This window comes from Stegodyphus dumicola, chromosome X1, assembly GCF_044657685.1.
Source record: "Stegodyphus dumicola isolate Sdum_Otavi_A_Nest chromosome X1, ASM4465768v1".
Taxonomy (NCBI): Eukaryota; Metazoa; Arthropoda; class Arachnida; order Araneae; family Eresidae; genus Stegodyphus; species Stegodyphus dumicola.
The window spans coordinates 194,130,647-195,284,079 of NC_140780.1; the positions used below are offsets into that span (position 1 = coordinate 194,130,647).

General features: G+C 32.2%; 3 protein-coding genes and 5 long non-coding RNA genes across 11 annotated transcripts in view; 4 read left to right on the forward strand and 4 right to left on the reverse strand.

Annotated features, from left to right (window-relative positions):
* Positions 1-239,178: 239,178 nt before the first annotated feature.
* LOC118195807 (uncharacterized) lies at positions 239,179-397,955 on the reverse strand. The gene is made up of 2 exons (XM_035367140.2): positions 396,008-397,955; positions 239,179-246,516 (listed from the first exon to the last, which is right to left on the reverse strand). Exons 1-2 carry the CDS (start codon positions 396,321-396,323, stop codon positions 244,460-244,462), a joined length of 2,373 nt encoding a protein of 790 aa, XP_035223031.1. The 5' UTR covers positions 396,324-397,955; the 3' UTR covers positions 239,179-244,459.
* A 26,909-nt stretch (positions 397,956-424,864) lies between these two features.
* LOC146993383 (uncharacterized) lies at positions 424,865-719,875 on the forward strand. Its single transcript, XR_015038545.1, has 4 exons — positions 424,865-425,302; positions 525,180-525,213; positions 716,991-717,052; positions 719,853-719,875. It is a non-coding gene; the product is annotated as an uncharacterized LOC146993383 (long non-coding RNA).
* LOC146993384 (uncharacterized) lies at positions 561,167-566,019 on the forward strand. Its single transcript, XR_015038807.1, has 3 exons — positions 561,167-561,361; positions 564,699-564,790; positions 565,660-566,019. It is a non-coding gene; the product is annotated as an uncharacterized LOC146993384 (long non-coding RNA).
* LOC118200749 (uncharacterized) lies at positions 612,305-790,728 on the reverse strand. 3 transcript variants are annotated; one of them, XM_035372714.2, is made up of 4 exons: positions 700,149-700,642; positions 696,628-696,697; positions 691,600-692,350; positions 612,305-614,629 (listed from the first exon to the last, which is right to left on the reverse strand). In XM_035372714.2, the coding sequence occupies exons 3-4, from the start codon at positions 692,219-692,221 to the stop codon at positions 613,476-613,478; spliced, it is 1,776 nt and encodes a 591-aa protein (XP_035228605.1). In that variant the 5' UTR covers positions 692,222-692,350; positions 696,628-696,697; positions 700,149-700,642; the 3' UTR covers positions 612,305-613,475. The 3 variants fall into 3 exon arrangements, with proteins under 3 accessions (XP_035228605.1, XP_035228604.1, XP_035228606.1); XM_035372713.2 differs by lacking the exon at positions 696,628-696,697; XM_035372715.2 differs by lacking the exons at positions 696,628-696,697; positions 700,149-700,642 and adding an exon at positions 790,601-790,728 and having other exon boundaries at positions 612,684-614,629.
* On the reverse strand, positions 746,895-747,467 carry LOC118200752 (DNA oxidative demethylase ALKBH2-like). Its single transcript, XM_035372717.1, has one exon. It carries the CDS (start codon positions 747,465-747,467, stop codon positions 746,895-746,897), a length of 573 nt encoding a protein of 190 aa, XP_035228608.1.
* Positions 790,729-790,770: 42 nt separating the features above from the next.
* Positions 790,771-927,027, forward strand: LOC118191272 (uncharacterized). Its single transcript, XR_015038544.1, has 4 exons — positions 790,771-790,902; positions 796,959-797,067; positions 919,220-921,499; positions 926,749-927,027. It is a non-coding gene; the product is annotated as an uncharacterized LOC118191272 (long non-coding RNA).
* Positions 927,028-988,458: 61,431 nt separating this feature from the next.
* LOC118191271 (uncharacterized) lies at positions 988,459-1,044,700 on the forward strand. Of its 2 annotated transcripts, none has more exons than XR_004758558.2 (5): positions 988,459-988,764; positions 997,713-997,842; positions 997,951-998,133; positions 1,013,768-1,013,985; positions 1,043,094-1,044,700. It is a non-coding gene; the product is annotated as an uncharacterized LOC118191271 (long non-coding RNA). The 2 variants fall into 2 exon arrangements; XR_004758559.2 differs by lacking the exon at positions 1,043,094-1,044,700 and adding an exon at positions 1,014,731-1,014,946.
* An 84,950-nt stretch (positions 1,044,701-1,129,650) lies between these two features.
* Positions 1,129,651-1,153,433, reverse strand: part of LOC118191269 (uncharacterized) — a 435,608-nt gene continuing 411,825 nt past the window's right edge. The window contains exon 4 of the long non-coding RNA XR_015038557.1: positions 1,129,651-1,129,778. This is a non-coding gene — a long non-coding RNA (uncharacterized LOC118191269). The remainder of the gene's footprint in view (positions 1,129,779-1,153,433) is intronic.

Genomic DNA, 1,153,433 nt, shown 5'->3' on the forward strand with positions numbered 1-1,153,433 from the left:
TATGCAGATATAATGTTTACACGATTCGTAAAAATTTCTTGAAATTTTAAACAGCTAGTTCAGAGAAATTACGTATACAAAACAGGAAGTTCACATTTTTATGAAATCTTAACTAAAAATGGAAAATTAGTAAATATGTAGATAGATATGCTGATAAGTTAACCTGTTAGTAATATAAGTTAATATGCTGATAAGCTGTAACGATATATTTATATAAAATTGTATACAAACACATTTTACGTGTTATTCAAAAGGTTTTAATGCAAGGAATTTGAGGAAATGTAAATATTAACAAACCAGCTGATTCTTTAAATAGTAAACGTTTAGAAAGATATTTTACCATGTCTTTCGTTGTAGAGCAAATTTTTCTTGCGATTTTTTTAAATGCTTGAAAGAAATCGAATTTTAATTTAAAATCACAAACAAAATTCAATTTTTTTAGTTACAAAAAGACAATACTCCTTAAATATTATCATAAAAATGGCCGATCTATTTCGAAATCTCAGCATAATTTCCTTTTTATTACGAATGTCGCGTCGTTCGATTCTAATATTATGCTTTATTTTATTATTATACATTATTTTTATAATTATATTACATTTCACCTTAATTATGAAGGTTTTTAGTTACTAATTTGAATAACTGCACTGCTGGCCACCGTAAATGCAACACTCCGAAGGAATCATACAAATAACATGAAATTTACAACATGCATTAGCGGAGGTGAGATATGCAAATGATTAGAATTTCAGCGCAAACGCACATCACGCTCGCCTGTGGCGCCACTTCAAAACGCTATTTAAGGCTTGGAGTTTTCGACGATTTCAAGTTCAGCAATTGTGTTTCTCTTGTGGTTTTTTTAAAAAAAAACGATCAATTATGCCTCGTAGTAAACAGCGATCATCGTTTGATCAAGTATCCGAGTTCGACAGAGGACGGATAGTTGCCTACCGAGAGTGTGGATTATCTTTCAGGGAAATCGGTAGTCGTGTTGGACGAAACCAAACAACTGTAATGCGGGTATGTGACCGTTGGATGCAGGAGGGTACGACGGACCGACGTGTTCGACCGCATCCACCTCAGTGCACCACTTCACGTGATGACAGGAACATTGTGAGCATGGCAGTGACGAATCGCTCAGTCACATCACGAACCATAACACAACACATTCAGTCTGTAGCACATCATTCAGTGTATGCGCGTACCATTCGACGCCGTTTACAGCAGAGTGGTCTGTCCGCAAGAGGTCCATTGCTTCGCATACCCTTGACGCAGATCGACAGACGTCTCCGCCGCCAATGGTGCGATGAAAGAAGGATGTGGACCGCAGAATGGAATGAAATTTTCTTTTCTGACGAGTCACGCTTCTGTTTGCAACACCACGATGGTGGGATTCGAGTCTGAAGACAGCGTGGAGAGAGAGGATGCTGAACAGCTGCGTTATGAACTGCTACACTGGTCCTGCTCCGGGTATTATGGTATGGGGCGGTATTGGATAACACTCTCGTACTCCATTAGTACGCACTGCCGGTACTTTAAACAGCCAGCGCTACATCTCCGAGGTGTTGGAGCCAGTTGTTCTTCCTTACTTTCAGGGCTTGCCATATTTCAACAGGATAATGCGCGACCACACGTGGCACACATTGTCCAAGGTTCTTCGTCAATCGCCAGATTGAATTGCTTCCCTGGCCGGCTTGCTCCGGATCTTTCATTGATAGAAAACATGTGGTCCATGGTTGCTGAATGATTGAACCAGATTACATCCCAATCTGCCACACCAGATCAACTTTGGCAACGTGTGGAAGCTGCTTGGTCTGCTGTACCCCAAGAACATATCCAAAGTCTCTTTGAATTAATGCCGAGGCGTGTGGCAGCGGTGATCTCCAACAATGGCGCCTACTCTGGCTACTGATTTTGGAAGGAAACACTTTACAGAAGTCTATAAATTCAATCATTTGATTTTTCCTTCAGATGATCCCGCCAATGACTCAGAAACGCATACATTAATAAGGACGCAATTTCAGGAAAAATTCTGGTCTTCCATAAATGGAGACTATCTCCCACCAACAATAGAGGAGGTAGACCTAATCATAAATGGTTTGGCAAGGAAAAAGGCACCGGGGCCGGATGGCCTAGACAATATAATACTCAAGGCATTGCATAATGAGTTTCCAGAGCTGATCCACTCAGTCTGCAAAGCATGCTGGAAAGTAGGACACTTTCCGAAAGATATGAAGCTGACAGAGATCGCTCTGTTTCACAAAAAGGGGAAAGATCCCTCGGATCCGACCTCCTACCGCCCGGTAAGTCTCCTTCCCACAATTAGCAAAGTTCTAGAAAAAATCATTCTAATGAGGCTAAATTATTTCCTGAATAAAAGTTCAGTAATTAATAAAAAAACAGTATGGCTTCCGTGAAGGAATATCTACGGAACAGGCAGTAGCAGATCTCCTGAAAGTGCTGAAAAAGAACAGAGAGGAAGACAATCACTCAATAGTAATATCTATTGACATAAAGGGAGCCTTCGATAATGTCTGGTGGCCTGATGTCACAAAAGAATTAGATTCAATCAACTGCCCAATTCAGATCTTAAAGTTGATAAGGAGCTACCTTGAAGACAGACAAGTCCAAGTAACTACAAACGATGGAATAATCCAGCATAAACTGGAGAAAGGCTGTCCACAGGGTTCCTGTCTAGGGCCAACCCTGTGGAACCTAGTAGCTAATTCAGCGTTCCAAATTTTTGAGATGGAGAGCGAAATACATCTGCAGGCTTTTGCGGATGATTTCCTTCTAGCAACTTCGGGAAGAAACAATATCGAGAAAATTACACAAAATGCACTAAATAGGTTCTTAGAGTGGGCACAAACACATAAGCTTACGATCTCAGCAGAAAAAACTACCATGCTATTTATAGGGCGTAAAAGAGTAATGAAAAGAAATCCTACCATTAGACTCAACGGTAGCTCAATAAAATGCTCTTCAAACATAAAATACCTAGGATTTACCCTCAACAATAATCTCTCTTGGATTCCCCACTTAAAAGAACTCAGGAAAAGATGTATTGCACTCACAAACACAATGCTACGCACAACAGGACTGCAGTGGGGAGCACCACCATGGGTGCTTAAGAGGTGGTACCAAGCAATAACAGAAAGAATTGTTCTCTACGGCGTAGCGATCTGGGGAAATACACTCAACGTAAGCATGCGTAGATTACTTCTGTCCATGCAAAGGCTGCAACTCTTGCTCATCTGCAAGGGCTACAGAACTACTTCAACGACAGCTCTGCAGGTTCTAGCAGGAATTCCTCCGCTAGACCTGCAAGCGGAAAGGGAGTCGTTAATTGCAAGAGTGTTAAGGCTAAATGAGGATGGAGTTCTATGGGAACAACACCACTTTGCTGAAGACTTTGAAAAACACAAGCCAGTGACTCAAGGACATCCGGCTGAAACACATCTAAAAAAGTGTATTCTAGGCCACTATGTGACACCAAAAGATAACCACACAGCTATATTTACAGATGGCTCAAAAACCGAGACGGGTACTGGCAGTGCCTTCTGCGTTCTAAAAGGTAATACAGCTGTGTATAAATGGAAAAGAAGACTTGGCAGTAGGAACTCAGTATTCCAAGCTGAGCTGGCAGCACTTAAAGCAGCAATTAATTATGTGAAGAGGAACAGACTTCTCCACATTACTATTTACAGTGATTCTGCCTCTAGCCTTGACGCAATCAAAGGTTACAAAAGTAGAAGCCAGTATGTCCAAGAAATTAGAAAAATCCTCCTCAGTCTTCCACCATCAGAAAGGCCATGCCTCACGTGGGTTCCGGCTCACGTGGGCATTAAAGGCAATGAGGAAGCAGACACCCTGGCAAAAGAAGCGGCAAAGGAGGTCTCAAGAACAGCCAGATAAATTACCTAGGTCTCATCTCAAAAAGATCACTCTAAAACAACTGATAGACAGATGGCAAGCCAGATGGGACACAGCAGATACAGGAAGGAGAACGTATATGTTCTTCCCAAAAACAACGCTAGAGTTAAACTTCAATAGTGGTAGTCAGACACAGTTTTATACAGGTCATGGCCCATTCCTGACCTATCTGCATAGATTCAGCCTGAGTGACACAGAAAGATGTCAATGTGGAGAGGTGGGGGATCCAGACCACTACGTCTTCCACTGCACAAACACGGCACAGTACCATATAAGAAAGCCAAGTCAAGCTTACTGGCCACAATGGGCGGCAAATATGAGAACAAACAAAACAGCAAATAAAAAGCTACAAGCGGTAATCAGCCATTGTCAGAGAAAGTATTCTCTAATACGACGATAAGTGTCCCCAAATAGAAATAATCAAGTGCTTAGCGCTCTGAATCATAAAATGTATAAATCACACTAAATCAATCTGGGCACACACCTCGAACCTCTCAACCCAAGACTAACTTAGATAATTAGGACTATGGCAACAACCTGCCTATATTCTTTATAATGTTTACTTTTGCAATTAATGTACAGGTCTAGGACTCACAAGACCAGATCGTGCCAGTAAAATCTTCAACAGCAATGAGTTTTTCCTACACTTACTAATCGTGTATTTAAATTACAAGTTTGTGATAAATAGGTTCAAGAAGGGCAAGGTCAACTTATGTTATCACCTTAAGTTTATGAATGATATTATTATTGGTATGGCATTTTTGCCTTCTTAATTTTAATAAATATTCAACTTTTTATGCAAATTTTAGGGAAGAAATATCTGTATTTATGTGATCAATTGCATGTTTGAATCTCTTCCCTAGTGATCAGCATTACGTGCTTAATTATATTTTGTATAAATTATGTGCATGTTCTAAGGTGATAAAACTAACTATGGAATTAATGTAGGTAAGTTTCTCTTTGTAATTATGTATCAGCATTATGTATTCAAGTGTTTGGAATCAGATATCAGTTTTACTGAGTATGTGCTGTACTTTTCTGTTTATGTTCACTTTAAAGTACTCAAGTCTGTATTTATTCCTTCTCAGCATGTACTATGAAGGTCAATTCGTACTTGGCTAGGATTTAGACTACATAGCAGTACTTAATGATCAGTTTTATGTATTATGCTTATCAGTTTTATTTTTAGTTTTCATGTATTATGTATGCATTTTTAAGTGTTATGTATGCAGGCATTAGGGATCAGCTTTCTGTATTTCTGTACTCAGTATCATGTTAGTTTTTCACTTTAATATTCAGTTTTGTACTTATGTGTGTATTATCCTGTCTGCAAGTACTACGAAAGAAAATGTAGGTGAATGGTTCAATTTGTAAAACAACTACAGTTTAAGTATGCGCAAAGAACTAAATTATGCAGGAATTTGTTATCTTAGTGATAACAGGTACACAATCTTTTAAATGTTCTTACATAAGAGTCAGGCACATGGAAATTAAACTGCGTTAAATTATGTTTGGGCGCTAGGATTTTTTTAATCATCTTTTAATCTCTCTCTTTATTATTTTTTTATTTTTTATTTATTTATTTTTTTTAAGTTTACTATGTGCAATAATTTAATAGGTTACAACTTTCCTCCATGCAGGACCAACGATTTCACAGAAGCCCCATAAAGATATGACGGTTGTGTCACGATAAGCACCCGCATGTAGACAATTAGCAAGTCCAGAAAATCCACGGCAGTTAATTTTTCAGGCAAAGTCCTTCTATCTTTACTTTATCTAACACAAGTTTCTGTCTATTCTAACAGCGATTCTTAACAGTCTTTTGATTGCTTCTTTGCTTAATTTTAAGTAGTTCCTAACAGGATACTCTTTCCCCGTACAACAACATCCAAGCTTATATGTAGACTTTATGAGGCTCTTAGCCGTCTATTCGGCTGCGTTCCCGGAGCAGGATGGAGCAGAGAGTAGATGGTTTCTGCCAGGAAGATAACACACTGTGAGGCTAAGGCCAGGTCAGTGGTCTTCCTTGGTGGCGCTCACTCACTCACTTGGTCAACATGTTATCTTCTAAATAAATTTTGTTGTGATATCTCTTGTCTTTTTTGGTGTTGCAATTTGGGTGGCCAGCAGTGTAAATACCGCATATCATTAATGAATTTATTATATTAGTATATTTCAATAATTCTAGAAGCTGTGTTTAATAGCAAAAGATTTTTCTTTTCTTTTAAAACGTAAGACAGACAGAGGCATACAATAGGTAAAAAATAGATATAATATATAAATGTAAAGAAAAATATGCCTTGACAGCGAAATGGCATGATGGAGAATTCCCCTTTCCCGATAAAATGAGAAGGAATAGCTTTCTAATTATAGGTCTAAAATTGGAAGTAATTATATTTGTAGTTGCAAGAAACTTAAATAAACTTTACTAATTCTACAGTTAGTCTAGTCTGATTAAAATATAATACACGTAAAATACGGGGAATCATAGAACCTACACAGAAACACCCAATTAATAAATGTATATAAAGAAAATTTTTAAACATGACTCTTATAGTTAGAAACCTTTCTAAAAAAAGATCTGATAAGATGAAAAACTTCATTTCCATTATTATATGAGCGATCAGACTAATACTTCTTCCCCAAACTATGGTCGTTTTGCTTTACTAAAACATTTTAGTGTTAAGCTGTCTGTTTATAATGAGGTTTGTAGTATTTATGGCTTTTCAGAAGAACTTGATCAAACATTTATGAAATACTTTGGGTGAGTGTCCTTTTGTTTCTATTCCTTCCAACTAGGATATCTATTTGACGCGAAGAAAGCAGAGGCAAGACAGAAGAAAAACTAAAATCAGAATCAAGAAGCTCTTGTTCTATAGTCCATTGTTCTGCGCTATGAAAGAACCCCATCGTTAACAGAATTTCTGAGAGCTGGAGAGTATTACAAGATTTTGTAATTTAAATATCAATAGTTATTAAGCATTATTTAGAGAACTGTTCCCCGATAAAGGGGAAAAAATAAATTTAAAAATAAAGTAGGCAACAAAAATTACTTTTGTCGCTAAGACATAGCATGTTTCTATGTACATGTTTTCCGCGAGTAATTTTTGAAGAGTTCGTTTGTGCTTATGAAAGTACTTTCGTTCAAGTATTTTAAGAAGCCCGTCATTTAATGCCCTCTGATTTTCTTCATAATGTTCTTGAAATCTCACATTGTTTATTATTAATTCGATATTCGTTAATTTATGATTGAAAATTTGAACATCTAATGTGTTGGCAGAAGAAAATTAAACAAAAATTCCTCTTTATTCATTGAATAATGCAAACCAAGTCAATTATTTAACGAATTCTACGTGAACATTGCCTTTCTGTATTCTCACTACCTTTACATCCGGGACCAATGATCCACCTGTCAGAGGTTAATTATTTTTTCTCTTTTTGTATGACATTTTGAGCCCTACGATTTCTTAGTATCTCAATGGACGGATTTCAAGTCTTCTAACCACTGTAACAGTTTAGATGTCTCTTCTTTAACAGTTTTAATATTCTAGTCAAGGCAGAATTTCCTTTGTGGTAACCTTGAGATACAGTTCAAGGACACTTTACATCGAACCATTTTTCCTTTTTTCTTTCACGAGATATGGAAAACCTTTCGTGATACTATTAATGTAAACTAATATTAGATAATTTAAATTGCATTACAAACTGAGCTGAAATACAAATACTGAGCTAGATTGCATTGCAAACTAAGTACCTATTTTGGAAAAATGGTAATATTTGAAACATGGGGGAAATATGTGTACCTACATGTGCATTTTTTAACATTTCTGGGAAGTAATGCTGCTGTTTTTATTTAGCAATTTTTGTTCGACACAAAGGGAAGTCAGAAGTTTTTCCTGTTGACGACGCCTAAGACTTTCATTTAACATTCATATTATAAATGCGTGTTTCTCACCAGGGTAAAAGTTTATATCATTTAGAAAGTAATTTTTCTGTGCTTCTTAATATTTTGCAACAAGCTTCATTTTATATAATTTTATAATATGCAGAAGAAATTTCAAATGTCATATAATATGTAGATTACAAAATTTCTAGCTCTAGGTTTTGCGCATTCTGTTGTCTGCTGAATCCCACAATTTTTGTATAATAGTAATTTACATCTCAACAATGAAATAAAAGTGGAGTATATTTGTCAGCATCAAGCAAAGCGGCGAGAAAAGAAACGCGCAGTTATTCGCCGTGGTATTTGCAGTAAAACTTTTTTTTAACTGGCTGAGATTTGCAGGCATGATTATAAAAAGTCGTTAATGTTTAAAGACGTACATTAGAAAAAGTTATTACTATTTTTAGAATGCAGATGGGAAATACCCAAATTAAAAAGAGGAATTAAGAGGCTATTGCTAATTTAAAGCATAATATATAGGTGCATATTTTTTCTTACATATATATATAATTATTTTGAAATGTAAATTTTATTTTTCGAACCGAGCAATGTATTTTTAAATACATTGCGATTTACATGCTTTTACAATGTTTCATAAACACAAATACGGGAGCATTCTAAACTAAAATTTTGGTTTCGAGTTAAAATTTTATTTAATAATAAAGATTTAGTTTTATCAGGTTATCAGGTTTTATTTTTATCATGTATTATTTTTATATATTTAAAGATAAAATTCTCTTTGTAATGTTATACTGCAGTCTCAAGTTTCCAGATCGAAGGATTTTTTTTTTTTTTTTTAGTTTTTCCTTTTTTTCTTAATTTTTTAAATAAAGAAAGAAATAAAAATATGCAACCCTTGAGAACTTTCGTAACTAAAGAGGTTTTTCTTTTAAATACAACATAGACGAGGAGCGATATTTATTAATTAAATTCACGTTTGTTTGTACTTACGCATTCTGAAATAGATGTGTTTCTAAGGAGGAAAAAGGATTAATTACTGTTTTAGGTATAGAAATAACATATACTATGTTTATCAGTTTAATATATGAGAGAAATTAAATAACCATGTGACTGCTTTTTATGAGTGGCTACGATAGTGAATTAAGTTTTCACTAATCTTGACTTTATTTTATCTTAATATTCTTAGTAATATGATGACATATATTCTAACAAAATTCAAATTATTTTCATAGCATCAATGTAGTTGAAATGATAATCTGTGAATGTGTGTCACATTTTTTAAATATTGATGCTATATTTACTAAATTTTATCATTTGCGCTTCAGAAAATACAATAAAATTTCATTTATTAAATATTTAACTCGTTGTAACTTTCTTCTTTGCTTTTTATTTTATTTGTCTTCAGCAAAAGTGTCAGAAACTGTTGTTTAGCTTTCATAGGATATCTAATCATCTTTCTTTCACAAACACGAATGATAGTTATACATTTTTTTAATCTTCTACTCAGCATCATCTTATTTACGGTAGAAGGAATTTAATTATTTGTAAGAGACTACAGGTAATAGATTTTAGAATAATAATTCTAATTTTAATTTTTAGGGATTAAGTCAGTAAAAGAACAGTACTAGTATTCGTTTTGACTAAATTCGAATCTCAGATTCTTAATAGTAGAATATGCACACTCATTGAACACTACAAAAAAATCTAAAATGACCGGACCTTCTGAAACTAATCATAGTTTGGATTCTAAATTAGATTAACATTATCATTAAAATTAATTGAAGGAAATATTTTTGTTTAACTTAGGAAAAAATAATGAATAAGACTTGAAATTTAACGTCCCATTTTATTAAAGTCAATTGCCATGAGAAAAACTAATATTCTATTGCAGATAAAAGTAGGAGCATTTATTTCAGTACTTGAGTTCATGTGACACTTACATCAAATGATTTCCATTAAAAATATATTATAGTGTAATTAAAAAGGTTTTGCCCATTTACATTAAAAAGAATAAATTTAGAATACCTTAAAATTTATCAGATTTTTTTAAAAACAAACAATATCTTAAAAAATATAATAAAAAATGGTTTCATTTAAATAGATAATTTCACTTGTTGTGTCTATCTCAGAATCTTCCTTTGCAGTTTATTTTTAAATACACTCAGGAATTGCTTCAGAGGGTTCAAGACCTCAGAATCGCTACTCCGTATCAGTCAAAATAAACCAAAGTTGTCCCCTACAATAGACTAACCATTTCATCGGGAACGACAGGAAAGAAAAATAAAAACCAATAAAACTTGTCTTTACACGGTTATCAAAAGCATCTCGTAACTAAATTTGTGCGGAGTCCCAATCTGACTAATACTAAGTGCGCGGAACTAATCAGTGGTGCGTGCGCCAAACTCAAGAGCAGCACGCAACTTGTAAGATCTTCTGGGCGCCTTTGATCGACCTGAATGATGAATTTGTACTCTTGAGAACTTTTCTTCATTTAAACGACCGAGCTTAAGGAAGCATTCTTTCGTCAGTGATAGCATCTCTATTTCTTTTCTCTCTCTCTGTGTCTTCCACTTTTTCTTAGCTCTAATAAAAACCATGCATCTAACAAATTACTCTTCCCATTTTCTTTCTGCTTGATGTAAAATACTTCGGTTCTCCATCAAAAGCCAAGCGATGCGTTTTTGTTTGTATTACGCGAGAATTTCCACCATTGCCATCCGCACATTATCTGATGAAACGCGTTTTTATTTTTATTTTCAAATTTTTTTTTCTAGTTCATCTATCTATCATTCTCGTACTTCCTCTTATTTCACTTTCTTCTTGGTGAATGACACATTTCAACAGAGACAATCACAATGCGTTGGGAAAGAAGCGGACTTTTTTTTTCGGGGGGGGGCTCTATCGATATTCCTTTTCATTTTGTTTAGCAGCAATTTTGCTTACAATACTAGCGAATATATTCAATTGACAGAGGTATTATTTACGACTGTTATCAAATTTGACAGTTGACAGATGAATTCCCGTAACATTGCTTAAGCTTTGTCAGTTCACAACCTACACATAAAATTTGAATAACATTAAATTAAATAACATAACCTTTGTTTACTATTAAAATTAAATTGTAGTTTAAACTTTAAGGACACTAATTTCAATATTTGAATTATAATTTTCTTATCATGTACTCAATGTCTAGTTGAAAGGTAGAGAAAAAAATGTTTGGTTATCTGTCTTGTTAAGGCGACTAATTTCAGTTCTCTGGTCTAATCAGAACAAACTCGCGAATTTTGTTGTGGTAACGAGTCTTTTCTTTCTGTCATTGGCAAGAGGCTTGAGCATTTTGAGCATTTACAGACATCCATGTCTTCTCCGGAGTTCGAACTCGGGTCCTTCGGTACGGCAGTCAGGGTCATTACCAACTTTCAAATCTGGGCAGCACCTGGTGGTATCTGTCTATCATAAACAAGCATCGAAATTTATGATACGTTCATTTAATATTCTTCGAATTATTTCTTATAAAACAAGACTTCCTCAAAATGTTAATAACAATAATTTCTGTCATTAATTTTAGATATAATAATAACAAAAATAATAGTTACTGGTGTTGCAATTATTATTAAGAACTTCTCAAAATATTAGGAACAATAATTTCTGTTATAAAAACAGATTTTGAGAAATTTTTGCCCTCTTCATCAAATGCAGATATTGGTTAAGAATCTTCCTGTTTTGTTTAAATAATAACTTAATTTATAATAATTAAATAATTCATTAAAATAATAATCATCTACAATCTGGAACATTTAGCTTGCAATAAGTAACAAAATAACTTTAATCATATTATTCTGAAATTTATTGATTATTCACAGAATTTCCTATTCAGCTTATTATTCAATAAAAAAGTAAACAAATTATTATTCAATAAAAAAGTAAACAAATTATTATTCAATAAAAAAGTAAACAAATCCACGCGAAACATCTATCATATGCTTCCTTTACTACTGGATTACACGTACTATAACGAAAGGTGTCCGGATCAAAACCTGTTGTTGTTAAATTTTAATTCGATATTATTATTAATTTTATATATTTTCAAGCCGTTTAACCGGGAGAGTGGTTGGTTATCCTGACTGAATGAATTATACTGACTAAAAGTTGAAATTGTTGTTATTGTTGTCTTGTCCATATTACATTGAGCAATGGTTGAAAGAGAGGTTGGACATCTATTTTCCACCCCCGATTTTGAGGAAGAGCACCCCGAGAGGGATCCGAGAGTCTCCCCCCCTCTCCCCTTCCACAAATCCACACGAGAGGACGTTCGGCTAGCTGCCATGCCACAACGACACTATACATTTACAAACATCCACGTCTTTTCCGGGATTCGAGCCCGGAACGTTCGGTACCGCAAGAGGAACCATTATACCGTCTGGGCGACAAAAGAGGAAATTGTAGGAACATATTACAGATTTAAAAGTTGATTCTTCACGTGTGTATTTTTATTTGTCACAAATAGGAGGAGCAGTTTCTGCCATGCATGCCTAATTTCAAAATAATATTAACAGTAATTTAAGAAACTTTCGTAACATATTTTCAAGGATCATGCAATTAAATTAAGTTTTAATACAATTTTAAAACTTTTTTTTTCGCATTTCGGAATAACTTTTAGTTACTATTTATATTGCTATTCAGCGCTATTATTACAAACGCAATTTAAAACCCACACTGAAATTGTTCAAAAGTGTTCACTGCAAAGATTAAAAAGAACTATTTTTGAGAGTTGGAAATTTGTTTCGTGATTCAATTCATTGCACAAATCTCTTACAGCAGCAGCAAAACAGTGAGAAAGAAACAGGTTAAACACTAAGTTGCTCTAGAACAACGAATGGCAACATTTTCCCAAAACAAACCGCCCTGTTGTATCTTAGAATCAGCAGGTATCGCGTGCAGTTCTTGTCTGGAAAATGCGCTATCCGTATTCGTGCTGCGGAAGATATTTACTGTAATACAGTGGTGGTACCCCTACCAATTTAATCGCGGATTGGGCTCTACTGCTCAACACTAAAAGGAAACAACACGAAAAACGCAAGGGGTGCAATTTAAAGCTGGTATAGCGCTATGATTAAGGATGGTTCCAGCTAGGGTTGAAAATCTCGATGTATGTTATTTCGATGCCGAGAATTAGACGAAGATAATGGGCACTACCGCCCAAAATTTTGCTCAAATGGCTGAAAGATAAAAATGTATTATACGTGCCATTTGTTCTTCACGGAAGCGGGGCATTTACAGTTCCAGTCACGAAATTGAGATTCTGAAATGGAGGTGGCTACTGTTCTCCTCATTCACGTACAATCGAAAAAGTATTGAATAACTTGTTTCGTTTGACGTTGATACAAACATACTTTAGAGCATGGTCCAGGGTAAATAATTCGTGATTTAAAGAGGGGAAACGAAATCTGTGTTGTTGGCATCATCATGGTAATAAGAAGACTCAAAGGTGCTTTTGAAATAATAAAGCAATTTTTAGATATGAAATTATATTTAATTTCAAGAGCTAGGTTTTGAATTTTTTTCATAAAATGTAATGAACAATGCTTTTTGTTTTATGAACCGGTTTGACAGAATGGATTTTGCAAAACAGGAAGAAGAAAGGTAATTAATATTTGAATGTTACTTCGAATATTATTATAAATGAAAATTACAAAGCTTTCTTTTATTCACCCAACAATGAGCAAATCATACGAATAGGAATGCTTAAGCATCTTATTGCCTATACTCCTAATTTATTACTTAAACGCTGAAATACTGAAAAAGGCACAGTTTAGAATCTGTAGCGCGCATTTTAGTGAAGCGATGAAGTTTTAGTTATTGTATTTCATTTCCCAAATTCTTATTATTAACATCAAATGCAGTCTAAGCCTTTCTAACTGATACTTAACTTCTGGAAATAAAATGTGTGGAAACAGCAAAAAATTTTGCTTAGTTTTATTTAAAAATTTTCGTATTACAGCCATAAAAAAATATTTGTAATAACAAAATTGCCCTCCAGTTGATGAACATTAAAACTTTCATACATTCAATAACCTAGATCTTCTTATGACGGGTTTTTAAATGAATTGTATGAATGTACAAATAATTAATTTTTCATAATTTTTTCTGACTTTCAAAGTATTAAAAGCATTTAGCTGAACTGCGAATTCAGATACTGAAACTGCATTGTTTTTTGCCTTTTATGCAAATATGCATATGTTTACCTGAAATATACATCTATCTGTCTATATGTGTGTATCTTTATGTATCAATTAATTGCAAATTTTAGGTTAAAAAATAACCAAACTTAAAAATAATTTAGTCACTTAATAAAACATTACTAAAAGCATGTGCAGCATTAATTAAATGGTAGTAGTATTATCTATTTGTTTGTATGTGTGTGTCTTTATATATATATATATCCGTATATATATATATATATACAGAGAGAGAGAGAGAGAGATGGTACACTTTTTTAAACATTTATTTATTCATTCATTCTATGTTGAATATCTAACGACATACTTTTTTCATTCCTGAACAAACTATCTCAGATTATAGTTGTCAGAAAACCCTTATAAAAATTATGTTCAATATGTTTTGTAGAATTTAGCGTGAAAACTAAATTTTTAATAATCTTGAACAGAAATAGAAATTTAAAAAAAGAAGTGGAGCTTACAAAGCATATCAACTCCACACATCGTTTTAAAATAAGCCTTCATCAAATCCTCTCTGTACCATCTTTCGTTCGGTAATCTATTTTGGTCATGTTTGTACTTCCAATCCTTGACATGTACCGGGGTAGGAGATTAAAGCGCCGGCTGCTTCCTGTCCAAATAACACACGATAATTATATTTGCTTAAAAACCTCATTAAAAGCTTTTGTCGACGCTATGACCGGAGCGCAGATTTTACGCCGTTAAACTGCCTATGAGGTTGTATTAAAAGTTCGATAACACTTGATAAAAACCGCGCTAGGGATTACATGTCACTGTCGGTAATTAATTGTAGCAGGGGGGTGATAAGGCCCGTCATTTGCTTATGATGATTAATTAAAGCAGACACTGGGGCCCCCATTGCCAAGTCTTTCTCACTCCCCTGCGGAGCTGTTGTGCGGATCCTAAAGGAGATTCCAAAAAGTGAAATTAAACTTTTGACATCTATATCATCTGCCGAATTGGGAGGAGAATTTTTAAACCGTTATTTTACTCTCGACTGATCTGCCGTAAAAGTTTTTCCTATTTGTTCATTTTTAAACTGGAAATGTTGCAACTGTGTTGCATATATGAGAAGATATTTTCTGAAATATTAACACTTCATGTTCCATTAATTTATTGAGGATTTCCTTTCTTATAAATATAAAAATTGTATGGCCAATTAAAAAGACTATATTAAAGTTTAAACTCAAAATTTTAATTCCAGCATCAAAGAGTTATTTAGAAATTATAAGTAAATTTTCAAAATATGTATATATGAATAAAAAATTATTAAATCAGAAGTAAAATATTAAAATGTCGAAAAACATATCTGAATTCTTTGCAAATTTGAATATCAAGTAGGACGAAATTATTGTACAACAAAGCCTTTATCGTAGCATGTCTTAAAGGATTTATTATATATTATGTTGAATAAATTACGTAATTATTATACACTGTTGCTTAATATAATTCTTCAATAACTTCATTTCGAAGGCTGAAGTGTTGTCTATTTATAATTGCAAGTGAGTTTGCCGTTTAATTAAGAGCCGCTTACTAAAATAAATAGTCTTAACATGCCAGTGCACAAGCGTATTTGATACTTCTGTGCTGTTCTGCCTAAAAAGAATGTTTATCAAAGAAAACTTTTTGAAAGTAACCTAGTTCTCATTACTTCAAGTATCAACTTCAGGTATTCAGATTGCCCTCAAACAACTGTGTAAGACTTAACCTTATCTTTCAGGAATTAAGTTACGAAATTACTTTAAGAGTTCAATGGTTTTCCCCTCTATGAATTTGTTGGGGATTTTTGTAGAATTCTTGATTGTTTAATTTGTTATTAAGCAATTAAAAAAGTTCTGCAGCCTTGATTGCTTTACTTTTCGCTCCCCCACTGTGTTCTTCAATAAGCAAAGGTGGGCGTTCAAAATTTAACTAGTTACCACTCACTTTCTCCCTTTCGCAACCTTAATAAAGGTAATAAATAGTCTTTTGTATTGGTACAATCATGTAATATCATCTTGATCATTAACTGTATAAATACTGCTCAGGACCTATTATTCCCAAGTATAATTCAAAATTTTTCGAGTGAAAATTTCGCTCTTTTTAAGAGTTCTTCTAGCTGTTTCACACATTTCACAGTCAAAAGTGCTACTCTTTTAGTAACACATATTTTCATCAAAGCTGAAAAATGGCAGCCCATCGGAAAATATACTTGCAGTGTGGTTTTAAGCCGAGATCACGGGAAATACAGCTGTTGGTAATAATTGAATAGCTGAATAAGTTATGCTTCTTTACAAACATCACTAGCGTGAAAAGTTAAACATAAAAGATTCCAATGACTTCATGGAAGTTTTCTAAATTCCAAGCATATGTGTATTAAATTCCACCCTCTAGTTGATGGATTGGATTTGGTGTAATGGAGTAGATTTCTTTCTGTAGCTCTCTTATGAACAGTTTGAAACTCTGAAGATTGTTATGAATTAATAAACTTATGAAATGTCAAGGGTCTGTCTCACCTTACAGATGTGTCAATAGGAATAATTTGTCAGTGGGCTTTATTATAATGACTTAAATTTAATTCAGCATCTTTCTTTTCATGCAGTAGTGGGGAATATACATATGAAGACTGAAGTAAGGTAATTTTCAGTATTTTAAATTTCAAAGTAACAAAATCATCTGTACTGATGTCCATGCAAACGATATGGACTGTTCGGTACTTTAAATATATTAGCTTAATAATTATGTTTCGCAAATCACTTTCTTATCTAATCTGACTACTTGTAGTATCTACCTGTTTACCGGAATCAAACTTATTCCAAAGGGGTTTAACATCTTCATTTCACTCATTAAAGAATCATTAATGTTAAGTTCATTCAGAGCCTTTTATTTCTGTCAGTTAAACTATTGTTATGAATTGATAGCTCTTGTCTCTGAAGATGTTCGATAACGTTAGTTTTGGAAGAACGAAGGTGTTAAGACTAACAATACCTGTTGCACTACTTGTATTACCCCAGTTTTATCAGATAATAAATTAGTAAAATTTCTCACTGAGTCTTCTAGTTTCTTTTTGTCTTCAGGTTGCATACGCCCCAGCTCCAAGACGGGTGGTTGCACTGCTTCCTCGGGCTTGGTTTGTATCTGTAGCTTAAGAGTTGCTTCTTCAAAACAGATTTGTGCTCTTGCTGTCTTCAGGAAATTCATACCTAAAATGACTGAAGCCTGAATGCAACAATAAAAAAATGTAGTCTTTTGGGAGTCCTTTTTAACTTGAAGATTAAAAGTGACTTTACCTATATATACGTTCAATGTTTGCTTTGTGCGGCAATAACTTTTGCGTTTGCTGCATTAAATAGTTGATATATTTTAAAATTTTTACGAAAAATTTTTCAGAAAGAAAATTTGCTTTCCCCCTGTATCTAACAGGGCTGTTGGCATATTATTCAGCAAAATATGAATGATCAGCAAGGCCAAAGTTTTTATGACGATGGTATTTAGTTGTAATTTAGAAAGATTTCCATACCAGCGGTGTAACTGTACCCTCCTTCCTTCAGCACCCCGAATTAGTTTAACTGCTGCTTTTCTGCCCCTTATTTATTTATTTATTTTTGTTTTTGTTTTTAATCTTGCGGTATACTGTAGCTATCGCCGAAACTTTTCTTTTTATCTTAAAAGTTTTAATCTTCTCCTGTTTTCTGCTGTCGGCTTGCGAAACTGCCCGTTTGTTCTTTGGCCGTAATCTACTGAATGCGCATTTTCAGCCACTTTCTTACTTTCAAATTTAACGGCCAGCTTAAATAACTGTTCCAAAGTGTAGGGGTTTCTCAATTCAATAAAATCTTGTATCTGCGGCAATAGTTGGGGCAAAATAATTTGAATAATTTCGTTATCGGGTATTTTCTCTTACAGTAAGTTAATGATTTGAATTTTTCTGAGAATAAATTTTGTTAACTCCTCTACTTTATTTTGATACTTACTGAACAACTCAGCTTCTAACTTTGTTCTGGCTTTGACCACGGAGAATGCTTTTATAAAGGTGGTTTTGAGTCTTTCAGAAGTACATATCTCACTGCCTATTTTTCCTAATAAAAATTTATAGAGATCTTGTACCAGCTTAAAGACTGTCCTCATAGGGCGGAGATAGCTATTGATATTCTTTGAGCTTATAAGACCGTTTACAGCAAAAAGTGGTTGTCCAGCTGTTCCAAAAAATATAGTGACTGATGTTGTCTTATCGAATGTCACAGCGGGTTTCATAGTAGCCCATATTGTGTCCACTAAGAACCCGAACCCTTCCATTGGGTTTACTGGAGCCGGTGGGGTCTGCTAGATTGCTTGGATCAGAGAGAAGATAGGCTGATCTTGGGCCATTGGTCGGGATTTATTCAGGCTCCATATATGGGATCCAGTGTTCTTTGCTGACATGCAGTGTAACTAGATCTACTTAAAAGACTATCTTGCGACTTCTCGCAAAGACTCTAAGATGAATACAACAAGGGAAGGATGTAAAAGACCCTTTTATTCAACACAAATAGTTCACAGAAGACACAGACTTACGTGCTTACACAGACGCCAACTATTTGTGGTGATGAACTTAAAAAAATAAGGTAACAACTAAATTTAGTGCAGGATTACACAATTCGATTTAACCTAATAGGTTGACTCAAAAACTAACAATGGTGAGCTAATAAGTTCGACAGCAAAAAGACAAAGCCGAGTTCACAGTTTAGAATTAACAAGAATTAACAACGTGCGCTCACAATAACGAAACCACGCTCTAACTAAACTTTTAGGTACTTCAGTTTATATACACTCTCGTTCACTCTAACTGATTTACATACTGGTGAGAAAACTTGAGGGGGAACAAGAAAGGACAGATAAGTCTAACAAATTACTTTAACTATTAGTAAAAATAAATAAAATCCTACAAAGTGAAACTTGTAAGCAGAGCACGCGCATTGTTGAAATAGAAAGTAACTTTTCAACAATTCGTATTAAGTGGTTACAGGAATTTTTTAAAATGTCATAAAATTAGTAAATTGTCCACGCTAAAATTATTGCTATTTAAATAGTATCACATTTTTATTTTCCACATTAGACTATTAAATAACTGTTTGATATATTTGGATCGAACTATAAAAAGCTCAAATACTCAAGACGATTGTTTTTAACTTTATTTTAAGATTGCGATGAACTAATTCATAAATCGTTAATAAGAAATCAAGTGTCGTAAACTAAAGAGAAATGAAAATTCTAACAATGCCTTCCTAAAGATGAAAATTTATGGTGCCTGTTAAAAATTATCTGAAGAATAGAAGAAACTAATTTAACTTAGTCGCTAGGCATTTTTTTAATTAAGCAGCTGTTTCAAATATCAGTGTTTTTGGCATTTTGACAGAAATATAATAGCAAAAATTTTGTTGCTACTACTAATAGTACTACTACTACTATTACATATTTCTCTTCTCTAGTGAAAGGGCTGAATTAACTGCAAGTACATTGCACTTTTCTGTAACGTGAATGCAATATTTACATTTATATTGTACTTACATACAGTACTTTAACTATAGTGATATAGTTTGCATACCTTACATTTTAACATTTCACGGCTTCATAAGATTGTACTTACCTTCCTTCTCTTTGTTTTAGTTTTCCTTGCAGATACACAGCTATAAAACTTGGGAATTTGATTGATACTCTTTAACATAATAGTATCTGTCTTTAATCATAATTATATATCTAAGTATATACATATGTCCCTTCTCTTCTTTTCATGTAACATCATAAACAAAGAAAAACTATGATTATTTAAAAAATAAAAAAGAAAGATTTGTCACCCACAAAGAGAAAACTCATTTTTTCCTTTCAGGACTTCATAATCTTATAAGAGAATATATAGTACCACATATGCTATATATATATAAATATATATATTAATACACTATGTAATATGCTACCGTACCGTATATGGTGTCATGACTTCTGTGGTATGATGTCGATTATTAAAATTCCAATACTTTTGTAGTTAGAATTATGTCTTTCTGGTAGATACAAACTTTCTCGGTAACCTGAATGTATCTTCACGGCAGATTATTCTTTCTGAGATTTAATTTCTTTGGTTCTTCAATACATGCTACTACAGCAGGAGATGTCAACTACTGTGCACAAGCAGAAGTTTTTCCTCTAATTTTCAATACATCATTCCTAAATATCTGAATTCTGTTAAAAACATGTTAATTGCCGACGTCGTCCTTGGCTTTGAGGCGATCGATACACGATTGGCAGATAGAAACCGCAATGAGAAACGGCTAAGCCTTATCTATTAGGAGCTCTCAATTGCCTCAGAAATAATGCTTAACTTACAAAGTAATACCCTAATGCAAAGCTCCGAAATTAATTTGTAAATCTTTAATAGTAAACTAAGCCTTAGGTAATATTTTTACGAATAAATTTCAACTCTCCAAGCGGCATTCTTAGTTTAAAAGCTTTAAAGAATTGAACCAGAAAAAAGTTATCATATATCATTGAAAAGCAACAACCAATATTTTTTAATGGAGTAGCTGCAATTTTTAGTGAAAATTGTTTCATGTGCTTATGAAGTCACCATCTCGTAATATTAAGTTCATTTCTCCACTGCTCGTATAAATACAGTTGTAAATCTTATCACAGTTAATATGAGATAAAACTATATATGGGTTTATTACTATGTGACATGTTATTACATTTTGCCCATACCAACAACAAGCAAACGAATAAATATATAGAACGAAGACATGCTGTTTGCATAAGAAGCGTAATCTAAATATATCTTTTAATATGTATAATAAATTAATTCATTCAATTTATCTTACTCAAATTCAGTAAAACTTGTTACAAATTGTCCAAGTTTCCGCAAGTTTACAAATTATGCTTACATGCTTACAAAACACCGTACAGTTTTGTAGATTTCAGTCGTTTTGATACTCTTTCATATCATTTTAGTTGCAAACTATATCTGAAATAAATGGAAAAATAGCGCATTACGCATTGCAAGACTATTTAATAACAGATTTTATAGTTGAAAAAACAAAAACAAAAAAAAAAAAAAAAAAAAAAAAAAAAAAAAAAAAAAAAGGTACTAGGCAGAACCAAGATATCAGTTATATTATCGTGAGAAATGTCTAAAATTTATTCAGTTCATAATTGCATAGATGAGCATTTTAAAGTGTAAATAGAAAGCTATGGCGGTCTACAAAATATTTTGTTTAGTTGACATTCTCTGAAAAATGAATTTTGGGCATCTCCGTGACTGAAAAGATATTTCCAAAACGCCTAAAATAAATGCCATCTACTTTGAACACTTACGCCCTTACTGTTGGCGACTCAAAGGCAAATTATCACCCTTTGTGGTTTAAAGACCGCGGGGGCTGGATTGAAATGATTTATGTCATAAATCTTATCGGCAAGCGAGCATTGCCAAACACAGGTGCTTTTACAGACTCGAAGGGAGGGTTGCATTTAAGGAACCGGTTAAGCAATACCGTGGAATGTTTCAAATCCATCTGTTCTTCTTCTTTCAACTCATTAGTTCGGGGGAAATAAATAGGCTAGTCGGGGGGACCTTTATATGCACGTTGTGTTATTGAGTTTTCCCACTGCATGCGTGTTGCTAGTCCCCATTATGCACTTCTGGTTTTGTATCATAGGAAATTACACTCTAATCCCATGGTTTACTCATTCATGTAAAGAGAAAGATGATCTAATACGCAAGATTCATAAAAAGAATTCCCTGAAATAAAAGCCGAAGGTTTCCACGAAATGGAAAAATCCTAATCTTATACATAGAGGGATGGTGAATATTTAAAATTTTACTTGTAATATACCTAAAATTCAACAAACATTTAAAAGCATCCCATTCGTTTGTTTTATAAGGTGTATTCTCTCTCTTTCCAGCGTGCTTACGTGCTGTAACCATAGCATCCTAGGAGTATATTCCGGAAGTTCAGGTTCGGAACGTGTCGAGGATATTTCACATTTTTCATATTCCCGCTTCAAAAAACTAATGGCGTCACAAATTAAAAGGTGATTTGCGATAATTCGTCACCACCAGGATTTGGCGATTATGTGCCCTAAGCTCTAGTGGCCCTTAAAAAGAGAGCGTACATAAAGTATTTTCTCCCTCTTTCTAACATGCCTTCGTCGTGTAACAGAAGCGAGGTATTGGAGAGCTCCAGGTTCGAGTCCCAGTGACGGTATCGCACATTTTTCGCTCTCCAGCATCCCCTTCCCCCCCAAAAAAAATAATATCTCTACAGTTTCATATATAACTATAGAACCAGCGCTATGTGTTTTATTTATTATTCTTTTGGTCGATTATGGTTAGAATTAAAAGGATTTAGTGACATATATAATATTTTTGCTTCAATAAAGAACATATGTCCTAAAATTATAGCTTAGTCTGATATAATAAATTTCAAAATTTTAATTTTCTTTTTAAATACTAAAAATAAAAAACGTTTCTAAAAATTATGCACAATTTATAATGGAAAAGTTAATTTTGCACCGGTATTTAAAATATGTATATTTTTACTTCTATTACTTTTCTATTGATTACGTATAATATATATGGTATATATAATATATGTCACTAAATCCTTTTAATTCTAGCCAAAATCTACAAAAAAAGTAATAAATAAAACACATAGAAGCTGGTTCTATAGTTATATATGAAACTGTAGAGATATTAGGTTTTTTCGGGGGGGGATGCTGGAGAGCGAAAAATGTGCGATGCCCTCACCAGGACTCGAACCTGGAGCTCTCGAATACCTTAAAGATTAGTTTTCTTAGCTATCTTGAATTGTAAACAAATTTTAGATAGACTGACATCGAATATCGCTAAGTCTAAATGTTAACTATAGTCTTAAAAAGGTTTAAACATACTTTTTATTAAAACAGAACTTGAACATAAAAGCTCTTGCTTACAATTCAGCCAGCCATTTGTGGCGATGTAACTTAAAGTAACAGTAAGTTCAAATTTAAAATGAGCTAATAGTCAAAGACTACATAATTAAATTTAACGCGAAGTTGTTTCATAAATGTAGCCGGCGTAGATATTCAACTATCAGCAATTGTTATGCCAAGAAGTGATAGTCAAGATCCAAAACGTAAAATAACAGTTAAATAATAGTAATGCGCTACATGCTTACTTAGTAAAGCTCTTCACATTTTCCATGCTTACACCTAAAGACAGTAAAAACTCTTCGAATTTCTTACATTTATCAGTTACTATAAAGCAAACAGAATAAGACTTCAATTTTTTTTAATAGGAATTTTATGACAGTCCTCATAAAAGCTCAATACAAACTTTGAATCAATGATGTGTGCTTCCGTGCTGAGAGAAGTGAACCAAGCACAAAGAAATTCCGTAATATCCTGTATAAGAAGTATTTTGGTTCCTTTCATTTAAAAATACGAATAATTTTTTAAAAATAAAATTCGATAAATAAAGTAAATGAAATAAGGACAAAATGTAATACGTGAGACGTTGCTAAATTAGTCCTTATTCCAAAATATTTTTTTGCTGGAAAGTTTTTCAAATAATTCTTATATGAATGACGTTAATAAATGTAAGCCTAAAATCATTGCTGTGATCAAGTGATGAGAAGCTTAAAATAGCAGTACAACAGCAAACTAGTGATTTTTTTTCGCATATGGATCACGTTAATCATTTTAACATCTAGCCTACTGATAAATTTTACAGTGCTTAATAACCGAGAAAAAAATTATGTTAAAAGCCATTTGTAATGAAATATTTTCATTGAATGTATTAGGAATATTATATTCAATGCAAATCATGAAATTTCTTTTTGTAAATAGATAGTTTTGCCTTTTACAGATTAGTTAATGATTAAAAAAAATCAAATACTTTTGAGACAAAAAGAAAAAAAAAAAAAAAAAAAGAAGAAGAAGAAGAAGAAAAGAAAAGAAGGGGAAAAAACGAAAAAAAGAAAAAGAAAAAGAAAGAAAGAAAAAAGGAATCGCAAGAATTTCAAGTAAGGAAATATTTAAAACAGAAATTTCAAAACTTACATATTAAATTGAACTCAAGTGTGCGTAATTTTACATTTGTTGGTTTCTTGCAGCCTAGTTTACAGTAAAGGAAACCCCATCGTTTAACTGAAATTAACCACCCTCAGATAAGTAATTCTTCATTGTCACATTTACTAAAGACTATATTTAAGAGTCAGAAAGCAAGTAGAGTGAATACTTCATTCTGGGGTGGGGTGAGCTTTTCCTACCCTTTTTGCTTCCAATATCTTCGGCAGAGAGAGTCTGTACCTTAGCTTTTTCCCATGCCATTACCATACATCACACTTCTGGCAGCTATGATCTCCAAGGAGCGATCCATCTGCTGCTGGACAATGGTCACCCAGCAAGTCAGCTCGTTAAATAAGGAGACTTCGTGATCAGCAAATGAACATTCGGACGGAATGAGATGAGCATCGTTTTTAAGAATGGTTAATGGACGTGTTAAGTACGTGTTTTACGAAGAGTCATCGGTGCTCGTCAATGACTTCTCGTAGGGAAATACCTCCTAAGTAGCACTGATTGAAAACCTATTCATTCTTTTGATAAATACTAGTTGACTTCTAAGCTTAAAACGATTAAATTTTGAAAGGTTAGCAATATCTGCTATTTACTTAATTTGAGGCCCAGGCGCATGATGATTTAAGCCAGCTGATTACAATTTGCTCTTCATTCGCGCTAATATCAATTTGTGAAGTTTAACTGATTAATTTGACTTAATTGGATTCGCAGTTTGTATGTGGAAGATAGCAACAATTCAAAGCAAAAGACAGCCCAAGAATTTTGATTACATTTCAGCTTTCTCCTCGATAATATTTTCGATTTTATACACTTAATGTAAATGCAGCAAAGACCTTCCTGTAAACATATTACGTAACTGTCTAACAAGAGCATAAATATAATAATTTTTATGAAAGCTCTTTTTTATTATTAGAAATTACACCGAATATTAAAAATTTTATTCCTTATTTCAATGCTTAATACAAATTGTTACAGAAACAAATATAATACTTAGATGATTATTAACTGCGGTCTATACTTTTTTGCTTCTTTTTTACTTACGAATGTTTTAAAGTTTGAAATGCCAACTTAGTTTAATCAAAACTTACATTAAGAGAAATACTAGAACAATTTACAATCACTGATAAATTTAAGAATATTTATGAATTTTAATGGCATCGATTCTACGCTTTACTAGCCATTGGCAGTTAAGATTGCCATTAAGTACTTAAGTCATCATGTTTCAGTAGCATTTTCAGTAATGTTCACTTAAATAAGAAACTAAAAATGCCATGAGAGAAGAATGAGAGAGTTTTATGAATAATAAAAAATGAAGTTTGAAAAAAAGTATGAGCTGCTCCATTTAGCACGGATTTATTCCGGTTAACGATGCATCGTTTTGAAGCAAGATTGTACAATTAATTCAGCTTTAAAATAATAAAACTATCAGCGGAAATCTTAAGTTTTTAATAAAAAATTCAGTGTACGTCTGAGATAGTGCAGTCGAGCAAGACAATCTAGTTAGTTTTAGAGTAGGCAATCTGAGGAACAAGGAAAATGCTATTAAAACTGATAAATGAAGAGAAGATATCAAACAAAGAAAATCACATATTTAAAAAAATTTTTTTTATTTCGTTAGTTCCTTAGAAAACAAAAGAAAGGTCAGTAGGTTGTTATGAATTTTCTTATTCTTTATTTGTTTATTGCTCACGTTTATTAGAGGCATACATTTAATATTTAAAAATTTGAATCAGTTGATTAATTTGTAATCCCCCCCAAAAAAATTGCTATTAAATTCTCAACTTTCTGTTCTGTAATCTAAAAACCTAGTTAACACCTTTTTAACAGCTTTTATCCCACAACCTATATTCAGAAAGTAAAAGCGAATTCATTTAAATCTGCGTTAACTTTTCATTGCGTTTATACTATTAGGCTTAGGTGATTTTGAGAAATTTCCTAAGACAAACTGGCCTGCCACTGGCCGAGTGGTAAAATTACTAAACACTGATAGTTATACTTGGCCTCGGATCGCGACGAACAGGCTGGCTGTATGGAAATTTTTGTGGTCTTTTTCTAACGTTGTGTAACGTGGCTGTGTCAGTTTCCCTTGAAAAGCTCCCCACGGAGACATCCTTTCCCATGGGCGGATGGTCTTCAATCAGTTAACCTTATCTAAAACAAGCTAAAGGCATTTTGCAAATTAATGTGAAAGATTCTTATTATTATTATAAAAAATATTTTTTTTTAAATCTTACAGATCAGTAATTTGAGATTTCTCGACGTTCTCTAACTTCCAAAATGTGTAAAATAGTGCGGTCTTTTCTCTGTAAATATACACTGTCTGTCCGAAAAGTTCCGATACAGATTTTTCTACCTGATATGCGACGACAACTGAGATAAAACTGGGAATGCAGTTCTCAAGTGTCACGGATCGGTTGTGCAAGAAGATTCAGCGGATTCGTCCAAAATGATGGAAAGAGAGGGAATTCTTCTTTTGCTGCACGACAATGCGTCCACTCACACGACTGGAGTTATGGTGTAGTTTCTAGTGAAAGAACGTTCGCCAGTTCTTAACCACCTTCCGTATCCCCCAGATTTGGAACCGAGGGACTTTTTTAATTCCCGAAAATAAAACTTTATATGAACGGTCAACTCTATTACGAAGTAACCGATATTCAAGCTACAGTGACACATAAGTTAACTAACATACCAAACAAGGACTTTTCTGAAAATTTGATATGGTTATATGAACGTTCTATACGTTGTACTGAAGTGGAGATAGATTATGTAGAACATCTGAAGCATCAAAACCTTCATCTTAAGTTTTCTCTAGTTTTCATTAATTTTGTCTCGAAACTTTTTGGACAGTCTATATTTTTAGACGGTCTATATTTAAAATAATCGAAGCATACCGAAAGAAATATTGTATTATATACATACATATATATATATATATATATATACCCACATAATGTTGATCTTTTGCAATGAATAAAACAACAAAAAACAGTTAAAAATCCGATTCAGTTTAATGAACTCTGACAATGTAATAAAACTGATTTTAAAAAGTGATCTTAAAATTTTACCCATATAATTTACATATAAGCTTTAAGTGTTCATCTGAATCAAAGATCCATCAAATAGTAGTTATATCACCGCATCTATTATAATACTATACTTTCAAGAATTGCAGATGCATAAAATATTCCGGAACAGTGTTGTCGGAGAGAAAATAATTACGGTTTTTAGAATGTTAAGAAAATTCTCAATACAGAATTGGATGTAATTTAATAATTCTTATCTCCTGCAGAAAACCAGAAAACTCGGAATATTCGGCCTTGGATGTATTCATTTCAGTATCTTTAACCACCTAAAACGCTGTTTCAGTTTTGTGGGCCGTTACCTAGGAAACGAGCTGATCAACAGTCAGAAAGACCGGGGACCAATGCATCATTGTCAATGGCCAGCTGATGACCGCTGTCCGCTGGGGAATTTTCCCGTCTCCGCCGACTAAATTTGACCTTTGGTTTCGTTTTTCCTCCTTTCGTTTAGTACTGGGAGAGGCGAGGTAGTCTAAGATTTTATGAAGATTTCTGAGCTGATATAAATTCTAAAAATATCATTCTTAGAAAGAAAATATCAAGGATTATCCCTTGACAAAAGGCCTTTTCTTCTTTAAACACTGAAAAATTTTAAATAAGCAGTTGTAATGTATTAAATGGTTTATTTAGTACATATGAGTACACGCGTGTGTAATCAGACATCGATCTGCAAAATTTTGAATTTCCACATTTAAGAAAAAAGCAGAGAAGAAGCTAAACATTGCAATTTTCCTTAACTATAAGTTACAGAACGATTTCTTTCATCCTGAAAGTAAAATTTAAGTTAAACGCAGTAGCTTGGTTCAAAAAATAGAATGTACACCTCTTTTTTCTCTTCCCTTTCAACTACAGCTTACGTTTCCCCTGTATCTTTCTTTCCTTATTCGTTTGCTAATTTAATAAGGTATCAAGAAACTGAAAATTTAAGAGCCAGACGAATTAAAGCCATTCGGAGAAAGCAACTTTGTTTCAAAGAGCTAAAAATGTAAAGCCACCAGTACCAAGTGAATACCTTATGTAGTACGTGGTTAATATTCTGTTGCGCATACCTTGAAGCGAAGAAATTTAATCACTTTGGTTTTGATTTACAAGGGTAGCTAGCTACCTGTGACGAATTCTTTCATTTTAATTGCAGACCGCTTTCTTTTGTTTCGCCCCCTCGTAATATGCAGGATATACAAAGCAGTTTTTATGTCTGGCCATAGATTTTTCACCACATTATTATCCAAAAATTGTAGCGGTGTCTGCTGCTTTCCACAGTAATATAGACATCCACAGTTTTCAGATATACACTGTGTGCTTAGAGTTTTTGCTTTGCTGAGAAATGAAATGTGACTCTAAATCTGATTTCCGGAGGCTTTTCTAAGTTTTTTTCCAATCTATGGAAGTATTTTTCCTTATGCATGATGCCGTTGATAAATATAAAATCTTTAATTATTATCCGCCGTTATACAGCACCTAACAAGTACAGAAGCATCTTTGTGTGTTTTATTGCTAGTACAGTATTGACTGTATCCAGCTCAATATTCGAACATTACGGCAATGATCTCCTTCAAACATTAAATTTAATGTCATCACTAAAATTTACGCTGTTCTGGAAATCTTATTGAATGAAATATGGTTTTATGGAAAGAAAATAAAGTATTTACTACCTCCTTTCTGCATGTCTTCGTGGTGTAACGACTGCACACTCGGCGCGTATCGAGAGTCCAGGTTCGAGTCCCGGCAAGGACATTCTACAATTTTCTCGTTTACTGCTTCTTAATAACCTAATGACTCTACAGACTGTAGGTAAATACACCTGATATTGAATAGGTCGACGTCGTAATTTTCGACATACTAATTTTGGGACTTATTATTTATGCCAAGAATTACTTGGCGATTAACGGTATCTCTCAGAATCTTTTATATCGCCAGTATGATCTCGCCTACAGCGTACATAATTAAAGCTTCAATGAACATGTCTTGAAATTTATTGAATAATATGACCATCTTTCGACTACCGGACGATTAACTTACCGTTAACTTATCATTCTGAAAATCAAATCGATTGAAAATTTCAGTTGCAAACTTTCTCATAAAGCTTCAAAATAGTGTAACAAGCTAATTTTTAAACGAAAAATAACAGCTAAATACAAAAATATTTTCAAGTGTTTAGTCAGTTTGGAGACATTACTTTGCGTAAAGATTCACAAAAATAATGATATTACAGATGAATTAATATGAAAACTATTTTTTGATTAATAAAGAAATTATATATTATATTTAATATGGGAATTTTGGTTATCAATAAATAATATAGTATAGGTTTATTTGAGAAGTACACTGCATAGAGTATATACTATCAACATAATACAAAATATTTTACAAACTACAAAAATGTATTTGATAATCAAATGAATTAAACTTAAACTTCAAGAATGCATTATTTCCGAAACCTTATGGAACTTATGGAACCTTTCGAAACCATATAAAACTTAAACATATGGCATGACATGAAAAGTGCTAAATCTTAAAATAATTTCGCAACAGTTTTCTAATTTTAGAATTTTGTACATGAAACGCCATAGCTTAAAGAATAAAATCTTACTTGTTTTATTAAATGGTAGAAACTGATTCAGTAATTACCTATAGGAATTTTATTAAATGGTAGGAATTGATTCAGTAGTTATCTACAGGAGTTTTATTAATCGGTAGAAACTAATTCAATAGTTATCTACAGGAGTTATCTCGAGTTTTCACTGAGAAATTCCTTACCGACTTCTATGGTACGAATTACACTTTAATATTGGTAAATGTATTGGGCTCCTGATCATTTGTTAGTTGCCGTTTTTCCCTGTATTTAAAAGTATGTGTATACAGTATATACACTTACAGACGTAAATAGAAATTGCTTCAGAATTGAAATATTTAATAATAGCAAGGGGCACTAAGACTGAATGTAGGAAGAAATGCCTTCGTGAAGGATTTTCTAAGGAAACTTGCCAATATTCGCATTACAAATGAGGAAAATATGCAAATGTTAGGCAACTTAGACTTCAAAAACAAAATCCCAAGAAAACAGAGGGAATACTAGTATTTTACAGTTTTAACCAAGGTACTTCAAGGTTTGCTCTTCCAAACCAAAAATCTTTGAAAATGTAACGTTGCGGAATTAGAGTCTGCTCAAAGGCAACTATTTCCTACTCCGTTTATATCTCCTTTTCCCCATCTTGTGTAAGTCATGTAACGTCATTAAACTCCAACTTGGAAAGAGCATAACTTTATTTGTGTTCTGACCGTTGTTTTAACCACTCAGCAAAGTTTCTGCTCTGAGAGTATACGAATTCACATACGTATTTCTTAGGTGTAATAAGGAATGTAATAATAAACTTACAAACGGAAGCATTTTGAAATTATAAAGAAAAAGTACCATTGCAAAAGTGTGAGAACTTTTCGTTGCATATCTGAGACTATTTTAATGGGGAAAAGTATATGGCAGTATTACTTTTGAAATTTTCTACAGTTCTTTACCAGCTCGAATGAAGCTCATTTTTTTATCAAAATGTAGTATAGGGATTAGTAAAGTTTGGCTTTTACAACAGTTAAGTAAGGTTAGAAGGCTAGGTTGAATGAAGTTAAATGGCAAAATTATACTCTTCTTTGAATAAATAACAAATAAAATGTTTCAAATGCCATTTACTGCAAACAGAAGTAGAACAAATATATGGGACTATGAATATGATCTCATATAGTTGTGGTTTTTATCGCAATAATTCTGATAAGAATTGCAATTTAATTAATAAGAAGAAGAAATACAAAATATTACTATATTAGTTGGTGTCATTCTGTAGTTCTTATTATTTCCAAATATTTATCCTGAAAATTTAATGTAACTTTATCATAAATTAACGGTTATTATATTTCAATGCTTAAATATTTCTTCTGTTATATATATATTCCTTTTAATTAATAAAAAAGGAAGAGGTATTAAATGCCAATTAATAGTCTTCCATTTAAAAAGCTGGACATTATAAGTATACTACGCTTTTAATATATTATTCTGTTAACATTATATTTCCTTAGCAAATCAGTAAAAATCACTTCCGTGTGAAAAGGCTTTTAAGAAATCTTTTATTTATTAAAACTTCATTGAACTTTAATAGCATTTTAAGTGCTTTTATATCAGAATAGTGATCGGCAATGTCAGGAAGGCAGCGTACCATCAACATAAAAAGTAGTTGATGAACATCTTGATGACTTCACGTTTCCATAGAGTGCTATTTGAAAAAGAGTCACATAAAAGGAATTACATGGGGGCGGGAGTAGTTCCTAATAACACCCCTCCCACTCCCAAAAAATTTAATGAACCTCTTAAGCGCAAACTTTTTTAGGAGTTTAAGTGGCAGTTAGGCAGTGATACAGAAAGTTTTTCAAAAGCTACATTTTAACTCAGCTTTAGGAAAATCTGTATTAAAAAGACATTACTTAAGCCTCAGCGTTTTGGCTTTTGCTTGCAAAACTTAGACCTAGAATAAAAAAAGGGGGAAAGTATAATGTTTTCTTATCAACTCAACTGATAAAACAAAATATGTGCATTTCTGAGAGCTTTTCCGAGAAAAAAATAAAGAAAAAGACAAAAAAAAAAAAAAAAAAAAAAATTTGAAAAGTTCCGAATACTGAAAAATGATTGCACAAAATTTCAAATTGCCTAGTTTTTTTAAATTATTATTATGAGAGCTCTTTCTTTCAGCAACTCCAAAACATTTTTTCATCAAAATAAGTAAACTATTCTTATAACCTCTCTGTGTGTTAATTTAATAACATAAATGGACATTGTATGAATGGAGGTAGAAAAAAGCACTTGATTCTTCGGAAAAGAACCAGAAGGTAGTCTGAGAGTGCAACATTTTTTTGTTTCCTTTTTTTTTGGGGGGGAAGCAATATTATTTGCGATGTATGGAAAACTAAACAACAGGAATGATAGAAAACTTCTGATAGTTTAGTTATTCTCAGAAATTTTTATCTCTTTGGAAATGTTAAATATCACTTGCTTGTAATACGTATTTTGCATTATAATGGTTAATATATGCACTTCGGAAGCGAAGAGAACGCACAGAGTAAACGGCGTTGATTTTTTTCAAGTAATATATCCACGTAATAATGTTGCTTGGCGGGATGCCAAGCCTTAATGAGTACAGATGAAATATGAGGCAATTTGTCTCATTCGTGTTCTTAATCCTATTTGGTGAGCGATTACGAGCCAATCATGGACCAAAGTCATTATTCACGTCGAGGAGGTTAGTCGTTTATGAACTAAGGAAGCTTCGGGAAACACCTTTAACAAGTGACCCTGTTTCAACCCAACTATAAATTAAACTTTTCATCGATGAAAGCATTAGGGATCTCAACGGGCAAACACCGCTTCTGTGACCTACCGTTTAAGTCGATTCTAAACGTTTCCTTCCGCAAGATTTATGGAGCTTTAACGCCTTTATTAGCAACCCTGATTATCACCTAGCGTTTGTGGCTTGCAGGCGTCTGTTAATTCACGATGGGTATGCTAGCTCTGCGTCTTTAGAGAATGCTGCTTTATTCTATCTTTTCGTAAAGAGTGCCGTGATTTGACGGAGAAACAATATTGGACTTCATTTACTGAAGCTCTGCCATTCTACTAATTTATTTCAAACTAGTTGGTTGCTTTACAAATGTTGTTACTTGGTTTCATGATAGAGACACATTGCAATAGAAATATTGTAGCATATTGCGCAAAATGTTTTCTAGACCAAATTGGTCATACAGTATTGTGATATTTGTAAAGAAATACAAGGATAAAAACCTTAAATTAAGGAATTTAAAAATTTATTAAAAAAACTTCCTATCTCTGCTAAGATTAAAATTTTAATTTAAAAGAGAATATATAAATGATTAGATTATCTCCTAGGAAATGTAAGAGAAAGTTTAGATAGTACAGGTGTACTGTAGTGGAAATCAACATGTGGAATTAGATATTTATAAATGTTAAATTAATAAAAGGTATATTTAAACAATTAAAACAATTAAAATCGTTTTTGATTGGACAGACAGATCCCAATTTTCCATGGGGAAAGAGAATTCAAAAGCGTCGCGTTTCATCGCATTCGTATTTCTGAACAAAATTCCTATTCCTCTTTTAAGTATGCTAAACAATTTTATAAAATATCTGAATTTAAATCTTAAATTAATTCAGAACTTTAAAAAAAATTCACATTGGCGCCCTTGACGGCCGCATTTACAATATCACCTTTGGTTAGTGTATAATGTGAGTAAACTTAAAATTAATTTTATGCGTTAAAATGCAAAAACTTACTCTTAATACGCCATTTATTTTTATATTTCTTTAGTTGCTTTTATTTCATTTGCTTCTTAATATTTATTTCATTTATTCTTATATTTTTCATTTATTCTTATAATTTTTTCATTTATTCTTATTTTAAGCTTAAGTATTGTACTGAATGGGTACTATTTTTGTTTTTTTTAATTAATTGTCTATCGTTGCGTCGGGGAATTTTTTTCACATTTCTGAATTCATTTAAGATTTAAATTCAAATATATTATAAAACTGATTAGCAAATTTAAAACTGGAATAGGAATTTTATTCAGAAATGCGAAAAAGACAAAACGCGATCTATCTGAATTGTTTATGATTGTATAGAGGGATTCTAATTTCCCTTGAGGAGTCGGGATCTTTCTGTGGAATCAACAATGACTGTAATTGTTTTGTTTTAATTTACTTTTTATTAATTTACCATTTATAAATTATAAGATTCAAATTTTGATCTTGTACATCTTTGCTATCTAAATTTTTCTTCTCAATTTGTAGCAGATAAGCTAATCCTTTACATATTCAATTTTAAATTACTTATATGTATAACGCACGCACATAAACTTAACTACTCCAGTATAATAAAAAAGTAAATTATATTCATATTTCTTTTAATAGCTTTAATAATTTAATAATTAACACATGAATCGCGGAACATTTAGTACGAAGAACGAAAAACAATATGATGAAAAATTGCATTCTATTTTGTAGTATATTTTAATTTATAGCAGATTTACCTTTCGGTTCCACCTCCTGATTATTTATTGCTCTTTTTATGTGTCTATATTTAAGCAAGAAAATAAAGGGACTTTAAGCAAGACAACCTTGAATGCTAAAGGTGTTCTATTAAAAAAAAAAGTTAAATACCCTAAATACTCAGTTTTGGATAAAAATAAATGATTTTGTTTCCTTTCGAAGCAAAAGTAAAAAAGTAAGTGATGAATTCTCTCAAATATTTTTTTAATGCTGGTTTGCTTATATAACAGGATTTAGGATATTTAAAATAAGACACAATATCTTATATTCAGGTAATATTTTACAAGCATAAAATTCTATGTGTGGCGCATTGTTAAGCAAACAGGAAAAAATATCAATTTGTAAGGTATTTTCCCTCTGTTTATTGTGTGCCTTCATGGTGTAATTAAAAGCACGTCAGCCTAGCAATCGAAAGGTTCAAAGTTTGAATCCCTGCAATGGTGTACGTCATGTATCGCATTCTATGGTACCAAGAAATTTTAACTACCATACAGTGGTGCACGATTAAAAAGTGGTCCCCTTCTCTGTTGTCACCCTTTAAGTGGGGGGAAATCTGAGAAATGTTTTCTTTCCGTACTGCATACCTTCGTAGTGTAATTGGAAGCACACCTGGCTAGCAGTTTAGGTCCGGAATTCGAATCCCAGAGATAGCATAGCTGATATTTACTGTTTCCTGCTCTGAAATAAACCTAGTGGTTCTAAAAATTCACCGCATTTCATTAAATGATTCACTCATTTTGTCCACTATGCACAGAATAATAATAATAAATAAATTTTGAAAAAAAGTTCTATATCTCCCGTTCTACTGGGCCGATTGATGAAATTTAACTTGCGTTTTTCATGTCTCGAAAGCGTGACTTAAAATATATATTAGATTTATACGTAGCATTGCTCTAAAATAGGTATTTTGGCACACAATCAGACTTTCTCTGAAATGACGTACAGATTTTTTTTCCATATTTCGATTCTACGACTCAAATTATTCCAAAGTGCTAAGTTGCGTAAAAATCGCACGTTTAGTTTTTAAAAAATTAGCTGTCAAAATTTTAGCTTCTCAGTATGCATTGAATTTGGTATATATTTAGTAATATCTCTTTGTTTATTAAACTTACTTGATTCCTTCTTCACAGTTCGAAATTTAGGTTCAATACAAATGAAATTCGCAGATATTTTTGATTTAATTAGATTAGTTTGATCTAGTTAGATTTATCTGATTAGAAAAACTTTTTGAATTATAACTTATAAAATTCTTACCATCACCCTAAAGTAGATGTAGCTCTTGGCATACCTGCAAAAAATTAGAGAGTTTTGTTTAAAATTTCTCAATTTTGCAATTCAATTTTCTCATATATTGGCGTGTTTTGAATTTGTCATATTTGTTATAAGTGACGCCAAATGTGTTTTAGACACTTTATTAATATATTATTTGAAAGATTGAACGATGCGCGTTTTTTTTCCTTTCATGCAAAATGAAAGGGGAGGATAATAGGTTACCATAAGTTACCAATTTCGCCAAATTAATTATTCTTGGAGCAGACTGAATAATGCGCCCCAAAATAAATTTTTAAATTTCTAAGTATATTTCGCACCGAATTTTATAAACTTATAATTTAGGCATAATTTGAGTCGTAGAATCGAAATGTGAAAAAAAAAAATAGTTTGTCATTATAGAAAATGTCCGATTTTGTGCCAAAATACGTTAGAAATAAGTCTAATATACACCGCTCTAAGTCGCTATTTTGAGGAATGAGAAACGTAAATTAATTTTTGTCATTCGGCCTAATGTAGAACGGGACATATAGAACTATCCCATTTTTATTTATTTATTTATTATTTTATTTATTTATTTATTTATTTTGTGTGTGTGTGTGTGCGTGTTTGCAGAGGGACATTTTAATTTTTTTTTATTGTCCATCATTTCCACCTCATTAGGGGAAATGATGGACATTTTTAATGAGCAGTGCCCTAGCCGGGACTCGAACCTAGACCTCTCGAATACGCGTCGAGTGTACTACCGTTACACCCCGAAGGCGCACTGGAAGGAGGGAGAAAGTACCTAAAAAGCTATCTTCAAGATAACTGGATTTTCAATAGAAATTATTTACATTTATACCCATTTCATTGACACTATGAAAATCGTTACTTATCTGCTTGCTTTGCATTATTTTCGAAATTTCCCATTAAAAATCCTCCTGAAATTTTGATATTTTACACCTCCTTTTGGTGCCATCAAGCTTATTTCCCGCAAGTTAATGCTCCTTTTTTCTACTTAAGTTTGCAAAGCACTTCATCTGAGTTATATTTTAATATTTTCGTCTAAATTATTTATGTCTCGATTTCGTTCTATCGATTTAATGGACAGGATTCGGAATGGCATGTGAATTTTGTTAATTAAGGAATTCATATCGTGTCTCAACACATCACTAACCATATTTATTTATTTTGTTGACTTTTGATGCTACCTTTACCAATCTTTACAGTCCTTGACACTTCTGCACAGTGATTTTTCAGCATCTTTCGCAGTAAAAACAATGATAACTTTCATCAGACAGTTAACAGATTTGAATTATATTTATTAGACGGACGATATGAATTTCCTTCCAGCATAAAATTTAAATACTATGATAACTCATATCATCATTTGTAAATAAGCATTTCTTCTTTCTTCAGTTCGGATATTTCTTCTGTAAAGATTTCCATTTTAAAATTTTATAAATATTCCGTTCCATGCTTAAATATTAATTTCAATGCTTATATTACTTTACGAATTTATTAGGTATTAAGTCATTTTTAAAAGCTAGCCCTCAAATATGCTGCCACTTGCATTTTATTCCAATTTTAAATTATGTGAATTGCAAGTGACACAATAATTTTAGGAAATACATTTTTACTGCAACTTTTTATTTTTGTGTAATTGCAAAATGTTCTGAATTGCAAAATTCTGTAACATGACAATGATACAATGACTTTCATACTTACATAAAATCCATCACAAAACAAACCAGTCATAACAGTCACAAAAATATTTTTGTTCACAAAATATGCATCAAATTCAATTTTTGCATAAGAAGTTTTGCCATAGAATTTGTCTCTTCTTCATTTTTCGAAAAGAGAAAATTGTTGAGAAGTAACTACAGCTATTATTTCACTTGTGCTCACGGTAGGTTGGAAGGAATTTTTAATTAGAAATTATTCCTTTACAGTCATTAGCCGAATTTATTGGCAATCAAATTGATGAAATTTAATGTAAGCAGGAATTATCATTTTGAGTTTATTTTGAAAACTTGTCTCATATAGCAAATTAAAGAAAGTCAAATTTAATTTAATTCTTTAATTTTGTACTAACTAAAAGTAATTAAAGATATATTTTGATAAAGCGATTCATACTTTTCGGAAAACTTACCACAGCAATGAAAGAAAAATGAAATGCTCTCCTTCAATAAAAATTTAATGACAAGTTTTTACATTAAAATAAATTAAACAAAAAAGAGCTAATTATTTTAATCCTTCACATCGGCAGGCAGAAACTCTCCAATTACGTCTTCTAAAACCAAAAATTTCTGTTGAAGTTTGATGTGGGTAAGATGTCTAACAGCGAGGTAATTTATGTTCATTTTGAGTAATTCCTCATCATCTGATGGCTTAGAATGATACTAAGAGCAATGGTGATGAAAAACGTGATTAAGTTTCTGCGACTGAATCTTGAGAAGGGCATAGTTTCGTAATGACTAAAAGGTTGGCTTACTCTACAAGGGAGCTGACGCAGATGATCTAAAAATAAATGCGGTCATGGAGACAGAAGCCAACCTTAATTACTTCGGAGGAGACCTCTACGTCGTATTTCGTAGTAACAGAGAAAGAAAAAAGAATTGGATTGAAGTGGGAAAAGTTCCTAACAGACTCAAAAATACCTGCTATTTCGAAAAGTTATTAAAGTCAGATAGAAACTTCCTGAATAAGTTCATAAACTTTTTAGTGTGAAGGCTATAATTTGGTTTAATCCAGTACTTAATCTTTAGAAGTATTAAGCTTATTAAAGACCTTTTTATACTAATCGACTAAATTTTATGGTAATTCTGGGCTTTCTTAACGCTTGTAACTAACTGCTGACTTTCACTCGTCTGCGCAGATGTGAATACGCATCCTAAATGAATTTTAAAATTCTACTTGTCATGAACAAAAGTTTAAAAAACAATAATATTAAAAAAAAATGTAAGTGATAGAATTTTTTAAATAAATGCAGGGAATAAAGAATCCCATAAAATAATTTGTTCACTCAGTTTATTACACAAACATTAATTCTCATGACTGCAGACTTTAGCTCCCTAAATAAAGAGAGGAACATTTAGAAGTGTTAAGGTTTGGAAGGATGGGACATTTGAAGGGCCAAAGAAAGGAAAGGATACTTCGAAGGCTAGGGAAATAAACTGACTTTATTCTGTAATTTTGAGGGATTAATTTCTCACTTCTGTTCAAAAGACTGTGAATCACATTAAGAAGAGAGAATTATAGGAAGGAATTTTAAAAAATTTATAACCTAAGCAAGAGTTCTAAGCTTGGTTTCCGTAACAAAAACTTCTAATACTTTATAATGAATACTTTCATACTTACATAAAATCCATTTAGCATTTATTGTCGTACAAAATTAATTTATTCCAATTCTGAAAGTCTTTCGTCAAATTACACCATGTGAAAAATGATAAAAATGTCATAACAATGATGAAAGCATTATAGAATTTTACGTAAATTAAATAGTTATTATGACTTTAACCTTTACTTATTCTTTCCTTTCTCTTCACTAGATTGCAAATTAACTGTTGTGTGTTTAAGCAGAGGGTTTGAAAGTTTTAGAGTTAGAGAATCAGGCAGCTTTGAATTGCAGTTACGTACAATCGCTAGATCATTCACAGTTTTATTCCGGCTTTAGCCACCTTGCTAGCAAACATTTATAATACGGGCCGTTAATTTCCTGAGCCAGCTTAAATAGTCTAATTTTGTGAGTAGTTTAAGACTACATTAAATAAAATTAAATTCCTATTAATTTTAGGTAATTACGTTATCTAAAATTAACTTCTTATATTATTTTAAGTACCTGCAAACAGAGGAGGTTCATCTCCAGCACAAGTAGCGCCTCCTGTTAATTTAAAGAGTTTAATAAACTGGTTATTTTAATCTTTTTATGATCCTGCATTTTTTCAAAATAAAGCGAGATCTTGCTTTTCGGTCTAGTAGGGATTAAAGGGCTTTGTGTTAAGCTTTTAAATAGTGTTGAAGCCCACACATTAAGTACTAAGGCTCGCAACTTTGTTCATTCCAAACTATGTTTTTCTAGTATAATTTCACATGAAATTGCATCATAAAGGTATATTATTTACTTACATACTTAGCAATGAAGAACAGTGCTTAATTTATTGAAAAATTGTATGGGTGGTGAGAAAAAAGAATGCTGCAGAAAAAAGAAAAAAAAATTAAACCTATGAGAATGTGGTGTAAATTTAAAATTTTCTATTTTCTATCCACGCATCACCAACTTTATTGCTTGTTAATTACATTCAATTCTATGGATGTATAAATTCCACACAAAGCTGTAATAACAACAAAAGCCTTTTTGTATCTTTGTTTAACAAAAATCAATTCATTTCATATAGCTTGCGTGTATAACTGTTTGTTTTTCAATAAAAAGCAATTTTAGTTACTTAAATTATAATTTTACTACCTTAAAGCTTTTATATAATTTTATTCAATGATTTATACATTTTTCGAGAACATTTACTGCAGAATATTTATAATTGCTTCAGTTCAATAAATAATCGTGTATTTCATAAAGATGTTAAATTTCGGAAACATCTAAAGTGACTCCAATGCACGCCAGAATGCAAATTTTTTAAATAAATGACATAACGGCTTGGATTTCCCTAGGTAAATTAGTTTTTTAACTAAATGACATAAAAGCTTGGATTCCCCTACGTAATTAACTAAATGACATAACAGCTTGGATTCCCCTAAATTAGTTTGCATTAAGTTCTGCTTTGGAGGAAGAAGAATCCAACTTGTAAACAGATAAGATAAAAAAAAAAGTAAAACCAGAGTATTTATTAGTATTTTAAACTGTAATTTCAGGCTATATTACCTTCGAAAAATCACAAACATATTTAATAATATTTCATTTCAAGTATATATCACTTCACGCCGATAATAAATCTACATTAGTTAATAATTTTCGTTAACAGGGGTTTACTGTTAGCCTAATTTGTAGAAATAAATTACCAAATCCTTAAAGCTATTGTTAAATTGGTATAAATTAATATCTTAGCATAAATAAATTAAAAAAATTCTTGAAGGACTTTAAAATTCATTTCATAGTACTTTAATTGTAAAAAAATTCTTAAATAAGGATATTTCTTTATGGGAATCTGAGCCCTTTACTTCTAACGTGACGCCGGCGGCTGATAATGCTTTTTTCAGCTTCTCAACTGTTCCGCACTTGCCAGTAGCTCTGACAGGGGTTTGAATCCAGTCGAACGTGCTGGCTGAATGGGCATTTTCGTGGTTTACCCCATGTGCAGCGTTTATACGAGCCAGTTTCTCTTAGTAAGTCCTCCACGAAGGCATACTTCCCCTTAGGCAGATAGCCCTAGTAGTTGCTTTGCCAAAATAAACTAAACCAAACTAACTCCGCACTTGATTATTGTTAGGATAAATTGCCTCAAAACTGAAATTTCCTGCTGTGATGATTTACTTGTTCAACATTAATTGATGCAAGCATTATATTAATAGCTGCATGACAAAAATCAACCTGAATTCTATTTTGAGGAGTTAATTAAGTTCATATTCAAACAGATTACTTCTCTTTTTCTGAGCCTTCCCTCTAAAATAATAATAATAATAATAAAAATTCCTTTAGTTTAAATTTTATCATCTGCTCCCATTGAATAAGCAGATATATTAAAATGTAAAAATTTTCAATACTATAATCAACAATTAAATAAAAATAAATAAGCAGAGAAATAAAAATATTAGATATAACGACACCTCCTCTTTGCCACCGACGCGGTGTCTAAGCTTAGTGGTGTATTCCGAAGGGGTGGTAAGACACACGTATATGACGGGGGGGGGAAGAAAAGAAAACTGATTTTGCTACTGTTATTTATGTAACAAATGAAGAAGGGGAAGCTCTTTTTTCTCTATCTTACTTTAGCGCTGGAATCCAATTTTTTAAATGATCAAACCTAAGTACATAATAAGATGTAATCTACATAATAAGATGTAGTCTTTTAACAGTGTGATATGATATAAATCTTAAAGTTGCTAAATCAAGCCATTAATTATTCTGAAATTAACGCTTCACTTCCATACTTTTTGCTTGAAAGTGATTTCCTTTTCCCCCCGCCTTCAAAGCTTACATTATATGCCAAATATTCATCAGCCTTTATCAGCAAAATATTAGGTTTATCGCTGTTTATATAAGGAAAACTACTTTAAGCGGCTCTTTCTTGAATTCTGAGCAGCATGAAGACTGTATTTTGTCTAAAAATTATTGTCGGTTCAAGTTTCCAGTCACTTATTACGAAAAAAAAAAAAAAAAAAAAAACTCTATTCCCTGTCCGAAATGCCCTTGAACTATTTCTACCTTTACCCTTTCAGCCAAAAATTCTTCGGAAAACAAAAAAAGTTATTTTAACATAAACAACCTCTACTTGCACTTTGACGATCATGCGCAGGGGGCATATGACCTTCCGAGGGGTCACGGATGGTGGAACTTGAACTTTCTCTGATTGGAGGATTTCTGAAGAACCTCCTCTGGAACTTAGATTAGAGTGCGTTAGATGAGGCACAGTTGATGCACCGTCATAGGCAGATAAGGCCACACAAGCATAATGGGCGGAATTACTTTGCATCAAGAATATTCTCATATCTTGATCAGTTCATCTATGATTTCTTAAAGCATGGGTCAAGGAGCTTAAAATTCATGATAATTTTTTCCCTCATGATCTTGCCATTAGATTATTTAGTCTACTGATGAATAATTTAACTGAAGTTTATGTTATTAATTCGTAAAAGGCAAAATGTTAATAGCTATATACATACAACTTGAATATTTTAACTTTTCTGGGAATGGTTAATTTATTCTTCTTTTACACAATTTTGCTGAAATTTGCACTAACCTTAAAATTTTAATTGATACAGATCAAGGAATTGATTCCGTAAAATTAAAATAACAGTACTGTAAAAATGGAAAGTTCTAGTTAATCTTGATAAAAATAAATCGATATTGAAATAAGGATTCCAATGCAAGCATTAATATTTCGAACTGAAAACTCTGATTTACCTGAACATAACTAACCAGAAACTTAGTTTAGATACTAGCTTAGGTAATTTGCAAAATTAAAATAAATTATAGGACTCATCTTGGGCTTAATGATAGCATTTAATATGTTATTTTATTAATATTCAACTTTTAACGCAACTCTTGCTTTGCGTTGTATAAAAATGTAAGATCGCTTTCGTTTCGTCATAGTTTTGAGTGATATAATGATACTTTGAACGATATATGATTCATGTTGATAGTAGTCAATTATTAAAAATTTCTCAAAAGTATCTTTTCAATGTGTATGCTACATTATGCACACTGTGGCAAAAATTACGAAAAGCACTGATAACTCATCAAATGATTTTTTAAAAAAAAGTTGAAGTAAGCTTAAAATTTAGTATAGTCTAGATTACGCTTAACAGAATCTATAAATAATTGCAAAAGCTGATAGGCAATTAAGCCTTAACGTTTTGCATTTTCAACGAAGAGAAAGAGAGACTTCTTTTAAGATTAATTTTACATTATGCGATGACCCACGAAAAAGGGTTTTACTATGATAAACGTTTTATACACTTTTATACAACACATGACAAGAAAGCAATGCTTTTTTTAACTTTTTTCCAAAACTATCGCTAACGACGTGATGTTCTTTGTATTCTGTACATGAAATCAAATAATTTAAAGAGTCATAATAAGCCGTGAGACAACAACAATAATATATTTTAGAAACAAATGAGCAGTAGTCATTCTTTTACATACTGACTATTCAATGTACACTTCTACCAATCATGGAAAACATGTAAATCATGTTTTATATGATTGCTACAGAAAAGAAAATTACGGATATCTGAAAAAAGTTTTTTAAAATAGCATACACATGCATGCGTATAAATTATTCATAAAAGTATATACATATGGATACATATATATTACAGGTTCGTGAATGCTATGAGTTCGAAGATCCGTTTCATATCATATGCAATTTCTAGGACTCTTCAATCATTAATGTTATGGAGCAAACATTTTCAAATGTGCAGATTATTACTGCGTGCTATAAAAGTACAGTCTCCTCTTACTTTTAAATACCAAATCACTTCAAGTAACCGTAGAAACTATCGGATGACTTAACACTAACTGCAATGTTTTTGAAAAAATGCTTATGAATCGGCTTATTAAAAATGCGTAATCATGAAAAATATTAACCTGCTAAAGCTTTGCATATAAGCAAATAAGAATAGGAAAAAAAATAACAATATTTGCTGACACAAATCCATTCTGTAGCTTTCCACAATTTCAAAATGCTATTTTTTGAGTCTCCAAATGATTGGTTCTCGAAATGAAAACAGAAAATGGACTAATAGATCCACTCAGAATTTTAATTTACATGAATACATATTATGTATAAGTTTACTAATAGTTCTAGTTAGCAATGTGTTTCTTTTCAGTCCATGTTTGTGCTTAGTTTTACAGCAGTTATGCAAGAAGATTTATATCATTTTTTCAATAAGAGACAACTTAATAAAGCTAAAGAGCAAAGAAAAATTTAAGGAAAATGTGGAAATAATTTAGCGAATTTCTGAAAATCATCTTATTGTATGCAATGCAGCATGCTCCTAAGAAGCATGCTTCATACGCCAGGATTTGGACTGAGCGAGAGATGTATATTTCATGTGACAATCAATATGCTTATTATGGATTATATATATAACATGGACGAGGTACAATAAAGAAATAATTAAGACAATAATATATTTTAAAATGGACCTGAATTGAACAAAAGTGCCAGTTTAAGAATCCCAAATAACTGCAGTTTACATACCAAACGCAGATCTTTTGTAGCAGCAGTTTGCTTTTGTGAAAGCAAATATAAGTTACTAATAATCTGTCACTAACTTAAAGCGTAAGCAGTTTGATAATTTCACTTCAAAGTAAATTGTAAATATGGTGGAAATGCTGAAGAAGTGATTTCGATAAAGCAATAAAATTATTTGCATCAACTAGAATATAAATTATATCAACATAAAAACTACAAATATCTTTGCTCTTTCAGAAGCATAAAATATAACAAAAAATTTAGATGCAAAATCTTTGCAAACTCACAGTTTTTAATATGCAAATATATGTAATATTTGACAATATATAAATTATGCAATATTTGGCAAGGTAATCCTGTTTGGGTTTTTCCAAAATTTCACAATACTGCGAAACTTTGGCAAAATGTTTGCCTTGGAGATCAAATCTTCATGTTTAATAATTTTTTTTTTCTGGACCATCTATAGCGATTTAGCAGCTAACTTTAATCGATATCGTTCTTTTTCAATGTACAGAATCAGTTACTTATTTTCAAATCAGTCTAGAATTCGAGGCTAACAGACTTTCCTTATAAAAAGTTAAAGTCCCATATTTGGAAAAGCAATATAATTGATTATTTAGTGAGTAAATACACTGATTTTGGAAAAAGGTGTCTAATTTAAGATCTCTTAAAGAGTTAGAATAGTCAGAATTTTTTGTTCTGCGTGTAATTTTACTTGACTCAGGATTGTTCATTGCTCAGAAGAAAATTTAAGTTCCATTGATTTTACATTTTGAGTTTGTATTTCATTTATCAACTATGAGCGCTGATAATTTCACAAAGAGTAATTATGCAATAGAGTGCATATCGACATTTCGTCAAGATCCATCAAAAAGTAAGTGAAAAAATTGTGATTTAAATATTTTAATAAAAACGTATGCATTAATGTTTAAATTCGAAAATTAAATACCCATAAATTAAAAAATTTTAATCACATAACTATTATTTTTTTCAGCTATACACCTACGCCCTATAAAATATAAATGGAGTATATTAAACTGACGGAAAATGCAATCCCAACATCAAGAAAAAATCAGTTTGGAGGAATGAAATGTAGGCAAAGGATTTGACTAGATAACATATTTTAATATTTCAAGTTCACAGGTTAAAGTATGCGTGAGGAGAGCCATTTCAAATGGGAAATGGTAGTATATTAAATACCGCTGTAATCGCCACAATGTTGAATGAAAGAAAGCCACACACATATGCATAGAAGTAGTGCAGATGCCATATGTCATTTCGGGGGATGGAGTTCCATACCTGTTGCACTTGGTCAGCCAAATCAGCAGCGGTTCAGCTGATTGTAGATGACGCCGGATTTGTCGTCGAACCATGTCCCATACTTGCTTGACGGGAGAAAGATCGGGGAATCTCACAGGCTAAGGCAACAGGTCGACGCTCTGTAAATCACGTTGGGCTATTGTAGAGTTATGGGGGGTGAGCGTTATACTGATCGGAAATTTCTCCTGCAATATTGCTCAAGAATGGCAGCACAACCAGTCTTTGCTGTCATTATGTTTCTGATAACGACGAGAGAGCTCCAGTTCTCACAGAAATCTGCTCCCCAGATTATAACTCCTGGCTTAGATCCAATGAGTTTAGGTCACTGACAGCTGAGTTCTAAGTATTTATCTGGCCTCATGCTAACTAACGTATGGCCATCACTGGCACCAAGACAGAAACAGCTCTCATTTGAAAATGGAACAGATCTACACTCCGCTATCCATTGGGTATCACCGAAACAGCAGAAGGTGGTGACTTGGAGTTAGTGGTACGAACGCAACAAGGCGTCTAGCTCGGAGCTGTCGTGACGCAGTTTGCTGTGTCACTCTGGTGCCAACAAAAGGTCGAATGTATGGTCCAGATGCAGTGCGATATGTCCAGTCCAAATATATGCAGTCCATCACAAATATGCGGCGTATACGGCCGTCTTCCGTTCGTGGTTGTAAGTGCGCAGCAGGGCCCCGGCCTTTTTGAGACAGTACTTCTGTGACCACTGCTGCCAACACGCATGAACATCCCTGCCAGGTCATTCTGCAATATCGCCAAAAGAAAATACACCTTATCGTAATTCTATAACAAGGCCTGTTAAAAGTCAGAAAGCTGCTTGTACTTCGTCTCCTCAAAGCATTTTTGACTTAAATCTCGCTCAGAACGCCCAGGCAGAAAAATACATTCTTAGACAAAAAAAGAAACGACGCACCAAGAAAGAGTTTGAAAATTGGTTAGAAGTGATGTACATGTACAGAAAAACAAACGATTACAGCTTGAGAAACTCCTGGTTGTCGGCCTGTCTGCCGAAAGACAGTCAAGTTGGTATCACACCGCTGTCCAGGGCGTCGCTGGTCGCCTTCGCTGGTCGTCGAGGCTCAGTTCAAAGCGAGACTCCTCACTGAAGACTATTCTACTCTAGTCAGTGACATTCCAGTACGAATGAGCTGCGAACGAGCTTGACGTTGTACAGAGGTCAATGGTAGTCGGCGCAAGGGGCGCCGTGACTTTAGCCACCTTTCTGTGAGCCGTTTATAAATGGTCCTTGCGGTCACTGAAGCACTAGTCGCACGTACAATCGATGATAATGATGCATCTGGGGCTGTGAGTGCTGTTCTGACGATTGCTCAGTCTTCACGTTCTGTCGTTTCTCTAGGCCTACCGTTTCTTTCTTGATGCTGGATGCGGCCATGGTTCACCCATTCCTGCCAACATCGTCTAATAGTGGCATCGCTCCTGCTCAAATGTCGAGCTATTCGCCGATAAGACCAACCGGCTTCTTTGAACCCAACTACACGACCTCTGTCAAATTCTGACATCTGCGCATGTCGTTCGAGTACCTGTATGCGAGGCATAGTTACTGTCTACCAGAGTACACGGAATGAAATTCGTGAAGAATTTATGACCTGAAATCGTAATTTCTCCTCTTAAATATCCTGCCAGTTGCGCAGATCAGATGCGCTGTAGCGACAACAGTTCATTCACTGGCAGTCAAAATGTAAAATTTTGCATTTTCCGTCGAAACCTGTATATCAATTTGTGTCCAATTTGCTTTATATCTTCTCGATGCGTCGTGGTGCGTCGTTTATTTTGTCTAAGAGTGTGCATCGCATATTTAAAGCAAAGCTAATTTGCATGTTCGTGGTGCTACTAGCACCACACTTATTCTATTCGTTTAGCGCGACATTTAAATAGATGTCATTATTCAGATGCGCAAATACACCTCACAAATTTCGTTATCAAGCATACCTTTTGGTGTTGGGATTTTAGTTTTCATCAGGGTAGATATCTGAAGTTTAAAATTTCAGCTGCAGGTGCTGCGTCGCATACAGGTGCGCGAACGATATGCGATCTACAAGATCGTGTTTTCATTGCCCAAAGGTGTATATAATATTATTACTTCTCAATGTCTGTGAATTAATCATATACTTTATAATCTCTTTCAAACTTTTGTTGAAAACCCAGCCTATCTTTTCCAAAGAAATTTCTAGTATAACAAGTTAAATATTTACTAACGGAATTATTAAACCATTTAAAAACTGAGACTTATAAGAAAGAGACGAAATTTGTAAAAAATAGCCAATCACTTTTCTTTCGCCCCCCTTTTTTTTAAAAAAAAGAAAAATATAAAATTTAAAGGTTCAAAGATCTAATATGACTCGAAAAGCAATCTTGCAAGCAGTTGATGATTGCTGCTGAAAGCAAGCTAATGAAAGAAGCTTCTCTTTAACGTACACGCATAGTTGATAGATCGGGTGATTTAACAAAGATAATCACAAGATATTGAAAATTAATAATAACTAATCTGCATGACACTAACAACTGAAGAATATTATGCCAAACTTCAATTTTCTAGCTCTCTTTCTTTAAACTTTCTCCTCCATTCATTAATGCGTAATTATACATTTCCTATATTACAGAGTTATTCCACATGCATTCATTTATTCCGAAAGTATTTTCTCTTCTAAATGAAGCCACTTATTTGCTGCCTTTTTCCCCCAGTAATTACATGTAAATAATAATGTGCACTGATGCCTGCATCTTTTTACTTTTAAAATAAAATCGCTTTGGTTGGCTGAAACTTCGTTTTAGTAAAAATTTATTTAATGGATAGCTTGTCACCACAAACAGAAAGCGAGGTATAAGAAAACGATTGAGATATTCTAGGAAGAAAATTATTACACATTTTGTCTCCGAAAAATGAGTAAGTTATATCGCATTTTCTCTACAGCTATAGGATCGCACTGGGAATTTTATAGTTTTCCTACTGGATAAAATGAAATTTTATATTTGATGGGATTTTTAATAATGCTTTGGTTTACGGGAAGAAATGTAATTTGTGATATATTACCCTGAATTCGTCCAGCTATATTTCAAATTTCTTAATAAGTAAGCATGGATTGAAAAGAATATTAAAAAAAGCGAATAACTTGCCTAAAATAATAGTCATTAAAGAAAGGGATTTATTTATACCCTAAAATGCTGTCAACATCCCTAAAAGTCGATCTTATGTTACGTACAAAATAATTAATAAATTACAAAAAGGTCAAATTTAATCTTTGCATTTTAATACCTAACAAACGCAATTAATTCGCATGGTTAATTTAGTTTAAATACCGAAACATTTTCTATTTCTTATTCAGCAGCTGAATTGTTCAGCATCTGCAGATCAGAGTCAAAAGTAAGTACTGAAACTAATTTTAGTGTTTTTTCATTACAAAGATTCCAGCCGAATTATTCAAATCCAATCGAAAATAGATTTCCTCAGAGCAAAGAACTTACTTTTTTTACCCTCCTACCCTATAAATTAGCATGCAGTTCACATCCTTATACCTCTGAAGTCAAAACTGTATGATTATAGTAAAAGTTTGTTACTGTATGATTTTATATAAATATGCGTACAAACAAATATATGATTTTTCATACATGAAAAGTTAATATTATTAATCTTTATTCATTTAAGAAGCCTGAATGAAGCTTTAGATACAGATAATCTAGCCGGTTTTAAGGAACTTCTATTTGCTTGCGAAGTTCCTTAAAGTTTAAAAGAACACAAATTTAGTTATGGTTTATACTGTCTGATTGAATGACCTGATTTATTATCGAAAATTCTATGCCAAAATAATAACCTTGACTAAATAAATTAATTAATTTAGGAAAACGCGAAGTAATTTTCGGCAATATTTATTTCTGTATTCATCAGTAAGAGGAAAAGCTCATGTAGGAATAATTTATTCTTCAATACTTATTCAAAAAATTGATATCTAATAATTAAATTATTTTGACAAATGCTTATAAGCAAATTTTTATCACTTTTATGTATACGTAATCAAAACCGTTTAATTTATTCATTAATTTTACTATTATACGAAAAATAATTTTTTAAAGGAAATTTTCATTTGTGTGATTGAAGATGTTTATTATAATTATTATTTTAGTTTAGAATGATTTTGTGCAATCTAAAAGGGAATCGGGAAATAGTGAGCGCCATCTATCAGTAAGAAACGAAATCAAATTAAGCGGGAATTTGAAATAGATGATTAAGGAAAATTATTTTCTCATTGTCTTCGAAAAATGAGATGAAACTTTTTTAACAGACAAGTGTAATTGAAAAGCGTTGATGTTTAGGCTTATTAAATTATTTTCAAGTAATCATTTTTTGAAGGGGGATTTAGAAAATCTGAATCTCGTTTAAGTATCCTCATTAAATTTCTTTAAATATATTAATTAATGCTTATTAAAAGTCTTTAAAATATTCAGAACTGTATGAAATATTTTTTCTATTTTTTGTTCTTGAATTACGCTATCCGAAAGTGAAAGACTAACCCTTAACCACTGTTAAACAATGTTATATACGTTAGAAAGACAGCAAGAAATAGGTTAAGTTGAATATGTAAGGGAGACAATACTCTCTTACCGCCCCCTCCCCCAAAAAGGAATTCTCAATTTTAAAATAAATAATATCTTGATGAAAGATAGGAGGATGCTAATGTTGTAATGGAATAATTGTCGCTCAAACCAACTGAAAGTAAAATATCTTGCTACGCAATTAATTTCGTTAAAAAAAAAAGGCACAGAGAGGAAAACATGTTTATTTTAGAAGTACATAGAAAACATCTCTGCTTCATCTGTTAGACTTCAACAATAACTTTTCTACAAGCATTCATATTTCAGAGAAGGTTGAGAGGTAAAGCTTTGACTCTCCAGTCAGAGATTCGAGGCTGAAAATTCGGGGAGGATCTAAAGATCTGGGTTTCACCCAGCTATCTATTAATGAGTACTAGAGATGCCTCTTGGAAAACAACAGCGACTGACCACTATGCTTTGTAGCAGTCTTGTAGCGGGTTATTCCCACAACCCATTTTGTCCCCCATCAGGGCTGTAGTGGGAATTACTTCGTTTTGCTCAAAATTCAAAGTAACAGAAATACAAAAGTTATGAAATTGTCATCAGATCGTTCTTTAATGCAGATGACTACCTGAAAAAAAAAAGAGAATAGTATTATATTCTTCAGAATTAATTAGTATGAGTTTTCTTATCTATCGATAAATTTAAATTATTTAACGAGTCAACAGTTATTCAGATAGTCGACGCTTATTAAAGAAGTGTTTCGTAAGAATGTCCCCAGTATGAAGGAGCTTCTCGTTTTTTTTCGGCAAGGAAGAAAGCCTCTCGCTTAACATGATTTGTACGAATAAAACAGAGATTTAAGAAAGCCCCTTCTTTATCTACTTATAAATATGTATTTACAGCTACAGTTTCCTAATTCCAATTATCACCACTGTGTACTGTATAACGAAATCTAAGTGCTGCGACCGAATTGCTAACTTAAAATTACAGAAATAACATATTTAAAAAAAACTGCTTAGAAAATAAGTAAGACGTGTAGATTTTTCTTGTTATAAAGAGCATACTAGATGGGCAGAAACCATTTGTTAAAATATACTTGTCATTTCAACGTTCTATAGAACGCTCCATGAAAATTCCAATCCAATTTAATGCTCTGTGATTAACACAGAATTATGTGTGCTTTATGCGTTAGTATCTAGTGCTTGATTTAGTTGTTAGTAATCTGATCTTTAAAACATTTCTAATTTTACCAAATGTGATTATTATGCAATTTTGAAAAAATGAAAGGAAGAAAAAGGTTTAATTTGGAAATTATTTCCTAAAGCTTTTAATTATGCACTTTCAGATAGATTTCGGTAGATCTTATTCATATCTCTATACCTAAAAATTATTTTACACTTTTGCTACAGGTGTAGACCGCGAAACCTTCGGTGTTCGAAAATAATTTGAACTTAGGAGTCTGCATGCAAGAAAGCCTCTCGTAATTTTTATTCTTAATTTTCCCCCTCTTATCATCAGTAAGGGGAAGAAAAATACTGCAGATTTAAAAAAAAAAAAAATCAATTCAGCTGAAAATTATTCATAAAAGTATCAGTGGGGGTTACCTTGTTTACAACGATTTAGATCCACTAATAGTGGATCTAAGCGACTTTACTAATTGCGGATAACTGTAAATTCGTTGCAGTAATGTGGAATCAGATTTCAGGATGTAAATTTCTGGGGTGTTATTTTTCCTGTTTCCCACTTTGTTGTTAGAAAGAGGTATTGATCATTCTATTAATTTATTCTATTAATTCATTATTCTATTAACTGTCTAATATTTGTAAAGTTACATTACCACATAATCAGATTTAATGTTAAAATCCTATTTCTTTTTAAATACGCCAGATTTCTTTACTACCTTAAAATTTAAAAGGGAAAGAATTAAAGTTGGCAATGTTTCGTAAAGCCAACTAATAAAAGATCCTTTAGCCTTGCCGCCTTAATTTACTTTTAACTTCTCGAAATAAATACCAAAGAAAACGGTAAAAATTCGTTAATTTTTCGTTTATTTTCTTTCCTTATTTCAGAACTGCATGCCAATTTTTTAATTTAAAAATGCAACTTATGTAAATTTAATTTAATTCATAAAACAGTAAATGCATTTACCTTCAGAAACTCTTCTAAAAAATGAGGGGAAGGTGGAACCAGTAAAACAGTAGTTTACTTTATTTTCCAGCAAGTCACTCAGAAATGCTTCTATGTGTAGAATGTAGTACATGTAGACTTTCATTATTGAGGAAATCAGCAAAACTCCCCCCCCCCTCTTAAAAAAAACTGCGAGAGAAAGAGAGGGGTCTGGGCAAAATTTGAGGAACATGGTTTTGGAGTAAAAAAAGAAAAGCCATTAAGCTCTTCAAGTAATCTACAATTGCGGGCAAAATAAATACATACTCTTCCAGTATACGAGCTTCCGATGATGCACTTTTATTGGAACAATGCTTTTACTTTTCAACCATTGTTATTACTTTTTGTTTTGCTTTGGTTCCGAATATCGAGATGGCAAAGGAAGGGAATACGCTGGTATCATTCATTTCTGTGAAACTGCTAGTTTATCAGCCAGAGATAGCAAGTACCATCTTCAGTTCATTTGCTACATAAAGCAAGTTAACAAAAACAGATATGATGGATTTTTTTAAGACAATAACAAAGTATATCTCATAACTGGTACAGTAGTTTTATGTCTCGGGTATGAGTATTTCAAAGGTGGAGCCAAGTTTCAGAGAGTATAACAAAAAGAAAGGAGATTGCAATCTTACTTTGTTTCGGTTTCTCAGGTCAGATGTTCCAGTAGACCTAGCTTTATTACAATCACATCTAAATGCAGCAGGGAAAAAATACACATGCTTTTATATACACTATTTTTTTTTTTTTTTTTTTTGTTGTTGTTTTTTGTTTTTTGTTTAATAAAACTTCACTGAAAATTTACTATGACTCGTTTACTGCAAACATCATTCTTTATCACACCACCTTTCAAAATTATTTAATTGATTAAGTAAATATATTGATTTCCCCAATAAACTTGCGTTTCAGAAACCATTTTTATTTGCTTAATATAAATATTTGTGTGTGTTTTCTACAATATATTTGCTATCAGAAAATGCTCTGAAAATTTATAAACATTTTAGGAAAAATATTTATATCTCTTCGAAAGATAAATTTCATAGTTATTTGCGAAGCTTACGTGAAGTGTCCAGAAGTATTTGCTCATGCTTTTCGAATAATATGCTCATTTCTCATGCATATACTAAATTAAGTAGCATGCGTTTCCCGTTTTGATAGAAAATAACTAGTTTTGAAAAATTTTAAATTACATTTTTGAAAAATTAATTACGCTAGATCTTTTCCACTGTTATTTAAATTTAATAAATATACATATATGAAGAACACTAGAGTTTCTTGCCACAAATGCATCTCAAATGCTTTCTCCCGATTTTTGAAATGGACGGTCTGATACATCGAAAACTTGTAAGACACTAATTCCATGCTCTCAGAAGTGATTTACGTGCAATGAGGTTCCCATAACTCACATGTTGATAGATATAATGATGAGGAACTATGCTTTTTAAATCACTAAAACGAAAGGGCTAAATATTTTAGATCTTTCACATCATTCAACAGAATTCAACAGAACACTTTATATTTCTAAATAAAAGTGGTGGTGGTGGTAGTAGATTTATGGCGTCAAGCTCTACAGGCCATATGCGCCATTTCTAAATAAAAGATTTTTTCTTTTATTATTGATTGATTGATTCATTAAGAGCTCCTTTAAATATGATACTGCTTACCTTGACACAAGACAGACAACTGCTTATAAATAATAAAAAAGATTTACGTACATAGTCCATGCTGAAATTCAATTTGAACTAGTTTTTGCCAACTTGCATAACATGTGAACTTTAATACTTCAAGAGTAAAGTCTTGGTAAAAGAACATAGCTTAAATGTTTATATATTTTTGGGGCTTTCCATCCGGTATTGGTTAATTTATAGGTATATTATAATATAAGGTCTTTTAACTGTATATATATATATAGAATAACTTGTTTTCGAACTAAGTGAATTTAAGATCGCACAACATTTGATATATATATATAACCCAATATACTAGAATGGATGCAAACGAAAGTGTGGAAATTGATTGTTGTAACTCGCAAATTCTTCGGTTTAAAATTTTAATTTCAAAATTTTTTCCTGGAAAAAATTTTTAGACCATTATCTCTGAGAGTTCTAGCCTGTTTTTCATTTTTTGTTTTGCTTTTTGAATTACAAATCTGTATTTTCTTAAAATAAGCTTTCATTTGCTTGAAAACCATTCATAGTAAAATAATTTGTATTAGACTTGAAGAAACATATATAAGGATTTATTATTTCGTGAATGCAATAGTTTATACATTTTATACATATATATATATTAGCATCATATTAGTCATTAGACGTAGAGAAAATACGGAGAAAATGAAAACCATATTAAAACAAATTTATAAAGAGCAATAGTTTCGTACTATCTGCTTCAAGATCTTTTGAAAGTGTGTTGAAAGTAAAAGTCATACCCAGGGGAGGGGGGAGAAAAAAGTTAAGCTCTTGTTCAGAAGTATATCCAATTTCTGTTAATTTAGCAAATGTTGATATTTCATTTCTTCTAAAATTGACCTTTTCAATCTGTTAATCCTAAATTATCATGATCACTATATAAGGTATTTCTCCCGCCTTATTGGCATGCCTTTGTAGTGTGGTGGTCTGAACGCTGGGGTCATATTCTAGAGGTCAGTGGTTTGATTCCCGTCGAAGGCGTTGCTTATTTTTCATCTTTCCTGCTTCCAATTAACCTAATGTCTCTACAACTATACTAGCGATATAAATGCATACATGCATGCTTGTATATATGTGTACAGATGTTTACATTAAATTATTCTTTAGCGGATTAATTTTCGGAGATTAATAGGTTATTTCGGAGGCGTAGATAAACAACTAGATATTCTATGGTTATAACCAGTTACATCACGAAAGTACGTGCTGGGAATGCGATTAAGATTATTACTTATGTTCTCCTACTCTTAAGGGACGACTGTGGTGAGACGAGACACAGTCGGAAAAACCCAGGTAGTGACAAGTTACTTCCATAATATTTTAGTTAGGGCACCACTGTGAAAACTGTTTAAGCTTATCGGGTGGGAAGAGGAAAAATGAACAGTGTCCTTGTAATTCGAGCCAAGTCTCTTTTACCTGCTAGCTGGACGGGCTCACCACTTACACCACAAGAGCATTCATGGGGGGCTACGATAAATCCCTGCACATTTTTATGCTTTTTTAGACAATGAATATCTTTGTCAAATCAACGCTTTTGTAAAACATTTTAAATTAGATGGACGGAAACAGAAAGCAAATAAACAAAGCAAGACAAAATATCAATGCAGAATTTGTTGTAGGCTGCTAATTTTACGTAATGTATTCAAGCGAGAGTTTTGATTACACGTAAATTGCATTTCTTGGCCAGCTGTACAGCAAGTCATTTAATGAGTCTTAAAATTGAGTCTCAGTTTAAAGAAACCGCAACGAAAAACGAACTGGAAGACTATTAATCATCCTTCATAAAGATGATGAAAGTAAAGCTCTTATTAATTATGCACGAAAATTGCATTCACGTTTATTAAAGTAATATTTAATCGCATAAAGTGACACTAGAGTGCACATGATTTCCAATTCAGAATAAATTTTCATTTTGCTGAAGGAGAAGAATTTCGCGCAAGTCGGTGTGACTTTTATTACGCAATTTGCGCTCCGTTCAAAGACATGAGCATCCATCAAAGCTGAAGTGTGCATGACAAACAAGCGCAAAGTGAACTGAAAGATACGCTATCAAGTTAAATTAATAACAAGCCTTATCGCAACTTCACTTATGATCTAACCGAAAACACTTTTGATAGCAGCGGGGTAAAAATAATATTTAGTTTAAATGACCGATGTTTCAACCTTCAGCGTTACTCCGGTTATTGTCTGTGCCACCAAGAATCACACAGATTCATCTTAGTCACAAATGGCTAGAGTAATAAATGGCCTTAGATGTATGAGAATGCCGCATAAAAGCCGAGAAAACCTAATTATTAATTTCAATGCTTAGAAAAGCACATTAGAGGAGTTTATTGAGTGAGACAAAAGTCTCCGTGATGCTTAAACAAATGTTTTCTGTCCTGCGAATTAAATAAGAACGTTCACTCAATTGTCTAATTTATCGCTGCTGACGTTTGATGAATGAAAGCGTTGCGGTTTCAGTAAAACGTGTTGCTGATATAATAAATATGAGTTTGTCTTTTGCGTGACTTAGGTGTTTTATCAAATTTTGAATGGGAACTCTATTATTTGATAGCTGGGGCATTTTGTAAGGGACGTTTATTCGAAGGGACGAATATTCCCTTTTTCCCTTCCTTTCTTTAAATCTAACGAGTTAAGATGTTAAGTTATCGCATTAGAGTTAAGACATGGAGGGGGGGGGAAAGAAAGAAAGGGAATAACTCCCATGACTTAAGACGGGTTTCATTTGTCTGTTGATTGAACATGGAAATCAAAACATGGGAACATGGGGTTGAATCAAATTCCCTTCTCTCAGGTTGCACTCCAAATGTCCCCTAAAATATGAAGTTATATAAAAACTGTCTCAGAGGACATATTTCTATTGTTTCAAAAACATTAAAGTAATATTATAATGAAGATGAGGTCCACTGTTGAGGGGGGAGGGTAGATTTAAAGTACTGAGAAGTTTTAAAAGTAAAATAAAGTAAGGGTTTGAAAGAAATATGAAAAATTTAAAAATCTGCAGAAACTGATTCTTTACAATTCAATTTTATAACCTTATTCTGAAAGCTTTATTTATTTATTTGAAAACAGTTCATTAGTTTCAAATGATATCATTTTTTGAAGTTAAGCATGTTTCGTTAATAATCATGATTATATAGCTTTTTCATAGATTTAAATTTTTTTTTCATTGTTATAAAAATATTAAACTAAATCAAAGGATATTCAAGACTTTCGTATTTTCCTTCTATACAAGAAAAGGATTACTTTGAAAGATTTAAAACACTAAATATTATTTGAATTTACTTTAATTAAGACACTTAAAAAAATTAATTCGAGAAGAATCATTTAAGAGTTTCCATATATAATGTGAATCCTACTATTAAGAAGAGGGTTAAAAAATGAAAATTATAGTATACTTACTACATACAAGGTGTTAAAAAAGCAGATTTCAGTTTTTATTTCGTTAGTTTTTTTTTCCTAGATACGAATATGGAACGAATATAGTTTATGGAACTAAGGTAAAGAAAGCTTTGAAAATATTTTTAACGCTGTTTGTGTGTAAAATGGGTAGTCTTAAAAAACAAAATCTAACTCTTTATATGATTCCCCAAGAGCGAAAATTTAAGTTGCAAAATATCTACGATTCTGTGATTACTTAAAAAGTTCCACTCTTAAATAGGCACAATTTACAGAGACATGCTCAATAAATATTTTCAAGGGCTCATTTATAAATTTTAAGCCCACCAGCGGCCGAGCGGTAAAGACGCTGAACACTGGTAGTTCGGTCCGAGGGTTGGAATCTCGCGAACGGGCTGGCTGTGTGGGCGTTTTCGTGGATTTCCCCATGTGTAACATGTATAGGCAGTTTCCTTTAGAAAGTCCTCCACGAAGGCATCCCTCCCTTCAGGCAGATACCCTCGTGTGCTTTGCCATAATTGAATAATCCAATCCAATCATTTATAAACTTAATTACGAACATATCTAAAAAATAGCTGACATTATTTTGTTTAAATAATTAGTCGATAAAAACTTATGAGTCACTGTAATATGGAATCTTCGAATGTAGAAAATGTCGGATATTTAAGTATTTGAATCGGTTTCAGAGCTGCAATAGCACTTGCAGCTTCTCTCTCTCTATATATATATATATATATGTATGTATATTGTGTGTGCGCGTGCGTGGAAAGACACGTATTAATATCAACTAAACGTTATATGGTTATTTTATCCGTGCTTCCAGCTTGCCTTCGTGGTGTAACGGTAGCATATTCAGCGCGTATTCGAGAGGTCCAGGTTTGAGTCCCTGCAAGGGCATTGCTCATTTTTCACGTTTTCAGCATAAAAACGCCTAATGGCGCTCGAACAGAAAGATGGTAGACAATAATTTGTCACCACCAGTATTTGTCGACTGGATCTCCTAATACCCAGTCGTCTTTTAAAAGGAGGATTATATAAGATATTTTCTCCCTCCTTCCAGCATGCCTTCGTGGTGTAACGATAGCACACTCTTGTCTCTTTTCTTGTATAAATATGTCTTCCTTTCGATAGTAGCACTGTTTTCTGTTAGAGAAGAGCTTTTATCAGAAATGAAGGACTTGATTATTCCACCGTACATTCGACATTTACACTTCAGAAGCTATTTTCTCTTTTATTAAAATTCTGCATGAATATTACTTATTAAATTTTCATGAATGTATGTTTAGCTTATTTTAATTTTAATCTTGTTCTTGGTTGATGCCTGCATTTTTCTCATGGATTTTCGCAGTTTGTTATCTAGGCTACATATTTATGAACCGCTTTCTTTTACGACCTTATGCTTTTAGAAGGTTCTTTCGTTTTCCTGTCTTTCCGTTTGCAGTCAATGATAATTCTTCTTATATATTTACAGATTGCATTTTTTCATATAATATGCTAATAATTCAACTGCATTTTGCATGAGGTTATGGTTATTCTGCTGTAAAATGTTTTTCGCACTTTTATTCTTGTTTCATTGGTTTCGCTAGTACTTAATGTTTAACTTTATATGATATGAGAAAATATTTTTCCATTATTTGAATCTTCACTTATTACCTATTATGTTTTGGTATAATGCAATTTATTTAACTTTTTTTCAATAAACCTTTTTTTACTTTATTTTCATTGAGTTTTTTATTATTCTTCAAGATAATTTTCAAGACTGCCTTTTCTTCACTATATACTTATAGTGTCTTGCGTCTGTTCTACACGTAAACACTTAAAATAATGCATTCATTGTATCATAATGCATATGAAATTGGAATATAATAAAAATAACTCAGCTCCTCTTTGTTACTATAAAATATAGCAAAAATCAGCATATTTATATAAAAATAGATTACGTAAAAAACCAATAATTACAAAAAAAAGGCCAGTTTCAAATAAATATTGAAGAATTCTTTATGAACTTGCGATTATTATATTTTCCCACTATTTCCGTAAGCTCGAAAACGAAAATTAAATTTCGACGCAATTCTGGTGTATAAAAATTGAGTCCCAGGATCAGGAAAGCACTCCTTCTGAGGGAGCGAGCAAAGAAAGCAATCTTCTATAGTATGCATGGCATGATAAAAATTCAGCCCAGGTTTTATAAATAAATAATGCCTTTTACTAACAATGTTCTGCGTCCTATATCTTGGATGTTCGAAAAACTATCTGCCTCTGTAATAATTAATAAGGCTTGATATTTAAGAACTGTTTTGCCTACAGTTTTTCCTCGGCAGACAACACTGCACCACGTTAGGTGATAAGTCGGTGTCATTGTTCGTCAAACTGTTATCAACCACTGCGAAATAAATCCCTCTTCTTATTTTGAGAGATATATATGCGGTAGGTGAGTTAGAGGGACCGTTAAAAAATTGAGAAGTAGATTGAATGTTTTGGGAGCTTCTCTCTCTTTAATAAATGTGAGTACAAAAATAAAGTTTCTGTGATGTCAGTGAGAATATTTTATAAATGATAATTAGCGTTTGAAATATATTCATTTCTTGTGCTTTTGGCATTACTGTAAAGAAAGCTTAGTAACAGCGAAAGTTAAAGGATTGAACATTTCGATACCATGAATGCATTACCACAGGTATTAGCATATAGAGAAGGTTTAATATCGTTAAAACCTGTAATTAATTAAATGTCGTAAAAATAACAGTCTGTTTATGATTGTATAAAAGTGCGATATTGATAACATTATCTCTCAAACATATTTAGCATGAAGTGTGTTCATTATCAACTATTAATTGTGGACATATAATATATGGAAATATTGCATATAGAAGGCTTATTAAAAGTATAATTACAACATCGCATGATGTGGGAAAATTCCGATGTTCCAAGTTACATGATAGAAAAGGTCATAAACACAATGCTCTTGGAAATCTGAAATGAATATTTTTTTTTCAAAAAGTGCTAGTTAAAAATTTGAAACAGTTTCATTCTAAATTCGTGAGTTGCAATTTTCCAGAGGTGCGCATTTGTGTGTTAAGCGAATGCTATTTGAAAAAGTGAAACATTTTCTGAAATATTTTGATCCCAGAGAAATTTATTACTATAAGATTAAGCTCGGATTTTTATAGATTAAATTGCAACTGCTATGTACTTTTAAAGTAAATTTATCAAAACGTGTTAGGCTGCTATGAAATTATGACGCATTTCCAATTTTTTCTTCTGGTACTGAACAGGAGGAAAAGCTTAAAAAGTGCATATATATAGCAATACTGAAAAATTATGTTTTATTAATAGTTTATTTCAATGAAGCAGAAAAATTTACTTAAATTCTTGAAATGATTATACACAAAAATTAGACATTATGATATCAAAATTCACGCAGTAAGAGTTATATCCTATTTTATGCAGCATAACTTATTATTATTTTTCAGAAATATTAATGCTGCTTTAGATATGTATATATATATTACCTTACATCATTAAAAGCGCCGAAGATTTCGTACGAATATATAGAACTTTTAAGCCAAGGACAAACAAATATAAACTGGATTTTTTAATAAAATTTATTAATTAGCTTGAACGGAATGAAAAGAGATTACGATTAATTATTTCGAAGCTTTCCTTTGCGTTTTAACTAACGCCATCTAGTGATAGCCTTAACCCTACGTCTAACTTATTTTAATCTTATGTACTTGTAAATGCTTATGTTTTGTATTCATGTACTGAATTTGCAATCATGCTAAATAAATGAGGAAAAGTTGTTGATAACAAAAGAGTTAATGAGTGATATTTTCAAAATATTCCTTTTGCTTAATTTGAAAAATGTCATCCTTAGACCAAGAGAACAGTAGTTATTTTTATTGAACTATGTATAACATTTTTAATTTTTCATCGACCCCTCTGAGTTTAGTAGCAATTTAACAAGTTGCCAAAAAATTGGCCGGTTGTCTTATCGTAGATACACATGTAGCATGCAATACAGAAAAATGGAAACTCCTGTTATTTTAGACCAAGGGGCTTTGAATATTTAAAATTTTTGTTTTCCCCGCGAATGCCGCACTCGTTTCTGACGGCTTTGTGGTAGAGGATTTGACGGATTACCGCCAAGTTCCGGCGAAACTCCCCGCACATGAATTTTGAATACAGTACCCGACGTTGCAGCGTTTTATTTATTTGTCATAATTTCGTCGTCAACAATATATTTTTCTGACGGTCACCCCGACTTATTGAAATAGTGGCGCCATCTATGAATAATGGATATACTTAAAAGAGAAGCTGAATTTCCTTAACGAAAAACAAAAATATATGTTATACTAAAAACAAATTAAGTTAAAAACATTCCGTTGGATCAGATTTCTTCTAACTATGAATTATTTATTAAAATTTCCGAAATTTTTAAAAATGTACTGTTGTTCAGTTGATTTAGTTTGATTTTTATTAATAAATGTTTATATTATTTTTATTTTGTTACAAAGCTGCAGTTTGAAGGAAAAAGTTTTCGAAAACTATTTCTCTTATAAAGTGTCCCCGAAAATGAATGAATATGTAAGCGCATTCCTCATACTTTAGCTATGGGAAGGATCTTTTATTATTGAAAAGAAAGTTCTCAAAGTAAATTTTGCTATTCAAACTCAAATCACATTTCTGTATTTTAAAATAAAATCATTGATTGTGGCATAAAATAAAAACTGTGCACTTTCAACTGTCTTAACTATTTACTTATAAGCATAGAATATTAAATTCTATACAAAGCTGCAATACTACCTTACTTCTTCTGTCTTTAAATACATCCGAACTATTGCCATTCTAAAATTACTAAATACTAAATGTTAGTTGCTGTCATTTACAAGTTACTAAATATTAAATTAATTGAAACATCTTCATTTTTTTAAGAGTTGAAAAGTTTTGTAAAAAATTCAAAAGTTCAGTAAAAATGCCTAGCCGAGTTCTAATCACTTCTAGTTCTATCTCACTGTCCCTTGTTTCTGAGTTAGAGGAGCTTGGAGCTCTTTATTAACTGAAATATTCAGATATGGCACCAACTCATGCTTACAAAAAGCCAATACTTTTGACTCAACTCAAAAGGTAATAAATAACTTAAAGGTATTGACGTTACGTTAGTGTAACGGCTTCACAGGTTAACTATCGTGAAAGCTGTCTCTGACTCTAAAAGTCGGCATAAACAAGCTTAATGGCAAGAATAGTTCAACGTCACAGAATTCTAATCGCTAGATAATCAAAGTTAGCAACGTGGCCTTCAGGCAGGCAGAACACGCTCTGAATTCCATTTCCAAAACCTTTCTTTAAATTTTAACTTTTTCCTACCACATTTGAATACACTCGCACTAGTCAATTTGCATTCTGGCAAGAAAGCGGGATTTGAAAGCAAGAGCGATAGGAAAGCCGCTTACACATAAAATAACTGTTAATTAAACAGATCCCCACAAGTTGATTCTAAACCTTCCTCTTGAGAAGATTTGGGATCATGAAAGCCGCTTAAACATAAAATAACTCTTAACTAAATAGATCCCCACAAGTTGATATTCTAAACCTTCCTCTTGAAAAGATTTGGGATCATGAAATTTACATACGTTTTCTGTGCGGTAACTCCTTGTTGTATTTTTCTCCTATTTTTTCCAGAAAAGCTGTACTATTTTCTTTAGTGTCTTTAATGTCTTTCCTATTTCATCCAAATACTGCTACTCCTGAACTTAGTATATATGACCTGGGCGTCTTATATACTTCGACAACTGCTGGCTTCCAGTGATTATCTTGATATACCCTAACATATTCTCCTTTGCCTAACGTTGGTAATGTTCTTGTATGACGATCATAACATGACTTCTGCTTATTTTTTCCTTGGTTGATTTTTTTCTTTTACATTTTTAACAAGTTGAGGTTTTAATAGTTCTTCTATTACAGGAAGAATTGTTCTTGTTGTTCTACTTATAAGTCGTTGAGCTGGTGATCATAACGACTTATTAGTTGGAATGTGCCTATGACAGGGCTTAATTTCTAAAATTAGAAATGCCGGAGCTCTAGGGAAGACCGTCAGGAAAGATGACCAAAATAAATAAATAAAAAGAACTAATAAAATTATTAATAATTAAAAATTAAATAGTTGATTATTAAAATAATTAATGATTAAAGTAATTAAATAATTAAAATTTAATAAAATCTAAAGAGATGAATTAAAATTTAATAAGCGATTTTTGATATAATTTTATTACTAAAATTAAAATTTTCGAGATCAGATTTCGACTGATATTGTTGTTCAGCTACATAAGTGCCGTAACCTTCTTATTTAGAGCTCAAATGCGCTTTAGATAGAATTATGAATTATCCCAAAAACTAAGAAATACCGGAGCCGGGCTCCGGCGCAATTTAAGCTCTGGTCTATGAGCTAGCAATGATAAGGAAGGATTAATATGATCTGTTTCGGGTGTTTTGAACAATTTCTTTGCCTTTTGAACTGAACTCTCTGTTAATTCCTTCAACTGCGGATGGTATGGAATGGTTGTTATACGTTTAAATTGGGATTTCTTGAGAAATTCTGCAAATTCTTTACTTACAGATTGAGGTTATTATAAGACATCACTATCGGTGGTTTGCCACCCCTTGTAAAATGAGATTTCATATAACTGATCACTGACAGACATCGAGTATCGAGTAATTTGAAGACTTCAAATATGTTGAAATAAGAATCTACGATTAATGAGAATGCATTTTTGTTAATCTCAAATAAATTTGTTCCAACTTTATTATCAGGGTAAATTAGGAATGTCATGTTGTATTATAAGTTCCTTTACGTTTGGTTCTGATATTCATTACATATAGGACATTTTGAAATTTTATTTTCTAGCTGCTTGTTCATGAGTAGCTAAAACAAGCATCTCTAACATTTTTCCATACCAAAGTGACCCTCATGTATTAAATTTAAAATCTCTTTTTGCGCCAATGAAGGGTTAACTACCCTTCCTCTTTGAAAAATTAGTCATTTTCTATTGTCAACTCATCTCTGTAATACCAAAATATTTTAACTTGAAGTTCTTTTCTTTCTGGCCAGCCACCCAGATAATATTTCTTTGAACACTGAAATGTAGCATCACATTCACTTTCTTTCTTTAATTCCAAAATTTTATTATCACATTCTAGAATAAGCATACAAATTTCTATATGTTCATCATTATTTTCTTCTGTTGTATTAAAATGCGCTCTATTTAAAGTGTCTGCTATTAGTAAGCCTTTCCCTTTTTTGTAACGTACATCTATATCAGTGCTTCGCAGCCTTTCTTTGGTCCGCGAACCGGTAAAACTTACGAAAAAATTTCGCAGACCGGTGGTTTCCCCCCTCCCTCCACCCCCCCAAAAAACTTAGGAGGCTTTTGCCAAACGACAAGGTATTCAAGTTAATTTTAATATTTTTATTACTATTTGCCTACAATCATATTTAATTATAAAGATAAGTAAATATTGTAATTATTACATATCAGTATAATTATCATATATAAGTAAATAAACCTTTTAGAAAAATCACACAATATTACAAAAAAATAATCACAAAAACCCTTGCATATAAAAACGGATCAGTGACGGTCCCTGGACAAGCGAATGAGGATCCATTATCTATCATACCTGAAGCGCCACTTGTCAACCTCTTCTCGTCCTCAAGTGGCAACAACTAAAACAATCGGAATTCCTAATAATACTTTCGCTGGAAAGAACATCTCTACAAACAATACATTCGCATTTTGGAAAATTTTCGTCTAACTATGGCCAAAGGATAAAACCATATTTCAAATTGTCTGCGATATAGTGCCTTACAAAGCTTTTTCTTTTTTTAGCAGATTGTGGACTATATTCACCTTCATCTGTATTCGAAGGGGCGGACGACGTACTTGGTTTTGGAGAATCATTTCTTTGCAAGAAATTTAGTAATGTGCCTTTCGTTTCCTGCTTACTCATCCTGGTTATTGATTTTTAATCTACCTAATGTTACAGAAATAGTTTTTAAAGCACAGTATTAAATTCAAAGGTTATTAAAAACTTACTCTGATGTATAGTTCTCAGTTGTTCAAGCGTGCAGAAGAATGTAATCAAAATAAAAAGCGAAACCTAACATAAGACGCCTTAAACACTACGGTAGATATTCAGCGTTCAAGTAATCAGCGATACTGAAGGCAGACAGGGGCACACTAACTGGTGTACTAAGTGTACGGCACGACAATTTATGAAAGGCGATTAGGTACATAGTTGCCAGTTTGTTATATTTTTCATCATCGATCATATTATTTTCTAAACTAGTAAACTATTGTTATTGTAATGTAGGTGCTGTTGTAATATCGGTTGTCGGCCGGTGACACTTTGAATTTTGGACAGATAGCTGGATATTTCGCGGATCGGCAAATAATATTTCTTGCGGACCGGCGGTTGAGAAACACTGATCTATATCATACTTTTGTCAATTTAACAGCCTTCTTTGTAATCGCTGAAGTGCATTAAAAAGGGATTTCTTAATTGTGCTTTTTAATGGTCGATGATCAGTTTCAATAAATTTGCCTTATGATGAAATTTAGAACCTATATTTTGCCTATATTGTCTATATTGATGAATTTTGCATATACTGATGAAATTTAGAACTTTTACAAGTCATAGATTACAGTACTTTTTCTATCTCAGCATAGTATTTCTGACTCTTCGTAAGAGCTCTGTAAGCATAATCAATTAATTGGTTGATTTTCTCGTAGTAAAACAGCGCTTAATCCTTCAGAAGTTGCATCCCCTGAAAGAGTTACATCCTGATTAATGTCACAGAATTTTAATACGGGTGCCTTTACAAACAGTTCTTTAAACTTTTCGAAAGCTTTCTGATGTTTTTCAGTCCAGTGACAGAGAACATTTTTCTCAAGTAACTGTCTTAATGCTGCACTAATAACAGTTAAATCGTACATAAATTTGGCCGAGTAATTAATCATTCCTAAAAATCTTTGTAGAGAACGCCCTTCCTTAGGTTATGCCATTTTATCAATTGCTACCGCTTTGAGAAATCCACTTGAGAAATCGGGCTTTAACACTTGTTTACTCAACACATAACCTATATAATTCACACGATTAACTTTTATTTTACACTTTTTCTTATTGAACTTCAGATTATTTTCTTGTGCTGTCTGTGGAGTAACTTTTTAAATCGTAGGTCAGGCTCATTTCATTCATTTCATTTTCATTAAATCTCTATATTAAAATATCGTCTATAACACATTCAGCTTCTTCTGTACCTTCAATCATTTGGTTTAATTTTCACTGACAAATTTCTGGGGTCGAACATGTGCAAAACGGTTATCTTTTAAATTTATATCTACTAAAGGGTGTATTGAATACACATAAATTACTATTTTCTTCGTCAAGCTTCATTTGCCAAAGGCACTAATACTACTTGTAAAACAGAAAATATTTTTGCTTTTGCTATTTTGGTGAAAACTTCATCTGCGGTTAACATAGGATAATATTCTCGTTTTATAGCTTTATTTAAATGTCTAAGACCTAAATATATCCTTATGTTGTTAGGTTTGACAATTGACCATTGAATTTACCCATTCGGCAGGTTATCTTTCTTTCTCAATGAAATTTAAATTTTCCCTTCGTTGTAATCCTGTCTTCACTTTATCTCATAAAACTATGGATATTTCCTTTGGAGAATGAATTATTTGTATTGCTTCTTGTTTTAATTCCCTCTTGTTTTCACCTATATTCTCCTTTTAAACAGCCTAAGCCTCAAGCACAGTTTCGTATTCCTACAGTAAGTCTTCAGTTTAAGTAGACATTACATTTGAAAGTAAACCTATTTGCAAGAAATTAATTTAATTCTAATAGAGAAGAAATGTACTTATTTGTTGATAACTTGGAATTCTACAACATAATTTTTTTTAGTATTAGAAGTTAATGGTATTTCCAACGGTATCCATTTTATTCCCAGAGAACGTAATTAATCTTTTAATTTCAGTCTTCTGTATAGAAACATCCAGTAATTTAACTTAGCTTTTAGAAATAAGATTGCAAACTACTCCGGTATCTAACTGCAAATTAAGCTTATTTTTATTTATATTAATATCAACAGTCCATTCCTCTTCTTTGCTATCCGAACTAATGCTTATTATTACTACATAAAATTCTAACTTTACCAGAGCTATGATTTAGTAACTTATTTTGCTTTCTTTTTTTGCTTGACCTGATAGCTTCAATTTTTTTATTTTATAGCTTACACACTGCTTTGCAAAGTGATTTACCGTTTTACACTTATGACAGATTTTTCCATATGCAGGACACTTTCGATATTCATGAGATGTTCCACATTTAAGAACAAATTTTGGTCGCTTGTTCCTCAACGTTTATGTCTTTGAATATATTCTTATAAAGTTTATTTAGTTTCTTTTGCACTACGTTTGTTAACAGTATCTTAATCTTTTGTTATTTTCATTTGATGTGCCCTTTTTTCTAAAGATATGCATATATGAAGAGTGTTTCTAAAGGTTTTTTGCAATGATCTTGCTTTCACTACATCGTCTCTAATACCACAAACAGTTTTATCCTTTGTCTGTTAATTGTGCAAACTCATATGTTCTAGCTTCAATTCGAAGATAATTTACATATTTGTCTAATGGTTTCGGACGCGGTTTGATTTCTAGTACACAATAAATGTGTTTTATATGTAATGTTTTTTCAAGTGTACAATATTCCCTAAATTTTGTATTAATTTAATTTCTTTACCTTCTTCCACAGGAAATATATATTTGAAGACCACGGATCCCTATTACACGAAGAAATGTATTAACTCCCTTCTCTTCTTTGTTATGTAATCCACTGGCTACTTCATAAATTTCGAGCGACTGTAGCTGTCTTTGCCAGTTTGAAGTAATATTTCCATCAAATTTCATAGGATCTGGTGGCTTTAATCTTTCCATTTTGAAATACTTATGACACCATGTGAAATAAACAGTATTTAATTTAATTTAATTTCTTTACCTTCTTCCACAGGAAATATATATTTGAAGACCACGGATTCCTATTACATGAAGAAATGTATTAACCTCACCCCTTCTCTACTTTGTTATGTAATCTACTGGCTACTTCATAAATTTCGAGCGACTGTAGCTGTCTCTGCCAGTTTGAAGTAATATTTCCATCAAATTTCATAGGATCTGGTGGCTTTAATCTTTCCATTTTGAAACACTTCTGACACCATGACTTCTGAAATAAACAGTATGCACTTTGAATTGTCTAAACTATTTGTTTGCTAGCATAGAACATTAAATATTATACAAAACTGCAATACTAATATATTTCTGTTTTTACATACATTCAAATTGTTGCCATATTCATAAAAATATTAAATGTTTTACAAGTTACTATATACTAAATGTTACAACTGGCTAATACTATTAACAACAGCTGCGAAATTACTATTTTCATTGACGAAAGCTCAGTTATAACTACATGCGAAAAATCAACCTTCCAGTGTTATTTATTTGCTTTTCTCAATTAAGAATAGTAATAACAGTATCAGTTTGGCCTCTTTGACTAATGTTGTCGTACAGTCTAAGTACTAAATGAAGCCTTAATACTAATTGTCTTAATACTAAATGACGAGAAGACAGAAGGGAAAGAATTTATATTCTAATCTTATGGGCTTGGAAAAGGAAAAAAAAAGTAAAAATAGGAGAAAAAGCAATGTGAATACTACAGAGCTGTGGTTAAGGTAATAATTGAAATATGTGTAATTTTTGTTCTTAAATACAGCGTACTGAAAGCTATCCTGTCAAAATCAGACGGTGCACTAAACAATTTTAATTATATTTGCTGTTATGACTTATCTCATTTGTCTGACAGTAACAATGGAGCAAGTCCACGAATTTTATCGTGGCGAGGAACGCAAGACTACGTTGGCATGGATAATGGGCATTTTGTAAATCGCATTACGACTTTGCTCAACTTCGTTCCAGGTTTAAAAGAGGAACCCCAGGACTAGAAAACCACAGATGAGATGATTTTTGCACGTCCGATGTATTTTAAGTGTCCCTATGCCGCAAAGTCACGATTACATGTATCTAGCGGCAGTAGTTTTCAAACGTTTTGAAGTCGATTTTAAAGTCGGGGTGCATTTAAATCCTATAAATAATTGTAGGCGCACTGTGTACAAATTTCTGAGAAATGCGCTATAGTAATTAAGTCAAGCACTACAGAAAAAAAAAATGCGGTAGGAAAAAATAAAATGAAACATACCTTAAGTTTATTCCACCCAGTGTTTAGGAGAAACATGAGTCTGATGTGTCCTAGTGATTTCCTCAACCTTTGGACATGTATTTCAAAGGCAAACTCTAATTTTCTCGTCAGTACATTGAAGAATTTCTCTCTTTTTATCCTTAATTGCGGTTTTGTAAATTTCTGAGGTTTTTTGGATTGTAAGACAGAGCGAATTTCTGCCTTTCGTGTCCATGCTACGTAGTTCTTGCCAGCTCTGATAAGCTTCTAATTATTCGGCTTTGCGTTATTAGCTATCGACATTTAAACTCATACGCTGGTTACAGCTTTCTGTGCCAGCTTAGATTTGAACTAAATTTGTGGTCTTTGACTACTAGTCTTCGTTTTAAATTTGAATTTGACTGTTATTTTAGTTTTTCCCCCAAGAGATATCAGGAAAGCGCTCAGGGATGCTAACTGTCCAATTAACATCTATCGGACCTTATGTCACTACCTCTCTGATCGCAAGCTCTTAGTTGTTCATAATAACGGCTATATAGAACGTCAACAAACTATGGGCTGTCCACAGGGTTCTTGTGCTGGCCCTCACTTATGGAATTTAACATTCAACAGCGTTTTAACAGCTGAGTGGCCAACACATACAAATATCTACGCATATGCTGATGATGCGGCCTTGATAGTGCGAGGAAGATCTCGTGAAGAATTGCAATCCAACTGCAATGATACATGCACGCTCTTCCACTCTCTGTGTACATCGCTAAAACTAACTATAGCTGACCAAAAATCTAAAGTTCTGCTTATTCCTAAAAAAGGAGGGTCACTGGTGCGAAGACCACGTATTATGCTCAATGAACAAAGGATTCAAATTGTTAAAGAACTGAGGTATCTGGGTCTTATTTTTGATGAAAAGATGACTTGGATACCTCACGTAATTGATCTCAAGACCAGAACATCGGTAATTGCCAGACGGTTGAAGCAGCTACAGGGGCATAAATGGGGTCTTAACCCACATATTCAGAAAATTTTATTCAAGACAGTTGTCGAAAAGATTATTACGTATGCAGCAGCAGTGCGGGCATTTCCTATGCAGGGCCGTAAAATTAGACATCTGTCAGCAATCCAGAGACCCTTTGCTCTAAACATAACTCGTGCTTATCGCACAACAGTCTCTAATGCAATCAATGTTTTAGCGGGATTATTACCCCTCCACTTACGAGTTGAAGAAGAGGCTGTCAAGCAACTCATCAAACAGTTACGGCGTCCAGCTTACTTCTCTGATGAATATTTCCTTCCAGAAGAGTATGAAATCCCGGCTCCTGATTTTCGTACCCATCCATCATTTAAAGGCACTGGTGTTCGCATCCAAGTTCAGCCAACTGCTACAGCTCTGCCTTCTCAAATAGAAATTTATACAGACGGCTCGAAAATCAACGAAAACACAGGCAGTGCTTTTGCTGTTTTGCGGGATCATATAGTTACACATCATTGGAAAGGTCAACTGCGCTCTCAAAATTCAGTCTTCCAAGGTGAAGCGATTGCTATTGCACAAGCCTTACGCTACTTAATCTTTTACGGTATTAAAAAAGCAGTTATAAAAACAGACAGTCTATCGTCGTTGCGTGCTTTAGGTAATCCTGACCATCCATCTACCATCATCCAAACCATTCAGCAGGACCTAACAAAGCATTTCCCCCATCAGCTTAAACTTGAGTGGATCAAAGCTCATGCTGGGCATTACGGAAACGAAACTGCAGACAGTCTAGCCAAAGAGGCAGCTTCAGGCAATGCAGATACTCAAGTCAATATCCCATGGCCTAGTTCTTATCTAAAGAAATGCCTGAGACTGAAGGCCATTGCACGATGGCAAGAGGAATGGGACGAGGGCTCAACCGGTCGACGAACGCAGTATCACATAGCGTATGTGGACAATGACCGTATCATTTCCAACCCTCAGCTCGTTCGATTTATCACTGGCCATGGTCCATTTCCGCAATATTTTGCAAAACGCGGGCTCAACCATACTGAGTTCTGCTGCTGCGGAGATATTGGATCCCCAGAGCATTACCTGACCACTTGTCCACTGACATCTGATCTTCATATTCAACTGCCAAGTACCAACAGGCAGGCCTTCTGCAAATTTATCATAAAGCAGAGATATCTGATTACAAAGGTTGTCAATTTAATGGACAAACTGTCTGCGCTGGGCATGGACTTATGTCAGACAGCGTAAATTCTCCTGCTGCCATAAACGTATGCTCCGTATGGATTATATGCAAATTTGTATCAACAATATAATAGTATTACACCAGCAAAGTATAGTATCGGTACTAATCAGTATTGTGTCAGTATTAATACCAGTAAAGTATTGTATCAGTATTGTAACAGTTAAATACTGTATATCCACATTTGTATCAGTAATGTAACAGTCGTAATTGAGTAAAGTATTGTATCAGTATCAGTATTTCCCATTTACAATTAATCACTATTAGTCAGTATTGAATGATTATTAATACCAATAAAAGTGTTGTATGAATATCAATATCAGTAACGTATTGTATAAGTATTAATATCAGTTAAGTATTGTATGAGTATTAATGCTAGTAAAGTATTGTATATCCATATTTGCTCATGCATATATCGCATGAGCAATAAAAACAGTCTTACAATCAGTAAAGTATTGTATCACTAATATATCAGCCTTGTACCAGTAGTGTATCAGTTATATTTCATCAGTAATGTACAAGTAATGTAACAGTAGAACATTGATCTATGATATTTTAATTCTCATTTTTTTTGGGGGGGGATTTCTGTAACGTATAATTTCGTGTATTTATTTACCGACTTGTGCAAAATCATTCCCATTTCATCAGTATTAATATTCAGTTTTATATCAATGTATCAGTAATGTAGCAGTATTAATCAGTGTTAATATCAGTACCAATATTATATCAGCCTTTAATCAGTTCTGCATCTGTCATATTTGCATCAGTAATATACCAGTAATGTATCTTGAATATTAATCTGTAACTCTGTAACATGTTATATTGTATGTCTTGTCGTGCACGTTGATTACCTTTCAGGTGGCATTATGTATTTTGAAGGGGTGCTATAGATAGTACAATAGTACAAGAAATGTAACAGTAGAACATTCATTTGTGATATTTTAATTCGCAATATTTTGAGTCTCTGTAACGTATTATTTCGTGGATTTATTTACCGACTTATGCAAAATCATTCCCATTTAATCAGTAATAATATTCAGTGTTATATCAATGTATCAGTACTGTAGCAGTATTAATCAGTGTTAATATTAGTATTATATCAGCCTTTTATCAGTTCAGCATCTGTCATGTTTGTATCAGTAATGTACCAGTAATGTATCTTGAATATTAATCTGTAACTCTGTAACATATTATATTGTATGTCTTGTCGTGCACGTTGAATACCTTTCAGGTGGCATTATGTATTTTGAAGGGATGCTATAGATAGTGGTGGACGTGGTGCTATACTAATTAACCGTTTGATAAAGGGATAGTGCCCACGTCCTCCGTTCTCTCTCTCTCTCTCCCCAAGAGATATCATTACATTTTGACATTATCTATCATTACATTTTTGACCTTCTATCATTACATTTTTGACTGTAATCTAACAGACGGCAAACATCTGATCAAGTCTAACAATAATCTAATACCATTTAAGAAATATGCAATAAAGAACAGACACCTTAGGGCCAAAATCAGAGACGTTCTTATACATATCCAAAGACTCGGACTGGATATTTGTCATATCTAATGCTTATTCATCTCCATATGTTACTAAATCATATTTGTCTTTTTTATTTTATTTTATTTTATTTATATTTTTTTTATTTTTTTTATTTATTATTTTTTATTGTTTTATTTCATTTTAATGTTCCAACAGTTTCATTTATCTACGCAATGCTGATGGACGGAAGCTCCGAAGACTTGCTTATTACACCTTCCGCCTTAGAAAAGACATTTATTCTTACATTTATGCTTTTGGAAGCATCAGTTGTTGAACTTTTCAAGGACAGTCTTTTCTCAATATGATTTGTGTACACTATTAATACCAGAACTCGGTTATCTCAGAAAGTCCTCTCAAGTGGTTGATGGTAAAAAAAAAAAAAAAAAAAAAAAAAAAAAAAAAAAAAAAAGAGGGGCGGGAGAGCCTCGGACCACCCCCCGGGGTGTTTTCCCTCAAAATTGGGGTGGAAAGTTTAACAGTTAGCTAGGTTCAGCAATACCTCAATTACCTGTGGTACTACGGATGGGCTGGCCTAACTTCTACCTGTACCTGTAACAGTAGCGCCCGTTCCTGTAGTAATGTATGTCGTAGCTCGTGGAGGGTGGCTGGCGATATACTGCGACCTGCTGTCCCACACATGCTGTATGGGATTCAGGTCCGATGATCTAGCAAGCCACGACAGATGTGGAATAATTTCACACTCTAGGTAACTCCGCAGAGCTCGAGCTCAATGCGGACGGGCAATATCGTCCATTCGGCGTCGGTACCCTTTACAGCAATAAAAGGACGAGCGAGAGGGTGCAGAATTTCGTCACGATAGCGGACGGCTGTTACGGAACCACCAGAAAAGAATCTCGTTGAGGTCGTTCGTTGCTATCCCAGGCCATACAAGTAAGTGTTTCTTCTGTCTCTTTTTAAGATGCTTGGAGAGTGATAACGTGTTCCTGACTCATGCCATCTAATTCTCCTTCGGGAATCGTTCGGCATGTTCAATCGAGAATCATCCGTAAGGAGAACGTGGTCTCACTGCTCTGGTGTTCAACTGCGATGTTCGACTGCATGAAAGTGAACTGCTCGCCTCATGGCCTGTGAAATTTGTTCCTTTGTCTCCGTCGTATGTCACAGCAGGTTTAAATTGGGCTCGTGAACATTGCAGTTATGTTATGTTACGTTATGTAGAAGTGAAGGGGCCACCTAGGGTAAATATTAGGAAATTTTAAGGTGTTCTAAGTAAACATTTTCATTAGATGCTCAGTAAGGAAATATGCTTAAATTCCAAATGCATATTAAGCCAAATGTAACTAAATAATATTAATTGTGACGAAATTAAATAATATTAATTGAAAAGCAAACGTATTTCACATCCTGAAGTTGATTATTTTAAAATTTTTTTTTACATTTTTACATGATAATTATGCAGGATTTTTTCATAAGCTTTATTCATTGAATTAATTTCTACTCTTTTTTTTTTTATATTTCACGTGATTCTTCCTTATTTCTTATTTCTTCTTTCAGAAAACTTGTATTACAACTTTTACCTAAGGAAAGAGAACCTATTGCTGATGCTAAAATATCTTCCCTTATTTTGTAATGCCAACATAGTGGCAAACAGAAGCAGCTTTTAAAATATAAATTATGTGTTATAACTTTTGCTCAAAATTAGGCAATTCATAATACAAGATCCAGCTGAAAAATAGCGATTGGAACAAATTTCCAACGTGGCATTCAAATAAATATTGCAAATGCTTTGTAATAACTATACTGCTCCGAAACGCCAAACTACTTATACAAATTTCTACGATATCACTACTTTATTTATTCACATGTGATTAATCGTCAGATCTCGTGCGAGATCTTATTACTTACATATCAGAACCCCTTTCATTTCCGGGAGCGATCAGGACACATCTGTCGCTCCGGAGTAGAGCAAGTTTCGTGCAGAATGCGGGAAAAAAATCGTCCCATTGTGTGCCCGTTCTTTTGGCAAAATCACGTGAGTTTCCAATTTGTAAATCTTCTCAGCGTAATCTGGTTTCTTGTTTGTATACTTGGCATTGATGAAGATGAATTTATTCATTTTTCCTCTGCAGAATAGATTTTTGGTTTTGCTTGTTCTGTGTAGCTTTCGTCAGCTTCGCTTTCGCTTTATCCCTTGACTGACAACAATATCATCCGCAGCGATGGTAAGTGACCTTGGTCGCATGCTCTGGAAATTTATTTGCATAATTGCGAAACAGTTTCACGGTGTTTAACTGAAACGTAAAAAAAAAAAAAAAAAAAAAAAAAAAAAAAGATATTATTGGTATTTAATTTATACATTTATACATATGAATTAAATCATTGCAAATGAGATGGCATTTAAAGTAAAAAGTCAGAGTAATGGATGTCACTTCCTCAAACCGTCAGGCTTCGTGACGGATATAATCAATCAGACTATAATAGAGTTAAAACTCCAGAAAGAGCAGAAAATATAATATTTCGGAAATTTACTTATTTTTGCTGCTGATTCGCAGTTTTAAATAACTGAAAAATTAAGAATTACATATTTTCCATTACGAATTTATTAATGAACTTCTAATATAGAAAATTTTTTAACAACATATTTTTTCCAAATTTAAAATTAATTGAACATTCAATCTACAAATTATCTGTAGATGTTATAAAATGTTTTAGGCTTACGAAATAGGAAACGCAAGAAAAATCAGACGCCACTAGACGGCACTCGACATCTAGAGCTCCCGCTTGCTAGCTGAAAAACAACAATAAAGATCTGCAACCTGGAAAAAGAAATTCTTCATAAAATAAAAATAAATGTAGGTACTTTTCAGTTTTGCCGGCGCAGGCGATAAAGTCTCCAGTAATGGTACAACTGATATCCTCGCTGGTAACCGTTTACGCCTCATTTTCAAAAACAAGTAGCAACCACTTCTTATCAGATTGATTTGTTTCTTTCAATAATACTAATAATTTAGATAGTTATGCCCTAAGGCCATTTGCGGTAATTAAGTCAATTAGGATGTAATCACACTGCTCACCCGAAGGCGAAAATATAGAAAAAGTAAAGTCAAGAGTTCATTCTAATGAGATGCACTCATCCATTCATCCATTCTAATGAGATGCACTAGCGAAGTAAAGCAATGCGGTTTTTTACATAATTTCTGAGTAAGCTGTTCGTACGAATTGAAATAATTCTTGCATTTAAACTTGTATTCCAAATCCAGATTTAACTTGAAATTAATGTTGATAATTACTGAGATAACTAGATTTTTGCAGCGCAGTATACGCGAGATGAGATCACTTGGGTCACGTGATATGAACCGGCGAATCTGAATGTTGAACCATGAAAGGCATATTAAATTCATAAATTTAATACCTTTTATAAATTTATTGTCTTTATTTATTGGCTTTATACAAAATTTTAAACGATATTAAAATGTTTATGCCTTCAAAATAAAAAATTCTCAGAACTAACATTTGTTAACATTTCTTATGTGTGTATTGTACGTTGTCGCCAATAAAATCTGCTTGGCGAAATTTACACCGGCGAAACGGAAAAGTACCAAAATGTATTTTCTTGTCATAAACAGGTGCTTTTATAATAGCGCTTAAATCTTTAGTAAATGAAAACACAAATAATAGAGTGAAACTGAGTAGAAAATGTATTTATTTGTCATTAATGGCACGGAATTGAAATTAATTTTGATTCAGCGGTAAAGACTTGTTGCAAAACTTAAGTTACTTAAATTTGGTTATATTCCTAGAGTATATGATTTTTGTTCTTCACTGCTAGTAGCGACTGTAGACACTATATACTTGCTTGATTTGAGTTATACTATTTTAAAGAATTACACTAATATATTGATATATGCTGTCACATTCTTGCCACTAGGTGGCGGGCATCTCTTCCTTTACTTTTGCTGTAATTAAGTTCCAATCTCGACTGCTTCTCGGAACTTAATTACAGCAAAAGTAAAGGAAGAGATGCCCGCCACCTAGTGGCAAGAATGTGACATCGCAGCAGGTAAGGAATTTTACATTAATTTTATTGTAAATAGAAGAACCTGATGCAACATATGCCTTTTTATTGATTTATATTATTTCTTCTTACATATAGTTATTTTATTATTTCTTCTGCTCGGCTAATTTCGATTCATTCATTCAATTAGTAAAACAAACAGACGAATTTGCTTTATTTCTTTACTTGGCATTAATAAGCGCAAAGATGAACAAAAACGTGAAATTATGAAGCATATTAGAGAAAAAATACTCCTATCTTTTGTTATATGCCATCTATTGATTTCAATTCATTAATTCGTCATATATCATATATTAACGAAAGCAATTATCCTTTTTTTATTACATGTGTAACGAACTAATGTTCAATACCTTAATTTGTTAGAGCTTCCTTTGTTAGCTAAAGCAATTACTCTTCCCTCCCCCCCATCCTGCTTATATTGTACAATTAATGTCTACTGGCAAACAACAGAAATTTACTGATCATTTATTCCATTACTAATAGTAAGAATTAATTTATTCGAATGCTTAATAAAGTTAGATAAAAGAAGCCTTTGATAAATTTATCGGATTCACTAAATTCCTTGATAATAAGAAATGTTTTAACGGTAAAAGTTGATTAATAATCGATAATTACTTACAAGCATAAACAAATTCTAGAATATCTATTCATTTTAGTTATGAAAATAACAATATATCATATATTTAGGATTGCATTTATGTCACTATGGAGCAAGAAATTCTGCGTTATATAAAATGTTAAGGCATTCTGTTCAATGCTACACTTACTAGAAACAGGATAGATCAGATTACAGAGCACTGGCAGTTAGAGCTCTTTTCAAAGGCCGGAGAAAGGCCAGTCTGCATGGGACTTTTGTGGCTTTCCCGGCCTGTAAAATAAATGCGAGGTAGTTTTCCTCAGAAAGCACTTCTCGAAAGATCATTCCTTTAAGCAGATAGTCGCGTGTTTTCTTTAATCGGATTTTTAATAAGCTATTCATATTTAACTATTTCACATAACATATCAACTATTTATATTTAATCAACTATGCAGTATTAGATCTCGTATTAAAATTCTGGCATTGCATGCAGTACCTAAGTTTGAAATACCGGCGACATATATATACAGGGTGATTATAATTAAAGTTTAAGTTTCAAAACGCTATAAAAAAAGAACCACTGATGAAAATGATGTGAAATTTGAAAGGAATGTTATTGAAAAAGGCGGAAAGCATATGGCAGAAGAAAAATTTTAGTTTCAAAAGTTAGCAACAGATGGCGCTGTAAGCGGCAGAATCACGACGAGAAACGAGAAATGATTCGTAAAACAATGGCTAAGGTGGAAGTTGCACATTAAAACGCATTGAAAAATTAGAATTGTTGAATAATTTTATTTGCATGACTGTACATATCACATCGAAAGGGACAAATCGGTTTCAAGAGTTTTGCGGCGACATACCGCATAAGAACCATTCATCAAAGAAGTTCGGAACTGTCGCGAGACTGGCGCAAAACATGTTCAATATGGTGTCCACCGTTGTGTGCAACAAGTTGAAAGTGACAAACAGCATGTTCCACAACGGATCGCAGTGTCTCCGGGGTGATGTTCAGAATGTGTTGCGAAATGCGTGCCTTTAATTCCGCTAAATTTGCAATTGGAGCACGGAACACAACATCCTTCAGATACTCCCACAGCCAGAAATCACACGGAGTAAGATCAGGCGATCGGGATGGCCAGGATGTAGAGAAATGACGGCTGATAATTCGAGCATTTCCGAAATGGCGCCTCAGCAGCTGTTTCACGGGATGTGCAATGTGCGGAGGAGCGCCATCTTGCATAAAAATGATTTCATCCACACATCCATGCTGTTGCAGACCTGGAATCACGTGGTTGCACAAAAGAGACGCATACCTCTGACCAGTGACGGTTGCGGGAACAGGACCGGAAGCACCCGTTTGCTCGAAAAAATATGGTTGTAGGATGAATGATGCCGTAAAGCCACACCATACCGTGACCCTTTCAGGATGAAGTGGTACGGGGTGCGTTGCCAGTGGATTTTCTGTTGCCCATATTCGACAATTCTGAGTATTCACGTATCCTGTCAGATGGAAATGGGCTTCATCTGTCCACAAAATTTTCCACGGCCATTCATTATCCACTTCCATGCGAGCCAGGAATTCTAACGCAAACGTCTCCCTAGCTGTCAGGTCAGACGGAAGCAACTCCTGCACATGGCCAATTTTGTACGGATAGCATTGCAGAATGTTTCGCACAATTTTCAGCACTGTGCTCATAGGCCTGTCCAATGTTCGGACAATTCCTCGTGCACTGCACGGTTGCACACCACCGGCCGACCCCTCCTGTAATGCTGTGGCCACTTCTTCAACTACCGTCGAATGCACTCGTTTTCTCCCTCTACCAGATTGCACATCAAACGAACTTGTCGTTTCGAATTTTTGCATCATTTTCTTTAGACCTACGACACTCATTGGACCAACGCCTTCTTTTATACCCTTCAGTGTCCTGAATTTTTGCAGAGCTACTCTTGACAATCATCATTCTTGTAATACAGCTTTACCAGCAGAGCGCGGTCCTGCAGTGAAACACCCATGGCGAACGTCTGAGACGCGAAATGAGGAACAGCCTGGTACCTGGTGGCTTTATAACACTGAAATTTAACTAACATTTTAATTTAAGTCTTCTTTCGCTTGCAGCGCCATCTGTTGCTAACTTTTGAAACTAAATTTTTTCTTCTGCCATACGCTTTCCGCCTTCTTCAATAACATTCCTTTCAAATTTGACGTCATTTTCATGAGTGGTTCTTTTTTTATAGCGGTTTGAAACTTAAACTTTAATTATAATCACCCTGTACTACATTCCTGACATTCCTTTGTTACTCATGTATGAATCTTTATGTAATTTTTTCCTTAACTTTAAGTTATGTCTGGCTTCTAGTGTTAATCAATTTACAATATCTATAGTATTTTGTATAGTGTAGTATTCATTAATATCTATAGTTCTCTTTATCATGTAAGAAAAAACTGGGGTAGGTACAGATAATAAACTATTCTTCTTGAATACAAAAGACATAAACTTACGAATCAGCGAATACTTACAGCAGCGGTTCCCAAAGAGTGGTGCACGCCCCTTTTATTAGTTAGGTTAGGTTAGGTTAGGTTAGGTTATTTAATTACGGCAAAGCCTCGAGGACTATCTGCCTAAGGGCAGGGACGCTTTCGTGGAAGACTTTCTAAGGGAAACTGGCTCGTATACACGTTTCACATGGGGAAAACCGCGAAAACGCCCATGCCTTTTATTAATCAGAAAACAGTTTTCGACGTTTCGCCAAAGTCCATACCTCATTAAATAAATGCAATACTTACCTGTAATTTTTAATTAATTTAAAATCATTAACTACTTAAAATTAGGCAAAAAAATAACTTTATTTGTCGTAGGTTTTCTAAAGGCTAAGTAAGGTTAGGTTAATTGAAGCAGCATACGAGGACTATCTGTCTAACGGTAGAGATGATTTTGTGGGGAACTCTCAAGGAAAACCGGCTCGTATTCACTTTGCACATTGATAAAATGCGAAAACTTATCATGCAGCCAACCCGTTCGTCTGAGATTATGCCGAATGCCACAGCTTCTATTCTATTCAAGGATCTTATCCACCCGACTACTGGTGGGGCATATTTTTAATAAAATTCTACTGATTTCGAGTGCGATTGGTTTGGCAAAGATTGATTGTGCCAATGCATGCCAGGCCTGTTTGCTTAAAGAAATGGTCATGGAGAATTTAAGGGAATCTGGCTTATATCTACGTTAAACATGGGAAAAAACACAAAATATTCTCATGCAGCCAGCCATTCACGAGAAATCGAACCCAGTTCGAAACACCAGCCTTCAGCTGTTTAGCCATTAGACCGCTGGAGGGCATATTTCGAGTTCGATCAGACACAATTTCTTCTTTTTCAGGAACAAAAAATATCATTAACAAACCAATTAATCTTTAATGATATACATATATACGTATTATTACTATTACAGAATTATTTTACATATGTAAAGGATTCCTATTTCAAAATTATTTTTTGTTTCACCTCCCCTATTTTTTCCCTCTACTACTGTAGGTATATACTTATGATTCGTGATACATCGCAACTAAACGCATGTTCGGCGCCATGCTAAGAAGTTTGAGAAACAGCATTATAGATTTTTCTGTATTCCTGATGATTCGCTGTCTTCAAAAATTACTTTTCTCTAGCTTACTTCATTGTAAGGCTATATGATACAATATTATAACACTTTTATATACATATTAATCGAAAATTATCAGCGTGCGGTGTCAAGTCAATTAACAGACTATTGGTAGTCATTTTAAGAGCAGACCAAAAATATGCGCAAAATTGAGACTGCGGGGAATAGCCTACTTTAAAGGTAAAATATATTTCAAACGGTCCTTTAAATTATTATTAAATAATAGCTAAGCAATCAATGATATTTTAATCAAACGTTTTGTTCCATCTAATATGTAAAATTGAAATAATATCACCGTATAAGTCCTTTTACAGATCTTAAAATTACACAAATCATCAGACCCAGTTTCTTCGGACAATATTATACTTTTGTTTACAATGAAATTAACTGTTTGTAACTGTAACCCGCAAGGGATAAAATGACATCAAACACATTTATAATAAAATAAAATAAATTGTTATATAGTTCAGTTCTGAATTTCTCTTGAATTTTCAAGAGCAAAATGGAAATACAGAAACAGCCTCGGTTAAAAAATTAGATTAAAGTTAAGAATGATAGACACTGCAAATACTTTTAGGAGTGATAAGATTTCTATTTACAGGTAAAATTAACGGCTGAGCTATAAATGAAAGCTCCATAAATTTCAAGTAACACCAGCCATTCTAAAGTAAAAGAATACACGTGATATTTTTTCTTAAGGTACTCGATATTTTTTAGAGTTATAGGCATTTTGGGTCTTATTGATTGTTCAATTATGGCTAGGCAAAAGGAATTATCTGGCTATGGGGAGTTATGTCTTTGCGGAAGATTTTTCAACGGATGGCTAACTGGTTTTTAATTAAGATCCAGAAAGGGAAGGCTAACAGAAAAGCAGAACCACTGTGGAACACCATTTCGTCGTCTAAGATCTGTTACTTGTTTTTGACTAACGTTTGTCCTCTGAATCCAAAAATAACCTCAGATTTGTCTAATAAGTGAACATTTTAAGCTTGGACAATTTCGCTGTAATTCTCTGGTCGTGCATTTCCAAGAAAGTCTTTGACAAAATTTTTGAATGTCAACCAAAGATTCTTTTGAAGTACTGTCATTGTTCCGATGAAATGTTAATCTTTAAGGAGGTTCCAAATCTGTGGACCATCAAACATACCGGCCTATATTGTTTCAAATGACAGGCTAAGAAATGCCAAAATTAGATATTTGAAACAGTCTCCTTCAATTGGCAAAGCTTTAACAGATTACTTCATAAGATCCGGTTTTATATGCAGAGGTGAAAATATAATGTTCTTTTTGTCGACAAGTGGCTGATGTTTACCAGTTTGTAGCAAGATATAGGCCAGCAGACAATGCTTGGATCATCAGATTTCAGGTTAAATCTTGGCGGCCAATTCGATCAAACTTTTCATGAACTCTGCTGACGAAGGAGGAAACAGATCACTTGGTCTACACAGATGATCCATTGGTGCATGTGATATTGCAACACATCTATAACACTCTCCATATGTTCATATTTTTCACAAAAACAAACTGAATGGCCTGTTGGGACTGCACCAAATTAATTTCCATTGTGCAGGAGGGTGCACCTCGAGAGCTCCGCTTTAATCTTTAGATAAACAATTACCATTGAGTTGCGTTATAGGCTGAAATTTCCAACTCTTCCATTAAACCACATACTTGTGCAATACATGGCAATACACAAATCCATCACCATTTCGAAAGTATTGTGGGAACGTGCTTTTTATTGATCGAAAGTCTTAGCTCCTTTTTCAAGCTTTCTCTTTTTCTCGTGCAGCCTTGATGCTAACAGCTCTGATGCTTTTTTGGATACTCCTAAATTTCGCGTCAAATTATTCAACTCAAGCTTGTCCAAGTCCTTACGAAAGGAATCATCAACTTCAAAACCTTCGTCGTTGAGGTTGATTTGATATTCACCAAAATAATACTCCTGCATTTCCAAAGAGAATAATTCATTGAAAACTGGCACCGGAAGTTCAGTTAAATGAGGCACTGGGCGTATAGCTGATGGTAAACTAGGATACTCTATTTTACATTTGTTATATCTTGACGTTTCTCACTATACAAAAGTAACAATCACATGAGTGATCTCTGGGTTCTCGCCAAATTATAGGTATAACAAACGGCAATTTAGAACGTGTTCTTTTCCTCCTCTTCCGTAAACTCTCGACACACTACTTGCACACATTATGAGAGGCCTTTGAGTTATCTTGACCCCAACGTTTCACTCTAGAATAGGCGAAACAGGCTTGTCTGACAGATATACTGATATGTGGCCTTTGACTGAGAATGGCAGAACTGCCACATATATAACAAAACGAATCAGGGCTGTTTGTACACCTTCGCCACAAACTGAACGCAGAGGTAGACTTAAGGAAATATTTCAGTTCATATATAAATAAAAACTAAACACTGCTAACCTTTTATATAAACAAGAACTTAATCTCCCCATCGGAATGCGCTTCACTCTATCAGAGAGACAAACAACTTCTCCATACAGTATCTCAGGCGTAACTGAACTAGTCTAGACAAGTATGCACTTGTCTCTGGTCTTCTACGGCGTCTTTCACACAGCACCAATTAGAGAGTTTATATCAGCCAACAAGAGAGTATTAGTACTTCCTATCATCCACCTTCGATGCCGGGGTGAGTGGTCACTTTCACATAAGGCGTAGAGAAAAACACTTGACATGGCAGAAGAAAACAGTACAATTTTGAAATCAGCATGCCCATTTAGCCCAAAAACCGAACTCAACAAAATTTGTGTTACAGATTATTCCGCTGGTAATAAATTCGTGGAGATCATTTTAAAGAAAACTAACTCACGTTTACTGTGTGCACCTGGGAAAATCCCGAAAAAACATATAGACAACCCATTAATGAATCCAGGACGAACTATCAGCGTTCAGCGGCTTTTCGTCCATTGGTGGGCCATTTTTAGGTAACGTGTCCTTTACTTGTATTCATGAGGAAAATAACGAAAGTTTTACTCAAGCCAACCGATCATGTCTACGAAGAGATTTTATTTCTCTGCTTTAGCTAATCGGGTGCTGAAGAAGTGGAATAAACATCCAGAAAAACTTCTGCTGAAAGTAAAATTCATATGCATCCGACATGTAAAATAAGCATGACTTTACTTTGATCTATACTGTACTTTTTGAAACCGTGGAAGTGCGTTTTATTAAATATCTTTCAGTGGGTCCAATTAAAATTTGTTATCAAAACCGAGAGCTATGAGAATATATTTGTGTTTGAAATAAGCAAACTAATAAAAATTTATAAAAATTGTTTAACTATTTAAAATTTAAGAAAAGTAAATGAGGAGAATTTAGTAAACGTCAATTTTTCTTAATTGCTCTTTCGTTTCTGAAAAAAGTTAGGAAAAAAATATTTATAGTCTAGAAGTCTTGAATGAGCGGGGAGACTTTTTCACAACTTTTTTTGCAATTTTACTTTTATTACAATGTTTCTTAAAAACGTTTCACAGTGAAAATTCTACAAATTTACTTGGATTATTAAATGAAGTCAAAGCGAAGAAAATATAGAATCTAAACTGACATGAAGTAATAAAAGATTACAAATATTTTTTTGGGCTGAGAGCTTGCATCAACTACAAAGGTCTGAGTGGGTACAATCAATGAACAGTAGTAATTTCATCGGATTCGATTTCCAGCAAAAGGACTGAGTGCATGGGCTTTGTTGTGATTATGCCCACGTGTAAAATGAGAATGACCCAGTCTCTGTTAGTAAAACCTTCACGAAGGGATCTTCATTTAGGCAGACATTGAGTTCCCGGTTCATCCTTTTTGCCGTTCCTTCTGTGTCCTTTTCATCCTGTGGTCAGCCCACCAGCGGCCGAGCGGTAAAGACGCTGAACACTGGTAGTTCGGTCCGAGGTTCGAATCCCGCGAACGGGCTGGCTGCATGGGCGTTTTCGTGGTTTTCCCCATGTGTAACGTGTATACGAGCCAGTTTCCCTTAGAAAGTCCTCCACGAAAGGCATCCCTCCCCTTAGGCAGATAGCCCTAGTGCGCTTTGCCATAATTAAATACACACACACACACACACTCATCCTGTGGTCAAAATCATGCTGATTCATCCCCTGCTATTCCCCAGCCTCGTCATCAGCAATTCATTTTGCTGGATTCCTTTCATTTTCTTCCCCTTTTCAAAAAGTGGTTCCTGAGCTCGGGAACATTTTGTGGCAAATACATGTTGGCCTTTTACATTTAACAATCTGATCAATATGTCAAATGTTGTGAAGTAATTTTAGAATGATACACAAACATAAAATGTAATTCAGTTTTCAATCACATATCTTTATTCTTAATTTGCTTCCTGATTTTCTTCAGCATTTCGGTTTAAAATGTTACTATAAGTTTATCCAAACCCGAATTTATTGAGTCCAGCTCTAATATTCTGAGGCAGATGAAATTAAATAATGAGAAATGTACAAAATAAACAATGCATCAAAAAGAACTTTTTACGGTAAATTGTCGAAACGAAGTGATTAATAAGTGTTAAAAAATGAAAGCTGAGTCAGATGAAAGGAGCAAGGCAGACCTTTCCTAAACCGTCATAATTGGTTAAGTGAGTGGTAACTGTCTGGGAAAGTGACTTTTCGAAAAGAGGATGAAATACAAGAGACAGCAATAGACAAATAGGCGCGATTTTCTGCCGGAATATTCTTCCGTTACATCAAGCAGACAACGTGCTTTTCCACAACTGATTAAGCAAACTTCGCATGACAGTTGCTATGCAGAACAAATTTTGTCTGAGAAAGTAGCTTTCAAAAGCAAGGATTTTTAATATAGGTTTTATGACGACGACAACAAAAAAATTAATTTATGGTCTCTCCACAGTGAAAGTTGAAAAAGGCTAATCAAGATCATTGTTTGTCAAGTGAGCAAAGTTAGGTTTTATACAGATTTTCTGCCGATATTGTCTAGTTAATTTTTTTAAGCATGAAAAAATTTGGAAATGCAAATGACAACTTTTTGATATGCTCTTATTATTTTTAAATTATTTTTTAGCCTGAATACAGATCTTATTTTGTAAAAATGTTTTGTTTGGTAGACGGAACTGTAAAACAGCAAGCTTTTACACATCACCATTGTTCTGTTATTTATGTACTGTAGGTGCAGATTGTGATATGATTCGTATTTGTGCAAATTTTGGTCTTTTACTGAATACATATATAAATGTATATGCATTTAAGACTATTGCATGCAATGCATCGCAATATTTTTTTGGCAAAGCATTTTTCAAAATATGCCCTCAGTTCCAGTATAACATTTTAAAAAATATTTTACTTTAGAGCACTTAACAAAGAAAGTATTTTAGCATCCTTTTAAAAGATACTATAAAGGCCCTTATTTTCGCGACTTTCACGAACCCGTCGTAATCGCGAAAATTAAAGCCTCGCGAAATACTTTTTTTAACAACTTTCTCAACTTTACTTAAGTACTTTTGAAGTTTTTCAACTTTCGGTTCTGTTCATATAAAATTCGCGAAATTTTCAACTCGCGAAATCACCGATATATTCCTTTTCGCGAAAATAAGGGCCTTTACAGTATTCAGACTAAGAAAAAAAAATCACGAGCGTTTTCAGAAAATATGCCCTTGTAAATTCATGCTTTTAATGTTCAGAAATAGGACTAGAGGCGAAGTTTTCCAATACTGAGTTAATATCTTACAGAATCCGAAAATATTTAAATACAAACAACTACCTTACCTGCAAAATTGGGTACTTAATATGTTGTTGTTGTGTTTATGATTCATCTATTCAGTGAAAAAGAAAAATTCTACAAAAAAAGAGCTAACAATTGCCAACTTTGGCACCATAATACAAATTAATTGCTATTGCACACGTATGACGTCGCTGAGTTTTATGAATGTCTATAAGCCGTAATTTTAAGAAAGGAGTTTTTTTTAATATATATCTTCTTGGCTTTATAGTTCGATTATGGGTCTATGAAATAATGAAAATGATGCTATTATACACAAGTATAATAGATTACCGAACAACCGTCTATGATGCAATTTACACGAAATGTAGTTTTATTCGGGTCAATCGAAGAGCGCATGGTGATGTTCGACAGACATGAAATCGTTAGGAATAGCAGTCGGCATTTGATTTGCAGTAAGTAGATTGTCATTTGTTAATGCCATCCAGTGGCTTTAATATCGACAGGCAAGATTAATCAATGTTTAAGCCTCACGCATTTTAAGCGACTATTATTTTTTGATTTTTGAATATTTGAAAAGTAATAACAAGTTAATAAATGTACCCATCTTTGATATTTTATATGCATAGATTTAAATTTTATGAATATATTATTTTATTAACTACAAAAGTGTTTTATATCTTCTTTTAGAATAACATAAAAATTAAAAATAAAGCTGAACGACATAACAGCCTATCTTGTTTATTTTTATTTCCAGTGTTGCGTAATAAGTTCTTTTGTTTACACGTACTGGACCGTCCGCAGTATAGTATATGCGCAACGCCCAATTTAACCAAAATTAAGCTGCTTTGTTTGTGTCAATTATTTTATAGTTGCTTTTATTGTATTTTTATATATTTGTGAATAAGAAGTTATAAAAGTATAGCAAAAAGATGCTGTCGCGAACCAAAGAGGTTAAATTTGGTTATATAACACGTGCGCATTAGATAATCTCGTCCTATTATTCTTTTATCTCTTATCTCGTCCTATAGTAGCCTGTGTGATATATTTAGTTCTACAAACTCTTAAGACTGTTATATTAATGAATGAAAAAAAAAAAAAAACTGAAGGTAGGGTTATTTTAATAACGGCAAAACATTCGATAATTATTATAACAGGAGGGATGTCTTAATGCAGAACGTTAAAGGGTTAAAGAGAAACTGGGTTATATTCACATAACAGAAAATCGCGGATACGCCATTGCAGCCAGCCCGAATACCTGGAATCGTGCCCAGGTCGAACTATCAGCAGACAGTGACTTTACAGCTCATCCGCTGAGGGACAGTGTGAAGGTAAACAATATTAAAATAAGTATAATAATTGATAAAATAATATATTATGTATATTATTAGTTAAAATAGATAAGAAAAACAAAATAGTGTGGCCCAAAAAACGAGAAGAAAGAACAGGCAGAAAAAAGAAAAAAGCTCCCAAATTAGGCAATTGGGTACTTTTCCGTTTCGCCGGCACAAATCGCGCCAACCAGACTTTATTGGCGAAACCACATAGTATACACATAAGAAATGTTGACAAATATTAGTTCTAAAAATTTTAAAGGTATAAACATTTTATTGTCGTTAAAATTTTGTAAAAAAGCCAATTAATAAAGAAATAAATTTGTAAAAAGACATTAATTTAATAATTTACTATGTTTTCATCGTACAACATCTTGATTTTCCGGTTTATATCACGTGACCCCAAATGATCACGTCAAAAATATGTTTGGAAAATATTACACTACGTGATGTTTAAATAACGCCTGCATAAATACGAAGAAACTACGAAACGTTTCTGAACTTATTTTACAGAATCGAAACAAACGTCGAGAAAATGGGATTTTGCTTCAGAATTTCTAATAAGAGACATAATAAGATAAAATGAAATTTTGATCAAAATATCATCATTTTAACCTCCTGAAGAATATTTTAAACTGAATGTATTTTACTGTGCTTTAGACTTTATTTTAGCTCAAATGAATTATCAATTAACTGGCACGACAAACGCAAGAGATCGATGTAGTTTTTATTAGCTTGGCTATATATTCCTTGCTAAAGAAACTGTATTGATACAAAAATGTGATAATTTAGTAAATATTTGTTCTAAAATATTGTAGCCAGAATTTACTTTACAATTTAGAAACACAGTACAGCTGCGTAAAGATAACCTGAATGAAAATATGACGATTCAAGAATTTGGAAACTTATTGTTAAAAAACTACCATTCTGTGAGATTTATACAGTTTTTTACTTTTTCTAACAATTCCCGTAAATGTTGCTACAGTGAAAGGATCGTTTACAAAGCTAAAAACCATTAAAATTTATAGAATAAATACGACTGGACGAACATGATTAAATTATCTTTCCGCTTCTTGCATTCGATCATGAAGATGCAAGTAAAATGGACGTGAAAAATCTAATAAAATATTTTGCCTCAATGACAGCACGCAGATGACTTCTGTGATTATGCATTTCATTAATCCATTAATTATTACGAATGTAATTCGATTAGTATTTTCTCTCCTTTTTAATTGGTAATGTTTATTAAGATTGTTTCTGTGTGGTTTTGTTGTTAATAAATTTTGTTTATTATTAAAATAGTCTTGGATAGCTTAAAACATTAAACAAAACTCAGTTATTTGACTAAAGGGGTTTTTAATTTATAATTATCTGTGCTAATATGCCATTTGGCGTGACATATATATTTATTTTTGGTCTCTAAGCACAAAACTTCTAGCCACATGCCGCTGCTGCCATCGGATTCATCTACTGCTAAGGAAATTACATATTTATTATTATTATTATTATTATTATTATTATTGCATGGAATAACTCAATAGGGCCTATACTACTGTTATAGACTGAAACCATTATTTGAGAGAAATGTGCGTCTGTGAGATGCAGTCATGAAAAAAACAAAATAATAAAAAAAAGAGAAAGAAAGTCTGAAAGGTTTCAGATTTTAAATTACGTCCAAAGGGGCGTTTTTTTTAACGTTTTGTGTGTCACCTTTATTTACTAAAAGTATCATGTTCTTCGCACTTAAACCATAAAATTCAGTTCAAGAGCAATATCGCAAAATAATTTTAAATTGAACGTATCTTTAGAATTTTCCATACACAGTCTGGAGATAAAAATGTGTTTTCTGTACAACGTTGCCGTTGCTCGCTTTGAAATCCTTGAGTTTGTTGATCAAAAATTCGTTAAAGGTTTGCAAAATATGAAATCGATAATAAAACAAAATCCAAATTTTAAATTTGGGCTTCAAGATGCCCATATTCGCAGTAAGATTACGTCATTCAAAATTCGATGGCTCTATGTACCGTTGTTTTATCACATGTATACATTTATGCAGATTCTTCATTTTTTAATTTCTTTAAATGTAATACAGTGCGATAAAGTTTGGTGGGAACAATTTGAATAATGATACAGCCTTTCAAAATTTTCAACGCATAATGCCAAAACGAAAATAACAGTCCTTCAGGGCAAATTGCCCCTTTGGACTAAAAAAAAAAAAAAAAAAAAAAAAAAAAAACCGTTGGCCGCCTTGTGCCGTGTTGGTGGATTTTCAGCGGTATTTGCCTAGAAACTAAAAAAAACTTTCTTGCTTATAATGCTAAAGTGTAATACCACGACTTTGTTAAATGCAGTCAAAAGAAGTATGAAAAACGCAACGACAATTTATTCCAACTAATGAGCTGCCCAGCTATAAAGCTATTAAGCTAATGTTAACCTATCCTTCTCCGTTAAGTCCTAAGTATCCAGAATTGTAGGTTATTAAGTTCTGTAGATTTTAAAGTCCCCTATCAACGAAATTACACTGCTGGCCACCCAAATTGCAACACCAAGAAAGACAAGAGATATTACAACAAAATTTATTTAGTAGATAACATGTTGACCAAGTATCAAATGATTAAATTTAGAGACTTCTGTGAAGTATGGTTCCTTCCAGAATCAGTAGCCAGAGTAGCCGCCATTGTTGGAGATCACCGCTGCCGCACGCCTCGGCATTGATTCAAAGAGACTTTGGATGAGTTCTTGGGATACAGCAGACCAAGCAGCTTCTACACGTTGCCAAAGTTGATCTGGTGTGGCAGCTTGGGATGTAATCGGGGGCAATAGTTCAGCAACCATGGACCACATGTTTTCTATCGGCGAGAGATTCGGAGAGCAAGCCGGCCAGGGAAACAATTCAATCTGGCGATTGACGAAGAACCCTTGGACAATGCGTGCCACGTGTGGTCGTGCAGTATCCTGTTGAAATATGACTGTGGGCAAGCCCTGAAGGTAAGGATGGACAACTGGCTCCAACATCTCGAAGATGTAGCGCTGAGGGCAATGCCTATTAGTACCGGCAATGCGTATTAGAGGAGTGCGAGAAGTGCTATCCAATACCGCCCCATACCATAATACCCGGTGCAGGACCAGTGTAGCAGTTCATAACGCAGCTGTTCAGCATCCTCTCTCCACGCTGTCTCCAGACTCGAATCCGACCATCGTGGTGTTGCAGACAGAAGCGTGACTCATCAGAAAAGACAATTTCATTCCATTCTGCCGTCCACATTCTTCTTTCATCGCACCATTGGCGGCAGAGACGTCTGTGGTTCTGCGTCAAGGGTAGACGAAGCAATGGACGACTTGCGGACAGACCACTCTGCTGTAAATAGCGTCGAATGGTACGTGCAGACACTGGATGATGCGTTACAGACTGAATGTGCTGTGCTATGGATCGTGATGTGACTGAGCGATGCGTCACTGCCATGCGCACAATATTCATGTCATCACGTGAAGTGGTGCACTGAGATGGATGCGATCGAACACGTCGGTCCGTCGTACCCTCCTGCATCCAACGGTCGCATATCCGCATTACAGTTGTTTGGTTTCGTCCAACACGACCACCGATTTCCCTGAAAGATAATCCACACTCTCGGTAAGCCACTATCCTTCCTCTGTCGACCTCGGATACTTGATCAAACGAGGATCGATGTTTACTACGAGGCATAAGTGATGGTTTTTTTTTTTTTTTTTTTTTTTTTTTTTTGAAAAAGCCATAAGAAAAACACAATTGCCGAACTTGAAATCGTCGAAAGTTCCAAGCCTTAAATAGCGCTTTGAAGTGGCGCCAAAAGCGCGCGTGATGTGCGTCTGCGCTGAAATTCTAATCATTTGCATATCTCACCTCCGCTAATTCATGTTGTAAATTTCATGTTATTTGCATTCTTCCTTCAGGGGGTTGCATTTATGGTGGCCAGTAGTATATTTATTCATGTAAGATTACTGACAGATTCAAAAGAGAAAGATATTAATTTATCCTAAAAATCCATTTTTATTGGTATGTGCTTGTTACCATATAAGACAAGGAAGGTAAAAATTAATAAGTATTGCCAAAGTAATTGCCAGTATAAAAAAAGGAATGTCATTTACTTAATAAGGAATAAATAAGATACATTCTTTAAAACACTAAATAAAACAAGATTTTAAGTTAAGAGATATTTTACAATTTTTTTACAAAATATTAAATTTTACTTGTACATATTTTGTTTTAAGAGTTTAAGGGAACTCGGTACCTTTTGAATGATTTTTTTTATTTAAGAACTTTTATCTACTTTTTATGAATAAGATTAAGTGGCTTTATGAGACAAAATGGTTTTAAGCTGAAAAAAAGTTTTTGTGCAATTAATTTTTGTATAATTTTAATTTTTTTAAAAAAATTCAATAATTAAAAATTCTTTCTTCTTCCACAATTTTTAATATTTTTGCTTCAAATTTTTATTGTATTTATAATAGTGTTCTTAATAACTTTATGGATCGATTTTGCAAGTAATGAATTACTTTCTGAGAAAAAAAAAATAAAAAGTACATTTTTATATAAAAACTTTAAAAAAAATGATTTCAGTGACATTTTCACTTCCAATAATTATTCTTTTCAATATTTTTCAAAACCCATCCTAGATTCTATTTAGTATATAATTTTAAATAAGCAGTAAAATATTTATAAATAATTTGGTCCATATCTGAACAAGTTTTAGGACTTTAAGTAAAAGGATATATTGAAAAATTGCAAACTGAGAAAACTTTGTTTAAAGAATGTAGACTGTCTGAATGGTCATTAAATCATATCAAATTTCTTAAAAATTTTATTAGTGAATTTCAATACATATATATATATATATAAAATAAAACTTAGTACTCCTCAATTGATTAATATGAACATAAATTACAAGCTTTTGTTTAAAACCTTATCTGGCTAGAAAAATTGCAAAAAAAATCATAAAATGCAAGTAGAATTTTTCTTTGCCTGTTTTTGTTTTTTAAAACAAGCTCAAAACAATTTTAATGCATGAATTAATTATAATATTTTTTCTAAAACGCTTATAATCATCATTAAACATATTAATTTGTCATTTTATTCATTTTTTAAAAGCAAAATTTGAAATTTTAACAGACATAAAACATTTTATTTAAAACCACTCAGCAGCTTATGTGATTCCTTCTCTTATTTTAGCCATATCTTCTCGTATATAAATTGCATTTTAAATTAATTTAGGTGCATTTTAATTAATTAAAGATTTTAATGTTTGTTCCAGCACAATTCATGTGTAATCACAGATAATTTAAATTTTTGAAGAAGCATAACAAATTTGACTGATAATACACATAAAATTATTTGCTGAGCTCACTATAAATATATAAACTTGCCAGTTGAAAGGTGAAAAAAGAATTTTTTCCAACTTTAATTTGTATTTAAATAAATCAGTATATACACATAAACAGAGTTTTTTATAGTTGGAGTCATATTTAATTACACTCCTTTTCATTTACACTGATTTTTAGTAAGTTACTGAAAAAATTAAGAAGTAAAAATAAATAAATAAATAAATAAATAAACATTGAGGGGGTGTGGCATTTAAAGGGGTGTCAAAATTTTTAAAAACCTTTTTATAGCATTTATTATCGTCAGATCATTTCAAAATTTCTCTTCAGTGTAGTAAGGGTATTAAGGTACATTTCCAGCAAAAAATTGAAAAATCGGTAATTTCATTGATTTTGGGGTACCGAGTCTCCTTAAACTGAAAAATCACACGAAATACATTCTAAAAATTAATACACGTCTTCCCTCCATTATGTGGCATTTTTGAAAATAATAACTTCTTTCCTCTTTCATAGATTACGATCCTTTGGTTTCATGATCGTATCGCCATCTGTCGGTTGAAATTTGAACAAATAGAATCCTATTTAATATATTTCATTCGTTAAAATATTCACAGTTTACGTGATTTATTTTGCCTGCCCTGTTTAATTTAGCACACATACTTCCTTAGTAGTATATTTGTTTGCATACCTATTGATCTAGAAATTACTATCGGTGCTTTATCTGAAATCTGAATTATTTAGATATTTTCAATTTTACTCGTATTTACTTATTTATTTATTTTGTTCTGTTTCCGAGGTTATTCTTCATTTACCTTGATTTAACTATTAAACCTCTAATTATCTCGAATTATCCGTATTACCATAAATATAAGTAGAACGGTAAATAAAGAATAATTAAAATTAGTAAAAAGCTAAATAAAATATTAATAAATTAAGTTGCAATAATAACAAAAATTTTTTTAATAAATTATTAAAAATAATAATAAATTAATAAAATTAATGAAATATTAATAATTTGAAACAGTGCTAAACAGATAAACGATAAATTAAAGGTACCAAGAAGTTTAACTATAAAATCAAGGAAAATTAATGGAATCGTGAAACGAATAGAAAGTAAGTAACTTAATGGTAGTATGATGTAATACCAAAGATAAAAAAAAAGTAAATATTATAAGTAAATATTATATATTAAAGTAAATTATATGTTGAGTATTATTTTTCCTACCAGACAAACAGTGTTCTTTTATTTTGACTTCTAACGCAGTCGAAGCTTTCATGGTTGGATGGGTACAGCCGGTAAATATTCTACATGCAAAAGTGGTCGATTTTTCATATGGACGATGCTTTCTGAACCTTTCAAATTTTCTTGCGTATATTGTGCTTTCAGGAGAAGTGAGATAGGTATGCATTCAGTAGCTAGTGTAAAAACTAATTTTGCTTAATTTTTAAAAGAAATGTTTCATGAATAAAAGGTTTTTTTATTTAGAATTCTGATATCTCTGAATAATTAAGGAGTACAGGAGCCAAGCTCCAGCTGAATTTAAGCAATGGATTCTCAGTTTATTCTCGTGCATGTTTTATGTCGTTTTACGGGGTGCTATTTCAAAATGAAGCGCATTTAATACACACAGAGTAGTTTTTCCTCTTTAAGAGGAAGCAATGTGCTTGCATTTTAATTGGTTTTCAACGTCCTAAATTAGCATAGAAAAATCTTGTTATTTTAATTTTAAGTGCCTGATATGTACATGTTTTACTTTCTTTCAAATTAAGTTCGTCAGATGTGGAATATTTGAATTTCAACCTATCTTTTTACTTCAGTTTTGTTGGAGCCCGAAGTTTTGGCTGCTGTTCTTAAATTCATTAGCATAGTTATGTACACTTTTATGCTTCGAAGTCGGAACTCAGTTGAAGAGGACTGGAATATTATAAGTTGCTTCTATACTGACTAGATTTTAAGTACTAGACTTTTAATGACCAGCATAACGAATATTTGTATATAATTTCTGAATTGCCTTTAGTACCCTCTTTTAACTAGTAATGTAAATATTCCAGCTTAACTTATTCGAGAATGCTCTTATGCTTTCGTTTTTTAGAATTTATTATTTAAAGTATGCTTTTTTCTAAAATGAACTTGATTTAATTGACTGAAGATCGAATTAAATGACAAATTAATTGTACTACACTTATTTTGTTAGTGAAGTCTGAAAACATTAAAAAATCATGTCTTCATTTTTGTTAAAATGCATTCACTTCGATTAATACTTAATGATTAGCCATGTGATTAGAATATCTTATAATTCTTAAAAAGTCTACATTTAAAAAATAATTTATACTTTATTTTAATATGTTGTTTATTTGGCCCTTTCTTTTGATTTATTTCACAAATTCATTATCATTCAAATATAATTAAGACACGTGGCTCTGTTGATAGATAATTTTTGCTGTTCCTTGAAGAAGACCAAAGAATTTTCAATTATTTATTTTAATCATATTCATTTATTATATTATTTTTATTTCGTCATTTTATTGGATTGCTTTGTTTTTGTTCCAGTTTTGATGCATTATTTTTTTTTTTTTTTTTTTTGTTGTTGTTTTTGTTTTGTTAGAATGTTAACCAAAAAAATCTTGTCTCTCCTGCTGCCTTTAATTTAAGTCACTAAATTATCTGTAGACTGGACTGCCTTAAGACTGTACTGAAGCTGAAATGCCCTTCTGTTTCTTAAATTTTACAATGCATTTGTTAAAGCGTTTAAATTATTCAATTAGGTAACACTGGATGTTTATTTCACCGGAACGAACTTGCTTAAAATGCAAAAATTAGTATCAGAAATTAAGGCAAAAGAAATGTATTAATATTTCTGCTTATTATGCATTACTTCGTTAAAACTGGAGCTCAAACATTGCTTGAGCGTTTTATCTTATTTGAAAGCATTTCGATTATCAAACCTAATCAAATAGTCATGTTTTCCGATATACACTTTTGTTCAGTTTGATTTGCTAGTGATAGAAGATGTTTCATTCAGGTACAAGATGGATGCTAAATTACACGGTTTTAATAAATTTGTCTTGTTTACATACTTCGCAATAAGAAATTAAGTAAAAACATATCTTTTAAAGCAAACAAACTGCAGTTTTCATATTCGAAATCTTATTAAATAATAACGATCCATGTAATAACAACGCAGATTAATCTTTTTTAATTTAATACCACGAATGAATCTTGGAAATCCTAAAAATACCTTCTTCTCCAATCTGCGACGGATGCCCGCAGAAACCAAGACAAGACAGGCTTAATATGCAAATTCAGTCAAAGAGGGGGGTTGTAATACTTTGTTGTCAACACAGCGCCGAAACCGGCGAGTTGCCGCCGAAGTTTCATCGCCTTCTTTTAGTAAATGATCAATCATGCCGGAGTCAGAGAGCCTTTCCATCTTTTAACTTTAGCCACAGTAATTAAAGGGACATGCAACGGGCGGGACTGAGGCGAGCGCGCGCCGCCACTAACGGGAGGGATTCAGACAATGCGAGATATTGTTGGGACTGAAGCGCAAATTCCACCACCCCTATTTCAGAAGAAGATTTTGAAGTGAATGTATACTTGGAGGAGTTACAGTATTCTATAATATATGCCATTCATTTCTAAAATAAATGACAGTTACATCCCAGACGCACATCACAGGGACAGCATGAATTTTAAGTTCTGAAATTTGTTTAGGTGGTGAAATTTCCCAAATATTGTATAATTTTCTTTGAAACTATACTTTGGCACGTACGGACAAAACACGTAGAAATTAATTTAACTGTTATTATAAATATAGTTTCTGAAAAGTACATTTTTATTTTGCTAGATGTGTCCAGATATTTCAATAAATTATTTTAATTATAAAGCAGATTATTAAAATTATAGTACATGTCGCATAAAGAAAATACATTCTGCCATAGTGAAGATACGGCCACGCTCTGAAAAGAAATATTTTAACTGGAATAAAATTTCCTTGTCATGAGGAAATTTATTTAATAAAATTAAGAACTCTTGCATTTCAAATAAAATTCAATTTTCACAGCGAGCTTTATTTGAAATACAGTAGCATACTAATTTAATTTCGGCCTTAAAGTAATGAATTGTCATTAAATATTAAATTCAGTATAAAAAAGCGGTAAGTAGTTGATGAAAATTATAGAATATTGCTCTTTGCTTAGAATGGAAATTGTATTAGCTGCTTATTATTCATACTACAAATGATGGAAAGGCTATGTTTCCCTATAATTAGACATTATATTGGATTTTCTACGGTTTATTGGTTGGCCAATTAATCCAGAAAAAGCAAGCAATGGCCTAAAAGGGATAACGTCATAGGAAAAATTCTAATAGAGACAATTTGACATGCGGTTAACACGTGAGAAAAACCATAAAAATTACACGCAGCGAATTCGACTGCGCGAAGTTTGCGTGTTCATTGAGAACTGAAACTGGAGAGTACTACCAGTTTTCCATGGCTATGCTCGTTGGTGGTATTTCATTTTGAGAAAACTAATGAGTGTTTTAAATTACACATGGGAAAACCTAAATAAGATTATTATTGTGCTGTAGATTTAAACAGTGCAATCTCAGAATGGATGGAATCCGGTGAAATGACGAATAAAGCATAAAGTTTTAGTTCAAAACAGAATTGCTCACAATTAAAAGATTATTAAAAAGTGATAAAAATACAGTTGTAACGGTAATTATATTTTCTGACCATTTTTTAGAATACTTGTAATTTCTGCAAGTTTTCCGGGCCTGGATGCATGCATTGAAATGTGTATCCTTTTTGGTTCCGTTTGGTAGGTTAAAGTTAGGTGTAAGTAAAGGGGCCACCTATTATTTACTCTCAGTAAATAGGTTAAGGTCCATTACACTAGCTATCCAGATTAACAACGTTTTCCTGGTCCCACGGTGCCGTTCTGGTGTCGAGGTGCTACTGTTGTAGTGCAAACGACATCCCAAGTTCTCCCACCTCTGGCGGTGTCACCGGTTTTCCCGACTTATGTCCGGACTTACAGAATTAATGATATATTTATGTTCAACATTTACATTCAATGGTTACGTAGCTGTTACATAATTCAGATTGCACCATTGTAAACTTAAGCAAATTGAATATTTGTTGTTTACAGCTGTGTGCAGTTTATTGGATATTTTACGATTGTGAATACAAATGATACAGATGACCAGTCATACAATTCGTTGACCTATGACATGATATGCATTCAGTGGTTATGTGATTTTATTACTGCTTATTTGCAGTATGTTCACACAATAGTTACCATATGATTACACTACTGCTTAAATAATGATATTTTTTGACAGATCGAGCAGGTAATTTAGAATCTATGTTTGATTACTAAACATTCCGCAAGCCTGGATATTCAGTTCATACATTTTATTCATTGATACAGTGTATACACACACAATGGTTATAACAGAATTACACTGATACTTGAAGTATACATTATATGCACACAAGTGTTACAACAGTGTTTACATTGTTGCCTAAATATGATCATGTATTTTGTCCACTTACGCAGTGTATACATACAGTTTCTATAACAGGATTACATTAATGTTGGAATTATGCATTTTATATACCCAGCGGTTGCATCTTGATAACACTAATGCTTAAGTGATATGTACTTGGGCAGGTGGAGCTTTTGCATCTCGGTTGGAATTGCACATTATACATAATTTACATAGAATGGCTGCAACAGTAATACATTACACTGTTGCTTAAGTAACATGTTTACCTACTTGGTCTGGTGGGGCATTTAATTGCGTACAATATGATTGCATGTTCATCACATCTGGCCATTCGTTGCTTAGAGATACAATCCATGTACTTAATTCTTTTCTCAATGCATATTCACGTTCATGTTCTATTGAGATTGCAGTTAAAGTTGAGCTTAGAATCAGCCAATTACACATTTTAACCTATGTAGTTGTTAATGCCTGTTTAATAGTTTGTTCAACTATGTTGTATTGCACACTTTGGTTATTGTTGAAATATTTTAGAGCAGTTGTGATTTTCCCGTATTGCTTCACTGATCTCTACTTACTCCCTTCATACCATTTGGATGGAGACTGGAAGTGATTTGAAGTATTTTGATTACTTGTTGGGACCACTTTCAAATGGAAATTCAAACAATAATCATTAGGAACTTCCCTCTGCATATTGATTTGGGCGGGATCCCTCTGTATTACTTAGTTCTTCTACTGTATTACTTAGTTCTAGTCTCATACTATTCTTGTTCTTGACACGGAAATTTGAAAGGGGAATTATTGATTAAATGAATATTTTTGGCCCCAGAAGTTTATGATTTAATTGTAATAAGAGAAGTTGGCGATCTTTTAACGTAGTGAATTACATTTTACACAATGTTGCTGTAATAACATAAATAAATTAAATCTAATAAAGGAAAATATCTTTATCATAACGCAAAACTTAATATATTTGTACTATTACCTTGCATGTATATTAGCCTTGCTAGCAATTAAAATGAATATGTCCCAAATTTTTAATTAAAAACCAAACATTTTAGCAATAGGAAATCTAGGGTATAATCAAGAAAATGGATCTAATAAATTATAATTGCCTTATCTTGAGCTACTGTTGCAGATGATGAACATGGAATTATTTTTTGCTCTTTTATTTTGTGAATACGTAAGGTTTCTGATATTTAATTAGCTAGTTAGGGGTAAATTTTCCTCCCTACTAATTTCTCCTTTTTATTTCAATCCAGATTTATACAAATAATGAGTTAAAAGGGATTGTTACATAGTTATACTAATCTGGAGAGTGTTCAAATGTGGAAGATCAATTGCAAATCCTGTTATAACCCACCAACACAAAATTTCTTAAATTTGCATTTGCGTACTAAGCTATAAAATATTTATTCTATAACCCACCAACACAAAATTCCTTAAATTTGCATTTGCGTACTAAGCTATAAATAATTATTCTGTAGTAGAGGTAGACTATTAGAATGTACTTTACTCGGATTCAAGTGAGAATCCAGTTAACTTTGAAAGATTTATCCCATGTCGTTTAGTTAAGTGTTGCTTTTCTGCACTTAGATAAATTATACATTAACTGTTTTGTTATTAATGTGTAAATGTGTTTGACTTCGCAAAATGTTATTTTCTATGACCAAGATGTTTAAATCAATTTTAGGTATTGTTGTTAGTTCTTTGTTTTTATTCAGTTTTGAATTTATATGTGTTAAAGTATTGTCAAACGCGATAACTCGCCAGCAGATACTTAAGACTAGCTAGAAGTTATTCTTAACAGGAGTGTGGAAACCGAAACCTGTATTAATGTTATTACACAGTCTGGATGGTATGGTGTTTAAAGAAGACTATCTCACATGCAGTAACCAATGGGTGCTGGTTCTACTTCCTTGCAAGTCTTGGTAGTTTATATTGTTTCTCTTCTCTTTGGTAGGTATACATCATTTTACTACGTCTGCTGCACGGTAGGGAACTTTCTTACTGAAGGAGGAATGTGAAATTATCACTGGTTTGACCTTTTTAGGCAAATACCTAAACGGTAAGTGTTCAGGGTTAAAAAAAATGTGTCACGTAAAAATCTGCTGAATGAATCTTATCCAAGAATATCTCGATGTTTAGCTTTTGCGAATGCGAAAGTAACCAAATCTAAACACCGGTTAAGGTTTTTCGAAAAAGTGTATTTAAAAGGCTATAGTTCGCCCTAGTACACAGAAATCGAGACTTGGAATTATGAAATAGACTAGTGCTCATGCAGGTACTTATGACAAATTACAGCTAAGCAAAATTTTGGAAGATTTCAAAAGTGCACTACAACAAAAAATACTACAATAAAATTTACGTCAAATGACGCGTTTTTTTTTTTTTTTTTTTTTTTTTTTTTCCCGCTGGAGATATAATCGACATACATGTTATTCTAACTTTGTTAAATTATTCATCATTTTGACTTTACACATATAGTAATACTTGCGTGTTCTGCTGCATTCGATTAGTAAACGGAATTTCTTACAAATTATTAACCGAAAGCGATGGACAACACACGAGAGAGTATTTTAAAAAATATGTATATCGATAATTTGCTGTGCTAATGTTTCCTGAATTTATTCGAAAACTAAAAAGAAACTGAAACTATTGTGATTTTTCGTCCAACAAGAATGAGGTGTTAAATAGTTTATTGTAAGATTATTTTTACAAACATATATAATAAAATAATTTTAAAAAAATGATTTGCAGTTTATAAAATTGCTGGATAAAATATTGAATATCAACAAAAAATAAAGTTTACCAAAGTAAAAAAGGAATTTAAAATTTAATATTTAAAGAAAATAGTATCCTACAAATATCTGGAAGGTGTAAATTTGGCATCATTCTCGGTGAATATCATTTTAACAGGTCCATTTAATTGGAACTTTACCTTACTCTATATGGATCTCGTTTTCAGTCCAAGCAATATTACTTGCACTGCATTCGAATTTCAATGCTTTGAAAACAGCGTATTCTCTTTTTGCGATCTCTATATGCATTTAGCTGCCTGAAGTGAGTTAAATTTTAGAAAAATTTAAGTGTTTGGAAAAATGCTAGAGTTTGCATTCAAACTCTAAACTGGAGACTTAGCGACTTAGACTAGCTGACCCATAATGTTTAGCCAGTAATTACTCATTCTTGTTATATAAGAAGATGCAATAGAAAAAACTAATTTTGAAAGTAGGACTTGTATAACACTAGTAGGATTTTGCTTGTATTAACATCAATCTAAGGTTTCAATTCCAGCCTTCAGATTTAAAAAAGTATAAACTGGTGGCTATTAATTAATTGGTTTTATATCCTTCAATGAAACAGCCAGGAGATAGTCTGCAATTCAGCATTTTATAGTTACAATTCATATTTGCTTAACTTCATAATCTTTAACTGCAAACAGGTGTCACGTGACTGCGCTTTAGAAATAAGAACGATTGGCGTAGCATTTGGTTGCAAAGTAAAATAAAACTTTTTAAATCTCTTTAATAATAGCTTTCTTTTTTTATAATTTAACCTCGTTTTTCTAAAAAGGTATAACTCAATGAGAGTTCTAATCACAAGAGAAATGCACTAACCTTTTTCTTTTCTTTTTTTTTTTCATGAAAAAAGCCGATCCGTATATGATAGTCCCAAAATCGACAGAACTTTATTTAATATCTCTGCCAATCGAGGTTGCTTTTTTACTTAATTTTAAATTTATCAGAGTTTTTTCTCTGTTTTAGAAAGTTAATACTTTTTTAAATTACATAAATTTGTTAAATTGAAAATATTCAAATGAACATTTTAATAAAAGTTTTAATAATATTGCAACAGACAACGTATATTTAATGATAAGTCACAAACAATCTACGTTTATAAAAAGGTTAAGCAGGTTTTGAGAGCACCGTTGACGTTCAGTGGTAGAACATGCATAATCAGACTGAGAACTTCTAGGGCTGGTAATCATTTTTTGTTAAAAGCTTAAAAATGAAGCTTAGCATAAATAAAATGTATACTAATTCTCTTAACAGTTTCGCATGCAGATCAGATACCTCTATGTAAAAGATTCGAATATAATATTGTCGGTCTATTAAGTATAATAGAAAGTTTAAGCAGAAACAAGGAACTATTAGATACAGCATATACCACTGATACAGCATGAATGTAAGTTGGGAGACTGTTCTTTTTCGAGACCTAGATTTTTATTAAATTTCTTCTTAGAAACCTGCTAGGTACTGAGAACTTCTATAAACCTTCCGCTTTTTCACTTATTTAAGGAATCTTTCAACAAATTGAGTTTATTTCAGCGTAATTGTCAAGAAATATATGGACTAGGGAGATGTCTGTTCAACAGAGGTAATCAACAAATATGGTGCTCATTTTGAATATTTTTAAAAAGCAGATGATATAAAAAGTGACATAAAAATGCAGAAAGGGGGCCTATCAAATTCACAAATGCAAACATAAGTGCAGATGAAATTGCTTTTCCTTTAAGTACTTAATACTGTTTTGAAGGAAACGGTGTTGGAACACAAAATTATTCGAATCGCGTTTGTCAGCACTTTCTGTTTTCCCCTCCATTTTCTGCAGGTATTTTTGTTTGCTGTAAAGTCATCATGTGCCAATAAGATAACGGTATAAATAGCAGACTTCAGAAGAAGTGCTCTTGTCTAAATGTTAGAATTTCATCACATTTGTCGAAACTTTGTAACAACTTCTTAGGCTACATATAGTCCAGAACTATCTATCATAAAAAGCAAATTAAAAAAATTATAGTTCTCAAAATTGTTTTATCTAGGAATTTTATAGTCCTCAAAAAAACCTTTTTATATTAGCAGTTAAATGTTAATGCTATTTACGAACGTTAAAAGACTCGTAACATATTATTTCAGAGAGGAAATTCTGAATCGATATATTATTGTACTTTCATTTGACTAAAAACTATTTTTGTGTGTGTGTGTTTTGGTTAAGAACTTTTCTTCTTTTTTCATTTCAACTCTAAAACGGACTTGTAATTCCAAATTTCTCTAAAACAAGTATTTAACCTAGTTTAAATAACATATTAAGAAATGTGATAATTATTTGGCTAGAAATAGCGTTCTATAACACATGATGAACTTAAACTCAGCAGATATCATTAATGACTAAACATACTCATTAAGTAGACATCATTAATGAATCAACGTATTAATTAAACAGACATCAAGAAGTAAAGCTGTTTTTATTCATTTTATTTTTAGAACATCTTGATAATCATCAGGTGAGTATAATTACATTTTTACTTATTGAAAAAGAAATTAATGCATAGTTCGAAAGTACTACAAGAACATTTAGCAAGTGAAATTGTATCCCGTTTTAAAGTTATTACCTGTATATTAAACGTTACTTTCACATTACAGATGCAATTTACTTAGTTTCAAAAGTAGAAGATTGTTGAAATTATTTAGTTATACTTCATTTTAAAATTATAAGAAGTATTCGCACATTGATCTTAAAACTGCCTCATTATTAAATTATTGAATATACGATTAGCTGATGACTTGAATCTCAGGCAGATTAGTTTGAACTTTCTTAAGCTTATAAGGTATTTTCTCCCTCCTTTCTGCGTGCCTTTGTGATGTAACTGTAAGCACACTCGACGCGTGTTCGAGATGTCCAGGTTCGAGTCCTGGTGAGGGCATTGTTCATTTTTCACCTTCAAAATAACCCAATGACTCTACAAGCTAAAAAACCAGGTACTATTCTTATACGTACTATATGCGTATTGTCCTATTTATTTCCGAAATGGTGAAGATAATTTAAGTTTAAATAAACATTGATCTGTGTACATATAAGTATATATGCATGATTAATGAAACCTTCTAAAAATTTTTTCATGATGAATCGCTAATATAATCGTCATTAATCTTCTATCTTCATGGTTAATGCTTGCGACATTCGTTTATTTAATAGATTTAGGATTTATGGGATTTCCTAGCATATATATATAGTGGTTAACAGGAATCACCTTATTGATTATCAATTGCTATTTGATTCAAATTACTAATTCGAAGATAATTAATTCAAAGCAGTTTATGTCTACCCGATGCAATCTTCCTTCAACAATCGGCTATCTCCCCCCCCCCCCCGAAAAAGCTTTTGATTGCTTTCAGTGAATGTTAGTTTACCTATAAGTAAGCTGATAACTCTTTATCAAGGAAAAAAAAAAAAAAAATAGTTAACCCTAAAACCTAATTAAAGTAAACAGGGACTGTATATTCAACTTCTGTATACGGATTTCTCTTCCTTTTGTATAGCATTTCCCATATAAGAGGGAAATCCCACAATCCCCGTATAAAAAAGCTCTGAATCCCATTCTTCCCGCGAACTCGACGACGCGTGCGGGAACCTGCGTCGCTGTTGGTCAGGGTGACGAATGACTGCTACTGCGACGTTGAGCAAACAGTCTAGACATCCTTTACCATAGCCGTTTATCATTCCGAACTCCACGGGCGAAAATTTATAACCTATGGGTCGCAGCCGGAAGTGTCTACAACATAGCAGATATAACGTTATCGTTTGGGTTGTAGTTCTGGCCTCGTGCCACCAGGGGGAGGTCAGTGCAAAGATGAGTTGTGGTTGCCATTCGTCATTCTATTATAGAGCCTTGTCCGACTTTTCTTACGCCATACTTTATTCTTTCCGACTTCGAGCGAAGACTTTTTATTTGTATCTATCTATACATATAAATATCGGAGTTGTTTTTTGCTTTCTCTTTCACTACTTGGATATTTCTTGTGCGGTGCATTTACGACTGTTATTTTTGGGGGTGGGTTTTTCTGTTGGATGGGGCATTTGATCAATCTGTTTCCGAGCAACGAAAAGAGTCCCACATTCTTTCATTTTGGCTTTGTTGTGTTATTTAGTCTATTGACACAGAGTATGGTAGACTAGAGATTTGTAACTTCTAACATTAATTCTATCGCATTTAATCATACTATCTGAAAGTCATTCACCCGCTTTTTTGATATGGACAGTTCCCCCTTTATCTATGTTTACAGGAATCAGTACTAATGTTTTAATTTGAATTCTATAGAATTGTTAACATTAAAGTTATTCAAAATGTTTGGAGCGAAATTAGAGCAAAAAACTACTTGAATTTAATTGCAGTGAAGGTTACAAATAATATACAAGCCAAGTTTATTTTCAGTTCTTAGATTAGAAAAACTTTACGATTATGAAAATTCGAAATTTAATAAAATAAAAATGTATTTTCGGGGACAACTGTATTTTTCACTTTTGGTAATAAATCCCTTTCAACAGCAAATTTAAATTTATTTCTATAATATTTAACACTATTATTTGTCAAATACAATATTATTTTGTCGGCAACATTACTTGCCAAAGCTACGCCCATTCTGTTCGCTCTCGAAATATGATTTTACAGTAGACGTTCCTCAGAAGTTAACAAAATCAAAAGTGTGAACTGAGAGCCAAACATCTATCTTTTCAGAATTTATCATGAAAAAAATACTTAAATAATTCGCTTTTTTAAAATTCAAGTACATGATAAAGGAAATTTTAGTCTGATTAAATCAACACGATTTTATGAAACATAAGTATATCTTTGTATACTTAAACATTTATTTATTTAATTAAGATTGAGCTACCCTGAAAATCAAAGATTTATCTAAGATTGAAATGGACATGTGTCATGTTTTCAAAGTTACTTGGGCGAATTTTCGTTGTACGTAATTAAAAAAGAAAAGTTTTACATAACTAATTCTTTGTAGATTAATAAACATGTTGAAAATAAAATGATCAGCTTTAATAAGCGCATTAGCTCAGAACTTTGTACATTTTTCTTGGACTACTTGAAACTTATACTATTTGGCAATAAAAATTCATTTATATATTCTCCTTTCATTATATAGAGATTTAAATGGAATTATTTGCTTTTCAGTGCAGTTGTTGTATATTACTTATTTTTATGTTGCTTATATCCTTCCGTGGAGGAGGAAAATAAGCTCATATTTTTTAAGTTAACTTATTAGCTAATAAATGTAGAAATGTTTAATTCGTTTGAATGAACTTATTGCAAAAGACATTACACCCGAATTACTCTGCATTTAACGTTTATAATGTAAATGAAAACGTTACACTATATAACTTCTAACTTTTGTACGAAAGAAGACTTTAATTAAACTATGTATTTAAAAAAATTTTGGATAATAAACTGATTTCTTCAGGAACCTTAAATGTTAGTATTTTTCCAAAAAATATATGTGGAAATCGGAGCCTGAGAAGGTGATCCAGATTTATTTGATCTTAGTTTCTACTTCTAGAATAAACAAAACAAAGTTCCTTGCTAGTGGAGTTCTTAATTAATAAAGCACAAAACAAAAAAAAAAAAAAAAAAAAAAAATGCAAACTGATACTTTACATATCTTCCAGTATTTCTACTTAATATTTCCTATTTACTCTACATATCTTTCCAGTATTACTACTTAATATTTCCTATTTAAAGTTTATTTATATTTTCCTTTCTTCACTTTACAGCTGAGAGAGCACAAATACATAACATTTATTATCATGCGTTCTTTCGGCATATATAAAATAATATAGAAATTATTAGGGTACATTTTTTATTTACTCTATAGTAGGTCATTTGGAAATGAAAGATGCATTGCATCCTTGCGAGGTCATTTAAATAAGCGATCCTTTCAACAATAAAATTTACATTTTTTAATCAAACACGTTTTTATTTTATACGTAACATACTACTAACAGTTAAATCAAGCTGAAAAATAAATATTTATAATTAAATGAAAATGCATTGTCTGATTTTTAATCTGCTACTCGCAAAGAAATAATTTTATGCTATATGTTTATATTTCTTTAATTACACCTATCTAACACTTGAACGTTAATTATTAGCAATACCTTTCAAGTTTTAGTAAGACCAAATTTCGAAAGAAGAATATGAAACGAAATTCAAATTCTTAACTGGTCTAAATAGGAAAAAGTCTCTTATTCTCCAGTTACTTCACACAGTATTTACTTCAATCAAAAGCAATTATGCAACGATATGTATACAGGCCATGTTCCTTATTTTAATCCAACAATCGATCCAAAATCATAAAACTCATAATACAAGCTCTCCCCTTAGCATTCATACTCTCATCCGAAGAGAGGTTCAAGCTCTTAAGGGAACCATAGAAGCGTTATGGCGTTTTCATGAGTTAAAATGAAGCGTTATGGCGTTTTCATGAGGATTCGAAATTCTTAAATTAGACTTTTGTATCAAAAGTATGGGAATTTTTATTCAAAGCAAATTGCTAAATTTGTTTTATTAGCTTTCTTTTTCTTTTTTAATGAAATTTTCATAATTTATTCTTAAAAATGTTCAGGCAAATAAAGGCATAAATTCATAGCTTTTTAATTGCTGAATATTTGCCATTTAAGATCTGATAATTGATGGAAGGATGAATTTAAAGATTTTCATAGATCATTTACATGTCCACCTTTTATGTAATAAGGAATTTTATTTTTCTGCCTGTACTAGCAAAATGAAATTAAAGCAGAAATAATTAATAAATGCGAATATACACAGGAAATTTGTACTGTCCAAATATTTGCGCTCACTTCTTTAAAAAAAATGTTAGGCATGAACAACATTTCATTTATGATGAATTATTTAAGTGTTTCGTACAAAAATCTGGTATATAAGAGACATTAAACACATGTTGTAAAGTAAGAAATAGAGCTTATTTTTTGGTTTCTACATACAGTATTGTTCAACACACCTATGGTAATGACCTATAAAATTTTTATTGCTGTACAGCTCTTGTTCTATAGTGAGAAAGTATGAAATTAATAACTCTATGAAAAAAATTGAGTTGTTGACCTACAATGTCATAAAATTCAGACAACAGATGTTACACGTAACGAAAAAACTTTCACATTAGCATGGATTTTTTACTGTAGCTGAAGTTTAGACAAATTTCAGAGCTATGATTTTTAAGTTATTAACAAAATAGTATATCATTAGGCCTATGGAACAGTTGGAAATTTCATAGGCTCCCATCAAATTTATAAAAACTATTCTACGGGTTAAATTATCTTGGGTTGAAATATTTTCATCTTGTACACATGGAATCGTGACAAGGTACGGAAAAGCGAAAGTAAAAATTGAGATCTAGGATCGAAAAATGTAATACTTATTTTTATAACATGCCTGAAATTTGGAAACTACAGATTATGGCTGAAATATATTGAAAATTACACTTTTAACTCGATTCTTGTGCATGTATTTTATTATTTTATAGTTTATCATGCGAAGATCTAATTTAAAATATAAAAAAAGAATTATTTGTTAATTAATTAAATAAAATATTTAAGCATGGATTCTGTTTCGAAGGAAGTTACTTAGTCTGTCTAAGAATTTTTGTTACGTTTTGATTAGTTTAAAACATTGCCTCTGAAGAAATCACCAGAGAATCCTCGAACAAATGAAACCATATGTAAATTATTACTTTTAAATTGCATATAATTTAGTTTGAAAAATCAAATGCCAATAATGAGTATTAATATATGAAAACGGCTTTAAACAATAAGCTTAACAATTTTCTTCTGAAGTAAAGTAAACGCTTCTATTTTACGAGTGCTAACCTATGCACTTTTTCTCCATTTCAGAATAACCTACAAATTAACAAAGGCCTATAATAAATTTACTCTTTAATGACAAGCGCTCATATTTTAATTTTATTTTATGAAAGAAAAATAAGATAGCCTTTTTAGATTATTTTCTCAAGATCTGAAAAACAAGATTTTCAAACATAGAAACAACTCATTCATTCTCAAATAAATTCTGCACTTTTATTAATATCTCGGAAAAGCTTAGAAAGTTAGAGGTTACCCCGTAATTAATTACCTTGTTATTATCGTATAATACGTAGCCCCTTGACGCCAGGAGACAAGCTAAACTGTGTTATCCATTACAGAGTAAATCCATTATTAATCATTATGACAGGATCTAGTCTCTACATAAACATCTAACTTACGTATTACTTCGTCGATTATTGTCATTTAATAAGAAAGACTCTGAATTTTTGAAACATAATTTCTTTTCTTTTTTGGAGGGGAGAATGAACGTTTAAGCCTTCTGACGTATTTATGGAGTTCATCACTAGATGGAGTTATGCTCGTTATTTTTCCAAAGCAAACATTACCTGAAGTCTAGTTGACAAGTTCAGAGAATTGGAATTTTAGCGCCATCTGTTAGAGATAAAATGAACTATTTGTTCTTCAAATAATATTAATATTCTTAATAATTGTGAGAAAAGCTTACTATACTTTTTTAAATATTTTCCAATAGCAGGAAAAACTATCAAAAGTGGGCATAATTATTTTATTTTGTATAAATTCTCATACTTGGTGGAAAATCGTAGTTAATCAGTTTGAAAGTCTAAAAGCAAATTCTCAACGCAGAATTCTTGCTCTTTATGATAAATCGCCAAATTTGCATGCTTTGTATCTAATAGCAATTATAAAAAATCTATAAACAAATTATCTAAAACGATAATAATGCATGGTAATAAATGCATGTTAAATATTTGGGAACGTTTTTATTCTTATTATTTGAAATTATTTTTGCTTCGCGTATTTTACGGTTATATAAGGTTAAAGTTTTTAAAAACCATAATGCAATTAATTATTTTGACCTTTTGATTAATTTTTTATTGAAAGTATAAGAGGGAAATTGCGTTGTATGAGAAATTTTACTGATCTCTCACAACTACAGTAACTTATCCAATCAAGTCATGTTTGTTGATTTCAATTCGATTTCAGCGGCTAAGTGGTATGTCGGTGAACCCTGGAAGTTCTACCCGAATTCGGGATATAATCAATTAAACCTGGCTGCATGATGGTTTTCCATAATATGAATGTGTAAACGTACTTTAACCCCCCTCCCGCTGGAGATATCCTTTCCCTTAGGTCGATGACCCTGATGTGCTTGCCATATTCCAAATAACCTAATCTAACATCAAATTTGATTTCACCATGATATGACTTTAGTTATGAGATTTTTATGAGCTGTAATTAAATTTCATAAATAAAAAGCGTGTATTTAATATATGCTAACCTGTGTTTGATGTTTTAACTTTTAAACGTTTAAAACTGAATTGGAAGACTGATCTCTCTCAGTAATACTGAATTTATGTCTCGTAAATCATAACTGGGGGAAAAAAACCCTTAGAATTTGGAGCTCATATTATCAAATTTATTTTATTACACAGCCCGCCAATATTACATAACATAAACTGAGACTTCAATTAATGTTACCATAAAAAATGAAATTGTTGATATTTTAAACTATACTTGATAAATAAATTAAACTATATTTGATAAATAAATTAAACTATATTTGATAAATAAATTAAACTATATTTGATAAAAAAGTTGTATCTTATATACAATATACCTATGGATTTATTTGAGTCGTAGACGCCTCCAGAAGGCCTGCATATCATATGATTATTATTTAGCTTATAACCGGACATTTTGTTTAGTATCAGCTTATAAATTTTGCAGCTATTAGGAAGTAAATGTCAAATAGCAAAGTATTCGCTCTTCATCAATATCTGATTATTCACTTTTATCCGAATAAAATTTAACACTATGCACGTGTTAATGAAAGTGGTATTAATTTTAATTTCACACACACACATGTAAATAGATGTATGCTTGTGTGCATATAAACTCTAAAGACAGCGAACGTCTACACGCATGCGGGCAGTTAGGCTTAGACTTTGTATGTGGTCAAAAGCAGAGAACGTTTCAGGAATGCTCTTTCCAGCCAGTTTACTTCTTTAATAAATTGACTGAAGAATTATTGAAGGGATTTAAAAATTATGCTTGCTTTATCTCGATGATGTCCTGATTTTTTTCACCGAAATGGGAAGAACACTTGAAGAATATGACCGAGGTTTTAACAGATTTCATCAGGCTCAGCTAAAAATCAAGTCTTGTTAATTTGTTTAAGATAGCGAGCAGTATCTCGCACACAAAGCTGGGGTGGAATTAAATCCTCATCCTATGCTAAAGTGATCCAGATGCATATAGAATTTTTAAAATATCCACTACAAAGCCCCAAAAGAGTGTGTTCATAGGCCTCACGACTACTACAACCCTCTGTAAAAGATTACTTCAAGATCCCTTTCTTGATCTTGATCCTTTCCTTGCAAGGCGTTCCCTTAACAAGCGAATTGCAAGGAAAGGCTATGAAGGGAGAGATTTTCTGAGACGAAACTGTGAGAGAGCATTCACAGAGAAAAGAGAAGTTAATGAGTCAACAAGTGCTTTGTGTTTCTGATTTTGAAAAAGATTTTGTCGTGCAATGAGCCGCACCAGACGTGGCTTTAGAGATTGTCCTGTCACAATGAACCTATGATGAAGAGCACCTTGTACTTTATCTCAGTAAGAAAATTAGTCCCGTGGAGAGAAAATACAGAACGATTGAACGAGAGTCTGCTGCCGTAATATATGCTCTAGAAAAATTGAGACTTTACCTCGTTGGACGGCTTATGTAATTCAAGCGGATTTCGCGTGACTTTATTTTCATTCAGCTCCAAATCAGAGGCTACTAAGATAGTTTCTGTGAATCCAACCGTTTGACTACAAGATCGAACGTAGATCAGGAACTGAAAATAAAAATGCGGATGCACTTAGCCGCGTTAGCGGAACAAGTTCAATAGAATCGTTCCCAAGAAGTCAACAGACTTAATTATTTTAATGAATTTTGAAGCACTGTTATTGTATCCTGTAAAATGTTTAAAGAAAACGTGAATGTGGTATACAATGGTAAGTTCTTAAAAGTTGTAATATTGTAAATATTGTATACTACAGTCATACCTCACATATGGAGTATACTACGTTCATAGGTATACCTACTGTAAAATGAGTATGGTCTAAAATTTCGGAAGTACCCTATACAACCAGCTGAATTTAGATATGTGTAAATATTTCTTTACTGAGAAGAAGTAAATTTTGCAAAATCTTGATTTGTGGGTCAGAGCCAGGTAAGATTGTTAGTTAATTAGTTTTAGAAACATTTATTTTTATATTCTTGCCTCAAGGTATAAGGTATTTCTCCCACTTTCCTAAAGTGCCTTCGTAGTGTAATGGTTCTGCACACTGGGCCAGTATTTCAGATGTCCGTGGTTCGATTCCCGGCGAGGCTCCAATTCCACACATATTTGAACATAGCTTGAGTAAGCTCTCTGTTCCTATTCAAGACATATCATGTTTCCAAAGCAAATCAAGAGAAACACAAGTCCTGATAAAAGTTGTTAAACAGAAGGACTCTGGTGTTGCGTTGATTGCAATGTGATCAGGACAAGTGCTCCTTTTGATTGAACGAAATTGTTCCGAAGCACCTTTCTCTCTTCCCAAGAAACTTATCTTGCTAGAGAGATGCTATAAAGATAAGGAATTTTAATATGTGACCAGTTGGCCTTAGACTTATCACATGGTTTAAACCAGACCGTGTGGCTGGGCGTTTCAGGAATGTTCCTTCGAGCTTATGGGAACAAAAAGATGAATCAATGCGTCTAGTGTGATGTCACATGGTCATGTATACATTCCATAGTTTAGCGAGCATAAAAAGGGGAAAACGCTCTTGACAAGGGAGAGTTTTCGCTTCTGGAGATAACTATTCACGTCGGGGAAACGAGTTTCTGACCATCTGCCTAAGACGATGGTGTATTTGGTAGGCGTTTTTGATGATTTTGATCGTAAAGAGTTTTTTGATTTTCGTGATAGTCAGTGGTATTGCAGCACAAATATATAGTGCGTCTTTAAATCCTTACTCAGACATTTTTTTTGCAACTTTTAGTCATATACTTCCAATTGCACAAACATTTTAAAAGTCGCAGATGTTCATCTTTTGGCCTGTTCAAACTTTAAAAAAAAAAAAAAAAAAAAAAAAAAAAAATTACAAAAACTTTGAAATGTAACATTTTATGCTGTCCTCCGATCTCTATACTTATATTTAGGAAAATCTTAATCTCATTAAAGGAATAAAACGCAAAAACGTTTGACTCCAGTATGACAAATTTTTGACTGCGGTATTTAATTTCAAAATTTGTAATATTTGACTCTTCAAACTTATTTTGAGCGATAGGGTAACATATAATTTGAAATTAATTTTTGCCCCTTAAATGCTACTAAATACTATTCTTTTGTTATTTAGTCGGGTGTAATTTCTTTAGTTTATAGTTTTATTATGATTAATATGCCAAAAGCATTTTCACACAAGGGATTTATAAAATTATGTTAGTAATATTTTTATGAAGTTAATATGGTATTTTATATGTCAGGCATTGCATCTTTATCTTTTTTTTATAATATATAATATATTGGTTCGAATAATAAGTACAGGACGTTCTATGAAATGTAAGCTTAACATATCTCGCAGAAAATAAATTTTTAAATTACTTTCTCAGTATTCTGCACAGCTTTAGCATAGTCATCTGCTAAGCGTCAGATTGCAGAAGAAAATGCAACATTTTGGCATCCCTTCAAATCATGATCGTCACTACAACGTGTGAACCACGTAATTACTGTTTCAACTTTTGAAAGAAAAAGAAGTCATGGGCCAGTTCTGGTGAATATGGTGGATTGGAATAAAATTGAAAGCGTACTGCTGAACAGTAGTCTAGAAAATCTGCGCGCTGTGTACTGTGGCATTGTGAGGCTAAACTAATAAATTTCTGCTTAGTTTGCCGCAGCATTTAACTTTACTTGTCATAGTTGAGTCACCGAGTTAGTGTGAAAACATATGTTATTGCGGTATTCTGTAGTACATAATTAACAAGTAGTACCTCTTCATTCCAAAAATAATGACCGATAACTCAACGAAATTCCTTGTTTGAGCGCGGGGGGGGGGGAAGATCATTTGTATTTCCTCACTATGCTGTCTAGTTAATTTTCTAAATCCCGATGATGAAACCATGTTTAATCTCCTGTCTCTAGCCGTGTATAAAATTTTAATGGCGTCCATCAAGCATTACAGTTTTGAAGAAGTTTCGATCAAATGTTTCTTCATTTCTAGCGTAAACATTCTGGCAACCCATCTTAGATTTTAGACATTCCAACTTTCCTCTTATACACCCATCATTGTAGCAATCCGAGAATCAGGCAACAAACATTGTAGCAACTGAGAAACTGTCACTCGTCTAATTTCCGGCACTTATTCCTCGACTATAGCACACATTTCTTCAGAGGTCTCATCCACACTGCAGCCTGGTCTGGGATCTTCTTGAAGTGACGCTCTTCCCTGTTGGATGTGGAAGCTCACCTTTTGATGGTGGAGTATGAAAGTGTTGTATCACCCTAGATTTCAAACATGTATTCATGAATATTTATCAGTATTATGCCTTCTTTTGGAAAGAACTCAATTATTGAAAGGTGTTTGATATTCATCACTGACTGATGTGATGACATTTAACAACTATTAAAAAATCAAATATTACTACTTACTGTACTTGCTTTTCTTTCTATACCATCAAAGAAATGATGTAATCATTTCACCTCATATTGTCATCCCGCAAGTATTACATCATGTAAAAGCCTGAAGCTTATCGAACACCCTTCGCCTTCAGTATTGTATTCAGAAATATGTTGCTAAACTTTGTTCATTAAACTTAGTTCATCAGAAAAAAATTATAAAATTTTCGTAAAAATTTAAGGAAAAACGATGTGTTTAAAAGATTAATACATTTTTCGACGCCTGTAAAATTTAATAAAAGCATATAAAATTAGCCTGCAGGGGAAAAAGTGGTAATATTATAGATAATTTAAATTATCGTGGACAACAATAAGTTTTCTATCCACAAATATAAATTAGCCGATTAATCTAAAAAAAATCTTGCGCTACAGTTAAACAAAAAGCTAAGAAAAATTTTAGTAATATTTAAAATCACCTGCGAAAGTAATCGAAGTTTAACTATTTTAGATTCTTTTTTAAAGTATTAAACGAAATAGAAACGTATAGTAATCAATATATTAAATCGTTTAATAAGAATTTTAAAAAGCAATAAATTCGAAAGCAACTGCCAGAAGAATTTTGCTGAAGCAAGCCTAGAATTTTTAGTTAATGGGGTAATTTTATACTTTACCGACTTCTTAGCAAACGATCGATCTCGAGTACGAGCCTTATGTCTTATCACTCTTTTATTCTGCACCATACTGGTGCCAAAATAAAAGTTCAGAGAGGAAAAAAAAAAATGTTAATGCTTGATGCATCGCTTTGCCGTCTTGGCAACTTTTAAAAAGTACATGCTTATTGAATTTTAATGAGAGATTTTTTAGCGAAGCAAAACTTGAGTCATAATTCGAAGTTAATTTTTTATGAATTTTGTCGCTGCTGCGCCCTATGTTGCTGAATACGTTTTAATAATTTTGCATGCAGGGAAAAAGTTTTTCTTAAAATATTCCTGAAACAAAGTACATTGTTTGCGGGCAAAAAACGCAACAGTGAATATATTAATGAACAGTTTGGGATAGTCACTTAATGCATGCATCAGAGACGAGAATAAGAAATTTTATTTAAAGCGTCAAGATATTTTTTATTGGTAAGATAGATGAAAATTGGTGTTTTTTTTTCCATCTGTACTTTTTCAAAAGATTGTTTGCTTATGCATTCTTTCAGAGGCACTTAGAAATTGTTTTAGAATAATTAAATTTTATGAAATTTTAGATTATTTCAAACCTTAGGTGAAATCTTAAGTACCACTCTTTTTCTGTTAGAGAACTTCTAAATTGTAAATATCTCACAGAAAAAGTGATAAAAGCCGTCAATGTCTTATAATATTCATGAAGACACCAAATCTGTTGATTTGGTGTCTTCATGTATGTATGTAAAATGTCATGTATGTATGTATGTCTTCATGTTTGTATGGCACCACTGTAAAATGTATTACTTTTTAAATTTCAAAATGTCACTTTTTGAGTGTCTCAACTTCGGTATTATAGTAAGCTATATAATAAAAAATAAATGCTCCAGTCGCTCTATCTATGACGCTAATCTATGACTTTTTTTAGAGACTTAATTTCCAGCAAGGGGAAAAAATAGCTGAAATTCACGTGAAACTTGTCTTTTATCTAAATTAGAAATTAAAGTTTTTGAAATGCTACTGAATTCGGATTAACTATTAGTGTCAAATAAAACTAAATATTAATGCCACAGTCAAACGTAAAGCTTTTTAGCAACTAAGAGCAAGCTTTAGAAACAAGTTTCTCATATGAAGCTGAAAGCAATGCTTTATATTAAAAGAATTATTTAGAAATCAAAATATTTAAAACAATATTAGTTTTGTTAATAGAACTCGAATATTTTAATATTATCTTTAGATCTTAAGTGGATATGAGTGCGCTGTTGTTTAAATTTGTAACTTATTACCATTAAGTAAACGACATTTAACATATATTCAAAGCTTTCATAGAACGCATTTAACCCATCTTTACCTATTCCAATTGATTTTCAACATTTTTACTATTTACTAATTTAAACAACAGAAACCAACTAGAAAACTTCTTCGCGTGTAAGAGTTCAGACTTACGATTTCATTTAAACTAATCTGACTTAAAAATATCATTCTTAGGCTTGTCGATTTCGAATGGCTCTTGTTCGGATTCAAAAGTGATATGCATAATGAAGTACATCAACATCTGCGAAAAAAAGGCCTTTTGCAAGAGATTTAGTTTAAAGGTGATATCATATTTGGATATAAAACGGTTATTTCTTATATTGTATGCTTTCTGCTTCTTAAATTTAATTTGCAATCATGAAAAATGTTACAAGAAGATTAACCAAAAAAAAAAAAAAAAAAAAAAAAAAAAAAAAAAAAAAAAAAAAAAGAAAGAAAGAAAGAAAGAAATCTAAAAGGATTCAGATTTTAACATCGCATCAAAAGGGCATCATATTTTAATGTCACCACCAGAAGTTAAGGTTGTCTATGCTCTTACTGAGCTCGCATTTTACCAACATGCTTTTAAATTTATTCCGGTAGTATATATATATATATATATATATGCTTTTTAAACTTTATTATTAAATTATGCTTTCTTCGCTCTTGCGCACATAAAATTCAATAGTAAAATCCTAAAATTTTTACAAGCAGCATATGTTTAGATTTCCTGACACAGTGTTAAGTGTTTTTTTTTATTTATTTATTTATTTATTTATTTAAAGAAAAAGAAATCCTCGTGCACCACAAAGTATCACACGAGACTTACAAATTGTAAGTAAAAAAGGCAAAATAGTAAGTAATATCTTCAAGTTTTCAACAATACAATGAAATCATAACAAGGATTAAAAAAACACACAAGTAAATACAAAAGTATAAAAATTTATAAAGAAATCATTAACAGTGTTTAAAATAAAAGTCAACAAAATCGTTGAATACTCGTTAGGCCGAAGTCGAAGATACAAAATCATAACATTTCGGCGGCCAATGAATTCCAACTAATTTTAATTTACATTTCAAAAGATTTCTTGCTTTATCAAGCAATGGGCAATCAAAAAGCAGGTGGAAAACACTTTGCTGAACGCTAAGATTGCAATTACACAAATTGGAAGATGTCAGCTTAAATCGTTCAAGATAAGCATTAAACTTACCATGTCCAGACAAAAACTGCGTAACTTTAAAATTGAGCAACAAGTCCTTACTTTTCAGTCTTTCAAAAATAGTTGGGAAGAATGTTTTTGTAACAGATCCCTTATCAGAAGAGATATAATCACAGTTCCACCGCTCAATCATTTTAGCTTTGAATGTTTTTTTTAATAAGATTTTGGAATATTTACATCATTAATATCATTTTTAGTTGCATTCTTAGCAAGCCAATCAGCTCTCTCGTTTTCATAATTACCCGAATGACCACGGACAAATGTAAAAAACACTGAAATACCCTTCTTCTCCAGATCTCCGAGAGACTGCTGTATATTAACAATAATATCATTACATAAAGAGGTATTTTTAAGAGATTCCAGGGAAGAGAGTGAATCCGCACATATTAAATAGCTGGAACCACGTCCATCCTGGCTAATTATCCATTTGATTGCAAAATTAATACACAGAAGCTCAGAAATATATACAGTACATTCATTTCAAATGCGAAATTTGTGACACTTTCAATATCATCTTCAAAAATAACATAAGCAAAACCAACTTTATCATCAATCCTACTACCATCCGTATACAACACAAATGAGAATGAATTTGCATCAGTGTCCATACTATCCAGAATCTGTACTGGTTGTCTTACAGAAGGATGTGGTAGAACAGACAAGGGCAATAAACGATCAAAGGGAGAATTGGAGTAATTTGCAAGACTATTCTTGTAATCTATAAAGGTCAGAACAAACAAATCCAGGGGTGGAAATCCGGCAAGAGAGAAAACAGCATTGTAACTTATAGTTTGGTAACCGCTTATAGCTCGCAGCAAAATTCGTCTTTGAACTCGAAGCAGGCATTTAGAGTTAATTTTCTTTTTTAGAGACAATCCCCAAGCTCTACATCCATATGAAATAAAGGGTACAATGCCTTGTTTATAAATAATTGCGTTAACATTCGATTTAACACCAAAACTGTTACATGCAATTCGATTCAGCCCACGCTGAAGTCTCTCACATTTATTAGAAATGTAGGAAATATGCTTTTTCCAGTTAAATTTGCTGTTCAACAAAACACCTAGATATTTAATTTCATTCACCCTCTCAATGGGATTGTCATTTAAAAGCAATTGATATCCTTCATAAGAAGTATTTTTTCTATCAATAAACAGGGTCATGGATTTTGCAGTGTTAAGTGTTGCCATTAATTTTTTTAGTCATATCAATTCATCATATCATTGTTATCATCATATCATTGTTCAGTTTTCTTAGTAAGATGACTTAACACTTATAGAGACATTAAGTTATTTCGAAGCAGAGGAGATGAAAAATGTGCAGTGCCCTCGCCGGGATTCGAACCACGGACCTCTCGAATACGCGCCGAGTGTGCTGACCATTACACCATGAAGGCATGCTAAGAAGGTGGGAGAAATACCTTATATACTCCCACTTTTAAAGGGCGACTGGGGATTAGGGAACCCAGTCGCCAAATCCTGGTGGTGGAAAATCATCATCCACCACCCTTTTAGTTCGGGTACCACTGTAGAGATATTAGGTTATTTGGAAGCAAGAGAGATGAAAAATGTGGAATGCCCTCGTCCGGTTCCGAACCACGGATCTCTCGAATACGCGCCGAGAGTGCTGACTTCGGGGTGTAATACCCCGAAGGCATGCTAAGAAGTTGGGAGAAATACCTTATACATTTTTTTTTGTCTTTTTATAATTAACGTTTTATTATTAACGTTTAATTTTATTTATTAAACATAATTTTCTTCGCGCTTACGCAATATAAAACACACAATGTTTATAACCTGGATATTTTTAGAATTGCTGAAAGGACTAAGTGTTATCATACATTACTTATAGTTTATTTTCCAATGTTAGTTCTTTAAAAATAATAGATTTGGTGGTTTGCCCTCAACATCCTTTTATTTGTGTTGCCATACTTTTTTTTTCATTTCACCATATTATTTTTTTAAAAACAATGCATGACGATAATATTTGGTGACAACATCCTTTTATTTGAAAAGTGATGCAGACAAAAAAATGGGGATCTTACCTAATAGCACCTCTGGTGCTGAAAAGTAATAATGTTATTATGTAGCTCAAAATCTACTCGTTGGTGGAAAACTTTGTTTAATAACTTCGTAAAAAGAGTACATTATAAACTGATTATTCGAAATTTCAGCCGTAATTTTACTCCCTTTATTGATTAGTACTGCAGGAACTTTCATTTCACACATTCCGTAGGATATATGAATGGCATTTTTGTTTTTTGCAATGAGGTTTTCATTCATTTTAGCATTAAATTAGAATAAATAAAATTTATAAAATACAGATTAAGAAAAAATTCCAATACTTGAGAGTTCCCCAAAATTACTTCATTTGCTTCACCCTCCAGCCTTTCAAATATCTTTAAAATTTAATAGAAAATTTGCTCTATAACTATCGATATTAAACACTCAGAAATTTGCCTTTGTTACATTTCAAACCGTAAGTTTAAGTAAAAAAAAAAAAAAAATTCTTTACATATTTTTTAACATTAAAAGCATTTTCATCAACTAAGTGGAAAATTAGACATAGTAACAGGACATGCAGATTAATATTATATGTGGATGTATTAAATCCTCAATGTCAAAACTTTTAAAGAACAAAACCCCAGTTTTCACTTTTAACATTAGAAAAAATTATCTTATTTTAGAATGAGATTGCTCATAAGCAGCCGAATATATTTAGGATTATTAATAACCCTTTCTGTTGTTGGAAACTGTTTTTGGTGTTGGTTAAAAATTAATTTTAAAACTTTATGTTACGATGTATAGAATGTGCAATATGTGATTTGTGTTAGTATGATTGCTGAAAAATTGCACATCTCAGTTCAATTAACACCCGCTGTCTTAGAGTTACATGAAACCAACTCCAAAGCAAAGGTGTAGAACATTAATTTTGAAATTTATTTTAATACTCTAGGATTTTCCTTACCCTTCTACAGTAGAGTACCTTAGTATATCTTCTTACACTAACGACGGAAAAAGTGGGAAAATAAAAAAGAAACCCTTCCCAAGTTTGTCGTATGTAAAACTGCAAAGAAATGCTGTAAAAAAGGAAGAATAAAAAAAGGATTTAACGCGCATAGGTTACTGATAAATTCCTGGTATTACATGCAGAGGGAGACTGTATGATCTGCGGTTTGAAAGCCCTACAGATAACAGGAGACCTGAGTCTACGATATGGAAACCGCCCAGTAATAAATTTAAATTATATCGAGCGCGCACCTTTTTATCTAAGGAACTTTTTCGAGGTTCGCGCGCCGGTTAATTTTATCTCCATGCTGTCTTATAACGATGGGGGGATTCCCTCTTTGAGGATCGTGGAGCCCTATACTTTGCGAAGACGCAAGCGGTTCTAATGAAGCGATAGGCGCCTCCCCAAGATGGCGTACTAGTGGCTGTCATTAACCCTGCTGCTCTACCCATCCCCCCGTTTCACTATATGGAAGGATATATATGGGGCCTTTTCAACTTTTTTAATACCCGTCATACTATTCTGGGGACTTTTTCCCCTCAGGGCTTCTTCTTTCTGAATTATGGCGTTATTAAATAAAAGGAGCAGGGAAAATGAAGGTTATTCAAGACGCCGACTGCCGAGACAAAATCTATTCCTCCTGCATTATATAGTATAATAAATTTTCCGAATCACGTGCTGTAATAATAAACCGAGATTCTATCAACGAAAAAGTATGTCTTAATTGGTTCCATTTACAGACTTCCTTCCAATGGCGCTGCGTTAATTCGTGTCTAATATGGTAGTCGTGATTCATCATTATATCATTATCAGGAACACAAAGTTAATGAATTGGGATGAAAAATGAGGGTTTGTACCATCGCCGATGTTTTATCGAAATTGGAGCTAATCAGGTGGGATTATTTTAATAGAGTGCCTGGAGAAAGGTTAAAGTCGAGTAGCAGAGATGCAAAAGTATTGTAACATTTGATTGAATGTTAAAGATAAATCGCAAAAATATTTTATTGTACCACTCAAACTGGTCTGATCTTGTAGTAACATTTTCCTTACGTATTTCTTAATAGAATCTACTTATTTTTTATTTCGGATTGTAAACGAAATTACAAGTCTGAAAAACTCTTATTTCATTAATGTTAATATAGCGAAACCATCATAAGTGAATGCTATGAAATCATTATCTGTCAGTTCCAATTAATCCTCAAGGTAATAATTTAAGGATAAAATGATTGGCTATCTAGTACTGGTGAAAAGCAATAAATACACTTTATTAGCGTATTTAAGATTTGAAAGTACTCATCAATATTATTAAAATAAATACTGATATCATTCATTTACCATCGTGACATCTTTACAACTGGGATTATTATGGACTGCGATCTAAATACGTTAGTGCAAATGTAAAACACTAAAGTATTGCAGGTGTCTTTGGGATAAGCACTGGAAATACCTTAAGGTGTACAGTTCTTTTTCAAATTTAGTTATTTACTTGGCATCATAACTAATGAAACTGCACCGTTGTTGTATAGATGTATTACTAAAAGAATCAACTAAAGTCAACGACGCTTATAAACTAATGAAATAAGGCTGAACAAATAGCGCTCGGTACAAAAACAGTTGCATGCTTATGTGGTTAATCTTAAGTTCATATAACAAACAATTAGCAACAAATTTAGCGTCATACATTTTTACATTTAACTAGTTTAGAAAACTTAGAAATGCATTAATATAAAGTCTTTGTATAAGTCACCAAAGAAACAAACACAGAAGGAAAATTAACATTTTCCACATGCAGTTAAAAGAACGTTAAAAAGTCCCATTTAGGAAGCAAAACAGCCACTCCAACTATACGAGGAAATGTTTTTGTCAATTTAGTTGCGTTGCGCAATATGTATAAATGAGAAAAGTAATGCAGCACTTGTAACTCAGTTAAGTTATAAATCATATAACATATTCCCGTTACAAGCCGTGCTCATTTTAATAACACTGGTGAGCATTTTAAAAACGAAAATAAGACACAAAAGTGTATTGCTTTTCATTAATATTAAGAAAATCTTTTTAGCCTCTGAATAACTTTGTGCGCTAACTGGAATTAAGAAAAAGTTATTTCAACAAATCTGATTTATTGGAGCAAGATGTTTTCGTGAGTTGAAGTTTCATGCTATCCAATAAAAAAAAAAAATAATAATAAAAAAAAAAGGTGAATTTCTCTAAAAAAATACCTATATTGGAACACGCTATTTATTGAAACAGAAGCTCTGTGTATCATTCTGAAGTTTTCGATGTCTTTTTACTGTCAGAAAGAAGGTGTAGGGCTTTGTTGCTAGTGGATGCTAAAGTAACGCAGATTCTGATGGACTGATAGCGAGTTATCGCTACATCTTAAACAAATCACAAACACTAAAGAAGGTTAAAATAACTTTTTTATTTAGTCTTAAATTGAGTAAAACAAACACAGTTTTTCCTGCAATGAACTCAGTTACCTTGCGGGTATTTAAATTAACATAACGCAACGTTGAAATTTCAATGTGAGTAATATATATCCCAAGTAGCACGGCAACATCGTAACGACGTTGCAAACTGGTCCGAGAGGTTGCAAAGTGGTCGTGATAACTTTTACGACGTCTTTACAACGTTGTGAAGACGCAAAATATTTGCCGTTGCATCTTGGCAATTTGCCGACGTCTCTGAAACGTCATGATATGACCGCTTTTAGACGTGGTCGTTTTAGCATCTTTTTCATAGTTCATCAGCGTTACTTTTAGAATGAAAAGAGACTAAATCTGCACTTTCAAGGATCTGAAGTCCGCATAAGATTTATTTTGCAATGTTTCATTACTTTATTTCATCTAAATATATTAATCTAAGGTGGATTCATCTAATGAAATATAAATTTAATATAAATAATTGAATTATTAAATTTAATTAGTACTAAAATACGTGCTAAATTATTATTAATATAATATAATATTATAGCAAAATATTTAAAAATGAAGCAAATCTATAAAGTCAGCTATTAAGTTATTCATTTGATATATTTTAAAAAATCCTATTTCCGAAATCAATGCAAATCACATGTTAGCAATTATTTTACTGCTGAAATATGACTTTATTTATTATTTTTGAAGTAAGGACGAATTTATTTGAATCAATATGCTGACATAATATAGAATTTTTACTGTATACAGAGCAAAAAGTGCCATTTTCGCGAAGATATTGTGCGTGAAGATATATTCACGATTATAAATAGGGCGATTTTAAGAGTTCCGAGAAAACGTCCAATGTTAAAAGACGTTGCATATCCATGCATATTTAACGGCTGTCCAAAATATCTGACGGAAAATTAATGGAAAAGGAAATAGAAATATTAACACTTTTAATGGAAAACGACAAAATTAATGGCCTTGATAAATTACTAATAAATGCTGACATTAAAATTAGAGAAACTGTGAACAAAAATACAAAATTCATTACCTATAAAAGTTCTGATGAACTGTTTGTTACGTTTTTGTCCATCTCCATGCATTTAAAAATGCTTGGTTTAATCCTAGTATACGGGACTTGGCGATATTGACATTACAAAGGTTTCAGCGGACCCGATAAATAATTTTTATAAATATAACCTTGTGAACATTGTTCGTAATTCTATTCAACTGAAGTAATTCTTCTAAGCCATTTCAGAAAGATTCTATTAAATTTTCAGAAGAACCGTCGAAAGGTTTAATGCAATCGTATAACTCGCTGAAAAGTTACACTGAAACGCTGTTCAACCGATTGACATTCCATGCATATAATTTACTGGATGATTATATTAACGAACATCTGAGCTCGAGGCTTTGGCTAGCTTAAATTCGAACACATTAGTTAACTGCACAATAAATTTCAGACTCCATCTTATTTTCAGAAATATTTTCTTCACGGTTTTGTAATTCACCGTTGGAATTAAATACTGGAGAGCTTCAATACAGAAAGAAAATGACGTACAAAAATATAATGATGGCAGTTTATTTTGATTTGAGCAGAAATCTTCATTGTAATGCCGAATTTCTGCTTATTTTGTTTGTGAATATCTGCTTGCAACGTGCTAACATCGTCTATACAGTTAAATAGTGTTCTGTTTTGGTGTTTTATGACTTTCCGGTGATTAAAATTATATTGCGGTTTTCCAATCTTCAGTCGCCCCAGCGGTGCAATATTTGGATACACGGATTATCGTTATATTTGGATACACGGATTCGGTTATAACGTCCTAAGTGCTATAGTGAATATCATTCATATTAATCGATTTTATTGTGTTCATGATACAGGTTGGTGCTCAGACTTTGCGCACATAATCAAAAAATAGTGTTAAGGAAACATTAGCATTACTATGAAATATTATAATCTATAATTATGCCATACTTAATTGTGTAGTACTGAAAAACACTATGATTTTTTATTGATTGCATATTTTTTATTGATTTCAAATTGATGTTTATTACTTGTCGTTTGGTATCTATTCTTCCAAACACTGTGTAATTCGCATTATTTTTTTTTTTTAAATATTGCCGTTATGTATGTCTATTAGATTATGTCAATAAATGAATGTTGGAAATTAGGTTTTGTTCTTTATTAAATTTAAGTATATTCATTATACTTAAATAAGTATATTAAGTAAGTCGTTTAAGTATAGTATATTCATAATTTAAGTATATTCTTCGCTTACATTTTATGTACTTGTGATAACAAAGAAATTCATAATAAATAGAAATAAAATGTTTCATCGTGTGCTATTTAACGAAGAGCTTACTTTAACGTACTTAGCTTACTATCGTATACTATATTATTTAAATTATTTCTGTACAGTATGAAAAGGAAAATTATTGATTATAAAAAGGGCCTGAAATGATCATTGTATTCTAGCACTATTCTAAAATGTAGAAACTAAAAATAGGTGAATACATTTACATATGATCGAAAGAAATGGTGTTAAGGAACATCAGCATTACTAGTAAATACTGCAATCCATAATTATTGCACTTTTAATTGCTTACTATTATTATTTAAAAAACATAAATATTTTTTTATTAATTGGAAATTTTTGTTCTGTTACCTTCCTACTGCTATTTATACTTTCAAACACTTCTAGTTCATGTTTTTTCTTAAATAGTGGTGCCGTCATGTATGTTGTTTGTTAGGTTATTATTTCATTTTAGATATGAATATGGGACGTTATTAGATTTAGGTATATTTTTGATCACATTTATTAACTACTTTATACTGTCTTTCATTTGCATATCTTGGAGATATAGAAGTTAATGGTTATATTTTTTTACTGTGAAACACGAATAAATTTATACTTGACTTCAGGTAAAATACTGATTGCGTTACCTTAAGAACCGCTTCCTAATTTATCATGACAGGGGCAATTTTCAATGCCTCTGAGATTTAACAGAAATAAATGTGATAATGCTGTTATCAGAAACGCTCTTTTTTTTTTATTCACATATGTATCTTTACTTTTATTTGTGTCTAATTGAGTTTTATTTACTTAAGACCTACTATTAATTTTATATATTTATAATAATCACTTATATAATTACTCTCACTTAAGGGAGAAAAAATGAAGAAATCTTAAATGATTTTAACTTACAATTTAAGTTATTTAAAAAATATAGTTTAAAATACTGAAAAGAATTAAGGCTATTATTAATTATGCATATTTAGTCTAAAGAGGAAAAAATGTATTAGCTTCTGGTTTTCAGGAAATGATAAAGTATTTAAACTTTAGATAAATACAAGGAATACAAAATTTTAATAAAGAAGAAAAATATATTAATTATTAAGCTTATTTTTCTACATAAATCAATATGTAACACAAGAACATAATAACGACATTTTCACAACTGTTGCAAAAAGTTGGAATTCTGCGACCATTTAGGCGTCTTTAAGACGTCGTGATACGATGCTTTCACAACCAAAATGTCAATTTAATTATTCTATTTATAAACCCATTTTCAGTCTCAATTGTTTTTGCTTGACGAAACGCGCTAAGGTATTAGCTGTGTTCTTCCCTTGATAAGTCCGAATTAAACCTCGAGTTCGGCTAATTTACCATTTATTGCAATTCTTTGTACACATTTTCTGTGTATTTGAAATGTTTCTTAATTTTTTGCTTGCTTCATTTAAAAATTAAAATTTTTATTTTAAATTTATTAGTTTTCTCTCATCCCTTTTTGATTTTGAAGTTATCTCGTTTTGTAATTGTTACATTAAGTTTTCACGCGATAACTAATTTAAGTATTGCATTGTTGTTTTTACATGGTGTAACTATTTTACTCTAAAACTACAGTATCAAATGTACTTTTAAGTAATCGCTTTTGAACTTTCCTCTTCTTTGTAATTATATATATATATATATATATATATGTATAGATAGATAGATAGATAGATATAGATGTAGATAGATAAATGCAGCTGAAATTTTTTAATGGCTCTCTCGCGTTTCAAATTCTTTTAAATGTTAAATAAAAGAGTTTTAGAATGACCTGCAGTAAATGCTTGGATTAAAGCTGCAGTGTCATTTTGCATTTTGAATTTATGTTGCTGTCTTTGAAGATACTGATGTGTAAATAACATCCAAGGTTCTTACATTGCAAAAACAAATATTTAAAGTTGGACTTAAATATTTATTTTTTAATGCACTTTACGCATCTTCATCTTCCTCTTATTTTGTTTCCAAAGAAGAAACCTGATAGTGGAAGAGTTACTCGGATATGGAAGAGAAAAAAAAAGGTTATTCGCCATTTTTCAATATATACATTGATAAGGCATAGCGACTTCAATTATGAAAATTCTCTCTTGTCAGTTGAGTACAAACCATAAACGAATTCGGAAAGTAATTTTATTCGTAGATAATACCAGAATAATCAGAGAGCAATAGAAATAGCGACGGGCAATCAATAGCGAGCAAGAGCAGCTACCAATTTGTAAAAACAAGTTTTCAAGACAGATTAAGAAGCAGAAGAATGAAAGGCAGGAAAGGGGAAGGTTGTTTAAAAAAATAAATAAAAAGGAAGAAGAAAGTGGAAGAAAGCTATCGAAATTACGGGTGAAAAGCCTTTTTCTAGCGCCTAATGTCATTAAGCGTTGCCACTGCTGATTAATATTGAGCGCTTTGTGCTAGTGCCTCTCGGTAATACTTTTTTTTTTTCTCTCAAACTACACTTCTACACTTTTGCAATTCCATTTCCTTACAATTGCGATTGACAGCCATAATACGCGAAAGTCTTTAATGTCCTTTTAGATGCGAACTGTATTTAAAACGCTTCTTTCCGAAATGCATGTTAGCTCACTTTTTGGATGCATATTTCATCCATTTTTTTCTGTATTAAATCATTATGTTGTGTATCAAATTACTATACCATCAACGATATATTTATTATAAGTAAATTCAAGGAAAAAATGCTGAAATTTTACGGGAAGCTAATAAAGTAAAATGAATTCACTCTGAGACAGATACTTAAAGAAGTGATTCTTAAGTTTTTCCTCTATGGATAAAAAGAGAATTTATTAAATTTCAAATAACTTTTTCCATATATCATTAATGAAAGCTAAAGCCATATTTGCAATATTCTATATAATAAATAATGAAGACTACAAGAACAGAATGAAGAAACAGTGTTGATTAGCAAGAGTTTGACAATTACGTGGTAAATAAACACTGGGCTTTCATGGTGAGATCTGAAGAATGCTGAATGTAATAACAACAAAGAAAAAAAGGTCTGTGTATGCATGGAAATTAGGCTATAAAGACATAATTTATTCAAGTCTACTTAAATTGTTTACAAGTAATCAATTTGTTGCCTAATGAACCTGATCGAAAGAGCCCAAGACAACTATCACTAGAGTAGCTACTTAACATTAAAATTGCGCTAGTGGTCAAGTAGACTGTTTTGGAACTTCACATTCTTGTATCTGTCATAACATATTAGCTTAGAAAGTGAAATTTCACAATTTTAAATAATATTACTTAAACATGAAGCAAGTACAGTTGCAAAACAAATAATGCTTTGGTTTCAGATTTATATACGTCTATATCGAAACCCACGACAGCAGTCAAATTGATCTCTTTATCTGTATAATACTAAAAACTTACAGAAAATTCTTTTATCGTAAATAATTTTGCTATTACGAAACGAAAATATACTTTACATGACTAAAAGCATACTTACAAATAGCAACTATTAATATATGTATATATGTTCGATAAGAGTTACAGGACATTGTAAAAATTTCTTTATAGTGGGAAAAGAAGAGAACTTGCTCGCATGTGACATTTATAAAACGTTGTAGAGTCATTAGGTTTTTCGAAGCAGGAAAGATTAAAAATGAGCAGTATCTTCGCCAGGATTCGAACTGCGTACCTCCTGATTGCTAGCTGCATATGCTTCTAATTACATCACGAAGGCACGCAGTAAGTAATACCTTACAGCGTAAATAAAATATATGCAAGTTGATAAATAGTTTATTGGTTATTTGGCGCTAGAAGATGAATTACTTGAGCACGGTTTAGTATTCAATTTATGCAACTATTCTTTTGTAATATTTGTAGTTCAGAGAATCGGTATCACAAAACGAATACGGCTTTAGCTCTCGACTAGCCGTAATATACATGTAAGACAGTTTAAAAATTTTCTTAGAAAGCAAGTATATATTAAAATTAGTTTTAATAAGCAGCAAAAAAGATTTCAGAGATTCTGTGCACTGCACTCAAGATGCACAAGAGACTGCGTTTCATACAACGAGAAATATGAAATACGGTAGTCCAGCTTTGGCTATACGTCACGGAAAAGCAAACAAGAAAAGTTTGGACTGTGAGCACTTTACATTCAGATTCAGATGTATAAGAAAATGCTAAGCAAATCAACAAAAAGCAGTATTTTATTATATTTTAAATTGTGGCGTGGAAGATTTCAGGTACTCATTTTAGATCAAGTGATAAAAAATTACTAAGTAAAAGCTAATTCTCGACATTATTACATACAAGTATTTTATAATATTTTAGATTCCTTTTCAATAAATGCATGAATTGTATACAAGCATTTATTTGATTGAAATTTACACTAAATAGAATTTCAAGAGAAAACTTCATGCAGAAGTTCATGGAGGAAATTCAAAAGGAAAGTCTTTCGAAAAAGAAGACATGTATGTTTGAAACAAAAATATGCAGATAAAAGCATGGAGGTAGGAAAGGAAGGAGGGGCCAGTCGGCACTAGAAGTGAAGCACTACTTTGAAGCTTGGGTCACCAGATGGGGTATTCTTTGTTTACATTCAGAAGCTCGCTTGACACGGTCCTAATAGTATTTCGACACATGACAGTTCCATACAAATCGAAAAAGGGACACTTTCGCATGAAAGAAACATTCATAGTGTGATGGATAATAGCAATTTGTATAGTTTAGTGACATTTACGCAAAAATCACATCTTGGTTATTTTTCGATAACTAACAACAGCCCGATTTTGATTATGAATTTGTTTTATAAAATTCTAAGCTGTTGAACTACAAAAATATAGATTTTAAGAAAAATGTTATGCTTAAGGAATGAAAACTACCTTACAGTACATTTAAAATTGTATACGTCTTTCGATACTCTTGATAGAGTATTCGCTACTTTTATTTTATTTTCCAAACGCCCAAATGTTTTAAATAAAACAAATTTTTTTCACATCTATATATTATTGTTACATATTATTGCAAAAAGCATGTATCTGCCTTTGACAAAATACATAAATATTCATTAAATTATTTATAAATGTATTTGAAATGAAGAATTTATTCACTTATAAACAACTGTGAAAGTACTGTGAAGAAATCTAATTATTAAATGTATCTAATTTATAATGATTATAAATGTTATCTAAATATATAAAAACCTTAATATTGAATTGTAAACATAAATTGAAATCCTGTTGACAAATACGTTATAAAACTATTTAAGCAAGAATTGTTCGTATTGGAAAGCAATCTGTTAAAAGGTATTGTAAAGCAAATGCTATGAGATGCGCACTTAAGAAAGTAATAAAGAGTTTTGGAATATGTATTGGTGAAATGAAGGGTAAAAAAACTGATAAGTATAATTAAAAGAATTATTCCCCTTACATTTTATAATAACTCAGTTACAAGTTTTAAATACTACTTAAAAAAAAAAAAAAAAAAAAAAAAAAAAAAAACTTATTTTATTCTCTTTCAGAAATGTTCAGAGAAAGTCAAGTACTATTTAAAGTATTTCGCTAATTCCTAATAATTCTCTAATTTAAAATGAACTGAATAGAGCATTAATTATAAATTGACTTACATTTTTCGATTTAAAAGATGCCTCAGAAGCCAAAAAATCATGTCATATTTAAGAAAGTATTTTAGGAAGAAGCTCTATAAATAGAAAAGAAATAATGCATAATTTTAATATTAATAATACAATAATCTTTGATCTTAATTTTTGTACCTTAACCGAATAAATTCGAATTACCTTAATTTTTTTCCTAATGTAATTAACGAAAACTTGTGAAAATATTTCATTCAAATTAAACCATTTTGAGAAAACTGTCCTGTGAAAAGTATAGCATTTAATTCCGTTCAGAATGAAATGTTGTTTAAAAATATGTTGTTTTCATATACTTAGAACTCTGAAGTGTTGTAGACAAAGAAAATATATACATTTATATGTATATTTACGACGAAATTACAAAATATTTACACCCGAACGCGTCAAATCTCATTGAACTCATGGTAAATGACCCAATGTTTTGGTCACCACGTAGGGATCGCCGGTGCTTCAGAGCAGGGTACGGGAGAAACTTGTTTAGGGCAACTCCATCTTACTTTCTACCTTCATGGATAAAAGACTCTAAAAGGTAGCTGAAAACTTTATCTGCGAATGCTATCAGTACAAGTTCAAAAGCGAAGTATCAAATATGTATAATAAGTGTAAAAACTCAGAAATGGGAAAATATGCACATCAGGTGAAGCATTCCACTTGCATAAGTAACTGGAATTATCTTTGATTCAATAAGGCATTGATTCATAAGGCAGGTCTTTCGTTTAGAATTCCGTATTGCATATAAATTTAACTTCTCGATCCTTATTTTAAAGCTTATAAGATGATATTTTGAAACATAAAGGCATATTACTATTTTTTTATACTAAAGAATTATGTTCTTTCACTGACGAGAAATATTCCAATCATTTATTGAAAGCATCTGCTTAGGCATTTTACATAATATACATGCACACTGAATTTAAATAAAAATTTTCTGACAGACATTAATTTAAAAAGGACACTGACATAAAGGGCAGCTTAATGTATTAATGTGCTTTTTGCACATGTGCTTACATCTTATTTTAAAATTTAATTAAATGTTTCAAACAATTAATTATACTTTCAAATATGTATTAATATACAGTTTATGTTCATAAAAATTGTGTACGCATATCTCTATACGCAAATTAAAATATTTAAAAAATATTTTAATATTATGACAATAATTTATACCGCAATTTTATTACTGCATATTTAGGAGTTCTCCTTAATAAATGATAAGAAATAGTTTTATAACATAATAATCCTAAAACGAAGGGTTTTCTTTTCAGGGCAGTCAAAAGGACTGCTATCACAGTTTTAGATAGAGATAAATTTTCTCAGTTCTAGCATTTTGTTCATGTGTGCCAAGATATGAGTTATTGATACAGAATTATTTGGACCAAACACTGGATACAAATGCTTTAAATGATCAAAGAAAGGAAACAACACAGGAGAAGGGGGATTTTTCTTCTCTGTTAATCAACAGATCATATTCCAAAAACTGCTCATTTTTACTTTAAAGTCCCATCCAGTATCAAGAAAAGATATTTAGCTTCCAGAAAAATCTCATAGGAAATAAGGAAACAAAGAAAAATATGTGCTAGTGCCTCCTACGTAGCTAAAATCTAATAAACATATTCTGTTCCTTTTACCTTTCATTAGATGAATATTTTCCAAGTGCAACTTATAGCAGTTTGACCGATGATATGTAGAAGAAACAGTGAAATTCCACAGAATGCAGTAGGATAATAATTTATCCTGAGAATCTACAAATTCTCTATCCTAAAGATTAATTTTCGGGTATTAATTTTTTCAATTTGCAGTAATAATCTCTCAGACTGTTATTTACAAACAAGTAGCTTAAGATTTATCTTACAAAGATTCATAAAAAAATGACAGCTCAAGTGATAAGTTTCATTTCTTCTATAGCAACAGTCTTATTTCTAAATGCCAAACTATTTATATCTTATTCATGCTCTAATAATAATTTTATGCTAAAATGTAAGATGTAAATGTAATTTATGCTAAAATGTAAGATTGATAAACCGTTAGTTCAGAAGACGAATAATGGTCTATAACTGTACTTAATATATATTTACACACGTATTTACAAGAGTTATACGTAGAATCAATCGATAAAGGGAAATGCACCATACACATGCGTGCTTGAATTATTTACACTGGCGGGAAAAATTAAAGGAACAACCACAAGAACTGATGCAATTTGAAGGATTTTTCAGCTAAGAATATGGAACTTGCGCAAGAATTTTGTCATTTGATTTTGTTATGCCTGACATATTTTCAAAGTACAGAACGTATTTAAATAAGAGCATAGGAAATGTGATTTAAAGGGGCAGGGAAATATTAGTGTTATAATTTTTAGAGAAACATAGAACAATTAATATATGTGGTCACACCTGATCGAAATGCATAGATAAATCAATAAATGTGTGGTCATTCCTGACCAAATGCATAGAAAAATTCATATGTGTGGCCACCTCTGATCTAAATGCATAGAAAAATTAATATGTATGGTCATTCCTTACTGAAATGTATAGAAAAATGAATATGTGTAATCACTGCTGATCGAAATGCATAGATTAATTAATATGTGTGGTCACCTCTGACTGAAATGCAAGTTTTGCAGATTTTTAATGTTATGTATTAAATTATCCATGAGTTCCTGCAGTAACAAAATGTTTTCATGATGAATAGCGCCTTGAAACTCCTGGAGAGAGTTAGATGGAGGCTGCAGTGAGGAAGGACTATCTTAGCGCGTCCTACACATAAACTAACGGATTTAAATCCGCAGAATATGGGGCCATTCTGTTCCCTGGACTTCTTTGCTTTCAAGATTACCTGTCATTAGTGCAGCGCGATGAGTCTGAGCATTATCGTCCATTAGGAAGAAGTTATTACCAATTGCACCCTAAACAACTTGGCATAAATATCCAAAACCTCATCTCTATATATTTCAACATTCATACTTGCATTGGTAGAAATGTGCAGGACAGTGCAGCTATTCAAACCATACCATGATTCCAGCATCTATGTGCCAGTGCCTTTCAGGATGTTTCAGGCTTATTACATCTGTTTTGCGCCCTCCATTTTGTAAATCATCTCGAATCACTCTCTAAAGAAAAACGATAGACATAAGTAAAGAGAACTCGGCTCCAGTCCAGGGTATTCCAATCACAATAATCTTTGCATCACTGCGACAGGGTGCATTTCGCAGTCTGAGAACACAGGTAATGGATTTCTTTGCATACGGTCGTTTTTTACCCAATCTATCACTCATGGTGTATTTGAGTAGTGAAGTTCATGTATCCGCAGCAAACTTTCTTGCAAGCTCTTCTAATGTCAGTGGTCTATTATTTTAGAAATCATTGCCAAATAACGATCACGAGGGTCTGAAGGGGAAAACTTTCGATACCGACTTGGTTGTCTGCATACATCACCAGAGTCTTTTTAAACCATTTCCAGATTCTTGTCGTGAAGCTTTATTGGCTACTTTTAAGTCTTTACATATCTTTGTCAGTGTCTGTTCTTTTTCCATTCTCTCTTTCCACTCTATTTCTCCTTAACGGTAAAATGACTTCTCAACGACATGTTCCACCTTCAGACAGTAAACGTTTACCCAGATAATCGTAGAATCCTATAGAAATTAGAATTTGAAACCCGCCTTGTTATCCTTTCCAGATGTGCCAAAAGAATGGGAACAAAAATTTGCCATATTTCTTTGTAGCGATTGTGAATCCCGTTGGATCTGGTCTACCAATTAGATACCTTCACTGGACTTGTCTTACTTGAATTAACATTAAGTACCTTTTTGCAGGTGTTTCTTTAATTTTTCCTCGTTGTGTATTTTTCAAAAAATGTGCACGAGGAAGCGAAAAAATTATTAAGCTAAATTCCACTTGAAACGTGAAATAGTCTAATATGCTGCCTTATCCGAAGTATTTTAAAGCAAAATTTTTAACAGTAACGAATTATTTCTGTCTATTCTATTAATATTCCTTTAGTTTCAAGAATTCCTTGGTATTTAGGTTTAAAAATTACGTTTTGGCGCGTTCTAAAGGATGAAATGTTAAAAGACAGTAGTGATTTTAGATATTCGGACATTATGAAAATTCAATTAGGAATTTTTTCTTCTTGTCTTGCGCTTTTCTCGGAAACCAAACCTTTTCTGAAAGTTAGTTGTTTTCGTGGAAATTACATATCACAGAGGAATTCATAGAGGGAAAATATTTCAAGGAACCTGTAAAATGTAAAATTCGGGTTAAATAAATTAAAGCAATTAAACGCACTTAGACGTAATAGTTTTCGAAATTAATTATCACATTTCTTCGTGTAAATTTCAACTCCAGGTCATTTTTTTACTCTTATTTGAGATACTTTTATAGAAAAAAAAATATCTGAGTACTTTTTACATGGAAAACTTAAGACTCAATACATTAGATTGTGTCGTCTAAATATAGAACATAAGAATGTTTTTGAGAATGGAAGGCTGGATATTGTTCTAATTCTTGGAGGTTTAACTTCAATCTTATAGCCATGTCTCAGTTACTAAACTTATAAAATATGAAATCTGAAAATTTCAGGAAGAGAGAATGACTAAAGAGAGATACAGATGGACGCCTACACGTAAAATTTAAAAAAAATGATTATGTCACGGAGGAACAGAAATTAGTTTCACTTAAATTAATAAATAACAACTTAATAGAAAGTAGAATTTCCAGAACCATGGGTGGTTATTATTATGATTTAATCTGAGAAGATTTTGAATGTGAACTTTTGGTCTGCTGTGTCAGGCAATGAAAGCGATACATGAGACCAAGAACCTGGTGAATTCATTGCGACTATGACTTAAAAAAAGGGGGAATTACATACATTACAGAGAAATATTGAAATTCGAGGCATGTATGCATAAAAGTTTAAAATGTTTAAAATTCATCTTACAAAATCATGGCATTTTATATTATACAAAGTATTTTAAGTAAGTAAATATTGACATACCTACTACCTTAAAATTTCGCGTACTTTATCGCATCGCTGTTCAATTAGTAATAGAGTGCAAAAACTTACGAGCAATAGGCTCAAAACAATATATGCCTCTAAAAAAATCACTTAATTTAAAACGGCATTCATTCTTATTTCTCTTTGTAAGAAGTTAAATGTACGAATAAGCTTCTGCAGATTGATTAATTTCCTCTTCGCACTTTATGCACTGAGGTTGCGCTTACATTTTAATATAAAAGTAAATTTTGCTACGGCCATATATTGTAAGTACATTTTTAACAAGGTATCCTTAACGGTAGCTAAAACTCAGCCTGTTTGAATGGAAACCCAGCTTTCTACGCAGTTTTTTAACAAGAGAGAAATTTCAGATCTGTACCTTTATTATAACGCAATCGTCAAACTGGCATGAAACACAGAGCAAGTAGTTTGAATCACTTTAATCACTTTTCGATGGTCAGACCGCTGATCTCTGCTTTGTTCCACTTTTTCAATACATGTACTGCCGAATCAGGCGTTACTTCCAGCAATATAAGAAGAACAATAGTAAAACAAGGAATTTTGTCTGAAATTCGTCGCTGGCAGTTCTAAGTTACGATTTAGCTTTTCACATTTTGGAGAGCTCTGCAAATAGTTTTTGTATTTATCAAAGAAAGGTCATTCTTAAATGGTTAAATCAGATTAAAGAATGTTCAAAATCTGCAGTTCTCTAATGTATATCTAATCTCAATTATTTATGGATAGCAGACTTCAATAATTAGTACTCTCTATAACATAAAAAGCGACGACATAATATAAAAATCCTACAGCATAAAAGCGACCCACGAAGGAGTTATTCGAATTGAATTGAATGAAGATATGTAGATTGACGCACATATGTTAAAAATGAAAAGGTATTGTAAAAATTATAAAAAAAAGTCTTATTCAGGAAATACAGCTGCAACAACCACAAAAGTAATCAACAGTGTGTTGGCCCACCTTTGATTCTTATGCAAGCTGTTATACGGCTGGGCATTGATGCCTAAAGCTGGCGGATGTTCTTCTGAGAGATTGCTTACAAAACATCTTCCAACTGGGGTGTTAGATAGGCGCGATACGGGGACTGTTGGAGACGCCTGTTCATCAAAGCCCAAGCGTGCTCTATTGGGGAGAGATCTGGAGATCGCTCTAGCCAGGGAAGTGTTGAAGAAGCAAGAAGACAAGAAGTAGAGAGGCACGCCGTGTGCGTCCGGGAATTATTCTGATAAAATGTAAAAGTGGAGGTCCGTGAAAGGAAAGGCAACCTTATGGGGAGAAGTATATCGTCGACTAACGCCATGCTGTAAGGATGTCACTGATAACAACCAAAGGGTTCCAGCTATCAAATGAAATGGCACCCTACACACTAACTCCTGGTAGTTGGGCTGTGTGGCGGACGACAATCAGGAGATTATCCAACTACTGCCCTGGATGTCCGCAGATATGTCTTCGCAGGGCGCCGGGGCTCAGTTCGAAGCTGAACACATCGTTGAAAACAATTCTACTCCAGTCTGTGAAATCTCAGGTGGAATGCGCCCGGCACCATTGCAAATGTTCCTTCAAAGCACGTAAATTACCATTTTACTGCATCAGTGCAATCTAAATGGCATTTTGATGAGAATTTTGGTGTTGAGTTTCAATTTAAATTGCTGAATAAAATTGCATTAAAGAAATTAAACCATAAATTTTGTTCAAATTTACTTTAATTTTGATATGGAAACTAAATACTGATAGAAATCTGGATGAAGGGTAAATTTAAATATTGTCTTCTAGTAATGAAAGCTTTGCTAACTAGGAATTTTCAATACAAAATATATGATTGTGATTCAAATTAAAAGGGAGTCTATTTCAGTTACGATTCAAGTCATTAAATATATGTTTAATAGGTGACAAATGAATTTAAAAAAATATATGTACGTTCTAACATTCATTTCACTTTAGTGCATCATTTTCTTTCTTCCTTAAAATAGTGATTCCAACAGATAAAACAGAAGTAAATTTTATGGCTTTACTTTTGTGTCATTCATTACAATGAAATCTTTCGTTTAAGTTCTTCACCACGGCTAATTTTTTGAAAGTCATGATACCCAAGTGAGTCAGATCTCTTCCCTGTCCTTAGGGTCTGCATTTCAAGTCTCCGTAATACCAGTCACAGCTATCCTAGTCATTAGTTTTAATAAAGAGGAAAACAAGCAAACTTTAAAAGTGTCTTTAATGGATAAACGTATGCGCTTCAGGCGGCTTTCTCTTTAGTTTGTCCCGAGAAGTTCGTCCCAATAGTGATTCTATAACTCTAATTAATCACAGTTAGTAAAATCGATCTTTACTTATTATGAACAAAGGGATGGGATCGAAAGGACAGAAGACGACTACGTACTTCAAATCCAGCTTTTATTGGAGTAATACAATAAAAGGACTTTCTTATTTAAGAGATTGTATAGAAAATATGGTATAAATTAGGTGAATAATATCATAATTTAGAATGTATTGTAAATAATAAAGCATAATTAACAACTCACTAATCTAACTCTATCTCTTACAGTATTTTTAATTCTGAAATGAGAAATATTATTTGTTTTTATAAAGAACTACACATGAAGTATGTATCGTCATTCAGTATCTCTTTTATTTTTTATATATGCGCATGTATTAGTATGTACACGCGCTTTTAATAATTCAGATTAATTAAGTTTGACCTCCATTGCTTTATAATTTGCTAATTAAATTTAAGAAGATGGTTTTTTCGTCTTATGATGGAAGCTAATTCTTTGTACTGTGAAATCCATATTCAAAGAATCTTTTGATGATTGGTGCATCCATTTGGGTCCAAGTATTAATTTTTCATTGCTAAATATTAATTTGACATAGCATTAATCCAACATGTAAACACTCATTCCTAATATTGTGAGTCTTTTTTTAGCTAACCATATTGTTTATATTGTAACGTCAGAATACCCGTGTTGGGTGCAAGAAAAGACAGGTTGTCTTTTAAAATATTTATTTTGAAAACTTAATGAGAAATTCTCGAATAAATATTAAAATAATTGAATCATTTTAGCCATAATTCATACAAAGGCCGCTGACGCGGCGACGACGCTAAAATGCGTCTGCTTTCACTCGTTTACAGCATCAAAAGCCTTTTACACAAAGCTCTCTCCTCGTTTTGTTAAAAAACCTATTTAGTTTCTGCTGCACCTTTCTACCAAAGGTCTGCTGTCCATTCTGTCGCTGAGAAAAAGATAGTTCTCATTAAGCACCGAGGGGTGCATATATCTGAACGTCACAATAGGTTAACTCTTTTCTAGATCATCCTTCAGCCTTTACCAAAATGATTGAGTTTAAACAGCTAGGGAATTTGTTGTTTAGAGAGAACATTATGATAATTATCCAAAAATATACTAGTCTGAGATGACGAGTCTCCCGAAACCTTTTAAATAAGATTTACCTCTCATCTTATTGTTGTCTATATTACTGTAGTTATTATAGTAATATTGTCCGCAGTATTGTAGTGTATTAAGTGAGACTTCCATTTTGATTATGAAGACGATAATTTGTTGGAACAAGAAGGGCTGAATCAAGTGCAAATTAGATATTCAGTCACCTGTGAGCGTATCTCCTTCCCCTTATTCGAGATACTTCTTATTTATTCCAGTTTTATGAGTATGTATGATAATGTTTATAACTAAATTATAAACATCATCATACATACTCATACGCTCACATGTGACTGAAATTAAACGCTAAGAATATGATAGCTTTTCATTTTAAGATCCAGAGTGAGGACAAAATGATTTGTTTTAATTTCTTGTTTACTTTAAATAGGTCAGGGATTTTTCTCCGATTGGCTTCATTTCTGTGTATTATTTATTACTTATTAAAGAGTACCATTTCTCTTTCTCAACAAGATTTAACCCTTTACACTTTAGTTTCGGTTCACTCTGAATTTAAAATGACCTTCGCGAAACTTTTGCGTACTTTTTACCAAAGATATTTCAATATATATCAGAGTTTCTGATTAAAATAATGAGGATTTCTCGTTATTTTTGCAAATTTGGAAAGGAAGAATCTCATAAACTAAAACTCTAAATTAAGGTAATTTTAAGAACTAATTTTTTACGTATACAGTGATCATGATCATGCTCAAGTACTTAGTCATTCTTTGAACTTCTGACTGAAGTGTTTTGGAGCCAAGAAGCAGGAGATAAACATGAGAGGATACTGTGTGTTACTGATTTAGAAAGTTTATAGTATCTCCTATAATAGTGAATCCAAGGCAATTTCTAAAATTTAATTTCAAAGTTTTAGAGTGTTTATATGTTTAATAAGGAAAGACATGTTTTATTCATATAACATCTGTACAAACGACAATGGACAAAGGATTTGAAAAATATTAAAGTCAATAATTACATACAAGTATCTCATTTCGTACTAACGGTACTTTTCACAGATGTAGCAAAAAAGGATTTGATTTTGACAAACCGAACTCTTTGCTGATGTCTTTAACTTTTAGAGTGTATACATATCTTAAACATCCTTCATACACACATCACACGATCTTCATGTTCTGTTCATGTCTTTTCCCACGTTATTTGGTTGAAAGAAGAAATTTCAGTGCCCTCGTGTTTTTGCATCATCTTAATGTTCTTCCAAAGCACAATATCAGTCAGATATTTTGCATCAGTTCGTAATCTGCATGCCTCATTTATTAGTTGCAAAATAATACGTCTGATGTAATTGATTAATATTAGTTTGACAAGCTGTAATTAATATTAGATGACAAGCTGTGATTGGTTAATATTAGTTTTAGTTGCCCTTTTCCAGTAGCGTTATATAACGTAGAAAGATCTAGAATTTGGGAGACCATATGAATTTAGGGAGACAACACCAAATCTAGAACATTAATTTTGAGGTCGCCAATTATTTTTAAAACAGCTATCGTATTTTGTAATATCATATTTATATCTTACATATATCATATATATATATACTTATATACCTATATCTTACATATATCATAATATCATATCTATATATACTTATATACTTATATCTTACATATATCATAATATCATATATATATATATATATATATATATATATATATATGTATGTATGTATGTATGTGTCTGTGTGCAACGCCGCATGCAACAAACGTCAAATTTGCATGAAAGGTACTACTTGCTGGGATATGCAAATAATTAATATTCCAGCGCATTAAGACAAAATAACACGCGGATCAAATATTAATTTAGAAAACAAACAACAAAAATCAGCATTATATTTGCAAATTTTCACAGGCTTCACACTAGTTTCGATGGTTTTACCGAACCATCATCCTCTGATGTCAAAGCGCAAATGCATTTGCCCTTTGGCAGCTGAGGAAATATCTGAAAAATTTTGGTAGGGAAAGAAGGGTGGGAGACCCACGGATTATCAAACGGGGGTGCTGTCCTTTAAATTTGGAGGCGGAACTGAGCAAAGTCATACTGTCACCTGTATGGTGCTCAAGACTCTTGCCAACGACAGGCGCTGTCTTGCCACGATGAATTTGTGGGCTTCTTCTGATATTACTGTCAGACAAAGTGAGGTAAGTCACAACAACAATGTTTTACTGTTTTGTTTTCCAGCTATTAATCTTAATAGCGGAGGAGCATTAGTTAGTATATTGCCGGTGTAAGTTTCTGAGTCAGCCTGTTAGATTAAATTGAATTGTATAGTCAAGCACTGCATCTTATCTTTTAAATTTATTGTTAAATTACTGTTAAGTTCTCAACCCAAGTGGTTGGTGTTTTGTGTATGCACGTAAGCCCGTGCCTTCTGTTGTACCAGTTTGTGATAAGTAAAAGGTCTTTTCCACTCTTTCTCTGTTGTGTTCATTTTGACGCCTGTGAGAGAAGTCGCCCGGTGCGAACTTAAAGTAGATCTTGTTACCATTTTATGCGTGCAAAACACACTAGATCTCAGAGCCGTATTTTAGGCTGAATGAAACCATCCGCATTACGCGAATCAGTAATTGGAAGGCCTTTTGGGTTTAACAGTACGGTTATCTTTTCCACTATCCAGGATACATTCATTCTCACTATTAATATTTGACCTCGGGTTACATACAACATTAGAACTTCGTTTAACATCATTAATAGTTTTTAGCTTTACAATGTCTGTCATAGAACATTTAACACATTCGGGATTTGAAACGAAAAAGATTCGAACTTACCTTTCTAAATCTCAAGAAATCCATCAGCAAATCCATGTTCTTTCTGAAGATCAATCAGAGAAGTCTGTTTACCTTTTCCATTTTTACAAACTTTGGAATAGTAACACTCGTATTATCCTTGAGTTTTATATTCGTACGAAGTCTTTCAATTTGATGCATAGCATCCATATAGTCATTTAACTCGTAAACTTCTTTGTTAATAAGTTCTTGCTAGTTATGGCCCAGAGTCCGATTCCCAAAACACAAATATCGTCCGGGAGCCTGACCACTTGGCGACAAGAAGCAGCAGCCATATTATCAGTAGCAGATAACAGGCAGAATTCATTACCTTCCACATTCCTTAGCGCAAATACAGTAGAAATGAAGAAATCACAGTCTCAAGAACGGGAGCACAATTACTGTATAACACGTATGATCCAACACTATGAGAACATGAGGGAACAAGCGGAGCTAAAAAAACCACCGTCCTACACGTTCAGCTTCAGGATCGAAGTCATCAGTGATATGAAGTGACTGTCATTCAACTACATACTCTAATCGAACCAAGTCCTTCGAGTTGTCACCTGCGTTTATTGAACACAGCATTAAAAGGACATGGAAGGAATAATACTTAATAATACTGCTTGTAGAAGGTAGCTTTACAAGTTGTGAGTAGCTAATCAGGATAAAACACCAGGAATAATGTTTTTTTAAAATCAGGAACAATATTTCTCAACCCTTAAACAGTCTTTTATTTATTTATTTAATTCTTCCATGAGAACACTTATAGGTTGAAGGCAATTGGTTTTTTAAACTACTATAATTTTCTACCTTTTCAAACCATCTAATCTACACTGCTGGCCATTAAAACTGCAACACCATGAAGGAAAGCAAATACAAAAAAGCTATTTATTGTACGTAAACAGTATGTCATGAAGATAAAATGATTAAATTTGTAAGCAGTTTGAGAGTTTACAGGGGTGCGAAATTAGTAGAAACAGCTGCCAACTTTGGCATCTAAAGCAGACCTTACCTGGTTAGTCATGGAGTCGAACTGGGCTTGGATGACAGAAACGAGCAACTCATTCTATGCTGTTTCAAGTCTATGCCACACTTCATCAACCGTATTAGCTGGAGACAGATGGCGGGCCAGTCTCTCAGTAACCTATGCCCAGATGTTTTCAATGGGTGATAGGTCTGGAGACCGTGCAGGCCAGGGCAACAATCAATTACTCTGTGTATCGAGGAAAGTCAGAACATGACGTGCAACATGTGATCTTGCATTACCTTGTTGGAAGATGGCGTTTGGCAGGCGTCATAGATAGGGCACAACCACTGGACGTAAGATGTCAAAAATGTACCGATCTGCTTTCAAGTTACTGTCGATATGGACTAGAGATGTGCGTGTCGGGCACCCAATGGCTGCGCAAACCATCACACCAGTGTCGATAACGAATGTGTCGATAACAGTGTCGATAACGGGCCCCTGTGTCGATAACGAATGCAAGCAGGTGACGAGCGGTCTCCTCGCAGCCTCCAGACACGTATACGGCCATTAGAATACTGCACGAAAAACCGAGACTCGTCTGAAAAGACGACGTTGTGCCACTCCTGTATCCAGCTTTATCGCTCGGCGCACCACAATCGCCGTCTCTCTCTATGCTACAATGTCAAGGGAAGCCGAAATAATGGTGGTCGTGTTGAAGTCCACGCAGCTGGAAACGTCGACGCACCTTACTAGAGGATACAAGGCGTGCTGCAAACATGCCCATTTTCTGACTAATGGTCCATGATGTGGTTGTACGGTTTTGCAGGGCTGACCTCACAATATATCTGTCCTGTCGAGCATTAGTTATAAAAGGGCGTTGAGATTCTGCATGCCGTTCAGTATGACCCTCAGCAATTCACTGAATCCACATTCGCATGACAGTGATTGGATGTTGACCAGTGCGAAGGCGATATCACGGAATGATAATCCACAATCTCGATAGGCAACCATCCTGCCTCTATCGAATTCCGACACTTGCTGGTAAGCATTTTTTCTTATTATTTGAGATATAATACGATATTCTGAGCAAACTCCACCTCACAAAACGCTTCCCAAATGAAAAATCCACTGCACAACTTTTCTTTCGTGCAGTGCTTCAGATGTCGTTTCTCCCTCCTGCTTTGTTTAAATAGGCTGAAATGCTAATCATCTGCATTTCCTAACCGCTTCTTCCATTCTTGTGATTTTGACATCATTCTTTCCTGGTGTTGCAATTTTAATGGCCAGCAGCATATATAACATTAAACTGCTAAAACTACATCAGTTTAATTGAAAATTAATAGTTCAAATAATTACGAATGTTACCTCTAAAATCTGTTTAAATTTTAAGAGCGTATAATAATTTTAAAAGAGAAAATAAATTTAAAATCTAAATTGGAAAGGAAAAGGATGAGTCTTACAGAAATGAAAGTAAATAATTTTGATTATGAAATTAAATAATTTTGATTTCAGTCAATCTTTAATTAGTGTAATTTAATTTTTATGCAGTTATAGAAACAAAGGAGATATTTAATAAAGGTTCTTATGATTGCTTTAATAGACGATACGAATATTTTTTAATCCTTCAAGAGTCACACACTGAATTTGAATAAAATCATAAAATCAGTGAACGGTGTCTGTTGCACATTAAGAGTGCAGTTCTAGTCTCAAAATAATTTGAAACCGTTTTTCTTGGTAAAATCTCTTAATTGAAAAATTCATCTCAGGAAAAAATAATTAATTTAGTCTTTATGTCAAATTACTGTACGAGTAAAGACTTAAACTTTTATCTTGCCCATCACGTATTTTTCTAGCGTTTTTGAAAAAGACTGAAAAAAGTGGAAAAAAATAACATTAAATATCTACAGCACTCTTAATGGAGCTGAGCATTTTAATATGGATTCATTTTTAATCGTCTAGTTTAATAACATAAGAATTCCTCCCAACACACGGGGAGAAACATTAGATTGCTGGTATTAATGTTGTAATTGCTGGAAAAACGATTAAGGTAGAACTAATAGACATTTTCCTCACAGTTTACTTTACTTCCTGGACTATTTTGTATATTTTTATCATTAGCTTCAGCTGTATTTAGTTTACTCTTACATTCGCCAAAGCTAAAAAAAGAAGTGTTTTTATAAAGCTGTGAGTTTTTGAAGAAGAAAAAAGCCTAACTTTCTCCAGGAAATTGATCTGACGGGGTGAATTTTAAAAGGTTCCTTAAATTTATGATAATGGTTTCTACACCTAAAAGATATGATATATTTCTTTCAATTAGCAAAGACCCTAAGCGTATTTCTATGTTAATGTATTTTGTAAGCATCTCTGAGTCAAACTGCATTTTTCAGTCAATATGTAAAACTGAAATTTCAAATAAAAACATCACAAGTATGCTTCTGAAATTAAATTTTTGAAAAGGAAGCAGAGAGTACAGCTAACAGTTGAGCATTTTCAGAAATTTTAGGAATCTGGAATGAGTAAATTATATTCTGAGAAAATTGTATTCGCAAAAAATGTAAAGTACTGAGGAAGTTAAATACGGACTTATTAAACTATGTAGTTAATTTATAATCTTGCTGTTTTAATTAATTGTAAAATAAATAAGAATCACCAACTTACATTTACCAGCTGCCATAATTTTAAAGCCATGGAATGTCAATTTCGATACCTGGCGAAGGACGAAGCTGGTTAAGTGCTTTTTGTTAGTCACTTTGCTATGTAACGTAAAATGAACCAATCTCATATTCGAAAGTTCTGCGTGAAAGCTGAGACCTTTGGAGTGCTTTGTCATAACTAATTAATGAGCCTACCAAATAACGTGTATAAAGGAATGAAATATATAACCAAAATTCTTTAGTTAATTTATATATTAATATGTTATTAAGGGCATACATTACAATGTTTAAAACTGAGTGGTAATTCGTTATCGCAGCAGCTGTCTAAACTAAATTTCGTTTATATTCAAGACAGTTTTTGCAAGTAAATATACTTTTGTTTGTTTGATTGTTTAATGGATGATGGCAAAGTATGCTAGGGTTCTTTACCTGAGGGATGCCTTCATGGAGGACTTCTTAAGGGGAGCTGACTTGCATTTGAAGGTTTTTTTTTCCTTGATCACATACCTTCATATTGCAATTGGAAGAACGCAATTGGAAAAAAAATTCTGAAAGGTTACAAATTTTAAATTACGTCCAAAAAGGCGTTTATTTTACCATTTTGTGTCTTACATTTATTTATTAAATATCCTTCGCCCTTAAACTATGAAGTTCAGTTCAAGAGCATTATCGTAAAATAATTTTGAGCATAACTTTAGAATTTCCGATATACAGTCTCACGCACTGGAGATAAAAAGGTTTTTTTGCTCGCTTTAAAACCCTTGAATTTGTTATTAAAAATTCGTTAAAGTTTTACAAAATATGAAATCGATAATAAAACAAATTTTAAATCTGGGCTTCCAGATGCTCATATTAGCAGTAGGTTTACGCCATTCAAAGTTTGGTGGCTCTAGGTACAGTTGTTTTATCACAATGCGATAAACATACATATATTAATGCAGATTATTCATTAATTAATTTCTTCAAATATAATACAGGGTGATAATATTTGGTAGCAACAGTTTGAAAAGTGAAACGGACATTCAGAGTGATTCGACGCAAAATCGCAAAACGAAAACAATAATCCCTTAGGGACAAAGCCCCTTTGGACTAAAAATAATAACAGATATTAAAATTTGCTATTCTAAAATATTTACCGTAGTTTTCGGTAGATGCTTATCAATTAACTTCTCCCTAGAAATGAGAAAACGCAACCTTTTTATTTATCTAATACCTAATTGTTCTGAACTGAAAATAAAAAGAGGGCACTACTTTTATTAATCGTCAAAAGATTGTAATATTATTTCTTGCTTAGTAAAAATGATTTGTCACTGACGGTTGTCTGTGTATACAGAAAGTCACTGGCAGGAACAGACGGAGTGTCGTGAAAGACGAGGAGTGTATTCCTTCTTTGCCAATATCAGTGGAGCAGTTCACGACGCAGATCAGAAAAACATGAGGTTGACTACAACATGGTCCAAACATAAAATGAGAGACTGACTATCAAACGAAATGATTAATGCTATATTCGCGCTGACTTTAAATATAATTAATCGATTATTATACAGAACAAACTTTTTAAATCTTTTTTCCCTCCATGTACGTTTTATAAATGACATTGTGAATGTTGCTGAATGAAAAAATCTGATGTGTACACCACATGACTTTCTTGTATGAAATATTAAATTATACGAAATTTTTTTCTTGAATTTCATTTAAATTGATTGGATTGAATTAAATATACTTCGTCGACAGCGCATAAACCACAATAGAATAAATGCTCTCTTTAAAATTCACTATATTTGTTTACTATAAAGACACTCTGAATGCACAAAATTTATAACATTTGAAGAATTATCGTTGCCACATGTTCTATTCAAATACTATAATAAAGCTAAAACGATGTATGAAAGACACGAATCTGCCCTAAGCGTCTGTACACGGTCTGTCTTGAAATTGTCGTACCAGTGGCTGAAGAGAGCTGACGAGACAGGTCTGAAGCTGTGCTCCGCGTGTTTCTTTTGGCAGTAACTGCCAAATACCGGTCCTCATTCGGCGTTGCAACTCTGAGGCGACCTGTGCTGTAACGTCTACTCACATTACCATCATCTTGGAATTGTTGCCAAAACCTGGAGATGACACTCTGGCCAATTCCAAGTTCGTCTGATACTTCCAGTTGGGTACGCCCACATTCCTGACGGCCGATAATTCTACCACGTAAAAAATCATCCAAATGCGTCCTTTGTGTCATAACTATTCGGTTATTGCACTGAAATGCTTATAAAGCGCCTGCGAGCAATTTTACTTCTTTGACTGTATTCCTTATATATCACTCTCTTACACTCTCGTCATTGTGACATACCATCGGTGTCATCTGGTTACGTCCTGAAATTTGCATATGATTCTTGAAGATGTGTGTAGTGATTTTACAGGTGATATATTTATTTTAGAGTTCGATTACCGCGTGACTCCGAATTATCCTTAATTTATGGACATGAGTGTATATTTATATACGTTTGGTGTGGCCGATTGCAACCAAAATACGAGGTGAACATCTACATGTTATAGCAGTCCTATATACAAAATTTCAACGTTCTGAGGCTACTCGTTTTTGAGTTATGCGAGATACGTACGCACGTACGTACATACGTTCGTACAGACGCCACGAAAAATTCTCTTCAGAATTAATTTTAAAACAGTTTTACAATTTTTTTGGAGGAAAAGTGTCTTTTATTCTGTCCTTACGCACAGATATCACGCAAAAACATCGTTAAATTGCATACGATAGCGGTCAAAATGGATATTTTCGTTGAAATATGTTGCCTGAAACTTTTCGCGATTACAATACTTACTTTTTACTTCGTACAAGGAAGTGAAAAGGTTCAGATTTTAAAAATGAATATTTGTGGACATTTTGCATGTAATGTTGCGAAAAGGATTACTACGTTTAAATTTTTTTTTTTTTTTTTTTTTTTTGTAGTATTCCATTTACTAATCTTTAAAAAAGTAATGAAATACGTTAGTATTTTTAATCAAAAGTTACTCTTAAACTAACTTTCTTTTTTCTCTATTATCTTATTGGTATTTGTATTTCATTATTTGAATAATATCTACTTTTTAAATACTGTAGTAAATATTTAATTTTTGTTGATACTGTTACATTTTGATAATTTTGAACAGCTATCCACCTTAAGTTTAGAGGTAGCTAGAGGAAAATTGAATTGGAGGATCAGCAGAAGAAGTCTTGTTAATGAAAAATCACAGATCTTTAGAGATTATTCGAGTTTATAAACTTTGGTCCAACATAACAGACTTCTAAAAAGTAATTTGAGATGTTTAGCCATCATGTTCAAAAAGGCATATGTAAACACACCTTCTCATTCTATTTCAACTGAATGCAGTCAAGTACCTGCAGATAAAAAGGACATGATTCCCTTTTAGAGTAATTAACAAATCTTCTTTGAGAATTTCTTTCGATGTCAAACAAGGTATACAAACAGATTGGCTTCACACATTATAAAAGCTGGATTTTTCCAGTCCGAGTTCAATGACTGAAATAAATGCGCAGTTTCCGATTTGAGGCTTACAACTTACGTTATTTCTTTCCACAAACGAGCTTTTAAATTCCCTAACATATGGGTAATATGACATTTCTTTCTTTCCTTTTCCCCTTCTCAGGAAAGTTTTTTTTTAATTGATTCCAAGTAGGGTTCTCCGTGAACTTAATATTACACCTCACGGTAGTTTCGCGGTATAGTGGAATTCTCAACATTCAACTTCTGTTTCATTTTTTTAGCAAGTATTGACTTTCATTAATTTCAGATGAAATTTAATTACAACCAACTCAGTAGGCAAGAAAAGTCCATCTTATTTATAATTATGCTTTTTATTCAGCTTGTCATCTTATTCCAATCACGAAGGTGTCTGTGTTTATGTTTTTTAATGCTTATATGCTTAAAAATTATAATGTAAGTTTTATTTCTTATTTTGACGCCGAGGTAAAAAAGAGAATCGGTAATGATCAAAGGATTATATTATACGATAAGGATACATAAGGATCATATGGTAGAACAATACAAAATTTGGTGAATATCTAAAAATTTTCATTAAAATCATGGAAGGGCGTGATTTCCATGCGGGCATAAATGTTATGGGCCTTGGGAATCCCCTTTTAAAGATATCTTAAACTCTCCCCGTAATATTTGAAATATGTAAAATATTATGTAATTTTTCAATTCAAAATTTTAAAAATATGCATTTAGAAGCAGGAATAAATATTAAAAAGTCAAATTTTAGTTGTTTATTCTTTTCTTTAAGAACAAGACATTGAGATTTTAAATTACTATGAAACGCAGAATAAAAGAAGCAATACAATATTTTTCATTTAAAGTTATGTATTATTTAATTGTGATTTAGAATGATCGAGATTACATAATTTTTTTAAACAGCTCCAGAATTATATGAAATAGTCAAAACATATAAATACCGCAGACTGACGTATCGAAAGAAATTATTTCTACACATCTGGAAGAAACTTAAATTTTTAATTTTGTATTTCATGTATATACTTGATTATTAAATTGATTAACACCTTAATTACATTGACGTCGTTACATTTATAAAATTAATGTGAAGTTTGTAGTAAAATCAATGAGAGCTTTAGATCCTTACCAGTTTTTCAGTTTATTTCAGAGCCCTCAGGGGCTCACTTTTGTGAGTACGGGTGTGGCAATCCCGAGGTACCCTAGCCCTTCAGGGGATCATCTTCTTGGTGAGACGGGTGTCACGATCCTGGAGCCCCAGTGATCTATCCTCTTTTCCGTCTCCTCTCCTCTTGGCTGGAACTTTTTCCCTTCCCTTCTCCCTTGTGGTTTCTCTCTACGGAGTTTGGGGCTCGTCACGAGAGGCTGGAACAGACCTTGTTTCTAGTTTTCGAGTGGCGAGAAAACTGCCCACGTGTTTGCCGTGCGTGGAGACCCGTGTCGCTGGAAAGGAGGGTCCTGGTAGTTGAGGGGCGAGGTACTGTCCCCAACACACTACTTTGGCCTCTGCTTCAGCTAAACGGGAGGCACCTTAGTCGTCCTCACGGGTGTCAATCGGCTGGTCACTAGTCCTTGTGTCAGTGGCTTGGGGTCAAGCTCTCGGGAGTACCTGCTTTCGGGAAAGCCGACTGTGGGGCTTCAGTTTGCGTATAGGTCCGGCTAGCCCTAACACAGGAATCTGTGTTCCCTTGTAGGGCTCGGTGGTGGGCGGGGCCGTCGGACCCGAATTTTTTCTCTTTTAAACATGGCTTCAATTTTCATACTAAAAAAACCTGACCCAAACGAAATTAAACAAGATATAGAAATAATTGAGAAACCTATTAGTAAGAAAACCCGTACTGATGTAAATGCAAAGGAAACTACTGAAAATCCGCGCTTCCTAGTTGTCTCTTGTCCTTCTGGTGAACTGCAAAAGATGTCTCCTTTTCTAGTAAGCAAATACATTAACTCATGCATAGGTCAGCCAAAGAATATTAAGCGTCTCCGTTCTGGAGACCTGCTTATAGATACTGTTTCGCCAACACAATCTGCTTCCCTTTTGTCACAAACCAAACTTGGAAATGTAGCTATAACTGTGTCAGCGCATAAAACTCTGAATTTTTGTAGAGGTGTTATCTCGGAAATCGACCTTCTCTCTGTTTCAGAAGAAGAGTTCGTTTCCGAGTTAGCTGACCAAAATGTCTGTGGCGCTAGGCGGATCAAGATGCGTAAGGAAGGTCAGTTGATTGACACCAAACACGTGATCCTGACCTTCAAATCGCCTGATCTGCCTAAGAATATTAAGGCTGGATACCTCAATTGTCCTCTACGTCCATACATTCCAAACCCTATGCGATGTTTCCAGTGCCAGCGTTTTGGCCATTCCAAGATGTCCTGTCGTGGGACCCTGACGTGCGCTCGATGCTCGTCGGTTGGCCACGATAGCGAAAATTGCACCGCTGCAGCACTGTGTATAAATTGCAAGGGCAACCATCCAGCATTTTCTCGTTCCTGTCCGAAATGGAAATTAGAAAAGGATGTGCAGACCATAAAAGTTACCAGGAACATTTCGTATTCCGAAGCCAGAAGACAAGTTCAAAGCACACAGCCTATATCGAACAAATCATATGCCAATGCCGTGAAATCAACCCGCACAATAGCCACCCAAACTTCCATAAGTACACAGACTCCACCAAATAAAAACCAGCAGCCTGCAAGCAAGAACAAAGAAAATCCAACACATACCATACAAAATAAAGAAATAGCAATCCCGAGCAAACCCAAAACTGTGCCTCCAATAATAGAAACCAAAAATAGAAGTCCCAGCAATAGTTCTGCAAATAAAATTATTTCTGAATCTGCAGATTCAGACAGTATGGAAGTGGAAGACGGTCTAGAAGTTCCCGATCATCTGCTTCCGCGCAAAACTAAAAAGGAACACAGGAACAACAAACATCAATCATAATGGCCACCCTCGTCTCATGGAACTGTCGCGGTTTCCACCGAAATTTGCTCGACATCAAAGCCATAATCAATGCTTATCATCCTGTATGCTTCGCAATACAGGAAACAAATCTAAAACCAGAACAACAGGCAAAACTTCGGAGGTTTTCTTTCGTCAGGAAAGATAACATTGCAGGTGAACGTGCCAGTGGAGGTGTAGGTCTCCTCACCTCACTGGATTATCCCTCAAATGTGCTTTCTTTGACGACATCCCTCCAAGTTGTCGCTACTCAAACAAATTTTGATATTGTTGTTACAGTCGTTTCTCTGTATTTGCCTCCAAATGAGCATATTGATCAGCAAGATTTAAATGGTCTTTTAGAGCAGCTGCCTGAGCCTTTCATCATAATAGGAGATTTTAACGGCCATAGTCCGCTCTGGGGTAGTAAAGATACAAATTGCCGAGGGAGACAAATTGAGCAGATGATCGAAGATCATAGCCTTTGTCTCCTGAATAATGGGCAGGATACTTACTTCCATGAGCCTACAAAGACATTCCATGCTCTCGACCTTGCCATCTGTTCACCATCTCTGTTGCCATTTTGCACTTTTAGTGTCGGAAATGACCTGTACAACAGCGATCATTATCCTATTTTTGTGTCTCTTGCACGAAGAGAAGCAAATCCCATGACGAGACTCCCTCGTTTTATCCTGGACAGGGCAGACTGGGAACTCTTCTCTTCCATTGCAGAGCTCACACATCAAATGGTAGAAGGTGTGCATATCGATGACGCTGTTGAAGCTGTTACTAATACTATTATTCAGGCAGCTATGCTCTCCATTCCTAGAACATCAGGAAAACTACTAAAATATTCGAAACCGTGGTGGAATCGCGACTGTCATGAAGCACTGAAAAAACAGAAAAAAGCATGGGGTATTTTTCGTAGATATCCTACTCTGCGAAACCTCATAGCTTTTAAAAGAGCCAGAGCAAATGCACGGAAAGTAAGAAGGCAGAGCCAGAGGGATTCCTGGATTTCATATGTGTCCTCAATAACATCCTCTACGCCTAGTAAGCGGGTTTGGGAAAGAGTTCGAAAAGCATGCGGAATGTATAAAGACCACTCACTTTCCTTTCTGGAAAAAGATGGCCGAGTGATTAGCTCCATAGAAGAAATTGCAAATACAATTGGTGAGACATTTGCTGCCGTTTCTTCCAGCCGAAATTACTCACCTGCATTTCTTTCTATCAAGCAACGCTCTGAAAAAAATCCCATCGCTTTCAACTCTTCCAACTTTGAGCCGTACAATAGAGACTTTACTATGGTTGAACTAAAGAGAGCTTTGTTGCAGACACATAGGTCTTGTCCGGGTCTGGATGGCGTGTATTATGAAATGCTAAAGCATCTGTCCTATAAGTCACTGAGTGCCCTTCTCACACTTTACAATAGAGTGTGGAAGGAGCGTACATTTCCCAGTGCATGGAGGAGAGCTATTGTCATTCCTATTGCGAAGCCAGGGAAAGACCCGAGGAATCCCTCGAACTATCGGCCAATTGCCCTTACCAGTTGTGTTTGCAAACTGTTTGAAAAGATGGTAAACAGCCGCCTAGTCTACTTCTTGGAAAAGAATAATATTATATCGCCTTATCAGAGCGGTTTTCGAAAGGGGAGAACGACCGTAGACAATATGCTTCTATTAGAGACATCTATTCGAAAAGCCTTTGTCAGAAGAAGTCACCTTGTCTCAATATTCTTCGACATTGAGAAAGCTTATGATAAGGCATGGAGATACGGTATACTCCGGGATCTTCACGAGAGTGGCTTGCGCGGCAACCTACCAATTTTCATACAGAATTTCTTGAACGCTAGAACTTTTCAAGTAAGGATTGGCTTTGTTTTTTCGGATGTTTTTCAACAGGAAGAGGGTGTGCCTCAAGGCTGTGTGCTTAGTGTAACCCTGTTTAGTTTAAAAATAAACTCTGTATTAAAAGAACTTCCTCCCACCATCTTGGGATCTCTATATGTTGATGATCTGCAGATTAGCTGTCGAGGAGCAGACATGAGATATGTAGAGCGGCAACTGCAGATGGCTCTGAATAAGATCCAAGAATGGTCAGACAAACAGGGATTTACATTTTCGAAACAGAAAACTGTGTGTGTTCACTTTTGTAGGAAGCGTGGTCTCCATCCTGAACCTGAGTTATATTTGAATGGTACAATTATTCCAGTTACGCCCGAAGTAAAATTTTTAGGAGTGACGTTCGACCGAAAATTGACTTTCCTTTCTCATGTTTTAAACCTGAGAAAGAAGTGTCTAAAAACACTAAATATTTTAAAAGTGTTGGCGAACACCTCCTGGGGTGCAGAGCGTTGCTCCATGCTTCGCATTTACAGAGCGCTTATCCGCTCTAAACTGGACTATGGCTCAGTTGTTTATGGATCCGCTCGCTCATCTGTTTTGTTAAAACTGGATCCTGTTCACCATCAAGGTCTGCGGATTTGTTCAGGAGCTTTCAGGACTTCTCCTGTGCAGAGCCTATATGTTGACTCTAACGAACCATCACTTCATCTGAGGCGTGAGCAATTGTCCCTTTTGCAATATTTTAATACTCTATCTCAACCTGAACATCCCAATAAGCTGTGCTTACTTGATAATGAGTGTAACACATTATTTGAAACACGTCCATCCTGTGTTCCTACTTTCCCTTTAAGAGTTCGCCCTGTCATTGAGGAACTCTCCCTCTCTGATATGCACCCCCAAGCAGTACAGAATTTTGAAATTCCACCTTGGGAAAATTCACGGATCCAGCTTCTTGATGTTTTTAAACATCACGTAAAGGCGAGCACTAACGAGATCGTTTACAGACAACTTTTCGCTGAGCACAGGCACAAATATAGCAGTTATTATCCGATATACACAGATGGATCAAAGTCAAATGATCATGTCGGGATGGCTTTTGTATTTGAAAATTACATAGAGGGCAGATGCCTCTCTGTCCTAACATCTGAACTAACTGCAATATATTATGCTCTTTTGTACATCCCAAAGCTCTGCCACAAAAAGTTCATAGTTTACACAGACTCGTATAGTGCTCTTAAATCCTTGGAAGCTTTTCCCAACGCTCAGAATCCTGTGGTAGTGGATGTTCTCAAAATTCATAGAAATTTAATGATACGAGGATATGAAATCCTGTACTGCTGGGTTCCCGGGCATACGGGAATAAAGGGAAACGAGCTTGCAGACATCGCGGCAAAATCTGCTGTCGAACTGTCCAGTCGCCTTATCCCTTTTAGAGACATCTGCTGTGTCATCAAGGGAAAGATACGAAAAAAATGGCAGCAAATTTGGGATGTTCAGCATCACAACAAGTTTAGAAACATCAAACCTAGAATTGAGCATTGGGATTTTGCTGGAAATCGTAAAGAGGACGTTCTTTTGACTCGACTCAGAATTGGTCATACCAGAGTCACACATAGCTATCTTCTTAGGGCTGAAAATGAGCCTGTTTGTTTTAATTGTAATGTTTGTTTATCTGTTCGTCATATTTTAATTGAGTGTCAATGTTTTAATAGTCTTCGCCAGAAATATTTTAATAGCTGTGACTTACCTCTCGACCGTTTAATCGGAAGAGAGGTCAATTCTAATTTATTTTATTATTTAAAAGAGATTGGCTTTTATTACCAAATGTAATTTGTTTTGAAGACTGTGTCTTGAATGTTAATATGTTCTTTTAACTTGTTTTTATATGACTTCATCCTCTGGATTTGGTACATTTATCTACTTGTTTTTATTTATTGAATTTTCATGTCATCAATTGTAATCATCTCATCTTTTGTTTGGCGCGTCATAATCATCTCTGGTTTTTGCGCCATAATCACTCACTCACTCACTCACTCACTCAGTTTATTTCAGAAAGGGGAAAACGCGATACCCTTATCTCTCTTCCACTTTTGAGATGTATGTTGGAGCTGGCAAGCATTTTTTGGTATAATTCGTTGCTTCCAAATAAGCTAAGACATTTTCGATCTTCTTGTATACCTAAATGTACTATTTTTTGCTGTTCCTTTCTAGAAATCTGAAAATCGGTGTAGTCGATTTAAGAGTAGTTATATTTTGAATATTCTCTGCTTGCTTTGATGCGTTTGTTCCTAAGTAAAATAACATTTAAAATAATTAAAGTTGCTTTAAAATAGTTTTTCAAGAATTTGGGAATTAAGACCAAGTATTAAGGATTTTTACATCATTATGTGTTGCTTAACGTGTAGAGACATTAGGTATTTTCGAAGCAGGAAAGATGAAAAATATGCAACGCCTTTGCCGGGAATCGAACCGCGGACCTCTGGAATACGCGCCCAGGGTGCAGACAACCACACCACGAAGGCATGCGAAGAAGGCGGGAGAAATACCTTATATACTCCCCCTTTTAAAGGGCGACGGGGATTTTTAGGGAACCTTGTCGCAAAATCCTGGGTGAGGAGAATCATCATCGAACGCCCTTATCCCTTACTAAGTACCGTTTAGTAATTTCTTTTCTTTTCTTTTCCCATTTTTCTACTTTTTATTACCTCTTCCGTTATTATATGTGGTTTACTATTCTAGATTCACAGTGGAAGATTATCCATATCTTATTCTTGATGTAAATCAATTATTACCTAACGTAAAGGGAAGCCATCATCTTGTAAAAATTGATTTTTGTAAACCGCATCTTCAACTTTTAATAAAAGATAAATCATTCGAAGCTCAAACCCTTTTAACGCCCAGAGGTGCTACTCGGCACATCGGATAAACTCCTGAATTAACCTTTTAAAGCAAATTAGATGAAGTTCATCTATATTTTGACGATATCCTAATAATGTGTATGTCATTGGGAGACTTGTGAAAAAATTGCGACGAAGTATCAATCATACAAATAGAGCTAGTTTTCTATGCTCATTATTATACTTTTAAAGGGATAAGTAAAGAAACAGAGTTTTTCCTTAGAAAGGCCTCCATAAAAGTTTTTCCTTTTTTTTTTTTTTTTTTTTTTTTTAGCTTCTTGTCTGCTTTGCCAGTTGCCGTCTGCTTTGCCAGTTGCAAATAACCTACTCTAATCTAACTTTTAAAAGCTTGCAATATTTTTAAAAGAAAATTTTTAAAAGAATATGTATTAATACGCATAACGTAGATTTTAATACATGTAATAAATGCATTATTAAATCACGATATCATCTATTCTTCCGTTAAAATTACTGCAACTACTTCTACCAAAATTTAAATCATTTTAGTTATTACCTAAAAGGTTTTACTCGAGCAGTAGCATTATTGGTTCTTAACTTGCGAAGATTTTTAAGATTTAAAAAAAAATTATCTTTTCTTACTATAATTGTTATATTTCTATGAATCTTTCTATGAAACCACGGACCTCTGGAATACCAGCCCAGCGTGCTACCGTTACACCACGAAGGCATGCTGGAAAGCGGGAGAATTACCTTATAACTTGATTAATTGATTACCGGAGGTTATTTAAAAACTATTTAATAATTATCAAATTCCTAAAAATTTCTTATTAACTTGAGATTGTGTTTGATTAAATATATTTTAACATTAATTGTTTACCTTATCAATAAGAAATTTGAGAATGAATCAGAAATATTACTTATTTATTTTTAAATTTAAATCTGTCTTTTTCATGAGAAAATAAAATGTGAAGAGAAATGCTAAAAAACAAAGCTTTTATCATTCCTGAATGAAACAGAGAAATAAAATAAGAGCAGGAACGAGGGGCAAAAAGTGCCATAGTTTAGGAAGTTGGAATAAATAAAATTACATCTGTGTATGAGTCTTCTGAAAAAGAAATTGGTAACTGGAGAAGGATACATTAGAGTTCTGGGTAGGTGGAAAGAAAACTTCATGCAAATGTGACAGCATTTAGGGACAGGGGGAGGATATGTCGCTAGAGTGGGACTGTTCGTCTATCAATCAAATACAGCCTCTCGGCTGACATCCTGCTGTCAACCAACGGCAGCTGTGGCCAGAGGAACGGAGCAGCCCACTCTAGCGTTATGTCTCCACATTTGGCTCATTATCGCCGTATTTTTTCCCCCCTCTTTCATTTTATAAGCTCCAAAAGCAATTATAAAATTTGTCTAAATAAAGGAGAAATTAAGAAGTATAGTTAGGCCTTCCTGAAACGTTAAGTTCCAAATTCACATTTGTAACTCACTTAAGAGAATTAGTACAAAGCTTTGATTCAAAACGTAAAATAACAAAATGTAAACGGCAAACTGCTGCTACGTAAATCTTTAAATCTAGCTAAAAAGAGGTTTCTATACGTATTATCTTGAGTGTGAGCTTTAGAAATTGGGGAGAAACTGTTACAAAAGAATATTTAAGGGAAATCGTTGTTGTGGGTTTGGAAAGGTTTACGTAGCTAACGTTGGTGGTAACAAAGATTCCAGTTGCCAAGCAGGTAAGACCGCTCACTGCATTAGCGTTTCTTGAATATAGGAAAGTGCTGACTAAAACTAAGTCGATTTTTTCCCTACTACTTTATTCTATATTATTTAAAACATATTTTTATCCGGGGAATAAATTATGGATATTATTTCTCAGGGCTGTTCGATTTAGCACCACCTTTTTCCTTTTCTCACCATCTTTTCTCTTTAACCTTTAACCTCTCTCTCTCCATGTATATATATTTTTATGAATATACTCGTCTAGGAATACATAATAGCAAAAAATTAGGTACTAATATTCTATAGTTAATAGAGAAAAAATGTTTCAAACTGAAGTTTTGATTGCTAGTGCCGGAATTTCTAGCGGCGTTATAAATTTTCATGAAATCTCAGAAAGAGTGCAGCATTGCCATATATCGTAGATGTGTATATTTTCAATTTCTTATTCACATTGAAACATAATTTATTTTTTACAATATTATATACTTGTAAATGACCAAAGGTATTTTCAGTTTTTTTAATTATTACATTGCTGTTTTTCAATAATTTTCATGTTTTATCGATATTTATTCATTGCTATCAATTTTGAAAATTGTAATCTGAAGTTATTTGAACTTGAACTGGATTTGGACAAATAATATAGCTAATTCTACACACTCAGAAAGAAAGTTATAAAATTAACTACTAAATTCTTGCAGATGTACCCCCCCCCCAAAAAAAAAAAACTTTTATTCACTAAAGGCAAACTTTCTTTCAGAATTTATTCCAAAAAAACATAGAAGATATATGAAATACATTTTGTATTTAATTTAAAAGACGTTTTTTCCTGTTTTCTAATTCACGACACTCACCAACCGTGCTGTCAGGCTTTCAAGTTTGTTCTGATTAGCAGCTTATCTTTTTACAAGCAGGCAACAGCAGCAGTAACAGCCAGATCTGTGTTACAACTCAGGCCGGTTACAATTTTTCTTCTTGTTTTAGCCTACACTGTTTGCCATAAAATCTGCATAACCCTCTGGACTGAGCGAGTAAGTAATGCAGGATGAAATCAGAATAAGTTTAACTATTGTTCAATTTAAAGGAAATGCCATGCTTTTAAATTTTTGATTTTGATTTCATGTTTATTGCTATCATTAAAAGATCCTTTTGATAAGATTTTTTAGCATTTACATTAAACAGAAGATAGGAGAAACTTATAATGAAACTTACATTAAAAAGAAAAGCTGAAAACTAGCGGAAACAAAAATATAAGTGCTTTAGAAGTTTCCTTTAAATTAATTTTTCCTTTTTATAGGCTGTTTTAAAAAATTACAATTCTTCCCGAATGTTAAAGAAAAATAGTTTTTCTCCCTTTTCGTCGTTCAAAACAGAAATGAAAAGAACAGGACTTAGCTTGCACAGTTAGAAACGTCGAAGCTCTATGGAAGTCAGTTAGGAAAGGTGGGAAAATGTAAACAAATACAAATAAATATATAAATAATAATTGAAATTTAATAACGAAGTACCTTATATACACCCTCTTTTAAAGGGCGAATGGGCTTTTTTTAGGAAACCCAATCGCCAAATCCTGGGTGAGGAAAATCATCATCCAACACCCTTTTAGTTCGGGCGCCACTGTAGAGACAAGAGGTTATTTTTTGGAAGCAGGTAAGATGAAGCAACGCCTTCGCCGGGAATCAAACCGCGGACCTCTCAATTACACGCTGAGCGTGCAGACCACTACGCCACGAAGGCTCGCTAAGATGGCGAGAGAAATACCTTATAAGGTAACCGCTAATTTTTTGAAGAACTAGTGTCTTAATTTTAGAGCACAGTGGATTTTTGACAATGTTCACGTGTGTTGACTTAAGAATAGAAATATTGCTGAGCATGATGCATTGTTTTGAATGCTTTGAATTGCTGAGCATGATGTTTCAGAGAAGTCATTAAGCTGATTTACAAAATATCGAGTATGAGATTACATAGAAATAAGCCTATTACAGATTTAAACTGCAATACATCTGTGATTTCTGCCTTAGTCATAATAGCATCAAATTTATTCGTCGTTAGGTCAACAACAGTCTATGGAAGTAAGTACACTATTTTGCATAAAAAAAATCGAAGCACTAAAGAAGGACTTTTACAATCGTGACAAAATTTGGTGTGCAAAAACATCTTGATCGAACATGCAAATGATCAAAGTTTCAAGGCAAATGAACAGCAGATGCGATCATAGCGCGCATTTCTAGTGCAAAATTCGCGAATTATAAAACCAGTAACAGAGGTGGATAATTTATCTTTTTTGTTGCTGCCATTGTAATTCCGTAAAGAAGCAACTAAAGATGCCATTACGACAATATCGAAGACCTTACAGACAACTAAACGACTTCGAACGCGGTCGCATTGTAGGGTTGTGTGAAGCTGGGTGGTCATACCGAGCAATAGGCCGCCACCTGCAACGTACATACACTGCTGTGCAAAGATGTTGGTAGCAATAGTTGCTACAAAGAAATTGCCGACGAAATGAAGGCCCTGGAAGGCCAAGGAGCGCAAATGCGAGGCAAGATGATTGTTCTCCAGGTCCGAATCGCCCCAACGACCGCCCATTATCGACTATTCTACGCACTACAACCACGTGTATACCTCCCGTGGTACCGTCCATGATTTCACGGCGTTTGTCTGAAGCGGGACACAGAGGCCTTTAAGACGTTTGCCTTTGACCCCACAACATCGGCGGAGTCGTCCGGAATGCTGTCGCAGCCGATCATGATGGCTGCCATCAGACTGGCATCGTATAGTGTTCGGCGATGAATCCCGCTTCACTCTTGAAGCAGATGTCCACTGTGTTCGTGTCTGGAGAGGACGGAGCCAGCGGTCATTTTACAAAGGCAGACAGCCATAATCTCTGGTGTGATGGTGTAGGGCGCTATTTATTATGACAGCAAGTCATCTTTAGTCATCTTCCGTACATCTTTAACAGATCAACGATATTCACAAGTCAAACAACAAACAATATGTTGATGCCATCCTGCGGCCGTTTGGATTACCCTTCATGGCACGTCATCCGGAGGCCATTTTCCAACAAGACAATGCCAGGCCACATACCACTCGCATGTCTCTGGACTGTCTCTGTGCGGTTGATATTCTTCCTTGGCCAGCAAGTTCACCAGACCGTTCACCAATCAAGCATGTAGGGGACATGGTAGGCTCCCAAATTCGGGCACCATAAAATATCACAGATCTGGAGCGACAACTGATGAATGCCTTGCAGAATGTGTCGCAGGATGACATTAGGAACTTCTACCACTCCTTGCCTCGACGAATTCAAGCATGTATTGCCGCCAGGACCGGTTCGACCAACTACTAATTTGAACACTCAATGGGTGATTGTGAGCCGTGAACAAGTATTATGACCTTGATTTATTATCTGTGTTTGAACTATACACATATTCAATTCCATCAAAAACAAACACTTCCTTCATGGTGCTTTGATTTTTTTTTTTGCAAAAGAGTGTAGTTAGTAAATCTGCAGTTTGAAGAAGAACATTCCGAAGTAGTCAACTGGGTACAAATACTTTTGATGATCACATTTATGTCCTTCTGAGCGAGAAGAACAATAATAGATAGTTTAATCTCAGTTTGTTTTTATCATTTTGTAACAGCAAGAAACCGGCTATTTGCTTCAACCTAGAGAAGGCATCTTCATGTTAAAAGGCTTCACGTTTTCTAGAAGACATTCTGTGTGTGTGTGCTGCTAACTTGTCTACAAAAAGTCAGTCGATTTTAATGGGAGTAAAGAGTATGTTATATGGAGCAAAAACTAATGCTTGGTAGTTCAGTATTGGTTGGAATTCTGGAAAAAGGGCTGACTGTATGGTATTTTTGCGAATTTCCCCATGTGTGACTTAAACACGAATCATTTTCAAATAGAAAGCCCTCTATATGGCATCCCTTTACTTAGGCAGATAGCCTTGTAGGGTTTATATTTATTTTAACTAATATTTATTTTAAGTTTAAACTATCTTTCCTGTCAAGCCTTACTTTCCCCTGGAACTGCCAATGCCAGAATATGTAAATTTTAGTAGAACGCGCAAGGATTCAAATTATCAGCGGAAGTATTATGATTTAAATAGAAGGAAACAAGTTCGATGTGTGATATTCTTACTTAGCGAGCGAGGAGGTAGTTAGCGAGAATTTGAAGAACCCCGCGTTGCGGCCTATGTGCTTGGCGGGAAGTAGTGTTAATCGTTCCAGTGAGCTTCAAGTCTGCTGAATTAGCAGCGGTATTGTAAAACGCGGCGAGTTAGTTATTTTAGAGAGCCTCGTAGTTAGAATCTTGTCTTTACTTTCTTTTCAGGTTATTATTTTTATTTGACTGCCAAGTTGGCACAGTCTGTGAGCGTCAAGAGCACGCAATTTTAATTTATTACGTTGAATAAAAAAGGACTTAAACCCTTCACAAGGCTCTATCTTTTATACAAGTTTTCACAGTCACCTCTTGGTTGCGTGCAAGTTGGAGGCGCGCAACGTTATATTGGCGCCCGAACACTTATCGAACTGAAATGGCCGAAAACTGGATGGAAGCCGCTGGACAACACCAAGAAATGACAACTCAGTTAGAAGGATTTGGATACCTGGTCCAGACTTTGAGAGCATCAATCAAGCCAAACGTCCATTTCGACGGAAAAAAATTCGGTGGCGGTATTTTTAGAAGGTCTAGAAAACCACTTTCAGCTCTACCCTGTGCCTGAAAGACAAAAAGTTGCCATCGCCACATCAGCACTAAGAGGACAGGCCGCGCTATGGTGGAAAAACATAGGAAAATTTCTACTAGGTGAATTTGGAAGCCCGACGTATACATTTGACAATTTCAAAAAATCGTTAGTAAAGGCCTTCCCCGCCGAACTATATAGTTTCTACCAACGGGATACAGCAGAATTGACGGACTTTATTCTACGAAAAATCAAGCTAACGGATATTCTGTATGGAAAGAAACCCGATGCGGAGATTATTGAAATAATATTACCAAGATTGTTACCCGCTGTCCAAGACTACTTTGAAATTAGAAACCCAAGCACATTGCAGGAACTTTTCGAATTGGCGGTGAAGTTTCAAAATCGCAGAATAGTGGAAAAAGCGAGAGGGGAAACATATTCTCAAAGTACCCGAAGGAAGGAGGAAACCAGAAATGGAAATCGCTCTTATGGGGGAAAGAACTATCAAGCTAACGCATCGAAACTCGAAGGTCAAGGCCCAAAAAGAAAATTTGAAAATAAACATCCGCGTACCCAGAAGACATAGATTGAAAAGAAAGCTTTAAACGACTAGAGGGGCCTGTGGAAGGGAGGGTCCAGACCCCGGAAGTTTTAAAAAACCCTCAAATAGACATTTAAACACGGTCATCGTAAAAAACTCACAGCTACCAATTATACAAGTCCTGGTTGGCGATGTACCAGTAGAAGCCCTCATCGATACAGGAACAGAAGGAAATTTTATGAGTAAAAATTTCTTCAAAAAGAATTTTTATAGGATACGATTGTTTAAAACCAAAAATACGGAAATTATAGCGGCGCAAGGAAAAACATGTCACTGCATCGGGAAATTATCATTAAACTTACAGGTAAAAGAGGAAAGTCTCAAAGTATTAATTTTTGTGGTGAAAGACCTGCAACACTCTCTTATTTTAGGTATGGACTTTTTAAGGGCCGCGAGGGCCAAATTAAATTTTCAAGATAGTTCCGTGGTGTTGGAGATGGACCAGAGGGTGGTGGAACCTGTGGAGACACCTGAAGTGGACCTTAGCCATCTGAATGACCATGAAAGTAAAGCAATACAGCAAGTGGTGAGTAATTTTTCTCATTTGTTTTCAGAAAAACCAGGAAACTGCCAAATAGTAACGCATAAGATTCAATTAAATGCCGAAAAACCTTGTAGGACTAAACCTTATCGCTATGACAAACAAAAAGATGTAATCATCGAGGAACATATTCAGGAGATGTTAAAGAATAAAATAATAACGCCCATAAATAGTGAGTACGCGAGTCCAGTCGTACTATGTAGGAAAAAGAACGAGTTTCCTCCTTCGGATAAAAGGGCTTGGAGGTTTGCTATTGATTACAGAAAACTAAATAGTATTACCAAATTTCCAGTTTACCCTTTGCCGGTTATAGACGAGATCATTAGACAGATCAAATCGACAAGATATATGTCTACTTTGGACTTAACGTCTGGCTACTATCAAATAGCTATGAGACCCGAAGATATACACAAAACCGCGTTTATAACAAAATCGGGCACTTATGCATTTTTACGCATGCCCTTTGGGTTGTGTGGGGCCCCATCAATATTCCAGAGAGCTATGGACATTGTTCTAAAGCCTGTCCTAGGAAAATCAACTTTAATTTATCTAGATGATATAATTATAACGAGTAGTACGTTGGAACAACACATTAATGACCTCGAACAAGTTTTTAAATTATTAAAAGAGGCCGGTTTTACAATTAACGCCTCAAAATGCAAGTTCGCAACTAAAGAACTTAAATATCTCGGTTATAAAATTTCGCAAAAGGGTATAGAAACGCATGATTCAAAAATAAAAGCTATTAAGAATTTCCCACCGCCAAACACCGCCAAGAAACTTTCATCTTTCCTTGGATTATGTTCTTACTATCGATCTTTCATAAAAGATTTCGTTAATATTGTTGAACCACTCTTAGTAATCAAAAGAAAAAAGAGTAAATTTACGTGGACAGCGGAAGCTAACATAGCTTTTGAAAGATTAAAAGAAGCGCTTATTAATGCCCCTGTTTTAAAATTCCCTGAGGGGGACGAAAACCTGGAAATTGCAGCAGATGCGTCAGACTATGCGGTGGGTGCGGTTCTTATGCAAAATAACCATCCGCTGGCATTTTTTAGTAAAACATTGAATCAGACACAAAGGAATTATACAGCTACAGAAAGAGAAACATTAGCCGTATTAATGGCTGTACACAAATTTCGAGTTTATTTCGGCAAATCGCCAGTAACAGTCTTTTCGGATCATGCGGCTGTTGGTAGACTTTACTCGGGGAAAAACCTAACGCCCAGGTTAATAAGATGGGCTTTAAAACTCCAAGAATATAATATCACAATAAAATATAAACCGGGTAAGGAAAACTATGTAGCTGACGCACTTTCTCGTATAAAACTGGACGATGAAGGAAATGAACTTAAATGCGCTGTGTTGACTTCAAAAATTTTAGATTCTAGAGATACGGTTATTACTGAACTGAAAGCTGATCCTGAATTTGGAAATATCTATGCGTATTTGAAAGACCCCGAAAGCTTCGAGCACACAGATATCGATGCGATAAGAAATAGAGCAAAAAACTATGAAATAATAGATAATTTATTATTCTATACGAAAACAACAAACGAAAATCTTGAGTATAAACCAGTCATCCCAGCCTCGCTTCGATTAAGCATTTTGAAGGAGTTGCACGAAGAAAAAACAGCGGGCCACCTCGGGGTCAGAAAGACTATAAAAAGGGTACGCGAGGCGGTATATTTCCCGCAATTATACAAAATAGTAACGGCGTATGTCAGGTCCTGCAATCAATGTCAGTTAATAAATGATATTAATTACAGCCCGGCCGGGTACTTAAATAGCATTCGCGCTACATTTCCGAATGAAATTTTAGGCATAGATCTCCTTGGTCCCTTCCCCCAGAGCGAGTTAAATAAAAATCGTTTTCTTTTAGTAATAGTAGATCATTTTTCAAAATGGATAGAAAATATTCTTCTTAAACGCGCATCAGCCAAAACAGTCGCAGATGCATTCTTACACAGATACATTTTAAAATACGGTGCACCGATAAAAGTCATTAGCGATAACGGAAAACAATTCATTAGTCAAATATTTGAAAACATATGCAATGGACTTGGCATACGCCATATCAAAATGGTTCCGTATAGACCACAGGCTAACATAGCAGAAAGAGTTAATAAAAACATAGTAAAAATAATTCGCAGTTACGTGAGCACACATCACAAGCGCTGGGATGGCTACATAAATGAATTAGCTTATGCTTTAAGAACGGCACATCATGATACTACGGGAAACACTCCAGCAGAATTATTTTTAGGCAGAAAGTTAATTACGCCTTTAGATAAATTATTCTTTGTGCAACAAAGAGAGCAGGAGTTTAAACAAAAAGATGTGCAAAAGCTAATTGATCAGGCGCTTAAAAGCTCGGATACGGCAAGAAATAGGCAGAAACTATATTACGATAGAAAACGCCGTGAAGCAGATTTTAAAGTTGGGGATAAAGTATTGAAGCGGAAATTTTCTTTATCAAGTGCCCCAGACAATTTTATGGCAAAGCTAGCTCCAAAGTTTGAAGGTCCCTATGTAATTCAGGAAATCAAAGGAGTAGTCTTATATCTTAACGAGAGAGGGGAAATCTGTAAAGCAAGTCCCGACCAGGTGAAAAAATACTATAATCCAAATGATTTTGAAATCCTTAAAAGTTTCTTGCAGGACTCAAGTCTAAACGAAGTAGAAGAATCAGAGACTACAACAACTATTCCACCACTCAAGAAACAGAGAACTGAAGAGAGATCTAGCACTTCTACAACCCGGACGTCGGTATCAAAAAGAAAAAATAATTTTCAAACTCCAGCGTTTAAGAAAAACAAAAATACAGATGCACCGGGTAAAGAAACCGTGGTAAAGAGAAAAACACCACCTACAAAGGATAGCAGGAGAAATTACACATCAAGGAGAACGCGCACACGGCCACAGAGTCAGGTGCCAGCAAGGCCGCCGTTCCGGAAACTGAAACGCCAACAGGAGGCACAAAAATACGAGGAACAGAAGAAATTCAAGAAGGACTCCAGACCGGAGGATGTCAAGACCAGCCGTCCCAGGGAGAAACGGAAAGGTCAACAACCAGACGATTACTCCGCCAAGAGGCCAGCATGTAGAGGACGCAAAAGAAAAAGCAACGTGGACGACACTCGGAGGGCAGTAAGGAGAAGATTAACATCCATGAAACCTCTAACTTGGGACCAATTCTGCCAAAAACGAATGACGGAGTTTCAAGCATCGAAAACTCAAAGATAAGTTAAAACCTTCTATAATTTTTTTTTTTCTCTTTTGTTCCGAAATGTTATGCATAAGTACGAAGTTCTATGTTTTGACGAAAGTCAATATGTCTCGGTTGAGACTTAGTTTTGTTTTACTTTATTTAGCTAAGGCAAAAGTAGCATTTTCTTTAAGTGTAAAAGCTAAAAACAAGCATTTTCTGTTGGTCGAAAGACTAATTCTGTTACGTTAAAGCCAAAATTTGGCCGAAGATAAAAATAACTTCGTATTCTTGTATTAATAAGAATTTTACTTTCAGTGCCGCCAGCTTGGCGAAGAATGAGTAAAGTAAAAATTTATTTTCTCTTATTCATTTTATGGTAAATTGTAAAAAGCATATGTATTAAACTTTTGTAAATGTAGGTAAATACTTAAATGTTATGTAAAAGTAGAATTTAGTCTAGAAGCATAAAATTGTAGATGCTAAAAGTGAATGCTTAAAAGCAATGAAGTCAAAATTTAAGTATTAAACTGTAAAGTCATGCTTTAGAGCGAAAGCCTGCATGTTTAAAGATGAATGAGGGGGAAGTTATAATGAATGTGTTTTGTAGGGTTCTCCACCTACATTTGAATTTTTAAGACTATTAAAGTAGCTCATTGAGTTGTAGAATGTCGAGTAAGGTGTGTCTATTTGGTCGTTGAATTCTAACAAATCATGGTGGTTAGGGGAAGTGTTGTAAGACTAAAACACGAATATTCCCGTTTGACACCACACACGGTGGAGAGCCAGGGTAAAGTTAAATTAATGCTTGAAAAATTGAATGAATGTGAATTAAGCAATAAGTAAGAAAAACGAATCGTTAAAAACAAAAAATTTATCGTGTCAAGAAAGTGTAAATTATAATGTATGTAGAAAGATACTGATACTTATTCCTTCCAGATGCTGGAAGGAAAGACCAAGATTGATCGATGAAGTCCAGGAAAAGTTGCTGTAAGAAGAGAGAGTTAAAACGAGCAACAGAATTGTAGTATACAAATTGTTACATAAGATTTTTTTTTTGTGTAAACGAGGTTCTCGCCAATTAGTTCAGAATTAGTGAAACTTACAACAGGTCGTTTGTAGGACCTGCTTCCAAGTTTTCCAAATTCTGGCAGCGGCAAATGTAGGGTTTATACAATTGCGTCAAGAGCACGCAATTGTAATTTATTACGTTGAATAAAAAAGGACTTAAACCCTTCACAAGGCTCTATCTTTTATACAAGTTTTCACAGTCACCTCTTGGTTGCGTGCAAGTTGGAGGCGCGCAACGTTATAGCCTTCTTTGTTTCTTTTATTTCTTTGTGGCAACCGATTAAACAACGATAAATAACAGCCAATAATGGAGTTCAGTAATGTTCACAAGTACTCTCTACACTGTAATTTAAATATGATGCGATCTGGAGAGCCAGAAGTAACACTATGTATAAATAGCACAGCATTCTCGAAAGGGTTTAGGCTAAGTAGGCTAAGTAGTTAGGTCCTGCGATCAATCCTGCCTTCTGATTTAGTGACTTGCGCGAAACACTCAGACGAACGCAATTCTGCCTTCACCACCCTATTGCTTTGGCTGGTGGATATCTAAATACTACAAAATACCGGGAAATGTCCGTGATTAACGTGTCAAACTATTCTCTGCCCCAGTAGGTGAATCAATTGTTTTGATGACTGATGATGTGCGGCAGCAGAGAGCAGCAGTAATCAAACAGTACTTCAAAGATCACAAAATTCACTGAATAGACCATTCAGTTCAATCATCATACCACTCTCTAACTGAATATTTATGGTACCACCTAATAAGATATGTAGCTGCCCTAGTCTTTCCCTTAAGACTGATGATTTAGCTCCATTGGGAGTTAAGGGAGCATACGGGCTAATCTGAAGTGTCTAAGAATAAGACGTGTAGAAGGACATTTGAAATAAGAAGGGGAAAACATCTTGTATTCAAGTATGTACGAGTACACTACTGCCGAAAGTAACACTACTGCCGAAATGCAACTGAAGAATTCTATCTAAATAACATCTCTTAACTTGCACTTTTATATTAAGAAAGAAATTTTACTCAAGAAAAGGCAAAATTTATGATGTATAAAAATAGACAATTTTTAGTCCAAAGGGGTAATTTGCCCAGAAGGACTATTAATTTCGTTTTGGCATTTTGCGTTGGTTCAGTATAAATGTCGGTTCACTTTTCAAATTGTTACCACCAACTATTAGAGCCCTGTATTATATTTAAAGAAATTAAATAATGAAGAATCTGCATAAACGTATGTATGTTTCTCGCATTGTGATAAAACAACGGTATCTAGAGCAGTCAAATTTTGAATAACGTATGTTTCCACCCGATTATGGACATCTGGAAGCCCAAATTTGGAATTTGGAATTTGTTTTATTATCTATTTCATATTTTGTAAAATTTAACGAATTTTTGATTAACAAACTCAACGATTTCAAAGCGAGCAATGGCAAAATTGTACGGAAAAAAAAAATTATCTCCAGCGTGCGAGACTGTGTATCGCAAATTCTAAAGATTGTTCATTTTAAAATTATTTTGCGATACTGCTGTTGAACTGAATTTTATGGTTTAAGTGCGAAGAACATGATATTTAATGAAAAAAAGGTAGTAACACACAAAGCGTTAAAAAAACCCTTTGTTCGTATTTGTAAAATCTGAAAGCTTTCAGTTTTTTTTTTCATTATTTTTCCAAACTGTGTTTTATGTTACTAAATTTTAACATATTTGTTTGAGAATGCTCCAGTATTTTAATGATTTTTGAAAGATAGCGCACCAGATATACGCCTTTCAGAAATTAAAGAATTTTCTAGAACAACGCCATATATTTGGCAATTTATGCTAAAACTAAATACATCTTAAATGAGTAGTTGTTTTAGTTATAAACTGCCAAATGAATAGACAGAAAATAATTTTTAATAGATTGCTCTTCATAAGTATGAAGAGAATTAAAGTTTTTTGTTAATTATCAAATAAAAGTAAAATAATTTTTTTAAACATACCTCGAGTTTTCTGGGTACGTTGTATTAATTGCTTCCTAGCTCTTCTTTAACAAAAAGGAAAACTCGAAACCACAATAGAATAACATTGGATAAACTTTTTGCTGTTACTTCAACTGCATTTCGTAATCATAAAATTAAAAGAGATTAAAGAATACGCAAATGAACATAAAACGTTAAAATGCAAAGGCACTGCTAATTGTATTACTTGCATGTTTTTAGGACACCTTTTATCTAATAAAGCTAAGCCGATTACCCTTCTATAACGATAATTTTTTTGTAGTTCCATTTGCTCATTACGAATTTAAATTAAAGTCGAAGAACTTCAAAAAAGCAAAAAGAACGTAAAAAAAAAACTAAATCAAAACATGATGTACTGCATAGCGTACGTTAAGGATTTTCCAAAGTTGTGTAGTATGTTTTTATCCTCCTTTTTTAAATTCTACTCTATTAATTTTTAGCAGCCATAATGAAAAAGGATTTTATCTTAAAGAAATAAAATTTTTCTGTGAAACGTATTAAGATTTTTTTTTATTTCATTGCATATAATTTCTCAATAACGAAATAAATATATTGAGTTTTATATTAATAAATCTAATATCAATAATATATATATAATTAAAATATCTTAATAGTTATGAGACCGTACTGCTAATTTCATTTGTTATGAGCTAAGACCAATTACGTAATTATGAATTCAGGCATCATTTCGCTTATGAATGACGTGCATGAATAGTATGCGATATTCTCTCTGCTTTTACTTATTTTTTATTTTATTTGCAAACGAAAGTAGGATTTCAGTAGAATAATTTTTATTCTAAAAAATTTATTATACGTTTAGTTTACTTTTAAGAATAAAAATTTACGATGCCAACAGAGAAAAAAATTTGATATTTATTTTCGAAACGAGAGATTATAATTATTAACGGAGCTCTCTAATCCTTATCCTAATCCTGTCTCTAATCTCTAATCGTGTTTCTTCTTCAGTAGACCATATTTGAAACAATAGCTAAGAAATTGAAACTTGATAAGCAATCGAACAAGACAGCTAATAGTTTTAAGATTAGTGCTTAAGTTAGATTCTGGAACAGTTTTGGTACCCTTTCCTTAATAGCCACTCAAAGCTAATTTTAAAGATATATGACAGCGGAAATTTAAACAAGGTAAAAAAGCATGAAATTAGCAAAGCAAAAAACTTATGTTTGGCATAGATTTTAGACAGGACTTTTTTGAACGGCTTTGCGACGAAAGGAAATTCACGATTGTATTTATACAATCACTGCTTTTCTTTCGTTTTAGATTTCTTTGCTCCTGATGAAGAGGGACCTGTACCTATTTGCCTTCGATAGAGTTTTGACTAAAATCTAAGCCAGACACAAGGTTGTTGCTATGCTAATTTTATATACTCCTTGTCCCCGGGTATTCTCCATCAAAACCGGGGGCGGAAATGAGCGGAGTACTGCCACCTGTATTGTGCTAAAAGCTCTTGCCAACGACAGGCGCAACCTTGCTCTCCTTACCACGATGTATTTCGTGGGCTTGTTCGGACGTTATCGACAGACAAGTGAGATAAGTTACAACACAACAACAATAATTTCTCCTTGCGATAGTTATAAAACTTTTCTTAGTTTTTACTTAATTAGGAAAATTATGTACACTTTTTTTTCTTTTAACTTTAGAGCATTTTGAAGTTTATTCTTCATTACTAGTAACCACAGGAATAAATAATTAATAAAAATTTTAACTCTTTACTGATATAATGAAAAATTCGTTCGTAACTGTTGTGGTCGGACTCCATGGCCATAGATAAAATTTACCCTTTTTGTGAGCATTCTTCAAATGTATAAGATTCGTAAAATATATCTGGATTATTCACAAGAAATATTAGTAAGTCATTTCAATATAAATACAACGTTTTTCACTGAAAGTAATGAAACTCCCAAGATACGCATAATATTCTCATTTTAAACTAAAATGCTATTAAGTAAAAATGAAAATTTCAGTCCCTCAGATGTGTAACGTACCAATACTGCTTGCTTAATGTCAATCCAATCAGTCTGCTTTTGATCTGAAGCTAGTTTGCATGTATGGTTGGTTGCTTTCCATTAAAAGGGATTACTTTTCAAAAGAAGAGTTTTTTTACATAATAAGAAGGCGTTAATAATATCGTAATATATTAGGAAATCTAACAAATAAAAAATATAACAAAAATTACAAAAAATTCTATACTTTATCATTTTGTTTTTGTTTCATCTATATTTCACCCAATTTCTTAGTTTAGAGCTTTTTTGGCTGCTACGATTTTCTAGAGTCTATAATTACCTTTGGATGAAGCATGATTTTTCTCTTTCTTATTATAAAAGCCGAAAGAAATTTGAGTTAAATCTTAAGCGCTAACGTTAAAATCTGAATGAAATGGTTTTGCCCGAAATAGCACTCTTTATTATATGCTCGATATGACTACCTACATTCAGTCTCGTTAAATGCATGTTCCATCTCTTGTAATTTTTATTTCATTATGTCTTGGCTAACATGTTTTTAATAACTTAGGTCTCTCTTAAAGAGAGATGGTTTTGAACATACGATGTTCTATAATCCTACAACACTTTATATGATAAATATGCCTCTGTCTTTGAAAGCGAATCCTATAGTTTGACAGTTTTTCCACTTTCTTCACTTCATTTCGAAATACCTATGCAGTTAAATAGTAATTTACTTAAAAAATTTCCCGCGGAAAAATAAATCAGTCTAAATAAATCAAATAATAATCCTTTATGTGTTGTCTTTTGATTTATGTTCACATTTGAAAATAGTATAATGCTGAATTCGAGAGAACGTTCGATAATAATCAGCGGAGCGTACATTTAACGGCAAACTGAACATAAAATAACAAAGGCTGATTTTTACCTCTGTAGAAACCAATAGATCTTTCCGAATATAAGAGGCAGAAAACGTCGCAAAAAGGGGCGGGAGAAAAATAAAGAGGGGAGCCGAACTCCGTCACCCGCCCATATCAATTAATCATGGAAACGAGTACTAAATGTTTTGCTGTGTTTTGAGAAATTAAAACACTTTGGTTGAAAAAGTTCATTAGCCGCTTTAGAGGGCGTGTTGGACCACTAGCGCCAAACATTATTGTTCTTTATGCTGTGAATCATTCGAAGCATTCTAGTGATAGCTGCAGAGAACAATGAAAATGACACGTTTTTAATTTGATCTCCGGTTTTGAATAGCCTCTCAATTAAACGGTGAACATTTTTTCCCCGTTTTCAATCTTTGAATAAGTGGAGCGGGATCATTTAATACAGTTCAGAATATTAAAAACATTTATCTTTTTCAAGAGTTTTCTCCCTTTTCATTTCACGAAAAGCAATTAAATGTAACGAGAACGTAGACAGACGGATATTGTAACAAGACAGATTGCATATTTATATCGAGCGCTTAAAGAGAAAGGCTATATGTAAGCAGACTATTGTTTAGTATGTACTGTTAAACTCAGGCAAACCGCCAAATATTACTGATAAAATAACAGAAGGAAAAAAATTTTGAAATTTTAAATTGTTTAATGACTATAAAGAGTAGCAGAATAAGAGCAGCTTACTAGGTATTTTTTACGAAATTTGTTATCATATTAAGGAACTGTATTAATTGCTTCTTTAGAATGTCCAAAGCCTATGCCATGCGCTTTTGTGAATGCGAAAGGATATTTAATATCTCTTCTTTTGCGCAATAAATGAAAAACAACAGTTCCTTGTTACATTCATAATAGCCTGCAAAGTATCATTACTATTTTTTTCGAAAACAAACCTTGTGAAGTTGCCAAATGGTAAGTGATAATGGTTATAAACGCAGCTCAACTTTCTCACATTATCTGAACCTTCTGTTAAACGAAACTTCCAATTTCCGTTACCTGAAATGCTATTTGTTCACAGAAAGAAACTTGAATATAATTCTTTGCTTAATTCCATGCAGCCATTACTAATAGTTACTTTGGATTCAATGACTGAACAACATGAAGAAAGAAGTGTTTTCTCTCAGAAACTCAATTATCATCAATAATTTAAAAATATGTGAGCAAATTTTCTTTAATTATGAAATCTTACCTTAAAGAACGCGATACTGAGAGCATTTTAGAAATTAATAAAATCATAACGCACCAAAGGAACGAAAGATTGTTCAAACCTTGGCTTCTGAGCTCTTTGATAGTTGAAATTTCTGACCTCTGAGCTCTTTGATAGTTGAAATTTCTGACCTCTGAGCTCTTTGATAGTTGAAATTTCAGTCGACTATTATAGAGAGTATATGTTTTAAGATATGCGACAGTGAGATTTAAAAGACACATTGTAATCTCAGTCTTAAAAATTGTGAAGAATTATGTGGTCTTCCAACACATTGTTAATGTGAGATTTTAAAGCCATCTCAGTTAACACGATCCTTTAGTCTAAAATTAAAGGTATCGGAAAATTAAGCCACAGAACAGAAAGAGTATTATGCAGCTTCGAACTATATAAACATTTCTGTATAAAAAGTGAAAATTCTTAATATAATATATAACGTTGCTCATGAAACTTCCAATACACAGTAATTCAGGAGTTGTCATCTTGAAGGCACATACAGGAAATTTCTAATGTGCGGACTTAAGAGTCGTTTATGTCTAGCTACGAGTGAAATATTTTAAGTATTCCGCTTGGAAGTGAGATAGTTACGATTTTAGGGAGCGGGGGTTGTTGCAGTGAGTGTGTTATTGACTGTGAATTTTCGAATTATTAATTCATATCAGTTTTGAGATTTTAAAATTTCTTTAGATTTTTAGTATGAATGTTTCAAGAATCTTAACACCAGTTGCGCGGTTTGTGATGGGTTTCGGTATGCTGATGTACATTCGACCGAAATATTCAGGATGGATCTAAGTGATCCGAATCCCTTTGACACGGTGTCATTTCTTTATTCAGAAACACATGCCCAAAAGTATCAAAGTATGTTAATCAGAGTATAATTGTTGCTATTTAAATCAATGCAAAAATGTTGATAGCAGAAGTGAAATGATGATTTTGCTACATATGTAACACAGGGCAGATCTTAGTTTGAAAATACAATTTGAAATGTTTAAAAACTTCCGCCAGTGTTAAAAATCTATATACTTATTTATCAAAAGGATTAGAACTGTCAATTATATGACAATTACCCAGCTCAATTGTAATACAATTAAACGTGTCAAAAGGAACTTAACGCTGAAATATGTACGAAGACTTATAAGGTATTTCTCCTGCCTTCGTCGTGTAGTGGTTCTGCACTCTGGGCCGGTGTTCCAGAGGTCCGTGGTTCGAATCCCGGCGAAGGCGTTTGCTAATTTTTCATCTTGCCTGCTTCCAAAAAATATCTAATGTCTCTACAGAGTTAATTCTAAATCACCTCTTATAAATTGAAAATGATGAAAAACTATTGACAATCGATTTAACTGCACATTTTACCAAGAGTTTTCGAATGCGATTAATGGTATTCTACGTATTCTGAGCAATATAATTAAGTTATGAGACTAGTTTCATCTGCTAGATATGTCAATGAACAAAATTTCTTGTATGGGTCTTCAGAATGGACTTGTAAGTTTCATGAACATTCTTCTGTGCAGATTAAAAAGGCTGTCATGTTGTATGAATTGCCTATCTATATCTATATCTATATTTATATCTATACGACCTGAAATTCTCTTTCCGAGAATTTAAAATGTTTTGCAGACTGCAGACAGATTCCCCGGCAAAGTGAAAAATTTATCATTATTAGTATTTTAAGGAGACGCACATTACACTGTAAAAAAAAATCTGTAAAGTGACTAAGAAAAGTCGTGGAAACTGGGATGCCATGGATTATTTGAGTAATCAAAACAGGAATTTTCTTAGTAACTTTACAGAGATTATACCTGTAATGGTTACAGATGTTTGACATTTAATGTTACAGGAAGTTATTCTGTAGGCATAACAAAGTTTTTGTATGTTGATTACCGAAGCATATGCCTGTAAAGGTTACAGATCTTTGATCTGTAATGTTACAGGAAATTATCGTGTAAGTATAACATGTTTTTCATATGTGATTTACCAATGTAAACATCTGTAAAGATTACAGGAAATAATAGTGTAAGTAGATCGTAATTTTTGAATGTGAATTACTAAAGGGAATATTTGTAGATTACTAGTGTTCTGCTTGTAAGGTTATTGCAAGTGATTATGTAAGAACATGTATTTTCATGTGAAATTTTAAAGGATATATATGTAAAAGTTGCAGATAATTTACTTAAAAGTTCTTCCAAATAATTATGCATATAGAACATATTTGTCTTATACAAAATACAAAAATGATGTATTCCTAAATATTAAATATTTTGATTGTAATATTACTATAAATAATTACACATGTAGAACATATGTTTTATGTGAAATGTCTACAGCTACTGCTTGTAACAAAATATGCTGCATTTATTTATTTGTGGGGAAAGGGAAGTTATGTAACTTTAAATATTAAGTTTTTTTTTAAGGAAAAATACCTTAGATTTTCTAAAAGATATACAACATTTTCTTTCAAAATATTTCCAATGTTAAAAAGAAGCTCAAATTTTATGTTTTTCTTACATCTGCATTACTTTCCTTTATTGAATTTTAAGACATCTCAAAGTTACATATGCATCACGAAATAGCTGGAAAAAAAACTTGTGTATTAGACTTAATTGTTTTTTGGCAATAAATTAGTAATGTTCTACAATTCCCCCGCTGAACACTGGTAGTTCGGTCCGAGGTTCAAATCCCGCAAATGGGCTGGTTGTATGGGTATTTTCATGGTTTTCTCCATGTGTAACATGTATATAAGTCAGTTTCCCTTCGAAAGTCCTCCACAAAGGCATTTCTCCACTTAGGCAGATAGTCCTAGTGTGCTTTGCCATACTTAAGTAAACTAAACCAAATCATTCTCCTTATACCCAACAGTGTAATCTAAAGAGACTGCAATTGGATATGATTACAGTAAAAAAATATTTTAATGAAATTGTTTCAATAAACAATTCTAAATATATTTTCAAATTCTAAAAAAAATTACTTATGTAACTCAACAATGAACTTAAATTCAGTTATCACAAGTTATCCAAAATTATTTTCATGCTTAATTGCATTATTCATTTTAATTACAACATATAATTCTTTTAGGCATAAATGCTTTTTAATCTCTTCTGCTACTGACCATTAATTGAAATAATAGATTAATTAATCGGACAGTTGTACAGGTATTTTCCCAGATTTAAAACTTTATTAATAAATTACATTCTTCGCATTGAATACAAAATTGAAGAATTAGTTAGTCCTAAATTTAATTTTTCAAGTATTCCTTCTACTAAAACATTTATTGCCTACAGGCAGCCAGACAGTAAGCTGAACACTAGCATTTGGCTCTAGATTTAAATCCTAGAGAATGGGCTGCCTGTGTAAATGTTTGTGTAACATGAAGTTTTCCTTAAAATATTCCTTTCCTTGGACAGATGGCCCTCTCTTGCTTTGTCATATTTCAAATAATCAATTCAAGCATTTAATGTAGGTATGACTTCACAACTTCGTCCCAAATTCTAACTGAAAAATTGAACAGAATCCCCTGATACTGTGTCTATAATACATGATGAATATAGAATGATCTTAAAAATTTAAGGAAGAAAATATAATGTATTTGGAAATGCCTTGATCCTATAATTATATTTTTTCTGCTATGCCTAGAAAATTAAGAAAAGAATGTAAAAACTGAAGATAAAGAATTCAGCATTAATAATTGATATGATAGTAGTAATAAACTAAAAATTTTTTAATGAAAAATTGATAATGCATAATGGCTCCTTAAAATTTTAATTTTCTATCCTACTATTAATGGAACTAATTTATCACTATAATCAAAATGAATCAGATTTTCTTTCTTTAACTGATGTCAAAAATACGATGATTATTTCAAAATTCCTGTGGATAATTTAATTGTTCTCAAAATTTTCTATTCATTTATTAAATGGTTCAGATTAATGTTTTTGTTATCATTATTTCAAACGACTTTTTAAATCTTCGGGAAAAATGTTTAAATCTTCATTCAACAAAATTATATTTTTAGATAGATTTTTATGGAATCAAAAATTCTGTAAGATAATATTCATTCACACAAGATATTAACTTAGTATTTGCTCATTACTTTACAAGTATTCGATGAAGCCTTTTAGTGTAACATACAGGTTACATAAGGAACCATTTCATTTTAACGTAATATTCCATAATCATATATTTTATTTCAAAAAATATCATATTTTGAAAATATTGGATATTGCAATGGATTTCGACTCTTTATTCCAATACACAGAATATAGAAACAAAAATAGGTTTATTTTTATTTGAAAACTATCCAAAAGGAAAATAAAATAAAAAATAGGTAAAATTTATATTATTGTTATTTTTAATTAACTAGTTGTGAAGGTGCAGTTCTCTTCTTCTTAGGATTCAAAGCATGGCTCCTAAATAAAGAAAAAATCACATTCGTTAGAAGTACATAACATATTATGCACTTGCACATATTCCAAATGATTTAAATCTTTTTTTAAATTAAATAATTAAATTGCAAACAAGATTCCTTTTGGTCCTTTCATGAAATCATAAATTGCATGTATCATCCATTTTTGAAGGAAAAACAGTACAAATTTAAATAATTCAGAAATATTGCAGAAAATAATTTGAGGTTTATTAGATATTTACTATATTTATTTGTAATATAAAATAAATCTGTAAAGTAGTTTTAATAATGATCAGATTTTTTTTAAGATTAATTTCTCTAGAAATTGAAATGTATTAAGGTAGCACTTCTCAATCTGTGGATCATACAGCTTGCCCTCATGGTCCTCCGAAGTTTCCAAAGGAGACAAAAAAATTTAGTTGAAAAATCTCAGAGTTTAAAAAGTTACATATGACAATCATCTATCACCTTTTCTCGTAAGATAGACATTTTATGAAATTTATTATTGGTTACCCTACTTACAGACTTCCCACTCAGTCTTAGTAGTAAAAGATGGATTTAAAGCACTGTAACTGTGGTACTTACCACACCATATATCCAAATATACTATCATATATCCACTAAGACTGTGGTCTTACCATCATATATCCAAATATAGAAGAGCCATGCAAGAATTACAAATCATCCTTCTCATTAATAATCTTGAAATATTAGAAATATAACTTTTCTTCAATGGACTTAATTATGAAATATAACGGATTTTAATTATATATTAAAATATAAGTGTACTAGTAGTAATATATGCTAAAAAATTGCTTTCGAAGGGAACAGCAGCAAGGTGATTCACAAATTATGATAATTCACATAATCTCTATTCGAAAAAAGTTTGAGAAACGCTGAAACAGGAGAATAATTAAATTATGGTTAATACTGGTAATTTCAGCCATATGCTTTAAGCTTGATGATCAACATTAAAAAATTCTCAGAAAGTGTTAGATCAAAAACTACTTTTCCACATAATATGAACTTATACGTAACAGCATTTAATACTTAGCTCACTGGCAAAATATACAAAATTTTGAAATGCAAGTATATATATATAAGGCCAATAATATAGTTATCAACAATTAATGCATGAACTTCAATACTTACACAATTAACAAACACATGAACAATGATGTTACATGCATTCATCCTCTGAATTAACTAGTCAGTTTGGGTATTTTCTATCTTAGATGTCGCAAAAATTGATCATGGATTTAATATTTTAAATGTTCCTCTCATAGACATTTTAATACTTGTATTTTTTACATAGAGTGTCATCTTTAGTTTTACAGATATTCATTTGTTCACTTATTACGATTAAGTTTTACAGACAGAACAGATGATACCTGATTACATTAAGTGGTATTTAAGACAAACTTACTTACTGGTACTTAACACAGTTGCTAGAAAAATATTACATAGTGAAAGACAGGGTGCAAAGTCAGAATCTGAAAACTTATTGACTTACACTAAGCTATTTAATGCTTGAAATATTTATGATTAGATAATATCTTTTACATCATCAATATCTAACAGTGATATGATATACTTTAAGTATACAGTAAAACCACTCTGTAACATTTCCATAATTTTGTACAATTTTGATATTTAATGGAGGTGGTTACTTCACAAAGCATGATTCTCAGTGATAATTAATATCAATGTTTGTATCACCAGAATACTTGACATAATCACTTAAAGAGGTATAGTTGCTAAGGAAGGTTTTTCTATACTTCAAACAATGGTTTACATATTTTAAAAAGTATATTTTTCTGACACTGTTATTTAAAAAGTGTATAACTCCTTCTACTTTTAAGCATAAATATTTGAAATTTTTATGCTTAAGAGTCATTCATTTAGTTGTAACTTACAGGAAGATATCTTAAATGCCTAAAATGTTTTAATTTATGAAAAACAGCAGTTAGAGTATATTGAAGGGTGCTCCCTGTATTATCAAGGGAGCGCAAGTTTGTGCAATTCTCTGATGTTTTCTTAAGTGAAAATAGGTCGATGTGTACATGGATAAAGTCAAGGGAGTGCGCGATGCCAAGTTTGTACAATTCACGTATTTTTTTTAAGTGAAAATAGGTCGATGTGTACATGGATACCGAGTATGTGCAATCTGTCTTCGTGTAGCGGCGGTTTTTGGCACACAAATCGTCGCTACACAAGCCAAAATAACATGGTCAAAGAATTGCACAAACTCGGTATCCATGTACTGCCAAAAATCGCCAAATTTTGCGAAGGGGCACCCATAAATATGCTTTTACCAAAACAAGCTTTAAGGCATACTGTCAATTACATTTTAAATTCCAGTGATTTTTCAACACTAGTTCAAATACTCTAAGCATATGTTTGCATAAGTTACATAACTTTTGCATCAGCAAAATTTATAACTTAGCAAATATGAACTATGAAAAAAAATATTTGACCTTACCTTGACCCTTGGATTTACTAAATCTATGACACTTTTAACGCCAAAGAAATTCGATGACCGAAAATACGCGATGATTTATTTAATCTGGTTTTAAAATGGGTCATTTTAAGTTTGGCTATATCAACAACATATTACTCAGTATTGTTGGATAGTGAATTTGTAATTCTTTTTCATTCTTGAAATATATACACATGACAGAATTGGAATAAAAATTTTAGGTTTTTCAGATGAACTCATAGATTGAACTAATTTGTTGAATTTTATCAAGTAGTTCTTAAAAATACAACCAACGATTAATTAAAACCAACTGCAATTCAAATGGATACTCTTTGTCAAAAAGGAGCAGTAGAACTTATTTTAAACATTCAGCAATAAATAGTTTTCTGAATATATTTTTTAGCGTAACGGCAGTTTCAAACATAATAAAGAGAACAACATTCATTCTAATGAGGATAATTTTGAAAATAATTCACATTAAAATATATCTGAAAGAGATTTTTAAATGAAAAGATGACACAAAATAATTATTTTCAAAAAATACATGTTATCTCAGATATAGAAGAAATTTGGCATTGAGCTGAGTATTGAAATTAATATATGCAACTGACGTATCATTACTAATATTTCCATGATTTGATATTGAATGATATAACTATTAAATATTAGCAAATGCATTTTATAATGAACTTTGCACCAAAATTTATAGTAAATTTATATGTAAATTTACATTGTAAGTACTAGAATGAATGTTGTACCATTTTATTAATATTTTACTTTTCAACAAGCATAAAGGAAAAAATAGAATTTTTTTTCTTTAATGTTCCTAGTATGTTACATCATAGTTAAAAATATGTCAAAGTCACGGCATTTCGATTGCCTTTTGTAAATGTTGGTTATAATGTAACTTAATAGATGCTTTATAAGTTGGTAAAGACTGTCCTGGATTAAAACTATCTTTAACACAGAAAATAATATACATTGAATACTTTTACAAATATGTAATTGCTATCCGACTATATAATCTTTTAAGGCGAACTTATCGCATGTATTAATGAAATGATATTCCATTTTTAATGTATGTTATTTTGTCGAATTTTTTAAATATATTACATTTATTTTTTCTTTTTCGTTGAGATTAATAATAACATACATAGTGTAATAATGCTCTGAAAAATATTCTAAAGCAGTTCACGCTGGGATTAATGATAACATGTATGGAATAATAATGTTACATCTGTCAACAAAATGAAAAATATGAATATTCTAACGCGATATGTTTTAAAAGATACATAAATATTTAACATGAGAAATTATTAGACTATAGATAGAACATTAATATTAAGCTTATTTGTTTTTAAACTAACATATTAACAAATTTGTTTCTGTTTATAAATATGAGCAGTTTCACTGCAGACACCTGCAGATGTAACGAATAAAAATTGTTATTTTACTAAATGGAACACAAGCTCTGTGATTTAAACTCTAACAATAATTCAACACAGGTTTATTTAGGAGCATTAGAATTATAAGCTAAACATTAAAAGAATTTAATTATAGATAGTGTAAAGAACATAACAAATACATTACATAAAATTAGTAAAATACACGTCAAACACTATTTCGAACTTACCTCGACCATAGCAAAAATAATGGCTAACATGGCGACTATCGTTGAACTCTCCCGCTAAGACGCTGTTTTTCCACCTTCTTCCTGATTGGTTCTTCTCTCTCAGCCGTTTTAAGCCACGTGATCACACGCTACGGACAAAATCCAAGCAAAACTTCTTGAAAAACTCCTGTAGAGTTTACAGTTTCGTTTGGTTCTGTGTTCGTTACAGGTATTTCCTTCGTAATTGTTCGCATTTCTGTAACTATAGAAGACTTTCGTCTGTAAACTTCGAGGTTTTTTTTTACAGTGTAGGGATTAATCCTGAAAAGATAACAACATTGGAAGTTTTAAGAAGCAAAGATTATATTATATTTTCCCTTAAAAAATACATTAATGACAATGAATCTGAGAAAGTCATAGATTTAATTTTATTTAAACGAATAATAAAAACTATTATTTTGTTGCTATTATTCTAAGTAAACGTACACTATGGAATAATGCAGAAATACCTCAATGAATGAAAATTTAAAAAATTTACACTATCTTATTTTTTTTCCTTAAAAGATTACATTAATAATGACGGACCTAAGGAAAACCGTGCATTCTGATCTTTATAAAACAATGCTTTTCAGAGATTAGGATTCATCATGCTTCTACGTGTTATCAATCACAGGAAAGAAATAATTTATGAGGATATTAAGAAGTGTAATTTTATTTAAAATGTAATTTAGTTTACCTTTTGCAAATAACTGAAAATAATTTTTGTAATCTTCCAGAATCAATTATATTTTTAGTGATCTACTAGTCATGTAAATTGCTTTATTTGTATGGAAGCCGATTGATTTATTATATCTTAAAACTCAATGCATACATTGTTGTTAAGAATTTTTAAATACATTTTTTAACATGAGTTTAATGGCTTGAATGTGAAGATTCCATATTAATGATAAATGCATTTGAGATACGTAATTTTTAATGAAATGTTTTTTTATGCCTTAATAAATGCTGATAAGATCTATACTAAATTTTAAAACTTGATCAGAATTTATCCGCACGAAAATGATACGAAAAATCTGTGAAAATAATTTATAAAAAGTTTGCGTGTTTGAAAGAAAAATTAAATATCTAATAAAATTCTTTACTGCATTTTATATTCAAAAAAAGTCAAAGAAACAAGAATTTTAAATCTAATGTGGAATCCAATTCAAATGGTTATTCCAGCTAAAAATTTTTTTCGTTGTATTAACTTTAGAAGAATTTGATTTAGTGAATTTTGAAAGAAAAAAAGTTCTCACGAGAGTAAATTATACTACCTGTAATTAAGCTCCTAAATTGTAGGCAGCATAATGTGCTCCTAGATAAGCAAGATCATTTCGCTGGAACTCGAAATGCACGAAGACTTTTCGTTTGAAATCAATGCCGAACAAACGCTCAGTTATTTTCGATTTTTAATGTCGCTAAATATATCCAGATTTTTAGACTAATGTACTTTTTAAGAATAAATATTTTTACAGCTTTACTTACAGGATATTTATATAAAAATACGAATTACGCATAAAAAATGCACAAAATACAATGGAAAGTGATTTCATGAGATATATTTACAGCTGATTGCCCCAACTTCTTTCCGATATGTGGGGACCGCATGCCCGTCTACTGGGGTATTTTATTTTTTATAAGGTCCATGCCACTCAATAGCTCTAAAATCTGACTGATAGGTTGAAGTGGTTTGAAATGCTTTTATCTGAAGAATTAAGACCTTGGAAGTGAAGAATATCATCAGTGGCTTGAATCTGAGAGAGTAAGAAGTAATACCCGATAAACCTGCGTGAACTTTTAAGAAAATTATTTCTTGGCTATTTAATCTCTTTACATGGCTCCGAGATCCTACGATCTTACGACATCTGTTTGAAAGGTGTGTACAAAAATCTCAAGCTGCTGCCAATAAACCTCGTAAGCTTCAGATTATAAAAAGCAATTAAAAAAAAGAAACTTTTAATAGTAATTACTCATGAGTAATCATAAATAATTTTAGTCAGCCTCTGCGAAAGTAAATTAAAGCTATAGTATGTATTTAAGCAATGTAATTTTTAAAAATTTTCAAGTTTAATTTTTAAAATATCGATGAATCTAATATTATAAAACATATTTATTTTCGTTGAACATTTTGCTTTTTATAAGCATCTATTATTCCATTCCAAGCCACCACAATCCGGCAGAGTAACTTACAATTAATATTCGTATCTAGAAAGCTTATCTCTAGAACTTTTAATTTCTCTTGCTTTATTACATATAAATTCCAATCATAATAAATAAATCAAAAATAAATTTTTGCATGCATAAATCTTTCAAGGTGACAACATAGTTCGCTGTCGGTATCTAAAAATTGAAAGATCTAAAAGATACACGTGCAAACCTCAGAGCGGTGATCTTTTTTCGCCAAGTTTCCCCTTCCCACCCCTATCGATAGCGCAGCTCTTCGATAACCTCTTGCCCCACCGAATAACCGATGGCACGAAGTCAACTTTATCTAACATCCATGGAGGAGCCGGAATGTGTCATCCATATACTGATGAAATGCATGGTAGATACGTCACGCGTTATCTCACTTTTCTCAGTTCAGTCTGCTTGAGTTATCCGCTCTAAAACAGAAGGCAGCCGCATGGAAAATCGCTATCGTGGTTGGAGCACAATTATTGATTGTTAATTACCGTGAATTTCAGCGGATTTGCCGGATGCTTGCGCTTTTGATCAAAGACAAAACAGTGTCGCAATCACGGGTGCCTTTGGGCATTTTTCCTTTCCGAGATTTAATACAATTTGAAGCACGTAAAAGATGTGAATTACGTTTGAGGAATGCTGAAGAGCATTATCCTTTGGATACTTAAACGTTTTTCGAATCCCTGTTGCTGTGCTTCATAACTACTCAATAAAAGATAAATATTTATGCCGGTATAGTAATGATAAATTTAATCTCTTATTTACTTATGCTGCAACGGTTACGAATCTTAGAAACCATCTTAGGAAACTATATTACAACTATCCGTGGATAAAACTTCCATAATCCAGTTATCATAAAATCATGTTTAAGCAGACAACGCTGAACATGTGTTTTAAACTCTAGAGATAGAGAAGTAAATTTATAAATTTAAATTTGTCATTACAAGCACCGAGCAAAACATTTAGGAGCTAATAACTGAGATTACGATCACTGGAAGTCAACGGATAATGTTAGAATATTTTTTAATAAGTGAAACTCAATTACTAAATATACAAAGCCCATCAGTAAATTTCAAGAATTTTTCTTGTTAATTAACTTATCATCAAAACGTAACTATAGGTGGATTTTATGGTATAAAGTTCTCCCCAAAAATTGTAGGGAATAAGCTTAAATTTAGTAAAATAAGGGAATTACCAAGGGAAAGTGTTTTCATTTTATAAATGTATTTTACTAATTCATAGCAATACATTTAAATTGTGAATGATATCAGGAAATTATATAAGCAATTTTAATGCAAAAGTTAATATCGTAGATTATTTTTATATATTCTTGGAGTCAAGGAACGTCAGAAATTAACTGCACCTTCGTCGGGATTCAAACCATGGATCATCCAATTGCTAGTGGACAGAGTTACCATTTACATGCAGAAATCAAGCAAGGAAGATACGATAAGTCCTTATCATATGATATTTATTAATGTACTTGAGTACAGCTACATTTAAAGCTGTAAATCAAATTTCAAATTCATGCATGTGGCGCTGACAAAATACAATTTTATATAAGTATAGAATTTCTTCTAAAGCTGAAAAATAATAATAAAATTCCGTGTTCCGGTTAACTAAATCAAACTTGAACAAGAAAAATATGAACTTTATTAATTTTTGTATGGTGCTACGGAAATATACTAAAGAAACAATAGTAAAACTTGCTTAAATTGACCAACTACTGGATCGTCAAAAGTGGTCATCTTATGCCGGTTGTCCCTTAAAAGACAACTTAAAATAAACAGTTATTACTTGAAATTTTGTGAGGAATACAATAAATTTGAGGTCTTCAAATAAATGAAGGTAAATAGTAAATGAACTCAAGAGAAGGATGAATTTAAAGCTGACGCACATATCTATGTTTTAAAGAAAATTTATTTGATTTATTTTATAATAAAGCACTTTAATTACCTTAATTAAAGTACCTAAGGGTTAAATACGACTGAGAAAATTTTCTAATGACTAATGTACTTGTCAAGCTGTGTAATTATAAGTTTTCATGCAATAAAATATCTGTAAATATGTCATATTAAAATGCGATCAAGCGCATTGTTAATTTTATGATATGAAAACACTCTAAAAATTGCTGGTTTTAAGGGGAAAATAACTTTCTAAAATGCTTTTTCTTTAAAATTTTTAATTTTCTCAACAGATTCAATGGATTTGAATGATTGGTTATTTAATAGATTTTTATCATTTTCTTGCATGCCATTAACTTTGAATATCAGAAAGTGTCCAGTCCATTTTTATTTCTTTTTATTTCATCGCAAGGAGCCGAATTAATTTCATTTTCATTGTTGAAATTCTGATTCATGACATATTTTAAGCTATCTGCATCGGTGACACTGAGAGAGAGAGTATATCGCTAATTGCCTGTTAGAGTTACAACATTTGTATTTGTACTTAGTTGATTGAAAAGGTGCTGTATGCTTGAAATAGTATCAATATCAGAGCGTCATCACTAGAAGAGCTATTGCAGATACTTTGTAGAGGTTATTGAGAAATTATCTTTTACAAAACACTTAAATATTATATATGTGCATTTTTAATGCGAAGAATTTCAAGCACATTATGAAATTTAGGTGAGTAATAGACATGCCAGTGTTATTTACAGATTTATATCCTTCAAAATTCATTATTAGAGTTTCAAATAAAGATTTCAGGACTTCATTTATGTCTGTTAAAATGCTTGAACGCTTGAGTTACCCTATATAAAGAGGGTCCAAATTTGTCTAGTATTTGATTGAAGGAACTTAGTATAGATTGTCTAGTATTTGATTGAAGGAACTTAGTATAGATTGTCTAGTATTTGATTGAAGGAACTGAAAACTGAACTTGATATTAGAAAAAGATAAGTCACTAGAATAAACTGTCTACAGTAAAAGATTATTTTAGTTTTCGCACTTTGTTTACTTCTTTTACTATGCCTAACGTTTGATAAAATGACCACTGTCACTTGTGTGCTACTTGTGTATCACAAGTCAGTTCACGTTTCAGGGTCCACATAAGAAAGGCAACTTTTATCTTTAACTACAGCAAAAAACTTTACTATCCCCATTCACACGCCACCTATACTTTATATAAGTAAGACGATTAGCAGTTTTTTTTGGGGGGGGGGGTAGTTTTTTGTTATTACACTTAATTGCGAGCCACTGTTAAAATTTTGTGAAGTAACTATCATATACTGACACTAGAAATTTTTCTTTTTAATGTTTTGCAGGGAAACATCGTCGTGTTTCCTTTAAAATGTATATCTCACCAGTCACATCAGCCAGCATATTGAGCTTTCTGTATGAAATTTTATACTTTTGCCCCTCGCTCATGAAAATCTCAAGCTATAAATATGAAGTTGTAAATCCATCAGGTTTTCTGGCAGGATTTGAAGCTGCTCTATAGTGTAGGTCTTAAAATAAGCAACTTATTTCATCACAGTTTCTTTGATAAAGTCAAAAGAATCTCGATTCTCTTCAAAACTTCCTTATTTATGAATTTTACATCTTCAGGCTTTATTTTTACTTTTTAATACTTTTAGAAACAGTCGGATTTTCACTTATTAGCAATACTGGAATATAAGTTTCACTTACTTCAGTTTTTTCCTGTAATTGTTTTGTCGTTGTTATTTTCAAGAAACTATAGTAGTCTTTTCATTAAATAATCCTTTCCAGGTGTCAATGAATTTCATTACACAGTCCAAAACTGAGCGAAAATATCCTCAGAAGTAAAACAGTAATTTCACAGGTGCGTTTATTCTAACTAAATATAAAAATAATTAAAAAAATAATTAAAAAATTAGTTTTATCTAAGAAAGATTGCTTGTTAAAGCTTTAGTTTCTTCTGTAATCTAATATTTCCCACCTCTTCTCCTAAAGGTGTGAGCCTTCTTAAGGGGTGTTGGAACCCCAAAATCTTCAAAAAATGTTGATTTCGGATTTTTGCATTTTCAAATTCTCTTCACATTTATCTTTCTAAAAATACCATTCTTTAATCTATATGAAAATTAGAACTGTAACAAAATCTAGTTCTAATTTGTCATCGAATGCTTTGATGAATGAGGATTTTTACATTAAAAACGCGTTTTTCTCCAAACGTGATTTTTTATACTCGATGTATTTTTTCTCGGGAACGACTGCTCACAGGTATCTAAAATTTTTATGGCTTATTTATTAGCTTTCCTAATATTTACTGAAATGAGCTTTTTGTGATAAACTAAGGAAAAAAATTCATATTTTTGTGTGAAAAAGGTGCTAAATTTTACTATGCCTAACAAAATATTCTGTAAATTATTCTAAAATTCAAAATGTTTCAAAAGCTCATTTCGGTATAATCAGATAGGTATCTTTAATTACACAACAAATTTCAAGCGTGTGTCTACAGCAGATGTTGAGAAAAGGTATATCGAAAATGGCCAATTTAACATTGTCGGTATAGGGGTTACTGATACTCCTTAAAGAAATAATGCGGTTTTCAAAACCAGCTAAGAGGTGGATAAAAATGAAAAACTGAAAGATGAAACTTTCAGATTAAGAGCGGTATTTATTTGGCTATTGAACCCGTTATATAATCATTATGCACAATACAAAAGTTACAAATCTGAAGGCTATCCTTCTTTTGAATCATTTGAAAAAAAAAAAAAAAAAAAAAAAAAAAAAATGGACATTTGAATCAAGGTATTTGTTTAACCTAAGAAGCTATTGCTGCATTTTTATCATTAGTTCCTTTATTAGAAAAGTCTGTATCGAGTCAAAAAGATGTGTTTTCTAAATTTCTACATCTTCTGTTTGGTGACACACTTTTGTTGTTATCATTGTTTTTCATTAGACAAATCTAAAATTGTCATCCGATTTGCTTTCAGATTGGATAGGCTTCCCTATGACTTTCTTGACGTTTGATTTCAAGTAAATATTTTAATTACTTCCACTGTGAATTTTAAATTTTAATAAGTCCAGACAATAATAAATAGCTCAATAAATAACTGTGATAATTATCACTAAGAAAAAATTGTTAGTAGTGTAAAATTGTTATGTTTTTATATTAATCAGAAATTTGTTTAATTCTATATAGTTGCTATTGTGACTTGTCTGACTACTACTATCTTTGAGTTAGGCCTTGGATACCTTATAGGTGGTAGTATGAATTTGCAAAGCTCAGTCCCAGTTTTAAGGAAGTATTCTCTAGGAGATGGATCCAAGAGTCATCTTCCCTTCTTACCCTTCCACCAACCTCTCGAGAGGCTCGACAATATTTCAAGGGCACATAAGCGCAAAGATATCCATGCACTTGCAAACCTCCATGTTTTCTCTATAATTCGAGGCCGGGCTCTAGAGCTATGGCAGCCGGCTTTCGTACCACTATGCCACGAAGGCGACATTTTATAGAGTTAAATATTCCTTCCTGTGTATTCAAGCTTGCTAGTAGCCGAGTGCATAGCATAGTTTGTAGGATTTCCTTTACTTTGAATAACCAATTATTTTAATTTTGGTATCTTTTCTGAACTTCTTATTTCCCCTCGCATTTCCTCGCCACGATGCAAATTAAGTTAGGTGAAGAGAGTATTTAAACAGGCGAAACGAGAAGGTTAGACGGAGCATAATTTCGCTACTTAGCGTACATTGCTATTCTGTCTTCCAGCTGTTAATCTTAGTTGCGGCTACGCATTCTGGCCGTTTATTAAGTCTGTCGCAGTGTAGGTTGTTGACTCAGCCTGTTAAATTAAATTGTATAGTCTAGCACTACTCTTTATCTTTTTGAGTTTATTGTTAAATTTTCCTTAAGTTCTCACCGTAAGTAGTCGGGATTTTGTGAGCACGAAGTTAATGAGTCGGAGAATAGTAAGGCAGCTTACACCCTTTCCCTATGCTGTTATTCTTCACACCTGGACGAGCAGTCACCAGGCTTACTTTTAAAATCCAGACAACTTGTTTGATAACAAAGAAGACAAGATCGGACAAATTGATCACCGGAAACTCGTCGGGACTTGATTACCGAGGACGTGAATACTAACCAATTTATCTTAAAGTAAGTCTTCCATACGGCAGTACTGTCTGAGGCACGTAATTCTTAATTTCTTTACCGTAATCAATTGATTAGCCATTTAGCTTATGTAATCAAAGGAGTAGTAAATATAATTGAAGTGATGAATTATCAGCTTCGTAAATTTAACAAAAATGTTTCTTGAATTTTGTTTATTCATAAAATCCTCCCCGCCCACTTTTTATTTGAAACTTAAATTATCAGGTTCAATGTTTCTTCTTACCTTCTTCGGAAACATACAATGACCTGACTAGAACAGAGAGCTTACTAAAGCTATGTTCACTAATTGTAGTAAGTAGACAGGATACAGACGAAGGGTATACAAAACCCTTTATTTTTTCTTTATATACAATGACTTCCGTACTTCGGAATACAATGACCCTCCACTCGGGGTCTAACTTAAAAGATATCAAAATAAAACTAAACTCTAATTTAACTTTAGAATAAGATTGGCCTTATAATAACAGGAAGCGTATGTAGCACAGAGACTGTGAACACTACAATACGTTTAATTTATCAAGAGGATTAAAACCTCTGGCCTGGAAGGCAAAGTAGCAACTGCGTAACTTCTAAGGTAAGCGGCCTGCTTCGAACTCACGGCTTCCTCTCTTCTGCTTGGCAAAAAGGCCACACTTAAATACTTGGCGTTCGCCAGACAACTTTGCATAAACTCCTTCACGCTTATAATTCTGGCCGGAAGTAGAAAATAAGAAGTGATAGTAAAGATTTAAAATAAAATAAACGTTAGTAAAACTTAAGATCCTTACATACTTCCCGCCAGAGTTAATTAGTTTGAAACTGAGGTCTAAAACGACCTTGTTGAAAACTTTTAGCTCTAGAAACTAACGCGAGGCCAAACTTTTACAAACATAACTTAGCTAGAAACTAGAAAATTTTAAAAGAAAGAAATTTGTTACAATAGCAGCTCCCGGAATATACAACAATCTTTTTTCTTTTTCATCTGTACTGCATCAAAACAGGAGCTTTATTCAATTCTGGTTCCTTCCAGAGATCTGGAAGGAAAACTAGTTTAATGAAATGTTACAGAATGACATTGCAAATAACATATAGAATATACTTTTCTTAACATTCTTATTTCATTCATGACTATTTTAATTATCTCTCCCCGTGCTCTCTGACATGTGTTGTAAAAACACCAAACACGAATGTGTTTCTGTCTATGTGTTCAACACTTCCTCCTACAATCAAAACACTAACGTGTTAAAATTCAACATACGAGACCTCTTAACACACCCTAATTTCAACTCTAGACCCTGAGGTACTATTCTGAAAGTGGCTAACTCTAAAGTGTAGCGTCAGAGAGCCTAACTACATCATTCAACCTTTAACACATATTCACCATGATTTAATCTTTACAGTCACACGAATAACAAATTTTTTAACATTACTTTCACTTTTACCATATCACGTTATTTCTAAACATTCAAAATAACAGTTCACATGTATACAAGAACATATCAAGATGCCGTTAATTTTCCACATTTGAAAACATACATTAGTAGTACATTGTTAACTTCTATTCTTTTCAAAGCAAGTGTCAATTCTTTCTACATTGAAATAATACTACATTTCAAAAAGTCTTTCAGACTAAAACTTCTTTCTTGTTAGAATGTTTTAAATAAAATTTATACAATAACTTTTTACAATATTTAAGTCTTTATACAACGCTATTATACATCAACTTTAGTTTTACGCGCGAGTAATTGAAAAACATAATAAGAAAATCGGTCACAACTCATTTCTCGCCCTTTTGGCGATAAAGGTAGACCTCGCATGAGGTAAAACTTCTTCAAATCTGCCACTTGCAGTAAGAATGAAAGATTAACTTAAGTTTGTAAAGTAACACAAAATTTTACTTATCTTTGTAATATTCAGACATCCTTTTCTGGGCCCAGTCTTTAAAGGTGCTGCAGACCGTAGCTTGGTTGATCCTCCTTCTTGTACGGGCTCGCCCTTCAGTGCTTTCCTCTGGAAGCTTCCGTTTTTCACCACTACGGCCACCCTTGAACATCTTCCTTCTGTCCTCTGCTTGTGGTCTTGGCCGTTTGAAGGCAGCTGGTCTTGGTGGAACCGGGAAACTTCTGTCGTGATCCTGCTTGGACCTCGTTGTTGGCCGTTCAAATTTTTCTTGTACTTTTTCCTCCGCCGCTGATGGCCCTTCCGCAGTTCGGCGACTTTTGCTGCGGAGAGTTCTGTCGGATGAGTCAATCTTCCGTTTCACAGCCGGGTTATAGTTGCCGTCCTTTCTCCCGGTCTTTTCCACATACGTCGTCCTTCTCCCTTCTTCATTCTGGGGGTGTTCGTGAACTCTGTTTTTTGGACGGTGGAACGGCTTCTTTTTCTTTGTACCTTCAATTTTTCCGCGGGGCAATTTTCTTTTCACTTGCTTCTGTCTCTCATTGGCTTGCCCTTGTACTTGTCGTTTTCCCACCTCTGGAACTTGTACCTGCGGTGTCTGCCGTACCGGATCCTGCAAAAGATCTGAAAAGATTTGCATTTTATTACGGTCATAGAATGGTTTTATCTGGTCAATGTTTGCGGAACAGGTTTCACCATTTCTTGCCTTTAATACTACAACAGCGTGAGTTATTTTTTCTATAACATATGGTCCTTCAAAGCGTGGGAAAAATTTGGCAGTTTTATCTTCTGGTGCTGAAGAAAGTGAATGCTTAATTTTTAGTACTTCATCCCCTACTTTATAAGTTACTCCCCGTCGTTTCAAGTCATAATACAATTTTTGTTTTCTTTGTGCTACTTCTGTATTCTTTTTTGCTTCTTTTATTAGTTTTTCTATATCACCCATTTTAAATTCTGGGGCTCTTTGTTGCACATAAAATAGTTTATCTAACGGTGTTATAATCTTTCTGCCTAGAAATAACTCAGCAGGAGTTTTTCCCGTTGTATCATGTTTTGCGGTCCTAAGGGCGAAAGCAAATTCATTGACATAGTTATCCCAGCTTTTATGAAAATTTTTAACATAACTACGGATAATTTTCACTATATTTCTGTTGACCCGTTCCGCTATATTTGATTGCGGCCGATACGGGACCATTTTTAAATGACGTATGCCCAGTTTTTGGCACATGTCTTCAAATATATTACTTACAAATTGAGGACCATTATCCGATATAACTTTTAGGGGCGCCCCGTATTTTAAAATATATTTATTTAAAATAGAATCGGTAACTAATTTCGCGGAGGCTCGTTTTAAGGGAACAATTTCGGTCCATTTACTAAAATGATCAACTATAACAAGGAGATAGCGACTTTTGTTTAACTGACTTTTTGGGAAAGGGCCCAATAAATCGATACCGATTATTTCATTTGGAAATTCGGATTTAATACTATTTAGAAACCCGGCCGGGCGGAAATTAATATAATTAACGGCTTGACATGTTGGGCAGGACTGGACATACGCCCTTGTTAACTTTTGCAGTTCAGGAAAGTAGACTGCCTCGCGTACGCGTTGAGTAGTTTTTCGAATACCAGCATGAGAAGCTAAAGGGCTGTCATGGAGCTCTTGCAGGATATTTAATCTAAGACTAGCTGGGATAACAGGTCGAAATTCGTTGTTGGAATTCGTAGTTTTTGTATAAAATAATAGACCATCTATTAGTTCGTAATGGGCCGCCCTATTTCTTATCGTCACAATATCTTGGTGGCTAAAATTTTCAGGATCCTTCAAATACTCATAAATACTTCCAAACTCAGGATCCTTACCCAGTTCGGTTATTACAGTTTCTCGGGAATTTATTGTACACGCTGTCAGCATTGCAACTTTTACGGTATTACCCTGTTCGTCTAATTTAATTCGTGACAGGGCATCTGCTACGATATTTTCCTTTCCGGGGGTATGCTTGATTACCAGATTATATTCTTGCAGCTTGAGTGCCCATCTTATTAACCTTGGGGATAAATTTTTTCCAGAGTACAATCTAGTTACCGCCGCATGATCAGAATATACTGTTATCGGCGCCTTTCCAAAATAGACTCGGAACTTTTGCACTGCTAACAGAACTGCAAGTGCCTCTCTCTCGGTCGCGGAATAGTTTCTTTGTGTTTGATTTAAAGTTCGGCTAAAAAATGCTACTGGCTGCTGATTTTGCGAGAGTACCGCTCCTACCGCATAATCCGAAGCATCCGCTGAAATTTCTAAATTTTCATCCTTTTCAGGAAATTTCAACACAGGGGCTTGCGTTAATGCTTGTTTTAATTTTTCGAAAGCACTATTGGCTTCGGCCGTCCACGAGAATCTTGCCTTTTTCCTTTTTAATTTTAACAATGGCTCAGCGATAGCCGCAAAATCTTTTATAAAGGACCTATAATATGAACAAAGTCCTAGAAAAGAAGAGAGCTTCTTTGCCGTGTTTGGAGTCGGATACTTTTGTACAGCGATTATTTTTGATTCATCTGTCTCGATCCCTTTTTGCGATATTTTGTAACCTAAATATTTTAATTCAGGGGCTGCAAATTTGCATTTTTCGACATTAACTTTTAGACCGGCCTCATTTAATAAAGAAAACACCTGTCTTAAATCCTGTACATGTTGGTCTAGATTATCACTAGTAATAATGATATCGTCTAAATAGATAAATGTGGACTTTCCGAGAACAGGTCTTAACACAATGTCCATGCATCGCTGAAATGTTGCTGGGGCGCCTGAAAGGCCAAACGGCATTCGCAAAAATGCATAAGTGCCAGACTTGGTTATAAAAGCAGTCTTAGGCACGTCCTCAGGCCTGATCCCTATTTGAAAATAACCATTCGTTAAGTCTAAAGTTGTCATAAATTTGGTTGATTTTATGTTCCTTAAAATTTCTTCTATAATCGGTAACGGATATACCGGATATTTCATTATGGAATTTAATTTACGGTAATCAATAGCGAATCTCCACCTTTTTGGATGCTCCAAAGGATAATCATTATTTTTCTTACATAAAACCACCGGACTAGCATAACTACTTGAGATAGGCGTTACGATCTTTTTACGTAGCATATCGGTAATATGCCATTCTATAATTTTTTCCTTATTCTTATCATACCGGTATGGTTTTTGACGAACCGGCAATGCATCTCCGGTGTCAATACTATGGTTAGTAACCTGGGTAAATCCTGGAATATCACTAAATAAGGAAGCAAATTCACTTACCACTTGTCGGATTCTATCTTGCTCGTCATTAGGCAGGTGGTCGAGATTTACCCTTGGCGGTTCAACCTTTTCTACACACACTGGTTTCATCGTCAGCTTAAGAGACGCTTCATTAAAATCCAGTGTAGCTTGTGCGTCTGAAAGAAAGTCTATTCCTAGTATTAAGTGTGCTTGCAAATTCTTTACTATAAAAAACATCACCTTTACTTGTTCGTCCTTGATACGGATGTACAAAGGTACTTTACCTACGCACTTACATTGTTCTCCTTGCGCCGCTAATACTGTTGTATTATCCGCATTATATATGCGGTATTTGCGAAAATACTTTCTAAAAAAGACTTCTGCCACACAGGAACACTGCGCGCCGGTATCCAGGAGTGCGGTGGCCGGGATATTATTTACCAAGACTTCAATCTTCGGAAGAGTTAAATTTTTCACCATTACTGTATTTAACTTGTAGGAAGAGGGGTTTTCGTGGCCTTCGGATTTCCGCACCCTCTCGTCAGCAGAAATCCGTTTTAGTTTAAATTATTTTTTCTTTCGGTGCTTTCCTTCTTTCTCCACTGGCCTTGAGACTTTTTTCCTGGGTTGCTATTGAACTGTCGACGTTCGCCGGCTGTTTTTGAATGCTCGGGTTTCCTTGCCCACTGATTCGCTTTTTCTCCGTAGCCATGTGCTTGAGTTTGCTGTAGTCTTGGCGTACCAAATTGGTTTCGCTGTTGATATTGGCGTCTTCTTTCGACGTCCGCCGTTCTTCTACTTTCAAACTGGATTGCTAGCTCAAATAATTTTTCCAGTGTAGTCGGATTTCTCAATTCAATAAAGTCTTGCACTTGGGGTAGTAACCTCGGCAAAATCACTTGAATTATTTCAGGATCCGGACGGTTTCCATACAAGAGCTTGAAAACATGAATTTTTCTTAAAATAAACCTGGAGAGGTTTTCCATTCTTTGTTGATATATACTGAAAAGTTCTGTTTCTAATTTCGCACGATCCCTTACAACAGGGAAGGCTTTTAGTAGGGCAGTCTTGAAATTTTCGTAGGTATAGGTGGGACTTCCTGCTTGACCCAAGAGACTTCTGCCGATACATTTGAACCAGTTAAGCGCTTGGCCCCTCAAAGCGCTGGTAGCTAAGGTAACTTTTTGAAACTCGTGCACGGGGTAGAGCATGAAGTGGTCATCCAATTTTTCCAAAAAACTGGTTACCTGTGAGTGTCCATTAAACGTTGCTTCTGGTTTCATCGAAGCGCGCATGGTCTGGACAATATACCCAAATCCTTCCAGGGCGGCAGCTGGCATTTCTGGATTCTGAGCTGTTTCTGCAGGCAGCACAGGTTCTTGAAACTCGGCCATGGTTATTCTTCGTCGGGCGCCACTATCAGGTTCAATGTTTCTTCGTACCTTCTTCGGAAACATACAATGACCTGACTAGAACAGAGAGCTTACTAAAGCTATGTTCACTAATTGTAGTAAGTAGACAGGATACAGACGAAGGGTATACAAAACTCTTTATTTTTTCTTTATATACAATGACTTCCGTACTTCGGAATACAATGACCCTCCACTCGGGGTCTAACTTAAAAGATATCAAAATAAAACTAAACTCTAATTTAACTTTAGAATAAGATTGGCCTTATAATAACAGGAAGCGTATGTAGCACAGAGACTGTGAACACTACAATACGTTTAATTTATCAAGAGGATTAAAACCTCTGGCCTGGAAGGCAAAGTAGCAACTGCGTAACTTCTAAGGTAAGCGGCCTGCTTCGAACTCACGGCTTCCTCTCTTCTGCTTGGCAAAAAGGCCACACTTAAATACTTGGCGTTCGCCAGACAACTTTGCATAAACTCCTTCACGCTTATAATTCTGGCCGGAAGTAGAAAATAAGAAGTGATAGTAAAGATTTAAAATAAAATAAACGTTAGTAAAACTTAAGATCCTTACAAAATTTGTCAAATGAGATAAGAAATCTGAAGAATATAAACCACAAAACAAAAGATATAAATCTCTAAATAAAATTAATGATTTTATTTTTGGATGACAGAATAATGTATTTATTCAAGAATATGTAACTATTTTTAAAAGCTTTTTGATACTTAAGCTTTGCTATTAAGTTTATGAATCGGGAATTTAAAATTTTTAAATATTAAAGTCGGAGAAAGATTATTATTGAACTTCAAAACATATTACTTAGGAATCTCTAGAGTTATTTGCTGACAACAGCATCTGAAATTATACATTTCCTGAACGAAAATGTAAAATTTGCAAACCAACACTTCCAAGGATATGTACGTTGACAAACTTGTAATCAGTTTCTTACAGCTCTACTTAAGACGGAATTCTGACGAATTCTCTGTTTGTGCAAGTTTGATGACATGTCGCAGGGCTTCAACTGGAAAGTGAACCTAGCATATCTTCTTCCCGCTCTAACAGTCTGTTTTCCCCAATAAACGCCAGAAGGCAGCTTCTCATAATTTCTATATATAATGTGTTTTCTTCAAGGTAACCATTTCTTGAAGTTTTATAAATCGCTATTTTTTCCTTAAAAAACTGGAATAGTGCTAAATAAATAAGTAAAATAAAAACTAAATAAGTAAAAATATAAAGTAAAATAAAATTTCTTAGAAAAAATCATGAAATGTTAATTTATATATAGCACTCAGTATTGCTTATTTAACATCAATCCTTCGATTTTTACAGCAGCCTCAATTTGTTTTAATATTTTCTTTGGCCACTGAATTGAGTTTTGAAGCACTGCTGTCAAAATAGAATTTATTTATGTGATAATTTAATGTCTTTCTGCATGATTCAATACATATAAAAACAACATTTGTAATTTATCTTGTTAAATACGAACCACTGTTTGCGTAGCTCTTGAAGATTCGACGCATATGATAATTACTTGCAAATTAATATAAGGTCTTAATAGACTGATCAAATTCTTTTTTAAAAATGACAGTAAGTTTATGGATTTTTAAGTAAAATATTTAGTATGAGATTTTGCTTCATTAATTTCATGCCGTTGGGAAGAATGTGATAAAAAGTGGGAGAATTTTAGTCAAACAAAAGAAAGTTTGTTTATTTTCTGGTAGGATGTATCATTTTTTGTATTAAAATTTTTTTCTTGATAAAATTACGGTCATTGTATGAATGTTTAAATCCACTTCACATTAAGCATTTATGAGCTGAATTTAGGCCTTTGTAAACTGATTAATTCCTATTTAATTTTTTTAATCTACCATTTGCATCTACTGTCATAAGATACCAAACTCCAAACGTCAGAATTTATTCAATCGTTGTTTCATTCTGAAGGGGATTTGAATCCCTTATCTCAGCGATATGGAGGGAAAACAAATCGTGAAGTTCAGATCAAAGCAAAAATAAATAGAATAATAGTGGCAAAAATATTAATTCTGAATCTAAGAAGCTTTTTGAAGGTAAGGAAACTATGAAACATTCCGTAATATTTTGAGGCAAAAATTTTAAAGTCTGTTATTACGCTTTCTGAAAATTATTCAAAAGTTAAGAAAACCATTAGTAGGAAGTATGCTATTTAGTATTATCATGGCTTTGCTTCGAACGATTTATTTTCTTTCTTTGTCGTCACTTTTTTTAAAAATTTGACCACAACTTCCAGCTGTAGAAATATTCAAAAGTCCGAAAAGTTTCAAAATCTCTGTGACAAATTTTTGATTTGTTCCTTTGGGTAATTACAGTGATATTCTCAAAGTCAAGTAAACAAGCATTAGGTTATCGTCGAACGAATGTTAAAATTTCTAAACAACAGCTCCGCGTGGCAAGCATGTAATTAGAGAAATATCAATCGTAACTTTGAGAACCAAACACTGGCTATAGCGATGTGACAGTTTGCATAATTATCGCCAGAGATTCCGAGATGCAATGTATATTTGTGTCTGTTGCGGATGGTTTACGTGCGCGGCTGGAAGTTTCGATAATTGTAGAGTGTCAAGTTCGAATAGCCAGAGTCAGATAAGCCGATACAACAGTCTTACGAAAATGTTCGACCAAATCTTCCACTTCAAATCGTTGCGTAATTATGGGGTTGTGAGTTGTCCCGAGCGGTATCACAATTAGTTTGGAATTAACACGTCCCTGGCGCAATATTGACAGATCTCACTGGCGAAATGACTGGTTGCATTAGTAACCCCTTTCTCAACTTTGTTCGCAGCAACATTTTGCTTGCTTTTGCAGCTTTGCATATGCATGGCCTCGATTTACGGAGGATTTAAAAGTTGCCTCAACGTCGGTGCTTGCGGCCGGGAGAGAAATAAAATACTGCAAAGTTGCTGATCTATGCTAATCAACGATGAGATGCGTACCAGGTGTTGCAATGCGAATTTTATCCCGGCTAATTTATCTTTAATCGGTCCGAGAGCTGCGATTTGCGACTACTCGTCATATTTCAAACTGCGAAATCTCTACTTAGTCGACTTTTCTACACAGGATGATAAAACTCTACGCTCGAGTTTACGCTTCACAGTAACTGAGATGTATTTTAAATCGGCCTCTTTCTAATTCACCTTTTTAATGTTGTTACAAAGGCCACAACTGCAGCATTTAAAAAGGCATCAATGAAAACGTTGTTGCTCTTTGGCGTTTTTCCATCGTACTGCCAAATCGGGGAATAAATATTTTGGATTAATTTAGAACCTTCAATTTTGTGTTTCCGATTTTGACAACTACGCTTTGTTAGGATTAAAATATGGACGGCTGTTGCAAAACTGATCCTGATTTAGGGAATGGTTAGCGAGACCACTTTTTTTTTTCATTCTCTTTTCCCAGCATTGCATGTAATGATTTATGGAAATTGAAATGTAAAGAGAATGATGTAGCGTGTAATGAAGGTGCACGGAAATAAAGCTGCTTTATTAAATTCCTACTTCAAGACAGAATTAAGTAACTACATTGGTTCGTTTCTCGGTTTTTATTTTGCTTTTAAGTTGGAGACTGCTTGATAAATTTGTTTTTCCTTACACTAATTTTCATCTTGACATGAAGGCTCTTTTTTTTTTTTAGAGGAGCAACGTGTATTTAATTGCCTTTCAGATTTGTAGTACACTCTAAGGATAACGAAGGAAACCTTTCAAACAACTTAATAATGATTTTCTTGCTTCCATTATTCCACTCTTCTTTGAAAGAGATCGACAATCTAATGAATTTCGATCGCAATTATCAACTGATTTGCTTTATTCATGCTTTGATTAGAAATCTGAGAAATCTGTAAAAATGGGGAATTTTAATAGAATAAGGAACAAATTTCCCACAGAGAATCAAACATACATCAAATTTCTTGAACCCCTGTTAAAATAATAGGTATAACTTTGCTATTTTTCTTCTTTGAAATTCACGTCTTCAACTTTACACTACTGAAATCTTGAAGCTTTCTTCTTTGATTCCTTTCTAAGGTACCAAGCAACTCTATATATTTATTATGATCCCCTTTCAATTTCTTGCCTATTTAGTGGACAAAATAGCTGCATGCTGTTAGTTCGTTTCCGGTTATTTCCCAGCGAACGAGCAGGTTGCATTGAGATGCCCCATCTATAACGCGTAAACGAATTACTTTCCTTAAAATATTTTCTATGGAGGTATCCCTTCTTTGACAGCATGCCCGTACTTTTCCTTAATCTGTTAATCAACCAGTCTTCTGCTTCTGCATTCAAGATACATTACTGATTTACTCATTAATGAAAGTTAATCGTTTATACTATTCTTTATTGCACTTGTTATAAGCGAATAATCTGTAAGCTTAGGGGTTCCGAAAAACTACGTGCTTAGTCTATATTGCATTCCAATCTCGAATAGAAATGTTTCATTCTTAAATTAAGATTTCTAATAAATTTTTCTTCATTTAAAGAAATATTTCCTTTCCTTACTGTTATTAGTTAGATGTAGAAAGTTTATTCAATCCAGCCTTCTTCTCATTTCATCTCGCTCTCTGTTAAATATCAAGAGCTGTCAATTTTTTTGAAAAAAATAATCAGGGATACTAATCAATTATAAATCATTATACCCAAGTATCTAAAATGGTTTTAGCTCTGTTAACTATTACTAGCATGCTGATCCATGTTTTATTTATGTTGCAGCTGTATTTTCTAGATAACTCGGGATCTCTTATTTTATGCTATACAATTGCCTCAAAATGTGTTATAAATAACTTCAGGTCTTGTAAAACTTTAAGCGGACAACCGAACAGCAATTCAATTATATAAATCCAAGAGAGGAGATATGACGTGCAATCATCAGTAATAAAAAGAAATGGACATAAAATCTTAGGGAAAAAAATCAAATACACCAATGCAGAATTATACGGTTTCAGGTTTCAGAATAAAGCTTTAATTTTCGAATACAAGGAAGTAGAAATAAAGCGGAAGTGGTGGTATGAATTATTCGTACTTCATTCGTCGTGAAATGGTCATGAATTTGCATTCCATATCCATCAAGAACTACAGAAGTAACCACCTTCTTGATGAGAAGTCTCAAGTTTCAAAAGCATTGTCGCTCTGTCTATGATACCCACATAAGCAAATACGACATCTATCGCATCATAGCGTAAATCCAAGTCAATAAAAGCACAAGCTGTGGTTTTTCTGTCCTTTTCACGAAAAAAAAAGATAAAACAGGTAAATAATAAAAAAAATGAGAAATAACACAATAAAAAGAAGTCGCATCTATTTAGGGAAGGTTAGAAAAAGTAAAGATAGGTATGTACGTACTTATTTTCTTAGAACCAAATGTGAAAGGGATCCATGCGGCTATGATTGTACGTCTCTAGACTGATCTGTAACTGATGTAATTATAGACTACGGGGCTCCTACTCGCTTCATTATCAGCAGCAACATTAAAGCTGATACAACCATCGAATCTAGGGATAAGCAACAAATTTAGAGTTTTTTGTGAACAGGTCGCTCTTCCATGAAAAGCATGTCAATTTTATGGTATAAAAATTATAATGGTATAAAAAGAAACGCATTCCTTTATTACTTATAGCCGAACTGAAACACGATTTATGACAATTCAGGAAAATTACTTAAAAAAATTTAATATACCATATCAGAAAACCGTTTCAAATATCATTAAAAATTTTATACTGCAGATTGTATGTTTCTTAACAAAATATTAATTTTATTTTATTTTATTTTTTTGTTATCATTTCTACTTTCAGTTTTAGAAGGAAATAAACATTGAGTGCACTGAGTGTGAAGTAAAGAGTAAACGTATTGAGAAATTATATAGAAATGAGAAGAAAGTTTTAAGCATAAAAATACATTTTATTAAAATAGAAGAAGTAAAACCGAAAAGGGAGATATTGTGTACACATACATTCCTACTTACATTATATATATAATAAAAATTTAATTAACAGATATTACCAAAACCTAGTTGGAAAAAACTTAAATCAAAATAACAAAACATTCCTTTAAATATGCAGTGTGTACAAAGTTCGACGATGTATGTATCAATAAAATCTGCGCATAAAAATTAAGGAATAGCCCACCAGCAGCCCAGTTGTAAAGTCGCTAAATACTGATAGTTGACTGAAATTCGATTCTAGGCGAACGGACTGCTGAATAGGCATTTTCGTGGTCATCCCATGCGTAATGGGGATACCAGCCACAAACATTTCATTCATTAATTTACCGTATTAAAATTGATATGGTATCATAAAAGAATAAACTGCAATTTACTTGAAAAAACTATTTTAAGAGCTACAGCCATGCGGTATTTGGAATCAGCAGAGCTGGTTGAAAGATCTTCTACTGAACAGTTTTCTTAAATTTAACCACGTTTCTAAGCTTTCTGAAAATTTTTCAAGACAGGAATTTTGCTGTACCCTTTACTCTAATTAGCAGCTATTAATGTCGTTTCGATGTGTGACGAAATATAAGCAGCATGACCGTAGTTCTTAATTTGTCTTAAAAAATAAGATTCAAGACTTCTATTAATTTTATTGTAATGAGCAAGAAGTCTAGTTGCTCATCTGAAAAAATGGGTAAAAATTCTGCTTTGGATGATTTTGCACTTTTTTTCCTAGTATCTCAAGTAGCTCTATGCTACTTGAGCACATAGCTATTTATTCAGAAAGGAAATTCATTGAATTTTTATTTTCAATCACTAAAATACTTCGACTAAATGCTTTCTCAACATTAGTTCTTTAACATTTTTATTACTGTCATGACACAGTCCCGAAGTTTAAAAATTTTGTAATCAAAAGGATGAAGTTTGTAACTATATTAGTCCTGTAGTTTATAAAAAATAACGACCTAAAGGTTGAAGCTTGATTCTTACTTCTTCTGAAAAATGTGAAAAACTGTAGACTATATTAAGCGTTGCTCTTTAAAATTCATTTTTAACAGCTCGTTCAATCGTATAGCTAGCTATCTGTTTATGATAATTTTTCATGGGTGCTGATAAATCTACTAATTATCTTAGTTTGAGTCATTTTTATTTTAAAATTTGCTTTGTTATTTTTGTTCATACGGGCTATTTCATAAGAATAAATTCGCTCTTTATTCGCAAGCTAAAATTATGTAAATACATATTTATAAAACTTCTTCAAAGTATTGATTTATTCCCATCATTAAAGAGATTGCCGTGACTTTTCTTTTCTTGCAAGAAGCGAAAGTATGTCGTTCTTTTATATACTGACTGCTAACTAGGAAAATTTTTATGAAAGTTGCATGATTTCTTACCGTATTATGAATCATTTCTGAAATACTCCATTTATTTAGAGTGGATCTCAAAACAAAGATATTTCAAGATAATTAATGACATCAATTTTTTATTAAAATCGTTTAAAAGATCTGTCCTTCCAACGCTATCACACCCTGAAAATCTTAATGTATTTAGATGTAACCTCTAATAAAGTTACTATTTAAATAAATTAAAATCCTCCTGGAAACAGATTTCATATTTAAAATTTAAAAAAAAAAAGAAATGAAGATTAGATACAGTTCTTTTTTACAATATTAATTATGATAGAAAAACGCTTATAAATGCCAAAATTGTGTTTTTATAATTAACTTTTTGTCTTGTTACTTGCAGAAGGATTTAAAATGACAGCTTTTAATGAAGTATTAATTTTTAATTACGCAAGTCAACAAAAGAAACTTTTATTTAAATATAACCTTCCAGTTTGACAAAAACATCTTTAAATGTGTCACTATTTTACGTATATTTAAAATCAAATGTATTTATTCTCAGTGGCTTTGTAAGGAAGCATCCATTAAAAGCCCTTCACGAATGCATCCTTCTAGCGGAGAGACCCTATGTGCTTTTCTGTATCCAATTAAACAGTAAACAAAATAGTACACTGAAAAGTCAAACTTATGTCTTTACCATATTGATGAAGTGGTTCGCTAACAAGATCACGAAGTCCTTCCATTTGTATTCTTTTCCTTTCTTTATGGTCTTTCAATAGAATGATGTTTAAGGAATTTTTTCAGCTATTTTTAGTAATTATCGTTTTCATATGAAAGAAGATTTACATCTCTTTACAACTACATCAGAAATTATGTTGTAATTGGATTTTACGATCGTAGAATGCTTTAGAAATTAGAAACTTGTTAACATATTTGATGGATATGAAATCTTATTCCTCATTAATAAGAACTTTGAATGTTCACTTTTTTTTCCTTTTCTTAAATACCCTGTGAAAACTTTGTTAAATAACCTGCGTATTCCTACAACATGATTTTTGAAATGAGATTAAAAATGTTAATCAATTTTGTTTGAGGTAAGAGAACTTTTTCTTAATTATGAGCTCACGTACTCTAATTGTACATTTTAAAATTTAATTTAGGTAATATTTCGCAGCTTACTAGACTAATTATTGCTTGAATTTATTATAAAATATCTCAAATTTTTCATCATAGTGTAGAGATCATACTTGGTTGATATTAGTTCCATATTTGTCTATGGATATTCGGGAATTAACAAAATGCATTTTGAAGCAAAAAGAAATTATACGAAATTTTAAGATTTGGCTTATCACTTTGTCGATTTAACAACTTATCTATCTTATCTTTAAGATCTTAAAATCAAATACTTCCTATATATATATATATATATATGTACTTGTATCCTTTTTTACTTTTTATTCGAATCTGAAACATATCACAAACGATTTAATAATGTGAAAAATGATTATGCTAAATAATGCTAAATAATGTGAAAAATGATTTATGAATTCAATTAGCTTATGTTCATGAATTAGACTTATGAATTTAATTAGTTAGACGCTTTCAGTGCAACTCCTGCATAGAAACTCAGGCGAAATTTGCAAGCATTTCAGAAAATTGACTCTACTTTTCTTTGGTTCCTTGAAATGTAATGAAAACTTTAAAATGAATCTTGCTAGGACCTGAACGAGTGGGTCTTGATTTTCGAGTCAAAAGTTCTTCAAACTTTCATTTCCGTTTTAGGTACTATAGTTTCAGAGATTTTAGGAAATTATCTGTGCTAAAAGTTTTATAAAGGTCAAAAGGCAGAAGAAATGAGAAAATTTGCATAATTTTCTTTAAAATATTTTTAAATGCTGATTTGAGGAGGAATACTTTCCTACCTACTGCTTTTAAGGCCTACCAGAGGCCTAGCGGTTAAGTTGCTAAACACTGGTATTTCCGACTTAGCTTCGATTCCAGGCAAACGGGCTTACTGCAGATGCGTTTCGGAGGTTTTCCCCTTGTGTAACATGTATACAAGCAAGTTTCCCTTAGAAAGTTATAAACCAAACCAAACCAAGCTACGGCTTTTAGAGTGAGTACTATCATTACAGGAAGATAACACAAATATTCCTTAAGCATTTATTTAAATTTTGATCAGCTAGGCTTTTTTAAAATCTCTAAATTTAACATGAAATAGTGAATTACTACATGAATTACTACCTTATCCTATAATTCTCAACGAAAGAAAATGTAAAGCTAATTTAAAATTAATTTAAATTAATTTAAATAAAAGCTAATTTAAATTTAGGGGTTCTTATTTTTAAACTGTTAATATCTAATAAAAAATATAAACCTGCTACTTTAATAATTCTATATGATTGGTTTATATCATCATCATCAGTTTGAAAGCATGAAATTTCTAGACATCAAACTCAAAAAAGAAGAATTATTTAATACTGCTAGAATAGCGGTATTGAAAAAGATTCATACTAAATTCGCATCTACTGAAATTAAAAAAATATAAAGAGACTCTGATTTTCAATAATAATTCCCTCTAATTTTTAAAGTAGAAATATCCAAGCTAAGGTAAAATGCAAAAGGCTGAAATCACCTCTAGACCACAATATTGCGATTTCTGATATGTGCACATCTTAAGAGTACCCTACTTGGAAAGAACGTACTGCTATTTATTTGCTCTCCGTTACTTTTGAGTTCAAAGCACTCTATAACAAAAATAGTCTTAGGTCAATATTTATTGAATAGACACGACTGTGCTGTAGTTGTACGGTAAATGATGATTTAACGTATGCCCAATAATTCAGTATCAGCAACGCCAAATAAAAGTATGCCAAATAAAAGCGAATCATTAGCGAATTCATATAGGAAAGTGTCTATATTTGTTAACGTGCCCCTTGTATGAGATGCTCAATTGATTGACACCGTCCAGCATGAGAGCGAAAAGCACTGCTTGCAACATCGGGCCTTCTTTGGACCCTTTAGGAAAACCTTTGGTCCCTTAATGGCACTTGATTACGGCACTATTCCCACCCTTCAAAGGGAAGGAAAAGGGGGAACAAAGAAATACTAATACGTTACTGAGGTAGAGAGATAGAAGGTTGGGTCTGGAGAAAACTGCTGAAATTCTGCACAAAACAAACGTTTCTTTTTGTATTTATAGATATATGTGCGCGGACGGAGAGATAGATAGATATATGCGGCAGAAATGATATGTTCCCACGCCGAAACTGACTATAGTTAATGGTTGCGTTCGTACAAGTCTTTTCTTCATTTGCAGTAAAGAAATATTGAGGTTGCCTTGAAAGAAATATGCGATGGGATCTTTGAATATGTTTTGTGAGGTTTATTTCCATTTGTTCCTCCGAGCATTAGTCTTCCGTTCTTTTGCTCGGAAATTATGACACCTATGCAGAGGAATGATCCAGAAAACTGTGTTGGTGTGTTTTTTAGATCATAAATGTGTTTTTGTATCGACTTTAGAATAATAGTTCGGGAGAGAGTTTTTGCTGCTTTCTGTGTTTGTTTTGTATGAGAAGTTTACCAAACTTTTATGCAGATTTTATGAAATTTATAAGGCAAGATGCAGGAAGCTGAATTTGCTGGCAAGAAATTTTATGGTATCATGCTTAATATGCAAAGAAAAAGTACTCGAATTTCATTACATCAGAATTTTATGTTGATACGGATGAACTCCCTCTTGTTTAAAAAGAAAGCATCGCGTGTGAATTATTGGATTGTTTTAAATTTGTTCAAATTGCTATTTGTTCACGATAACTTTAAGGTAAAGTAAGTTTGAAAGGTTTTAAATGTAGTAAAATTAAGCTAAGAGAAGCTGGGTTGGTATAAAATATATGAGTCAAGTTTAATTACAGCCTTCTTTAAGTTCTTCAAGTAAATCCAATTCCCATGCATTCACTTGTCTCCCTTTTGACTCGAATATGAGTGTCATAGATATTATGCTTATTAATTAATTAAATTTTTTAATTTTATCTCGAATGATAATTATTAATAATTTTTTTATTATTTGTCTGTAGACTTACATGTAAATTAAATTTATTTCATTCCCCTGAATATGTAAGAATTTTATCTACAAATAGTAGAAGTACTTACTTAAAATTTAATTACATGTGTGCTAACAATGTATGCTCGTAGATCTTTCTTTAAACCTTTACACTGTTTAAGATACAATAACAAGACGAACAAATATTAATTTAGAAGTCAAACAACAAATATCAGCATTATATTTTCAAATATCAGCTGCAAAAGAGCTGAGAATGATGGTTCGCTGAAACCATCGAAACTAGTCCTGTGAAAATTTGAAAATATAACGCTGATTTTTGTTGTTTGACTTCTAAATTTACACTGTTTGATTGATAGTATAACTCTATAAGGTATTTCTCCCACTTCCCTAGCGTGCCTTCGTGGTGTAACGGTAGCACGCTGGGCCGGTATTCCAGAGGTCCGTGGTTCGATTCCCGGCGAAGGCGGTTGCATATTTTTCATCTTTTATGCTTCCAATTAACCTAATTATTCTACAGCTCTACTTGTTGCATTTCAGTTTTTGATAATGTCTTTTAGACATGGACATTTACAGTACAGCGAAAGAGAACGTCCTTACAAAGATTTCATCAAAACATAGAATTAGTGGACTAAGCACATTTTCTGTAATTTTTAAGCCAAGAGTAATTAATATCATTGTTTTCATTATATCTTTAATATTTTGAAAATGTTTTTAAAAAGAAAGTATAAAACGTTATCTCTTGTCATATGACATTCGACATTACCTCTTATTAAATTTTATTTTCTTTTGCTTCAAAAATAAGGCATGATCATTACTGTTTGTACATCCATAATTTTTTATGTAATCATTTCTTTGAAAATCAAATATTTACTAATGTATATGACTGCTTTAGAAATGTGGTCTTTGCTTAGTTATATTTTTAAATTGTAATCTTCGCAATAAACTCCTTTACACATTTTGAAGAGAAATTAGTAAAAATTATAGATTATATACATAGCAGTTATTACTTTATTCAAAATGTATTTTCCTGTTAAACTAATTTTACCTCCTGTAAAAGTTTGAAAGTTCTTTTAAGCTTTTGAACTGAAATTCTATAAAAGAAAATTTCGTTTAACAGTTTTTGTAAGTACTGTATGACAACTGAAACAATGCTCTTTGTTTCTTTATACTACTAACAGAGAGTGAAATAAATGCTTTTCATTTATAACGTAAATTCCTTTATTCTGAAAATGGTTGATAAATGAGAGACTTCAGTTTTTAAAAGGGATGAAATATAGAAACTAACACAGCTAGACCTTTTAAAAAATTTTGGTACACGTCACAATTTTGTGCAAAAGAACACAACGCGTTGTAATACTCAGAATACATTAAAAAAATATTTTAATGATAAATTTTCATGCTGAAAACGGATATTATTCTACATTCATATAATTATGTTATTCCAGTTTCATATAATTTGTGTGTGTACTGTACAGCGTTAATAAATTCCTCTTTTGTTTAAATTTAACTTTGCTGTTGCACCAATTTGTAACATTATAATTCAAGAATATAAACTCAGTAGCTTTCTTCTTAAAGAATTATGTGTGACTCTTGGATTTTTTTTTAATTGCTGTTTTGTTTTGTTTTTTAGGTTATTTAGTTTGTAGAGTCATTAGGTATTTTGTTGAAAGCAGGAAAGATGAAAAATTAGCAACCGCCTTCGCCGGGAATCGAACCACGGACCTCTGGAATATCGGCCCAGCGTGCAGAACCACTACGCCACGAAGGCACGCTAAGAAAGCGGGAGAAATACCTTATATATTCTCCCTTACCCAATCGCCAAATCCTGGGTGTGGAGAGTCATCATCCACAACCCTTTTAGTTTGGGCGCCATTGTAGAGACATTAGGTATATTTTTTGTAAACAGAAGAGAGATGAAAAATTAGCAACCGCCTTCGCCGGGAATCGAACCATGGACCTTTGGAATACCGGCCCATCGTGCAGAACCACTAAACCACGAAGGCACGCTAGGAAAGCGGGAGAAATACCTTATAAGTTATTTATTTTTTCCTTTAACCGACCATCAGGTGAAATAAATATCCTATGCTTTTGTCTAAGATAAAGCTAGATATGCCGTGTTGGTTCATTATTTTTTCACATGGTTAATAATGGAAACGTTTAGCTTTTAAAGGAATTTTAATCATTCATAACTTCCTTGTTTAGTTTGTTTTTATGAATGTTATTTACGAGATTCCTCTTCCATCCTCTTCCTTTTCCATCTAAAATCTATTTACAATCCCTTTCATTAAAAATCAGAGCCCACCAGCGGCCGAGTGGTAAAGTCGCTGAACACTGGTAGTTCGGTCCGAGTTTCGAATCCCGCGAACAAGCTGGCTTCATGGGCGCTTTTGTAGTTTTCCCCATGTGTAACGTGTATACGAGCCAGTTTCCCTTAGAAAGTCCTCTACGAAGGCATCCCTCCCCCTTAGGCAGGTAGCCCTAGTGTGCTTTGCCGTAATTAAATAAACCAAACCAAGCCAGTAAACTTCATTATACTCTTCTGTTTCTTAATACAACTGCCATTCTGTTATATAAGCGATTTGTCTACTCGCAAGATTGTTCTTTCTATAAATGAAGCTGTTTTCTCTTCGTAACAATTTAAAATTTTCTCTCTCTATTTTATTTTCTGAAGTTTTACAGAGTATTAATGATAACTTTAAAGTCGATAGTTATATTTCTAGTAAAATAAACGTCTTTTTGTTAAATTTGTCTATTTTAAGTAAAACTACAGTGGTTTATATTGAATTTAATAGAACGAGTGGAGAAACTCTAAAATTAAATAGCTGTTTTCGTCAATTGGCACTCCTCTAAACAAATAAGCAGTAAAAAAATACTCTAAATAAATAATTTGAATTTCAGAACTGTTTCAAAGTTTTTTGTCAAATTTTGCTGCCGAATGTAAAGTTATTTTTCAAGAATTAGAATTAAACTTAAAAACTTGATGTATCTCTATTTCCAACTGCGCGATAAGAATATAATGAAAGCTTTGCAGTTTTTACTTCATCCGATATTTTAAGATTTTCAGTCCTTGAAAAGTTATATTTAATTAAATTATAGGTTCATAAGATATGATATTTAGAAAATTACCTAATTTGCAAAATGATCAAAGCATTTTTGTATGAAATTTTGGACAACGAGAACTCATCGGATTCTATTATTGTTAAGTTTAACATAATGTTCTTTAATTTGCAAATTACTACTAAAGTAAAAAAAGTCATATTTTTTTATTTTTGCTTATTTTGATTGCTCAGAAAGCATGTATATCATTAAAAATATACTTTTTCCAGTTTAACTAATACGGCTGTAAATTAAGTTACGTAAAAAATATTCACTAGAAAATTCACTAGAATTCACCTCCTTTAAGTTACAGGTTATATATGCGAATGATATTTTCAGCAATTCATAAATTTAATGCAGGTGCAAATATCAAACCAAAAGCTTCTGAAAGAGTTTGCTAAATACAAATGCATGCAAATAACCATTTTTTATATTAAGTGCATATTTGCATGCATGAGTAATCACATACTTTTTGAGGAAGTAAGGAATTATATTAAAATACCTTTAAGACAGCTCCAAATCCATTCAGCTAAGTCTGAGATGAAATAACTATTAGATAAGCTCAACTCATTTTGCCATTATCGATTTGTTTATTTTATTAGTGCAAGATTTAAGAAAAGGCATTTATTGCTTGAACTTCAGTAAATTCATCCCCCCCCGGGATCTGTTTGCCATTTCTGAACTTCCGAATCGCTCTAAATGCTTTCTTAAAAATTCTATGTGATTATACGCTTACCTTAAATTTTCAGCTTTGGATGCATAAGATGTGAAACTAATCTTAGGCGAGCAAAAGGGAAACACAAGAATTCATAACTGATTTCATTAGATATTAATTTGGCCTCATATGTACATTATGGTATAGGAGGAGAATTTAATATTTCAGTGGGCGTGGAATAACTGTCTATTTGCTTTGCTAAACGTTATGTAAGATTTCTTTCGTATGAAGAAATCTTCAAAAGTGCAAAATGAGATCACAAATTTAAAATTCTTGCAACGCAGTTGATGATGTATTTCATTAATTAATACCTATCAACATGTTTTACTCTAAATTTATATTTGTGGTTACTTGCTTCAAAAATTCTCTAAATTTACTTCACTCTTAAAATTTTGAATTATTTTTCTGAAAAAATTACTCTAAACTTAACTTTGCAGTGAAAACAGATATGCAAGGTGATAGAAAATATCGATATATGCTTTATTTTCTTAAGTATTGATCTTAAACATATACTTCCATTTGCACAGACGCCCGCCAGCGGCTGAGTGGTAAAGTCGCTGAACAATGGTAGTTCAGTGCGAGGTTCGAATCCCGCGAACGGGCTGACTGCATGGGCGTTTCGTGGTTTTCCCCATGTGTAACGTGTATACGAGCTAGTTACCCTTAGAAACTTTTCCACGAAGGCATCCTACCCCTTAAGCAGATAGCCTTTTGCCGTAATTAACCAAACCATTTGCGCCGGCCAAACGGTATAGTGGTTAGCGTCATTAACTGCCGTGCCGAAGGGCCCGTGTTCGAATTTCGGATAAGGCATGGATGTTTGTAAATGTATAGTGTCCGTGCGGAATGGGGCACTCTAAATATGTAGGAAGAGGGCTGAGAGACCCTCGGAGCCGCCCCTCCTGAGTGCTCTAAATCAAAACTGGGGGCGGGACTGGGTTAAATCGCGGTGTCACCGGAAAGATACTCAAGGCTGCTGTCAACGACAGACGTATCATGCGCTCTTGCCACAAGGAATTTTGTGGGCTTTGGCTGATGTCAGGCATGTGAGTGTGAGCTTTAGTAAACAATTTGCACAGTTTCGTAGGATAAGATACAGGATTATATGAAAGCATTCTCGAAATGCACATGTAGAAGGTTTTAATAAACATATAAAATATTATATGTTTATAAAACAAATTTTATAAAAAGATATATATATATATATATTTATCTTTTATAAAATTATATATAAATTATATAAACTTTTTATATGATTCCAAAATAATAAAATTGAATATTTGCAAACAATCATTTGTCAGAAACAAAATTCGAAGAGATAGTATAATAATAGTAATAAAACATGAAGAGAGAATATTCACCAATAACAAAAGGGTCAGTCATAATTTAATGAAATAATTTAATAAAGCTGCTTTACTCGGGGGAGGGATTATTATTTTCCCCAAATAAGCGAGTTCTTTTTTGTAGCTGTTCTTAAATTTATTCACAGAAATCTTAAATTTAAGTTGTTAACAAACAAGGAAAAGAAATTAAATTAACAAATTCGTTTTCGAACATTCCAACACTTTATTTCTTCGCATTTTCAAATGAAGGTGTGCATAGGATGAATATTTAAGAGAAAAAAGTCCGTAGCCACCTCTTTTGTGCACCCTGCATATGTCTGCTTTATTTAAAATATAACTGATATAAATCTTTATTGCTCTGACAAAGAATTTTTAAATCCTGCATACACCTTAAAATTCTAAAATTTAATTTTTATGGAGCATAGAGTGTATTTCAGCATATTAATTTTTTTAATAATAATAATATATTCTCTGAGAGTAGAAAAATATGGACTGAAACGTGAATATTTCTGATTATTTATGTGTAGTTAGGAAGAAATCGATTCTAGTTTAGATCGGAAAGCTATTTCCGCTTACACTTCTTATTTTAACAACTAAAACAAGAAACGTGCTTGCTTGTCACGCTATATTTTAATTCATAACAGTCACTTCTGAAAATTATTTCATTATCGTCCGACACGTCTTAGTTTTTCTGATCGGTAAAACCTTTTTCTTTGGAAAAAGTGTTGGGATTACAAATCTAAATAAAATGAAATAGTATAAAATAAAAAAATTGTTTTGAACGGTAAAAATAGTTTTCACGTAGTTGTAGCTTTTATTTTAATTTAATTATTCGTGGTTTAATTAATCATTTTAAATTTAATTATTCATGATTTGTGGTTTTAGTTAAACTCTTTTGGAATTTTTCCATTTCTGAGATAAGCCCTTGTTCTCAGAAAAAAGAAGATTAGCTTAATACAAAAGACGTAACTCATCTTAGACTTTAATTCAGCTAACATCACTTCTTTAAACACTATTTATTTAGATTTGAGGTGTTTTACAGCTCGTGTCCTCGTAAGTCAGGATTTAGGAATAAATCTAAGTAAGCACGTAGAGATGTTAGGTATTTTTTTGGAAGCAGGCAAGAGGAAAAATTAGCAATGCCTTCGCCGGGAATAGAACCGCTGACCTCTGGAATACGCGCCCAGCGTGCAGACCACCTCATCGTGAAGGAATGCGAAGAAGGTGGGAGACATACCTTATATACACCCCCTTTTGAAGGGCGACTGGGTTTTTTAGGGGACCCAATCGCCAAACCCTGGGTGTGAAGAACTATCATCCAACACCCTTTTAGTTCGGGCGCCAATATTTTTCCCCAAAAAATACATTAGGTATTTTTGTGGAAGCAGACAAGATGAAAAATGAGCAACGCCTTCGCCGGGAATCGAACCGAGGACCTCTGGAATACGCGCCCAGTGTGGAGACCACCACACCGCGAAGGCAGGCCAAGAAGGTGGGAGAAATAGCTTATAAGCATAAGTGAAATAAGTGAGAATTTACGTTAATGTTTTTAAGAGTCACGCAGAAGACGGAGTTCAGGTAGGAATTCCTTCAGGTCAATGGAAAATTATTATATATAGTAGAGTTCCGGTCATCCGACCTTTCGTTTAATTTGACCTGGTCGACAGGGGAAAATTCACGAATTATTAAGCATACACTAGTAAGCAGAATTCAGCTTCTTTGTCTACCGAGATTCAATTAGCGTGAGTTGCTACCCTGCAGTCAGCGGTCTGCACCTGCTCAGTTCTATGACCTCGGTACCAAGTTGTATTTGCCGATGAATTCACTTTTAGTTTTGTTCTCTGTTTCTGTGACAATTTTTGGTTTACTGTTCAATATTTTTACCTTGCATTTATGTATCCTGATCTGTGGTTCCCCACAGATAGCTTCAAATAAAATGTGTCCATTAGGGAAAAGAAAACTGAAATTTTAAATAGATTGGACAAACAGCCTGTTGTCATAACAACAAGAGTTTAGTTTTTACCATTTTAGTTTTGTAACATTCCATAAATCGTGGCTGATAAAATTTCCGTTAAATTTTACTTTTGAGTCTTTTCTTGTGTCAGACAGCTAAGCACTATCAAGGGCAATAATCGTTCAAAAACCCTTTAACTTCTATAAATAGCCGTTAAGTGTTTAAGTCTATTTTACATTAATGAAGTTATATAACAGTTATATGTAGTTATATATAGGAGACATTGAGTTACATTTTATTTTAGGCCGGAATTGATTTTCGATGAATTTCGTCTGAATATCTGAATTCCTGTTTCCCCATCTAGAGATTTTAAATATTTTCCAAAGGGAAAAGATGTATAACTGTTTCTTTTTCAACGTATTAATTAGAAGTGAAATAATTTCAACCATGCATAAAATCTGTTTTTCAATCTCTCATTGATGTAAAATATTTCCAAATTTGCCAAATCCTGAAAAAACAGTGTGTCTTCTAATTATTTTACAATTACAATTTTCATAGTATAATTTTTTAGAGTTTACAATTTTAGTATCGCACAGGTTCATAAAGATGAAGGGTTTAGGGAAATATTCTTTACTTTGATCTATTAGTGCTCTGTTTGATTTAAGGTACATCGTGGGGAGAGAAAGAGGGACAATTCTAAATCTCTGTTCTATTTAGTCTAATGGCAAAATTTAATTTGCACTCATCATGTCTCGAAGAAAAGTCTTAGAATAAAAGGTTTACCTAACTGCTGTTATTCAAATCGTTAAATATTATTATTCTAAGATGAATTATCGCCAGCACACCTAACTGCTTGATTTCAACTCAGTGAATGTGGGTAGTGAAACTGTAGTATTTGTTTCGTTCAATGGGCATTAAATATTGAATACTACAGACATCGAGTCAATCATGAAATCCAGTCAGTTAAAGTTATAATTTTATGAGTTCAAATTAAGAATTTTTCAGCGACTGTACTTTTTAGTATCAAAATATTTAGCGGAGGGACAACTAATGAGAGATCTATTCGCCAGTGGTTTGCAGAATTATCTACTGAAGATTTGAAGTTATAAAAGGAGCCCCACGGCCATCGTTTTTCCTCCATTGATCAGAATGAATTAAAGGATTTAATTGAAGGAAATCCACAACAAATTGTACGAGAAACCCCTTAGACACTAAACGCACACTCTTCAACAGTTTTATGATACTTGGCAATAACAGGAAAAGTAGGAAGCTCGAGAAGTGAATACCTCACGAGTATAGTGAAATCGCGTTTCAAAGTATCCGGAGCTCGAATTATCGAGAGTATTTTTAAACGTCAATTTTAAAATACGATAAAGAAATAAACTACACTGTTGGCCATCAAAATCCAAAATAAATAAATAAATAAAAATAAAGGAGCATTCAACACACTTGAAATTTGCACCATGCATAGACATCGAAGGGATATGCAAAAGATTAGCACAGTACCGGATATGCAAATCGTGTTGTAAGGATTATGTTAATTTATCTAACAGTTAAATTTTAAGTTGCTGTTCTATCTTTTCTTAATTTCAAGCTTATACCTTCCGGCCAGAACATATTTTTTAGAATCGCGTTTGAATGCAAATGAGGAGAAGTATTTAACTGTGAAGTTCTACTGACTTCGTTAGAGAGAGAACCACTGATTCTGGATAGCGCGCGTTCGCCTTTTTAGGCTACTCTCTCTTAAGCTATTACTGCACTCGGCCGTACTTTAGGCCCTTGATAGCTTCGCCGCTATTTAGCGTTAAGGGGCCAACTCTATTAGAATCTTGATAGCTTCGGCTATATCTTTTTAGTTAAGATTGGTTAAGTTTAATTTCTTAGTTTCTTGGGTTCAAGTCCGAGTAGAGGCTTTATTGTAAAACTCCAAGAAGGAGTTATGTGAATTTAATTTGGAATAATAAAGGGTATTTAACCCTTCCCAAGTTTTATTTTCTGTCTCACGAACTCAAGCGATTATTCGCTCACCAGTTCTTAAGATTCTTCAACTTTAACTGTAATTGAAAAGTACACAGGTTAGAATCTTACAGTGTGTTTCAGTAAAGCCACCTAAATTAAGAAGAGTATGAAGTTTTAAGAACTGCAATTATACTTATCCCTCGATTTAGGTTTTGCTCAAAACCGTGTTAATCGAAATCTTGGATTTTGCTATGTAAATCCATGTGAAACGAAAACGCATTAAATGTGCATAATTTAGTTATTTATTTACATAAAATAAAAGTAAAACACCTTAAATAAAGTTATACTTCGTTCATAAAATAACAAATATGTGTAAGTAATAGAAGTACATATTTAATTTATTTTACATTAGGAAAATATAAGATCATTCAAAAAATTATTATGTAGAAGTTTAATCCATTGTCATCACTTTCATGAACTCTTAGTCTTTTCTTCTTGATTGGTATGTTGTCACTTTCATCACTTGAGCGTTCTTGATAAGATTCTGCTTCAATGGTTGACGAATTAGGGAAGTTCTCATATCGACAAGACTTTGTAGTGAAATCCGTAATTAACAATTGCCTAGGTTTACTTTCCTAAATCTTTTTTAAACCTCCTCATATTGATTTAAGCACTTACTTAGCTCCCGTTGGAATCGGAGAGCTTGTTCAACATCCGTGTCATATTGTAAAAAATGATTACCTAATTTTCTTCCCAATTCAAGTCCTACGCTGATGACTCTTGCAGTGAACGCAACTGGTTCAGATAGCTCTTCTTTAGAATCATCGTCTTCCTCATGCTTATTTGTTTCATGAATCATGTTGTAAGGATTTATTTTATGATTTCAGTTTCCTGCCGGAATGTAAATTTTGTATGACATAAATGCAAATTCTCAATGTGTTCCAGAAGCAGTATTTAAGCTGCATTTCAAGAGTTCAAAATAGTAGTAGTAGCGGACTTAGTTCCGATGTTTATGCTGCAAGTTAAAAATTAGCTCTCTAGTTCAGTGTTCTACACCTTTCAGTTAACACTGATATTACTCGGTTCGGCCTTGTGTGCAGTCGATTTAACGTTGGTTTAAGCTAAGGAGCCAGTCATTAGAGTTCTTAAATTTATAAGTGATTTGTTACATTCTTATTTTTGTGTTACCTAGCCACAACTGGTGGTGATTGTGAGCACGAAGTGCGTGCAGCTGTTTTAATTTAGTTTTAAATAAAAAGGATTATTTAAAATTTTCTTCTGCATTATTTATTCTTAAAGACGTAGTCAGAATTTTCTACTTCGTCTTCAACATAGGGTTCAAAGTGTATGCTACCAAAGAACACAAATAGACTCTGTAATGTTAACTAACTCATCCTCATTTAGTTCTTCGTCAGCCATTATTTCTTGAGCTAAATCCTCAAAACCTTCTCCTCCTATAGTTTGGGCCAGTTTAGTGATCTGAGAATATTTTCATGCTTTAATGGTAGTCTATCATTCTTATCTTTAGCAGCATCAGGCCATATTGCTGCTTTCCAGCGCGCGTTGAGCGTTGATTGTTTAATCTGAGTATATGACAGTCCAAACATGATTAACACAATCTAAGATTGTTTCTTCCAAGCATCCATATGAGTAAGAGATTCATCATTCTCCATTTGTTCTAGGAAGAATCTGAATTCTGAAGGTTTGTTTGATATACAATGCCTTAAACCTCGAAATTATTCCTTGATCTAACGGCTGTAATAAAGAAGTTGCATTCTTTGGTAAAAAGACAACTTTTACATTTTCGTGTTGTAAATCTTGAGGATGACCAGGTGCATTATCAATTAATAGAAGACAATCCCTTTCTAATCAATTAACAGAAGGTAATTCCCTTAAAAGGCAATCCCTTTTTACTTAAATAATTTTTGACATCTGAAACAAACATGTTATGAAACCATACATTGAAAACTATGGCAGTGACCCACGCTTTCTTATTAGCCATCCAATAAACGGGACGGTTATTTATGTTTATTCCTCTAAATAAGTGTGGTGTTTTTGATTTGTTAATAACAAGTGGTTTCGTTATACACTCCTAGACAAAAAAAAAAAAAAAAAAAAAAAAAAAAAAAAAACACGACGTACCAAGAAGGAGTTATCCCAATGGGACGAAAATCGGTAGAAGTGATGTACATGTACAGAAAAACAAATGATACAGTTTGAGAAAAATTGGATGATTTATTGAATTGATAGAGCTTCACAAAGTGAAAAAGTCAGTAACGCGTCAGTCCACCTCTGGCCCTTACGCAAGCAGTTATTCGACTTGGCATCGATTGATAATGGTTGGGGATGTCCTCCTGAGGGATATCGTGCCATTTTCTGTCCAACTTACGAATTAGATCGTCAACATCCCGAGCTGGTTGGAGGGCCCTGCCCATAATGCTCCAAACGTGCTCAATAGAAGAGAGATCCGGCGACCTTGCTGGCCAAGGTAACGTTTTGCAAGCACTAAGGTAAGCAGTAGAAACATGTGCAGTGAGTGTGCGGCCATTATCTTCCTGAAATGTAAGCCCACGGTGGCGTGACATAAAGGGCAACACAACGGGCTTTAGAACTTCGTCGACGTACCGCTGTGCTGTAAGGTTGCGATGGATGACAACCAAAGGGGTCCTACTATGAAATGAAATGAAATGGCACCCCAGACCATCACTCCTGGTTGTCAGTTTGTCTGCCGGAAGACAGTCCGGTTGGTATCACACTGCTGTCCCGGCGTCTCCAGACTCGCCTTCGCTGGTCATCGGGGCCGGCACTCATCACTGAAGACTATTCTAGTTCAGTCAGTGACATTCCAGCGCGAATGAGCCCGACACCACTGCAAACGGGCTTGTTGTTGTACAGAGGTCAATGGTAGTCGGCGCAATGGGCACCGTGACCTCAGCTCCCTTTCTTTGAGCCGTCTATGAATGGTTCTTGCGGTCACTGAAGCACTAGTTGCACCTACAATCGATGATAATGATGCATCTGGGGCTGTGAGTGCCACTCTGACGATTGCTCGGTCTTCACGTTCTGTCGTTTCTCTAGGCTTACCGCTTCCTTCTTGACGCTATATGCGGCCATGGTTCAATCATTCTTGCCAACATCGCCTAATAGTGGCATCGCTCCTGCTCAAATGTCGAGCTATTCGCCGATAAGACCAACTGGCTTCTTTGAGCCCACTACACGACCTCTCTCAAATTATGGCATCTGCGCATATCATTCGCGCACCTGTATGCGAGGCATAATTACTGTCTACCAGAGTGCACGGAATGAAATTCGTGAAGAATTTATGACCTGGAATCGTTATTTCTCCTCTTAAATATCCTGCCAGTTGCGCAGATCAGATACGCTGTAGCGTTCATTCATTGGCAGTCAAAATGTAAAATTTTGCATTTTCCGTCGAAACCTGTATGCATATCAGTTTGTGTCCAATTTGCTTTATATCTTTTCGGTGCATCGTTTATTTTTATTTTTATTTTTTTTTTTTTTGTCTAAGAGTGTATGATCGCCTGAAGCGTTGCAACAGAAAAGAATTGTTATACGATTTTTCGGTACCTTATGACCACTAGCTGATTTGCCGGTTTTAACTAAATAGGTTCAGGCATTTTTTTTCCCAGAACCACTCGGACTCGTCAGCACTAAAGGATCTGATCAGAAGTATTGGAGTTGGCGGCAATGAGTTCAGAAACTTTTGCTGGATATTGTTGTGCTGCTTGCGGATCAGCAGATGCACTTTCTCCTTTCAATCTTAGATTATGTAAAGAATGTCTTTGTTTAAATCTCTCAAACCAACCATGACTTGCGCAAAAAGATGCCTTTTTTTTTTCATTTGACGAAGTCGACGGTGTCTGATTCTTAAGTGCTTTATAAATCTTTAAAGCCTTACTTGTAATAGCATTAGTATCAATTTGAATCCGTTTTTGATTTTGGTTTTCTATCCATTTCACTAATGCCTTTTCCATATTTTCCATTATATTATCTCTTACATATGAAATTGTGCTCTTACTGCTGCAGGTTCCAGCTGCTACACTTTTTCTAATAGATTCTTCATTTTTTTTAAATTGTCCTTATTGTGACTTCATTCATGTAGTAAAATTTAACAACATCTGTTACTCTTTCTCTATTACGTAGACGATCTAATATTTTAATTTTTGTTTCTAAAAAAATAACTTTTCTTTCTACTTGATTTATTCAAAGCTTTTGCCAGTATAAAACCTTAAAAAAATTACGTAAATTATAAAAATGCCTCAAAAACTATAAATGTGTAAAACTTACCAGTAAACATTTAAATATGTAGATAAAAATGATGTAAGATTTGTTGCTAAAATACTGATATACTGCACTAGTTCACATAAACCAAGTATCTTTACTGCTAAGGAATACCTATACATACTACGGGGATTCCCCTTTTACAACACGGGGAATCTCCATCTTTGTTGTTGCCACCAGTGTTACCAAAGGAATGAGATTCAAAAATGACTTCAAATATATGTATTTGCATATATGCGGCCGAATATACATTTTTACCAAGTTTTTGAAACCCGTTAATTTTTAAACCGTGCAAACCGAAATCGTGTAAATCGAGGGGTTAGGTGTATACACTTTCCTGCTGTTTCTGTGCGTGGAAAACTTCAGTACATCTTTGCCTTACCATTACAAAGGCATTTATAGGAGGAAATGCTTCTAAGTTTGGCAGAAGGAAAAAGGTGACTTAACGTGATTTTGGATTTTCATTCCGAGAAATCGGTGCTCATGTTGGATAAAAGCCATAGATGCCATAGATGATGTCATAGATGCCATCAAGCCATAGATGATGGGAACGGGAATCGATGGTTATAGGAAAAAGGATCGATCGAAAGGAAGGATTGTACCAGCCTCACCGAATGAGAAGGCAGGTACGTTGTCCGCAAGGTATTGGTGGATCTGACAACAACACCAGTTACTTTTAGCCGCAAGAGTTACGATCTCTTGCAGAGCAGCCTGTGTCAGCACGTACCATTCGACACTATCTGCAAGGGAGAGGAGTCTTCGCAGGACGTCCACTGCTGCGAGAATCGTTGACTGTACACTGCAGGGTATGTGGCTGTAGCAAACACTCAAAAATGAACCTCCAAACACGGACAAACGAATAGAACCATATTGTCTTTTCAGATGAATCTCGATTCTCCTACAACATCACATTAATCATATCTGAATTTTGCGACACCTCGGGGATAGTCATCATGATCCTTAGATTATGTATGATCATCACGTTCGTCACCCTGAGTTACGGTCTAGCGAACCATTGGATTTTACTGCCACATCTGCCTAATACACATTACCAGTCAACAACATCTGCTACGTTTCTAAAGTTTTAGAATTAGTTTTGCTTCTTTGCATTTAATGAATACTTGTTCTCGGGTTTCAATCGGACAATTGAGTGCTGTGCAACCACAAGTGGCACCGCAAGTTCAACAATACTTCCATTTATATGGCTGGTCGAACATATTTAACAGATGATTGCAAACTAGTGGTTCAGTATGCACCATCCGCGGTTACGCCAGATAAAATCTAACAACGTATAGAAACAGCATAGACTGACATATTCAAGTGCATATTCTTTAAATGTCGAGGCTTGTCGCAGCAGTTATTGCCAGTTTTTATTGCAGTTATTGCCTGCTCGAAATTTTGATTTCTTCGTGTTCGATATATCGAACAGAGCTGTAATTTTAATCAGTTCAATCCTGTATCTTATATTATTTGTACAGTAAATATGGCTTTGATATTTCTTTTTCTTCAAAGTGGTGTATTTTGGATGGCCAGCAATGTTAAAAAAGTCAACTGAGAATTTGAAAAATTGAAAAATAGCTTTAAAAATATTATTTTTCACTTATACCGTTTTTGCGGCCGCCTAACAGAATAACGGTTAGTGGCTCTGATAACTGTACGGAAGGTCCCGAGTTTGAATCCCGGAGAAGGTTTGGATGTTTGGGTGTTGTAAATGTATATTGTCTTCGTGGCATGGGAGCACTCTAAATATATGGCAAGCAGAAATCTCTTTTGTGTGATTTGGTGGTAGCGGGAGAGGGGTGGGAGTCTTCGGAACAATCTCCCCCATGGTGCTTCTTCTCACAACTGGAGCGGAACACAGAAGAAGACGGGCTATTACCTGCATGGTGTTCAAGGCTCTGGCGCAAAAATTGCACTCCATGCTACGATAATATTCATGGAATTGTTCTGAATTTGCTAGACAAATGAGATACAACAACCACAGCATTTCTGAAAGTCATATGAGTATACATGTCGTTATGAAAAAATAAAATCGCTAATCACACTTTTAGACATTTAGCTGATTTATCGATGTGAAACAAGTACTGCAATTCTTTGCCTGATTTTTGTTGCATACGAATGAATATAAAGAAACACATTCCACTGTACAATTATTCTTCTGTGGGCATTACACATAATTCAGAATCACTAATCGATTCTGTAACTTCAGACTCTTTTACCTTGTTGCATGTTTCAAGAATAGATTTTTTATATTTTTTTTTCCCATCACTTTACTGCCGATAAATTCTTTGTCAGCATAATGTGAGAATGTTGGATTATGGTGTTTAAATTTTTCACGAAAGTTAGATTTCCTCGCTAGGTTTTTACTTTTCATTTTCGATTAATTTACAAAAAAACGGAAGAATATGGCAAGGTGAAAAAAGATAGCCAAATCAACTAATTGGCTGCCTTATTGATTTCACAGCATTCCTTATAGAGTATACAAATAGCAGACATAAAAGAAACAAAATTATATCTTAACTTTTTTAATAAACTTTCGAAAATAAAATCTGTTCCAAAAGTCTCTTACTCTATAATTTCAGATTTTGAATTAATACACAATACATTTACTTCGCCGGGCTTCGAGCCCGTGCTCCTCAGTACGGTAGTCAGCTTCGCTAACTATTAACCTAGCTGGGCGGCGGCCAGTCCTGACTAAAATTAAAGGAAATGAGCTAAATTGAATTTTAAATTAGGGAAAATTCAACCTTAGTTTGATGTTCATTTGAAAGCAAAGCTCATTTTGGCATTTATCACCAATCTGAGATAGAATTTTGCGTAATTTCTAAAATACTTAGTAGTGACAACATGATGTAAAATTCAGTTTGTCAGTTCAGTCTAGAGCTGACTGTTATTTGCGCTTTCTGCAGTTAAAACAGCATTAAGTTCACCAATAAAATAATTAATTGTAAGCAGCATTTTTTGGCGTTTTGTGGATCACTTAAAAGAGTTTTAGCTTAGCATAAAAATAAAATTAATGTCAGTCATTTATGTCATGCTAATTCATTTCTTTTAAGGGTTAAGATAAGTGATTCTCGCGGATATAATAGTTTCAACCATTTGTTTGAAGCTACCCTTACTAAATCTAAACTAAAATACAGATTAAATCATTCATTACAAAAAGTGGTATAAAAAGCCCCCTTCCCCTTTTTTGATACAGAGATTGTATATGGTATATAAAGGTTTGAAACTGCTCTAAATCTTGTACTGATTATACATCATACATAACTACATAATCATACACATCATACATAATCATACGTAACATAATATATACTAATAGTTTAAATCAATCTTTCCATGTAAGAAATCTCTAAATCTTCTAGTAAAATTTTACTGCAAGTTCAAAATTTAATTGAGAGTGTATTCCAAATATAGGGAAAAATAAAGCAAACGGAACATGGCAAACTAAATGTTAAGAATACTTGCCTATTTCAAAATTGTGAAACTTAACATTTTATGAATACAAAAGAATTGGTAGTTATTTATTTTTATTAGACATATTCCCTAAATGTTTCAAAGTAGTCCATTATGAACATATATGTCATATATTCCATATATGTTATAAGGTATTTCTCCCACTTCCCTAGCGTGCCTTCGTGGTGTAGTGTTTCTGCACACTGAGCTGGTATTTCGGAGGTCCGTGGTTCGATTCCCGGTGAAGGCGGTTGCGTATTTTTCATCTCTCTGCCTTACAAGTAACCTAATGTCTCTACAATGTCCATAAATGGTTCAAAGTATGTGTCTTCTATATATGTTTTAAAGTATTCTCGTAAAAAGAGATTTCATCTTCAGTAATAAATTCTGTACTAAGGGCTAAGGGGGAATCTGATAGTTTTAAGGGGAAGGCAGTGAGCCTTTTATTTACCTTTAAATGAAATTTACATAAATACCTTTAGGGTTCCGAACCGAGGGAGCAATTTTATAGTTTGAGGGGAGAATGCAATCAACCTCTAAACCTGTTAAGTTGTAAGGACTACTTTAGTTTTACTAACCAGTTATTTTATGTTGATTTCCTTTGCTGTCTTTTTCGCTTTCCATTTTCCTGCTAGAATGCAAATTTCTAGTTTTCATGCATTCAAATGAGGTAGAAAGAAGATATTATTTAAATGATAGAATCAGAGCGTGTTCAGCCTGTTGAAGGCCACGTTTGCTAATTGATTGAGCAGTACATATGCGACATTGCGTTATTCTGGCCATTAGGCTTGTCACGGTGATATTAGGTCTGAGCCAACCTGCGCGTTTCTCTGCGTAGCCGTTGGGCTAACTTATATTTTGCTTAGTATATAAGGTATTTCTCTCGCCTTCTTAGCATGCCTTCGTGGTGTGATGGTCTGCACGCTGGGCGCATATTCCAGAGGTCCGTGGTTCGATTCCCGGCGAAGGCGTTGCTTATTTTTCACTTCTCCTGCTTCCAAAAAATACACAATGTCTCTGCAAGTTAAGTTAAATTTATTGCTTTTGATTTAAGCTATAAATCCTGGTTGTTCTGTAAGCACCAGAGGTACTTTCTGTTAACTTTTGTTGAAGTTAAATAAAAGAGTCGTTTACACCCTTCGTACGTTTATGTCGTAATTTCAAGTCACTTTATTCTTTAGAGTTCTCGTCTAACTTATGCTACCAAAGAAGACGAAAGTCTATAAAGTATTTTTTTAGTTTATGTGTATAAGAAATTACTTACGGTATTTACCAATATTTTTTATTTTTTTTTGTTTAATTCATAAAAAATATTAAAAAAGACTCTAAATTTAAATAAATCTACATTTATTTTTCGAGTTTTGGAAAAGAGGGGGGATGTGCTTTAGGAGCGGTGAGAACCAATGTCTGATACATACATAATATGAGATACTTAAATTGACTATTTTAATGCATGATTGCTTGCTTTAATTTTAACATTTCATGAAAATGGAATTTACAGAAAGATTTTGATTTACTAACAGAACACGTAAAAAATAATTTTAATCGATTTTCGCGATATGACCTCTCAGAAAAATAGTCCAGAAGCAGGAAGTAGAAATTTTAATAGTCTCTTTCATTCTGATATGTAACATGGATACGAGACAGTTTCCTTTAGGAAATTCTCATTAAAGCATCCCTTCATTTAAGTAGATAGCCCTCGCATGCTTTGGCGTTATCAAATAAACCTAACGAAATTTCACATTCTTAGCATAGACTAAAGAGTTTGAAGCCGTATGAAGTATCTAAATAAATTAGAATTCTTGTAAAAGTCAAAGAATTTCTTAGTCTTATTTATTCAGATAATTTAAAAATATTTTACAATTAATTTCTACTTCTTCGATTTGCAATAACTTGCGTTTTATTTTATACATTTTTTTTTTTTTTTTTCCTTAGTCAAAGGTCACTCCATATTTTACTAATGAAAATGAGCCAGTTTTCTTTACGAATTCCTCCACGAGGCATTTCTTCCCTGAAGCAAACAGCGCTTATGTTTTGCCGTATCCAAAATAACCTAATTGAGTGTAACTATATTTTATTCAGTGATTCATTTGTTTTTAAAATAGAAAATATCACCATCCCCCTTTTTGGTATATGTAAAGAAGGTTATCTTAGAATTATACCTGTACTCAGAATGATAAAGCAAAATAAAAATAAAATGCCTACTTTTAACATAAACTTTTATTTTTTTACAAATGAACACAAATGCATGAAGTTATGTATATATCCACAATGCAGTATGGGTATATACATCTACTGAGAAAATTTAATGGATACTTGCTTTGACTTAATCAATTTAATTTACAACTTATTGCACTTCAACAAATGCGCTTTTATTTACAATAGTAGTATAAGATTCTAGAAGTGAACACTTCACATTTCAAATATTTACATATATAATCTCTAACAAAAATTGCGACAAAAGTATATATCACTAGCAAATTTTTAGAAAAAAAATGCATTTTTTTTTTTTTTTTTTTTTTGCTTTCTAAATTTAATTTTCCTCCATACATCATAGGTAGCTATTTGTTGACCAATTTCTTCGTCTATGTCGATTTCAATGCAAATATTGGCGTATTTTTCAGGAACATTGTTCCGTAATATAAATAACAAATGATATACATTTGTATATCTTATGTACAGAGCTCTTGTTACAGGTGCCTTCGTATGAACTATTATTTTAACTTGTTATAAAATTATAAATATTAATAATAACACATTTCTTAGTGAATGAACATCATAGTATCTGTTGTTATGAGGCTGTGGAGAGTTTTAAGGAAATTAGTTATAAAACAACAGTGTTATTTTGTGCAATATACTCGCGGATAAATTAGTATTAACAGAGTTCAATTTTAACTACTGCATTTACCTTGTAGTAAGAACAGTATTTAAATATTACTGTAATGCAATTATAAAATCTGGGACTGCGATTAAAACTACCTAAATGCTTTTATTTCGAGAAACGTATTACACGCTATTGAGGAGTTAATCGTTGTTCGGCGCGTTATTTTAACTCAGACAGGTATTATAAGCTTTTATTGTCTAGATTTATAATATAAGTAATAAAGACAAGAGTCAGGAAACAAATTTGGACGAGTAACCTTTATGTACGGGATGAAAGTTTTGCATTTTACTAATGTAACATAAAATTCTTTATTTAATTTCTAAAGGATTCTAAGGAAAACTAATAGAGAAATATGCATAAAAATAGGGGCTTCATAAATTTCACTTTCATAGACTTCGAATTTAAGAATGATTGAAACAAACATTTTGTTTCATAATATCCAGCTATTTTTATTACTCAGACTGATTAGTCTCTTCAATATTAAATACGCCTCTAATCATAATCCTTAATCCTTAATGTTAAAAGTTTGAGATCTCATGAAAGGAAATTTATAAAGCCCTATGAATACATTTTGGGCTACATTAATTTAAATAGTTATACGGTTGTCATAAGTAAAGTCTCTAAATTATTTACAAAGCATGTCTTAATAATATGAAAGCAAAATACGCTCATGAAATTAATTTTGAATTACTTTAGTATAAATATCTTCTAAAAGATTATCTGTAAAAATTTAGCCTTTCACTCATGGTTAATACTCTGGTCATGTTCATCTGTTCATAATTCCTCTGTTCTTTTTTTTTTTTCTTTTTTTCTTCTTTTTTTTTTTTTTTTTTTTTTCGATTACAAAGTATTTTATGTATCATTAATTAATATGCAAATAAGATTGCCCTTAGGTTTATAAAAGAATAATAAAACAGCGATTAAATTAATACACAAAAATATAAAATAAGATTGCATTACAATTTTAGATGGATTAAAGAATAATGATAAAGGTAATAAAAACATTTATTTTTTTTTAACTACAGTGGAAAATTCTTTCTTTATAAATTAGAATAGGTTTTCGGTAATGCCATGATACGTTTAGGAAACTTCTATCAGTTATAGAGCATCCGTATAAATTGCAGAATAATTATTTTAAGAAATCTGACGCAAAATATGTTTACTTGAAATAATGATATAACGATATAACTTTCTTATATCAATTTCTGTGGTGTGCTTAATATGAGCTAAAATTTGGATGTATCATTATTAGCATTCAGAAAAGTGGATGTGATTATAAAATAAAATTATTTATGAAAATAATTTTTACGTTGTTGTTAAACAATGAATTCAACACAGAAGTTCTGCGTATTTTATTATTTCTAATGTAATATGTGCTTGTGCGATTTAATACCAAATCGCTACAGTCCTCTCCTAATCAGAATTATGTATTTTTCCCCATAACAAAGATTTCAGTAAAAAAAAATTGGAATAGCAATGTTGTTTTATTATACTGTACCTCTTCTCTATAAACTTATAAATATTTAATAATTATTAAAATACTTGTACACTCACCTTTTAGTAAAGAAAAGCAAGCAGTCACTCACATATTAAAGATAAATTGAGTAATAAAATGCCTTTAGAGTTAAAAATAAAAGTATCTTTCAATCCCAGTTAAAAAGTAATTATATAAGGAAAGACTTTTCGACAATATATTAAACATATAGACTTACTAAAATTTCCTTCACTCGACCCTGTCATAACCTAAATTTTTGTTGTCTTGAAAATACGAGGTATATATAAAAGCTTTCTATGTTAATCCTTGGATGTCTAGCATTTGCATTTCTTCTTTTAGACTAAGTTGAGATTTTAGTGACTTTTCTGTCTACTTCTATCAAGTTAAAGATCAATTTCGTGTTATGACACTGATTTTAAAATTTAGCTTTATCTTCTCTGAATTGTAAATATCATTTTTTATGATGTAATCTTTAAGAAGCCAATTTATGTATGGTCTTAGCGCAACATTCATCTTTAGAGAAATGATGATCCTTGACTTTTAGTAAAACAGATTTTTGAAATGAGAAGTGTGAAAGAACAGAATAAAAAGAAATGGAGATAACACGAGCTTGAAAGACTGCAACTCATCTAAAGTGAAGAATAAAATGAAATGCAATTTTTTTTTTACTTTGAAAAACATGGTTTCAAGCACTGAAGGTGACGACAATATTCTGAAAGTATTATATGTCAAGAAATATGGAAACTGCGGTTAAAAATTACAAAGCATACGACAGTTTCTCTTGCCTGGTGTACCTGGATAGTACTGAACGCTTTTTTCATTTTTATTATGCCATGTGAATGTAATACAGTTTTACCTTTTATTCAAAGTATCTCCACAGATCTTCCTGCCTGAATAATTACAGAAGTTTTAAATACCTTTTTCGTATTTTAAGGAAATGCTGAAACATTATCTTATCTGTTCTAAATTTAAGAGTTATAAACATAAGTAATCTGATCATTTAAACTAATGCATTGCTTCTAAGCGCTCTTGAATTTTTCTAAATCCCGAATAATTAAAAGCATTCTTCTATGTTCTTCGAAGGATAGATAGCAGCACATCTCTTTAGCAATTAGTAGGTCTCGGCTTTGATTTCTGGCCAGGAAATGCTGACTTTCAAGATTAGTACCTCGGGTGGAGTGGAGAATTTATTTTACTTCTCGCTTAACATTTAAAGAAATGCTGCCTCCGAAAGCTATTACTGTAAAATACCTGATAGTTAATTTTCACGATCTTTATCTCACTTTCAGATGAGAGGAGAAAAAGGTGTTACTTCAACGTTAATTTTTTATCTTTCAAAACATGCGCATTTCTTCTCTTCCTATCTTTTACGAATTTAAATGGTTAGGTAAAAATTTAGATTTACATTTTGACAGGGCGTTCATTCGCCGTTCCCAGATCCCTCAGTTTCATTTTTTCGTATATTTCAGTTTTAATTTTATCAAAGAATTTCAGCTGATTCAAATTCATTTATGAGTACTACAACAATTAACTGAAATTTTTAAAGTCGCTTTATCCTCTCCACATTTAAAAAGAACTTTGAAAAAAGTTTGGTGATGTTGAAAGAAAAGCTTATGTAAGAAATGCTAAAGCACTTATAATTATTCTTCAGTATCATAGTTTGCACATAAATGTCTGCTTCTATGTAAAAATAATTGATTACTTAGGACTAAACCTTTACTATTATGAACCGATAAAGACACAAGTTTATAAACATTGTAAAATTTATTCCTATTTTAGAAGCAGATTTGAAATAAACTATGTCCGATTCTTCTTGGCTTTTGTCACAATACTTGCTAAGACCAGAATATTGCTCAAATTTATTTTCAAGCAGCATAGTTTTAAAGCAAGAGGCTTACCTTGCCTGTAGTAACTTGGGCCATACTGCTGCCATGTTGACCGAGTTCAGCATTCTTGCTAGGTTGTGAGTGACTAGAATTAAAATTTATGTGGGCTGGTAAGCTCTGTTACAAATTTATGTACAGTATATTCGACGCAGAAGTGTTTGTTTTGAAGATAGTATACTGTTGGGTAAATCAACTGAGATATATTAACTAGAAAAACAGTTTTATGAAGAAAAGCAGATTTTTAATTTGTATTATCTTTTTTTTTTTTTTTTTTTTTTTCATTTTAAATTTGAATTTGTGACTTATTAATATACTTATTATAATTAACCGGCAAGTTTAACAGTTCGAAGAGGCGATAACTCAATCCAGGTAGGGAGCTCTGAGGTTAAGTTGCAAAGTCAGTTTTTAGTTAATTTCACACTACAGGAATTACAACGCAACGAATATGCTCTGTAATGTATCTAAAATGATTCTCTTTAATGATAATAAAAAGAAATACTATTTCCATAACTTTGATCAGTTGTTCCTTAAATATTTTGTCGTGACAGGCTATTTTTTAAATGGACATTTAATACTCGATGCTGTTAAGTAACACAAAACTTCAGGAGGAAGAAATAAGAAAAATAATTTAAAAAAAAACTAATTTTTAAGTCTTAAACAATAGTTTAGCCCTCAAATTCTTCGAAATAGACATTAAAAGCCTTATTGTCTCTGTATACCACATTAAATTTTTTCCTAATCTTTCAGAACTCGGAGAAGAAGAAACTGATCGAAAATTCAAGGAGTATCAAAATTCAGTGTAACATATACTTCTGAAATGATGCTTTAATCTAAACATATTTTGGATATGTACATATATTCTTAGGAAACAGTTTTATGGGAATTTTCTCACATTCATTATCAAGGCACGCGATATTCTAAATATCTGATAATGAATGAGTCTCGACCACTCCTTTCGCCGAACGGAACCTTTGTTGTCTTCATTATGGCCGTCGGTGCGCATCAGCTTAATTCAAACTCGCAAGTTTTCTAATTTTTCCCTCATTTCTAAACGGCTGCTAATGATTTTGTGTTGTTAGATGTCGATGTCCTTATAGCCAAATCGCATGTCTTAATCCGTATCGAGAAGGGGAAGGGTTAGAGTCCAGAAAAGTGATTGAAGACTTCTCTGAGGACATAGCGAATGGGTCCTCCCCGTTCAAGTCGCAAGAGGGCGGGTTAATTTTCATCTAGCGTTTTCCTTCAAATGGCACTTCTTATTCGGACCTGACTCATCAACTTGGCCTCAGCATTTAACCCTCTTTCTACTTATTCCCAACCATTGGTAGGAATTCCAGAGCAATAAGGGACTATCTTCCAGTAGCAGAATATAATTTTTCAGTCATGTTTTGCTCATAAGCGAGAAGTCTAAGAGCATTTTTATCGACACATTTTTGGAGAAATAAGAACTTTCCAAAATATACTAATATTTTTAGTGAAGATAAACTTAACATATTTTTCCTCTGGTAAAGCAACTGTCTCCCCTATATGAAAAAAGTACTAAAATTAAAAAAAAAAAAAAAAAAAAAAAAAAAAAAAAAAAAAAAATCAGATCTGTGTTTATTTATAATAGTCAATAAAGCATGAAGCAGAAATTAAAGATTTTCATAATGTTTTATGCATGAGAATGTTTCTGAGTTATAGATATTCATGGAATGTAAGTTAAAAACTGGCACAATTAGATAATATATCACATTTTTTTTTTTTTTTTTTTTTTTAAATTTGTAACCAAGTATACCAGAAAGTAAGTACACACAGTTTCTTAGTTTACAATAACCAAAATTAGGAAAAGTTATAAATATTTCAATTGAAACAAAAGGAAATGTCATCCTTTTGTTAAGTGCAAGTTATACATAGTTAAGAAATCTGTACAAAAATGCATTCTTTATTGTCCTTAATGTCATTCGAATAAGAGTTGCCATGCAGTTTATATGAATGGTAACTAGACAATGCTTCTGAAAAGTAAAACGAAAGATACACTGTACCGCATTTGTGAATTATTAAAGCCTAATTAGCGGTTAAAAATATTTGCATTACATTGATGTTTCCAGAATATAAAAATCAGAAATTTCGTTTAAATTTCAAAATACATTTTCTATGAATATAAGATATTAATTTTTAAGCATGCAAAGAAAATATTTACAGCAAACTTTTAAAATTTAGCTCTAATGGGAAAGAATAAATAAAAATTAGTTAAAAATTATTAATAACTATTGCTAACAAAAATTGTTAATTTGTCAACAAAATAAACAAATTAAAAAAATAAATGCAGATGATTGCAAAATATTTTTAATAACTGTAAATTTGTACTATTCCTCTCTTTTTTATTAATATGATTTCCTCATTCCATTGTAATATAGATAAAGTGTGAAACGTTAAATATTCTCCAAATAAAATAGAAACTTAGAAATATAAACAGATCCCATGTGCATTTATTCCTCAGATTCAAAATGAAAATTTATCATAACATAGCGTAGTTGAAAAATGAGACGACCCCTTAAACTGTAGCGTGTTAGAAAATTGTTGCCTGGTCTGAGTTGAGATTTTGAGACATTACGGAGGAGGACCTGAAAACTTGTGTCTAGGATCTTGATTGAAACAGTTGGTCTCTTTAATGCGATTTCCAGTTTCAGAAATGAAACACCTTTGGCTCCTGCAAACCGCCCCTGTTCTTGCTGATTAAAACGAAGCGCTCGGATAATGGTCGGAAACTTTCAGAAAAGTGCATTGATGATGTCTTTCTGTATGAAGTTCAAAACTGATGATGAATTCGCAGCATTCCGATAGGAACATCTAAATAATATTAAGAGGATCGATTGAACTGTTGAAAAATTCATAATATAATGTAGTTAGATGACCTTTTTATACATTTTATCACGTATATAATAATTTATGTTAGATTTGTTATTTTGATCACCTCCAATGCATTTGTTTTCTGAAGAGCAGACACACTTTATAACTTATTTTGAATGCTAAAGACTTGTTAGTAAAATTTCACAAGATTGCTTAATTTTTGAGATTTTTTTAAAATAATGATAATCAAAGGTTTCGGATTATTCAGTTTACTCAGAAAAAATGTTCCACTTTGAAAATTTTATTTAATTCAACCCTTGCAAAGATGCTTAACACCCTTATTAATACACGGCGAAACGTGTTAATATTTGATCAAACCCACGTTGGTTAGTTGAGCATAAAATTTAGGATAAATAGAAGCAAAATAATATTCCCAACTTAAAATATAACAATAAACTATAAAATAGGATACAACAGTTACAATAAACTGAACAGTTACAATTCATAAACTATAAATGATCGATTGCATGTTCCACTCTGATTCAAATAATTCCATAATCACATTTCTAAATCACAGAAACACCGGACTGTCAGCTGATTTTAATCATCTGTCTTTATATTCCTTACTCTGAAGAAAGGCACGAAAAACTACATTACTGTTAAGGTTTCAATGTGAAGAATATATTTTCTAAGTAGTTGATGAAGACTTAGAGTAAACGAATTTAGTTGATTTGGGAAAATCATATTCTAACCGAGTACATTCTATTTATAATGAGCTCTTCAAAAAAAAAAAAACTGTTGGTGCTCTTGAGCAGTAAATAAAATTTCAAAGCTGCAGCATTACAGCAAAATTTGCAGTTTATTCCAAAATATCCATAATTCCACCGGGCATTACATATTATTTAGCAGATGAAATATCAGTATAAATGAAATTTCAGGCAGGGATGTTAAAAGCATGTAAAATACTCCACAAATATAAACTCAAAAATATGCATGAATTTTCAACAATTAAGTTTCGAAAAATTTCTCTCCGATACAAAACTCACGAAGAATAATTCTGGAAACTTCATTAAGGACAAAATAAAATTTTATAATAATTAAATGAAAAAGTGTAGAAAAATTAATTAATTTATAAAACTGTGTATTTCAAATACTTGCTTGCTTTTATCTGTAGAATATTCTTAATAAGGCAGAACAGCTGTATTTATTACGTAAAGAATTAGCGGATGTATTGTTATAGGTATTTCTTTTCTGTTGGTTAAAACTTCGAATACTGAAAAAGAATGTGAATGAATGCTAGAGAAAAAGAAAACTTTGAAATTGGCTTATTAGTATAAAAAAGCATAAGTCTGGGGTATAAATATTTTGTACAAGCCAGTGAATAATTAGAGGAAAAAATAATAAACTTACGATTTCTATTGCCCTATTTTGACTTATAAAATGAAAAAGGGAAAAAAAAAGTTCGATCTCCTTTTTAAAAGTCTAAAAGAGGAATTTAAGTATGTTGTAAATATGTTCTTCATTCTGTTAAATTTCTGTTCTATTTTCGGTTAATGCTTTTAATGCAGTTTCATTGGTTCTAGGATAGATAAAATTGTCACACATCACACTTTCCGAACAGCACATATATATGATCAGTTTAAAAATGCTATAGAATTAAAAATACTAATTATTTTCTCATAGTAACACAATATGTTACTCTTCCTTCCTTTACTTTATTTACTACAATTACTTGCCAGTGTGGCATTTTTTTCCATATTTCGTTCAATTTTGGAATAAAATTTTGAATCTATTTATTTCTAATCTATTCTATTTATAAAATTTTGAATCTATCTTTTTTAAGTAAAAAAGAAGTTAAAAGCATATTTTGAAAGAAAAGGGATAGATTATTGCACTTTACCTATGGGCTTAAATAAAAGATAACTTAAATACAATTAACAAACCTGTGTATTTTATTGCTGATGTCATTTTTTTGTTGTAGTGTTATTTAGCTTTATATTAAAATTAGCAAACAAAAGGGTTGTTAATAGATTCAAAATTTTATTCCAAAATTGAACGAAATATGGAAAAAAATGCCACACTGGCAAGTAATTGTAGTAAATAAAGTAAAGGAAGGAAGAGTAAAGGAACTAAAGTAAAGGAAGAGTTTATCTATTCTGAAATTTTAATAACATCTTTGTAAAAAGTCTTTTGATTTTTAAGAAATTTATGCTTAATTTCCGATGCAAGAATAAACGAAAGGAATGCTACTAACAAAATTAGTATTATAAGATCAATAATTTTTTTCCTAAGCATATTGTTCCGCATCGTTTTAAGATCTAGAAGACTTAAATTAGAAGTAACAAAGCACATTTCCCATCATATAAATTTTTAAATGTCCTGGGATATGAATTTATAGTATAGTTAGATATTTTACAAAATAAGAAATTATTAGAAGTCATTCTATAATTTATTCAGATGCCTCAAAACTGAAACTTATTAGAAAAAAAATGTATTGCTAATGCAATTACACCCCCTTCTGTTTCTAAAATTGCCTTTCATTTCTTTCGACGCATGCATTAGAGATATAAAATAAGATATAAATTTGTTCAAAATTCAGTATTATCTTAACTACGCGTGGAAAATTTATTTGGATCAGTCTGAGCTATAAGAAAAAATTTATTTTTTAATAGTTTAAATATATACGCACAAGAAAGTACGCAACTAAAATTAAATGCAAAAATCTTCAGGTTGTTACGTAAAGGGTTGAAGTAAAATTTTAAACAAAAGCCAATATAAATAAAAAACCCATGCAGATCTTAAATCTTACATATGGATTTAAAACTTTAATACATGATTCAAACATTTTAAAATTCACTTTTTACTCAATTAGACGTTCTGTTTTAATATAACATACCGGCGACATTGCGTAATATGATTGAGTTAATGGTTAAAAAATGAAACTATTGTTAGTGTTGGTTTTGTTAAAGGTGGGATAGCGTGTAGAAGAAAACCGTTTACTCTGGGTGGCATTTAAAATCAAGATACATATTTAGAACAAGAGATTATTTATAATGGTAAGAAGTGCTTAAATTTCTAGATTTAAAGGAATTATACACTTAATTTATGAGAATGTATTGTAAAGCCCTTACCTGTTTTACAACGTGCTACTCGGATGGCTTTAAGACACCTGTTATAGTTAATCTGTCGAACGAAAGGATTTCAGATATAAGGAATCGTAACAAATTTCTAAAAATAACTGCTATAAGAAAACTATTGTTATTATATCATATAATTGTTTCTTTTGGTAATGAAAAGTAAGCGGCATCGGTAACTTTACAGATTTGAAAACTGTACTAGAAATTGTTTGGTGTTAATTTATACTAACTAACATTTATCTTCGTGGTGTTGCTACTAAATTGCTGTTTTAATGAAGTACATATGTGTGCTTCATTATATCTATAGATGGGCAAACAGCAAAGCATTTTGCATTTCCGGTAAGGGCTTTCAAAACAAAGAACCGAATTAAAAGGGAATAAAGCTGTCAGAAATTTTATGTGTCTTCTCTCTTTTTGTATACATATTGAATTAACAAATACTCGTAGATCGTTCGCATTAACTGCAAACATGAGGAAAATAGATGAGAAATCTTTAAAATGACTTGAATTTTCATTTTCCTTGCTTTTACCAATTTATCAGTCAGAACGTTCATTCCATGCTTAGAAGTAAAATTTACGTATTTTTGTAATTTTCTGGAGAGAGTGAGAGAAAAAGAGTAAATCGTACTGATTCTTAAATGTAATAAAGCTGTTTAATTTATTATCGCAAAATTTTACTGAGTACTATTTTGCTAGTCTTCGATGAACGATTTTTATAACTGAATAATTCTTGTTTATAGAAACACTAGCAAACATAGCTTACTTGCTGTAACGTTTGCTGCGTAATTCTCTTCCACAATAGTCAACTGAATTCCTTTTAAATACTAGTAGTTAAGGAATACTTAAGAAACTGGATAAAATACCTACCTCTGAGGCTCTCAGGTTAACATCTGACGATTTGTACTAACAAGTAAAAAACTTACCTCTTATAACTTGTACTATAAATTACATTGTGTAATTTCCCTTCTTTTGTTCTACTAAATAATATATTTTGACTGACTACAGCTTTACTGTGAAAAATCATACTCTTTTCCTATTTTAATAGATTTATTTCTCGTTCCTTGAAATAAAAAGATAAAAATTATCGTGATAAGTAAAAATTTATCATTGCTAATAAAATGCTCTTAACATCCTTTGAAAAAAAAATTTTTCAAAAACTTTCTTGTTGATTTAAAATCTCTCTTAGCATGAAATTTCTTGAATTTTATTATTAAGGTTAGGATATTGTAGCTTATTAGATAATCACTTTTCATTCAACTATTACTTAAATGAAAAAGTTTGATTTCTTTTTAACCAAACATGCATCTTTTATATCTAAAAATATGAAGGTATCATATCACAACTAAATCTTCTAGTTCTTCAGATATTTAAGAGCTTAAAAAATTAGCTTAGATTACTCAATTTAAATAAGTGATGTAGTTGTTTTCGTTAATCTCATTATCCTTGCTACTTTAGCATTTAACTGAGCAGTAAAATCAGCGAGGATTTGCCAATTATTTTCAAATTGGCACTTACAAAAAGTTTATTTATAGCACTTTATGTTAATTAACTTTGCATCTTTCTATGAAACTTTTATTTGGAGATTTTACAAAGTAAGGTATGTTAAATTTTCATGTAAAATACTGAAATGATTTGGCATCTTTAAATTTGAGAAATTCAGTTTGAAACCTAGAGAATTGCTGTGGTCCGAATGTGAAATTTGTCAAAATATTTTATTGATTTTCTGTAACCATATATTAAAAAGGCAATAAAATGTCTTCTGTAAATTGTGAACTATTATACTTTGCTGAAGTAGCTAGCGACAGGGTCTTGTGTAAAATTATTCTTATAATTTCTCGGAAGCAGAAATGCTTTTTATGAAAATAATTGTGAAAAATGTCTTAATTTTCCTTTTATTTGAACTGAATACAATGAATAATGAAATAATTTGTCTGTATTTCACAAAGAAATTGACTAAAGCCTTGACACATAAGCATTTAATAAATGTAGTTACTACATATTGCCATTAATCTACAGCCATCTGTTCTTGGACAGCACTTTTGACTTTTTTACATTGTTTAATATTTTCACAGACACATGAAAATTCTTAAACTGGAAAGAAAAGTTTTAATATAGCTATGACATAGAATTAAGCATTTACTAAACGCACACATTACCTTTTCTGTAAGGAACAACTATAAATAACTCTCATAGCTTTGTTATAGTTAATCTGAAACATTTATACTAAAACGCTATAAAATAAAACAACTCATACCAGTCTTTCACCAGGATTCAGAATCACTTTTCTGATGGAAGTGCTTTTGCAGAAGTAGGGAAATAGGAAATTGATTTATACTTACACAGGACGTATGAAGATCAATTACATGCCAGTGGACAATCATGAGGTAATTAATATAAGAATAAAAATAAATAAAATACATAAGGTAACACATTATTTTATAAATTTCATGAACTTTTACCTGTAGTAAAAAGCTTTATGATTACTATACAGAGGAATATTTCTGATATAAATTTGTTATTATACAATGCGTGTATATTTTTAACTAAAATTGCAACCAAAATGTGTATTAAGAATAATTCTAAGCAGGCATTTTAGGACATATTATTATTTATATAAAAACTAATTACAAATGTATGATATATTCTACCATAATACGGGGAAAACTGATGCTGAACTAAGCTTTCTTGTCTCTGATGGAAAAATTATGCATATTAAATAAAAAAGATTGTCTTTTATTTTTTCTCATATGTAGTTTCTTCATGTACTTATAAATATCATTTCGAAACAATACTAATATTTGATCTTCAGATATTTTAGATAATTTCCTTCCTAAGAATCTATAATAATGAGTCACTGACTGACATGGACATATATATATATATAATTATTATATATATATTATTAATTCCCACAAAATAACACAGATCAAATTATATCTCTATACAAATACACATACTATCTACACAATCATAGTGTCCGAAATGGCATTTCATTGCACCGTTAAAAACCGTCAAAGTTCTTTTAAAATCTAATTTAAAAGAAAAAGAAAAAAAGAAAAAAAAATCAAACCTCAAAACATGAGATAAGGAAACCCGTTCAGCAATCTTCGTATAACTTCAGGTCGCTTGTAAATGCACCTGGTTAGTTCGTAATATCATTATTATCAATTTTCTATATTTCCATAATGATTAATAAGTGTTAACGCTTAGTACTGAACAAGAGATAACATAAAAATAAAAGAAAAGTAATTATTTCTGTGCAACTCTATTATCTAAGAATTTGCTTTCATAGCTTGTAAAAATATCTTAAGTGTAATTTATTTTTTTATTATTATTTTCTGATAAATAAACTAATATTAAATTCAAAATTTATTTAAAAAAATTTCAAATTGTTTTTATTAATTGAAAATAATTTTTTGTCCAACTCAGTGGATCTAATCCATATAGTATATTTAACTACATTTTTCTTTTTTCTTTTATTAGCAATAGTTAAATCACTGCAGTATTTTTTTTTCGAAAACTAAACAAAAAACAGTAGTATTAATGCTCTTGAATCTATTATCTCATGAATCAGTAAAGAAAAATAATGATGAAACTACATTATTTAAAATTAATTTGAAATCAAAACTTGTGCTTTTATTAAGTGTTAAAAAAATGGAAAGGTCTGTATTTTTACTTTAACTATCAATTCAAGCCGTATGTAAAGTGAAATTAAGAAAAGTTCATTTTAATATCGATACTTTTTTTTTCCCAACGTCTAATTGCAAGTAGCGCTATCTCTTTGTCTGAAGTTTGATTTTTTATAAACTTTTAGATTTGAACGCAGAATGTGTTTTTTTCAGTCTTGGGTGCTGTGAAAAATGCTTCTTTTTTTCCCTTCAGGATCACTGCACCTGTGTAATAATCAGTGAAGTCAGCTTAACTGGTAATATTCCGGTGACGAAAATTCACTAGCTAAAGTAAGAAAATTGAAGTCGGTAGTTCCACAAGAATTGCTATTTGCCGCTCCATTATTATTGTTGTTATTATTTGATGAATAACTATCTGAGGAATCGTAGTAATTAAATGATATATCACCATCTGCTGGACACTGGCCCCGATAATTTTCCGCGGATTGATTATACGTGGGAATGTTAGCAGTGTCCCCGACTGTATGGCTAACATCGTACAGGTTGCTTGTAGGAGGAAAATTTTGTTTAGGAGCCGTGGCACTATAGTCTGGCACTCGGCTGGTATTTCCTGTACTGTTGCTCAAATCATAGTATATTGTCTGTGAGCCATTGTCATCATACGAATCGGGGCGGTATCCGTTACTTGTGTTATTGTGGTGCGGATAGCAATATGACACTGAACCATCAGGATTAATACTGTTTGGTACATATTGTTCACCAGACGATGCAACACTTGATTCATATCCATTGTTTACGTGGATATTACTGTAATTTCTATTCACACTGTAGTTAGTGTTCATTTCTCCTCTATATTCATGCATGTAAGCACTATGTGACTGAGAATCATGTGACTGATTCTGGGGTGGCATTGAATCTACTGAATAAGGATATGGAGACCTGGATACTGGTGGGTGATGACCAGAACTTCGTTGCTGAGTGGAATGCACCGAATGGGACCCAAGAGGGACTGTAGCTCCAAGTTGAGAAGTCTGACTATGAGATATCGCCCCATGTTGAGGTGGACACGACCTGTCATTTGTATAATAGATCGGAGATTGAACTTGGTTGCCATAAGAACTTTGCTGCGCTATCCAGTCATTATCCATGCGTTGAGGTGAAAGGTGTTGATAAGATTGTTGTTGATTAGGGGTAGGCGGAGGCGTACGATAACAGTACGATCCTTGTCCTACATTCGGTGATAAACCTCTGTGATTTGTTTGACCATACGTCATCAAACCGTTTGGATCTGCAGAATAAGGGACAGTAGATGAATAAGATCGTGTTCTATGATACGATGAACTAGGAGACATATGTGGTGGAGGACAATGCTGTGAGGTTATCTGATATACACCACCGGGACTTGTACAGTGCGTACTTGTAGCAACCGGCGAACAGTTGATATTGCACGGAGAATTGCAGAAAGTGATGCTTGTGTCCATGGGGCACGGTTGTGTAAGCTTCCTGTGGTTAGCGTTACGCCCACTTGGAGTATTTAAATGCCCATTTGTCATCCCAGAGCATACAACGCGGCTGCTCTTTGTATCATTGGTTACCAGAGACTGAGATCTATCTGGCGTTAGGTTGTTCAAGTTGTGCAATATAGGTTCAGTAGGGGGTGAGGACGAAAGAGAGTTTTCTGGTGATTTGAGATCCCCAACTACCGGACTTCCTTTCCGCGAAGTGGCAGATAAAGTATCTGCTGTACTGATTTGAGCAGAGCCGGGAGAATGGATACGATTCTGCTGCTGTTGAGTGAAATCAGAATCTAAATTGAGAAGCCTTTCTGAGGAGGAACACGGCGACAAAGCTTCGCTAATGCCGTCGCTGACTGCTACCGCCGCCGTAGAAGACGGCGATCGGTCGGAGATAGTTCTGTCCGACGAGATCTCCCGCTGCTTCTTAGCTCCCCGCGGTGGTCTCTCCGGGCTTCCCACAGAAGATGAAGTCTCGGTCGCTGATCGGTCATCTGCAGAGTCTGTCTTGTTGGTATCGGCCTCGTTTCCTGAAAGCGTAGACCCCCCTCCAGTAGGAGTAGAGGAAGAAGTTGGCGTCTCGCCGCCTTCCATCTCGCTTTTTTCGTCGCCGTTTTTTGTCATCATGCTCTGCCGCTTGTGTTTCATCCTGCGGTTCTGAAACCATACTTTTACTTGCCGCTCCGTGAGGTCTAAAGAAGCCGCTATTTCTATGCGCCTTGGCCGACATAAATATTTGTTGAAGTGGAATTCCTTCTCCAGTTCCAACAGTTGTGTGTTTGTATAGGCGGTCCTTAGTCGACGAGGCATTCCATTCTCGTTATTCTCTGTAAAGAAATAGAATTAACTTGTTAATGCCAATTAAATGAGGAAAGAAATTTAATTATATTTCATTTTATTAAAGTACTCATGAGATAATTCAAGTTTTAACATGATTCATTTAACTGTGCATCAGAATTTTAAAAATTTGCACAGTATTGTAGAATATAATTTGCAAAATGTACTGCAAAAGATTTTCGTAGAAATTTTGTTTGCATCTGATTAAATTTCGGCAAAAAGAAAGTGGATAACAGAACTGAAACTAATCGAAGAGCTTTACTTTCTCCCGCAAGAAGATTAGGTCACATTTTTAATAAAGATATTTTCGCAAGCGCACCCAAACATTATCTTTTTTTAAATGCCTACTAAAGTTAATGACGTATACATAATTTTTAGCTCTATATTTTCTTATAGAATTTCATATTATACAAGGGTTAATAATTTGTTGTACTAACTAAAATGAATATTTATTTAATACTAAGGAAATAACATATTATCTTTGCCATCTGCTATTATTTTTGGAAATCAAATGTTTTCTTGTTTACTGTTGCTGTACAGAATAGATGATACATTTTGCATTAAATATTTCATAAATGCACTTAAAATTCAGGAAATGACGGTTTGAATGAAATCCAGACAAAACTGGGGAATGTATATGTATATATATATATATATATATACATGTATGTGTAGGGTATGTGTAGGATAAAAATATGTAAATCAAAATTCTAACTTTAATTTTCAGTAACCACTTATTTCTTCATTTTAATTTAGGTATTTCCCCTTTCTGATCTAAAAATAGTAATTACTTATAACAAACCTCTCTAAACAGCGTCAGTTTCAAATAAATCCATGTCTTATGATTCTTACATAACGCTGACGATGCAGATAATTTTGTAAATTAAACTCATACGATGAATAATAATTTCAGTGAGTTAATATTCGCTCTTCAAAGTACAGCTAAAGAATTCATTATGCACCGAGATTTCGTCTTTAACACGTCGTAAATACGTAAAACAAACAAATGCAAAAATTAAGTGTTTTATGTTTCTCAGGTCACTAACCCCCTGGCAAAGATGTATCGCAAGATGAAAAATCCGTTTGCCTTTATTTTTTGTACTTTTCTTGTGTATTCTTCGCAAGAATTTTGCTTTTACATAGAGATAGTTCGTCTGGGAGACTGAGACAGCTCTCGTGTTGTTGTTGTTTCTTTTACAATAATTTTTTTATGTTAACAATTTTGATTTGCTTGTGCCAATTCATTATTCTAAAATGGATATTTGAATTTGCTTAGATTGTATTGCATTTTCTCCTTTCTTTCTACGTGCTTTCTTGGTGTAATTAAAGGCAGGCAATCGGAAGGTCGAATTTTTTCGTGTTCATATTCCGGCTAGAGCGTTGCGAATTTCTTTGTTTCTTGGTTTAAAAAATTCTAAAAGACTCAACAGTGGCGCCCGTACCAAAACCTGGTTGACGATTTTTTTTTTTTTTTTTTTTTTTTTTTTTTTTTTTTTTTACCATCAGGATTTCGCGGCTGTGTCCCTTTCTCCTTAGTCACCCTTTAAATAGGAGGAGTAGAAGGTTTTTCCTCCTCCTTACCCCCTCGTGCCTTCGAGGTGTCAGTGGAGAGCATGTCCGGATGGCGATCTGAAGTTCTGGATTCCGAGTATCCCACAAGGGCGCTGCACATTTTTCATGTTACTGCTTCCACAAACTTAATCACTCTACATGAATTTTGAATGAATATCTTTCATATATCGTCCTGTTATAAGATGTGGAACAGACAGACATACAATCAAGACAGACGCGAGCATATTGCACCTGTTATGATGTGAACTTTATTTCAAAATTGTCTTTCTCAAGAATGAAAGCAAAAATGTGTTTGATTCGGCATAAATGCAAATATCTGAATCTTCTCTTTTAAAATCATAGCATATCTATAGCGTTGGATTACCACTGTTTTCGGGGAGAATTCTCGCTCTACCAAAAATGTTGCGCCTCATGTTCTAGAGTAAAGAATTTTCATAGATGTATCAATAGTTTAATTTCATTAAGTACGTCATCAAAGTGCAAATGATATGAAAAATATCCAGTATCGCCTTCTAAAACTAAATAATGGGTATTTAAATGATTCAGCAATCTAGTGTTTTCAAAAGTTTCAGTGATCCATTGTGTTCCCAAGGTCATCTAGCACCGTGTTGACAAAAAAGTGTTTTAAATTGCTGATGAGATTTCTTAACCTACTTCCGCTTTTTATATTACGTTTGTCCGCGTAAGATCATAAGACTACTAACTTTTCAAATCAACTAAATTATTTTAAAACAAAACTGATATAACTACAATCGTTTTTAAATTTTTACATCCAGTGATTTTGCATCGAAGCTACTAAAAATGTTTTGATAATGGTCGAATAAAAAAATGGTTAATGATATTATTTTACGATTTTGATATTTAATGCTATTTTTATGAAAGTGATAGTCAATTAAAATTTTGACTATCATTTTGACTTTGATCATTTTTAACTGCAATCGTTTTTAAGTTTTTACATCCAATGATTTGTTTCGAAGCTACTAAAAATGTTTTGATAATGGTCGAATAAAAAAAATGGTTAATGATATTAATTATTTTACGATTTTGATATTTAATGCTATTTTTATGAAAGTGATAGTCAATTGAAATTTTGACTATCATTTTGACTTTGATCTTTTTTAACTGCAATCGTTTTTAAATTTTTACATCCTATGATTTTGCTTCGAAGCTACTAAAAATGTTTTGATAATGGTCGAATAAAAAAATGGTTAATGATATTAATTATTTTTTTTAACTGCAATCGTTTTTAAATTTTTACATCCTATGATTTTGCTTCGAAGCTACTAAAAATGTTTTGATAATGGTCGAATAAAAAAATGGTTAATGATATTAATTATTTTATGATTTTGATATTTAATGCTATTTTTATGAAAGCGATAGTCAATTGAAATTTTATGGTGTTAGAAATTTACTCTTTAATAAATGTTCAATAAATTCAGTAAAGAATTAGCTTTATCAAGTATTTTGCTTAAAGAAGGTTAATTAATTTTAAGGTTATCAAAAATTCTATTTCTGAATTATTGTTAAGAATTTGCAATTTTTTTTTTTTTTTTTTTTTTTTTTTTTTTTTTGTGAATGTGGTGAATAAGAAACATGAATGAAAATGAAATAAATTTGAGTATTTAATAGAAAATGATATAAAGATTGGGTTTTTGAGTATTAATGTTGAAAATATTAAAAATTATGATATTCTGTATAGTTATAATGAATATAAAATTTATTGAGTTCAAAAAATGAATAACTGTAATAATTTTGATTATGGGTAATGTAATTTAAAATAAAATGTATTAAAGGGAAATGCCTGAAATTAATTTGAAATTATGGTGAATGAATGCTATGCAAGGAATAACTGAATGTTAAGAATAACGTATAATGTAGGGAGTACTGGTTTAAGATCAGAGAAAAATATTTTACTACTGAAAAACTGTTCTTTTTATACTCTAATAAAAAAAAAGTTGAAGGATGCCCTTTTTACAAAATACTATAATATTTTTAACATAGAATTAATTTTTAAATTTTTATTACGTAATGATTTAATGCAGTTCTCAGAGGCTATTCACCTAACGTAAGGAGTCGAGGCCTTTACAAGTAACTGCTCGAGCATACCTTTAACCACTGATGTAGTAACACATCAATCGGTTAATGTGGATATGTCGAATCAGATGGACATTTTTGCTTTTAGACTATTGCAGGGCATTCAGTATTTGGAGAATGAGGAACTGTAAATGAAATATAAGAAGAATTGACCATAATTCGAATATAATGTTACAATATTAAAAATATTAATGAAAATTATAGATACGAAAAATTGTTTTAGAAATTTTACAAATTTGTTGCAATGTATCAAAATAAGTTTGGGTGGTGTAAAATGTTCTCATATTTAAGATAATTCGTAAGAAAAGGGAGGAAAACTTTATTTGAAGAGTTATAGTTATTATTTGGACGTTGTAGAAAGAACAACGTCTTGAATTGGATTAAAATTTCATCATAACACTAAAAATTGATTATTTTTCAAAATTTTATTCTACAAAATTTTTATTCGCAACACATTTTTATTCACAAAATTTTTATTGCCCGAAATTTTTATATTATATTACTTGAAAATTATTATTTAGTTTTATGATTTAAAATTTTCCATATTATTTCTTTTACCGCTCTATAAAAACTCTTTTTTAGCACTAAACTTTCTCTCTTTGAAGGGGAGGGAACTATGTCAGGTAAAATGTATGTAAAGCAAAATTCTAATTTTAATTTGGAGTAGCCCCTTAAACCTATATTTTACTTTGCACATTTCCCTTTCCCATCCTAAAAATAGTATCTGCTTACTGTGTGCTATGATTCTTACATATAGATCATGACGCAGATTACTTACTTATAAGTAAGTGTATACATAAGGCTTTAGCCAATAGTAAATTTAAAATTAACAGATTAGATTTAAATATTAAGACATTAGGATAGAACAAATTATAACTAACACTGTAAAATAAAATCAAATTACTTTGAAACTTTTCAACTCATACACAACGCATTTACCCTCTACACTTATGCTACAATCTTGCCACTGCTTAAAACGTGTTTCAAAATTCTCTAGGGTACATATGTAATTCTTCAAGAACAGGAACTTACTTTACCGCTTAATCTGTGTTGGCTATGGAAATGTGCATCAACGAGGAATAAAAAGGAATCATAACTGCAGACTTCTTCTTTACTCATCTTTGCGCCTTCAACATCTGTTTGTATTTTCAAACTATAATATACATATATTCGGAAATCGTTGTTCGCGTGAATGAATGCATTCTTGCAAACAGACGCATAACGATAGACGAAATCTCAAATGAACTGAATATTTCACATGGAAATGTGCATAAAATTATTACCGATCACCTTAAATTTCGTAAAGTTTGTTCTTGATAGGTGCCACGTCTATTGACGGAGCACCTAACGAGCTCCTTCAAAAGCGTTTTGAATAAAGGAAAGCGTTTTGAAAGTCCATTTGCATTTCTGCAGCGTTAACGGAAAGAAATGAGTTTTTGGACAAAATTGTGACTGGAAGTGTTGCATTCACCACGTCTTACCTGAAACGAAATGCAGCTCCCTCAAGTGAAAACATTGCAGTTCCCCGACACGAACAAAGGGTCGAACTGTTCCATCTGCAGGAAAGGTGATGATGACGCTGTTTCTCGACAGAGAAGGCGTGGTGCATACAGAGTTCATGCCGAAGGGTGCTACAATTAATGCATCTTCTTCTTGTGAAACACTAAAACGATTGCAACAATTACTTAAAAATAGACGGCTAGGTAAACTGTCGAACGGCATTGTGCTCCTGCATGACAATGCAAGACCGCATGCAGCAAAACAAACGTGTGACCTTCTGAAAACGTTTAGGTGGGAAGTGTGGAATCACCCTTCTTATAGCCCAGGCCTTTCCACTCCTCACTTCCATGTGTTTGGTCCCATGAAACAAAAACTTTCAAAGCGACGGTACCATTCGAATGCCGAAATGAAAGCTGCAGCCCAACAATGGTTATCGGACATTGGACGGGATTTCTTTGCAGAAGGCATCGAAAAACTTGTACAACGCCTCGACAAATGCTTAAATAACGGAGGTAATTAGGTTGAAAAGTAGACTTTGAATGGAACTTTACGATATAAATAAAGTTATTGTAAAATGTTGCTTCTGTTTTGTTTTCTTAGGCAGTGCAACTAACTTTTTGACTGACCCTCGTATATATATTTCTAGTTGACAGTATGCATATATATATAGTTGACAGTATGCATATATAAGTATGCATATATATTTAAACATATATATATATAACATAACTAAGTGAAGAGTATTATAATTAGTTAATTAAAACATGGCAGTAGTGAATCTGCGATAGCAGAAAACCTAATGAATTTTCAAAAATGTATAAAAGACTATGTAATGTACAGCTCGCAAAAATCAAAGACGTACAATACCTGAATGAACGAAAATTTAAGGGGGAAAAGTACACATTATGCGAGCAAAGTTGTAAAAATCTGATTAGTTAGAATTTTTTTAAGAATAAAATTAAATATTTTATGAGGTAAAGTGATGAAGAAATCCTTCGATATGGCATTTCTAAATTGGTAATGAAAAAAAGGGGGTAGTAATAACAAGAAAATAAAGCTATTAGCATAAAATAAAATTATTTTAACAAAAATTATTCAGATTCCATTTTTTCATTCCAGACTTATTTCTATACAATTTTACACTTCTATCAACTACAAACCAATGAATATCTTTTTCATTAAACTTTCAAGTGTTCCCTTTGTATTGTTTTGCTGACCTCAGCCTTCTTCATAAAATGGTTCAATACTGTTTTTTTAACAATCTTTTGGCTCTGCACCTCATTTTGTTTTCTCAGGAGTTTATACTGTTAGGTAGTCAGCATTCCACGATGATTCCCACATTTTAATTAATTATTTATTATATTCTCAGTTCATTGATTATAATCAATCAACTCTTTATTTTCAGTAACTCAACTCACTTAAGAAGACTGTTATATTTAAGACTAAAAAAGACTGTGCCAGACATGCGTACTATATACGCGCAGTTATGTACACTGCTCAAAAAAAAAAAAAAAAAAAAAAAAAGGAACAGTGCTATATCTCCGGTTCTATTGGGCCGATTGACAAAAATTCAAACTGCGTTTTTCATGTCTCAAAAGCGCGACTTAGGATATATATTAGATTTATATATAGCACTATTCTAATATAGGTATTTTGACACAAAATCGGACTTTTTCTGAAATAACATATCAATATTTTTCCATATTTCGATTCTACGACTCAAATTATGCCAGAATACCAAGTTTCGTAAAAATCGTACGAATAGTTTTTAAAATATTAGCTCTCAAAATTTTAGCTCCTCAATGTTAATTGAATTTGGTAAATATTTATTAATATCTCTTTTTTTATTAAACTTTTATTATTTTCCTTTCACATTTCGAAATTTAGGTTCATTCCAAATAAAATTTACCCATTTTTTGTGTTTTATTTTTTAAATTTCTATTTTTAAATAATTTTTATAAATTTTTCGAAAAAAATTTTTAATTATAACCTATAAAATTTTTACCATCATCTTAAAGTAGGTGTATTTTTAAGCATACCTGCAAAAAATTAGACTTTTTTATTTAAAATTTTCTAAGATATACACGAATTTACATATTTTCGCGTTTTGAAATTTGGCATCTTTTTTTTGAGCGATAATAACGCCAAATGTGGTTTATGGATTTTTGTTACACTGATTGCCACAGCTATTTTTAACCTTAAATTTCAAGTAAAATTTTACGGAGATTTAATTATGTAAAATATTTTCCCTCAATGATGCATAATAAATATTTATTAATACTAAATGAAAAGCTATTTTTTAAAAAATTACAGATGATATTATTCAAATTTTTAACTATTTTTTAAAATTTCTCTCTTTCTTCCTTAAAAAAAAAAAAAAAAAAAAAAAAAAAAAAAAATAAGAGTAAATTTTTACCTTCGGCGTTTTATCGTCTGCTACTTTACTGTAACTTTGTTTAAATCGAATTGACTATAACTGAGAATTTTCGTTTGATGTTAATTTGAATTTTATGAAAATATTTTATGACATTAACTGCATAATTTATTTCTAAAGAAACTGTTGCTTATGAAGTGGCTGAAAGAGCGGCTGATACTATCATCCATATTTTTAAAGCACAGTATATTTTTATAGAAACATAAGATTTAAAATAATCATTTTTATAAAAGTCAAATTATAATATAAAATTATAATATAACAAACCTCTAGAGACTGAATTAATGGAAGTTCAATGGTTATTTAGAAATGATCTGCAGCTACTTAATGGCTGGATAAGTCAGCAGGTTCTGCGGTCAAGTAAGAATAATTATATAAACGACACCCAACATTCTGGATTCAATTAACAACGAGGATACGATGTTTATTAAATGAATTTAAGAAGTTTTAAAACAAAAAAATCAACTAATTTTTTATCCTAAAATGTATTTTTGTGCGTAGCGTATTTTCATTATATCCTTAAAATTCTAATTTAGAATGTAATTGTCAAGAACTGAATCCTAATCATCAGTAATATAATAAGTAATTATTACGGTTATTAATAAATCCTTCTTATAAAGTAATTGCAAATATTTCAAAAAACTTTCTGTTTGAATGAAAATATTTTTCTACGCAAATATTTTTAATTTTATATTAATCAAGATTGCATACGATATTATTTATTTACACTTCAATTCTTACCGTCAGCTCTAGTAGAAGTTACAAATCAATTATATTTAATTAAGGATTGGATTGGATTGTTTAATTATGGCAAAGCACACGAGGGTTATCTGCCTAAAGGGAGGGATTCCTTCGTGGAGGACTTTATAAGGGAAACTGACTTGTATACACGTTACACATGGGGAAAACCACGAAAACGCCCATGCAGCCAGCTCGTTCGCGGGATTCGAACCTCAGACCGAACTACCAGTGTTCAGCGTCTTTAGCGCTCGGCCGCTAGGAGGCTATTTAATTAAGGAATGACCATCTAAGTTTAGAAACAGCGTACCGTAACAGCAATTCAATTATTGGCACCGTATCTTTCATGTTACTGCCGATTGGCAAGCTACATGATTTTTAATGAGTATTCGGGTTTTGCTAGTAACTTCACTTGGAAATCACGCTTAAACTAGGTTAGTTGGTTATTTGAACATAGAAAGAACATGGGAGCTATTTAAGATGTTTTCATAGAGAACCTTTGTAAAGAGAACCTAGAAAACTAGGAAAACCAACCATGCAGCCTGGGTTAGACTTCGTAACAAACAATTAGTATTTAACAATCTTCAAATACTAGGCAACTGGTGAGGCTCCAATTAAATCTCCAATTAATTATTTTATTTGTAAATATTTAAAATATTGTTGTATTCTTAGACACAAAAAGCAGAATTTAAGTTTTGTTAACTCGTTAGTAAACTACCAAGCCGTAGTGCAAATGAATTTTCAATTTCTTTTGCAATAATTGTATTCACTTAATTTTCTTGGAATATGAGCTAAAGAAGGAACTTTCTTGGAAGATTAAAGAAATGCTTAAATCCAGTGATATTAGGTTTGTCTTACAAGCTCAGGATCAAAACGATTCTGCAATTGACCGAGCAGTTGACTTGTAAATGGCTGTGAATTAAGCACATGACTTTTAATCTTACGTTTTCAGTCAGAAAACGTATTCCAAATGTTTTGTATTGCATGACAATGCATGTTTTCATTATTCAATAACCAGTCGGAGAATCGCTTGTGTTCCGAAATTAAGTATGTATATTCAATCGTCCTGCATGTTCTTCAAATTTGTCTTCTTGTGATTTTTTTTCTTTCCCAAAAACTAAAGTTGCCTCTCAAAGGAAAGTTTTTTGACATTGAAGAGACAAAAGGAGTATGACATCTACTTTTAGAGGCATGTCAAAAACAGATCTCTACAAGCCTTCTCTTCCATTGCATGTTGTGTAGTCAGACAAAATGTTGCATCAGCATAAATTCTATAATCTATTTTTATTACACTCTGATTACTTTATTAACATACAGTGAATATATACTAAATCTTTTACTTCAGCTTAAGTAATTCGGAATTGTTGTCGGAACTAGGACTTAGAAGATAAGTCAAATTAAATATTTCGGTAACCCAATAAATTCAAGGTCGAAGTTTCAAAATTTGATTTTCGGAGGGAGGGGAATGTTTTTCAGTTTTGGTCCATTATCTTAAGTATATTTGCTTCGATTCTTTATTTTTTCATAAAAGCGAAAAATTTACGCATGGTGTACATATAACGCATAGCTTCAAATTGAAATTTATATATATTTATAATATACAGAGTGGTTATAATTAAAGTTCCACATTGAAACAGTCATAAAAGGAAAACTACTGGATCAAATGTTATCAAGCTTGGAAATCGTGTAAAGGAGATCATAGGAATTTATTTTCCGCGAAAAAAAGGAAGTTCGAAACCTCACCACCAGGGGGAAATGGCGCTGTATGCAATATTGTTAAACGGAATATGGGTCGGAATCTAACTTAACCTTTTGCTACACGGGTTTAATATGTTATATACCCTTAAGAAACTTTGAAGTAAGCTAATTACCATTTAAAGGCGTTAAATTCGATAAAAGTCGAGTGCGCCATCCGTGTAAGTGAGAAATTTGTCCGTGAAGACCACGAATTAGCGATTAGAAAATGTGAGATCGCAAATCACTCGCACAACTGCGTACAATCTGGAAATCGTTTTCTTACAAATCGCTAATTTGTAATTTTTGAAGCCTGAGTTCGGCCATAAAACATGAAGATACTGATTCAAAACGCTTTTAATCGATTTGGGCCAAAGAAATCTCTCATGTTATCTATCTAGTTCCATTGCATTCTCCTATTGCATTCGATTGCATAACAGTCATTTCACACCGTTTAGTGTTGAATGACAGCTAGTTTTATAACTGAACCATTTTTCTCTGAAGAGGAGTCGACAGCTGGACCACTGTGATTGCAGCTCACTTACAGTCAATGTTAAAATGTTTCGTGATACATGAACTGCAGTAACGTGGCATTTTAGATACTACGATTTTTATGCAGGGCTGGGCCCCACCTCACGTGTGTCGCACAGTTACTTAGGCAACATTTCACGAATGAATGTCTTATAGGCCGACCCTTCCCCTCTTCCCACCAGACCCAACCTCTGTGACTTTTGCTTATGGGGTTATCTCAAAAGCACTGTTTATGGGGATAATCTAAACAATTTGGCAGAAATGAAAATTGTGATACACTGACATGTCCGTAACATTCCTCCTGATATGCTAAGAGCTGCTGTTGAGAATTCAGTAACAGGATTTAACTTGCTTTCGGAAAATGCTGGACGCTACATTGAACATGCTTTGTAACAAGTTTCGGAAACTATTAAACACATTTTAAACAGACGTTTTCATGTCTTATTTCATTTAACATTATTGTATACAGCGCCATTTTCCCCTGGTGGTGAGTTTTTAAACTCTTTCTTTTCCTGCGGAAAATAAATTCCCATAACCTCCTTTACACGATTCCCAAGTTTGATAACATTTGGTCCGGTAGTTTTCCTTTTATGACCATTTCAAATTGGAACTTTAATTATAACCACCATGTAAATTAAACTTTAAAAGTTTGACAATTTGGTTCAAGTCCCAGTTTTAAATATATATATATATATATATATATAATTTATCAAGCAAAGCAGTAATAACAATTTTGGTCAAGAAAACATCTTGCGCAATATGCTGCAAAATAAGTAAAAAATAAAAATTGTAGAAAGCTCACCTAAAAGTTACCAAGAGCTGCTGCTCCAAAAGGTTAAAGACGTTTACAAAAATTAATACACATGAAAAGCAAATCATTAGACATGTAAAACATAAATACAATAAAATTAAATAACAGAAAAAGTTAAAAAGTAAGCGGAAAATGGTAAATTAGCCCAATTCGACATCCAAACAGGCTTTTCAAGGGAAATTTCAATTATTTGAACGTCGAATCAAGCTAACCTCATTACGCGTTTCGTCGAAACAGACAATTGAAACTTTTTCGCTAAAAATTTTTTGACAAAGTGTCTTGGAAATTTTAATAGTCTCAATTCTCTGTTCCAATTTCCCGACGCGTCCGCTCAGAAAGACACATTAAGGTGTTAAAATATGTAAATCAAAATCAAACTTTCTAAATCTAGTCTAAAATTAAAATCAAAACGAAAATAAATAGCGATGAGCTATTAGTCCTTAAAATACAAATATATTCGGGCTGGGCCTGCAAGCTTAAAGATTAACAATTTAATTTTTAAAAACTGTAGATTTTATGAAACTGTAAGAAAACCTGTAGTTAATAATCAATAAAAAATAAAATTGAGAAAAGAACAACTCAGTGGGTCTTGCTAAGACCAAGAAAAAGTTGTAACAAAAGAAACAAAAAAAACTGACCTATATATATACATATATAAATAATCTTTTACATTAATCCTCTTATAAAGAATGTTTTAAGAAGCTAATTTTTCTCTCGCGTTATAGATTGTATAAAAAAACATAATCTTTAATATGATTTATATTGTTTTAGCCGATATAAGAATCGGATTACTCGGTGGTACAGAATAAACACTGGACTGTTTTATTTCTTTGTCATTTAGCAAAAATCGTTTAATTAAAATATTTATCCTTTGGACTTCGCTTTATTTATAGTTAAAATGATTAGAAAATGAAAAGCTGTCTTCAGCTGAAACGCAATTCATGTAATTGATATTTTAAAAAATTGACAAGAATGCAGAATTTATGGAAGTCTAGCAATCGAAAAATCTTAATTTTCTTGTGTGAGCACTGAAAATCACCGTAAAAGGAAAGAAGAAAATTAGGGAGAAAAGTAAGCAAAAATTTGCAGGGAAATTTGGCTGTCAGACATACAAATATGTTTCAAAAAATTGGACGCTTTTGAATATACACTCACGTTTGTGAAAATTGCAACACCAAGAAGGAATCGTCATAATTGAATGCAATTTAATACACAGTTGAGTGGTAGTGGTACAAATAAATGATTAAATGTTCAAAGCAAACAAACAAGAACAAGAGATCAGAATCAGTATTTTGTGTGGCCACCACGCGCCGCAATAAGTGCTGCTACACGACGTGGCATGGAGTCAAACAAAGTTTGAATGTCTGACTGAGGAAGAGCATTCCATATCGTTTGTACGCGTACCCAAAGTTCGTCTGCAGACGCAACAGGACGAGGATCACGAGCAAGACGCCGACCAATGACATCCCACACATGTTCAATTGGCGACATATCCGGGGAACACGCAGGCCAAGGAAGAAGCTGTACCTGCTGCGCTGCAAAGAAGGATTTAACAATCCGAGCAGTATGAGGGCGGGCATTGTCCTGTTGAAATACAGCGCCTGGCAAGCTTTGAAGGAAGGGAACAGCTTCGGGCTGTAGAACTTCACGGATATACCGGTTGCTGTTCAGATTGCCCACAATTCGTAGCAATTGAGATCGTCTATGATATGCTATGGCGCCCCAGACCATAACTCCGGGTGTTCGTCCACTGTGGCGTTCGATAATGCACTCCGGAAGGTGGCGTTCACCGGCATAGCGTCTGACACGAATGCGGCCATCATGGTACCACAAATTAAAGCGGGATTCGTCAGAAAACACGACATGCTGCCAATCAGCACGCCAGTCTCTATGCTGATTGGCCCATTGTAGCCGCAGGCGGCGATGGTCGTGCGTTAGGGGGATCCTGTATAAAGGAGTCCGTGCGCGCAGTCCACACTGCAGCAGACGTCTACGAATTGATGAAGCACACAATGAAACACCTGTAGCTATTGACCACAGTGCTGCCAATTGTCTAGAGGAAGCTGTACGGTCCGTCCGCGCCATGCGGACCAGGTGTCTATCATCGCGAGCTGACGTCACATTTCGGGGTCCACTCCCGGATTTCCGAGTTGTCCGACACTCGTCCGTCCACTGCTTCCAAACGCGCATCACGGTGCTGCTGTTACGCTGCACACGAGAGGCTACTGCACGATACGACAATCCAGCTTCACGAAGGCCGATGATTCTCCCTCGTTCAAACTCTGTAAGTTGTTCAAATCTCGCTCTCTTTCGTCGACGAGGCATAAGTACAGATTGAGTTAACGTTTACCACTAGCAGATAACCACCGATAACCATACACGCCTCGCTACAGCCGTCTATTTATTCGGATCCATCAGCCGTTCAGAGGGCGCTGCTCAGCATACGCATGCGCTACGGATTTGCAATTCTAATCATTTGCATATCATGCGCTACTTTGCATTTCCTGAAAATTTCAGCTCACTCGCGTAAGTCCTTCATGGTGTTGCAATTTTCACAAACGTGAGTGTACTTTCAGGATACTTCAAAGACGTTAGGTGTTCAAAGAGAAAACACTTGGACGTGTACACCAGCAAATACCATCAATTGAGCTTGTGTTAACAGAAAAGACAAAAACAATATCATTGCAGATTAAAGTGAAGAGCGACCGCTTTTAAACTATATGGTTGTGTAAATTTAAATTACGTTATAGAACATCATATCGTATCATAAATGGAGAATCCCATGATTTTATCAGTCGAATTATTTGAAGATTCAGGAGTTTATCCAGTGATGTATGTGAATGTCACCTAAAGATGTTTTTTTTTCCTCCTGATGAGACAGCGGCCGAGCGGTAAAGTCGCTGAACACTGGAAGTTCGGTCCGAGGTTCGAATCCCGTTAACGGGCTGGCTGCATGGGCGTTTTCCTGGTTTTCCCCATGTGTAACGTGTATGCGAGCCAGTTTCCCTTCGAAAGTCCTCCACGAAGGCATCCTTCCCCTTAGGCAGATAGCCCTAGTGTGCTTTGTCATAATTAAATAAACCAAAGTCTCTTGAAACCAGGCTTTCCTTTCATCTTATACCTTCAAAATGTTTAGCCTCTAACGACTGATAAAGGCTCTGACCAAATACTTCGTGAAGAACTTTCTAAGGGAAACCAGCTGGCATACAGGGTACACACGAGAAAATCGACGAAAATGCCCATGCAACCAGCCCGTTTACCGGGATTCGAACCTCGGAGTGAACTACCAGTGTTCAGCGACTTTACCGCTCGGCCGTTTGTGTGCCTTTATGAAATAGAAGATGATAACTTTATTTAAAATGATTGTCAGAAATACCAAGATATTTCGAAAAGTTGGATGCTTTTAAATATACTTGCAGAATGCCTAACGAAAAAGAGCAAGAATAAAGTAGAATGCCTGAAGAAAAAATAAATTTTTGCGTAAAATTTAGTATTTGATTTTTTTTTTTTTTTTTTTAATTTAAAACCTTTTAATCTTATGGTATTTGATTCTTGCGATTTCAGAAATAAAATATTTGACTAAAATAGAATAACATTTTAAGAAACCAAATGTAGGATAAAATTGTGTAAAGCAATGGGCACAATGATAAAACTGTTTAAAGCAGTGTATGCAAGTCATCCTAAATTAAAATGTCGGTTATACATCTCTCTTATTTATATATATCTTTTCTAAACGGAACATTGAAAGGCGTGTTCACTGTGCTTTACTGTATTTTCTCTTTTAATATATGCAGATTTCAAGCGCATCGTAGTCTGGTTTGCAAAGTTTTCTTCCGAAAGAAACGTAATTCAAATAAATAAATCAAATTCTGGAAAATTTATATTAATAAATATATTTAAAATGCTCAGTTCGAAGGAATAAATAGAAAATTTTAAAACAATTATCTGAAGAGACAATGCAACACAAACAATTAAAATAAAAGTATAAAAATTTAAAATGTACCTAAAACAATAACTGTAACAAATATATATATATATATAAAGAAAACTATTTGAAAAAAAATAAACGCTGCACCTTTATTTACGCAGTTCGAATAGGTAAATAGAAATTTTTAAACAGTTATTCGAAAAAACCATGCAACTTAAACAATTAAAATGAAATTCGAAAAAGAAAAAATTACTTAAAAGAATAACAGTTATAATTAAAAATATAATATAAAGTATTTGGAAAAAAGGAACGATGGTGACTATTTTGCCTCTCATGGGAAAGGAAACTAGGTTGCCATATATTAAGAAGTTCGCCAAGTGAACTATTCTTGGCGCAAACTGAAAAAAAGTGCCAACATAAATTTGTGAATTTCTCCGTAAATTTCGCTCCAAATTTTACAAAATTTGATATTTAGGCGTAATTTGAGTTGTAGAATCGAAATATGTAAAAAAATTGGTATGTTATTTCAGAAAAAGTCCGATTTTGTGTCAAAATACCTTTTTTATAATAGTGATATATATAAATCTAATATATATCCTAAGTCGCGCTTTCGAGACATGAAGAACGCAATTTGAATTTTGTCAATCGGCCCAGTAGAACGGGAGATATAGCACTGTCCCATTTTTTTTTTTTTTTTTTAGCAGTGTACATATATGCATGTATACGAGGTTAAGATATGGAACCTTAAGGGACTCATACACGTTAAAACTCATAAGATGTTCGAATAGGTGACTGTTGCAAGAATTGGGATAACTTATTTATTTTAAAAGCAATTACTACCAACTTTTTACAGCTGACTACATAATATAGCTGCTCTCTGAAATAGTAATCAAAAAGTTTGTGTTGCCAAAAATACTTTTATAATTTAATCCGCTTTGTGACAAAATTTTTCGTCATGTTTCCAGCTTGCGCGCACAGTTTAAAACATTCTGTTTCATAATTTAATTCCATATTTAATATATAGCTTTTATAACATTTGGAAACTACTGTGAACCTAAAATTATAAAAATTGCATGTTAAATTTTTATTTTATTTTGAGTTAAATTTATAAAATGTATTTTATTTTGAGTTAAATTTATAAAATGTATTTTATTAACAAAATTTTTAATGTTTTCGTCCATAAAATTTTTCAATATTAAAATATTCATCAGATTGTTGGTTCAGTTAGAAAATAGTGCCCATATAAAAAATTCCATCCAATTTCAAGAATGTACCATTATTCATTTTTAAAATATCTTGCGCGCAAGGTGGAAACATGGCGAAATATTTTGTCACAAAGAGGATTAAATTACAAAAATATTCGTGGCAACACAAACTTTCTGGTTACTATTTTCCAAAGCAGCAATATTATGTAGTCAGCTGTAAAAGGTTGGAAGTAATTGCTTTTAAAATAAATAAAATATCCCAATTCTTGCAACAGTCACATATTCGAAGATCATGAGGGGTTTAAGGTGTATGAGTCCCCTTAACAGCTGCAACTGGTATCAAAGAGATACTTCTCAGGAATTTTTATTTTCCTTTGCTGCAGTTATCGACGTTTTGTAGAACCCGTTATTACCCCCATGTGAATATCGTAGTGTAATATTTGTTGCAACACCTGATTTCTTGATGGCTTAGTGCAAGGGTCTATTATCTAAAGAATCTTTTGAACAATTCGAACACGAATGCCATGAAGTTATTTCTTCATCTTAGGATTCAAGCCATATTTTCTGGGGTTCCAGAAACTATAATTTAATGTCTTAGGCCAATAAGCTAAAGTAGCCCTATCCTACAATATTTCGTAGACTGAGACTGTCCACGGAGTATTTTTCAATAGCATGGGGGTAATTCTTCAGAAAAATGTCATCTCTTCTTTAGCAACGTTTGTCGCAGGTCAAGATTAAAAAATGAATATTTACACTCCTATTGACGTTGTGTCACTGAGATACTTTAAAACGACTTCACAGTTATACACTGAAGTGACGAAAGTCATGGGATGGCAATATGCAAATATACAGATGGCAGTAGTATCGTGTAGAAAATGTATAAATGCGAAGTGCTTTGGCAGGGCTTTCATTTGTGTTCACGTTATTCATGTGAAGAGGCTTTGACGTGATTATGGCCGCACGACGAGAATTAACAGACTTTGAACGCGGAATGGTAGTTGGAGCTAGACGCATGGGTCATTCCATTTCGGATATCGTTAGGGAATTCAACATTCCGAGATCCACAGTGTCAAGAGTGTGCCGAGAGTATCTAATTTCAGGCATAACATCCCACCATGGACAGGGCAGTGGCCGACCACCTGCACTTAACGACTGAGACCAGCGACGTCTGCGTAGAGTTGTCAATGTTCACAGACGAGGAACACTGCGTCAAATAACCGCAAAAATCAATGTGGGACGTACGAGGGACGTGTCCGATAGGACAGTGCGGAGAAATTTGTCTTCCTTGGGCTATGCCAGCAGAAGATCGACTCGAGTGCCTTTACTGACAGCACGACATAGCCTGCAGCGACTCTCGTGGGCTCGTGAGCATATCGGTTGGTCCCTAAACGAATGGAAAACCGTGGCTTGGTCAGATGAGTCACGATTTCAGTTGGTAAGAGCTGATGGAAGGGTTCGAGTGTGGCGCAGACCCCACGAAGCCATGGACCCAAGTTGTCAACAAGGCACTGTTCAAGCTGGTGGTGGTTCCATAATGGTCTGGGCTGTTTTTACATAGCATGGACTCGGTCCTGTATTGCAACTGAACCGATCATTGACTGGAAATGGATACCTACAGCTACTTGGAGATCACTTACAGCCATTTATGGACTTCACGTACTCAGACAACGATGGGATTTTTATGGATGACAATGCGCCATGTCACCGGGCCACAATTGTTCGCGATTGGTTAGAAGAACATTCTGGACAATTCCAGCGAATGATCTGGCCACCTAGATCGCCCGACATGAATCCCATCGAACATTTATGGGACATCATCGAGAGGTCAGTTCGTGCCCAAAACCCTGCACCGTCAACACTTTCACAATTATGGACGTCTATAGAGGCAGCATGGCTCAATATTCCTGCAGGGAACTTCCAACGACTTGTTGAGTCCATGCCACGTCGAGTTGCTGCACTTCGCCGGGCAAAAGGAGGACCGACAAAATATTAGGAGGTATCCCATGACTTTTGTCACTTCAGTGTACAGGAGAATTAGAATAAATTTCATACTGTGGAGGTTCTGACGAATTTCTGATTTCAGAGACCACCCATTATAGGGATACTACTTGCTCGAAGTTTCATTTGGGCTCGAACAATCTGCCTTTATCTAATGCAACCTACACTATAAGGAAAAACTTCCTTTGCTGCCATTACGCTTCACATAGATTTGAGTAAAATCTTGTCGTAACAAATTTTTCAGTTCAAACAGTTCTGCTGTTCCTGTTTTGAGAACTGCGTGCTTTCGTGGGGGCTTAGAAACCATCTCGCATTAATGTTACACATGGGGAAGATGGAGAAATTTCCCATGCATCCAATTTATTCCTGAGATTTGAACCCGGGCTGAAAAACTAGCGCTCAGCATATTTACAGTTCTGCCGTTGATGGGCTGCATAGTATTGGAAAGGAAAATCCATTTATTTAAAGGAGGTTAGGTATAGGACTAACGCTATTTCTAAGCGTATCATCAAAAATAATCATTTTTCCACATTTCAAAGATAAATACTTTAATTCTGCATTTCATGCTTATACTTAGTTACTGCATTCATAAACAATTTAATTGCATTAATATAATGTGTGTAATTGTGTCTTTAAGTGGACATACGACATCGCGACAGACAACTATTTCGAGACAAAAGTTATTTATAACTTTTCAAAAAATAAACTTATGCTCTAAATTCTTTTTTTCAATTAATGTAGACAGATTTTAGATCATATTAAACCCATAAAATATAAATAAAGAGCCTCATGTTTTTAAAAACCACCTGTTTTATTTCTCTTACCTTTGACGAATCTTTAGTAACAGTGTGTTATTTCGGTACACTTTTCTTAAAAAATGCTGCACCAGACTTCTTCAAATATTGCATGATGGTTAAAAACATATCATTTAAAAATGATAAGCAGTATTTTACATTTTACTTAAAAAGAAAATATATTAAAAATAAATTGATAAAATATTTTGAAAAATCATAGAAAAAATATTAAATTTTTAATATATTCAAAACTAGTAATCATAAATTTTATATCCTGCATAGTTTGAAAGAAATAGTTAAGATAAACAACTGGGGAAAATTTAAACCTTCCAGGCTGAATAGCTTTCAAGAAAAATTTACCGGAAAAAAAAAAAAAAAAAAAAGAGAGAGAGAGAGAAAAACTGAAAAAACCCATTTAAACACTAATAATTTATAAAAAATTTTTTTTTTATTTTCCTGCACCATATTCATCTTGAATTAACATTTCTACATCAAGCTGTTTTTGTTTTATTAATTAATATTTCTTTTTGGCCATTTCAGAAAGCTTTTCGTAAGCGAGATGGGCCTCATGAATTCTACCCGAATCTATTCTTTGCAAAGACTTTACCATATAAAATCCTTGCTGTATTCTTAATAATTCCATTACTTTAATGCACCTTTATACACCATTATTAAAACGTATTATCGCATCTAACAAACCTAATTTTAAGGCGATGACACTCACAAAAACAGTTTTTGGTATGCGTGGTCTGGATGCAATTTATTATTAAAACTCTCATTCGGGTTCTATTTTCTTCCATGAAAGGAATTTATAGTAGTTTTTAGTATCAGAGAGACTTATAAACACACTTTTAAGAGCTTATAAAACAGGTTCTGACAAAAAATGTTTATAAACATATTTTTTTACCAGCTAATATTATAAGGTATTTCCCCCACTTCCCTAGCGTGCCTTCGTGGTGTCGTGGTTCTGCACACTGAGCCGGTATTTCAGAGGTCCGTGGTTCGATCCCGGCGAAAGCGGTTGCATATTTTTCATCTTTTCTGCTTCCAATTAACCTAATGACACTACAATATATCTAGCTTTATTGTGACCACACCAAACATCTGTCCCTTTTAAACTGGTGGCTGGTAGGCTTGCTAGTACTTGTTTACACTTTTTGATAAGAGATTTCGTCTTTTAAAATTTCGAAACATGCATAAATTATATTTTATTGGATTCGTCTCAGTCTACTTTATTTTTTTAGCCCAAATTTGAAAATTTGTAAATTTTTATGTCATACTTCCCCTTAAATAAGCTTGCTCCTTCTGTGATTCAACCCTTCTACAATACTGTTTGTTCCGTGTTTCTGCTTATAACAATTTCACATTTCCACGGGAATATTTTCGTTACCCAGCCACTGACTGACAAAATAATCAAAGAATTTTCCTAGCTCAGGTTTCAGTGAATAATTTTCTACTGTTATTCACCAGCCTTCATTGAAGAGTTGCTGAGGAAGTTGTGACGAAAAGTCGTAACCTTTGTCAAACAGTCCGCCTTTGAAGTCTTTCTAAATGAAACAGACGCTGCATATGGGGAAAACCCCCAAAACGCCCATGCAGCCACCCCGTTCGCAGGGATTCAAATCTCGGACCGACTGGGATCAGTGTTCACCGACTTTCAGCTTCCTGCTGCCGGTGAGCCCCTCACAGCAAGAATGGAGATAATTACCTAAGAAATTATGTCAACAATCACAGGCTGATTAAATGTTTATGACCAGTTGTGTGCAAATGTCGTATTTTGTCCATGAGAGCTCACAGCTGCTAGAAAATTGCATATTTCACTAGTGGTGATGTGTGGAAATGCAATTTCAGTTGAAGTGTCATGCTTACCTGTCTGATCACCCTCGAAACTGGTAATGTATTACAAAACTAAGGTTGCTTTTTTGTTTATAATGTGTTTTCTCCTTCCTTTCTGCATGCCTTCGTGGTGTAACGGTTAGCACATTCGGGGCGTATTCGAGAGGTCCAAGTTCGAGTCCAGGCGAGAACATTTCGCATTTTCCCCGTCTCCAGCATCAAAATCCTAATGACTCTACCGTGGCGCCCGAGGTAAAAAGTGATGGATGATGTTTCTTCACCCCAGCAGGATTTGGCGATTAGGTCCCCTAATCCCCAGTTGCCATTTAAAAGGGACTATATAAGGTTATTTTCTCCTTTCTTTATGCATGCCTTCGTGGTGTAACGGTAGCACACTCGGCGCATATTCGAGAAGTCCAAGTTCGAGTCCCGGCTAGGGCATGGCTCATTTTTTCACTTTTCTTACTTCAAAAATCATAATGACTCTACATATTTAATTAAAATTTTTACAGTCGCGTGTTTCCCTTCCAGTTTGAAGAGATATCTACTCAGTTCCTATCAAAACACGGTACAACCTTCCTTGAGCTCTCTTCTTATTTTTTCAACAAGCACTCCTTCTGCAATCGACAGTGGAACTTCTACTACATTTGTTAGCACTAGTGAAAACATTTTAATAAAGTTGGACTCAGATCCAACAAATTTTCAGTCAGCGATACATTTACAATCATTTTCTGTAACTTACCCTGAATTGCTTTGTCTAAAATTCATATCTCATAAATTTATTTCGTAGAACAATTATAGTTGTCTAAATTGATAGGCAGTATTTATGATAAACGAAATATAAAGTTTCTCTTTTTATACGTGGTTATCTGGACCGATAAGAAAACGATTTTTATCAAGAGAGAAGAGAAACACGCCTCAGATAAATAATGAAAGTAAAGCAACAACCTGTGACAGGCATAGATATTTAGCATAAAAACTCTATCGATTTCGAGAGCGAACGAAGTCCTCCTTCATCAGGAGCAAAGAAATCTGCAACTTGAGTTGCAAACTGCAATCTATGCAAATGATACCTGATTGCGATTAACTTTGTTCTCCCTCGAAACTGATAGAGTTTCTATGCTAAAAATCTACGCCTGCCACAGGTTGTTGCCTCACTTTTACGATTTTTTTGTTTTGTGTATTTAAGAAAAAAAGCTCAGGTATAAAGTTTTTATTTTATATAAACTGAATTTAACTTCCAGAAAAATTATACCAATTTAAAATCAGTTTTTCTAAACCTTTGCATGGAAGACAGCAGGCTTCCTAAATTAAAATTTCCATTTTTCGTCAAAGCGAAAATTTTTCAAGGACCTCAGATTAACGAGTCTGAGCTTACTAATTACTTTCACGCAATACTACAAGAAAATAATGCCTAGATATTTCTAAGCAGTTTGAGACTGCTTCACACTATATTTTTTAGCATTATGTCTTTTCTAATTTCAGAGGAAAGGACAAGAGAAAAACTTAAAGAGATACAAATTATGACGGTTTAAAATTCTTTAAATTAGTGATAAGCTATATTGTTAATATTGACATTTCTGAAGATTGATAGAGTGTAGCAAATTTGTTGATTTATTTCGTTGTAAATATCAAGGCTTTCTACATCTACAGGCATTTTGTACATGTTAATATGCCGTTATAAATTTCATAATAATATTACATATATGTGTTACTGAAAGCTAAGTACCTTTTTTACTCACATTATAATGAAATGTAATCATTATTCTCGAATTCGTGATGATAAGCATTGCAATGTTTCAAATGACTGAATACAAATTTTGCCGTTTTTCCAATTTTTTTTCTGTCTATAACTATTCTAAACACATGCTGATCAAAAATTTAAAATATGCAACTTTACAGGAAGCTATCGACAAGGAAACGTAGTGGCAGTGCAATTTTCACAAAATAAACCAAATCAACAAGTTAGAAACAATCCTTTAAAGTGAAAATAAAAATCAAAAAAGAAAAGAAAATCTGGGAAGAGAAGAAGCGAGTTGTGTTCACAGTGTTTCACACATTTAATCCGCAAGAAATATCCATTAATTAATCCTATTGATAAAATGCCCCACACAGAGGTGTAATTAAATAACTGCAAGGATGGATGGACAGGAAATCGCGGAAGTGGTTTTAACCCTCTTCCATCACTCGAACTAACGAGGTATTCTCCGCAGGCAAAACGTTAAGCGTCAAACACATACTTCTAATGAAACAACGCCTTGTCTGACACGTTTTTGATTTATGAGATGTGATGCTGTGCCCTGGGAATTTAAACCATGGGCGGTATATCTCTAGGCCACTGCCTCACTTTCTGCAAATCTGTCAGTCATTTTTGCGGCGCATTCCTTTCTCTAGTACAGAAGTTATTCCTCAATTTATGCTAGTCTTGAGTGGCATTATCTCAAATACCTTATCTCAAAATCACTGGTGATGAATAAATTAAAGAATCGTATTCTATGCAAAAGATACCTGATTGTAGCAACTTCCAGGCTCTCCAAAGTTTTTGTATGCTCTGAACTGCGTCCGCTTGTTATTAAATAAAATAACAGAGTCAAGAAAATTTATTAGTGGATGCTGAAAATAGTACTGTTACTGATTATATGTAATTCTACGTCAATTAATGTGGTTTACTAAGATTTTGTAAGATTTTGTTTCATTGTGTTGTCTTCTGAAGCACTCCTCGGATGTTTATAGATTTTAAAACACCGCTGAAATCTTAAAACCAACTGTATTCCTTTTTACAGAGGCCTTTAGATACTACAAGAAAACAATACCCAGATATTTCTAAGTAGTTTGAGACTACTTCACACTCTTTTTTTTAGCATTATGTCTTATGTAATTCCTGCAGCCAAAATTTGACTAACAGGAAGCCAAAAACTCCCAAATGAATCAAGTAAACAATTCTACCTGCAATCACCAAATTATCATTATTTGACATTTTGGTCATTAATGCTAAATTCTCCTCCACTTAAACTTATTCTACTTGTTTCTTTGATCGTTCTGCACAGTATTTTTGAGTTCCAGCTGAGGTTTTTGAGTTCCAACAATAAATAAATAAATAAGTAAATAAGCAAAAGAAAAGGATATACAAAGAAAACAAACAAAAAAAAAAAAAAGCGAGATAAAATAGACAGTTGGTAGAGTAGGTGGCAGAAAGCAAACAAGAGAAAGGCAACGAGAACAAATGTAATTTTATCAAAATTATATTTATAAATTTAAATAAATCTGGCTTACAGATGATATCAGTGCCTCTTTACCTAAAAAATGCAAAAACGTCATTTAGCTTGAACCTCCTTCTTCCCCCTCAAAAATGATAAAAGAAAGAAAAACCAACAGTTTATACTATAAAAGAAATAGAAACTTTCCTTTATGAAAAATTAATTTTAGTTAAATACTCTGCTGAAATTTTAATAATATGATATTGTAAAAATTATTAAGTAAAGTAGGCGATTTTATTTCAGTATTATATATTTGAAATAATCAATAAAAATTAGAAATGTTTTTATAGTTCAAATAAACTAATATTGCTTCAAATTTATCTTTTCTTGCTTTCTTCAATAGTCTGAATTCTTCACCATTCTTATGCAAATGTTAAGTTGCACTATAAGGTATTTCTCCCGTCTTCTTAGCGAGCCTTCGTGGTGTAGTGGTCTGCAAGATCAGCGCGTAATTGAGAGGTCCGCGGTTCGATTCCCGGCGAAGGCGTTGCATATTTTTCATCTTGCTTGCTTTCAAAAAAATACCTGTCTCTGCACCAATATTCTAATAGTTTTGAGAAAAGTCACGACTTGTTCTTTAAATGGCAGTAACTGAATTTAGTTCATAGCAGATGTGTGCCAGCGTATTCTCTATAGAACGTTATATAAAGTGATTATTATCTAGTAGTTCTCATTGTAGTGCCAAGGCGTTAAAGCATTTTCTGACTATTCGATATGATATCACATTTTGAACAAATAGTGTTTAAGACAAGAAGCGGTAGGTTCTTTGACCAAGTTATAAATCCCTGTCATACCACTATTTTCTTATTTTATCTCACACACTCTGCACCTTATTTTCTTTCTCACGAAGGTAGTTAGTTATACGGCCAACGTGTTCAGAAAATTCAAATTATCCAAAACGATGCGACGGTCAACTTGTATGTTTCTAGCTCTTGGTTTTGTTCTCTGCAATATTTTTGGAACAAACAAGGTCTTCAAGTATAGCATTAAAGGCAAATAGAAAGGACCAAAATATGTATGCTATAAATCAAAATACTGCTTGGTAAATGAAAATATTATAGCAACATTTAAAATCTTCTAAAAATAAAATGCTAGAATGCTCATTTCTTAACAGAATTTTAAAGCACATAAAAGAAAATTAATTTCTTTGCACCAGGTAAGTGTATATCTTTTCTAAAACAGTTTGTAGAGGTCTAGAAAATGCTTAAAAATCAAGTACGTATAGACAGTTTTATGGCTAGATTATGTAAAAAATATGATAGCAAAGTAAATACAATTCATTTTAACAAATTTTATCAATTACGTTTGATTAAAAACGCATTTTTATGGTCTCAGCTACACTTAATGTCATTATTTTAATTTACCTTATTGCTAATTAAATAAATAATTTTTTCATTCGTTTCGGCAACATAGATCCTTTCCATCACAGATGTGGTTCAAAATTTTGAATTAACTATTTATCCGAATTTATTTCCTTTTGTATTCCTTTTAAATTGGCCAACCATATTTAAAGTTTATCTTCTGCTAAATTAAGCTTTCTTGTCATCTTAATTCAGAATTGATGAATATTTCTGATGTCAAAAGCAAAAGGTAAGATAGAATCACATACTATGCAAAAATCATAGTAGAAATGCAGTATGCTTGTGGTATATATGTGAGCGACGGTAAATTTTTTTTAACTACGTATGCCCGTGACGACAATGAACGGATTTAAATACATAAATAGCAAACTGAAATGCCAAAACAATTAACCTGCGTAAGGGAAATAATAGTTAGAAAAAGTTTGTTAAGCATAGAATGAGTGCAAGAATTAAACCTTGAAAAGGATTCCTACAAAACACATTTTTGCAAGTTTTAAGGCAGTTCATATTTATTGTGAAATTAATTTAATAACATGTTAGTTTCAGAGGTAAAAAAGAAGTTAATATTCTGTGATGCCGTTGTAAAAATTGAAAATCAAATTATAAATTAAAATGATTGCTGTCATTTAATTCACTGTCTTCTAACAGTCTTAAGCAAAAATGCATATTCAAAGTTTTAAACTCATTTCAATTAATCTATGTATTATTTTTATTCTTTTGAAACGAAAATGAACAAGCGTCATTCCCCTGAGATTTACGCATTTTGATTTACGTATATTTTCATAACATGATCTTTAAATTATATAGAATACAGATGACCGAATCACAGATGTATGAAAGCTTGTGAAGTTTAGAAATTTAATATAAAACTTGATAATAGAAATAATGTATATTCTTACAATGGTTTCATAATTTTTAATTTTCTGGAAGCAGCCAAGAAAAATGAGTTGTAAAAATACTTTTTTATAACAAATGGGAAAAACTACTAACTCCTTAAAGAACGTATTTAACGTATGAAACAAGCATTTGAAGAGTATCTTTAAAATATAAAAAGTAATAGTAATAATAATGGTCTTTTTAGTTTTATCATGCAAAATTCTGCAAAGTGAAACAAAAATAATTACTTTTCTTTCTTCTCTTAGCATTTAAAAGAATGAAAATTCTTTCCCAAAAAGTCGTCTTTAGTAGCCTTACCACACTGTAAATAATTGACCCTGATGATACAAAAATTGCTATAAATTTCGATCCTTACTAAGAAAAGTCAGTGATGTTGTTTTTAACCTCCCTGAAGTTTTAAACCTCTTAACTCCTACTTTACCCGACAGTTACGGAAATTAGAGTGAGAGAGTATTGTAGAATGTTTTGATAAGTGTGTTTAAAGTTTTTGATAAGTAAGTACATAGCAATAAGTATATGGCTATTAATAAGGCATAATAAGTATTAATTCACCATTAGTTAGTGATATTTAGCCTTCTTTGTATTTTCTGCTACCATGTCAATGTTAAATCTGCTTCATACATCGACGTTATTTTCACCATAGACATTTTACCCTGCTATCCTTCCCTCTTCGACTTTGTTCTACAGACGCTTTTTCCCTTTGATATTTTCCTCTTACCAGTTGTTACGATCGGCAATATTTTTTGTTTTAAGTTACCTCAGTTTAGCTACTTAATTCTCACTAAAAGTTAAGATTTCATATTTTAGATAAGTAACTTATTTATTCTATACGGAAGAGACATATGATAGCATCATTGCAAGATAAGACAAATAAAAGTTTCCGTTAACCTAACATTACATTTTTACCTATTTCTTAACTTGCTTAAAACGCAAAAGATGTTGAATACGGTGAAATTAAATTTTCACTGCCATTATCCATATTGCAGCTATCCCAAGTTTCAGCAAATTGTGCAGCCGAAAATCTGAATAAAGGAGTCTAGAATCACATTTAATAACTTGAACTCTTGCTTTTGAATAATATTCGTCGATATGAATACAGGCATCACATGAAATCTTCTATACTCAGAGTCGTAGCTAGGGTTTTCAGCGCCCAGGGACAACTGAAGATTTCGCGCCCCCTACTGCTTGCCAAGGATGGAAAACATTTAATTCTACAATGTCGTAACATCAGTTTGGCGCTCCTTGGATTCTGCGCCCGGGGACAGATGCCCCCTTGCCCCCCTCTAGCTACGCCCCTGTCTATACTTGTATGATAGTCAGTTTAGTATATGAATTAAAATTAAGAAAATAAATCCTTATTTATTCTTCAATAATGATACAGTGCGAGCATGAGAAAGACTGTCATCTTTTCTCCCTTCCAATATAGAACTATAAGACTAAAACGTAAAAGGTGCGTCTCGTTACACTGCCTGAAATATATATCCTTTTCATAGATAAAACATAACCTATAAGGCTTCGTCAGAAGCATCGGAGTTTGTAATCAACACTTTATTTAAAGATATTTAACTAAAAGAGGAAATATGACCTTTAATATGCAGCTCATACAGCGTTAAAAAAATTAGATACCTCAGCAAAATCCTTTACTTGCCATTATTAAATTAAGTCAAAATCAGTACGTTAAAACTCTGAGTAAAGAAGGTGGAAATGGGAAATTTTAAATAGCTGTGCAAGATATATAAATTCAAGCTGGAAGATATATTTTTCATTAATCTAGGTACCAAAAAGTTAATTGCGAATAGAAAATGAAACAATGACTACCTTTAAAAAAGGTTAAACACCGTTGGAATACGCATTAGTTACCACTGAGTTTTGAAAAATTTTGCCGAAGTGTGAATTTCTGAATTTTGTCATTTCTTTACTTAACGTGGTCATGTTTCGTGAATGAATTTGCTAATATTAGTATGAAACAAAACAATTAATTTTATATTAAAATGGTAATTTATTTTTTAATGTAAGCAGCATGTATACTTTGAATACACAATATGTACTTTATCGCAAAATTTTACACCGCTACTCCTGGCAAAATCTACATATTACAGTTGTTTATTGAAAAAAAAAAGTGTATTATAACAATCTCAAATACAGCAGAAAATGCTTATAAAACTATAGTTAAAAATATTCGCACAGATAGTTTAAATACTCTAGTTTTATAAGTCTATTTAGTTTTTTTGATTATATTTTGAATCGTAAAACACATTTCAGTACGCACTTTTCTTTCAGTTAACTTTTAAAAATAATTAGCTGCAATTAAATTTTGTAGCGCATACTTCCAAAGCTAATACCACCTCTGCTCTGAAAAAGAAATTCCTAACTTCTTTATAATTTGTTTTATAAGTAAGTTATGAAATTCATATTTGAAAACTGGAATCTGAATGATGTGACAACTGTAACCGGTATCCCATGAATTTATCCGCAATTATCTGAAAAATTTTAACGTTAAATAGATGACCTTCAGTTTCAAGAAATCTTTAACATAATGAATGTTTTCCTCTTTGTCTGACAATATAAGAAAATATTAGAATTTTGTGTAGCAATTGATTATCGCCTCATAGATAAAACTACCGTTATCAAAATGATCACAGAAATTATAAAACAGCTTTAATGCGCAGTATGGAAATTTTTGTGCATCTAATCCGCAGTAAACGTGTGAATATGAGGCAAAGTCTGTAAAAATGTTACTAAATTTCTTTACGTAACATAGTTTAAAATAGTAATATATTACTCTACGAAATTTTTAAGAAATCATGTTAAAAATACATTCTTTGAATCAGATTATGGCTTCTAGAAAAATTCCAAAATGGAGTATTAATCGATTCAATTCATATACGATGCACAGACCATAAAATTGTCTGTAGTTTTGAGATTCTTTCTACTTTTGTTTTGAGACTGTTTTAATGAATTCCAAAGCTAGCTTTCGCGCGAACAATTTAACGATTTTTTAATAACGTTAAAGCGCATCTTGACAGTATGAAGAGTTAACAATTTTGTTTGCGAACAAAACGCGTTCTAACTCGCTTAGAAACTGATCCTGTTGCCTTTTCAAAGCTAAATGCATTTGGGTAAATAGTTTTGATTGTGTCAAATATTGCTAATCGCTTTGTTATCATCATTTATACTTGAAAAACAAATAAACTGTTTACTACTAAAGTTATCATCTTTTTTTTCACATTGCTTAATTCTAATTCGGCCTTTATCTTTATTAATACCATATTGTGCAGTGTTAGATTTCACTCGAGCCCAAACGTGTGAAGGACATTTAATGGGATCAAATAACTCCGCATAAAGTTTAGCTTATTTAATTAAAAGACGCTTTTGTAGTGCTTGGGGAAAAAAAGAAAAGAAAAAGAAGAGCATGCCTTTTCCATCATCGATCTGACGAGCGGATTAGAGGGCTACTAATGGGCACAGCCTGAATCCACCTGAAGGCATCTTCCAGCACAATGCCACGGATGACACGACTTTGATTTATGGTTCTCATGTCTTTTTCATGGTTACTGGCTTCTCTTCCTTTGGGACTTGCTACAAAATAACACATTTCACTTATTTCACTTCCTCCAGCTTGAAGACTCTGATGAATATTTGATTTCGCTTATCCATAACGTCATCAGTATTTCAAGAGCAATATCATCTTAGTTGTTGAGTTAAGCTAATTAAATATCAGATTTCACATTTGCATCGCAAACAAACTAATATCCTTTATATTTGTTTAATAGAAGTTTACGTAAGTAAACTACTCCAGGACTATTGCATTAACATTCGTAAAATTGTAACGCCAATTTTCTTATATTTATTGCTTACTTTATATTTAAATGTATTTACTTGTTTCTTTATTTTAATGATTTTATTCTGCTTCAGTTAAAAAAAATAATTTCATCTTTATACTCTTATACCATAGTACTACAATTAAGAAGAAATTTAATGAAACTCGGCAAATCTGATGAACTCTATTATTTAGGTTTTATTTATAATTTAGGTAAACGCGAGATTTTTATTCTCGTACAAATGAAGAAATAATTTGAATTTGGTAAATTGCATTAAAACATATCACATCAAAGAGAAACGTGCGAAATTTGATTTAATTAATCAAATTTCATGTTCATATTAGTTTGGAAATTCAAATGATAATTTATAAAGCATTTTCTCTTTTCTTCCAGCATGCCTTCGTGGTGTAGCGGTAGCACACTAGACGCGTACTCGAGAGGTCCAGGACTTGAGTCCCGGCGAGGGCATGGCCCAATTTTTCTAGAATCCTGACATTAAAAAAAGTAGAGAGAACCTAATGACTCTACAGTGGGTCCCAAACAGGAAGGTGGTCGACGATAATAATGGAAGTGAGTAATAGTGGAAGTGATGGTAAAAAAAAATCTTCTAACTGCTGTGGGGTTGTACTGTGTGACTGCGTGAAAGAAGAAATTACTGGGATATCCAGCGTTTTGTTTGATGATACAGCGTTTGGTACAGGATTCTGTCATCTGGTATTGTCCGGAAATCTGAGGTGGTGGAGGGATGTCTGTGGACAGTTCGGGAGTTTCCGTGCTACCGCAGATGCACTGGTCCGTATTGCTTAGGCATCGTATGTGAAAATAGACTTGAAACGGGCCGTAACCTATATCGTGTTAGCTGAGGAGTGGAAGTACATCTTTCGTTGCTGACTTTGGGAAAGACTAGATTAGCGCGACGGTCTTGTGATGCATAGTCCCATTCGTCATTCCATTTCGATTTAGCCAAATTATTGACAATTCTTTTGAGGACAGAGTGTGAAGATGATCCGAATTCGCTACGATGTTGCGAGCTGCCTCATTTGCCTGTGAATCTGCTCGCTCGTTTCCTTGACATCCGAAGCGTGCCTTTATCTAGTGGAAATGAAAATCAAGGTGTCTGAAGCAACGTAAAACCTTTTGAATATTACTGATGGTATGATAACTTGGGTGAAAGTTGCAATTTTCATGTTCAGAATTCTTTTCATTAGTGTACTGAACAAAGTGTACTGATTACTGTACTGATTCCATTTTCTTGGCTTGAACCGTCAGTGTAGTATTGAACTTTGTATTGGAAGTGGTAGACTGTTGTTGCAGATGTATTCTATTACAAATTCCTTTAGCAGTTGGGTTAACGTGCAGCTTGTTGCATATGCATGAGAGTGGAACCATATTATGTGGAGCTGCGTTTGTTTCATAATTGTAAAACAGTCTGTAGTTCAGCTGTTATCTCTGTCTGTATATGCAGTGACGTGAATCTTGCTGGATTATTCGCTGCAGCTGTAGAAGTTATACAATAGACACGTGTAATGTTGATGACAAATGGTCTTTGGATGCTTATAAGATACTGTACGTCTCTACTTTGAATTGGTGTCTATCATAGTGAAGCTGCAGAAGTTATGTTTTTCAGCAACTGTTGTGAATTCAAGCCTCGCTTGTCCCCTGGGAGTGCACGGGTGCCAGCCTTGTTTTAACCATTTGCGGCACAGTGTGTCAAGTCTGGACACACCTAAAAATTTCCTTCTGTACGCACAGAAAAATTGAATGAAAAAGGATTTATAGGTTACTCTGAACCTTTTTTATTTATAGTAGATGGCAGCTCAACACAAACCAGTCCATATATTTTAGCCATGTTTAGTTTTTTAAGACCCTCATTTTTCAAAGAAATCTTTCAGATTTTTTTAGGGTATAAAAGGAATTGTTTGAAAAGAAATTTCTATGTTATTTTTTTGGCTGTATGCTAATCTCCTTATTCTATATTAGTTTTAAATTTTTACCTTGAAATCTTGCCTAAAATCAAACAGCAAACCCTAGGTATGCCCAGACCGGGTTCACCGATAATGTAGGACAGCTGAGAGTCTGTATTCTTTGTTTTTCTGCATCTCATGGGTCAGTTCATTGACAACAATGCTCGTTTCAGCACTCTTTTCGAAGCTCTATTCAACCAGTGTGCCACGTTGGGCACACCCACAGAATTAAAACGATAAGGGCTATCTTCGCAAAATTTTACTTGTGTACTCCTTTAGGACTAATTAGACTGCCTACCTTTTTTTTTTTTTTTTTTTTTATCAAAACTCCGACTTTAAAAGGTAGCGTGCCGGAAAGGGTTAACCTGTACCTGTTGTAGCCAGATGGCTGGATCAAAAGTTCTAAATGATAAAACTTATGAATTGCATGATTGCCTTAATACTTAATGAAAATGGTGTGAGAACTAAAAAAAAATATAAAACCCAGTAAGCTATGGTTTAATACTGCTTATTGATCATAAAAGTGCTTGAAATGTAAGCTGTCTTACACAAGTACCCCAACCATTCCCCTCTCCCTCCCAAAAAAGGATACTATAGTTCGAATCTCAAGTTCCTCGAAATACCCATGTTTAACTCCACTCACAGTCGAAAGAGCCTATATTATGCGTCGAAGCATGAAAAATAAAACTTGAATGATTTGGAGAGAGTCAAATAGTCCGATAAATCTGATAACCTTACATTACTTTGCGCATTGAAGTCGTAAGAGTTCATATGCTGTGTTTTCCTAAGAAACCTAGGGAATAAATTGGATTAAATTACTTAGATTACGGCAAAGCACAAGAAGGATAGGATATCTGTCTAAGGAACGGGTGCCTTCGTAGAGGATATTCTAAAGGAAACTGGCTCCTGGAAACCCACAGAAGCTCCTGAATCTAGAGAAGTACATAAGGAAGCTGCTAGATGAAGCAATTGCCCAATCCTCTGCCCAAATAAGAGACCTTTTGTGCAGTATTCGAAAGCAAAATGCAAGATCTTTACTATTATAGAACAGACAGTTCAGTTAAGTTAGTTCCTTTTCCTTGGTTGAAACGATAAAAATCCTAATTGTCAACTTTTAGACTATATGCCAAAACATTTACTTCGAATGCGCAAATGTAGTACATTTTAGTGCATATTAAAGTAAAGAAGCATGGAGCTAGAAAATTTTATGCGCGACGTATTCACAATGGTCTTTGATGCAAAAAATTCATTTTATTATCATTTCACTAGTATTTGAGTAAACCTATCTTAATACGGAATTTATGCTTTGTATCAATTCAGCATATAACAATTAATAAATTCACATTTAGTTCAAGAAAACTCATTTTATCATATACACCTGAGGCTTCCAAATAAGGACAAGTATAAATAATTTACATCAATATTCATACTTTATTATAATTTCTAGCTTAAGATGAAATTAAAATTATATGCAGTTAAAAACAATGCACTGAAAATAATATCTGTAATTTAAATCATGGTTTTAAGTTACAATGCTCAAAATACAAATCTACAAAACAATACGCAAAGAAAAATTTTAGATGAAAAAACTCATAAAACACGTCCAAGAAACGGGAAAAGGAAGTGCTAAGAATTTAAAATATTCCAAGATTCCCTTCCACCGAGTGTCGAAATTCTAATGCATTCTATAACATAAAAAGCGGATATCTAAATGGGATGAAATTATACATGCCCATACCTTAGAATAGAATATGCAAATGATTAGCTTTTAGAGACAAATGGCTGACTAGCTGGAACTCCAGCACATTGAAAGGAGCATCCGGGTAGTGTATAAAACATAGGACGTTCCAGTGGGAAACAACCAGTTTCCAATTGTGGTTCCAGTGGCAACATTTTCACATCTTCCATGCGAATGATTCGCATGGAAGATGTGGAAGTGTTGCATCCTTTTTTTTGGGGGGGGAATGGTAATCAGCGCTGTCCTTTTAACAAATGGGATGTATAACCAGCAGTGACACCAGTGAGTGCAATTACCATTGATAGCGATTCAGGGAACAAGGGCTTGAGGTCACGGAGGCCAGTACGCCGATTACCCCTCACCGTTCCACACACATTTGCAGTAGTGCCGTTCGCATTCGATCTGGGATCTTACAGAATGGAGTACAGTTGCTTTCAGAGATGAATCCCGCTTCAAACTAAGCATCGGTCAACAGCGAAGACATATCTGGAGACGTTCAGGAAATTATGACATACTAACTTGACTGTCGTCCGCCACACAGCCCGATAACTGGGAGTTATGGTATCGGGTGTTATTTTATTTGATAGTCGGACCTCTGTGGTTTTCATCCGTGGTACGCTTACAACAGGGCAGTACGTCAACCAGATTCTACGCCACGCAGTGTTGCTGTTGCCTTTTCTTTCACGAACTTTTGATTTTATATTTCAATCAGATAATGCTCAATCGCTCACGCACGCCTTTCTACTGCTTGTCTTCGTTCCACCCGGGGGTTGACTCAGGCGAACGCCTGGGAAGTACTGGTTAAGATCTGTCCCTAGGCAGTCTCAACTACGGGGGTATATAATTTGACTTCACAGGACTAGAACCAGAGTATTGTACTTAGGTAGGTTCAGGCTTGGCAGGGACCGTACTGGTACTGTCGTGTCTGTTCCTTCGGTTGTGGTGAGGCTAGATTGGAGATCGTTGACCAAGTCCCCGGGGGTTGACCCCATTCAGTTCTCGTGACGGGAACTGACAGAGTGGTCAGAGCGCACTTTACGACGTACGTTTAGCCAATGGAGTGGTGCCCGGAGGCAAACTGACTAAGTTCAATACATATCTTCCATACATAAGCCGAACGGGGACTGCGGGGTTGCGCCCGCGAGGACGAGGTCCCCAGGCCCATAGATATCCAAACTCCGTATGGGTCCGCAAGTCGGACCTGGGCTGGGGATCTGTGTTTGTCTGCTGCGTCTGCTTGTCTTCGTGCTTCTCCAACACTTCTGTGGACGGGGTTATGGCCAAATCTCTCCCCAACGTTTGAGCCTCTGAGAACGTTTCAGCCCTGATGAAAACGTTTGACCTTTGATGAGCAGGTGTCTCCGACTGTCCCTGGATCGCGCCGATCAAATTCTCCGGTTGGAACTTATATGGTACGCTGTCTCGCAGAAGAACATCCACCAACTCTACAAATCAATACCCAGGCGGATAACAACTTGTGTAAGAGCAAGAGGTGGGCTAATGCATTATTGATGTTTCTCATGTATCTGTATTTCTTGAATAAAGCTTTCAATTTCTATGATACTCTTAGTGTCCCGTTTTCAATACATGTGCAGCACATCTACCGATTTTCCTCCAATCGGATAACGCTTTCTTCGTTGTTTTATATTATACAGTGTATGTTAAATACATATAAGCTAAATACAGGGAATGCATTATAAGGTATTTTCTCCCTTCTTTCTACATGCCTTCGTGGTGTAAAAAAAATAGCACACTCGGCGCGTATTCGAGAGGTCCACGTTCGATTCCCGGCGAGGGCATTACTAATTTTTCTCGTCTCCTGCGTCAAAAAAAAAAAAAAAAAAAAAAAAAAAAAGAAATGGCTTCATAACACGTATATACATACATCCATATATATATTCGTAGGTTATTGAACCCATATTATTTGTGGAAATAAATGTTAGTGAAAAACTATTGTAAATTTTGTTAAGATTAAATTTTACTACACTGTAAATTAAATTCAATTGAATTAGATAAAATTCCTAAATAAATAAAAAAAACATAATTAATTGTTAATGATTCAAGAAAACAAGAGTGTAGTCATCAAAGGGTATAAGTCTTCTTTTGTTAGACCTTTCAGTAATTGGGGAATAATGATCAACATTTCCGTCTTTCTAAAATTTTTGAGAGAATATGTAAATTTTTTATGTATCTAATTGATTCTCATATAGCTCAGAAAAATCTCCCTGCGTTAAATGAGTATTCGAAATTAAGAAAACTATTTTCATTAAGTAAAATGTTAAAATGAAGTAATCAAAATAAAATATAAACAGAAGGTATAAGTTAAATGAAAATGTCTAGAAGAAAATCACATCAATTTGTTACAAGAAAATTGCAAAATAAGCTATTGATAATTACAAATTGTTACTTACTGTAGTACTCTTGTTTTCCTAAGTAGTACTTGAAAGATTAAATATTTAGAGTATTAAATCATTTTAAAAGGGGAAAAAGCCATTTCTGGCTAACATTTCTTGCGCAAGATGGTCGGTCGGAAATTTGTAATGACTTTTGTCCTTGTAGTTTATCAGGTTTGTATTATCAAAATCTTCCACAAAATTCTTACTTGTAATTATAACTTGGCTAACAAAATTGTTACTAAATTTGTGGAGAAAGTAGTTGGCAAGTTTGGTGAATAAAATTCCTGTTTAAAAATACCGCTGACTGGTCTATGCAACATAGAAAAAAAAAAGATTATTTGCTAAAATGGTGATCAATGTTGCTTGAGCTAAATTCTGGTGTCTACGTTTTGGCAAATAAAAAATATGGTTCTCATAGAAAAACAATTGGTTCAATATAGCCTTGAAAGTTAGGACTGTTATTTTTTTAAAAATTATTTCGGGCTAAAGTTAAGGATATAGAAACTAGAAAGACAACAGCAAATAATCTTCGTTCTATATAGAGCATTTTGAAATTAAATCGGCCTGTTAATAAAAGAATAGCTGCCATAAACTACGCACAGAAAACTTCCGAAAGGAATTAATAATTACAATATATACATATCTTCAAACTTAATTAATCATCCTGTATTACACTCCTGAAAAATTTCTATCATAATAAGATTAGAGATTAAATTTTGCTGTTTACGAAAGAAATTTTAAGACGAAAAATTAATAAATTTTAGGGAATTCGATTTTTAGTGAATGTATCTGTATGTAAAAAAATTTCATCTTTTAAGTCAGAATCTTCTGAACGTTTTTTTAATTCTATATAATTAATAAGAAATTATGTTGCCTACCACATTTTTGGATATATTAGACTGCCAGTTAATTAAAGTTTCAAATTCAAATTTCCTTATTTTATCATAAAGCTTAATTTTATCGCAATCAAATATGTGTAAATATTTTATTTTGACCCGTATTACTATCATTTAGCACTAAACGAGTTAGGTGAATATTGCTATTTTCAAGATATCCAAAATTATTAATTGCAGTTACGTCATCAGTATACCTATATGCATAAATAATTGAATATATATGCATAAATTAGGCAAAAGTTTAAAATTTTCAAATTAAGGTAATAAATTATTGAAGTCGCGAAGTATTCAGCAAATTTATTCAAATAATCAGGGAAAAGTAATAACTAAATCAAAAATTAGATCATGAAAGTATTTAATTCTCTAACAGAAAATATACACATCAAAGATGTCTGTATTTTCTGTTAGGGTGTTCTGTTATTTTCTCTTAAGTGCACACACATATGGGAAAAAAGTGCATATTTGACGTAAAATTGTGGATGCATTATCAATAACTGAATCAAATGTTTAAATTAGCATGAATACTCACTGTATATATTGCTCAGAATACTGTTAGACGACTGTAGAAATGCATATATACTACTTACTTTACGTTACATATATTATATCAGTTTTTATTCAAGATAATAACATAGTCTCCTTTGTTTCCCACCTGGCGATTAAAAGTGGTAGCGCAAGTACGAAAAGCACTTTAGTATTCAAAATTAAGAGAATTTTCATATCTATTCGAACGGATGGACTGTTCGAGTAGAACCGATTGACCGGACTGATGGAGACTGACAGATTTTAATGAAGTTTGATATGGACATAAGTTGATATAATAAAAAACAACAAATTACCATAAAGCTCTCATGCTACATGCGCACGCTCTTAGGTAAGGCTCATCGGCTCAGGAAGCTCTAAAACACAGAATTGCCAGATCTAACAATAAAAGAGAGAGAGAGAGAGGTGCTAATACGGGTAGAGTTTCTTCCTTTCACAATATGAGTTCATACTAGAACTGAAGCAGTTTATGAGTCCCTGTAACAGTCGGTCTCACTCCTGCAGCAACACTGTATTCAGGTACTGGAGCTTCCTGGGAGAGATAACGCGAGTCACAGTCGCCCTCCCCAAAATGTCCCAAATTTGTTCCATAGGTTTTTCAGCCTAAAGATTGGCTGGAGAGTGCATCCGCTTGTATTTTCACTTTCCATAAATTATCATATGACTTGATAAGCCATATGGTGACGAGCGTTGTCGTTCATAAAAGTAAATTTGGGGCGAACTCACCCCTAAAAGGGCGAAAATAGAGTTTTAATATCTTTTATCTACAGCTAGCAACTGTCACAGAGCCTTTGACAAAGTCCTGATGGATTGTACGCCCGTTTAATATAATGTCATCCCAGACCATCAAACCAATGCTGTCATACTGGACTCTTTATAGAATCTTAAAGGATATGTAATGGGTTACTGATTACCCGCAAATGAAGGTACATCGAGAATCAGTGGTTATGCTGAATTGAAGATCATTTGTGAAGATAATGGTTCTTCACTGATGCTTAGTCCAAAGTTGATATTCCCTGCACCATGGTAAACGAGTCTTTGGTGCACATTAGTGAATGGGACGTAAACAGCAGGTCTTGCAAACCAACGAGATCTTAGAGCCCTATGTTTCCCTTTTCAGGAGTGCAGTTGACTCTCAGTTCATTCTTATGGAAAATAGCACGCATCCACATGGGGCTAATCAGCCGGAGCATATTAACTGGATAGATTGGCCAATCTATCCATCCTTACATACATATAGTCATATCATCTCCAGACTTGGTGGCCATCTAACTTGGAATGCTCTTGGGAGAACAAATGAAACTTCCTTTTTCCCACTTATTACCCTCCAAGATCTGTAAACTCCGTGTATAGGAGTGGGACCGATTTATAGGGACTCGTAAACTACATCAATTCTAGGATGAAATTTCTTATGAGAAATGCATGACTATTAGAGGGGGCCATATTTCCTATTGGCCTCCGTTTTCATTCGTTCTTGCAACCTCTGTTTTAGACCTTGCGCCGAATAGTCTTATGCACGATCATGCGTATGTACTATGACTCTCGTGTAGTGTATATATAGTATTAGAAAGATATAAACATATGTGCATACGAAATTTCATTAAAACCTGTCCCCCAGTTCTCGAAATAATCAGCCAAATTGGAAACTTCTCTTAATTTTGAATACCAATGAATACTTCAAGAAAATACTGCGGAGACGAAGAATACTCTGTTTCTGACCTATTCATAACAAAGAAGGTTCTTTCTTCTCTCTATCTTATCATAATGAGCAAGAGAAAGATTTCTAAAATGGAATCCTTATACTTGTAGAAAAAAGCTTGAAAATGATTTTCTTCATCTGTAAATATTGATACCAGTTATGGTAGCATTAAAGATGAAGGTGGTGATTGTTTTCCCTGATTAACTTCCATTTTTTCTTAAGCAGGTATGGCTTAAATATGTCTATATATTAAGAACTAAAGTTACACTGGAAAAACTTCCACCACAAATTTTTTTATGGTGAAAAACAGGCTGTTAGAAAATAGCATTCCTAAGAAGCAAATTATAGCAAATAAAATGTTTACGTATATACGATTAAAAGTTTGAAAATGTACTTTATTTTATTTGAAATCAATCATCATTTAAACAAGTTTAGTTGTAAATACAAAAAATAACATCTCGAAGAACAAACGTGATGGACAGTATAGCAATGAGAATTAATTATGTCAAAAATGCAATTTAAGTTGTCTTGCCAGCTTTATGTCTCTTACTCTAACTAACGTTAAATGTAATTACGATTGAGCTACATGACCTTTTAAAAAATTAATTTTTCAGAAACTATCAAGCCGACCTTGACAGACTTGAATTTTGAAGAACTAACTACTGAGACAAGTGCATGGTATTTCACGAGCATTTTCAGATGGTTATTAAAAGTATACCACAAAAAAACATTATCATAAGATCACATAAGAAATGTATACCTTACACGTATTTATTTAAAACGCTTCTAGTTTTGGTTTTGGTCCGAATTTTTTGCTATTAGCTTCTGTTTAAATTTTTTCTGAATTTTGATGTGTATGTCTTTTCAATGCCCTTCCTTAAGATGTTTTTTCATCTCAGATAAATTTTAATGACTCAGAGAAAGAATGACTTCGAAACCACATTTTCGCACATACATTGCGCTGCATTTAATCGAACTATCCAGAAGAACCTGTACTGTAACATGCAAATCGTAAGACTGATACATTCATTAGTTATATGTAGATCCATACAGATGTTAATCTAAATCCGACTTTCGTGCATGAGAGATAAAGAATCAAAATGATTAGGAAATATTGCCGCCGTTTCAGATTTAATATCTGTGTTTGAAAATTATGCAGTAAAACCTGAAAATGCCAAACACACGTCATCAGCTGGTATATCACCATTTGCCTGCTTTTTTAGCAAAGCAGAGTTGTAAACCTGTATGAAGTGGGACTCATTTACCCATGGTATAACTACGCATGTTCAACAGGATTCAGAAATGATTGCATGCTATTCTCATCGATAGCAAGATTTAAGTTCTTGCATGCATCGCAAAAGCTGTGGTGTAAACTTTCAGAAGTCAGAGCACCTTTTGTCAGAGAACCTAAACCGTTCGGTAATTTCAATCATTATCGCAAACCACCGCAAGGAATATTCGTCGCAAAGAGTATTGATAGGCTGTAGACATCGCAATAGCTAAGTGAACTTCAAACTGAAGGTTACATTAGGTAAACTGAAAAGCAAGCAGCCGCTGAGTTGACTGGCATTAACTGAAAACAGTCTGTCTTAAGACCTGTGGTTGGAAATGGATGACTGTAATTTTCCGTAATGAATCTTGTATCTTATAGCGGATGGCGATTGAGAAATCCATGCCTAAATAACAGGTAACCTGATAATAAGATGGATCTAAGTTTCGTTTGCAACAGCCATAAGTCAAGTCTCTCCAAGCAAGGATCGCTATGACGACAAATGATCTTTTGTCAGATTTACAGACATATTAATAGTCGTACTGTACTTTGGTGAATTTTTACACTCTATTTTGTTGACATTCCTGAATAAAGTCACCACCGTATTTTTCAATACGATAAAGACCATGTACACAGCACCGAGGACTCCATACAGTGCTTGCAATGTTCCAAGCAACGTCAGCAAGATCGCCAGATTTGTCATCAGTGCAACCACATCGGATGTTCACTGTAATCGGATTAACCACAACGCTCGGTGTATTACGATGACAGATCAACTTTGCTTGATGTTCAATTCCACGGGATTATATAGCGGTAAATTATATGATTTTCGGAACGTCTGATTGCACTGCCAATCATGGCAGCATATTGTACGATTTATTTTCGGAAGGTTTGATTGACTGCAATACCAGTCTTGGCAGCCCAGACATTTATTGGAGTTTTTTTTTTTTATCGTGCTACATTTTCTCATTTGCTGAATGCTGTACGTGGCTAAAAATTAAATCCAGTTCACTCTTAGGTATTTTTTTCATATACTTTATTTCCTCTGTTTATTCTCTGTCCTGTTGATACGGCTATTACAATATCGAACAATGTACTACAAAAGACTACATTTTCTTGCATGCAATATGAAAAGCATAAAAAAAATTCTTTCCCTAATACGTTAACTACTTAAAACTAGAAATACGTTTTGCGTATTTATCTAAAATTTATACTAATTTGGTATTATTGCTCTAAAATAATTTGAGATGAATGTGTAAGGGGGAAAAAAGCGAATTTTTGCCAATGTGTGTTTCATTTAAAAATTTCTCCAATTTCAATATCAAAATTATCAAACTGATCTCAGAAAAAAACAGTTTTAATGCTTCCAAATCATTCTTACTTATATTTCTAATGTTGCTTAAAAATATGTTGCAGTAATGGTTTCTGTATAGATAAGGTAAAATGCAAACATTTGAGCTGTCAAAGACAATACCCATAGTATAAATGTCTACTAAACATTTCCATTTTAACACCAGATTTCTAAAACGAAACCCGCATTACATCTCCATTTCTATTGATTGTTACCAGGCATCTCCTAAAATGAGTTTTCGTCGCGGGTGGTCGACTAAGGGCTCGAAATGAAAAAGATTTACATGGCGTCAGTGTCACTTTGTATCTGTCATCTTGTAGTTCTTGGTATTCATCGGTAGTTCGCGTGACTTTTGATAGACATACAGTAATTCCTCTTAATTATTGGCAGACATTATTGCAATAATATGAAGATATGTGATATTCATGAATGCACTCTTCATGAACAAAAGGAGAAATAAAGCCTAGGTTTTTATTTTCTGTGGTTCCTCAAACTAGTTTTCATGGCTTCCAACAATAGAAAACTGTAAAGAACCATTTAATGTTAAAATTCCTCTTTAGTTGCTAGGGGGAAAGTATGAATATAAATTTATCAAAAAAAATATTTTTCGACAGTACGTTTCCAATTTTCCTCTAAGAGAGTCTTCATCTAGTACTTTTCTTAGTAAAAATTAAATTTTACATATTTGTGTATTTGTACGTGAGGCATCGTATCTCACTCTCCTGGTAAGAATTTTCAAATGCTGGACGAACTAGAACATTAAGAATTAATTTCATGAACTTACCAGGTCTATAATACTCCATTATTCTGATTTAAATTTCCTGTTTTAATTTAACTCTTCGATACAAAAGTCAGCATAATTGTCCCGTATATGTTAAAGGGTTAAAATAGATCTTAAAATTGTTCAAGAAAATTTTTCCGAAGGTAAAAAACTGTCTGCTCTGAAAAAATTTGTTTCTTGTAAGATAATTTACTTGATGACTGTTAAGCAAATTTTTTATAAGCATATTATTTTTAGGCCCGCAGACTGATACTCACTAAACGTAGTTTTTTTTAAATGGTAAAACGTCTTGTTTTAATTTAATGGAAAATTATTTGAGAGCCAAGAAATTGGTCCTGATCCCATGTTGCTTTGAATTGTGAACTGAAAACTTATTATTAACTTAAAACTTCAAATGATTAAGACAATAACGAATTTTTATGTATGAGTTGTGATGAGTTTTTAAATGAATTTAATTTTAACCTTCAGACACTAAAATATTGCTTTATAATGAAAATATTTGTATGACGAATATGTACACGTTTTTGGTTAGGTAGAATGTCAGTTTGAAATTAGGTGAGGTTTCAATAGCTTGATGCATCATGATTTCCTCTCAAGACAAACCTTACAAAGGCAATGACGTGTTGTTCTACAATATAAGTTGTTTTATCGAATCCGATATTATTTAGTATTCGGCATTACAAGTTTTTGGCAAACTAGCTGACAATCGAAACGTAAAAGACGGTAACTAATCCCTCCAAAGATTAAATAGATAATTATAGGTGTCTGAAAATAATTCGTAGATATCTATCAAGTGTAAATTTACGTTTCTAATTTTTTATCAACCTGCATGTAAACTCTATATTTTCGATTTGTTAAAAAACTAGCAGGCATATAATTACGAAATACCACTTAGCTAATAAGAACAGTTAATTCTCGAAAGAGCCATGGCTAAAAAAACATTCATTACATGTAATAAAACTAACTGGAAAACTTGACAGGTACAAAAGTGGGCGCAGTGAAAGAATAATATAAAGCCCATTAATATCTTGCAGATAAAGAAATATATGAGTTTCCTCTTTTCTATCATAAAATGTTCTTCAGTTTAAGAAAACAGAAGAGAGATAATTTTAAACACAATCATTGTGATATAATCAAACTAATTTTAGACATCGAACAATCGTTAATTTTAGTTCACTGCTTTAAAACTTGCACTCGGTATAATAAACTGTATTTTTAATGTGAAAATGGTAGACATTTGGACAATCCATAGTATTGCTTTAAAACTGGGTTAGCAATACCATTTCTTTCAATCAAATCGCTGAGGAAAGGAAAAATCAAGAAAGAAATATCTTTCATTCTGCGCAGTACAGATCGAATAATACACTGTTATGTCGAGTTGAGGACATGTCTATTTACTTAATTCCTGTGAATGTGCGCACGTGTGTATGTATGCGTATATGGATTGTGAGTGTGGTCGCTTCCACTACGTCCATTGCCCTGTATTTACTACATCAGGCATAACGGAAATGGTGATTACACCGTTCTAGATAATTAAGCACCCTACAGAGGAACGAGAGCAGAGGGGAAAACAATAAACGAAAACCACCGTCTTATCGCTAGATAAATAGAGTTCTGTGGATTTTGAAAGTGTTCTTATTCCTTTTTTCAGCTTTCTGTGGGCTTTTTTCTTGAGCAACGATGCAATTGATGAAAAGTTTTTTGATAAAGGGGAGGGGGAATCTTTTTTTTTTTTTTTTACTTTAAATTTGGACAAAATAGATAAATGTGAGAAAATCATGTTGCATTTCTTCAAACTTTAAGAAACAGTAAGTAAACCCAAATTATGTCAAAATCAGAAAAAAAGCTTGATATTTAATATTAATCTTAAAATAAAATGAAGCTAGAAAACAAGCTTTAAGATGCTTTTAGAAAGAAAAAAAAATCTTCTTATATTTCAGCTAAGTGTTTTCTGATACGGAGTAAAAGTTGGTGTTGGTGTATTTAATTATGGCAAAGCACACTAGGGCTATCTGCCTATGGGGAGGGATGCCATCGTGGAGGACTTTCTAAGGGAAACTGGCTCGTATACACGTTACACATGGGGAAAACCACGAAAACGCCCATGCAGCCAGCCCGTTCGCGGGATTCAAGCCTCGGACCGAATTACCAGTGTTCAGCGACTTTACCACTCGGCCGCTGGTGGGCCACGGAGTAAAAGAAGAACGTGTAATATTTTAACAGTATGTCTAGATAATTACTTGTTTTATTTGTCCCTTTTAGACTTTATGCAAATAAAAGTCATACATTTAGACTTAGGAAAGTCATATTTATTATCCTGGAAAATCCTTTTAAAGTTTTCACAAGTATTAAACGGTGCTTTCCAGCATTTAATACAACGTAAAGTTGTAAAATATAAGAAATGCGAACATAATTCATTCTCGATTTGCAGTACATTTAATTTTATTAGTGACAGTGCTTTCACTATGTGCTGTTACCTTCCCGAAGAAGTCACTACAACTTAGCTATTTTTCGAGGAATTTTTCCTTTATTTAGTTTTAAAATCAGCATTTTCAGCAATAGCCTAGATACAAAGAATAAATCTAAGCTCCAAATATAAGAAATCATGCAGACGTAAACAATGAAATCTAAGCTTCTTTGTTTTTATACGGAGGTTCTTTAAACATTTTTTAAAATGGCTTGGATTTAATTTTTTTAAATTAAACTCTTTCAATAAAATTAGACTTAAACAAGCCTTTCAGCTTTCCGAAATGATATATATAACTTTAAAAATTGGAAAATCATGAATTAGTAAGCAATTTTTAATAGCAATGGAGAAAACCGTCCAGCATCGCATTTCCGCGTTGAAAGGATGGCATTCGAAGAAAATACGTAAATTCCAAAAGTAAATTAATTAGGTGGTCTCAAAGGGAATGTGAATAAGCAATGAATGAATAAAACTGAAATTTATGCATGTTATTTTCCTTATTTTAGTAGGCCAGTCTTTTGCCACTTAAATCAGAGAAAATAACTAAATTCTCTTTTTCATTAATTTTTTTCAGATTTGCAAAAGCAATTAAAATTTCTAACATCACTAAGAGAATGATTTTTACACAATATTTTTAAACAACATTCGCTTATTTCAGGCATTATCATAAAATTAAACTGATATCAAATTGTGTGGCTGATATCAAATTCCGTGGCTGATATCAAATTAGGTGACTGAGTGGCTGAATTGATTAGAATTAGTCTATATGAGTTGGTCAAAGTACATGGGAGCTACCTACCAAAGGCGGAGAAATGCCATTGTAAAGCCCACGTGGTATTGTGTTGGAACTCAGGTCAAACTACCAGATTTTAGCGGTCTTAATCACTCGGCTACTGAAAGGACCACATGTCGCTTAATACACGGAAACAACCACTATTTCCTTTAAAACTGCTTATTATCCTCCTATTGTTAAAGGCAGATAACCCTAGAATGCTTTGCTGTTATCAGATAAACCTGGAAGGTATTTCTCCCGCCTTCTTGGCATACCTTTGTGGTGTGGTGATCTACACGCTGGGCGCGTATCCAGAGGTCCGTGGTTCGATTCCCGGCGAAGATTGCTCATTTTTCATCTTTCCTGCTTCCAAAATATCTAATGTCTCTACAAACCAAACCGCACACAACCTCTTATTGTTGGGTTAAAATGTCTTCGAATGTATTTAAAATCTACTTCTGATTTTTACAATCAATTGCATGTAATTCTAATTTAAGTACGAAACTCACAAGCTAAAACACATTACATAAGAAATATTCATGACGAACTTTAAAAATACTTATTCGTACCTAAAAAACATTTTTAACTTTTTCCAAAGTTTATAAATCAAAGATGAAATTATTGACGCTTTCAGAAAATGAATATTTACAGTAAAATGATGGAAATTTAAAAATATATACCAGTTCGATCCTGCTATCAAACAGGCTAAATACTTTGAAATACACAATGTCATTACGAAAATATAATAATTTAATACTTTGAAACTTCACATTTAATTTCAGCTTTTATACAGTGACAAAAATCATGGCAAAAAATGCTGTAATGGTGTTACGCATAGCTCTTGCTTTGCTTTAAATGTAAAACGAGTGTTACTTCCTGGAATAAAAGAAAGAGTTTGATTCCGAAACTATCCGACCACAACACGATTCTTTCTAATTATTCAATTAAAATCAATAATAAACTTTTCCTTAAGAAAAAAAAAAATAAAATTTCAGCTTAAACGCACTTTTTCTGGCCGTTGAATCCTGCACTGAAGTAAGCATCCGGCCTTTTAAAATCGCTAAAACATTTACTTTTATTTCGTATTAATCATGAATGTGATTGTCAGAAAATTTCTAGAAAAACAACAATCAAATGGAAATATGCATATAATGCAATGTAAGAAATAAGTAGATATAATAAAAGTTGCAGTTAACCTTTGTTTATTCTGGTTCTTAATTAGCATTAAGTTTGGTAAACGTTTGTATACCAGCTACTCGAATTTTAATTAAAGGGGATCGAAAAGAAATCTTATCAATATATCAACTGCACGATATTAAGGAATAATACCCAACTTTTCCATCCTTCCTCGTTAAAAGGCACAAAGAAAATACTTGAAAATCTACAAATTATATAAATTTGCTTTCGCGACCACACTTTTTTCTAACAGCTTGAATTTCCAAGAAGAGTATGGTTGCTACAAAAAGTAATTTATCTTTACAAACGAGACGATTGATTCAAATTAAAAATTCCCATTTCCATGTTTCAGATGTTGTATGAAAACTTTGCACAAAAAATTAAAATTAAATGAAAATGTAGAATGCGCTAAAGTAAAAATGAATTATATTAACGTTTACATAATAATTTAAAAGGCTTAAAAGAATTCAAAAATCAAAATTTACTAATGTTATCCAGAGATTAAAACCTTCCTATAAGAGCTTTTAAAAACTATAGCTTTCAGCTGGCGATAGTTATACATTTTTTTTTTTAATCTACAATGTGGTTATAGTTAAATTTACTCTATTTTGACCTAATTAGAGCTCGTTCTGGTAGACCTCTTTTGTTGGTACATATATACGTACATTATATGTTATGTACGACTGTGGGGGGGGGAACTGCAATAAAAAATAATAACTCAAATTTCGAACCCTAGATGAGAAGGGGATGCATGGAGAACAAAAAACACAAACTATAAATACAAAACTTTATTTAATCACAGCATTTGTTCAATGCCTTCCATTTGCATCACTCAAACGTTCAAAGCCCTTAACAGTAGCATGAAAGATTTCTTGATTAAGTGCAGCAACAAGAAGTGTTATAATTTTTTTTTCAATTCACGCTCACTCCGTATGCTTCCTCCATACATACTATCTTTAAGAAATTCCCATAAATAGAAGATACAAGGTTTCAAGTCTGGAAAGCGAGGAGACCAGGTCCTCGGAAAACTTCTCGAAATTATCTGATCATCTACAAACAGTGCACAAAGCACTGGTCTCGCAATATGAGGTGATGCACCATCTTGCATAAAGATAGTAGTCTCTAATCAGTCTTGTTCTTGTAAGGCACGGATGACCTTGCTGCTTAAGAAGCCAGTAACAGGCACCCGTGTTAGAACAGCTTTGAGGGCCTTGAGGCCTCTTCTCCTCAAAAAAAAAAGGGGGGGACAAAAGAAATCACAGCAAAGCCACACCACACATATAATGAAATCAGTATGCAGAGATCTTTCATGTATAACATTGGGTAATACGTGCAGTACCCCGCATGGAACGGTTTTGAGTATTACCTGCTCCATGTAGGGTAAAATGCGACTGCTCTGACCACAAAATTTTGGATGGCCATGCATTGTCAACGACTATTATGGTCAAAAAAAGGCTAATAAAGTCAGTACCTTTGTCCGGGTCTGCAGGATGCAGCTCTTGCAGAACTTAGGTCTTGTATGGGTACTACTTTACAATTGATCGCAGAGCTTTTCGTACTGCCGATCAACGATGAAACAAATCACGTGACACCTCTCGAGCACTTGTCGAAGAATATTGGGAACCGGACACTGTTTCCATTACGGCAAAAGCAACTTCTTCCAGAGGTTTGTTTGAAATAGTTCTGTTCCACTGCTCCGTTTCCGTCCCCTTCCTTACAAGTTCAGATTTAGTAATCATCTTTTTTAAATCTTGCCTCTATGTAGGTCCTTTTTGGTGGCTTTTCATATGTATTTTTTATTTCGTTCTAAAAGGTGATTTTATTAATTTTTTTGCGGTACATAATATATTTTTATGGGAGTTAAAAATTCTAATGCACAAAAATGTATCTGTTGATTTTCAAAGGTTCTAAAACAAATGCTTCACACACTTTTAAAACAACAATGATAAAAGACAATTTTAGGCGAAATTCTAACTTTTTTTAAACTAGGCGCGTTTTTTTAAGTTTTTACTTAACTCGCTCAATGGTGTTTGTCACTATGGTCAAATCGCTGCCGTCGATTTTTAAACTATTTCCTGATAAGCTACCAATCACTTAATGCAGTAAAATAGTTGGAAATAAAAGAGTAATTATTCATTGATGAATAACGATTTTTCAATTGAATAATTTAATTGGTAATGCATAATTACCAAAAATGATGAAAATTTAAAAAAGTTTTCTTAATAAAGCAAGCTTTTATTTAAAACTCTTAAAATCATTAAAATGAGATAAAAGAACAAAAATAGTTTATCATATAGTTAATGAGAACAAGAGAGTAAACGATCCTCTTTACAAATTTCATATATAATTTTGTATCACGAGTAATAACTCACCACCTAAACTAGGGGCATGGATGCCTAATTAACGAAATCTATTAACAGAATAGATTTCGTTAATTAGGCATCTAAAGTAAATAGCTTATTATATCTAAAGTAAATAGCTTATACTTTAGATAATCTAATTTCGAATTTCATTATCTAAAGTATAAGCTATTTTGTTCATAAATTTATCAAGCCGCCCCCTTTTGTTATTATTCGCGATTCGAGAAATTGTAAATGGGATTATGTAATTTCTTGTTCCTATTAAACTATATAAGTCTATTTCCTCCTTTTAGCTCATTAATTATTTTATGATTTTTAATAAAAATTATTTTATTTTTAAAAATTTAATTAAAAAAAATATTGTTATAATAAAACTTGCATTAGATATTAGAGGACGTTTTTCAACAAGCATTAATTTTAAATTTAATTTGAATTCTACATTTAATAATTTCTAAGCAGTTTCAAAAGAGCTAGCGCACGATAATCGTCCAACCAATAAAACGAGAAACAAATAATTCTATGTCTGTCAAATACTGCGCAATTTTTAGAATAAGTGACTGCCATAGAGACAGCAGAAAAGACAAATACATCGGCATCCCACTGAGCTTATAGTTGAAGGAACGTCCAGCTCTTATGCATGTCATCTAAACTTAGTTAACCGGCCATGAGCAAATGTAAAAATAGAATCAAAGTTTCTTACCTCATATTAAGGCATAATCCAAACTGTGAACACGAGAAACACAGAATAAAGAAACATAATTTATTATAAGCTATGCGGAAAAAAAATATCAAGTGGTGATACAAGCACTGTCAACTCTCCATCAGGGGAAAGCAAAAAGGTAAAGTTATTTAAACAGGAGTTTCAGTAGAATCAAGTCTATATTTCAGCTAATGGAATGAAGGTAACGTCGGATGAGCAGCTTCCTCGCTTCCGCTTAAGACTACTTCCCGCTTAAGTCTAATTCTTTTCAACAAAATTTCAGCTGTGGTCTAGGCAAACGTCTTGTGAAAATGTCTGCATACATCATTTTGCTGTTTCAGTGTTGTAATTTTAGTGTTGTAATAATTTACCTTGGATTTGTAAATCACACACATAGTGGTTATTTTACGTTTACAGTAACTGCTCCCTCTTTCTTTTCTGGAAATATTTATGCAAGATATGCTGGTCTCGAATATAAAGTTAGCTTCCTGTTGAATGTAACCTAAATCTTCCATTAGTTGTCCCGTCCATTGTGGCTCCTGCGAAGTTAAAGATAAGCGATGTATTCATCTTCTGTCGAAGATAAGGCAACACAATTTTACTCCTTGCTTGTCCACGATACTCTGCTGTTTTCTATTAGAAATATGTATCCCGATGTGGATTTTCTATTAGAGATGTCTCCTCCCCAATCAGCATCACTGTAAATTTGTAATTGATTGTAGCTCTTAAATAACGTACAACTTTAAATACACCATCCCAGTCCTATGTCGATGGATGTTCTACTTTTCTGCTAAGTATTCCAACAGAATTTGCTATGCCGGGTCTTGATACTGTTACTAAATATAAAAATTCTTCCACTGTTTTATTATATATCGGGAAAACACTTGTCTTGTTTGTTTTTGTTCTTCATAAAATTCGTAGCCATGGATGTATAGCTTACTTTCTTTTCTGGTTTCTTAATCTTCTTAGCCTGATAAATTTTACAGCTTCCATCTTTTTCTCTTTCAATTTAGATTCCTAGATACACGGATACTTCTCCAAGATTTCGAATATCGAAATGGTCTTCAACTTCTTATCGCTTATGACTAATTTGTTATCAACGTATACGATTATATAAGTTCTTGTATTTTCTTTGCTTGATGTGAAAACACATGGATCAGGCCTTCCTTGAATATATCTCTGCTTGCATAGGATTTCAGCTATTTTGTGATTTTAGTTTCTGGCTGTATTATTTTAATCCATAGATGCTTTTGTTTAATTTACAGACTTGTTTGCTTCTCACAATGAAACGTAACCTACTGGTTGCTTCATATTTATTTCTTCTTTCAGGTCTCCGTACAGAAATCTGTTTTTACGTCGAAATGGTTTACATACATGTTCTTTTGAGTTGCTATTGTCAAGATAATACACTGTATTTTACAACTGACGCAAATATTTCATCGTAGTCATGCCCAAATTTTTGGCAATATCCTTTAGCTACTAGACGACTTTCAGAGCTGATAACATTTCCTGAAGCGTCGGACGTTATTTTGTATGCACATTTATTTCCATTTACTTTTTTTTCCTTTTAGAAGATCAACGAGCTCCCATGTTTTATTTCTCCTTTTGTAGATTTCCACCACAGTTTTTTTATCTTTGGTTGGAAAAGTTTGCAGTTCTTGCCAGTCTTCAGGAATGATGATTTCTTCGTTCTTTGCCATGTATGAGAATCTGTTTGATGGGATTCTCAGTCGTGCTTATGGATCTTCTTGGTAATAATTCTTATTTCTGTTTCTTCTGTTTCGATTCCTATTTTTGGACATGATTTTCTCGTTTCACTATCTTTAAAAGGTCATTGTGATTTCTCATTCTGATCATTTATTTGACAAGGTATTGCTTCCTTTTTGTTTTCGTTGAATATTACTGTTCTTTAGATGACAACGTTGTTTTCATGTGACAGGTAAGCTCTAAATTAGTCCTCCTTCGAGGTCAGGAACGTACAGAACGTCTATGGGCTTTACTTCTATTACGTTATGTTCTTCCTTTATACGGTATAAGCATCCTTCTCCGATGCCTTCGGACTTCATTTGAGTACCATTAGCAATTGTACCGTTTTGCTTTTATCTATTTCTTGAAAAAAATTATATTATTGATCACATAACATGTGGCTTCTGAATTAAGTGAACAATCTGAATTCTTTAATATTCTGCCTTTGGTGACTTCGAATGCATAATTCTCAGTCTTCTCGAACTTCTTATTTTTATTTTTGCGTGTATCTTCGCTTAGAGTAACTTCCGATTTTTGTCTATTAACATAATTTCCTTTATTCATTTGCTTTCTATTCTTGGAAAACGAATTAATTTCGTTTCTCTCTCTATTCTCTTTTTTTTTTTTTCGTGGTTGTTGTTTAAGAATCTGCATCCTTTTCCTAAGTGTCATAACGTTTTGCAATAATTACACCTTCATTAATTGAAATGTTTGAATTTTGTCTTGAAATTAGTTTCGAAAGCAGCTGTCTCTTCTGTTCGCATGCCGTCCTTTCTTCTCAAACATTCTTTGATTAGTTTCGTTTATACTATTCCAACGTTAGTTCTTCTTCTGGGCGTGCTTCTAAAGCTGTAATATTTCCGCAGCTTTTTGGTAAACCGCTTAGTAAGACTGCTGCAATATCCTTTATTTCTTCACATATTTCTCACAGTTCATCTATGATCTAAAGTGTTTTGTTCATGTGTTCTTAGCATGTATTACTTTTTTGCTTTTAACGTATCCAGTTTTCTAAGAAGGAAAATGTCTGCTGGAGAATTGTTTTTTCCTTTCGGGAATTTTCTTTAACGTTTTCAATATTTCTTTAGCTTTGGTTTTATTCCTTATATGTAAGACCTGGTTATCTTCTTCCAGTATACTTATGGTGCTTGTTCATAGCGTTTTATCCACTCATCAGTAATTTCTTTTGCTATATCGTTTGCTGTTAAACTCTATAAATTTTCTTTTTTTTTAGAATCTTTTTTAGTTTTTATTTCTACAGTTGATAGTTGTTCTTGTTTAATTTCACAGCCAAGTACTTATTTTTGCAGCTAGTAGCCATTATTGCTTCTGTTTTTCAAATGCGCAGTACACAACTATATCGCTTTTGTTTCGTTTTTCGAAGATAGACTTGGTTTTTACGATTATCCAGATATAATTTATGACAGAATTTCTCTTCAGTTTTTGTTTTTATTCTTGATGGCGTATCTCGATATATTTTATGCATTCTAATGTACTAAGCATGTACTCAGTTTCGTAATCAAATGATGATGGAACGCGCAGTTCATTTGTTTGTCATTGAAACTCAGTTAACTGACGACAAGCAAATAGCAAAGATTAATCAAAGTTTTCTACCTTAGTAAGGGATAATCCAAACTGCGAACACGGGAAACACAGTTTAAATACAGAAACATATTTATTATGTAAGCTTTAAGGGAAAAAATATTGCACGGTGACCTATCAAAGCTTCATCATTGGAATGTAAAAGTTATGTAAGGAAAACTTTCTATAGCATCAAGTCTATATTTCAGCTAAAGGGGTGAAGGGTAATTTCGGAAAGGTTGCTTCTCCGATTCCGGTTCCAATGGCGATAACATTTATAACATACCTCGCACCTGTCAAAAGACATTAAAGATGGTGTCCGCCGAAAGTATGGCGTCAAAAACATCCCAAACGAAAACGTCACAGAGAAAAGAATGCAATGCGAAAATATCGTTGTACAAAACACCGTGGTGAAAAAAAAAGAGAAAACGTTGCAGCTTTAAAGTATTATGGTAAAAAATAAAAAGGGTCAAACACATCGCAGTTTTAATCGCATAGAAAAATCGTAGGAAAAAATAAAGCATCTTCAAATTATCGCACGACTATAACATCGCAAGCATCTGTTTTCAAGCTTCAAAAGTTTTACATGTATATTTGCATAATTATTTGCGAACTATATGATGAATGAGGAATATTTTAACCTATACGTTTTAAATTTTTGAAAAAAACTAACCATTTTTTGCTAAAAATGCAAGAAGGAAAGTTAAGCATTCGAAAATTGAAAATAAGCAGAAAATTAATGTTACGCATAACAGTTAAAGAAGTTATGTAGTTACGTTTATTCAATTAATCTCTTTATAAGTCTTTATTGGTAGTTTATTTTTAAAATTGTAGCCTAAAAAGATTAGAAAAAGGTGGACAAGTAAATGCCTGAGGTTAACTTATTAAAAATAGTTTAGTTAATTTCCTAATTATAAAATAATTTTCTTTCACTTTATTATCTGATATTATTTTTAGACTATGAGGCTATATTTTTAATGAAAAACTTCAATGCAACTTTATAAAAATATTAATAAAATAATCACCTGTAATATAGTTAGCTACATAAATTCTATTATCTGTTGTGCGTAGCATGAATTTTTCTACTCATTTTTTGTTTTTGAATGCTTAAGTTTCCTTCTTGCGTTTTCAGTAAAAAAATTATTAGTTAATTCAAAAATATGAAATATGTAGATAAAAATATTACCCATTCCTTCTAGCTCTCACCAACCATTATGCGAATATACATTTGCAACTTTTAAGGCTTGAAAAGCACATGTCTTCAATGTTATAGACATCCGATGATTTTGTTGGTACATTATTTTTAACCACGATATTTTCTGCATCGATGTTTTAAACTGCGATGTTCTTAAACCACTTTATTTTCGACGACGGTGTTTCATAGCTCAATGTTTTCATACCTCAATGTTCCTTGCTTTCTTTTCTCCCACTATGCTTTCGCCTTGCAATGTTTTCTCCGTTATGTTTACGCTTGTAATCCTAAAGATTTGAATCGGTAAAACAACAGCTTTTGGTCGTTACTTTTTTTGGCAGAATTAATTATGAAATACAAAATGTTATACTTAATACACATTCAAACTTAGTTCCTGTTATCGATTTCAGAATGTACTTTAATGCGATACTGTATGATTTTGATGTACCTCTTCATAAATGCCGAAGTGTTGCAACAAATAATAACTGGTCACAGTATTTAAAGTTCCTGTCTGCTACTATACAGTACTTACGAATTCTCAGTTTAGCACTCCAAGGAGAACAGAAAATGTTAAATGATCTCTGTAATTGTATTCAGTTCACATCGAAAATTTCACCTTTTCCAAAATGGTCTTAAGAATGAATTCTTCGATCATTTTTACTCTCTGAAAATAAAATAAGAGGAAATAAAAGAAAAGATCTTTCCATTTGAAAGAAGAAAAACTTAAGAAATATAAAGAAATGTTGGAGGAATTAATATCGGATTCTAATACTAGGTTTTTAAGACCTAAAATTTCCTAATTCTTTTAATGAACTATGCCACTAATGAAGATGGTTTTCTGAGTTCTAAAATAATACTTGTAGATCAATAAGTTCAAGAATTAAAATTTGCAGAAATCAAGAAGATCAAACAGTTGTAAATACATTATAATTCCCGGAAATATTTCTAGAGGGTTATTGCAGAATCAAAATACCCGAACTGAAAGAACACTAATTATAGATTTGGCAACAACATTCTTCCTTCAGATTTTTCTACTCACTATGATACTCGTTAAATCAAAACTTCGTATGTTACTGTCAAATCAGTATATTACGCAGCTTCTCTATGCCATGTTAGTAAGTTACTATGCATATTAATTAGTTACATATTTGATCTTTAAAATTTGAGAAAACATGTGCAGACATATAAATGCAGAGACTGAATCTTTTTAACCAACATTTTTAATAACATATTGATTACATTATATTTATGCTCTTGTATCATATATATATATATATGCAAATCATGAAAATATATAATTTTAAATTTGGTTATATTTAGCATCTTAAAAAATCTGATTGCTGCCGAGAATCTGTTGTATCTCCGAATCCTTACGTCAACGCCTACTGATAGGAAGCTCAGCTATCCCTAGTTTAAAGAGACAGATCTTTGAATTCAGTTTTGGACAATCGTAGGGGATTGAATCCAAGACAAAGGACTTGAATTCGTATTAGTGGGTCCATGTACCGGATATGAAACGTTTATGCTTGAAGAAATAGGAAGAAGTCTGAGCTGCTTTAAAAACCGAAGACATGATTATATTGCAAGTTTGTTTCAGCTACTTAAGTCTGCAGTAATGAAGCTTGAATGGGAAGAAACTTTAATTTAGCTTAGATTTTTAACAACGCTCTATCGATTTCGATGGCGATTAGAAAAAAAGTGTCTCTTTTTCAGGAGAATTTTTTTAAATTATAAAAATGACACCGGAGGTGCTAGCATCACATTTGTGTGAGTATCACTTTTTTAATGCTGCCACTAAATGTTATCGTTATGCATTATTTACAAAAATAATATAGCGAATATGATAAAATATAGCAACACAACTAAATGGATATTGTCCTGAAATGCTACTGCCATGTTATTATTTTTAAAGAAATAATATAGTGAATATAAAAAAAAAATTATGGCAACATTTTAACACTTTATACCTGATATCTTTAGAATTAACGATAAAATATGTTTAATTTTAGTGTTACAGTCTGTTGACATTTGGCAAAGTTTAGGATACTTAATTTTCTTTAAAATTTAATCTACCTCTTACGAGCTGATTTAAAGTAATAAACGCAGGTCTGTATTTTCCATCCATTGTTATCCGGATACTTGAAATTATATTAGTTGGATTTATTAAAAAAATTACAGTTTTTTTAATTTTTGTAGTAAATATTTTAGGTGGTTTGCCGCGGCAACAGTCAGTTATTTTAAAAGTAAGAAAGAGAACGAAACTGATTAAACACAAAAGTAAGGTCCGTTAGACCATCTGGGCTCAAAAATATATGGTGACACTTAACACTGTATCCGGAATTCTAAGGATATTCTGTTTTTAAAAGCTCTGTAGCTTTGCTGTTGAATTTTATGCGGCGTAATTGAGAAGAAATTTATGTTTAAAATAAAATTAAAAAGGCAAAAAAAAAAAAAAAAAAAAAAAAAATATGTCAGCAGGAGCGAGTGCAAAAGAAGATAAACTGCGAGCTCTAAATTACATTAAAAAACCCTCTAGTGCGAAGGTAAAATATAAATTCTTTCATTCTCTCTCTTTTTCCCAAATATTTCATATCGAAAGCAATCTTTGAATATATTACCTTCGTCACAGTGGTATCGAAGTGCACTAATACAGGCATTTCGTTAGAAAATGCATGGACGAGAACATAATTCGACTGAACGGAGCTCAGATTTTGTTCTTGAAGAACAGGAGACTATATCTGATTGCCTTCGAAATTGATAAAGTTTTAATCAAAATCTACGCCATATTTTTTTGGCGCGATTGTAACTCATACAGATTTTGTTCGTTATTATTTTTGCAGACTTTTCTTGTTTCTCATCCAGCTCAATAATTTAATTTGAGCTTTATAATACGCAGCTTCGTAACAAAAAAATAAAAACTATAATTTTGTTGTTATTATTATACTTATTTTATAAATTTATTGCTTGAATTATTTCATTTTGAAGAGCGATAAGAGAACAGCTTATCTAGCAATGTCAAAAAGGCTTTAGTCTTAAGAATGCTTAGATGTTTTCAGTAAATAAAATTTTAAGCGAATAAATAATTTAACAGTATTCATTCAAATGGAAGGACTAATGAAATCAATTTTATGATTAAAACAATACTTATGATTAAAATAAAAGCTTTGATTCGATCTACAAAATTTCATCCTTAAAAGGTTTCCGACAGAACAATTTCATAGGGTAAGATTTCTAAATTAATTTAATTTTCATAAGCAACGTAAAGAAATCGAAACTACTTTAAAAAACATATCTTTTCATACTATTTTGTTACATAATTTAATCATTGTTTCTTATTATTCTTTTCGGAGGATATTTCTAACCTTTTGAATAAACTTCATGAAAAGAAACTGTAGGAACCGTTTGAATAAAAAGAAATGAAAGATAGTAGTCCCACAATGGATATCGATCACAAAATGTCTGGCTCAGTTGATATGCAATGAATGCAATAAAGATTCGTGGACGTTTATTAAAGTAGAATAGAAGGGAAAGGGTAGCCACATAACCACATGCTTCTATTCTCAGTTAGTTGACCTCAGTTCATGAAACCGAAGCGAGCATGCTAAATATTTTTTTTAAAAGACAGCAGAAATAAATGAGAGGAAAACTTTGAACTTGTGACACGATTTAAAGACACTGCTCTGTTCTTAAAACTATGCTTCCACCAAGCCCATCGGTTTGGAGTGAAAAAGAAACTATCGTAGATATTTTCGTGCAACCAGCAAAGCATTAAGACGGCATTTTGTGTATATCTTTTTTTCAGAAGCTTTCTTTGGAAAAGTTCCAAAACAAATCTTAGTTATGGCTCTTTATCTTGACACTATTGTTCTCTTTTTTATAAGCATTCTGTGCTGTCTCTTACTTTAGACAAGAAAGCTTTTTATTCAGTAGTGTACATATGTGGGCTTGAACGAACCGTTTGTGTGCGACGAATTACTGTGTGAAACCTGGGAACGACGAGTTTGACTTTACCATAAATAACATAAATTCATAGTTTCTCCTCAGAAAAGGAATTAATGAACGTGAAGCCATCTCCCTGTCTCCAATGTCAAAGCCATCTCCAGGTTCTTAAAGATTCATGTTTCATGAACGGAATTCTCCATATTTATACTAATTGAATAACCATAATGTAAAATTGAAAGAATGGTGTGTTTGTGTCGATTAAAAGTTTTATTTATTTTCTAAATGATAACTTAGTAGTTTGGCAAATGTCGCTGAATATTCAATCTTAGTTATCTAAAATATATATATATATATATTCACGAATGATTTTTCGCACGCCGTTACAACTTACCCCATAAATTCGCACTGATATGCCAATAAATAGATGACAGTTAGAACTAAGTGCCATCTATTTATTGGCATATGCCATAAAGCATTGATTGCATATAATTCTCATATTCTTTCGCATTTGTTTTTCATTTAATCCACTAATATTGAAAGCATTCCATCGTTAAAATTTCGTCACAAAAAATTATTTATATATTTATTTCCCCAAAACGTGTAGAGTTCTTCACTTTGTAAATTCTAAGTTACTGTTGGAAGTGAAGAATCTTAAGAACTGATAAACTAATAATCGCTTAAGTTCGTGCGACAGGAAACAAAAATATAGAAGAGTAAACTAATCATTTATCATTCCAACTAAAGTTTAACAAAACTCCGTCTTGAAGTGTACAGTAAAGCCGACACTTCGGCTTGAACTTAAGATACTAACAATTAAACTAAACTAATCTAAACTAAAGAGGTATAGCCAAAGCTATCAAAATTCTAACAGAGTTGGCCCCTTAACGTTAATAGACTGCGAAGCTATCAAGGGCCTAAAGTACGGCCGAATGTGATAACAGCTTACGAGAAAGTAGCCTAAAAAGGTGGACGCGGGCAGCCAAAATACCTGGTATCTCTCTCCCTAAAACCGAAGACATATCATCTCTCCCTGTACCGCTCTCCCTCATTATATATTCAGACGTGATTCTAAAAACTACGTTCTGGCCGGAGATTTAAGTTGAAGTTAAGAATCGATAGGAAAGGAACTTTAACTCGAAATTTAACTGTTAATAAAATTAACATAATCCTTACAAATGTTCTACATTAAATGCTATAAATTAAACAAATTCTGAATATTTCAGTTTTAGATTAAAATACTTTAAGTATTATAATGATAGATATTCTGTATTCACTCAGCCAAAGGTAAACGAAGGTCTCTATTCTCTAAAACTTTGCGCTTAATAAACTTACAAATAAAAATGCAGTTTATTCATTACAATAGATAGCTTATAAACATTTTCTTTCAAAGATGTTTTTCGGATTCAAACAAACATAGAGAATTTGCCATGGAAATATTTTATTGATTTGTTCAGAAAGTAATTTCGTTTTTTTCCCACAGAGGACTTAATAGTATTTTTTCACAGCCAACTTAACACTTAAGCCGCATAATCACTGCATATTTTTGACAGCCGATACAGCAAGGCTTGTTTGTCAAAAAGTTCTATTGATTCTCAGCGGTACTAGTTTTTTGATTATCTGATGTGTATAGAGAAGTTGTGTTGACAGAACGTCAGTGCCAAAACTGGTTTGCAAAATTTCGATTCGGCAATTTTGATCTTGATGATGCACCACGTTCTGGAAGGCTAGTTGAAGCTAAAGAAGAGCTTAAGAACATGGGAAACCCATATGTCGAGTTCTGAGATGAAACCTAAGCATTCCAAATGATCATGAACTGTCGAATTCGATAAATTTAATCTCTTAACGATCTCACGAGTTGGTATTGCGCCGTTTTACATTAATTAATGCCTTCTTGTGTCTTCATCAGCTGCAGCTGGCCTTCCAGAACGTGGTGCCCCTTAGAGATCAAAATTGCCAGATCGAAATTTTTCAAACAAGTTTTGGCACTGGCGTTCTGTCAACACAACTTTTCTATACATCATTGGATAATTTTTTTACTTTTTCGATAACAAAAAAAGTAAAATATGCCGAAAATGCTGCTTTTCACTTTTCATATTCGAAAGGGCACCAACTAAAATTTACTGCATATAATCGTTCAAACTTCTCCACAAACAAGGCTTTCTACATCAGCTGTCAAAATATATAATAATTATGCGGTTTAAATGTGAAGTTGGCTGTGAAAAAACACAATTAAGCCTCTGTTGTGAAAAAACAAAATTACTTTCCGAAGAATTCAACAATATAGAATGCAAGATTAAAATTTCACAGAAAGAATTAAGAAGAGATAATTTTATCTACTTAACATGAAATAAAATCATGTATCATAATAAATTGGTGAAGAATTTTGGGCTTTATTTTCTAAAAATTTGTAAGAAGAACTCTGAGCATAATTACGCTTATTATAATGTTTACATAATAGCACTTCAAGGTTAATGTAAAAATACTTACGGAAAAATAAAACAATGCACAATGGAGTGCATAATATTGATACACAAAGTGCATAATATTGATAAAAATTATGCATTTAGTGGCTGTTCTAAGTAATGAAATTTAATACTTTGTCAAAATTCTTGTTATTTACGTAAAGTTTTCGGTTATTATTTATATGCAACATTCTCCTTTCTATTTATTTATTAAAAAATCATGTAAACTTGGGTAAAATTTACTTTGGTGAAATCACCAATACAAACAATGAATGAAATGAAATGTCCTGGTCAATGAAACTGTGAGACGATGCTTTATGTGTAGAAACTACACAGTAAACTCACTAACTTTAGATAAAAATTTAATATAGACACTAAATAATTGGCTACTATTATAAAAATACCAAAGAAAGTATAAATTTGAGTTTATGACGCCTTTCATGCGTGTGATCATATCAAAATTATTACTCTGGTGGAAATTTAACAGTTTAACAATCGATGTTTCATTAGTATTGCTCTTTTCTTACCCCTTTCTGGAACGCTAAACCATGCCTTATCAACGTGATCTACTAGGTTTGAAAGCTGATCAAACTCATTCAACAGGCTATTGGCGATGCTATTTTCTTTTCTCTATATTTCAACGGCTCATCAACAACCTGGAATTCACAAACTATGATGCCAGGTTTTTATTTTTAAATTTTAAGATGTTTTTTGCAGAACTGTAGTTAAAATCAAGTTTAAATAATCAACGTACAGCTAAACAGTTTTGAATTACGGAACACAGAGATCTGGATGCTGAGAAATGGGGATCTATTGTGGTAACAGATAACGTGTAATGAATAATTTGTTATCTAGTGGGAGACGAAAACACACAGAGGCTTCTCCTTGTGGCGGTGTTTGAGTACTCGTCTAGTCTTTCTAGCCTCCGAAGCTAGCGCAATAAATGCCTTTACTAATCTACAGATTTATGATTAAGCAACTAGTGATCAAACCATTACTTTACCTCTTAGGGCAGAATATACCAAGAGGTCGACTATTTAGGTGCAAAGTTCAACGCCCATCTTACCTTGACTTTGCCCATTGAATATAGTATCTTCATGATGCTTATGCATTTTCTTAGTAGTAATTTTTCCCTGGATTTTCGAAGATGAAAAAAACAATTGGATAAATTTTATACGTATTCACTCGCCCTCTCCAACATGGAGCATTACCTGTATGAAACACATTAATAACTGCAGATCTGCTGAAATAAAATTTTTCTCAGCCTCATCGGAGTACGACAATACATTGAGAATATGTTCTTTTATGGATTAGACATCTTCAGTCTTGGAATCCTGCCTGAAGATTTGCTTCAACAGTGTAATCTTGCCTACTGTTCAGAAATCAAACACTCACTCTTTGATTTCTGAAATTTGCTAATGCATCAAACCATGCATCGTCTTTGCCCACGAATAAACTGGTCTTGTATCGCTTAACAGTAAGCACTCTAAACAACTTTTCATATTTGTTTCCAAAATCAAATGCTTTTTCGGTAGCTAGCTACTCTTTCTTTTATTCCTTTATGAGCTAAATTTTCTACCATATTTCAGTGACAGCAGTCTGTCTGATAAGGCCAAGTCTGCAACTAATTGTGAGTTCAAGTAAAGACGCTATTTCTCGGTGTCATAATGTAATAATCATAGCATCGCACTATATTATTTCTCATTCATAATAAGGGTTACAAATATTAAAAATGCGGAAGCAAACGGATTGGCTCTGAAATCAAATTTCTAAAGTGAAGAGCAAAGGAACTGCAAAGTAGTACGTAACATAAACTCATTTTCAGATTTTTACCTCATTTACTCCTGAAGAAGAGTGTCTTGCAGATATGATTCGCAGTTTATTTTTAAAACCTGAATTTCAAAACTGAAGTTCTGTGTAACGTAACGTTCCTATGTGTCATGTGAGTATGAATCAGATTCTCTTGAAACAAAGACAAGACGGCATCTATTTCCTTAGATAAATTAGCTTTAGTGTTTCTTGCAGTAATCAAATAATAAAAAGTAATTCGGAATCTATAAAAATTTCTCATGCCTCTTATGAAAAGCTTTTGGAATAAACATAGCTTACTAAATTTGGTACCCCAGAGTATATTCCCAGAGTTCGAAGTATAATTAATTCGAGCAAAGGAAAAAAAGCATTTTTATCAAAATTCTACATCAAAAATTCAACACAGCCTCACTTTAGTAATAGGAAGAGAAGCAAGTATAAAGATGATGTCTTCCTGAAAATTTCAAATTTTTATTGCATCCAAACTTTCTGGTACCAAAAGCTAAACAGTTATCTACTTATGTCTTTCTTAATTCCCAGGATTATATGAAAAACAGATGACAAAGCAAGTTTATTAGTCTAAACTAAAAAGTCATCCTTATGTTGTAGTTTTGAAGTACTTGTTTGAAATATTTGTAAGGATGCATTAACTTTTTCATATTTAAGGCATCATTTATCTTAATATAAGAAATGTATATCATTAATTGTCGGGTTGCAAATGAATGAACTGAAAACTTCCTGAAAAATCAGTGCAGAATTATTGCAACTGAAAGAATTTAAGAAACCTCAATTTTTACTGCAGACAGCGATATGGATTTTGGAGTTTAAGTGTTTTCTTCACAAACCAATATATTTCATAACTGGCATAGATATTAAATCCTTGTTTCAATATTTACTGTAAAAAGAAAGTACAGTATCAAATATTAGATTTCAAATTATTCTTTTGAACCTAAAATTACTGGGAACGAAATTAAGTTTCCCTATTACTCCCTATTAGTTAAGAATGCTCTATCACTAGACATTATTTCTGGCCAACGAAAAAATTAAGGCGAGTCCATTTTATGACTTCTTTTGTTGGATACCAGTACAGTATGAGTACAGCTCAGTAAATATAAAACTGCAATGTATTGTAAAATTTTTCAGACTGAAACTCACTGTCAGCGTGGTATTGAAACAAATTCCATATATCGTCTACTAATTAAAAATAATAGTTAAAAGGATGAGCAGACGTTCCTCAAAGGAATTACTAAAAAGAAATCAGCCTTCCTTTTGCACATTTGGCACAAATCTAAAGATTGTAATAAAGACACTCTTTCAAACATGCAAATTGTATAATTAATTTTTTTACGAAGCAATTCATTATGCGTTATAATTTTATTAATCTTAATTATCAATTATGCTTTTTAAGCAGTTTGAAGATCTCAATTTAACTTCAACTTCATAAAGTAACCCATAATTTCTGAATATCTACATTCAACGGTTGTTTTACACACCATCTAGAAAATTTTCTAAAACATATTTTTTTTTTAGCAAATACTCTTTTTTTTAGGCAGTTAACGAAAATTTGATCATGAAATAGTTCACAGCTGGAAAAAGAAACAAAATAATAGAATTCAATTTGAATCTAGACGATCAGCCTTCTTCACAAAAAAACATACTAATTAATATTTCAGGGTCAGAATTTCTTCGGCATTTCGAAATTCAGGATATATGAATCACTTGTGCTTAGTTCAGTATGTCTGAAGCAATGCAGTAACACGAAGACGAATGCAACAAGCGCTATGAAAATTTGCACCAAAAAAGTTTTCGAGGAGTCGGAATTAGAGAATACCTAAATCACACTATCATTCAAAATTTAAAAAAACTAAATAATTTTTTCCTATCTTCTTTTGATGAATGTGTAGTTATAAAAGTAATTTAGATATTAATAAAAAAAGCTTCAAGCTTAATTTCTTTTCACGTTGAACTCAGACATGTATTTCCAACAACAAAGTTTCTCAAAATAAGGTAGATCCTTTTATGAAAACAATTTCAACACTCCAAGTAGGAAAGTTGTGTGTAAATGTAAAATTTAGCATTCTGTGTGGTCTGCATAAAACAAAAATTCTGAAACACATACAGATCTAAAAGTTTAATAGTTTCAAAGATCCGTCTACAAATTTACTGAGCAGTGCTCCACTATGGAACTATACGTACCTAAGATTAATATACACAGAAATAAAGCTTGTAAACACAGTTTTAGAACAATTGTTATATATTTATATATGTATGTAAGTATGCACGGGCGTGTGTGCACATATGACCACACGCGCTTACATATTTATATTATATTCGGCACACGCGGCGATATTTTTTCAAGATAGGCAGTGAAGCAGTGTCAAAGGTCATTAGCATGCTAACTGTGGAAAAAGTGACTCGAAGTTAAAATTAATAATAATGAAAACACTTTTGTAAAATTGCCTTCTAATTAACTCTTTGGAATCAAATATCCTTTTTAAAGCTAAAACAAATTACTAATAATATATATTTATTGATTGATTTTTATTTGAAAATAAATTCCGTTCGTCTTTGCTTTATATTAACAAACGAATCGCAAGGATAAGAAAGGGCCTGATGAGTCATTGTTTCAAAGTTTGAGAAGATTATAAACGACTCAGGCTGCTTTACACTTATCGCTTGATCTATGCGTGTTTCTCAAGCAGTTTTGAGAAGAATCTATCTTTGCAGCAAAAATATACGAAATACAATTAAAAAAATAACGAATCATGCCAGTTTTAATCACATCTGTTGAAATGCATTTGCTACTATACAATGAAACCTTCGAACCGATGAAAATTATTTTGAATTCGAAACAAATTAACAGAAAATAAAAAAGGAAAACTTCAGGAATTAATTATGATACTTAGGGCAGTAGAAGAAAGCCCACATTTAACTACAAATATGGGAACATGCCCTTGAAAATAAAGAGTATGATCACATCCTATTTTTGGACAAAGAAACACTGACATCATTTAAGGGCAACAAGCATATATTCATTTATATCTTCAATTCGATTTATCTATTTTTTTGAAAAAATGGCTTTCGAGACACATCCGTCACAGTTATTGTTTGTATCGCACGACTTACAGATTTCAAAGAGCATCCAAATTTCTTTTTTTTTAATGCAAGAAATTAAATATGAATTGTTTTTTGAAAGGTGTGCAGTTGTGGCTTAAAAAAAAACTAACACATCTAAAAGAACAATATTTTTTAAAACCAGAGTAGACAGTGTCTGCTGGTCTAAATTTGCCACATAGCCCTTATCATTATATGCATGAGATACTTTAAAAAATTGCGTGAAATTGCGTGCATTAAAGAAATAATGAAATAAAATAGTAGTTTAGATTATAAAATTTTTATTCCATAAAGTTGCTCTGTAAAAATGTACGAAATTTAAAATTTTATAGGATCCCTTTAAAAAGAAAGAAAACCGAGTCAATTCTTCTTTACTCTGCTGAAGACCTGATTCGGTGAGGGGCTGGATTGTAATTTGAAAAACTGACGCTACAAAAAGTCACTAAATTATATGACCTAAACTCATTTTCGCTAGCAGTAAAGTCAATTTTCTACCAATTCTGATTTATAGCTCTATTTATATATTTATGCTCTTCTGACTTAAAAGTCAACTCTTAGAAATTTCAATTCTGCTGAAACTTAAACACATAATTAATTTCCTGTAGCATTGTTCGCTTATAGTCGTGATCTTCATGAAGTGAAGATCCTGTCAGTGAAAAACATAATGCCGGTTTCGGTCCGATATCGTAAATGTGAAGTCCATTTACTGAATTTGTTTATAAACGTTTGGGTTGAAAAATATTTTTCATATATTGTCTATTTAATTAATGTAAGCTCTCAGAAAACAAGCTTTATAAACTTTTTTCTTCTTTTAGGCTTTCTGGAGACCTTTTAATTAGCTTTCTACATAAATATAACGAATGAGCTGATGATCGAACAACTAACGATTTACAATAACTTAAGCATAGAATGAAAATCTCTCTATTAAAAAAATTGGGAAAGGGTTCTAAAGATAAAAATGATTATCATCAATATTTTACCTATGGTCAAGTATTTAATTAATTCATAAACATGCCACACAGGTTTAATTAAGTTTCAATATTTCTTTCTGAAACATTGTTCATTTACAAGGAACAACAAATAATTTTTCTCAGAATTTATTTTAAACAGAAGTGTCTGTAACCATCATGTTTTATATCACCAAAATATGAAAATAAAAGACTACATAAATTAGTTAAGAAAATGAAATTAGGTATGTTTCATGTAAACCAGAAGAGCATGTGATAGAAATAATTTCTCATTTAGGTTGAATTTAATTATTATGAACATATATAAAATTAAGCAATAAAAGTAGAAACATACCTAAATGTAACAAGAAAAATCTTAACATCAAACATTCATATTTATAAGATGATGACTAACTAGCCAATATATTTTATGGTAGCATTTTTTAAATGCATAAATTATGCAATGTTTGAAACTACAAATACCAAAAGAAAAATAATAAAACTGCAATTTCCAATTAATGAAAAAAAAATATTTATTGCATTTTCATATTTTTTATTGTACGATTATTTGACGTAAAAATTTGTTCTGTTAAATCCTTCGCATAATTGTTTAGATGAATAATTGCAAATATATTTAGAAACTTCACGATAATATTAAATAAATCACAACTGGAAGACTCATAAAACATTGTTGCCAGTAAAAAACGTTAGGTGCTGGTTTTGAGACATTTGAAAATGTATTGCGTATTGTCTTGCTAAAGTGTTTAAAAAATTTTAACAGTCATAGATTTCCACATTTAACTCTAAATCTGGTGCTTCTGAAGACCACCTCATTTTATTATATTTAGAAAATGCACTTTTAGATTCTAATGCCTATAATAGCAGGAGATTATCAGCATCCCGTCATTTGGTCAGTACTTTACCTAAAATCAGTAATATTTCTTTCCAGATTGTACATAGAAACTTTGAATAATATGGCCAGTTACTTATTGTTCATATATTACAAAAATAACAGCTGCAACAGTTTACAAAAATAACAGCTACCAGTAGTCCCCAATACTTAACATAAATTCTAAAAACGTGAAACAATAATTAAAGGCTAATTTTGACGTTTCTGAAAATGCATTTGAAATTTTTTGATAAAATCAACAGGTTATCTAAACTCAGTTGCTTTTTACATGCACAATACGTGTATGAAAAAGCTATGTACATTATAACCTTTTATGTATCTCTTTCTTTTAAAATCTGTTGTGCATTTAAATACACAATTGAATTCACCGAATAGTCGTTTGATTATAATTTTTACTAACAACCCTGAATCTATTATTTATGCATTTTTCATTCGAAGAATTTTATTCACTCTTCAAAAATGTCCTATGTAATCACATGAATTACATTCCCAGGCACCTAATGAAACAAACTAGATTAAGATTCCAAACGATCGGTTTGAAACTTACTTGTTAATACCCATGCATGAAAAAAATTAACTTGAAATAAAACTTTTTGACAACAGAATTGTTAGTTTCATTTATTTATTTATTTATTTATTATATGTTTATCTGTATGTGTCATCGTTCTAAAAACTAATAAACACTAATATCATCTTTTGCTCTAACATAACTAGATTTTCAATTAATCACACGACAGTGATCGATCATTAATAAAGTACATTGTTAAGTTTTAATTTTGTCAAAGTAGTACACTGACAGAATTAAAACATTACAAGAACATATGAACACTGCGTAGTCAGTTTTAAATGACGATTAAACAGCAGTTTAATACCTTTCTTATTCCTATACGATGGATGAGAATGTTTAGAGAACATGATAAAACATTTATTGTGCGAAGACTACAACTAGTAAGCTATAGCAAAACCTCCCCGATAAGACAGTAAATATAACAAGCTGTTCCCAGTTCTTGAAAGCTAATTTAGAGTTCAAATCTTAAGTATTCTTTATAGTGACCACCGAAAGGATGAAAAGAAAGAATGACTCATTCCAGCGCTATTTGATTGTCGCGCCCTTCTATTTACAAACGTCACGATAAGATCTTTCAAATAAAGATGCAGTGTAATGACCAGTATCCCGTAGGCAATTGCTTGGCTGGGTTTGGTATGATGTTAATAGGACGTGGGTCTTCCTTTCGCCGTTATCATAATCTCTATTTTCCGAGAAAAAACTTTACTAAATTTCAATAGATGTCTGAGTCTATCTCCTTATGAAGTATAGCAAACAGCTCTGTGGCGGTTTGATCTGTCTTTCAAACAGCATTCATCCCAGAGATGCCCAGTTTTAATGAATCTTCGGGTGGCTTTAGAGCGGCCAGTCGAGTTTATACAGTGTTGTTTCCTCAAATCAGTATGTTATGGCTTTTGTTTTTTTTTTAATAAGTGAACTTCAATTTTGAAAATGATAACGGCTATTTCAAATTATAGCTGTAGGATAGGTAGCCCAGAATAGTCTAGTATTGCTTCATAGGCTTCGGCAGTGATGATCCTAGCCATAAAAGACTGGAATTAAAAAAAGAAAAAAAGAGAGAGAGAAGAGAGAGACCCAACCAATGGGAAGGGGAATAAAGGCCAGCAATATAACTCCTCCTCCACCCCATTTCAAACTGAAAACACTGCACTGTGATACGGAATACTCATGTGGCATTCATCGTGTCCATATACAAAGGGTGTTTGCACATTTTTAGAACGACTTCTTGGCCGGTTCAATTAATGTTTAAAATGTAAAATATATTTTTTTAAATGTTCGGTCTGATAGTTGTTTTTTTTTTTCCGGACTGTAAGTCTGCATTGCGATTTCCATGACAGAAGGGTTTTTTGCAAAATTTCCAGAACTATTGATTTCCATTCCTTTCCCAATACTTTCCTCAATCCATCAATTGTGGTGGGTTTGCACATAGAAAGAGCTGTTTTCAAGTGACCAGAAGCATAGCATCCATACGCCAAGGGACTTCTGAGGAATACATTAGAAAGCAATATGCAGTCTTCATTTCTTGAAGGAATGCAGTGGTGTTTTTCCAAGAATGACTTTGTTTTGATGAAGTTTCACTCTTTGAAATTCACAAGGGATAAAGAAATGAAATTTCTTCTGTAAATATCACACATAAAACTTTCTCTTGCTAGTACACCGAGTTGATGTTAAATTTTGTTTCACATTCTTCTTGTTCTTGATTTGCCATTGTAAGAGTGTCCTGCCACAGTCATAAACCCCTCATTGAAACTTGCATTGACGAAATCAGATTGTATATTTTTCTTTTAGTTTTCAATAACAAATAGACTTTTTTTATTGCAATCATTTAGCTAAATCCTTGCATCATCAAGGGTCACAAAGTATTTCCATTTATCTATAGGCTAAATAGTTTTTATACAGAGTTCTACGAACTGTTCTGCGTTGAGCCACATGCTTCTCCAAAAGCTGGTGAACATTACGTTTTTTTTATCTTTTTTAAACTGCAAATTTCCGTTTATTATTTTACTGTATTTATTTTTATTACAGATATATTTAAAAACTTTGCAAATGATTTCTGCGTCGGCGGATTTTCTCTTGTTAGCAATGATTTAACTTTAGAAACAGGACGCACCTTTTTCGGGTATTCCTTTGGAGTCTTCTTTCCATGTGGAAGTAATGATTGACAGTTTTTTTTTTCTTTTAGATTTATAATATTGATTATTTAGCATTTAGAAACTTTAATACCATGCATTTCACACCACTTTTGAATTATTGAACAAGCATAGTTCTCTTCGGGAAAAGCATATTCTTCAATCCACAGCTTGTTTTATAGAGTATTTTCTTCCTCCTTTCAGCATGCTTTCGTGGTGAAACGGTAGCACACTCGGCACGTATTCGAGAGGTTCAGGTTCGAGTCCCGGCGAGGACATTGCACATTTTTCACCTCTCCTGCTGCAAAAAAAAACCTGATGATTCTACAGTTTATATGCGACACTTTGAAAGAACAATAAATTTAAAAATAGCAGATCATACTTCTTTCAAATAATGAGTTATTACCAAAAATTTTTATTCCAAAACATTTGCTTTTTTTAAAGTCTATCAAAATCTTTATAAAAATGCTAAAACACCATCAGTACAACATGTGACGAAATTCTTCACTCCACTTGATACTACTACCATTATTCCATAAGTGATATGTTTTACACCACTATAATTGGTGATCGACTTTAAATTTAGCAATTATTGGCTTAGCTGCAGTTTTTGGACGGAATCTAAAATCATCTCTACGAGTGATACAAGTACTGCCATGATTTCCAGGAACCAGCTGAAAGTCTTTAACAATGTTTTTTTTAATGAAGCTTGGTTATTTGACTCATCATATGTCGGAGATATGGACGGTGTTCATCTGTCATTTTTTTCGGCTTCTTTGACCAGGACTGTAGTTTTACAACTCCTTTAAATTTCTCTTTTATCCCTACATCTCTCACAGTTGCACCTGATACATGAAACGTAATAAAAATCTTACAGATGGAATGACCAGATCGGGAAGTTTCGATAATCATGCTCATTTTAACCTCACCCAAGTTTCATCAGACGTTTACTTAGAGAACTGGAGTTAGTACATATTCCTACAGAATGCTCCACAACACCTTTTAGACTCACCACAAGCATTAACGACGAATAAGAAACCTTTTTTTTCTTTCAGGGATATCCAATCATTAATGGCCACATAGTGCATCTAGGGTAATTTGAATCATGTGAGGATGAGGCATTTTCGTTTTATTTGAAAAATTCATATATGAAATATATTTTTTCTCCTTGATACTTTTTTTCTACAGGGTCCGATAAAATTCCTAGTTTCGTGCATTTCTTAAACCAAAATTGTTGACAAACCAAATTGCTGTAATTTAAAATCCCACCTTATTTGAGTCTAAACAAATAGAACTTAGATATGAAATTTTTACACAATATGCGTATATACGAATATACTACAAGATAATCTAAATATTGCTGGAAGAGAAGGCAACGACAAGACCACAGAACCAGTCTTGATGAAGTAGTAAATAGAAAATGTACGTGATATACAAATAAAAAATTTAATATTTAAAAACAATTATAGGTTTGATGCTATCTATCATGCACCGTTTCATCGGGCAGGGGAAGGCTATACGGAAGGATATTTTAATTGAATTCTAATTACATTTCTGACTGCACAATGAAAGTCTTAATCAAATTTGGAATACTTAACAAAATGAAACAGAATGTTAAGCGATAGGTAATAAAGTTCAGTTTGCAAGATTTTCTACTGTACAACCCACCAAAATCTAACGATATAAAAGCGGTTGACTGTATTCAGTGCCCCCCCCCAACCCAGTAACAAGCCGCAAAGAAGACAAATTCAAACTCATAGTTAGACAATTCAAAGTAGACAATTTCATGCATAAATTTTATTTAATTTTTTGTATGCCCATAACATATTTTTTTCTTCTTTTACTATTTGCTTGACGAGAATAAGTTCTTGAGTCATATATTTATGATTTTATTCCAACAATACAGGATTCTCTAGTGGTATGCATTTATTTGCATAATTTTGCATTATTATAGTGGCCACATATATACATTTGTGTGTGTTTGTGTGCAGTTGATGATCAGTTGATGGCGTAGATAGAGAAATATTGATTGCGTAGATATTGATCCATAATAAACAGCAAATTTGGCAGCCGAGACATTAAATATTCATTTTATTTGAATATGCATTTGCGGTCACAAGTATAATCGACACTCGTGCCTATTTAAATCATTTTCATTTTTGACAGCTTTGCGGTAAGAAGAGAAGCAGCAAGTCTCAAGCTTCACTGAGGAAAGTGCGTAGTTATTCAATATTGCAGCTTATTCAGAGAAAGTTTTCGGTTCTCGAAATTTTGAGTTCCGAATTAACTACATCATCATCGTTATGTAAAAGTCATATCATATGGATTAATCTGAAAATGACGCAGCCCAGAAAACTTATTACAATTTTTAGAACAGACAGGGAAAATACCCAAATTAAAATGAAAATTAAAGGGCTATTGTTATTTTGATTTATATACTTTTTATCTTACACACACACATAATATATATATAAGGTTAAGAACAAATTAAATGGAAAAAATAACATCAATAATTAATTAAATAAATAAATAATTGAGCTAAAAGGATTGAATTTTAAGTAATTATAATAAGAAATTATTAAAAATTATTTAAAAACGTTTTTAGAAAGGTAATTTTATCCTAGGAAAAATTGTTTATGGTATTAATGCTATATGGATATCGGGAGTGATAATGCGAAGTTAGTGAATATTATTACACATTAGATTAAATATTAAGGTAGGAAAATTTATATATAAGATGATTCAGAGCTTCAGAATTCATTTGGCAAATTTCATAGTTTGGTAAAGGATAAAACAACAAACATGTTTTGTATATAAATGAACAGCACAAGTGACAGATTTAGGCACAAGAAATAAGGCATGGAAAGAAATATAAATTGTTTATTACAGCATCATTGAATATAGATCATGCATATGACGTTATGGTATGAAATGCTAATATAATCGAATAGTTCTCGTGCCTAAGCATGCTTGTATTTGAACAGCCGCTTTTTTTAACTCAATCATTTTAACATGATTAAATTAACAAAGTCTATGGTGACAATGATTCTCAGTTCTTTTTTGACGCAGTTTACGAGCATTTAAATAAATGGACATATACATAATGCCCAGCAGCATCTGGATAGTCACTAGATAGTTACTTTCATTTGCAACTGATACTTTGCTGTCCTTTTAACAGATTTGTCGCTAATCAAACGCATCTGGTTCTGCTTCGACTTACAGTGAGCAATGTAATTGGAAATATTCTAGTTGGATCAAAAACTCAGCAGTCGCATTAGTAGGCCTAAGAAATTAACTGATCTTGATACAGGAATTCAGAAGTATACCGTTAAACCATTAGAGAGCAACAATTGCAAATGACATTTGTAGTTTCTTAGGAAAGGAGGCCCGTTAAAGCACTACATATTAAGAGATGCCGACACTTGATTTTGATGTTCTTCTCAGAAGCTACTGGTCACATTTGCCGATGTCCGACATCACTTCTGAAGATGCAAATAACACCACCACTGGACTCTGAATTCAATTAAGAGCAAACTTTACAGCGAAGAGTCACGAAATACAATCAGACATTCCTGTAGAAGTGTCTGGACCTGACTGATCCCTGTTCAGGGGCATGTACAGAAATATGATATATCTATAGTGAAGTTTGAAGAAGGTTACGTTATGGCATGGGTTTGTTTTCCTTTGTTTGAAAAGATAGGTTAGATAAGGCTAACTGAATATGGCAAAGAGCACCATGGCTACCTGACTAGGGAGTAGGATGTCTTCCTGAAGGACTTTCTAGGGGAAACTAGTTCATATTCATGTTACACTCGGGAAAAACTACGAAAACCAACCATTCAGCCAGACCGTACCGCTGAGATGGAATCCCAGTCGAACTTCCAATATTCACTGGTCTTAACCCTTTCACTACCAATATACCCAATCCGTGGGACATATATGTCCCAGTTGTTATGAAAGGGTTAACCACTCAGCCTCTGGGGCGGTTGCTTTGAAATAACACAGCACGTAAGCAAAATGGAAAAGAATTCTGTAGCAATTACAATGCGTTTCTTTTTTTCATTTGAAAATAAAATGTGAGTGCGAGACATGATGATCCGATTTGTTTAATACATGCATAACACATTAAAATTCTGTCTTAATACTTATTTTAGTCTTAATACCTGAGGAGTACTGGCTGAAGGTCTCAGTTTCCCTCATCAGCGGCGTGAAACTGAAGGGGAAATAGTATATTAATGACACGATAATTAAAATTAAATTCTGCTTTCGCTTGATTTAATATAAGAAGCGGAGAGGGAGTTAGGAAAACGAATTGATAAAGGCCTGTTCTGAGAATGAATAGTTTATTTAGTCCGAGTAATTTTAAAAACAATAGAAAATATACCCTACTCCACAGATATATTTTGCATGTCCAACTCTTTTGTTTAAAAACTTCTAAGTTGGTGAACTGTCAATGCTGAATACGGTACTCATGACGTCACACATCCTGGCTCTCCGAGTCTATTTTGAACATCACCAATAAGTTGTATCAGGGTGACACCTAACCATCCATCCATCCATTCATTTATCCAATACTCTAAAGAGGCCATCCGGCTTACCATATTTAATTCTCTACTGCCTTTTTGGCAGTTATAGTTTTTTCTAACTCAAAAACGGATAAATTGCCGCATGATATTTATGAACCTATTACAGTTAAAAAGCAATCTGATTACCAAAACAGAACAATGATTATATAGATGTAATACATACGCTTTCATGAAATATCTTTAATGCTCAATTATTAATTTAATCATACCACAGATGAAGTATGTGCGTTCGATTTCTACTTTAAAGCCATAAATGTTATTTTTCGATGCTGTTAAATTTATATTGAAACCCTGTCTTATTATATAAATTTATTTGCACACTTCATAATTGTTTTATTAATTTGAAATAGCAACTTCATGGCTAATATATTATGTATTACAAATACTTTAATTTCAGTCAATTCAAATCAGTAATTTTTTATTCGTTTATGTATGATCATGTACAAGTAAATTTGATTAAACATTCAATTTTACGTACTTATGTATAGTTAATTATCCTTGTTATAATGTACTTTTTACTTATTTTTTGTACTATAACGCATTTATAATAAATGGAAATACCAATTGCAATTTAAATCAAATATGAAATTTGCCATTTATGAGAGATGTTGACGATATTTTTCATACTGAATAATATAATCACGCTCTAAATGGAAGAGAAAAATTCGAGTACAAATTTAAAATTAGACAAAAAAGCAGTTTTAAAGTGTTGTAGATTATAAACAAAACTCTATTGATTTTAAAGGAATAATGCAAATGTTCCACTCCTTCCAGGAGCAAAAAACACTTTTTTTCCCTCGTAAAGCTTTTAATCGCACGAAATTCAAAGTTTCATTTAAAATCTGTGTCAATCTAAGGTTGCATTTTTTCTGAAGAAAGTAACCAGAAAATTTAATATTCATTAATTAAAAGCATAAGGAAAGCTCTAAATTAAATATAATATTCATTAATTAAAAACAAAGGAAAGCTCTAAATTAAATTTAATATGCAGGTTTGACTTGTATTCAGTTAACAAAATGTATATTATTTACGAAAGGTCTTAAAACCTTTTCAAGAATAAGAGGTAAGCAGAGTAAGAAAACTCATTATTTTTCATTTGCTTTACAATATTTTCAAATTGGTATTATAAGGCATTTTTAATACATTACCCCAAAAACAATTCTCAAAAGTTTCATTGCCAAATTATTGCCCAATGTTAATGTAATCACTATAGTCATGAAGAGAATCAAACTTCAAATTGCTGTTTCGTTTCCTAAGAATTAGACACGTGTTATGACCAGCATGCAAGAACATGTCTAGCTGATTAAAATGTTTGGTATTTTTATTTCATTCCAGAAAACTAACTTTTCGAGTGCAATTTTTACATAAAACATCGCATTCTTGCTAAAATATATTACATATTAATTCTAGTATTTCACGTAACTCAAAATCTTAGGCACTAGAGACTTCAGTAAAACATAGGTTCTAGGCACTATAGTGTACACTGATTTAACTATTAATAAATTATTTTAAAACTCATTTATATTAGCTAATTTGAACGTACTAAATGATTTACTAATAAATGATTAGTTAAAATCAAACTTTTGAAGACTAATTCGAAAACAAAATCTGCTCAAATCTTAAATCGTAAAATCGGTTTAAGACTTATATTATTAATTAACTCTTAATTTCTAGAATCAAGTGGGAGAGGTAAAAAGTCAAAATAAGATTTCGCTCTTCACTTAAGTGTAATAAAATCATTAAAGAATAAACCTGTTATTGAAGGCTTGTTTCAATAATATTATGATTGAGATTATGGTACTGAATACAAAACATAAATAATATAAGATTTGTTAACATTATTACTTGTTTGCTACTTTTGAAACAGACATTTTCATTTACAAATAGCTTTATGATCTCTGAGGGAGTGAACTGCGTACTGATAACCAGTCAAAAGTGAGAAAGCTCTAAGGAAACTTTAAAATATTTGAATATTGAATGCATAAATACTAATGCATTCCTAATGAATTCATTCATTTGAAAATCAAATTCATTAAATGCATTAGTATGGCTTTACAAATATATTGCATTTACAGATGTATTACATTAGCATCCAAATGACAAGTAATTTTGTTGCTAAATGAATGATTTCAGACTGACTCTTCAGAAGGCATAACCTAACGTTTCTAGAGTCGTTAGGTTTTATAAAGCAGCTTCTTGAAAAGTTAGCAATGCCCTCGCCGGGACTCGAACCTGGACCTCTCGAATATGCCCCGAATGTGCTACCGTTACACCAGAAGGTATGCAGAAAGGAGGGAGAAAATACCCTAAAAATTATTCCATCAATCAACAGTCAAGGAATCTTAAAAATAAGCTTTTCTTTCTTGATAATTTGAAAGTACTTTCAGCAACAATTAGCAACAAAATTACTCGTTTAGTTTTAATTTTAATGTGTTTATTTGCAACTTTCTCTCGCCTACATTAATTTTAACCATAGATTCTAGGAAGTTGTTTTTTCCTCAATTTTTTCAGTACAATTTGATATTTCCAGAAATATTTTATCCTGGTAGTTTTAATTTTTTTTTAAATTTAATTACTAAATCCTTTAAAAAAGCTCAGGGAATTCTAATTTTGGGAAATCCATAATCCATTTGAACCATTATATATATATATATATGTGTGTGTGTGTGTGTTTGTATACATAAAGCAAAATAAATTAAATTTATATGTTTGTACATAGCTACTATGCGCTTCTACAACTAATATAGAATACAGAAATATTTAAGGAACAAAAAATCAAAATCAGATTTTTATTCTGAGAATTCTAAATAACATTCATTAGGATTAGTATATTAGAAGGAATTAATTTTTGGCAAAACATTCGCCAAATTTTGAACCCAACCTGTTGGCGGCGAAGTGTCGGCGGGAAGAGTTTAAATCTGGCAACCCGAACGACGGGTTTCCGTCAAGACCTGCCAGCGCTCCCTGACGAGAAAAGGGGAGAAGGGGGTAAAAGGGGTGGAGAGCGATGATAAGAACAAAATTTCATCAGTGGGCGAAAGTTTTCCAGAATTTTATCTTTGGAACATTAGGAACAAAGCATCTAGTATCTGCAAGTGTGGAAAGTATGTGTGAACTGCCGTCAGTCATTTCACGGAGAATTCTGCCTTGGAACGAACTCATCAGTCTAAAATGAAAAAAAGAGTGGGAGCAAAAAATGAGGAGAGAAGAGATAATTTACTTCCATTTTAAGCGTGGTTTGCAGACTGTAGGGACCAAGTTCGTCGTTCGTCTTCTGAGTTCAAACTAACTTGCATTTTTAATATTTTTTTTTTTTTTTTTTTTTACACAAACATGTGATACACATAACTAAGGTTACGAATTTGAAAAGAAAATACACGGAAATACCATCATATTTGAAAACAAGAACCTAGCAGTTATGTATACACACACATGAGACAAATTCAGAAATTGAGTGTTCACATCAATGGCTAAAAAAAATTGCTCAAAACGTGTTTATTGCTCTCTTCTTTGGAAACTGCAAAAAACTTTTCCTGTTCAAATCATTACAGAAAAAAAGAGGGGGGGATGCTTTTTTGTTCCCGACATGTGCTGTTGACTTAAATATAGATGTACACATATGACTGCATTCAATTGTCTTTCCGTTTTGAAGCTAAACTAATAATTAAAAGACTGGAAATTTTGCTTAAAATCTTAAGGCAGTAGACACGACTCCGAAATTCTTAATATGCAAATATTAAAAAAAATTTAGGTTATTTGAATATGGCAAAACACACAAGGGCAATCTGCCTAAGGAGCAAGATGACTAACTTTTGTTTCATTTAGTGTTTTAAGCATCACAAAAGCATTAGTTTAGAAAATACGTGCATGTAGAAACACTATTAAATAAAACTGTCTTCTAAAGCAATGAAGACCACAGTTTTTTTTAATAAATAGCTTATATTTTCTGTAAAATTAACTAGTACTCAGTAATAAAAGTTTATGAAACATTAGAAATACAGACTTCTAGAGTAATCTGCTGACTTCTTTCTGACTTCGCCAAAGGGAAATGGAAAACTAGTTCATAAATTCCAGTTTTTAATGTGGACCTTGGTTATGGAAGCATTCAATAATTGCAGATTCTAAATTTTGGAAGTGTTGGAAATAACTACAAAATGTAATGTGGCTTAATTTAACTGCGAAAAACATTGCAGAATGCAAAGCATCGCCTTAAAAGCAGTGAATGGATATAAATTTCCTAAAATTCAATAATTATTAAAGAATGAATTCATTCACTTAGTAACTACTCATTTAGTATCTTCTTAGGAGTTTTGTAGTTACATTGTCTGAGGAGAATCCGTGTTTATTATTATATTTTAAACAATACCATATAATCATTTGACAAATTTAATTTTGTAAAATTATTTTCTTTAATGAATATTTCAAAGCGCAGACATCAAAGCTACTGTTACTTTTAAAACCTTATAAATGCATCGGCAAAGTTTGCTTCTTTTAGAAATAGATAAAAATTCATTCATTGATTAGTTTAACCTTGCTTAATAGGTTTAGTTTAATAAAAGCAGAAGTAAATATTACAGATGTTTCATTTTAGACAGAAAAATTCTTTTTAGACTTGCTAGACAATCTTTTTTTTTTTTTTTGTTTTTCTTGAATTCACGCTATATGTATGAAATAATATTTCATGCAGTGTAATTCCGAGTGTCTTAATAAGCGCATCTTATGCGTCAGCCTTACCACCTACAAACTTCCAACGATGTTTTCTGAGAGCCAGTTAAGACCTAGACTATTCAACTTTTCGCAATGCGTTGGTGGAAGGGGAAGAAGAAAGATCAAAAGATTCAAGAGCAAATAAAAATAAGATAACAATATTTGAATGTTAACTAGTTGTGATAATTCCTGTAAGATATAGCGATGTTGATTGATGAACATCATAATGTTAAATAACTAATTTGTTTATTTCGAGAATAGTTATGGTATGCAACTTTAAGCTACTTTTCTTTAAACTCATATTTTTTTTTCCACTTAAACTGCAGCTTTAATATTTTTATTCAGAAACGCCAAGCCGCGTATAACGAAGTTCCTTTTCGACCTCTTCCACTTTTAGCGAAAAGAATTCAGTTGTTACGGTGTTGGGAATTAAAGAATTAAGAGCTCTTCCTTTCCATCGTTCTAAGAGTTCAAGCCGTTAGGGAGACTTCAAAATAGAATGAAAGAGGAAGAGAAATTTCTATGCCTACCAACATAAAAAATAAAAATCTTTCTAAGAGAGAGAACAATTCCTCAAGCTCTAGAAAAAACATCTCTTAAAACCATTTTCTTTGTTGTTGCCTTTAATAAAGACTTTTGCTAGAAATCACGAAATATTTTCCAGCAACTGTTGAAGTAAGAGTTCTATTTTTTTTTTTTTTTTTTTTTTTTTTTTTCATTTGTATATCACGTTAAATTTTTAATGAAAAATGCGGCACAAATACCTTGTGCTACAGCATTTTTTTTATTCTCATTGAAAGTATGTTTTTTAACTTTGCTAAAAAAGTGGTTTCCGTGGTTGGTCTCCATTTTGCAATATAATCAACTCTCACCCACCCTCCCTTCGTGCTTTTTAAAGGGTTTTGGACTCTGACTAAACACGCACCATAACGTGCTTCTCACTGATTTAAAAAACTCACGCGGGTTAAGTAAAAACATCTTCATCAAGATGCCAGCACTTTGTGCAATCGTCTACAAATATGAAAAAAAAAAAAAAAAAAAAAAAATGGTTGAGAACAAAGAAGGTGAAAACAACGGGTAGCGTATTTTTGCATAAAAGTAAGTGAGTTCATCAAAGGTTTTATTTATTCCAGCTACTGAATATTCAAAAAATATCCTTAATTCAGTTTTCTTTTTTAATAAATCATTTAGTAACAGGCAAAAATCTTGCATAAGATCCAACACTGCCCATAGTTCCACTTTATAAATCTGCCGAATTTTGGACTTAAGATTCATAAAATTTAAGTCACTTGAATTTGCAACGGAAGTTGTAAGAGTTCTAGATTTGAATACGTTGTGACTGATCTCACTTGTCTAGCCTGATTAGAATAAGTCCATGAGTTTTATTGTAGCAAGGGGCGTAAAACTACGTCTGTTGTTGACATTTGCCTTGGGTATTATATTGGTGACAGTATGACTTCGCCCAGCTCCGCCTCAGTTTTGAAGGAGAGAACTCCAGGAGATGAGTCTAAGGGTCTTCCCCCTCTTGAAATTTGAATTTAAAGCTGCGAAACTTTAGTGCGATTTAGTCCAATTAGTCTTAAACAAATAGTGAATACATACACAAAAATGAAATCAAGGATCATCGTCACAATTAGGAAAGAACGTAGGAAAAAAATGAGACTTCCATTTAATGTCAATAGTCGAAATCAGAGTTTATAAAGGAAAATATAATCACTTTAACAGTCCCCCGGTTAATATTACTAATAGTTTAACTAATAAAAAATATTCCGATAATAGTGTACTCAAAAATATTTAAAATAGAACAAAATTTTCATTGTTTTAAAGTACGAACAAGCTTAAATCTTTCGAGAGAGAATTTAAACCATTTGAAAGATATTATAAATTATATTGAAGAATATTATATGCATATATATATTAATATTATTTGTACTTCACCCGAATTCAAATTAAATAATTTTGGTCGTAAGCGCATGCTAATATGATGCGTATCTGAACTGACCAGGTTAGGTTAGATTAAGTTTTTAGATTAATCAAAACGCACGGAGGTCATCTGCCTAGGAAAGGGAGGCCTTTGGGGAGGACTTCTTGAGAGAAACTTGCTCATATTCACGTTACACATAGAGAAAACAACGAAAACTCTAGTGAAATCGCTGGGATTTAAAACCGGGTCAAAATATTGGTGTTCAGTGATTTTACTGCTCAGCAGTTGGTGGGCTTGAATCAATCAAAGATTGCATGAAACGATGATTTTCATGCATAAAATTTTCTCTTCAGCTTAATTTAATATTTAAATATACATTATTTTTCGGAAGTGAAAAGATTTTGATAAAATTTGGCTGTGAAGTCAAAGTGAATTTTCAAGGAAAAGTCAAAAATAGTTTATTTTTCACAAATTTGTAAAAAGAAGATGAATACTTCAAAAACACAACTATCTTTGCTTTAATGTTCAGCTTCCACCCATAAAAAATGTCCCCTTGAAATGACAGTGACACTAATCATATTGATCAATCAGCTGATAAAATAAAATGCACGTGAATTTTTAATTTATTGAATGTTTCTAGCCTAGATTTTAAGTGCAGAGTTAATTAAAGATGAGTTTTACCTTGGGAAAAGTAATTAATTCTAAAGTAAAATTAAATAGCTTTGCTTAAATTTTATTTCTGAACAAGAAAAGTCTTTGGACGAAAAGAAATATTAAAATTAGGATTCAATGAAATTTGACTACAAGCTTTAACTATTTTCTTTCGGAAAAACGGATATTTTTTTTTTTTTTTTTTTTTTTTTTTTTTTTTGTTAGCGAAATTTGTCACTTGATAGGATATGACATTTTTATGAGAAAATTGTTCATAATTTTAATGACAATTAGAAGACACTTATATTTTTCTAGAAAGCTCTTTAACTTTTATGATCATACACTTTAAGCATTAATCATTATAAGCTATTTCTCGTGCCTTCGTGGTGTGGTGGTCTGCACGCTGGGCGTGTATTCCCGAGGTCCGCGGTTCAATTCCCGAGGAAGGCGTTGAATATTTTTCATCTCTCCCTCTTCCGAAATAAACTTAATGACTCTACAGCATATTAAACAAAATCCACTTTAAGTTCGCAGATATTTTTTTAACCCTCGACATATCCAGCATTCAAAAATATACTTTCAAAACTTTATCTATGCTTTCAAAATTCTTTTCTGAAGGCATAATGGAACAAAATTCATTAAATGTTTCTGAAAATTTAATAACCATTGTCTCGCAAAACAGTTTTTTTTTTATCTTCTCAAAGATTACTAAAGTAGAAAGTCATTCGATTTTATTCTTCAAGAGGAAAAGATGTTCTTACTCATCGAAGAATAAAATGAAGCGTTTTCAAACTTTAAATCCGAAACTTTTTTTATAACATTCGTCGTTATTGCTATTCGTAAAATTATACTGCTGATTTATAATTACATCTGTGTGAAAAATTAGTTTTACAGCACTAACAACACTAATTTTAGAAGTAATACAAACATAAAATGCTTTTCATGTTGTCTTAGTTTCGCAATTTTTTTTATTCCATGCAGCTTAGCCGTAGTTTTATTCCATTTTTCATAAATTTTTAATTTCATATTTTCAATCCTGCCGCCCCTATGACATCAGGATATGATCTGAAATCACAAAATTAAATTTCTTGTAAAATTTAAATATATTTTATATCTCTGAATTCATTATCACGCTATCAATTACCAAAATAATGCACTTAATTTCTTCTCCAATAATAGTGCAGAACCCTTAACTGTGTTCAGGAAACACAAGCACAAAAGCCAGGTTTAAGCATGAAGGCTACAGCAGCAGACAGCATAATAAACTCCTAAATATTCATAATCTCAAAATTATATATTTCGATAAGCATTTACGCAAAAAGAGTAGACAAGTGATAATAAATTTCGCAAGGTTGGCAAACATTTTAGGAATCCGTTAACTTCAAACTGACTCCAGAAACAATTAAAAAATGAAAGATCTATAAGAACAGTACCTCCCTTTCTTTAATTTCTATTAAAAAAAGAAAGAAATAGCACATGGAGAGTACTTGAGCACAGAATTTGTCCGGTCTGATGAACTTTAATCGAGAATAATAGAAACGAAGCACACAGGAGCGAATAGAAACACATAAAAGGTCAGTGAAAAAATATCAAAGAAAACAATTGATGTGAGAGGAAAAAGAGATGAAAAAAATTTTTTTAGCTTTTAAAGTATCTCGTGGATGTGACACGGGAAGAAATTAAGTGATAAAAAAAACTGTCTCCCCTCCTTCCTCATTTCATCGCACTTATAAGAAAAGCTCATCATTGAAATTACACCATGATTTATTGTCATTAAGTGGAAGAGGTTCATGCTCGTTAGCAAGGGCGAATTCACAGGAACCTCAAAACGGGGAGGGGGGAAAAAACCGCATTATCTAAGCGATAATAAGGCTTCTCTGTAAATGAGACAGTAGCTAATAAGTAATAAAAATTTATTAGCTCCATAATAACGGCCATTGCAGCTAGGGCATTGTCAATCACCATAGTGGCAGCAGTTTGGAAACCAGTACGACCTGATTAAAGAGAGATAATAATACTATTTTTTTTACCTCTTTGTTACGTCAATAAAAAGTACTTCGATGGAAAATTGGTCTGTTAGGGCAATGGTTCTTTAAATGATAGTGTGTTCAATAAATTGTACGATTAGGAACAGAGCAGGGGAAGGGCAGGATTTTTGTCCAGGACCTTTTCGATGAAGTTACGAGATGATGCTTAAATTTACGTCCTTGCAAACGAAATCGTGGTTGGAAAGACTTCGAGTGAACGACCAAATATTAAAAGTTATTATCATCTTTAGCCGGAAGGTACCATCTTGCAAGCCTCAGCTATCACAGCGTATGCAAAAGACGTTAAATATCAACGATTCATATTCCTATGTGCTTATTCTTTAACTAAATTTATATTATTAAAGGCCATTATATAATTTATTATCTTTCATATTAAATTAAGCAATTATTAATTATTTTAAAACTATTTGGGTAATAATTCATGCATGTTCTAATTTGAAGAGAATTCTGAAGAAAACTGATTAAACTGAGCTATTTACATCAGTTTTTTAGTCAAATGAAAATGTAAAATAAAATGTAAAATCGGGATCTTGCAACTATAATGTTCCAGTTCTCCATATTTTGACAATATCTGTTATTATTAAAGACCACAACTTGTAAAAAATCGAAGCATTGTTTAATACTTTATAAGGTATTTCTCCCGCCTTCTTCGCATGCCTTCATGGTGTGGTGGTCTGCACGCTCAGCGCGTAATTGAGAGGTTCGTGGTTCGGTTCGCGGCGAAGTCGTTGCATATTTTTCATCTTGCCTGCTTCCAAAAAATACCTAATGTCTCTACAACTTAATAATTAAATTATCAGTCACATGATCATTACTGCATCGAATTTAAACTCTGTCCTCTCTCAGGACTACAATTACTATCCCACTTAGACTGAAGTTGCTACGTATCAATATTAAATTGGAATTGCCAATCTGTAGGTCATTGTATCACTAACTGCAAGCTCATTAAGATTTAGGCGAATACACATACTGAAGTTTCAGGTTTTGAAACATTTTATTCTTCAACAATAAGATTGCCATTATACTAGCGTAAAACTCGAATTCTTAAAACTTCTGTTCTAGAATTAAAAAAAAAATTAGCAGAGTCTAGTTTTTCGAGAGCATTACTCGAAATGCAATTATTAAATTATTACATTTTGCTGTTGCCAGCACAAATACTTTCAGAATAAAATCATATAGTTCTCAAACCTATAAATCACTCTGCTGATTTGCACGTTATGTAAAAGTGTCATGTGAGGTAGTTTATTTTAAAAGATTGGCTGTATTTGAAATATGAAAGTTCATCCGAAGCCTTATATTCTCATTCGTATTCATGATGATTGTTGTTTAATAGATTATGACAAAAACACTAACAGCTATGTGCCTGAGGGAGGGATGTCGTAAAAAATTGGACCACGTTCTCATTATCCATTGATAAACATCCAAAGCACCCATGCAACAAGCCGCTAGCTAGCAATCGAACCGAGAGTCGAATTGCCAGAGTCCAGCTGTCTTGAACTCTCGGCAATTTGGGGCTCTCGTATTACTTAAAGAAACTTGAAATTCAACAAGTAAAATTGTCCAGACTTTTAGGTTTTTTGGAGTAGAAAATGTGTAAAATCAGTTGTGACTTTACCAGAAATCGAACTGCAAATATTCAGCTTTGCTATCTAGATTTTCTAGCCTTTAAACCACAAGGACACTGAAGGAATGCTATAATTACTTTCAACGAAATAACTTTCGAAGTGAAGTACAACGGAATAAAAAATTTCTCATTTAGATCGAAATCTAGCTTTATGTAAACAAAGTATTTTGCCCTCAGTAGAAATGCAGATTGAGTGAACCAATTACATAACTGAAAGCTCCCACTAATTTTTATTTTTAAATAAATAATTTTAGAAAGGTGAAGTCTTGATAATGTTCATGTACATATATGATACTTGATAATGTCTTGATAATGTTCATGTACATATTCGAAAATTTCTTAGCAGATGTTGCAACTTTAAATCAGGAATACTGCTCGATGTCTCAAAGAGGTTTACCCTATTCAACAAGATGGCGGAATGGGATACGGAATAAGGCTATATGGAATGAGATGGCTGAATAGAAATAGACTGCCACTGGCTGAAATAGTAAGTAAGTTAGATGTTAATCTCAGTTTCATCGGCAAGTAGAAGATCAATTCCTTAGATTGCTTCTATTGCTACAAAATGATCCTTTCTAGTGAATCTATTACTTTGTTGCAATGGAAAGACTGATATCTGCTTCATCTGAAAGAGGAAAGTTTCACCTGAAAAAAAATTGCTGCCTAGTACATCTTCTGTAGAAGTTCCAAATTCCTTTACAAGAATAGCTCGATTACGTTGAGCAAGACAACATTTCCGCTCAGTAATGTATACTGAGATTAATTTATGTACTCTCTACACTATCATTTAAGTGGTGGCATGCATTTAGCATTTAAGTGGTGGCATTTAGCATTCTCGAAACGGCTACTTACAGAGATGGAAAAATCCTGGCTTAGGTAGGAATTTCATTACCGCTTGTACTGGTTTCCTTGTGGTTCTTCTAAAACTTCTAAACATTCTAAGTTATCAAGACGTTAACATGCCAGGACATTTTGCTGACGCCGTGTGTTTTCAAATGTTGCAATAGATGGCAATGGACGGTCGCTTAGAGGAACACTACTCAACCAGTACCTTGATTACAGTACCTTGTTACTAGACCTCATTCCGTTTAAATGTTTAGGAAAGTTATTCTGTACCCAGAAAGATAAGTGCCTGTCCTACGTCTCCTCTCAATATCAGAAGTGCATTGCAATGACAGTTTTGGCATGCATGGATTATGCTTCAAACTGAAATGAGGTAACTTAATTTAGAGCATGAAGAGAATACATCGAGTTTCCCTTTGTACAACATTCGGCATTAAAATTTATTTTTTCAGTTATTTTTTCTAAAGGCCTTGCCAACTTTCCCTCACTTGCTTTGTTTTTCAATATAATTATTATTCATTTTTAGCAGTACAAAATATAATTTAATGTAAAATACAATAAATTAATGTGAGATAAATAATATATCTGTTGTTTTTAACAGTTAAAGGATGAATTCTATCTGTTTATAAACTTTTGGAGTATAGTGGTGTTTTGACAAAATGATTCGTGCTGGAACTCTATGGCGTGAAATCAAAAATATATTAAAATATCAACTTATTTTTTCTTCTTTGCAGAGCATCTTAAATTATTAACTCAATCCCAAAAAATCAATAATAGTCAAAAATACACTTAAAATTCTAAATGTATGTTCTTTTCATTTTTAATGGCGACGGTCTCTTATTTGAAAGTACGTGGAATTAAATCCACAGCCCCGTAGTCAAGTTGTTTTTCCCGCCTTTTCTACACGTACAGTTATAGAATGTTCTGGAGATATTTAAAGCGAACTGGAATGGCTGACGAGGCTGACGTCATTTCTTGGAAGCTCCGCCTTTCCAGAGGCTATAAAAGGACTCGCAAAGGAATATCGGGGTCTTTTCTTTAATATAACGATGCAGTAAACTTCATACAAAAAGTTATTAGCAGTTCTTTTTTATTTACTCAGGAGATCTGATTTTTGTAACTGCTATTTCTCCTGAATAATAATAAATGGATCATGTTTTTCAGAACTTATCGTCTGATACTTTGAGCTTCGACTACGTCTATGATTCTTCACCAATCTATTTATTTCGGACAAAAGCTGGTACATCACACATATATATATGTATATTTGTATGTAGATTGATGACTACTGTAGAATATATACATAAAAAAAAAAAAAACCCATAAAGTCACTAACTGCATTTTACATATACGCACAATTTCTTTTCCGATATTTTTCCTTCTCCTAACATAGCACTTAATTTGGACGTAAACAGGAAAAACTGCACTCATATTTATGGACAAAATTTTACGACAACAGGATAAAATGTTTATGTGCTAGCACACAAACAGTTCTCTGACAACAACTTTAAAGCATGAAAGTAAAGCATAAGTATTTTCAATTAACTTTTTTTTAAAAAAATATGCTGAGTTTGAAATAAGTTTGTAAATCCTCACACAAAAACTGCATTTATATTTATGCGCCAAAAAACAAAATTTTTACGACAACAGGATAAAATGCTTATGTATTAACACACAAACAGTTCTCTGACAACAATTTTAAAGCATGAAAGCAAAGCATAAGTATTTTCAATTAACTTTTTAAAATTTTATGCAGAGTTTTAAATAATTTTATTAATCCTCACACAATTAGATTTAATTCTATGATGTTTCGTTAAAAACTAAGCTCAAAATTTAGTACAGGTAGGTAGACAGTAGTCAACCCGTTATAGTGAAAAACTCGAGAAATATCTGGTTTAGGATTGCTAACTTCATGGAAAACATTTAAATAAATTTTGTTTGTATGTATATTAAAGCCAAAAGCAACGAAAGTAATCTGATAAATCTGAAACGGCATGTCTTTCGAGCCCAATAATAAAGTAAATAATTTTCCGAACTTAAAGATAACAACAGTATACAAATAGTTGGTAGCAGAAACCGGCGTTCTCGCACATTTAATTTATCATTTGGAAATCTTTGAAATAATTTGTTAGGAATTTTCATAATTTGAAAAGTAAGAAATTGCTTTAAGGAACAGTGTATTTATCACTCGCTTTAAAATGCATTTTTAACGTTTGACATAATTAAATGTTTTGAATATTACGTCAATAATGGGGAAGATGAAAGAAAAGGCATTAAAATTCCCTATGAAAATTTGTTAGATTTGTAAAAAGGTAGATACTATGTTTGTCTAAAGTATACATATTCAAATTAATTCAGCATCGTACTCATCACAATAGCGCGTGGGGAGTCACGGAATCTAGATTTCACTTATCTTGACCACGGTCCAGTGAGTGTCGGCCGCAACAGAAGCTTCATCACAATCACGCTCTTCAAGTGTGCGATGTTCTCCCATTCTTCCCCTTTTGCAGCACCTTAGAACCACGCTTTCACATCCATTAGCTAAAGATTAATGACCCCCAGAAATCTCTCGCCTTCTCTCCCTCAGCTGATTCACGTGACAAGGGTGTCCCATTCCAGATCACATGGTTTATCCCCGAGGCACCACCCTGTATCTAATTCCTAAGTTTTCCCCCTTTAGTATCACGCTTTACCTGGTTTTCCCACTTTAATTAACCTCATGCTATTTTCTCCGAATACTTTCTCCAAGTTTCCTCATTTTCCTGGAATCCCGGAAATTAGCAGCTAGCTATTGGAGAGAAATTCCTAACTCAGAGCCTCATACCATGAAGCATGAAAATACATACATTTATGTGTGTATGTTGTTGACTATTGGTTATCGATTTGTAAAAAATAACGATATAAGTTTTCAAGGACTTCACTGTCAGGAAAAAAGTACTTAAAATCATGAATTAAAAGTTTTATATAAAGTAATGCTCATTTCTAAGCGACTGGTAGTAAAAATTGTATGATAAATACAATGATTTTTTGTTCTACTTAAAATGTATTAATATAATGAACAAAAAATAGAAATTTTCTATAATTAGTGAACCAAATTTAGAAAAATGTGCTTCGTTTTCTCAGAAAATTATTCAGTCTTTAAACACGAAATTTTTTTTGTAACATCATCGTAAGATTCAATAAACATAGTGGTATTTTCAGTTAAACGTTTTTAAAATATGTAGAAAGTCTAATAACAAATAAGCGCACAAACCTTTCAATTGTTAATATTCTTTAAAAATATTAATTCCATTTTAGGATAAAAATCATTGCGATAAATTACGAAGATTTGAAGAATACATACATTGAGTTTAAAAAACAATACACGGGATCCTAAGTTATTTATTAATGTACATAAATAATAATAAAAAAAAAGAAACTAACAATGGGTATGCAGCATAGATCTATGCATTGAAAAAATGCACAAATGATAAGTTTACACGGTGTTAGTAAGAAATCAAACCAAAATATTAATATTTTGCAGCTAGTACGCATAATGTATCCGATGATCAGTTTTCTGGGAATCAATTAAGATTTCAACTAAGCTTTTAGTTTAAGTAGGATTGTTCTGCTGGTTAAATGTTTACTGTGTATTAAGTCATCCATTAAACAACCAAGTTAAATTACCATACCTAATATGCATGCATCGTTAATGAGACAGTCGAGTGTGAAATGTATTTAAACTTTCTTTCAAGATCAAAAATGAATGAGTCATTGAAGCATGGAACTTAAATAATGGGTTAACGAAAAGAAATTCGCTATGGTTTATACTTTGAATAAAGCGTAACGAATTTTATGTTAATGCATAAACAGCTCACATTTCCCAAAAGTGAACTGCTTTATGCACGGATTTAATTACTGTTTATTTGTGCCACTGGTGCACCTTGTTCGTGCCTAATGAAATTCGAAGCACGAACAAAAAGTAACTGAAAATCTGAATATATAAAAATTTTTCATAGTGATCTGCTACTATATATATATATATATATATATATAATTTATTTACTAAGGAAATATTGATTATATTATCTTCTAATATAAATTGAGTAGATGTATCAAAAAAGAGGGAACCCATATGTAAGAAGTTTTGCGCAAGTATTAGAAAAACTTGTTTTGGAACTAAGTAAATTTAAGATCATTCAGCATTATATATATATATATATATATATATATATAATTTATTTACTAAAGAAATTTTGATTATATTATCTCCTAATATAAATTTAGTAGAAGTATCAAAAAAGAGTGAACCCATATGTATATATATATATAACTTTTTATTTCCATATCTGTTTATCAAACAGCCAAAAATTTAGTTATTTAAAAATGTTGGAGTAAAGGAATTTTTGTAGAAATAGACGATTCTAAACTTTGTTTTTGACTGGGCTTTCTCAATTAACATTTGCAAGAAAATATCTTCTAATTTTGACTTTTAAAAAGTTAAAAATGATAGATTATGCCTGTTATGAGAAGAAAATTGTAACAGATACTGAGAAAAAGTATAATTTTAGAATTAGCGGAAATTGTTACCAAGATGATATATTCAAATCTGAAAGAGCCGCAAGAAGTCATTTTAAGGATAACACGTTTATATGAGGATCACTGCAAGGAAAGTCATATTGCTTTTGAGTATGTTTTATTACGGTGTAGAATGATTTGAATAAGACATTTGGATCAATAACAATATTTTTCAAAAGGACTTAACAATGATTATTCCTTGTTAAATAACAGGTTATGAACGATAACGATGATCATGAACGATGACGAACGATGATCATGAAACTCAGCATTTTCTTTCCAGAAATTATTTTTATTCCCAACACAAAGGAATAAGAGTAAAATTGGCAGCATTTTTAAAATTTGAATAGCTAAATGGTGCTGGCTGTATGGCTAATTGCTTCCCAAAATATGTAAAACACATTCTGCATGAACGCCTTCATGTGAATATAATCATTTCTGGCTGAGCGGGGGGGGAGGAATTATTTCTATTCCCTTTTAAACAAATTTTAGTTAATGTTTGGTTAAGTGCCAAATATTTCGAAACTAGTATTATAATTTAAATGCAAATTGCACGCATACATGTATACATCAGGGGTTCATATCAGTAACAGCCGCGCATGTTGGAATTTAAGAAAGTTCGAGAGCCGCAACTAAATTTTGCAAAAGCCAGAAGTCCATATTTACATTATTTTAAAAGTAGTGAACCAGATTTGAAATGAAGATAAACGTGTGATAACTTTGTACAAAGAAATTAAATAAATTATTTTCTTTTGAACACTAAGTAGTTTTAGATCCCATTTCACACATATATTTTATTTTTATAAGAGATGCACCACTCGCCTGGGAGAGCCGCTCGTGACTCGCGAGCTCCACTATGGCCACTATATATATACAGGGGGTTTCATGGATCATGGGACAAACTTGGAGGGGTGGTGGAGCGTATTAAAACATGCATTTTTTGTATAGGAATGTAGGGTCTAAAGTGACGGGTTAAGGCAGGAACGCAAAAAAACGACACGAGAGGAAAATATGTTTATGCACAAAATCAACGCAAAGTGCTTCTTTGCAGAAATACAGTAGTCACAATAAATGTTCAAAAAAGGGAACACTAACAGTAATAGAAACTACAGCTGTGATTGGCTGGCAATGCAGCGGTAGAGGGCGGTAGTGAGCCGGACAAATCACGATCCGATGCATCAGAGGATCATTCGCAACTCTGATGTCGAACGTGATGGGTGAGTTTACGCACAGGTAAACAGCTGACATGCATCTCATGTATGGTGCTGTTAATGGGAACGGCAGAGCAGCGCTACGGTTGTACCAGGAATGGTTTCCGAACAGGCGTATGCCGAAGCACACAATGTTCGAGAGGTTGCATCGGTTTCTGTGTGAAAACGGGTCATTTCAAGCCACCTCTGACACTAGGAGTGGAAGAAGAAGTGCACGAAAACCTCGCATTGATGAATCCATCTCGAATATTGTGCATAAATCACCTCAGACAAGTACAAGAGCTATTGCACGTCGTCTGAAGCTGAGTCATTTCACCGTTTGGAGAGCATTGCATGAAAATGGTTTGCACCCATACGATTTGTAGAAGAGTCCAAGATTTGCAAGAGACAGATTACCCTCTTCGAGTTCATTTCTGTCATTGGTTCTTGCAGCAGTGTGCGGCGCATGCGGATTTCCCATCGGATGTGCTATTCACGGACGAGGCAACTTTCTCACAGGACGGCATCTTCAATAGCCACAACATGCACGTGTGGGCAACTCATAATCCTTACGTCCACATGTATTCCAAACTGCTTCTCCGTGAATGTGTGGGCGGGTATTGTTAACGACTACCTCATAGGCAAATACCTCTTACCACCTGCACGTACAAATGGCGTATGTTATCATTTTTCTGCAAAAGGTGCTACCGGAATTTCTGTAGGATATTCCGGCTGTCTTTCATGATCGCATGTGGTTCCAGCATGATGGTGCACCAGCCCATAACCACGTGCGGGTCCGCAATTACATGGATGGGACATTTCCGGGCCGATGGATTGGCCGTGGTGGACCCGTTCGATGGCCACCCCGTTCGCCAGATTTATCCAGCTTGAATTTTTTTTTTATGGGGCCATCTGAAGAGTATCATTTACGAGACTCTCGTTGACTCACTGGAGGACCTCGTTGCACGACTATGCATTGAGGCTGCAAGCGTGCGCGAAATGCCTGTCGTTTTTCAAAATGTTCATCAATCCCTTCTACGACGTTACCAAGCATGTATTACTGCTGGTAGTCGCAATTTCGAACATTTATTGGGAATACTGTATTGCTACAAAGAAGCACTTTGCGTTGATTTTGTACATAAACAGATTTTCCTCTCTCTCTCTCTCTTTTTTTTTTTTTTTTTTTTTTTTCGTTTTTGCCTTAACCCTTCACTTTAGACCCTACATCCCTATAAAAAATGCATATTTTACTATGCTCCACCACCACTCCAAGTTTGTCCCATGATCTATGAAACACTCTGTATATGTAAAGAAAGAGAGAGAGAGAAATGCTTTACTTGCATCTAAGATGTACTCGGCTGAATTTCACTATTTCCTCTTTCCACGAGAGAGCGCTGCAATACGTTGATAAAGTTGGATCTACCTGACACATTGCTTTGTTTATATGTTTAATATATAAGCTGCAGTGAAACCAATGTGCAGTACGCGAGAGGAATATTCAGTTACTTTTAATGCTACAAAATAAATTTAGCGAAAATACCAAAAATCTTCTCTCTTATAATAAAGCAAAAATATTTTCCAAAAATGTGTAGTATTTTTAATTTATTTCAGGTAGAACTCTAAACTATTCTAACTTTTCCATTTTGAATTTTAATCCATTCCCAAAGCAAGCTCAAAATAAAAGCTCCACGTGTTTTATATCTTACATATATATACGATAAAAATGATTTTATAGGAGTTAATGAAGACGTAAATCTTAATAATAACCGATTCTTAAAGAACTAGATTTGTTTGTGTAGCTTAAACACTTTTCATTATAGACACCGATTTTTTTAAAATTTAAATACACCTAAGCTGGCGCAAAATATCCGCCTTTACACTGAGTAGTTAAATTGATACTTTTTATACTTTTAAAATTAATTTCGATTTAGGAAACAAAAGCAGCTTCGGGAAGCTGGCAAGAGAAAGAGAGAAGCAAGAGAAAGAATGCGTACTTTCCAATTGAAAATTTAATTACGAGGGACTCAGTTATTTTTTCACTTTGTTTTGATTCATTGTTTGAGCTTCAGTTAGCAGAATTTAAAATTATTATTGGCTAAAGCATTATGTAAGTGCCTGCCATACCACCTTTACATAAGAATCGCGTGAGAAAGTTTAGTTTTCATAGGGCCATTTATGATAAGCAGTTAGTATTTTTGGTTGAAATGTGGGAGTAACATAATTAAAAGAATATTTAAGTCACTTTTGCACAATTTGTATTTTATCACATCTTTTTACCTTTTTTTAAAAATTTTTATTTATTTAACCGTACACAAGCTGGTAGTTTTAAGTCAAATTGGCCATAAATGACATTTCATACACTATTTGTTTTTTTTAAATCATAAAATGAGAAAAATTTATAATTTTAAATTAGAATGAAATTTATCCTAAATCTTAATTAAGAAAATGATTTAGAATATAAAATATGCCGAATCATGACGTCTTTGAATTCAATGACTAAAAGAAGCTATATATCAAATTTTATGAATTATGAAAGCCCGTGTAAAGAATTAAAAATATATTTTTTAAAATATACCTTATTAGGTTAAAACTTTAAGCCCAAATAACATGGAATGTATAACTCTGCTGCTTTTACTCCCTATGTATCTAGAGACTTGAAATAATTGCGTTAGTAGCAGTATGCTGTTTTTGCAGCTTTGTTGATAATTTTTATCATTAAGTTCAGAGTGAATTTAGGATGTATATGAAGAAGTGTCAAAATTATGCGAAAAAATACCTTCTTTACCCACTAATTTTATACTCGATACTCGAATGGTATCGAATTATATCGATACCATTTTAAAGGTATCGAGCGTTTCGTTTCTCCCTACTATTAAGTTATAAATTAACAAATAGCACTTTAATGATTACCTTAAAATCTAGTTTAAAAATAAGGTTTTGCTTCTCACGTTAATAAAAAAAGGGAGTAGGGTTCCAGTATAACTCCAATTTAAATTTCAATTTATAAATACTTTCAAAAATCAATACACAAAAGATGCAACGATTAAAAGTTTGCTTAACATAAATATTTTAATTGTGAAATTAAGGTCTTGCTGTGCAAGAAGTGTAATAACAATTGGATGTAAAAAATTCATATGTTTTGGTGCATTGCTCTGTACTAAAATACATTGGCAACTTTTTTTTTTTTTTTTTTGTTTTGTTTTGTTTTGTTGATTTTGAAAGTCATCACATGCCGCGTCGTCCCATCTTGAAATAAAGCTCTTGGAGTGTAGCTGAAAATTTAAAAGCTGATGCGGTAACTATCCCTGTAATTTTAATAGTTTATTGTTTATAGTACACATTGTATCGCTGGCCCACCAGCGGCCGAGCGGTAAAGTCGCTGAAAACTGGTAGTTCGGTCCGAAGTTCGAATCCCGTGAACGGGCTGGCTGCAAGGGCGTTTTCGTGGTTTTCCCCATGTGTATACGAGCCATTTTAACTTAGTAAGTTCTCCACGAAGGCATCCCTCCCCTTAGGCAGATAACCCTAGTGTGCTCTGCCGTAATTAAATAAACAAAACCATTATATCGCCTTACAATATAAAGACGAAACTCTGCAAACATTCAACGTTTTTTAAAAGATACAAGTTTTATTTTATGTATTAGGGCATTGATTATTTGAAATGTCAATCATTCGAATGCAGTTTTCAAAAGTTTCGGGCAGAAAACTATTTTAAAGGTCCTTTTAAAAACCAAGGTTGAATAGCGATTAGTTTTAGACTGATTAACAAATAACAGATCTGATTCTATGGCAGTCAGAAAGAACGATATTAGTTAAAATCAATAGCTATAGGTAATTAAAAAAATTGCTAAATACGAAGTTTTGGATTGCCAATATGCATCGGTCATTTAACCGTGTCATGACCGAGAACGTTACTCTAGAGTACATCACAGGGGGTGATCGATTTTACACTCGCGAGAACGAGGAAGTCCTCTCTCTCATATTTTGGTGGAGAACACCCAGGTAACGGTTCAAATAGTTTCTCCCTTTCTAGTGGTGTAATTATGAATTAAGATAATTTTAATCGAAATTGTATTATGAAGGACAAAATTTTAGCATCCAAATAGGAGTACCTTCTCCCCCCCCCAAAGAAAAAATCACCAGCAAACATATCTAAGATAAATAATAAACGTGTTTTATAATTCATTGAAAGGTAAAAGATCAGAGAACAGACACGTAGTGTTGAAGGTACTTGAAATTGACGGAAAAATCAATAATAATGAAGTTAACAGATTGAAGAATCAAAATTTAAGTCTGCAACCAAAATTCGACATAGGATATAATAGTTTCAACATAAACATAATGACAAACCAGAACAAAGTTGTAGATAAATTCAGAATTAATGTATTTTATATGCTTCTGAATACTACATGTACTTATCTGAAATCTTTGAAAAACAAAAATTGACACTGATATTTTTATTTTTATATTATAATATTATATATTTAGTGAATGTATTGAAAACTGGCAAATAAAAACACATACATAGGTTTGAAATTTACTTAGAAATATGTGGTTAAAGACAAATTAAAAAAGCTGATTCCTTATTATGTTAATTTAATACTTTCTTAATTTAAAATGTTTCCGATTTTATTTACTGATGCAGCAACCAGATAATAATAATTCTCAAAACCAAATTTAATCTTAAAAATCGAACCATAAGTATGATAATGTCGCTAAAAAGAGCCTCTAAAATCTTGCATAGCTTTGCAAATGAAAATTACGCGTATGTCGAATTAGATACTTAAAAGGAATCCATCAAAAATGTAAGTAACAGATTATTTTTTAAGTATAATTTTATTGCTTAATTCCCTCCCGTCCCCCAAATCTCTTACAATATACAAAGAAAGTGAAAATTAAAAATTTCTAAAAGGCACCATTTTTTAATTCGTAGACGGGTGCTAAAATTCCCAACGCGGGCCCTGTTCATTTTGATATATTTTGCAACGATTGCTTTGAAAAGGTGGTACGTGTAAAATTACTTCCAAAATGTAAAATTTGTTATCTCAGCCCAAAAGAATACATTTAGACCACTGTCTTCTAAGAGGTAGCGTACCTCGTTTCGTCGTACGTAGCATGAGCAGAGAAGAGACATCCCCTCTTTTCGTTTATTTGCAGAGTTGGTATTTGTAATGGAAAAATCCGACTGTTGGCACGTTCTGCTTGACGGAATGTCATCTGATAACAGCTAGAAGGGTATTGTCCTTGTTGATATGACTTTCTTACAAAGACAAACTCTTCTGTCGAATAGCAGAATATAGTATCAACTAGAAGGACATAAGTTGATCTGCTAAATTTGAAGATCCAGATATAGTCCAAAGTTTATTCCTGTCGACTCTGCTGGCAACAACCTGTTCTATGTACGCAGGTGACGGAATAGTCGCAAACGTAGAAGTAATCTTGGATAATCCAAGTTCGCATCTTGATTGATGAAACATCCATGCCAAAAGCAAAAGAACTAAAATGATTAGCCTTGTTCATGATGTTGAGTGGTTTTGAAAGATGTTTCATGGAAGACTTCCTCCATTCCGAGGAAACAGTTCCTATACGCCAGCATATACATTTTCTCTTCTCAGGTTACTTAACAACTAACAGATAAATAGTGTCGTAATGATGCTTTTTTTAACCGATTTTTTTTCTTTAAGTGGAAACATTCCTTTCTGTCTCTAAGTTTTCCCTAAATTTCAGTTTACTCAATTCGAAGATCTGAATAAAATTATGGCTGGCAAATTCTTCTTTAACTATTGCGAATATGAAAAATCATTCTGTATGATTAGCGATAAAGATTTGGATAATCTTAATAATTTGTTCCCAGCATTAAAAAACAGTTTTGATGTTTATGTCCTTCTAGAAGCATTTACATTTAATTATAGACAAAATTTCTATTCATTGTTGCACAGCGTAAAGCGTTTTAAGGGTAACAAAATATTCACTTTTTGGGCTTTCCCTCTGTGCGTTGATAGTAAGCATTTCTCTTAAAGGTAACGACAGATATTTTCATAAAATTGTCACGGGTACATATCAGATATATTGAAACGTTACGAGGGAGGGAAGAAACGGACGAGATGGGTAAATTAATTAATTAAAAAAAACTGCAATGCTAACTTTTTACTTAAAATTATGAATTTAACTATTTTTATGTTTCAGCCTTTTATCTTACGTAATAGTTTTTCAATTAATATTATCTTCATTTATGAGTTTAAATTTGATTAGCCAGAAATTAAAGATTTTAGCTGTATTCCTTGATATATTTTTAATTTTATTAAAAGGAAATATAGCTCAAAATTAATGATTCGTGAACATATGCGGTTGCATTAAAGGTTTCTTTAAAGATGAAATTTCAGTTAAGAATAAAAGCCCCTAATGATTTCAAGTTTATTGAATCAAATTTCCGAAATTAATTTTATATAGGATTCTAGTGACGCATATTTTCTAATTAATATTTCGATTTGCAATGCATATTTCTTAATTAATATTTCTATTTCTAATCCATATTTTCCAATCAAATAGGTTATAAAAGCTCTAATATACCATATCAAATCATTTTCATTCCTGCAAGGCATCATAAAACTGGTTTCCATTTCCTATTAGGTTATAGCTGCTATACTACTGCATAAAACTGAATGAATTTTCCTGTCATGATCTAGATAAATTATATCAACGTTTTTGAAAATTAAAATATGTCTATAAATTTTAATGAAATAAACGATCTTAAAATTGAATTGCTTTAAAAAAAAATACGTGTAAAACTATCCACATAAAATTCTACTTGGCTTGTTCTTTAAGGAATGTGAAGACTTGTGTGTTCACTTAAATATGAAGACTTTAAATATTTGTTATTCGCAACCGTCCACTGAAATGAATTAAGAGCATTCGTAGACAAAATGTAACGCTTTTGAACCATATTAATCAAGAAATTCATAAAAAATTTTCAGCAGTCATTTCTACACTTCAGTGTTTATTTACCCGTATAAAACATTAGCATTCCTCAATATTCGTACATTTTCCCAACAGCAAAATAAACAAAAATGCTTTAAAAGTGAAAACATCTGTACTCAATGCAGTATAATCGAACTGGAATTTATACCTATAGTTTTATTTTATTTTAGCAGGCTAATTATTCATTTTCTACTAATCATGAATTTTAGCTTTAAAATTAAGAACTATGATGTACGGCAAATAACTAACACTGTTACAAATTTTAGCTTCCTTTAAAAATACTGAATGAAAAGCTGTTAATTCCTAATTACTCCCAGATAACAATTACCTTGCTAATTGTTTTAAAGTAAAATTTAAAAAACGTTATTACGGCATTTAATCATTGTTGAATTTTAAAAGGACATGCTTAACATGAGACAATCAAATTCCCCTTATACCGTTCGAAGTTAAAAAATGATATACACAAATGATCATTAAAATTGCTGCACCGTGAAAGAAGTGCACAACAAACCAGAAATTTGCGTGAAAAATAAAATATACTGGGATTTGAAGATGATTAGCATCTTACGGTATGCCCATATTACAGGCAAGAATTATATCACCTTATGTATATAGAAAATAACTTTTATTAGCCTTAAGTATTATCAGTTGTTTCTGTTGGACCTTTCCGTTTGTGTAAAAATAATTATTGGATGATTCCTAAACTTTTAAATTATTAACATTGGTATTACCTCAGTAATAATGCGTAAATTTCTCTTCTTGTATTTTTGCTTTATTTTACGTTTATTTCAAACATGTTGCCAATATATATTGCAAAGTTTGCGGAATTTATATAATTTAGTAGTGTAAAGTGACTATTCTTTCAACTTTGGTAGTATAAGACGCAAATTAATTCACTATCTTAACAGAAAATGATAGTTTAAACATCTTTACTTAAAAAAATACCAGTGTGTGTGTACTTATGATTATATACGGAAATGATATCTTTAAACTAACCATATGAACTTTTCTGAGTTGGAAATTTCTCTATTGAAATTCAGTTTAATTATTGTACCAGTTACTTTAAGTCTAAATCAGTAAAAATCTTTAAAAATAATAATAATAATAATAATAATAATATTAGGAAACTTTCAGGACGAATACTTTAACAAGTAGAAGTTTATGTTCTTGTAGCAAACATATGACCGTACACTTATACTCATGTAGCTGCGAGAATGAATTTATGTTCACGCAGTTTTCAGTTAATATATTTAATTAAACTTTTCTACATTATAGAAAATGAGTAGTTATTGTGTAAGGATCTTAAGTTTTACTAACGTTTATTTTATTTTAAATCTTTACTATCACTTCTTATTTTCTACTTCCGGCCAGAATTATAAGCATTAAGGTTTTTATGCAAAGTTTGTCTGGCGAACGCCAAGTATTTAAGTTGTGGCTTTTTGCCAAACGAGAGAGAGGAAGCAGTGAGTTCGAAGCAGGCCGCTTACCTTAGAAGTTACTTAGTTGCTGTTTGCCTTCCAGGCCAGAGGTTTTAATCCTCTTGATAAATTTAAACGTATTGTAGTGTTCACAGTCTCTGTACTACATACGCTTCCTGTTAATATAAGGCCAATCTTCCACGTTTATTATTCTAAAAGTAAATTAGAGTTTAGTTTTATTTTTATACTTTTACGTTAGACCCCAAGTAGTGGGTCAGTGTATTCCGAAGTACGGAAGTTATTGTATATAGAGAAAAAATAAAGGGTTTTGTATACCCTTCGTCTGTATCCTGTCTACTTACCACAATTAGTGAACATAGCTTTAGTAAGCTCTCTGTTCCGAGTCAGGTCCTTGTATGTTCCCGAAGAAGGTAAGAAGGAACATTGACCCTGATAATTGATTCTATTTTTATAGCTGTTACACAATAGATCAGTTACGGATATATTTGATTAAGCATGATGCACTTCCATATGAGGATTCATTTATGTCAATTTTTCGAAGATAGTTAGAATAAAAATATCTTTCAGATTTTCGAAAGTATTTGAAGTGATGGATAATCTGAATTACTTCAAAGTTTGCGAGAGCTATCAACCAAAGAGGAAGGAAGGATGCCTCCTTTGAGGATCTTTTCAAGAGAAACTGACTAAAATGCATGTTACACATGAGAAAAATCACAAAAACTCCCATACAGTACGCCCGTTAGCCGAGATTTGAACCCGAGTCGTAAATGTTTGAAAGTTAAATAAGAAAATAAAATCCGATGTCATTCTAATCAGCTGTAAATAAACTGTGTAAAGATGATCCATATTTATTCTAAGTACTATTGATTATCTGAATATTTATGAAAAATGTACATAGATTTATATCAGAGAATTGAAAACTAATTACAGGCCTTAGTTCTTGAAATATGAATAAATAATCCGTATTTAATGTATGTACATCTGATAACCCTTGTTTAAGACAAGGTAAAGGTTAATTGGATGTAGCAAAGCACGCCAGAGCTACCTGCCTAACGAGAGGAATACTTCGTGGCTGATTTATATTATCCGGGTGACACATAGGAAAAACCACGAAAACGCCCATGCAGCCAGCCCGTTCGCCGTAACTCGAACCCCGGACTTAACTACCAGTGTTCAGCGTCTTTTCCCGCTCAGCCACTGGTGGGCCAGTATTTAGCACTTTGATTTAAAAATTGAAGAAATGTTACTCACAGTAATTTTCCTTTAATTTTAACACAAGTTTTATTTGTTCTCAAATTTATCAAGGACTACTATTAATTAAATGTCATGTGAATATATTAGTTAAATATTCCAAAATGTGATTTGAATCTTTCGATATTTACAATAATTCTTGATTTATAATACACCGTAAATGATAAATACTCTGAAATGGTTTGAATAATAGCAACTTCAAGTTACCTGTTTTTTCTGTAGATGATTTTATAAAATTTTTTATATGAAATATATTTGTGGCAAATAAGATTTTACTGCTTTATGTCCTTCTTCTGGCTGTTTGAATGCATATTAAACAAACGCTCTCATCCACAAAAATGGAGACGACGTAGGCAATTAATAGATTTTTTTTTCCATTTAAATCATTTTATGCCTGGACTTTTTTTTTTTTTTTTTTTTTTTTTTTTTTGAGGACTTCCATTGAGATTCTGCGCAGGGTTTTATTATCTATCCTGAAAGGAGACAAGAATTTTTTTGGGGATCTATTCTTTCCGCAGGGTGTATTTTGTAACTACTGACCTGTTATTCATTTTCTGCTAACAATTGCTCTTTACAACCATTGTGCTGTAGCGTCCCACTTACCAATGAAATAACATTAAAAGATTTCCGTCGTATGCACAGTGACAAATAAAAGATTCCAAATGACTCAGCTGTTGTATGATGTGTACTTTACGTTAATAAATAAAGATAGAAATGCAAGGACATGGTGCTGTTTCTACATGTATTTACAGCAATTTGTAAATACTCGTATTTTGTGCACTTTAGCAGGATTAAATATTGTCTTTTTCGAATGAAGAAAAAAATTCAACCAAAGCAATAAATAAACTGCAGCTGGCCTTCTTTGTTTTACGAAAAATGCCATAAACCCTTCAATCTTTATTTGTACTAGGTTATACATATGTTAAAGTTCCGATACTTCAAAGGCTGGTTGTTCCATAGTTTTGCTTTTAGAGCTAAGTATTTTCCTGTTTACGAAGTTCCTAGCCTAGGTATTACAACTATATCTTTGTAAATTTTTTTAAATATTATTGCATTATATAATTAATTGCATTATATGATTAATAAAATGAAGTCTATGATGTTTCTCAAATGTACACTGTATATATTTCACTTTGCTTTCGAGAAATTGATCAGAACTTTTAAAATATTTGAAAGATATTCAAAATTGAATAAATTATGATAGACGAGAAAACAAAACACAATTTGACAATTGCGCTTAGCAAGTGAGATTTCACTTGAGATGAATGACAACTGCATTTACTTCTTTGGCTATTATTGGGTAAAAATCAGAAGTAGGAAAGTATGCAATATTTTAAATCTCCTGCTTAATTGATTACCAAGTTTTGCGGCCCCTAAATTAAACAGTTTTAACTTCATTAATTAAAGAGGTTTAATATACGTATAATATACATATAACGTATGTAATACATACAGTTTAACGCAAATAACTGGGTAATTCATATACGTTTATGTTGATATCGAATAATTGCTAGTTCACTAATATTAATCGTATTAAATGTCTGTTATGGCTTCTGGAAATTTTGGATAAAGACTTTTTGGGGGGGGCAGAGAAGAGGTAAGCATGCAGCATGATATTTCATGACTTTCATATAAAAATATATAAGAATATTCTCAAAATATTTCGAGATTTATTCATTTAGTTTGAGAATATTGTTAAAAAACGTTATCGCATTTTTAAAGCAATCCGAAAAGCTAGTTATGTTTGTCTCGCATTTATAAAGACCCACCATACAAATTACAACCAAGGAAATGAAACTAAGCAAAATTTTCGTACTTTCAAGAGTTTCAGCAAATAATGAAAATTCAGTTTCTTGATCGTTGCGTCATTCGATCGTAGTCTGAAGGAAGGAATGCGAAACGTGTCGTTTCGCTGATTTCATCTCTCTGCTAGATGAGGATGACTATTCTTTTTGGGAAATGACGTTTATGATAATAAAGTTTGCATTTTGGAACCCCGCTGTTAAGTGGAAAATTTAGGAGAGGAAACAATCAAACTGCAAAAAACACCGACTTCGCAATTATTTAAAGAAGGGTGGTTCTTCGGATTAGTTGCACTGCTTATTGATAGCAAAAATGTTAACCTTATTTTGTTCTATTAAGCAATAGTATGGTTAACAAAGGAATACAAATCCTTTAGATGAATAATAAAACTTTACCACATTTATGCACGTATTTTCCCCCTTCTTAAAGATCCGGTGCGTATACCCTGTAGGGTTTTGCGCTAGTAAACCCATTATCACCACATCTTAAAGATCCACCAGTGAATGAGTGAACATGATTACTAAACATTGGTAGTTGCTCTCGGCTTCGATTTCTAGTAAGCAGGCTGGCAGCTTTGGACTTTTTTAATTTTCGCAACACATATAACACATAAAGAGGCAATTTCACTTAGAAAATCTTCCATGTAGGTTTATGCAGATAACCTTTCCCTTCTTTGTCTTAATCAATAAAATGGCAACCTCTTTTTTAACTAATACTGCTGCTTAAAAACAGAGAAAAACAATTACGCGGTTAATTTAATTTTTGAGAGGAACTGTAAATAAAGAACATAGAATAAAAAGTGCATTAGATATATATTTTATTAATTACGCGGCTCTCCATTTCCAAGTCAGTTACAGTTATTTTCTTCGATATAATTATTTTTATTTCCACATTGTACACTGCAAATCAAAAATTTGTGAATCATATGCAAAACATATCTAAAGGTTTACACACAAAAAGGAGAAGTATGGATAACAATAAATGGAGAATCCAAGTCTAAATAATAATAAGAAAGAAAAAGAGGTTGCTGTTATCCAGTATCAATAATTAGTTATACTCGGCATTAAATCCGTAGAACTGCCTATCTCGCTGTCAGTCGAGAATTATTATTAAAAAAAAAAAAAAAAAGGGAAAAAAAAAAAAAAAAAAAAAAGGAGACTGAGAGATGGCCATGCCATGCCATGTAGTTTTTTCTTGTAATAATAATGAAGATAATGAAAATTAAAGCTTCATAAGTATAATTTTACTCGAGGAAATCTCCGATTAAAAGGCAGGATGGCTTTGCCATAATCCATAAGATGAACTGTTTAGGACATTTAAAAAAGAAATTTATCTTATTAAATTATTCTGTATTTGCCTTTTGCTTTGGTAATTATCCAAGCTAAATATTCATGCCGATTCTTCTATTTCTTCATTTCAGTAAGTAAATAGAAAATGAAATTTCATATTTATTAATAGTTTTCCTAATATAATCTTTTTTATACTGAATCCCTGAGAAAACATCAGCTGAGTATCATTCTTTGAAAATTTAACATAAAGCACGAAACCTAGAATGATTACATTCTAGTTATCTTTAGAGGCTGTAAGTAAAATGTTTAAGTACTTTCTAATCACGCCAAAAATTAGGATTTTTATTATAAATATTTCGATCTGACTTAATTGTTAAATTTCAGAATTTTTCATTAAACTACTCAAGAATTTTGGGTTCAGTTAAATTGTGGCAATTGCTACTAGTTACTTTACTTGCTCGCTTTTAGCAGCAATAATTAAAATTTGATAAGAATAATTTCTGAATATAATTTAATAATTATTAGAATAACTTCTCATATCTCCCATCTTAAGACAGCCCATGACTGACGAGGGCTGTAATAATATGAAATCATTCATATATTGGCAGATGATAAGAAATGCGTATTCGAATTACTTTGCTTAATTTGTAACAAAATTGCTTATCTCACAATATGAAAAATTTGAAGCGAGAAATTATGTAGTAACTTTGATTTTTTATTCATAAAAATTGCAAAATATACTGATATTGTACGTAGAATTTACATAAATGTAATACATTAAAATTTGACACGTTCACAATGCACGATTACATATGGCAAATCACTAAAAAAAACGAAGATTTTTTTTTTTTTTTTTTTTTAATGCTTCATACTTGTGCTCCCTTATAAGTATTTAGATCCCTTAAAGTTTCAGATTTGTTAAATTCCTTTTTACCTTTCAGGTACAATAAGAATATCAAACATAAAATGTTAAACTAAAAATAATTAACTTCAAGTACATGCTTCTTCTTATTATTTTCGTCTCTCAGTCTCTGTTTCTTAATCCCTAATATTTTTTTTTTAACCATCGGTGAGTCGCAGTGTATTTTGGATACAGGAACGAACGTCGGTTTCAGGCCTCCTGCTTTCTACAGTGCAGTATCAGGAGTCTATAAATAACAAACCCGAATTTGGAGAGTGGCATTTGTGACAGATCATCTTTGAGACCTAAAGCCTCCTTGTTGAGAAGCGTCACGAGGATGCATCCCAACGTAAAACAGGCCAAACTGTACAAGTTTTTTCTCCCAGCTCCACCCGTATCTTTTCTGTAACAAACGCAAGTGAGACAAGTCTGTTGTTTCTTTGTATTTATTCAACCATTCGGAAATTTTACGCTATTTTTGCATAAGGTTTCTTGCAAATTCTTAGCATTCTGAAATTATTCAAAACATTAGTATAATTTGTTAGCATGATCTGAATTGACTGATGATAGATTTCTAATTTAATCCAGATTTATCATTTGTCTATATTCATTTTTCCAATATTGTGCAGGATATTTAAACAATGATTTTTTTTCTCTTCTCTTTTGCATGTTAAAATAATATTACGTTACTTAAAATTCTTAGTTAGACTATACAGGACATCATTTCAAACAAAAATGGGATTAAAAAATAGAGAAACAAAATCGCCATGAAACGTACGAAGTTAAACAAATTTCTAACCCTACTTTTTCATGGACAGAAAACAATAAAAAAAAAAATTATTTTTAGACAAGAAACGGAAATCGATGGGTAGGTATGGTTTCCCAACATCTTTGAGTTATGCCAATACTAATGTAAAGATGCTAATTAATAGGCAGGAATTCTTTTAATAGTAAAAACGTAAGCAATAATTTTTTTATTTATCGTAGTGGGTAGATTTTATGTCGGTAGAAAGAACAAAATCACAATGTTATAAAATTATTTTCTGTACAAATTTATCAGTTTGTTTTATTTTTATGCAAAACAAATCATTAGTGATACAGTAACCTTACCTATGAAAATATTATGATTTATATTAAAGCTAAACGAAGTCACAATTTGAAGTATAACCAATATTTTCTTCTTCCCTCTTGTTTTGGCTAAATTGGTAATAAATTAATTTGCTGTTTTTATTAGTACACAACAACTTAATTGATTTGCTTCAATTTTGTCACTAAATATTGAGAATATAAATGCGATAAGATGTTAACAGAAACTTAAATGCATTTGTGCTCAAAACTTTCCTGAAGTTTATGTTACCGTGCAGATCATAAAGCACAAATTATATTAATTGCGTAAATTTCGTAACATTATTTGAAAAACTTTAAAACGTGAACATGTGGAAAAACGGAAAATTTTGACGAAGGCGCACTGGAATTAAATCTTCAATATCATAATCAAAGCAATTTTCTTGCAGCATTGATTAATGGAAAGGCCGCAGAACTTCTATCTGTAAATATTAGATTCACAAAGTAAATGACCCTAGACCGCCCGAGGTCAGAAATGACAGGATTAAATTCTTGGTAAGTTTATGACAGCACTTAGAGTAATAGCAAATTCGAAAAATTTGATTCAGTAATGTTGCTAACGAGAAGGGCCGCATCCTGCTATCAAAGGAAGGGAACTTGAAGTGTCATTCAACTGCTACAATTAATGAAACGATTAAAGAAGGAAATGGGGTTTCAGACCCAATGGTTAACGTGTTGTTTCGAGTCAAACTGCGCATCGAATTCTGGCTTCACACACATGTAGAAATTATATTTACTTATAAACTGGATTTCATGTTCCAGTCTTGCATCTTTTACAGATCTATTCCAAGTCACGGTAAATAAATGGTAATAAGAAATCCAATAAATGCATTTTGTAAATCTGGCTACAAGACATGGTTATATGAAATTTATTCCCTGTTCACTGTTTCAGTGATGAAAATTGCGTACGTTAGGTCAGCGATCTCAAACTGGCCGCTCGCTAACACATTTCAGTTATGTATTTGTTGCAAATATGATGTCGCAAAGATTTACCACTAAAAACATGAATAACGCACTAGATAATCTATAAATGGAGCTAATTAATTTATACTGCGATATGAATCTTATTCAAAGATTTGAAGATATATATTTTATTAACTTTTTATTCGTAAAACAACTGAGTTATGATTTAGTTGATAAGAAAGAACTTGATTGACCGATTAGTATAAAAAATTCGTCATGCAGATAATTTCTAGTAACTTCTGCCCATGGCAACAAACACAATAATTTAATATAATCTTTCCTTTTACCTTTAAAGAAACTGCTCATATCTCATTTAAATTCATTAAAATGCTGTGATGGTATCGAAAAATTTTCAGATATTCTAGTTTTAGCTACTTATGCTTAAAAAGTCGAAAGGAAATCAGTTGTTTTAAAATAATGTTCGAAGATTACAGAATTGATGAAAGTCATGAAACATTTTAAAATTCTTATCGAACAGCTATTCTAAAGTAAACTTAAAGGTTTCATGGAGTTTTCAGAGTGCACCCGTTATTGAGGCAAGCAGAAGAATAAACTGTGGAAGCAAACAATAATCCACCGAATGAACCAGAAATCTGAGAACCTAATTTGCAACTCTGATTACAACGAAGACTCACATAAAATTTTAAACTTATTCGCTTAGAGAGAGTATTAGGTTCAACCTCTTGTAATGACGTATTATTCGATGACTTTATATAAGCATGAAATCTGTATGCTAATACTATATAAGTAATAATAACGAGCTAAAAGTTAACATGAAGTTTAAGTATTAAACAATTAATAATTATACGCGTTTTTCATTTGATTTTGTTAGCTGATTAAAGAAAAGTCCAGGAGTTGCGCAAGTCCTTAAAAAATATAGCGCCTTTTTACTATTTTAAATTTGTTATTTTAACGTGGTGTTACTAGATAAATTTCAAAATTGCAACTTAACTTTAATTTATTTTTTAAATGCATCACTAAAATTTCGCAGCTAATTTCACGCCTCATCTAGCCGTTCACCTGAGCAAATGCCTTACTTGCCTTACCCATGTCGCGGCATCGATTCTGAATATAATTTCACATTAAACTTACAGACAGGCACATTTTCATTGAAAAATATTACGCTTATCGAGAATACACAAAAAAGCCATTCTCAGTTTCTATGAATGTTTATGAGGCTAGTTACAGAAAAATTTTTCGATAATCTAATTCCAGGTAGCCATTGCTCGTTATGCATACTCTGTCGTAAAGTTGTAAATTAATTTTCAAATTATTCAATGTATTTCTTTTTAAAAGGGAACACAATTGCTTAAAAGTATTGTGGTGACTACATTTTTAACTAAGCATCTAAGATATTTCCTTCCATTTTGGAGTAATCTGAGCTAATGAAATATATTCCTTTTCCCTGGATCACTTGCTATGCCTTTTCTTTATTGAGAGAGTATGGGAGAGAACTTCATTCTTAACAGGAAAGCGAACATAATATTAAGTATTGATTCCCAGCTTGTGAGGTAAGTATCAACTTTCACATGACCTTCCTAAACTCCCTACTATTTAAAATAAAGTAGAACATAAATTTTATTGCTCTAAAATGCAAATGATAAAAAAACATCAGCAAAGAGAGGTCGCAAACCACTTCCAATCTCTAATAAAACTTAGAAACAAGTTGTTCGATTTTATCGCTTACCATGAACAATAAAAGATCCATAAAACTGCTCACGAAATTCTGAGAAATGATTTTCATTGCATTCAAGATAAGACGCCGCTTAATGTTAGTCTTATTATTAGGGTCATCAAAATGATTCTTGAAATAATCATTCGATCTGATTTCTTTTAAGGTATTAGAGATTCAAAGTATCGCTTACTGCGACAAAAGCCAAAGAAGAAAATATAATAAATGCAGGATATCTATTATGAATTTCTGCCTTTTCCTTTGTAATCACTTTTTATTCACTTTTTATAAAACAAATTTCATTTACGAATGTCTTATTTTGCTAGAATGAAAACTTCTAAATGAATAAATAATTCTAGAAGTTATTTGTTTCATGAATGCAAAACTTATCAATAATTTAAAAATAATATTATTAGTTACTTTCAACCAATAAGAATTCTTACGGTTTTCAATAGAATTGATTCTCTAATCACTAGTATTTTGCTAAGAATTTAATTTCCAGTTTCTAATGTAAGTTTTAATTAAATTGTTGAATGTTCTAAAACAGCCGCAATGAAACTGAAGGAATTAAAATCTTTGTTCTTTTGTTCATATGAATTTTGAACACGAATCAAATAACTCCACTGATGTTAGACCTAGACGTAGTTTATGCATTTTGAATACAAATTAAATAAATACATCGATAAAAAACTAAATTTAAAAATAAAATCAGAAAACCAGAAAAAAAGAAAAAATGTACATACAATCAATTGTTGCAATATATAGATGGATTATAATAGCATCCATAACATAATAGTAATTTATTGTAGGTACAGCTTTATTACTAACATGATGCGTCAATATGTGCTTATTTGTTAGTAATAAGCCAGAATCACATACTGGTAATGAAGAAAAGCCGGCGCCACAGCCGGTGAAACCGGTGAGATTGCACCGGAAGAGGGAATTTAGAAGCTGCAAAATTTTTAGAATTTGCAGAAACACCATCAGCAAAATTTAGGGATGGCAAAATTTTTAGAATTTAGTGAAGGCATTGAGTAGTATTATTTAGTGGTCGCAAATATTTTTGAATTGTAGGAGACATAGCGCAGCAGAATTTAGGACCCACAGAGATTGAAGTTCCGCTGAGACCTTTTTCTTCTCTCTCTTTCGAAGGATTCCTGCTTGTTATATTGTCCTTTTTATATAAAAAAAAAATCTTTATTCAAGTTCATGTTTTGAGAATTTCAGGAAAAAAATATGATGTGAATTTCAGTATTTTGTTACAGCATATGTCATATTAATACTCAGCACAGTTTTTGAGGTAACCCAAGTGATAAGATATTTCTGCTATTAATATTAACAAAAAATTTATGAAAACAAATATAAAATTCACGCAGTAGTTTTGTCTAAACTTCACAGGGTATTACTAATTAGCAATATAAAATCAAGAATTCTCAGTACTGTGAGTTATATTCTCAAAGTTATGAAAATTTCAGGAAGGAAAACGTACAGTCCAACACCTAACGTTTGAAAATATTTATAATTTTAGCAACTTTATATGCTGTTTATAATCTTCATTATAATTTTTATGTGTTCTTTATAATCTCCCCAACGTTTCCTTTAACATTTTTCTTGCACTAGGGTGCTTATTCAAAAGTGATAGAAAGATTTTTGGGATGTTCGGAAAAAACGATAAGAGACACAGAAGTTCTCTGTAACCAATAAAAAATAGTAATGAAATATCAAAAGTATTTTTTTAGTCTTCACAGGAAACTTATCATCAACAATAATAATTGTCAGACGGCAATCAAAAGATTATTGCTTATACATTTGATGTTTACTAGTGCTAAAGAGAATATTTTATTCAAGATTCAATATATTCATACATTATTCAATTATTTATTCACTTATACATATCTATTGGTTTATCCGTACTTATGTTCCTTTCATAAAACTAATTTCATGAATTTATCCACAAAGCGAAGGAAGAAAGAAATGATTTCAAATGATACAATCGTTTATTAGACATAAAAAATGCGTATAAAAAAGAAGGAAACTGTTGCAATTGTTAATTAAATAATAAGTACAGTCGGTTTTCGCAATAACAGTATTCATGATATTTAGAAATTTAAGCTAGTAACTTATGTTATCTAACAAGAGCATCATGAAAAACAAAATTTCTTGGGAGGGAACTAGGATGTGCTTCCTAATTTAAAATTTTGCCTGCATTACTATTCAATAAAACTGTAGATGAGTAACCTTATCAGCAAATGCAGATTGTCTTCACTTCCAGAATTCTTCTCGCCAAAGAGATTTATCCTCTATTAAAATCTATGAGGCACTTTCACATCTTTTCTCACACTTACAATGTGCAAGAAATGAATGTGTAAGAAAAAAAAGTTATTTCTAATTCTTCGTAATCACCTTTTCACATTACTAATTCCTTTAAAAGTAAAGGCATAGTTTGCATCGAAAAGAAGTTGTCACAGTATAGTTTAAAGCTCGTATACTGAACTGCGAAATCTCTGCTTCGTAATGTTCTTATGGACAGCATTCAACTATCTAAATTCATTGACTGATTATGCAATTAAATTGGTTCTATAAAAAGTGTTCGTGGAATGCGGCTGAGTTAGCAGAAATAGAAGCATATTCAGCAAAGATTACGATAAACTATTAAAGAAAGACTTAAAGCACAAAAAAAAAAAAAAAAAAAAATTTCTTTGCATACCTAGCTACTCTTTGCCATCCAAAGAGGAAATTTGTGCCACAAACATGTGATTCTGAAAGCCTTATGATTTTAGTTTAATGTCAGTATATTCTCTTGAATCGAAAACAGAAGAAACGGAAGTTCTCAGAATAAAAACCTTTTATTATTAAAATGCTTATGACTTTCATTCTTTTCAGCCTTTTATAAAAAATGTAGAATACTAATATTCAATTTATTGTTTCTTTTTTATTCATCAACTTTTGCTTTTACGCTTGTTTGATCCTTAGTAATTTCCTATGGTCCTTTGCCGAAGATTACTTTGTTTGCGAACAAAATGCCACTGTATACTCTTTGAAAAATACTGCATTAAATGAAATCAGGGACTTTAATTTCCTATGATCTTCGCTCTTCATCAGCTGATAGATAGTAACATAATAAAACTCTGTCTACCAATTAAGTCTTAGTAAGATAACAGTAACCCATGTGTGAAGACTAGTTTAAAAAACTCAGTCAGGTCCTGAATGTTACATTTTGAAGTCTATTATTGCAGTAGCGAGGTGAATCTTTTCAAGAATAAGAAATTCTCATTCAAAGAAATTAAAGTTAATAACAGCAGTGTCCTGAAAGAAGAAATGAACGATGCACATTGAGAACTAAAAGTTAATTTTTTCCCCCCGGGAAAAGCAATTCGAGATCTTTCTGATTCTGTTTTTTAATTTGTTTAACATCATCAAAAAGTGTTTCAAAAATGAACACATGTATTTGTCCTGAAATAAAATAGTATATAAAATCCTGAGATTAGAAAGTATAAAACGATCTACAGCTCGAAAAATAACATATTACAAAAATTATAACGCCTCTTTTATAAAATTTATAGATTGCTAAAGATAAATATTAATGAAAGGCAAGTTAATAAAAGTACCCTGCTACCCCCAGATTTGAAAATTAAGACATTTATCCCTTAGAACTGAAGCATTAACTGATAAAATGTTTATGAAAGTCCATTTTATAGTAATAAAGGGAAACAATGTGCAAGTAACAGCTCCAAAATTAACAAAACCGACTTTTTCTTCAGTCGCACGCACGTAGACGTAGACACACACACACGCATATATATATATATATATATATATATATACGTTTAGCTAATGTTTCTAATAGCAAATACATATATATTAAAACGTTAGTTAAATGTATAAATGATAGTCGCCTAACTATCAAAATTCAATTGGAGATAGTCAGCATTTTTTTAAATAAATGTATAAATATTTTGCTTGGCATAAATCGGGAAAAGAAAGCTCTGACAATTTTTTTAATCCCTTACCTTAACAAGGAACTTAAAGTAAAAGCTCCATAAAAGTTATAAAATAAATTGCTGCTGTGAGGACGGGGAAGAGGTTTAGGTTCCTCTCTTATTCTTAAGCTATATCAGCACAATTTGTCCTCAATAATTTTTATCAATAGTTTACTTATCTAGTGGCGCAGACATATATATTGATGTATGAACAATTACAGTAATTTATGAAACATGGCAATACTTTTTTTTATTCTGCGCTTGAAACTTATTCCGGTCTAGATATTTAAAGACTTAAAACTTCCTCAAGAGACGTCAAAAAAGTTGTTCAAGTTGTTAAAAATATAGCTACCTATAAAAAATTTAAAACTTTTGAAACAAACATGGTTATATGATTAAATTATTGAATCTCAGCAGATATGATACTACTGCTGGTGCTGTCTCAAGCAAAACAGAAAAACTTTATATTGCAAAAGACAGAGAAATATTAATGGCTTTTCAATTAAAGTAATGGTCGAAAACTTATGCTGAATAATAGAAAAAAATCCAAATAACCTATAAATATTTAATTATTTTCCATAATTTCCTTTGAATCGGAACAATATTAGAGAAATGTAAACTTATTTAAAATTGTCTAAATTAATTAGCACAGATATCTTCAAATACATTAAAAAAAAAAATACTTTTTTTTATTTTATTTGAGTAGAAAAAATTTAATAGAGTTTCCAACAGTGTACTAGAAATTAAATTATTACCGTTGAAAACAAATCAAATTAAAGTGTTAGTATAACAATCACTCGAGAAAACACAGGCGGGTTCAAATCAAACAAAACTGAATTTTATAGCCGCGAAGAGGCAATAAGAGGCCCATAAAATATCAATAGTGCCAGCAAGGAAGATAAAGCAGGTGAGATTCCGGCATAGAAGCCAGCGTGACGGATTGGTTTTTGTGATGAAGTGAGGGAAGTAATTAAGAGTGACGAAGTGAATGTCAAGTGAGAAGCCTCCATTAAGTACTGTATCCATCATTTTACTCACTTGATAGTGTTGGCTCGCAACATTTGTTGAAAACACTGTTATCTGTCACATTGAAATTCATCGAACCTGGTGGTCATGTACCTTATAATGTCGTTAATAATTCTTACCACTTTGACATCCAGACGCGCCGGAGAGGCGTGAAACTGATTCTGTTTTTCATCAACGACTATCATCTTTGCTGTGAAGGGCATAGATGACGGCATCAATAATTTCCCACTATCCTCTGATTTACGATCGAAACTTGTTGCTCACTTTGACTGTTTTTCGAGAGTAGCATTTATTTTAAGAATGAGGCAACGTATGGTTTGTACCAGTAAAAACTCCTGAAGGTCTGACGAAAGTTTTCAAAACAGTTTAAAGCAATGTGGAATTACGTATCATTTGTATATAACCATGTTCAGTGAAATAATAGAACATATGACCTGAAACCTGGTAAGGATGATAATCGGTTTCTTGCTCAAATTTTAATGTATTAATGCTTTCAACTCTCTGATTAAATGCATAGATTTATTTAGTAGTATCACTGTTATCTTTTATATTTGCGTTTGAGAGCGACTGCCTTGTATTCAGAGTACATGAGAAAGATATTACTGCTAAAAGAAAGTTTCGCCATAAATGGTGAACCAAAGATGAATCTATAACATATAGAACTTTATTCTGCCGCTCTAAAAAGATGTGTGTGAAATGTCTCATACCCATGATTAAGCAAAATAAAAATAAATACATAAAGTAAAAATTAAAGAAAATTACTGTTTGAAAAGGGCAAAGATGAGTATGCACGGCGGAGAATGCTACCGAAACTTAGATATTGCGACTTCTAGGTAAGGTTATAAGTGGTAGACCATGGTAACTTAAAATTGTCTATTTTTTAACCTTTTCATCTTAGTTAAGTAGGCATATGAACAATTTTAAAGAAGAGGGAAAGAAATGGATATTTGAGTATCTTGTTGTCCGGGTTATAATCAAACAGTGAATAAGTTTTTATCCCTTCATTTGTAAATGAATCCATTAAGAGATTATTTCAGTGCACCTGCTTTTTATAAGAGGATTAACAAAAGTTTGGTATCATTAATGATTTCACTGCAGCCATTAATAGAAATTGGTATTTTATTGCATGGAATTCATACATTCATTCTTTTTATGATAGTGATTGAAGAAGGGGAAACTTTCAGAATAGATATAACAGGTTACTTCAGTTGAAATGATCAATTATAGGGTACTGCCATTTTGTACTGTTCTATCGGAACTGCAAAGTAGGATATACGTAAATTTCATGCCTTGGATGCCACTCGAGCTAACCGCAGAAAGCACATGTACAATTTCATTTCAGAATGTGCTTAACTATACCCACAAAAGTCATGATTGGTCATAAACCCTCCCATTGGTAACTGAATTTAATTATTCTATTTCTATTCTCTAATTAACTGAATAACATAAATACCACCATGCTCTTCAAAATAAAACACATCCACATAACTGATAAGAAAAACAATGTGAAAATTAACCAGTACCGTTCAGTATATGATATTCTGCCACTCCTAGCTGACTCTGCAAACCTTTAACAAATTGTCACTTCTTTTGATAATCTTTAGTGAAAGGTCTGAATACTTTTCTGTCAAACAGGACTTTCTGAATAGTCGCTTTTTAACTCATCGCTTAAAGTTTGTTTAGCCCCGAAAGAAACGGGTCTTTAAGTTGGCTTCAGCAATCTTTCAAGAAGCCGTTAGACATTTTTTTCTCTTAATGGCAATTGTTTTGATTAAAAAGGTGGATTGCTTTCATTTTCATGCTTGTTTTCCAAACACCAAATATGAAATTAATTATCTAAATAGCGAAACTATTATTTTCCTCTGTTTTGAGAGAGTTTTTTTGCCAATACGTAATTCCTAAAACTCGTCGTCCAAACAAAGGTGTTATATATCATATGAAATGCTTCATTCTTTTTCCTGCCAGAGGAATTGTTCTTTGTGTAAAATCAAATTTGAACAGTTAAATGAAAATAAATTCATTACTTTAGCTCTAAATAATGCTCCCTCCTTAAAAGCTAATTTTAATTTTGAAATCATATATCAAATTCAAAAGAATTTCTGTGGAAATGAAAAGCTATTTCCTTGCCATTGGTAAATAAACGTCTTGCTGTATGCAGGGTAAGAATTCTGGAAATTGATTGCTCTAGTAAATGCCAAGATGAGGTAGTCAAAGAGTGACCTTTTTTTGTTCATTGTCACGCAAATGACTTAAACCTTGATTTTTATGTAAAAAAGAAATAGGTTAGGGGAAAAAACAGCTGAATTAAACAAAGCGTACCGAATCCTTCATGCTTAAGTTGCAAAATATCACGTTTTTCTCATTTTGGTTTCAAAACAAGGTAAACGGATTAAGCAAGCCAAACGAAATATAAAGGAAAGTGATATGATGCATCTAATTTTGTCTCACTGATAAAACAGACTTGTTTCTGTTTTCTAGATTACTTATTTGGGCGATTATTTCACTTATGATTATTATTATATCTCAGGATTTATGGAGATATATGATTTTGAAAGTTTTTAATAAATATAAGTATAGACACTTTTTCAATTATTTCAGGCGGGGGAAATTTCCGATAGTGGGCTACATGGAAAAAAAAAGTATTTGTAATGATACACTTTACGATATTATGAAAAGAAAATGTAATTGTAGTATTGAGAAATACTTGGCCAGAAAACAATACTTTTGACAGAAATCTTAAATGAAAGTAAGGAATTCCGAAGATAAATACAATTAAAAACAAAATGAGTAAATTTAATGTCACTCGTGACATTCATTACCTGTAATTTCGAGCAGTAAATGGAAGTTTTTAGTCCTACATTTTTGAAAATAACCTGTCATTCAAAGCATTTATCCATAACCCCTTCCGAGACACATTTGATGGTGCTGATTCTTCTGTTTTAATGTTATCTTTTTAGTGTATTATGTAAATAGTGATTTAAAAAGATCAAAGACCCAGGGCTACAACTGCTCAACTCTACGCAGTTCGTTCCCGACCGCTGAATGAGTTGGCTCATATGTAACGTAGACATATGGAGTAAGTAAGTAAGCTTTTAAATAAAGCCTCATATGTAACGTAATCGTGAAATAGTTTCTTTAAGAACATTCTCTAGACTATTTCTGGCCCACCAGCGGCCGAGCGGTAAAGACGCTGAACACTGGTAGTTCGGTCCGAGGTTCGAATCCCGCGAACGGGCTGGCTGCATGGGCGTTTTCGTGGTTTTCCCCATGTGTAACGTGTATACGAGCCAGTTTCCCTTAGAAAGTCCTCCACGAAAGGCATCCCTCCCCTTAGGCAGATAGCCCTAGTGTGCTTTGCCATAATTAAATACACCACACCTAGACTATTTCTTCCTTTAAGTAAATAGACCTCGAGTACTTTGTTGTAACTCATTATGCAGTTCAAATTTTTACTCATCGAGCTATTAAACAAAATCGAATTAAAATAGACAGGAACTGAGAGTATACACAGAGTAAAATCAATGATATATTTTTGAAAAGAATTAAAATTACAATCTACCCACCGATGCCTTAAGTAAATTTTGGGTTGATTTCAGCTTAACCCTACTGATCAATGGGAAAAAATTGCTTCCGATTAACCATTTAATAGCCTTATTATCTCATAATAGTTTAAGACTGAAATACAAGAGCAAACTGTATTTTGCGTTTAGTTGCAGCTTACGCATGAAATAATACAAAATGTGCAAAACAGTTAATAAAAAAAAAAAATTGTCAAGAGCTTTAAAATTCCACTATGAGCAGAAAGCTGCAGATGTAATAAAAATGTCTTGTAAATCTCAGTTTTCTAACAAAATGATTCTGCATCCTGCATGAAATCCGTAATTAATATACAAAAAGCTATAATTTCTGAATCAATGTAAAAATTACATTAAGCAACATAAAAAAGTACATCCAAACAAATCGCCGAAACAACACCATAAATTCTACAAATAAACAACATAAGTTATCACACTTATTTAAATAAAGCGTCGTATATATTTTGGATTTGAATCGCATTCACAGTATTATGATAAAAATAGAATTAGAAACACAACGGGCGTTTATTACGATATAATGCAACTCTGATTTTTTTTAATAACTTCATGGCTGTGGCCTCTTCTGAAATTAGGCTTCATGGCATAGCGCACCTAATTATTTCTGTTTACTATAAGCGCATTAGGAAAGCGATGGTATCTTTCAAATGATGACAATCGTAAAAAAGTAAATAGATTAATTAGAGAAAACTTCTACACTTTTACTGTGGTACAAGGGTTTATTCGGTAATCAGAATTCAGTAAAAGGACCTATATTGTTAAATTCTGGTAATTTTTTTGCTTTCTGATAATGACTTTCTCTGAATAAGGTTGGTATCTGTACTAGTAAACATCTGTACGAGTCTCATGAAAATTCTAAGTAATCATTCATTAACAGGAAGAGCTTCAGCATAACTTACATAAAGTTGGAAGTGTATTTTACCTTTAATTAATTTAATTAATATGCTGCCCAAAGGTTAAAGCTAAATTAAACTAACCAAAGACACATCTGCTGGAAAAAAAAAGGGGGGGTCAAAGAAAAATTACAATTTTCCTCTTACAGAAATTTAAAGAAACAACTGTCTTTGTAACAGAAGACTTCAAACAATATGTGGAATACCAGCTGTTAGTTTGTTCTTTAAAGTAATATTGAACCTTTACATGCGTTTTATTATGGAGAAACTGATTGTACTTAAGTTTTCGCTAACACAGCTTATAGTGTTACACAAATTTCAGTAATTTATCCTTACTATAAATACCTTCTTCTTCATTATTGAAAGTATCCTATTTTGCATATTAAAATGCTTAAACTCTATTGCGAAGCAGCTGGGTTTAGGAAAAGGGGAAAACAGAAATTACAGAAGAAGTGAATGATATGAAATTTAGCTGTTAATCATAATAATTATCATATATAAACGGAAGTTGAAATAATGTTAAAGATCACTAAGATAATTTCTTCCTCTCAAATTTATTTAAATATTCTCTGCGTATCTGTGCATCCGTAACAATTACATTGTTACTAGGAAAAAAAAAAAAAAAATTCGCAAGAAACGCTAGATTTACCTTTTAATTTATTCTAGTTTTCTGTGTAATTATAAGTAGTAAATAAATAAAATGCAGGTAGTGAAATAGAAAACTGATGGTTTCTTGTGATCTAGTTTTTATTTATCATTTATTTTCTCCTTTTTATTCAGCTATTTAATATTCTCCATTCCATAGTTCAATTTCCAACGTGTCAGGAATGGTAATTCCCAAAAGATTTATGTCTGCAAACACAGACATCTTTTAACATGTTAGCTAGTTATTACACACCATGCAATTGGAAACGCTTCCTCTAATTGTAAATGTCACTCTAAAAGAGACCGATTCAAAGAACCTGGTGTTATTTATCAAATCATAACGTGTTGACATAGATACCATTAGAGACACATCACGCAAGCTATAAAGATTTATAGCTACAAGAGTAACAACATGAGATTTGTATCTGTATGTTTCAGAAGATTAGATAACATCAAAACGTCAGTAGAAACAACACGGAATTAAATTAACTGTGCGATCCAAGACTTGAAAGTAGTTCCGCTTGGTGAACTGCAACCTACATGGCTGAGTACTTTAAACAATATATCAGTAACACAAGCATTCTCTGTTGTATGACTCGATGGAAAAATCGGCACCGACACCCGACCTTGAGCATAAAAAAAAAAAAAAAAAAAAAAAAAAAAAAAAATTCTACACTTCTCTCTTTCTCTTTTTGAAACCCTACTATTACTCACGGGCAGTGGTGCAAGTCTAGCACCGACCAATCAGGCAAGCTCCTTCCCCCACAGTTTTAGTTCCCCGTTCATTTTTTCTTTCAGAAACGTGGTTCCCACCTGATGGCAACTAAGCGGGCAAATGTCCAAAAGCAACCAATCAGAAATCTAAGAAGGTGGTCAGGTCAGGAAAAACGCGGTGATCAGGGACCATGACGGCTGGGATGGGGGTGGCCGATGGGTAATCGACCGTGAAGTATACATTGTCGTTTCGCTTCGGCTTTGTTTTACAGACTGTAGACTCAAGTGTAATAGTGTTAACGGCTACAAAGTAACTGCTTTATTACGCTGTAGAGGCAATTTTTTTAAATTTCGGTGGGAAAGTTCTGAAAAACTGAAAGGGTATATTTTAAGAAATATTAAACCAGTCTGAATACAGTCAAAGTTGATTTCCCAACACGGAAACTTATTTGAAATAAATAGCAATAACGCTCCAGATTATTGCTTAACTTATATATATTGGAATACGAATAAATATTAGTTATTTTCTTAATAACGTTGTGTTGTATCTCAATATAACTTACATTTTATAGCAGTAATCTGAAGTAATAAATTGCAATATTAAATATTAAATATAAAAACGTAGTTCTGGCAAATATTTTCAATTAAATGTAATGTTTCTTGCGGTTTTAGATATAATATATGTGCTGTTAGTCTAGAATTTTTAATCCAAGAAAAGACACTTTTCAAACGTAAAATGAACAATTTAGGATTTTCTAATTTACCTTTTTGGTTTCTTGTGAACAAAGAATATTACAGTGGTTACTGGGAGCAAAAGATTCCCTCCCCTCAAACGTAAGACCCTCTTTCAGTTCTACGATACAAATTTTATGTAATAAAAATGTAAATGAATATTTATTTTGTTTTGTAATGCTGAGAGAAAGAATCTTAGTTTTATCCCCTGCTTTCCTTCAGAATTTTCTTGAAATAAAAACACTGTTAGCTGTGACTTAAAGACATTGCCAGTAGTATATTGATATCCATACGTTTTCAGCCACATCTGTAACTAGCATAGTAGAGGCAGGCTTAAATTGAAATCTTTCTGTTAGAAATGACAATCATACTTGGTGGGACTTGTGCATTTATATATATACTGTAATTATCTACGTAGTTTATTTAGTATTTAAGCAGAGTAGCTTTTCTATATATCATGTAGCTTGGCTTGCTTTGGAAGCATAAATTAATTCCAAACTCCTAACAGATGTAAAGCAAATTATCGCTGTGTCTGAAATAACTGTAAAGACTTGAAAAGTTTTAAAACTACCTTCTTATTAAAACAGAACTTTGAACATAAACGTACTTCTCGCCCAAATAGGTTCAGCCACCACTTGCGGCGGTGTAACTAAAGTAACAGCCAAATTCAAATTTAAATCGTAGACTAGTAGTCAAAGACTACACAATGAAATTAAATCTCAATTGGCTCAGTATTCTAACCTGCGTATCAAATTCTAGTGTCGGCATCAAAAAGCAAAGCTGATTAATTACAAGCATATCAGAGCTTGAAGGACATACGCCATGCGGCCGGGAGAGGCAGAAACACGCTCTGTCTTAAAATCAGTAACCGCAGTTTAAATACTCCCTAACTCATTTACATTTTTGGTGAGGAAACGGAAAGGAGGAGTTATAGTAAAGGCTGAAATTATAAATTACTGATTAATTTAAATAATAACCTTACACAGTACGGTAAGTAGTTCAGTTCTTTTCCTTCCTCCCTCTGCAAGTTTGTCATTTGTCAAAATGCCTGATTATAAGATCTTACCAAATTTTGGAGCAAAAATATAGAAGGAAAAAAAAAAAGGTAAAGAAAAAAAAAAAAAAAAAAAGGGAGAGAGCTTACTTTCCGCTTAATACGATACATTAATTTGAAAAATGAAACAAACTAAGGATTATGTAACATCATACTAGCATTTAAAACTGTATTTAGAAAATTTTAAAACTACTTTAATCTGATAACAAATCACGATGTTGCAATTAAGCTATATCTTGTTAGTACATTAATGCAACTTCTTCGTCTTTGAGTAGATAAGACTAGCTCAAAGATGATTGTTTGTAACTGCATCAAAGTTAATTAAGGAATGAATTACTAGGTCCAAGGTTGAATAAATGTTCTTGGTGATGTCATTTCGTTTAAAGTTCCAACGATCATAAACTTACATTGATAGATCTAACAACAGTACAGTTAAGCAATGTTAACAATATAGTTTTAAATTCCATTGATCTTTTTTTATTTTTGAGTGCAATGCAGAAGAAAGAGTGCTTATTTTTTTAATTGTAGATGTGAAAGATTTTTTACTTGCAAATTTTTAGTTTCAGTTTCATCATTTAACTACTTACTAAACTATTAAATAGCTTATTTAACTATTTATTTCCTGGATTATTAAATTTCTTTAGTAAAGTTCAGGCAATTTTCAATAGAATTCCCAATTTTACACACATTAAGTCTCTAAAATTTTCGCTTAAATCCGAAAGAAATGTCATTTCAATTTTCAAACGACTTATTATACATACGTAAATATGGATATCAAAATATTATAGAGTGATATCTAAATTTTCAACCAATGCGATATATATAACTAAATTAAACATTTAAATAAAAAAAATTAAAAGCAAGCATTTAAAATGGCAAAAAAAAAAAAAATTTCGGCGAATAAATTTATTTAATACTGTGTGGAAGTGTGTAGCGAGTAAAAATGATGGACGATAAGAAGCTTCTACTCTAAATTTCTTAAGCATTTTAAATTTTTACCTTGCATGGGTTTCATTTTTCTTCTAGAACATTTTTTCAGTACATTCATAACATCTTGCTATGAAAGTATTTCTTTACGCATAGGTCAGATTCGGTGCCACATATTAGTTCACTTATAGAGGACGTAATAGACACATTTCTCCAAATCTGAGTCTCAGGTATTTCAGACATATTTTTCAGTATGTCACTGCTCTCATTTATTTCTTTTGCAGGTTATTCCCGAAGTTCCTGCTTATTGGATAAAAGTGGAACAGTTGCATTTTTTTTTGCACCAGCAACGGTTTCAATCGTTTCATCAGATGATTAATTTCCTAACTTTTATATTTTTTAGTGCAAGTGTAATAGAGTTTATCTCGGGTTGTCTCACTCATAAAGAAAGTAGCAGTAGTTGATATAATATTTAGTTGTACGGGTACTTAGTACGTTTCTCACAGTTCTGAAAACTCTCCGTTTGATGAAAAGGAAACTAAGAAACTTAGAGGGTATTACTCTAATCTCTATTTTATTAGCCGCAATGAAATTTGTACAGGCGAAATAAAACATTCATCTGTACATTTTTGCATCTGATAGTAAGAAGTAACATTTTATAGTGATATTTCTGGTTTTTGACTAAAAATATATTTAAAAAAGCAGAAGTTATATCTGCGTTTTCAAGTTCAATGCATTATTTGCTACCAGAATCACTTAAATTTAGAAATAAGCGAAAACCAGTTTTTAGTTGAAATGAAAATGCTGTATGCTCATTTTCGTACTTATTAGCACCACGATAATTATAAAGTGTACTTTATATCTGAAGAATAACTCATATCTAATAACGTAATTAAAATTTTGTACTTCGATTTAATATCGGAAAGGTTTCAAGAACTACTTAAAATATTTTTTCAATAAATTTCCTGGATAACAAGCCAAAATGAAAAGCAAACCGACGCATCGAGTATGATTTGCAGATTTACGAATTAAATTTTTATCTCAAGCAAGCGTGGAAAACCTGAGAGTTACTTACTGCGAACTCAGAAGAAGGAGAATCCTTGTTCCCTAATTTAAGAAATGTTTTTCGAAGCAGTGAACTTTTACACAGATGTTCTAACGATTTATAACATTCCCGTTAAACACTACTTAGAGAAATAGATTTTTAATGAGACAGAGGATGAAGGAATTTGCTCGAGGCAACTTGCCATAGTCAAGGTAATAAGTAGATGTGAGGAATAGCCGTAAAATAAATTCTGTCTGACAACACAATTATTGTGTTATGTTTGGATTCAGTTCAAAAGCATTTATTTCTATCTTAAAGCTCTGTATAATTTAATTATAGAAATTTCAAAGCTGTATAATATTCTAGCATCGTGAATCATTAAAGAAATTTGGGATTTCGGATATGCTAATGGATTGTGAGAGGAGGAGCAAAAGGAATATCATTACAACCTACTCGAGGAAGATTTTATAGCTTCGTGAGCGTATTAAATAATCTGGATATAGTAAGGAAGGCTAAACAGCAGCTTATATTAATATCATAGATTTGTTTAGTTTGTGGCTGTCAATTTATTTTTCACTCAAGATGTCTAGAGAATCAGAATTTAAAAAAATATTTCGAACTATTACAAAACTGTCTTAAGCGGCACCTGTTGAAGGATAGGCTTGTAGCGTTCATCATCTAGTGCTATGGCAAATATGCGATTTTTCTCATGTAAGTTAAAAAATGAGAATTTTTAGATATTATTCTGGTAATCCATATAAGAGTGACTGGACTGTAAAAATGTCAACTCTCTGTTTACACATTCCGAAAGAAACAAAAAATAGTTGTTAATCCTAGAAAATAGTTGCTTCTCACACCGAACATTTATTTAGGGTAAAAAGTAAAGAAATGACTAAAAAACTCGGTTTGTTTCTGAAATTTAAAAGTGCTTGTAAAATATCAAGCCCTAAATCATGACAAACAATTAAAAAAAAAAAAAAAAAAACTAAATTACAGCCAAGAAAAGTTACCAATATTTTTAAGAAGAGTTATCGTAAATCTCCAGAAGATTTGTAAGATTAAAAAGAGTCCAGATTATAAGAGAAATAACACACTTCTTATTCATTGTGATTCTCAACCTGTACTATAATTCCCATTCATTAAAGAATTATTTCTGTTGATTGGTTAGGAAATGCTGATAATTAGAATGGTGGATTTTAGTTTTGTTTGGAATTAGAATTTCTTACAGTTAAGATCTTGTAAGTCTAATTATTTTTAGGGTACTCATTATCTAGCTGCCAAAACAAATGCGCTTTCTAAGATGGAATGGGTTGATGTTATTCTAGACTGTCAACATTTTAACCAATTGTTAATGAGGATTGTATGTTAGTAACAGATTAAGCATCAAAAAGAAGTTTTATTAAGGGGTTTATACAGTTAAATATTATGTAAGCAAGAGCATTAAATACAATTTGAAGTAAAAATAATTTTAAAATTTCCATTTAAAATAATTTTTAATTTTCTATTTCAGAAATAATTTTTATTTAAACCACATAAAAGAAAGAACCTGCATCTGTAGATATTAAAAAGAAAAAATACATTATAACAGGACTAAGATAAGCCGCACTTAGAGAATTTCTTCCGCCTACTTATATGGAGAAAAGAATATATGCTGCAAATTTTTTTGTGAATCTCTGACGCTTTTATTTTTATAGCTAATTTTTTTAGAAAAATCAATGCACAGAATCTTTTCTAATTGACAAATTCCGACAATGGATGTATGCACCTGAATCACCTCCAAAACAGAGATTTCACAACAGACTCCTACTAGACATTTTTTGTACTCATTTCCAAGAATCTCTAATACTCGTCTGTGGGATAGAAGTTTCATAATAGTATGCTATTAATGTACATAGCTGTTTTAGCTCTAATCAATTATTATCTGAAAATATCACTCTTAAAAGAAGTAGCTTAAATAGAGTGACAATGACATGTAAATATTAGTTGCTATATTTTTATGTTTTGAGATAATAGTAGGCACGAGCCTAATATATTGCTTTCTGTTTCTGATACTAACAGTCCACCAGTGACGATATACATTCCGAGCTATGCTATAAGAAATGTCTTAAAAGTCTGACTATAAACTGTTCTCAGGGGTATCTGAAGAACGATATTTAGTTCCTAATAGAAAATTTGAGGTACTTGTGTCCTTGCAGAACATCAGATATTTTAAATAAAAAGCAGGCAATTTTGAAAAAAAGAAAAACAAAATTTGAGGGGCTTTATATGCTTCATATTCACGTTAGGGTGATGCACTGGAGTTCCATTCAGCATGAAGCAAGATATATAGTACTGATAAGTTTTCTGATTTACGAATTCTGCTTTTAATCTAAGAATGTTATATTTATTTGCATTACTAGATTTATTAATACAGAGTGATTTAGAACTGATTTCGCAAAATAAAAATCTTATTTATTTCTATGTAAAATGATACACTAAAACCATATGAAAAGAAAACACAACAATCTAATTTCATATCTCCTCACTAAGAGTTCTCGCTTAGGTTGGACACTGGTAACAGGACAAACATCAAGAAGGTACTCAAGATTTGTCTATACATATTCCAGCATATCCTCAAAAATAGACTCTGATGCTTCAGAAGTATCTGCCGTATTATCAATGCTGTCCATATCGAAAACTTGTAATGAGGAGGTAAAAAAACTTGGTGAACTGTATTTCATTGCGGGGTGTCATTTATAATGATTTTATGTTATTGAATCTAATTTCTTATGAATTGGAACTACACTGTCACTTCTTTTCGTTAGCTCTCACCAAGATGTAAATGAGATTTAAGCACAAATTTAAGTCAATTCGTAGTTTTTCTTTGTAGCATTATTAAGGAAAAATTACTTATAATACAGTAATTATGTAGGAATTTGTTCTAAACCTAATAATGCAAAGACTTTGCATTGATTCCAATGCTTATGTCTAACCTCCTTATTTGCTAGTCACGCGTGTTTTATCGAATAATATAAGCAGACCTAATTTTCTGCTCATCTGTTTTCATTTATTAACTAGCTAATTTATCTTAGATATTAGTAGTTAGTTTTTCATTTTTAGACTAACAGTATTAAACCTTTATTCATGATATCATTTAAAACACTATCACACAACCTTCTTTAGGCAACCGACCTCCTTTGAGCAGTTTTAACTGGATCTATTACCATTGTAAGAAAGATTTACCATTGTGACTCCTTCCGAAAAGTTGTTGTAGGTTGTTTGTACTTCAACCATTCAACTGTCTATGATTCTTTTGAAGTCCTGGTTTTCTTTTACATAGTAAACCCTACGGACATAAAGCGAAAAAAACTGGAATAAACAGTTGGCGCTTTTCTAAATAATGTTTTGATGTGTGATACTAGCTTTATAGTATTCAGTTTTAAAACTCTAATCAAAATAAATAAAACCTTAATTTCTATAGAGACAGTTATAACATGTTATATGTTAATTTTTTTTTTTATTTTATTTGGTGTTGAGTTTATAAAATGTATTTTATTAAAAAAATCTGTAATATTTTCATGCATAAAATTTTTAATATTAAAATATTCAACGAATATTTTAATATTAAAAATTATCGTTGAATATTTTAATATTAAAAACGTTGAAAATTGTCTATGGAAGCCTTAACAATATTCTTTCCAAAACAATAGCCCTGTAACACTAGAATATTAAATTTTAATATTAAAAACGTTGAAATTATCTATGGAAGCCTTAACAATATTCTTTCCAAAACAATAGCCCTGTAACACTAGAAATCATAAGTGCTATAAATTTATGATAAAATAATTTTGAGCCCATGTATGAACAACCCAGGTGAATTCTTCCCAAGTGGGAATTATTTTCTACGTGGAAGAGAAAGAATCGGCGGAAAATCGGTCTGAAAAACATACAGAGCAGTACTGCTATTATCTGTTGCATACTCACACTTAATTGTAATTAATCATCCTAATAATAAAAGTAATTTTCGAACTGCTGTACAAGGGGATTTCAAGAACGAATAGGCAATTATTTCTAAATGCCCCTTCTTTCTTTTCTCTTTTATTTGTGCTACAAATAAAAATTAAATATCATTAATTTTGTTTTCGAAAACGTAAATGAAATACAGTGGTGAGAAACGCGTTCAAGATATTGAAATTAATGAGTATGAATCACCTCGTTAATAGTCTAGTTCATTTCAAAATGAATTATTCTTACGAGCCACCAGAAAGAGAAGCGTTAACATCTACATATACTAAATCACATTGCAAACAAAATCATGAAAACTACGCCTTTAAATGAGTTGCACTTCACTGCGGAAGAACGGAGAGATCGAGAGGTGTTTAAAGAGTATAAGCCGTCCATTTACTAGCTGTTGATGGGGAACCCCAGAGTCGCGGGGTCATGAGGATCTGATTGATGGGTTTCAGGCTGGCCACTCGCCGTGATTGATTCTTTCGCCGACCGCCAACGTTGTTGCTTACCCTCCGTCGACCCTAAGAGGCCGATACTCGGGGTTGCTATACTATCAAGTGAGCGATGTCCCGCCAAAATCGCCGATGTTCAGACGAAGTTTCTTTCTCTAGCACATTCTCGTGTCTTTCTTTAATCGAATATAGTAATCGACGCGGAAGTGCGTTACTGGCTCGCCGCCTGTCGTTCTATGACTTCTGTTTTACGATTCCCAATCGACAATTTTATCTTCATCATTAAATTCATATATAATTGTAACTTTTTCATTTAATACAAACTTCGCATTAAATGACATTAAAAATGCAGTATACATTTTCGTAGAAATTGATTGTCTTCCTGGGGATACGAACTGTTATTCAAGTGTTGCAGAAGTACAATTCATGTCTGCGAAGGAAGATTAATTAAATGCACTTTAGTAACAACTTTCAACCTGCGTGTGTTTTAGACTCTAGCGCAAAAAGCAGATTTCATGTCATATTTAAAATTAGATACTCCAAATTTTATTAATTCTGACTCTAATAGCTATATTTTGAAAATGGTCGGATTCCGATAAATCGGATTACAGCAAAACACACGAGGATAATTTGCCTTCGAGGTGGACTTGACAAGGAAAACTTACGTAATCATATTGCACACGAGGAAAACCAAGAAGACCCCAAGATTTTATGGGAATTTCGGTAAGCCATTCGTTGAAGATTAAACTTGGGCTGAAGTATCAGTGTTCAGTGCTTTTACCCGCTTGATCAATGGTGGGCTTAGACTAGCTTGATAATTTAATAACGTAGTCTACATTTGGATAATGAATAATGGTCTCTGCAGTGACTCTCGACAGCAGGATATTTGATGCACCTTACACCTCGCACACCTTAAAATCCATACGATCTTCGAATATGTGACTGTTGTAAAGAATTAGGATAACTTATTATATTTTGAAAGAAATTACTTCCAACTCTTTAGTCAAGCTGACTACATAATATAGCTGCTTTCTGAAATACTAATCAGAAAGTTTGTGTTGCCACAAATATTTTATAACTTAATACGCTTTGTGACTAAATTTTTCATCGTGTTTCCACCTTGCGAACACAATTTAAAACATTCTGTTGCACAATTTAATTCCATATTTAATAAGTATATAGCTTTTATAACATGTTATATGTTAATTTTTTTAAATTTTATTTGGTGTTGAGTTTATAAAATGTATTTTATTAAAAAAATCTGTAATATTTTCATGCATAAATTTTTTTAATATTAAAATATTCATTAGATTTTTAGTTCAGTTAGAAAATAGTGCCTATATAAAGAATTCCATCAAATTTCAAGTATGTACCATTAGCCATTTTTAAAATAACATGCGCGCAAAGTGAAAACATGACGAAAAATTTTGTCACTAAGCGGATTAAATTACAAAAATATTTCTGGCAACACAAACTTTCTGGTTACTAGTTTCCATTCCAAAGCAGCTTTATTATGTAGTCAGCTGTAAAAAGTTTGAAGTAATTGCTTTTAAAATAAATAAAATATCCCAATTCTTGCAACAGTCAGGTATTCGAAGATCATAAGAGGTTTATGGTGTATGAGCCCCCTTAAAAAAATAAAAAGGCACTTGTAAAAACGTAGGGAGTTTTAAAACTCTAATATCATTGGAATTTTGTGACTACAAATGGCACGAAACTTCAAATGATCAAATTATTGTAAAACAATACTTTAATTCAGTAAATGCTTTGCGTATTATTGATGATAAAGAGCAAATAAAATGACTCTCAAAGCAAACTATTTATTCATGATATTCAGAAATAATTAGCGAGTTTGATGTTGCCTAGATAGCATTTAGCTCGGAATAAAAAATTTCAGTCCATACGGAAATTAATTTGTTTATCAGAGACGAGTTTCCTTTAATTAAATTAAGAATATTCTTATTTATAACTCTAACATTTAACTTTATTCTGATTATATTCGATCAACTTTAGAACTTTGAGGAATAAAAAGGAAGTATTATTTAAACGAGAAAAAATGGTAACTGTAAATTAATATATGATGTAAGTAATTTAAAATATACAATATTTCAGAAGTTAATCTTGCTACACTTCTGCTCCCAGAACGTTTTACAAATGCTTTGTCTACGATTAAGAAAAGTGATATTATGTTTCATAAATTTTAATAAGCATCTATGGGAAGGAATTCTTTTGGCTAACCAAGTATTTAGGATGCAATAATGAGAGATAAAATTTTCAGTTTCTGCCTCATTATGTCTCATTTTATGAATTAATATAATATGAAATTCCCTATCAGTTTTAACCTACAAGAAATGAAAGTAGAGATAAAAATTAAGGATATACGGGGGGAAATGTAAAAAGGATCATAAAACCGAATCTGAATTTCCCAATATAATTTCATCAAAAACTTTACCTATTTCAATTTTAAAAAAAATTGGAAAAAGTTTAATAAAAAATTGGAATACAAACTGGAAATTTGTATATAAAATAAAAGCCAAAAAAAAAGCAACGTCGCAGAATTATAAAATGCGTACTTTTTTAAGGAAATATAAGGGAAAATGAGAAATAATCCTCTGAACAAACAATGCATTCAGCATAATTACACTGCATAAATACATTGTATGACGTCATGACAATGCATTCAACGTATTATATTTCTAAATATTAAAGCTTTTGATATGAAATGTTCTTGCCCTCTTTTTTTCTCCTTTGTTTTCTTCCCACTGTGAGTGACAAGGTTTGAGACTTGCAAATTATATTCACATATCAGAAATATTATTTAGACTATTATTATCAAAAATGGCATAGAAGACTCCTTTATTTATTTTTTTCAGTTTATAGTAGCAAAGGTTCACTTTTTCTTAAGCTTAGAGCGCGTCATCAGATTTATCAATTAGTGGCTCAAAAGTATGTATTTTGGTTTTGAAAAGAATTGTTTAGATGTAAATGATAATAGTTATAATAAATTACAATTGCCTATTCTTAGATTCAGATTTACAGCTTTCTTTTTAAAATGTTATTTAATTTTTTCGTTTAAATATGTAAGTAAATTTTACCTCTTACCTATTTTAATCTTCGGGGTATACACTAATGTTTCGAATACCATATTTTACCATATTTATTTGATCTGACTGTGATTATAAACTAACCCCAGGTTTACTTTGGAGCGCTTTATTTCTCTTAATAATGATCGCATTAATGATAACATTATATAAAACACTATTACCCCTATAATTTCTTCTCTAATAAAAGGCACAGGTAATATTAATGAAATTTTAAACCGAAACTAAACGAATTAAAACGAAGGGAGCCAAGCGGGTGCTGGACCCCCGATCAACTTCCATCGGGTAAATGCGTTAAATCTATTTAGTTCTATCTAAGTTAAGCTATCATTTATTTGTAACGATGAAAATTCTTTTTCTTAAACAATCTCCTAATAAAAAATTAAAATTTCTATCGAAAAGAAGGCTAAATTAATTGCGTATCCGAAACCATTTTGCTGAAAAATCCTAAAATTTGCTGTTATTACGTTGTGATAAGACTATCTAAGAATGAATAACTTTCCGTTCTAGATATAATTATCTTTTAAGTTTGAAATTTTATATGATTAATCTTAATTTTCCTTACTTTATCTCAATATATTTCGAAGAAGTAGAAATTTCAGAAGCAAGTGATGCAAAAGAAATATAAAAGCTTTGAATTACACACTCAACAATGCTTTTGCATATGAACTATGAAGATTTCAGTGAGATACTTTCTACTTGCATTTAAAACTGAAACGGATAATTTTTAATGAGCAAAATGAAAACTATATGCATAAGCAAATGAGCAAAATGAAAACTGTATGAACGGATAATTTTTTAATGAGCAAAATGAAAACTATATGTACTATAAAATAATACTTAGGACATTTTTGCTATTATTTTGTATTATTGTTGATGCATATCAGTTTAAGTTTACCTAGACTTCCAACTTAAAAATTAATCTATGTTGTAACTTAGTTAGGTATTATTAAAGAAAGGGTTGTGAAAGCATCAGTTATTGATCACATAAAACATTTTACGCAAATGAAAAAAAAAAGTTTTTGTATTTTAGAGGAATACGTTGAATTCCACAGTTATTTGGCTGGCTTATACGATTCGAAGATTATTTGCGTATTATCCAATAAACACTTAGAAAAATCTTCTGAATAAACTAAAAAAGAACTGGATTTTTTTTTTTTTTTTTTTTTTTTTTTTTTTTTTTTTTTTTTGATATAAAAAGAATCTAAGCTCGGAATGAAGCTAAAAATCTTGTGTTAATGTGTATTGATTTTGAGCCCATTTTGTCTTACCCCTCTCTAAGAAAAAGTTTATATTTGCAGTGGAGGAAATCTGCGCTAATCAGAGCTTAAATAGCGCCGGAGCCGACCGGAGCCTGGCTCCGGTACTGCTTAGTTTTGGGGATAAATCCTAATTCTAGCCGGAGCGCACCGGAGAAATAAAATAAGAAAGCTCTGGCACTTCTTTTATGTAACTGAACAACAATTTCAGTAGATATTTTATCTCGAAAATTTTATTTTTAGCCTTAAAGTTTAATTTATCTCTTTACATTTTATTTAATTTTAATTATCTAACTACTTTAATAATTTCGGGTAAGACATGGATGTTTGTAAATGTAGTGTCGGTGCGGCATGGCAGCACTCTAAATATGCGGCGAGCCGAATGTCCTCCCATGCGGACTGGTGGGTGAGAAGAGGGGTGGAAGAACTCCGGATCTCTCCGGGATGCTCTTCCTCAAAATTGGGGGCGGAAAATAGAAGCCCAACCTCTCTTCGGAGTAGGCTCTGGCAACCATTGTTCCATGTAATACGGACAAGAAAACAACTACTACTTTAATCTTTAATTATTTTAATAAATAATAATCAATTAAATAATAATTGATTAATATTTAATAAATAATAATTAATTTTATGAAATAATAATTAATAAATGTTAATTAAATAATTTTTAATTAAATTGATAAATATTAACTATTTAATTTTTAAATTATTAATGATTTTAATAGTCATTTTATTTATTTATTTACTCTTTTTTCTTTTCCTGACGGTCTTCCATGGGGCTGCGGTGCACATTTTATTTTAGAAATTAAGCCATGTGAAGAGGTATCACAACTGGGCTTCGTTGAAACATTTCTAGGGTTCACTGTTTTAAAATTTAAGTGAAAAGAACAAACAGTGTTTACAGAAAGATAACATTGTTGATAGAAATTTCATTAAAGCATGCTTTTGTGCGATGGCACATTCGTGCATGCCGTATAGAGCTATAGGCCAAGATATTCTGGAAGCAATGACTCAAGAATAACCAAAAGATGAGCAGATAGGAGAAACTGAAGCTAAAGCAGAAAGAAAGATCAAATAAGGTTGATCGAGGATGCTCAAATATGCCGTTTATAAGTTGAGAAACTAAATTTAAATTTAATAACATAGCTTCACTAAAAAGGAGGCTAAGACCTTTTGCCGCAGAAACCTCAAAACCTATGTAATTTTTGTTACTAATTTAATCAACGCTGTCTTTATCAATACATCGTATATCATTCTTTTAAAAACTTCTGTAGAATTCATAATAATAATATAATAATTCATAATATAATAAGCAAGATTTTTACTGATTGTCGGTATTTTCCAGCTGTCTCTGCATACCCATGTATTAATTAGACCAAATAATTTGAGGAATCGAAAATTCAGCGATAAAACTCTCTAAAAATATGTAATTAATAATAATTAATATGATTTTTGTCGCTAGCACTTATTGCTATTTAATAGTGAAATATAGGGATTATCCAGGAATTTTACTCAAATAAGGCTCAACATCAATATACATTTTTTGACTTGTGTTAATTACATGTCTGTTAAAAGGTAACATTCTTGCTAATAGCTGAGAATGAAAGTGTTTCGTATATATAACCAGAGTTTGAAAGAAATATATGCAGATATAATTCTACTGTCTTAAATATCGTCGCATAGTTAGTTACGTGTGTTTTTAGTACATTAGTACAATTGAAAGCTGAGTAAGAAATTATCTGAAACGATTTCTAAAAATGTCTATGAATAAAAACAACATCCATGGCTATCTTTCGCAACTTTAGCCTCATACTGTTGACGTCGCAGCAGCACTCAACCAGTAGAGGTCAGGTGACTCACAAACTATGACTTCAATGCAAAATACGATTAAGAAAAAATTCAAGGCCTTTTTTTTTAATATTATTTTTAATAGAGATTTCAGTAAATTGCGCTCAGAAACGCTTGAGATTAAGAATAATTTGTCTTTAGCAAATAATTTCGATGATATTTATCACATTTATTTATTTATTTTTGTTCAATTTGTTAAAATTTTGTTATTTTAACAAAAAGCTTTAATAGGAAATTAAGCATATTACAGAATCTCCAATAATGACGTGGAAGCAAAGAGATAATTGCGTATTATAAGTTCAAGAAGATATTCTAAATATTGTGCTAAAATTTTTAGCTGAAACATTACACCGCACAAAGCTCAGAAAAAGTGCAATTAAAATATAATCTTTCATCGACAGTATTTTCTCTTTTGTTCTAGCCCTTGCAGGTTTATTCCATTATGTACCAAAATTATGTTGCTGTGCAACTACTGATAACTTTTTCTTATAATGTACTAAAATATGAAATTTTAACATAAACTGATATACACTGATTGATAAAAAAAAATTGTCGTTCTTAATCTATTTATTTTACCAAGCATAAAAACAGTTTTCAATCAGTATACAAGCGAAAGCTTGCCAAATCTGGTAACCTCCGCGATGAAGAAGTCTGCACTCGCTTCTTATTTATTCCTCCGACATCTTTCTCCCTTCCCTAGTTCAAATAAAACTTACAAATTGCCTTTGCACCTTCGCTCCTCTGTCTTTTTGGCGGCCTGAATAAAACATGACAGTGGTTAACACGATTTGACACGTAACAGTCGAGAGGAATGTCATCTCATGCGCTCAAATTCATCGCCACTTTTTTTTATATTTCTTTTCTTTGCTTTCCTGTTACGCACATTTTGATTTTATTTTCATTTTAATGGTCATTTTGCCTGAAGGTTTTTGATCAACAGAAATTTGAATTTTACTGTAATGTTTCGATTTGAATTCATTACAAGCTTCTTGTCTGTAATTCTTGCTGCGTTTAAATGAATCCCGAATTTACAAGTTTAATTTGTCAAGAAGTGAAACTTTAATCAAACTCACTTTTCCATCTCATCTGCTGCAGGCTCGATGAATGTGGAAATCAGGTTCAATTGCATATCTTGAAAAACACAACTTTAGAATCACCGCTTGTATGCTAATAATGGTGTTTCAGAGACACGCACGTGCACCAAAATTATAATAGTTATAATGTATGATAAATCTAATCATGTCATATACTTTAGAAATAGATTTTAATGTGATGATTAATACGGAAATAAAATAACTGACATTACATGAAAAACTAATATAACATCTTACACAATACGACTAAATTTAATTTTGGGATCATAAACATTCTCAGGTATCATTATGCATAATTAAATACTTAATATGTGAAGCCTTTAAATTGTATTAAATCAAAAATCTATGACACATCTTACTGCATCCAAGTGGGGCTTAAATTTTTAGTTAAAAGATTTTAAGTACAAAACTGTGGTTACAAACTGCTCTGAAATTGTTTTAAGTTACGAAATTGTACTTGCTATATTAAAATTTCAATTTGTGTTAATAGATTAACATTGCTGCTAAACGAAGTGAATGTACTTTATAGTATTTCTTGAATTAAGTGTAGTGATTAGGACTTACTGGTAACTAGTAAATAACATGATATCCTCACAGGAACTTGATTTTTATTCGTATAATCCTCTAAAATATATTTATGAACTAAACCAAGAGCTTCGCCCACACTCGAGCTGGAAAGGCATTTGCTTTCATATATATTCATTTAGATCAGAGATATCTGTACCTACAACGTGCAAACAGTACAGTCTAACAATTTTATACTTTAAAACAATCAAGAAATATTATGAACTAATCATCTGCTTAAAGTCCTTTTACATGAGTCGTGATCATCGTTTAAGAATAGAGCCTCAAGCAAGTTTTTTTTTTAAAATTTCCTTCCTATAATTCCTATTCCAAGATGGATACAGCTTCAAATTCAGCTTAAGTTATAATTAGTGAGATGCACTAAGAACATACGATATAAAAATAACATGATACAAAGCTACTCTGTTTACGTCGATTCAGAATGGAACAGAACTTGAAATCAAGTAGTAAAAATGGGAAAAAAAATATTTCCCTTTTGAATTAATGCTTCACTGTTCCAACAGTGACCTAGCAAAGAAGACAGCTGGACACCAATCATCTTGAATTCGTTTCCCGATGATTTGATTGCTTGCAATTGGTCTTCCCTTTATTACATTTGTGCATATTGCTAACAGAGCTTTACGGGCAATAGTTACTTGTCAAATTTTAGGAGCTGGAAGAGTTTCAAGGATTTACAATTAATTTATTTTAAGAAAAAAATTTAATTTGCATCAATTACAGCTACGCCCTTTTATCTCTGAAAATAAACCCGGAATAAATAAAGGGGCATTTTGCCTTTAAATGGTGTATTGCGCACTCGACAACCAGTGATTCAGTATGTTTTATTCCAGTCATTAGATTTTAAATTTTCAAATTTTTCAAGTTCATTGCCTTGCAGGAGACAAACGACATAGGCTCTGTTTTGCATTTCGAAATGTGTTGAACCTTTCTAGTTGACATCAAAACCAACTGTCTAATTTTCTCAGTTACTAATGTGGAAATTGATGTGTATCTCAGTTTCTACTTTTTCATTGCCGTCTACATGCACTTATCCAGTTTTAGAGGTTGAAATCTGTACTTACCTTTAGCATCGTGAAATAAACGGAGAATCCCACAGCAAATGAAATTTTTATCAGAGAATACTTCTAAAATTTTCATTTCAAAGTATTTCATGTAATTCTAAACAAGACCTAATATGTTAGTTTTTGAAAATGAAATTAACTTTCATAATTCACTTTCATCTGAAACATTCATTAATTAACTTTCATCTGAAAATATGGAAAATGAGATTTTCTATAAAGGATTATTGCTTTCCTCCACATGAAGGAGCATTCACTCTTGATAAAAGTGTATTATTTAATTTTTAACACAAGCTTTTAATTTTTTAGAAACCAGGAAACCGAAAAAAAAATTGCTCTGCCTTTGTCTGGACTCAAACAATACATCTTCCGATACTGATGACGGGTTACCATTTACACCACGAGAGAACGTTAGGGTAAAGTGGGTAACTACTATATTCTTCTCTGCTTAAAAAGCGACTGGTGAGAGTGGAACGAGACCCATTCATTCAGCACAGACGGTGAAGGTTTATCGTGAACCACATTTCAATCGTGCACCACTTGGACAGAATTTTCAGAATTTTTCGGAGCCTGGAAATGCAAGAAATTAGCTATAACTTCGCCAAGATTCTAACTCTGTATTCTCAATTTCTAACCTTATGTGCTATCAATTGCACCACGAGCACGCGATGTGGACAAGGGGAAAATGCCTTACACTCTCTTTTACTTAAAGAGTGGCCCAGTCGTCAATCCAGGCGGCAACGAATTATCGTCCCGGACCTTTCTATTGCTAGATGGGCGTACTTTCCAGTTACTCTACAAAGGACCACGGCTAGGAGAAAAAATGTACTTTATAAGCTTTACATAATTCTTTAGGAAAAAGAAAGCGCTATTCCATTAAAACAGGCATATTTAGTTATTTTAATTAACCATGCTATGTCATAAACATTTGATATTTAATTTTAAGTGTGAGGAAACATAAATAGCCAGTTACGTATATTAGCAGGTCCTATGTAGAGCAGGGCACATTTCCAAGAAACTTTGCAAAACATTAGAGACAACAAAAGCATCACTACTGTATTAGATCTTATTAGATCTTCGCGGCTGGAAAGCTGCGTAAGTGGATTCCCGACAATTATCTAAAGTTTCTTCAGCACAGGAAGAAAACTATATAAATATATTTTATAAAAAATGTAAAAAATTATATGTTACGTATTTAGCCTTTCAGAGTGCAAAATGGTAATGATTTGAAAAATGTGAGCCCTTCCTAATACGTCTGCATTAATAGTGAAGTTGAGACCTTTCCCCGTTTTATATAAACTTCTGATCCACTAAAGTGAGGAGAAAATATTTTCTTCTAAATGTTGCTTCTTTCGGATTTTTAGCGCTTATTTTCCTTTTCTTCTCCAGAACGAGATTTGGCTTTATAACTGGAGTTGTATAATTAGATGATCCTTAAATTTGAGACATCATTCCAATTGTTTTATAAAAGAAATGTAAAAGAAAATGTTAATGAAGTTTTAATTGTCCAGTGGGCTGAATTTATTCGAACAACTTTCTGCAGTCTTGGTCGGCCACGTTAAGTATTACCAAATACATCAATTTGATAAAAGAGATTAATATTGTAACTGAGAACTTTAAGAGATTCCGAAACATCAAATCTCATGCTGCTTGAAAAGACCAAATAAGCCAATATATTTCAGAACTGAAATGGATTTTTGGAAGCTTATGTGTATTTAACGATTTTAAATTATTCAAGTGCATTTGTGGAAAATGTGTTTATCACTGTAATAGTACTAAACTTAACCACTTTTTCCCGAAAAATAACTTTAATGTTTTTTCAAAAAAATATTAAGAAACTGGATTCTTTTTCTTTTCACGTTTTAGATTATACACCTAGAATTTGAATTAAGCAAATGCAAATAGACAGAACGTGCTTTGATTCTCAACAGCAACTGAAAGCTGGAAACCTCAAAAATGTCTTGAAAACCAATGATAAAATAAAATATACGTTTTCCTTTTGACTCTATAAATGATTTTGCTCAATGTAATTCCCATTGTCTTGATTCAATATATAAAATATAAATACGACTAAACCTAAAAACAATAAAGTGAATCAAATAAGTATTACAGGATTATTCAGGTAAAAATGCGAAAATGCAGTTTTCAATATATCTGAAGTTATTCAACAGCCTTGAACAGATCACAGACTTTTCCGAAAGCCCGTTTCATGCAACTATACAGCATAGACAAAATCTTCTTTACTATCGTACTTCCACTTTTATTAACATTAATTTATTACATTCCTTTTCCGTAAAATTCGAAAAACATGCAATCATTATTGGGCAATCCAGATTTTTATTGAGTTTTGCAGTTAGCAGTGTAAAATATAAGGAAAAAAATACTGCCTCAATAAGGAACACGTTTTCCAGCTGAAACAATACTAAACGTACTACACGGCTCATTTACTCGTATTTTCAATATTTTGAAAATGGATCCTTATTTTCTATCAAAGAATTATTTGAATTGATGTTGCAAATCACCCTTTCATTAGATACAGCAACTTACAGATCAAAAGAAAAATGACAAAATATGTCAAATTACGAGCATTCTGGTCAAATATCACTCCACAGAACAATCAGTATGCTTGAGAAAATATTTCTGCAATTACCCTAGGAATATGAGAAAAGTGATATAAACCAATTTCTTACTTTCCTCACGTGACAAGCAAACTATATCTATTCTTTGAATTATCGAAAGAGATAGGTGTTGATAATCCTTATGAAAGTGATACTTTTTTAAACACTGTAGCATAAGCATAATAATATAAGATTTTCAAACTTCTGGTTGGCTATGTAAATAACTTTTTCACTACAAAACATCAGAAACTCCTGGTTTAAAATGTACATTCATGCAGATAGCCAAAGCATGCATGTTCCCATGTACTTCAGGCACTACTTGAAATTTTACTGACATTTCAGTTACTGATAATTTATTATCCTTACTTGTGCGAAAATCTTTTTATGGACTGCCGAAAATAACAAACAAAGAAGATAAATTTGTTTCTTACGGAAATTACACGATAGTTAAATGAACTATTAGTTTATCGATAGCTTGAAAACTCTAATAAGACTCTTAAATATGCTAGTAAAGCAGCTCAACAGGTAACTTTTCTACCTTGAAGAATTAGTTTGCAGAAAATTTAATCATTGAGTAGATTCTGGTAATTAATTCTCTGAAGAGTAGAAATACTGAAATTCTCTTTATTTATACTGTGGCATTTACGGGAATGAACGGACTGACGTTTTAACTAAAGACGTTTTAAATATGAGAGTGCGTGAGAGCGTATCAGTTTTACGCTTCTCAAGAGCTTTTGAAAGACATACTGACATAAAAGCCTCACTGCGAAATAAAATGTATAGTTTATCATATCTGGCAAAGTTAGCCATATAATTTTTTTTTTTCCCTCCATTAAGTACAAAATTATATCTGAGTAGAAATTACGCAACTTATTTCTGGGAACGGTAAATTTGTTAAGTATTCACCCTGCCCAATAATTTGTGTCAGTGCTCAAAAGAGGAACATCAAGATGTAGAACATATGCTTTTTCGCTGCCCTTTCTTTCATTCACCTAAATCATGCCTTTGGAACAATTTGGTGAGTTTTGTTAGGTCACAGCCAATTAAAACTTGATTTTTTTTTTTTTTTTTTTTTTGAAAGGGGGAATCATCAAACCAGCATTTTTTCTCTTTTGTTAATTTTTAAATGTTGTAATTTTTATTGAATTTCCACTGTTTCTTTGTTTTTTATCTATTTACTTCCCAGTACTTGCATGGAGCAAAGGAGATAGTTGTTTGTTTATTTACTTTTTTTTACTTATTACGTGCTCCGCTCTTAGGCACTACACGGAAAAGCAGAGATGCCCCGGAAGGTCTTTTTAAGGGAACTGGCTCGTTTCCACGTTACACATGGGAAAAACCAGGAAACGTCTATACAGCCAGCCCGTTCGCCGGGATTTGAACATTGGACAGAACTACCAGTGTTCAGCGGCTTTTACCGTTCGGCCGCTGGTGAGCCGATAGTGTTTATTAAAAAAAAAGTGTTAATACTATCTACAAACTAAAATCAGCTTTAACAAATAACGTAAGTTTAATATTACTGATCAACTTTTAAGTGCTGAGGTAATTTTAAGTTCATTTGCAAAATACTCTGTTTGAACTGAAGTAAGAATGATATAATAACTCATTTTCTATTAAAACAAGACCTATATTAGATATTTTATGTAACCCTTCCCAAAGAATGCTGCCAATTTCTATTTAAATGCACATAATTTGGATAAAATTCTTTTTGACAACAGAGATAACAGAGAAAGAATATGCTTATATTTTTAACAATTTAGTTTTAATTTCTCAGTTTCAAAAACAGAAGTATGCAGCTTTGTCATTAAGAAAGAGAACAAGAAAGAGCAAAAAATTATGATTTGATTCGAACTGCCGAGATTTGTTGTGACTTAATTAGTTGCTGTGACTAATTCATTACTGACTTTACAAATGATCACGTTTAAAATCTGGATTATTCAGCGGTTGTTCCAGGCTTCACTTCTCGGAAGTCGGTAAAAGGAGAAAAGACAGGTTTATATTTAGGACAGTCAGAATTTACAAAGGCTTAAGCTTAAATGGCTAAATATTTCCTCCAAGATTGAAACAGTATCTATGCATGGATAAATAATGTGTTTTGTTTTTGAACCGCTGCGAAACTTGCATTTTAATAAATTAAAGCTGTATTTTATACCTATGATTTTGTTTAAATTATGACTATCACTCCCTTGAAACTAATGAACTTCAAGTTAGTTCTGAATACATCTACTATGTATTCAGAGCTAGATGAAGGATGCGAAGTTGGACTTTATTACACCAATACGCTATAACATCTCAACTTTACAATTATACAGCCTTGTATTTTTTTGTTGCATATGATGTATATATAATTTTATTTTTATTCTAATAATAGATTCCTTAACTGACGAAAGTTTAATGTTCCTGAAATGAACTAATTTTGCAAATTTAAAATATAAGAAAAGTTAAATTAGACTTTAAATATTTTATAAATCCTCTGAAACAGTTCAAGCACTTAAAAATTATTATTATTATTATTATTATTATTATTATTTTGCATTAAAACCATATAAAAAGCACATTTATTTTTCATTAATTTTATCATTTATTTTATACCTAAATTGATCTGTTTTCAAGACTGCAGTTTTATAGCAGTCATGTACTCTTTCTAGACGGCGTGCTTGCTTTTCCTTGCTGCTGAAAGTAAAATCGTATTTCATGATGCAGTTTTATCATTAAAATTAGCATTAAAGCTTAAGTTCGGTTAGTTCGTTCATATAAATGTGAAGTATTAAACAAAGAATATTGAGTTCATAATTTGTAGTTATTAGGATTCTTTCGGGAGAGCTGAATTCAGTAAGCTCCCGTAGAAGAAACACAAAATAAGGATCAAAACTGCATCGTTTTAGGAAAAATATATCTATTCGGAGTTTTGAAAGTTAATATGCACAGGATCCACGTTGTTATTAATGCATAAATTATAATTTCATTTTATGTAACTTAAAGGTAATTAAAAAATTTTTTTAAGTTTCGCTGAAATAAAGAGACTTACGGTAGTTTTAATTCTAATTAAAGTGATTGGAAGAAAGGAATATACAGTTGTTGCAGAGCTTTCTGTTTCGAAAATAATATACAGCAAATTCCTCGGAGAACAATTTTAAGTGCATTATTAGAGAATTTGTCTTTGACAAAATCTTGCTATGACAACAGAAACAGTTTCGGCTCTTTTTATTATGGTCAAATCCTGTATTACTCTTTCTCATAAGGTGCTCCGAATAAATTTCGTTTCTGGTCGAATAAAAATTAAATAAGGGCAATGATAAAGTAATAAATGGAAGATATAACAGCGAAGAATGTTCTTACATGTGAAAATTCAAGATATGTATTACCCGGTTCTGTCATAACTCTAGTGATTATGAGATTTCAGCCCTATGAAAGTATTTGTAGCAGTAGTAATAGAAATAAAATTAAGAAATACAGTTCGGTAATGAAATGAATTTTTTACAGCCCACTCATGGTCCACCGAGCGGTAAAGTCGCTGAACACTGGTAGTTCGATCCGGGGCTCGAATCCCGGCAAACGTTCTAGCTACGTGGGTGTTTTCGTGGTGTTCCCTGTGTGTAACGTGTATCCGAGCCAGTTTTCCTTAGAAAGGCATCCCTCCTCTTAGGTATATAACCCTCGAGTGCTTTTTATTGAACTAATCCTTGTAGAGAAATAATTACGATATTCAGAACTGCTAATTATAGCTCTAAAGTAAATGTCTATTAAAGTATCACTTTCAAATACTTAGCAAATTAAGATAAGTTAAATGTGGTCGTAGGCGCCTTTTCTAAGCTCATCTTTTATGAATTTTAGTTCTAGAAATTGATGTTTCACAGTTGCAGAAACACTAAGAGAGCACTTAACTCTTGGAAGCGTATATACGATAATTTTATCTAGCCCCGTGTTCGCAAAGTCTCTGCCAGCGGGTCGCATCAGCCCCCCTGAGCAATTTTACTTGTGTCAGTGCGATTATTATTAAATTTTATTAGTAGTTGTCAAAACAAAAAAATATGCTCAGTTACGAATTTTTACTCTAAGTGCAATGCATTTATATGCGAATATTTTTTTTTTCCTCCCCAAATTGGGATTCACAGGCAAAGAACTCGAATGACCGATGATCATCTACAATCCGTAATGAGGATAATGTCTAATTATTTTCCCTCCAATGCACCGTCACTATACAGCAAATTTGGCATTTACATACAACACTTATTTACTTATAAATCTGTATTATACAAAAAATGTACTTTAATTTATATGTCGAAGAAATATTTAATAAATAAGCGAAAAGCTGTCATTATTTATTCTTAAGTTTTTCCCCCACCTGGAAAGTTTTCTCTAAACACTTAGAAATTGTTCATAATTTGCTTATTTTTAGTTCAAATTAAAACGCTTTATTTAATAATTAATAAAATGTATTAAAATTATTTGAAATAAATATCAAATGAATGAAAAAATTCTGGCCCGTCATCTGTTTACATATCTTGTATTCGGCCAGTATGCAATCTCAGTTTCAGAAACTGACCAAGCGTGTTTCAAGCCCAAAGGGCGTTAGTCCAGAAGGGCTATTAACTTCGTTTTGGCATTTTGCATTAGTTCACAATAAATGGCGTTTCACTTTTCATATTCTTGCCACAAAATATTAGAGTCCCGTATTATATTTAAAGAATTTTAATAAGGAAGGATCTGCATGAATGTGTGCATGTTTCTCGCACTGTAAAAAAACAACGCTACCCAGAGACATCAAATTTTGAATAACGTAGCCCCCCACTCGAATCTGGGCATCTGGAAGCCCAAATTTGGAATTTGAAATTTGTTTTATTATCTATTTCCTATTTTCTAAAACTTTAACGAATTTTTGATTAACAAAGTCAACGATTTCAAAGCGAGCAATGGCAACACTGTACGAAAAAAAATATATCTCTACACGCTAGACTGTGTATCGGAAATACTAAAGATATGCTCTTTTAAAATTATTTTATGATATTGCTATTGAATTTAATTTTATGGTTTAAGTGCGAAGAACATGATATTTAATAAATAAAGGTAACACACAAAAAGTTAAAAAAAAGTCCCTTTGGACGTAAAATAAAATCTGTAGGCTTTCAGAATTTTTCTGTTTTTTATTTTTATTTATGTGTTTAGTAGTTTATTTATAATTAATAAATGTAAATTTTATTTATTTGCTCTCTGATTTCTTCTATTTCATTTTCATTGAAATGACTCATCCCCCCCCCCGTTTAGGCAATTTATTAGTAGCAATATTTTTCATTCTGACATTAATTCCCGTAATATTAACGCTAGCTTAAAAGCCATTAGACCCGTGATGGATGCCGTATTATTTCAAAACGGCACACAGCAATAAGTAAGGTATTGAATGGTATGCGTAAGATTATGAATCGTATTATTTGCATAAAATTCAGAACTTTTTCTTAGAATTTCTTTTCAATAAACTTGTGTCTCCTCCCACCTTTAATATTTGGAACATTTTCATCGGAGTTCTGCAGACTTGGTTAGAAAATATTTTTTACGCGGCATTTAATATAACAAAAAATGAATAAGAAATAAAGGAGCAAAAATAATTTCATATATCTTTCAAACGTATAGTGTCAAAACTCATTTTGCTAGCATTTTAGGAATTAGATTTCTAAAGTTTGGCCCATTTCCACCGTTTCTATATTTGAAGTCACAGAAGCTATATTCGGAACCCGGTTATACTAGCTGTGCGTCCTGTGTGTTTCAAGGAATAAATTAGTTGAATTTCTGATGAAGGATTATTTCTAATTTTTATCATTCATTGACTTTGTATTAACATCCATGAACATTCAGGTGAAATGACAATTTTTTATAATGTCATTAAAATCTAATAAGTGTCTTCTTCTGAATTATTTAATTAAAATTTAATCAGTACCTTCTTAAATTATTACCTGAAAGAACAAGTTCATTGAATTTGGAAGGACTTCAAACTGATAAAAGTTGAATTTATCCGAAGTTAGTTTGTTCCTGAAAATGAAGACAAGGGGCCTCAAAAATTCAGTTTTAACTTTATTATAAAATTAAAGACCTATTTCCATGCCCAACAGGACATCCGTATGGAAAATAATTGTGATGATAATTTTGCAAGAAGGTGTGATGGTGTCCAGGTTATTCCTTGCTCGCATACTTTAATTTCTGACGTTGAATACTGATTAATACCGATATCTGATGGCAGGCATATGTGAATTGAGTAACGCTTTCTCAACCAGCAGAAACACTTATTTATATCGCATTCTAAAAAGTGATTTCGAGAAAGGAAAGTTTTTATACTTTTTACGTTATATTATTGACATTTGAGTCTTATATAGATTTGCAGGATTTCTTTGTATTTTCGATTTATTTTGCAACGTGTGTAATAGTTTAAGTAATTATTTGATGTTTGAATTTATGGGATATAGAGATCTGTTGAAAGCACCAATGAGCAACGCAACCTAGCTCCTGCATTTACCAACACCAATGCAATAAAGGAAAATTTTGGCACAAAAGCAAAGTGTTCCTTTTTCCCTTTTTCAATTTTTTCTTTTTTCTGTTGAGTTGACGGACGGTCAAAGGCAGTTCTTATTTTTTAGCTTGGTAATACTCATGCAAATGAGAGAAGAAATAAGTTTTACGGACAGTTAATGAGTAACTGTTCATTAATTTCCTTTAAATTCTGTGAATTCAGCCGATTAAAAAAGTCCTGTACTTTTTGACACTATTTCTTTAATTCGAGAAAACAGAATAAAAACAACTAGTTTCATTTGACAAACAGTTTTATATCGTAATTTTCTTTTCAAGGAATATCAGGTACATTATATAAGTTGCTTCACAGGGATGAGAGTAAGTTACTAATAATCGATGCTATGAAGCGCTCCCTGCTTTGGGAGGAACTTTTAGGAGGAAGGTTTTCGTAGGAGATTTGTTAAAGGGAACTGTCTCGGGTTCACGCTAAACATAAGAACAACTAATTCAGAAGTCAAACAACAAAAATCAGCGTTATACCTACAAAATTTTCACAGGACTAGTTTCGATGGTTTTACCGATTGCGGTTTTGCAGCTGAAGATGATGGTTCGGTAAAACCATCGAAACTAGTCCTGTGAAAATTTTGTAGGTATAACGCTGATTTTTGTGTTTGACTTCTGAATTAGTATTTATTCGGCGTGTTATTGTGTCTTAATTATAAGAACAACTAACAGCCCCTTTACCAGAAACCATAAACACACATTTAACGATTGTATAAATGGTTTTCTTTTAAACATTGCTTCAGAGAAAAAAATAAAATGTATCTGGGTTTGTTACGTTTCTGTTGTAAAATATACGTCAAAAAAGAAATAACAGTTATTTTATTTAAATGTAATTCACTTAAACACACTTTTCTCTGCATTTAGACTATATAATCTGCGATATTTTGCAATTTATTGAACCTATATAACACAACGTAGCCCTGAATTTTAAATATACCTGATGAAATTAATCGTATAATTTGATAGCACTTACAGTTATTTAACTATTAAAATTTACATATAGTATATTATATTTGCATATAGTTTGATAATCTCATGAATTTAAAAAAAAAAAAAAAGAAAGAAAAGAAAAAATATAAGAGCTGCAACCTAATTCTGAAAACCAATTAAATTGTTACAGGAAAGAAATCCATACACTTAAAATTAAAGACGATAATCTCAAACAGAACAAGATTGTTTATTAAAGGGGGTGCATTCTTTCTATGCTATTTCTTTGTTTGAAACTAACGAAAACTAAACAGTATTCCAATATTCAGTTTCTCATGTGAGTATTTTCAAAAATAAATCTTGGGTTGGCTCATATTATTTTTACATTGGAGAAGAGGCACTTTTTAGGGGGGGGGAATCATGATTTTTTAGATGCAGGAAGAAAATATCTTAAAACCCGAAAGTTTTATTTAAAACACTTTTATGTAGCATATATTATGCGAAATGAATTTTCTCCCAGAAAACGTTTAGTTGCATTAAAAATTGTTTGAATATAATACTTAGGAAACATAACTGAGTATTTGTTAAAGTAGATTAAACTGTGAAGCCCTAGGTAATGAAGAGATTGCCAGCAAATTACCCACAGTTTGTCATTAAGCAGTGGCTGGTAGATTTAGTTAGAGACACCTACAAGCCGCATGTTTCCCTTAAACACAGTCCTTTGCCGATGATTGATGAGTAGACTGCTCGATCCCTAATAATAGCGCTAATGGATATCAGCCGCAGAAACAGAGTAAATGAGCTTACCTTGATGCTGTTTCCTTGAGGTTTTCTTTTCTTTCATCCAGGGATACTCTGCTACAGAAGAGTTGAGTGCGGATCCGGGCCCGGGATGCTGCTTGCTCGGTGGGCTTGGGGAAGCGTTTACAGAACCATGCAGTGTGCTTGGAGGCTGGGGGGAGACTTCCAGTTGACAAAGGGAAGGCGGAGGCTGCACTGAAGGCTGCAAAGCGTTGATGGATGATACTCGGTGAAATGTTTCATTGATATGAGGCAGGGCAGTCATAAATTCAGCCATAGATGGCTGGCTGTTGATAAAACCGCTCTCGCACGTTACTTCCATAGTTGCTGCTTCACAGAGGTAAACACGTCACCGACTTACTCTCCTCAAAAGACTAGGTGGGGAAATAAACATGACAATGTGTTTCAAATGAAGACATCAATGTACCCTGTCCCAAGAGTTTTGTAGTGGAACATAGTAAGACTAGGAGACCATTTCAGTCATTCGTCTTGGACTGTGCAGCCCCAAGAGCTGAGTAAAGAAAGAAATGTTTATGTAGGCGAAGATTTACATTCATTTGACATCAAAGTTACTACAAAGTAACACGTGTTCAGAAAGAACAGGTGACACTGTTCGCAAAATTTTTTTTTTTTTTTTTCTTTTCTTTCCTTGTCTTAATTTCCTTTATTACTCTTTAGGGAAAGCTGATTTTAATAGAATGCAGCAAGTAATGTTATTCTTGTTTCAGTCTTTTATTTGCAATGTGTGTGTACTTCAGAAACTTAATATAGCAAAATAAACTATCAACTGACTAGTACATTTAATAGGAACAATAATCAGTTCTGACATAAAAGTCATTAAACTATTGACTGACTTGAAGTTTCTTTTTCAGAAGTTTTTGATCACTGAAGTGTATCTTATGCCGTGAATCATTGCTGGGCACTTATAATTTCAGTCATCAAATTTTTATTTAAAATGCAGTTAATGTCTTTCGGTTTAATTTTCTTTGCTAATGCAATGCAAACACTTTTTTCTTATAAGCAGCTTCATACTATCTGAACTTAAAGAAAGAAAAAAATCACTTTGAAAGATTGCAATGTTCTTTCACAGCTATCATATCATTGTAACATTTAAATATTCTTTTATAAAAATTGAGTTCACCATTGATTTACTAATGAAAACCGAAAACATTTTGAGAGCGTAACTAGAAAAATTACTCAAACAAGTAACAATGAAAACAAAAACATAAAAATTACAGCCCCCCAGAATAGTGACGTCTTACGTCTTAGTTCTTAAAATAAATTTTCATTGATTTCTTTTATACATTTTTTGATTTTCCATCACTTTGTTAAACATATCTTTCAACCGTAAGACATTTGAATCAAATTATTTAACAGTTCAGTGCTCTGTTATTAAAAGAATCAATCACATATGAATACCACTATTTACGATTTACTAGTAACATTTTATGTCGACAATTTTGTTTGAGGCTTTGTCACTAGAGAAAGTTTCCCCCAAATCAGACTTTTATTTAAATGACACTACCTGTTGAAACAATAGTAGTGTGAAAGAAGGAAAAAAGACTAAACTACTAAAGTTATAATCAGGTTTAACTTTAGGTAAAACCACCGGCGTCTGATCTAATTTTACGCCGAAAGCCTTGATGGGAATCGCGGGGAGAAAGAAGCAGACTCACCGTCGAAGTTCTCCGAGCTTTCAATTGCTTGTTCCATTGTGGGCTTACAACTGTTACATTCTGTCAAGTAAGAGAAAACCCAGAAAAATATTATTAATCAACCACTAAGCCTTACGGATTTAAAAGAAAAAAACTTTGCTGATCTTCCATGAGTTTTTCAAAGGTTTATTAATACGGTCATAGCGCAACGAGAGATAGCACGGACTCCATCGTCTGCGTTTCTGGATTGATAAAACGAACTTGGACGATTTCAGTTTCCGAGATCACGTGATGGGGACTGCTCCTAGCCAATGATAGGGCGCGCTCAAGCTGTGAATAGAACTGAAGCTGCTCGGGCCGCGCGGGAACAGGGCGGCCATGCGCGCCGCCCCAGGGTTGCCGACAGTCATCCCAGATCTAGCCATTTATCGCTAGATATGCAAGTGGAAAAAAATGTCACGTTTCGCGCCAAACTTTTCTAAAGGGATCGAGAGCTGCAGAGTGCCAAACACAAGTGTAAAAAAGAAAAGCAGAGCCACATGGCAGGAGCTTTAACTTTCACTTCCCGTTGCTTACTCTACTGAAATCGGTTTTAAGTTTCAAAATGAAATGTTATCCGCGATTTGCTCGACAGTGGAATGCAAATCTATTACACAGTACAATATATGCTACCAGTTCTAATTTATTATAAGTTTCAGATTTCGTGCGCGCTTCAAAACCTTTTGCAGAACATTTAGAGGAATGAATCTTAAACTTTTTAAGTATAATTAATTAGGTTGTACTACAAAAACTGCAACTACAAGCTACGTATTATATACACTACACGCGCTTCGTACTACATTCACTATTTCGTACTTCAGTACCAGACGCATTATGCACTATATGTACTGTGCGTACTATATGACTGAGTACAGAAGGACTGCAAAGCTAAACGATAAATAAATCTTTTTTGAATAGCATTTCTATTTATTAAAAATTAAAATTTCAACTATTCTGGTGTTAATTTCAGGCTGAAACGAAATCAGGTGCTATTAAAAGGGTAGCAGTTTCTTCTATCAAAAGCAAAAGAATTATGCTTCTTCTGAATGAGGATCCAAGTTCTTCCTTAAGCCACTTATAAATAATATACTTAATACGGATTTCGCATGCTAAGTGAAGAAGCCTGTACATCATAAGAAAGGTTCTAATAAATAACAGAAAATAAGAATTATGATCATCTAATTACTAACATCTGAAATCAAAATTTTGATCAGTTTTCCATTAATTAAGATTAATTATCGTAAAGCTTCAAAAATGCGCTCCTAATTTTTTTACATTTATTAATTTATAAGTAATTACTTCTTAAAAACATAAAAGAAAGAGAATATCAGGAACTTTGGCATCGTGTTTTACTAAAACATTTTCTATTTAAGTATGTAAGCTTAGTATTTTTTTAATATTCACTGATTTATCCATACTTAAGTATGTAAACATCATAATAAACTAATGGATAATATTTATCTTCACCGAACATATAGCCAACGCTCATCAACAGATAACAGCGGATGTTGTAAAATGTATAATATTCGGGCGACAAGCATATATATTTATGGTCAAGTGTAACTGATAAAATGCATGTCTTTAGGACATTAGTAGCATTAATTATAGTAGTAATAAGGCATACTCTATACAATACTACATTACATGCTATACTACTAAACAAGACTATGCAAAATATATCGGGCATGAGAGTATGTTCTCTCTCTTTTTCTGTGGGTATGAAAATAAAAGAATTTGACATTTTAATCTAGTTCACAAAAAGACAAGTAGCAAACCAGAAATGCATTATATTCATTGTACAGTATAATGCACTGTTTCAAGGGGGGGCAGAGATAAAAAATCAATCTTTTTTTCTGAGAAAACAATGAAGCATTTAACATAGTTAGTTAAAAGTGACACAAAGGGAATGCTAAAAGTATAATGGAGGCAAAAGTATAATGGAAAACCAGAGGCTAGTCAAATTCTTCCTGAATACTGATAATCGTGATCTCCTCCTTATACATTCATAATCATCAAAATTATTATCACGCGTATTAGCAAAGAAAAGTGCAAATGTAAAGAAACTCAGAACACTCAGCTCCCACAATGACCATTTTCATCCTCCATATTTGGTTATTCCGAAATAAGTATGTAGGTCATGATAAGTGTGAAAAGATGTCAGTACCGAATGCGTTTATGCTGCTGCATTCCAGTATATTATCACCCATTGTCAAAAAGATGGGTATTTCGCAACTTTATTTTGAATTGATTTGTTTATTATTAGCCCAAAGGATGTTAGCCCAGAAGGGCTATTAATTTCGTTTTGCGTTGCATTTGGCGTTGGTTCCCGATAAATGTCGGCTCACTTTTCAAACTGTTGCCACCAAATATTAGAGCCCTGTATTGTATTTAAAGAAATTAAGTAATGAAGAATCTGCATAAACGTATATATGTTTCTCGCATTGTGATAAAACAACGGTACCTAACGCCATCAAATTGTGAATAACGTAATCCTCCTGTGAATATGGGCATCTGGAAGCCTCAATGTGAAATTTGGAATTTATTTCATTATCGATATCATATCTTGTAAAACATTAACGAAGTTTTATTAACAAACTCAAGAATTTTAAAGCGAGCAATGGCAACGTTGTACAGAAAGAACATTTTTATCTCCAGCGCACGAGACTGTGTATCTGAAATTCTAAAGATAGGCTCATTTTAAAATTATTTTGCGATATTGCTGTTGAACTGAATTTCATGGTGTAAGTGCGGAAAATATTCTATTTAATAAATAAAGGTAACACACAAAACGTTAAAAAAAAAACACTCCTTTGGGTGTACTGTAAAATCTGAAAGCTTTGAGATTTTTTTTTTTTTTTTTTGGTCATTATATTTTTTTCTTCTTACTTTCTTTTTTGTATTTTTGTAGACTGCGGCTAACCGAAGCCATGGTCAATCAGATAGACGTTTGAAGAACTTACAATAAACCATATTGCTGTATAATGAATTATTTTTTGTTGAAAACTCTATTGTGTTATTTAATGATTGAGTGTGGCCCAAGAATTTACAAATGCCTATGTGTCCTTCACAAAACGATCTATAGAATGAATATTCATGTTAAACCGAAAAAGTGGAAATTCAAATTTCGAAAAAATTCTGGTTTTGAAATTTTTTTGATTTGTTTGCATGTTTAGTCGAGTAAGGCAAAACATACGACAGCTATTTTCCTATAAAGAAAGGTATCTGAAACTCAACTCTCTTAGGTAATAACTTATGTTACCTTGCACTGAAAGTGATGCATAAGTCTGCCTTTAAGTTTTTAAGTTGTTAATAAGTACTAAAGATCATCCAAACTTCATTAAAGATTCTTCTTCTATATAAAAATAATACTCGGGAAAAACTGCATTACGAGCTATGGATTTTCGCCATCAATGTGCGTATCTCTCGAACCTTCAGAAAAATTCAGGTTTGCACTTGGTACACATATATATAACGCTATTCTTGTATTGTGTTATTCTGTTTGTCTTCAGTGTTTATTTTTCTTTCTTTAAAACTTCATCTGTCTGTGCAAATTACTGTTTAGCATCATGTAGCCATCTGTAGATATCAGACAGACAACGTCTTTCTTTAAAAGGAACCCAGTGTTTGTATTTCGTATCAATTACTAATATGCAAGGTAGAAACTATTGTACTCTTGTGTATATAGGAAAAGTCCTTCGTGTAAGGAACTGACGATCTGTGTCTGTTAATATGAAAATTATATCGATCTTTACTTTACTTTCAATATAATAGTAGCACCGAAACAATATGTTATGACCTTTTCTTTAAAATAATAGAGACAGTCAGATAGATATGAAAGCTATATTAAACTTTAATTTACTTTTATCTTTTGAATTTGCAAAGAATTTAATTAGTTCTTTGACTACAAGAATATTTTGATTGAAAAAAAAACGGAAAATATATAGTTTCATCCATGTTATACCAAAACTGATCTCTAAAACTATTAATGCTTTTGGAAAGCTTTAATTTTGATATATTGTATTTCAAAACATTTTGACGTAAACATGACATTTTGACTAGAAATGTTGTAGTTTTAGAAGTAATTTTATATGCTATATTGTTAGAAATAATTTTTATGAGATTAATAAAATACTCTAAATATATTTTGGAAAATTAACAGACTGATGGTTTAAATGATTACATGAAATACGAAATAGAAGCACATACTGGCATAAAGTCTTAAAATTTTAATTATGTTAAAAAGAAAATGCAAGTTTAAATACAAAAAGGAAGTAAATTTGTAATGCGTCTTGCAAAATATTTAAGCATGCCGAAATCTGTGATTTCTGAGATAAATACAAGCTATTTGAAAATGTGTTTAAAGAGACTATATTTGAAATTTATTATAAAATAACTACATTATATGATATCAGACCAAGATGAAGCAATAAATGACTGTTGCTTTTTGCAGAAAAATTATATGTTGTAATTAAAAAAATATTTTTCGGTGTGATATTTCAAGAAAGTACTGAAATAAAAGTCACATTAAAAAGTAAATTATTCTTACAATAGCGAGTAAAGCGAAGATAATAAATAACTGAACAATTTGAATCAACTGTAAACTTAAATGTGAAAGAAACAAAGCCGCAATTTTTTTTCCTTCAGATCTTCTCTAAAGCTTAAATCAGATAACAAGTCCTTAGTTAAGAGCGCAGTATGCTTAATGAAAGCGATGAGTAGCAATGTTTTTAAGGCCTATAGCAAATTAAAAATCCTCAAGCATACACGCCGAAAATGCAAAAAAAAAAAAAAAAAAAAAAAAAAAAAAATTACTCGCCTGACCATCTCTACTATATTTCTGTCAGTTTCTGTGTCTCAACAACATCTTTACAGCATCAAAATTACTATTTTTTAAATCTTAAATACAAGACATAAGAACACGAAAAAGTATACCTGGAATTTTCAGCTATATTTCAGCAAAATACTTATTACAAGTATTCTTCTTACCTTACCACCAACCTCTCGAACTTTAGGACTTTCGGCTCGCCGCATATTTAGAGTACGCCCATGCCGCATGGACAGTGTACATTTACAAACATCCATGCCTTCCCCCGGACTCGAACCTGGGCCCCTTCGGTATGACAGTCAGAGTTGCAAACCTCTATCCTGGTTGGGCGGTTCATGCAACTTTTCTTTCTTATTGCATTCATAAAATGGATACTTTCAGTTTTCTGTACGTGGTTATTTGGTTCACATCGGGCTTGTATAGATAGCGCACATTTGTTATAGATATATAGACACAGTACAATAACATTTTTAAAAAATATTTTGCATTTCGTTTTGTTGTTGCTATTACTAATCCTCTTGATCTGAGCATAATCCAGATCAAGTCCATGAATTTTGTTTGGCCGAAAGGAAGAGATGAGCGCCTATCGTTTACTAGCGCCTTGGGAATCTCTTAAAATCTCGATTTCGCGCCGGTAAATTTCAACATGCCAACTTTTAATAAACAACATGGCTAACGATCTAAATAGGAGTTTCTGAAGAAGATGGGAAGAGCTGGGATTAAATGTGACATTTTCATTAAAGAAAACTATTGTAGTTGTAAAATGATAACGTTTTATGTGCTATGAAAAATCTGGAAACAGAAAAAGATTTTATGCTGGAAATACAGAATACTAAGCAGAGTAAATATCAAACAAATTAATTACTCAAAACAAGTTTAATGTTAAAAAATATAAAAGATGATTCTTTTTGCCGAAATTCACTGTCTTATAATCAAATTTTCAGTACTGAAACAAGTGAATTTTCAGAAAAATTATATATATATAAAAGCCTAGAAAAACAGAAAAAGTACGTAGACATTAAAAAAAATGGTACTATATTTTTTTGACAACGTCAATTCGTATATTTTTCTTATCTGTTTTTCATAGCAATTCGGAAAAAGGCCATACTAACTCAGTTCATTGAAACAAATGCACAAGTACTTCATAATTACTTTTAAATAAAATCTAAATCGTGATTAGGCACAATAGCAACTAAAGTTCAGTACAGATTAAAAAAAAAAAAAAAAAAAAAAGTTCGCGGAAATGCATTTGAAACGAATTGTAAGCAACAGAAAGCGGGGGATTCCTGTCTCGCTTATTGGCTAGCAGGAGCTGAAGCTTGTCAAGAGTTCAAGCGACCATGAATGGGCTATCCTAGGTAGATCCGAATTCCATATATCGGTTAGCTCTTCTGGGCTGTCTCAGTTAGATCAGAGTCCCATAGACTGGTTAGCTTCTATGGGTTTTCGAGAATATAGTATGAACAAGCCTTTATAGATAATAGCATGAGTTAGACCCGTTTCGACCCAATTTTGATGGCAACATCCAGAGGAAAAGAGGTAAAAAAATCTTACTCCTCTTCTCTTACAACTACCTCTGATAGGATATTCAGATCGACGGTATTTTAAGTGTCCCCAATGATACAAATACAGTACTTATTCACAACCATCTGTACTTTCTTCAAGATTTAATCTCAGACCTAAAGGCAGGTACCTGGCACATGTTCCATTGTTCACATCCTGAAGAACCCTGCCTAATTGCTAGAGGTAATTGGAAAGTATATATTAGGTATCCTCCATACTTCTGTTTGTCTGTCTATCTATTGAAAAGCAGCGTTTCTATTACACCCAGCAATTCGTCGACTAAAATTTACTGTTTTATGATAAATCTAATTCGAATTTCTTGTAACTAAGATTCGTATAATAGAATCTTGGTTTTCGAAATAAAAGTTGTCATGGAGTGATACTTACATTGCGAACGTCTTCTTTTATTCAAGAGATATAATTCTTTGAAAGTCGCATGGCTTTTTGACACTTTCTAGAGCACATAAAAGAAAACAGAAATTGAATTATCATTCGGTAGGGTCATTATAAACATTTTATATGAAATAATAGCAAGAATATAATCATTAACTTGTAGCATCGTTAAAACCACTTATTTGAATTAAAAAAACTAGCGGACAGGAAGCTAGTCGAAAGTTGCGTATTTTAATAACAATTTTTTTTGCTGAATGACTTTTGAGGGGTATTTTATAATTAGCCTCATGAGATATGTTATAAATTTGACGTCAAAGCAGATGACTTATAATTAGATGAATTATTTGACTTATAGCTATTCTTTAGGTAACGCTTACATTGTTTTCGAAAGCATTGTTTTGTAACAACACTCTATTCAGTATGATGACAGAAGGAATAATAACGCTTTTAACTATCTTAGAGCAATAATACGAATGCAGGATTGAGATTTTCGTATGAGCCATTAATTGCAGTCTCAATGTGTATGAGTCGTTTCGTTCCATTAATTGATCCTTCGGTAGAGTAGAAAAGTTAGTTTCTCATTTCAATAATTCATTGGAAACGTTTCACATTTTAATATTTTAAATCAAAGTGAATTTTATGTGTTATTTTTCCTTATTTATTTAACTGCGTTAACTGAACATTTTTCTGTGCATGAAACTTATAAGCAATTACAAACACCTAAAGTTAGTAAAACTAAGCATTAAGCATTTATTGAACTGCTTAACATACTAATGAAAATAAATTAATAGCAACAAATTTATATCAGTCAAAGAGATAAATTAGTGTATAACACAAAGTAATAAGTCCATTGTCAATCCACTCATAGATTACGCTTGAAACTTTTGTTAATTTGTTTCCTTAAACTTTTGGTTTTAATGAGTCCTTATTTACTATTTAAAAGCTTGACATGCTGAAATATTTTGTGTAAGAATTAAAAATGTTGCGTTTAATAACTTGACTATTCTACCTGCTTTAAGAACTAAATTTCACTTCAGAGCCTATTAACATAATATTAACACTAATCTTTCATTCATATTCTTATATGGTATTTCAATAATCTCATTCTTATATTCTTCCATGAATCAGGCATGTATACCGAAGAACATTTAAAACTTTTCTTTACACCGGTTTTAGCATTTATGTAATCTTCTCTAGCATTACCTCTAATCTTCAATTCTAAAATGGTATCTCTCTAAATCAGAAAGATGAACTGTAAGTGTCTTCAAATGATTTTAGAAGCAGATAATAAAAAAGCATGATACGAAGGTAAAAAGGATTAAATTGATTATAATAAACAAAACAGGGAAGGGATCGATTGATTACTTAGTTGAATAATAATTCATTTACTTTTCAGATTTTAATGCAAATGCTATTATTTGTAAGGAATTTTCTCGCACTTTGCCACCCTGCCTTCGTGATGGGATTGTAAGTCCATCACGAATGGGATATCGGGAGGTCCAAAGTTCGGATCTCAGCAGGGTCACTGCTGATTTTTTCATATTTTTGCCTCCGAAATAAACCTAATGTCTCTACATATTTACTTTAATGCTATAATCAGACATGAAACAAAGTTTTTAGATATTTTTTTGTTTGGCTTTCTTTTGTAACACCATACCTCGCATTCATTTTAATCATAACTATTTGAATTTTTGTAATGAAATTTTAGATTTTTTCCTTCAGAAATGCGATTCTGTAGATTGCATTTGCCAATCTTAAATGTTATTTCAAGAGCCATTCCTTAAGAAACTGTAGTGTTTCTACAAGAATCTTTCTCATACAAATGAAAAGAAAATCACGAGGAAACGACGAGAAGGTAATCATAACTGTTAATCTAAGTCATCCTAATTCTTATGTAGAGTTAAATCTTCATGAAATAATTTCTCTCTTTGTACACTAATTATCAGTATCAAATCTAAATTTGCTCACAGTCAGTAATAAATTGTACATCAATGTTTTTGCATAAAACTTTGTTTTAACACACTTTGAAGAGCTCTTATTCTGAGCTCATAGATTTCTAATTTTTGGCAAAAATGTTTTACATCCGATAAGCATTCTATTCTTATTGTATACAATCATTCATTCCCCCCCTTGACAAATAGCTTCTTACTTGTGTTGTACACTTTAAAATTTGTACTTGCCGTGTTTCTAAAGAAGTTTTACTAATCAGTATTCATGGTAATAATTAAATAGCTACACATCTCTGAATAACATCATTTTACATAAATAGCAAATAAATAAAAAAATTTTGTGTTTCTAATTAGACAAATGTGATCCATCGTTATAAGTAACATCCCCATAATAACTGACATACTTTTTAGGGTTACGTTTTGAAATAAAATAGCCTACCATTAATATTAAATTATGGGAAACGATATAGTTACAAATTTCTGTATGTACTAGTTACATAAATCACTCATATCACCTTTATGACATTTAGCCGGTACTTATGTCATCATTTTGTTCATAAAAAAAGCAAATTAATATGCAGCTTGGAGCTTTGTTCCTCGTCTCGCTTAGTACGATATTGGGAAAAACACAGCTCGTTTTTTATCTGAAAAAATTAAATTAACAGAGAAAATTGCTCTCTCATTATGCATTGAAAAAACACAAAGAACTTTTGTCCAGGATTTAATTTTTCATTAATTTACGAGCAACTCTGCTGGAATCTGTTTCTTTTCAACCCCTAACAATCAAGAAAAACATTTAACATTCATTTAGTGCACTCAGAGAGCCTAATAAAAACAATTCCCAACAAAAAATAATAATTTGAACGACAAAAAAATATCAGTTATCTCATCAGCTATAATATAATTTAATCGTCATACGCACAACAAGTTACTTTCTATAATAGCTCTCCAACTCTGAATTAAATTACACTCTTATTAATTAAAAAAATACTAACATTCCTTTAACTCTCTTATCACAGTTGTGGAGCGGGGTGGGAAAAAAGTGTTAAAAAAAAATTAACTGTATACCGAACTTATCATTTTTTCTCATCTTTGTTCGTTTTTAATTCAATGGCGTCATTTTATGAACTGTCTGTGAACTGGAAATAGGTGGGAGAGAGTTACGTAATCTTTTTAAACATTTTTTTTCATTATTATTGTAGGGGAGGGTGTTTTAAGAGAGAAGTTGATGGAATGCGCCAAGGTTTATAGCCCAAGGCTCTTTTACAGAAGATAGGAGAGTTTAGTTGAATGAGGAATGTTATTTTCAGATCCATTTACTAAACGAAGCGGCGAGGAGATGGCTTGTTGTTTTCATTTAAAAAGATGAATGAATAATTTGGTACAAATGTGAAGTACAATAGCATCAAAAGTGATGGTAACACCTAACCATGCAATTTCACTTATTTGGCAAGCCAAAAATATTAATGATATTTCTAGTATGGAAAAGGAAGAGTAAAGTTTAGGAAGATATTTCAATGCGTAGCTTTATGCTCAGTTTTTTGATTATTTACGCATGTGCAATTTATCTAAGAACTCATTCCTTTAAGAAATAAATCTATCCATTTCTTACTTTTTTATTTGCAGCTATTTTATCATATAACGCGCTATTAATTCACAGGAAAACACTTTGTTTAAACAAGAACTAGATTAAGGATTATTAGGATCAATGCAAAATTATACTTTAATAATAAAGTCCAAAACATTTGTATATTGAAACAAGCCATCATAATTTTTTAAAGTAGTCTATTGCATTTTATAAAAGGGCTTACTGGAAAGCAAGTTTGGTTTATATATAATTAGTATATTGCAAATTTAAGGAATTAGGGAAAAGAAAAAAAAATTCACTTTTAGTTCGAAATCAGTTAAATTTCTCCGTTTTTGTTTGTACTTAAAACATTGTAAGTATTTGTTTTTATTTAGGGCAGGCACGAGAAATCTGAAGCTATTCAAGTTAAGTGAGTTTGCAGTTAAAAATATTAATTTAGCATAAGTGATGTTGCGATGTCGCTTGTTTAAACTTTGTCGTATTATGATAGCAAGTTTCATAATTAATCATAGCTGTATAGTAATCTCCCTATCCTCTGTTATTTTTCTTGAATATGCGTAGCTTGATATACAGGGGTTGGACAAAAATATGGAAACACCTTTAAAAAACATGTTTCTTTGCTTAATATGGTGTAGGAAACCCGTTGGCATCCAAAACAGCTTGCAGTCTTCTCGGAATGGATAAATACAGTTCCTGTATGTATGCCAAGGGAATGTTATACTATTCTTCCTGCAAAACGGTGGCAAGGTCAGATAACGATGTTGGCGGTGGATAACGAGAACGCACTTTCCGTTCCAATGTAGACCACAAAGGTTCGATAATATTCAGGTCTGGTGAGTGTGGTGGCCAGGGGAGATGGAACAACTCATCCTCGTGCTCAGAAAACCAGTCCTGGACAATGTGAGCTGTGTGAACAGGGGCTTTGTCGTCTTGGAAGACACCGTCACCATCGGGGAACAAAGTTTGTACCATGGGATGAACTTGATCGGCCAAAATGTTCACATAAGTCTTGGCAGTCATGTGCCTTGACACAGTTATCATGGGGATAGCAGAGAACCACGATATGGCCGCCCAAACCATAACAGAACCCCCGCCATGTTTCACTCTTGGCAACAAGCAGTCTGTATCATAGGCTTGAGATGGCGTTCTCCAGACGTAAACTCGGCCAGAAGTGGGAAACAATGTGAAAGAAGACTCGTCAGATCATATTACTTGCTTCCACTGCTCTATAGTCCAGGCTTTATGACTTAAACACCAACTTTTCCTGTTACGGGCATTAGCATCACTGATGAGTGGCTTCTCAATTGCAGCACGGCCAGCAATTCCCTGTTTATGAAGCTCCCTTCTAATTGTTTTGGTACTCACAGGGTTCGGTAACACAACATTCATTTCAGCAGTAACTTTTGCAGCTGTGGTCTTCTTATTTTTCGTCACAATTGCCCTTAATGATCGTCTGTCACGATCACTCAGGACACACTTTCGTCCGCGCTGTGATTTAGCAGATGATGTTTTTCCGCTTTTCAAATATGCGTAATAAATCTTCGATACAGTACCTCTTGAAACACTAAACACCTCGGCTACCTTGCTTACGGAAGCACCTACCATACGTGCTCCAACAATTTGCCCACGTTCGAAGTCTGTTAACTCTGACATTATGCAATGACAACCTCACATAACAGTACTCCGACAACAACTGAACTGTTTAGCACATTTACGAAGTTGTATAGGTGGCGTCAGTAGTCAAAAATGCCAGTGCCACCTACGTATTTCATTAAAATCAATCTTTCTTTTCAAACATGCATTTCACAAGGTGTTTCCATATTTTTGTCCATCCACTGTATGTCTCAATTGTTTAATGTGCTTAAATTTAGTTGAGCTTAAACAATTATAATTACAATATAACTTGCAATTGCAATTACGTATAAATTAGATTTTTATGTAAAGATTATATAAAAATACAATTTTGTGATTTTTGTATAAACTTCATATAACAGTTCACAATAACTTACTTACACTTAACAATGTCTCACTGGGCGTTTTAAGAACCGATACTACGTAGAACCAACGCAGTCATAGGGTCAACACCGGAATACGACCAATACTAGTTACTGACATACGATCGACGCAATAAAATAGAAATTTTGTTAATTATATGATAATGAGTAATAAATATTAATAAACGTTTGTCAGTTTTACAGAATTGCCCCAGGCATTGACACTACGTAAGTCGACATCGACATAACATTGATATGACAGAAGAATGTCAGCGGCATGTAATCGATAACGCGTACTATAACCGTGGATTCTAATTAGCAACAGCACATAATCAAAACTGAAAGAATTTGATTGGTTAATAATTTTTCTAGTTACTTGCATAGACTCGACAGAAGGGATAGAGTCAAAACCAGTTTTTGAATTGTCTTGGCCATCATCTGCCGGCAGAGAAGTTGCCGTCTCCATGTAGTGTCTGTCCTGTGTTACATTTCGGATTAGCGGAGGCTAAACCTAAGCCGTAAACCAAGAGGTTTTAACGGGATGTGGCATAGGATGGCCACTGCATAGAGCCGATAGCCTGCCTGTCGACATAGAATCAACAAAAGGGCTCAGAAACTGGTTCTGACTTGCCAGTGTCGATTCTATGCAGGTACTCCCCAAAATGATTATTTAATCAAATTCTTTACTTCTTGCCTATAAGCTGCTCTAACTATAAAAATTACCGACATTATACGTTATCTATTGCACGCAGATGGCGTTTCAAAGCCGTGTCGATGTTATGCCGGTGTCGACCCCACCCAGTGTCGAATGTATGTTTTTGATGTCTCGGTGGCAAATGTGCACTAATCCTCTCACTTATATCATTATCAAAATTTCTATTTTATTGCGCATATCTGATATCAAGCTCAATACTGTGCCGGAATCGGTTCTATGCCGTGTCGATCCTACGCAGTATTAATCTTACGCAGTGTCGATCCAATGAATGCAACACAATTTAACATCCGATTAAGGCTTTATTACTTAACGTGTGTCTTTCCTTCTTCTCACATCCTCTTGTCAACATTCTTGGTGATGAGACAGATAAAAGACCGAAGGGTTTAGCAATTACCCGCAAATAGCGTTCATCACTGATGTCCGATCACTGAATACTACTACTACAATTACTACTATTACTACTACTTGTATTTCTACAACTACTACTATTACTGTTACTACTATTACTACTACTACTACTAAATAATAATAATAGTACAGGTTTCAGATTTTAAATCACATCCAAAGAGCGTTTTTTTAACGTTTTGTGTGTTACCTTTATTTATTAAATATCATGTTCTTCCTTAAAGGTTTACAAAATATGAAATAGATAATAAAACAAATTCCAAATTCTAAATTTGGGTTTCCAGATGTCCATATTTGGGTGGAAACGTACGTTATTAGTAAATCAAAATTGGACGGCTCTAGATACCGTTGTTTTATCACAATGCGAGAAACATACATACATTTATGCAGATTCTTCATTATTTAATTTTTTTAAATGTAATACAGGACGATATTTGGTGGCAACAATTTGAAAAGTGAATCGGACATTTATAAGGAGCCAAAGCAAAATGCAAAACGAAAATAATAGTCCTTGAGGACAAATTGTCCTTTTGGGAAAATAATATTAAGAGTAATAATAATAATAATACGAGAAAAAAAATTTGAAAGGTTTCAGATTTTAAATTACTTCCAAAGGGGCGTTTTTTTAACGTTTTGTGTGTTACATTTATTTATTAAATATCATGTTCTTTGCACTTAAACCATAAAATTCAGTTCAATAGCAATGTCGCAATAAAATTTTAAAATGAGCATATCTTTAGAATTTCCGATGCACAGTCCCGCGCGCTGAAGATAAAAATGTTCTTTCTGTACAATGTTGCCAATGCTTGCTTTGAAATCCTTGAGTTTGTTACTAAAAAATTCGTTAATGCTTTACAAAATATGTGTGTGATTACGGCAAAGCCTCGAGGTCTATCTGCCTAAGAGAAGGGATGATTTCGTGGAGGACTTTCTAAGAGAAACTGGCTCGTATACATGTTACACATGGGGCCAGCCCGTTCGCGGGATTCGAACCTCCGACCTAACTACCAGTGTTCAGCGACTTTACCGCTCAGCCGCTGGTGAGCTTTTACAAAATATGAAATCGATAATGAAACAAATTCCAAATTTTAAATTGGGTGGAGGATTACGTCATTCAAAATTCGATGGCTCTATGTACCGTTATTTTATTACAATGCGAGAAATATACATACAATTATGCAGATTTTTCATTATTTAATTTCTTCAAATATAATGCAGAACTCTAACATTCGGTGGCAACAGTTTGAAAAGTGAAACGGACATTTATAGTGATTCAACGCAAAATCGCAAAGCGAAAACAATAATCCTTCAGGGACAAAGCCCCTTTGAACTAATTAACATATGTTTTTTTTTTTTTTTCTTCAACAGTTTACAATATTTTCCAGTTTTCGTGAAATGTAAAATGCAAACAATTTTTTTTTTCCCATTTGATCTGTTTTACTATCTCTAAAAATCTTCAATATTAATTACTTTAGCCTTTTATGCAAAATGCAGCTAAGCAGAAAGTGACTTACAAACGAAGTTTGAGTAACATCTTAAATTCTCCATCCAATGAATATGTTGCTCACCATAATAATATGGAAAATTTTTAAATTAGGTAAAAAAGGCAGTCTCAAGCTGGCTTAGACTTTGAGTAAAACTATCGATTCCGAGGGCGATCGGAGATGGCCGCTCTGCTTTCTGGAGTCAGGGAGATATAAAAGTGATACTGGGGTGTTATCTTGAGTACCTACTACCTTGGTAGCACTTCCCAGAGATTCAAAGTATTTCTTTCAGGACTTCAGAGTGTAATTCACTTCACTAGATTCCCATGGGAGCTTGAATTCAAAGAGAGAAGAGTTAAAGCACATTGTCCTTGTGGCGTCTGGTAGTCACCTAGCGTCTGAATGAAAGCCCAAGCCATAATGAAGAGAAGGCGAATTTCGAGCATTGCGGTAGGCCTTAGTGTCCACTCAGCGGTGTCCAGTCATGGTACGAGACGATGTCATGTGACAAGTTTAGTTAAAAAAACTTTATTCTTAGTTTTGGTATCATCAGTATTAATTGCGAAGTAAAGATTAGGCAAATGACCCATTAAAATTCTGGGAAAATATTGTCTACATCATGGCACAAGTTACTGTCTTATCGGAAGTCACTGCTAATTGCAATTACTTGGCATCGATTTTCTTCAGGCCTTTTGTTGTCGCTGTGCTCATCAGTAGGGAAAATGATATTATGTTTTTTATCTGATATAATATTAAAGGCAGATATACTTATTTTCTACTTAACTGTCATATAATTAAGCAGTCTGCGAATTCGAAAGTATGGTGAAAGTGTAAGCTCTGGTTGAGTCTTCTTATCCTATCAAATGGGCAATATTTTTTTACGTGCGGATAAATAAGTCTTCTGAGATAATTTCATTGTGGAGAATTTCTGAACAATTTGCTGTGGTATTTGTAGCCGCCTTTCTATAGAAACTTTCGTTCAACTTGCGGAGATGGTCCTTTATGGTGTCAGTTTAAGATCGTGAATGAGATTTTCATTTCTGATGAAATACGGTGTGTCCGTGATAATTCGAATGAACTTATTCTTAAGAACTTGCAGCTTCTCTATTTCCCTTTCTTTTGCATATGCCCAAACAGGAGAGGCATACGTAATAATAGGTCGTACTATAAAAGTGTACAGTCTCTTCTTGCGGTTTAGATTTAGTCCAGAAACCTTGGAAAATAGAGGAAATAGCCTTCGAATGACACCGTAATTTTTTGCTCGCCCATTGTTTACGTGTAATTACCATGTGAAGAACCTATATAACGTCATTGCGATGTACTCTACTGATTGAACTTCGACACTTGTTTTCAAGATAGGGTTACTTTGCAGTCGAGGGTATGCATGGTTAAATCCATATTATCCTATATTAACAAGTATGCACTTTCTAATAGCTAGAATATGTGGGTTTTACCTATTTATTTTGACTCTCTATTTTTGACGCCAGTTTTCAATATCCGGCATTTTTTCTAGAATTCTCTGTAATACATGGTTTGAATTTCCGGACTTACTGATAACGACGACATCATCTATATAGCATGGTATTAGGATCATCTGTGAAGTCTGAAAAAGCATATATAATGGAGAGAAAATTGTTAGCATATATAATGGAGAGAAAAGACCCAAGGTTTGAAGGACGGAAGAATTTGTGTAATTTTACTAGGCAGATTCATCCTTATTAACTTGCTAAAACGTCCCTTATGACAGACGTGGTCAAAAGTTTTGACCGCGTCTAACGTAAGGATAGCTGCACTGAATTCATTATGAAGAGCTGTACCTGTATATTCAGAAATTCTGATGAGTTGTAGCTAATCCATGCCATGTTGTTCGTCAGTAATCAGTTCCGTGTATGGTATATAAAAGTGTAAAAATCGACAACCATTTTATATAGCACTCTATGGATGGAGCAAAGCGAACATCGAGCTGTCTATCTCGGAGAATACCTAAGCAATGGAACAAAATAAGATGATAGAATTTTGATAGCGTTGGGAATAATAAGATTGGAATTCATGTTATTTACTAAAGGAGATCAAGTTTTGTGACTATGAAAGTCTTTAAGGAAATACAGTACATCAACCGAAGAAATCTTGCAGATAATTTTCGTAGAACCGAGTCAAAGCTGTGGTTAAGTACCTAATTATGATTAGCATTGCAAGGATTTGTTTATTTTCTCTTTTCGAACATGGGATTAGTGTTCTTTGATGTGAAATTTTAATGCTATTTTAGTTTGCTTGATATGTATCAAACTAGGCTGACAGGATATGTTATAAGTTCTCCAAGAATTAAACTCAAAGATGAGATATTTAAGATATAAATAACGATTTTATTGATAAGTGAGAATTTGACCAGAAAGTTAAACTTGTGGGAAATGGAAAAAATTTCGTAACTGATAAAATTATATTTCATCATTTTATCAATACATGACGCCAAAGCTGTTATGGTCATTTGTAATGGCGGAATGTCTTTTCATAATAGCAAGAGGGAAAGGTTTTGAAGGCTTTATCAATGACCATGGGAGAAAATCCTCTAGCAACCGATTTGACTTTTTTCTATTTTTTTTTAAGTTTATTTCTTTGTTTTGGGTGTATGACATGACTTTTCCTGGAGGATATTAACAAAACAGAGGTTTAAGTAACAGGGCTGCAATGAAATTCTTTGGAAATTTAGATATCAAAAAGAGGAAGAGAAAACAGAATAGCATGAACAGTTGAATTCATAGCAAATAAAATCTCTGTTGAATTTCCTTAATTACCATCCAAAAATGCGCTTGTCATGAATATAACGATGCTGGATTGAGGATATTACTTTTACACGATCCTTCAATTTGGCGAGCGAAATGAATCTGATTCACAGAAACTTCAGTGGGGCAAATTCATTACTCAATTTTAATTTTAGGCAAGCTATCTAAAGTACACTGAACATAGATAAAAGGGATCATCAGTTTTCAAAATAATGCTACTTTCGCTTTTTACCTCAATTTTTATTACTATCTTAATCAAATAGCACGATTAAAAACTACGGATGCAGTGTGACGTTATTTTACATCTGACAATCGGCTAACAAAACCACTTCTAAACTCATACGAATTAACACTTTAAAGGTTGAAGATTACTTACTATCGTAAAATTGGTTTTCTTATAAATTTTAACTTCTTAATATGAAAAATTTTTTTAAAGAAGTTAACGTTTTGATCAAAAAATTAAAAAATTAAACATTGACATTCCCTAATCTGTGGCAATGCATTTTTTCTTTACACAAATATTGAATTAAGACATTTTTCAAAGAAATTCCTCAAGTTCAAAAACTTATTTTTTATTTTATTATGGATAAAAAAAAGGATTAATTATGGGTAAATTATATATATATATTTGCTTTTTTAAGCATTGAAGAATTAGTTTATTTGTTAGTTTGTTCATATTTTAGCCCCTTAGAAAAGAGCAGGTATAAAATAAACAACATAAAGCGTAAATATATGAAACTGCGAATAGATCGAATAAAAAGGTTTGTTTTCTCACTTGAATTTTCTTAAGCAGGTACACGAACAGATCCACACTGCATATAAACATGCCATGGACCCGTGAAAATTGGACTATTTAAAGTTACATCTAAATTACCTAGGTAGCTAGAATATGATAGTGAATGAATCGACTTGGAGAATTTTATTTTTATTAGTTAATTCTCAATCTCAGACAAGGTCTGTAATAGGTAATTTTAAAGCAAAATGCACGGCGGGCTTATGGACTCTACAAGAACTTTAATTCTGTGTTTTCATGTATTCTGGATATAGAGATTTAATTTCATTATTTAAGATGGAATAGCCAATCGTTTTTCTAATCATCTCCTTTTTTTGTCCTCCCGCAATCTGGCTTAAAAGTACGTTTTCATTATAACTCATTCCTTTGAAAACTTTGGTTTCTCTGTTTCTGTCATTTTGAAATACAAATTCTCTGAAACATTTAGAGATTCGGAACAGATGTGATGATGGAGCTTATTAATGTAAGATCTGCTGATGATAGAACTACGCCTGAAAGAACTACAATCTGCTTTGCGTCTCTTTCCACCCATTAAATGTTGAGAGAAAAAATTACCTTCTCATTTATTCCAGTCTCTTTATAATTATGCATTTTAAGTAACAGGCCATAATTTCAGACGTGTGAAACAGTCATCAAGACGAGTGATAGTCGGCGGAGAGAAGACAGTTACGGTTAATCGATATCATGATAAAAATGATATGTCTCTCATTCAGGGGATAGAATAATAGTTTGAATATTTGTAAAATATTTTGTGCGCCTAAAACTAATCGCAAGTAGTTTCCTTGCGACGGACTTTCCTAGAATTCATTTAATTTATTCATTAGAAAAAGGTAAACTCAAAAGTATTGAAGACACAATAATAGCTATAGTTATTATCAGCCGATTTTATGCAATTTATCAGTACACTAAGACATTCAACCTCAACTTGAACAACACTTCCTTTATTTAACTCAGACTTTCGAAGTAACAAAGTGATTTTACCATAATGATAGATCCATAATGATAGATCTTAATTCACTTGCGAAATTTTGTATGGGAATTTTACTATAAGCAAAAACTTGAAATTATACATTTATTCAACAGTTAGTATTATAACACTTATTTCAACAATTTTACAATTATTTCAACAATTAGTATTATCAGAAAATATATATCCGTCAAAATCTCGATCTTAATTTTTCATACTTTTTTATCTGTGCATAGACATATTTTCCTTCCATTTAGGACAGGAAATGGGAAAACAGTGTAAATATAAAGGTTGCCTAAAGTATTACCTTAAAATATATCATGATAAGCTATTATTTTATGTGTATATATACTTAAAATACATTGTAAATATTATGGTAAGCATACATGAAACTAGGATTTATAAGTGTTCGGACATAGAAAAAGATTTCTGATGTTTTCCTGTTAATAATACAAAACTTTGTTTTTTTAATGATAAGATTTCTTTTTAATATTAGGACTCAATTTATGCAATTAGAAATTTTTTTCAATATTAACTTAATATTTATGAAATGAATTTATCAATAAATAGATTAAGTCGTTGTTTTCAAGTTAACTGAGTTTTGGGTGACTGCAATTAATATCCATTTATCGATATTGAGCACATGAAAAATAAAACTTTTACATCCCCTAAATGCTGAGTCTTTTTACTGTTTTCCTTATTTATTAATTTGTTTTCTAATATTCACTTTCGGTAAACCTCAGGTTCATTCAGTTGCTTCGCATCTTGTATTTTGGGTGAACTTTTATTACTCAAAAGTGATAAAATGCATTCTAAAATAGTTCTTTAAAGAGTTTTGGGATTTTTCCCACTTTCTTACAAGGGGGATTAAGAATTAAGGTACAGGAAATAATGATTAGTTGGCTGATTTTGAAAATACTATCATTTGAGTAGAATGTAAATGAAACTTTTAAAGCAAAAATGCATGATTCCAGATTTTTGGATTTCATTACGGTTTACACTGATTGTTTTCTTACAGTTAGTCCACGCTATTATAAATTCTAACTCCTAGAATCGTAAATACAGAGGGATGACAGATCTCCCATCTTACCGTCTAAAAAACAGTAAATGTAACCTCAGATGAAAGTTTATAGAAAACCTGTTTTTTAACACATTAGCCAGACTGTTACACAAAATCTAAAAATATAACTGAACACAAATTATGCAGCTTGAGGACAATTCGGAACTAATGTTCAAATCAAATCAAAATGTTAAATACAAAGTAACTTGCGCTTAACTAAGCTTTGACTCGGGCCTCGATGATTTAACGAAACAAAATGCGGCTAATGAAGTGTTAAGTTTTGGATTTGAATCTTACTCTAATTCTTCAAAACTTGCAAATATCTGATTTAGATAATTTTGTAGGCAACGCAAAAGCTTCAGTTAAAATATTGTTTTATTGCTGAACCAACTTGATTATAGAAATTAATGCGACATAGGTTAATAAAAATAACATTTTCGGTGCCGCCCAACCGGTATAGTGGTTAGCGTTGCTGAGTGCCATACCGAAGGTCCCGTATTCGAACCCTGGAGAAGGCGTGGATGTTTGTCAATTTATAGTGTCCGTTCGGCTTGGGGGCACTCTAAATATGTGGCGAGCAGAAAGCCTTATCGAGAAGTTGATGGTAGAGGAAGAGAGGTGGAGACCCTCGGAACCGTCCCCCTCCGAGATGCTCTCCATCAAAATTGGGGGAGGTGAACTGAGCTAAATCGTCCTGTCACCTGTAACGGGCTGAAGGCTGTTGCCAACGACAGTCGTAAACTTGTGCTCCTTGCCAGGAAGATTTTCGTGGGCTAGGGCTAACTATAGTTCAGACAAGTGACCATTAGCAACAACAACAACAAAATTTTCCGTCTAATCGGTATAGTGGTTAGCGCCGTTAGGAAGTGCCCGGGTTTGAATCCGAGAGAAGGCATGGATGTTTGTAAATGTATAGTGTCGGTGCGGCATGGCAGCATTTTAAATATGCAACAAACCGAAAGTCCTCTCAAGTGGTTTGGTGGAAGGGCAGAGAGGTGAAAGACCCTAGGACCCGTCCCCCCTCCATCAGAATTGGGGGTGGAACTGAGTTAAATCTTACTGTCACCTGAATGGTGCTCAAGGCTGCTGCCAAATGCAGGCGTATTTTAGCACTCCTTGCCACGAGGAATTTCGTGGGCTTGGGCTGACAACGTCAGACAAGTGAGCATAAGCAAAAAAAAAAAAAAAAAAAACAACAAAATTTGCGGTAGGTTTGGACATCTCATAGTACTCTCACTTCCTGAGTTACTCAGTGTTACCACATAGCCACTCTATGGGACTTCAGCTCAGCTCTCTTGTAGAATCCATTCAGCTACAAGATTTGACCTCAGCTTTCTTGTTGAATAAACTTAGCTATTGGACTTGACCGGACTCAGCTTCTAGGAAGGACTCAGCCTCTCTAGTGCTACTGACAGTCTATCTTCATTGTTTGGCTCGGTTTTGCTCGAACCTGAACTGCGCTTCTACAGCTGGAATTTCAGGCTTTTATTGGTGCCCGTTACCACTACTTGAACGAGATGTGCTAAATTTTAGCTTATATCAGAAGCTAAAGCAGATAATTCAATTTAGTAGCAGAGTAACTGGTGAGCGATAGCTGCCAAAAGCTCTGTCTTTAAGAAAACGGCGTTTATATACATTAATTAAATTTCATTTTTATGGAATTAGGCGAAAGTAGAAGGGATAGTAAAGACAAAATAGTAAGCTAACTGATATTATTGATATAAAATCCTACAGAATGGCATGTCCTTAAACCATATATAGCAGTTAAACGCATAAATATACAAATATATACAAAATAATTACACAGATAAAGGCATAACAATAAACATCATGTGATTGTTGAATTTAATTTTACTATTCATTCAAGTAAGAATGCATTTTTCTAATTTGTTCAATAATTAAATAAGCGCGCTACTTAAACTGTTAATACTGGTGAAAAATAACTGAATGTTTTTAAGGAAAAAATAAACATAATAAAATGTTTACTCGAATAGAAGACAAACAAATAAAATGGCACACGTCAATGAGCCAGTAAAACGAAACCGGAAATATAGCAAAGATTATTTTGTAATAAATGCATGCCTAGTTACAGCTGGAATAAATTCAATTAAATGTAACTGGAAGTAAGACAAGTACCATTTTTCTAATGTTGAAGTAAAAAATGTATCAAAATATTAACAGTAGACGGCATAAATGTTTGATAAATTTAACTGCATAAAGTTACTTGAGCAATGCTGTTTTGAGATTAAAAGGTATGTTTGATATATATTTTATATGATAAAATAATTCCATATGATATGATATCATATAATATGGAAATGCTATGATAAAATAATTTCATAGATATAATATATATAATATGATGATAAAAAAGATCCTCATATTATATATCTCATTCTTATATAATATATGATAAAATAAGTTCATAGAAATCATTGCAGAGTGAATTTTGATTGCCGTTCATTTAATGATTTTAGTGGAAGAAATTGTGAAAAACTGAAAATTAGTTTTTACTTTCTTTAAAGTAGTTAAAAGTAAAAGACTAAATCCTTAAAATTCTTACTCTTTATAATAAAGACTGATTTTCACGAGCTTTTAACGATCAGCTTAATCAGAACGATAACATTATGTACTTGAAATTGTTATTCCAATAGGTAAGATAAGTGATAGGCTTGGTAAGGTATGGCTTTTTTCTCTTCTCAATGTTCTATATGAAAAAAACTTCGCTTAACGTGATTAATAATTCCATCAATTAATGTTTACTATGGAAATCGCATTAAGCGAACTAAACAAGAAATAGGAATCTCTAAGTTAGAACTAAGTAGTTAACCTAAGTTAAGAAACCGATAAGTTATAATAAATTTACAGCGGGAAAAGAAAAATTATAAGCTACATCATAAGATAAAGTTATAAAAATAATAGAAAATTAGTTATTGAAATTTTTACTTCATGTCGAATCATTTGATTTAGCTATATTTTTACAAATATTTAAGTAAAGAATTTTAAATAATGCTCAACATTTTCAACTTACCGTGCAATATGTGACGGATGTCAGTCACTGCATTGCAAAACTTCGAAGCTTCCTTCCATATCTTGATCAATATTGAAATTAAAACTTCTTCAGCATAGTCAGTGGGATTTAACCTAGATGCTCTGCGAAAGTTAGATATTTAATTGGAACATTCTGTTTTTATTCATACTGTTTTTCTTCATATGCAAGATTATAAAGTTCTCCACGAAGTCATTCCTCCCCATAGGCAGATCCCTGCCCTCAAGGATTTGTCGTAATCACATCAACCGATCAACCAACTTTATATACAAAATATTTTTTAATTTAAGGAGATCATTTCTCACTCAAAACGCTTTGAATGGAAAAGAAACTAATTCCCCGTAGTTTCATTATTCCAGTTTATTAAGTTTAAGTTCTTTTGAATTAAATTTTTCAATAATGTTATGAATCTCTTGTTGCAGAACGGCTACCAAAAAAATAGAGCAATGTAAATCAATTACGCTAACTAATTAACTACTCGTTTAAAGAAAGAAACTGTATCCTATCACAGTCGCGCTGATTAAAGTGCAGATGGATTACACAAGGTTTTCCCCATGTATCACATTTTATATGTAACATTAATAAAATTTATTTTAATTAAGAATTATTTCGCCATAATGTCAGCAAAGCAGAGCAGAGTTTTATCACCTGAGTCTTTTATCCTTTAAGTATCTCTTTTAAATCTCTTTTGCATTTTGACTCATGAATTTTCTCATTTCTTCCGGAGGCAAGTGCCTCCCTCAGCCCAACATATATCTAGCTTTGGCTCAAAGATTTTTTTTTCTCTTGTTGAGTTTCATGCTTAAATTTTAATAATAACTCATATATTTTTCACACGTATTTATTCACATATTTTTAATCTTTTTCCTATCAATTTTAACACTTGAAAACAGGGATGGGGAAAATACTTGGTGTATACAATTTCTGAAGAAAGACTTCAATGATAAAAATAGCACATTAAAAAGTGCAATAATATTTGATGAAACAAATTTTGGGGGGGGGGAAGAACGCGAGGGTGCGAAATATGCGAGTAAATACTGCAAATAAAACAGTTTTTACCAAAAATCGGTTGTATAATACGTAAATAAAAATAATTAATAAAGACGAAATTTGTTCCATTAATCAACTTGTTTTAAATTTTTAACTTCAATACATTATTCCGATTCGAATTTAGTAACTAAAATTCCTTTGCATCAGTAAGAGATATTCCTGGTTAAACTCCAATATTCATTCAAGTAAATGAAGAAATGCTTGAGCATAAAAAGCAGTAAGTTCTCCTTAGCATGCACATTGAATTTTATATATCATTTTTCACAACATAAATAATCCTCATATTCAAAAAGTTTGCTTGCCTTCTATAGAAAGGAGAATGTTATATAATATAATTAGGCTCATCAAATATTACTCACTTAGATTGATTAAATGCACCTCATCCTCTTCTATAAATAATTCCAAAATACTATAAAAAGCGTTTTTACTTGCGCTGAAAGTTGCAGCCGAAAAGTAACCCTTAAATAACATTCATGACACACTAGGGACCAAATGGGTAAGATCCTGAAAGTTTCGTTGAATGCCGGTAGCTATGCTGTCTCGAGAATGCTGAATAATAGCAAAATAACTCACCTTGGCGTTGCACGTGTTAATTTTTACCCTTTTAACGTCAATTCCAGTTTTCCACAAAGTCCTCCCACAAAGCATCCTTTTTTTTTTTTTTTTTTTTATGCAGATAGACCACACGGACTTCACAGTAACGGATTAACCAACTGATCAACCGGTTAAATAACATCTGTTATTCAGACTATTAGGATAAATCGCTAGTCACTGCAAGGAAGAATCAGAAAAAATTCACCCAAAAAACAACATTTGTTACAGAGAATAAATATTGCATTTATGTCAGTGACCGTAATGCTGTTTCTGTATCGGGGGTATGATCCATATTAAATAAATATAAAAAGTATTCCCAGGCGATTCTACATTAATTCACTTTTTAAATATTTTTCGAGATCAAATTGAGTTAAATAATTTAAATTTAACAGATTAGAATTTCAAACTTTTATAATTTACTTTCAATGTAACTTAAAACGAACAGATTCCTAAACGGTGTTCAGTTAGTAATTTTTACTAATAATTTATCTAAACTACTATTTTTTTAGGATTTATAAGTTAGTATTTATAAATTATTTGTTGAGTTTAGTCTAGAATGAAAATATAAAAATTATTTATAAAATATTTACTTAAAATTTATTGAATGCCGTCTGTTTAAGAACAGGTTAACATTAGTATCGAAGAAAAAGTTTTTAAAACAACGTATTTCTGAAAACTGAAGAATACGACATTTTTATACAAAAATTGCTCTTACTGTATTGTCTGAAAGATTCGAAATGGTTTGTAGAGTCATTCAGTTTTTTTTTTTTTTTTTTTTTTTTTTTGACAAATGAACGTGAAATTAGAATGAATTAGATTTGAAAAATGTGCATGTACCCTCGCCAGGGCTCTAAACCTGGATCTTTCAAATATGCGTCGAGTATGCTTTCCGTTACACCACGAGGGCATGCGGAAAGGAGGGAAAAATACTTATGAGGTAAATGCATTAAAATGTTGATATCCGTGCTTAGACATTTAAGGAAAAATATAAGTTTTGCAAAATTTTTAAATACTATAAAAGGATGCACCATTTAATTAAATTTATTTGATTTCTTTGCTTGGATACGAAGGATGAACAACAACAACAACAAAAAAAAAAAAAAAAAAACCCACCCGTCTGCCAATATTGCTTAAGTCTTTAATAATAATAATAATAATAATAATAATAGTAATAATAATAATAATAATAATTATATAAAAATAAAAATAAATGCAAAATGAAAATAAATAACAGTCTTTAGTTAAAATATTACCAAAAACTTTGTTATTAGTGAAAAATTTCAGTTAAGGAAAGCTTCAGGAAGCCCCTTTTTCGAAATGGTAACTCTTTCGATTTAAGTAGTTTACGAAACGTTTTATCGAAAAGGGAGAAAGCATGAAAATTAAGTTATTATCAGATAAAGTAAAAGGCTATCTCTCTGACAGTATTATTTGAACCTCCGTACAGGGAAAACGAGGATGTTCTCAAGATAATAAATGAAAGTATTTTTCATTTCCGCAGCCAGATAGGAAACAATACCTTTGAATGGTCAAGTAGGTTGGTAAAATATAAATTACGTTGAAAATTACCATATACGATATTAAGCAAAAAATGCATGTTCTCCAATCTAAGGTAGTTATGAAATAGTCAGTCTCTTAAGCACGTCTTTGAAAAAATTTCATCAGTACAGCATACGAAATAAAACAAAATTCACAATATTAAAATATTAAACTATAGTTTTCATCCTTATTTACTTGAACTTCTTTTCAGTAAATATTCACATTTCGTAAAAATGTACAATTAACCCCCTCCCATTCTAGACAAATTTATAGAATCTTTCTTTGCAATCCGATAGCGCTGGTCATCACTAACGGAATCTTGAAGTGGTGATTGAAGTTACGGAAGAGAAGAACGCGATGAAGTGACTAAATGCGCAATTCAAGCCGCGCAACGATTCTTTCACACCGCCTCTTCCGCCTACCTCCATCTCTGTCCCCTTCCGATTCCCCCTCCCCCTACCGTGAGGTCGCTCTCTACGCTGGAAAATGACCGCAATGACCGTGTGGTCATTTCCTGCCGGACAAAAGGTGCAACAGTGACTCTCTTACATATTTAGAATTCTTTCTCAGCTTGGAAATCAAGAGCATCTCCCAGAAGATGGAGAGCAACTCTCTAGGACTCTTACCGATTCGACGCTGATGCTCGGAGGGAGATTCTCCCGTGTGTCGCGTGCATTGCTCCGTTAGGCTTAGCTGCGACGTAATACTTTTTGAATTGAGCGGAAGATTTGATTGTCTGTTATTCCTTAGTATACTCGTGAAGATCCTTAGATGACTATAGTGAACGTCCGTTGATTTAAAAACTGAATCCCTATTGACTTTTTGCCAAATATCACCTGTATTAAAGTTCCATAGATAGGTAAGTACATGATGTCGTTTTATTTCTTGGTTGTTTTGATCACTATTTAGCATACATTAATTACAATTGATTTTAATTTCAACAGCCTCTTTATTCCTCTATAGTTTTAAATGAATTATTTTTTAAAGTAATAATTACTTTATTCAGATATATATGAGCACATAAAACGCGTAGTTAAAGAAAACTGATACAAATGCAAATGTAAAATCTTACAGAAGGCAATATTTTAGTGATGAAAGTTAGGCCAATAAACTATATTAATAATATTCATATAATTATCCAAAACTGGAAATGTATCCGGCTGTCTAAAAATGTTAGCACCTGAATCGTGAGAAGCTATTTAATATATTTATAAGCATGGCTAAAGGAAAAATATCTGAAAATATATCACTTTGCCAAATTTTTAGGAAATGGTCTCAGAGAGATCAATAGTTTGAATAAATTTGAAAGATTCCACGCTTCAATAAAATGAGTAAAAACATTCAGGCAGGAATCACGTTAAAAAACGTTCGTTAAAAATATTTATGCATAATGACTATTGGTTTCTCCCCCCCCCCAAAAAAAAAATTAAATAATCGCAGTTTCAAAAGCCTATCATAACTTTGTCAAATCATTAAGCATGAAATAATTAAAGCATTAAAATGTGGTTCACTTTTCGAAACAGAAATTCTAACAGCATTCAATAAAGCTGCCTATACGCAACAGAATGCTAAGTTAAAAAAAATCAAATTCTTAACTATTTATTAACTTTTCACTGAAGTTTAAGTAAGAAAATCTGAAATGTTATGAAAATATTAATGTAACTCATAATAATGCATCTTATTAAGCATTAATTGTATTCATTTTTAATTTTAAAGGCATTTGATTCATAGAAAGTGACTCATCATGTAATAAATGCAGTTCATGAAAGCAAATACACGTAAAAAGAAGTTATTATAAGTACGCTGAAAAATAACAGAAATGTTCACTATTTTGTAAAACTTTGAAAGCTAACTTAGTAGAAAAAAAAAAAGGATCAGATTAATTGTTTAGAACATTTTGTAACATTTGTAGCATTTGTGATGCTTAATTAACCAGTAGTTGTTGCCAAAAACAAATGGAAGAAATGTACCTATAGACATATATTCAGAGATATTTTTTCATGTTTAAAAGATGAAGGAAATTTCAATATAAATAATTATATGTATATATATTGTGAAATAAAAATAAAAATTCCAATCCATCCCATTTTCAACCTGAAACAAACCGGTAGAACCGGTAGAATTTTTTTTTTTTTTTTTTTTTTTTTGTAAGTATTGACAAACACATGAAAAGTTTCAAAATTGAATGAAAATAAATGCATGTGAACAATTGAAAAGATGCAAAAACAGTTAAACGGTAAAACAGCAAAATTGAGAAATTGTGAAAAGAATAAAAAAATATTTACATGCTTCCCCACATTGTCGTCAGGGTTTTAGTATAACGAAAGAAGCAGCTGAATCAGTCTTAAAGGACGACGACACAAACTTGCTAAATAGAATTTAACGCTTCAATTAACCACAAACCAGTCTGTGCCCTCATCACTCAAACACCTACAGGTCAGAATATATACAGCAAAACTACCCATTTTTTTTCAATAGAACGGAGAACTGGAACGAAACTGGAACTGAAATGAAAACAAAAATTTGTTTAAAAAAACAAAATAAAAATTTTAAAATGTCTGGCAGAAAGATTCTAAATAATTAACATAACAGCAGACAAGCAAGCAACATATGAAACGCATGATACAATAAGCATATAAGAAAGTGTTCTTGAAATTCTTGAAAATGTAACAGTTAAGCAGCTATTATTTCGAAAATTTAAATATATTCAGAAACAGGGGGATTCATTTACTTCTTTGTTTTGTAATGTATTAATTTAATAATTGTAATGTATTAATTTTTTAATTATTTTATGTTGCGAATATTTACTGTCACTTCTCCCTTTCCGTTTTCCTACCAGAATGAAAATTTAGCGAAGATTTGAGATTGTTAAAGTCAGAGCGTGTTCCGCCTGCTGAAAGCTACATTACTAATCGAGATTCTACGATATCATTCCTGTTTACGGCGTTGCGTTATTCTTGCAAATTCTGCCGTCTCGCCGGTGTAGTTTATGGCCAATCTGAGTGTTTAAATATCTCTGCATAAACTTGGGCTAAATAAGACTTAGATTTAGTTTTAATTTAAAAATCTACTTTTGAGTTTAAGCCATAAATGCTGGCTGGTGTGTAAGCACCAGGATCAGGAATGGCTTCTGTTTAGCTTATATTTGAGTTCTTAATAAAAGGGTCTTGTATACACTTCACACGCTTCTAGTTCACCAGTTACACCAGGTCCCTGAAGACGACGTGGCGAAAGATGTAATTACTTTTTTTTTTCTTTTTGCATTCTTCAAATTTGGTATAAACTGTTTTCGCATCTTTTCATGCAGTTATTCACTGTGTTTCTCAATATTAAAAACAAGTTTCTAATTCCCCCCCCCCGGATTGAATATGGGATAGAATTAATTGTTTTACTTTTATTTTCCAATATTGCCGCCATATGTTGCAACTATCAGGGCATAACTGGATTAGATTTTGAAATGCTTTTTATTTTATGTTTATTCAGACATGTACATATATATATATATATATACTTAAATTTGGAAAAATATATGCAATAAGGACTTAAAAAATCCTTTCCTGCGCATAATGCTGCTAAGATATAATTTGTAGATATGTATTAAGTTAAAATTAAAAATCAACAGACAGAAGAAAAACAAATAAGAAAATATATCATAAATTGATCAGATTAATGGTATGGCCAATTTAAAATTTTTTGAAAAATTGAAACCAAAAATTTACTCAAATTAGATTTGTTATATTATATCAATTAAACGTAGTATGAATGACAAAAAGTGGAGAAAGCTGTACTATATCTCCAGACCCTTACACTGTCAAAAAGATTTTTTTTGGCGTGGGTTAAATTTCTTTTGTATTACAAATTAATGTATTGTTATTAGTTAATATTGTAATATTATTAATTCGGTGCCTCGGATAATTTTCAGCTTGCAGAAACAGAATAAATCTGCCCCGAAAAAGTGTATTATCGAAAGATGGTTTTACCTCCTCTAGCTGTCTAGCACCTTGTATTCCACAAGAAAGCTAATTAAATGGTATGAATACCATACCTTGTGGGAGTTATTACTGTTGTGACTTATCTCGTTTGCCTGACAGTAACATCAGAACAAGCCCACGAAAATAATCGGGGCGAGCAGAGCAAGATTGCGCCTGCCTGACGTTGGCAAAAGCGTTGAGCACAGTACAGGTGACAGTAAGTCTTCGCTTAGTTCCGCCCTAATTTTGATGCAGAGCACCCCGGAGGACGAGTCGGAGGGTCTCCTACCCCTCTTTAACTATCACCAACCTCTTGAGAGGACTTTTGGCTTACCTCATATTTAGAGTGCCCCCATGCTGCACGAACACTATACATTTACAAACATCCATGTCTTCTCCGGGATTCGAAGCCGGGCCCTTCGGTACTGTAGTAGGCTCCCGAACCACTAAACCGTCTGGACGACGTGCTGAAATGTACTAACATAAACGTTAAAGGATAAGTAATTAATTTAGTTAATATATTTTTAAATTATAAGCTATGCATATACGATATTAGGTTTTCCAAGGTTGTTTTAAAGAGACAAGGTTATATTCCGGGCAAGATGGTATGTTATATCATCCTAAAACCGTAAATAATTTAAAATTAATTCATTTATTAGATAATTTACACAGCAAATGACTTTATCCAGCAGTTAAAACTGTTCTTGCATAACGAAGCAATATATTTCAGTTTTAAAATAACATTACGAAATGTTGAACTTATTTTACAGTTGCTACAAGCTAGTGTTTTATTTGTAAGTTTCAAGTGAACTTTTTTATATAAGAATGAGTTATAATCGAGATAGCCAAAAAAACGATAAAACGATAGCTTATTTAAATTCCAAGAAATAGCGTTAAAACAGCTGTGCACTAAATGATAAAAGGAACTAATTTTTAATATGTAGCTCCACATACTTTAAAACAATGAGTTTAAAACAATGGCTTTAAAACTTTAAAACAATGAATTTAAACTATGACTTATGTTACAGATCCATGTCATGCATATACATTATTAATGGCTTTCTAAAAAGCAGAAAATGAGTACTTGAACAATGAAAATAGGTAAACATTGAATTGTACTGTGAATAAATAAATTGGCATACGACGCACATTTTAACAAGCATAATCTAAGTTATTCAGGACCATTCGAAGATTTCTTTAGGTACTTTAGAAAGATTCAGATTCGTGGTCTTGTTCTGAAAGAGGGACCTTACTCAAGCTTTTATTCAACATGACATGATATATTAGTATCTACTAACATTTATTTATTTGAATTTTAAACGCATTAATATATCTCATGTATTAAAATCACGAACCTACAAATATAGGATCTGATGGTTCCCATGTATACGTTAGGACACAGGAAAAATAGGAACTTATGGCGAAATTAATAAATATTCAATACATAACAGACCACATGCGTATTATAGCTTTGTAAACTAAACAGATTCTGATTTAAACTTTTCCTATCACTTAAAGTTTCCTTCCATCATTAGAAGATACGTGACATGCATTTTTAAAAGTTACAGATCCTAAATTGAAAAAGTACATTTTTAATGAAACCCAACTTTTAGGAGAGAAAAATGTTTTACAGTATCATTACAAGATCGTAATTCTTGAAATTTACCACAATAACATAAAATAAATTGGAGTTTTTCGTGATGTATTTAGATCGATTTAGGATGGGTTTGCAATTTTAGTTTTGGGGTCAAAAGCAAGTTTTATTTTTATGAGAATATGTTTTTGAGAACACAGAAGTTGTTAGCTTGCACTAAAGGAGTTAAAAATTTCATCGAAACTGTATTCAATATACAGTCCTTCATTTCGATAGCTGTGTATAAGATGAAATAGTAAGCGTGTAATTAACGTCGTAACTGACGAAATAACAAGTACAGTTGACTTCAGTTTTAAGATTTGTGATGTGCAGAAAGATATTTTCAATCAAGATTGCAACTGTCAGTTAAGATGGAAAAGTTTCATTTGAGATCCTTTTATTTCTTCAAAGCTGAAATATTGTTGTTATATAGCCGGAACATTTTTTTTGAATCAAAAGTATTTTGTAATTTGTTGTAACTTCTACAAATGATTTTCAAGGATTAATTTATCAGTGGTCTATAGCGAATTCTTTTGATTAAACATAACATTGTCCTTCTTTATTTTTTAACTTGGAAGTGCATCAAGATAAGACAAACGTTTCGAATGATAATGATTAAACATATACGCAACAGGTGTAAGGTACGTTTAATGCATTAAAAATGTATGCGTTCTTCGAAAGAATTTGTCTTGTTTAATATAGGGTATCACAAATTTATTTTGAAGTAAATTACACAGAAGCTTGATAGAAAATATGATTCCAAAGCTCTAAATTTTCCTCTGTTTATGGTATATATAGAGGCATCAACTTTTTTTTTTTTTCAAAGCTTGAGACGTGGAAAATGAACAGTGCTCTCGCCGGGACTCGAACCCTGGACCTGTCCAACACGCGTCGAGTATGCTTCCACTTACACCATTAAAGCATGAGAAAGAAAGGAGAAAACACGTTATAGGCTTCCTCTTTTAAAGAACGACTGGGGATTAGGGGACCCAGTTCCTAAGTACTGGTGATGACGAATTATCGTCTGACACTTTTTAGTTCGGGGAACAGTTGTAGAATCATTAGAGGTTTTTGAAGCAGGAAGCGTGAAAAATGTGCAATGCCCCTTCCCGGGACTCGAATATGGACCTCTCGAACACGAGTCGAGTGTGCTACCATTACACCACGAAATCATGCTGAAAGGAGGGAGAAAATACCTTATAGTGTGGAAAAGCTTGCATCCAGTCATTACTTATTTTACTTCTACTACATTTTAAATGTATGGCTAAAACACTTTGGACGGTTAAAGGGAAAAATATATAATATATGTTAGAGAGGCACATAATTTCGAACTTCAGAATTAAAGAAGTTTACTTACTTTTACATTTTTACTTACATTGCTTTAAAATTATTTAAGTAATTTCAGACATAAAATTTTCTTCTATAACATAATTTACTGTATAAAATTTTACTTGCATCGGGATTAATTTCCAGGACATGTATGCCTTAAATTTCATGAAATAATTATGTGCTTAAAATTAATTACAACGAATTTTCTCTCGCTAAATATATATATATATATATATAATGTTACATGATCTTAAATTCATTTAGTGCGAAAACAAGTTACTACTACTTGCGCAATTGCTGCAAAGTTAGTTAATAATAATTTATTTCCTAAACAATATTGATTAATTGATTATATTATCTCCAAAGTTTAATTAAAGTAGAATTATTTTAAAAGAGTGAATCCATACTGGTAAGTTATATTTCGAAAGATGTTTTGAAGTAATTTGAAAGCAAAATGTTAATAATGTTTTAACAGGGACTAGAGTTAAATCATCATGAAGAATAAAATTTCAATTGTAAAAGGAAAATTAAAAACATGTAATCATTGTCATTGATCGGAAATTAGTTGACTTTTCAAGGGGAACAAACCAACTCCCGTTCAACGAACAATAATTGATAAAAGTACGTAAATACGAAGGTGTTTCGTCTTTACTTGAGTTATAAGTTAAAGCCAAACCGGCAATTCTAGTCAGGCCAAATATCTCCGCGAATAGAAGGGATTATGAACCAATGCTGATACTCAAAGAACTTATTCTTATGAAGCAATTTAGTCAATTCAATTTGGAGTAAAAAGCAATTTCTGTAGAGAAATCCGAAATAACCCGAGTAACCGTCCCCGACACCTTCATATTTATGCATTTGAGTTCTATATTATTTGTAAAAATTAAACATTGGAAATTGTCATTATGAAATCGAATTCAAAGTAAAGTTGAAATAAACATAGAAGATTACAAAATAAGATAAATAATGCAAACTTTGTAAAAACAAATCAAAGACAATATAAAGTAATATAAAAAAATGTGAAAAATAATATATAATAAGAACAGTGAATGTACATGAAGATATAAAGGCCAGAAAAGGTATTAAGTAACTTACATTCTTTCTAGTGGGGGAGTTGGCAAAGTGTTCTCTTCGTGTCTGACTTATAAGTGTTGGGTGTCCGAAATTCTTCAAAACATCTTTCGAAATATAACTAATATTTCAAATTACTTCAAAACATCTTTCGAAATATAACTTACCAGTATGGATTCACTCTTTTAAAATAATTCTACTTTAATTAAACTTAGGAGATAATATAATCAATTAATCAATATTGTTTAGGAAATAAATTATTATATATATATATTTACAGGAATAATGGTAGAAAAATCTTAGATATGGTACTGATAAATTTAAAACATTACTTTTATTTGGCCTGCGTTTCATGAATGAAATTTAATGTTAATTTTTGAAATATAATGAATGAATTTATCAGCAGCAGCATGCTTTGAGAGAAAACTTTAAAGAGGACTAAATTAAGTATTTTGTTTCAGGAAGCTAAAAATATCAAATACTCCTCCATATGGCTGTATGTCTATACAAATTACTCAAACTAAGGATATTAAAATAACGAAAAACCTTAAGTAGCACTTAATGAATCAGAAAACTTATTTATAGAGACGTAAAATTAATAATTTTATCAATGTTTGGGACTACTTTAACACAGAGTCGATGGTATTATTTTAATAAAATAACCTTATTTAACATTCAACTGTATTCTTGAAATTAAAATCTCATATCCAAGTTACTTGCTGAATGTATAATTTTCTTCAGTTTTAACATTTTCTCTAAGACAGGAACCATACACATTTCGACATGAAGATTACTTAATGAAATTAAAGAATGGCCATATGTTTGCATATAGAGATTTATTAAAATTATTAGTCTAATATGGTACACTAACGCTATTTTATCTGCGCAATCTGTGAGGGTCGTTTTTTGGAGCATAAAAAAATTCCCTTCTGTATAGCTAATTTTCACTTACACCTTCTTAGCAAAGGTGTAAGTGTAAGTAATAAAGGTATATTATCAATGAGGACGTTCACGGTTATTCAACATCAGTGTCAATTAGGCGTTGGGAAATGATGAATAACCGCGTTACAATTAACAGAAAAATATCGCCTGTATTTTCAAGCAGTTTAATTCTAAGTTCATTTGGTTACAAAATTAAATCAGTTTTGCAAACAAAGAGAACAAACACACTGTAAATAATGAATAGCAAAGCACATTAGAAATGAAAAAAAACTAATTTATGAGTGACATTAAAGAACAACATTTGCAATAGAACCTTAAACAGTGCTACTGAGTTCAAATTTGCGTAAGAAAGGCAGAACATTTTACTTTTCATTGTACAACGTTTACATATGTTGCATAACCTACCGCTAAATTATCTAGCTATTGTGGATAAAAACATCATCTGCTATCACACTCATTTTCTTTTCCTTTCCATATTTTCTATAGGCAGTTTTGTTTTACGTCAAATGATTGCGATAGAAAATTTTCCATCTTTCTGTAATAAACTCCTTTTTTTTTCCCTCACAGGGTCTGGTTAATTACCTCTCCCCATTTAATTGCGAGTTGTCTACACGGATAATCTTGTTAAATGTAAGATAAACTGTCATTCTGATCCCCGAAACAACATTCTGAGCTAGAAATAATTCTTTGTAGCATTCTCTGTTTGATATATTATTAGGATTTATAATTTTAAAAAAATGAATGCACTTACTTTCTTTAATCTTCTATTAGGATTTGTAACTTTTTCCTATATTACATTTGCTGTTTTTCTGTTTTTTCATTTTCTCTTATTTTCTCTTTTATCGTTATTTGCTCTCGATTTTGCTTTTTTATGAGTATTTCTTGGCGTTTATGATTCATGTATTTCCTTGTATTACAGTATGGATTTTTGTACTAGTAATAGTGGAAATTTTACGAAGTGCTCTGACAGAATATGTATTCTAAAATAATTTGAAAAAAATATTTCTAACAAAGTAGCGTCTTCAATATAAATAAAATCAAATGATTTCGACGATTTTTTCTAAACCTTTATTAAAATTTCTTAGAGTTTTTCTGATTTTAATTAAAATAATCATATATTCTCTGGATTTGATTTTTATTTGCCTCAGTGAAGTTTTTTTAATCACCTTTCTCTTCATAAAGGACTAAAGTCCATTAAAGGCCAAGACAATTACTCTGAGAACTTGTACGGGAGAAACAAATCACAACATGCTGCCAGTACAGAAATTCTATGCCTGTTGGATGTGGACTCTATTGCCAGTTCTTCTATTATCAATATAAATTTTTAGAAATTTAAACAAATCTCTTGTCAGATGGGAGGATACTATTATGCTAATAAACAGACCTATAGTAAGTTATTCAAAAGTATTATCCGTGGAAGCTTACGAGGAATTTTAGCATGTTTTTCTTTAAATCTAAAGCGTTCAGGAAGACAATAACATTCTTAACAATATTTTAAATCTAATTTCTGTAACTAATGTTAACAGGTGTGTAGAACAGAGAAATGTTATGATATGCATTTTAAACAAAGAAGTTCTCAAATGAAAAGAAATTCTCAGAAGTTTGTTACTGGAGAAATAAAAGTAATTTGGATTCGAATAGCTTAGATACATCTAATATGCACAGAAGGTAGTTGCTGAGGGCATACAATGTGATAATTATTCTGCTTGATTTTAGCATATAAGTTAAGTGCCTTTTCTCTAAAACTTCTTTCTGAAAAACACGTATTTTATAAGCAAAATTTCACTTCTCAAATTCTCTCAAATACTTCAGAAATTACGCTCGTTGTAAGACACAAATTTAAATATATGCTTTTAATTTCTATCCGCATAAGTATTTTCAATATTTCTATTTGCGTAAATTAGAGTAATATAAAAAGTATTTGAAATAAACTCCTAAATTTTACTGTGCTGGAAAAATGAAGAATGTATTTATGTGTATTCCACAATGGTTAGAGGTCAAAGTCCTTCCAGTTACAGTAAATTTAATACTTGCGAAGAAAACTGATTAATTCATAGAACCTTTTAAGATTTGAATAAAATATCAATATTGTTCAAATTATGAAGAAAATTTTACGGCAGCATAAACACAGCTGGTCCCTTTAAAAATAATGTTAATTAATTAATGCTAATATTGTTACTTTAATTCATTTTTATGCAAACATATGGATGAAAACTTAAGCTGGCAGCATTTTAAAAGGCTGCTAAATGACAACAAAATGCGTTATGTACATGCCTTAGTTAGATGCTAAATGCCCAATTAAATGTAATTGGAAGAAACATTCAGGACCAAAATTGACTCATGCTTATGGATAAATAAAGGCAAGTAAAGCACAACATTCTGTGGCTAAGAATTATTTCAATTTTTGACTGAAACTCCTTCCGAGATTAAAGTTCTGATGATGCTAATTTGTTCAGATGCAGAATTACTCGTTGCCCAGTTATCGCAATATTACGGGAATTCTGACATACAAGCAAAACCGTCTTGTCAGTATCTACATCAGCAGTGTTTTATATATACCGAACACTGCAGGCATTATACATATTATTAATATTAGAAAAAAGTTAATTTGAATATAACATGATGAAAGTAAATTAAAGTAAAAGCAAGGTGATTCCTCAACAATATTAATAATTGAATCCTTGTAAAGGGGTTAAACATAAAATCAAAACATTATATACATTTATTTATAAGTGCAAAGACCCATGCATTGATGTCAGTCAGCGGGAATATGATAATTTTGAACAAAAAGTAAATGTAATCGACACGATTTCTTTACGGTAGCCTATTTCATACGCTAATGAAGGTATTGCTATAGCTGCCAAATTTTATGATATGCAGTGTTGCAATAATGTTCACAATAGAGTACTGGAAATACTATTATACAGCATGTAATGAGTATTTTTAAAATTTCACATATTTTCTCTTCTTCTTTGGTGATAAATTTCAGCACTACTCTTCATACATCGTATGGAAGATACGTTGTTATGTGTGGTTTACAATATTGCACTAAGCCGAAAAAAAATTGCTAAGAAGGGATCACATCTATTTCAAAACTCAATTTTCTAAGCTAATAAACTATTCATAAGAGACGATCAGCGACAAACTGCATTTCTAGCAGGTATGCACAAATCTTAAGCTCCCCCCCCCCCAAGTCTAACAACAGAAATCTATGGAATAACTACTCTAGTAAAGTATGGTCTGCGGTGAATTTTATGTAAATGTAATTTCACTTCACATCTATTTACTTAAAAGAGCTACGAATAATGCTGTCAGAAAAGTGTAAATGTTTGTGAGCTATTATCTTGTCAAATTTTAATATTTTATGTCAGATATGGAATTTTTGGTGTCTTTACTGCATAGATCCGTAAATTAAATATTTTATAAATAATTGTGATTACTTTTTCTCCCCAATTTCTCTATTTGTGCTTTGTGACAATGTGTGCAGTGTTAGATTTATGCAGTGTTTTGGTGCTGAGAAAATGACTTAATAAAAAAAACATTCGCATAACTGAACAGCAGTATCTCGTATAGCAAAGGTTTTGCATTTTGTACTAATAAAATTACATTTTATTATTTTTAAACTTTGTTTGGGGCTAGTTTTAAATAAAATGATACATTTTTGTTTTATACCAAAGGCAATTTTCCATGGAACAGAACTTCATATTTAGAACAAAGTTTGCTGAGTGAAAAGCATCCTCGTTCTGTTTCACATTATATTAAAAATAATAATTCGTTAAAAAATTAAAGCACCGTACAAAATTCCTTAAGATAAGAAAGTGCTCTTTAAAATTCTGGATTTTGATATTAAATTATTTAAAAATTCAAACAGTTTTAAAAATCAACTTAGCTGAACAGCAAAATCACACTTCTACAAAATACTAATATTTATGGTGTAGAGTCATTAGGTTATTTTGAAGCAGGAGTACATGAAAAATAAGCATTGCACTCACCGGGACTTGAACCTGGATCTTTCGAATGCGCAGGAATGTGCTACTTACACCATGAAGGTGTACAGAAAGGAGGGAGTAAATACCTTATATACTCCTCCTTTTAAAGGGCTACTGGGAATTAGGGGACGCAGTCTCCAAATCCTTGTGGTGATGAATCATCATCCACCACCTTTTAGTTCGGCCACGGTAGATACATTAGGTTATTTTTTATGTCAGGAAGCTGTAAAATGAGCATTGCCCTCCGCTGGGACTCGAACCTGGACCTTTCGAATACGCGCCGAGTGTGCTACCGTTACACCACGAAAGCATGCTGGAAGAGGAGAAAATACCTTATAATTGAAAGTATATCCAGTTAACTGCAATTTACAAGATTCAGTGTTTATTGTTAATAACTAGTGAATATCTGTGCTTGAACAACCAAATCCACTTTATTTGATTACTTTTAATAAATGCATCAAAAAATATTTTGCAAACTGGTCTTAATTTCAAAAGATGACAGCCAGAAGGCCAAATAGACATCAAATATAAAAATACATAAAAAGTCTTTAACATATTAACAGTGCACAATATGTGTGATGTAAGTACTAGTCTGTTTTATCATTAGTGTTTCATTTGAACTGCAAAATTTAAAAAGTCCCTATAGTTTTAATTCAAGGTTTTGATTCTTCGATATATATCAGTATGCCTTCTTTACATTTTCAAGAAACCATTGAGGATGACTATACCAATACGCCTTCATAAATTATTCACCAGTACAGTAATCCTTTCCACGATTTTCCCCACCTTCTCAAAAACCTAATTGTTGCACTAACGGGAGACAAATTTAATATTTTCCTACGAAAAGACACCGTTTTGTACAAAAAAAAAAAAAAAAAAAAATATTTTAGTTTGATTTTCTTTAAGCTCTTCAAGCGTTTTTTTCCATAGAATTGCTACGTTCTCGGCAGCAAACATTTTCCATATCATTTTCATCTCACTCGGATTCTCAGAATTTTCTTTTCTTTATTTACATATCGAAATTTTGCGACTGCACTTGTATCTGGAATAAGTATAACAGTCAAATCTTATTAAGTTGTCACTTAGACCAGCGTTTCCCAAAGTGTGAGTCGTGACCCGGTACACTGTAAAAAAAAACCTCGAAGTTTACAGACAAAAGTCTTGTATAGTTACAGAAATGCGAACAATTACGAAGGAAATACCTGTAACGAACACAGAACCAAACGAAACTGTAAACTCTACAGGAGTTTTTCAAGAAGTTTTGCTTGGATTTTATCCGTAGCGTGTGATCACGTGGCTTAAAACGGCTAAGAGAGAAGAACCAATCAGGAAGAAGGTGGAAAAACAGCGTCTTAGCGGGAGAGTTCAACGATAGTCGCCATGTTAGCCATTATTTTTGCTATGGTCGAGGTAAGTTCGAAATAGTGTTTGACGTGTATTTTACTAATTTTATGTAATGTATTTGTTATGTTCTACACTATCTATAATTAAATTCTTTTAATGTTTAGCTTATAATTCTAATGCTCCTAAATAAACCTGTGTTGAATTATTGTTAGAGTTTAAATCACAGAGCTTGTGTTCCATTTAGTAAAATAACAACTTTTATTCGTTACATCTGCAGGTGTCTGCAGTTAAACTGCTCATATTTATAAACAGAAACAAATTTGTTAATATGTTAGTTTAAAAACAAATAAGCTTAATATTAATGTTCTATCTAAAGTCTAATAATTTCTCATGTTAAATATTTATGTATCTTTTAAAACATATCGCGTTAGAATATTCATATTTTTCATTTTGTTGACAGATGTAACATTATTATTCCATACATGTTATCATTAATCCCAGCGTGAACTGCTTTAGAATATTTTTCAGAGCATTATTACACTATGTATGTTATTATTAATCTCAACGAAAAAGAAAAAATAAATGTAATATATTTAAAAAATTCGACAAAATAACTTAACATACATTAAAAATGGAATATCATTTCATTAATACATGCGATAAGTTCGCCTTAAAAGATTATATAGTCGGATAGCAATTACATATTTGTAAAAGTATTCAATGTATATTATTTTCTGTGTTAAAGATAGTTTTTTTCATAGTTCATATTTGCTAAGTTATAAATTTTGCTGATGCAAAAGTTATGTAACTTATGCAAACATATGCTTAGAGTATTTGAACTAGTGTTGAAAATTCACTGGAATTTAAAATGTAATTGACAGTATGCCTTAAAGCTTGTTTTGGTAAAAGCATATTTATGGGTGCCCCTTGGCAAAATTTGGCGATTTTTGGCAGTACATGGATACCGAGTTTGTGCAATTCTTTGACCATGTTATTTTGGCTTGTGTAGCGACGATTTGTGTGCCAAAAACCGCCGCTACACGAAGACAGATTGCACATACTCGGTATCCATGTACACATCGACCTATTTTCACTTAAAAAAAAATCTGTGAATTGTACAAACTTGGCATCGCGCACTCCCTTGACTTTATCCATGTACACATCCACCTATTTTCACTTAAGAAAACATCAGAGAATTGCACAAACTTGCGCTCCCTTGATAATACAGGGAGCACCCTTCAATATACTCTAACTGCTGTTTTTCATAAATTAAAACATTTTAGGCATTTAAGATATCTTCCTGTAAGTTACAACTAAATGAATGACTCTTAAGCATAAAAATTTCAAATTTTTATGCTTAAGAGTAGAAGGAGTTATACACTTTTTAAATAACAGTGTCAGAAAAATATACTTTTTAAAATATGTAAACCATTGTTTGAAGTATAGAAAAACCTTCCTTAGCAACTATACCTCTTTAAGTGATTATGGCAAGTATTCTGGTGATACAAACATTGATATTAATTATCACTGAGAATCATGCTTTGTGAAGTAACCACCTCCATTAAATATCAAAATTGTACAAAATTATGGAAAAGTTATAGAGTGGTTTTACTGTATACTTAAAGTATATCAGTAAGTGGTTTTACTGTACTTTTTAAAATATGTAAACCATTGTTTGAAGTATAGAAAAACCTTCCTTAGCAACTATACCTCTTTAAGTGATTATGTCAAGTATTCTGGTGATACAAACATTGATATTAATTATCACTGAGAATCATGCTTTGTGAAGTAACCACCTCCATTAAATATCAAAATTGTACAAAATTATGGAAAAGTTATAGAGTGGTTTTACTGTATACTTAAAGTATATCATATCACTGTTAAATATTGATGATGTAAAAGATATTATCTAATCATAAATATTTCAAGCATTAAATAGCTTAGTGTAAGTCAATAAGTTTTCAGATTCTGACTTTGTACCCTGTCTTTCACTATGTAATATTTTTCTAGCAACTGTGTTAAGTACCAGTAAGTAAGTTTGTCTTAAATACCACTTAATGTAATCAGGTATCATCTGTTCTGTCTGTAAAACTTAATCGTAATAAGTGAACAAATGAATATCTGTAAAACTAAAGATGACACTCTATGTAAAAAATACAAGTATTAAAATGTCTATGAGAGGAACATTTAAAATATTAAATCCATGATCAATTTTTGCGACATCTAAGATAGAAAATACCCAAACTGACTAGTTAATTCAGAGGATGAATGCATGTAACATCATTGTTCATGTGTTTGTTAATTGTGTAAGTATTGAAGTTCATGCATTAATTGTTGATAACTATATTATTGGCCTTATATATATATATACTTGCATTTCAAAATTTTGTATATTTTGCCAGTGAGCTAAGTATTAAATGCTGTTACGTATAAGTTCATATTATGTGGAAAAGTAGTTTTTGATCTAACACTTTCTGAGAATTTTTTAATGTTGATCATCAAGCTTAAAGCATATGGCTGAAATTACCAGTATTAACCATAATTTAATTATTCTCCTGTTTCAGCGTTTCTCAAACTTTTTTCGAATAGAGATTATGTGAATTATCATAATTTGTGAATCACCTTGCTGCTGTTCCCTTCGAAAGCAATTTTTTAGCACATATTACTACTAGTACACTTATATTTTAATATATAATTAAAGTCCGTTATATTTCATAATTAAGTCCATTGAAGAAAAGTTATATTTCTAATATTTCAAGATTATTAATGAGAAGGATGATTTGTAATTCTTGCATGGCTCTTCTATATTTGGATATATGATGGTAAGACCACAGTCTTAGTGGATATATGATAGTATATTTGGATATATGGTGTGGTAAGTACCACAGTTATAGTGCTTTAAATCCATCTTTTACTGCTAAGACTGAGTGGGAAGTCTGTAAGTAGGGTAACCAATAATAAATTTCATAAAATGTCTATCTTACGAGAAAAGGTGATAGATGATTGTCATATGTAACTTTTTAAACTCTGAGATTTTTCAACTAAATTTTTTTGTCTCCTTTGGAAACTTCGGAGGACCATGAGGGCAAGCTGTATGATCCACAGATTGAGAAGTGCTACCTTAATACATTTCAATTTCTAGAGAAATTAATCTTAAAAATAATCTGATCATTATTAAAACTACTTTACAGATTTATTTTATATTACAAATAAATATAGTAAATATCTAATAAACCTCAAATTATTTTCTGCAATATTTCTGAATTATTTAAATTTGTACTGTTTTTGCTTCAAAAATGGATGATACATGCAATTTATGATTTCATGAAAGGACCAAAAGGAATCTTGTTTGCAATTTAATTATTTAATTTAAAAAAAGATTTAAATCATTTGGAATATGTGCAAGTGCATAATATGTTATGTACTTCTAACGAATGTGATTTTTTCTTTATTTAGGAGCCATGCTTTGAATCCTAAGAAGAAGAGGACTGCACCTTCACAACTAGTTAATTAAAAATAACAATAATATAAATTTTACCTATTTTTTATTTTATTTTCCTTTTGGATAGTTTTCAAATAAAAATAAACCTATTTTTGTTTCTATATTCTGTGTATTGGAATAAAGAGTCGAAATCCATTGCAATATCCAATATTTTCAAAATATGATATTTTTTGAAATAAAATATATGATTATGGAATATTACGTTAAAATGAAATGGTTCCTTATGTAACCTGTATGTTACACTAAAAGGCTTCATCGAATACTTGTAAAGTAATGAGCAAATACTAAGTTAATATCTTGTGTGAATGAATATTATCTTACAGAATTTTTGATTCCATAAAAATCTATCTAAAAATATAATTTTGTTGAATGAAGATTTAAACATTTTTCCCGAAGATTTAAAAAGTCGTTTGAAATAATGATAACAAAAACATTAATCTGAACCATTTAATAAATGAATAGAAAATTTTGAGAACAATTAAATCATCCACAGGAATTTGAAATAATCATCGTATTTTTGACATCAATTAAAGAAAGAAAATCTGAGTCATTTTGATTATAGTGATAAATTAGTTCCATTAATAGTAGGATAGAAAATTAAAATTTTAAGGAGCCATTATGCATTATCAATTTTTCATTAAAAAATTTTTAGTTTATTACTACTATCATATCAATTATTAATGCTGAATTCTTTATCTTCAGTTTTTACATTCTTTTCTTAATTTTCTAGGCATAGCAGAAAAAATATAATTATAGGATCAAGGCATTTCCAAATACATTATATTTTCTTCCTTAAATTTTTAAGATCATTCTATATTCATCATGTATTATAGACACAGTATCAGAGGATTCTGTTCAATTTTTCAGTTAGAATTTGGGACGAAGTTGTGAAGTCATACCTATATTAAATGCTTGAATTGATTATTTGAAATATGACAAAGCAAGAGAGGGCCATCTGTCCAAGGAAAGGAATATTTTAAGGAAAACTTCATGTTACACAAACATTTACACAGGCAGCCCATTCTCTAGGATTTAAATCTAGAGCCAAATGCTAGTGTTCAGCTTACTGTCTGGCTGCCTGTAGGCAATAAATGTTTTAGTAGAAGGAATACTTGAAAAATTAAATTTAGGACTAACTAATTCTTCAATTTTGTATTCAATGCGAAGAATGTAATTTATTAATAAAGTTTTAAATCTGGGAAAATACCTGTACAACTGTCCGATTAATTAATCTATTATTTCAATTAATGGTCAGTAGCAGAAGAGATTAAAAAGCATTTATGCCTAAAAGAATTATATGTTGTAATTAAAATGAATAATGCAATTAAGCATGAAAATAATTTTGGATAACTTGTGATAACTGAATTTAAGTTCATTGTTGAGTTACATAAGTAATTTTTTTTAGAATTTGAAAAAATATTTAGAATTGTTTATTGAAACAATTTCATTAAAATATTTTTTTACTGTAATCATATCCAATTGCAGTCTCTTTAGATTACACTGTTGGGTATAAGGAGAATGATTTGGTTTAGTTTACTTAAGTATGGCAAAGCACACTAGGACTATCTGCCTAAGTGGAGAAATGCCTTTGTGGAGGACTTTCGAAGGGAAACTGACTTATATACATGTTACACATGGAGAAAACCATGAAAATACCCATACAACCAGCCCATTCACGGGATTTGAACCTCGGACCGAACTACCAGTGTTCAGCGGGGGAATTCTAGAACATTACTAATTTATTGCCAAAAAACAATTAAGTCTAATACACAAGTTTTTTTCCAGCTATTTCGTGATGCATATGTAACTTTGAGATGTCTTAAAATTCAATAAAGGAAAGTAATGCAGATGTAAGAAAAACATAAAATTTGAGCTTCTTTTTAACATTGGAAATATTTTGAAAGAAAATGTTGTATATCTTTTAGAAAATCTAAGGTATTTTTCCTTAAAAAAAACTTAATATTTAAAGTTACATAACTTCCCTTTCCCCACAAATAAATAAATGCAGCATATTTTGTTACAAGCAGTAGCTGTAGACATTTCACATAAAACATATGTTCTACATGTGTAATTATTTATAGTAATATTACAATCAAAATATTTAATATTTAGGAATACATCATTTTTGTATTTTGTATAAGACAAATATGTTCTATATGCATAATTATTTGGAAGAACTTTTAAGTAAATTATCTGCAGCTTTTACATATATATCCTTTAAAATTTCACATGAAAATACATGTTCTTACATAATCACTTGCAATAACCTTACAAGCAGAACACTAGTAATCTACAAATATTCCCTTAATAATTCACATTCAAAAATTACGATCTACTTACACTATTATTTCCTGTAATCTTTACAGATGTTTACATTGGTAAATCCCATATGAAAAACATGTTATACTTACACGATAATTTCCTGTAACATTACAGATCAAAGATCTGTAACCTTTACAGGCATATGCTTCGGTAATCAACATACAAAAACTTTGTTATGCCTACAGAATAACTTCCTGTAACATTACATGTCAAACATCTGTAACCATTACAGGTATAATCTCTGTAAAGTTACTAAGAAAATTCCTGTTTTGATTACTCAAATAATCCATGGCATCCCAGTTTCCACGACTTTTCTTAGTAACTTTACAGATTTTTTTTTACAGTGTACAGAGTCGTAGAAAAATTTGCCAGGGCGAAAAAAAAATAAATAAAAAACAGAATTTTTTTTGCATATTATTTATTATGTCAGTTAGACACTAGGAATAGTGACAAATTGTGCATTTGTTACTCTTTCCTATAGCTTTTATCACTCGCACCCGCTCATTGTGCGTTGTTAGGTTGTTACTAGGTCTTTCCCTTGCTACGTTGCTAGGTGTTCCCCTTCCCGGGCACACGCATTTATGCTTTGTCCACATGCTTGCGCACGTTTGCCTCATGGATCTTAGAGAGAAGGTCCATGATTTGTCTGCGATTTTGTCATTTAAAATATTGCCTTCTCCGGTACGTGCACAGCTAACTCACGTGTGTCAAAAAGAGAATTCTTTTTATAAAAGTTTACGACCTTTTTTAAAATGGATAAATGGTTAATCAGCAAACCAGAAATTTAAATGATGGCCAACCAAGAACGAACAAAAGTAAACATCATGATCATGAAAATTCTTTGCCTGAAGCCCCTAAAGCAGGGACAGGGACAGGGAAAAGTGGACGGAGCACCAGAACTTTGTCGGTGATTTTTACATGTATTGCTCCGCCGAACTATAATTTGCCTCCATTTGTTATTTGCAATGAACAACTTTGAAATGAAAGTATGAAACCGTCATAGTTGAAACGACATTTAGACACTCTTCATTCTGAGGCTCTGATCAATCAATAAACTTTTTTGCTGATATGAAAAAGGAATTGATTGCTGCTAAAAAATATGAAAAATGCACTCTTTCCTCACCAGTCAAATAAAAACCTCACTTTGACAGCTTTTGAAATTTTCATATTATTAACTGAGACTGGATATCCTCATAGTGCTGGAGAAAAATTAATACTTCCCGCTTTATAAAAATAATTGCCGCAAATAATGTATGCGGAATAAAGGAAAAGTTTTTTTTCGGCGATAGCATTATTAGTACGGAGAATTGACGATATTGCGAATCATTTAGAAGAAGAACTAGTTGCTGAAGTAAAGAAACAACTACTTTTTTTTTCTTTGCAAATAGATTAAAGCACACATATCGAGGATAAAGGCATATATATCTAAAGTGTTTTATCATATATATTGACGAAGACACCATACAAGAAAAAAATTTTTGTTTTGTAAAAGGCTACCGACAAGAACGACCTCAGATGAAATTTTTAAGCTTACCGATGATTTTGTCACTGGTCACGGTATTGATTGGATGAAGTGTATTGGTCTAAGTAGTGACGGAGCACGTGCAATGCCAGGCTGTCATAAAGGTTTGTTTAAACAAATTCAAGAATTAGCCATTAATTGTGTACGGGTACACTGTAGTATCCATAGACAAGCGTTGGCGGTAAAACGCTTGCTTTTAAATTTGAACATAATTTTGGAAGAATGTGTCAAATTTGTAAACTACATAAAATCTCGTCCATTACATAGCAGACCTTTTATCAAATTATGCAAGGGGATTGGAATTGGGATTATTCAATTATGGCAAAGCCCATGAGGGCTATCTGCCTAAAGGGAGGGATGCCTTCGTGGAGGACTTTCTAAGGGAAACTGGCTTGTATACACGTTACACATGGAGAAAACCACGAAAACGCCCATGCAGCCAGCCCGTTCGCGGGATTCGAACCTCGGACCGAACTACCAGTGTTCAGCGTCTTTACCGCTCGGCCGCTGGTGGGCCCAAATTATGCAAGGAAATGGGAGTGATCATAAACACCTCCTTTTGTATTGTAATTCACGATGGCTTTCAAAAGGAAACGTTTTAAAACATGTGTTTAAGCTAAAAGACGAAGCTTTGTTATTTCCCAATGAGCATCCACCATCTAAAAAAGATGCTATTTATCCGTTTAAAGATAGATTCCAGGATTTCGAGTGGTTAATAAAAGTAGCTTATTTGTGCGACATATTTGCTACATTCAATGAATTGGATTTAAATATGCAAGGCTTAGTTTTAAATATTTTCAAAGTATCGGAAAAGGTCGCTGCAATAATTTAAAAATGCCTCTGTGGAAACAACGACTTCCAAAAGAAAGTTTTAAATCTTTCGAAACATTACATAAATTAATTGTAACCCATGCAAACTATGACGAAGGAGATTTACATCTAGAAACCCTATCAGTTTCAATTCAAGAACATCTTTCGGAGATAACAAATTGTTTTAAACACTGCTTCCCGGATATTCCTCGAAATAATATATGGATTAAAGATTTTCCTTGCGAAATTGAAAAGTAATAAATGTTTAAATCTTAGTGAACAAGAAGTTGATAATTTAATTGAAATGTCATGCGACACCGAGCAGAAAAAAAGTGCTTAAAACTATACCACTAATTAATTTTTGGTTCCGCTATCAAAAGGTGTGTTGGTGTATTTAATTATGGCAAAGCACACTAGGGCTATCTGCCTAAGGGGAGGGATGCCTTCGTGGAAGACTTTCTAAGGGAAACTGGCTCGTATACTCGTTACACATGGGGAAAACCACGAAAACACCCATGCAGCCAGCCCGTTCGCGGGATTTGAACCTCGAACCGAATTACCAGTGTTCAGGGACTTTACCGCTCGGCCGCTGGTGGGCACCCGCTATCAAAAGGAGTATCCAAGCATAAGCGAAAAAACGATACAAAACGATACAAAGCTGAGTTTTTAGCCTTGGTGTACTTAAAAAGTAAGTATCGAAACAGACTGAATGTCGCACCTAACTTGAGAAAAAATTAACATCATTACCTCCTAATTTGAAATTGTTAGGTGATGACAAACAACATCATAATATTCTATTTACTGCTCCAAATTTTCACTAAGTAAGAGACATATTTCAATATTAGCTTCTTTCCAAATCTAGTTTTCATGAGCCTGTACCACACTTGGTTTACAGAACTTAAGTTTACCCATTTCAGTAAGAAGCATAGAAATTCAACTGTCTGATGCCTAGAAGAGAAAAGCAGTGAAGTGTAAAGTCAGAATACACAGTACTGCACCAAATAATGTTTTATTTTTCTATTTAATGATATCTGGTGGGTCCTCGTTAATTAATTTTATATTACCAAGAGCTTGCCAGGTGAAAGTATAAGTTTGACTAACAGTTGTTCAAAGAATTATCTTATTGTACACTGCGCAAGAAAAAATATGGAACAGTTCTATATCTCCCGTTGTACTGGAACGATTGACAAAATTCAAATTGCGTTTTTCATGTCTCGCAAGCGCGATTTAGGATATATATTAGATTAATTATACGAAATTTTTCCCTCAATGATGCTTAATAAATATTTATTAATACTATATGAAAAGCTTTTTTTTTAATTATAGATGATATTATTCAAATTTTTAACTTAAAAATTTTTTTTTCTTTTTGCCTTATTTTTTAAATATTTGTAAGAGTAAATTTTTTTACCTTTGCCGTGTTATCGTCTGCTACTTCATTTTGACTTCACTTAAATTGAATTGACTAAAACTGAGAAAGTTCGTTTGAAGTTTATTTTCACAATGTTTTTAAGCAAACAGGGCGTTGACAGTTTGGGTCATGTCCCAGCTTTAAAAATATATATAGTATATAAATAAATTTTTACGTTAATCCTCTTAAAAAGAATGTTTTAAGTAATAATTAACTCTCGTGTTGTAGATTATATAAAAAACATGTTCTTTAATATAGAAATCATTAGGCTTAAAAACTCGAAATAATATAATTTAGATCGTTTCCACCCGATAAAAGAATCGGGTTACTCGGTGATACATGATAAGCGCTACTAGAGTGATTTATTTCTTCCTCATTTAAGAAAAATCTTTTAATTCGAATATTTATCCCTTGTACTTTGATTTAAACTTTATTTACAGTTAAAATGTCTAGAAAATGAAAAGCTGTCTTCATATGAAATGCATTTTATGCAACTGATATTTTAAAAAAATTGACAAGAATGCAAAATTTATGGAAGTGTAACAAACGAAAAACCTTAATTTTCTTGTGTCAGCACTGAAAATAAATGTAGAAGGGAATTGGGTGGGGGAAAGCAAAAATTTAAAGGGGAATCTACTTCAAGGAAGTTGGGTGTTCAAAGAGAAACCACTTGGACGTGTACACCAGCAAAGAGCAGCAACTGAGTTTGTGCTAACGGAAAAGACAAAAACGATATCACTGCAGGTTAAAATGAAGAGCGACTCGTTTTCGACTATATGGTTGTATAAATTTAAATTTCGTCATAGAACATCATTAATGGAGCATCTCATGATTTCTCAGCCGAATTATTTGAAGATTCACCTATTGACGTATCTGGATATCATCTAAAGACGTTTCATTTCTTGATGAAACCAATCTTTCCTTTCATCTCATGCCTTCAAAATGCCTAGCCTCTAAAGACAGATAAAGGCTGTGACGAAATACTGATGAAATAGATCGAGTTGGATTATTAAGTTACGGCAAAGCAAGGCTATCGGTTTAAAAGGAGGGATGCCTTCGTGAAGAACTTTCTAAGGGAAATCATTTCGTATGCACGTTACACATGAGAAAAACCGCGAAACCGCCCATGCAACCAGCCAGTTTGCCGGGATTCGAACCCCGGAGCGAACTACCAGTGTTCAGCGACTTTGCCCTCGGCCGTTTGTAGGCCCTTTTGAAATGGAAGTCGATAACTTTATTTAAAATTAATGTCAGAAATACCAAGATGTTTCGAAAAGTTGGACGCTTTTTAATATACTTGCAGAATGCTTGAAGGAAAAAAAAACAAGCCATTAAGAAGAAAATATAAACTTTTGCATAAAATTTAGTATTTTTTTTAATCTAAAATTTTTTAATTTTATCATTCTTGGGATTTCAAAAATAAAATGTTTGACTAAAATATAAATAACATTTTAAGAAATTAAATGTAGGATGATAAAATTTTGTAAAGCAATGGGCACAATGATAAAACTGTTTAAAGCAATGTATGCAAGTTATTCTAAGTTAAAATGTCGGATATACATCTTTCTTATTTATATATCATTGAAAGGCGTGTTAACTGTGCTTTACTGTATCTTCTCTTTTAATATATGCAGTTTTCGAATAGTCAGTTGCATCGTAGTCTGGGTCACAAGATAGTCTTCCGAAAGAAATGCAATTCAAATAAATAAAATCAAATTCTAGAAAATTTATATTAATAAATATATTTAAAATGCACAGTTCGAATGAATGAATAGAAAATTTTAAAACATTTATGCGAAGAGACAATGCAACACAAACAATTAAAATAAAAGTTTAAAAATTTAAAAATTACCTAAAATAATAATTAGGACTAAAAAATATAGTATAAAAAACTATTTGAAAAAAAATAAAGGATGTACCTACGCACTTCGAATGAGTAAATAGAAATTTTTAAAACAGTTATTTGAAACTTGCAACTTAAACAGTTAAAATGAAATTCGAAAAAGAATACATAAAATAATAAAAATTATAATTAAAAATGTAGTATAAAGAACATTATTTGAAAGATGGAATGAAGTGACTTTTTTCCCCCTCACGCACAATCTAGATAAGGAAAGGAAAATAGGTTGCTATATATTAAGAAGTTCGCTAAGTGAACTATTCTTGGCGCAAACTGAAAAAAAAAAAAAATAGCACCAACATAAATTTTTTAATTTCTCAGTAAATTCTGCACCAAATTTTACAAAATTTAATATTTAGGCATAATTTGAGCCGTAGAATCGAAATATGTAAAACATTGGCGTGTTATTTCAGAAAAAGTCCGATTTTGTGTCAAAATACCTATGTTAGAATGATGCTATATATAAATGTAATATATATCCTAAGTCACGCTTTCGAGACATGAAAAACGCAATTTGAATTTCGTCAATCGGCCTAGTACAACGGCAGATATAGAACTGTCCTTTTTTTTTTTTTTTTTTTTTTTTTTTTGCAGTATTGACTGCGGAAATGGAAAAATCCCTTTAATTTTAATTCTGGGTTTTGAACCTTTGATACAGACAGATATGCCTTCCTTATATATTCAGGACATGACTATGGCTGCATGCATTCAGGAATATTTCCTATCTGACTATACCAGTATGCTTTTATAAAATTATTCAGCACTATTGCAATCATTTCCGCGACTTTCCCCACCTTTCCAAAGACCTATTTGTAGCACCAGCGTGAGATATATTTAATATCTTTGTATCAAAAGACAGCCCTTTGTGAGAAAATAATATTTTAGTTTCCTTTCTTTCTTTCAATAATTTAACGTAACCACTTAGACAACTGAATCGACTTGAAGATCTTCTAGGGAAATCTTCAAAATTTCCAGCTGTTTTTTCCATCTCAATAGAATTCATCTGAAATATTCTTCCTTGCAAAATTTTGTACCCAGTTTGAAAACAAAGCCCAAAGAGTCATATCTAAAAAGAAAAACTCATTTCTTTAAAATTCATTTTACATCACCATTATTTTCTATAGTTCTTTGCCAATGTTTTAGAATTTTGTGGGTTCCTTTTCCTAGAAACTGCGGAGTTTTCTTCAAAGAAGTTGTGAGGTAGTTTTTGATAGCTACTCTAAAACCAGTCTTGTTGTGCTATTTACACTATTTTGCAGAGACCAGAACAGATGAAAATCTAAAGCAGGAAGGTCTGGAGCATTGCTGATTTTCCATTTTAACTCTTGCACTTTTTACTTCATCACTTGAACAATGATTCGGGCTGGCGTTGCCATGAAAAATTACTTTGAATGCCTAACTCGCATCCGTGCACTGCCAGGATAGGCAATGACACCTTTTTGAGAGGCCAAAAACTAAGGTTTTCTTTGGTCAATTTCCACACTGAGATTGGTAAGCTGTTCACTCTACTTCTCGCCATGTCTTCTTCGCCCGATGGGAGAAGTTTGAAGTAAGTGATTCCATCGCATTCCTACGAAATACGCGGCATTACTTTGGGAGCTGTTGTCACGGGTTCTGCAATTTCACTTCCTTGTTTCCAGCTTCTTTTCCATTATATGCTCTGTTTTGTAGGACTTATTTTTCATCGCTTATTACGACTCGATCTAAAAATATCTCTTTATAGAGGCGTCTAGCAGATAATTAGCTACAGAGATACAGCACAGCGTATTCTTTTTTAAAAAAGAGTGCGGCACCTACGCGTTGAGAGTTTCCCGTAAATGGCAAATTGTAAATAATTACCCGTTGTTAATTTTCGGCAATCAGAGTATCACCACTCTCTTCTCAGTTGTAATCCCTGGATTATTTCTTATTAAAGCAGCATAATATCTTCATTTTGCCAGAAAGCTGGAAAAAGCGGGGTTTATCGTCCAGTTTGTCACCATTTCGAAATGTGGGTTTCATTTCGAAATGGTGACTTAAAATGGTGATAAACACCATTTCGAAATCGAGTTTGTCACCATTTTAAGTCACCATTTCGAAATGTGGCAAACCAGTTTTCTAATTGTACTAAATGGAGAAGCATATTCGAAACACACGTCTCAAGCTCTTCTTTTTTTTTTTTTTTTTTTTTCCTTTCCTAAACTCGCTTAACGTACAAGCGCAATTTTAGCTCTCTGTTTTCATCAAGTTCTTTTATGCACAAAACGACTTCGCTCAACGAATAACTCATCATAATCCTTTTTATCCATCTATATGCCACAAGACCATTAAATAAGCACCAGTGATGCTCTGAAGTTTTGTTTCCGATGCCCATGAAAGTCAGGCGCGAAATTTTTGCAATAGATCAATACATGGTTTTTGAACTTTTACCTTAACCTTTGGTTAAACATTTTATTCTTTAAATAATTTTAATATTTATTGTTAGTTTTGTTTTTTAAAAAGATTCCTTTGGTTTTTTTAATTTTTTGAACACTTTTATAATTCTTCATTTTATGATTAGATTCTTTTTCATTTGTTGCTTTGCCTTTATTTAATTTTTTTTCCGGTTAAGTAGACGGTATAGTCAGCTTAAATACTCTTAATCCGTGATTAATAAAAAGATGCAAAAATTTTCTGAAATTTGTTGTCTGGTTCTATTTCAGTCTAGTTGTCTAGTTTTAATTAAAACACTTATTAAAAATTTTTGTTTTTCCTTTTCCTTTTCTTAACTTATCAACTTTTCAACTATTCTTAACAAGTGCCAGTATAGCTCCCTTGACTAAAGTTTCCTCCTGTTGTACCTTTTTCTTTGCCGTTTACTTGTGCATAAATACACATATACAGTTTATTTTTTTTACAACGCAAGAGAATTTCTTTTGGTGCTACATTTTGAATCATATGGTCTAGTTTATAAGTATTTAAAAATGTTCCAATGATTCACGCATAAAAAGTATGTATTCTTTATTTTGTAGGGTGCATATTTGCAGTTAGGCTTTGAAAAATCAGAAAGATTTAGGAGCTTTTTCTCTTCAGAGGTTATACTTTTCATTGGGTTTATATTTCATTATTTTGGCATCTCTCTCTCTCTCTATATATATATATATATATATATATATGTGTGTGTGTGTGTGTGTGTGTGTATGTATATATATTTCATTAGTCAGAAATCTTTAACTTTTAGATCATAGTTCATGTATTAATTACCGGTCTTTTAATGATCATTTAATAAATCTTTAATCCGTCATTTATCATTGTATAGATTAACCTGCAAGAGCAAATGGGAGATATGGCAATCATCTTAAGAGATTTCTTCCATTCAATAAAAAAACATCTTAAAAAGTATTCCCTATTAATGACTTTGCTGTTATAGGAAAGCTAGTTAACAAGCACAGGCTGTTAACTTTAACTTTTAACTTGATCACATGCGTTTTCGGTCTCGCCGCTATATTTTTCATGGTGCTGCAACAAATAGAGTTAACGATGAACATTAATCCTGCCAAATCCTTTCACTTTGTTCACTAATTTTTGAAAAATACATTTCAAAACTCGTACTTCCATCTTTAACTAGTCGATTAAAATGTTAGACACACTTAATGATTTGCAGATAAATTACAAGGGATGCGCATGAATTCTGTTTTTGCGTTTTCTAGACGTTTACAAAAGTTAAGGAGTAGAAGTCAAGTTTGTTGCAACTTTCCAAACACGTTTAAAGTTTCTTTCATGTTTTGTTTACAAGTCGTTAGCTCTAATTATTCTCGAGAAGTTTCAGAAAGAATTTTACGTTCAATTTGGCCCGTGTATTATTCATTAATGAAGAAAACTCGTTGTTATGCTTGGGCGGAAGCGCGCGGTGATTGTTTAATGCCGTGGAAATGCCATCTACAGCGAGATTTAATTGAACGGAAAGTGATCAAGACATTTAATTATAAAGAGACGGGAGCTTCTGCTCTTTTTTAAGAAGATAGTTTCATGACATAAGGGTTTTAAAAGCAGATGCTAAGGAGTTGAAAATATTAGTTCACTGCCTTCTCTAAGCAAAGCATATACTAAAATTCTTAGTAATTATATATAGATTCCCGCGAATTTATTTCTTCAGTAAACAAACTGTGTGACAGTAAAGACCCGAATGATTTTATTATAATCTTAGTTGGAGTTAATGAGAAATGATATTAAATACGTCCATGAGATGACATCACAAGGAAGTTTATCAGATCGAAAGTACAAGGATCTGAATTCTTTTTCAAATTAAAAGGACTTTCATTTGACAGCAGAGCAGCCTACCTAAGGAGGCAATAGGTTTCTATATTGCGTTAAAAGAGCTTTTAACGCAATATAGAAACCTATTGCCATTGATTTATGCAATAATTTTTTATATATGTGTGTATTAGTGAAAACTCAATGAAATAAATGAAAAATGTATGGCAAACTGTATCAATTACTACTTCAGTTTCAACTGTTGAGAATTTCTTTCATTATGTTTCAATTTTTTCATCATTCCCAATTTTATCAGGTATATTATTTATCTCATTATTTTTTAAAGGTAATGTACAATTCTTCTTTTTTACGAAGTCTATACAGTCTAAAATCAAACGCTAATAATAACTGCAATTTCAAATTATGCAAGTAATTTTTGACAGATGATGCCACAGTAGAAGTGCTGGGTTCCGGGAGTTCCAACTTTCGCTAGCATTTATGTTAGTCGTCGTGCTTGAGTTGGTGTCGAATAAACTGTTTCATTTTTCAAATGTTTAAAGTATTGTTATATTTTAAACCGCCAAGAAGCGGTTGTTAAATTTTGTTAAAGTTTTATTTTGTAAGCATTAAGCCCGTAGCACAAGTAAACTTTCAGTTGATTTTACGACAATCGTATTCAATTTGTGTTACTGGAGTCAAAAGTAAAGATGAGCTAAAAATGCGTTTGCGTGATAGGAAGGTTACCTAAATATTTAGGTTAAATGCAATTTAATTAAATCTTACAATTGTTCTGCGATTATTACTTTTCTTTTCTAAAAATCCGTATTTTTCTTTTTAATTTATGTCTAGTTTTATTTACTACTTGTAAACATGTGTAGACACGTTTGCCTAAAAATAAGAATTTTAAAAAATATATTAATTAGTAGAGCATAATTTCTAGCATACCTCTAAATGCCCAAAATGAGAATGTAACCAATAAGACATTAGAATTAAAAGAATTATTTGTACCCCAAAATACTTTAAGTAGTAATTACTTAAATAATAAAAATAAGGATAAATAATTATAGTAATTTATGCCGATATGGAAGTACAAAATAGTCAGAAGCTGCAGATCTTTGATCTAGTTGCTGTAGTTAATTTATTGTGAATTTTTTGTTGCATCTAACTGAGTAGCTTTTATAAGTGTGTTGCTCATTTTCCAAAAAATTCTGCTATTTTTGCTGATTAAACTACAGTAGGAATATTATATATCACTATCTCATATTGCATAATAGACCATTTTGTCGCGTTTTTTTTTTATCTGACAAGAATATCCGATAATAAATAGATTAAAATAAATTCATTTGTTAATTACACGCATCTTCATTTCCAAATTAATTCAGTGTTGGGTCAGATTTTAAATTATAATCATATTTCGACTGTAAATTGCTAATTCCATGACTAATCCCTTGACAACATAAATTAACCCTGCAGTTATCCTTTTGCTTTTTACATTTTTTTTTCTTTTGCCTCCTTCACCATTATTTAAGTCTCCTTTTGTATATTATTCTTTGATTATATTCACGAAAGCTGCTGGAATTTTGTCATGACTCGAAACTAGATTTCTATCTTGATTTTCATCTCCTTGGATGATCTACATTCAAATTTACTTTTCCCTAGAATTTATTTAATTGTTTGCTCTTGAATGAATTATTTTTACAATTACTTGTTAAGAGCATTTTGCGCACAAAAAATAATAATGCTGTGCTAAAATAATACAAAAAGAAATGGTTGAAAATTCTTTGGGCTTTTTCAAGGAACAGCTGAACAACTTTCAGCAGAGCGAAGATTTCGAATTTTATCTTGATAATTATAATTCAAAAGCAAGTGTCAAGTAAATTAAATGAAAAATAGAAACTTAAGATCATTAAATTTTTTATACAATGCAATAAAATAAACTTTAAAAATGTTTTTAAAAAATGTTTTTGCCTTTTAAATAAATTATCAAAATAACGTAACCGCTGCTCCGACATGTTTAATTTTTATACAGTATTCCCTCACCAAAAAAAAAATATTGTATAAAAATTAAACAACACAAAACAAAAACTCTAGAAAAATCAATATATTTTAAAACTGTCAGAAAACTGTTATAAATCAAAAGCAACCAAATTCTTGCTTGTTCAAAAATTTCAAAATTAGCCTACCATTCTCAAATATATTTTTAGTTTTGTTTCCTTAATCTTTACTTTAAGAATTCAACTGCTTTTAATTTCGTAAAAGAATTTGAAAGTTTTGAAAAATAGCGAGTTAGCTTGTTGCTTCAAATTTTACTAATTGCTTACTTACTTTCGAGAATTCTTGCTTTGTTCCCGTTAATTTTTGCACAGTACTTTAACTTCTGCTCACGACGAAGCGGATTACATCTTGATGATTTATTACAAAAATTAAAAAAAAAAAAAAAAAAAGTTTATACTTTATTTCACTGCATTATATAAAAAAATTAATGGCCTTAAATTATTTTTATTAATTTAATTTATTACCAGCTCACTTTTGATTTATAATCAGTCAGATACAATTCATAAATAAGGCTCTGTTGAAAATTATTGTCTGCTCCATGAAAAAGGGCAAATTATTTTTTTTCAACTATTTGTTTTGTTGCATTATTTTATTACATTATTTTTATTGTCGTATATTATTGAATTGTTTTACTTTTTGCTCTAATCTCGTATATTTTCGTTCTGTTAGACTGTTCAACATTAAAATTTTGGTTTAAATATTTAATTAATTTCGACTACAATCTATTTGTTAATAATTAAATCCTGCTCAACTTAAGTAATCCTAATTTTCAATTTATAATCTTTTGTTTACTAATATATACACACACGCGGGACGGCTCGAACACGCTTATATATATCCATAAATTGTATAAATTTCATATCACATGATGCTATATAAGCTTAATAGAAATTACGCATTTTTGCAGCAAACCTACGAGTGACAGAAGAAATAAATTTGGTGCAACAGTTGTGATTGAAAGGTGATGCATATTCACCACCCCTCCCAAGAAATAAAATAGAAAGTAAGTTCGATATTTGGCTCTGTAGTCATTGTTATTGTCCTTGCGTCGCCTTATTATTCCTGTTATGAAAGAAGGAACTTAAACTGCACCAGTTTATAGCGACTTTCCAAATGAATTTGTTGAGTACATGATACAGCCACTTTATTCAAATACCAGTTAATGAAAGTAACCATAAAAGGCAGTTGGACGAATTTTCGTCTTGTCTGATTTTCGATCTGATTACACAAACTAAAATTTAAAAAAAAAAAAAAAAAAAAAAAAAAAAGATTCTCTCCTAACTTGCGGGCAAAACGAAAGCTTCTCAACTCAAATTTTTGGTAAGTTGAGTGCATTCATAATGTAAACAAAGCTAGCTCAGCACGCGGAGAATTCATGTAAACGAATGCTTGCAAACAATGCTGTACAAACAGTAAACAGTGAGCCTAAGCTGCCAGTCATTCTTTTCTAAACTTCGAAATTGCTCAATAATTTAAATTCTTAACAATTTGAATTCTTCTAGAAGTTTATAAAAAACTGACTTATAGAACAACCAAAATAAGGTAACTAGTTAATGAGAATAAAACTTTATGCTTAATTATCATTAATATATTAAATTATCTGTTTACTTTTTGCCGCTTGTATATCATATAAAAGCTGGCACCTTCCTCGTCTTTATCTCCAATAAGAAATAACAGTTTTTCATTAGAATTGTAACGACATTAGGTTATTTCGAAACAGAAGACATGACGGCCCTCGTCGGGACTCTCGAATGCGCCCCGAGGGTGCTGACCACGAAGGCATGCTAAGAGGGTGGGAGAAATACTTATAGAATCATCATTCACTTTTCATGCTTTTCGATATCTGCTAAAGCATGTGTATCCATCAATCAAGTTATATTTACCATTTCATTAATCTTGTTTGCCAATAATATAAAGATTTTATCATAAATAATTTTTTACTGTGATTATCATTGCACATTCAATTTAATCCTGATATTCATGGATGTTTGTCTTCCTTTACTTTTTTATTTAGCAGTTTTTTTCCCTAACTATCTCTAGACATATATTTTTCTTGCATCCAGTTTACGTAGATAATCATGATATTGAAGAAAGGAGCCAGAGTTTTGTTTTATTAAAAATTTACGCAAGTTCCATTTGCATCATTAATAAAACAAATATGTTTACCCTCTCCAATTTTCTTTTTTAATTCATGAAGAAACTAATTAAACAGACTAAAAAAAATTGTAATCGGCTCGGCAACTGTACCTCACTTGGATAATAAGTTTATGCGGGAACACGCATGCAAGACGTATTCATCAAATTAATTGATTTTAAAAATTTCTTTTTCCAACAAAAGGACAATATATATTTTAGTTCTTCTGCAATATCCATTAGTCGGAATGAAGTATTAAACCGAAAAACATAGCCGTAAAAGTAAGTAAATGTAATTGCCTCATATTGGTCAAAAAATATTTAAGATCAAAGAGAGCAAAATGCAAACTTTGAGTAAAATGCTTCTGTAGTCAGAGTGCGCAAACACTTTATAAGGTATTTCTCCCACTTTCCTAGCGTACTTCGTGCTGCAACGGTAGCACGCTGGGCCGGTATTTCAGAGGTCCGTGGTTCGATTCCCGGCGAAGGCGGTTGCATATTTTTCATCTTTTCTGCTTCCACTTAACCTAATGACTCCCCGAAGTGGCGCCCGAACTAAAAGGGTTGTGGATGATGATTCTCCGCATCCAGGATTTGGCGACTAGGTCCCCTAAAACCCTAGTCGCCCTTTAAAAAACGGGAGTATATAAGGTATTTCTTCCACTTTCCTAGCGTCCTTCGTGGTGTAACGGTAGCACGCTGGGCCGGTATTCCAGAGGTCCGTGGTTCGATTCCCGGCGAAGGCGGTTGCATATTTTTCATCTTCTCTGCTTCCAATTAACCTAATGATTCTACAGCTTTACTTTGAAAAAAACCTACCCAATAATAACTTCTATTAAGATTCCTTTTACTTATAAAGCAAGTAATAAATATGAACTAAAACGTTTATTGAACCCGTCAAGCATAAAATTTCTGATGCAAATATAGTTGTAAATGCAAGTCAAAAGAAGTATGTTACTTTAAGATTACTTTACACACGTTACAAGCTGTACATATTAAGCTTTATTAGAGAAGGAATAATGCTATAATTTGAGACAAAATCATTAGGCATACTTAAAAAAAAGATTAAAATGCGTCATTAAGTGCATTATAAATTGCCGTTATTAGATTCATAGTGTAATTGTGTATAGGTTATTGTATTGTATTGTAAATTGCATATATGTTATATAATTGTGTATAGGTTATACTTGGGGGGGCAGAACGAGTTGTGAAAATTAAAACTGGAAAACAAGCTCATCCTCTCGGTTAACTAGTATAAGCAAAGACCACATTAATCTTTCATAATAGTGGCAACGTGATGTTTAAAGGGATAAATTCTTTTCATTGACGCAAGGGGAAAAGCAAATTCCTTTCTGTCAAAGAAAGTACTCAAGGAGGCATGTGATACTCAATGAATCAAGTAAGCATAATTCATGGAAATACCGTAAAAAATAACGTAACTTTCTTCTTTGCCGAGTTAAAAAATGAAAGAATTTGCGTGATATGACACATGTAAAACGCATTTTTTGAATTAAAATGCTCTTTCGTTTTAATTATGAGAGAATATTAGATATTTTGAGAATTATATGTAGGTTTATTATTAAACGACAGAAAAAGGGAAATTAATAATTAGTGGTTTCTAAAATTAAAACAACAGTTTCTAAATTACACATACGCAAACACACTTTTAGGGTATTTAGAAAAGGTCACAAACTTCCTTTCCTTAAATATTCACCCTGAATATATATTCTGAGAGCAAAAACTTTCTCAAAATAAGGTAAAATTAGTGTAGTTTATGGAAATAGTCTGTGAAAAGAATTTATCAAAATAAAGCATTTTACGAAAGTGTTTCAATCCTATGGATAAGAGGGTTTTTAAAATATGAAATTTTACTTTTTATATAGACTTAGTAGAGTGGTAAATTTCATTTAGTAATCTTGTAGATAATTATCATAAAAAATTCAATAAAGCATGTATTTTACCTATAGCGGGGCCATTAATCGTTTAAATAAATAATAGTTTTAATTATTTTATTTTATTTTTACTTTTTTTAGTTTGCCATTTTCTTATTATTTCGTCAAGTATTCTTGAATTTCGCTCAGTAATAGACATCAAAAACTGATCTTAGTCAACCAGTTCACCCTGGAATACCTCTGCTAATTTTACTTTACTTGAGGCTATATTAAACGTTGCTTTATTATCAAAGAATCCTCGCATTCACAGTGTTGAGACCGTTTTTTAAAAAAATTCCATAATTTACAGTTATTTTGAGAATTTTTCTCATTAAAAGTTCATGTTTAGGATCAATATTTAAGGAAATAAAAGCATCTAGAAACCTTATTGGAACACTCTGGAAACGCATATATGCGCTAACTAACTAAAAATGAGTCAAAACCTTTTTTAAAATGCCTCTGAAATAGCTAGAAATACTGAAAAGTATGAAATAAACATAATTTGTACTACTTTTAATTTACAGTTTGCTTCTTGTCTTTATATGTACTTATCTACACACAAACGCGCGCACATAAATAAGCGCATGATTTGCGATACAACTGATAATGTTTAAATTTGTAGAAGATTCTCTGAGGTATCATTTTAAATGAATCACTATAAAATCAGCGAAAAGAAGCGAACTTTAGATAACTAATTATTGGCTTCCCTGCGTCGTTAGACTAAACAACATTACAGGCCCTTTAGAACAAGTCGCAGAGGTTCAACCTCCGCTATTGCCCCTCCAGGAGGCGTAATGGCAGACCGCACATTGAGTTGAACAGTGTTAAACGAATGTCGCATACTGCGCATGCCCAGAAAACAATTTAGCGTAATTACTATGTTGGCGCGATTTGAAAAGAAGATAAATACGGTATATGGTAGATGTACCGCCATCTGATTGTAAACAAATCTGGCGTTTAAATCTTCGTAGAGTATAATGTAAATGTAAATTAATTACTGTGTTAAAATACTATTTTTTGCTGTACTGTTCAAACAACTAGAAAGCTGAAATTATTGCGAAGTAATGTGAAGCAGTGTTTGCATTCAAAATGTAAAATATAATACCTATGAAATTCTGCACATTCCTTTGGAACTGTACAAATTTTCGTTCAGAAAAAGACTGAAATTTAGGATATATTAGTTGAAAATTTATTCATTATACTTTTAAGCAATAAAAACAATTCAGGATTTACCATACGTTCCATTCGTACATACATAAAGAAACACTGAGGGATATAACAAGTGCTTGCAAATAACACTGAAGAAGTTTTACAATTCCTTAATGCTAGTTATTAAATTCTTTGAAATGATAAAATAGTAAAAGCGCGAATATACGCTAACAAACTAAGCGAGATACTCCAGTTTACAATTACTGAATTATAACATGTAAACAAATTACATTTAAATAAGGAATTATTACGAACATATGTTAACAAATATTAAATGCACTGTTATTGACAAATTACAATGAAATATATATTAGAAAAATAAGCAAGTGCAATCGGTATGGACGTTAAAATAACTAATAAGCAAAGTTCCACAACATTACAGTTGTAAACATCACTGGAACACACTCGACAGCCATGGTGATCACAAATAAGCTAGCGTAGGGTTGCTTAGTCGCCAATATTTCTCCCCGCGCCAAAGGTACACCATCAAGCATGCGCACTAAGCGAAATTTCCTTAACATTGTTCAACTCAATGTGCGGTCTGCCATTACGCCTCCAGGAGAGCTTCGCACCACCTGGCTTTCTGCCAGACAGCACTGGTCGTTTGATTTTCTACCTGCCAGTCGCTTGGGCTGCCCGTCGCAGCGGGACATTACCCAGCGAACACAGGGACGCTACCCCCCCCGGGCTGCTAGAACCACGCCGCGCTAAGACGTACCAGAACCCGAGGCCGGCCAATAAGTGACCTTTCCCAGGGCCTTCAGAACCACCAAGCTCATGAATTTTATACATCCGTGGCCGAGATCGCCTAGGTACAGATCCTAGCCAGTAGCTTCGGAGAGTTCTCTACGTCGACACCCGGGGGGGGGGACTTTAGATAAAAGACCGCTGAACCGGTGTAGTAGTTAGTGACGCTGACTTCTGTACTGATGCGCCAGGATTCGCATTCCGTAGAAGGCACGGATGTTTTTAAGCGTATAATATCTATGCGCAAGAAGACACTCAACATACACGGCGAGCAGAAAGTAATCACGAGAGATTGATAGTGGGGAAAGAGCAGTGGGAGACCCTAGGATTGCCCCTTGCGGTGTTCTGCCTCAAAAGTGAGGAGGAAGCTTAATAAACAACAAGCCTAGGTGAAACCTAATATATACCTACTGGAATGTATGGTACCGAGCTTGCCTCAATCTGAATTTGTAAATGAAAAACCTCTTTTTCTTTTCGTTTGATGAAATGGATTTAAATAAAAATGTACAAGTACACTTATTGGTAATTTTGATGCAGACTATACTACTGTTACTAAAATTAAAGTAATTTTCTAGAAATGTGAAGCACTATACTCTTACGACCCGAGTAAATAAGTCGAGATACCTAAATCAAGGAAGCTGACATTTAAATTGTAATTTTATAATAATACTAGCTTTCCAAACCCCCATGTTATTGTAAATATGGGGATTAAAACAATGCCCCTCTGATTTTAAACTAAATTTCAATTTCTGTTATAGGTTTGAGTTAGGATAAGTATTACCTATAACTACAGACATAATTCGTCACCTTGAATTTCATGTTTTTTATGTGTTACCTAATTGAATTAAGCCAATTTTCTTGGTTTCATTTCCTCCTTTTAGAAAAAAACTTTGATTTAATAAATTTGTTAAAAAATGCTAAAAAAAACATGCGTTAGTAAAAATTTTGGAGCACTAAGCCTGGATTATAGGATTTTTAGGGAGAAAAATAAAAAAGTTTAAAGCACGTTTTAACTTCGAGACTATCCAAACACATAACGTAAAATAATAAATAACGCAAGTAAAAGCATTGAATAAATGATTTGAGCTAAAAATAAAATGTTTGAAATACTGCATTAAGATTTCTCATATATGGTTTTAACATTATAAAGAAAATGTATTGAGAATGAACTATAAATAAAACTGTGTTCTGTGTAACTTCATGAAATTTACAATTTAAAAGAACAGAAAGCAATAAAATACATTTTGCGTTTCTTCCAATGCCTAATGGCCGCTTGAATTATAATGTAATTATACTATATAACTATGTTATTACATTATTTTATTGAACGAGTTATCAGTTTCATGATTTATCCCATTTCATCCGTACTGTTGTACGAATGAAATGGGATGTACGGATGAAATGGAAGTCTTAGCTGAAAACAATGCATCAAGCATTACATTTTCAACACAAGTGACAAGAAGAAAGCACTGCTGTAATCAAGTTTTTGTTATGTTTGGAGTTCTAACTTTACTATTCTATTCTTATTTGGAGTTATATATACATGTATTGCGTGTATTTAATTATTATATTAATATGTGTAGCTTCAATCATTTAAGATACTCGTTACTTATAAAAAAATCTGCATTTTTTTTTTTTTTCTTACTTGTAAATAAATTTTTACTGTATTGCATGAAAAAAACCCTGAAATTTTAGTAAGACTTTTCAGACACGATATTCGGAAGATGTAGAAATAATAATTACTTCAGAAGTCAAACAACAAAACTTCTGAATTCTGTTGTTTGACTTCTGAATTAGTATTTATTCGGAGTGTTATTGTGTCTTAATAATTACTTCTTGACTAATACTGTATTTGAAGTATCAGATAAGGTTAAAATTTTACAAAGTTTTCTTCTATTGTTTATTTACAGCCAGAAATATTCTGAATGAGAGAGTAAAATATATGAGTTAAATTTTTTTGCGTTCAGAAAATATGTGGAGTTGGTTTCATGACACCACATGCCCGGCAGCCAAGATATTCAAGATTCCTTTCTCTTACCAGATTTCAAGGAGATCAACAGCTTCGAAAGCGCTGACATATTCGGCTTTTACAATGACACATTGTCGTGAAATAAATTACCTCTTCGTCGAAAGTGAAATTTATTGCGATTTGATGTCATTATTGAATATTTTACTAATAATTAAAATAAAGTTATTTCAGAGGAGTTCTGTGAAATATTTTGCTCTGATTACATAAGCTTAACTGAAGCTAGTGGCGTTTGCTTATAATATATTTTCCCATACAGTCGTATCTTTTGAAAAAGCAATTTAATCGAGATCATAAATAGAAAAATACTACTACAGCAACCTTGACATATTTGCTGAACGAAATATCATATAACACGATGTAAATTGTATAATGTGAGCAACAGTTTGCCTTTAATTAAATTTAGTTTCGAATTCAATATAATAGTGATCTTCTTCACAAATTTAGCGAAAATTTAGTAAATCTCAAAGTCAGGCTGTCATAAACCAATTCATAAGTTGTTTCAATGAAATTTCAGCATAGAGGGCAAAAAAAAAAACGGCTAACCTATTTAACACCAAAAGCATTTTATTAAAAAACTGTCGTACTTTGCTTTGTCTATGTTACATACGGCTGTTCTGTGTTTCCGATATTTAAAAATTTAATAAAAGTGTCTCTAATTTGATTCGATTTTAGAAACGTACTCCTAAAACTTTGGAGCTAAGTTTTCTTCAGTAAAATCAGCTGAATATTGGAAAGAGATTTGATATCACAGAAAAAGAAGAATGATCCGCTTCAAGGCAAAAAATCGGACACATCAACAAGAGTTAGCAAACCCATAATATCGTTATATAATATTAAATCAGAAATTTCTTCTCCCTCACAGTTACATTCAAAACTATTTCAAAAACATTTGTACAATTTATTCGAAGGTTTTTAATTTGTGCGTGCTGTTTCTGAGAATGGGCAGAAAGGCAAATACTTATTTCGCATGAAACCAATTCATGCATAAAAACATATCTGAATCAAATAATATAAAGAAATGAAATTGAAAATCTAAGTCTTTCTCCCATGAAAAAAACTTCTTTTCACTTCTTCGCGAAAATAAAATAAAAATAAATCAATAAAAGAGTTTGCCGGTTCCATAAATGTCTTGTGATTGTTTTCCCAAAAGCATTTCTAGACATTAAAATACTCGACATTTTTTTTTCTTTTTCCTACCGCCCCAAAACTCTTTTCTTTCTACATTATTTACACTTATATTTCATATTCCGCATATAATAGCGGTATCGCATAAGTGAAAACCATTTCTTAAAAGAAAATAGAAAATCGGAGATTATTTATCAGAAGATCAGAAGATTTGGATACTTTATATACATTTACATAACAGTATCGGAATTACACCGTTCGAGAAAGTGAATATACATACATATACATACATGGTTACTTTTTTTCTCCTTCTACTTAAATAAGGAAATAGACAGAAAGGGGAGAGAATTTAAGAAATAAGCGAAGAAAAAGAAACAACGCTATAAGCAGGGATGTAATTTAAATGTTATATCGAAATCAGCTTTAAAGCACTTTTCCCTTCATACACCTAAGATAACTTCTTGGAAGAGACTAAATCGTGCAGAGTTATTACATTTGGCATCAAGCCAGCAGTGGGCGAAAAAAATAAAGAAGGGTTGGGGTAGAATGAGACAGGAGTAAAAAGGGATATCAAGCAAATGAAACCCCTTGATGCTTGGGCAATGGACAATGCAGAGTTTTTACTTTTCTTAGTTCTTTATATATATATACATTTCATTTATCTTACTTTTAAGGTAATGGATCTGCGACTGGATTTCATATATGCACAGAGTAAGCCCCCTCCTATGCATTAAAAAAAGTATTTTATTTGTGGTTCTGCGGTGTGACTGAAAAATGAGTCTCTCACGCTTTTGGGTATACTTCGTTCAAATGCACGAGATTTATGGTGACTGAATGTTTCATTTACGGAGAGACTGTTATATATGAATAGAAAAATTCAAGGCGGGGGAGTGAGCTGTCGTTTTAAAGCAAATACTGACTCGATATGCTTATATTGACTCGATATGCTTATATTGGCTCGATAACATATTTGGTTGAGGCTTATTGGTTTTATGTTCGAAGTGGAGGTAAGTTTGGTTTCTCGAAGCTTGCATTTTCTCTTTCATTTCATGGATTTGATTGAAACGTGTGTCAGAGAAAGGCCCAAAACTCTCTCGGTTTTTCTTAAAGAACATTGGAAACAAAATTGTTTCTTTAAAGTTTTCAGTTATTAAATGATTGCATGGAGTTTTTACATATAAATAGCTCCAAAGACACGAGAATCCCATTGAAGTATTTTATGTTTAATTACGTTCATCACTAATAATGGTACGAATGTATGGACTAAATGGGTGTTCTTATATTCTTCTTCTCTTTTACAAGATGCGTTTACTTTAAAAATATATTAAAAGGAGAGGAGGGAAAACTCTCCCAACATCTTCCGGAGATCAGTTATAAATACAAATTTTGTATAATAAAGTTATCAGCTACAGCAATCTGACTTAACACTCATGCTGAGTAACTGCAAAGACGCACAAATTACAACCAAAAATTACATTAGAATGCCTCCAGCTGTCATATGTTTCCGTTGAGAAGCCAGTGAGCATTCTCCCTAATATTATCTCTTATTTTTTCCTTACTTTAGTTAATTTTTAATGAATGTGCTATAGGAAAAATTAATGTACATGTAAAGCTCTGCTAATCTAGAAGATTATTTCAGTGTCCTGCAGATACTAATAGACTGGGAAGTGAGTTATCGCTTTAGCCTAAAGCAAATGACTAAATCGTAAGAAGGTTAAAATAACCTTCTTATTTAACTTTTAAATGAACAGAAGGCGGTACTTATACTGCAGAGGAACTTCCGTTACTTGTGAGTATTTAACATAAAATAAGGTGAAAATAATTTCAGCGTTAGTAACGTAGTCTGCCACGATACACACAATAGACTAATTAAGCTAGCTCAAGGTAATTAGCAGCTCGTATTTTAAACATCGGCTAACAAGAGGCTAAAGCCGCAATAATTTGGTAGAGCTGCTGAACTGCAAGACAAGCTACCAAAAGATCTCATAAGGTATTTCTCCCGCCTTCTTAGAATGCCTTCGTGGTGTAGTGGTCAGCACTTTCGACGCGTATTCGAGATGTCCGTGGTTCAAGTCCCGGCGAGAGCATTGCGCATTTTTCATCTTTCCTGCATTCAAAAACTAACTAATGTCTCTACAATGTAACTCTAAAACATTCAAACCCTCAGCTTAACTACACAACAGCTAATTTGCATTCCGGTTAGGACTAAGGAAAGAAGTAAAGTAAAGACTCAAACAGTAATATCTGGTTAATTCAAGTAAAATCCCACATACAAACTATTAAATGCTGACCATGACTGACAAACTTAATATGCGTAAATTTATGTAAAGTTCACAAAATTCTCATATAAATGATAAAACGCACATCTGCAGTTTTTATTGATACATATATCTATATCAGCCATTATAAAATCCTTTCTGGTTAATTCGTAGATTAATCTTACTCCATAGATTAATCTATGAAGAACTACTCAGATGGTTCTGTGAATAAACTTCTTCTATGTAGCGTTTGCATTCAAGCAAATGGTCTGTGTAGCTAAGACCTTTTCTACGCTTTTATAAAAATTTTCTGAAAAGAAATTAAATGAAGATTAATTATGCGGACCAATAAAAGCCATCTTGATTCATCTTATATATAAATATGGAATCAAATGCTTCAAGACATATAAATTGGAAAAAAAATTAGATTTCTGGAACTATGAGAGCCAAAAACAGCAACCAACCTTATATCAGGGCAAACGAAATTAGACTGCTCTTTTACTAAGAGAATCATTTGTAAATCAAAGTAATAACGTGATTGTGAAACCCTTGAGCTCTCTACATAAAACCTGAATTTTAAGAAGAAATAAAGAAGAAATGTATGAATTTGACTGCAGTATTACATGCGTCTAGACAGGAAAGCATAAAACGCTCAACTAGGGGGGGGGAGTGGTAAAAAAAAGCTAAAAACTTGCTTAATTTAGCTTACAGGCTAAACTTAGTTTACAGCACTTCGAAGAGAATTTATTACTAAACAAATGAAACTAATACTTGTTGTTGTCGGACGGACGATAAAACTAAATTTTTAAATAAAATATAAATATTACTTAAAAACAAATGCCTCCCCTCCACACATAAAGCAATTTGGAAAGGTTCGGCGCTTGTTTCTGTGTTTCACTTCAAAATGTAAGATATTATGTATAGGTAAACGACAAAATATTAAAACGTAAATTATCGTTTAAAAATGATTACCTTTCGAATAAAATTAAAAAGTATATGTAAACTTTAATTTAGATCTAAATGCGAAAAAAAGTGAATAAGGAAGTTGAACTTCGTAAAATGTTTTGTATTATTGTATTAAATAATATTAAATATTATAATATTAAAACGTTTTGTATTATGTTTTACGTATTGTATTATGTATTACATAAATTTAGATAGGTCGACAGTAAAATAACCATCAGAATATGAAACAAATGATGAAATCGGATGAAATGAAAAGTGAAAAATCGGAAAAACAAACTGTAGAAAAAAGGACTCAATTCTTTGATAATAGATAATCTTTTCACGTGTCATCTCATTGGGGAGTGAGGTAGCCCCCGCATAGTACAAAAATTCACCAATTTAGCAGTCCCCTTCTTCTAAGCGCATAGCTAAAACCTTACTCAATTCGGGTAAATAAAATAATAAACAATTAACAATATAAATAAAAATAATGCGATATAAAATAAATAGTATTTGAAAGGTTAAAGGTGTGAGCGGTGTATAACTTTATGGAGACATTTAAATAAACATAAGTCGCCCAGACGGTGTAGTGGTTAGGAGAGCCTATTGTTGTACCGAAGGGCCCGCGTATAAGAAGCAAAAATCTCTAAGCAATGATTTCCTTCGGAAATTTTAATAGCAGACGACATTACTTACTTGTTACTAAAACTCTGAAACAGGAAGAAATAGCAAAAGGCACTCTTTGTACATCACTACCAAAACAGGAGAGAGGAAGAAATAAATAATGGATCTTTAGGGCCACACTTCATCTGTGTATTTTTTATTTTCCTTGAGAAAATTTCAGAAACTCTTAATTTCTACAGTGAAATTGCACGTGTGACGAGCATATTGGTACTAACAAAGAAACGGGCACTCAAAGCACAAAAAAACAGGTCTTATTCCAGAACTCTACAGGCTAATAACATTTAATAAGTTATAGTTGCAATGCATAAGTCTTCAATTTATAAAAAGGAACTACGTGTTTATGTAGCTGTATGTTATGTTTCCATCATTACATAAGTTGCTTACAGAATTATTCATTTTTAAGTTTACTAATGTCTTAATATTTTTATCTGAATAACTTGTGATTTATAAAAATAATTATCGTTTTAAATATTGGTTAATATACATGTATGATTTAAACCTTTCACAGATAAATTGAGGGCGACTGTGTCCCAGTTTGACTACGATCTATGATAGGTTAAAGTCTTAATCGAGGATGTTTTTCAAATCAATGCATTTTAACTATGTAAGTATGCCATTCGTTTCGGCACTTGTTTCACGATTTTTAAGAAGAATTGAAACATTTGGAACAACTTAAAAATTTAGGGGACTTTAAAAGGAAATTGAGGTTAATGCTTCACTTTAAATAAATTTAGTTGAATGAATTAAAAATTTCGAAAATTCATATAATTCCGTCAGGCCAAAGAAGTGGCTTTCATCTGCTATTTTTTAATAAATTAATACTGCTTACTTTTATCGCAAAAAAATTTACAAGTTGTTTTTACTTAATCGTATAATATTAGTACTGGGCTTCCCTATATGTTTTCAGTAGTTAGGACTGCAATTATCTTATAATTAAAATAGTCTCACTAATAGCTTAGAGGTTAAAACCATTGAATACTATTCATTCAAGTCAGGTTTACAGTCTCCAGAACCAGCCTGGTTACATGGAGTTTTTCCCTTGCGTGCCGCGAATATGAACCAGTTTCCAGTTTCCTTTAAAAGGACTTCCAAGAAGGCATCCCTTCCCTTAAGCAAATAATCCTTACGCTTTGCTTTAATTAATTACGAACCTAATATCTGTTTAAAAAAATCTAATCGGTTATTTGAAACTAATCGGATTTTATTTTTATTTACTTATTTATTTATATTTCACTTCAGATTTAATTTTCAACGTTAAGCTTCTTCCATTTTAAAAATTTAAATAAAATATGAGATGATTTTAAGTTATAATTAAAACACTTGTTTTTTCAAAACAAAAAATAGGAATCAAAATGCCTGTAGGGAACCAGATGATTTGTTCTAGAGAAGTCTTTTAGTTAAAAAAGCAAGGGAAAGAGCAAAGGCGTATATATTAGCGAAAAGGAAATGCACTTTTAAGAGTCAACAGTTATTTCGCTGGGTAGCGCCAAGTCGTCAACTCCCTTTGTCACCTGCGTTTTGACCTCAGGCTAGGGAGAGACGACAGTTCGAGTTAAGGTGAATAGGTCATATCTATAAAGCGAAATAAATAAATAAATAAATAAAAGTGTGGCTCTGTTGCTCTGAAGGGATGACTGTGGAAACTATGTTGTCAAGAAGAGTACTTCTTCACAGCCTCCCCCCATTATTTGCTGATTTTGGCGTTATTCATTCTGTTATCTTTTATTTGGGACTGGGTTATGTATGTTTTATGCAACAATAACAATTACGTGGTAACAATAACAATAATTTGGTATAATTTATGAGATTAAGAATGGGCACCAAGATACTAATTAGGCTTCTGCATGGGTGAGAAATCGGAAAATTAAATGGACTAGCTCTATGTTCATCATAAATAAAATGCTTCATGAAATCCTAATTTTTCTGTAAAGTTGAATAAAAATATATCCTTGATCATTATCAGCACGTCATAGTATTGTTGCACTATATTTAGGTAATTTAATTTCTTGCAAAGCATCCTAAGAATATCTGCCAGGTGAAGGAAGCCTTTGTGGAAGGTATTTGAAGAAAAAGCAACTTGTATTCACGATACACAAGGAAAACTCACGTAAACGCCCATACAGTCAGCCCGTTCGAGAGAATTCGAATTCCGATAGAACTACCAGTACTCAGCAGTTTTATTCACTCGGCCACTGGTAGATCCATTTGGAATGCGATCTATTCTGTATTTCTGATATATTCATTAAAAAAAAAAAAAAAAAAAAAAAAAAAAAAAAAAAAAAAAAATTGACCATTTGTGCGTATATACTAGTCGAATTTAAAAACTGTGTCGGGGCATTAATTTAAAAAGGAGTCGGGGCATTAAGTTTGAATGTTCGAAGGGTAAAATAAATTTGTTAAAAATATGAGTTTATTAAATTCATTAAGAATTCTCATTTTATTTCAAACAAGTTCAATTTTTTGATTTATACGTACACGAATATTGTACTTCAATTAAGCGATTCTATACTGAGGTCAGTAATTATACGGTGTCAGTAGCATCTTTTAATAATTACAAGAACGTTGCGAATATACGTAATTATCACTTCGCATATTATGAATTATATGCATTTACAGGTTTAATAATTAAACGTATTATTAAATACAACAATGAAAGTTATAACGGACTGCGTTTATTGCCTTAAAGCACTCAGTTTGTTATGCAATTGTGATCTGAAAGGTAATATCGCATAATATCGTGTTTGATGATTACAGTCTATAGCTATTAAAGATTTTATGTTTCATGCAATATCAACATTTACCAGTATCAAGTATAATAAATGACATTGCAGAAGAACTTAATATAAGATAATGATCTAAAAATTTAGAGAAACTGTTCTAAACAGGTTTCTAGTGTCAATATTACCTATTTTACAATCAAACTTACGTGCTTTGTAAGCCATTTTATACTTGAGAAAAATTAAAAATTACATTATTTTTGTTAAGAAGCATTTTATCAAGTTACTTTTCATTACAATTACTTGCATTGTGCGGAATGTAGAAACAGATGCAAATTATTGTTCGGTATTTGCTTGCAGAGCATTTCCTGGAAGATAATACTGATAAATATAATTTCTATGATTAAGAAGGTGTAATAATTTTCCTCATATTTTGTTACTTGCTGTACACAAATTATGAAGAGGTTTATTTGTATACGAAGCTAGGTTAGCTTTTTTAGTTTAGCACAGAGCAAGTAAAAATGCTTGGTTTCAGGTAAAATTGATCTAGGAATTTTTAAAAATCTATTCAAAACATTTAGGGGGAAAAATATATAATTCCTGGCAGAGAAAGTTAAAAGAAAAGTGTCCATGAAATTTACTAGAATTTATATTGATAGAGCACGCTACAATTTTTGGATTAAGACCTTTTTTAGCAGGAGATACGATTTTAAGGCAAATTTAAAGACAAGACCTGCATATCTATTTGACATTAATTTAAAAGAAAAGTACTTCAATGCTTGAGGTTTCCGAGTTTCAGCTTTTAGAGTTGTTTAGTAAATGCTTCGCTGTAGTACGAGGTATTATTATGATTAAATGATTGGAGCTAATTACATGTTCGAAAGAGATTTAAAACTTCTTCAATGTCTAAAATTCGTAAACGAATTAACAATTTTTCCTGTTGTTGCTTAAAAAAGTTTACTTCTTTTATACTATTTTCACTTTAAGAAGGAAAAAAAAAAAAAAAAAAAAAAAAAAAAGAGACAGAGAAATATGCAACGCAGATAAATATTTGGTTTATGAGATTACGGCAAAGACTTGAGGACTATCTTTAAAGGGAAGGGGTGCTTTCGTGGACGACTTTGTAACGCCAGCCCGTTCACTGGATTCGAGCCTGGGACCGAATCACCAGTGTTTAGCGAATTTACCGCTCGGATGCTAGTGGGTCCAGGAATGTTGTTTTGGAATGAATAAAAATAAACTTTCACTAAGTATTATCTAATTCAGGGCTTCTCGAAGTTTGGGTCGCGACCCCATATGGGCCAGGTAATTAAATTTGCAAATCGAGGAAATTTTAGCAAAACTACAGAAATTTCTGGACACATAGCGATAAACAAATAGTTCGAAACCAGTTTAAAAGTACTCCACGTATAATAAGTCTGTAAGTTTATCATAGTGAAAGAATGACTTCGGCAACTCCTCAATAGTGTCTATCACCGTATTCCTACTGATGAACATCTCAAAGCACGAATGGGTGTACCTAATTCGTTATGAATAAGATTTTTGAATAAACTGCTCATGCTTTGTTTTCATCGTTAACAAATCATAGTAAACTTAACGTACTTTCTCATCAGTGTTTATTCTGAACTAGCATATATACTGTCAATATGTTTCATGAAAGGAAAGAAGTCAAGCAGATGTGGTTCCTTCATTATCCGTCTACTTCGCCTTTGAATTTCCACTCAAAGAACTTAATTTTTAAGTATTGAAACAATTTTAGATTCTTAAAAATTTGAAAAAAGATTCGAATTTCTAATGGTTGAGGTTTTTTTCTAAGATATGAATTAATAATGAAAGTAAAATGAAAGTAATTTCGAAAATGAAATAGTTATGTTTATATATGCATTATTTTATTTTATTTGTTAATTATAATACTTATGCTTCAGAGGAATTTTTTAAGCCAAATTCCTCACTAGTTGGAAGAACTAATGAGTCAACTTCAGACTTATAAACATTATAACTTAAAAATAGCGCGCAACAAGGAAAAGAAAATATTGCGATTCGTTTCTATCACTTAGACTTTCTGATGCTATTTATCTTAATTTCATGGAATAACCTATTTGCTTACTTTGAAATGACGTTTGGTTGCTGAAAGGGTAAAACCATTAAACCTAAAACGGCAGTTCAGTACTGAGCTTGCAAAAAACTGAGGGGGGGGGAAAGGAATGCTTTGAATAATTTCTAAATTCCTCAATTATAGAAAAGTAAAGAGTTACATGATGGAAGAAAATCCAAAATTTGCAACTCAACTGAGTGAAGCAACTGATATGTTTAATTTGGCATAATTATTAATTTATGTAAGATGCATGTATATGAAGGATTGTTATTTTTTATCCTTTGCGTGCACAAGCTAGAAAAGCATTTATTTTTTTAAATGATGAATTTTTCACAAATCAGAGATTACAGAAGAAAAGTTAATCGATATCTGTACAGAAGATGTTAGGACAATAATGGATGCGAATATTGGATTTGTATCAAAGGTTAAACTAATGGCAACAAGCACATCATTTTTATTTACTTAATGATCCATCGGGAAGCACTCGCAGCCAAAAATATCGCCAGATTTAAATGCTGTTCTTTATGATGCTACCAAAGTAACTAATTTCATAAAATATCAAGCTCTTTACAGCTTATATTTTCAAACCTTTGAAAAGATATTTCGGAAAAACTGAACAATTTAAATATATCACTTCAAGGATTTAAACTTCACTTTTAACACATTTAACATGACTAACATCTAATATTCGCTTTTAACATGAAAATAATGATAACATAATTATTTTAAAATATAAAATTGGAGGTTTTATTTTAAAAAGTGAACATATGAAAAAAAGAACAATAATGGAAAATGGACCTTCAGAAATCTTTACATCTGTAGACAGACGATTTTGTAACTGAAAATAACCTTTCTAACATTCTAAAAGTTAAAATGATCACTTGAAGAGTCTGGAGAGATACAGTTCCAAAAACATTTTCTTTCAAATTTTGATACTGATAAAGAGGATTGATTTGTAGGGTTTTACTTGATCTGGTAATGCTAATTAGTCCAATAACCTTAACAGACGTGAAGCGAATTATCGTTATGTCTGAATAATGACAAAGACCTGAAAAGGTTAAAGGTAACTTTTTTATTTAAATAGAATTTAAAATACAAAGCCACTCTCTTGTGCTACAACTTTGACAGCTCGTGGTGATCAAAATAAAATATAATAGACCAAATTAAACGTGGAAGAGTAGTCAAAGACTACGCAATTAATTAATATACTAGAAGTTGGTTAACCAATCTAACGGAGAGTCAAAAATTAAATGTCAGCAGTGATAGAATGAAAAGCCGAATAGTTACAGCAATCATATCTTGCAGAAAACTAACAACCGTAGGGCGCACACAATGCCCAAAACACGCTCTATCTTAAAATCTAAAAACTTCAGGTTAAATAGTGGCTACTCATTTACATTCTGGTGAAGAATACGGAAAGGACAGTAAAGGCTGAAATTATAAATAATTGGTTAATTATCATAAAATTCTTGCAGATTCTTAAACATTGAATTATTATTGAATGACATAAGCTTACCAAAAATTCGCTAAATGAATTTTGGCTGTTGATCAGGACTGAATTTCCAGCAGTTTCTGAAATATCCCTAAGCATACTTCCAATATACTTTCCATTTCGTATTTATATGGACATTTTCAGAATTAACGTTTATAAAATCAAAAATTTGGTCAACTCTGGGAAACATTGAAGATATTTTTCATCCTGCAATATGTTTATTCAAATTTAAATAAATGCAAGCAAACACATCCAGTTCATTAGCACGGCTTTGTCTTTTATACGTGGTAGTATTATATTCACATGCATACCAAAGAATTGTTCCTGAATAAATTTTCTTTCTAATTTATTAGCAGCAAATGTTTAAATTCATTTTCTTAATTTATACAACCCTGCATCTCGAGTCGCGAAAATATTCGCTCGGGTAAAAAAGGTCGCAAAAGTGAAAAACCTTGAGAAGATCTGATCAAGTGTAATATAAAACATATGATGTGTAACGTGTATACGAGCCAGTTTTCCTTAGAAAGTCCTCCACGAAGGCATCCTTCCCCTTAGTCAGATAGCCCTAGTGTGCTTTGCCATAATTAAATAAACCAAACCAAAACCAATAAAACATATGATTGATTTCGTAATATCTTTGCATCTTCGTGGTTTTAGGCTTAAATATCAGAATTCCTATTAATGTTCAGTGTTTTTAAGTAACATATTTTACTGTTGCATTCAAGCTTGTTCTAGGTACTTTCAAAAACTTACACGGTTGCTTAAAATTTTGGTAACAAATTTCGCATTTAATTGATATCAGACGGGGAACGCAGAGCAATTCATTGAATACGATATGCATTCAATATATTTTTCCTGTAAAACATCCTGAAGTATTAATTTAAATGAAATTAAATCAAATTTACCTTCCAAAAATCGGTTTTCCAGTTTTGATTTAAAAATATAAAGCGAAAATTGCTGATTTAAAAAACACTTCTCATGTTAATGTTTGAAACACCAAACCAGTAAATTAAGGTAAAAAGTGCAAACTAACAGAGCCCCGTCCCTTTTTTAAAGAGAGAATTTTTCAAAGCTTCCTTTTGAATAGCTTTTAACTGAGATTTTATTCTTTCTAGCTGTTATATTTTATTTATGTGAATAGTATTACGCGCAAGCATTTCTTTTCGAAATCAGATTTGTTAATAATAAAGAAATATTTCAGAGATTTGAAGTCATATGAATATTTAATTGAATGAATTCACGGACGTGTTCAAAACTGCAAAATAAAAAGACTTCTTTTATTGATAAAAAGACTTTTAGTTTGTAAATAAATACTTTACAAACTGGAGAAATGAGTTACAATAACATATTTTAATGAAGGTTATTTTTTGTCGACCTGAAGGATTCGAATTCAAATTCAAAGCATAAGTGATTAATCTAATCAATATTAGGTGTAAGGAGCTTCGAAAAGTTAATAAAACCCGTTTTTGAAAGCTGAAACGATGATTTAAAAAAATCACTCTGGAAGTAAGATGTGATGAAAAAAAGTTAAGTTCCTTGTGTGGTTTTTCATGCTTTATTTCAAATATTAATTTTTTTCATGTTTAGGTAGGTTTTTATTAACCTAAAATTTAATTTGATAACATTAATTACTAAAAATGCTTTGGATAAACCTATTAAATGTATTTTCAAAAACTGAATTATTTCCCCACTGATTTTGTTTTAAAATGTGCTGTATTTTTTTAAAAATAATTCTCCTGCATTCAAAATCTTTTCTAAACTCTTATGTTACACGTATCAGAATAAATTAACTTCTGAATATATTTATATACATCAATATAAATTCAAAATGCTTCTGTGAATAAGAAACATTTTTATGCATTCCACTGTGGGATTACATATCTGAAATTTATAGTTTCAAAGTATTTTTAAGACTTCCAAAAATATGTTACTGAGGATACTTTAATTGTGCGATGCGTTTTTTTTGGGGGGAAGAATCAGGTTTTTTTTAAAATGAAAACTTTCATGTTTTTCCATGTGTTCCTAAAATTATTCCAAACCATCCAAAAAAGGAAAGAGTGACAAATTTATACTCGTTCGTCAAAAATCCCAATACTTGTCATCAAAAACTGAGTTATTTTATTCTAGTTTAATCTTACCAGTTTCCTGCTTAATTTCAATGTGACGCTAAATATGTTTTTATTCAAAAATTATCTGTTTGCATATTTAAGGCTTCACGAAACACACAACATTGAAAACTGTGAAAATGTAATTATCAATTATCTTTATTTATTTGCCTCGGATGCTTTCAGAATGTGTATAAGTACATAATATTGAAGCATTAATTTATTTTCAGTGCTCTGAAGTGAAAAATTAGTGTAAATAAATGTTAAATCTCTCTTAAGGAATATCTTTGAAACAGCGTATATGATATATAATTATTTCTACTATATTATTGATATAATGTTTTATTTCTTCACTCTTAAGGACTATCTTTGAAACAGCGTATGATATAATATTTTATTTCTTCACACTTATAATTTATTTTAATTTTTTAAAATATAATGCATTAGCTCAAAGTTTAATAAATAATTAATATTAATTTCTGAAGTAAGATTTGTAATAAATTTTGCAACTTAATAATTAGAATACTTCGAAGGGCTTTGTACAAAAGGTTAAGAATAAAACAGCATTTAGCAATAATTTCTACTGAAATATAAAACTAATATTGCTGTTTCGAATTTTATTTGCTTAGTCACTGTGCGCCCAAAGCAAAATGGAGAAAAAATATATCTATATTATCCATTAAGCCTTTTTATTATAATATGAAACAAATAATATCAATCTTAGGTTGTCTTAATTTTGTTCATTTAATGCGAAAATAAGTACTTTGAATTTCAACACACTAAAAAGCCTCCTTTTTAAAATATGAATATATTTCAATTTTTCATGTAACGTTAAACGCAGTTTGTTTTTATTTTTAAATCTATAAGCAATGAAGAAAAGTGGTCTAGGACACACGATGCGAGAAAACTGCGTATATTTAAATAAGTAAAGTGAGTTAGCAGATTTTGACGGTGCGCTTGTCATTGAGGTGACGAGGTTCGTACACTCTTATTTTCAAACAGTTTTCATGCGCTTGTTGTCAAATAAGCAATCATAGCTAAGTAATTAATTTATGCGCTTCCTTAGTTCTAGCCAATTTTACGATGTAATAAGTAATGTAATTTTACTTTCCTGCTTAAAGCATTATGAAATTTTTATAATATATATTTTCTATTAATATGTAGAGACATTAGGCTATTTTGATGCAAGAGACGTAAAAAATATGCAATGCCGTCGCCAGGACTCCAACCTGTACCACTCGACTACGCGCTGAGTGCGCTACCGTTACACCATCAAGGCATGCTGGAAGGAGGAAGAAAGTATCTTATAAATGAGGGACGAAGGGCAAATTACAAAAATTAAAAAATTTATTTGGTCGGAATTTTTTATGAAAACTTATCAATACTTTCTTACTAATTTTCAGCATAAACTTTATTTGTATAAGTAATTAAAGTTCTTAATTTTTTGCAAAATTTCAGTTTTTCAGGCCAGTTTTCATAAATTTAAGTTTTTTGTTAATTTAAATCGTACTTGCTACTGACTCACGTGACAGTTTTTAATTTTATTCATCTTAAAATATATTATCATTTAGCTTCTGGTTATATTTCTGGGAATACAATTTATTTCCAGAAGACGGAAGACATAATTTATGCAATTAGTCGGTATGTAATAATTCTGTATAATGAAAATACTATTTTCGACAATGAGAATTAATTAGCTTTAATCTTGTTTTCGAAGCTGAAGGACACTTATTATTAATGAGCTAAAATGTGTCTATAAAAATATAATTTTAATAACATTTATGATTAAATAGTCATTTGATTCTTGTAGTCTTCATAATATTATATTCGGCCTAAAAAGCAATCCGCATAAATGAATACAAAGTTGTTAATGGTTTTGGAAATTTAATGCGAAGGGAGCAAGCAGAATACAATGTAGAACATAATAAAATCGAAGACTTTTTACGACATGCAAGAGTGGTATTTCGGGGCACATGTACTCTAGGGTATATGTGATGCTTTGTTGGGTATATCACCCTGCCCTAGGGTCGGGTTTAGAGCAGGGACGAACCGGAAAGAGGTACCTGTGGTCTTCTGCTTTATCAACTGCAAAGGGGAAATGTGTATTGAATGAATCAGCATGGTCAGGGTAGAGCCTAAGAAATCCGTTGAACAAGCGCATCCACTTTCTCTAATGGCAAAAATCGATCCGCAGTGACTGGTCTTATCGTTGGTTTCTTGGACCTCTAGGCTTTAATCAGGCTGCTTGAAAGCTAAGCTATGTCCCAATTTTTTCCCCATGCCTCTTTTTCTGTGTACTTTTTCTCCCGTGCGTGTGTGCCGCTATTTATTTATTTACTTTTTTTTCGTATCTCCTACTCTTTTCGAAGAGGACTTTTCTTCCCGTCTTGGTCAAAACTTTTCCATATTCTCATTCGCGCCATCTTGATTCTTTCTTTTAAGCTTAAAACTTATCTCCTTTTTACTAGAGTTAAAAGAAAAAAGCACCTTTTGAGAAAAAGAAAGGAATGATTCCTTTTTCATAAGATCATTCTGCCCATAAATCTAGGGTCTCTTTTCCATTTTTTGTTAACTTTTCGAAAAGCTCATATAGGTAGATATATAGATAGATCTCAGTATAGAGGAGTAGATCTTTTACCCCTGCAAGAATCATTAGATCCCAGAGTGAGTTTGGAAGTTTGGGTTTGAATTTTTAGGGAGTTTCTTGCCATCATTCCCAGTTTCTATATTCCCGTTTTATATACTTAGGGTGAAAACTTAGAGCACGCCTTGCATTTTAGAAGATGATGTGCGCTGCATAAGAAAACCCTTAGTGTAATGTTGGGTTTACCTACTTTTCCGATGGCACGAAGAAAGCTCCAGCATCATCCAAATAAGAAGCATCAAGTGATATTGGAAAATACTGAAGAAATCTTTCTGCTATTCACAAAATTGAAGTAGAGTTATCTTATTTTGAGTATAAGATTTTGTTTTGTCTGATGATATCCAGTTCATATAAATTTTAAAACTATGAGCTAATTTTACTATTTTTATTTAAAGGGCAAAACTCGTGGTTTCAAAAAGAGTTTGCCCTTTTTCTTTCGAGGGAAAAAAGTAATTGATACAATTTTAGTTACGTAAATAGATTTTGGATATTTAAAGAGCTCGTTTATATAAAGATGAATCCTTTCCTTCCTACACCTTTAAAAACATGATTATAATGAAGTTATTATTTTAATGTTGTAGAGTCAATAGGATTATTTTTTTTTTTTTTTTCATTCTGAAGACGTGAAAAATGTGCAGTGCCTTCACCGGGACTCGAACCCTGGAACTCCCGAATACACGTCGAGTATGTTTTCAATTACTAGTAGGGAGAAAATACCTTATGTAGTCCCCTTTTATAGGGCGACTGGGGATTAGGAGACCCAATCCCCAAATACTGGTGGTGACGAATTATCTTCCACCACCTTTTAGTTCGGGCGCCACTGTAGAGAGATTGGGATTTTTTTGAAGCAGGACACGGGAAAAGTGTGCAGTGCCCTTGCCGTTGCCGGGACTCAAACCCTGGACCTCTTAAATAAGCGTCCAGCATACCCCACGAAGGTATGCGGAAAGGATGGAAAAAATACCTTATAAGGCATTTGTATCTTATTCACAACACTTTTTTTTTTTCGAAAGAACTAACAGCATCTAATTAAAGATTTGAAACAAGAATTAGGCTGGAGATTTAAAAACACACCTTTAAAAACTTTAAAAACCTGTAGTTCTTTAGAAAACATATTAGTTTATTTTAATAAGGATTTGAATAACTGGATTAAAACTATATAATTTTTTTAAATCTTAATATGATAATTGTACACGCCTTTCGGAAAGGGGTTCAGGAAGTTTACCTTCCAAAGCGTAATGCGAGGATATTAAACCATAAAATAATGCGAAATTTTTATTACAAGGAAATAACCGTATTTTTCTGAGGCTAACGTTTGTTACAAGGAAATTGCTACATTTTTTGTGAGGCTAACGATTTTTGCATTGGTTACAAGGATATAACCACATTTCTCTGAGGTTAATTTTTTGTTGTAAGAATATAAATATGTGTAATATTATTCTTTACTTAATAATATAATTCTCATATTTACATTCATGTTTTATTTATTTATTTATTTTACTTTGCACTAAGAATTAGGCTGAATTTTCTTACTCTTCCATTAAGAATTAGACAGATTTGGCGAACTCTTGTCAAGTAACGCAAAGAAACTAAATGCTAGCTTTTAAAATAACCTTCAGATCACCATGGGACCAATCAAACAGATAATTAAGGAAATTTTCTATTTAAGATGATATCAGATGAAGTTGCGTTGTTTTTATCACACTCTGGGGAGAACGCTGAATGATCTTAACATCTTTTTTCTCGCTACATTTCAATATAATTTGTACTAAGTGTAACTCTTAATCTACACATAATTCGAAGACGACGAAAATGCAATCCTTATACTTATTAGGCTGTTGTTTACATAATTTTTCTCGTGACTGTACGAGGGAGTAATGGAAGTTATTTCGATAAGAATATGTTGACTTCAATGAATAAATATTTTCTTGTTTTCATAATGATTTGTGACACATTTGACAGGGAAACGCTTAAAATTTTTATCAGTTATGCAATTTGACTTCGATTAATTATTCCAGGCACTTCATGCAGACTCGATTTTTTTATAAAGACAATTTCTGTTACAAAAGAAGAGTATTAACCTATATAGTATATCAGAAAATTGATAAAACAATTAACAACTTATTTCCACGGATTAAATCCCAGCTAAAACTCCTTTTAATATGTATTAATGCACAGCCTAGATGTTTCTGAATTTCATTGCGTTTAATTTAGTGGTTTAAAAAAAATGTTGTATTGTCATTTTTAACTGTTGAAGTTATGATCATACTTTTCCGTCCGCATAAAATTATAAAAGGTATATAATGCACACAAATAGTATAGTAATAATAAAAAATTCATGTAAGATAAAGAAGAAACTCAGAAGAATACAATTAATCTTAAAGAAAATTTTAAACTATTAAGTAAAACTTTTGCACGAATTTAGAACATAATATTGATTTTTCATTTTTATTTTTTCATATTTCTGCATATGTTTCTTTATCCTGACTTAATTTACGTGGTGTTATTCCTGGTGGTAGGGGTTAAAAGGTCAATGTTTTGTTTTTCTTAATATATATAAGTTGTTGCTTTAGTGATTTTTTTACTCTAACATAGCTCCTTTGTTAATGCATAATTATAATCCTACCCTTTGCTTTATTTTTTTTTAATCCAGCCTTCAATTTAGCAGAAATAAAAATTCTTGCCTTTTGTTTTCATTTTTTATCCATTATAACTTATTTTTGCATTGCTTATGCATAGTTGAGAAAACATGAAAGAATATGATAATATTCAGTATAATTACTCTTCTTTATGCTTTCTAGATTTAGTTTGATTATTCTTGCGCACACTTTACGCACCTGTAATGGCTAAGTTAAAGTAAATATGTAGCAGCCATGAAATCTACTTACTTGGATTATTTCCAAAAAAGTAAAAAGTTGCCAGAACAGTCAAAAGCTGCATTTTCATCAATTGAAAACCAGCAAGAATGCCAATAATTTTGTTGCTTTACGACATCCTTTAATGAGAACATAGTTGCATCACAAAAGTGTCTTTAAAAGCAAACAATATTAAGTACAGAAATCTAACAGTGTTCAGATTGGTCTGGTTTAGTTGATTGTAGCAAAGCACGCTAATGCTATCTGCCTAAGTGGAGGAATGTCTTCTTGGAGGATGTTTTAAGGGGAACCATATAAACATCCATGCAGCCAGCCTGTATTCCTGGAATCGAACGCAGGTCGAGCTACCATTAATCAATGACTTTATCACTCCGCCGCTGATGGGCCTTAATACCGGAGTGACTATTATACGCATATATATCTCCATACAATATGCGGGCTTACGGCATCGAAAATTTAAAAAATCAAATACTAAAACGAAAGGCCTTCTACTTTAAAACTGTTCTTTAATCCTTCATTTATCCAATGCTTCAAATTAAGCTAGAAATGCCTTGAATTATTTTCATTTTTATCTATGAAGGAAACCAAATACTTCTAAATATTGAATCTGCCTCAAATAAAATGTAGTTAAAGCTTAAGCCACGCTGATACGAAATGAATGCTCAATGACTCCGTACATCTTTCCAGTTTTAATATATCAATATTTTAAGTCGCACAGAAACTAATAAGTTAAATGCTGATGTAAATATATTACATTTATGCCGTTATAAACATACAGCTTTAAAGAATATATTTTAAAACTACCTTTCACTTAGTAACAAGGGTTATTATAAAGAACTTTTGCGGAAGCGATAAAGGAAGAACATAAACCTTTAAAAGGAGGAAAACTTTTATTTTCGTTAGTTGTTTAAGAAATAACTTTGCGCAATATATCAATAGGATGGAAATATTGTTTTATAAATAAATAAAACAAGTATATAATAAACATGTATATGCAGGAAATTATGGTAAATAAATATATGCAAGAAATAATAACTCAAAAAATAATAACAAACAAAAAAATGTGACGTGTTAAAATTTTTGTAAACTGTTGTTACCTGCTGCAAATTGTTACCAGCCCGGTTACCCAAAACTTAGAACGAACGTGTAATTCAGTCTATTCCTGACTTAATTTAAATACTGATTCTGTCTGAAATACTGCTATACTTAAATCTGAAATTTTAAAATTGGCTTTAGTAGAATAAAACATCGGTTATAATTCAGTATTTCAGTAGTTAGTCATTGATCGTCACTGCAAGATAACACAAAAATCACCATACGTGAAGTAATACAGGTTATCTTTAAAAAAAAAAAGAAGAGGGAGGAAGAAAATCGTTAGTAACTCCTGCAATAGTGACATTTGCGGAAACTGCAACCTGTAATATTTTCTCTTTTTTTAAATAATGCTTTCGGCTAGAGTACAGAGGAAATTTCTATTACATCCACCTATGGTAAGATGATGTATCAAAGTAATCAGCCGGCCTCCGGCAGATGCATTAAAGGTGAAATGAAGGGGATTTTATAACTACAATAATTGTTAGTGAAGACTAAAGCATCAATCCATTTAAAGTATTGCAGAGTTGAAGAAGGTGGCTAAAATGAATGAAAACAAATATGTTCCGTGTTCCATTTACTTCTTTTCTCATTTTCATTTAGCTATTTTGGAGCAATATTTGAGTTCAAACAACAATTGTTATAAGGCTTTCTCTCTTGTTTTAGAAATGGTCCACCAGCGGCCGAGCGGTAAAGTCGCTGAACACTGGTAGTTCGGTCCGAGGTTCGAATCCCGCGAACGGGCTGGCTGCATGGGTGTTTTCGTGGTTTTCCCCATGTGTAACGTGTATACGAGCCAGTTTCCCTTAGAAAGTCCTCCACGAAAGGCATCCCTCCTCTTAGGCAGATAGCCCTAGTGTGCTTTGCCATAATTAAATACACCACACCACACCACCTTGTTTTAGAAATTCAATAAGTTAATTTTATCTAGGCGGAAAACTCCTGCCTCTTTTTTCATCTAATGACATTTGTAAATTATAAAGCTTGGAAAGCTTTTTCGAGCCCAAAATTTGTAAATTATTTACAGGAAGACTCAACCAGTCTGGTTTTAAGATTCAAATATTAAATTTTGGTTTCATATACTTTGCACTTTCATTCGAACATAAAAAATGTAAAATTTCCTGGCAGCTGAAATTATGCTAGATATTATCCTCACAAAGTCTTCATGTTTTGATGTTATTTTCAAGTTATTGTCCTTACAGTAAAACGCATATATATATATATAACATATATTATGTCATATTTATTTTAATATAACGTATATTATGTCATATAATATAACGTATGTATGATTAGATATATCTATAAATAATATTCCTTTATATCTATGGATATCAATATCGATTTCTAAAAGGAAGTGAGTGTTTTTTAGCCACAGAAGAGCTCTTTCCACCTCCAACATTTGTTTAAGTTTCTTTCCTAGCGAAACACATACATTATTTAATAGGCTATGTATTTTCTTTCTAATGCATAACAAACGTACTTAAGTTATTGAAGTGAGAGAGATCGCTATTAAAGTACGATGTTTTTCATTGCTGCTGTATATAGTAATGTATGTCTTTCATCATACTTTATACTGTTTATTTAGGGGTTATGTAGATATTAAACCACGTTTCCCCCCCACACGCACTGGAAAGGAAATGAAAATTGTTCATAGCATTATATGTGAAAATTAGTCTGATATTTTCCGAAAATAATTTTAATCTAAAATTCATTCTAAAATGTGCTCTAAAATTCTACATGCATTTAAAAATCAGCATATTTTAGTCTTTTATTTATTTACTTTTTTTTTTTCTTTTTGCAGTCAGATAATACAGGTAATACTTTAATTGCAAAAATAAATAATGTAGACTTATAGGGCATTTCAATAACATTTCATAAACTTATAAAATACCGTATACCTTGTTTATTGGAAAAAATAACTATCATCAATCTATTATGAAATTCATAGTTTAACGGTAAAATCACTTCAACCTAAGGCTGATCAACTTCAGCCTACTGTTGGATTGCCTAATTTTAAATTTTAAACTGGCATGATTAATAAATGTATAAAGAAAATCTTCTACATATGAAGAAAATATGTCTTCTTTAAGTAAATGAGAAGCATAATAATACTTTATATTAAAATGAAAAATATTAAAAATAAAGAAAGGTTAAACATATTTCTTACACACAAATTTCCTTCCATGTTTATATGTTTCCCAAGTGCATATTTCAGAGCACTGAATGGTACGTTCTGCAGATATGCTAGTTTTTCTCATGAAAATATCTTATATTACGTATGTACTGCTCATGGTACAATGTATTTATTTTTTTCATGATTATAATTTTGATAAACTAATGCACGGGAGAAATGGCTAAATTGAGTAAAAGTTTTGATTTAATTTCCGAATTATACATGCAGCTTTTCCCTTTTTCTTATTAGCGAATGTAATTAAAACAGTTCCTCCGAAAATCTAATCAGGAGGAATTTGCGCGAGCAATCGTTTCGTTGAATCTCTTAACTGAATCATGCTATTTGTTTTTGAAATATGCATTTAGACGTGTGAGATAAAAAAATATCGTTCATGTCAAATAAGTCTAAATTTTGAAAACAGAGCCCTTGTAATTAAATACTTTGAAAACAAACATAATGGAAAATTATTTTATTTGAAATTTTTTTATACTTTAAAATATTATTAGATATTAAAATCATAAGCATAATTGAAGTCCAATTAGTATTCCTTTAATTATTAATAATAATTTAACTGTAATAATAATATTTAATTAACAATAATAATACCATTTAGAATTCAGTTAGGATTCGAAAATTTCATGTAGCTATTTAAAAAGCAAAGCAAAGCGTAATGAGTACTTGTGGTCAAAGTTTTGGATGATGGGGCAAATGCGATGCTCACCCTCTTTCGAAATTGAGTAAAAAATATATTTTTGTACTTATGCGTGTAAAGTATTTGAACAGTATATGTGTTTCTGCATTGATGAGTAATGCATTCTATAACCAACTTCAAATTCCCCAAATTAAATAATTAGATAGAATTTTTTCGATATAATTATTTATCTTCAGTTTTCGCTCGCAAAAGAAAATTTTCTGCCGAACACAGGTTGTTAAATGATGATCTAAAACTATTGTAGTGAAAGCCATAATTTATCGAAAACTTCTTATAAATTTTAGAGTCCACTACTTTGCTTTTCTTTTTCACTTAATTATTAAAACTAATTATAAATTATTTCTTCAGTTAGAAATCAAAGCTATTAGAGTGAGCTCTCCTAAATCTGCCCTAAGAATTTCCGCTAGTGTACTTGTCATTTAATTTATTCTAGTGCAGACTGACCTATTAGCACTCTAATAGGAAACTATTAGACTAATAGTTTCCCAAAATCTAAATTATTACGCATAGTTTAATAGTGCAATAGAAAAGTATTACTCTATAAGGCGGTTAATTTCCCAAAAGTTAAGTACGCTATGCAAATTCTGAGCTTCGAAACTTGTGATTCAGTTTCATTGGGTGAAAATTATTGTGGTTGTAGACGTGAATATGCGAATATCAAATGATGCGAAAAGTTAGGGTTTAGTTTCCACCAAAAATGTAAATTAAATGATACCTTACTAAAGCTCTTGAGTAGATGACTTAATGACTGATTGGACATTTTTAATAGACGAATCTGGTTACTTTTTGATAAGGTAAGACCAGTTATGGATCAAATGTGAAATTACAGTTACAGAATCATACGGCAAACAATATTGTAGATGAGCGTAATCACAATCTCAAAGAAGCATGTGCAAAGACCTCCTATGCTCATCTGTTTAGGAAGTTCAGATTACAACGTATGCTAGATTGATTATGTAAACCTGAACTTTTTCTGAAAACAAGCAAAAAAACACAAAACAAAACAAAAGCTTTCAGATTTACAAGAAGGTCGAAAGTATCTTAGTTAATTATGAGGCAACGAGGAATATAAAACAGAGCTTATAAATTATATTGTTCATCTCAAAACTGGAATGTACTGAGAATATATTGAATATTATTGCATTCTGAGTACGAGATATTAGTCGCTTCATAATTTAAAAAAAGTATGTTTCGATGACAAAGAGGAAAATTTCTTGAGAATATTTTGACAATTCAGCATTTTCCTGCCAGTCCGAATCCTGAATGAAGAGAAATTATTGATCCTTGCAAAACTGACTTAAGATACATGTTAACACATATATAATCTATGAAAATATGTTGTTAAAATCTATATTTATACATTCTAATCTTAAATTTTAATAAATTAAATTAATAATTAAAGCCACCAGTTCAAGTTTTTGAAAGATAAGTAAGGATGGCGGTTTCGTACGCAAATGCCGCTTAATTATACAAACTGCCATTATCATCAATGAATATTTTTCTGGGCAGAAATGTCTCTGATTTCGATTTTTTGGAAATATTGGGGGTGAAGTGCCACTATATCTTGCCTTGTTTTTTAAGGGATATCTGTATTAATAATAATGATAACAACATATAATTGAATTTTAATATGAAAAATTAAATATTGTTGTAACTATAAACTATTTTACTGTTTATTTTTTGAACTGTTAATTTTTTGAACTGTTAATTTTTTAACTATGTTTTAAAACTGTGATTAATGGCAATGAAATTGCAACATGCTGTTCCATTTAAATGACTATAATAACTTTGTACTTGTAACGAAATAATGTTAACTCCATAAACTCACCATGGAGGAATTTAAACAAATTTTCCTGTGGCATAACCGTCTGAGGGAAATGTAATTGTCTGAGTTCATTGATAATATATGATGTCATATTAGGCTGAATTTGATCTCCTAGTTTCGCCTTTGGAGCTGCATATTAATACTACCATAATAAAGAAACGCCGTTAAAGTTGAGAATGTTTCGTTATTTGAAAAGCAACTGCAAATTGCATTACTAATTACAAAACATATCATCTTGCTATGAGTCAAATCTTTATATTATTATATAAAAGCTTAATTAACAAATGTATTTATAAGCTTGTAAATAAGATAAGTTAATTTATAAGCATGTTAGTAAGTTTTAGCAGTAACTCATATAAGACACACTATTCTCTTTAGACAATTCATTTAGTCTTGGATAATCATGCGCTGCAGGTAAGGAAAAAAAATGCATTGAAATGAAATGCTGTTAAGTGTCGTTTTGAATTTTGATATCCCATTTAGGAAATTTCATGCGATTATAGACATCATAAAAATGCACATCCTAGATTTAGATGAAAGAAAAATGAAGTTATTACTATTTGGACTTGTCTCATTTCCAAAATTATGACAAGGATGTGTAAATGTAATCAAATTTTTATTTTTCTGTTTAAGATAACTTTGTATATGCTATCAAATAGGTGTTAATTAAACAATTGATGAGGTATTTCTTCATATCCATTGCAAATGAGAAGTACAAATATTTTATAATAAGGATTGCATATTTTAAATATCATTATTATTATTATTATTATTATTAATCAATAAAGTATAGCATATATTAATAAAAATAAGAATTTTTTGACAATTTAAAGGTATTTTTATCTTTTCAGTGGAGCTATCAAATACAAAATACTCTCCTCAAACATTTTGCCATAGCTTTGGTTGGTTAACTGAATATGAATACCTGTCCAAAGGGATGGTTGTATTCGTGGAAAGTTTTCAAAAGAAACCTGGTTTGATTCATATTTCGGAAGAAGAAAATTTTGAAGTTTGCTCGTTACACGCAGAGAAAACCAGTGTTTAACTCAGTTACTACTAAGCTCCGCACATAAATTTTCATATCTAAAAAACCGCAGCAGATGTCAATTTAATAATAAGCTTCTTCTCAGCCTTATATGTCATATTAAATACAGAGAAATAATTCATTTTACGATTTCAGGGCAATTTTCTCAAACTAAATTTGCAAAACAGTAAAAACATGTTTCTAGAAACAACTTCCATCCCTCCGAAAGAAACATTCAAAAGGTTTCTTCTAAAAGTACTCTTTTTTTTAAATAATGTCAGCTGTACAGAAAATTTATTTAAAAGTTAATTACCCCCAGAAAAAAATGAATAGAATGGATTACTTACACTTTGGAAATTTTATGAAAGTTTTTCATTTTGATGCAATGCAATTATATAGAATTTGCTAGAATACATTTTTAATATGCAGCTGAATTCGATCTACTTACAAGAAAAGTAAAAAAAAAGTTTAGAAAAAATATTTAGAGCAGTCTAGTTAATTTTAATCATCGGTTATTATTTGCCTCAAAACTGATTGCAGTATACTAAAGAAACTTTAGTAATGCAAGTTTTCAAACCAAGTACTTCTTTCCGTGCTTAATATTTCAGCCTGCATGTTCTGGAGAACTAATATTTCCATCCATAGATGAATCTATCTTTGAAAAGAATATCTGATTTTTTTGAAGGGCTCTGATTGATAACATTTTGTATTCAAAAATGCACTTGATTGATTTTTATTTCACTTTTAAGATACATAAAGCTAATTTTTGTATTCAAAGGCTTTATGTTTAAAGTACTGCCTTCATAATAAGTGAGACCTAATGCAAAAGTCATTACATGGTTGGGGGAATATATGTCTTGCAAATACATAAATAAAATATAAAATAAAATAAAATTTGGCATTTCAATTAAAATGAATAATCTTTTACTCTCTGAAAAAAATACTTCGAGTTATGCTGGTGTTATTTAAATATCTATTCAATAATCCTGCATACAGCGAGACCTATATTTCAGGTAATTGATAATCTGAGGAAACTCCCAGTAGTACAAATAAATTTGATCGAAACTTGAAACTTCGTAATGGATAGCATTCTTTCACTCAGCTTTTTGCAGAGATTTATAATTTGAATAAATTCTGAGATCAAATATCTTGAATTATCTTATTCTGCTGCTGACTCCGAAACATCGTTTGTTTGTAAAATTATTGCTAATATACTACATTACTCTCTAATAACCTTTATTTTCGCATATCGTGGGCACATTTTCACTTACAATGTACAATTCTGTACTTACACTTTGACGTTAATATCCAACTTTTATCAATAAAGACAGAAAAAATCTTGTATAGTATCTCTTTCTATTTGGAGCTCCTTTTTTTACATAATCTGCTTTCGAAAGGAAAAAAATTCTCCTTTTATTCGAATACTAACGAAATCTCTCTTTAATATGAAAACGCAATTGATCAATCAATTAATGTAATTTATGAATGACGCTTGAAACGCCATTTATGAGATGTATGCATTTTGCCTTAGGTTTATTCCAGTCATAAATAAGTAATCTATGCCACTCTATTTAAAAAAAAAAAAAAAAAAGAAAAGAAAAAAAAAACAATAAATTACAACCAAAAGATTAAGCATGAAAAGTATAGTAAAACACTGAAGAAGCGATGAAACTTCAAACTGCAGTAGTATTGAAGAAACAAACTCGATAGTAAACTAAGTGCAAACGTTTAATCTCCATGAGTTATATAAGGCGTCAAATTAGAATTTGTTTTAATTACTGTAATGATAAAAATGTTTTTGAGACTTATTAATCAGATACACTAAAAATCCCTTGAATTAAATGCATTATGCAAAACATCGGTACTATTAAAAAAAGAAAGCTATAATTTTTTAAGAACTATGTACGTATATTACTCTTAAATCTTACAATTTGCTATGCATGGTATTTTTTTAATTTTAAAGCTAAATTAAAGATCTTACAAAATGTTGAAAAGTAAATCCTTTGAAAAGTGACAAATTGCTAGTGCACATGATAACTAAAAGATCTTATGTCTTATAGAATGACATGTTCTTCTCATTTAGTTTTTAGTTTTTAGTTCTTCTGGTTTCACGGGACTGCTGTGAAACTATTAATAGATCTTCCAAATTTTCGTTACACTATCACAGTCCCATATTAATAAAATTATTACCTGTTTAAAAATAGAATATTTTCACTAAGAATTATTATTTTTATTATAGACCTAATTTGTCCAATACAGTCGCTAGGCATCACGTGTGGCGAATAAGAAATCAAATAGTGAGGCCACTTTAAATTGAATATTTAACCAGGTAAAGAAGAAATTTTTGGAGAGGAGAAAATTTTCATTATGCTTGTCTGAAATTTTTGGCGAGTTAAAATAAAATTATGTCGCTTTTGTCCCAAATGAGTTTTCTTTCCACTCCTATAAACGACTGAGACCCACACTGGTATTTCTCTTCGAACTCACTTCTTTCCTAACGGGATGTCTGCAGTGAGTTTTCCTGGTTTTTCTCTATGTGTAAAGTAAATACAAGCCAGTTTGGAAAGCTTTCCACGAATCCTTCTCTTCTCTTAAGCAGATAAATTTCCCGAATTTTCTTTTAATCAGTTATTAAAAATTCCTCCACGAAGGCATTCCTTTCCTTAGACAGTTAGCCCTGGTGTTCTTGGTCATACTCAAATAATCCAAACCAAACTTTTACACTTTCGATACGTGGTTTGGAGTTCTTTAAGTTACTTACAAAATGAGGTTTCTATCACCTTCTGCTACTCATCTTTAAATGCATCGCTTTCTTTGTGCATTGTTTACAATAAAAGCTTTTGCATGCAAATAAGTTAATTTCTGAAGGAAAGTTCTTATCAGTCGACAAATGGAGAAAATAGGGCAAAATTCCTCATGGCAATAATGCATTCAAACTTCAGGGATATCAAGATTGACAGTTCAACCTGCCTTTGTTATAAAAGTGGGAAAAGGTAAAGGTTAAGGGTACAACAGTCTTTGCTGTAAATACCACGGCCACTTTATTGTTCATTTCAATTCAGAGAGTTTCTATTGGAATCAACTGTGTGTCCGGCCGCGTGTATCTACGCATCATTTTCCGGTGCTCGCGAAGTCTTCAAAAAATATGAATGTAATAGTAAATAAATCAATATAAAAAGATTTGTTTCATTTATTTATTATGTGGACTGATTTTTAGTTTATCGTTATTATGAAAGTGATACTGTGTTGTAACTTAATTTGTTTTACTGTTCGTTGAAATTTTAAAATGCATTTTTTTTTTTAATTTAAAAGGAAAAAAAATATTCCATCTCGTACGGTAAATTGACATATGAATTACCGACTGACTATATTTGACTGTACACAGTATGTAACAAGTATATCATTTCGATTGGGCATTAGTACTGACTGAAAAAATTTGGCAGTACAAATTGAGAATTTTAATTTGGTGATTTAATAGGTTGAACCAGTACTTCTTAATTAATCTGATTTAAAAATTCAACTTTTTTGAAATGGCATATTATAAAAAGCATATTTAATTTCCCTTTTCTGAACTATCATTTATATCAGCAAGTTACAAGTCTATGATGTTATTTTAGTCATTATACACGAAACTGCATTATCTGTTTGGTTTATTTAGCAAGCTGAGTTTATGCTGAAATCTTTAATCATAGCTTCTGAATTTTCCAGTTCCTGGCTAATCCATCTCATTAGAAAAACATATGCAGCAAGTAAAGAATAATGTAATAAGTTTTAAAGCCACAAACTGCCCTCATTCAGTTTTATTTGAAGAAATGCGCTGATATAAGTCGCATGCAAAAAAAAAAAAAAAAAAAAAATCAGCACTTTATATATACACTGGGAATAAAGGAAAATAAAATTGGAAGGTTTGAATTTGAAAAGTTAACTTTCCTCTTGCTGCTTATAAAACAATCCAAAATGCATTAGCAACTAGTTATTTCAGTTTTAGAAGTAAGGATATGGAAATGATTCCGTCTTCAGTTCATTGGTCGTTGTTATAAAATAAAACCCTTAAGTGTTCAGACCCACTCAAGTGTATTAATGTTTAATAATTAAAACTAAAAAATAAAACAATTTATTTCCAATTACGATTTCAAGTACAAACTTGTAATAGCCTTTAAAAAAAGGATTAATGCTGTGTATTCTTCATGAAAAAAATAAGAAATATAAGTTAGTTTTAGTTTTGAAAAACTTAATTTATCATAGAATTGATGAAATATTGATAGTTGATTACGGACATTATGTCCCCTTTCTCCTTCTCCACATTTCGAACTTATGAACAAAAGCAACCTCAAACAAAGCGTCTTACTTACTAAATGTTCCGCAGTCTTATTTCCAAATAAAAAAACCATTTACTTATTGAAAGACGTCACTAGGACACAAAGAAAATCTACACTAGCGCGAGTGGTGAGTTGACCATAATACAAAAAAGATCCGAAATGACAAATAGCGATCCCTTGAGCGCTAGCTGATGTCATCACTTTTCTCCCGTAGGTTGCGTGACTGGATACCATTTACCAAACCATTACGGTTTGCGGCGTTAGTATTCGTGTTAGACGAGAGTGATACATCAGAAAGGAAGTCACATGCCGTGCATGATCTCAGTTGAAGGAAAGCAATACTAAGTCGTATGTTAGTTACCATGGGGCATTCATTTACGTGGAAAAATAGAAATACAAATAGGTATGTGGCACAAAGAGAAATACCATGCAAACTGAGAATGTTTTAATCAGAGAGTGTCTTCTTTTTTTTTTTTTTTTTTTTTTTTTTTTTTAAAGTTTCAAATCTATTGTTTTAAAGATAGCCACTATTTTTTGCGCAAAAGGCAGATAAAGGGCATTTAACTTCTCCTGTCTAAACAAACATTAGATAGTAAAGAGGACTAGTAAACAGAACAGCTTCCGGTTTTTTTTTTTAGTCAAACTAATTAATCCTTTTGTTATTAATATGAAATAAAAGTACTATTCGGTTTCGAGGGCGTTAAAAAATCGCCAAACTATTGTTGATGCCAATGCTGCCAAAAATAATTGCGGCAACCCTAATCATTGCGGCAAGAAAGGAAGTATAATAGTAAATAACTATTTAAGATTGATGTTTTAATTTAGATGAAAGGTTAATTTCATATAATACATTTTTATTATTATAATTTACATGAAAAAGGCTAAATATAACTGAATGGAAGCATAAGAGTAAATAACTATTTCAGATCATTATTATAATTTATATAAAAATTGCTAAACATAACTGAATGGATGCCTGCATCGCTATTTTGCTACCGACTTATTGCTAAAGCATAATTTCATCTCGTTGGTTGTTCAAACGTAATTTTCTACAATGAATGATGCCTTTTCTTTGAAAATATTCTTGGTAAAGTGCAGAATCGCTCACTTATTTGTTTGCCGCTTTTTACAAGGGTAAAAACAATTGGATTTTTGTCAATTTACTTTTACTTTTTAAGTGAAAATAGGTCGATGTGTACATAGATAAAGTCAAGGGTGTGCGCAGTGCCATTTTTGTGCAATTCTAGGATTTTTTTTAAGTCAAAATAGGTCGATGTGCACATGGATACCGAGTATGTGCAATTCTTAAAAACACGTCAAGCAGTATCAAGTGATTCTGCACTTTACCCAAAATTCTATTGCCGAGTTTTCGTCATGGGCAATTCAAAAATTGTTAAATCCATAGGATATTAAAAAAGGATTTAAAATCAAAAAAGATTTAAAAATTAAACTAGTATTTCAATGGCGTCTTAAGAAATATAGAACTATATAAACTTACGCAATCTGAAATCAGCGCGTACGCTAGATTTGGCGCGCTGTTAAATGGTCGCGTTTGCTAAATTTGGCGCTTTTGCGCGTGAATTTTCGCTGCAATTTTTTTACGGCCCTCGAAACCGAATAGTACCGAAATGGGTAATACGAAAAAAGTCTACCCTACTTACAATTTATAATTCTAGTAAGACTTTTGTGAGAGCTAAGATCAAGTGCTCATTTATTTTCAAGCAATTTACAGCCATATTTCCTTTGTTAGGACAGCACGTTATGAAGAATTGCAATGTATTCAATTTCATATAATTACCGTTCAGGTACTGCAGAAATGATGTTCTTCACTATTTCCCTACTTGTAAGTTTACTTGCTATATGCTGTCATTAGGGGAAAAAAAAAAAAAAAAAAAAAAAAAAAAAAAAAAAAAAAAAAATGCTTCAAATCTGAAGACTATTTCAAATTCTTGAGAATAAAGTCAATTTCTTGGATCTGGAAAACTTTTATTCATTTTATAAGGTATTTCTCTCACTTTCCTAGCGTACCATCGTGGAGTAGTGGCTCAGCGCGCTGGGCTGGTATTCCACAGGTCCGCGGCTCGATTCCCAAAGGCGTTTTCTTATTTTTCTTCTCTCCGGCTGTTCTAATTAACCTAATGTCTCTACAATTTATTTATTTAATTTTGCTTCAAAATTTTTATTTAATGTCTGTATAGCCTCCATTTATTCCACTCATCTTTTAATTACTAACAGAAAAAGTTACAACTACGTGAAAGTTTTCGAGCACTGAAGTTTATATGAATGTTTAATAGTGACAACAAATCCTGCATTTTGTTGCATATTGATTAATACTCTGACTAATAAAATTAAAAAAAAATACCAGTTCCTTTCGCCTGAGCAAAATAAATATTTATTTTTCTAAACACTCAAAAAGTCTATCACAGAAACCATCTGTAAATATCTTTTTGAGTTTTTAAAAATCATAAGATGAAAATTATCAAAAAATTCATTGACATGTACCAATAGTAAAGAAAAAATATTTTCAAAGAATCTAAGACTACCGAAAGCACACTCTCAAAACGTTTGTAAACACAATATCATCGCAAATACATAAATTTTGTGGAACATGAAATTGTTTAAAACTTTGTGCTCAAAATTTAAATTGTCATACATGAAAATACCAACTAATAAAAGGATCCTACATTAAAGGATTAAATACTGATATTTATGTGCATTTTCGCGGAGAAACAAATGTATCATTTTTAGGAATCTTTTGCATATTTTTTTATTTTTGATTGTAATATTGGTAAGTCAGGAGAATTTTCTATCATGAAAATATGTGAGTACGAAATTCTTTGGAAAGGCAGAAAGTTAGTAATCACTTCAATATTTGACAAGAAATCAAAATGTTCTAGTTACGTTCTAGTATGAAAATCAGCCAAGAATGCAACAAAGTACGTAAAAATTACTTTGCTAATGAGTTCTGAAAAGTTTTTTTGATTAAAATATAGGCATTATCTTCAAAAATTAGTAATGAAAAGTTCAGTTTAACCTTTAAGATTTCAATAAAAACATAGTTAAGAGGTTTGTGTTATAGTAAAATACTTCTATGCTGATAGAAGGGAAGAAATGACATTTCTTTAAATATTCGCTTGATATCTAATAAAAATTAAAACATGTCCCCTGTCCTTCAATGCAATACAAGACGTTAATTAAGTAAAATTTTCTGTACAGAGTATTTGTCACTTACGAAATGAAACGAACGAAAATTAGTAATATGTTAGCTTCGAACTAGGTATAAAATTTCCCAGATAAGCAGACGGTATGAAACTTAATCAAAAGGCTTATAAAAGTATGCGTCTAAAACTATTCTTCGTAATAAGTTTTGAATGTTTCCTTTTTAGTAGAATTAGTAGAATTAGAATTTCTAGTAGAATTAGGTCAGAAGGTATGAAACTGGCAGTGGAACACTTAATTCAGCCTTTAAGATTTTACTAAAAATGCAGTAAATCTCTATTATTATTATTAAAACTCGAATTGAAATTGCCCAGATTAGGGAAACATGACTATTTTCAAATATTCGCTTGATTTGTATTAATATGACCCAGTGCAATATAACAGTTGAGTATGGCTAATTGTTCATTTCGAATGTAATATAGAAGTAATTTTTGAGTCAAAGAGAAACATTTTTACAAAATAATGATTAAAATTCTTCGAATAATTTAAATCAAAACAATATAAAAGTTGATACTTCTTATGAAGATGAGTTACTGATATTTTCTGATACATGTTTCTTATGAAATTAATACAAAGTTTTTCTTGAAGCCTATCATAATACAAGTCAGTGGTCGTGATGACTTAGAGAGAAGTCCATGTGAAATGGATTAAAAATCTCCGTTACCGACCTGTAAAGACATTAGTGTCAGAAATGAACCTGTCTTAGTAGTATATTAAGACAAAATTTGATTTCCTTTCTATCTTTCTCGTTTACAGTAGTAGTGTTGTAGAAGCTGAATCTTCCAGACATGTAACAAAATTGTTAAATAAACCAATACAACTATTTAATAAAAATTTTTTCCCAAGTCCTTAAAAGCCGTTAAAAAAATAAATTGTAAGATATCTGAAAATTAGAATCAGTGGCAGCAGTGTAAATTTAGATAATATGTTCAAAGTATTCAAATGGTTATCAATAAGTATCTTCCCCGAAATGGTTTTTGAAAACACGATGGCATCACAGTTATTCGCCAATAAATTCTGTCAAAACTAAAAGTTTTAAGATTTGGGCTTCAAAATTTATTTGTGATGTAGGAAGAGAAACGTTAAATGGTTAAAAATGAGGATATTTATGGCATAAAGACAAAATGTTTAAATTTGCAAGGAGTTTGAGGGTTTACAGGACTGCGAAATTAGTAGAAACTGCTACCACCCCTGTTAGCTAAAACGACCCTTAGCCGGATAGACATGGAGTCGAACTAGGCTTGGATGACAGAAATGAGAAACTCATTCCATGCTGCTTCAAATCTATACCACACTTCATCAACTGTATTAGCTTCAGAGGGGTGGCGGACCACTCTCTCAGCAACCCATGACCAGATGTTTTCAATGGAGGGACAAATCTGGAGACCGTGCAAGCCAAGCAGTCGAATACCCTCTGTATCGAGGAAGGTCAGAACATGACGTGCAACATGTGGTCTTGCATTATCTTGTTGGAAAATGGCGTTTGGCAGGCCTCAAAGATAGGGCTAAACCACTGGACGTAGATGTTAACGAGCTAGAGAAATGCGTGTCGTATACCCAATGGGCTGCCCAAACCATCACACCAGGTGTAGGGCCCCTATGCGGATATCGAATGTAAGCAGGCAACGTGCGGTCTCCTTGGAGCCTCCAGGCAAGTATACGGCCATCAGAATACTGCACGCGGAGCCGGGACTCGTTTGAAAAGATGACATTGTGCCACTCACGGATCCAACTTTTTCGTTCGGCGCACCAGAGTCTCCGTCTCTATGCTGCATTGTCAAGGAAAGTCGAATTAATGGTCGAGGTGCTGATAGTTCACGCTGTTGCAAACGTCGACGTACTGCACGAGCGGATACTGGGAGGGCTATAAACATACCCATTTCCTGAATAATGGTTCGTGATATGATTGTAGGGTTTTGCAGGGCTGACCTCACAATATGCCTGTCCTCTCGGGATTTAATCATAGGAGGGCGCTGAGATTCTGCATGCAGTTCTGTATGACCCTCAGCAACCCACTGATTCAATATTCGCATGATAATGGTTGGATGTCGACCAGTGCGACGGAAGATATCAAGAAACGGTAATCCACAGTCTCGATAGGCAACGATCCTACTACTATCGAATTCCGACACTCGCTGGTAAGCATTCATTTCTTCTTATTCGTGGCATAATACGATATTTTTAGCAAACTCAGATCTTACAAAGCTGTTTCCAAATAGGAAATCCACTACACATCTTTTCCTTTATGCAGCGCTTCAGATGTCATTTCTCCCTCCTGTATCGTCTAAAGGCGCTGAAATACTAATCATTTGCATATCCCAACCTCTTCATCCTTTCAAGTGATTTTGACGTTCGACAAATCTTTCCTTCCTGGTGTTGCAATATTAACGGCTAGCAGCGTAATAATTTTTTTTTATATGTTTGTACCCGTGGCGTTAATTTATACAGAGTTAAAAATCAAATTGTAAAATAGAAAGTTGCTTAATCACCAACCAAAATTTGAAATGTGTATATGCATCCAAACTCGGTTTAACCATCTGGGGGGGGTTTAACGCTGCCTAGAAGGTATAGTGTTTAGGGAAGCCTACCGAAGGGCCTGGGTTCGAATCCCGGAGAAGGCATGGATGTTTATAAATGTATAATGTTTTTACGGCATGACGGCACTCTGTGGCGAGCCGAATGTCCTCTCGTGAGGTTTGCTGATAGGAAAGAGGGGCGGGAGGTCTTGGTCCACCCCTCCCGAGGTGCTCTATCTCAGAACTGGGGTGGAAGTAGAAGTCTTGAGGCTCTGGCAACCATTCTTCCATGAAATACATGGACAAGACAACAACAACTCAATTTAACTGTGCTTAACATAGCGACATCGTGTTTCTCATTAATCAGATCCCAACGCACAGGAAACCAACGCAAAATCCTCCTGCATTAAACATGATGATTAATTTTTTCTTTCTGCGTGTGTGCTTAAAATATGAAGAGCTGGATAACTGGTAAGTTCAAATAGAATTTTTTAAATCCTTGTATTGTGATTAAAACTGAATTAAGACTATTTCTTGATTTCAAATTAACCCTCTTTAGAGATAATTTTCAATAGTGGCAATGTTTAGTTTAGGGTTTGCTTGAATTCAGAAATCCTAAAAATCTTTCTTCTTTTCTCTCTCTCTTCGCCCCTCAAATGCACATGAATATAAAATGAGTGAGGTAAAGTAAAACATGATTTGCATATTATGTGGAGAAGTTTGGTCTTAAGTTTTTGAATTTGTTTCAAGTTAAGGTAGAGCAATTCAAATGAAAGTTGAACGTGTTCAGAATGATTAAATTAACAATGTTAAGACATAACACATTTTATTTGCAAATGGTTATGCGGACCTACTATAAAGAGTATTTCATGATATAATGTGAAGTAGTAGTTGTTATTATAACATTAAATATTATATCGATATAACATTAAATGTTATATCGAACAAAGTTAATTTAACATGTATTAACCATGCAGAAAAATCAGATGCAAGACATAAATGCTTAAAAAACTTTACTGAGAAGCGTTTTATTTATTCTAAAAATGTGATTTCAGGTTAATGAAAATTTGCAGTTTCCAAATCAACCAAGATCAAGATCGTTCTGTCAAAGAAATATTATAATAGCAGATTCGCAAAACTCTCAGTACGAAATTCACCAAACTGCATTCTTCATTTCAGTAGTTACAATATTAATGACAAAGCATTTTAAAGAAAATTGTGAGAGTGTGCATTTAAAAAGAGTACAAATGCTACTTTATTTTGAATAACTAAAAAATAATCACAATTAATTTAATTATTAAATTATGTTTTAACAAATATATATAATAACGAAACTTTGGCATTAAAATTTTTATTCAATGCAAGCAGCACAATGCTTTTTGTGTAATTTTTTATGTTGAATGAGGCATTTAATAAAAAATGCCTTGAATCACAAAAGTAAAATTAAAGCTTCTTCCCAAATTGCAAAATATTCGCAGTTTATTTTCAGAAAATTATATAATTCAAAATGAAAATTAAAGAGAATATTTAATTTATTTCCCAATTCAAACGAGAGTATTGTTTCAGTGATTGAAAAAAATGACTTCAGGTGGTAAATTTTAATGTTTTATGATAGGCTTAAGTGTCTAAAATTAGTGGAAACTCTGTAACTTCTCTTCGTTTCGGTACCAATTGGGTGACCGGGCTGAATTTACTGAGTTCACGTAGTTTACCACATATATGCGCAACTGCAAGTCAGTTTCCTTTAGCAAATTTTATATGAAGGCATCCCCTCTAAAGCAGAAAACACTTGATTTTCTTTCCGCACTTAATCCACCTAGTTTTCCGAGAAAACCTTCACCCAAACAAGGCAAGATTAGATGCAGCCTTCTGTTAAATACTCTTTATGCTAAAATGGAGCAATTTCTTCGAAGTTCAAGGAAAATGCTTACACTCGAGAAACTTTATTTAAATAAGAACAAAAGAGGCAAACAAAATTTCTTCCTTTGTAAAGGATGAAAATTGCTTTGAATGCTGTTTGACAGGGCTACTGAATGTTTAATGAATAAAAATTTATCTTAATTTGCATGTAATATTCACAGTGCTCAAACACAATAGATTTAATCAGTCTATTTTTCTAGATTTTGGTTTTAATATCTAAATGATATACATTCAGCTCAGCTTCTGGCCTGTTTGAAATATTTCATACTGCTTAAACATCAGTTCCAAAGCATCTTTTCAGAAAGTAAATACTAATCATCAAGCTTTAATTAATCTTCATTCAATGCATGATCTAAGCAGCTTGAAAACTGCAGCAACAACTACCCATCTTTTAACTCAGCACAAACTCCCCCGCTTTGAGAGTTCCAGGTTAACAGTATTTCACCAGTAATTGAACCGACTGACACATGATTTCAAGGAAGGCATCCAACCATATATATCCTTCAAACTAACCCATTGAGCTTTCGGAGGGAATGAAGTTCGCCCCTTTTTTTCTGAAATAAAATCAAATTGGAAAGTAAAAAAGAATTCGGGAGAATTGTCGAAGAAGGACTCCATCCACGAGGGGAAGGAAAGCGTGATTTACTGCTCTGTCTAAGAACATCAACTGGGCCGCAAAAGCAGTTTATTTACTCACTTGTCAGGATTCTGAGTCTAGAAAAACCCCAGCGGGTCTGACGGCCTAAGGAAGAAGGTAACTAAGCGAGGAAAGGGGGTGTGCAAGAGTGTAAACGTGGTAGTTGAAAAGTCTAAACATTCTGAGGTAGAAAAGTTTTTTTAGCAAAAGGGGCCATCTCTATGAACATCTATATGAACCTCTTAGATCATTGTCTGGAGTGTTTAATTAATGTTAAAATGCATCATTTTAATCGATATTGATTGGTGTGAAACACTCATATTTGCCAGTTATTCCATACATATTAATAGCCATAGCGTAGTATAACACGGCTGCATAATACTTCCGAGAGAAATTGATGTTATCTTACATTAGAAATTAATCCAGAGTTTTAACTGCAAAGCTATAAACGTCAATAATTTTAACAGAAAAAAATATTTTCCTTTTCCTCCCAATCCTACTTCTCTAAAAAAAAAAAAAAACTATTTTATGAGGCTGATTAAACTTATCGACGTCAAAGAGATGTATAGACAGTATCATCAAGTAATAGACAGAATTTCCTCGCTGTATTTATGATTCGTCAGTTCCATAATGCACACAATTTATACGACCACGAGTTGACCAAAAAAAAAAAAAAAAAAAAAAAGAAAGGTTTCAAATTTTAAATTACGTCCAAAGGGGCGTTTATTTTACCATTTTTGCGTTACATTTATTTATTAAATATCACGTTCTTTGCCAATTAAACCATAAAATTCACTTCAGTAGCAATGTCGCAAAATTTCTGATGCAAATTTCCGCGGGCTGGAAGATAAAAAAGGTTTCTATTTTTCCTGTAGAGTGTTGCCAATTTTCGCTTTTAAATGGCTGAGTTGGTTACTCAAAAATTCGTTAAAGTTTTACAAAATACGAAATCGATAATAAAACAAATTCCAAATTTGGTTTCCCACATGCCCATATTCGTAGCAGGATTACGTTTTTCAAAATTCGATGGCTCTATGTCCCCTTGTTTTATCACAATGCGACAAATATACATACATCTATGCAGATTAATTTCTTCAAATATAATGCAGGACTGTAACATTTGGTGGCAACAGTTTGAAAAGTGATTCGCCGTTTATAGTGATTCAACGCAAAATCTCAAAACGAAACCAATAGTCTCTCAGGGACAAAGCTGCTTTGGACTAAAAAAAAGCTTTTTAGGTATTAATTTCAATATGTGCTAGCTTACTTTAACTGGATTCGACTGCATTTATTTGAAAGTACAAATATGACATTAATTAAATTAAAATTAGGTGAAATGATGCATGATATTTGTTGCTAATCTTTCAACAAAACATTTAACATTTTAGGTTTGCATCCACACATAAGGAAGTTTCCTTTCATTATTTTTTCTGAAGATTCTAAAAGAACTTTGGAATATTTGAAGCCGAATTGCCTTGTAAATTTATCGACTTTTACCCGAAATAAAATTCAAAAATACAGAATGGAAAACAGTCTTTAAAAACTTATATATGTTCAGTAAGCTAATTTAAAAATATTTTTTTAAGATTGTATATATTAATTTATAAATAATATATTAGTAGAACTTCGCAGTATTGTACCTATCAATAGTATCACCGCTGCCAATAAATTACATGGTAACTGATGAAAAGAAATTTTGGTAAGTATGGCATTATATATTTATGAATACATTTTTATCATGGTTGCTGTGTGAAGTTAGTTTAGATTTTTAAATCACATGGCGGATAAAGATAAGGGAATTTTTGTTTTCAGATAAATAATTTTTGCTTTTCGTTCAAGGTATTGCTAGCAAATTATACTTTAAAAAGCATATTCACAGTTTCTTGATGACTTAATACAAAATGGATAATGTGAGTTTCTTTTTTCCTTGACGTCAATAAATTTAATCAGTCTCATAAAATTCCTTTTTTTTTAGAGAAGTAGAATGGGAGCAAGAAGAAAATATGTTTTCTGTTACAATTATTGACGTTTATAACTTTGCAGTTAACACTCTGGATTAATTTCTAACATAAGATAGCATCAATTTCTCTCGGAAGTATTATGCAGCCTTAAAAGGATACAAATTTTACTGTCTTAATATATATCAATTCGTGTTACGAACTTATGCTTGTGTAAGAAAATTTGCATCGTGAGATTCCTCAATTAATAATTTATTAAATTATTGAAAAGCAGCTAGCTTATGTGAATAATAAATTCTTTCTGTAATTAAGTTTCATTAAGATTAGACGCATGGCAAAGCAGTTCCTAGGTCATTCGTTGCCCGCGTACTTTCCTAAGTTTTCCGCCCGCAGATTTAAAAAAATGCTCAATTATTATTTAAAATTTAAAATTTAAAATTTAAAATTTAAAATTCAATTAATTTCATACTCACTAAGTGACATGTCACATGTGACAAAATGTATAAAAGTCACATGTGACAAAATGTATAAAAACTACTTAGATATGACAAGTACTTACAATGAATTTAATGAACTTAAAATACTTAGGGGAGAAATCACGAGAATTCGGCAGCCCCTGATTCCGCACCTCTCTCGGAACGGCTCTGATGCATGGGATAACTAAATGAAAGTACATCATTCCTGTTAAAACTGTAGTACGCAGAAAGGATGTAAAGCCAGATGTATAAATAATTTATTTAAGGAAAGATTTTGAGCAGTCCAGTGTTTTCAAAAACCTTCTCAAATTATAACAAACTCTTTTTGAACCTAAAATAATACTTAAAAAAAAAAAACTCTAATAAATACCAAAGCCATTTAAAGAGGACTATCATATATGTTCAATATAGTTTTTCCTTCCAAAACTGGAAGATAGCGAACATACTGAGCAATCTAAATGTTGTGGGAGACACAATGGTAGATCAAGCTGAGCTATCGGAGTTTCGATTAATGGAAGGTACAAGAAGATGAGGATGATTATTATTTACTAATATCTTATTATGATGTGAATTCACCAGGCCACTGCATGTTGCTATACCTTTGTCTGCTCAAATGTCAATATTCGAGGTTTCTCATGTGCCTTGGCTGATGTTAAACTCTCTAAGTATACTTGCTTTCTGGGAGTGGCACTTTTTATTCTGCAGTGCAGTCTTCTCAGACAAGCAAAATATCCTTCAAAATAACGTTGCATCTGTCCAACTGATCATTCTTAATTAAAGGCTCAGTTTTCGGCAACAGCAACAAAGTGCAGACATATTTTCTCTTTTCCAATAAAAGCGTAAATGCTGTTTAATTTTTTTTTTTTTTTTTTTTTTGCTAACCAGAAACGTATCAACTTATGTCCCCTCAGCGAGAAGTGGCATAATGCGAACATTTGTAAAAACCGACAAAACTTGTAGAACTAATTTTCTGAATTTAAAAACATTACATTTTCAAGAAGTACTACAAAATGATTTGCGTGTTTTCTTCAGTGTCAAGAAACTCTGTATCGCAATATCAAATTATCATTTCTTTAAGCTGGAAAGGCAAACAGAATGCAAATTTAAACTTTCTACCGCTGTAGTTTTATTAGCGCACGGACTAAAATATAAATGACTCTAATACATAGAAATATACTTGAGTTAAATTCAAAAAACAAATTCTTGGAGTGGATAGTACTAGAAAAGGCAATTAGTGAGCCTGAATTAAAACTGATTATTTATCCAAGTAATAAAGTACTAAGAATCGAACTAATTTATCAACATGAGAAACAAAAACTTGGAAATATAATACATATATATTTTTTTGTTTAAACCTTGCGTATATGAAATATGATCTTTCCTAATACAGTAAAAATACAAAAGTGATTCTTTTTGTGAAGTACCTACGGATGTTATGGAGAAAGTGTTTCCTTATTCACGGCAAACGTGGGAAATGTCGAAGCGCGGAAACTTATCGCAGTTTTGACGTTCGTCGCTTTGCTAACAATTTCGCTTCGACGCATTAATCTAAACGCGTATCCAGAGGGAAGTGGATGGCTGACTGTATATAACACATTGCCTGGAGTATCGTTCAGACTTCCAGCTACACACGGTAACCATTTGTAAGGTAAAGCAGTGAGCTTTCATTGAAAAAGTGAAGCTTTGATACAGATACTGAAAGGGGATGGGCGATTGGGGGTGGTATGCATAAGGTGCAAGACTGGGGGGTTGGAATGATTTATGATCACAGAGGGAGATTTCTAGGATTTTACTTTCTCTAGGGTCTTTTCCACTTTAGAGAGGGATGGTATGAAGCAGGTGTCGTTTTTCTGTGTTTAATATTCACTCACTGTGTTCCTTAAAGGGAATGGCTGATGTTAGATTTAAGAGATCGAAGGTTTTCCCCCCCTCCCTGTCTGTCCTATCAAGCAAGAACGAAGTGAAATAACATTCAAATATATCTCACAGATTCTTACAGTTATTTAAAATTAATACAGTCTGTTATTACTATTATTATCAATTGTAAAACTTATTTCCATGCAGGAGAAAAAAGCCAATTTTAAATTAAACAGCAAAGAAGTAATGTTTGTTAAATGAACATTTATTAGTAAATGACATTAGCGATATATTCAATAAGTTAGCAATAGGATGATTTGTCCTCTTACATCACTGATTTCAGATGCTAGCACTATGTTCTACATTTTCAAGAAAGAAACTGCACACACTACATATGTCAAGAAATTATACAAAATAACAAATCAATATTTTAATATTTTCGTCTAATTCCGACAGTAAGAGAAAGCGATAAAAGTATGGAAATCTGCTAAGAGCCATAGTTATTGTCAAAATCCAAAAATGCATGATTGCTTAATGCTTAAGCAATTAGACTATAACTTAGGCCTCTTATTCAGCAATTTAATATTTTACCTATTATTTCAAAGAACACAGAATATACGAAAGTTTTATTAAATTGTTAAATAAAATAAAGCCCTTGATAATAAACTTAAATCGTAACTAACTGTAGACTAATTTTTGGATAAGGCAAATATATTTCATTGAATGAAAGATAAATATTAAATAAGCAAGTACAAAACTTAAATGTACAAGATAACTCGTACTACATAAAATTCATTATGCGGAGTTACTAAAACTAAACTAAACTCGGAGGCACAAACAACCCTTACAGAGCTATGAACGGCTGGATTCCCGGTGTTTAGTCGTTAAGCGAACTTAGTACTCATTTTATCGACCACTCCAGTGATGAAAGGCTGAGTCAACCTTGTCCAGCCCGAGGATCCAACACCGAACCTGTGTTGCTGCTACGTGACTCGCTAGCCACTGCGCCACCAGGCCTCTGTGCGAAGTTACTAGAGATTAAATTTTCTGTCCTAATAAGCAACATTTATAATTGCGCCTACCTTCTGCGTAAGACGTTTTAAGACGTTTCAGGAGAAATGCATTCTGATGTTTTAAAATAGTTGCTTATGTGATCTGAATTGAGCTTTGGGTTTTTAGAAATGACTGGAGGTTAAAAACTGCTAAGGACCACAAAGTATAAACCTTCCGTGCATAAGATATCAGCATTGGCTGCCATTTAAACTCGAGTCCTTTAAACCGTACGATGAACTAAATTAACACTGAGCCATCCAGGTTGGCAGTTAACTTCAGATAATTTTTCTTATGACAGGTACATTCAAAATGAATTTTTAATTTGGTTTGAAGTAAAGGGTTCACACGTCACATATTCACTTCTGTTTGAGAAATGGCGTGCCTGTAAACGATAGTTTACATGGTATACTTTTCCTGCTTCCTCTATACTTTACAAATAATAAAGAGTTAGAAGGAAGGGAGGAAACTCACATGGATTTCACTTTTTATGAAAGATAAGAAAGGGAAGTAATTGCTTTCCAAATGTGATGGCAGGAAAGAAAAGTCTCAAAATTAATTGCTCCATCTCCTTCTACCGGCTCTAAGTCATTTCATCTAATTTCATAAATCCCGGAAATTTTTATGGATTTATGGTGAAATTTTATTTTTTATTGGTGAGAGAAGAAAAATGCACATGTTCACTAATAAAAGTAAAACGTCTGACAGTTTAAAAATAGTTTCCTCCTTTATCGCAGGTTTTGTTGCTGATAATTTAAGTGCAATCTTCTTCTTTCAGTGCTTAATTTGTTTCAAATTAAAAAAATGTCGCAATAAATATATATAATTCCTTCCTTTCTCCAAGAAGAAAAAGTATACTTGAACAAAAGTGAAATATTGAATATAAATATGGAACTAATTTGTTTCCAAATTATTATCAGGTCTAAATTCTGGTTTTAGACTTAACACATTAAAGTTTTAACGTAAAATTTTATATCGTTTAGCCCTCAGCCTTATTAGTTAATTTAGTATTCACTTATAAAAGCAAAATAGGTTACTGCCACACTTAGAGTTTGAGGAAAAGATAGTAATGGAAGTGCACCTTGGTAAAAAGTGAAGCTCATGCAATACAAGAATCTACAAAATTTGTTGAATTATTATGTACACACACACACATACAATATATCAAAGATTGAAAGATTGAATGAATTAATTAAAATTCATTAGTATCCAAATAAATTTCCTAATACTTGAGCAATAGCTGCAAAGTAATTTATTTACAGATTATATATTCAATATTCCTATATATATATATTTAGGAGAAAATATAATCAATATTTCTTTAGTAAATAAATTATTATTAACTTACTTTGCAGCTATATATATATATATATACATATATATACCATCTGTTCTAATAAGAATAGTATAGATAACAACCCTACCGTGTGAGTAAAATTTAAGGCAAAGCACTTGCACCTCCTCACTTCGCAGTTAAGAGTATTATGATAATACAGAGATAAATATAATATATGTTACAGCTTTACTTTTATAGATAAGCCTTCATCCGCTCTTTTTGCAAATTGCTTTCACAAACGTGCTTGCAAGCAATAGATAATTATAACATGATGTATCTGAGAAAGGAGCTGATTAATCAAAAATGACAAAAGAGGATGGACCTAGAAACAAAGAAAATCTTAAAAGTACTGAACAATATACGAGACAAAGTCTTCTTTCTTCAAAGATTCTTATCGGCATTTCACAGTTTGCATCTCCAAATGCTGGGCAATGTCTTCCATTTGCCCTGAAAGGGATTCTCTAGTTCCTTAGCCTTTCAAATACAAGTTAGATGTTTTCTTTAATTTTTCCATTTCGCTTTATTCATAAGTTTGAGAAATCTTGCTGTGAGTATAAATAAACATGAAGATAAATTATGTAAAGAAAGTGATTTCCTCATAGTGAAATTATATGATAAAAGGGGCTGCAACCGCTCTTCAAATAATTTATCTCCCCTTTAAGACACTTACTGGCCCAAACGCGTTTATAGAATGAATATTAAACAAGATTATTTATAAAAAAATCTTTGAGATGCCTTAGCGAAAGATCTTGAGTTTCATAAACACATTTTATAGAGCTTTTAGAAATTTGACTTCACCAGTTCTGTACAAAAATAATACATTACAGTATTCTTTAAGAAAATGTTTCTTGTGTGTAAATAACATCTACGTTATTTTAGTATAACTGTTTTTTTATGGACTGGGTAAGCGGCAGCATTCATTATCACAAATTGTTAAAAATAACCAAAGTTTTATCTTATTAAACATTCATCCCATTTTTTCCATTTTTAGTTGTTTCTGTTTTGCATAACCAGAATTATATCAAAAGTCAAAAGTTCACTCCTAATCTCCAGCAGTATTAAAAGCAACAAAACAAATGCATCATTTGTGCAGTAATGATATGATAAGTTCACTTAATGATGCTACATATATCCAACTTCTTTTACGTAAGCATGATCAGGAGAGACGCTTTAACGCCGCAGCAAGAATGCTTCCGTACAAGATTTAGTCGCACGTAATTGAGAAACATCTCTCAATTTACATGAAATATCTGTACTCTGGCATGAACTGTAGAGCGTCAAATAAGAACGAAATTAAAAAATGATTTTGTTGAAGGAGGGAGGTGGAAAAGTAAAGGGATTCATGTGTTATATTAGTGCTGGCAATGAAAATTTTTTGTACTGCTATAGTACGGAAATCATTTTACTGCAAGCAAAAGATCAGTTAGTTGGAGTGCATGTGAAGCCAGTTGCGAAATCTGTAGTCAAGCACTAAAATATACTGTACGTTATGATACAAAAGTTAGGGATATATAATTACACTAAGCAGATTTTAATGAGGATACTATGCGTACATACGCATAAATATACGAATGATAAGCATGTTAACTGTTATACACTGCCCTCCAAAAAGTAAGGAACATCATGTTTTTCAAAGCTCACCACTACAAAAGCGTCAGTAACGTTTAAATTCAAAGTTCATATGCATGACGCTAACGAAGTTTAAGAAAATATATGCAAAAAGAATAGTTACCACTTTTATTTTATAGAAATTAATACTTAGATAGAAGTTGGAGAAAAAATTGTAGTTTTTGTTCACGAATGTTGATCTTCAGTTGTTACTGCGGTTTCATGGACAATATCCAGGAAAGTCTATCAATGTTCAGGATAAGTCGTTTGCCCGATTCGTTAAGGTGGCAGGTGATCGGATGGCTGGAAATGGGTATGTCACAAGCTGATGATACTAAACGTCTCTCGTAGTGTGGGGCACCGACTATGGAATCAAATTGAACCCGAGGATTCTATGTCTAGAAGACATGTTCAAGGCAGACCTAGAGTTACAACATCTGCGGGAGACCATTAGTTAGCTCTTTCGTCCCGAAGGAGAAGTAACATTACTGTGCCTCAGCTCACGGCAGATCATTTACTGGCAACAAGAAGCTCAGCTACTATGGTTTGCAGACGTCTGCACAACACAGCTCTGTATGCAAGATTACCAGTTGTCCTCCTGACCCGAGGATACTAAGGTGGCCGTTGATGTTGGACAAGAGAACACGTCTCCTGGACCAGTCAACAATGGGTGTCTGTTCTTTTTACAGACAAATCCAGGTTCACATTGGACAGTGATTCAATTCTTTAGCTGATCTGAAGGGAACAACAAACCAGATACAACCAATCCCACATAGTGGAAAGACACAATTACAAAGGTAGTGGAATAATGGTTTGGACTGAGATCTCTTTCGGTGGTCACATTGACCTGCATGTGTTCCATGGAGGAACTTTGAGATTTCGAGACGAGATCCTTGATCAATATGTTCGCCCATATGCCGCTACTATTGGTCCTGGATTTCTTCTGATAAACGATAATGCGGACCTCACCGACCTCGGGTTGCTGAAGAATATCTTGAGGGTCAAGGTATGAAACGGATGGAATGGCCAGCTCAATCTCCAGACCTGAAACCGATAAATCATCTTTGGGACTACCTTGGGAGACAGGTTGCTGCTTTCAGTCCTCCTCCAAGGTCGTTAGATGAGCTTGAACAAGGATTACTCCGTATCTGGTCGTTGTTTCCCATTTCACTGACCGACAGCTTAACTAACAGCATGGAACATCGCTGTCGCCAATGTATTGCAGCTAGGGGTGGACACATTCCTTATTAGAATCCATTTTTGTATTGTTACCACCCCATTTTGCCTCAAAAACAGTGATATACTATTTCTCCAAGACTGGATTTCTCTGCCAAGAGTGCAATTTTTTGTTGTAATTCATGTTTTTGAACTTTAGAAACATTCTATGTCGTATTCATTAAAGAACTGTTTCATGAACATATCATATAAATTTTTTGTTTTTATATTGCTTAATTTTCAAACTGAACACAAAAAGCATGCTGTTCTTTAACTTTTGCAGGGCAGTGTATTTTACTAGTACAGACATCTTATTAAACAGAAATTTACTGATGTAACGTAAGACTGACATTTGTAGAATTTGGCCTCAAAGAATATAATAATTATGTAATTACAGATTATTAATAAACTCGCAATACTTATTCTGTTAATAATAATGAACTGCTTAATGCTGCACCTATTAAATGTGAAGATTTAAGGCATATAAGCAAGGAAAATAATGCAAGTTCAGGAATCGATTTTGAAGCCCATTTGAAATGAAAATAATGCAAAAATGAAAATATGCTTAGAAAGCACATATGATAAAGATCACGTAAATGCAGAAAATAAGGTGAAATACAAAAACGCAAATATATATATATATACACTGAAGTGACAAAAGTCATGGGATACCTCCTAATAGTTCGTCGGTCCTCCTTTGGCCCAGCGAAGTGCAGCAACTTGACGTGGCATGGACTCAGCAAGTCGTTGGAAGTCCCCTGCAGGAATATTGAGCCATGCTGCCTCTATATACGTCCATAATTGTGAAAGTGTTGACGGTGCAGGGTTTTGGGCACGAACTGACCTCTCGATGATGTCCCATAAATGTTCGATGGCATTCATGTCGGGCGATCTAGGTGGCCAGATCATTCCCTGGAATTTTCCAGAATGTTCTTCTAACCAATCGCGAACAATTGTGGCCCGGTGACATGGCGCATTGTCATCCATAAAAATTCCATCGTTGTTTGAGTACGTGAAGTCCATGAATGGCCGTAAGTGATCTCCAAGTAGCTGAAGGTATCCACTGCCAGTCAATGATTCGTTCACTTGCACCAGAGGACCGAGTCCATGCCATGTAAAAACAGCCCAGGCCATTATGGCTTGGTTGTTTTTACATGGCTTGAACAATGCCTTGTTGCCACCAGCTTGAACAATGCCTTGTTGACAACTTGGGTCCATGGCTTCGTGAGGTCTGCGCCACACTCGAACCCTACCATCAGCTCTTACCAACTGAAATCGTGACTCATCTGACCAGGGCACGGTTTTCTATTCGTTTAGGGACCAACCGATATGCTCACGAGCCCACGAGAGTTGCTGCAGGCGATGTCGTGCTGTCAGGAAAGGCACTCGAGTCGGTCTTCTGCTGGCATAGCCCAAGGAAAACAAATTTCGCCGCACAGTCCTATCGGACACGTCCCTCGTACGTCCCACATTGATTTCTGCGGTTATTTGACGCAGTGTTGCTTGTCTGTGAACATTGACAACTCTACGCAGACGTCGCTGGTCTCGGTCGTTAAGTGCAGGTGGTCGGCCACTGCGCTGTCCATGGTGGGATGTTATGCCTGAAATTAGATACTCTCGGCACACTCTTGACACTGTGGATCTCGGAATGTTGAATTCCCTAACGATATCCGAAATGGAATGACCCATGCGTCTAGCTCCAACTGCCATTCCGCTTTCAAAGTCTGTTAATTCTCGTCGTGCGGCCATAATCACGTCAAAGCCTCTTCATATGAATAACTTGAACACAAATGAAAACCCTGCCAAAGCACTTCGCATTTATACATTTTCTACGCGATACTACTGCCATCTGTATATTTGCATATTGCTATCCCATGACTTTTGTCACTTCAGTGTATATATAATAAAGAGGTTATTTTGAAGCAAGGACTCAGCTATAGTTTTGTTAAAATAACATTTATTATAAGCATAATAGCGTATACTTGTAACGGGCACAAATTGTATTAGGCAAAAGTGTATTGGAACACGAACATATTTTTGTAATGAGTGATTAAGCATTAAAGCTAAACGCACTATAATCTACTGTAATATAAATAAAATGGGGAACACATTACATTAAATGTGAAGTTTGATGCATATAAAATTATTGTCACACATAAAAATATTACAAGTTATAACGTATTCGATCCGAAAGAGTACATCTGTATATTTATTGAAAAATAGTAGCTATACAGGAACCTGAAAACTTACAATACCGAATACGAGCCGCTGTAGCGCTTTATAGGAGACAGACGTAGAAATGTCGAACGATTAATCATCTTCAAAATTAGGAGAAGGCTGAGTACGTGAAGATATTAAAATGTTTCTTTGACACAATGATTAAAAATATTTCTATTTTTGGAAACGCTGCGCAATTACCTAGGGTATTTTAGCTAATTTGAGAAACCATGCCTTTGCAAGTAGAGCTTTCTCGTTCTGAGGCAATCAAGCACGCAATGGTTCAGAGGCTCTTTAAAGCCATATTGATAATGCTTTGATCGCTGAATCTAAAGGAATTAATTTATGAAGGAAAATGACCACGCTCTCATGTGAAGAACTGTCTCAGCCATGTACTTTGGCTACGCAGGGTAGCTAATACTCTGGGAAAAAATTGGTGGGTCAACCAATATGTCGCAGCCAACTTTCTAAACGCTTGTCAGTTATCAAACATAATTGCGTATTTCATAATCACTCGCTTAAGATGTGATATTGAAGGTAATAATTGCCATTTGAATGAGCGTTAGTGGTAGCTTTAGCAATATTATCATCAATTTCATGGCCCGTAACGCCTGCGTGTGGGAGAGGGCCACTTAGTACAAATTCGATGAAAATGCGGAAGTTATTGCTTTTCTGTTAGGTGTAGCGAATAGCCGCTATAGGATCATGAGCTCAGTTTGAAATACTGTGTTATAAAGCCAAGCCTACACATCCCTGTGAAAATCATCGATAACCTTAGAGATGACATCCGTACTTTTCTCAGTTTTCGACCCTCCAGTGTAAATTGTCTCAGAGGTCGATATATGCACAAACAGTGAGTGGTTAAATAGCAAAACACTCGTAGTTCATTCAGTTCGGTTGTCAAAGGTTTAAACTGTCTGGTATATGTGATTGTGTCTCTGTCTAAGAAGATTATGAATCAGTTTCCCTTAGAAAGTTTAACACTGCGATATATTGCTCTTTATGTGGACTGATTAATTACTTAAATCATCTATTTAGTGAACATTTAGTACCGAAAAAATAATATGGTCCATACAAGAAAGGAGGGACATTGAATTATTTATGGTACATGAATGTACCTCATTTGGATAAACTTTGATTAAAAATTATGTAATTTTGGTCAAAAGTAAATATACTTAGGAAATTTTATCATTATTCATTAACTACTTAAAATCTATTTAATTTACTCATTAAATCTTAGTACTTACTTACAAAAATTTAGTATACTACTTAAACTACTTGAAACCCTTAGGATAAATTATTATTATTTATTAACTACCTAAAACTCAGCTTCTATTAATATTAATTTTATCAATCGGAAGGCTGCAGAGATATTATGTATTTTTGAAGCATGAGTACATGAAAAATGAGCAAAGCGCATGCAGGGACTCGAACCTAGACCTCTCGAATACGTGCCGATGGTGCTAACAGTTACACCACGAAAGCATGCTGAAAGGAGGGAGAACCGCCCTCTTTTAAAGACGACCTGGGATTACGGGACCCAAACGTCAAATCCTGGTGGTGAAGAATCAATTTCACCACCTTTTATTTTGGGCTCCACTGTAGAATCATTAGATTATTATAAAGCAGAAAACTTGAAAAATGAGCAATGCCTTCACCGCGACTCGGGCCTGAACCTCTCGAAATACGAGCCGATTATGCTACCGTTACACCACAAAGGCAAAAAATTTCATACTTCTTACCTATTTATCCTACACTTTGAGAACTGTACTTTTTTGCGTATTATTGATAACATAGAAAGATCAGTGTTTTAAAGTTATCTTGGAAAAGAGCAGCATGAAAACTTACTATCAAAAGGATTTCCCTAAAATTGATTTCGAGAATAATTTTCTCACTTCTGAATTTTTGGTTACTGGTGAATACTTATGCTTCAGTTTTTATTTCAGATTTACGGTACATGAAAAAATTCGAAAATGAATAAATGAATTCATGTGCGAAAGTTTATGTCGCCTTTTTTTAATTTAAGAGAAAAACTATTTACCTCAATCTTTCACACCATGTTTGCTTAAAAATTCATTATTATAGAATAGCAAGAAAAAAATGGTATAAATAATCTCGTGCAATGTTTGCTCATTAAAGATTGTCCTAAATTTTAACTGCAAAAATAATTTTATTTACAACTGAGTACCACAGTTTTTTTACTATTGCCAAAGACAATTTGTGTTTCAGGCATCGTTTCTAGAATCAAAAATTTATCTCGACGCATAATAAAGAAATATCCCAATGAAAAGCGTTAATAGAAATACAGTTTTATGGTAACAAATAATAACTATTAAAAGTAAAATTCATAACGTATCACCCAGCTAGATGAATTCATACAGCAGATAAGGTGAAATAATTTGCAGAATATTTATATAATATGAAACAGAATATTATCCGAGTCATAAGACTATGGGAGTAATACTTTGCATTATATTTAAGCAATGTGTAAAGGATTTTTAAAAGACTTTTGAATAAGGGAGAAAACACGCACGCATTTATTCTTTTAGTATAGAATTTTGTTAGCAGCTTATAAAAAGATGTTAATTAATTAAAAAACTAATAACAAAGGGCACGTTATAAAAAATCTTCTTATCAAACTTGTGCATAAAAAGACTGTTCCACTTTGACAATTATTATTTATTTCATTTTGATCCTCAGCGAAAGTGACAGCCGCATGCGGGGTGGGAAAAATAAACCTCGCTTCAATAATCCTCTATGAAGCGCAAGAGGCTTGTTTAAAAGCGATAAAATATCGGATAGCACACTCCACTCACATGGAGCAGGTTGCATTAAATGCCCTATATTGGGGTGTAACGCGGTCATAAAATTTGGAGCTGGCTATTAAACGGCGGAGTGTTTAGCCACGAGAATGGACTCCGACCTTTGAATAGACCGTTTGATGGCCCTGAATATTAAACGGCGTGAAAGCTTATTGACCATTACGAACGCAATCCCCCCTCTTCTAAACAGATCAATTTTGCTCTGGAGGAGTTTCTCTATTCCAGCTCCGCTCGAAGCTCAGACCGAATTGCAATAGTGGGCGAAATTCTTTAATTTATTTCTATTTTTTTTTAATTATGTGGTGCCTTCACAATTTTTTTAACTACATGATAATTTAATAAATTTGTGTAGTTGCCCACAGGCAAATATTGTGCTAAAAATATACCGATGAAATAGACACCTGATGCAAACAATAAAGTCAAACCTTAGAACTTTTTACATCTTACATGAATAATATCATTACTGTTCGGAAGAGTTCCGTTAGAAAGTTCAATTTGCAGTTAAATTTGTTGTTTCACAACGCATTATTTTAGAAGTTTCAATCAATGGAAGCATTAATTCAGAATTTTGTTTACCCACTTTTAATCACAAAATATTCAGCCCGCTTTCTTGCTGGATATCTTATGGAAAAAATTCTAAATTTCAATAAGTTTCAAAAGCTAATGTTTCTGAGTCTTAAATGCTAATTCATTACAAATGTAGTAAAATTTAACCTACTTCTTAAGCATAAGTATTAATGCACTGAATTAAAAGCTATTCAACATTGATCTCGGTTTGTGGTCGCTGTGAATTGAAAGCCGTAAGCAAAGCATTTGAACCAGAAATGAGGTATGAAAGCATCAGGCAAACTGAAATACTTCTCGCAAATTAAACTTCAATTCTCTTATTTACATCCACACATTCTTATAAAACATTTATATGCTATCAAGTCACATCACTCAAAAACTGTGACCAATAGTAAAGTAGTTCAAACTTGAAAGCAGAGTACACAAATACACAGAAAACAAGTATGTAATACGCTAGAAAACTTAGTGAAAAATTGATGTAATTTTTGTAAAACATTCAGTAATTGAAATTGTCCGTTCAAAAGCATTAGCTTACTGTCTGGCTGAAGATTACAAAGCGGCATGATGCGCGATAGAGAAATTCGTGGTTTAGTACGAAGTAAGTTAAACTGCTTTCGGCTATTCGATGTTATTTCGCATTTTGAGTAAACGACATTTGATTTGAGCAAAGAAACTCAGACAATTCTCATTCATTAAGCCACTGTTCTTAAGCATCAAGATGGATTTACAGGTCAACATTTTCAAAGGATTTAAATTATCCAAAATTATGCAAAGGTCCGGTTTTGACAGATACTAATACAGGCATTCTATTAACACTTCCAGGAATCTCAGAAGTATTAAAAAAAAGTGTGTATGCTTCATTGGATGTCACTGTGAAGGCAAGCCCTCACATTTTTCGCTCCGAATTCCATTTCGACAGTGACAACGGACATTGGTTAAAAAGATTGTAAATAAACCGGTTTTGAGGTTTCCGTTCTCTTCTCTACTCTTTTCTCCTCTTTAGATTTGCATTGGCAAATCTTGTGTGAATGAAGGCTGCAAGACTTGCCTGGTAACTTTTCGTCCCACGCTGATTCGGCATTACAGTTTTCTTCAGCAAGACTTCGCGCTTCTTCAATATAATATATTAATACTCGTGAACGAGACAGACGAAGCAGTGCGTTTTGTTAAATATTTGGAAATTTTTTATTGTCAAAATTTAATTAGGAACTTTTTCGGTGTTTCCAAATTTCATTTCCTTCGATATGCAGTTCTTCTACGACGAACTAGCGAGTGTTATATTGTGACTGGTGCTATGTAGGTTTACTGTGACCAAATATTTATTATTATATTTTCTTCTACGGCGAACTCACGGATGTTATTTTGTGACTGGTGTTGTGTGGATTTCTTGTAGCCAAATATTTATCAATAGAGTTTTAAGGTTCTGAATAAATACGTGTTTCATAAGTGATGATATTACGTGTTATTTTTGGTACTACACGTGATTAAGTCAATATTCATCTTTTATCTAGTTTAAGTTATTAAGGCACATCATAATCAAAATCTTTATTATTCTCTTTTATTCGGGTTATTTCGGTGGCAATGAAAAAACAAATGATTAAAATATATATTTTTAAGTAATTCACCAACAATTTTGATACATATGAATTTGATTTTTACATCTTACATGAATAATATCATTACTGTTCGGAAGAGTTCCGTTAGAAAGTTCAATTTGCAGTTAAATTTGTTGTTTCACAACGCATTATTTTAGAAGTTTCAATCAATGGAAGCATTAATTCAGAATTTTGTTTACCCACTTTTAATCACAAAATATTCAGCCCGCTTTCTTGCTGGATATCTTATGGAAAAAATTCTAAATTTCAATAAGTTTCAAAAGCTAATGTTTCTGAGTCTTAAATGCTAATTCATTACAAATGTAGTAAAATTTAACCTACTTCTTAAGCATAAGTATTAATGCACTGAATTAAAAGCTATTCAACATTGATCTCGGTTTGTGGTCGCTGTGAATTGAAAGCCGTAAGCAAAGCATTTGAACCAGAAATGAGGTATATCTCAAATTTTAAGAATTTTTAATAATCGCTCTTCTTTTGGACTTACTGCCGGCTGGAATTTTACAACAGTTACTTCGAAGATGACTAAATAATAAATTTTTACTTTTCAGATAGAAATATTTGTCAAGCACATTTTGTGAACTTTTTTAAGATAGGATTATGAATTAAAATTGGAAAAATCAGTAAGCTGTTGCAAAAATCAATAAGCAAGTAAGCCGTTGTTATGGATCAGTGATTTATTTTATTTTATTTTATTGTTATTTCAATAAATTAAATTATTTTCTGTAAAGTGAAATCTGAAGACGTTTTACAGTGGTTACAGTGAGAAAAACAATAGTAAAATCTTACATTTTATTAATACTTGATGAAAATAATCTTAATATGTAACTTTATAAAGTAATCAATAAGAATTTAATAAATATGACATAAACCTGAACTCGATGTGACTTTGCTACTTTGTAAACGAATTAACGAAAAATAATTTCTGTCACTTAATATACAATTCAGCTGATGCTGCCCTCTACAGAAATAAGATTATTTTCTCCTGAGTTATGAAAGTATAACTGCAGGGTACAACATTTGGGCGACTAGATGTCCACATTTCTGCTGCTGGTAGATAAAGAAAAGCTCATTAAGCTTGGTAAATATTCTGCAGTGCTGACCTGAAAAGGTCAGAAAGGCAATTAGAACAGCTCTTGCAGACCGGTCACTGTAAGTAAAGTTTGTGCTGAATATACTTTAAAACTCCATTCTTCCTTCATTTAAAGAGTGAAATCTCCTCCTATTATTGGCTCCTGAGACTGGACCCTCCTCTGCATTTGCTTCCGTTTGTCTTCGTTGAAGTTAAGTCCGGTTCAAGACAAAGGGACTCGCAAATTACATCCGACTGCAATGTTTCTGCTTCGACTGCTGTCAGCAGACGCAACGGAAAGATTGTTGCCCAGCCGCATGTTCAAAGACCATCAAATTCGCAACCACAGCCGCCATTCCCAAGCTTTAACTCACTAATTAGATGGCTTAAGAATTTCTTTTGCAAATCTTAATGGGAACAGAGAGAAAATTTTGTCTGTCTAATTAGGGGATAGATTTAGCTTTGCGAAGGCGAATTTAATAAGAGTAAATAAATATTAGTGCTCAAGTATACTTATTTTGAATGCTCTCATTAAATTTTTTATGAATAACTGTGAAATAAGTTTAATTTTACGACAAATTTTAAGTTTTCTTGCAGTTTTATCGCTACTTCTCCTTCCCAATAAAAACCTTCTAATACTACCTTCATTAAATTTCTTGGAAATTTTGCTACTTTTGCTGAAATGTTCTTATATAATATCTTTATATTATACTTGCTAATTTAATTTTTAATATTTTGAAAGGTTTCAAAAGGGTGCCTTTTAAGATGAAGATTTAGAGAATAGTAGAAAATTACTCTCAGGTACGAAATCTGGTGAGTAATGGATATGGTAAAGAACAGTTACACATTGTTTTGCAATAAATTGCTTGAAGTTCGTTTCACTCGGTGAAGGAAGGGCTCATTTTTCGATATTCGATATTCGAAAAATGAGAATATATAAAAAAATCGAAAATTTATAAAATCAAACAAAAATTTCTGTCCGTAAGCAGACCATGCTCTAAAGCACGAAAGTTAAGATACGTAAGCGATCGTTGCCAGTGTTTGGCTTCAGTAGGATCGAATTCAGAAGTTTACTCCTAAATCCGCATAGACGTTGTTCGGTATTTGTTCAAGCCTGAGAATTCATTCTTTAATCTGTGACCCTTCTTTTTCCCAAAAAATACAGATTATAGCATTATTGTTGAAACTGTTACAGTATAGGGTCATTATATATATGATTAAAGATATTAAGAAAACTGATAAACGAGAATGAAAAAATAAAAATTGAGTAGGGTTATAAAATAACTGAATTTTGGTCTGGTTATTCCATTAGAATCCTAGCAGATCCTAAATGAGAAGACCCGGATCTTACATCAGACTATCTTTAAGTTGCAGCAGTCAGGAGCCGTTAGATTTCTTATCTTTGTTATGTGTATGCTGTTACTACCAATTTAATGAAAGTTGGAAAAATTTTCCTTCGGGAAATAACTCATATAGAATGAGATTTTATTAATTTAGGTACTACTTATAACAATATGTGTCTTTGCTTATTCAACAAAACTGGAATGTTAAAGGTTTCACAGCTTATGCAAACTTATTTCAAACTTTCATAAAGTGTATGCTAAATTGTGGTGCGAAGTTGGCAGTCTGTTGTTACTCTTGAGGAAGCTGGTGAAGATAAGGATTTCAGAACTCTAAAAGCCAGAAACTCACGATTCAGTTAAGATGGATCAAATATAAAGGACTCAGAATGCAAAATTATGTTAAACTGAAATCTTATACGTGACTTAAAATAAATAGATCTTGAATGCAGTAAATGTAACGACTTCATTGAATGCTATTAAATATTTGTTCAGACTTTAAAAGATCGAATTCGGTTCACATGAATAAAAGGCAAAACAAACAAGAAATTTTAAAATTTTAACATATTTTAGATATTATTCTGTCCTTATTATAATAGTTTAACTCCCAAGATAACACAATCTATTTTAGGGTATGTATTTAATTATTAAGATTTTAAATGCTCTCATTTATTTTTTAGAATCGCAAAATTTTACGATTTTCTATGTAATCCACTAGTTTCAATTTGCAGTGACATAATGGAAATTTTAAAAAATAGTTTGGCTTTAAAATGTTTTAAGACGGCCATTTTGTTGGGGGCATAAATGTAATCTTTAATTAAGGAGATTTAATTAAGTAGATTATTTAATTAAGGAGATTTATTGAAACATAAAAGCAACTTGATATCTTTTTCAATAAACGAAACTATATTTATATAAGCTATATAGCTAACCAGTTGTCATTTTACCAGGTCTACAACCAGCTAAGTGGTAAATTCATTGAATAGTGGAAGTTCGATTCAAATTCCGGCGAATGATCGGGTTACATGTGAATTTTTCGGTTTTCCTTTATGAGTGCTGTAAGTATGAGACTACTTCCATTAACTAGTCCGTTACTAAGATATCCTGACTTTGGCAGGTAGCTTTGACTTTGGCAAGTTATTAGTCATAATCTAAACAATCTAATTTTACTGATCCACCAAATAGGAAGAATAACTATTAGATAAATTATAATTTTAGATAAAATTGTGAATTCTCACAAAATCTTGAAAATCACGTTTAAAAAGTTATTACAAGCATCTGATTTGCATTAAAACAGATTTTCTTATGCTATCGAAATTTCTATTATCTCCATCAAGTAACTTCAATATTTATTTATTCGATATTTATTTAAGAAGATATTTATTCAATATTTATTTAAGAAGTCAACATCTAAGAATGCTGAATAATTAATTTTTCACGCTTTCAGATTTAATTAAGGAGATATTTTGGTCCACTTTCGCTTCAAGATTTCCCTTACTGACGTGAATGCCAACCATGCAAGTTTCTGAGAGGGTTCGATACATCAGATTTAATCAAGCGCGCAAAGCTGAAGCGACTGTCTACTCCTAAAAACGCAATATGTCAGAAACATCCCCATTGCCTTTTCTTGAGATTATTTTCATTTCTTATTTCTTATAGCTTTCTGGGAGACGAACTATGATTCCGACGTCATTCTATCCAGTCCGAAAGTAGGAGAGCATAGAATCGGACAGAACACAACGAAACGTGTGTTCTGTCGCCTTCCCGATTATCAATGCAAAACTTGGTAACCAAGTCAAGCGCGAAAAAGCTCAACTCTTTTCTCTCTCTCTCGCTCTCTTTCTCTGCAGCGTTCGTACATTATCTCTGCTGCGCAGGGAAAGGAGAGGAGGCAGAAGAAAAATTTCCGGCAGAGCGAACGAGGCCAGTGATCAACCGTTCTGAAGACAAGCACCAAGCGAAATGAGGGGTAAAGGAATCTAGTAGTGCTGCTGGCTCGAGCAAGGCATAGTTTCATTAATTTTGTCAAACACCGTATAACGGTGTTGTCAGAGCGAGCTTCCCCCCTTTTGTCTCTATCCCTCCACGCCCGGAGAACCCCACTTTCCTTCTCCCCGCACTTGGGAATAAAATGTGTTAAGTTTTCGATAGGAAAAGTTGAAGGCAAGATGTGAAATTTAATGCAATTTTATTCCTCCAGGACTTCGCATCGGAAGAGCTGTAACTCCAGGTACTACCGTTGATAATTCGTAGAAAGAATAAAATTTGTTTAAGATTTCGAAGGGGAATCTAAACTTTTGGCAGAGCGCGAGCGGATGGGTGGAGTATTTATTCTCGCGTCTGGTGGCATAATTAATGTTGGTATTTCACAGAATGGGCTTTGTGTATCATAAATAATTTCTCCCTCTTTTGGCGGAAACAGAAACACATGTCACTGTCATTTTCTGGTTCTCAATGTAAACTCTTTTTTTGCCACTTTTGTTTCAAAGTCAGTCTGATTTATTCATTTTTGCTTTGTCTAAATTTGATTTCTAATTTTTGATTAATTTTTATGTCATACTGCATATCTTTTTCATCATAAGTAGCTTAAAATGGCCTTTAATGAACTCTTTTGATTTCCTTCTCAAAACAGTCTTCGAAGCGAAATTATTTTGCTCAAAAAATTAGTGTTTTTGAATACCGTTGCTGAAATAAAATATGGGGTGAAAGGCATTAATTTGCTTTAAATAACTATAAAATATGTGTGCTTATTCTTCGAAGCCTTCACAAATTGTAATAATGTAGTTTATTTTTGTAAGTACATTATTTGTATTTATAAATACAACACTATAAATTAAAAAACTTCATTTTTTTATAGTCTAGAAGAAATTTTCATTTTATTTAAGTAATACTATCTTTGAGATTCTCATGCCGGATCTTTCTGAAACTGAATTTAAGCTGATGTTGAACTAATTTAAAGCTGACTAACTGCATAAGCTTGACAATTAGTCATGAACTCAAAATTATATGCATCGCTCCTTACAGAAGATTTACGTAGTTACTAAATGAACTGTTCTGAGCGATTATTTTCTTAAATAGTTTTCTGTTTATTCTGAAGTAGACGTTAATAGCAATTTCATACAGAAATTAAATGTATATGTTTTTTTTTTTTATATTTTTCAGCGCAAGACGAAATTCTTTAGACTGAAACTCCTAAGTAAGTTCCTTTCCTAAATCAAAGTTTATTTTTATAGTTAAGCGATAGATAATTTCGAATGTAATAATGTAATATTCGCATGTAATGAAATAATTGTTTTTTGACTCGATAATTTATCGATTTTGAAAACCGAGTTCCTATATGAGAATTAAAAAACATTAATTAGGTTAATTTACCGGAACATAGAAAAGTATACCAGAGCTATCTGCCTAAGAGAAGGGATGTCTTCGTGGAGGATTTTCTAAGGAATATTGTCTCGTATTCACTTTACACATGCGGAAAATCACGAAAACTACCATGCAGACCCGTTTGCCTGGGATCGAAACGGGTTGAACTCCTAGCATTCAGCGGCCTTAGCTACTCGCCAGTGGTTGGACCACGACAACAACAATAATAACGATAATAATGATAATAATAACAAACTTCAGATAATTTTAATTTCTTGGCAACAGATATACTTATTCATGAGGTGAACAGTAAGTTAACACAGTATTCATTAGGTGAACAGACATTTAACCTTTAAAAGATATTCACAAGGAATTATGAGTTTCATTCCCATATATCTTTTACTGCCAACAAAGTTGTAAGATTATCTAACTACATATTGAAAGTTTAGCATTCAATTTGTAGAGTTTGACTTGCTTTGGTCTCATAAACTAAATTCAAACTTCTAACAAACGTTAAGCGAAGTATCGCTGTATCTGAAATGAACAAAGAACTCTTAGAAAGGTTTTAAAATAACCTTTTTATGTAAACACAAACTTGGACATAAATGCACTTCTCGTGGTAACAGGAACGAGCACCATTTGCGGCGATGTAACTAAAATAACAGTCAAATTTAATTAATTTAAAGCGTAAGCAATCAAATTTAAATCGAAGTTGGCTAAAAACTGTAATCGAGGTAACAATTTAAATGTCGGCAGCAAATAACGCAAAGCCGAATATCTACAAACTTATCAGAGCTGGCAAAACGTGGCTTCGAAAGGCAGATTTCTACCACAGTTAAATATTCTTAAAAATTGTTCGTACATTTAAAGAGAAGCTAAAGAACGAAAGTTCCTCATTTTGGCCATTACAACTGCCAAAATTATGTCAAGCATTAGGAAAAGCAACATTGGTTACAAACTTCATACCTAACCCATGAGTGACATCTCAATTCAAACCTTTTCCCACTCATTCCTGACACTGTTGTTCCCAATTCAACCCGAACCATAACATATGTATTCCCAATTCTGCCTTCGTTTCTCATCTTCTCATGTAAATGTAAAGAGCGGGGAGTTTATGACCCTTCAACCCTCTGGTTTCTATACTGAATAATCACACCTGTCTTAGCATTTGACGCTTCTTTGGGACCAAATTTTAGAAACAATTTGGTCTTCCTTTTTTTTTTTTTTTCCTTCTTTTTAACTTGTTATCCTACACTGAACGTATCCACAAGAGTCCTTTTAAAATAGTTTTAAACATTATGACAATACATATTGAAATCCAAATGGCTCGAAAGGCCTAATTTATGAAGACAAGTCTTTTAGATTGAAACATGTCTATAAAAGAGGAAATAGACAATTGATTTGCTTATCCACCAGCTGTAATGGAAGTATACTTTTAAGTTCAGAGTACCGATCCTAACTTTTTTTTTTCATTTGTAAAAATGGGATGTAAAAATGCAGTCCTTGTAATAAGTATGATGAGAGGATATTTAGTAGTCGAGAATAAAATAACTAAACTCTTCTTTGTCAGGCTTAGTTCAGAAGAAACGGTCAAGGTTCAGTTGGGAACGGTCTCAAGAAAATATTATTTACGAATTGTATAGCCCAATAAATATATTACTGCTTAAATATATTTCCCTCCAAAGACGATATAAGAAGTTAGATGCTAGATTTATGAAGCATTTCTGAATTTATGAAGGCTGTGTTGTTGAAACTCTTTGTATAAAATACACTCTTATTTTAAGAAATTTTGTAATTGAAAGTGCATGTCAATGACCAATGTTTAGTACATATACTCATCATTTTCGGGCATTTATCTACCATATTTTCAGTACTTTTCTATTTTAAAATTAAAAATCAAAACAGCAGTTTTTGAAAAATTTTAATGTTTTGTCATTTTGAACATTTAAAATTTAAAAACAGTACCTTAGTCGTTATATTTGTAACGTACCTAATGAAAAAGAATTAAAAAAAAACCTTTGCCTTATTTCTTATTTGTCTTATAATCTTATTTCAATATATACGTGAACTCAATGTTAGATACAAGCAAATTTTTCTTATAATGTAGATGCCTACTATAAATTTAAAATTATCATTTTACCGACGGAAGCATGTAAACTCTGTGCTAATAAAAGGGATTAAAGCAGTTGAAAACTTAGACACTTAGTATATTCTTCTTCTTATGATAGGTAGACATGGTGGTGGTTCTTAACAAAACACTTCAAATATTAATGAAAACACAAGAAGAATTTTGAAGCATAAAAATACTCGTTTCTTTAAATTTATATTTAAAAGTAATAAGGTGATATAATTTTTTGTTTAACAAAAACGTTTCGGTGGCCAGGAAATTAAGAATTTCAAATTATTATTTTTTAAGTAATATGTGTAACATTCCATATTTAAATACTCTTCTTTCCTAATACATGTTACTTCTATACCGTTTTGAAAAAAACTGATCATGGATTTGTTTCTAAGTATTTATTTTACTACAGAATCTCGGTCTCTATTATTGCATTTGTAATGAGACTAATATGTACTTAGAATATGTACTCGCTTAGAATATGTTTGTTTAAGAATTGTGAAACTTCCATTTTTAAGTCTGAACTGTAATATGAGAAGATGAGTGATAGCAAAAGAGATATTATTTAAAAAAACTGCCCAATAAAAGAGTAAAAAATTAAAAGAAAAAAAGAAATTCCGCATTCCTTTCGCATTTGGGTTATTTAACATGGTAAAGCTAAGGCCATCATTCTGTACTTAATTGTTCATAAGAAGCGTTTTAGTTGGGAGGGGCCAAAAAAAATCACTAAAGAGTATATTTTTTTCATTGAACAGCATTCAAACTTTTCATTACCGTACTTACTTCGTCAACCAATTTAAAAAACGGCTATAAAAAAGTTATAGCCTTTTACCTGATTACAGCCGATATAAAGACGATCTTATAGCCTATACTTAATTTAAATAACCTCTGTTCTTTAAACGCGTTGCTCTCTTTATGTCAACGAAAGCCCGGAAGTTTAGAGCGAATTCTTAACATAGCGATTAAAGGGAAAGGAAAGAAAAGGCGGTGTGTGTGAGAGAAGAAAAAAAAAATCCCGAAAAGAGAGAAAACTCATTAATACCCCCAAAAGGAGGAGATCAAAGACGAAAGATAAAAAAAATTCAGCAATCGAATAAAAGTTTGACAGTTTTTGTGAAAAATGAACAGGCACAAACCTGACAGTGTGTCGCATGACTATGTGTAAAAAATCCAGAAAAAAAATGGCTGAAAGGAGAGAAAATAGTGGTGGGGGAGTTAAGAGTTCTAGGGGTGTGTATGCCTGCAAGAGCGATAAGGCTGCTTTTGTTCCTTTACGCGGGAGATAACGCTATATGTGAGCGCCACAACTCCGCTCCCCTAAATTAAGGAACGGCGCTCAGAGGTATCTTTTATAATTATGAGAAATCACTTCGTTTCTCTTTAATCGGCTATCTTCCTGAAGAAGTCTGGACCCTGGGGGCCCCCTAATAGGGTTGCAACGATTTGTAGTTCCTCGCCAATCATAAAAAGGCAACGTCTTTTACAGTCGCCAAGAAAGGTACTTCATTTCAAGAACTGAACTCTTTACTATTATTACCTTTTACTACATATGAATTTTCCTTATACTTTCAGAGAATAATTCACTTGACAATATCGCTCCTCCAACTAGCATAGTGGCCAGCCTCTTTTAATAAGGCTCTTTTAGCAACTCGGTTGAAAGCATTTAAGTAATTTATTCTGGGAAAATAAAAGAGCTTAACATTTTCTTGTCAGTTTTGCTCTTAATTTCATCTTATTCATTTTTATGAACTTGGATTAAGAAGCGTAAGTGTTCGCAAGAAATATGTGATCTGCTAAATAAAATATCTTAAGTTTTTTACTCTGTAAGAAAAATCAATGAATCTCATAATGACTCAGGAGCGGACGCCGAGTACTACGGACAAGGAGTTATAGTCTGAAGTAAAACAGAGCATAAGCATACATAATTGTAGTATTATTATCAGCTTCAGTTCCTGTAGTTATTCAAAACTGCTGAAATGAAGTTATAAAAAATAGAACTCCGAAGAAAAAATATTATGACTTTTTCGATTTTAATTGCCATTATATTCCATACAATCATGTCTATCATCATGTTGACTCATTTCTACTAAAAAGGAGCAGTTTCTAAGTATCATGCTGAATAACCTCAAACTGCTTAACAAAATACGGAATAAATTCTCTTAATGATATAACAGGTTGATTTCTTTCTTATGTATTCGCTGATTTATACAATAATACTCCAAATTGCTTAGAAATTTATATATAGGGTTATAAATACGTTAGAAAAGTAAGACTGCCTTTTTTTTTTATTGAAATCCTGTCTTCTAGGTCATTTCCAAGAAATCTATTAAATATTAATGTATAGTGTAATACAAAAGCCAGAACATTTAAAAAAAAGTTATTTTAGTGAGTTTATTACGTATAATAACATAAATGTTAGTTGTAAACTGTAAGAAAATAAGTTGTATAATTGTATAACTGTAAGAAAATAAATATTTTTGAATATGCCCTGAATATAGCTGTCGTTATTACTGAAATGCCTGAAGACAGCTAAAACACGAAGAAACGGCATTTTTACTACTATCACTCAGGTACGCCATTTCATATTGCCTTTTCACACTACCATTGAAGGTCCCATAACCCCCGTAACTGTTAAGACCCATAACTATCAAGAATCATCATAATTAAAAATTGCGATATTTTAGGTTTTGGAGACTTAATTTACAACTCATGCTGAATACAAATGATCAAACATATCGATTTAATACTTTACTTTGTACGCAATAAAGAAGTAGCGTGACGTGATACTTCATCTTAGCATTAAGATGAAAAAATCTAGTACTCGTCTTCCTTCTGGGTTAAGAATAATGTTGCTTCGTATCGTATAAGCATAATGCTGATTGGCTGCAGTGATAGTTCATTTTATGCAGTTCTGTGCTTAATTGCGTTACCGTACGTCGTAAATTCATTGAAATTGAATTTTTAATAAATATTTACCGATTTCTTGATCATCTTATACATTATCATGTACTAATAGTTATTAGTCCTTAATCCGTTAGTTCCGTGATGCTCTCAGTCATTAATTATTGTTTCAACAATAGCTCATGAGCTAGCTCTCAATGACATATCCTTGTAATTTTTGCCCGTGACTTAAATACATCCAACAATTTATACCCTTCAGAAAGTCACTAATAATATGTTTGGCAAATGGATTGCATAATAGTGTTTCTATTTTTCTTTGGGGGCGGGAGCTTTCCTTTACGAGTCAGTCGAAAGATATCCATAATATTAAATTCTTACAATAGTGGTTTATATTCCTGGGCCATACGTATATTACATTACTTTTTGAACCTGAACCTGAATGAAGAGGCAGACGCCCTGGCAAAGAAGGGTGTCGAGCATGGAGGTAGGAAGTTAGGAAGGTTCTTTCTTACCTCCATGGTGCCGAGAAGGCTCTGGCTACTTCTAATTGTTTGACTTACCTTGAGCTGTATTCTGCCAGAAAACATACTGATAAAATGACTTGGCTTGTCCCTCCGGCACACTCTTGGTACCGGGTTGAATCTCCTGGAGGATCTCTCGCTATGAACTGTGCACCCAGGCAGCACTCGATATTTTTATTTATTTATTTTTTTCCACTTTTCCCATATTAACATCTTTTAGCTTCTTCCAGGAAACAAATGATTTGATAAAAAAAAATTTTATATGCTTTACTTTCCTTTATTGAAGTACATGTAATCTTTGCATAACAAAAACTCTCAAACTCTCAAATGAAAAAAAAATAATCATTTAAAAATGTGAAAAGAATATTAATCATAAATATTTATGTCAGAAATTCTTGTGACTAAAAATACTGAATCAAAAATATCTGTGATTAAGAATATTGAATCATAAATATTTGTGTCGGTAAATTTTCTGGATAAAATCTGATTGCCACTTAAAAGGGGAACTAACAAATCTCTCATTTTAAAGTAAAAAAAAATATCTAAAGCTAAGAAATTTGAAAAGATATTCCAGTCATGCAAAAGAAATGAATAAATGTTCAAAGAAAAGTATGCACTTTTTCCATATAACAGCATACAAGTAACTTGCATTATTATTTTTATAAAACCTGAAAATAATATACTAATAATGAATACTAATTAAACCATTTGCCATAACCAAGAAAACAAAATGTTTGCTTATGATAATAACAGAATAATGAAACTGCAGTAGTAGGGAAAAAATATCTAAAAAACCCACCTTTTGATAATAAATTTTTCTTCTCCCAGCATCATACAGCATCACGTCTTCTCTTGTCACTGCTTGACACATAATTAATCTTTTTTTCACCCTGCACCTTGACTTTTTGTTTTAAAAACTCATTGTTTCTCTTCATTATTCTGTTGAGTAAATATTGTATTCATTAAGGATTAATTCTCTTGAACTATTTTTAAGTCCCTTACAGTTATTCCGTATTTTCAACCCTGTTTTGGATAGAAATTACCTACCCTTAGTAGGAATTGCATCTTATTAGATATTATTTACACTTGACAAAACGAATGCTTCAAGAATTTTGTAATTTACCTTTTAATTATTGCACCGTATATCACTGTCATAAGGTACAAATGTTCGATTCCTAAAAAAATAAATAAATAAATAAATAAATAACAATGTTAAATTATGCTTTTTATTTGCAAATCCTCATTTTCCCCCCTAAATAATGAATGTAAATCTAATAATTAAAGTATTAAGTATTGTCTTTACATGATACATATGATTCACCTAATAAACTAGCTTTAATTTTGATTAAAATTAATGCAAAGTACTTGTGGTTTACTTCATTTTATAAGTAATATTTAGTATGTTTTTAATTTATTTCTTATCTAATATGTAAATGAAATTAATGCAACTTCTTGAATTCTGTATTAAATTCTGTATTCTAAGTACGTAATAAACTTCGTGCAAAATAAAATAACAATCATTTTCACTCAAGCTATAAATACATTAGGTTTGTAAGCAGAAAAAGAGAAAAATAACTATGGCCTCGTCGGGACTCGAATGCGACAATTCCTAATAATATGATTTAGATTATACCGTAATGTAATGAATCTACATATTTATGGAAAAAATTATGCATTTTAATATATTTGTTGCCTTAGCAACCCGTAGTTGTTCTTCGAAGCCTATAAATTATCTGCTTCCCATAAGAAGACGTTTCACTTTTAATTATGATGAGTTATTTAAAATTTTCGCTCTTATATATATATATATATATATATATATATATCTTCTACTTCTGCAATAAAGTTTAATTTTGCATACATATGTAATTTAAAATAAATTTTTATTGCTTTATTTTTTTACCATTTCTCCTATTTTTGCAATATTATTTGCAAATTTGGAATATTTTTGCAAATTTTTATTCCTTTATATTTAAATTATTTTTCTACTTTTGCAATAAATTTTAATTTTACATATATATGTAATTTCAAAGAACTTTTTATTGCTTTATTTTGTACAAAAAGGTCTTCTTAAATTACTCTTTAAATTGCAAAATGGAATAAAGATATAGTCGTAATTTTATCTAATTTCTTCTTCAGACTGCTGGAAATGCAAAAGAAAAAAATCTGTAATGAAGTTTGTTAAAATGAATGACAAGTTTTCTTTGAATTATCATCCTTAACAATGAAATTTACTAAAGGAATAATTAATAAATGTTATTTAAAACTATGTATTATGATCTCAGCATGGAAACTCGTCAATTTTTGTAGAAGATGAACCAAAAATATGGCTGTGCTTTAACCACATTATGTAAGGAAAGTATTAGGGTAAGAAGGAAAGGATATATAGTGCCAGCGGAAAGCCTTGTCTCCAAACTTAAGAACAATACATAAAGAAACCAATAAACTCACTTTATTACCTCAAGTTGCTGGCCGTTTCGAATGGTTGTTGTCCTTACCGATGTTGCCGCAGCAGAGTTAAAGTCTTTTCAGGTTATTTCCTAATATTTTCTATTGTAAGTAGTTGTTTTTTACACTATCCTGTAGTCTTAATATGCCATTCATCATTCCAGTAAAAAATATACAGAAGAAACGCAGTATATAAATATGATCAAAATAAGCAGATTTTGCACTGAAATACGTTTACGGAAACGGCGCAAGTAAATACTTACACGTAAAGATGTACGAACTGTAGGTAAGTAAGAAAGACAGATAAAGACAAAAGAAGTAAGCATTTAAATCATTCATCATTACCAATGGTACTCAAAAGTGTGATCATCAATAATAAATCGAAATTCACTCTCACACACCTCCAGGTTAATACTGTAGAACATTTGAATATTCGGCATCTATCTACTCGGGAATAATTCTCTGTGCATCCTTTGGGAGCTGTGCCATAAGCATGTCGGAAACCTCCGCTTTTCTTACGCAATGCATACAGCTCAAAAGCTGTACTGGGAGTGCCGATTTACGCCAGCGAACCCCTTTCACCTATCGAATTCATTAGCACCCTCTACCACTTAACTGCACCGCTGGGTACAGAAATTCCATGAGAAAATTTGCTTATTTTGGTTTTCCTTACCTGTATATTTTTGCCTGATATTTTAGAATCACGCTGCCTATATTCACTTTTCAATCCTCCCGAACCATGTAAAAATTTTAGTGATTCTGAACTTTGTTACAAATTTAATGGCTTAGAAATGTGTTTGAAGGCATTGAAGTTTAACGTCAAGAAAGTTTTTAATTTGAATAATGTAAAGAGTTTTCAGAAAACTAGAAAGACTAGAACATATTTATATAATTATTTTAATTCGATGACAGCTTCCAGTTAGAGATTTTCAGCTGATGTTTAAATTACACTTAGTGAGTCAGTTTCGTCAAATTTCAGTAATATATGGATTTATTTGTAGCAGCTCTAATTTTTCACTTGATACCCTAATTTTGATTGAATCTCGCCTTTAAAAATCTGCAAATTTTAAAATAGCTTCCCGATATATATACTGTTCATAAATTGGAATGAGTAATTCCTTTTCGGAAAATAAGTTTGAAGAAGGAACATAACTGATGCCAGAAATTAATATTTTTGATTACTGTTTTCATCAAGCATTTAATAGCTACCATTCAATATGACTTTAATGAATGCAGGAATAATGTTAAAGAGTTAAAAACTCAGTACAATTCACATGCACGTCATAATTAACCTAATCTCTGTTATCTGTTTGTATCGCAAGTGAAAGAAAGTGCCTACGCGCTTGAGGAACTGGCGATAGTCAGCCAGAAAATGGCACGCCTGTAATCGAAAATCCCTATTTAATGCTCTTTCCTGAGATCTACCTTTCAGCACCAAGACAGTCCGTTATCTTTGTCCCCCCCTTTGCAATATATTTTTTAACCCCTTTTCTTTCACTTTTTCTGCGTTCATTCCATCATTGTCTTTTACTGTTCTTACTTTCACTGACCCGTGGCAAATCTAATTAATGGACCTACGCTATTTTGCAAATTACTGCTCAGGGAAACCCAGCAACAAAGAGGGAAGACATCCCCATTTTCCCCTTTCGACTTTTCCCTCGTTTGAACCCTAGGCACTTTTGAATGATTTTTTTTCCCCCTCCGCTTACTTTTTTTAACTCTTAAGATTCAACCTTTTTACTCGTAAAAAGCGATAAAACTGATGAATTTAGATTCTAGTAGTCCCCTGAGGTATCTTTTCAGTGATTCTTCTTTGCTTTGAATTTTTACCATCAGCATAAAATACAGAACATCTGTAACCAGTATTAATCGTCGGTTTAAAATACTAGACTCTTTAACTACTTAGCTTTTTATAAGGAAATATTAAAGTGTAGTTGGTTACAATGACAACAGAATGAAAGATGTTTGTGCTGTTAACGATATACTTTTCAAGTTTTGTTACATTAACTTACTTAATTGTCATCATTAAAAAGAAAAAGAGGTTAGGATTTTTTTATTATTATTATTTATTTTTAAAGGAAGCTTGAAATTCCAGGTAACTCGCAGTACTAATTTGAATAATTATAAAACTAATTAAACATTTTGCATTTATTCATTAAACATTCTTCGCTTTAAAATTCTGATTCGTTAATTTTCAACATTCGACTAATTTTTCGAATTTACATCCGATTTTTTTAGCGATAAGTAATTAGTTTTTTTCATGCTGCACAATTTCCTAATAAAAAAAATATTCTTTTGAAATGGACTCTCTAAGACACGTGATTTGAAGATTAAATTCTACAAGAAATTCTGGAAGATTAATCCTTTTTACACACAACAATTTATTAGTCGAAAGAAGCTTTGTCCCTGAAGGACTATTGTTTTCGCTTTGCAATTTTGCGTTGAATCACTATAAACGGCGAATCACGTTTCTAACTGCTGCCACCAAATGTTAGAGTCCTGCATTAAATTTGAAGAAATTAAATAATGAAAAATCTGCATAAATGTATGTATATATTTCTCTCATTGTGATAAAACAACGGTACATAGAATCATCGAATTTTGAATGACGCAATTCCCCTACGAATATGAGCATGTGGAAGACCAAATTTGAAATTTGGAATTTGTTTTATTATGGATTTCATATTTTGCAAGACTTTAACGAATTTTTGAGTAACAAACTCAACGATTTAAAAGCGAGCTATAGCAACACTCTACAAGGGAAAAAAACCTTTTTATATCCAGCTCGCGGAACTGTGTATAGGAAATTCTAAAGATATGCTCATTTTAAAATTATTTTGCGACATTGCTATTGAACTGAATTTTATGGTTTAAGTGCAAAGAACATTATATTTAATAAATAAAGGTAACACACAAAATGTTAAAAAAATAGCCCTTTGGACGTAATTTAAAATCTGAAACCTTTCAGATTTTTTAAATTATTATTTATTTGTTTATTTTAACTGAGTATCAGTCTAGATTTTGTTTATCTTCAAAGGTCTTCCAGGACATTTTTCTCAGTCATGAGTTTCTTCTAAATACACAATAACTAAAAAAGACAGAAAATATTATATTCCAGTTTCCAATGGTTGCTTTTTTGAGCTTCAGAAGATAGATTAAAGCATAATTCGTATTAATAGATTTCAGCAGTGAATAAATAATAGTAATAAAAACTGATAATCACGGCCTTAAAAATGTAACATGTAGCAGTGAGGAAGGAAATACATTAATCACTGAATTCCTATAATTTCATTGGTTCTAAATTTTAATATAAAATTCCTCATTATTCGTTTAATATATTATTATTCGTTTCATAAAGCAAAAAAAAAAAAAAAAAAAAAAAAAAAAAAAAAAAAAAAAAAAATAGTTAATGGTTGTTAGAAAGAATTTAAAAGTTTTATTAAAACACAAGGAAGACACGCTTACTGTAGGCTGAATACAGGTTCAAAATGATTAAACTAAATCACATGTACTCACCGATAATGTGTATTCAATAAATATATAATATGGTCCGGAGTAAAGTAGCTAGACGCTGACAAACGTTTGAAGACAAGCCTGTAACAGGAAACGTGTATTTTAGGAGTTACGAGATGTTGGAGATTAGCAACAAGAGGATGCGAAAACTAGCTAATTTCTCCTTGCGGGAAAGGTACACTAAGCTTAGCAAAGGTTGAACATGATTTTGTAGCCCAAAGTTGTCAAGATTAAAGGAGGGTGAGTGAGTTTTCATTGTGAAGGTTAATTCAGCATTGATAGGGTAATAAGTTGCCAAATTTCAACTTAGCATACAAAACCACAAATGCAGAAGAGATTATAAGGACTGTTCAGTAAAACAGCTGTGCCCAATCTTTCCGTTACCATACATGCAATAAAGAAATGCCCAAGCAACAAGTGTGTGGGATCGCATTATACCCAGATCGTGCATGTCGTCACGTAGCAAGACGAACATTTTCGTATATCACACATTATTATGTCTGTTTCAACTAATGTGCTATTTCGGGAAATATTTTTGCCAATACTTTTAACGCCCTCTCATATGCGATACTAATTTACATGTAAAGTCTTACCTGTGCCTTTAGAAGTAGTCAAAGTTAACTTGGGTACATGACACGTAATTTGGATACGTTATGGCATTTTAATTCGGAAATATCACATGAATATACCTCGATTAGTGAAATTGTGTATAAGTTTCAAGTGAAAGCTGTGCTACTTATGCCAAATATTCTTCAGCCATCATTTCTTCTCTTAAAAAATTTGGAAATGAGGAAGGGAAAGATGAGGACAAAAGTGGTATTTTTCCAGATACATCACCTGAAGAAGTACAACCCGATTAATACGGGAAATATTCTCACAATTTTATAATGTTGGCTTAATAGCTATTAGATTAGGTGTTGGAAGTGTGAAATGGGATGTTTCAACAGCTTGCACTGTCGGCACTGCAAACTGTGGCATCTGGAGTTGTGCCATCAGGGTGCTAAAGCTTAAAAAGGAAATCTATTCTTTTTTCCCTAATCTTTTACCCTTTCAATCGAAGAATTGGATATTTGCTATATCCATATGCATAATATTTTATCAGCAAGTTCTCACAATTTTTTTTTTTTTTTTTGTTTTTTTGTTTTTTTTTTTTTTTTTTTTTGCATGGTCGCAGTGTCTGCTTAACAAGATGATTGTATATGGACTATTTTCTTGTATAAATATTTTTACGAAATCATTTTTTGCAGTAATGATTGAGTTAAATGACATATCATACGGCTTAAATCCCGCGAAACATCTCTTGCATTTCAAGTAAAATTGTTCTGATATTTCAGGAGTTTTTAAATAGTCTGTGGGTTTTGACAAAGAATGTTTGTAATTATCTTTATTAAGAGCTTATGTGTTTGTTCTTTAGTAACTCTACTCTTTATGTATTATGAATTTAGTGATACTGAGTGCTTCACTCTATTGTGGCTGATGAATGACAGCATTTTTGCAATGTTTTAGATTGTGATATTTTTAATAATTAATGCAAAATATTTGAATTTTAAAAATATTTTAATATTTAGATTTTATTTTTCTTTTGCGTAAAGTATTTTCGTTTGAATATTTCCAGCTTTTTTACGTAATCAAAAGGCGCAATGTTCATTTTTCTAGAAGAATAAATTATCATATGATAACAATGAATTATAGTACGCTTAGTTAGTTTATCCTTTGGTAATAAGTAAACGGAACGAGCATAAATTACTGAGTGTTATGTATACTAAATATCATACATGAATTTTTTCCAAACAAAAAATAAAGGCGTTCTTTCAAAAAAAAAGGGGGGGAGTCAAACAAGGCAGTAAAAGTATATGCGAATGGAAATCGTTTTTCCACATACAATTTTGTGACACTCTTATAAAATATTGTAATACTATTCCCTGACTGTCCTCATCTCATCAAGTCCCTTCTCCCCTTACCCCTGAGCTAAAATATTTCATTTTGAGTACTTCGATTCGATTTACACAACTTTAAGCTGGTATTTTAAAACGTATTTTTGCTTGCGCTTGAATTTAGTGAAGTAATTTTTATGTGGCATGCTTTAGAATAAGAAACATAACTGGCCTTAAAAAATTGCACATTGAATGCACAACATTTAAATACTATCAGTAACTCTCTGAAATAATTTTTCAGTGTTAAAATAAATTTTTTAATCTTAATTATGCACTAAAAGTAAATTCAAACAGAAATGGGCAAGTCCAATTTCAGTGCAGTAAGGATATAGCTTTTGAACTAAAAAATTGCTGTTTATAAGTACAGAGTTGATATAACTGAAATTCAATAAAAGGTTTCATTAAATATTTTAAGAACATGTATTAATGTTTTTGTCTCATTCTTCAGACACATTTTGCTTGAATACTTCGCGAACGTTGAATACACACGCCAGCTATTAAAACCAGAAAAATCTCCTGCTTGCTAAGAACAAAAATATTTTCTGTGCGTATTCCTGAATCATTAAAGCCCCAACTCAAACACCAGTGAGCTTTTTATTTTGAGGAACAAAAAGCCCCAAAAGCCGGCGAAACTGAAAAGCATAATAAAAAAGCATTTCCTTCTCCTATGCACTAAATTACGGAGTACAAATGAGGCAGTTAATTTTGAACTCAAGGAGTTTTCAAGAACAACTTAAACCTCGCAGCCACGCCTGAAATATTACTGGGAATTATTCGTAGGTACTGACCCTTATAATTGTACATCCAAGTCATTTGTTTAACACTAATCCTCATAGCTAAAATACTTGGCTGAATGCCTGCGTTGCGGTGTAAGGGAGAATGAGCCCCCTTCTTAACTTTACTGAACTCCAATGAACAGCACATTAAGGAGGGTAATGACGTGATATAATGGAAAGATTATTTCTATCACATTCATCTCTTGATTGTTTTCCTATACCCGAGTTTTCCTGCTTGTTTTATTTGTGTAGGGAGTTGTTTTAAGAAACAAAGAGCACATTCTTTTGTTCGGGCTTTCCCTTCTAAATTTTGAGAAAGGTTTTTGCCGTGCGCTTTAAAAATAAATTAAGAGCGGCTCTAAAGAATTTTGCATCGCTTTAATAATGTTTATATATTATGTATAATGGCTCTATTTTGAAATCAGATTTTGCTTCATTAATTCTAGAGTACTTTAGATAGCGAACTTTGCAGAGTGTTGGAAGGTTTTATTCCTATACAACGAAAGAATTTTTGGAAGTCCTTCACACCACCCATTAAATTAATATGAACTAAATTGTAATACGCTTTCAATGCAACATGCTTTAGAACTGAATATAGTTGCTATAAGACTTAGAAGCATGTCATAATTCTAAATTTATTTCGCTATGCATTCTTCATAATAATACTTGAGCATGGATATTATATTCATTGCTTGGGTGCAATACAGTCAGTCTCGAGATCTTTTCCTGCATAATCTAAGGAAGTTGCTTGAATGTTATATCAAGTATGGCGACTTACAGGCAAACAAAAGTTTTAGACATACAGTTCAATAAATTGCTTGAAAAACCAACTTCTATAAGTGGTTGCTTATTAGGTGCATCAGGCTAATACCCTAATCGTTATAATAGTTTAAAATCGAAGGGGCATAGAATTTGTAAATTTCCGAAATCGTTATATTATTAGTGGATGCATCCATGACAGAAACATTCAGCTGCAGCATATTGAACGGCAGATAGTTTCACACAGCAATAACTTCCGAAATTAGTTCAGAGGTGTCCAGACGGATTAATCGTTAACGATTGCGCCCAGCGAAAGCCGAAATCATTTAGTGTATGAATGAAAGAAGCTGTAGTTGTGATGGCCGTAAATAATAACAACTCATGACAACGTCCAGGGCACTGTGTGTTAGACATATCACCCTGCGCTTTCGCTTTTGACTGGACTGTGGATTCACGAGCTGCACTTTCTTGACTGGCATGCATGCTCTTGTTCATTTGCTATTTATCCCTTTTACTGATAAGGATTTTCATCTTTCTTCATAGTTTAGCATTGGCTACCGTTTCTGTGTAGTCATCCTTTGTTCGAACTCACTTACTTCCTTGATTTATGCCTCCTAATGAGCAATTTCAAGCACATGCCAAATGAGATCAGGTTAAGTGTAACTGAATAAATGTCATTCAATATCCTGTAATATGCTTGCTTATCCTGATGGTTTTCGACTTTACAAGGACCTCGTCAAATTAGTATTATGTGGTACACTTATAGTTATACACTCGGATTTTCATCTTTCTAAGAATGCTTTAAAAATCTGAGAACAATTTCTTTGACAAACCCTGCTTCTTTTTCTTTTTTGTGAGTACAGGAATATGCCTTTTGATAAAAAGAAAGTACAGCATAAGTCTCAACTTTCCGAACTGAGATTGAAAATTATTTAAATATTAATTATGGATTCAGTTAATTATTTTCGTTTAAAGTAGATTTGAACATTGTAGAGACATTAGGTATTTTTTGGAAGCAGCCAAGCTGAAGAATTTAGCAACGCCTTCTCCGAGAATTGATCCGCGGACCTCTCAATTATGCGCTGAGCGAGCAGACCACTACACCATGAAGGCACGTTAAGAAAGCGGGAGAAATACCTTATAACATTATATACAAGAAATATATTTTTATTGCATACATATGAAAATAACCCAGAAAAAGGTTCGTCAATTTAACTTTCATATACGTTTATTTTAAAATGAAGAAAAAGTTTTCAAATCGGGGACAAGGTTTCTTTAAACACAAATTTTATTCGTAGTAGTAGTGCTGTCATACTCACTAAATTTAAATCTGAAGCATTCAAGATCATGACTTATGTGATGCAGTGACTTATAACTCCAAGAGATTCTAAGGAATAAACTTTGTAATATTTAAAATTCTGACCTTTCTACTTTAAACAAAACTTCTATTTCTTCTATTTAAAATTTGATTCTTCTTATTAGGTATAACCATGCAGTCTAAAATAAGTCCGTAAAAGGAATCGTGCACATGAATAAAATTTTAATTATTTGTAATTTCATAGGAAATCTGAGTAATATTACGTAGAATTATTTTCTTAATGTACGCATTTTTTCGCTGAAGCATACATGATCCCTGAAGATGAAATTTGTGTCTATTTAAAACATAAAAATATCATCAATTAATCTGTAAAGTAACAAACATCTAAATTTCTGTTGTTACAGCCGAATGCTTTTTCAATAGACAACTATTTATTTTTTCCTTTTTTGGCAAGGTAATAAATAGGTTAACAATTTACTGAGAGTGAGTTAGAATAATGTATGCTCAATACCTGGTATTCTGTTGATAGTGCTACTGCTGCAACTATTGTGCTTGCATGTGTATTCTGTGTATATTGCATATCCAAGAACAGCATTGAAACAATTTTCATGACTGTAGTTCAACTCAAAAGGCACCTATGCCGAAGAAGTACTTTACCCACTTTATTATGAAAGTGCCACAGCTTCAGATAGCATTCATCCTACTTATCCTTAAAGGAATACCTAAAAGTATATTTATTAATAAAAATAAATGAAAAAAACCTGAACATTTACCATATCGCAATAGCATGCCTAGAATCTATATCGATGGCTCTAGAATTAATGACAATGTGGGATGCTCATTTGTTCTCCTGGAAGGTGATTTTATTAAGTATCAATGGAAAGGACATCTTGACAATGAAAACAGTACACTCCAAGCAGAAATATAATCTATTATTAAAGCAACTGCATACAGTGTAAACAATAATTCATTCAAATATCTATACTGACATAATGACAGTATTTTTTGAAATTTCAAATAATTCGCTGACATCGCCATCAACTTACAAGATTCAGCAATTATTGCAAAACAGGAACAGATTTCGTGTCAAATATTCTTTGTTGGATAAAATATCATGCTGGATCATATGGCACTTATTTGGCGGACCAATTAGCAAGAGAAGCTGCTGAAAATTACAATGCGGAATATGATTTCATTCCTTGGCTTATATCATCAAGAAGAATTAAACAAGAAGAACATACTAATTCAGAAGTCAAACAACAAAAATCCGCGTAATATTTTCCAAATTTCTGTAAAAATTTTGAAAACATTACGCTGATTTTTGTTGTTTGACTTCTGAATTACTATTTATTCGGCGTGTTATTGTGTCTTAAGAAGAACATAATTTTTGTGAACAGGTCTGATGCACCTCAACTATCTGCCAATAGTTATTCTAAACTGCAAAATTTCGATTCGGTAGTTATCAAAATATACTACAACAGGACATGGTCCCTTCGCAACGTCTTACTATAAATAAGGATTAACTAATACATAGATTAAAAACTCTGTGTCCGTCGAGGTATAAAATCTCCAGATCCTCATGTAATGGAATCCTCCTTAACGAAACAATACCATATTAAATTTCCTGAAGCTAATATAATTTCTTCATTCAAGATTCCTTATTAAGCAAAGACATTGGAGTCTTAAAAGTTGTAAGATTATGAATCTACTTTCTGCATTGAGAAAAGGTATTTTCTTAAAAATATGAATATAACAGTAATATTCTTATTTTAAAATTTCATTAATTTATTCGTATATTCCCACTTAGTAACTTTATTTTATGTGCACAAGGTGTGAAGGCTTAGTTTTGACGCTATAATTTTCGCACGATTGTTGAGTCTATGAATGTTTGATCGAACTTTATGGACTCCATGAACTGTGGACTCTAAGAACTTTATATTTAATGCAATTGAATCTTATTTTAATTTAATTTTCTATTTCTCTTTCATGTAAATATATTTACATTTATTCATTTAAATTATGTATTGTAATATGAAAAATGTAAATAATTTTGTTATTATTATTTTAAATTAAAATATACCTAGTTAATGATAGATGTGGGACACTACCTGTTAACTATTAGTAAAGAACAGGTGCCCCCATTCATTGTCAACTGAACTGAACTGTTATTGGAACTGATGTTGCGCCGTTGTTAAAGGAATGTATATGTCTAGGGCAACGATTTTACCTTTGTGGAATCGTCTGGCCGCAATAAATCATAGCAAATAATGGCCACTACTTATGTTTCTTTGTCTTAGACACTTCCACTGCTTCTGTTGCACAAAGTAAACTGGAGTTGTTATTCATGGGCGAAGTTCCAAACGCTTTTTCGAAGAGCTGTATCTGTCTGCCTGAAAATCTTCCATGGTTCTAATATCATGCTATAGGTAATATCTAAATCATCGTTCGCACGCTTCAGACTGCGTAGTTTCCCCAGCTCCTTAATTATTCTGCAATGAAATGAAAAATTAGAATATTAAAAATGTTTGAGTATACATGTATGATAAAAATATGAAAGCAAACTTCTAAATTTAATTAGCTATAACCTGTTTTTTTTATATTATTTAATTTAGAGACTTCATCTCTCTGTCTTAGATATAGCGCCATAAGTCTAAACTGCGTCATTCAAATTAATCATGTGATCTTACGCAACCCTTAATGCAGATATGCCTTGCCCATTCAAAATAATTGTAAACCAAATCTTTGACTCCCTCCCTTCTTCCTCTGCATTACTACTGCGACACTCTTTCTTTTTCGTTTACGCTTTCATCCTGTTAAGACTCTGCAGCAATTATCTATTTTTGCTTCTATCGCTATAGTATTAAAATTGTTCTGGAAATAAGCATGATTGGAGTGCCAAGTGAATTGTGGCCACAAATGTGAATTTAAATTTAAAAAAAGAAGGGGAAATTTAATCCAGCTCGACTGCTTCTTTTTCAAAATGGATGGACGCTCTAAGAATCAAGTATCTACGCTAAACAACATACGCTTCTATATTTCAGTGGTCTTACATCAGTACTTCCAAAATTGTGCTATCATTACATACATTAATACATATTTTACTATGGAGAAAAATTTCCCCGGGCTAAAACGCAAAACTGATATTTTATGAGAATTTTGAAAAGATATTGCAAGAATAATTTCCATTGGTCCCCAGCGCTTTTTATCTCTCTGAGTATCACAAGAAGATGTTGCACCTTCTAATCCTGTTCAATCCTATTTAATTGCAGGAAATATGTAGATCAAGCCATTCGCAGTAAATTACCATTTTTCAAATACTCTCGAGAGGAGTATCGTTGTGTGATATCGTGGATATAAAGAAGTCTGTGCTGCCAAAAGACTTTGTGCTCAGTAAAATTTTGCGTATGCGCCAATACTATTGCTTGAATATCAGGATTATTGCTTTAAAATGCTTTTTGAAAATATGCCAGTTTTACACTTTTAAACCTATATCTTCTTACAATGTTATTTTGAATACAGCTTGTCCTTTAGCTCTCTTGAAATAAATATAGTACGTTTACAATCATTAAGCAAAACTTAAATTAATTCCTGAAGAGGAATCGATTGAAATTTGTGAAATTCCTTATGATTGCTCTATATCCTATTTCAAACGTGCGCATCTTGCATTGCAGTGAAAATAACACAAATCAAAATCCTCTTTTGTGCATCTTAATAGGAATAAGTAAATCTTGTCACGTGACTCCCTGCAAGTGCAGAAAAGTCACCAGCAATCTGTTTTGCTATATGTCTTCTGTCTCTCTGTTAAATAAGTCATTAAATGGCCTTTTTAATGAGCAGTGATCAGTGCGCTGCTCTCTCTTAGGTGATGAAGTACTTTCGCTAGCTGTTTGAGCACTTTGCATAATCTTAGAGGAGATATTTTGAAGTAAATCTAGCTCAATGGGTATTCCTGGACGACTACAGTATTCTTCCAAAGTTTTGTCCCCGCCAATTGACTCTTCCATAAACGCTTTCTTCTTGACGTATTCAAAAATATAATAGTCAAAATTGCTTGTAATTACTAAAGTTGCTTTAGAACACATTTATAGGAATACTTTTCGGTATTTTTAGCCTCACTTTTTTGACTGATGTATTATAAATCTGCGTAATCTTATGAATGCCGGAATGTTTCAGCTCCTGATTTTCCAATACATTTCATATCTAGCTTTTCTATATATTTTATGCAAAGCTGTCCAGCAAAAATCAAGTTATATTATTTTTACCAGACTTTCCTATAAATTTTAGCTTCAGTTTATGTTATGCAAACACATCTGAATTTTTTCTTGTGGCCACTTCTTTGCCTGCAATACTAAATGAAATGTGATGTTTGCAACGATCATCCTCAACATTAGGAAAATATAAGCGAAGTCTTGAAAATTTACTGTTTTGTTTATGCGCTACGGCATCATCCATAATATCATGATACACAAAAATTCCAATGCACACAAACGGAAAGTAATGCATATTCAGGATTAAAATTGTGAATATGGAAATCGCATCAGGCTTTTCCATAGAGTTTGGAAGAGTGTCGCATTTTAAAAACAGTCTACATTTGTCACTTCGCTTAAAAATTCACCAGGACGATAAAACAAACCTGGAAAAAAAAAAGAGATAAAATAACAGTTAATTAATTTTTTTTTTATTCCTAATGCAGGACAGCAGAGGATTAAGCACATGGGACATCTGATTTGTACTGAAACGATATAATCCCATCATGCAACTTGTCTAGAAACTCATTTTTTATCTCGAGGTAGCTGCCCCCCCCCGAGGTGCGTAACTTGTCACACAATGCAAGAACGCTCGACCAAACCTGAGCGTTAGCAAATCCATTTAGAATCCAGGATCAACCCTGTCCTCTGGATGCATATTTTTAAAACTATAATGCATTTCCATTTATTTCTCTGACATTTGTTGAAACATTCTTGACATCGCATTCATTGTTAACATGACCCTTCTAATGCTCATATATTAATAATGAAAAAATTCACTATGTTACCTGAAATATTTACAATATGAAACTAATTAAAACTAGTTTAACATTGTAGTATATTACCTATGATATATTATTAACATATATTCATAAATACTTTCAGAAAGCATTACTTGTACTGCATTACAATCTGTTTAGAGTCCTAATAAGTTAGTTATTGCTCAAAATTAATATTAATTGCATTGTATTAAATTTATGCTTTATTTTATTGATACTTTCCATTATACAATTTACATTTTGCATTCATTCAAAGCAACTCTTAACGACAACGTCAAATTTTAGCATTCCCAGCTCTGCATTAATATCTATTATCTTAGGCTACAAATTTAGGCTTTGATTATAATATTGAAGGCAACTTTTACATTTTCACTTTAATTCATTGTAACCTACCGTATCTGCAGTTGTACGATGGTGGTTAAAATGGTGAAAGTCTACAAGTCACTTTAACTAACAGCCTAATATAACTCACTTTCACTCTCGACGTCATGGATGATGCTGCGCGTTGCACCTGGCCATGCGCTCTGTGTGACGTCATTAGCCACGCTCTTGACCACGTGACCCTCTGTTGCAGAACCCTTCTTTTACCACTACTACTACCCAAGCCATAAGTTATTCAATGATATTTATCAAAATTCAAAAAATGACTGGCACCTTGAAATGTGTCCAAACTACTTTTTGCAACACATAATGAGGGAAAAATATGGTACAAACTGGCAAAAAGTATTTTATAGTTAAAACCAAGAAAATGCATTTTCTTGTGGCAGTTCGAGAAATTCGGGATTCCTAGGTTGTTTGACGGTTGAAGAGGAAAAGATACTGTTGGTTTGAAGGAAAATTTGGGATTAATGTTTATGATGAAATAAACCAAACTTATTTTTATTTGTTTTTAAAATACATGTTAAAGACATATTACTGGTGCGATGGAAATTTGTATATACTTTCTAGTATTAAACTTCGATGTAATATACAATAAGAATTTTGACCTATCTACCTTTAGGTTTCTCTATATTCTTTGGTGATAACTTGCTAAGTGTAGTTATTCCGCTTAACTCTTTAAAGGGCGGTGGTTATCTACAGTAACCACCTTTTCTCTTGAACGTCATACTCACTCGTGTGAGTGGTTTTCAACAATGACCGTTTCTGAAGTTCCCTTGTAGCTCGCTAGATGGCAATTAAGAAATATAAGCCAATCGAGAAACATAAGCCAGTAGTTAATGCAGCAATCCGTCTTCAATAAAATAAGCATTACCATCGAAGACAACATCACGACGATGTGCACTCTGCAGCACCAAGAAAAAGCCTGTAAGAACAGTGTGGGAATGCAGCACATGCAAAGTTGCTCTCTGCTTGAAAAAGAAAAACTGTTTCCACGAGCGCTATAGAGACTGATTTGTAGGGATGTGTTCTGTGGGCGGTGGTCACTGACACTAACCACCAAAAGCGGTCATTTTTTTTCACGCGTCTTGAACAAAATATGTGTAATTGTCCCAAATAATTTCATTGTAACACCTGATATAGTAAATAAAACAAGAGTTTTGCTGAAAAAGTTAATTGCCTTTTCCTGCCCCTCAAAGAGTTAAATGGGTACTTATTATTTATTAGTAGCCTTTTTGCTACTTATCGCGTTTTCTAAGAACGTTTTAAAGATAATATAATTTATTTTAATTAACCTTTAATTAATTAATTATAATTTATTTTAATTTATTTTAATTTTTTAAAATTAACTGTACTTCTTCCTCCAACAAAATTTTGTAATTTTGTACATTATGGGCACTGTATCAAACACCCAGTATATCTACAAAACCTTGGGTATGAAATTTTTCAAGCAATCCTTACCAGGCTTCTGGATCACAAATATTGGTAATGATAACATTCAGATCTCAATTTGCTTTCTTTTAAATATTATTTGATAGTACATATTATTTTAAATGTATTTTTTTTATTTAACGTTATGATCATAGGCATACTATTACTGCTGCAAAGACTGCAGCGTAACGCCTTACTACGAACTTGTCAAGCACTTTATTGCAAAGAAACTTCTTACTCTCACATCTGATATTTAGGAACTATATATTCTATTCCCTAATAGGCATTATTTCGAGAGAATCTTAGATACTAGATACTTACAAACCGTTGTATAATTTATAAAGTCTTTCGGATAACAGACATGAAAAATCAACTGTACCCTTATAAGGTATTTTCTCTCTCCTTTCTGTATGCCTTCATAGTGTAGCGGTTAGCACATTCGGTGCGTATTTGAGAGGTTCAGGGTTCGAGTCCGGGCAAGGGCATTGCACAGTTTTCACTTCTACAGCTTCAAAAGGACCTAATGACTTTACAGTGGCGCCCGCCAGTCTCTTTAAAAGAGGAATTTTCTCCCTCCTTTCAGCATGCTTTTGTGGTGTAACGGTTAGCACACTCGGTGCGTATTCGTGAGGTCCAGGTTCGAGTCCCGGCGAAGGGTTGCTCATTTTTCAAGTTCTCTTGCTTCCAAAATACCTAATGTGTCTACACCTTCTCCGGGATTTGTAGCACGGATGTTCCAGTTGTTAGCTAGGTGTGCACCACAAGAGCTCGCACGGTGGAATACTAAAATTTCTTATTACGTAAGAAAAGAATTAAAGATCATTCTAGTGCTTGACTTCTAGGAAAACTACTGCATTCTTTCAGAAAGTATCTATAAATATGCAGCATGTGAGGGAAAGTGTATAAGAGGTTAAACAATGATAAAGTTTTTCTCCATATCTGGAACTTTTATAAACTAGTCCTAAATTTTATAAGACCATCTTTACATATTGACAAGTTCTCTTAATTTCTCTAAAGTTCCTAGAAATATGTAATCATTCATCGATTCAAATTACTACGGTAAAATTATTTCGTCAACGAGCAATATACTAGTATAAAAACATTAAAAAATATCTAGTAGGAATTTACTGAATGTCATTTCTTGTGTCGAAGTTACCATTGTTAATGATGAGCAAATGAACATCTATTTCATCAATGTTGCGTTATTAACTTATGTTTTGTTTATTGAATTTGCTCTGAATCAGCTCGAACAACAGAAAGGAATTATCACCGCTCTCGTAATTTTAATACAGACCCTCTATATTCCTCCAATGAGTGCTAAATTATTCACCTAGTTGGCACCAAAAGCTTATCTTCTTTCTTAACCTCAATAAGTAGGGGGAAGGTAAAGGATGGGGGTAAGGATCGAGGGAGGGAAAAAGTTTAATCGAGACGTTTCCTTTGATAATAACGAAGTTTTTGAAAGTATTGACTTCCATTTTTTTCCCCTTCCCCAAAAATATATAAGACAGCGGTGTGCCATTATTGATCAAAGGCTTTAGTAAGTTTAATGTCGTTACAAAATGTTTGCTACTCCATTCTTAATTAAAAACGTTTTCTTATTTTCACTTTTTTTACCCACTTGGTTGTTTTCTTCTTTCGTCAGCCTTTTCTCCACTTTTTTCCCTCCTAGAGTTTATCATTTTTTCATTTTCTTATTATAATCAGAAAAGGAAAAATGTTTATCGCTTTTTTTTAATCCCTGGTCTTAGTGGATTTTCTTTATTAAATTGCGGATGAGCCTGCTTTTCTTTTCCTGTTGATTACTTTTTCTGTTTTTCTGGCGCATGCAGGAGGTTTCAACAGATAATTTAATTATAAAAGTTTTCAGTATTAACGCAGACTCAATATATTCTATGATTACATGCAAAATTTTTCAAGGTTTTTTAACAATTCTTCTGCGCCAAAAAAGTATGCATCCCTTTATCAGTTTGAATCTCAGTGTCTTGTTGTTTGAAAAAGTCAACCGAAAAGGTCGTCAGTTTATCTCGCATCGAAAACAATTCAGATTTTAATAAAATTTCCCCCCTCACTTCAAATTGCATCATAAAGAATAAAATGCATGATTTGCAAAAAAGCGCATGTTTTTGGAAAATCACCTCTTTTGAAATCTAGGAAATGGGGGCAGGAATTTCTTGTATTTATGTCAATATATTAAGTCAATAAAATCACTAAACTTATTAAACAGACACACACACACACACGGCTATATATACGTATACATAAATATATAACAACTATTTTGTTGATAGCAATCTCTTCGTAATTAGCAAGTACAATAGTCTGTAAAATAGGTGGAGAGACAGAATATGGAGAAATACTACTGAATGCAGAACTTAAAACCACCTGAAATGCAAACTATAAAATTCTATCAAAAATCTCATTTTGCTTATAGAATAGGAATAGGAATGTTTAATTATGGCAAAGCACACGAGGGCTATCTGCCTAAAGGGAGGGATGCCTTCGTGGAGGACTTTCTAAGGGAAACTGGCTCGTATACACGTTACACATGGGGAAAACCACGAAAACGCCCATGCAACCAGCCCGTTCGCCATTTTTCTTATAAAATCTCTAAACTTTGAAAGTAGCAAGCATAAGCATGTGGATCAGGCTCTACACACTTTTATGTACATATATTTTGATCGGAGTTGACGAAAGAAGAAATTTCATTACCATTAAAAACTGGGGGACATAATGCAACAGCTATAAGAGGTTTTTTTTTTTTTTTTTTTTTTTTTTTTTTTTTTTTTCAGACACTGTACTTCTCTCCTACCTCGAAATTTTCTCAGAAAACGCTCTGTAGCTTCAGTCTTGATTATAAAGTTTTGAAAGTTAAACAAAAATTTTAAAAATTCACTTGCAATTTTCAGCAATTAAACGAATAAATGCTTAAAATGTGTTTTCAAAAAAGAAGCACATGCATTTTTTTGCATAATTTCTGGATTCATTGAGAAATGAGATACAATCACGCACTGCAAATTGATGGGATAATGGTGCGATTTCATTTGGTGATATCATTCATTGCATTTGCAAAAGAAAAAAAATTCTCGATACAAGAATTAACCTGAAATAACCACTTTACCAATAGTTTTTATTGTCTAATAATTAACAGAATCATGCGAAAATAAAGGGAAAAAAATGGGAACATTTAATCGCCCCGAGATCTGGTTGCACTTTTTTTCTTCATTTATCCGTGTCATTATCAAATGCTTTGTTTCTGCTTTCGTTGCCCATTCCGAAGTATAATGGCACAAGCTCTGAACTAAAAATCTGAATACACTTCACCGGAATTAAATTAAAATCATATGCATTGCACTATAAAAAGCAAGTTTATATAATACCTCAGTATGAGTATTTCAATATTCTAATCAATTTAGTTAAATATTAATAGCCTAATTCAGAAGTCAAACAACAAAAATCAGCGTTATACCTACAAAATTTTCACAGATTTTTGTTGTTTGACTTCTGAATTAGTATTTATTCGGCGTGTTATAGTGTCTTAATTAATAGCCTATCTTATTTGAAAAGTATTTAAATTTTAAATTCGAATAAATAAAAAGATTACGTAAATATCTCATGTGAAACAATTTTCCCTCAAATTACAAAACGAAATTCCCCCCATTTCCTTGGTGAGACATTAGGTTAATTGGAAAAGCCGGAGAGATGAAAAATTATCAATCGCCTTCGCCGGGAATCGAACCACGGACCTCTGAATACCAGCTCATTGTGCTGACTACAGCATAACGAAGGCACGCTAGAAAGGCGGGAGAAATACCTTATATACTCCACTTTTTAAAGGGCGACTGGGGTTTTTAGGGGACCCAATCGCTAAATCCTGGGTTTAGAGGAATCATCATCCAACAGGCTTGTAGTTCGGGCTCCACTGTAGATTCATTAGGATTTTTTGGAAGCAGACAAGAGAAAAAATTAGCAAACGTCTTCGCCGGGAATTGAACCACGGACCTCTGGAATACTGGACCAGCGTGTAGAACCACTACACCACGAAGGCACGCTAGGAAGGCGGGAGAAATACCTTATATCCTTTTTCTTTCTTCAGGATTTCGGCTAAGGATTATAAGATCGTCTAACTGTAAAGTATTCGAAAGGTAACTGTAAAGTATTAATAAGAAAACAACTTATAATTTGAAATGAGATAATGCATTTTAGTAAGGAATTATAGTTTAGGGATCAGATAATTTTTATAAAGAGAATGAATAAATAAAATCATATTATAAAATCCGTCATTTCTTTATAAAACACTTCATTTTATTACTGTAATTCAATAATAAGTAAGTTTGTGAATTGTGTATTAAAACTACATTAAGTTTATTGGAAAACAAAATTGCTGATAAAACATATTTCGAAATGTCTCAAAAATTTTAATTTATCGTAAACTGCAAATCTGCTTAGTTAATGCTGATTAATTTCTATGTCATAAATTTAATTTAAATCCATAGCACGGTATAAAGCTAATTCAGAAGCTCTGACAGGTGGAAAGGAAGGTATTTTTAGAATTTCAGTTTTTAGTAAATGAATGAAAATGTTCACTTAAATTTATTAACAGCAAGTAAATAAAATAAATAAAAGTATGCTATTTTATACGCATACGGATTTATAGACGGTTATGTAGATTTCTACTGTAAAATAAACGAAGATTATTAGTGTCATCAAAATTGTTTCCTACAGCTCATTTATTATAATAGTTTATTGCATTGCTATGCATAGATATTATTATTATGCATAATAGAAATACGATATAGTCTTCATTTGACCCAGTCTACTTGTTAAACGCAGCGATCATTTTGTGCTTATATGTTTGATCACTAACATTTTGCAAAACGGATTTGATTTCACTTACACCATTGTTTTCCGAAGATCACTCTGGTGTGAAGATAAAACTGTCACAATTCGCTACGTTCCTTTGACAAAAATCCTACACTAAAAGGGAGCAATAGAAGAGGAAGTTAGTCCAATGATATTCGGTTATCCCTCACAAAAGTGAATTGTCATATATCTGTGACAGTCCAATGGCAAGCCAGGGACATGATCAGATAATGGTGTGGTTGTAATTGGACACACGTACATCGGGTACAGGAAGGGCCGCTTAAAATGGAAACGGACGGAACCTCTCTGGCGCCAGGCATCAGACATGTCAATGAAGAAGATTTGGAAAGCTGTATGGAAGATTTGGAAAGCTGTGGATAGATATTTGGCTCTAGTCTATTCGGGCGCTGATGGTGCATAAATACCAAGCAACACTCCTCCCTCATCTCCAAATACTTCTGGAAAGCATTTATTTGCTAAATAGCTGAACCAAAAAGTTGCTTTGACATCTGAGAAATATCTAACATCGATAAAAAGAGTTTTATTTATATCAAAAGATGAACTTAAAAAAAATAGGCTTTTCAAGAAGCAGCCTTTCATAAGACAAATTTTCTTTTAAGGATTTTCATTATATCAGATGAAAATAAACATTCCACAGACGTTTAAAAATATTTCAATTCGTATTTTAAATATTTCCATTGATTTCCTGTACAATGGAAGACAGTTTAATATCTCGTAGAAGAAAGAACAATAATTAACTTTAACGTCACCTGAAAATGAATTAAATTATCAAACATTATCCTTTATATGCTCATAGGATCTTTTAAATTAGATAAAATTCAACTGTTACATTTATTCATAATGATATGGCATCAGAACTCTGTTAACTTCATATAAAATGATAATAAAGTACAATAAAGTGGAAGAGTGTAAAAAAAAAAGGACTCTTTAGGGTAAATGCTTTTCCTAATTTTTTTAACGGTAGTTATAATGATGAAATGAAAATGTTTTACCTACATTTACATTTAATTTTTTAAGGCTGTCTAAACAAATTAAACATACTTAGGTAAAAGCACTGAAAACTGCTTTGCATAAAGCAAAGTTCCTCTAACGCCTTCGTTGTATCATCCATTTGCTATATTAACACTCCCATAACTGGTTTTCAGTACATTTTATTAATATCAAGTAATGTCATAACATATATACATTAACGAATTATAGGTAACGTATTTGTGTGTTTGTTAAATTGACAGTACATTGTAATAAATACAGAACTGTCCAAATAGGATTCGAGAGGAATATTTCCTTGTTTATTATTAAACTAATAAGGTAATGAAAAGTTCATGTTTGCACAAATAAGCTTTCTTCTCCCTAGCCTGACTGTGATCCTGTTCTCATTCTTCGGAATATATCTTAATAAGTGTGTAATCCTTAACTACACAGTAACAATTCTGTGTAATCCTTTACTACACAGAATTATATTATACAAATAATCTATTTTTAAATCGTTTCCTGCAAGTTATAATAATAAAAAAATTAACATTTAAAATTTGTAACACGTATTTTAATAACATAGTTAATTACAATATTTTATAATCTTAAACCAACTGTCAATACTGTTCGCCGCTCTATCAGAAATGACGTTTGTCAATTTTGATTTATTTCTATTTGTTACGGCAATATTGTAATACATTATTTTCATACGTTGATAAATTATTTTTTGCATTAATATTATGGATTTGAAATTTGCAAATTTTTTTATTTCAAACATTTTCTACATAATCATAAATGTTATAAATATATAATTCTGTTTCATTTTCTACCAAATGAAATGTTTCTTTAATCTTATTCACACTAATCGGAGTGTTCCAAATAATTGCTTTCAGGTTTAAAATATTTAAAGACTGTATTAAAAATGTCACTGAAAAGATTCATTAACAAAACTTCTTTGATCTGAATATAAATTTAAATCATTAACTGAAACTGAAAAACTAAAAATTATTCACTGTTAAGCGGAAAGAGAATGATGAGCATAGGTTACACGGCTCAAATATTTTTGATTCGGTAAAAAAAAAAATCAGAAAAATTGACACATTTTTCGACGAGAATCTAAACGTATGTTACTACTACACCATTAGAAGAAATATGAAATTCTACTGGAAATTCCGTGCTTTAAAGTTTTCTGCTTCAAAAGATCCTCCACTTCCATTCGTCACCGATGAAAGAACATTGTTTTTAAGAAAGAGAAAAGGGGAGAAGAGATGAAAAGTGCCAAGAAAGGCCTGAGGAAAGAGAAGGGAAAAGAGTGAAAGAAAAAATGCCGATAATTCAAATCGAGTACTGATTTCACGATGAACAAATGATTATTGGTACCAAGTTTTCTTTTCAATTTATTTTTTTACCCTTTCATTCTTTTGCCATTCAAAAACAAAGCAAAGCCGGACTGAGTAGGAAAGAAAAGAAAAGGGTGGCTAAAAATCGAAGGAAAGAAGAGGAGAAAAAATATCGAAATGATAGATAGATAGTTTAATAGTGAGGGGTGATAATGCGATGGTTTCAGCGCCCTTTGGTATCTGGGACTTCCTTCAAAGTGCTGAAAAGGTCTAGAGTGTTTGGATATTGGCACTGGTAAAAGACAAAGATCATAACAAGAATCGATAATGCTTCTTATCCCTTGAGTTCTTTTTCAGTTCTAAAGATCTGTAGGATAAAATCGAAGAGAGGACTGAAGACAGAGAGATGGAAGTACTCCATTTCTTTTCCTTTTATATTAAGGTTTGCAACTGCTTTGAAATAATTAATTTCCAGATTTTATGCCAAAGAGTAAGTGCATCGTATATATCCTAATTAAAAAAAATACTTCAAAATCCACGAATAGACACATAAACATAAAATCTTTTCAAAAAATATTTTTAAAATTCGTCCCAGATGAGAACGAAATGCAAATAAACCTATAAATATGTGCATAAATAAATAAACAAAACAAGGTTTCGGTGAGCTAAATGAGATATCCAAATAATTAACGACACAATTGAATAGATAAAAAAATAAATTTAATAAACAAGTTCTGTTGAATAAGCAAATAACAAGACTAATGATTTTTCTGCAAAATACAGTAAATAATAATCAAATCTGATTTTGACAATATATAGGCAAATTTAGAGGGGATGCAAAAGTTAAAAATATTGATGATTACCTATTACGGGCTCTAGGAAATCTCAGTGAGGTGACACTGAGAGCGTAACAATTAAGTAAAATATCTTTAAGTGCTCAAATTCACAACTTCATCGTTATGTATTTATCGTTTAAATTTCTACAGATTTCGGCAGAGCTTTATTATAAAGATAACATAATATTTTGACCAGAAGGGAAAACAAGATCTAAAAATGGCTAGAGACCTGGCAAATACAAATTGTCTAGCAGCATATTTGCTTTTACATTTTTTGCTTATCCTCCAAAATCTGCATGAAATGTAGTTTCCATTATATAAAACTAAGGCTGGAATTTTGAAAGCATGCAAGAATGCGTAAAACACTTTTAAAACTTTTAAATTTGAAAAAGTAATGACTTTTCTTATAAACCTCCGTTGAAAACGTTCGCGGAAAAGTCATGTCATTTGCGTGAAACTTGCAGTAATTTAATTTGGCTGTTGGAGGACGTTATCATACTTTATATTGAAAAAATTACGCAGTTACATCAGCTGGGAAAGCATAGTTTATGTTGGAGTGCAAGCGGAATTAAAATATATTTTAATAATTCGGAACGTTGTCGCATTTTGCGCGAAGGTTATTTGAAGAAGGAAGCTTGGAATTATTTGATCAGAAATAGATCCCTGTCATGCCCCAACTCCCTTTTTGCCAGATTTCTGACTTCGTTTATTCTCTCTTACGAAGATGTTCCGTGGGGTCAATGTTTTAAGATAATTTAAGTTATCTGAAGTGAAGCAACTACTACCAGCTGCCACGCAGCTACCTAATATGAAGCCACTTCCCATTCTACGATAGGTACCAAAACAACCATTTTACTAATGCTTCCAAAATTATAAAGAGCGCTGGCGCAGGTATATGTGTTCCTTTGAAGATGGCTAAGCAATGCTTTTACAATAAATTAAGGAAATATCAAAGAAAGCAATTTCCTTAAAATTGAAAAGATTTTTATAATGCCTTTGCATATATTTATTTAGTAAAGTAAAGCATTTGACTCAAGAGATCCTTTGATAAAATTAATTGAGGTAAAAGTTTGAACGTTTTCTTAACTGTTTAAATACTGCATCTGAATGTAAGTAAAGGACAAGAAGTTACATATATTCGAAAGAAGAACAGAAGATATTTATAAAATGTGTTACCCTGAATATGGTTTCTTTAATCAAAGACGCTTAATTTTCTTAATAAAATGTAACTTAAATATTTTAATTCATTACATTCAGTTTTAAATAGACCTTGCTTTCGTCCGTTTACAAAATTACTGAACTAGCTCTTTGTAGAACTCAACAATCAAGTACAAGTAAAAGTATGGAGGACGACATCAGCGATGTAGCATAGGTCAACTGGTAATGTCTTTCCATACTAACTATCTCTTAAAAAATTCAAGTTTGCAAGCCTTATATGAGCTCACAAAGAAAAGTGGCCGAGCGGTAAAGTCCCTGAACAATGCTAGTTCGCTCCGAGGTTCAAATCCCTTTACTGGTTGGCTGCATGGGCGTTTTCGTGGTTTTCCCTATGTGCAACGTGTTTTGCCGATCCGAGCTAGTATCCATTCGGAACACGTAAATAATAATAATAGTAAATAATATGGTACACCGTGAAATCCCACTGTACACCTCACATCCAATATTTATTAAAAATAAGAATTTATGACATAATGAGATTATCTCAATCCACGCTGAGATTCAGAAATTGAGAACATCTGTTTGGATGTAACAAAAAGAACATATAAAAAAACATGACAGAAATAAAATAATAAATACTTAGAACACAATGTTATAATAAACTGTACTCATAATATTCAATAAGTGTCCAGGGACTCAAATCATTCCAGAATAGCATCAAAAAACACTGTGTGTTAAGAAACTGAGTATTCAAAAGCTTTTAGAAAATTTATCAACTTTTACAACTCCCTCGGCCCCGAAAAAAAATTCAACTGACAGTCAAAACAGCAAAAAGACTCAGCAAACGCAATATAGATTATTCTCTTGAGTCGCGCATGTTCACAGGTGGTTTAAGGCACTTGCTCACAAATCAAAAAGCAGGTATAGTTACACATAAGAAGCATTCATTTCTGGATGGGTGATAATAGTTTGTATAATTTAATGGCAGTTCCGCGCAAAATAACATCTTCCTGATTATCTTTCGACAATTTGGAACAGCGACTTCTGTTATTAATTTGCTTTCCAAAATCGTAGCCTGCTGAACTGCAAAAATATAGATTTCGATAAAAGGTTTATATTATGCAAATTTTAACGTGTAAAAAGTGATAAATACTCTAAGAAGTCGGGTACCTCTAAAATCACGAAACGTCCTCAAGATACAACACATTTTTAAGCTTATTTAATATCTTTATAAAAGAGAGTGAAATTTTGTGCACTTGTTTCGATGCTTTTAATAATGCAGTTGCTAATTTTTTTTCGAAACATTGAAATATTTTAACTAAAATACATTTTCTTTCATTCACATAATATTGTTATGTGTACTGCGTGCAGCATTACATAGACAAATCAGTATTTTTAATTGATTTGTTTTAAAAAATAGAAAAATAGTGTACCTACGTTAAACACAACATAATTATATTTTTTAAAATTACCTACGTTAACAATAGTATAATTTTATTTTCTAAAATATTAATAGTGTTTAATTTCCATTTTTTATTTCAAACTCCAAAATTGATTATTTTTTAACATAATTAAAGAGGACTTCTAAAATTTGTAAGCGTTAGTCAGTTAGTCAAAATTTTTTTAAGAAATCTTAACCTAAATACATCGTTGCGTGCGTACACTCTAAATCTCGCAGAGTGGGATTTGGAGGGTGACAGCAGTTTTCGCTCCGTTTCGTGTCAAACAACGCAAATTTACTGTCTTGGTAGCAGAACATGTTTCCCACTTGCAATAATAACCTTGGGGAAGGGAGTGAATTGAAGGAGCAGGACGACCCCCTGTCTTGCCATTGTCCGCCCAGACTGACCAAACAAATTTGCTAAGCCAAAGAACGTTCTTTGGCTAAGCGCCATTTCAAGCGAGGACAGTCGTAATAATGGATACAGCTCCTTTGCCAAAAGTAAGTTCGCTTTTAAAATATATATACAATTATTTCTTAATATAAATATCTTAATTATTATAAATTATAGTTAGATTTATGTGTCAAAATTTAAGTATGTAATAAAAAGTAGTTTTAGTTTGCTCTTTTTTTTTAGGTGTCTGTAAATTTGCTTTAAGAGTGTAATACTGTAACGAAGTTTATTTATTATGTATTGCTAACACAATGAAAGCTGTACGTATGGATGGTACTTTTTGTAAATAATTCTTAACATTATTTTTATTTTTGAACAATTTACGCAAACCTATCGAATTTAATTATTTAAATTTAGTTTTGCATGCATTCCTATTTCAAATAGAACAGCGGTGGAAAAAAAAAAAATGCATACTAAAGTTTTGATTTTTTTTATAACACAAGTGTGTAAATTATTTGGTAGTATTGGAAGATATAAAAACCGTATACTTTACTGAATTTCCTATTGAAGTCATATCGTTTTCAGCTTCTAGTAGTTTTTAAAAGATTTTTAACTTTCATTTTTTATAAATTCTGCTTATAGTTTGTGACAATAAAATTCACTTACTGTTACAAAGCTGAATTTTTCCAAAATATAAATACTAGCACTAACTGGGTCATATCAGCATTCTAAAACTTATATTTTTGCAAATATGTTGTTATTCTCGAGAGTGTAGGTGTAGCTAAGGCCTATTGAACATTCAAAAGTCCGGGAGGCCAATAAAGCTGCTAAGACGGCTTTCCGTTTACGATTTTAAAAAAATCTTACATTCTTTAAAAAAGACTGAAAGCTTCAGATTTTAAATTACGTCCAAAGGGGCGTTTTTTTAACATTTTGTGTGTTACCTTTATTTATTAAATATCATGTTCTTCGCACTTAAATTAAACCATAAAAACATTCAACAGCAATATCGCAAAATAATTTTAAAATGAACATATCTTTAGAATTTCCAATACAGAGTCTCGCGAGCTGAATATATATATATATATATATATATATTTTTTTTTTTTTTTTTTTTTTTTTTTTTTTACTCGTACAGTATTGCCATTGCTCGCTTTGAAATCGTTTACTTTGTTAACCAAAAATTCGTTGACGTATTACAAAATATTAAATAATAAAGCAAATAATAAAACCAATTTCAAATTCAAATTAGGGCTTCCACATGCCCATATTCTATGGAAGATTACCTTATTCAAATTTTGTTGGCTGTTTTATTACAATGCGAGAAACATACATACATTCCTGCAGATTCTTCATTATTTAATTTCTTTAAATATAATGTTTGGTGGCAGCAACTTGAAATTAAACATATAGGGAATCGATGCAAAATGCCAAAACGAAATTAACAGTCCTTCTGGGAGAATTGCCCCTTTGGACTAAAAAAAAACCCAGCTATTTTTAAAAAAATAGTAAGTTTTGATTTTCTGATTACAAACTGAAAACTATTGTATTATTAAATATTCCAAGTAATTCATGCAGATAACTATTTAATGAGAATTCATTTTCAGTCAAAGACCAAGCATAAAATTTTAGTACCTTGTCCATTTACATAGGTTCTATATTCCTAATACTTGTGCCACAGCAAATTGTCAAATTTATCTGCCTCTTATCTTTTTTTTAAACTGTAGCGCAATAAAATATTTTTTTTTCAGGAGGGATTACATGATAGTTCAAAATTATCAGATTTTTATAACTGCAAGAAATTCCCGAAGATGCTGTTAATGTCCTAAAAGGTAATTTTATTTTCTACTCTGTTTTAAATTAAAAACTATACCTAGTCCGGATTTTTGAAAATTCCAGATATTCAGTTGACTTTATATGCTATATACATGTATTTATTTTATGCTAAATATGTATTTACTGACAAATATACGTATATGCCAATATATAATATGTACACCAAATGTTTATTTCTTTTAATGCAAATAAGAAAATTTAAAAAAAAAAAAAAAAAAAAAAACAGTATTTATTTTTAAAAAATGTAAGGCATGTTTTTCTCAAACTTAATTAAATAGTAAAATTCGTACATGTCTAAACATTTTTTATTTCAACTGAAACAAAACGACATTTTTATATGTAAGCCATAAAACCTAAATGTTTGATGCATTTTTATTTTATAATATGAAAATTAAGCAATATTGCCTTATATTTGTGGCAGCGCCTATCATATTTAAAAAAATTAACTTATTTTATTAACAGATAATAAAATGCACAATTAAAAAACAGCTTCTCCTCCCTTCTATTGCGGGAGAAAACCTAATTTGACGGGTTATTTTTATTTATTTATTTCCCCCTAAGAAAACTTGTCAGGCATACTTTCAAAATTGTCGAAATATATACTAATTTAAACATGATAATTCTAAAATGATTCATAGATTAATTCATATACATCAACTCAATAGTTAGAAAGTTAAACTAATGACATTTACTTATTACTTTTCAAGATTATTGCCTTTTCATTTCAATTAGTTATTATATCTTCTCCTAGTGATATTAAAATGAGTGAGAGGATCTGATGAAGTAATGTTCAAAATAATATAATTTTTTACATTAGCAAAAGCTATTGTTGTATCAAACAAGTCTTATAAACCTTTTCTTATGCACAGTCCTTTAAAGTAGGAAAGAAATGTAAGTAATCTGATTTTAATAAACTCATATGAATTCATTTTCTGGTTTAGATAGGATTTAAAGACCCAGGTAACACAGCTTGTTTATATTTTCAATAACTAAGTTATGCGAACACTGTTAGAGGTGTAGCCAGAGTTCTTGCTGCCTCGCTCAGTGCACAATAAAAAGTCTATAAAATGTCAAAATGATATATATAAAAACAAAATATCTGGGTTTATTTTTGAAATAAAACATTAATTCTAATACATTAATTCTAAGTACTATTTTGTTTGTTTTCCTTATACACAAAATCATTAATAGTATTCTAAAAGTTTGATTTACTACTCTATCAGCTGATTTGTAGACAGTATGGTACAATTTCTCAGTCTTTAGGTGTTTTTTAATCCATTTGTACTTTGCAAAATTCTTTTTGCAACAGTCATGAAAAAAATTTACAGATGTATATCAGTATTTGGAACTGCATTCTGAACTGCAGAAGTTCAAAGTTACCATCCTTTCACCTGCCTTCGAAAACACTACCGCAAAGAATCCAGTAAATGTAAACGCTGGAAAAGCACAAAGCTGGTAGAATTCTCTTGCGGCCTCCTCGCTTTCTTTCGCTGCTGTTCAAAATTTATTTGCATGTGTCATTTTTTTTTCAATTTATTATTATTTTGTCTGATTTCCGTGCTATGTTTCGTAAAAGTGATTTTAAAGTGTTTGCAAAGAAAATTTACAAAACTGCATACTCGAGTACTTGTCTCGGCATGAAATTAAGCATAATGGTTGAGATACAGTCAAGGAAATATTAAATTGCGTTTAAAGAATGTTTCCTTCTAAGATAATATGTTGCCAAAAATTTTCTTAACGGAACAGTTTTTGGGACAATTTTGAGAAAATGGGGGAAGGCCAAATTGATTTCAGTAACTAATATTTACTTTATGTAAATTTTACTTACATATCTTAATATTATATTTCTTGATGCTCATTCAGAATCGTAGCTAGGGTTTTCAGCGCCCAGGGACAACTGAAGATTTTGCGCCCCCTACTGCTTGCCAACGATGGAAAACATTTAATTCTAAAATGCCGTAACATCAGTTTGGCGCCCCTTGGATCCTGCGCCCGGGGACAGATGCCCCTTTCCCCCCTCTAGCTACGCCCCTGCGCTCATTTTAATTTATATGCCCTAAATACCATGTTTAACAGGCTGTTTACTTACAAATGCTTAATATCATGCTTTTTCTCCGAACATTAATGCACATTCCCTAAATATTACCCACCAGCGGCAAAGTCGCTGAGCACTGGTAGTTCGGTCCAGAGTTTGAATCGCATGAAGGAGCTGGCTGCATGGACTTTTTTGTGTTTTTCTCCATGTGTAACGTGTATACGAACCAGTTTGCCTTACAAAGACCTCCACGGAGGCATCCTTCCCATTAGGCAGATTTTTGATGGCATGTCAGCAACTAAAGGACAAATAAAGGCTTTGAAAAGCTGTCAGAATTTTATCGAACCTGTCGAAATTATGCTTGGCAGTAGATTGGATCAAGCTCTGAATACAAAAACAGGTCAATTTGAAACCAAAATTGTAAAAGAAACATTTCAGTATGTTTCAGTCATAAAAACAATTGAAATGGTTTTGTCTAATAGCCATGTAAGAAATTATATCGAAAGTGAAACAATTTCTAATGATAGACATTTAAAAAACAGTTTTCATCTTTTTATGTCCCAAGAATTTTGAAATATGTGGAAACAAAACGCCCTGATCTTCTGGTACTAAGTATTGCTGATTTCAGTGGTAAAAATCTTTAAAAATTTAACTAGGATTATAAATGATAGAATTTAATTAGGATTATAAATGATAGAATACTTTAAAACTTTGTTTACTTTTTAATTACCTAGAGTAAAGTAATTTTGCATCTATTACTCACATTGGTCTTTCTTCTTAAATGGCTTATAGTTTTTTTCTTCTGGCTTGTAAAGGTAAGCTGTAAATGCATGTGCCTCTAGTGCCAAAGGCCTTTTTAATGATATTTTTGTAATCATTATGTAATAAACATGTATATATATATATATATATATATAGATGACCTAAAAGCATTAGTTTTGCTCACAGAACTTTAGCTCAGCTAAAATTATTGGAAAGAAAGAGGGACAAAGGTTTTATTCATTATTAATGAGTAAATATTTGGCATAAGTCTATGCATAAAAAATAATTTCATATGCTTAGCTATAAAATTCTTTTCATAGAATAATATTTTTAGTTTTCAGTGTATGTATATGTAAATAAGCTATTGATACTATATGTATGTGAGCTGAGCTGCATATCCTTTGAAATTTGCTACATATTCTATCTTGAAAGGTTCATGTGTGATATTTATATAGTTTCAATTAATTATTACATTTCACATGCAATTTTTATCCAGTATATGTCTTTTATATATACTTTTATTTTTATTTTTGTAGGGTAAAGGCAAAGCAAGTATTTTAGCATCAGGCTGTTATTTGAAAAAAAAAAAAAAAAATTCCGAATTCTGCACTTCTAATATTTGCTAAATGTAAGTATTGAGGAATTTTGATATGCTTTGCACTAACTTTCATTTTAAGAGGGCATATTATATTAAAATGAGCCATTTTACAACAGTGAATGTATTTGGCCTCATGTGGCTAAAATTCATCTTCTCAGGCTGCTTTCGACTATTGTACCCACAGATGATGCATGGTCATTTAGCTAATTTCTGTAGAATTGGAATTGCATTGATTTGAATGTCACCTACATACTAGCAAATATTTCGAGAGAATAAGATGGTTTGTAATATGTGTGATGCCTTTATATGATCTAAATCTAAAGCATGACACTAATCATATATATGCATGTATATACAGTGAACATAGATTTTTATTTTTAACTTGTAAAGTGATGGAAAAATTGCTTCAAGGTGAAATTCAAAATATACACTTCCAGCCAGACTATAGCGATCATGAAATCAAGAACAAACATCTTTACAATAACAATAGTTTATTATGAACAACAATAGTTTATTATGAAGGGATGATACTTGTTTTCATAAGGAAAAGACAGACTAAGTCTCCATATAGTTTGTTCTTTTTACATTTTTATGTACATTATTTATTACATTTTTCATTAAGAAGCAACGCACAAATAGACTATCCTATTCTATATTTGCATCAATATAATATTTACATATTCCTATATGTATTTATACTGCATTTTTACAGAAACTAAAAGCAAAAGACCTCTATGTGAATAAAATTACTAGGAATTACTTATTTTTGAAAGAAGAAAAAATTTTCTGGCGATATTTTTTAATTGGAAAGATAAACTTTCTAGTATGGCTCATTGGTATTTGACTTGTCCTAATAAATAGGTAATGGATGTATTCTTAATAAAGAAATTTATTTTCAGGGAATAGAAGACATGGAATCTCTTGGACCAGCTCAGAATAAACAGCTCATTATAGTTGGTATTACAAGTTCATTCTGTATTAAAGCAGTAAATCACTTAATAGCATGCCCAAATCATGCCATGAAGGCATTTGACATTCTATTTTAACTAATTTTGTATTTAGCGTTCAATATGCACATACATCAACAAATTTTTATAATTTTGTTGCAAGCCTTTTGTATAATGTCAGCACTCCTAGAGCTTGTGTGGACTCTTTAAATACATGTTTGAGTGTGAATTTATTGCATTTTGTACATGCATTACATTTCATGTTTTTAATGTCATTTTATTGTCATATTTGTACATATATTTCCTAATAAAGAGTTTTTCATGCATTGCTTGTTTTCACTTATATTTAAAATACTTCGTTCATTGAAATTATTATAATTCTGCAGTTATGGTAATGATTCCTATTCGGATTTAATCAAAAAATGAAATACATAATTTTCAGCAGAATTATGAAAAATGAATTTTTAGCTTACACATGTGAGCTATAATCCATATTATTTCACTTTAAAATTTACTTTATTTTTCCCAAATGAGACTTGGAATTAGCATATATAAAAATAAGTTATAGTCTAAAAGTATATGTAAGCATTTATTCACCTGTAATGATTAATGTATAGGAATTTGTATGCATATAACTTCTCAAAAATAGAAAGCATAACAAGCTAACTGAAGATTTTAGACTTTATTCATAATTTGGGGTAATAATTAATTTTAAGCTCTTCATAATTATGTAATAAGAAATAGAAACATTTCTTTTGCAATATTTTGTGCAATATATGAAGCTAAAAACAATAGCATGAGAGTGTTTTATGGTTACTTATTTTCTGAATCTCATACATTGAAAATAAAGCTGAATAATTTTCATGTAAGGGAAATTAAATTCGCATTTGTTTCTTACTTCAATGTATATTAAAATTTATTATTCGATTTTTTATGCATATTATACTCAAGTAGACAAACTACTAGTAACATCAATTCACAAATTGTATTAATATATTCACTTATAAGTAGCATTTTAAGAAGTTAAATCTATCAGATTATGATACAGGTTTACTGACAGATATATATATGATCAGCTGTTCTAACACATTCAAATTTTCATTATAAAATTTGTCAAGAACTATTTTTAATAAATTACTTTTCCAACTAGTATGATTATTTAATGGAAAATTTAGCTTACAATTTACATGATTACGTGCCCAAATCTTGTGAATAAGCATAATTTGCTTTTTTAAATTAAAATATGTATACAAAATTTAGAATGTATATCACTATATATATATATGATTCATCTAAAATGATTTTTTTAAATTTCTTTTATGAAACTAAGCATTTTTTGATCTCTCAAATCAAATTTTGAAAATATCTGAAATATTTATTCAAAGTTTTAAGTACCTGAAAAACCTTATTTTTTATTCAAAAACTAAGTTTTTCATTGCGAATATCTTGCTATTCCAGTTTTTATATATAAGTTGCATTGACGTTCTTATTTTTATTGCTTACTACACATAAAGGTAAAAGCCATGTTTCTGTAAAATAAAATATATTCTGTGAGTTCAAAGTAATTTCACATCAGAAGTACTGTGAGGAAGTGATAGTGTTAAGTATTTCAGAATGTTAACTACACCGAATTTCCAATATTTTAATATGGATGTAATTATTTTATATGTATATTTCGTTAGATTTGGAAAGAAAAACTATATGTCTAAACAATGAAGATATAATTGTCTTTAAACTGAGTTTTTTTATTTCAGTGATGGTCTACTTTGATTCATAATCCAGTTTTTATATATAAGTTGCATTGACGTTCTTATTTTTATTGCTTACTACACATAAAGGCAAAAGCCATGTTTCTGTAAAATAAAATATATTCTGTGAGAAAGTGATAGTGTTAAGTATTTCAGAATGTTAACTACACCGAATTTCCAATATTTTAATATGGATGTAATTTTTTATATGTATATTTCGTTAGATCTGGAAAGAAATCTCATCACCAATAAATGTTTAAGTAAGTACATAGGTAGCAAATCTAAAACAGATGTATATATCAGATAATTAAAATCACAATAGCATGTTAAAAAGTAGTGTAAAATATTCTTTTCAAGAGATAATATTAACCAGACATCTAAAACAATACATCAGCTATAAAGTTTACATAGCAAATACCAATTTTCAGTTTGCCTATAAAATAATTATATAAAAATCGCACCATCAAGGAGTGAGCAGACTATTACTATTATTATAACTCCTTGTAATGTGTGTGGTTTCACCCGAATATCGGGCGATATCTGACTATCGAAGAAGAGCGAACGAAGAAAGAGTCACTCCTGTTTTTGTGTGAAAAGGGACCGCTTTTTACTAGAGTGAAATATCGCTCCTTCGAGGTTGGTGCCATTTTGGCATTAGAGGGAGGTGGGATATCACTCCTTTAGAGTCGGATAGGACTCTTTCGAATTTAGAGTGTACAGGTTTGTTATGAAATGAATACACAAATCCGATGAAAAATGAACAGAATTTATTATTATCACAACAAAAATGCTTAAATTTTCCTCAGATATTCGTGCAGTATTACAATATCCTCACAGTAGTTATATTTTAACTACTCAAACGTTCAAGAGAACTTAATTCAAAACAGATGCAGAAAGCTAATCCGCGAATTCGCTACAGTCAACAAGACCAGTTAATTTATAATTCAACTAACATTAGCTATTTAAATACCAAATCTGTAACACTGCCCCTTCCCAAGGACTGCACGTCCCAGGTACTACAATCCCTAGACAGGAAACCAAACTTACAACTAAGGCATAAATGTAATAATAAACACTGCATTACAATAACAAAGAGAACTTAATTCAAAACAGATGCAGAAAGCTAATCCGCGAATTCGCTACAGTCAACAAGACCAGTTAATTTATAATTCAACTAACATTAGCTATTTAAATACAAATCCGTAACACTGCCCCCTTCCCAAGGACTGCACGTCCCAGGTAGTACAATCCCTAGACAGGAAACCAAACTTACAACTAAGGCATAAATGTAATAATAAACACTGCATTACAATAACAAACAAAAACAATAAATGCAATAACTAACTTAAACAAATCAACTACTAAATACAAATCAACTACTAAATACAAATCAACTACTTAATACAAATCAACTACTAAATACAAATCAACTACTAAATACAAATCAACTACTAAATACAAATCAACTACTAAATACAAGCCAAATCAAATACACATTTAGAAACAAAAAGGACCATGGTCTTTTACTATTTACAATTATTTAGACTACGTACTTACGGATCCAAACCACGACGTCATTCAGCCTGTTTAGGACTGTGTACGGACCATCCCAAGGTGACTGTAATTTAGGCTTGAGTCTTTTTCGTCGAATCTTTCTCGTTCCACAGCCACACCTTAATACCACACCATCCTTCCTGGAATTGATGTCCAATAGCTCTTGTGTCGTATCTGGTCTACACATTCTTCGTTGCCAAGTTGACTCACTCTCGTACGGAACGGAACTAACTTCCTAGCTATGTCGATCTTATCACCAGACGCAGTCTGAAGGGTAACACAGGAGGGCGTCCAAATAAGTCCATCTTAAAACTGTTCAGCTAATTCTTTCCTTATGATGGTAACATTAGCTCCTGTGTTAATGGTCATATTGCAAGGAACTCCATCGATATGCCCATTGATGGGCAGTCCCTTACTGTTGCCACTCACTGTAGAAATCTTGAGCGCTTTAAAACAAGGTTTTTCATTCTCTGGCAACCTTCGCTCCTTGATATGGTCATTAATTTGTTTCCTGCGTCGTTGCTGAGAAATGGTCTCAATTGTCGTACCCAGTGGTGTTCTGCAATTCTTTCGTACGTGACCTTCAGCTCCACAGTTCCAGCACTTTAGTTTCTTGTCAATCCTTTTCCGTCTCATGGCATTTAATTGTCCGTTTAACCCGCCTCTCTTATTTTCGGTGCTCTGGGGAGTTCTGCAGTTCCTTCGTATGTAGCCTTCAACACTCAACACCGCAGTTACAGCACTTTAGGGTTGGTTTCTTCTCAACAGTATTCCGTCTCAAGGCATTATCCGCTTAATTATCCGTGCCCTGGGGTGTTCTGCAATGCCGTCGTATGTGCCCTGCAATACCACATTTCCAACATCTTAGAGCCACTTTGTTCTCCCTCCTACTCCGTATCAATGCATTGACTTCTCTGACTAAATCATCTAAACGAACTATCAATTGATCCACTGGCTCGTGAACTCGCACAGTTGTGACTGAGTAGCGATCTCTACGAGTTGCTTGCTGAGCTGCCTCGAATTTCATGGCGTACACTAGAGCACTTTTCAGATCTTTAACATCCGCCATTTGTAGAGCCTTCTATGTATTTCGGGATCCCGGATGCCATCGATAAAATACTGCAGGGACAGAATTTCCCTCGTTTCTCTCGGGCACTCCGTAAAGGCGAGGTGGGACAGCCTTTCAACTTCCATGGTAAGCTCCTGGAGTGATTCGGTGGGCTTCTGTTGACGGGATTTTAACTGAAGCCTTCTGTAATCTTTCAAACATTTCTTTCCAAATCGCAGCTCCAATACGCCGGACAGAGCTTCGAAATCTATCCTTTGGTTTCGGAGAAGAGTCTGAAGAATATCCGCTACGTCTCTCAAAGAAGCGGCGAGATGACAGGCCTTAGTTTGGGAATCCCATCCGTTCGCTTCCGCCACTATTGAAAGTTGTGTCTTATACACTTGCCAGGAGGTCTTCCCATCATAAGTGGATAGCTTCAGAGAGGGACGAGCAAGCATAGATAGAAATTTAAAACCTTCAGAATTGTTTCCTGCTGTTGCTATGCATTTCTCTAGGCTGTCAACTTCTTTGGCGACGGCAGCAGAAACCCTGTCATCAATTTGTTGTTGGACGGCAGAAACTCTTCCTTCTATTCTTTGGTCCACAGCGGAAACTCTTCCTTCTATTCGTTGCTCCATAGCAAAAACTCTATCTTTTATTTAATGTTTTACAGAAGAAACTCTGTAATCGATTTGTTGTTCTACGGCCGAAACTCTCTCTGCTATTTGTTCTTTAACAGAAGAAACGTTTTCTTCAATTTGTCCAACTTTATTTTCAAGCGCGTCTATTCTGCCTTCCATAGCTCCAGATTTATTTGGTAATTTCTCTTTTCCTCTCTTCTTGTCCTGTTTCAATCATTTCTTGTCCTGCTTCAATCTTTGGTTGTCCTGCTTCAATCTTTTCCTGACTAGATTCCATCTCCTCTTTAACAGATTTAATCTCCTTTTTAACACTGTTTTTACCTCTTCTTTAAATGTAGCAAAGGCTAATATCAACTGCCTTAATTGCTCTTCCATCGCTCTTGTTATTGGCATTCAAATCCCACTTCTGACACCAAAAATTGTTGCGTGCATACGGGTTCGTTATGAAATGAATGCACCAAGTCCTATGAAAAATGAACAGAATTTATTATTATTACAACAAAAATGCTTAAATTTCCTCAAATATTCGTGAAGTATTACAATATCTCACAGTAGTTATATTTTAACTATTTAAACGTTCAAGAGAACTTAATTCAAAATAGCTACAGAAAGCTAATCCGCGAATTCACTACAGTCAACAAGAGCAGTTTTCTAAACAAACTCTTAAAACAACAACTAACTAAATAACAACAACAAACTAACTGACTGAATTGAGAGGTTTTCTTCCTTTTTATAAGATTTTAAATCGCGTGCGAGGATTTTCTGGAATTTTCTGTAAAACAAGAAGAGATATTTATTTATTAAAAGTTAAAATGCACGTGCTCTTGTATTTTAAATTTTTCCGGCTTGGCTTTCCTTTAATATTCGTCACGCGCTGCACTGCACGGGGAATAAAAACAAGTTAACTTATATTTCAACTAACGTTCGCTATTTAAATGCCAAATCCGTAACAATATAATTACATCAAATCCTGTAAATACGTATTATTTTTTAATAAATAAATATAAAAATGCACTTATAAATTAGAGTTATAAGTATGTATATTTATATACATAAACATTATTGTTTATATAATTACCATAAATTTAATCGAGACCATGAAACTGAGTAATTGAAACTTTCATATGATTTCAAATTTTATCATAATTTTAAACGTTTATAAGATATTTCTCCCGCCTTCTTAGCATGCCTTCATGGTGTAATGGTCAGAGCACTCGGCGTCTATCGAGAGGTCAAAGGTTCTAGACTAGGCTTGGGCATTGCTCATTTTTCACGTATCCTAGTTCAAAATAACCTAATGACTCTACAGTGGCGCCTGAACTAAAAGGTGGTGGATGATGATTCTCCACCACCAAGGATTTGCCGATTGGGTCCCCTAGTCCCCAGTTGCCCTTTAAAACGTGGAGTATACAAGGTATTTCTCCCTACTTCTAGTATGCCTTCGTGGTGTAACGGTTAGCACGCTCGGGCGTATTCGAGAGGTCTAGGTTTGAGTCCTGGCAACGGCATTGCTCATTTTTCACCATTTTTCATGTCTCCTGCTTCGAAAAACGTAATGACTCTACAAGGTTTTAGTTCAAAAACATAATTGCCATTTTAAACACATATAAGGTTCACATAATGAGTAAAAATTTCTTAAAATTCTAAACAAAAGGTTCAGGGAGACCATGCACGCAGGCAGGAAAATCGCATTTTTGTGAAATCTTAATTGGAAAATGAAACTACCTTGAAAAGCTTTGAGCACATTGCTTTCTTAAATTAATAGTTATGTAGACATATATGGTAAAGTGTTAACTTTTCTATCATCTGTAACTATGTATTTGTGTAAGATTGTATGCAGAAACATTTAATGTACATAATTCGAGGATTTAATTTGAGATATTTGTTAAAATGCAGATATAAAGAAATCATCTGGTTTGTTGAATCGCAAAAATTTAGCATTTTTTTTTTTTTTTTACTATAACCTCGGTTCTACAGCGAATTTTTACATGGGCCTTGCTTTATATATGTTTTGCTTGTAAGAAATCAAATTTTAATATGAAAACATAAAAACAGTTTTCAATTAGATGGTCTAATTAAATGTATCTCACCCCTTAAATATATCTTGAAAGCATTTGTAATTTCCTTTTGCACTTCATCAAAGTTTTGGTCTGGCAACGTAAATGATTTAAACAATGCTCAGAACAACCATCAAGCAAGACTGGACAAGAATTTTAAAAAATCATGTCATGAAATCATAAGGATTAAGAAAAAATCATGTCATTAAATTATAAGGCTGATTGGTTGTTTATGGTAGCCTGTGCGAAAGTCGTCCATAGCTGATTACATGTGTTAGAGAATTTCATGTTCCCTCAGGAATGATGTTCGCAAATGTCACTTGTTCCGAAGTGCCATAAGCGCAAGTGCCACATCACCCCACAGATACAGATTGAAGAAAGGCCGGCAACTGTACATTCCCCGCAAGTACATTAGGTGTCGCCAGGCCTTTCTAACTGCTATACAGATAACACTTCCTTACTTTTAATGTAGAATCTCCTGAAGTATGGTCCCACCCCTCTTCCCCTAAAACCAACCACTAGAGAAGACTCATCATTTATTTTTGACGCTTCGGCTCACCGTTTATTTGGAGTGCCCTCTTGCCATATAGACTCTATACGCATGCAAATACGCCTTCTCTGGAATGCGAAACCGCGCCCATCAGTATCGCAGTTAACGGCATTAACCACTATTCTGAAGAACGGCTGACAGGATAAAAGCACTGGTAATTTGTCCTGGGGTTGGTTCCTAGCAACTGAATAGGCTGCTGTATGGCATCTTTCTGGCCATGCAAATACGAACATGTTTCGCTCACAAAATTTCCCAGAAAGGCATTTATAATCTTCGAATATTTTGCCGTGATAAGTAATATTACCTGAGGTCGTCAAAGGATTGCTAAATGCCCGCTGTTAAATTAACACAGAAAAAAAATGAGCAATCACTCTGACTTTTCCTTTTCTTGATTCTGACATAATATCTCTGGGTGTTTACAGTGTATGTCTGCAAATACATTCACATATATAGATACGTCTGGCTTTTGAAAAAGGAGCATATATGTAATTATCTTTCCCTAGCTACATTCCTTGGGATGTTCTTGGTCAAAATTGGATTGGAGCTAAAGCAGATAATACTTGCTTGTTTCGCTTTGAGTAAGCAAGCCAATAACGTCACGTTCTTACTGCGTAATGTGTGCATATATATGCATACACATGCATGTGCTTAAGTCTGATATGCTATTATTTATAGATAATCAAATATATTTAGGCATAAAAAGTTATCCATGGCAGAATGTGCTTGCATAATTACCCATGTTTGTTCTGCACATATATATGCGATGTCTTTATGTGAAAACGAATATGCAAGTTTGAGTTTGTGCAAGTAAACATATATTTGAAATATGCATTAATGCAGATTTTAGATCAGTATATTTATTTAGTTATCGATTTGCTTGTTTATACGCATTGGAATACAAACAATAAAAGCAAACACATATAGAGGCTTGTTTCTAATTTTCATAAATATTGCTCATGCTATCTTAAATAAATAGAAAAGCTTAATACCCCGTAAATAAAGACATAGTAAGAAAAGAAATGCTGGAGAAATAACAAATGTTGTTGCTAAGCGACAAGTCACTTTTCGTTCTTTTCGCTTACTGCATCGAAACCCTTTCGGAAAGTGCTTTTCTTGCAAACGTCACGGCCACAGCGGAGGCAAGACTGAATATACAGGGTAATTCTTCCCCCTCTATCTTTGCATTCTTCCCGGGACGCTGCATTCATATTTTGGTTATTTTGGGTTGGAATAAAGGCATGAAAGCTGAGGACTTTTTTGGGAACAAATACATTAAGCGAGTTTATTAAAAATGGAGCTGAAGCTAATGAATGCCTGTACTGTGTAAATATTTTCTGTAACTTTCTCTTAAAATCAAGATCAGAAAAAAAACAATGATTTGTTATTTATTTGCCTAAAACTACATTTACGAAATTAACCATCAGAATCAAGCATATCATCAAATAGTGTTATATATTGGAATGTAGCCTATAGATAAACAGAAGAACAGTCTTACGTTAATGATATCTTTGCTTACGCTATTTTCTTTCATTAAAAAATAAAACTATAAGCTTATTAAAAGAAAAATAGCATTATTTTTCTTTCAGATACAAAGCTGAAGTAGTAAAGTGACCCAACTTCGGTCACTTTGGTAAAGCTTTGGTTAACTTACGAACCAAAGTTTGCTCTTCGTTGCTTTCAGTTACTCACAATAACTCGTTGTAGAATTGCAAAATTTATCATTTCTCTTTATTTGTTTATCTCCAAATTCTTAAAAAATATATTAATGCCATAAAAAAGTTCTTTCTTGCAATTTTCTTTTGGTATGTGTTTTCACGTGTGCTTGTGTGAATAGCATCTAAATAAAAAGAAAGATCTCTGTAAAGAAGCATATGCATTTTCCTCATTTATCCAGATCTGCAAGAGAATTTCTAAGGTTTCAAGTGTGCATTAAAATTTATATTTATTATTATCTCTTTATTTTGCTTATAAAATTATTCATTAAGCTTAATTATGATACTTATAATGATCGGTGCAAATTTTGCCCCGTCAGAATTTAAATGCTTATGATTGATCTTCAAGGCATTCTTAAACTTCTTAAATGGTTGTGAAAAAATGTCATGATCATCTATAATGCAGCATGTTTTCGGCACTGATCGTATTTCAAAATTCTAAGCTAGATTTTGGATCATTTATAGAATCGGATTGATTTTATTTAATGGAACTTTTAAACAATATATATTAGCAAGCGGTGGCATGAAAACATTTTCAAATGTTGTTAGCTCTTAGTTAATAAAATCCAAATCAGAGCCTATTTCTAAGAATTAATAGGTCTATATTAATTTTATGAGCAATGTTAACAAATTTCGCTTATCATCTCATAGAAATTCAAAGTAAAGCTATCTTGTTCAGAACACTAAAAGATATAATATTATTTTGTTTATCTCATCATTTAGCTGAAATTGGAAGTTCGTGCGTGTGCATGAGTAGAAAGTTTAGAGTTATTTATGCATCCAATAAGTTGTTGTCCTGTTTCTCAAAGAATATAATCAGAAAGTTTTCTTGATTTAATTTAGCGCATAGTGTATTTTAATATATATTTTTTATTATGCATTAAGAAGTTCTATATAGTTTTGGAAGACAGCTGTCATGAGGTATTCGAAACAGAAAGGACAATTTTGTTCATAAAACCTTCCATGATATATTGCGAAATATGTGACAGTTCCAGTTGACAAATAAGGATAGAAAGGAATGCAGGGGGAAAAAAAGTCTCATCTTCTCGTCCCCATACCCCATCCAATATCCCAAGCTTCTTCGTGCCAACATTGCCTTCCTTGCCATCTGGCGTCAGTGGGGAAAGGCGGAAAAAGACGGGTGGGGAAAGGAAAGGGGAAGTGCCTGGTACAAAAAAGCAAAGAAGAATTTTTGTCTGGCCCAAAATGCACGTGCTGCAAACACTGTTGCTAGTTCCAGTTAGAAGAAGCCCACCCCATCCCGAAAGCTGAAACCGAACCTGCAGCAGCTTGCCGTTCGACTCTTGTTGTTCTATTTCCTTTATTTTATCTGCAGCATCTTTCTCTTGCCTCTTAGCATCCCTTGCTCTAACGCTTCCCTTCTCATTCGTTGACGTCATCACAGCTGTGGCCAAAATCCAACCTCCCCAGTCCCTCCCCTCTCATTTCTTGGAGCTCTCCCCGCCCCCTCTTTGCAGCCCCTCTTCATCTCCATATCAGGGAATATTTACAGCAGAACCGTCCCTCATTTTTCGTCCCTAAATTTTTAAAAGAGGTACCGACTGTTTGTTATTCCGGCTCCAAATGAGATGCATGAAGGACTTGTCTCATTTTTTTCTTTTTTTGGCATCTCACTAATTTGGATATTAATTCCCAAAAGCTGAAAAGGCATAACGACTAAGGAAGAGAGGGTAAAGCGGCTCAAAGTTTCCATATGAAGGAGTTATGAATGTATATATATATATATATGTGTGTGTGTGTGTGTGTGATCAAGCGAAATCAGTATAAATAAAAAAATCTGGTTCAAGGCTTTCAATCATTGAGACACAGTACAGCTACTAAAAACTATCTTAGCTTGTATTTCTGAAACTACTTTTCAAAGAATGCTTTAAGAAAGAAATATTCTTTATTAATTTGTGTTTCACTAACCATGGGATTTTAACCATGAAAGGAGAGCATCAAAGAGTTATTAGTATTTCTCCAGATCCATACGACAGCTTACTAATACAAAGATTGAAATAAATAACTTGAGAAATATACAGAAAAATCTACTAATATTTTTTTATCATTCGCCTAATAAGACCTTTAAATTTTATTGTTCAGACGAAAAATTTGATTTATAAAAAATTTCATTTTTAATAATGCATTTGCTAGATAACACAGGGTGTGTAAATACCATTTGCAAGAATTTTCAATAATCCATCTGTCTTTATTTCTATAATATTATTTGATAGATTAAACTTTATTGATATAAAAAACGTTTTACTACCCATAACAAATTAATCATTTGTATTCGCAGATGGAGTGATAGCAATTATTTACTATACAAATATATTTCGTTTTTAAAATTAATTGTTAAACGCGTTATACATATACTTTCTTTACAAATTATATCCTCTCCTTACTCCATAGTAGCATTTATTTATTTCTCAATTTAATAATCTTCAACTTAGAATTATTGCTACACATCTAATACAAAAGATACATTTTGTTACAGAACAAAAAATGAATATTTATAACAACAAAAAGACTTAAACACATTTCTTTTTGATCGCGATCAATAAATGTTAAGCAGTAAAATAAAGCTCTGTTTTTCGAACAGTAACTTAAGGGGAGTTTTATTTTTATGAAACTGCTTTACAATACATAGAAAGGAATATTTTTTAAAGCAAATTTCATTTGTAACGAATTATTTTCCAAGACATACGAAATTCTCAACTTTATGCTACCTACTTCTACGTGCAAAACTTTGTTAGAAGCCTTTTGTAAAAGAACATACTTGGGAAGTCGTATCCCGGACGCGGACGCTTACACTAGAAAACCAGTGATTTTATCACTGAGCTCTCCTTATCAGAACTCTTTCATTAATGCTAACATTTCAAGCTTTTAAAGATTCAAAGTTTTCAAATAGTTCGTTTAGCTAACTTCTTGTAACGAATTTATGTATACGTAGGAACACGTAACTCTGAAAAGCCCAAAAAGACAATGCTGCTAAGTGCACATAATCTAAAATAGCAGTCGTCAAACCTTAGGACTTCATGGACCACTACATACATAATTTTATATTTGGAGGACCACTAATATGAATTTAAAAAAAAAAACTTAAATTAGACCTTAAAAACAACATATTAATGCGCAAAAACAATATTCAACTTTCCAATTTATGTAATTCTAGTTTCCTTTTGTTAATATAATTTTCGAACATTTAATGTTCAGCAGCATGCTTTTATGGAAATTCAGGCTATGCCCCTGATTATGAGTAACAATTAAAGCACTATTAACATCTCACTGATACACATATTTCGTTTATATTGAAAAATTATATGAAAAGTACAAAAGTCTCACCTTTTTGTACAGAAAACTTCACATTTCCATATCACTGAAAAAGAACTTCACGAAAAGCCAGAACAAACCGGCAATCGCAAAGCAATATCAATAAACTGAAAGTGTTATACCACCAGCTTTTAATTATTGTAAACATAATAATCATCACTTACTCAGCAATAGCGCCATAGATCAACAGTTAGACAAAACAAAAACGGAAACTTCCAGTGATGCAATTACTAAACAAGAATGCATATGGTTCTCATAAAAATCCATCAAGTTGCCTATTGACACGGAGAAAAACTGTGTTATTAACGACTACAATAACGTATATTTGTAATTCAAAAGGAAAGAGAATTACAGTCCGTTTTATTATTGATAACAGCAGCATATCCATAGATGCCAACTCTCACTTTCAAATTTCGCTAGATATACCTGCAAAAGTAGCTAAAAAGTGGCTAAATTCAGAAGGAATTTCGCTAAAAATAGTAGCTAAAATTTTAAAAAATTATAATACATATTCCATAGTAGGTTTTGTTATTCGTAATTTTTTAAACTGAATCTTCATAAAAATATAAATGATGTCCCAATTTTTCTGCGGACCATCAAAAAGTTTTCACGGACCACCAGTGGTCTGTGGATCACCGGTTGGCGATCGCTGATCTAGAATATGCAATTTCAAAACCAGCTGTTAAAAGCCGCCCTTCTCATGGCGATTAATTTGATAAATTTTGGAAGAATTTTTTCGAAAGTGATCTTTGTAATGAATTTTTTTCTCTAAAAGCATAACTTCCTAGCCGAAAGCTAATGACTGAAATATGTCCTGCTAGTAAATCAACAGTTGCTTCGGTAGAAAACAGAATTATCTTTAAACTCCTTATTGATTCTTATATACGTATTTTTAACATTTGAAAGACTGTGTCCTGAATTTTTGTTTTCTTTACACTCAAATCACGTCAGGGACCAAAAATAAAATCCTAGTAAAAAAAATATCATCCAAGTTTAAAAAACAAAATATTTGTTCATTCAAGTGGAATAATATTTTTCATTTACCCTTCTAAATTACATCATGGCACTGCTTATCAAATGCATTCTTTAAAGCAATCGGCATTTCTTAATTATATTTCGTAGCAGGTTATTGAATTGATCAAAAATTTAATTGTATGAATTAGATAATATCAGCAATTTAATGAAGTTTTTCAGGAATACAAATATGAGTTCTTTAGGTTCAAGACAGAAGCGAAACACGCCAGAATAAAACATAAAGTTAGGCAAAGCAATAGTCTTGTGTTTGGCTTAAATTTTGTTCTGTCAATTTCGAAGGTAAACAGGTACGCGTCCCTCTTCATCAGCAGCAAAGAAATCTGCTACGAAGAGAAATCTACGATTGTAATTGTACCCAGAAGGAGTAAAGCGAACAAAAGGGAGTGCCATCTGTCGGCAAAAATTGTAATTTCTGTAAGAATTATCGGAAAAGCTTCTTCTATTGGGGAATAGGGTTTTCGCATTCACAAAGATTTATCTCGTTTAGTTAATAACTTTTATTCCAGTTCAGAACATAATTTTCCAGTTTTTGTAACTATTTCTACCCACGGATGGCGCTAATTTCTCGTTTGCTTTACTCTTTTCGGGTTTAAACACAACCACGGTTTTTTCATCGTTGCAGATTTATTTGCTTTTGATGAAAGGCGACCTGTACTTGTTTGCTCTCGAAGTCTTGACTAAAATCTATGTCAGACACAAGGCTGTTCCTTTGCCGAATTATATGGAATTCTTTAATCTGTTGCCACCCGTTCTTTTTGTTACTTTCAGGGGGGAAAAAAAAGGAAGATCATGGTTTAAAATGTGTAGGTTTATAGTTCATTCAACATGTACTAAACTAAAATGCACTTTATTATTTAAACAAATTTAAATGGATAGCTATTGATATAAAAGGTTATTTCAGGAAGCACTTCATGTGAAATGTATTTTACATAAATGTAACTTGCATCAGTATCATCTACTAATCCAGAGAGAAGGGTTTTGTCAGGGCCTCCAGTTTTCCAAATCGGTTCCTGTGTTCGGTGTCATTACGCAATTAATAAAAGTCATTTCTAAAGTCATAAGCCATGGCTCATTATATTACGGCATTCTCAGTGAACCAGTCATATGTCGAAAAAGAGTATGCAAACACTGAAATTCATTGATAAAAAAATACTGTAATGTCGTATACTGTACACCTATATACCAGGTTAGGGATTTATCTCCAAAACCAAAAAGCTAGTCTTTTATTTGATAACAAATTTTCCATAATTCGTTTACATATTCCGCAATTCGTTAGACTAAATATATGAAATTAAAGTATACAAGGTGTCCACAAAAGCCCTTACCCTGCCTTTTTTCCACAACCGTTGCTTGTAGACCCATAGTTTTAGTTACAGAAATATTTTAAATGTTGCAAATATTCATGTTTTGCATTTTAAAATTTGAAACATTAGTTTTGTAAAAATTACAAAATCTTACTTTTATACGTTCTGCAGATCTCTATATTTATGTTTAGGAAACTTTTATGCTCGGTATAAAAGTAAAATATAGTGAATGTGACTCCAGTATGACAAAAACTGATTAAGATACTATTTGATATCATAGTTTCAGACTTTATTCAGGGGTTGTACACAAATTGAAGAGCGAAATGTTTGCATTTGTACGTAACTAAAAATAAAATATCAGTTAAAATAAAAGGTTTCTTTTGTCAATAAAGTATGTGAGGAGTATTTCTGGGATGGTTATCGGGAAAATTATTAATCAATATAAGTTTTCTCAAAATAGTGATCTTATTCCACGAAATCTTGTAAAAGTTGTGTTTTAGAAAATAATGGAAGGCACAGTATTGGCAGATAGCCAACTAATAACATCATTTGCATTGATTAAGAATAATTATTTCTAGTTTAACGATTTTTTACAATGCTTATTAGATTGTGATTATATATTAACAGTAATAACATATTTTAGAGCTTAAAAATATATAAATTACTTGTGTGCAAACTCATTCTGCATATAAAATATAATAAAATTATAAATTAAAAGACAATAGAAAATAAAAAAATAGCGGGTGTCAATACATTTTTAGAATGATTTATATAAAGAATTTATATAAAAAAAGCAAATGTTTCGGAATAAAAATTTCTGCCAACAGCTTATTATTTGAAATAAAAAGTACTGTTTGCTACTTTTAAATTTATTCATCTTTTAAAATGTGGCATGTAAACAAGCTGTGGATTGAAGGATAGACTTTCGCGCTTTAAATAGAGAAATATTCCTGTTCCTTAATTTAGAAACGTTGGGAAACGCATAGAATTAAAATTTCTAAAGGCAAAATAAGCAACATTATTAATAGAAAACGGTCAATCATTCCTTTTACTTGAAGAGAAGACTCCAAACGAATAACCGAAAAAGGTACAACTTGTTTCTAATGTTTCTGAAGTTAAATCACTGGACACAAAAGAAGATCCGCCGACGCAGAAATCAGTTGCAGAGTTTCTAAATATATATGTGACAACAATAAATATAGTAAAACAATAAACCAAGATTTACAATTTAAAGACGATAAAATCATAACGTTCACCAGCTTTTGAAAAGCATGTGGCTCAGCGCAGAACAATTTGTAGGAAAAACCCTGTATAAAACCTATTTAGCAGAAGAGAAGTTGAAATATATTGTGATCCTTGACGAAGCACTGATTTTGAAATAATTGCAGCAAATAAAGATCAATTTATTAGCGGAAACGAAGAGAAAAAAATGTGCAAACCTGGTTCCGTCAATGCAAAGAAAGTTTCCATATGGGGTTGATGATTGTCGCATTATTCTCTTACAATGGGAATTATAAATAAAAGGATTGAAAAAAATATTAAAATTAAGTCAATGTACTTCAAGCGAAACTTTTTATAACCGATACTTACAGAAAAACTTTCGTTTTTTTACCCCAATGGTTTTCAAAGACTAAAACTTCATCAAGACAAAGCAACAAAACATACTTCGAAAAATATAATTGCATTCCTCGAAAAAATGAATATTGATGCAGGTATTGCATCTATACTTTTTCAAAGTATTCCTGGAAGTTCACTGACATTTCGCCTATGGACTGTTGTGCTTCTGGGCTCTTGAAAAGAGCTCTTTCTAAGCGCAAATCCACCACTTTGATGGACACTGAAAAGTAGAAGAGGAACGTTTTTCAGTTTTAAAAAAGCCGTTCTGTCATGGAAATCATGATGCAAACTTTTAATCCAGGAAAAAGTCCATCAGATCGAACATTTAAAAAATATTTTTAGATTTTAAACATTAATTAAATGCCCTTGAAATTGTTCTAATAATATGGAATCATCTTCTGTGTATTATTGAATGGCATTCAAGGGAGAGTATCAATATTTAAATTTAGTAGCCCACCACTGCATTCAATTTAGAGTCTGCATTAAATTTAAATCTGTTACGATAATATTTGTATACCTTTTACCCGATGCATAATGAAAAATTTTTAAATGATATTTCATTGCATGAATTAAGGCTTTGATCGTTGATTTTGCAAATATTTCTAGTTCAATAATTTTCAAAGGGTAACAGCTGTATTCTGGCGATATCCTGGAAATATTACTTTTTAGATACCATGTAAAACTACGATCCGCAAAGGTTTGATTTCTACAGGAACAAATAGGTCATGTGACTAGGGGTCTTTACTTTCAAGTTTTTTACAAAGTCATCCTACAATGTTTAAAATTCATAACATATTATGAATTTTTTTGGAATTCCAGGTCTGAAAATAGATAATAAATAATAAAATGTTAAACTTCATATTTTAAAACTCCGGGCCTTTGAAATTAAAGAGAAATACATCATAAAAAAGAACTATCTTTTTTAAATTTAAAAACATTTAATTGTGATTTATAATGACTCAGAGGACATGATTTTTTAAACGATTCGAAAGTTAATGTTTAAGATGCTTGGAACATAAATACTACGGAATGAGCATGAAATGAAATATTCTCCCCCCTTTTCAAAAGGAGCTGAATTTTTTAATTCAACATTTTGTTATTGTACTTGGTTACTAAGTTGATAATCAAATTAGTTGCATCAGTTTTATTATATCTAATAATTAAAGTGAGATTTGTAGTAAAAATTAACAAGAATTCTTTAAACTCTTTCCTCTCTTCAAATTCTTACCCCCCCCAGAAAAAAGCCAGATCTTGTTTTAAAATACATAAGTTTATATTTTATACAACACGTTCTAAGCTGAAAGAAGCGGAAAAACAAAATGTATAAGAAGGAGAAATGTACTCTTATATTTAAAGACCTGAAAGAGATGAAATTACAAGGCTGTGACACAAAATATTTTATATTAAATGTCATTCACATTAAATGTAATTTGTGTCATTAATATCTGACAACTGCAATATCTAGACGGAGGGGGCCTCCTTAACAGATGTTGCACATGAAACATCTTGAATGTCCTGGATATCCTAAATGAACAATGAGGGAAGGAAGGAAATGAAGAAGTAGTGTCCCTTCTAGTTGGCCAATTGGCAAAATTGAAAAAAGCATTTTTCATGTTTCAAAGAGACAGCATAAATGTATGCGTAGCATTGCTTAGTATGCATTTTTCGGAAAAAAATTGAACTTTTTCAGAAATAACATGCCAATTTCTTTATATGTATCGATTATTCCTAAATACGAAATTTTATGAAAACCGCCTCAATTATGCTGAAAACCATTTTTTTAAATTTATTAAAAGGAAATTAAGAAAAAAATACCGTAACTTTTAACTTTGATTTTCGTAAAGTTTTAGTTTTATTTAACAGTAAAGGTTTAGCTTTATCTGTTGGCAAGAGTATGTAGTTTTTTTTTTTAAGTTCTTATGATAAAATTCTAATTTTCGCGATGCATTATAATGTGAAGATTTCGTAATGCAAATTTAACTAACTTTTCACTGTTTGTACCTACTAGCAGAATTCCTATAAAACTCTCCTAATCGTATGCTAACATCTGCTTAAAAGATAAAACTTAATAATCATGGCAAATGCTCTCCAATAGTGGTCTACATTTCTTCCCTTTTCCTTTTTGTTTTCTCCTTTTGCATTGTTTGAAAATTTCCAACTGAACACCTTTTACATTCAAAAAATAATGCAGTCACACTGCATAGCTCTTAAAACTGTAGGTAAGTGGTAGTAATTTTTTTTTTTTTTTTTTTTTTTTTTTTTTTTGTCGTATAACCTGAAAGATTATCTTATCTACGCATAATCTGGAAGGTTATGATGCGCCAGACGCAGGCTTTTAAAACTAAAACTTTGAAATAAATTAATCTCCTCGATATCAAGTTTAATTTACTCTAAATTACGAACTGAAAACCGAAATTTTAAGTTGCATAAACTTCAGATTTCAGCCTTTTAAAGTAAAATTTTGAGTTAAATTCGTCATTGTGGTATCTGGCAGCATGGCTCGTTTGTCTCCCTTGTTTAATTGTTTATCTATTTATGTTTTATTTAATTTATATTTTTATTTTTACTTATTGATAATACAAAATTTTCTATTATCCGGTGTAATCTGGACCGTAACCGTTTCGGAAAATCAAAAACTTGGTTAGCACTGACTAAATTTTAAATCATACCAAATTTTCTTTAGATACTGTTTCCTGATTTTTTTTTTTTAGATTCTAAAAATAAATGCATAAGTATTGCAATTAACGGTGTAAAATTTTTTATTAATAAATGAAATTTATTTCCCTCAGTTAACCAATAATCCATGTATGTTTTATTTTTTTATGAAAATATTCATACCCCCCAAAAAAACCTTTAATAAACAAGCTTTATAAAAATTTACTCAGAAAGTTTTTAAGCTTCTTGCATGCGTCTTTAAGATATATTATTGTTATAATATTTTTAAAGAATCTTCTATTTTTTTACAATCCTGTAATTCAAGTAGCCGCCACAACACGTTTACATTTCTGTCAATAAATTATGTGTAAGAGAAGCATCAGAACGTTGCTCTAAAAATTAAAAACCTTTGCTTGGTCTACAACATTGGCTAATTTTCACGTTGTACGTTACCATTTCATAGTCATCCTCAATATCAGATTCACCACTGCGATATTTGCCGAATCAAAAGTAAAAATGACGATCACTCGAAACTGGAAAACTTGATTTGCTATTTTCTGCATTCATCAGCTACCAAATGTCATCTTGAGCAATTTCTTCACATTATCTTAGCCTTTTAAACATGCTTACAAATTTTAATAGGACTGCTATATTAGTCGACGTTACCCACTAATATGTGAGTCGGTGTCAGATTGTTAATGTTGCTTTTATCGCAATGCACAACAAGAAAGCCTTTAAATGACACATCATTGATAATAAAGATTAAAAGATCAATCGCTGATTAAATAATTTTTTAATGTTATTGATTTACATTGTACACTTAATATTATTGCATTTTTCCAGAGGTTTCTTTAACTGGATTACATCTTTGTTGATCCTGTTAATAAAGGTTTTATCGAATTTCGTTATTACTTTACTTGTCAAATAATTAGACGCGTTCTTTCTCAAATAATTATCGGAAATAGTCAATTTTGTACACCACATGGGATAAACGATATTACACCTGCGAGTAGGGGAAAAGTATATGAGTAGGCAACCAAGTCTTATGCTGAATTCGAACTAGCAGTCAGCCTTTGTTAACCACTGGACTCTCCGGGGCGGTTTTCTTCTCTTAGGTGCGATTCTGGAACTTTTGTTGGGTTATTATTTCAACAACTTCGTAAAGTTGTTGTCTGGTATTTCGAAAAATTTACCAGCCTTGCGGTAGATTTCAGAGAGAATTTATACCTGGACAGCGGCAGTATTCTGTGTTTGAGTGCAAGTTGTTCAATGTTGAATCTTATTTATTTCGAAGAAAAGCAATAATGGAGACTAATTGTATTTTTATTAGAGGTTGCTGTAAATGGCAGTAAATATACTTTCACAGTAAACTAATGTCTATGATTCCGAACACGTCAGAAATAAAACAAGCAAAAGAAGTAATAAAAAGAACAACTAATGAAAGAAATAAAAATGTAGCTTCGTATTCGATGCGTTTTATCAATAAAATCAATAAAATCAAACACTGATAATTTGTAAATTTTGGTAAAGAAGAAGGCGCAAAATCGGCGCTACCTCACATCAGTTGCGATAAAATACATTGTGGGCTAAGCTACTGGACAACACCACGAAAAAGAATTTGATAGTTGAAAGCAAAAGGACTTGAGAAGAAATCAAAATAGGTGTTAGTTCTGGTTTTCTGATGTGCGAATATATTTACAGTAAATATATCAGGTTCAGTGTTTCTCCTTACTTGCTTTGGGAACATGCAAAGACCTGACTCGGAACAGGGAGCTTACTAAAGCTATGTTCAATAAATGTGGGAAGTAGACAAGATACACAGGAAGGGTATACGAAACCCTTTATTTTTCTCTCTTTACAATGATTTCCGGACTTCGGAATACAGAGACCAACCACTTGTGGTCTGAACGTAAGAATATAAAAATATTAACTAAACTCTAACTTAACTTTGGAATAATAAACAAGGGCCTACGTGGAAGATTGGCCGTATATTAACAGGAAGCCGTATGTAGTACAGAGAACTGTTAACACTACAATACGTTCAAAATTATTAAGAGGATTAAACCTCTGGCCTGGAAGGCAACCAGCAACCGAGTAAAAACTGCTAAGGCAAGCGGCCTGCTTCTACTAACTCCTTCCTCTCTTTCGCTTGGCAAAAAGCTACAACTTAAGTACTTGGCGTTCGCCAGACAAATTTGCATAGATAAGTTAAAGCTTTTAATTCTGGCCGGAAGTAGAAAATAAGAAGTGATAGTAAAGATTTAAAATAAAATAAACGTTAGTAAAACTTAAGATCCTTACAAATAGATTTCGGAAAGTAAAAAGAGTTGTGTCACACTTCTGGTAACTTTAATTAATTAGCCTTCTACGAACTGTTAACAGAAGAATTTGTAAAATTTACTATCACCGTGCAATTTTGCAAACGGGTTATCTGAATGAAGGAGGCAATAAACTTCTGACCATAAGCTGTGCCTCTAATGATTTAATATAACACCTGTTATGAAATCAAATGATAAATTGATAAAATAAATATAAGAGAGTATCGTAGTTCCGAAATTTCAGATTTAAATGACAGTATTCCTTGAGAATTTAGTTACAAAGCAAGAAACTGTGAAAAATGTGTTAAATGTTAAAATTTAAGCAGAAATTTTTGTATTATGCATTTAAGGTGTTTGAGAAAAATTTTATGCTAAAATGAACTTCACAAAAAATAAAGTCAGTTTGGGGAAGAAAGATAAGTTTATCACAAAGCTCAACCTTTATTCATGCCTACCAGTCTTTAGTAGAAAGTATTTATATTCCTTTTAATGGACATGTTATCTGATTGATCCTAAAATATTTGCTGTTAATCACGGCAAGCCTTTTTGTATCCCACTTCTTAACCCTGCTATATTTAACACTTTATCAATCCTTACTATCCAAATTCTAAATAATGCATTAAAAAAAACCTGAAGTATACAAGCATTCAGTTATTTCCTCATGGCTAAATGGATTAGCCCCAGAAAATCTGACATTTCTTCTTGTATGAAGGGAAACTCATCGCACGTGAAATGCTGTAGTTATTTAGAAATCATTAGGCTTTCGGAGATATTGCATTTCTAAAATTCTTAAACAGTTGGGTTTTCACTATTGAGATAGTACAATTTTAACAGAAAACTGATAATTATAACAATTCTAAAGCAACTATAAAATGAGAAATGTTATTCTTTCTCAAAATCTAATACGCTTTGATCAGACTGTCAAATATTTAAGTAAACTTGCGTCTGTGCACAACTCACTCGGCATTTATGACAACAGGTAGCACAGAAACTGGCCAACTTAAACACAATTTTCGTTTACTGAAGCAGAGATACCTGTATATTATTTTCTCAAAATGTTTAGGGTTTTCTAGAAAAACTAATTTGAATCTAAAATGAAATTTTGGCTAATCCATCGCAAAGTTGCTCGCAAATAATTTTTATTAATAAATAATTTAACTGAACTTGCTCACAAATAACTTCTGCTGGTAAATACTTTTATATTTTTATAGCATTTCTTTCCATAGAAAGATCTGTATTCAACAAGTTAGACAATATCCGTATTGTAGTGAATGATCTCAGAAAGCGTGAAAAAAATAGACAGGGAAAATATTAAAAAATAATTACCAAAGAGGCTTTGGATCAAGATTTTGAATAAGAAGTAGAAATCGTGATAAAAAGGCACCAACTTAACAATTCACTTGAAGGGAGTGTGGAAACAAAGATCACGTTGGACACATGAAAAATTCAAACTGCAAGTGAATTCTAGGCTGGACATGCGTTAACAAGCGAAAGGAGTTTATGGTCTTTGAGCTCTGCCAAATAATCAAATTACAGGGGCAACTTTTTCCCCCCGTCGGAGTTAATAATTTACGTAACACTGATGTTTAACTGAACAGATTAATTTTTCGCAAATACATTGAATCTTTTAAGTGATAAGAAAGATTTTGTTATATGAATTTCTTACTATTTAAAATCAGCCGAAAATTAAAACATGGAGATTGAGATATCACATTTATTAAATTAACCAACTTGCTTCATGAACGATAAAGAAATATTTTGAAGAAAGATTCATATATGAATGCCCATTTTAAGCAAAATAAGTAATATAATGCGTGTTACGCTGTTAGCCAGTATGAAGTCTGCAACACTATCCCGTTAATTTTCTAAAATATTCCTTACATCTTGAGGGACTGAAATAAAGTCTTGTCATCGTTGACAACAACAACATTAAAGAAATAAACAAGCAAAAGTTTTAGAAACACTTGATTAAGGATAAGTTTCTTATATTCCTCCTCTTTTGAGCAGAAACAATTTTTTTAATCATGTTTTTTAATATTCGTCTCCCCTTTTTCATTTAAAAAAGTGTTTCCCCCAGCTCTTCTGATCGCTGTCGATTTTCTTGTTTAAGAAGATCCCCTTTTCATCGTCGCCTCGTCCTTCCGATGTCGTGCTGAGGGGGCTTTATTGTTTTCTAAGGGATGGGAAGATTTTTATTAACACGAGATATCACGTGGTTTCTCTCTTGTTTCGAAATTAACAGAGCGAAGCACCCGCGGCTCGGCGCCTTAGCAGACCTATTTTTGTTCTTCGCTTCAAAAATAATAATAATAAAAAAAGTTAGGGTTTTTTTTTTTAATTTTCTCTACATGTTTATTTGTTTTATTTATTTTTTCCTTATGATACATCTGGCGGAACTTTGTCAAAAATGTGCGCCTTGCTAAAATTAATAACGTCCTTCGTAGAGCAGATTGCATCCCAGCTTGAGGCGCTCGTCGACAGGGATGAAAAAAAATGCGAAGAGAAAATTTTGTTTTATTTCAAAATGCTGTCATTTTCTATAAACAAAAACGTGAACAATAAAGTTTTTCTCCCGTGTCATGCAGGAAACATGACAGAATTTGATTTGATGTGCAGTTTTCTTTAAACTGTGACAAAGATTCTTTACTGTATTGATAACAGTTTAAGTTTATCCAGTACACGTTCTGAAATTCCATATATACTGCCAATAATTCGGGACGTAAGCAGTCGGCGTTTTCCATTATGACCATATTCCATTGTGTAAACTTATCCCTATGCAAAGTGATGTAACTATTAATGACGTATTTCATAATCGATAATGAGTGATATAAAAATACCAACTAACCTGCCTATATATGCTGGGTGATGTAGTTTCGGAAAATACTCGTTTTCGGAAAAACTCAATTATTTGCTCGGTTAAATTTTAATCTATTCAGCTCTCTTCTGTATTTAAAATTTATTTGCATTTACTCATTTGAAACAATGTTCAAACTAATCAAAATAGTTTAAAACATCAAGTAATGAACTCTTTAAATTACGTTGAAAATTTTTCTGCAAATGAAAAATTTCCTACATCTTGTAGAAGTAAGTCATCAATAGTGAGAAACGAGAGCGATAAGTTAAAAATTTGTAGTTCTGTCTTTAGATGTAGTTTTGCAATCACAAATAAACGAAAATCGATGTAAACTATACGCAATTGTAGCAATGCTGTGCTAGTTGCATTACAAATTTCAGAAACAGATTTTCATTGTATCACAAGCAATAGCAAGTTTTCTACACCTTAATTTTACGATTTAGGAGGAAATTCCGAAACTCCTCGAATTTAAATGGGAATTAGGTATACTGCATATAATTAATCTAATGCAGTCTCAACGCTGTAACAAAATTATCCATTGCTACTATATAGCGAAATAAAATTAATACCTTATAATTAACTGAAGCATAATTTTATATTTTGCTTCAGCCGAAATGAAAAATTTCTCCATTCGCAGAAAACTTCATTTCTATTTCGCAGATAGCAAATCTCTTCCTTAAAATTTCCACATTCACAGAAAATTTTATTTTCTAGCTCTAAATGGCAAATCTGTTCCTTAATTTACCCTTTTGGATTGATGACTTAACTTAAGTTACCCTGAAAAATGCTATAAAGTTGACCAATTTACATAACTATAAGAATGTTCTTATACTCCATTTTATTTATCTCTTGAATTCTCAAGGAAGCGATTTCTTAAATGTTATAAAATAATATCTTGAAAAACGCATTGACATTTTATTCTTAGATAGTCAACACAACTCAAAAAAATTTAGTTGTACAATCTGCACAATTTACCATTCAGCTGCATAAAAACTGAATCTCATTAACAGTTAGTCTATAATTGTGATATTAAACAAAATCATGCATGTTGAATGATTTATTTAGCAAATAAAGGTTAAAATCATGTTATACTTCTAGGTACCTATTGTGCAGCAGACGGAGCGACTGCTGAAAATGTAATCATTTTGCTAATGGATACCATATTTAAAGCAAATAAAAAAATTAAGACTACATCTGCTAAGTACAGTCAAACATGCAAATAAAACTGTACATAGCATGCAACTAAAAACAAATTACTCTAATTTCGTGTTTATCTCCTTTACAAACAAAACAAAAAATAAAATTATTATGTACAAGCAGTATACAAATATAAAAGGGAATAAGATCAAACAGTATCGTTGACTGTTCATAAATTTCAGAACAAAAAAGTACAAAATCATCATTTCCTTGTACCTTTCATCTCATCAAGGGCAGAATGAAAGTAAAAGCAAATAGTTTGTTTGGGTAAATTTCCGAAAGCCGGGTGAACTTGTCGCGGGTTTCGCTTTTATATAGCGATTAATACCCAATATGACGAGAAAAAAAGCAGTGGCTTTCCTTTAAGAAAAGGCTCCATGAAACCCTTCTTTCACAGGCAGATGTTACTTGAGTATTTTTGTTACCCTAAATTACCTTATCCCCTATGCCTTTCATCTCTGACATTTTTATTTTTATTTGCATTTTATTTATTTTTTTTTTTCAGATTCTTGAGAGAAGACCACTGATGCGAGTTCACATCTGATTGAATAATTAACATTTAAAAGTCCTGCATGTGTTTTGTGCAAGTGAATAATTAATAGTTAAAAGTCCTGCATGTGTTTTGTGCAAACCAACTACTTAAAAGCTTCATTTTTTTATGTCACAATATTTTTTCTCTTTTCATTTACTAATCCTAAAAACATTCCTCTTTCTATTCATTGTAAATAAAAATAGATAATCTTATTTACTCTAAAAATGATCTTAAATAAATGGCATCATGAATTTAAAAGGAGTAATTAAATTGATTTAGCGCTTGAATTGTGCTCATTGAATGCCACAAAGTAGTCAATTACCGCTGAGTTCTTTGCGTTTTCCAAACGGGGCGAAGGGTCACACTAATTGGGAAAATGTTCTGGCCACTAAACGTATTTCAGGGGCGCTTTCCATAATGAGCAAAGTATCATTCGCTTTGGTAAATGAATATCGATGCGTCAACTCAGCATAACTTTTGATTCACAGCACTGTTTCTTAATACGCATATTATAGTACTGTCGTGAATATGAACTTACTTACGCAATTGAATACAAACCTGTTACCATTAATAAAATTTTTCAGTTTTTGCTTGCCACTTTTTTACCGCCTTTAAATCTTCCAGTAATTGAGCCATTAAAAATCGATGAATGCATAGCGTGAGTTGGATTTGCTAGGCAGAAAGAGCTATTTGAACAGATATCTTTTTAATGAACTTCACGTGTAATGCAAACACACGTCCTTTCCTCTCTTTGAAAACTTCTAAACACAGTTTAGATTTAACTGTTCAGACTAAATTACGAACCTAAATAAAACGATTATTTAACAGGTAGTTTAAGAAATTTACTCTTTATTTTACGCTTAGGAATTTGAATGCACATATAATATAATCCTGTTCCGTTTACTGATGTGAAGTTGCGTTGATATACAGATCTTTGCAACTAAAACTCATTGATATATTATTTATTTTTACTCTTTATAAATTATCCATTTCGTACTGTTGGGAAATGGTTTACGTGTTGTTTATATTAACAGTTTTATTTTACATGAATATAGTGTTCTGCATTCGTAATTTTGTAGCAAAGGTGTTATTAAAATGGATTAAAATTGCTTTTATTTAGCTATTATGTACGCTTTTATTTTATACCTATTATGTATTTATTTGTTTTGTACCTATTATGGGCGCTTTTATTTTATGCAGATTGTAAGACTATTAACATGAACTATGTTACCTAATTTTTGTGGGTCTTTCAGGGCTTTGAACGTGTTTAAAAATAAATTTCAATGTGACGAAACTGTAACTGGAGTAATCTGAAATATTCTTCACTTTAAAACATAATTTGGATTTATTATATTTTCTTATGAATAAGTTACATGATTGTATGAAACATTTATCTGGTGTTTTAGAGAACTCATTTATTTGTAAACAATCATTCATCTAATAATAATCCTTAAAATTTCTAGAGCAATGAAGTTATAAAAATTTTTTAGTTCTTCTAGAGCTATAAAATATTTTTAACATCTTTTCAAGCTTTACACTCACTTATCTTCTCATAGTATTTTAAATGAAGGAAAATAAAAAAAGTTGAAATATTAGCAATCAGTGTTACTGTGAAACAAAGCTAATGTTACATTATGCATGCCTTTTGAATATTGTATTTTCTACTGTGTTCTACCAGGTAGAATAGGATTACTCAGGTTTTTTTATTTCAACACAAAATTTCTTTCTAATTACTAAATTGTTTACAAATTTACGTTTTTTTGCTGCGGATGGTTAATATGCCATCAACAATGTGCAAAGTTTTCTGAGGAAGAATTTTATCAGTTAAATCTTGTTTATTTCTTAAATATTAATATATATATATATAGCGGAGATTAAAAACTTATCTGTTACTTTGAGCTCAAAGAAGCATATGTATAAGACATACAATATATAGATAGGCGTATGTAAATAATCTTCAATAATCTTCGAAAAACGACGACTGAACTTTTTATGCTCATCAGCCATGCTCCTCCAATCTACTGATATGCTTTTACTAAGCTTCTCCTAAAGAAACAGGTAAATTAAAATCAAGCGCAGAACGAATCTATGAAATTTATGATCTTAATGATGATAGTGTATAAAAAGTTGCTTCCGTTTTACAAAGAGTAGCCTGTTTTATGCCAGCAGAAAAATCTTTTAAGGAATGGGTTTTTCCTGCTTCTTATTCTTTAATTTTCATAAGAAAGAACATTAGATGATATGCTATGAAATTTATGTCATAGTTTCGAAAAATAGACATTCAGATACAGACCTCGCATCTGCTTAAAATCTAAAAACTCTGCACAGTTCTCCGTTGCAATGATAATTCATTTAACTATAGCAGTTTTAATCATATTTGTGAATTGTGTTATGTAAATACGTTAAGCACATCGAATAAGAACGAGTAGTCGAGTATGCCTAAGGAAAGCTTGTTAAGCGGGGTGTGAATTGGGAACTGCAAATAATGCGTCGCTATTGTGGAAGAATCCCAGAGGTAATTATCATTTGCCAGGAGTGTGGAAAGGGCTTTTCCCTAATCTATCCCCTGTTCCTCCTTTTCATTATGCTTTCTCATTTCCATGCGTCACTTGATGAGAAGACGGCACTTCTTTCTTTGTTCCGAGATCTTGCATTTCCGGAAAATCTTTCCCGGAATTTCCACCCAGAAAATTTCCCCCGTACCTACATTGATACCTACACAACACGGAACGGAAACTCGGACAAGTTTGGAATAGAAACGGTTAATTATGATGATGGAGTCTGCTTATTGTTTGAGCCGACCAAGTCCAGGTAATGGGGAAGTAACAGACAATAGAGACCGCATAACGCCCGTGATAGGGGAGCGCGTATCGGGAAATTGATGCAAACGCTCTAAATCAAAGACCATCATCAAATATATGAGTGAAAGCTCGCAAAACAAGTCTCTTTAAACCCCCATCTGCCCCCTCAATTTCTACAATAAAAACACAAAGGTTGAATGACTAATGATCCTTACAAACGAAAATAATAAGTTTGTCGCGCTTGCTTAGACTGAAGGCTTATTCATTTAATTCGAATCCGTCCACTGTATCATTAGTAGCGTTCGTTATTACATAAGCTCCTTCTCCCCACACTACGCACATACACATCATAGGGTAGGGACTCGTTACATTTTCTTTTGTCTTCGGACTTGGTCAATCAATCGGAGAATAAGTGTTCTTTTTCCCATTTTGCTGAGTTTTAGTTCACCCTGACGCCGGAAGCAATAATTCGTGTGAGAAAATTAGTGCCCACGCAGCAATAGTCCTTATTCTAAAGGCTCACCGATTGTTAATTAGTTCAGCTGGAAAATTTTGCTTCCAATAACTAAACTCCTTTTTTCATTATGTATCAGTAGTAATTAGCGAGCAATGGTCTTGGTTATCGGGAAATGTTGAAACTTATCGCCTGAGTGCAATAATAATTCGATAAAATGCTCCTAGTGACGATTCCTGTGAAATCTGTTTGTAGAAGCTGTGATATCTGAGTTTGTACTTCTTTCTCTTTGTTTTGTCTTAAGATAAACTAAGCTTTGAATTGTTTTTACCTGGACTTTTAAACATTTGCACATAACACGAGTTGAATATGGCGTTTCATTTGTTTGGGGGAGAACAGCGATGAATGATTTCTCATTCCGGAACGAGAAAATGCCATTTAAAATAGTGGCAGTGACAATCTCTGAGAATATAAAATCACAAGTTTCAAAGTCACAGGTATTTCATTTAAGCGCAATCTTTGGCTCATAAACATTACTCTGGTCTTGTTTGAACTCAAATAATATTGCTTTTTAAGATTTACTTTTATCTTCACTACAAATTAACTTTTTTTTAAAAATAAAACCATATAGAAATGTGACCAGAATGTTAAATATGAGGAATTCGAATTCCGTTTAGAGCTTCACATATGAACTTTTATTTCTATTAATTCATCCAAAATTCTAGAGTTATATTTTGATCTAAGAGATTAAATAATATTTAGAAACAAAGCAAAGTATAAAATTTTTATGTCAAGCAATAAATGTATATTGCTATGCAAATGAAAATGGAGTATCAAGTAGAAAAAAGTGCTTTCGATTCAAACCGTAAGTCTTTAAATGTGAAGACGATTATACGGTGAAACTGTAGTAAGAACAGAAAATTTGGAAGAGTAGGTTTAAAATTCCTATGCAGGAAATTTAGAGCTGAAAAATTATCCACTTCTTATGAGCATACGCAAACTCTATTCAAAACATTAAGGCCACACGACAAACAATGCAACTTAAAAACTGCTTGATTTAGTTATAAAATAAAGCGCAATATGTGACCTGATAATGGTCTGCATGATATGCACATTTGAAAAAGGCTTGACATTAATAAATAAAATGATTCTTCTTTCATTCCGAAAAAAGGAACAATCGGACAGAAACATGCCATACGTGGAGGAAAAAATTTTTACGAATTTCTTGAGGACAAGCGATGCATATTTAAGAAGGAACACTCATTTTGCACAAAATACTAGGATATATGCAGGAAAATAAATAATATGTTTTTATTTATATTTGACGATTTATATAAGAACTTGAGAAAATTTCGCTAAATCTTGTTTCCATTTGATAAAAGAATATTCTCATTGAAACAATAAAATGAAATATCGGATAAAAATTTGCTGCTAATGAAATCAAATAAATTTTATAAACAGTAGCTTTAACACATATGAAAGAAATATGAAATACTTCAAAAGATCTATTAGAAGTTTTCTTCGAACAACTTTAAGGAAAACATTTTATACAGAAAATGTTATCCTCTCAGTTATTGGAAAATGACCGACCGAGCAGGAAATTAAATTATTTCTTTCAAGAGTTGTACAAGTACATTAAAATGCTAGACATCAGTATATAGCTGTCAATATTCAAAATTTGTTTCCCACAAATGAATTTAGGTAACACATATTGTATTCGATCCAATTATTTGGAGTACAGCAACGCATACTTGGACTATGTAATGTACAGCAACGCATACTTGGACTATGTAATAATTTGTATTCATCGTATACAAGCGTTTTTGCATTTAGGTTCAACCATACTCTCGCTGAAAAGCCTAAAACACAAGCAGTTTCTCGTCCTCCCCCAATGAACTCGAACATCTGAAAGGCAGTGAATTTAAACAAAAACTGGAAAAAAAAAATACTTGAGAGGGGCCAAAAACACCATGCAATGAAGAACGGAAGTTAGATTCTGATTCGAATTCTTGCGAATTGGATGGCTGCATAGAAGATTTCATTTTTTTACCTATGTGTAACTTACATAGGACTCAGTTTACATTGAAATTCTTCTACAAAGACATTACTTTAACAAACAAATTTCAAAACAACTAAATCAAGAGAACTTTATATATAAATAAGTAAGTTTAAAATGCTAAAAAATAAACTAATATTAATAAATAATAAAATTATAGTAAAACAAATTTAAAATTCAACATCAAAGCAACCGTGGCATGAATTTTAAATAAAATTTTATCGATAAAAATAAAATCAGATTTAAGACTTGTTTATTCAAGAGCGAAAAGTCGCAAAAATATTTTATTTCTGAAAACGAGGGACTTATCTGAACATCCTCTAACTGGACAGAGTTTTATTAAAAATATAAGACAATCTAAGGTTAATTTTCTTACCTAGATTTATAGGGATTTAAATTTCAATAAAATCAGGTAGTTAATTGGCCTTCAGTAATTTATATATGCTGTCCGTCAAAATTTCATGTTTTCAACCTATTTTTATTGTTAATAAGACTTTGCATTTAACAGGATTAATTTCTTTTGCGAAAGATCCCTTAATGATTTTACATTAACTTAAAATAGTTCAGATAATTCCGAGTTCTTTTTCCTTTTAAGTGAGTAATAAATCACAAACTTTAAGCTAGGGCATAAAATATTTTTTATAAATATTGGAAAATATTTTCAATAAATATTGGAAAACATTTTCAATAAATATCGGTGTTAAATCTATGGTAATGGTAGACTCCGAGCATGACTTTCTCGCCTTATATATGTAGTTCTAAAAGATTTTCTAAAAGATAAAATAAAGGTAGAGGAGTTGGCGTAGGTGTAAATGATAGGGTGCGGTAAACTTACGTGGAACAATAACAACGAAATGACACACAGACTCAAAAAGAAAACATCGGAAGAACAAAGTGATTAATTAATGCTAGTACCAAAGGTTCAAGAAGTCATGATCATTTCTGTGAACCGGTAACTTAAAAGACGGTTATTTAATATCGGAGCTGTATACTTCACCTTTCACTCGAAATTATAAAAAAATTTGAAATAATCTTTTCTATAGATAGTTTTTCATTTTAACTTCCAAGAAAAATACGAGCAAGTTTAGTTACATATCACATATTTTCAACCAATATTTTAGTAGTGATATAGTTTAATTAGATTTCCTTCTTCTCTTCATCTCCATTTTCGTAACTTCTTCTTCCTTCGTGTTTGTGGAGTACTTTATGATCCTGTTGTCAATGCTGATCAGTTGCATTAGGTGATATTGCATCGATTTACAGGAACTTTAATCCTATGAAAATATATACCTGACCAATAATGAGAATGATCTTCAAGGTACTCGGTACTAATTTCATTAGTTGTTCTGATATTATTGAATGTTCCGATAAATCTATCACCTCTTCTGATTCGAAATATTAATCATTGGAGAATTCAGGCTCAGTTTATTTTTGCTTAGTTTTCAGCGCAAAAGAATTCACCCTTTCATACGTTTCTTTTTGTTTATCATCATTGAAAAATTACATAGTTATAAATGCCTCAATATTTGCTTAGAGTATTTTAATATATTTAGAGAAACATATGTGAAGTGCACACGATAGATTTTATAGATACACATTACTGATACGTGCATATATAAATGTACATGACAAATTTTAACATTTAGAGTTTTACTGTGTTTTTTCCTCTAAGAAATTCAATGTACTTCTCTTGCTGCTAAAGAAGATAATGAGTTGGAATATCGTCTTACTCTAATTCAACTCTTTAGGAACTTTACGTACCAAAGACGCAACAGAGAGCAAGAGAAACAAAGAATCGTGTCATGTAGAAGTGCACTGAAGCCTCTAGAGCAGGGTTTGTTGGGGGAAAAAAGGGCCTCGTAAGAAAAGATTCCTCTTGCACTGCTGGCCGCAAAATGCATTCTTTGGTAATTCTTTTCTTTCGGCCCTACTCTTCTTGTGGTAAGCGGTTACTTGTGTTTTTACTCATACTTTTTGCAGTTCATTCTTTTCTTACAGTGCTACGATCAGCGTCCAAAAACGCAGAATACTTGTGCTTTTTTTTATGCCATTTTTTTTCATTTGTTCCTATTTTGCCTTCGACCATTTCATTTCTTTCATTTTCTGGAAACGGTTTTCCCTTTCTACCCTTATAGTTTTCTCCCTTCTCTCCTTCTTTTATTTTATTTGCTGCTTTTCTTTTCTGGGAGGCCGGCCGAAGCTCTTCTTGTTAGCATTTGAAATCGGAAATAAAAACCAATATCTAACAACGCTCTTGCCAACGGCCTCGCTACCGGGCTCCCCATCCTCTGCAATTCACTCCACCCCTTCGACCATTTCTCTTTCTATTTCAGATGCAAGAGAGAAAGAAGAATGCACATATATGTATGTATATGGGAAGAAAGAAATGCAAAATTCATTCAAATAGGTTTTTTTTTTTTTTTTTTTTTTTTTTTCAAGTTTATTCCACCGCCTACGGCAATGACAAGGTTCGCTCCCCTGCAAGTGCGTGCAAGCAGGGAACTGATGCATGAAAATTTTTCCCATCCCACCCACTTTTTCACCCTTTTTATTCTCGAAGTGGGTGGTTCAAAGAAAAGGGAAAGAAATTTATGCCATGCATATATGTAATATAGAAAGAACTTCGAGTATTGTAGTATGTGTTTGGCCCTATATCGCATGCGTGACTCACTTCACGTGAGCTATCTGAGTGAGACGAGAAGCGCTTGAGGAATTTGTGAAGTAGTTAAAAAAGATTACACTAGGTCATCTTTTGATGAAAGTATACTATCGTGAATTACTTTGAATATTGCATTCTTTTATTTAATTTAATTCTCCGTCTAGGGATTTTTAAAAATTACACGGTTTCACAGTTTGGGGGGGGGGTACGTTTTACTCATACAAGAATTTTTTATGTAGACAGTAAGTAAGTAAGTTTTGCTGCTTTTTCACATTTCGCTTTTTTCTTTTGTAAAATAGTATATGGCATTCTTTCATAAAAGTTCCTCCATTTTTATGTAGGTAGGGCAATGTTCGAAAAGACAAAAATCTTTGTAAGAGTGCACTGGCGTAAAAGTCCCCGAATTCGTATGTGTAACATTCTTAATTCAAAAAAGAAACTTTTATAAAGAGCAGGCTTCTTTTTCCCGATTTCATTCCCTTTAATTGAAAATTAGTTAAGCAAGGAAGTAAATAAAACCACGGAACCTTTACGTACAATCACAAAACGTGCGTAAAGGCGATGGCACTTTTTCAAAAACGGTAAATTTGCGTACGACTGCCCAAATTTTAATGATTAATTCTAAACTGGCATTAACTGAGCCAGCACAAGGTCCAGCCACTTTTGTGTTGCTTTACTGAAAACCATTACAATACGTAGTTTGTGCATCTTTGATGAAGACACTTGAATTTTAGTAATTTCTTTATGTCAATGTTCTGATCGTTATTCGTAATACGTATCTTTACGGTCTTTTAAGAACTTATTGGCGCGAGTAAAGGTAACGCAGTAGTATCCGTAATTTAAAATAGGGCGTTAAAATTAAATTTATGTGTATGGGTTTCAGTACCATACAAAATTAAGAATATTTTACCACATGCTATGAAACAAAAAGAATTACATCAGTGCCAGTGCTAATAGATATAAAATACTGCCAGTACAATAGATATAAAAGATAGAAAAATGGCCCTGCAAATAGATATAACATATTTGCAATTACAACTTGATAAATTCTTAGACGAAGCGATGAATATAGTTCCTAGTATTTACACAGATTTTTAAGGAGGGGAATAAAAAAAATGTTTTCTGAATCAGCAGAAGAAAAAGTATAAAAAAGAAGTTTACCATTTATGTATAGTTTCTTCATTACTTTAACTGATACAATTATTTCATTTGTAGAAGGAATATTTTTAAAAATTCCTAAAATTATTTTCATTTTTAATTTATTGGCCATGTAAAAGTTATGAAACAGTCTGATATTATGAAATTAAAACTGAAAAAATTTAAATTAAAAAACAATCGTAATTTTATGTAGAATTTTATAATAAAAATGTGGGCAAAAATTTAATTCAAGAAATTATTTAATTAGAAGAACTTATTTTGAAATAGAAAAATGCTATTTATACCCGGCAAATATATTGAAAAAAAGAGAATTAAAATTAACAATCCATGTGTATTATTTGTACCAAGAATTTTCTTTATATTGCCTAATGCAACTATAGTATTTTTAGATCGATGAACTGGAGAACACGAAATATCAAGATTATTATTTGATGTAATTTTCAGAAAAGTCGATTTGATACCTTCAGAAGCCCCTGTAAGAGGGTACATTAAACACATTACATAGAATAAAAATAGAAAATTAATGGATTATTTTACTCTACGCATGGACTGAAGTCTGATATGGAACTATAGACAAATCCTTTAGTTTAGGAGGGATCAAAGCTGAGAACGTACAACTGCGATCAATGCATTCTGAGGCAGACTTCAAACATTAACGAGTAGTAATTTTAATAATTTTAACAGTCTTGCTCCAAATAGTAACTTCATTTGCATTCATATGCTTTTATATTAAACCTATTACGTTAGACTCCAAGGCATTACATAAAATTATGTTATTTATTGCATATTAAAATTTAGGCTACTGTCTGGGAATAAGCAATAAATATCGTACAACAATTAGTCTTGTCCTTATATCGATTTCCCGGCTAGTTTATTCAATTGAATTATACATATTTCTCAATCAGTTTTATTATGCATATATTATTTCTGAATTAAAACTACAGCATTAATAAATTCGAAAGTATAAATCCAGTTCTGTAATTGGTAACCAGATTCGATTCGTTGCTTTAGCCCAGGACCATGTAAAAAATTTAGAGCTTTATGGTGTGACGCAAAACAGCGTTCTACATTGTTAGATTTTCTAATTTATAAAAATTGCTATTAGAAACAAGATTTAATTTCCATAATATGAAACCAGTAGTAGATCTACTTCTGTTCATTTTAATACTTCTTACAGTTTCTTGTAACGATAACTTAGAAAGTTCACCAGGAAAAAGTCCCCCAATAAGTCAGATAGGGTTCGCATGTTTTACAATAATCAAACAAAATAAACCAAAATAAACGTTTAACGATGTACTTTCTCTTCTCAATAAAATTAAAACTGATCATCTAAATGTAGAGTACGTTATGTTTTGAAAATTCTGAGAATACCATGCAATAACTTTACAGTAAATATTTACTAACACAATCGATGTAATTCTCTGAAATCGCTTTATTCCAAACCACTGTTAATCCAAATATTTACTAATCAAATGGAAATTTTTCATTTTTTTTTATATTCTTTTTATAATGCCAAAAGTCCTAATAGCAAGTAAAAGTTTCATTTTTCTTTCCAAATTGAAGAAAGATTTTATCAACTTTTTATTACTTTCTTTTACAAGCATTAAAATGTCCCATCCAAGTCCAGTTAATTCTGAAATGTATTTTAATCAATCTTCTGTTTAATATCAAGAGTGAATGCTCTTTTTCTATCATGGCAAAATGATTTCTTCACTGGCAATGCTACCCCACTCCCCCAAGCAGATTTCGCGTTAAAACATTTATCCACTCTGGCCGACCTCGGCGGCGCTTCGAGTATTGATGATATATGTGAAGTTACCATATTGGTCGTTGAGGCATCATTAATACCGGCGATGCTCGATATTTTTACAAAATGAGACACAAAAGCAGAATATTTGCCTTTTAATATAGATTCTTCCCCAAGACAGAAACTCATCTGCTGCAATAACTGGAAATTACGCTGTGGGGTGTGCAAAACTTGGAAAAAGAAAACAAAAAGTTTCACTCCTGGACTATATTTCACGTTTTCGGCAGGCATGACATCTGTTGCGTTTTAACAATTACCATAATGGATCTGATTACGGTTAATTTCCCTCGGTATATCGTTAATATTGGGTGAAATTTTCCCACATCGCTCAACCACGTAAATGACTTGGATCAGTTTCGTGCTGGCCTGCTGAAGCTAATTTGGAGAAAATAATATATTTCCCAGAGATTTCCCCTTCCTATCTTTACTAGAATTTCATACACCTTTAAGTAGAAAATTAAACTTCTAACTTTTCACACTTCTAGCGATTTAAGAAGCTCATATATGTTGGTTAATTTTAAATATTTTTACTACCAAGTGATTTGGTTGCCTTATTTTATATTTTCGGTCATTAAAATTCAAATAAAACCGAACAAAGCCATATTTTCGTAAAAAAAAAAAAAAAAAAAAAAAAGCTTTGGTTAGAAAGAGAAAGGAAAAAAATAATAGATGATGGCATTTTTAACTAGTTTTGCTCTTCCGGTGTTTGCTAGATGTTCAGAAAACTTTCCTTAGGAAATTTAAAATGTAATGTTTCTTCTTATTATTCAGTAAAAAATGTGTTACAAAATTGTTTCGGTCATTATTACAAAACTGTTTGCAGCAGGTATTTTTTGTAAACTTCATCGTTAATTTAATAAAAACGGAAATAAGAATAAATCTTTGAAATTATATTGTAAATAATTTTCTTTCTCTTTCACATTTTTTATGTAGTTAGAAGAATTTCATGCAATTTCGCAGAGTGCAGCTAAAAAATTGAATAAAATTTGTATTAAAATTCCCTACAATAAATTTGAATTAATTATAAGGTGCACCAATCTGTTTCTGTTTTATAACGAAAACAGAAAGTATTATTACATAAAACATAAAAGACAATTTAATTTTCTCGTGAAAACAGGCAAAAATGAGCTGTCTAAAGCTTACTTCCAAGGAAATTGAAGAAGAGAGGGGATATTATTTTATACGTGTGTACAGTAATAGTTAAATAGGATATATTTTTATAACTCCAAAACAGTATATATTTGGTTATAAGTTACAATTCTGTTTATCCAATTTCCATTTGAATAAGACCTTCGGGCAATACTGGAATTACATCTCGCGAAAAGAATACCACTCACATTTAGGCATTTGAATGGATAAGAGAATAGATAAATCAAACAAAGCCTTTAGCATTTAAAGGAATGTTCATTAACGTACCTTTACCATCTTTAGACTATTAGTCACTGCAATGCACTGATGCATGCTATAATGAATTTTACTTATTATTATTTTTTTTTTTTCATTTTTGAATGTATTACGAATGACATCGAATGAAATGAAGTTTGTAGAGTCATTATTTTTTTTTTCGAAGCAGAAGATGTGAAAAATGTGCAATGCTCTCGTAGGGACTTGTACCTGGACCTCTCGAATACGCTCCGAGTGTTCTACAGTTACATCACGAAGGCATGCTGAAAAGGAGGGAGAAAATACCTTATAATTTCTTTTATTTCCCAGTTTAAATCTCAAAATCTAATGTTATGTTTTAATTTCACACCTATTTAAATGTGAAAAAGAGAAAATAATATAGTTTTACATCTTGGGAAAGGTATACTTTTGTAAAGAAAGTAATTGAAACTACCAGCGAAAGTATTAAAAAATTGCATTTAAATTAATAACGTAAAAAATTTATTGTACACAATGATTTTTTTCTATGCCGAAGGCATAGAAAAGTATTTCAAATTAATAAGTGCCTAAACTATAAATTTATTTCGCGTTTTAAGGTTTCTATGGTTTGTTCCTATCTTGTACGAATCGCTGTCTATGAGCATTCTCATTTCCATTTCATCCATATTTCATATAAAACAACTTGGCTGTTTTACAAACATAGCATCTGTGCTAAATAGTTCTCACATAATTTCTCTCATCAGTGGATGTTTCTAATAAAATTTTTGCGTAGAGTTTGTCTTCTCTTATTATGCCATTGTAAAAGAATATTCCATTAATACTATCATAAAAATATCGGTTATTATGTATATGAGGATTTCATTATCATCTAAATGAATACTTGAGCTATTCTCATAAAAAATTAGGAAATGCACTTAAAATGAACTAATGCAGTCAAACAGTAAATTTGGCAAGCTAAATTTGGGAAAGAATTTTCACCTCTGCAGGTGACAAATTTTGGAGACCGTATCAGAAGTTTATACTGATGCAATAATGCGAAATATATTTTCTACACCTCGATTCGTATGATTTATTTTTATTAACATTTATTTTTTGGTTAATTCTTTCCCGAAAATTGTGTTTCCTTCGTCAGTCTCACTAAAACGTTAACTCCAGCTGATTTCAATGAGTGTTTTCGAGGTAAAAAGCGTTTGTGCCTAAAGGTTATGAATAATTTGAAGCAGAGTTGTGTTGATATTAAATTTTACTTCTCAGTTGTAAATGTTGCATTTCAAAGACTTCACAAAGAGCAGCGAATAAGTTTAATTTAGTGGTACTTACGTCATGGCATTAATAAACTTTTAGTTTAGTCCTAACACAGTAAAATTAAACAAGGTATAGTTTAAGAGTCAGTTAGACTTTAAATTATAAATTATCCCAGAAGATAAAATTGCTGCAGAGTTCTCTGCGCTAGTTTAACCATATGTTTATCTCTACGGCTTGAAACAGTATAGTTTTTTAATCCTCTGAAACTAGGATTACAAAACTTAGTATACGGCTGTAGCATATCGGCTTGAAAAGTGAAATTAAATCTCTTTGTAAAACTTCCTATCCGATGTAAAATAAATTAATGCGTTAAGATGATACATTACTATAGTCTATTTTCTTCTCTTGACTGATTAGAATTATAACGGTTTCCTTAAGATGACTGAATACAGGTTCTGTATTAAAAAAACTCCACTAAAAACGATGTTTTATGACTTTATTTTGGTTGGTTATTGTATTTAAAGATGTTTTGAATTTCATCCATATTTTTATTTTCTGATTTCTCACATCTTTAGGCGATTATAAGTAATTTTCATTTATGTTTTCAGCTTTTACATGAAGAACTATTAAATATGATTACAAAATGTAAGATATGTGATATAAAAATGCTTTCTTTAATTTGCCTGCATTTTTAAGTTACACAGACCTGTAAAATCTAAGTTTGTGATTTTTTTTATTTATACCAAACTTATACATTTTTTATGTGGAAAAATGGCTAATTTTTTACCGTCCATCCCAAGTTTATTGCTTTTTATGATAACCCTTTCTTTACTGATGTATACATCTGCACAAGTGGTTGAACTGAATACCTATTAAATAATTAAATAGTATTTTAGGAGAAAATACTACTTATATTTCAGGAAAATCTTATATATATATATTTCAGCAGAAAATGCTTTTTGTAAGTAGTACAAGATATATACCTATTAAATTACAGAGGCCCATTGACAGAGGGCATTATAATGCAGTTGCACTGCTTTATTGTTTTGCCAGTAATGCTAAATTTGCTGCTTTTATGCTTAACGCTCCAACAGTAATTTGCAATCATATCAGAGACGAACAAAGGAAACTATACGCCAAATAAAAATAAACCAATTATATACCGAGGAAAACCATGGTGCATGTGACGTTTCACAAATTACGGTATTTGAGACGAATTCATAGCTAGAATTTTTCTAATCTTGTTGCTATTATACATGCATATTTTATGTGATTACGTAAATCAAAATAAAGCTCACATAGAATTTAAATTCGAGTGACGTGCATCAAGGTCGTGAAAACAGTCGTATAACTTAAATCGGTAACTGGTATGTAAAAAGGCATCTAAATTTTTATTGGAAGACCTCTCTTCTTTTTCTAGGAATAACAGCAGAACACAGAAAGAGAAAGTAAGCATATTAAACAAGAATACAGATAATTTTGTTTCTAATGCTATACGAAATGAGCTACTCATATATTTTAAAGTTTTCGCTTTCATATCGGAATTGGGAACGATATTCTTTTAGATGTTCCCTCAAAGTTTTTATTTTAACATCAATACTTTTCCTAATTTACTTTATTTCGAACATTAAATAAAATAAGTTAAAAGAAATTAAAATATTAACAATATTAAACCCAATATAAAGGAATTACACAATATAACCTTAATTTTTTAAACTTGAAGAAATACATCAAATTGCTGGATGTATTTAGTTTTCGATATAACATTAATCTTTTGAAACCTGAAGATGAAAATTACATCAAAATACTGGATGTTTATGCTATAATATTAATATTTTGCAACCTAATGAGAGAAAGTACCTTTAAGTTCTGGATATTTAGTTTACGTTGTATGTAATATTACATCCTCAAAGATTATCTTTGCAATAAATACGATGATAGTATAAACATATTAAAAAGCTATTTGTTATGGCTTTTAGGTTATTAGTCATTAAAACTTACCTATAATAAAGTCATTAAAAACGCTTTTGCTACTAGAAAATAAATGAAGCAGGATCTTAAAACTTTATAAAACGAGATCTATATTGGTTATAAAAATGACATCTGTATATTAGTTTCCAGACGCACAACTAAGAAACAATATATGTTTATTTGAAGACAAATATACACAAATAAATACTCTTATATAATAAAGAGAGAGAGAGAGAGATTGAGAGATTAAAAGAGAAACTAAGCCAAATCTCTCAAAAATATTAGCTTTATTAGATGTCTTACGTTATTGGTCTTCTCTTGCAATGTAAAGCAAAAAGAGCTAAAAGAGTTAACCATCATATTTCCCATTCACATTCAAATTAACATTATTTTAAAAATTTCTATTAAAATATTGCTAATCAAGGAATTGAAGGAAATGCTATCATATAATTAATAGTTATATGAACACATTTTCTTCATTAATGACACACTAATCCATAATAAATGCATATGAACTAAAATAGTAATTCAGCATTCGAGAAATTTAATCTGATTGTTCTTCCTTTAGTTTAATAGTTGCTTACCTCTGAAGATTATTATATAACCAACCATAGTTAATTAAGCATTGCTAAAGGAAAATTATAACTAAATAAAAATTTATTTCATGTAAAGTAGAATTTCTACCCAATGAGCGCGATGTATAACTGTAGTGTGTTATCCTTAGATGTAATATATACTATGAAGACTGGGTCTGCAGGTTTTTGCTTTTTCAAAAAACTTTTATCAGCATTATTGGTAAGTAGGCAATGGAAGTTCAGAGAAAAAATGATAATAATGATCAACAATTGGAGAAAGTTTCAAGGTAATACGCACCCTGTCCCTGGGAGTTCCGGGCGTCATGTGCTAGGTTTTCTCTCTTCCCCCTTTTTCCTATCTTCCATTTTCCATTATGATGTTTCCTTGTAGCGAATAACAGCTACCGGCTTTGCAATTTACTTCTGTACAAACTTCGCTTATATTTCTCTGGCTTATTTATTTAAGTATGTAGATATTCAAAAATACTCACAAAGCTAGAAAAAAGGGCTTCACTTCTATGGAAATCAGGTGTGCTTTTTCTCATGCGTACTCTTGCTGTTCTTCTGGATTATATGCGTTTTCTCCCTTTTCCCCCCTTTCATTTAGAAAACGGTGTGTTTCTGGGGGGAAATGACAAAAAATATATATTCAGTCTGTGTTTATCGGATTTTTTTTTTTTTAAGTGTTTTACTTGCTCATGGCGTCATGCTTAAATTTTTAGGCAGCTACTTCCTTGATTTTTTTCTCCCTTTCCCTCATTTGATCAGATTTAACGATTATAATGAGAAACTGGGAAAAAACAAATGCATATTTAGTATTCAAGGTATACCATTGACTTTTGATAAAGAATTTTCAAAGCTGATTGATTAATTTTTAACTTAAAGGAAAAATATGTACATTTCTAGATATACAAAATGAGTTTTACTAATTAAAATAATAAAAAAATACTTGCTTCCGTGTTTTATAAATTTTTATTTGAAAGTAGATTAAAAATATTAAGTCCTCCCTTAGGTTTAAATCCTAAAATTACACTTCAAAAATACTGATAGATAAAACTTCTTAAAAGGATACTGAATAGATACTCACTTATACTGTGACTTGAGCCATAGGAGACCAGTTTATATACATACTTATATTTAATTTCCTTTTTAACTATTCATCTTAATTTTAAAAAGTTCTCTAACAATTTATTTGTTTAGAAAAGCCTCTACGAAGTCCTCTTTATTTTAATCAAGTAACCCTCAAGCGTTTTAGACCTCATGTTAATAAATTTAAGTCATTTTACGTACTTTCGATTCAAAGCCTAAGCTCTAAAATCATCATAGAATCTACTGCTTTATGCTCGCAAATTGTGCGTAATATATAGTAATAGTTACAGTTTGGAGGGATGAGAGTGTTTTTCAAATGCCTTTATTTCTTTGCTAGTGTAAAGTAATAGTTAATCGTGTGATATTCTAAACAGTTCTAGTGACACCAGTGATGGATAGTTAGGAACACAACAGATAGTTAGGAAACCATTTTTAGAAGAAAGTTTCATTACAATGAAAAATGACCTTACAGATACAATACATATCCAGATTTTCTTTCCTTCTGTTATTAAATGTGAAGATATTTAATAACGGAAGGAAAGAAATATCTATACGTACAGATATTTCGAAATATCTGTACCGCCTTATACTTTACATTTATTGTTTTCAAACTTCGACATGATGAGATTTCCTCTTCCTTTTCCCTCATACTTTTCTTACACTTAAGTCACAATTCATAAATGTGACGTAACGTAAATATGAATAAAGCTTGTTGAAAACATTTGTTCGTCTGGTTCTGACTTTAGACTGCAATAGAAATTAAAGCCTTTATTGATAATTCATTTGAAATGTACGAAAAGTAGGAATTCTGCCCGTACTTGCAGACACTCATGGCATGTCGAGCTTCAAACAGTTGTCAAAATGGTAGAGATTACTGAACATGTTATTTTGGTGCAGGAGATGTGAAAAATGTGCAGTACCCTAGTCGCGAATCGAGCTCTGGACCTTACGATTGCTAGCTGAAGGCAACCAACAATAACACCGCAAAGGCAGACGGTAAAGAGAGCGAAAATACCTTACATTCTCCCCACATAAATGGCGACTGGCGAGGCCGGCGCCTAATCGCCAAACCCTGTTAATGACGAATTATCTTTCACCTCCTCTTAATTTGGGCGCTGCTTGTAGACTCTAGGTCTATTCCAGAGGTGGTAACGGGAAAAATATGCAATACTATTGATGGGATTCGAAGTCTGGATCATTTGAGACTTCGTGGCTTAATTGTAAGCCGGGCATACTTCCAATTACTCCACGAAGGTACGCTGTAAGGCGAGAGAAAAATACCTTATAAAATGCTAAAGGTCAATTCCGGCTTTTCGTATTCCAAGATCAAAAGAAAAATCACTGTAAGCAAATCTTAAAAAACAAATTTCTCGAAGCTGTATCTCAACTTTAGTAAGTCATCTGAACTTGCAGAAGGTATATTCCAGGTTTAAATATGAGCCAGGGTACTGCTCTTTATGTGCTAGTTCCGAAATGATCTCAGTTTTTCAAAACTGAGAGTGAAATAAATACTTATGAATTTTTTAAAGCTAGTGTATATAACATAATAGAAAAATATAAAAACGTAATAGAACATAAAAGCATGAAAAACATAATGGATTTATTTATGTATTGCATTCCCTCTTTCCAGTTTAAGCATTTATGGTTAATTTCAAGATGCAGATATGCTGTTTAGTTTGTCCCTTCAAAAGGCAGTTTATCTATGATAGATTTAAGATCACATTTTATCCATCACGGATCCTCATATTCCAAAATTGTTGTCCTCATATTGCAAAATTGTTGTCCTCATATTGCAAAATTGTTGTCCACGTGGGTACGATTCTGGATTTTGACTAAGGCTGAAACCCACGACAGACTGATGTTACTTACGAATCTACTGGAATACTTAATGGTGAAAATGAGACTTTTAGAACATGACCTGTTTGCTTAAGAATTTTAATTCCATAATCTTACCCAAAGCATCCTTCACATGTGTTTATTCTTTAATCAATATCCTTAAGCTTTCATTACACTGCATTCGCTGAAGGATTTTTTCCCTTCTGCTTTTGAAAATTAAAATATACATAAAATACAAAAAAAAAAAAAAAAAAAAAAACTGAATATCGCAGTATTGAAATAAATGGATATGTAGTAAAATGTTTCTTTCTGTTGAGACAGTTTTCAATAATATGCTTCTTGAGATCTTTTTTTTTTTTTTTTTGGTTCACATAAAATATTCAGTCGAATAATATAATTGTAAATTTTAATTAAAGTTCCTTTTGTCAAATATTGAACGTGGTGCCAAAATACTTCATATCGCACATTCTAACATTAAACTGATTCATGAATCTACTTAATTGTAAGTCTATTATTTACACCAGGATTTCTTAAACTGTGGGTCGCGACTCCCAAGGGGATCGTGGGACCTGTAGCAGGGGGTCGCCAAAAATTTTAGCAGTTTTGATATTTCTTTAACTTATTATAATAATTACACAATGTATCTGAGAAAGAAACAATGTATGCAGACAAAGAAACAAACGAAAAAGTTTGGACGTATTCTTTTTTTATACTATAAACGTTAATTTTCCTTGCTTTGCACATGACGCTGTCATTTCGTCTGTTACTTATTTAAAATTTTCACATTGTTCTATGTCTTAAAATTAGAAATTAAAGTTAATGAACCTAAAACTGCAATAGTATATTACAATACAAGTGAAAAAATTGCCAATTGCCAGATTCACTCACGCGTGTGTCGGATTTGCGCAATACTTATGAGGTCCCACAAATTTTTTATAAATATTATGGGGTCCTAGGGGTAGCGAAAAAATCTCAGTGATAAAAAGGGGTCGAGACTGAAAAAAAATTTAAGAAACCCTGATTTACACGATAATAAATTTAATTTTTTTTTATATTTAATGTAAAGGAATGACGATTAAGATAAGTAGAAAATATACCATAAAAATGTAAGAGATGTAAAAGATACTTTTAAAAAAACCCTTTTGTTTTCTTGCTTACAGAATGTAATGTCTAGTATGGAGTATTACAAGATCTTCATAATTAAGGAAATTTAGTTTTTATTTTAAATTCCTATACCCAAATAAAAAGCATTTGGGCTAACAAAAAGAAATCTCTTCTTTTTTGTATCAATAAACATGAAAGTGATTAATGTGAGATACAGCTTTTATGTTTCAGCCTACAACATGGTACAAATAACTGTATCAAATTAGCTAAATTTTGTTTATTGCTTTTATTGTAGTGTTTTGCAATGAATTCGGAAGTTCTGATCTAAAGATCAGAAAATTTTACATAAACTGATTTTTAATCTATTACGAAAATGCTAGATTATTTTTTTAGCATCAAGTGGAGTTTTCTTAAAAATATTTAAAGTAAATTGCTAATAGAATTTATTTTAGACTAATGCTGCTTAAAACAAAGCACTGAGCATTGCTAAAAATCTAAACATTATTTGATATTCGGTATAATCTGTATAATCCTACAGATTTATATGTGTACATATATCATTTGCCTTTTAATAAAAATTGATTTTTATATAGCAAAGAGCTTAATTTTAATATTGCTTGTAATAGTTTAAAAATTTATTAATATTATGCATAAAATATGCGATACAAATTGCTTATACTGTTATTATTAACAAAGCATTTTTATTTTATCAAATATCTTGGGACAAAAGCAGAATATCTGGACGAATTTTTGGTCAAAGCAACCTTTTTACACAAAACACCGAATTTCTTTCTTCGTTTCGGTTTTCATATATCACCACAAGAAGCTGATATTTATTCTCTAAACGAGAATAAGTGATCAGTAAACATAAAATGCTCATCACTAATTATAAATCGTAATTTTTCATAATTCTTATCTGTAAAGAACAAAACACACTATTTTACATAAAATAGTTAAATAATAGCTTTATAATTAGTTTCATTGTCTTTGATGCTATTTAAAAAAATTAAGTTTGAGAATTCTAGTCCTTGAAAGAATTCGAGTAGCAGTTTAATAAGTTGCTGTTTGAAGAGTTAAGGATTTCAAGCTCATTCATTAGCCTGAGTATGTTGCTCGCACAATTTAGAGTCTCCGTGGGAACTTGTTTGAGTAATATAAGATTAGTTAATAAAATATTATTTCTGTTTAAACCACTTCCTTTCGCTTTAAATAAACAATATTAGCACATAGGCGCTTTATGCAGGAATATATATCTCTTTCTGAAAATAATTCCTTTGCATTCCCAAAATGTACTGAATAATACATAATATTTTTTTCACAAATAAAGGAGAGCTTTGTGATCTGCATGCAAGTCATAAATGTACCAATTTATTAATAATTCTCTATTTAATAATTTCTTTGCATTCCCAAAATGCACTTTTATAGCACATAATATTTTTTTCACTGACAAAAGACCTTTGTGTTCTGCATGCAAATCATAAATGTGCCAATTTGGGTGGTGAAGAAGGTACCGTGTACTTCGGGCCTCTGTTTGCTTCCTGAGCTGGAACTAACCATTCATGAGACATCTGTCCACTAGCAATCATCTGTTGAGGATGGTGATAGTAATATGATCCAGAATGCAGCTGATTTTGATACGCTGAATTATTCACAATCGCTCGAACATTATTTGGTGTTGTATAATCAACAGCTGTGCACAGTAAACCCATAGAATTCTGCATATTGTTTTGAAATGGCATATGCATATTAGTTTGATCCCACGCTGGATGAGGTTGAACAACAAGCCTTGCTGCAACACCTGTATTGTAATAGAAGGCGTTGTTCTTCAGTGCAGTATCACTTTCCGAAGGGAAAGGATTATCTTGTGGATCAGTTAAGGCTTGTTGGTTAAAATTAAGCTGAAATGGCGACGCTGGTGAAGGTGGAGTGGAAACACAGTGAGAAGGCGTAGATGACGCAGAGGGAGATGACATAAGACGCTTTTTATCTGCATCACTTTGAGAATACGAAGACTCATGTTGCATATGACGATGAGGAAAAGCTGACTTATCAGTGAATGCATTTTGGTACTGGATTCCTCGAGACATATTTGAAGCAGGATATAACTTACTTCCATTTGAAGTGTTGAACACAGACTGATGTGATGCAGACAATTTGCTTGGTGAACTTAATAAAATATCGGAATTCACGCGAATGGAACAGGAATTAATGCTTGAACAAGAGTTGGGTGATGAATGCAAACCATATGGAGCTACTGATTGCACTGGTGTGCATTCGGTATTGAGAGACTGGGTTAATGTATTTCCAACACTACAATTCGTATTTGACGGAATTACTGTAGATGTTGGTGAATGAGAAAGAGGGGATGAACCTGCTCCACTTCCTAATGTGCTGGAAATTTCTTTTTCTGTAGACTGATTATAAAGCCCCTTTGATTTTTGTTCTTTTTTATATTTCATACGTCTGTTTTGGAACCATATTTTGATTTGACGCTCAGTAAGATTCAGTAAGGAAGCCATTTCTATTCTTCGGGGCCTGCATAAATAACGATTGAAGTGGAATTCTTTTTCCAATTCAACCAACTGTGCGCTAGTGTACGCAGTACGAGCTCGTTTCGATGGTTGTTCACCTGAAAAGAACAAAGCATTATTAGTTTCTACAGAAAAATTTATAAATTATGCATGAGTTAATTATAAACTATATCTTATATCATTAACAAAGTAATCAAATTGTGTTCTATAAAAGGAACAAAGTTTTTCTTTTACTGAGTAAACTAAATATAGAGGAACAGAAAACACACTTTTTGTACCAGTTTTACACGTTCGAAACGTTACTCGCTTCTGAAAATCAGGCACAAGAGCTACTCATATTTTATTTATTATTTTTTTTTTGCATTAAGAACTGTTTATATTAATACGAATTTAATCGTTGTTGGATATAGCTTATGTAATACAAATAATTAAAAGATTTTTAAATAAAAGCAATATTAAAAAATAATTACCTGTGCAAATATTACATGAAAAGGTTTTCTCAGGTTTATTGGTACACATATAAAAATGAGTTCAGAGATTTCCATCTGTGATTAGTATAAATATTTTACTTTCCTTCTATTTCCTCACATCTACTCAATGATAGCTTAATGCTTCTGAAAGCTCAGCAGCAGTGATGAGCCCTGACCATTGTCACACATATTTTAGAATTTGTTTTTGATCCAATGAATACGTTTTTCAGTCTTTTTCTGCTTTAAGTAATAGGAATGCAAATAACCTTATCAAAAGGAAGCGACACAGAAAAGAAAAAAGTCCCAGAAATGAGAATTTCAACTGAAATAAATAACTGCTATTTTACAGTAATTTTTAAAATCGAAGATTCATTTCAACTAATATGCAGATTCTCTGCATAAAGTTGTGTCTTTTATTTTAAATCTGATAGTAACTGTCAGAAACGTTATAATTATTATAAAAATTAAGTTTTGGGGTGACATATTATATAAGCATTTAAATATGCGGTTGAAATTTCTTTGATCATATAAGGAATGTAAATATTAGTTCCTTTGCAAATGTTCAACGTAAGATTATATTTCACTCTTCTCCAAACTTATTTTAGTTCTTATATAGATCCCAAACCATTTGAGACAATTACAATTTTTAATGATCGACAGAACCCTGGAGTTTAAGAGCTGAGATATAAGAAGAAAAGAAAATTTATAATAACTCAAAGATACGTTTGGAAATTTTCATGCATAATTATATCATTACCTCTCTAAAATTTAGAAGCCTTGCTGTGAGAAACCTCGAACATTAGAACTACTGAAGCAATATTTCCCTACATTTTCTCAGTTCCTTTCCTATTTGGATTAAATAAATGTCTATATAACACCTGAAGACATCCATAGAAAGTTCACTTCCCAACCAGAAAGCTACGAAGAGCACCTTTACTTTAACGGAAGTAACTGAACTTGCTTTATAAAACTGTCCGTCTGTTGACAGAGAAAGTTTTACACTAAATTCGCATTTCATTTTTGTGCAGTAATACTATTCAAAAAAGAAAGCAAAAATCTGTTACTGTTTTCGGAATGTACGAAGCACTATGCTAAAATTCATAGATAACAGATGTAAGGTAAAAACCTAGAATTAAGGTGTTATGCTGCCTTGAATGGTTATTTTTTTTTTACATTCTTCAAAATGAGATCGATAATTAATCATAAAGAATCTAGTTGTGCTTTATAGTTTAAATATTTATTTGAGATAAGTGCAAGTTCTATTTTACAGACTTCTGCTCCTGAGAATATAAAAGATTTGAATTGACAAATTTTCATTTGTCTGCCCTAAATCTAGATAAATTCTGATCTTTTTCGTTGATCCCAAATTTAGCTTAATAAGATACAGCCTGACAGATATGAAATGATAACAGTATTGCAAACCCTTTGCAAGTTAATCATTTCGGTAATTTTGGGTATAGATATGAATGCTGAAACAGAAATTTCATGGAACTCAGACAAAATGAAATGCATGCACGAAATTTGAGTTTCCTCCTTTTAAGAAACCTTCGTTAAAAAATTTTCGAAATCTATTTGTTGTTCGGAGTTTTACTCTTATTCCAGATTTTTTAAATTCCCTTTCTTATTCATTTAATTTCCCTTTTTTATTTTTAATTGAAGCTACATTGTATCACAGAAGATATTTTTTTGGAATGAGAGGAAACCAAATCATAAAGCCTCTGCATTAAGAGAAGTCTAGGAAAAGTGGTGTTTAATATTTCGGGTATCGCATATCCTGAAACATTTTTTTAAGATGATATAGAATGGCATATTAACGTTTGCCACTTTGTATGTAGATTGCAGAGTTTTAAGTAACTAGTTTAGTATAAACTCTCATTATTGTAAAATATGTATACATGATTTCACAGACTGTGAAATAAATTCGAAAGACTCTCGCTAAATTTAACTAATTAATTACAATTTCATTAAGTAAACTAAAATGTAACAATAATTATAACTTCGAAAATAATAAGTCATTTTAGCTCGTAAAAGAGGTACTATATTCAAATATTCTTTTACTTTTTTAATTAAGGGGAGTTCCATATTCATTTTCATCCTATTTCAGGGTAAACGAATTTACGGATACTATGGAGTATATTGTTGATTCTACAGTGGCTCACGGTGGCGTAATTTCCATTCCAGATTGTATGCTTGTTCCAAAAAATAGCATTAAAGTTACAATATTCAGTTACATAATTATTTTCCTTGTAGTTAGTTCACAAATAATCTTTGAACTTTCTCTTCCTATTTCCTATAGTATTAATAAAAATTAGGATTAAATATTTAAGTAATTCCTTCTACTATAATCAAGTAACTTCTGTTGCTACGTCTTTCACTAAATATCTAATTTAATTTGAAGTTCTTAAAATGGCAGCAAATGCTTTTCATTATAGCTTTATGCAAGCAAAATTCTGCTAGAATTCGTACAAGTTATTTCACATTTTAGAGCATGGAAATTAATACCGTTTAAAAATAATTTTATTACTTATTTTTAGATTTTAAATTGCGGAATATACGTAATTTTTAGTGGTTGTACATTTTCAGGACTCCTGTACTGAATATCAGTTACTGCAAGTAAAGTTATTTAAAAGCTATGTTGATTTGTCCTAGTGGCCTTTATTTTCAGTAAGCATATGTTTTTAATTATGTAAGAACATAAGCAGTAGAACGTTTTTAGAATTTCAGCTTTAACCAATGAATTTATATCTTAGCATATGCTGGTGTGTATTTACAAGCGTACGCATACAATATATTTTAAAAACCAAGTAAAAATGCTAATGATAAATGAATTCGGTTTAAAGCTCTATTCGCAGCATCTTGTCATTCAAATTAAAAGCAAACATTTCTGGAGTAAGGAATGTATTTTTTGTTGAATATCCATTAACTATTTGTTCCGAATGAAACTTAACAGCTTATGTTTTTTTATAAACATCTTCATTATAACGTATTACGCATGCATTAGTTACACATAAATTTTCATCAATCTGTGTATCAATCATAATTATAGCTTGTAACTGAGACTGAGAGGTTGAGAAAAGCCAAAATACAGATCCTGAATTCCAAATGTTTAGTCCGATACTTGAGCATTTCGTAATATAACTTATAAAATCAAAATTATTGTAAATCAAAATCATTTAATAGATTATCAAAAATAACACGTAGCATTTGTTAGGTTCTCATAACACAATATAGTTTAATATTTTGTAATTTTATTTATTTATTTACAAGTTGTAATTCTTAATATCTTAAATCGTTATATACTGCAATATATAATAAATTTTTAATCAATGAATATAAATATTTTTATAAATAAAAATCCTGAAGTTTCATTCATTCTCATTAATTACTAGCGAAAAATTTCTTGCCATTAATTAATTAATAAATTAGCTCTTTAATCTTCCTTAAAAACTGAAATTTTACAAACCTATGAAACGTAACTTCATTTGAAAGAATCATTTGCAATTATATATGTACCATCGGCAAAATTTTAGAAGAATTCAAAATCAGAGTGAAATGCACACGATATCTTTGAAAACACGATAATAATTAATATTACACAGATAAACAAAGATAGCTACATTAATAAAATTAGTTAATTTAAGAATAACATCCAATATTTTAAAATGCAATATTCTGAATCTTTTTTTTGGAGAGAAACGGGACGAAGTTAAAGAGTTTACTACAGAAGTAACATATCCGTCTTTTCAAAAGAAGACAGTAAAACTTTAAGTCAATATAAATCTCAAATTCACGTATAAGAAAGAAGAAATATAGCGTTCATGAATAATTCAATCACTTGTAGGCAAAGGAAATAAACTTTTCTTTTCTTCTGTTTCCATTTTTAAGTTTCCTCTGCAGAGTTATTTTTTCATATAATGACAACTTTTAAAAGAGGAAGCTAAAATGATAAGTATTTAAGCTAGCCTTATCTGAGAAGCTGGATGTGATCGCTTTCAAGATATTAAGGCTTGTAAACTTTAGCTTCAGTTAATATTAAATCTGAAGTTCCGAACTAATTTTGGCTTACCAGCCGGCCAAGCGGTAAAGTCGCTGAACACTGGCAGTTCGGTTCGAGTTCGAATTCCGCAAACGAGTTTTCTGCATGGGCGTTTTCATGGTTTCCCCATGTGTAATATGTACACGAGCCAGTTTCCTTTGGCAAGTTTTTCAAGAAGGCATTCCTCTTTTTTTTTTTTTTTTTTTTTTTTTTTAAGGCAGATAGTCATAGTGTGCTTTATCGTAGTCTTAATAAACCGAACCAATCCGAACTAATTTTGTGTGTTTCGATTGGATCGACCAAGTGATTTATTATTATTATTATATTGTACGATAGAAGAAAGAATAAATCGAGTTTCAGTTTGATCGGAATTCTGTAGTAAATAGCATGCAGCATCCGCCAACAATTTCAAGAAGAGCTAATCAATGATTTCGTAAAAAAAATAATAAATGAACAAATGTTATAATGTTTAAAATTTAAAATATTTAATCTATAAACATTTTAAAAGTTATAATGCGTATGTATGTGTGTGATTATGGCAAAGCCTCGAGGGCTATATGCCTAAGGGAAGGGATGCCTTCGTGGAGGACTTTCTAAGGGAAACTGGCTCGTATACACGTTACACATGGGGAAAACCACGAAAACGCCCGTGCAGCCAGCCCGTTCGCGGGATTCGAACCTCGGACCGAACTACCAGTGTTCAGCGACTTTACCGCTCGGCCGCTGGTGGGCCTAAAAGTTACAATGAAAAACGTGATTTTTGTGAAACCTGTTAAAATTTTAGTGACTGAACAGAAGGAAATTCTTCTATTGTTATCTTCAGTTCCATGCATGTTGTAAAATGTTAATGAATACACAAATATTTTGTTGTACGAAATATGATCGATCTGCATAGATCGACACTGCATAGGATTGACATTGCGTAGCGTCCATAAAAATAATAAACTGATAAACTAAATAATTTGTAGTAAAGTATCTAATAATTTTCTTTTATTCTTTTCTTATGGGATCAGAATCATGGGTCACCCTGTATAGTTGGAAAACGTTTTAATAAAACATTACTCCTGATAGTAAATACGTAAGCAAATGTTTTAAATTTACGTTTAACTTTATTAAAATTTATGATGCTTAACTGCTTTTGAACTTAACCTATGTAAAATTTTGTCTATTAAACATTTTGAAACATTTTCTTTTAACTGTAAAGATGTAAATTGTTAATTAGTTAATATTTGGGCTTCAAAAACTGAAAAAAAAAAGACAAATTAAAATGGTAAAAATAGTTGTTTGAGCAATTAAAGTTACGAAAGTAAAATATTATTTTTTTCACGTGTTCACATTTCAAAATGGAAATTATTATCATAAATTAAAAATTCTTAGTAAACACAAGTACCTAAATTTATGAACAAATTTCAATTCAGTTTTCATAAAATTTTTACATTTATGCCTTGTTTCATGGCCTGGATTTTACTAGACAAGGACAAACAAGTTCTAGTTTGTTATTTTTAGAACTCTTATTTCAAATGTCACAAATCGTGCCATCTATATGTATGGGAAATCTAATATAAATTCGTTGATTAGTTGTATTTTTTATAGAACTGAAAATCTGAAAGTCTATTATTTTTAATTTCCTATATATGAGTATAATAATTATTCAGAAATCACTGAAGTGAATAATCTTATCAAAACTTTCTGTGGATTGAATTATTTGAAGGTGACTTTTATTTCTAGAAAGCGAAGCTGAGTTAAGAGAGTTTCAACGCATTACCCTAAACTTATCGCACTTGAACTATAGCTTATCCTGCTTTCACTTGCATTAACTCGTAAAATCAAATTATCTGTGTTTAACATTATTATCTTGCATTCATAAATGTAAACGAGTGCTTTATTAACACAAATAACCCTTAATGAATTCATTCGATGGGGCAATATATAGCTCTGATTGAATTGTTTCCTTCAGAAGATTAAGCAATGCCAGTCTAGTTTATTCTTCTCTTTGGTCGTCAACAAAATCATTTATAAAATCTCCCATATTTATTCAAGCGCAATACGAGAGAGCGCATTTTGCGACTTGTTTTGAACTGCATAAACTAGTGTTCGGGTAACCGGAGGGAACACGTGGAAGCTAAATCTTATGCGGCACATTTAAAGGGAAAGATTGTCTTTCGAATGTTAAAATGTTGGCGGGGACGGGGAAATCGTCTCGGACAAGCGCAGCGATGAACCAGTGAATCGTAAACAAAGTGCGCGCTGCATTCAAATATCAACCCACCTGATTTGCATTTGAAACACAGAGCTTGAAATTGAAGAATGGACTCCCTATTCATCATAGCGTAACACGCCAAATTTGAATAACCTGGAAACGGGCCAGATAATATTATAACTAAGATCGAAAATTCTCGACAGGGGGGAACGGGAACTGCCGGGGGTATGAAAAAAAGGAGGCAAAAAACAAAGTAAAAGGAAAGTAAATCCAGCGTGTCTTATCAAATATAAATCATCCCAGCAAGTTTTTGTTCCAAATGGGGAAAATGGAATCAGCAAAAACGGTGAATCCACATCATTTGACGCACAGCTCTCTACTCTCTTCCCCTCTACTTCTATCCCTCACTATGCAATACGACTTCTCGTGCGCATATATCAGTCTAATACCTGCATCTTCTATTCACGGATAATTCTATGTCCCCTTTCTTCCCTTAGACATGTTTTATGCATAGTTCCCGGCGCTCGAAGCCGCTCCAAATGGACCACAGTCATATTTGGATTACTGTGTTTAATATGTTTAAAATGTAAATTTGGGGATATATATTTTTTATACGTCTTGTGCAAATCAAATAAAGAGGCACATCCCAGAATATAAGAAAAGAGACGAAAATGCACGATGTGTGCCGGAAAAATACATATCAATCTACGTGACATTTAGTTCGTTTTATTCCTGTCAATGAATTTATTAACTGATGGGGTGCTTGGCGAAAAAAAAAAAAAAAAAAAAAAAAAAAAAAGGTCGCTAAAAAGAAAATATTCTCCTTTCATATATAATTTACTGCTTGTATGAAGGACGCATTTCTTTAAGTTTTAATACTTGATTTAATAACTTTCTCATGCAAATAATTGTGATGACTGACGAGCTCGGCTGAGTAAGTTTAATATCTTAAGAGAACATCAAGGCAGTTCTCCAGCTTTTAATGAACACTGAGTAACAAGTATTTCCTAGAGTTATGATGCAGAAAATTTCTCAAAATTTCCGCGCGCATTATTTTTTTTCTTTTTCTTCATCTTATTTAATACTTTTTTTAAACCTCAGTAATACAAAAATGAAATATTTTTTCAGAGCTTAAATCTTTTCATTTTTTAACTTGAATGCTGAATTTATTTCGAGAAGCGCAAGAGAAAATTTCTTTTGCTATTTACACTAGAATGAATACGATGCGCAAATGCTTTGTTTTTTGAGAATATAAATTTATTTTCCAATGGAATTTTCAGCCACAACAAAAGTATAGGAATACGACATCATTAGTGCTTATGCTAGAAGAAGAAATATTTTAAATTCTTTATTTACCAAAATATTACTTTGTTTTCTTCCCTAATGTGACAAGCAGAAGCATATTATGACCAAAATAATAGAAGATTGTGGACTAGGCAGAAAATACAGTTGTATAAGTTAACAGATTTTTCAGTATTCAAAAAATGTCTTGAAGAAGAAAAACAAAAGTAGGTTTTTAAAGAAAGGAGTCAACACATTTTCAGAATAATGCATTTTTGTAACAACTTATAATCAATAAATTTATATTAAGTCATAATGATCTAATCAGTAAAATAGTAAACCAAATGAATATAGGTAGCATTCAAAAATAAATTGTAATTAGATGTTAAATGAAAGTATTAGTGTGAATCAAACAGATTCGCAATTTTTACTTTAAACACAGAGCTTGAAACTGAAGAATGGACTCTCTATTCAGCATTGCATTCTAGTTATCCATTAGAACTGAAATTCTAATTATGCATTTCTGAGCAATTAAATTTAGTAGTTAGAATATATTTAGATTCATTCTTCTGTTCTGCAAAAATTGAATAATAATTAGAAGTAATTGATTATTCGATTTTAATGAATAAAATATCCTTGCCATTATATTGTGCTTCAACTATCTCGTATTCCTTGCAATCATCGTCATAGTAGAAGTACAGTATTGATAACTTTTATGTTATGTAAAATTAAATTTACAATGTGATGTAAAACTAAGTTTATTATAATTTTACATTTAGCTTTAATGGCTAAAATTTTTGCAAAAATATTTAATATAATTCTGAATGTGAATATAACCTAATAAGTTTGAAAGCAATTTGCCTAAATCCGAGAAGAAACTTATGGGTAAGTAGGATTTTATTTCGAAATGATGAAAATTTTTATTTTGATAAAATTTGTGGTAAATTTGTGTGCAGCAGGGTAATTTTTTCTTAACGCTTTCATTTTCCATCTCAAATGGCAAAATGCTATTCGTGAAAACATCTATGTCCGTATTATAGTTCAGATATAATTGTTCATTTTCTTAATTTACCAGATAATGAAAAATTTGATTAATGTTTGAGGAAGAAAACTCAATCACAATTTCGGTGGGGAAAATTAATATTTTGAAGTTGAACCTCTTCAGAAATGCAATACCTAATATCAGTATATTTTTATAAAACAAAAGTATACTCTCATCATAATTTCTTTTGATTTAAGTAAGAATCGTTTAAAAAATAATCATATTAATGGAATAATAATTTTAACGGGAAATTTAACTATAAAGAACCTGAAAATATTACAGAGAAAAAAAGCTGACTTTATACAGCCATCTTTAAATAAATATTTGAATTAACGCGGATTAAACAACATATTTAAGTAAAACAGTTAACGTTTCAACAAGCATTTAAATAAAGATGAAAATTTTTAGGGCAAAGCATTCGCGAGCTATCTTGCCTGTGAGAGGAAAACCTGCATGGGGAATGCCTAAACAAGTTCAAGTTAAGGTCAGCACCACGCATGCATTGTGCAACAAACTGCAGTTAGATTTTCCTCAGCAGAAATCGAGCCCGAGACTCAACTACTCTACCAAATTCAGTCATTTGGCCGTTGATGGGTACGTGCTAAATGAGAAGATAAAAGCATATTAGAGAGAATAAAACTACATCTGTTACTGCTATTAATTCGATTTTAATTGAATTTTAATGGTTGCAAGTGCGTAAAAATTATTTACGTTTACTTTTAATTACAGATGAATTATGTCAGGGAAGACAGATGTACTATAAATTTTTAGAGCAGTATAGGTAGACAAAATAATCCAAATTACATATGCAATTTTCCCTCCTATATAGATAACGCAAGCTACTCTCATACTTTTTTAAGCAGTTTGAAATACGAAAAAATCAAGATATGCTTCTCCCGTTTAGTATTGAAGTTATTTCTCTGCAAATAAAATATTTTAATTGCTAGAATGCTGGGAAGGGTATGTTGTGTTAGATCAAACGAGATTTATTAGATTGAACAAAAATCTAAGAGTGCTAAAAACTTACCAAATTAATAAATATTTAATTTAATTATTGACATACATTATGTTAATATACTTGTAAAAGAGCTGCGTATGCTCCTTTTGTAATAATTTTATTTTCAGTCGCAGACAATATACCTAAGCATATCTTTATAAACCTATGATTTAAAAAAAAAAAGAAAGTTACCTCAATTATTTAATATTGCAATAATTGCGTGTAAAAACTGATAATTCGGTATTTTGTTATTTCATTAATAGTATATTTATTTTAAATTTTAATGATTGTAATGGAATTTGTCTGAACGTAGAAGTAGTTACGAAATTTTTATCTGAAGCAATTTCTAACAGTAAAACAGCGCTGTTTTAGAGCAGTGTTTAGTTCCTAACAGCAAAATAGCGGTGCAAGTATTCAGAGTTGTTAAATTGTTTTTCTCAGTAATGATTCGGAAGCATCAAGCTTTCTTCTTGATAGCCTTTTATCACGAATATCATAACGCATAAATTTTAGGAAGTAGTTGACGACGTGTGCAGTTATGCAAAGTTATATAACATTCATTGAAGTCCTAAACAAATGTATCTGATTGTAGCATTACTTCAATCAAGAGACATGAAAAGTTCTATATATACCTGCTGAGGAATTAAGTTGATATCGTGAAACTGTGCTTATGGAAAGCAAAAGTTAAGTTTTCAGAAAGTTAAAATGAACTGAAAGCTACTTATTAAGACAATTTTAATATTCCTTAGAAATCCTCAGAAAATCTTCTGCTTTTCTGAAATACTGGCAGCAGCAACTACTTCCCTGAAGACGAAAACATGTAGCCTATTCTTAAAATGCCAAACAAAACTGAAACCCGTTGTAAAGCTAGAATATTCCTTTCTTCAAGTCTTCTTTTCTTGAAGTACTGCATAAATCCCTTCGGAGAGAAGACTTAAGAATGTGCACGGTGGAAAAAAAAAAGATAAAGTAAGTTGAAGCTCTAGTCGAATTCCAGAGCTACAAATGAAAGCTGCTGGTGAAAGGGTAGGATCTAAGTCTTTTACTCCCAGCTGTCTACTTAACCCGCCTTTGTTCTTGAATATGCAAATCAGGAGACACGGGCAAAGGGGAATTTTAATGATTGCTGGGAAATAAGAACCTCTTTGGAAAGAGTTTCTCTTCAGGTCGCGATGCTTGATGTAGAAAATTTAAATATTCACTTGGCTTCTCCGGCTAACCAATAGGGTTTAAATCGTATCTTCAGCGATTGGAAGTTTCCTTCATTGTTTGGAATCCACTATCGACACAAAGCCCTCATGGCTTTGTCGGAGATGGCGATTTGTATGCATGCATTGGTTTTAGAGCAGGAACGATTGCGTTTGGCTCTTCTTTCACTCGCATAATATGTTGCAAATAGTCGCTAAGAGTTATAACGTATTATTTAGTCCAAAATAACTTCATTTGAATTGCGTTGAAATATAGTGTCAGATTTCAGCGTTCTTGTGCTTTATTTTTAGTAATACGTTAAGAACTCTTTTCGAACGCTTCTCCAAAAGCAAACGCTTTCCTGAACGCTTCTTCTCAAGGTTTCAAAATATATCGAAGAATTTAGTAATCTGTTATTATTTTCACAAAGTGTAAAAGCATAAACAAGCACTGTAAGGACTTTTAGAGGGAGGAAAACCATTTATTTACACTACGCACTTCATGTAGAATATGAAACACTATCTCTAAATTTTAAACTTATGTTTGCTCTCAAGATTACTTCTAAACACTGGAGAGTATTGCTTCTATGCAGATAAACATTTATACAAATCTCTGGAAGTTTGATGTAGGCAACTATTTTGATTCATACGAAATTTCTTCAAGAATAACTAAATTTCGTTTAGGCAGAGGACCTTGCAGATCAGTTAAAAGATAATCAATAGCTCAATAACTCATTCGTTGTAATTATTACCCATAAAACGTAATTTTCTTCTGAATAATAGTGACATATGTTACAAACAACATTTTATAAGTTGGGCTATCTAATTTGTGCTTCGGATTAAAATATGTGCCGGCTTAGTGTTATCATTAAACTTCTGTGCTTCGTAAAGTGAAATAGGTGCTTCATTCTCTGCCAGCGCATATGGAATGCGCCTGCAACTTAATAAAATGAGCAGTTCTTTATGCTGTTACTAAAAAAATGAGCCTATTTCAGTCTGTCAAATAGCTCGTTGACAGTGAAAACTACTTTTTCCCCTTTTCTAATTTTCTTATTAATAATTATCTTCTAATTAATTCGACACGACAATTAGCTAGAAATTAATTAAATTTCCATTCACTAGTTAGTATACTCAAAATTTTCACAGACTTTTTCACTCACATAAGAACTCCGAGCAAATGTCTCTCAAACATTCCTAGTCCCTCCCACGTCCCATAAATTACTTCTCAAAAGTTTCACCGCCTAAAATAATTCAAAGTATCCCCGCTGCCGATAACGGAATTTCGGACACACACCCCTTCTGAGTAAGACATAGAGAACACTTACACGATACCGACATCCCACTAGAAAGAACATAAGTTAATTAATGCATTTTCTGGCCTTTTATATCTTCATGTACATTTCACATTTTACTTTCTTATTATATATATTTCAATTTTTATTTGATTTGTTTTAGCAAAGATAGCATTGTTATGTTTCTTAATTTTCTCATGTATATTTCAATTACTTTGAGTTCTATTTCATAATTCCAGTTACGATTACTACTGTTTATTTTCATACAAATGATCTTGAATTAACATGCATAAAAGCGAAAGTGTCGGGGGACATTTACTCGAGTATTTTGTAAATTTTACTACATAAATTGCTTTTCACTCAAAATTTATAAAGAATCTTGTATTAGCGAAAATGCTTCATTCAGAATAAGTTCTTTTATACTCTACTTTGGTTATAAATCCCATCACTTTACGGAACTACAGTTTTGGCCTAACTTAATTTGCTAGTTTGGCATCATCATTCTTACTTGGGTAAAAGACGAAACACTTTCGCATTAATAAATTATTGTTCATTGAACGGGAGTTGATTTTTCCCCCTTTAAAAGTCAACTAATTTCCGATCAATAGCGAAAATTTCTTGTTTTTAATTTTTAATTCCTTTTCAAAGTTTGAAATTTTGTTATTCATGATTTAAATTCAAGTCCCCGTAAAACTTTTTTTTTTCATAATTTACATTCAAGTTACTTTAAAACACAATTTTCGGAAATTAAACTTCCTACATATGGGTTCGCTCTTTTTTGATACTTCTGATAAATTTATATTAGGAGATAATATAATCAATATTTCTTTACTAAATAAATTATAGCGCTGTATAGTAGCGCTGTTAACCAACATGCATGTAACCACCATTAAATTTTCTTTTATCTATTTTTTATGTATAATATATCTTTTTTTTATCTCTCTAACAATGTATTTCTATCTCTTAAATTGTGCAGTTTTTCTCCCTTTTGAATATTTAATTATTTAAACGATATCTAATTCTAAAAAACTTGATGTATTTTGAAAAATGTGAGTATTCTAAAATGAATTTATGTATATATTAATTTAATTCTTAAACTAATTTGAATCTGAAGCTAAAATATTTTAATTGTATTCAAAATTGTGAAATAATTGGCTTAAATTGGTGCATTTAGCAAAAGCATGGCAGTGGAAATAAAACACCCAGCATGCTTGCTATGATTTTTTTATCTAAACGCAGATCCTTCTTTAGGCTGAAATCATATTTCCAAAGCATCAAGAATATTTTGTTAATTCACCATTTTCTGTAATTTCCCATTCTTTGTGTAGTATTCATTTTTATTCATGTAACTTTACATTGTATTATTGTATTCACGTACCTTATATTTACGTATCTTTAATTTCTATTATTGTATACACGAATCTTTATTTTGTTTATTGCTATCGCATTATAGTATGGCTCATCGCCCACAAAATAATTATTTCTACTGTTTACGTATGTTTCAAGGAATACGTGCAGAATTTTTCAAAAGTGGAGTTCCACGAAAACTTTCAACTTTTGCCCTTAAGGAAATAATTACTTTTCCTTTGGGACCAATATTATTTTTGTTAATATAAACAAGCTCAAATTAATCAAATGTATGGATATATTGAGAGTAAAAGATTAGGAAGCATTGTCAGAAGGACTCTGATTGTTTATGCCTTTTATTATATTTTATTCTTATGTCTGAAAATCTAAAAGTGAGATTTTTATTTGGAATATAAGTTGTATTTGTACTTTCGCGACTTTAGTTAATAATTTCTAAACTACGCAGACTTTACGGGACAGTGCATAAGAAAAGATATAGGTATTCAATAGCTAAATTATTAATAATTAAGTCTAAGATGCTTCAATGGCTCTTTAAAAAACTGAAGTGAAACTTCAATATACGATTTTGTTATATATATATTAAAAACCTTGCAACACTTTCAGAATTGAGAAAAAGAATGCAAAATGATATTTCACTCATATATTTAAGACAGTAAATACTTTTATGCTGGGAAACAAGATATAAATAGGATTAATTTGTTAATTTGCATTAAACGGGGAATGATGGAATTGGTTTGTGATATACATAATGATTAATCTCATGGGATCTTAAGCACGATTTCTTTTTATTTGAACTACTGCGTTAAAGCATAAATTATTTTAGGAAATTTTAAAGCTTGTTAGGGAATATATTTACGGGAAGTTCTATCATCTTTTACATAATTGTATAACAAAGACTGAATTGCTGTTTTTCTTTGTAGTTAGCAGTGCTGAATTTCTGGATCTGTTCCTGGCGCTGTTTCACACTGTTTATTTGCTAATACGAGCCCGGGTGTATAATTGCCTTACTCTGAGCAAATTAAGTGATGACAAATTTGCAGAAGTCTTTGAAATGTGATTTTTTTAACTTCAAAGGAAATTCAGAATGCTAAGAAAACGAACGAAAAGCTTAGTACTGCCAAGTACCTTCTGTTATTACCAAAGACCTAAATATTTGACATATGTATGCAGTGTGCACGAAATGGCACAGATTTATACTTCTCGATACGGCTCATTAAACATTACTGACCGGTCCTTTCGCTTTTTGCTTAAAAAAGCTAAGCTTCGTCTTACGTAACTAGCGGAATTCATTACAATTGGTATTATTCATGCTACTTGAGGAAGTTTCCTCGTAAGAATCATTTCTTTAGTAAATATAAAACAAACCATTTACAAGCGCACCTATTATTCTCTGCTTTTCACAAAGGTTTAAAAGAACCGCGAATAACTTGAACTATAAGAAATTATTTTAAATACAAACGCATCTCAAAATTTTTGTGGGTATTTAGAATTACAGATTTAGATAGAAAATGTGGGAATATAAACTTTTGTATATGGAATAAAATTCAGTGTATATTTTATTTTATCATCTTCAAGAAGACATTTTAAAAACTAATTATAACTATGCTTTAGTAACCTAGTTTTCTATAATACTAAAATAAACTGTTTAACTGACAAAATAGTTTCTCATATGTAAAATTTAAGTTCCGTTTGTCATTTTGCATATCATAAATTTTAGAAAGCAAAAGCACTTCCGTATTTTCTAACACGTTGTGGTATTAGGCTCTTTGAACCGTATTCTAGGAATTAATACATCAAGAGCATTTTAATCGGATTCTTTAAGATCTTGGGATGCTACATATCAGCGGCGATTAAGCTCGACCAAATTACCCTCCACAACTTTTCAGGTGAACTTTAATCAGAGACGAGCTCCGATTTTAATTTTGCTAAACAAATGGTCTCCTTCCAATTATTGAATTCTCTGCGTTATTACTTGGTTTACAAAACTGTTAATAACCTGCATTTCGATTACTGAAAACAAAATATTAGATCAAGCCCTCCGAATTGATTAAAACAGAAAAAGAAGCTAACTCCACGTAATTAGACCCAAGAAAGGATAGAAAGTCGACTTCCTTTTAAAGTCTTTTATTAATGAACGCCTTATCAATTAAAAGGTAGCGGAAAACTTTCACGGGAAGCCAAACTTGTATCGAAGTGCCGGATATTTAGGTTTTGGCCCCAGAAAAGTGAACATTCGGGGTCTGATTTTAATGAGCGTGGCGCTTCCGTTGATTAAAGCTTTGCTGAGAGCACTAATTAAGTTGTCTTCGGCACCCTCCCATTCTTAAAGGTTTCTTGTCTTATCTCGGTTAGATAATTAGAAGGGTTCAATAGTTGCTGTACCTGAACAACAAGCTTTACCATACAGAGATCAATTAGTATCCACGGGTGCGGGATGAGCTACGGGTGGAGATAGAAGAGTTCGGTAAATTGCTCTTAGCGGAAAGAAATGCCAAATTTTCTTCTTCTTCTTCTTTTTTTTTTCTTTTTTTCCCCACCCTAGCTTTTTCCCCACCCTTCTGCTTTCTTTTCCCTGGGTAACAATGATCGAAAACGACGAATCGAACGCACTAATAAGATGCTGAGCGCACGTTAATGATAAAAACGGAACTTGCCCGGTTTTCTTTGCGCAGAGTTTCTGTTAACGAACAGGTCTGCGGTGAATAAATCAGGTCTGATGCCACGTTTTTTTACTGTTCTGTTACAATTCAGTGGAAAATTTAGTCACGATATATAATGTACATCCTCGTTAAAATACGTTCAGAATCAAAATAATTAATCAAGAGCTTGGGTTTAAAAACTTTTACTAAATTTCTGAAGATTTTAAAAATCGAGAATCAAACGTAAGGAAATACTGCTGGAGAAAACAATTTGCTTTATTCATATTTGTACTTTATTTTGTGAGCTAATTAGCAACACAGTTTAATACAATAGTTTGAGTTTGTAAAACTGCACATTCAGTCTCATATAAAAGCTACATATTCTGTTATACTTGGCGCAATATAAATGTAAGATAATTGGGCTATTGCGTCCGTACTAAGTCTAGGCATAAATTAATAGGGATATGTATGAATAATAAAACAAGGTAGGTTTTTCAGGTAAGGTCTTTAAAAGTTTATCTAGCTACAATATATTATCTTATTTATGGAAATCATATTTTTGCCTTTTGCTATAAAGCTTTTCAGCTTCATTCGAGTAGTTTAGTTATAAGGTATTTATCCCGCCTTCTTAGCATGCCTTCGTAGTGTAGTGGTCACCACTCTGGACGCGTATTCTAGAGTTTCGTGGTTCGATTGCCGGCGAAAGCGTTGCTCATTTTTCATGTCTCCTGCTTCAAAAATCCTAATGTCTCTATATAGTCATCTTAGAGTTAGAACTGATAGTCAAAAATTAATACTTATCAGTAACATGAACTTGAACAGTGATAGAAGACTCTAGACAAACACAAAGCTTGATGGAATCTTAGCACAAGCGGAAGGATACTATGCAAAATACTAATTTTTAGCTAGAACACGATGCGAGGTACTTGCCTGAAAAGAACAAATTTCACGGCCGCCCTTCAAAAACAAAATTATTTACACAAAATAAATTGCAATAAAGAAAAAGGTTATTTAACTATAGATTAATTAATTTATGTTATTACTTGTCTTTACAGATATTTCATGAAAATGGAACAAAAATGTTTTAATTTATGCGTAATTTTGTTTTCTCTACATGTCTGTGAATTTTAAAAAAGGGCTTAAGATAAGCTTTGAGCAGTTAAAACTCCAATTTAACTACTCTTTTTATCTAAAACTCCAACCGAAACAATATGTTTTCAGGTTTAAACCACTCCTTTAAAATATTAATTGATAGCTCCCTTTAAAATGCTTAATTGTTAGAAGATGTCTAATACTAGGAAACCTGATTCCATTTTAAAAAAGTATGAATATCCAAAATGAATTTAAGCATAAATGAATTTTAAATTTTAAAGTAGTTTGAATTCGTGGTCAAAAAGCTTTCAGCTGTATTCAAAATTATGTAATAAATGGCGTGAAACTTATACACTTAGTTAAAGCTGTAATTTTGCATAGGTTTGGAAGTAAAGTACGCTGCATAATTTTTGCGATCTGTTGATTAATTCAAACTTAGAAGTTATTATGCTACTTTTTTCAAAGCATTTTATATCCAGCTTTATAGTATATCAATAAAATAATTATACTCTGTAATTTATTTAACAATAAAGTTCACATATGTCTTCAATTTTGTATTGCACACAAAAACGCGCAGACAGAAGTCTCAGGTAAAAATACACTTAATCGCCCTAATATACAGCATATTTTCTATATGCTTTCAAGTTACATACAGTGAATCAGAAAGTATTTGGGCTGTAGAGACATTAAGCAAGAAAGATGAAAAAATAGCAACGCCTTCGCCGGGAATCGAACCGCGGACCTCTGAATTACGCGCTGAGTGTGCTGACCACTACACCACGAAGGCTCGCTAAGAAGACGGGAGAAATGCCTTATAGGGCACATCAATTGACTTTCAAACATTTAGTCATCAAAGTTCAGCTATTATTCTAAAACAAAGTACTTTTTATAACTTTCTGAGTCTAAATACCATGTTAAATGTATTATCATGAATTACATTAACTAAAACTAATAAATTAATTTGTATTTTAAATATGTCTTTAAATAAGAATTAAGGTAAAAAACGTTTGGGGGTATTGTGATTGATACACATGTTATAAAAAATCGATTTTCCTGTCAAACATCTGAATAAAGGATTTTAAACCTTGAAAAAGATGGCTGAATTTTAAGGAGCTAATTTGTTAACGTAGGTCGAAAAAATTCTGAGTGTTCTTTTGATGTAAGCAAACTTATAATTTCTCAATGAAATCTTGAAAAATCTGAGAGAAAACTGCTGAACTATTGGAAAGTCAAAATATCTGCTTTTTATAATATAATTTCAAAAACATATTTGATTGATAATAAACCATGAACAAGGCCTCTAAGGAGTTTCATTGAATACGAAAAAAAGTAGATCGTTATAAATATTATCAATAATCCTAAAATTAGTGCATTCAAAATGACTTTTGGAACCAACCGAATATTTAACAAGTCTATTAATGCAGAAGCTGTTATAAATAGTTTAAAAAATCGTAACGATCTGAGTCAAATAAGGAAGAAAATCATTTCTTGGTAAAGCTAATCAAACGGCATGATTACATTTCAATAAGACATTTATTGAAAAGACTGAACATTTTTGGAATTTGGTTATATTCGTAGAAGAAAATAAATTTAATAGTTTAAGGGGTAATAAAAGAGCAAATGGCATGGCGAAAACCCAATATTGAACTACAAATGAAGAATTATACTTCTTCAGTAGAAAATAGTAGAGGTACTGAAATGATCTGGAGTTGTACGAGTGCTTGCGGGTTTAAAATCTATATTTTATTGATGGAAAAACTGATAAATCTACATATTTGAATATATAATATTTGAATGTTATTTGAATGTATATAATATATATAATATTTGAATTGTCAACTATCCCTTACTGCTAGTTCCGATTGTCATAAAGCTGTATAAACTGCAAATAAAGACTTTTTACAGAATAAATTCCAAACCTTCTAACTCAGAGTATAGGTGTATTTTAGCTCTCAGCTTAACCCCACTACTAGAACAGTTTGAAAATGATAACCCAAAAATTCCTCTTTTAGTGTAAAAGAAATATTTTTGAAAGAAAAAATTCTGAAAGAAGACTTTTCTTTTGAAAACAACAAAAATTATCTAGAAAAATGCCATTGTGGGATTATTTAATAAAAACAGATTTCCAGCTTGAAGATTAACAGACTAGTAAGTTATATGACATCTTTTCCATGTTATGAAAGAGTTACAACCTCTTAACTGCTATTCTGTTAGAAGCAGGATCTTAAAACTTGTTCACTATGTTTAAAAGTGGATTGTCCATTATAGATACATTTACCCTTAGTAGGTATTGGAACACGTAATTTGCTTTCCTAAGGTCTTCCCCCCCCCCCGATTAAGTTCGAAAGAAACCCAGGATATGGGATACTTTATACTCCCGAAGTACTGATGCTTTGTAGCCAAGCTTTCGAAATACTTTCGGAGAGACAGGATTTAATTGCTTATGTTCATAGAGTGAGTCTTAGCTAAGATTTCTACATGAGCCCCCGGCAGTGTTTCAACTTTTGCTAATCGTCAGACTGACCTGGTCATCCGGGGAAGGGGAAAAACGTGCTGTGTGTTAAAACGGAAAATATGTTGATTGCTTGGGAAGGAAAAGTCAATATAATCATCAAACCGAAATCAAAATTCAAGCAAAGATCAAAAATAAAACTACATATCAAAATAATTATTTCATAGGCTCCGTTTAAAATTGTCTATGATTTTTAGTTCATCTTAAAATCGCATTGCTAAACTTATTTCGAATCGTTAGAATTCTTCTGCAGTTTTAAATATGGACAATTATAATTATTTATAAATAAAAATATTACTTTGTTGCATAAATCGCTAAATAAAATTCCTCAACATTTTACCTAAAAAAGTTCGTTTCATTAATTTTTCTGCAATGTTATTAAATACAATGAGACTAGAATACAATAAGCAATTTTCTAAAGAAAACAAAAATATATGTGCTGTTAAAGTAAGCTGGAATTATAATGACAGAATTCAAAATCGGCTTAAAACCAGAAGCCTCCTGCATATTTTTAATTTTCGGGTAAATTTTTATTGAAATTGCGAATGAAATTTGCATATGATTTAATACTTTACCTGGTTTCTACATTCTTATCCATTACTTTTACGATGTGCATTTTATTTTAAAGATTTCTTTTCAGCAAAAATGATTTTGATTTACAAATTTATGTAGGGACAATGGCACAAGAATCGCCTGATTTTCTCCTTAAGATTAAAAGCACATTTTTGGATTTTTAAGTTTATATTTTCGATACTGATATATTATGCTCCAAAACATGGTTATTTTCTATTTCGAAAACACATCTAAATGTTATTTCATTTCTAATACTACTTGGCAAATCTCGAAATCACTTTCCGCTGCCGCTTTCGTAAAACATGTCACATTTTCCCCTTCTGGATTCCAAATATAGTACATTTATTCTCTTTATATGAGAGGTGAGTTGAAAGAAATTCATCTTGGGGGCAAGAGGTGATTTTTTTAGGTGAGCAGTATGCGGTACTCTCAGGTGCCTCTTAGCTATATAACCAGCTTTGTGAGAAGGTGTACCCCGAAGTTGTAAATCTCGGGACAATTGATTTATCTCCGCCAAGGCCGGGAAAAGCGTGACTCCTCGGCTTCACTTAATACTCTCAAAATCCCCACAATGAATCTCTCCGCAGGCTCTCACATCGCTAAATTGTTAAACTGAAGTGCATCACGCGGATCACGGAAGCACCTTTCAGGCATACTGTTGCATTCTCTTTTCAACCGAATTCGAGAAGAAAAGCTTCTCTCTCACGAATTTGTTTTAGAGTATACACATGCATGTGAAAAGGCTTATTGTAAGTGTACTCAACATATTCAATTGAAATCTTGAATGGATATTTGACCGTTTGTGACTATTAATTTAAAAGCATGCTAATGTATGCCATATCAAAATGGCCATCGGAACTATCTTTTCAACATTTTGATGCTTTATCAATGGCACAAGTGTTGAGTAGTCGTTCTATTATGCAGTATATTCTATTGAATTTCGAAAGCTTTAAGTGGAGTGGCTGCAATTAGTCACTGAGATAGGCTTTAGAAAGAAATGACAATTTACGGAAAGCAATAACATTTCTTCCGGCAGTTTACTTTCGTAAATAGTATCTGCAAGGTAGAATCTTTCGATATAATCTACAGGAAAATTTTGAATTGGAAGGTATACTGCAGAGTATCCTTACAAAGTTATTTAACGAGACCAAGTGTAATATTTGAAATGTAATTATAAAGCCTCTATAAGAGCAAAAAGCCTCGAATTTAGCAAAATACATTCTCATGTGCTTGTTTTCTATAAGGCAGTCTTTAAAGCAAAGGTTCTCAACCGGGGGGGGGGGAATTCTCCTCAAGGGAAATTTTCATAGTTTCAGGGGAAGAAAATACGGTCAGCATTTTGCTTAACTGTTAAGTATTTAGTTTAAGTTTATGCATGTAAAAAGAATTTTTCTTCAAGTTTGGGTATTTAACAACATTTTCTGTACTTTTTGCTGCTTAATTGACAGAACGTGCTGGAAAATATCTAATTCTGAATAAATGTATATATGCATTTTTCAAGTTTGTAAAGCAAAGAGGGAACTGAATTTCTAGCAATACTAAAAGGGGTGCATAGGGAAAAAACGTTTGACAACCAATACTTTAAATTTCTATAAACTTATATTCTTTCTTTAAATCTCGTAGAAACCAAAGATGACTGAAAGCACGGATCATCAGCAGAGGAGCGGCTGAAAGAGTTTTACTGAAGGGAGTCTGTTGTACGTTATTGTACTTTGTATTCCACTTGGTATTAATTAAATCTTAATGCTTATTTTGATTGCATTATTTCTTGACCTCAACCGTAGCTAGTCTCGACTATTTTTATTTCATGAAAGCACCATTGTTTTATCTTTCAACAATATTTATTAAATTTATCAGAAAAATGACCGAAATTCTATTTGCATAATGGTGTTGTTACATACGATGTCGACATCAGCTGCATAATTCAAAGTCAAATACACATTCTAGTAAAGAAATGCAGGTACCTTGACGCCAAGGGCCGTTATAATGCTTTTTTAACACTGCACTAGTAATTAATACAAATAGGAAGGAGTTAAGTTGACTCCTGAAATGCCATACACCTTGTCGATAAAAATCCTTTTGCAGCCTTTATTTTGGGAACTGTTGGTCATATATATATGTATATTTTCAATTTAACAAATATTCTCTCATTCATATAAAGCTAATTTTAATTTTAAATTATGAAAATTCAATTGTATACAAATAAAAGCTTAATTACTGCTGCGAACTAATTTGCAATATCATTCAAATTCAGAAAGCATATGTAAATTAAATGCAAGTATCTAAAAACATGAAAATGTGCTTAATAATCCAAAAAATTAATCCTAAAAGTTTTAAATATTTTTTTCACGTTTTTAAATTTGCAATATCCTTCAAACTAACTTGCAAACTATCAATAAACTAATTTGCAATATGATTCAAATTCAGAAAGCATATGTAAATTAAGTGCAAGTATCTAAAAACATGAAAAAGTACTTAATAATCCAAAAAATTAACCTTAAAAGTTTTAAATATTTTTTTCACGTTTTTAAATACTTGCACTTGATTTACATATGCTTTCTGAATTTGAATGATATTGCAAATTAGTTTGCAGCAATAATTAAGCTTTTATTGGTATACAATTGAATTTTCATAATTTAAAATTTAAATTAGCTTTATATCAATGAGAGAATATTTGTTAAACTCAAATTCCGTTTCTTGCAACAATGGCACAAAAGAATTATTTAATTTTAATTTTATTTAACTTAACTGTTAGTTTCTTATATATATATATATATATATATATATTTCACTAAAATATTTTAAATGATACAAAATATTAATATTTTGGCATTTAAAATTTAAAATATTTTTTTTCTAAAATTACAAAATCTAAGCTTTTATAAGTTAATATCTAAATCTTTATTCATATTTAGTAAAGTCTATACCCATTCTAAAAAAAAATAAAATACAAGATGTTTGACTCCTGTAGATAAGAATTCGAAAACTGACTGGGGTTTAAATGTTTAATTTTGATTTAGATTTCGTTTCCTGTCAATTCAAGGATCATGCACAAATTGAATAGAGAAACATATAAATTTGTATATAATTTAAAATTAAGTGTTGGTTTAGTAAAACGTTTCTAATGTTAATATATTAAGTGACGATTCTTGTGTTTACAATGGGTATAAAATTACAAGTTTTACAAATATAATTATAAGGACCAAAGAAAAAAAAAGCATCGTAATTCTTAGCGTATTACGTGGAAACATGTGTATGGTCAACAGATCAGAACATAAGCGACTGTATAGACACAGTTTATTCTTTAATTACAAAATCTTTATTAAAATAATAAGTAGTTAATAGTAGCTCTAAAAATATTTGAATGTGCAGAACTGTTTTCACTAATGTTACAATGTAAAACAAATTAATATCGTGTTTGAATGTTACTGGATGTCATTTAAAAACGTAAGTAAGAAAATGAAATATAGTATCTAAATTGTTTATTTTCATCAATTTTTCTCACAGCTTTTTTAAATGCATCACTTTTATTTCGGCAGCTAATCAATTCTTCAAAAATAACTTATGCTTCCAAAAAGTTCATCTTTGTCATGTGTATTCATAATTAGAAAAAAGATTTCTCCGAGATCAAATATTAGAAGTGTGAAATAATTTGATTTATCCCTAGTACTTTTGAAAACCTTTATTTTCTTGAAACGCGCTGAAACTTTGTTGTGATGTACTGCAAGTAAATACAGAATGTTTTCTCCTATTTTTAAACAAGGACTTGATTGACCTTTGAAGCCCAGAATTTTTTTGAGTCATATTAACGCAGAACACATAAATTGGAAAAAGACCAAGTATAAATGTTTAGTCTCGAATGTCTTCTGATTTTTTATTTTAGCACTTTAACATAAAATCAAAATGTCATAACTTTCTATATATCTACACACATATTTAAGGCATAATCCTGTAACAATGTTTTTTTCTAAATAGAGCTCTTTTTTAGTAGTTCATAACGTAATATCATTCATTTAGTAAGGCCTTTAGATAAGACGAAAGTATTTCAGTTTCAGCTTCTTCAATTCATCCGCTCAAAATGCAGTAACTTCTGGTACCTAAAATATTATAAAACAGAATACTGTAAAAGTTATGCTATCAAAAAATGCAAAAAGCTATAAAAAACTGGCTTTTATTTTTGACAAATAGTATAAAATACAGGCGTCTCTCGCATTTCGATTGCCAAGTTTTCCACGACTAGAGCTCTTTCGACCCATTTTGTTTAACATTCAAAGACATATATCTGACATATAATCCGCTTTGCGAAACACTTTCTTCATGTTTTGCATCAGATTTTTTTCTCATTTTATAGTACTTTTATATACGTAAAGGATGTTATTCATCTTTCACGGGCGTTTGAAGTAACGTAGTATGTCACGTTTCTCGGAGATGAAAACGAATCTTTTCGTTTTCATCTCCGAGAGAGATTTTAAACTGAAAGACACGGGTCTATTGTTTCGGCGATTTCCAGTTTCCAACAAAGCTCTTTCGAATAGCGGGAAACGCCTGCAGTTAACAAATGAAAATTGCATTTTGTCATGTATCAGCTACATCATATTTTTTCGTGCATATGTATCGACACTGTTTTCACTGCAATATTAACACATGTGTTAATTCATATATAACGATATGTAATTTTGTGTTCTTCCTGTTTACAGGAAACTCTTGCTTAAAATGTGTGAAATTCTAAGAATAATGTCAAAAGCATTTGTCTTTTGTTTTTAATCTTCTTTATTCAAGCAATCATGAATAAAGTAGAGCAAACTAAGTAAAATGAGAGTTAGATAAATTAAAGCTCTTATTTCCTTTCCCTTGCCCTTTTATCTATAATGATCTGATAAAGATGAATAAAAAGGCTGTTCTTCTATTTATTTAAAACTTTCTTACTCGTTCTTCTATCTAAGTTCAGAAGAAAAACAAATTTTAAATTTATATATGAAAGTCAAAATAGATTAAATGTTAAGTTTTAGCTTAATAGTCACCTAAGAAAAGCATAGAGCCGGTATTGATTTGCGTGAAATGTGTCATGAAAAAATTCGTCATTATGTTAGACATTTCAAAAGCAGGGTATTCAGGGTGTAAAGTACTTCATTTAAGTTCTTACCACGTTTATGGATCCACAGTTAATCATACTATAGAGACAATTTTAAACTAAAAGAAGGAGAAATGCCACTTACCTTAAAACGTTCCAGAAAGTATTCCTGGGAAATGTTCTACTTCAAGCTAATATGGATTATCTTGAAACTGTTCAACGTTCTCTTCTTTAAATACATTACATGGCACTAGTATGTTTCTGTAAATTTCATGCTGATCTTCTGTCTTAAATACAGTTTATATGCCAAAAAGAATTGCAAAAATGCATTGCAGCCCGTTCAGTATGCAATGTCAAAATAAGCTGCTTCCATGCCGAAGGACTCGGGTTCATATTTCGAGTAGATATTTATACGGTAGAAGCTATGATGAACACTTGAAATTTGTCGGTACGGAAAGTCTTTAAAAACGCCGACGCAATGTAAGGCTCTTGGATAACATCAGACAAAATATTGACTATTATTGGGATGTAAAATTGACTATTGACTTTCAGTGAACGCACCAACCAACTAATAAACCCAGAAAGTAAACCAACAGATGAACCACATGCCCCAAGCTTTATTACTGATGCACTTGTCAGCACAGGACAGGACCAAGCATGGGCAAAACCAGGTATTTACTAATAGGTAACCAGCTATAGTTCCGATATACTAACAATCTGGAAGCAACACCTTATGTCAAATTAAATCATAAATATTAAACGCATCAATAATATGTTGCTTATACTTAACAGCACTAAACATCGCGACTGCACAAAACAACTATACTAAATAATAATACTAAGTAAACTAAATAATACCAAGATCTCTGAATATAAGTATTGTTACGGATTTTGTATTTAGTTAGCTATTTTTGGTAGAATTGTAATTAAAATTCTTTTATTTCCCTGTGTAATGCAGCGCGTGACGAGTTTTAAGAGAAAGCTACGCCGAAAAAATAAAAATACAGGAGCATGCGCAGTTAATAAATAGATATCGCGTAATTGCACTCTTTTGCCTTCCAGAAATCTCGAAAAATTACGAGAAGCTTCTAGGGACTCATTAAAAATCCGGAGGAAAACACCTAAGTTCAGTTGTTTACTGTAGCAAATTCGCGGTGAGATCGAATTAGCTTTCTCTGCGTTTGAATTGTGTTTTATTTAACGTTTTAGTAGTTTAAAACATAACTATATAAGGTATTTCTCCCACCTTCCTAGCATGCCTTCGCGATGCAGTGGTTCTGCACGCTGGGCCGGTATTCCAGAGGTCCGTGGTTCGATTCCTGGCGAAGGCGTTGTTAATTTTTCCTCTCTCTGGCCTCCAAAAAATACCTAATGTCTCTACAACTACTGTGTGATATTGTGATATTATAAGAGTATCTATGAGGGAAAATTTCAGCATTTTGCTTTTTTTTCTTGTGATAAGCATAAATTTTATTAACTTTTTATCAAACTTGTGCATTCAATCAATTACGAACCCGTGCGCACGCAACAGTATATAATGACGATATACTTATTTACGTTTACACGATGATCATACACTTAGATGCATGTCATTTTTATAATGCAAAGCCATCACTGTCCTTTAGTCTGGGCTTTAGTTGTTATCATTTAATTCGTGTCAAGGCCTCTTCTCTGAGAGAGAGGAATTTCATCACGCTGATTATTTTTCGGCAGACCTATCTTTGTTCTAACGTACATTTGATACAAGCGTTGCTAGGAACTTTTCAATAGCAGTCACGATTCAGGGGGCATTCGGATATATGATGACTGTTTATTTTGTAATGGAAAAGCACAAGGGAGCTACGTGATGCAGGGGAGGGGTGTCTTGAATACTTTTCTAAGAGAAACTAGTTCGTATCCATGTTACACATGAACGCCCATATGAATCTATGTTACACTCGAAAACGCCCATGTAGCCAAGCCGTTCGCCTGGAAGAGAGCCCACGTCAAACTACCAGCGTTTGGCGACGTTTCTGCTCGGTTGCTGCGGGCCCGTGTTTATGTTATGAAGCGAATGGCCTCTTTCTCCACATACGCATATATCTGAACGAGAGGCATTAAGTGAAAAAAATGTTCCACAAGAGAAGAGATTTCCAGGAATCGAAAATTAGTGTTTAATAATATCTTTGAGAATATGCCGTTTATAAATTCCTAGAATTCTAGATAGAAAATGAAAATTGTTACATGCATCACTAATAAAAATAATTTCAGTACATTGCTGGAATATTGAAACATTATTTAAAAATTTTAAATATTCATCGGAAAACTTGTAATGAAAGGATATCTGCATGAAAGTATACAATTCAGATGGAGAAATATACAGGATATTAAATTTTAGACGTGTAACCAGGGAAACTGCCCTGGGTGTCCGGGTAATCTCGACTCCCGACATCGGCGAATTATGTCAGAAAAGATGTGGCAATTTAAAAAATTCTGATACTTAAAAATTATAATTTTTTTAATAAGAAGCAGTTTTTAAACTTTGAAATAAATCAGAGAAAATATTTCACTTTTGGCTTAATTTCGACTGCTTTTTTTTTTTTTTTTTTTTTTTTTTGTAAAGTTTGCTACAATTAAGTTCGATCTGTTTCATAATTCTTAACCCTTTGTGGCACAGTGTGTCCGGTTTGAACACACCTAAAAATTTCCTTCTGTACGCACAGAAAAATTGAATAAAAAAGGATTTATAGGTTACTATAGGTTACTCTAAACCTTCTTTATTTATTGTAGATGGCAGCTCAACACAAACCAGTCCATATATTTTAGCCATGTTTAGTTTTTTAAGACCCTCATTTTTCAAAAAAATCTTCCAGACTTTTTTTAGGGTATAAAAGGAATTGTTTGAAAAGAAATTTTTGTTATTTTTTTGGCTGTATGTTAATCTTCTTATTCTATATTAGTTTTAAATTTTTACCTTGAAATCTTGCCTAAAATCAAACGGCGAACCCGTACCGGGCACACCGATAATCTAGGACAACTGAGAGTCTGTATTCTTTCTTTCTCCCCATCTCATGGGTCAGTTCATTGACAAAAATGCTCGTTTCAGCACTCTTTTCGAAACTATTCAATCAGTGTGCCACTTTGGGCACATCCACAGAATTAAAACGATAAGTGCTATCTTCACAAAATTTTGCTTGTGTACTACTCTAGGCCTAGTTAGACTGCCTAGCTTTTTTTTTTTTTTTTTTTTTTTTTTTTTTTAAATCAAAACTCCGACTTTAAAAGGTTGCGTGTCGGAAATTGTTAAAGATCTCACACTCTCCTCCCCGATATCTCGAAAATTTACAGTTGGAAAATATTTTAGAAATGAAGGAGCTCTGGTTCTCATATTATGCATAAGCTGTGGTTAATTAGCTATTGTTGCAATATATCTTCTTTCGGTTTCAGTTACACCAGCGTTTCTTAAACTGTGGGTAGTCCTTCCCTGAAAGATGTAAAGTTTGAACCATTATTCACGAGAATCTAGCAGAATTAAGCTCGTCGAGAATTATACTTAAACTTCTATCCTCTATGCGGAAACATGTAAGGCCTAGTCCTAACGCGGGGCATACCTTTCTTCTTATAAGTTTAAAGTAATAAGACAGTTAGTTACTTATTTATTTCACATTAGAAAACTGAGTTCAGTATAACTGTTCATTCTATGACACTGGAGAACATCTTGTTTTCTTTGAAGCAAAAGAAAGGTAATGCTGTTAAAATGCTTACTCTTATCATTCGAATTTAATTCCGAGTAATAATAGAGCAGTTACGAAATAACAAATCTGAAATTAGTCGGCGGTGATATCTTTAATAGAGGTGCTCTGGCTGGCGTTAACGATGTACAAATCCGGTCTTCTTTGCATAGTCTTTCTACCTGAAATAAAGCATTCTGACTCTTTATCCAAATAGAATTTCTGTCAGTAATGTTTTATCTTAAGTTCTTGAGAGGCAGAAAAGACTTCACTGGTTTTACTTCCATTCAGAAATAAACCCTAAATGTGAATTCATATATAAATATATACTTTTATACGAGAATATTTTTATTAATTCTTTTAATATTTTTTTTCTACTAGGAGATTGTTCTCACAGACCTGTAAATCTTTAATGAATATGTGAATAATTTTCATTGTGAAGCATAAAATTTGATTTCGTCTTTTAGGAGCTGTTCGGAAAATAATTTTATTGAGCTAATCTAGGACAACTTATTTAGTCAGTCAAGATTTACTTCACAAATGTTTAGGGTTAACTGAAATATGAGATTGATTTTTAACGGCAGTGGATCAATTTATAATACAATTTGCATCAAGTTGTGTAGTAAAAATAATAAAGAGCAATTTATATTTTCAAATTTATGAAAATAAAACATCTTTATCATTTCTAATAGTGTATTTGGAATTTTACTTTGATTTTCAATGCTTCCCACCAGAAAACTTAAAGAATCTGTAATAAATGTTGAATACAACTTCATAATAGAAAGAAAATTTTAATTATTAAACTTAGCAGAAGCCATTTACTACAATGAGCAACAATACCATTCCTTTATTTGAAAACAATAATCGAATGCCAAACTTCTGGTCCATAATAGCAATTTTATGCCAGTTTTCGAAAGAGAAATATAAGGATATATGCTCTGTAAGAACAGAAATTAATAGTAATTAATAGTAAAATTAATAATAAATTTTTTAATAAATATCAACTGTGGGAAATATTCAGTTTCGACTTATATAAAATTATGAATGATCATATTTCTTAAGCTTAGTTTTACTGTTTACAGACGCAAGGGCTATAAAATAAATGTGTCTGAACTGCATAACATGTAAAGGGAAGAGTTGATTTATTAAGTGGTATCAAATTCTGATGTTTGAAATTTTAATGTCACCCCCATTTTTCGAAAGGTAGCTTTTTCGTTTGAAAGTAAAAATTCCAGTTACTATTCATACAGCATCAAGGTTGATGTTCCACACATAATGTTAAGGAGCAGAAAACGAAAATAAAAATAATTTCAATACTTTTTTTTTGTTTTAAATAAATCATTTTTAATATTTTCAGGCGATCTAATTTAATCCGTTAAAATAATATATAAGTCGAAAATCACTGAGGAATCTTTTAAATGAACTGTGAAGTCCCTAGAGAAAAAAGTATAACTCGTTGCAAACAGAAGTACAAATGAATTGCACGCAGAATTGTAATTTCAATGTACTTTGGAGAAAATTTGCTACAATCAAAATAATCTCTGCTTGATATGTATTTGAACAATTATAGTATGACAATGAAATTTTTAGTTATTTTCTCCTTATGGTCTTTCCGGACCCTCCAGCGGTCGAGAGATAAAATCGCTGAGTTCTGTTTGTTGGACCTGGAATTGAATCCCGGTCAACGGGTTGGTTGGATGGTTGATTTTCGTGTTTTTCCCCATGTGTAAAATGAATACGAGGCATCTTCCCTTAAAATGTCCTCCCCGAAAACATCCCTCCGTATAGGCCAGGTAACCCTCGAGTTGGTTTGCCTTAGTCAATTAACCTAACATATTCTTTCAGAATTTTAGTTAGCTATATTGAGGCAATAATTTGGAAACACTTAAATGAAGATTTCTTACGTGGTGTAATGTAACATGGTGGAAGGGAGACTGTAAGCAGTAAACGGATTAGTAACGGTTTATTTAAAGCCAGATTCTTCCTCAGATATTACTTCTGTTAATTTTCTATGTGACATTTTAAAATTTTTTCTTTGATACGTAGATACTTTTATAAAAATTCTTATTTGAGCAAAGAATGTTAAAACTTTCATGAATAAAAAAGAATGTGAAAAATATTACGCAGGATCGATATTTAAGCTATGATTCACTGCGGTATGATATGCTTTTGTATTGACTGCGGTATGATATCTACCCTCGAAAAGCTGATTTTTGCGGAAGAACACCAGAGGAAACTTAACTCTTATTTATCTTCTTTATACGGTAGACAATGCAAAGTTCCACAGCCAAGTCTTTCCTTTATAATACTAAATAAATACTAGAGGAAGTATTACTAGATAATTGCGGTTTTTAAGCATTAGAAGAATGTATTCTTGTTTAATGCTTTGTTAATGCAGCCGCTTGAAAATAGAATGAAAGTATTTCCAAATACTTAGTTTTCGATGCTGCAAGTTGATGTTCTATTTCATTTCATGCTCATAATCATTTTAGCTACTTCATAAATAAGTGCAACTGGGGAAAAAATCCACAAATATAAATGTTGACTACTAAGTAGAAATGTAGAATTTAGATTTAAAATACATCTCTAGTCTTTTATATAGCATTAGTAAATACATTACTCCTTCTATAAACGCAAGCACACATTTATGATTTTTACATATCAAGATAATCTTACACAGGTAGGCAGTTTAATGTCAAATATATTAGCTTTAATCCGTTCCTTCATGCAGTATCATTTAATAAATTTCGATGATTATTTTAGTAAAAGACACATACGAAATATAACAAAAGTGTAGACTGAAAAATTTGACAATATCCTTCATTCGGGTAACTAAGAACCCGTATTTTTTTTTTTTTTTTTTTTTTTTTTTTTTTTTTTTTGTTGTTGTTGTTATTGTTTTACATCCTAAAGAAATTTATTTTATTTTGCATCCTAAAGAAAAGTTTTATATTAAGAAAAAAGAAATAAATAAATAGAGTTATTTTTTAAATAACCAAGAATGAAATAGGAAAACATCAAATAGAATATAAAAATATAGCACTATCTAATACATAATAGGAGCTATTAAATTCTTCATACATAATGTTATCTGCATGAAAAATTATGAATAAGAAATCTGTAAGCTATAGCACATGTAAGAAGACGAAGAAATATTATTATAATCTTACATAATTACTCGATTTTGTAAGCAATTCGAAAGCACGTGATGTCCCGTTTGATCTGCTGGTATTTTTTGTTAAATGAACAGATTTAGTAACTAGTGTGAATTTATTGTTGCTGTTATTTGATTTTAATCAGTCTGATGGTAAAACGAGAAATCTTACTGCGATCTTAGCCATTAAAATAAAGTCGAGAAAAAGGTTTCTGATAGTCTATTCCCTGACATATTTTATGCTTCAGAGAGCTGATTGTCGTATTAATTTGACTGAAAAAATTAAAATAACTTTACAGTTATTTTGCTTTAAATGTTTCTAATATTTTGCGACTCTCAAAATTTATTTTTCTCGTTTTGAGTTTCAAACCAGTAAAGGTTCCCGACCCCTGTCCTATAAAATATAAAATAAGATCAAATTCCCGAGGTGTTTTTTTTTTTTTTTTTTTTTTCGGCTTTTCTTTCTTTTCGGTTGGAAAAATCTAGGCTCGAATGAACACAGTGAACCCATTCACCAATCTGCCATATGTAAAGTCATTAAGATTTTCGCTTGGGAAAACTAACTTCAGGATCCTGATACGCTTGCATGATATGTTTTAAAAGACATTGACACGTTGGAAATTTATGATAGCTTTTGTATCGTTTCTTTTAAATTGTACGAACCTTGCAAACAAAACCAAAAGAACTTTCTTGACGGACATAAAAGGAATCCGAGACTCCATTCCCAACCTAGATGCGCTTCAGTGAAATAAAACATCTTTTACTGCATGCTCTGTTTTGAGAGGCATTTGCTGTTTTTCCCATCTTTATTAAATGACACACGTAGCTGTTCAGAGTTGCACAAAAAGTTACAACTATAATAAAAGAGAAAACATTCTATAATTAAACTTGAAAACATTGCCCATATACGTAGATCATTGATGAAATGATATATGGATGGCAAAACAACTTGGTACAAAAGTTCTGCAATATTTCATAAAAGCATGTATTTTGTGCATGTAACTGTATTTGAAAATTTAATTTAAACGCTGACAGCAATAATGATAATATAAATAAGTATAATAACAGTATAATAATATAAACAGAAAAATATCAAAATATTTAAAAACTGGATTTATCATTGGAATGAAATTAAAACAAAAAAGTTTATATGAAGGCTTGCAGTCTGTATGTTCATATGAACTTTCGTCTACTCAAACTTTAACTCTGACGTATAACTTTTATATTATGACGTATTATTATCTTCATTCAAAATAAATTCAACACCGACGACAGAGTTCGCAAATTTGTGAAGGATATTGTCTATTTTATTCATGTCCATCGTGATGCAAAGTTTCACCTGGTGCAAAATATTATTAAAAATTCCAAGTAAACTGTATTTTTTAACGATTAACTTAAGCTGTATTAAGGAACACCCTTCTTTAACCGTGAAGGTTGTGGGGAATTACTTAATTTGCTTAACAGTTATTTTATGTTTAAGCAGCCTTTCCTGTCGCTCTTGCACTTTCACTTTCTTGCCAGAATACACTTACACTTTCTTGCCAGAATACAAAATGACTATGTCCATATTCAAATGATGGAGAAACAAGGTTTTTGAAAGTGAAAACAGAGCGTATTCTGCCTGCTTGAAGACCACGTTGATATCTTTGATTATCTAGTGATTAAATTTGTGTGGTGTTAAGCGTTCTTGTCATTAGGCTTGTTTACTTTGACTTTCGAGTCAGAGCCAGCTTGCGCGATAGTTAGCTTTGAAGACGTTAGGCTAAACTTAACTCCATTACTTTTAAGTCATTCATTACCTTTTTGAGTTAAGCCAAAAGTGTTGGCTTTTGTAAGCACGAGTTGGTACCGACTGTGAACCTTATTTGAGTTAATAAAGGGTTCTTTGCATCCTGACTTTGTATTACCTTAAGGACTTGGCGATAATTCACCAAACAGCCTTCAACGTCGAATACATTTTATGATAGCTAGACATACAAGACGTTATAAGGTAAATGAAAAACCTTGTGCATCGTCGATTGGTAACAAATTTTGTTTATCACGGCTTATATCGCAAAATCGTTTTATCGCAAATTGAAAACAATAAACATCTAGAAGAAGTTTTTCGTCGAAGCGTTTATAAACAGAACTTATAGTATATGTGAAATTTAACTAACGCACTTGAAATATTAACTGAATGATTTTTATAAAATTACTCCTATTGCTAATTGCTTCTATAGTTATTTATTGTTTACATTAGACTGCTATAATTATAAGTGCAAGGCGTCTGTAATAATAATAAAAAAAGGATGGGTTGGTTTGGAGGGTGTAACATAAAATACTGAGAATTCGCTCTGAAATAATTTATCGCTATTTACAGTTAACATAGGTTCAGAAATCCTTTCCATATATTTATGCTTGCGCCATTACCCATACAACGAAACTTCGGTACTCAATGACGCAAGAACAACAGTGGTTCGAATTCATGCAATCGCAATCGACCTTCAAGTAATATGAGCTCGATTCCCACTCAAGTAAGAACTTCCAAAGTTTATGCTGCACTGAGTCTCCTCTGCAGTTGTATAATGTTCTCAGAATGTTTTCATTGTAAACTCATGGTCCAAACAGAAGATATTTATGAAGATAAGAGCAATGCTTCATGGGCAAAGAATTGAATCAATTTTGTTCAGTTCGCTATAAAAAAGAAAATTATCACATTTTGCATAGTCATTATGAAATGTGCTGTTGTCCCGTAATTTCATTTATATCTGTATTCTCGGTTTACTAAGATTGGCAGAGCGCTGCGTAATGAGAAAAATGTGATGTAATTCATGCCTGTTGTTAGTTTATATCTATATCTTATTAAAAGTGCAATACTGCGCTTTCAGAAAAGATGAAACGCCGTGTTAAAAAAATTTCAGTGATTGATTGCTATCTTGACAATTTATCTCTCATAATCATAAATCTACAGTAAAATACACAGCATTTTATTTTCTTCTTTCATCCAACCAGAAAGTCAATAGAACGAAATCCATTGCTACATTTTAATACAAATAAAGATTTAAGCCTTCATTTTATTTCATTGTTATTTATATTATTGACCGTGTTGAACCAGATTTCATAATTTGACTATGACAAAGATCTGCAGGGTAGTTTGACTAAGAATGAATACTTTCGAGTAGATTTATTCGATTTACATTATACATGAGGGAAAACGCTTGCATCCAGCTCTTTCAGACGTTGTGAAGAAAACATGTGGCGACTATAATAATTTGCAACTTTAGCCAGTCACTCACTGTTTCACTGATGATTACGTTACTGAAAGGATTAGACTCATTTGTTATTAACTTAAGTGAAAAACTGCTTCGTCTTAAATTTAAGCAGTTTCTGCAAATAACGCTGTCAGATATATAACTAAAGTGAGGGATATGTCACGAATAGTAACATATCGTGCTAATCTCAAAATTTATTAAAGCTACCTGTTAAAATAAAAATTTATATTTATGTTATTTAACATGGAGAAGTCATAGACATATCAGTGTTACAAATCTAACAATACGCTTTCCATTTATTAAAAGTACATTAAAGTTTCCAATAAAAATACATTCAAAAATTTAACTGTTAGAGGAAACAAAAGAATAGTGGTAATGTGCCTTTAAGTTACAATTTCATTTTAACTAATTTTTTTCCTTCTTCCCTCCAATTCAAATTCCTTCTAGAATAGAGGTGTAAAAAATGTCTTCCTTCACTTGATTAATATCAAATGTAAACAAGTTCCATTATCCTTTAGCGTAAAAAAATGCCTTTATGCATTTTTATACATTTATACTCTATTAAATTATTTATCAGTTAATATGGCTATAGAATTTATTACATTTCATTTATTATAACTTATTAGTCGACTCACTTCTAACCAGGCATTCTTCATGAATGATCTTCTCCTCAGCATGAAATACAGGTTGCCCTTGATTAAAACTTTTTATATGTCATATCACCTGATACAGTATACGAGCTAACCTTTATTTATTCTTTCAACTTCTTTCGAAATACATTTTATTTTCTAATAAATTAATAGTACTAGTAAATTAATAATAGCACAGTAAATACCACTAGTATAGTAAAGTAAATACAGTACTAGTAAATTAATAGTAGCACAGGAAACACCGCTACGAATTTCAGTCGAAGCGAACGAACAAACGTGAAAGTGAATGAACATAATTAATTGCTTTATGTATGCTAGAAATACTGTATATGAGTCTTCCAAGCCTGAAACCATTTGCGCAATGCTCAGTTATTAACTTAATTTACTTTAGCAATACTGTAAAAGTATTTTCTGACACGCTTTCTCTCTTCGTAAGGAAGGGAAATGAAATAAAATAGTATACCACGAATACGATATCTACATAATTAATCTAAAATAATAATAGTAATAACATTAAATCGGCACAGTATGTGTCCCGGCAAATTGCCCTGAAAATTGATTTCTCAGTAAAGGGAAAAAGTGGGATTCCTCTGCTCAGTGTATAATCTAAACCAACTAATCGCTACTAATTGGCGATTATCCCAGTATTTGAACCACATCATAAATATCCTTTTAAGAGGAACACGAAGCAGACAAGTGATAAAAAATACTCTAAACGTCCTGTTAAAGATCCCGCAGAAAGATTGGATGTCAACGTCCAGGCCGCTGTGAAAAAGAACTGCGGGTAATAAATTACAGGAAGCCGCGTTTTAGGGTTGCCGGGTCTACCTTTCCGCGCCAAATGCAGTTCACTTAGGGGCGGCGAAATTAAAATCAAGTAAACACATAGATAATATAGCAATTTACATCTGTATCTAAAATATATATATATATAAATATTTATTTTAATTGTGCTTAATGATAGTATGATAGTTTTAGAATTTGGACCATGTTTGTTATAATTACCAAGTAACGCGTAAAAACTGAGTTTTACTTATATGTTTAAAAAATTGAAAAGAAATTATTTTCTTTTAAACCGAACAAAGGAAAATGATTTTTGCGATCCCTGTTAAGGCATATATAATTTCACTATCACTTAAACTCTGAAAGTAAGATAAATTATGAAGAAAAACAACGTTTGTATAAAATCCGAAATTAAGGAAAAAAAAAATAAATAAATAAAAAAGAAAGAAAGAAAAAAAGAAAAGATAAAAAGAAGAAAAAGAAAAAAATTGCGTGGATTTTAATTCTTTCGCCTATTTTTATGAAAAATTAGCCGCAAAACTTATTTCAAGCAATTTTCTTCATGTATTCAATAAATATTACAATATATCCCGGGGAATACACATTAGTTATTCTACACTCATGTCCATAAATTAAGAATAATGCAAAATCAGGCAAAGGAAGAGTTAGAAGCAAAACAAATTTGACTTATTTGTAAAGCTTATTTATTAAACAAAAGCTAAAGAGCAAAAAAAGATGCTGTATGTTTGATATTATTAAAAAAATTAGCGATTTTTTCTCCCCGGAGCAAATTACAAAAAAAAAAAAAAAAAAAAAAAAAAAAAAACCTATTTACGAGAAAAAACAATATTACATGGTTGGTATGATTATTAATACATTGTATGTCTTCCAGACGATGTAATGCAGTCCGTCAACGACTAGGCATGCTGAGTATCAAATTATCAATCTGATCTTGGGGATATTACACCACTCAAAAAGCAATGCTCTCCGAAGTTCCGGTAGACATGTAGGAGGAGGTTGACGAGCTGCAACTCGTCAGCCAAGCAATGTCCCACACGTGCTCTACTGGATTCAAGTCCGGTTAGAATGCTGGCCAGTCCATACGGGTGATATCCTCCGATTGAAGGCATTCGCTTACGATGTTTGCACGGTGAGGACGGGCGTTGTCATCTATAAACACAAATTGTGCGCCCATGGTGCTCCGAAACAAACGTACATGTTGTTCCAGAATGACGTCCCGATAGATTTGGCTTGTCATGGTTCCAATTTGAACATGCAGGTCAGTTCTGGAACCCATAATAATTCCACCCCAAAGGAGCACTCCTGCACCACCGTAACGGTGTCGTTCAATGATGTTTTCTTGCTGGTAACGGGTACCTGGAGCTTTCCATATGAAAGTCCAGCGAGAATCAGACTGCTAGCTAAACCTGGACTCGTCGGAAATCATCACACAAGCCCACTGTTACGGTGTCCACAATGCATGCTCTTAACTCCAGGCTAACCGCAGGGAGCAGTGAGTTGTAGTAAGTGGAACGCATCTAACAGGTCTACGAACATATAGACCAATCTGCCCTAAGCGTCTGTACACGGTCTGCCTTGAAATTGTCGTACCAGTGGCTGAAGAGAGCTGACGAGACAGGTCTGAGGCTACGCTCCGCCTGTTTCTTTTGGCAGTAACTGCCAAATACCGGTCCTCATTCGGCGTTGTAACTCTGGGGCGACCTGTGCTGTAACGTCTACTCACATTACCGTCATCTTGAAATCGTTGCCAAAGCCTGGAGATGACACTCTGGGCATTTCCAAGTTCGTCTGATACTTCCAGTTGGGTACGCCCACATTCCAGACGGCCGTCTACCACGTAAAAAAGTCATCCAAATGCGTCCTTTGTGTCATAACTATTCGGTTATTGCACTGAAATGCTTATAAAGCGCCTGCGAACAATTTTACTTCTTTGCCTGTATTCCTTATATATCACTCTCTTACACTCTCGTCATTGTGACGCATCATCGGTGTCATCTGGTTACTTCATGAAATATGCATATGAATCTTGAAGATGTGTGTAGTGATTTTACAGGTGATATATTTATTTTAGAGTCCGATTTCAGCGTGACTCTGAATTATCCTTAATTTATGGACATGAGTGTATTATGCTTAAATCCCAAATTACATTAAGTCTAATTAACGTAATAATGCAGTCTTTCAATAATATCATTGCCAGACGGGGTGGCCGAATTGGCCACTGCGGACTTCTAGTAGTTCTACCCGGGTTTGAATCCCAGCCTCAATTTAGCGGCGGCAAAATTAAAATCAAGTGATGATGTGAGTACTGCCCTAAGATTTAGCTCGATATTTAAAGAAATATATGCAGCTATAATGTTTCACTTTAAACGTTTTGCGTAAACTGAGACTGAACCCGATTTATGCTTTCTCATTGTGTGTGTTTCTAACATGCATGCATGCATGTTTATGGTTTCCCTATGCATACTGTGAATACGATCCAATTGGCCATGGAAAGCTAACCAAAGGGCCGCCCAGACGGTAAAGTGGTTAAAGAAGTTTGACTGCGATACCAAAGGCCCCAGGTTCGAATCCCGGAGAAGTCATGGATGTAAAATTGTCTGTCCCTTCATAGGAGGCAACGGTGGCCGCCTATTAGGTGCTTAGGTGCCTCCCCAATAAAATGGTCACCACTTCTCTCGTTAAGTAGTGGCCAATGCCGTTATAGGTAAGTGCCCGCCATTTAAAAAAAAAAAAAAAAAAAAAAAAAAAAAAAAAACTGAAGGTATCCAGGGAGAATCTAAAAGTAACTCAATAAATGAAATAGCTAAATATCTTTCTTATAAAATTAGTACATGTTTTATGTCTCGTTATGCATTAAGCTATCGCAGTTAGAAACCATAACAAATTACAGATGAATTTTAAATAGATCTTTTGCCTATACGCCCACTGAATCTCTAAACTTTTACATTATTCTTATTTTCGGACACAAGCTTAGAGATTGCTTAGTTTATTTTTTAAAACTTCTTATTCTTACATATCCGTATCTTAAGTATTCTGATGCAGCATTTTTTAACAGCAGACGATTCATTGAATTTCGTAGAGAAAGCCTAATTTGCCTTCACATAATATTGCCCAGTGTAAATCTTGAGTTCAAATTAGTCTTCTCCAAGAAAAGAAATCATTATGTATAGTTTGGTACCGGTGTTATCTAAAAGCAAAATATAGACAAAAACTTACATTATTCCGCTTCTTAATAAAATTTGACCTATGCGTAAGAAATGAAGTACTTTTACAATTTATATTCACAGAATTACAAATCTCAACTGAAACTATTTGCTGCATAAAACTATATGCTCATATGATATTTAAAAATTGTTTGCACTTATAGTGAATTCCCTAAAAGCAAAATCGGATGAAATACTTCAATATGCATATTTTGAGCATAGGCGTTTTCTGGAAAGGAAACAGTGAGCCTCTTAAATCTTAAAATATCTCTAGCAACTTCTTCTTAAAACGCTCACTAGCGAAAGGAGTCGTTTTCTTCGGATAACGCTTTATTTTATCTTAATATTAAATGTGGGAAAAAATGTATTCTTTAAACTGTGATGTGTTTCGAAATTAAAGAATATTGCATTTACCGGTATCGTTAATATATGTGTGCTTATCATCTCGGATCCATAAGTAAATCGCGAAAAGCTAACATACTATAAATTTAATTAATTTGCATTGTGCCTCATAAAAAGAATCTTTACATTTTGTGCACTTTATTGCATCAATTTAGCTGTCTAACTACCTGTCAGTTGCTCCTTTCCTACTGATTGACCAATCTCTATGAAAGTAATTAATTCATGAGAAAAACAGATGAATTTATTTTGTCGTGTGTGTTATATTCTTAATATTACCAAACAGTTATAAAATCATTTATATATATATATAAAAATAAGGTGGCAAAGTGAAAGAAAGTATAAGTTTTGAAAGAGAATAAGTAGGTAGGCATTCGTGTTCCTTTTCCTTAACTAAATATTATGCATTCAAATGTTTATGACTAGAAAATGTTTTATCACGGACGAATTCTTCATACTATATTTTTAATGTGTTTGTTATTAAATGACAGACTTTCCCAGCATAAAATTAACTTGGTAAGGAATATAAACATTTTCATTTCATTAAATTAATTTGCATAAATTTGTTTCTGAATAACCTAACTCTGGGAAGAAATTTGTACATGAAGTTACATGATAACAATTTTCACATACAGCATATATAAGCAATTATTTTTTTATTAATTTTCTGTTAACTTTAATTTATGCTCTATGAAATTCATTAAATTAATTTTTAAACAAATACGCACTACTCACAAATAAAGTTTAACTTAAAGCAAAAAAACCTTAATACACGTCAATATATATTGCGCAAGTAGTAGAATAACTTGATTTCGCAATATTATCTCCTAATATTAATTTTAGTAGAAGTATCTAAAAAGAGTGCGCCCATAGGTAGGAAGTTTAAGTAAAAAAATTGTTTTAAAGTAACTTGAACATAAATTGTAAAAAATGTTTTACGGGGACTTGAATTAAATCATGAATAACGAAATTTCAATTGGAAAAAGAAATTAAATTAAAAGCAAGTAATTATTGCCATTGATCGGAAATTAGTTGACTTTTCAAGGGGAACAAACCAACTCCCGTTCAATGAACAATAATTAATAAATAAATACGAAGGTGTTTCGTCTTTTACTCAAGTAATAATGGTGATGCCAAACTGGCAAATTAAGTTAGGCCAAATATTTCAGTGAAGTGAAGATATTTAGAATCAAAGTAGAGTACCAAAGAACTCATTCTTATTAAGAATTTTCGCTAATACAGTTTTGAGTGAAAAGCAATTTATGTAGTAAAATTGGGCAAATACTTGAGTAATTAAAAGCAAATACTTGAGTAATATATATATATACGTATATATTTTATTTACTAAAGAGAATTTATGCTTTGAAAGAATATTCAATATTCTTTAGTAAATAAATTATTATTAACTTACTTTGCGAGCAGTTGCGCAAGTAGTAGAATAACTCGATTTCGCACTAAGTAAATTTAAGATCATTCAACATTATATATATATATATTCTCTCAAAGTAGGCTAAAAACTAACTGTTTTAATAAATCCGTAACTTTAGTTCATCCGTTTAGTCTTGATGCTGGTTAATTAACTGTATTATGCATTGCATTACAACTTTCATCTTAGTATACTTCTAAGCATTAAACTGTTAAATTATTGTATGTGTATAAACCGAAAATAAAGATCAGCAAACAAGATGATAAATCAGATAATGTAACTGATAGAAGATCATCCACCGTACAAGTTTGCTAATTTTCTCAAGTTAAGGAAAGAGGAATCTGCTGTGGCTGTCAGACTGTATAATTTCATATTTTTTCCAAAGATATCTTAGTTGCAAATTGATTAAATTCGCTCTTTACAGAGGAATAAAATCTTGGAAAAGCTACCCTGTCATCATTCTTTATATGCTTTATCGGTAATATTAACAAAAAAATATTGCAATTGTTGTTTTCCCAAAAGATGTTTCACGTGTTTTACAAGTGGAACACGGGAACTAGTTAATGCACAATAATTCTCTATAAAACCTATGCTTTGATGCATATGGTCAGTTACTTCCTTACTTGCCGTATAAAAAGGGAGGAATATTATGGAAAACTTCTTCACTTTCAGCTACATTATCGCTTTATTTTTTGTGTTAGGGTATGTGGTTTAAATTCTTATTTAAAATGCAGCAACTAACTGAATAGATTTGAATACAAGCATTACTGGAAACCCTGCGTTGGTGTTTTTTTAATTTAAATATTTCTAAACTTTTAAAATTTATATTCTGGACGTCTATTTCAAGTGATGGAAAACACTTTATGTATTTCAAAGAATTATTTTTGTAGTAAAAGTTGAAAAAAATAAGGTTAATTACCATTATAGACGAATATTTGAAAAATTTTCTTCGCCTTTTTATGGCTTTCAAAAGTTTTAATTCGTCTTTTCCTTCAAAATTAAAGTATCAATATTTTAAGCTTTATGTCGTAAAATGTCGCCAAAAGGGCGACTTTGTCTTTCAAAGATAATCCTAAAAAAGTTTCTGTTGATCTACTAAATAAACAGTTATTCAGTTGAAGTGATTCAGCTGATGAGCTAGCGTCGAGTGATGAAGATCGAGTTTGTACACAGCGCACGATGACTGTAACTCATTCCCTTGATAATAAGTCTTAGCTTCCGCGTCACTTTCCAACATGAACAATAACTATTTACACTTCTGTGATAATCGCTGGAACTATTAATCACGCGTGAGACCGCGACTCACTTAATTCTGTCACGCATTCATCGGCTTTCTTTTCAGGTTTAAACGTTGCACTTTGATCGTCGGGTGAAAGGATAGAGCGCTCTTTATTGCTGTTTTATCTTCCAGAAATAAACATCAACTTCTTATTTTTTTCTGTTCTTAAGTACGCCAATTAAGACTTGTTTCCTTGAATTTTCAATAGATATCAAAGCATGTATGTTTATTGTGATAAATATACATATCTATAACAATTACTTTAGGGAAAATACCTTTTTATTGTGTTTCTTAAATAAATGTTCCCTTTGAATAACAGATATTTCATTTATTATCTAAACAATCAACAAATGCTATCTAATTATGAATTTTTAAAATGCGGAAAATGCTCTTCAAATAAACAGCAGTGCGCTTTACAATTGACAAAATTTGCATTTTACACTGTTTACAAAATTTAACACTTTCAAAATGCATTAATTTCTTCTACACCATACTTTTTAGGGGAATATTTTTGAGGATTATATTCAGAATAACACTCTAAAAACATATAGGGGGTATTATGAAATATTAGAAATACAACAGAAAAAATAACTACTCTTATAAGAAATGAAGAGCGAAAAGGGAAAAAAAAAAAAAAAAATTCAGCCGTTTGTCATCAAGTTTCAAGTTTTTCAGAGTAAATATATGTAAGTGATTCCAACCTGTGTTTACCTGTGTTTCAAACATAACATTCTTTTATTTTTAATAAAAATGTTTCATACGTCCGCGAAGTTAGTGATTTGTAGGTGCTTTATTTCTTCCCACGATATTTTCTGCGAAAATGTTTTAAAGCTACGATGTTTTTTAAAAGCTTGGTTATTGACGATGTTTTATACCACGATGTTTAAAAACTGTTATGTTTTCTTTTTGCCTTTTTTTCCCCCTTCCACAGTGTTTTGTATCACGACGTTTTCCTCTTGCGTTGTTTTCTCCACGATATTTTAGTCCGATGCCAAATTATTATTTTTTTTTTAATGGATGGAAGGCAGAAAGTTGAACTGATAAAGCAAAATATGTATAAAAGTTATTATCAGAGGTTAAAATAGCCTAAATAAATACTTTAAAAGATAACATTTATCAAACTCAAAGCTAGTTCTTCAGAAATTGTTTTATGGAATACGAGATGCATTTCATATAAATTTTGCCTAGACAGAATAGAAAGAGACAAAAGGTTTTTTTTTTTTTTTTTTTTTTTTTTTTTTTTTTTTTATAGGATTATTTTATCATGCCCATAAACGCGACAGCCACCTGCCTAACGGAAGCACACCTTCTTGAAGGGCTTAATAATGAAAACTGGCTCGCATTTATATTACACGCAGAAAACTCTTAAAATGCTTGTTCAGCTATCCCATTGTCAGGAATATGAAGTGAATCGAACTACCAGGGTACAGTAGGCTTATCCATTTTGTTTCTGGTGGGTTTCTGTAAATATATTCGAGATAATGGAGATTTCAAGAGGTAAAAAGAAAATTGAACTAGAAAAATTCATGCAAAAGAAACTTAGAGAGTTCATACATCCCATAAATCAATGAAATAATAAATAAATAAAAGAACTGAAGTGAGGAAAAGAAATTTACTTCATTATGTCACCTTTCCTATCGGTTTATCCGAAGTTGTACAGACTAATCGAAAATATCCTTTTTAATTTCATAATATCGGATTTTTTTTTTTTTTTTTTTTTTTCGTTACAGGAAGAGGATTGTATGTGTATGTGTATGATTATGGCAAAGCCTCGAGGGCTATCTGCCTAAGAGGAGGGATGCCTTCGTGGAGAACTTTCTAAGGGAAACTGGCTCGTATACACGTTACACATGGGGAACGAAAACGCCCATGCAGCCAGCCCGTTCGCGGGATTCGAACCTCGGACCGAACTACCAGTGTTCAACGACTTTATCGCTCGGCCGCTGGTGGGCCGCTACAGGAAGAGGAAAAAACGTCTTTTTTTTTTTTTTTTTTTTTTAAATTTATATGCTCTACAGCAATTTCAAGACGCATTAAATAGTCGTATCTCAGTTAAGCGCCTTTTACTATTTTGATATTTTGCTAAACAAATTATAGTCAAAGTCCATTTTCAGATTATACATCTCATTCAGTCCCCATACAACTTTTATAGCTCCAGATGATATATTATATTTGTTTATCAAATAATGTAACTTTTGCTTGAATGACCTTTGGCCTTTTTAAAGAATTAAGTTTTCTTTATTAAATTAATCATTGTACTAACAAATACTAAATAATAATACATAGAATTTTAACTAAGCCATATTTGTGAGAAAGAATACAATTCTGAAATTTTATTTCCGCACTGATTCGTTAAGTGCGACAAAAGAAAATTAACACATTCCGAAGCATCTCGCCAATACGGCGATAATTGCCCGCATGTAATGCCGAGTCAAGCAAGATGCACATAATAAACGCTCAAAAACGAGCGGCCTACTGTCCTCAAGGTCTTAATGGGGATGTTCCTCTTAAGAGATACTTAAGTGAAGGAAGGGAGAATGATTACAGATTGCGCCTATAATAGAGAAACAGATAGATAATTAAAGTTAATAATAAATATAATGAGGTAGAAAATGAAGTATAATTTCGCACATGTCTATTCAAACTGGATTGGCAGTGACATTTTACGTAACATTTGTAATTTATAAAATTTGAATGGTAGCATGTGGTACAAATAAATGCTAGATGCTACAGTGAAAACATTATTGAGACTTTTTAAATATATAGGACCAGAGCTTAAATTGCGCTGGAGCTCACCGGAGCCCGGCTTCGGTAATTCTTAGTTTTTGGGATAAATCATAATTCTAGGCGGAGCCCACCGGAGCCTTAAATAAGAAGGCTGTCGCACTTCTTTTATGTAATTGAACAACAATTTCAGTAGAAATTTGGAAAATCTTGGAAAATTTTATTTTTTGCAATAAAATTATATTAAAAATCTCATTAAATTTTAGTTATCTCTTTACATTTTATTTAATTGCCTTAACCTTCTTAACCATTAATTATTTAAGTAAATAGTAATTACTTAATTCTTATTGATTTAAATAATTATTAGTAATTAAATAATAACTGATAAATATTAATTAAATAATTATTAATTAATTTTGTAATAATTAACTTTTTAATTTTAAAATTATTAATGATTGTAATAGTCATTTTATTTATTTATTTACTTCTGTTCCTCTTTGCTGACGGTCTTCCATAGGGCTTCTAATTTTAGAAATTAAGCCCTGTATAGGACACTTTCTAAGAAATTTGAACATAATTTCATAAAAAAAGAAAGTTATTTAGCAAAATCGATCGCTCTTGCAAGAAAATTAATTATTTCAAAATGAAAATTAGCGATGCGCTTCAATGAAACTGTCTGCTAGGCAATAATGTTCATATGATTTTCAGAGCATAAAGGCATTATGTTGATTACATAGATTGCAATATGAGGCCGTTTCTTTTCTTTCCCCTAAAATATGAAATATCAATAACTATAGCTGGATCTTTTAGTAATTGCTGTAGCTGGAGAATAAAGTATTATTTCCATTTCATTTGAAGCAAATAACATGAAAAGTATTGCTATCGTGTCATTTCTCACTGAAGAGTAGGGGGCAACTCTCTGTTTGGGGTGGGGCCTGCAAGGGGATTGATGACGTCATACAGAAGACCGTGAATCACTGACGAGTGGGGGAAGGGCTGTTATTCATATTCAGAACAACACGTCATGGGAGTTTGGACATATCTTGTGAGATAAAAATTCCTTTCATTGCTGCGGTATGGGAACAGTATTTTACAAATATTTTGTAATGAAATTTCCATCTTGATCCTCACAGCCTTACTGTAAAGAAATAAGAATATTGGCAAAAGTGTGCATTTATTTGGCTTATATTTAAAAAGAAAAATTTTGAAGTTTTCAATTAATAACTAATTTACTGAAAGGATTTGGGGCAAAATTTTGCTGTCTTCTGTTGTTTTTAAGAAATTATTTTTTAACTATTTATTATATTCCTATGCAATACATTTTGAAAGAGAATTTGACGAATTTAAATTAAAAAATATCATAAATTATTATAATATTTAGAACCGCATGCTATGCGATAAATTCAGTAGCTAAATTCCCGCGTTTTCCTTACCCTCAATATGAAATATACTTGCTCAAATAAATCTTTATCTCACTTAATCGTGGCATTTACTAAAAGAACCTCTTCTCTAAGTTACATTTTTCAATCAAACTCTAATTTATGGTAAAATATATTTTTAAATCTAAAATATCCTGAAGATACAATTTGACTGAAAAAAAATTAATTTGTTTGTATCATTTTACCTGGACATCGTAGGTCATAATTTCATTGTTGCCTTTATCCAACATTTTTAAAAACTTAAACAAATGATTATTAAATAGGTAAAATAAATGAAATAAAAACGATTACAAATTCATAAGATTTCATTATTTTGCCAGCCAGTTAATATTTTCACTTTAATTTCCTATTTATCATTTTATTTCCCCTTTTCCTACCCAAACACATTGACGAGTTATGAGGGTTTATGTAGTACAGCTGCTGTGAATGTAATTAAAATCGCTTGGAAGCTGACCTTCTGATAATTAGTTTGTTTAAAATCACGTCTTTTAGAAGCATAGGATGGTACAGATAGCCAAAGTGTACCTCCAAATTTTAATTGAGTTTCTGCATTCGCAATTAATTACATGAATCTGACTGTGCTAATATTTTACAAGTTAGAACAACATTCTCTTTATGTTTGTAAACCTCAAGTTTGGGTTTAAAAAATTTAGTTTATAAATTTTTGCAGTTATTTAAACTTAAATGATTGAACTATCTAATGTGCCTGTAGCATTAGCTCGCTGAAAGAATATCCCTTGAAGTGTTGTTGTTTACCCACGTTTTAAATTTTAGGAAAGAGTTAAACAAAAATAAACTTTCGGATTATAACAATTTTTGTCATGTCACGTGATGAAAGTTATCGTACAATGACAACCTATCTTATTTGATTCCTATTTTAAACCGAAAATTTGGCCAACAATTAACCTCTTAAGACATTTTTAGCAATGCAGTGTTTTTAAACACTCTATGTATTAACAAATCATAGGAATGCAGCAATTGCCATTATAAAAAGTTTGTGTTTAAAGTAAGTTGAAAGATTGTAAAGGAAAATAAACGTCTGCATTTTTCTTTTAATATGATCCTAATATTAATTTAGAAGTCAAACAACAAAACTCAGCGTTATATTTTCAGATTTTCACAGGACTAGTTTCGATGGTTTTACCGAACCATCATCCTCAGCTGCAAAAGCGCAAAAATGTTTTTGTTGTTTGACTTCTAAATTAATATTTGTTCGGCATGTTCTTGTATCTTAATTATGATCCTAATGTTTGACTTGTCCGAGTTAAATCTATTCACATTAGTAACAACTTTTACACTTTGAAAATTCTTTGAGATTAACTTGGGCTTTTCCTTTTGGTAATACAGTTTGCTAGCAAGTAAATTCAGTTTGCTAGCAAGTAATAAAGTCAGTTTGCTAGAAAATAATGTGAAAAAATAATCTGTGAAATACCCTGTGACCTTAAACACCTTACTTTCTCAAGCAAAGAAATAACTGTGCTATTTTCCTGATAAAGACATTGGTTAATATCACGGATAATGATTACAACTCTAATATTTAATACACGGTAATAAGAAAGCTTCAACCGAGAAAAATGGCTTGTTGCAGAAGCTCAGAATATAACAAAATAATTGTATTTTTAATACTTTTAGAGAATGGTGGCTAATAACTTCTTGGGCCGTATAAACACTTTTTAACTACGCGAAAAATTAACTTTAATCCAGCTTGATTTAATGAAAAATATTTCATTTTAATGATTCGTATAATTTAATCAAAAGCTAATCCTCTTTTGATTTCATTTCTGTGCACTGAAGTGCTTAAAGCTAATTAGCAATTTGAAAAGATAATTTTTTAAATGAAGATAGACTATCGCAATCCAAAATATATTCTAAAGTTGTTTATATCCATGCAATCCTTTTTTTAACAATCGCATTCCTTAATATGCCGTATTTGACGACTGTTCTGTTTCTAACATTACATTGGATATTTTGTATAATTCAAAAAGTAAAGAGTCAAAATGATTTCGTAAGCCCTTTTTACGATTGCAAACTGAAAGAAATTTTCAGTTTGACATTATGTTCAAAACTTAAGCATTGTTTTCTATTAATTATTCACGGGAACCACGGTATCATATTTGCTTTAAAGCAATAGCAGAAAAGAATTGTCTTTTTTACCTTATATATATATATAGATAGATAGATAGATATTTCAATGAATTTCAATATATATATATAAAAGTAAGTATAAATATATATATAAAAGTCCAAAAAGAGTTTTTTCTGAAATACAATGCATCATTTTTATAAGCGTAGTTACCCAACTGTAGCAGTGATAACCGATAAAATGTTTTACTTGATATCTATCAATCATAACAGCCAGTCGTACAGCCATAAATCTGCATGGGTTTATTACAAATTAGATCGGAAAAACATTTTGCTATCATATCCATAATTCGGTTATGCCCGTTCTCTTTATTAAGAAGTTCGTCTCAACTTTCTGTCAATTTCTTATTATTTAACTAAAAATTATATTGTCTTCGGCAGTAACGAAGAAATCCATCTTATCCAGGTTATTTTTAAAGCATGTAATCCTACAAAACCATCTAAAGAAGTCATGTCATTTTTTACAAGCAGCTGACACAATATTTTACGCTGCACGTTTTCTCCATTTCTTTAGTCTTTTTTTTCTCCTCCTCTTCTGCGATAACTGGATATTTTGTTTCTCTTCTGTTGTTTACCTTAGTCATTTCATATATGAAACTTTTACCTCCTCTCTCTCCTCTATTCATTCTATGTGCTATATTTTAAATGATTTCACTTCTATTAAAATTCCGATAATTTTTATTCCTTTATTTTCAATAACGTAAAATCTATTATTTAAAATGTAGCATGCATGCAAAATGTAGCACGCAATGTAGCCTTGTGAAATGGCTTCCAGTAATGAATTTAAGATTGGATATTTTTAGCAAATTATATATATATTTAATACCAGCCGCTTAATTAACTCGGTGATTACTAAATAAAACGCTGAAATCATTCCTATTTAAAATATGGAATTGGTTGATTGTTTATAAGATCATTTGTAAATAGTACGTTTACAAACTTTATAGTTCAATGTTAATTATAAACACTACTCGTTTTTATTACTCTATTCTCCCATATAATGGAAAATAATAACCATATGGGCTCGTGTACATCCGTACTCATGCTTTCATTTGACAATACCGCATCGATCGTAGTGTATCCTCTGGTCATACAGTGTTTCGGATTCAAAAATCAATAACTTAACAATCATAAAATTTTTAAAAACAGTATATCTTTAGGATTCCCAAGAGTGTTAAGTGTTGCCGTGCACTTCTTTTTCAGTCTTTTCTCATTCATGATATAAACGTTCAGTTTTTTTTTAATATGATGACAACTTTTGTATTTGTCCTTTTATCTTTATTTACTAAACATAATTTTTTTTGCATTTACTCCACGTAAAGAATAACAACAAAATCTTTAAAAGCGATATATATTTAGCAATTCCAACAGAATATGTTTTGATATACATTTTTTTAATATTCGCTGCACTGTTTATATTTGCTATATTATTTCTTCAAAACTAATGTATAGCGACGACATTTATTGCAGTATGCTTTTACTTGAAAAGTAATTCGACAGTGAAACGGACACAAAATCGAGGACTGAAGCATTTAATTGCTTCATAATGAGAGCTCATTTTCATAATGAGCTAACTCTCGTTGCATTTGGCATCATTTCAAGAACACATTTAATGCTTATAAATGTAATAATGTGTTTGTTCTCAATCACATACATGTTTTAAATACCAAATCTGAGAAGTTTTGGATTGTCTCATATTTTTTCTCGAAAATCTATTCAGAGCTTCAGGTAAAGTATCATTTCCGGTCTATAAGCAAAATCTTAATATGCTTTGCCCTTTGATATAAAAGTCTCAAATACTAAAACTGGAAAGTTTTGAATTATATTTCAATATTGTTTTTCATTAAAAATTATCATGGGCTTCAATTCAAATACTGCTTCCTATTTTCAATTTAAAACTGTTATGGGCTTTATATAAAGTACGCTTCTTGTTTTACTCAAAATCTAATCAACTCTTTATATGAATGCAGAAAACTTAAATGCGGAAAATGGAAATTTTTCTAAGTTTCGTATGAGTTATCGTGGACAAAAAAATCGTCACACACATACAAATAGACAGAGAGGTACCACTGTAAGAAGAATAAAAACGTCTTGTGGGGATCCTAATTCGTGTTTATTCACTGAAAACTCATTATTGAATTTTTGAACCAAAAACAATACTTCCCTTATCTATGTATATATGCCGCCGGAGGGTAAAAATATTTTAAAACTTTCACAATCACATACACAGTTTAATTTTACCATAAATTTTGAATTATTTTATTAAATGTTAGTTTCTATCTTACCAGCTGATTTATAGCTGGAATCACAATTTAAAATACTCAAATCACAGTCTATTAAATTCAGCCGCTTAGAAAACTCAAATACATTTGGAACGGAAGGGATTTTAAAAGCCGACCGGTACTATATGTAACTTAATGACTGATACTGATCTGTTGTTAAGCGTATAATGGATTAAAAAAAAAGGAGAACATTCTTTCAATGGACTCTTTCTAATGAAATATTTAAAAAAAATCAGTGTTTTAAGATTTATTTCACCTCTTTATATCATTTTACTTAAGCAGCAATCTACGAAAGGGTTCAACAATGAATCCAAGTGTCTTAGATGGTTTTCAGTTTTATTTTGATTACAGCTGTAATAATTATTATAAGCAAATAGAACGCATGTTTCTTCAGTGTGGTCTGCCCACCAGCGGCCGAGCGGTAAAGACGCTGAACACTGGTAGTTCGGTCCGAGGTTCGAATCCCGCGAACGGGCTGGCTGCATGGGCGTTTTCGTGGTTTTCCCCATGTGTAACGTGTATACGAGCCAGTTTCCCTTAGAAAGTCCTCCACGAAAGGCATCCCTCCCCTTAGGCAGATAGCCCTAGTGTGCTTTGCCATAATTAAATACACCACCACACACCACTTCAGTGTGGTCTGCCAGTTGTGCAGTTTTAACATAAAATTCCATTTCGTGCATTAAATTTATAAGATGTTTTAATTGATCAAATTACAGATTTCAGAATTGCCACTTTTCTTTGCTTTCTTTGTTTTTCATCGTTCTGAACAGCTCCTTTCGCACCACTATAAAAAAAAAAACAGCTTTGTAGAGTTTTAGTTCATATCTTGCGAACAAAGTTGGCTGCTTTTCAATTACATCATTTTTCATTTTCATGGGAAAAATTATATTTTACCACTAAATACATTTAAGATAATTAATTCAACTTTGGAGATTCATAGAAGATAATTAATTCAACTTTGGTTATACCTCAGTCTTTAATTTTATCAAAGTTTTGCTAGATATTACCTGGTTTTTATGGGAAGGTGCTAAATATAACATTTGGAAGGAAAATGAAATTACTCCAATCTGATTATGACTAGCATGGCATACTGAAGAAAGAGTGAGAGAGGTTATTTCTAACAAATGGCAGTTACATAAAAGTTCATTACACCTCAAATCAGAATATTGGAATGTGATGGGGGAAAATATAATATATTCCCTCTCTCGTCTGGGGAAGGGAGAGACAGAAAGAGAGAAAAAGAAAATTATAAACCCTTTGGTTTCAGTTAACCAATGTAGCATTGAAGTTCCTATCTTTAAAAAAAAAAAAAAAAAAAAAAAAAAAAAAAAAAACATCGTCTAATATTCAATACGCTTATCATTCAATCAAAGTACGAACTCACATCATTTCAGAATCTGAAGCTAAAATTATGATATTTTTCATTTAAAATCTGAAGATTTAGTACCTCGTTAGAATCTGCTCCTTTGTCTATTTGTTCATGTTAAGAAGAAAGCCGTAGTATGAGTTTCTCTCCTGAACATGTTAAATGCCGCATCGCAGGGGGAAAATCCATACAAAAGGTTTGGGAAAACAATACTTACGTACTAACGCAACAACCTTAGTGGAAATTGCTTTAGTCAAGCAAAGCCGCCAATTTCGTAAGCCTTCTTTTTTGCTGTATTCCGAATTCCATTTTTTTATAAACAAATCGTGATATTTTTTGCCTTAGGTTTAAAATATGAGCTTGTGGAATTTTCCAGCAATGGAAGAAACGGAGGTAAAATTTCTGCAGGAATAACAGAATTTTAGTGAAAATTTACTAAAGGGAACAACGAGTATATGCGTTTCCTAGATAGCCGCTGTTGCCGAGCATTGCACTAAGACGAGTCTCTATGATTCTCCTTTTTTTTTTTTTTTAAGAAAAAACGGATCGCTATGTACTACTTCAGAAGAAGAATAGTGGAAAAAAAATTCGGAAAGCTTTGAAGAAGAGCGTAAGTGTTTTGTTTTTTAATGTATCACGTAATCCTTATTTAATACTTCAAATCTGTATTTTAAATTATTGAATTATGATTTCTTTTCATATGTTAATAATGTTTATCGACTTAAGACAAATATCGATAGTTCAGGAATCTTTCTTACAATAAATAAATAAATAAATAAATAAATAAATAAATAAAATAAAAGCACGAAACCACAAACTTGTACCCGATAAGTAACTTTTACCTGTTTATCTGTAAACACCACATTGCGCCAAGGTGGTTGTGTTAGTTCGTAAATACCGGGAAAACTTGTTAAGATTCAGAAATCGTAGGCATAAAATGACGCGAGAAAAAATGTGAGAGTCAAATTAATATGTTTCAGAATTAAAACAGAATTATACAATTTGATTTCAGATAATTTTGCTATTAGTGCACACTTTTGTAACGGAGAAAGATTTCGGAGACAACGTTTCTCGAAATGCAAGTAAACCTATGTGTGAATATCTAATTTCTTTACTGGTCACATTAAAAAAAAAAAAAAAAAAAAAAAAAAAAAAAAAAAAAAAGGACAATGAGGTATCAATCCGTTGATTGTTTAGATATATTAGTCGTGTAAGTGATAAACAAGGCATTTATATTTACATGCGTACAAAGTGACAGTAATAATTTCCTGAACAAAAGACTAAAACTCATCAAAATTCACGCTTGTTTTTCAATTTCTTAAAATAATAAGTTTTAAGTACTTCCATTTAGTGAAATAAATATTGGGCAAACTGGATTACATTTTGCTCAACACTTATATAGTATTAAAATAAGTATAACTACTAGTAATTAAATATGTTTTTACTGATCCGTAATTATTAAAGCAGAATAATAAGTACAGCAGATTAGTCTCTAGATATTGAATACAAATTCCATTATTCCTATAAATTATGTACGGTGTCCAGAAACCTTCACTTCGTTTCCATAGTGGAAAAAATATCTTTTAATAAATTTGTATTTCCAAGCAGTTCGTTCGTATTACCTAATGGATCACAAACAACAGTAAATCTGAGCGATATTAGAAATAAAGTATAAATTATTTTAGCCCCTTTTCAAGTCTTTAATAAATCAATGCTCTAACCATAGGCTACTTCGCTGAACTATAATTTTATCTTCATTTGATCCCTATGTTTAGATTAAAATTTATATTAGATATAGTTGATTTCTGAAAACTACGTAGAAATTTCAAGTGTCTTCTTTCGCCAGCCCATGGTCAATCATATATACAAGTAGCATGAATAACTTTATGTTTCTTATGACATCCTAGACATGAATCGCAAAAAGAATGTACAAGCTCTTTAAAAAAATAACAATAACTGGAGACTGTTTCGAGTTATCGCGCCGTTATAATTAATTTACTTAGTACTTCCTCTTAAAATTGTTCTTACGAGATAACTGTGCTATATTTTAGTTCTGATTAAGAAATCAGAAAACGTTCATTCAAGTAGATACTACGAGATTTGATAAAATTTTATTCATATTCATGATTCATGTAACATAGCATTATAAACGGCCTAAACGCGATGAGCATCAATAAGTATTTGAGTTTGTCAGGGCAGCCTTAGAAAGCAAAATACTGAGACCTAGATATTAAATAATGCTGCCAAGACGGGAAAGTGGTTAGTCACTCTTACTGTCGTATCGAAGGTCCCGTGTTCGAATCCCGGAATGTCATGTTAACATTTCTTATATTACATGTTTATCAATTTTACACTACATTTTTCATTAAAATCTACTAATACAGTTTTATAAAGGATATTAATTAAGTAATGACCTTTCAGGTATGGATATTGACTGTTCCTTCATAGGAGGCAACGGTCGTCCACCCATTAGGTGCTTCCATAATAAAGTGACGACCACTCCCGGCCTTAGTGGAGGCCAACATGCATAACAGCTAGTACCCGCCATCGGAAAAAAAAATGCGTGTATATATATATATATATGTATTAAATAATTCACTGTTTCCCAGATGGTATAGTGGTTAGGGAAGCCTACTGCGATGCTGAAGTGCTCGGGCTCGAATCCAGAGAATATATGGATGCTTATAAATATATAGTGTCTTTGCGGTATGGGGGCACTCCAAATGTATGGTGAGCCGAAAATCCTCTCTTGTGGTTTGGTGGAAGGAGAAAGGGGTAGAAGACCCCCGGACCATCCCTCGGGGTACTCTCCCACAAAATTGAGGTGGAAAATAGAAGTCCAATCTCTCTTTGGAACAGGCTCTGGCAACCATTCTTCCATGTAATATGGACACAACAACAACAATGTACAACAGCACAAATAATTCACCGAAAAAGGAATATATTTTTTATCCTGGATTCGCATGTTGAATCTTTACTACGTTATTCGTTTAAATCACTTCCCGCAGAATATTTTTTTTTAGGGTTATTGCAAGTGAAACCATAAAAATTTCGTTTCAATACTTCAAATCCATCCTTAATAATGCTTGCAGAAGACTTAATTATCATGTAGTACCTCGTTCCTAATCATTAAATGTTCTATCTTGCAATAACTCTCTTGATTTTATGCTTCTTGGATAATGACCGGGTTCTTCTCAGGGCCATATACGTATTATTTTTAAAAGGACTAAATATCCTAGGGGCATAGAGGAAGTACATTTAATATGTATCAGAAGAGGAAAAAATAATAAGCAGGAACTCTTTCCTCTAAAAGAAAAAAAAAAAAAATCAAAAAATATTTCCTTGTAACTGCAAAATCCTTTGCGGTTTAGGTAGAATTATTTAAAACTCTGAGCACGTTCAAACTTGATAACTTGTTGCAGGTGCTAGAGTGCATATGGTCAAGCAGTGTGACATGCAGTTTTTCTCCTTTTGTCTAAATTTAAATCCTTACCAAAGTATATAATTCCATTCTCAAGTCCCTTAACTCTTAAGAAATAAAGGAAGGCCCCCGGTAGGTTGCAAAGTGACACTATCCGAGGTATAAAATTATAAAACCATCCATCTTAACTCATCTCTGGCAAAAAGGCCCGCTGTTTCGTAGATACATCTCAACTTGCAACAAAGTTTTTGTTCCAGTACTTGAGCACTGTTTAAACCCTGAAAACGTGAGTGACCTCTGACCTCCAGTCCAATAACTTTTCTTTGCGTAGGCATTGCGAAATCACTCACTTTTTATACGATTATGCCCTTGGGGATTTCCTGATTTTGGAGGTCATCTCGAAATCTTTTCTTGAAGAGGATGATACGTAAATGTAGAGCTCTGAACCAAAATTTTGATAAAATTTGTAAGACTGGTAAGGTTTTCGTTTCCCAGCAAAGGCAAGCCAAATATTTAGGAGGACAGAACTCTTAAAATCACGAGAAAAAAAAAATCATTGTTAAGTGATGCTTAAATGATTATTAAATACTGACATGGGTATCATGGGGATCCTTGAAACATTTTTTTTAATAATTAGAATAATGGTGCAAACACCTGCAAATATTATTAATTGAATTCATCATAAATTACATGAATTAGATGAATTTGTCAGTTGCATCAGAGAAATCATTTAAAACAATGCAATTATAAAAATTATTAAGCAATGCATATACTACCTTTAAATTGTCCTGTTAGTTTATAAGGATTACTAAAAACATAGCCTTAAGTTGCAATGGTTTTCATATCCAGCTAACAACTGGCTGGAATTCGGTCCAAACGAGGGCGTTAGTGATTTTTCACGTTTTCCATTTGAAAAGATTAATACTCTATATAAGTTTAAGTAACAAATCATTTTAATTTCAAAGACAAATTGAACACTTTAGGGAATGTAAAATGGCTTATATATCTGAATATCTGAGAAATGTTATTGTGCCACAGAGCACAGGCGAAAACATCGTCGTACAAAACATTATGGGAGAAAAGGAAGCAAGGAGAAAACATCATTGCCAAAAATAGAATGATTCAAAAATATTGCAGGTTTAAAACATGGCCGTAGAAAATATCTTGGTAAAAAATAAAACACCTGCAAACAAAGCAAGGCGAAAACATCGTCGCACAAAACATTATGGGTGAAAAGAAAACAAGTTGAAAATATCGCAGTATAAAACATCGTCGTCAAAAATAAAATGGTTAAAAAATATCGCAGTTTTAAAACACCATCGTAGAAAATATCTTGATGAAAAATAAAGCACCTATAAATAATTGCATGACGATAGCATAGCAGACATATGTTTTTCAGGTTTTAAAAGTTGTAAATGTATATTCTCATAATGATTTATGAACGCAAGACGGAATGGCCACTTTTGTTTCACATTTTTGAATTAATTAATAATTTTTTACTAAAAATGCAAGAAAGAAACTTAAGCATTCGAAAACTGAGAATGAGTAGAATATTAATGCTACCTATAACAGTTAATAGAATTTTAAACTTAAGTAGTAACTATTAAAAGTCATTACTTAATTAATCTTCTTTATAAACTTACATTAATAGATTTTCATGAAAAAGGCAGTGTAAAATTGATAAACAGGAAATATAAGAAACTGCATGAGGTTACCTATATTAAAGCTGTTTAATTAGTTATAAAAATTTAAAAGTATTTTCTTTTACTTTGTTAACCTAATATTCTTCTAGTAAAAATTAAATCTTTCCTCTAACATTTTCATGTGCAGCGTACACTTAATCGTTTGGATACTGATCAGTAGGATATGAAGAAACATGTCAAGGGGTAGCTACATAATATTTCAGAATGATATCTGGATTTTCTGAGTTTCGGCAAAGCATACTAGGTCTTCTTGCCTAAGGGGAAGGGATGCATTTGTGGAGCACTTTCTCAGGAAGTGGCTCGTATCCACGTTGTACATTAGGAAATCCACAAAATTCTCTTGCAGCTAACTCTTACGCCGTGTCGGACTACTAGCGTTCAGAGACCTTACCGCTCTACTAATGAAAATTACTTCAGCTGGGAAAAATTGTATTAACAAGATTTTATTTTTACTAAAAGCATTTCAGATTAACAATATGATAAAATTTTTATAGTTTGATAATTAATTAAACAATTTTAATATGGGTAACCTCGTGCAGTTTCTCATCGTCACTTTTTTATTCATTTTTAGTCTGCATTTTTCATGAAAAAAGTACCAATACAACCTTATAAAAGAGATTAATTAAATAATGATCTTTAATGGTTAAATAATAAGTTTAAAATTTCTGTTAACTGTTATGCCTAGAACCGTTAACTTTCTACTCATTTTTAGTTTTTGAATGCTTACTTTTTTGCAAAAAATTATTAATTCAAAAATATGAAATAAAGTGACCATTTCTTCTTGCGCTCAGAAATCATTATACGAATATTACATTTACAACTTTTAAAACCTGAAAAACATATTATCCGCGATGGTTTGTCGGTGCTTTATTTTTTACCACGATATTTTCTACTATGCTTTTTTAAAACTTCGATGTTTCTGAACCGCTTTATTTTCGAAGACGATGTTTTAGAACTGCGATGTTTTCTTATTACTTTCTTTTCTCCTACAATGTTTGGTTCTATGTTTTTGTCCGCATGTTTTCGGCGGACAACATATGACACCCGCATTAGTTATAAATGTCCTAAACGTAAAAGTCAATAGCGGCAAAATTGGAAAGTCAAGATATTGCTATTTCTATTGCTTCATAGCAGTATATAATTGCAAATCTCCAACTGACGAAAAATTCCGTTAGTGTAATGAAAAAAAAATTCTTTTTCAAGGAATGTTGAATGTCACTGCTGCAGGCAGTGAAAGAAATTGATACTGAATGTTAAAGACATTGTATTTAGATACCATTTAAATTTCAACAGGAAGAATTATTGTTATTTATTTATCTTTTGGCATGCGATTCTGTATTTATTAAATACTAAAATAATAATCATTGGTATTATTAAATGTGTAAAATCTGAACCTTTATTTACCTTTAGAACAGTACGACCTTTTAGTGAAAACACTAATTCATTTTATTACTTTTTTTTTTTTTTTTTTGCTAGATGGAAGCTATTGTTTACGATCTGCTTCACATATAATTTCTTACTGAAATTCGATCCAGTGAGTGCAGTTTCCTGCCTTTTTCTATAGCAGTGTTGGTCTGGTATATGGTTTTTCATACTGCAGATTGGGCGTAGAATCATTAATATACATTTGCTTTGTTTTAGGGTCAGTATAAATGAACAAGGCACGCACGGTAATGCACACGGGAAAGAGCATTAACAGGTTTTTTTGCATGGCAGAGTGAAACGTACTAATGCGCTTTCCTTTAACGGTAATGAAAATGCTTCATTAAGCTAGAAAAACTATGCTGAGTTCTTTGGGTAGAGGAAAATCCATGGAAAAGCAATATCTGAAGGAAGACCTTACAAAGAGAATGCAATTAACTTTCACATATTTGACTCATTCCTCGTGTATACGAATTTGTGCATAAAATAATGAAAAGTAAAAAAAAAAAAAAAAAAGTATTAATATTACTAAAATACAGTTCTTTGCTTAATTCATTCGAACTTTCTATTTTTAAAACAAAAGTTTACCTTATGTGCAGTCATCTCTAATCAATATTAACTTTGCACTCCTGTCCATTTTTAATTGTTGTTACGCGCTGTAACAATTCTTTGGAAAGATAAACGGACGCATAATGTTAAATTGGAATCTGAACTATATTTAGGTGCTTTTTAAAACTGGATACATTAAAAATGTAAAGAATGCCAATAAAGAAAATTTAATTAAAATTAAGGTAATTAAAGTATTTTAAAACTGCAAATAAATAAATTAAAAATTTTTTAAATTTATAATCATTAAGATATAATTTGCTCTGATGTGACCCCTCCCAAAAAAAATAATTTCTGCAACTATAACTTTATTCTTAACAATAAAATCTTGGTTATACACAGCAAAATATATTATTACTAAAGATATTATTATTGATTTTTAAAACATAAATTGCCTTCTAAAAATTACTGGTAGCTATTGCATCATTGATTTTTTACACCAAATTTTTGATCAAATTTATTTTTCTAAACTTTTGCATAATAACATATTTATAACAAAAATGTCTGGCACCTTCAAGATTCTAAATATATTAAATTCGTTAATAATTTTCATAAGCATATTGTTACATGTAATTTTGAAATTACTGATAATCTTAAACTCAGAAATTTTATCCAACTTGGTATTAAATTTTGTCTTACACTTAAAATCAATAATAGAAATTGCTTGGAAAACATTATATACAGCATTAATTAAAATAAAGTTAAATCCAGTTATAAACTTGATTAGAACCTTTATGGAATGGCAAAACAATATTATTGAAATGATTAAAAATTAATTTACAGTATCATAATTCCTAATCTTCCAAATAAATATCCAGAATATTCTAATGATATTCAGGTACTTATAATTTAATTCAGGTACTATAATTAATTTTTTTAAGTACTTGAATATCATTAAAATATTCTGTTTTTCAGTTTTTAATTACCTCTGTTGTTAAAGTTAATAATAATTTTGGCATCATTTGAAAGACTTTCTATTATGAACTTATTGAAACAGAACTTAATAATAATGTCACCTGCAAAACTCCTAGTTATAAGGAAAAAATCATTATAAAAAGAACGTAACGTCTTCTACAAAAAATAAAAATTTTCTAATAAAACAAATTTCTAAATTCTCTTACACTCCCAAAATTTTATAAAACACCAATTTATTTCATATTTATTGCCAGTCTTACTAAAAAATTATAAAAGGAACCTAGATTTTATTTTTGAAAAAAATTTTTAAAAGGTTTGTTTTTTACATTGCCTGTGATTCCAGTTTGCTCTCTCAGCATTGTTGGATTATTAAAAATAGTCAAAAAATAATCCAAACAGTTAAAAATAATTATATTTATGATATTAACAGCTATGATTTTGAAATTCTATGCACCTAAAAAAATTTAGAATAGTTTTTCAAATCCTTTCTAGCACTCAATAAAATACATAATTTAATGTATGGATTGCCTATCTTAAATGTTCCCTTTTCGACAATTTTATCAAATTTAATAACAAAAGTTTTCTCGCATATTAACGGCATTCCCATGGGCACCAGTTTTTCAACTTCTGTTTGCAATCTTTTATATACAAGAATTCAGTTTTATAAAAAATTGGGATCACATTGATAAATTTAATCTTCTTTTAGTCTTTATTGATAATTTTGATATTATGCTTTTATAATCTTTATTGATGACCATATCACTTTCAGTAATTATGGGTTAATTGAAATAGCTAATATTTATTCTAAATGTTAGAAACTTATAAAACCAATTCCAATAATTATGAAATTGATTGCCTGGACCTTTAAACTCTCAACCATAAAATAATTAGACTTTTTAGCTTTCCCACGATTAAATTTATGCCTTATAACTTCCAGTGTTTCCAAAAAGGTTATTGAAAACACCGTTATCAATCAGATACTAGGAATCAAAAATATTTGCACTTCAGTTGATTCCATTAATTTCCATAGAATTCCAGTATTTTCATAGAATTCCAGTATCTAAAAATCACACTCATTAATAATCTAATTCTACTCATTTTTTCATTCTCCAAAAATTACATATCAGATCATTTTAATGTTAATTTATTGTTAACTTAGGGTTTACTTAAACCAAGTTTGAAGGCATTTGCTGGATGGGCAACAATTGTAAATATAGTACTTGTAAATTTGTTTATAGGTCTTTTATCTCTGTTACTAGCAAATGGCCATTTCTGCTCTAGTTCATTATACGCCCCTCAAATAGGCGAACACTTCAAAATCATAAAAACAACCTTGTATTTAGCGTAGGTATAATGAAACACTCAATCGATTTCGAGGGCAGCTAAAGGTCCCTCCTCATCAGGAGAAAGAAATACCTAGAAAGAAGAAAATAAAGGAGAAGGAGTCACAGAAACACGTAGTTCTTATCAGCACTGCACGTGGTTATAACTAGATTTTTAATCAGAGTTGCACTGGCCGCCTACTTTTACTGAGCCAGGCTATCTGATCAAGCATAAAGGACAAGAAAAATTAGAAGACAAGATTCAAATAATTATTTGAAGTTCAGATTTTGAGCGTAAGGTGCATTTGCCCCTCGCTCCCTATTTTAACTTCGCTAATTTTTCTTGTCCTTTATGCTTGATCAGATAGCCTGGCTCAGTAAAAGTAGGCGGCCAGTGCAACTCTGATTTAAAATCTAGTTATAACCACGTGCAGTGCTGATAAGGACCACGTGTTTCTGTGACTCCTTCTCCTTTATTTTCTTCTTTCTAGGTATTTCTTTCTCCTGATGAGGAGGGACCTTTAGCTGCCTTCGAAATCGATTGAGTTTTTCATTATACCTACGCTAAATACAAGGTTGTTTTTACGATTTTGATTGTCACATTAGCGTGTTTCTCTTCTAGTCTAGGCGAACACTTTTTACTGTTAATTCCCTTTTTTCCTTTTCGAAACTTAACTCCTCCATATTACCCCTAGTACCTTTTTCGTACATTTTAAAATTAAAAATAATTCGATTTTTAATTAAAATTTAACTTTTTCCCTAACATTCGCATTTTAAACAATATTTTTGAATTATTTTTCCAAATTAATCACACTTCCCCCCTAATTAAAAAAATTCAAATTATATTTTATTTCCAATTTATTATTATTTCCAATTATTCTATTTTATTTCCAATTTTTAATACATTTTTAATTTTAAAAAATTAACACCAATTCATTTTCCATTTTTACACCACATTTTTCAATTTTCATTTCTAAATTGTTTATTTATTCGCATTTATCCCGTTTTATTTTCTCAGTTTCCGACGTATTATATTTCAGCCATAAAACTTTCATACCAAAAGAGTTGCCTTTTCTTTATAAAGACTTTTAAACTGTTCTGCTTTTTGATTTGCTCAATATTTAATTAATGTTTATTTAGCACATTGCTTTTATATTTGTTTAGCACTTTGCTCTTGACTTTTCCGAATTCCAGTTCACATATATATGTATATATAGTGCATTGGTTTCGATTTATTTGTCCAATGATTATTTAAAAATTATTTATTAATTTGCAGATTGCTTATAGATTACTTTTGATTTAGCCTCTGGTTTGTCTGTTACTTACTCGAGAAGTTTTCTTTTTAATTTTTTGGGGGTCACTTAGGAGCAAGTTATATCTTGATGATTATTAAATTAAAAAAATTAATAAATTTACTTAGTTGCACTTTTAAAATACTTTAATTATCTTAATTTTAACTAGATTTTCTTTATTGGCATTTTTTGTAACTTTTTTAAATGTATTCAGTTTTAAAAACCTTCTAGATGTAATTCAGATACGAATAAGAATGAAAATTCTTCGGCCACTCTTTGAAAATTAACAAGGAATTTTCATTAATTTTTTACAATTTTATATTTTTTTGTAATTTTAAATCGTTTTAATCGTTTTTGCATTTTAAACGTTTATGTTTTTGTTTTGTGTATTTCCTTTTGGATGGCTGTCCGTCTTTCATCAGTTATTTTGATTTTAACTTTCATTTCTTGATTAATTAGTTATTTTCACAGCATACTGCGCAAATTAACTTATACTGTGTTTCATAACTTCATACTGTGTTTCATCTTAATTTGAAATTTCTCAACTCTTCTTTTTATTATATATTTATGAATTTAAATAAATAGATGTACAAAAACCTAGAGAGATAGATATATTTAAAGTTTAATCAACATATACAATAAATAAGATATTTTGCAGTTTTCTCCTTGAGTAATATCGGTTATATGACGCGAGTGCTTTATTATGCATCTTATTTCCTGATGCCTTTATCGTGGCTCATTTTTAATTGACGCATTTTGAGGTTTTTTAATAGAATATTAATTTCATGTTTGATATCTTCAGTTTTCCGTAATTTCTTTGGAAAATTTTAAGAATAGTTTAAATTTCATGCCTCAATTTGCATTTAATAATGTATCTTAATATGTCGCTGCTCTGACAGCTATAAATTATTCCTCTAATTCTCGGTATTATTATTGAACGATGTTAATACAATAATTATTTAACGATAATATTGTTATTCAAAGAATAAATTATTGCAAAACTTTACTGTCTTTCATAACTTTATGCATGAGCTGCACCACAATTAAAGAAAGCTGGACTGTCTTCTCTTCAGTCTGCAAATAATACTTTCCCTTTAGGTTACACGTATCCCCCAAGTTATAGGCATTCTCACAGGGGAATGAATGACGCAGGTCGAATGCTGTTTCAGGCTCAAGAAGTTTGACTAATCAATATTTGAATTTTTTATAAATCAGTAGATTAGATTTGATCAAAATCATTTACTGCTATAGCGTTATTCAGTATTAATGACAAAATAACTATTGAACAAAGCCACAAACTGCAGTTTGTTCCTTTTGCTTAAAAATATGCTTATTCTTATTATCATGCTTAAAAATATGCTTATTCTTATTATTATGCTTAAAAATATGCTTATTCTTATTACTATGCTTAAAAATATGCTTACTTTATTCTACAGAAAATGTTTCAATGTTCCACTATTTCATATATATATTATTTTGAAGTAAATTTTTAAAGAGGATAACTTATTATCTTGAACTTTAAACCAGTTTCTGATTTTTTAAAAAATATTTTTGCCTCATAATTTATTATAAAGAGAGAATTATTGTTGAAGCCCTGATTTTCTTTCGCTCAAGCAATTACAGTACCACATATTTACTTTGTTTTACAACTTATTATCATTTCGCTACTTACGTTAAAATTAGATACCGCTACCCAGTTAATAAAAATTTCAACTCATAAAGAATTTTATAGACGGATTAATTCGCAATTATGAGAACTTTGGTAGGAAACTTTGTTATGAGCAACTAGTTCAGCTATAGAAGAGCAAACTGTGTATGATATAGAAGCACGCATTCTGTGAGAAGCGTAAAAATCTGAAATGTATAATAAAGCAGATTTCAAACTTAGATTGCTACCAATCTTATAAAAATCCTTTGTGCACTCAGAAGGTGCTAACGTTAAACAGCAGAACTTGCGTTCCTGCTGTTTAAAGTTAAAAAATACGCTGCTCCACAACCCGAATATGCGAAACTAGAAAATAGAAATCAAATGACTAAAATTTATGAGAAAGACATTTTAGATTGGGGATAAAATAGAATGGAATTAAAATCATGAAATAAATCGACAAGTTTTAATGCATGTAATAAACTTGAAGGAAATAAATCTATAATAACTTTTTGGCCGAAGAAATATGATGGTTAATTTTAACAAACCTGTGTTTCAAACATCTTTTAAGCTACTAACAATGATTAATTATAATGATTAATTATGACTAATATTTATTAATTTTCCTATATCTGACATAAAGTTCGGGAACTTTAATGTGAAATTTTAGCTCTTTCTTAATCTTCCTATGTATATCAAACTGCACTCAAAGATATTGTTGCTTATTTCAAATATATAAATGCCATGTTTTCTTTCTGTTACATAGAAAGATTTTATTCATTAAAATCTTCAAAATGTAGAAAAGTAAAGAGTTTTTTCTGCAAAAATCAATGTTAATGTAAGCTGGAATTTTTTTAATATTAAATTCCCTTCTGTTTACCGAGAAATAAATTGAAACAATAGTCTAATGACGCAGTTCAGAAGACGAAATTGAGGAGCCTTCTAATTGCGTAATTACTCTTTCTAGTATGAAAATTAGATTCTCTGAGAATATAATTTCAATTTTTTAAGCTTAAAATCGTACTTTAATCACAGTTTTCTGCATTTTTCAGCTGTAACTATACTGTAATGGCAGTAGTGTATCAATATTTCATGAAAAATAGGAAAAGAAGAGAGTACTTCAATATGATCCATTTCATTTGCCTTTTGACATATTTATGGACAAGCTTCATTGCGAAAATTTTCGATCTCTACAGTTTTTATGCGTCCCACAACAGAATTTCTTTGCTTTTTAAATTTTTCAAACTAAAAAACAATATACTGCCGACATTTATAGGTTACAGTTTTCATTTTGGCACTCTTATATTTTGTAAAATTTTAAACATAAACCTAATGCATATTTCCAAGGGAATCCGAAAGAGGCCGAGCTTTCAACTCGCTAACGAAATCTGAAAACCCAGTACAGCTTAAATATGGAATAATGACTCTTTTAGAAATTTTCTTATAGGAATGTAAGAAAAATTTTTTTTTGATATACCAAAGGTCTGGAAATTAAACGTTATAAGACTAAAGTTATTTCAAATATTTTTCATTGAGAGGAATCGATTTAATTCTTAATAAAAGCCGTTAATTGAAACGTAACTGCGTATTTAAAATTATGAGGCGCGTTTAGCACCCCTTGTCTTCTACAGTTATGTATTAAGAAATTTGTCATTCAAGAATAAATAATGTAAATTCCATCCAATAGTCCATTACGCCATAATGTCCAGTCATCTACGCAGTAGTTTTTTTTTTCAGCCATGACTAAACGTGAATTGTTTTCATGTTCCTCCAAAAGTACAATTATTACATATATATAGTATATATATATATATATATATATATATATATATATATGGAGAGAGAGTTTGTGCAAACCCATGTTTTCCAAAAATGCTGCCCTGCTGGACAATACGGCGTTAGTTACATGTGGGAAAAATTACTACAAATTCTAAAATCTAATGAACCTACAATAAAACTGCTAATTTTCATCAGAAGGCAAAGAAGACCGATTAGCATTATCTGGTGGTTTCCCAGACCATAACGTCCAGTTAATAGATCCGTAAGTCTTTCAGGCTATTTAGCTGGATTTGTCCGTTCGCATGTTAACACTAATCCTTTAACTGCCCATCTTCTCAAAAGAATAAACCAGAATAAGGTTCACCATTGAAAATGACTTGATGCCATTCTGCATGCAAGTTCTAGGCATGACACCAACCAAACGGGGGTTACGATGGTAAACAGAAGAATGGGAAACTTTTAAGTGAACGGTGCTCGTGCAATCCTGACATTAGCAAGGCCAACGAAAACCGATTGACGGGTGACGGGCTGAATAATTTTAGGTGTCGCTGCCCATTTAACAATCGAAGTTGAAACGGTTGAACGGAGTGAAAGTGGGAATAAGTAGGACTTACTGTCGATTGAGATGATCATGACAGTCAGTTATCATTACTTATGATCCAAATCCAATTTGAGGAGTGTAATTTTTTTCTTTCCTCCATCTCTGTAAAACACATCATTGGACCATTTTGCTGTCTGTCCGTATATGCCTCAGCTTAGCAACCAGCGCTTTGCATCGTCAGAAATGACTGATTATCAGTCCTCTGTCGAAGTCTATTACCTGCATATTGGTTGCAAAAAAATGGGCTCTTTTTTTTTTTTTTTTTTTTTTTTTTTTTTTGTAGTGTAATTATCTTTCTCAAAGTTCAGCTAAAAATTAATTTGCAAAAAGTACCTATTTGATGGATTTTCTTGAAACTACTGTTGATCATCATTACCTTATATGCGCTCCTGAAAATACAGCATTCATGCAACTTTCATTATTTGCCTATTACATCTTAGTATATTGAATTTCCAGTATTTCCAAGAAATGGACACGTATAAACATTTTTAGAGGTATTGAGGACTTTCAAAGTAACAATCCAGCTATAGAGCAGCTGAGATTATGAAAATGAAGTAATTTAAGCAAATAAATCGCTACTCACCAGGATATATTCGAAATTAATTTCAGATATCTACATATATATTCCAGAGGCTGTTTGTTTGATTGACTAATTCATTAAGGCAATATACACGAGAGGTTTGCGTAAGAAAGAGAAGCCTTCATGAAAGACCCTCTAAGGAAACAAGCTCGTATTTACATTGCATAAAGGAATCACGAAATTTCTATGCAATCAACTCACTTACCCGAAATTTGAGACCGGTCCAACTACCAATGTTCAGAGTCTTTATCCACTCTAAAAATGGTGAGCCAAAGTCCAAAGGCATATATAATGTATATGTAGTATAAAAGTTTGTGTGTGTTTGTATATACATATAAATTTGACAAAACAAACGAAAAAAAATTTAATTGCTTATAGTTATAATTTATATATATACATATACATACTATATATAATAGTCACATATAATTTCTGGTCTTTGTGAAATATTAGTTCTAAATTTCTTACTCTATGTCTTTAATGATAATTTTTCTGCAGCTTAATGCGCGAATATATATATATATATATATACATATATATTATATTTATATAATATCCGCACAAAATTCTGTGTGCTTACTTCTATTCCGGAGTAGTAGGTCACAGATGTACAAGTGTTTTGTCTAAGTCTAGCAATGTAGACATGTCCCATAGAATAAAAATAATTGTTAGGACCCACAGCGTTAGGAAATCAGGAAATCTAATTTTTTAACGAAACATGATAGAATACAATAGCTGATTACAGAGTTAAACAGCAGCATCTAATTGCTAAGAAGCAGTGTCCAAAAATTCACCAACGTGTAATAATTACTAGTTACATATCGTCAGATGTTTGAATCGATTACAGAATACGCTGTTTTCACATGAAAAGGATTTCAGACGCATGTGTAGGTCATTTCAAGACATTAGGACTATTATATGGGATGACTGAAGAATACTTTCTTCAAAATTTGTAACATGCATTGAACATGGTTGAAGCAAGGTTGGCGCGTGTGCATCCATCTACGCATATTAGGTATGTGCCTAGCTAACTGTCAGAAACAGAACATCCCAAGGGGTGGTTTGAGGGTCTTCCGTCCCTCTTCCCATACCTACAACCTGTCGAAATGATTTCGGCTCGCCGTGTGTTTTGAAAGCCCTTTGCAGTACAGATACTGTACGCTTACAAACATGCTTGGCTTCTCCGGGATTCGAATGGGATTCCGAGTATAGTAGTCGGCCTCACTAACCACTATCGCGTCTGAGCGGTCATGCATTGAGATAGAAATGCATTGAGGTACCATTTCTCATTGCTCACGGGCTCAGGCTTTGAATCCAAGACAACATCGCTTCAATACCCTAACATTTAGCAGTGCCCAAGCAAATATATAATACTCTCCGTAACTCTTTTCTATGAGGCAGCGAATTGCGTCAAAAAGGGTTAAGATGGATATATATCGGGAGGAAAATTTACATTATATCTGGCATTGAGATTAAATTTACCATAAACTGCATCTCGCAGTACTGGTTAAATGAGTAACACAGTAACGGAGCTTTGATGCACACTTTTTGAGCACACTGTAAATACTGTTTTTTATAACTCATATTAATAACATACTTTGTCTGGTAGGCATAGATATGTGGGTATTTGTCTGATTCCTGAGGCTCATTCTTGGAAAATGCTGTTGCCATTTCAAACCTAAGCATTAACGAGGTAAACAAAGTATATGGTTTCAGAGGCGTATTGAGAGAAGGGAGGCCGACCAACCCGGGGCTGTGATTAAGGGGCCTCGGAAGAACCTTAAATTTTTAAATATATTCATCTGTATGCACGGAAATAAAAAAAGGACCAAGCTAAAAATTTGTCTGCATCGAAAATGTTTATTGTGGAAAATGACTTGCTCTTGCAAATCCCTTGCTTTTATTATTTGATACTAAAGCCTTTTTTGACTGTATATGTTTCAGTTGCTTTCTGCTAGAGAAGTTTTCAAATTTGAAATCGGATAAAAGATGTCTTGGATCGACAATGTGCCAAGTAAGACTGTTTAGCAATCCTCCCCATTGCTAATGTTCTAGGATTTATTAATTCAGTTAACCAGTTATTATGATTTTGGCCTTTACTATTTTGGCCTTTACTTAACTGTAACTTTTCCTTTCCATATTAACTAACCAGAATGCAGATGAATTAGCCAGTATTTAAACTGAGGCTTTAAGAGTTTAAAGCAGAGCGTGTTTCTGGCTTCGAGTGCTTGGTACACGTTAGTTTCCTGCCAGCTCTGATAGTCGTAATTATTCAGCTTTGAATCCTATCGCGGCTACACTTTTAGTTTGGCACTCTGGTAAAGTACTTATGCAGCTTATAGTAATATTTAATCTAGCTTATAGTAATATTTAATCTAGCTTATAGTAATATTTTATTGTGTAGCCTTTGAATATTCTTCCACGTTTGACTTAAATTTGTCTGTTCTATTTACTTGCATCACCACGAACTTTGGCTGATATTGTTGCACAAGAGAGCGCGTTCATGTTCAAAATTCTGTTTAAATAATTAAGTTATTTAATAAAGTTATCTTACGACTTTACAGTTACTCCAGACACAGTGATAATTCTCTTTTACGCCTTTTGGGGGTTTTGGACTAATTATCATTACCAGATAAAGTGATCCCACAATGTAATTGCTAAAAGACTAATTTGATGAAATTATAAAAAAAATGCCAGAAGTCAAGGCTCGCAAAAAAACAGTTTTACCTTTTTTTTATTAACATAAAAATTAAAAACCGTGGTTGTGTCAAAGCAATACATTCTAAAATCGATTTATATCCGATGATGGTAATTATTGCGCATCGGTGTATTTTTTTATTGCAGCAATTGGATTACTGTACTTTAACTTTACAATTGTACAACTTCGTAGTTGATTTTTTTTTCAGTCATCTTGCTCCGTTATAAAGGGAGATTTAACTTACTTAGTCTTCCATTAGTAACCTGCAATCCATTTTGTTCATTCGTCTTTATATGATGCCGATTACTCACCATTCATAGCCTTCTGAAGTAAGCTTTTAAGTTCTGACTGTAGCTGAAGATAGCTAGCTAATAGAAAAGTTAACTATAGGTAACTGTTTGTAGACTACTAAATTTTAACTACGTAATACAGATTTTTAATTCTCAGACATGCTCGGATAAGCTCATTCATCATAGCGAACTTGTAAATTTCCGATTATCTGTTCGGCAAAAGCTAAGATACCCATGCAAAAAGTACTCCAATTAGATGCATGAATTAGTGCCTCTGCTAACGCTATGTGTAGCAGATAGCTCTACATCAGAATAACTAAAATTAAATATATTTAGAGATGTAAAAAAAAATATGTGTCAGGAGCAGCTAAAATCGAAACGCTACAATAAATAGTAATTTCCTTGTTATGCCGTTTCCACTCGCCGGTGAATTTTTAGTAAAAGCTGTTTGAATACTGTGTCAAATATTAAAACTATACGACTTGTATGCTATTATATGTACTCACTATATCTAATATCATTTAACAACAAGCTTAATTTCTTCTATCACAAAGATTTCGCTTAAGAATTTAAAACAATTATTGTCTCCCTAGTCTTGTTCTATAATGTAGATTGGTATCCTGATCATATCGATCTCGATATTTTTCATTTACTAAATATTTCTGAAATATGAACTTAGGCTCAACATTCTTTTTTTTTTTTTTTTTCCTTAAATATTTAATGCTAACATGAAATTAGTAACTGGAAAGAAGTGTATCACAAAGGATGGTGTTTGACTGAAATCTATTAATTTATTAATTGTTTTTTCGTTAAACTGTTTAAAATAAAATTATACTGAAAATGGCTTCATAATGCTGGTTTGTTTCGAGCTTAAGAATTTAGTTAAGGTAAATATTTTTGGAAAATTATACAAAAGTTTTAAAATTTAAGAATTCAAACTGTAAGTTTTTGACACTCTGTCATTCATTAAAATATTGTAAAATATTATTTAATCGCAAGGATTTAAGATCGATGCTTAAGATCAAGCAGAGGGGGATATCCCTCTGGTAAGAAAAATGTTTATCATTTTCATAACTATTAAGCATATTAATTTTTTCAGATGATTAAAACTTATTCTTGTATATCCTCCATTTTATCATTACTATTACTCTAAATCAGATCCAGAGATTGTTTTTATTGTCTGGGACCCGATGTTCTCACCAAGGTAAAAAAATTAAAGCCATGTTGCTGTATAAAGTAATTCGTAGTGTTTAAAAGTTTATAATTCGGGAATGCAACGCATTAATATAAGTAATCGGTGTCTTTAAAAATTAAAATGGATAAGTAAATATTATTAGTACGTATTTTTTTAATTTATGAGTGAGATACGTATGCAAATTACGAAATAGATTATTACACAAATTCCACAGATTTCAATAAAAGTATTATATAATTTAGCTCTCTTTTGTTTAATAGTAACATTGAAAGTTTATCTTACTGAACAATTGCGATAGTTTTCAAGTTTTATTTCAGGTATTTTAAGTTATTTAGGCTGTTCCGTAGTATGAATAATTATTATTATTTCGAGAATTTTTTGAGCATATCTTTGGTCCAAATAGACCTTAAAGTTTTTGATTGAGGTAGTTAAATTACAGAGTTTTACTAATAGCTGCATTACAATGGATCTTAAGTCCGCTAGCTTTGTGCCACTGAAATTTAAAATCATTCCTTTTCTTTGAAACGTGAGTTGCTTTATGCTTCATCTATCTCTGAGATATATGAGAGGTTAGGAATGACGTTTGTAGTCGCCTGCCCAGAAACGAAACCTGACGCTTTCAGGTTTCGTTTCTGGGCAGTATATGAAATAAAATCCAAATACACAATCTGTCTCTATATTACTTACCTTTATTTTTTTGGTAAAATAATTGTGATACTATTATGTAAATTTACTTACCTTTGGTACACCTATGTAGTTTTGGGAATACCGATATGCTTTTCAGTATTTTTTCTATGTTTAATGTGTGAAAGCACATTTTCGAATGAGGGCAAAGCAGTTTACTTTCAAAAACTACTCAGAAATATATTTTATTTCTTTAAAGTTTCAAACAACTTTCCTATAAATATTTAGAAAAGTGGAAAATTCTTTAGTGACTGCAAATTCTTACTCAAAATTCTATAAATATCTTGAGTTCCAAATCATTGAATCATAAATTTGTTTCAATTCTGCAATATAGCGCTTACGTTTCCAATACAGAAAGGCACGGCGAATACACACTCAAGATACCCACCAAGTAAAAAAATGTTTTGGGTTTATGAAATAGTTTCTGAAATTTAATCTATTTGGCTCATGTCATCACAACATTTATTCATTTCATTTTATACAACCTTATTTGGTTTTTAAATGCCTGCGATTAATATGACAGCTGAGTATTTATGATTAACAGCTCCTTCTTACGAAAATTAGAAAGAAAACTGCTCTATTTAACAGAACATCTGTGCGTCTTTCCATGAATTATCTTATCTCAGAAGTTCCTAGAATTATTTCCGTTTCAAGCTCACACACATTAAAAAAAAATATTTTTTATTTAAGGACAAGATTTTCTTTTTTTTTTTTTTTTTTTTTTTTTTTTTTTTTTACTGTCCCCCCTTTCCCCGTCGATGGTCGGTGGTAAACACTTAGTTTGGCGGACCTTGGCGTTTGGCACATCATTTATTCGGGCAACCCGAAAAGTGTTTTTATTATGTGTCGTCTTGCGGGATAGGATAATTTCTGTAATTTAGTAAGAGTTCTACATGGGCAAAGAGAGGTCAAATCTATGTGCATGAAAATCTGAAAGGTTGTTACTTTCAGTTTGATGGATAAGATCCATTTAGGCTGGGTTATTACATGGAAAGCGCTTTGCCAGCCTCACCAATATGTAGATGTTTTGCTTTGTATGATTTGGCTTCGCTTACGTCTTGTCTACCAACTCCCGTGATGTATTTGTATTTAATACGAGGGTGTGTGTTGCTATTGCAACATTGTTTCACGACTACTCGCCCTATTGCAATTGCTATGCTGCCCACGGCGTTCTAAGCTACTATTAAAATATCAAGAATAAAAGCGATTATTTCTTTACATTTTCGTAACAGGATCTCTAATGAACGGGAAAAAAATATACTGTTCAATTAAAATTTAGAAAGGTACCTACGGCAGAGCATATTGTGTGGTCGACTAGCAGTATTTAATAATCAGATATAAACCCTCTAAAACCTATTTAGAAGTAACCCATGTGTTGAAGAAGCAAATAATGTGATGAATTCAGCAAATTGCAATTTTAATTCAAGTAATAAGAATACTTAAATTAGTTTCTTATCAATTAAAAACAGAGCATATAATTAAATAATTAATGAAATTTGCAATAAAAATTTACGGTTCTTAACTAACAATTTTACTAAAATATTTTTTATTTACTTAAGCTAATCAAAATTTAGAATTCTGAAATGAGTTATTAATGTTATGTAAACACATATCGTAATTTTCAAACACCCCGAATATTTGCTACTAACTCAAGAAGAAGCACACTAATACCGGTATCATTATTAAGGTATTTTATATTTTATACATGTGAAATAATTACAAATGTCATAGAATTCTTTTTGTTAAATTTAAAAAATATTGTTTTTAAATTTTATTCAACAAGAATAAAATTTTAACTTCTCTTTAAAAATCCAAAAGCAAGATTAAAAAAGTGTCTTTTTTATCGGTGTTAACTCAGTGACTCTTAAAATATTGAAGGAATAACCACTTTACTTGCAAAAAAGTGTGCTTTGTTAACAAAGTTTTTTAAAATAGGTATAATGATTGTAATATGAATTTTTGACATGACACTTCCCCCTACTCGTGTTATCTTGCATTTAGGTAATTTAAGTATTATGAGCATTAAGCATTATAAGATTGTAACATATTCTGATATTCCAGCGTTAAATAAATTTTCATATTTAATTATACGAGTTTAATAATCATTTATATAATTCAGTTCTCCCTTCTCAAATGAATACATCTCCCATATACTAAAACCTCTGCCGCAAATAATTGAAATAAATAAGTTTCATTAGTAAGGAATAATAAACAATCCTTGTAATAATGAAGAAAGAAATTCATTTCAATTAATTAAAACTTGTTGCTAACTTATTATAGGATAAGTTCCAAGCTGTATCATTATTATTATTATGAGCTCATTTTTCTATATTAATGTTGTCGTTGACATATGATCTGCAAATTATCTAACTGCTTAATGTAAGATTGTTTTCCAAATCGATATCATTAGTTTTCTTGATATTAAAAAAAAAAAAAAAAAAAAAAAAAACGGACAACAAATGGGTACTATTATTAGAAGCCAAACCTATAAGTAAAAAATACTTAATTTATGTATGTAAAAAATATTTTTAATTTTCAAAAACGTCGTTAAAAAGTCAATGCGTGTTTTAAAATTTTAATTTCTTCAACATTTTTTTTAAAAAATTCAAGTAATAAACAGCTGTTTGCTATTTTAAATATTTCAAGAGAAGTAAATTTTTTGCTTAAAATTTAATTTGAGCTATTCGTTTTCTGGAATTTGACATATTTGGTAACACAGATATTCAACATAATTCCTCTGATTCAGAATTTATTCCTTATTAGAGACATTAAAATGCTTATATTATATTGTGAAACTCTAAAGCTTGTCCTCTTTACTTATTTATTACCTTGAATTTCTTTTTACTTTTTCTTAAAAACTCGTTTTTCTAAAACTTTTACATGCTCCTTGCCACTGTATTAACAGAATAAATCTGTGTAATGAATGAAAGCAATTATTCTTACATTATAAAGTTATCTTATTCTAATTAAGGTAATAATAACGCCAGATAACTTTTTACTGAGTATTATAGTGTTCTTTGATTTGCGCGGAGTGGCTATTTAAATGTAGAAGATGTACGTAATAGAATAATTAAATAAATTTCGAATTTAGTTAATATTTTCGAATTCTATGAATAATATATTAATAATAAAATATGCAACATTTCTTTTAATTATCATTCACGTTGAATCTTTTATAGGGATAATAACAAGGCTTTCCGAAATTCTTAAAAATTATCACTTGGTTTTTCTTCTAAAACATATTTACATAGTCTTTTTCAAGAATGAAGAAATATATCAATGAAACAAAATGCATAGCTAGTAAACAGTTAATTAATATCACTTACCCATAAACTGGTTGAACTGCTCCTTCTCGCCTTCATAAATATGTTGTCTGTTTCTAGTGTTATGCCGTGAATCAACCATCCACGGGTAGATGGGCTTATGCTCAAAGCCATCACTGGATTCTTCTCCAGGGGCGAACATCTTTTGCTCTTGCTCTTCACGTTCAGCATTCTTTGGTTTATCTTCTCTATAGTCTCTGTAGTTGGATGATTCAAAGGCAGGACTCTTTGCAGACCGGGAGCATTCTTCTGCAATTTGTGAGGAAAAGGGGGACATTGACTGGCTCGGAATTCTCCCCTGGTAGGGGTTATACAGTTTTCCCGAACTTAGAGAAGAATATGACGCAACTGGTGCAGAGTTCGGGCAGTTTCCTTGTTGGTAAAAGTTTTGAGGAAGTAAGAGGTATTTCTTTTGATCTTCACTCAGTTTTTCATCAACCACGTTATTACTGTTATCGTCAGCACTAAGAAGATTTTTTGAATCTTCACTTAAGTTTCCTTCATTTCGGGGATGGTTAATTTCCTCCGGACCACCCCCATTATAATCCTTCGACAGTAGTGTTAGCGAGGCGGAGGTATAACAGCTGTTATTAACGAAAGACGACAGGGAAGTTTCGAATGGCATACCAGTTTGTGGTTATTTTTTTTAACCGGGATTTATTTGGCAATGGTTTCTGGATCATACTGTCCCATGATGCTGATGACCACCTCAGTCACGTGGTGAGACGCCGGGCCAATGGTTATGAAGCGGGACCTGTTTTGGGGGAATAGAACAACAGTGGATGAGTGAGCGATTTAGAGTGAAGGGTGGTTATGTATGTGTTGTCGTGCGTTTCTAGGGGATGGGTGGGTATGGTTGAGTAGGACTGGGTTACGGGTTGCCACAACTGGCTCCTTTATCGACTCAATTAATCATAGCGTAATGTTTACTGAAAGGGAAAAAGATATTACCCTTTCATTAAAATTATTTGTTATACCTGGCATCTACGTTAGAACGGAACTAAAATAAAAATAGCATAATTTTAATAAATACTGCGGTATCATAAAAATAAGTCGAATATAAGTATGGAAAAATAACTAGTCTTTGTTATTATTTATTTTTAATAACAAAATAAATAAGAGATCTGGCTGATGCTTAAATATCTGAAGTTTCGAAATACAGCTAAGTCAAAATTCTTCTGCATAGATTTAAAATTTGGAGTACAGTGCGAGTAAAAAAGAATATCATGAAATCTCAATGGCAGAAATAAAACTGAATTGTTACTCATTAATCCCAAAATGAGGAGTTCCCCAATTCAGTTTCTTATACCATAGTTGCTGCTATTTAATATATATATATTTTTTTTCATTTCTAAGTGGAATTGATTACTTGCTTGTAAATGGTATTTAATTATTACTTAGAAACTAATAACTCAGCTTGAAAATACATTAACCTTACTTTTCTTAGAAACAAATTACAGTGTCAGATCTGAAACTTTAAAAAGGTTAGCAAGAGACTTAGTTTTTTTTCTCTCAGCTTTCAAAATTTTTATAGAAGATTTAAATTTCTCTTTCCCTTCATTTCTTTGATGTATTAGTGGTTTTTTGATGTATTCTTTACTAAATTAATATCAGGGAAAATAGTATGTCATACTAATATCAATAAAACTTTACAATATTATTTTTCTTAAACTTCTCAAACTTTCTTCTTCTTCAATATTTTAATAGCTAACAATAACACGAATCTCTTAGCTGTTTCCATAAATCAATGATATGTTTCAGGTAGAAGATTTCACTTTCTCTTGCTATCAAACAGTTCAGAAATATTTGTGTTTCTGACATTTCATGCTATCTGCTGTATTTTCTACAAGTATCTTTTTGGCACGCTTGCAAAAGCGATCTTATTTCGTAAAAAGAAAAGATGTTACAGACTTTAGGTAGTGATCGAAAAGAGGCATGTAAAATATTTATTAATAACAATTCCGTGAAAAGCTTAGATATCCTTACGTCTTCCAAAATACATCTAAAAAACAGTATATCCTCTAAAATATTTTTTATACTTTGCTTTAGAGAAATATTTAAGTATAAAAATATCATGTAAAGCAAAGAGAAATTTAAGAGTAGAAAGATAAGTTCGTTTTTTTCTTTTCTTTTTTTTTTCGAAAATCTACATTTATCTTTCATTTTTCTTTTCTTTAATAGCGATTAAAATGAGCACAATATATATTCATATATTGAAAGGTTAAATTTTAGTAGCCATTTCGCTTAAGAAAATAGCAATAGTGCAATATATTTATACGGAAATAAATTATACCTTATGCAAAATAGTAGTTTAACAACATTTTTAAAATGATAAAAATTTTAATATTTATTTGTTTATTAAATGCAAATTGCAATAAATGTTTTCAAAATTAATCAGAAAAAAATATTTAGAAAAAAAGAATTTAATTCTTAGAAGATATTCAAACAGTAGAAGAAATGACGTGCATTTAAATAAAAAGAATATATTTCAATGCTATCCACTGAGGTAATAAAATCTTAAAATGGCACAATCTTTGTTATGTTCCAAACAAGATCTCGGAAGCATTTCATTTATGAAAAATGAATTTTGGCTAACAGTTATCTTGTTGCTTTTGGCGTTCAACTTCCAGTAACCCTTGTTTAGGGTGCTTTCGGTTGGGATGGGAGGAGTATCAGGGTCTCCGTACCCCGAATTGGGAGGAGGCGGAGTAGTGGCGTGAGGGATGAGCATGCAACTGACAAAAGGGGGATTCGCATGTGCAGACCACTGGTCAGGGAGAGAAAAATAAAGGGGGAAACACCCCGACGTATGACGAGAGGGGTGGGTGCCATTAGGGACTTGTATTAATGAGATCGGCGATCTTTTCCATATTAATACACAATTCACATGGAGATATGGAAATCATGGTTTTTATGCGATTATGGCTGATTTAAAATTGCATTTAAGTAAACACAGAAATAGTAATAAATTTAAATAACATTCGAAGGGTTAATCAAATTAATTGAAAGAGCTGGTATTTAATTCGCTAAATTTAGGATTTTAGACGATAGGCAAAAGGAATTTCTCTTTTACTTTCATGCCTATATTTTGTATTCATAAATAGAAGTCCTTTAACTTATTTTAAAGTAATATTCTGTCTCGTAGAAAAGATCTAATCTTCGAATTAAGTGAACACTGCCAACCCAGAAAAAAGTTAATGGTTAGTATGTTGTACTGTAGCTGATAGGACTATTGTACTTCACTTGCATACCAAATTGTACTCAGTATATAGATGAATGATTTATTGGTTAGGAAATTTTGATAAATGTACTATTTACCACTAAATTTGTTGAGATGTTGACCGAGGGTGTTTTCTTAATTTTTTATTTTTATTTCATATTACTTAGTTTAAATATATCAGAAATGCATCGCTTACAGTACTATATTTATAACGTTAAAGCAAGAAAAATTTTCTTATTTTGCTTTGCTTGAACAATAAATCGTAGATATGAGTTTTTATTAAATCAGAAATTTTATTAAAAATCCGTTTAGTATTCCGATTTTAGCTTATAATGTTATAAATAGGATTCTGAAGCAGAACATCGTCGAAATATTCATAAAATGTTATGCTGGAGAAATTTTCTTCGTCGAGGAAGAAATGCATTTTTTTCAAACTTTTAAAGACTTATTTTACTCTGCACAGTAGTGAAAGATGTTTTCTTGCATATCTCAATAGCTGAAAATTCTTAGCCCCACATTCTTATCTCAAAACTCTTAGCTTAAAATTAGAGCCAATATTATTAGCTTAAAATTCTTAGCTCATGTCTTTCGTGATCAAGTAGAAGCTATTAAAATTTATTTGGGTTAAATCGTTGATATTTTTGTAAAAATATTCTTGTTCAGTTTATGTTATTATTGTCCTGAAAAATGCTCCTCATTTCTTCATTTTCTTTTTTCTAATAATACAACTTCTAATATTTTGTTTTCCCTCCCAAAAGATTTTTCCTTAGTCATAGGTAAAGTTATTAAAATATGTATCATATTTTTCAGCCACGTATTAAATTCACCTAGCCTCATAACGCACCGAATTCTTTGACAACTGAGCCAGATGAAACAAGCATGCCTTATTACATATTACTTATAACATACTTTCCTTATCATCCTACTCCATAATGTGATCTGTTATAATAGTTGCATTTATCCACAAGCTTAAACTGTTAGTGAATGGAAAAAATCTGAGGAATTAGCTTGCACGAAATCGCTATATTTCCGGTTTATTTAATTAATCTCTTGTTTCGTCATCTCTTGATTGTATGCTTTAGATTTATGCTAATGTACTGGCTTAGATTGTCTTAATACTCCTGCGTTATGTTACTGAAGCTAGAAATAGTTAAGCATGGATTTATGTCACCGCCCTTATATGTTTGGTTAAAGGTCATGATCATAAAGTTACTTTTATAAGAGATAGTGGGGTACAGGCAGGTGCTTTCTATTTTTTTTAATATCTTCTGTAGAATCATTTGGATTAATTCCCTATCTTTTGGAAGATTGAATTACATCTTTTGTCATCGCTTTGTAAATAATTTCCTTAGTTTTTAAACTTGCGGTGGTGCAGTACTGTATAGAAAGCATTCCATACATAGAACAAACTGTTTTCATGATTAAGTTCTCCATATTTCATTTCTTTCTAAGAATATCTAGTATTAGCCCGAGGAAATTAAATACATTAATTTCTGTGATCGACAGAAATAACGGCAGTGAATTGATTATTTAAAATGTTAAATTATTCCTTGTAAAATAAAAAATAAAGAAAATAAAAAAATGTTAGATTATTCCCTGATTATAAATTCAAATAAATGTTGTTTGTATAATGAAATTTTTATCTTAGCTGTAGTGTGCTACCAACATTAGAACTGGCATAACCTTTCTTTTACTTTTAATAGGAAACCTAATTTATTGATACTAGTTTAATTTAAGTTAACTAGTTAATTTACGTTAAACGTTGATAACTTTAATATAATCTAAAAAATCGAAAGTAATTCATGATTTACCTTGAACTGGAAGCAAAATATTTTTTCCAATGAATGTTTTCTAATAAAGATTTAGCTTTCGTTTTCTTTACTAGAAGAAAAAAAAATCATTTATTTTTTTTTTTTTAATCTTTTCTATGCTCTAGTAAAATTTCTGTGATTAAAGGAACACCATACGAACTAAAAGAAATTTCATTTTCTAATAAAGGAACTGTGAAATTAGAACTTGTTTAAGAATGTTACCTTTTATTATAACAGAAGGGCAATGTTTGCCCAAATTATAACCAGAATAACCATTAAATAAGTATTTTTATTAATAAAATAATTCCAAAACATGCTTCAAAATAACAGATGAAGTGAAAAATAAATATGTACTTTATTGCCAAGAGCGTTTTTATGTGTGCTAACTTTCTTAAGTTTATTTTCGTTAAGTTACGTCTCTGTTTTATCCCCATTTGAAATATTTAATTAGAGAGCACTTTTCGCTTTTAAGATGGTGTAGAAGTAAGTTGATTTTCTCATTGCTTTATGCAAGAAGACGCTTTAGAAATAATAAATAATTTATTTTTACCTGACTTATTAATAGCCGTATAACTTATAATAAAATTTAAACGTGGTAACTGAAAGTATGCGCGGCTTTTCTTTCATAAATGTAACCGTTAGGAGAATAACTACTAAAATACGAATTCAGAGTAAAATTTGATTGCGGGTATTTTCAAAGATTAGCTCAAAAATCTTTATTGTTTCGTTTATTTCTTTGTTATTTTTTCATATAAGCTAACAACTGATAATAAGCAGCAAAAACATTTTGTTACACCGAGAAACATTTCAAAATAGATCATCTAAATTAAACCATTGCTAACACTATTGGTCATTTGTTCACTTAAGCAAGCCCCCTTTTCCGTCCCGATTAGACGCATTCCGAAAATGTAATCCATCAAAAGGATTGTTTGCTTCTGGACCAGAGACAAGCCTCTACATTTTTGTGGTGAATAGGGTGGTGGTGGTGGGGAGTTTCTAGCATGTTCACTGAGGTATAAGGTGATCATGAAAATCCTTCAGAAAAGCTGCTTATAGTGGTTGGAGGCTAATTCAAAAGAAAGACAATGATGTTCCTTTATTCATAACTGAAAGAAAAAATATGATTCAAAGTAGTTAAGATGCGTATTTGAAAAATAACTTAATCACCTCGTAGTTTAGATCTGATAATATAAAACAATAAATTAAAATCTTTAGTCCCCCCCCGACCAAAAAAATCGTCAAAACACATGCAAAACTTGTTTTCTCTGAGTTACAAAAATTGAGACATGGTAAACGAAATTTTAATTCATAAATGTAACGGAAACGAGGATGGGAAACTTAATTTTCCGAATTTAGCACATTAATTTTCCATTTTCTTAAATTTAAAAATGATATGCAGAAAGGGCAATTTATGTGTTTGATTGAATGCATAAGTTTAAACGAATTTATAGTACGTAAAAAGAGTGTTCTTGTCTCACTGTCAATTTTTAACTGAAATTACATTTATACGTTTTAATTACTGAGTCATAGAAAATCAAAATGCAAAATATTCGAAAAGAAATTAAAAAGAAACTGAAATAGAACGTTAATTCGTAATAAAAATAATAATAAAAAATAAACATAAAACATAAATTTGCGAGAGAGCTTGAGATTGTTAATTCACTGAAGATTTTACGAAATATTAGTGCATATGAATAGTTACTCATAATTAAAATAAGAAGACAAGTGTTACCATTAAAATACTCTCCTAAAAGATTAATTAGCAGTTAAAATTAATGAGATTGATGGGAGTGAACAATAATCATAGCAGATCAGAAATAATGCAAATATATTTCTTTTAATTCATTTTATTGATATTTTACGATTATCATTGTTAATTTAGTTAGCCTTTCAAGCAAGTAATTTATGTAATATTTTGACTTTAATAGACAAAAGAGAAAAACAATTGTTTCCCAATTGGGAAATTGGGAGTGCCGATAAATTAAAAGTTTTCCCCTCTCTTTGAGTGTGACTAAAGCACCTAAGAAAATATGTAAAGACGAGATGAATTTCCATTTTCTATAGCAATGCGCAAATGTAAAGTTTTTTAACAACTGCACGTCAGCCGGTGATAGACGCAAATTTTAGAACTCATGGGCTAATAATCAGTGATCATTATCCTTTAAGCAGTTCAAAACCAATGTGTCTCTTTGGAGCTAACCTTACTGTTTGATACAGAGAAATGCCTTGAAGATGATAGTCATAGTTATATAGTAATATTAACAAGCTGCTGCAGCTATTCAGGTCTGAATTATTAGCTTTAACCAAAGCCAAGTCAAATAGCTTTTAATATAAATTTTTATAGATAAAATTTTCGTAATCTAAAAATAATTGCGACCTCTTTTCTAAGACTGTGCATAATAACAGCAGCAGTCAGAATGCACATTAGGATTTTCAAGTACATCTGTTGCCAAGCTTGCTTTTTTTAAGTTAATAATAATAAATATATTAAATTATAATTAAATTAAAGTTATAAATAAATATATTTAATTTTCAGAGTTGTAATGTATAAATGTTGTTTATATAATTTAGCTTATATTATTACTTATTCTGTGAGGTCAGGCAAGGAAATATATTTTAATCTGCTCAAGTTTACAAATGTCCATTGAAAACCTAAAAACAACTCTGTTGCACATTTGTGAAGCAGCATATTTTTTATAACTAGCAGGAATTGAAAACAATCATATTACCTTCAGAATCAAGAAAAAATCATATTACCTTCAGAAGGCAAATTAAACGTGAAAATTTATCGATATTAATTTAACCTTCTATAAATTGTCCTATTACAGCCATAAACCTTAATGTAACAGCTTTAACTTTTATATTAACCTTAAAAGTTATACTTTTGCTGACAGTCAAACAGTCAACAGCAGCTTAGTGAGGATGTAGGGGAATTTTCTGTCTTAAAATGATAATGTTTTTGTTATGTATCAGTTGAAAGCAGTTAATTTTCAATATTTGAATTTAAAGAAAAGGTAGAAAACTAATAAAATGTAAAAATAATTTAAAGTTATATCCTACAATGAATTCGATTAATAGAAAACTTTTTCTCAGCGTTATGTTTTGAATTTTAACACTTGATATATGGATATAATGTGCATTACGTTAACCCGTGTGAGTCATAATATTTTAAGGTAGTATATATTCTTGCTATCACATCGTACTTGGTTTTCCATTATTTCACGAGAAGCACAATATTTGAAAGCCGCTGCATGTGCAGTAAGCATTTTCCACTACATTAAATCATTTTTTTTTTCTTTTTTTAAGTTTGGAAGTGTACAGAGTTAAATTTTAATAAAAATTTACAGTTTAATATAATGTTAATTTAAAACAACCTTAATATTCAATATTTATTATTAGTATTATATAATAGCATTTAATATTCATTGTTTTAAAATTTTATCAGTTGATATTTATTACGTCAAAATATTATTGCATTAATATCAGTTGACAAAGAAGAAATATAATCCAAAATCTCTTACCATGCCGCCAGCAAATACTTCACGTTGTATTCAGAAGGGGAGTTTGAATTACCACCATGCAAGCAAACACCTCTATTTCTGCTCTTTTGCCTCCGGCAGTCGCAGTGATATGATCGTCAGCATCAGCTGCAAATTCGAAGCATACAGGTCCCGCATACGTTTGACGCAAGCGAATAGACGCATATCATTCTCGAACAGGGTTCAACGCGCATCTATTACCAAACCAATCTAACAGTCTACACTAGAGCAGCGTGCGCCGCAAAATGAACTTTTTTTAAGGCATTTTTTTCCTTGTATATTAGTACTGGCGATGGGTGTGTTTGCTTCCGCACTTGAATGCATATCGTGGCGTGTTCTGCGACCGTTCGTACGCCACGGGTAGCACAAGTGAAATACAAACATGGCTTTTATGCAACTCGCGTTAACTCGACGTGTGTTAACTGTTTAGGTTGTTTGTGAGATGCAGCGGGCTTCCGAATTGTTCGGAGACAAAGAAAGGCAACAGGGGGTGGGAATGGAAGAGCGGAGTAATAATGAGTAGAGTATCGAGTTTCAGTAATTTGCTAATATTTATATTGGTTCATTTTACAATGTTGTTGTTGAGAAGGAGTCTTTGAACAGGTTTTACGAAGAAGAAAAAAGACTGGTTGATTAATAAGAATCCAAGGTCATGGCTAAGTAGCTTTTTAAAGCGAAGAATAGGCTTTGATAAATTAGCTGAGGCGATAATAAATTGAATAACGCCATTAGCCCGCAGGGAATACGTTCTTCTTGCAAACAAGCCCCACTTTCGCCTTTTACACAGTACTTCCAACTAATACCAACATGATTAGTTTTCCTAAAATTTCTTTGACAGATAAAAAAACTTTTCGCTTGAATTTTAATAAGAAAAAATCTATATTGAATCCCTTGTTATTTTTACGCTTCTCTGATAAATATACTAGTATATTTCTCGAAGTATGAATATATTAAGCATTCAAACTGTATTCTGAAATATCACTGAAACTAGGAGTTTGGAAAACGTTTTCATTTACTCATGAAAATAAGTAAATTAGTAAGCTCCATTCTATTATATAACGATCACAATCTAAAATATTATTTTGAATGGGATTTCTTTATGCTATGAGAGGTATTTGAAATGAGTCAATATATCGGAATGTATTTACTTCAGAGTAAACTGGCGAACATACACACATACATTTGCACAATATGAGAGCGACCTGATTAATACTTTCGAGAGTATGTGGACAAGTTATTTCGTAGAACATACAGGATGGGTGGTTGATCTGTACATTAATGGGTCTAAAAGTGAAACTATATTTTCAGTAAACTCCGATTCCTAGGAAGACAGACAGAAACGATTTTGTTTGTAATATGTCATTTTAACAGAAATGAATTAGTGATATTGATTTCTTAATTATATGTTTTCATTTTTATAATTTAATATAGTTTTTCGGGTTTTAATTTTCTTGCAAAACAAAGAAGTCTTTGTAAGAGAGACTGCTGCAAGCATTTTCATAATGCAAGCAGTGGACAGCTTAAATTTGTGCTTTCGTGATATAAGCTTACGAAGTTTAAGTTTTATGAATATGCTCTACTAAATCACTGAATATCTAATAAATCGCATCCTTAAATGAACAGTGTGTAATATTATCAGGATTTCTTGAGGACAGCCAACTGAAAATTTGAACATTACATAAGTTTAATAATTAAAACATAAAAAAATGAAATTTGTCTTATAGTGTATTTTCTCTCTCTTTCCAACATATCTTCGTAGTGGAACGGTAGCACATTCGGCGCGTATTCAGGGGGTCCAGGCTCAGGTCTTGTGTGCACATTTCACACATCTCCTGCTTCAGAATAACCTAATGACTCCACAGTGGCGCCCGAACTAAAAATTGGTGGACAATAATTCGTCACCACCAGGATTTGGTGATTGGGTTCAATAATACGCAGTCGTCTTTTAAAATTCGGTGTATATAAATTATTTTCTCCCTCTTTCTGCATGCGTTCGTCGTGTAATGGTAGCACAGATATACAGGTTTCAAGTCCCGTCGAGGGCATTGCACAATTTTTCACATCTCTTGCAGCAAAACAGCCTAATGACTCTGCAGTCTATCGTTACTGAGTAGTGAAAATACACTGTATTTAGTATTTCTTCTTGTATTTAGTACCTTTCTTACAAGTTTCCTACATGCGTTTCATTCCAAAATCTTTATGGTGAAGTTAATAACCGTTTATACTTTGTAGAGACATTAGGAATTTTTTGAAGGCAGGCAAGATGAAAAATTAGCAACGCCTTCGCCGGGAATCGAACCGTGGACCTCTGGAATACGCGCACAGCGTGCAGACCACGACACCTCGAAGACGGGAGAAATACCTTTGATAAAGTCGTGTTCAAAATATAATGCTAAGGAAAGTGAGAATTCGAATTCTTTTAGATCCATAACTAATTATTATCAATTAAAATTTTAGGTTTCAAGCTATCACTATGACAAATGTCATTATATTGTAAATACTGATGCTGCTGTATTACGCGAGACTCGATTCATTTTGGTACATATCGTATTTACGATCTTACTTATGTTTATTTTAAACGTGAAGGGAAATAAAAAGTGACTGATATATTTATTCTCATTCGAATGCTTAAAAGTATCATTTTCTCTAACATCATTCTATGTAAATTATTTAATGTTGGCATTTTCATAGGTAAAGACCTGCTCGCAATTATAATATACATTGCAAACAAACACAGAAATTCAACATATGAAAAAAAAGAAGAAAAAAAAAGAAAAGAAACATTTTACTGAAATGTTCTAAAAGCATTTGAAAAGCTACAGTCAGATAATAATAATAATAATAATAATAATAATTTAATAATGATTACTAATTTATATTTTGCGTTGTTTATAGGCAATTTTAGAATATATTATTAGAAACAAAGCTATTAATGGCTTCTAACTTAACCGGATTAATGGATTTTTGATAATTATTTATGAAAACTTTACGAATTAAATTTGAGCATAACAATTGGTTGAAACGAAACGTGTTAAAATAAGCAGCTTTTCAAAAATATTTCGGGTTTTTAGTATGCTTTTCATCCTAATATTGAAATTTTATCTATTATTAGGTCTGTACATTAAGTTAAATTTCAAAAATATTAGAATTGTTAGATAAGAATGTTAACTTTTCTGATTGAGTCTTCAATGGGAAAATCTCTCGTTAAAAATCTCTGAAAAACTACGCAGAAGTGTTAGATATACTTAAACACATGTGCGTGCAATTTCAATGAAAAATATTTGGCGAATTTAGAGTCTTGTTATAAAAGAATAAGTAAAGTTTTGATTTAAAACTGAAATTAAAAGAAAATCTTCTAATAACTAATTGTTATTTGCTATTGGGGTCAAGTAGCATTTTATAATTGGTCATACTGTTATAGAAATCAGAAAACTGGTAATTCCTTTTCTCTGAAAAGATAGGGATTCCGAATTTCTAGGCTTGAAATCCGGATAAGTATCAATTCTTAATTTTCAGATTTTGATTAAGTAATTCTCTGGCCACTATAAAATCCCCACTGGCTGATGTTTGAGGGCAATCAGGTCTACAGTGGAGACCTCAGTTAATGCTTGGAGGCCAAGGGGAATTTTTCTCACGGACAGCTGCAAAACATGAGGAGCGAAATGACGTCACCTCACGAACACGTGATCGATTGCCCATTGTGGCGGAACCAGAACGGATACGTTTTTAATTACAACCCAGGGATTCCGTATAAATTATTAAAATATACTTTTTTTCTTTTCATATACACCGAGCAAACACCTGTTAGTTATCGCTTCGTTTACAATATTTAATATAGCTACCACCCTGAAAAATAACTAACCATTATTAAACTTGAACAGATGGGGTGAAACATATTTAGATGAGTATTTTTTATACGCATATTGAAAAGAAGCCAAGCAAAGATTGTACAGGCTGATTATTAAAAATGAAGCCTATTATGCCAAGCAACTTTAGAAAACATTTGCTTAGATGTGAAAGACAAATACAATGAAAAAATTATTTTTTAAAAAAAATATTTTTACTCTGTTATATAAAAATTCTCCGCATACTGAGAAGACGGTTATGTATAATTTGAAAACAATATTTTTGTGATTACACTGCTGTATAGATTAACACTTTTTTTCTGTTGCAAAGATGAAATAAGCTTTATTTATTTATTTTTTTTCTGGTAAATTTTACCTCTCCAACACGAATATGCAATTTAGTTTTTAAGTTACATCAAAATTTATATTATATTTTAACGCCCATAAGTACTATTTTGCTTACATTTTGAGGTTTGGGCAATAAAGAAATAAATAAGTTTTTCGTTTCTCACCTTTTAAGCAAGAATATGCAACTTACTTTTTAAGATTGGCTCTTGTTTTGAAATTACTGTAAATTTCATGATACATTTTTAATTACTTACATCATGTAATGTTTTGCTCGCATTTTGAGAAATCGACCTAACTGCTGCAGCTTTCATATCGTGATATTTCATTTCCCAGGTTTTCTTTTCTTTTTTGTCTAGCTTTAATTAAAATTAGCAACTTTAATTCGGTGGAATGGGCCGCATGGTAAAGAGTAGTGTTCGCCCTTTGCGCTCGAATTTTCCGTATTTTAGAGCACATTTATATTTGGGTAGGTTCTCCCCCCTCCACCAAGCAGCGGAGGCAGCTGTGGGGAAGGGGTGCTATTTTCTCTCCGAGTAAAATTACCTTTGTTAATCTTATCGAATGATTACTTTGTCTACATTCCTATAAATGTTGCCACGTTACTCTTAAAGAGCTTGACTCTCAGTTAAACTTTCTCAAGTGTTTATATCGTAATAACAAAACACAAGGCCTCCTCTTCTGTCACACCGAAAGGACAGCCAGTCGAGCTTTATTAATGTCATTTTCGTGGTCAACATCACGGATTTTCGTTTTCATGCTGATTGCTAAATAATAATAATAATAATCCCATTGGTACCAAAGGAACTCTACCTTTTTAAAAGCAAACTAATTATAGAAACACTGAACACTGGAAACTTCACTTCACTGTCAAATTCCTCTAGCCGATTTGCTTTACCTGGAGGTGAAATTGGTAGTTTTATTAATTGCGGGTAGCATCCGAGCGTCTGATTTATTCAAATGAAAAATTCTTCTTTATATAAATTTGTAGACTTATTTATATAAATTTGTAGAGATGTAGATATATGTCTTTCGTACAACATGTAGTTGTATGAAAGACATATATGTCAACATTTTGGAAGGTAACCCTTTGGGTAGTTTGAAGTCAGTCAATAATTTATTTTTAGTTAACGGAGTAGTACACGAGTATGTAAGCAAAGAATGCTTGATTTTATATTGAGTTTTATTCTAACCAATAAAGGAGGAAAATTATCTGTGATCAGTGGGTATTCTTTCGTAAGTACTTTAATGAATTTCATTGAATTTTATTTAGCTATTAGTTTTTTTCTTGTTTCCCCCTCCTGTTGGAATTATTAAGAATTTATATCAGACGCATATTAATTTATCACGTATCCAGAGTCTCAGCTAGAGTTTTCAACGTCCGGGGACAACTGAGGAATTCACGTCCCCTACTGTATGCCAAGAATGGAAAACATTTAATTCTAAAATTTCGTAATATCAGTTTGCGTCCCTTAGATGCTGCGTCTGAGAATTATATGTCTTTTGCCTCCTCTAGTTACGCCTTTGCACATATCAGATAATCTAGAATGCTGAACTCTCATGCAATATGTGCTTCTGTTTAAACCTGCGGCAAATAAATGACTATTTGATGCTTGGATAGGACATTAATTAAACTGCAAAAAATTGCTGCCATTTTATGTAATAATGATTTTTTGATTGAATATGTTAAGCATCATAATCGTCGTATACACTCCATTTTGTTTCAAGAATAATATGAGTAAAATTCCTAAAGCGCAAATGCTTACGATTATTATTATTATCTTTTTTTTTTTTTTTTTTTTTTTTTTTTTTTTTTTTTTTGTGAGGAAAGAAAGTTTTTCAAACTTTGATAAAATATAGCCTTAATAATTTAGGAAGTAAAGCTGAACACGCGTGCAACAAAATGTTAAAAGGGGGTTAATATTTTGCTATGTAATTTTATTGCCGTTATAAAAGCATAAGGAAACGAAAAAGGAAAAAGAAAGAAAAAAGGAGATAATTCTACGAAGGCAAATCAAGATGACAGAGGCTGACCCTTATCCACTTAACTGCAACAACAATTTCAATATTATTCTTACCTCTTTAAATCGAATTTAAAATAAAATAAATAAATAAATAAAAAGTGCTATGACCAGTACGTGATTTACTCTATTTGTGCTTCCATGCGAAAAATTAAATCATTCTTAGATATCTATGATTTATTCTAAATGGTGTGCCTTAAGCCTAAAAAATGAGTTTCCAATGTAAAGCATATGAATGTTTCTTTGACTCGTTGATTCATTAGATTATTTTAGATAAAACTGTCAATTTTTCCTATGAGTTTCAACCAATAAAACTTTTAGATGATTTCCATTATATATTCTTCAATTCTTTTAATGCTCATATATGAATTTAAACTTCCTTTAATAAAACTTGGATTTGAATATTTATGGTGTATTATAAAGACATTTATTAACATCGGAACATCATAATAGAAAAATATATTTTCTCAGACAGCGGATTCTCCAGCCTTCGTACAATCTTTCGATTTTTCCTTTCAAAATAAAAGTAAAAGATTAAGTTCGTAACTCAGAAAATGTTCGATCTTCAGCGAAAAACTAATCACAGAAAGTGTACTATAGTTTAAATCACAACGAAAGTATTTTATGTAGAATCATAACTTTCGATTGACACATCGGAATTAAAATTCTTACTTAAGGGATTGTTAAAGCACGCAGTCACTTTTAATACAAAGGAAAACTTGAAAAATAAATCACCTCTGAAAGGAATTTTGTTTCTCTCATTTTCTGTTTATAATGATTCCTGAAATTATTAGAAACTAGAATTTAGGGCCTAATTTTTCATGTTTAATGAAGCTGAAGGTAATGTACAAGTCCGTTAAAATAATAAATGTGTAATTTTCAAGAACATCGGTCTTCTATTTCATGTATCAGGGGGGAAAGGGGAAAAATAGAGAGGTGAAAAAGAAAGAAGGGTATAAGATTATAGAAATGATATTAAAAAATGACCAGCAACGTGTGATAATAAACTTTGATAAATGATTATTAAAACTTTGATTTTGTATGTTGAAAGAATAAAATCGCTATAACGAGATTCATTTCTCAGTGGAACAAAGTTATAAATACTGCATTTTTTATGCACGTTAAGGTATATGAACCATACCAATTTAAAAATTTCTCCCCAAAAGGAATTCCTCAGAATGTTCTAATGACTTGCCAAAATTTGAATAGTTCGACTGAAAACCTTATAAGTTGCTTTCAAATTAATTATAAGCTGTTTAGTTAGATTAGTAATCCATTTTCGTTTTTTTTTTTAAATTACAGTGTAAAAAATGTAATAAAAGATTAAAAGTATTTCAAATGATATTTAAATTAACTGGGACTTTTCTTGTTTTAATATTCGCACTCACCAATTTTTCATATATTTGTAAGCCTTTTATTTCAAGAATTGGCCTAAAATAATTGCATTAAAACTGTAATTACACTTCTCAAATACTAATAGCAATTTTGATTTAAAAGAAAAGAAGCCAAACAAAGTTTGAAAGAAAGGGGTGCAAAAGTTTTATTACTATTTTAAAGAAATGCATTATAAAACCAGAAGACATGTTACCAGAAATTAGTAGCGGAAACAGACCAAACCAACTAAAATGAAAATATCTTTTGAGTATAAAAATTTATGAGGTACGTTTTGCAGTTATTCCAAAACAAGTTGTGAAATTCGTCTTAAATACAATTTTATTACCGACTTATTTTATCTTTCTTATCTCGAGACGGAAACATGAATTTTAAAATGTTGCTCCAAAAATTCCATTAGATTCACCGAACGAAACAGAAATCTCAAATAAAATCTCGTTTATTGTAACATCCTGAAAAAATAAAATTATAAACCTTCCACAAGCGCTTTAATTCTTTCACTTTATGTTACAGTCGCCGTATTTATTTAAGAAGATAATTCACTTGACGCCCACCCGATGCATGAAGTTGAAACAAACAAGGGTAATAAAACATCGTACAAACTGCAGATGTAAAAAAAACTTGGATGAGCTAACATTTATTCGATACCATTTGTACAGAATTGATTTTAAGTCTCACTTTTAGTGTGCCCTTTCTCTCCATACATATATATATGCTAGGAAAGAAAGGGAAGTAAAGGACAAAAATCCCATCTTTTACACCTTAGAAATGCGTAAGATAAAAGAAATATAAAACTTTTTACGTTCTCTCCGAGGAAAGCAACAGGAAATGTATAAGTCCTCCACAGAAGGTGCATTTTTTTTTTTTTTTTTTTTTTTTTTTTTTAAATCTTTAAATGAAATCTTTTCCGTGGCCCATTACTGGAAAGACAACATACAGAGTGGGGATATCTACAAATTTCGAGCAAGTACGAATTTCAACTTGCAGTGGTTAGGTAATCTCAGACATGTTTAAAGTATCTTTTTTATTAGGATGAATCATTTTTTCTGCATCTAAATCGCCATATATTAGGATTTTTTAATATACGCTTTAAAGCTTGATATCAGAATTTACCTTGTGATAAACAAGGTAAATTCTGATATCAAGCCTTATAAATATGACTATTGCACATTTCCCGATAGAAAAAAGTGCTAGTGAGTGTTTCTTATTGCCATAATTGTGGTTAATAATGGTTGGTACCCTTTTAGAAATTATCTTTACTACTATCTTTACTACTTAAGTCTACTAACTTAAAAATCCAAATTATGTACCGTTAGCAATTATATTGATAGTACTTAATTTAGATTTTGATAGTTTTGGTGTTGGTTCCAGAAACATTCTTATGGAAAGATGGCACAAATTATAATCATATCATTTGAATTTTCAAACAAGTCAAGACAGCCTTATCTAAGTGAGTGAAAAATGAATAATTGCACCTTTAACGGTGTACTGAAGTATATGTCAAAATAACTCTTCGGTTAGTCTCTATGTATAAGATGAATCTGGTTTCATTTTTCCTACAATAATTTAAGTTAAGCATGTTTTTAAAACTGTCTTCTTAGAAATTGGTTTCATTGCTTGTAATTATACTTCAGCTAGGCCTGGCTGGTTCACTGAATGCTTGCATTTTCATCATGTATCTTAGATCAAACTTTCATGAATTTAGAGCAACAGAGACAAAAATTGTTTATTTACATTTTAAAATAAGTACATTAACTAAGAAACACCAAATCATCATTAATCCACTTAACATTTTTCTTTCTTTTGGAAAATAATTTTCTTTTAATTTTTGAAACAGAATAAACACAGCGAAATCTTTCTAAAACGACCACTTACAGCTCTTGATTATGTTAGACTTCTAAGGAGGTGATCGTTTTAGAGAAACAATGATCAATACGAATGTTTATTTAGATTCACAGAAGTAATGATCGCTTTCAGAGAGGTACTCGTCATGAGATGGCTCCTTATATGTAGCTGCAGCTTTTAAAATTTTTAGTTGAGGCCCTTGAATATTTCTGATTTCTAACTTGTTACTCCTTTTAGTAAAAAGCTTGGCCAGTCTTGACATGCACTTATACAGACGATTTATTATATATATATATAAAATGTAAATAAGTATTACTGATTTTAAAAGCTACTTTATCTAAAAGCAGAACATGATTGGGTTTTGACATTCTTTAAAAAGTTTCCATTTCTGTATTGAAGCTTGGTAAATAGGTTATTTTTCATGGATCATTTTGAAAATCACTTTCATATTCTTGATTTCTTAATAAGTTTGCATATTTGCTTCATTTATTTCATGGGTAAACTATCGAGCTTGAGAAGTAATTTATTTAGGAAGATCGTTTAAATTTTACGAATTGGTAAAGACGGTTCGGCATTGTATTTTTCATATAGAATTATGCCAAGTAAAGCGAAAAAGGATATTGTCTAACTGTTCTTCCATCACTTCATTTGACGATGGGTAATGTAAATGCGAAAGAGTTTTACTTAGAAACTCGTTCACAAGGACATCCTTTTTCGTAGACAGATAACCTTGTGTTTTTTGCATTCAAATAACCTGTCTAATCATTTAACACAGATCTAACAGAAATTAAGAATTGCTTGTATGTTAAATTCATGTAATTTATGCTTTCATAAATTTATGTTTGTTTCTGAAAAAGAGAGAGAGATATGTGATATTTGTAAAAGAAATATCATAATCTCAGGGATTAATTTTATGCTGCATTAAATTGCTACTTTTTTATGTTTAAAAATTTTCAAAGGTTAATTTTAAAAAAATTCTTATAATTATTAATATACTTTTAAATCGAAAATATTGATAATATGCAAATCATATGGATCTTGGTGGAAATTTAGAACCGGGCAGTGACTTGCATTTATTTCCAATTCGTTGTTATATACACATAGTAAATTTATGTTGCATTATTTTAGAAGATATTTTGAGAACATTGAAGGTGGTTGGAAACAGTTCTTGAAATGAAAATTTTCTAAAATGTGATTTCTATTTTCAAGGTGGTGGTACGATGTCTGAAAACTGTTAACACATTTATTTTCGTAAAATTATATGTTATTACCTTTTTTATGTGTCTTCTTAGTGAAAGTTTCTTAGTAATGAAATAAAATGTTCAGAAATTCATCGTTATTTTTAATATAATTTTCTTCAAAATGAAGAATGAATATGAAGTCTCTTCAAAATAATTAACAAATTAGGAAATCTTAAAATTTTTTGGAAGAGAAAAAAGAATTTTACTTTAATAATTTTTCATATCAAACATAAATGATTTTCTGATTCCTCAAATTATGACTTTACCAAGAGTGCAAAATGATGAGCTTGCGAAATGAGCTGGCTGCATGGATATTTTCGAACTTTCTCACAAGCATAGCGATAAATACGAGGCCACTTTCCCATATAAAATACTCCCATTAGGCAGATATTCCTCGTGCTTTTGGCTTATTCAATCAGAACAATTTGCTAGTGACAGAAAGAGAAAAAATATTTCATTCTAAAATTTTTTATCCTTCTAGAATATCTTCAAAGTGTTCATCAGAGACATGAAATTCTCAGAGACATAAAATTTCATGTCTCTGATATGAAAATGACATGAAATTTCAGTAAAATTACTATTAAATTTTAGTGAAATTTCAGTAAAATTACTATTAATTTTCTAGTACTATTAAATTTTACTGAAATCAGTAAATTTCCTTACTTTATATGATTTTTTAACCTTTTCATTGGAATAAAACTGACTGACGTATTTGAAATAAAAATATAAATATAAAATGTCATTTCATATAAATGTAAGAGCATTTTAAGATTACACTTTTGCCATAAAATGCTTGAATTGCCTTACACTTGATTTCATATTTCTAATTGGATTATATGCTAAATGATGATGTTACTTTTGTAGTCATAAAAGATTAAAAAAATCATACAAAGTAAGGGAAAATAAGATAGTGTTACTAACTTATCTTTTTGTATTTGCCTCGTAATAAAAATATGTGTTCAACTTTTATGCTGAAATGCAGTACTCCTAAAGATAGAAAAACGTGGAGAAATATCTTGGTCTCAATCCACCAAAACTTCTACAAATAAATAAATAGAGGATGGGATTTTCTTTAAGACTTGTTGTTTCGTTACTAGAAAGTGAAAAGTTAATGAGAATCTTTCAAGAAGGAGAAACAGCTTAACTCTTGGCGTTTTGAAGAAATCTGTCGCGATCTTTTGATGATGTGGATTTTATTATAGCAAGAAGGATAGGAAGTTGGAAGAACTTTCAAAGTTTTCTTTTTAACTTTACTGAGTTTCATTTTTTGATTTCAGGTGTTGTAAAATGTTATGTTCTTCATAATTCATTTTCAATGTGATATGTTAGGCTTCAGATCGATTTACTTTACTATAATACTCAAAATGATGCACCGAAACTTTTAAACCAACGCTTTAATGCTAAACTTTATAGAGAACTGCTTTCATTCTTCATTAGTATATTCATACTTTGAATGAGTAATTGCTATTTTTAGCTTTAAACTGCCAGAATTGAAAACAATTACTTTGATATCATATGTTCAAAATGTTAATGACCACAAAACTACTGTCTACTAAATAAATAACATGTGCCTAATAAGCCTTTATTATTTTCCATAACTATAAGAGATTGTGATGAAAATTATATATTCAATATTTGTGAGATGGGCAGTGAATGCTACTGCTTCAACTTCACTTAAGTCTCCAGCATTTTATAATTAATTAAAATAAGATAAAGACTTTTACCAAGAATTAGTTTGGCGTGTTAAAATGCTTACGAGAAATATGCCTTTCCATAAAGCAGCTGATTTCACGCTGCCGCCTTCTTCCCATTAATTTCAAGATACTGCATTTAAATCAAATTAAACTTTATGCTGTAAATGCTAAGAACCTATTTTATGTTCAACACATAATTTTAGTGCAGCCAGTCTGAAACTGATAAGAGTCTATTAAATCCATTTTCGCTACAACGATCAGCGGTTATTATGTCACATCACCTGCATGGTTCTAATTAAACTTCAGCTCGTGAAATTTTCCAAAAGAAAATATTAACGTTAGTAATATTAAAAAAAGTCTCCCATAGTATTATATCCAATACGTGTGATTTTATTAACGTCTTTAAAGAAAACCTGCGGCACAACAGAGTGAATTATATTGTAAAAGTACTTTGAAGGAATTATAAATGTAAAATTCTTATAAGCGCGCTGCAGTATATACAATTACCTTTCATAAAACACATGAATATCTACCAAATAAAAGCACGTATAAAAGTCTTCCTACCACTAAAGGAATCGCTTGTTCCTTCTTGATTTGTAAACAAGAGCTCTGCCCACTGAACTGCCAAATCCATTAATTTGGCACAATTTTGATTTCAGCCTAACTCAGCAGGCTAGGTTTTATTAGAAACTCGAATACTGGCTTTCCAGATATGTTTGGTAACCAATTCTTTTTTACAACTTTGCCGATAAGAAGAGCCTATATTTTGTTGCATTATCAACGTTTTTGTTCAAAACATTTAATTTTCATATATTAAGGTTGTAGAGACATTAGGTACTTTTTGGAAGCAGGAAAGAGGAAAAATTAGCAACGCCTTCGCCGGGAATGGAACCACGGAACTCTGAAATACGCGCAGACCAGCGTGCAAACCACCACACCACGAAGACATGCGAAGAAGGAAGGAGAAATATCTTATAAGGTTACATCAAAATTATTATTTTTTGTAGATTTATTATTATGAATTACTAAGAAAATGAATAATTCATTCAGGGAATACGAACGCTTGTTCGATTCAAGAAAAAAAAAAAAAACCCGTTACAATTTTTAAAAACTATTTTTAACAAAAAATAAATAATAAAAAATTTTCCCGAAACGCATAATTTAGAATCAAGGACTTCAAAAGAAAATTATAGCCATAAAAATGTTACCAAAGTATAAAATTTACGTTTTATTTCATATTGTGCTCTTAGACCAGAATTTTTCATTAAGGAATTTAAAAAGAAAATATTCTCCTAGAGTCTTTAATAAATAGCTTTGGTCAAAATTAAAAAATCAGACTGTTTACCATTGACGTCCATTTTACACTTCTCATTCATCTTTCGCTACAGCCAGAAAAGAAAGATCATGCTAGATTTCAAAATAAAATTATCGTCATAAAACTTAAGTAGGGAAATTATAAATGCTTTTGCTATTCGACTGTATTTTAAAAAATTCATATTTCAGTCGCTTGCAAAAGAAAAGTAGAATGCACAATTTTTTACATATAATTACGGAACAATTAAAGCGAATACAAAGGTGGTTAAGAAGGCAATGCATTGTTGTGCGCCATTATTCCCTAAAATGAAGTCGGAGAATTTATCTTTCCTCAAAAAACAAAGTTATCGCCACAAAACCCTTATTCACAGCCAAGTAATGCCGCGTAAAGAAAAACGTAAAAATCCATTTCCCGTTCAAATTAAGAGGTGGACTGAAGTTGGAGCAACAAAAGAGGGTACGGTTCACTAGCATCGAGTTGTAAAATTCGAACATGTACGCAGTTTCAAAAAACTGAAACATCGTTTCCAGCCTTGATAGGTGAGTAACGGACAATGTAATGCAAGGAACGCCTAATGCTTGTAGCGACCTTAAACAAGAGAGACAGCGATTGAAAATATACCAAAAAGCGGTGTTCGAGGGAAACTGGTAACTTCGTGTTCTCAACTGCGAAGCGGGGGTGTTTGAAACTTTTTTTGTTTCATTATATTTCTTACTTTACCTCCTGATCTTCTAGAGCCGCGTGTAAGTTTTGCAAAAATTTTTCATTTAATTCCTGCTCCTTAAAAATTCACTGAAGATCTGAGTTTAGGATTTCTTTACAATTTTAGGGCGTCTTTTAATTGAAATATTATGAACTGCTTATTCTTCATCGAAGACGCAATTTGTTGTATTGGTTTTAATCTCCCGCGACATGTATGGCAGTCATTGTATTTTTTATTTTTTATGTAAGTGACATCCCCTTTTTAGATTGAATGTTCGGAATAAAAATTTAAAAACATTTCAAATTGTAACAAGCTCAGAGATCGTTATTTAAATTTTTAAACATCGAGCTTCAGGAGTTTCGAATAGGGTAGTATTACTTTATTTATAAATTATAAATGTATTTCATTTTAAAGCTTGACATTTTTAATTACATTTTTTAAGGTTCCAAAATTTAGCAAAATTCAAAACAATAACAGCATAAGAAATTCAACTTTGGAAAATCACATCAGCTCAGATCACATTCGGTTGTAAATAATGCTTAGCTTATGACTTAGCTGGTTGCTAGCTTTACTAACTCAGTAATAAAATATCTGTCCGAGCGGAGAAGAGATCTTAGGTCGAGACTTAGTCCAGTACATATATATATATATATGACCTAGCTTTCTTTAGAAAGTCGTTCATGAAGCACCCTTTCTTTAAGTAAAGATAGCTCCTAAAAGTTAAGCTGTGTAAGCTTCAAGAGCTTACACAGAAATGACTTTTAAGAATTTAATTCAGTTAAATTGTTAGAAAAGATATAGTAAAAGGATGTTGTTGTAACTAAGACTCTGCTTAAAAAAAACCTGAGCCATTTTTTTTTAAACACTCCTATTTTAGGATAAATTTCAAAATTTGGATAGGAAAATCAAGCGTAGTTGTCATTAACAAAATATTCTAAGTTTTTTTTTTTTTTTTTTTTTTTTTTTTTTTTTTTTTTTCTTATGACAAACTGCACGCAGTTTGATAAAAGGTTGCAACCAAAGGCGGAATTTTTTTTTTTTTTTTTTTTTTAACTCAGTACTAATAACAAACAGAAATTCTTTCAACTTCTTTTCGTGCTGATGACAGCCGAGCAAGTAAACGGTACTTGCACAGTAAAGCATTCTTTAAAAAAACAAATCATAACCATATAAATATGATTTTCAATATACTGTAATAAATATGGTACAATATTTCCAAATTTAGCAGCTTATTCTGCAAATATTTTAAAAGAGAAAATACTTTGTAGAAAATGCGTTTTGAATGGTAAAATTGAAGAAAATTTTGCTTGAGTATGTCTAAGATGAAACTATTAAATTTAGATGTGAGGTACTTTCTCCTAAATCTTTTTAAAATCATTCCTTCGTTATTCCGAAATACTGTTCAGCGAATTTTAAATCTGTTATGTGGTAATAACTCATTACAGATTATGCTTAAATTTAATAAACGACACAAGAAATTTGAAAGCTTATTTCTAGACCTCTCCCAATTAAAGAATTTTCCCAATTTACCTTATCTTTTCTTCATATTCGAGATAACTACTGTTTTTAGAGCCGTAAAATGAATCTCTTTTCCAGAAAGTATGCTAACATGTTTGACTTACTCCTCCCCCTAATCCATCACTAGGGCTCACCCTAAATTCCTCTACCACCCGCAAAACTGAGGTATTTTCGAAAGAACCCCACTTCCCATACCTTGCTTCTGAGGCTACTTAAAAGTGCCTCTGAAACCGACAAAAACTTACATGTTTAATGGTTACACAAAATGTTCAACTTTAAAGTAGCTGTTTGTACCATGATTGATAAATATTTCTAAACTTTTGTTGTAATTATGTCTGTGCCCTCTTTTAAGATACAATACTTAATGACAAATAAAACTTGAATTAACATAGCAAAGAAAAGTTATCAAAGGCATATATGCCTTTGATAACTTTTTTGCTAGTTTGTTCTGTAGGAAAACTAGCAAAAACTACAGCAATCACTCAAATTAGATCAAATATTTTCTGGCAACATATGCTTATGCTATGTCTCAGGATTTTGTTATTAGTGCAGTTGAACATGTTATAGTCAATAAACTCAAGATTACTTAAATATTTACTGCTAAATAATGAATTTGTTCGAAATTTGGAGTTGCTTTTTAAAACTACACCCAGCCCTTGAAATGAATAGTAAAATAAAAGCACAAAAAATGAGTATTTATATCTACGTTTATATCTATCTTACTTGTATATCTTACATACTTTAAATACTAGTTACTTGTCTTCTGAAAGTCCTTCATAAAGAGCTCCCTCGTTTCTGACAGAATTAGAGTACTTCACCATAATTAATTAAAGAAGTAAACAAACAATCTAATGTGCTGATTATGCGGCCACGTAACAGTGACTTTAATTATTATTTCTTTGTAGTTGCTGCCCAGATTACTCCACCGAAATATTGAAAAATGCATCGCCACCATGAAATTTGAAAGGTAATAATATATTCTATTTTAAAGACACATATTTTGTAATAAACTTTAAAATACTTTTTATCATGCAAAACTTAAGAATGCTGATTTCTGATAAAAAAAAGGCGAATCACTGATTGAGCTAGATCTGTGTACCACTTCTAAATATTAAAATTTTCTAAGGAAAATGCTTGTCTTATTGTCCCAGATGTAATTAAAAGTTCTTACTGAAGCTTTGAGAAAAGATTTCCTAGTTATTTTCTTTTACATTTTTCAAAAAGTTCATGTAATAATTGAAGTAAAAATAATACATTTAAAATAAGGAATGTAATGTCTTTTCGCATATTCCATAAATATTACTATACATTATTATGCATTATTCCAAAGAAATATCTTCTGCACGGGTCTAGAAATAGATGGGACTCAGATGAATACTTACAAATTCTGTTCTGATGCAAGTATGGTCTACAGTTTTCTGGAATATTAGATAGTGCTGTGCAGTTTAATTTTTTTAAAATTAAGTAATTAGAAAGGTGAGTGAAGAATAGCTATCTTGCAGTAGTTTTATGCAGTTAAATAAATATAGATAACTAGAATTCACATGAAATTAAAATTTCTCATAAAACTGAGAGATTAATTTACTTCTGAAAATATACTATACCCCATGGGACGATTTATTCAAATGCCCTCATCTGTCTCGCCTCTTAAACCTAAGCCAAACAGGGAAAGCGAAATAGCCTCATAGTTTTATCTCAATGATTTTGACTTTCTTACTTCGTTCTGTAATTAAATTGGAACAAATTTAATAACAAACGTTTTGATTTAATCTTCATTTCATTCTTTACCAGTTTACGTAGAACTATGCAGAAATTTCATTCGTTCTCATTTTAAAATCAGGTGTCAATATTCTTCCATAACTAACTCTTATTTTAAAATATGTGAAAAATTTTTATATTCACAAACGCCAAACTAAAAAAAAGAAAGTATTTTTTAAATGCAGTTGAAACCTGGAGATTACAGTCTAACACTTTGAAAATAACTTTTACTTTTATTTTTTACCTTTATTTTTTAGCCTTTATTTTTTAGCCCAAAGAGCGTTAACCCAGAAGGGCTATTGATTTCAAATCGGCATTTTATGTCGACTCACTTTGCAAACTGCTTCCACCAAATATTATCGCCATGTATTATATTTAAGGAAACTAAATAATAAATAATGAAGAATGTGCATGAATGCATGAATGTTTCTCGCTTTCTGAAAAAAAAAAAAAAAAAAAAAAAAAAAAAAAAAAAAAGGCACCTAGAGCCATAAAATTTTGAATAATGTAGTCTTCCAACCGAACATGAGCACTTGGAAATCCGAATTTTGAATTTCGAATTTTTCTTTTATTATTTATTTCACATGTTGTAAAACTTTAACGAATTTTTTATTAACAATCTCAACGATTTCAAAGCGAGCGATGGCAACACTGTACGGGAAAAAAATATTTTTATCTCCAACGCACGAGACTGTGTATCGGAAATTCTAAAGATATGTTGTTTTGCCGTTTTTAAATATTTTGTGGTACTGCTGTTGAATTGAATTTTATGTGCTTTAAGTGCGAAGAACATGATATTTAATAATTAAAAGTAACACAGAAAACGTTAAAAAAAGTTCTTTTGGGAGCAATATAAAATCTGAATGCTTTCAGATTTTGTTTTTTTTTTTTTTTTTTTTTTTTTTTATTTTCAATCAAAGCAGTAAAAGAATTTAAAATGAAAACGTTATAAAAATTTCAAAATTCAGAGTCTAATCTTCATATTTAGATTTCAATTTAAAAATTTAAGTTTATTTGTTAGAATAGTAGTACCAGTTTAAGAATTAATCTTCATTAATTGGAGGTACAGAACGTAAAATTATATATTTAAAATGAGCTGCTTGAAAGAACAGTGCCAAACTGGGGGGGATATTATATTACTTCATTACAAATTACAGCCATGAATGCATTCTTGTGCTCATTTAATAAAGACGCAGTTTAATTATCAAAGGCACTGCTGCACATTTTCTTCACAGGATAATTTGTGCAAGTGGTTTGCAACAAATATTTCTCACATATAAAGCAATTTCTGTTTATTTTCTATAAGAAAATCCGAAGCTAAATAGTTTTATTTTCTTCTATAGGTTAATAAATTGTATTTTCTGTAGGTCAGTAAAAATTAACGTGCAGTATGAGAATTTCAGAATTTATGCGCAGAATTTAAAGAATTAATCATTATTTTTTTAATTAATAAAATATAAAATGTTAATTAAAAATTGGTCGAACTATTTCAGTTCTGCTGTTGTATAAAAACAGCATCTACTTTTACCAACTAATTTTTTTTACAATTAAATAAATTAAAATTAAAATTCAGGGTATTTTAAGAAGTTATAACTCACATTCTTTTTAATGCACAGGTAAGTTTACAAGAATATTCGGGATTTTATACCATCCTCTATGCATTAATAATAATAATTAACCTTAATTATGCATTGAATTGAATTTTATGGAAAAGAAAATTATTTGTATTTTGCACTTGTAAATTTTCATGTATTCAACACGATTCTAGATAAAACTATGAACTATTATGTGAAAGCATTATAATATCAGCCCAGAGCAAAATCATACTGCATATCACTCGCGTGTATTATATAAACAGAATATGCTGTCAACGTATTTTATTTGCGTTAAAACCTTTCATTTAACCTTAAGAAATGACGTTATTTGATGCTGTAATTTTTAAATGTATAAAAAAAAAATTACAGAATTATACATGAAGTATTTATGCCGCATTTTTCTTTTTATTACAGCTCATACTTTTCTTGATGCAAGGCAATAGTAAGTAAATCAATTAATAAATAACAATTAAATTGCAATCCGAAAACTTCGTATTGCAGCCTAACTCTTTAAAGAAGGTTTTACGATTCAAATTAAAAAAAAAAAAAAAATACTGAAGATAGTGCAAATATCTCACTTCTTTTCTCACTGAGAACTCCTTAATGCAAAATCCTGAAATTAATTCTTTACAGTTGTATAAAATTAAAACTCAGCTAAGAAAGAATTCCAAATTTAAAAGATCTACATTCGGGTATATGCTTCTAAGTAGTAACCAGGGATAACAACTAGGCAAAGATGATGTCACAGAAAAAGGACGTTGTCGCCTCCATGTTGTAATCATGTGACAACCGGAAGTGACGGAGACGGGCTGAAATATCATCATGTACGATACTTTTGTTTTTGTGGCAACGATAATATCCCATCAAAGTTTTTATTTAGCACCAACGATGAATTTTTTTGTGCCAAAGACTTCTTGAACAACGTGTTTGGAATGATATCAATTTTAATCAATTTTCCTTTATTCTAGTTAATTGTTTAGTATGAGATTATTTTTAACTATTTTAATATGTCATTATTTTAATTATTTAATCTGTCGTTATTTTTAATTTATTCCATTATTTATTTAAATACTAATTTCCTTCTTCATTCGCTTATCTTAACAAATATGAATATAGCCAATTAAATGAGAAAAGTGTGTTTCATACTTTGTAAAATGTATTGTATTTACTTATTACGTATGACAGTCATAAGAAATTAATTGTTATATAGCTCCAATGTTTAACTGAAGGAATGCTTCTTTGAAAATGTGGTCTTTCTTAGATTAAGCCATCATTTTTTTTTAATTGCCGACTATGTTGGTTTTACATGGAGTTCGTGTCAATATCATCTGTTACGTTTGATGTTTATGCATTATTTTATTTGCTACCCATAATAAACTAAATGATAGTTTTTCACAAAGCATTGTAGAAGTTCAGTGCTGAAGTAGTCTCAATTTGAAATTCGTGTCTCAGAGTAAAATGAATGCGTTGAAACTATTATGTTAACTACTATGTCAGATCATTATTTGGAATTCACGCCGATATTTCCTGTTATGCAAGTATTTATTTGCTAAATATGATAAATTAAATGTAATTCTTAAAAAGTTGTAAGAGTTCCGTATCAATGTGAAATGCGTAGCTTTCAGCTTTCATTGCAATAAATATGTTAAAAAAGGTTTGAGGCTCATAAAAAATAATGATGATGTTCTTTGAAAAAAAAAAAATATTTTGAGTTGATAAAAGGAAAACAGGTTTTCAGTTCCTAGCTGAATATTATTCCATATATATTATGATTTCTTTTTTGAATTCTTCTTCACAAAACTGGCTGTAATTTGAATTTAAAATAATAATCAGTGTGGAAATTCTTATCTAAGTAGAACCTCTTTAAGTATTCTTCTTTATCGTCAGTACAGTTAAAAATAACTTGATTTCCATGCACCGCTTTAAGAAAGTCAAGGCTGTGATAAGTTCGAATGTAGTAGTGTATAGGAGGCACTGCGGGGAGTGATTGGTATCATGCTAACAGTCCGAGTGATGTTTTCGCATGAAGAAAATCAAGGTTTAGCGTATGTTTAGTGATTTAAAGTAGTATGTGTGCAAGAAATTCTAAAATATGTTTTTATATGTTTCACAGAGTTAACATAGTCTGTATTAGTAATGTAATTGATTCCTTCTGTGGAATAAAAAGAAAGGTTCTGAGTATATTCGCGTAAAGGTTTGTAGCATAAAATAGCTATAAATGAAATACTTTTGGTTGGTATTTGAACTAAACCGGGTAGAAACTCACATTTATTGGTTTACGTCTACGTTAATGCCATGAAAAGCATAAAGGCTCCATATAAGATTTAACTTAAAGGCTATAGATCTTACTATAGAACATCGGTATAACCCTGCATTCACTTTTGAATAAAAGGAATTAGAACTGGAACATGTATCTGTTCTAAAAGCAGGCTAAAAGTTAAATATACGGAAAAAATGCAAATAGGAATTAGAAAATGTAAAATTTACATTTGCGAGACATAGTTTGTTGAATTCTTTGAATAGAACTAAATTGTGTAAAAGAGAATTCGGGATGCTCTGCATAGACATAATTTTATGAATCTTTTGAGTAAAAGTAAGATGGGCGTTTAACAATTCATAACGTTTTGTGTAGTGTTTCGAAAAGTTAATATAATACATCAGAAGCGAAAAAATGCATCTCTTACTTTCGTAACACAAGAAAGAAGTAAGAAATATAATATTGTAATGTAACTGTATAAGAATGAAGCAGATTGGTTGTTAAGATTGTATTCGTTCGCTTTCGCGGAAGCACAAATAGGTGTAGCGATTGAGCACGTCGAACACACTTGCACATGAACGATTCACCAGCCTATTGACATCTGGACAAGGTCAATTAACAAGGTTCGAGAGTCATGACTCTGTGGTATCGTCCGTGTTTTCTATGCGACAGGTGGCGGGTTCGACCCCAGCTTTTTTGAAATTCGGGGAAAAAGTAATGTTATTAAAATAAATAATGAAATCAATTAAAAATAACGACATATTAAATAATTAAAAAGATGACGTATTAAAACAATTAAAAATTAGGACGTGTTAAATAAATAATATAATAAAGGAAAACTGGTTAAAAGTGATGTCATTCCAAAAGTCGTTGGCACAAAAAATTCATCGTTGTCACAAAAACAAAAAACAAAACAAAAAAAAAAAAAAAAAACATATTATCGTTGCCGCAAAATACAAAACTTTCGTGCATGATGTCATTGCAACCCGTCTACGTCACTTCTGGTTGTCACGTGACTACAAGATGGGGGGTGATCTCACCCCTTTTCTGTGACGTCACTTCCACCTACTGGTTTCCCACGGTTTCTACTTTTCTAATTTTGAGAGTAAAATGTTGCAAACAGAAAACTATCAAAATACAGTATATGACCGTTTCGATAAAATTAAAAGTAAGTGAACAGAGAACACTGCAATCTGCACGTTGCTGCAAAATTTCATCCGTTCGATTTTATTTTGAATACAAACTATAATGTATAGAAAGCGCATAGTTAAATTTGTTCGATTGATGCAATATAGCGTATTAGAAATTAATTTTACGTACCACAGTTTTTTGAAAAAATGTAATGTTATTAAATGTTATCATTGCAAAACATTTTTAAGAAATGCAGATAAAATAACTAATTAATAATTAAAATTCTTACCTACTGAACGTTGTTAAAAAGTCTTACACATGATTAAATGGCAGCAACGTACTCTTGAGCTTCTGGTCATTATATGTAACGGACAGGATTTTATCACTAAACGAAAACAATAATATCCTTTCGAGATGTTAAAATATTTGTATATATTTTCATGTACTTTAAATATGCGCGGGAGTGATTGTGCATGCTGAAAATTGTTTTCACCTCTTTTTCCCAAATTTAATCTTTTTGCTAACTCAAAATAAATTTTTTAAACAGAAAATCCTTATGCTTCTTAGATGACTAGAATAACTTTAACTGCCCTCATCCATTGAATCATTTCCTTGTGATATGCAGGCATAACAAATAACAAAATTTATTACAGCTGCTAGACTTTAATTTTGTGAGAAGAGGAAAACCTATGGTATTTTTCACTATTAAAAGAGATCAGTTTTTTTCCTTTAGACCTTGTAAAGCATTTTCTATTTCATTACTGCTTGCCTTCGTTGTGCAAATGGAAGCGTATCCAATTAGAAATTGGAAGACCTAGATTTCGTGTCTCTGCAAGGGCCATGCTAATTTTTTCGATTTCCTTCCTTGGAAAACCATATGGTTGTACAGACGAAGTGATAAATGAGTAATTGCAAATAATCTCCGCTTGAGAATTCTGAAAAAACAATATCATATTATATTCAAATGTCAAAACATCGTTTGCTTTCCTTCGGATTCTTAAAAATAGTATTTCACTGAAAATAATGTCCTCCAGCGGCGAATCGGTAAAGTCGCTGAGCACTATTAGTTCGGATCGCAGTTTTTAATCCTGGTGAAGGGGCTGGCTGCATGGGCGTTTCCGTGGTTTCCCCTACATGCGTACAAGACAGTTTCCTTTAAAATGTCCTCCACAAAAGCATCCTTCCTTTTAGGCAGTCTTCTAGTGCTTTGCCATAATCAAATAAACCAAACCATTGAGAGTAATTTTTTGCCTGAATTTATTTCTAGATTGCAGTACCACGTTTTATTTACACAGAACATTAGACACTTAAGTTAAACTGTCTTTCTTCCTTTTTCAGAAATATGTTTTTCTGTATCGAATAAAAACATTCTAATAATGAATGGAACAATTTTATGAGATGTCTATGAAGTATGAACTATGTGAAATGAATTGAAAGTGATTTTATTTAATTCAGTCAATTAAAAAGATTAAGTACAAACAGTTGCAGGCGACCAGTAGTGTACAAATGTAAACAATAACAGGAATATTAAAAGATAATGGTGAAAGAATGTGACAAGCTTGTGCTCATGATCCTCAAAAATCCACTTCAGGCCAAAATCAGCAGTTAGGTTTTCCAGAATGAATTATGTATGACATCACGCTTAACAGCTTGAGGTAACTTCCCTACATATTTCAGTCGTTGCATTAAATCAAACTGCAGGATCAGAAGCATGGGATTGTCTACATTGCAGGTGTTCATACTACGTATAGTAGATTACAGGGCTTTGATAACAAAACAGAAATTCTTTAAAATACACTATTCTCGGATGAAGCTTCGTTCCATGCAATTTGGGATGTAAATTCCATTGTCAAGCACCCCATTTTCTGAATTTGGGCCTCCCTTTCTCTCTTACTGTACATGTATATATTTACTTGAAGATCAAAAACTGAAGACTATTTAATTAATTAATAATAATAATGTCTCGCAATATACCGCAAAGTTAATTGTTTAAGAAAAAGATAAGATACATAGAATTAAATGTAGAAGATACAGAATCAACCGACCGTGGTAAATAATTTGAAAGGGAGGCACAAATTAAAAATAATTTGAAGCAATGTATGTATAAGTAAATTTTAAAATTGAAAAAATTAATAAAAGCAATTTTTTAATTTTTAATTATTTTTCATTTATTTCTCAAGGATTACACATTTTTCCTTAGTCTTTGGAAGTAATAGCTTTTTTATGCAATTTAAAATTTATATATATACAGAGAGAAAGAACTATGACTAGTCAGGTGATAGTTATAGTTTATTATTTTATTTTGGGCGTTAAATGGCGAGACTATTAGTAGTTTTAGAGCTAGACATAATTTTTAATAAACTGTATATTTTCTTGGAGTCAAACGCAAGATTTGAAAATGATCGGCTCAGTCTGCCATCTGTCGCACTGAGAAAGCACACAACAGGAATGTATTAATTTTTCTCAGTATAAGAAAACTATTATTAAGATTTTTTTTAATTTTAAAACTTATGAAATTAATAAACGTCACTTACATAATCCATATCAGTTAATGCTTAATTTATAAAAAATAATCATTTTTTGTATAGTCATTGAAATAAAATGCACGTTAAATTATAACAGTTTTTCTCTCTAGAATTTTACATTCATTTAGACAAATGAAATTGAAAAATATGGTTATGAGTTTTAGTCTCTTTTCAATGCTGAATAAATGTCAAATGATTGCATAATGAGAATACGCGCGGAACAACCTTTGAAAAACTGATTTCTTAATAAGAGGATGCAATGAATTCCAAACGGATTTTCTGACTATAAATAGTATAGTCATAAACACTAAAAGAGAAAAGAAAATTAATTACAAATGTGTTGTATGTATGTGTGTGCGTATGTATATAGTTTGACTAAATCGGAAAACTTAATTATGAAAATAGCTTTTTTTTTTTTTTTTATTTATATCATCTCTTAGAAAAACCCTTGGGTTAATATGAAAGTAAAAACAATGTTGGTGCAATTCGAACAAACTAACCAAGAAGATAATTCTAGAAAATTTGCAAACATTATTTTGAAATTTTCTGTCTAGCAATGTTATTGAATTAACAGTGTTAAACAAAATTATTTTTTGCAATTAAGATTCTTAAAGGAATAGCTACTGATATTTGAAAACTGTCACTGTGTTTGCAATATCTGTCTTTCCTCGGCAAAGAAAGAGCATGATATTTACCGCATACTGTGAAGCTTCAAGCCCAATGCTTAATGGCCACTGTCCGCAGAAAGTGCATTTTCTCTGCCGAATAACCCCCCTACCGATAACAGCTTGTCGACAGCAAAATAAACGCTTTTGATCTCTAAACAGATCTGAAGAGGAAACAATTGTCTCCAATCAATAATAAAGATGGTCCTTTTCAGAAGACAAAGCTGCTACAGTAGATTTTTTTTCGATGAGGTCAGTGTTTATGGACTTGTCATTTATGATGGATTACTCAAGACTCAGAATTCGGGGAAAAATTGTGGAATACAACGCCATCTGATAACACGCCTCTCCTGTAGTCTTGGAATACCTTTGGTTGCATGCTTTGTTCAAATGGTCATTTTGTTGTTAAATAATAGTATTTGAGTTTCAGCATTATTGAAATAATAATTAGCAGTGCCTATTATATTGATAAAATTAATTAGCCTAGAAGCTAATATTTCATTTTAATAACAGACTGAATCCTCAAAAATAAGAAAAGTATAGATCATTTCTAAACCAAAAAAAAAAAATATATATTTGCTCAAAGTAGAAAAGTGTTTTAATGTAAACTATATAGGCTTCATAATTTTTATCCCCTTTCGTTGAAGTTAGCTAAACCGTTCTTAAAGGAAAAGAGACAAACAATATAGCTCTAAGTATTTACTTGAAAAATGATTTAATAGTCAGACTTCTGGAAAAGAACTCTGCTTCCATTATTACGAAAATAAATTGTCGTCTTTATTGTTAGGTAACTGAGATAGTAACATACCTCTTTAATTTCTGTGCATTAAAAGAAGATTTCAGTAAACTATTGGTCCACCATTAAAGTCCAAGCAATCACCAAAGAGATTATTATAAATCATGAATTCAGCTACTAATAACTTTGTTAAGCTATAATTTACACATTAACTTTATCCTAGGTAGGATAGTTATGACATTTTTGAGGAATAAATAGTGTGTCATTTCACTCGAAAATCGAGTCTTGTCTTTGTGCTTCCAAAAACGGTAAATGAAAATGTGCGACCCTTCTACGAATGAGAAAAAACTGGCACTTCACTGAATGAACATCTGAATCCTGCAGTCTGGTGCCATTTTCATTTGATATTGGAGTTAGATGTCATTCGTTAGGAGTCATATACGATCCTCTGGAATTTAGAGTGTTGGGCTTCTTCCCACTCTGTATTACACATAGCAGTAAAGAACTTGCAATTTGTTTTAATATTTTCAATAATCTCAGCTATCATTACAAATTCGCACAGATATTTAATTACTCTGTTGAGTATTTCACATAAATGTATGCATTTAACACTAAAAAAAAAATACGGGATTTTATTCTTCCATGCATAAAATCATTCAGCTGGTACCTTTTATATCAATGAGATAGAAAACTTTCCTCGTTATTTTTTCCCAGAATATAGCAAATTATTAGATAAAGCTAGTTTACCTCTGAGCAAGTAGAGGTAGTTGCAACAAAATTCTGACTATCCCAAATTTCTAGCTAGTTCACGCTAACGTTCTCAACCTAAGAATGATTTTCTTAATTGACCCCATTACATTTTCTGTATAATGAATAGGATGCAACATTATCATAATACAAATAATTTCAGATAAATAACTTAAAGATAACAATCAGACTAAGAACAACAAAAGCTTCGAAAAAAGGTGAATTATTATATTTATGTTTTACTATTCTTTATACTATTAATTTTTTTCAATTTAGCTTAGACTGAAAACTTGCGTAAGCTTAAAATTCGTATATTTGAAATATTGTCTCAAATTAAAAATAACAACAGAAAATGTTTTAAAACTAAACTTTTAATGTAAATACATTAAAAATTTTTTCAGTTCTGTTACATGCACAGATTTATACATTTATAATAAGCATATTCAGTTTTCTTCATAAGTAGAGTGCCTGAAATCTTCCTATAACTCCCACAAACTCCGATTCCATACTAATGTTTCAATAACACTATTTAATTATTATTCCTAAAAATACTTGTGGTTTCAGAGACGGTCATTTTAACAACATATTGATAAGTTTGGTTGCACTTGGTTATGTGTATCTCATTAAAACACTAATCCTACCTGCTTTTTTGTAAAATAAATAAATAAATAAATAAACAACGTTTTCATCAATATATGTATCAGTCATTCACAAACAGGAGCAATATTTCAAAGAATGTATTTTTAAAATAAATTAACGGAAAATTTTATTCATCTTATATCAAATTTAATAATATTAAAATTTAGATGCTGTATAAAAAATTAAATACAACTTATTTCTTACTAAAATAAAATGTAATCCTACTTTTCGAAATAAAATATTCCCAGTTTACACGCACATGTATCAAGTATGTACTGTATTAAGTAAACATTAAAAAAAAAATTCGGTACTTTGGTGTTGCGAAACAGAAGCATGGTACCGACAAATAGTAAGCAAATTTAAACAGGTTATTCACCCGTCTGAAATACCAAGTATCTACAAATCTACCTATTACTTTATCATGCAGTTATATTGAGAATATTGTGTTAATGAATTTGTTTTTTGAATTGTCCTATTACATATAGTCAACTCCTGATTAAATACACTTTCACTAAAAAAAGAAAAAAAGTTGTTTACATTTTTTTAATGCGAAATGATGGAAAAATTCTGCCACAACCATCTCAATAAAATAGTATTTCTGCAGCGAATAAATGCGAAAAATAATATAAAATGAATTGGATAACAACAGTGATAGCAAATAATGTCACAATATTTAGAAATTTTTAACTTCAGTTACATATTATTTTATTGTACGCAATATGGAAAATAAAAACACTGTTAAATCGTGCAAGTATGCAGCGATTAATCTTTTCTTCCCCTAAACTAATGTCGAAATACAAAAGTAATATAAACAAAAATAGTTCCTTGTTTTGAAGTGAGCTCCTGTTTCGACTTCTGATTTAATTTACTTAATCACGAAACCAAACTGCTTAGAAATAGAGACAAATAGTAATTTTAATAATAGTTTTCTTCTTATACTATGCATTATTCCTCTCTCTATCTAACCTTTTTTTTTTCTTTTTCTTTTTTTTTTTTAACTGCCTTTGAATTAATCTTGGACGTCATCTCTAATTAAATGGGCATCTACTCTTCTTGAAAACAGAATATTCACATTAAACATTTTGTAAGTTGGAATGGCAATTGCCATTCATTAATTATGCCTATAAATTATGCCAAAATCTATTAAAATCCGAAATAATAATAAGAGAAATAATCATATGAAAAATGTGTAGATAGTGCAAATACTTTAGATAGGATATCGTTTCAGTTTCCAAAACAGAAAAGAGAAAATATACATGTAAGTTGTAAAAAAAATGACAATGATTATGGGTACATCGAGCCGTTTGAGATCCTATCGTGACAGATACTAGGTTTGCAGTTTCAGAAGATGATGATTATCTGTTCATATCATATAAGATCAGAACGTCTACATTTTTAGTGTTTGCCTAGTCCATTGCTGAAAACTGGCATTTCTTGCGCTGTGGCTGATGCGAAAGGCTGTATATTTTGTCGCAAACGAATTGTACAGAGGTCACGCAGAAACTGGCTTTAACACATCTATCATATGATAATTACTTTATTTACATGGAATTATCATATAAAATCAAAAGTTAACCATACTTTCGTGTTTTACTTTTCCCCATAGAAGCAAAATACCTCTTTGAAGATTTTTTTTAATAAAGAAAATTATCAGGAAACGGAAGAAATCCGCAGTGCTCCCACCAGGACTCGAACTCCGGACCTCCCGATTGCATGTCATAAGTACTATCCAGTTAGACACGCGGAACGGAGTGAGAAAAAAGGGGAGTATGTGAGGAAAATACCTTATATACTCCACTTTTAAAGGGCGACTGGTGATAAGAAGACCCATTTTCTAAATTCTGGTGGTGACGAATTATCGTCCTCCATCTTTTAGCTCGAGCGCCACTTGTAGGAAATTCCAGAAATTTTCCGATGTCAGGAAACTGAAGAAATCAGTAGTGCTGTCTTTGAGATATTCGGTCTCCGGGCCTCCCGATTATGCTATCCAGTTAACCAAGAAGGCACACACAAAGAAAGAAGAAAATAGCTTATAAAAATAATATCAATTCTTTTTTTTTTTTTTTTTTTTTTTTTGTTGTTGTTGTTTTTGTAAAAGGGAAGCTTTATCCTTTTAAAGCAAGGGATATCTGCATCAATCAGCATTATTATTGCAACTAATATTTCATACTAATATGCTGTTGTATTATAGCATTTCATTTCTGTATTGAGCAGACGTATCCTTGTTCCATGCGAATCACACATTTGCATTATGTATCGGATACATATTAATTAATTAACAATTAATATTGGAAAATTGTAATATATAGGCCTCGAATAATTGTAACATATTAAGCAAAAATCAGATGTTTAATAAATAGGTATCAAAACTGTATCCTTAAGTCTCACCTGCATTTTCCTTCCATTACACAAATAAAAATATCATGAAACAGCTATACAGGTATGCATTAAAAGGTTTATAAATACTTTTATTAAAGAAAATTCTAACATAATATTCAAACAAAGTTCTGCAGTTTATGCGTCTACTTAAAAAAAGGGGGGGTATCGATTAAAACAGTTCCAACGTGCTTTGCGACATCCAAATAAACCACACTACACCTAAAAATGATAATACATGAATCATACTTATTTATTCCTGCGCTTAATTTTATAGTCTCAAAAACTGAATAATTTGAAACTTCAAACAAATAGCACAGTTACAGGAAGAGGTAAAAATGATATGTAATAAGAAAAGTATTACAACAACGTGCCCTCGTCCGCCATATTGGATGAAACCCTGGACATAAGAAACAGTAAAACAACGTTTTCCTCCGAACCTATAGTATGAAGCTCCGCAAATCGAAGCTAAGGCTAGCGAATTTCCAAACTTGGAGGAATTACAGGAGGGAATTTTTTTACACGAAAATCAGAGAAAAAGATGATCACTCTTCAAAGACATGAAATTCTCACTCGAAAGATTTAATCGTGTAAGCAAGGTACGAAGAGTGAAGTTAATCCGACTAGAAAACTCATCAGTGCACGCTTGAATACAGATCGTGCCAGCAGTGTATCTTTCGCCTGATTGCTAAAGAGAAAACACAGTGATCTTAGCACAGACTTGCAGAACAGAAAATTGTTCTGTGTGACAGGGATGGGTTGAAAATCCTTTAAAAAAAAACGGAATGTTTTCTGGAATCATAACAAATGAGAATGAAGAATCGATGAAATTTGAGTTAAAACGCTAATTGATTTGATAAAATGAAAAACTTAAGTTTGAAGATATCTTTGTTTCGACATAAACAGGATTTTTCCCTCCAGAATAATGGCTGCTAGAATTTCCCCTTTCAAAGGCAAAATTCAATATGTTCTCGGTATAATACTTTTCAAATAAGTTTTCAAGCGAGGAATCTATCAAGGTACAAAATGTAATGAGAAATTTACAGTCCTATTTTGCAGCTACGCTGATGAATCTAAAATTATCTTCTATCGTCCTCGATTAATCAAAGAGCCCTCGTTGCTTCAAAATTAGGAAAGCAATTTCCATTTAAATATAAATATAATATAAACAGCAAAAGAAACGAAAACTTTCAGGGACGCAGAAAAAATTGGTGCAAAATACGCCGTTTTGCAGCCACAATAAACCAGAAAACAGGCACGCGCAAAATAATGCTCACACCCACAATTTTTACAACCATCGAATAGTAAACATAATTTAAATGTGAGTTACAAGGTTGGCAGCATACGTGTGATAAGACTGGCAGCATACGTGTCCACAGGCAGTGAGTGTTGCGTGAGTTGTGTGATACAGAGTACGGGCATGGTCGACCACTAAACGTAGTGTTGTGGAGTAATAAGCATGCCAAATAGCTTGCTTTTGATGCTCATATTGATGACGGAGGTAACACAAAAGTACCAAACAGACGGCTTGGATCCAACGTATAATAAGCTTTTTGTATGGCAGTTGTTTATCTTATCAGAGTAAAAGTTCTTAGCAGAAACTTCCTGAGAATAAAATGCAACACTCAATTATCACGACTATTGTACAATAAACTAGAGAAGGCGCGAAGACTTGCAATTCGCTGTTGGCATTTAAGGAAAAGGGCCAAAGAAGCAGCTGTTCCACTTAGAAAATTTCTAGAATATATTCCCTTCACTATCTCAAACGCCTCTTTCGTTCCTGGCATAAATTTCATTGTTGTGTGACCATACTTAACGCTTCTACCTGTGAATCTAATGCCTTCATTGCCTACTTGTAGTGTAGTCATCAACTAAGCTTGCAGTCTTTCTTCCTTCACCACATTGCCATGCCATAGAGGGACGTATGTGCATAATATGTGAACTTTATGATAGGATATGCCCTGTTCTGGGCCTTGCTGACTACTGCGAAACTCCATACTGGCTTCTACTGCTTTGTTCACATGTTTGATCACTTCTGAATGTTTCGTGCCAGTGGTAGTCTGGAAGTCCAATAGTTTCCCTTATCAGTAAAACAGTGAAATACTTTTTTAATCCTGCAAATTAAGCACACTGTATTTCTGCCTTCAGCTATTATGAATTTGAATTTGAGTATTTCACATATTTTTACTTATCCGTTTCTCTTCTATACGCGACAATTTTGGGTGATCCAAAAGTTACAAAAGATCATGCAAAAAGTCGCGAAGTGATAACTTTACGCAGTTCCCTGCACGAACTTTGGACTTTGGTTCTAAAATATAAATTACTGCAATATATACAGGGGTTGGACAAAAATATGGAAACACCTTTAAAAAAACATGTTTCTTTGCTTAATATGGTGTAGGAAACCCGTTCGCATCCAAAACACCTTGCAGTCTTCTCCGAATGGATAAATACAGTTCCTGTATGTTTGCCAAGGGAATATTATACCATTCTTCCTGCAAAACGGTGGCAAGTTCAGATAACGATGTTGGCGGTGCATCACGAGAACGCACTTTCCGTTCCAATGTAGACCACAAAGGTTCGATAATATTCAGGTCTGGTGACTGTGGTGGCCAGGGGAGATGAGACAACTGATCCTCGTGCTCAGAAAACCAATCCTGGACAATGTGAGCTGTGTGAACAGGGGCTTTGTCGTCTTGGAAGACACCATCAACATCGGGGAACAAAGTTTGTACCATGGGATGAACTTGATCGGCCAAAATGTTCACATAAGTCTTGGCAGTCATGTGCCCTGACACAGTTATCATGGGGCTAGCAGAGAACCACGATATGGCTGCCCAAACCATAACAGAACCCAAAAATCAAATAATTCAAATTCTAAATCATAATATTCATATATCATTTCGACATTCTTATAAATATTCGTATAGTAAATCTATCAATCAATCATATATCATATCTATCAATCAATCGTATAGTGGTAGTACAATTTAACGTTTAAGTTTTGCGTTGTGAGTAACCTATGCCAAGGAAAAATCAATAACCCCAAATTCAATTAATTACTCCATGTTTCTTAAAAGCCTCCCGGCTCAAACAAATGGAGGGACAATGACAGACCACAGTAAAATATACACAACATAAATACACAAATGCAATTAAATTTTAAACACACATTTATTAAATTCTTGACTATTTTATATAATTAAATAATGGATAACTGATCAGTATCCTACAACATATTTTTACTCTGTAAAGTAACACATAATGTCACACGCATTTACAGCTTACAAAAATTAATATACCTTAAGATGGAAAATAACACATATTTCATTCCAAAATTAACATACTCATATTAATTTGTAAGTTTACTATTTTTGACGTTCAATAGCTCACTAATTAAGCCGGTAAAACAAATCCTTAAACCTTCCTTTACAGACTTTAAATTAATTAGTCATTATTCAAAATATTCTAATCATTTAGTAGTTTACATATATAAAATAAATAATTTCCGTTTAAGTAATTTGAAAAGATAGAGAGGTAGACAAATTTAAAAATCACTCACAGATGGAAGACAGTTTTTCTGGATTGAAGAATCTTTAGTGTCCAATCCACTTGGAAATGAGCTAAAACAATTTTTTTTTTTTTCAAAACACTTTCAGAAGCGTCCATTGATTCACGAACCGCCTTAAATATGTCCATTAAGTGAGAGACAATTTCCGAAAGAAAAGATATTTAGTGTCCAATCTTTTTTCTATCAAAACACTTTCAGAAGCGTCCATTGATCTCAAGAACAAGGGAAGCATGATACCTCCTTCTGGAACAAATCTGTACCTCATGACAAATTTCTTCAACTGGAATGTCTCAAACATGACTATTCAAGTTCTCCAAAATACACGAAGAAGCGGCGAAACTAAATTTTGGGTAGAGCACTTTTGGCACAAACTTCTTAGTTGTAACCAATCTCTCCTGTCTGTGATGAACAATTCTAACTGGAAAGCCTCTAACATGACAATTCAAAGATCACTAAATACACGATGAAACGGTAAAATCAAATTGTGCGCAGAGCACTTTCTCCGTGCGAACAAATTCTCATCAGCGGGAAAGCGGCGAGAAAACTCGCCTCAGACCGAGTTGCAAGCCCCCGCAGGAGGTAAAGCCGCACCGAACTTTTTCTTTTACTGCCTTAAATCTTCGCAACTCAAATGTCTCCAAATCCAACGCAATAGCCGGCGCCCGCGAGGGGATCCGCAAGGGGTCAAGCCCCCACTCCTCTTCTTACTCTTAGCTTGAAGAAATCAGGAAAACAGAATCAGAATCTCTAGCCTGGTGCAAGCACCCAGGAAATCTCGGTTTCTCCGCCTGTGTGAGTTCATAGGCTTTCAAAAAAAATCATAAAATTAAATCTTACCAATCCCGGAATTTTATGTTATCTAAATTGAGAAAATGACACACCCATGACGAATCAAACACCAGAAAATCTGACAATGCAATCCGAAAAACATCTGTACTCACAACGTGAGAAAAAAAAATAGACCCCCCAACTAACAAGCGAAACTAGCTTTTACGAGTATCCAATTATCTAACTTAGTACACCTCCCACTGTCTTGAAGTAAGAAGACTGCAAACTTTAACAAAGCGACAGGAAAACAACTTCCGTTTCACACGCATTAGCTAAAAGGGCGACATTGTTAGTGAAAAGGCCATAAACCAGATGTGTGTCCTCGCTACCGTCTCTCGCCTTTGTTACAATTCCTATTCAAGAACAACAAGTTAAACAACACCTTAAGAGCCTAAGAATACTTTTTTTTCCAGATTAAAAAGATACACATGAATACAAACAAAAATATTAGAATAATAATAACTTAAAACACATATTAAAAATTGAAATTCTCGACATAACACTTGAGATGGCGTTCTTCAGACGTAAACTCGGCCAGAAGTCGGAAACAATGTGAAAGAAGACTCGTCAGACCATATTACTCTCTTCCACTGCTCTATAGTCCAGGCTTTATGACTTAAACACCACCTTTTCCTGTTACGGGCATTAGCATCACTGATAAGTGGCTTCTCAATTGCAGCACGGCCAGCAATTCCCTGTTTATGAAGCTCCCTTCTAATTGTTTTGGTACTCACAGGGTTCGGTAACACAACATTCATTTCAGCAGTAACTTTTGCAGCTGTGGTCTTCTTATTTTTCGTCACAATTGCCCTTAATGATCGTCTGTCACGATCACTCAGGACACACTTTCTTCCGCGCTGTGATTTAGCAGATGATGTTTTTCCGCTTTTCAAATATGCGGAATAAATCTTCGATACAGTACCTCTTGAAACACTAAACACCTCGGCTACCTTGCTTACGGAAGCACCTACCATACGTGCTCCAACAATTTTCCCACGTTCAGAGTCTGTTAACTCTGACATAATGCAATGACAACCTCACATAACAGTACTCCGACAATAACTGAACTGTTTAGCACATTTATGAAGTTGTATAGGTGGCGTCAGTAGTCAAAAACGACAGCGCCACCTACATATTTCATTAAAATCAATCTTTCTTTTCAAACATGCATTTCACAAGGTGTTTCCATATATATATATATATATATATATATATACAATTTGAAGTTAAGTAGTCAGAACAAACGAAAAAAGATATATATATATTTTGTAATAATAAAATTCCATAGTCAAGAATACACTTAAAATTCTAACTATATGTTCTTTTCATTTTTAATGGCGACGGTCTCTTTTTTGAAAGTACGTGTAATTAAATCCACAGCCCCGTAGTCAAGTTGATTTCCCGCCTTTTCTATATGTACAGTTATAGAATGTTCTGGAGATATTTAAAGCGAACTGGAATGGTTGACGTCATTTCTTGGAAGCTCCGCCTTTCCAGAAGCTATAAAAGGACTCGCAAAGGAATATCGGGGTTTTTTCTTTAATGTAACAATGCAGTAAACTTAATACAAAAAGTTATTAGTAGTTCTTTTTTATTTACTCCGGAGATCTTAATTTTTGTAACTGCTATTTTCTCCTGAAATATAATAAATGGATTCTGTTTTTTAAACTTATCGTCTGATAATTTAAGCTACGACTACATCTATGATTCTTCAACAATCTATTTATTCCGGACAAAAGCTGGTACATCATATATATATATATATATATATATCTGATATATATAGAGATACATAGACATAAATAATCTTAATGCCTTAATGCAAAATAAATTAAAAGAAAATTTTTAAAAAATCTGAAAGGCTTCAGATTTTAAATTACGTCATTTTTTAACATTTTGTGTGTTACCTTTATTTATTAAATATCATGTTCTTCGCACTTAAACCATAAAATTCAGTTCAAGAGCAATATCGCAAAATAATTTTAAAATGAGCATACCTTTAGAATTTCCGATACACAGTCTCGCGCGCTAGAGACAAAAATATTTTTTCTGTACAATGTTACCATTGATCCCTTTGAAATCCTTGAGTTTGATAATCAAAAATTCGTTAAAGTTTTACTAAATATGAAGTCGATAATAAAACAAATTCCAAATTTCAAATTTGGGCTTCCAGATGCCTATATTCGCAGGAGGATTACGTTATTCAAAATTTGATGGCTCTGGGTACCATTGTTTATCACATTGCGAGAAACATCGATACATTTATGCAGATTCTTCATTATTTAATTTCTTTAAATATAATACAGGGCGATAATATTTGGTGGCAACAATTTGAAAAGTGAAAAAACGCAAAATGCCAAAACGAAATTAATAATCCTTCTGGGCAAATTGCCCCTTTGGATTAATAAAATAAAAAATTAACTGAAATAAAGCAAAATGTGCATAATCTTGTATGTATTCACTAGTGATGGAAAGGTTAAAATAAATTACTGAATTGGAATTTAAGTATGATTTAGCAATTTTTTCATATAAATGCCAGCCAGTTTTCTCTAGTAAAACTTTTCATCTCGAGAAAATCTTTCATACAGTCTTGCACTCTTTGCAGATAACTTTCGCTGTAATGAATGGGCATGCCGATGTAACACAACTGTAAAGTTAAACTATTATCATTACTGTTAAATAAAAATTAGGTTAAATTGTTAAATATTGTTTCGAAATATTCCTGTAAGTGGCAACGATTAACTGTCGTGAAGTGTAATAAAAATTACATTAATCCTTTTGTCATTAAAATATTCTTCAGGATTTTAAAAATCTGTTAATTATGAGCTTCTGAACCAGTACCTCTGTTTCCTTTGTTTCACTGAGATATGATCTTTTTTCTTATTCTTCTAGACAACAATTCTTCATCAGGAGTGTTTTTTTATTCACCCAGTTATTCCCAGTTATTGAAATGAAGCTTTGATAAAAACCAGATATTTTTATAGTAGTGTAAAACAAACGTTCTTACCAAAGCTTAAAGCCTAGTCTTAAAGACTGTTGGCTTAAAGACCAGGAAAGAAAATGCGGCTCTGCATAGCCCCACATGGACAAGAAGAAAAGAAATCAAATATTAATATATATGTTTGTATAGGCTATAGTCCCTCACGTGGGGTTGCCGTAAGTAAGTAGGAAGGGGAGGAGGTGTGCTTACCGATGGCTATTGCAGCAGCCGGTTTCGGCATTTGAGTCAGTTACAGCCGAAATCCATTAATTTTAGTCCAGACAGTGCTTCTGATGGGGAAAACGGGGAGAAAAATGAAACACAAAATTAAGGAACTGCCTGTGAGAACTTTCGATAAGGGAATGAAGATTTTAATACCAATGGGGTGGAAGGCGTTAATGACAAATATGCACCAGTCGTAGACAGATATAAAGAATTAAGCTTTTATCTTTCTTTATTTCTACTCTGAGGAATTCCAGGATTCTTAATCTAATTTTGCAGTTATGAAATTCTCAAGACTAATGTTGACTGTCATTTACTTCAAAAATTGCTCCATTTGTTTAATCTGCGTAAGCAGAATGTAACTGAAAAAGTGTATCTGATTGGTTAGTTAAAATTATGGCAAATTTCAGCGTGTATCTGACTTAAAAAAGAAATTCGTTTATTGGGGAATTTATGAAAAAGATTTCTCGTATTTACCTTAAATGTGAAGAAAATTTCTTAAAAGTAGAATCATGATTACTTCATTCCATACCGAAAAATGATTAAATATTTTCCAAATATTATAGCAGATAAAACAGCTCTAACAGGTCCCAAACAATTTCAAGAGCACCGAGGTCAAGAGAACTGTGTAGTACATGAAAGATGTTCAAGCATAATTTGATGTTATTCAAACCATTGTGTCACCAGCTTTGTGCTTTGAACTAATACATTGTCACCGTAATAAACGTGACCTTCTTCGGATCTAGGATACCTAGTTGCTCAAACATTATAATGTTTGAGCAATTGGTTAAACTTGGTCCTCTAAAATTCTTCAATATTCCATGATAGGGATGCGACTACGAGCAATGAATGTTCTAGAGATTTTCACGATATTATGCTCAAATCGTTTAAGTCTATCACGGCGTTTCGTTCTGTCCCAAGACGTATCATATACCTGTAAAGGACTTTGTCGATAAACTCTCCCAGAAGTGGGAAAAGCAATGAACATGGAATCATTACTGAACAATACACTTTAAAATAGTCAAAATTGGACTTCAGCCTTATGTTAATTTGAAACAAATGCAGCATATTTCTCAGAGCATTCACAGATCTCTCGTCATGAAAGAAATAAAATACTCTACTGCAGAATAGTTTTACTTTAAGAAAGACTTATAGCATATAAATCTCGAAGGATTTTGAACATTTTTGCGAAATTAATTTCAGTCTTAGTGGGATTTTGAATGATTTAAAAGTTCAAACTTATTTCCTTGTGTTATATCTACATTTCTTTCTTTTAAATTATAGGATATCAAAATTAAAAATAAATTAGAAAAATCTGTACGCCATGTTTAATACCTTAGTTTTAGTATCAGTGAGAAATGTTTTAGAATATTTTTTTTTTCACCCTGTAAAATAATCTCAATTCATAGATGGACGAGGTAAAATATCTCAGTAACCGTAGTGCAATTAGATTCTATTACAGTAAAACATATTTTGTATTATAATAAAAATATGACTTTTAAATAAGTGATTAAAATACTTATTCCCCATGTTTTGAAAATGTCATAATAGGCAGGTTGCAAATATAATATGATAACGCATCTGATTATGGTCATCACAGAAAATCTCAAATTAATAACCTTCATGCATAATTGTATTATTGAACACCACTATTACTTATTTTGTGAGTACGCGTTAAATTATTGTTTATCCTGTTTTAATACCAGCTAATAATTGCATAGTTTTTTTTTTCTTTCCATAAACCGAAAAAAAGAACTCATTTTTAATTACTATATTTTTAATTATTATTATAAATCTCTTTTTAAATTTATAAACATTATTGCTTCATTTAAAATTATTTTAAAATTTAATTTCACCACTTTTTACTAATTATCAAATTTCACAAATTGCGCTTCATTTTAATCTTTCAAGAAGTCTTCTTCCAATTAAAGCATTTAACCCAATTATGCCTTTAGCAGTTGCTCCAGATTAGAACTCTCAAATTTAGTATCATCCGTTTATTACCATAATCAATAAAGAAGAAGCTTAAAATTTAAAAAATAAAAACTTGATTTATTTTTTGGAGGAATCTCATGTTATTTATCTTTACTGGTAGCTTGGCACTACATTTTTCTACGTTGTACATACTAAACAGGACCGGCCCTAGACTTTTTTGCCGCCCTGGGCAAACTCTGCGACTCCGAAGTTCTACCTCCCAGATCCTTCATAAATTGTAAATATTTTGCCGCCTAGTGCAGCTGCACGGATTGCAGCAGCTGTAGCGCCAGCCCTGATATTAAATTAAGAAAGATAAACGGTGCAGGATGAAGCAAAATATTAGATTACATAAAAATTAAAGCATTGTTTATGAGGTATTTCTCCCTCCTTCCTGGCGTGCCTTCGTGGTGTAGTGGTCAGCACACTGATCCGGTATTTCAGAGGTCCGTGGTTCGATTTCCGGCAAAGGAGTTCCTAATTTTTCATCTTGCTTGCTTCCAAAAAAAAAAAAAAAATTAACCTAATGTCTCTACAGGGGCACCCGAACTAAAAAAAAAGGGGATGATGATTCTTCTCACCCAGGATTTGGCGATTGGGTCCCCCTGAAAAACTCAGTCGCCCTTTAAAAGGGGGAGTATATAAGGTATTTCTCCCGTCTTCCCGGCGTGCCTTCGTGGTGTAGTGGTCAGCATACTGAGCCGGTATTTCAGAGGTTCGTGGTTCGATTCCTGGCGAAGGCGTTCCTAATTTTTCATTTTGCCTGCTTCCAAAAAAAAGTAACCTAATATTCACTAATACAATAACTATGAAAACGTTTTTAAAATTAAAGTATTCCTGTAAACATCCTGATGCAATGATACACTTTTTATATAATTAGTAATTTCGATTTTTCCCAACCACCTTTCAAATATATTGTATTTCAAATATATTGTATATATAGGAACAAAAATTCAAGTACCTGTTTTTCGTACTTGAATTTTTGTTCCTTAATTCTAGACTAAGTTAACAAAATAACGCTTAAAGCTGCATAATTACTGAAAAATTCTGCCGATGAATTTACTAGTAAATTTTTTACCAGTATAGTGGTAAATATCAAAACTAATATGATATTTGACAAAACTAGAAGGTAAAATAAACCAATTAATCCATAAAACAGAAATGCTGCTCTAAATAAGCAGTGCTTTAAGATTTTGTCGAAAAAATGCTGATTATAGTTCGTGAATATCGAAGTGTAGATGTTATTTCTTCACGTATATCTCTGTAGTCTTGCGGCAAAAAAATTAAGCATAATGAGGAGGGGGAAGAAACGTTAAATCAATAAATTACTCGTTTAAAATGAAATCGTTTATAGTTTAATTATAAAATGTTTTCATGATAACGTGACTATCTTAAATACATGGCAGTATAGTATTAAACGAAATACAAGGCATTATTTTGTAATATTATTGCAAATTAAGTATTGTAAGATTGAATATTAAACATTGTTGGTGTTACATGTATTTATTATACATTGTTATAACACATGTATTAACACGTTGTATAACGTATGTTTTACAAGCGTTAAAAAATATATAAATAAAACTGATCTTTTTAGTAGACTTCTTTGTTTCTGTGTCTTTTGGAACACAAAAGGCAGCTCAAGATTTGTTAATGCATTTGAAAATTCATATTAAAGTTTGCTACATAACAAATAAATCGTAAATTGATAACCTTCACCTCTGTCTGTCCCTTAAACCGTGGCTGAAGTGGAGCAGTCTGACCAAATTTAAAAGCAGCAAGTGACATTAAAAAGTGCAGGGATTTTAAGCACGACTGGAGTGAGACAATGTTCTAAAACGGCTCAAATGGCAATGCAGCAGCTGGATATCATCTCTGATAATTTGAATAACTATTCAACTTTCCTATTTTAGAATGACCACAGTACAAATACTAGAAATAATTATAAGATCCTAATGGTAAAATTACCCCCAAAGAGCAAACTTTTTTTTTTTTTTTTTTTTTTTTTCTGCCACTAAATTATGAACTACTTTTATTTACCTCTCATATTATTTCCTTATGCTGCTTCCTCAGAATTTAGGTGTTAATTTCCTCTCAAGCACCAGAGAAAGGTAAGTTACGTCAACTAAAAATACTCGTTAATAATTTAAATTATCCTTGTGAATATTTGAGCCACATTAAACTAATTTAGGTTTGAATTCATTTTAACCATCTTGGTGGTAAATTCTAATGCTAACATACGATTTCTACAGTAAACTTTATACAAATAAAAGTGATCAAAACAAGGATTATCACTTCCCCTTTCTAACTTCTTTCTTAGATAAATAATAAATTGATAAATTTTCAAATGCTTACATCTGTTAAAAATAAAAATAAAATAATAGAACATTTACATTAATAACTTTCGAAGGAAACACTAAAATTCAGAGGTTATTTTTTTTTCTTGGTGGCCAGATCTTACCTAATAATTCTGATTATGTTGTCTTCCATGAAGCCATCTAATGGGTATTTCTTCAAAACTAGCATATATTTCGATAGTTAGTTTATATTAAAATTTCGAAAATTAATGCTTCTGCTATGCTTGACGATTGCTTAAATTATTATCTGTATAAACCTGTTAGGTATAAACCTGTCTTCTTCCCTAGCGCTTATTTTCGAGATGTAATTGGAAGCACTTCCGGCTAGATATAAAATGACAGTTCTGGACCAATATTGAAAATGATAGTAATATATTAGTTTTCATTTAGTGTAGTGTACTAGCAGTAGCTGTAAAATGACAGTTCTGGGCCAGCAGGAGAGTGGGTCAGGGGCGTGGCCAATGATATAACAGATGCGACGTGCAACGCCATCGATGGAATCATACTAGAGGGCGTACCCAATGACGTCACGAATAAAGCTGAATTGTTTTATGCTGCTGGTTGGGTTGTAGACCTCCTGCTGCTAAGAGTTTTCACTTAAATTTAGTATTTTCAAAATTGGCAACGGATCAAGTGAATACTTTTTGCATCTTAACTTCCGTGATACGCTCATGCTGCCCAAAGTTGACGAAAAAGTGAATTGTGAATTTTAGAAATATGTTTTGAAGTCTGGCATTAAAAACTTTCAGTGCGCGTCTCAGAAAACAATGCATCAGAGGGGGAAAAAGTATGAAAAGGATTTCCATTTAATGACAATTCATCATGTCATGAAAATAAAATTACAAGATTTTTTTATTTATTATTTTGATACTTTTCATTTATTTGATTTTATTTTGATACTTTTTATACTTTCTAGTGTTTCATAAACTTTTAATTTTAATTGATTTATAATATTTTCTGTTCATAATAACATATTTGTTTGTTGCCATATTTTTTAATACTTAAGGTTTCTAATTTGCAATATTTTCATTTAAATTTCCAGATTATTTTTTTATATCTTTCATAATTTTCAACATGTTCTGAATTTTAACATGTTACGTTATACGAACTTATACTTACTTGTTACTTATACTTACATGTTATGTTAGACGAACGTAATTGTTCCCATACAAGCTGTTTATTTGTTACATTACTTAATTTTAGATGCAGTTTCGTCCTTTTTTTTAACGCTATAGTGTTCAATATATTCTGAATTCGCTATAGTGTTCAATATATTTATTTAACTTACTAGTCTTCTATAAACACTTTCAATTTAACTTATTTGTTTTACATACTATTCTATTTATAAAGAAACACTTATTTTTCATAATCTTAGTTATTTTATTAATTTTGAACAGGATTTATAATTTCTTTCACATGTCTAACAATATCTTCCTTACACTGCCGATTATTATTTTTAATATAAGCAATTTAAGTGTATAAATATTAATTAATTTTCTTACGTTTATGATTTTCCTCCTTAGTTTATACTTCATAGTTCTAGTTTAACTTATTTATTGTACTGTTTTCATTTGTGTCTCATCATTCATAATTCTAATATTTTATTCCATTTTAGACATTAATACAATTTTTAATAATCTAAATTGTTTTAATTTACTGCGTATTCAGACATTTCCTTATAGTTTTTTAAATACTTGTTATATTATGCGATCATAATTGATCATCTACATGATTTGATTAGACTTAGTTTTTTTACTCAGAATTTTCCATTCACAACTTTACAGTTTAATATCATTTATAACTAAATGTAAGTATTCCTTTCTCAAATAGTTTTAAGGTCTTCAAAAGATTCTAACATCATGTTTAGTTTTAAATCCCGATGTATTCCTAATTTTCGTTTCTAATTTTGCAACCACATTCAGTGTTTCATCCACACATACCAAAATATTCCTTACATCTTCTGATATTTAGTGTACGTCATATTTCAGTATTTCAAATGAATTTACACCACTCACACGATTATTTTTTTATATTTTAGATGCACTGACTATGCTAATTTTAACTTTATCCTACACAAATTGAATCTACTTCCAAACTCATGGAAAACTTTAAGGGAAACTAGCAATTTTTTGCATCACATGCACAAAGAAATTCTTAAAACCAATTTTTTTCAGTATCGTACCCAAAATACCATTTTTCAAATGTGAATTACCAGTGTCCTTTGGTTTTACTTTGTTGCATCTTTTTAAATTTTAACATCTTGCTTTGCATTCTAACATACCTTTTGTGAATTGCTTTTTCTTTTAATTCTAGCGCATAACCGTAACTTGTTTATTCAAATTCCATACAGTACCAACTTAATTCACTATCCAACCGCAATGTCTTTGATTCACATCCTGTGTGATAATACTGCAAGTTTCCTTAATTGGAAAAAAGTGAATATTTAATTATTAGTCATTTCAAAATAGAACTAATACATTTTTCACAAACATTACCTTCTCTTGAAAACACCCCTTAACCTATAACTGATTTAGAGATACAAAAGAGACTCTTATCATACGTCTCTCATTTGCAAACATCTTTGGACATTTCAGGTTTTAAATATTTTTTCGCAAGTATATCAATGCAATCAGAAAATACACTTGACATTTTTACTCAATTTAAAGGCGGCATACTGTTATAAGAATCTTTTTAGTTAAATTTATATCTCAAATAAACACATTTTGTGCTAAATATGCATAAACATTTAGATTTCGTTTATTTCTTTTTAATCTGATGTAAGACATGAATTTCATTCATGATATGGATTTTCTATTGATTTAATTGACCATACACTGTAGAAAATTTTTATTTTACAAATTCAACTTTTAACGAAATAGAAATAGAAACCGCGATACACCTGCTGATTTTAAGAAAAGAAACTTTGATATACTTCTGGAAATGTAAATGCTTCTATAGTTTTCATTCCATAACGTTGGTTTTCATTAGTTTACTAACTTCAAAAATGCTCTTATTAGCATATATATTTTTTATGGACAAAACATTGTCAAAATTGTGATACAGTATATAAAACTTACGAATATACATACCTTTACCAGCTTACACACATTACTGACTGAACCGAAGAAAGGCACAGATATTTTAATCCAATCTACCTTAAATTTAAAAAATATTTAAATATTCCCGAATACGAACGAAAACTGAATAGATATTGTTACATTTGCATATCTCTACGTATAATAAAAGGAAGAGTCTGTCTGTCCGCGTGTCTGTTTATGTATGTTTTTCGTTCGTGCTGCGCGTAAGCTAATAGACCCAGGGTTACGAAATTTGATACATAAGTGCCTCTAGACGATACATTTAAACGCCAGACAAAGGCTGGCCGCGTAGCGGCTGTTATCATATAAAATTAATTAAAAACGTTTATGTGTGTTAGTTGAAGTAATGCTTATAACTTCATAAACGTGAGCATTTACTATGTTAACACACGTATCATCAGTTATTTACATTATTCAATGTAATATCATCATTTAATACATGTACTATATGTATATATATTTAAAGTTTAATATTCTTACTTTTATTACAGCTGAATCATTAACTATTGAGAGAAAGAGGTTCATACTTACAATATTTAGTTCTGATTAAATAAAATTTCCTAGGACCCACGTTCAACCACGTTTGTAAAGACATTAGGTATTTTTTGAAAGCGAGAAAGATGAAAAATGAGCAACGCCCTCGCCGGGAATCGAACCACGGAACTCTGGAATACGCCCCCACGTGCAGACTACCACACTACGAAAGCATGCTAAGAAGGCGGGAGAAATACCTTATACATTTATTATATTCCTCATAGCTCTTCTATTTCTCTATTTTCACACTCACGACTCCTTTCAGCGGTAACTATTTCAGACATCGATAGGTATCTACCTCATAACTCAATTTTTCTACTAGTAGCAATTTTATATATTCAAAGATGTAATCTAAGTATTGTTCCTTCTATGTGTTCTAGAAAATCATTCAGTTGACAACGACTTGTGATTTTAGTAGACTTACATGCATTAACAGTGTCAACGTTTCTTCATTTTGCAAGGTTCGTGTCAAGGCATATTGGTGTAACATATCAATCTCTCTTTCAAACGCTTGTGAACATTGGATACAGTTTCTAAGAAGAGAAGTATCATGCTACTTCAAAACATCATCAGCAGTAATTTTTTTGACAGCTACTATATTTAAAAAATGTTCGTGAGATTTCGAATTGAATGAAGAATACAAAATATCCGCAACCAAGAGTCTCTACTGCATTATCAACTTTGAATTTTTCATTTCCTTTTCTTGATTATCGGGCATGAAGTTTTCAAGGACAGATTTCATATAGCTGACAAGCCAATTATCCTCTGGAAGTTCCTCTTCATCATCTCTCAATCGTATTTTATTTTTCGAAATTTTTATGCTGCGAAATGGTATATATGGAGTCTAATTTTAGGATCTTTAACATCAGTTTGGGACGGTATTCCGTGCATCCAAAGTTGATTCGTTGGTGGTTTTGTCATGATGAGTGATCCATGATTTAAGTCCAGAGTACGAGATGTAAAAGTTAGTCCGGAAAATATCATTCGACGTTTTGCACCTAAACTGATGGTAGGTATATCACATTCAGATTCGAGACAAGCTTCGTAGTATTTGTGCATAGATATCTTAGCAAGTCCGTCAGGACAGTAGTTCAATAAGACAAAATTATATTTTATGCCTGTCACTGTTTCAACGTCTTCTTTAATATTTAGAAGAGACTGCGACCAAGGTTCTGCACCAAGCCTCGTTGCAGAGAATTCGTAACTAATTCCTTCATCACCAAATCCGAGAACATTTCTTCGTGGGGTATACTGATTTGTATTAATTTGAATATTAATATTTTTAAATTCATAGTTTGATATTCCTTCTAGCAAAGTATTAGCTATATTTCGTGAATAAAATTCTTCCATAAATTCCATGTTTAACTCTGCGTCAGTTAAATCTGTCATATTGGCTTTACCATCCGGTTCCTAAATAGTAGGAATTATCTGAAACCACATTAACCAAATAATTTCATCACTTTGATAGGATGAAAAGAAGGTTTCATTTGTTTCGTTCGTATGAGTAAAAATAAACTCGTGTTTTCATAAAAGGTCTAAGTACTGCATCGGAAAGCGCATGATTGCGTTGTCATAGTATGATAGGTTACTAGAAAGTTCTGAAACCCTGATAATCGATGAAAACGTATTTGGAAGAACTGCTATTCTCAGATTTTGGTCTTACACAAATATAAGTGAAGGATAATCTTTGATAAGCATTGTAGTTTTAAAAGGGAAAATACGACTTTTTCCTTTTAAAATTACAACATGTAAGAGATTCTTTAAGGCAGAAAAATATTATTCACTTACTTCATGACATGTTTTTTGAATCTAAATGTTATGAAGATTACAAAAATGCTTTGATGTAAGCACAGCTTCTTTATATAAATTTCTGTGTTTGATTGATGTTATGTCTATTTTGGTTTCCTTATATATTTTTATAAAAATATAATAAAATTTTTATTTAAATTTTATAACAAACATGTAAATTATCAAATATAAGAATATGGATATTGCTCTTAACTTTATATCAATTAATGAAAGAAAATTTTAAGTACACTTTAAAAATAATACAGAAACTTGTTCTTTGGAAAATAAATAAATGAATTAAAATGGAAAAGCTTCTTGGCGAAATGAAGTTTATCATTATTTTTATAACATCTTTTTAAAGCTATTTGTATTTCCAATGCAGTATATGTTTCAAGCAATTCACTCGTGTTGAAAATTTAAGAATTCATGAAGTGATTCATCTCTGAAATTTTACTTGTGCGATATATTTGCAAGGTTTCCAGAAAACGAGTAATCTGAAGAGGCATTTGAAATCTCATGAAAGAATCTTCAGATGTCTTCTTGTCCTAAGAAATTTAGCGAAGTTGATAGTTTGAAAAGTCATGAAACTTCTCGTCTTGAAATTTGTAGTCAATCATAACAAGTTCTTTTCTTGTAAAATGGATATCAAAACTTATAAAGTTACTTTTAAGTGTAAATAATGCTCAAAAATATTAAGTGAACTTGACAAAACATGAAACTTTACATGTTAGACGTTGTATTGAATGTTCGGATATTTTTTCAAATAAAAAAGAATTTGAAGAGGCAAATGAAATCTCACGAACTTTCTTTAAATATAGTAGCTGTCAAAAACAATTACTGATGATGATGTTTTAAAACGTCATGATACTTCTCTTCTTAGAAATTGTAACTAATGTTCACAAGTGTTTAAAAGAGAAATTGATCTATTACACCAACATTCGAATGCAATATGGTTTGACACGAACCTTGCAAAACGAAGAAATGTTGACATAGTTAGTGCATGTAAGTCTTACTAAAATCACAAGTCAGAATCTAAATGTTTATACATATGTAGCACAAAATGTGTTTATTTGCGTTATAAATTTAACTAAAATGATTCTTATAACAATATGTCGCCTTTAAATTGAGTAAAAATGTCAGGTATGTTTTCTGATTATATTGATATACTTGCGAAAAAAGATTTAAAACCTGAAATGTCCAAAGATGTTTACAAATGAGCGACGTGTGATAAGAGTCGTCTTTGTATTTCTAAATCAGTTATAGGTTAAGGGGTGTTTTCAATAGAAGGTAATGTTTGTGAAAATTAGTTCTATTTTGAAATGACTAATAATTAAATATTCACTTTTTTTTTCAAATTAAGGAAACTTGCAGTATTATCACATAGGATGTGAATGAAAGACATTGCGGTTGGATAGTGAATTAAGTTGGTACTGTATGGAATTTGAATAAACAAGTTAATGTTATGCGCTAGAATTAAAAGAAAAAGCAATACACAAAATGTATGTTAGAATGAAAAGAAAGATGTTAAAATTTAAAAAGATGCATCAAAGTAAAACCATAGAACACTGGTAATTTGCATTTGAAAAATGGTATTTTGTGTACGATAATGAACATGTTGGTTTTAAGAATTTCTTTGTGCATGTGATGCAAAAAATTGCTAGTTTCCCTTAAAGTTTTCCATGAGTTTGGACGTAGATGCAATTAATGCAGGAAATGGTAAAATTAGCATAGTCAGTGCATCTAAAATATGAAAAAATAATCATGAGAGTGGTGTAAATTCATTTGAAATAGTGAAATATGACGTAGCTTATATATCAGAAGATGTTAGATATATTTTGTTATGTGTGGATGAAACACGGAATGTGGTTGTAAAATTAGAAACAAAAATTGGGAATACACTTAAAAGTAATCAGGATTTAAAAATAAACATGATGTTAGAAAATTTTGAAGACCTTTAAACGATATGAGAAAGAAATACTTACATTTAGTTATAAATAATATTAAACAGTAAAGTTGTGAATGGAAATTTGAGTAAAAAAAAACTAAGTCTAATGAAATCATGTAGATAATCAATTGTGATCGGAGAATATAACATGTTTTTAAAAAATTATAAGGATATGTCTGAATACGCAGTAAATTAAGAACATTCATATTATTAAAAATTGTGTTAGTGTCAAAAATGGAATAAAATATTAGAATTTTGAATAATGAGACACAAATGAAAAGAGTACAATAAAGAGGTTAAACTAGTACTATGAAATATAAACTAAGGAGTGAAATCATAAACGTAAGAAAAGTAATTAATAGTTATACACTTATACTGCTTAAAATTTTTAAAAAAATAACGGGCAGTGTAAGGAAGATATTGTTAAACATGTGAAATAAATTTAAAATACTGTATAAAATTAAGTAAAATAACTAAGATTATGAAAAATAAACGTTTCTTTATAAATAGAATATATAAAGTAAATAAGTTAAATTGAAATTTTGTATAGAAAATTAGTAAGGTAAATAAACAAAAACAAAAATAAGGATTTTAAAAATTATGTTTAAAATAAAATGGTATAATAAGCAGTAGTTTTACATGATGGGAAACTATAAGAAATATGTTGAAATTCAGAGTATATTGAACATTACGGAGTTAAAAAAAAGTGAGAAATTGCATCTAAAATTATGTAATATAACAAATAAACAGCATGTATGTGAACAATTACGTTCGCATAACATAACATATAAGTTAAAATTCAGAGTATGTTGAAAATTAGGAAAGGTATGAAAAAAATAATCTGGACAATTTAAATGAAAATATAACAAATTAGAAACCTTAAGTATTAAAAAATATGTCAGCATTATGTCATCGATATCGTTGCACGTTGCACCTGTGACGTCACTGGCCACGACACTAAACCGCTAGCGCAAAACTGTCCTTTTATAGCTACTATTAGCTGCTATTTACTTTGAGATCGTAAGAATCAGCGAAAGCGAACTCACCAAATGGCAGCACTACAGTTAGTTCGGCAATTAATAACCAAATTAATGAACTCTGTTATTTGATGGAATTTTTTTTCTTTTTTTAATCGGAGTATATCTCTGTTACCTGACTATTGTTAAATTAAGTCACACCAATCTTGACTTAAACAAAAGGGCAAAATATGCATAATTTCATCTTAACGTAAATTAATCAGCTAAGTAAAACTCGATTTTCAGCTGCACTTTTCCTCCCGCAATCCCTTAAGCTACCTGAATACCTGAATTGCTTGGCTGGAAAACTGTTAATTGAATTCTACAGTTGACGTCTATTTGTTATGAAATAACAGCCATAATGTATAAACTGGAATTTGCATGATTGATAAATTGGAAAAAATGCAGTAATTATGCACGGTGTGACAGTCTAAAGATTTTAAAATGCTATTAACCACCTTTCTCTATGGTATAAAAATAAAGACTTGAAGTTTATTCTAACATTGTCTGCGTGAAATGCATCTAAATGTATGAATGTGCGCGGTACGTCACCATTGCTCAAATGCATATGTGCTTATATACAATAAAGAAGTAAAATTTATTACATCTGTTTTGTATTGTAATATCAGCTTCTAAATATTTTATCTTATATATTTGCTACTTATGCCTTATCTTATTCCTGGGATTTATGACAGTTACTAAACGGTGATTTAATCAGTTTTGTGGTATTTGAGGAACAAGGAGAAGAAGAATTCAAGTTTCCAATCATGATTGCAAAAAAAGCTTATATTCAAAGCCCTTTTTGCAAATTCAGTCGCAGCCTTCATAGCTAACCATAGTTCTGGCATAGCATTGTCTCCTTAAGTTATACAGGCACAGAACTAAGGGGTAGAAACTTACGTAGTGCATTTAATAATAAATAACATTTTAATGTTGCGCAATGTATCTCGATTTTTTTTTTCATTTTCGAAAAGCTTTTTAATTAAAGCTTTAATTTTATTTAAAATTTGTTTTACATAAAATTTAATTTTATTTAAAATCAAAGTTTTAATTTTTTAATTTAAACTTTAATTTTTTCGAAAAGCTTTTCTGAAGGTTTTAATTCTTTAGAAGGTTGAAAGATAAAGAATGGCGACTGAATGATATTGCACATCTCATTAGTTTTGAAAAATAACAGAAACAATTTCTGTTATAGTATTATTGTAAATAAATTTGTATAACAGAGCAATATTGGGAACAGGCATAATATTTTAGGAAAGGAAGTTAAACCAGAAAAATAGAAAGATAGAAAGTGAAAGGGATTTTTTTTATCGTGAATATAAAATTTGGATTTAAAAAACTTATTTGATCTTTAAAAAGACTTTAAATTATGAGCTTAAAAATAAGCTTGCCTTAAAATTTATTATTTTAATTTATTATTTTTATAAGCCATTAAAAATTTATTTATCTTGCCATTCTTATTTTGATTTCAAAACTTTCACATTAAAAAAACTAAGGCTTAGATGTATAGATAGGAAGTGAAAGAGAAAAGAAAAGTATTAGATATAGTGAGGGGAAAAAATTAAATACATCCATCCAGAACGCAATAATACTGAATCCAAATATATCGTAATAATAATGATACTATTAAAATGAAATATATTGTAGCAATTATATACCATATACTTATACTGTATTTATAGATCCTCAAAAGGCTTAAAATATAAATTTTACAATGTAATTTATAATATAAATATTTGTCTGAAAATGTTGTTCACATACTTACCCTGATGACTTTTTTTGATAATCTGCTATTGGCCGAAAGAAACGTATTCACATTAAAAGTACATCGCTATAAATGTAAACTGATTTCTTTCTGAAAACAAATATTTATGTGCAAATATATTTTTTTTTATTATAGTTGTTTACAGAAGCAAATTGTAATGCCCCTATTTTACACATGTTTGGTAGTTATTTGAGTGCATAATACATTCGCTTACGTTCTTGAAATGTATTTACCCTAGGTATAATGTATTAGTTAGGAAAATCTGAATTATTAGATTTTTCATGTTTAATGACATTATTATATCTCTGTATCCTCTTAAATTACCATTCAATGTTTTTGTTCGCAAAGCTGCTCTCTTCTCGTATGAAATTCTTAGGTCACGTGCAGAGAAAAGGGGCGTAAATTTAGCGAATTGTATATTCCCAACTATTACTTCTCTAACTAAGATATAAAGTTCTCCAGTAGTTGCGGGCTTGCGTTGATGGGTAAGACTTCCTTACCACCTCTCCTGGGTCCGATCCCCATTCACGTCCCCGCGGTTTTCTCGGCGGGGACGTTGTCAACGTCCACAATGGCTGCCAACCACCCCGGGTGGCCGATGAAGATTAATGATGGTGGCATAAAATCCCCCCCTTTCAATACGAAGAATAAGTCAGAGATGGGGGAAATGGCTGTAGGGAAATATGGAAGGAATGGCTTCGTATAGAAGGAGACAATACTTAACCCTCTTCGCTCTCGAATTCAAGCACATGTGGCTTTTTGGGATGATAATGTACAGCTCGACGTGTGCTGCTGGTTTTAAAAAGTCACTGTATAAAGGATAATTTTCTGTCAGCAATTTTTGTCTGTAAATAATTTACACATTCATTATAGAGTATGAAGATGTTTAAATTTTAATAATTAGCTAAAGATGAATAGTTCTAGATTTTTTTAATTTAATTTAGAATATTTGTTTTAATTTTGCGTTGGATAAAAAGTCTGTTATTAAATTTTCAAATAAAACATCTTCAAATATTTCATTGTGATTAAATAATTCATTCTAATTCATAAATTGATAATTTTTCACGAAAACTGAATTTAATTTTATTTTTTAATGTTTCTGAAGTTTTTAATTTCATTCGATTTTCGTGATCAGACTGCATCTGTATGTATCAAAGTATGAAGAATATGTTTTCAAACTGAACCAGTAATGAATCGCGAATTTTTTTTATTATTGTTAATATTTATGTTGCAAAATTTGAATCACTGTTTCAAACGAATAAAAGGTAACAATTATGTTACCATTGAATGTACTGCAACATGATGATGTCATCAATAATAAATCTAAGAATTTTTTTGTGATTAAAGATATCATACCTAAATTGCTTCCTGGGCAGAAGGATATTTGGGGAATTAAAATATCGAACTGAATGTTCTGAGTACCATGTTGCCAGGTGGGGAGCTAGAAAGGATTATAATTTGAAAATGAGTTTTTAAAATATCCCACTTAAATTTCATAAAAAAATAATACGCGTATCTTAAAAATTACATTCCTTCTGTTCATTTCATATTTGCATCAGGTAAGTGTATCATTCAGAAAGGAAGAAACTTATAAGGAAGAAGACGAGAGATTATCGTCTTCTTAGCATGCCTTCGTGGTGTAGTGGTTAGCACGCTCGACACGTATTCGAGAAGTCCGTGGTTCGATTCCCGGCGAGGGCATTGCTCATTTTTCTCATCTCTCCCACTTCCAAGAAATCCTAATGTCTCTACAATCTCATTTAGAAGCATTATTGTATTTTCATGTGTAAATTACTGCCATTTTATTCCTAGACAACTGGAATATTAATCTTAGGCATTATCGATCTAAACTCGTTAAATTTTGAAAGGGAAAGAATAAAGTATAAGGATCAAGAATTAATTTTTCAGCTGAACGGATATTCTAAATATTTTTACTATTACATCCGATACTAGAAACTCCATCAATTTTACTGTATCATGTATGCCTGGATTTTAAAAGTAATATACTGTTGTACTGAATACAGACATTTTTTTTTTTTTTTTCATTTTCTCTGCTGCCATAACAAATAATCTAATGTCAGTGTGTTGAGCAAAACTCGTTAACTATTTTTGTCACTAACTGTTATTTTCTAATTTCTTATATGTCAGCGCAATAGAAAGTTTTCATTGCTGTTTTTAATTAATTTCTTGTTATTTTTATTTTCATTTGTTTTTACTGTTACTACATCGTTCTTTGAATGTAGTGGAATTTTAAATGGAAAATTTAATTCAGATATCTGCGGAGACGGCATGACATCATAAGAAATAGACCATAAATGCAGAAAAGGAGCTTGTTTTCTTTGTTGCGTTTAACGTTTCGAGCTGATACGAAATGTTTCAGCTAAGAAAACGTGTGTTTAAAGGAAAGTTGTGAGTCTTTGTTTTTATCGTTTTATATTTTTATTTTTATTTATTTATTGTATACACTTTAGGATAGATAGATGTCTAAACTGAAATGTAATTCAGGGTTATAATCCTGAACTACTGAAAAATATAAGAGTGGTTGAATTGTTATTAAAACTTTTCATATTTTTATTATAACCGAAACAATTTTTCTCAAACGCAGTGGCCATTCGCTTTCCGAAAACTTCGTTTATTTAAAAAAGTTCATTAATTGGCATCTCGTCTCTTCTTAACTTTGCCATTTGTGCTCGGAAATTATTTTTGGTGCATTCTTGAAAACAATCTTGATACATGTCTCATTTAAGTCACACAGTTACTATGACTTTAGCTATGCTCATTATGAATTTAATTGCATCTGAAAAATGAGCGAAAATGATCCACTTTCTGTAAGAACGATATTCATCACTCTTTGAATGAGTCTTGACTATTACTGTGATGTGTTTAAATTACATGATGTGTTTAAATTATTCCTGAGTTTAATATATTAGTTTTTCTGTGGAATCATACTTGGTATAGAATTTACAGCTTAAATAATTTTACTTAATAATGTAATTTTCACTTGGCTTGTTACCACCCAAGTATTAAGAATATTTATTCGTTTATGAAACATTTTTCTCAAAAATAGCGATTTCCCAACAACATATGCAACTAGTAGCTAGAAATAATGGTTGAACGAACGCAGATTTCAGAAAATAAAGACGATCTGTAGCATAATGAGAAGATACCTTAAAACAACATAACGCCCTTAGTGATCAAAATGCAATTACCATTCCTTCCATGTGCAAGACATCCTTATGCTTCAGCATCTCCGCCCATATGAAGTAAAATTTTCCTTTTGCCATCTAAATTACATTAGCTGTCATCTGTGACATTATCACTTCCGTGCATCTTAGTGTAAAAGTTTCCTTGTGTTCTGAGTGATTTCTAAAAGAGCGGAAAATTCCGTAGCGTGTTGATCGCGAAAAATATTGATGTGCGTGGATATTAGGATATTAGTCATCAACGTGGGTGTGTTTGGTTTCCTTTAGGTGGTGTTTCTATTTTGTCTCAGACAGAAACGTATTTATGTCTATTCCTTGACCCATTAAATTATACCTCTGAAATTTCCGGCTTTTTTTTAAAGATGTAGACCTTTCTAATCCTTTGTTCTAAAGTGGAGAAATTTTGATAACAAATTTATAATATCTATAAATAAATATAAACAGTCTCTGTTAATGTAACAGAACTAGGTGATTAAAGGTAAGTATTTCTAATCCATCCATGTATTTGCAATTTTTTAAATAGGTAAACCTCCCTAACTTTGTGATATAAGGGTATGACTGAAAGAATATTAATTAAAAGCATGCAAGAGGGGATATTTTGTATGTTAAGAAGGTATACATAAGCTTAGCTGCATTGGCAAAAGAAGCAGTGCAAAATTGAGAATATCATAAAACGTGTATTACGCAATACTCTATGCTTGAATTACTTATTAAGTTAACAATCAAATTAATAACTGTAATATTTTGGAGAAAATTTATGCAAGAACATATATAAAATTAAATTATTAACTAACAAAATGCTTACGTCTTCGCAGATCACTTGATTGCAAAACATTATTTACGTTTTGATTTTAGTTTATTTTTTAAAGGCCCTAAGATTCTGCATAACGTCAGCATTGTAATTGCTGTTTACCTGAAAGTGTTTTCCACCGTATTATGATTTCCTTTCCATCTCTTGGGAAACAATGTAACTCAGTATACTGTATATTGTCTTCTGTACATTGTGCAACTCAGCTGGCTGTGGTAAATAACTGTAATATTTAGAACTGTCTGTGATTGAGTAACTATAATCATGGTATCTCGCATCATGGTATAAGGAATACTTCACCAAAGACATAGCTAAATCTGAATTTTGAGAGTGCCCATTTATTGAATCGAAATTCGTCAAAAAACTTAATTTTTGTATAATAATGTACCTGATTCAAATTCAAAAATTAGTAAAAAATCAAAATTTATTTTTTAATTTTTAAACTAACTTTAATTGATTTAATTTTATTTTAATTGAGCTTAACCAATCAAATGTTTTAAACTTATTTATGTTTTTAATGCATTATAACATACATTTAATCTCTTTTTATGTAAATGTTTCCATCATCTCTAGAGCTAAAATCCTAAATTAGTATTCTGAAAACGGGCTCTGAGTATTGCACATGTATGCACATTTACGATTTTACCACCGTGTAAATGTAATTTCCTTTAAGTACTTTAAAAATACATAAAAATGAAGCGTTTACTTAAAAACGTTTAGAAAATTTGAAAAGAAAATACACGGTTACAGACTATTATGGCAGTGAAATATTTTATTTTCGCGAGTCTAAAAAGATAAAAGCTGCTTTCCATTCACTACAGTAAGCAACATTATATACAAACTCCCTTAGAAATTTATAAGCTGATGTTACGGTCTCTATCACATATAAAATAATCGCGTTTTCTAAAAAGACTGCTATCAGGCAATTTTTAGTTTCTTAGCTTCTTTCTTAAGCTGAGCTTAAAAATGATCTGGATAGTACGATTATCTTCTGAGAAGGCGCGTTTTTACAAGTCTTTAGTCGAGTATTTTTTTTTTAATTCCATTGTCTGTTTCAGGTTCCAAGTAAATTCGAAGATTTTGCAATAATTATGCAATTTAGCCCAGTAATTAATGTAAGTAATTAATCACTCCTCTCTTTTACGAAACCCAAGCAAATTGTAAAACTAGTTGTCACTTGTAAAACTTGCTGAATGTTGTCAATTATAACTTGAATTGATAAAAGTATATATAAAATATTAATGCGCGCTTTTATAGCTATTTCATCATTTATTTATTTGTGTAACGGAACGAAAAGGTAGGTGATAAGTAAGGATATTATGATGAAGATATTTAAGATTATTAAATGTAATTATCTATTTATTAAATATTTAATTTTTATACGGCATATTACAGGTGTATATAATATAACACTTTTTTAAAAATTTGAGTAAAATTTCATGTGACAGTTTCATGGCACAATTAATGTCTTTCCCATACATAATCAAATTTCTGTAATAATTGAAACATATAGTAAAAGGGTGCATTTGCTCAGTACAGAAATGCAGTGCTGTAATAATACAGTAGCATATCAAATGCAATATATGCAATAGTAATGCTGACGCATGCAGGCATTTCCTGTGTTAAAAAGCATGAAACCGCATTTTTATGAAAAACCCAAACTGGAACATTTATATATATAATTATAAAAAAAGAAGAGAGATTTCTCTTCGATGAACAAGACTTAAAAACGAAAATATGATTCATCTTTGGTTTTATGTAATAACTGCAGAGAGGTATTATTAATTATCGTATGACAGACGAATTTAAAACAGTATTTCGCATGTCCTTTTCATTGCACTAGGCAAGCACTGAAATATATACACAAATGACAATATGATATTAATAGATGTATCCGTTGTCACTGTTATTTCATTTACAACTTTATAGGTGCAATCTCTCTTTGTTTTGAAAGAGGAAATGACATTCTATATAAATGATTTGTATTTGTGCCATCTATTCATTTTGCATATAATTGTTTCTCTTACTATAATTTTAGGTTTTCAGAAATTTTGGTATATTTTTTAGGCATTAAAAATCTAGAAACGCTCGTTATATTTCCATGTAAAGAAAGGGTATTTGCCATTTCAGCTTTCAAAAAGTTTCATAGCAATGTTTTACTGTCATAAAACGGCGTACTACATGAAAAGCATGTACTGCAGACAAAACCTATCATGCAAAAAAAAAAAAAAAAAGTATTCAAGTTTAATGAAATAATATAAGAACCCTACAGGTATTTCACATTAACAACATGATTCACTATGGCGGTGGTTCTCAAACTGGAAGCTGCGAGAGTATGCCAGGAGTGTCGTGGCAATAATTAAGAAAAGTGGTTCAAAATGCTTGAGTTAAAGAAGGCATAAAAATACATAAAATTAAAATTTGGGATGCCATCCCTCGCTCCTGTGCCACTGTCTAAACACGTTAAATTTTGTCCTTGTATTTATCTTGAGGAGCGACGATTCATCTTCTACCGGATCTGGATGCAGATGTATTTAGAAAACAAAGCTGTTAATAAGGCTGCTGTGAAAAGACTTGTGCATTTTAGTACTTCAGCTTATCTCTGTGAATCACGCTTACATAAGAAACGGATATAAAACAAACATTCTGAGTCAAGAGATCTGAGGATAAAATTAACTAAACTTCCAATAAACATAAAGGAAACTATGAAATATTCATCCAAAAGGTTTCACACACTGTATTAAAAACAAATGAGAGGTAAAACTGAATTTTTCTTTTCTTTTCGCATTCAAACCGCTTTAAGCGTAGCTGTGATACGAAATTTTTTTTTAGCCCGATGAGGGTGCCGAGGCGAAAAAATTTTAACAGCCACTGCGCTATGATTTAATAAAGCAGTAGACTTTCTATTAACTGGAAACGACGTCCACGATTAATCCCAAATCAAGGTTAATCTGACAGCATTAAAAAAAAAGACATGAAAAAGAAATAACTCATATTATAATTAACAGAAAAATATTATTAATATTGCTATTCACCTGTATTTTTAAGCAGTTTGATTCAGACAATAAGTTCACTTGGTTACGTGAATTAAATCAGAAGTTGAAACATGAACAATCTTTAAAATGCAAAGAACTGTTTTTGCTCGTATTACTCATGTTTTTCGATAGAAGTCCATGGACAGCAGAAGGTGGCTTGGTATTTAATTAATTTTTTTTACGATTTAACAATTTAATTTTAAAGGGTGCTTTAACAACAGTTTTTATGTTATGCACTGTTAAGTTTAGATAATGCATGTTAAATCTTGCTGCAGATAAAAGCAATACCTACACACTGGGGCATCACTTGTTATCACTGTTGTTGTCTAGTCTATTTTATACTAAAAATAAGCTCAATCTTTTTTTAGAGAAAGACCGGTTAATCGAAAATTGATTGTATATAATGCAACAATGTAAAATATAATTCCATTAGGATTTCTGTCTAAATATAAATTTGTGACGCAATAATGGGTAAATTTGCAGATGCTTCAGTATAATAAATAATCTGACTTATTTTGCTTGCCATTGCCTTCATTTTGTAAAAAAGTGTTATATGATACACTTGTAAGATTTAATGTGGATAGAAGAGTACAGCAGTATATTACAGGCACAAGATGCTGTATTGTAACTTCTTGTTAGAACAATATGGATTACTCTTTTACATTAGGTTATGTTAGGTTATTTAATTACGGCAAAGCCTTGAGGGCTATCTGCCTAAGGGGAGGGATGCCTTCGTGGAGGACTTTCTAAGGGAAACTGGCTCGTATGCACGTTACACATGGGTAAAACCACGAAAACACCCATGCAGCCAGCCCGTTTGCGGGATTCGAACCTCGGACCGAACCACCAATGTTCAGCGACTTTACCGCTCGGCCGCTGGTGGGCTCTTTTACATTAACATGACGTAGCAATGCAACAGAATTTGGAAGACTCACGAAAAGGCTAATAACACTAATGCGAATTGCAGTGATACATTCATACGTTAATTCAGCAAGTACAGTGATAGACAAATTTATGCGCTAATATAATAATACACTAATTGAATAATATAATATCTTATACTTCTACAAAGTACAATAACAAAGATTAGAGCTTTAGTTGTCTCTTAAAAATGTACAATCAGTGAACCTGTTGTTTTTCTGTGCGATTTGGAATAGGCAACGAATCGTCTGATCTTTTGATTATGGCAACAAATGTCAGGGTACCCATCTAATGAGAGAAACACATTCTTGTTGACTTTCTTAGAGAAACTAGCTCATATTCATATAACGCATGGGAGAAAACGTGTAAACATCTTTACATTCTACTTATTTATCTGGATTTGAACTTGCGTTGAACTATGGGTATTCAAGTGGTCTTATCCATTCTGCTCCAATACTGTTTAATTAGTATATGCTACAGTTGCTTGTTTCAAAACTCTAAAAGAATACTTTTGTGTTACAATATATGCCATATGTTAATCTACTTTTAATACAAGAATATAGTAATAATTGTGGTCGTATTTTGCAAAACCAGATTTTTAGAAGCTAAATATGATATATTATATAGTAATTCAACATGGTGTAATGGTATGAGTTAAAATATGATACACTGTGCAGTAACAGTACTGAAGCATAATGTAGCAATTCAGCAACTTAACAGCAATTCAGTGGCGGAGTATATCTGTGTGGTACAATAAAAGGTAAACAAAGTTCCAGTTATTTGTTACTTTAAAAAACGTGCAATGGTCAACCTGTGTGCAATGTTATATAGCAGGGGTGGCTAAAGTGCGGCTCTCGCAGGCAATTTGTGAGGCTCATGCATATAAAATATATGTATGAAATATGGTAAACTTAAACTATTCAGTGTCTAAAAGGAAGTAATTAATTAGTTTAGACTCATTTTACAAAGTTATCAGGGATTTCTTTATATTTAAAACCTCCTTCACTACTTCTATAAATGTATATATAATGTAAATATGAACTTTTAGAAAATCTAGATGCGGCTCTCGAACATTCCTGAATTCAAACGTGCGGCTCTTACTGACATGAAGTTTGGCCAACCCTGTTATATAGTATCATTATCCGATGTTATACCAACTTGATGCTTAAATCGTATGGCATGTTATATTTTGTAATACAAGATGCTGTGTCGAGTCGTAAGATTACATTTATGTGTTTTAAAGCATACAATATGCCATTTCAGTTATGCATTAAGCGTTTAAGAGCAGAATTCTTTTATGAAATTACAATTAATGTAACAATATACCTAGATAATGCCACAATACACAAACACATTATTAAAATAACTATACAGAGAATACAATACTTTTATAACTTTCATGGGTTAATTGGCATTGAAAATAGACGTTTTCTAGTGTGAAAGAGAAAATCAGCGTATGTGTCTGACGTGTAAAAATCATGAAAGCAATACGGATAGCTAATTTACAATTTATTCGGCTCCAGACAATCAGTTTATTAAGCAGGTTTATTAGTAGTAAGTTTATGGAACAGTCTTTTGATAATGCTTTTACTTTAGAAAACCCAGCTTGGGGGAGGGGAAATTTTTAAGCTGCGGTAGTAAGTGTAGAATTCTTTTATCAAATGCAAACTATTAAGTTATACGTGTAATAAACCATGAAACGGTTAAAAATTACTTCTGAATCATCCTCTCCTCCGAAATGACACTGAGAAGAGTTATGTGCAGTCCTCATATCCCTGTACCGTGGAGCGTTGAAAATGATGCATATTTTATAAGAAAGCGAATCAGAAGATAAATAAAACAAAAAAAGTACTTGTTTCAGATGATTGCTCTAATTACGATTCTCCTCCGTATGAAGAAAGTTTATTATTTGAATTAGAAGAAGGAACAACGTTGAGGCATCTCTTTCTTCAAACACAGGATCTTCTCATATCGAAATCTCTTTCCTAAATTCACCCTCTCCCAATCCCAAAAAAAAAGTCTTCACGAAGAAATTCCTTCTAGACAAAAGCTAGTATTTTTCTTTTAATATAATTTTGCAATTTCCGAAAAGGCAAACGATGTGAAAAGACTAAAAGCCAGATATTGGCATTTGATAATTGTATTAGTAAATTCTTGTAAATGTGAGAAATGAATGTTGTTATTGGGTAGGTAATTAATTTCTTCCTACCATTTTAAGACTTTTTTTTTCATTTAGAACTTCTTATTACTTGAGAATTATACTTTTGACCTCTATTTTAAAGCATCATAAATGATATTTTATGAAGCATACAAATATACTAATAGAATTAAAAGTAAGGAGGTTATTTTTATATCAGACAACTGAATTTTGTTGTTGTGAATTACCATTACATTTATTAAAAACATCTGTTTAGGCATTCTAATAATACAGATGAATATTGAATTAAAATAAAAATGCATATCCGTTAGCATGAAAATTTATATAGTATGGTAAAATAATACAGTAAATTTGTTACATATTTTTGTGGCAGGCATTTATTTGAAAGAAGAAATTATTATACAGAATAACGGTTTCCCTTTTTCTTAATGCATTATCGTGCGCTATCTACGGGTGTTTATGTCTTATTTTAAAAGCTTTAATAAAATGTTTAAACCGATTAACTGCGTCTTCAAATACGTCGTTTACATTCGTTCCGTATATACAAGCAACTTATATCAGCTTCAATATTTTTAATAATTTTGAAATTGTGAGTAATTTAAAGTGCATTTTTATTGCTGTATACGTACTTTTCCTTCTCAAAATATCTCATGACAGAGTTTTTGTCAAATTTTACTCATAAAATGAGTGTTTTGCGAGAGCAATTAAACTGACTCTACTACGATTTTAGTATTGACAAATTCCCTCATTCTAGGGTTATGTGTATAGATCCTCTGGATAACTTCAAGAACTGAAAAAGTAGCTAAGCGATTTGTGTTAAGTAAGAAACGATATCTTTTATCTCTAGGAAAACATTTATTATAATTTTCACATAATGAAATTTGATTAGGTCTGAGTTTTGTCAAAGTATTTCTTTCAGCTAGGGAAGCTTCTCCGTCAAATTTATCGCGATCTGATATCGATACTGCTGACTTTATATTTCCTTTGTAACCGATATCGGAGGTGAATACATCTGCTTCAAAAGAGGCGTGCGTGTTATCCCCATCCTGTCAATGCCTGCACCTCCGAGTTCTTTTTTGGCGGTTAGTCCACTGAAAAGGTGTATCTGTTAAACTGGCAGAAAGATTGATGCTCTCTCCGGGACCTCAGCGCTCCAAGTCATAAATTTAAACGGTACCAACTGAGAATGGGGGCATAAATAGCAAAGGGGACCCCTATGCCAGAAGGCAAACAGGGAATACGGAGGAACATTTGAAGTAGCTCTACATGCTCCAAACGTCGTAGTTCTAAAGCTTGGAGACGAAACTTAACGCTCTACAGACTTGGGGTGGGTTTTTAACAATATAGGTAGGGATTCGTAGTCCTGCGGGGAGTGAGAGAGGCGGTAATAACGGAGCAAAACCCGATGAGGTATCCTTCGTAATTACCAACAGAAATGTCTGCGAGTGCAGCTTAGTACCAATTTAGTGGCTAAAGCTTTTGATGAGGTTTGATGGTCGTAGAGGTAGTTCAGTAGCCTAATTAAGGCTGCAATAAATGGTCCCTAACTTCTTTTCCCTTCCCCAAGATGAATCGTTTGAATTGAGGCTGACCTTATTATCTCACTGCAGTCTCTCCCAGATGGTACAAACCCGGAGAAACAGTTGGTGGGAAAGTATGTTGGAGTACGGTTGTCGCGCGGTAGATTCCTTTCCGCTTGTCCAGGTAACGTGAAATCAGTCCTAGTCTCTTGACATCTATGATAGAAATGTTGGAAGCGCTGGTAAGTTCTAATTCTTTTTCACAGCTTTTAATATATATTTGTAAAGATTTGAATGAAGGATTATTACAGACCACATCTGTAGTATCAAATGTTCATACATTCTATTACACCAATAAAGAAATGAAGTATGAACTAATCAAAGTATTAATAATTTGATCAAACCGAGTTTCAATAAAGTATTTAAAAATTTCCAGTAAATTGCTATTTCACTCCCCTCCAAAGGTCTACCGAACTTAATTTATTATAAACGTTTGACCATCTGTTCAAATGCTAAAGACAATCTCTTCAGGTCCCTAGTTATAGGATTCTTAATTCAAGAGGAAAACGTTATTCTTTCATTAACACTGTTTGAATACAATAATGTGCAGTTAACAGCCAGTATTCTTGCAACTTTAGGGGTATTTAGTAGCTAGAGAAAAAACTGCTGAACAGGATGATAAATATTTCGATTTACAAATAAATTTTAATATGAGTAATTGAATAGCCTTTTTAAGAAAATTCAGGTATTGCAAAAATATAATATTAGACGCACTTTAGGAATAAAAGTTCTGATATATTTTACAGAAAGATGAAATTTTGCAAATAATAAACATTATTAAGAAAGATTTATTTGAACGCATTGTAATATTTAAATATTTGCAATTTGTAGCTTACTTATAGCACAGGTGTATACCTGCAGCTATGGAATCGAGATCACTACACAAAAAGAATCAGAGTAAATTAAACTTTCAGCCCTCAACATTTATTCCTAGAATAAAAATAATTTGGATTTTTCAATAAAAATTGAAAAATTTAGAGGAAACTACCGATAGGTATTTGAAAATTTTTTACATGAGGATTTGAAAATTTTATTAAAAATAAAAATAAATTTGCCATTTCATCAATAACCCCTGCCTTAATTTATATGATTGATTGAATGGCTAGAAAGACAAAATCTTCTAGTTTAGCATTCCTATCTGCTGATTTTTACGTGGACGTAATTTCAGATATATATATCTCAAGTTATCTCTGTCCCATATTTTCAATTTAAGAAATAATTTGTTTATTGCTTTTCTTTGCGATTATCGCAAATTGACAGATATCATATTCACATTTTTATCCTCTGATTTCTGACCATTTAGCATAAATGCTGATTTTACAAAACTAATATATTTTTTTTTAAATCTTCTCTTTAAAGCATACTGCAAGTCAATGCACATCTTCCGTTTTGAAAAAGTAAAATTTCATATAAATTATATCATCGAGCTATAAATCTAATTCTATACCATTTTAAAGACAAAAGTTTTAAAACTGTTTTAAAACAGACACATTTAATTTCTCATTCAGCACAAAAATTGGCATAACAGTTTTAAACTTAGGTATTTATTCCAAAATAAATGTATTTTACTAGTTTTTGTGAAAAAAGTATGTTATAAGTAAAGTTTTGTATTAATAAATATTTATGTCAAATATGTTGCAAATCAGTTTGGTAACGTTGTTTTATTTTATTAAAATTTTCCTACCCTTTTTATATTATACCGTGCATGAAGCTACAATAATTAATCTATAAATGTATTAACAATTATTCTTCGAAGCGTAAATCTGGAGTTAATATCCTCTTGAAACTTGATGCACTTCAGTAGTCTTGATACAACAGGCCTAATTGTAACCGGAAGTTATAAGTTTCGATGATTCTTGGGAAGAATCAAGACTCATTCTAAATTTAATTTTTACTTTATGCTCTTTCACTCTTTTTACAATGCTCTGATAATTTGACATTTCTTCCGTGACGATGCTGAAGCATTTCATACTGCAGTCTTTTTTAATCCCCTCCTCACCAAAAAATAAGCTTGCAGTATGATCGCGACAAGCTTGTAACACCTGAAAAGTGGTTGTAACACCGTCTCTGCATGATTTCAAACTTGAAAATTACACAGATATAGAGTTAAAGATAGGAAGTTGTTATGAAAAACTTCGTATCAAACAGCGTGTAGTATGTAATTTGTCCTTAGATAATATCAATCATTGCACATCAAATATCTCTCATTTCCTGCTACCTTTTTTTATTTTGCGAGTATTTTTGGCGAATCTTTTGTACTTACGTCAACGTACAAAACAAACAGAAATCCGCTTTATCATTATTTGCAGAAGAAATTATTCACCTTGGATGTATGAAGCCACCCGTATCGAAAATAATACCAAATCAGAAAACTGCAGTTTTTTCAGTAGTTTTGAAAATTCTAGCTTAGGATGTTTCATAATGAATTCGTGAGTTCTAAAGTAATACGCTGATCTGAGACTCTATTAAAGAAAACTATTAAAGTCCCGGCTTCTTCCTGATCGAACAACCTTGATGGTATTTTAAAATCGTCAGTTTTATAATGCAACACAGTGAAACTTTCTCATGACAACACGCTTATTATGATATTTTCCATTGAATGCCAACTAAATTAGCCTAATAATGATGCATTTAAAAATAATCTTATGAAAACTGTTTATTACCAATATTTTTTCTGAACTTTTAATTGTAGAGATTGAGAGTGTAAATTTATGTATATAAGTGTGCGTAATTTAGAAAACAAATACATATGTATGCAGTGACAGAAGGAGAAAGAAATATGACTGGTTGAAGTATGTAACATATTGAATGAAAGTATATCCATAACAAAAAGTTAAATTCCGATGGAATTTGCTATGGGAAAAAAATAACTGAATATATCTTTTCTGGCTTTTTAATGCTGATATGATATAAGAGCGGAAAGAAGAAATAAATGTAACTAATATATCGCAAAAAAGTATTTTTGGTGAAGTAGCATCAACAAGTAATGACAGATTATAAAATAATGAGATGAAATAAATTAACGTAGCAGTAATAAGGCCATTTACAACTTTTTTTAATAATCATTTCACCAAAAGTTCCCTTTGGGGGGGGCCTCAAAATTACTGGTGCAAACTGTAAAGCTTAATTAGAATGTCATTATGATATTATTTGTCATATATTATGTTAATTTTGAATATTCTATATTGACGATCTTCTAATGCTTCACTTCGTTTGTTTATTAATTTTTCTTAATTCTCACCAGTAAAGTTTCCGCTTTAAAGATTAGATACATATTTTGTAAATGTACCCTGAATCTTGAATAAAATCCTAACCAAAATAGTAATATGAAATTTGATGCTCTTAAAATCAAAATTTATTTTAAGTTAATTATAGTTAAAATCAAGCAAGTCTTTTTTACTTAAATTTGTGTTAAACTAAATGACTCCAAATCGTAGATTTGTAACTAGTATTTAGTTCTTACAGGTAAATTATTGCACACTGCGTAGATTAAAGAATTCAGCTGAAAACAGTAATTTTGCGATATCGAACAATACGAGCATAATAGAGTTACCATACTATTAGAAGCTGTCCTTGAGAAAATTTTAGCACCTAAATTTTGACATTAGAGGCGTAGTGATAAAAATAGAAATTTTGTACATAAAAAGGAAATATTAGTTTTGTATTTATTATAACGAAGTAGAAGTAACGAGAACTCTAGAAACATCATGTTTTTTATGGATAAGAAAGTTAAAAAAAAGTGTAAAATGTTACGTATGTATTATTGCATTAAACATTGCTATTCCCATCATATTGCATACAGGGAACTTCAGAAAAATGTAAATACACGTTAACGTATCTGTGTATTGATTTTGAAGTTGAACAGAGTTACCATTAGAACATGTAGTATGGAGTTTGCTCAGCAAATGTAGGTACTCTCATGATTGTAATATGTGATGAATGACGTATGGCAGTGAATCAAAATGGTCTTGCAGTACCTTGAAGGACGACATGTTCAGTCATCTCAGCGGACACACTGCCTAGTGCTGTTCAAGCAACCGTTGTGCTAAATGTCTGGCCGCTAATGGCCACTATTTTAATAATTTAAGTCCTTTTATTAACTGTACATGTTGCAAGGTATATTTAGAATAGCATTAAATGCAAATGAGAAGTAGAGTAGTATTTAAGTCAAAATTCCACTGACTTCGAGAGAGAGAGTTAGGATTCCTTAATAGCGCGCGTTTGCCTTTCGGAAAGTCTCTCTAAACTGTTAGTACGCTCGGCCGTATTAAATGCCTTTTGATAGCTTCGCTGGCTAATTTAATATTGTGGGCCAAATAGTTTATAACTGTGTTAGCTTTGGCTACATCTCTTTAGTTAGTCAATAGTTAGTTCTTATTTCTTACATTTTGTGTTTAAGCCCAAGTGGAAACCTTGCTGTACGCCCTGAGAAAGGGGCCAACTGTTAAGTCTATTTTGAGCAAATAAAGGGGAATTAACCCTTTTTGAGTCTACTTGTCTGTTCTTGGACTTCAGCGATTATTCGCTTAGCTGTTCTCTGGGTTCTTCAACACTTAGTTGATAGAATACAAGTGAGGAATCCTATAAAGTATTAAACCGAATTTAGTCTTTGATATGTATGATTATATTAATCTCTTACTAAGTTAGGCATTAACAAAAAGTAAAGAATTTTTTTGTTAAAGTGTATGTGTATTTTTTGGCTGGACCCTATATTTATTATAGAAAAGCATTAGAGGATTTTTTGATTTATGAAGGGTACTTTTGTGGAGGACATTTTAAGGGATATTGGCGTATATTTTCTTAACATACGTTGAAACCTAGGGAAAAACCATACCACTCGAACTCTTATTTATTCAGCGCCGAGCATCAAACCTTAATCATCCACTCGCACACGGGGTGAGCCATTTAATATTTGAAAAGGGTTCATTGGAAAATTCAAGCTTTCGGATGAACCACTTTGCTCCTTTTTTTTTTCGTTATTTTATTAAATTCATGTCCTCCCCCCATTTTTTTAATTCTCTTTGTTTTGAATACCTTCATTTAGATCTAGAAATCTTGTATGTAATTTTTTTAAACGACGATTTTATGTGTTTAAGTCATAAAATCCATAGACCTAAGTGGTATGTCTCATTAGTAACAAATATCAGCTAACGATATATTGCTTGATTACAATCTATGAATATCAAGGGAAAAAACAGGGTAATAACTGTAAAACCGGGTTTCCCCCCTTTTTTCCTTTCTTTTTTTCCACCTTCCTGTTGAAAATGAAATTCTATCTTTAAAAAATAAAGGAAATTCATAAATTTGGAAGGAAATTATGCAATTTTCATTGACTTTTACTTTAGACTTATTATTGTAATGTAGATTGTAGAGTGGTTGTATTGCATAGTGATTGTATTGTTGATGGTTGCTTATTATTGTAGAGCGTAAAGCGAATTTAATTTTATGACTCGTAATTTGCCACCTGTTAATCAATCCTATATGCTAATTTGGAATTCTGCATATATGTTTGTCGTGTTTCTTTCAACTCGTTGATACATATTACTTTATTTAATTGCCGAATGTTTTAAATTATATAGGATCTATTAATTTAACTGCATTAAATTTATTATTCACTTTTCTTTGATACAGCGTATAGAAAAAACAGGGACATTTTTTTATACATAGAAGTTTAATTTCAAGCCATTTAATTTTACTAATTGCAGAGTTTTTCTTAATGTAAATTTTACTAAGGCAAGAAATAAATTCATATAAACAAATACTTGCATTAGTTTAATACATAAGTATTTTTTATTAAATATTTTGTGCCTTCTACGCTAACTGACATATGTCCATCCAAGCTCAACAAAACATAGTTATGCTGAACTTATTTTCTTTTCTTTCTGTTAGCAGTGGATGACATGTAAATTGTATTAGCAAGCTAAGGGAAACTGAAAGAAGAAAGGTTTCTGGAAAATCAAGATTCGGTTCTAATGGATTCAGCCTTAGAAATTAAATTAGCCGCATGCAGCTAGAGAATCGGTGAGAGTGCATTGTCACATCCCGAAACTTGAACCAATCCTCTTTTCTTCTCAGATTTGATTAAGAATCCGGTATCTTGCTAAAACGAAACGGATTTCTAACCCAGGAACGGAATGCACAAAAGCATTCCGAATGACAGTTGTTCCCAAAGACAAAATATTACATTAAGTTTGGTTATTAATTTGCCCTTGCTGATAGAATGTTTAAAATTTTAGTTTGGCCTTTTTTTTATTTTTTGGCGCGAGAAGATTCCCATACATAATTAAAAACATATTTTTTTCATTTCTGTTAATTTTCTTGAACGATGGAATTCTTTTAAAAATAATTATTTTTTCGAATTGGAAAAGAAACTTTCAGAATAAATTATGGCTTTTTAAAAAAATATATAAACAATTAAATTAAATTTAATTAATATTAATTTTTCTCTCTTATGGAAATTCTAATGGCTGCTTAAATGCGGCAACTTTAATTTAAAGAATGTACTTACACGAATTTTTGTCTCAGCGAATTTTAAAATTTTCATATGAGTTATATTTAAAATGCAATTCAAATAAAAAATTTTATTTCGATAGAAACTATTGAATTATAACTTTCATCTTTAGGAAAATATTTGTGAAACTTACTAAATCTGAACTCAAAGCTAGTAATTTAAAGGATAATTTTTATTAGATTCAGAACTGTTGTATGATGTACTCATGGAATGTGTAATATAAGTGGCTTGAAGATGGATAAGTGAAAATATAAGATTTAAATCGTCTTGATTTAAAATAGTGTGATATAGCAAAAATAGTTCTTAGTACATGAAAAAGGAGAGTAACTGCTTTGTCGGTCATAAAAATAAGCAAATAATTTTTATTTATGATTTAATTTAGTTATGTAATTTAATACCTCGATTTTACTTAAATACACATAATCAGTAAGATTCTGACGACCCTTTCTCTGAAGAATTATGTTTCTATCATACGCTGTAAGTTTGTCTTTAGTAGTAAGTAAAGAAACAGCTAGTAAATGTGACATTAACTTAGAAAAACAAAAATTAATCGCTTCCGTCTTTCTGCTTAATATCATTCGTAACTTGCGATACTTCTGCTCCGAATGTGATTCGTACTCCAGCATGTTTATTGCAGCAAATAGAAAATACGCTAGCTTACATGTTTTATTATTCTCTGCTTAGCAGAAGTGGCATTGTCTTTTTCTTTAATTTGTTGTACCTTAAGACCGGAAAATAAAGGAAATTTCAGATAAAATTTCGTTAAGAAGTAAATATACTTGCAAATGCTATTAACTTCATAAGGTATTTTCCCCGTCTTCTTAGCATGCCTTCGTGATCTAGTGGTCAGCACAAGCGGCGCGTATTCGAGAGGTCCGTGGTTCGAGTCCCAGCAAGGGCATTATTCATTTTTTGTGTCTCCTGCTTCGAAATAAACTTATGTCTCTACAGCTTCACCTCACCAAATATTTTAATTTGTAGGTTATGAAGAATTTCGTGCATACTTAAAAAAGGTCCACACACATGTAGCCCAAATGTGCAGAAATGCAGAACTCTGGTACTTCATTCTGAGTTTTATTCTTTGCATTTAAGCAGACTGGTTGCATGCGGTTTCCGTAGTTCTTCCACATGAAAGTGAACAATAATCAGTATCACTCAGAACATAATCTGCGAAATAAACAGGCAGGCAGCTCTCCCCGAAGCTTTGTCTTAACACGTTACTTATCCAATTAAATATATGAGAAAAATTAATAGAAAGCAGTCTCCTAACCTCTATGCTTGAGTTTAACTTACCTTAGCCTATACATATAAAGACATATTTCATTTTATACAGAAGAGATCCATGTCAAAATATAAAACTAATAAAAAAAAGGGGGAGAAACCCTTAAATTGGACAACAAATACTGTATTTTTGTTTGAATGTTTTGGATTCATTTTGTAAACTTTCTCACTTTTTGATGACAAGAAAGAGAACTGAAAAAATATTTGATCTGTGAGTTTAGGTGATCCAGTCATTGAGTTCACATCTAAAATTATGTCACCTAGTTCACTTTTCACTTCCTTGCTTTGATATTCTTGCTATTTGTAATAAATTTGATAGTAATGTTGTTATTTTTTATTAATATTTCTGTGTTTGCTTCAGTCACCATGCAGATCTTATCATTCTCCTTTGTAAAAAATAGTTTCATTATATACTTACGTACATCGTGCTCAAGTGTATATATTCTTTGCAATCTTTTCTTACGCAGCAACTCAATAATTTGAATTCTATTAGCCTTGATAGGTGCCTTTCTTAGCCAGTTATTTTGATAAAGACTTTAGAAAGCTCTTCTATTCTTGCCACCATAAAATACATTTTACTATAAATCAGCCACGGCAATCTTGTTTTCATTTCAATTTTTTCCTAATGTAGGTTTCAAAATTTCTAGAATTTCCCACAAGTTCAACTTTCGGATCATTTTCCTCTCCTATGATAATTTTCCTCAATAAAATACGTTGTTTTACTATTTAGGATTTCTTTCCTGATTTTATTTCTTGGAGAATTTATTTTTTGTCAGTGAGCTCTGGCATACGTTGGGCTGCTAAGATAGTATGCAACACAAATCCTATGTCAGAGGAGGGTAAATAAATAAATCTCTGGTAGCTAATCATAAGGGACGCTTTCATAAAGGGCCTTTACATAAGTACCTTTATATAAATCTTTGTATAATATATATAGACTTCATATATTTATCTTTATATCTTTATAAAGTCATCCGCTATTCGAAAAGACCCAAATCTTTTTAAAGGAACCCCAGCACACATTTACCCCCACTCTAATGAAGATCAGTTTCTAATTTTCGAAAAGTAACTTTCGTAACACTGTGGCCATTTTTATGCTCGCACACAGATTTTTTCTAAAGTTTCTGTTAGCTACTATCATCAGTAAATAAATTATAACTCTACTTGCAGATCTGCGCCCCGGAATAAGGTTCCCTCCAACTTCAAAAAGTTTGTTTTTAACAAGATAAAAACTAGTCTTCATAAGGATGTGGACAGCTTTGTGATAACTTCTCCCTTTTTGAACAGTGGTCGAAAGACTTGCATAAAGACGGTAGACATTTTCATGAAGGGCAGGATTGGATTAACCATTAAGGCATTAAGGAAATGTGAGACCACAAGAAGGTCCTTAGGCATTAAGGAAAGGTCCACCAAAATGTTTCCGTTGACGGTTTTATCATTTAATTCATTTAGCTGAATCAAAACCGAGACAGAGAATATATGAGGAAAAAACTGGCGTAAACGTACGTGGAGACATCAAAATTTTTTGAGTGCTTGGGGCCTATAAAAATCATAATCTGGCCCCGTTGACGGGTCACTATTTTCAAGCGATTCCAATCAATACTCAGTCTCTTAACTATGATTTCAACTTTAATTCTACTAATGTTATGAAATATCAATTTCATTTATTAAATCAGATTTCATTGATGCTTTCTATATTTACAAAATTATGTCTGTATTAGTTAATGATAATTCCAATTAAGTTTTTCTTAGAGCTTTCAAAGTGCTAATATCTTAGCTTTGATTTATTGTTTTAATATTTATTTTGCTCAAAAGATGGAGCTATGTTTATTTCGTCTTTGGTTCATTTTATTCATTTGGTTTATCATATTTACTTAGTTCTTTGCAGCTTCGCTCAGAATTTTCTGCTCCTTGAAGAAGAGAAACCTTTATCAGATTCCTCCAAATCGCTAGAGTTTTATGTAGAATCTACGTTTATCTGAGTTTACTTTTTTGCCCAATATTGTATATTATATTTTGGTTAGAGAATATTTGCTATAGTCTCACAGTTTGAAGTCTAAAACATTACGAAGAAAAAATCGGGGTGGAAGAGGTACAGCGGAGAACCCGTTATTTATCATTTTAAGGTGCTGGAACCGTGCGAAAAAAAAAACTGTAACGATTATTATCTAATTTACTCATATGATAATCTTTTTGACTTTAATACTGTTTAAGTTACGAAAATGATCTCGACATCATCTGGATTTTTTTTTTTTTTTTTTTTTTTTAATTTTAGCCAAAAAGTGAATCATTATTCATTGCTACCCGTAAAATTATATAATATATGTTTCAAATAATTTTTTATAACTATAATTCAGCCAGAATACCATATTATTTACCACGCTTTGTTGTTTCAATAAACATCTTAAATATACTCTTGGGAAGAGAAGTAAAATATAACGGGCTTCCGCGCAACAAAAGTGTTTTTCATAAATTGTCAAAGAATCTAAACTCGGACCATTGTATTAAGAAAACAAAAAGAACGTGATAGGCGATTGAAGATAAGAATAATATTATGCAAATAGTTCCATCTACCAATCGGATGGAACATTTGAATGCTTTAGATCAGTAAACTTGAGAAAACAAGTAATATAAAATAGTCAGCATGAAACAAGTAAAAGAGAAGGGAAATATCGAAATGTAATTTCTCATATTCCCAGTACGCGTTCTACTCTGTGATACAGAACAAAACGGAGCAAATGACACATTTTCAGAATTAAAGGTTGATCGCATTTTAATAATAATTTACTTTTCTTATCATTGCAATTTTTTCATTAAATAATGATATATCCATTGGTATTGCAATTGTCATTTTATTCTCCGTAATTTCAAAGTTGCGATGACTTTATAAGGTATTTTCTCCCTCCTTTCCTCGTGTCCTCTTTGTGTACAGGTAGTGCACTCGGCGCGTATTCGAGAGGCCCAGGTTTGAGTCCCTGGGAGGGCATTGCATATTTTTCACGTCTCCTGCTAACCTCGAGCCTTTTTCTTTTCCTATTCAGCCGAAAGGGCATTAGCCCAGAAGGGCTATTAATTTTGCTTTGGCATGTTGCGTCGAGAACTTTAAATGTCCTTCCACTTTTCAAATTGTTGCCACCAAATATTACCGCCCTGTAGTATATTTAAAGAAATTAAATAATGATGAATCTGCATAAATGTATATATGTTTCTCGCATTGTGAGAAAACAACAGAATCTACAGCCATCAAATTTTGAATAACCTAATCCTCCACCCAATATGGGCATCTGGAAGCCCTAATAATAGCCCTAATTTGGAATTTGGAATTTGTTTTATTATCGAATTCATATTTTGTAACATTTTAACAAATTTTTTATTAACAAACTCAGCGATTTCAAAGAGAGCAATGGCAACACTGTACTAAAAAAAAACATTTTCATCTCCAGCGCGCGAAACTGTGTATCGGAAATTCTGACTACATGCTCATTTTAAATTATTTTGCGATATTGCTGTTGAATTGAATTTTATGGTTTTAAGTGTTAAGAACATCATATTTAATAAATAAAGAAGGTAACACACAAAATGTTAAAAAAAAAAAAAAAAAAAAAAAAACGCCCCTTTGGGCGTAATGTAAAATTTGAAAGCCTTCAGATTTTTTTTAAATACTTCGTTCTGGTGCTTTTCTCCAACTAGATTTGATAGGATGCGAATTTGGTATAAAACTCACTATTTTCCTTTGTTTTTGTTAGTTAAATAAAATTTTATTAAATTTTACATTTACATCTTGATCGGTTGTTATTGCATATTTATGCAATATGCATATTTATGCATATTTATGCATATTATGCATATTTATGCAATAAACTTCAGATAGTTCAATGAAAATCAGTTTCGAAGAAAAGACAGATATTTCAAGCTCTTTTTAATGATTTCCATCTCATCCGAAGAATGTTTTTAACTTTTATCTTTAATTTATAGGTCTCATAAATGTAACTCTGTATCTAGTGAACGAAAACAGGACTTCGGAATGGTCAATTTATTGAACTTATAGCGCTTTGAGTTCCCACCACGAGTTACATGGTTATTAAGTAAACCACCTTGATAGACCGCCTCGATATCCAGAATGGTACCCAGAATTGAATGGTATCACATCATGTGATAGAATATTATCCTGTAACAGCTATCTTCCCAAGCCATTTACAACATCTTGCTTGGTAATCCAGTCATAAGCGGGAGAAATTTCTCTTTATGAGGTCTTTTCCTCTGTACCGAAATATGAACTTTCGTTTTAGACCTTAGCGTTTTGTTTCACATTAGAGCTCTCGCAATTCCGGTACTCTTAGAAATGCCTGAAATGCTGGGCGACGAAAGTTCGCTCTCTCCACCACCCGCACTTCCATCTCGTCCTGATATGTCATTTTTCATTAGTAAGGGATTTACAGCAGCCTCAGGGAAAGAAGCCTTTTCATTAAAGCTCGCTTTGCAGCAGTATTCACATTAAGGGTTTGTATCGGAGATGAATTCCACAACTTTCAGGTTATTTTGAGCATATACTGACTTTTATTTTAATCAACCAGAAATTTGAAGGTAGATTTTTATGCCGTGTTTCAATTTTTAATTATCATATAAAATGCTGATATAATGAAGCAATAGCTGTGATCTTTCCTGTTGTAAAGTAAATTTTATTTCTACCATGTATAAGGATTTAAAAATACCATACTAATTGTTATGATCAGGATTTTATAAATTTTATCGTACATTCAAAAGCTGTAAATGCAATTGTTGGAAAATTACTTATGTTTTTTTTTTCATTTATTCCCCTCCAGCATAAATACATAAATTGCTTAGTGCAGAATAGCACTGTAGCGTATTTATTAAACTGCGACTATTTTCCATATTAGAAAAAATCTGAACAAGTAAAAACAAGGCTTTAGTAATATAAATCATATATTTATACGCATAAATATACTAAAACGAGGTTTTCGAAAAATAAACTATATTTTCTCTTTAGCATTTTTTGGAGGGGTAGGGAGGGGGTTCCCTTTAATTTTACGTTTAGCTTTCTTACTTCATAAATGCACACTCGTAATTCTTTCAAAGCTTATAAAGTTCAAAGTAATAAATACTTATAAAATTCAAAGTAATAAAAAGTAATAAGTACTTCAAAGTTCAAAGCTTATAAAGTTTGCAAAGTAATACAAAAAGTACATACAAAAAGTGAAGTACTTACATACAAAAAATGAAGTACTTACATACAAAAAGGGAAGTACTTACATACAAAAAGGGAAGTACTTACATAAAAAAGTTATACATAGAAAAAGTGAAGTACTTAAAATGAATCAAGTGAAAAACCAAAGTCACGGAATTTTTAAATGCGGTATTCTTGGTGACAACGTTTTGCTCCTGTGATAAAATTTACCTAAACGTTAACAAGACAATTGCTAGATCATAATGTGCATTACATGAAATCTTTACTTCACCATTCTATACTTCTTACATAAATCATTCATAATTCACTTAATCATATTTACATTCAACTTTATTAGCAGAAGTTCATTTCTTGATTAAAAGAAGGGGAATAGAAAAACTGAAAATATAGGACGTATGTAAATAAATATAGATAAATCTTAATGTAATTTTTTGCAAATAAAATAATAAACCTGCAGCAATTTTATAAAAGAGTAAACATTTTTAATGAATGCCAATTGTTACTGCAGGCGGTTTTAAGATGTCTCCTTTCAACCTTAATACTTTTTTCTTTCGTTAATAAGTACGCCTGCTTTATGCTTCTAGTCATTTTGTAAGATTGTTGAAATTGATAGCTCAGATCTGTTTCGATTTTACACTGAGAGGATTATAGACTATCCACAGTATTCGCCGCTTAGTAAACTCACTGGTTAATAAAATCAGCCACTTATTGCGTTCATTTTTCCAGGGACCAAAACAAATACGTACTAATCAATAAAAAAAGCCGTTTATTAAACTCATCTCCGCCGCTTATTAAATACCGACTGACAGAAACTGATTCTTCAATGCCGAAATATCTTATTTGTACCTATCAAAACTTTTCATAGTTCATTCATTTTAACGTATTGTGGACTGTGGCTTTATCATTCAGGTATTATATCATATATATTTATTCAGGTATTATATTTATCATTCGGTGCTTCAATAAAATGGCTGTGACAAATATTTTTCTACTTCCCCTGTCTCTATACCTGTGAGGCATTGTTTTCAGAGTTCTTCGTCCGCACTTGCTTCAGAGCATCAGAATTTCCTTAAAATTTAACAAAAACTATTCTCTAAAGGCATTGTATATGAGAGGAGGGTTCCTTCTCGAATACCAGCTGATAGTAGGAAAACGCATCTTCTTTATCCCATCTTTTAAGTTTTCCACTTTCAAAGTCCTCCGCATTATGTTCAAAGAGACTTTTAATAAAGTTTATGATGTACTTCGAAGCATTACTATACAATAAAACCTTTGAATTGAAACTAATTGCTAACTGAAGAAAAGGTAAAGCTTGCAAACATGAAGTAGCAGATCAACTAAACAGACAAAGGGCAATCTTTCAGCTGCCTAGAAAAGTAAATTCTGAAGTATGAATAAATCATTGGAAGAATTGGTTTTCTTTAAATTTATTATGTGCTTATCTTGTAGCTTGTCCAAGTTGTTTCAAAAGATAAAATTTAATGGAGAATTTAATTTTAAAAGCAATTAAATTGTTTTATTAAAAATTAAAAATGAATTTCCAAATTGCTAAAAATATAATTTTAATATTAAATTTAATTATTATTTTAGGATTAATTAATGAATTAATTGTTAGTAAAATGTTACATGAAAATTTAAAACTGTTACCACAATTTCCGTTTTTTAAGCTCAGCCGCTTAATAAACTCAAATATGTTTTGAACGGAAGCGATTTTAATAAACGGCGGGTACTGCCAATATGAGAGCTTTTCGCTTATTGCATTCTTTGTGTTTGTGAGAGAAATAAATATCGAAGAACTCTTGATTATGAAGACCTAATAAGAAAATATTTCATCAAACTTGATTTAATTATTCCCATATGAGATATGGCAAAACTGCGGAGTGGATTTAGCCACATTTGGGCACTATGTCGAAGACAGTGGCAGGTTTAGATGAGTCTAATCATATTTATTATCACCCTCTTTTCTAAAACGAAAAAATAAATATTGAAAATTTAGATTTACTTTCACATCAGGATTTGTCTGATAAATGAAAACTATGTTCATCCTATGTAGTATTTCAAAACTGAAAACAAATACATAAGTGCTTTCTAAGGAATTCCCAAGTTTGCAACTAGTACATGCGAAGACCAAAAATACAAGTATAGATTCGGATTTTCTCGCTAGTCGATATATACATCATCAAACGGTATAGCCACCGCATCCGTTGCTATTTGTGCGTCGTTTTGCTCCATTGACTAGGGAATGGAAGAAAACTGTTTCAGGAAATCTGTCTTCACGACAGGGGCTTAGGGAACTACAAAAAGGACTTGTTTTCTCCTATAAGAAGAATTCTTACATTTCCAAATAATATTTTTTTTTACAGATGGGTAAAACATATTTAAAAAAATCTGCTACGCTTAAATGACCTAACTAATCTATGAAAGTTAAAGGCAGAAATATACGCATTTGGTAAGAGCTGGCTCTAAATAAAAACCTGCTAAGAAAAAAGAAATTACTAAAATTTTTATATAAGATTTCTTACTGGATTATTACGTAGCCTCTAATATAAAGTGCAATTGTATTTATGTACTTTACTGCATAGGATCATACATATATACTTCACTAAAAATTAATCATTACAAGTTTATTCTATTATATTTCTCATGAAAACAATTTTCTTTTTTGTTCTTCCGTCCGAAGAATAGGTATATTGGTAAAGATATGTTGCTGAATTATCATGTGTGATTCGCTAGGAAGCTGATTATGAGCAGAAAAACTAGGAAGAAATTATTACATGAAAAAATTAAAGTACATCATTTGCGAGAAATTTGCAACACAATTTCAAGCCAAACTATAAACAGTTGGTGGTAATGAAAGAGGTAAATGAACTAAGGAACATTAAAAAGTTCTTATGCGAACTAATTTATGAAAATGAATTAAATATTCTTAAGCAATTTAGCTTAAACGTATTACTGATGTATGAAGCATGTAAAGCTGATGCATATAAAAATAAAAGTCGACCTTTGACGGAAAAATGAGAAACTTTTCACTTTTTTGGCTCCTGTCAAAATTTGCCAGAATCTCACAATGTACTATACACATTTCTGTACTCTTTTTCAAACTACATAATTAGTTCAAATTTATATTTTAGCTTACAACTTTATATTAGTCAGTGTGATAAACAAGTATTAATTCGTATATTCAGTGATTTAATGTCGTTAAACTTAGTGTTTAAAGCACTTTGTAACCTCTGCAAAAGGGTGCATTTTAGATTAAAGCTCATATTTTAACTAGGGCAATAAATAACATCACATTGTAAGAAATAGTCAACGAGTAAATTATCATTCCAAATGTTTACCTACCAGATAAAAGAAATCAAATCCGAAAACTAAGACCCAAAATTCTGAAAAAATTCTTCATTCTTTACCAAGCAGTCATTTTCGTATACACCTGCATCAATAATAACTCTCTATAAACAAATGATAAATTTAAATGTAGCATTCGGGTACTGAGAATGTTTATCACATTGTGTTCATAATGTGCAGAATTATTCACTGTTTATTTCCTTGTAGATATCGATTGGTAAGTTTGCATTCCAATCCAAACTTGACTGGATTCTCTAAAGTGTAACAGGAACTGATAAAAGTTACATATTTAGGAATACATTGTAATTAATGTTAATTAAGATTTAAAGAAATTCAGTTTTTCATATTTGATTCCTCCTATCTCTTCGAATTAGGTTTTCCTAAGATATCGAAAAAAAATGTCTTTATTCACTTTTCTCGCTAAAGGAGCAACAAACACCAATCGAAGAATAAAAGAATCCGAAACATCAGCATTACTTTTGTTCCATACACATTTTCTTTCTGCCTGGTAGCGAAAAAGTGCGAAAGAACCTGAAAACAGGAGAAAAGACACTACCAGTGAAAGATTGAACGACGGAATGATTCTCGAATCGTACGAAGACTGAATGCAAGGCGTGGAGATTTTGATAGAATAGGAGGAAGGAAGGTTACATAATAGAGAAAAAGGGAGGATCTTTAATCGATGACAACTCTCGTTTTGATTTCTCTTTTTACTTATCTTTTTGACTACCCTTGTCTGCCATTCTGTCTTGAAAGTCTGAAAAAAATGGAAAGAAGACCACAATAATCAGGTTTTCCATGAAACGATTTTTCCCATATCTTTTCCTATATGTTAGAAGGGATAGTTTTTCAAACTTGTTTTTATAAATATCTGCTAAAGAGCCCTGAATGGCATAATATGCTACTATTTACTGAGTTTTAGGGATTTTTTTTTATTTATGTATTTGTGAAAAATACATGCTTTTCATTTTCGCATTATAGCAGCTTTTGATTCGGCTTAATGAATCTGCTTGCGAAAATATTCGGTTTGCTTCTAGAATGAAGCATTTGTATTTCTTATATTCTAAGGGAAGAGGTATAAAATACGTGTGGAAACATTGAACCTAATGAATAAAATAAAATCTGTTCATAATGTTGATGTATAAAACATAGGATGAAATTTCATTTGAAGTAAATAGTTGTAGCAAAATTTAAATGTTTTCCAATTTACATCATCTCATAATGCTACTTGTCTATTCCAAATATTGTTTTTAAATTTTTAGAAATATTAAAAATAGTATTTTTAAAACTGAATAAAGTAAAGGTAGGCTTGAACGCTGAACATCGACCCGCAGGAAATGGAAATTTCATTGCATAATAGAAGAAGCCGCTTTAGGTAGAATAGAAGCTTTAGGCATAATAGAATAAGCCGCTGTACACATATATACTTCACAGCAAAAAGCAGTTTGATTTAAAGTTATTAGAAGCCTAATTTTCGTAAACCATGTACAAAGTTTGTGAAATAACGAATTTTTGCCTTGATCTTTCTTAAGGTGTCACATGGTGAAATTCCTCTCATGTGTTTTAGATTTGCAACTAATTAACCTCAGGTCTGAAGTCTGAAGTTTTCCCATTGATTGTTAGGTTTACGCATGATAAAATACTTATCCTGAGTCCATTATTTACAGCGAAATTAACCTCATGAGAAATTATTACTATGGAAACTATTTGCCTCCAATAAATCCAGTCAGTAACAGATAAAAAAAATATTTACAAAGTTAAATTATATCTGAAACTTGGATAACATCTTGTGAAGAGTCTTCAAGTGAGGGTTGCAGTCCCCAGGAAGTTACATGGATCACAAGGGGAGGGAGGCAAAAATAAACGCAAAAATTTTCTTTAAATGAAACTGCAATGAGCATGCTATGATAATTTTATTACAAAATATGGGAAAAAATTTAAATAAACATGTGTTAATAAGAAATATTTTGCAGAAGGAAAAATAAATAAATTTAGTCAACTGAGTCAAGGGATTTGGGGAAGAGTGGCTTGTTGCAAAATTTATTTTTTAAGGGTAAATTTAAATTTTTTAACTTAGCGAATTTTCCAAAATGATGAAACAGACTTGGTATATATCGATGAAACGTACCTTATATAAAAAACGGTAAGAACCAGCAAACAGCAAGAGCTTTTTCTACAATATTTTTTTAAAACGTTTTTCCCAATAATTGTTATTTGTAATTTTAAATTACTGATTAATTATGATTTCTTTTAAAACAGTAATTCAGAAAATTATTTAGTTAAATTAAGAAAAGAAGAAACCTATGTTTTAAAATACAATAAAAATACCTTTTTTTTACAAACATAGCAGTATTACAGTATTTTTGGAACAAAAAGATATCAATATAAAAATAAATGAAAAAATATTTGCAGCTTTTTCAAATCTGAAGCTTATCATACACAAAATATTTAATGTTAAATTTATGCTGTTCAACAAATGGCCACGATTCATGACTATTATTCTTATACACCCCTAGTTCAAAAATGTGCCAAGAACCACTACAGTGGAACGAAACTTTTATTTTGTTAAACGGCTTTCATTCATTCATTCACAAAATTGCCAAGAATGTTACCAAAATCTTACCGCGAAAGATACTCAAATCTTGCTGAAACATGCTGTATGCACTGCACCTTACGTCATTTAATATAATTTTTTTTAACGCAGAATAACTTAATCGAAAACTCTTTTACTGCTTTTCATTAGATAACATACAATAAAATTATCATCCTGTGTTACATCATAAATTGGAAAATATATGAATCCGATTTCAAACAAAATGCTTTATATACTTTCAGTATAATTCTTAGTCATACTCAATTTTACTTTCCTATGAAAGTGGAAACACAAATCATTCCAGTTCATTTAAAGACAGAAACGGATTAGTTAAAGAGAATGACTTATATAGTAAAAGAAAGTATCTGAAGTTCCCAACTGAATGGATAATTATGTGCCTTTTTAGTTACGATTCATTCCGGTTAATTCAATCTTCTTGCATTCCTGCAAGAGTAAATCTGCAATTGCATTTTTTCCGCCACGCTGATGGGCCTGAAAACAGACATGTTCATAGAAAGTGAAAATACTTTAAAAAGGGCCAATTAGGCCAAGAAATTTTAACTTTGCTTCCGAATACTAAATAAAACTCATCCGAGAGCAGTATGTTAACGATAAGAGAAGGAGAAAAAAATCGTCGTTACAGTTCACATTGTTCCAGCTCATTGAAGGAACTTAAATTCTCACCCTTTAACCGTTGTCCTTTTCTCTTAATTCGCTTAGTAGAGTAAAACTTTCGCTAATTAAGTTCTTACAGTAATTACAAGCACAAGGAAGAAAGCTCTGAAAGAGTCTATATTTAAAACTTTTTCTCCCGAAATTTCGTTCGATTTTTCCCTTTAAATCTGGAGAAAACTTTTATTCCCTCGATCTATTGTTTGCATTCTTTCTACGTCCTTACTGTAAATGGTGCATCGAGAACTTACTACGCATCACTAAAGAAATATCGGTGATTGGCTGTGACAAGATTGTTTTTCATTGTGATTGAGAAGTTTCGAAGGAAATAAAAGACATGCTTGACCTTTCTGGAATATACCAGCATTAATATTCTTTTTCTACATGCCGCACTGGGAGTTTTAAATACGGGAGTAAATTAAAAAGCATGCCTGTGGTTCAAGAGGAAAATAAAACGCTGCAGTGTACATAGCAATTTTATTGATGAAGATTACTTCTAATCTCCCTATATTGATATTAGAAATGCTTATAATGAAGCAATTTCAATTTTTCAGTCCTGCATAAGTCATGCTTTCTAGCACAGCTGTTGTCAAGATCTGTAATTATTTTTCAAATTGTAAGACTGCGATATTTACAATTTTAACAAATACAGTCATTTAAGAACAATAATGTGTCTTGCAATTTCGGTACCTTTTAGCGAAATTAAGATTATTAACAGAATATTTGCTCTGTAAACCAAGGTTTTCGCACGCTGATTTTTTGTGTAACTATTTGTTGTGAATGCTACGAGTCTGCATCGAAATTTCATTTACTTTGAAATTGTATTTAAAGGTGCTACACCACCACCAAACTTTAGAAATAATTTTCTTCACAAGAAAATGTCAAATGGTATTTTGAAGCAATATAAGCACTGCAACTGTAATAACACTTTTTTTTCGCAAACCAATTACAAGCCTTTTTTTTATAAGTAATACAATTATCATAAAATATTCATATGACATGCAAATCAAAGTTTTGGTAGCCATGACAAAGGCACGAGTTTCACAAAGACAAACACCCGACCTCAGTTTGTCCCAACCCTCAGTTTTTAAGGGAGTCTAAAAGCTCTCCTTATAATATTTAAACTATGTAAAACTTTTTTTTAAATATTAACCTTTAAAAGTGTAAAATTTGAAGCAGGAGTGAGCTCTTAACCTTCGTATCTTTCCATTTTAGTTTTTTTACACAGCTTTTTTAAAATTCAGATACCAGGCCTTTGTAATTACTGGAAAAAAAAAGTATTGAGAAAGCTGATGATTTCATTTAAAAATACATAATATTAAATTACATTTTAGATCAAGTGAGATGTCATTTTTTAAAAAATTCGGAAGTTAATTTTTAAAACAATCAGTATATACATATCACGAAATAGCCGATCAAAAGAAATGACCCCCCGTTTGAAAGAAAGTGAATTTCCTTAAATTCTGCATTTTATTTATATACTTGGCTATTAAACAGATAAGCAATTTAATGGCATTTTTTATATCTGTACAATTTAAATAAGGCTTCTAGTAAAATCAATAATTATTCTTTACTCTTTTCTTTTTTCGATTTCTTTCAAGAAAGAAAGAGCGTAGTTTTTAATGTATGTGCAAATTTATATTTTATATCATACATAAATTGAAATAATGAAACTAAAATGCACAAAAAAATTTTTTTAACAACTTTGAATGAAAAATATTGAATCATAAAGTTATTTCACGCAATACTTTACATAAACATCACTTTACAATAAAGAGAATGTGCATCAGTGAAATCTACTACGTTAAAAATATAGAGGAAGGATATAACATACCATCCACCAACAAAAAGCTAAAGAGAATTTTAATTTCTGATACTTTTTCTCACTGTTTTCTGTCGCTTACTTTGTTATTAACTTGCTAATAACAGATTCAAATACTTCTTCGAAATATGTGCTACAATAACATTAGGCAAACTCTGTGCTGATTCTATGACATGATGACTCTATGCTATCAGTGATAAAACTGCAAATAGGCTTTACCATGTTTTTAAATTTTTTTTAATGTGAATAGTGTAGTAGAGCAACGGAGAGCCAATACATAATCTATAAAATTGTGCTTTCACGTGAAAATGCTGTGCATGGGAAGAAAAATATTACCAGTGCTGCTGTAATGGACTATAGAATGATTTATTTACCTCATTTAATAAAATATTTTTTCATAAATTTAGCCAAGTAACAACCTTCTGTTTGGCATACATTTAGTCAATAACTCAATCGACTGCAAGATCTTTACCAGCCATGCAGATTTCTTTGCTCTTGATGAAGAGGGACATGTACCTGTTTGCCCTCGAAATCGATTGTGCTAAACACAATCGACTAAATCTAAGCCAAACACAAGGTTGTTACTTTGCTAATGTTAATATGCTTCATTTTGGGGTGTTTCTCTTTTGTTTTGAAAATTTTGAGTCTTATTGAATAATTTGTTAAAGTCATTTATAAAGGGGTATGGATTCTAAAAGAATTTTCTGGCACCTTGCTTGCCTTAAAACTGATGGGTGAAAGTAAAACCCAATGCTATAGTTATATTCAGCAGTATTGTATAAGAAATGTCACCATAGGCTGCAGGGTATGTGAGGAGAAAGTTTTTAAGTCTAGAATATTAATAAATAAAATGCATTTCTAACAGTTTAAATTTTATATAATTTCCTTCTTCTCGTATACAATTGTGTGCACATTTTTTTTTTACGTTCGTAGCGTCTGATTTTTAAAAATAAAAATAAAATTAATCGAAAGAAAACTTTCTTTAAATTAATCAATCAGGAGTCAGTGGCTACCCGAAACTGGCTAAACGAAAACCTAAGGTATTAAAAACAGATGAGAATCGTGACTATTTAACCTAAAAGCTACGTCTAAGAATAAATAAATAAAAAGAACTGTACAAATTATTATATTTATTATTTTGTTTATTTGCTTGTTTTTGTGTGTATTCTACCATTAGCCAGATCCATTTTATAATTCCAAGAAAGAACAAAAAATGCTTAGCATATTAGTTTTATTAATTGTCTACATACTGGTAACAAATATGTACTGAAATTATAATAATGAAACACCTACAGCTTTAGGTTAAGATAAAGATAACGTTTTTGCTCTACATCTGAATTATATATAAAAATGCAGTTGAATAGTTTATGACCTATGATACAAATAATCTTAAATTATTTTGCGGCTCATTTTTTTTTTCCTGAATAGTCGAGTCAGATTTTAGTTGCTTCGTGCATTCAGCATCTATACTGCTATAAAAAATCACAGTCATTCGGATATTGATTTATGTGTCTCCTTTCCTCCAAATTATCAAACTGAAAAGGTTTGCTTAAAATCAAATTAAATTAACCGGAACAGTATTTTTCCTCTAGTACGTTTATTGAAATACATGTTAACGATTTTTTTTTGGACCACTTTGTGCGCTCAAGATGCAATAATATTGACTTCCTTTCGAAGATACAGTGAAATCTACGATTACGAACGCCTCACACCACGAGGAAGTAGGTTTATGAACAAATTATCTGAACAAGTAATTTCTCGGATGAGAAATAGTATCTTGAATTAGGAACACTGCACTAGGCAACAAATGATTTTCAAAGATTTATATTCAAGGGTCAAAGATATTTCAATGATTTATATTCGCGACTTAAGATATATATTCAAGGTAACCACTGATACAACAGTAGCACTCAGGAACATCTAGAAACATTATTTAGATATTTTTCATTGCCTACCGCTAATTAACAAAGCCTAGTAGTAAATGACTTGAATCCGGTAGAAATTACAGCCACATTGTATTGCAACCAGATATTTTGAGGGTATAAGGTATTTCTCACGCCTTCTTAGCGTGTCTTCGTGGTGTAGGGGTCTGCACGCTCAGCGCGTAATTAAGAGGTCCGTGGTTCGATTCCCGGCGAAGACGTTGCTCATTTTTCAAAATTCCTGCTTAAAAAAAAAAAAAAAAAAAAAAAAAAACCCTAAAATCTCTACAGGGGTTTTAAGGATTTCTTTTATTAGCTATGGTATTGTGTATCTAGTCAAGACCATTCAAAAGCTTGGAAGTTAGCAACGGAGACTTGGAGGATTTAGCAGAGGATCATAAAAATGAACTGAACAAGAAAGATCTGGAGCGTCCTCTGAAGCAACAACAAAAGGCGATTGTGGAGAAAGCCATTGGAACAGATTCAGAAGAAGTGGAAGGAAGAGAAGATTGACTTAATGGTTTAATCTTTTAAATATGTATACCTTGTCAAAAAAGGGGGGCAGCTCTGTATATACCTTTCTACTGGGCCAACTTACGGAATTTAATTTTCGTTTTTCATGTCTCGAAAGCTCGACTTACGATATAGTATATATTAAATTTATACATAGCATTGGTCTAACTTATATACCTATTTCCACCTTATTATATACCTATTTCCACCCTATTTCGATTCTACGACTCAAATAATGCTAAAGTGCCTCGTTTTGTAAAAATCGCATGAGTAGTAAAAAAATTAGCTCTCAAAATTTTAGCTTCCTAATGTTAATTGAATTTGGTATATATTCATTAATATCTATTTCTTTATTAAACTTACTTGATTCCTTCTTTCACAGTTCGAAATTTAGGTTCAACCGAAATAAAATTCGCAGCTATTTTTTATTTGTTTTCAAAATTTGTATTTTCAGTAATTTTTATAAATTTTTCGAAAAAAATTGTTTTACAACCTATCAAGTTTTTACCATCACCTTATTTCCAGGCATACCTTTAAAAAATTAGAATTTTTTATTCAATATTTCTCAAGATATATATGAATATTGACGGGTTTTGAAATTTGGCATATTTGTTATAATTGATAATAACCCCAAATGTGGCTTACGCACTTCGTTAACACTATTTCAAAGAATAAACTATGTACTTCCCCCTCGTGCACAGTGAAAGGGAAAGGAAGATAGGTTACCATAAATTAATAATTTCACCATGGCCGACTTGGTGCAACCTGAAAAAAGAGTGGCAATATAAATTTTTAAATTTCTTGATAAGTTTCTAACCAAATTTTACAAAATTTAATATTTAGGTATAATTTGAATCACAGAATCGAAATATGAAAAAAAAAATTGGTATGTCATTTCAGAAAAACTCCAGTCTTGTGTTCAAACACCTATGTTAAAACAATGCTATATATAAATCTAACATATATCCTAAGTCGCGCTTTCGAGGCATGAAAAACGCAAATTAAAGTTTTTTGATCGGCCCAGTAGAACAGAAGCTATAGGAACTATACATTTGTTGTTGTTTTGTTTGTTTGTGTATGGGGGTTGTGAGTGCGTGTGTGTGTACAGACAGTACTAAGTGGCACTAGATGCAAATTTTCATGCAGTAACAAACTTCCCCTAATAAAGCAGTAACAAACTTAAGCAAGCATTCTCAGTGATAATTCCATGTCTCACTTAAGAAATATTTTAAAGCTTAAACAACAGCAAACCACACTGGACAAACCTTGAGCCAAACGGAGGCCCGACATGTTTGAAGTAGAGTCGAGTGGCGCTAAGAAGCAAAGAAAAGATAAAAGATGCTCCAGAAAAAAACAGTTAACCTAGTGTTTTAATGGAAAGAGAATTCTCATTCAAACAATATTTTTTCTTCATCACTTCCCGCTTATGCGGTCAATTCTCTTTCAGCTTTTGTCTATTTAATATGTTTAATAGATATTTACGTCTACCCCCTAAGATTTAAAGATTTCAGTTGGTTTTGTATTACGAATTTGTGTGCAGAATACATATGTAAATTTTCAATAAGCAATCATTTGTAGCCCAGAAAGGATCAATGAATTTTACTTTAATTCCTAAAGATAAAATAGTTTCGGCTTACGAACATTTCGGATGTCGAACGGCCTTCAGGAACAGATTATTCATAAACCGGGGCTTCACTGTATTTGAATAACGTTTTCGTAATCACTCTGGCGGATGTCATAAATTTAAACAGAATGAGGGGGGGGGGCATTGCACATTTCTCGTTGAAGCTACCAAATACATAGAGTCGGGTAAAAAAGGTTTCTGTATAAGTCAAAACAAGTGGTATTAAGACTTTTCCACTAAGCGACTTTCTGCTCATTTTCAACATTTTGTTTTACAGGCTTATCTAGTAAATTATTTCGATTATTTCACATAAACCTCATCTGTTTTAAGGTCCTTTCTAATTCAAGAACACGTTCCTCATAGATTGTCTTTAAAATAGAGAATTAAAAAAAAAAGAGACTGTTTTGCTGTGTGGATAGCAACATAGTTTGTTATTATTCTATAATTAAAATAGTTTCTAAGAGAGAAAAAAATAAATAAATAAAACAAAAACATCTTCAAATTAAGTTTAAAAATATTCCTTTCAAAACTGAAAAACACATATGCATGAGTGAAATATAACAAACGTCTAAAGTACTATTTTATTTGTTGAAATGTAATGTACTATATGAGCACTTATAATTACTGCTGTGTTAACTTTCGTGAACTCATTCAAAATAATTTTCTTATATAAATGAGCTACGTAGCAGATAATACAACTTAATGCATTTTTTCAGCAGATAAATTTTTGCTGAAGATTATTAGACACTGATGTGCTGCTAAAGGCAAATCTGTTATAAAGAACACAAATCTGTTATAAAGAAAGCATACATACCCATCATGTATGCTCGAGGCAGGAAATGAATAAGCAAATGCATTTAAAAGTGCTAGGTTAGTTTCGGTTATAGAGAAAGGCATCTAAAAAACTGTAACAGATAGCCTCACGTCGACACTCCAATTGTAGCACAGCCCCTAAATCTTCCCGCTGCTACCCCTCCCAGCAGGCGATTATGTGTCTACCCCCCGACACACCCCTCCTCTCTCCTGGCTTTCTAACTGGCTCCTAGCTTTTGCTTTCGTTCCGGCCTTTGGCTCCTCGCAAGATGGCGGTTGCTGTGGAAAAGCTGATTTTCAACGGTAAGCAAAACATCAGTTTTAATTTGTCTGTAGCTTCGTGAAGTCAGAGCACCCACTGCTTAAGAAACTGCAAGAGTAGTTTATTTATTGACCTTAAAAACGATGATTTGAAAGCCATTTAAACTTCCACCATAACATCGGAAAGTAACGTTTATCGAGTTAGGCTTAGGCAATGTTGTAATCTTGAAAATCTTAGTTCATGATCTCGCACTCGTTTCTCAAAATCTCTTATAGTCCTTAAAAATCATGCTACTTTAAGAAAAATCTTGACATGTTTGATGCATTATTTCCGATAGTCAGGCAGTTAGTAATCAAGTTTAATTTGTTTGCAATTTGTAACATAACTTACATAATCTATTCTTGCAATGTAGCGCATATTTCAAGTAATTTCAGTTATGCTTTTATAATTTTGTTAATTTCATTTAGGTTATTCACATTCCTTAATGCACTTATGTTTCTTCTTTGGGTAATCGTAAACATTTTGTCATGCACTCTTAAAAATTTATTTATTCACTACATAATTGATATTTGTAGTTAAGTTTCTCGTAAATTTAATTTTATTGCTTGACCATTATCTGTGTTTAAAATTTGTTTATAAATCATTGTAAAAAAACTAAAACAGATTCGACACTTTAAACAGAAGTACTGGTATGTTTGATGCTTTGTTTACAGTTTTCTTCCATGGTTTGTTTACATAGATTAATTTTTCTTACTCATGGGATTTCTTTCTCGAAACTGGGATAATTCTATTTTTTATGTATATTCAACTAAAGAAAATGATCTATTATACACATATTATAGATATTTTTTACATTTATTATTATTCAAAACATTCCTGACGTAACATAAATAAATACAGTTTTATGAATGATAAAGGTCTTCATATCGTATACTGCTTATCTTAATAAGATTTATTTTCATACTGAATAATACAAAATTAAGTATTTTACGTAAGCGTTTTTTCTTTTTCGATAACTTTCGTAAATTTCAAAGCATGTGCCTATATTCCTGGTAAATCCCATGCTGTTTGTATACGTTACACCTCTTGTGCACACACACACACACACAGATACATACGTACAAACCTTTCGTACTTCTCGGTTACCTCATTTTGATACATTTTACTAAATTTATATTAGTAGATAATATAATCAATATTTCTTTAGTAAATAAGTTATATATATATATATATAAGATTTATTTTCGTACTGAATAATACAAAATTAAGTATTTTACGTAAGCGTTTTTTCTTTTTCGATAACTTTCATAAATTTCAAAGCATGTGCCTATATTCCTGGTAAATCCCATGCTGTTTGTATACGTTACACCTCTTGTGCACACACACACACACAGATACATACGTACAAAACTTTCGTACTTCTCGGTTACCTCATTTTGATACATTTTACTAAATTTATATTAGTAGATAATATAATCAATATTTCTTTAGTAAATAAGTTATATGTATATTAATATATATATATATATATATATATATATATACGTGTGTGTATGTATATGAATATGTGTATCTATATTAAACTTTTAAGTGGAAATAATGTAATTTAAGCTAATAAGCTGATAAATTAATAAATTACTACTCACTATGACATGTTTTAGAAAAAATTATATTGAATTTCTATGCCTGTTTGCAGGTATGTCATACATACATACATACAAACCTATTTTTTCTGCCTATCTGTTAAAAATCTAATGCAGGCAGGCATGAAATGAAACATATATGTAAACCAAGCTATGACTGATTTTTTTCCCTTGGCAAATTAAATTAAATACTTAACATCCCAAGAAAAATATGTATATCTTTACGAAGCTAGAAATTAAATAAAACCATAATATTTCTCTTTATTGTTCTTATATTAAATGCAGTTGACGTCCGTTAGTAAATGCGTGCTTATTCTTAACCTGTTGGTAAATATATATTTAAGAGGTAATTAAATTCTGCATGGACACAACTATATATGTATAAATTTTGTTTTCGGTTTAAATTAAATGCTGATTCATGAAACTTATAATATGTATATATATATATATATAAAATTAGACAATAAAATTAGAACGCAGAATATATATTATATATATATATATATATATATATATATATATATATATATATAATTAAGAAATTTTATCAAGTTGTTTATTTTATGATTATTTATCTCCCCAAATTAATGTCTACATTTTTAGCAAGTTCTATGTATAAGAAGTCACCTCAGTTCGATACTCCTAACAGGTTTTGAAAAGAGATTCATGTGCATAATGAACCATATTTTATAAATTAATTCATTTTTATTATTGTTGCAATTATAATCAATGATTTATCATATGGGAATTATATGTCCTTTCTCGTTTGTATTTTTTTAATGTAAACTTTTTTTAAAACATTTTTAATTTTTTTTAAACTAAACTTTTGGAATAAAAAACACTTACACTTCTTGATAAAAATTTGGTTGCCATTTTATATTTAATATGTTATCTTAAACGTTTTAAAATTCGTTCACCTTTTTGTTTTTTAAAATGCAATTTTATTTTGATTATACGCATTTTATGTTCATTGTTTTATAATATATAACCTTCAAATAATTTATTCAATAAACCATGTATCAAGAATGATTAGAAAACCAGTTTATATTTAAGTCATTGGATTAAACCTTAGTATAAAAGTATGTTAAGAATGTATGTTATGTGCTTTTGTGCTCTTAGTTTGAGCATTTCTGTTTCTCCCTCTAGCGACAGAATTATGCTTGTATATTTATGTTACACGTACACAAAGAGAAGTCTAAGAAATCCAATTTCTTATTTTCAGAATTTTGCTAATTTTAAAATGGTACTATTTCACACACTCGTGCATCAAAACTCGTACATACGAAACCTGCATCAAATAATTCTTTCCTTAGACATTGGAAAGAAGACTGTTTAGGTTTTAAGTGAATTAAAGCTTCAGCATTAATAAACCCAATAACATATTTGAAAGCATTTTCATCTCATATGAGGTGACTCCTCAGTCATCATATTTAATTGTCATTAATACTTGCTGAAACAAAAACAGTTTCCACCACTAAATATAAAGATATTCAGACTAAATATATCTAAAAATAGTAAATAGAACAAAATCTGCAAAATAACAGATGATGCCAAATGAAAAACTAGAAGTTGCTTTTCTTTTCTCTTCAACTGCTTTCCTATTACTGCTGCAAAATGAATTTTCAATTATATATATATATATATATATATATTTCATTTTTGCTTACAAACTTCCTACATTTTATTTTTTGTCTTTTTTTATTTTTTAACTTATAAGTTAATTACAAAATTATATATATACATATGGATACATATGTGTGTGTTCAACAGAATGTAACAGAATGTAACGTTATGTTCACTGCGTATGAGATTTAAGAAAAATTTTTAACTTCTTTATTTCTTTCTCTATCGATATATATAGATATATAATTTATTTACTAAAGTAATATTGATTATATATATATATATATATATGTGTGTGTGTATGAGTATATACCCACACACATGCACAAAAGAGATGTCTTCGGATTATTTGCCTCTCTCTATATATAAATATTTACTTATTTATTCTTATTCACTAATTTTAAAGTTTTTCTTTACTATATGCATATATATATATATATATAATCCAAAGACAACTTTCATTTCCTGGGTTTGAAACTTTGATTTTGAAATTTATTTTACTTTGCTTTTTTGTTTTCATTATTAATTAATTTGCACTTTGTGTTTTGTTCTGTAAATTTAAAAATTTCGTTATTGTGACACTGACATTTGTTTGGAGGGGAGAGAAGCAGAGCAGTTTGTTATTTTTATACTTTTTGCTTTCAGTGCTTTAATTCCCCAGGATTTTATTTATTTCACATTCATTATTATATCTCATAGCATTATCTATATCTGCACTTTTATCAGTTTATAAATATTTTTCCTGACTTTGAAGTTATGAATTTATCCACAGGAAGAAGAGACTAAAAAATAATTCCTCCAAATATTCTTCTTTGTACATGGAAAATTACTTAGTACCTCTAACTATTTTTATTGTTATGTACATACAGTTTGGTTTTAAGAAAAATCATTCTTTTAAAGCAGCTGTTTTAAGAGACCGTGATTTTTAATTTTTGATTTGCCCATACAGCTGAATTTAATTAAAATTTTTGAAAATTAAAAGTTCTGTTGCAATATTAAACATGGAAAAAATTTAAAGCCTACCAATAATCATTATGCTATGCACTGTATTATAACTAAACAAAAGTTTTATTTTGCAAGAAGAAAGAAGTTGCATTAGCATTTCTAGAAATTTTACATTATTTTGCTTTCCCTTTCTACAATCTTAGATGTTAATAAATGTTTATTAACATTTCAATTAAACTCAGTTTCCCAGAATCAAAAACGAAAAGGTCTGCTAAATCCAGATATCCGAAATCAAAATAAAAAGATCTATTACATTTAGTTTTCTGGGTTCCAAATATCGAAATTCATATCATTAGTTTATTCATAAATCAGTTTGCTCAAACTGATTGTTCATTTTGTTAGATTAAAAAGAATTAAATTTGGTGTTAATTTGTCTGCGTGCTTTTAACTATTTCATTGCTTTAAATAATGTATAAAAGATATTCTAACACTACTAGTTTTATTATTTTACTCTTATAAGCAATAGTATTTCAGTTTAGTTTTAGAAAAAAATTACAAACTTCATTTTATCAAATACGAATAAATATCTTTTTTAATTACTAAATTAAAAATAAAAACATTACTAAAACTTTATATTTAACACTGCTAAATAAGCACAAAAAAAAAAAAAAAAAAAAAAAAAAAACTTCACGATTTTAATTTGGTTGAAGTAAAGAAGTTGGTAGAGTATTTAGGGAAGAAAAAGTAATTTCATGGCTTAATTTAGTCAGAAAGTAAATGTGTTTTGCTTTATGTTCCTCAGCGCGGAAAAATAATAATTTAATTTTTAACAGTATGACGCAGAATGCGACAAAAAGAAAAAAGGAAAGCTACCATTCTTGCTTTAGAATAAATGCGTATTTTTCCTACGGAAAAAGATATAATCTAAGTATTTTGATTTTTCAAATATTTTGAGGGGCAATGACTCCAGCTAGTCTAGACATTTGGAGTGCTACTGCGGTTTAAAGATTTTTCACTGTTTAAATTTTAATTTCTTTTTGTAACATACTCTTGACTTGCACAAAACATATAGCTACTTATATATCTTTCTATGCATATAATATTATACAAATACAAGCACAAAAGTTTAAATAGCTGTAAACGTTTTACTTCAGGTTATGTGTATACGTCTCTCTATATATCTATTTATGTATATATATATACGAATACGGATTCGTATTTCGAATTTCAGCAGTGCTATTGCACAATACATTTAAGATGTTTCAACATGCTTATCAAATGGAATCAAAAATGTATTAAATAAATTCATAGATAACGTAGAACATCAAATTTTCCAATATTTTGCAATTAAAACAAATAAATAAATTGAAAGATAATTTTTTTTTGAAAAATAATTTTTAAAAAAATCAAATTTGATTTTTAAACCAAGATTTTTTTTCAGTTAAATACTTGAGATAATATTCTTAATCGAATGTGTAATTCGTGTACTATTTATTTTTTTTAACCCGAATAAACCATTTTTGGCCGTACGACATATGGTTTGTATGGGCTTCAAAATTTATTGCTGTGAATTTTTAATATTTAACAACGAAAAAGATATTAATAACATAAATAGTATTTCGAAAGTGTATTGATACATCACAGTCCAACAAAAAAAAAAAAAAAAAAAAAGAAAAAGAAAAAAAACATAATTTGATTTTTAATTTCTCAACAGTGTTGAGTGAGTAGCTAGGTTGTTATGAAATAGTACGTAAATGTAATTCCTTTCTAAAATTACAGTTCTGAAGTTTATGTGCTTTGTTTATATGTTTTTTTTTTTTGAAATTCTATATATATTCCTGGTTTACACAAAGCAAAATCAATTTCTAATTTACCTTCTTTTTTAGCGTTTCAATATTGCTTTTTAGAATCACTGAAAGAAAGTAAAAAGATAGAAAACGGAAGAAGGGAAAATGAAATAATAATAATAAAAAAAAAGAACAAGAATTGATCTAGGTAAGTTGGTTCATAATACTTTTCTTCTGCCCTCATATTATATGCTGTTGAATTATTTTATATACATAAGATATATATATAGAAAATCAAGAGATAATAACTAAATCAATAATGGGGAAAAACTAATAGAAGATGAGTAATAGAAACTAATAGAGACTAATAGAAACTAATAGTGAATAGGAAGATGAATAAATCAATACTGAAAATAAAACAGAAACAGCATCATATATATATATATATTTGCCGCTGATATACTTCCAATTACAAAATGTTTCAAATATTCATGTTTTGACATCTTTAAATTTAAAAAAAAATCGATTTTGTAAAATTTACTTTTTATGCATTCTCCTGGTCTCTGCAGTTACATTTAGGAAAATGCTATACTTTTTATTGAAAATGCTATTGACCGAAATATTTCATTTTGATATTAGGGGCCATATTCAAGGGCTATACACAAACTATAAAGCGAAATATTTGCGTTTGTATGTACTTTGAAATGAAATTTCTATAGAGAAAGTTTCTCATGTTTACAGATTAAATGAAAAGCATTTCTGAGAAGGCTGTTAACAAAAGTATTGATAACTACAACTTACTCTCCCCCCTTCCCGAAAAAAAGATCTTCCTCAGAGAATCTTTTATAATTTGTGTTTTAGAAAGTGCAATACTGGCTGACAGTCAAATCGTAACATTATTTGTTTAAATGAAAATTTAAAAATATTTCAGTTTCAATAAATTTTTGTATGATTATTAGATTATGATTGCTAAGTAATACAACTTCATCAGAATATTAATAATGCATTTTTAGTATTTGAAAACTTATAAATTAGTTGCATAAAACTTCTTTTAGTATCCCATTTGTAACAAAATTATTAACGATTGTTTGCACACCATTTAAATACAAACGTATTATCGGATGAATTAAAGCAGCAGGAATAATATTCATGAATTTTCAGGACTTGATTCTGAGGTTTAAATATAGAACCTTCTTCTTCAGTTACAGGAGTGCAAATTACGAGACGCTAGTGATAAGATGAGTTATGAGGCAATAAGAACAAAAGGAAAGTCAAGCTACTGGCATCTTCTGTTCATGAGGTTTATAAGAAGTGAAAACATCTACGAAATAACTTCCTTAGAAAGCGGAGGGTAATTGGAATTGGTATCGTTAACTAGAACTGACAGAGTTCTTACGAATGTGAAACGCCTCTAGAAAATCTAATTTACCAAAGAAAAATGTTTTTTGAATAATTTTGGAAGGCCCAAAAAATGGAAAATGAAATTTTCTGACCAACAGTATTGGACAACAGAAAATGTGTGTGTTTTTCCCCTTTAGCATATGCCTCATATTCCTTAGAGCAAAATTTTAAGGCTCTCTTAGTTTTGACCAATGTAAATTAAACCACACTGACAAGAAATCCTGTATATACCCCAAGAGTTCATATCCGGAATGGGGTCCTTATGTTTGGAATTGCGAATTTTATTGACAGAGGAGAAAATGACCCAAAAGTTCAATTTCTGTAAAATACGTGTAATTTTATAGATAATCGGTGGAAAGAAAGAAATGACAACAAAATTCCTATAATCTTGTTGTTTTCTTATAAGCTTGTTGCCTTAACTCCTCCAATAATCGTTACTCAGCGTGTTATTTTAACACAAACGTATATCACTTAATGTCATTTAAGGGGGAAAAATCGAAATCGAATTAATCTAATTTTTTTAATAATCGAGACTTTAAGGCAGTAGGAAATTAACATCAAGCATTCCTAATTTTGAAATCAAATATCTGGATAAATTTTTGCAATACGAGAATCAAGTTTTTTTGCTTTATATTTCAGAGTGAGTATAAAACTTTCCTATGAAGTGTATTAAAATACAAGATGCTGAAATATTTTAAAACATTTCAACTTTGAGGGTGAAAAGATTCTCTTAATAAGAAATCGAACTTGTAATATGGTCTCCGATCAGCAAAAATTTAAAATAATAAAATATGCAGCGTATTTTAATAAATTAAATACGAAAGATTCCATAGCTTCTACTTGCATAATTAACGGAGATATTCCAGAATGAATTTAATGATATGTATCACGTTTTAGTGTATATTTTTTAACAAAATACATCATTTAGGGAGCAGCCTACTAAACAGAAGTGGTCTATTTTGCAGATTAATAGTTCCACTTTGGGTAAGATTGACTCTTTATTAAATTTGTAACTAATCCGTTAAAAATTAATTAAGCATATCTGTACGCGAATTTTGTATATTAAAGCATGAAATTTTATGTCTTTAACTTATTAATGCTTAATGAATATCGTACTGATTGGAATATGACGAATACGTCCACTAAAAACTTAGTTGTTTGTTTAACGAAACTTTCCACTCCATCTCTTGTTTTTAGAAAATTGTTGATCTTATTTCCAGGACTTTATTATTAGTAAAATTACATGTCTAGAATTAAGATTTAAGGAAATAAAACTTGTAGCTCCCTTCTTCGAAGGCATCATATATAATTACCAAGTGAAAATGAGAACACTTTAAAAGTGGCAAACTTAAACCAATAGTTGCGTTAAAATCTGCATATAACTCGGAGGTAAATGGCTAAATTAAAAAAAAAAAAAAAAAAAAAAAAAAAAAAAAAAAACTAAGCGTAAGTACTAAAATGAGACGTTTGAAAATCGAAGAAGTATTAAACTTTGTTAAAAGCACTAAAAAGGAGTTTAAAATGGGAAAATGGAAGAGGGATGAAAGAGAGGGAAAAAGAAAAATTTTATTATATATAAAGGAGGAATAAACAACTAAAAATAAAACACGGAATGTAACACAAAATAAATATAAGAGATTCAGGATCACACAAAACATTTTTTTCAACATTTAAAATAGAAAATAGATTGCAATAAAAGATATGAAAACACAGGATTGTGTATTTTGTTACAGACGCAGAAATTTGACGTATAATCACAGTATTTACGATATGGTTTCTAATGTAAATCTACTAAGTTAAAGAATATGGATTCAAAATCAACAGTTTTAAATGGTAAATAACAATAATAAAATAAGTAACAATTTGATATCTCTCAAGCTTCTTAAAATACTTACGTTGAGCTTACAGGTGTTGTTATGTGTTACATGTAGCTTGTTATCTGTATAAAAATAATTATGAAAAATAAAATTAAAGTGAACACTAGGAGTATCTAATCCGGTATCTAATAGGAACACTAGGAGTATCTAAAAAGTACCTATTTCGACTGTAGGTGCAGGATGCTAAGTTAGCTAAAATAAACCAGAATAAAAAACAAAAAATAACATTTGCGTCAGTATGTAAAGGAACTTACAGAAACAAATGCATAATTAAAATCATTCTTATCATATAATATATGAATTAGGAGAAAATTCAATAAAAGAAAACAAATATCTTTAAAGGGCATCCTGGCTAACGTTAAGTAGGATTAAAATAATACGTCTGAAATTTGAAATTTAAGAATTAGCAAAGGCTGGCTTCAAATACAGTACTTCTTCTTTGAGAGAAATATAGGTAATTACTTTTCAAAGTCTATTAAACAGGATGTTAAGAAGAGTAATTTTACTCCACTTTAATGTTTGTAAATAAATAATAATAATAGTCGAACAAACACAAGTAGATATGGTATGAAATAATATGAACTATGAAATGAATATGAAATAAAGCGTCGAGGCCAATTTAAAAAAAAAGTAAAAAACAAAACTTTATATTTTATGTTCAATAAACAGCATTTGATATACATTCGCAAGTGCAAAGTTTTAGACATTACTCATTGTATTTTTTATAAACTAGAGAATACTCTATTTTCTTCTTTATTGTAATTTTTGCTGACGTAAAGTGTTGGTAAGGTGGAATTAAAGTTCCAATAGGAAAAATTCGTACATTTTTAATTTTCGAGAATTATGAATGAAAAAGAATATGGAAATATCAATAAAACTGTTCAGGCTTCCAATTATGAAATAATGATTAAATTATTAGAGAAATAACAGTAAGTCACGTTCCCGTAGGTATGTGTTACATGGGGCACGTATGATGTTAGCTTATGCAGAACATATATACTCGAATTGCAGTTTCAGTTAAAAAACTTATAAGCACTATACATCTATTTCTAAATAACTGCCTTTATAAATTATGTTTATTTATTTTGATTCTTTTTGTGCTGCTCCCTTATGTTCTTTGCCTTTCAATTAAAGTAACAGAAAATCTAGAAGATCTATTCAATTAACAAATCATAATACCTTCCAGATATATTCAGTTAGATTCAACTACATAGACTGCGTACCATACCAAGTCTCCCTTTGAATATTAAAAATTTATTAGCTACATGTTGCATGGCATCTTCCTGTTTTACTTCGGATTTAAATCATTTTTTTTATTTTAATGTCACTGAGGTCTAATAATGATTCTAACATAACAACAAATTATTCGATAACGCTATTCATTTTATTTTTATTGCGAGTTTTAGGCATTTACTTAGCAGATAACTGACGGTTTTCAAATACTCACATTCATTAATTTTTATATGAATTTTAATTTCTACTTTAGCTGTTTGACTCAAAAATTTGATGATATATGTCTTAGCATTTTGTGAATAACGAATAATATCCCAAACTGTTGAAAAAGCACCTATCATATCGTTTTTCAAAAATAAGTTCTAAAGCAGTCTAAATTTTCTAACACTATTCCACAACTATAAGTTTCCTTGGTTACCTAAAACAAAATCAGACACAACAAAAACCCAAAATTCTTCTCATCTTTCAAAATTGGGAGGAACTGTAAATCAATAACTGATGCTCTCAAGCTCAATAAGTCAAGCTGCCGAGCATTAGTTCTTCAACCTAGCGGGTTTGAATCCCAGCGAGGCTATTTGCTTGGGTGTATTTCCATATTTGTAGCATGAATATGAATCTGTTTCCTTTAGAAAATTCTCAACGAAAACATGCCTCTATTAGCTAGATAGCCTTTGAGTGTTTTTCCATAGTTGATTAAGCAAGCAAACAGGAACCAGAATCAGTGCCTTTTAGTGTATTAAGACCATTTTTGATGTTATCCAGTTGAAAATAATTACTTTATTTTCAGTCATATAATTTTCAGCTGCCTAATATTGATATAGGCTTATTTTGAAATTTTAAATTATGATTCGCATTACCAATCAAAATAGAAAAAAATATTACACAGTATGTGATGCGAGACGTTATTCGTATTTTACAGAATGAAAAACTTATTGATGAAAATAATTTATTAGTCATGATCTTTAATTTCATTCACGTTGATTATCCCTGTTTTATCTTTATAAAATATCTATATATTCAGGCACAGACTTATTTCTTAAGTTAACAGCTAAAAAGGGATAAATAAAATAAAATTAAAATATTGTGAATGACTTAAATTCACACTGTAATTTATCTCAATTTGTCTAAGCATTAGGGAACAACCCAAACTTAATTTTGTGTCAAGCTCGAATAGCTAAGTAAATTAACATTTTAAAACTACCAAGCAAAACTAACGTAATTTTTTAATTAAAATTTATACTTTTTCCTCTCCTTACAAGCAAATAAACTTCTTCGTATAAAATTTGAGATTGATTTATGAAGTTTAGAAATTTATTATAGCATGAGACACAAATTTCAAAATTCACTTTAAAAATATGCTAAGGGAAAAAAGTAATAAAATACTTTTAGGTTATTTAACGCTATTCTCTTAGTTAGATTTGGATAATAGAAAGAAGTAAAGTAAATCAAGTAAGATAAAAATATACAGCAATACAGTAATCGGACAAAGCATAAGGGACAAGCTGCATTAAATGAACCCGATTTTCGAAGACTCAGCAATATCGAACGAAACCAAGTTGAAAATTCACTCAACTGAATCAGGATTCCAATTGACAACCAATCAGATGTACAATGCAGAACTCACTTCACTGTACGGGGTTCAGAAGTTAACTCAAAAGAATACAGTTAATCAGTACACGCCGCTGCGCTCAATAACTTTGCGTCGGCCACTGATCACCGTGAGTGTACTTTCGACGGTATCGTCGCAAATGCGGTCAAGAAAGGGAGAATGACGATAATGGCGAAGGGAAAAGTAAACTGGTGAGTTAGAGGTATATTATAAAAGAAATCTGTTTTTAGTTCTCGTTCGGTATATCAGTATAACAGGAAAAGAAAGTAGAACTCAGCTCTCATATGTTCTTTATTGTAAGTCAGTTGTTATCAAAGTGTGTACCAGAATGGAGACAAATTATATAGGACATGAAAAGCTTTGAAGAGCTGTTTTTTTTTTTTTTTTAAAAAAAAAACTAAAGAGTTTAATAATAACAGTATGCACTTTTTTGGAATATTAGTAACATATATCTACTTATAATTGCGAATTAAATTATCACTCTGAGATGATTTTATTGATGATAGCAGCTTAGGGGGTTTGCGCAGTGCATTTGTTATATTCGCATCTAATTTCAAAGTCTTTTTTTTTTTTTTTTTTTTTTTTAGACCAAAGGAGGGGTAGCCCAGAAGAGCTATTAATCTCAAAACGGCATTTTGTGGCGTTTCACCATAAACAGCAAATCACTATTAAGTTTTGGTCTCTAAATATAATCGCCCTGTATATTATTATAGTGCATACTGTTATTTAAAGAACTCAAATAATGAAGAATCTGCATGAATATATGCATGTTTCTCGCATTGTAAAAAAATGGTACCTAGATCCATCAAATTTTGAATAACGTAATGCTCCACCCGAACATGGGCAACAGGAAGCCCGAATTTTGAATTTGAAATTTGTTTTGTTATCTATTTCATATTTTATAAAACTTTAACGAATTTTTTGTTAGCAAACTCAACGATTTCAAAGCGAGCAATGGCAACACTGTAAGGAAAATACTAAGTATGGAACACAAAATTATTTCCTAAAAATTAAGAAAATCAGAAATTTGTTTATTTTAAAAGCTCATAAAAACGCATATAGAGTGCGATATTCTGGTCGTCATGAGTTTGATGTGTATATTGGTGATTTACATGCCATTGAAATTGCTGCGGTTTCTTTCTGCTTATTGATGAACGTTTCTATTGAACTTCAATAAAATTAATCTTTCGGAAGTTTTGAGCTGAAAGGTTTAATGCTTTTAAATTTAAGAGTAGAAAGACTCAGATGATAAAAAAAAAAAAAAAAAAAAGGCCCCGAGATTCGAGTTTTTGAATCTAGAATCTTCTTCAAGATTCGACGATGTAGGAGATTCATATATCCCATTCCTTATTTATAATATTTAAAATTTAAACTTCTTTAATCCGATGGCCCCCTAGCACTTTCGGCTTTAGTGCGAATTATTGCCTGTTAACATAATTTAGAGAAGCATCTAAATATGCGTAGCTAAAACTATTTATCCACAGCTCGTAGGGTTACGAGAATTAAACAGAATTACATTCACAAAGCAAAAGGGAGAATTTTGACATAGAAGAATCTGAACTCAAAAGTTTCTAATAAATGGAGACACTGGACTGCATTTATTCTAGCCACTATAATAAAATACAAATTATAACTATACCATTATAATAAAATAAAAAGAGGTCTATGACAACGCGGAGGAAGGATGGGATAAGAATTGTCGCAAGCTGAATTCTGTTGCGTCTAGAACATTATTTAATTGCTTAGCCATAAGCTGCAGTTAGCATATGTGTTATGAGTTTCACATATGCAGTTAGCCTATGTGAAACTTATCATATAATTAAATTTGCATATTTTAGAATGAGCTCAAAATTGTGCAACAGAACAAAAGGAAATTGAATAGAAAGAAAAATAAGAAAACTGTTAGTAACTTAAAATAATCGTCGTAACTTTTGTTCTAAAATCAAATTTGCCCTTTGTCAACTAACATTTTGTTGCAAAGCTGCAAAGCGAAATAAATAATATTCCCTTCGTACTCATGTACACATACAGCCTTGTATCTAAAAGCTGCAAACCAAAATGGTCAATACTACAAAAGAGAGAACTCCGAAACAAAATGAAAATAGTTCCGAAATTAAATAAAACATGGAATGACAGAAATTTTTGAAAATTCCGCTCCACTTTCCTACCCCGCCTTTTGCCCCCCTTTCGTTCCCAGAACGGAAACTATCTGTTCAGGAATCTAGGCATCGTTAACTGGCGGCCAGTCGATGAAATAGGAGGCTGGCACGGGGATAGAAGTAGGGTGGGCGAGCTTTGTCAGAAGCGGGAGGTATTGATTTTCGACGATAAATACATATTGTAACCGGGAACAATCAATCAACTTTTCGAATTTCCTTCCATGTGTGCGTTATTAGAAATAGCGAAATGCAATATCAGCTCGAACTTGCAAGTTCAAAAGCTCCAGCTCCAGTCAGGTATTATTTCCTTCGCTTCTAACGATCAGTCAGAGCTTCGGCAGGATTCCAATATGCATACGGTTTCAAGCCGCTTTCTATTCTATCTATAACACTAATGTAACACCCAAAGAAAGAGGAATGTAGAACGGAAAAGAATGCAAATATCGAATTATGTATTGGTATTTGCTCTTCCCCATACAGATTGGACTAAGTTTCAGTTAGGGAAGAATATCGAATGGGCTGCTCTGCATCTGCATATTTTCGGGTCGATATATCTTTTCGGTTACTTTTTTTCGTTATGTATTTTATTTCATCCCCGCCGACGATTTATCTAAAGATGCGATTCCGTCACTTATTTTGCTTTCTGATGACTTCATGTCTTTTATCTTTTTGAGCGGAGTGTTTGTTATATTGCGCGAATGAATAAGTATCAAAAGAATACACCGAGAAAAAATTTTGCAAACGCAAGAGGATTCGAAACGAGTTGAAATTTTTAGTAGTTTTTTAGTTCTACAACTAAGCTGATTAAAAGCATTCGAAAATTATGTTGGGATCGTAAGCGGGACTACCGTTGAAGACTTCTTAAGTGGGTTAAAAAGTGCTGTAGATATGCCTTTTTATGTTCTTCTAAATTAACTTTTTTTAGAGATATAAGTATTATGACAAAAACACATCTACAACTTCCTAAACCTTACGAATTCCCTATGTAAAAGGCAAAATTAACAATCTGTCTGGAGGGGTTAGGGGAGCCGACTGCGATACCAAAGAGCCTTGGTTCGAATCTCGAATAAGGCATGGTTTTAACTATCCGTCCCTTCATAGGAGGCAAAGGTGGCCCACCTATGAGGTGCCTCCATAGACCTTTGTAACAGCCAAGTCGAAGTCGGCTGAAGGCCCGCTATTGGGGGGGGGGAATCTGTCTGCTACTTTTTCTTTATGCGCCTACCACGTTTTTTAGCACCAGTGAAAGAGAAGCCAAACACTTAGCAAGAGAAAATCATAGCGCCATTTGGGCACCATACCATTTGTGTGTGTGTGCATATGTGTTTAATTTACCACATTTAACTGTGCATTTACAATTGAAAAGGCCGCCAAGACGTGTGGCAGGTACGTTACGGAAAAGTAGCATCTGTTTAAATAGCTTTATTAAATAATAAAATAAATGTGAAACACTGCTTATAAAATAATAGATTTAAATATCTAAAGACAATATAGAATTTTACGTTTCATTAAATTCACTCAAATTTATATTCATTCTACCTTTTTTTTATAGTATAACAGTTGAAAGAATACCGAATATAGAATATCTTAAATCTTTTAGTATAATTCTAATATAAAAACTACAAAACTGAAAGGAGTGTTAAATCAATGACTACAGCAAAATATTTTACAGTTAAGGGTTTGCAGGTTAAAAAAACTTTAAAGAGGCGTAATATAATCGGAAAAAAGAGCAGTAGAAAAGACTTGGTTAAATATATGCAATTGATAATTACCTCATGTATATACGAAGTTTGTCTTTTAACGTTGAGTTAGTATGCAGATTAAATTGATGATGAAGCGACATGTCAGTTCAAAAATATTCTTTTATTACTAAATCACTTGAAAAAATGCATTAAAATACATAAACTAACTATTAGAAGCATCATGGAAACAAAGCATTTCTCTCCACATGGACGCAGGAAGTGATTAATGACAAACTCATTAAATAATTGATTTACATTCCTAGCAAAACTTTCATAAACTATTTTCGTTAATTCCTCTCAGGTTAAGACCTTAATAATTATTGGTGCATCCGGTAACAACTGAGCTTTTATTGGTCAAAATTCGCATATGCTATATTTAATATTACGGTGCATATATGCAAGCTATAGATTTAAATGTGTTAAATAATTTTTATCAGATGAACATCGTGAACGAAATAAATCGGAAAACTAATAATAATGTTACGAAACAAAAATTAGAAATCGGTAATGTAATATATAAAATAAAAACACCTAGCACGCTGTGCATAGTTTGGATTTTATTTCTTATTTCAAAGAGTGAATCTTCGAAAATTACTATGAAAAATAATTTTGTTTAATCCCTTTTCGAAGGCCTTTTGTATTAATATCTTAAGAGCTTTTAGGACTGATTTGGATTTCGGCAAAGCCTGAAGGGAGGGTGCCTTCGTGGAGGCCTTCGTAAGGGAAACTGATTTGTATTCACGTTAAACATAGGGAAACCAGCTTTATGGGATTTGAACCGATTCGAAATACCTGTATTCAGCGATTTTACTGCTGGGCCGCTGATGAGCAGAATTATAAGAACCCTTCTTTGGGAATTCTATAAAACTAAATAAAGCAATATAATTTATAAAAAAAAAGTATAAGTAACAGGTAATTGACATAGAAGAAAAAATACTTTTGAAATTAAATGTAATTAACGTAAAATTTTTCTACCCTTTATTCAGACCAATTTTTTCATTCGACTTGCATTGATATTTCGTGCAGTTTTACTGTAGTTTACTGATATTTTATGCAGTTTTACTATAGTAAATTGACATTTACGCAGTTTTACTGTAGTGCATTGACATTTTATGCAGTTTTACTCATTCACATTCAAAACTCGAAGCCTTCAATCTGCATATTTCTGTTCATGTAAAAAAATGCCGAAAAATAATTAAGATTTTATACATATATATATATATATATATATATATATGTATATATAAAGAGGTGCTTTATAATATTTAAATTTGAAGTCGTAAGCCCCGACTATCATACTTATTCAGCAATTTCACTTTCTACTATTTCCCTCTTTCAATTAGTTGTTAAATATCATTAATTTACAACACTACATCTTGAGTTTTCTTCATAAACGACGGCGTTGATCACAAATTTAAATTAAAAGGTAAAGGTTTCATGTCATTTGCATTAAACTTTATATACAGACGCCTGTAAATTACACAGTTAACATGTAATTTTAATATTAGCAAGCATATTTTTAAATATCAACTGAAGTTAACCGAATAAAGAATGTATAATATTTCGCCATATTGTATTAAAACGGAACCTAAAAGATCTGAGCAAACTGATCTAAATGTTCGTCCAATATCGATGTTATATCTCACGAAATCTCTGTATGTAGGCTACCTGTTGCAGCATAGCCAAATATTTAGATTGATTCATGAATACAAAAAATAGCTAGACTACAGAAAACTGAATTTTGTGAGAGAGTATTAGTGTATTAGTAAAAGTGTTTATTTATATTATTAGCTGAATTAAAGCATACTACTGAACTATATTCCCAAATTTATCAGAAACTTATAAAAATGTGATGATATGGCAAATATTCTTGTTTTTTGTATTTAAGGCACTTCCTAATATCAGTTTTCTATTTCAAGCTTAGTACAGCAAAGCGCTTGTAATTCCGCAAGAGGCGCATAAGCGCATTTCTTTAAATCTAAAGGAAATTAAAATTACATCTTGAGAATTTCAAATTAGGATTTCAAAGAAATAGACATGACTTCGAAGACTTAAAACAAATCTAACTGAATAATTTTAAAATTTTCTATCTGAGGGAGCTTTTATTGCATTATATATTATTGGGTATTCATGATGCATTATGTGGGACTGGGGGACAGTTTCATACCTTTTTTTACTATTTATGGTGTCATCTACAATTTTCCTTTGCCAAAGATTAGACAAGAAAAAGTTTGCAATACGCTCTGAAATATTTAAACTAAAAAAGCAGCAATTCAAGGAGGCTGCTGATTAAAGATGATACTTTAAAAATATGTGGAAATAAAAATGGGGATTCAAAGAATATGCTTTAATATCCTTCTCTCTGACTAAAAAACTGAGCAGGTCTTGAAAATCTCATGCAATAAGGAAACAAAATCCTTACTTAAAAATGTTTTTCAATGATCATCAAATAAAGCTGGCTTTCATTTGAAAAATGAAAAAAAAAAAAAAAAAAAAAATACGGGTGGGATATATTTGAAAGCGTTAAATCATAGTGAGAAATTTTTAGCGTAGCCGTATTTAAGCATTTTGCATCCGAATCCAAAATGCTTAAATAAATTCAAACGAAAAAGAAATTTAGAAAAATAGTTGAAGGGAGGAGGGTAGCTTCTCTGTAAGAGACGCTATGTAAAGACATATAAATAAACAAAAACCGAGAAAGCAGGAAAAACTGCGCATAAATGCGCTTAATGGAAAAATGGCAGAAATGAAAGAATAATTTTAACGTACCGAAAGTCTAAAGGGTGGAGGTGGCAGGGGAGAAGGGAGGAGTAGCGAGGAAAAGAAACTATACGAAGAAGCTCAAAATGCATCAATTATACTTCTAACAGTTGCAGGTGACTGGCTAGGGAGGGATCCAGTCGTTCCATTAGACAACGGGAGAACTATGCACAGGGGATGACGCATCCCCCTACTCTTCTCCATACTCTTTTGCTCTCTGTGGATGACAGAATCATCCGAATCCACGGGCAATAGTGAAATAAGATAAAACCAAATTGCGGGCTGGTTTGTAATTTTTTTCTTCTTTGCTTCAATGGTATTTTTCCGGACACTGAGCTCGTTCATTAAAAAAAAAAAAAAAAAAAAAAAAAAAAAGTATAAGCGTTTTGCTTTATTTCGCTGGGCCATTTTTTGAAGATATTTTGAAACAAACGGGGTTGAAATTGAAACGTCTTTAGAACAAAGATTACACTTAATTTAAATCTATAATATTTTCATCGGTGTTGGATTCTGTCCTTAGGCCATCGAAAGGAAGTACACAACCATGAAATGCTTAAGAATGAAAGATTTCAAAAACATTAACACTTGCAACCAAAACTCTAGAGTCTTACCTTAGGTGCAAAAGAACTCCTATTATTCGAAAACCTTGATAAATTGAACTTAGAAAATGGAATTAATGTTAACATTCTTGCATAAGTCGAATAAGAATGATCGTATTTTATTCCCTGCCATTTTATCAGTTTCGACTTAGTTAAAGTTTGATTACATACAGACTAAGTATCAGCACTCAGATATAGAAAGTTACTTTTTCTCTGTTCTCGCTTCTTCGCTAAAATTTGTGTTTGAAAATATGGTCATCTAGCATTCACATGGTCATGGGCGAATACAGGAAAACATCGCTTAACACGAAATCGATATGCGCGATAGCTAGGGAGTATCTTGAATTTTCATAAAGGGCATGCTACATTACATTTTAGAGGCATTAGGTTATTTGGAAGCGAGAGAGATGGAAAATGAGCAACACCCTCTTCGGGAATCGAACCACGGACCTCTGGAACACGTGTCCAGCATGCTGACCACTTCACTGCGAAAGCATGCTAAGAAGGCGGTAGAAATACCTTACATACCCCCCTTTAAAGGGCGACTGGGGTTCTTATGGGACTCAATCGCCAAATATTAGGTGTGGAGAATCATCATCCACTACCCTTTTAGTTCGGGCGCCACTGTAGCGACGTTATGTTATTTGGAAGCAAGAGAGATAAAAAATGAGCAACGCCCTCGGCGGAAATCGAGCTACATACCTCTGGAATGCGCGTCCAGCGTGCTGACCACTACACTAGGAAGGCATGCTAAGAAGGTGAGAGAAATACCTTATAACATTATTTTTTAAAATTATAATTATGAATGGAATTTAGCATCTGATGTATTCTAAAATTAGTTATAATTATCTGCCTATTAATGCTGTTAAACACTGTACATCGCATAAACCAATAAAATGCAAACTTAAAATTCATTAGCACGAATTGGATACCCTTTCAATTAATGTTTAGAAACAATTTACATCGGAGTGTCATTGTTCAATTCTGATTGATTTATGTATATAACATTATGCATTCTCAGTTAATCAACAACTTATTCGTCTTAACGATAAAAGTCGATTTTGATAGAGCTGAAACTGATAGTGAAAAAATTAGTGAATCAATCTTTAAGTTTCACTCCTAGTGTTTGTGTAAGTAATAAATTCCCCGGCAAGTTAATTTTCTTTCTCAAGGAAAAAATACAGAGTATTCAACTCAAATAATTTGCAAATTCAAATACTTCTCAGAATTAGTGTTAAGTTTATTTAACAAAATTTCTGGAAAATCAAAAAAAAGGAAATTACTCTTTCAGAAAGCTGATAAATTCAAACTCATTATGACAGTCAAACTTTTCGCATATTTGCTTGGACATAATACAGTTAAGTGATTTCACATTTTTCAATGCGCGTTCACTTTCGGGGAAAAGCTTTTTCTTGTGTATTAGCTGACAGCCTTTTTTGGCTGAAATAAAGATAATTTACTGTTTCCTTTTCATGACATTCATATGAAATTTTGAACTGATTTCAAAATTTATAAGATTTTAATTTATATGATCATTCTGAAATTTATAAGATCATTCTGAACGAAAAGAAATACCCATGCTTAACTGCGCCTACTTTTCTCTGTTATACAACTTTATTAATTTTATATATCTTTATCAATTTCTGGATAAAGCAAAATGATCAAGGCCTCTAAATGGCAGCTCTTATTTTGAGAAAAAGATTATGTAATTTTATGAATCGTTTTAAAACTTTATTCCTCTTCTTACAGAGCTATTATAAAGTTTTATAGATATTTCCAGCCATACAAATGGCCGAGTACTGGTAGTTCGACCTGGTGTGGGCTCGATGCCAAGCGAATAGGCTGGCTGCATGGTTTGTTTGCCCATCTGTATTGTGAATACAAGCTGTCGCTCAGGTTACGAGCTCCCGCGCTATTGAGTCATCCCTCCTCTTACGCAGATCCCTTGGGGATTTGCCGTATTCAAATAACCTCATATAACCTAAACAGATATTTCCATTTATTTATTTAACTGAAGATCTTTACTTGATCGCTGGTATGCTAAAAGCTCTAAACTTGTTCTAATATTGCAGCCAGAGCTTATTTTCTTAAATTAAAAATGATGGAGCTCTCTGGAAAGCCGTTATCAATGGTGAACAAAAATAAGCTAATAAAATATTCGTAGATAAAGCAATAAATAACGATAGATTAAAGTTAATATGATGTAAAAGGTTAAAAGTTTTCACGAATTTTTAAATTAAGTCAAATTAGCAATAAGTAAGCAAACAGCAAACTAAAATATCAAGAAAATTAAATAAATATTAGAAAATTAATAATAAATTTTAAAAGTATAAAAGTTAAGTGAAATATTAAAATAAATGAAAGGAGAGTAAATTAGCAGAAATAAAAAAAAAAAAAAAATTATACCGATGGTATAGGACGGTAAGCATTTTGATCTATATTCTTCGCATTCAGATCAAATTGTACCTTTATTTTGGCTAATAATACATTTGAAGCCATTTTGACCATAGGAGTGTAATCCATAAAAATTCCTCTCCCTAATAGGATCGAATTTTGACATGGAGGGTTCTCGTCCTCAGCTGCTCAAGTTTTTCCATTTAGCTCTTTACAGAGAAATTGAGGCATTCATTCAGTATCTAGTAACCATTGTTAAGCAGAGCTGGTCTTATTTAGAGCTTCGATGCGCTCTGGCTGGAATTATGGTTTCACTTAAAAACTGAAATGTACTGGTGCTGGATTTTGGCTGAATTTAAGCCTCGATTGTAATTAAAATCTTCACGTCTTAAAATTTTAATTACAATCGAGGACAATCTTAAAATTTTAATTACAATCGAGACACTGATAACCCATCGAAATTGCTTAATCCATCCTTAGTTTACGCATTTATTCTTGCAGAACTGACCAGACCAAAAGAAAACCTTTCTTCAACATCATAAGCTGTCATTTAGCCAAGTCATTTCTTACATAGTATCAAAATGTGTATAAATTTATATTTACTATACATCGCGTTTGGAATTTATCATTTTTAAGTAATTTTGTTTTTCAGAGGAAGACAGACAACTAGATATCTGTTGATTAGGTCCCCCAAAAGTACCTCGGTTTCATTTTCAGGCGTGCTTCAAATTTCTAGAAAAGTAACTTCACTTAATTTAAAAATATATTCATTGTCATATGGAACTTCAAAGGAATCCACAAATAAGCCAGTCTTAACTACCCTTCTCTTTCAGCTGCATATTATATAGCCACCTCATGCAACTGAGCGAAATTCACCTTATCTGGCACGTTGCAGATGGAAAGAAAGGAAAAGAAGTTCTTTTTACTAGTAAAAAATACATCTTCAGTTATAGTTCTTAAGTAATGCTGTAACTGGAAAGCATGGACAGCCTGTGGGCAGAAAGAAAGAAGACACGGCAGCGCATAATTGTGTTCTTTTAAATTTCTGATTCTAAATAAAATCAATAATTCACTGAAAAATTGAGTATTTAAAACAATTAATAAGGATTTTGCTGTTCGATTTACTTAAAAAATAGTAACACTTTTTTTCACATTTTTAAATTTATAAGCATGCATCGCCTACTCTACGACGATGCCCCTGCGCGATAATCATTTCGCACCACTGAGTGAAATGATGTTATTTCTCGCTTTGTTAATCACTTAATATAATGATTTTACTCTGCGCAAGTTTTTTTATTAGCCTCCAATTTGCAGGTATGCTAAAAGAAGTTAAAGAAAGAAAGATCGTTGCTCTTTAGAGAAATACTGTGCTTTGAAAAAGCACTTTCGTTGTATAAAAGCATAGTTCTTCTTTGCTTTTCTTTAATATGTTGACAAGCTGTTTACTTTAAATTATAGTTTAGTTTAGAAATCAATATATTGCATTAGTAAAATTTCTCAAAAGTTGTTTCATATTGTAATTAAATGTAAAATCCCCCCTTTTTCACTTCCCCTTCTCCTGTACTTTGAATAAAAACCAGGATCAATTTGCATATGAAATGTTTTGCATTTAATTTTTTTATTAAAAGTAGTAAGTGTTTTACTACTTGGACATTCTGTTCTACTGGATTATATAAAAAAAAATAGAACTTTTAAAACAGTTCTACCTCTCTTTAATATTTAAAAATTCTCTATTTTAATTTGAGGAATTTCGTAACAGAAATCATAGATCTATATTTAAGAAAATAAAACTGTAATCATTTTCTATAAACTCTCTCTATATATACACAAGAGTTTAGAACCTGAAGGCAAGAAGTTACTAAGCATGCCCAACCAAACTGGGAGCAAATACATTTTGGATTATGTAATTTTTATCCCCAATGTTATAAGATACGAAGGCACAATTAATTTTTAATGCAAATTAAGATTAATAAAAGTGTTTTCAATTCATAGGGTATAGGAGCATTGAATAACTTCAAAGATCATCCACCATGAAACAAAATTAATTTCATACTTTTCCCCCTTACAAGTAATTTTATTTTATTTATTTTTTCTTGTTTGTTTGCATATGTGGGGCGGCTCTTCTTTATTAAAACTTTCTAGTATTTTAAAATAATATGTGCACTAAATAAAATGTCTTATAATTTGATCATTTGTAAATATAGATCAATCTAGGTAAACACAGATAAATTTAGAGATAAAAGTCCATCTACTAAAATTTATTTATTACAAATTTAAATTTAAAGCATCATAAAAAATTATATTCAGAGAGAAAGACAAAAATGGAGTAAAAAAAGATGTAACTATGCCTACTAAGTATTAAATTTTTATTTTTAGTACTTCTAAATAATCACTTATTTCTATAAGCTGAAATGTCACCAATTTCTGCATTTAAATATATATATATATAGTTGTTAAGTAATTTGCTTGTAATTAAAAAGTAAGACATAATTGTACTGAAATAATTGTCATGTGAATATCAGATAGGAATAACAACTTTCATTCACATTCATTATATTAAAACTTTTCTTAGTTTACTCCAAATGATAAAAGTAAGCTTAAAAAAAGAAAGGTGTATAAAATTTTTGAGGCATTTTGTTTTCTTTGAGCTTACAAGATAATGAGCTGGGTGACAGAGAAAGTTTAATATTTAAGTTTCCTGGTAATTCTGGGGGCCTATATTCTTTATTCCAAATATTCTGTGGTTAAATTAATTATTTGTCTTATAAAACCAATTTTTTTTTTTTTTTTTACTTATTTTAAATATCTTGACCAGGCTGAAAAGAAAACGTTCATCATCAGTTTGGAGACTATGGTCTTGATGCTACTAAATTTAAATATGTAAATAGTTTTATTATTGATATTCATTTTTCATTTTTGTATTTAAAATGACGTTCAAAGTTAGCCAAGTTATGTACAATTGTACGCAGAATAAATTATTCAACAAAATAAAATAAAAATAAAATATAGTTTATGCAAAAGATGCAGATAAGTCAATACACGATGGTCTGCTTCCTACAATGTATAGTGCCCATTTTAAAATTAGAAAATGAAAACAAAGTACAGTTAAAGAAGAATAAAATGATTCTTGATTAAATACAGAAAGTACTTTTAAGGAACAAAGAAAATTAGAAGAAATGAAAAGTGTAAAAAGCTGTCCGGCAATGTGAAGACGAGCTAGCGAATTGAGTCACGTTCTTCCCCATTGCAGTCCAGCCCGCTAACCAATCAGCTAATCAGTAACACTGCTTTTGAGCAAAAATAATGGAATTAATAGAAGTCTCTGCAGATGCGATCTATTAAATTTTCAATAGATGCGTAGCGTATGGTGGAGGCAATCGTTCTCGAAAATTTCGTAGCTGTATTTTATAGTATGCTCTTTAAAAGTCGACTGCTCTATTGCAGAAATTGTTTTTTTTTTTTTTTTTTTTTTTTTTTTTTGAAGAAGTTGTTTTGTGGTGTGTTTGATATCGGTCCTTGTGAAGGTTCTTGTTACGCATGAAATAGAGAGTATTTGTAAAAAATGAAGAATTTGATTTTATAGATGTAATTTATTTAGGTTCCTATTGCTTACAGTGTATATGTCACATGAATATATTAGTCAAATAGATGTTGTAATTTATTTAGGTTCGTAATGCTTACGGTGTATATGTCACGTAAATATATTGGTCGGATAATTACTTTATAAATATACAGCTTTAAACAGAAACTGCAATTTTTACCAATAAGTGGTTTGAGAAAACTGAAGATAGTATGGCTGTTGTTGATGGATGCCATTTTTGATTGCACGTTGAACAAAATCTGACTCGGTAATATTAACATTTATATTTAATTCTAGGATGATATATATTTTAACATATATTCATTTATACACAATCACATTGCATGTAGTTACAAGATGAGCATTTTTACAGTTCGCAAGTCCGCATGAGTAAAAATCAAGAAAGTCATATTACAGCTACGATAACATCACGGAGGGAAAGAGAGGTGAGTGCGTGCTTCACCGACGGCAGCCAGGAACCGAGTAACCAGTTCGAATTTTCCTCCAGAGAGGAACAGGGAGAAAGCTGATAGCGCCCTCTCTCGGGACAGCGGACAAATAATAATAATAAAGAGTTCTCCACAATAGTATAAACAGTGCTGATGATTTTATTGGTATGAGCAATTACGAATTATAAATCCTCAGCTCTGTGTGATTCCAAAGCCGTATTGAAATGTATAAAAAAGAAGTTCCTTCAGATCTGAAACGTGATAATACCTCAGCCAGCTGTTGGTTGTATGTTAATAGCGCGGGCAAGAAGGGCTCAGCAAGAGAAAACTCAGATTTATAGGCTCTGCGTAGCTAAAATTTACTCCAACAGATTAAAAAAGAGGCTTTAACTACGTTGCAAGCATATTCTTGTAGACGGGCGCTTAAGCCATGCTATATGCAGGATAATCAAGGGTTGACTGATCGATTTCGCATTGTGTTGCTAAAACAACAGCAGCAGCATGCAGCCGGACAATACCCTGAGTCAAAACCACTGTTTTCCGAGCAAATCCAGTTTTTACTTCCTGCTGACGCTATGCAAATAATTTTTAAGACATTTACATATTAGTCAATAAAGCAACACTTTAAGTTCTGTGGAACATCTAACAAAGAAGTTCTAGCTTGAATACAGATATTTATTGATGCCGATGATGTTCGGCACATAAAGCCTGCTTGACTCTTAGTTTTGAAATGTCGAAATATCGCAATTCTGTTAAATTATTTTATGTTTTTCTTTTTCATAATATGCTACTGCTGTATTCAATATCCTAAAATGGCAGGTTTTAGTTTTATTAGCGAATTTGCATCCGTCTTAATAGTGTCACAACATGATTAGTAACGTATTTACTCTGGCTATCAGATACGAAGGATCTGCGCTTGGGAATTTCTGATCAAGTTATTGGTGTATATAGGACGTCATTTCATACAAAATCGGTGATACTCTACTCGTTTGCTACCGACTTCTTTTGATTCTGATGGTTTTCGTGATAGGATAGCTTTCTTCCGAAATTCGCCTCTACGGGCTTTGCAGTCGGTCTGATGGAATCGGTCATAGTTACTTTACAAAGTGTGCACACATTTTCCACTCTGAGATATAATTTGGTCATGCTATTTCTCTTTAGATGGCTAGTTATTTTCATGGAAACAAACATATCAAAACAATCAAGCATCTATTATCTGTCTTGATTTTAGAGCATCACATATACTGATACCTATTTTGAAATTTAAAACTCTATTAATTTTAGCTAATGGAACTTAGATTTAAAACTCCAAAAATATAATAAGAGTTTCCAGATTACTCTATGCAGTTATTTCGTAATCTTAAGCGAACATTTCATTACGTAAATAAAAGTTTTTATATATGAATAGAAGAGTCAAGAGTCCTTATCTTGAATAGTAATGTTTAAAAAACGATACAATCACGTTTACCTATAAATAAAGATTACATTTATATATATATGTAATAAAGTAACAGTTTAAAATACCATTTTTATTGATTCCTGTTTTGAAACTTAAATGTCAGTTGGCATTAATAACTGGGAAACTAGATAGATTTAAATATATAGCACTCTTGATTAATACATGTAAAATTTTCTTGAGTTAAGCGTTTTCATTTTGTGAATAAAAGAGTTGCTTACCTCGAATAAAAGATGCTGTTAAAAAACAAAGACAAAGAACAAAAAAAGAACCCCACTAATTCGGTCATTCAGTGTAATAAACTGAGGATTTATAAAAATTGCAATTTATACTTTGATTATACTATCACCACTATATATAACAATAATTTTCTTTTCTTATCAGTAGATGCCGCCTTTTCTCTTCATGTGCAATCGTTTATTCAAGAAAACATGTTCTACTTCCAACTTCATCTCCGCCACCTCGCTTTAATCATGCGATAAATCATGCGATTTAATCATGCGCTTTAATCATGCAATAAAAGCGTTGCTTTTATTGCATGCATTTCATTACCTGCAATGCATTTCCGTTTATTTTTTCCTGTCCTATGTATTCTATAGTAAGTATTGAACGTCGATAATCTTAATGACATTATCATAAAGTTATGAGCTTGAGTTAAACGTGAGTATAACCTTGAATCATTATCCTGTTATTTTTATTATTGCATTTTCGCAGAGTGGGTTTTGCGCACTAAGAGTTTTTATTAATTAATTTTAAACTTTGTTATATATACTGATGCGTTTATGTTTACATTACATATTATTCATATATATAGGATTAGGATGATATATGAGTCAAAACATAGCACACAAAGTCAGGCATTAAAAACGAAGAGATTTTTAATATAAGAACGAAGTCGAAGATACCATTCGAGCGTGATAAGATAACAGAAGAAAATGAAAACCGAAGGAAAGCTAGGATGGTAACGCAAGATGTTTGTTAAACATATGGAATACTATTTCTAATTTCAAGAAGTTCATTATGTTCTTTGTAATAATACATGCCTTGCGACGACAGCACATCGATATTCGAACTTATTAATGCCATTCTTGAAATTTTGGCTGTGCGACTCATTTTGCAAAACCCAGCGAGCGAACTGAAACAATATTTTATTAACTTATATACACCCAACCGCATGCTGGGAGCTTGAAACGCATTGCTATATTGCACGTATTGTGCACTCTGCGCCCTCTATCGGCGTATCTTTTCTGTGCCATACTGACAGATTTTAACATATATATTTGGGAACCGTTTACTATACAATTACAGCGCGACTTCTTTGTTTCTGTTCGCTATCCCGTAAACGAAATGCGTATTGACCATTTCAATAAAACTGTACGATGCGGCGTATGCTCACAACATCAACGCCTCGAATGATAATAACCCTCTTTACCCAACCCAAGTTCTAACAAACAGCGCCCTCTAGTAACATGAGGGACGTTTGCGGTTACACGTTCATGTATAAGAGCAATTTATTTTTGTATTCCTGGCCCAACCTCAAAGTTTATCTGAGACCTTTTGATTCAGCCTGTATACATGCATATTCCATATGTAATAAATATAATAGACAAGCCAATCAGCCAGCTGAACCATTGGACACTGTTAGTTTCGTCTGGAGTTTGATTCTTGGTAGAGTAGATTGGTTTCATGACAGGTTTCTTGTTTTTCCTGATCTGTTCTTGCTTCGAAAACCACTTGTCGAGACCACATGAATGGTACACTCTGAGTCTATCTCACAGTGCCACTGCATTTATATGCATGAATAAAATACACGCCTGCCTAGAAATCATTAAATAAATTTAAAACGTTTGCTGTAAAGACTAAAACAACTTCAAAGAAAACTATTAAAAGTCTTAAATTTGCTTGAGCAAGTTCATAAGATTATCAGGTTCAATGTTTCTTCTTACCTTCTTCGGAAACATACAATGACCTGACTAGAACAGAGAGCTTACTAAAGCTATGTTCACTAATTGTAGTAAGTAGACAGGATACAGACGAAGGGTATACAAAACCCTTTATTTTTTCTTTATATACAATGACTTCCGTACTTCGGAATACAATGACCCTCCACTCGGGGTCTAACTTAAAAGATATCAAAATAAAACTAAACTCTAATTTAACTTTAGAATAAGATTGGCCTTATAATAACAGGAAGCGTATGTAGCACAGAGACTGTGAACACTACAATACGTTTAATTTATCAAGAGGATTAAAACCTCTGGCCTGGAAGGCAAAGTAGCAACTGCGTAACTTCTAAGGTAAGCGGCCTGCTTCGAACTCACGGCTTCCTCTCTTCTGCTTGGCAAAAAGGCCACACTTAAATACTTGGCGTTCGCCAGACAACTTTGCATAAACTCCTTCACGCTTATAATTCTGGCCGGAAGTAGAAAATAAGAAGTGATAGTAAAGATTTAAAATAAAATAAACGTTAGTAAAACTTAAGATCCTTACATACTTCCCGCCAGAGTTAATTAGTTAGAAACTGAGGTCTAAAACGACCTTGTTGAAAACTTTTAGCTCTAGAAACTAACGCGAGGCCAAACTTTTACAAACATAACTTAGCTAGAAACTAGAAAATTTTAAAAGAAAGAAATTTGTTACAATAGCAGCTCCCGGAATATACAACAATCTTTTTTCTTTTTCATCTGTACTGCATCAAAACAGGAGCTTTATTCAATTCTGGTTCCTTCCAGAGATCTGGAAGGAAAACTAGTTTAATGAAATGTTACAGAATGACATTGTAAATAACATATAGAATATACTTTTCTTAACATTCTTATTTCATTCATGACTATTTTAATTATCTCTCCCCGTGCTCTCTGACATGTGTTGTAAAAACACCAAACACGAATGTGTTTCTGTCTATGTGTTCAACACTTCCTCCTACAATCAAAACACTAATGTGTTAAAATTCAACATACGAGACCTCTTAACACACCCTAATTTCAACTCTAGACCCTGAGGTACTATTCTGAAAGTGGCTAACTCTAAAGTGTAGCGTCAGAGAGCCTAACTACATCATTCAACCTTTAACACATATTCACCATGATTTAATCTTTACAGTCACACGAATAACAAATTTTTTAACATTACTTTCACTTTTATCATATCACGGTATTTCTAAACATTCAAAATAACAGTTCACATGTATACAAGAACATATGAAGATGCCGTTAATTTTACACATTTGAAAACATACATTAGTAGTACATTGTTAACTTCTATTCTTTTCAAAGCAAGTGCCAATTCTTTCTACATTGAAATAATACTACATTTCAAAAAGTCTTTCAGACTAAAACTTCTTTCTTGTTAGAATGTTTTAAATAAAATTTATACAATTTAAGTCTTTATACAACGCTATTATACATCAACTTTAGTTTTACGCGCGAGTAATTGAAAAACATAATAAGAAAATCGTTCACAACTCATTTCTCGCCCTTTTGGCGATAAAGGTAGACCTCGCATGAGGTAAAACTTCTTCAAATCTGCCACTTGCAGTAAGAATGAAAGATTAACTTAAGTTTGTAAAGTAACACAAAATTTTACTTATCTTTGTAATATTCAGACATCCTTTTCTGGGCCCAGTCTTTAAAGGTGCTGCAGACCGTTGCTTGGTTGATCCTCCTTCTTGTACGGGCTCGCCCTTCAGTGCTTTCCTCTGGAAGCTTCCGTTTTACACCACTACGGCCACCCTTGAACATCTTCCTTCTGTCCTCTGCTTGTGGTCTTGGCAGCTTGAAGGCAGCTGGTCTTGGTGGAACCGGGAAACTTCTGTCGTGATCCTGCTTGGACCTCGTTGTTGGCCGTTCAAATTTTTCTTGTACTTTTTCCTCCGCCGCTGATGGCCCTTCCGCAGTTCGGCGACTTTTGCTGCGGAGAGTTCTGTCGGATGAGTCAATCTTCCGTTTCACAGCCGGGTTATAGTTGCCGTCCTTTCTCCCGGTCTTTTCCACATACGTCGTCCTTCTCCCTTCTTCATTCTGGGGGTGTTCGTGAACTCTGTTTTTTGGACGGTGGAACGACTTCTTTTTCTTTGTACCTTCAATTTTTCCGCGGGGCAATTTTCTTTTCACTTGCTTCTGTCTCTCATTGGCTTGCCCTTGTACTTGTCGTTTTCCCACCTCTGGAACTTGTACCTGCGGTGTCTGCCGTACCGGATCCTGCAAAAGATCTGAAAAGATTTGCATTTTATTACGGTCATAGAATGGTTTTATCTGGTCAATGTTTGCGGAACAGGTTTCGCCATTTCTTGCCTTTAATACTACAACAGCGTGAGTTATTTTTTCTATAACATATGGTCCTTCAAAGCGTGGGAAAAATTTGGCAGTTTTATCTTCTGGTGCTGACGAAAGTGAATGCTTAATTTTTAGTACTTCATCCCCTACTTTATAAGTTACTCCCCGTCGTTTCAAATCATAATAGAGCTTCTGTTTTCTTTGTGCTACTTCCGTATTCTTCTTTGCTTCCTTAATTAGTTTTTCTATATCACCCATTTTAAATTCTGGGGCTCTTTGTTGCACATAAAATAATTTATCTAACGGTGTTATAATCTTTCTGCCTAGAAATAACTCAGCAGGAGTTTTGCCCGTTGTATCATGTTTTGCGGTCCTAAGGGCGAAAGCAAATTCATTGACATAGTTATCCCAGCTTTTATGAAAATTTTTAACATAACTACGGATAATTTTCACTATATTTCTGTTGACCCGTTCCGCTATATTTGATTGCGGCCGATACGGGACCATTTTTAAATGACGTATGCCCAGTTTTTGGCACATGTCTTCAAATATATTACTTACAAATTGAGGACCATTATCCGATATAACTTTTAGGGGCGCCCCGTATTTTAAAATATATTTATTTAAAATAGAATCGGTAACTAATTTCGCGGAGGCTCGTTTTAAGGGAACAATTTCGGTCCATTTACTAAAATGATCAACTATAACAAGGAGATAGCGACTTTTGTTTAACTGACTTTTTGGGAAAGGGCCCAATAAATCGATACCGATTATTTCATTTGGAAATTCGGATTTAATACTATTTAGAAACCCGGCCGGGCGGAAATTAATATAATTAACGGCTTGACATGTTGGGCAGGACTGGACATACGCCCTTGTTAACTTTTGCAGTTCAGGAAAGTAGACTGCCTCGCGTACGCGTTGAGTAGTTTTTCGAATACCAGCATGAGAAGCTAAAGGGCTGTCATGGAGCTCTTGCAGGATATTTAATCTAAGACTAGCTGGGATAACAGGTCGAAATTCGTTGTTGGAATTCGTAGTTTTTGTATAAAATAATAGACCATCTATTAGTTCGTAATGGGCCGCCCTATTTCTTATCGCCACAATATCTTGGTGGCTAAAATTTTCAGGATCCTTCAAATACTCATAAATACTTCCAAACTCAGGATCCTTACCCAGTTCGGTTATTACAGTTTCTCGGGAATTTATTGTACACGCTGTCAGCATTGCAACTTTTACGGTATTACCCTGTTCGTCTAATTTAATTCGTGACAGGGCATCTGCTACGATATTTTCCTTTCCGGGGGTATGCTTGATTACCAGATTATATTCTTGCAGCTTGAGTGCCCATCTTATTAACCTTGGGGATAAATTTTTTCCAGAGTACAATCTAGTTACCGCCGCATGATCAGAATATACTGTTATCGGCGCCTTTCCAAAATAGACTCGGAACTTTTGCACTGCTAACAGAACTGCAAGTGCCTCTCTCTCGGTCGCGGAATAGTTTCTTTGTGTTTGATTTAAAGTTCGGCTAAAAAATGCTACTGGCTGCTGATTTTGCGAAAGTACCGCTCCTACCGCATAATCCGAAGCATCCGCTGAAATTTCTAAATTTTCATCCTTTTCAGGAAATTTCAACACAGGGGCTTGCGTTAATGCTTGTTTTAATTTTTCGAAAGCACTATTGGCTTCGGCCGTCCACGAGAATCTTGCCTTTTTCCTTTTTAATTTTAACAATGGCTCAGCGATAGCCGCAAAATCTTTTATAAAGGACCTATAATATGAACAAAGTCCTAGAAAAGAAGAGAGCTTCTTTGCCGTGTTTGGAGTCGGATACTTTTGTACAGCGATTATTTTTGATTCATCTGTCTCGATCCCTTTTTGCGATATTTTGTAACCTAAATATTTTAATTCAGGGGCTGCAAATTTGCATTTTTCGACATTAACTTTTAGACCGGCCTCATTTAATAAAGAAAACACCTGTCTTAAATCCTGTACATGTTGGTCTAGATTATCACTAGTAATAATGATATCGTCTAAATAGATAAATGTGGACTTTCCGAGAACAGGTCTTAACACAATGTCCATGCATCGCTGAAATGTTGCTGGGGCGCCTGAAAGGCCAAACGGCATTCGCAAAAATGCATAAGTGCCAGACTTGGTTATAAAAGCAGTCTTAGGCACGTCCTCAGGCCTGATCCCTATTTGAAAATAACCATTCGTTAAGTCTAAAGTTGTCATAAATTTGGTTGATTTTATGTTCCTTAAAATTTCTTCTATAATCGGTAACGGATATACCGGATATTTCGTTATGGAATTTAATTTACGGTAATCAATAGCGAATCTCCACCTTTTTGGATGCTCCAAAGGATAATCATTATTTTTCTTACATAAAACCACCGGACTAGCATAACTACTTGAGATAGGCGTTACGATCTTTTTACGTAGCATATCGGTAATATGCCATTCTATAATTTTTTCCTTATTCTTATCATACCGGTATGGTTTTTGACGAACCGGCAATGCATCTCCGGTGTCAATACTATGGTTAGTAACCTGGGTAAATCCTGGAATATCACTAAATAAGGAAGCAAATTCACTTACCACTTGTCGGATTCTATCTTGCTCGTCATTAGGCAGGTGGTCGAGATTTACCCTTGGCGGTTCAACCTTTTCTACACGCACTGGCTTCATCGTCAGCTTAAGAGACGCTTCATTAAAATCCAGTGTAGCTTGTGCGTCTGAAAGAAAGTCTATTCCTAGTATTAAGTGTGCTTGCAAATTCTTTACTATAAAAAACATCACCTTTACTTGTTCGTCCTTGATACGGATGTACAAAGGTACTTTACCTACGCACTTACATTGTTCTCCTTGCGCCGCTAATACTGTTGTATTATCCGCATTATATATGCGGTATTTGCGAAAATACTTTCTAAAAAAGACTTCTGCCACACAGGAACACTGCGCGCCGGTATCCAGGAGTGCGGTGGCCGGGATATTATTTACCAAGACTTCAATCTTCGGAAGAGTTAAATTTTTCACCATTACTGTATTTAACTTGTAGGAAGAGGGGTTTTCGTGGCCTTCGGATTTCCGCACCCTCTCGTCAGCAGAAATCCGTTTTAGTTTAAATTATTTTTTCTTTCGGTGCTTTCCTTCTTTCTCCACTGGCCTTGAGACTTTTTTCCTGGGTTGCTATTGAACTGTCGACGTTCGCCGGCTGTTTTTGAATGCTCGGGTTTCCTTGCCCACTGATTCGCTTTTTCTCCGTAGCCATGTGCTTGAGTTTGCTGTAGTCTTGGCGTACCAAATTGGTTTCGCTGTTGATATTGGCGTCTTCTTTCGACGTCCGCCGTTCTTCTACTTTCAAACTGGATTGCTAGCTCAAATAATTTTTCCAGTGTAGTCGGATTTCTCAATTCAATAAAGTCTTGCACTTGGGGTAGTAACCTCGGCAAAATCACTTGAATTATTTCAGGATCCGGACGGTTTCCATACAAGAGCTTGAAAACGTGAATTTTTCTTAAAATAAACCTGGAGAGGTTTTCCATTCTTTGTTGATATATACTGAAAAGTTCTGTTTCTAATTTCGCACGATCCCTTACAACAGGGAAGGCTTTTAGTAGGGCAGTCTTGAAATTTTCGTAGGTATAGGTGGGACTTCCTGCTTGACCCAAGAGACTTCTGCCGATACATTTGAACCAGTTAAGCGCTTGGCCCCTCAAAGCGCTGGTAGCTAAGGTAACTTTTTGAAACTCGTGCACGGGGTAGAGCATGAAGTGGTCATCCAATTTTTCCAAAAAACTGGTTACCTGTGAGTGTCCATTAAACGTTGCTTCTGGTTTCATCGAAGCGCGCATGGTCTGGACAATATACCCAAATCCTTCCAGGGCGGCAGCTGGCATTTCTGGATTCTGAGCTGTTTCTGCAGGCAGCACAGGTTCTTCTTGAAACTCGGCCATGGTTATTCTTCGTCGGGCGCCACTATCAGGTTCAATGTTTCTTCTTACCTTCTTCGGAAACATACAATGACCTGACTAGAACAGAGAGCTTACTAAAGCTATGTTCACTAATTGTAGTAAGTAGACAGGATACAGACGAAGGGTATACAAAACCCTTTATTTTTTCTTTATATACAATGACTTCCGTACTTCGGAATACAATGACCCTCCACTCGGGGTCTAACTTAAAAGATATCAAAATAAAACTAAACTCTAATTTAACTTTAGAATAAGATTGGCCTTATAATAACAGGAAGCGTATGTAGCACAGAGACTGTGAACACTACAATACGTTTAATTTATCAAGAGGATTAAAACCTCTGGCCTGGAAGGCAAAGTAGCAACTGCGTAACTTCTAAGGTAAGCGGCCTGCTTCGAACTCACGGCTTCCTCTCTTCTGCTTGGCAAAAAGGCCACACTTAAATACTTGGCGTTCGCCAGACAACTTTGCATAAACTCCTTCACGCTTATAATTCTGGCCGGAAGTAGAAAATAAGAAGTGATAGTAAAGATTTAAAATAAAATAAACGTTAGTAAAACTTAAGATCCTTACAAGATATGTATTATTGCATAAAATTTTCATTCCACATTTGCCTATCATCTTTTTTTTTCATAATGTAGCCATTTGGCAAAAACAATATTTTTTTCAAAAAATTAGAATAAAAACTAAGTTATGATTTTTTAAAATATTCTTCCTATTTTATTTGATATCAATTCTAATGTATGTTTGACTTAAATTAAAAAAATAAAATAAAACCTCATGCATGTAAGGGATAAAGACTTTGCTGTCATACAATCTTAGCTTAAATGATGATTTGGCTAAATACATGACAGAACTGAACGAATTCTCCGAAAGGATATTGTTCAATCGGCATAATTGAATCTCAGTGACAGAAATAGAAATAAATTGTAGATAAAATCGCGCATGAACTGTAAATATGGCCCTGAAATCATGCAGGGTGGTCCCGGATTGACGTTGGGGCAATGTCCCTCAGTCCGTTCCAGTTTTTCAAGTCGAGTGGGCAGAAAGTTACGCGGTATAGCGAATTTGATTGGCTGCAGTCGCCGACTCCTCCTATTCCTTCCATCCTTTCGCTCTGATAAGCTCAAAACTCGGGTATTCGGTGGTCCCTCTTTTCCTTTCTTTTCTGATTTTATTCCATTCTTTCTTTACTTAGGTTTTTCCTTTTCTCATACCGGCTTCTTCCTTTTTTGTCTTCTTCGAGAAGCAATTTTCGCTCCACAGAAACAGAAAATGCGTTTTTCCCCTTTCCCCCTTCCTTTAAAACTCTTCGCTTAAAAATTTCCCCTCGACTGACTAGTTGCAAAATTGTGTCCCTTTTTATCAAAGTTGCTAAAGCAAGTCACTGTACTATGTGATAAAAGAAGATACAGACGGCTGGTTTTTGAAATGGAGTTATTTTTTAAAGTTTTTCTTTAACTTTCATTTGCTTTTTGTTTCAAATCAAATTGAAGCTCAGTAATGAAAGGGGTCGAGGACATTTCCCCTCCCCCATTTTTGTAGAGTGCTGCAGGGAATTGTAAGTTCCTTACTTCTGCTTCAAAGACAGAGGAACTGCTTGTTAGATAATACACAAAAGCAATAACAAACATGTAACCGCCATCTACTGAGCAAGGGAAAAAATTGGAGAAGCTCTTTTATATCGAATACTATTGCATGTATGTCAGCTTCACTCATTTGACTTAATATTAGTTTCGAATCTTCTTTCTTGCCCATATTACTAAATAACCATAGTTTATCTACAGAGTCCATACAGGGCATGAAAAGTGATTTTTCGAAATTTATTCAGGTAGGTATGTATCTAATGCATGACCAATTTATAACATGTAAGGTTACTTCGCATAGTTTTAATGGCATATTAAATTGCGCTTTAAAAATTTACAATTAGAGCTGCTTTAGTTAATATTTTTATTTATTTTAAAATTAAATTGAATTGAATTAATTTATTTTTTATCTTATGACAGAGATAGTTTGATCTCATTCCTTTTAAATTTCAAGTTTCTTTAAAATTTTACTACTCACTTTAGGATAAATTCAAACCAACCTTATTTCAAAATTCTAAACTGTTAAAAATGTATAATTAATAAAATATTTTTATAACTGGAAATATGACGCATATACTGTTGTTATGTAAGGTGTTATGTAAAATAAACGAATGCCAAACCTTTAAAGAAAATTTCAAAGGCATAATGTATAATAAATCCAAGTAAAAATTTTAACTTAAAAAGGATAAATTAAAGCAACCTTTAATTAAAATTTTCCTTGTTTTCATGCAAAAGCATTTATTCTTTCCTCTCAAACATCCATAATTTCCTGTCCCTCTAAATGGAAGCAATAAATTCGAAATTGTCTGTTGAATTTCTGCGTATTCAAGTGTTACCGCTATTAAGTAAATTATTCGAATACGCTCCAGCAAAATTCCACACGGAAGATGCGCACTTGAGCATACAAAAATAAAATATGCTGACCTAAACGGTTCTTTGTAATTTTAGACCATCCTAAATGCTGAATACATGATAGACACATAATGTATTTTTTAAGCAAACAATGCCAGATTATGCAAGGGGAGATTCAAATACTACAAATATAAAAGATTTTCTCCATCCTTACATTGTGCTTTCGTGGTGTAATTGGAAAGCACGTTCAACTAGCAATCGGGATGTCTCCGCAAGAGCATAGCGGATAATCTTGCCTTTCCTGATCCAAAAATTCTGAATAGACTCTACAGTAGAGCCGAATTTAAAAGGGGCTGGACAATAATCCGTTACTAACAGGATTTGGTAACTGGCAAAGACTATTTGGTGACTCCTTTCCAGTCGCCTTTTAAGTGGGAGATAACGTAAGATATTCTCTTTACTGCGTGTCTTCGTGGCGTAATTGGAAGCACGTTTGGCTAGTAATTGGGATGTCCGACGCTCGAATCCTGGAGAGGGCACTGAACATCTTTCACACGTTTCCTGCTCCGAAATCAGATGCCTAAAGGTCTCTCCCACGGATATTACAGTTAACCACTTTTTTTTTTCTTTCAGTTTTAATTCATTTCAGTAAATTAAATATTGAAGGTATTCTAATAAATAAATGAAAACAACTTTTGGGAATTCTTTAAAGTTAATTCTGATGAATTCCCAGTTGCGGCCATATTTGCAACTAATCTGTGAGAAATTTATATTTTGATAGATATTTTATCATTTGATAGTTTAGTTAAATTTATCTATACTTATTTTCATTTCTATTTTAATTATTACTATGTAACGATTACGATTCTGAATTATAATGAATGAATGATGTGGTGCCAAATATGGTTAGAGTGAGCCAAAGAATTTTATCTATTTATATCATAACACACATATTACAAGAATTTCAGAATCAGAAATGTAATGGCATTCATATAGAAACATGATATTAAAATATGAAACATTACATCAAATTCCTATTTTGAAAATTTACTCGACTGAAAACATTTAAAGATATGTTTTGATTTCCTAATTGTTTTTCGAAAGGACAAAAATGTTTTAAAAAAGCATTATTTTTGGCAATATACAATTTGAAACATTATTTGCAATTTCCGAGTTAACTGTTTACTGTAGTACTAAGCCATAGACATCCTTGAACTTTAGGGGAGAGGAGGCCTAAAAAATAATACTGTCAAGGAGGGATCTGCACCCCCTATCGTCTGCCAATGTCATTCAAGTTGATAGTAATGGGCTTTGTGCTGACACTGAAAGTGACGAATGAGCACGTGGTAACAAGTCTTCCCGCTAAGTATTCGATTGGCGTTGAACATTGGCGATTTTTGGCGACTGTGTTTCTCTTAAGAGCCACGGGCAGTGGGAAGGCGGGATCAGGTTTTACGTTTCAGGTTTTGACATTAAATAATGAGTTCATAGCTTATATGTGTCTCGCTTCCTTCTCATTATTTTCATAGGTAACAGCATTTCGCTCTCTTTCAGTTGTTGACATTTCTATTTTGAGCGTATATAGAACACATGAGTTCGAATAATGTCAGATTTGCGAGATGTCCTCTATTTTCAGTAGGAGCAATATTTATTTTTGAAAAAAAAAAAAGTGTAATTCTACATTTTATATGGAATTATTTCATTTATGAATATTTATATTAAAATAAAGTGAAACGTTCATCAAAAGGCTTTGCATCTCATAATCGTTTTTTGTATCTATTTATATTCATTTTGTTATTTACGCATCTGTTTATTTTTGAGGATTTTCATAATGTTTCCGAACAAGTACATTCAAGAGTCAGCAACAGTGTAAAATGATGCATAAGTATGATTTTTTCATCTTAAAAATCTTTAATGGATTAAAAATTATGATATTGTCAATGACGGAGAATTCAGGTTGGCATTCTATAATAAATATAAAAACTTTAAAAAAATAAAAAATCTGAAATGTTTCAGATTTTAAATTACAGCCAAAGGGGCGTTTTTTTTTAACATTTTGTGTGTTACATTTACTTATTAAATATCACGTAAAACCATAAAATTCAGTTCAACAGCAATATCGCAAAATAGTTTTAAATTGAGCATATTTTTAGAATTTCCGATACAGCGCTGGAAATAAAAATTTGTTTTTCTGTACAACGTTGCAATTGCTCGCTTTGAAATCCTTGAGTTTGTTAATGAAAAATTCGTTAAAGTTTTATAAAATAGTAAATCGATAATAAAACAAATTCCAAATTTAAAATTTAGTCTTCCACATGCTCATATTCGTAGGAGGATTACGTCATTCAAAATTTGATGGCTCTATGTGCCGTTGTTTTATCACAATGCGAGAAATATACATACATTTCTGCAAATTTTTCATTAGTTAATTTCTTTAAATATAACACAGGGTGATAATACTTTGTGGCAACAGTTTGAAAAGTGATTCGCCGTTTGTAGTGAATCGACGTAAAAACGCAAAACGAAAACAATAATCCTTCAGGAACAAAGCCCTTTTGGACTAAAAAAGTTTTTTTTTTTTTTTTTTTTTATATACATATAGTGCATTTAACTTTCATGTCAAAGAAGTTGAATTATTACATGACGAATAGTTATTTAATATTGGCTGTATGATGTTCCAGAAATGTACCTTATAGTTACTAAACTATCTTAAAATCATTTAACCATGCTCTGAGGAAAGGCATATCAATGTTTTCTTCTGTGCATAATTTGCAATATTCCTGCCGTTAAATGTTTAGTAAGCCGTTTATTCTAAGAATGCTTTACTAACATATGATACTTTAAAAAAATTTCCATGATCTCAATTTCTTAGATAATTTAATAATATTTTGATGAAAGATTTCTGAACTATTTTCAGTTCTTTTCACTGTTAAGGAAGGAAAAGCAGTAAGCTTACCCTGATATTGATTCATTATTAGTTACACGCAATAAGGTGCCCACAATTTTGTACAATCATCATTACATAGAAAACGTTCACATACCATGAATATTTTTTATTGCTGAACTTTGATGATGTGCTTTTATTCAGATTGCTTGATTGCGAGGTCCTCCCCCAGTAGTTAATAGGATAATGGTTGGTTGGCTGTTTGGAATATCGCAAAGCACACGAGTGCAATCTACCTAAGAGATGGGATGCCTAAGTATAGGAATTTCTAAAGGAAATTGATTCGCATTTTTCACGTTACACAGCAGTAAGACCCGGAACTATGGAGATTCGACTTGTATTCGATTTCCATCTCTCAAGCTAATTGCATAAAGTTCTGTTGTTTCTTCCTATGTGCAATATGAGTTTGAGCCATTTCCTCTAAAAAAAAATATTCAACGAATGTATCTACATCTTCACACAGAGAGCATTGATAGCTCTATCTTAATGAATTAATCAACATTTAACTATACATTTTATCCTTCAAATGTAACTTGGAATGTGTTAATAAACGCGCAGTGTTAATTATATTTTTTTCCTCTAATCAATGTTAGTCTAAATATACAATTATAACGTTAAAACGCTTTTTTTTTCTAAATATCAAATTTTTCTTAGTTAATATTATGGAAAATACGATAAACTGAAGAGGAAAAAACTGCAAAAGCTTAAATGTTATTTTGGCATTTCACTGAATATTGCAAAGAAAAACACTAAATCATAATATTCCTATAACTTATATTTTCTTGTTCATTTCTCTGTCTCTTATTTAGCTTTATTAGTACTGTAAAGGCCTTATTTTATTCTAACCAATTATTTTTTAATTCTGGAAACTTTCCTGTCCTTTCTGATTTCAGTTTTCTGCCAGAAACTGTAAATTTTATTGACGTAGTATGTAAATCTCAGCGAGCTCGGGATCTGTATTTAAGCAGCAGTTTTAGGAGGAATAGTAGGAGAGTTAGTTCCGAATATGCCGCGGATCCACCAGCGGCCGAGCAGTAAAGTCGCTGAACACTGGTAGTTCGGTCCGAGGTTCGAATCCCGCGAACGGGCTGGCTGCATGGGCGTTTTCGTGCTTTTCCCCATGTGTAACGTTTATACGAGCCAATTTCCCTTAGAAAATCCTCCACGAAGGCATCCCTTCCCTTAGGCAGATAGCTCTCGTGTGCTTTGCCATAATTAAATACACCAACACACCGAATATGCCGCGGGTTTGAAGTAGCTTTGTACGTGAATAGTTGGTGCTTAGCCACTCTCTTTAAATTATACTGATATTCTAGGTTTGGTTTGCTGTGTGTAGTCGATTTAGTGGTTTAGATAACTGAGGAGCCAGTCGTGTAGCCCATCTTATTTTATTGTGATTTTACATTTTTACTTTCTGTTCGAGTTATTTAGCCACAAGTGATGGTAAATTGTGAGCACTGAGTGAGTGCATTTTTTGTTTAGTTCAAATAAAAAGATTATATAAACTTTCTTCTGCAGTATCTGTTCTTCAAAAACAAAGCGAGAATTCGCTACTCAGTCTTTCCAGTAGGGTCTAACCTACAATGATCCCGAAAAGAGCAAGAAGACTGCAGTATTTATTATTTTTTTTTTTTTAAATTATATCTGGGAAAATTCTCATGATATGGTAGTTTTATCTAGCGGTATTTTGAGTGAATGATTATTTTTAAAGAAGTCAACAGACCATATCAAATTCAAAAGTAATCTTAAATATTTATATTCTGATTGCACAGGGGAAATAAATAATAATAATTATCTGGTGTATAAAAAAATAACCTTTAAAAACAAGAGGAAAAAAAGAAATATAATTTTAAGGAATACTTTGTTTATTTCTTTTCTCTTTTCTTGAATTTCAATGATATAAATTACTGCAGTATTATGATTAACTTAAGATTTGGCAAAGTAGTCTTATTATCAAATTTAATAGCCATGGGGGGAGACTGAGAGTAAACTAATATTAATTTCGGAGTTGCATTTAAATTTCTTTCCCGCAGGAAACTTTTCCTTCAGGTATTACGTGAATATGAATGAGTTTGCCTTAGAAATTCCTTTGCGAATACGTTGCTTCTCTTAGATAAATAGCCGTCCTGGCTATGTCGTAATCATTTAGGCAAACAAATAAGCGGAAAAATTAACAAGCTTTTGCATATATAATTAAAAACAAATTTTAATACTAAATAGGAGAAGCTCTTGAATTAATTATAATGTGATATCAGAATTTCTATGTAACAGTATTTCATAAAATGGGACAACCATAAGTCTACTGAAAACTTTAAGGTTGATTATATTTAAGGAAGAATTATCTCAATGAGTACATTTACTGCGCTTATTTTTACTACGAAGTAGAAAAGTTTGGTGTTGCCATCCACACCAGCTTCAAGAGATTTAACTAAGCTGCATATTTAAAATAATCTGTTAATTTGATTTGCTTGCTATTTTTGTCAAGGGATCTGTTTAAGAAACTGGGCGCGAGGAGCTTTTCTACAAATGTACACTCAAATAGGGAATATAATGAATCACTCGCATGGTTCAAAACATTGTATGTTAAAATAGCTGTTCAGTATAATTTCTAATCTTTACCTGTGGGTCAAATAATTCTCACTTCTCTCAAAACTAGGGAATAACCGTAATTGCCAATTTGTAACCTCTTAAAATAATATTCTTCTTTTCCAAGACTGTATTTAAAAAATTATATTTTTATATCATATCCTTTCAGATGTTTTTAAATGTGAAAGGTTTCAGATTTTAAATTACGTCCAAAGGGGCGTTTTTTTAACGTTTTGTGTGTTACCTTTTTTTTATTAAATATCATGTTCTTTACACGTAAACCATAAAATTCAGTTCAACAGAAATGCCGAAAATAATTTTTAAATGAACATATCTTTAGAATTTCCGATACACAGTTCCGCGCGCTGGAGATAAAAACGTCTTTCCCCCCCCCCTCCGTTAGAGTGGTGCCAGTGCTCGCTTTTAAATCGGTGAGTTTGTTAATCAAAAATTCGTTAAAGTTTAACAAAATATGAAATCTAGGATAAAACAAATTCCAAATTTCAAATTTTGACTTTCAGATGCTCATATTCGCAGTAGGATTACGTCATTCAAAATTGGATAGCTGCATAGGTACCGTTCTTTTTCACAATGCGAGAAACATACATACATTATGCAGATTCTTCATTATTTAATTTCTTCAAATATAATACAGGGCGATAGTATTTGGTGGCAACAGTTTGAAAAGTGAAACAGACATTTATAATTATTCAACGCAAAATCGCAAAACGAAAACAATAGCTCTTCACGGACAAAGTCCCTTTGGGTTAATAAAAAATAAACAGAATTACACTTACAGAGACACTTAAAGAAGGAGCTAAAAGGTTTATTTTAAAGGGATTAGATTATCTGATACTGAAGAACACATTTGTGTTTAATCGACATTTACAGCCGAAAAAATCGGGGAAAAAAAAAGAAAAAAAACCTTTTTCTGCGTCTTTCTTTTCATCTTGATAATGACAACATTCCAAATATGAATATAAAACATAATCATTATTATTTTTTGAGAAGCAAAAAAACACTGTTCGTATTATTTTTATGATATTGCAAACAACAGCCTCTTTTCTGGCTTTACATGTGTCCTCTTTTCTATCAAAACATATTCAACAATCGCCGTTTTGAAAGGAACTGATAGTTAGTTATCTACAAGTCTAATTACTGTCTCATTTCCTTTATCTCGAGTTGAAATCAGCCCAGCGCAGCAGTTTCTGCCAGCAATAATTGCTGCCGATTCTACGCTGTAGGGTTCAGGGAGGTTGTTACAAATCTGCTCTTTTGCCTACCCCCACTTCCCCTCTCTGCATCCCACACGGGGTGTTGTCAGCGATGAGCCTTTGTATCGGATTGCGACGTGTGAGCAGTTTTCAACTGGAAATCGTTCTCGTCATGTTCAGATACGCTGCAGGAATTTCATTCTGCGAAAGTTTTCAGCGGCACATTTTTGTATTAAAGGGTATCATATTGTTCTTGCCTGTTGAGTAAGAATAGTGAATAATGCTTCTTTTTTTAATTATTTGAGATTTATAGAAACACAATATTTTTAAAGAAAACTGTTTTGATAAAACAGTGTATCATTATCTTTTATCACATTTGAAATTCACTATACATATTTATTTTATTTTTTTTATTTTGCTTATTTCTAATGGCAGATTACAAAGACAACTGTAGACAGAAGAAGCAAATGTGAAACAAAACTAAAAACAATAAAAGCAAAAACTAAAAACAACAAAACTAAAACAACAGAACTAAAACAATAAAACTAAAAACAATCCACAGTATAATCTACAAATCTATTTTATCTCTCGCGGGCCGCCCAGATGGGAAAGTGGCTAGCGAGTCTGACTGTCGTATCAGAGGACCCGAGTTCGAATCCCGGAGAATATTATTTATAACAAAGTGGCCATCGCTTCCGGCCTTAGTAGTGGCTATAACAGCCAGTGCCGCCATTGGGGGGGGCAGGGAGAAAGTGTCTTGCCTCCCAATATCTCTTCCAGAGTAATCCAGCACTAAGTGCAGGACAACGACTCATGTGAGGCATCCAGTTCCTCATGAAGGTTGAACAATTTACAAATTGGGCTTGGGGAACAATGTTCATTTGATGCAGGTGTTTTAAAAGACAATCAATGACGAAAAATAGCAACATATTTCTTTTTGGGTCATAAAGGAATGTCAAAATTTCTGTTAATCCATGCTTTATAACTGTTTCTCTCAGTAACGTCTTCGCAGAAAACTTCTCTATAGTAATTTTTGATTACTTTTCCGGCAGTGTAAAAAGGGATGTGGTTATCAGTTATTTGGAGAATATTGGCCTCTTTCTTTGCCAGCAAATCTAGCTTACCATTTCCATGAAGACCAAGGTGTAATGGTTATCCATTGTACTGCAACTTTTTTGCCATCCTGAGCTACGTTGTTTAGTAACTTTTGAAAATTTAATACATCGAGAGATATTGGTGAGACAAAAGGAGAAATGGCTAGAATCAGAGAATATGGCAAACTTTGGAAAATATTCAAGGGAATATTACAGCTGGAAGAAGGATAGTCCACAAAAATAGTTGATAATGAAAAGTAGAGTTGCACCTTTCTGAGAAGTAAGCCAAAGGAAAATAAATTTGATTACATGAGCCTGTCATAAAGCCTAATATTTATGGATATGTAGCTGATATCATTATGTTATGCAACTTCCTATTTATAATTTTAATTTTTTCCCTTTAGCTTTGGTTATAATTATGTATATTAAAATGATGCTCAATAAAAGAACAAACCCTTTCAATAATCGATAATGATATCATGTAAATTAATAAACGGATGAATAATGCTTCCTTCTCAAAGCGACACATTCGCTTTCGAGTTTAAAAATGCAAATTATATGAAGTCAGACTTTTGAAAATAACATTATATATTAGAGCAAAACTGAATTTCCTATCATCGTATGAGTCTTATTAATCTACTCTTGGCCTTTAAGGTTAAACGTTTTAGAAGAAAGGAACTTGAAAAAACTTGATTTCAAGCGTAAATTATTTTTAGAAGTGAAACTCTACACCCTCTTTTATTCAAATCGGAATCGACTGTGAAGATCTTGAAATGTTTTATGCACTACAGGGTTGTCTGTGAAAAATTTGCAGACACTAAAGGGATTTTTCACTGCAAACAAAGAAAAATATAAAGAGCTGAGAGCAAGCAACTGGAATAAGGTTATATAATTTTAAGCTACATTTGTTCTTAATAATGTATCAAAACGATTATTTGAAGAGAAGAAAAGAAAAAAATTGCTACTAAAAATTGTATGTAATGAATATAGATTACCAGAAAATATCAGAATATACTGCAATAATACAAGGAACATAAAAATGGAAGAAAAGATAAATGTGTTTTAATCCTTCAGTCAGCCCAATGGGAATTAAGTAAACAGGTAAAGATAACTGCTTCTTCTGAAGGAATAGTACGGAATTCTATGAACCTTACTACAGTTTCAAACTTAAATCTCATGCATTTTTCTGCCTTTTAATAATGAATGAAAATTTTGTTTGGCTAATTTACAAACTTAATTTGTACCTTAGACTTAAGGCAGTTAAGGAGATTTTAAATTCCTTTCCCTACTCTCCTAAACTAGATAATGAATTTTTTTTTTAAAATCTTATATAAATTATCTCGCTTGTTTTTGTTTTAAAGCATATTTTTTACTTCCGATTCAGTAAACTGATGTAAAATGAAATAAAAAAAGGGACAATTAAATTGAATGAACGACATTTTTAAACATCTCTAAATTCAGTTTATATGCATTCCCTCTGCTTGTTTTGCTTTTTGAATAAAACCCCCTCTATATCCGATGAGAAATGATATCCCCACCCACACCCTAGCCAGTTCAAACTGATCAATGGCCGATGTAGAGTCCCACATAGCAAATGAAAGCCTAAAAGTATCGATCATAGAGCGGTTGAACTGTGCAAAGAGTCGGAGCCCCACGCTCCCACCCCGTGTGCAGCATGGGAGAGAGAGGGGGTTCAAAATGGGGAGTGCTCGATCACTATATTCGTCACCCAGCAGTCACCCTGGATCAGAAATTCTCTACCCAATAACCATCGCAATGTCTCTTTCGAATGTAGCCGCCGTCATGCAATATGATTTGTAGTTTGGATTTGGCAATTTTTTTTTTTTTTTTTCCTTTCTTTCTCCAGAGCTTTTATTCGTTTTCTTTTGTTACATTTGCAACAAAAGTTTTTCTTTTTAAAACCGCTCCCACACGAAATTCTTAGCTTTGTTGCTTGACAAACTGTGTTAGAGCGCTAAGTAACTGATACATATACTTTTCCTCTGATTGATAAAATCACACGCATCTAATTTCTTCTATGTACATTCTCAGAAAGAGCGAGATTTCTAAATTTTTTTTTTTGGAAAAAATAAAAAAAAAAAGTAATATTGAAGGCTGAAACTGAAAAAAATTATACTTACCGCAAGAGCATTGCTAAAATGTGTGTGTGTATATATACAGTATGTACGTATGTATATATATGCAGTATGTACGTATGTATATATATGCAGTATGTACGTATGTATGTTTACTTAAGCAGCATTCTTCAACTAAAATAACAAATAGGAAATCTAAAGAATAACGCAGTTGAATTCAGAATGTTTCAATAAATTATATAAACTTATAGTAGATAGACAGAAGTATAGAGGACACTTAATATGCACAAATAGTAAGCAAGTATCATCCCTCCATTATTTCTCTAAAAAAAACACTAATTGATGGATTACATTCTACTGCAGTACATATTATTGCATTCTTACTATACATTATATTCATGAATCTAAATCTGGAAATGAGATACTGCACTTTGGGAACCAGAATTTGATAATGAGAGGTGAGTGCTCTTCATTTGATGTGCCTTTTTATCTCATGAAAATTTGCCCCAGCACAGCAACATTTGCAATTATTCTCACACTAATCTTTTATTTTACAAAACTGCTATTATGATACTAAATATTATATTAATTAAGCTCTAAGGAATGCATCATAGTTTTGAAGAGGTAAGATCTGTTTGGACGATGTCTATGGGTGACACAGTTCAGTACTGTAGAAATGGAGAAGAGGCACTATTTTAATTATTTGGCATTTCATCCGTATGATTTTTTATAGGTATCTCTTAAAAGGTAATAAGTCTGTATTAGCGAGTTTGCTGTGATTTGCAGCCGTTAACAGATATTTGAAAATATAATAAAATAAATTTATTGTAATAAAGAAGAGCGTAAATTGAATCTAAAAATGTTTGAATAATTTTTAAAGAAAATTGCTATATTTACACGTGTGCGTGTATGTGGGCTTGTGCGCACGCGTATGTGTGTGTCTGCACGTAAGTATATATCAATTTCCTTAATTTTCATTAATTTTATCTACTGGTAACTGTTCCATTGTAAATTTTCTCTCGAACACCTGAAGCTTTCAGTTTCAGATGTTCGAGTTTCAGTTTCAGATGTTCAGTTTGTATAACTACAATTTTTATAATCAATAAATCTAGATTTCTTTGTACCCATCTATGGATGCCTTTTTATATTCGGTTCTATTGAAAGAGAAAACAGACAATGATAGTCAGGATAATGATAGCTTTAGGTTACACCTCGACAAAGACTCTACAAAACTCTAAGCCTTCTTTTTGGGTAGTAAAAAATGAAACTGAAATTAAAATCAGAGCAATTTTATCACTTATTTTTTATTATAATAAAATCCTTAACAAAATTAGCTTAATCAAAATGATTAAATGTAAAACTGCATACGTGGGTCCTGACAAAAGCAGCACGACATCACTGCATGTAAATTTTACTAAAAGGCAGAGTAAAGTACCATTCAAGATTTTAAGTAACAGAGATATGCAAATGAATTATATCGCGGATTTTTGCTTAATAATGTGATACGTGTTTATTTCTACAGCTCACTGTTGCAAACAGTTTCCTTAGGTTTTGTCTCTTCTCCCAGATTATTTTCCAAAATGGCTCTAGTCCATTCATTCGGATAACCCAGGTTCTACTGTGTAAATTATTTTAACAAAATTTAATAAAAATGAATACACTTTTATATGACGTATATTCCTTACAGATTACTTTATTGTTTGCTAAACGGTCTTGGAACGTTTAGGAAAGGCGGGAAGGGAGAAAACAAGCGGAAAGGATCCACATATCTTTTACTACAATGACCAGTCTTATGAAAATCTCCAAAATTCAACAGAGCTCAGGGTGGTAATCTTACCGCGACCGGCTTCAATTTATCATCTAGCTTAGGGAAGAGGGATTTTTTTTTTTCCTCGGACCCGGAATTTCCCCTCTCGATTCGAGAAGACCGTCTACAGTGTCTGCAAAAGGCACGCAAGGCCAAAACAAACGCCTTTACTGTTCCGAACGAAAACCGTAACTTTGTTTTCCATTTATATATATATTGGAATGGGAGGTTTAGGAAAAGATCCACGGGAATGTCAGTTTGTTCTCTATTCGATTTCCATCCTTTTTTTCTTCTGGCTCTAGGAGTTAAAAGAAATGGACTTGGAAAAGAAAAATGATTCGATTTGAATTGATCGATGCATGCAAGAAAGCACAATTTTTCATGAATTTCTTGATTATTTTTTTCGGTTCGTTTTATACAAGATACATAGTTTCCCAGAGAGCCATTGGAAATCCGTATTCATTCATTTCTTACTGAATTCATTTCCAATGCGGTTTAGCTTCCGTCAAAGCCTTCACTACATATAGAATCATATTCAAATCTAACTTTCTTGTCAGCATACTTCCTTCCTTAGGATGGAATTGGTGGTTTGAAACTGTGCAAACTAAAAAGTTTAATCTGCATCTTTATAATGAAAACATTTAAATTACTGCTGCTGAAATATTTCACGTTGCTCTTTAGTTGTCTTCAATGTAAGTGAAGATTTAAGTCCTGTATTGTAAACTGCTAGACTTGTTTTGTTATTATACATATATAATTTTGTTATTACGTATATGAATTTGTTATTACCTATTATAGTATATATTATTATTATTACATATTTATTCTAACGGTTTATTTTAATGCACTCTATATCTATGATTTATAACTTCTAAATGTATTCTTTGATTCTTATTCCATACTTACTCCATGTTCTTTAAATTAATATCGTATACAGTACAAACTAAAACCATTATTCCCTATTTTGCAAGTCCCACCAGCCAGCTGAGCGATAAAGTCGCTGAACACTGGTAGTTCGATTCGGGGTTCGAATCCCAGCGAACGGGCTGGCTACATGTGCATTTTAGCGGTTTTCCCCGTGTGTAACGTATATACGAGCCAGTTTTCCTTAGAAAGTCCTCCCCTTAGGCAGATAGCCTTTGACTGCTTTGCCATAATAAACCAAACCAACCCTGTTTTCAACTTATATTGCTGGGTGTTATTTCATTCTTATGGCAAAAGAAGATTTATACTGTTTATAACGTCTGCCAATCCGCAGATATCTTTGAATGCCGATTAATTAGTCTTCCGGACGGTAAGCCAGATGGTCACATGGGTTCGACTTAACTAACTGCCTATTACCACAGTTTTCTGCTGCGTGTTTCGTAGCAGCCGCTTGTTAGTCACTGTAGTAAGGATATTCTCAACATATGAATTCAGGGATCTTCCGGTCAAATTAATGTAAGAGACGAAGTTTTTGTTTTCAATGGGGTATCATAAGTATGAAACTTGAATTTCTAATTCTTAATAGCTATAAACAGCACTCTTGAAATCTGACGTTTGGAGTTCATAAAAGCACTAATAAATGTGCGGAGAGTTTTGAAGGGATTATATTTAAAACTGACAAAAAAAAAAAAAAAAAAATGATTTGTATTGGAGGAATTCCGACTTTTAGTAAAAGTAATAAACACACCTAATTTTTATCATAATATATTTTATTTTGTAAAATATGTTAGTAAGCGTTAGTATCTGGAAGCAAATCAGGAGAAAATTAAAAGTTTTTAAAATTTGCCTGGAATTATTAGGATGGTGCTGTTTCCAAAGGGTTAAAAGACAACGTACTGGTGTGATAACAGGTTAATTTTATTCATAATTTTTTAGTTTAAATTTTTTTAATTTGAATTTTAATAAAAATCATGGAATTTGTTTTAATAATTTTATTGATCTGAATTGTGAGTCGGTATAGAAGATTATGAAACTACCTACTTTTTAATTTCTACATGTTTTTTTTTAAACTTTAATTTCAACAGATTCCTGATTTTAGCTTAATCATCCCATATCAGAGGAGCATAACGCTGTCAAGTCCTTTTGAGAACTATTCTTAAACGCTATTAAATTTCACTAGAGTCATTTAGAAAATCCCTCGAACAAAATTGTTACGAATTTAATAAATAGGCCGAATTATTTATTAATTGTGAAATAATCCTCAAATTATAATGAATTTGGTCCCGTATAATTGTTTAGTAAATAAGTGCTAAAAATTCTTTTTTAAGCCAATGCTTTATATTTCTTCACATTCATTCTAAATCACTTTAATTTTTATGCATAAAATTTGCCAAGGCTCTTGGCCATTTTAAAGAATTTATTCCCTAACCTTGACCTTTTTTGTTAATAAATTGCACGTGCTGAGTTCTTGTAAAAGTGAGCATTATTTTATAGTTAACTCAGTGAAAAACATTTCTGATAGGCAAAGACAACTGTATAGTCGTAATGCAATTATATATAATGTATTATGAACTGAAACTCTGAAGCCATTACAATACTATACATATTCTATACAATTTATTTTTAATATAATTTATTTCGTAGCTAAGTTAGTTTTATTTATTACTGTAATTACCTTAAATAATGTTAACTTTTATCAAAATTTATTAAAGAAAGCTGGGTAGATGGTGATGGATGGATAGATAAAACAACCGTATTTAAACAGTTCAAGGAATTCCATACTTCAAAATGGGTGAAGATGCATATTTGTTTGGTATACATAGTTTAAAAGGATTATGAAGAAATAAGTATCTAATTATAGTTTTGCGTTAGTTCTCCTGTTAATATTCACCAAAATTCATTTCAAGACGGAGATAAATATATTTTTCATTGTACAAACACCCAAACGTTAAAAACTGAAATTTTATATAACAATTATCAATAAGAATAATATAAGAAGAAATACTTTATTTTGCTTTGTAAGAACTTTTTCTTCAATGTTGTGGAGAAACAAATTTGTGGTTGGGAAGTATGGTGTTGTTCAGGCTTGAATGGGGAGGGTGTTATTCCTCCCTCCACTTTCTTTTGCGCCTGGCATCTGTTTCTATGTCGGTTTCCTGGATAGCTTGAATTGTTTGTTAAATATAGGTTACACGTTCCTATGCCACTGGCTCGAACGTTTTTTACTCCTTCCCCCCTCCCTGTTTCGCTTATTTGATACTATAGTTGCACATATGAAGGAAGGATGGTAGTAGTATGCTGGCGACACTAAATATGAGGGGAAGGAAAGCTGCCGAGGACCCCCTTCTAGAAATTCTCGACTTTCTTTCATTCGTGTTTTGACTGAGGTTTCTCGGCTTGTTCAAAACGGCTTTTGGCTTTAATAATCTTCAGAGCTAGGCCGTCACTAGGAACCGAAAAATAAAAATTCTTGCTGAAGATCATGAGCTGATGTGTCATATGCGTTCAAATTTTGGTGTTAATTATTAAATGGAAAATATTTAAACCTGAATGTAATCCTAGTTTCCGTTTTGAAAGTAGTATTATCTTTTATTTCATCAGCTAATGTCAAAACATGAAGATATTTAAAGGGATTATAATTCGATTTAAGAAATGGAATTTGATCAAATATATACATGTTCAACAAAACATGTGTGCTCAATCTTTCGGCGTGTTAAATTCGTGTATAAGCTATATATGCTAAAATTGAACTGATTTGACGTTCAATGATTTCAGTTAAGTAGAGCAAAGAATGCAAAGTATTAGTAACCAAAAAATTGATAGTCATAGAAGCTTGCAGCGAATATCACACATTGATGAAAAGACTGACATAAAAAGGTCATTTATAGATTTCCCTGAAGAGTATTATCTTTTAGTTCTTTGGTATAGTTTTTTTAGTACAGTTTTAGCATCCCACAGCAGGCTATTTGTTTCCAGTGTAATAAAGGTAATAATCAAAAGTATAATATATAATGTTTAACTTACTTAGACTGATTTTCTACTCTTAAATTATTCCCCTGCCTTCCATAAATTGACAGTCCACCAGCGGCCGAGTGGTAAAGTCGCTGAACACTGGTAGTTTGGTTCGAGGTTCGAATCCCGTGAACGGGCTGGCTGCATGGGCGTTTTCATGGTTTTCCCCATGTATAACGTGTATACGAGCCAGTTTCCCTTAGAGAGTGCTCCACAAAGGCATCCCTTCCCTTAGGCAGACAGTCCTCAAGGCTTTGCCATAATCACACACGCCCATAAATTGACATTTACAAAACAACAAAATATAGAGGGTGGAATGGAGATTAGGCTGTTATTATATTGAATAAGACTTTTTCAGAATTGGAAAAGAAACACATTTTTTTAATAATGAATTACTTGAATTAATGTAACGCGTTAATTAGCATATGTAAATGTACTTAATTAAAAAGTCTAAAAATAGAGGTAGTTCTTAATAAATTTAAAGGTACCTGAATTCCAGATACATCCTTGACAGGCCGACCAGTGACGCAGGTTAACACCTCTGAATTCTGGAGTTAGATTCGTGTTCAATCCCAGAAGAACGGGATGGCTGCATGATTGTTTTTCAGGGTTTTCCTAATGTGCAATGTGAATGCGAACCAGTTTCCACTGGAAAGTCCTCCACGAAGCCATCGCTCCTATTAAGCAGATAGTCCTTGTGTGCTTTTCCAAATTTCAATAATCTAACCTAATTATCCGTAGCGTGGGGTTCATTTCCTTCACACATGTTACTGTCGATCGACGCATAGATGACACCTTTTTATTATTTGATTAACAATAAACTTTAATAAGTAAATTCTTGATTATTATATATCATAGGTACAATCGTGGATAGGTAATTCCGGTATTGTCTCCGCCGGATGAGAAAACAATCTGTACATAACAAAAAAAAAAAAAAAAAAAAAAAAAAAAAAAAAAAAAATGGCGAAGGCCTTTTAGCCACAAAAAAATCGGACCGTTTCGTCCGACATTCAGGGTCAAAAAGTCCCCTTTGCCCCACTGGTCTTCTCGTTCCTCCTCTCTACTTTTTTCTTGTTTTTTTTTTTTTTTTTTTTTTTTTTTTTTTTTTTTTTTATTACTTCCTTCCAGCAAACCACATGGCGTTAGCCAGTGATCATCACGTCGGTCTAATTATTCCGCTGGCCAAGCTTTTCCTTCTCCTTCTCGGGCTATGAACATTACAACAGGCATACTAAACTTTCATTTTATGATTGTATTAGGATTGAAGAATGTGGATAAAAAAATTCGCATATTAAATGATTAAAGGCTAAAAGAAAGCAAAAGTACAAAGAAGGCCAAAATTTTCTCCTTTTTTTTGCCTTTGCGACAAGTAGTGAGTGTTCTTTCTGTTACATTTATTTAACATGAGTCGGTTTGTAAGATTTTAGAATAATAATTTAAGCGATTAGAAAGCAAATTCTTAGCATTAGGTGTTTCACTAAAATTAAAAGGCTTAAGTTATTAGTCTGTTTATTTAACTGCAACACATATGGCTGTGTACAGATAGATACACACATATTAGTGTGCATATCTGTAGATCTGTAGCAACATAGAGAATTTGAAATGCGATTATCTAAACTAGAAGATAGTCATTCATTTAAAGACAGCCCACCAGCGGCCGAGCGGTAAAGACGCTGAACACTGGTAGTTCGGTCTGAGGTTCGAATCCCACGAACGGGCTGGCTGCATGGGTGCTTTCGTGGTTTTCCCCATGTGTAACGTGTATACGAGCCAGTTTTCCTTAGAAAGTCCTCCACGAAGGCATCCCTCCCTTTAGGCAGATAGCCCTCGTGTGCTTTGTCATAATTAAATAATCCAATCCATTTAAAGACAAAAGAAAGAGAGGAAGTTTCTTTCACTCAGAAGGAAGAATAAAGAGTTTATTTCAATCACATATTCATTGCAAAAGTCTGCGAATTAAATGAATCATCGCAGCAATTAGAGAGCAAAGTGTTACTCGAAAACACGCACCAAATTAAAAGTTTCTGTTATTTACGACTTAAGCATAGTTATTTAAACAATCGTATTATTAACACAGGCAGACGTACCTGTAAGTATAAATTTCCAATATCATGCTATGTAGGGAGGGCGGATGAATCGAAAAAATAATAAAGGCACAAGTTGTTCGAAATATATCATGTGGAAAGAGTATGAATTTTCGGAGAAAGGAGAAAGCTTCTCCTTTTTTCCATCCATAAATAAATTTATGTCAGTGCTTGTACGTTATAATCTATTCAATAAACATACCTTATGTATTATATACCCAACCTTCAATCTCGACATAAAAAAAAAAACTTATCCACATTTTGAATTCAAACTTCAGAAGTCTAAGAGCTATACATATTATTTACTTTGCAAACATAGTTTTCTATATTAAATATCCAACTTTCAATCCCGACATCAAATACCTTACCCACATTTCAAATTCAAACTTCAGAAGTCTAAGGGCTCTATATATCTATTTTACAAACGTACTTTTCTGTATTACATACCCAGCTTTCAATCTCGACATCAGAAACTTATCCACATTTTGAATTAAATTTTCTTGTTGTGACTTATCTCACTTGTCTGACAGTTACATCAGAACAAGCCCACGAAATTCATCGTGGCAAGGAGTGCAAAACTGCGCCTATCGTTGGCAAGAGTCTTGAGCACCATATAGATGACAGTAAGACTTTGCTCAGTTCTGCTCTTCGATTTTGATGGAGAGTACCCGGGGGGTGACAGGTCCTATGGTCTTCCACCCCTTTTCCCCGACCACCAACCTCTCCAGAGGACTTTCGGCTCGCCGGATATTTAGAGTACCCCCCATGCCGCACAGACACTATACATTTACAGACATCCATGCCTTGTCCGGGATTCGAACTTTGGCCCTTCGGCAGTCAGTGTCGCTAACCACTATCCCGGCTGGGCGGTGAGTTCAAACTTCAGAAGCCTATGGGATATACATATACAGTGTATATGGAAAATAGTTGACTTTAGCCTCGGAATTTAATAAGTTATTTGCATATGCACTTCATTTCATTTCTGTTTTTTCTTCTTTAATTTCTATGGTTCATATTAAATTATATATGAGGTATTTCAATTCTTTTTATATGCTCTGCAAGAATAAGTGGAAAATGGAATTAACTGTTGACTACTGGCAGTTAGAAGTGTCAACGAAAACCATTAAATCGGGTAATTAATTCCACTTTTCGCTACATTAAATAAGAATATTAATGTACTCATATTCTTCGTGTTAAAATATGAAGAAACAAATAAACAAAAAAAAAAAAAAAAAAAAACCGCCCGGGATGGCTGCATAAGCGTTTTCTTAATTTCTTCCTTGGTGTGTATTTAAAGGTGTATTTAATTACGGCAAAGCACACTAGGGCTATCTGCCAAAGGGGAGGGATGCCTTTCGTGGAGGACTTTCTAAGGGAAACTGGCTCGTATACACGTTACACATGGGGAAAACCACGAAAACACCCATGCAGCCAGCCCGTTCGCGGGATTCGAACCTCGGACCGAACTACCAGTGTTCAGCGACTTTACCGCTCGGCCGCTGGTGGGCGCTAATTTCTTCCTTGAATAACGTGAATATGAACCAACTTCCTCCGGGAAGTCTTCTGCTAATACATCTCTTTCCGTATGTAGACAGCATTCGTTTGCTTTGTCTTGAACAAATAAACAAATTTAATACACAGTCTGATACATCACTTTCACACTCAACATTGCAGATTTATAGGCGTTAACATTTTCAGCATCTTAAGTAATCCATGGAGTTGAAAATTCCACTTTTCAAAAGATTATCTGGTGTTATTTCGGGTGAAAGTAACTTTTACAGCTACATCAACCGTTCAGAAGTTTTTTTTTTTTTTTTTTCACTTGGCCTCTATGTTTTAACTCCAGGGGTCAGGCTGGGGCTATCTGCAGCCACCCACAAACTGCGTAAAATCTTAGAATTATATATCTCTGAAAGTTTTATAAGATGAGTCATTTAACGTTTGCAATAGTAAAGTGAAGCCTCTAGTAATCGCACCCATTTCTGTTCGTTCTTTTTGTACAACCTTCTTCACATCTTCATTTAAATGACATCATCTAAAGTATCCAGTTTTGTATTTCCCATGAAAAAAATACTGGGATGTTATTTTTTCCCTAAAATGTTCTATTAATGTAAGGGTATGAAAAATACCGGCAAGAGTACAGTAGTTATATGGCATAGATATTATTCCAAAATTTTGAAAACATCCATTACGCATTTTTTACTGCGCGAATACAATATCCTCTTATAAAAACAATGCGTCCTGTGAGCTTTCAGATAAATTGACAAGCTTTCCATAATGGTGCTATAAACACGCGCATGCATGCATGTGCTGCCACTCTCTGACTGTGTGCACCCTAATTGCCTCTAATTGCGCAAAACTAAATAACTTGAAAATAAATCAATGAAATTCAAGCTAAATGTAACTTGTTGGACTTGATAAAAGAGTTATTTAGATAATTTGGAAAGAAAAAAAAAAGAATACAAAATATAAAAAAAAACTTAAGAGTAAGTTTTTAAAAAATTTTCAGTCCTGTTTTTCTAAGTTTTTCCAACTGTCTTCCGCGTAAGGATGCTCTTTTTTCAGCTTTCTTCTTCTCAACGCCCCATTCTTCTATACAGCTTAACGACAATAAAATGTTGGAACATAGTAGAAATCCCCCCCTTTTTTATGGCAGAAAGGAAACATTTACTGAGGCTCGGAGCATGTGCGCCGATGCAGAAGGCGGATCTGAACGAGCCCAAATTAGAGGTCCGAATCTTACTGAAAAACGTACGCAAGACATGTTTACCGCAGTCTGGCGTTTTACCACAACGTCAGTTCACTTGGCAAAGCATTCGAATCTAAAAACAACTTCGTTTTTTAAATGCTTTTGTAAAAATAAACCGTCAATACACGTTATTTTTTTGCATGTATAGGAATTTTTTTTAAGGATGCTGAAGATTTCTTTCCCTTAAGTATTTTCTTACTTCCCCAAAAGCATCATTTCTAGAGCTACAAGTGCGGTGAGTATTTCATATGAGAATCTATGGTGTTTACTACTATTTTTTTTTTTAACCTCATGCCAGCTTAATGTTACTTGAGAAACTGTGTCTCTCTGTTTCTTCTGAAAATGGGGGAAAAAAAAGGAAAACAAAAAAGAAAGGAAAAAGGGAAAGTGAAGATGGTAGAAAGAAGGGAAGAATGATGAAAAAAGAAAAAGAAAACCCCAAGAAACTTCATCCCATTAAGGACGAAGTTGGAAAATATTTTCTCACGGTCTTTCTTAACTCAAGCTTGAAGTGCTATTGACCGTTTGTGAATATTTTGTCATCTGTTTCTAATAGGAGGAATAAATAAAAGGTTTCATATCATTAGGTGATTTATTTATTCTTTTTTTCTTCTGGTCTTTTTACTTAAAACTTCTAAGTAGGAACGTATTAAAAAGTTCCTACGAATTCTTTAAGTATACATCATTATGTTACTTTCGGGAATATTCGAATGTCATACTGAGCAATCATGAGCTCTCAAACCGAATAAACTTAATTTTCATTTGTTTTTAATAAAAATATTGAAATGCCAGTAATAAAAGGTAACGAAAGTACGAAAGTTAATTTATAATTCACAATATACCTTCATTTCATCTTAAAGTCTGGTGATAAAAAATAAAAAAAAGACAATTTTTAATACCTTCTTTCTTAGATGATGAGTCAGAGTAAAGGCACTTCCGCCCTCGGTAAGTAAGCTTAATATATTTAAATCTGGCAGTTAAAAAAAATCTTTATTTTGTTTCCTGTTAAGCAATGAGGTAAGGCTTTAAACAGAGTGTTTGTAAAGCAAAGCGCAAATGAACGTAGGAAAAGTACTCAAAACTTGGATATTAAAAATCTCAAGCGCTTTAAAAGTATATCTGGGATATAGTATTCATTGGGTTGTTGAAAATCTTCATTAAGTCTCCTAAAATTTAAATATGAGTTTTTAAGTTAAGTAAATTTCATTACGATATTACTGCAACACTACACAATAATAATCTAATGATAAGATAACTGAGTGAAGTGAAAAAGCAGAAAAGGGAGTCGGATTCGGGGACACAGAAAGTTTTCTCTCTCTCAGTGCGACTTTGGTTATGAATCGTATCGAAAGAAACAATTAAATCGCTATCAAAACTGCTAACTGTCCTCAACTGAAGGTCAGTAGAAATATGTCTGGAATTTTGTTTTCAACAAATCTGATTGGTTGACATAAGCGAAGATCTCCCAGAAGTATATTATTTACTTCCTGCCTAGGCAAGAGGAACTAACTGCATGCACTTTCCCCAACCTATTAAAATGCCCCGGGTACGTAAGCGCAACACCTCACTCAGCGAACGTTTTAACTGGAAAAAATCCCGTTCAGACTAATAGGGAAAAATGCGTTTCTCAGAAAAGTTTCATATAGTGTCGAATCTCTCTATATGTAATACCCCATTACGTTAAATGAGTTCTTAACCGGCGAGTAAGCACGTGTGGTTAAGACAACCTAAGTACCTATGACTCATAAAATCATTATAAATGAGCGAGTTTTGGGCCATATATTCTCAAAATAAGCACCTCGTTCTGAAGTACTCTAAGGCTCCTTTCAGACGAGGGTACGAATGCCATAACTGGTTTTAAGCCGAGCTTCGTAGCTAAGTAACCAGACCTTGCTACGTCAGAAAAACTGGTTTAGGCGCTTTGGCATAAAGTTCGAAATTTCCAACTTTATGCCGACTTGGTTTAAGAGTCGACCAATCAGAGTGAACGCGCGAAACCTGAACGGGAAGACAGAGCAGGAAAGATGTAAACACATCCACGCATGCGCACATTTACCTTCTCTAATTGGCTACGGCTTATACCCTGTCTCGCAGGTGAGAACGGTACCTCCGCATTTTATGCCTTATGACAAAGCCTCTATGACATTTATACCACCGTCTGAACGGAGCTTAATGTTTCGTGAGCCTTACTATATTCTCCGATGCTGTATATTTTCACACTCTTACTAACAAGTATTTGAAGGGGGGAATTAACAGTACTCAGAGCATCAAGGTCTGAGGCATCCTAACATTAAAATTAAACAGTTCTCAAGAAAATATCTAATTCAAAGAAAGTGTACGTAGGTCTTTTAAGTATCAGTACATAATTTTGTGCTTGTTACACGATTACACGATAAAATATCAAAAATGGCGAAAATTGTAAGAGTGCTTTTACAGTTTTAGGTGAACTGTTGTTTTTAGGGCAAATTTTTCTTAATCCTTTTTTTTTTATGTATGTAATTAAAATGCATTTATTTTGCCTAAGTATTGTTTTCTTTTATTTCGTTTCCTATACATGTACACAAAAAAAATGATGTTTTCTTCCTTCTAATTATTGAATTTTATGCTCTTGGTCAGGATCATATTCTTTACCAACATCATATGACATAGGCGGGCATCATTTAGAAAGGCCGCATTACACTTTTTTAAAAGTGCAACTATGAATGCTGAATAATGCAGAGATGAGGTTTTTTTATGCTTGTATCAAGTTATTTAGAGGTGCAGTCGATGATAATTTCATCGTAATGAACGATAATGCTCGTCCCCATTGTGGTGCACTTTTGACTGTTTATCTTGAGAACAAAGGAATTCAACGAATGGAGTGAATCACATATTCTCCGGATTTAAATCTGATAGAACATGTGTGGGAACCGCTACGGCGCTGTCCATCAATGCAGCCACCACATAGCAGTATCAATGAGCTTCAAGACGCCATTTATTGTGAATGAATTATGTTATAGCAGGAACTTCCGGACAGTCTAATACACATTAGATAATAAATAAGCGTGTATTTTGTAGGGTTCAGTAGCGTCTACCTGAGACCCATGCCACTGGGTTAGGGTCTGAATCCTTTGTAAGGCATACGCATTATGACTTTCTTTATGGCGCGGATGCACTTTAAATCGGTCAAGTTGAGAGCCTTTTCAAGAAGATGATAGTAGGGAAAGAGGAATAATGGAGTGCTTACACTCTCTGAAAACAAAGATGGAGTTTTACGTAAGTAGCACGAGGGTGCTTTGCTTAAATTAAATAACCTAATCCGTGCTTTGTAAAGTGATATTGTATACATTCTCTTGAATTTTAAGACATCATTTACAGCTAGTATGCTTTGAATTTATCAACGTTTTGTGAATTTTCTGATCTAAATTCAGTTTTATTTATTAATGGCCTGAAAACTAAATAAAATTTAACTCATGATAATATTAAAATCTACCATTCTAGTAAGTATTGTTCCTTATCGCTCAAAATTAATACGTTTCCATATATCTCTCTGTGAAACGTCTCTTTCAGCCCCGCAGCAACTGCGAGTAACAGACAATACTTTAAGTCAATTCAATTGCATAATGCATCCCTTACATTTACTTTAACCTAGGCGAAAAACAATAAAACAGGACAAATTTCGATTTAAAATCCATCCGATAGAAAAGCTATTAATGCCTTTTTCGAATGAATTCGATCTACTGTTGTCTAGCAGTTTTTGCACGTAGCCTAATGACTTCAGTCAAGAATGTCTGATAATAATAATCGTTATCTGCGGCAAACACATTGAAAACGGGATGCATATTGAAAAAAAAATCCAATAATAGAACTGACTAACAACAGCCTGAGTTCTGAGTTGTTTTCCCACATGCATTAAAAATAAAAATGTGTTTAAAAGAAGAGAGAAAGTTTGAGCGATAAATGATAAAAATATGTTGATCATCGATACAAAATCGATGATTTTGCGAAGCAGGTGTTAAGACTTATTGTATTTACTGGGTATGATGTGTTGACACGACATTCTATCGATGAGCAATGTTTATAAATTAAGAAACTTTTGATATAACCCGAAGAACTGACATTGATTGCTCGTATAAGTTTCATAATGATAAGCAAGCAAATAAATTCTCTTCGTGGTCAAGTGAAGGAAATCAAAGACTGCTTCTCTATAGATAGGCTGCCTATAAAGAATAAAGCATATGATAAAGGAAGAAACCAACAAAAAAATTATTATGAAACAAAAAATTTTACGAACAATAGCTAAAACCTAAAACTCCTCTTACTTCAAGGGTTAAGAATTTAAGGGACGTATTCAACAATTATTAAAATGAAATAATCCAGACATTAAGAACTGAAAAATGTGAAACTGAGTTCCAAGGAGCGGAAAAACTCTTCATAGCATTCAAATTCAAATCAAACTGAAGAAATGTTTCTTTAAATTTAAATGTTACTTTTTGTTACCTCACTTTGTTCATTTATTTCTTAGATGCATTACAAAGTAACTTCTCGAATATATATATATATATATATATATATATATATATATATGCGTAATGGTATTTTTTACCCATCTTCTATTAAATATATTTACGATTTATTTCTCCATAACAACGTAACTCATAGACAGAAAACTCCAAAAACTATAAAATGTTCCAAAATTTCTGCGTAATTTAATGAGCAGACTAAATAAATATATCTTAAAAGTATCTTATTTATTCTCTTTACTCCTTCCCAATTTGCCAAGTCATATTTTCATATTTTCTGTACCCCTGAGATCTTTAGTAAATGTCACTGGAAGAGGGCAGTAGAAAGAAAGTAAAATTAAATTTAAATAATAAAAATAAGAAAAAATCTGAAAGATTTCAGATTTTTTATTACGCCCAAAGGGCCTTTTTTTTAAACGTTTTGTGTGTCGACTTTATTTATTAAACATAATGTTCTTTGCACTTAACCCATAAAATTCAATTCAACAGGAATATCGTAAAATAATTTTAAAATGAGCATAATTAATCTTTAGAATTTTCGATACACAGTCTCGCGTGCTGGAGGTAATTTCCCCTCCCTAGCACAGTATTGCCATTGTTCGCTTTGAAATCGTCGAGTTTGTTAATCAAAAATTCGTTAAAGTGTTACAAAATATGAAATAGATAATAAAACAAATTCCAAATTTGGGCTTTCAGATGCCCATATGCTAGTGCAGACGTACGTTATTCAAAATGTGATGGCTCTAGATACTGTTGTTTTATCACAATGCGAGAAACATAGATACATTTATGCAGATTCTTCATTATTTAATGTCCTTAAATATAATACAGGGCTCTAATATTTGGTCTCAACAATTTCAAAAGTGATTTGCCGTTTAGAGTAAATCGACGCAAAATGCCGATACGAAATTAATAGCCCTTCTGGGCAAATTGCCTCTTTGGGCTAATAATGAAAACAGTTCTGCGAATGGTAATATATAATTTTTAATTAGCATTTTTAATTATTACAACTGTTATAATATTTTCTTTTTCTTTTTTCATTTTATTATCTCTTTTTAAAATTTAACGGATGCGAAACATTGCAGATTTCTTTTGTTATATTAACTTCAGAAAGCTAAGATTTATAATTCATGATTTTACATCAATATTACCTTCAGACTAAATCAGACATCAAAAGTGCTTCCCACACACACTTATTATGCTAGCTGTGAAGAACAATACATTGACCAATCACGAAGTTTCTCCCGTTTTTAACTCCTCCTTACAATATTCATAGCAAAAATAATCAAGCCGTTTACGAAGTCCCAACGTCTTTCCATCAATACCGATTTATGGGTAATATTCCGTACTAATTCGCCTAAACCAGGGCTTAATTAAAAAATAAACTTTGATTTATTAATAGCATATTCATTGAAAAGAAAATAGTTAAAGAAAGGTACTCATAAAAAGGAAAGCTTGCAGAAATTCACATAAACTTGCGCGTACTAAGATCTATATGTATTAGGATTAATAAAAATCTGTAAAACTGGTTAAATATGCATATGTGAGGATTATTTTCCTGGGATAGAAAACCGAATAAATTCTGCCTTAATTTGCGAGACAGTTCTATTGGCTAGTGAGCTCTTATTATTTATGCGGCCCTAGAAGAGTGGATAATTTTTCTTCCACTGCAACAGCGTACCTGTTTTTATAGGTTAATTTATAACCTATACCTAATATTCAAGATTCACTACGTAGATGATTTCCTTTTATAATAATAAACACAAATTATGATTTCATAGAATATCAGTTTAAATTTAGAAACATATTTAGTCATTTTCTTTTCATACTTTAAGTAATGCTATTTTATTTTGCCTCCTTTCAATAGTGCTTAAAAGTAGATAATTAAAATAGTATGAGCAATTGTATCTTTTTTATAATTTGTATAGCTGCATGTCAAGCCTGTGTTTAATAGACCAGCATTTGCACATATCTGCGTAATGAGCATAAAATCATGTGTACTATGCACTAGTGGTATAATTTTGTATTGAAGTTAAATAAATAACACATTTTTACCTAAGAACTGTAAGTCCTAATATATAACGTAAGCGTACCACATGTTCCTACTCACAGTTTTCAAAGCGTGTATCAAATATGAACATAGATGTTAATATTTCCAATCAATGTAGGTTTTATTTTGTGAAATAAATGGAAAAGTTAAATGAACAGCGATTTCTCGCCGCTCTGTTGGTCTACATATTTTTTCCAGATGAAAAATTTAGATAAATTTAATTTAACCGCGTATAAATTTCACTTTATTCTTTTGCAAGCAAGATTTATTGTTAAACATGCACATTTCTCGCGAAGTTAAATTGAATATTTTTAAGTATAAGTCTAAAAATGTTTTTTCCTCAGAATATAAAGCCAATAAAAAGTTTTTTAGCCTATTATTTGTATGCACCGAAGTCATTATATAATAAATCTTGTGATTTTTTATTGTCAATTTCGCGGGGTTATTTCTACTCATGTTTAATTGGATCTAATAAAAAAAAGAAAAGAAATCTGCCTTCAAAATAAAGAAGAAATAACGGTCTTAAAAATTAAGCAAACCAGCAACCTTAATTTGGAGTAGATTTTGAACAAAATTATATCGATTCCGACGGCAATATGACATAGGTTCCCCTTGTTTAAGAGAGGAAAAAAAAAAATTGCCGCCAATGAGAGAAGTGCAACGATTTTATATCGAGAGCAAAGTGAAAACGAATTAAACGTCATCTGATCTTTTGCCCTATTTTAAGTTTTACATTGTATCTTCCTCTTCCAATTTGAAGATTTAATGATATTTACTTCCGAGTGTTTAACTAATGACACTGCAATCAGAAAGGAAAGAGCAACACAAAAATAGTTTAAATTTTTTTCAGATTGTATAACGTGCTATTTTCATCTTTGATTGATTTCCTTTTGACTAATTTGACTAATTTCCCCTTTGTCTGAATTGCAAGATAAGTTATTTTACGTTACACTGAATTTCTACTCTATCATTCATGCACTTTATATAAAACTGCGTTTTCACTGAAAAGTAAAATATGATACTTCACATTATTTATGGACAGATTATGCAATTGTGAACAAGATATCAGAATTGTGTGACTATGGTTGAAAATATAAATGCTTTAAAAATATATATGCAATGGATCCTTTCTAAAACGACATTCTGTGATCCAGGCTATTTTAATGGTATTGCAGTAAACCTTAGGGAGGTAATATTAAATACAAATGCTTATTAATTGTCTTAAAAAAGGGTCGCTGTCAAAGGTTGTCACCTTTGCTAGATGGTTCACCGTGTTCGCGTTAATATTTTTATATTTAACAATATATATATATATATATAATAAAAAAATAAAGACACATAAATAAATAAAATACCCTGCACCCATTTTAAAGTAACTAGCGAATAGAGAATGTCCATTTTACTTTTCAGCTCTTTTTTAATATTTTATCAAAAGATCACTACCCCCTTTTATGAAATAAAAGGATAAGAGGAAGGGATTAGTAGCATCTTTTTCATCATTCTTTGTTTAAATTCCTCTGAGAATTGAGAACACAAACTAGTCTGAAGCTGAGATCATTTTCATGTACCTCATGTAAATGTAAAATAAATAATAAATAAATAAATAAATAAATAAAAATAGTGTTTCAAGTGTTACGGTCATTAGCTCCTATATTTTTACATCTACAAAAATTTTAAATATCTATGTTACATCAGTTAAGTAACCAGATTCTCTTGAAAGATTATTACTAAATAGGTTTTCATTTTCATGGGTGATACCTTTAAAATGTATTTCAATTACATTTCATTAATTTGGCACAACTGCCTATCGTCAAGCTTCTTTTTCCTCATTGAACTTACGACAAAGCCGTGTTAGAAGGAAATAACAAGGAAACACAAATGCTAAATAAAAAATATTCTTAAATTTGAAATTCGTTCTTAAATACTGAAAAATATTTTGAATTTTGATGCCATAAAGCTTCACAATTTTAATTTCTTTGCAGTTCATACGTGTAATTTTGAAATTCGTTAAATAGATGGAACAGCTGAATTGCATATAATTATGCAGGCTTGAAAATATGAAGATTAGTTTACATTGTGAACAGCTTAATATCTCTTAAATGCTGCTGCTAATCCAAACACTTTTATCATATGGATAAGAATTCTGGTTAGTCTCTATTATTCCGAATCACATTTTTTTGATGGGGAGATGGGACTATTATTTTTGTAATGCAATGTAATCTTTCAGACTTGATCACTATTTTATCTCACTTTCCTTACGTAAATATATCCCTTCTAAAGATATTAGGTAATTAAGATTCCTGGATAAAATCAATATATCACCATCTTAAAGTTAATAATCACGATTTTAAAAGAACTTAAAAACTCTTAAAGCAGCACAGTAAATGGTATTAGGGAAAATTAATAATTAAATAAAAACAAATTTTTCTCTTTATAGATGATTGTCTCATGCAGAATAATTTACAACATATTCTTTAAAACTATTCTAATTCTTAATTAAAATTTTAAATAGTAATTATAAAAATGGAGCTTTATGATATATATAATGGTTATTTTTATGTATTTGGTTTTCCTAATGCATGTTTTAGATCGAGAAAGCTTCCACCACCACAACGAAATTTTAAATTAGGAAGAGCATTTCATTCGGTAATAATCTTGCCTGTCAAAAAAAGCCAGCAGAAGCAAACGACAAATGCTTTAAAAGAACACCTGCACCTAAACATCTCATTTCATCTTCACACATGAAGACAACTTCAGAGAAGATGACCGCTGAATTGCCAGAGCGCTGTGATTATGCTTTCGTCTCCGCGTGCATGTTCTAAGGAGGGCGTTTAATTTTACTGTTAACTGTTTGTCTTTCATCGCAACTAAATGGAGGAAAATTAATGTGCTCTTCAAGAGACGCGTGTATCTACGGTTGAATGGCTTCGGTAACACATTTTTCGAAACAGTGTCCAAAAATTAGTACAACTGAATGCATTCAACACTGTTTAATGCATTTTGTTGCAGCTGCTTTATTTGAAAGTTGTAAAATTTTGTTTTCCGATGTCAATTTAAGATAAGTTTGGGCTTGTTAATCATTCAGCATTTAAAGGAATGTTTATATTTCAAACTGATTACACATAGATATCTTTGAAAGACAATTAAATTATGTACGAAGCAAACTAAACTCCCCGTTATCTATAAAAGCCTTCATAAAAATACCCATCATCTTATCTAAAGATTTGTCTGCATAGATGTTTAATCTTGGGACATCCGGACCAGTTATATTTCTTTATAAAGACATTTATGGAAGGTCTTATTACCTACTGATTATTTAATAATATAAATAATTAAAGCAGTAAGAGTAAATCAACCTTTATATGGACAAAAACATTAAGACTCGATTTTATGTTTGAGAAGTGTCATAGGAGAAGTGCTTTATATATTATATACTGAAATTATTTATTTACAGAAAATGGTCTTCCTCAGGCAGACTTTCTCTTACATCTCGAGAAATGAATATTCATTATTTATCGTAATACCAGTTACTAAGTGATACAGTAAAGTAAACTCAAGTTACATCTTGAGCAACGTGAACGGCAATTAATCAATTAATTAATGTGATATTGTAATATGTTTGTGATAAAGAGAGGTTTATATAAATGCAGAGAACCAAATAAACTATTATATTTTGTCACAGAAAAAGACCTACAATAGAGTGATTACAATGCAGTTGAGACACATTTAATGGCAAGCAAAAGCAGTGATAAAAAAGTTCGTAAACACTTCACTTTTGTGACTTACATTGTGACTCGTCCTTTAAGTTTAACTAACAACTGAGATTTGTTGCGTGTGCTATTTATGCCTCGTTTTGTCACGCATTCGCTCAGTCCAGAGGTTTATGCAGATTTTTGGCAAGCAGCGTAGTTTAAGTAGAGAGGAAGAATCGTAAATGGCATGACTTGTAGAGATTTAGCTGTTGTCACAATCTCCTTGCCGGTTAGAGAAGAAGCTGCTAATTAAATTAAAACGTGAAAGTCAGGCAATCGTCACGGTTTTCAGTGAAGTTTAGAGTGTCCAACACAAATGATAATGTAACCTCAAGGAGGATCATTTATACTGCAGCGAATTAATTTATTCAAAACTTCCAGCCAATCGTTGAAGTCAAAATTTAAATTTCGTATTGTATTATTTTAAGTTAACTCACTTGCGGTCAGAAAATAAAATTTATTTGTATTTTGGCATCATTTATTGATCTCGCGATCAGTTAAGCAAAAAGTGTTAACTTTCACACACTAAAGGTAACGACTGAGAATGAGTGGTTGACAGAAGAAAGCAAGTAGGTAGTAAACCATCCTCATTCGTTATAATATGCATCAGCTGTTTCAAAAATTTGTAAAACAACATGTGACAGCAGTGAGTTTCGAAAAATTACAAGTTGCAGTAGGGTATTTTATAATTAATAAAAATAATTAAACTAAAAAATACTTCCAACAGTTTCGGAAGTAACCGAAAATATTGGTTTAAGAAAATAATGATGCAATATGCATGTAAAATAAACTTAATAAACTAAAAGTGAGACACTGAGATAGATAATATTAAAGTAAAATTGATTAAATTAAAAAAGAGAGGGAAATTAATGATGAAACACAATGCAGTAGAGAAATACCACCGATTTTTTATATAGTTTTTCAAATTTTTTCATTCAAATACAAGGCGCCCTTTTATTTAAATTTTTTTATATGACGTTTCTTTTTTGTTAACGAAAGATTAAAATTAGGATTAATAATATGAAACATATAATAAGAAAATACTGCTGAATGTAATAGTAAAACTTTTAATTAGAGAACAAGCTTTTTGCAGTTATAACCGGAATATTGCCATGTGACTGCATTTGATTTTCTTTGTTGATTGCTTGTGGATATTTGTAATAACGGTACTATTTGGTTTTGAGGGCCGTAAAAAATCGCCAAACTATTGTTGATGCCAGTGCTGCCAAAAATAATGGCGGCAAGCCTAACGCATGAAAGGAAGTATAATAGTAAATAACTATCTAAAGATTGATGTTTTAATTTAGATGAAAGGTTAATTTCATATAATACTTTTTTTATTATTATAATTTATATATAAAAGGCTAAAAATGTCTGATTGGAAGCATAAGAGTAAATAACTATTCAGATCATTATTATAATTTAGTATATATAAAATGCTAAACATAACTGAATGGATGCCTGCATCGCTATTTCGCTATCGAGTTATCGCTAAAGCATAATGTCATCTCGTTGGTTGTTCAAACATAATTTTCTATAATGAATGATGCCTTTTCTTTGAAAACATTCTCGGTAAAGTGCAGAATCACCCACCTATTTGTTTGCCGCTTTTGTCAATTTTCATTTACTTTTTAAGTGACAATAGGTCGATGTGTACATAGATAAAGTCAAGGGTACAGTGCAATTTTTGTGCAATTCTGGGATTTTTTTAAAAGTGAAAATAAGTCGATGTGTACATGGAAACCGAGTATGTGCAATTCTTAAAAACGCGTCAAGCAGTGAGTGATTCTGCACTTTGCCCAAAATTCTATCGCAAACTTTTCGTCATGGGCAATTCCCAAATTGTTAAATCCATAGGATATCAAAAAAGGATTTAAAAATTAAACAAGTATTTCAATGGCGTCTTAAGAAATATATAAACTTACTCAATCTGAAATCCGCGTACGCTAGATTTGGCACGCTGTCTTAAATGGGCGCGTTTGCTAGATTTGGCGCTTTTGTGCATACATCTTCGCTGCAATTTTTTTACGGCCCTCAAAACGGAATAGTACCATAATAACTTCAAGCACTTACTTGTACTTCAAAATGATTTCTTTTAATTACTCTCATAAAAATTAAAGGATAATCTGCAAGAATATGGTCACTAATTAAAGTTTTCAACCAGTGTCGAAAGGTGCAAATATTTTATTATCCGCAACAGAACGCAAAACTGGGCTTCTGTGCATAGATTAGAAAATAAAATATGCGTATTTGGCGACTCAATATTGCGCATTGGAACATTGGAAAGCATGTTTGAACTCGGGCATGTAATGTTTAAATTCGTTGTATTTTCTGAAAGTTATTATTATTCATTATCTATAATCCAAAGACATAATTGAAGTGAATTGCAAAAGAGGCGATTAAGAGGTTGTCTCGAAGGAGGGGTGTGCAGATACAAATGGAAGTCCCTGAAAATCTGAATGTCTTTCAAAGCGTAATATCAAGAACTTGGAACCGCCTATTTTAAACAACGAAATGAGTTAGTTGACAGCCTAGTCAAGATAAAATAAGAACAACTACGTCCGAAGGCAGTTTTCGTCTTACGAAACTTTAACTTTTAACGAAAATATTCAGTGAGATTTAACGAATCGCGTGGCTTTCTGATCAGGACGAAATTTTCGGACGGATTCAGAGGCAGGCTAATGGTTCTCCTTACAAAGAAAATAGCCAACATGTTTTTAAACTAGAGAGAATTAAATAACATTTTGTAGAAATTCTCACACAATTCTCTGATAAGCAAATGTTCAAAGCTCAGCACTTATTGGCTTATGAGATTATAATTTTAATTTTAAGACTATTACCGCCTAAAAACTGCGGCTTATTTAAGCGACTGCCTATTTCGAACGAAACAACAACAACAAAAACAAAAAAAAGCAACTGTAAACTGCAGCTCATTGGTATGTTAGGGTTAGGGCCTATGGGGCCACGCAACCTATGAGAAGGAATGCCTTCATGGAGGACTTTCTGAAGCAGACTGGCTCGTATACACGTTACACGTGGAGAAGACCACGAAAACGCCCATGCAGCCAGCCCGTTCGCCCGTTCGTAAAACTGTATTTTTATTTTTCAGTTCATTACACCACTTTAAAAGAAATCAATCAATACTTGTCATTCATGCTTTCTTATTGCAAAGATTAGTTAAATTCTTTCAAATATCCGGGTTTTTCTGCTTTGCTCAGTAACCAGTTCTGTCTTCTTAATTGTAGGGTCCTTACTGCATATCATTGATTGTGGACTATGTACTCAGTCACAGATATGTGGGCCAGATTTTGGAATTCCATGTCAGTCTCTTTAGGGATGCTATTGGCCCAGAGTTTTTGTTAAGGGCTGACAATGCTCGTCTACAGAGAGCGTCTGCGGTATCAGAGTGTTGCAAAAAGTATAAAATGTTTCAATTCATTTTACAATTAAGTAGCAATTAAGTTTTATTTCTCTTAATATTCTTTAATTTAATAAGACGTAAAGAATAGTGTGTGAAAAATATAAACTTCAGACCTTTATGATGTGTGACATCAAAATTTTTTAAAGTTTATATGTTCTTATGATATTAAGTAATTCAAATGTATACCACATAAGTACGGGGGCTTATTGGAATAAGGGCTTTGCTGCGTCCCAGTAGAATTTAAGAACTTTATCAGGAAAAGAATGCAAGAATCGGTCTTTGGTACACTTCTTTGAAATTAAATACTGCGTAGCATAAAAAATTATCAGTCAGTGGCGAATTGAAGCTCTTTATTTTTACACTTAAATATATTTCTGAATTAAAGAAATAAATGAAAGCTAAAGTAAATTTATTTCCACAAAATAGTATCTGTTTTCTCACATCTTCTTGTCTAAATTTTTAACGAAAAATACTCTTCCTTTTTCAGATTTTGATATTTTTATTTCATCGTAGAAATATTTTTTCGAGTCTATCAATTTTGTTTGTTCTCTTTTTTAAACATAACGTTTCACTTTAAATTCATGTTTTCTACTTTTTAGCCATCAACTTGTAGAGTCATTAAGTTATTTTGAAGCAAGAGATGTGAAAAATGAGCAATGCCCTCGCCAGGACTCGAACCTAGACCTCTCGAATACGCGTCGAGTGTGCTACCGTTACACCAGGAAGGGATGCAGAAAGCAGGGAGAAAATACCCTATATACCCAAAATTTTGCATTCGATATGTTTTTTTTTTTTTTTTTTTCTTTACATTATTTAAGGCAAGGTAATTTCATTTTCAAGGCAAGGAAGGTAATTTCATTTTCATCATCATTTGCAATATACATAATAATATTAATAATAATAAAATTGCTTACGCGGCTAACAAATTTACTTGCAAAAAATGCCTATTTTATAAGAATAATACAGTAAAACGATAGATAATAACTAATTTAGTCATCGTTCCTCAGTGTCGAGGAAATAAAGTGATTTGAAAAAATTCATTTACTAGAAGGAAACAACGACTTGCCATCTCTCTCTAATGTCGAAAGGAAGAGCTTCAACTGTGCAAAGATTAGGTCCTACGCCTCTATATGACATCGTTCAGGAAAATTTTCGGTAAACTGGAATGGATAATTTATAGATGTAGAATTAAGCTCATTGTGCTGTTATACAGGTAACGATCTTATTGAGTTCAGCTGATCAAAGATTTCACCTGAAAGTCAAGTATCCGATGTCGACTAGATTCCGAAACTTTTTGTGCATTAGGTCATCTTTAGCAGAGAAATGAAACCTAAAAATCTTACGTGAGATAATTATTATCAATAAGTTGTCAATATTAATATAAAATCGTGTTTTTTGATTTTATTTGTATGATATATCAAAAGTACAAGTTTAATATCATTATGCATGCCAAAGCTGTAAGCTTCTTGCAATTTTTATTAAAATTTTTTAATTGATATTTTTCCTTTCGTTTTTTTTTTATTCTTCTCCCCCCCCCCCTAATTTTGATCTTCTAAGAAAGAAATATTAGAAAAGCAGTTGGTTGATCACAATTATTGCAAAGCTTGCGAAGGTTAGGGGTGATTTCATAAACAACTTTTTAAATGGAAAATATTCAACTAACAGATGGGAAAACTATGAAAATATCCAGGCAGTCAAGCGTGCTGGCTGGCTGCTAGTTTTGTAATCCTGTTAAATATGTGTGTATATATTACAGGAGTGTGAATTTTGCTTAATATTGAAAGGTATTGGGTTCACAATATTGTTCATAAGGTATTTTAAAATTAACTTAATTATGCTTATTGTACATAAATTAGTTAAATTCATCCAGGATGCCTGTATAATATTATTTAATGGAAAATATATGTTAGAAAAATACTTTACGGAAAACTGGAAGAATATGTTCTCCTACATTGTAAAAGGAAATATATATATATACATATTCTTTCAGAAAAAAAAAAATGTAAAGAGCCTATCTTTCTTTCAGTATATTCCTATTATCTGAGTGTTACTCCAAATACTCTCTCAAGTCAGCGCATATTACTATGACAATAAATTTTGGCAGCCTAATGTATGCAATAAAGACATTTTTAGGAAGAGGAAATGCATCGTCATGTTTTAGATAAATTTGATGCTGATTTAGAGATCTGCGACTATATTCTTCGTTTAAATATGAACCAATTAGCTGTGAAAACACATACAGAGCAGTGATCAACTTCTACAGCCAACTGCAAAGCCTGATTGACTATGCGGCAACCATTTCCCCGCGTTTTCAACCGATTTCGTACTCGCAGAATATGTGATGTTGACCATAGCTGATTTTCACTACTAGCGACATCTGGCGGGCAATAAACTGAAGACGACTCTCGTGGCGTAGAATAAGCGTCCTGAACTGGGTGTGAACTACAGCAATTCATTTATTTTATCCATTCTGCCTATAGTGGATATTAGAAAAAGAAAACCGACAACTACTTACGTAAGTTCGCTGTCTATTTAACTGGAGAACTCAAATAGTAATTAAATAGAGATACCGAAAAATTGTTTTTTGCCATATGATCAACGCTATTTTACTAGTCGCTGTACTGTAGATATATTAGTACTCTGCGCTTTGTATGAAACTTCCGAAAGAAGTAAAGATTTTCCCCATATGTTTCTCTACACATGGAGTGAGTAACATTCTTTTAATTTTTGAAGTGTATGGTTTTAAGATAACTTACTCAGAAATCAAACTGGAGGAAACTCTTTGGAATGTATTCCGAAAATATTTAAAGAAATTATTTTTTTTTTTACTGAATTGTTTCTCTAGTCTGCTATGAGAGGCATTTTTGCTTCGCAATTTTTTAACTTAAATAGGTTTTTAAACTAATCTTCGACTTAAATTTAGCTTTCATTGTTACCAAGCAAGTCGCAACTCGCTTTACTTCGTATTGAGATAAATTTGAACTCTACTAAATTAAAAGTTGTAGAAGTTGCTCATTAAATTTTATAATGATGTTCTCTGGTAACTTCTTCACAAATAGAATAATATCTGATGACTTGTTTATTTACGTAACATTTTACCTATAGTAAGATTTGTGCATTAATTTTATAGTATTATGACTGAAAAGAAAATCTACTCTTCCTCCCCCCCAAAAAAAGAGAATTTCATAAATTTTAAGGAAAGAAAAATCCTGGAACTCATTTTTCTCGTTTGTGCACTTATTTTATTTATTTGCTTGTTTATTTGCCTTTCTAAGCAATTTATAAATATTTGATTATTCACTATTTTTTTTTTAACAAAGACAGAAAATGTTTTACTGAACACTGAATGTCAGCATCAGTATGATTCTCTGTAGGTTTATACATTATGTTTTCAGAGAGAACCACGTCTCGATTAAACTAAAATTTATGATTACATCACTACTTATAGGTCAACCGTTTAGAAACTCTATTTAGTTAAAGAACTAAACTTTTTCAGTACCATCGTCTTAAAAAAATGCCATTTATGCAATTTATATTATTTTTCTTTGTTGCAGCAACAGCATATCAAACATTGCAGTCGCCTTCAGTCGACTTCAAATGCACTACATCTTTTCACGGTACAGCGAAATTGCCATATCCCGAGTTCGTTGTCTTGGAATAAACGCTTTTAATACAAAAATGTCTGCTTCTGGCAGTTACGAAACTGAAATGTCTCTTCGAATGACGAATGGGATTCATACAATTATTTTGCGGGGTGAACAGGAAAAGGAAACAAACGAAAAATTACTTATATATAAGGCGAATTGTTTCATGTCGCAAGGAACAGCAAGTTGCTTTGTAAGTACCTAAGATATATCGGGTCACAAGAATTTTAACAAACAATTATATCAGTTTCAAAAGTATTAAAAATGCTGTTGTGGCAATGCTAAATGAATTTGCATAATAATATGCAACCATTTCCATCATAATAAAATACTACAGTAATAAGGGGAGAGGAAGGGTAATACGTTCCTTATAAATTGGGAGATAGTCAGCAAAGTATCGAAGAATATAAATGTAAACCGTATATCAATCTAAATCGGAAAGCAAATAATCCCTAACTGCAAAGCACACGAATGCTAAATGTTTTGCGTGTGCTTTCGTATAGAACTTTTTAATGGAGCCCGACCTAACCCTGAGAAATCATAAACAGCTGAGAAAACCATGAAAATTTCCTTAGTCAGCTGTTTACACAACAATAGAATATTTGATTATTACAGATATTTACTAATTTCTTTCTCTCGATGTTGGCTGACTGTAATCATTTTTTAGATTCTTTATTCTTATTTGTGCTTTTTAAACTCTTTATTTATTATTTGTATTATAATAAAAGGAATTAAAAAATTTAAAAACGAATTTTAATTTAGCTTTACTTCGTAATTTAAAATTAAATTTAAGACAAGTTGCTTAATACTATATAAAATTATAAAAACGAGCATAATCAGTCTCCGGTATTAAATGTTAGTATTACGTTACAATGTGAAACACACAACTGTAAGTAGAATCACGAGGCATGAGTTTGTACAGAGTTCTATATTTAAGTGATCTTCTTTTAACACAATCAACTTTGAAATTATCGAACATTCTCACTAAAAGTTAGGAGAGCTTCTATCACAAATGTTTTAGAACTTCACTTCTGTGCAATTTCTGCGGTTTGTCACGTACAAAAACAGCCAGCTACAAGGAATTTTCTTATAAAGGGAAACAGATAAGCCACAATAATATAATAATCATAGAGATAATGCTTTTTCTTTATGTCAGTGGTAAATTAGCATTAAAAAATCGAAAGAGTTAATTGTCCTAAGTAGAGGGGCGGGAGAGGTGATAATACTTTAAGTAAGTTATATTATTCTTGTTTTTATCCTTTATCAGGCTACTCTTAAATCAATGATCAGAGAAGATGTTAAACAAAAGGCTTTTCGTGAATCTTATGAAATCTAATATGAAACTGATCAACATAATGTAAATCTGCAAATATTTAAATAACAAATAGCAAATTTTGTATAATTATTTTACCGCATTTTGAAGTACACTAAAATTTCTTGCGGTAAAATTTCCATCTTTTTTTACTTATACCTTTATGTTATTTTGCCTACTTGGCAGAAAATAGACAAAAATTTGAAAGTGCTTAGTAAACTGTAATCCACAGTCAACAGATTATGGCACAAGGCATAAGCTACCTGCCTTCAGAAGAATGCTTTAGTGAAGAACTCATTGTCTTTACATATGTGGGGAGAAGAAAGGGAAACATCATGCAGCCAATCTGTGCCCTGGGATAATTATAAATTCCGAATTATCCGCGTTTATCGTTCTTAGCCACCATGCCACTGGTGAGCTAAAATGCATGTAGTCACAAAGAGTTACAAAACCGTTATTATTAATGTTGTAAGGATTATGTTAATTTTATTAACAGTTAAATTTTAAGCTAAAATTCCTTTCCTGTCAAATTCTTAACTTCAACTTACTACTTCCGGCCAGAACGTAGTTTTGAAATTTGCTGAATATTTAATGAGAAAGAGCGGTATTTAAACCACGAAGTTACTTACTGAGACAGAGAGAGAATCAGAGTTTTTGAACTACGCGCGTCTGTCTTTTTGGCCGCTATCTCTCAAAGCTGTTTTTACGCTCGGCCGTACTCAGGCCCTTGCTAAGCTTCGTAGTAAAATAAGTCAAGGGGCCAACTCTAATTGAACCTTGATAGCTTTGGCTATACTTATTTAGTTAATCTTAGTTTTAGTTTAATTCTTAATCTTTTAAGTTTAAGTCCAAAGTGCGGACTTTACTTGTACACTCCCAGGCGGAGTTTTGTTAAATCTTATCGAAATAATAAAGGGTTAGTTACCCTTCTCTCTTGTTGTTTCCTGTCATCGAACTCTAGCGATTATTCGCTTATCAGTTCTTAGGTTCCTCACTTCCAACATTAACTTAGAATTCCAAAGTGAGGTACCTTACAATGTAATAATAGTAATATAGTGACATGAAATTATTATCGATCATACAAGATTTTTAAATTATCTTCATCTAAAAGAGTATTTCTGCATTGCAAGATTGAACCTGTAGTTGTGGAGTAATAAATTTGATTCGATGGGTGTTTTCACAGAACATTTTAACCATATCATTCATTGTACTTCTAATATCATTCTACTGTCGATTTTAAAGAACTAAAGGAGTGCTGAAAAAAATAAGTATGTCACCCTTTTTTTTTTCCTGCATTGATGTCATTTTTCTGGAAAGCATAATAGCCCAGAAAATCATAATACAATATCGACTTCAAAAACTCCGCTTTCAAGGGATCTGAGCTTAATGAGCCAAGAAAAGCATATCCTCTTCTATATTGACTTTGATGTAAACCACAGAGAAATTGGGGCGAGGGCATTCTATCATATTCTTATGGGAAGTGGGGATAATCGTGTAAGCGAAGATAATGCTGAACGCTCTCCTGAATGAAAATAGAGGTAAATCTGAATAAAAGAAGATAATATTTTGTGACTGAAAATTAATAACACGAAGAAGAAAATGCCATAATACTAATTAAAATACCTTGAAAAGTGAGTAACTGGAAGATTATATTGCTGAATCCTATACTCAAAAATTGTTTTCGTGTTTTGAATGATATTTAAAATTACAGTTCATAAAACTAATCAATTGAAAATGTACTTGTTAAAGAAATCTCACAAATATTTCGTGATATATTTTATTCTTATCAGAAAAGTACATTCTCTAAAGGAATGATTATTTATCTTGACATCAATGGGGACTTTGGTAATATTGCTTTCGTATGAGGATCTCCAGTTTTCCCAGTCAAGGGAAAGTTCTCAGCTGTTTAATTAATTGCTTAACCTGCAACTAAGATCTGATCACTTCATTCAAGTTGTACTATTTCTTCGAAAATTTCAGTTGGGCTAAAGGTGGCTTTACAAAATTCAAAAGGGATAAACTCTTGAAATATATTTCAAGCTTTAATTTGAAAATAAGTGAAATGTGGTAGAGTTTTGTATAGGGTAAGGTTGCGCTTAAGTTGCACCTTTTAAATATTAAGCGTAATATCAAGCTAACTGCGCCTTTTCCGGCAAAAGGAGTTACCTCGTAATCAATCATATTGTTTCACATCGTGAACACCTCCCTGTAATATTAGAGAGAAAAGAGTAGGATTCAGAACCTAAAATGTAAAATATGGTACACGACGTATGTGCTGGAATTTACAAGAAAATGTGTGTGTGTGTGTGATTATGGCAAAGCCTCGGGGGCTATCTGCCTAAGGGGAGGGATGCCTTCGTGGAGGACTTTCTAAGGGAAACTGGCTCGTATACACGTTACACATGGGGAAAACCACGAAAACGCCCATGCAGCCAGCCCGTTCGCGGGATTCGAACCTCGGACCGAACTACCAGTGTTCAGCGACTTTACCGCTCGGCCGCTGGTGGGCCACAAGAAAATGAAAACTATCTTTGTGTCATTGTTGCAATGAATTGCATTAATAAATTGATCGAGAGAAAGAAAGTTTTATTAAAACTGGACAATTTTAAACGCATACGACTTAAGCTATAAGTGGTATGACTAAGAATGCTGATTTTTTAAGTCATACTAAATTCATGTTCATAATTTTTTTTAAATTTTATGCATGAGAGTGGAGTGTATGCGGTTTTATTGTAATAAATACCAACGACGACAGCACAAGATATTATTACCACACATAATGTTTATTTTTGTTATATATCCTGGGATTTATACCTTTTTTTTTTCTTAAGTGGTACGACTTACAACCTTAACCTAATTAAGCTTTCAAATGTAGTCTGAATTTGAATTCTAATGCAATGTCTGGTCTAAGCAACATTTTCGACCTTGTCAGGTTTCTTAACGCAAAGACAGATTGTGATGTTGCAATCACATTCAATCACAAATTACATATATATACAAATCTTATTTATGCGCCTATTGTCCCCCTTTTTTTAATAATTTTATCTTGCGAAAAATTTAAAATCCCGAAATACCCGATTACAGTAAGAATACAACAGATAGAAAGAAGTATTCATAAATAAACTACCTGGACTGTCACAATATTATTTATTTAAAATAGATCTACATTGCAATAAGACTACAAAGTAACAATAACATTACAATATCTAACATAGTATCTTCATTTCTACTTCGTTGTATTTTAAATCTCGACCCGTTTTTTGTTGTCCACTGCTACTCCCTAGGCCTCAAATAATTTAGTATTGCTAAAACTGTTTGTGTCGTATGTTACAGCTTGCAAATCGTTGGGCGTCATCACCATTGTCATCGTTTTCGTCACCGTTCAATCTGTCTTCTCACCTATCATGACCTTCAGAATCATCAAGGAGCATTAGATATTCCCCACTTTTTAAGCTTTTCGCTATTATTGCTTCATCAATCAGACCTCATGCACGCAAAATACTCAAGCAAATCAATTAGTAAGACGAAAATAAGTCCCATGTGGAAGAACCCATTTTAAAATTTAGGACAGCTTGCTTGCTGAATGCCTTAAGGAGGGGAAAATTACGAGAATATTTAAATGAATTTTCAGAATCTTGTGCTGGGAAAAGTACGCGAGCCAATCATAAATTAAAAAATGTGAATTTGAAATTGGCAGAAACGGTTCGATGATTTCAGCTCCGTGTTGGCGCATTGTCGCTAAATCTTTTGTACTAGTCGTTTTAGATCATTGAGAATTTCTTCAAATGAGATAAAAGCAAATTTCGAGATACTTTGAATTGGAATTCCAATCAGATTAAGAAACTGCTAGAAATAAAGCGAAAATTGGGTAGAAATATTTGAAATTATAAATAATTTACTTATAGCATGAAAATCCGTTTATATCTGCACAGCACATGATGAGAAGTGCATATCTTTCTTCCTGCCCGTGATGTGATATATTATGTTAGGTTCTATTATACCATTATTCAGATTCTCACTGTTTACCAATGCACAAATAAATCCTATCCTTGCACCCTTTTCTTTTTATGCTCTTATTTCTGATGATAATTACTGAAGAATTCCATTCGAACTAATCCTCGTGCTAATAATAAATTTAATCCTGAACAATCAGCAGCAGTTAGCTACACACCTTATAAAAAAACTGCTAATTGTACAACTTCCTCACTACTTCGCAATAATCAATTAATATAAAAACATTGTACTTATTCAGTTCTCAAATTTCACCGTGATTCTGAGCTGCACATTTAAGATTAAGGCAAGTAACCGTTTAAATTATATTGACATATAAGAGAATATTCAATTTTGAATTTTATGCGAGTTTTATTATTTGATACATAGAGAATACTCAATTTTGAATTTTATGTAAGTAAATTTATTAAGTAAGTGTAATTTTATGTATGTGAGTTTATGTAAGTACGCACGTAGTAGTGTATATTTGTTTAAAATATACTTTCATGCTTACAGTGCATTAAAATATTAAAATGATTGAATTAATAATAAGTAGACAATCAGTTTTAGATTGATCAAACTGATTGTCATCAGATCACCTGGATCATCTGATGACAATCTGTTGATCTGATTGACATCAGATCATCATATTGTCTACTTATTAATAATGTTAATTAATTAAGTTCATTTATTAATAATGTTAATAAGTAGACAATCAATTTGAGAAAACTCATGTAAGTGAGCGTTTGATATTCAAAGTAAGGTGTTCAAATATGCTAAAAATAAAAGAATTTCTTATAAACTTATTTGAAAAGATGACTGAATGAGATATTTTTTAAATAAAATTCCAGTATTATACTAAATAAATTTATGAAATTTTGTATTCCAGTTAGTGAACTGAGGTAAAGAATTCTTGAGGTAAAGATTTTAGATTGTGATGGAGCCATTCGTAATCTACCCTGTAGATCCGGGCTTTTGTAGATTGCATAGCTTTCAGAAGCTCGTATTTACAGGTACCTTGCGAATCCGGCTGCTTGCGGCATCATCATACTGCAGGAATGGAAGAAGAAAGGAAAATGTCTTCCGCTTAAGTAAAAATACATTACATTTTTGCAGGTGTATTTTTACACACATATTACATTTTTATGGTATTCTTGCATGATGAACTTGCATGCAAAGAATTATTTTTCAATGAGGTATGAAACAACTACCGAGTATTTCTATAAGGATCATTCTTTAGCCCAATCTTTTTTAACTGCAGATAATTTTGTATTGTATATTTGAATGAATAATGAATATTTGAATTGACTGATTTGATAATATTAAGCGCTTTATTTTAAATTTATTAAAAGTTAAACACCTTATCGAAATGATATGAGTATTGAATCAAAAGAAATATAGGAATTCCAAAGGAACATAAAAGAACTAAATTTCAAATTTGTCCGAAATTAGACCAATTTCAGAAGCATTCCTTTTCGTCCTATTTAGGTATTTTTTACAATAATAACATTAAGAAGCAATAAATAATATTAAGGAAAAGCAATATATAATATTAAGAAGATTGCGAATCACTATCACACATCACATAACTTAAATAATGGGAGGAATGAATGTTGTTGTTGTTAACTAAAAAAAGGTGTTATTGATTAAATATTTAATAAAATATCATAATATTATCATCCAGTGTTATCATAATATAATCATTCAGTGTTACTATGAATGAGATGTTTGAAACGGACTTTACATTTACAATGCTAACGTAAAATGTTAGTCGAAGAAATAAGAATTAGAAAAAATTTGAGATTTAATACGCATTTCCAAAATATTTTACTTTAAATCCTTAAATATACCTAAATGAATGTAATTTATGAGTAGCAAATGCTACATATTCTGATAGTATAATATTTAATTTTTTTAAAATTTCATTTTCAGAATTTTTTAATCTGTTCGAAGCAGTTCATTTTACGGATAAAGAAGAAGATTCGAATGATTTAAAGACTGTATTTTAAGTAAATCTGTAATAATCATCTAATTTATACCAATAAAATTGTTTATAAGTGTTACTGAATCCACTGTTATTATTATATAAGCTTCTTCTGCCATTTTTATGAAAATTCTAAATTAATTACAGTTTTCCTAAGTAAGAAAAATAAATGAATTAAAAATTTAAGAAGAAAAGAGAATAACCTGTAGAGAACCACGTTATCTAAAAGAGCTAGAGGGATAAATATAATAATTTCAAGTGAAATTTTAGAAGGATTCAATATTTTTATATCACATTTCTGAAGATTAATTGCCAGATGGACGTCAAGTGTGATCACTAATTCATTCTGTGCAATGTTAATGCAAGTGAGTTTCCTTCTGAAAATCCTCCCAGAAAAGATTAATCTATGTCATATGATTCTTACATAATTCTGATGATGCAAAGGGAACTAAAACTCAGACAGTCAATAGTAATTTTACAGCAATATTAACTATCCAAGCAAAATGCATTGAAAACTAAAATAACTCAGTCTGAATTAAGATTTCACCCTGAACATAACGCACTTGCTTTCTACGCTTTGGCTTAGCTGGACTGCAGTCTGTCTGCTCCTTCTATCTTACTTCAAATTTATCTAAAATGTAAGCTTTTTGGAATAGGCACAATTAATGTGCCAACTTGTTTGTGGCCGCAACATGTTTGCTGAAATAAAAAATGAAGTTTTAATCTGCCTTCGCCTCCAATTTCCTATTCATTATAGATCAATACTTCTATGCCATCAAAATTTCTGCTAGTCATTACTTATAATTTTGTTTTTATTATATATATATATATTTGAGAGTGTCTACATGTCTGTCTTACTTGGGTCGAGCTTTCTAGCTTACTTGCTAATGAATGGCATTTAACCTTTAATACCCCATTATACAACATGGATATTTATATGAACAGAACTGAGTAATTTATAATGAAAGTAGCATTTCTCAGGTAATCTCACGGGTAACTTAAATATTTACTATGAAAGACATGCTTAGAACATCTAGGTTATGATCTATTAGTCTAAATCATTGCTTGACATGAAAAGCTGAATAATTTCTCGATGTTTGATTTTCATCTATGTTTGCAGATTAAACTTAGATTGTTTCCAACAGTAAAATTTACTAAGAGGCAAATTGAAACAACATTTTTTGCGTAATTATAGCACTTCCATTTATAAGAATAAACCAAAATTTACCGTATAAAAAGTAAATGTAATGTGCACGATTAAAGGTCATGAATATTTAAACTGATTTTCTGATGGAGCTATTTATAAACTTTTGGGGGAGAATGGGAAAGCTTTGTAGGCTAAATGTTTTCTACGCTGTTATCGTTCAAGCTATTACCTTCCTTCAAAGAGAAACCTATACTTTGGTGTAATCACAGTTGCAGTGAGCTAATCTATCACTTTTCTGGCGCTCTCAGGAGTTATAATGCTTATCCGTTTTGATTGATAAAGCATTCTTTCAGTGGCGAGATTGCAGCAAATTCCTGGTTACAATTTTGTCCCAGCAACTGGCACTTTATCTCTGCTTAAACTAGCCAATTTAGAAGAAATTCAGAAACTACAATTACTATGCATATAAACAAAAATTATAATGTAACAGAAATCGAATTATGTATTTATTTTTTTATTGCAAAGGCACTTGATTATACCTCATTGGCCCCATGCACCAAAGATGCATGAAAAAATTCAAAAATAGAATTACAAAAAGACAAAACAGTAATTAACATCATTGCATTAATAGTAACTACATCGAAACTGGAAAATGAAATAACATATGACTACATTAAGCATTAAAAAAATAGTCTCTGAATGTCAAGTGCCTCAACTCTCTAGCCCTCCAATATCAACTGTATAGGTTTTTCTTCCTGATAGCATTTTACTAAATGATCTCTGTCCATCTCAAAATTCTGCCTGAACAAAGTGCACAAGGGACTGCCACATGTACCAATGCAATGCAAATGCCTAGCGAGACAAATGTCCGGTCTTCAAACAAAAAGCCTCAAATGCGGTGGATCTGGGAGTCTTGAATATTACATATCGAATCCCTCCACTTCTTTTTCTTAATTTCTTCAAGTAATTTAACATCAAAATTTTTCCTCAGGGCATTTTTTACTATTTTTTCATTGACGTAAAGATGGTACCCCACTATTATTTGATTACAAAATTTCACTTCCGTTTTGAGCTAGTTTATCATCTTATTCATAACCAGTTATTCCAACGTGAACCGGGATCATCCGTAAAACAAGAGTCATCTTTTTGCAGGCCAGATGAAGAGTTCTGCAAGATTCTAACATAATAGAAGACTAAGTTATGATTCTGCGCCATTATACGCAGAAATCGCTTGAATGACTGTAAGGTATAAAATGGAAAATCGATATTTACATAAACGTAGTTTTAAAAATGCACAGTCGGAGATGGCAAGTGACACGTAAAGCACACTTTATTAAATAATTAACAGCTGTCCATTTGGTATTGTTCTGGCCAATAATTTCATGATGGTTTAATAAACAAAAATCTGTGCAACATGATTCAATTTCTGATGAAGAAATTACTTCTGTTGCTGTTGAATAAAATATAAAGGAAAATAAATGAAATGAAAATAAAATTATCATTTCGCAATATGTATTTTGAAGTGATTGTGGAATATTGAGCGTAATCATAGCTTTCTCATACACCATAAAATTATGCTCGCTACTTTGAAAAACACCTTACTTTTGTCTGTATGCATTCGTAATTTATCAACGTCAGATTATTTAGTTATTAAGTTGAAAGAACATGTAGCCAAATTTTCTTATTTTATTAATTGTCACATTCTATCAATGATAACAGTTAAAAGGAAATTTCTGGAAATTTAATTCAGCAAGTATGACAAAGATAATTTAATTAGAAGGGAATTGTAGAAAAGCAAATTTCTAAAATCCTTGTCTTGATCGGAGGTTTACTAACCGAGTGATAAATCCAGCTCTAATTTAATAAATAAATAAAAAAATCATACAAAAGAGGCCATTTTTAGTGGAGAATTTAATATTTTTGAGGAACATTAATTTTCACTAAAAGAGCACTAATTTTCGTGCAAGCGAGTCATTTATTTATTCTGGGGTTAATAGCAGATGTCCAGGTAAAAGAGTAATGCCTGAAGATATTTCACATATCACACAGCTCACAGCATTCAAAAAATTTTGACGTGACCATCTCTGAAATTTCCTAATTAGATTAACTTTTTTTAGCCACTATTTAGAAGCGGTGGTACGGAACTTCTAGCAGACTCTTTAATAAAGTTTAAAAAAAAAAAAAAAAAAAAAAAAACTAATTCCTTAAAAAAAAAAAAGAAAAAATGAGCTAGTCTAAGAAGAGGTCGATTCGTTAATTTTTTCCCCCTGTCAGAAGTTGCCTTATTCTCTGCTTGCAGACAGATAGTAGCTGTTTTGGAGGAAAAAAAAAAATTGTGTTTAAGACATTTTTTAAAGAACTTTAAGTGATTACTGAGAATGTAAGAAACACATTGCTAAGAGTTTGTTCAGAATGCGTAATCATTTTGCTACAACTGTAAAAGATCTATATAAGTATGAATTTCCTATGTAACTTCTTATGTTTAACTATTATTAGTCCGAAGCTAAATTAGCAAATTGCTGACGAGCCCAGCCCATCAGCAATTTGCCAAGTTGGAAGAAAGCATATGCTAAAATAAACTCGTAATAGAAAACTTTATTTAATATTTATTTTTCTTTAGTCTATAAGTGTTAAGCGTTGTTACTTAATAATGAATTTTCTGAATAACGTCCTAAGAAAATTTCTGTGTTTTATGGAGTAAATAAAGTTGGAGGATTTCACAAAAAATATTTAAAATTCTGTAATTTTAAGTAAAACAAAATTTACACAAAATTACGGAGGACTAGTTTCGATGGCTTTACCAAACCATCATCCTCAGTGTAGCTCAGTGTAGCTTCGATGGCTTTACCAAACCATCATCCTCAGTGTAGCTGAGGATGATGGTTTGGTAAAGCCATCGAAACTAGTCCTGAGAAAATTTGAAAATATAACGCTGATTTTTGTTGTTTGGCTTCTAAATTAATATTTTAGCTATGTTAATTTTTCTTCAGAGCAGGCAATATTAAGGTCATGTCAACTAAAGAAATTGACCTTTTTCCAGCTCTTAGCCATCTTATTAAAGAATACTTAAGAAAACCTAAAGTAAAATTCACATCGAGTACTTTCGTAATTTATCAATCGGATTTTTTCACACATGAATAAAAATATTTTGAATCCGTTCAAAATCCAGTTACTACAATATAAGCCAGAAAGGTTTTCTGATTGTGCGATTGCTAATTTTCAACTCCCACAAAAAAATTAAGAAATTTCTCTTGAGCCAAAGAGAAGTATCGAAATATACTTGATACGGTTTAAGGCATAAGAATGTCATCATTTTTAAAGGATATATATATAATGACGGAGTTAGAAGGACCATTCTGCTTATCAAAGGACATATATATATATATATATATATAATGACAGAGTTGGAAGGACAACTAAAAAACTACATTCTGCTTATCAAAGTACATACAATCGTGCCACCCCCCGCTGTTTCAGTATCCGCGGTTTAATTTACCACCTTTTTAGAGCTCCAGAGGGTAGAAGAAGAGAATTCCCATTAATTTCGTAAGTTTCAAAAAGGAAGTCAAGTAACAATATTCCGTAATTTCACGGAAATATAGCACCTCAAATACGCCTAATAATATCTTCCCACACACCTACACTCTTGTTTCAAGCCTAAAAATTTCCTTCTGTACGCACAGAAAAATTGAATGAAAAAGGATTTATAGGTTACTATAGGTTACTCTGAACCTTCTTTATTTATAGTAGATGGAAGCTCAACACAAACCGGTCCATATATTTTAGCCATGTTTAGTTTTTTTAAGACCTTCATTTTTCAAGAAATCTTCCAGATTTTTTTTAGGGAATAAAAGGAATTGTTTGAAAAGAAATTTCTATGTTATTTTTTGGCTGTATGCTAATCTCCTTATTCTATATTAGTTTTAAATTTTTAGCTTGAAATCTTGCCTAAAATCAAACGGAGAACCCTAGGTGTGCCCAGACCGGGCTCACCGATAATCTAGGACAACTGAGATTCTTTTTTATTCTTTATTCTTTGTTTCTCCGCATCTCATGGGTCAGTTCATTGACAACAATGCTCGTTTCAGTCCTCTTTTCGAAGCTCTATTCCAGTCAGTGTGCCCACTTTGGGCACACCCACAGAATTAAACGATAAGTGCTATCGTCACAAAACTTTACTTATGCACTCCTCTAGGCCTAATTAGACTGCCTACCAATTTTTTTATCCCAAACTCCAACATTAAAAGGTAGCGTGCCCGAAAGGGTTAACTAAATGCGAGAATGGAAATATTTATTGTGGAGTAAGATCTTGGTTACAGAAAACCCCTTATAGTCTGAGATCACACACCGATATGATAGCCATGAATATGCTATTGGGGAAATTCGTGATCAGAAAGCATTTGACCTATCTTTGTATTCCGTGTTCATACTTCTTAAATTTGCATTCCCTCTTGCTTCTAGTATTCACCTAACTCGCGTTAGCGAATATTACTGCAACTCTGTAGTTCTTACAATCTACTTTAACTACTTCTTTGTTAACGTTATTTACTTTAAATTATTTACTTGAACAAAGGTCCAAATACGTATGAAAAGTAAGGCTAAAATTGACTGTGATATTAATGTATCAGTTTTAGCGAAAAATTTTCGTATCTACACTTTTTTTGAAACAGTACTGAATGCAGAACAAGCTGTACCTTTCTTTCCTTATTTTTCCCTTATCTTTTGTCAATTAAGCTAAAACATTAGAAGGACTTCTTTTTTTAGGTAGCTGAAAAAGTCTAATGTATACAATATTTACATATTATTTTATTTAATGGCACATGTATAATATATTGTAGTATATAGAAAACTTAATTTTTATATTAATGCTAAGGTTTTACTTACCTAATTTATCACTTAAACGTAACCATAGTTATGTTTATGTCTTGAATATATCATCTCATACACTATATAGTATTGTCGCTGTTATTCTCGATTTGACATATTTTCAGCAAGTCTTGGAACTTAATTATTTTTTCCTTTGTATTTTTTATTCAGACATTGCTAATAGAAGATCTGATACCATGTTTATCATTTACTTTAGCGTAAATCCTTATTACCTTTCTTGGTGACAGGCGCATGTTACAGGGGCGACTGCATTTATTTACCAAGAGGTATTTTTATTTTCCAAAGCGTCCTCTTGGAAAATTTAACTCCCTGTTTAAAAGCATTTTACCTTGAGCAGAGAAAGCTTTTCGACTGAAAAGCATTCATTTTTATGAGTTGTACTACAAATGTTTAAGGTCTTTCACTATGTAGTGAAGGGATGGAAATCAAAGCATTTGAGATGAAATTTAAATGAAAAACGCTGAGCACATAGATCTGCGATCCTTCAGTGATAGGTGACGGTGCTGCCATCTACTGACAGCTTACAAAACTACTGAGAATCCGATAGCCATTCGCAAATGTAAAGATTTTCTGTTTTATTATTCTTTCAAATATGTTCTAAAAATAAAAAAGTTAACTGAAAACTTAAGTGCAGGTAATAAGCTAAGCTAAATAAATAGATAATTATTCTCACCATAAAATCACATTCATCTTAATGCATTTAATACAATAGTTCTTTACTGGAAAGAGAGAAATTCTTCGTTTTATTGCTTGTTTCTTGAAGCGTCTTAGCCTATTATAAGCATGACTATCGTAAACATTAACTTTATGGGAGTTCAGATTATTCATAAATTTATGGAAAAAGAACATTTTTGTGAAAAGAAAATAATAGTGACATGGTTGTAGGAGTCTCATTTGCACTCCCTGACTCAGGGAGTTCAAATGACTTTAGCCTAAGATAGTAAATTGGACTGGAATACACCTGCCATTTGTCAAGTGGAATGAAAACTGAGCACTAGTAATCTGGCCCAAGAGTTCGAATCGAGACGTACTGGTTAACTGTAGGAGCATTTTCGTGATTTTTTGAAAATATTCGTGCAACATGAATATGATACGGTTTCTGTTAGAAAATCTCCACGAAACATCACTCCCCTTTGGCAGATAGCTGTAATCGAATAGTGCAGTGTTTTGTTCTAATCGAATAAGCAAGTAAATAACAGAGAACTAGAATAGATGAGTAAGCATGATTTGGAATATCATACTTTTAACCTAGATTTAATGCCCAATTGTCAAATTTTTCATTTTTTCTTTTCAGCGTTTCAATTTTCCTGATGTAGAAATTTCAAAATATTTTAACAGCGATTAGTGTTTAATAATCGACGTAGTCTTGTTTTATGATAAAAATAATAATGAATTGTTATCAAATTTTGAAAACGTCTATGTGTTAGATGTAAACACCATTGTCATTAATAATTTACCTAAGCAGAGCCTAAACTAAGTTTAAAAAAAGAAGTGTTACGCTGACATCACTTTACATATTTCATAGTAACGTGACTTTCTATCACGCTTTAGGATATTACGTTGACGCTGAAGGAAAATACTATCAGGGAAGGCTAAAATGGCAGGATTTTTAAATAACGCTTCAATTAGCGTTCGCCGTTTGATTTTAGGCAAGATTGCAAGGTAAAAATTTAAAACTAATATAGAATAAGGAGATTAGCATACAGCCAAAAAGTAACATAGGAATTTCTTTTCAAACAATTCCTTTTATACCCTAAAAAAAATCTGGAAGATTTCTTGAAAAATGAAGGTCTTAAAAAAACTAAACATGGCTAAAATATATGGACCGGTTTGTGTTGAGCTTCCATCTACTATAAATAAAGAAGGTTCAGAGTAACCTATAGTAATCTATAAATCCTTTTTCATTCAATTTTTCTGCGCTTGCACAAGGAAATTTTTAGGTCTGTCCAGACCGGACACACTGTTCCACAAAGGGTTAATGCAGTTTACACATAGTAAAATCAGATTTCTTTATAGTAAAGTATTATCAGAAGGTAATATAAGCGTGATACAGATGACATTTATATCAGACACATGGTTGAAGAATTGGAAATGTAAAAAAAAATCGATGGTACATCCATTAAAACTTTCTCCGACTATGCAAATTAAAAATATTGGCGATAATCTCAACGATGTTTAGAATATTTAATAAACAATAAATGACTTTTTTATTTTAGGAGGACTTAAATGAATTTGAAATAGAAGTAGAAATTAATAGGCTACGATAACAGAATTTTGCATAAGATTAAAGTAATGGCAGATTCGGATCAACAGTTGGTACTCTGACATTAAAATATAAACTAGCGTTAGTTAGCGCAGGAATAATGTTACTGCGTCTGGTATTGTTATTAGCCATATTGTTATGTGAAACCAGTATTCCATCTGGTTTAGGTTGCTGATTTAATGTTATAGGAACATAAACAAACAGAGGTAGGCAGAGCAGATCGTTTCAGAATATTGAAACTGAAAATAAAAACATAAGCACGCCAAATTTTAATTTTACATGGTCATTAACGTGAAAATGTGCAACGAAGCACATAAAGAACTGGGTTTTTGTATTTAATTGATGACAATAAAGAATGAAAAAGCTATCTGCATATGGGAAGGAATGCGTTTATGGATGTCTTCCTAAAGGAAGGTGGCTCCTATTCATGTTAGATGTGGGGAGAACTATAAAACCAAGCGTGCTTCGGGACTTCAAACAGGTCAAATTACCTAAAATTTTGTCTTATCTACTCGATCAGTGGGGGATCCAAACATATAGAGAAACTGTAGACTAGTCCCGGATGAGGGAAAACTCCGCTCAGATAGTTAACAAGTCATATCAAAATGTTGAATTCCATTTTTATGATTTATTATTTTTTTTTTTTTTTTACGAAGTTGCATGTAACTTTTTTTTTTCCTATTTTTTGGATCAAATCTTGAAACCAGTTTTTAATTCTTCTACCAACCAGATTTTCTTGAAATTTTTCCTGTAATTGCTATGACAGTACACTAGTCCAAAGAAATGTTTCAAAATTCGAAGCAGATTTTTTTATTATTTACTGATGATATTTTCTCTCATATCTTTGATTTAATTGTTACAGAATTTTGATATTTGCGCCATCAGATGGAATAGAAAATAATATTTCAAGTAAAGAGTTTTGGGAACTTCTAAAGTATTTTACTAAGTTTTCGCGGTTTTTAAATGACCATTCAATTTTTTTTATTATTGCGTAATTGGTAATAGCGGCAGATTTTCGGATCGAAAGATTTGAACCCTTTTTTAGAAGTGTATAATTTTAAGTGACAGACATCTAAATTTCTGCAGGCATTTAAATTGGCTATTAATTATGTTAATAGACGCGGGGGTGGAACAGTTTGTCACGTTTTAAAATATTATCGGGATTATTTTTTTCATATTTTTTCCTTGATTAAAGTGCAGCGTGTTAGAGAGATTTATGTGATAATTACATATTTTTAATTAGCAAAGCATTTTCTCAAAGAAGTCAGCAGTTAACGTTTACGCATTATATTTTAATTGAGATAAAATAGAACTTTATATATAATTCAGTTAGAAAAGGAAGCGTTTCCAAAGTAAAATTAAAAGGTCTGAAACTATAATTAAATATTTATTTTTTACCCACACACACATATATACAAAGTGATTAAAAATATCTAGGAAAAATGTAATGGCAGAGATATGGGACCGAAATAAGCAGATTTTGTGATGGAATGTGAAAAACAGTACTCTGTGGAGATACAGACCATTTGTGAGCGGTAGATAATAGCGTTTTGCTGGCGAAAACCATTATTGTCCAAGTGGATTTCGAGCGATATACCATCTCTACACGAATACAAAATTCGACGATGTATATTTTATCTATGGAGCTGCGGCTAAAATTGAGCAGCTACTTAAAAAAGGTAAAAGAGAAAGATTTAGGAGTACCTCCTATGAGCAGTTGCTCCGTTCTGCCCGCAACTCCGCAGATGAAATGTATATCGGCAAGCTCCGCGCTTGTGCATGTTCTCCACATTCATGAAAAGATGTACACCACCAGAAATCCACGCGAGGAGTAAAAATTCATGCCAACAGTGCCTTTGCTTACTGCTCAACAGCACCTCAATCTTATCACCTCAATGCGCCATCTTGGCGCACATCTTCCATTACAAAATCTGCTTATTTCACTTCGTGTACCTGCTTTTATATTTTTGTCAGATATATTTTAGTTACCCTGTATATACTACTTGTATAGTATAAAATTTAATGAACAGTCAGGTTTAGTCGTTAATTGACAGCAATGTTTTCCTTCACATTCTCTTTAATTTTATATCTACAAAGCGCATAAAATACTTTTTGCTGATATTTAATCAGCCCTATTGTTTAAGTATGCGTTTTTTACTTCGTATCTAAATTTTCTTTGGTGGAAACTTTGAAGAAAAATTTTGCAAAACATCCGTTTACTTGTTGATAGCGATAATACTTGTAATATTATATTATAAAAATATACATTAAAAATACACAGTTTCTGTAATACACTAAAAAATGGAAGAAAAGAAAAAGGGGGAATAATCTTGTTACATTTAGCTGCATTTCTTCCTTTGTCTTTACTGTTAATTTCAAAAATCTGGTAACCTGTATATAACTCACGCTCATACCACAAAAAGTGGTATGAAGGTCCCAAGAATACGGAGGAAATAAGAAACTCATTTGTGAACTAATAGGACAAAAAGCCAATACTGTCTACAGGAAACTTCTGAAATAACAACCAGTTACCCGCTAATCATCTGTATCTTTTAAGATGAGTGTAGATAAAAGGCTATCAGGCGATAGCCAACTACTGGTTATTTGCATGATAAATTCTAAGGTCAGGAAAAGATTGTCAGTGTAGGCGTTTTTGAAATTTTGCTCTGAAAAATTCAACAAAACGTAAGAAAGAGAGCAAATTTTTCGGAAGCTCTTGCTGGTTAATAGCTGAGCAGGCAAAAAAATGCATTTCTTTAGGGAGGGAGGCAAGTGTACTTCCCTGCAGCCCTTGGCCACGCCCATAAACAGTGAGCAGCGTTCTTTGGTAAAGAAACGGTAACTAAAATGGATGATATTTTATGACTTGAAAAACAGTATTTTATTATTTCTACCTCATATAATGTATTTTGATAACTAAAAAACAAAATGTAATATCACAATATTACATTCCCTCAGTCCTGCATATGTTAAACTTTCATTATAATAATATGATTGTGGCACTACAAAGTTGCCTGAAATTAGCATTAAGCTAAAAAAGCTGCAAGAAGTATACGGTTATAAGCATTACAAACTTCTAGGTTAAATAAGTGCAAGCTATGCAGTACGAGTGTGCAACACAACTGATTTGAAACACAATCAATCCTTACATAAATAAAAAAGTAAAAGAAAAAATAAGAATAAGTCTATATAAGAATACAAAGTAATGTGATAAGTCTATGTAGGAATAAGAAAAATACCTGTGGTTTAGTATATATGTAGCCATATCCTGCCATCATTTGTAACGTTTTAATATTTTGAAGAATTTGCAAGAGATGTCATTTTTATATGGGCATACTTCATACCTTTACTTAGACAAGAACGCTATGCGAAAGTAGTTATTTACACAGCATTTCTACGCGACTGTTTTAAGCATTTCTTTTCTCTTTCTGTAATGGCGTCGAAATTACGGCTTTAGACTAAATAGGTATGCAACACAGTTTTCTCTCTTTTTATGTCTTAATAAAGTTTTATAAAGATGTGTATGTATATCATTTGAAGTTAGGAAAAGTCGTGAAACTTCAGCAGCCTGAACGAGCAAATAAAGATGTATCTTTGAAAAATAAATATAAAACCATCAAAATGATTTTACTCGTCTTTCTCGTGTTATGTCAATGAAGAATATCTGTGTAAACATAAAATGAGCACTTTAATTTCAGACAGATTTGCAATAATGAATAAAAAAGCAGGTGGTGGAATTATTAATTTCTGAAAGTATGGAATTGATTTGGCATACAGAGATGAAGGAAATCTTCAAATGAAAGTTGCATAAATTAGGTCTAATCTTTGATAATGGATTAGTAAGATTAATTTTTCTTTTCAGTAGTTAATGATTTTTCTTGACTAAATAAAGCTCAGTCTGATCTCGTTACCCTTTGAACGTATTTCACAAGAAAGTACTAGATCTGCTTAAAATGTACTATAAGGTATTTCTCCCACCTTCTTAGCGAGCCTTCGTGGTGTAGTGGTCTGCACACTCAGCGCGTAATTGAGAGGTCCACGGTTCGATTCCCGCTGAAGGCGTTGCATATTTTTCATCTTGCCTACTTACAAAATACCTAATGTCTCTACAGTACAAGTGGCTTAATATAATATGTACTTTCAGTGAAATTGGGAATCCATTAAATACATAGATGGAAAAATTATTCTTTGCTACTTTAAAGTTAGGTTCGCGGCATATTTTTTTTTTTAATCTGTAGAAAACAGTGTGACAATATCTTTATTGTCACACTGTTTTATTAATTAATTTGTTTTGTCACACTGTAATTTTATTACCTACAGGCAAATTTGAAGTTTTCTTCTACAGTTATGGAGAGCTTGAGCAATAGAAATGAAGGCGAAATGTTCGTAAACCTATAACATTAATTGCATCTTAATTAAGTTTAAAAGATTTGTTAAAATTCTTGAAATTTTCAGACCAATTTGATATCTTAACAGTGTTTATTCTTGCTTTTGAAGGTTCTATGTGATTTCTTAGAGCTGATGAAAGTAATAATATTTATCTAACAATACTAAGTAATATAGAGTTTTCTTACTTTTACATATATTCTACGGGTGTATTAGCGTTAATAAAAGTGCATACACTCTAATTAAATGTTAAAAAAGCGCTAAGACCTCAAACTTAGATCACTTAGACATTGGTTTTAACAGAATTACTTCATGGAGTAGATAATTTGCTGGCGATTACATCAGCAGTCGCGTATAGACGAATAAACAAATGATTGCTTAAAACTGTCTTTAAACATAATTGTGACATCCTAACTTTTCAAAATATCATGTCATTTTAATTTATACGGAAGAGACCGTTTGAAGAATTTAAAATTTGTCTACAAGTATAATAAAGCAACCGCCATCACTTAGAGAATCACCGAAAAAGCTGAAGGCGGTGAAAGGAGTGTGTTGATAGCCTGAATTTAGTAATTTTTGTGGAAATTAATCAATTCTAATAAGCCTACGCATGTGTAAATTCTTTGATAGCTAAATAAAAGGATTTTGACAACTAATACTTTATACTCTTTAGATAGCTAATATAAGGTATTTTCTCCCTCTTTCCGCATGCCCTCGTGGTATAATTGGAAGCGTACCGTATTTAACACCTCGTATTCGAGAGATCCAAGGTTCGAGTCCTAGGGAGAGCACTGTACATTTTTCACGTCTCCCGTTTAAAAAGAAAGTCTAATGACTCTACAGTGGCACCCGCTCTAAAAGGTGGTGGACGATAATTCGTCACCCCCAGGATTTGGCGACTAGATCTCCTCATCCCCAGTTGCCCTTTAAAAGGGGGACTTTACAAGGTATTTTCTTCCTCCTTTCCGCATGCATTCGTAGGGTAATTGGAAGCACACTCGACGCGTATTCGAGATGTTCAGGGTTCGAGTCCCAGCTAGGTCACTGTACATTTTTCATGTCTCCTGTTTCGAAAAAAAAAATAATAATAAAAAAATAAAAAGAAAATCTAACAACTCTAGAAAGGGTACTAATCTAAAAAATAACGCGAATGTATTGTATGGGGTACGAATTATAAAATGATTTCAGAAGTTTACTTCAGGGTGATACAAATCTAACTAGCAATTAAAATAGCAAGAATTCGTTCAAAAACTAAATGACAACTGAATTAGAGAATTTTAATGTAATTTTTCTTGGTATACCAATTACAAACAGTTTTCAGAAAATACAAATTACGAAAAAATGTTGCGAAAAGAAAAGTGAAAACTCAACAGAGATCGACTGCTGTGTGTGCAGTTTTTTGCCTTTAAACCCCTTTTCTCACTTTCACTTAAAAAACTTCCAGTTACCTCTTTTCTCTTTTGCTTCTCCCCATTTATCATAATCAGGTCTTAATACGTAAGGAGTGGTGAAAGTTTATGAAGCCTATACTCCCTCCTTCCTATTTAAGGGGAGGGGTAAAAAGCGATAGGGGGAAAATCTTTCACTGCGAATTTAGTTTTTCAATTTTTCAGTGCGGCCTTTTATTATTTTTTTTAAGGGAAAAGAAAAAGGTCTCATTTATCGAGCTTTCAATGGTTTTGGTAAGTGAAAAGTAAGATTTCTACCTTTTGTTGGCTAGGAAAGCTATGAATACGATGGTTATATCTTTTGATTTTTCAACTTCGTCCCCCCTAAGCTAAAATAAAAAATGATTTAAAAAAATTGTACGAAGGTAGAGAATAAGGGGTGAGAAACGCCGTTATTTATCTATTTTCTCAAAGCTTTCTTTTTTTACCTATAAATATTCTTTGTTCTGTGAACGCGACAAACCCAATCAATATTCCCTATAGAGGGCTTCTCAATAAATAAGCAGCATATAAAATAAGGGAAGAAAATTCTTGTTAAAGCTTTAGAAAGAAAGGGATTTGCAAATTGGTTTCTCTTAAGAAAGGAGAAGATTAACTGGAAATTTTCATTTTATGGAAATACATTTTTAGAGAGGCTATAGGGAGGAAATGATTATTTTTCGGGCGCATCTTCAATGCATTAAGTGAAAAATGTTACGCTTTTTCAAAATAAAAATTTGCGAAATTTCTTTCTTCCCTTTTCGAAATGAGTGCTAAGAAAAATACAGTTGTTTTTGTTTATTTATGCTCATCCAGTTCTGAAATAGTTGATAGAATCTACGAAACGAAAATTTTTCACCTCGTTTTTGATAGAATTTAACGTCAATTTCCCAACGGGCACTTGCATAATAATTTTCTTCGAAGGATTTATTTAATTATTTATCTTAAAATGTAACTGAAAAATCGTTACACAAAGATTACACAAAGAGAATATGACAATATCTGGTGAAGAGTTTTATTTAAAAAATGAGAGTGCTCACAGGAATCAATGCATTTTACCGCTGTTGTGACCAAGGTCCTTTTTAATACGCTAAACAATTCTCTAATCCTCTTACAGTTAGCTTCTGATTTTCTAATTGTTTGTTTCTATTAATCCCTTTCTTTTGTCATGTCAGAAGTATTTATAAAAAATTAATTCTAGGTCTGTGCAACTTCCTTTTAGTGTATAAGTTGCTTTCAACATGCATCATAAAGGGTAAAGTGGAAGTCATAGCTAATTAAATACCTCACTTTTCTAAGTTGGCCATTTAGCAGCGTATATAATCGTATTATAGGATACTACAGATATAATGCCATGTTAAAGACAGTGCAACAAAATGCATTTACTGTGATACATCTGTGCATATTATTTAAGATGTATAAAATTCTGTCAAACTTTTACGATGTGGACGACATTTTCTGAGCAAACCATTTCCGTTTCTACAAAAAAAAAAAGTAAATAAAGAATCATTACGTAATGGCTCTTTCTATTCGAACATTCGGAAGGCAAAAGAAGTACTATTATAAGGTATTTCTCCCGCCTTCTTAGCGAGCCTTCGTGGTGTTGTCGTCTGCACGCTCAGCGCCTAATTGAGAGGTCCGCGGTTCGATTCCCGGCGAAGGCGTTGCATATTTTTCAATATCTCTTGCTTCCAAAAAAATCCTAATGTCTCTACAGTGGCGTCCGAACTAAAATGGACTTGGATGGTGATTCTCCTCACCCAGGATTTGGCGATGGGGGTCCCACTAACAAACCCCAGACGCCCTTTAAAACTGGGAGTATATAAGATATTTCTCCCGCCGTTTTAGCGAGCCTTCGTGGTGTAGTGGTCTGCACGCTCAGCCCCTAATTGAGAGGTCCGCGGTTCGATTCCCGGCAAAGGCATTGCTAATTTTTTAATCTCTCTTGCTTTGTCTCTACACCAGCGGTTTTCAACCTTTTGACTAACACTTACCATTTAAACAAAACTTGAAAACTTTTAGTACCACCACTACATTTTACAATGATTATTTTCAAATTCTGAATAGAAATATTTAAAAATTTTTAAAAGCTTGCAAATTTTATATTACGCCCAAAGGAGCGTTTTTTAACGTTTCTTGTGTCACCTTTATTTATTTAATATCATGTTCTTCGCACTTGAACCATAAAATTCAATTCAACCGCAAGCATTTTTTAATGAAATTATAATATAAATTTACTAATTGTTTGCATAGTTTAACGTATTAGGAAGCAAAGAATAATTTTTTAAATGCATAAATAAATTATGTACTGGCTACCAACAAAAAGAGAACATTGTACATATTTTTTTCAAATAAAATAAATAACTTCATTCCTTATTTCTCCTCATCTTAAGCTTTCGGCCGCTGTTACATATGACGCATTCTCGTTGAAAAAAAATTTGAATTAGTTTTTGTGTTATAATCACATATTGAAAGAGATTTGACTTTTTAAGATAGTATCTAAGACTGTGGTTGCCTATTAAGTGAATGCATTCTGCAACTCAAATACGGAGCACCAAAAAATGGAAAAATTTTCATAATCTATTTTACAATATTTTTAGATCTCCCATTAGTTTTCTTCTCAGTTTAGTTATTTAGATGAATAGTTTTTTTTTAGAAAAGCTAACATTTCCATTTCGAGATGAATGGTCTTTTCCTTTTCCCCAGTATCCTATCAAAATTCAACACTACTGCAAGGAAGCTTCTGTTAATTCACTCAGCAAAGATATTGCCAACTGAAAAAATCTGAGTCTCTCTCTGTAAAGAGAATTCAGTTAGTTACTAAAAGTTACTTTAATACAAGGAAATTCTGTATTTTAAAATGTATTTAGTACTATTTACAAGATAATCTGCAGTAACTGATCACGTTAGGTTTCTTTTGCCATTCATCTTATTAAAATCGCATTCTAAAACTTTCAAAGAATTTTTCCAGTAAATAGTGTAGTTATTCAATTATTGATACATTTTTTATAGAACTATTAAAAACATTACAAATTCACTCATTAAGTAAAGATAACTAAGTTATATCATAATAAAACATTTTAAAATAATTTATACTATGCATTTTTTACAGCTGTTCAAAATTGACAGGATTTTATAAAGCATTTCAACTTGTAAAATGATATGGTAAAAGGAACGTGATAATTACTCACAGATTTTTGAAACATTGTCGAATATCTACAGCTGTATTTTTAAATAGAAAAGAAAACTTTAATTGACATCCATTTCAGTTTTAGAGTAGGGTTTTAACCCTTGATCATTTAATTCGGTAGACAAAACTCGTTAAAATACTTCTTAATCACATTTAAAGATAAAAAAAAAAATCTTAGATTCAAATACTCTGACTAAATGCGCATAATTTTTAAGTATCATTTTAAATCAGTAATTATACGGTAAATTTTAGAAGAAAATTTCAGAAAATTACTACATAATGGAATTAAGAAGTAATATCTGATTCATTTATACCGGTTGCTTTCTACGCTGAACATCATGATGACTGCTAAAGATTTCTTGTACTGATATATAATGCGGAAGTGGGAAAAAGTAAAAAGAAATGTCGAAGGATAACAAGTATTTGCTTCTTTCAGTAAACTCATTTCCCATTCTAGTAAAACACTTTTATAAAGACTCAACCAAAGACATTCTAATTCCTGGAATAGCAAGCTGTCAACGGCATACCACATCCTAAATCGTCGCCCTCTGAAAGCGATGCAACCTCTGAATAATTAACACGTCTTGACTGGGTGGAAAATTCTATTAAAGAGACATAGAAGACCACATAACTTCTTTTCCCGCGACGTGAGCTCTATGTCTCAAAAGCCTCTACTTCAGGCAATTACATAGTGTAAGCCACATCCAAGGTTAGAGTTCATCAAGCCTGTAATGTATCTTCTCGGCGCACCACCTTGGTAATGCTAAGAAGACAGTTTGACGGATTTCTTAGCGGAGGCGGAATTTTTCAAAAAAGAATTCTTTCCCGCGGTTTTGCGTATGCAAGCCACGAAAGGGTGATAAGATGAAGTCTTACAAGTTTGGGGTTTGTGATAAACGTTGTATTATTCTGGCGCATGGGGAGAAGTTTGGATGAGCTAAAAAAGAAAAGGAGGGAAAGATAGCTTTTTTTTTTTTACTTTTATTTATTTACTTAGATGTTGCTTGTTGCCTTCGCACTTCTTAAGTTAGGTATGTGTTGACAATTTTCTTTTGTGCTTGTACATCTTGCTACTTACAGAGGCAGCAACTTTTAATGGAGAGTAACTAAATTTAATAATGTTTTGTTGGGGAACACTCCCCTCCTTCTTTTTGAAGTAAGGTATTATTCCAGTTTATTTCTTCTAACTCATTAAATAATACGAAGTTCATTTAAAATTTTCTCCTACATTAATTTTGATTTAGAATTCCCTTATTTATTGTAAACACTATGTTGACAATAAAATCTTAATAGTGTAGGAACTTAACAATAGTGTCTTAACAGTACAATAACTTAACTATAAAATGTTGGGATTACTAATCTTTGCATTAAAAATGTATGCTTTATATTAAGTGATTCGCATCACACCAAAGAGATAGCCACTGCTAAGCAAAGATATTAGCTCCCGCCTCTTTTTTACAGACATTTTTTTTTATATCTATAGTGTTATCCAAATTTTATGATGGATGACTTTCTGGAGGGTTGCTTTAAAACATATTTTGGTCAAAAAGGGAAGTTAACTGCATGATTTTGAAAGACGTTGATCACTAGCAACGTTCTGTTCATATGGGTTGGATTTTTAACAATCTCCCATTGTAAACGAGTGAGAGCTCATTCTCTAATACCAACAGGTAAGAAGTGGAATTGCAACTTCTGTATCCCATCTTTTAAGGTTTCTGCAATCAGAATCTTTTGTTTGGGATAAACACATTATGTTTACAGAATTATAAAAAATACTCATGAAATGCTTATAAGCATGAACCTACGTAAGAGTCTTTGAATGGAAAGGAAGTAGTAACTGTAGATTGAAGAAAAAGCAGTAAAAGTATTGGTCAAGAATGACGTGTAATCACGAAGTAGCAGATCGACTAAACAGAAGACCAAGGGCAATCTTTCCGCCGGCTAGAAACGTAAATTTCGAAATTTTAATAATCATTGAAAGAAGCCTTTTTTTTAAAAAAAAAAAATATTGTATGCTTAACTTGTAACGTGTCGAAATGTCAAGCGAAAAGATTTCAACCTGAAATAAAAAGATAAACTGTTAAAATATTTTAATGTTCTCCGTAATTGCGGCCAAATAAAACAGCATTTAAACTGGTAATTTCCCAAACTGCATTGTGTAATTTACTTAAACAAGAATTATAATTAACGAAGAACTAATAAAAATATAAATGTCTCAAGGAAGAGCAAAACGGATAGAAAATCAAGAAACATTGAAATTGCTTTTTTAGAATGGTTTCAAGCATTAAAGTTAAACAAAATTTCTATTTATATTATAGTGCTTTTTCACTAATTCGCTAAATTCCAGGAAAGAATTTTGTGTCATGTTGTAGAGACATTAGGCTATTTCGAGGCTGAGAGACGTGTAAAATGAGGAATACCCTCGCCAGGGCTCGAACATCGGACCTCTCGAATACGCGCCGAGCGTGCTGACCATTACACCACGAAGGCATGCTAAGGAGGCGAGAGAAATACCTTATACACTGCTCCTTTTAAAGGGCTACTGGGTATTAGAAGACACCATCGCCAAATCCTGGTGGTGGAGAATCATCATCCACCACCTTGTTGAGTTCGGGAGCCGCTGTAGAGTCATTAGGTGTTTTTGTAAGCAGGGGATGTGAAAAAGGAACAATGCCCTCGTCGAGACTCCAACCTTGGACCTCTCGAATACGCGTCGAGGGTGCTGATCATTACACCACGAAGGCATGTTAAGAAGGCTGGAGAAATACCTTATAGAGTGACATACGGGTGTACAAATTGGATAAAAAGAAATCCAACATTATTTACCAGAAATTGCATGGCGGGAAGGAAGAAACGGATCATCATGCAACTGGGTAAAAGACGCTTTAAGAGGGTTGCTAAATGTTGATTTAAGAAACTGAAGGAATAAGTTACTGTTTTATTAACGTGCTATATGTTTCCAAAAATTAAGAAGGCAGCACTGCTTATTGACAAAAGCAGAAAAATTTCTATTTTTGAAAGGAGTCAAGAACTCATAGATGACGAAACATATTTCTATTTAGTTTCTTTTGAAATGGGACAACGAATTGAAAAATGAAAAAATAGCTTTATTAATTAGATAACTAAGCAGACACATCTCTCTCTCTGAAAAACATTGGTGTCGCTTTCTGAAAATACAGCTTCTAACATTCAGTCATTAATTTGAAGTTATTATAAAAGCTTTCAAATGGTATTCTAAAAATTGTTCAGTAAATGATGAAGAAAATTGAATTTTGTGAAAATGGAAGCATTTCGAAGGAGCTAAGTAAGCAGAAGCCATGCATATTATAGTCAATGCTGTGCAATCTATGTATGGCTTTTAAAAGCCCTGCATATTGTCAATGAAGTTAATCTCTAAAATTATTTAAAATGTGGATTTTATGTGGAAGAAACCTCAGAGGAACTGCAGACTATAGCTAATGTTTTAGATATAAGTGAGAGAAGTTAGGAGAATTCATTTTTAGAATATGTGTTAATTCACAACTATATTGAGATAACGAGCATAAAAACTGGCTATGGAAGTGTTATAAGAACTGCAGAAACTTACAGCGAAAGTAATACAGAAAAAAGTGATGACATGTCATCATCAGTCGAAAAATACTGCAGATTCGAAGGAAAATTCTTGAACTGAAAGGTGCTGATTAAAACAGCCATCAGCAGTTTTACGAAACTGAGAATGCAATCCAAAAAGTGCAGCTGAAACAAACACAGATAGAGCAGTTATTTGTAACATAAAATTTATCAAGAACGTAATTATAAAAATATTTTTATAAAAAATTAAAAAATGAATTTCAGAATTGCACAAATAATTTAATTTTAGTATTAATTTTTATTTATTATTTTAGGATGAATTTTTTAATTAATAGTTAGATACAATTTTACTTGAAAAGTTTAATTAGACAATTAGTGTGAAGACAATTGGACAATTAATGAGAAAACAGTGTATTGAAAATAGTGATATCACTATTTTCAATACACTAATTGTCTTCTGACGCGCTTAATAAACTGAAATACGTTTGGAACGGAAATAAATTAAATAACCGGCGGGTACTATAATACTTAAAATATTAATTTTTTCCAAATTATCTGAATCCAGGTTTTATTACTTTAGTTCAAAGATTTACTATTGTGAGATTTCAGACCTAGTTGAAAATAATTTATTATAAAAACTAAAAAAAATGGATAAAATGAAATACATTTTACATTTAGAATTAAAGCTTATCATCAAAATTTGTTAAAAGAGTTAATAATGTAAACAAAATGCTGCATAAGCATATACCTCACCTTTTTTTTCTTGATTCCATCGCAATATAAAAATGGGACACAAGTAAGAAACTAAAGAAGCGTAAGTGTTTAACAAATTTAATGTCATTGAGATTTCCATACTCTAGTAAACTATCTAAAGCAACGTAGATACACTAATCGTTTAATTTATTCTGTTACTGCACTTGTAGGATCGTACTCTCTTTGGTAACATAAACTCTGCTAGATCCTAATAAGGAACTTGCGACTTCTCGCACAGACGTAAAGAATACCAGCACAGAAAAAGAGTAAAAATAACCCTTCATTATTCATCAGACTCTGAACAGAAAAGGCATATACGTCGTACTTATAATAACACCGACAACTTGGGTGGAACTTAGGAATCGTTATACAATAAATTCAAAAGATAAAATGTAGTGCTGAACTAACAATTTAAGTTAAGGCTAACTAAGTTTACTCAACAACCTACCCGGCGTTATACTTATTAAATGGCCAAAAAGCGTATCAGCAACTCAGCGTAACAGGAAGGACAGACTCGTAACGTGAGCTGGTTAGCGAAAACACGCTCTGAATAAACTGCAAGATGCACTAGTTTAAATACTCACTTAACTTAATTTAAATTTGCATGCAGGCGAAGAAATGCGAGGAGAAAATGAGAGCTTCAGGAAAGGTGTTAAACTCAAAATAATTTGTAATGCAAAATAAGGGAAACCTTACAAGCTTTGGAAAATTATCTTAAATTTTAGAACATTTCCTAGCTATAATGAAGTAAGATTACTATCTGAAAAATCCAGTTGCAATGTTATCATGTTTAAGTATTTGATTCCAAATGGAGGAAAACAAAGAGATCCAGAAATGTTAACTGCTTTACTAAATTATCATTGCAATTTATTTAAAGCTATTACTTTTAATTTTGCTGAACTTTTTTATGCCTGGTATGATTTTAAAAATAAAATCATTTCATCTGTACCATCAACTATATCACTAATTAAAAACTGTACATAAACAAAAAAACTGGATTACCTAGATTATTCATTTGACGTATTAATGTAATTAGAAAAAAAAATACTTTCGCCCTCATGAAAAAAGAAGGATAAAGAAAAAAAAAAGAGAGAGAAACATTTAATACTTATCATCAAGTATTAGAATAAACATTTCATTTACAATTACTGAAAGAAAAGAATTCGACTTTGCATTCTTATCCATACCTCTTAAAAAGAAAAGAAGATAGGGGAAAAAACAGAGTTTAATATTAAGTGCTCTTAACTGCATGGATGTCAAAACAACGCTAAAAAATATTATCCAAACAGTTTCCTTCTACATATTCGAGAGATTAACTACGAAATGTCACAAAACGCCTAAAACCCCATCTGATTCAATAAAAATAGAGAAAAACCAATACCAGGGTCTCTGATCGCCCAAAGGAACTTTTGTCAATTAGGATAACATGCAGTCATTTGCGCGACAACGGAGCCTTTTTTCTTCGGTTTTTCAATCCCCCCCAGACCCCTGCCCCTTAAAACGCTGCAGTAATGGAGGGGTGCTCACAAATACTTCGTGGTATTTCCATATCTTTTGAAGGACCATCATTACTGGCGTGAAAACAAAAGGCCAAGTAGGAGCCAAAGGGAAAAAAATTCCTTTTGCGATATCTCTCGTGGGGCACAAGAGCAAGTAATTAAAACAAAATGCGATACAGGGCTAATAAATTTCTGTAATTAGCGCAGAATATGGAAAAACAATACTATCTATTGTTGTCGCTGGGGAAGTTGCAACTTCTGTTTTTGTGAGCCTTATTAACATGGACGCACTAAAGTGTAATTACCAACACCTGTTTATATTAATGCGAGATAATTATTATTTCATTGGAAATCTATTAATACCGCTTCTGTTCAAGTGGGATATGTCGTAAAATAAATTGTCTGAAGTCCTGGTTGTTATGCAGACTTTTAATTGGTTGTTAAATCTGCTCCCGGAGGAATTTAAAATTAGTATTAATAAGGATAGGAATGAGAGGTTCAGTTTAAATGCAATTTAAAAGTTGCTCACAAAAATAGCAGAACTGAAATTTATCTAGCAAGACTGACGAAAAAGCTGAATTATCGGTAAGACAGCAAGTAAAATCTTTGAATTAAAATTATCCGCCCTAAAATTTGTAGAAGCTGTTTACTGATGTTAAAATAATACTACTAAAAGTAAAGACAGCTAATATAATATTTTTGTATAATCTGTGCTATTATAAAATTAGATACGTAAAAAAATTTAAACTTATGTAATTATAAAATCATTCATTTCGAAATGGAAAAATCCACAGTGAAAGTCCAGAAAGGATGAATACTGCAAGAGAAATTCTGAGAAAATAAATAGCTGATTAAAGGCAGACTTTTCAAATGAAAGAAGACAAATGAAACACTTGACCTTTCATTGAGATATCAAAAAAAGCTGATTGATTATTTTTCTCCATTTCCTCATTTTTGAAATGAGGAAAAGGAGAAAAATAATCAGTGTAAGAAAAAGCACTTGATGAACTTTAATAGCTCGTAAATTTCAACTTCTGTGCAAAATTAAATATAAAATGTTTAGTAATACTACAGATTTGTATCTTATGAATTATTAAAATAACTTCTATAAATTCTATTCTTTACAAAAAAAATAAATAGTGAGATGTAACTCCAAAAACAAGATTAGCTCAGCCTGAAATTTAACTTCGGCTGCATTTCCTGCTTAAAGTTCAAGATGTAAAGAGATTTTGAGTTTGGAATGAAGGCAGCTTACATATAAAATATAAAAAAAATACGATGGCTTTGCTCTTTGCGAACCAGCAACCTTTAATTAATTTTCTGCAATTCAGGATCTTCCCCTAAACCAGTACCTTCTAGAACATTCGCACCTATTACATAACGTCCTCATATAAATGCTGCGTCATAAGTTTTTCTACATTTTTCTAGAAGCTACTCTGTTACATAACCTTTCATATAAATGCTGCGTCATAAGTTCTCCTAAACAGATGCCTTCTCGCCTTCGTCCTGCTAACGCTTCCGCTATGCTCCTCTTTCTTTGTTAGAACGTTATGACGTATTAAAGTTAGTCGTATCTAATAGTTCAATTACTGAATAAGTTCTTTGATTAACTTCATCTCGAAAAAGTTATCTGCTGTAAATTAAAATAAAGATATCCTTGCTGTTAAAAGTGAAAAGTCCTGAGTCGTCATTTTTCTCCGTACTTCAATCATCCCAGCTTCGTCAACCATCTGCCAGAACGTGTAATGGAATAGCCTGACCATTCGCCCACGATGTGTTGGAATAACTGAAAACATTACACATATATATTGCTCATTTTTTTAATCAATAAAACGTAAAGAGGTACGGTTTTCTTTAGTTCAATTTACCAATTATTCAAATTTTTGTTAATCTTTTCTGAACTTATCAACTTCCCCTCGCATTTCATCAGTAGGATGCAAATTTAAAGTTAAGTGAAGTGAGTATTTAAACGGGTGAATCTTGGAGTTTGTTCAGAGCGTGTTTTGAGCGTGTCGCACGTTACGAGTCTGTCCTTGCTGTAACGCGCAGTTGCTAATACGCCTTTTTAGCCATTTAAATAATTATCATGCCGGGTAGGTTGTTAAGTCAATCTAGTTAGCCTTAACTTAAAGTGTTAGTCCAGCACTACTCTTTAGCTTCGAATTTATTGTGTAACAATTCTTAAGTTCCTCCGCTAGTTCTCGGTGTTATTGTAAGCGCGAAGTACGCGTCTTTTCTGTTCAGAATTTGAATAAAGGACTATTTTTACCCTTCTTCTGTGCTGGTTTCCATTACGCCTGTGCGAGAAGTCGGCAGGTTCCTTAGTAGGATCTAGTAGAGTTTATGTTGTAGAGACATTAGGATATTTTTTTGGCAGCAGAAGAGATGTAAAATTAGCAACCGCCTTCGCCCGTAATCGAACCACGGACCTCTGGAATACCGGCCCAGCGTGCAGTACCACTACACCCCGAAGGCACGCTAGGAAAGTGGGAGAAATACTTTAGATATTCCCCTTTTTAAAGGACGACTGTGGTTTTCAAGGGACCCAATCGCCAAATCCGGGGTGTGGAGAAACCTTATCCAACACCCTTTCAGTTCGGGCGCGACTGCAGAGAAATTAGGTTAATTTGGAAGCAGGAGGAAGATGAAAAATAAGCAGCGCCTTCGCCGGGAATCGAACCACGGACCTCTGGAATACCGGCCCAGCGTGCAGAACCACTACACCACGAAGGCACGCTAGGTAAGCGGGAGAAATACCTTATAATGTTACCAAAGAGAACGCAATTCTGCAAAATTAAATTAAAAAATTGCAAATAACAGCTTATGTATTTTACCGATATTTGCTTTGCTTCTCGCCATTTATATCCATTTAAAACTGTAAACGGAATATTTAAAATTTTGTTTTAATATTTTTTCTAATTATGCAATGTGGATATATCGTTTATTTGGCACATCAGAACATTTTAGGTCAATTAACCGTCAATACTCCTTACTCTATCCTCTTAGCTCTATCTTTCGAGTATGATATGGATACAGATTTTTCACTAATGAGAGCAGTTACTGTGTATGTAGATTAGCTGTAAGTTCAGAAAGCTTTCGGAACTTTTAGGTAATTAAATGATTACATTAAAAGACATTCTTTTGTATTGTAGTCAAGAATCAAAGACTTTCCTCCCTTCTGCTCTGTTATGTAGTGGTCAGCCTGTCCAACCAAGACAATTAAGACACCAGTTCGATTCCGGGTCAGAGCACAGTTGATTTTCAAGTATTTCTGCTCCGATAATTGAGCAATGGTTCTCGAGTTAAAATAATAAGATCTACAAGCAGAATACTTCGCATGGCAGTAATGTCTCATGAAATTTGTAAAAATTGACAAACTTTACTAAAAGAAAACTTTCATCGCGAGATTTGCAACTCAAATTCAAGTTCTTGTCTGCATTTCAAGTACTGCAAATGGTAAGCTACTTTAAAGTGTTCTGCACCTATCCTTTAATTGTTTTCCCACGTAAAAGTTTTAGTTTGTGCTGCAACCCACATAAAATTATAAAGCAAAGATCACAGGAAATGGAAGCAGCCATTTTAGGTGGAAATGTTTTTTAATCATCTCCCGCGAAAGTCCTAAAATAGGTGAATGGGAAGGAGAACTTTTTGTATTTTGTGCAATAAGCGTTAAAAGGCATACCGTAAATGCTTAATTTTGACTTTAATTGCTTGGCGACGTGTTGAATACGAACCTTTGAAGAGATAACTTTAATTTCGTGCTGAACAACCTATTCGATGGAAATCTACTTGTCTTCAAGCAAATTCTTTTCACACATTGCTTCACCCTAAGCCCGAGACAAATTCACCGTTAAGAGTGATGACTAAGGATAAAATAATGACATGCATTAAAGTTTAATTTAAGCAACGCAGTTCTCCCTACCTTCTCGTATTCTTATACCAACCCCTAGGATTTTTTTCCCTTTTGAATCTTTAATAATAATACGTAAAAGCATTTAGTCCCCTTTAAACTCTTAACTTACAGTGTAGCTTTGAGGGAGAAAATATCTAAGAATTTCATTCTTCAGCTCCATCGCGAAAAACATCACAAAGAAGATTTTTTTAGATTGCGAAAGAGTTTATGTTTTAATTTCTTTTTCTTGCTTTAAGAATGTGTTTTTAAAGTGGGACTTTAGGAAGTTTCTGATTGGCAAATTCTTGAGCAAGTTATCCAGGCAACTGGAAAGTTCGTTGGGAGAAGATTAATGCAGTTTTCGCCGTGCCATGCATTCCTTGCCCATTGAAGCTGAAGCCCACATCGATATGGCCTTCCTACCATGATTGCCTGCAAACTGATGATGGTTCAAACTCTTGCCCCCGCTATGCAGAGCATCTGCCAATACATACTTGAAATTTTTTAAATTCTTTTTATATTTTGGTATTTCGAAATATATTGCTTCCGTCAAGGGATAGCTTTTCACGTTTACAGAATGCGTATAAAAAACTTTGTAACTTCCCTTATCCTGTAATAAAAATAAAGTAATACAAAATTTTGTTAACATAATTGTACAAACAGATATGATATCACAAAATCGAAAGTTATAGCTCCCAAAATCATGCTATTTATTTTGTAACTATGACCATTGTTAATATAATCATTGTCAATATGTTCCAAGGTTTTGAATGTCATATCAATATTTAATATATTTTGCTTTCGCTTATTCAAGATTTTTATCTGAAATTAATGTGAATTAAAATAATAAGAAATAATGCAAATAACATGAACATGAACCAACGATCTGAAAGGTACAGGTATATCATCATATAAAAAGAAGATTAGTTAAAGTGAGAGAATCTACTATATGCCAAGATAGATTTGTTTAATAAAATACGAGAGATGGTTAAGAGCGCATAGTTTAAGAAAATGGAAAATTCATTCAGTTTTCTTTTAAGCCAACTTCTTAAAGCTAAGGTTAAACCCCTACACGTGAGAGAGGAGATCTGAGATAAAAATTACAATTAATGTTTACTCCTGAAAATGAATGATCATAATCTCCCCATGAACAATCAAAGCACAATATCGAATATGTCGAATATTATTGTATTAAATAATACATTCGAATATCTCGAATATTGCGTATTATATTGCAGTACAGAGGCAAATTTATATAAATATTATTACACATTTAATTTGCTTTATGTTCTTTCCTTTATTTATAGAGGCCCACTAGCGGCCGAGCGGTACAGTCGCTGAACACTGGTAATTCGGTCCGAGGTTCGAATCCCGTGAACGGGCTTGCTGCATGGGTGTTTTCGTGGTTTTCCCCATGTGTAACGTGTATACGAGCCAGTTTCCTTTAGAAAGTCCTCCACGAAGGCATCCCTCCCCTTAGGCAGGTAGCCCTCGTATGCTTTGCCATAACTAAATACACCACCACTACTACCTTTATTTATACTTTACATCAGGTAAGGTGGATCGTAAGATAGGTATTAGAATTTAGTATTATAATTTATCTAATCTTTTTAGTTATTCAACGCACTAAAAATTAGAAGCATTCGAGTATTCAAGGCATTCGTGTACTCGACACACAAGAAACTATTCGAACACGAAATGAACGGATATTCGCGCAATCAATGCTAATTTAATAATTTAAATTAGCGTTTTTTAAGCATTCCTATGCAAAAACGGCGGTGGAAATGACGTTTAAAAGATTGAAAATAATCCTAAAATTAATACTATTTCAAAGTAATGGACAAACAACATAAACTCATTGCATAAACCTGTATTCAAAGACTTAGCTTCGCCTCTTCTAATGAGTGAAAATAGCTTAGAAAGTAATGCTAAGTAACTTTAATTTTTTGAAAAATAATGAAAAATTTGTTAATTTGTGCTTAAAGTTTGTGTTGATGACAACAGCTATGGTTAACAACATATACATAAATATGCAGATTTTTTGTTTGCATTCATGTTTACACTTGTTTTGCATACGATGAAATAAAATAACTGAGAAATAGTCATGTATTCGTAAGATATATCAAAATATATTGTATTTACTGAATATTTTCTTGTTATCCCATTCAAAATCTAAAACTAAAGAGCTACAAATCAACTTGTAATTAATATTTAAGAAATCTTCCACTTTAGAGAATGTATCAGATCATGTAAAACAGCTATAGAAAACATTATTTAATTTTATTCATAACATTTTGAGTTTTCAGTGTTATTCTTGACAATGTTTATAAGAAATTGCATTTTTTAGAAAACAAGTCTTCATAAAACAATTTCTTAGTTAAAAAAAATTCTAAACATTAAAATTCACCCGCTTTCTAAGAGACACCTATTTCACACATATCATACTTTTTCTTTCGAATACCACATATTTTTTTTTTTGGGGAGGGGGCAGGGGCGGAGGTTGCATAGCCTGCGGAATATCGCCGAGAGTCGTGATTTAACTCTTTAAGAAGTTTTCAAAACTCCTTCTCTATGTAAAACCCAAGACACATATCTAATTTTAAAAATACTTGAAGAAAACCCATAAATCCATCATTATATAACACATCACTAACATTTGCTCCAAATATTAATGCTTGCAAATTTACGAATGTTTCTTTTAAAACAATTTGCCATAAAATACCGTTAAAACATTTATTCACGTTTTGATTTTTCCATGTATGCACATTTTAATAAAGGTATTTTCTTCCTCCTTTCTACATGTAACGGTAGCACACTCGGCGCGTATTCGATAGGTCCAGGTTCGAGCCCCGGCGAGGTTCATTGTAAATTTTTCTCTTCTATTTAAAAAGAAAAAAAAAAATTCTAATGACTCTAAAGTGGGGCCCGAACTAAAAAAGGTGGTGGATGATGATTCTTCACCAACAGGATTTGACGACTGGGTTCTCTAATCCAGGGAGTAAATAAAGTATTTTCTCCCTCCTTTCTACATGCCTTCGTGGTGTAACGGTAGCACACTCGGCGTGTATTCGAGAGGTCCAGATTCGAGTCTCGGCGAAAGCATTGCACATTTTCCTCTTCTGCTTCAAACAAAAAAAAATCCTAATGACTATGCTACTATTGTTTACGTAACTCCGTATATGTAGGTATAATTAAATTAAAAATATGTGTCCGTTCGCCAGAAGTTTCATGGCTGAGTTTTTTCTTTTCCTTTTCCTTTTTTTGCAGTCACACGTTGATACTTGCACCAGCTGTTTGGGACAATGGTCTACACTGGTTTCGAAGAAGAAGAGCTATAACGGAACAATGCAGCTATTATAGATCGCTGCATCTCAACTAAGCTTTCAACATTATTTCTAATTGCAATTCTGTAATAATTCTGCAGTTTATCAGCAAAGCAATCAGTCAGTTAATTTTTTCTTTTCAATCCCCCAGGAGTAAAAATTTTACTTTCCCCAGTCTACTACCAGCCCTTTTCTGTACATGCCCATTGCCTTCCAATTTCTTGACAGAATACACATACATCTTTCACAGTTAAAACAGCCTTGGAATCCCCATCTTATAATACTCCGTGTACTTCAGTTTCTGTAATTTAATATATATGGTATTTTCTCCCTTCTTTCCGTGTGCCTTCGTGGTGTAATTGGAACCATACTGGAAGCTAATTCAAGAGATTCAGATCCCGAGTCCCAGAGAAGGCATCGCACATTTTTGAGGTCTCCTGCTTCAAAATAACGTAATGACTCTACAAATGGAGCGTCCAAAAATACGGTAAGAACCAATTGCTTCCATACCCGAAGCTGATCCCTTATATTTTGCAAAATATGCTCCACTTTATATAAGTCATTCCAAAAATTGCGTTCTCTTTTGCTTATTTTGCTGCAAATTGTACAAAACTGTGACATGATTTCTAAGTCAAGCGCTTTGCCAGTGTTAATCGACAGAGCAGTAACACATCCATTTAACGATGAATACTCTGTCCGTTGTTATGGCCCATCTACAGATACACTCAATCACATTTTTAGAAGGACGCTTAGTTTCGCACCTATTTTTGATGTCCTCAGCGGCTTTCAGCATGAAATCATTTGATACGGAAGCAACAGCGCTAAATTTTTTTTCTAGAAATAATTTTTATTATGTGTTTTGTTGAGGAATTGATAAATTTAACGCTGCGCAAAATAATTTCGCTGCAGATATACCTTTTCCAATTATCATCATACCAAATACAAATTTAGTATTAATATCCAGTGCCCTCCCGTTTTTTTCTTATGATGAAAATACGTTCTTAATTGCATGCACTGCAGCTCAATGAAAAGCACGAAAATAAACCAAATCGAGAATTTTCCGACAAATCCAAAACTGATGACAAGAAGTTAGGGCAACAAAGTAAAGGAAAAATCGTTTATTAAAATCGAAATATCAATAAACTATTGACTATTATTGCATTACTTGAGTCTTCATCAGAGAGCTTAGTATCATCAGACAGTGTGTTTGCTTCACATCTGTCAACAACAACAATTTTTATGTACTTGTAGGGTCATTAGGATTTTTGAAGCAGGAGACATGCAAGATGAACAATGCCTTCACCCGGACTTGAACTTGGACCTCTGGTATAGGCGCTGATTGTGCTATCCGTTACACCACGAATGAATGCTGGAAGGAGGGAGAAAATAACTTATATTGTTACCGCAAAACTTCTTCTTTTTAGAATGTTCAGACATCCACTTGGCCATTATGAATGTTTAGCAGATAAAATAGAACTTAATTTTGCACTACTTATAAAAAAATAGGTCGAATTGAATTAGGTTGAATAGAAATTGCATTCTTACTCGAGGAGTTTTGTGAATTCGCAAAGTTTTCAAGCAAGAATGAACTTTGCAAACATTAGCTTGTTGCCCAATTAAGTACGAAATTAGGGAAAAAAAGTTTGACAGATTCTTAAAATGTAATGTAAAATATCTAAAATTAGTATGAAGGTTTATAATTTAAAAAATATTAAGGAAAAATAAAATTTCTAAATGGATAATCTTCCGGTTTAAGCGGTTACACAAAATTGCTCATAACTTCAGTTCTTATTAACCTATCAATAAGCAAAAAGCTGTATTTGATAGCTAAAGATGTACTCTTTAATGTAATATGATAAAAATATTCAGACTTTTAACTGAAAATCAACTTTTATGCGAGGACGGATACTCTAAACAAAAATCTATTTTTAAATGAAGCACATAAATTTGTATATTTACAGATTTAATGTATGAATTCTAGAAATTAAATTTTCAAAAACAAAAAGTCGAATGCTATACAGTTTTTTCAATTTTTGGCCCAACGTGAAGTGTAAACTGTATTTCTGCTATGTGTTACAAGATCACAAGAAAATTTTAAGCTTTCACGGCAGCTCAGTGTTCATTCAGCTTTTTTGTTGGTTTGACCAAAGAACTTCTCAGATTTTCGCAATCCGTTTGTAAAAAAGTATACACTCATGGGCTAAAAAGCTCCTTTGCTAGAAATTAGAAATGATATCATTTGAAACCTTCAAACCTCTTTATGAAAGGAAGAAGGAAACTGTTGTGGATCTAAGAAGGAATTTCGGACGTTTTCAGCATTTTAAAGGCCGTGACCTTCTAAAGGTTAAATTGATTAAGAAAGCGTAATCAAAGCAGTTTTGCATATCTACTAACTCATTCAGGTGTCCACCGAAAACATCGCGGATGAAAACGTCGCGGAGAAAATAACGCAAGGCGAAAACTTCGTGGGAGAAAAGAAAGCAAAGAGAAAACATCGCAATTCTAAAACATTTGTGGTACAAAATATCGTCGTCGAAAATAAAGCGGTTCAATAACTTCGCAGTTTAGAAACATTCGAAAAAAAATATATATGTATAAAAAAAAAAAAATTGATTCCGTTTATTCTTAAAGTGCCGTTAACACTTTCATGTACTGCGTGTAGTTAATTATTTGGATATCAGTTTGTTAGTTATGATAAAAGTCAGCTTCATAATATTTCAGCAGGGAATTTGGATTTATTGAATTACACAAAAGCATACTAGGACTAACTGCTTAAAGGAAGGAACGCCTTTGTGAAGTACTTTCTCAGGAACTGTTTCGTATCCACGTTATACATTAAGAAAGTCCTGAGTATCTCATGCAGCCAGCTCGTTCACCGTGTCGAAATACCAGTGTTCAGCAACTCTACCGCTCGGGCACTGGTGCCAGTTCAGCAGGAGAATATTAACGGAAGCTAGTTCTTTTTACATCATTCATTGGAAGATACAAATTAAAAATTATATCCAGAAAATTTAAACGCAATTTTTTTTTAGAAATAATACACAATTGTAGTGAACCCTCTCAGCAACACTTTTATCTTCTTAAGAAGACTAGTGTTCCTGAGAACAGAAATGAACATAGGTTTTAATCATTATGCAAGATGACCATATCCACGCAAGACTGGAAAGATACGTATTTATCCGGAAGAACGTTTTATCCGGCGCATTGGAACTGCACTTTGGCAAGAAGTGTTTGAAAGCTTTCTTGAAAGCTTTTGGAGCTGCGCTGTGGCAGGCTTCAGTTGAAATCTTGCCAACAGAGAACCATAGAAACACTCCACGGATGTTGAAAACCTATCTCATCTTGCTTTTCGGACTGCATAATAGAGACAAGAGAAACCCTGTTCTTGCAGTACTTTGTCAGTAGCATCCAGGGTCATGAGATTCAGAAAGTCCTGTGAATTGCGTGTTTCAAGGATTTAAAAAGCGCTTTAGCATACGTCAGGAAATTTGAGGCAGCTCAGAAAGCCGTAGACCTCTCGATCCGTAGAGACTGCAACCCATTAAGAGCTCCTCATGTCCAGAAGCCTATAGATAAAGTAACTGCTCGTATAAGGCGATTTAACCAGCCAAGTCACTACATTGAAGCATAATAGGAGTGGCAACAAAGCGATCCTAAAATACTAGAGCTGCACTGGTGAAGACCACGTACAAAAAAACTACAGAACACAGTAAGACCGCTCCCAGCAAGAAGGATAAAAACTAATTAGTAGCCATCTTGCGGGGTGCAATTTGCTAGATATTGAGAAGCCCATTTAAAAAGCACTTCATTTCTGCAATGAGTGGCGGCAGTAATGGAATTTTCATCACGGGGATGGAGCTCCTTTCAATATGATCATCGATACAGGAATCAGCTTTACCATCATTTAAAAAGGTCTGGTTCAACAATTGGAAGGTAAACTCATGGGAACACTCCCCCCCCCCGTGTTACCCTCCAAACCATGATTAGTGATAAAATCGACATCTATGAAAAGTTAAATATTGACACCACGTATGGAAATACCGCCTACTATCACGCTGCATATATGGTGCATATGTGGACAGATATGACAGACCTTTCCATGCTCGGATTAGATTTTTTAAGAAAATACAAATTTTCTCGGACTTTGGAAACAGCGAACTGCATTCTGCCTCTGAGGACATAAACTTGATCGGAATTAAAAGACCAGAAGTCTTCCAGAGTCTGTGTTTTCAGAGAGCCTAACATTGGCGTTTTATAGAATGCACAACTAAGCGATGAAGGGAGAAATGCTGTATAACTTTTCACTCACGAATTTCAAGATGTTTTTCTCCCTTATCTTCTGATGTAGGTTGAACCAGTTTGGCTCAGCATAGAATTGATACGGAAGTCCATCCACCAAACAAGTAACATCCAAAACGTCTACAGATTGCTAAGCAGAAAAAGGTAGGAAAACTTCTAAAGGATACGCAAGAAAACGATTTTATCGAACCTTCAGGCAGGCCTCTCCTATCGTCCTTAGTTAGTAATTAGTTCTGTAAAATTAATAATTCCTTTTGCATTAGATAATAACTAATTTACGTCAAGATTACGATATAGGTCATCTGAGTATTTAAAGTAATATAAGAATAATAAACTATTTCAAATTATTGAAGTTTTAATAAAAAGAAGATAAAGAAAAGAATTTACCTGAATTCTTAGACAAAAGGAATGGAAAATCAAACAGACTCTGATGTTACATAAAATAAAATTTAAACTTTGCATAATATTATATCTAAAACTAAAATCAAACTTTACAAGCATTTTAAAACAAAAAACAGTTTTAAGACATTTATAATGAGTTAAATGGGAGGTTTGGAAGATCAGAAGAATTTTTATATTATAAAATAATTCATTTCCTATAATTGGGATATTTATGCATGCAGTCTGAGAAGTGATCATATTTTAAAGCACTATAATAAATTCTTATCAGGCATTAGTATATTCTTCGCTTGTTTGACAAGAAAATAATGTTGAAATAGAAATTTATTGCATATTTAGATAAATGAAGTAAATTTAACTGTTCGGTTTTATCTAAAAAAGTGCGCTCTGTAGTTTTTATTATATTTATTATTTGTTTTACGAAATGACAATGATTTTCAATAAAAAATAAAGATTATCTTCGCTAAAAATATTATAAATACACACACACACACAAAATAAAGCATTTTGTCCTTTGTTTTCAACGAACTGTATGATCTAATTATTAGTATATATTCTTTGATAGTTTTAATCATAACTATGGCTTTTCTTATCTCCGATACCTCTTTTACATCTTTTATTTTTCTCCCAAGTTTTTGAAGGAGTAGACCTTCGCTAGTTCTCTTCTTCTGAAGGTATGAATAACCTTATGGTATCAAAGATAAGGAAAGCATTTCTCGTACACATGGGTTCCACAGGGTCGTAAAATTGCTCGTACAATTGGCATATTTTCTCCTCTTTGTTGTGCTGTTGGACCCCTAATGCTTACTCAGCTAAAAATGCTGAAGAACAAGTTCTACTTCTTCTATAGCCGAATAGTCTATAAGTAGATTTATTAAATTTTACATGTGAATATTATATATACTTGTGAATACATATATATATAAATTTTGTATCTGTAACAATTAAGTTTTCCGAATTTCACACAGATAATACAGATTTTTCCGCATATACATAAACAGGCAACCCATTGAAACATTATCACGCTCATTATACCTCACTATAAATATATTCACATCAGTGCTTCTTTCTTTGCCAACGGAAAAAAAAATTGTGTAAGGAATACGTTACAAATACCTAAAGGATACAAGTTTCCTTTCAGAGAAACTCTTTTTTATTTATTTACGTACTGAGCAAAATGTTTGAGAAGAAAATTTATCGCCATAAGTTCACAGTTCGGTACTAAATCTTTTTCCCTCAGGAAATTTTCGTTTCTAAAATTTTACATGCGTCAAAGACAACCCCGAAACAAAATACAGTAAAAAAAAAAAAAAAAAAAAAAAAAAAAAAGAAAAGAAAAGAAATGCACATACATACACACACCAAATAAGTACTATGTTCTATATGCCCGCTTTGACAAAAGAAAGTCTTCCATGATAACAACACTGTCTGGAAAAGGAGGCAGTGAGTAAAAACTAAAATAAAAATAAAAATAAAAAAACGTAAAATTTATCGAACACGTTTCTTAAGAAAATATTGTACAGATTGGAGAAGGGGGAGAGAGAGTGAAGGAAAAAAAAGCGTTTTGTGGTTCGTACTATCTTTATGTCAGTTTTTCCCTCGACTTTTTTTGGACTAATCAAATCACGCTACAATCGCGGAAGAGACTAAGAACTGCGTGCTACGTGTTTCTTTTATGTTGCATGTTCCCGGTAGTGCCCCTATCTCTTACGAGAGGGAGTAGGAACGGTGTCGACAGAGAGACAGACAGACTCACTTCTAGCTCATTCATATTATTATCTATCAGACGTCGGACTTATCTTACTTCCCTTTTCAGCGCTTTCTGCCTTCTCCTCCCTCTGCTCCTAACATTTCTTTCTGCTTTTCTCTGTCTTCTTTCCTCCTGAAGTTTGACAGAATTCTTTTATTCTCTGTCTCTTTTCCCTCCCTCCCCCTCAGTTCTTTGTCCATCCGACTGTGCAAGATGATGTCAAGACATTTTTTCTTTTTATCTATATATCTGCTATCCGGCAACGTTGCCGTTTAACTTTTATTAGATTCTTTAATGTTACATAATGCTCACTATGTTCTTGTAACATAAATATAAATTTATGACACGAAAATTCACACTGAAGTCTTGTTCAAAGCAAAAATTAATGTCAAATGAAAGTTGTACAATGAAATGAATCAATAGTAAAAGTGTTTATAACGTATTAGTAGAAGTGTATTGCAATCTTCCGATAAAAAGCAGTTTCTCATCAAGGACAGTTTACGGACAACAATCTTCACATAAAATAGTTCTTGCTTCATTAAAATTCTGAAAGGTATAATATATTATTTAAGTAAATATACATTAACAATTTAACTAGCGTTTTCAAATAGTTTTTAAAAATTTTTTATCTGATAAAATAATTTTCTCGTGACATGAACAATTTTAATGTAACTTAAATTTATGCACAAGGCGAAAATTTGATTAAAATATGTTTGACAAACATAGAATGTTTATTCAGTACATGCACAATACTTCTATAGAATTTTACATCACAAGTTATTCAGCTTATCAATCTAAACTAAGTTGCTAAAAGGTAACTGGTGCAATGGTTACTATAATATCTCAGCTTGTTTTTCTTGAAATATTATTTGCTTGCAATTCTTGCTATTCTTGAAATATTATTTACAAGTTTAAGTAGAATTTTTTATATCATTTTACGCGACTGATATCGTCTGTTATGTATTTGAAAACTGAACAACGTTTAAACAATCAAGGTTATACCTAGCAGTACAAATACCATTAAAAAGTGTATTGCAAAGAGAAATACATCTGTTGCTCTGATATCCCCTTTTCATCAGTCTAAGCAACTTGGACTTACATTCTGTTCTCTAACGGGAAATCCCACGTAGAATCCAATTTGAGAACGTCAGATATCCGGGAAACATAACGAAAGAATTGAAGCGCATTTCATTAGCTTTGTGCGAGGGCATCCTAAAATTTTACGAGTACACCAAGGAACGTGCAACATTAGAACAAATATATGAAAAGGAATAAACAGAATGATGAAGGGTTTTTCTTTTTTTCGCTGTTCCACGAGTTCTTTCTTAAAACTGTATAAAATGATCAGCCTTTTCGTAAATTGTTCTAAGTGTGTAGAAAGTGATAAAAGATTTGTAGAATTTGCCATTTGAATGGTCAGAAGGGGGTTCTACTAAACGTGAAATAATTATAATTTATTTACTCTAGAGATTTAATTACCATAACAGTTGGATAATTTCTGTAAAAGTAAGGACAGAAATCCTTTTGAAGCCTTTGAAGAATGTATGTATTCCTGATTCATATCAAACAGATATTGGGCAAAGGAGTAAGTTTTTTCCCCCAATTAAGAAAACAAATTAAAAGTGAAGGATTTAATACGCATACTATAGAAACAGTTCAGCTTAAATAAATTCTATTTGATTGCATAAGTTATAGAAAACAGCGACAGTATTTTTGAATCTAAAAGCTTTTATAATGTACATTTATAATCACATCCCAGTGCTAGATTACAATGATAATTTCAGGCACTTTTTATAATCAATAAATTTCCTTTTGATACAGTACAGAAATAATTTAAATAATATAGTATACGATAGTAAGCTAAGTACGTTAAAGTAAGCTCTGCGTTAAATAGCACACGATGAAACTTTTTGTTTTATTATGAATTTCTTTGTTATCATAAGCACATAAAATGTAAGCGAAGAAAATAGAATATACTTAAATTTAATAAAGAATAAAACCTAATTCCCAACATTCATTTATTGAGATAATCTAAAAGACATACAGAACAGCAAGATTTAAAAAACGCGAATTACACAGTGTTTGGAAGAAGGCTACCAAACGACAAGTAATAAAACTGCAATTTGCAATCAATAAAAAAATAGTTAGTGTTTTTTAACATTATACACTTAAATATCGCATAATTATAGATTACAACATTTCATAGTAATCCTAATGTTTCCTTAACACTATGTTTTCGATCATATGCGGAAAGTCAGAACCATCCTGTTCGTTTAGTATGAGTGATATACGATATAGCACTTAGGACGTTATAACCGAATCCTTGGATCTTAATATTGCACCGCTGGATCACTGAAGATTGGAGAACACCACCATGTAAGTTTAATCACCAGAAACATAAAACACCAAAACAGAACACTATTTCACTGTAGGACGATTTTAGCACATTGCATTGTACAGCAGATATTCACACACGCAGAAATTGGGCATTACCACTATTATTTCTCCTCAATTCAAAATAAACTGGCCATCATTATATTCTTTTTCATTGTTCTCTTGCTGTATTGAAGCTCTCTAGTATATCATTTCGACGGTGAATTACAAAACCATGAAGAAAATATTTTTGAAAATAAAATGGAGTCTTAAATTTTTGCGCCGTTAACTGACTTGTTCAAATTTAGCAGCTAGCCAAAGCGCGCAAGCCTCGATCTCAGATGTTCGTTTATATAATCATCCAGTAAATAATATGTACATGGAATGTCAATCTCTAGAACAGCAGCTCAGTCTAAATTAACAATAGGCTTTCCTGGGTACCTCATATTAAAGAGCTTAAGCAGAAAAAAAATCAGCTTAGTAATTCCATGGTTAGAACAACAGGAATTCATTGGGGCACTCCAATCACTATGCTCAAAAGCCGGTACAGAACAATCTCAGAAAAGATCATATTATATGGGGCTGCCATATGGGGAAGGAAGCTTATTGCCTATATGAGGAGGCAGCTTCTCACTATACAAAGAATGCAACTTTTGATCATATGCAAAGGTATAGAACATCCTCAACTGCGGCACTGCAAGTGCTGGTGAGTATCCCTCCACTCGACCTTCTAGTGGAGAGAGAATCACTATCAGTAATGACATTGCGCCTGGAAAATAACGTCTTTCTGTGGCAAAAGACATTCTACCACACAGACTATGAGAAGCGCAAGCCGATCATGCTTGGACACCCTGAAGATACAGATTTATCGCACACAATATACATGCAATACACCCCGCCAAATGAGAAAGCATTAGCTATTTATACAGATGGCTCAAAGACGGAGAAAGGCACAGGCTGCGCCTACTGTGTACTCCAAGAAGGAGAAGTGGTTAAAATTTGGGAAAGACGACTGGCAGACAAAAATGCCGTCTTTCAGGCAGAGCTTCTTGCATTAAAATCAGCCATCAATTTGGAAAAATATCAATTAGGAATAAAGGTCAATATATATAGCAACTCTGCCTCAAGTTTGGAGTCAATCCGAGGGCAAAAGACAAGGAGTCCTTTGGTGCAAGATATTCAGAAAATTCTTCTAAGTATCCCACCAGATGACAGAACTTATCCTGATCTGGGTTCCAGCTCATGTGGATATGAGTGGCAACAAGCGGCGGACGTGCTTGCGAAATCTGCAGCCAATGACTCCAGTAGACTGGAAAACGCAGTAAGTGTTCCGCAGTCTTATTTTAAAAAAATCACGCTCAATAGCCTTTTTCAAGAATGGCAGAAAAGATGGGAAAGGGAAAGCACAGGGAGGAGAACTTACAAATTCTTTCCGAAAGTTCCATGCTCATTTAATACATACAGCGGAGCACAAACTCAATTCTATACTGGCCATGGTCCCTTCCCACATTATCTTAAGATATTCGGCAAACGAGCATCAGAATTGTGTGAATGTGGTGCGGTAGGTAATGCAGATCACTTCATCTTCAACTACACACAAACCGATAAACTGCATTTAAAAATGCCATGCAGTGAATACTGGCCGCAATGGGTGGAGAATATCTGCGGCAACAAGCAGACGAAAACTAAAATAGAGGAGGTGATCAGGCTATGCTCAGCAAGGTACTAAGAAATTCTCCCCCTCCCTTGAGAATTGTATCTTCGCAGCATCATTTTAATAGCAATTCAAAATACTACAACAACTGAAAATCAACACTAGAAAAATAGCTCACCCCGTAGAATAGTAACAGGACTGTAAGAGCAAAACTATTGTAGTGTAAGCAAATTACTATCCAGTTTGTATGTACGTGATAAAAATAATATTGTAAAGCAGTTTAAATGATATTGAAAATCCAGTCAATGTGTAAATGAATTACAAGTTTACTTTGATTATCTTAGTAAATGTATTGTAAATATGAATTCAGATAACGTTTAAATGTACACATAACTGTCATGATTTTATGTAACTATCACATGTAATTTGTACATGACAATGTTTGTAATTAACATATCTATGCCTATGCAGAGGCCTTGTATGCCCATGTAATATTTATATTTATATTTTAACACGGAGGAAATAATCCCATCTGCCAGGATGACTATTAACACTGTAAGACTTTTACAACAAAGTCAGGTCAGTGGTTACTCAGGCGGCGCTCAGTTCAGTCTAAACTTTTCAGCGATTTCAGCGATACGATATCGTATTTTTATACGATGGCATTAAACGACGGTTCTTCTGATAATTTAGTAGAATCTTTTTTAAATGGCATAGAAGAATTATTTCAACTGAATAGAATTACGAGCAATGTTCATAAGATTATATTTACAAAAAAATATTTATCGGGCTCGCTAAAACATTTGCAATGTCAATATCGCCAAATCCCGATTGTATCGTATACTAGGATTAAACCCAGCATTTTTAAATGCATGGAGATGGACAAAAGCGTAATAAACAGTTTATCAGATCTTTTATAGCTAATGAATTTCGTATTTTTGTTCACAGTTTCTCTAATTTTGATGTCAACATTTATTAGTAATTTATCAAAGCCATTGAAATAAAGTTAGATGAAATAAAGTAATTTTTTTAATTTAAATTAAATTTAATTTAATTCTTTCCATTTAAAGCGTTAATATTTCTTTCTCCTTTTCCATTAATTTTCCGTCAGATATTTTGGACAGCCGTTAAATATGCATGGATATGCAACGTCTTTTAACATTTTGCGTTTTCTCGGAATTCTTAAAATCGCCCCCATTTATAATCGTGAATACATCTTCACGCACAATCATATCTTATGCGGTAAAAATGTTTCATATTATGTCAGCATATTAATTCAAATAAATTCGTCCTTACTTCAAAAATAATAAATAAAGTCATATTTCAGCAGTAAAATAATTGCTAACATGTGATTTGCATTGATTTCGGAAATATGATTTTTTTTAAATATATAAAATGCATAATTTAATAACTTACTTTATAGATTAGTTTCATTTTTAAATATTTTGCTAAAATATTTATATAAAAATTTTAAGTATTAATTACTTAAAAAATTTAACAATAATTTAGCACGTATTTTTAGCACCAATTAAATTTAATAATTCTAGTATTTATATTAAATTTATATTTCATTAGATGAATCTACCTTAGATTAATATAGTTAGATGAAATAAAGTAATGAAACATTTTCAAAATAAATCTTATGCGGACTTCAGATTCTTGAAAGGGCAGATTTAGTCTCTTTTCACTCTAGAAGTAACGCTGAAGAACTATGAAAAAGATGCTAAAACGGCCACGTCTAAAAGCGGTCATATCATGACGTTTCAGCGATGTCGACAAATTGCCAAGATGCAACGGCAAATATTTTGCGTTTTCGCAACGTTGTAAAGACGTCGTAAAAGTTACGACGACCACTTTGCAACCTCTTGGACCAGTTTGCAACGTCGTTACGACGTTGCCGTGCTACTTGGGATACAAAACTTCAAAATAACAAGCGGAAAAAATCATTTACAATTTATGTAAGGAACTCGTGATTCATGATTGATAATGTACTTCAATAACGTACAATAAAAGATAGAATTCTGTTGAAGGAAATATATTGCTATATAATAAAAAGTAGAAGTGCCTCTTATCTATGTTGACAGTTTTTAGTATAAAAATATAGCTTCATAATAATAAAGAAGCCAATCTTTCTGGTAATGAAGTACGCAGACACTTTGATCGTCTAAGATCATTGAAGGGGGAAAATAAGAAACCCAGAAAAATAAATAAATAAAACAGTGTCTATAAAACAAAACATTTCTAATTTTTTCTTTTTTAAATTTTTTATTTATCTAATTGAATCGTTGGAATAACCAAACATTTCTGTAGGTCTAGTCATGATGTACTATGAAAACGTTTGAAACAAACTCGGAAGTCAAGATGAAAATTTAGATTAGGTCCTGCAGTTAAGCTGTTGAATGTTTCATGAATGAGGAAAATCTGAGTTTCTTTAACCGACCAGATACAGACTTCGAATATGGGACTTGATGTCACGTGTTCTGTAAATGAAAAGTTGAATTTTGCGTTCATTATAATTCAAAGTCTTTAAGGTTTGCAGTATGAAGTTTGTCCATACATTTCAAAATTGTTTTATTAAAATGACATTAAAATACATAACTGATACATGTTTCATTATTATTAACATCATCAAGTAGGACGGAAAAGTTTGAAATATGAAAATGAATTTTTATTAATTCCCTGTTGAGCATTATAATCTGGAATAATTAAGCACATCTCATTGTGTATAAGATTAGAAGAATGAAAACTAATTTATGATGTGACTCCGGCTTCAGACCTTAATGGTCTTTAAAGTTATTTTGTGAGTTATGATTTATCCACCTATGTAAAAAGATGTGATTTGTCTATGTATGTAGATGGATAAATTATATTCCGAGAGTGCTTCAAACATTGTCTTTAAAATCTGAGATCATCTGAATGCTTTACTTTCTTTACTAGTCCATATAGACAGCTCTCTGCAGAACAAGTGTGTTCACTTTAATAACTTGCAATCAGGATCCTTGTTTACAAAAATTAAGGAAGCATATGGTCCTGGAATTTCAATTTTGGAATTTCTGAAATACCGTTAAGAATTTTTTTGTCTTTTTTTAAACGTTCGTTTCACTTTTCAAATTGTTGCCACCAAATATTATCACCCTGTGTTATGTTTAAAGAAATTAAATGATGAAGAATCCGCACAAATGTATACATATTTTTCGTATTGTGATAAAACAACGGTACCTAGAGCCATCAAATTTTGAATAATGCAATCCTTTACCAAATATAGGCATTTGGAAGCCCTAATTTGGAATTTGTCTTATTATCGATTTCATATTTTAAAACACTTTAACGAATTTTTGATTAAAAAAACTCAACGATTTCAAAGCGAGTAATGGCAACATAGTACGGAAAAAATTATCTCCAGCGCGGGAAACTATGTATTAGAAATTCTCTTTAAATTCTTTTGCGATACTACCGTTGAACTGAATTTTATGGTTTAAGTGCAAAGAACATGATATTTAATGAATAAAGGGGTAACACACAAAGCGCTAAAAAACGCCGCTTTGGGCGTAATATAAAATCTGAATATTTCAGATTTTTTTAAATATAGTTTTGTTTTCGTTACTAATCTTTTTACAGAAGGTCTCTATTAGTCGACGATTTTTCTATTGAGTTGTAACTTCAGCGCCACTGCAGCACTAACTGAAAAAATTATGTACCGAACTTCTTTTCCCAAGCTAACAAAGTTGTTACACTGTTGTTGATGCCAGTCTTCGATTATGCGTTATACTGTCTTTATTTTTTGAATCATACTCTACACTTTTTCTTCTACGATTCTTCTTTCTTCTTTACCCAGCATTTTCAGTTTCAACCACAAATGATTTGAATAGCCCTTCCTATTCTTTAGCAATAGCTTGTGGAAGACTCGGAGGAATTTTTTACGGCAACCTTTTTCATTTCTTCTCCATTTCCTGTTTCTACTGCTTTAGTAATCTCAATATTTTCACTCTTCACTTAGTTTTACAGTCCGCAGAGATTATAATACTTTTCGAAGCAGGAAACATGAAAATTCAACAATGCCCTCTCTGAAATTCGAACTACGGATTTACTATTACGGATTGCTAGCTGCACGATACCCAGTCAATCAAATGCAGGAATGAATCTATTACGTTTTAGTTACATATTACCCTATTACATTACATATTACCCTATTACATTTTAGTTCGGTGCCACTGTAGAGATTAATAAGTTTTGATGGAGAGAAAAACATGAAAACTCTAGTCTTCTTTCACTATGATTCGAGTCCCGGATTTTACAATTACCAATAATTTACAATACTTTAATAACCAGTCGGAACATAAGAGCATGCACGATGAAATGTGATAATTCTTTAAATGTCATTCTTAAAAAACTGTAGCAGTTGTATTAATTTTTTCTCACTTATCATTTCAGCTTACCTTGTCAACTTCCTATTCTGGCCAGCATGTCGAAGAGAGAAGGTACATTTTTGGACAGTACAAGCAATGGCTGTATTCGATAGCACTGGGTGCATTGAAAGCCCAATAGGCACAAATGAAAATAATCATTCTTGAATGCTAAAATTCATCGCAACAGATTCAACAGTATTTTTATTTCTCTCCCATTCAAAAGACTCAATTGACTCTTCCATGCAGGAATGTAAGATGGAACACATTCAACAATCTTAGTTTCCTGAACTAGATATGTGTACTTCAAAGCGTACTTAGCGATGCTACCACTGGTGGTGCAAGTACATGACTTACGTTAGGTATTTAAAGTGAAATGAACTTAAATTTTTCATCAACTTCTGCAGTGGTATGCATTTTTTTATCTTCTTTCAGAACTTTCCTTGAAGGGATTTAAAATGAACGAAATATCATCACAGTTCAAATCCATCAATGGATGATGAAAAGCATCTTCAAATGGGCCGTCTTTTTAAAAAATAAATATTAATAATTTTTTTACACTTTTTGTGACACATTTGCCTATTTTCTAGTGTTTTGAGTTGATCACTTTTCACGTCTTCTGGTAACTTTTAACTTATTTAAGTTGGAAAATTGGTCACCATATTCTGTCGCTATTCTAAAGCTCTCAGTCTACTCGATTAAGCTGAAAAGTGACAGAATCAGTAAAAACGTTTCAGGTGTTTCAGAACCAATCTCTACAAATTTATCCACATTGTTTAAAACATTTGTTAAATATTCTTACATCATCTAGTTAGCATATTTCATTTTAGAAATTAACTGCTCTTTGAGAATAACTTTTGTTATTGGATTTTTGGTTAATGTACCTTACGTAATTTATTCAAGTTTTGTCTGAAGATTTTCATATTTTAAGTGCAGTACCTGTGATAGTTTTATTCTGATAGCAATTGTTGCTGAAGCTGTTTGATCTTTTTGAATTCATTTATCAATTTCTAGTCTATTATGTTCAGTAATTTGAGTTTTTACCGACTGTCCACTATCGACTTCCAAAGATCGATCTGAAATAAAATCACTTTTCCTTGAAAATGTTGTGTTTAGATATTAGTTTTATTCAGTCTTTCGATTTGTAAGTTAGGATTCATTTTGCTATGCCTAAAGTTTCTTATTCTTAAGCTTCCTTCTCCTAAGCTTGCGTGCTCCTAAGCCAAATTTTTGTTACTCCTAAGCTTTCAGTGAAGCTAAGAAATTATTAATTTTGCCTGCCTTGCTTTTCCCTAAAGATATTCACTTACCTTGGAACGGGACCTCTTTTTGTACTGTTAGCCCTTAACTCTGTTAGAGAAAAATAAAACGGGCTGTCTATGACTTTACACAACCCATAAAATAAGAGTGTAGAGGCAGGTATATGAGGTTAATGAGCATAAGTAGTTATTGGCTTCATTACTTAAGTCAATCATTGGTGCTTGAACTTTGTAAAAATCTTTGTTTTTTTGCACAGGAACTTGGCAACAATGCTGCCATTCCGCTTCCTCCGCTTCCTCCTGTTTATAAAGGGTGCAGTAACCAGACATATTTTAGCACCCAGACGATCTGGTAGCTAGGGCTAATCAGCACAGAAGCCTTACATTCATTATGGGTTATCACATCAAAAGACGCTTGAGGTTAGAAGAAACTTTTCCGAGAATCGAGCTTGTCTTGTCTCCTACCAAAGCAGAATTCTTAACCGAAACATGTTCCAATGGAGCTTATGTCCAAGCTAGCTAAACAAAACTTTTGAAACTAAACTGAAAATTTCTCTTGAAGCTTTGTCCTTCATACTATTTCTCCAAAGAAATGGTTTTCGCATAAGTCAAACAATCAGATATCCCGAAAACAAAATTCTGGGAAACGTTTCTTTCGCCATTGCTGTTGAGGGTATCTTGTAAATGTGATTCCAGTTTTACAGGAACCGAATACATTGAAGTGTAGAGCAAGGACGTCGTACGCACCATAGAATCAGGAAGAAGAGCAAGGACATATTTAGCTCACTGGTACTCCTGTTTATATAGTAGAGCTTCGTGACAACATTTTTCAGCGCCGCAGCAAATAGTAATGCAAGTTTATAACATACGCTAATATAAATATGATATTTTAGCGTAAAATGATACATGTTTCTAAAGAAAAAAACAGTGAAAGTAGGTTGATATCTTAGGAATATTATCAAGAATATGCAAAAGATCTCCCTGACCACTTCTCAAAAATACTGTTCGAATGATAAACTAGCAGGCTATTGAGATTGTGCATTATCCAGGTAAGAAAATAAGAATGGTACTGTTTTATTATGTTCCATCACTGAACTTAAATTCACTTTTCAATTAGTTGTTGCTTTATCATCCCCCAAATGTACGTTGTAACTTATTTTTTTCAACTTTGAAAATACTGAACATGACCCCTTATGGATAAGCGGCCTATTATTAGTTCACTTACTCTATTTTAAATTTAATTGGGTTTCTATCTATATGTATTCGATCTATAATTGTAACTGTGTCGAAATTACATACTAAGTATCACGTTATTCTGAGCAAGATTATTTTACCAAGCTCTTGAGACATGACTCTATTGCAAATGCCATTTTCCATGATGGTTGCTGAGCTATTAAGAGAGGTGTACGTATATGTTTTCTTCCCATGGCAAACGCTAAATGTATCTACTGTCAAGAACATAACAATTTACTAAAGTGCGCAAAATTCTTTCATCTAGACGTGCAAAGGAAAATTGAATATGTGACAGGTAATAATTTGTGTTTCAATTGTCTTTCAAACATGCATAAGGTTAAAAATTGTAAAAGTGTACGTAAGTGTAAACATTGTGGAAAAACCTCATGAAAGCGTAAATACATATAGAGAAGTTAAACAGACCAGAATACAAATATTTTCCTTTGATACAAGCTAACCCATTTATTGCTAAAAGTCATGAGCGGTCAGATCCAAATGCAGAGTTGAAACAATCATTTAAATCCACCGTGGTCTATACAAGCGCTTCGAACATTAAGCATAGTCAGATTTTACTTTGTTCGGCAGTGATTTAAGTTCAGAATGCAAAGCGAGGGTCAGTAAAATGCAAATGTTTGTTGGAGGTCAAAGGTCATTATTACTAGAGTGTGAACAGAAAGATTGGGTTCGAAGGTGAAAGATAGTTCAATTTTATTTTCATGTCTAGGTACTTTTAGCACTGTGAGTAAAGAAGAAGTTGATTTATGTTTACTCCTCATTATAATAGTGGCTTTAAAATTTCAACTTTTGTATTTGTTATAGAAAATATTAGTGACAATCTCCCTTTTCTGCCTTTACCTGAAGACATTGGTAATAATTTTAGTGATTTAGTTTTAGTTGATCCGTCATTTTTATAAATCAAACAGAGCCGACATTTTATCAGGGGTAAATGTGTTTTTAACTTTAATAAATTAAAATACTATTACCAAGCGTGGTCAAAATTTGCCTTTTGCCGTGAGTTCAAAACTAGGTTGGATTATTATAGAAGCAACAGCGTATGAGATCCCTAAACAGAGTAATCCAGTATCAGTAAACCACGTAAGGGTAAATACCGAAAATGCTGAAGCAGTTAAGTCATTTTGGAAATTAGAGAATATCCCAGAGTCGCAGCCTCTCATAACAGAAGAAAGGTTATGTGAGGTTCATTTTCAAAATTAGCATACTCGTGATGAATTTGGAAGATACACAGTTAAACTTCTTTTCAAACCTAATAGGAAACTTATGGGTAACTCAAATGGAATGGCTTTTCAATTTCTTTATCTGGAGAAAAGACTTCCTTCAATGTCAGAAATTTATAATCTGTACAGGAAGTTTATGCAAGAATACGTATTGTTGGGTCATACAGAATCAATTTCGTCAGTATATCGTAAAATGAAAGTTTCTATTTACCTTATTATTTTGTTTTAAATGAATCAAGCTTAACGGCAAAACTGAGAGTATTGCTCAATGCAAGAGCAAAGTCATATTCAGGTGTTTCGTTTAATGATACCTTAATCGTTAGTCCAAAAACCCAAGACGATTTGATTAATATTCTTTTGAGATTCAGGTGTCATCGTATTGCAATAACTGCTGACATTGAGAAAATGTAGACACAAGTAAAAGCCTAAGGATAGAAAATCTCAAAGAATATATTGGAGAGATAATTCGAAGCAGCATGTGCAAAATTTTCTGTTGAACACTGTGACATAGGGAACTGTTTCTGTGCCATACTTAGCGACAAGAGCATTAAAGTAATTGGCAATTGATGAAAGTGAAAATTTCCCAAAATTCGCCAGCATAGTGTTAAGGGATTTTTATGGGGATGATGTGTTGCCAGGTGCTGATAATGTTCAAAGGGTTCTGAGCTAGAATTTAAAATGAGCCAAATGCTTAGAAAAGGTGTATTCAAACTCCAAAATTTAAGTAGTCTACCAACGAAAGGTTAGTGTTAGAAAACGCAAACATCAACTAAGGATAAACCTCACATGATTGTGAAAAATAAGGCTATAAAAGTTCTTGGCCTGCAATGGGATTCTAATTAAGCTGAATTTCTCTGCAATTTTGTGATGTTTAATTGTAAAAAAATTCAAACAAAACGAATTATATTATCCTCAATGTTATTAATGTATAATGTATATGGCTATAAGTTGCGTAATGCGCATTGGTATTGCTCTCCAAAATGTCTGTAGTTTAGGTACTTGTTTTTTATCGTGTGGTTTAAATCGAGTGCACTATTAATGTATAGTGTATTAATATATCGAATGCACCTTTTATGTTATCTGCGTATTAATGTATTGTATGCATGTAATATTAATGTATAATATACTATATAGCTATAGGTTATACAATGCGCATTGATACCGCTCTGCAATGTCTGTAGAGTTCAGAAAAATTTATTATTATACGTATTAATTTATCGTCTCTGCGTCGACTATTATAATAGGGCATTATTAATGTATAACGTAATACGATGTACTGCTATTGTGGTAATTCAACATAGTAACAGCTATTTTTGATGTAAGCATCTTTATATTGCATAATAAGCAATGTTATTGTAGGAATTCGCAATACCCCTGTTTTCTTCCATATGCGCCTGTTTGAAATATTCTTTTTTTCTGGACAGTTGCGGGATTCGGACGATACCCGAATAGTCAGTGAAAGCCGCCCGGGTGTCTGGACCCTTCTCTCTCCTGTCACCTATCCTCAATAGCAAAATTGTTCGATCTTTTGCGTTGGATTTAACCTTTTTGACATATCAACGAAAATTCTTCTTCAAGAACTTTGAAAATTTAAACTTGCCTGAGATGGTCCAGTTCTGGAAGAGATTGAGGAAAACTGGAGTACTATGTGTAAAGAAATTCAATAATTAAATTTAATTCGCATTCTAAGAAATGTTCTGATACCTGAACTTTTAAAAAATTCAACTGTAGTTTCTGCGATGCGTCGGAGAATGGTTATGGTGCAGTTATTTATGTTAGGTCATCTTTCACTCAACTGTTCATATAAATCTGTTGATAGCAAAAACTTGCGTTGCTCCATTTAACCAATTTCGACTCCACGATTGGAACTCTATACTGCTGCTGTGTTAACTCTCTTAATGCAAGCAGTTAGAACTGCGTTAAAAGTGGAAGTTAATTTTATGCATGCATGAAGTGACTCAAGTACTGTATTATATTGGCTAATGTATGAACTTAACAGTTGGCAGTCGTTTGTAGCACACAGGGTATCAGAGATTCAGGTTATTATTTTAGCGGAAAATTGAAAGCACATTCAAGGAAAGGAGAACCCAGCTGACTGTGTGGCACGGGAACTTTATTCGAGTGATTTGTTAGTTGTGCATAAACTGTAGTTGGAATGGCCCATAGTGGTTAAAGTCAAGAGAAATTCCATTTTTCAAAAACCCCAAATTGTGAGGAAGTTTTGAAAGGAAAATGGAAGCACTCTTCATGTGCGGTTGGAGTAGACACAGAAGAGTTACCAGTGATTTAACAGATCTCATCTCTCGTGAAATTGCAAAGAGTGATCTCATGGTGTCTGAGATTTATCAACAATGCCAAACTGCCATTGACGAGAAGAAATTTAGGATTCCGAACTATCATAAGGTTGGAATACAGCATATCATGTTGTGTTAGACAAGTTCAAGCGATAAGTTTTTCTTATGAGCTTAAAAGCATTAAAGCAGAAAAAACACTACCTACAAATTCTCGCATTCTTAATTTATACCCTTTTCTAGATAACTATGGTGTTTTGAGAGTTGATGGTAGGTTATAAAATACAAACTTAAATTTCTGTCGGAAGCATCCAGATATGTTACTGGATAAAGATATTCTAACGAAATTAACGAAATACGTTGTGCAGTATTTCCATAAAAAGTATTTGCATGCTGGAGCTCAACCATTGCTTTATCATATCAGCAAGTCTTTTAGCCAGTAAATGGTAAAACACTATGTAGAAAGGTTGTGGGCGAATGTATTTCTTGTTTTCAAAGCCAAACCAATTGACACAAGTCAACTTTTAATTAACTTACCTTGAGACTGAGGGAATCAAATCTGTACAGGTACTGATTTTTGCGGTTCTTTCTTTATCAGATACAAACATCTGAGGAAAGGTGTTTATAGTAAAATTTACTTTTATATTTTCATATGCTTCATAACTCGTGTAATACATTTAGAACTAGTTACAGATCTTACACCTGAATTGCTTATTACTACCTAACGAAGATTCTTTTCTAGACGTGGTAAAAGTAGCAAACTATTTAGTCATAATAGTTAATGGAGCTGACAATGAAATAAAGAGGCTTATGTTTTATATTATTAAAACACCAGGTGACATATCAATGGGGTATCTAGCTACAGTAGGTATTGGATGGAATTTTATTACTCTCCGATCCCCCAATTTTGGAGGACTGTATGAAACTTCTTTCAAATACCATTTAAAGCGTTGCACAGGTAAAGCAAAATTAACTTGTTTAGAAGAGTTTCTAACAGTAACAAATCAGAACAGCCGTTCTATTCTCCTCTGTCAACAGATTTAAATGATCTTGAAGTGTTAACACTTGCTCAGTTTTTAATAAGTCGTTCAAACAGACATTCCTGAGAAAGATTTTAGTACTTACCGCATAATAGACTTTCCCACTAGCAACGTGTAACAAAAGTGACTCAACTCATTTGGAAAAGTGGTCACATACATACTTAAACAACTTTACTTACAAAGGAGTAAGTGGATGCTCTCTAAGAATAATGTGAAAATATGGATAGAAAATATGGATAGATAACATGCCAGAGTGTAGTTGGTTACTGGGAAGAGTGATAGATGTCTTTCCAGGAGGTGACAACAAAATACGAGTAGCAAATGTGAAGACAAAATATGGCATATTTAAACGAAGTGTTTCAAAGATTTGCATTTTGGTATTTAAGAATAATCCTGGAACACCGCAGCTATAACTGTTGAACCTTTTATCTTTACGTGAAGTTTTAACTGTGTTATGATTTATTAAACTAATTGAATTTCTTTTTTTTATTGAACCCAGTAGGTTCAAGGGCTAGTAATGTCGCCTCACAATCAATGAAGTCAGAAGTGTTCCTATTACATACGTTCCAAAGCAGCACTGAAGTCCGGGTGGCGGGCAAAGCTTGCAGTGAAGGAGAGTGAGCGAGAGGCCGCCAAATATATCACCTGTTTGAAACACTGAGTGACCTGCATTTCACAATGTGGTAAGTAGCTGTTACGAGGAGCATAAAGTTGGAGGAAAAACCCTGTGTAACCTAGAATCTTCTGGAAGAAATAAAAGGATTACAGTTCATCTCAACCTAGTGTAGCTTCACTTTTTTCGAACCAGCACAAAAAAAAGTCCCCGATTTTAAGGGTTGCTTTTCACACTGTACAATTTGAAAAAAAAAAAAAAAAAAAAAAAAAAAAAAAAAAAATGTATATACTTTTCGGTACATATATTCTTTAAAAAGCAACTTCTCTTAAACTTCGAGAATACATTCACCAGTATGTTCATCAGGAATTCACCAGAATTGTTCTGACACTTACATTAAGACCAGTTTAATTTTTAAAATTTTGGGTGAACAAAAGTCGTAACACATTTTTTGCTCTCTTAAATTTGTTTCATAAGGTCTACTTTGAGCCATATATTTTGCATATATTATTGTAAAAAATTTCTTTGAGAATATCCAGCCGATTTGTTAAGTTTTTCTGATTGATAAGCCATTGGATGCATAATTAAAATAACTGTAGCTCGGTGTTATGGCAATGTTTTCTTCCGACCATATTTTCCCCCTGTAAAATTCACATAAGAAAAACAATCATTTGGTGAGAAATTGGCGAAGTTGAAGAGAAAGAAGGATGCATTTTATAAATCCCTTATTGTTTTAAAGAAAGATGTAAACGAAAGTTCCTTTTTACAATATCTTTTTTCAGTCCAAAGTGGGAATTTGCCCAGAAGGGCTATTAATTTCGTTTTGGCATTTTGCGTCGGTTCACTTATAAGGTATTTCTCCCGCCTTCTTCGCACCTGCATGCTGGGCGCGTATTCGAGAGGTCCGCGGTTCGATTCCCAGAGAAGGCATTGCATATTTTTCATCTTTCCTGCTTCCAAAATACTTAATGTTTCTACAGTGGGGCCCGAACTAAAAGGAGGGTGGATGATGACTTTCTACACCCAGGATTTGACGACTGAGTCCCCTAAAACCCCAGTCGATCTTTAAAAGGGGGAGTTAATAAGGTATTTCTCCCGCCTTCTTCGCATGCCTTCGTGATGTGGTGGTCTGCACGCTGGGCGCGTATTCCAGAGGTCCGTGGTTCGATTATCGGCAAGGGTGTTGCATATTTTTCATCTTTTCTGCTTCCAAAATACCTAATGTCTCTACACACTTTCCAAACTGTTGCCACCGAATATTAGAGCTCTGTATTATATTTAAAGAAATTAAATAAGGAAGAATCCGCATAAATGTGTGTATGTTTTCACATTGTAATAAAACAACGGTACCTAGAGCCATCAAAATTTGAATAACGTAACTTTCCATAGAATATGGCCATGTGGAAGCCCTAATTTGAATTTCAAATTTGTTTTATTATCGATTTATATTTTGTAAAACTTCAACGAAATTTTGATTAAAAGGCTAAAGAATTTCAAAGCGAGCAATGGCAACACTGTACGGAAAAAAAAAAAAAGAAAGCATTTTTATCTCCAGTTCGCGAGACTCTGTATCGGAAATTCTACAGATATGCTCATTTTAAAATTATTTGGTGATATTGCTGTTGAACTGGCTTTTATGGTTTGAACACGTAGAATATGATGTTTAATAAATAAAGGTAACACACAAAACGTTAAAAATGGCCCATTTGGACGTAATTTAAAATCTAAAACCTTTCAAAATTTTGTTTTATTTATTTTTAAAGTTTTAAGGATATGCTTAGATAAAAAGGTCTAACTTAATTCGAAATGACATAAACGACTAGAGGTAAATGGAACAAACGATAATTTTCATTGAAAATTTTTCTTTTCTCGATTTACTTATGTTAATTTTAATTTTAAAGTTGACTTTTCAAAATTACATCTATTACATGAATATGAATTACAAACTTTCGATGACTAGATATTTTTCTTCTTCAGCGTAAAGTAGGTACTATTTATTTGGTTGAGTATTTAAAAATAAACACATTTGTTTACAGGTTAATGGAAAATATCTGTCTTTCTACCATTCAGTATAAAGTATGGACTAACCTTTTACTCTTCACCTTCCTAGTTTCCTTCTCCTAGAATACTTACTTATCTTACTTTTATTTCCGCTTATACGGTGTTTATGTCAATAAATATATGGCAATAGTAGTAATTTTTACAGTTGTGTAAAGATAGGCCCTTCTTGACAGGGATTATTTGAATATACTGAAACATGCTGAGAGGAGAAAATTTTTCGTTTAAGACAGAGGACCTCTACAAATGACAAACGAAAAAAAATGTGCAATCCAAAAATACAAAACGTTGTCCTGAAGATAAATTGCTTAGATGCTGACACTGAAAACTGAATTAGAGTATATGATTTACTCCTTGAGCCACCCCTCAGTGGCGGAAGGGAAAAAAAAATCTCTCAGAGGAAGACATTCCCCACTCTCTTTCAGATATTTTTTTTTTCATTTAAAAAGAAGGGGAAGGAGGACCAAAAGATAAAACCAAACCCTCGCCTTTACTTCTCCTTCTTCATTAATGGAAAAAGTTAGAAAGTTATTGACAAGGTCGTGACGAATTATATTGCTTCTTTGTCGTCCCCACAATAGCGAAGCCTAGTATCTTTGACGATGATAACTGAAGCTAGTAACGAAACCTCGTGATATTTCTGCATGATAGAATTCGGACTTACCTCTTTTCTTTACCCCCCTCTCTACGCTCCTTATCTCTTCTAACGGCAGTCTGCTTATCGAGTAAATTGAAAGGGGAAAATCAGAAAAGAGGAAAATTTTATAATCCTTATATTCTTTTTTCTTTGTTTTGTTTTTTTAAACTTTTCTATTTCCTCAGTTTTGCTGTGAGCCTAAGTTTTTATATATTTCATCAGCGCTTCGTCTCTATCTGAAAGGGCAATGGCATCCTTTCTTTTCAGCTGAGTTTTTATATTTGTGTTTCCGAAGTTTTTATACTTCTGTTTTTTAACCTATGACTTACATCGCTCTTTGGTATCTGATTTTTTTTCCTTCAGCTCCTTTTATTTTTAAAAACAGTGTTTCTCTTCTCTAGAACCGAATGAAACTAATTCTTTTCTCCAGTCTAGCGAAAAATCTTGAAAAGCCATACATGTTCGTTGTAAAGAAGAACATGTCACGGTTTATTAAAATCAGTGCCACGAAAACCGATGTAGACCTTTAAGTTATTGATATTTAACAATAATTGTATGCCTTGTTTGATATTAACCACCTCTCCAAGGATCTGATATTATCAGAACTAATTATCACTAACACTTTTCAAAAATCTTCAAAAATGTTGTAATAACCTCAGGCCAAAAATATTGAAAACATTTCAAACAAGTACAGCATTTTATTATTTTTAAATATTTTAAGTTTAAAAATTAAATATTTTTTTCTTTCGATCTATCAAGTTTTCAAATTTCGTAATGCAGCAGGCTCTAAATTAAATTATACGTTACGCAAAAGGCAACCTTCTCTCCCTTAAAAAGCATAAATAGTCATAAAGGAGAATAATTTAAGTCAAAACTATCTTTGAATTTAGTATATATTATTGGAATAGAATAGGTAATAAAGAATGGTAACTTAAAATTCAAATGACCCCTAAATCTCAAAATTTTACCTTATGATTTTACTATCTTATTACTTTTTAAAACACTGTAAAATTGAATAGTATTGCTAAAGTAAACACTTGAAAGTAAAATTGAATAGTATTGCTAAAGTAAACACTTGAAAGTAAAATTGAATAGTATTGCTAAAGTAAACACTTGAAAGTAAAATTGAATAGTATTGCTAAAGTAAACACTTAAAATTGAATAGCAATACTATTCAATTTTACTTTCATTATATAAATTAATTATACATTCAACTTTCATGTTCATTGAAGTAAGAATGAGAAATATATCAGTGAGTTGTATGTTAGTTACAAATATTTCAAGAAACGTTTCTACTATTTTCGCGAAAGTCTAATGACGTCATCCAACATTTGAACGAATACTCTTTTGACAGAGTTGTTAATCTTGTTTATCAGTAGATTCTTAGAAGAATAATTCGGCTGTCAAGTTCTTGAGATTTAGCGCAGATTACCATTTCAATCCAAAGACTCTACAGTACTTATGGCACAAAATAGAAACTACGTAGAACCTGCAACCTCTCTGCCCGCACAAGATCGACAAGAACAAGTTTCGATTCTATGCTAATATTCGTTACATGCCATGTCGCTCCTACGCAGAGTCTCTTCTATGTGGCATTGGTTCCAAGAATGTAATCCACCTAAACACAGTTATCATAAAGAGATCATAAAGTTAGCTGCCGAAACCAAGTATTGGAGAATATGCACGTGTGGTTTGAGACTTAGAAAAGTGGAAAAAGTTCGAAAACTCATAAATGTGATTTCATGAAATGCAAAGAATCAGAAAATGAATAGTGAATGATTTAGAAGAAATCATTTTAAAATATCATAAAATTCTGATTTGTAAATGCGCATTGTTTTATATCATCTTTTTATTATGCCCATCCGTATATACTTCTCATTTATTTAAATAAATTATAAGCTTTAAGTTATTTTACTACTGAAAACTGCGACTAAACCTTAGACAGACGTATAGTGAATTATCACTTAGTCTAGGAGTGTAAAAACAGAAAATTTCGACAGGTGTGAAAGACCCTTTTATTTTAAACTCAAGACACTCCTTGTGCTTGCAAACTCTGGCAGTAGCAGTGGCGAGGAACTCAAAGTAGAAATTGAAGTGTAAAGCTAAATTTACATATTTTAATAGCCTAAGGCTACACAGAGTAATTTAAACTCGAAGTTGATTCGAAAAACAACCCTGAAGACAGGAGCACTTTATCTAGAATTACAAACCTAGTAACCTGGCCTTCAAACGGTAGAACATGTTCTGATTTAACAATCTCAAATCCTTACTTAAATACACGAGAGCTAATTTGCATTTTAGTGGGAAAACGGAAAGATAGAAGTGAGAGTAAAGGTTCAAAACATAAAATAACTGTTATGTAAATTTAATAACTTCATATCTTCCCAGCCAGAATTTAAATAATCGCAACGAAATTTAAATTCTGCTCGTTCTTGAGTATGGCCTCTACTTCTTCTGCAACTCCTTTCGTCTTCATTTCTAAGCTTTTTTATCTGTTTTCTAGTAGTTGTGCCACTCTGTCTTTTTTATCAGAAATCTGCGCTTTCGGTGTAGGTGGCAATTCTGTAACCCTGTAGTACAGCATTTAGCCGTACTCTCAGCAACTGCTGACTCGTTGAAGCCGCTATTACAGCATATATGTCATTTTTTATATAGCTTGTAAGGTATATTTTAATTTTATAACAGTTATTTTTTATTTTCAAACCATTTTTTATCGTTCCTTGTTTCAGCTTACAACTCCCTACCAGAATGAGTTTTTAGAATCGCGTCAAATGCAAATGAGATGTAGAATAGTATTTAAGTCAAGTTCAACTGACTTCTCCAAAGGGAGCTAGGGTTCCTGAATAACGCGTGTTGGCCTTTGGGCTACGTCTCTCTAAACTATTATTACTCTCGGCAGTATTTCGTGCTTTTTGATAGTTTGCTGGCTAATTTAATATTACGGGCCAACTAGTTTAAAACTGTGTTAGCTTCGGCTAAATTTCTATAGTTAGTCATTAGTTAGTTCTTATTTCTTACATTTTGAGTATAAGCCCAAGTGGAGGCTTTGCAGTACGCCCTGAGAAAAAAAGCCGACTGTTAAATCTTTATTTGGAGTAAATAAAAGGTAATCAACCCTTCTTGAAATTACGTTTCTGTTTTTGGATTTCGCAGTTCACTAGGTTGCTCAACACTTAATCTAACAGAATAAAAGTGAGAAACTCTATAAGCTACATATTATCTTAACTACATTCTTATTTACCCACTGTGCTATATTTGACTTCGATAGAAAAGGTACTTTTTTTTTTAAATGGAGTATGCCAAGCCCTGCACAAAGTCCCTCGAATATTTGACTAACAAATTTATTACTGTTACCCGAAATTTCTATTGATAAAGCTCCACATTTTAAAATATTTATTTCAAAAAGAATCTGAAACAATTTGTGTGTGGGGGGGGGGGGACTATATCCATCCATTAAGAAAAATGATCCACGATAACGAGGAGTAAATATCTAGTTTTATTGACTTCACTACGTGATCCTGATGAGGCTCTTCCTGTTAATTCATTTGGAGAAGCAGCTTTTATACTATTTAGATACCCGGTCGGGTTATAATTAACATCGTGAACTAACTAGGAACTATCATATGACATGACATATTGCTTAACAAACTGTAGTAGCTGTGGAAAATAAAAGGTCTAGAGAACTCGCTTTACTGTTTTTCTTATACCAAGGTGACCTAAAATTGGTGAGTTATGCAATTCCTGTTAAATGCTCAGTCTTAAACTAGTTGGGCTAACCGGTCTTGATTTTTTCTTTTTGTTAGTTGCTTTTGCATAAAATAAGAGATTATCAATGATTTCATGGTTCGTCTCTCTATTCCTAATAGCCGTTATGTCCTGATGCATTGAATAGTCAGGATCTTTTAGATAAGTATAAATATTTTTAAATTCGGGGCCGTTTATAGTTCAGAAATGATAGCTTTACTTGAGAATCGGGAATTTTACGTGGTCGGCCGAAGCAAATGCAGCATTTGAACAGCTTAAAGAAGCGTTAATTCAAACAGTAGCGTTCAAATTTACTGAAAGCGATAAGAATTTAAAGACCGCGACGGATGCAGCTGGCACCGAGCAGGATGCGTGAGGGAGCTAAAATTGTTAGGTTGTTAGCATAATTTTGTTCATATCATGGCATTCTTAGCAAAAGTTAGGAAAGAGGATCTTAAATCTTTGGCTGAAGAGTTAGGGGGAAAAGTTAGCCCTGAACTTAGGATATTGGATTTAAGACAGCTGATTATGGGAAATGAATCCTATGAGGAGGAACTAGTGAAAGGCCTGTTGAAAAATATCAGTTCAACCAGGCTTAGGAGAGAAGAAGAAGAGAGGCAGGAAAGTATTAGAAGAAATGAAATTTGAATTATCGAAGTTAAGATTACTAGCGGCTAACGGAAATGACTCTGCAAATGGTGGGAATGAAGAAAATGGATATAGGAAAAGCCGTTACGATCTAAAAAAATGATTCCAAAATTTGATCTTGAAGAGAACGACATTAGTGTGTATCTAGTCATGTTTGAGCGCCAAGCAAAGCGTGCGAATCTTCACCAATTAGAATGGGTTTCGGTTTTATTGACAATTTTTGCCAACTGACATAGTTCAGTTGATTATGCGAGAACCAGAGCAGCAGGCTTATGACTACGCTTACGTTAAGAGGATATTGCTTAAAAGGTTTAAGCTTAGTCCAGAAAAATTTCGTATCAAATTTACGGAATCCCAGAAAAACATTAGAATCACTTGGAGAGATTTTGCCTTTGAATTAAGGAATTATTTTGAAGAATTGTCAATATTGCGATTTATCAACAGGTACATTCCCCCGGCATTCCGTGACAAAGTTTTTGCCACATTGCACAATTTGTCTCACCCTCGCATTCGTGCATCAACAAAGTTAATATGTTCTCGGTTTGTTTGGTCTTCCATCCGTAAAGATTACGCACAATGGGCACGACAGTGCATTCCATGCCAGAAAGCAAAAGTAAGCAGACATACAAGAACCCCGTTAATGAAGTTTCAGACCAATCACAGAGATTTGATCATGTCCATCTTGACCTCGTTGGTCCGCTACCTCCTTCTCAAAATAATTATTACTGTTTAACTATGATAGATAGGTTTACTAGATGGCCCGAAGCAGTACCCATACCAGATATTATTGCATGCACAGTAGCACAGGCTTTCTATGACCATTGGATTGCTCGATTTGGTTGTTCAGCTGTTATTACTACTGACCAAGGGCGAAAGTTTGAAAGCGGCTTATTTCGAGCCCTTTCCCAATTGTTGGGAATAAAAAGGATCAGGACGTCTCCGTACCACCCACAGCCGAATGGACTTATCGAAGAATTCCACCGTCCTTTGAAAGCTGTCTTAAAAGCTTATGATACCAGTAACTGGGTAACAAATTGTTTGGACGAGTCCCCCAAACAGTTTGTGCAGGATTTAAAATATCATTTTCATGTCTCCGTCCAACCACGACTTCCAGCCACGGTCAGCGAACCTGTTTCGTTCATCCACAGCTTCACGAATCCACGCATGTGCTTGTTCGACAGGACGGAGTTAGAAAACCACTGCAAGCTACTTATGATGGACCATTTAAAGTGCTAGAAAGACGAGATGAAACGTTTGATCTCGAAGTAAAAGGGACTAAGCAAGCAATCTCCATAGATAGACTGAAACCCGCTTTTGTAACCATGGACTCTTCCCAAGTTGTTGCCAAGAGTGTTAAAAAAAAAACCTTCGGATATTTGTATCCCCCGTTATGGACGATTAATCCGACTCCCGCATCGGTATGTCACATTTCGTTGACACTGCAGAGGGAGTATGTAGCGGCAGCGCCAAACAGGCGATACAGACTCAAAAACTCTGGAGAAGAGCGCCAGTTGGCGAAACAGCAAACAAAGACAGTAAACCTGTTTGGCAAGCCTACGGGCTGACGGGAAGAGAAGATTTTTCTCCGGCAGTTCTGAGTAAAGGCTCGTTTCCACTACTGCGTACGAACGCGTTGCGTCAATTGAAGACACGCCTACGGCATCCGTACAAGCGTTTCCACTGCTGCGTATCCGTAAAATATTTTCATTTTCCGCCGCTAGGTGTCACTGTAATATTTTGGCGCCAAACAAGCAGTTCGCGAGTTACGACGCTGAACATCTGAATTTTTCCCGCTTAAGCGAGTATTGTTTGTTTTGGATTTGATATGGATCCTGACGTAAAACGCAGAAAAGTTTTGTTTACTAAATTTCCATGTTATTGGAAATTTTTATTTCTGCTTATGAACTGCGAAAGTAAAGTACTCTAGCAATTTTTACATAAGTAAGGTTATAATGCATATTATGAACATCACTAATTCCATAGAAGCTTAAGTAAATTAAAAAAAAAATTGTGTTTGTAGAAGCCTTAAATATTATGAAATAATATATATATTATTAAAACTAAAATGTACTGTTAGTGAAAAAGTAAACAAATAAATAAATAAAATAAAAAAGTTAAAGGGATTAAAAAATAGTTGGTACTTTAAAAGTACAGAGCAACTGTAAAGAAAGGTTCACATTATTTACGCAAAATTTGCTATGCTTGTATACCGCTGACTTCAGGGTCATAGCTGGATAATTTATTAGAAATCTCGTTTGTTTTAAAATGCACTATGGGCAGTTATATTTTATGCCTAATCCATAAAATATTATTTTTAATTTAAACATTTTTAATTCATATCTCCTTTTATAGAAGTTATAAAAATAAGATTTTTCTCTTTATATATACACACATTAGGTAAAGAAAATGGAAATAATTAATTAATTAATTCCTGCGCTTCTGCTGGAGAGGACTGAATTTAAAAGCAATTATTATAGTAATTTTTTGTTAAAAAATGTTTAGGGCATTAATACTGTCTCATGTTAATTGGAATGAAAGTTTAGAGTCGTAAACATCCCAAAGTCTGAGCACATGTATATACATTCACATAAAAGTGAAACGAAAATATATATATATATCTGCAGGGTTTCAAAATAAATTAAATTTAAATAATTCTCTTGCACCATTGCTGCAAGGAATGAAATTTGAATTTAGCAAACATTTTCTATTCGTAAAAAGCAAATCAAAAGTTAATTAAATTTAAATGAAATTTAATGCAAACAAATAAAGGATTAATTATTGCTGCGAACTAATATACAATATCATTTAAATTCTAAGAGCATATGTAAATCAAGTGCAAGTATCAAAATCCATAAATAAATATATAATTCCAAAAATTTATTTATCCTATTATTCATTTATGCATTTTTATTTAGGATTAAATCTATCCTATTATTCATTTATGCATTTTTATAAATTTTTTAGGATTAATAATCTATCCCATTATTTACTTATGGATTTTTATAAATTTTTAGGATTAATAAATTTATTTATCCTATTATTCATTTATGCATTTTTATTTAGGATTAAATCTATCCTATTATTCATTTATGCATTTTTATAAATTTTTTAGGATTAATAATCTATCCCATTATTTACTTATGCATTTTTATAAATTTTTAGGATTAATAAATTTTTGGAATTATATATTTATTCATGGATTTTGATACTTGCACTTAATTTACATATGCTCTCAGAATTTAAATGATATTGTAGATTAGTTCGCAGCAATAATTAATCATTTATTTCATCTATATTTAATTAACTTTAAATTTTCTTTTTGCGAATAGAGAATGTTTGTTAAATTCAAATATATATATACAGGGTATGCTTTAAATTAGTATTATATAATTTTCAAACTTTTTGGTGGGGGGAAATTTAAATAAATAAGAGCATAAATAAAACAATATATTTAACGCATATAATAATAGAAATAAATTATAAAACACGAATATAGATCATATTGGAACAAAAAGCTGAGAAAGTTGCAGACATGGTGCAGAAAGCGTATGGGATTCGAACTCACAACCCCCCAAAAGTAAACATTATTACTGTCAGCTTTACCAGTAAGCTAGCAGCACACAGAAGTTGGATGCATATTTTGGCTTATATACATCATCAAGTAAATCAATTCTTAAAACCAAATTTTTTGGTCTTATTTTAGTGTGATATCGTCTGAAAAATTCACCAGAGTTTGTTCTTCAGCTTCGAGTACATTTTTTACAAAAAACATTATCTTTTAAAGTGGCGTTCCGATTGAAGTTAAACAGGCTGTTAAAAATATATTTCATGTGCTTACAAATATATGTTAGCCAAAAAGATATATTTATAAAGGGAAATACAAATTTAACACACTCTTTAATGCAGTGGAATATTTAAAAGGCTATCAAATTTAATTTATAATTAACTTTTTAGTTTTTACCTATTTCAAAAGAAAAAAATAACAAATCTTTTAATCATATCTAATTTGCTATAGCAGTTTGATATAGTCAGACATTCATTTTCATTAAAGGTAAATGAATATGCAGAACTAGGAAATAATTGTCAGGACAAATTTTGCTATTTCATGGACTTGGAATTATAATTTTTGCCGCTGATTTTCTTGAACGCCTGATTTTATCTGCGAACAAGTACTGTAGTTGCAGCTATCTTATTTTTCTTATCTTTTTTTAACTAAATTCAGCTGATTGCTGTCTTTTTCAGCACGCAGATTTCTCGCTATAATGTTAATTCAGAAATAAATATTTTTTAGCAAAACATTCTTTCCCTATTAGCGAGCGTTCATCGCTACTTCTGCCGCCATTAATTTTTAGTGACTACACCTGATTGCTCCTTTTTTACCACGTGACCCCAACGCATCCGCAGACATACGGATAGAAGTTGAACATTGTTGAACTCCATCCGTATGTCATCCGTCACCGCACACCGACCGGATTGCAGATGTCAATCAAAGTGAATTCGCTCGCTGATTGGAGAAACGCATACGCACCGCAACGCATACGCAGCAGTGGAAACGGGCCTTAACGACTTCAGTCTGTGTGCGTGTGTGAAACTACTCCAGTCTTGTGCCTTCAACGTGATATGTAAACTCCGTATCTGTGTTGGGACTGTACGTTTCCTTAAGCCATTATTATGTATCTATATTACTTCTCTTATTAAATCTCATGTTATATGCCTATCTCAATTTCGATTGCTAATTTTCTAAGTAAGGTTATCTATACTCTTGTAGGCACGCGTTACTCGCGCGTACCTCAAATCTTTAGAAGTGCTTTTACCAGGCTTAATATCGTGCCCATGGCCTTCTGAAAAATAGCAGGAACTCTGTTCTAAACGCTGTTTCCGGAACATCTTCGGGCTTTAGACAGATTTGAAAATACTCTGAAGTGAGATTTAACGTTGTCATGCAATTTGTAGATCTATTTTTTCAATAATTCCCTCTATTGGGGGTAGTGGATAGACAGGATACTTAGTATTTGTATTTAATTTCCTATAATCAACTGCGAATCGCCACGCTTTATTGTCCGTAGGTGGAAGATTATTGCTCTTACAGCATAGTACTACCGGACTAACGTAGATGCTACTTATGGGAGTTACTAGTTTATTCTTTGGCGTTTCTTTTATGTGTTTTCTAGAATTCTTCAACTTTGTCATAATAACAAGGCTTTGCTCTTACAGGGTAGGTATTTCTAGTGTCGATATTGGGGCTCCCCATTTGTGTGTTCCGGAGTTTTTGTCAATTATTTTACAGAAATGACTTGCCAATCATTCCAACTTGCTTTTTTCTTCTTTCGGTAGGTAAATTAACTTACTTTCAGGAAGGGGCGTGCTTCTTTTTCTTCTTCCACCTCCTTCATATTCAACTGCAGTGCGGTTTCCTGAAAATTTATTTTGGTCTCCGCCGCATTTAAAAAATCTTTCTCTAAAATTACTGGTGCCTAGAGATTTTTTACAATGGAAAACAGCATTTTTTTGCTGTTCGTTTCTTATTTGTACATGCAGTTTCTGCAATATTTGCCATAACCATTTCCTGGTATGACACTGCATTTAGCTCCGGTGTCTAATAGTGCATCTGTTTCGGCCACCAGAGCTCTCTGCCTGTCTGTGAGATATTATTTCGCAATGCGCAGATTGTATGCGCAGCTCGCATTTTGTTCTTGCATTCTTAAAACCGCTAATTGTAACTCTGTTGCTTTACTTTGTGCTGTGTTGTGTTCGAAAGTTAAAACTGCCGAATAAAGGTTAATTTACAGTCCACTCGCATTGATGTATTCTTAGGTTTATTAATTTAAAGTTAAGATACCGCTACGCTACATATTTGGTCGTCCTACGCCGGAGCTTCGAGAAAAACCCGCGCTTGTGAATAAGAATTCTACGTGTTCATATTGGTGTTGATAATGCAATTTCGGTTTAGAATTCTCAAGAGTTACGCAATGGATACAGTGTACGAGGTGAGTGAAATAGTTAACGCATTTTAATTGCATTTGAGATCTCATTATTGCTACTATTTTTGTGATTAAAGTATTAGTAAAATCGAGAATTTAGAATATTTTCAAAATGTCAGATATAGAAAAAAAGCGAAAGACAATTCTGAAAATACATTTAACGAAATTCATCGAGAGAATAGATTATAATAACTTAGATAATGCTGAAGCTGAATTAATATTAGAAAAATGTAAAATCTTTAAGGAAGATTTTAAATCTCTATTTAGAGAAATTTATACAAATTGTGATGATGATAAAACAGACACTTTCGTTGAGGAAGAACAGTCGATTTTAGAGAAAAAAATCACTTAAAAATTATTCGTAATTTAAAGATTTACAAGGTCGTAAATGCAAATGGCGATAAACCTGTCATACCTGAATCAATCTCTGAAAGTTTAAAGTTACCGAAATTATCTTTACCCACATTTAGCGGAAATTTAAGTGAATGGATAACATTTAAAGATTTATTTAACGCTAGTGTTCGCAACAATCCAAATCTATCTGGAGCTCAAAAATTACAATATTTAAAGAGTTCTTTGAAAAATGATGCTTATCGCATTATTCAGTCAATTCCCATAGCTGATCAAAATTTCAGTATTGCTTGGAATTTACTAGAAGAGAGATTTTCTAATAAGAGAGAACAGATATCTGCTTTTATTAAAAGAATTCTTAACGTTTCACAAATACAAACGGAATCTGCATCATCGATATTAAGTTTAGTAGATAACGTAAACTAAATAACTCGCTCATTGGAAATATTAGATCAAAGGATAGATAATTTTAGTGATACTCTGTTGTTGTATATAATTTTGCAAAAACTTGACGTTTCGACAAAGTTGTGGTAGGAGCGTCAATTAAAAAAAGACGAAATACCAAAGTTGAATGACTTCATGGAATTTTTGAAGAATTACGCTAGAACATTACAGAACAGTAAACCTTTAATTAGTAAAACGCATAAATCAGATAAACCAGTGTATAATAGGGTTACTTCTCTGATTACTAATTCTACTTGCTTATTTTGTAAAGAAGATCATTTTTCATACAGGTGTTCTAATTTTTTAAATTTACCAGTGCAAAAACGAATAGATTTTGTTAAGACTAATAAACTTTGTTTTAATTGCTTGTATAATGTCCATAAAGTTAAAATGTGTAAGAGTGCAAATACCTGCAAGCATTGTTTTAAGCATCATCATAGCATTTTGCATTTAGAAAATAATTTCAAACCAAAAACTGCATCTAGATTCCCTTCACCGGAAGCACAAGTGTTTGTTCCGAAATCGCAAATTAAACCAGAAAACAACTTGAGTGAGGTTTCTCCAACTGTTTGTGCAAACAACTATGAAAATCAACATTTTGGAGCTCATGCTAATGGTAAACGTAGTCATGTACTTTTGTGTACTGCTTTAATTAAGGTTCAAAACTCAAAAAATGAATTCATAAATTGTAGATGTTTACTAGATTCAGGTAGTGAAAAATCATTCATTCGTCGGAAAACGGCTATCAATTTATGATTGAGCATAAAGGATTCGAAGATATTAGTGTCATCTTAGGTACTTTCAATACAACTACTACTGGGGAAGTTGAGTTGTTGTTTACACCTCATTTTAATACTAATTACAGAATTTCAACATCCGCTTACATAATAGACAAAATTACAGAAACATTCCCAGTGTAACATTACCTTTGAATTTATATGAAAGTTTCGAAGATTTAACTTTAGCAGATCCTACAGTTCATGAATCGGGAGAAGTTGATATTTTACTTGGAGTTAATGTATTCCTTACTTTAATCAATGGCGAGGTAATTAAAAGGGGCAAAAATCTTCCATTTGCATGTTGTTCTAAGTTAGGATGGGTAATTGCTGGAACTACACATTTTGAATTCTCAAACCGTAAGCAGGTTTCAGTCAATACGCTAAACGTAAACACGGAGGAATTAGTTAAATCATTTTGGGATTTGGAACAAATTCCCACATCGAAACCTTTAACTAAAGAGGAAAGATTGTGCGAAAATCATTTCGTGGAAAATCACGTGCGTAGTGAAAATGGTCGTTACTCAATAAAACTGCCATTCAAGCTTAAAAGAAATTAATTAGGTAATTCCAGACCATCAGCCTTTCGCAACTTTCTTAGTCTAGAACAAAAATTAATAAAAACTCCTGAAGTATATCAACAGTATAAAGACTTCATATCCGAATATTTATCACTTGGACACATGGAAGAATTATCCGATGATAATTTAGATAAAGTAAATTTTCATTCTTATATACCTCATCATCACGTGCTAAAAGAATTTAGTCTTACCACAAAACTACGCGTCGTTTTCAATGCTAGTGCCAAAACTACATCAGGGATATCTCTTAATGACACGCTAATGAATGGTCCCAAGGTGCAAGACGACTTATTTACTATTATTTTGAGGTTTAGATGCTATCCCATAGCCATTACTAGCGACTTATTGAAAATGTATCGACAAGTTCAAATTCATGATGAAGATTGCGATTTCCAAAAAATATTTTGGAGAGATGATCCATCAAAGCCGATTAAAACTTACAGGTTGTGCACAGTTACGTACGGCACTACTTCCGCTTCATACCTGGCTACTCGCGTACTCAAACAACTAACAATTGACGAAGGAACTAAATTCCCAAAGGCAGATGAAATAATATTACACAATTGTTATATTGATGATTCCTATTTGGTTCAGACACCGTAGAGGACGCAGTAGAGATAATTTCACAACTGAGTGAACTTTTACAAAAAGGTGGCTTTCAATTGCATAAATGGTGTACAAATGACCGCTCGATTTTGGAAACTGCTTTGAGTGCTCGGAACTCAAATTCTTCATGTACAGTAGTTGAAACTAAATCAATAAAATTATTGGGTTTGGAGTGGTATCCAACGCAAGACGAGTTTACTTGTCACTTAGGAAATCTCGAAAACAGAGAGTGTTCTACTAAAAGAATAATTTTATCTTCTATTTCGAAAATCTTTGATCCACTTGGTTGGTTAGCACCTTTTACAGTTGCAGCAAAAATCTTGCTTCAAGATATATGGAAATTACAAATCTCGTGGGATGATCCCTTGCCGGATGAAATCAATCAAAGATGGAAAATCTATTGTGAAGATATCGCAAATCTTGAATAAATTCATATTCCTAGGAGAGTATTATTGCCGAAATTTACAAATGTAGAACTTCATTGTTTCTGTGACGCATCAGAGAAAGCTTACGCCGCAGTGATTTATTTAAAGTCTTCAAATCATTCTTCAATTTCGGTGCAGCTACTAACATCAAAAACTCGCGTAGCTTGTAAGGATCTTAAGTTTTACTAACGTTTATTTTATTTTAAATCTTTACTATCACTTCTTATTTTCTACTTCCGGCCAGAATTATAAGCGTGAAGGTTTTTATGCAAAGTTTGTCTGGCGAACGCCAAGTATTTAAGTTGTGGCCTTTTGCCAAGCGACAGAGAGGAAGCAGTGAGTCAAAGCAGGCCGCTTACCTTAGAAGTTACGCAGTTGCTGTTTGCCTTCCAGGCCAGACGTTTTAATCCTCTTGATAAATTAAACGTATTGTAGTGTTCACAGTCTCTGTGCTACATACGCTTCCTGTTATTATAAGGCCAATCTTCCACGTGTATTATTCTAAAGTTAAATTAGAGTTTAGTTTTATTTTTATACTTTTACGTTAGACCCCACGTGGCGGGTCAGTGTATTCCGAAGTACGGAAGTTATTGTATATAGAGAAAAATAAAGGGTTTTGTATACCCTTCGTCTGTATCCTGTCTACTTACCACAGTTAGTGAACATAGCTTTAGTAAGCTCTCTGTTCCGAGTCAGGTCCTTGTATGTTCCCGAAGAAGGTTAGAAGGAACATTGAACCTGATAGTGGCGCCCAACGAAGAAGAATAACCATGGCCGAGTTTCAAGAAGAACCTGTGCTGCCTGCAGAAACGGCTCAGAATCCAGAAATGCCAGCTGCCGCCCTGGAAGGATTTGGTTACATCGTCCAGACCATGCGCGCTTCGATGAAACCAGAAGCATCATTTAATGGAAACTCACCGGTAACCAGTTTTTTGGAAAAATTGGATGACCACTTCATGCTCTACCCCGTGCACGAGTTTCAAAAAGTTACCTTAGCTACCAGCGCTTTGAGGGGCCAAACGCTTAACTGGTTCAAATGTATAGGCAGAAGTCTCTTGGGTCAAGCAGGAAGTCCCACCTATACTTACGAAAATTTCAAGACTGCCCTACTAAAAGCCTTCCCTGTTGTAAGGGATCGTGCGAAATTAGAAACGGAACTTTTCAGTATATATCAACAAAGAATCGAAAACCTCTCGAGCTTTATTTTAAGAAAAATTCACGTTTTCAAGCTCTTGTATGGAAACCGTCCGGATCCTGAAATAATTCAAGTGATTTTGCCGAGGTTACTGCCCCAAGTGCAAGACTTTATTGAATTAAGAAATCCGACTACACTGGAAAAGTTATTTGAGCTAGCAATCCAGTTTGAAAGTAGAAGAACGGCGGACGTCGAAAGAAGACGCCAATATCAACAGCGAAACCAATTTGGTACGCCAAGACTACAGCAAACTCAAGCATACGGCTACGGAGAAAAAGCGAATCAGTGGGCAAGGAAAACCGAGCATTCAAAAACAGCCGGCGAACGTCGACAGTTCAATAGCAACCCAGGAAAAAAGTCTCAAGGCCAGGGGAAAAAGAAGGAAAGCACGGAAAGGAAAAATAATTTAAACTAAAACGGATTTCTGCTGACGAGAGGGTGCGGAAATCCGAAGGCCACGAAAACCCCTCTTCCTACAAGTTAAATACAGTAATGGTGAAAAATTTGACTCTTCCGAAGATTGAAGTATTGGTGAATAATATCCCAGCCACCGCACTCCTGGATACCGGCGCGCAGTGTTCCTGTGTGGCAGAAGAGTTTTTTAGGAAGTATTTTCGCAAATACCGCATATATAATGCGGATAATACGACAGTGTTAGCGGCGCAAGGAGAAAAATGTAAGTGCGTAGGTAAAGTACCTTTGTATATCCGTATCAAGGACGAACAAATAAAGGTGATGTTTCTTATAGTAAAGAATCTGCAAGCACATTTAATTTTAGGAATAGATTTTCTTTCAGAAGCCCAAGCTACGCTGGATTTTAATGAAGCGTCCCTTAAGCTGACAATGAAACCAGTTCGTACTGAAAACGCTGAACCGCCGATGTTAAAACTTGACCACCTGCCTAATGACGAGCAAGATAGAATCCGACAAGTGGTAAGTGAATTTGCTTCGTTATTTAGTGATATTCCAGGATTTACTCAGGTTACTAACCATAGTATTGACACCGGAGATGCAATGCCAGTTCGCCAAAAACCATACCGGTATGATAAGAATAAGGAAAAAATTATAGAATGGCATATTACCGATATGCTACGTAAAAAGATCATAACGCCCATCTCAAGTAGTTATGCTAGCCCGGTGGTTTTATGTAAGAAAAATAATGACTATCCTTTGGAGCATCCAAAAAGGTGGAGATTCGCTATTGATTACCGTAAATTAAACTCCATAACTAAATATCCGGTATATCCGTTACCGATCATAGAAGAAATTTTAAGGAACATAAAATCAACCAAATTTATGACGACTTTAGACTTAACGACTGGTTATTTTCAAATAGGGGTGAGGCCTGAGGACGTGCCTAAGACTGCTTTTATAACCAAGTCTGGCACTTATGCATTTTTGCGTATGCCGTTTGGCCTTTCAGGGGCCCCGGCAACATTTCAGCGATGCATGGACATTGTGTTAAGACCTGTTCTTGGAAAGTCCACATTTATCTATTTAGACGATATCATTATTACTAGTGATAATCTCGACCAACATGTACAGGATTTAAGACAGGTGTTTTCTTTATTAAATGAGGCCGGTCTAAAAGTTAATGTCGAAAAGTGCAAATTTGCAGCCCCTGAATTAAAATATTTAGGTTACAAAATATCGCAAAAAGGGATCGAGACAGATGAATCAAAAATAATCGCTGTACAAAAGTATCCGACTCCAAACACGGCAAAGAAGCTCTCTTCTTTTCTAGGACTTTGTTCATATTATAGGTCCTTTATAAAAGATTTTGCGGCTATCGCTGAGCCATTGTTAAAATTAAAAAGGAAAAAGGCAAGATTCTCGTGGATGGCCGAAGCCAATAGTGCTTTCGAAAAATTAAAACAAGCATTAACGCAAGCCCCTGTGTTGAAATTTCCTGAAATGTATATAGAGAAAAATAAAGGGTTTTGTATACCCTTCGTCTGTATCCTGTCTACTTACCACAGTTAGTGAACATAGCTTTAGTAAGCTCTCTGTTCCGAGTCAGGTCCTTGTATGTTCCCCAAGAAGGTTAGAAGGAACATTGAACCTGATAAGCTTCTCTGAAAGTAATCTCTATTCCTCGTTTAGAACTCTGCTCTGCAGTTCTATTAGTGCATTTGGTTCAAGCTGGGCAGAATTCATTACAAATTCATGTTGACGATATTTACGCATGGAGTGATTCAATGATAGTTTTGTCCTGGATACAATCAGAACCAACACGCTGGCAAACATTCGTAGCTAATCGCGTTTCAGAAATTCAATCAGTCTTACCTCCATCGCATTGGAATCACATAAAAGGAAAGGAGAATCCAGCTGATTGCGCATCAAGAGGTCTTTTGCCTTCAGAGCTTTCTACTCATGACTTGTGGTGGACAGGTCCTCAGTGGCTTAATTCAAATAATATTCCGTTCTCTATTAACTTACCATTTTCAGAAGAGTCTTTAAGGGAACAACGGAAAAATATTTCTTGTTCAATTGGAACAGTCGCTTCGCAAATTCCAGTCCTTAATGAAATTTCATCATTCTTGAAACTTAAAAGAATCATCGCATGGTGGTTTCGGTTTGCGAATAATTCAGCTAAATCTACCGCAACAAGGATTAAGGGTTACCTTAAAACCGAAGAATTGCAATACGCTAGAAATGCAATTGTTAGAGTAGTTCAAATGGATGAGTTTTTTAATGAATATTATCTTCTGAAAAAGAATCAACCGTTAAACTCAAATAGTAAGATCCTTTCTTTGAATTCCTTTATCGATAAGAATGGACTTATACGCGTCGGAGGAAGATTAAGACAATCTAACTTCGCGCAGGACAGAAAATATCCTATTTTGTTGCCCAAGAAACATCACATAACGCAGATTATAGTGAATCATTTTCATATATCGCATCTTCATGCTGGCCCCCTGCTATTACTATCAGTAATTAGAAGATAATATTGGATTATCCACGCTAGGTCAGTTGTAAGACAACAGATTTGGAAATGTGTGAAATGTCATCGTGTACGAGCTAAAACATATACTCAGATAATATCTGATTTACCATCGTCTAGAGTCGTTCCGTCAAAGGTTTTCTCCAAAGTTGGAATTGACTACGCCGGGTCATTTCAGGTGAAGCCCAAGCAAGGTCGAGGAGTAAAACCAATGAAATGCTACATTTGTGTATTCGTGTGTTTTACTACAAGAGCTATACATATTGAATTAGTAGGTAATCTAACATCAGAATCAGTTATTGCCGCTTTGAAGAGCTTTGCATCTCGAAGAGAAGAACCAATGGAAGTTTTTCCTAGCTCAGATAATATTGTGCGTATCGTGAAGATCAAAACTGCTAACGGAGTTTTCAAAAGGCCAATTCACAAACTTAGTGTTTTGCCTATCAATGATTAAGTTTTTTTCCCTAAAGCATTATAACTTTGTACTTTGCTTAAATTAAGTTCCTGTATTGTATCAAGGCTTCTGTGCATCTGCTTTGAGAATATTTTAGTTTCATTTCATAATTTCATAGTATGTTTTCTTGTGAATATTTTAATGATACATTTTTGCATAATTTAATATTTGTTATGATAATTTCATTTTGTAAAAGCTATTTAGTTTGAAACGATGTTTCAACGCCGGGCGGAATGTTTCGGCCACCAGACCTCTCTGCCTGTCTGTGAGATATTATTTCGCAATGCGCAGATTGTATGCGCAGCTCGCATTTTGTTCTTGCATTCTTAAAACCGCTAATTGTAACTCTGTCGCTTTACTTTGTGCTGTGTTGTGTTCGAAAGTTGAAACTGCCGAATAAAGGTTAATTTACAGTCCTCTTGCATTGATGTATTCTTAGGTTTATTAATTTAAAGTTAAGATACCGCTTCGCTACAGCATCCGTTGGAGTATTATTTAACAGTATTTATATTATAGGCAGATCTAAAATTTGAATTACTACTGTATTTAGCTGAATCCTAGAGGGATTTCATTGCCTCCGGGGTAACTGCATCCCCTCTTGTATTCATTACTCCTGCTTAGTTTAAATTTTGATTGTTTCCGTCCTCCAATTTCTGTTTCCTATTTTTTGCCCTTTTTCTTGGCGATCGCCACTCGTGTTTGAAGATATTTTGTCTATTTTCAAAACGTGTATTTTTATCAAACTGTGATCTGCCTCGTGGGTTAAAGGTCTATAAAAATTGTCCTCTGTGGTACGCGTACTTTCAGCTACTCTTCTGCTTTCGGACTTCATCCCGAGTTCAAACAAATTCTTGAGCGTGCTTGGATTTTTTAATTCGAAGAAGTCTTGTATATGCGGTAGCAGCCTAGGCTAGGCTTCTGCGTAGGGCAGTTTTCCGTATAATAAATTGTAAATAAGTTATTTCCGTATAATAACTGTGGCAAAGTGGCCGAAACAGCTACACAAGCCCCGGGTTGTAATACAGGGTTGACATGAACTTCTAACTCAAGTTCTAACAACATCATGAATTTTAATAAAATAAAAGTATTAACAATTACAATTCATGACGATGTGGGACTTGGATGCATTCAGTCCCGTAATTTCAGAAATTTGTTAAACAGGAAAGTGCGCTATTCACAGTATATACGAGGAGTGATAGGTCTAGCGAGCTAATATGCCCATAGTTCCAACAGGAAGCTCCTGGCTCTCCTCAGTTAACCTCCTTACTTTCTCGCTGTCAAAACTTTAATAACTCACGGTGTCGTTACCTCCGCTGAACTCCGGGCGGGGGGAAGAATTCCTTCACTCGTACATAACAAAGGTGTCCGCGTTTCGACACCGGTGAAACACTTCTTTTGTCTCTGAAACCGTTGGAGTGACCTTCGAGGTTGCAACCGAAATAATTAACAAAGGGACCTCGTTGTAAAAGGATTTTACCTCTGGTATGAAAAAGGTACCATTGCATTCGGAAATCAGTCCACTGGACAACCAGACAAAGAACAACTATGCGACCTTGCCACAGTATGAACTCAGTCAGTCCTTCGAACTTCATCTGGTATTTACTGAAAAGCTCAGCTTCTAACTTGGCCCTGTCTAATTAAGGGGAATGCTTTTACGACGGCATTTTTAAATACTTCGAACTTGTAGGTATCACTTCCTGGATCACCCAACAAGAATTCGGCGATGCATTTGTACCCGTTCGTTGCCTCTTAATGCTGTCCTCTTAATGATGTTGTCCTCTTAATGCGATGGTTGCTATCGTCACATTCTGAATTTCTGCCACGGATAAATTAGAAAATGAAAATTTAAACGATTAAGAGAAATATTTACTGAAGTTCTTCCATTAAAAGTCACTGGGGGTTTCATAAATGCCCGCATGGTGTCTGTAATGAAGCCAAATCCATCCATGGGACTAACTAGTGCCAGTGGGGCTTGTAATCTTTGGGGAACCAGATTATAAGTGTAACTTCCTTGTGACATAGTCCGCAGTTATTCGGGTACCAATATAAGGTTTAACTTCTTTTACTGCTGTAAACCCTGACCAGATTTTAGGTAGATGTAAATCGAATTCTCACTTTGTCTAAGAGACAAAGTACAGAAACATTCAAAGGGTGTAAAAGACATTTTTATTTTAAACTCAATAAGATGAACAGAACGTAATCCTAGTGCTTAGAAAGTCCGCCAGCATTTACGGCAAAAAACTCGAAGTAGAAGTTCAAATGTAAAGCTAAATTTAAATACCTAATAGCCAAAGGCTACTCAGAGTAATTTAATCATGAAGCTGGCTTGAAATTCACTGACGTAACTTTAAACTATGGGCAAGTAGAAACACCGCAGACAGGAACTCTTTATCTAGAATTTCAAATTTAGTAACGTGTCCTTCAAACGGTAGAACGTGCTCTTAAACCCTCATTTAAATGCACACGAGCTAATTTTCGTTCTGAGAGACTTGCCAGTAAAGGTTCAAAACGTAAAATAACTGCTATGTAACTTAAATAAACTTCAGAAAATTAACATTTTTATCAAATTTCAAAATAGAAACACTTAAGTCATTAATATGAACAAAATGCGTATACACATAGAGAGAGAAAAAAGCGAGAGAGTATATGTACATATATATATATACTCATTTATTATTTTTTCACAGCTATTTCAATTTTAATGATTACGTCACTGTTTTAACGAGTTCTAACTTCCCATACAAAATGCTTAGATTTCCATATTCAAAATTTTCATTTTTACTCTTAAAACATCTTAAATATACTCTACCCTAAGCTTTTCTTAGATAGGATAATCAAAATTTCTGTTCCTTTTTAACTCAGTCTTATATATATATATATATATATATATATATATATATATATATATATATATATATATATATAAGACATATATATATATATAAGACATATATATATATATATGTATCATGGATTTAGTTTATTGTTTGTTTTAAACTAGTCATGTACCGAACGCACGGGGTAGTTCTTGTCAATACGATAGTTTTAGAAATTGTAATTTGCAGTTATGAACAATTATTTAGCAGCTGTTTGAATCTCATAGTGGCAGTATGAATGAAACGTGTGTTCGGCACTGTTTTATCACTGAGGTTTAATATTTTAAATACTATCCCGTTGAAATGTTCTATTTGAAACATTTAACTAAAGGTGATTAATTGTTTTTATTTGTTTCTCATATAATAGTAGTTCTTCTAGCTTTATTTCCCCTATTAATTTTTTTTTTCAGTTTCTTCCGCTTCAATACCAAGTAAAAATAGTCTATTAATACCATATTTTTTCCCTAGAATATCATAGTCTTTACTATTTTCTATAGTATCATAGTCTTATTAAAATATTATAATCTTATCACAATATCATAGTCTTATTACAATAATTTCTTAATAAATGTATACATAAACACACACACACACACACCATATATATATAATTTATTTACAAAAGAAATATTGATTATATTATCTCCTAAGATTAATTTTAGTAGAATTATCTTAAAAGAGTAAATCCATAGTTAGTAAGTTCAATTTCGAAAATTGTTTTAAAGTAACTTGAATGTAAATTGTTAAAAATGTTTAATGGGGACATGAATTAAATCATGAATGACACAATTTCAATTGTAAAAAGAAGTAAATTAAAAGCAAGTAATTAATGCCATTAATAGGAAATTAGTTGACTTTTCAAGGGGAACAAACCAACTTCCGTTCAATGAACAATAATTAAGAAATGAATACAAAGGTGTTTCGTCCTTTACTCGAGTAATAAGGCGATGCCAAACCGGCAATTCAAGCTAGGCCAAACATTTCCGTGAATAGAAGGGATTAAGAACAAATGCAGAGAAACAAAGAACTCATTCCGATTAAGCATTTTAGCTAATTTAATTTTGAGTGAAAAGCAATTTTCGCACTAAGTGAAATTAAGATCATATATATATGCATTGGTCAAGCCCACTGGACGAAAGAGAATGAAATAAAAGCCTTCCCCATAAAAAATTACTGTGATAATTGTAGACGCGAGTAATACCCTCTTGGATGAAAGCGCACATGTATGAAGCCTACAAGCTCACACTGACATATCCCAAACTGATAAATGCCCATATAAATAAAAGAATATGGTTTATGTCGATATAAAATATATTTATGCTTGTTATTACAATAAATGGAATAACCGAGTCTGATTTTTGACGTCTCTAAAATATCTCTGTTTATATAATTTATCCCCTGTTTGTACAGTACATGGTTTATCTCTGTTTGTATAAAGTATCTCTATTTATATAGTATATAGTACATTTGTTTATTTCACGGGATCAAAAATAAGCTTTTTCTACTTTCTGATTAAATGGTTAACTATAATGTTTAGATGATAAATCTGAAAATTTATTTATTTTTAGTTATTTATTTTTAGAGTGTGTAAAAATGAAAAATGTCATTGTGAAGATCTTCAAGAGCTACTTTTAACATTATATATCCAAGACAAATTATACGTATGATTATACGTACAAATTATACGTACAATATTAAGAAGTATTGAAATGTTATTTAATCTAAGAACAGGATAAATTATTTTATGTTTATAATAAGCCTCTTTTACTTCGCGAAATGTAAGATTAAGCAGCGTCTTCAAGAACAAAATTGTAGAATAAAAATTTAAAGGGGAACTCTTAATAACACATAAAATTTATTTTCGCAACTTTAAGAATATTGCTTTTAGAGATAACCCAGCATAAATTAAAGCTATTCTTATGCATATCTTTTTTATAATTAATAAAGACATCACAGTGATTATTTGTACCCTGCGGTAACAAATTTTAAACTAAGATCCTAATTTTTATACTTGCAGTAAAGTTCCTAAGAAAGAACATTTCTTTCTTTTTAAATAATATAACTCTTTTTTTTAATTCCAATTTTATGACTACTACGTAACTTTCAATCTTTCTCAGATAACAGTTTTTTTTTTTATATATATATATTAAACTAATCGCGAGTATGTAGGAACTGCTTTAAGTGCGGTTATTCTTCCATGTATTAAATTATTTTCAAATTACACATATACTTAAATTCTTTGAAATTTTAATACAGAAAGCTATTTCCAAGCACATCAAATACATCGTTTAAATTTCTCGAAAAGCTAGTATGTGATTTCAGGAATTTCACATATAATGGTTGGTTTGGTTTATTATTATGGCAATGCACTAGAGCAAGGATGTCAAACTCATAGGTACACTTTGGCCAAACAAACAAGGTTTAACTTTAGGCGGGCCAAAAAAAAAAAAAAAAAAAAAATCATGTTCATAGAAACGTAGATTTATTTCGAATAATACTATAATAAACATATATATATATTTATATAGAAAAGAACAAGAAAAATTTAATGTTTACGTCCTGATACTTGACATCTCTTCTCTGCTATTATCTTTCCTATTTCGGGAGAAATTTTGTTTGCAGTGATAACTTTCAACGCTGACCCAAGGTGAGCATGATTAATACGGTTTCTAATCGGAGACTTATTACCTTTCATGACTGAAAATAACTGCTCGCACCGATAAGTGCTACCAAACATGGAAATAATTTCATATGCGAATTTTCGAGTATTTTCAAACCTGGCTGGTAAATATTTGTAAAATTCAGGCACACCCACTTCAATGAATTTTGCTTTCAAATTTGAGTTGCATTGAATCTCGATCACCTCCATTTGCATATGGCTAGGTACTGAGTCAATAGTTGCTGAGAAAATCGAAGAAAACAAAAAAAAAAAATTTTTTTTCAAGGGAACTAAAAACTAACTTAAACCTCGTTTCAAATTCAGTTGTTAAATTTGCAATTTTTTCTGCGTATTTTTGATACGAACAAGTATCATCTAAACTTGATTTGTTCATGCTGCACGTCGGGAAGTGCGTCAAATCTTCATTTTTAAGTTGTTTTTCCCAAAGAACTAGTTGACATTTGAATGCTTTAATTATGTCAAACATGTTCGTAATGATATGATCTTTTCCTTGTAACGATAAATTTAAATCGGTTAAGTGTTTGGTTATATCAACCAAGAAAGATAAATCTTGTATCCATATTGGATCGTAAAACAAACTTACGTCTTGATTTTTCGTTTTTAAAAACTGACATATTTCAAATCCCAGAATTGTTTGAGAATCTTGGAGCAAGATAACCAACGAACCTCGGTATAGTAGGACAAACCCGAATATTCACTATCTAACTCACTTAAGAAAGCAGTGAATTGACGCTGATTTAAACCTCGAGATCTTATAAAATTTATAACTTTTTTTATATATGACAAAACATTCTCCATACTTATTACTTTCGTGCATAGAACTTCTTGATGTATAATACAATGCATATGATGAATGTTTGAACCGTGAATTTCACTAAGTTTTTTTTTCTTAGTAATGCTACGAAGCCCTTGTTTTTCCCGCTCATTGATTGAGCGCCATCTGTAGCTACAGAATTTAATTTTGCCAAAGGTAGATTGTATTTCTGCAGAAGTCCAAAAACACAAGTAAATATCTTCTCCTGTGGTAGTACCAGGCATCGGTATTAGTTCCAGTAATTCCTCAAAAATGTTAAAATTCTTGTCACAAGAACGAAGAAACACTGCTAATTCAGCTTTGCCACTAATGTCCGAGCTCTCGTCACAGGCAATGGAGAAACTTTCGAAACTAGATGATTTTGCTTTGATCTGATCACTTAAATTCGCGGCTAAATCAGTAACTCTTTCCGCAACTGCATTTCGAGACAATGAAATTGATTGAAAAGCTTTCACATTTCCAGGACAAACAATTTCTCCAGCTTTCATTAGGCATTCCTTGATGAAATCACCGTCAGTAAAAGGCTTCGAATGTTTAGCTATCAACTCGGACAAGACGTAGCTTGCATGTACCGCCGCTTCACTTTCTTGCAATACTTTACTAAACATGGACTGTTGCTTTTTCACTCCTAACTTGAGCTCTTTCAACTTTAATATTATATAACTTTGGTACATTAATAGTATTATTACATATCAAGCAGATTATTTTATCTTTTATTTCACAGCAAAAATATTCTAATTCCCATTTTACTTGGAATATTCTATGTTCGTCAGCGATTTTTCGTTTAATTTTACTACCACTTGGTTTTGATATAGACGTACTGAATACAAAGGGCTGGAATAAACACGGTTAACGTTAAAAAGTTAACAAAAATTTATTCTTTCCACAAGAGATAAATCAAAATGCTGAAATATTTCTTCAAAAATATTCTAACAATATCACAAAATGTCAAACGTTTAGCAAAAATCAATTCGAAACAGAGAAACTAATTCTATCTCACAGCGAAATCGCTACAAATCAATCACAGCATTAAGTAAACAAACAGTTCGCTAGAACTACAGCTACTACTGAGATGAGTTGTTTGTTCTCGGCTTTTATAACCTTTATAATTAATTTCTCGAATATACTGGAAACATCTATGAATATCTGGATTTTTGTGGATGGCAACAGCAATAACGAGATATTTATTTATTAGGTATTAAATGCACGCGCTGTTCTATTTTTAACCTTCCAACGCAGCTGTCTTTTCAAAAATCGTCTGCGTTGCTAAGGCAACATGAAGCAAATCTAATTACAATTCTAAATAAAAAAAAAAACTAAATAAATAACTATGAAATCCGTAACAATATGAATTAAGCAATAATTAATAATAAAGCAAAGTGCATGCACATGCATGCACCAATATATCGTACAAAACTATGATTGGAAAACCGAGACCATGAGTTCGGCCACATTCGGCTATCGGGGATACGTACAAGTTCTGAGTGCACGTGTCCCCCAAAAGCCGAAGGTAGCTGAACGCAAGCTACTCACACGCATTTGTAATTTAAGTAGTGTGTGTGTCAGCTCGCTGTGAGTAATCTAACAACACTGAATAAATTATCGTTAATTACTTAGCAGTAAATATTTCATTTTTTTCTTCGTCGATATGTTATTTTATTATTATATATTATTATTTGCCGATATATTGGCCGGGCCGCAATAATATTTGTTGTGGGCCGCGAGTTTGACATCCTTGCACTAGAGCTCTAGTGACTAGAGGGTTATCTGCTAAAGGAAGGGATGCTCTCGTACAGGGTTTTCTAAGAGAAACTGGCTAGTATACACTTTACACATGGGGAAACCAAGAAAACGCGTACGATTCGAAGCGAAACCAAGAAAACGCCCACGATTCGATTCAATGCGATTCGAAGCTCGGACAGAACTTACAGTTTTCAGTTACTTCGAATACAGTGAAAAACGTAAAATATGTTAAAATTATGAATATTTCCTTACACCTTTGCTTTCTTTAAAAAACATTAAAATCAACAGCTCTTAATTCATAAACAGATAAAGTAATGATAAATATATTTATTGAAAGTCAAATTAAAAAATATAAAGCATATCGCTAGAAACATATAAGTGTAATTATGATTACGTTATTTAATACGGCAAAGCGAATGTGCTATCTGACTAAGGTGCGGGATGCCTTCATGGGTAAAATTTAAAGGAAAGTGACTCATATTCACTGTACTGGAAGAGAAATCCCGAAAACCAATCATGCAGCCAACCTGTTCGCCTGGGCTCAAACCTATTCCAGCGGTCTTAACCACTCGGTCATTGATGGTGTCTAAATTTGCAATGAAATGGTAGTGTGTATTCAGATTAAATTATTGGATCTGGTATGATTACTGAAATTTCACTTTGCATATAATATTGAATAAGCAGCAGGTGTATCAACATGTAAAGATGAAAACAAACTATTATTTTTACAGATATAATAATAAAAACAATTAGAAATATTAAAATCTTGATTTTTTATGCTTCAAAAATACACTTGTTATTGCTTGAGTACTTGTTTATACATATGAAATTCCTATTTAGAGATATAAAAATTTTGCATGTTATAGACAAATCTCAGGAAAAGTTTCTTCTTCCTTTTTTTTTAAAGTTTTTGCACTAATTTAAAGTTTTTTCAATGTTAATTATGTTCTATTATAACTAGTATCAGAATCATTTCCCAGAAATTTAAATCAGAGCTGAAAAAAACTGCTCAGACAAAGGATATTTCGTACTTTAAGACCTGTTTTATTGCTGAGAATTCTGCATTATTTATATTGCGTTTTTAAGCGATAACTATTTCATTAAAGGATCTTTCTGATACTTAGCAAATAATAAAAAATGAATTGAATGAATTCTAAATGAACAAATTTATCTGAACGAATGAAAAATCCCTTACCTCAAATTTTATTGAAAGAGGGTAGAAAACCTGTAATAAAATGACGAAATCTAGTACTGGCTACAAAATCTAAAATTCTCAATTAATTTCCGAACGTTAGTCACTTAAGAGATGCGGGAATAAAGGTAGTAAACATTATTAGTTGTGAGTTTCCAATGAAACCATAATGCTCATTAACCCAGAAGAGTAAGCTGGAAAATATTTGTTGTACTGCAAAAAATTGACAGCCCAAGTTTTGTGTGTTACCTTTATTTATTAAATATCATGTTCTACGTACTCAAACTATAAAATTCAATTCAACAGCAATATCGCAAATTAATTTTAAAATAAGCATATATTTAGAATTTCCGATACAGTGTCTCGCGCGCTGAAGATTTTTTTTTTTTTTTTTCCTGTACAGTGTTGTCATTGCTCGCTTTGAAATCGTTTAGTTTTTTAATCAAAAATTCTTTGAAGTGTTACAAAATCTGAAATCGATAATAAAAAAAATTTCCGAATTCAAATTACGGCTTCGACATGCCCATATTCTGTGGAAGATTACGTTATTCAAATTTTGATGGCTCTAGGTACCGTTGTTTTATCATAGTGCGAGAAGCGTACATACATTTATGCAGATTCTTCATTATTTAATTTCTTTAACTATAACACAGGACGATAACATATGGTGGCAACGATTTGAAAAGTGATACAGCCTTTTAACGTTTCCAATGCAAAATGCCAAAACGAAATTAATAGTCCTTCAGGGCAAATTGCCCTTTTGGACTAATAATAACAATTAAACAGAGGGAATGCTTTTATCAGTAAGCTTAAGTGCTTAGAGAATACCGCTTTACATAGTAGTTCATTAACTGAAGGAGGCTTAAATGTAATCCTTTATTACTACAAAATAATTTATTCTGTTCTTTGATTAAATAAGATTTTTTACCCCAAAGTATTGAAACGTACATATAATTAGACGTACATCCGTATAGTTATTTGCTACAATGGGGATTTTTGCGTGCTTTTGTCGCATGCGGCTTTTGTTCAGTACGCTTTTATCAGGGAACGTATATTAGACTTTTTAATGCGGGAGGAGTATGAAAAAAAGCAAAGTGTTAAATCGTTTTATATTAAAACTGTATACTTGTAGGTTTCGAAATTTTTGCATGTTCTAAAATAAAAAATTAATATTTTAGGTAGAAAATATAAAAAGTAAAATTGTTTGATTATTTTTCTCTTACCTTTTTCTTTTACATTCGTTTTTAATTGGTCTAAAAGATGTCTAAAAGATTCCATATAGTCGTTTATACTCGTATTTCATGTAAAGTTCATTTTTTGTAGCCATATTTTAAGGGAGATTTTCATTCAAACGCAGATACTTAAGTATTTATTTTAACATTTCTAGCTGAATTATATTGTCACTCTTCAGCGCTCTTGAGAGAATTCTGAGAAATCGAAATGTATTTCAAAATTTGAATGAAAATTACCCTGGTTTCGTCATGTCTGGATTCTGCAGATAATGTAAAAATTTTCCAGTTTACTGTTAGGATTTAAGAGAAAAATTTTTTCACATTCTATTCATTACGTGAATCATCAGTTTTGAGTCGTACATCAATTTACACTTTGGCAAACTAATTTTTTAAAAAAATTCTATGAATTTAAAAATTTATATTAAAATTGGTTAATTGAAATATTAATGCATTTTAAATTTTAACTAAGCTTTTCGTAAACGTATTTATAATGGAAAAACGAGTTTTCCCGCTTTAGAAATTTTACCTTTGATCGACTTAATCGTTAAGTTTGAAACATAGACACACACACAATTAATGTTTAATTTCATGAAAATTTAAGCCAGCTCTGTTCTAGGTATTGATAGATCTCTGATCTAAATTTTACTTTTGTGGTGTATTCGTTTAAGCCTTATACGTCTGCATGACAAAGAGATGAACGCAAAACCAGATCCTTCCTATTTAAGGTTCGCAAAGAGTGCAGAAATAGCAAACGTGACATGAATTAAAAATTGTTTCATCAATATTTTACTTCTCATAACGATTTGAAAGTTAGAGTTCGGCAACTTTACGCTTTTTACATAGATTAAACTCAGAACACAAACTTTCCAAAATTAACTATTCCTTAAAAAGCTTCTCAGCATAAGTAACGTTCATCGTTGTTTTACAAACTTTAGCTGAAACTGAATGTGAATGCAAAAGATAAATAGCCACGCAGATAATTTGATGCTTAAAAACTCCTATCATATTCCGCACTGCCCACATAATTTTTCTATATTATCGTATGATGAAAGGTAAAGTTTTCCATAGTTTTAATTTTTTTCAACTGTTAAGTTTGAAAAACGATGAATTTTAGAATAAGTTATGTCATTTTTTTCTGAGGGTGAAATTTTTATTTTTTGCAAGAAGGCAGATATTTACTTAAAAATTTTAAATAAAGACAGAGACATTTTTAACTTTCTTGCAAGAAGTCTTATTTCCTTGACTTCAGAAAAATTATAGAAGAGTTTGTTATATATAGTATTGTTGTTATTATAGTGGAATCATTAGGAATTGTTATATCATCCATATTTATATTCTTCACACTATACAACTTTTTAGTTATTGGCATCTCACGCGATTTGTGAACTACAAATTTAAACCACATTGGCTAGTCTAGGTTTTTATACCGGCTTAAGTTCCTGCTATACAAATAAAAATAGCAAACTCGAAATAATTATCGTATGTTCCAGTAATTACTCGTATAACAAACAAAAAATTCACTCATATCTTTCATAAACAGTGCAGGTTATTATCTCTATCACTTTTAATTTGTTTACTTCGAATACTTACCCTGTAATTTTTATCGGTTTACGCTTTTACTTCCGCATATTGCAGGACTAATATTCGAAAGATAAGGATTGGTTTTAATCGCTGTTTCTTCGTAAGAAATCAAATAACCTTTCCGAAATTTCAATTCGATAATTCCGCGATAGCCCTCTGTTTTATGTTTCGGCAAACTGTAGCCTGAGGGGAGGAAACCGATTCAGTGTAGATGTAGCTATCTCTGTGGCAATATTTTTTATCAATTAAATCCATAAAAAAGCGATTGCTTTAATTCGGCGATTAGGCTCGGCATTAAAACGGAACTGCGATTATCATTACCCGTTGCTATAATCAATAAGAAGCCAGACCGAATGATTATCATTTGCTGGAAAACTATTGTAATTGAACTTATCATTGGATGCAAAGCAAGGCATCGCATTATCTTTTCACTGTTAGAAATAAAAAAAAATCATAATAAAGTGAAAAAAGTTATGTTAGAAATTGAAAAAAAAAATTATTTTCAGAAAATGAAAAAAAAAAAAAAAAAAAAAAAATACATCCTACCTCAACCAGAAAAAAGAGCTAGTTGTTTCCGTAAGATACAGATACTTCTCTTTTTCTCTTAACCAAGAAGAATGTGAAAAAATGGTATTTCCTAAAGTTAAAGGAAATGCAAATGTGAAAATTGGTTATCAATCGCACACATATTCGTTCTGATTGCGTTAATGATTATGATTAATACAGATTTCAAATTTTGCTTAAAGGTAATTAATGGTTTGCCAGTGAATATTTAAAAAGCGTTTGTTAATTACTTTTTACGTGATTAGTAAACAAAGTGATTTTCCATCGTATTTTTAGGATGAAGCTACAAATTTCTGATTTCATGCTGCCTGGTTTCAGTTTTCATTACTTTCGAGATAATGGATCACGTTCATCGTTAAGTTACGATAATATTCTGTCAGTAGTGTGAACATAAGAAAGGTTGATATAGGTTTTCTTTAACTGCCGATTTATAAAACTCACTTAAAGAGCACGAAGACAAATTTACATTTTAATACTTATTGGCTAAATTTGTAAACAAATAGAAAAATATTCTATTGCCAGGATGATCATGATATATTCATTGAAATAGCTTCGTTATTCACAATAAGTCAAGGTTTTTTTTTTTTTTTTTTTTTCTTGGCAAGGACATAACAGTAAACGCGGCTTAATGCAATAGCGGCTAATGTCATTGTTTGGATACTATTACCAAACTGCCGAAGTCCCGCATGTCTGTATACGAAAACATAGAAAACACATAGCTTATTGTAATCATTAATGCGGTTAATGTTATCAAAATACTAGAGAATGAGTTTTTTAAACCGAAGTAAATTCGCCAAATAGGGTTAAAATATATTTTCAACATTGCCAGATGACTCTGAAATGTCCCTAAGTAAAGGATTAAATAATTAATCTGCTTGTTTTATATTTTATTCAACTATTTAAAATTAGGCAAAAAGGTAACCTTTCGTTTCGTTTGGAGTGGATTTTGAATAGCTCTCTTAATTTCGACAGAAATCAGACATTCTTCTTCAAACAGAAGAAGAAATCCTTTACTAGTTTTCTGAAACAAACATTTTGAATGGCGTAAACCTCCTGCGAATATGAACATGTGGAAGTCCAAATTTGAAATTTGGAATTTGTTTTATTATCGATTCCGTATTTTGTAAAACTTTAACGAATTTTTGATTAACAAACTCAAGGATTTCAAAGCGAGCAATGACAACGTTGTACAGAAAAAACATTTTTATCTCCAGCGCGCGAGTCTGTGTATCGGAAATTCTAATCATATGCTCATTTTAAAACTACTTTGCGATATTGCTGTTGAACTGAATTTTATGGTTTAAGTGCGAAGAATGTGATACTTAATAAATAAATGTAACACACAAAATGTTAAAAAAGCGCCCCTTGGGATGTAACTTAAAATCTAAAACCATTCAGACCTTTTTTTTTTTTACGATTTCATTCCATTTCCAGCAAGTTCGACTTTAAACTAAATTACTTTTCCTTTTACTCATGTTTCGCACTATTTTCATGTTACATAGAAAAGTTTCATTCTGCTCCCTTTTTGAATATTATTTAGCTTTTAACTACTTCTCCTACGATTCAAAACTTTAAGAAATTATTTTTAAATTTAAAAATTCAATTTTTACATAGATTGAACTTTTTTTTATTAAGTTTCTTTGATTCCGCATTTATTGATGGCTTATGAATTTACCATCACACTGTTCAAAATATTCAATTTCTAAAAAATTTTCGATATTACTTGATTTTATATTGTCTTATACTGTTTAAGTCACGACGGAGCAGAATATATCTTGATGATTAATTAAAATTTAATAAAAATGATTTAAACATTTCTTATTGGCATTTTAAAGGTATTTTATTTATTTTAAATTTGTTTATTTATTGCATTACCATTTTATTTCGATAATCATCCGGATATACTGTAAAAACGTGGCTCTGTTGAATCGTTTCTGGTTGCTACTCGAAAAATTCTTTCAAATTTGATATTTATTTTAAATATTATTTTCACTGTTAGTGAGTTTATCACTTTTAAAATTAATCTTGGGAGATAGTATAATCAATAGTCTTTAGTAAATAAATTATTATGTATATGCATGTATATAATAGACAAAATTAGGCATATATATATATACAAAATTAGGCAAATAATTACAAAGTCAAGCATTAAAATATGTCAACTGCAATGTTTGATTAACTGTATAGTATTTGGGAACAGTATGCATCAATTTTAAATCTATTGTTTCTAAACGAAAACCTCTGTAACATGCAATACATAATGAAACTGGGTAAGAGTACCCAAAGGTAAAAGTACTGAATATGATTTGAGAACCAGGCTATACCATTACTTGCCAGTATCCAAATAGTTTAACATGAGAATACGTCTGTAGAGCCTAGATGTTTTATTTCATAGAACTATTTAGATTAGCTTTTTGTGTGGTTTCGTTTATTTAGTTATGACAAAACACACTAGGACTTTCTGTCTAAAGGGAGGGATGCTCTCATGGAGGAAAACCCCGAAAATACAAAAGAGGCCAGTCCATTCTCCTGAATTTAACACAGTCGAACTATCAATATTCAGCAACTTTACCGTTCGACCACTGGTGGGGCTTAGATTTTTTTTATAAGATAGCAGGACTGTGCCCCAACTTGCCATTTTCTGTGTAACTTCCTGAATTCGATTTTTAAAATCTATTATTATTTCCCATTTTGTTATATTTTTAAATTAATGTATATGTATACCTACAAAATCATAAATACTTTTAAGATTTTTCTGTCCCAGCTAATTAGCTAATGCATGTTGCGGAAGCATAAACACGTGACTTATTTATTTACATGAAACTTACTTTTAGGTTCACAAAGGTTTTCCTTATTGTTTGGCTTTAAAAAGCCCTTATGGATCCATTTCTTAATTTTATAAAGTTTGATAAGTAGCTTCAATTGTCAGAAAAAAATATGGCGAGATTTTTAAAATTTCAAATTAAATCTATTTAATCGTTTCTTAAAGCAAATGGTTAAATGCATAAAATAAAATATTCATCCATATTCTACCCAATAAAATGCGCATTCAACCAATAAATTTCTCTTCGTATTCGTATTTAATCCAGGACTTCATTTAATTTAACTGGAACAGGAGTTTAAAGTAGTTTTCTAAAAGATATTAAAAATAAAGGAATTAAATTAAAAACTTAAAAAATATTGTGAATGTACTGTTTGCAATCGCTATTAGCTTGCATCGTACTAGCGCTTTAAAAAAAATGAAAGTATGAATGTAATATAAAGATAGAATTGACATAAACTAAAATTTGTACGGAAAGAGAGAGAGAGAGAGAAAAAAGAGAGAAAAAAAGAAAACACGAAAAAGTAAAATTCGAAAGTATTCAGATTTTAAGGTCGCACCAGAGGCTTTGTCAAAGTTTTTCATGCTCTCGTTGACCTCGCAGTTTTATCAATCTCCTTAGGACTCACTGCTGCGGATGCAACTTTTCCTGTTTTTTTAATTCTATTATTAAACATCGCTTACTTCGCACTTACGCCGCATAAAATTCAATAGTAAAATCACAAACTTTTGAAAGCAACATATTTTTAGAATTCCTGATACAGTGCTAAAAACTGCCAAATATTTTCCCATTTTTTCTCATTCTTTTCTCAGTTTGTCATTTCATTCTTCCGTTTTCTCAACAAGATGACCTAAACAAGTTTTTTTTTAACCTTCTTAACTTTATTATTAAACATTTCTTTCTTTGCAATTACGCCGCATATCATTCAACAGCAAAATCAAAAAATTTTTAAGAACAGCATATCTTCAAAATTCCTGAAACAGTGTTAAGTGTTACTAAACATTTTGTATCCCAGAATGGCTTTAGTCTTGAACCTTACTTTTGCTGCCGGTTTCACTTTTCAAGTAACTAACCGCTGGCGCGGCCAGCCTCCTAAAACTGTTACGACGAATTTTTTTAATTAGTATAATGCTCTTAATAAATCTAGGTAATGTAATTTCACGAGTGTAGCTACTAATTAATAGAAGAGATAAAAAACTGAGTTTATTGATTTTAAATCGCTTAGTTTATTAATCAATAACAGGCGAAAAAGAAAAATTAAATGTCTTACGCTTCGACAAACAGCAACAAACGAGGAAGTTAAAAATATTTTATATCTGCCATGGCAAAATTTTTCTTTTAAATTTCTGATTTCTTTTATGAAATTTGAAATACAAATATCTTACGGTTTGCCGAGTGGCTTTTTATCTGGGAGTTAACGAAAATTTTCCGCCAAAAAAACGTTCTTAAGAAAGTTAAAAAGAAAAGAAAAAAAACATGAAAGTAATACCTTTAGTGTGGGTAGTAATCATCACCCAAATCTATGATTTTCTGCAAACGGTATGGTAGTTTTTCCAAGTCTTGCCCAGAAACTTGGTGGCACGAGTCCAAAAACAGATAAGCCTCATTTCGGACGTCCTGTGCAGAATGGAAGATAGCACCATTAAGATGTAGCTGCAAGTATGAAAAAAGGTTGAAGTCCGAAGAAACGATGTGGGGCTATATGGTGGGTGTGGCAAAAAAATCCCATACAAGTCTGTACATAGTCCAGCCGGTGAATGTGAATGAAAGATACATGTGATCTTACATTATCTTGACGGAAAGTTACCTTTTTGCGCCGGAACTCATTTCGACGCTTTTCCTTGATAGCAACGTCGACACGGACTAGCATCTCGCTGTACACCTTACTGTGGAGGATTTTACCTTTTTCCATATAATCTTTGTAGATAATACCATGCCAGTCCCAGCAGATACAAAGCATTCTCTTTTTGTTAGTCAAATTTTGCTTTGCGATGCTGCCGACAGGCTCATCGGGCGTATACCAGCCCTCTTTTCGGCCTGTGTTGTTAAAGTATATCCACTTATCATCACAAGTGACGATCCGGTCTGGAATTTTGTCTTTGCGTTGACATTCGACCAGATTAATGCGGGCCCGAACACGTCTGTTCTTATCTGCTTGAGTCAGCTCATGCGGCACCCAGCGCATGAACGTGTACGTGAAGTTTATGCAATGCATAGCGTGACTAATGGGCATTGCGCTAACATCTAGCTGCTTAGCAAGCTCTCGAGTGGTTGCATACCGATCTTTTTCCACAAATTCTCGCAAGTGGGCCTCATCAACATCAGTAGGCAGGTCACAGCTCTCTGCTGCTTAAATGTCATAGTCCTTGTTTTTAAACTTTCGGTACCAAACCTTAACAGTGTCATACAATACAACATTAGTATCCAAAACTGTACATGTGACTTGGTGACATTCTGCTGCTGACTTTTTGCAACAGAACTGGAAGTAAATGATGGTTCTAATCTGGTAGCGTGATAGTTCCATTTCAGACACCTTGTACTTAAAACTTTTAATGATTCTATTCAAAGGAATCAATCTTATGATTTTTCAATCAGCCTGAGTTTTTTTCGATTGTAAAAGATAACGATATCCTTTACAAATTTCACAACACAGTGTTCTAAAGCAAGTTTCTTTCTTTCAAATGCTAAAAATCGTTTGACAAAATGTGATTAAACACAACAATTCCAACTGTTTGTGCAGAATAATATATTTTCGGTGGCGGGAAACTTTCGTTTCAACTCATTGTTTTAAGGGGGCTCGTACACCTTAAAACCCTCAAAATCTCTGAATATGATACTGTTGTAAGAATTGGGATAGCTTATTTATTTTTAAAGCAATTACTTCCAGTTTTTTACAGCTGACTACATAGCACAGCTGCTTTGTGAATTAGTAAGTAGATAGTTTGTGTTGCCACAAATATTTTTATAATTTAATCTTCTTTGTGAGATAATTTTTTATATGTTCACGTAATACTCCCACCTTGCGCGCATAATTTAAAACATTCTGTTATATATTTTAACTTCATAGTTGGTATATAGCTTTTATAGCATCTAAAGACTACTGTGAACCAAAAATCTTAAGAATTTCATGTTAAATTCTCATTTTATTTAGAACTCAGTTTATAAAATGCATTTTAATAAAAAAATATTTAATATTTCCATGCATAAAATTTTTGACTATTAAATTATTCAATATACTTTTGGTTCAGTTAGATGATAATACTCATATAAAGAAGTCCATCAAATTTCAAGTGTGTACCAAGAACCGTTTTTAAAATATCATGCGCACAACAGTGAAAATTCATGTTTTGAGATAATCAAGTTTTAAAGTAAATATTTTTTTAAAAATACTTTTCTTGTTATGAAATGTATAAAATACTTATTTTCTGAGTGATGTTGTAATATTATACAATTTCGAATAGTTGGTATAAGCATAATTAATGTGAAATAAGCTACATTCATCAAAGTATAACATATCAACTAAAAATGATTTGAAACTTCTACACAATCAATGATACAACTAAAATTTTTCTTACAAATTGGAACTTAATTATAGGCAAATGTTTCAGCTAAAGTTCTCTGTGATGTATTATTGTATATCAAACATATAAATCATTTAATAGATCTTCCACAATGTAACTTTAGCATACTTTAAATGCTATGTATACAACTGCAAAAAACCGTATTTTAAGAAAATCGAGTTTTGATGCAAATACTTCTGTATACAACTTTCTAATAATAAAGTGCATAGTATATTTATTTTCAAAATGATATATTTAAAAAGTATAAATCCTAATAAATTGCATAAGCTTTTGTCAATATGAAAGACATTAAAATTACCATACTATATACAATACCATGACAGAATGATAGCCGTGTATTAAAATACGTGCAGCATATTTGCACAAATAATTTATTTTTATATAACCACTTCAGTTAAATACTTTCAAGCATTTAAGCATATGATATGCATCATATTATGCAATATTATTTAAACATAGGTGGAAAAAAAACCCTTTACGACTTATTTGAAATTGTATGCTAAACTGCTACATTCATCGAAGTATAACATATCGACTAAGAATGATACAACTAAAACTTTCTTAAAAATTAGAATTTACTAATAGCCAAATGTCTTAGCTAAAGTTCTCTGTAATATATTACTATATATCAAACATATAAAACATTTAATAGTTCTTCCACAGGTTAACTTCAGCATACTTTAAATGCTATGTATACAACTGCGAAAAACCGTATTTTAAGAAATTTGAGTTTTAATGCAAATACTTCAGTATATAACTTTCTAATAATAAAGTGCATAGTATATTTATTTTCAAAATGATATATTTAAAAAGTATAAATACTAATAAATTGCATAAGCTTTTGTTAGTATGAAGCACATTAAATTTACCTTACTATATACATTACCATGACAGAATGACAGCCGTATATTAAAATACATGTAGCATATTTGCACAAATAATTTATTTTTATATAACCACTTTAGTTAAATACACTCAAGCATTTAAACATATGATATGTATTATATTGTATAATATATATATTATTTAACATGTGTGAAAAAATCTTTTACGACTTACTTCAAATTGTACGCTAAACTGCTAAAATTTTATTTACAAATTAAAACCCACCAGCACAATAAACATCCCCATCATTTTTTATGGAGGCTTGCACTTCTGACATTTTTTGCTGCCTTTTAAGTTTACGCTGTTTTTTTTTTTTTTTTTTTTTTTTTTTTTTTTTTTTTTTTTTGTTTCTGACAAGCATTTCTCTTCTGCGTTATCTATTCTCTTGCTATCAATTTGTAAAAATCCTTCAATAGAAAACTTACTTCTAAAAAGCTGTAGCTCATTCATTACAGAATGTCTACCAACAGACCCTTCGTTAAAAGCAATTACTGCTTCATTTACAACAATTTGAACTATCCTACTACCAGCACCACATGTCTTTGGACAAAATTTCCAAATTAAAGAATTAAATGATTCATTATTATTTTGTGTTTTGCCGCCAAGGCAACGTCTCAATAACGAAGGTTGTGACAAATCTATAAAAACTGGTTTTATTGCCTCCATTACAGCAACTGGTACAGAATTTATATGCTTATAATCAGTTTTATTTTGCTTAGCTTTATTGTATTTGCACCATGTGGTTTCATTTGTAGGACAAAAGTCATGAATCGGCTTTTCATCACTCGATATTTTGTGGTAGTAAATTGTTCAAATGGCTTTTCTTATATCACTAACAGACTCATTATATTCTCTAATCGCATTACCATAATACGAAGTTATTTCATTTAATAACTTATCTGTTAGTCTCCCTTTCTCAGAAAGAGGTTTACCGTCATTTAATTTTGCTTTTTTTCTTTCAAGTTTTAATTTGCGTAGCCTTGTTCCCATTCGTTTTTGAATATGTCCAACACACTCAATTTTTTCTACATTTAATGAACCATATGGTTTGGCGTCACTTATACCTGCAAAAAATTTTGCATCACCGTCACCAATATAAGAAGTTTATTTTACACCTCTTTTTTCCATGGAACGTGAAAAAATGTTTATCATTCCATTCACTTCCATTTTTCCTGAAGAACTAACATGATTTTTCAAACAGGCCTTGTGTTCACTTACGCCACTTCCTTGAAATGACTCGCAACCTTTGCAATATAAAGACAGTACTTCTGTATCGATTACTTTGTTGCTTTCTGACCCTATTACGGAACAGACTCCAACCAAAGACGTATGTCATCGAGTCTTCCACGTACCGTCTCCACTTACAGTCACATTTAACGACGAATTTGAAGAACTTCTTCTGTTTGCGCAGCTTTCTTCATTGATCTTTCCGCAGCATGTGTTGTCGCAGACAGAATATGCTTTACATGCATATTATAGGAACGATGTGCAATCACAGGAGGGAGATCCATAACGCAGCAGAATTTCTGCATAGCAGCTTTCCCTTGACCAAGAGTTCGCATTGCATACGTAAATCTTCTATTTAGCTCTGATATATTTTTTCGGACACCCAACATATTAGAGTTTCTGAACGTTCTTTTACATGAACACTTTGAGCATAGTAACTCAAATTTTGAGCTTAAACCATGATGAAATAGTTCACTTAAATGAACATGACCTTTACAAATTTTACAACATAAATTATTTTCAATAAATTGAAATAGGATATCCAAATCAAATAGTCTCTAACCACTAAAATTAGGCTCTAAATTATTTTTATCTCTTGGTGGCAAAACAGTGTCACTATTTAATTTTTTAAACGAAGAACTGACACCACACTTCTTATTCATTGTAACATTATGCTGATTTCCCTGGAACTTTCTTTTCTTTAGTCGAGTACCAGAAGATCTTTTATTTTTTACATCTTCCTCACAATTTTCCATAATTATCAGGTGATAAAAAAAACTAAACAAAAACTGCAATGTTATAATAAAAACACCTTCAAAAAAGTCAAAAGAAATTTAGAAATCGCAAAAGAGCTTGTAAACAATCACGCTTCCCGCTAATCCAAGATTTTAACACACAGCTTAGAAAAAACTCAAGCAAAAATACAAATTATAAAACGAGTTAAGTTGTGCAAAAGATGTTTAAAAAAAATCCGTGTTGATAGCCCTTGAAACCCAAACAGACAGCCTCATTGCCGACGCCAACTGCGCCAGCCCTTTACAACAAAATGGCCCCTTTAAATCAACAAAATGGCGCCTGACTGATTTTTTATATTTGGTCATAGGGAAAAAAACTACTGTAGTTATATCGTTGGGAGTGGTGTCAAAATTAGCAGAAAAAAATTAGCTTTAAAATGAGCCAAAATTTGAAAAATCACTTTTTTTGAGATTTTAAGGTGTATGAGACCCCTTAAAAGCGATACAGATACAAAAATGACACGGGCAAAAAAGTGAGAATCGAGACTAATAGCACATTTCAGCGTTTAGAGGAAAAAACTCAGGCTGATTGAAAAATCAGAAGATTGATTCTTTTGAAAAGAATCATTTAATTTTTTTGGCCATTTACTGCTTTTGAATTCAAACTTGAAGCCTTTAAATTGAATTAAACTTTTCACAGCGTACTATAAACAATACAAAAGCATAAAATCAGTTGTTTTGTGACGTCCTCTTAATACCACGAGCCTAGCTTTTTTCACTTTCTCATCGGAAAAGAACCTCTCCTTGTGTATTTGCTTTTTCAATGTTAAGAAAGTCCATGCATCACATATCACTAAGGCTACATGTACATTATTCAAGGGTTGACAAATCCATTTCAGAGTGTGCTCCAGTATAGCCACAGTAACATCCAACCGGGCATTGCTCCGGAATACGACTGTTTCTTCAGCAAATCCATTCTATTCTTCCTTATGCCAGTCCCATGCCAGTTCCAGCAGATACAAAGCATTCTCTTTTTGTTAGTCAAATTTCGCTTTGCGATGCTGCCGACAGGCTCATCGGGCGTATACCAACCCTCCTTTCGGCCTGTGTTGTTAAAGTATATCCACTTTTCATCACAAGCGATGATCCGGTCTGAAATTTTATCTTTGCGTTGACATTCGACCAGATTAATGCGGGCCCGAACACGTCTGTTCTTATCTGCTTGAGTCAGCTCATGCGGCACCCAGCGCATGAACTTGCACATGAAGTTTATGCAATGCATAGCGCGACTAATGGGCATTGCGCTAACAACTAGCTGCTTAGCAAGCTCTCGAGTGGTTGCATACCGATCTTTTTCCACAAGTTCTCGCAACCGGGCCTCATCAACATCAGTAGGCCGGTCAGAGCCGATCAGTAGGCCACGTAAGTGCTTTTTAAGACTCTTACAAAATATGCACTGTTGCCTATCTACCAATGGGTACATATTTGACATATATTGACAAATATTGACATCCGCAACCTCACTGGATAGCGTGCTTTGTCAATCATAAGCGTGTTACCGCCTTGAAGGTAACACCACTATTGAAATACTAAGACTAACTAAATATTCAATTACCTTATGAGAGCTGTAACATTTCAGGTGTTTCATTATGACTCTTTCTAGTTTTGACCAAAACTTAATTGCATTTTTGCCATGGAGGTAAGAATAAAAAGGAGACGTTATCCTATCATTACAGTTGACGCAGTGCTGCCGAGCGTTGGTAGACAAAGGGTGTGTACTCTGTTTGCATTCAAAGCATGCTGACAGGGGTTTGGTGAGACTTCCACACAGCAAATCCGCGCAAACAAGATAAGCATGGACACTTCCGCTTAAAAGAAACATTCATTGCTGAATGGGTAATGCAGTTTGTATAGTTTAGTGACATTTCCGCACAAATCACATCTGGGTTACCTTTCGATAACTTGAAGCAGTCAGTTTGATTACAAATTTGTGTTATAAAATTCTAAGCTACTGGCTTACAAAAACGTAGATTTTAACAAAATGTTTATGCTATGTGTAAAAAATGATAAATACCTTAAAATACTTTTTAAATGTTTTTAAATATCACAAAAATATAACACGCTTTAGAGCTCAATTTTCTTATAACTAATTGATATAAGCATGAAAATTTGTATACTTCTTTCCGTTCCCCTGATAGTGTATCTGCTACTTTAATTTTGAGTTCCAAATATCAAAATCATCCAAACGTTATATTAGTTATTAAATGTATGTAATATAATGATTATAAATATCAACTAATTATATAATGATTATAATTATCAACTAATTATATAATGATTATAAATATCAACTAATTATATAATGATCTTAACATTTAATTGTAAATATAGCTTGAAATTATGTGGACAAATGTAACTAATAACTACAAATTATTCCCTTTAAGCAAGAATTGTTCGTACTGGAAAACAGTCTGTTAGAGGGTGCTATAAAGCACAGTCTGTGAGATGTGTACTAAAGCAAGTAGTAAAGTGGACATTTTTAGAATGTGTATTGTTGAAAACAAGAGTAGAAAATGATTAAATATCAAAAGAATTATTGCCCTATATTTTGAAATAATTCAGGTACGAGTATTAAATGATATTAACAACCCCCTTTTTTTATCCGTTTCAGAAATACTCATAGAAAGTTAAGTGCATGGAAATCAGAAATCAGCAGTAATATTGAATGTATTTCAGTATTAAAATAAAAGGTACTCTAATTTGAAGTGAACCAAACACAGCATTAATTATAGTGTGACTATAATTTTTGACTTAAAACATGCCTCAGAAGCTAAAAATCATTTCATATTAGAGAAAGCATTTCAGAAAGAAACTCTTTAAATAGAAAAGAAATAATGTGTTATTTTAATATTAATATTAAATTACACTTTGATTTTAATATTTGCAATCGTTAATGGAAGAACTGTAAACTTTGATTTTAATTTTTATAATCTTTAACCAAATAAAATCGAATTACCTTAAAATTTCATTCTAATGTAATTAGCTGAAACTTTGGAAAACATTTCATTCAAATTAAAACTGTTCTGAATAAACTGTTCCACGAAAAGTGTAGCATACAGTTCCGTTCAGAATGAATTGATGTTTAAAAATGTATTCTTTCACATACTTAGGACTCTAAAGTATTGTAGAAAAAGAAAACATTTACATTTATACCAATATTTACGGTGTAATTAGAAAATATTTAACTCATATTTTGTCAAAACATATTGATCTTAATGGCAAGTCACTAAATGGTTTGGTTACCAAGACAACTGCGTCACTGCTTCAAGGCATTGTATGGGAAAAACCACGGGCCTCTCGTGAATTTCATATCTCCATGCATTCTACCTTATAGTCATAGAAACGCCTTGTCATCCACCTCGAGAAAATGCACTAGATGCTTTCATTCCTTGGGCAAAATACTGAAGGCCATGCTTGTTCAAATGTGTGTTCAAACACGTCGATAAAGAAAGTCGCAATCACAAAGAAGCAGTATAAGATTGCCTCGCCTTTTACGCAGAAAGAGCTATAGGTACTAAAACGCTTCAGTCAGCTCTTGTAAGTTAAATATTCACGTTAAGAAAAGAATGCCTATATTTTTTCGTATCAAATTACATTTTGCTTAAAAAAGTAAATGCACTTTTATCAACCGTGGTTTTAATATGAATGATGATTTTGATTCCTAACAAATACATTTATAATATTCTCTAAAAAGACAAACTACTGTACACAAGTGGATTGCTATCATGTAAATGGACACAATGGGAAAAAATGACTTGCGAGTCCCTGACTATTGTCGATACCACGCAGTATAAATATCAGGGCTGGATATCACAGCTTAAACGGGAACCCCCAAAGATGAAAGCCTTCATTAGGTCTTCACATCAGGCTGGATGGAAACCTGAAGAGCCAATTAAGAAGGGCTTCAACGAGCATAGCAGTCAGGGAGGAATACCTACCTCGTCTCCAGTATCTCCACATATGAATCTTCTCAAGCATCTGTGAGACGAGCTGCAACATTCTATTTATTATCTGGTCTCAATTATGTTGCTGTACGACGGATTTTTGACCGAAATCGTAGGTAGATGAGTGACAATATCACCAACTTGCTTTCAGCAAATTATTGAATACCTTCATCAAAAATATTACTTTTCTTTTCCATACAAAAGGTGGAGCAATGCGATATTGAACAGCCTATATCATACTGGTTTCATTGCATATATCCAGCGGTGAAGCGCGGCTCTTGGCAAACTTTTGTTGTTTAAACAAAGCAAACATTTGTTGCAACAGCTTCCACAAACTGCACACCTGTGATGCTAATTATAATTTCCCAACACTTTTTCGACGACTGCCAATTTTTTTACGGTTATTTTACTGAGTTCCCTCTATCCTTGTAGCAATGATATGCAGAGATTGCCCAATCTAATGGAAACACCTAAAATATAAAGAATTGTGTACTTAATGTAGTGCATGTGAATAGTTGTGCACCTGTATTGTGTAGGAGCTTCTTTGGTACCCAGAACTCGTTGATATCCTTTTTGAATGGAGCTTACAAGTTCTGAATGGTAATAATAGATGTTTCACATCATTCTTTAACAAGAAACTTGCCAGTTCTATGAGAGATACTGGAGAAGAAAAATTGGCTTTCACCTTATTTTTGAACATAGCTCAGAGTGGTTCAATATTTCTAATTATTATGCAGGCCAATGAAGATACGCAACTTTACCTTCAAATTTTCCAAACAACTGCTGAACAATTTTTCTTCGATGAATAAGGGTATTATCATCTTGAAAGATGATGCAATTACTTGCAAGAGACATTGATTGCACCATTGAATGTATGCATTCGCTTAAAATGGGTATGAAGACTGAATATTTTGAGTCAAATAAGATGTAATATAGTCATGGAATATATTATATATTGGGTAATTGAACCATAGACATTGATTCTGCCTAGGAACAGTAAATTTGGGTACATTACAAATGCTTTTTTGTAATTGAGGTGTGATATATATATGTGTGTGTGTGTGTGTAAGATGAAAATATGAAAAACAAATTATAATTTAAATCAGCAATAGCCTCTTGATTCCTCATTTTAATGTGGGTACTTTTCATCTCTATTCTAAACATAAAAATACATTTTTCTGCACTGCTTGCTGCACTTTTAGAGACTAATCCACATTATTGCGTGCGTGCGGATTCGTAGTACAATGAACGCACACAAGTTCTATGATAGGTTGATAAAATTTATTTTATTAAAAGAAAAACTTCAGATTTTTGGAATTTTCCACAGAAATACTCGTACAGGTGTCAACAGTATCACAGAGTGCAATCAGTAGTTACCTTCAAGCCACTAAGACCGTTAAGCACAATGCAATGGAAAACGAATCTGAAGAGGAATATAACCCGGAGATATCTCAGTACTCCGAACTCAGGCTGATCTATCAACTCACAACAACAATTTCTGTAATCAGATACTCTCTCCGATCTTATAAAGTTTTCGTCCGGCAACCGAGATATTTCTAGTACTTTCTGCTTCTCGAAATTTCTAGAAGGCATATGAGGGCCGAATACAGTTACAGTTATACAGAATATCAATTGCAGTTATTCAGCTACAATATCCATCTCAGTTATCCAAGAACCGGGCCAATAGCTCAAAGTTTGGTGATTTTTTTATCATTTCTTGCAAAATTTGGTGAGAAAAATTAGCCGACAAAAAATTTGTCAGCTTGGCGATATCTCATCGAATTAACGAGATCTGTTTACTCAATGTTAAAAAGGCACGCTCCTGTATTCTTACTTTTCTGGCAGAGCATTATCTCTCTAGATTTTCATGTTACATTATACAGAAAAATACAAGAACTTCACACACACTTGCACTAAAATCATCTATCTGTATACAAAACTCGTAATAATGTCATATGACTTTTACGTAACGCTTCTGACGTAAAATTAAAACTCAAAGAGCCAATAGTAATAGTACAGCTAATCAAAAATTACTGATTATCTAATCAAATGCACTGAAACCGAATTTAACGCCCTCTGAAAGTAAGATTTCATCCTGAGCACAAGACACTTGTTTTTGGTCTTCGGCCTATCTAGATTCCTGACTTTTGGCCTTCCGTCTTCGGCCTTGCGCTCAGGATGAGATCTTAATTCAGAATATATTATGGATATTTAATCTACCTCGGTTGCCACGTTTCCCGTTCATTGTGGGTCAACATCTCAATATCTATGCAATCAACTTTTCTACATTATTAGATCTAATTCTGCTTGTTGCATTCTTGATAGCATGTGCTTGTGAACTGTATATGATTTCATAAAAGTCATGTTGAAAAACTTGATAATATTTATTCTCTTTAACACGTAATAATGCCTCTTAAACGAGCAAAAGAGTAAATAAGGATTTCAGTTTAATTAGTATAACAATTGGTTGCAACTTTGACCGGGCAGAGGAAAAGTGACTCAGTGTGGGCTGAGTGCGTGCTTAACGCTTACTGGTTAGTACTGTGTTCTCGCCACTGACATTGCGTGGGGCGGCTGCAATCGAGACACCAGTACAAATAGACAAAATATTTTAACCGTGACGGATCATGCATGTATATATAGTGTATGTGTATTTATGGAACGAAAATTAAAATCTGAAACATATGTGTAATAAATCTAGCCATAAAATGTTAAGAACAACTTTTGAGGAATCTCACAATTATATTCATCATCTTCGTCTTAGATAGTAAGACTATTTTGGAAGGAATTATGCCTTTAAGTTTATAATAGTTTGTATTCTTTGGAACATAAAATGCACGAAGCGTGTGAAGACATTGCATTAATTTTCATTATGTCTTGTAAAGTATCACAGAGACTGAGAAAAGGTGTAAAGGACCCTTTACTCAAATAACAGTTAACATGTGCTTACAAAATATAGCCAGGAATTATGGCTTAAATCAAAGATAAAGAACTTTTAACTTAGTAAGCTAATCTAACAGCTATGCAGTTAAAGTAACTGCCAAGCAGGCTCTGACCTAAAGGTCGGCGTGACAAGCCTAATGAAGATAATAACGCCACGTCGTAGAATACTGCTCTGAAGAGAATCGAAATACACAACGTGACCTTCAGCAGGCAGAACATTCTAAAACTTTCGTTTAAATACGCTTTTATATCTACCTCGTTTAAATATTACGCCAACTAGAAATTTACATTCTGGTAGAAAAATGGAAATGAGGAGGCCAGGAAAGCTGATTAACATAAAATAACTTGTTAAAAGCTAAACTTAAAGTTATAAGATAAAATAATATATTTGAAATGTGGATTTCCTGAAAGCAAAACCGGCTGAATATTGTGTAGGTTACTTAAATGGAATTCAAAGGTATTACGTTTACGTACCCATTTTAGAAGCTCTTTCAAACCTATTAAAGCGTCATAGTATTTTGTCAGATACTTTGCATATAAATTAATTTAATCCTAATATGTTGTGTTCAACAGTAGCTATTACTAAAAGAAAAATTTATTGTTTTTACCTGATCTTGTTTTACAATTACATCTCTACAACTTTAAATAGCTATTTTAAGTACTGCTGTCCGAATGAGTGAAATTATATACTACTGTCCGAATAAGTGAAATATTTTTGCCTAAATGCTTTACATCCTTAATTTAAGTTTTAAGCATCTTAATTTCTGCACTTAAAAGCTGTTTCTCAGAAAACTTAGCTAACGAAAATAATAAAATTCCTTTGTCGTATGAGTTAATTAGTTATAAGACCAGTTTCAAAAAATTCAGAATGAAGAAAAAATTAATTTTGCTAGAAAAGAAATAGATATAGCTATTTAGTTGCTAGAAAAAAAATAGATATAAATAACTAAGGATCTATATAATTAACTACGAATATAATTAACTAAAGGGATATAATTAACTAGCTCTAATAACTAGGCATATGTATTGTAAATTAGGGATGTAAAACATTTAGGCATAAGTTGTTTTCCTGATTCTTTCCCCTCTCAGTGGCTTTACTCCTTTTTTCAATAGAAAAAGTCCATATTTTGATCTAATGATTTTTCGAAATTAGTTTTTAATCATTAATCATAAACTTGATGATCTGACGTTAAATTTTAAGTAACTTACAATTTAGGCAAGAACTAGTATTATTAATATTAAAGCAAGACGCATTGATATGCAATTAAATCGCTGCACAAAGAAGTCACTTTGCAAAATGGTAATAATAAGAAAGCGAGAGTTGAAGAAGTGAATTATTCTTCAGACTTTTCTTGATTCACTCTCCCCCCCCCAAAAAAAAAAAATCATACACTCTCAAATATCATAAGCAAATGAATAAGGAATAGATGAAAAAGGACTACAAAAAGGTGTTTATAAATAAAAAAAAATGAAGTCATGTTTTCATTCAGAAGCCTAAAAATAATTATTAAAACGAATAACATAAAAGAACAGTGATCAGTATTATTTACATCAAAGCAAGTAAGTTCTTGAAATGTTACTTTAAAAGACATGCGGAGACAGGGAATACCTTATATGCTGACCCTTTTAAAGGGCGATTGGTGATTAAGGGACCCAGTCGCCAAATACTGGTGGTGACGAATTATTGTCACCACCTTTTTAGTTCGGGCATCACTTGTAGAATTTTTTAGAATTTTCCAAAGCAGGAAATCGAAGAAATTCGCAGTGTCCTCGCCAGGGTTCGAACTCCTGACCTCCCGAATACACGTCGAGAATGCTCCCAGTTACACTACGAAGGAAGGCGGTGAAGAGAAGAAAATAGCTTATAGATGTATACATGTTTTTCAGTTATCTGTACCTTGCAATTAAAAATTAACATTGTGATATAAAAATATATCTGTTTTAATTGTTGATATAATTTTCAATGTTTTTAATTTATTTATGAACATTTTCAATTAATTGCAGTTACTGTAACATATTTCTAATGCCTAATATTACTTATTTGGTATATTACCTTCATTCGTTTAATTAAATTTCTTTCATCATTTGATTTCATTTATTTTAAAAATTTGTATTACATTGTAGATTTTCATTTCGACTCAAGAAAGCTATACATTGTAATGGGGGGGGGATATATCAATATTTACTCCCTTTCTTTTCACTGATTTTGCCAAAGTGAAATCAAAAAAGTAAAAGCACAGAGCATGCTGTTTTTACTAATGATTTAATATACAATTTTAATAATCAATAAAAACTGTGATAGATATTAAGTAGACATTTTTCCCCGTGAATATGTGCTAAAAAGTTAACTTCTTTTTGTTCTTATTTATTTTAAAATTAACTGCATTTATACAGTTCTTATATTTGGGTATTCATTTTTACCATGAACTACTTCAGGAACTATTTCTTAATATGATTTCGAAGTATTAAACCGAAATATTTTCCTGCAAACACGCTCATTCAAGGAATTTGAATTTTTTCCCCATAATGATTGAAATGGATATTAATTGTAGAAGTCGAACAGATTTTATTCTATAACAGACTTAAAAATTAAAAATCTTTATCAGTTTTTTGTTCAATATTTTTTCTTAATTTGATTTATTTTTAGCGAGAAATATTTTTCTAAAATTTGAATAAATTTTCATAGTTAAGTCGAAACAACTTAAACAATAAATAGTTAAGCTTAGTAAAACTCAATATGAAGCTTATGATCCCATTTTTATATTCTCTGTAATTCAGTAAGGTATTGAATATTAATTCAGAAAATACTAATTCTGTTTACTAATACCAGATAAAATTTCATTTCTCCCATGAATATATAAATGAACACCGTTTATATGCTTTTTAAGATTTCTGAAATTTTTAGCTGATGGATAATAAGAACAGCAGCTGTTTTAATAAAGCTGTTTTAAAAACTGCAACAGATGGGAAGAATTATTTCGAAAGAATTCATCCACAGGAGTAAGTTTCCCGCTTCAAGTATGTAATCATATTCAATTGCACCATAATTGCTCACAGGTGAGTAATATCTAATTTTCTTAATTTAACGGACAAGAAGAACAAATTTAAACTACGTTTCATTTCTTGCAACTAAAACTTTAAGAGTGGCATACAAATATTTTTGCAGCTATTCTACAATGATCATATTCTATACAGATATTCTGTACTTTAAAATTAAATGAAGAAAAAGTGTAAACAAAAGATATGGAAAGTTTAATTTCAGACAGGCGTTAATGTGAAATATGCTTTATATCTAATTTGAAAGTTCTTTATATCTTTCGGAAGGATTTGAAACAGTCTGAGCTTAAAAACTTTGCAGCATCAAAGTATTTTTGTTCATTTATGGAGAAGCACTGTTCTCTAAATGCATGCAGCATTTTTTTCAAGTTATTGAAAATCTGAAGTTGTATTTTGACACATTTAAAATACAATACTATTACGCTTCTCGATCCTGTATTTTACATTCTTTTACTCGAATATATTGCATTTAACATCTTTAATAAAATCAGTAGCGTAACAGTCAAACCATATATAATCTTTACGTATATGTCATTTCTTCCATCACATTGAATTAATATATTCCGCATATGTAATTATTTGCTACAAGAAAAACACTTGTAAGATTTCTGGTATTTAATATATGATAAATATGTTCTACATGCATAACTGCTTGCAGTAACATTTCAAGCACACTATCTGTAAATTAGCACACTATCTGCAAATAGCACACTATCTGCAAATACAGTAATACAAATACAGTATCTGCAAATACAGTAATACAAATACAGTATCTGCAAATACACTATCTGCAAATTTCAAACACACTATCTGCAAATACATCCTATGATATTTCACATAAGAAAAATTTTAAATGCAAGACTATTTGCAGAAGTATCCTTTGCTATTTGACTTATAATAAATAATGTTCTAAATACATACACTACCCAATATTGAAAATGAAACACCAAGAAGGAGTGGCCCAAAAATTATGCCAACGTCAGGGTGGACTCCTGTCACCAAGTTATACGAATGATGTGAAATTCGCAGCTCTTCAACGCACGTTGAAGAAGATATAAGGAACCTGCAGAATGTTCACTTTTCCGGCCGTAAGGAGATAGCCGTAGAAAATTTGTTTTTGTCTCAGAGGACGCGTGTAACAGCAGAGAATGCAGGCCACCGTCATCAGTCAGGCAGACGATTTGGTGATCGGAAGGGCAGGTTGGTCCATACGGCAAATATCAGCAGACATACACCTAGATGCGTCCACAGTGCACCGGCTGTGGCGACGATGGTTGGAACAAGGAAACGTAAGGAGTTCGAGGGGTCTCGGTGCAGCTAGAAAGACGTCAGCACGCGTGGATCGACGCATCCGCCGATAAGTGTCCGCATCCGTAAGCCACGTTTACCTCCAATCTGCAGCATGTTCAAGACACCCTGGATGTTCCCATATCGACCAGAATCGTTTATCGTTGGTTGGTGAGCTGCATTTGTGGCGTTCATTAAGGAGACTGCAATTGAACCCACATCATAGACCCCAACGGCTGCATTGATGACCGGCTCGAGCAATGTTAAATAATAATAATAGTTTAGGCTTCCCTGCTCCGAGAACTCAATCTCACTGCAGGTCCACTCCCCCTTTGGGCACATCGTGGAAGCTCAACCTCCACTATTACCCTCCAAGAGAGCAGCGCACCACCTGGATACGACAGCAGGCAGCACCGGTCGTCTAATGCTCCTACCAGTCGCTTGGGCGAGCCCGTCGCAGCGGGCATGGAGGTAGGAAAGGGAGGAGGGGCCATTCCGCGCTAGAAGTGAAGCACTGCTTTGAAGCTTGGGTCACCAGACGGGGTGTTCTTTGTTTACATTCAGAAGCTCGCTTGACGAGATTCTGATAGTATTTCGACACACGACAGTTCCATAGAAATCGAAAAAGGGACACTCTCGCATGAAAGAAACATTCATAGTGTGACGGATAATAGCAATTTGTATAGTTTACTGACATTTACGCAAAAATCACATCTTGGTTATTTTTCGATAACTAACAAGAGCGATTTTGATTATGAATTTGTTTTATAAAATTCTAAGCTGTTGCACTACAAAAATATAGATTTTAAGAAAATTGCTAAAAGAGATCTGCCAAAATTTATTTTCTAGAAGATTTGAAAAGTTTTAAACTTAATGGCTAAATGTAAATATAAAATTATGTATGTTAAAATATTTGTAACGCATGCAAGGGCTATCTGACTAAAGAGAGAGATGCCATCGTGGAGGAATTTTGAAGAAAAACTGACCTTTGAGTGAGTATTAAAAATAATACTTATAATTTTCATTCAAATTATATTCAGATATATTTTTTATGTAAAACTTTCGGGTGTATGCTAAATTAGTGTAAATTACTTTACACGAAAAATATAGCGAATGCACAGAAATTAAAGATTTGCACATGCCGGAAATGATAAATAGGAAATATGTATGGGTATTTATGCATGTGCTTGCAAAAAGCATGTATCTGCCTTTGACAAAATACTTAAATATTCATTATATTACTTATAAATGTATTTGAAATGAAGAATTTATTCACTTATAAACAACTGTGAAAGTACTGTGAAGAAATCTAATGATTAAATGTATCTAATTTATAATGATTATAAATGTTATCTAAATATATAATAACCTTAATATTGAATTGTAAACATAAATTGAAATCCTGTTGACAAATACGTTATAAAACTATTTAAGCAAGAATTGTTCGTATTGAAAAGCAATCTGTTAAAAGGTATTGTAAAGCAAATGCTATGAGATGCGCACTTAAGAACGTAATAAAGAGTTTTGGAATATGTATTGTTGAAATGAAGGGTTAAAAAAAATCTGATAAGTATAATTAAAATAATTATTCCCTTTACATTTTATAATAACTCAGTTACAAGTTTTAAATAATACTTTAAAAAAAAAAAAAAAAAAAAAAAAAAAAAAAAAAAAAAAAAAAAAAAACTTATTTTATTCCCTTTCAGAAATGTTCAGAGAAAGTCAAATACTATTTAATACCTATTTAATTATTAGGAATTAGCGAAATACTTTTAAGTATTTCGCTAATTCCTAATAATTCTCTAATTTAAAATGAACCGAATAGAGCATTAATTATAAATTGACTTACATTTTTCGATTTAAAAGAAGCCAAAAAATCATGTCATATTTAAGAAAGTATTTTAGGAAGAAGCTCTATAAATAGAAAAGAAATAATGCATAATTTTAATATTAATAATACAATAAACTTTGATCTTAATTTTTGTACCTTAACCGAATAAAATCGAATTACCTTATTTTTTTTTTTCTAATGTAGTTAACGAAAACTTGTGAAAATATTTCATTCAAATTAAACCATTCTGAGAAAACTGTCCTGTGAAAAGTATAGCATTTAATTCCGTTCAGAATGAAATGTTGTTTAAAAATATGTTGTTTTCACATACTTAGGACTCTGAAGTGTTGTAGAAAAAGAAAATATATACATTTATATGAGTATTTGCGACGTAATTACAAAATATTTACACCCGAACGCGTCAAATCCCATAGAACTCAAAGGTAAATGACCCAATGTTTTGGTCACCACGTAGGGATCGCCGGTGCTTCAGAGCAGGGTACGGAGAAACTTGTTTAGGGCGACTTCATCTTACTTCCTACCTCCATGGCAGCGGGACATTACCCAGCGACCCCGGGGGAGACCCCCGGGTTACTAGAACCCCGCCGCGCTAGGACGTGCCAGACTCCGAGGCCGGCCAATAAGTGACCTTTCCCAGAGCCTTCAGAACCACTAAGTTCATAAATTTTATACCCCCGTCGCCGAGACTGCCTAGGTACAGATCCTAACCAGTAGCTTCTCAGAGTTCTCTACGTCGACCCCCGGGCAATGTTGACAACGGAATGATCACTGGGTCGCATTCTCAGATGAGTCACGCTTTTGTTTCTCCAATGATAGTCGCCGCGTATTAGTGTGGCGTGTGGAGACAGGTCCAATCCAGCAGCAATTGTGGAATGCCCCACCGCGCGAAAGCGCGGCATCATGGTTTGGGGCGCAATTGCGTACGATTCCAAGTCACCTCTAGTTCGTATTCAGGGCACTATGACGGCACAACTATACGTGCTGGTGCCGGTGACACTTCCCTGCCGGTGACACTCCTCTTCCGGTGACACTCCACTACCTTCAGGGAGTGCCCAATGCCCTTTATCAGCAGGATAGTGCCCGACCACACTCTGCTCGCATCAGCCATTGTGCTCTGCAAGGTGTACAGTTGCTTCCCTGGCCACCGTTCTCTCCTGATCTCTCATCAATCGAACACATCTGAGTTGTGTTTGGACGTCATTTGCAGACAATGCCATTGCCGTTCAGAAGACTGACAACTGTGTCAAATGTGACCGTTCAACTGTGACAAATGGTTGACAGGGAATGGAGAGCCATTCCTCAGAAAATCATCCATAGTCTCACTGAATCGGCACCTAGACGTGTTGCATCGTGTATCGCCGTCCAGTGTGGTCCTACAACGGACTGAGCCGACGCTGCTCTCGCCTTGTATTTGTTAAGAAACGCCTATAGAGGGCGCTGTACCCCGCCTGTTTCTTTAGTGTAAGTTTGCAATTTGTACTAATGAGATGTGCTTAACTATGAGTAAGAAAGTTTGTAAGGGAGTCGCCGGCCCTAATAATTAACGGCACAATTAATACTACACTTTATTTCAGTAATCATGTAAATAAATTTATTTGTTGTTGTGTTTTAAACTGAGTCTTTTATCGCCTGTTACGTACAAACTGAACAACCAAGATAGTTACAAGTTTGGCATTAGTAAAAATACCACAGTATTATGCATATCATTTCCAAATAAAGATCACTTATTGTTCGTTGCTGTCTCTGTGTGTTTGCCGAATTTCATCACTTTCTGGCCACTCCTTCTTGGTGTTGCATTTTCAATGTCGGGTAGTGTAAATACTTGCAGTGTATCATCATTACAAATGAAATGTTACATCTATGCTTTGTTTCTTCAAATGCAATTAATATGCTATTCATACATAAGTAATTCAAGTGGTATTATATGCAAAGTAACTGAAGCCATTGAAGATTTATGCTTTGTTATTTTACATGCGTTAATCTGTTCTATATCTATAACTATTCTTAATAACGTTATAAATGAAACATATATAGGCTTTGCAGGTATAATTCCTGTATTGTTACTAAAAATATATGCTTTTGTTATTTAAATAATCTATATCATCCCAGTATTCATAAATTTTTTAGTAACCTTACACAATTTTTTTTTTTTTTTTTTTTTACAAATTTTTTTATGTTGAGAGAAAGAGTTTCTAAAATGCATTTTATCTTCATATTTGATTTCAGATTATATTTTTTAAGAATCATATAACACTGTAGCACTTACAGTGGCTAATATAAACATATATCAGAAATTAAGATCTGAAATTTAAAAGGATCTTGCAGTGCTTCCTGAGACTGCATTTTCTTGAGTAATAAATGCTGTCTGAAACTAATATTCCTGTTGCATTTAATATGACTTATTTGCAAGGTTACACTTGATTAATTTTTTATACGAATTAATTCTGATAATTTTATACTCAGAACAGTAGTTGGTAAAGTTTTCTGATCTTTTTTAATTCAATAATTTAATGAAGCTGGTTTTGCTGCGTTACTTCGAGTTCAGAGTTTGTTCACTGTTCGTTCTTGTAATCCAGACTGACTCACAAATATATGAATTTTAGTTATCCTATAAAAAAGTTAATTTCTTCGTCTTTTTATGGGGAGTATAAAGAATTGTGTTAGTTGTTTTTGAAACTGAGCTTTTACAGCTATACATAATAATAATAACAATAATAATTACCCTTCTCCCCAAAATCTCTGAAACTGAAACAACAGCATTACAACATACAGGTAACAGTATCATGAATATTTTTGAAAGAATATGAATAAAGCCATATCACTTAGCTGAGTATTTTCAAATAACAACATTATTATTTTAATATTGTTACTGTAACTGGTAAAGTAGCCTTAAATTTACACGCTGAACAGGAAAAAATTTACAACTTTTCTCGCTGAGAGTGAGCACCAATTTTTAATTAAGATATGTAAACCTCAATGAAAAGGAAATTTATATTCTCGTCGTGGCGGAAATGATGCGCAAATTTGATTATTCTTACAAACGAACATATCAGTGAAATGCAGAGAAGAAATTAATACCAAAGTACACACGAAACTATAAACTGAATAAAAAGTATTAAACAGAGATACTTTTATATCTGCTCTCTTCCTTTCCTCAGGATAGAGACAAACTATAAATTTTACTTCTCAAACACCATCTGATCCTAAAAAGCACATAATTTGTTTTTTCATTCACAACTAATAACTGCATAAAAGAAGAGAAAGAAATGCGCACATTTTAACTGAATGGCAATAATTAGCGCTAAGATAAAGTTAAATCTCTGTATATAAGTTGTGTTAGCTTTTCAAATGGGAAAAAATGTCAAATAAATAAATGAGCATCTAAAATAACTAATTTGTTAATGACTACAGTATCATTAGATGTTGTTTAAAGAGGCTAAAGAGCCTTTTTTTTTTTTTTTTTTGTAGTGAAATGTGAAACAAATTATTTGCAAATAGTAGTTTCTAATTCAGAAGTCAAACAACAAAAATCAGCGTTATATTTTCAAAATTTTTGTTGTTTGACTTCTGAATTAGTATTTGTTCGGCGTGTTATTGTGTCTTAGTTAGTAGTTTCTAATTTCTAATATTTTTAACGACAGGATATTTTGCTGGTAAACTGTTTTAGTGGCACAAGGGCTTAATAAGCTTGTTTCTGCGTTCAAGTTTTAATTATGTTCTTAAAATAACTATGTGTATAACCTTGGAAAAATAATCAGGCATAGCATTTTCAAAGGCATATAATCATCAATGACTGACAGCGTTATACGAATTTTACAAACTATTCAAAAACTATTCAGTTTCCTGATATATGCTCATAAAATTAATTTTATTTACTAACACTAAAAATTTTCCAAAGATTTATCACCTTTCACTTATGGCATGTTTGCTTTTTTGTTCACTTTAAAAATTAACAAGTGAAAAAAAAATTCAATAACATAAACAAATTTCTAATATAATTTATTTCTAGAAATAAAAATATACAAACATAGCAAAAAATTTTTAATTTAGAAGGTATTTTTAAGGCATAAAAGATCTATTTATTCTTCAATCGATTTACTACTAAATATCTTATATATACGCTTATATTTCGCGTCTTTCAGTTAAGGTCTTAAACTATCATGTTTCAGGCGATCGTTACATTCCTCCAGCCAAATCTTTAAATAATTCATAAATAGTAGTAATTTTATAAGAAACGATGTCAAAATTTTTGTTAGTGCACAGATTAATCTTTAGAAAATTATTTTCCAAAAATAGTTTGGAAAAAGTGTTTTGCTGATGAAGAGTATTATTTTTGGAAGTATCTAATGATATTTTATTTTCATTTCCATTTTTGAAAGCACATATTCCTTTGTAAATAAAGTTGATTTGACAAACATGAACATACTCCTTAACTGAATTTTAAGCGCTTTTCCTAATTAAAATTCAGCACTTTGTTAAAAAAAATAAGGTTTCTGCGGTCGGTTTGCATTACATGACAAGGAATGAATATGCTCAAAAGATTTTAAATTGGACATACACATTTACATGAATTTTACTAAATGCTCTATTTGCAAAATCAGATATGGAAAAATCTTTTTGGCAGTAACCTTAAGAATACCAGATATCTACCAATAACGTAAATATCAGCATGAGAGTATGCAGAATAATAAAAAAAAAAACTGAATATTACCCCTATGAAAACTTAAATTTTATTATAATGTATTAATTTCAACGCGTCTGATATTAGATGAAGAAATATGAAACAAATTTAAGAAAAGCAAAGTCAGTAAGAACAAATAATGTATCGAAATAATTGCCTGATAAATTTCCGAAGAATATCTCTACGTTGTGTGTAACATACTGATAATGACCATTATGAAAACTATATTTCTGAAAACAAAGAGCATAAGCGTTGTTAGATTTGTTATAAAATTGATGGTTTCCTGATTCCGAATTTGCATAAAAGACAAAAGGCCTTAAAATATACTCTTGTGACACAGAATTGCTGAAATAATTGAATCTTTTATCACAAGTGAATAGAAATTGCCGAATACTCGTGCTGCTCCGGTAAGGATATAAATAATTTTTCGCTGCTTAATTTAAATGTAAGAAATTTGGCAGTCCTCTGAAATTCAAAAACTAAACTCATTCATATTGCACAATCAGTAATCTATGAGACTATTTTTTGTAATAAAACATAAATAATTTAAAACCTTAAATAAAAATTAAATACCCTTTTTCAGCGTATTTAAGAACTAGAAGAAACACTTTGTAGTAAAATTTTAGCGTTGAAAGGTAACCTATTCCTGAGAAGCTCTTTTAATTACCTTTTAAAAGATCTATAGATTAGTTTACATTAAAGATCTGCAAATGATGTAAAACAATTAAACGCGATTACTCGTTTTGTAACTAATTTCTAAATCGCGCTATATTTCTCTTCGGGTTTGAAATGGTTCTCAGTGAAACCCATAGTGACATCTAGTGTCGAAATATGACAAAAAGCATTTTATCACAAAAAGACATTCCAACATTAATCACGGGATTCGCCACTAGATGGCACAACCTCACGGAGGCATATATCAGTGTTAGTTTCGGAACGTGAGAAATGTACCAATGGGGAAAAAACACACTGCCTTTAGTCACTTTTACCCGTTGAACAGAAACTTTTCTTGAACTTCGCAAATATTACAATTGTTTAAAAGGAGATTTTTTTACCATAAAATGTTATTTATTTAGGATATTACCCTATAATGTAACCTCTAAAAATATGATGAATGGCATTTATTCACCTTTAGTGTTTTGAGATTTATTTTAGATACCGTTCTTAAAACTCATCCTGTAACTAACTAAACGTTTTCTAAATGCACTTTTTATTAAAATATACTCAATTTTAAACTTGTGCATTTCTTATGAAACTTCCGTTTCTTTTTAAATGAAAAAAAAATTTCGATATTAAAAACATGGTAAGTATATTTAAAATGCATTTTCTATTAAAAGCGAAAAATTCCATTCCAGCAATTGGAAAGTCTATTATTTTCTATGAAATTTCAATTTCCTTTATCAAATGGAAAATATTTACTAATAATTTATCAATATTAAGCATGCTTGAAATAGAGCTCAAATTTTTAAATTTCAGTTTTTTTATGAAAATATACTTCGTATTGTTAGGCAATTAATTATTAATCACGACTGTGAAAAATTAGATTACAACATTTTATTTTCAAATTTTAATGAAACGAGAATTAGAAATGCTTTTCATTTAACCGTAACTAAAGTAAAATAAAAACTAAAAAAATGTATGCTACTTATTTTTGAAATTTAACATTATTACGGTGTTTACTCGCGTAACTGTTGCACTTTTTTTTGGCCATTTTTTCATTGTGAAAGTCTAGGTGCGACTATTATGCGTGAAAATCTACTACACAATAATGTATAGTACTTTTGACCATTTTTTCTGCTTAAAAACGGGGGTTAGACTATTACGCGAGTAAACACGGTATTAGTTAGTTTTTTAACATTCTATTAAAATAATTTAGTAACATGCACATTTGTTTTATGGTTAGCAATATATTATATTCATTAAAAGGTTTCTTATTTCCCTTCCTTTTGAGATATTTTTTACAAGATGTTTACAAGATAAAAGAAACAGTCTTTGAGGAAAACTGTGGATGAAGGTTCTGCCAATATATCTGTATATTGCATATGTTGTCTTAAAAAAAGGGGGGGATCGAAATATTTCACCTTAATTTAGGGTAGCTTCTGCCTTTTTTGTTTTCAACAAAGGACAAAGTAATTAAATAAATAATAAAAATTTCAAATTAATGTTGGATTTAATGAGAAGATATTGATGCTGTTTAACTGTTGTTATACAGTATTTCCCAAAATAATGAAGCCATATTAAACTCACCTTTATATCGAATCAGATACTTTAATGAAACAATAATGAAGGCAAAATTAAATCTTTATGCAGGTTTAAAGAGTTTTAAGCAGAAACTTAGAATAAACCTGACAGCAGCGAATATGATATGCAGTTTGGCTCTTATACATTCAGACAGTCTCCAATGAGACATAAAGTGTTCGAAATGTCATTTGCATTGTTAAAATTTAATTGTGGAATTTCCTTTCTTACGCTTAAATTTGGATTTGATTCAGTATGGAAAATATCAGTGACGCTGGAAAAGTGAAAACTTGATGAAATGTATTAAAATAAATTATTGATTTGAAGCATTTCAATGTCTATTAATTACTTTTACGCTATTTGAAATTATAATTAAAATCTGAATTATATATATCAATCTTTCTCGTCTTTGTTTGGAGAAGAGAGCTGTTAATGACGCCTTTGAATATACCGCGTATGACGAAAACACAAATTAAAATACTGGAGATGATCAGTTAGCAGAACTGTCGCACGTGAAGTTCTCGAATCGGCATGTGGTACAGGTAAGCCGTGATATAAATTTTTGATGATACAAGTACAGTCAAGTCGTCACCGTTGACTTTTCGCCAGCTGCTACCTATAGCAAGTTCAGTATTTTCTAAGTGCACAACTTCCTTAATACGAGTATTAAATATATATGGAGCTTTGCCTTTCAGAAAACCCTAAAAATAAATAAATAATTTCTTCGTCAGAAAATTAAATGCTGCCCTTGTCTAATCAAACAACATTAAAAAAAATCCTGGTTTGATCAATTATCCCATCATGGCATGGAATCAATAAAAGGGAGAACAAGCTGAATTTTAATTGTTCCTATGACTGGAATTATTTGACATTACTTGAGGAAAGGAGATTTTTATTATCATGTTTCATCAGAAATAAAACCAAACTAGATTATCTGCTGGAAAATATTTTTGCGATCCTTTAAAATGCAGTTCTATACGAACTTAAACTCTTTTAAGCCTAAAAAGAACATTAAATATGCCTGATATTTGCAACTCATTAATAAGAAATGACTCAATAATGTTTGACATTAAATCAAAAGCCTACTGGGGGCCAGTGATTTCATTAACTACGTATAATTCATTTAGTTTTAAATAATTAGATCTTTTGTAAATTGAAATTTTAATGAATCGCGAAACTTTTATGACCGATACTGCGTCACGAAATCTTCCACTTCCCATACTAAAATCAGATTTAAATTTAAACTTATAAACGAAACTGTGAAACCAAACTTTAACGAAACAAGTCAGATGATATCTCTTAATCAAATTACCTGACAAACGTCAGTAATAATAATAAGAATGTACGACTAAAATGATTCTATAATTTCATGATAAATATTTCTGAGCAAAACTAAGAGTAAAAATTAAAGGTTTTAATGAATGTTTTGTGTTAAATGTTGAATGTTGTTTTACGTTTAATGATTTGTGCATAATTTAGTCCAGATTTATACACAAAACGTTGTGGCATTTTCCTGGAACACATTTGATTTGAGGAGACATACAAACTAAAGTGAGTAAAGTTGTTTTATCGTTTCTGGGCACATCGTGTGAATACATTTTCAAGGTAAGTAATAAATTTGTTTGTATTTGCATAACGTTCATCCTTCACCACCTCTATACTGTAACTTCCACGTCAATAGTTCATCTTCTCTGAATCACTAGAAATTTGACTTCTCCCATTTTCTGAGTGCACCTTCTAAGTTACTCGCCAGCCAAGATATTTAATTTCCAAATTTGGGATTTTTTTTTTACATCATTTTAGATTTGTTTTGAGAGATCGGGCAACAAATAAACCAAAAAAATTCGATGTTTATTTTTTTCCCTTAAAAGTCATTCAATAATATTCTTTTGGGATACATATGTGCGTAACATTTCTTAAATTATAATTTCTTTATAACTTTTTTATTCAAATAAATTATACGTATCTAAATACTAAAAATACATTCTTATTATTTTTTTACTTTTGAAATTTTATTACTTTAGAATCATAACCTAATAAACTAACAAGAAAATTCATTAAAGTAGAAATGAATCTTCATATTTTAATTTATGCAAATAATATTCCGAGTTGGGTACCTACTAGCACTTAAACTTGTACCTTTTAGAATACGAAATCTGAAGATTCTGTCAGAAAACTCGTTTTTTAATATATATATATATAGAATACAGTATCAAATGTACTTTTAAGCAATAGCTTTTGAACTTTTCTCTTCTTTGCAAATATATATATATATATATATAAATTTTCTTAAATATTGCTATAGCTACAAGCGGACCACATAAAATGTTAGATTTAATAAATCTTACAAAATTGATTTTTAAAATTTTAAAATGTCAAAACTTGAATATTTGTGTCATTTAAAACAATTCTATAATTGAAAGTGTATATCTACCCCATAAGTCTATACACTACATGTTTATTTGTGAAAGTAAATTTCGCATGAGAATTTTCGACTCGAGGTGTATACAGTGACTCACAGCGAAGTATACATGTATGCTTGCTTCCTTGAAGAGATAAATTAGTCAGGTAATTAAATTTTTTTATATTCTTTTGTGAATATATACTGCGCATTTCCACGGAATTTTGATTTCCTTTGATGTAACTATTTATATTTTATTATTTATCCCTGTACTGTTTATTAGTTTAGAGCATTTTTGAAGCATTTGCAATTTTTGATTTCTAGGTTTTCCAATTTCTTTTATCTAAATTCATGTTTTGTCAAAATTTAATATTATTTTGGGTCAGAATTTTACTTTGAGTTCTGCGAAATTACTCAAGAGTTTCTAGTTTTTAAATTTTTTTCTGCTTCAATTTTTTTTTAAATTTTTAATTTTTAGAAGTCACCTAGATCGTCTTGTTGATTCACTGACAATGAATATAAAGCAAATAAAAATTTCTTTGGTAGCTAGTCACATTCTGGAATACTCTTGCCCTTTTCCATCAAGATTTTAGTATCCATTTAGTATTTATAATAAAGGCGTCATTCAACATATCAAAACTATACATTTTATATCTTTCTTCATAAGGCAACTACATTAAGTGGGCGGAATTTAGTATCCGCGAGAAGAGCCAGGTGTCAAGGTCTTAAAAGGAGAAAATCTAACTCCAGTAAACAAATGATAGTGTAATAGAAAATTAATACGTATTATTTTCTAGAATGCAGGGAATGTTATCTACTAATTAAAAAATGTAAGAGATTTTAACAGATGTGAATGGAAAGCTCTAACACAGTTATGTGAAAAACAAAGTAAGCATTCGAATGTCTACGTGTTGCTGCTTAAAATAAATAATAAGTCAAAACAAGTATAATTATTATAATTATTATATAAATTATATAACATAAATAAAAAAGGAAAAAAGTATAAAGAATTTTCCAAGCAAAATTAGCGAAATTATTACACTGACTGTTTCAAAATTAAAAAAATATTAGATTTGATTAAAAAAAAAAGATACTTTTCTTCCTTTTATTTATTATTTGAAGTTTAGATACATTCCTTTACCTACTGTAGAAACTGGAGCATGCAAGTAGTTTAAAAGCCCATTTTAAGATAATGAACTCTCTCGTGCATATACAAAACTGGTGTCAGGTATTTTGATTCTTCGCTAAAGGAACGATTACAAGAATACATCTGAAATAAAACAGCACTGAGCTCCAGTTGAATCCAGTGATGAACTCCAATAGTTCTGACTCAAGCAAGCTGAAAGTACTGCATTTCTACTGGTTTTTTGACCCATATTACACATATTCAGAGCAGAATAAAACGTATATGTATTCAAACGCACGTACCGCAGCACTCAGATGCACTTAGTTAGGTGAAGACTTAAAGTGCTGTCCATCTATAGGTCGAGCATGGAAGCCTAAATAACCTGCAAAGAACATTAGTTAAGTACGTATTATTTTTTCACATGTATATATGTAAGTGATTGTTAGGGACATACGATATATACACTTGTGTGCAAAATTAAGAAAATTTGCCCTTTATGTCGAATTTCTGAAAAATTAATGTACATATTTTAATGAAATTTGGTAAGAGTATACATTTATAACAGAGAAAGAGAGGTGCAATTATAAAGTCATTTTATGTAAGTATAATTATCAAAAAGTTCATAATGCAGTAATTTCCAGAGTCCACATTGTGATTTCGATCTCAAAATGAGTCGAATATAGGGTATAGCTCCCTCTCAAGCCCGACAGGTAGCGTAGTGGACAGGAGGCAGTTGAGAAGTCCCTGTGGCAGGCGATGTTACTCCTACAGCAAGGGAGTTTTCAACGCCAGGGTGGTTCTCGGAGGGAAAGGTGAGATGTATTTGCGAATCTATGCGGCGAATATCCGCACTTTCCAGGTAATCGTCGACCAGCTAAACCCTATGTGGGCGAACTTTGTCATTCATTAACAGAAACCCAGAACCAACTGCTCATCTAAAAAGATGAACAAAAAGGCTTTAAGATCTCCTCTTTGTACCTCATAGCAAAAGGCCTTTGTCAAACACATGCAGGGAAGTGCGGGAGTGCAACTAATGCTTGCTCAAACCATTGTTAGAGTCTTGTTCGTTTAGGGAACATAAAATGTAGACCCTACTGAAGACAAGATAGCGAATTCTCGCTATGTCTTAAAAACAAATAACTGCTGACGAAGGTTATAACAACCTTTTTTATTTTAACTAAACTGAACAGAACATGCACGCACTCGGTGCTCACAAACTAACAACCACTTGTGACTAAGTAACTTGAACACTAAATAGTCTGCACAATAAGAATGAATCAAATTTCAACTACACGACTTCATTCTAAATCCGATTTATCGGTTGCACACAGCAAAGCCGAGTCTAAAATATGAAATAACCTGTAGAGACATTAGGATTTTTTTGTATAAGGGAGAGATGAAAAATTAGCAAACGCCTTCGCCAGGAATCGAACCACGGACCTCTGGAACACCAGCCCAGCGTGCAGAACCACTACAGCACGAAGGCACTAAGAAGGCAGGAGAAATACCTTATAAACCTAAGAAGTAAGTGCCTATCACAAATATTCAATTACAGAGCTGCTTGTAGCTCGAAGCATAAATGTCGCTTGCGGCATAAACTCGTTCTCGGCGTAAATCCGCTCAGCTCGTAACTAACTATTCCACCACGAGTTCTTCAATTCTGCTATTTAAATACTTTTTCCGAACTCACTGATATTTTGCACGTATATCATTTAAATTTGCATTCTGGCAGGAAATTGAAATCAGAAGGGAAAGGAAAGTTTCTTAAAATAAAAAATAATCGACTAGTACAAAGTAAGGTCTTTACTCCTCCAATACCATAATGATCCTTTTCGTGAAAATGATAGCAATGTTCACACTCTCCCTAGGCACAGGTACCTCGATAATCAGTGTCCAGGCTGAATCTTGATTCATCTGTAAAAAGCGCAGTGCTCCACTGAAGTCTGACCCAAGGCGCAAGTTGTCTACAACCTGTGGCGTAGTTAGAGTGGTGCAAGGAGGGACATCTGTCCCAGGGCGCAACATCCAGAGGGCGCCAAATTGATGTTACGGAATTTTAGAATGAAATGTTTTGCATCCTTGGCACACAAAAGCGAGCACAAAATCTTCAGCTATCCCCCGGCCCTGGAAACCCAAGCTACGGCTCTGTCTGCAAGATGCTAAACGCGCTCTCTTGTGCGCTGCAGTGAGCGGGACGCAGAGCTCTATCTCATAAAACCTTCTGTTACACGTAGACAGTAAAACTCGGTTTCCAAGCATAGTGACAGTATACAGTCCAAGTGAGAGCTGTAAAGTGATACAGTCCAAGTGAGAGTAGTGCTAAGTCGCCGCGCTGAAAGTGCCAAATAACGATTCTCATTTGTAATCGTGAATTTTGGTCGACCTTGCCAGGTCTTCTCTGTATAGATCTAGTGTCTTGAAAGTGTTTTCATAAATTGCAGATGACACTGGACGTTATATTGAGCTCTGTAGCCACCTACTCTTGTGACTGGCCAGCTTCCAATTTACAGACAATTCTCCATCTCATTCTGTCATCAATAAGTTCGTGGCTACTCAGTTTACTTGTTACCCTATAAAATTTACCCAACTCTTGCGAAAAAAAACGGCGAATATCTTGAAGGAGTACGAGTAAATAAATAGCCGAAAACCGTTCGTGTGCTTATATTCTTTCGAAAATCGCAGCTCCCAGAGACCCACATGTATACTTACGTATTTGATTTCGAAAATGTGCATAATTCTTCGACGGTATAATTAGTACCCTTAGCTCAATATTTTTCTTAAAAATAGACGTAATTTGCAAATTCTTTTAATTTTTCTATCGTATAGGTATAAACAGTTGTGAGGGCAGAATAAACATTACGGTAAGTGCTTAAATAAAAAGAAACTCAATTTGCTTTTACTTTATTTTCTTTCCAAGAATTAAAAGAGAAGAAAGCAAACATTGCAGTATGAAAATCATTTCCCAGACAAAAATGTAATAACCGATAAAAAGTAGAAGTTGACCGGCTTCTGACCTTGATGCAAAATAAATTATGAAGTGTACCGTATTCTTTACTCGTATACTTTCATTTGGTTTAATATGCATATCTGTCTAATGTTAAATGTTAAACGATCCATTCAAATATTCTCTTCTTATTTCCAGTTAATTTTATATGAAAATAATATGATCGTTCATTCGTCTTAGTTGAGTTTCAGTAAAACAGACAAATTATCTTTGTTAATAACAATGAAAGATAGATATATTTAAATAAAATTGAAAAGGGTTTATTATAACTTTATTTTAACTTTCGTTGATTATTAGAAGGAGGAATATATCATTCTAAAGTTATAAGGTATTTCTCCCGCTTTCCTAGCCTGCCTTCGTGGTGTAGTGGTTCTGCATGCTGGGCCGGTATCCAGAGATCCGTGGTTCGATTCCCGGCGAAGGTGTTTGCTATTTTTCATCTTTCCTGCTTCCAAAAATAAATCCTAATGTCTCTACAAAGTATGTGAAGAATTGTTTGATACGGAATAAACTGGTAGTCTTTCTGAAATCACAAATTCACTAACACAAATCTACCACAATAATTTTGTGGTAAATTAGTATTTTCTTTGTTTTCTAATTACTAGTTACAGCTCACATACTGACAGAAAACGATATGATTCCTAAATATTCAGGGCTTTATTATAATACTTTCTTCAAATCCCAGTGAAATCTCATGGTCCATAATGCAAATTTAACTCTCATCTGACATACAAGCATTTAGAGCACTTACCTAGAACTAAGTACTGCCATCCCTCCCTTCTAATGTTAATGTAGTTTTACAACGCATCTCAGAATCCGGAACCACTGCACGCGAGTTTCTAGAATTAACTTTGTTGTGCTTAACTAGACATAGCCCGACTAAATACATACACGCATAGATATAACCTATCATTTAAATTCAAAACCATGGAACACATTTTTGGCTATACATTCCTTGGAAAATGAAGATATGGAAAGAAAATATACACTTTTCCCGAAGGTAAGGTTAAAAGATTGCAAAATTAAATTATTATTATTGAAATCAATACTGTACATTAAGGAAACTTGTTGCAGACACGTAACATTTTACTCTGAGTGCATTTTATTGGGCTGTTTAAGCTTATATAAATGCTCTATTACAACTAAATTCTACTGTAACTTAGTTTTGAAATGAGATACAACAATTTTAGCTAAACATTATATAATGTGGATGTCATTTAATTTTTGTTCATCTCACAAAAACATTCAGGATCCCACAAAAAACGTATTGCTTTGTTTTTAAATTTCTGTATATATATTTGCTCTATTTATTCTACTTCATTAAGCTTCACCCACAGTATAAAGCGCATCTCTATAATAATAAGTAGGGGCCAAGTATTGTGAGAAGACCGCCCCTTTATCTTAATGATCCAATCAGCCTATGCATATAAAGGTTCTTCTCCATTTTCTTTAGTTTTTATTTCTTATTTGTCTTTTCTACAGACCGAATGAAATTGCAACTGGAGTCATTATTATCCAATTATTCTGTCCAACGGCGAAGAAGATGACCACGTTGAGTGAGAAAAGGGTTCTATCTACAGTTCGAAACCTGGAGCTCACCGGTATATAGCTGGTTGGTATTGTTTTAATGTACGCTCTTATGCTTGATATTCATAGGACAAGAGTCAAGCAGATTTTACCACTTTTTTCTTCGGTAATTATACACCCGCGTGTTTCGCAGGTATCAGATTGCAGAGGATCAAGTGACCACTGGTCCGAGAAAGCTCTACATCCTGTTTGTTAGTGACTCCATGAAACGGTTTTGAATGACAATCCTGCATCATTAAGAGCTGAAAAAAAAACTACCCTGGTTTCCGATCACAGAAGAAAATCTTTCCAATATAATTCATTGCATGTGAACCTGGTATGTATACTTCAATTTTCATATTTAAAGACCATGTTTATGCTATATAAGCACTGATGTGATTGTGATATAAAAGATTACATTTTAACCGTCTAAGTTTGAGGGAACCATAAGAAAATAATAATAAATTCCATTTTATTGTCAATAATCATATGCTTTGTTAAATTCAAATTTAGTTAATTTGTTGGATTAAATACAAATTATAGAATTATTTATACACTTTCAAAATAGAACGAAAAGCTTTTACGTCATTTATCATAAAATATTTATCTAAAACATAATTTTTCAGCAATGATAGTAATGCCTCTATTCTGTAACTTTTTTTTAAAAAACTAATTTAAAGAAAATTAGAGCAGTGTTTCTCATTGCAAGTTAAACGGAATTTTTTTTTTTTTTTTTTTTTTTTCCCGGAGAAATTTAAGCATGTTGCTGCATGATTATAAAATTTTCTTATTTAAAGGTTCCTATTAAAAGTTATTTATTTTTCATTAGCTTAATTATAGTCACAGTATTGAATGTCAGCTTTATGAAATGTGTATGTTGGTGCTTTATTGCAGCCTGAATTAAATAAGTTTGTATAAACTCGAGTATACACTTGCTGGCTGACTGACAAATCTACAGCGTAGTTCCGAAAACAAATTTTTTTTCAGATTCTTTTCTCAAGATTTCTGGAAAACAATAAGAGGATGGAACTGCGGTTATAGCCAACATAGCCAACAACAACAAATTGCCGAGATATCCATTTACTCAAATGCACCTACCCCTGTGTTCTTACTTTTCCGGCATAGCTTTCTCTTAAAATTTGTCTCGTGGTGCATTGCACGGGGAAATATAACAATTTTAACTATAATTCTCCTAAAATTACGTATCTAAATACAAACTTCTTAACAATATATTTCAAATTATATTTATCGCATTCATATTAAAGCATATATTATATATGTTTAATATTAAATTACATTCTGATCATAAATTTACAGAAAGTCTCAGGGTTTCACTCGAAATGGCTTAAATTATTTTTGAAGTTAACTTTTACATTAAACGTCTTTTAAGGATGTACGTTTGTTAGATTATGAAAGGTTTCGGGAAATAAATTTTTAAAGCTGGATTCTTTCTCAGTGTTAAAGCAAATAGACATTTTTAACATGCCCAAATAAGTTTTTTAATTTTTTTTTTTTTTTTTTTTTTTTTTTTTTTTTTTTTTTGTATTTAAAGCCTGCAGGAAAATTCTGATGCCAACATATTTAAACATTGTACACATTCTTCGAAAACATACTTATATTGCATTCGTAACTTTGAAGTTATTCGCAAATGAACTGCAGTACACATATAGAAATTTATTCCATAATTTGAAAGTTCACCAATGGCTTAACCGGACAAAAACCACTGAGCACTAATAATTCGACTCTGATTCTAATCCCGCTGAAAGGACATGCTACAAAAACGTTCTCATATTTTCGTTGTATTCCCCGTGTTTCAAGTAAAGTACGAGAAATGTAAATACTTAAAAAAATCCATTTAGAAACCCTCACTTAGGGCACCAAACTATCATTATTTGAAAGATTTATTTATATCTGAAATCATTTTCCGGAATTATGATATATCTTCAAAATTCACTTCATGCATAAATACACATTGACCGTCGCTTATTAAACTCATCGGTTAATAAACTTAGCCGCTTATTACGTTCAATTTTCTAGGAATCAAAACAAATATATGCTAATCAATAGAAAAACTACCATTTATTAAACTCATCTCCACTTCGTATTAGTAAAATAAAACTCGTATTAGTAAAACACTGGTTCTTCAGTGCCAAAATTTCCGACTTGTACCTATCACAGCTTTTCGTAGTTCATACCTCTAAAGTATTGTGGACCCTAGATTTATCGTTCAGGTATGTAGTGCTTGAATAAAATCGATTTGTTGTTATTTTTACCTATATTTTCTTATCTTCAGGTTCCTGTACTTGTCAAACACAGTTTTCATAGTTCTTTACCCTCAATGAACTTCAATGTAGCAGAATTTCCTAACCTTAAGGTTAACAAAAGCATTCCTCTCCTTTGTAAATGAGCACTTCTTCTGGAATACTAACAAATAAAAAGTGGAAGTGCAACTTCTCTATCCTATTTTTTAAGGTTTCCGCAATCAGAATCTTTCCTTTGGAATAGACACATTATGTTCCCACAGATTCCTGAAAAGCATTAATGATATGCTTCTTAGCATTATCATATATTAAGAATCTTTCAATATAATCAAAATAAAAATTGTAGGTTGAAGAAAAAGCGAACGAGCATTGGCCATGCTTGTAATCATGAAGTTCCAGATCGACTAAACAGACAAAGGGCAAACATTCTGCTAAACGTAGGTTTGAAATTTTAGATAATCACTGGAAGAAGCATTTTTTTAAAATTTGCTTTGTGCTAACTTTTAATATGTCGAAAATGTTAAGAAAAGAGCCTTAAGCCTCAAAAAAGAGGATAAAAAAAGAAGTTAAAAGATTTTGATGTTCTTACTAATTTAAGCCAGTGACAAATTATATTCAAAGTGGAATTTTTTGAACAGCATTTTATAATTTACTTAAAAAAGAATTATAATTAATGAAAAACTAATAAAAATGCAAATGTCAGAAAAAGTACAAAAAATACATTAAATAGAGAGACGTTGAAATTGCTTTTATAAAATTAAAAAGTGGCTTTTATGTAGAAGCCTCAGAGGAATTGCAAGCTACAGCTAACGTTTGAGATATCAGTGAGGGAAGCTTTGAAGGTTTAGTTTTATAATATGTGTCAATTAGCAAAAATATTGAGATAACGTGTGTAAAAACTGACTATGAAAGATTTAAAAGAATTGCAGAAACTGACAGTGAAATTGATGCAGAAAAAAATATGATGATAATGCCATCGTCAATCGGATATAGAAAGGCATAGCAGACTCTACGCGGTAATTACTACGTTAAAACATTAAAAACTTCATTGTTAATCGGAAACTTATTTCACGCAGATGTGCAAAATGTATTCTGAAACAAGAAATGAAAAATGATAATAATGAATATCTAGTGTGGGTAATTATAAATTTGTCTTGTGTTTGGTCTCTCTCTCTCTCTCTCTCTGTGTGATCATTCGTATACTATACAAAAACAGGGCAAATTAAGCCTATAGCTTATTTTTACATATGATTTAAAGCTACCACGAGCAGCCATAAGTTGATTAACACCCGGATCCAGCTACTGGAGGAAAAGTACCAACCTCTTAGCATTACGAAAAACATTCTGACTCGTTATTCCTAATTAATGGATAAACAAATGTGTAAATGAGCAATAATTATGCAGAAATTATAAATCCTTTTGTTTTCTTCTGAAATTTAGGTAGATAATTGATTACAGGAAAACACGCGAGGGTTGTTTACTTTGAATGGGGGAGGATGCCTTCAGAAAGACTTAGTGAATAAGGAACACAACATGAACACATTTTATCACGCTTTACAGACACAAATAATGCATTTAAATGTCTTTGACAATCAGCATTCACGAACGAGATCCTGAAAGCTTAATTCTTCGACTTTCAGAACATTTACGAAGAAAATTTTATTAACAGCTTTAAAAAAATTCACATTAAAAATTTCACACATTATTGGAAATTTTGGATTCCCTTGCTATCGAAGATCATCGAAATATTACTAAGAGTATCGTTTTTCATATGACTAATTCTTTAATTTAAATAAATAATGTACTATTGCAGTTTGAAAGACGTATTAAAGATGGGTTGCATGGCTTAGAAAAGCGGCGCTAGTAATAACTATGAAAAAATGTGCATCTATTAGCGACCAGGCGTTAAAATCTCCGAATATTGATTTCAAATATTGCTCAAATCAGTTTGGGGTTAAGTTTTGAATGAAACTTTATCGAAGGTGATCAGACACAAGTGTCTCTTTCTTAGGAGCAAAGAAATTTGGCTTATAAAGGCTCACCAGTGGCTTAACACTAGTATTAAAAATGGCTGAACATTAGTATTTCGACCCATGTTCAAATCCCTGCTGACTATATGGAAATTTTCTTGAATTTTCCTCAAAACTTCCTCTACGAAGACAAAGCTCTCCTTAGACAGATAACCCAGCATAATTAAAAAGCTACAGCAACATACATAATAAAATATTCTTAAAACTGAATGGAAAGTTTTAGTTTACTAACTTAATCATATGATTTATATGAATTATAAGTCCTCGAACCCTAAAAAACATAATTATGTGTCTTATGAACCTAAAAAAAACACTTTAAAATTCTAGTGTAAACATTAAAAAAAAACTTTTATAATTTTTCACGCTACTTAAGATTAACCGTAGGATTTTAAAATTTCAGTGCAAGCTACATTTTGCACATAGTTTAATAGCAGTTTTTAATAGTAAATATTTCTTTCAGATTCAAAGCTACCTACTTAAACTATTGTTACTATTAAAAAATGTGCAAAAGGGATAAAATGTAAATTCGTAAATTCTTAAAGAAAATCATGCATGCGCAGACTAATATTCCATCAATAAAGTACCTGTTAAAACATTATTTTAATATGTTCAAATTTAAATGCATTGATTAAAGCTGAAAAATATGCCATTGAAATATGGTCTTATATTATCATTTTTAACCCCATATGTCCTTTTTTTTAGGAAACCATAAACGATGTCGACTGCGCTCTAGAAACTCTGCCAAAGGCAGCTGGGTCTATGACGTTCAATTACAGTCAGCAATTTTTTTAAGCGACCTGAAGTTTTTTTAAGATGTTTTTCATGTAATTAATTTTTTTTTTTTTTTTTTTTTTTTTTTGGTCATTCGCTAGTCACGCGATTTTTCGTGCAGCCAGATTATTTTTCTCAGTGCATGTGTCTTCAAATTTATGTATGGATTCGGTATACTGTATTCCAAGATCAAAATGTCGACTTGTTTTTAGGGTAGCATGCATATTTCAGAATGACCTTAATCATATTTATCATATGTCATTGAAGTGGTTTTATGCGTTATTAAGAAAACCTTAACATAGGTATGAAAATAAGACCTATCCCAATACACGCCTGTAAATCAAATTAAACTATAAACTCTGTCTTGCCATTTGGACAGGCAGTTATTTTCCTCTACGTACATACAATAATGTATTAATTACCCTGTCTTTCGCTAATTTCCTTCAAATTCAATTTTCAGGTCCAAAAATGCCATTCCCACCACGATATGAATGAGCACTTTATATCTGTGTACGTTTTATTCCAATTTTGTTTTTATAGATTTCTTTAAGGAATCTGGCATTAAATTGTGAATTCGTCATTAATTTGTTAATTACAATCTTTTTATGAAGGTTCGTGAGTGAAAAATTTAAAATAAAAGACCGATATAAATGCGTGACAAATGATACATCAAGACAATTCTAATGCAGAAATATACTATACATGACTCAAAATTTACTTAAAGCTGTTTATAAGCTTCTGTTTGCAACTTCTGTTTGTGAGTAAAGTAAAGAAAATTCTCATGATATATATTTCTTTTTAAAAGCTAAAATACTAAAAATTGGGAACAGGACTAAAGACAAAAATAGTAATATTTATCAAATCCTTGTAAAACGTTAATGCACATCTACACTCATGTCCATAAATTAAGGATAATTCTGAGTCACTCGGAAATCGAACTCTAAAATAAATATATCACCTGTAAAATCACTACACACATCTTCAAGAATCATATGCAAATTTCAGGAAGTAACCAGATGACACCGATGGTACGTCACAATGACGAGAGTGTAAGAGAATGATATATAAGGAATACAGGCAAAGAAGTAAAACTGTTCGCAGACGCTTTATAAGCATTTCAGTGCAATAACCGAATAGTTATGACACAAAAAGCGCATTTGGATGATTTTTTAAGTGGTAGAATTATCACTTAAATGTGGGACCCACTGGAATGTGGGCTGCCCACTGGAATACCTGCCCACTGGTAGGTGGGCGTGCCCAAGGTCGCCCCAGAGTTACAACGCCGAATGAAGACCGATATATGGCAGTCACCGCCAAAAGAAACAGGCGGAGTACAGCCTCAGACCTGTCTCGTCAGCTCTCTTCAGCCACTGGTACGACAATTTCAAGGCAGACCGTGTACAGACGCTTAGGGCAGATTTGTCTATATGCTCGTAGACCTGTCAGATGCGTTCCACTTACTGCAACTCACTGTCGCCTGCGGTTAGCCTGGAGTAGAGAGCATGCATTGTGGACACCGCAACAGTGGGCTTATGTGATGTTTTCCGACGAGTCCAGGTTTAGCTTGCAGTCTGATTCTTGCCGGACTTTCATATGGAGAGCTCCAGGTACCCGTTACCACCAAGAAAACATCATTGAACGACATCGTTACGGTGGTGCAGGAGTGCTCATTTGGGGTGGAACTATTCTGGGTTCCAGAACTGACCTGCATGTTCAAATTGGAACCATGACAAGTCAAATCTATCGGGACGTCATTCTTGAACAATATGTACGTTTGTTTGGGGCGCCATGGGCGCACAATTTGTGTTTATGGATGACAACGCCCGTCCTCACTGTGCAAACATCGTAAGCGAATGCCTTCAATCAGAGGATATAACCCGTATGGAGTGGCCAGCATTCTCACCGGACTTGAATCCAGTAGAGCACGTGTGATATGCTTGGCCGACGAGTTGCAGCCCGTCAACCTCCTCCTTCATGTCTACCGGAACTTCGGAGAGCATTGCTTTTTGAGTGGTGTAATATCCCCTAAGATCATCAGATCGATAATTTGATACTCAGCATGCCTAGGCGTTGTACGGACGGTATTGCATCGTCTGGGAGACATACAATGTATTAGCAATCATACCATCCGTGTAATATTGGTTTTTTGTAAATAGGTTTTTTTTTTTTTTTTTGTAATTTGCTCCAGGGAGAAAAAAGCGCTAATTTTTTTAATAATTTCAAACATATAGCATCTTTTTTTGCTCTTTACCTTTTGTTTAATAAATGAGCTTTACAAATAAGTCAAATTTGTTTTGCTTCTAACTCTTCCTTTGCCTGATTTTGCATTATCCTTAATTTATGGACATGTGTGTAATTCCTTGATTGGCAAACACTTATGATGGCACATGAAAATGAATTTATTTGTATTTTAAAGTATGTACTGTTCCAAAACTTAGTTTAATAAGTACACATATACCATCAGCTCCATGCCAAAACCGCGAATCTATAATTTTGTTGTTTTCACATATATATGTTTTCTAAGTTGTTTTTCTGGTTTTGCACTATGCTAAAGGGAAGAAAATCCTCATTTCTGTAATGCATGAAGTAAACCGATTTTTCTCAAAACAAAAAGATCTCCAAAAAATGATTTCTCAGATTCAGGATTTTAGAGTAATGCCAAACTTATATTTGGGTGATGTACTGAGATATAATTTAAATGACAAATAAAACTGGTGCACGGGTTGACTAACTGAGGCGTATCATTGCACAAGAAAAGGTTTTCCTCCAAGTTGCTGAAGGATTACTAGCCATGTAATCAAATATATAGGTATAACATATTAGTCTTAATGCTCTAATGCAGCGATATTCAAATTGTGGGTCGCGACGCTATTTGGGATTGCGAAAATTTATAGTGAGGTCAAAAAAAAAAAAAAAAAAAAAAAAAAAAAAAAGTAGATAAAAGTCTGTATTGATGAGGGTCGACGATTTGACAGAGATCGTGAAATTGTTTTTTTTTGGGGGGGGGGTCGTTTGCACTTGTATGGGGTCGCACTGCCGAAAAGTTTGAATACAACTGCTCTATCAGCATTTGCTGATGCTACAATTCAATCATTTCTTTTCCGTTGTATGTAAAATACATATTAAATTATTCAGTTTTTTTTTTTTGTTGTTGTTTTGTTTTTCGTTTCAACAAAGCACATGCGAGGGCTATTTACTTAAGGGAAGGAAGACCTTCGTGGAAGGCTTGCAAAGAGAAATACTCTCACATGTCTGTAAAGAGGTTATCACACATTACAGTCCCTGATAGACGGGACTTTTCTTAGAAACGAGGTTCTGGTAGCACTGTTTAAACGGGGGGATTCCTAGAAAAAAGAGCCCCTCCTGAAGCGAAGTCCCGCTTAGCTACAGAAGCAATGTTGTGACTACTCGGGATTTTTTCAAACCTCACCGAAAATGTCTCGGCTGGACCTCTGTTCCGCGTACAGACAACCAATCAGATGAAAGTTCTGCTTCTGAAGCATCACTTCTGAGCGATAATCGATTAGTGTTTGGCGTTCAAGTCTTTGTGGTAAGTAAAAATGGTAACCTAGCTACGTGGGTTTCCTGGAATTGGGCGAGTTCTGAGAATTATCCCTTTCGATGTCAAGTCTCGCGTAGCCGAAACCATAGTGTGATTGAGGTTTAACATATGAGAAAAAACACGAAAACACCCATGGCCAGCCCATTCGCCGAGATTTGAACCGGGCTTGAACTACCAGTATTTAGCTCTTTTTTCCATTTAGCCACTATTTAAAATATTCAGATTTAATTAATGCTTTACCGAGTCTTTATTTGTACCGAGTCTTTAAATTGTTATTCATTTTTCATGTGAGTTAACCTTCCACATTTCACAACGGTCAGATTAATTTTTTTCGTGCATTAGCAAGTCTTCTAGCACTAAAATTTGGCAGTTTTATCGCGCTTATACAGTTTTTCCAGTTTTACCAGACAAATTTCTTATTGTTTATGTAGTACTATGTTACAACATTTCGTGGAGCTACAGCTCCTGGTAACTTTTTAGCAAGGTTGCTGCAATGTTCCTACCAACTCCTATTCTTTCGAATCTTTTTGCAGCATTATGCGCAAAAGTTTTTGAGACCAGATAGGTCTTACGTCTAATTACCAGTTCGCTTTACATTTTCTTTTTCAATTAATATCTATCTATCTATCTATATATATATATATGCATAAAAGCGCGCACACAAAGGCTTGAATATATATATATATATATTATATTTAACTTTATAAAATTATATATGGTAAAAAAAAAATGTTAAATATTCCGTGCAAATTTTTTTAAGAAAAAATAAGTGAAATATATGCTTTTTCTTAAATATTATCTCTTTCTAACCTTAAACATAGCAATGATATTATAATATTTTTAATTTTTAATGATATGATATTATTGTTATATTCATTGTCAATGTATTGCTGTTTTCAGATAAACGCCATTTAAATTTCGATTGTTTGAATAAACTGAAATAACATTTTTAAGAGGGGGGACAGAATTGTAGTTATTTCTGATTTTCAATTACATATAAAATTACCAACTAAAGGCGACTGAAACTGTTTTATATCAATATTATGCGCAATGAAGAATAATACATCCAAAAATAAGATGTACCTTAGACAGACATTAAAAACAGATATTTCCATAATTTATTCTGCAACAAGAACTACATAATAGAAAAATGTAACTGAACCTTGCGAACAAAATACATCGACATCCACACCCACACTAATTGCTCCGTGTAAGGTGGGACTTGAAACAAAAGAGAACAATTTTGTTTTCTTTTTGTTCTCCACCCTTTAACCGACCCATAAAAGGAGGTGGACCTTAAGCATCTTCCCGGAAGACTACACCTGTCTAAAATCTTGACACATTCTTAAAAAGTAATATTCCAAGAACATTTCTTCCTACAGGAAATTAGTTTTAAGTACCTGGTGCGTATAGTATTTTGAACTCGGCCATGAATATTAAATGAGCTCAATTCACTTTAAAACAAAGATTGACAAATTGTCTTAAGTTAAAAAAAAAAAGATTTAACTAATATGGAAAGTAAACCATAAATTTGTTTCCCTTAGACAAAATTTTCTTTGTGAAACAATTCATATTACATCTGAAATTTATTAAATATCTTAAATATAAATAAACTATTTCTTTCCCCTTATTCTAAAAAGGCATATATTTCATACTATTTTTCTTCTGATCAATTTATCGCATACAGCATAACAATATGCTTGAAAATTTGCACATGCAAATTCAAATGGGTTATTACATGGTACAAATAAGGTGGCAAGATATCAGTTTAAATGAAAGCAGATTTTAACGGAATTAAGCGTTACCTTTAAAAGTGCTCTGTCAAAGAACTTGATTTGCTGATTAATTAATCACGACATGTGAGGGCTATTTGCCTTGGGAAATGTCCTCAAGCAAATGGTATACATTTAATACAAGTTTACAGTACTTGTGCAAAGTGGGTAAGGTGCACTAAAACTGAACTCACTAAAAATTATAAGTTTTCCATTGATCACAGATGATAAAAAGATAAATTTTTGTAACTGCTTTCTCTTGCTCTTGCTGTTCAGTTACTTCACTACAAAATAAGTTTCAATATCGTGTACTCTATAGACTATAAAATTATTGCCAAACTTTTGTATCTAAACAAATCTAAAGATTTGAGGAAAAAATACAGTGAACATAAAGAATCATGTATGTGAAAGAGACATTTGTCAGCTATGCTATTTGTCAGCAGCAAGATGTTTGATAGAATTATAAATAAAATCAACTTCAATCCAGTTTTTCTCATTGCATAACTTTACTTAAGAATCATACTTGTGCCAAGAGTATTATGTTCTAATAATTGCTTTAGATTTTTTATTAAAATTTAATTCTTTTAAATAAAATCGCTTTCCGTCATTCTTCCATTTTCTATTAATTAATTTTTTTTTTTTTGTTGTTGTTGTTGTTGCTAAAATTAGGATTTACATGCTAGTTAGTTAGCACTTAAATCTTATGCATGTGTAAATATAAAAGTAGAATAGCATTTTTTCATCACTTCCTCAAACTTTTAAATTTAGTCCAATCGCATTTGCAATTATTCGAAAATAAATTAAAGAAAAGGGCAAAAGTGGTTGGAAAGATAAAAGTATGAGGTACACATTACACAGAAAAAAATTAGGAGTGAGTGATATTATTGTTTATCACTTTTTAATCTCTCATTAAGCAGGAAGCATTTAAGGCTGTCTGTTTAAATACTGTAAAATGGCTTAATTCTTAAATACTCGAAGGAGACTCACGAATCCTGAAACTGTTTCAATGTGCATTTTCTGTAAATTCAGAAATTTCATATTCATGATATATTCGCTTCAACACTTCAGATGCATAAAAAATATAGTCGGTTTAATTATAGTTAAATTTCCCAAAATTGCTATTGTTTTTGAACTGAATGATATTTTTCAGTTAATCAAGACACAACATATCTCATGCGATAACTGGGAAAAAAAAAAAAAAAAAAAAAAAAAAAAAAAAACTTCTTTGAAAAATCCATAGGATAAATGTAGGAAATGTAGGATTTTTCCTAGTGTGGTTGATATTTAAGGCAATCTATCAAAGATCTCTCTATTTTAATAATTGAAATTTGTGCTTAAATTATGGCAAAAGATCGGAATGAAAACTAACAGTAATAAAATAAAGACATTATCATTTGATTTGTAATTTTACTGTCTTGTGAGTTTGCATTTCCATATTACGTTTGATAGTCTGTTTCCAAAATTTTCGTTTCTTTGTGCGTTTGGTTTACTTAATTATGGCAAAGCACACTAGAGCTATATGCCTAAGGGGAGGGTTGCCTTCGTGGAGGACTTTCTAAGGGAAATTGGCTCGTATACACGTTACATATCGTTCTTTGTGGGATCAAACTTTTGAACATTGCTAGAGGGTTCTAACTGAAGAACGTTCTACGCTACTAAGTTCTATTTAGTGAAGCTTACATTTATTTGGACTATATTGTGAGTAAGATAAGAGGCTATACTTAAGCGTGAGAATGTTTGTGCTTTAAAAGGGTAATTCCGGTACAATGACGTAGAAACAACATAAAGTAGCTAGATAATTTTAGAAAAATTTCTGCATAGTTTTAAAACTAGATCTTCCAATATTCCTAACAGTTGATTTTGCGACAACCGTTCTCTTCCATGATTTAAAATTTTGCAGAAATTTCCTTCTCTGATGCAGTTTATGTCCTTTCTCTTTCAAGCGCTATCTATACATGAAGCTTCATGACATTATTTAGCTTGGTGATTTTTCTCAATGAGGTTTCACATAATGTGTTTCATGGCTTTCCATGAGTTTGAATGCACCCTGTAATGGCGGGGCAACTAAGTTCATTTAACCGTAGCAGTTTTTTTTGGGGGGGCGGGGTTAGTTTTCACAGGAACAGGCTGCTTCGATAATTCTTTTTCAAACTGTTTTTCTCATTTAAGCTTCATTGTAATCTAATTCCCCGTTTGATCAAACTTTCTAGGTAACGTAAGAGAAAGAAAAACTAGGAAAAAAAAAAGATTGAGAAGTAGAAATTATAAATGGAGGAGATATTTCATTCCTGTTTGTCTGGCATAAGAATGGAACTCTTTAATGCGTGTTTCCTCATATTTAAACTAAGTTTCATACCAGAAAATAAGCAGCTTCAACTGTGTGACTTAAAAACGTGAATCTCATAATGAGGGAATATTTTCTTGCATAGCAATTAAACTTTTCAAATCTCATCAGTGATTAGCTAAGTTACAGAGACCGTTAGACGTATTGATGAAGTTCAGCTGTTGTCTTCACCGGGATTCGAGATGTGGATTTTCCGACTGCTAGTTGTTACTTGCACCACATAACTGGACGGGGGGGGGGAATGCGAAAATTCCTCACAAGGCATAATTTTATTTATTTTTTCCAAAAATCAAACTCAGCTTTTGGTTTTGAAGGTAAATGAATGGGACGAATATACATATAATTTACAGATAGTTTTAAGGAGAATATGAATATACAGATAGTTTTAAGGAGGTAATCAGATTTTTATTTCGTTTATTTTTTCATTTTTAAAGGGGGTTGTTTTCTCCTTTTTATGTTTTAAAGTAGATCTTTATTATAATCTTTTAAAGGAGGATTATACTTTAAATGAAATCTTTTATTAAAATGTATCACGGCTTGGTGTTGAGTGTATTACCGAAGTCAAGTGAATGTCAGACAGAAAAGTATCTTTGTAGATATATGAATTAATAAAAGGGACTCTAACAGATTTATGGATGAATGATAACGTCTATCTCCGGAAGAAGTTGGAATGACAAGCACGGACGCAATTGCTCATAGGTTCCAACCATGATTACACTTAACGATCTTTAGAAGAGGAATTCCTTGGCGATGAGATATAGTCTTTTTCTCTTGCCCTTGTGTCTCCCTAAAGAAAATGCTGTATCAAAAATGCTTTTCGTTAGCTTGTTCTAGCTCAGCTCCTTTTCCCCTCTTCGAAGATATTTATTTGTAAATCAGTAAATAAACAACAACAACAACAAATACACCGTAAAACAGATTGATACACCCTTGCAGCAGAAGGTTACGTCGAAAGCCAAAATGGAATGCCATATCTGTAGAAACTGTTACTTCAAGTACCGATTTAAAGTCAGCTGTACAAATTATCGAGTTATAGAAACCAAGTTATCGATACTAAGTATCAAACTATTAGTTAGTTATGGATTTAAAACACCGAAGATTCCGGAAAAAAAACTGCTTGCGTAAATACGATATTATATCTTCGTGTCTTTGATTTAATTCAAATAAAAACGTAATGGTTTTGATCTCACTTTTGATAAAACTCTTTTCTTTCGTTTTTATTATTGAATATATTCTGGACCGGAAGGGACAGAAAACAGAAGTTTCCTTTTATGCATAAATTTTTCTCATATTTTTTACCTTTTGCTCGCTGATGTATTCCTTTATATTTCTAAATAGTTGGCATTCATAAAATTATCGACATTTGACCAGAAAGATTTTTCTAGCATTGCGAAGGTCTTTCGACTTACATAACATAAAAATGAATAAAAAATTTTGGTAATAGTTCTTATTATTTTTCCTGGCTCATTTTTGCTGTTCTGAAAACTTTATTAAAAGGTTAGTTTCGTTAAGCTACATACTACTTATGACCGATACGTTTCAAGATAGTAATCTACTTCAATTGTAATGCGTAGTTTCTAATATCTAAGAAGCTTTAGAATAAATATGCCTGCTAGCTACGGTTTTAATTACCATTTAACTTACAGGTAAATTACTGGTGATATGATCAAATTATTATGCCGATTATCATAATGGTTTTGAACCACTTTGATACTAAATTTTTATCAAATAATCTGCAAAAATAGTTTTGTTACAGTAAAACTTTCAGATGGAATTAGCTTTTATTTACGTTTAATAATGCATTTTTCTTTGTCTACATTTTTTTCGTTATTAAGATGTAAGCTGGTACAAAATTATTTATCGCATACTGATATAAAGCTTCCGAACCCTTATAGTGTATAAGAATTAATTTTAGGAAGCTTTACTACGAGTAAATTTTAGCTTATTTAATTAACTTAATTTTACTAAAATTTAAAATTCCTATTTTTTTATTACTCATCTATTTATAGTTCCAGTCGTCTAACTTTCCACTAATTTAAATAAACTATACCTCAGCGATATGTATATCAAGGCGATCACTAATTTTAACATTAATAAAAAGCTTCCATGCTTCGATTATGCTCATCTGAAACACTTTATCTCACCCTCCCCATTAAGGACACACAAGTGTTTTTTCAATTCAAATCTTTCGTTCACTACAAAAAATATCCATTCACTTAATATAATATAAAGTTTCAGATATAACAAATTTTTAGCCAGAAAATTTATAATTTTCAAAACCTAATTACATAAATTAAATGAAAGCGTACTGTAGATTCTAAAAGCAGTTAGAAACTAAGTTCTTAATCGTCGAATAAGTAATAGCGTTTGGACTAGTCCATTCCTTTTAGTTTGTAGTACAAGATAGCTTCAATAATTTCCCGGTATTGTTTATCTTAATATCCTCATAATGGATTTTTTATTGTTTTCTATTTATAACAGTGCAGAAGGAGGCTTCAACAAGTTCCTGAGACTGATTTCATTATATCATAAATGAATATTTTGTTATTAATATCGATTTATAATACAAGATATTTCCAACAATTTTCTGGAGCTGTTTATATTTGGGGGGGGGGTACAGATGTTAATAGTAAAGCGATTTATACTATACTCCTTAGACATAACCAATATCGGCGGTTATTCATTTATTCCAATGTTTATATGTTATGATGAAATTATTTTGAAATGAATTCTTTATTATTTCTTCAAGATGATTCATCTCAGTAAAGAAGACAGAATCCCTAAACTGTTATAACTTCGCCTTAGATTTCAAAGACGAAATTGTTAAGAATTGGCTGGAAATAAAGTCAGCGGGAAAACAGTGGGAGCTTTTATTGTTGTCACGTTATACTTTACTAGATACAACACATCGATTTTAGCTAAAAAGCCAACTGTTACTTGAATTCCATTTCGAATTCCCAAAACGCTACTTTCATATCATAAGGGAAAGAAAATACTGCTGTTATTACTATTAGAAAGAGAGTAGGAGTATTCATTCCTTACTACTGACGTCTTTAAATTCTGGTAATTGAATTTTCTGTCTGTTCTCGCAATTTCAAGAGAAAGGCGATAATTTCGGTAATGTTTCGAAACAACATGTCGGACTAAAATGCAGTTGCAAGCTCTTAGAAAAATCATCTTTCTTTAGCTTCACAAAATAAAGAATTACTTAAATTTCACTTTTTGTTTCAGATTTTGTTAAACACTGGAGCACTGGAAGCCTAAACAACAGGAGCTGTGGTTATTACCAGTGATCACCTGCAAGGAATTCAGAGATAACTTGTAAAGAAATGTCGCTCCTCCGAAGGTTAATTTAGATTCAAAATTAATTATTCATACTATTTTAACAAAATGAAAAGATAAAAGTAAAAAGAAGAAAGGTAGGAAAAGGGATTGAGATTACAAAATATGTAAGCTTTTTTCATCCTTTGTTTTCTTTATATTCCAGCATGATGCTTTTTAACTGACTTTTTACTATAAAGAATAATAACAATTACCTAATTTGTTTATGTGTATGTTTTTCTATATAATGAAGTTATTAGAGATCTTAAGCTTCATTTCGGATAACATACATTTTTGTAATTTATTCTTAGTGGTACTTATAAAATTCTGATAGTAATAAGCCTTCTTTGAATCTGGGATATAGTATTTTTCAAGTTCGTGTGAGATATACATTCATGTATCATTTCTCCATATAAATTTCTGACACTGAAAATGTTTTTACATTTATAAAAGTTATTTTTACGTTAAGTGATGAATTCATATTTATTTATTTTTTGTTTTTATTTTTATGGATAATATGTCAGTTTAGGTGCTACGTCAATTGTGCAATCATAAAAAAGAAATTACAGAAGTTTAAGAAAATAGTCACAAAAGTACAGGACATTAATAGCATAGTGTTTAACATTTTATATCAATAAAGCAACTGTATTTGCCTTTTTTATCGCTGCTATATTGCTATGCAAATTCATTATAAGTAATTTTTGAAATTATTCTGCATTTTTTGAGTTACAAAATCTTCATTATTTACTATAGAAACGTATGGATAACGTTATCATCTGAGCAAATGGAAATTATGTAAAAATATAAATATGCAATTTTTGCGTACCATGTAAAATGTTTTTATCTTTTACATGACATTTTCATTCTCATTAGAATTCATTCCACTTCGGTTTTGGGAGCAAAATCTGAAGCATATTACTGTTCCTAATGACGAATTGGCTTCATTCTCGTTTCATCGATTTGACCATTAGTACCGGTTCGGCATATTTCAAGTTCCTGTATTTGCAAATTTCTATTTCTCACTCCCAGATGTTTTATTGTATCGTTTAAAATGTACTCTGCTTGTAATAAATATAGCTTTATTGAGTAGATAAAAGTTATTGTTTCTTTACATAGTGCATTGTTTGCACATATTATGCTACTATGTAACAAGCCATTTTCGTTTCATATAGATGAGAAGAAAATATAGTTCTTAAACTGAGAAACACATTTTCTTATTTTCACATAAAGCATTTCTATCTAGTTATGGATAGTTTCCGAATATAGGTATATACTGTCATTTGTAAGTAATCATTTCAAAGAACACTTCTGTGATAAAAACATATTTTGAAATTATAATATTTCGGTAAGAGTATTAAAAAATAGCACAAAATAAACTATGTAAATGTCTTGTTGTTCTAGTCCAGAAACTTAATGTTAAAACGTTCTTGCTTTATGTTCTTGGTAAAAAATTTATTAATGCCGCAAAGCTGTAACAGAATGAGAAATAACCATTAAGCAAGCAATGATATAAAACATTGTCACTCTCATGTTAAGTGTATTAACTATTATATTAAGTGTATAACATTAAGGCTCTGAGTTCATTACATTCAAAACAATTTTTCTCATTGTTAATTGAAACATATACAGCTTTAAAAATTTGTAGGAAGTCCGTCAGCTGACCTCTTTCAGCTTTCATATGTAATGCTTAAGCTGTGCAAAAATATCTCTTTTCACACATTTTATTAAAGCAATTGCGTTGCTGATAGGTTATAGAGACATTAAGATTTTTGATACTGAGAGACGTGAAAATGAGCAGTGCCGGGACTCGAACCTCGGACCTCTCGAATACGCGCCGAGTGTGCTGGCCTTAACACCAGAAAGGCATGCTAAGAAGACGGGAGAAATACCTTATATACCCCCTTTTAAAGGACAGCTGAGGATTAGGGGACCCAATCGCCAAATCCTGGTGGTAGAGAATCATAATCCACCACGTTTTTTAGTTCGGGCGCCACTGTAGAGACATAAGGTTTTTTTTTTTTTTTTTTTTTTTTTTTTTTTTTTTTTTTTTTTTTTTTATGCAGGAGAGATGCAAAATGAGCAATGCCCACGCCGGGACTCGAACCTCGCACCTCTCGAATGCACACCTAGTGTGCTGGCCATTACACCACGAAAGCATACTAAGAAGGGAGAAATACCTTATAAGGTTTCTGGTAAACTTTAAACGTTTAAAATTGATAAAGACCGCAACAAATTCTGAAATGCTTTATAAAAGTTTATTAGTTTCTGTTTAAGAGGAATTTTGACTGGACAGTTAATATAAATATTTTAACAACAGTATCGAATTCTTGATTCATTGGTAATATAAAATAGTGGGAAACTCCTGACAGACTTGGAGAGAATTATCGCTGGATTTGAAGTTAACGAGAGATTCTTGGGAAGATTTTAAAACAAACCTTTTTATTAAATCAGAACTTGAACATATACGCAGAACTCGTGTTTACAAATCAGAAACCGCTTGTGGCGATGCAACTTAAAGTAACAGTCCGTTTCGAATTTAAAACTAAGTCTAGCAGCCAAAATTGATTTAACGCGAAGTTGGCTCAAAACTTCTCACGTCACAGTTTAAATGTTGACAGCTATGACGCAAAGCCGAAGAATTGTAATCTATCACAGGTAGCGAAACCTAGTAAGTGGCTTTGAGAGGTAGAAAAACCGACCTGTCTTAAAATCCGAAAAATTCACCTTAAATACTCTCAAATCTGAATTGTATTCTGGTAGGGAAATGGTAAGGAGAATTGGCAGCAAAGTTCTAAATCACAATAACAGATAAGATTAACATAATGGAACTTCACAATAGATTATTGCAAAAATTGACTAAAAAAAGGCTATATGCAGACAGAAGTGAGCAAAATGTCATGAACTTTTTGCATACGCAAGACTGTTGATTTGACCAGTTTAACAGGAAGAAAAAGAAATTTGTCAAATCTCTGATTGCACTAATTAAAAGACAACTAGCCGTGCTTAAACTATTTCATTTAAAAATTTTCATGTCATACTGTTGGATGTCTTTCAAAAATATCTTTTTAACTAGCAATCGAATTCAAGGTCGAAACCAGAGACTTGTAACTAGTGCTTCCAACTAAAGAAGAATTTTTGAAGTGATAGACCTCATTGACATTGTGTATGACTCAGATACATCCTACTCTAAATCGCAAGAAAATGTAAGGGTAAGTATAATCAAGTTGGAGGAAACCTGGACCAAACTCTTTCCCAAGTGCCGAATAGCTCTTAAGGAAACTAGTCAAATTACTCTCAATAAATTTACCTCCTTTCCGCTCTTCATATTTTTCTTAATTAATTATATGTATCTAATTTAAAATTTTATTTTATTTATTAAATTGTTTCATTATTTATTAATTTAGTATTTTATATTTTAATTGATTTAGGAACTATTTATTTAGCTTATTTATCCCAAATTACTGTCAGTTGAATGTTAAAAGGTTCGTCAAAGTATCAAAATCAAGTTGCCTTATTATATGTTTTCTTTCATGATCTTGAAAGTGCTTTTTGACTAGTACTGCTGACCTTTTGGGCGCGACTCGATCAAAAGATTAGGAGGTGAGAATAAAGAATGGCAACCTTCACAGTGAATAAAATAATGAAAAATAAGGAGCGGTCAGTGGAGTTAAGAGCACAGGTGACGAGAACAAAGTAACAAAATAGGTTTGAAAGATTGGGAGTTTCTGTGTTCAACTGCTCGAAGGGCTGGAGAATGTTTACTAATTAAATTTTAAATTAAAGGGAGTGTAAGAAAGAGTTATCATTGCATTATAATTTGGATGTCCGGCTGCGGAGAGATATTCGGTTTCAGGACCTTTGATGATGGCAGTTTCATTGGACTGTACCTTGAAATACTGAATTAAAAATATATGTACGAAATATCGTAAAATGCGAATTAGGTGTCTCTGAGTCCAGCAAGTTAATAAATAATATCTGCTTTGAAAAGGAAATCGCAGTTAAAATCTCAAAAAAAAAAAAAAAAAAAAAAAAAAAAAAAAAATCAAAGAATCAAAGAAATTTCAAATCAGTCAAAAAAATCTCAGAAGAAAATTAGCATTTGATTTGCTATTCCAATTTTATTTCCAATTTTATTTGCTTGCTGAAGTAGTTTTGTCACTCATCTGGTAAGTGCCCAACTCTATTACTTTTCGTTTCAAGTAAATGTAGAACTTATTATTTCCTGATTAGATAAATTCAAACTACTCGGTGTCAAATTTTAAGATATTGCTCACTGGTAGGCGATGTATTCATGAAATCTTTCTGTATATTTTTTCGAATACAGCCACAACTAAACAATTTTTAACAACAATTTTAACTAGCGAAAACTAACTAAGAAATGATTTTACCAAAAGTTTCATTTGCTCCAGATGAAAAAGGACTTATGGTAGCTTCTTTGTATTTGAAAGAATTTTATTTAAAAATCTATGCCAATTTAAGTGTTTTCCCTCCCTTTCCTTCTTAATTTTATATTGTGAGTGATGACGCTATAAATTTAATTATTTTCTTGTCAGTTTAGCTTGGTACATCATTGTAGGAAAATGCAACATATTTATTTAATTATTATATATTTTCAAATTATGCATAGTTTAGAGAATTTTAAGTAAGAATAACAAAATGATGTAAAGAATAATTACTTCAAGAACATTATTTAAGTTGGATGATTCGGCTCTCTAACAGTAAAAGCAAAAGGTTGGAAACTTTGGAGGATGAAAAATACTAATTACAGTATAAAACATCATTGTCCTACGAATTAAAAGAACGGCTTGAGAATATAATGCACGTAGGCGATAGCAGAAGCCTTCTATAGATTTCTCTGACAAACAAAATTAGCATTAAATATGTTATTTCTTAAGAACGAAATTTTACTAACGTTTACATGTCACAGTGTCATTTGCATCTATCCCAATCTTTTTTCGTTCTCACAAAGTACTCTTGCTTCATCAATTCCGTCAGCTAAGTATCAAGGAAGTTTGGGACTGAAGCTAGTTTAAAGTGAACTTTGATTGAAAGATACTACAAAGAAAGCTGTACAATTAGTAGGATTTTTGGAAGGAGAAAACATGAAATACCATCTATGCCATTGCGGGATTCAAACTCTGGACCTCTCGAAGTTAGCTGAACGAATTACCACTTACACGCTGAAAGCATGTAGTAGGGAAAACACAAATTCTTTACATTCTCCTCCACTTAAAGAGCTACTGAGGTGGGAGGGGACTCTGTCTCCAAATCTAAGTGGGGACGAATTATAGTTCACTACATTTTAGTCGGCTTCACTGAAGGTATCATTAGAACTTTACGAAGCCAGAGAAGTGAAAAAACAACTATGCTCTCGCAAGCAGAAGGAAAGGCAGACGGAAATCCTTATAAAATATGTTACAAATCACATGGAACAGACAATATTATTTTGAAAAACGCAATCAGTATGAGAACATAGTCATTCATTTTAATCAAATAAGATATTTTTAACCTGCCCCTCAACAGCCAAATACATTTGGACATTTATTACTTGTTAATGCAACTTTTAAATAACGTAAAGAGGTTCAAATATATATCTTCCAACTACAATTCAGCTCCAAAAGTTTTCTTCTTGTAACTTCAAGCACAATGCCCTTTTCTTTTTAGCGGCTTCAGGTATAAAACACAATGACACACAACATTGTTATATTCTTCCAACTGTTCCTTAGTCTTCAAATAACTCATTTGTATCAGTTGATCATCTTCATTCAGATAACATTGTATCAGTTCTCTTTTAATATTCCGATTTCTTTTTTTAATATCTTTCCCGAACTTTGTATTGTCCTTCAACTCTGGTGTCATCTTTGTACAGTTTATCAGTCCTAGAGTTTGAGCTTCAACCGCTGCACGGTCACGAATTTAACAGTTGAGTGTAAAAGCACACACTTAGAAAATTATTTGATCTTACTCAACTAATTTTCTCAAGCTTGATTGAAAATTCCAAGTTTTTTCACCTTTATTGTTTTCAAACTGGCCTAACAGAAGCTCAAACAGTGTTCTCATATTCCAGCCACAAAAGACTAGACTTATTAAAGAATAGAAAGTACACACATTTTACCAATCACTATCTGTTCTTCTATACAGAGTTATCTATCGCATCTTCTATACAGAGTGCTGTTTAGCATTTTCCTGTACTGTGTACCATCGAAGTCCCTTTAAAGGATCTGCTTTAAATTACATGCTACTGTAAAGATTTGCTTCAATCTAGAAACAAAGCAAAACAGTATCTTGATCTGCAAGATGGACCCTTAATTTCCTTTGCTGTATCGAAAATTACTTGTTTCCTGTAATTTGAACTTAAATTTGGGTACCGCGCAGCGAACTTCCTAGTGCACAGTGGTATCGCAACCATGGGAGTGACTTCTAAAATGGAGCAAAGGCCTCAACAGAAAAATTCGTCTAAGTGATATTTTGCAAGAAGGGAAAAAAATAATTTATTTTCTGAAGTTCTTTCGAGTGTGTAATATATTCGTAATTTCTCAAAGTCAATTAATCAGATGCTGAAATCTCTGTACATCATTGTAATTTTAGTTATTTCGCATATAAACTTGAAAAACAAAATGTTCTTGGCAGATTACAAATCTGCGTTAAAATCTTCGCCAAACAATAGAATTTTACAGTTAATTCTCGCAATTATTGCGAACCCTGTAGTCCAAGTTGGAGCTCCTCCCACGGTTCCGATAATAATGTGCAGATAGGAAATTCGCTACTGAACATAAGAGCATCCAACGAGTTTAAATGTAAATTAAGTCATGGATTAATAAGTCATGGATTACAAAGTTTGAGAAAAGATAGTGTATATACAAACAATTCTGCACTAAACGCTGGCTTTCAATTACTTTGAGAGTTTGACTATTTACTTTTGAAAGAAAATTTAATGGACCGAGAAATTTTTTAATTAAACTTACATAAAATTTTAAAGTTTGCTTTCGATGAATTCCGAATTTCATAGAAGAGCTTACTTTATTTAAGCATTTTCTCCAACATTTTAAGTTGTATCTAAAGGCTCTTGGATGAATAAAAGAGAAGAAAGTAAAGATTTGATTCACTTAGAAATTTTTAGGCATGAAATAGATAAAATTTTCCAATCACTTGTCATAGAGTAGCTAAGAAATAGCACGTAGCTGTTAATATTTATAACAGGTTTATGACTCGTATCAGCTGACTCTTAAACGATAACTCTGTAAATGTATGAGAGTATAGTTTTATAAAATATTAAAAAAATGTTAAGATTCCTCAAGATATATCGTTATCATAATTCCTATTCTTTCCCTAAGCTGTAAATGAAACATAAAATCACAATATGTCTGAAAAAGGACAACACTTTCAGCAAAACTGGCATTATGAGTGAAACAGCTTCAATTCATAGCTTTAGTTAAGATTTAATAACATCTTCATTAACCACAAGAATTGGGCTAAAAGCATTGTACCTTTTCGTTTACTTTATTTGGAGAATGTTTTAAACAGCTAATTATAATATTACTTCATTACTTATTATTTTTTAAGTTAAAATCCATGTTCAGATCTGATGTGCAGGACTTATTTTAGATTACTAATATATAAAATCAAAGACTGCGAATTTAGGAAATGATTAATATTTGTATTTTGATTTCTCTTTTCTAAACTAACTTTAAAATTAAAATAAGTTCACTACGATCTTCTGTACCTTGCTTAAATTTTCGCCTAATGTCATCATTGTTTCTTGTTCACGAAAAAAAAAAAAAAAAACCTACGATTTATGAATTTTTATGAAATACAATGCTGGCCACTCAAATTTCAACACCAAGAAAGACAAGAGATATCACAACAAAATTTATTTAGTAGATAACATGTTGACCAAGTATCAAATGATTAAATTTATAGACTTCTGTGAAGTGTGGTTCCTTCCAGAATCAGTAGCCAGTGTAGCCGCCATTGTTGGAGATTACCGCTGCCACACGCCTCGGCATTGATTCAAAGAGACTTTGGATGTGTTCTTGGAGTACAGCTGACCAAGCAGCTTCCACACTTTGCCAAAGTTGATCTGGTGTGGCAGCTTGACATGTAATCTGGGTCAATCGTTCAGCAACCATGGACCACATGTTTTCTATTGGCAAAAGATACGGAGAGCGAGCCGTGAAAGGAAGCAATTCAATCTGGCGATTCAAGAAAAACCCTTGGACAATGCGTGCCACGTGTGGTCGCGCATTATCCTATTGAAATATGGCTGTGAGCAAGCCTTGAAGATAAGGAACGACAACTGGCTCCCACACCTCGGAGATGTAGCGCTGGTTGTTTAAGGTACCGACAATGCGTATTAGAGGAGTGCGAGAGTGATATCCAATACCGCCCCATACCATAATACCCGGTGCAGGACCAGTGTTGCGGTGCATAACGCAGCTGTTCAGCATCCTCTCTCCACGGTGTCTCCAGACTCGATTCTGACCATCGTGGCGTTGAAGACAAAAGCATGACTCGCCAGTAAAGACAATTTCATTCCGTTCTGCCGTTCACATCCTTCTTTCATCGCACCATTGGCGGCGGAGACGTCTGTGGTTCTGCGTCAAGGGTAGACGAAACAATGAACGTCTTGCGGACAGACCACTCTGCTGTAAACACAGACACTGGATGGTACGCGCAGACACTGGATGATGCGTCACAGACTGAATGTGCTGTGCTATGGTTCGTGATGTGACTGAGCGATCCATCACTGCCATGTGCACAATGTTTCTGTGATCACGTGAAGTGATGCACTAAGGTGGATGCGATGGAACACGTCGGTCCGTCGTACCCTCCTGCATCCAACGGTCACATATCCGCATTATAGTTGCTTGGTTTCGTCCAACACGACCACTGATTTCCCTGAAAGATAATCCACACTCTAGGTAGGCCACTATCCTTCCTCTGTCGAACTCGGAGAATTGATCAAATGATGATCGCTGTTTACTACGAGGATCGCTGTTTACTACGAGGCATAATTGATCGTTTTTTCAAAAAAACCACAAGAAAATCACAATTGCCGAACTTGAAATCGTCGGAAACTCCAAGCCTTAAATAGCGCTTTGAAATGGCGCCGCAGGCGCGCCTGATGTGCGTCTGCGCTCATTTGCATATCTCACATCCGCTAATGCATGTTGTAAATTTCATGTTATTTGCATGCTTCTTTCAGGGTGTTGCATTTACGGTGGCCAGTAGTGTATTTTAAAAGGAACAATCTTCTAATAATCCTTGAATCCAACTTTTCCTTCTTTTTCCGGCAATAACTGAAGATGGTATAGGTACAGAGATAAAGCTATAAGGTATTTTCTCCCTCCTTCCCGCATGCTTTCGTGGTGTAACTGGGAGTATAATCGATACGTATGCGAGACATCCAGACTTCGAGTCCCGGAGAAGTCATTGCCCATTTTTTACTTCTCCTCTTTAAAAAAAAGGAGAACGAAAAAAAAAAAAGAAACATATTGACTCTACGAAGTATCTAAAAACATTTACCTGAAGGATTTCTTAGGTATGCTGTTTCCTTATTTGCCCCGCATTCTGTGACAGAATACATTGAGAGAATGACCAAATAAGAAACTGAAATAAACTAAGTAGTGGTAAACAAAATTATATATTTTTTTATTTAATTTAAATCTTGATAATTATTGAATAAAATTGTACTTGGTAATAACATAAATTCGAAAAAAAAATTATTTGCTTTCAGAAATTTAATGAAAAAGAGTAAATTTTTCACTTACCTGTCGAATTCAGGGCCACCAGAAAATAATTTTATTTCGTTTTACTTCTTTGCATTTCAGGTTAAAAGTGCAAATTTGCCCAACCTGAACTTTTTTATTAATTACAGTTAGTTTCACAGATTCAGTTGCAAAAAGGTCAAAGACCATTAAACAGTAGGAAGAAAAACAAAAAAGTCCTCAGAGAGTTTTTGGAATTTGCTTCGCGAAGCGATACATCTAAAGGTATTATAATGCCATTTAATTTAGATGAAGTATTTAAATTATGTTTTGATTATTTGGTACATATAATGACGAATTCTTTTCAACGGTTAAATTTATCAAATAATAGATTTATGTTCTGGAGAAAAGTCCAAGCTGGGAAATTAATGTTCTCTGAAAATTTAAGATCTTGTTTATTTAAAAATTAGACTTTAAATGCTGTAATAATCCAGCATTTTGGATGAAAAAAATAAGCACTGATACTGGAGACTTCATTTTCTAACAAATTTATCATTTAATGAATGATGTCAACACTGTAAGTACAATGACCATTTCAAATGAAAAATAGAAACTTTAGACTCTGTTAGTGAAACTTTCAAGCTTACGCACTGTTATTCCTTCTAAATTGCAAATCAGGTGCAAATACTAGGGTTTTGCTGTTTTACCAGGATCCAAATCTATTTCTGAGAACGTTATCTTGAAAAGTTCTAGGTTCATCTGTTTTCGGGCTTTTAATTTTATAGGGCTTTTTTTTTAAATCAAAACGCAAAACTGAATATGCTCATTGACCCTTAGTATCCTCATCTCTCATGAGGCTTCTGTACAATGTGACAAAGTCGGGGATTTTTAAACATAGCTACAGTGATGCAATCTGTTTGAAAAATTTGTGAAAACATGTGTTTTCAGAGTCAGTCTTCTTTAACAAGCTTCTCTCCAACTGATATTAGCTTGGGATACTTTCTTGGTTTTAGAGAATAAATGAATCTATGTAAGTTGCTTATAACGCTTAAAACATTTTTCCAAAACTGAGAAACTGAAAATTTTAAATATTAGGCAGTGAGATATAGCTTTCATCTTACAAAATCTTAAGACAAAATGTGTCACTCAAAGGCAGATTTCCTCCATTTCTTTTCGGATATTTTTCCTGAAAATAAGGGAGCAGTTTCAGGTGAGCTTGAGGAAAAAATACCAATTATTGTCTAAACGTAAAAAATATACAAGCCAATGGTACCCAAATAAATTAGCTGGCTAGTGTTGGACTCTTGCACAAAAAATATAATTTGTAATATATTACAAAATAGAGGCGGCAATAAAATAATGGTAATATTAATAAAATCTAGGTCGTATAACTGAGTTTTATAAAAATACAGAAGAGTTAGTAAAATGAATACAACTTCCACATTTAAAGTTCTTTTAGGGACAAAAACGAATAGAACTAAGTTTTAAAAAGTATTTTGAATGTATACTGTTTCTTAATTCTTCTAAAATTCTTGAATGATAGCGAAAAATTAATATCGTATGGATTCGGAGTATTAAACCTATAAAAAACTCAATTTTACAAGGAAAGAAAAAAAAAAGCATTTCTAAATGCAGAACAGTGATTTCAACAAAGCAATTATTTTAAAATTTTGCGAGAAACTAACAATTTCTCAATGTCATCAAAAGTGTCGACGAATTTACTTAACTCACTCTTTGCTGATTATGAAATACTCTTCCAAACAGCTCTTGCCATAGAAAAACATTTCTTCTGTTTGCATAATTCATCGAACTGCCAGAAGCATAAGCAAAAAAAAAAAAAAAAAAAAAAAAAAAAAAAAAAAAAAAAAACTTCATAGAGCATAAGTAGTTAGGTCATTAACAGCCTTGAATTACCATACTGGAATAATTCCGATCTTCTTAATAAATTGTTTCTTGAATCACTTACCTTTTCAAAACCTTTCAGTTTTCTAGAAACGTTTTTAATCTTTAAGACAGGAAATGCATGTAATAAAGATAAAACATTAGATGAAAATTATTTACATTTGCTTTATCTCACATCATTTTAGTTTATCTTGACAAACTCTTGCAACATTTATTAATTTAACTCCTATTCAGTGTAATGAAATAAATGTTGCATGTTCACTGTAATGTGCAGTGTAATGACTACTGGCATAAAAGTAAGTCTAACTGAATTTTTTTAATGCAATCAATCTGTTAATTTGCTACTTATTCATGCTGTAAAATGCTAACAGCAGAAAATGATTATGAGTTAAAACAGGAGGCCATAAATTTCTTTGTTTCTCTGGAATTTCTGGAAAGTCGGAAAACTTCAAAATGTGCAATGCTGTAGAATAGTCGTTAAAAGTTAACAATGTATTAGTTCAGACTTCTAAAATTAGCTGATTTTGGTTGAAGTATGAGTTTACTTTTACCCTATGCACTCTTACGAACTTTTAAGGAAAGCTGGTGAGTGAATCTCGAGGTGGAATATCTAGAAGAAAGTACTTTACTTGCAAGAATAGGAGGCTATAAAACTTAAACAACAAGCTCCCAATGGAATTTACCTCTTTTCCAAATCTGAGAAAAAGTAGATGGATCACAACAGTTTACTTGAAGCTAGTATTAAAGAGGAATAAAAAATTTCTTCTCATCTTGTTTTCTAAACGTAAAAAATAGGACCTGTATAGTTCTTTTATTTATTGCTTATGACTGTTGTTTTCATCTCAGAATAAGATTCAAGAAAATCATCATAATTATTTGTCTAATTTCTTACCTTAGCAAAAAATAACTTTATGATAATTTCGCTGTGAATTTATCTTAATCATTATTTTTTTTCACGTTAAGAAATTAATAAAGCTATGTCAATTAGAGTAACGAAATTCTAAATTACGCGTTCTGTTTACTGCTTTGTAACGTTTCTTGTAAACTGCAATGATTTAAATTGCCGAACCTAAAATTCCCTAACCAGCTATAGACAAAAACAAGTGATGAGTGTTGCCAACAGAAAATCTGTAAAAGACAACAAAATCACAAAATTATCAGTTGAATTTCTCAACTCCCGAGTTTATATTTAGAGTTGTTCACATTTTCATCCCTTTTCCTAAACTGTAATCTGTAACTGTAACTGTAAATGTGTTGTTCATTTACCCATTACCATGCCACAACAGAAAGAAAATCATGCTAAGTAGTAACATAAAACTAAACACTAAAGAAAGGGATCAACTTTTGTAGAAATAAGTAACATTATGGTTCTTTCGCATTTACATAAGTCACCAACACTCTGAAAAAATTATAACAAATAAATAAAAGAAAGGAGATTCCCGAAATTCCAGATCCCCAAAGGAACTTTTCTACTACATTATGAAACGGATACTCTTAAAGTACTAATATCGAGAAAGGTATATTCTATACGAAATGTCATCAGTCAAGGGATTTCAGAAAGAATCCAAAGTTTCCGACCTCGGTAAGCCTTCGGGAAATAGCATACTCAAAAACGTGTGAATGTTTTCTATTATTCGCCAAGAGAGGAAAGAAAGAAATAAAGCCAATTTTTCACTTGCATGATCTTTGGAAGTCATCTATCTTAAGGTGACAAGAGAGACGACAGAGAGATCAAGCCCTAATTCCGTAAGTACGTGTGCTTATTCTTTGCCTGACAAAGTGACAATATTTTAGCTTCTGTGTCAGCGCCGAAAAGGATCCTCTTCAGAACTCAGAGGGGAGGGAAATGAGGTTTCATTCCACTTTGACCATATCCAGACTTTTCATCACTTACTGTCACACGCAGGAAGAAGTTTCTTTCTTTTACTAATATGAACTCTTGTTTTTGAATTTCCATCTATTTCTGAAAGAGTTTGCAGAATATTAATGTACTAAAACCATTTTGTTTGGCTGCAATTGATAATTTGCATCGCTCTTTGCATGCATGAGCACACTGAAGTTTCCGTAATGGTAAATTGTACAAAGGAAAAGAAAGATTGCCGTCACTTCACTTCAGCATTCACTCTTGCAGAACCAGATTGTATCGCTAGAAGGCTGGAGTTTAACCTGCATAAAACAAGGTGATGCGATTTTTAATCTAGTCATAGAAAGCTTCGTTGTACATGCGATATCAAATGTAACAATAAGTTTCAATATCAATTGAGAAATTTGAGAATATATTACAGAGAGGCAGTTTAAGTGGAACAGTTGCTATCGCGCTTTGTGATTTAAGAAATAGATAGGCATTTTTCATCTTAGAAAGCTATATACTTCTCGAATGTTTATATATATATATGTGTGTGTGTGTGTATAAACATTCGAGAAGCATTCGATATATAAACATTCGAGAATATATTCCATATATATATATATATATATATGTACATACATATACATATACATATATATGTATACATACATATACATATACATATATATGTATACATACATATATATATACATATACATATATATGTAATCATAAAATGCACAAGGAAAAGCCAGAGCAGTGTCGATGCTTGCTTAGATCCATATTGAAGAAGAATTTTGATTGCGCAGTATGCTAATAATGTTAACCCGGCAATATCTAAAGAACTCGGCAGTGGAGGCGATTTTAATTCCATTTTTATTTTCAATTGATATTCGTGGCCACAATCACTTGGCACTCCAGTCGTGCCTTTCCACAGAAGATTTACATGTTTGATATTGTTGAGATAGAAAGCAAGCCAGCGAAATTACATCTTAGCACAGTAGAGAGCAAAAGTTGAAGTGCGTGGTTATGCAAGATGGAAGCACGCGAAGAGAAAAGTTTTGGTTTTCAATTTGGTGATTGGTCAAGAGGCATCTGCATTAAGAGTTACGTAAGATCGCATGATTACTTTGAATGACGTTGTTTAGACTTAAGCGCTATTTTTAGGACAGATAGATGAAGTTCCCAAATGAAATAGAAAATAAAAGAGATTATAGTGAATTAAATTTAGAAGTTTGCATTCATATTTTTTATCTTACACACATATATATGAAAAATTGGCTTTAAAAACATCTTTAAACAAATACAGGGAATACCTATGGGCGGCAACTTTCCAACAGCAATCTGTGAATTATTCCTTTTCACACAAGAATTAACTTTTGTATGTTCACTAAAAATTGAAGATCAAAAATATTACCAGCACATTTTTCGTTATATTCATGATGTAATTGCCTTCAACAACTTCAACAAAATTGAAAAAGCTAATATCTACCCATCTTGCCTCCAACTTAATACTGCTAATATAGTGCAAAATGATATAGTTTACCTTGAATTGCATATTCTAGATTACAATTTTTTGAAAATCTACGATAAACGCAGAGATTTCAACTTTCCAACACTTAAATTAACTAACTGGAATTCTAATATTTCTAAAAGGGTCATAGTCAATACAATTAACGCACTACTGCTTAGACTTAAAAGAATCTGTAATAATACAAAACACCTCCAAGAAAAAGTACTCTACTTTATAACTGTCTTACAGGACAACCTTATTCCTACAACAGTCATTAAAAATGCAATAAAAAAGTTAGCATTAACTTTTTCTTTTAGATTTTTTGAGTTAGATAATGAAATTTTATGCTTAAAGCCTTATGGGACGGTGTCAAGTGGATGGCTGATTTAAGGGATCTAATGCATCTAATGTATAAATGTAAAATTAATTCATCTCACAACTTTAATTTTACTTTCCAAATTTGGCTCAGTACTTCTAATTCTATTCTTAAATAGATTTTAAGCTTTTTCTGGCCATATCTATCATGTTATTGATTTTATGGGCCTCATTTCGTTTCAAGTAGCTTGATAGCCCTCTAGCTTGAAGAATTCCGACTTTAATTAACAATTTGTAATTTTTTTTCTAATTTATTATTGCTTTCTATGGCCAGTTTTTAACATTTTGTAGAATTAGTCATTTTTCTTTCACCTGCACCCAAATTCCTTAAAACTCGTCGAGCAAGACGCCATCTTGAACATTCTTCAACGGCCAGTCACTTTTCATTGGCTCACCAGCGGCCGAGCGCTAAAGTCGCTGAAGTAGTTCGGTCCGAGGTTCGAATCCCTCGAACGGGCTGTCTGCATGGATGGTTTCATGGTACCTCCACGAAGGCACCCCCCTTAGGCAGATAGTCCTCGAGGCTTTGCCGTAATTAAATAACCTAACCTAACCTTTTCATTGGTCTTTCATCAGGACATTTCTTTCCCTTTTACGTCATCCTGCCTAGTTGGTTGGCTACTTTCTTATCTTTTCTGAAGGCATTCGTCCATTTGAGTAAACATGGGTCGTGCAAGAAGATGTCGCCGTTCCAGTCTGTTTTTTAAAAAAATTTTCTCTTCCCTTGTATTAATTTTTGGTCATAGCAAGACCCATTAAATTATTTTAATTATCTTCTTCGCTTTTTAATTTAATTTAATTTTTTTTTTGTTTTTTAACTTCGTTCACAAAGTTTAAACTCTATAAGCCAGTAGGTCCTCCCTAAAAATCTTGTATTTTTGACTAATAGCAAATTGCTATTTATTTTATTTTGTACATTTCCCTAACCAGGCCATTATGTATAAGTTTATTCTTACACCTTAATGTGTTTTTCCAAGCGGACGCGTCGGGAAATGGAACAGTGAATTGAAACTAAAGTTTCTAAGTTTTTTCGGTTAATATTCAAAAAGAGTTTCGTGTACAGTTTCAGTTGTCTCTCTTTGGACGAAACGCGATATGGAATTAGCTGGATTCGAAAATCATTATAAATTTCCTCTGAAGAGTAGGTAATGAGATTCGAATTGGGCTAATTTACCATTTACCGCTTTTTTGTTTTTGTATTTTTGCTTATGTCACACTTTTATTCTATCGTTAAAAGTTTGCCTTACCTTGATCAACATATTACTTACAATTAGATCTAAATTTTACTTTTAAATATTCTAGTGATAATATTGTTTATTTAATGTTTACACTTTTCACTGCACTTTATTTTACTTATGTTAATTTTTTTTTTCACTGGAACCACAGTATCAAAGCTACTTTTTAGCGGAAGCACTAAGAATATTCTTTTTACCTTGTTTTCTAATTTTTGCAGCTCAATGCACAAAAGTTCTTGACCACAAAGGTCTTTTTTAGTTTGTTCTCCTTTCTTTAATTATATATTTATGTATATATATCCTCCATGCTGATGGTAATTTATTTCAGTTAATGTTAGAAAGATGGGTGGATAAATTAAATGGAAATTTAAAAATTATTTTTCGACTTTGAAATAATTGTATTCCGAAATTAAAGTATGTATATTATCCGGGCAACTTTATTATATACTTATATACAAAGTGCCCGTAAACTGACTTAAAACTAAATTATCTTAAACAGAATGAGATTTACATTACGTTATATGTAAATAGTTGATTATGGCAAATCCATAAAATATTAATATACTGTTGAAAAGGTGTCAAGCAAAAGCATAAGTGAGATAAATGGGTATATTTTCATTACACCAGAGGCAAATCATGATAAATCTCACGCAAGCATGTGTTAAAGAGGAAATCTAACCTCTAACTAAAATGTACATCGGTTATTCTGTTACAATTTACCAATTTTAATTTACCAATTATATTAGCACATCGTCCAATTCATTGGAAATTTATAACCTAGGGTGTTGTACCTCCCAGAGTGAATCCTTAAAAAGCGATTCCTTCCTGGAGGTTTTCTAATGAAATTACGTGTTTATTTAATTAATATCACTCGTATGCAAGTGGCAAAAGGCAGAGCCACAGAGCTATCAAGCTGTTCAACAAAAGGTCAAAGCCAGTGTAGGATTACCAGGACATCGATGCTCGAGTCATTCTGCCACTAACTAGACGAAAGGCAGAAATACAAGTTTAAATGGATAGATGCAAAACTGTTCCTATCTGCATACAAGAAACTTTCAAATTTGCGAATAGTTATTTTTATGTGAAAATATGCATCATTTCCATGCATCATTTCCATTTTTATGATAACTGAGATCCCATAGCATTTAAACCATCGGATGCATTTTTAACAGCAGCTGAAACTACTTTTAACAAAAGATTACTCAAGCTATCAGTTTAAAAATATAAAAAGTATGATTTAAATTTAAGCTGACGTAGTTATGACGATTGCAAATAATTTTTTTTGTTTTGTTGTATCTACCATTCTACAAGCAATAAATTTATTCTGCGTACTTAGCTAAATTTTTTTTTAAAAGTCAAGATGAGTAGTATTTTATTATTACATATCATTCATTAGCCAAGTTATAAGTAAACGATTTACTGCAGCAGCCAAACTTTGAGAGAATAAGCTATTTCATTTAAATTACCTATTCAAGTGACAGAACAACTTTGAATGAAGGAAGAAACAACACACTTAGCTCCATTTCTAAATAATGTCGTTTATTTGAAAATTATCCCTATTTAAATGAAGTAAGATAAAAGAGAAATTTTTCTCTTTGGATACAAACAAGGACTACGTGGTACAGTTCAGAACGGTGAACATACACCCTCCTTTACATAGTATAGCCGTTTTGATGTGCTTGTGCAAATAATTTAACCCAATAACCTGATGAGCAAATTCTTAGTTCTTTTCACGCGAGTCTCCGACTGTGCACTATGCGTTACATTGAGAAATCCATGGCCAGCTAATCCCAGAATAAGCTAGACTGGTATCTGTCTTGCTAAATATAAGAAATGCTTTGCTAAATACTCAAGCGATTCTTGAGTTTTTCCTTCATTTAGAGTCCGCCTTCTCGCAGAAATTGGATTTCGGATAAGCAGTCTTACTATACACGACTGTCATGCGCATTTGGAGATCTTTACCATTGCTTCCTTTTTTTATTCGTCTTTATTGTTCTCCAGTACTAATTATGCTGTTGATACTTTCCGTATCATATAAAGTGTTTAAGATATAAAAACTAGTTTTATGATGTTAAGGAAAATTAATTAAAAATATTATTGAAATCAAATTCAATTTTCATGATTCGGCCACTTCAAAAAGAGCTTCAGCCCGGACTTTTAGTGTTACCATATTCCACTGTCATTTATATTTTCTTTTTTCCCATGTAAGATCTAACATTAATCTGGAAATTTTAGAATAAAGAGTTACATGATGATTAATTTAAAAGGGAAAAAATCTTATTTTATTATAAAAGATTGATTAGTTTCAATCTTTCGCGCATTTTCACTTAGACAAGAACTTTCTATTTGAAGTAAATCTTTCAAAATTGTTATTAGAAAAACTGCGAGGCATTGCTGTTTTACAATAAAGTTGTATATAAAACTCACAGTGTGCTCTGGAGATTATACAGACAAACTTATAGCATTCTATTTAAAAATTTGATGCCTAGCTACTTCCGAGGATGTTCTTACTCCCTTATTTTTAATATCCCAGTTGCATTCTGGAATCCTTTTCGAGATGATATTTCAATACAGGTTAACTTTCACATTTTGACTAAAACTCTTGACATTTAATTTAAGGTGGCAAATGTAATGCTTATTCACCCATACATGAATTGTGAAGTGATAGCAAAAGTTTCATCGTAAAGCTACAAATATTTATTTCATTCACTTTGATGGAACCAAGTTTCATTAAATTTTATGGAAGCATTCAATTTTAGCAAATTACTGAACAATTCTATGTATACTGTATTACCTCTTTTTACTGCTAGTTAGTTAAAACTTCGATCACAATTAAATTTTTGAAATAAGCTATTTGTAAAATTTAGTAATGACCCAAGCTCATTTTATGCTCCAAGCTTATTTAAATCTCCAGCTTTTCCAACTAGTGAACGAATACATGGATACATAAACGCACGTTCATGCATGTATGCATGAATAATGAATCTAGACTCAGTATCTCAAAGTCGTATTATAAGGTATTTCTCCCACTTCCCTAGCGTGCCTTCGTGGTGTAACGGTAGCACGCTGGGCCGGTAATCCCGAGATCCGTGGTTCGATTCCCGGCAAAGGCGGTTGCTATTTTTCATCTCTCTTGCTTTTAAAAAAAATCCTAATGTCTCTACAGTATTTGTATCGAAAGTTTATTTATTATTTTTGCGCCGACCGTAACTTTCCTATTATGTAAAATTATATTAGAGGACTAAAATAGTCATGCAACCTCCATAAACTCTCTAAACGTAGCCATCTGTAAATTAAATAATTTATGAACACATGCTATGATATAAACACGAGACTATGAATTGTTAAGTCTATGAGTTCAGACCTGAAGAAAGATGATGTCCCATCAGCAAGAATCCTCAGAATCAATAAATGCGGCTAAAAATTACCCTGCCGGCATTAATCACGACTACATGAGTTTTCTAGAGATTATCAGATCCGATAATGGTCTTTTGAACAGATCAAGTTAGACAAGGATTAAATTGTTTGTCTACCTCTTTCCTTTTTACGTGAATCGCCCAGCAGAACAATTTTCCGTGTCCAGCCGGACCGCAAGAATGATCGCTATCGATTATGAGAGTAATGGATGTTGGCCTCTTGTGAATGGCGTCTACAGATGCTTTCAGATATTGCTAGTTCTGCTTAGCTCATTTAACGGTCATGATTGCTTTGATCGACGGATATATATTTTTATTTAAGAGCTCAAGATCTCTACGAAGTGATTTATTTCAGGAGAAAGACTTAAATTAAGCACTGTGGAAAATAAAGGTTTTTGCTGTCAGATCTTAAAAAATTATATTGAAAGGAGGTCATGCTTTAATAATTCTTGTCAAGAGAGTATGTCAAAAAATGTTTGCATGCAACTGTTTTTTTCATTTGAGAAGTTTATCGCCATGCGGTTAGTTACTGTGTCATTACGAAATTTTAAAAATAAATGACATATTCTGAAAAAAGTACAAAAATTATATATATATATATATATATATAGCTGCAGAGAAAGTTAGAAAAAGCACAGGTTGACAAAAATTATTCTTTTAACAGTAATTCTTATGTAATCCTCTAACGAACTGTTGTTGTATTTACAATGAAATTGCACCCACTAATACTTTTATAAATTCTGAAATTATTTTTTTTTCTCAGATGTTTTAGCCATAATTTAGATTCAAAATATTTGAGAAAGAAAGTTTAGATTAATTTTTGAACAAGGACGATAAATGATTAACTAATTATTTCAAACCTTTATAAGCATGAATTGTTGTGGAAGATTTCCACTTACAAATAGTATGTGTATTTAAGTTATCAAAAGAACATAACCTCTGGATAAACTTTATTTAAAAGTATCCGTATTAAACGTGGAAAATTTATAGAATATTTACAAAGCTATTGAAAATCCAAAATCGTGCATCATTAATGCTAATTTTTGGGTATGATATTCTTACAAATCTGTCATTGCTATTTGTCTGATTACTAACCAGTAATAACTCAAAGGATAAATTGAAAGCTTACTTCACAACGTGTAAAAAATTATAAGCGGAAACTGAAAAGCTAATTACGAGAGAAAATCAAATCATGTTTGAAAAGTAACGGAGCGAAAGGTAACAGAAATTAAATAGCTACATTTTGACAATTCTATACTCTCATCAAAATACATTTTAAATATCAGTACTAAGTTACAGTCAAGATACATTCACCATTTAGTCATAGAGCAGAGTTGATTATAGCAAGCAGACAGCAATGTCACGGGTGCAAGGTAAATGATACTCTTTACTTTTACTTTTATATTTAACGATAATTTACGCTCTATAAATGCTGATGGAAGAAAACTTAAGGATAGAAAATCATTAACATAAATATAACCAGTTGTTGTAAATAAAACCTTACACACTAATCAGGCTATAAATTGTGCAAGTATTGCAAAATAAAAGCTATTCAATTGTCTGAACAGTTAGATTTTCTATTATAATTTCTAAATTATACAAGAACTTAGCATATTAAATATTCACTAAGTTATTTGTTGCAGAATGTTTAAAGATTTATGCTGAAGCTTAGCTTTTTGCCACGAAGTTAATAACACAAACTAATAATGAAAACATCTAAGTTAATTTTCACGTTCTTTGACTAGTGAAAGTAATCTATCAGCCTAAACATGCGTTTAACTGTCTGAAAAAATAAGAACAATGCGGTTAATTTACGTATGAGATTACAAGCCATTTAGTTCTCATATAAAAGTGTTTCTGAGGTTTGTTTAAAAAATTAAGCTTAAAAATGTTTTTTGAACGCTTTGAATAACAGAACACTGAAGTTAAAGCGGAGTATGTGTACATTATGGAAATTCTATTTTTTCATTTTATGCTTTTTTAAAGAATGTTCAGCATAAGGTACAATTCACAGGCTTTTAAAATGGTTTTTGTTTTTCTAATGTCAAGAAAAGTTTATTCCTTATTATCTTCTTTCCGGCTATTAAAAAATCAGTTATAGGATTGAGTTCAAATAATATTACGATCAAAAAGAGGTTAGAAACAATGTACATTAAATAAGGAAGCTAGTCAAAATTTGAAAGGGAAAGGCCAGAAAAATCTGGTTAAAACTGAGTTATTTGGCAAGGAACTTCACTCAGCTTATTGATTAACCAAGATTCTAGACCATCAGAAATATGCCAACGTGAATCCTAACTCTTGACGGCTTTTGAATCAGCTGCTCTAGGGATCATAATTAAAAGCTCATCAGTATGTTTAAATGATCTGCTGGTATATAAATCGCTGCTTTACGCGATGAGCATTTGCATATCCTTTAGTTTGCACAAGAATATATTTCTTCGAAAAAATTTTCTACGTATGAAAGCTTGTCTAATATTTTGACTGCCTCTGAAATTGGTATATCAGAAAATCTGATTCAGGATAATTGCATCTTGGTATTAAATTTTTCCCACACTAGGAGGGATAAACTCAGTTTATGGATAATTTGTCTTCACTACAAATGCAGAGTTTAAAACTGGTTATTTTTAAGCTACATTTAGGCTTAAAAAAGTTTTTCGAAGTAACTATTTTTGCAGGGAGTTCTACTGTATAAAAATTAAAACTCAATCTCTCTTAATTAGTTCACTAAAATATTGCGAAAAGAAATTTATTTTCAGGACAAGAAAAAAATCGGAACTATAATTACTGCTTTTTTTTAATGCTAATTAAATTTTCCACCTGTGCAATCTGATATTTATTTAAGTTTCTTCATTAGAACCTTTAAAGATTTCATTTAATATAAAAGAAAGTTACTCCTTAGAGGTATAATAAATGGATACTAAATCTTACAGGATAGAACTAGAAAGTTATCAGCAGCTTTCTTGCCATCTTAACATTTAATTAATTGAAATATTTGAGGCAATGCATGTATTTACGCCCCGTAAGCAATACTGGCTTCGGATAGGAAGTTAAGAAAAACAGTTTTAGAGCTTCCCAATTTACTGTTTAATCAATCGTTAAATCTTTATTGATATACTTAAGGATACGCTAGTTGTCATATCTTCAGCTTATGCATCCCCCAAATGAAGAACTAGAAGAAACAATTCAAAGACGCTACTTTATTATTGATGGGGAATTTAATTCTCACAGCGCTATCTGGGGCTGTTCCGACGCTAATGAACGAGGAGACAGGTTGGAAGACTTTATTGCAAATAACAATCTAACCATTTACAACATTTAATTCCATTCCAACGTTCGAAAATGCTAACTTTAAAGGAGGGCCAGACTTAATGTTATCATCAGCTAACTTAACTAATAAAATCCAAAAATAGTGAGTACTAGATAAACAGTCCTTAGCTCACCATTTAAAATATATCACTTTTACGCTAAAAGTGTCCTAGAATCATGAAATCATTAAATGCTACAAATAATCCCAAAACACTGGTAAAAAAATCATAACAAATTACAGCATTATACTGCTGGCAATAGAAAATAAAATCAGCATGTGCAACAACTATAATCGTCTGAATGAAATTACGAGGAGCACTATAAAAAAATCAACACCCGGGTTTCTAAATGCAATTTTTGGACAAAAGAATTATGAATCCAAAAAAGACAGAAATAATACCCGCGCAATAAGATATAAATTAAAATTACCAACGAACGGTGAAAATCGCAAGCAAATAGTTTGTCAAATCTGAAAATAGCGTGCATTCCATAAAATAGAAATAAGAGTAGAAAAACTTGAAACTGGCAAGAATATTACAATAATAATTCAGAAAAATATGGTATGGTATAAAACATTGGTACAAATAAGATCTTCTGTTCCACTCAGATTAAATTCCGTACTGGAGACTCAAGGTATCCACTCGAAAGAAGCCCTGGGAAAAGTGTGGTAAAAATCTTATAACAAGGGAAAATGAAACCAAATTTTTACATGACATACGTTTACATTTGAGAAATGAAAGCGCATTACGAGATGTGCTGGTAACGATTTCTTTCCAGCTGTATATACAGTTCAACACCGCTCTATTTTCGTGTTGTAACTGCCAGAATGTTGTTGTCACTGCCTGGATTCCACGGCAGATGTTCTGAGGTAACTCGCCAACGTGGCAACAATGCAAGTCTGTGAAAGATGGCCACAATGAGATTCCGCAAGCTGTTTAGGGGTCTCATGTTTTAGTGCAGCGTAGCTTACTGTTCGTAGTGTTAAGTGCGACTTCTTTCTTCCGGTGCTGCTTGGTTCTGACGATGTATCCATATTCTGTGGAACAGTGAACAACAGTATTGGATGAAGTGAAGAGTGAACAGTCTTGTGAAGTTCCTTTAAGACATGTCAGAGACTGTTTTTGGATCGTTTTGGTAGTCGACGTAAACCATTTATATATTGAATTCAAGGTTTCGGGAAGAAGCTGGAGACAAAGTGAATATTGTTAGATATTCCTACGGCTGGGCAGAGAGGGTACCCGAAGTTATCTGAAGAAAGTGTAATAGATGTCAAGATACGACTGTTGGCCTCGTCCACAAAGTTTCTGCTCCGTTTATCTCAGGGTAGTTCAGCGTAACACGTGTCAAACAGTTGCTAAGAAAGCACGCCTGTATCCTGAAAAGTTTGCAGTTGTTCATCAACTGTTACAGACTGACCATGATAAATATCTACATACTGCCATTGGTTTTAGCGATTTATTGCTGAAAGGCCGTGCATACTTCAGTACACGTGATATAGTGATGAAGCGTGGTTCCAATTGCCAGGATACGTAAATTAACAAAACACACATTTATGGACTAGTGACAATCAGCATGCAGTCGTCTAGGAACCCCTTCATTCACAGATGATGGGCGTGTTCTGTACATTATCCCACAGTGGCGCATCATCGGGCCATTTTTTTTTACACTACTGTCACCAGTGAAGTGTACCAGGCACTGTATCATGAATTTGTGAACCAGTTGTATGAGAAAGATCTAACACTTCGCTGGCACCAGCAAGTTGGCACAACATGCCGCACGTCTATAGCTAGTATTACTGAGGTGGAATCATTTTTCCAAATTTTGCTCCCCTTTACTTTTTCTATGGAGTTGAATTAAAGGCAGTACGTACAAGTAAAAACCACGCTCTGTTGAAGAATTACATCAGAACATCCAATGTAAAATCCAAGCAGTGAAGCCCAATACTCTGAAAGCGACATGCGCAGTCATGCAGTGCCGTGCTGAACTGTGTGGACAGGTGGGGAGAAATGCAATGCATTTTCATTTCTCAAACATAAAGGTATGTCATGTTTCAGGTGGGACACCCTCTATCAAAACATAGATGCAGCAGAGTTTTCAGCAGAGGAAATTCTAAATTCTACTTTCGTTAAAGTCTCTGAAGAAGTTGATACAGATCATCATCAAAATATACGTAACTACTCCTCAGATGCTCATGAAGATACAAAAATTTCCCAAAGAAAATTTACTAATACGTAACTTAAACAAGAAAAAGCGCCAGAACCCGAAGCAAACGATAATGGAAAAGTCAAACTGATGCACAAAACCTGTCTGCCAAGTAATGTTAAAAAAAAAAAAAAAAAAAAAAAAAAAAAAAAAAAAAAAAGAGCCTTCCATCCCAAAATTATCCTTCTAACCTCAGTAAGCAAATTACTAGAAAATCATCATATTCCCAAGGCATATTCGTCATATTCCATTGCACTCATGAAAAATCTCATTAAGTCATTAGCTTCCAATTACAAGATCTCTTATCAGCTACACTGCAAGCAAGCGTTCAACGTAGCAAACATTGCATCGTCATAAATACAAGAGCCTCACATATACTATGAATTCGTTCTCTCTACTCTGTTCAAACATTAATGCTGGAGAAGTATAGTACCTTGAAAAACCATCTAAGCTTAATTTCTACAAAAAGTTGCAGTTGAATGTCAGCACCTGTTGACACACAGTAAAACACTGGTGTCTTCAACAGCTATCTACTATCAGCTACCTTACACAAAATTAGAGCTAAACCTGCTCTTTTGAAATAGAAACTATGTTTAATTAAGGGTAATATCTTTTCAGTTATGTTATGATCGCCAAAAATAACTCTATTCAATCTAGTGAACACGAAACCAACAATAGCAGCATATTCCATAGAATAGAAGGAACAATATACTGTTTGATGGAGATACAAAAATTAAGGTTCACAGAAAATAAAGACAGCACAATCTAGAGATTCTGTCTTAAGGATATGTTTATAAACATAAAAATACAAAAGGTCTTTGAATTTCGTTGGACTCTTGTTTCTCCCAAACTTACGAAGAAATTGCAAGAAGAGCAGAATATCACCTCATTTTCTTTCTCAGTTGGTTCCGTATCTTGGCATTAGTCATAAAATTTTACAATGGACATTAATGACACATCGCACAGATATTTTGGTATTATCGTTTCGTTTTCACAGTCGAAAACGTTAAATAATTTTGGAGTGAGGAATTTAAGCTAGTTTTCACTGAGCCTAACAGGAGATGAGAAGATTTCCCATTTAAGCTACCCTATTAAGTATAAACGAGGGTTCTTGTCATGGGATTTACACGAGAGGTACAAAAATGGGGGAAAATGATGACTATTGTAAAGACCATTCCCAACACTAAACCTACAATATGGCAAAAGAGATCTTGAACAGATGGCAATATATAGAGCATAAAAGGTCCTTGTATACTCTTGGAAATAGGTAAGTTGGTTATCTTTCCTTTATTGAGGAGAGGGGCAGCAATCCTTTTCTGTATCTGTCTGTTTCGAGGATTTGTGCCCTTACTTCCTCAAAGTTGACTTTGGCTGTAAAAGTTCACTATTATGATAGAAGCTGCTCTATTAAGTCATCTAAATCTCTTTGACCGAAGTTATGATTCCGGGGAAAATAAACTGAACTGCTATGCTTTGCTATAAACTTTAGATTGGCATGCGTCTCTGCTAATAACGATCTCGCTTCAGCATGCGAAATTTCCTTTGTAACTATTAATTTCTTTACTTCTTTTTCTGATTTCCTTTTTGGACATAGTCGAGAGAATGCAGTAGGCCCCTTTTATAGTTGGTTGGCATTGCAATTATCGCTGTCGTAGCTTTTAGAGCAACATGCACGTGTGACTTTGCCACGGCAGGACATTTTAGAGTGACTGAAGCACAGGCACTGAAAACATTGCAAGGAATTTGGTATGTGAGGCTTTACAGAGCAGTGTAGTACCCAGCCTTAATAAATTATTTGCATTGTAATTTGAGAAAAATTTCAAAACACTACCAGATTCGGTTTTGCAGATGATTTACTTTTTATTGCACAGTGTAAGAACTTTAATGACGTCAGTGTTCATTCCCAGAATATATTAAGCTGTATTATGAACGATCAACGCTCTACAAGTTTGAGTTTAATTCTTCAAAATCGAAAATGATGATAATGAAAAAAAAAAAAAAAAAAAAAAAAAAAAAATCAGTATCATCTCATAATATTGATTTACTTGTATTGAGAGAGCGTATACGGAAGAAATGCATTGGATCAAATAATTAGATTTTATTGTTGATAATAAACTACAAAAGAACTATCCAGTAAAAGTGAAAAAAGGTTTGCTTGGTTTACTTGGAATTTCAATGAATATTTGTTGATTTAAAACGGATGTTTTCAAAACTGATTTATAACCAAGGCATTGTACCACACATTTTCTATGCCTCAAGAACTTGGGGAATTCTTTAAAGGAGAAAATAAATTGTAAACATCTTAAGAGAGTTCAAAGGAAATTTCTCATTTTCATTATTCCGTGTTACAGCACTGTTAGTTATGACGCAGTATTCGCCATTTTTACTCTCTCACCTATCGGCTTAATAATCTTAAATGATACTCATGTAGACGTGAAATTTCAAGTGACAACTCTTGTAATGCCTTGAATGAGATGTTTCCTATTACAAGTTAGTCTCGCACTTCAGGTAGAAAGCCTGTATCAGTTGTTACATATGATAATTAATTTTTTCAAGAATATAGAACTATTTGTTTCGCTGATGGTAGCAAGTTAAATAGAAGGGTTAGCTTTGCCCTTGTTATCTATGAAGATGGTAAAGAGAATGTTACTATCAACATAGAAAATACCAGATGAATGTTCTGTTTTCCAAGCCGAACTTTTAAGCTTAAATCTTGATGTTAAAGCTCTTTCCATAAGCATGAAACGTTTAAATATCGTTTATTTGTATAAATTTATTTTATTCTCTCTTTCTTCTACGTAGTATGCTATCAACAGAAAAACTGGTGGTGGAAATTCACTCCAATTTATGTGGCACTGAGCAAAGTGCAGACATTCATTTTACTCCCATTCGAGGCCACTGTGGTATTCTTGGTAATGAAAGGCTGACTAGTTGGCTAAGCAAGCGACTTGTATTGATTTAATGATATCTGTTCCCAAATTTTATTGGAAGCATATAACAAAACTGTGATTGGTTGAAATGCTGAATACCTTGTTCACCGAAGGGCAAGTTGACAAGGAGGATTTTCCCAAAGTCTTGTCAACGTTTTGAGTGTAAGCATATGCAACCGGATTATAAACTAATTCAGATTTTAACTGGCCATGAGAATCATAGAAATTATGGACTTCGTTTATGCTTATGGCGATGCTGGAGAAGATGTGGAGCTACCTTACTGCACTTCAGGTTATATGCGAATACCAGAACCACATTTAAGGCGTTAAGGCATCTCTGCATTTACTCGCCTCCTATTTTCTTCGACCTTGTCAAAAGTTGTAAGACTTTTGCTGTCCTGCAAAAGTCATTTTGCAGAGCAGTTTTTTTTATTATTATTTTTATCTGTTGCTGTATTGTTATCTTTTTATGTATCATTGCAGTATTATTCATCTTCACCTATGTATTATTACTTTATGTATTAATATATTGTATTATTAATGTAGCATATTATTAGTGTAGCTTATTGGCTTTTGTACTATTATTATTTTTACACATTACGTTTTTATTATTGTATTATTATTTTTATTATATATTTTTATAGTGCTATTATTACTATAGTTTTATTGCTTATAGTGTATTTTTAATATTCTTATCATATTATCATTTGTATTATATTTATTACGTTCTCTAGATCTAGGTATTATGTATTATTATATTATATTACAATGGATTTGATTGTGCTGATTCAAATTTTTCAGGAAAGAAGCTGCGAAAAGAATATATTCAAGCTGATAAGAAGATCATTAAGTATATTAATTTTTAACTTAGAAGCAACGAATGATATAAAAAAGAATGTTTAAATGCTCTAGCATTCATCTAAAAGCTAGAATGTAGCTAAAAGTACTATGTCATCAAAACCAGAATTTGATAAACCATAGTTTGTGCTTTGTATGCTTTGTACACAAGGGATTACTAAGCCCATGATTCTGAAAAAGAAAGTTTAAATTTTAAAAAGTAAAGTTTAATTTTTAATAATTCAGATTCTTTTTTCATCGATGAACAAGAAAGTCTGTTGATATTTTTTTAACATGCCAGTATTCTGCCGCCAGTTCGAAGTGCGGGTAAGAGATGTAAGAAAATTACAAATCCTTGGCAAGACTGCTCTAGGACATTTATCATTCTTTACATAAATGCACGTGGGCCCACCAGCGGTCGAGCGGTAAAGTCGCTGAACCCTGGTAGTTCGGTCCGAGGTTCGAATCCCGCGAACGGGCTGGCTGCATGGGTGTTTTCGTGGTTTTCCCCATGTGTAACGTGTACACGAGCCAGTCTCCCTTAGAAAGTCCTCCACAAAGGCATCCTTCCCCTTAGGCAGATAGCCCTCGAGGCTTTGCCATAATCACACACACAGAGTTTCCCTTAGAAAGTCCTCCACGAAGGCTATCCCTTCCCTTGGGCAGATAGCCTTAGTGTGCTTTGCCATATTTAAATAAACCAAACCAAACCATAAATACACGTGAACAAGATGTAAATTATATAGCTTGTTAAATTCTATATTTATGCATACCAGGTAGCCTAAAATTTTGTTAAAGCAAATATTCAACATCAGGCTTCCAAGTTTATTGATAGACCTAGGATGGTGGTATTCGTGAGGGAGGCCACTATATTATACAAACTATTATTACCCTGCATTAATTAATTATTTTTATGAAGCCCAAAAGTAGCTATTATTCTCTAAAGGGTATTTTGCGTTAGTTCACGGTAAACGACGTATAAGTTTGCAAATTATTGCCACCAAATATTATCACCCTGTAAAATTTTTAAAGAAATTATTCAAAAATGAAGAATCTTCATCTATGTATCTATATTCCTCACATTGGGCAAAAACGAAAGTACCTAGAGACATCACATTTTAAATAATGTAATTTTCCATTCGAATATGTGCACCTGGAAGCCCGAATTTAAAATTTCCAATTTGTTAGCCCAAACGGCGTTACCCCAGAAGGGCTATTAATTCGTTTTGGCTTTCAACTATTACAGACTTGTATTATATTTAAAGAAATTAAATAATGAAGAATCTAAATAAATGTATGGATGTTTGTCGCACTGTGATAAAACAACGGTACCTAGAGACATCAAATTTTGAAAAACGTAATCCTCCAGTAAATATGGGCATCTGGAAGCCTTTATTTGAAATTTGTTCTATTACCGATTTCATATTTTGTAACACTTTAATGAATTTTTGATTAACAAACTCAACGATTTTAAAGCGAGCAGTGGCACCACTCTACGGGAGGGAAAAAAAAATTATCTCCAGCGCGCGAGATTGTGTATCGGAAACTCTAAATATATGCTCATTTTAAATTCATTTTGTGATATTGCTGTTGAATTGAATTTTATGGCTTAAGTGGAAAGAACATGATATTTAATAAATAAAGGTAACACAGAAAACGTTAAAAAATTCCCTTTGTGCGTAATGTAAAATCTGAAAGCTTTCGTATTTTTTTAATTTTATTTATTTATTTATTTATTTATTTATTTGTGTGTGTGTGTGTATGTATGTTTGCAGAAATGTCTCTAATTTCGATTTTTCTATTTGTACAGAAATTTCTTGCTGGGAAATGTCCCTATACTATGTGCCTTTGCCCTTATTACCCACTGAAATAAATACATCTATTGAAGAAAATAAATTCTGAACAGTTTATTTTCTCATATTTGAGATGAGTAGGATTTGAAATTAATAAGATGACCTGAACAATGTCAGGGCTATAACTATATAATCTTACTGTCTGCATCCAACACATGTTAAATCAAATTATTTTGAAGACGGCATTTTCTTATTGGGGACAAAATACCGTTCCTATTCTTGCGTACTTGAAAATTATCCAAGAAATAATCTTTAGATAATGATACAGTAGCTCTTAAAGAAGGGAAAGGTAATTCGGGATTGTCAACATATTCTGGAAGTACCAAATTCTAGTACTCTCAGATAACACGTCCAGACTAACATGTAATCATATGCCAGGTTTCAAGTATTCGTGCGGCGACAGTGCATTTCAGGGAAAGCTAGCGCGCGAAACGCATAGCTATACTATTATGCAGCTTAAATCTACGACGCCGAAAATCACGCACACTTCTGAGCCCAACGTCCGCCCTCACAGTACTTGGTTGGATGCAGCTGCACATGCTGATATTCCCACAGACAAGTTTAGCAAAGTCTTTAATTTCCGAGTTCATCGTATATTTTGAGACGAAAAATTTCGACCGTTCCAGCGGAAAAATCAGTTTTCCAAGAGATTCTGAGTTAGTCTGCCGTGTTTTCCAGCTTTTTTATTATTTTTTTTTTCAGCATGTAATTTTTGGCGGCAAAAAGATTAATGAGTTCCAGAAATCGATAAATTTTAATTAGCAGTTTTATCGGGTGGCTGCTATTCCTGACATTTAATACCATTTCGTGGTGAGAAAAATGTGTACGTGTTAAACCTCTAGCCCTGAAGTAATTTATGAATCGTGATGAGAGATTTTTCGCATATCTAATCGGACTGGAAGTTTCAGATTGTGGAGCAAAAAAAGGTTGTAATGAAACTTTAGTGTATTTTAGAGAAGGAAAGCAAGCATTGCTTCCGGCAGAGATTCAAAAATCGATAGAAATAAAAAATAAATTAATAAACAATAATTCCCATCAAAGAAGCAATTGACATTCCCCCAGCGACTGCTAAGTTAAAATAACCGCTAACCTATATATAAGTAACGCATCATGACAGCTACACATTTAAAAAAAAATTTAATCGGCCTTGCATTTATAACTTGCTTTGTTTTATCTACTATCTTTTTTTTTTTTTTTTTTTTTTTTTTTTTTGTTATTTTTTAAGTAATAAATCCCAATAGAAGCTAAGCTTTATCCTTTCCGGAGAGATGGCTCTGATTTCCCTCCGTTTTAAGCTCAATGATGCATGAAAATACATCAGAATACATTAACATTCTCCTGCGTTTAAAAGAAAGAAATAAAGAAAATTGGAAAATGCTCAGATTTTAACGTCGCACCGGGGGGTTTGTTAAAGTGTTTTTATGCTATCGCTGATTATCGCAAATTACGTATCTGCTCTTAAATTCACTCCTGCTAGCTCAATTTTTTTTTTTTTTTTCCTTTTTAGCTTCATTATCAAGTATCGCTTCTTCGCACTTACGCCACATACAGTTCAACAGAAAAACCGCACAATTTTTAAAATCAGAATATCTTTAGAATTCCCGATAGAGTATTAAGTGTTGCCATGCACTTTTTTTAATTACTTACTACATCATTTCTTTGAAAACCAGTAGCTCGCGCGGCCAGCCGCCTAAGAGGGTTATCATATAAAAGGGAAAAATGTAAGCATATAAGCTATTTCAAAGGAGCCCAACTATTGCACTTTCCTAGAAGTACGTAATATTTCTGATTACTTACCTCATAATTTTAATATATTTTTATTTAAATAAATCGTAGTAAAAAGTAGAAAAAAATTCTTTAATTCTTTAGAATTGTATTTATTCCTTTTAAATCGCTTTGTTTGTTACACAGTAACTTTCCAGATTAAATCTGAAAATTAATTATCTTAGTCTTTACTGAATGGCAACACGCTGGAGAGTGAAAAATAAAAGTATTTTATTTCCGGCAGTGACAATAGTTTGCTTTCAAGTAGCTGAGTTTGCTTATTAAAATTAGAAGATTGTTTATTTATTTATTAAAATTTACCTTACGTTATGCCGAATGGCAGCAGGCTGGCGCGGTGGAGATAAAAGTGTTTTCTTTCGAACATTATCAAGTATCGCTTTCTTCACACTTACGTTTCTGCAGTGGCACGCGAACTAAAAAAAGGTAGTGGATGATGATTCTCTTCCACCACGATTTGGCGATTGGGTCCCCTAATCTCCAGTCTCCCGTTAAAAGGGGGTGTATAAGGTATTTCTCTCCCTCATTCGAGCAGTAGTCGCCAAGCGTGTAGGACGCACTGCTGAGCTCTCCCGATCTTAGTTCTGTACCTGTCCCAGTCATGTAGGCGGACAGTTCAGTGTTTGTGATTTCTGCGTAAAGTCTTAAATTTTAACTAAAGTTTCCGGTACCTTCGGTACCGAAAAATGTCCTTTTTCAGAGCACCCACCGACATGACGGACTCAGATACGGATATGGATAAATCCTTCAGATCTTCAAAGTCAATACCACTCCGAAAGAAGACTTCGTAAAATCGCCGAAGAAGACAAGTAGGAAAAAGAAAAAGATGTCAGAATCTGAAACAGAGGAAACAACCCCGAATTATTCCAGTAAGGAGTTCTCTATCACCGAATTTATATAAAGCATGGGAGGACCGGACAAGGCAGCAAAAAGAGTAATGGATATTGGGAAAAGGACAACATTTACCGAAGAAGAAATAGAGGCAAAAAGAAAAGAAAAGGAAAGGAGTAGAGCCCAGAATGAAGAGCTGGAAAAAGAAAAATGGATTTCACCACGAAAAGTAGCAAAAATTCCTCAGAACAACGAACCGATGAAAATTGCTCAGACAAACAGATATGAAAAATTAGAAGTCGATCAGACGAAGGATGATGCAGAACCTAACACAGATGAAACACCACCACCAATAGTTTTCCAACAGGAAAAGGTCGAATGGATGAGTATCGAAGAAGATCTAAGAAAAATATGCGAGGAAGAATTCGATGCGCAGATGAAATCAAAAGCGATCTTCGTTTACGTAAAGACGACTAATGATTTCAGAAAAGCAACAGAATTATTGAAGAAAAGAGGAATCCCGTTCCACACATATCTGATGCAACACGAAAAACCTTTAAAAGTAATACTAACAGATCTGCCAAGTAAAATAACAGAAGAAGCGATTCTTAACGATCTAGAGAGACGAAAATATCCGATTCTGAAAGTGAAACAATTCCGTAGAAGTTCAAAAAACAACTTTGAGAAACTGCCCATTTGGCTTCTGGAACTTAAGAAAAATGCAAGCGGCTACGCAATTTATGCTCTGAACAACATGTTCAGCTTCAACATAAAACTTGAAAAATATAACCCGAAAAGGAGACCCACACAGTGCTTTAGATGCCAGGAGTGGGGACACTCGCAACATCTATGCACTAATAAAGAACGATGCTGCAAATGTGGAGAAGAACACCGGAGCAATTTATGCACATTAAAAGAGGAAGAAAATCCAACCTGTCTATTTTGTAAAGAGAAACACGTAAGTAGTTACCGTGGATGTATAGAATATAAAAAGAAATTCGAGAAGACAGAAAGAAAAAATATTCACCCTAAACCTAAAGATCATAAAGAACGCGCTGATGACTTTCCAAAGCTAACGGCAGACAGTAAAAAAGAAAATAGAAGGATAAAAACACCGCTTTATAGCGAAAACGTTAAAGGTAAAATTAATAAAATACCGGAAGAAATAAACGAAGCAATGCAATGGTTACAAGATGGAAATATCCAAGACTTTATCAGTAACATCATAAAACATATGGAAAATATAAGGAAAGCAAAAAACACAAGCGAAAAACTTGCACAGCCGGTTTCCGTGCTGAAATGTATATTCTGAAGATTGCCGAGGATGAAAATTAGTTGAGAATTAATCGAAAAACATTCAAAAGAGAAAGAAAAATGGACTTGATCTCACTTTGCTTAACAAGGCAAATTTTTTCTCTTTTCAAGCAGCTCTCGAGGTCAGTACTTGGGAATGTAACCCCCCCATGTGACAGGCCTCGACGAACCACGTTAAGACTTCTAGAGAGGAGGAGCCTAATTGCTGATGAGAAAACAGCTTGACCGAGGCTTTCGCTACCTGACCACTCTTCGTCTTCGGACGCGGTGCATTAAGATGCACCTTTGAACTACTAAAAACCCGTGAACAGCCAAATGGCTACTTGATCTATTGGTAAAAATTCGTAGTTGAGACCATAAGTGAAATTGACGATTCAAGATTCAAGATTTCTCTCCCGCCTTTTTAGCACGCCTTTGTGGTGTTATGGCCAGCACACTCGGCGCGTATTGAGAGGTCTGAGGTTCGAGTCCCGGCATTGTTCATTTTTCATGTCTCCTGCTTCAAAATAACCTAATGTCTCTACAAGAATATTTAGTAATATTAACATTAGTAAGATATCTTAATTTCTCTTTTTTAGTTTCTTGAATCTTGTTCGATCATACTATTGCCCATTGCTACTCCACAGCTTCCAACTATTCATTGCTGCTGGAATTGCTGTCTGTATAGTCTGTTAGAGCTTCCATGTCGTCACCATCGTCATCATCTTCTTCATCATTGAGCTTATCTTCCTACATGCAATGATCTTCAGAAACAGCAAGAGCACTCGAAACCAGGAGCAAAACGCTAGGGGGGAAATATGCCAGTAAATAGGATATTTAAAATCATTCAGCAGCAAGAAAAGTGTAAATCAAGGAGCCTTTTGTGCGATACATAAAATCCATTTATTTAAAGAAAATAAACTAATATTTTGGCTGCTTTTTTTTTCATTTTTTAATTAATGATCAAACTATGAATTATCGGAGAAGATGCATCCTCCTTATTTCATAGTGCGTATTTCTAGAGCCATTTCCTGACGGAGACAAAGGGTAAACTATCCTAGTTTATGTAAAATGAATTTTATCTTGTGCGGTAAAAGAGAACTGCAGAAATTTCTTCGTCTCAAACATCAAAATGAAGTAATAGCATAAAATTTAACTGCGCTTTTGCGAATTACTTCACACTTACAAATGATTCGTAACAAGTAAATAACGTTCTATTCATAAATAGGCTTCTCTCCTTGTACTTAATTCCCTACTAAATTTACACGTTATGACTATGCAGCTTGTGGGAATCATCTAATAAAATTACCTTTACCATAGCAAGTACTTGATTATAAAGTTACTTCTGAATCTTTTGCTTCCAAGGAATTAAAAACATTCATCCCTTACGTTCTTGCGATGTAGCGGTTAGTACATCCAGCTAGCACTGAAAGGTCTCGGACTTGATTCCTGGTTCCAGCACAGTTAATTCTTCGGGAAAACGGCTCAAATACTTAACAACTCCTCATGTTTAACGTATGCCCATATTAAGGCACTCTTTTCGCGAGTGTCAAATGCTAATCTCACAGCATTTTTAAAATCAACTTTATTAAATGTAAAAAAAGATTTAACATATCTGACTTCTTGTTGTGGACAAAACATTTCACTCACCTGAAAATTGAGCAAACAATGAATGACATAAAAACATTTTATAATTTTCCTAAACATGATCTTCTAACAAAATAAATTTACAATATGCTAGCGCCCACCAGCGGCCGAATGGTAAAAGTCGTTGAACACTGGTAGTTCGGTCCGAGGTTCGAGTCCCGCGAGCGGGCTGGCTGCAGGGGCGTTTCGGGGTCTTCCCCTATGTGTAACATGTATACGAGCCAGTTTTACTTAGAAAGTCCTTCCCGAAGGTATTCCTACACTTAGGCAGACAGGCTTCGAGGCTTTGCCATGATCACATAGACCAAAACCAAAGTAATATGGTTGTATTTCTTACATAGTATCAACTACTTTAGCAGTTTGAGTTTTATGAAGACAAGTATTTCGCCCAGATTACGAGATCGTAGAGTTAGATCTTTGCAAGGTAATGAGAAACTTGGTAGAAAACTTATATTTGCTTTAAATTAATTCGGATTTTTATTCTTCGTGTTTCTTAACTATGCTACACTAATCAAGTCCTGATTGCCATCTAAGCCCACAAGACCAAGACTTAGCGCTCCAGATTTTTAAGGGTCCCAAATCATCGTCTTAATTGGTTTTCTTCGCTCCATGCTGCTCGTTGAATGTATTCTTTGCCCAGTGCTTGAGCCTGAGACTGGCTGAATAGCGCCCAGGAGATACTAGCTAGATTTTTTTTTTTATCTAACTTGAAAACTTTAGAAGGTATTACTGAGAAAAGACAAAAGTCTATAAATTCTTTTCCCTCTCTAAGATCTTTACAAAATCATTTCATTCTCTTACAGGAAAAGAACATTTGCAAATAATTACCGCCTATGTTATAATATCGCCTTTTATTTTTGAAATACAGAGAATATTTTAAGTCTGATAGTTCGATTTTTTAAAGCTTGCAGTAAAAGAAAAGAGAGGATGTTTATCTATATACGTTCAATTTAAATGAGATTTAACTGATAAATAATGAAACCAAGTACTGTACGCTTAATGTTTCGAATATAAAGCGTAAAACTTCATGAAAATATTGTTTTTTATTAATATTGCTTGGGAAAAGGTTATTAAATATAACAGCAATTTTCGCTCGAATTCTGACGCTGAATAATTCATGTGCTAAATTAGCTAATTTATTCTTGTTCTGGTGAGTTAGATTTCGTACAGAAGAGTTTAAATTGCTTTTCTCTTAGCTATGAACCTCTAACTCAGTTTGAGTAGACGCATGAGTAATATCCTGCTCCAATTTAATTCTTCAATCAAAAAAAAGGGGGGACTGTAAAAATGAAGAAGGTTTTTTAGACGGTAATTAGCGTGGTTTACTCCTTTTCATCCTTCGGATTTTGTACTTTTTTTCTAGCTTTTTCTTAAGATTTTCTCCTATTCCGTCCGCACCACTCTTTTTCTCGACGCTCCGGTTCTTTTCGGCACATTTAACTCCTGTTTTTCACTTTCAGTTCATTTCTCATGTGGTTAAGGACATGCGCTTGTCATTCACGATCGCCGGTTTTGCAGTGTGATGCCTCGAAGAACCGCCGCATCACAAAAGAAAAGAGCAAAGGGGGTAAAAAACGGAAAAAGGAAGGGAGAGAGGGAGAAGACCAAAACGAGGACAAAAAAAAGAAGGAAAGAAAGAGTTGAAAAAGAGCACACCAAGCGAAAGCAGACATACATACACACAGACAGGAAAGAAAGAAAAAAAAAAACGCAAAATTTTTCCAAGAAGTGAAAAAAGAAAATCTTTCCAGCAAAAAAATAAAATAAATAAGGTAAAAAGTAACAAGAAAAAACAAAATAATAATGAAAGATAGAGAAGGATGAAAAAAATGTAAGGAGCTTACATCGGCAAGTCGCTAAGAAGCTAAAACTTACACACACACAAGCTTACCTTAGTTTTTGTTCCCTAATGCGGCATTGAACATTGCATTTTTTGGTTGGTTGACTGAAACGGAAAGATATAAAAAAAGTATTTCCCATGGCACGAAAAAGATGGCATTAAATAAAAAAAATGATAGCGCCAATGATCTTATTTAGAGGGAAAAAATATTAACCTAAAGGCCATTCTATTTTTTAGCAGTTATAATATGGTTAGCGGCCTACGCTCAATTAATGTTGTACGGGGATCGTAACAAGTGTGATTAGAACACGCGATTGCACTGCAAGAATTAACCCAAGTTTCATGCAGCAGTATTTCTAAGCAAGGCAAAGGGGAATGTGGAACGAGAAGAGATTTTTTTTTTTTTTTTTTTTTTTTTTCATTATGGAGGGAAGGGGAATAACATGCCGCATCACTTATCGCAGTAAATTAATGTTTTTCTTCCGCGGTAATTAATTTCCATCAGTGACAACTTTCAGAACCGCTAAAGTGACGAGCACGCCTTATTCTTCAGTATAACGAGCTATGGTAAATGCTCTGTAGATCTGCTTTTGCCGCGTGGAAATGAAAGATTTCTTTAAAAGAGCAAGTGTGGTAAGTTACTTCCGTATGCGATTTGTCATGCAATGCGGAATGTTTTTGCTTTCCTTTCAATGTCTCCTTTAAATATAAAAATACCACTTTTATCTCTGTCAGAGCTTCTAAAAAATGCTGTTTTTGCATCAAGAGAGGATGCTAAGTCCATAGGATGTTTATCTATTCACTGTAAATTGTACTTCTCATATAAAAGTTTTATATAATTAATAGAATTAACACTAGTTTTGAAAAATTTACACTGTATTACTCTATTTTACTTTTATCAACAAGAATTTGAGTTATATTATTAGATGCAGCCAAACTCTATAAGGCTATCTGCCTCAGATGGCATGGTGCTGTGATTACCTCCATGCCTTTCTATCAGAAGACTTCACAGCATTGACGTTATACATAAAGAAAAACGCCTACGTCCACAATAAGTTAGGGAAATAACTTTCGATAAATGTCGGCTGTAAGTAAATAAATGATAATAACATCCTGCATTTATACTTAATGGCTTTTTGCCACTCGCAGAATTGGGCACACTGATTTTCAGTCCATAAATTCTCTTATTAAAAAGGTACTAAAACAAATTTTTTACATGCCTATTATAAGTCTTCTTTAATATATTCTTATATCATCTTCTTTTGCACATAATACTTGCAATTAGGATGTAATTTGCAATATTTTATATCCCTCTGTTTAGCTATTTAGAATTATTGCTCTTCAGCCAATTTTTTATTGACTATCGTTTTGGACATTGTCATTGTCATTTTTTATTAAGCCTTTATTTAATGTAACAAACGCTCTTTAATACAAAAATGCAATGAATTTATAGTTTTAAGACAGTGGTTGGGACAGAAACAAGGGAAGGGAAAAAAATGAACCTGACTATCGATACCTTTTTCTTTTTTTTTTTTTTTTTCGGAAACAGAGGAAAGAACGAAACTTCAATTTGGAACTGTTCTCAGAAGAAACTACTGTAATAGCTCGATTAACTTTCATAGCTTTATAATGCAATTATGTTTATTGAAGAAGTTAAAACAAAAAGAATGAGCATATTGATGATATTAGGCTGAGTTTTGTATTCGACGTGTTTTTAAACTCAAAATTGCAGTTATGTATTTAAAGTATCCAATATTCCTTTGAACATGAGACTTGCAATTAAGATTCTGTGAATCTTTTTCATTGGTTATCACGTTGAAGACTATCATTTATTATTAACTCTTTATTTACTAAATAAACTCGCTTTAAACCCAAAATGAGTTGAAATGATGAATTTGAATTAAATAATATATTAATTAATTAAAAAAATTTTTATTAAATTTAACAAAAATTACGATGGTATGTTCAAGAGCTTCACTTAGTGACCCTGGGCCCAACTGGGAGTTTCAAGCATTTTTTTTTTTTTTTTTGATAATTTAAACTAATATTGAGAATTTCCACACAATTTACAAAGCAGATGATCAAAGATTAAATGCGCATATCCCTTATTCACTCCAAATCTTTATGAAAATGTTAAATTTCACAATTTTTTCTATAATCAATTGCTGTCTAAAGACGTGTGTATTTTATTTTGTTAATAAGTGAAACAGATTTCAAATTAAATTTTCTGTCGTCTTTTTTCTCTTTATCGTTTGCTTCCACTAGTTTTAGAAATATGCAATTTATGGTTTAAATAAAGAGTTAAGGAAAACAAAGGGACTGATTTGATTCGATTTACTGTGATCGTAGTAAGCGAGATACTTTTCGCTGCTGCTGAGGCACTCTTTATTAAGTTTTGAAACTCAAAACTGCATTGAGAAATTCATAGCTAACCTGAACAGAATGGAGTTATTCGAAGAAATAAATTTTCTCGAGAAATTACTCTTTTTAGTTAATTAAGAGGAGAATCAAATAGTTACGTTCCTCGAAATATTTCAGTAACACTAAAAAGAAATTTAACTGAAGTGCTGCGCATTTGTTGCCTGATTACTAATTGCAGTAAATGATATCAATATTTTATTTCTGCCGCCCAACCAGTATAGTGGTTAGAGAGCGTCGCTGACTACCGTGCCTAAGGACCCGGGTTCGAATTTCGGAGAAGGCATGGATGTTTGCAAATGAATAGTGTCCGTGCGGCATGGGGACACTCTATATATGCGGCAAGTCCTCCCGAGGGGTTGATGATAGGGAAAGAGGATTGGGAGACTCTCGGATCAGTGCTCTTCCTCAATATTCGGGGCAAAACTGAGCTTATAAGGCATTTCTCCCGCCTTCTTAGCATGCCTTCGTGGTCAGCACGCGCGACGACGCGTATTCAAAAGGTCCGTGGCTCGAATCCCGGCGAGGACATTGCTCATTTTTCAAGTATCCTGCTTCGAAATAACTTAATGTCTCTACAGTGGCGCCCGAACTAAAAGGTGGTGAATGATGATTCTTCACCAAGATTTGGCGATTGGGCCCCGTAAAACCCCAATCGCCCTTTTAAAGGGGGAGTATATAAAGTATTTCTCCCACTTTCTTAGCATGCCTTCTTGGTGTAGTGGTCAGCACGCTCGATGCGTATTTGAGAGCCGGTCCGTGGTTCGAGTCCCGGCGAGGACATTGCTCATTTTTCATCTGCTTTCAGGAAGAAAAAAAAAGAAAAAAATAATGCCTCTAAGAGCTAAATTTCATTGTCACCTGTAAGGCGCTCAAGGCTGTTGCCAAAGAAGAGAGGTAAACTTGCGCTCCTTGCCACGAGAAATTTCGTGAGCTTGGGCTGACTATAGGTCAGATAAGTGAGCATTACCAACAACAACATCTTTTAATTTGCAAACTAAGAAAAATTTTAAATAAATGTGAGCTGATAGATTTTACAATCTTCTGTGTTTTTTTTTTTTTTTTTTACTCTCATCTGTTGTCGGAAGAAAAAAAAAAAAAAAAAAAAAAAAAAAACACTAAATGTGGAAGTGCTGATAGGTAGATGATGACAGTTATTTATTGAAAACATTTATTTAGTTGTGATGGGGCATGTTGATAAGAGGTCAAAACTACACCAAGTCTAACCAGTGTTGTATACTGAAATGTATGATTTCGGAACTAAGAATTTTATGAACTAATAGCTAGAAATTACATTTTAATCTTTATAGTAATTTTATGCAATGGTAATTTCGCCAACAGGCAAAGTTTGTTATTTCGAATTGCAAATGCAATAGAGTAATTCTATTCACATCTTCTTCATTGTCCTGATCACTCGCTAATATTTTTACATTTGAAACATGTTAAGAGAACACTGACGACATGAATACTTAAATCAATACATGCTGTGCTTAGATAATCTTATAAAAAGAGATTCAAGAGAGATTATTTTCAGCAAAATTTATTAGTTTTCAGTACAATGGCTATAGTTTTGTTGTTGGTTTAAATTAAATTTTTAAAACCCTGTCATTCGTTGCTTAATTGTCTAAAGAATTCAACTACACCTAAAAATAACTTTTAATTCTTAAAAATATTTGTGAATTATTAATTTTTATAATTTATTTCAGATATTTCTCACCAAGAATTAATAATTCATAAATTTTTGGTGAGAAATATCTTATTACTTGGAAATAAACATATTTTGCCAAATAAGTTGAGTATATTTGCACTGTTAGAGACAAACCTTGTTTTAAATAGAAATTGTTTTGCGGAAAACTATATTTCGCATTAGATAACAAAGGCAGTATATAATATTACCCTGATACAGACCACTAAATGCAATATTCAAATTTGCTTCTGACTGTATTTACGTCTGTAAATTAAAGAAGTTAATGATTCTAACACTAATTTTAATCCTATTTTTCAATCTAATTTCAGCATCTCCATCAAATGACACGTCTTTTCAACAGGTTTTTCAAAAGCTAAGTGAAAATTTGTTGAGCTGTATTTACAACTGTAAATTTATTATATTTATGATGTGTATCTAACAATGCCTCCAAATAATAATTTGTGATAACCAAATACTCCTAATCCATCTTATACGTACTGTTAGTATGCATTGTAGTTACATATATATTAATTTTAAATTTTATTTTGTGTACCATTTAATAGAAAGCATACTTTCAGTAAAAAATAATTTTAACTGTTAATGCATGCATTCAACAACTGAAGAGATAATTTAACGACTAGTTCAGTACTCTTTCTTGCAGTTTATGAAAGATTTTTCTCAATATTATTAAATAAGAAACCCTCCATTTCACATTTAATGCTTCATCATAAATCTCAAAGATAATGTGCTAAATCATAAATGGAAAGGTTGATTTCTACGAATAAGAACTAGAAAAGATTCGAATTATCAGAGACTAAAACTACTAAATACTTTCTGTGTATGTGAAATATTGCAGAAAGCGAACTTTTAAGAGGATTAACCGGAAAAGGAATTAAAATACACTTTGCATTTTATTTTTTCCTGTTTGCAAGTGCCTACCTAAATACATTTATCTCTCTGAAAAGAATTGAACAGTAATTGGATGTTTACCTCAATTAATTTTAGTTATATTAATAAAGTTTTCGATTTGTAAAGGGCACTGGATTTTTTATAATCGGTGAAATCGGGATAAGAAGGAATGTGTGCGAGAAATCAACCTATTGCCAAACTGACTGTTCCATTGGCATTATTTTACATCCAACGGTGGACCCATTTGTACCATTGTAACTAGTGCAGTGCAACAGCTATTGAATAAAATGCCTTTATATATTCCATGTGTGTCATTTTCTTTCTCGTTTCAGTGTAATCTGAGATAACATCGTGCATGATTTTCCACATCGAGCCACTCGATTAAAACTGCAGTCAGTAACATAATTGTGAAAACTGACTTGAACTGGTCACATTATAATTTTTTTAAATAATTAATTTTTTCTTTAAGGGTTAAAGTTTAGCATTTTCCACATGGATCCATGCCGTACAAAGTACAAATTTAGTCATGAGAAAGGTAGAAATTTTTCTCTAACTACTCAAAAAGAATATAAAATCACTGCTAGAAGGCAAGAGATGTGTAAAATAAATTTTTACGCATTGCAAGGATGCAGCCGGAGGATTAGACTAGACTAAGCTGTATCTAGTCGAAACCCGTGTAGTTATAAGGACACTTAGGGAGGAAAGTAACTGGATAGCTATGTTTTAAGCTATTAAAAAATTGTAACTTTCATTTTCTAGAACTAACTGAAATTTTAAAAAATGAATTCGAATTAGAGAAACTTGTTAACAGTTCCTCTTAGATATTTTTATTTCTGTTTTAATTTGAATTAAGATCAATTTCGAATTATCCGTAACTGATTAAAGACAGGAGAATGCATTAAATGCAGTTAAAAAAAATTAATTTAACCCATTATTTCAGCAGGTTCAACATTCTACATTTTTATCAAACTGTTTATTTGAATAAAGATCGCATAAAATTTATTTAGGAATTCATCAAAAGCATGAAGGAATCTCATTGGCACAAATTCTTTCTAATTTTTCATAAGTACTAATAAACAGTTATAACAATTTAACTCAAACTATTATAATATATTCAGCTTCTCATATTCACCTTGATATACTTAATTTGAGATCTAATTCTTTTTAATTTGTTTTCTGGGTCAAATTTATTACTTAAATTATAGTTTTACTGATATTTTTAATAGTTATATCAATCCGTTAATGACACGATTTCTACTACATTCTCTGTTAGTTACAGTGCCTCATAACCAGAGCTGAGGAATATGATGTCTTTGGCCTTTGGCAGAGTATTTATTTCTGGCAAGCCATTAATTCGTTTTAAGTGTCTGCATCTAAATGAAATACTGTAATGGGAATTTAGAAAGTAAACGTTGTGTTTTCGTGCAAAGGCACTGAAATTTGAGAACAGGAGAGGATGGCTGCTTAAGAGTAGACCAAATAGCATGAAAAGAGGAGCCACCCGCTGCTTTAACAGATGACATCCTGTTTGATTTTGACAGTTGCGGCAATAACAATAGCTATTAAATTAAGCAAGGAAGATCCAAATTATCCTTTAGAGAAGCGATATATAAAATCTGACGTAATAATTCTTGCTTCATCAAGGATCTTAATCGTACATACCAGAAAAGGTGAATTTAATTTACTATCAAGAAGTTGTAAAAATTATACAGAAGTTTCCAATAGCAGCACTTCCTGACAATGCGCCAGGACCCCTAAAAAGAATATGTTGAGTCCAATTAACGGGTTAACCAAGAAAAAAAAAAAAGCAATAAATTTACCTGTAGATAAACATATAAGCAGGCATAAGGAAATAGCGCCAAAAGTATCGAACAAGGCAAAGGTTTATCGCAAAGGCTTTGAACTATGCCGTATCTTGTAATAATAAAAGGAAAGATTTTTGGAAACACTCAGATAAAAGAAATGAGGCGAGGGAGCTTCATTTTTCTAAGAATCGGGCATTAAGCAATCCAGAGAACATCGACGAAAATTACAGGTTTTAAAGAAAGTCGGGTAAGAAAGATTTGGAGGTGCTGGAGGAATTATTGGATTCTATGTACTAAAGCATATTTTGAAACGAAAAACCGCTGAGTATTAATATATATAGCTAGTTAACGGAAACGGTTAAGAATATTTCCGATTGGAATTTTTCTACTGTTCACCAAAATATTGTTTATAAATATATTTGTGTCATCAAATACAGTAAAAATTGTAGAAGCTTGCGAAAGAAGTATCACGTATTGTATAACAAAGCATAAAAACCTTACCTAAATGTCTATACAACTATAAGCTAAAGAAAAATTACATAACAGTCAAGTGGAAAATGTTCACAAATCAAAGTGTTTCAATATTGGTATTTCAAAATTTTACACTTGGCGCAAGTTACATGATTAAGAAAAGTAAATAGAAACTAGAATCAAACGATCTTGGAAATAAGCAATGCAACCTTGGAGAAGGGCAAGTTTCATCTTCATAATGTGTAATAAATATTGTAGTGAAATTATCAGCAGAAAGATTCATATTTTTTTAATATTTCCTCTTTGAATTTACTTATATAGCCTATATTTTCATAGAAAATACATGAAGCATAATTTTATATATTAATGAACTTATACCAAAAAAGGTACAGAAATAATACACTTAGTTTAAAACTCTACTTACATACAATTTTTAAAATATACTTAAATTTCTAAACCAAGCTGCCACAGATCTCATTTTATATGTCAGAAATTTTTAACTTTAAAAATTGACTTTCAGTATTTTGGCAAGCTCTAAGAGCACTGCTCCCCATAAATATTGTTCTTGCAAGCACTAGTTAAAGATATAAGACATTGATTACGCAAATAATTAATTCAAGACATTTATTTACTGTCTTTCAAAATTTACAATTTATCTTTACGAATTCTTCCTTATTTTGGCGCATATGTGAGAGAACATTTGCTTACTGAAGTGCCAGTAAATGTAGAAAAGACACCGAGAGAATACCCTACCGCAGTAATTTTGACTTCGCATTTTCCATTTAGTGGTGGTTAATAGTAACTTTTTTGTTTCATGCCATATTAAAGTGGAAAATAAACTTTATTTTAATTATTATTATTAAATGTGATATATTATTATTATTGTACGATTCCGATTTTATTAAATATTGCTTTCACATACTTACCTGTCGCTGGTAAGCGCAAGCTAAAACTCTATTTATCATGTATAGGAAATAATTTGCTATAATTCCAATTAAACTAATTTAAATAAGATATGTTTAAATATGAATACTTTACTATTTGTTGAAACTTTATTTGTTTAAATTTTATTCTGTTGCGTACTGAAGTATTCACTGTCTGGTCAAAAGTATCCAGACACCCAATAGTACGAACTCAGAGAGTCTCAAAACATATATTAATATCATGTTGGCCGCCCTTTTGCATCGATGATAGCCTGCACACATCTGGGGAAACTTTCCACCAGTTTTTGATGGGTGGCTAGAGGAATTTACTTCCAGGCGTAAATCACATCTAAAGAGAGTGCTGGCAATGAGGATGATCGTTTTGATTGTCTATGTAATCTGCGTTCTAATTCGCCTTAAAGGTGTTCTGTGGGATTTATATCGGGGCTCTGAGAAGACCAGTCCAGTTTTTGAACACCCGTTTCGGCAAACCATGACTGCGCAAGTCTCGATGTGTGAATGAAGCAGTTATCCTGCTCGAAGAGAAATTGGCTTTCCCAGAATTATTGCCACAGTGTTGGGAGAGCAGCATTGTCCGGATTGTCCACATACAACTCAGAGTTCATGTTCCTAACCATAGGAACTAAGGGACCCAAACTAAACCATGATGTTGCAACCACCAGATTTTACAGTCTGGGGGTGACTTTACAATGATCATCAGACTTTACAATGATGACACCAGACTTTACAATGTTCACTTAAGAAGCGCTCGTTGAGCATCCTTTAAACCCCCACGCGTCCTTCGGACTGCCAGATTGCAAAGCAAAATTCATCATTCCAAAGAACATTTTTCCAAAGTCCATTGACGGTGGCCTTTGAAATATTGAAATCGACGGTTCACATTCTGGGGAGGGATGTTCGGCTTGTATGTCTATTGGAATCCCAGGTTTTTAACTCTCGACGAACAGTCCTGCTGCTAGCAACAACGCCTGATGAACTTTGCAACTTCCAAGTGATTTCAACCAACGAGGACTTGCGATTTTGTTTCACTATCCTTTCAGAATTCTACGGCTGCTTTCACTATTTGTTTTCGGCCTGCCACTTCATTTTTCTGCAGTTTCACTGCCTCGACGTTTTCACTTTACAATTACATCCACTCACAGTGGATTTTGGCTTCTGTAGAATGCTCGAAATTTCATAAATTGTTTTCCCACAAAGGTAGCATCCCACTATACTGCCGCGATCAAAGTCACTAAGCTTCTTGGACTTACTCATTATCTCCCAAACGCATAACTATGACCTGAAAAACCACAACCAACACTTTTATAGCTTTTATGTAACTTACCAGATCCACTTCTTTAGCGGGAGTGTCTGGATGCTTCAGTCAATGTAGTGTATGAAACTATTCATGAAAAAGTTAGCTTTGTATCGGCTTCGCCAGCAATGAAACAGTTTATGGAGAATTCTGCAGTTTTTTAAAAGCAAATACTATGAAATTATTGCCTAATAATGTTATTTTTAACGGCCAGGTTCACAAAATAATGGAACGGCTAAATTCACAAAAAGTAAAATTCATATATTATTTATATTTATGATGAATGTGAATGCGTTTAATCATAATAACTAATTTCTAATTAGGACTTTGATACTTCCTTCTAAGTTTAATTTTGTTTAACGTTGGAATGAAGAATATCAAAGTATTAGCTTTTTCTTATATTAATTATTTATTATGAAGATGGGCCTCCTTAATCATAACAGCTAATATTATAATAAATGCTTTAATGCTTCACTCTAAGTTTAATTTTTGTTTAACGACTGAATGAAGAACATCAAAGCATTAACTTCTTCTGATAATGTTTTATATTCTTCATTTCAATATTACTCCTAAATTTAATCTTAAATTCAGTGAGTAATTTTAAGTCATATTTGGTTGATAAATGATTTTGCTTAAATTAAATTAATAAGCTATAAAAAGGATTCAGGTATCAAGAAATGCTCTTAAAAATGCGAAATAATATTTAAGCTCTTATAAGAAGCTGTTAGGGAATTTTAAGTAAATTCATTACCATTTTGTTTCGATTTTTGTTAAAGTACTCTTCATTTAGTAGCTCATATCTTGAGAGATAATTTGAAAAAATTCATTTTGATATGATTAAAATAGGAATTTCATTCCTACAAAGCGAACTATTTAGAAAAAATATAAACATTTGTTGTTAATCTCTTGATTTAGTTGAATTATTCTAATTTTTAATAATTTTATGTAGGCAACAAAAGTGCAAAAAATATTAGATTCTAATCGCGAGAAGCAACACGTGGTTTCTTCTTTTCGCTACTTGCTGATCATGAATTGAAATTAGTATGCTGCATTCCAAAACTGTGTAAATAAGAACGTAAAAATTCCTATTTTTTACTAAATCTTATTGTTTTCCTCTTATCTATTTTCCCCCTCTTTTCTACGAAACACAAGCTATTTTTTGTCCTATCATTTAATGAATAAACTGTTTAAAAGAAATGTGAATTTTTTTATAATGGCAAGCATGGCTAAACGCTTGATGAAATTTTATTGAGAAACCACATTTACTCATAGAAGCTAATTAGCGTAGTTAGCATGTAAAACATTGATGTATGTGCATGTGATAAGTATATGTTTGATTCTACCAATTAATAACTTTTTAAATGCATTTTTGTCATAAAGATTTCTTCACGTGATATTACGCTTTTTGTTATTAAAGTTAAAAATTGTAAAGAGAGTCCACCAGCAGCCGAACGGTAATGTTAATCAACACCGGTATCTTGGTCTGGGGTTCTAATCTCGGCGAAGGGGCTGGTTGCATGACATTTTTGAGGTTTCCCTATGTGTAACGTGATTTCAGTGGTTTTCCCCATGCGTAATTTTTGCTATGTTTCCTTATGTATATTATACATGGTTCCGAGTACTTTGCCTTATTAAAAAAAAAAAAAAAAAATCCATAAAGAAATTAATCTCTTTCTATATTACAGCACATCTGTAATGATGCATAGTAAATTTTTCTCTCTATATATGTATATATATACATATGAAGATTCTTTCAGCAGAAATGTATGACGCAAAATATCATCTTCAGTACTTTTTCCCTGATGATCTGGAAATTAAACTTACTATATACGATAGAGCCATGTTAAATGCTCGTATATGTAAATGATATTAATGGGATTGCACGAACGGAGCTCAAAATGAGTTCTTTTAATATTAATAACAATGTTACAAATTAGTTCCTTCCTATCAGTCACAGGGAAGATGAAAAACTAGAGACAATCAATTTAGTTTTCAGAAACTAAATGAAGTATCATCGATTTCAGAGGAGGATCTGTGTATACCTAAAACTGTGAAGAGTTTTCTCCTTAATCAAAAAAGTGGATACGAAAAATATTAGACTTTTAAAACAGTAGAGAAAAAAATTGTCCTAGGATTTGAAATAAGTGGCCTTCAAGAAAAGATATTGCAGTTCGAGAAACAAATGTAACTAAGCAACCTTTCATTGAGAAAAATAAAAATTTCATCAGCATTTGTTATTATTACATACCGTTACATACCCTTATCAGTATATAGCTGAGAAAATAAATAAACTTTTAGTATGTAACTATTTTATGTACCATAATACCCAATAGTTAATTAAATAATTGATTTTAAAGTCTTCTGGGAATGATTTAAGTGGTTAGATACTCTAATCTATTTAAGTTTCATTTATTTATAAAAATATAATGTTATATTAAACTTTAATAATATATATGTATGATTTTTTTAAAGATTAGCATGTATTAACAACGACAGTATTCATACCAGTTCAGTCGCCATACAGGTCTATGTTGTACCAATGATATTAAGCTAATGCTAGAAAATCGATGCCAATTTTAAAACTATCTATTTATATTTCCAAACATAAGCTTAATTTTTAAGGTACTAATGTGATGTTCTTAGTGCATGTATTCTCATCCCCTCATAAGACATAGGAAAGCTATTTCACAGTGTCACAATGTGTTATTTCACAGTGTCACAATGTGTTATTTCACAGTGTCACAATGTGCTATTTCACAGTCTTTAAATATAATAATGGGTGCAAAGTCAAGTAGTATTTTTAAAAATTTATTTTACTGTTAATTAATCACCAATTTTAATTATGCTTCTTTCTATGCTTATGTGACGAAGTAAAATCCATGTAGAGATTTTTGGAGCAGTATAACTATAACGGCATTAACTATAAATGATGCATAAGTTTCAGTGTAATTTTAAGAACGTAATAAAGGGAAGTATTTCATTTTAAGATGATGGATGTATTATTTTCAAATAAAGTAGGAATAAAGTTTCTGCTCATTCTTAGATGTATAAATGCATGCATAAAAAGAAAGGCGTTACCCGAATTTTTAGGCTGATAACAGGATGGAAATTTTATATATGGTCCCTTTATGTGTAAGTGAATTCTTCGGAAATGCATTGAGGAGTTCAAAAAATAAAAAACAAAGCACACAGAGTCTTCCCCCCCCCCTTACAATCTGAGACCTCAGGTGGTGTAGCGTGAATTTCAGAAAATCCTTTTTCTTGATCCGAGGTCTTGCAAAGAACCGTTAGCGTGGATTACTGGATGCAATCGAGCTTTCATCGTAAGATTTCAACCAAAATCTTACTCTATTTTTTTATTACTTTCCCAACTACTGCTTGGCTTCTTTTTTCCCCCTTTCTCTTGCTTTGTTTCTTTTCTTACCTATCCTTTTCTTCTTCCAGAAGCAGGAAGGACAAAATTTTTTACCAATTTCATTCCGTAAGCCTGCCGAAATGCTGAGTTAAAACAAAAATATACGTAAGAAGATTGTGGATAGAGAAACTTTAGACCAAATGTATTTATAAACGAAGATTCTGGGTTTGCGCTTTCTTACCAGATTTATTAATATTTTCATTGCAATGCATATGAGGCCCCTTTCTACAAATACAGTTTAGAAAGCTAGAAGGTTTCTTGGCAGAACAATTGCATAAATTACCAAACACGCGATCATAAATAGGATTTACTTTTTTAAAAAGGATTTTTTCATGTATTTCTCAAATGCAAAAATGAATGCCTTAAGTGTCACTGAGAGGTAGCACAATCTATTCCATTTTTCCTGCTTTATAAAGATGTTACAGCTTAAGAGGCTGAATAAAAGCACAGCAGCGTACTGATTACGCATTTTATTAATTCATTTCTGCTTTATTCAAAAAACGCTTTGTTAAAATATTATTTAATTTTAACAATTCATTTTGATTTTATTGCAAAGCAAGAAAGCTTAATTTTTTCTTATATTTTGGTTACCGGACAAGAGGCACTTCTGCGTGATTTATAAATCTATCTACTATTAAATGAATGCTGAAAGAAAGTTTCATTCGTTATAAATTGATGCAACATCATTCACTGTGAGCAAAGAAGAACATGCGGCTAAAATCGCCATAAACTTATAATCACACAAACAAAAAAAAAAAAAAAATATATTGCTACCGGTGTACAACATGCATCTGTCAATATATAAAATGAGTAACGTTTAGAAAAGTATCTAGTCAAATCGATATGATAAACAAGCATAAAATCCAAACAGTTTTTAGCAAGTAAGAAAATTTAGAAGAAAAGAAGAACTTTTTACAGGGAATTAATTGCATTTCATAAGGTTCTTGAAGATGATAAGTCAACAAATTTCTCTTATCTTGTGCGTACATAGTATAAACTGTATTAAATCCTTTTCTTTGACTAGTGTTTAACATTTTTCTTGAATGTTGTTAAAAAAGTCCATGCTCAGTTGATAATTGTTCCCCAAAATGCTCAAATTATATATTAAGAAATTAATAAACTTTTAAAATTCATGCGCAAATATCATAAATTTAGAGTAGAAAATATTTGAAAAAAATCAATTTTGAATAAACGAAGTTTTTTTTTTTTTTTTTTTTTTTTTTTTGGTTACAGAAAGAACTGTTCAGTATCTCCTTCATATATATAATACTTTTAAAGATGTTAAATGCGCTTTCCAGCATTACATTGGGAAATAACATTTAATATGTTAATTATACAAACGGGATGTATACGTGGAAAGTAATGACAATTCATATAAAAATTATAACATTTTCGACATATCATGTCGGTATTAGGTAGGTATTAGAAACAATGGTTTATCTCGTCATTAGTGTGGAATAAATACATTTTAATAGGCTAGACTAAAACGCAGTGTCAAATTTACGTATGTTTAATCGCTATGACAAAATTTAAATCTATAAAACCTTTTGAAAAGTAAGTAATTTTGTAAGCTGCATTCAAAGAAAATTTGCAGCAATGCTCAAATTAAATGTAAAAAATTTGCTTATGCTGTCATTCTTTCAGGAAAATTGCAAATCGTAGTTATTGCAGGGCCATCCCGTAATGATTAATATATGACATTCGTGACAGCATAGTACTTCTCCGTCCAGATTTTAAAACAACATTTAAAAATATAATTCTGAATTAATATTCAGAATAAACTAAGCTGAAAATCTCTAATATAAGATTTGGGTAACTAAGATTGCAAGCATGAATTCAATTGCTGCGCAAATTTCTTAGCGCTACCACTATTTTTGTTGCACTAAGGTTACTAAAACCAGCATCTTTCATTTTAAAAGGCGTGAAAAAGTATTTTATTATTATTGTCAGCATTATTTTTTCTCAATATGATGAGAAAAACTTATTATCCAAAGAGATACAGCATAATGAACTGAACTCTCAGGTCACCATTCTCATCTAAACTTATTACCATTTAATTAAAAACCCACTCTGGAGGCAATTATGTAAATGATGCGAATATCGAAAATTCGGATGTTCTTTCGAAGACTACAGTATATGGTGAGATGGAAACTGGTAGAAGGGAAAAAAAGTACTTTTTTTTTTCTTTTCCTCCCGCCGTGGTTTAATCTTTCTCAGTACCTGTCGAAAACATTCGTGCCAACTCAATCATCTTCAGACCAACCATATGGGAGATATTACATGGAGGAGGCTAGAATAAAAAAAATAAAATAAGGAAAAAAACTTAAATAAGGATAAACGGAACTACTGAGAGCGAAATATTGAAAGGTGGGGAAGAATTTATTAAGGAATACTAATACATATTGCTTGAAGGAAGTGTTAGAAAATTAAAAGATTTGAGTTATTCTCATCAATTAACAAAGCTGACGAAGCATATTGGCTAGTTTAATGTTGTTTGTTTCATCTAGATGTTATTAAATTTAGCCTTATACTAGTTTCTTAGATAATTCTCAGCTTTATGGAAATACTTACGTCGTAAGTTCTGAGGTCTGTTAATTCAATAAGCGTTATGACAATAGTAAAAGATTAAATTATTTACTTATTTACTTATGTTTCTGAATACGTGTTGAGGCGGAAGGAAATAGTAGTAGTGTTTTGTTAAGAACGCAAATAAACTTTGCCGGTATAGAATTAAAACTCAGTCCTGACACAAATCGCTTAATTTAATCTATGTATTCAGAGATTGAAATTGGCACGCAGATCTTAAAGTTGCAGCAAAAAGTTGTTCCTTTTAAATAAGAATTTTGTATTGTATCAATATGATTTACATTAATAAGTACTTGCATTTTATTTGTTAAATAGATTTTTTCCGAAAACTTTCAAATGCTTTGTTAGCGATATTTAAAATATACAACTTTCAAATTCGTAAATAGCTTAGCTGTATGAATTTCGCATGCTTAGCTGTATGAATAAAAATTTATTCATACAGCTGACTCAAAACGGTTTGGTTTATTAGATTACGGCAACGCACTCGAAGGCTATCTGCCTTGAAGGAGGAATGCCTTCGTGGAGGACATTTAAGGAAAACTGGCTCGTATACACGTTACACATTAACCACGAAAACACTCATGCAGCCAGCCCGTTCGCGGGATTCGAACCTAGGACCGAACTACCAGTGTTCAGCGACTTTACCGCTCGGCCGCTGGTGGGCCGGTTCGAGTCTAGGATACCGGTGGATATGTACTTCTTTGGCAGTTACGAAATTTAAATTAAAAGCTCTACCTGAAACTTAGTTTTACTGTCTATTATTCCACAGCTAAAGACATCATAGTTATATAAAATTTCATAGAAATGAATATAATATTTTAGGTACGGCAAATAATATTTTACTACGCAAAATAAATGAAGAAAACTAGGTAAACCAAACCAATAAGAAAAATTGCAAAAAGCTGTTATATGCTGAAATCTAATTTTTTTTTTTTTTTTTTTTTTTTTTTTTTTTACATTTTACAACTCGGTTTTTTAAGCTTTCGCTAATAAATGCTTTCCATTTAACAAATAGCACTTCTGACATTGTCTAGACAACAATTATGTGGTAAAGGGGAATGTTTCTAAGCATTAAGAATAGACTGCACGAACTAAATTAAACACCAAACAAATAATGCAATTTGTCATTTATCTTCGACAAAAACTGATTTAAAATTGATCTGTGTCTTTGTCAAATGACTTTAGATTAATCTATGTCTGTCTTCAACTTTCATACTTTTCTGCGCTTGAAGCATTAAAGAAAACAATGTACCATGAAAATAATAAAAGGCGACAGTAATGCGAAAGCAATAACTTTAAGAACTACTCCGTGAATCACCTTTGCTTTATATAAGCCATATATTCATTACATCAATCATAAAACTTTTCGCTGAAAAAGTCTGCTCCAATTGTCACTCCTGGCAATTACTGAGATAAGACTTTAGGTTAACAAACCATACGTCATGTATTGTGTCATCCAGGGCCCTGCTTGGGCTTTGTTTGGTGGAGAACGACTATGAACATCCATCATTCTGTGGTAAGCAGAGAAAGTCTCAATAACAACATCTAACGCTTCTTCCTACCTGCTGTAGTGTAAAGATTCCACAAATGAAATAAATTTTGAGAATATTCACGCTGGCGTAGTGAAGCAGAATCTTTTTTCACATTTAACTAGTGATTAAGAAAAGCGAGTTGAGAGTAATGTCTGCGATGTTTCTCCCAGCTATTCGCACCTGAATTTTCTCGTTTTCGTAACCCTTTTTTAGAGATATAAAATAAAGCATTAAGCATGGTAAATAGACAAGAATAAGAAGTAAAATATGAATATGTTTTGAAAGCAAGGAAAGGTTTAAATATAACAAAAATGCTTAAATAGGAAAGGTCTAAAATAAAATTTACATTTGTTAGATATAATTTGATGAATTCTTTGAATAAAAGCAAGATGTATGAAATAGAATCCTTAATGTTTTGTATAGTGTTTCAACACGTTAGTAAAATCTGTACTGGACATTAGAAGTGAAAATTCTAAATATTTCAGCTTAAATATTAGTACCATAAAATAAGAAATATTTCAAATAAACGTACTGGTTTAAGTCGATTTTAAGTCAAAGGAAATGTTATCTGCGAAGCCCAGTATAATGAACCGATATTCATGCAAATTCGAACTTAAATTTCGTAGAGGAAAAAAGCATGTATAAGTTTAATTTTACTATTTTAGAAAAGGGAATGCAACATCTGTAAGTATTTATGACAAGGGAAGAAAAAATGATTAAATGTGAAATAAAAGTGTGATAAAGACCAAATCAAGAAAAATTTAGTAAACTTACATTTGTAAAAATGGAAAAGAAGTTAGAAGAAAAAAAAAATCTGAATGCTTTCAGATTTTGCATTATGCCCAAAGGGACTATTTTTTAGCGTTCTGTGTGTTATCTTTATTTATTAAAAATCTTGTTCTTCGCACTTAAATCATAAAATTCAATTCAACAGCAATATTGGAAAATAATTTTAAAATGAGCATTTAGAATTTCCGATACACAGTCTCGCGCGCTGCGGATAAATCTTTTTTTTTCCCTCCATATAGTGTTGCCATTACTCGCTTTGAAATCGTTGACTTTGTTAATCAAAAATTTGTTAAAGTGTTACAAAATAGGAAATCGATAATAAAACAAATTCCAAATTAGGGCTTCCAGATGCCAATATTCGGTGGAATTACACCGAAATAAATTAATAAATTTTTGAATAAACAGATTAGGTTATTCAAAAGTACCATTGTCCCTCCCAAGCTCAGCTTACAATTTCCTACCAGAATGTGTTTTTAGAATCGCGGTTAATGCAAATGGGTAAGAACGGTATTTAAGTCGCATTTCTACACAGTTCGTTAGAGAGCTAGAGATTTTGACTAGCTCGCGTTTGCCATTTAGCTACACTCTCTTTAAGCTATTACTACGCTCGGCCGTATTTCAAGCCCTTTTTAGCTTCGCCAGTTTAGTTGATATTTAGGGGCCAACCACTTAGAATTTTGATAGCTTCGGATATATCTTTTTAATTAAGCATTAGTTACGTTTTATTTCTTATTATTTGAGTTAAAGTCCAAGTGGAGGCTTTGCTGTACGCTCTGAGAAAGAAGCCAATTGCTCAATTCTTATTTTGAGAAATAAAGGGTAATTAACCCTTTTTGAGTTTACGTATCTGAATTAAAGCGAATATTCGCTTACCTGTTCACGAGGTTCTTACACATTTAGCTGTTAGATAACAGGTTAGAACCCTACAATACATTTATGTAGTTTCTTCATTATTTGATTTATTTAAATATAACACAGGGAGATAATATTTGGTGGCAAAAATTTGAAAAGTGAACCGATATTTAAAGTTTTCAAAGCAAAATGCCAAAGCGAAATTAATAGCCCTTCTGGGCTATCGCCCTTCGGGCTAAAAATCTTTTCTTTTTTTTTTTTTAATTTTCGAAGTATAGAACAATAAGGAAAAAATTTGAAACAAACCAAAAAAAATTGAGTTTGTGGGAAAAAATGAAAAGAAAAATTAAGCTAGCGAAAATAAATATTACTTCTGTTAAATAAAAAGATAAAATTAAAAATGTGAAAAAAAGGCCAGTTTTCGAAAGAAAATATAAATAAAAATTTGAAAAAGCTTTTGTAAAATAAAAAGAGAAAAAAAGGAAAAAAAAAAAAAATCTTTAAAATAAATTTACTTTTGTAAGAGAAAAAAAAAAGAGGAAAAAAAAATTAATCTTGTGAAATTAAAAATAAAATTTACCTTTGCAGAAACAAAAAGTCGAAAGAAAAAATAATTTAATTAAAAAAAAGGGATGAAAGGAGAATAATACTAGTATATATGTAAAAGTTTATATTTTAAAATTATTTCTTCTTTCTATTCTGATTCCAGGTAAATACTTTTTATATAAACTTCTCTGAAAGCATTCATTTTATTTATTCGTTTGATTTGAATGTGAATAATCATGAAGTAAATGCTGACAAAATCTACATTTTTAAATACGTAGTTTATACTGAGATTTATAATTAAATTTTATAAAAATTAACATTCTGCTTTAATACCCAGACTGCTTATTACGACATATACCTTCCACTTAATCATTTAGACTGACTATAAAATAAGATAATTTGCCCAATGTGATGTCCTTCTTAGAGCACAAGTTTTTAACGATTTCGTAAATATGAGTATTTTAACTACAGCTCATGGTGAAAAGGAAAGTGCGGTAACTTATTATACAAACTTGCTTATGAAAAATGCTCATCAATATAAAGCAATCCAATGTACGAGTATGGCACAGGCTTTACACAATATAATGAACCTCAAGAAAATGGTAAAAATTTAATGTTTCCAGCAATAAAACGAGCATATCTCATATATTAATTGAGCACACGATGTCCCATTTAAAATGCAAACATCGAAGACTCGATCAACATCTCAATCCTCAACGCGATACGGCTAGTATTAAATGAAGTGTTGAAAATAATTTGATACATGAATGAGTTCATATTAGGGACTCAGATTATAACGCTACGTTACACTGTCATGCACTTATCGCCCACCTGGCAAATTCTGAAAATGAGCGAAATATAAAAATGTTTATCAATCTTCCACGTGGTCTGGCAAAAAGTCAATTAAAAAAAAAAAAGAGTGGTGAAATTTTAAGAGGCGTAAGAGCTTTAATTAAGTTGCAACTCTTCAACAAACGTCATGATTCGCAAGCAACAAACGAGCATCTTAACATTTATTTTTTATTTAATTATTTTAACATTAGAAACGTATTTAGCAGAATCTGAAAAATTCTAGTGCAGTTACTCCTGATAAAAGTTTCCGCTGTACGAGGTTTAAGTCCTTTGATTTATTTTTCATGTGGCCTGGAATATAAAAGTCTTCAGAGAGTTACCATTCGATAAGATGCAAGATCTTTAACTCACCTTTAAAATTAAAGCTATATTGCTCTGAAAAGAGATCGATTTATTTAAAGAATATTTGCTTCTTTCCGACTTAAAATAAATAAATAAATAAAACTAAAATTAAGTGTTGGAAGGTTTTTAAACCTCGATCTCCTTTTGAATATAATGACAAAGTTGTTTTATAAAACGCATATATTACAGCAGAATATAACGTAATTTTTTGTTTAATATATCATGATTTGGATTAATATACCATAATTTTTGGTTTAAGGACCTTTTTCAATTCAGAGTTCTTGTTTACGATTGTTTTGATCCTGTTAACTGAATTGTATTTTATATTTCATCTACATTAATTTTTAAAATATCATGTATATATAAAGCTCGGAGAGCATTGTGCACGGTAGTTTCCGACTTAAACAGATGCAACTGATTTCATGTAAAGTTGCGTTTTTGAATTTCTATTGAGAGTAAATTAACTGTTTGAAGATAATCATAATGTCGCTTAGTGGACTTAAGTATAAATCAGTGAAGATAGGATTTCAATCTCTCTGCTTGTAATTTTGTATCAAGAGGATTTTCCTACAAAAGCAAATTATTTTTGCAAATAATAATAATAATAATAATAATTTCTTGGTTTACTACAACTAAGACTTATTAATGAATTTTTAGGCATGGAAAATGTCGAAAAGTTAAAGTTGAGCAAAGTAATTAAAAATGCTCAAAACTGGATTATGTTTCCTGAAGCAAAAAGAGCTGAGGGCTTTATAATTGGTTAAAAAAGGCAAATGGGACTTATAACAAGTGCCGTTTTTTACAGACCCAAAAATACTCCGATGGTTTAAACGTAAAAGCGTAACACAGAGAAAATTAATAGTATAATAATATCAAGAATAACAATAGAAAAAAACAATAAGTTTTCAACCCTGCTTCTTAAGTCACCGTCTTAATTAAATCATAAAACCCTAACTCCAAAAATCTGTTCCAAAAAGGGGGGGGTGGAGGACAAAAGAAGGATAAAGAACAAAAGAAACGGATCTATTTTGCTTACTACTTAACGCATGATAAACAAGTAGAGTTGTAAATTACGGAAGAGTTTGCTTTTTCATCCTACATTCATTCCCTTTATTAATCTAAATACGCGCTAAGAAATATCGCGGGCAGATAGCGGCTTTTCTCTATGCATCGGTTATCTGTCACTCGAGCTATGAATCACCTCAGCACTACAGCTACCGTTCCTTGTTCCTCGACCCTTAATGCTTCTTTAATTGCCGCGTGGAGCGTGCCGCAAGCCGTAGCTTCCACGGCATTGCCCATACCCTCGCTAATATTAGGCACACGAAGGGTTGCTGCTCTTTTACTTGACGCCAAGACTTCATTATTTGGCTCTATCAAGTTCCTTTTAAAAGACGCTGATGGTTTCCAAAGAGTGACGAAATAACGTTAACTTCCTCCTGTATGGAAAACGTGGTGCGGAGACCCACTGTGAATCTTTAATGTGCATGATTTAAGATAGTATTTCCTACACTATTTAAATATATTTTAGGTATGGTGAAGCAGTTTATTTGTGAAGAAATAAAATATTTAATTCAGTGGAAGGAATTTCTAACAATTATGTTTATTTTCTTCGGGGGGGTTATAAAATGACTTCTATAAGCCCCAAAGTCATATAAGCCACATAAGTAAATCGCTTACATAAGCCATTTACTTCTGCCTTTTATAATATTTATCAATCAGCATATAAAATGCCAGCATAAGTACAAGGCTTTTTCTGATTGCAAAGGAACGGAATCTCAGCTTTCAGCAGAAATTTGTACATTTGAAAAGCAATTAAACAAAGGACTGCAGAAACTTCTTTGCATTTAAAAGAACACAGAAGCAAGAATAAATTAAATTAAAAACCGGATCAGCTATGTTTAAAAAAAGGGGGGAAGGAAAAGAAAAAAAATGACTGTTCTTGTGCTAATTCCAAAAAAAAAAAAAAAAAAAAAAAAAAAAAAAAAAATGACTGTTTCTTGTGCTAACTCATTCTAGCATATTGAGGATAGCTTTAAGTATAAATGTTGACTATCAAAACTAAGCTAAACTTGTTCCTGGATAATTGCTAAAAAAAAAGGAAGACTAAGATAATCGGCTGTAAGATTTTAGTCTGCTAGTCTGCTAAAGTATTCTGGTGACACGGACAATTTCCTTGATAATACTTATCGAGAGTTTACTATTTTCTAAGAAATAATGGCAGGTTTACTTTAATGCTTCATGTTGTATAAAGGGTTACGAAGCAAAACAAGCTAAGATTAGAATATGAAGATTTTAATAGCAAACTTCAAAGCGGAATAGTAATATATTCTTATTAAGCATGACACTATTTTCTTAGTACAAAACATGATAACGCCCAATAAAATAAATAATGTTTTCAAATTCAAATTGAGATGAAATAATTTAATATTTTGATTTAGACTGAAGGTAAGCCTTATTATGTCATTTCAAATGTTTATATACACAGGGTGATTCTAAATTGTTTTTACAAATTAAGAGGGGTGATAGTACTCATCCGTTGTTGGGAGAGCGAATGAACGAGACCAGAAGTTGCATAATCAGTTTAGTGAAAAACTCACAGAGCGTGCACAAAACGGATCAACCCTAAAACTTGGATTTCGAGTGTTGATACGAGGTCAGACTTTGATGACAAACACTCAAATGCACATTTTTAGTTGGCAAGGTCTCAACCTCGCAAACGATTGCAACAAGTTAATTATCTAAATTATTAAGGGGAAATTATCTATTGGGGGGGAAACTGCTATCTTGATATCAAGTATCAAGGTAGCAGTTTTTTTCACCCTTCGTCATCTTCTATCCTGTCCTCCTAGACTTACTGTGCTGCGCTCATTCTACTTCAAGCGCCCTTTTATGGGACACGGAATTCTGACAGCCGGAACACAACATGAACTTTTCATGCCAATCTCGGCGTACAACAGAAGTTGGAGTTAGTTGATAATATTCAGCCCTTGATTAGATAATTAACTTGTTGCAATCGTTTGCGAGGTTGAGACCTTGCCAACTAAAGATGTTCACTTGAGTGTTTGCCATCAAAGTCTGAGCTCGAATTAACACTCTAAAGCCAAGTTTTCGGGTTTATCCGTTTTGTGCATTCTCTATGAGTTTTTCACTAAACCGATTGTGCAACTTTTGGTCTCGTTCATTCGTTCCCCCAACACTGTTGCAAGTTCAGATAATTCTAATATTCCTCTTTTCTGAATCTCAGAGTGGAATGTGACCCTATGTTCTATGGTAATTATTGCTCATCTGGATGAGTACTACCATCCCTTTTAATTTGTAAAAACAATTTAGAATCACCCTGTATAGAGAGATACAGGTACATTATTGCTATTGTTGTTATTATTATTATTATTTTAAAAACGTAACAAAAAATGTTTTTACTTAAATAAGCAAACATTTTTGTTGAAGGTTTGTTTCTTTTTTGACCGAATATAATTTTAGGATTGGTATGCTTATAATACCCACTTAATTTTGTTTTAACCTTATAAGGTAAATAAAAGACAAATTCTTTCTCTAAATAACTTTTCCCTTCTGTTCTCATGATATTTGAGAAATAATTGAAAACTGGGCAAATTGTCCTTTTGAAGTTAACGGATGTCGTTTCACATGCAGTCAACTCTCTCTCTCTCTCTTAGCTGGTGCAAAAGGGGGAGATCTCCCCCTTCAGTGGTGCAATAAAAGATACTTTGAGAGCCTTTTAAACATAATTATTTCTGTTATAGCTTTTCAAATTAAAAATACTTCCGCTACTTTGTGCTTAATTTTGTAATGTCATACAAGCACTTAATTTTTTAAGCGGGTTTGGTTTGGTTTATTTAATTGTGGCAAAGCACACTAGGGCTATCTGGCTAAGGGAAGGGATGCCTTCGTGGAGGACATTCTAAGGGAAACTGGCTCGTATACATGTGTAACGACACATGGGGCCAGCCCGTTCGCGAGATTCGAACCTCGGACCGAACTACCAGTATTCAGCGGTGGGCTTTTTTAACGGGACTTATGAATAAGATTACATAAGATAAATATTTGGAACACAAAAGTAATGCATAAAATAATAGAGGAGAACATTCTAAAACTAAAATTTTCGTTAACGTAAATATATTGATGTAAAAGAATTGATACAAATAGTTGTTTAGGTTTAATGTAAAGTAATGATTAGATTTTAGGGCAATGGGAAAATTCTTATCTCACATGTACACATGTGTGTTTTATCTTACATGTAAATACACATACAAACATATAGAGTGCCAGCCGCTTTTTAAATCACTTCTAAATGTATTTGAATTTATTAAGCGGCTTAATTTAACCGACGGTGATGTATCGCATACAGTGATATCAGTTAAAAATTATTCTTAACAGGATTAAGTAATATCACTTCAGATGATATAAAATTTTTTGAAAAGTAGCTTAAAAAGCAGAATCAAGCTTACTTCGCTGCTTAAGTTATTTTTCGTAAATAATTCTAGTGCTATTTAGTACTGATTAACTGGAATTGTATCGGATTACTACTTTACTAACGTTTCAGATTTCTTCATCCTCGTGATCTAGGAAAAAAGAATGTGGTAGTGAAATGTTAATAAACAAATGTGTGTACACTATATAGATATTGTTGCTTATGCTCACTTGTCTGACGTAGTCAGCCCAAGCCCACGAAATTCCTTGTGGCAAGGAGCGCACGATTACTCCTGTCGTTGGCAACAGCCTTGAGCACCTAGCAGGTAACAGTGCGATTTGGCTTAGTTCCGCCCCTAATTTTGATGGAGGGCACCCCGGGGGACGGGTCCGAGGGTTTCCCCCCTTTCTGTCCTCTTCTACCAAACCACACCAGAGGATTCGTCGCATATTTAGAGTGTCGCCATGCTTCTCCGACACTATGCATTTACAAGCATCCATGCCTTCTCCGCGATTCGAGCCCGGGCATTTCTGCAAGGCAGTCAGCAATGCTAACCACTATATCGGTTGGGCGACACTATATATATATAACTGGTAGATATTATTTACTTCATAATTATTTCTTATGCTATTCCGGCATGGCAAGGCAGGCAAAGGCTAACTGCCTAAGGGGAGAGATGCCATCATAGAGGACGTCTTAAGGGAAGTTGACTTGTATTCATCTTATACATGAAGAAAACCACGAAAACTAATCATGCAACCAGCCCATTCAATGTGGGTTTTAAACTAGGTCGAACTCGAACTATTCAGTGGTCTTAGCTCCGTGTATTTGAGTTGTCTTCCTAATATGCAAATGAAGAAGAAAATATTAGACGATTTCTTTTAAGATGTTTGTCAAGAGAGTGTCATGCTTTAGCCCTCTGCGAAATTAAGAAATTCTCGTTAATTTATTAACGTACAATTCTAAATTTATCTGCTTTTATCATGCATTAAGTCGTATCTAAATATACATTTTGCAGGTTTATAAAGTATTTCTCCCGTCTTCCTAGCGTGCCTTCGTGGTGTAGTGGTTCTGCACGCTGGGCCGGTATTCCAGAGGTCCGTGGTTCGATTCCCGGCGAAGGCGTTTGCTCATTTTTCATCTCTTCTGCTTCCAAAATACCTAATGACTCTACAGGTTTTGTAGATGCTTCATTCAGTAGAGAACTGAAATGATTAATAAGACTTTCCATTAGTGTATAAAATCCTAATGATTATTATGCCTGAAAAGAATTGTATCGAATCTTGCTTCGAAAAGAAATTACATAAGCACATGTTAATTCATACTGCTGTAATGCATAATTCTCATAGCTGTAGTTTTATTATTATTTAAACTTCATCTACTTTTTTTAATATTAATAATAAAAAATTTAACAAAAAAGTCAATTGCTATGCCAAACATTTACATTAACAAAGGAAATAAATGTTGAAATTGATATAATTTGAAAATGTGTTTACTTGACACATTTATTTTTTCCTGTAAGTGAACTTTATCAAAATTCACTAAGATCTTAAGATGTGATGTTATAACTTTAAACTTTTTTTTTTTTTTTTCCTAATATCCAACAAGACCTGAAACGAACTTTTTGTACCCAATTAATTAAATTTTAACTTTCATTAAATTTTAAACTTTTAAAATAATTTATAAAATTAATTTCATTACTTTATTAGGGATGAGATATTCAAATCTTCAAATCCCAAGAATCTTGAAAAGGATTCGAATCTTCGCGCATTTTTGTTTTTCGAAGCTTCCGAAACGTAACTGCTGAAATGCCCTTAAGAATTTTAATTCCAAACTTTGGAAATAGTAATTTTTCTATGTATCTAATTCCTGTTCATAAAAAAAAGAAAGCAATTTAATTTTGATGGAACTGAATCGCTAAAATAACTTCATAGCGACCGTAAGTACCGTACTCAGTTTTCTGGAAGGCTCCGATATGCCAATATACTTGATCTACTAAATTTTACTTGCAGCTCTCAATATTTCTTACATAAAGATACAAAATATGCGACGGGCGTGAGAACCTTTTGGGATTCAGATCGAATGTAGAGGGTTGAGAAGATTCGTCAAACTATTAATTATGCTTGTTGTCAAATGAATCAGAATTTATATTGAGTTTTATTCTGTATGATTTCAGTTACTTTAATCTATATTCATAGACATGATAACGTGTTACATCTCCCACACTCATTCCGCCGAGAAACTCTGGGACAACAGTGTGTGATATATCACTTGGAACACCTAAAAAGAAAACAAAAACTGGAATTATAACATTAAAATTCTGTATCTGAATAAATTTTTTAACTTATTTTATTCTTTCAAGGTATTTCACATAAACACTGTGCATAAACAATCGCAAAGCATCTTACAGTACGACGTAACGTCGAAGCTTCTTGAAAACCTTTTTTTTTTTTTTTTTTTTTTTTTTTTTTTTGTAAACAAAATAAGCAACAAAATACTTTATTTCAGAGGTTCCCGCGTCTTTTAAGAACTTAATGTAAAATGCAATGAAAATCATATGCTATTAAATATTTTGTTTGTACAGAGGGTGTTCGCACATTTGTGAGACAACTTTGCTCTGCTGTTTCGAAAAAATTAAATGCTTAGAAAAATTTTCTTTAACTACAGCTATGTTTTAAATGGTATAGATTATCGTTTCCTACTTAATAGTTTTGTTTTCATGCAAAATAGCGCTTTTTAAAGGAGCAATGAAATTATGGCTATGTTTGTCCTCTTTTCGAAGAATCATATATAGTTATTAAAAATGCCAATTCGTATCTAGTTATTAAAAAAATGTTACAAAAGCTATGGATTTTTGATAGCTAAAGCTACGCTAGGTAATAACATCAACCAAGAAAGGAAACAATGTCAAAGTCTGGCTTAGGAGAGAAAAACTGTTCCAAGCACATACCCAAGAAAAAAACGGAATGATTCGAATATTGCAAAGGTAACTTAACGTTAAGATTTAGTAAAGGTTTAAAGGTGGTAAAGGTCAAAGGAGAGTTGCAAAATAGTTAAAATGCTCAGCATTGACTATTTGCTCAATATTAATTATTACCTATTTGAATCTTAAAAAGGCGAAAAAACATATTATACATAGTCTTTCTCCGCGACATATCACCGAACGCAGAACGCGCTCCAAAAATTCTTTATGAGAAGCATTTATCAGGATAAAAATAGAAAAATTTTGTCACAACAAATGAATCTTTGATATATTTAAATGACTACAATAAAAAGAAATCCATTTATTACCATCAACGAGGAAAAAAAAAAAAAAAAAAAAAAAAATTTAAAAATGGTCGAAACAATCTACAGAAAATTTTTCAGAGGAATCTATGATTTTTGCTGGTTTTTCATATAACGGCAAATTAAAAAATTTGCACAGAAATGCTAAGATCAGTTCCAATATTATCCGGAACACATTTTATACCTAATTTTTAAATATGAAATTCCTTCTGTTTACCCACAGTGCCATCAGGCAACAGAATTGCGTCAAGGCAAAACACGCAGGCCACACGTCAAAATCCATTGTTAATATTCTGGAAAAAAATGTAACGAGAAACGGGCATGAAGGTCATACGTTTCATTCAAATTCCTACTAAATCACTTAATAATTACCTCGTGGATTTTTGTTCTTTTGGACTTTTAAAAAGTGGATTGTCCAGACGCCTACCTACAACACTCCTTAGACTTTGATTGGTTTGGTTTGGTTTATTAGATTACGGCAAAGCATTCGAGGGCTATCTGCCTTAAGGGAGAGATGCCTTCGTGGAGGACGTTTTAAGGGAAACTGGCTCGTATACACGTTACACATTGGGAAAACCACGAAAACACCCATGCAGCCAGCCCGTTCGCGGGATTCGAACCTCGGACCGAACTACCAGTGTTCAGCGACGTTACCGCTCGGCCCTTGGACTTTGAAAAGCTGTTCAAGAGGAATGGTAAAAAATACCTCTTCCGACACTGGTAAAGGCTTTATTGTATTGGAAATTACAGCGTAGAAAATAGTGAAGAATAAGAAGTAACAAATATAACATTTAAAACACAAAAATGTTAGGTGAAATATTTCCGTAAATATAAGGAAAATCGTCTAAAAAAATATGCGAACAGTCTCCATATTAATATATTTTAGCCTTTTACAATTAAGCCAAGTTTAAAGAAAAAGCATTTCTACTATATACTATTCTACTACTTACCATTATTATAGATTCGAAAATGAAGAAATTATAGGGAAAAAAATACTCCCTCCCCTTTATATACAACTTTGCATGACAAATGATTGACTACACCTGCCCAGAAGGAGAAAACGGACACTAAGTAGTTTCTTGATTACATCTCAACTAAGCAGACCAAGGAAAAGTGTTTTTTAACTTTTACATTAGAATGTCGTAAACAGAGTAAAATTGTTCCCTTTCATAAAACCATGTACGTTACTCAATTGCTTTTTTTTTTTTTTTTTTTCCGGAAGCAACCGAAAAGCTAAAAGCTAAAGCTGCGGAACACTGATGCCTTATTCTGGGTTCATTTCTGAAAAAAATTTCCGCCGTTTTCTATAAAAAGCCCTGTATGAATACGTTCCTCCCTTTGGGGAGGCACACTTTTAGGACTTTGACATAATTAATTAACCAACGGTAAGTCGTTTTACATTTGCCTAGATATACTTTTACATACAGAATTTGAACCAGCAGTTTGGAATTATCAGTTTTCTAATATTTAAATTAGTCATTTTTTTAGAATGACTGATTTTTTTTAGAATGATTGATTTCATGCAACCATTTTGCAAATATTTTTTCTGCTATTCTCTGATTTCCTCCATTTGACTTTTTTAGTTAAGTTGTCGTTTAGAGTAAGAACAGACAATTGAAACTGTAAATGAGTCAGAGCTTACTTTCAGTACAGAAATATTAATTTAATTCCTTCTCGGTGAGTAAGATCTGTATAGACTTGAAAATTTTCAAAACTAACACAAATGAGTTTCGGAGAACAGCGGTTTGGCTTGCACTGCTTTGAAATACAAACATTATGCTACGTTAAGCAAAAATAGGTCGGTCAAATTATTACTTTCAAGCCAATGTACATGCATTTCATTGCAGTTATATTTCATTTCGGAATACCTGCAACTTTTACGGTTATGATATTTAGATTGTTTTATGCTTTCATTTGTACAAGTCTAAGCGCAGTTATTCTTCTCAAACCTTTTATAAGGAGCGTAATAAAAATTATCTTAGGCGCAAACTATTAAAAGCAAAAAATATACATTCAATCGAATTGATTTTCTCTTACGTTTCATTTTAGCTTTCTAAAAACTGTTTTAAAATCATTATATTTAGAGATCCTTTGCCAAAATGTGGACACCGACAGGTTCTGTGCTTGAAACTCATGAAAAAAATTGCTCTCCCTCACTGTATCTGAACGCATGCGCAATAGACAGCGAAATCCTCTAAGGGGCTGACTTTATGATCCAACCGGTCTTTAGGTCGAGGCCGCTTTCAAACAGACTCGCTCCCTCTTTCGACCAACCAAAACAGAGGATCTTAAATACAGCAAATCAAAGCGCATGTTTTGATATGCAATTACGGCTTTCTTTTTTGTTTTCTTTCAGTTCCTTTATGCGAATGTTCTTTCCGAGAAAAAATACTCAGAGCTCGGAATTACTGGTTTTCTTAAAGCCCATTTTCCCCTTGCGTTTTAAAATATATTTAAAATTCTAAGCGGAAAAATTAGCCCTTATTTACGACATAGCTAGGCCTTGAAACATTCCAGAGTGTATTTGAATTCAATAATTGCAGGTGGAGTTGCAGATTGAAATAACCATTACTGCGAAGCTCATTTCATTCTGCACTTACTCAGATGATGGAAAGAAGTTTAAGGTTCGAATCTAAAAGTTGTATTCATTAAGCAGATTTCAGCAGGATCAAAAACTTAAAAAATAATTAAACCTGCTGTACTCATAAACGTCTATTTACTTTGGTTGTAGAACGGAGAATTAAGCTAGAGTACTGTTACAGCAATAACTATCTCCAGCCGTCAGCAATACCTATTGGGTTATGCTGTAAAAGCCAGGTTATGTACTGACTTTTAAATGGAATTGATTCAAATGTAGTGTATTATATTATTATTAAACAGACAGTTGGATATTAATCCAATTTTATTGGCTAGTAATATGTTATTAATAACAAAGTAACAAATCATTTTACTGGCAAAGGAGTACCAGAAAAACTTTTAAAAAGTAGCTTTGCAGCAAATGCCACTGTTGTTATTAACTTGTGAATTGCAAATTTGCGCTTAACTGTCACTGCTATTTTCATATGCACGTTTTACAGTGAAATAAATGTGCTTAAAATTTCTGGATAAGGATTTATCACCGTACCTGCAGACTAGTGCATCTTTCATGTTTCAACTAAATAAGCAACAAAATAGACTGCCCATTGTTTAAACATAAGATTTGCACAGGAATGCAGTTTAATACTCATGAGCTGATTTATGTATTTTATAAAATTAATTTGATGCAATGAATATTTTAATCAATGGTAATATACCAAAATATTCTTATGAAAATACCAAAGTAGGTGAAGTAAATATTCTATATTCGAGAAGAGTTTGTGAAAAATCACTTAACAAACATAAGTCAAACGGAAATTTAACCACTTCACAGTTTGCCTCGAGAGAGACTCGTTGATTTTGAAAAGTATCGTTAATAGCTTTGAACCCTAATACAATACATATATGATTGTGCCATTGCATAACATGTATAATAATTATATCAAATATATACATATTTGACACAATTATTTGGGTATTTAAGTTGGCCACTGAACTTTTGATATTATTTGAATTATTTAAATCGTTCAAAGCTGCTTAGGACCCTTTTCAAATCGACGGGTCTGTCTCAGGAAAACAGTGAAGCAGTTAAGAAAAATTTTGAACAAAAATAAGAAGAAATATTCGAACTAAACTCCTGTTATAAATAGCGTAATTTTTTAAATGGTCAAGTTCAAGAAATGTTTTTTATACACTCAGTAGGAAAGGGAGGTTTCATTTGTTTTCAATATTGTTGTTCTTATGAAACTAAAAATGTCAAACATCACATGATAATGAAAAGATGAAAGTTAGATTTGTCAGATATTCTATGCGGTCACTTTCTGCAAGTCGATATGTATCAAAGTGATCGTCAGTTTTAAGTCACATCGGCTGTTTAGTGCTTAGCTGCTAACGAATGTGTTAATGCAAGAATTCTGTGACTAGTTCTTATAACATGGTAGCATTGGCACCTACAAATTTACATTGATGAACCTGTAGAAGAAAATAAAAATACCTCAAGCAATAAGGTCTTGAGGCATAAGAAACTGAGAAAAAAATTCATTATCATCCTCTGCAGTTCTACCGACAGAAGAAGGAGATACAGCTATGTTCAGATAAAATACTGAACACACTATATAAGTTTTCTTCTTTCTGCAATTAATATATGCCAGGAAGTGTGCAGTATGATTTCATATTGCAAGAAAAAATAATTTTGCAAACAATAAACATTGTTTCCTTTTTTTTTTCTCTGGGTTGTTTCAAATGTTCATTTATGCACATAAATTTCCTGCAACATTCAGATTTCATTTGTTAAAGTTTGTAATTAATACAAAAATATTAACTTTTGTTATTCATTAAAATTTAAATAAAACCATCATCATAAATCAATGACGAAAACAAACCCTTTAAGCTCGTTGAACCTCTAAGAAAAATAATAAATTAACGTCATTCGTGTAATATAATTGTACTACGGAATAAGCAGCTTTAACAACTTTTAAACAGACGTGTTTGATAACTTCAAGAGCTGGTTATTCATTAAATATTATCTTCGTATGTATTTTATATTACTGGGCAATTAGCATTACTGTTAAGCTGTACTTTACTATATCTTACTTGATAGTTGCAATTAGAAAGTGTGAGATCAGCTAAAAATAATATTGTCATGGGAAATTAATGAGCTAATTTAAGCTCAGTCTTAGAACTTAAGTATTACTAGACTACTGTATAACTTTATAAATTTTATATTTATATCAAATATTTCAGATTTATTAACATTAACTCCCTCATCTTTAAATCTACATACCATATGAGTATTTTTTCTGAAAATCCTGAAATGGAACCATTAAACCAACAACATTAGGATAGAAAGATCCTTGTTCCTGCACTTTTAAACACCTATTATGAGTGTATGGAAAACTGAAGGATACTTTCACCCAGTTTTATATGGAGCCTAGTAACTTATAAAATTTAGTTATTGTTAAGTTTTTGTTTCAAATGGAAGAAATTCACTACTATTAATGTCTGAACTTTTTGCCCCTTTTAGATTAAAAATATATTATTTTTGCATGCAAAAGAAAAATTTCAAGCTCCTTATTAACAAAGAATTGCTTTTAGATAAGTGCATAGACTCATTAAAATCACCAACGCTAACGTAATTCTTGCTTAAAATCCTGACCAAATAGCTTTTCTATATTATTTTATTCATTTGAATACGTAATAGGGGCATAATGAGTTGCGAAATCCATAATCGAACTGTTTCTGGGCTCCAGAAATACCACTAAACTGTATTCCTCGAGCTTCTCTTTCATACTTTCTGATCTCTTCCGCCTTCGCTTTCTCTTTCTCTCTCTCTCTTTCTCCTAGCGGTATTTAAGATTTCACTGGTTATCCTATAAGCTTTATCCTCAGCATCTGTGTTCGCGGGGAACCATCTTTCTATATTTATCTTTCATTTTTTTTCTTTTTTATCTTTCGTTTTCTGTATGAAAGATTACATTGCGCTTGCCCAGTCAGGATCGGATGATGGATGTTGTTCCCGATCCAACAACAAACCTCACTGAAAAAGAAAGAAAGCAAAAGAAAGAGCACAAACAAATAAATAAGAACGAAAAAGGGGAATAGTGGAAGGGATGCGAAAACGAAAGAAAACTTCCAGATGCAGATAGAAAAGAGCTTCTTCGAGTTCATGGAAGGCCAAATGGACTTCCAATAAATTCGGTTCAATCTAATGCTATACTAACATAGTGCTCTTCTATTGTGCTGTGTATTATATGCATTTTTTCATGCGTTTGTTCTTTTTCGGCACGGTTATTTCTCTCTCAAAAACCGCGTGTTTCCACTTTTATGACGATTTATTTCCGATTTTTTTATTTTAAAATATTTTTTTTTCAGCAGAAATGACGGAATTTATATAAATGCGTTTGTTCCGAAACTTTTCTCATAAGTTTTGAGAGCATATTTAGTTTTAAAAGTTTTCTACAGCATGCTCGATGATTTTTCTTTATTTAGGGATATTACTTGTCAACAGTTACCTTGTAATCATAAAAAACATGTTAATCAACAATATATTTACGAAGAAGAATTTTCGATGAAAAGAAGTGTTAACATGAAAAAAATGATGATAGATATTCATTTGACTGAGCCACACACACACTAAACAGAATAGCGACTCTTTATTTCAATGCACGCGTTTCACATTTACCTTTTGAAAGGTTTGTTGCGAAGAAAATATTCTTATACAAGTTGGCTGAACATAAAGTTAGATGTTTAAAATTGCATAAACCTGTTATACTAGTACAATTAATCAGTTAGCTGATTTATGAGTCCTGAATGGAACTACCAATGTTCAGTAGTATTATTCTCTAAGTTATAAGTGGGCGGTTGGTTGTTTAGACTCCCTCGTGGAGGGATTTCTGAGGAACAAAATTAAATACCACGAAATTATCTGCAGAAAGCCTTTTCGCTGGGAAATGAGCCCTGATCGAGCTTCCAACGTTCAGCGATCACCCAGTGTTGAGCATGCTGTCATTGTTATTCAGCTAACATGTTGTGCACAAATAAAACGCAGCTCTGAGGTATACAATTTAATAATAATAATACCTGAAAGAAAGGATGTTAAAAAATGCTAACACATCTGTACTATTTGACGGATGGTGAAAAGTGCAACTTTTATAAATCAAAATTTCTTTTGAAAAAGCAAATAAACCTTTAAAGTAAATTTAATTACGAATTAAATTTTTTAAAGTAATGCGCCATTAAAATGGGAAGAAAATCTAAATTCGTAAGTAAAGAGGAAAATAATCTTTATAACAAAACTAAGAAATTCGGCTTTTAGAGTTGTAGTGAAGAAAACGATTATAAATTCACTACGATTATAAATTAGTGAAGAAAACGATTATAAAATAATAAAAATTAAAATTATAAATCGATTATGAAGCTCGAGGAATATAGTTGGGTAAAATAACCGTTATAACAAGAAATTCCGCTTTTGCTATTCCAGTCGAGAAAACGATATCTTGTACATATCATCGTTAGAGCAGTTACCGACAAATATCAGAATAAAAGCATTAAATATTCCGAAGTTGTGAATTAGCAAAAATTATTTTTAAATACGAATGTTACGTTATTAGCTAATATAACATGACGTTGCGCTTGTTGATGTTAAACAACGAATTATCAGGATGTAATGATGATTTGCATTGCTGGTTGTTATTTACTTTAAAACCGAGATTTTAAAACCGGATCCATGACTTTTCAAACACTCTAAGCGCAGTGAAATTAAATTAAATTCTACAAAACTATTGAAATGGGAGAATTTAAAATAAAAACGTAATTACAGTAAAAATTGTATTTGAAATCTAAATTACAATTTGAACAAATGAATAATTTCATGTACAGATTAGTAAAAAATATCCACTTTTCCGGAGGTGGCGTATGTTTGAGATGTGAACCGGCATTTACTTACCACTTACTTATCCAAATGAGAGACAGAAATTTACAAAAAGGAAATTTTTTTCATATCTAAGCAGGTTTTAGTTATAAAAAGATCTTATAACACTACATTTAACACTTTTATGATTTCTATGATTTTATAACATTACATTTAACGCTTCTATGATTATAGATGTTAGTGCTAAAAGGGGGAAAAATTTATGATTTGTCTAATTTTTACAGATAGAATTTTTTGGGGTCTGTACCAGGGCATTTCTAAACAATATATATCATACCAACACACGCATAAATTCTAAAGACGTTTTCTTAGTAAGGTATTTGACGGTCACTGGTAAAAGTAAGAAACGCCTTAGCCATAATAATTCATTAGCTTCAACTAATATGTTCGTAGGTTTGTAACGTTCAAGTAGAAGTTCAGTGTACGTCGCTCACAAGAATGGGGCTTTTGTACACAATATTCTTAAAAATTTACATCTGACAAACTTATGATTAGTTTACTTAGTAAAAGCCGCTTTTATGAAAATAAATAAATATTATTCCATTAAAAATGGTCTTGTGTTTATATATATATATTAGTCAGTTAAGATAAAAGAAAATATTTCTTAAAAACGTACTGATTACCTCCTGGCATAAGACAGCAATATTCAGTTTTATCATCATCATCGTCATCAGAGCTCTTCCACCTGCGTCACAATAAATATATAAAATAAATGTTTGGTACTTACGTACTATGACGATTACCTTGGCAACATTTGCCGATAAAAATGTTCATTGACGTTTTTTGGTTTATGTTATTAAATTCTTTTAAAAATAAAATCTCTAATTATAAAGAAACAAAAATACCGAATGAATATATATATATATATAAACTATATACTAAATACAATTTAAAAAAATTAAAATTAACATACTTAAAAATAGTTAAAAGAGAACGTTGAAGTCAATGGTGAGGAAAGTGGAGAGAAGTAGCTTTCAAAATAGCATCGAAATGCGTTTCCTGTTTTTTCCGCCAAATAAATTCAGCAAATAAGTATCCAAATGATGGCAGCTTGTCCCACGATCCAGCCTCTCTGAAAAATTCTATAGCTTCTTCTTCATTTGAAGGAAGTTGGAAAATGTTGATATCCATTGGCCAAAAAATTAATCACAAGAAGTTTCACGTGTTTAACCTAAAGGTAATCCGCTTAAATGTAGCAAAAAAAGGTGTAGTTATAGCAAGTGCGGGACTAGTGCGGAATGATACTCTTTATTTTAGCGTCCTCTATAACCTATGTTAGGGTTAACCTCTATAACCTACAAGGATCGCCAGTTTTGGCGAGATATCTAGGTAGTCGTCATAGTACGTAAGTACCAAATGTTTTATCATATATAATTTTTATTATAATTGTTCTAAATTTCACCCTACAGTAATGCTAAGAAAACAAATATCTGCGACATTTTCCACTTCTGAAATTACATTCAAAAATTACGTATTTAAACTTGATTGCTTTAAGTAAATCATATGCTTTACTAATTTAAACTTTATAGTTATACTAGTCGTGTACTGAAAACTTATTAATTTAAATTCAAAGCCATAGTCTTTTATTTAACTTTAATAAGTAAGACTTGAATTGAATAAGCAAGGCTCCGTTCTTAAAGTTGTTAAAGTTTAAACCTGTGTTCTTAACTTGACCACACTAACATGCTTAAAACATTTTCTGATGCTTTTATCAAATGAAATTTCGAGAAGCTTAGTATTCCTTGACTAGCAAATAATACAACCATAATTAATCTAGGTTTTAAATAAGCTGCTTGCAAGTGAATTTAAAATACATATGAGCCATATTATGTATATAACTCCATGCAACTGAAACTCGAAGTTCTCAGTCTAAATAACTTATGCATAGTTTTTAACCTTACAATGCATAGTTTTACCTTACATTTTCTTATATTATCAAAACTCGCGCTTACGCAAAATAAGATAAAACATCAAGAACTGGAAGGAGCTTTTACAACGGATATATTATTTTTAATCTTTAAGAAATCAAAACTAATGCCGAGAAGACAACATCTGTAAATGTAACAGCAAAAAGAAATGAAGCTATTAAATCCGTTTAAAAACATAGATACGAAACATACTGTACAAATCATTTTAATCCTTTCTTTGTCGGAACTACTAATTCAGGTTTGCTCTGATTTCTAACTTCAACGCAAAGACAATTTTTTACACGTATCAGGAATTTAAATTGTCTTTTTTTTTTCTTCCTGTACTATTTATTTATTTTTTGTCACCATAGGGTACACTAAAGAGGTAAAAAAGTGAAATTAATTTACTGCGATCTCTGCAAGTACATTTCATGCTCACTTAAACTGACTGTTAATGGTGCAATTGAACTTCAACAGTTTCGCCGGTATCAAGACTAATGGGTATCCCTAAAGACTAAGATATAGGAAGGAAGGGGATGAATATAATTAAATACTCAGTCATTAGTATACCCGTCGAGGGGGGGACGTTGATTGATGCGCTATCCAGACAACTGCAAAGAACTACTCATGCTGTTTCGAGTTTCTTTTTGTCTTCCAATTCGAGACTGTTCTTTTTAGAAACTCGTAAGTCTCGATGTTTCGCACGGTTTTCTTAACTTTATTTTTTTATCTCTCTTTTTCCTCATTTTCCGAATTTTTCTGAACTAAAAAAAGAAGTGCTGCAGAAGAGCTGGGTAACGAAGCGGGCTATAACAAATCCATGGTTGTTAAGAATCCTGTACCTTAATATGAATAGCACACTTGAATTTAACGACTTTAAACACTCGGCTGCGCAGAACTCCAGGGATCCTTAAATCTGTTGTAGATCCTTATTCTCTTTCTACTTAAACGACTTTTTTTTTTCTTTTTTTCATTTTCTTTTGGAATTATTGTTCTTCGAAAATCTATTTTTTTAATCCTGAAAACTGAAAAAATATTCCGAATAATTATGCACTTTCTTCTGAATTAGTAATCCTAGGTAGCCATATTGTAGTACCAATATGGTAGCGTTAACTCTGCTTTGTCCATATCTTGTGATTTCTCAGTCATTATTAGAATTATGTTCGTGAACATCTGTTTAGAACTAAAAAATTGTACCAAAGTAGTTTAAATATTTTGTTTTGAGACTAAAACTGCCCTGCAGTACTACAACAGCTGCATTTTCTAAGCAGGAATAATTGTTTCATTTTAATATATTTAATCTATGTTACAGAACAAATGATACCGGTAGACACTTTTGACGTAGAAAGATAATACCGAAGCAGCTGTACTTAAAAATGCGTCGAGTAATTTACATTGGGTAGTTCATATGAAAAATTCTGGAAAGGGTTTCCAATTTTTCTATTAACTGAGGAACTGTATGTTCTGCTAGCCAAGAGTTGTTCTCAATACTATTAGCTTGCAAAGATTTCAGTATGAAATTTTGCGAAATAAGGTTAACATTTATTCATTACTTAAAAAAATGCCTCCCGGGAAGTTTGAAAGAAATGTTGGATATGTATCTTACTTTTAAAACGAAGAGTTTATGAACGTTTTTCTTAAATTTCTTCCAAAATATGTCAAGTTGTAAAAAGAAAAGAAAAAAAAAAAAAAAAAAAAACACTCTTGAAAACTTCAGATTCTAGCCTAAAATCTCAACCAAGAGTTTATCATTAAATTTTTTAAATTAAAAAACAAAAACGTAAAACAGTTTTAAAAAATAAAAAAAAAATTTTAGCAAATATTTCATTACATTTATTAAATAAAAATAATACGTTGTTCCCAATTCATAAAATTAAATCTTTACTATTTAATGAAAACGCAGCTCAAAAAGGATTTCGTTGCTAAAAGTCCCCAGCTTTTGTTTTAGCATTTCTTTCTTAATAGAAAATAATATAAATAGAAAAATATCGAAACATAATAAAACATTGCTATCTCAATTATCGTATATCAATATTCTAAATAGAGCATTTTTCTTAGAATTTTACTTAGTTTAATGTGTTTTATTACAGAAAGAAACCTCTCTGAATTGATATCTGAAACCGGATACTCGCTTAAGTAGACATAAATTTGACACACTCTTTCAATAAAATTTTTCTTAGAGAAATCGAAGATTCAGATTTTGAAGAATATATGACAGCAATTTTGCGACCATAGGGATAAGCTACGATAAATTTTAAACACAATGTAGCCTCATAAATATACCAGAAGAAATTTACATTCTAAAATTTATAGCTAATTTTCATGAAGAAACACAGAAGATGAAGTTCATCAAAACTAAAACAAATTGTTGTTCAGGATTTTTTAACTTGTTTAAAAGCCTTCTGTGCTATGTGTATGCATTCCTGTAAGAACTGATTCACCACCCAATTTAATATAAACTTTTAAAAAATATATAAATGCATGCGCACAAAATTCTTCACGTGAAATTAGACACAATAGAAATATGACAGCAATTTTGCGACCATAGGGATAAGCTACGATAAATTTTAAACACAATGTAGCCTCATAAATATACCAGAAGAAATTTACATTCTAAAATTTATAGCTAATTTTCATGAAGAAACACAGAAGATGAAGTTCATCAAAACTAGAACAAATTGTTGTTCAGGATTTTTTAACTTGTTTAAAAGCCTTCTGTGCTATGTGTATGCATTCCTGTAAGAACTGATTCACCACCCAATTTAATATAAACTTTTAAAAAATATATAAATGCATGCGCACAAAATTCTTCACGTGAAATTAGAAATTATTTAGAAGTTTGTAATTTCATTCACGGAACTATAAATTAAACTGTTTAAAATTTCAGTTTATTTTAAATTTCCTTCTACCTCGATAATTCGAGACCCGCATAAATCACTTACACCATAACTCATCGAAATAGAAAGGCTTTACAGGACCGTTTCAACAAAATTAAAAAAGTGGAATGTGTAGAGGCGAACAGTTTATATTTTTCAATAAAAATTTATCGTAACAATTAGATTTGATTCAGAATGCGAATGACAGTGTTTAGGATAAATACAGTTAAATTTTTGCTGTCGACAAAGTGTTTGAAATTGATTATTTATGATGCGTATTCAAGGTATAAAATATTATTTGTTGCAAAAAGTTGTTGAGAAATAAGGACAAAATAACTTTTAAGTAATGAAATTAATCTATACAAAGACAAGCACATTCATAACACTGAAGATTAGTTAGAATTTTTATACGTTTTTAGAGTTATCTATTCATAATGGGCATGATTTTTTGCTACTTGAAAACAGTAACACTTCTTCTAGGGCTTTTACAAAAAGTACATAAAATTCAGTAAAATTAAAAATAAGATAAATTAAAGATAATCAAATATCCTTTAAATACGATAATGATGGAATCAAATGTGCCAAAGACATCTGAATTGTCAGTTTTAAATAAAATTACTTTATTATGCTTTTATTATGTTATTTAGTAGAGTAAATCTTTTCTTGTATTTATAAATGTTTCGCTAGTTAATGTATAACTCGTTTTAATAAAAATCGATATTTTTTTAATCAGATTAAACTAAAGATAGAAACATCAGTTAACAAGTGATTTTAGATTGTGTAAAGGCATTTTGATTAAAGCTAATAGAATTAAATCTACTACAAGAAAGAAAAATTATTGAGGAAATTTTGTTTCCTCTGCTTACACGTATAATTATCAATTAAATGTAAAATGAGGAAACTCAGTCTTGTTTTGCAGAAAGGAAAAACCTGTTTGTTTTATGAGATCAGAAGTAACCGAATGAAAAGTAAAAATAAAAGAAAGGAAGGATTTGGAGACTGAAAATTAAAATAGGAGCCGTTTGGCCTGCTTCCCGTCTTTCTTTATCTGATCCAGTGGCAGATGTTTCTATTCCTTCAAAACTGACCAAAACGGGGGAAAAGGGCTATTTGTCATTTCTTCTTGATGTGTTAAAGAGGACATCGCCATGGTCATTTCTAGAAAACGTTCTAAATTTGGTGACTCAGTAGATAAGTAATTAAAAAAATGGTCAGAGGGAAATTCAGCAGGGAAAAGTACATTCATATCTCAAAAATTTATACGAAAGTATACCTCAAAAGCGACAATTTCTTTCTACTCCTGTTTGCATCAAAAGTTATGCAAACAATAAATGATTAGCATTGTAAAATTCTATCTAAAATATGCTTACATACGTTTCTTATTTGCTTTGAAGCGCATTTAAAACAAATTAAAATTAGTTATAGGAAAAGGATGCTTGCCTTAAAGTGCTGATAAACGAACCTTACCTTACATAAAGCGAAAGTAAAAAAGTTGTAGGAACAAAATCCTGAAAAATCGCAGGGTAAAAATATAAAATTTTATGTAAATTTAACTAAGCTACAATAAACATTTGACATAATAATCGCTAAATAGTTTGTATGTTATAAATAGTTCGAAAATAAATTAAAACTCTTTGTTTAAAATATCTGCAACTTGATGCATTTATTCAGATTACACATTTCCATTTAATTTGTGGAAGCATAAACAAAGCACATGCTATTCCGTGTGAAATCACAAAACACATTCATGTAAAGAAAGGATTTACGGTATAGTTTAATTCAATCCTTCATTTTTAATATGTTTGAATTAAAGTACTTTGTGAATTTAATGTAAAATAATACGCAAAGGGAGTTTGACTAAAAACATCGCAAAACTGTATTTTGGATGTGACCTATGATTATTATTTGTAGCAAATACTGAAACACACCTTTCATTGATTCAAACGATCGATTAGGTACTTTATGATGATGCTAAAATAAATATGTTACGTATTAACATATTTATTTTAGCATTATCATAAAGTTATATAGGAGTTAAAAATATGAAATATTAAACATATATTATTAAAATGCTTTAATTTGGGCCTCATATTAACCTAATTCTACAATTATGTGTCGCCGCCAGAATGTAAATGCAATTTCAATATTTTTCCTTTTGTAAGTACTAAGTTTTATTATGTATGAATTAGAACTATATTCTTTTTAAAAGGTTAGAGGAAAATAAACTAACTGTCACTATAAATATTAAAGTATTCATGAAACAACATCAAAAGTAAATTTGAAGTAAGCTCAAATAATCATCACAAACGAGACACCAAATATAGAGTTTGGGACCATGATACTTTTCCGGTACATAGTAAAAAGGAAAGGCGAAGGAATTACAACCATCATTAGCTACACCACGAGCAAAAATTTATCACCGATAATAGGCTTATAAATCTCAGAGCCAGGGATGCGAAACACGATTGTAACAATCAGTTTTACGAGGTGCAAATAAATTAGGAACCATTAACCTTTCTAAAAGTTCTGCAGGTTCACGCGTTTTCTATTGCTCTAAAGTCATCGACAATCCCCCCGACGGGTGTTTGATGGCTTGTGGTTTGACCACGTCATAAATTTTGACTCACTTTCTTCTGATCCCTGCATACTCGTTAAACATCCTTTATGGTGGTCACTGAAGGGTCAACAATCACAGCTAACAGCTCTTCTGGGAGCAATGCGCAGTTTTACAATACGCGTCTAGTTGAGAATACCCTCCGTATCGGATAGGTGTTCAAGACGTAGTCAAGATGAAAGCCGCCCTCATGCTTGCTATGAAGTCTGCTATTGCCATTATGATATGGGTGTTGGTGTTGAATTGCTCCCTGGTGTTGTCAACGGTTTAACAGGATGGCTTAATTACTAGGTCACCTTGAGGGTTCTCAAGTCCATGATGTGGGTGTCGGCTGTCCAAGTAGTTGTAGATTGAGGAAGGGTGGTTGCCAATCAAGATGATATTTTCAAAGGTGAGTTTTTATTCTTCTCATCTAACATGTGAAACCTTCTGTCAGTAATGTTGTTTTTAAAATTGAAGTGATTTTTTTTGTAGTACAACATTACAGTTCTTGCTGATTTGAACTCATAACCACAACTTTAATTATTTACGCCTCACCAAAAAAGTGCTCGTTATTTCATAACAAGTTTAAGCAAATTCATATCGAAAAGTCTCTCTGATATAAATAAATTTAAGAATTATACTAAGGTAGAAATCATTTTAGAAGGCTTGGCACTCAATTCAGTTTGGGCCCACCAGCGGCCGAGCGATAAAGTCGCTGAACACTGGTAGTTCGGTCCGAGGTTCGAATCCCGCCAACGGGCTGGCTGCATGGGCGTTTTCGTGGTTTTCCCCATGTGTAACGTGTATACGAGCCAGTTTTCCTTAGAAAGTCCTCCACGAAGGCATTCCTCCCTTAGGCAGATAGCCCTAGTGTGCTTTGCCGTAATTAAATAAACCAAACCAACCAATTCAGTTTGGTTATGGCGTGTATCACCGAAATGGTATCTTAAATTTTAATTAAATTATTGCTTGCATAAAAATTAGAATATAAAAGAGAGTAAAAGACGGAAGTTAACTAATTTAATTAAAGCTGGGGAAAGAATTTTCAGATATTTCCTGTATAACTGTGTAATATATTCTTAATATGAATTAATTTTTGAAAACCTACCTAATTAAGAAATTTAACATTCATTTAAAAGTCCAAGCCCGTAGAAGTCCGTCATCATTGAAAGTTAGTAATTAAAAGTATTATACCAAATATAACATATCAAATTAACCAAACTATACAGATAACGCTAATTGGAATAGTTGCGAAACAAAGTGCACTCACAAGAAAGAGAAGCAGAATTTACTCACTTTAGGCATTAAATGGTGCAAATATTTGATACCAATGTGGCAGAACTTAAGTATTAAGGCAGAATGTTCCTTGGATATAAGGCTGTATAGCAACAGCTAAATCAGTGCTATTTATAAAATGAATAAATCAGTTTTGTTTGCAAAACGTAGAAATACAAATTCCCTCGTATGCTTTAGTCAATAATATTACATTTGAAACTCACCATAGATGAAAAAGCATATATTATTATATTTTCATTTACTATAAAAAAAACTAATAAGTGTGAATAAACACCCTATCTCCTTTATTCAATTTTAAGACCTAGTTCAAACAAATAAACACTCATTTGAGATTTCAATATGATTTCAGAACATTTTCCTTTCTAATGACCCATCTTTTTTAATATGTATGTATTTAAATGTATAGTGAATACGTATATATATATTGCATATTTATTTATTTGTATAACTGCACCAACTTTACCCAGCTAAAATATCAGATATTAATTCCTCATTTCTTTAGAAACATAAAGTCTGAAGTCATGAAATTTGCCCTAATTTCCTCTCCAAGAAATGAGTCTCCTTTTCTGGTACTTACGGAAAATTCCGTCGACCAATTTTTTCTACTAAAAGACGTCAAACTACGCAATTTTTCGCCAAAAATGGAAAAGTCTTCTTCAAACACGCTGCGTTTGGTGTAACCTTGATTACATGTGTTAGTTATTATTCTTGAGTAAAAATTCTGGTACTTACGGAAGATCCTGTAAGGAAAATTACATAAAATCCTATAGTAGGCAGGTCCCAAATTTTAATAATTTTATTTTCGAAAATGCGTGATAGAGTCTAGTCAAGAATAATAACTGAACACGTGTAATCAAAGTTACACCAAACCTAGAGTGTTTGAAAAAGACTTTACCTTTTTTTTTTTTTTTTTTTTTTTTGGCGCTGTCTCTTGTGGCCGACGGAATTTTCCATAAGTACTTTTTTTCAGAAACTTCTATGAAATCCTATAGTATCTAATCTCAGTGATTTTACCTGTACGTCGACGGTCACTTATTTTAGCTGTTGAAAATAGTTTTAAAAGATATAGCATGCCTTATATATTTATTCGTAATTATTTTATAATGTTCGGGATTATGAAAATGACAATCCGCTCCACGGATTTTTAAAAGTTACGTGGCTCCATCGTTGAGTAAATTTTATCCGAATGTTCAGGATTCCCTCTTCGATATAGAATAGCTTATTGATAAAATTAAATAATGTTTTGAAATTTTGTTATAAATAATTTCATAAAATTAAACTTAAATAAACATCACATTTAAAACTGTTAAAAACTCAATGAATATTAGAATTTGTTTCAACTCAAAACATTTATTAAACAATTTGTTTTATTATTTATTTTTCAATAAAAGTAAGTTTATTATGTATTTTTTATTTGCATAAATTACAAAATTTATTGCAGTGTAAACAGACGTATGAATGCTTTCCATAGAATAGCAATCATGCATTGTTTTTCAACCCTTAAAAGGTAGTACATATATTCTTCTCCTTCCCCCCCTTTTTTTTTTTAAATACTGGAAGTTTGATATCCTTCTTTAGAGTTTAGACATTTGAATCTGATAAGCAAGGTATTCGTTTACAATTATTTCGGCTAATCTTTGGAATATGGTAACAGGTAGTTTGGCGACATTTTTGATAAGGCGATAAAGGTTACTACCTAGGACTTTAGCAGTGTACACATATAAAGTCAAGAGTGTGCGCAATGCCATTTTTGTGCAATTCTGGGATTTTTTTTAAGTGAAAATAGGTCGATGTGTACATGGATGATACCGTGTATGTGCAATTCTTAAAAACGCGGCAAGCAGTGGGCTATTCTGCACTTTGTCCCTATTTCGCACCTAATCTTCGTCATGATTAAGCACTTTTGTTCCATAAAAGTTCTAGCATAAGCGTAATTCGGTTAGCAGATTGTTGGAAAAAAAAAATTTGAAGTAAAAAAAAAAAAAAAAAAAAAAAAAAAAGGCCTTTGCTTTGTGAAAACAAAATGGCGTCCAAAAAAAAAAAAAAAAAAAAACTAGCAGGTTGCTGTAGCAGGGTTGGTCGCCAAATTTTCGTCAAAAAATCCCCAAGTTACCAATAATCCAAAGATTAATCATTATTTCATTTTATTGAAAAGGATTTATCTGAGCATTTAGAGCTGAGGCCCACCAGCGGCCGAGCGGTATAGTCTTAAACACTTGTAGTTCGGTCCGAGGTTTGAATATCGCGAACGGGTTGGCTGCATGGACGTTTTCGTGATTTTTCCCATGCGTAACGTGTATACGAGCCGTGTAACGTGTATGCGAAAATCGCCTTCGATGAATTAAGTGGCTTTCATCACATACATGTACGCCTGAATATATACATATATATGTATATATAGTATATATATCGACATTTATTCTCATTTTCATTGACTTCCAATTAGACAATAGAAATTAAATTATCTTGATTCCATTTTCTTGCGATATAGAAGTAGAATTTTATACATTTGCTATCAGAGGGTTCAGCTAGTTTTACCTTTCTAGTTCTGTTCTAATAGTTTCGTCTGTCTTTGAAAAGCTTTTATTTTGGCGTAGTGTTTTACTCATTATAAGTTAGTTACATGCTTTAAATGCACAAATCAAATGCTCTGTTTTTGGAAAAAAAAAAAAAAAAAAAAAACTGTTTAATAATTGCTTCATAACTTCATCTGTCATGTACATCCTATCAATCAATTTAAAATTTTCCATTTTGCAGATTTATGGAAGATGATTTTTGCCTTGAAATTCTAAAGTTTTATTTAATGCTATAATTCTTATGAAAATTCCGAAGATAGCAACTAAAAAAAAAAAAAACTATGGCTGACAGATATGCTCAAATGATTCCAAGAGTTGGATAAATATTATCAAATGTGAAATTAACATGTAATGCTTTTTGAAAGAGGAAGTTTGAAAACAAGAATGAAAGGAGCAACAGACAATCTAATAATCTGAATATAATGAGAATATTAACACATTTCGAAGCATCTGTTCATCAGACTCAAAATGTTAATGTGTAAATCTTATCCACGCCGTGGTTTGAAGAATTATCTGCTGTGCATCACGATTTTATTCCTGATACCTTTTTTTTACGGGCTCACCAGCGGCTGAGCGGTAAAGTCGCTGAATACTGGTAGTTCCCACTTGAATTCGAATCCAGACGAACGAGCTGTCTGTGCGCGTTTTCGTGGTTTTCCTTGTGTGTAGCCTGTATTTGAACCAGTTTGCCTTACACAGTCATCGACGAAGGCTTTCCTCCCCCTTAGGCAGATACCCCTAAAGTGCTTTGCCATAATAATTTAAACCAAATCTAACTTTTCTTACTGACGGGAGAAACTGTCGTATGTTATTTCATATTTTCATTGTAAACATTAAGTGAATATTACTTTACCATAAAATTACTATTATTTTCTGTGATTAATCAATCTTAATTTAAAATTTATGAGTAAAATGCGCAATTTTATGTGCAATGCTGGAACCCCATCATTCGGATGAATTTTTCTGTGGTCTAGTTAAAGGTTAATTTGGCTTTTGTAAACCAGGTGTCTTTTCTGAGGGAAAATAATGCTGAAAACTAAATGTTCTTAGAAATCCAAGCATCGATTGGCTCTTCTAATCTTATAAAAGGTCTAGTAAGCAATTAGTTGGTTGCCATGTAATAATCTGAAATTCTCCTTTCAATTTCAAATCTTTATTTCTCATGAGAACTGCTCTATTTATTCGATACAAATACTTTTATGTAAGCCAGTCTATGCAACAAGGTATGGAACAATATAAATCAGGAAATAATTAATCTGTTGCAGAAGTATTTAAAACATTAAAATGTTGAAGTGACAAATACCTTAAGAATTTAATTACTTAAGGTACTTACTACTATTTTAATTATTTTTTAAATAGTGTAAAGAGTTTTATATAAGAACAATTTCAATACTATAATTCTGAAGGTTATGAAGAAAAGGTAAAGTATAAATGTTTATCTAATCCGCTAGCGTAAGAATTCCAATTAGTAAAGTATTCATTACTATTCATTACTATAGTACCATACGTATTTTCATAAAGTAGTTAACTGGGCGACATTTTTCTAATGTATTATGATAAAGAAGAACTAGATGTGTTTAACAGTTCTTCTTTAAAATCTCCTTCCCTCATACAGGATATTCATAAAGGTAGCTACAAGGTATATTAGCAAAAACCCTGATCCTATACATCCTCTTCGAATTAGAATAGCTTTTAGCCCAGCAGTGACCAAAAGTGTGTTTTGCTCAATTTGAAGCAGACAGCCCTCATTTCTTTGTCTTTATTAATTAAACGAACAAAATCTTTTAAAATAATGTGAAGAGTTTTAAATGAGAACAACTTCAATACTATAATTCTGAGGGTTCTGAAAAAATAAAGCATAAAGCTTCATGTAATCGACTAGTGTAAGAATTCAAATTATTATAATATTCATTACTATAGTACCTCTGTTTCCGCGGATAATACGCTCCAAGAAGAAACGGGAATAATAAGGAGCTCTATGAAACTGGTATTCATTTAACACACATAAATACGGTAGGGTCTATTTGATAATAAATATAAATACGGTAGGGTCTATTTGATAATAAATATAAATACGGTAGGGTCTATTTGATAATAAATATAAATACGGTAGGGTATATAAATACGGTATATAAATAAATTCTATATAAATACGGTAGGGTCTATTTGACTCATTAAATTATATACTAAAAAGCATTACCAATATTTAACTAAATATACCGTAAGATGCATAATGGGAACTATATTGCAAAATAAAGCAAATCAAATTATACTGCATACTACTCTCATATAGGTATAAAAGTAAAGGATTCAGAGATTTTAAATTAAACCGGAAAATGCGAGAGTAAAACTAAAAATAGTAGTGTATGGTAGAAAACAATGTACTGTTTAAGGTAACAGAAATAAAAATAATTGATTTTCCTAGCACTAATAGCAAATTACAAGATTCCAAGCTCTGGTAGCATCCCTACTCTTTTACTCTGGGCCCGTTATTACAGTAAATAAGAGCTCAGTATGAATGCAACAGAGTGGAAATGAATTTATAATTATTAATTTAATCGATTATGGCAAAGCATTTGAGTAACAAACACTATCTTACCAAGGGAGGTACAAGTACCCTCCCCTTAGTAATTTAGTATATTAGGTATCTTACTGAGGGGTGGGAAGCCTTCATGGTTGGGCTACTATTCACATTGCATATGAGAAAAACCATGAAAATACGCATGTAGTAAATCCGTTCACCTGGCTTCGAATCTAAGGCTAGCTATTAATGCTTAGCGATCTTATCTACTTGGTTACTGATGGACCCGATTTAAACTGACCGAAACGAACGTACTACTGGGAAAAATAGTACTAGAAATGCCTGAACACTACATTTTATTGTGCTGCACACTATTAACACTTGGAAAACATGCCGAAAGTTAGTTCATTTTCTTTGTTGTTCTGTTCCGCTCCGTATCTGAAACTGCAGATACTAAATCAGCGACCACAGGAGGACGATTATATACTCCTAAGAGTAAAAAAGTCTCATATCTTTACATTCAAAACTCGCAGATATATTCAAGAGCACATTTAGTTCCTTTTAAGTCCCTCTCTCCAATTTAAACATAAAATTTTAGATTAATTTAAAAAGGGCATCTAAAAAATAAAAGCTAGTTTATAGAGATTAATGGTTTTGTCTTGGTTGAAACAATATTCAATGGGAGATCTGTGGAAGTACTTTTGAAAGTATTTATTAAGTATATATGCGCTAATTTTGTATCTAAAACATAGAAAGTTTGATTTTAATTAATTAAAATTAATGAATATTCTTCAGCCAGATTGTATGCTCCACATTGGTTGGAATATTTATTACCGAAATATCTTATACACAATGTCGAAATTGTCTATGTTATTTTAGGAAACTTCTCTAGAGTCAATATTTAAAAGGCAGTGGGTTATTAGAAGGAGTAATTCAAGGCAAATGGTTATTTTTATAATGTTGAACTCAATTTAGCTTACTCTTAGCACTCCTCTAATCTTCCAGATTACCAGACGAGAAAGAGCAGGACACTAACTAAATACAATAATGTAAAACTATTAAAAGGATTTATCTGAGCTTAAACTAGAAGTTAAAAACTAAAACAGTTAACAAAGTAAGCTTCTGTTTCATACTAAGCAGGTGCAACGATTCCAAATATTCACAAGCCTCACGGCCTGGCTTCTCTATTTCACGACTAATAAGCATGATTTTCAGTTAGAAACAAACAAAAGGTTTTAAGGCAGACAATAAAAGAACAGTTTTTCACTGCGGTCAAACCAATCTCTCTTAAAATTAGATTTTCACTTCTATTTAAAACTCATTTAATTTACATATTCTGATGGAACACAAGAAACAGTAGAAATGAAGGAAATCGTTTAACATAAGAAACATCATGTTTATTAAAACAAACCTAGCAATTTTACTATAGTTTCTCCGTGAAATAAACATTTGTTTTGTTATTCGTCCCCCCCCCAAACAGACATTTTGGTCTTGGTTTAGTTTATGTGATTACGACAAAGCTTCGAGGGCTAGCTGCCTAAGGAAAGGGGCAGCCTTCGTACAGGACTTTATAAAGGAAACTGGATCGTATACACGTTATTACACATGAGAAAAGCCACGAAAACGCAGATGCAGCCAGCCCTTTAGCGGGATTCAAACCTCGGACTGAACAACTAGTGTTCAGCGACGTTGCCGCTCGGCCGCTGGTGGGCCTCGTTTTGGTCTTGTGAAATTGTGAAAAATTAATTTTCAACTGACCTACAATCATCTTTTAAATGAAATGGGCTTTCACTTGCATACTTAATCAAATACACTATTTATAAGAGAGAACTGCAGAGGGTGTTTATACATTTTTAGATCGATTTCGATGAAATATTTTATAAAAGTAAATGTTTTGGTATAAAAATTTCTGTCAACATCTTATTATTTGAAATGAGAAATATCGACTGCCAATTTTAAATTTATTCTTCGTTCAAAATGCTGCATGTAAACAAGCTGTGGAATGAGGGATATATTCGTGGACTTTCCGAAAACAAAGATTCCTATTTTATAATTCAAAAGCCTTGCGAAATATTGAAATTTCTAAGTGCAAAGTAAGCAACACTATTAATGGGAAAGGGAAAAACAGTCAGTCATTACTTCTACATGGAAAGAAGACTCCAAACGAATACCCTAAAAATATAAGTTCTCTTTCTAATGTGTCTAAAGTTAAATAATTGGTAATACTAGAAAATCCGCCGAAGCAGAAATCAGATGCATTAAATACAACTGTAGCAACAATAAATAAAACAATAAACCAAGATTTACAACTTAAAAAAGCTAAAAATTATAATGCTCACCAACTTTTCTGGAGATATGTGGCTCAATGCAGAACTATTTGTAGAACCCTGTATGAAAACTATTTAGCAGGAGCTAAACAGAGGTACATTGTGAATCGTGATGAAGCATGAGTTTACTTAAACGACTGCAGCCAAGAATAAAAATGTCTGTTTATTATAGAAAACGAAGAAAAAAAGTGGTTCCGAAGATACAAAGAAAGTTTCGATAAGAGGTTTATGATTGCCGCAGGATTCTCTTACATTGTGAAGTTAAAAATAAGAAGAGTGGAAAAAGGTCTTAAAATCAACCCAACGCATTATCAAGAGACTTTAGTGTCCGGTATTTACTGAAGAAATTCCATTTCTTTACCCCTAATACTTTCAAAGAGTGAAACATCATCAAGACAAAGCAACAAGTCATACTTTGTTTTCATTTAGATTTTTTTCGGGAGCAAGAAGCATTAAAATTCAATTATGCCCTCCCCGGGATTGGATCTACGGAACTTCTAGCATTAGAATTACCTCATAGAGCACGCACGGAGATATGCGATAATTTCTTACAATCTTCCTCACTTAAAGTGCGACTGGAGCAAGAAACGAGACCCAACCGACCATATCCATTGGTGGCTAGCTGTGATTTGTGTGCCATTTATTTTAAACATTTTATTTCGCATGTCATTTTAGAGACCATTCATTGTTTCAGAGAACGAAACATGAAAAGTCAACTGCGTGTCCCGGCGGAGATTCGGAGCAGCATCTCCAAACGATAATTGAACATGCTAACTATTTACGCAATGAAAGCACGCATGGGAATATGCGATAATTCGTTATAATTGATCTTAGCGCATGTAAAAATTTACTAAGCAAAACAAAAAGGTCATTGGATATTTACGCATTTTCTGATGACTTATTTAGTTGATGATTTAGAGGCATTTTTAGCGAAACTAAATATAGAATGATTCTTTTTTAATCTTCGATCTGCTCCTTTAAGGTTCCCATTTCTTGGCCTTTTGCTCTTTCATAGGAGTTTTGATGACAGTATGGGAATTCTGCGATTGTCTGGGCAATTTTTGGTGATTATGCTATGAATATGGTAATGCTGGAAACTAAACGCTGCGCTGATTAAGCATCTCCGCTGAACTGCTTACAGCGATTTTCAAATCGAAAATATTAAATGAAATTCGCAAGCTCACAACATCAAATGAAATTCGCATAGGTCATGCTAGAAGATATAGCGAAAAAAATATCTGGGACTATTGTGCTTTGTTTTAAAATACACTGTACTGAATTAAAAGATTAATTTGCATCCAGAAATTTCGAGATGGGCAATGCATACGAAATGTCAATCTATGTAAAATTAATTTATGACTCGTTAAAAAAGCCAGCATGACAGGGAAAATGGTAATTTTTTTAATTTTTCTCTTATTATTTTATTTCCGGTTTGATTTTTTAAGTATATTTTGTCTTAAAATACAACTTCAATGCAGTTTCTGAAATTAAAAATATAAAAAAATTATGAAAGGTATATTTTGTAATTTTTTAAGTTGAGAAATGGTTAAATCCTACAGTTCCAAAAGAATGAATGGTAGTATCTTATTCATATAGCTGACTCAAAACGGTTTGGTTTGGTTTATTAGATTACGGCAACACACTCGAAGGCTATCTGCCTTAAGGGAGGAATGCCTTCGTGGAGGACTTTTTAAGGGAAACTGGCTTTTATACACGTTACACATGGGGAAAACCACGAAAACACCCATGCAGCCAGCCCGTTCGCGGGATTCGAATCTCGGACCGAACTACCAGTGTTCAGCGACGTTGCCGCTCGGGCCGCTGGTGGGCTGCTGACTCAAAAACGAAAAGGGGTGGAAAATTTATGGCCTTTATCTGTTTTCCTCAAATACAATATCTGCTTTTCAGTTTCCGTCATAAAACAAACTTTAAACATTATAAGATAAATTTATTTATTCTGAATTTTACTTATCATTTTTCTGATTTTATGAATATAATTTAACTTAAAGTTACGCTGAAAAGGGTTGTAATGCATATATGCCAAATTTCAACAGATACGTGATTAACAAAGTATGTTTTTGAACAGTGTAGCCTTTTCTGAAACCTTGCTTATTTAATGAAAATTTTAATTCAATTTCTTAACTTGAAAAGCATTGTTAATGAAAATAAATGTGGTTTAACAAAATACTCAACTGTTCTATATTACAGAGTACAATTATTTTTAATGTTTCACATTTTGAGATTTTAGCTTTTTTTTTTTTTTTTTTTTTTTTCAAGCAATGACTATCGTAAGCCTCTAATGAAAATGACAAGCAAAAATGCAGCGAAGAATCTTTTCAGATTTAGCACAATGATCTAAATATCTACGCCAACATATACCGTATTTGACGGCATATAAGACGCACTTTTTTTCCTAAATTTGGTCTCAAAAAAGTTACCTGCGTCTTATACGTGAAGGACACAGTCTTATACGTGAAGGTAATTGCATTTAGTAATTGTTTATTTGGCTTTTACGAAACGTGAGAACTAAAAGAAACCACGCTATTGAAACTTTTTTTCCTTCTGTGTAGCCGTCTAAATAAGGGTGCGTCTTATATGCCGTCAAATACGGTACTCTTTTGCAAAAAAATCGAAGCCCCATGAAGGAAGTGGTTGTTTTTGACGAAACTGAATATGTGTATAGCTCATACACATATAATAAAAGGATTAAAAATCAAGGTCATAGTACCTGTTCAAGGCTCACAATCATCCAGTGAGTGTTCAAATCAGTAGTTGGTCGAACTGCCCCTGGCGGCAATGCATGCTTGAATTCGTCGAGGCAAGGAGTGGTAGTGGTTCCTAATGTCATCCTGCGACACATTCTGCCAGGCATTCGTCAGTTGTCGCTCCAGATCTGTGATATTTTGTGGTGCTCGAATTTGGTGGCCTACCATGTCCCAGACAAGCTTGATAGGTGACCTTGCTGGCCAGGGAAGAGTATCAACTGCACGGAAACAGACAGAGATATGCGAGCGGTATGTGGCTTGGCATTATCTTGTTGGAAAATGGCCCCAGGATGACGTGCCATGAAGGGTAAGGCAACCGGCCGCACGATGGTATCAACATATCGTTGAGCTGTTAAAGATGTACGGAGGATGACTAAAGATGACCTGCTGTCATAAGAAATAGTGTCCCACACCATCACACCAGGGGATTATGGCTGTATGCCTTTGTAAAACAAAGGCTGATTGGGACCGCTGGCCCCGTCCTCTCCAGACCGAACACGATGGTCATCTGCTTCAAGAGTGAAGCGGGATTTATCGCTGAACACTACACGAAGCCAATCTGATGGCAGCCATAATGATCGGCTGCAACACCACTCCAGACGACTCCACCGATGTTGTGGGGGTCAAAGGCAAACGTCTTAAAGGGTTCTGTGAGCGTAACCCCGCCTCAGACATGCGCCGTGAGATGGTGGATGGTACCACGGGAAGTACAAACGTGGCTGTAATGCGTTGAATAGTCGAGAATGATACCATTGGCGAGGTTCGGTTCTGGCGAACAATCATCCTATCTTGCCTCGAAATTTGTGCTCATTGCCTTTTCCAGAGCCTTCATTTCGCCGGCAATTTCCTTGTAGCAACCATTGCTGCCAACATCTTTGCACAGCAGTATCTGTGCGCTGCAGATGACGGCCTATTGTTCGGTATGATCACCCAACTTCACACAACTCTACAATGAGACCACGTTCGAAGTCGTTTAGTTGTCTGTAAAGATTTCGATATCGTCGTAATGGCATCTTAGTTGCTTCTTTAGGGAATTACGACAGCAACAAAAAAAGATAAATATTCCGCCTCTGTTACTGATTTTATACTTTGCGAATTGCGCACTATGATCGCAATTCATGTTCATTTGCCTTGAAACTTTGATCATTTGCATTTTCGATCAAGATGTTTTGCATTTCAAATTTCGTCACGATCGCAAAAGTCCTTCTTGGTGCTTCCATTTTTTTGCAAAAGAGTGTATTTACAGAATGCTTTCTTGTTTTGGACTAACACATTACTGTAAATTAACATTTTGCAGTATATAACAAGTTAAATGCATGCAACAAATAAAGATGTAGAATGGATAAAATACAATCATACGTAACAATGTTGTAACCAAATATCTGGGTATAAGACATCAAACGGATGAAACAAATTAGCCGTAGCCATGCCATGTACGTTCGTTCATCTTCATCTTTGTTATTACATGAGCTACTCTTTTTCCACTTTATCATAGACTCGAGTTCAAAATTTAAGTGTGATTACAACAACAACAACAACATGAAAAAAAATAAATAAATAAAACTAGGCAGATGGAAGGTCGAAATTTCTGAATTATGTCGTCTACGATCTTATATATGTCGTATACGGTACTTTGGGAGAGCGGTCTCCCAATGAAGTAGTTCAAAAACCAATACCCAGTTATGCTTCATAAGTTCCAACAACTGGTGGTAATATTGAAAAAGCAGAAAACATTTACCGTATTTGACGGCATATAAGACGCACCCTTATTTCGAAGGCCACACACATGTAGATGTAACAAAGGTTATGTGTGTCTAGACCTTTATCCGGGCTAAAAATAGCATTCAGTATTGAAAGTTAACCTGTGTCCTTCAGGTATAAGACGCAGGTAACTTTTTTTGAGACCAAATTTAGGAAAAAAAGTGCGTCTTATATGCCGTCAAATACGGTATATCCAATGCTGTAGGGACGCTAAATCCGCTAAATATAATGTACTTAAAGTTCCAATATCAGACCAAATTTAACAATATAAATATTATCTTGAGTTGTAAAAATTCTTTCTTAAATTTACAGTTTCTGAGACTTAAACATAAATATTATGACAATAATCTTTGATAAAAATGAAAGTTTGCATGATATTCTTGAAATATATGTTTTACTTGTTCTTGATATTTATATGTCTTCTTTTTCCTTATTACAAATACTTGAAGAATTTGTATTGGAATGCAAAATGATTCTTGGAAATTAATCTTGAAGATTTTTATTTGTCACTAGTACATTTGATATTTCTGAACATCTGTTGTGGAGAAATTTTATTTGAAATTCTATTTTCAGTCCTTAATAGATGGCGTAAATGCTTCATGATGAATATTTTTGTTTTTGGAAACGCTAGTTGAATACTTTATAAGAATTTCTTAATTCTTTTTATAAGAATTTTTTAATTATTTCTTTTTTTAATTTTGGATAGACCGGGAATTAGAATAATATTTCTTGAACCCCGATAGAAATATTTGTTACGTTTATTATGCCTTGAAGTTTCATTCAGAAAGTTATCACAATACCTGTAATTACCTACTAATTTAAAATTCAATCAAACAATACATTCTAATATTTTAGCTAAATTAAGTCCTTGAGGGTTAAAATATTTAAGAACTGTGTAGCATCTTATCGCAGAGTTCTTGTAAGCAAATGACAAGTCCAGGGAAGAATTAATTTACCCTAAAGGGTAAATTAACCTTTTTAACCTATTTCAACTCAAAATAGAGGAAGAGGTGGCCTCTTCTCGGACTTACAATAAGCCTCCACTTGGACTTTAACTCAAGATAGAAAATAAGGACTAATCTAATGCTAACTAAAATAAAACCAACCGAAGTTGCACATCAGTAACTAACAGAGCTGGTCCTTATTTAAGATCATAAGTGGATATTAGTAGGGCACGTAACATTACAGCCGAACAGAAGAAAGATAAGAGTTTTAGAAACATCGCGGCCGGAAGGCAGAACACGCTGCCCTGATGCTCTACTATGCTCTTTCTTCTAAAGAAGTGACCTAGACTTCAATTTAAATACTGGTTTTTACCTTATTTATGTGGAACGTAATCCTAAAAACTCATTCTGGCAGAGGACGTGGTTGGAAAAACAAGAAAGTAAAAGAAAGGCTTGTTCCAAAACAAAAGTAACTATTGGAAAATTAAAATAAGCCCTTACAACATTAATAATTCAGAATACCGCAAAATATCCAAGTTCATTAATTCTTTTTCCTCGTGTTATTCTGCTGTTATTTTGAACTGAAATTACTTGGGCTTGAAATATCAAAAAAGATCACTGTTTGATAATAAAGAGACAAATATTGTTAACACAAAATAAAAGTCGAAAGTTTGTCATAAATTTTCTGCCAGCGTTCTTCGCATGTAAAAAAAATTGGTTACAAAAATTAAGGAAACTAAATTTAACAGAAGCTGGCATGTATAATATATACGCACACACACAAACACTTTACTGCAAGTACAGATATGTTGATAGCTGGGGAGACAGTTAGATAGATGCCTGCACAGATGCGTAACATAGATATTGAGGAATTCATGGCACCTTGGCACATTTCAATTCTTTGCTGTCATCGGCATCCATCCTTTTCAAATGATACTAAAGGACGAGAAGGAGGAAAAAATTGCGATTTTCGACTCCTTTTCATATTTCATCTCGGGTGAATTGTTAGATATTCTCATCTATCAAATGGGCGACAGGTTCTTAAAAGAAAATCGCCTCGTGAATAAAAAAAGTAAAATAAAGCCTAAAACAGATTTTTTATGTGTATCTATACACGTATCGCTCATATCTAAGCAAATAAGAAATATGCTTTTGCGGATTATGATGTGTCAGTTATGAAAGAGACTCGATGATGGAAAAATGCAATTTTTCTACCATTTGTGCTATGCAAGGTCTTAAAAGTTTTGGCACCCGAGGAAAGTAGACTATACCGCTAAATATAATGCATTCTTTTCTACTTTATTCAGCTTAATATTTATTTAAAATCTCAATATATGCAGTATATAAAGAATTAATGCACTGTAAAAAAAAAAAAAAAAAAAACGAAATGTTTGTTTCCGTGCACTTTACATACTGACTAATTATTTAAACATGTTCTTATTTCGAAATTTTTATTTAGTATTTTCTTGGCTAAATTTTGGTGCAAACAATATTTTCACAAATTTCTACATGTCTCTGCCAATTAGTAGATGAAATGTTTTCTGAAATAGTAATTGTATTTTTTACACATTCCTTTTTTTTTTTCGATGATTCATAACCAAAAGTACCAAAAGTAGTAAAGTAATAACTTCTACCACCGATTCCTTCTTTCCCGTTTCATCCACTGTCTGAAAAGTCACTTTACAATAAAGCGAAGGTCTGTTTTCTTCAATTAAAATAGTTTACACCAGAAGACCTTTACTTCGTTGATCTGACTTAGCTTTCGATTCCTAATATTTATTAAATGTTTCTTTTAGACATATTATTCTGAACAGAATAATAAACTACAGGCATGTTGCGAAGGTGCCAATCTGATTATAGATATGTTTTTTTGTAATATAGTATCCATTTTTTTGTAACTTCACATAGTTCTAAATCAATCGAACCACGGTTCCACTGCTTTTTTTGGGGAAAAAAATTAACAAACGCGTAATTGAAATCAATGTGCGCGTTTTATTAAAAGTAGAGTGAGCCCTCTTTAAAAGCGACCATCTACCGTTTTAGATGATTTAGAGTTCTGTGGATGTGGTGGTCTTATAAAAGGTCATGTTCACTGCTTATGTTCTAAAAAATTCAGATCACTTTCGAAAGACGACCTGTTAGAGATGTCACCAGTAGAGGATTTACTGTAATTATTTTCTAATAGTTAATGGAATTAATTTAATCTAATGAAAAAAAAAACTTTTTATGCTAAGAAAGATTTATCAGTAATATAACTATCGTTTTTCTCCTTACACTCAGCTGTTATATAAGTTAAAGATGGTGAAGAAGGAAACCGTACCAAATTCAGTATTTTTTACTTTTAATAAATAATTTAATAGTTTTCTGTAATAAATTAATTAATTAAATAATTAGTTTAATAGTTTTCTGTATTTTTATTATATATAACTGATATATGTACATACGCATTCAAAAATATACAACAAATGCAAGACAAATTATTAAAAAATTAAAATTTGAAATATCATCAATAATTTTTCAATTATTATACATAATAATGAATGATGAATTCGCGTAATATTTTTTATACTTAAAATCTAAACACGGCGAGCTATGAATTTTATGACTTATATAAATATAAAGTTACAGAAAATGGTATTAGAAGTTTATTATATGTGTGGTTATTAGCAATCTTTAAACAGTGTAATGACATAATGCATATTTATGGTTATATCCTATCACGAACAAAAATAGCATGTTTTGCAAGATTTTAATGTTTTTACTGCCCATACTTATGTATCCTAAAGAAAAGAATACAATTTAAGCAAATTTAGTCGCATTAATAGAGGAATCCTAGAAGCAGTTTCTTTTGTTGCTGAATAATTTTGTTACGCACTCTTTTCGTTACAGAAGCGCTGAGAATCGAAATATTTCGATGAACATGAAAAAAATGGAGCAGTTCTGTTTCTCTTGTTCTGATCGGCCGATTGACGAAATTTAACTTGCGTTTTTCATGTTCATTATGAATCCCTCTTTTTTTTTTTTTTTCCACTTTTTGATATGTTTTCTATGTCGATCTTAGCTGTGTTATGAATTTGGTACGGTTTCCTTCTTCACCATCTTCAATGCATCATCTTCAAAATTTGTCAATAAAGTTTCGTTGCAGTGAGTTTCTTGGCAAATCCAGATTTTCTTGTCACTTTTTTTAAAATTTCATTTTAATGTTTATGATGTACGTCGAATATTACATATCATGTATGGTTTCAATAAATTAACTCATGACCACTTTTTAAATTGAGATGAATGAAAAGATCAAACGAATCACGATCAGACGAATTCACGAACGATCAGATGAATTCACGATAAACATATGCGATTGAAAATAGAATTGCGTTTCACAACTGTGCATCGTTTTGAAATTACTTCACACCAATTGGTGTATTTATCAGATTATTAAACGTAACAACCAGTTGGCATTTGTCGCATAATATTCCGTCTCAACAAATGACCCTCTTAAAAAGGACTTTATGAAAAGGGGATGAATTAGGGAAAATTAAGCCTTCCATCAGTAAAGGTGCTGATTAGGGGAACGGGAGAAAACAGCGGATGAAACGGAAGTGAGGGAAATGTCGAAACGGGAAATCCTCCCAAAATGAAAGAAATGAGCATAATGCTGCAGATTGTTTTTTAATTTATGAAAAGTAAATATTGTCCTTTTCACTTATTTGTAAATATTTTAAAACATCATTCAAGAGATTCTGCTGGCAGCTGAAGAATAGAGTTTCAAGGATTAGATACAATATGTTACCAATGAAGTTTCTTGAGAAGTTCTGATAGTTTTTTTTTTTTAGTGCAGTTTACCTTAGATATTTGATTAATTATGGATAATAACCATTAAAACTACGTAGCGAGTTATATAAATCTTAAAAATAAATTTTAAAAATTACATCACGATAATTTGTGGTAGGCCATCCAAATCTAATAATATCTAAATATAAAAATCTGGTGCATAACTGAATAAATAGCCCAAAGAAAATGCCTGTATGCATGCCTTTCGGAATCAATAATCTCTGACTGTACACATTTAAATCTATCTCGAGGTAAGTGGACACGCCTGATAGAATAGAAGTAATTGTAGAGTCTTCTATCAGGATATTAAGGAAGTTATATAAGCTACTCTGCAATCAAGCGAAACAAAACAAAACAAAAAAAAAAAAAAAAAAAAAAAAAAAAAAAAAAAAAAAAAAACAGCCTAGGTTATATAGCAGCACGCATTTACTTACGAATTATGCATAATTGAATATAAATCGATTATAAAATGCACTGTTTTGACATAAGCATGACTAGAGTTGAAGTTTTAATACATCTTTGATGATATTTTTTATCATAAGTGATAGATGCTACGTTTTATCAAAATTTGCCCCATTCTTTGAGATGTTAATCCAGGTTTCTCTGTCATCATCTCCGTACTCAAGACTTAGAATGGAAAAAGTATATCTCAAGTCACAGCCATTCGCTAACTCGAATATGTAGTTTTCCGAATCAAGGACTCTCTTGCAGGCCGCAGATTTTTCTGGGGATAAATTAAATAGCTAGTACAAAGTACTATCATTTCATCATACTAATCAGAGGAGCAAAAAACCATCTCATTGAGATGATTTGCATATACTGTAATATAAATGTTATGCTTTATAGTACAAAAGTTATAATATATAGCACAGTCCTTTATTTGCCAAGCTTAAAAGTTCCGATATTGGCTCAATTTCGGAGGTTTTTATCCTGGAATAAACCTTTGCCAGATTTGTCCGAGTACGCAGACAATACAGGTCGCACGTGGATTAACATTTTTATGCGTATGAGAACTTTCTATAAAAATGGTGTTTATCTTCTATGATAGAAATACGTACCATCAAAAATTGCAGAAACTATGCCGTCCGTAGTCAAAGCAATGCATTTTGTAATCTATATTCGATAGTGTATAACTCATAATTTTTTAGCATTAAGGTATATCTGTATATCGTTTTCTACAGCTGGATGATGCTATACTATTTCATAACTCACCAATAATCACCAATAAAATATCACGCAATAACGCAATTGCGTGATTCATAACTCACCAATAAAAACTATAATGCATTATGCAGAATCAAGTAAGGTTTTGAAACATGCCTATGAATAAATATGCCAGGAAATTTTACAAAAAAAAAATTATTTTAACTTTTCAATACTTAGGCTTTTAATTAATGTAGCCCTCACAATATCGGTAACATTTCCTGATAAAATTTCATTGCTTAATAATTTTCTTTTCGAATTTTTCATTTTCCATTTAATATTCTGTATTTCAACTGGGATGTCTGTTGTTTATTACCCCAATGTAGCATCAGCATGACTTTTTCATTTCCTGTTTGATTTTTCCTTTAAAAGTTGAATTAATTCATATATGTTCAAATGGGAACCTACAGCCTGTTTATTTAACTTGTAATGACGTTCTACAATGTGATTATTAGTGTTGACTCCATCATTTGAGATGTGATTCCAAATATTTTTGTCAAAGAATGTAGTTAAAACTTAGTAACCAAATTATGTTTTATTTATAATACTTTTTCTTTTGAGAACACATGTGCAATTTTTTAGTTAATAAAAGTAATTTTAATTCACAAAAGGTGTGTCTAACGCCATATATTATGCACCATGGTACAGAATAATTATTTGCGAGATAGCTAATAATAAATTAATTATACAATCTTTCTGAAACACACTGTAAAGAGAGAGAGAGAGAAATATATATACAAAAGAGAATTTTAATAAATTTACTAAAGTATTTTTAATGATAGTTGAATGAAAATTAGACGATATGTGTGTTTTCCCCATCTGGTACGTGAGGCTAAGATTAGAAGCACAGCTGAGGAACTGGAGAAGAAAACACACTTCCGCTGGTGATGAGGGAAAAGGAAAATTGATTGAAATGTTATTTGGGCGAAAAGACATATAAAACTACTTACTACACATTTATCCCTAATTTTATTTCCTTGAATTAGAGGTATGTTATACTTTTTCTGAGAGGAAGGATTAAAGGTAGAACTTGACTGATTTAAGCTTGTATATATGAATATAGGTATTAGTGTTACTGTATTCTGTATTTCAAAGAAGTCAATTATAGTTCCAGTATTATTCTTGTCTCTTAAACTATGTGTTTATCTGTTTAGCCATATTTTATATGTTGCCACAGAAATATTTAAATCAGTGCCCTGAAAATATTAAAGATATGGGAATACGCGAGGGAAAACTGTGCGGAAAAAATATGATGTATATATATATTTATAATCAAGAGCTAATAATTAAACCAAAAACTGAATGAAAAAGAATTAATAGTTTAACAGTAAGTACGTACATCAAAACTGAAAAACATTCGCTTCGTTTCTGAATTATACTTCGATGATTATAAATTCTTGAAAAAATTCAAAACAAAGTGCCATTCTCAACAAGCCAGCTCTTGGACGTGTTTACAAGCCGATATTTTAATGAATCTTTGCTTTGAATGCGCTTCGATAATAAATGCTCACCCACAAGAAAGATTAAAACGGATCTTACTGTTACCTATCCTTTTGCTAAATCTGTTACAAGACGATTTCAACTTGAAACTAGTGTTTCATAGTCATACAGTGCATATATTTGGGAAAATCAACTTATAATTATAGTTGACCTTCTAGTTTTCATTTAATATTTGCTTTAAAGTCAAATATCGAAACTAATTAAAAATTATATTAACCCTGCTCAGACTGTTCCACGGTGTTTGCACTATTACGAAGCTTTTGTCCTCCTCCAATTAAACAATATTTATGTAAGCCCATTCTGTGTAATATCAAATGCATTTTTGTAATGATAAGTAATTTAATATAAACTTTTTTATTCATTTCGGGAATCACATTTTTGAACCAAAGCAAATTTTATGGTTAGTTCCTATTTAAGATAAACTTTCCTCTTAAATGAGGAACAGCTGGGTTAAATATGAAGTTTACTGTTACGAATAACATTGTAGCTGATTGTAATTTAGATATGGTAGAAACAAATTGTTGAAACAAATTATGAAGAAAATTCCGACTGTAAAAAAAGCTCTAAAACTTTTCTCTGTACAGACTGTTCGAATATTTACTTTGTATAGTACCCAAGTTTGTATTCAAGAATATAATACGTCTGCAGTTAACATAAATGTATATATTTACAACAAATATGGAAAAACTAAAATTTACATTTATTACACAATGAACTTGTACTGTTCCTGTCTGATGAAAAATACTCTACACTATTCTCCTTCAAATGTTTCATTGTTTAACTTCCTTACAGCTTTATAATTGCTCTTACACTTATGATGACCATTTTTTTATTTGAAGAAAGAAATTTTTTCAAAGAGGCCAGCCAGCACCTTTACACTAAGGCACCGGTATCTCAGGTTACTATGAATAGAGATTTCGTGAACTTTATAAATTAGAGCATCTAACTAAAATTCCATTTACATATCTATGCCCGTGCATAAAGGTGGCGGTACCCTTATGAAGACTGCTTTTCCCAAATTAAAGACTGATCTTATAGGTTACAAACTGAAGGGTATAGGCACCCTTCTGAAGGGTTTTGTCTTGAAGAACAGAGGCCTGATTTGTATACAGATTTGGGGACTTTATGCCAACGCACCGTTATGAAGTTGTCATAAGAGCCATTACAATGCCTTTCTAACCTTTTGTTCGTTTTTAGCCTTACATCTAGAATATAAATCTAATCCCGGTAATTACAAGTTTGTAGTACCGGGATTAGATTTATATTTATAAATTATTTATTGAATTATAAAATTTTGTAAAAATATAATAAAATATTTTATTATTGCTCTTCCTAAACCAAGTGGAAGAAAATTTGTCTCCTTATTGAATCTTACTTCTTCTTATTATTGCTTTTTTGTAGCGCACTGTGTTTTCAGAATGCTATTGATTGTAATAAATGTGGTATCCTATATATTCTTGAAGAATAGTTTTTACTTTTTTGATATTAATATTATAAATTAAACTGCTAAAGAGTACTTTATGACATTTCATCATAAGTTGAAACATTTGTATTATAATAATATTATTATGGTGAATGAAACTTATAGTAGGAAACCGCGAACCAAGCCGTGTTGGCAAATTTTAATATCAAAATTAAACCTCAAAATTCCATCCGATAAATTCTTTATCTCTTTCTCATTAACAGTCGGTTTACTCTGCTTTAGTTTGATTTCGTCTGTCCCACAGCAGTTTTTACATAAAACAACAGCCTCGTTCATTACTCCATCGGCATGGCTTTCAAACATGATGTAAAATACTTAATTACTAGATATTCAAATTCAGTTACTTACGTTAATGTATATTATTACAAGTAAATAATATAAGTATGAATTAATTAGCTACATTATTATTTTATTCTCCTGTAGTAAGAAGTTCATTTAAATATAGAACAAAAAATAAGGCCACTAAAATTAAAATATTTTGAAAATTGCGGAAAATATTTTCACAGTAGAATGATTCAAAAAATACTGACGATGCATTAAATAAAAATATTACAAAAATTAGACTGCCATTCGTCGTTATGATGGATATTTTTCTTCAGTAAAATGCTTGAGCATTTATTTATACGACACTTCCTCTTCCCAATCTTTTGAATTAAACACATAATCAAAAAAATCGTCAGAAAGAAGGGCAGCAATAATAATGGCAGTAACGGCGCGAAACTCGTGTCTGAGGTTTATTGACCGTAGTTAATTGATTATTTCTATTAGCACACGATGGTAAGTTCGTCTGGGAACCGCGCAATCATTCCATAAATCAACTGCTGCGTGTTTGTTTAGCCTTGAAAAAGAATCTGCAGGAAGAAAAGCATTTTAGTTGGCCATTTCGTGCCCGATAATTCAGCTGGATCAGCGTGTTTTCTTCTTCCGAGTTTTATTAATTCGTTTATTTAACGGTGGGATGTCCACGTTGACTGCTGGAACAAAAGTTTTGGTTAATGATTTCTAAATTGATTTAAATATGGGTGTTCCTGCTTCTCTTTCATAATAACTCCTCCCCGTTTCCTCTCGTGACATATGTTAGGGGAAGTTTAGGGAATCCTGACAATCCCGTCGTGCAGTTCATTATGAAATTCTTCTTTATTGAGAAATGTATGACTTTAATTTTCTCCTAAGCCAATGATTCTTTTGATTAACCGCATATTAGAGTCTATTGTGGACTTGTTTATGCAAATTCATTACGTTACAGTGTCTACACCTAACGTTACTCGTACATTCGTCACAGCAGCTTATACAGTTATAATATTCTGTATGATTATTTGCATATGCGAAAGTGAAATAATTAAATTTTGACAGCATTAAATTTTTCGTTCTCATTTATTTTTGTATAACAACTAAAACGTTTACATACAAATAAAATGTATTTTTTACAAAGTGTATTTTAATTAAAATTCTTGATGCCCTTATAACAAACAAATAATGTGAGAGTTATAAAACTTATGGAGTTTATTTATTTGTATTTATATATAAGTATATATTTTTCATATTTCTATAGTTATTAAATTGTATATATTTATTTCATTTTTACAGTTACAAAATTGTATAGATTTACTGTATTTACACAGTTTTAAAATTTTGTTTTAGGTAATTTCATAAAGCGAATACTCTTTTCTCCTTTAAAGTACATAGAGATTACTGGATTTAAAACTAATACCCTTGTTGAAATTAAGACTTGAAAACTATGACTTAAGTTTTAAGACTTGAAAACTATGACTTAAGTTTTAAGACTAAAAACTAAGACAGAAGTTAAAAGCTAAGACTTTTATTCATGATTTTCCTTAGGAAGGAAAAAAAAAAAAATAAGTACAAAGTTTCACTTTAAAAATTAAAGCAAAAATTGTGCCTAGCATTTTTTTTTTTTTTTTCAAAAAATTAAAAGAAAGGTTTAATACAGATTCTTCCTGAATGCTTATTTATAAAAAAATGCACAATCAATAAGTTTTTATTTTGTTATATAAGAATCTCATGTTGAAGGCTACTAATAGGAATAATAAACTTATTCTTGTCAAGCAACGAAAAATTATTAGAATGAAATAAGATTAAATGTTGGACTAAAGAATTACTTTTTATGGTGTTTCTTAACTATCTTAAACATTTTACACTTAGTTATATGGCAAGAAACTTATTTATCGCGTTATCCGCAGAACAAGTTTAATTATTCTAAAAAATGCTTCAGATATGAGCCCTGATATTGGCAAGAAATGCAAAAGCAAAGACTCGCAAAGGAATATATAACGAAAAAATTTCAATACTTTTCCCTCCAAAAAAATTTACGGTTCCAACAAAATTTAGATACGCATTTCAGTGATACTTTTCTGCAATAAAATTTAGGTTAAACATATTTATGATATTATTTATTAAGATTTATGGAGGCATTGAAATTTAAGAAATACTCCAACTTAATGGAGTTTTCACTCAAAAAAATTAAGTTAAAATTTTGGAGTAATATGTCATATTTGTTGAAAAGTTTACACTGTCACTAATTTTTTTCACCTTCAAATATTGGGTTATTGTAACAGAGCAATCTTTTAAAAACAAATTCTTAAGCATTTTTTTTTTTTTTTTTGAAGGGGTTATTAACGTTTATGGACTAGATTCAAGGGTGGAATACTTCGAAAGCAAGCACAAAGAAAATGCTTGAAAAAGTCTTTAATGATGCCACACGAATGTCATGAATGTCTTTTATAATAGTTAATTCTCCCTTACTCCTAGCTTCATTTCATTTCATAATTACAGAATTCAGTAACTAAATACATTTTTTTGTCTGAAACTGTGCTTGAAAAGAAACTGTTGAAAAAGACTTAAAGCATGTTCAAAGGAAAATGTATACAAAATGAAAGTTTAAAGTTTATCTCTGAATGTTTTTTATTTTAGTACACAAGAATAAAGATAAAAATCTAACTCGAATCAGTTAGCCTGAACTGCAGGACTCTTTCTGGAAGTAAACTCATTCAAAGAAAATAATTTAAATATTCAGTTTAAAGTTTTTAATTTTTAGCCAAATTATATTTCGTATTACCCTATGCAAAAGTAAGAAGAAACGTGATTTTCATTTACCGAGCAAGTGCCTTTGAAAATTTCCCGATTGTGAAAGTCTAAGGTAAGAAAGACATGCTATAAGTTCCTTTTTTCATCCTTGCTCTTATTATTGATTCATAAACTTCAAATACATAATGTGAAAATTGTACTTACAGTTTGCTAAGCAACCTGGAATAAAAATATTATTGCAAATTTCAAGGTAATATATGCATCTGATGTACTTAAATAATTAATTATTTAATTAATTATTTAACAGAGAAAATATTATTAAATTTTGTTTCTTGATGGGAAGGGGTTAAAAATGAATACTTTCTCTGTATGATTCTTAATTACTGCTATTGAATAATTAATTTTTTTAGGCAATGAAAGTATATGAATGAGAGAATTTGAAATTAGATGAGAATAACTGAATACCTATTCGCATCTTATTTCAAAGTCATTAGAAGAAAAATGTTAAAAATTAAAACTTTAATTTGTAGCAAACTAGTTGTACGAAACTCATTTAAAGCCATATTAAGGCCTTCAAAGAAATATATTTCTTTCATTCAACAAATTGCTTAAAACTTTTATCTATCTAAAAAGAAAGCATGTTATTATAATCCCAAAACAAGTCGGACAGAGTATCTGTTTATCAGTCAGGATTAGCGCTGCAAACTGATGGTTGAAAGCCTGTGTGAGATTTAATATTTAGAAACAGAAACTAAAATTTGAGATTTTTTCATAGCGTATCTCAAGCAAAACCCTCATGCTTTCGAAAATTCAAAAATTATCACTTTTTTTCAACTTCAAATGCAGTGGAGAGCGAAAAGAGATGAAAATCATGCTAACAGCAGCAAATTCTCTAAGCAGATGTCCATGCAATCTTGGGCCTGCCCACTCTTTCACGCCGCGTGGAAAGGGACGCCTCGTGAAAGGGGGGTGGAAAAGCTTTGTACTATGAAAGAAAAAAGTAGTAAGCGAGTGGAAAAGTTGGCGTAACCAATGCGCTTCCATCGCTTACGTGCCGTTGGCAATTAACATCGACTTGAGTAGTAAAAGAACTGACTGAGAAATGATTTATGAAAGCCGCAATGAAGCCTAATTCAATTAATACCTAACGTCGCATACTAAATTTGGCGACAACATCAAAGATCTACGGCCATAACTGGATTATTAATTATGTTTTCAGCCGACGTTTATTTATTTAAATTTATACAGCAGTTACACGCTCTATTGTTACGATCATCAAACATGTTTTATGTCCGGACATCACGTCATATTGCGTTCACTCCCCGCACTGAAAGCAGTAATGGGCATGCTTCACAGTTTGCACACTTTCAATTCAAAAGAAAATAGATGCTTGGTATTTGATGAAGAAGGAACTGAGGAGTGAATTAGCATACGAACATCTTTTCTGATTCATGACTAGGCACATCATTCTGTGCTACAGCACGAATTTTATTGTTTTTAGATTTGACATCCTGCTGAAAACTCAATGTCAAAATCGTGCAGCGAAACAATTTGCCAGTGTAAGTTAGAATAACATATTATGCTGTAACACTTAAAATGATATACTTCTTATTTTTTTACCATTACTGTTTTCTATTAGGTGTCTTATTTTTCTTTGCTTATAATATTTATTTGAAATTGTGCACCAAAAATTTTTTAATAAAAACTAAAATTACAGTGAACACAACTCAGTTTCGGCTAATTTGCTTACGAAAACAGAAACAAATTACGCAGCCGTGATATCTGTGGTTCAAATTACATATTCATCAATTTACATCAGCTGTTAAGGACTGAAAGCTATAAAACTCTCATGTACTTTGTTAGAAACATTTTATGAAATACCGTATAGAAAAAGAAGAGAAGTATGGGAATTTATTACGTCACTTTCCACGCAGGGAAATTCATCAGCACTACGACAGTTATCAACATACAACAGCAAAATTCTTTTTCTCTAGGATAAAATGAAATTTTTGCTCTTGCAGACTTCTCCTGTACTAAAATTAAAGTACTTGCTAAGTAATTAAAAAACTAATACTTGTTTGGTTATATCGGGAAAAATTCATTTAAAAATCAGGGTAAGAGCAATGAATTCGACATATTTTAGATGAATAATGAATTTTCTGAATTTTTTCGTGTTAGGACTTTAAGTAAAAGAAGATACAGTTTATTATTTTACTATAGTAGTGATTTGTCCGAATCTATACCGAACGCGTTTTATAAATAAACTTCCATATTCAAAATGCTCTTGGAAAATGCTTGTACGATAGTCATATTTTGAATGTAAGAAATTATTATTTAGTCACCTTTAAAGAACCATCCATGCTTGCTCCAGTGCTCCTGCCATACCTGGAAGCAATGGTATGATGTCGGTTTGACATCCCTCATAGACTTTTCATCATTTTAGATAGTTTGAAAAGTTTGGAAGCGTTGACTCTGTAGAATCATCTTGGTAACAGAGAACTGTGGAGTTAGAGGATGAGAAAAGCCTTAAATAAGGTGTTTGTGGCATGATGCCGATCTGTTTCTGGTAAACAAATCGCAAGTTTCTTTGCTCAAACATCCTCTTTTCAAAATACGATATCCAGCTGGATTGTCAAAATATATTTTAATTATGTTTACATAACAATAGAAACTGTACATCGCCAGTTGTTGCCATATCATATATTTCTTCTACAGATAACATGCTAATGCTCTCTAACAACCAAACTTATCTACAGAAGATAAATTTTTCATCATTCTTTCTTTTTAATCGAGAATTATTTCACTACGGTATGAAAACGTTTGTGACATTGAGTGATTCATGAGCAGAACTCTAATCCTGGATATTTGCAGTTAATGTAATCCTTAATTGCTTTTAAGATCCTTAACTGCGACTGCAATGAGCAATTTAAAAAAGTAGTAAAATTTAAGAAGTGACTGAAATGGCGAACTTCAATACTAATAATATTTTGCACTAAATAAAAATTGATAATAGCATAAATTTGGTACACACCTTTCCCTTATTGGCGTTTGCTGATTTTTGATCATATTCATTTAAACTCTTATGACTGATGGGATAGTATATCAGCAAATTATAAATAATTTGAAAAGAAGTCGTCATTGTAGCTGTTGTTCTAAATGTTTTTTATGAGCACTTACTGATGCTCAAAATTTTATTACTAAGTTTAGGAGATAACTAATTCTCTCTTGTAGTCAGGAATTATACTTCCTTTCTCCGCCCCCAGGTTACGATTTTTATACTTTTAAAGCAGTAAGCAAGTATTTTAAGTATCGATTCCTTTACCTCTTTAAACTGAAGTTTTAAAATGATGTCACTTTGATCCTGGGGCAATCATACTGAAATTTATGTTTGTAATCTTCAGTTTAATACAAGTAGTATACAAATCATTATATTTTGTCCCGTCTCAGCAGTCTGAGACATCCAGTTCTATAATTTAGTAAGACCAAACAAAACAAAGGGCTATATTATGATATAAACAATATTTGTTACTTTAGTTATCAGCTGTACCAGTAATTTTTCATAATAACCGGCAAAAGTCATTAAATGTGATGAGATTTATCACATTTACAGATCTTTCGGTAATTATGCATAATTATTGGTTATTTTTCCGTGTTCCAATTATTCATTTTCGCCATAATAATTGCATCTGCTGTAGTTTTTTAGCTGCGCCATTTTATTAATAAATAGTTTTTGCAGATGCGTTATTTAATTTTAGAACAACAAAAATTATGTAGTAGTTTCAGCCTAATTTTCAGCTTAACTCATAACAAAATACCCATGGGACTGAAGATTGAAATTCATTTTGTGCGATGATGAGTGGAATTTCTCAGTATGTGCCTGAGGCTTTTTATTGCTAAGCTTCATTATAAAATAATATTGTAAATTCATATCTTACAAATTTTATGTTGAAGATAACAACCTGAAATTATATGTGTGGTCTTAAAATAAAGCTGAACAATAGCATAACCTTCCACCATTACTAACGCCTAGCGTTCGCAAGATTAATCAGATACAACCCTTAATCAATGATTGATTATATGATTCTATGATTACGAATGATTCTTTTAAAAATAAAAAAAATTCTTCCCATCATCAGCTGACAATATTAATGTATTGTATTTGAATATTTCTTGTATTCTTCTTCTTCTCTTCTTGTATTGTAAGATTTAATTTTGGTGAAAACTTGGATTTTTAATAAAATATGCCTCCAAATTAGGAGCAACATCGAGTTATATCATTCTTTTTAGCCATTGCCATACAGTTGCTGTGCAAGTGAAAACTTTCTTCCAAAATGTAACACATGTAAAAATTATATTACTATTTCCCCCTGCTCATTGTGCGTGTGCTTAGTGGGTGGGATTTTTACAGATTGGTGACAAGGGAATTAGTTCCAGGTTTCTCGTTCTCTTGTTTATTATTCTTGTCCTTGCAATAATCACAGTACATAATATTTACGTATGGTATTTACGATGACCGTTACTGTATTCGTTACAACTCTTGATTTGACAGACTTTCGTGAGAAACTAGATGTGAATAGAATATAGGACTACCAGAAAAGGAAAAAAAAAAAAAAAGAAGAAAGAAAGATGTTGCAAAACGATGATGTTTATCTCATATTTATATAAAATGATGAGGCGGGAGGTTAGGTTTTATTGTATGAAAATTATTGTAGATGACATTACGGTGTTATACGTATAAAATAGTTTTTAGTAATGCTTTTCAGTTAAGTGACTAATTTTCAATATCATTAATTTTTAATTGAAGCATTAAGTTGAAATGTGCAATTAATAAGGAAACTGGAATTCTTCAACAGAAAATTTAATACATTTTGCCGAAGAAAATAGTCTACCATTTTCATCATTTCCTTTTTGAAGTACATTTCCTTGGATTCGTCTTAGATTCAGGCTTAGAACTATTTGCAAACAAATGACAAGCAGTATATTAAATACTGTATAAGTGGTCTGTATAGGTGAGCGATATTTGCTAAAATAAATGTTATAAATATCGATAGCTTACAAACCCACACCCTTCAGTATAATACGAACTCGTAAGAATGAAATGCATTTTGTTCTTCTCTTACGAAAGAAATGTAGTAACATCATGCTTTAGGATGCTGAGAAGATAAATATGTAAACACTCATATTTTATTTGAAAGAAGATAGTATGTAACTTGATTTACAAATGTTAGTTAAAAATTGACTGATTTCTTATGCGTATATTGGGAAACAACTCCTTTATGTTAATGCTAGTAAAAGTTGCATGCAAACCGTGACCGTTGTGTCATGCAAACCGTGACACGTTTTCAAAACTAACTTCATTCTTATGAACTTGTAGAGACATTAGGTTAATTGAAAAAGCCGGAGAGATGAAAAAGTAGCAACCGCCTTCGCCGGGAATCGAACCACGGACTTCTGAAATGCCGGCCCAGTGTGCAGAACCACTACACCACGAAGGCACGCTAGGAAAGTGGGAGATACACCTTATAAGCTTTAGTAATAAAGATCTTCTATACCGGTCACATTAATCACATTCCACCGCAGATATCATGGATATAATTACATTCGCGTGCCGTATTTCCCAAGGAGTTTTGGTTTGTACTAAATTTTACAATGCTTATTTTTATTAAGAAATTGCTAACATTACATTATGCTTCAAAAGTGAGCCCATCATCACCTGTAGTGAACTTATTAGAGTTCTTGCATTCCGTGACTCTAGTGATAAAAAAAAGTAGTTTGATGAAAAAGAAAAAAATTCGTGACTATATATTAAAAGACAAAAAAAAAAAAAAAAAAAGGTAAAGAACTAGTTTTATACATAGAAGGCGCCGCTATTTAAAACTATTTCACTTCGTAGGAGAAAATGTTAAACTCTCTCTCTCCTTACAGTTTCGATTATAAAAATTATTCGAAAAGATAAGTTTTCGAAGCATTAGTTAGCTATTTTAAAAAAATGCGAAACTGATGTGTAGAACAATATGTGTTAATTCTTTTGGGCTTCATAAAGGGGATATATTCTTGCTGTAATTACAACATGTTATTAAAATCCATACAAATTAACTATCTGAGAATTCTTGATTAATCGACAAATCATTTGCGTTCGATTCGTTTTTAAACAGCATAAAACTTAAATATTTTAAAAATTACTTTCGAAATTCATTAATTAATGAAAACTTATTAATGTCAAATTACTAATTTATTTGCAAGTTTTACATCCACCTACATTTTATAATCATTTAGTGTAAAATAAAAAGAAGCTTCCCATAGTTCTTTCTAGTTTCTTTGTAAAATTCGTGTAATGTAAATATCGAATAAAATTTCATTTGTTAATTCCAGCAATTCACTCTTCCCAAGAAGTGTATTCATTTAACTTAATTGTCCTTTATTTCTTCTTGGTAATATCTAAATATTGAATACCATCTCAGAGTGTTATTATCTCCACAGTCACCATGAGATATATACTTTCTATGGAATGCAATAAATAGTACATTGTTATTTTGTTTTTTATTCTTTAAATAAAGTTTGTAAAACTTGAGTTTCATGTGATCACTGTTATTGGTCTTATAATAAAGAAAGAATTTTTCTTTCTAAAATCAAGGCTTTTCAACTCAACCATTTCGCAGGGAACTATTGCATATAAAAATGGTTCCTATATGACAACAATGGCCTTGAATACTCCATTTGGATGTTCCAGTATGGTGGAAACAAAGTAGAATGGCGGATTTACCAAGATCTTTATGAACACAACAGATTTTAAAGGGTTAACTGCGATGTAATCTAATAAAATTCGAAATAAAAACTAATAAGAATGCTTCTGTGCATCAAGTCATGTTGTGTCCGCATCAGTCTCTCAAGCAAGTAAACTGAGCATTCGGAAGCCTTGAAAGAAAGCCACGTACATGGCCGTAAACTTTCTAAATAAAGCCTTTTATATGCTTAAATCAATTAATTTTAGAATTGGGTAATTCCTCAAATTTTCTCCAGTACGATTCCGAATCTTAAAAGGCTCTCCAAGTCTCCCGATTCCTTCATGTAAGACCAAAGAACTTTTATTTGCAGGTTTCCAAGTAAAGCAAAATTTGAAATCTTCAGCTAAACAAAACAAGTTTAAGAATACAGATTTCAAAACTATATATATTTAGTAAGAGAATACAATACAAATTATTAAAGGAAGTATTTAATAAATTTCGAATAACTAAAACTTCGAGGTTCATTTTCTGAACATAATTTAACAAAATGCACTTGAGTAAAAACTTCACACTTTCTGTGCATCTACACATTTGTAAACTATCTTCATTAGAAATCTATTAAAAAAACAGTCAGTCAATAAAGAAATACTAACATAGTTATATAATTCCCTTACATCTTTCTGACTTTAATTCACATTAAAGTAACAGGAAGGTAAGCATTTATTATTAAAATCACATGCAGCAAAGGAAAGCTCACCTGTATTACATTATATTAAAATATACTCAGATGTTTGTAGTGAAATTTCTAATTTTCCTTTTTGTTGCGCAACGAATGCTTTTGTGCATCATTTAACCGTTTCAAATAAGTTTCTTGAAGGAAGATGCATCCGTTTTTCTTATATATCCTTTTGTTATAGATAACTCTTCAGCATTATTTATAATACTATAAGAAATTTGTAATTTATGAATACAGCACTGCAATAAATTATTCTTTCTGTAACGCCAGCTGTCTTATGTTAAGTTCCAGTATCATAAACAAAGACAAAGCATATAGCATTATGAATTTAACTATAAATAATGTTCTTGGGTTATGCCATTACAATATTAAATGCGTGAGGTATATAACGAGTAGCTTAAGATTAAAGACCCGAAAAATTAGCTTTCACAGTAAAAGTAATAGTGAGTAAACTTTTCGATATTTATTGTAAAACGGGTACCTGATGACCAAATGCAACTCGATAAATGCACTTCAGTAGTGAAATGTGTGCAGTAAAAACAAAAAAGAAAAAATAATCTGAGCCCATAAATTCTGAACAAGGTGGGTTAAAATTAAAAACACACGAAAGCGATAAAATTAGGAAGACTACATAGGATGGGAATCGCTAAATTGAACTTTTTTATGGGGGAGATGCTAACGATAATTGATCTTAAATTCTGAATTTTTCAATTATAACATTTACAATAGACTAAGAAAATGCAGATTATTATTCGAAACGAGTTGCAGATGAAGGAAGTCTGCTGAATTAGAAAAGGGACGAGATGGAATTAAAGAGGGTTAATGGACTTAATCTACTTTCGAGTATCTGAATATGCACTAATTACTCTGATTTTAATTAAATATTTGAAGTATTGGAAAGCATCTTAGAGTCACAGGGCTTGAATAAATGCAATGCTAAACTGGAAAAGTTTCGGTAATTATTTGAAATATTTATCTGCATTATTCTGGGCTAAAGTGATGTTAGAAGATATTTTTTAAAGTATACTTAATAGAGTATTTATTTAGTATAAATTCCTAACTTTAATGTGCAGTTTATTGCAGGTATTAGAAACTGCTTGAGGGTTACTTTATCGCAACTGATCACAAGTAATTACCGAATAATTATATTGGTGTTAAATGTCTTTATTACATTTATTCCTACAGTGTTCATTCTGCACCTCTGATCAAAGTCCAACAATGACAGAGTGGATAAAGCTTCTGAACAATGGTAGTTGGTCTTGAGCTGTATTCTCGGAGAACAGACTGACTGAAAGTTCTCTTAAATAAAACTAACAAACTAACATGCTTGATAAATCGTCTTGCGCACTAAGGATGTAACAAAAAAAAAAAAAAAAAATCAAGCCATTATGTTTCAACTTTTAGTGGATTGCCCGAACTTCACTTTGTAATCAGAAAATTCAAGAGAATAAATGTTTTCAATCTAAAATAAATAACGCATGTAATAACTTTCACAAAATTTTTATTGTACTTTGAAATCTACATTTGAAGATTTAAGAGAAATGATAAAAGATTTAAAAAAATCAAGCATTCTTAAAACTTACCAAGCTGAGAGAAAACTGTAAATGATAGAGGTTATGAATATTTTGCTGCAACTTTATTCTTCCTATACCTGCAAATAAAAAACAAGGCTATGAATAGCTTAGGGAATGATCAACCACAATGAACATAAGAAAATTTAGATCAGCGGTTCTCAACCTTTTGACTAATGCGTATCATCTAAACAAACACTGAAAACCTTTAGTACCACCACTGAAAATTACTACTACCACTACCACTCTTCAAAAAAGCTCAGATCGCACAAATTTACCAGTTTTAGAGAAAAAAACTCAGTCAAAATGTTGAGGTTTTAATTTTTGAATTTAATAGCTAAAAATAATTTGCTTTTTTGCGTACCACCGGTTGACAACCCCTGATTTAGTTGATTTATTTTCGTTCATTATCAGTGATAAATATTAAACGTATCTCACTTTGACACATTACTAACATTAATTATCACGATCAACATTATTTATTAAAACTATCATTTAGTTCTGCTACTAATATTGTACTGAATCAATAACTATTTCTAATTAATAAAATTACAATTGAATAATGTTGTCATGCTTGTTAATTAGAAAGAGAAAGCCAAGTTAGAAAACATCTGTTTTTCCTTCTTTTTTTAAAAAAAATATTGTGTTTCAGATATTTTTCTATCCTACCTTCTCACGGGTAACTATCACCAGTCTGCCCCACCAACCGATAGTGAAATGATATTACTTGAAATAATCTTTATCTAAACATAACATGCAGAAAATGTTATTATTTAAAAAAAATGTAAACCTTATCCGAAAATTAATCCTAGATATCCGCATCGCCTCATCAGTGATTAAAATCTCTTGTCTTAATAATGAAGAAAGCATTGTGTCACTGCATACCAATAGGATATTTTTAGCTGTTTAACCTAATTAGTACAATTTTTGGGGGTACTGCATTATTATTAATCTTTCTATTTTCTAGTTTTCCTCTTAATTTGCATATCTTTTGAAGCTATGAAAACTTTATTACTTTATTAATTTGTCTGCTTCTGCTGCTCAAATTTGGGGTTATGATATATTTTAATGCCTGCAAGCTTTATTCTCACAAAGCATAAATTTTAAGCTTCTATAAATTTCTTAATTCCGTTTCCCGTTCAGTTATTTTCAGTAGTGATAAATTACTACGACGTTGTCTGAAATGTTTGTTTGAAGAGTAACATTTGATTTACACATGTAGATAAATCCCAAATTCTAACTTAACTCGCTGTTGTGAGAATAAAACGCATAGATAACCGTTAATAGGTAGTTTGACGAAATGTTAACAATGAGTTTTTGGACAATCTTACTATTCAGTATGTATATTGCTTTTCTATATTTCTACAGGATTTTTTTAAAGAGAAATAGAGGTGAAAATTCGCTTTCAGTTTTTAGTTCTCCGTTTCGCTTAAACTATAAAAGAGACCTTTATTAGTGACGACATTTATCAAATGAATTCAGAATTCAATTATTTTTACTACTGAAATATTATGAACTGTCTTTTAAAACGATAAAACCGGAACCAATAATCTTATTTTAATTAAAGCCTAAAATTGAGCAAAATGATTTCACTCCACAAATTTTTTATTGGCCAATGAAAGAATGTATAAATATTTCACTGGTAATCCTCCCCACAGTCATTGCCAAATGCAGGGGAATCAATCTTTTTTCGTTTTTATTCCAGAAGTGATATCCCCTATTCCCCCTACTAAAATGCAACCCATTTTAGAGGGTGCCTCTGGGCCTCATTGTCGATGTCTTCAACACTGGGAGAGCGATTGTCAGAGTGCGTGAGTATCATCATTAATTCGGACTGGAGTGTCAGCTCAGGATTTTTGTATCGATCCCACTAGTGATAAGTGGCTTTTGAGAATTATTCCCCAATTACTCTATTCGCTGAGGGGGAAACTATAAGGGAGCTGGATGAATTTGACAAGATCGCCTACACAGCTTCTTGTTGTTGCTGCCACATGGGTAAAAAATTTTTCTTTAGCTGAGTCTTGCTGAGTTAACAAGAAGTCCCGTGTTTCTTCAACTGTTACCTAAAACTACCCTTCATTTCCGAGATATCTTTAAAATGCATTTAAGGCTACTGTGGCATAAACTTAAATTTTCTGAATTATTGTTTCTAAAAAAAATTTTTTTTTCTGTGTATCGAAAGTAACTTTGAGTAATCGAATTCCTGAGCTAACAGCTGCGGGGACAAAACTTCTCAGCTGTCATAAAGCATTCATGGAAAAGTATAAGTTATTATGAATACGAAATGTAAACTTTATTATGGGAATTAATCTGTTTTTAGTTGTTACTACTGTTTACTTACATAAAAGTATATTAATTTATTGAAATGATTTATAGAAGCTGGGCATCTAAACGTCGGCTAGCAAGACGGGTAAACCTGGAACAGAATTTTGGCAGAGCTGGCCACAGTACGTAACTGCAAAGCGAGATTACCAGAAGCTCTAGCTCTAAAACATTCGAACTCTCGACTTAAGTAGATAACAGCTAATTTGCATTCTGATGAGGTCTACGGAAAGAAGAAGTTAAAGTAAAGGTTCATATCATAGTAAGTAGTTAAATAACATAAAATCCTACAGAGGAAGGTACTCCATCGTGTCACTTTTTTGTGTAAATGAAAGAAGTGGGACAATTTAGGAAAATTAAGCAATATGCATATAAATGTTTTCCTTATTTATTTTGTAAGCAGTTTTGAACAGAACTCTTTCAAATAAAAGTAGCTTCAATGATTTCAAGACACTGGATGACAGCAAAAAAAGAAAAAAACACTGAAGTAGTTCAAGCTTAATACCTTGAAATTGTAGGTTTTTTATGAATGAAATGCATAAAACCCATTTTAGAAATTTATCGACATTTTATAGTGTCATTGCTCTATATCATTGCTTTCATTGTATGTCATTGCTTGCATATTTGTAAGCGCAAGTTATTTATCTGTGCAGGATATTTGTTAGCTGGGCAGCAAGAGGGCACTCGAAATACACGGCGAGTTGAAATTCTCTCGAGAGACTGGTGGCAGGGGAAAAAGTTGAGAGACATTCACTGCAACTTCCCATGTAGTTCTCCTTCGAAATGCTACCCGGAGCTGAAGCTTAGTAGTTTAGCTTAGTAGCTGGCGATTCCTAATATGCGTGGATGGAGGCACAGGTGCGGGCCTTGCTTCAACCTGTACCTTTAAACCATTTGAATACAGTGACACAAGGTGTAGCCTCATTTCCATATGCTAATTGTAGACGTTGAAATCAATCTTCTTGATTTAGCCTCACTTTAAAATCGCAGAAAATCAGACCTCGACAAGCTTCAGGTCTATTTTCTTTCTGGTCCAAATTATTATTCGTGTATCTGACAAATTCGCATATCTAAAATAATTGCTTTTTAGCGCATATTGTCGGTCCCTGTCTCAAAAATTTCAGAATTACCTTGTGAGATTGCTATTGATCTGGAAACTGAATTTAAGGTCTACAACCCAACTATATAAGTTAGCGAGTTATTGTTATGTCTGAAGTAGTATGACAAACACTTGAAAAGCTTTTAAAAACCTTTTTATTTAATCTGAACTTTAAGCATAAAAGACACGACTTGTTTTACAGATAAATCACCTCTCGTCTCGATGTAAACTAAACAATAACAGTCAAATTAATTTAAACGTTCATAAAGTAGTCTAAACCTATACAGTCAAATAAATAAGCTATATGCTGGCTCAATTAATTTTACGGGCTTATAAGTTTAAAGCATCGATTGCAAGAGAATACAAAATCCGTAATAATCCCTTTTAAATGGTGCTGGCGAAATTCTATTGGCTGGCGCGAGTGCCAGAAACTCTCTCTCTGTCTAAGATTCAAAATCCTCAGCTTATAATCTCTGAAAGATAATTTGCATTCTAGTGAGGAATACAGAAAGGAGAAGTTATAGTACAGTTCAAAATCATAATAACAGGTTATTTAACATATGAATCTTTCAAATTTCATAGAAAGATACAGTTTCTCCTTTCAGAAGAAAATAAATCAGTCAATGTGTATAGTCATTCAGCTCATAAGACTAATTGATTTTTTTCTTTGTTTTTAGCGGTTTTAGCTATTTTTTAGACATAAACAGCATACAGTTATTCACAATCAATTTGGGATATTATGCTGTCAAATAAAAATATAGTATTCAATATTAAATCAAGCTCTTTCGTAACTCTGATTTTTTAATGGCTTCTTAGTTTTAAATGCATTTTTTTACTATTTTTTATTGTTGCAAACAACAATTTATTTGTCGATAACACTAGAAATTTATTTTCTACTTTAAAATAAATGACTTTAAATGAAATTTTAAAATCAAGAAAACTAAAGTAAATCGTTTTACTTCAACTATTTCTCTTCGTCTACAAAAACAATTATCCTTCGATTGGAACTATCAGCTATCTTTATTAGTAAAAGAAACTTGGAAAAGAAATTATCTGCATCATTTTACATCATAGTTTTTTATCATAGCTTTCACTGAATAATGCAAATAAAATAAATTGCGCTACACTTCATTTTTCGATATTTAGTACTATTATAATTGTTTTACTTCACTGCTAGATCATCCCTATAATATAAAGCATCATCCCTATAATAAAAGAGGCACTCAAGTTATGTTTGAAGTCTTAAATGTATGTATAATAAAAGAGAGAGAGAAGACTGACAGAAAAGAAGGTGTGTGATTGAATATTAATACTCATTTGCAAAGTATGATATCAAATTTCATTTAACCACAAATCTGTCGTGGTAAAACTAAACAAGAAGAAGAAAGCTAAGCGTTTCTATATTAATGATAAAATATTCCTACAGTATGTTTATTATGATAATATATATATTATCGTAATAAACATACTGTACAATAATAACTGTACTATAATAAACATACTGTATATTTATTTATTTATACACTGAAAGAATTAGTTATTAAAGTACTATTATATATATACATCCTAAGAAATGAAGAGAAAAACTCTGAAATGAACCTTATTAAAAGTTAATTCTTTAGTAGATTGAGATAAAATTATGGAAAAAGAATTTAGTAGAAGTTTTAAATTGTAATGGAATTCATAACAAAAAACTCAAAATAGTAATAAATATATATATATATATAGAGAGAGAGATAACTATCGGTATTTGAGGAGAGAATGAGCGGAATATAGAGTTGTGTCAATTTATCAAATTAAAAATATACATATATCGCTCCCAGTTTGCTATTAAATGCCATACATAACCAATTATGAGATGTAATTTGTTTGAAGTGATAAATTATGAGCAAAAATCTCAGAAAGATAACGGATCTAAAAACAGAAAGAGAGCAATAAGCGAAACTGCCACCAAAAGCTTCATGTATTGGGTGCTAATTTCTCCGAAAACAACACACTTACCAAAATTAACCTTTGTGGCAGAATATACCAAAGCGATACTGATAATTAACCCCGATATACACAATGTTAATCACTTAAAACTTTGCGTAAAGCTGGACATAAATAGATTGGACGCTGTAACCTTTGATATGACACTGGCAGCCACAATCGGTAATTGGCTTCAAACTCTTTTTAACCAATCTCTCCAGCTTACTTGACGACTCCTGACGACAAAAGTTATTACAATGCCCCGAAAATGGCTTTAATTGCTTTTACTCCCTCACGGCGCAACATATTTCATGGTTGACAGATCTAATATTCCATTACGACCATTCTATATACTCAATATTTGTTGCTCAGTCAAAGCCCCCTTTTTTCCCCCCGAACCCTCAGAGCTCGCTGAAGATTTATATCGCTATAAAACATGAGATACTCTCACCTAGTCACTAATTTGGCTTTAGTTAATTAATAGCGATACTAAGTTGTTCACGTTATGAATATTTTAACAGTTAGCAGCTGTTTAGCTAATTGGATATTAACTTATAAATCACATATTTGTCAAGATAGGCTCTTTTCTTGAATTGCGCAATAATTAAAGACTCACTCCTTCTGTTCATTAAAAAGTGTTAAAAATAGTTTAGTTTCTGTTTTAGCATTAAAAGTTTTCAAATGGTTAGTCTTGAAATTGAGTAATGATCACGCTTCAAAATATGTGCGTCTTTGTAACATCATGTAAGGCACGAAAGATAAGATTTTTAGTCTGATTCAACTCAGATTATTTTCAGGATTAATTGTTCCTATTTGCCGGCAACTGTGAAACCAAGCCGTTTATTTACGCTTCGAAAGTTTACATGATTGTTTAGAACAATAATTTGAAATAGATGAAGCATTCTTATAAATAATAAATTCTTAAAAGTGCTTACATTCATTTGCTTCTATCTCTCTTTCTTCTTCTTCTTCTTTTTTTTTTTTTTTCTTCTTTTGGGAGAAAGATTTCTTTCTTTCTTACAAGTAAAAAAGTATAAAAAATACTCAAGAATACATTGCAATTGCCTTGCAATTACCTTCTATTAACCGGAGGAGGATTAACCAGCCTGGTCTAAGAAATGTGCTAAATTGGCTTATTGCAGAGAGATAAAAAACAAAATTACTATCAGGAATATTAGCGTAGCACCAACAATATACGGAAAATGTAAATAGAAGAAGAAAAATGCAAAAGATAACAACAGTTATAATAGATGACATTATAGCGTTTGGGAGTTGTTCTTATCCACAACAGTTCATAATATAACTGTTATTAATCCGAAATTTATAAAAACTGCGTACAGTAAAAAGCAAGCTTCAAACCGATGTTTTTTAGGCAAAGTCGAAATGAATGACGTTATTCATGTTTACTTGTGAATACTGTTTTTTAATGCCATTTGTAACTTAGTTTCTTCATTTCTGATAATCCGTTTTCTTCAGTTATTTGCAGTTTTTTCTTTTCGTTGTAAATGATGTTTTATTTTATGTTACCAAATGAATTTATTCTCCATATTTATAAGGTTAATAGTATTCAATGTGACGCATTGCCACTGCTGCTTCTGGTATGAACATACGAAGCGGAATTGCAAGTAAGAAACAAAATGCTCTAAGTGAGAAGAGTTAAAAGCTGCTTGTACAGCAAATAAAAGTGTTTGTATAACCTGCAAAAAGGCTAATGATCGTTTCAAACTCGGATTAAAGGTCAATCACGACGTAAGTTGAAATCGTACAACTGTACGAAGAGAGAAATGGAAATATTCAAACGAAAAATCAATTATGGGTAAGATACGAATCTCTTAAGTGAATACCCAGCTCTGTCAGTTATTCAACTAAGTGCAAAGATACTGAATGATGACACGATTTTGTCTTGCATCCAAGAACCGTATCAGTACAAAGGGGAAATTACGGGATTCCATATGAAATATCGGAAGTGCACAACAAGCGTTAATCCGAAAGCAGCAATAATTGTTACAAACCTAGGTCTCTCTGCTCTAGAGATTCATAACACGGAGTTCTCTGTAGCTGTTCTGATTTCAGGAAGTACGCCTTTAATTTTAGGTACAGTGTACTCTTCAGGCCGCTCGATGATATTCTGAACAGCATGAGCTGTATCGTCAGAAAATATGTAGATAACCACGGTTACCTTTTCCGGTGAAATTAATGTAAAAATCCCCTTTGGCGCCATTACACATGGCCCTCAGAGAGATCCAGATTTGTGACGTTTTGGCTACAACAGGCTTTACTGTCTGTAACGATTCAACGAATCTGGTTACTTGTACCGCCAATAGAAGGGCGTCATGAGTGAACCTTACCCTCATTAGATGCTATGGAAACCTGAAAATCCAAAACTGGATAATTGAAGATGGGATGACTTTGAGCAACCATCGAAAAATCACTTATGAAGTGTCAGAAGATACGTTGACGTTTCATACTAATCCAAATTCCAAAGTAACAAACACAAACTGGATCGACTTTCGGATAAAACTATCAGATGGCTTCTAGCAAAATAGCAGCCTCAACTCAACAGCAGCTATAAGCAGGAAAATCGATATGGTAACTAAAGCATTGCACAAAGCATTTAAAGATAACGAAAAGTCAAGGAAATGTATCCGGCTTCATTTAAATAATCACCCTTGGTTGAGCATGCTTTTTCGATACAGAGGAAGAAAGTCAAAGCTTGGAGGAGGAAGTGCCAATCCCAAACTTAGAGTGAAGAGGAAAGAGCAAGGCTAAGACAAATCTACAAGAGAGAAGATACGCTCTATAACCGCAACATCTACAAAGCAAAATTAACGAGCTGGAATTCGTATTGGGAAATTATCTAACCCACTTCTCCCTTCGGCATCTACTGCACAAGTGCCAAGGAGAGTCTAGCTCCACTCCAACTCTGTCAAATCCATAAAAATGATGGCACTCTAACAAAAGATGTTCAAGAGACAATTAGTTACATTGTGGAATATCACTTTCCGAATGATGATCCTACCACAAACTGATCAGAGAAAAAGCAGAGTCCTCTCTTTTTAACACCCCCAATGATCTCAGTTTCATCTGCGACGAGATCAGGGCGGTTATCGCATCAGCCAAGGAGAGGCTAGCACCGGACCTAGACAGCATCACACTGGAATGTGTTGAAGAATTGTATATGACAAATAATGATTTGTTCCTCAACATCATGAATGCATGTCTTGATCTGGGTTATTTCTCAGACTCTTGGGAAAAAAGCGAACTTATTTCTATCCCCAAAAGAAGGGAAGGTCAAATCAGATTTGCGTGCCTACCGCCCGATTTGTTACATATTCGCCTGGAGCAAGATTTTACATAAACTGCTGGCTCAAAGACTGACTCATCACCTTATCAGTAACGACCCTCTAAATCCACTTCAATACGAATTCACCTGTGTTAAAAACACAATAGATGCTTTGAACAATTTAGTGAAAATAATTAAAGAAAATCGCAGAAGGAATTAGCAAAAATACCTGTATGATTTAGTTGGATGTGATGTTGGCTTTTAACAACTTGTGGTAGCCACGTATCCTATCTACACTCATGGACCTGAAATGCCTTATTAACGTACTCCTAAAGGAGTACTTAAACAATACAGAAGTGGCTTATAATCATGACTGAGTGAATAGCATAAAGCTTACTACAAACGAGCCCCTCAAGCGTTTAACCTGTTAACCTGGGTCCGATCTTATGGAACATTATAGCAGATACGGCATTGAATTTAGACCTAGGAGGAGATGCAGAACTGCAGGATTACGCGGATGACTTTGTGATCATAACTGGAGGAGGAAAGAGGACCACAATATAAAAGAGAGCAAGGCATGCTTTGGACATTCTAGAAAACTGGATTAAAAACTTCAAACTGAATTTTATCAAGGAGAAAATTTATGTGATCACGTTCCCCAAAGGGACTAAGTTAATCCGCCATCCACCAAGGCTCAATTAGATGAACACTCTGATCCGAAACAAGAATACTGTGACTTTCAGACATATGCACCCTCGAACTTCAAGGTGCTTAATGAGAACTTCCTGTTTTGTTCAGAGACAAAATGGACAGCAGAACTTTGAAGAAAGGTGCAGCGGAAACCCCCTGGGATAGTTCCGGACATAAGGGACTAATTAAGTTTCTTTTCCAGGTTGTAACAAAAACGAAGAGAGAGCTTTTTGAAAAAGCTTTTGATGCTGTAAACGAGTGAAAGCAGACGCATATTAGCGTCGTTGCTGCGTCAGCGGCCTTTTGTATGAATTATGGTTAATATGATTCAATAATTTTAATATTTATTCAAGAATTTCTTTTTAAGTTTTCAAAATAAATATTTAAAAAGACAACCTGTTTTTCCTTGCACCCAACACGGGTGTTCTGACGTTACAATACCTTAAAATACTTAGGTTTCTTTCTGGAGAAGCTGTCATGGATACAACATCTGACTGAGATTAGGAATCGAACTCATGCTCTAGTAAATAGTCTGAACCGTTTCATGGCCCAGAGATGGGGAACTGAAGGCAAAATAATGAAATAGCTCTACACAAGGGCAATAGAAAGAATTCTTTATGGCTGCCCCATCTGCTGGCATTACAACAAAACTGTAAGATTCGCAAATAAACTGCGGCAGATACAAAGAATATGTAACTAAAGAGTTCAACACCAGGCCGACGACAAAATTTTAAGTGTTAGTAGGAGCCCTTCCATCAGATCTCAAAGCGGACAAAAATTTTAAAAAAATAAAAATTAGATAGACGCATTACCGGGAAGAAGTGAAGCTCAGAGACAGAACTATCCCAGGCATGGGAATTGAAGAATTTCAGCTGTGATGGGACGGCATCCAACTCTAAAGGATAATATAAAGTGGCAAAAAGAGCTTCCAAAAGGCTGCGGAATAGAGATCTTTACGGACGACTGAAAGAACAAGGACCAATTCGGAGCAGGATTCTTGGTTTGCAGTTATAAGCGGATCACAGAAACTCGGAGACTAAAGGCACGTCCACACGAGTACGCGAGCGATATAAATGACACAACGAAACGCACGGCGCCGGCAAAAAGTCATCCAAACGAGGACGCGAGCGAAGTCTGCGTTTACCATATAAAATTATTGAAGAGAAAAATATCATGTAGCCCTCATAGAAGGCTGCAAGTTTAAAGTGTTTTCTGTTTCGTAGTCTGGTCAAAAGAATAACACACTCGGTTAGTTTTATAGTGAAATTTTGTTGATTAAGCAAATTTAACAACTCGGATAGTAAGATTAAACAGTTATTATACGAACAAATAATTTTTTATACAAATTAAGGTTTATAAAATTGTTTTGGTTTTTAAGATTTATAAAACTGTAAAAAAATTTAATTTATAAAATATATAAAACAGTATATAAAGAGAATTAAATGACCATTCACCATATAATAAAGTTAGCTTCATATTTTTTAATCTCCCCCCTCACTTCACTTGCTTGTTTATGTGAGGTATGGGAGTAAGTGTAACGGAATCTGCGTAATAAGGAAAGTGTTCTATAATTTGATTATTCTCCTTATATTATAACACAAATAACTTCGAAAAAAAGGTTCATCCAATAAAATTCTAAAGGTATGCTGTTTTAAATATTTTTAGTAGAATGTGACGTTAGCCCAAATGCTCTCAAAACGTGTATGTGCCTGTAAACGAAAAAAAAGACGCCCATTTGGGAGTAATCTAAAATCTGAAAGCGTTTAGATTTTTCTTTTGATTTTCTTTTTATTATTTCTTTTTTTTTTTTTTTTTTTTTTTTATTTTTGAATTTAGAAAAAGGTTCAAATTTTGGACAATTTGTGTTAAATTATGTAGAGAATAAAATATGCAATGAGGTAAAAATAAAGAAATAATTTTTACAAGAGATGCATATGTATCATTACATAATGGGTTAATTAATTGTTTCTGTTTACAGTACACATTTTAAAACAAAATGGAAAACTATAATCATAGGTAAAATAAGAAATGAAAAAAATTATAATAAATAGATAAAGTAAGAATAAAATTATTCATAATAAAATATAGGAAACACGTTTCAAAATGAGGAAAGCTAACTTTAATTTAAAATCGCTACGGCTTAGCGTTCGAACTCGCAATCGTTCCGTTTGCAGTTCAGCGCGCTGACCACTCAGCTATCTGTGATGTCAGTTTCTGTGAAATATAATGTAACAAGTAGAAGTCATCGCAAAGGTAATTTAATTAACATTCAATAAATGAGAGCTGTATGACTTAAGTTGTAACTGTCCTCGAAAGTTTCGTAACTGTATTTTATTGACTACGCTTTCACAGTCAACTGCTTTATTTTAAAAATTGTTATATTATTGAAGTTAGTATTTGGTGTATTTAATATTGGGATACTTATAGAGCTTCTTGTTCGACAAGAAATAACGAACTTTTGTAATAATTAAGGAGAATTTTCTGAGGCAGAAAATTTGATTTTGTAGAAACTGTAATTTATTTAGGTTCCTATTATTTACGATGTTTATACAGGTGAAGCATATGGATATACTGGTTAGATCATAGCTTTATAAATGTACAGTTTTCCTTCTTAATGAGAAGTTGAAATTTATACCAATCTATATAGTTTGAAAGAATTGAGGATGCTTTAAAAAATTATGATTATTTTATTCCTGTGGACAGTTACGATCTCTTTGGGAAAAGAAAAAAAAAAAAAAAAAACTCATCGCTATGTGGTTCCGACACCATATTGAAAAGTGTAAACAAGGAGTTTTTTCTGACTGTGGCATGTGATAAGATCTCAGCTATTGGTTGTTCATTCACGTCGGGGGCGAAAAAGGCTGAACATGAGTGAACTCAGTTTAACGTCTTCTGCGTTATGCGAATTTACGCCTGCGGGAAAGAAAAAAATAGCGCAACTACGTCGCGAGCGTACTCGTGTGGACGGGCCATTAGACTAAATAGTACAAGCTAAATCTTCCAAGAAACGCTCAGCAGTTCCAAAATCACGCTCTTAATAATACGAGCACTGCAAGAGCTAATTAACACGGAGAGCAAGATTTGCCTAGTAAAACTTAATTGGATTAGAGCGCACGTCGAAATTGACTGCAACGAGGCAGCTGATCAAACAGCGAAGGATGCCTTAAAAAACAAAGCCTGGATTATGATCTTCTAATATCAAAGCAGGTTATGAAGAAGAGACTTACAGAAGCAGCCATTGAGGAATGACAAGAACGAAGGACTACTCAAACGTTTCACCGAAGAGACTGGGAACGGACTTTCTCCTAGTGTTTGCAGAAACTAATCAGGGGAAATTCCCAAGCTATTTTAAGCGTTTTCTTAAAAGAAATGTGAAGTGTGATTGTAGAGTGGAAGCTGAGACAGCTGAGGTAATACATCTAAACTGTCCACTACTCTCACCATTCTGGAGAGAGTATCTTCCGAGTTCTGCAAATAGAATCTCCAAGAAGGATTTGTTCTTCAAACCCATATGTGCGGCTGGGGTAAGAACAATAGTGAACTATGTGCTTGAAAACGAGGATAAACTAATTGTAGAGAGATAATCAACTTGGTATATGAATAACATTGACAATAATTGTAGAAGGTTTCTATTTTCCATCTGTAGAACCAAGAATTGTAGAAAGAGAAGCTTCTTTCCATCTGTATAACCATAACGTAGAGTGTGCACTCTACCCTGTACATCTGCATATATGCTTTTTATCGTATATTACAGGTTATACATAAAAGAATACATATGCTTGAAATAAAGGACCAGTCCCCAAAATTGGCGAGGTTGACAAATCCTTCCAACTTGGGATGTGTCGCATCCGGCACGCCCTTAGTCTTAACAGGCCGCTTGGTGCTAGTGTACGACCCGTAAATTGTTTCGGCATTTTATTCGGCAAGGGGTGTCTAAATTTAACTCCCCGTTATGTTCTTAATTGAACGGGGTGGAGCATTAAAATTATTATTATTATTACTTTTGATCATAAAGATAGAGTCCCACCCGCTAACTGTGCAGCTTCGCCCAGTTTTCATAGATTACACCCAGGGAACGGATCCGAGGGTCTGTCACTCCTCTTCAAATGCCACAAAAATACTCGAGAAGACTTGCGGCTCGCCAGTGTTTTAAGTACCTCTATGTCGCCCAGACACTACGCACTTACAAACTTCTGTACTTTCTTCAGTATTCGAATCAGAGCCTAACGATGCGGCAGCCAACATCATTAACCGCTATACATATTACGATGTTACTGAGTAAATATAACATTATAAAGCAGCTAAATATTTATCTTGATCTCAGTTCGGAAAAGGGAAATAAACTATTATTTTTTTTTTTTTTTTACAAATGGCGGGCACTTGCCTATAACGGCATTGGCCACTACTAAGGCCAGAAGTGACAGCCATTTTAATATGGAGGCATCTAATAGGCGACCACCGTTACCTCCTATGAAGGGACAGACAATTTTACATCCATGCCTTCTCCGGGATTCGAACCCGAGCCCTTTTGGTATCGCAGTCAGGCTTCCCTAACCACTATACCGTCTGGGCGGCTCTAACTAATATATTTACTAAAATATTTCCTTCTGCTTCTAGAGGGATTGACAAACAACAATGAATTAATTCATTTACAATTCAAAAGATTAAATTCAGACCTTAGCCACCTTGGCTCTACTGTCTGCAAGATTACTTCAAAGAAATTTTCAAGCAGAGGAAAACTTATCAACTAGTAGAAATAGTGCTAAAGCCGATAACAATAGAAGAGTTTCATTACGGCCGACAGAAATTGCCAAAGCTCTCTCTTCATCTCTCTTAAACTTTGATTTTTTCTCCTACTTAAAATTCTTCTCACTTACATATTCTGGTAGAGTAAATAAATCAATAGTAATATAGGACAGCTTTCAACGTAAGAAATAATGTGTTAATTAAAACAAACCTTGCAGATTTAACTGCTCAAAAATTCAGACAATTGTGTTTTTGAGCAGTTTAATGTGTATACTCTCTCCTTCACTCTTAAGCTTAAATTCTTTCACCTACTTAAAATTCCTTTCGTTTAAATATCTAGTAAAGTAGACAAAACAGAGGAGTATAGGAGAGCTTTTGAAATAAAAGATAAGGGACTAATTAAAACAAGCCTCGCATATTAAACTATTCACAAATACAGGCAAATTGTCAACAGTAATTTTCTATTCGTTGTAATGCATGTTATCACTGTTTCCTGTTTTGTTTTAAGACCTCGAATTAACTGTGAATTCGTATTAATTGTCCTCGGTGTTAATGACTGTAAATTGGGCGTTGGCTACGTATCTAAAGTTACCATATTTTTATGCTGATATGTATATATATATATATATATATAATGAAGTTCAAATATATTCAAAGCAGATTCAAATATTACACACAGTTTGAAAAAAAAAAAAAAAAAAAGAAGAACTGGCATAAATATTGCAAAAATCACTGTATTAAATAACTATAAAAAGAGTCAAATGCAAGAGAATACTGAATATATATATGTGTGTGTGTAATAAAAACAAATTTAGCAATATGATGTTGTAAGATAAGCTGATGACGTAGAATGCAGAATTGTTGAATTCGTAATGAACAGCAAGAATTTTGCATGCGTTAAATGTTGATCTATAATGAATAGGAAACTGACCGCCCAGACTTGTACCTATTTCAAAATGTTTACATTTTTGATAGCTCTGTAGTAAGAAGAGAACAATAACGCAGCAGTCTAGCTGGGCTGAAGAGTTAGAAAGCAAGTGCAGTTGCATTCAGTATGAAATCTTAATTCATACTGGGTTGCATTTGATTGGATAATTAATAATGCTGTAAATTTATTACTTAAATTTTAGTTCCATTTATGTCATCAGCGTAATCAGTTATGCAAGAATCATATGACATGGATTAGTCTCGAAATGACGAAGTGCCCTAAAGGGTTACTATTTTTAGAATAGAGAGTGGAAATATCAAATTAAACATTTAGGGGCAATTTTCAAATTAAACAATTAAACATTAATTATAATACATCTTTTAGATATGGTTTTATCTTGCATATTTATGTAAGATAAAAAATATGCAAATCAAAATAATTTAAACTAGCAATAGCTTCTTAATTCCTCCTCTCTATTCTAAAAATAATAATGCCTTTTCTGAACTGCGCCATTTTTAGATCAGTCCATATCATATGATTTGCATAACGCTGGTGGCGTAGCTAATTTCGAACTTAAACCGAAACCCTTCTCGGAATAAGCTAGTATATTGGATTTAAGTGCGCACTTTTGCTTCTACCTCTCTTGCCGTTAAGATCCTGGCGTGCTGCTTTTCTTCCTATCGCTAAAGTAACAATAATTTAAATGTTCTTGAATATTCACGATTAGAGTACGAAATGAATTGTGGCCGCAAATGTCAATTGAAATAAAGATGAAATAGAAGATATATATATATATATATAGTATATGTATATATAGAGAGAGTAATGTATGTATGTCTAGTCAAAGCCAAAAATTTGCAGTAGTTTAGTGACTAATACAGAGTGCTGTCAGAACAAACTTATTAATGGCCAAAATAAACAAATTTTGTTTTGTGGTTGCTCTGTACTAGTAAGCCACGGTTCTCGTGCGGCTAGAGGTTGCCGCCATGACGTAATAGAGCAATAGATGATGCAACCAGGGAGCCTTTGATGTGTCGCCGCCGCCATCTTGGATCACGTGACAACCGAAAGTCTTGGATTCACAACCGAAAGTGACATAGTCATGTTTTGAATGACGTCATGCATAGTTTCGTTTTTATTCTGTGGCAACGAACCTGTTTTTTTAAATTCTTATTTTTTGGGGCAACGGCAATATTTTTTTTATGTTTATGGCAACGAGCTCTTGAACCACGTGTTTGGGATGATATTTTTATTTTATTAATTGTTTAATAAGTGATTATTCTTGATTATGTTTAATTATTTAATCTTTTTAATTATTAATCAACATTTTTAATTATTTTATGTATCGTAATTTTTAATTATTTAATTGGTCATTATTTGTAATTATTACCTTTAATTAATTTTTATTGAATTTAATATCATTTTCCCTGAATTTAAAAAATAACCCCACGGACGGGATTCGAACCCGCCATCTCTTACATAAGATCTTGCGTTTTAACCACAAAGCTATGCTTTATCTCTTGGATCTTGTTTAATTTTGTGCAGAGGAAACCGCCATGATGTCACTAGGCTGCACGAACCTGCTTTGACATGAAAACCGCGTCACACATTTGTTTTTCACGACGGCGAACGAATACAAACTTGATGACCAATCAGATTCTTCTTAATAATATTCCTTTTGTAACCACCAATGAGCATGTTTATTTCTTGAAACGGACTAACCTTTCTAAATCACTCTGTTCTTTGTGTTTTAAATGTAGGATTTTCCCACAGTTTAATTATTATTATTATTAGGACATTTTTAATTGTTTTCTTTTTTCTTCTTATTCTTACTTAATTTATTAATTTTTCATTCCCCCTTTTTTTTTTCCTTTCCAAACATAAATTTTATTTTTTACTTCCGCAAATTGACGTTTATTTCTACAAAAGTGAATTTACATTTTCTTTTTACTTTTTATTTTGCAAAAAGTTTTTTTTTTTTTTCCAAATTTATTTCTTTTAGTATTTTTACTTTAATTTTTTTTTTTATATTTAACTTTCTTTTACAAAGGTAATATTTATTTTTACGAATTTAATTTTTCCTTTTCACTCTTTTATTATGCAAAAGTTTTTTTTTCCAAATTTATTCTTTTTCGTATATTTACTTTAATTTTTTGTTTAAACTTTTTTTGGTTTTAAAAAAGTAATATTTGTTTTTACAAATTTAATTTTTACTTTTCGCTTTTTATTTAAAAAAAAGTTGTTACTACATTTCTAGCTTTATTTTTTTACAAACGTAAAATTTATTTTCATAAGTTTAATTTTTTTTCAGTTTTTTGTTTACACAAATGCAGTTTTAGTTTTTATTTTTCCCTTATGTATTTTACTTCCAAAAGTAAATTTTAACTTTTTTTTGTTACATTTTTATTTTATCCTTAACTTTTTCTCTTGTTTTAAATACAACATGATGTTACATTTCCATTTCTCCAAACATAAACTTACCTACATTTCTTTGTCTACGAAATTTTAAGCTGGAATTTACATGCATGTTATTTCTCTGGACGAATAAATGTTCATTCTATATAGTTTAACTGGAAAACTACATTTCTTATTTTTTATACTACTAAGTTGGAGGTACTCAGAACTTTCTCTTCTAATGTATTGTACTAACTATTAATGACTGTATTAATATTTTGGTCAACTATACAAAACTTCGAGGATTCTCTTTTACACGTCTTACCTTTATCCAAAGGATACACCAAACTATGTCTGTCAAATGTAAATTCTGCACTTTCCATTTACACATTTACCTTGATATTTAACTCATAGAACATAGTCATGATGTATTTCTGATTTCTTTTCAAAAAAAAATTAAATACAGACTTACACAAATTTCGTTATTCCAAGACCTACTGACTTTAAACAAATCTTATAAGGAGCAATAAATTTTCATGGTATGAAGCCTTCTCAAACCAATGCATGGGGCATTTCTACCCAGTTAAGTTTAGATACGTGCCAATTACTTCATTTCTTCTTATTTTTTTTCTACAAATATTTATACGTATATATTCAGAACACTCCTTTTTATTCAGTAAGATTCATGTATACTACTAACACAAATTTTGTTAACTCTTTGAAATATTTTACAAAAATATCTTTATCTTGCACACATCCTACTTAAATCACCAAACTTACACTGAAACTTGATATTCCTTCATGTGGAAACGTCACTCGGATTCTTATATGATTCCACCATTTACCGCAGAAATTTATAGGCACTACTATATTTGAACTTATCACAGCCTTACGCTCTTAACAAGGTACATAACATAGAATTAAACTTCGAACTACAGAGAGGAATATCCACATTGTAACGTATTATTTTAAATTTGAATATTATAGCCACATTTGTGAAGTAGAACTTAAAGTCTATACTACACATGGAATTAATATTCAGCCATGGAAATGAAACCTTGTCGTCTTTTTCCCCAACTTGGAATATTTTTTTCAACCACTAAGTATTATTATTAATTTTTACAGAAGCTTATAGCTTTTTAACGTATTCATTGTAACTTAACTGAAAGATACCCATATTTCATATTGACAATAATTTATTTAGCACTGAACTCTTACAGTCTTTTGAAGTACGAAATTAAATTCATCATACCTGACAAATAACTCCTACATAGTTATGATACATTACACAACATATTGAGTAGAGTTCCAAATAATGATCCAACATTAACTTGAAAGAACAAACACTTAAAACTAATTGACGTAAAGTTAATTTAATTAACTTAAAAGATCAAACACAGTCATTTTATGATAGAAATTTCAAACTGACATTGCTTAATAATGAACTATTACAGGCTTTTGGCATACTCATAGATAGTAAATAAAATTACACACAAATAATCATACATAATAGGTAATAATGACAGAATCTCCATATAATAATTTACTGTAGTCACCAACTTTAAAAATTTTAACGCATTTTAGTATGACTTATTATAAGAAAACAACACTTTCAAAAAAGCATTATTTTAATTAAGCATTGGAGCCACACAATTCTGCGCACATGTATAACATTTTTATTTATGACGAGCATGACACATATTAAGTAAATAAAATACATTTCACAAAGTATGAAACACATTTTTCTTTTAACCGCCTGTATTCTTAAGAAAAGATGCAGTATGGAATGCTTAGAACTACTCGGTGCCCCAGTTCCTCATTTCCTCCACGCATTGATCAAAATATATATGTATTTAAAATAAGTTAAACCAATTCAAATACAAGTATACAAAGAGGCATACTTCACAAATTAGAAAAAAGATAGGTAGGCAATGAACTTAAGTGATAAATACAGAAAAGTATGTAAGGACCAAGAAACAAAAATGTATTCTTGGAGAAGTTTTTAAGATTAACTTGCTCTATTTTTGCAAATGGGTTGCATTTTCGTTCCAGATTAAGCAAACGTTCAAGATAATTCTTGTATAACTAGGTATTTTATTCACACTTGTTAGTAATGTAATTTATTAGAACAGTGGCAGACATATAGGAGAAGTATGCCATATCCATGGAAAAACATTTTTCCCAAGCCAGACTGTAACAGTGAACTATAAAATGGATAATAAAATGCCACATTTCCAACAGAATTAGTATCTGAGTATGCAAAACATGAACAAGAAATGAATATTTTTTCTGAAAATGTTCCGAATGTGATAAGTCAGCAGTAAGAACCATGACTAGTTTTACGAACAGGAGCATGAAAAATAATGAAGAATTTTTAATTTTATTTTGTCCTTAGTACATTTACCTATACTAAATTCCATTTGGTTGACTGTACTCTACATTTGGGCACAAGCTGATAAAGCAGATTGATTTTTGTGTTTTAAAGCTTCAGATTCAGAAATATTACGACTTCAGAAATAATACAACTCAAAAGCAAAATGATTAAAACGACAAGAGAATATACTGTAAGCAAGCGAACGTGATAAATTACTCTTTTCGTTCATTTTTCATGAAGTCATAGATCGGTAGCAAAATTTTAATGCACTGTATGTGAACTATGATTTTTTTTTTCAAATTTATTACGATCACTATTTCCATTTACGTAGACTTTAAGAAAACATTTTATGTTAATTTACCGTTTTTCCTGAGATTTATCTACGTATTTACTTAATTTTTGCATTTTGTTTACAATTATAATACCCAAAGAACGTAAGAGAACATTTTTCTTGAAAATGTGCATGTTTTTTCCCAAACGTTATATCTTTCATAGCTTTGAAGTGATCTATTAAGCACATAGTTATCTTGTATTGCTCTGACAGCTGTTGGTCTTGCCAATGTCTGAGAGAAGTCACGAAGCCAAAGAATTTAAGTAATATATTATCAAAACGCAGAACTTTTACTGCGTTTTTGATGAAAACTGAATAAATTTAGTAGTTCATTACCAGCTTAGGAACCTTTAACTATTTTTCTATTCGAAAAAACCACACTCAGGAATTATCATCAAGAATCATCAAGATTTTCCATACAAATATATTTTTTCTACCTTTCATGCCATAACATTTTTAATGAAATTTGATTCATTGCTAGATAGTTAAATGTTTGTTATTTTTTCGCATATGAATGCATTTCGTGTCTCACATACGCTCATTACATATGATTTAACAAAATTACAAACAAATTAGAAGTTAAGTGAATATTTCCTGAAGACGGAAGTTATTTACGGATGGTTGTGATATGTTCGTGTTTTCATAAACCGTTTTTTGGGAAGTACCTTATAACCTTTTGAACATTTTGAATATTACTGCCACTACAAATCAATGAATTTTCAAATATTTTCTTATTTATCTTTTACAACGTTTTGTAAAGATCTGGGAACAAAATTTTATTAAATAGTTATATTAGTTGATTTAATAACTTTTTTACACGTTTGGAAGTTTTAACTTCAACAACACTACCACGCTGAATCAGAAATTAAGAAAAGAATTGGAATTTTTATCTTAGTACGCTACAGGAATAGATTCATTTTCTCTAACACTGATGTATTCGAATGTAGATAATGGAGACTTTTAACCCGGCTCATACAGACTTTGAATATTTTCTATAAGTCACCAAGAATCACTGACTTGCATTGTCGTAGATTTTTCTCATGAAGTCTATTTCTTTCTTAAAAGTAGTTTATGTACTAATTTCATTAGAAACATGTTCAAGGAAATGTCTCATATTCATAAGAAATATCAGTGCTTTGATTTAAATTACTAGGAAACTAAGAATTATTGTTTTGCAAATATGTTTCCCTTTGACTCGAAAGTTTCTTCTTTATCATATTCGAAATGAACAAGTAACGGTACAAAACTAATATATTCTATTGATGAACCACTGTTATATTTTAACTTATTGTATTACATACCAAGTGACTATGAGAATAAAGTCATATTTCCCCTAACTACTCATTTTTCAAATAGAATTTTACTAACGCACATATGTATTTATTGCACTTTTTAATAACATCTTAAAGGCTAAAATGAGTGTTTCTTTACCAAATTTGTACTTTCTGACTTCATTCTACTGAAACGAAAACATTCATAACTTCTTGCGAAGAAACATTTGTACATGTTATACTTTTTGATTAATTTTCATACCACTTGATTATCTTTGAAAATTTGTTTCCCAGTCCAGTGCTAATATATTGCTCATTTTTCGCTTTTTCAATCGTATGTGACAAAAGCTCCGTTTAGAAACTTTTCTTACTTAACACCTTGTATTGCATCGCTGAACCGGGGTATCTATAACATTTTATTTATTCATCTATAACACTTTATTTCTAGTAAAGTATCGAAATGATTATTAACTTTCCGCTTTTTGCAAAGAATTTCGTAGACACATATGTTCAGTACAGAAAATTGTAACACGTTGTGTACACGTTTGTAAAGAAACAAATGTGAAAATTTTGCATGTTTTCTATTCTGGTAAATTAGGAAAATTTTCTGTACTGAATATATGTGTCTACGAAATTCTTTGGAAAAAGCGGAAAGTAATAATCATTTACTTACTACTTTCCCTAAATACTTTAGAGATATCTCAAATTTTGCGGTGAAAGGATAGTAACAGACACTGAAAAATTATCTAAAGCAGCAACTCAGCTCTCCAAGGTTTCCAAGAATGTAGCACAAAAATGTTTGAAACATTTTGTATTTAATTTTCTATAGCATGATGAACATTTCTGATGAAAATTCTCCTTCGTATGCGGAATCTTTCCACCTGCAGTGTAGAAATAATTTACGTTTAATTACGATGTCTAGGATAATTTATTTAAAGAAATAATGAGTATTGCCACCTTTTCCGAACACCCTGCATGTATGCATGCTTAAATACAAATATCAGTTCACCCCAACAAAATAATTAAAAAACATAAATAATTTATAATGTGTAAAATTTAGATCGTCTAAATAAGAGCATAAAAATAATCTCCAATGGCAATGACTTCTAAATCCAAATTTCATGCATTTTAAGCATAAGAACATAATAAACTGTAGTTTACATCAACATGACACAAAAGAATGTGAATAAGGTAGTTTAAACTTCGTGTGCTTTTCGTGTAACTGTAAACATACATATGTAAATAGACATTAAAATGACCATATGATGAATGAGGTGAAATCTGCAAACGTGAAAAAATACTAAATGAGAGATGAATAAATCCTTTGATAAAGTGTGCTTAATATAAACTTGTTTATCATGCGCTGTCATATGGAGGGGGACGCTACCGTTACTAGCTACATTTCTGGGTGTACAGCTTGAACCACGTGTAATTTAAGAAAAAAGAAAAGTAATCAATAATCAATTAATAATGCCAATATAACGTTCAAATAATTTTATACATATGTTTTGCAATAACATCAAAAATTTTGAAAAATATATTGTATAAGAATTTTTGTCGCCTTTTCAGTTTATGTTATTCCTTGTGGTAAATTAAACTGCTTCAGAGCTTTGCTTTTGCATTTTTATTCTCACTTTTATGGTTTCTTTAACCAATCAGCAAACTTATGGTTTCTTTAACCAATCAGCAAACTTATGGTTTCTTTAACCAATCAGCAAACTTGTAGCTATTTAGGAGTTTTCACAGCTCAACGTTTTTATCTATAGATTTCACGCATATATGCTCATTATTTACTCTATTTCTTTTTACCATTTTGTAAAGTTTCGTTGTAAAGGGATACACAGCTTTTAAACATCTGTCATCGTTAAGAGATCCCAAATTAAACAATATTTTTTTATCAATGGTAGTCACTCATCTCTTTTTTTCATCAGGTTTCATATCTTCATCAAATTTTTCTTAAACTGAACGCAAATTTTTCACACTTTGGCATTTTCTAATTTACGATATTTTTTTATTATTTGCTTCATATTGCTAGCCACTTTTGCTGTCGGCATATATATTTATGTTTCTTGCAACATAAAAATCTCCTAAAAAATCTTCGAGGTGTAACGGTAGCACACTTGGCGCGTATTCGATAGATCCAAATTCGAGTCTTGGCGAGGGCATTGCTCATTTTTCGCGCCTCCAGCATCAAAAAACCTAACTCCACAAGCGGCACCCGAACTAAAAGGTCGGTCTTCTCATCCCCAGTAGCCCGTTAAAAGGGAGAGTATTTTCTGCCTCCTTTCAGTATATCTTCGTGGTGTAACCGGTAGCACACTCGGCACGT

Bases quoted from the DNA above. Each gene is read 5' to 3' on its own strand.
- LOC118195807 (XM_035367140.2), bottom strand. From the start codon at position 396,323: ATGGAAGTAACGTGCGAGAGCGGTTTTATCAACAGCCAGCCATCTATG. The intron at 246,517-396,007 runs GTAAGCTCATTT...ATTTCTTTACAG, and splicing joins CTCAAGGAAACAGCATCAAG to AGAATAACGAGAATGGAATG.
- LOC118200752 (XM_035372717.1), bottom strand. From the start codon at position 747,467: ATGACAGATTTAACTGACGCAGAGTTAAACATGGAATTTATGGAAGAA.
- LOC118200749 (XM_035372713.2), bottom strand. From the start codon at position 692,221: ATGCCATTCGAAACTTCCCTGTCGTCTTTCGTTAATAACAGCTGTTAT. The intron at 614,630-691,599 runs GTAAGTGATATT...TGTTCTTTTCAG, and splicing joins GCAGTTCAACCAGTTTATGG to GTGAACAACCATCGAAACGA.